General features: G+C 41.3%; 2 protein-coding genes, 1 long non-coding RNA gene, 1 other non-coding gene and 1 pseudogene across 14 annotated transcripts in view; 4 read left to right on the plus strand and 1 right to left on the minus strand.

Annotated features, from left to right (window-relative positions):
* Positions 1–57143, plus strand: part of lrmda (leucine rich melanocyte differentiation associated) — a 1073511-nt gene extending 1016368 nt beyond the window's left edge. For all 8 annotated transcript variants that reach the window (XM_041176536.1, XM_041176539.1, XM_041176541.1 and 5 more), the window contains one exon: positions 55516–57143. In XM_041176536.1, the coding sequence (XP_041032470.1) occupies positions 55516–55595 (80 nt within the window). In that variant the 3' untranslated portion in view covers positions 55596–57143. The remainder of the gene's footprint in view (positions 1–55515) is intronic.
* Positions 57144–149867: 92724 nt separating this feature from the next.
* Positions 149868–920474, minus strand: kcnma1a (potassium large conductance calcium-activated channel, subfamily M, alpha member 1a). 4 transcript variants are annotated; one of them, XM_041176516.1, is made up of 30 exons: positions 919969–920474; positions 761204–761368; positions 559593–559654; positions 506721–506814; positions 498140–498251; positions 421535–421610; positions 403521–403596; positions 400926–401096; positions 388663–388754; positions 377352–377462; positions 368966–369071; positions 364205–364287; positions 361164–361233; positions 349631–349786; positions 319391–319500; positions 311302–311370; positions 303626–303712; positions 300609–300685; positions 271794–271887; positions 268036–268159; positions 261599–261823; positions 258371–258563; positions 225545–225658; positions 203539–203622; positions 202773–202903; positions 193573–193767; positions 184219–184337; positions 179774–179998; positions 178539–178567; positions 149868–151876 (listed from the first exon to the last, which is right to left on the minus strand). In XM_041176516.1, the coding sequence occupies exons 1-30, from the start codon at positions 920257–920259 to the stop codon at positions 151725–151727; spliced, it is 3693 nt and encodes a 1230-aa protein (XP_041032450.1). In that variant the 5' UTR covers positions 920260–920474; the 3' UTR covers positions 149868–151724. The 4 variants fall into 4 exon arrangements, with proteins under 4 accessions (XP_041032450.1, XP_041032448.1, XP_041032447.1 ...); XM_041176514.1 differs by lacking the exon at positions 178539–178567 and having other exon boundaries at positions 151713–151876; XM_041176513.1 differs by lacking the exon at positions 149868–151876 and having other exon boundaries at positions 178424–179998.
* Positions 277041–309894, plus strand: LOC121270913. The gene is made up of 3 exons (XR_005941638.1): positions 277041–277221; positions 307748–307986; positions 308100–309894. It is a non-coding gene; the product is annotated as an uncharacterized LOC121270913 (long non-coding RNA).
* Positions 910898–911030, plus strand: LOC121270955. The gene has a single exon (XR_005941647.1). It is a non-coding gene; the product is annotated as a U11 spliceosomal RNA (small nuclear RNA).
* LOC121270912 lies at positions 911074–911301 on the plus strand (annotated as a pseudogene).
* Positions 920475–968180: the final 47706 nt, after the last annotated feature.

The following is a 968180-nucleotide window of genomic DNA, read 5'->3' on the forward strand; positions in this document are numbered from 1 at the left end:
ACCATCTGCCAAACACCGAACCCAGCAGCTATGCCTTTTAGGATTTGGCCAACTCAGCCAGCTTGATCAGCATTTGTGCTACAAGCCACTCGTGGTGATGGGCATTTGAGTTCCTCACCCAAAGTACATTCTGTGCCCTTGCCACCCTCAGTGCTTCTTCCAAGTGGTGTTCAACATGGAGGAGTACTGATTCATCAGCTGAGAGGTCCAGTGGATGGTGACCAGAGGAGGTTTCCTTGCCCATGTTTGACCTGATGCCATGGAACTTCATGAGGTCCAGAGTTGATGTTGAGGACTCCAGGATAACTCCCTCCTGACTATATACCACTGTGTCACTACCTTCCAGGGATGGTCGTCATGGCGTTGGAGACATTGTACGTTAGGTGAGATTGCATAAGTATGACAATGTCAGGCTGTCACAAGTCCCCACATGTTAATCAGTTAGACTTTGCAAGGTTGACAGGGCTGGGTGTGCCATTGTCGTTTCCAGTGCCTAGGTCGATGCCGGGTGGTCTGTCCAGTTTCATTCTTTATAGACTTTTTAGCAGTTTGATACAACTGAGTAGCTTGCCATTTAAGCATCAACCACATTGGTGTGAGACTGGAGTTACATGTAGGCCAGACCAGGTAAGGGCAACAGATTTCCTTCCCTAAAGGGCATCAGTGAACCAGATGGATGGGCTTTTACAACATTTGACAACAGTTTTGTGGCTGCCATCAGACTAGCTTTTAATTCCAGGTTAGTTAGTTGAAGGATTAATTCCAGGATTTGAACCTGAGCCACCAGGGCATTAGCCCGTGCCTCGGATTACAAATCCAGTGACAAAGCCACTACTCCACCACCTCCCCTAGCTATTCCTGATAGCTGAGTTCCCTGAACCTCCTCATTACATTCCAAAAGGCTAAGCAAAGAAAAGTTCCAGGAATATTGTACAATCAAGAGGCTTTTAGCATGAATGAAGGGAAAAATATTGTATGCACAAATTTTGAGCATAAAACTACTTATTGAATGCCCATTGCTTATGCATTTTGAATCGAAAAAACAAAGGCAGAAGTGAGCATACGAAACAACATCCTGAGTAAGCTCACTAACACAAAATGGGGAGCAAGCTTGAAAACATTGCGAACCAGTGCATTGGTCTTTGCTATTCCACTGCTGAATACGCCTGCCCTGCATGGGAAAGATCTACTCATGCTAAGGAGATGGATGCCATTCTGAATGCAAGCTGCTGACTTATCACAGGTTGTTTAAAACGAACAAACACCAATAACCTGGCGGGTATCCCTTCCCCTGATATAAGAACGGCAGCCAACAAGAAAGAGCAACTCCATCAAACATCAGATGAGAGGCACCTTCAACATGGTCATACACCTACACCCAGCTGCCTAAAGTCAAGGAAGAGCTTCATGAACAGTGTTGTTCCATTAGAATTAACCCCATCTGAAGCCCGCATCGTCTTGTGCAAAGACTGGCTCGCCAGTCTCAAAACCCCCAGAGATGGAAATTCTACCGGACGAAAGCCTTCCCCCAGGAACTAATTGTAACTGGGCAACCTGGAAGTGCCTTAACAGACTTAGGACTGGTGTAGATCGTTCAAAGGTGTCACTAAGCAAATGGGGATATACAACCTGCCCGACAACTTGTGAATGTAGAACTGAGCCACAGACTATGCAACATCTCCTGCAATGCCTATCGCTAGAGGAACCCTGCACTGTTGCAGATCTTGGTCCAACAAGGTCCAAAAATGTGTCCAGTTCTGGCTGTCTGTGGACACAATAAGAAGAATAGAAAATAACCAAATTTTTAGTGTTTTTAAGTTAATTTAGAGCTCCTTGATTACATTTGCAGAATTAATCTTTTCTGGGCTCAACAGCATCAACCTAGAAAACTCCCAGCAGTTCCTGGGCATTGTGTGGCTTCAGTTCCATAACGCACATCTGGAAGGAATGTTGCATTTTTGTTTTTTAGGTGAAAAAATCTGCTCAATCGCATACATAGTTTGTTATTTTACTTTTGGGCCAAAGATTTCCTGCAGCTATGGAAATTTACAGAGCAGCAAAAGAAAAAATAGCAGTTCCTTTTCTCTCAGTTTATCTACAAATGCAATACCTAAGCCAGTGATTAATGACGACAAGTAAAAGTTCAGTACCATACCAGGAAAGCATGGAATTCTTTTTTTTGGCACAAGTGTGTTAGAAATTATGATATGTCAGAACTTTTTCATTACTATCAGGTTTTCTAAAGAGATTATTGCTGGAATGAAACAATGCTCACATGTCATAATGATTAGCTTGAAAATGACCTTCATATAGCTTAGACATCTGAATTCCATTCCAGTGTTACCAACATGTTTTCAGCCGTGCCAGAAGTTTGAGCAGGTCTATATTTCCTTTAGAACATCAAAACGAAGACATTTATCATGGAGATTTATCATGGGACAGACATCCAGATGGTCTGGGTATTTTAGCTGCTGGTCTGGTGTGGGCCTGATTGGACCCATGTCATTGCCTAGTTAGAATCTAATACATCAGCTATTCTAGGAACTGCTTGACTTTCTTTGAGTAATGTAGAAACATTAATGTCCTGGCAGATGTGGAATAGCTTGTCATTTTAAAAGGAAACCAAGCCATACCCAATTACCCTTAATTATGTAATAATTAGAGTATGATTTGTGTTATAAAAACTGCTGGCTCAGATAAATATTTATTCTGATAAATCACATTTAATGTATGTTAAAATAAAAACCTCACATAAAATGTAAAAAAAAATATTGATAAAAAGAGGAACATAGGAGGAATGTTGCAAGAAGAATCATGCCTAACACTGGAGAGAAAGCAATAATACCTCTGGTTTTGATAATTAAGTTGTCAACTGGAAATTAATTTTTGTTAATTAGTGTTAAACAACATGTATGGCTATGCCTGTCATGGAATTTGTACACTCTAGTTTTGTATGTAAGGTACAACATCTCTCATCATTCTAATAAATAAGGACAACTCATTTCTATTTCAGGATTTGATTGGATGATCAGTTTTGACATGCAATGTCACTACAAGATGATACAGTTCACTGAATCCAATTTTAACTGTTGATTTCAGGATACTGTGATTTCATTCTCTAACATCTTTGATTTTCACAGAGCTGGTGACTAAAATAGCATAAAAGCTGATGATTAACCTTTGCACTGCTAAGAAGAGTAACTATTACAAACCAAAATGTTTATTCCATAAAATAACTAAAACTCATTAAATAAATTGCATTTTGTCTTTCTGAAGACAATTAAATGTTCAGAACAGTTTTAAAAAAAGCCTTCCCAGAATTGCAGATTAAGGATGTGCAATGGTCTTTGCTTCATATCAGTGCAAGCTGTGAAGTGTAATTTGGGTGTGGAATCATTTGATTCACACTTAATACTGTACAAGACCAGTGTTAGTGTCACTGGCTCCTGATGCATGGGTTTCACACCACTCACTGTAACTTAAAATATATTTAGTGGGATTTTCTAAAGCTAATTGCCAAGAAGATTTTGTGCTGCATGATTTTATGTGGCCCATTGTGCCTGTGCTGGGCCTTTGAAAGAGCTGTCCAATCAGGCGCTTGCTTTCTCTCTGTAGCCCTGCAAATGTTTCCTTTTCTGGAATCTATCCAATTGCCTTTTGAAAGCTACTATTGGACCTGCTTCCACCATCTTTTCAGGCAGTGCATCCCAGACCTGGTATAAATGGGTCTTCTCAGCAATCAACCTTTGCAAATTCTGTTAGGTTTGTTTTTTAGGTTGTGGCGAGCTGTGTGACAGCCACCTGTTGGGAACTTTTTTTCTAAAAATATACTTTATTCGTAAAATTTATAAAAGTACATTGCATAACAGTTCAAATTTTACATTACATAAAGTGCAATATTGTTCAATTTCTTTCAATACAGTATTTGGCACTCTGAAGTGCCTCACAAATACATTCCATTACAGTGTTGGGAACTGGTGTCACTAACACAGGTCAGTGCAGAGCATGAACAGTTTTTGGTTAAGCAGATTGTTGGGACCACCTCCAGGAAGTAGCTTCACACTGCAGAGCAACGACAAATGGTTAAAATTTTCCAGCCGATCCATTGACTCCCCTGGACCAGGAAGTTTTTAACCTTCATTTTTAATCATCTTAATGTTAACAGAGAGCCTGTGGGACAGTTAGCTCTGTGCTAACATTAAATTATAACTAGCATTTGGATTCTATTGAGCAAAGCTTTTTGCATGTGTGGAAGCACTCATACAGAAAGCTAACTCCCACTTACCCAGCTGGAGAGTAATGTGCATAACCAGTTGCCTTGGCTTTATTTGGCTGATTTGCTACAGAATGAATTTTAAATTCACCTTTAATCCCAATGGCTGTTTCCAAATTTTGGTTATATTTGAAGACAAAACTCAGCATTACAAAAGCTGCATCATCTCCCTTGTGACATTGCAGCTTTATCACATTGCCTCCATTTCTCAACTAGAAGATACAGTCATGCAGTTAAGTACATAATATACTGTGAGCTCTGCATCATGTACTACTATAATTAGCTTTGTCAGGTTCTAGCCTTACAACCTTTATGCAGATAATATGATAATATGTCTTCATAACCAGATGACCTTACATGCACAATATTTCTCTCCTTATGAAGATTGCATGTCAATAAAGTAATTGACTCTCCGAAGCAGTGCCAAGTGAAGATACATGATTGGACTTTCAGAGCAGTGATGTACAATCATTATTATTCTCTGTGTCAGATATCTGCATGCAGGCTTCTGATGGTCATACAATGACAAGGCTGGGGGTTATGTATAGAGAGAGAAGGAAAAGGCTAGGAATGATATGTTCCAGTCAGATGATGCACCCCTCTGAATGATCTTCCTTTTCCATCAATGTGACATTAGATTTTGAGCTAACAGTTATTGGTGTTGATAGGCACACCCCATGCAGTGAGCCAAACATGGTTGTTTTGATCCCTTGTTCTTTTATTTCCATCCCTTTTCCCTGTTTTCTGTCACCATGTCATGTTAAATCATTGTTTTGTGGCAGAAGCAGGACCCTCAGGTATTGCGGTATCAAGCTTCCAGAGGCATTAAAAAATGAATATAATAATGTGAACCGGAAAATAGCACAGACCACTTATCAGGCTGGAAAACATCTAATAAGTGTTGTTAGTGGTTTCTGTTTGGCACAAAACCAGGCGTACATCCTCCAGTCATGCAGGTGTGGATTATGCTGTCTGAGAGTCCAGTTATGGGCAACCTTGGCAGATTACTATTGATGTCTGTCACTTCATGGCTGTCAAGCTGCTTATCTAACTTGCTTTCAAAGAAGTGGAGAGTTCTAGGTCCGTGCTACGCTGTTGTGCAGGAAAAGAAATCTATAAAACATAGACATTTGAGTCAAACAGTTGATGTAAATTCGGTTGCCCTTGGAGGGTTTTGTTAATGAGTATATCAAATTAATGGTTTTACTGAAGTAGCCCATTTTGCATGAGGTACTTTTGAAAACGAAATAAAAAGCAATGCTACATTACTGCAATTTATATCCTCAGGTTCAGAATAATGAGGATGCATTACCAATCAAATTGAAAAAAAAATCACAGTTTGCATCTTTACCTCTAAGGTAAAACTGCATTAGAGTGTTTGCTGCTGTGCTTGTTATTAATATACTGGTTAAAATATGCTTTATTCATACAATTTATAAAAGTACATTACATAACAGATCAAATTTTACATTACATAAAGTGCAAAATTGTTAAATTTCTTTCAAAACAGTTTGTGACGCTCTAAAGCGCCTCACAAATGCATACAATTAGTGTTGGGAACTGGTGCCACTAACACAGGTCAGTGCAGAGCATGGAGAGTTTTTGGTTAAGTGGATTGTTGGGACCACCTCCAGGAAGCAGCTTCACACTGCAGGGCAACTGCAAATGGTTAAAATTTTCCAGCTGATCCATTGACTCCCTCGGACCAGGAAGATTTTAACCTATATTATTTTTAATTTGCAATGATATGTGCTTGGAGAAAATGAATGTAATGCACAGTGGAATTATTAGAATTAAGTGCAGTGCATGAATTTACTCTAAAGTTTACGTATTTTCTCATCAGATATTGAAATTTTAATATATTATTATGTTCTTATGGTGTCCATTATCTTAATGTCATCTATAAAGTTTTTATGCATCCAGCCATCACCTAACTAAAGTAAATATTAATTCTGTACAACTTCAAATGCTATTTTTGGTTTAAAAAATTGCCTCTTCAGGATTTGAGTACAAAACCTAGCCTGACATTTAATTGCAGCAATAAGAGAGGGCTGAATTATCAGAGGTTTTTTTCAGGTGAGGCATTAAACCATGGTCCTGTCTGTCTGCTTAAGTGAATATGAAAGACCCCATACAGCACTTCTGAAATGAGCAAGGAATTTTCCTGATGTGCTGGCCAACATTTCTCCCTCAACCAAAACTGCCAAAAAAACTCAGATTAAGTGGTCAGACATTCATTTTGCCATTTGGGAGACTTGGCTGTGTATAAATTGGCTGTGAACTTTGCCTACATTAACAACAGTGAAGTTGATTGCATTTCAAAAGTATTGCACAGGATGTAATATGTCTTAGGGTGCTCTGTAAACTTGGTAAAATGCTAATGAATTTGTTATTTGACTATGATCATTGGTCTGAGTCTTGTGGTCCACTGGCTGGTCTATAGATAGTAAGGAAGTTTTAACCATTCTTGGCCAGCCCCTAAGCCAAAGTTCCTTTTTAAAGGAGTATTTCACCTCAGGAAGAGAAGATTCATATTTCCTGCTACATCTCACAAGAACCATGTTTTCCATTGGTTAAATAAATTTATGCCATATCTTCCTCTGCGGGCTAGTTTATAAAACATTGGATATGAGTAAATGTGTGACTAAAACCAGTTTGAAGCTGTAGATCTGTGTCTTGATTCTCGGATAACAAAGAGTTTACTATACTGTAATTAACTCCAAAAAGCTTGCTTGTTATACTGTTTAAGCTGTGTACTGAGTCAGTCCAAGAAAGTCTTGTGCAGAAGCAAGATAAGAACAGTCGGATCAATGAGCTAGTTAGTGAGGTAGGTAGCCTGGCTGCATGCAGTCACACAAGTATAGACATAATAGTTAGACCATCTCTTATGAATGCTCTCACTGATGGGGCGCACCACAATTTTCCTTGTTCTGCTGGGCCAGGAACAACCCACCTTTGGTGAGAAACCAGCCAAGATTGAATAGGTGAGATTTAATTTGAATAGATAATCTGGATTCCATTGTCAGGAAGATATAATAATTTTCATAATGTTATTGGAATTTATTGAAGAGTAATGGTGGAGTCTGAGTTTATATCTGTGTGTTGGACTTAATTGAATTAGACGCAGCTGATTTGAAGGCCTTGATGTATAAGAAGATGAGCGAGGTTTGAAATGTTAAGTAGGTAATCATGGGAGAAGTTTTAGAATGTAAGGTGTAAAGGGAACATTTGCATTTTTAAATAAACCAAACCAGCTTGAATTCAAAAGAGTGGGCAAAATGTTACATCTAGCCAGGAGAAGGTAAGAAACAGTGGGCAGAATTTTGTGTCTACCGGGCAGGCGGGCCTGACCCAATCTCCGGCGGGCGGGGAGCCAATCCCCGCTGGAGAAACGGGCCCTGCCGCTATTTTAAGTGGGCGGGCCAATTAAGGCCTGCCCACCGTGACGCCCGGCAGGAAGCGCTATACGCCCCCTGTGCAGGAGTGGGGAGGAATCCCCAAATGTGAGAGTGCGCTCTTTCACACATGCGCACGGAAGAGCGCACATCGCCCTGAGGCTAAGTGCTGCCTCAGGGAGATCGCTGAAAGTTATACGACCATTAAAAATAGAAAAATAAAAACATCCTTAACATGTCCCCCTCATGTGACAATGTCACACGAGATGGGACATGTTACAATATTTTTCCCAAAGATTACTGGTAAAATTGGTACTTTGATGGATTTTTATTATTAGAGAGGTAAAGTCCAAAGAAATAGTGAAACAATGAGAATTTGCATTCAAAGGGGAAAATATGTATGAAGGAAAGAAGGCTGTGTACAAGGGAAGGCATTCTAAGATCTAATACAAGTGTAAAACACTTCTGGCATCTAAGTCTCAAGCTGCTGTCTACAAGGAACTGAAGCTGAGAAAAACTCACTTTGAATTCGACTGTTCAGGGTATTGTGTATTACTTTGCCTGAGTCTTTTAAAAACCTATGTGTCTCACTGTTGCCTTAACGGAGGTGTAACTGGGGTTTAGATTAATTGGGGGATTTAGAAGTTATCATAGTAGTAACTTGTAGATCTATGTTTGTGCTTAAACTCATCTCTTCTATTAATAAAGGTTTAATTTAGTTTTGTAATAAACCTTTAAGACTTGGTGGCCTTCTTTTCACTGAATTCAAAGCCCACATCTCGAAATAAGTGCAAATTACAAATAGTTTTGGCAGCTGCTTCAATTTTCCCTCTGGGATTTGGGCAGCTTGGCATTTACCATCCGTCTGCCATGACACCATTCATTTTTGGAGTTTGGGAAGGAGTTCAGCAGAACATTCCCTAAAGGGATTAAATAAGTCTGGTGGAATCCATGAACAAGTAGATTGTATGTTGCCTGAGGAGGGAGTACACTTAACAAGCTAAATGGCCTTTTCTCATTATTTGTAGTTTTACCTTTTTAATGAAGGAAGCTCTGGTGTTGTCATGCAGAGATATAACAATACATTTCACATGAAATGAAAGGAAATGTTTCATGTCCCCTGCGTTGTGACTTTTTCACCCTTAGCTAACATTTTAGGGAAAGTTACCAAATAGATACTTCCTGGAAAGAAATGAAAGGTCAGTTCTTGTGTGATGCAATGTGTGTATGATTGTATGTGTGTTCAAATATCATTCATCCAATAGCAAAGTTATTGATGCATTTACAGGCAAGCTGATTACATACTGCAGGAGAAAGGAATAGAAGAATATGCTGATAGGGAGAGAAGATGTAAGACGGGAGGAGGTTTATGGAAAGAGAAGCATGGTCGTGGGTCAGTTGGGCCAAATTGGTCTGTTTCCGTGCTGTGAATGATATGTAATTCTCTATGTAAAAAGTGAAAAATTGTTGTGTATTAATTCATGCCCCTTTCATATACATATCAACAAACAGTTCAACCACCACATTTTTCAAGAGGAAATAGATGATGACTTAAAATGGCAGGAAAGGCAGGGAAACGTGAGACCAAAATGTTGAAGCATTTTGCTACCTCTGGTCCTGACCCTGCAGAAAGAGCTAACTTGGAGTTGCTTGAAATGCATCAAATTCACCAGAGGGGCAAAGAAGATAGAGACGTTTGCACCAAAGCTATTGAAACTCCACAAAGACAACATTGCAAACAGTTTCATAATCATATTCCCTCCAAATTATTTACTTTGTACTGTGTACTCTAAAAGATCAAGTAATGAAAAAATTTGACATTTTCAGTTTACAGTGTGTTTATATTCTTATCACCGTTTTTGAATTTCTGACTATAGTTATTTCTAAGATTTTCTCCTTCAACCTTTTTCATGCAGAATTTTTGAGAGTGCCACTTATTTTTCCAGTTAAGTCAATCAAACTCAGTGTTGATAAACACATTTTATAATTGTATGATTATAATCTGGCCTAAATAACCATATCCATGTGCTTGATTAGCTGAGGTACACAAATAGCAACTGTCTAAATCTAAATATTATATACACCTTAATTGTTCTGCTTGATCTAGAGTTTATTACAAATGCATTACATTGAAGATAATGTGATTTAGATTTGTTTGCAGCAGAGATCTGAATAAAACCAGACTGCATTCATTTACAACATTATGAATTGGCTGAGTTAAGCAGTATTTATGAATGAATCTATTGCATGGGCAGCTATCGTCAATGCAGGAGTACGTTTCACATTTAGTTCAAAACATAAATTTTAACAGTTACAATTACATTGGTAAATAATTTACATTTATGCTTTGAACTTCATGTGGGTGAAATTTCAGAAAGCAAAATTATTTGAAACATGATCATAAATATTCTGGTAGTGTTTCTAAGTGGGGGAATCAACGCGCGATCATATGCAGTCAAACACATTTGACTTCCAGTTACAGATCGCATATAGTTGAGTTGCTTACTGTATCAAATATTTGGCTGCATGAGAGAAAAAGTTCACCAGGATTTCTCCTGGTTCTCCAGTACTCCTGACTTTCTCTGTTAATTTCCACCTATCCACACCTTGCTCAATTTTCACCACCATCTTTCTTGCAACCAACATGATCGACATTTCTGAATATTCAGGGCTTGAGCTCCCCTAGTAGGGCACTTCCAAATGCTAAAAATAAAATTCTTAAAATCTGTTGCAATCCTATACATAAGCGTAATTATTCAAATGTCGTTATGTTGTGTTATTTGAGGAAATTAAACTCCTTAGATGTTTGTACAGTGCCTATAATACCACTCCATGGTTGGTCACAAGGCGGTGGCTAGATTGAAGCCAAGCAATGTGGACCGTATCAGATTTTTCTTCTCTCCTGGAAGACCATGGGCAGAACTTTTAGCTCAGTGGGCGGGCACGTGCCCAACTCAATCTGACGTGAAATTGCACGAGATGGCATTGGGCAAGCGTCCCAATGTCATGTCGCGCTTGTGCAATATTTCGGTCGGAAGGCACGCACAAAAGTCTCAAGCGAGCCCGCTGACAATTAAGAGGCCAATTAAGGTCATTAATGGCGCAATTGCCTTCAATTTTATGTTGTCCATCCAACCTTACAGTTGGCTGACGGGCGAATTGACCAGGCGGCCTTTACATTTTTCATGAAACCTCAGCCAAGGACAGGATAAGGTTTTCGTGATGAAATCAAATAAAAATAAAAATCGGTGGACAGCATTTTTATCATGTATATTTTCAGGTGCAGTCAAGAGCTAATACTTCCCTGGCTAAAGTTAGACTGTTTTTGTGACAAACTGCACCAGGGTGTATGACAGCATCTAGTTAAGAAACAAGTGTTGTGTTATCAGGCTGTTTACATTTTAATGGTTTTATCAGAAGCTTAGGTGAGCCCCAATGGTTTGCAGTATTGCAGGGACATTAGTGATTGAAAGTCATAAACTTGCCGCCTAATGCTTTTAGACCAACATCCTATTTTAAGAGTATGCATAATAAGGTCATATTATGAATTCAGGGCTGTAGGGTTTTGCGGAGTTCCATGTCATTTTTTGGCTACAGTACAGCAAATTATTGAAACAGTTTAAGCCCGTTCTGAGGCCTTCTCACAAGCCAGAGGTAAACTAACATCATACAGTGATGACAGCCTGTTACAGTACTTTCTTTATATCTGTGGTGAACAGTGTTTTTGATGCATGTGTTGCCTCTTGTATCAGTAACATGTAGTTTATGGAGTCAAGTTCAAACACTCCATCACTTTCAGATCTGTGTCATGAGTTTACTGAAAATAGCTCATTTTTCACATTTTGGGACAGTACTGAAAATCAAGTCTTTTGTTTAGCAATTTGCAAAGGTACAGGATAAACTGTCCCACTGGGCAACACAGTGTCACAAAGTTGACAAACCCACAAATGCATATCGACGGTAACTGTTACAATTTATTAATCTGAATGGCCAAAATTGAGCCGGAAGCTCTCTTCCGGGGGAGAAATTTCATAACTTGATGAAGTGACTCTGGTTTGAAATAACTGCACTTGAAGCTAACCTTTGACTTTGTTAAAAGCTTTAGCAGTGAAGATCATACCAGATTACTTCCACTGTATCCCCTTTACATGAGGGATTTAATTTAATTCATACTGCATCACTTGAATCAAAAATCCTACTGTTGGTACACTGAACTCTCTCATGATGCTGCAGCACCAAACTCTTCAGTAAATATTTGATTCAGTGAAAAGTAACAGACTGTTTTAGCACACTAAACAGGGAGACATCAAGAAAGGGTTAATTGAGCATCTCTGTGACTTTTAAATGCATGTTGTCCTGGACTTTGAATTGCAAATAATTAAGCAGAGGGAAGTAAAGTGGGAATCTTTGAGGAAAAATCCAGCTCTGTGAACAGATTTTCTCCTCCTCCCAAGACTTACTCAGATAAAGTTCTGCAAGCCTCTAGTAGCTCAATGAAGTGACATTGTTTATCTTTGAATCTAGACAATGCATTTCAGTGGATTATTGAGTCATAGAGGCCATAGAACCCAGATATGGATGCACACACAAACTTCAGCTACAATTTCGTACAGCATGACACTAAGTAGGCTTTGGTGTAACCACACCTGGAGCACCGTGCACTGTTTTGGTCTCCATATCTGAGGAGGGATATCGGTAGATGCAGGTTCATTAGATGAGAGGCTATTCTATGATCAGAGGCGGATCAAATTGGGCCTGTACTCTTTGGAGTTTAGAAGAATGGGGTGATCTCATTGAAACATAGAAGATTTTGAAAAGGCCTGACGGTAGACACCAATTGTTTTCCCGGGATGGGAAATCCAGAACCCAGGGCCATAGACTCAGGATAAGGGACATTTTCTTTAGGAATGAGAATCTTTGGAATTCTCTACCTCAGAGGGTTGTGGATGCTCCAATGTTGAGTATGCTTTAGGCTGGGATAGATGGATTATTGATCTCTTTGGGAACCAAGGGATATGGGGTGCAGGGGGAAAGTGGCATTAAGGATAAGCCATGATCATATTTAATGACAGAGCAGACTCGAGGGGCCACTTGGCCTTCTTTCTCTTATGTTCTTAAGTTAACAGCCTCAAAAGTTAAAGATAAAAGGGTGGATGATGTAAAGAATGTTAGGAATTTCTCTTCTAAGCTCAGGGAGGGGAAAGCACATTATGGGAGCTGCAAATAGAACGTTTTTCTCTTCAACTAACTATAATAGATAGTGGCTGTTGAAGAGTCATACGGACTCGAAATGTTAACTGTGTTCCTCTCTGCAGATGCTGTCAGACCTGCTGAGTTTTTCCAGGTATTTTTATTTTTGTTTTATAATAGATAGTGGGTGGAGTGGGGGGAAACAATTGACGCTGAAATTTGTCTGGCTTGGGAAAATATGTCATTTCTTGTGCTAACATTCTCACTTTGGTGAGAATAGATATTTATTTTTAAAAAGTGAAAATTTAAGAGAACAATGCCCTTTCAAATAGTATTGAAGTTTGCCCGAGGGAGTTGCTTGGGGTCCAAATACAACAAAGGTGTAGTTGTCCTCTCTAGTTATTTTAATCAGTGAAGCTTTTTGCATTGGTGGCACTACATTTGGCTGTTTAATGGGTGAATCTAACAGCTCCTTATTATATTTCATGTGCCAATTTTATTTATTGTGTTCTAATTCTTCATCTCCTCTTATCTTCCTCCTTCAGCTATATCTATCCACTTTTCATAGAGTGTAGGATTAGGTTGGCCACAGGCCTATCCATTACAAGCCTGCCGACTCCCACAGCTACCTCGACTACAGCTCCTCACACCCCGCTTCCTGTAAGGACTCCATCCCATTCTCTCAGTTCCTTCACCTTCGTCGCATCTGTTCTGATGATGCTACCTTCAAAAACAGTTCCTCTGACATGTCTTCCTTCAAACCAGCAAAAACAAAGAGTTACAGATGCACTCTCAACAAGTGATCCAGGGATGACTGGGAAGATACAGCAAGTACAGCCAGCTATATAGGTCTATCAGCGATAACATCCCATTAGAAGCAGCTCATTGATGCACAGGTAGGAGGAGGTCAACAATTCAACAAACATGCCAAATCATTACCTGAGCTGTAGAAAGAACAGACTGTACATGTACAGAATTCAATCATGAAAACATAGAACCCAGCAAAAGTTGTTGGTGAAGCTGAGACTGCAAGTTCATACATCATTAAGACCAAAACCAGTAAGAAAAGGAGAAAGAACAGAGTCCATATTTGACCTATACCTGAGCTGGAAAAGCATAAAAGACCATCACCAACGCCAGCAACGTCATAACTAATGAGACAACATCAACAGCATCACTAACAAGTGGTGCAACATCAACAACATCTCCAGCAAGTGACACAACATCAACAAAATAGAAATATAGAAAATAGGAACAGGCGCAGGCCATTCAACCCATTGAGCCTGCTCCACCATTCAATATGATCATGGCTGATCCTCTATCTCAAAGCCATACTCCTGCTCTCTCCCCATAACCCTTGGCGCCTTTAGCATCTAGATATCTATTTCCTCCTTAAATATATTCAGTGACTTGGCCTCCACAGCCTTCTTTGATAGAGAATTCCATAGGTTCACCACCCTCTGAGTAAAGAAATTTCTCCTCATCTCAGTCTTAAATGGCCTACCCATACCCTGAGACTGTGACCCCTTGTTCTAGACCCCCCAGCCAGAGGAACATCATCCCTGTATTCAGTCTGTGCAGCCCTGTCAGAATTTTATATGTTTCAATGAGATCCCCTCTCATTCTTCTAAACTCCTCTGAATACAGGCCTAGTCGACCCAATCTCTCCCCATACAACAATCCTGCCTTGCCAGGAATAAGTCTGGTGAACCTTCACTGCACTCCCTCTGTGACAAGTATATCCTTCCTTAGGTAAGGAAACCAAAACTGCATGCAATACTCCAAATACTCCAGATGTGTTCTCACCAAGGCCCTGTACAGCTGCAGTAAGACATCCTTACTCCTGTACTCAAATCCTCTTGCAATGAAGGCCAACACACCATTTGCCTTCCAAACTATTTGGTGTATCTTCATGCTTGCTTTCAGGTCCCTTTGTATATCAACATTTCTCAATCTATCACCATTTAAATAATACTCTGCCATTCTGTTTCTTCGACTGAAGTTGATAATTTCACGCTTATCCATGTTATACTGCATCTGCCATTCTCAACTTGTCTAAATCGCCTCGAAGCCTCTTTACATCCTCCTCACCATTCACATTCCCACCTAGCTTTGTGTCATCAGCAAATTTGGAAATATTGCATTTAGTTCCCTCATCCAAATCATTTGTATATATATTGTGAACAGCTGGGGCCCAGGCACTGATCCCTGAAATACCCCACTAATCACTGCCTGCCACTGTGAAAAAGACCTATTTATTCCTACTCTCTGTTTCCTGTCTGATAACTAATTCTTAATCCATGCCAATATGTTACCTCCAATCCCATGTGCTTTAATTTTGCACACCAACCTCTTATGTGGGACTTTATCAAAGCTTTCTGAATATCTAAATACATCATATACACTGGTTCTCCCTTATCTATTACGCCATTAAAATACTCCAATAGGTTTGTCAAACATGATTTCCCTTTCATAAATACATGTTGACTTTGCCTAATCCATTGATATTTTCTAAGTGTCCCGTTATCACTTCCTTCAGAATAGACTCCAGCATTTTCGCCGCTACTGATGCTAGGTTAGCCAGTCTGTAATTCCCTATTTTCTCCCTCCATCCTTTTTCAAATAGTGGGGTTACATTTGCCACCCTCCAATCTACCAGGACTGTTCCAGAATCTACAACATTTTGGAAGATGACAAACAATGCATCCATTATTTACATAGCTACCTCCTTTAGTACCCTGGGATGTAGATTATTAGGCCCTGGGGATTTATCAGCTTTTAGCCCCATTAATTTCTTCAGCACTATTTTTTATGAATACTAATTTCCTTCAATTCCTCCTCGGTAGACCCTTGGTTCCCTAGTATTTCTGGGGCGTTATTTGTGTCTTCTTCCATGAAGACAGAACTAAAGTAGTTGTTTAATTGCTCTGCTATTTCCTTGTCCTCCATTATAAATTCTCCCATTGCAGTCTGTAAGGGACCTACATTTGTCTTCACTAACCCTTCTCTTTTTACATACTTACAGAAGTTTTTACAGTCTGCTCTTATGTCCCTTGCACGTTTACTCTCATAATCTATTTTTCTGCTAGCCCTTGTTTCCTCTGCCTTCCACTTTTGCTTTCTACTTTTCTATTTTTCATTTCTATCTTTGTTTCCCTCTCTTGTGCCTCCCCACTTGGGTTCCCATCCTCCTACCATTCTAGTTTAAACCCTCCCCCACAGTAGTAGTGAATACCCTGCAAGGATATTTGATCCTGCTGCGGTGCAAGCCATCCAGCTTGCACAGGTCCCATCTTCCCCAGAATTGGTCCCAAAGCCACAGGAATCTAAATCCCTCCTATACCATTTCGCCAACACATATTTATCTGTCTGTCCTCCTATTCCTGATCTCGAGAGCATATGGCACTGTGAGTAATCCTAAGATTACTATCTTTGAGGTCCTGCTTTTTAATTTATTTCCTAGCTCCCTTTATTCTGCTTGCAGGACCCCATCCCTCTTTGTACCTATGTTGTTGGTACCAACATGGACCATGACCTCCGGCTATTCACCCTTCCCCTTCAGAATGCCCTGGAGCCACACAGTGACATCCTTGACCCTGACACCAGAGAGGCAACATACACCTGCGACTGCAGAAACGTCTATCTGTTCCTTTACGATAGACCAATAGACTCCCCTATTACTATTGCTCTCCCACTCTTTTTTTTCTCCCACCCTATGCAGCTGAGCCACTCGTGGTGTCACAAACTTGGATCTTGCTGCATTCCCCTGAGAAACCATCTCCCCCAGCAGTGTCCAAAACAGAACATCTGTTAGAGAGCGAGATGGACCCAGGGGACTCCTGTGCTACCTGCCTAGTGTTTTTACTCTGTCTGGCAGTGACCCATTCCCTTTCTGCCTGTGCACTCTTTACCTGAGGTGTGACCACCTCACTATAATGCTATCCACGAAGATCTCAGCCTTGTGAATGCTCCACAGTGACTCCAGCCACAGCTGCAGCTAAGAAATGCAGAATTCGAGTAGCTGCAGCTGGAGACACTTACTGCAGATGTGGTCGCCCTGGATACTGGAAGTCTTGCTGACTTCCCACATCACACAGGAGGAGCATTCCACATGGCCAAGCTGGGCCGAGCTGCTCTCCATGACTTACCCTTAAATTACTCCCTTTCTTTTACTTTCTCTAGTTTAAGGGAGATTAAATATATGCTAGGGACCTTACTTTACTTCTTATACTTTAAACACTACTTAATCTAAACTAAAGACCAATTTTTACTTTAAAGACTGGACAGTAGAAATTGTCACCAAGTTCTACTTACCAAGGCTGCCGCTCCTCTTGCTCTGACTCCTGGTCCTGCTCGTTGAACTTATGTTTCGCCTGTGATGTCACTCTTGGATGATTTCAACAACAAAGCGGCCCATGCAGCTTTTCAACTCTTGGTCACCTGGAGACTGAAGAAGATAGAGAAAGAAAAGAAGAGAGCACCTCCCTGCCCTCTTCACCGAACTCCCTTTTCATCAAGCTCGCAGTGATTCCACTCTGCAACAGTGCACTTGACTCCTGTGAGACCAGAAGCAACGTGCACAGCATCACCTTTGCAGCATGCCAACTCGTCACTGAGAGTGATGATGCCAAATCCACAAGATGGAGACACAACATTCTACCACCTAAGTGATACCATTAATAACATTTCTCTGAGAAAAGAAAATAAACTATAAAAGATTACTTCATTAATAGAAGTCAACTGTTAATCTTTGTTAGTTTAGAACAAAAGTTAATGATTGGAACAGTTAAATTGATATAGAGGCATTATATATTTTTTGAAAGAAAGAGGGATGTTGTATTGTTGTTTTGGCCAAGGAGGGCTGTGAGCTGGTTGGTGTGTGGATGTGTGTCCTAGGGTGCCGCTTTTGTTGCTGCGCTGCGACCATGTGCCAAGTGGTGGCGTGTCGATCTGTCAACCAGACTAATAGAGAGAAGTAAGAAATACACCCATGAAGCTCCAGCATTTTGAGTCTAAAGTGTGATTATTTCTAACTTATGAGAACCAGAAAACACAACGCTCTCTTAGGTGCGATGATGGCAGTCTTTTATAAACTATAAGCTCAGCCTTTAGATCTGCCTTGTGTAGGTTAACACTCCTTTCACCCTTGCAATTATAAAATGAATTGATTTTAGAGCACTATTTGCAAATTTTCTGTGCAACAGATTTTAGAGCTTTAGTGTTTCAGAGATCGCCTGCTCTTTGCATTTCCAGTACTGGGCCCCACAATCAGACATGATTTATTTGTTACTGTTACATTTTGGACAACATTTCTGTGGTTTGTTTGCATTTCTGTCAAGCCCTAGGGTATTTTCTTGGCTTTGGCAAACTCTTTGGAAGTGGTTTGTGTATGAAGTACAGAACAGTGGATATATTTTGGAATAAATTTATAATTGTAAAGATGATAGAGTAAAATTATTATTCTTAAATGTAGACCATTAATTAACAAGGTAATATGCCAAGCTGCTTCAAAAGTAAATACAGATAAAAGCTTTGGTGAATGAAAATTATTCATACTGATTACTAAATACAGAATGTCACACTGGTAGCCGAGCATTACAGGAGTTCTTTTGCAAGTTTGAAAGACCCATAACTCATCTGTGACAAAGTTATGAAGTCTTTCTCACAAGTAAAATAAGCTTTGCAGTTCAACCATGTCAGTGGTATAGTTTTGAGATTTGTTTAATGTAAAATGCACTAAATGTAGACTATGGTGTATGCCCTTTGGGCATGTACTTTTCCATATAGCCTTCCACCACCACCTACCCTCACCGCCTCCTCCTCCACCCCACCCTGACTGGGTCTGGATACTTTTACTGATGGCTTGCATGAACTGTGAGTAAACTAACAAGGGACCCATTTGTGAGAAATTGATAAATTCTCTGCTACTTTGTTGCATTTTCCCTTGCAACATTGACAAAAGTGTGCTTCTGTTGCAGTCTGTTACTTGCAATGGGCTTGCACAAAACTGAAGATGGCAAGGGTGTTGTAAACCAAACAGAAAAGCTGGTATAAATGCACGCATCATCTCTTATTGGCATTGTCTCTGATTGATTTGGAGCAGGTGGTAGAAAAGCATTGCAGCCTTTATCGTTGAATTTTAAAGGCAACATTTCAGTTCAGTAAGTGGTGGAATTGAAAATCAAATGTACAGTGTACATTTTAATATTTTATAGATTGTATAGGGAAATACATCATCATGCAATGAAATCCAGGCTACAACTATGCTCCATAGTGAGATAGTCTGCCAGTTTAATGAACTACAGAGTAGGCAAGTAGAAATTTTAAGATGGACTTTTTCCGTGAGGAGAAACCTAGTTCTGTACATCAATAACACTAAATAACTCTAGCAGTAACCAAATGTGTTATCCTGCCTGCAGAAAGCTTGCAAAGCACTCTTCTAGCTGTTTCACTTACTTTTGGTTGAGGGTAAAAATCCCAGAAAAACATAGAAAAGCCAAGAAACTATAGGTGAGTTAGTCTTCAGTCAGTAAAATTACTAAGCACTTGGAGGGGCACGCACTAATCAGGGGCAGCTAGCAGGCCAAGTTTTAGTCTGCAAAAGTGACTTGCTTTATGCTGGAAAATGTAGCATTTCATGGGGGAAGAGTGGAAAGTACTGCCCGGAATGATTACAGAGGCAGAATCCTGATTTTTTTTCAAGAGTGAACAAGTGAAGAAGGCACTTAGTAGGGTGCATGCCTCTGCCATACTATGTTAGCTCAATGTTATAACAATTATGCACCTTTTCCTTGAGGCTTTTCCCAGCCTGGTTGATGCCCTGTACTACAAAGCTGAAAAAAGAAACCTTTTTATCAAAAGTTTCCATCTCACTGAGGAAGCTTCAGTGCACCCTATAATGCACAATGCACAACCTGCTCTGAAAACTCTGCTCATATTTTGACAGTTATGACAAACAACCCACAAGCCAATTCACTCTATCTTCCAACGTTAAGATATCCTTTAAAAAAATTCCCAAGATCCAGATTTGGATCTATATCTTCGCTAAAAACTAAGCAGTTCTTCCTTGGGCCAAACCCTATCTGTATACCAAGTTTCATTGAAATCAGGCTATTAGTTTTTAAGATAAATTGTTTACAGACAAACAGATCAACAGGGGTGAAAGGGTTACCTCGGCCCACCTTCAGTGGCGGAGCTAATTAGATAGTTACTAGAAAGAATGATGCAAGGAAAATGAACAGGAGAGGTTTTTAACTGCAGGATTCATGTGGCGAGAAGCATCATAGTAGGTGGATCACGTGGCTTGTTTCTTTGCTTGTGGATTGTGTGGTCATATTCTATGATGGTAGAGACATGTTGCATTACAATGATGCTCAAATACTGTTCAATGCCCATGATTCTGAACACAAGGGCCTCCTGATTTCAGCCATTGTACCATAAATATCAAGTAAAAGGGTATATCATGTCTGGAACAAAAAATGAAAGTACTCGGTATTTATATGGTACTTTGAGAATCAAAGAATGTCTCAGAGCACTTCACTTCAGAAATACATAATAGTCTGTATAGGCCAGGATTTTCCGGCCCCCTTGTGGCAGGACCTGCCACAGGAGATTCAGCAGCCCATCCAAAAGTTCATTGACCTCCGGTGGGACCGGACAATCCCTGCTGGAAAATCCCACCTATAGTCTCTGTTGTAATATAAGAAGCACATAATTTGCACCAATTTATGCACAGCAAGCTCCTGTAAACAAAGTTAAATAAATGGCCGGATTGTCTGTTTTAAGGTGTTGCTTGACTGATAAATATTGGCCAGGACACCGGGAGAACTCTTTAAAAAGTGCCATCTGCCTGAGTGGGTGGCTGAGATCTTAGTTTAATGACAAGTCCGAAAGATGGCACCTCCGACACCATTGTTTTGGCTGTTGGGCTGTCGTGACAATTTTTTTGTTGTTGCTTGATTTGAATTGCGATTGCTGAATTAAGCAAATCCTTTATTTATATTTAGAACAAGCATACTACCTATCGTCAGGATGCAGTTTAACAAAAAATTGTTTGGAATTGGCTCCTCCAGCTTCTTTAGAACTGGGATATTCTTCTGTGACGTTGAATGTATCCATTGCTAAGGCTATGAGATCAGGATGGCAGATCTTATATAGCAGGTGCAGATTCCCAGCTGATAAATTACTATAATTAATACATTTTCCAAAGCATTACAAGGGCTGAATTTTAGAACTACCATTAGCCTTGGCAGTAGTGTGAGATTAATAGTGATTGTGGGTGATTATCTTTTTAGGTTTTTGCAGAATATAAGAGATTGTGCCAACATGACCATTTTATTGCCCCTAGGCAACAGTGTTTGCCGCCATGATTTTTGGATGAAATGGTGAATACATCTAACAATAAACCCCATAATGGCTGCATGTTGAACTCAGTGTGATGAAAGAGCTCAGAATGGATCATTATTCGATGGTATTGAACTATTACTGAATTGTTTTTAGTCATCACAAATGGGGTACAATTCTGTCTATGCTTAAAAGGGTGTGCCATATTTCAGTTCATTCTGTATATGGTTTCACCATATATAGTGACTTGTTTGGAGGGTTTAAATTTTTGTAACCCTATATTGGTTCCTCATGGTATGTTTGAGCTTTGGTTGTTTAAGAAGGCCAAAACAAAGTTAAGCAGGTCACAAAAAATCTTTTGGAAAAAAAGAGCCCTGGAAAAGGAGATGGATAATGTTCAAACATTATTTTGGCTTAAATATTGCTACATATTTGTAACTGGAAAAGGATGTTGCAAATATCATTTGTATTGAAAACAGAATTAGGTAATGTGTTCATGATGTTATGGTTAGGCTCTGCATGTGGAGCTTTGACTACCTCGTCTCAAAGCTGAATATGAATGTTTCTAATTTATTTTCTTAGCCCCTCCTCAAATAAAGTTGGTGGATCCAGCTGGAGTAACATTCCATGGACACCATGGTAATCACCCAGCTGCCATTCTTTATGTGTGATCCTGAACGTTAGCCGGCTAATGAACAGAGGAGCTATCACAGTTAAATGACACATGCATGATCTAGCAGGATTCGCTGTTGCGGTCAGAAATGGAACTGTGTGACTTTGTTTTTCCCTTCCATAGTCCAGACTTGAAAGCCAGCTGTAAAGCTTCCATCATTGACTGGACTGAGATTAGATAACTCAGTAGAGACCAGGGAGCAAATCTGGCACCCTCCTGTCATGTTTATATCTCAGTGACATACTGCAAAATGTATTTACTCATTGAAGAGTTGGGCCGGTTCTAGGCTTGACAATTCATCTGAATTTTCCACTCTTTTCACCGTTGTTTCCTTACTTTGCCAATATTCTATTCTGAGCCACATCTATTTACATTGAAGTAAGTCAATGAACCAGATAGACCAATGAATGGCTGGGCTGTGTAGCTGTGAGAGAATCACAAGCAGTTTGTTTTCTTTAAATCACTAAGTTCTAATCTTTCTACAACTTTTTGGAATTAAGTCATGTTATATTTTCATTTTTACTGAGGTTTCTTTTCCTAATTGTGGCTTCATGCAAGTTAATGATTTTGGGATCAGGACAAGAAGAAAATTATTTTTGAAAATGAAAGCACTCCCTTGACCTGTGTCTTGTGGATAGTTCTTACTAAGTTCTTTTTTTTTAATACCCTTCAATTGTCTCTCTGAACTTTAATTTTAGTCCCTCTGACCATTATCAACATGTTTAATTCTATCCTTTTTATTGTAAAGTTAGTTTCCCAATGGAGTATGTGCCAATGCTTTGACAATTTAAAAGTGTTCTCTCAATCCAGTGGCTACATTAACCATTTCATGTTGTTCCGTTATCAGGTAGCTGCACTTGTCTGAGATACATTCTTCAGTGCGTTTCACAATGCGTTTCTGCATGTTGGTTGCTTCACATATAACAAGTTATATCTGCATTCTTGCTGCACACCACTTGTAAGTCAATAGCTCAAAAGCAAAGAAAATGTTAGTGCCTTAATTTAGCCATAAACTGCCCAAGGCTGTACATATTTGATTTAGAAACATAGGGCTGGATTTCCATCCTTGATGCAGGTGGCAGAAGTTGGGAAAGTTCCTGGCTTGGCCCGCCCATCCCGGGAGAAAGTGCCAAGAAGGATGGGATTTTCACTTTGGGGAGGTGGGTACAGGCTGCAGTCAGGCCAGCCAACACAGGAATAAGTTCAGAGGCAGCCACAGGGACTGCGGGGTGCAGAGACAGGCTGTTTAAAAAGCCTGCCTTGTGCTCTGGGAATTTGTCTCAGTTATAATAAAAACAGAAAGGCCCTCAAGTCTTATACCCCTCACCTCCCACACTCTCCCCATGCCCCATCCATGCTATCTCATAATAATGCAAAATGAGGCTTGGCTGTGAGCCCAGACATCAATTGAAACAGATGAACCCCAGGGAAAACATTGCTTGATTGACAGCTCTGGCTCTCTGATCTATGCTGCCAATTGCACAATGCTTATTTACAAAAGATAAAGAGGTTTTGAGTGCTTGCATTTCCTGCTATTGATACTTTAAAGGGTCTGGGTGATTGACACTTTTATTGAACTATAGTAAAATACACGTATTTACATAAATGTACATGAATGTATTCAACATCCTAGCAGAAATGGTTATGAGGGAGACAGTTGATGGATACAAAGGCAGGATATCGATTGGTGGGAAGCAAATTTTGAAATTTAGATATGCTGATGACATTATTCTGCTCGCTATCTCAGTGGAGGAGCTACATGAGTTGGTGGATTGCCCTGATCAAGTTAACCAGAAATACAGTCTCCTGATCAATGTTGACAAGACAAAGATAATGGAGATAGTTGGAAAAACCTGCAAAATTCTAATTAACGGAGTTCAGGTTGATATCTTCCTCTATCTTATGTCACTCATCACACAAAATGCAGAGTCTACCAAAGAAATTTGGGCTAGATTTAACAAGGGCCAAGGCATTGTGAACTCACTTAAAAGAGTATGGAGTAGCCCCAGTATCTGGATTATATTGAAAATCCATCTTCTGAAAGCCCTTGTGTGGCCAATGACAAGATATGGCTATGAAAGCCGGACCATCAAGAATGATGAGACTCGAATAAGAGCAGTTGAAATGAAAGCACTCAGACAGATATTATGTATGTCATGGACAGCCAAGCAGGCAAATGAATGGGTGCTCGAGAAAACTGGTGTGAAGAGGAACTTGTTTGAGGCAGTGATATCAAAGAATCTCTCATATTTTGGCATGTGATGCAATCAGGAGAGGAGTGTTTGGAATAAGAGGTAATGCAAGGAAAAACACCTGGGAAACATGCACAAGAAAGACCCAAGGTGGCATGAATGGATAATATCAGAACGTGGATTGCCCTCTGTATGGAGTAGACAATGAGGACAGCGGAGAATAGGAATAAGTGGTGATAGACTGTTAATAGTGCAACCAACCCTTGGAACAAAGATGGATGTAAAACAGGCAGACAGTAAAAAGGAGTTTTTTAACAAAGTAGAAAGTTACCAATGAATTAATGATTTTTTCAAAGTTTTTTTTACACATCCTATTGTCATTGTAGGGTTCATTGGTTCTATACAATATATAGTGGATGAATGGGCATGGAAATGCCACAGCTTGGCATGGGCTACATAAGCCATGGGGGGATTAATGAGGGGCATAGGTTGGCATGGGGGCATGAGGAGGATCTTTTGAACTTGCCTTACCTTTCAAATGTTCCCTCATGCAGACCAGACTATGGCTCAAGCCACCTCTGAGTTGCTGTGAACCACGACTCTTTGAAAAGCTGGCTCAAATCCATGAAATTGCAATGACTACGGTGTGCCTATCCCCCAATGGAGCCGGCCAAGTCGAGAGCGCAGGGTGTGGGCTCAGAAGCTGAACTAGCCCACGCCCCTAAAAGACACTCCTGAAAATCGAAAACCCTGAGAATGGGGTCAGGAATTCTGGAATCGGGACCAGTTATCATTTTTAAAGGGCGAAAATCCAGCAAAAGAGCTTTGATGTTGTATGTGCTGTGCCTGTTCTCCAGGACTAAAACAGGAATCTAAGCACCCAAAGTGGTGTATGCCATGAACATGCTCATTTCATGCAGGAAGTTTACTGTATGCCATACCAGTCAAGATTCTAGTATTGAAATACAGTGTCCACGCTTGTAACTGTCATTCAGCTCTTTGCATGTGCAAGTTGGCCTTTGGAAAATTTGCTGCAGCAGTTGGCAGCTTGTGTCATATATGCTTTGATTCATATTCTCATGCACAAAGATGGGCAGTTAGTGGATAAGTTTTAGTTCTTTTTACTTACCTTCTTGTGTGGCTGGGAGGAGCAGGATGGTGTTATTTGCATCAATTGGAACAGGCTATTTGTGAGCAATACACACTGGTGAAGAGAGAAACTGGAATGAGAAGGCTACAGGCACTGGGAGAGATGGTGGGCACATGGGGTTGGCATTTGGGATGGAGCAGACAGGGGTGAAGGAGAGCCAAGTAGGAATGGGCATCCTGCAGTTTGCACATGGTTTTGGGCACATGAGTGTGAGTTCTACACATGTCAAATTAGTAGTAAATTGAAAAATGGAAGTCCTACTACAGTTGTATAGGACTTTGATGCGACCACACCTGGTGTATTGTGCACAGTTTTAGTCTCCATATCCGAAGAACGTTATACTTGCCTAAGAGGTGGCGCAGCAAAGATTCACTAGTTTGATTCCTGGAATGAGAGGGTAGTCCTGTGATGAAAGGCTAGGTAAATTGGGCCGATACTCTCTGGAATTTAGAAGAATGAGAGGTGATCTCATTGAAATATATAAGACTCTGAAGGAGATTGACAGGGTAGACAGTGAGAGGTTGTTTCCCCTGACTAGGGAATCTAGAACACAGAAGGTACAGCCTCAGGATAAGGAGTCGATTACTTAGGACTGAGATGAAGAGCAACTTCTTCATGCAGAGTGTTGTGAATGATTGGAATTCTCTACACAAGAGGGTTGTGAATGTTCCAGCCTTGAGCATATTCAAGGCTGGGGTCGATGGATTTTTAATCTCTCATGGAATCGAGGCAAATGAGGAGCAGGCAGGAAAGTGGAGTTGAGGCAGAAGATCAACCATGATTGTATTGACTGGCAGAACAGGCTTGAGGGGCCATATAGTCTACGCCTGTCCCTATTTCTTATATTCTTAAGTTGAGGATCATGTTATCCCATATAACGCAGGTTATATTTTACTGTTTATGTGAAATTGTGCCCTTTTAGTCCAATTGTCATTTGGTAAACAGCAGAGGAGGTCACACTTTAATTGTTGTTCAAGCTGCAGGTCATAACCTTAGTTTGTTTTTTAAGTTTTGTAAGCTCACTGAGACATTGGAGGCCTTTGCCAAATAACACATTTATTAACTGTTTTTAACATGATGTAGAAATTTGAGTGAGAGGCACAGGAAATGAGGGCCGTTGTACTTCTCTTAAGATAAAAAAAACCTTTGGGGATTAATTGCAATGTCTAGAGTATGTCATTTAACTCTGGTCTTTACAAGTCTCTCCATGGAACTAGTTTATCCCATCTGCTCCCAGGCCTCAGTTATCATCTTTGAGCTATGCCAGATGGGTACAGTGAGTGACCACTGCTTTCATTTTGCCTCCTAATGTTTGGAGAAACACCAGACCTCTGCTTGACATGTCGTCCTTTATCACATTTGTAGCTCAAAGCTTAGCATGCGACGAATCTCAGGTGTAAACCTGTGTCCTGAGCTTTGCTGCCTTATCACCATATCCTCCAAACATGAAAATGCCATTCTGTGTGGAAAAGGTTCTTAAATGGAAATTAATTAACTTTAATTTCTAAAATGGTTACCCAGAGAACACCATGTGGCACCATACTTGCCTATAATTTACATATCTATTAACACACACCTGTGTATGTATATATGCACCTTAACTCTTTCTTTATTCATATAAACATGCCAAGCAGCATTTAAAAGTTTTTAAACCTTTTGTACAGCAATTATTAAATGTTACTTTAGAAATAAAACAAAAGGCACTCCCTCTGAAACTCATTATATGCAGGAAAGATATTGTAGCAGCTCTTTTATTGAGGGTGTAGATTTTCTTGTTGCGAACCAGACTTATCGGTTGAGCTATGAGGTACAGCCAAACAATTTATGCAGTAAATATGATGTGTCCATTGTAAATGACTTTGTCTATATCTATTTTTTTTCAATGTTTTCTAAAACAAAGACTATTATCTAAAATCCAGGTTGTCACTAATATTTGTCAGTTACGTATGAAATCCTCTGTGATGGGTCACATGGGGCCATGTACCACAGCTAGGATTAAATCTGTGATTGGAGCCGCTTCTACAACTTAAATTACTGTTCTCTTATCTCAAGGTAACAGAGCGACTGTATGCCTTGTCCCACTTTCTACCAGATTGAATAAATGTCAGCAAAATTAATTTCATTGCCACTTAAATTAGCTCCTCTGTGTGATCTCCTGCTTCCCGTCAATTTATTTCTTTAAGAATTAAATTTCCTTTTTATGTATTTTATTTCAGAAGGGAAACTCCCAGAATTGCACATACTATCAATAACCTTTTCTCATTTCGTAGGAATTTATAAAGTCAAGAGCATGTTGCAGAATGCAGTAATCTTTCACTTTAATAGTCCTACGCAGAGATAGCTAAAACTAATCTGATGCCTTGTTGCTTTTATTTTCTACATGCAGCCTCTCAGTAGAAAAAAAATACTTTCATTAAACAGTAAGCACATATCTGATTAGCTTTACTATCAAGAGATCCTCACTTGTACTTAATCTTCAACCTAATTTGAACAATCTCATATTATGCTTCATCATAGACTTGTAATTTCAGGCTCCCTAAGAGGGTCTCAAGTTTTTTTGCTCATTCATTCCTGATAAAGAACAATTACCCAGACTTTGCAAATTTGCAATTTAGCGCCTCAGTGACATGCTTAGAGTAAAGATTTGAGAGAGGGTGTTTTATTGGACATTAAATCTCAAGAATTGTGATCGCTCTATAGGCAGTAGCAGATTACCTATAATTAAATATGCAGAACCAGGCATATATATTGCCCAATTTAAAGTATATTAAAATAACAAAGTGTGTTAGAAAAATAAAAGCACAAATCTAGTTGAGATTTTCTTTCCCATCTTTGTAGGTATGGGCAGACTCCTTTGTCTCATCGTTAGACTGAGCCTTTCATGTAGCAGCTTTAAAGTAGTAAATATTGTGATGTTTCACAGAGGAGAATTGTACACAAAGCAGTTCTGGAAGGAGTTAAGGGAGATGACGAAGTATTTGAAGAATCCTTAAACATGGGGATGCAAGTAGCAAGTTGTAGAGAATAATGCTGAGATAGCTGAAGCTTTTGCCACAGATGATGGAGTGGAAGATTGAGAGATACACAAAAGGCCACATTCAGAAAACCAAAGAACATGGGCTGTAATGTATTTTGGAGGAAATTGCGGAGGTAGGGTGGTGCAAGGTGTGGAAGAATTTGTAAATAAGGACAAGGATATTGAATTTAATGTATTTAGGAATGAGGAAACAATGAAATAGTTGAAGATGAAATAATGGATGAGTGGGATAGGATGTCACCAATTTTGGATAAATTGATTTTTGTTTTAAGATTGCAGCTCAGGAGGAATACACTGGAGACATTCAGTCTGCAGGTAACAGAAATGTCAAAAAATATGTAAGCGTAGTGGGTATGGACTGGACATAAGCCGTGCAGTTGGAATTGCTGGTGTATAAGACCTCAATCTAAGCTCATAGTCAAAGAACAATTGGGTTCATCTTAACCAAGCTCACAGATAGAAAAGCCAGGCAAGTGGGTGGAACACCAGTGTTGCACCATGTTCAATAATGCGCTCCATTGACTCCATTATTTTCCTGTCAGTTTCTCAATGGCGGGTTAGGTTAAAAAATTGCTTCCATTGAATTTGTGCTCTGACTGGTTTATTCTGAGCAAACAGCAAGGGAAAAAGATGGATTTAAGGAAAGGGAGAGAAGAAAGGGGGAAAATCCAGTTATTCAACTTGGGAAATGGAAGAAGCCAGGAGCAGTGCTTTTGGGGAGAGAAGAATGTAGTCTAATGAGTACTTCTGCAGGTGGGAAGGACAGGAGATGGAAAAAACTGGAAGTACACTTTTAGGCAGCATGGAGAAGTTGGGAGAGAAGAAGGAAGTGACACTTTTGTGAAGGAGAGACGAAAGGAGTCAGGTACACATGAATGTTGGGGGAGAAAGAGGGGCAGCGTGAACTGGTGCTAATAAGTGGAACGTAAAGAAAAAAAAATCTTGCATTATCCTGAGGAGAAATGCGTTCCTTAGGCACAGATCAAGGATGAGCAACCTGCTAACTAATTTGAATCAATTTAAAATGTGCTGATACGAATATGGAATATCTGGATTTGATGCATCCTGATTAATGGCTGAGCTGATGATGTTGTTCCTCTGAACAATTTAAATCTTGGCACCTTACCTTTAATACAAAAAGTTATTTTAGACATGGAATGCTGACAACTTTTTTTAAAACACTGCACAATCTATGTTTGTGTTTTTGTTAATTCATTTTATCACTCACTGTCACTTGATGCCACCAGTCATCACAATGCTGAAATAGAATGGATACCTTTGAGTATCTCAAGTTTTGGGAAAGTGATACCAAACTGTTCTCCGTGAAGTTCTCTTCCAGGCGTTCGGTACCCTGTATCTCTATCCTCCCATTGACCACTGGAGGACAATTAACACAAGGAAGACTCATTATTGTGGACACAGCATTGGGCCTGTGTTTTTCAGATGGAGCCTTCTCCAACAAACCTGCAGGAAAGGATAAGTCCAGAAGAGCATCAACAATTTGATTCCGCTTTAACCTTTAAGAAAAATCAAAGTGCAGGTGGGAAACAGATACATCCCAGTGTACCATATCTGCTCAGCGAAAAAAAAAACAATGTCACAATTCAGACAAGCTGATATGTTCAATTTCAGCTCACCATGTTTCTCAGGCTATCATGGCCAACTGGAGAACCAGTGCCAGCAGTCAACAGAACGGAGACCAGTAGATTTATATTTGCTGGTGCCATCGACTGCATGGGATCCATATACCAGCAGCCTGTGGTGCTGCATTGATGTAAAAGCATCTTTACGGCATTCGTAATTGTTCTGATAGTTAGTTGTGGACAAGAATAAACATATTCGTCTCAAGGCCTTGGAAGTTTTTGAGGTTACGAATAGTCTAACTTCATTGCTAATTTGTAATTAAAACCACTTCATGTTGGCAAATTGGCAAGGAAAGTATATATTGTTTCGAAACAGCTGCCATTCAGTGTAGTTAGAATCCTTAAGTAGCTCCTGTTGCTTTGTTTTAAATTTATAAAAAACGTGTGCCTTATCCCCTGGAGTTGGCCTATAATACTTTTTATGTTTGCCCAAAATTTCATCCATAATATTTCTTGACTGAAAACACATGGTAAACAGATTCTCTTATTCAGCTGACACTATTTTTATTTCAATTTTGGCATCTTCCAACTGACATGAATGACAACTGTGGCAGCAATCACCTCCTCAAATCTCTCCTCAGTGTCTCTCCTGGCTTCTGGCATCCTTTCTTTTTAAATTTCTATCAGATGAGCATACTTTCTTTGGCATGCATTGTCGAATCTTTTCATGTTAGTTTATCGCTCCAGCAAGAACCTTTGCCCTGCATTGCTATTTATTTTGTTTGCGACAATTTCTATTTTTCAAATTTATGTAAATCCTGGCACAGATCTATTGGATTTTTTGTTGTTATATTTTTTATTGTTTTGTCTGAGCTACACAAGATAAACTCCAAGCTCTCACAGAAAATGGGTATGAGTGATGCTGATGAGGGTGCACATATTAACAATCAGTAACAATGGCTAACTCTGAAAACTGCACTGCCTTTTACCACCAGCTTTTCAAACAGCATCATGAAAATGCCCTGCAGCAAATGACTTAGTTGCTGCAGGAGGAACTTTTGGAGATTTCTTTTATAATAAATTTAAACTGAATGCAGTTATCCCAGCAAAGGAGAAATTTGAAAATGACTCCACCACTTGATATGGTCCATTCTTGGTGAGTTTTCCATATTTGCAAGTGTGCAATTAACAAAATTATATAACTATGGAAATAAGGGGGAATAAATGATGAAATTTAGCTGCCCTGAAAGTACCAAATCTGGTTGGGTGTACTCTTGGAGGCTTCAGCATCGGATTGCTCGCCTCCAGTCACCCTGCCTGGCCATTCTGACATTTTATCCATCCCCAATAGTTTTATTACTTAATAAATACATTGTTTAAAGAAAATAAAAATAAATACAGTTTATTTCAATGCCCTTATTGATTTTCTCCCAGTTTACTCACCACAGTGTGCAGGATTTAACTTTGAGGTCCTGGGGATTCCAGGGCGATCCTAGAAGTTTGCAACCTGACCTGAAGTTTCTTGTCAGACTTCAGCATTGGTGAGTTAAAATTGGAACCATTTCTGCTGAAGTGGGATGTTAAGTCACCCTAAACAAGGAATTTTCCCTCCAGTCCCTCTTCCCCACCTGCCTTCTCAGTTCTAGTTATACCTATGTTTGACAGCCTCAAATGTTATGATTTTTCATTTTTTGCCTTTTGAAGTTAGATATAATAGTTTTCTAGAGAAGAACATGTTCTCTGCTGCAGCCAAAATTCTAACCCTTAAAGTTTTGAGGAAAGATGTGACTGCCTTAACCATGTAAAACTTGACACCTGTTTCACATCACTTTAATATTCTGATATTTTTGAGATAATATAATGAATGTGCTCTCCTGTGGTCTTTAACTCTCAGTTGCATATTTAGGATGCAACAATGCATTGTATTTACATGTGCCTATTAGGATGTTGTGTTGGTTGTTAGCTTTGGAACTGACAGCTATAGAGGAAGTGGCAATTTGTTAACAGTGCAAATGGCTAAGGACTAATGATATGCATTAAGAAGGAGAAATTAAAATTGTAACTTTTTAATTATTTTGTTAATTCTCCCATGTTCTGAACTTTCCATGGCTAAGACTTCACTTAGGCTCCTATCAATGATACTGCGTAGCTGGCTTAGGCTACAAGTTGGATTGGGGCCTTGGTTTTTTGCAGTTTCTGTTTCTTTTTCCTGTTCAATGGAATAGCACCTTCCAGTTGGCATTTCACTACAGCAGCAAGAATGTGATTGAAAAGTTGGAGCTGTGCTGAATTATTGGTACAATTTTGTGTCTTAGTACACCTTAGTATAACGTTTGTAAATGACGGATTGATTTATTTTGGCCCTATAAAAGATAGAACATATTATGTTCCAAATGGTGAAAAGCTAGAAGCGGTGGAGATCCAAGGAGTCCTGGGGGTCCAAGTACATAGATAATTAAAATGTCATGAACAGGTACACAAAATAATCAGAAAGGCAAATAGAATGTGAGGACTAGATTGCATGCGTTAGCTATACAAAACCCTGATTAAACCATAAAGCAGTGGAACAGAGCTATGAGCAGTTCTGGGCACCATTCCTTTAGAAGGATATATTGGCCTTGGAGGTCAAGCAGTATAGATTACCATAATGATACCTGAATTTCAAGGGTTAGATTATAAGTAGAGATTACGCAAAATAGGGTTGTATTCCCTGAAATTTAGCAAGTTAAATAGTGATTTGATCAAAGTTTTCAAGATATTGAGTGGAACAGATAAGGTAGTTAGAGCAAAACTATTTCCACTGGTTGGGAATTCGAGGACCAGGGGCATAGCCTAAAAGTTAGAGCCAGTCCTTCCAGGAGTGAAATTAGGAAATGCTTCTACACGTAAAGGGTGATAGAAATCTAAGAGTCTTTTCCTCAAGTGGCAATTAATGCAAGATATAATTGTTCATTTTAAAACCGAGATTGATAATTTTTTTTCAGTTAACCAAAGGGATGAAGGATATGGGGCAATGGCGGGTATATGGAGTTAGGTCACAGATCAGTCACGATCTCATTAAATGGCAGAGTAGGCTTGAGGGATTAAATGGCAGAATGAGCTTGAGGGACTAAATGGCACAATGGGCTTGAGGGACTAAATGGCAGAATGAGCTTGAGGGACTAAATGGCCACCTCCTGTTCCTGTGGCAGCTTGGACGGCTTGAAGAGAAAGAAGTAAAAGGTAAATCTGTGCAACTATTCTACTGTTTCAAGGTAGAACATAAGAACATCAGAAATAGGAGAAGAAGTAGATCATATGATTGGCTGAGCCTGCTCCTCCATTCAGTGTGATCATGGCTGATCTACTGCTTCAACTCTACTTTCCACCTGCACCCCATACCCCTTGATACCCTGAGAAACCAAAAATCTGTCCATCTCAGCCATAAATATATTCAAGGATAGAGCAATCACTTCTGGGGTAGAGAATTCCCAAGGTTCACAACCCTTTGAGTGAAGAAATTTCTCCTTATCTCAGTCCTAAAGGATTGTCGTCTTATCCGGAGATTGTGCTCCAGTATACTTTTAAGTGTATCTTAATGCAAATCCCTCATGTTACTAAGCATGTGTATTGAGGTCTTCAATTGCACAGTCCTAACAGATCTACATTCAAACTCTATACTGTGGTGTGGATGTTTACTGCATGGAACCATACTGCGGTTACCATAATGCAATTCCTGGACCAATTACATTTGTCCGAGACTAGGATGGAGTTGGTGAAAGTTTATAGAGAAGATTGGGGAGTGTAGCTAAAAACAGTTTAGACAGGGTTTTCCTTATCCAGTGGTTTCTGATGTTCATAATTCGGCAGTCTGAAGCTGCTCATCCCTACTTGGTGCAAGTACCAGATGTAGTGTAAAATCATGTTCTCCTGGTGCAGTTATTCATCTGGTAACCTCTGAACTGCTGTTCCCCAGTGTAATCATTTCAGATGGTAACCAAATCAATTTGCAATGATCTAAACATATTTTTGCTCCAAGAAGTATTTGGTTCATCTCATGAATCTTGTAGCCCTCTTTTGAAAACAAATACTTTTCAGTGGTTTGCCAACAGAAAATAGATAATGTGCATTTTAATGACTAGTTTTAAATCATAATGCACAAATCTTTCTTTTACTGCCTTCCCTAAAGCCTTGGGTCTCTGCAAGGGGTTGATAGTGGATGTTGCAGAATCCTTCCCATGGATATTAAATATGTAATATATTGTTTCCTCTGCTATGGATGCACTACCATTGAGCCAGAAAGATAAAAACATGTACATCAGAAAATAGTTCATGCTGAATTTAAACCCAATTGTCCTATTTAAAATAGGAAGAAAGAAAGACTTGCGTTTATATAGTGCCTTTCACAATCCCAGGACCTCCCAAAGTGCTTTACAGCCAATGAAAATACTCTTGAAGTGTAGTTACTGACCCATGTTTTTGCCAGGGCTGAGAGCCTTTCTGTAATGGCAAAAATAGTGGAAGTGGACAAAAATTGCAAGTCCCATCCCTGACCATGGCATTTCCCATTTTCGCGGGGTAGGAATGGGGGCTGTGTGTGTTTCACGCATGCGCGTTTTATGAAGGTAGCTGGCCATTTAAGTCATCAGCTGCCTCCACTGAAGTGGGGTTTTGGTAGATCGGGAGTGTGAAACCCAGTGTTCAGATTAGACTGGGTAAGAGCAGGTCTGAATTTTGTGGATTTGTTTGGATAGAGGTAAGGTACCCCTTTGGATCTGGTCCTGGGCCCTCTTTTGGGGAGGTTAGGTGCCCTTTGGGGTGGGTCAGGTGCCCTTTGGAATTGTTAAAATTAAATATAAATATATGTAAAAAGTGCATAAACTCATTGCTGTCAAGCTCATTGGAACTGTCAACAGACCTGTCAAAATCCACTGTCAAAACCATCAGAAGCACCTGTCAAAAGGACCTGGCAGAACTGTCAGAAGCACCTGTCAAAGGAAGCTGTCAAGGCATTTAAAAGTACTGCCCTGTAGATCTTTGAAAAAATGTCTGGAGTGTTTAAAAAATAGACTGCTTGTCATTTCAATCTGTCTATTTACATAAACCTGAGGGTTTCTATTACTGAATTAGTGCTGCATGACTGATTTCACAACCACTCATTATCACAGTAGGGTGCCTGCTATTTCAGTTTGATTAACAGCTACAAGTGGCTATAGACTCTTTGATGTGGGATTATGAATCCCAATGCTTGTCATTACAAGGGAATGTGCACTTGAATTAAATGTTTGTTGTTATAAGGCTTTATTTAATTGAAGGAACATAAATGTAGTAAATGAATTTTTTATGATTGAGAGTGGTTTCTTCAGTATAGTGAAGCCTGCAATAGAGACTTATAACTTTATCTCAATAAACTTTATTTTATCTTTTCTCTGCTTGGGTCCTGAGGTTTGCACATGATGGATACCAGGTGAGTTGGCATGGTAGGTGTAAGGGCAAAATTTGGTGGGTGGGGTTGGCATGTTGACACTATGTTGGCATAGGGGCTATAAAGAGCTATGGGACAGTGGGTGGAGGAACATAGGTTGAATAAATAGGGCCATGGGTGGGTGGGGGTTATGAGGTTGCATGGGTTGGCCTGGATGGGGCATGGGGAGCGTGTTTGGGGGGGGGGGTGTAGTTGAGAACTGGAGAAATGTTTCCTGTTATAATCTTTATTTTTAAACTTGGACGCAGTGCCAGAGCCCCGAGGAAGACCTTTCATCCAACCTATTGCCACACCTGGCATCCTCCTCAGCTATTCCCCGGTTTTCCGCCTTGACCTAATCCAGGCTGCCAACAGCCCCTGCCCCCCCAGACCAAAAATCCAGGCTGCCAACACCCCCTGCCCCCCCAGACCAAAAATCCAACCTCCGGGTGGCCATTTTTAAAGATCGAATTTGTGGAGCTGGGAATTCTTCTGTCTGACTCAGGATTGAAAGCCTGGGCCATTGTTAATGTAGGAAAGTGGTAGCTAATTTGTACCCACAAACAGCAATGTGATAATGACTAGACAATTTGTTGCTTTTTTCAAGATGTTGATTGAAGGATAAATATTGGCCAAGTCATTGGGGAGAACTCCTCTGCTCTTCTTCAAAATAGTGCATTGGATCTTTTACATCTGGCTGAAAGTGCAGACAGGACCTCAGTTTAACACTAAAAGACAACACCTCTGAGTGCAGCACTCCCATACTGCACTGGAGCGCCAGTCTAGATTTCTGTACTCAAGTCTCTGGAAATATTGCTACGTTTACTTATTTTACACAGTTTATACTTCACAATCCAGCCTTGATGTAAGCTTCTCCTTTCCAGTTGTTATTTAAAGATGTGTTCTTTCTCAAACGCCTGCTGCTAAAAGAGATCCAAGACTTTGGGAATTGTGCAGTCTCAGTGAAAGCACCAAAGATGACTTTTATTGCCTTGGCTTGGCATTAGGATTGCCAATTGGTATTGCTCTTCAATCTATTCTCTAACTGAAGAAACATGTAATTTCTTCCAATATATTACTGATGTTGACAAAAATCAGAACCAAGGTTTTCAATAATATTATTAACTGACCTGAGTTCATTGTGAGCTCACTATTAAGACTGCACATATCATATTCTGCAGTGTAACTCACCCACCCCTCAGTTTGTTCACCAAGAACATTGGGGTTAATTTTACATTTTCCAGCGGGGTGTGGGAAGCTAACCTGGAAGTGTGCGGTGCACCGATTCCTACCATCTCCCTTTATACATCATAGAGTCATAGAGGTCTACAGCACAGAAAAAGGCCCTTCGGTCCATCGAGTCTGTGCTGGTCACACAAGTACATAACTATTCTAATCCCACAATGACTGCATTCGCAAGGAGTCAGGCACTTCAGAGCTCGCCCCATCACATTTTACCAGCGCACCCTCCATCAGCATACACCTCAGTGGGTCCTCACTGTTTTTAGAAATGGCAGTACAGGGTGAAGCACATCACGTCAGAATGGGAGGATTCAGGAAAGGCAAAGCCTGCTGTCACCAGTCCACATAGGAGAAAGGACAAACACAGGTGTGCTCAGCAGGGAAGAGATATAGAGCCGCAGGAATCACAAAACAGGTGGCTATACTTGGAGGACCAGAATGAAATGCTTGCCTACATGTCGAAGTTACCTGAGGCTTTTCAGAATCATGGGATGAGAATGTGTGAATCCATTCATCTCAAGTACACCACAATGACTCAGTGATTTGAGCACATGAGCTCCCCCATTGGGAGTGTGGCCAACCTCTTGAGGAGCCATTTACAGCATCGCTCAAAATGGGTGCAGAGATAGTGCACTGACATGTACAGGATGCACGTCAGACACAGCAGCATTGGCCCACTGTCAGGTAAAGTGTGGTGTGGCCAATTAGCAACTGCCCGGTGGTAAGCCGGCCAATCATAGCTGCATCCCAAAGACCAATCCTTCCCCTTGCTCCCTTCCGAGCTTGCAGTTAGCCTCACGGCCAGTTTCTCATCCCTGTTTTTAAATGCCACACCAAAGTAAGCTCTTATGACTTGAGTTAATATAATAAATAATATAGTGTTATTTTTGTTGCAGCTACATTTGCATTGTCTTTTGAATAACACCTTGGGACAGAATTTTCCGAGCCCTCTGGCAGTGGGTGTGATAGGTGGTGTGCGCAGAAAATATGGCGGGACCCGCTTCATGAGGGTGTGAAGGCAGGTCACGATCATCCACTCAGCCCCCAACGGTGGACTGCGTTTCCCACCATCGGTCAGCTAATTGTAATCCATTGGCACATAATCAAAAGGCCATCCCGCCAGGCTCTTGGAACCCCGCTGTATCATCCGTCCACGTTGGTGGGAAAACACTCCGACGTGTTTCACAACAGCACGCAGGCCACGTGCACTTGGCGGCCTTCACTTTGGGGGAACTGAGGTGAGTGAGCAGCAGCGTTCTCCACAGCTCGCCTGTCGTTTACAGGCCTCAGGGACACCGGGGGTGGGGGAAGCTGAAACTGATGCCTGGCCTGGGTGGGGGGTGGGGGCGGTGTTTGCAAGTGATGCCCTGGTGCTGCATTCCACGCACAGGCGGGGGAACAGGGTGAGCGAGGGAAGCAGCCACACATTAGGGACACCTGTATAAACTGACCAGGCCTTTACAACTAAGACCGATCAGGCACAGCCACAGTGATATGATTGGGGTCAGGCTCCTAGCCTGCCCACCCATGCAAGCATCGCAGAGGCACCAAAGGGCCACCAAGCGCTCCATACCTTAACGCCCCCACCCCCAGCACAGACTGCGACCCTGCCACCACTTTACTGGACCGCGGAGCAGTTGGACTGCACACATTGTACAATCTCCTCACCAACGCTGACCATGTAGCAGTCACTGCTGGAGGGCTCACAGCCCCTGGCAATCTCAGCATCCTGGTTTGGACCAGTATCCCCCATGTCACAGGTTGACAGGGCAGCCATGCAGCACACTCATCTCTGGCCATCCGAGGGGTGACCAGCACTCTCCGGGAAGCATTAAGGGGCGGTCACACAGGGCCAGGAAAGGGGCTAAGTGCAGCCATGATAACCACTTCTCTCTCTCTCGTTCATGCTGCAGGACCATGTCAGAATCATGGATCCTGGTGACCTAGCTGTATGCCTGATGGCCTACAGAGACCGTAGGAGACGGAGGAGAGAATGACTGAGGCCCCTGGACTCGCAAAGGCAGGAGCAGCAGCCTCATGAAGAAGGGGCAGCAGGGGCTCCCGCACACGCTGCCCAGGAGTGACAGTGAGCTGTGGCTGGTCAGCGCCTGGTGACACTCAGGGTCTATAGAGGCCACGTGCCATTCCTCCAGATGACTGAGAACCAGCGTCGCCGACGACTGCGCAAGTCTAGGGACCTGGTGGCTCACATCTGTCCCTCACTGCAGGACTTGGCGCCAAGGGGACATGGAGGGCATCCACTGCCAGTGGCTGTGAAAGTGACTGTGGTGCTCAATTTCTATGCCAGTGGCTCCTTTCAGGGCTCCACAGGTGACCTCGGTGGGATTTCACAATCCACCACCCACAAATACACCCATGAGGTCACGGAAGCCATCTTCTCCTTGGCTCACAACTTTGTGCATTTCGCCCAGGACTGGGACAGCCAGGATACAAGGGCCATTGGATTCTCCCTGATCTCGGGATTCCCACTGGTGCAGGGTGCGATTGACTGCACTCATGCGGTGCTCAGGTCTCCATCACTACACTCAGTGGACTTCATCAACCGCAAGGGCTTCCACTCACTGAACGTACAGCTGGTATCCGACCACCAGAAACGCATCCTGCAGGTATGCACACAGTTTCCAAGGAGTGTGCACAATCCTACATCCTGAGTCATAAGCAGATCCCTGCAGTCTTCCAGGGTCCACAGAGGCTGCAGGGTTGGGGCTACCCGCAGAGGCCGTGGCTGATGTCACCCGTGTGGTGGCCTCAGACTGCAGCAGAGCGACGCTATAATGAGGCTCATGCAGCAGCTCACAACTTGGTGGAACAGACCACCAGGATGCTGAAGATGCCATTCCAATGCCTGGACTGGTTTGGTGGAGCCCTGTAGTACAGTCCGCAGAGGGTGTCACGCATCATTGTCGTCTGCTGCATCCTTTACAACTTGCAACAGTGTGAGGAGCTGGCCGAGGAGGAGATGGAAGAGTGTCATATCTGCTCCAATGAGGAGGACACTGACGGGGATGAGGGTATAGGGTCCTCAGTGGTGACAATGATGTGGATGAGGCTCTCACACTGGCTAGGCGAGGCAGGTGCAGTCAGGAGGCCCTCATAGCTTCCAGGTTTGTGGAGGATGATGACGACATGCAGTGAGGTGTCCTCATAGATCCTCACATTGCAGTTGTGAACGTTTTACTCCAGTCTGGCCTATCCCAACGCCAATACCCTCTGAGAGAATGCTCCTGTCATGGAGATGCAGTGAAGGCCCTAATAGTCACATGACCACAGAAAGATGATTTGACATGCAGTGAGGGCACTCTATAGATCTTCACATGGCCTCTGAAAATGTCTGACTCTGTCTGGCCGAGGGCAGCTCACTTGCGCTCCATGGTCAGGGCCATCTCAGAGCTACAGCCATGAAACTTTAGATACATATGATGCTGTGTCCATCTTCAGCACCTCAGCCCTTCAGGAGCTAGTGCACAGTATCACTGGTCACAGATGCTGGTGTGATGGGGGCCAGCCCCATCTTAAAGCTACTGAAAGCACACAGAGAGTATGAGAGAACTCTGTGCTGCCTGCCCACTACATTCTGGCAGCAATGACCAGCACTGCCGAGGTGCAGATATCAGTAATGTGTCCAGGGAGTGTGAGGCTGGACCATCACTGTGGTCTGAAGGCTGCACAGAGCACAGGGAAGAGGCCCTGGACTGAGACACCTGCCTTTTATCTTGTGCAGAAAGGTTTCACATCTGAGTGGCAAGAACACTGCTCATCAGAACAAGGAGCCACAGGCAGGGAGACATTCTTGGGAGTTTATTGACAATAGTGAACATTATGTACAAGTGATTAACACCCATGCACAGGCTGCGCAACTAATTGTCCTTAACTTTCCTAACCCTGCTACTACGTCTTGGTGCTCCCCAAAGATCCACAGTGGAGGTGGGGCAGCCTGCTGACTGTGACGCCCTGTCTGTGATGACTTTGGCAGGCGTCCTCTGGAGGGCCAAGATTTGGAGGTCCCTGGCCTGCTTTCAGGGTCCTGCTGTGTGGCAGTGGCACCCTCCTTGGCCTGTGAAGCTGGATCTGCGGAGGTCAGAGGAAGAGGGGAGTCAGATGGACCGGTCAGTTCAAGAGTTACCTGGGTGGACCGTCCCGGAGTGTGCACCTGCTGATCCTCCTCCCTATGGGTGCCTGAGGGCCTTTGGCTGACTCTGTGAGCAGAAGAGGTAGCTGCAGTGAGATTGAACTGCCCAGCACCCCTCTCGCATACACACTGTTGAAGGTAGCTTTAGCATCAGAGATGGAGCTAAGCCCGTGCAGCAGTGCAGGAGTGATGTCCTAGAGCGCAGCGGACATCCCTTCCTGATGTCCCCAAGCTTGCCTTTGCAGCTCCAGCATCTGTGCCATGACCAAACCCAGAGGCTCATCATCCGACTTGGACTCAGCAATGTTCTGGCCTCCAGCAATCCTCCCAGTGCCAGGAACCTGGGAAGTCCCTGCCTTCGCCTGCTGTGGATCAGAAAGCGCAATGTGCTCACCAGATTGTGTTCCCAAGGCTACTATAAAGCTTTGTCCCACCAAGGTGTGTCCCTGCGCTGGTGCAGGGTGTGGGTGAGCGCTGTGATGGGACTTCAGGGAGGGTGCCTTCAGATTCCTCTTCAGAGGTTTCTTCGGAGCTTGCTTCAAGGCTCTGGGTTGTCGACTCTGTTGGCTGCTTCCCAGATGTGCCTGTGGAAGCAAGGGGAGATAATTAGTACATGGCTGTGGCCTGTGAAACAGGACATATCACTCACAGCGTGGTTATCTAATGGATGTTGCACTGCTGGATCCTCACTTGGTAGAGCAGCACTGACCTCACCGTCAGCACAGGACCAGTCCTGGTCATCGCCAGCCAATTGGATGGCTCTGTTTTCAAATTCTGTGAGAACATTGAATTCCGGCATCCCTCCACTTGTCTGTGACCTTTCCCTCCTGTTGTGAGCCAGTTTGCCCTGCATGGATAGAGATGGGGAGAGTGTATCAGGATGCCTGCCTGGCCAGATGATAAGTATGCCTGGCCTGTGTGGGTGGTGAGTGGTCCCATGGATGGGATGAGGACAATGACGGTGTGTGAGAGAGAGTGAATGGTGATGTCCCTTACACTGGCGGTGAGTGAGGGCCCTGTGGGTGTGTGATGGGTTTGTGAGTGTATGAGTTGGAAGTGATGAAAAGAGTGACTTACCCTGGTGGAATGGAGGAGATCATTCATCCTTTTGGGGCACTGGGTGGCTGTCCTCCTCTGCAGGAGGTTGGCACTGACCACCGCTGCCACCGCCTCCCAAGCCGGGTTGGTGATATTGCTACCCATCCTGCAGCCAGAGCGGGGGTAGAGCACATCCTGGTGGGCCTCCACAGCATCCAACAGTAGCTCGAAGGGCCCGTCGTTGAAGTGGGGGGGCTGCAGTCTCTTTTCCTTTGCTGGCCATGTCTCCCAGGCAGCGGTGGTGAGCTGGTGGCGATGAACGCTTTGCTGGTGGCTGCCTTTTAAAGATGGCAGCTGGCGTGATGCAACAGCGGGGTGATGGCGAGTGGGCGAATGAGAGCCCGCCCACCATGGAAACAGCGTGTTTTATGGGAGTGAATATATAATGAGGCGGGCTCGGGAATACACGATGTGAAAACCCGCCATTTTCATTGGCGGATAGGACTCCATTTTACTCACCCAATACCACACTCAGTGCAATTCTGGGAAAATTCAGCCCCTGGTGTGAGGGCCCCAAGGATCGGCTCTGTAGGCCAGTATGTCATGCAGCAGTAGGGTAATGCCAAAGTCACGGTTGGAATTATAAAGTCCTTCTGCTCTCAGAATTGGTCTTTATTAATCATTTTGAAGGCACAGAAAATATTTTAAAATGTCATTAAAGATCATACAGATACCACCGCCTTCCCACACAGAAACTGCTGGCCCCAGTGGCAGATCTTGTCTGCTACCCTTGTGCCACCTCATTTTAGCTGACAGAAAAGACTCCCAAACCTTTTTAGATCCGACACCCGAAAAATCCAGTGGGTCAGGTAAAACGGCAGACGATTGAGTTGTAGCTTGTTGGTTTGTTTTTTAAAATGGCGGGCAGGCTTTTGATTTCAGCGTCGATCGTTTTATCAGAGGTTGGTGTGATGACCTTGGATTGGTGACCCGATGTCATCATGCTGGATTTTACATAAGCACAGGGGGAACTGCGTGCCCAATTCCCAAAATAAAATTCACTCCATTGTTTTCCAAATCTGCACTGCATTCTCTCCACAATTGAGTAGAAAGGTCCTACCCCCAGAAGCTTTCATGACAAATATAATCTATTTTCATTCATTCATTTGATGTGGGCTAGGCCAGCATTTATTGCCCATCGCCATCATTCAGAGGGTATTTAAGAGTTAACCACATTGCTGTGGGTCTGGAGTCACATGTAGACCAGGTCAGCTCAGGACGGTAGATTTCCTTCCCTAGAGGACCTTAGTAACCCAGCTCGACAATCGGCAATGGTTTCATGGTCATCAATCGACTATTAATTCCAGATTTTTATTGCATTCAAACTTCACCATCTGCCATGGGATTCGAACCCAGAGGATTACCCTGGGTGCCTGGAATACCAGCCCAGTGACAATGCCACTATGCCACTGCCTCCCCATAATTACAATAGAGAATATGCATTTCATCTGAGCTCATTTTGAAACAATTAATTTTTAAGGATTCAAGGATGGTGAACTGGGAATGTTATTTCAGTAAGGAATTTGAAGGTACCTACAGGTAGAAGATTTTAGCACTCTGGTCGCCACTACATCTTAAGCTGATACTTGTGAAGGAGACCTCTACCTTTGATTTTATTTGGACTTAGTTGTAAGCATTGCAAATAATACCCTTATCTTAGTGATCTGTGCCACTTTAATGTACTTTTTCAGCAAGACCCAAGCAAAGAAGATTTCCCAATCTCTCCCCATTTGTATTGCATTTAAGTTTAAATTAGTCAGTTTTCATTATACTTCTCAGAAGATTATTCCAACTGTAATTAAGCATCCCATGCTCATTCTAGGACTGTTGTACAGTACCTGAAAATAGGTCGTGATGTGGGACCCCACATCTGCCGCCCACTCCGCCTATCCCTGGTTGACTTTCCATTAACCCCAACTACCATCAGGCCCCACATCTGACCACCACCATGATCTTTTCCCCAATTACTCATTCCCCCAATACAATCTACCTGTTCCTGTAAACTTTGGCCCTTCCTCCACAAAAAGGACTCCAGCCCATCAACCAGTTTGCCTGTGGGTGGGAACACCACAGAAAATAATTTAAAGCAGCCTTGTTATTAAATTATGCAGGACATTCAAGAAACCAGTTCTTCCTGATTTGCCAACCTCAACAGCCAAACCCCTGCACCCCCCCCCACCCCCGCAACATAGAATTTGTCTCCAGGCTAATACATCCAGACCTTAACTTTTCCTCTTTCCTGTTTGAATGGATCCTAGTGGATGTCAGCTGTTCAAGGTTAATTCAAAGCAATTAATACATACTGAAGCAACAACCGATTCCATTCCTGCATATGTTTTCAGAAACTATGAATTGAATTACAGGGCATAGGCCATTAAAAACAAAATGAAAACAGTCAGTACACATGTTACATTACAGATATTCGATGCACAATTATTGATACCTAGCCCATATTTATTTTATTTTCAATTTCTCTGATAGAATGAGAGTTAGCTGTTAAATTAAATTGTCGGGGTGGGAGGGAAATGGTGGGGTGGGGGGGTTGATGGGGCAGAAGTACCACAACCCTTAAAGTAATTATAGACTATTTTAGACAGTGACACTGCTGTGGTCATTCAAAGTCCAGAGGCCACTGACTGTAATGAAAAATATGTCGCTATTAGTTCTACGGATGCATAATAGTATGTCAAACAGTCACTATGTTCAGTAATTAATAGGTTTAAAGTGTGCAACCATTACAGATTTTTTGTGAATAAATTGTAACTCAATATTGATTTATTTTATTGATTAACCACCATTTCTTAGACATTTTATGATTCAAATGACACAATCTCACTAGCTATGTATGTAATAATAGATTGCACAATGTGGCGGGATTTCATGTGACCAGCACCCATAAAATGGTATTTCTGTATTATGTCCTGCCACACTAGATTCTAAAATATTATGTTTGCATCCATGTATGTGACTATTTGAATAATTTATTACCCAGAACAAAACTGGTTTCAATGCATACTAATTTATATGGCAAAATATGCCCATTTTTTTGGAACAAGAGTAAGAATGTTTGCTTTAATATATCTGTTTTCACATGGGATAAGGCACACATTGCAAGGAGTTTCATTCAAATGTACTTATATCGATACCTTTCATGATGTTGATAAAATCTAAACAAACATGGAATTACTGTTGTATTACTTGCCACAACCTGACTTTTTGGTACAAATAATATTAATGAATAGTTTATATATAGTTATAGAGTCTGTCTTGACAAGCAGGCCTGAACACCATCCCATTAGGTTTCAAAGTGGTGGTGTACACACTTTTTACAGCAACCATGATGTAAACTTAAAAACCATTGTAACATACAAATTTGTTTTCTAGTACAGTACACCTTACTTACAGAATATAATCTTCACACTTAAACATTACAAGGACAATTAATTTTAGATTTTGATCAGTAACTTAGTTACATCAAATAATACATATGTTTTGCCTCATTGCTACTGCTTATCCAAAAGAACAAATCAATGCTTAAAAATAAGTAGACTACCCAAGACCTTCTTTGTGAGACTGGGCACATGTTACTGATTAATATTATTGTGCTTCTAAAATCATTTTTGTACTGAGAACACCCATTTAACATTGTAGATTAATTGGTTAACTTAGCTGCAAAAATCCTTAAATTGTTCAGCTCCCAGTAACAAGCAATTTATGTTGTTGTTTATTGCATATTATAAGAAATGAATACTGTTTCAGATTTTTTTTCTATCTACTGCTCCTTTAATTAGTTGCTCTTTGGCAATGCATAATACTGCACTGTAAATGGACAGGCCCCTGTGTCCTAATTTTATGCAGTGGAACTGCCAAGATTTGCTTCCAAGCATCGCTACAGTGAAAAATGGCATGCATTTTCTTGATAGTCCATGTGGTTGTAGAGTATAAATGGCTAATGAATTACAGATGAACATTGACGCAAATTAATCTTTTTGATGTCCCTAGGTTATATGGCAGGCATTTAAAAGTTTAATCAATACACTAAAGTTGAAAACATGCAGGCACTGCAGTTGTTTGGATGTAATAAACATTAGAGGAAAACTGGAGACTTGTACTCAGTACATGTATCATAATGACAGGTATTTATGTTTAATGGACTAAATATTTTTTACTGGAAGAGAACAAATGTCAGTTTAACTTTGAAGGTTCTGGATTTAAGTTAGCAATACAGTCTCAGGGAAATGGCTGCCATATCAAATAGTCAGTAAGGAAGCAAAAATCTAAACAATATAATGACTAATTGTTTCTGCCTTCAGTTAGTTAACTTAATGAAGCAACATTGTTTGGATTTTTGTTTTTGCATATTAACATTTTCTCCTTTCTGTACAATATACAGCCTGAACTGATTATTTCATTTTGGTAACCTAGGTTTAACCTTTTCCACGCTTTGATGCAACGTGTTTGGTAAATTTACCATACCTTTCTAAAACAACTGCAGGGTGAAGAGTAACTATGAAGTCTAATGTTGATGCAGACTGATGAACAGTATGGATGAGATATATCCAGTCTAAAATAGCACCTCCACTATATGCCCTATCTCTGCCTAACCCCATAATTCAGTCTTGTCTGGTTATGGATGTCTGTGCTCCTTGAGTCTATCTTTTTCCTACAGGTATTATTTCAGCCCTTTCAGATAATAAGGAATGTTTAATTGCATTGTTAATTGATTTTTTTTGTACTGCATTATTACCATGATTGATTGCCATGTTGATGAAAATGTTAAATGCAGCCCATGTAAAATACCAGGGCAGTAAGCAGAGAGAGTCTTGCGGAGAACAGATAACCTTGATGTTAAGAGCTACATCCTTTGGATATGTCTTTCCTTGACATATTGATGGCTCTGGAATGGGAAAAGCTGATTGTATGCAGAATACAATCATTAAACCCACTTCAGTGCACTGTTGATTAATTTGTTTTTTCCTGGAGGTTCTAGTTAAACAGAAGGCCTCAGTAACCTCAAGAGCAGCAATATTTCAGAGTGGAAATTGTGTCTTAACTGATTTTCTCTTCTTCCTTTCCCTCCTCCCCACCTCCCTCCCCCTGCAAAAAAAATCTGTTTCCATCATCACTACTGCAGAAAAATCATTCGCCACCAGTAGCAAATCTGAAGACAGCACATGCCCACATCAAAGCAGAGCATGTCAATGTCATTCAAGGATGTGGAGATACACTCCCATTTTTAAACAAAGTATGACATATGAGGAACAAAGTGTTGATTGTTCCACTGCCAAATTGTACATAATGGAAACATTAGCTTCAAGATAACTTTTAATCTGTCAGACTAATGGGTTCTTAATGTGTATAGGGGTTTAAATGTATGCCAGCCATGTCTGTATAAGGTAATATACTTGCGGCCCGAGAGGATCTCGATGACTGTACGCTCGGCACAATATGGTTTATTATTGTGTGTCAGCTCATCATTCTGTTCCCACAGACTTTGAGCTGCTTCTCAATTTTCCAGCAACAGATTATATGAAGAAGCGGCCTGAGATTTTCAGTTATAGATGCATTGCTGCCCCTCGTGCGTATTCTGATAAAGCTGCACCTCACCATCATGAATAAGTTATACTGAAAGCTTGGGATACAAACTTTTCACAGAGCATGCACACGAGCCTATGATTCACAGCGTACCCTTGAACTGATTCTGTGCCTTTTTCTTTATGCTGTGTTAGACATGTGGAAAAGAAAACTCGAATGTCAACTTTTCCAGATCAGATTGCAGTCGATTAAACCTCCTCAGTGAATATTAAGGGATGGAAATAGAAACTGACAGTCTTTACATTTGTAATAGGCATCATCTGTACCTAATTTTGGTTTGTTAAGTTGTAAGTTATCAAAGTTAACAAAAATAAATACAATAAAAGCATAAAGGTTTCATATTAAGAAAATGCATTTATAGCACATTTCTCTTAGTGTCATTTTCAATTTATCCACTCAAGACATGTAACTAAACAAGTTGGCGCTGGCAGTGCATATATCTTTGGTCTCTATCAATTATTGGTTATGACATTTGGTAAAGCAACAGTTTATAAAGACAGTATCCCTTTTGTTGGAGTCGACAGTATTTTTAAAAAAAACTCTAACCTACAAAAGCCTGTTCATATTATTTCAGATTTTTTAAATTGTCGTTCTGAATCATGAGATTTGTTACAAAATTCAAAAGCTAATGGATTAAACCTGCAGACCAACGTGTTACTGAAATCCTCCCTCTTGTGAAAAAGGCTGTCATAACTCACTCACAATTGAGACCACAGGTCAACCTATACATGTAACACAATCTTGGATCTCAATCTGTTTTGAGTTTAATCTTAGCAAGGGAGTTACTGTTGGTCAAGGCACCTCTGGGAAAAGAAGGGGAAAGTGGACCAGGATTCCCCCTTCTCACTGGTATCAAAGCTCTCTGATGAAAGTGCCTGTGGGTTGATGTCAACTAGTGATGCCCTACACATTTGAATACTCTGCTGGCATTTACCATCAATGCATGTGATAATGAATAATAATCACTTGGGCAAGGTGCCAAAGGATGGTTGCAGCCCATGGAATTGTAACCAAAACATGAGTCTGGGTGTTCAGGAGAGAAAGAGTGAGCATTGGCAGAAAGGAAAGGATAAAATGATTCTAAAGTGAACTGCTGTCAATATATTAGGTGTAGAATTAGTATCCTGTAATTACATATTAATAATTACCGGCCAAGCATCCATTATCCGAAATCCTCTGGGCCGATCAGATTTGGATTTCAGATAATTTCTGTTTTCGGATCTGGCATATAGGACTAGGCCTACTTACATTATAATAGCCTAAGCCTAGGTTAGCTGTAGCCTAAAGTAACTGAAATGGCTAGAAATAAGATGTATCACTGAATAATAAATACAGGGTACCTTTAACAAGTTCCTATCCTTGGCACCGTTTGTGATTCTGCTTGTAGGAGAGGGTTCAGAGTGTTTATGTGCAGACAACAACTAAACTTTCCTGCTGAGGGCCAGGCACGGTCAACGAGACTTGTGTCAGCTCTGGTCTTGTCGGCTCAGGCCAGGGGCTTCCCACGCATAAGGTCGGGCACGGTCGGCGAGATCTGTGTTGGCTCAGGCCAGGGACTTCCCGCACTAAAGGTCGGGTGCAGTCGGCGAGGTTCATGTTGGCTCGGGTTGTGACGGCTTGGCTCAGGGACTTCCCACGCTCAAAGTCGAAAAAAGTGAGGTTTTCAGATTTATGGATAAAGGATACTCGACCTGTATTTCTTAACACGTTTACAAAGCATTTTAGGTTTTTGTTTAATTTTGTCTTGCAAACCTACTGTTACCCCTAATAAAATGTCACCTCTGTTTTATTGTATGCTTTCACTGCACATTGTTTGTCTGCGGCTTCGGATGGATTGTTCTTGTTGACTTAGTTCCGCTCATACTTTGAGCTACTATCTTTTCCTAGGACACAGATTGAGTATTGATGAGCTAGGCTTGTATGGAGTGTAGCTCTGAGAAGAGATCACAGACTATCCACTGTTTTTCCGAGGCTTAAGTTGACTCTATACATTACATGTTCCAATTTAGATATATCCAGTAGGTTTTTAGCCACGTATTTGTTGTGCCACAATGAGGATATGCATCATCTTATGACTAACAGAGGGCTATACCAATCTGCATTCTGCAGAGTGCTCTTTCAGTGGCTAGGCCTGGAATGTATTGACAATCATCCAGGATTTTCCTAGAGTCCCCTGGAAACAGAGATTAATTTTCAGGCCACTGCTTACTGGGAAGTCTGGAGAAAAGCGTAAAAAGGTTTTTAAGAAGTGAATATTTTTCATTTTCTTTGAACATTTAAGAGCTTGAAAAAATATTGCGGTGGGGATAAAAAGACTGTTTGACTAGCAGGCATCATCAATTAAGAGTCTGTTTGCTTTCCAATTGCCTTAGGAAAGCAGGGCACATGAAGATTAATCTGTTGGGAGACCAATGGTAGGAACTTGTGTGTGGGCAAAGTGGTTGGAGATGGGAGGTCACGTGATGAAGTCTTCAGGGATGCACTGAACCTGTGCTGGCAACCCTAATAGAGAGAGAAGTTGTTTCAGTCATTTTGGACTACCATCCACAATAGTTGGATACTAGAGAATGACCAGAACATGTGATACAGTACATTGTCCATATGCATAACTAACCATTTAACCAAGTTTTTTTTCCCTAAGATTACTTCACTATTAAATTGGATTCTGAAAATTGAATATGGGGAAACCTGGGAGTAAATTAACATCTTTGGCCTAATGATCTTTTAAATTCTCATGAATTATAATCAATCATGCTTGTAAAAGAACTCCCATCACAAACTCTCAAACTACCAATGCAACTATGATTCATTACAGCGATTAAAACGTCTGCCAATACCTTACCTTTTCATCCAAAATGCATTTTTGCATCCCTAATTTGAAAAGGATTTTATACAAAATGCAGCCATATGTACAATATCCAAAATGTGTAAACCTGCCAAAGAGAGACATGGTGAGGAAAATACAAGTAAATGGATGGGCATGTTACCATAATTTGAATTGAAAATGACAGGGTTCAGTTGTAGCAGCACAATAATCCAGAAAATGACTTTTACGTTTTGAAAATGCACAACTGAAAGGTGAAATGATGCCAGTAAACATTTGGAAAACACTTTTTGGACCACAATACCTTCAAAGGAAGGATCCAGATACTAGAAATGTTGCCTTTAATGCATAGAAAGTAGCTCTTTTATATATATATGTATATATATATATGTGTATTTGCTAACACTGGCAGTTCTTAGCAGTTAACCTATATTGTTTTTTTCTAGCTTACAGGAGCCATTTTCTGATACAGCTTGTTGCCATATGTCATGAGCACTTTAAACCAGAAATTTTGACTGACGCAGTCTTTTTTAAAGTTTCTTTGGAAATTTAATCAAATCTAGCTTATGTGAAAGACTCATTGTGGAAAAGCACCATGTATTTTGATAATGAGCCAATAGACTCAGAAGGTCCCACACTGCAAGGGCAATGGTGGGACATTTCAAGAGAGGAAAATCAGCAGAGGTTCCCACCCCTGATCGCTATCTTGAAATTTTGCATGTGCGGAGATCGAGTTACGTTTAATTTATATGGTGTCCACATTCAAATAGCCTGTTGGTTGGACTGAAGAGGGGCCTCTTGGAAAGTGCTAGCGGTCTGCTGCACCATGAACTATAATCCAGTATGAGTAGACTACCTTCAGGAGGGAAGGGACAAGATCTGGGGGAAGAGAGAAAGGAACAGTTTTACTTTTTAAATAAAGAAGGAAGCTTCTTTTTCTTGATGACTATCTTGCAAGTGATTCAAAGAAAGGAGCAAAAGCATAAAATGCTGATAACTTCCACGCACCCTGATGTCATTATCTCATGTTAAAGGGACTGCAGTAATTAACCACTATTCCTAGTCAATTGGAAAGCACTCACTTTGAAAAGACTTTTTAAAACACCCTGAAGATGAAACAGAATTAGCACAACACAAAATATTGGAATGTATTAATTATTTTAATATTTTACCAGTTTTTTGGGCCATTATACTTTTATTCTGTGTACTTTTCAAGTCATAGAGCCTTTTATGGCACTGAGGGAGGCCTTTCAGCCCATCGAGTCCTTGGAGTAATCCAGTCAGTCCCACTCCTTTGACCCTCTGCTGGTTCATTTCTTTCAAGTGCCCATCCAATTTCCTCTTGAAATCGTTGATTGTTTTCATTTCCACCACCCTCGTGGGCAGCGAGTTCCAAGTCATTACCACACGCTGTGTAAAGAAGTTCTTTCTCATGGCCCTCCTGCATCTCTTGCCCTTTTGAACAATTTCTTGGTACTTTGTATAGTTAAAGTTTAACTGTTCAATTGCAACACTTCCTTTCATAAAGCAAATTGTTCCTTTATTTGTATGATATCTGAGCTTCCTATTTTAAATGAGTATCTTTTTATTGCCCCTTTGAAATCTAGTTTTAACAGGTACACATGAAAGCTGTAAAATATGATTTGCTATCAAATCACAGCTGCAACACCTAGTGTGGCTTCTCTGCAAAGCCAATCCTTTAAAAAAATTAAACAGTTTCAGACCCCGGGAGTTCAGAAATTTCAGCTGACTTTTACTGTCACTAGCTCGAGCACCTTTATCCCCAGGCGAACAGCAGCAGCTGGAATTTATTTCCTGCTGCCAGACAGTCCGACTGTTTTATGATACATCCAGAAATTCACTTTCTTTAATATTCGGACCTTTTATTCGAGGTGACAGCTGCTCACACGTTGCTGTACAGAGCACCTCAAGTAGCGAGAGTTTTCAGATAAAATGAGTGTCCCGTTGTTACAAGCTCACAATGTAGAATGACTGAGGTTATCCCTAGGCCTCTGAGCCCCAACCTCCCTGACAGAACAACCGCTGGTAACATAAAACTTGACTACAGTTTGTAATGATGTCTGGGGAAAACTAGGCGGAGGAGCAGCAGAGAGTACTGCAAGTGATAGGAGATGATGTCAGATTCAGTTAGGAGTGCAGACAGTGTTCGAATATGGTTGGCACTAATATGGTACCAGTATCTTTCTCCTCATCTCTGTTTTCTGTCACTGCTCACAATTCTGGGCCTGTCTCCACAACTGACAATGTCTTTTCAGATCACGTTATTGCCAGCTCAGAGTGCACTCAGCAGATCATCACTCAGCTCTTTTGTTTGAAGCCTGGTCTTTTGTCATTAATGCACTTGATATCTATTTAAAACTGACGGAGAATATGGGATCTGTTTTCCTGTCTCGAGATCATTGACAATATTAATACCACATGTCCTTGCTTCATATTCTAAGCGCTGACACCTAGCTGCAGTCTCTTGCATTCATCAAGTGGCTCTTTCACCAGGATGTCTGTTAACAGTCCTGTTTCTAATCCATCAGTAACACCAGCAGATTGCAATCACCAACTGTTAACATAGCCTACAAAAACATGTTCTTAACAAGTCACTTCATTTATTTTATTTTGGTGATGGGGTGAGAGGGTTGGCGGGCTGGAGAGGAGTTTGATAAATCTAGCGTGTAAAGGGCAGAAGCCAAAATTGTTTCTGGAAAGAACTGATCCGGATAGCCTGAAGGTATCGAGTGTTAAACATTGGCCAGATATCCCTGCAATTGTGAGTTTGTATCCCATTGAAACCATGCAGCTTCTGTCAGCATCAAAAGCTTTGAGCTTATCAATAGAATTGTTCCACCTGAAGCTGCCTGCCTGGTTGACCTGGGTCAAAATACAAATGGCAAGAGCTCACTCTTCTGTTTACCGGCATTCTCTGAGTTTGGCCAGTGACTTTGTTGAACACTATGGCTGCTATCAGTACAGTACATCTTGATGCAATTTTCTGCCAATGGTTTTGCATGCTGTGGAAGGATTGAGCAAGAGTAGGGTCAAATCTGCATGCAAATTGTTAAAGAAATTGCAAGGTAATGTTACATATGTAATGTAAAGAATCGTTCAACATTTACAAATTGGGGGCTGAACAAAGGTAATTGGCAGTTTAATGAACCAATCAAAAGGCAGTACATTGGACAAAATTATTCAGTAGTTTAGTGTGTAACATTTGGGTGTCATGTCAAGTGGGAAATGAAATCTCTTTTTTGCACAGTTGATACATCATCCTTACACATTGGTGCTGTTCCCTCCTGAGACCAACATGATAATGCCACACATCTTGTGAATCGTTATTTTCCCACATGTTCTCTTTTCAAGGATGCCATTTCCCTCCCTGACACTGTTTAATCATAACTTCCCTCCATGAGCCTGTCAATCCCTTCTGGAGATCATCGTGAGTGATGTTCTTCTCCTGAGATCAGCTCTTCCCAGCATCGAGAGGCAAAAAAATGATAGACTAATCCCATCCACTGCTAAAAAATTAATGGATCAATAATAAAAAAGTGTGCCGAAACTTAAATTACATGAAACATGTCAATACATCACTATAAAGATAAGGCTTTTACTAAAATAGCTGCCTCCCTCATTTGAGCTCTAAGACACTGTGTAGCCATGTTAAGGACCATTTGATGAGAGTTTTTTGCTTTTATATTTGATGAGAGTTGTTTGTTCTTCTGCCTTTCTTGGTGAATTATCCTGCCACTTTCTAGTCTGAATGCAAAAAGAATGAAAGCAACATATATTCAAATATGAAACAAGGGCATACAACGGCACTTGGTTTGCAGTGAAAATAACCATGAGCGATGCCTGATGTATGCCTGGTGAGCTATAACAGCTGACTCACTGCAGTTCTTTACTTGTCCATTAGTCAACCGGCCCCATTGCGCACTGAGTTTAGACTGCACAATGAGCTACTTGTACAAGTTCAATTAAGTTACGCTTTTTAGGATGGAGACAATGTGATGGTTTTATCTTATGATGGAGAATGGCTGTATGCTGTTTAATAGAATTGCTGCACTGTAATACCCTGACATAGTAAATTAAAGTAAAGATTTTGTGCAAGTCGTGAATTTTTAGAAAATAAGTCAAGAAGAATTAGTATAAAGGCTCATTTATTTGGTCTCGGCTGATGTGCTATGCTTGGCCTTGCAGCTCCTGGGTAGTGAAAGGGAAGATCAGAGTTCTTTCTGTAGGTCACTGGAGTGTACATGTGTGGTTGCTTGGTGAGGTCTGAATAGGCCTTGCCTGTGATGCCTTCACAGCCAAATAGCCTATTAACACTTACTGTGGAGGCTCAGCTGTGAATAATGGTCACTTGGGTGAGGTGCCAAAGCAGACTAGTCATCTCAGCAAGGAATCAACACATTCAGGGATGAGGAGCAGAGAAAACCTTGTTTTAAAACTGAGCATTTTAATTTAATGCATGTGAGTTTACTTTGTGCTCAGTGCTGGAATGAAGAATGATGGTACTTAAGTTTTATTTCTGCCTGAATAAATGACACCCACCCCTGCTTGTGCCCTCTCCCTCCACACTCAGGTAAAATTCCAAATTGCATCTAGCCTGCCCCAAATCAGCCGATAGGCTTGGAAATTGAAAGTGGATTTTTCACCTCCCACCCACCACCACCCCCACCAATCCCCAATCATCAGTTTACTTCTGTGCAATGCCAGCATTCTAGCTTCCCTGACTGCTGAATTTTTGTTACATTTATAGGCATTTGTACTTTGTGGACTTGCATCCTCAAAGGTAGATTGAGGCTGCTCAATTGCTTTACACTTTCTACATTAAATAGGCATCAGAAAAATGCCTTTCATCTCTTCAGTGTGGACTAAACTCAAACTCTGAGCTGAAAGAGAATGTTCTAACCCACTGTATCGCCCTGTTGCATGACCATCAGATTTTATCTACAGGCTCTGTTCCTTGAGATAACCTTATCTAAAGGCGTTGTCTTTCCACAGCCCACTGTGACAGGCCAGCTAATTGAAGTGCTCAGTGTGTCAGAGGGAACAACTTTATTCCCAGTTTAGCCATAGAGTGATATAATCTGCTTTGGGATGGAGTTTTCCACCTTCAGAGCAGGAAGGTACTTTACCTGCCTCGGTGATTATCTTTATTCCTGTTTCCTGAGTCATAGAAAAGCACTGAGTTTAGGTTTGCTTAGAGATATGTACAGCGAAATGGGCATCCTAGAAAATAAAAATGTGAACATTTGTTTTCTTTAAATAAAACTAAAATGCAATATATTTACTGTAGTTTTTTTGTGTGTTTGTAGGTGTTTTTGCAAAATGTCGCTATGTCTATCATGGAAGGCACTCAGAGGGGAACAGATTCATCCGTGATGATCAGCTTTAAGAACATTTCTGTTAGGCTACCTGCTTTCACCTTTCTATATATATTATACTAGAGCTGAATATTTATCAAAATGCAAAGAAACAGAGAATACAACGTCAGCCTGCTAGTGTCTTCTGCTGACTTTGCCATGCCTGTCAAGATCAACCTTTCAGCCTAGTCTGAGCAGGCACATAGAGATTGACATGATTGCCTTTAAGCAGGTCCCTTCTATCGCCATGACAGACAGCTGCACCGAGGCTGTATGCCTGACAGGATGAGCCTCATGATGGATTGCCTGGTACAACTGCTGCTCATGGGAGGGCAGAGGTCACACCTGAGGTTGAACTGAGCATGCTTACTGCATCACTCCAAGTTCCAGAAAGTCACATTAAGCCCTTACTGCACTCATTACAATGACTTGTTGTTGAGTAATGGGAAAATTCTGTTCCATTTTATATATGGCCATGGACAAGATGAAATGAATAGTCATATTAAACCGTAAATCCCATTGACTGACCAACATTATTTCAGGGACTTTATCTTGATTTATCTTTTGCCTTATGGGTCTTATTTTGAGGTTGGGAAGATTAAATATCAGCTCCATTAGATGAGATTCTCTTTTTAACTTTGATCAGTGACGGTTCACTAACAAAATTGACAACTCTAGCAGGCTGAATAGATTGTACTTGTATCTCTGTGTGGCTTTGACTTTTGATGTATTGAAAACCCAGTCTACCTTTACTGCAACTTTTTTCTTAAGCAGCAGATCATTTCTGAACTGTGTTTTTTTTTAATGTCACACTTGCTGTCTCTTACCGAATTTAAGTGGGATTTGCAATTTATCAGTGCTGTAAAAGATAGAGAAAAAAAATCTTTCGGGCTCATCTGTGTTTAAAACCAATTCAATCGGGGTCAGTCTTTTTTGTAAGAGACTTTTCAGTTATTTTTAGTGCAAGCAATGCAGCAGCAAGATAATCTGACAACATTAAATTCATTTTTTTCCACACAGTATGGTGTTGTATGTGGCTACTCTTTTGGTCATGTGTTTTTCTATTTCTACACTGTACAGTATTTGGTTTTTCTACAATGGACATGTTGCTGTTTTATATTTAACACTGTCTAAACATTTAGTTATACTTGTTTTTCTACATAGTACAGCATTGTGGTTTTGTCAAATTTGATGCAGTAACTAAATGTTTGGATGCACGTTTTCTGTACATAACTTCTCTGTGCTGTCTTATTTAATACAGATGATGTTCTAAGAATCTCAAGTTTACAGTTTTTCACTGGATCCATTGAAAACATTGAGTAGTGAGGAGTAAAATTTACTGTAAAGCAGATAGCCTGTCTAAACAATATGAAATTCTTACAAGTATTATTTACATATGCTAAAAATGTTATGTTACATTGTTTGGGCTTGAAAGCTAACAATGTGGAATTCTTCACTTTATTAATCTGTGCCTTATACACACTGCAGTAATTTATGTTCCCAATTTTGCAAAACATACTAATGGCAGTTTAGCTCTGATGATTGTTTCACTTCTTAATAAAATAAAAGCATTCACTAAATTGTTGGATTCTTCTTGGTCTGGTGAAGGCAGTTTTCTAGCTCAACTTTGACTTCAGGATAGTGTCCAAACTTAACTGTAAGCACGGGATTGTAAGCATGTGGACAGTGCTTGAAGTAGGGTGTAGCCATTTCCTGCACTAACTCTTGGTTACTGTTCCAAAAGAAAAACAAATCTCAATCCATTTTAAAGATGCAAAAATGAATAAATAATTAATGGTGACTCATAGTTTCTCCCACAGAATTTTTGACAACTGTAAGAAGTTCACTTTTAAGTCTGAGCTCAAATCAATCCAAGTTGAGCAAATGTGCAAATTTTTAATGTTGACTTCTAACTATTCCTTTCCATTGTACCTTCGTCCTATTCATTTGTGCATTCTCCCATAGCAGTGAGGCCCCCAACTTGGGAAAAGTGGCAAATGAATTTGCTCACAGGGAGGTTAAGTGGTGGAACAGTCTCACAGACTGCCCTTGTGCACTTCTTAGGACTCAACAGAGTGCTCATGATACAGGCCCAGATATCAGCTGGGTCATCAGGTACCTTCCCACAGAAATGGATGGGCAAAGCTATGGTGGTTGCATCTGGAAGAACTGCTTCACATGGGGTGTGATCAACACCTGAGGAGGGGAACAGAGCTACAATTCTTAGATTCATTGAAGTTGAAATTTAATTATGTCTTGAGGGGAATTAAAACTTCTTTGCATGATTTAACTAAGATGGGATGAATGGCCTCTCTCAACCATGAATCACCACAAGTTACTATCACAAACTTAGCAACAGTGTGCATTTACAGAGAGGCATTGACATAGGTCTAGCAGTTTGGTTAGCTGCACATCCTAGCAAATCCGAAAAGGGGGGCTGGTGTGGGGGGAGAAAACCCTGAAATATCAAATGTTTAGAATGACTTTCTGGTTATAAATATTTTGTGGAACAACAGCCTGGCTACATTACATGTTTGAGACGGGGAATCTTTTATCTTGCAGAGTGCAGAAACAGCAGGGTTCAGGGAGGCACAAGATACCCACCTTTCCCCCAGGAATGTGGCATTGCTCCTAAACTATGAATGGGATGAATGGGGTTAGTTGATGAAGAAGGTAATGCCAAAATCATTAAAATTATTTTTTCTATGACTCCTGATGCCTTTCCTGTGCCATTACCGGGCCTAGAAATCAGCAGTGCCAGCATTGGTCTATAAGATTGGGCCCAATGTGTCATCTAAACATTAGCCTTTGTCATGCATATTTGTTATTTGTTTCTGTGCAATTAATTTCTTTAAAAATCTGCTTACAGAAAATCATTGCTGTGTTTCAATTTTTGAGAAAACTCCAAGCAGTAATGAACAAGAATGTTTCCATTTATTTTCCGTCCATTTATTGTGTAACATGCCAGGTCTAATTTTAGCTTGAGGCAATGCATCTAAATAAGAGTATCGCCATTGAGTTTAGTGTGTCTGGTGAACAGACACCAGATACAGGAAAGTTACAATTAGGATTTTTATTCATTTGGATTTGAGTTTCTTAAACTATGCAGTGCAGACATTCACACTCACTTCCCCAATGCTGAATATGGGGTGGCATTCGGATAAGAAAGATACCAGGATTTTTATCATTGGCCTGTGCTTAGTTAGTTGAATTCAGCTGATGGCAGTAACATGGCCATGCCCTTGCCCTCCATGTCCTTTGATTAAAAAGTGGTAAAGTTAGCCAAACTGCTGCTCATGATCATTATCCAATGATCTCTACGGGAAATGCATTATCATGGACATCAGGTGAAACAGGTTTGGGCTCAGATGGGATGTTCTACAACTGTCCCCGTCTGCCCAGTTGAATATCTGCCAACCCTTAACTCGCACACAAAGAACCACCATTGGGCCAGGATACGTAGAGTGCTGGTACTGCATGTACAGCTGTGATCCATCTGAATCAGACTTTAAGCAGAACAGACATAGGGGCAAAAATTAGAGAAAAAATAAACAAAACTTGGAACTAGTAAATCATAAAGTGACTCCAAAATAAGGTAGAGAATAATATGTGTCCTATGCAACTATAAATTGATGTTAGCAAACCGCTGTGGATAAATATTAGGCCATTTTATTATTATTTCCAAAGCTCATAATTGTTCATGAAGGTGTTAATTTGGATGAATATTTCCACTGCTCTTCAGATCAAAATGACCTTCTCCAACTTTTGCTTCATAATTTTTATATGGCAAGTATTCCACTGAAATGGAAAAAGGACAGGAGAATTAAGGAATTCATGTGTATATGAGTTGTGCTCATCAATCTTTAGAAGCGGCACATCACAAAGGTCAAAGATAGCCTGCCGCTAAATTTTCTGTAGCGCTGCTTCCTATGAAAAAATGTGCACATTTTGCTTTGACATGTTAAAAAAAACTTGGTCATTACTGCATAGATTTCCAAATGACCATGTTTATTTGTCCGTGTTTTGATATGTTTAGAGGATACTTGGAATGACAGTTGGAAGAGGGAGCTACAACAAGTTTTCCCCCTACAAAATGTCATCTTTCCCCTGGCTGGGATACAGAAGCATCCTAATGAAAAGAGCAGACATTTAAAAGTTTCTGACAGATGTCAGGGATGCTGCCATTGAGCCAGTGCTCCTGATGTAGCTCAAGATGACAGCATCAGAGGGAATGGAGCTGGCTGCGGGACATTCCGAGTTTGGTACGTGTCGCATTCGATCCTTGTTCACTGGAAGTAAGAAGTGGGGTGGGGGGGGGGGGGGGTGGGGGAGAGTGCGGGTGGAAGGTACTTTTCTATTTTTTTTCATCAGGCTCAGAGCTGTGGGCTTCAGGGTTGAGTGACAGATATGAACCAGTAGAAAATCCGCTGAAAGCAAGGAGCGTATCATGGACTGACATTCAGATTGATAGCACAAGGTGTTTGGGTATTTGGATCGAGTGAGATGTTCTAACTAATCATCATGTGTGCAGAGTTAGCTGCATTCTGTACCTGTAGATATCAGCAAAGACTGGCTCAGGATGAACTCACTCGAAGGAAAGAAAAAGCGCCTATTTCTGGAAAGGTTTCAGATGAGCAGCATTTGTCATTGAGGGGGAGATGAGTGTAATTAGCTTGTCAGTCTAGTTTGGGCTGAGTTGGCTTGCAGTGGTAAGAAAGATGGACTGACTGCCAGAAGAGCTGACAGCCAGTCGATAATGCAGCAATTAATGTCATAAATAATTCTGGAACCAATTATATCAAAATGGACTCCATGCTTTGAAAAGGAACAGTATTCCCTTATCATTTCTCCTAACAGCAGGAACAGCTTTCATTTTTCTCAGTAATTACCTCTTATTCTACACTACAATACAATGGTTCTGTTCTTGCTACATTTGGATTTTTTTCCCTCACAAATACATTTTTAAAAACAAAATGATAAAATACAGTACAGCACAATCCAGTGTAATGAAATCAGTTAACTCCCTGCTACATCCAATTGGGAAACAATTAAGGGAAATAAAAACTTTGGTGAAATCCTATTTGGCATAAGCTTAGATAGGTTGAAAAAAATCACTTAGCACTGACATTTGGAAATGAAGACATTTATGAAAGAAATGGAATTGTCTTGATATTTTAGAGGTTGCTGAAACATTACTAACATGCCTGCTAACACCACAGCTATTGATTTTTATTTTCTCATTGTAGGATTCTGAAAGCCAGATAAGACAATTCCCTATATACCAAAGCACAATAAGCAGGAGGTGACTCAAGTCCCTTTTCCCTTAAAGGCTACCTATGATTATTCTGGTCCTTTAGTATTGACAGCTTACAATGCTGAAGGTCATTGGAGGAGACTTGGAATATCTGTGTCACATGATTTTGTTCGTGTTGTCACACAGAATTAATCTTCCAGACTGTGTGTTGCACAGTGCCAGTAATATAGAAGAAAATATTGGTTAAATACATCTAGTATATTTATAAGCTGCTGAAGGTCAAACCTGATATAATATACTGTTCAAGTAGTTGTGGCTCAAGGTCACTGAGGTTTCCTGTTCATAATGTATGAATATTGAAAGTCTCGCAGACTCCAATCAACCGACCTGAACCTTGGAACAAAAATTTTACTAAGTAAATCAGTACATGTTCTGGCACTTCTATTAACCTTTAATACACTGCTGACAGTAAATGAGTAATGATAAATAATATGACGTGGTTGCAAATCACTTTTAGTACCATGGGCAAAAGAACTGTACTGGCATGCCACCATCTGTTAGTACTTAAGCTTTATTTTGTTTTACTGGTAAAATTAAACTATATTTTGAGCAAGAAATGGCTAATAACAAAATTAAAAGAACGCTTAATAAATTAGCTTTAACCTCTGGAGGGCCATAGTTATGAGTTTGTTTCAGATTGTTTGGAGCTAAGCTTTGTGAGCAAGGGAGCACAATTCTGTGTAGACATCTGACTCAGTCTTTGTCATTGGAATTCAGAAGTATTTTATTTTTTGCCATTCAGCATGTAACGCAATAGAAAATATGTTTAAAAGTGGAGTGGGAGGAAGACTTTCGTTTATACAGCACCTTTCAAGAACTCAGGATATCACAAAGTGCTTTATAACTAATCAAGTACTTTTGAAATGTAGTCACTGTTGTAATGTAGGAAACACTGATGTAATGTGGTCAACTCGTGCACTGCAAGCTCTTACAAACAATAATGTGAAAAAATTAAAAGATGACTCAAACACAATGAGCGATGCAGTATGGTATAGCCAAGATCCATCTCTGATCATATTAACCTGGTTTATTATTTATTCACTTCGTGTGTTGTGTCCTTCTCCCCTCTCCACAGAAAAATCTTGACTGTTTCCTTAGAACAACTTCCAAAGTTTTTCCAGGATTAATAGACTAATGGACTATCATAGCCTAAAAGTGCAGAGTCCATGAGTTCAAATCCCACAAAGGCTAGTCGTGAAATTGAATTCAATAAATCTGTTAACTTGTGAGCTAGTACCAAAAAAAGCCAACGACCATTAATGCTGCCAGATTGTCATGAAAACTCAACTGGTTGACTAATAACCTTCAGGAAAGGGTACCTGCTACCTAATCTGATTTAGCCTACATATGACACTAGTCTCACACTATGTGGTTGATTTTTGACATCCTCAGGGCATGTAGGGAGCTGTAATAAATAATGTTGTGCTATTTGTTCTTGGAAACAAAGCCCTTTCTTATATGTATACAATATATATATGCTGTAGCATACTACTTTTTCCGAAAAGCATACTCAGACAAAACAGATGGCGCACAAAATAGATAGATAATGAGGAGAAGTTGATAAAAAAAACTTGGTCATCTGGGCGTTGCCACAGCTTGGCTTGTGGTTTTCCCCCAATAGTCCAGCAAGTATCCTACACTGGTATTATGAATGTGTCAAGGGCACACTTGTATCTAAAAAGATCAAAACACTTGCATTTATATAGTGCCTTTCACAACTTCAGGATGTCCCAAAGCACTTTCATGCTTCCTACATTACAACAGTGACTAAGGCAGCCAGTTTGCCCACAGCAAGCTCTGACTAACAGTAATGACATAATCTTTTTTCTTTAGTGATATTTGTTGAAGGATAAATTTTGGGCAGGACACTGGGAAGAGCTCTTCATTGAGATAAAATCATGCAATCATTTTGTGCACCTGAAAGGACAGACATGGCCTTGGCTTAATGTTTCACCTGAAAGGCAGCCCTCTGATAGTACTGCATTGGAGAGTCAGTCTTGATTTTGTGCTCCAAGTTTTCAAGTGGGTCAAGTGAACCCACAGCTTTTTGACTCAGAGGCTAGAGTGCTACCAACTGAGCCACAGCTGACACTCTAGCGTTACGTAGCTCATGTTTAGTACTGGGTTGCTGGAAGAACTGAACCACTCGACTGTAATTCAGCCAAGCTTAGTCATCAGGAATTTCCGGCTTGCTTATTATGGGCTGGTATTGTAACTTAAGAAAAGTAATGCCTTCCATGCAAAATATTTGATAAACGTTTCTGTTTGAGGGAGAGGAAGGTACATGGGGGGGGAAAATGTTCACCTAGTACTTTTTTAATAACTCAAAAGGCTTTATTCCCCACTATGTTAACATCACACTGTTAAATTTATTTCAATTTTATGAAAAAGACGCTGCAGATATTAACTCCTCTGTTATGTTTGACAGTGTCTGCCATGTTGTATCTATTGGCAGCCATTTCAGCTGTTGTAAACTGGTACTACAATCTCTCACCTCTTTATCCTCCCATGGGGTAGTGAGCCCTCTTAAATCTATCACTTTATTTGGATGCTTGCAATCGTGGACAGCTCGATTTTTATACTGCGCAAGCTGCCTTGGACATCTGTTATTTTCATCAAGGCAAAACATTTTGTATGGATTGCATCATCGGCAAGAAAATGAAATAAAGAATGGCAATATGACAAATAAAATATTTCTGCTTTATAGATTTTTATGTCATTGCTTTTTTAGGTATAAACAGACCTACAAAATTTCATTGCAGTCATGGGGTGCTTGGTGTCTCATCTGGTGTGCTGAAATCTTGAAAACCAGTGCCAAAATGAACAATATTCTGTGAACCCAATAAACACATGCAGTTCTGATGCACAAGATATGATGTTCAAATTATTCCAGTCTTTTTTGTAGTTTCACAATTTTTTTTCAGTTGTCTCATTTTCCTCTTCTGTGAAAGATAGTGAATCCTCAGGGCATAACATAGAATGACCTAATAACACTTAGTATTTACAACACAGAAACAGGCCATTTGGTCCATCTGATCCATGTTGGTGTTTGTGTTTATGCTCCACACACACCTCCTTTCAGCCATCTTCAGCTAATCCTATTGGCATATCCCAACTATGCTTTTCCCTCTCATGTGGCTAGTCACCTCAATTATTACCCTGTGGTAGCGAGTTCCACAAACCTCTCTCTGAGTAAAGTTTCTTTTGAATTCCTTATTGGATCTATGAGTGACTATCTTATATTTATAGCCCCTAGTTCTGTACATTTCTGGAGGTATCAGTAGCTCTTTACGATTTTGATCAGTAGCAATTCATCATGTTTGAGCTCAACAGTGAGTGTTAACATGGCGATCAACTGTCGTGGACATCATGTCAATCCCAAAATGATCTGCAGAACACCAGTAGTGGCTGTTGGATTGAAATTGGATCCTGGCTAAATCTTGTTTTCCCCCCTTTTTCTATCCCAAGATTTTGAAGCACTTCTGCCATCTGTATATCTTAGATCAGCAGACTAGGATTCAGCACCGAGACATTTGTGGCCTGAACGGTGCCATATCACACAGGATGGTGCATTTATTGAGGGCGCAATCAGGGAAGCCATTTTCATATTATACCCGAAGCTGGATGTATTCTTTTGTTTATGCATCAAGATTGTTCTGTAAATGGGTTTCTGTGGAAAGTAACTCTTAAAATGTTACCACATGCTTGTATTATATGAAAACATTTCTTTGCAGTACTTGGGAGTAGCTTTATAACTGTTCAATAAAGGCTGCTTGCTTTGAAGAGTATATAAATGAGGTTGGATTTCTGCCTTATTTCCTGTCGACAGTGCTGTGGGGAAATTCTTCCACACTAAATCCTACAGGGCATCAAAGACAGGAATAAGTTGGAAACACAATCCATTGTGTGCCTCGAGATGTTCGCCTTCAGTACATGCACGTACAGTTCATCCTCAGTACACATACAGCGTGCACAAAATACACTGAACAAAGTTGGGGAGAGTGGGGCGGGGGGAGACATGGAGTGTTTTCAGAGTGTGAAAGGCTTATAACTGGTGAATAATGAAGTCCATCCACCTTCCCCAAACCAGCCTGATGTTCCCCTGTTTTTGTTTGCCTTCTCTTAAGAAGCCAATTGTTTGAAATGTTGTACTGTGAAAGGTAAACTTTATTGTTGCTCCTCTGCTACAGGGCACAGCTTTGAGTGTTAATAGCAAGGTCACAGACATCCACAAACAGATCTATTATTTTTCACAGGTGCAATAGTTTCATTTTCAATGCAATAAAATAACATTCTGGTGTGGAGAAATTGTTACAAGTAGATTGTTAAATCTGGATGGTCTGTTAATTGTGAAAGCATGTAATTTTATTTGAAAGCTGCATTAATACAATACTAGACAGGGATCAATGGCTTCAAATTATAGAGCAACTGGACTAAGATGGCACAATATGCTCACTGTGCAGTGTGAAGTTAATAATAATAGCATCTCTATATACTGCCGTAGGATCTTCAATTTATGGAGCTCATGAGGTGAACAAACACCTATGCTGATCACCCGTTGTGGAAAATTATTAGCAGTTAGGAGTTTTCATAGGCACAATGCTGAGCTTGCCCCGGGCAGTATCCCTTCACTGATGGAGATGCATCTACTGCAGCACAGTGCATGTTGCGCCGTGTTTAACATTAAACTGGCCTGGAGCTCTATTTCAGTTTGTCTTGAGTTTAAATGCAAACACTGAAATGCTTGCTGGAAACAATGACATTTATTCACATTATCAGTCGCCACAAGGGCCTTTGAGGGAGACTGTTATTTCTTCCGAGTATACAGGAAGCAAATGCCCCCTGGAGGTGAAGGTTTCTTATAATGAAAAGCGTGTGATTGTCGCTCTGCTGTGACAATGTCCAGTTATGGCTTATCTGAAACTGGCTTTGTTACAGGCTCAGCACAGTTCAAAACTTGGCTCCATACACTGGCAGTTCCATGATGATTTACCTTAAATATGAGTTTGGAGTAAAATAAACTTTGTGTGGTCTTTGTGGCTGTCTTACATCAATAATTATCACTTGAAAGACAAGATTATGGTGGATTAGAATATATAAAGAGAAAGAGAGAGACAAAGTGGTCAACCTAACTAGTGCTGCAATGTAGTGATGATTCAGTAATTCATAAATGGAAATATCTGTAAGACATATTAATGTAAACTATCCAAAAAATCTACCATATTATAAAAACACAATATAAAGTAAACATGGTTTAATAAGTCACTGTCGCATTGTATGTTATGAACAATGTCACTCACATATCCAGGCTTCAATCTATGTTTTCCCTTACAACCCACACACATCAATTTTGAAAATCCAGGAAATTAATGCTTATTTTACAGACCATTCACATTTCAGCTTGTCCTGCAATACATCCAGATCTAATAAAAACAGTGATAAATAGTCCACTGTGTGTTTGATTGAAAGTAAACCTTTATTCTTTGCAGGTGGTTCAAACATCTGTTCAGCTCCAGTAGAATTAAAGGTAAGGTTTAATGTTTTATTTTAGGTAGAATACGATTTCAAATATTTAGACCTGTTTTACTTAAAAGAAAGAAAACTGTCTCCATCATTTTCTTTTGAGATTAACAGCACAATTAACAGCTCAGTTATAAATCCTGTAATACTTTCAAACCGTTTCTACTGCCAAACACCTCTTAAATAGCTAATAAAAGTGAGACACTAACAGGACCCAATCTCCAACTACACTATCCCCTCGAAGTTAATAAATGTCCACACTGTGTTCTACTTTAATGCCCACTACAGTCCGTGGGTTTAGTTCTATCCAAGAATTTCAGTTATTGTGTATAAGTTTAACTCCCGTTTGATTTTTTAAATGTATGTTGATTTTTATCTGATTAATGCAAACTTAACACATACAACCACGCATATTGTGTGTGAAATGCTGATTATGCGTAAGAAAGTGGCACAAAAGTAATATAGATTAACACTATCTAGAAAGCATATTTTGCTTAAATCAAAGTATAGGTTTTACTTTCATGATTGATGAATTGCAGCATTTTATTAAAATGTGGAGCACTGTATAGTACAGAGAGTTGTATGGAAAGTTCTGGGAAATTAAGTGATATGGAAAGATCAAAGGGGTTGAACCATTTCCTTTACTGTTTGCAATCTTCATGTGTATGTATGTTGAGACTTCTAATGAAGTGTTTGTTCCTTTTATAAAAAGTTTATCCCAGTGAGACCAATACACTACAATTGTGGAACAGCAGTTAAAATCTTGCCAGGTGTACCTTGAATTAGGTAAGTTCCCACATTTTTATATGAAGAAAGCATCACACAGCTGGTCAAAGAAGGATATGATGAATTGGAACATTTAGAGATACGAGTTTGAACTATACAAGATTAAGAATAAACTGATGTTCTTTTCCCAGAGGGTGGTAAATGCCAGGAATGCAAGGCCAGCCAGTGCAGTGAGTGCCGATTCTTTCCCTTGAATCTGGCAGAGATCTCATCATATAGAATATATGTGGCTTTACAGACAATACATGGCCCATGTGATCTCCTGGACTGGTTTAGATTGTCAGACAGGATCAGAGAGTTTTGAGGATTTTTTTGCTTCTCCCACAAATTTACATGTCTAGGGAAGGGGCGGGGATGATCTGTGGGGTGAAGAATGTTTAGCCATGATGCTCCAGCCCTCATATGTGGAGCAGACTTGATGGACCAACTGGACTCTCCCAGCTTGTCATTTCTTTGTATGCTTATATGAAGTTATACTTAGGCTCAGCTTCTGCACTCCATGGGATTGAGTACAAGAATTGTTCTTTATTTGTGTATGGATGCTGATTCACCTGGGTATGAGGACCCTCTTGCCATCTTGAATAATCATTTTGCGCCAAAAGCCAATGTAGTTTGAGAATATGTTTTCCAGCATTACTGTTAGAAAGGCAGTGTGCTGGTTAAAACTACAAGAACCTCTCTAAAGTCGTGATTGCAGTGTCAGTGATCAGATGGATCAAGGTCATTGCCCAGTGTTAGCACTTCACACTGAGAAAGAAGCTCTGGTAGAGCAGGATGGTACTAAGCCTGGATGAATTGTTGGGAATAGCCAGGGCTCACAAGGATGAGGACCAAGAAATTGAAGTTTTTTTTTACTTGATGTGAGCATCCGCAGGCAAGGCTAGCATTGCTTGCTGTAATTGGCACAAAAATGAAAGAATGAACGTGGTTGAGAAAGGCAATGGCAGGAGTGATCACAGGAAAACCGGAGCAGTGTAAGGGAAGGAAGAGCTTTGTTTTGCTTGTAACCAGAGGGAACATGTTGCCGAAGACCAAAGTTGCTGATATAGGGAAAGAACAGAATTACAGGAGGATTGGCGGCTTCCATCTATTGTTCAACCAGGAATCCGAAAGTTGAGATACATTCTACATGGAGTGTGTGGAAAAGGAGAAATGGAGTCAGAAATCTGGGTGACATCATGGTGCATTGTCTTTACTAATGGTTTTAGCTGATTAACAGTTCCATTATTCATTCATGGGATGTGGGTGCCAGCATTTATTGTCCCATCCCTAATTGACCTTGAGAAGGTGGTGCCTTCTTGGACCGCTGCAGCCCATGTGGTGTAGGCATATTCATATTGCTGTTAGCGAAGGATTTCCAGGATTTTGACCCAGTGATGGTGAAGGAACAGTGATATATTCCCAAGTCGGAATGGTGAGTGGCTTGGAGGGGAACTTCGGGGTGCTGGTGTGCCCACTGTCCATGTCCTTCTAGGTGGCAAAGGTCATGGGTTTGGAAGGTGCTGTTGAAGGAGCCTTGGTGAGTACCTGCAGTGCATCTTGTGGATGGTACACACACTGCTGCCACTGTGCGTCAGTTGTCGTGGGAGTGAATGCCTGTAGATGGGGTGCCAATCAAATGGGCTGTTTTGCCCTGGATGGTGTCAAGCTTGTTGAGTGTTGCTGGAGCTGCACTCACACAGACAAGTGGAGAGTATTCCATCACACCCCTTACTTGTGCCTTGTAAATGATGGATAGACTTTGGGGAGTCAGGAGGTGAGTTACTTGCCACAGAATTCTTAGCCTCTAACCTGCTCTTGCAGCCACAGTATTTATATGGCTAGTCCAGTTCAGTTTCAGGTCAATGGTAATCCCCAGGATGTTGAGAGTGGGTGATTCAGTGATGGTAATGCCATTAAAAATCAAGGGGCGATGATTAGATTCTCTCTTGTTGGAGATGGTCATTACCTGGTACTTGTGGGGCACATATTTTACTTGTCACAAGTCAGCCCAAGCCTGGATAATGTCCAGGTCTTGCTGCAATTGGACATGGACTTCTTCAGTCGCTGAGGAGTCAAGAATGGTGCTGAACATTGTACAATCATCAGCGAACACCCCCACATCTGACCTTATGATGAAGAAAGGTCATTGATGAAGCAGCTGAAGATGGCTGGGCTGAGGACACTACCCTGAGGAACTCCTGCAGTGATGTCCTGGGACTGAGCTGATTGACCTTGAACAACCACAACCATCTTCCTTTGTGCTGGGTATGACTCCAACCAGCTAAAAGTTTTCCCCCAATTCCCACTGACTCCAGTTTTGCTAGGGCTCCTTGATGCCACACTCTGTCAAATACTGCCTTGATGTCAAGGGCAGGCACTTGCACCTCACATGTAGGAAAGCATGAGGGGTTGTAGGATTTAAGTGCATGATCACCACGTACACAATGGAGCTCTTTGCAATAATAGTGAAGGCAATGTAAGTACTTAAATCTTCCGCACATGATACAGTGTCACAAGGTAAAGACTGAGGCTAAATTTGTCGTCATTGACAGTAAAGACAGACTTGGTAGGTTGGAAGCCTGTGGAGCAATTAAGCATGTCACATGTTGAGCCATTGGGATAGGGAATACCTTTGTGAAATCCATGAGAATTTCCAGGAGTGGTTCACTGGAATTGCTAAATTGAAGAAACTCCAGCTAAAGTGAAACATTGACACCCACCTTGGAGGAAGATACAGAACTTGAGTATTGCTGGAAAAAAGAGACTTCGACAGCATGTCTTTTTTCAGCAACACCAATTGTACCTCATAATGAGGTGGACAGAAAACGGGGCCAGTTTCTAGCAGATGACAACATTGAGGAAGTGCCAAATCCCTTTACCCATGATACCCAAAGCTGTTGAAGATGTTTGAGTGCATATGGATATGTGCATGTATTAAACCTGCAGTGTTAAGAGAACCTTATCCATTCCTGATGCTGGAGGAGGTTGCAGAAGGATTTCACAGCAGTAAAATGTTTTCCCAAATTAGATTGAAAATGGGACTTCCATCAAGTTGAGCTGGCATATTTAAAATGGACCAGGAACAACAAAACAAACGTTTGCTGTTTGGAACTTTTAGTGTGATGGAGCAATATCAGAAAATTGTTCAGAAGCTGCTGGCCATGGAAACAAAGCCGACCTGACCCGTGCGAGCCAGGGATAGACTGGGGCAGGAACAATATCCTCATGTCCCTGTGTTGCTTTAGTTGTCAGATGGTAGGACCATTCTCCACACAAGCAGTCAATCCAAAGCAGGGCACCAAATGGCATGATCTGGTGGCAAATCTTATGGGATTCACTACCAAAGCTTTGCTAGTGGTCTTGGACTACTACAGTACCAAGTTCAATATTTTGAAAGAATTTATGGCAGCAAACATTGTGGAGTTGATGAAGCGAACCTTTGCAACATATGGGCCCAAAAAGTCTGATCAGAGTCGGAATCCTGTGTCTGACTCCAATCAGACAGAAAACTACCCACTTAGCTGCATACGTTGTAAAGGCTCCCACATCCAATCCACGATGCGGAAGAACTCCCTCGGCACAGGAATCCTCACAGAGAGCAGTGAGGAGAATCTGCACAGAAGCCACACCTTTTCAGGGTGCTAGCTGCCATACTCTGATGTGTTGAAAGGTCCCCAATTTTCTCAGTGCGTTAGTGAATGGATGAATGTGTAGATGTGTAAGTGGGTAGGTGGTTGGTATAAGTGGATAGGGTGGTAAATAGATGAGATGGGTAGGTGGGTCGGGGGCGGGGGGGTCAAGGGAGGAGCCGGGGGGGGCTGGGGATGTCAGTGTGAGTGGGTCAGCTGTATAGTTATCCAGGATTTTTCTGTCTAACATTTCCTCAGTAACTATTCGGGTAAGTAAGTCAGAACTAACTCAGAGTCAGAAACGTTTTCAAAGGATCCAGGGGAGCAGGGGAGTCGCCCATCAGAATTTCAAACTTCCCAGGGCTTTCCAGGGAGTCCCAAAGCGCATCTTGGGTCATACACCCAGGCTCTGGTCCATGCAGCACTTCAGTCACTGCAAAATTACAATGGTAACTAACTTGTGGCTGAAGAGCGTAAACAATTTGTGGAGGAATATGGCATGGAACATTAAACTATGACCTTGCACACAAGCTAATGATTAGGCAGAATGTCCAAAGAGGATTCTTAATTAATGTGCTACAAGTGGTGCAGGTAGAAAGCAAGGATGAGAAGCAGGAAATGGTAACTCTGGCCCACCAATGGGCGTTATTCCAGTTTGGTTTTTGCTTGGGCACAAGCTGCAGATAAAGTTGCCAGAATGACAGCTCATCGCCAGTAATACAAGTGAGGAGCACCAAGATCTGGCATAGAAGAGCCAAATGGAGGGGTGGGGGGGCATTTAGGGGACATGCCCAAAGCAATTGGTTAAGGTTGTTGATCAGCTTTTGGTGAAGCTGCTAAAAACATGTAAACCTGAACCCTACAGTGTAGTGAAGAGAACAGAAGGAAATGTCACTAGCAGCTGTGGATGGGAGAAGCCAATAAACAACCAGGATCCTAGGCTGGAGGAAATGGTCACAGACAGATGAGGCAGAAGAATAGGTCTTGAAGGAAAATTATGAAGGGGGATTAGAGGCGAGTCGTCAGGAAGAGCCTCTGTAAGAGGGAAAACTGAAGCCCCTTATTGCTTCAAGGTCTTTCAAGGTAATTGAGTGAAGCAAAAATAAAGGAGCTTTGTAGAGCACTGAATGAATTAAGCATGTGTGGGTAGTGTGGGGAGTTCTGGGAAAGGAAGTGGTAACGTGAAATGATAGAAGGGCTTCTATCATATTGTTCATGTCCTTCAATTTACTGTGTGTGTTTTGAGGCTATAAAATAAAGCATTTTGTTCCTTTTATAAATAGTGTTTGAACACTCCCGCAGTCCCAATACACTACAGTCAAACTTTGAACTAGATTTCAGATCATGTGGCCCACAAGCAGGAAAGTTTGCAGTTTAGGCAAGGGAACAAACATTCTGATCTGGGTTATCAAGTAGCAGATAATTGTACAAAAGAAATGAATCACCCCACGTTGTCTCTGTGGATTTCCCAAACATTCTACAGGAGTTGCTGATCTTCTTTGGATACTTTTGGCACTTATTACATCTCCATAGGAGTAGAAGCAGTGCACTAGACAAAGTGTTTTGACAGCCTCGAGGTAAGAAATGGTAGCATGGTGACGGGACTGAATGTAAGAAAATTCATTTAAAGTGCACTGCAGTCTGCTCTGATTATCATCAGTCCTTTTGCCAGTTAAAAAGCTTTCTCTAGTTAAAATCCCAAGCTGATGCAATAACAACATTGTATGTTTTCACTTTTAAACACATGGTCCTTCAAAGGCACACCAACTAACACCTTCACAAATTACATAACCAGTTGGAAACAATCTTTATAAAAGATCCAGTTGCATTCAGGCTTCTAAGACTGGAGTATGTCAAAAATAACTTAAAGTGTCATACTTTAAACTCTGAGCCAAACTTTGCTTTGTGGTAAAGGAAAATAACAGCAAATGTCTTTTTTGATTAGTCATTTGTTTATCCCAAATCATCTATAACTTACTACCTCTGATGTGGTCTGTGCTTCCTGAATAATGTAGCCCGAGTTTGAACACATTTCTAGTCGGGCTTGAATTTTGTTAAGTCACATCACTGAAGGGCCGGTGTCATCTCAGAAATCTTCACACTGTTGACCTCTCCTAGGCTCCATCAAGAATGTACAGGATTGTAATAGCTTCTCAGTCTTAATACTCCGCAAATGCAAAAATCTTTGAAGTTGGAAGACACGGATAATGTAATGGTGTCATCCACCCTTGCTTTCTGTCTGGTGCAAAGATTGTTTCACAAACATGCCCCATTATTTGAGAATTTAACTTTTTCTGCTGATTTAAAGTGAGGGGATGTAAATGTTGGGAGACAGAATGCTTCTCAAAATGTTTTGCACTCTGGCTACACATCAAACATGTAAAGGTTGAGCAAAGTTTGCAATAACTTAGGGTAAATCCCTTTCCACTGTACCTTAATCTCCTAACTTCTTATGAGGAACTATTATTATTATATAACATGTAATATAATACAAGAGCGGTGTGTTATTTCTATTGCTATCACCTGTCACCCTTAAACTTCACTCTTTGGCTGCCATTGTTCATTTGCCACCAAGAACAGAAGCTGAGCAGCGGTACAATAGGATCCTCCACAAGGGCTGTGGTGGGGAGAGCTATCGGTCTTCTCAAGATGCGCTTCCGATGCCTGGACCACTCAGGGGGCGCATACCAGTACTCCCCAGATCGTGTGTTGCTGATAGTGGTTGCATGCTGTGCTCTCCACAATCTTGTACTGGAAAAGGGGGACACAGTGGATGATGAAGATGTCGACTCAGTGGCTGCAGCTGCACACGATGAGTCCAGCAGTGAGTCCGAGGATGAGCATGCACAGTGAAATGCTGAGGGGGTAGACGCTGACCCGGGCATACTGCAGGGAGGCAGGGGCACCCAGGAGGCTTTAATCCAATGAACCTTCAGCTAGCACACCACAGAGGGACCTCCAGGACAAGCCTGGGCTGTAGGCTCCATACTCGATATCTATGTGCCAAATCTTCCAGGTTAGCAACAGTAACTAAGGGCCTTGTTAATAAAGCTGAATGTCCAACAAGGCACTCATTGCAGTTTTGGACACCACACACATGCAGAAGAAAAGAGGCACACTCAGCCATGGTGACATATCTGAATTTAATATGTCAAGCAAAGCAACTTATTACAAAAAAAAGACAAGTGTTACAAGTCAAATAAAATCATGAGGGTCTCATCTCGGGCCAACACAAAAGCATCAGTGATAAACCCATGGTGTGTCTAAGGTGCATTATGTTTTTGTTTCCAGGTGCTCCGTCTTCGTGCTGCCCCATCGCTGGGAGTGGTATCTGAGCCAGCTGCTGACTCTGCTGTCCTGTTGGCCTCGATGACCTTGGTCGTCCTCTGGCCTGTGGAGCCTGTGCTGACCTCGCCTGGGAGGGAGCTGCCAGTTCCACAGCTGGCACCTCCCCAGTCATCACAGCCTCACCAGATGCAATGGTCACTGGGAGAGGGGGGAAGGAGCTGCTGCCCTGAGAGGTGCCTGCAGAGATGCCAGGCAGCTGCTGCACCAATGTGAGGTTGCTTCGGACTCACTGCTCACCGTGGATGGAGGGTCACCGAGCTGGGAAACTTGGTGCCCAGACCATCTCTCACACTGGCACTGACCAGCTGAGATCAATGCCGATGTGAGGGCTTGCTGGTCAGAGTGCATCCCCAGGAAGCCCTAAGGGGTCTCCTGGAGGAGCCTCTCCATGAGAGTCCCCAGTCTCTCCATGGAGGTCACATGGCCCTCGGACATGTGGCTTATTTCTTTGGCGATTGCCTGCATAGATAACTCCACCATGGAGACCAAGCCAAGCGTAGCCTCATGTATCTCCCCCAGATGCTCCCACACACCCGGCCACATTTCCTGCCCCTGCTGTGTCATGGACAACTCCAGAGGCACATCATCAGGCACCAACTGAGCATCTGCCTGGTCCCCTGTAGTTCTCTGACTGCTGGCACCATGAGCACTCTCTGTCTTTGCCAGCTCCTCAAGTGACTATGAAGTTCCCTCACCACTGTGTCCCAGGACACTAGCCGATGTTCTAATTCCCACCGAGGTGCTAGTATCTGTGCTGGTGCCTGCTTAGCAGAGATGATGTGACACTGGTGAGACGTCAGGGCCCTCAGGTGTGAGAGGGGACCTCTGCTGCTCTTCCCCCTAGCCCTGCTCCAATGATGCGGAATGGAAGAACAAGGACAGTGGATCAGTTAATGTTGAGACAATGTCAGAGTGCATCATTATGCGCTCCTCCTTCTATAACCAATGGTCAAGCCATGTTGCAAAATTAAATCATTTAACATCCAGCAGCGCTATGGCTGTTGGGAGAACAATGCTGACCTCACTGTTGTGTATAAATACCTGGCTGTGGCACCCCAGCCTCACCAACACCTGTGGACCTGGGCGCATGGCGCATCTCCAGATCCAGGGCCTCCTGCTTGAAGCGGCTAAGAACGGCAATCTGCGCCTGGCCGTCACCAGTCCTCACCCGCTCTGCCGCGTTATGTGCATTCTTCTCCTGAAAATGAGAGATGAACATTGATTAGTGCAAATTGTACATGGACTCTGTTCGCACACGGCCCACCCCAACCAGAGCGGGACATACCAGGGCTCCAGTGCCTCCTCACCCCGCTGCTGACAAACACTCACACAAAGATGCTGGACCTGTTCTCCACACGCCCACCACAGCCCTTGCCCACATGCTGCTTACATCACATTAGGCACCATACGGTATACCCTTCCACAGCAAGGAGGCGCAAACACGTGGAGTGCAAAGGGCAGCAGGTGGTTCGTTGCCACGCCACCTTGAAGCTCCCCTCCCAGCATCTCATCACCCTGACTTGGACATGTCCTGGAGTTCAAGCACTGCGCCTGGGTACAGTCCTCCAGGTTATCCCCACACCGGTCATGTGGGACTCAGTGTAACAAATGCTGCGGGGGCAAAACCCATCTCTTCCTCACCCTCTCAGGCTGACCTTGGCATGGGCAATATCTGCTGGCCCTCCCAGCAAAGGACACATGCTATCAATGATTCAGTGCAGTCACTACACTCAGACTTGGGGCGGGGGGGTGCAGCAGGGGGGATAAGCCGAGCCACTGGGTTACATGACCAATGTCAACATGGTCCTCACCCTTCCTGAGCGTAACAAGTTGTTGAAGCGCTTGCGACACTGGATCCAGGTGCACCGCACCACATCGCAGGAGCTCACCACCTCCTCCCAGGGCCGTTTCATCATGTGGAGGAGCCTCCTCCTCCCATCCTGGGGAACCAGGACTTCCCACCATGCAGCCACCTCCTTGAGGAGAGCAGCAAGGCAGTCATCTGAAAAACAAGGGGTACACTGGCCCCCTGCCCTACCTTCCAGCCTGGCTTGTCCCACTGGCCTACCCTCCAGCCTAGCCTGCTTCACTGGCCTACCCCCTGGACTGGCCTGCTCTCTAGAAGCCCTCTGGTGAGCCCTTCCACTTGCCATTGTGAGCAGCCTTGCACTCCCGCTGCCACCTGCCCACTCTCGATACCCTCGGGAGTCGCGCATTACGCTGGACAGGCCTTAATTGGCCCGCCCGCATAAAATGGTGGCACGGGCAGAGTTTGGGTCCATGCCCACCCACGCTCACTCCCACTCCACACCCCTGCCAGCCAGAAAATTCAGCCCCTAGAGCTTGAGCTAGTTTTGAGCTAACACTTGCTCCCGCAATTCCTAGCATATTGTAGTTTGAGCATGTGAACTGTGCAGAACCTCCCAGAATTCATCAATAACACTGCACAACTGGATAGTTTTATTCTGGATCATTAAAGATATATATATTTGTAGACTGGGAAAGTATCTGATCCAGGTTTTAAGCCGTAGGTATAAGCAGACAAGTTAATTTAGATGTAGGCACAGAACTGGGAAATGCACCAAGATCTAGGCAAATTTAGAAGTGTTATTTTCTTCCTCCCAAAGCATTTAGCATATTTATGGGCTAGTAGTTGCTGATGTGCCTATTAACTCCTTCAAAAAGGAATTGGGTCTGGTTGCAATTGGTGGTTACAAAGCTGGTAATGGACTTAAATGATCAAGGCCCTTGTGATGTGAAGATGATGGTGTCTTGGCAAAATGGAGATGCATAAATGCTCCTTTATCTTTGATTACTTTTGGTAACGAGGGAACATTAATGTGGTGATGACAAAGATGAAGAACACTATTCCCTCCACTTGACCTCATTCCTTTAGAATACTAGAAGATGAAATTGGTATTTTCTACATGATTCTTGTAAGCAAGGGGCTTTTGATGGCTATTTTCTCATTGTATCCTAGAAGTTCCTAAGTATTTTTGAAGACAACTGCAAAAGACTTCTCTGTTTTCTTAGCGGAACTTGGAGATTCCACCAAATCTTTTAGCTAATGTTTCTAAATTATATAGACTGTATGATTTTGCTAAGGTTTGGTTGTGCTGTTTCCTGAAATGAAATGCAAGACAGGCTCTTGTTATTCTTTTCAGACAACCCTCATTTTGACTGTCATGTTCCCCAGGTACTCTACAGAATTCAAATTGATTACACTCAGTCACAATGATCAAGGCCCTTGTGATGTGAAGATGATGGTGTCTTGGCAAAATGGAGAGGTATTCGGGTATTAGCAGCAAAATAAAAGTTCTATCTAAATCTTTGCTGAGGCTGCATTATGTTGATTTTGACAGCAAGCCCTTTGGTCCTCCATTCCTGTTTTGATTCAAAGAATTTATTAACTCTAAATTAATCTGCTCCTTTTATCATTTAAAAAACCCAAATGATAATCCTTCTTACCCTTTTGTTTTACTGTAAGGAAGGCAACTTAGTGTCCTTAACCTAGGAATCATCATTGTCAAGCTCTGGAGTGCATCTTATTTATACCCATCATGTATTGTTCCAATGCACTTAAAGGAGAGGATACAAAAATCTCCAAACCATAAACATGGCTAATTGTCTCAAATTTAAATTAATATTTTGATAAGAAGCACAGCATTTAATTGCATTTGTTTTATTATTATTCTGTCCCAGACAGAGTAGCAGAAGGTTGTCAATTAATTGACAACTTTTACAGAGAAGATGATTTCTCTTTGGCAAACATAACAAAATGTAACACAATTGTGCTTAAATTCACAGTCAAAATAACACTCCACTAATAAACTGGCTCTAATAGCTTAGAAGGTCAAACAGAGACCAGCATGTGTTCTGTCAGAAGCAAATATAAGATACTCCAATATCTTATTAAAGTGTGTGACAAGATCAAAACATTTTGGGTAGAGGTAGCCTCACAAATAAACCTGCTCACAATGGGACTATTCAATTTATAGCATTTTAATTAATTTTACTTATTCACCAAATAAAAATAAACAACTTAATATGCTTGGTGCTTTATATTCCAATATCAAAAGGCAAGATAAGTCCAGATACTAATTAAATCATTTTCGTGCCAAAAATTATTAGGGGAATGAACATTTGATTGCACCAACTTGTTTATTTCTTCATGTATAATAAGAACCTGAGTGCCACAGACTCCTGCAGCACACTGTTTAACTACACCTTCTCTACCTGGAACAAATAGGTCAGATTTTGTGATCTATGATGCCTGCCGTCTGAAGAAACTGAGTTATTCATGATATTTGTATTTGTCCACATCATAATTGTTTTTTAAGAACATGTTTTTATCTGCATCACTCTAAATCCTCCTCCAGCCTGCCAACCCTCCAAGAACTCTACATTCCTCTAATTCTGGCCTCTTGTGCATCGCATGCTTCCTTCATCCCATTGTTGACAGTTATACCTTCAGATGTCTGAACCCTGGGCACTGAAATGCCCACCCTGAACCTTGCTGCCCCTCTATCATACTCTCGTCCTTTAGTACATCAATTAAAACTTACCACTTCCCACCAAACTTTTGGTCACGTCCTTATATCTCATTATGCAGCTTGAGGTCAAATTTTGTGGTAATATACCCATGAAGTGCCTTGGAATATTTCACAACATTAAAGGCGCTCTTTGAATGCAAGTTGTGCACATATCCACATTAAGCACAATTCCTCTATCAGTGGCCCAGCCATTGAGCCTTCTCTATTTCCTTTTGAGCATCATGTATACCTGATTTACATTTTGCCACCTTGTTGAGCTGTTCCAGTTTCAATCTCCTTGCATAGGTATTTTAGTAAATTATGCTAAGTATTTATACAAGCAGTGATATCTAGGGAACAGCATTATTCTCTTTCTTCAATACAAACTTATAACTGCTATCCATGTCCTATTGTCAAATGATCTATTTTACAATTTTGGCACTAATTCCATGATTGCTTATTTTTGCTGTCAGTCTCTTCTCAGTTACTTTGCCAAATTCCTCTTGCAAGTCAAATTATGTATTTTTGGTTTGCCCCCATCTAAAACCTTAGTCGCATTTCCAAAAAAATGTGCAGTGAATTTTGTTATGACCAGGTGAGAAGGGGTGAACTGGCTCCCCTCTATTCAACATCCTCAGTTGGTCCCAACAAATGTTTAAGTTTCTTTTTCACGAGGATATGCCTTTTTCAAATCCAAATTTGACTATTTAACTATTTGAGCTGTGAGCAATAAGGAGCCAATTAAACAAGGCTTGAGTCCAAGATCAGCAAATTTATTGACCACTGGACCCAAAGGAAAAAATAATAAAAACTCAACTTCACACACAAACATATCAGACATAAGGGAGGTTAGCGTCCAATAAAAAAAGGCCAAAGAATATATTGTTAAATATACTTTGATTGTCCTTGAGACATAGATTTTTAGACATTGCGGCCGATTTGGATTAGCTGGTTTCGTGGATGCATTCAGATGTAGAAGATGTTGCAATTATTACGAGATCTCGGTTCACTGGTAGATTTCTAGTAAAGTTGTCTTCTGAACCAGGTAATACACTTGTTCCAAAACACTGAGAGGGAGAGAGCAGCAGCCCTCGGCTTGTGTCCCCTGCTGAAAGCTTTCTTGCAACCTCCCTGCAGTAGCCATGGCCTGGCCTTGAAGTATTCTACTCATTGTGTATTTCCCAGAGGATAGTGGTTCCGCTACTTAAGAAGGGTTGTAAAGATAAGCCAGGGAACTACAGGCCAGTGAGTCTCACGTCAGTGGTAGGGAAACTATTGGAGAAATTTCTGAAAGGGAGTATCTATTTCCACTTGGAGAGGCAAGGTTTGATCAGGAATAGTCAGCATGGCTTTGTCAGAGGGAGGTCATGCCTAACAAATTTGATTGAATTGTTTGAGGAGGTGACCAGGTGTGTAGATGAGGGTAGTGCAGTTGATGTAGTTTATGTGGATTTCAGCAAAGCCTTTGACAAGGTCCCACATGGGAGACTTATAAAGAAGGCAAAGGCACATGGGATACAGGGTAATTTAATAAGGTGGATTCAAAATTGTCTTAGTTGTAGGAGGCAGAGGGTGATGACAGAAGGATGCTTTAGTGACTGGAAGCCAGTGTCCAGTGGTGTACCACAGGAATCTGTGCTTGGTCCCCTATTATTTGTCATTTACATAAACAACATAGATGACTATGTGGGGGGCAGGATTAGTAAGTTTGCGGATGACACAAAGTTTGGCCGGGTGTTTAACAGTGAGGTTGAGTGCCTTGGGCTACAGGGAGATATAGACGGGATGGTCAAATGGGCAGATAAATGACAGATGGAATTTAACCCTGAAAAGTGTGAGGTGATACACTTTGGAAGAGTAATTTGACAAGGAAGTATTCAATGAACGGCATGGAATTAGGAAGTTCTGAGGAACAAAGGGACCTTGGCGTGTGTGTCCATAGATCTCTGAAGGCAGAGGGGCATGTTAGTGGGGTGGTGAAAAAGGCATATGGGACACTTGCCTTTTTCAATCGAGGCATAGATTACAAAAGTAGGGAGGTCATGTTGGAGTTGTATAGAACCTTGGTGAGGCGACAGCTGGAGTACTGTGTGCAGTTCTGGTTGCCACATTATAGGAAGGATGTGATTGCACTGGAGGGGGTGCAGAGGAGATTCACCAGGGTGTTGCCTTGGATGAAACATTTAAATTATGAAGAGAGGTTGAATAGACTTGGATTGTTTTCGTTGGAGCAGAGAAGACTGAGGGGCGACCTGATCGAGGTGTACAAGATTATGAGGGGCATGGACAGGGTGGATAGGGAGCAGCTGTTCCCTTTAATTGAAGGGTCAGTCACAAGGGGTCATAAGTTCAAGGTGAGGGGCAGGAGGTTTAGGGGGAGATGTGAGGAAAAACTTTTTTACCCAGAGGGTGGTGACGGTCTGGAATGCACTGCCTGGGAGGGTGGTGGAGGCGGGTTGCCTCACATCCTTTAAAAAGTACCTGGATGGGCACTTGGCACGTCATAACATTCAAGACTATGGGCCAAGTGCTGGTAAATGGGATTAGGTAGGTAGGTCGGGTGTTTCTCACATGTCAGTGCAGACTCAATGCCATTGTTTCAATATCTAGCACTTTGCATTTTAATGTCTCTTCCTTAGACATTGTCGAGTTTTGATGGGTCTTTGAATTATAGGAAATGTCTCTCTCTTCACACTCCACTGAGGGCGGTTTGTTTGTTTTGCACTTTCACCTTGGAAGGGGACCTTGCATTTTTAAAGAGTTTGTTCTGTCTCATTTCAAATTGCAAACTTTCCAGTTAATTGGAAGTTGAAAAAATCATACTTTCAAAAATTGTGAAAATTTGAATAGTCTAATCTTACAAATATTGACTTTCATTTATCAGCTTTTTTTAGGCATTCCTCACAATACTATGTAATGTCATTTTTTTTTGCTAACATTGTTGATAATTTGCAGGGCTGGTTCTCTTATTCTGTTAAAAGTAATGCAACAATCACAGAGTACTAATATTTCCTGGAATGGTAACAAGCAGTGTGAAACACAACTTTCCAGACTGGCCAGTGGAACCGCTTATAAATGTACTTTTAACATACCTCATTGGATTGGCTTGCAAGCCTGAGAGGAGATCTCAAATGGTGTCACTCAATGTGTGGGAAATCAATAACAAAACCAGTAAAGAAGAATAGTGGGATTGTTCTTCAATCCACAAGCAAAATGAGTGGGACATTAAGGATTGTGTAGAGAAGACAATTTTTAAAGAAGATAATGCCACAAGGGGAGTGCATTCAGTATGAAGGTTGTTTTATTATTGATTTTTGTCCCATGGGTTTCCTTCATGATCCATTTGAAAATTATCCTTTCTCTGTGACTAGATTCTCATTCGCTCTTTTGAGGCAGATGCCTATTATGAACAGAACCAAGACATATCTTCATATTCTCTTTTAAGTCTATCAAAATTTATTTTTTACGATTTCTGGTTTTCTCCCCTAAAGGATATTGTTGTAATCCTCAGCTGGTATTCCTATTTTATTTTAACTTCTTATTTTTATCATTGTCCACTATATTTCCTTTTACCTCTGTTCTGGTGTAAATCTGGCTGCCGTTTACTTTTGCTTGTCAGTGTTTCTAACATATCATGTAGGCAACATTTACCTGCACATTGAAATGATTCTGCATTACCTCCAGGCCTACTGTGTCGAAACCATTTGCTTGTATTTCAGGAGAGTTTCTGCAGCCAGATGAGCTGGAAAATAACTATCCACTGGCATTTGGTTTGGAATTATTTGCTTTATACCATTATCTTTGCCAATAACTGAGATTGTTTGCTTAGGCCAGGACTGGTAAATCCACTGAAAATCCTGTGGCTGCCTTGATGGCAAGTGTTTGTGATGCAAATAGATTTGCTGCTGGTTGTTTAGGAACAATGTGCAATATCATCTATTTTGAAAGCGCACAGTTTCAAATGGCATCAGCACTGGTGCTGATGGAACGAACTCCTGTTACAAATGGAATCAACCAACATCGTCTTATGGAACATAATGTTTTTCCCTTTAGATAATCTCGTGAGCTGCCGTTTCCTGCTTCCAAGGTTACCCTCATAAGATTGGAATCTGAACTTCTCAAAGTATCTTGCAGCCGAATTCAAAATGTAAAATCCGATGTCATATCAACTCTGCTCTACTAATGCATGTATTGTATTAAGATCCTCAGTTATAGTTGTCTAGGTTCTAAGCTGTCAATTTCTTCCCTGAACCGCTCCATCTCTAACCCCCTCCTTTAAGACACTCCTTTAGTGTCTATGTGGCTCCGTGTCAAATTTTGTCTGATAGTGCCCATGTGATGCACCATGAGACGTTTTACTATGTTGAATACTACATAAATGCAAGTTGGTGTTGTTTCTTCTCAGTGGCCTTTGTGCTACCTCACTATAATACCAGGCAGTTGAAGTTGCTCATAATTACAATTGTTCAACTTCTATTTGCCTCTGGTATTAAGCAATTCCAGTTCAGCTTGTTTATTTGCTCTGTTATCTAGAACAATTGTGCTGCTCTTGTTGTATTCAGCCCTAATTGATTAGGACATTGCAACTTACAAGGCTACATTTTCCATTTCACTGCCAAGTGTTCCCTGACCAGCAGAGCTTCTCATTCATCTCTCATTTTAAGCATTTTAAATTATATTAAATATCTTTCACAAATTATGGTACATCCTTTTTGACTCTTGTATAGGTTTTCAGGTCTAGCACTATTGATTTTCCTATGCACCTGGACACAACACCCCCGATTTCCTCTGGGCAGAATGGTCCTGGATTTGTACTGTGCGGTAGCAGGTGGGAAAAAGAATGTTTTATCCACTGACTGCAATGGCAGCTAATCACGCCGTATCATCCCAATCCTTCCTCGTTAATCATGCATTCCCGGGAAACATGCTGTTTCGAAGGCAGTTTGGTGCTCATTCACCTGCCACACTGTCACCTCGCCACTTCATCAGGCCAGGTGCTATATTTAAAATGCAGCCGCGTGCACACCTCTCAGTGCTTCCAGCCCAGGACTGCTGCACTGAAGACATGGCCCTGAAAGGCAAGAAGACTGCAGCCCCCTGGTTCAGTGACGCACCCCTGGAACGTCTTTTGGACGCCACGGAGACCCGCCATGACATCCTCAACCCCCGCTCTGGCCGCAGGAGGGGCAGCAACATTACCAACCCAGCATGGGAGGCAGTGGCAGCGGTCGTCAGTGCCAATGTCCTGCATAAGAGGATAGCCACCCAGTGCCAAAAGAGGATGAAAGGTCTCATCCGTTCCGCCAGGGTGAGTCACTCTTCTCATCGTTCTCAACTCTCACACTCACAAACCCATTACACATCCACAGGGCCTTCACTGTGACTCTGTCACATGAGCAGGGGCCTGTTATTAATTAAATTTTAAATTTTTTGTTTTATTTTTATTTGCTTTAGTAAACCTCATCCCGCCCGTGGATGAGATTTCCTAAAAAGTGCAAAGGCCGCTTGGCCTTTTTAACTTTAACTTAATTGATAATTTAATGGCCTTAACAGGCCTTTTCATTGTCGGCTGGTGCACTGCCAATTCCTGCACGTGCCAGCAACCAAACTATTGTGTGACTGCACGTTGATGTCAGGACGCTTGCCTGACATCAATGCGCCTCATTTGACGCTCGAGTGGGTTGGGCACGTGCCCACCTGCCGAGCTAAAGGTTTTGCTCCGGGAATGTCCAGCACATCCGAAGCCCCTCTTCCTGTGACTCCAGCTCTGCAGGCCGGGGAAGGTGCCATTGCTGCACAGCAGCACCCCAAAAGCAGGCTGAAGCCCTCCAGGTGTTGGCTCTCCAGAGGATGCCCGCCAAGGTCATCACAGAAAGGGCGTCACAGTCAGCGGGCTGCCTCCACCTCTGCTGTGGATGTTGGGGCAGCACCAAGATGTAGCAGCAGGGTTAGGGAGGTTAAGAAGACATTGTTGCACAGCCTGGATAGGAATGTTAATCACTTGTACGTAATGTTCACTATTGTAAATAAACTCCCAGGAATGTCTCCTTGCCTATGGCTCCTTGTTCTGATGAACAGTATTTGTGTCACTCAGATGTGAAACCTTGGTTCCTGCACAAGATAAAGGCAGGTGTCTCAGTCCAGGGCCTCTTCCCTGTGCAGCTGTCAGACCAAAGCGATGGTCTGGCTTTACACTCACTGGACACTGGACACCCAGTGATGCCTGCACCTCGAGGGTGCTGGTCATTGCTGCCAGAATGTCATGGGCAGGCGTCACAGAACTCTCTCATTCTCTCTGTGTGCTCTCAGCACCTTTAAAGTAGGGCTGGCTCCCCATCTCTTCAGCATCTGTGACTGGTGACACTGTGATCCTGAAGGGGTCAGGTGCTGAAGACAGTCAAAGGATCAGATGCTTCTAAAGTTTCATGGCTTGCACCTCTATAATATGACCCTGATCACAGAGCACAAGTACCCTACCCTCAGCCAGACAAAGGCCATGTGAAGATCTATGGAGTGTCCTCATTGCAGGTCGCCATCATCCTTCTGCAATCGAGCAACTATTAGGGCCTGCGCTGCATCTCTATGACAGAATATTTATCACAGAGTGTATGTGCGCTACCATCACCCAGAGTGGAGTCAAGCATTCACAGGTGCAATGTGAGGGTCTATGGTGTCTCCTCACTGCATATCGTCATCATCCTCCACATATCTAGCAGCTACAAGGGCATCCCAAGCGCGCCTTCCTCATCTGGTCAGTGCGATGGTTTTATCACCATCATCCTCGCCTTCATGGACCTCCTCACCCTCATCTCAGTCAACGTCCTCCTCATTGAAGGAGACACCCAGCTCCTCCATCTCCTCCTCAGCCAGCTCCTCTCCCCATTGCAGTGCCAGGTTGTAAAGGGCGCAGCAGATGATGACGATGTGTGACACCCTCTGCGGATTATATTGCAGGGCCCCACTAGACCAGCCCACACACTGGAACCTCATTTTCAGCATCCCGATGGTTTGCTCCACTAACATGCAAGTTGCAGCAAGAGTCTTGTCGTACCTTCATTCTGCTGCAGTCTGAGGCTGCTGCACGGGTGTTATCAGCCACATCCTCTGTGGGTAGCCCTTGTCCCCGAGGAGCCATCCCTGCTCTGTTGACCCTGGAAGACATCAGGGACCTGAGACCTACTGAGAATGTAGAATTTGTGGACACTCCATGGGAAGTGCACGCAGACCTGCAGGCTGTGTTTTCAGTGGCCACACACCAGCTGAACATTCAGTGAGTGGAAGCCCTTGCAGTTGACATAGTTGACCACTTGTTGCCATGGAGATCTGAGAACCATGTGAGTGCAGTCGATGGCACCCTGCACCTGTGGAAAACCTGAGATCTGGGCAAATCCCAGCGCTCTTGCGTCTGGTCCCAGGTGAATGCACAAATTTATGTGCCTTCATTATGATGCCGTCTGTGGCCACATGGATGCATTTGTGGGTGGAGGCTTGCGATATCCCCCAGAGGTCACCTGTGGAGCCCTGAAAGGAGCCACTGGCATAGGAATTGAGCGTGGATGCCCTGCATGGAGCCAAATCCTGCTGCAGGTGGCAGATGTGACCGACCAGTTCCCTGGACATGCGCAGTCTTCACCGACACTGGTTCCCAGTCATTTGTAGGAATGAAAAGTGGCATCCACAGGCTTGGGTCTAGCTAGCCATTGACAAGCGACGGCTCACTGTGGCTCTTCAGCGATGTGCGAGGGAGCCCCAGCCTTGCCTTCTTCCTGAAGGTGCTGCTCCTCCCTCTGCCCAGCTAGGCACCTCCGTTGCTCTCTTCTCCTTTGTCTCCATTCTTTGTATTCCATGAGGCATACAGCTAGGTCACTGTGCTCCACGATCCTGATGTTCTCCTCCTGCAGGATGAAAGAGAGAGATGTGTGGGTTAGCTTGGTTGTTCTAAGAACCACTCTTGGTTAAGTGTGAAGGCCCCTTGATGCATCCCAGAGAATGCTGGCCACCACTTGGATGGCCAGAGTTTAGTGTGTTGCGTGGCTGCCTGAGACCCCACCCATCTCCATCCCACTTTATCTGACCAATTGGCAACAGCTTTGCCCACTGGACTGCATGCTGTACTCTCAGCTCAGACACAGGCACTCTCCTAACCCACGCTGCAAGGCTGCCCTGTTAGCTTGAACCATGAGGGAGACTGGTCCAAACCAGGATGATGACATTGCAAGCGGCTCTGAGCACCTCCATGGCCTCCAGTGACTGCTCCATGGCCAACCTTAGCAAGGAGATTGTACAACATGCCCAGTCATTCAATTGTTCTGCAGTCCACTAAAACATTCATTAGTTTATAGTTTGTATCCAAGGGGTGAAAAGCCCTGGAGCACTTGATGGCACTTTCATGACTCTGTGTTGCTTGAGTGGGCAGATAAGCTAGAAGCCTGACTCCAAGCATGTCAATGTGGCTGCGTCTGAACTGCCTGAGTTGCGGAAGAACGGTCACTTTATACAAGGTTTCCCTAATGGGTGGCTGCTTCCCTCTCCCACCCTCCCACCCCGCACATGCTTGTGGGCTACCGTCAACCGCAGTGCCACCCTTTCCCCCCCACCAAGTCACCTCAACTGCAGTGCAGTCCTTGGCCAACCCCCTCCTCAAACCACCTCAATCACAGGGCACCCCTTGCTTCCCATCCCTCCCCAAGTTGCCTCAACTGCAGGGCAGCCCTTGTCCTGGCACCGCACTGTCAGACAGCCGGGGAAAAGCCTGTGCCCAGCACCTCAACCTGGAAGCCCAACAGGTGAGCCTTGTGAGCACTGCACAATGTCACTGTGCACTCGCCTCCAAGTTTTCCTCAAACAATTGCACAGTGACGTGCTCGGATGATCCAGCATGGGGTTGGGGGGGGTGGTGGTGTGGGGTGGGGGTGTGATTCCAGTGAGCTGAGCTTGTAATGATACACAGATGTATTACAATGAAGTTCCCGACATCTGGAGTTGGGAAACATGACCCGCCATTGAAAGGCAGAGCAGACAATTACAAACTGGTTTCACCATGTCACAAAACAAATTTTTGGCCTTCTTGCCATATTGTCCGCTCACACCGCCAAACATGCCCAACGAGCATGGAAAATCCCACCCTACATTTATAAATTTAAAATCAAGAACTCTTATAATATCTCACTCCCTTCCACAGTTATTTCAAAGTCCCAGCTTATGATTTTGTCTGTGTCTATCCTACTACTGTATCAGCTCACGCCCACAGCTTCTCTAAGTCTGGACTACTGAAAGCTCCCCCACCCCATTCCATTGCTCTCTTATTAGTGGCACAACTCCTTTGCTGCAATGGTTTGCCCTCCAGAATTCTGTTCCCAAGTCTCTTCAGCCTCTCTCCCTGCCGTCAAACGCCTCCTGGAAACATATTTCTTTAACTGCATGCCAAGCAGGCCAGTGGGATTGAAATTCAATCTGTAAACAAGCACAACAAAATCAAAAGTGATCCCAGAAACACTTTCCAGTCTATTGTCAAAGGTAAGGTTTAAAACGTCATTATTTCATCAATAACCCAGAATATTGCTTCCAAAGGAAAGTTGTCATTTTTTGCACAGCCTCCCATCTGCTACCTGAGGTGTGTACAACCTGTGTCCATAAGGCCACATGTGGACCCCATGAGCTCTGAATGACCAGTCTGCAAACTGGAGCCATCTCAGGCATATTTATATTTAATCTTAATTCAGTAGTTTATCCTATTTGAAGTCTGTGGGTGTGGAGGTTTGAAAAAGGGCTGTTCTTGGTGCAGTTACTTCACTGGATCAATCCTTGATCAGAACACCCAGATCTTTTAGTATCAGCAACTTGAGATATAAACAGGTTAATGGGAGACTCCTTAGGTGCCATGCTATACATCTATATGGCCCACAAGGACAAAGGCTTGGACACCCAGCCCTAAATAATTAAACTAAAGCTCATCCCTTTAAAGACCAAATGCACTCTGATTCCCCTCACTGCCCTGTCAATGCACAGACAGCCACTGCACACCAGAATCTCATCACTCACATGTCTGTTTCGGTCTCTCCTTAAAATCTCTTCTACCTTGCTGTGCTTCCTCCTTCATTCTGCCATGATTTTGCTTCTTGTCCTCCTCCTGTTGTGCCTTATTTCTTCTCTATCTGATATCAAAACCTCAACCCTATTACTGAAATCTAATGCTATTTAATTCAGACATTGCTTCTTTCAGCCCTACCAACTACTTCTTATCCTCTGACACACTTTTCTCCCCTTCTTCACATTTCTCTCTCATTTCCTCTAATGTGCTTTACGTTCCCCATTTCTCTGACTATTTTCCCCTCCTCATGTTATCGGATCTCAGTCGCAAATCCTCCATTTCTCATTCATCCTGTCTTTTTATTTAATTCAATGGAATCCCTAAATCCCTACAAATGCAAATTCCTTTCCATTTTAGAAATACATCTTTATAAAGCTACATTTACATGCTAATTACAAAATGATTAAGAATTTATACATTTTTGGGACTTTATGAATGGATATGTGTTGAATAAACCTTGACAGTAATTTTAAACTGTCCATATTCTAGAATGTAAAAATTATGAATACGAATCAAATGTTATTTCATCACAACACAACTATGCAGTGCACTGCAGCCTTTATAATATCCTAGCCACCTACAATAGAAATATTATTTACAAATACAGATATATGAGCAGTAGGTTATTCCCATTTTCTCTTCCTGTTGGCATTTTGATGGTTAGATTTTCAGGCTTTGATTATATTATCTACTGTATTTCTTGAAAATATCATTCCTGTTTTTCCTTCAAAACCATTCTGTCCCTCAGTTTCCTTCCTCTTATTCAATTGTAGTTGAGAAAGCCTTCGTATTCTTCCATTCAATCCTCCTCCTTACCAAGTAATGTTAGCCACTTCAGTGCAAAGGGTTTTGCTTCCTTGAATGCTCTCAGGTCCAATTTTCTGATTTGCCTTCCAACATTTTGCGTAGTTCTTCTGATAAACTGGACAAAGTGGGAGAGAGTGTTATATTATCAGCTGTGAATGGTCATTCCTTACAAGCGTGTAGCTGACTGAATTAAAATAGAGTGTAAAAACTCTCATCTAATGAATTATGTTCTAAACAATACAGAAGAAAAGGATTAAACCCAGGTTGGATTGATAATGTCTTTTGAATTCCAGCATCAAACACATACACTGGCCAGTGATGGATGGGTTTGTATGTGTCTCGCTGTAATTTGATGCTGTCTGACTCATTTCCTGGTTTAACCCAAACCACGGTTTAAACACTCAGGAGATCAAGTTCAATTCAGATCTTTCGATCTGATCTGAACTGAATTTAATCCCCAGTGTAAATGGGTAACGCATTTACCTCCTCTGCCAGGCTTGTCTTTGTACTTCTCCCCTCTGTTCATTTTGGTAACCCTACACTAAACTTGACTATGACCCTGCCCTCCATTCGTCCCTTGATTAGTTACAGTTTCTGCCCAGAACCCATTGAAGATTCCTTGTCTTAAGCACCAAATTACTGTTGTACAATTCAAACAACGAAGGCCTTCTGTTCAAAGTAACAGAATAAAAGCGTTTTAATTAGTATCCTGTCAATATCATTTTCATTCAGAAATATAATGTGTGAATAACTGGAAAAAAAGAGATTTTTATCTTTCTCATTTCAGTTCTATTCAGAATTTGAGAAACGATATTTGCACAAACAGCACTGTTCTCTGGGATTTTACCATTACACTTCTGTGCGTTACCTGCTTTTTATTTCTGTACAGATTTAAAACCTATTGAACCTCATACTGTAACTTTGACATTGTTCTCACACAGTTTTCTAACCAACATCTACAGCAGTCTGAAAGCCTGAACACACACACACGCACATACAAATAATTCTGAAATGAACAGTCATGATTTATCAGTTAGTGATGGCAGTGAGAGGCAATGAAGCTCATTTTGAATGTAGCTCATCCTATAAATCCTACTGCAGTTTTCTTTTAAATAATTGTGCTATTATCAGCTGCTGCAGATGTCTAGTTAAAATAGAGGATTTACATGTTGTGGAGGCTATAAATTTCTTCACTTAATTCAACTCACTGTCTTTCCAATGCTGCAACCCAGCTTTCAATTCCCTCTCAACTGATGAAACAAAAGCCCTTACTCTCTTTCACATATACAAGTCTCATGTGAAAATTTTGAGAATGACACAACACAGTTGCCAGTGGGTGAGAGTTCTCAGCAAAAACAAAACACTCATGGTTTTCCTTTTACGCTGTGTAATGAGAATGAAATGTCCACACCCTCTTCTGTACATTCTGTGGTCCAAGTTGTCAGGTAGTGACTGACCTCGCAACTCTCACTGTTATTGGGTACCACAAGGGCACCATTCACTAGGCAGACATATGGTGATTATTAAGAGAAAGCAGCTTGGTGACATTGGTGATTTGTAGCACTGGTGACACATTTGCTGTGCAGGTGATCGATAAATTAAGTTCAGTCAGCTGGAGCAGTTTGATTATGTGTCCTCTTACTCCACACCACATTCATGATTTTACCCACATTCAGGATGTCTCAAAGACCTGGCACTGTAGTATGACCAGCATGTCTGCCAGGTTGAGCACTGTGCAGCTGCTCCTTGGTCTTCCTAAAGGTTTAGAAGCAGAATTTATCAGAAAGTCAGCTGCTTCTAAGCAAATACCTCTGGACTAGTGAGCCAGGCGAATTGTAAACAGATCATGGTGATCTGAGTCTTTGCAGGTGAGTGCCTCTTTAAATTTGCTTCCAATGTCATTTCATGTAACATTGGGCATTACAGCAGTGCACATCATTTTTGTTCTTTCCATTAGAAGGAGCGGTAATTACAATACCATGATTTTCAGTCTGCCACCACCCAATTTCAACTGGGCAAAGTGACTTAAAATCCGGCCCAGAGGATTATATACCACTGGAAGCTTAAATGAGTCAAATAGTTTGTGCGGTAACATTCCACATTTCTATGATTAACTTCTTTCTAATCTTAAGTAACACTTTGCACATTCCAACTTATGAGCCTTACCAGTTAGTCAAGTGATTTAAGTAACCTGCTTACACTACTAACATTATCGCAGCCTGGATCATGTGCCCGCTTCATCTTTCTTTTCGTAAATGAAAAGAAGTTCAGTTCTGTAAGATTCTTCTCATACCTTCTGCATTCCTTCTCATCGAGCTCCTTGACACCCTATTCAATGCATCACTTTTGATGGGCAGGTGCCCAAATTGCAGTAAGTATTCCATTTCTAAGGATTAAAGTAATCTGTTTTCACTTACACTAATACTTTCAAGATGAGCCCCAGTTGACCATACCTTGGCCATCGAGCCTCATTGGCTGTGAAAATCCAGGTCACTGAAATTGTCAGCTTCAGCCTGCAATTCAAATGGTTCATTGCATGTTTCCAATGTAAAGTACTTAAACAGGCATTTAGAAAAGTCTTGATTTTACATGGCAGGTTGCAGCTAAATAGATATTCCAAAACTAGCATGGATCTACAGGAAAGATTACAGATGGTATGAGATTAAATAGAGGTGATGTTGCTATTTTACAAATTGAAAACATTTTACATGGAGCTTAAACTTTGATTAGATTAGAGGAGAGACCAAGGCACAGAGATTGGATTGCCCTGTGCCCATTTTACAGAGGTAAAATGCATGTCCAAGGGCTCAACATGGTGGACAGCATATGCACAGCCAATCTGTGCTGCAAGTGCATTTCCTGCCATATTGGTTAAGGTTCTCTGGGTGTGTCTTGAGCACATGCTTGAAACGGGCATTAGGCCCTTTACATATGCAAATAAGGAAACCTGCACCTTTTTCAACCCTGCTTTTCAAAATTTGGTTGTGTCATGAGCACTGTGGCCAGTTTCTGGCAATGAACCAACAGTCTACAAATGTCCATAAGCTCCTCCCAGCTCCACATTTATCCATGGACCACTGCCAATCATTGCTCTGTCACCCCTACCCCCACTCCAGCCCCACCAAAATTGCCTGCCCCACACCTCCTGCACTCCTCTGTGGATTTCATCTCACACCTGCGCTTGTTGCCTGCATGGACCTGCCTCTGGGCCAAGGCTGGTGCCTGCAAAATGAGTCTGACAGACCAACGCGCTGTGATCCTCCCAACAGCCTCATGGGGCACTTGCATTTTGCACTACACCAGGATTGTACCACAATTCAGGCATGATCCAATTTTTAGGCCTTTGTTTCTAAAATCAAGGGAGCTGACATAATTTTCCGAGCCCTCTGGCAGCGGGCGTGATAGGTGGCGTGCGCGGAAAATATAGTGGGACCCACTTCAGGGCAGAGTGAAGGCAGGTCGCGATTGTCCACTCAGCCTGTCAACAGCAGGCCGCGGTTCCCGCTGTCAGTTGGCGGGGAGCTAATTGTAATCCATTAGCAGATAATCAAAAGGCCATCCCGCCAGGCTCTTGGAACCCCGCCGTATCGTCCGTCCACGTTGGTGAGAAAACACTTCGACGTGTTACACAACAGCACGCAGGCCACGTGCACTTGGCGGCCTTCACTTTGGGGGAACCGAGGTGAGTGAGCAGCAGCGTTCTCCACAGCTCGCCTGTCGTTTACAGGCCTCGGGGGCACCGGGGGTGGGGGAAGCTGCTGCCTGGCCCCCGCAGGCGACTGCTGAGGGGTGGGGGGTTGTCTGGGGCTAAGTGCTGGCCTGGCCCGGGGGATGGAGGAGTCAAATGCTTCCCTGATGCTGCATCCCATGCACAGGCAATCGAGCTGGTGGTGGTGTTGGGGGGGGTGGGGGGGGTGGGGGGGGGGGGTGCACAGGATAAGCGAGGGAAGTGGCCACACATTAGGGACACTTGTATAAACTGACCAGGCCTTTACAACTAAGACCGATCAGGCACAGCCACAGTGATATGATTGGGGTCAGGCTCCTAGCCTGCCCACCCATATAAGCTATGCAGAAGCATCAAAGGGCCACCAAACGCTCCCATCCTTACCTCCCCACCCCGCCCCCCCACTTCCCAGCACAAACTTCGATCCTGCCACCACTTTATTGGACCGCGGAGCAGTTGGACTGCACACATTGTACAATCTCCTCACCAACGCTGACCATGTAGCAGTCACTGCTGGAGGGCTCACAGCCCCTGGCAATCTCAGCATCCTGGTTTGGCACAGTGTCCCCCATGTTGCAGGTTGACAGGGCAGCCATGCAGCACACTCATCTCTGGCCATCCGAGGGGTGACCAGCACTCTCCGGGAAGCATTAAGGGGCGGTCACACAGGGCCAGGAAAGGGGCTAAGTGCAGACATGATAACCACGTCTCTCTCTCTCGTTCATGCTGCAGGAGAACCACGTCAGGATCATGGATCCCGGTGACCTAGCTGTATGCCTGATGGCCTACAGAGACCGTAGGAGACAGAGGAGAGAATGACTGAGGGTCCTGGACTTGCAAAGGCAGGAGCAGCAGCCTCATGAAGAAGGGGCAGCAGGGGCTCCCGCACACGCTGCCCAGGAGTGACAGTGAGCCGTGGCTGGTCAGCGCCTGGCGACACTCAGGGTCTATAGAGGCCACGTGCCATTCCTCCAGATGACTGAGAACCAGCGTCGCCGACGACTGCGCATGTCTAGGGACCTGGTGGCTCACATCTGCCCCTCACTGCAGGACTTGGCGCCAAGGGGACGTGGAGGGCATCCACTGCCAGTGGCTGTGAAAGTGACTGTGGTGCTCAATTTCTATGCCAGTGGCTCCTTTCAGGGCTCCACAGGTGACCTCGGTGGGATTTCACAATCCACCACCCACAAATGCATCCATGAGGTCACGGATGCCATCTTCTCCATGGCTCACAACTTTGTGCATTTCGCCCGGGACTGGGACAGCCAGAATACAAGGGCCATTGGATTCTCCCTGATCTCAGGATTCCCACTGGTGCAGGTTGTGATCGACTGCACTCATGTGGTGCTCAGGTCTCCATCACTACACTCAGTGGACTTCATCAACCGCAAGGGCTTCCACTCACTGAATGTACAGCTGGTATCCGACCACCAGAAACGCATCCTGCAGGTATGTGCAGTTTCCAGGGAGTGTGCACAATCCTATATCTTGAGTCACTAGCAGATCCCTGCAATCTTCCAGGGTCCACAGAAGCTGCAGGGTTGGCTCCTTGGGGACAAGGGCTACCGTCAGAGGCCGTGGCTGAAGACACCCATGCGGCGGCCTCAGACTGCAGCACAGCGACGCTACAATGAGGCTCATGCAGCAGCTCACAACTTGGTGGAGCAGACCATCGGGATGCTGATGATGCAGTTCTGGTGCCTGGTGCAATACACTCCAGAGAGGGTATCACGCATCATTGTCGTCTGCTGCACCCTTTACAACCTGGCGCTGCAACAGGGTGAGGAACTGGCTGAGGAGGACATGGAGGAGCTGCAAGTCTCATCCCATGAGGAGGATGCTGACGGGGATGAGGGTGAGGAGGTCCTCAGAAGTGCAGGAGTGATGTCCTAGAGCGCAGCGGCCATCCCTTCCTGATATCCCCGAACTTGCCTTTGCAGCTCCAGCAACTGTGCCACGACCAAGCCCAGAGGCTCATCCTCTGACTCTGACTCAGCAACATTCCGGCCTCCAGCAATCCTCCGAGTGCTGGGGATGTGGGAAGACCCTGCCTTCGCCTGCTGTGGATCAGAAAGTGCGATGTGCCCGTCAGATTGTGATCCCAAGGCTACACTAAAACCAAGCTCTGTGTCCCTGCGCTGGTGCAGGGTGTGGGTGAGCGCTGTGATGGGACTTCAGGGAGGGTGCCTTCAGATTCCTCTTCAGAGGTTTCGTTGGAGCTTGCTTCAAGGCTCTGGGTTGTGGACTCCATCAGCTTCTTCCCAGATGTGCCTGTCAAAGCAAGGAGAGATAATTAGTACATGGCAGTGGCCTGTGAAACAGGACACATCACTCACAGCGTGGTTGTCGGATGGATGTTGCACTGCTGGATCCTCACTTGGTAGAGCAGCACAGACCCTACCGTCAGCACAGGAACCGGTCCCGGTCATCGCCAGCCAGCTGAATGGTTCTGTTTTTGAATTCTGTCAGAACTTTGATTTCCAGCATCCCTCCACCTGTCTGTGACCTTTCCCTCCTGTTGTGAGCCAGTTTGCCCTGCATGGATAGAGATGAGGAGAGTGTATCAGGATGCCTGCCTGGCCAGATGATAAGTAAAAACAAAAACAGAATTACCTGGAAAAACTCAGCAGGTCTGGCAGCATCGGCGGAGAAGAAAAGAGTTGACGTTTCGAGTCCTCATGACCCTTCGACAGAACTTGCGTTCGAGTCCAAGAAAGAGTTGAAATATAAGCTGGTTTAAGGTGTGTGTGTGGGGGGCGGAGAGATAGAGAGACAAAGAGGTGGAGGGGGGGGTGGGGGTGTGTGGTTGTAGGGACAAACAAGCAGTGATAGAAGCAGATCATCAAAAGATGTCAACGACAATAGTACAATAGAACACATAAGTGTTAAAATTAAAGTTGGTGATATTATCTAAACGAATGTGCTAATTAAGAATGGATGGTAGGGCACTCAAGGTATAGCTCTAGTGGGTTTTTTTATATATATAATGGAAATAGGTGGGAAAAGGAAAATCTTTATAATTTATTGGAAAAAAAAGGGAAGGGGGAAACAGAAAGGGGGTGGGGATGGGGGAGGGAGCTTACGACCTAAAGTTGTTGAATTCAATATTCAGTCCAGAAGGCTGTAAAGTCCCTAGTCGGAAGATGAGGTGTTGTTCCTCCAGTTTGCGTTGGGCTTCACTGGAACAATGCAGCAAACCAAGGACAGACATGTGGGCAAGAGAGCAGGGTGGAGTGTTGAAATGGCAAGCGACAGGGAGGTTTGGGTTATTCTTGCGGACAGACCGCAGGTGATCTGCAAAGCGGTCGCCCAGTTTACGTTTGGTCTCTCCAATGTAGAGGAGACCACATTGGGAGCAACGGATGCAGTAGACTAAGTTGGGGGAAATGCAAGTGAAATGCTGCTTCACTTGAAAGGAGTGTTTGGGTCCTTGGACGGTGAGGAGAGAGGAAGTGAAGGGGCAGGTGTTGCATCTTTTGCGTGGGCATGGGGTGGTGCCATAGGAGGGGGTTGAGGAGTAGGGGGTGATGGAGGAGTGGACCAGGGTGTCCCGGAGGGAGCGATCCCTACGGAATGCCGATAAGGGGGTGATGGAGGAGTGGACATCGGCATTCCGTAGGGATCGCTCCCTCCGGGACACCCTGGTCCACTCCTCCATCACCCCCTACTCCTCAACCCCCTCCTATGGCACCACCCCATGCCCACGCAAAAAATGCAACACCTGCCCCTTCACTTCCTCTCTCCTCACCGTCCAAGGACCCAAACACTCCTTTCAAGTGAAGCAGCATTTCACTTGCATTTCCCCCAACTTAGTCTACTGCATCCGTTGCTCCCAATGTGGTCTCCTCTACATTGGAGAGACCAAACGTAAACTGGGCGACCGCTTTGCAGAACACCTTCGGTCTGTCCGCAAGAATGACCCAAACCTCCCTGTCGCTTGCCATTTTAACACTCCACCCTGCTCTCTTGCCCACATGTCTGTCCTTGGTTTGCTGCATTGTTCCAGTGAAGCCCAACGCAAACTGGAGGAACAACACCTCATCTTCCGACTAGGGACTTTACAGCCTTCTGGACTGAATATTGAATTCAACAACTTTAGGTCGTAAGCTCCCTCCCCCATCCCCACCCCCTTTCTGTTTCCCCCTTCCCTTTTTTTTCCAATAAGTTATAAAGATTTTCCTTTTCCCACCTATTTCCATTATATATATAAAAAAACCCACTAGAGCTATACCTTGAGTGCCCTACCATCCATTCTTAATTAGCACATTCGTTTAGATAATATCACCAACTTTAATTTTAACACTTATGTGTTCTATTGTACTATTGTCGTTGACATCTTTTGATGATCTGCTTCTATCTGCTTGTTTGTCCCTACAACCACACACCCCCACCCCCCCCTCCACCTCTTTGTCTCTCTATCTCTCCGCCCCCCACACACACACCTTAAACCAGCTTATATTTCAACTCTTTCTTGGACTCGAACGCAAGTTCTGTCGAAGGGTCATGAGGACTCGAAACGTCAACTCTTTTCTTCTCCGCCGATGCTGCCAGACCTGCTGAGTTTTTCCAGGTAATTCTGTTTTTGTTTTGGATTTCCAGCATCCGCAGTTTTTTTGTTTTTATCTCAGATGATAAGTATGCCTGGTCTGTGTGGGTGGTGAGTGGTCCCATGGATGGGATGAGGACAATGACGGTGTGTGAGAGAGAGTGAATGGTGATGTCCCTCACACTGGCAGTGAGTGAGGGCCCTGTGGATGTGTGATAGGTTTGTGAGTGTGTGAGTTGGAAGTGATGAAAAGAGTGACTTACCCTGGCGGAATGGAGATCATTTATCCTTTTGTGGCACTGGGTGGCTGTCCTCCTCTGCAGGGGGTTGGCACTGACCACCGCCTCCCAAGCCGGGTCGGTGACGTTTGCTGCCCATCCTGCGGACAGAGCGGGGGTAGATCACATCCTGGTGGGCCTCCACACATCCAACAGTAGCTCGAGGGACCCGTCGTTGAAGTGGGGGGGCTGCAGTCTCTTTTCCTTTGCTGGCCATGTCTCCCAGGTAGCGGTGGTGAGCTGGTGGCGATGAACGCTTTGCTGGCAGCTGCCTTTTAAAGATGGCGGCTGGCATGATGCAACAGTGGGGTGATGGCGAGTGGGTGAATGAGATCCTGGCCACCATGGCAACGGCGTGTTTCGCGGTAGTGAATATATAATGAGGCAGGCTCAGAAAGATACATAATGAAAACCCGCCATATTCATTGGCGGGTAGGGCTCCATTTTATCCGCCCATTACAGCACTTTGTGCAATTCTGGGAAAATTCAGCCCAATGTGTCTGCAGAGGTTCTTTCTGCTGAACCATACGTAGAACTGAGCAACTTAATTAACTATGAAACATTGCGCTAAACATACCATATGGAGCAACAACTTGGCGTTGCTTATTTATGGAATAGATAATCGCCAGGTGCTGTAACCTTTACCCTGTTGTTAATATCCAAAAAAAGACACATGTAAGTACCTGAATTAAGATAGAATAAAAGTGTGGTCTGTCCACTTGCTGTGTATGCACCAAGACAGCAAGGGTGAGTTGGAAACCTGGCGTCATTCCTTTGTTCTGCATGCTCTGTCATATCTAACATTCTGCTTTAATTTATCAGCAGCTTTGTGGACAGTAATCATGAATTTAAATTATTAATTTTAATTTTTGTTTAACTACAGTAATGTCATTAATACTTTCAAAGAAGAAACAAGATCAAAAAATAAATCACTTGTAATGTGATCCTATAAACAGTTAATCAACAAGCCCTAAATGATAAGGTGGCATTTAGTAAAATACTTAAACAACATTTCAATTTTTTTCTCATAAAGACCATCAGTAATGTTTCTGGCAGAAACAAACTTGGATCTTCTCCAGACATGATTATTGCTACTGGTTATTAATTAAATTCCAGTCAGCTAGATGCAATTAAAATAGATTTAAAATCTACAATGGCAAGGGAATTTAATTTTGTTAAATTAATGATTAGGGCTCCTGTAGTGTAGCATAAGCAAAATATTTGCCCTGCATAATAAAGAATGATTTTGCAACGATGGTAATGAAAAATTAGACCAGATGAAAGTATATAAAGTACACTTGTCAAAACATGGTTGACGTATCAAACTGACAGTGATAAGTTCTGTTGATGTTTTTATTATAATCTTCATTTAAAGGAAGGTAATCAAAGTAAGCATGTTATTACAGGTCTGCTGTGATAATTAAAACATTCCACTGGCAAGTGACAGATTATAAATTGCCATCTTTTTCATCTTGCCATATATATTTTTTTCCAGCATAATTCTGATACCAACAATTGACAAGATATCTTGTGCAATACCTAATATCAGTTAACCTGCAAGGCCCAATGGCGGAAGGATTTACTGGATCCTTGGGCAGTATAGAGTAGGGACACAGGCCTTGGTTCTCTGCATTTTGCTCATCTGCAGCATGTCATCATTCTCAGTTTGGGAAATGGTCGGATTTCATTGCAACTGCTTTAAAAAACCACAAGCAAGCAAAATTTTGCAAGATACAAGGTAGCATTCTCCTAGCTCCCAACTATGCATTATCAATGAGGTGCATTTTGAATTCCAGCCTTTTCCTCATAAACAAATCCAAACGTTACCAATTCATCTGGGCAGCACAAGGTGATCAATTTATCTGAAATATCCAAACTTCTTTAGGCTCTAAATTGATCATATAATTGAACAAAAATATGTATTTTCCAATATTTATGGATACTGATGGCTGGTAGTGGATTATTCAATTGAAAGGATTAGGTTAGAATGTTTTTCCTCAGGATTTCAAAGCTACAAAACTCTTTACCTCCCTTGGTCTCTCAATCTCCCCTCATGTCTATGTTTTTAGTACCCAAACTTGGTGTCACCATTTCTTGATTTGCTTTGACTTCTATCCTCTTCTTTTAAACCTTGTTTGCAAGTTTGGTGTCCTATTTGACTCAAGTTGAGCTTCCGAACCCCTACTTTCTCCTCCACAAAGATTGTCTTCTTCTATCTCCATAACATCACCAACCTCCATCTCCAATCTCAGCTGACCTTCTGCTGAAGCCCTCATTCATGCCTTTTTCTCCTCCAGTCTAGCTTATTCAATAGTCTCCCAGCCAGCCCGATATCTTCCATTCTGCAACCTCAGTTCATCCAAATCGCTGCTACATATATCCTATTATCCCACATGAAATCCAGAATGCTCATTGCCCCTCCTCACTGATGAACATTGATTTCAGATTCCCCACCATCTCAAATTTAAAATTCCTAATCATCTTCCCCTGTGGTGAAGGGACTGGGTTTACCTCTACTTACTACCGTTTCTTGTCATGTTAACAGAGATCAGGAACATACTGTATGTGGTGTGATATGTATCAAATGACATTGATAACTGAACACTTAGATGATATTGTGGGAGATGGTGACGTAGTGGTAATGTCACTGGTCTAGTAATCTTGAGGCAAAAACAAAAATAGCTGGAAAAGCTCAGCAGGTCTGACAGCATCTGCGGAGAGGAATACAGTTAACGTTTCAAGTCCGTATATCTCTTCATCAGAACATCATGAGAGCATCGAAGATGCTGTCTGAGCTGCTGAGTTTTTCCAGCTATTTTTGTTTATGTTTCAGATTTCCAGAATCCGCAGTATTTTGCTTTAATCTTAGTAATCTAGAGGCCCTGGCTAACGCCGTGGGGACATGGGTTAAAACCCCACCACAGCAGATGGTGGAATTTAAATTCAATAAATTAAAGAAATGAAATGCGGCATTTAAAATAAAATAACTTAAAACAAACTCTGAAAGCTAGTCTGGTGACCATGAAACTATCATCGATTGTAGTAAAAACCCACCCGGTTCATTAATGTCCTTTAGGGAAGGAAATTTACCATCCTTACCCAGTCTGGCCTACATGTAGCTCCAGACCCACAGCTATGTGGTTGACTCTTAACAGCCCTCTGAAATGGCCAAGCAAGTCACTTAGTTCAAGGGCAAAGGATGGGTGACAAATGCTGGCCTTGCTAGTAATGTTCACATCACATGAAAAAACCAATAAAAAAAATATTGCAGGGCATTGGAATTTTTTTTAAAACCCCTAATGCAAAACCGCCCCTTAATTTGTCACTAGTTGACACTGAATTGATGTTTTCTGTCACAGATGCCAGAGGATGGCTACCATGGGAAATAGAATATTGTTACAATGGTTAAATAGGGGTGCTGTTGCAAAGTGGGCATGTCTGGCCTAGGAGTGATCAATGCTGTAAGTGGGTACATAAAATAGGTAAGTGTTCCTTTCTCAGCATTAATGTCCTTTCACCTTTAACACAGTGATTAAATAAACAAAAGGAATTCACATCAAAATGTTAGCATGTTGTTCTGCCACATCTTCTTTCACTACAATCTAAGGGTTTAAAGATTCACAAAATACACACTGCTGTCTTGAGCTGAGGAGGGAGGTAAGCTTTAGTTTTTCTGGTACTGCTGAAGGATATGCTGGATTGCCTTCTTTCTCCTTTCATTTTGGCTTTTAAACTGAGAAGAGCCTGATCAATATGCTAGTAAGCCCATGAGACTTCCATCAAGACCCTTTATGTTGCACAGAATCTCATTCAATATCATGGGATAGTACCATCCATTTACACAATTACAAAGTCTGATTATCCAAAATGCATTGTCTAATGAAAAACCTATATTTTATTAAATCTACTTTCAGACGCCCCTGCTTCGAAATAAGCCTACGTATGTAGAGATTACTGGTTGTCTCATTCTGAATTAATGAACGTGAGCTGACAGTCAAAAGCAGGTCATTCAAAAAGGGTGCAGTTTGAAATTAAATTAAGGCATGTATAGTATGTGCTACTTACCAAGGAAACTGTGTCTGGAGAGCAGAAAAAAACAGCTTCCAAAATCTTATGTTCACTTACCACTGTGCTAAACAGCAGCTATTTAGTGATACAGAAAAGATTTCTCTACTGGGAAATGGGATTAGTAGATTGAGTAATTCTCCTTTTCAGTTAATCCTACGGTTCAATACAACATTTTATGATATGGGAAGGAGCAATTGCTGCCAATTTGGCTGCATTACATTCTCATTTTTCCTTTCCCTTATTAGCCTTTGTTACCACATTTATAAAGAGTATTTCAATGAAGGTAGTTAAAGCAACATTATCCCTAGAATTACAAACATGGAGCTTCTGTCTGAGGTGTACGAATTCAAGGAGATAAAGTGTGTGCAGTGGTAAAAATTCAATTTTTCTATGTATTTGCTTATTGTTCAGAAAAGAAACATTTTCAATGTGCATTTGATGAATTGAAATCAGTGCTGTTGGTTATCATGCAAAAGATGAGTTAATACTACCAAGCTGAAAATCAAATAATATAGATGTGAAAAGTACTGTACTAGAAATTTCATTTTTTGTGTGCAGTCAGCATGGATTTTATAAATGTATGCGCATATATCCATTTACTCAGTCTGCATCATTTCCTTTATGTGACAACCAAAGCCATTTGTGATGTTGGAGTAGACTTTTATCTGTTCAGATTCAATTTTCCTGGATTGCTGCATTTTTAAACTTTTTAAGCAATTCACTATTTAACACTTTCTGAAAGCTCAGTGTGCTCATGTAACAGGGATCAGATTTCGTTAAGCATTTCTGGATATATTACCAGTGTGCGTATAAAGACAGAGGGAGATATTTTTGTTAGCTGGCAAGTGTCAAGTTGGGGAGGGTGGAGAAGCTACTGTGCTCAATCATTACTGCAATATCATCCAAATATCTTTGTGCTCCCAGTAGCCCTTATTTTAACTGACGGGGTGACGTTTTGGCTGTATGGATAATTTGCTCCTTGAAAGTGGGCGATGTAATGGGTGGGCCATACCTGTCTGTCCTTTGTACATTTCCCTTACATATGTAAGAGATGTCCCTATGATAAAGTTGGATACATTTTGCAATCAAAGCAAGCATGGATGAAAGTATTGTCAATGAGAAATGCACTGTATTCACATTAAAAACATTCCAGTTTATTATATTTTGTGCTGCATTTGTTTTCCTGAATTAATAACACCACAAGACATCCATTTTAAGGAAGGGAATGTGCAAGGAAAACTCGCACAGATAACATCTCAAAGCACCTCACACTCAGGAGACAGAAATGTTTGAATTTAGGGAAAGGAAAGAAATAAATGATCAAAGAGAAGACTTTAAGGAGGCCTCAAAAAGCAGAGAGGGAGATGGCACTTACTACTTAGAGGCTCAAAGTGGGATTTATTTATCATGCAGGTCCAATAAAATTCAAACGCAACATCATCAGCCATCGAAGGAAATTTTGGACCTGAATGGTCTGGGCTGAATTTTGTTTTTAAAGCAAGAAGATGTCCTTTTAAGCATTTCCCATTTGTCCAGGCAAGTATAAGTAACAAAGGGGAAAATATTCACTTAGGCCTTTTAGCACGTTTGGGTACTGAGATGTTAGGCCACGTCTGCTCCAGTTGAGGTAGGTGGTACACAAACTTTGAGCTGTCTGCTCATCAACATGATTGTTTTGTTATTCATTCTCAGGATGTGGGCTTCACTGGCTGAGCCAGAATTTATTGCCCATCCCTAATTGCCCTTGAGAAGGTGGTGGTGAGCTGCCTTGAACAGCTGCTGTCCATGTGGTGTAGGTACACCCACAGTGCTGTTAGGATTGTGGCATGAAGTCCAGCATGAAACACACCACTGTCTGGCTGCATGCTCAATATGGGGCTTGCATGGTTAGTATGGCCTTCAACTAGCCTCCACTTCTTAAAGGCAGCCTGCCGCTCTTCATGGGGAGCTACATTCAGGTTTCAGCAACTGCTGCAAGTCTCAGAAAGGCTTTGATGGAGGGAAGAAGACTGGCCAGAGAAAGGGCTCCTAGGTGCTTTAGAGGCTTTAGCCCAGAAGTCAAGATTCCACAGGAGCCCAGGGAGCCCTCAAGTCATATCATGTGAAGGGAAGGGGAGCAGGTAGCCAGGAAGGAGAAATCCTGTAGTATGGCTCCAATGGCCTGGCTCTAGTGCCAGAGAGGTTCACTGATCTCAAACCAGTGATCGAAGTTAGTGAATGCATCTTCAAATTATACCCATCCCTCAAACACTTAGCGATGTTGACTACTTCAGATCAACATCTCGCAGCATTTGCGTACCTCCAGCTATTCATCTATGGCAGGTACATCACCCAAACACATTGCAACACTCACTGACATTCTTTACTATCTCTTGCAGGACAAGATTTCACAAAATTGCAGAGAGCAGCAGAGAACCAGTGGGTAGCAGACATGCTTGCATTCCCTGAGGCATTTGTGGTAGACAGTGATCTGCATCAGGGAATGGCAGTGGCTGCTGCATCTATGTCACCAACAACATTCAGGATGACAGGATGTTTCTGCCTTATGCACCTTCTTAAATCCCACTGGACTTTCATCCTCCTACCTGGCATGAAGTGCAAACTGCAGATGGTGTGATCATGCACTCTTTGGTTTCATCCCACCCCAATATTAATCAACTGCATTTTTCTTTCAGACACCCAAATGCAGCCTCACCATAAAGAATGCAAGAATAGAAGACATCTGATTCAAGCTATAATGCACACCAATATTATAGCAGGTACAATTCATGCTTTAGCAGATATATCATGTCAATTCCTGCGGCATATAGTAGTCAGAATTCGTGTTTGATATTGAGCGCTGGAGAATATTCCATGGTGGAGCATTTCAATTGAGTTAAATGTTGTCCTTGCATTTCTAGGATTGGTTATCAGAAAGCAATCATAAGTGGAAATCTTGGACGACTTTCCCCTCTTACTTCATGAGGACCAAGGCCAGATGTAGATGAGCTAACTACTCAGTGTAGTCAGGAGCTTGCACGAGTTATTTGGCTCTGGTATTCAAGGAGCCACAGAGGAGACTAGGCACTGACTCTTTATACCAGGAATTTATTATAATGAGTTGGTGGTTAATTTGTTATGGGTTACTGCTGCAAATTACAATAGCGACCATAAGCACTGCTGAAAGAAAAATTGCTCACAGGTTCTTTTTTTAATACAATTAAGGAGGAAAGCAACTGATCCATTTAACATATTAATCTAACATCATGTATTGAGCATTGCTCACAACAGGAACAGAATATAGAGGGGTTAGTAAGAAATGTAATTACCACTTGGTGTATAAATGGATGGGACAACTAGGATATGTAACCGTAATAAGTGTGGCCTAGACCAGCTGTGAACTTAAATGAACATTAAAATAAGATCTACTATTAATTAAACATTGTAGATGCTAATTAATAGTAGATCATCATTTGCCAAAGTATTTTAAACGTTATCTTTCTCATGTTCAATGAAGTTTACTTTCAACAGATGTCTTGCTTGGGTAAGGTTGTGTCACAGCACAGTATAACTTTATATGTGTCATAAACCACAATTAGGCAATTTAAGCTTATATTTCGTAAATGTTCTCTTCACAGTTTCGCAGATGCTGTTCAGTGTATTTTGTCTTGGCATTAATTGTTTTTTAATAAATAGTCTCTGTGGAATGCTTGGTTCATAATAGGAATGAACGGATTGTATGTGTGCTGACTTCACATTCAATGCGTTTGCCTCACTGGTACATGGAAAATGTTACCAACAGTTTCACTATATCCTGCCTTATGCTGTATGGAGCATAATTCTGTAATGTGTCAGCATTGGTACCTCTCTTGCCTCTGTAGGCTGTGGGAGTCAAGTCTCACTCCAGGACTTGAGCACAAAAACCAAGGTTGACATTCTAGTGCAGTACTGAAGGAGTACTGCACTGTTGGAGATGCAATCCTTCAGGGAGTCGTGAAACTGAGACCACATCCGCCCTCAGGTGTATGTAAAGCATCCCATGGCATTATTAAAGAGATCAGCTGAGGAACTATACCTGGGGCAGAATCTTCTGCCTGTCGAGCGGGTCAGTTGGGACCGGGCGTGGGCGGGGAGCCGATCGCTGTCTGCGAGCTGCCGTTTTACGTGGGCGGACCCACCCAGCGTGATGAGCCCCCGGTAGTGCTCAGCGCAACCTGTGCGGTCGGGGGGAGGAGTGAGAGTCGGGGCTTGCAGAAACCTCCCTGAGGCACAGAGCTGCCTCGGGGAGATTAAGTTGAAATTGAAAGCTTAAAATAAAGAAAGATTAAAACTATTTAGGCATGTCCCCTCACATGAGCTGGGACATGTTTATGAAATGTGTAAAAAATATTTATTTATTTAATAAATCATTCAGGAAACCTCAACCTGTCCGCGGATGAGGTTTCCTGAAGAACGTGAAGGCTGCTTGGAATCTTCGCCTGCCTGCCAACCTTAAGGTAGGACAGGCAGTCCTGTTAATTGTCTCAATTAGTCTCCTAATGGCCTGAACAGGCCTTTGACAGTTTGGCAGGCACACAGCTGCCTCCAGCCCGCGACTGCTGAACGATAGATCAGAATCTGGCCCTAGTGTCCAGGCCAATGTTTATTCCTCAAACTGCACCATAAAAATTATCTAATCAAATCACATTGCTGTTTGTGAGAGCTTGCTGTGCACAAATTGGTTCCTGTTTCCTGTATTACAACAATGACTACACTTCAAAAATATTTCATTAACTGTAAAACACTTTGGGACATTCTGTGGTTGTGAAAGGTTCTATATAAATACAAAGTTTTCCCCTAAAGTGCAAGAATCACAACTTTTATCATAAATTAACAGAATCCATACTTTTCATCTGTCCTTTCAGTGTAAACATGCTAATTTTAAAAGTGGTACTATATTATTTTGCCCTCAGTTAAGCTGTAACATATCTATCCCTAACTTACTTTAATAATCCTCAACACTTTCACTGTCTTTTTTTGCTCCAACTATCCCATCATCTTTTAAAAGAACATTTGAATTCACTGATCTCAATCATGTCTATTGAGGTTACATTATGATTGGCTTTCGTACACATTGGCTAAGGAGGATGAAACTCAACCAAGGTTTCAAATTCTGACTGCTATCCAGTGGCTTCAGTTGAAAGATTGGATGGGGAGAGTAAAGTATGATGTGTGGGGGAATAGTCTGCCAACCCTCATTATCTAGGTTCACATCTCAGGGATTGGCTGCTTGGGCAAGCACTGAAGGAATGCTGATGCCTAAGGAACCATAAGCCAACATTATTCACTGATGTGATTAGAGGAGAGGAGAAGGTTGAAGGTAAAAAGCTGAAATTTCCTTGGAGCTGCTTGCGTTCTGGTGGTGAACAGACTTGTCGGATACACGTGTGGTGAACTTATGGCAGCAACCCTGAGGTAGGTCCTGGCAGTGATTCCATTCTACTGAGCATTGCATGGCCAAAATCAATCCTTGGCTTTAGAGATAATGTGATGGGGAATGTCCATCTCCCCTTACCAGTCCCATCTCGCCTGTAAGCGGATGAAGTGGCACTGCTCTTCTTTTTCACAATTCTTCTGCTGGGAAACAATATGATGGACCTAACTCTGGAAATTCAGAGATAATAAGGCACTCACAGTAGGAAGAATTGATTCTTTAATAACATCAATTAGTTTTTTTGTTGTCGCATTCGTTCTTGGCAAGCTTTTCATCCAATAATGACAGTGCAGTGTATGCACTTACTGTGAGTCTTAGTTTACCAATGATTGGTACTGAGCAAAGATTGTTGAATATTTCACATTCTCTCTAAATAATTGCTTCTTTCTGCTTATACATTTCATATTTTTGCAGGTCGCTTTAGAAATATGTAAAGACTGGGTATTGTTTATTTTAAAATTTGACATTAATTCTACCAACAGCAACAAAATAGCCAACTGCATTAAATGGATATATTAGTGACAGTCCCTGTGTAATGCTGCCTCAATGCTTGCCAGGTTTATATTAGCAGGCACCTGTCTTAAGCAGCCAATTTTAGTCATAGATTTCATTACACAGGGTTTTATGTATACTTCTGGGAGCGGTTAGCTATGTTCTTTGAGTTTTAAGTATAATGATCTATTGTGTTGTGTCGATCTGATGAAGTTGACAAGCTCTAAGCCACCTGCTTAAACCAAATTGTTGAAAAGCCTGTTCGTCATCTTTTGTGCAGTGGAATGGTATATGAACTAATGATGTATCACCTCATGATAGTCTCACAAAATATCAAAATGTGCTTTCTTAAAGGTTACTGTTATGACCCTGTTACCTTGAAAAAGAAGAGGGCAAGTTAGTCTTGTGCATAGTGTGTCCATGACAATTTAATGAATAAATAAATGTTACTTTTACATATCTAATTTAAAAAGCACATTGCTTCATTTAGAATAATTGGAGAGATAATTCCCTCGGTGTGCAAAAGAAATCATGAAATGTTTTATATATATGTTATCATTTTAATACTTGTAAAGCAGTATGTCATTTAAATAGTTTACAATGTTATAAATGTTTTAATATCAAATATATTCTTTAAGTCATATTGACTTATTTGCCTTGAAGTACCAGTATTTATCAGCCATACTGTACACTTCTTTCAAAATGCACTGTCAGATTTTAACACTCTTCTCTCCCAAATCATTGACTTTTTTGAGCTTATTAGAGCTCAGTCATTCTGTCAAGCTTCCAGTAAATGAAGATAAGTGAAAGCTGTGTCCTTTATTAGAGGCTGCCAATTACTCACTCTCCATTCAGAAAGCACTTATCAGTTTCTAATTCTTGCTTATCAGATGCTATGGATTTCATACCTATTACATGGACCACCAACAGTGGCATTAAGGCTAGTACAGGCTCTGCATTGTCAACTACCAGCTGGGCACCATGGGATGCCAGTGACAATACGTCTGCTGGAGTATTCAGACTGTCTGCACAACACACCAAGGTGCTTTAGGGAAGGAAGATCTGGAAACAGAGAGTGTAAGGTAGGGACTTAGCGATACAGCACATCATGAAAGATAATAAAATAATAAGGTTGGGTTAAGAAACATAATAAAATAAAAATATCTAGGATTAAAGAAAGAAATAATACATTAAACAATTGTGGCTCTGTGATTTTGTACTTAAATTCTGTTAATCGCCCAAGGTAAAGATTAGCTGCTCTTGTCAATTTAATTCAGCTTCAAGTAAAGCAACAAGGTCACTTTTTCCAGCAACGAGGATTGAGTTGTCATGTAGTTCTAATAGGCAGCACAGGGAATCATTAGTCCACCTCAGCTCAATGACTGATGGGCATTTCACTTCAATCATCTGACCATGCACCAGTGGCCCAGTACTATTGACACCATGTCAGTGCCGAAAGAAGATGCCTTAATCCGCTGAGACACTCGCCGAATTGATTTGACAATCTGCCGTAATGACCTTCTTGTTTTCGTAAAGAATCACTGTTTATCCAGGGCAGTGCTGGTATACTAAATACATTCGATTGTCATGGAAACTCATATCATCACAATCAGAAGCCCTTGAAGTTTCCAGCTGATAATGTAGGTGTCAGACAGTGAATATTGCTGGCATGTTGACAGGTCGCACCAGCAACTAAGTGTGCAAAATCACTAATAGGCTGCATGATGTGCTACTTCTTTCCAAGGTGAGACATAGAGGCAAAGACAACTCCTGGCACTCAGTAACAATAATACAAAAGACAAAGAAAGTGAGATAAGGCTCCTGCTCAGAACTTTGCCTAACTCGTGTATCTACGTAACACGCTGTCAAACAAGATTTCTCAACTTCTGTAAAGCTGGAGATTAAAGAGACAGTATGGCTCTTCTTGGCCTATAAAGGCTGGATTGAAATTTTGCTGAAAAATCAAATTGACACAACGGTTCTTTTTTCTTGCAAACCGTGCCTTAAAATGTGAAGTGCTTTCAATAACATTACTCAACTGAAGGGGCAGTCAAATTTTGGAAGTCAGCTATGGGCTGTTTGTCTCTGTAGAAAGGAGCGACCACATTATCAAATGTTGTGTTATCTGGGCAAGGACCAACAATGTTTATCCCAACTGGAAGCTGGTGGATGTGAGTGGCAGAAGTAAAATGAGGACCAGTTTTGGATAGCCAGTGATGCAGTTGTTAAGCTAATTGACTGTCATTTTATTGTACTGTTGAAGGTTAGTCATCGGTAAAAAAATGGTGTGAGGAACTTTGCAGTTGTACCTTTCAATGGGACCAAAAAAAAAAGAGCTGTCATTTTTATTCTGTTAGTGGCACTTGTTTAATTACTTGTGAACCAAGTACCACAGATACACAGGCTTCAGTGGCAGCTGATGTCATCTGACGTTTTAAGCAGTTGTTCAAAAGTTTCCTCAATGTGTGAAACAGATACAATGAAATATTTATGCAGATTGGAACTTTGAAGCTCGAGCAAGAAATAAAAGTATGAAGCTTCAGAATCCCAGAGATGTATCTGTCAGTTTAAATTCAGATTCCTAAATATAATACAGATGTCAAGGTTCCTTCTGAACTTGGGCTGAGTTGGATAGGTGATAAGAAAGTAAGAACTTGAGAAATAGGAGCAGGAGTAGGCCATCTGGCCGCTTGAGTCTGCACCACCATTCAATACGATCATGACTGATCTGGGTGTGGCCTTAACATCACTTTCCTGCCTGTACCCCATAATCCTTGACTGCCTTGTAGATCAAAAATCTAATGAATGTCAGATGAAGTTCAAGTCATTGAGTGCTCACCTCAACCAAAATCATGGGCTTGAGCCCATCCACTGAAGTTGGATGAGTTCTATCGATTAATACTTGAAGTTGCATCACAAGAGGTAAAGTATTATATTTTATCATGTTAAAGTTGTGATTTTGATGATGCTCAGCAACCACATGCCAAATAGTACACAGCTATAACTTATTCAGAACCCCACATCCTCATAGTCACCCATACTAAGCCTTTCATTCTCAACACCACTATCTCTGCTACATTTCATCAGTTTTTCATGAAACAAACAGTTGATGTCAAGATCCTTATCCACATCTTCTGATTCCTCTATGGTTTTGCCTGAAGGTGACCTCCTTCAGGCTCCTGTGCACATCCTGTGCTTCTGAAACACTGGCTTATTACTCTCAAACTACTATTAGTGTTCTTTCATTCAATATGCCCCAGTCCTCCAGAACTCCCTCCCTAAATTCCTCTGCCTCTCCATCTCACCCCCTACTTTTAATAGCCTAAAGTAACAAAGAAACATAGAAACTAGGAGCAGGAGTAGGTCATTCAGCCCTTCGAGCCTGCTCCGCCATTCATTATGATCATGGCTGATCATCCAACTCAATAATCTGCTCCCGCTTTCTCCTCATATCCTTCGACCCCCAAGAGCTATATCTAACTCCTTCTTGAAAACATACAATATTTTGGCCCCAACTACTTTCTGTGGTAGCGAATTCCACAAGCTCACCACTCTCTGGGTGAAGAAATTTCTCCTCATCTCATTCCTAAATGGCCTACCCCGAATCCTCAGACTGTGACCCCTGGTTCTGGACTCCCCCACCATTGGGAACATCCTTCCTGCATCCTTTTGTTCCACTATGCTTTTACCTCTGATCCAGCTTATATGATCTCCTGCATCCCCATCTTTCTACCAGGTACCTATTCTTTTATTCTATGCCCTGTAAAACATCCTGCAATGTATTTCTGTTCATAAGAAGTATTACAGAAGTGCAAGTTGTTGTTGCATATACTATATTCCCAAATGGTTGATAGGGCTTTCTTATAGTCCTGGGATATTTATCTATTGATAATAAATTCCCCAGTTGAAAATGTTCGGGCCAGTTGATCTGAGGTCATGCAACAGCATCTGAGCTATTAGATCCTTTGAGCTAGTTCCGCCATTCAATACGATAATGACTGATCTGATTGTGGCTTTAACTTCACTTTCCAGTCTGTACCCCCCCATAACCTTTGACTCCCTTGTAGATCAAAAATCTAATCTATTCTAATCAAAAATCCTACAGCATCAAATGGGTCAAAGTTAGGGAACTGTAACTAACTTATAGCAGACGTGAGCTATGAATCTTGATTATTCAGACTTCCGCATCTTATCAGCTAAAAGCAAATTTGGACAGTGAGCAACAAGAAAAGAAAAAAAATGATGACTGTTCAAATGACAATTAATGCAGAGTTCAAAACGGGTTAAAAACTATTACTGCTTTCACACTTGATCTACCTGCCTCCCATCGATATCTGCTACACACCGAGTGTGTTCCATGATGGAGGAACCAGTGTGTGAAACAAAGGAGCTACTGCTCATTTTTTTAGCATCTTGTACAGGAACAGCAACAAATGCTGTTTCCAGCATAAATGGCATCTTTCTCCTTTACAAATCCGGTATGATGGGACTCATTTTAGTGTCCTATACATACCTTTTAAAATAAGCCACGAGAAAAAGTGATAGAGCAAATTTAACAGCACGATTAGGTAGTTGAACCATTAAATTGGAAGGACTTTTGCAATGCGTTAACATTATTGGTTCATGGACTTTACTCCATCTATATTGTAGAGCAGAATGAAAGCGAAACAGTGTTCATATCAATCCTAACTTTACAAGGGGCCTGGCAGCGACCTGGGTCTTACAGGTAGTTTTCATTTATACAACCAACTCGCTCGTTCGACTTTCTGACAGGAAATTTGTGGCCAAAAAGTTAAAATACCTCACAAGTGTGCATCTTTCCAACATTTAAATCCCATCATTATAGATCCCTTTGATTCTGCTTCCACCGCCTTTTGAGGAAGAGTTCCAAAGACTCACGACCCCCTGGGAGAAAATTTTTTTCCCCATCTCTCAATCACTTTTTAAAAATTATTCATTCATGGGATGTGGGCGTTGTCAGCTAGGCCAGCATTTATTGCCCATCTCTAAGTGACTTTGAGGAAGTGGCGGTGAGCTGCCTTCTTGAACCACTGCAGCACCCACAGTGCTGTTAGAAAGAGAGTTGCAGGATTTGGACCCAGTGACAGTGAAGGAACGGCGATATATTTCCAAATCAGGATGGTGAGTGGTTTGGAAAGGAACTTCCAGGCGGTGGTGTTCCCATGTGTCTGCTGCCTTTGTCCTTCTAGATGGTAGCGGTCATGGGTCTGGAAGGTGCTGTCTAAGGAGGCTTGGTGAGTTCCTGCAGTGAATCTTGTAGATGGTACACACTGCTGCTACTGTGTGTCAGTGGTGGAGGGAGTGAATATTTGTGGACAGGGTGCAGATCAAGCAGGTTGCTTTGTCCTGGATGGTCTCGAGCTTCCTGAGTATTGCTGCAGCTGCACTCATCCAGGCAAGTGGAGAGTATTCCATCACACTCCTGACTTGTGCCATGTAGATGGTAGACAGGCTTTGGGTAGTCAGGAGGTGAGTTACTTGCTGCAGGATTCCTAGCCTCTTGTTTTAGTTTACCAAATTCAGTAAGTTTGGTATTTAAAGCCTAAAAAAATATTGTGTTACCTTCAAAAACTGAAAAGAACCAATAACTGAAGTAATCTTAAAAAAATTGTGTTCCCCTCCTATCCTGGGCATATGATGAAACTCAGCTAGTGAAAATACTCCTGAGTACGTAAACACAATGGGCTGAATTGAAACTTAAGAGCCTCAATTGGCCTAGGACCAGGAAGGCTGACCTCAACCATTCCCACACTGGACTTATTGGGAGAGTTGAGAAGGTGTGCGCTTTCCACCCCATTAAATGTCCTCACCCTTGCCTCCCGACCTGGTCCTGAGTGGGTATTAGTTTCTGCCCTATGGTTCATTGCTGAGAATAGTTTTAAATACATTTTTCTCCATGCGCTCAGTAAGTTGTCATTCCCACTGGCATGATGTTTTTCCCATGGCAACATGAATACCTAATTATTTTTGATTGCTGCTGACCATTGAAGTTGTACCTCGTACATATATTGGTATTCATTTCCTTTATTCTTTCATGGGAGTGGAGGAGTGGAGGTCACTGGCAAGGCCAGCATTTGTTGTCGATTCCTAATTGTTCTTGAATTGAGTAGCTTGTTAGGCCATTTCAGTGGGCAGTTAAGAGTCACCCACACTGCTGTGGGTCTGGAGGCACACGGGAAGGACGGCAGATTCCCTTCCCTAAACAACATTAGTGAACCAGATGAGTTTTTTTTAACAGTAATTGATGACAGTTGTCATGGTCACCACTACTGAGGCTATTATTCTGGTTTATTGGAGCTGGTACCACTATACCACCATCTCCGCCTAATTTGAGGATTTCAAATGCGTTACCTCATTGAATGTGGATAACATATTGGTCAACAGATGCAGGTTTACTGACCTTGGCCATGTTTTGGTTGCAGCTGTCACAAGGGACCAGAATAGACCAGCCTCCCACACTCATACCTGTGCACATTAGAGGGAGATCTAACATCACTGAATCGGTTTCACTTGGTCAGTTGCCACCAACTTGTGCCATCTGGTGCACAATGACTTGCAGAGAACATCTGGATCAGGGACAATTCTTTCAGTAGAATTTGAAGGTTACCACAACATGGAACTTTCCTGCTACTGGTTCATTTCAAGCTCAGGAGACACTTTTCACATCGCACAGTTTTTACACCTATATAAAAGAAGTGATGAATGTTATCTTAATAGGTGCCTCCCCGTCCAAAAGGACATGTCTTTTCCATTGAAAAATAGGCATCAACTGGATAGGATGCTGGGGTGGCAGGGTTATTTAAATACAAGATGTTCATATGGCCACCAGGGCTCCCTTATACCAATCTCATGGTATCCATGAATAATTACTATTCAGATGACACCTGACTCCAATAATACCAGTATATACATCATGGCATTGTCCAGGAAGTAATAATGAGACCTTCATTGTGTGGCATTTCATGACTTTGAATTCATAGCTTTTTGAGATTTTCTGAAAACACTAGCACCACTTTGGTTACATTGCAGCACTGATGTCTCTGGTGACAAAAATATAGCAAAACTCAAAAATGGCTTGTCCTTACATAGGACTGGATATACAGATACATTAAAAGAGCCAAGAACACTGTTCTGTAGTAACAATCGAGCAATGATGTTGGGCAGCGTACAGGAACTGTATTCATAAGCAGGCTGTTTGACAGAAGCTCAGGTGTGCAAAGGCTGGCAGTTCACATTTAAACCTTCTTACCCAATGTCACTGCAGTGAATAATTGCCCCCTTCATGATCATGTAGCAATACTGATAATGGGTGAAGCCTTCACTACAAAGCCACTGAATAAATAGTGTCTGTCACCACAGCTCTCAGGCATCAGTAGAGTCAAACACCTGAGCAAAGCTGAAAGCTCTTTCAAGCTCATTGTGTATCATATTTACCCCGAGGCCAGTGGTAGAAAGAATCCGCACTTTAAAATAAATAGGAGATTCTCCAAAGACATTGAATCTCTGATAATTACTGAGGTTTCCTATTATTAATGTGTACCATAATAGCCACATCATCAATCTTGAGTTTATGTCTGAATATCTTCCATTGCTGTACATTTGCAAATCTCGAACATTTTGAATAGGGTTCTATTAAATCTGTTCAGTTAAGGATGGTGGGGGGATGCGTGTGGTGTGGGGTTGGGGTTTAGACATAAATAGGATAAAGGTGGTGCTTTTAACCTGTGCAGTGCTATCTCATAAATCAATGTCTTAAATGTACATTTCTTTGACTCAGATGAGGGTTGGGGTCGGGGGGGAGATTCTCTAGTTTCACTATTCTGTGACTAATTGTTGTGTGTGGCGTTGGGGTGGAGTTTGGGGGGAGGTGTTTGATGACAATGTTAACCATGCTTTCCATCATCTTCATAATAATGTTTTAGCTGATTTTTTCCTGGAGACGTTTCTGGCTGATGCAGTAGGCCAACACATCGTACGTTCACCATTCTTTGCCTTGTTTCATGCCCTTAAAGAGGAAATGCATTCTATTCAACTGCAAATTAATCCTAAGGAAGAGCATCTGGACACTCAATGTTTCAGTCAACTTTTTGCAGTTGGTTCCAGGCAGTGTGAGAACAGATTTTAGTAAATTTGGAATTCTGCCTAGTGAGATATTTTGAAGTTCTGCTCGAATAATATGATTACTGGCAAGTGAAAGCATTGGGCAGCCAGAATTCCATTCACTCCTGGTCAATAACTGTAGCAAAATTTAATGATACAATCTAACTTTGATTCACACAGTCATGCTTTATTGGAATCCATCCTGTGTGTCTGTTTCTGAAACTGAACTTCATAAGGGCCAGACCTCCCTTCCCCACTTCTTGCAGCTCTCACTTTCTCTCCCCTCAGCCCCCACTTTCTCTCCCCTCAGCCCCATTCTGGAGTCCCCATCATCAAGACCAGTTGCTGCTGCATAATCTGAAGTGGTTGGCATGGCTGATGCTGGGGAGGAGGAGGTGGAGGTGGGGTAATAGCATGGATTGGCGAGTGATAGGCACAGTGCCAGCATGATCTGGGTGGGGGGGAGGGGTGGTTGGGTGGTGTGGTATAGGGGGAGTGCCAGCATGGCCTGGGGAGGGTGGGGTGGGGTGGGTCGGGTAGTGCAGGGGGTGTGCCAGCATAGACTTGGGGAGAGGGGGGCAGTGCCAGCGTGGCTGGAAGTGGGGTCGGTTGTGGGGGGGAGGTGCTGGTTCAGGGGAATGACCAGCATGGACTTGGGGCTGGGAGAGTGCTAGCATGGACTGGAGAGGAGAGAGAGAGTGCCAATGTGGTCTTTGGAGTAGCAGCATGAACTGGCAGGAAGACATGGGAGTACCATCATGGAACGAAGGGGAACCGAGAGTTCCTATATAGATGGGGGGACAGAGGGAGTGTTGGATGGGCTGGTGGGTGGGGGGAGCAGGAAAAAGGGGGGAATACCAGCATGGACTGAGGAGGACAGGGGAATGCGAGCATGGACTGGGGGGGTGCACAAGGGAGTGCCAGCATGGATTGAGGAGGGCAGAGGTTGTGCCAGCATGGGCTGGAGAAAGAGGGGGCAGGCACCCAGATTTCAATTTACAACCATAAGCCTTGGGAAAAAAAAGTCCAGTCTGCCATCTTGTATTATAGTTGCACAATAATCTTCTCTCATGTTTTCAAGGTACAGCCTGTCATGATGCCCCAGTTTAAAAGCATAAACAGTGGAACAGGAGATGTATAAAAGATACAAGTAATGATGTATGGCTAGTTCCTTTTATGACATTTAATGCGACAATTCAATGTAATATTTTAATAGATCAATAGTTCCCCTTTGCTCCTGTCTCATAATTTACTCCATGTTAGTGAAAATTAAAATTAAGCATCCATTTGATTTTCCTCATCTTACTTTTAAGCACAAAAGCAATTCTATTATAATGTCAATAACGTCTAAATTTAGCATTCAGATTCCTTCCTTCTAGCCTGGAAAAGATTGGAATGCTCAATTATTGTAAAGCTCCTGGAAACATTGTAATTATCCCTGGAATATATTTATGAAGAAAGCTCTGGTAGTTTCTTCACTGAATGTTTAAAGAAATGCAGCAAAACTTCGTTGAAGCCGCTTTGTTTACTGAGAAAGTTAAAATGCTTTCCAGGTACTCAGAGTGAAAACAAATGCTATGCCTTTAAAAGGATTGAGATTAGATTTGTAGGCTCTTCACAATATAGCTCCTGTTGTAGTGAGACAGTGACATGTGCACAGTGCTGTCAATAAACCTACTGCCAGATTAACCAGCTGATCAATCATCTTCAGCTGAATCGATCAGAATTGGTTCTGCCTGCATGCACATCCTGGGGGCCAGTTTATTTTCAATCAATCATTTTTAAACCACCTCACAACTAGGTTTTAAGCAAATGATTGATTTGAATTGATAAGCAACTTTTGTGTGAGCATAGCAAACTGATTCAGCTTAATTCTTAGAAAAGAACCAAAGGATGAGGTTATAGGAATTCTCTCCATCATAGTCACCACACCATTGGACACTGACGAGTGCAGCATAAAGGCAATCATCATGCGCAGTTGGGGCATCTTTCTTTTCTGCCCCCAGGGGCAGCATCAATTTCTCTGAGCATAGAGCAGGCGTAACTTCCCATTCATAGCTCCAATGATAGGCCTCAGACAATGGGAATGTGCAATCACCTACTTTTATGTCTGTTCCCTGTTTTACCTCTTTAAGCAGATTGTTAATCTCCCAACTAGAGAATTGGCTTGATGCAATCCAAACTCTTTGGGTCTTCAAGGTGCATCAGAAATGCACCGTGGCTTCATTCTGTTAGCTGGCCTGAATTCAAACCTAGATTCCCAGGGGTTGTGGGTAATGGCTCAGTAACTGCATCCCATTCGGTCCTCTCTATCCAGTTGTTTTTGAACAGCATCCCATTCGGTCCTCTCTATCCAGTTGTTTTTGAACAGCATCCCATTCGGTCCTCTCTATCCAGTTGTTTTTGAACAGCATCCCATTCGGTCCTCTCTATCCAGTTGTTTTTGAACAGCATCCCATTCGGTCCTCTCTATCCAGTTGTTTTTGAACAGCATCCCATTCGGTCCTCTCTATCCAGTTGTTTTTGAACAGCATCCCATTCGGTCCTCTCTATCCAGTTGTTTTTGAACAGCATCCCATTCGGTCCTCTCTATCCAGTTGTTTTTGAACAGCATCCCATTCGGTCCTCTCTATCCAGTTGTTTTTGAACTGCATCCCATTTGGTCCTCTCTATCCAGTTGTTTTTGAACAGCATCCCATTCGGTCCTCTCTATCCAGTTGTTTTTGAACAGCATCCCATTCGGTCCTCTCTATCCAGTTGTTTTTGAACAGCATCCCATTCGGTCCTCTCTATCCAGTTGTTTTTGAACAGCATCCCATTCGGTCCTCTCTATCCAGTTGTTTTTGAACTGCATCCCATTCGGTCCTCTCTATCCAGTTGTTTTTGAACAGCATCCCATTCGGTCCTCTCTATCCAGTTGTTTTTGAACAGCATCCCATTCGGTCCTCTCTATCCAGTTGTTTTTGAACAGCAGGGTATGATGCATATGTAACAGTGTAATTTCTGTATGTAAGATTGAAAATCATGGGGAATGTTTGCCTTTCCAGGTTTTTCCAAGGTCAGGATTCCAATCTATACTGATAGAACTGAACCTTCCCTCATCAGAAGTTGAACATCTGCAATACTTTGTCATAGATCATTTTACTTTTAAATGGTTTTTAATTTTATTGCAGAGATGTATACACAGATGGTCCAGCTTCAAAATTAGCCCCAGTACACTGAGATCGCTGGTTGGCTAATTTTGAATCCAAGGAACTGACTTGAAATTTCCAAATATAATATGGATGTTCATAAAAGGAGAATCTGATTGGCTAAAAACTGGGCTAAACCCAAGAGAAAAGAATCAATGGTCTCTGCAGAAGAATAAAACTATTTTGTCAATTAAATTTAATTTATAAAGCAACAAACTTCCAGTGACAATTATAATCATAAAGGCATTCTCACACAAGTGTCCATTTTAGTACTGCACATCACTTTATCAAAACTAAAGCCCAGATACTGTTTTAAAATAAAAAGAGTTCAGGCAGAATGTAATCTAGCACTAATTGCTTATCATACTGACAGGGGGCACAAGAATGACTGGCGTGGGAGATGAAAATGTAACTCTTTTTTTCCATTATTAAATGAACAGATCTTTACAGTTACATGAGTTGTCATTTTGTTGAGGTGAAGAGACTTTTAAAATGATAACCTTTGTGAGTAAGCTTTTATGTCATTGGTGCAGGAAGGACTGTTGTTCTTAGATTGGGGTTAAGGTGCTCTACTGGGGCAATACAACCCCCATCCAAACATGCCACATGGGCATTTCGCCAGTAAGTACCAGAAAGGAAAATGTTCAATTCACTGCGCAATAAACTGAATACCTCAACAAGACCCACAAACATGGAGAAATAAACTTACAATTTTTAATTAGCAACCAGGAAATTCAGACTTGAAATCCTCTCAAACTGTGCATTTGATGATGGAAATGGCAAATGAATCAGCAAATCATGGTTTACCCAACAATTAACTTTGGACTTTGCTACAGTAGATGTCACTAGGAAAACAGTGTTCTTACGGGACGGTGGGATTAAGCCAAAGAGACAATGCTGCACTGAATTTGTATTTCAGATAAATTGGTGGTAAGCTGCACTCACTAGATCTTTTTTTTCTGGTCACTACATTTTGACTGCTGTCGTCATTCATAAGAGGGAGAACAGCCTTATAAAGGTAATGAGTTTTACAATAATAGTCACAATTTACATTTACTACTGCAAGAACCATATGCAAAATAGGGATAGTTAGGCATGAGTGTGGTACCAGGCTGTAACACATTCAAATGTTTTCATTGATTGCAACAAAGCCTTACAACCTCAAAAGCATTGAAGTTTTTTTTCTTAATGTGTGCTTTATGAAACCAATTCCAAACATTTAGTACTTTCCTTTCTCTACAGTTTTCAGAAACATGCAATGATACATTGAGCTCAGGTATTAGTAAAGCTGTGTGTAATAAGAGGACAAATATATCTTGTATAGTGTGCGTACTTGGACCTTATGGTGGACAGGAGACCTGTGGTTATGAACAACATAGGAGCAGGAGTAGACCATTCAGCCCTTTGAACCTGCTCCACCATTCGGTAAAATCATGGCTGATCGGTTGTGGTCCACTTTCCCGTCTACCTCCCAGCCCTTGACTGTCTTGCCTAACAAAAATCTGTCTAATTCAACCTTGAATAATTTCAAAGACCCAGCTTCCACTACTTTCTGAGGAAGAGAATTTGACACACCAACGACACTTGGGGAGCAAAAGTTTCTCTCATCGCCGTCTTAAAAGGAAGACCTCTCATTTTTAAACTATGTCCCCTAGTTTTAATCTCCCCCACCAGAGGAAACATCCTTTGGGTATTCACTCTATCAAATCCCTCCAGGATCTGAAATGTTTCTATAAGACCACCTCTCAATCTTCTGAACTCTAGTGGGTGTAGGCCTAACCTTTTCAACCTTTCTTCATAAAACAACCCCTTCACCCCACAAATGAATCCAGTGAACCTTCTCTGAACTGCTTCTAAAGGGATCATATCTTTTTGTAAATAAGGAGACCAAAACTGCCCACAGGATTCCAGATGTGGCCTCACCAAGGCCCAGTACAGCTGTAGTAAAACCTCCTTACTTTTATATTCCATTCACTTGCAAAAATGCCAACATTCCATTTGCCTCCTTAATCACTTGCTGTACCTGTATACTAACCTGATGTGATTCATGTACCAGGACACCTAGATCCCTCTGTACCACAGGTTTTGAAATCATTCTCCATTTAAATAGTACACTACTTTTCTGTTCTTCGTGCCGAAGTAAACAAGTTCACATTTACCCGTGTTATACTCCATCTGTCAAACATTTTGCCCACTCATTTAACCTTTTTATACCCTTTTACAGACTCCCCTCCTCCTTTTGACAATTTAGTTTCTTACCTAGCTTGGTGTCATCGGCAAATTTAGCTTACATATATTTGCTCCTTTCATCTAAGTCATTGATGTGGACTGTAAATAGTTGAGGATTCAGCACTGATCCCTGTGGCACTCCACTAGTTACAGCTTGTCAATCCAGAAAAGACCCATTTATCCCTACTCTCCAAGTTTGCTCTCTCTCTGCTGAAAATTTTCAAATTTTACTTTTCTCATAAATTTTGAGCCCACATGAAGCTGTGGCTCCTCAGAGTTCTCCCTTAATCCAGGTAAGTGATCCGGTTCCTTCATTGATATGCAGGCATTTCAAAGCTGGAAAGGCAGCTGGTGCATTCTGTCACCAGCTGGCCTCTTCCTGCGGTGCAATGAAGACCACTTTGTGCTGGGAGAAAGAAAGACTTCATCTCTTTTACTCAGCCATGGGTTTTGAGGGAAGGCTGCCTTCTGAGCAATTGGGAATGTTTTTGGAACTGCTCCTCTTCTATTTTCTGGTCACCTGGACACATGTCAATGGGATTCCTGCTATACTTCAGGGCAACTGTGGTGATGGAATAGGAGCAGCTCTGAGAAATTGCCCATATTGCCTGTCACAGAGAGAGGCATCTCAGTGATAATGTGTACAGTTTGGTCATTTTAATCAGTGTATGTGTAAGACCTTTCCAATGCCCAATCTTTTACGCTTTGAATGCAACCATTGAGATTTGTATGTTGAAGCATGGCTGCTAATCAGCTCCAGCAGGGCTGTTTAGTTTTGTAGTCATGCTTTTGTCACAGTAGGAAGATAGGGTTTGCAAGGTTACTATTTTTGTATTTTAATTTCTATTTCTCCTTTCTCCCTCTGATGAAGGCATTAATGCAATTGGCAAGAAGGGAGTATTTCAATTAAAAAAATAGCCTCTCCCTTCCTCATTTACACTACACATATATATAATGCTATAAACAATTTCAAATTGGCTTAGGTTCATTCTATTGAAGCAGCCTTGAGTTAACATTCAACTCCAAAGCCACCATATATACCTCAGTAATGCACTTTTGATCATTAATTATTTCACATATCATACACCATATATTAGCATGTATTAGGGCCTAATGACATTGCAATATTGCTGTTTTTTTCAAGTCCAGTAAAAGAAAGCTGAAATACTCTGTTTATATTGTGGGCCCTTATGTCCTAGTAACAACTGAAAATGCTCTTTACACGAGTTTTTAAAACATGGAGATCTGTTACTGCAACATTATCACATGCTATTCAGATGTGTGATTGTTTTATTTTTAGGTTTGTAGTAGTGAAATTACTAATGCCACTTGCACAATAAATATTTTTACTGGATGTGATTTTTTTCAGGATTTGTCACTGGGCTTCCTTAACTTCCATGATAGAGATTCAGTATGTGATAAATGACTGGTGGTTACATAGCAACAAAAATGCCAAATGAAATCTCTCTAATGCTTTTACTATGATTGTGCATGGTTATCAAATTTAAAGCATTTTCTCAGCTGCAGTAAATGTACAATATTTCGAGGGCTGGTTTCAATATAATAGAAATGAATGAATTGTTGTTTAAAAAAAGGTTACACAAGGAACCAGTTAGTGGCTATATGAGTCAATAAAACATCAGATGAATGACATTAGAATATTCAGAGATAAGTTACTATTTACTTTTGATTTATGTCCAGTTCACCAAGGAGCCACTGAACACTGATAAATAAAATAGGCACCATCAATGCCGTTCTGGAGCTGGGCAGTAGAGGGTGCATTTACCTATTGACTTTCCCACTGTAATTTTTATTCTATCTCTATCTCCCACAGGAAACTTCTTCAATGACTCCATCAGCAGATCAGGGTCGCAATATTCAGACAATCCCAAGCTTCAAACTGAACCCTATTGCTCCTTTGCACGTCTTGTTAATGAGTTGGTATTCAGAAGCATTACCCCATTAGTTAAATTTTGGGGTATTTAGAACAATATATTCTGAACCAAACCAACTTCAGTTAAAAAGCCATGAGTTTTCACTTCTGAGCAAGTTGTTTTCTTGCGAAAGGATGCAATTCATAAGGTGTATTTATACAGTGGCCTATGTGGAACAGAAAAATTGAAAGGGTTTTGAGACTACATACATTATTGTAAATATGAATTCGAACTCATTGAGCAGACAGCTGAACATGTTTCCCACCAGTTTAGTACTTGCCCTAGTTTATATCTGAAGGTAGGTGATTTGATTCCTTAGAAATCTCAGATACATTATTGGTGTTACTTTTAAAAGAATTAATTCTTGGGAAGTGGACGTTGCTTCACAGTTGATATTAATTGTTCTACTCTTGCTACCTGGGAAAGGTTGTGATGGTTGCTTTTCTTCCTGAATCACTGTTAGCAGTTTTGACACAATTGAGTAGCTCCAGGTCTCTTCAGAAGGCAGTTCGGGAATCACATTAAGGCCATTGTGGTAAGACTAGTGGGTTTCCTTCCCTAATGGACTTTAGGACACTGATTGGGTTCCATCTCTTCTGCCACCATCTCACTCCCAGACCCCACCCTCTCCCTCACATCCACTATCTCTCCTACACCCCTTGCAATCTCTCCCTCTACAACTCACGCTGCCACTATCTATCCACTCACATCCATCTCTTCTTAACCCGCAACATTTCTCCTCCCCCAACATATTTCCTCCAACCCCCACAACCGTCTCCCCCCAACTCCCCTACCTTCATATCATCCCCAACTCTGTCCCTTACCATTTCTCCTTCACCCAACCACCGTCTCTTTCCCTCCACAACCATCTAATTCCCCCACAACCTTCCGTCCTCCCCGCCACCATCTCCAAACCCACCATCCCCTCCACTCCCACCATCTCCCCTTCCCCCCACCACCTCCACTTCCCCCCACAACCTCTCCTTGCCCCCACCATCTCCCTTCCACGCGGATCACCCTTTCTCCCTCATCATCTCTCCTCCCTACCCATCACCACTTCTCCAAACCCCACCCTCCAGCATTTCTCCTCCCCATCCCCACCATTTCTCCTCAGCACCTCCCAACCCACCAACCCCGGTATCTCTCCTCCCCACTCTGCACCATTTTTCATCTCCATCCCCCACCATCTCTTCTCACCACCCCCCACCATTTCGCCTCACCATCCTCACAATCCTTCTACCATCTCTTCTGATCATCCCCACTAATCACTCTCCCATCATCTCTCTTTACCACCACCACGCTCTTCATCACCCCACACCAACTCTCCTTACCACCCCACCCCCACCTCTCCTCACCACCCAAGCCCCCACCATCTCTCCTCATCACCCCCCACCCCCTCTACCAATTCCTCCCACCCCCATTCCCCAAATTATCTTGTTCCTACCTAAAGATCAAAAGAAATGTGGAAATGCTGCATCTGGCTTTACAGGTTGGTAATTGGGTTAAGTGGCCAATAGTTCAAGTCCTGTTTGTCTGACAATCTGATAAAGCTAATTTATCTGACCATTTGAACTAGAGAATGTGAATTTGTATTACTCAATCTGTATTGAATATTCATCATTTTGGAAATGGAACTCAATTGAATCATCAACTGTTCCATTAGGGAGCTTCAAAGAGTAATTTACCAGAAAGATTGCGATAGACATCTGATTTACGAACCTTGGTATCACAGTTCCCCAGTAAAACTCTTACTGACCTCCATTTACCACAGCAAAACTATTTACTGACCTCCATTTACCATAGCAAAACTCTTCACTGACCTCCATTTACCACAGCAAAACTCTTCACTGACCTCCATTTACCACAGCAAAACTATTTACTGACCTCCATTTACCACAGCAAAACTCTTCACTGACCTCCATTTACCACAGCAAAACTATTTACTGACCTCCATTTACCACAGCAAAACTATTTACTGACCTCCATTTACCACAGCAAAACTATTTACTGACCTCCATTTACCACAGCAAAACTCTTCACTGACCTCCATTTACCACTTCACCCCTTCCCTCCGCTGAATACTCCATTCCTCTGATTTCTGTCTGCTCGGCACCTTCCCTACCTGTGTCAAATTCTGTGCCTCTCCACCTCTCAAGAATGTCTTGAAACCAACTTCAGCTGACCCTTTGGTCACCATACCTTATCATAGTGTTTACTTTGCTCATGTCTATCTCTTAAGTTGCATTAGGAAGGCAAGTGGTGAGGATGACAAAAAGAGTCTACAGGGGGATATAGACAGGTTAAGTGAGTGGGCAAAAACTTGGCAGATGGAATATAATGTGGGAAAAAGTGAGGTATGCACTTTTGTAGGAAGAATAGAGGAGCTGAATATTATTTAAATGGAGAAAGACTGCAGAAAGCTGCAGCACAGAGGGATTTGGGAGTCCTTGTGCATGAATCCCAAAAAGCTAACATACAAGTTCAACAGCTAATAGGGAAGGCAAATGGAATGTTGGCCTTTATTTCAAAGGGAATAGAATATAAAAATAGGGAAGTCTTGCTAAAACTGTACAAGGCACTAGTTAGACCACACCTAGAATACTGTGAACAATTTTGGTCCGCTTATCTAAGGAAAGATATACTGGCATTAGAGGCAGTCCAGAGAAGGTTCACTAGGTTGATCCTGGGTATGGAGAGATTTTCTTATGAGGAGAGGTTGAGTAGGTTGGACCTGTATTCATTGGAGTTTAGAAGAATGAGAGGCGAGCTTATTGAAACAAAAAAGATTCTTAGGGGGCTGACAGGGTAGATGCTGAGAGGTTGTTTCCCCTTGTGGGAGAGTCTAGGACCAGAGGGCATAATCCCAGAGTAAGGAGGCGCCCATTTAAGAGAGAGATGAGGAGGAATTTCTTCTCTCAGAGGGTAGTTAATCTGTGGAATTCTTTACCGCAGAGGGTTGAAAAGGTTGGGTCGTTAAATTTATTCAAGGCTGAGATAAACAGATTTTTAATCAGTAAGAGAATCAGGGGTTATGGGGACAAGGCAGGAAAGTGAAGTTGAGGATTAGCAAATCAGCCATGATCTCAATGAATGGCAGAGAAGACTCGATGGGCCGAATGGCCTACTTCTGCTCCTATGTCTAATGTTCTTAGAGAAGCTTTTTTTTATTCATTCGTGAGACGGCGAGCATTTATTGCTCATCCCTAATTGTGAACTTAGTGGCATGTTGGCCCATTTCAGAGTCAACCAAATTGCTGTGGGTCTGGAGTCACATATCACAGGGAAGGATGGCAGAACCAGGTGGGTTTTTACAACCATCGACAATGGTTTCATAGGGCAAAATTTTTACCTCAGTGGGCAGGTGCGCGCCTGACCTGCTCAAGAGTAAAATCACACCCATTGAAGTTGGGCGAGCTTCCCTATGTCAACGCACAGTCGCGTGATATTTCAGATGGCAGATGCCATTCCCAACAATTAAAAGGCCTGTTAAGGCCATTAAAGTCTCAATTAAGTTAAATTTTTTGCTGCCCGTCTAACCTTACGTTTGGCGGGCAGGCGAAGAGGCATTTGTTTGGAAACCTCATCCACAGGCGGGATGAGGTTTCCAGCATCAAATAAAAATAAAATGTTTTAAATTTCACTTTCTCTCATGATTAGGGACATACTTCAGAACATTTCTCACATCTTTATTATTCTTCTGAAAACTCTACATCTCCCTGAGCCTCTGTGTTCTGTGGAGATTCTTAAGCACGCACTCACGCACATTCACAAATGCCCGCACAGGCGGCGCTGAGCACTGCTGCTCACGTTTCACGCTGGGCGGGCCTTAGTTGGCCCACCAATTGCCTTCAGGCCTTGATTGTGGGCAGCAGTCAGCTTCCCAATTCCCCCCCCGACCCAACAAGGGCTGAATTCTGCCCATTGTCATCATTAGGCTTTAATTCCAGATTTTTTAAAAATTTTGAATTCAAGTTTCACCATTTGCCATGGCGGGATTCAATCCATGGTCCCCAGAGCATTACCCTACGTTTCTGGATTACTAGTCCGGAGGCAATACCATACGCCACCGTTTCTCCATTCTGTCTATCAATAATGCTTATATAAATGGGAAAATTTCATTTGTAGTTCAATCAAGAATATTGGAAACCTGGAAAAAATGGACACAGATTATTTTGGTTTAATGTCCTACATTAATTTAAAAATTAACAGGTTGATGAGTTTCTTTCTGAACTGTAGTAACCCTCCTTTAATGGTGTAGTTGCCAATTCACTAAGCTAGAATCAGTCAGTCAATGGTGCTTATGTACTTGAACCAATATGAAGTACAATGACCAGCAGGTGAATCGCAGGACTATAATTTAAAGTAATAATGAATGATTGTTCAATAGAATTCATATGTAATGACATTAAACGCTGCTAATTAGTTGACCAATTTCCTACCACTATTTCACTATATGTACACTGGCTGTCCTTTCCAAATTCTTACAGGAATTGAAATAAAACATGACATGGGCTCAAATAATTTGGTTTGAGACTTAACATTTCCAAATTAATGCCTCATTCTGCATATCTTCTCCCTCTCCCCCAGAAACCATTCAAGGGGCTATTTTAAGGAACTAGTAATTTTGTCTATCACCACACTGACAAGTACACAAATAAAAACAAAACCATTGACCTTAAAGGGACACTGTATTTATAGAAAGGTACTTGAAACTCTTATTTTGTATGTGGGAGAAAAAGAGGTATGAATCATAAGTGGCCCAATGATTGTGTTGTGACAGGATTTATGTAATTGTGTTGTTTTTGTCAAACAATTCTGTGAAAAGTTTATGCCCCCTTAATGTCATTCCATTAAACCTTCCAGGTGCTAGTGGAGAAAATTGAAACTTCCCCTGTCTTTTGGCTGATAGGTCTGACAATAGACAGGTTTGTTTAAAGTAAAGAACCCCATATTGCCTTTGTGCAAGATCCATTCAGGATTTTAATAGAATTCCTCACTTTTTATACACTGTACGAGTTCGAAATGTCTACTGGTAAATGTATTTCTCTTTTTAATAGCTTTGTTCTGGAAGTTCAGAATTGTGTACATGGCCTAGATTTTGTGGTCAATGGTGGAGGTGTGATGCTTGCTGATGACCCTGTAAAAAGCTGCCCTCAAAGATTAAGTGGGCTCCAAAGGGTAGATTTCTTAATTTCTGATATCCACCTTTGAACTTGGTCTCACCTATAAGGAATCTGTGGCATCCAACAACAGGGTAAGCTGATCAGGCAATCAGATTGAAGGAATCGCACAGACAACAAAGCAAAAAATTAAAAAGCATTCAACATAATTCACATTCCGATCATTGCATGGGAAGCGCAATTAAGATTAGGACAGACGCATGGTATTAAGTGAGAAGTTTATCTTAAACAATCTAAAACAATTTTTTAAAAATCTGCAATTTTTATATGTTCTTCTTCACACTTGTAAAACTATATTTTCAGGATTGGAGCAGTTATTCAGCAATAATTATAAATTAGTATGAAGTTAAAACTCAGTTGTTCCTGATATATGCAGCTGCTGCTGAATCCAGGCATGTACAGAGGACCTCTAAATCTGCTTGGAGTGTAGGCCTCCCAGCCGGCCGTCAGGAGGCTGCCAACAGACAACTAAACTGCCCCCTGATGCCTGCAGTGTCCTGGAGGCTAAGTGGAAAATCCCAGTCGGTCTCCGACAATGGGCCTTTAATTAGCTCAATAGGCTCTGTCACAACCACCCTCCCCCATCCTGCCGCGAGGAAAATGGCCTGGAGGCAGGATGAAGCTGGGAAACTGGCATGCAGGATGGTGGTGCAAAATTGCACACCCCCCATTGCCTGTAATCCCACCCCTAGCAGGGGCGAAAAATCCAGCCCCAGGTCTTTGCACCCAGTGGTGGGTAAATCCACATAAACCACTTCTGATGTGCAGACATGTTATCCACCCATACATCTGTGCAGAGTACAGTCCCATGAAAAGCAAACATAATGTGGCACTGCATTGAAATGCCAGCCTAGTTTCAGCCCTCACATCTTGGCATGGGATTCCTACACCCAACATTCTGACTCGGGCAAGAGGGGTGCCACAGGCCTAAGGTGACACTTAGATAGACAGTGTTTGTATCATTCAGTTAGTAAGATTGTGGATAAATATTTTAGAACACATAAGTTGCATTGTTTAGATTGTGCTTCCTTGATTAAAACTCAAGTGAAGAACTGCATCTTTCCAATATCTTAGTATTTACGGGAAACGTAAATTCAGTATGTTCCCTTTGTGGCTGAAGTTTAGCACATCTGGCTGTGCTTTGCTCAATTTGAATGAGCTGAAGTTGGCTTAATGATTCCCTGAAGCCCACAAGTTACTATAACTGTTGGAAAAGAACATTAAAACAACATTTTTTTGGATAAAATAACCACAGCAGTTCAAATAAAGTACAATATCTTTAGAATTTCCATTGAGGCATACTAAAAACAAATTTCAGGAAAAAAGTGCTCTAACTTTAATTTCGAGATTGTTTATCCACACAATTATGGGCTTAAAGATAAAATATCTGCCACATCTTCATACTCTAACTCTGACACTTCAAACATCTATTTCATACTTTTTATACAGTTCCATCATAATCTGTCAGCAGTTGCTGGTGAAAGAGACATTCAATATGATAAAACTGAGTATCATGCATGTATGAATGAACAAACTAATGAATGGATAAAATAGTGAAAGCTTTACAGCTTGGAAGGCATTTAACCATGCTACTGTTCCATTTATCATCTTAATTTTTTTAGTGCTGTTCATTTTATCTGACTGGTTAACATCACACTGACATACACAGATATTGGAACATTTGTTGGAGCATCTGAAGCCTACAGTTGACAGTACAGTGAAAGAGTTGTGTGCTTTCTTCTGTTGATAGATTGAGCGCAACCGGGCCTTGATTGTGTAGCAACATTGTGGAATCTAAAGCGTTGGTGAAACCCTGATACTCTGTGTCAGTTCCTGAAATTAGATGCGAGACATTAGCAATCCTAGATTTGCATGATTCAGAAATCTGCCCAGGTTCAAAGAAAGCCCATCACAATGTGTTCACATTCATTCATCAGTCAACTGTCAGCTTTCCAAAGTACTTTTCCTTTTACAGGCATTGTTTATAACTTTTCACAGTTCAAGCATAAATGTGAAAACAACATATCAAAGTCATCCTGGTTATTCTAGTTTCCTCCTGTTCTAGAGATATTGACTTTTTTGTAGGTAGCAGTCTCTTGGCTAGCTCATCCAAGCAGTCATTGTTCATGCATGAGTCTAGGCAGCAAATGTTTGAAGGCTACTTGTAAGGACATCAGAGCTGAGGTCAATCCTAACCAAATGACCACATGTGCATCCATCAGACAAAAGCTGTTTGGCTAGCACGTTAATGTTCTGTTGATATGTTGTTTATGCTTTATTAATTTGTGTCTTCTGATTAAAAAATGACAAATCACTTTGAATGTAAGAATGCATAAATGAGGAAACAAGAAACTGATTAAAATATTGGATGACAGTAATTTTCCACAATCAATTCCTCAATGCTTGTTTATAACAAATGTAGAGTTCTAGCTAACCACAACTTGCATTTATATCGTGCCTTTAGCATAGTAGAATGTTCCATGACACTTCACAGGGCCACTATCAGATAAAATTTGACACTGAGTCATGCAAAGAGCTACTAGGACATTGGTCAAAGAGAGATTTTGAAGAACCTCTTAAAAGGGAGAGGCAAAGAGGTTTAGGGAGGGAATTCCAGAGCTTAGAGCCTTGGCAATTGAAGGCACGGCCACCAATGGTGGGGCAAGGGAAATTGGAAATGCACAAGATGTCAGAATTGGAGGAATGCAGATTTATCAGCAGGTTGTAGAGTGGAAGGAGGCTCTGCATTCAAATTTACTTTACATCAATTGTTGATCTGCTGTCGATGTTGAAATATTTAATGTTATGACAATTCTGGTTTATTTAAAACAAATTCAAAAGAAGTCCCAGTTCTGTGCCAGAACAGAATAGTTTTATTGCATGTCCATCTATTCACACAATAATAATGACTGAATCAAAACCTCCAGTAACTCCCATTGCTGTTCTGCTAGGCCAAAATTCCTCTAACCAAAAAATTGTCAGAAATTATTGGGAGAAAGCTGAAATTATCCATATATAAAGTTAGTGATAGGATTAGTATTTAGTCACATCTGTATCACTTATTAAACCACATGGAATATCTTATTCAGTGGAACAATTCCAACATTGTATAAAATTGTAAAATCTAGTTAGGATTTTTCAACAATAGAAATTTTAGTCAGAAAACTTATCCATTTTCTATCACAATTATCTATATATGATGAAAATATATGAAAAACCAATGAAAATGTTCAGAAGGGATGTGAAAAAGCAAATACGAGAAGCAAAGAGGGATTATGAAAAAAGACTGGCTGCTAAAATAGAAGGAAATCCCAAAGTATTCTATACGCTCATCAATAGCAAAAGGGTGGTAAAAGGAGGAGTAGAGCTGATTAGTGACAAAAAGGGGATTTACACATAGAGGCAAGAGACATGGTTGAGGTGTTAAATTAATACTTTGCATCTATCTTTACCTACGAGGCAGATGCTGCCCAGGCCATGGTGACTTACTCACTAGAAGGGTTTAAAATTGATAAGGAGGAGGTATTGGATAAGCTGTCAGTACTTAAAATTGATAAGGCACCAGGACCAGATAAGATGCATCCAAGAATATTGAAGGAAGTGAGAGTGGAAATTGCAGAGGCACTGGCAATAATCTTTCAATGTTCTCTGGGTTCGGGAGAGGTGCCAGAGGACTGGAGAATTGCAAACATTACACCCTTGTTCAGAAAAGATCTGCCTTGCAATTACAGACCAGTCAGTTTAACTTCAGTGGTGGGGAAACTTCCAAAAACAATTATTTGGGATAGAATTAATAGTCACATGGAAAAATGTGGATGGATTCAGAAGAGTCAGCATGGATTTGTTAAAGGAAAATTGTGCCTAACTAACTTTCTGGAGTTTTTTGAAGAGGTAACACAGATGGTTGATGAGGGAAAGGCCATTGATGTGGTGTATATGGGCTTCCAAAAGGCGTTTGATACAATGCCACACAACAGACTTGTGAAGAAAGTTATAGGTCATGGAAGAAAAGGAACAGTAGCAATGTGGATACAAAATTAGCTGAGGGATAGGAAACAGAGAGTAATGGTTAATGGGTATTTTTCAGGCTAGAAGAATGTTTGTAGTGGAGCTCCCCAGGGGTCGGTATTGGGATCCTTATTTTTCCTGATGTATAGAAATGATCTAGATCTTGGTGTGCAGGGGACAATTTCAAAGTTTGCGGATGACACAAAACTTGGGAGAATTGTAAACTGTGAGGACAGTGTAGAACTTCAAAAGGACATTGACACATTGGTGGAGTGGGCAGATAGGAGATAGATGAAGTTCAATATGGAGAACTGTGAGGTGGTGCACTTTGGTACAAAAAAACATGGAGAGACAGTATAAAATAAAAGATACTATTCTAAAGGGTGTGCAGGAGCAGAGAGACCTGGATGTATATGTACATAAGTCATTACAGGTGGCATGACAGGTAGAGAGAGCTGATTCTAATGCAATTATTATTCCAGGCTTCTTTAATAGCAGCATAGAGTATAAGAGCAGGGAGGTTATGATGAACTTATATAAGACACTGGTTAGACCTCAGCTGAAGTATTGTGCACAGTTCTGGGCGCCACACTATAGGAAGGATTTGAACACATTGGAAAGAGTGCAGAAGAGGTTCATGAGAATGGTTCTAGGGATGAGACACAGTTATGAGGAAAGATTGGAGAACTTGGGACTGTTTTCCTTGGAGAGGAGAAGGCTAAGAGGAGACTTGATAGAAGTTTTCAAAATCATGAGGAGTCTGGACAGAGTAGATAGGGAGAAACTGTTCCCACTCATAAATAGATCAAGAACGAGAGGTCACAGCTTTAAAGTGTCTTGCAAAAGAAGCACATGCGAGGTGAGAAAAAACTTTTCACACAGTGAGTAGTTAGGGTGTGGAATACATTGCCTGGAAGTGTGGTAGAGGCAGTTTCAATTGAGACATTCAAGAGGGCATTGGATGATTATTTAAATAGAAACAATGTGCAAGGTTATGAGGAAAAGGCAGATGATTGGCACTAAGTTAAAATGCCCAGAGAACTGGTGCCGACATGGGGCAGAATTTTACGAGTCGGCGAGTGGGGGTGGGATTCCCCCCCACCCCCACCCGCACAGGGAGTGCATAGCATTTCCGTGAGGACATCACATTGGGCGGGCCTTAATTGGCCTGCCCACATAAAATGGCACCACGCCCCCGATTAGGGGCGCCAATCGGAAGTGCGCCCATACACGCCTGCCCATCAACCTCCTCCCCCGTCGACGGGGGGAAAATTCAGCCCATGATGGGGCGAATGGCCTCCTTCTGCGTTGTAACAATTCTTTGATTCTGTGAAAACTGAACAACTTTTAATAATTTCAAGTAAACAACAAAGACCCGAATAACACAAAAATAAAAGCAAAATACTGTGGATGCTGCAAAATGGATATAAAACAGAAAATGCTGAAAATACTCAGCAGATCAGACCATATCTAAGGAGAGAGAAGCAGGGTTAATTGGCAGAAGGTTTCCGTGGGCATCAGGACCCCCGATGTTAGGCCCATATGGGGGGGTCGCGGTCCCAAGCCTGCGCTTGACTACAATGTGACTGGCAATCCTCCAGGAGGTGGCCTTCTAATTGGCTGCCTGTGTGCTCACCATCCCATTAAGGATGGCAGCCTGGCTCCTGAAGTTGCAGACCCAATCAGAGAGCCAGCAGTTCTAGAACCTTGGCAGCCCCACTGGGAGAGGCAAGTGCTGCTGAGACAGATTGGGTTTGCAAGGACACCTCAACATGGAGGTGCCCTAGCTGGCCGGCACACAATACAAAATAAAGACCCTCAAAGCCAATTGGGGCTTCAGGCAGACGGGAAACACCTTTGCAGGATGAAACGTAGCCATGATTGTAGCCTTTTATCCACTTAGCCCCATCATTGGAGCATGGAGCTTCCTCTTCCAATCACCAATGTCCTCCTTAACCTACTGCAAGGAGACTGCCTCCAATAATCTGGCAACCTCCACATGTGGCAGGGAGCTGTTCTGCCACTGGGAGAGTTCTAGTGACACTGCAAAACTGCCCCAGTTAGGGTGTTAATCACCCTAGTTGGCTGTCTGCCTCTGTGGAGTGGGAAGCTGACCATGTTACCAACCAGACCCTGGGAAAGTTCCCCGGAGGCAGGAATGTGTTTCAACCTCTTCAGAATGAGCATGCAATCGAGACTGACACTCGGGTAACAATGCTCTACTTTGGGTGGCACGTTAAACTGTCTCCTTTGGTGGTTCAGATGGATGTTAAAGATCTCATGGAATTGTAAGTGGTCAAGGTGTGGGACTTACTACTGCAGAAAGAAGAGCTTAGGTGCACTTAAGGGAAAGTTAGATTGGCACATCGGGGAGAAAGGAATAGATGGACATGTTGGTGGGCTTCGATGAAGAGGGGTTAGGAGGAGGGTGGAATGGTGCATAAACACTGCCATGAATCTGTTGAGCTGAATGGTCTGTTTCAGTACTGCAAATACCTGGTAATTACTCACAGAAAATTAGAGTTATCCCAGTGTCTTAAACAACATTCCTCCCTCTACATGTACAACCAAAACCAGATTAACTGATCATTGTTCTCAACACTATGTGCATATTTGCCTATATAATAACAGTTACTGAGGGTCAAGTCAGTTCACTGCGTGAAAAGCTGTTGAGGCCTTTCCAAAGGATATGATTAAGTGCTGCATAAATGGTTTTCAGTCTCTCCAGTCAACAAAAGACTAATACCTTGACTCAAATTAACTGATCCTTGTCAAATTTGATAGTCTTGGCAGCCCTTAAACTTGATCTGATTGAACTTAATCATTCATAAGCTTACTTTTGTTCACTTGGAGGAATTTATGTGAAATAGAGAAACATGTTGCCAGCTGTTATTCCCAAGAAAAACCTGTATGAAATGAAACTCATTTTTGATACATGTTTTTTAAATTGAAATTGAATGAATAAATGTGATAATCTTTTGTTGCAAAAAAATGTCTCATTTCATGATTCATATGTTTTAAGAGTATGATTTTTAGTGGGGATTGAAGTTTTTAACTGTAAGTTAATAGAAGCACCTGGTGGACGGCTGGTAAACTGACCTAATGTAATTGCCATTCAAAGGATAGTCCAGGTTTACTTAAAGACGTCAGAGGTGGAAGTATGAAAACACTAAACAATTAGCAAACCCGCTGAGAGTCTTGGTGGAGATGAACTTTCTACAGCTGTCTCCATAGGGGGTTTAAAATATTCATTTGGGTCCCAGATCAAAGAAAGGTTGAATGCAATGGGCAAACAAAGGAGGATCTTAAAGTATCCATATACTTTGCAGATCAAAAGACAGATTTAAAGTTGGAGGTAATTGACTTAAAGTTCTATCTGGAACATCCCAGGTATACCATGTTGCCGTGGAAATATGTTAGGTGGGGAGGGATCCTTTTGTTTTGTGTTTACCTGTGCGTTTTCTCACAGAAACTGTTAGTTGGAGCCAGAAAGCAGCTTTGAAAGGTAGAGAGGTGATTTGCCAGGAACTGTAGAGCAGAGCAAAGGACTATTAGAAATCAGGGGTATTTCTGAGTTGTAATCACTAAGCAGAGTGCAGTATAAATGTTTATATGAACATGCAAATGAACATATGAAGTATGTAAGGCTCCTCAAAGCCTGCTGATCTGTTTGTGTTTTAGATTCCACATTCCCATCTATCCCTGATAATCTTTGATTCCTTTGCCTAACCAGAATCCATCTACTTCTGCCTTAAAAATATTCAATGACCCCACCTCCACCGCCTTCTGAGGCAGAGAATTCCGAAGTCACACAATCTTCTGAGTGAAAAAATTTCTCCTCATCTCTGTCCTAAAATTACAATGCCTAATTTTAAAACAGTGCCCCCTAGTTCTGGATTCACCCACAAGAGGAAACATGCTCTCCATGCCCACCTTCAGTCGTCACCCCTCACTCTTCTAAACTCCAGTGGAAAAAAACCCAGTATGTCTAACTTTTCCTCATAAGACAACCTGTTCATTCCAGGTATCAGCCTAGTAATAAAAACAGAAAATGCTGGAAAAACTCAGCAGGCTGGCAGCATCTGTGGAGAGAGAAAGAGAGGTAACATGTCAAGTCCACATGACTCTTCTTCAGGGCTAATGAGAAGTAGAAATAACATGGATTTTAAACTGTTTAAGAGGAGGTGGAGTAGGTGGAACGCGATAGAAGGTCAGGCACCTCAAACCTGTTTGACAATTGCAAAGTCTGAGGCTCCTTCACTACTGTCTGCTCAGTCCCCATTACCTGTCTCATGAAGCATAGTATTGGGTTATTACTGGCTTTGTTTAACTTTTGTATGGTAAAAGCTTTTGATTAAAACATGAAATTTTGTGGCGTAATTTGTTTCACTTAGTAACTGGGAGTTTGAATTTCTTTTTAAGAGTTAATGGTTTCCCATGAAATCAGAATGCTTTTTTGGTGGTGATGCCAGGTTAATGAGGGAAAATGTTGCATATTTAGTGGCTTTTGACATGACCCTCTAAATACTGAGTTCCCTCTTATAATCTTTAATAAAATCTTTCAACAACTGAAAAAATCAAAATCAAAAATCAATCATTAAATTGTCCACTGATTTGCTCATGATTCAGAAGCAGGACTTCTCATTGAAGCACATAGGTCCAACTTTGTATTGACAGAAATGGAAACACCAAATGCAGACTGACCAATCAACCAGCCATTTGATTGAGTTTATTGGTTAAAAACAAAATGGTCAATGGGCATTTTCAGTGGAGTTGTAATGAGTTTAAAAGTGTCCTCGTCAGTTAGATAGAAAATTGTTGAATTTGATTTATTTTCTGCAAGATAAGGAGAATTCCATAATAATGAAAATTCGCAGGTAAATAATTTTGAAAATTATATAAACACACATACATATATCAACCCTGAAGGTAATATCGTCTTGGTTTGGAATATTGGGTTGGTGCTGACACTAGGAACACTAATACTGAAACAACTGCGTTTTTAACAGTTAAATTTTAATAGTAGGATTCAACTGTCTTGTTAACTCACTGCTGCCATCAAACAAATTAAAAATGACACTTAAAAAGTTGCAAGGCATGGCCTGTCCTGTAACTTTTAAAACTGGCTCCTGGAGGTAGTCTCAGATTTCTTGCCTAAATCTGAATCTACTCACTTCACTCCAGATTACACTGCGCTGTATTGACAAGAAGCTGAAACTACATGACTCAAGCTGTGCCAGGTCTGACCTAGATGTAGTCTTGGTGATTGAAGTTTCTGGACAAATTCTCATATTTGTAATTGTAAACATCATGTTGGAATAATTGTTCCCAGTTTTAAAACAAATCCCTCACACTATGTGCTTACATTGTATTTTATGCAGGTATTGCACTATAAACTCTAATATTGTGGCACTTTTCTTATTGTTAAAGAGAAATCTAGTTGCCATAGAAACTTCGCTAAATATGCTTTCTCACATTTATTTTATATATCATAATTTTAGGTGCTTTGAAACATATTGTATTATGTTAAATGATATTATCAAAAGGTAGACTGACATTTCAGTAATGTGCAGTAATTCAAGTGAGAAATGCATTAAGTATGAAGTTGGTCAGGAAGTCCTAGCTAACAGAGATTTCAGTCCATTGGGAACATGACTTTGGTCAGGGGTTAATACTACTTAAAGAGTTTTGTCGAAAGGGTTCACTCCATTGCATCAAAAATAGTTCTCCTTGATTGACAGCCTGTCAGGCATAATGCGATAGGAGAGTAAAAATGTGTCATGCAACCATGTGTCAAAAGTAGTGTGCTTGTGATGATGGTGATCAATCTAATAGTCCCCTGTGGTATGTGCATCCTACACATATTCACAGATCCTACGTCTGCGGCTGCAAGTCATGTTCACAGTGTTTACAGCAACTATGCCCCCCAGTACTTGAAATACATTCCCAATTCTTGGCCAATGAAGCTGAATTTCAGTGTGACTGAAAAATGTGTCAGTGCAGCTTAGATTTAAATTCCATGTCAATTCCCCATTAAAAGTTTTATGCAGTCTTTTTGTCATTTCAATTCAAATGCAAGCAGCTATTGCAACAGCTTTAGTGAGATGGTGCCTATTTTGTATTATTTTCACTACATTTTACAAGCTCCACTTTCTCCTCAACAGAGATCCCTTGCACGGTGCCCTCTAGCTATGGGGTTGGATTGCCAATTGCCATCTGCTATTCTAGCCGGATCAGCGAAATGGTTCACAAGTGAGAAAATGTTTGCTTTTGTTTCCCTCCTGCAGCATACCCATTCATCAGCACAGGTACAAACTGATGAACCTCACTTTAATATGATAAGGATTTTCGAATTCTCATTTCTTTTTTCATGTGGACCTTGATGAGATGGCTGTGATAGGGAGAGGCGGAAATTGTCATGACTCCATATTAGGGATTAAACTTAATACAATATTTTATGTTGGTTGAAGAAAATGCTAACATGATTATAGTATTATATAATCATGGACCTGATTTCATAGTTACTTGCAGTTCTGTGCAGCATAGTAATAGGCCATTTGATCCATCATGGAGAGCACTTCCACATAACATCCCCCTACCCCATTTAGACTTCTTATACCTGTCTGAAGGATCAAACACAATTTTATTTCAGTGTGGCCTTCTTTTTGCTCAACGGGAGGTTGATATCCTTCAACATCCTAATTGACATACTAGTCCTCAGAGATATGCTGAGTCTCAACTGGCCAATAATTAGTACTCCCAACCCTCAATATTTGCCTTGTTGAGGCCAGTATTTCAGAAAAGGGCCCCTGCTGTTTTCTGACAGATTCCATCGATTTGCTACTGGAATTATGGCCAGCAGAACACCTTGATTTTCAGAGTCATTGGGCAGAATTTTGTCAGTGGCGCACTGTTCCGAACAGTGGAACTGGAAGTGTGCATCATTTCTACCCTCTTGCTTTTTGCAAGTTCCCACATGATGTTGATTAAAACTGAAAGTGCCAGCGTTGCATGGGAAATGTGTGTGATTCTGCAGTGGGGTATGCTTTTCAGTGGTGAAACCATTGTCAGCTGACAATGCTGCAGCTCTGGGTGGACCTGGGCGGACTATAAAAGGTCAAAGAGGGAGGTCCTACATCACAGCCCAAACTTCACTGCCCAACTCCACTGCCATTAACATAAGATTGATTAAAAGCACAATTTTTTTTTTCAAATTTAAACTCTGCTTGTAAATAATTCACATGACAATGGTTTCACTTTATTCATGTGTTCATCATCATTATTTGTTGAGACTAGCTTAGTCAGAAAGCTAAATGTACTGGCATGCCTCATGGTTAATGTGCATTGATGGTGAGAGGGGAGAAAGGAACATTTCCTTTATTGTGGAGGAAAGAATGTTGTGATTTCTTTGTTCATTCTTTATTGAATGTCCATGTTAGTGTCCATTGCTGAACTCACCACACTGTGGAACATGGCTGAACTTACAGGCTCAGCTGGCTCTCCCTTCTATGCATTGTAAAGAAAAATTTGTTTGCGATCACTCTCAGTGGGGATAATTGAAATGTTGTAGGTGAGCTCAAAGCCCTGTAAGGACTGCCAGCCCATACCCTGAGATGGACACACATATGGACAGTACTGACGCCACCCTTTAGGCTCCTCATTTTCTTACCTTGACTGACTGTCCCCACCACACCCAGAATGCCAAGCCCTTCCCACTTTATTCCATGTCCCAATCCCACCCTCTGCCTCCCATGGATCCCCTCTTCCTCCATGTCCCTGATCCCACTCCACCCCCTACCCCCTAACCACCCATTCATCCTTGCCGATTCTGAGCCTCAATGCAAGCTGCCATTCTCCTGCTCCCCTCCCTTGGTGCCATGGAGTTCAACAAGAAAAACTGCTGACCTTAGACGTAGCTGCACAAAGCCGACTGGTGCGTGACCCCTTTAAAAAACATGAACCAGGTGCAACGAGATTCTCATGTGCCGCTGACTTTATCTTGAAGGTAGGAGTTTATTGAAAAAAAGTTTTATACTAGTGAGTATTCATGGAATGCAAATGTATTACAATTACAAAACCACTGCAGGCTGGCTGGGGGTCCGACATGCTGCAAACACCCCGCCAACTTTATCTCTGCAACTCAACCTGTTGTCAGGAAATCCCGCCTAATTCAGTCACCCCACACTCCTCATTTCTTGCTTTTGCAGGCCTCATAATATATCCCCATCGTGTCCACTGAGGTTTCTTATTATGGTGTTGGACAATGTGACAGCAGGGATCGGATCTTTGGCAGGTAGGAGGTTAACTGCAATGCAAGTGAAAACCTTCATGCAGTGAAGAAGCCACCCAGGATTAGGTCTTCTCAGTGACAGTCAGGTGAACAACCTTGGCAGGATTAAAAGGTACTTCAGAAGTCACAGCTTCTCCTGCATCTTGATGCTACTGCCTTCCCTCTGTGGGTGCTCCATATTGAGACCTGTTTGGATAGTGGAATTCCATAGAATGCAGCAGCCAATGAAGATATGGGAGAGTGGCTGAGTCGCATTGAAAGATGCTCCAGTTTCAGCATGGTGTGTTTGATGCTGACTCTGTGCATGCTGGTCATTTTATCTGTGCTGAACACATGTACAGCTGCTGTAAAGGTTATCCTGAACTTGGCTGTCTAGCCAATAATGTTGGGTTTTTTTTTCTTAGTCCAAGGTGGGATTTTTAAAAAAAATTCCTTCACAGGATGTGGACATTGCTGGATAGGCCAGCATTTGTTGCCTATCCTTAATTGCCCTTGAGAAGGTGGTGGTGAGCCATTGTCTTGAACCACTGCAGCCCTTGTGGGGTATGAACACCCACAGTGCTGTTAGGGAGGGAGTTCCAGGATTTTGACCCAGTGATAGTGAAGGAAATGCGATATAGTCTCGATCCCAAGTCAGGATGGTGAGTAGCTTGGAGAGGAACTTCCAGGTGATGGTGTTCCCATGCGTCTGCTGCCCTTGACCTTCTAAGTGGTAGTGGTCATGGGTTTGGAAGGTGCAGGATTGGTGAGTTCCTGCAGTGAATCTTGTAGATGATACACACTGCGTCGGTGGTGGAGGGAGTGAATGTCTGTGGATGGGGTGCCGATCAAGCTGGCTGCTTTGTCCTAGATGGTGTTGAGTTTCTTGACTGTTGGTAGAGGTTGCAGGTTTGGAAGGTGCTGTCAAAGGAACCTTGGTGAGTAGCTGCAGTGCATCTTGTAGATGGGAAACGGTATGTACTGCTGCTTGAATCTAAAGGCCCCTGTGCCTTCTGTGAAGGGCATCAGAGATGGGCTGCACATGACTGGAATCACTGCTCTTGTGGTTCATGAACCCATTGTTATTGTGTGCAGGACAACGTAGGCCATATGGGTACAATCTAAACCCCCACATGCTGTGGTTTGAAAAGATGTAGAAACTTCTCAGGCTATTGCTGGTTGTCTACAGAGAAAACACATTAGCCCCAGCAACCATCGATTGATCTATTCTGCAGATTGATCCATGTTGCTGATGTCTGCTGCAGCAGCCTGGAATGACTTAAACCATTAAAGTTTGAGTGGTGTGATGACCTTGATGGCACAGGTTTTGCTCTTAGGTTTGTCTGCAGGTCAGGTTACAACATGTGGTACAATCTGTCCCTGGTGAATCTTGTCCTGTGCAGTTTGTGTCCGGGAATGGGTGGTTCAAACCCCTTGCCCCATTCCCTATTCAGCCACAGAAATGGCTAAATAGAAAACACCATGGCCCAAATCTTCCAGTATCCCTATCGTTGGAGATTGTACATAAGTTGGGAGACGTGCATCAAGATGGCGTGTAAGTCCTGACAGACACACGCGCTCGGGAAGTTTAAACATCTGATGGACTGATTTCTGCTGCCTGGAACTCTCCACGAAAGTATCTGACACTGAGCTCAGTGTCAGAGGCTTGAGCCAGATATGAGAGACTTATCTGCATACTTACCCTGGAAATATTACTCTGGTTCATACTTGGTCCAACACAGTGATTAGCAAGCATAACTGAACTGAGCACCACAACTGACAACACAAGCAGCCCCCTGATTTGACCAAACTACCCCACCTCGGCTCGACCCAAGTACCCACCCACCGAGTACTACTCCGACCTGACCTGATTACCCTCCCAGCCAAGTCCGCCCCCACTGAGACAACCAGACTACCCGTCCTGCTCGCCCACATGCCCACCCACCTGCCTGCCTACCTGCTCGCCCACCCAACTGTTTACTCAAACTCCTGCCTGCCTACCCACAGCCCTGCTCATGTACCCGCCTGCTCACCTGCCTGTCCCACGCTCTCCCACCCCACAATCGCCTGCCTACCCCTACTCCCCTGCCCACCCTCCAATCATCTGCCCACCCACTCACTTGATCAACTGCCTGCCCAACCAACTGACCCCCACTCATTTAACTGCCCACCCCCCCACTTGCCCAACTGCCCACCACCCATCCACTCGCTTGCCAAATTGGTAACCTGCCAGAACATACATTCGGCTGCCCACCCACTCATTCACCCACGCACCCACCCACCCACCCACATGCTCACTTGGCAATCCACTTGATCACTTGCCCACCCTCCTGCTTGCCTGGTTGCCCACCCAACCACCCACCTACTCACTTGCCCACCTGCTTGCCTTCCATTCATTCACCCACCCACTCACTTGCCTGCCTACCTGACCACCCACCCATTCAGCCATCCACTTGTCACTGCCCTCCTACCCACTTGCTTGAATGCTGAGTCACTTGCCCACCCACCCAATCACCTGCCCACCCACTCATTCACTCGCCTGCCCACCCACTCACTTGCTCACTCACCTGCTTGCTCGCCTGTCCACCCACCTGCTTGCACACTCGCCCGCCCACTTGCTCACTCGCCAACTCGCCATCCCACCCACTCACCCGCCCACCCACTCTCACTCTCACTCATCCAACTGCTCAATCACTCACTCAACCGCTCACTCGCTATTCGCCTGCCCAACGAAACACCCTCCCATCACTCGTCTACCCTCCCTACCAATCGCTTACCCAACTGCCATTTGCCTGCCTGCCCACTCACCCATCTACCCACTCACTCACCCACCTCAGCCACCCACTTACCCACTCACCTGCCCACCCAGCCACTCACTTACCCATTGCCTGCCCATCCACTCGCCCATTCACCTCACCCACTCCCCCACCCACCCACTCATCCATCTACCCACTCACTTACCCACTCATTCACCTCACCCACCCACTTACCCACTCACCTGCCCACCCAGCCACTCACTTACCCATTGCCTGCCCATCCACTCGCCCATTCACCTCACCCACTCCCCCACCCACCCACTCACCCATCTACCCACTCACTCACCCACCTCACCCACCCACTTACCCACTCACCTGCCCACCCAGCCACTCACTTACCCATTGCCTGCCCATCCACTCGCCCATTCACCTCACCCACTCCCCCACCCACCCACTCATCCATCTACCCACTCACTTACCTACTCATTCACCCTCACCCACCCACTTATCCATTCACCTCACCCACTCCCCCAACCACTTACTCTACCTCCTGAAAGATTTGAGGCCTTTTAAAACTTATCGGAATATGGTAGCTAGTGTGAAAAGGGGGCATGTCCTGTCCTTTCTAGAGCTCATTGGTCTTCCCCTTGAAAGGCTGGGCTGACTCATCGATGTTTCAGCAGGAATTGCAAGCCCCAGCTGAAAAATTGCAAAAGCAGTCAGATCACATAAATCTTCCCAAGCAGCGTCAATGTCCACAGCATCGAAACTGGCTGGAAGATCTGAGCCAATGAGTAGGAAAAGAATTGGAAAATGTACTTAAAACTTGCAGACTGTCCCTTTAAACCATTTTGAACACACAGACATAGTATGGCAACATGGACACCAGTTTATATGAATTAAATTACAAAGGGGGGGTATGCATTATAAAGGGCAGGAGGAGTCTGTTAAATGCCAGCTCTATCGAAGTATCCTATTGTTTTAATTCCAGCAAAGCCTTACATGGGAATTCAACACTTTATGGCTGATGATGCCTATTTCATGTATAAGGACAGCCGTACTTCTTCAGTGTGTACTCAGTGAGAACCTTTTTTTTTGAACTGACCTAAGATGTCTGCCCCCAGAGACAGAGTGCCTCATGGCAGAGGCACATGACTATGGCAAGCCAGTTAGCCAGTGCAGTATTGCATTTCCAAAACCCAAACATGCCCTTTTTCATATTCAAAAAAAGATACAACATCCTCTTTTTTTTACCAGTGACCAAAAGACACATTTGCATGCACAATCCTGTGTGACTAAGAGTTGCCCAAGTTACCCACTATACACCCACTGTTCTTATGCATTGACACCTGTTTGGTTTACTAGTCAGTCTCTGTACATGCATTGCACACATCATCTTTAAACCATGCAGGTCTCTTAATGGAACACGTGCGCATTGACACTGGCTGCTGGTCTGGGTAATGTTCCTTGTCCGGAGAGTGTCATTCCCATGGCACATTGCTTTGGTGACTGTTGGTGTTCCATTGCTGTTGTTGGGGACTCATGGACCTCTGGGATTGAGGGTAGTTTTGTACTCAGTACAGCTGGTGCGATCCCTTCTCCCTGACTGGCTGATTGTGGTGAAGGAACAGCTTTGCACTGTGAGGCAGCAGCTTCACTAGTTGTTCGAATATGCCTGCGGTTGCGCCGGTATGTTTGGTCATTCGCTTCCACTGCGTACAATCAAGGTGACAATTTCTCTATGCATGTGCCAAGTTTCCACGTAGGCTGACTCCTGTTGAGAGCATTGAAGGTTTGCACCCTGACTGGCTCTCCAATACTCAGCTCTGGTAATGGTTTGGCAGTCTTGTCAAACTGAAATTTGACTTTCTGTCATTTCACCTTGATCTTTTCACTCATGCCTGTTACTACTTCTGATTTCAGTGGCTTTTTTGCTTTTGGAAGAGTAGCTTGCGGCATCGTGAGATCAGTCTCTGGACAGGGCTACTTTCCATGCCTTTAGTTGGTGTGTTTCTCCACTCAAGGATCGCCTTGTATACATCAATGCTAGATTTGCTCCATTTCTTGACAAGTCCTTTGGTGATCTTTACTGCCACCTCAGCCTTTCCATTCTGCTGTGGATAGTGCGGAGATGATTTGTAGTGCTAAATTTCCCAATCCTTTGTGAATTGGCTGAATTCTTCAATTGTGAACTGAGGGCCATTGTCACTCATCACAATGTCTGGAATGCTGTACCAATTGAAGCAGGCTTTCAGGTATCCTACTATTTCTCTCATTGTTGAAGTCATCTGGTCTAATTCCCAGTAGTCAAAATAGTAGTTGACAGTGACAAGGTAATCAGATCCTGCCAAAATGGAAAGTTCTACTCCCAGCTTCACCCATGGTCTGTCTGGGATGTCACCCGTCATCAACAGCTCTCTAACTTACATTACACGCACTGCACTGGCCAGTGTGTTCTTTAATTTCATTGCTCATGTTTGGCCAACATCTCTTGCCTTTCTCAGAGTCGATTCAATTCCTTGATGGTTTGCATGGATATGCTTCAGCATCTCTCCTCTCATTTCCTTAGGGATGATGAATCTATTTCTTTTGTACAAGATGCCACCTTGGTCTGTCAATTCATCTCGGTATGCCCAATCGTCTCGTGTGACCACGGGTGTGTCCTTGATGCTGTCAGTCCATCCTTTCATCACCACTTCCTGTAGCACTTGTAAAGTTGCATCTTTTTGGGTAGTTCGTTTGATGTGAATAAGGTGCTTGTCTGTCAGATTCAATGCATCTGCTGGGTTGATGACTTCTAGATCATGTCTTGTTGCTGCTTCACGTTGAATTTGGAAGATTTCGCATTCTGTTGTAGCCTCAACTTTTTTCATGGGGAGCACTGCTCTCAATAGCATGTCTACAATATACATCTGTTTTCCTTGCATGTATGTCACATCCAGATGATATCTTTGTAAGCGAAGTAACATTCTTGCAGTCACTTTGGAGCAGATAGTAACGGTTTGCGAAAAATGCTTTGAAGGGGCTTGTGGTCGGGCTTCACTGTTACTTTGTCTCTCCCAAGCAGCTACTGATGAAAATGCTCACAGAAAAAGTCAATAGCCAGACATCTTTCTCAATCTGAGAGTAGCAACACTCTGTTTGCATTAGTGCCTTTGTTGTAAATGTGCCTGGTTGTCCTTGCTGCATCAGAGTTGCTCCCAGACCCATCTTCCTGGTGTCACACTGCAAGGCGACTTCCTCTTTGACAACATAGTACTTCAGCACTGGCATTGTCATCACTAGTTGTTTGATTTTAGTGAACGCTGCTTCTTGTTCCCAATACCTCCTTGGCAGTGAGCTTGTGTAATGGTTCACACTTCAATGACAAATTAGGCAAAAATTTTGTTAAATAGTTCACGAATCCAACAAATTGTTGCCCTGTTTTCATATCTGTCATCACTGCATCACTGCTACAGCTCTCACCTTGTCAGGATCCGGGTGAAGACGTTTTGCTGTCAGTACATATGACCTATGTACTTGACTTTAGACATCTTTCAGTTGCAATTTTTTCTTGTTCAACTTCAGGTTCATCTGGCGAGCTCCCTCTTGCAATTGTATTAAATTCTGGTCATGGTCAGCTATGGTTTCTTCCATTGTGTCTCCACATCCATAGACTAGTAGATCATCCACCATGGCTTCCACTCTGGGAAGATCACTGACTAGCTCATGCTGCCTGTGTTAATACTCTTCTGGAGCTGTTGAAATGCCAAATGGCATGCGCAACCATCCGTATCTCCCGAACAGCATCCAGAATATAGTTAGAAAGCTGCTGCTTTCATTCAGCTTCACTTGCCAGTAACTATCCTTCACATCTAGGGCGGTGAATGTTTTTGTCTTGGCAAGTTGCGCAAAATTCCTTCAATGGTTGGCATGGGGTAGTGAGATCTCTTCAGTGATTAATTTAGATTCTTTGGGTCTAAGCATATTTGCAGCTTTCCAGGTTGTTTAACTGCTACCATGCTGCTAATCCAATCTGCAGGAGTTGTCACTTTTTTGATTACTCCCCTCTTTTCCAGCTCTTCTATCTTGTCCTTTAGGCCTGACTTGAAATCAGCTGGAATTCTTCTCCAGAGATGCTGAATTGGTCTTACATTCTCATCTACTTTTAGATGATATTCACCTGGTAGACATCTCAGCCCTATAAACACATCTTGGTACTCTGCCAGGAACTGTTCAGCAGTCAATGGTTTTGTGTGCTTTGACACATTGTAAACTTCTGTTGGCATGTTTAGGGTTACCAGTCCAAACTTTAGAATTGCTTCAGCTGAAATGAATGGCTGTTGTGTCCCATCTATGATCTGGAACTCTAGATCTTCCTTCTTGCCATTGCATTGAGCTATCAGACTAATTTGGCCTCTCAGTATGAGTATCGTCCTATCATATAGCCTCAACCTTACTTATGAGGGCTCATTCTTGAATTGCCATGTTGAGCTACTTTGCACCGGTCTGTGAAGGTCATTATATTGCATGACACACCAGTATTTATCTGACATTTCCTCTTGACTTGATACTCTCCTTCTGGGGTCATCATTGTAACAGTCACAAGTCATTTGTTGCTGATAGACTTGAGTGAACCCACCTGTTGTGTCGTGTATAGTTCTCCATCGGACTTGATTGCTGATATCTCTCCAGTGGCCATCTGCATAGGCTTGTTGTGCTTTTTTTCTGGTCAAACACTTGTGTGCAAAATGATTTTTCTCCTTGCAGTTAAAACACTGCTTTCCCCATGCTGGGCAATTCTTCTTCTCCTGTGCATGCTGTCTTCCATAGTATTTGCATTCTGCCCTTTGCCTGCCAGTGCTTCTGAACTGTGTCTCAGCATAACATATCTCCTAGTCTGCTCTGCCATATATGCGCTCTAGCTGACGTTTCATAACTTTTGCATTTTGACGCATGTCTATTGCTTTCTTTTGCATCAGTTTCTCATCTTTCAGTAGACTTGCTCTCACCGAGGGTTCTCATGCCTAAAACTAATCTATCTTTAATCAGATCATCTTTTAGCTGTCCAAATTCACATGATTCTGTTAGCTGCATCACTACTGTGACATACCGTTCAATGGTCTCATTTTCACTCTGAACTCTAGTGTTGAATACATAACGTTCATATGTAACATTCACTCGCAGTTCAAAATGTGCATTCGAGGCTTTCAAAATCTCTGTTGTCTTTTCTTTTGTTCATCTGTTAGATTTAGAGTGGTATACATCTTGTAGCAGTCCTTCTCCAGCAGTGTTAACAGTGTGGCTACTCTTATCGGTTCAGGCTTGTTCATTAAGTCTGTTGCAATCTCATAGTTTTGCCATTGTGAGTGGAAAAACTGCCAGTTTTTCATTTTTCAATTATTCTGGATTTGGGATTAGAAAATTTACTGCAGCCATTTTTACTCACTCAGTAATTTACTTGCAGCCAGCCTCTCTGTGTTTTTTTTTAACTTGGCAGCCAGTTTTCACTTGCAGCCTGTGTGTGCTTTTCCTTTGTCCTTTTCTCTGTAGTCAGTAGGTTAACTTGCTTAACTTTTGTCCTTGATTCAGCAGCTTTTTTGTAGATTTGTACTTTTCTGTGTTCCTGGGTTTTCAGTGTCTTCTCTGCTCTTTTGCAGGGTTCAAAAATGTATTTTTTTCTTCACTTCTGACACCAAGTTTCATGTGTAAGGACAGCTGTATTTCTTCAGTGTGTACTTTGTGAGATACTTTATTGAACTGACTTAAGATGTCTGCCCCCAGTTAACCAGTATAGCATTGCATTTCTAAAACCCAAACAACGCCCACATTTATCCTCCGTTACATTTCAATGGCATTTATTTTGGGGTATGAAATCTGCCCATATGAGCTTTTCTGAAATTGTTCTTATGAAGGGAAAAAATCCATCACCAACTTAGTATTCTGAGTAAGCTATTCGTATTTTGTGCAAATCCAAACATAAAAAAGCATTTGTATCTATTGTTGTTGATCTGACACTTGGTGAGGTTAATACAGAGACTGAAAGGAACCCACAACATTGCTTCATTGGACACAAATACAACAATTTTAATCTGAGAAAAAATACAAAATGAAACCATGTACAATATATGTACAAACTTTTTTTTTGTATAAGACAAAATATTATCACCAGATATCATATATGACAGAGCCAGGTAGATCAGGTCTGAGCACCATCATATTATCTCCTCTAATTACTGAGCAAAAAATAATGCAAACCAAAAATAAAAATTGAGAAGGAAAGGTGACTCCCTGCAATGACTCTCCATCTTCAAGGTTGACGATGAAGAGGTGGGAGCAAAGAGAACAACAGGGAATTAAGAAACCAAAATTGATTGAAATAAAAGTGCACAAATGCAGAACAGAAACATGCTAAAATAATGAAAACGTACATTTTTCAGTAAGTGTAGTAAAGTTAGTTTTTTTTTGTTGTTATATGATCATCCACTGAATTCCCAAACTCTGGCATCATGAAAGAGTCGAACTGAATGGAAGGTGCTGAAGCGCAAATCCTTAAAACAGGCTAACAAGATCACCTTGTTAACAATCCAATTAATATTAATATATTTTATTCACAATTGTTTCACTCTACTTCCTACAAAATTTAACAACAAAGTAATCACAATTCAAAAATCACTCCAGAACATAGTGTTGTTGGGTTGCAATATGGACGTGTTCAGTGCTGCAGCCGGAGAACAGACATTAAAGCTGAGATAGTTTTAGCTAAAGTCAGAGCCTATAACTGGTGGAACTGACACAGCAGGGTGTGCAGAAACAATACAGTTGCCTGCCATGTATCTTTTCCTATCCCAGTGATGTGAGTTTGCAGTAGGTCCAGTCCAGCTCTCTTTTGGTATTGCTTGTTTCTCTCTCTTAAGACCATGTGTTGCTGGAAAAAAGTAGATGTCAAGGTGAGGGAGGTGGGGGTCACACCAAGAGTCAAGGATTGAACTTTTTCGAACAATAAGTGTTGTTTGAAACTATGTAATAGGCTAAAATGGTGTGCAGGCTTGCTTCAGACAACTCCGCATTAATACTTTCTACCTCATTGAGTTAACATTGATGTCTCTTTATCCTCCCAGGATATACTGCAAAGTATGATCTACTGTCTCTGTGATATGTGTTAACTACTTTGTGGTGTCTCAAAATTCTCATTTCAAAACAAGTTTAAGAATGGAGAAAATGAACAGCGTAGAAAAATAGCACTCAGCTTGCAATGTTCTCTATCCAAGTAGACCTTGTAGGTTTATATTTCATCAAAGCAAAGAAAAAATCTAAAATGGATAACGAAAAAAATGGTGTTATAATGTGGAACAACCTTTAACACAGGACTTGGTCTATGCCCTATCTCAACACAAGGACAGATAACAGCATATATTCTGATAGCGCTCACATGCTAGTCATCAGGCAACAATGGACGCCTCATTTGCCACTGCTAGAAGTATACTGTTTTTATTATTTTGTTGATTCAGGGATTGGGTACATTGAATTAATACTTTTTGTGACCTTCATCCTCCAAGGCGAAACAAAAGAGGAACAAAATAAGAGTCTGGTCACAAACAGAAGGAAAGAGAAGCTACAAAGTAGAAGATGACAAGGTATCGCATTTATAAAATAATTTTTTAAAACATAAATGGCCATAATATTCAGTCTGCATCGATTGTCTTCAAGTCATCAGTAAAACCATCCAATAAAACCTGTGATTCCATGCTGGACAAGCAGGTAATTTTCAAGGGCAGATTATTACTTCTTCTTGGTGGTGTATCATCCATGATTCCTTCACCTGTCTGTAATAGCACAGTAAGATCCATGGAGCATCAAAGCCAGTGTCCTGTTGAAGGAGCTTCACAAAGTCTCTCTCTCAGACTGGAGTTCATACAGGTATCAACATTCATCTTCTACCTCTCTGATGGGTGGGATCAAACTGCTGGTAGATTTGTACTGATTGATTTGATTAGCCATGTGAGTGCTCATTGGTTTTATCTGAATGTTCCTAGGGAAGGTGTTATCAGTTTCATCTGTAAACCATTTCTTTTCTGCAAACAGTAGGAAGAACCCACAGAAGAGCAAGAGAAAGAGGAGAAAAGAGAGAAACAAACATTGTGGTTAGTTTTGTGGGCTGTAAAAAAAAATGTTAACACCATTGCATGTTTGACAGATTGTAAAATTGGAATTCATGACATGTTACCTCCTCTACTGTGATACTGACTGATTAAGTGGTTTAAATTATTCCCTGTGACAGAATGATAAAGTTACAATCTGTTCTGACATGATCTACAGGTTGCCAGCATTCTGCAGTGTCCATCCACATTCATCTTCACGTCAAACAGACATTTTTTGTAGCTGTAATTCAATGGAACTTTTAAAGTAATCAGAACACCTGAATTATTGATACGGTTTTTATGTGCAGGGTTCCCAGTGGACTGGAATTAGAGAGAGAGAGAGAGAGAGAAAAACTGCTTTTTTTCTAGGCTTACAATGCAGTCTCCCCTAAACTGGTTCAATTGCTTTGAAACTATAAGAATATGACTCAGAGGTACTGTAAATGTAAAATAAAATCAAAGCAACAAAGGAATGACTACATTTCACTTTGACAGCTTTTGCAAAAACCAATAACAGTATGATGTCTTGTTTGATATTGTGAGATCGTTCAATTTTACAGGCAAATTTCTTTTCTCCTCATTGTACTCCTTCTTGCCTCTGTGTGTCCTCCTATATAGTAGGCCTAATGGGACAGTGCAGATTTAAATACTTCTCCAGACCAACTGTCAGGGCTGTTTCCATGTCTTGCTCATCAGATTGCACTATTCAGCTAGTGGATGAGACAGTTTACGTCTATGTCAGCTTTTTCCTACCTCAGAGATGGAATACTTTACTATTCCACAGTGTGTCATTTGCTACTCTAGTTAATAGCCTGGCTGAACTCTGATGAGATTCACTCAACTGAGGCAAGCAAGCTGAAGTGACAGGCCACTCTAGTAGTTGGGTGCATGACTTCTTGGCTGGGAGCCAAGTATTCAACCATTTGGGTTGCTGGATGATTGTCCACAGACATTTGTAAAACATCACAAATGGAGAATGTTATTCTCGCAGGATTAAACATTCAGATGGGTGTAGACAGATAGTGGAATTCAGGAGCTACCTTGGTAACTTTAACCTAGCCCCCCCACCCAGCAAGAACAAAACAGGTTCAGGTTAGAAAAATGTAGTTCATACTAGGCCCAAATATATGCTTCATAGCAGAGAGTTAAAATTGAGTGGGGTGTAAAACAGTTGCCAAATTTGAATCCAGTCGGTTACCATTGGTTTAAATTACCCCATCACTCTGCAGCCACAATGCAGTTAAGTAACTCTTGCACATTTTTTGTGAGAGAAATGGTTTCTAAGTAAAATTAAGCCTCACTTATGATCTTGCGATGGACTTCTCAGCTCTCCGGAGTTTTTCCCTGTCAATCAGATTGACAATTAAAGCCCAGGGGAGGAGCTGGGAGGCCATTTTCTCTGAATGATATGCATTAGCTGTACACACAGGATGAAAAGTCAATAATGGGGAGAGGATAATTTTGCCTCTCATTATGCCACTTCCTTTTTTTAATAAAAACAATATTACTGCATTGGAAAATACTGGACAATTTTTTTTAAGTGCTCTAACCTGATAGAAATTGCCAATCTATATTGGTTTATGATGAAAATACATAGCTCATTACATACCAAATCTCTTGATTTCTAAAAGTTTGACTCTGGATTTATGAGTCAGTGAGGCTACTGCAGGTAATCAACAGTTTGGCTTGGAATAATCCCATTTAATACAGGTACTGTCACAAATGTATTTGCCTTTTAAGTGTATAGTTTTAAAACAGCTTATTATGTTAAGAGCTGGAGTCAGTTATATTTGAAACTGAAGATTTCACAAAAGTACTGCTAGATATTGTCTGTAAAGCAGTGTTTGGCTGGATTATGATGTTATTAAATTTGACAAGTGAACTTTTTTTCACCTGCAGATGATGTTGTGATCTCATACCCCTTAAAGACTATGTTCTATAACTTAGGTATATGCCTTTTTGAGAGAAATGAAGCCATCAAATAGAGCAATAGGTTTATGAATCCAAATTCTATGAAAGATTACATTGCCCAGGTATGGAGCACAATGACATTATTTTTATAGTCTTACAGCAAAGGATACCTTCTTGGCTAGCACAGATTGTCAATAGTTGATGCAGGATTGATATTCTGCCAATACTTACAAGCAGATTTAATCAATACTGTGTCATTTTCGCAAAGCAGGGTAAAGGCATTGGCAGGATGGTGGGGGTGGGGGGGGGGATGCAGACTAAAACATTTGTCACCATGTTATTTTTCTTTATAGATTATCAGCCTCCTGGGAATCGTGATCCATGAACATCATTCATCTTTAAAATGCTAGGAAGAAAAGCTATGAATTTAGATGTGAATCGTCTATTTTTGACTAAATTTAGAGCTTTATAAGGAACTCTCAGCACTTCCACCATTCCCACCGCCTCCCCAGAATGGTGGTGTAGGCTTCCAGAAAAATCAGTTAAAGTTGAGGCAACTACCTTCTTTAAAAATGTTCTGATAAGTAGCTGTTAGGGAGTGATTGTAGGTAGAGGTGAGATGATCTTAGGCCACAATTTTGTTACTGTGTTATAGGGCAGGAGTGAAGAGCAAGCTAGGGTTGAAAGTGTAAGGTGGAAGATATTGTGATAATGTTTGGGCATAGATTTTCAGCCTGGATTGTTGTCAATGGGAGTCAGCTGTTGGCACTCTCACCTCTGAGTCAGAGGAATGTGATTTTAAGCCCAAATTGGATACACCTCTCTAGTTTATTTGCCTCTCCCAGGAGGTGGGGGAAGGAGGAGTTGGAGTGCATGGGTGAAATCAGATGAAAGATAGGCAAATGTGTATGGGCCTGATGACTTGTTCTCATCCTAGAAACAGAAACATGAATAATAGTGAGGCAGTTCACAGTGCTTCCCAAGAAAATCCAGCCAGTACACCACCTCAAAGGCCCAATTTAGGGTCAAGTAAAGGTTTCAGAATGGCAGAAGGAATGAATGAATAGCCTAATAACATGTTTTGGCGCTGAAGACTTCTGCTGTCTTATTTCTGAGAGGTTCTTCCTTGATTCCTGTGCTGTGTCAGAGCAGTATGGAACTCCTTCAACATTCCAGGCACCTGCCTGGCCAGATGCTGCTGATGATCTAGACCTGACTGAGCTAATAAGCCTGCAATTGAGACAGAGTTGGAATCCTTGGAAGTGAGTGGATTTCTGTTGCCTGTGTGGGGCCATTGGGCTTTCAGCCTGTTTAGTTCAGTGAGTCAGCACATACATGCGCACAAATGCTTATCTAAATTCACTGTCAGCTGCTGTTTGGAAGTAAAATCTACTTTTTCCACTTCAGTTCATTGCAGCAGGCTAGCAGTGTAGGACTGGCACTAAGCACAGAATATAGCAGACCAAGGCACTGATAATCCGCTCTGAATAATGGCAAACATGGGTTTTATGCTTATGAAGTCGCTGATAAGGAACTTCAACAATATTGTATGTGTGTTTAGGTAAGTTTGTGGAGCTTGAAAAAAATTATTTGCTTAGTAACTCATATTGTACAGAGAGTTGCGACATGGATATCAGCAGGTGGGACGAGGAGAAGGTTGGCTCCCACTGTGGTGACGGGCTGGAAAGAAAATAGCTCAAGTCTCCACAGTTAAATACTTCTGGCTTTTTCAAACATTTCCAAAGATCTCAGACTACACAGCAAGAACTGCATAAATGTATAAGAATATTTTGAGAGTGTTCATTTTATTGATTTTACTCTAGGTTATTATCATTCAATCGATGAAAACATTGGACTGAACCCCTTCAGGCAGGAAAATAGTGTAAGCGAATCCTCCTAAATGGAAGTGCGTGATGGGTCCAGCCTCATGTTCCAATCAGAGTAGATTCTTTGCTGATTCTCTCAAATTTGGAATTTTTCCCACAATTAAGTTAGAACCAAAGCTCACATTTTTAGAAATGGAGAATTCTTTCGCACGCTGTGCATAAAACAGGGAGCTAGTTAGAGATCAGGAAGGGTCTCCATATCCTATACATTCCTAGTGTTCACAGAAAGCTGACTTGGTATTTTGCACAGCATCTGTGAATGTATGAACTCTATCACTATGGAATGGTTAGTGTTAGTATTTCAAAAATGAGTAACAATTCTAATGAGCAGAATCATGGACAGAAATTCTGCTTATGATGTAGTAAGGAGCAAACAAACAGAGGAGCTAGGACTGATCGAACTGACCATTGTCCACTATGTTGTGGACAGAATTGCATTTACAGAGTGCACACTCAGTTTTTTTTGTTTGCAGGGAGCTCCAGCAAAACAACTTCCTTAGTTTTGTCAGGTAGAATATTTTAGTGTATGATGATGGTTTCACATTTCATCATAGTCCTTCACCTCAGTTACAGACAATAGGAACCACAAGGCTACTTTCAGGCCTCAGTAATCAAGCAGAAAATTATAAACAGATAAATAGGAACCCACAGGGCTCTTAAATAACCTGAGGTTTAATAATTTACCATCAATTGCATAACATTTCCATTTCTTCAGACCATATCCATTCACACAAGATGACAAAGTAGAAACAAGCAGGAAACAATTTACGAGAGATTGTTTTTCCACAACAGTCGTGACAGTAAAATGCTCTTGTAGTATCACTTCCAATCAATAGAGTACATGGATGTGAAGAATTCCATGTAAAATTGGATCATTATGGTTACAATTCTGTAAGGATTTCACAACAATGACTTTGTGTGTCTCTTCTCTGCAAAGAACTGTGAAACTGTTTTTAATAGATTTCAAATGTAGTCCTTATGTTTCTAAGTTACCTGCAAGTGTTTTTTTTTCATTCAGGGTTACCACTATAACCTAAGGGATGATGGTGCTACTGAAAGCCATGGAAGCGTGTGTTTGAGATAATGTAATGCCCCAGGCAATACTTGCCCATCATTGTGTTAAATAAGAGGAACAAGTGGCCAAATTGACAGCTCCACACAACGAATGTACTGTTTCACATTATAAATAAGAGCATGTATTAAAGGATAGATAAAAATCTTCTGAGAAAAATACATATGCTTTGGGATTATTTGCTTACAGGTTTATGTGCCCTGTTATAATGTGGGTAGAATTGATATGATTACATAGGATGTTACATAGGCATAAAAATAGGCCACTCAGTCCAGCCAGTCCCTGCCAGGTTTTATGCTACGCTCTCTCATCTTTTCTCATCTAAATCTATCATTGTAATACTCCATTCCCTTCTCCCTCATGTGTTTGTCTAACTTCTCCTTAAATGCATCTATGCTATTTGCTTCAACCACTCCCTATAGCAAGTTCAACATTCTTATCACTCCTTGGGTAAGTAGGTTTCTTCTGAATTCACTTTGGTGACTATCTTATATTGATGGCCTCTGGTCATGCCTTTCCCAACAAGAAGAAACATTTTTTCTGTATCCATGCTGTCAAAACCTTTCATAAGTTTAAATACTTGTATGAGGTCACCCCTCAGCCTTGTTTTTTCAATAGAAAAGAATAGCTTGTTAATCCTTGTAATTTTTTTCTGCAGTCCCTCCATTTCCATTCAACGTGGTGACCAGAGCGGCTCACAGCACTCAAGTGTGATCTAACCAAGATTCAATACAGGTTTAGCATAACTTCACTACGTTTCAATTCTATCCCTTTGCTTATTTTATGGCCTTGCTAAGCTGTAGTATGACATTTAAGGATTGGTGTGTTAGTATTCCAGATCTTTCTGTTCCTTCAGCTTATCTAGACTTGCACCTTTCAAGTAATAAGTGACATCCCCATTCTTCCTACCAAAATGTATTACTTCACATTTATCTGTGTTGAACTTTATTTGCCCATTTTGCAAGTTTATTAATGTCCTCCTCAGTATTGACTACCCCCCAATTTGGTGTCATCTGCAAATTTAGAAATATGCATTAAATGCATATTAAGTTATTTGAATTTCAAGGCCGCTGTACTTTCTGTTATCCAGAGAAATGGAGGGTGGAAAGATCCCAAAGCAAAATACCAAAGATGCTGGAAATCTGAAATAAAACAGGAAATGTTGGAAATAGTCAGCAGGTCTGGTAGAATCTGTGGAGAGAGAAAGAGAGTTACTATTTCAGGTCTGTGACCTTTCACATTCGATGAAAGTTTATTGACCTGAAATGTTAATTATGTTTTCATTCTCCACAGATGTGGCCAGGCCTAAGTATTTTCCAACATTTCCTGTCTTCATTTATGAAAGATCCCAGTGTTGATTTGTGTGGGCCGTATCCTGTAAGAATTAAATATTGAGGGACCTCTGGTAAGGCACTTTTCTGATGCTTTAAAAGGAACATTAGGTATATTTGAAGATCTTCTCAATGTTATGTTGTGAAAAGTTAAGGAACAAGAACCATAGTGCAGGACACCAAGTTTGAAAAGAGCTGAACATGATATAAAATAAGTAGCAATTAAGTTATGGCAAGCTTTGATTTTATGGCCCAGTGGTTAAGGAAGGGAATACTGAAGGAGGTGAGATGTTCCACAGGTTTGAGGTTCTACAAGTAACAAGATAGTGTAGAACATATTGTGATGACTCTTGACTGCAGTACAGCAAGGAAACAGAGTGAATAGTGTGTAGGCCAGAATATTTGGAAGATAAAAGGAAAATACAGAGGAAGTGTGAGAATATTGGTATTTATAAAATAAAGATAGGAAAAGCTGTATTGGAAAGCAAATAGATACTATAACTGAGAGAAAGATTGCTTATCAACTGATAAACCTTTATGTACTTTTATGTTATGGAAGAGGGCATAGAGGACTCTGGAAAAATGTGAGCCATTTACAAGTCTTGGATGACTTGTACTTTGCAAATAAAGTGTGGGCCATTAATGATAAGTACTGAGAGATGAAAAACTGTGCCATTGAAGAACTGTAAAAAACTGAACATCCTTAAGGGAGTCATCAAAGGCCATGGAGGCAATTAAAACTTTATAATAAAATAAATGGAGGTGATGTACTCTGTGCACATGCAATTAGAAATAAGTTGTTAAATGCAGGATTATCAGAATAGGTACAGTAATGAGCACAGGAGATCATCAAAACAGATAAAACAGATTCACAAACCTCTGAGCTGATGGAAAAAGAGTCAGAAGATCACTGATGCAACCATTTGACAGGAAGCTAGCAAGCCTAACTTTAGCTGAAGTCTATAAAAATGATAATTGGTTTAGAAGTTGTCAAATGTTTTGACAATATTCCTATACCATTGAAATCCTAGAGACAAATGATTAAAACGACCATGCACGAACCAGACAAGTGTTGTAGAAGAGATGGGAGGATCTTTATTGAGGTTAGACTGAGAGGAGAGAGTGAGCCACAGCATAGCACAGAATAGTGCTGTACAATATATCATCCACTAGACACGTGGCTAAATGGCAAGTCAGATGTGGCTTGTTGTAGTTCTGATTAAATACAAAAAGGGCAAATGATTTGCCTTGGCCAAGTGATTTCAATATTTATATTCGGAAATGTGTGTGTATGCTGATGAAATGGTAAGATGAAAAATGTATGAGTTCTGTATACTGGTTGATGATTCTTTCATGAGATGTGGCCAAATATTGCCCATCCCTAATTTCCCTTGAACTTAGTGGCTTCTTAGGATATTTCAGAGAGTAGGTAAGAGTGAACCACACTGCTGAGAGTCTGGAGTCACATGTAGGCCAGACAAGGTAAGGATGGCAGATTTCCTTCCCTAAAGGGCATTAGTGAACCAGATGAGTTTTTACAACAGTTGAAGATAGTTTCATGGTCACCATTACCAAGACTAGCTTTATAATTCCAGATTTATTAACTGAATTCAAATTCCACCAGCTGCCATGGTGGGATTTGAATACATGTCCCCAGGACATTACTCTGGGTGTCTGGATTACTAGTCCAGCAACATTAGCGCTACACCACCAGCTCCCCACATTTAAGTAAATGTACGTATAAAGTACATTTACCTGTTTGTGTGGGTATTTTATGGCCTTTTCACTAATATTATTGCACGTGGATAAAAACGTGTCACTGTAGCCACACCCATAACCAATTTCCATTGGACAACACAGCTCTAGGAAACGTATTCTGTTCTTAGCCTCTGGTCTCTCCCTGAGGTTGAACCAGAGTGTTTACAACTTTGGTGTTATATTTGACCCTGAGATATACTTCTGGCCACATTTGTGCCATCACTAAGAGCCCCCCTTTTTCCATCTCCATAATATTGCCTGATTCCATATTGCCTCAGCTCAGCTGAAAAGCTCATTCATGTCTTAATTGTTATTTCCAGACTTGACTATTCCAACACATTCCTAGCCGGCCTCTCACATTTTACCCTCTGTAAACTTGAGGTTATCCAAAACTGTATGGTCACTTCCTTGCCCGTACCAAGTCCCATTTGTCCAACCCCCTGATGTTTGTTGACAAACACTGGTTCCCAGGTAAGCAACACCTCAATTTTAAAATTCTCACCCTTCGATTTCAAATTCCTCCATGACCTTGCCCCTCCATATCTCTGTGATTTTCTCCAGCCCCACAACCCCAATTTTAACTGCTCTACTTTTCCTGGCTGTGCCTTCAGCTGCTGAGTTCCTAAGCTCTGGAACTCCCCCTCTAAATGTCTTTCCTCCTTTAAAATTATTCTTAAAAAATGACTTAAGCATTTGGCCATCTGCTCTAATGTCACATTGCGTGGCTCAGTATCAAATTTTTTTTTATAATGCTCCTGTGAAGCACCCTGGGATGTTTTACTACACTAAAGGTTCTACATAAATACAAGATGTTGTTATTGTAGTAGGAAAGCTAGCAACTGAACCATTCACTTAGATCAGAAGGGATAGAAGAGCAGGAAGCTAGCAGTTGGTGTTTCTTTTCAAGGAAGTTATGTTTAGCAGCTCTAAGCGTTGGACTTACAGATGAGTTGCAGACTGACCAAAACAGCTGGAGAGACTGCAGAATGGCACCCACACTTCAACTAAGCTGCAGTGTGGGTCAGGAATGACTAAAATAAGAAAGCTTCCTGCAGAATGAGAATATCATTAACATTTTCACCAAAGGAACAAAGTTAATGTAGTATTTAGATCAAGCAAGAACCAAAAGAATGGGCTGTTGCAGTATAGAAACCTAACAGCCATTTAGCTAGTCCCACTCCACAGCCCTATCCCTATAACCCTGCAAATGTTTTCCTGTCAGATGCTTAACTGATTTCCATTTGAGAGCCATGACTGACTTTTCCTCCATCACCCTTTCAGGTAGTGCACTCCACAACAACCGCACTTCAAAAGTATTCAATTAGCTGTAAAGCATTTTGTGATGTCAGGTGGCTGTGAAAAATGCTATATTCCTTTCTTTCATTCCATGATCCCATGGGCAGGATCTTCTGTTCGGCCTGTGGGGGAGGGCCCCGCACACTGACGCGTAAAATGACACGCAGTTGGGCAGGCAGGGAGCTGGTCTCCACCCACGATCGGCTGTGCGCCGCCATTTTACATGGAGCACGGAAATATCCCTGAGGCACAGAGCTGCCTCAGGGAGATTAAGTTGAATTTGACCTCACCGTGTCATCGGGCGCGCACCCCGACCTCACTGTGTCATCGGGTGCGCAACCCGACCTCACCGTGTCATCGGGCGCGCACCCCGACCTCACCGTGTCATCGGGCGCGCACCCCGACCTCACCGTGTCATCGGGTGCGCAACCCGACCTCACTGTGTCATCGGGCGCGTAACCCGACCTCACTGATCTTTTGCTCGCACCGGAGTTGGCTGCGCGCCCGGTGAACTGTCAAAGGCCTGTTAAGGCCATTAATAAACTAACTAAGCAATTTGACAGGGCTGCCTGTCCAACCTTAAGGTTGTTGGGCAAGAGCACAGCCCAGGCGGCCTTCACATTTCTCATGAAACCTCATCCATGGGTGGGTTGAGGTTTCATGACGGGTTTATTAAATTAATAAATATTTATTAAACGTTTGATAAACTTGTCCCAGCTCACATGAGGGGACATGTGTAACTGATTGATTGTAAACTTCTTTTATCGTGAAGTTTCAAATTCAACTTAATCTCCCTAAGGCAGCTCTGTGCCTCAGGGACATTTCTGTGCTCCATGTAAAATGGCGGCGCACAAGCCGATTGTGGGTGGAGACCAGCTCCGTGCCTGCCCGACGGGGAGAAAATTCATGAAGCAATTGGGATTATCCCTCACGATCAGGTCAACACTTAATTCTCAACCAACATCACATTAACAGATTTTCTGGTCATTATCTTGTTGATGGTTGTGGGAATTTGCTCTGTGCAAATTGGCTGCCTCTTTTGTTAATTTACAAGACTTCACTGTATTCATTTGGCTGGAAATGGCTTTGGGATGGCCTGAAAAGCATGATATAAAAGATCAGAAAAGGCCCAAAGTATGGCAGAGGGATCACAATGCTAAATGAGGCACCCTGCACCACCCCTCTAACTCCCCAACCCCTCACCCTTGCCATTTGGGAAGCAAACAGCAATTATGCTGTCTCCTCAATTACATGTTGCTAGCAGTAAATGCACGGCTGAGGGGTTCCTCTACTCTCACCCTTTCCATTCCTCTTCCCCTCGTCCTTCCCTCCATCATCTGCTCACTTGCCCTCCTGCCCCTCCCCTTCCTCCCCAGAATGGCACTAGGCTGACTTTAAGGCCTGGATCTTCAGGGGCCCGCTGACAGGTAAAATGATGCAGGAGGACATCGGGTGGAACTCCAGGTCGGCAGAGGTGCAGCCAAATCAGCTGTGCACCCACCAACCTGTCAAAGGCCATTGAGATACTTAATGGACCTGCCTGTCCAACCTTAAGGATGACCTGCAGGCTGGGAGCCTCTGGCGGGCTTCAGAAAAAGCATGAAACCTCACCCACGGGCAGGATGAGGTTTCATGAAGGTTTTAATAAATCTAAGCTTTAAAGGTGATGGACATGCCCCAACTCATGTGACATGTCAGGGAAATTTTATTTTATTTTTGCCCCTTCACCATTTTTAAATTTGGTGCCCATCTCCCTGAGGCAGCACTTAGGCTCAGGGAAATGAGTGCGCTCTTTCGCACACACGCATGAAAGAGCGCACTCTCGGCTGAGGGAATTCCGCCCCCCCCTGCAGAGAGCGCATAGCACTTCCTGGCAGACATCACACTGGGCGGGCCTTAATTGGGGGGGGTGCGCCTGCACTTCCCTCCCAACAGGGGGAAAATTCTTCCCTAAGTATTTATCGTTGGTTACAAAGCCCAGCTGACCTCCCAGCACTTTGTTAACATGAAAGCTGTCACTCATGTTCAGGCACATGCACTATGAGCTGACATATCGGTGTCAAAAACTGAACTCAACCAAACATGTCTTTATTTGCATTCATCTCTAAGGCAACATTGCTACAACAGCTTAATTTGTCATTATCCCATTGCTATTTGAGGGACCTTCCAGTGTGCCAATTGGCTGTTGTGCTTCCTACATTACAGTATAGTGACTACGCTCTAAAAGTCCTTTATCGGTTGTAATAGCACTTTCAGATGGCCTTTTTTTATTGTTGTCAAATAAACATTAGAGTCTCTATCTCTATGACAGCTCAGTTTTAAGATAAACAGATGCTTCTGTTGACATGCATTTCTTATGTCTGTAGTAATTTTACTCCTTATCCCTTTAAAAGGGGTTTAATTTCCTGCATGGAACAAAATCATTGCAATCATTTAAAAAAACTGATTTTCAGGCATAGGCAGGAAAGGAATTTTGTATTGTTGAGTGAAGCTGACTGACAGTCTCCATTGAGTTGTGCACTCTCTTACATGCTTATTGATCATTAATGTCACTCCTCACATTTCCCTGTGAATGTTGACTGCTCTATGGGCTTGTACTCCAGTTACTAATACAGCAACAAATGGACCATAAGCCTATAACCAAACTCCAAAGAGGTTTTGATGTTACAGAATTTAATGGGTGCTGCTTTGCACAAAAAAAGGGCACAAGGCCCATCATAGCAGTATGTTCGACCCATGACAAGAACTCTCAAATAAGTCGATGAAATGAATTTGCACCAGGCTCATACTCCTACAGGGATATCTCCAACTGTCTCTTTTCTAAAAAACAAGCAGCTGGATGTTGAAAAATTGGTGGGGTAGTGCAGATGGGAACTGTGGCCTCCCCCCGACAAACCCACAATGGACTTTCAAGGCCAGTCCAATGCAATTTTTAGGTAAACGGGCGTACAACAGAAACACACGCTGTAGAACAGGTATACATTCTGAGTCAGAAATGGGCAGAGTATTCCTCCCTATCTGATCAGGCTTTAGGAGCCATCAGTGACAACTAATCAATCAGTTCGAATGCACAATGTCATCAATCATTTTGGATGAATGCAGCACAATCGGACATCACTTTCTTCCACTGTTGGTTATACACAAACTTAAGTTGAGCTGATGGCTCCTAGAGCAGCAAGTGTGTTTATTATTTGTCCTTAAAGCACTGGGTACTTAGGTAGTAACACATAGACTTGGGCCTAGATATTCATAGATTCTGCACCAGTTTTACAGGCATAAAACACACATCTAATACGAGATGTACAATTACACTGAACACATTCTGCCCTGGAGTGCACCACCCACTATTTTGGTGACATCTCTGGTATTGGGGGCCAGGGCCTGAGCCCAAAATAAGTAATAAGCCCTTTGCAATGTTGGGCTGCTCTGACTGCTGTCCGTGTCCTCTGGTGGTGATGCTTAAAGGGGGCCACCACTAAAAAGGTACATTTTAACTTAACTGAATGTGAAACAGTTGTGCTCCTCCCAGTTCTGCAGCAGTCCCAAATACCCCAATCACCTCCCCCTTCCCCAGAACCTACTGAAAATGTTGATCTGCTTTGTTGGTGAGCCTTCTGAGGATGAGCAGTTGGTGGCCTCACCTCAGTAGATGTAAGCTACTGAGTGGTCTTCAGGTTCTTAGTCCCTGCATCCAAAGTGTGCCAAGAAGCAAGCGCTATCCAATTTCACAACCACTACCTCCCTGCCACCCCACTCCCCCCTCGGCATCTTCCTGTCCCCCCCCCCAGCATCCTCCACTCCACAAGTTCAAATCCACAATGACAAATAATGGAATTCAATTTGATAAATGTGGACTAGAGAGAGGTAAAAAATGACAGTAGTTGCCAGATAGTCATGAAAACCCCATTGGTCATTCACCAAAGGGAATATCCCACCCCTACCTGCACTGGTCTACATGCTGACTCACTCCAGGTTAAAGCTTCCTGAGGTGGCTTAGCAAGCCACTTAGTTTCAACAAGGCTGTCCCCCACCATCACCTGTTCAGGGCAACGAGGGATGGTCAATAAATGCAGTTCTATCAATCTTGCCTATAGCCTGAAAATGAATGAAAAAACACCATGAAAAATGCAGATTACACATGCAAAATGTAAATAGGCTGGCACATCAATGGAAAGCATCAGTTTAAAGTGCTGGATGATTGGCACACATCTGTAAATGAGATGACACCGCTGTTGAAGAAGCCATTCAAGAGGTGGCACTTGTTTCCTCCTCTGGAGGTAAACAGCTGCTGTTTCTATCTGTCTCTGGGTAGGCTTTCAGATGACAAAAAAAAAATTAAACTGTCAAGAACTGTGCATGAACAAGGTTATGGATGCGTTTTTTTTTTTGGCTGTTGGTGCAGCGGAGTCCAGCCTGCAATGTAAATGAGGCAGCATGTACAGCAGAGTCAGCACTGAGCAAGAACACTCCTCTTTCATTACAGAGGGAGCAAATAACTTCACAAACGTTTCCCAAAAAAGTAAAATAGTCAAAGAAATAATATTATGCACAGGGACGTTTTGTCTTCCTGTTCCTGAATTCCACCATGACTTATTTCTTTAAAGACACAATCCACACCAGTGTTTGTTTGGCCAAGATTTCTCCAAATTAATTGACCCAGTTCAAATACACAACCCACAGCCCTTGCCAGGCTTTGGTGGCAAAAATACAAAGAAAAACTGGGAAGCAAGTCATTTGAAGGAAAAGCAAAAAAGGAACAACAGAATTTATTTCCTTTGATTAAAGCACCACATTTTTGAGTAACCGTTTCCTGCTATCCTGACGTTGGACAAGGAGAGAGTTATTATCCTGCTGTGATTCTACTGAAGGCATTAAGTGCTCCCAGGTCAGTAAGAGAGGCCAGAAGCAATTCTGAGTTCCTGTGCAGTGACCTGAGAATGCAGCCACCTGCTCCATGTCATTCTGACTAGGGAACTGAGCTCCAAATCACACTTTGATCTCACACTTGTAAAAATTCCAAACGTTGGCAGATTATTTTTCTGGGGACGGGCAGAAGGCTGAGGCCTCGGAGTAACTCGAAACAAGGTGGAGATATGAGGGCCACTTGGCTGCTGACTCTAGAGCAATATTTGATGAGAGGCAGCCTCCTTGGGCTGAACCACAGTGCAGTTCTCCAGAGTAAGGATCACCACACAAAGGCCAACGCCACAAGAATCAAACTAATTTCCACAGCAAAGATCCACCAGATTAAAAGTCAGTATTAAATCAGTATTGCCACTCATACCTTGCTGTTCGTCATCTATTGTGCCTCAGGATTAATGCTGTCACTAATGTCAATCTATTAACAGCACCACTGTTAAATATACATGTTATAGGCACAAAAAAAATGTTATCCTTTGGGTAATGGAAGCCCATGGATTATTGATAGAATTCTGCTCAGACCAGGAAGACTTCAACCTATGCTATACTTTAGCACATGTGTCAATGTGACAGTTTTCACATATGCACAGACAAAAATGGTGGAAAACTAGGGAGAAAAGTTGTTAATCTAATCGCACAGCCAGGGAGCAAGTGGTGTGAGACCGCACTGAGAATGTGGTCTCAGCAGTTTCAGCTCAGCAAGAGTTACACTATAACTGCCTGGGAACATTTCAAGTTTTAATGCTTGGAACCGACTGTCCATTCGGACATGAGTGGTACTAATAATATGAACCATTCTCTCCTGCTGGATCAGTATGTGGTTAACCCACACAGACCACCACTATCTCAGGTGCTGTGTTAACTGATCTCAGTGGCAGTAGGGCTGCTACAGTTCTCCTCAACAGCCTTGGGTAGACAGAAAGCCTGTATCCCTGACTTCTGCGAGCGAGTACATATTTGAACATAGGTAAATATAGGCTTAATTTCCTGGTGGAATAACTTATTGACTGTCAAAGCTCAAATATTAATTAAAGCCAGTTGGACACCGGGAGGTGACTGATGGTCCAGCAACAAGTCACCATCTTCCGGAGAGGAAGCAAGGGAGGGGAATATAACAGTGACAATATGCTAGGAAATGGGAACATTGAGATCAAGTTTAGCAACCCGCTTAAACTATATCAATATTTGTCCAAAGTTCAAAAATTCATTCAACTAAACACAGATTTTCAGGGAAGATTTCAGCGCAGTTCACATATTTGTTTTTGCCCTAATCTACCATTGACTGAAAAACTGTAAAAAAAAAGACTTGCATTTATATTTTACCCTTCATAACCATGTCTTAAGGTGCTTTAGATCCAATGAAGTATTTTTGAAGTGTAATCACTGTTGAAATGTAGGAATTGCAGAGCAAGCTCCCACAAATGACATTGTGATCATTACCAGATCATCTATTTTGTGGTATTAATTGAGGGATAAGTATTGGTCAGGACATCAGGGATGGCTTCCCTGCTCTTCAAAATAACGCTGAGACATCTTTTATGTCCACTTGACAGAGCTGACTGGGTCTCTGATTAACATTTAATCTGAAAAACAGTACCTCCAACAGTGTAGCACTCCATTAGTACTGTACTTGAATGTTGGCTGAGATCTTTGTGCTCAAGTCCTGGGGTGGGATTTGAATCCACAACTTTCTGACTCAAAGGCAATGAGCAGAATTTTCCGTGCTCACTGACGTAGGGCACGATCAGATGATACAGCGCAATCAATTTCACGACGGCGTGAAACCAGATCGTCCGCTCAGCCCACCGCGTGTCCTGCCATCGGACGTCGGGAACCCATTGTCATACATCAGCATATCATTATCAGGCCAGCCTGCCGGAATTGTCCCCCCCACCCCCCCACCACTGGATCATCTGTCCACATCAACAGGAAAGCACAGCGACGGTGCTTAACAACAGCACATAAGCGACATGCACTTGGTGGCCTGCACTTTGAGGGGAACTCCAGAGTTGAGCACACAGTTACATTGTACAGCATTCACCAGGGTCGCCTGTTGGACCTCAAGCTTGAGGGGCGCTGGGGGGGGTCGGGGTTAAGGGCAGCCCTGCCATTGAGGCAACTAGTGGGGGGTGGAAGGGGAGGGGAGGCCAAGTTGCCTCTGCTGTTGAGGCAACATGGAGGAAGGGGGCCAAGGGCCTGCCGTTGAATTTGCGCACAAGCATTTGGAGTGGGGAGTTCGGGTGGGCGAGAAGAGTGGCCACACATTAGGAAACCTGTGTAAAGTGACTCTGCAACTCAGACAGTTCAGGCGCAGCCACATTGATATGATTGAAGTCGGGCTTCTAGCTTATCTGCCCAATCAAGCAATGCAGAGGCATCAAACAGCCATCAAGTGCTCCAAAGCTTTTCAACACCTCCCCCCCCGCCAAACCCATGGCACAGACAGCAAAGTCATGAGCCTTTTAGTGGACTGCAGTACAGTTGGACAACCGCACATGTTGTACAATCTCCTTGCTAAAGCCGGCCATGGAGCAGTCACTGCTGGAGGCACTCACAGCCCCTTGCAATGTCAGCATCCTGGTTTGAACCAGTCTCTCCCTTGGTTCAAGCTGACAGTGCAGTCTTGCAGGGTGGGTTAGGAGAATGCCTGTGCCTGAGCTGACAGCACAGCGTGCAGTCCAATGGGCAAAGCTGCCGCCAATTGGTCCAGTGGACCGGGGTGGAAGAGGTGGGGTTTCGGGCAGCCATGCAGTGCACTGATCTCTGGCCATCCAAGTGGTGGCCAGCACTCTCTGGGAATCATTAAGGGGCCTTTACACTTAATCAGCACAGGGTTTTAATACACCCATTCAAACCATGTGAATCTCTCTCATCCTGCAGGAGTACAACACCAGGATCATGGGGCCTGGTGACTAGCTGTATGCCTGATGGTCTACAGAGCACGAAGGTGACACAAGAGAGAGTGACTGAGGCTCCTGGCTGCACAGAGGCAGGAGCAGCAACCTCAGGAAGAAGGGACAGCTGGGGCTCCGCACATGATGCCCAAGAGCCACAATGAGCTGTTGCTGGTAGTGCAGAGGGTCTATAGACGCCGCCTTTCATTCCTGCAGGTGACCGCGAACCAGTGTCACCAGACACTGCGCATGTCTAGGGAACTGGTTGATCACACCTGCGAGCTACTGCAGGATTTGGCACCACAGGGGCATGGAGGGTATCCACTGCCAGTGGCCGTGAAAGTGATGGAGGTGCTCAATTTCTATACCAGTAACTCCTTTCAGGGCTCCGCAGGTGACCTTTGTGGGAACTCACAAGCCTCCACCAACAAATGCATCTATCTTTGCGAAGTCACACAATTTTGTGCATTTCGTCCAGGACCAGAAAGCCAGGATGCTAGAGCGATTGGATTCACCCAGATCTCAGGTTTCCCACAGGTGCAGAGTGCGATTGACTGCACTCGTGGCGTTCAGATCTTCATTGCAACACACGGTGGACTCCATCAACCGCAAGGGATTCCATTCACTGATTGTGCAGCTGATGTGCACCAGAAACACATCCTGCAGGTGTGCGCACGGTTTCCAGGGAGTGTGCACAACACATACGACTTCAGTCGGTCACAGATTCCTGCAGTCTTCCAGGGTCCACAGAAGCTGCAGGATGGCTCCTTGGGGACAAGGGCTACCCGCAGAGACCGTGGCTGATAACACGTGTGGCGGCCTCAGACTGCAGCAGAGCGACGGTATAATAAGGCTCATGCAGCAACTCACAACTTGGTGGAGCAGACCATCGTGATGCTGGAGATGAGGTTCCGGTGCCTGGATCAGGTCTGGTGGAGCCCTGCAATGCAGTCCGCAGAGGGTGTCACGCATCATCGTCATCTGCTGCGCCCTTTACAACCTGGCACTCCAATGGGGAGAGGTGCTGGCTGAGGTGGAGATGGAGGAGCTGGAGGTCTCCTCCAATGAGAAGGATGTCAACAGGGATGAGGATGAGGAGGTCCTTGGGTACGACGATGATGGGGATAAGGCCCTCGCACTGGCTAGATGAGGCAGGCATGCCTGGGAGGCCCTCATAACTGCTAGTTTTGTGGAGGATGATGACAACAGTGTAGTGGCCCCAAGGATCCTCACATTGCATCTGTGAATGTTTGACTCCAGTCTGGTTTATGGCAGTGCGAATACCCTCTGAGAGAATGCTCCTGTCATGGAGATGCAGTGGAGGCCCTAATAGTCACTCATTGGAGGGGGATGATGAAGACATGCAGTGAGGACACTCCATAGATCTTCATATAGCTTCTGAGAATGTCTGACTCCTATCTAGCCGAGGGCAGCTTGCTTGCCCTCTGTGATCAAGGTCATATCATAGAGACGCAGCCATGAAACTTTAGAAGTATCTGATCCTTTGTCTGCCTTCAGCACCTGAGCCCTTCAGGAGCACAGCATCAGTGGTCACAGATGCTGAAGAGATGGGGGCCAGCCCCACCTTAAAGGTGCTGAGAGCACACAGAGAGTATGAGAACACTCTGTGGCACTGGCCCACCACAGTGATATTTCCAGGGAGTGTAAGACTGGACCACCACTGTGGTCTGAAGGCTGCACAGAGCACAGGGAAGAGGCCCTGGACTGGGACACCTGCCTTTATCTTGTGCAGAAAGATTTCACAACTGAGTGACAAGAACACTGCTCGTCAGAACAAGGAGCCACAGGCAGGGAGATATTCTTGGGAGTTTATTGATAATAGTGAACAGTCCGTAGAAGTGATTAACACCTGTGCCCAGGCTGTGCAAATAACTCTCCTTAATTTTCCTAACCCTGCAACTATGTCTTGGTTCTCCCAGGATATCCACAGTGGAGGTGGGGGCAGCCTGCTGAATGTGACACCCTGTCTGTGATGACCTTAGTGGGCATCCTCTGGAGGGCCGAGACTTGGAGGGCCCCGGCCTGCTTTTGGAGTCCTGCTGTGTGGCAGTGGCACCCTCCTCGGCCTGTGGAGCTGGAGCTGCTGAGGTCACAGGAAGAGGGGAGTCGGATGGACTGGACACTCAGGGTCATGTAAATGGGTGGGCCCGGAGTGTGCACCTGCTGATCCTCCTCCCTATGGGTGCCCGGGGGCCCCAGGCTGATTCCTTGAGGAGCAAGGGAAGCTGGAGTGAGATCGTGCTGCCCAGCACCCTTCTCGCGTGCACAGTGTTGGAGGCCAACTATGGCAGCAAAGTCCTGGACTAAGGCCACCATCCTACTTGTGTTGACCTCGGTGTGTTGGCATGCCGGCGCTACCACCTCAGTTTGAAAGTGGACGGACTCCTCCATTGTGCTTTGCAATCTGAGTGCAGCAGACATCCCTTCCTGATGTTCCCTAGCTTGGCCTTTGCAGCTTCAGCAACTGTGGCATGTCCAAGTCCAGATACTCGTCATCTGACTCGGACTCAGCAAATTTCTCAAGCAGTCCTGAGAGTGCTGGATGCCAGGGAGCACCCTACCGCTGTCTGCTGTGGATCAGACAGTGCAATGTGCTCACCAGATTGTCTTCCCGAGGCTATTCTAAAGCTAGATTCCACTGAAGTGTGTCTCTCTGCACTGGTGGAGGGTGTGGGTTTGTGCTGTGATGGGATTTCTGGGAGGGTGCCTCCAGATTCCTCTTCAGAGGTTTCTTCGGGGCTTGATTGGAGGCCCTGGGTTATGGACTCCATTGGCTGTTTCCCAGATGTGCCTGCAGAAGCAAGTGGAAATAATTACTGCATGGCAGTGGCCTGTGAAACAGGACACATTACTCACAGCATGGCTGTCTGCTGGACCCTCACTTGGTAGAGCACTGCCGACCTCACTGTCAGCACAGGAATGGTCCACATCCTCACCAACCAGTTTGATGGCTCTGTTTTCAAAGTCCGTGAAGACCTTGATTTTGGGCATTCCTCCACCAGTCAGCAATCTCTCCCTGTTGTTGTGTGCCAGCTTGTCCTGCATGAATAGAGATGGAGAAAGTGTAAGCAAGATGCCTGCCAGCCCAGATGATAAGTATGCTAGGTCTGTGTGGGTGGTGAGTGGTCCCATGGATGGGATGAGGACAATGATGGTGGGTGTGAGAGAGTAAATGGTGATGTCCCATGAACTGGCAGCGAGTGAGATCTCTGTGGATGTGTGATCGTGTGAGCTGAAAGTGATGAGAAGAATGACTTAACCTGGCAGAAAGGAGATCATTCATCCTCTTGCGGCACTGGGTGGCTGTCCTCTTTTTAAGGGTGTTGGCGCTGACCACTGCTGCCACTGCCTCGCAAGCTGGGTTAGTGCTGTTGATGCCCATCCTGCAGCCAGAGCAGGGGGAGATGACATTGGCGGGCCTCCACAGCATCCAAACCTGGGGGCCACAGTCTTCTTCAGTTTCAGGGCCTTGTCTTCCGTGCAGCAGTGCTGAGCTGGAAGCACTGAGATATGGTGCCCGGTGTGATGCAGCGGCAGGGTGCTTACGGGCGGGTGAATGAGAGCCTGCTCGCCATGGAAACAGTGCGTTTCTGGAGAATGTATAAATAACGTGGCAGGTTTGGGACGATACGGTGTGAAAACCCATCACCGCAGCCAGCGGGTAAAACGTCGTTTTACCTGCCCACTACCAAATCTGGGAAAATTCCACCCAATATTACCATTGGAGCAACAGCTGATACGTACTGATAAAATAAATATCCAAATTACCCTCTGAAGTTATATTCACATGAGAATTCTGCTTCCAGATTTTGGCTGAGGGTGGTGGGGGATTGTGGCGGAGGTGGCTTTTGTCCTAGTCTTAGTATTTGAGACCCAGCACAGTACATGTTTTGTGTGCTTTCCAACTGAGGCACTCTCAGTCTCCTAGCAGGCCTGGATTTCACTTGGTGGCACAAACACTATTAAGTTGTGTCCGATGTCTGTCAGTCACTGCACTAACAACACCCAGGGCTGTCCTACTGTGCTTCTAAGTAAGCAATGCCAGTCTTATTAACTACCTTGACTGTAACCAGAGTTATTTTTACTAGAATCTTGCTCAGCACTTTTTATAAATATTTCAAGGTGAACTCAATTTCACAGTATTCTACTGATGCTGGTTTCCTCAGCACCTCTAGATTAAACAGCATCAATACAAGGACTATTTTAGCATTTCATCACAACTTGTATTTATATAGCACCCTTAATGTAGAAAAATATCCCAAGGCAGTTCACAGAAATATAATCAGATAAAAATGGTGCCGAACTTTAAGGAGGAGATACTTGGAGCGGTATCACAAAGCTTGGTGAAAGAGGTAGGTTTTCAGGAGGAGGGAGGTAGAGGGGTTTAGGGAGGCAGCATTACACAAAAAAAAACAGATTACACAAAAAAAAAGTCTGAGGAACCTGGAGTCTTGAGGCGAGTATCTGGAGCTGAGGGAGGGTGAGGCCATGCAGAGGTCTAAACATCAGGATGAAAATTTTAAATTAATGGGATGGGGGTGGTCTTGGAGTCAATGTAGCTCAACAAGATCGGGGGTGATGAGTGAGCAGGACTTGGTGAAGGATTGAATGCCACTGCAGAGTTTCAGATCAGCTGGGCCAGAATTTTGAGGTCCGCAGGCGGGCTTGGTTGGTGGGTCTGGGAGCGGCTGGGAAATAGCCCGTTGCCTGCAATCGGCACCCTATTGCGATTTCGCACTGGCGGGCCAATTAAGGCCCACCCAGTGTAAAACGAGGCTCCTCACTGGTCAGGAAGAGGCGGGTGGGGGCAGGTGCCTGTCAGCTGCCGGGTCCAAAGGCGATCCAGCCGGTTTAAAAACAGCCCAGGCAGCCCCTGGAGGGCTGTCATGGAAGAAGGTCTACTCTGCATCTCCAACATTCTAGTAATGGAGTCGAGTGCGATTGGACACAGCAGGTGGGAGGGCAGGTCGGGTGGGCACTCGGCCCCCATTTTTTCTGATGAGTGTCTCGTGGTCCTCCTGGAGGAGGCAGCTGCCAGGAGGGATATCCTTGTCCCCAGAGATGGGAGGAGGGGGCCAATGCAACACACAAAGAGGGCATGGAAGGAGGTTGCAGCACTGGTTAGCAGCCATAACGTGGTGCGGCGCACATGGGTGCAGTGCCGGAAGAGGTTCAACGGCCTGCTGCACTCAGGATGGGCAAGTACCATGTTGCCATGGGCCTGTGTGCAGAAGTGTTAAAGAATGACCCTTCCCCCCATGGACTTCAGGGGCACTAGAGTCTGAGTGCCAACTGTCAGTGAAACTGGAGCTGGCCAAGGGGGTGTGCCCTGGCTCCTTGGGCTGAGTTCCTCACAGCTTGCGGGTCATGGTTCAGGTGTGCCCTGCGAGGTATTCCTCAGCTGGAGTTGGCCAGGCTGCAATGGTGCTGCAGGTAGAGAGTGGATTAATCAATGCTCTTCTGCTCGTTCAGGAGAAGACAAGCCATAGACAATTGGAGAGCTCACGGACAGGAGGAGGCTGGCCCAATCTGCTGCTGCTCACCAGGTTCGAGTTGGATGCCCTTGAGCTGGAGAGCTGGCACACTCCACGTGCAACAGGGTGTGGAGAGGCAGGGGTGCCAGACGAAGTTAAGAGTGCAGTGTTTTGGGTTGTGCAACCATTCTAGTGTAGTCTCTTCATTGATGGGAGCCTCAAACCTGGAGTCCCCATTGATCACTGAAAGACAATGGCACCATGATGCAGACCTCCATGGTCTCACCAGGGTACCTGGCATGCACAGTGACAGTGTGATGACTTTAGCTAATGACATGGCCTTGTTCACCCTTAGATTCACCAGCACACAGTCGCTCTCTGGACCTTGAAGGGCCGTCCCTGATGCTGGAGGACCACCGGGCTTCATTTGTACCTGTGTCACACCTACTCTCTGAACCAGACACCAGCGCAGATACCAGCACCTCAGTGGGCATTAGATTGGCAGCTAGAATGTTGGTGCGCATTAATGAGGGCATTTCACACCCGCTTGAGAGTACCCAGGGCGCTGACAGTTGGAGGACTGCTGGGGACAAGGACGATGCTGAGTCAAAGGCAGATGATGAGCCTCTGGAGTCATCCAATAGGCAGCAGATGCTGGATGCCCAGCAAGATGTGCATGAGGATCTGGCTGAGATCCATGAAGGTCTGTGTACCATGGTCCCTATTGTGGACCACGTGGAGGATGAGCACTGCGTTGACCCTCATGGCCGAGCACAGTACCTCCTCCATTGAGAGACTGGCGATTCTCATGAAGAGGCAGCCCCGGGGACAGGATGAGGGGTTCCTGGGGTTGCGCTCAGACCTGCAAGCCCTCACACAGGCAATTACCTCAGGTGGTCAGTGCCAGTGTGGGAGATGAGTGAGGCACCCAGTATCCCGTCCATCAATGGTGAGCAGGGAGGTCCAGAGCGCCCTCACGTTGGTGCATGAGTTGCTTGTCATCTTGCTTGTCATCTTTGCGGGCTCCTCTCAGGGTACTTTGGATGACGGCAGCAGGTCCTCTGCCCCTCCACCAGTGATCGTCGCATCTGATGAGGCTGCGATGACTGGGGAGATGCCAGCGTGGCACAGGCTGCTCCCTCCCAGGCGGGGCCAGCACAGGCTCCACTGGCCAGAGAGTGACTGCCAAGATCATCAAGACAGCACAGTCAGCAGTAAGTGTCATGGAAGCTGCCAGGGTACCTTGCACAGGCATGGTGAATATACATCCTGTGGTCACACACTGTCTGCACATTCATGAAGTGGAAGCCCTTCCTGTTAACAAAGGCACCGGGCTGACCCATTAGCACCTCGATGGCCACATGTGTGTAGTCGAATGCACTCTGGATGGAGGGGAGCCCAGCAATTGCTGCGAAGCCTCTGGCTCGCTCAGCCTGGCTGGCCTCGTCCGTACAGTAAAGAACAAAGGTCAGTATCCACCTTAACAGAGCTTCTGTCACCAGCTTGACTCAACTGTGGACAGCTGATTGGGAGAGTCCACACAGATCCCCCACTGAGCCCTGTAAAGAGCCAGAGGCATAGAAGTTGAGGGTCACTGTGACCTTCAGAGCCACTGGCATGGCGCGTTCACCCAGACAGTTGCTGCTGACCTCAGGCACAATCATCTAACAGATGGGGGTCATGGTCTCCCTTTTGAGGTCTCCTTCGGCACTGCACCTCGGACATATTGAGGTAGCTGCATCGCTGCTTTTAAACCCTGGCAGCAGGATAGTGGTGTCTTCTGTAGCACCTTCTGTCTTAAGAATTCCTGCCAGCCCTGCACCCCCTAGTGCCTGCACCTCTCCTCTCACAGGTCCCTCCCCTGGAAGCTGCAATGGGACATGTGGCCTCCTCTCCCTTCTGCCCCTCTCTTCCTCCTCAGACGAGATACCACCAGCGGAGACCACAATCCCCATTACCAGAGTAACAGAAGGCTGTTTGTTACCTGGAAGGGTTCACACTGTCTGAATGCTCTGGGGGCTTTGCAGATACCAATAAATCCTGAAACAAAGCCTGGAAATGCTAAGAATGAAGCCCCAAACAGAGATGAAGCTGCCAAGTTCAAATAAGCAACCAGCAGCAAACTACCTACCAAACTCCTCACTACTCACACTGCTGCTGGCCCTTTCTATCCAACCTGTGGATGAGGTTTTTGAAATTGTCGGCTGGCCTGCCCGTTTTGCCCGTGTGACAAGCATGAAATCGCACGGGCAACGAAAAATTGGTATCAGTTGACTTTTTAATGGCCTTAATTGGCCTCTGCGCCCGCCGAGTGAAATATCACCTGAGTGCGCAATGATGTTGGGATGTTCACCCAATGTCATCGTGCGCTATTTTACACTCGAGTGTGTCGGGCACGCACCCGCACGCTGAGCAGAAAATTCTGGCCCTGAAGTTTATTGGGTGTGGAGGATGGGAACATTGGAATAAATGCATCTGGAGGTGAGAAAGGCATGGATGAAATTTTCAGCAGGGGATGGGCAGAGGCAGGCAATGCCATGGCAGTTAAAGTAGGTGATCTCTGTAACTTAAAAGCCACAATTCCTTCTTTAATTTCAGTACATGGATTCCAGATTATGAACATTTGTTTCTACTTAAAGAAGAGATGTCTAGAATGACGGTGGAATATTTTCCCTCCAAGTACTCCACCAATCTCTACTGAAAAAGTAATGAGAAATGTATCTATTACCTGCACTGAATTAACAGTGATTCTGTCATCACAGGGAGACCATTGCCTTTTATCCAGAGCCATAGGTTATGGGTGTTTCCAACTGACTCCGTTCAAGTCAATAGGGAATGAGTGATTCAGACTGGCCTTGGAGCCAAGCCACAACTTCAGAAATGTTGCCAGTCACTAACTGGCCGTACTTTATTTGGTTGTTGGGTGGCTCCAGATCAATGGCAAGTTTAACAAAGTAGTATTTCGACATTTAAAAAAAAGTTTGACATTATTGTGCTACTAACGTTAAAGATCACTACTATTCCATAACTGAGTTAAGAGTAGAGTTTCACTGTGGATCCACCTTCAACATAAATATATGCACCTGAATAAAATTGTTTTTTTAAGTTAAAATGCCAAACTCACATAACAATGTCTGCTTCTCCTTCGCAGAAAATTAAATGTTCACATTCAGCTGGCACAACTTTTGGTCGAGCAGGGAAGGGATTCAGTTGGTTGGTTACAGTACATTCATCAAAGGTTCCTTAACTTTATCTCATATGTACAAGGTATACAGAAACATGGGATGTCACTACAACTGGGACTTAAACAAGGAAAGCAAAAGACACGCACGCACATACACAAAACATGGAAGTGGTTTGAGGAGGATAGGTGACATCTGAGCAATAGTGTAGAGTAAAAAGCATCATTGGTAATTTGGGCCTGATAATACAGACTGATGCTCAGCCCAGAGCTGCACTATGATGCTTTTATCCATACAATGCTGCTTACTGTTATGTATCCCACAATGACACTCCTTCTTGACAAATTATGTAGAAATGTGTTGAGGGACAGATACACGATACAGAATGACTGTTCACTAAAACATAAATTTCAGCAAACTGAATTTTCAAGGAAGAATGAGAATAGAGGCTCACAAAACCACTGTATGAACAGGATGATTAATTGCTCAGCTGACATCAACACAAAATCAAATGATCCTGTGACAGAACAATGAGCTGAATGATGGAATCTGCATACAGTGACAGATTTCAATTGGTCACAGGGCAATCACATGAGCAGCAAGACGCCACATGCAAAGGAGCAGGAGAATGATGGACACACAGAGTCACATCTGTCATGGACAAAGCAACAGCGACAGCAGCAGCAGCAGACAGCTCATTTCGGCCAGAAAGCATAAACAAACACAAATTATTTGATTTGTTTAAAAAAAAAGTCTTTTTACTAAATTTTATTTAACAAAGTTTCACAAGGACAAGTATGGAAAGAACCCACGGCAATTGCCATATCATGCAAAACCATTGATAGTCATACCTTGGCTCATTCTAGTCATCCTTGTAGCACTTTAGAGAAAAAGTAAGTAAATATTCTAGGTAAGTTTACAATTTTCTTAAACTATCACATTTTGGACTCAACACTTTCACTGGCACTGTCTGATGGAAAATTAAAATCTCCTGTAAATAAGACGGTGTCAGTGAAAGTCTACTTTGGTTAGTAGTCTTTTAATCATAACACACACCCACTAGCAAGCCCATGCTATGAAATAGTGGTATAGTGTAAACATTGTTTTAGGAAAGCATACTGAATGGGGGGAAAAGTAAAGTCATCTTACAAATCTTCGCTTCCTAAAAAAAATACATTCCCACATAACACCAGAAAGCAAATGTCCTGCTTCTATAAAAAATCAATAGCGTGTATATGCCAATTGTAACTATGACAGTCACACAAAAGGGTGCGTTCAACTGTCTTCATGAATACAAACTGCGGTATGAAATGGCTACTGTATAAAAGTGCCTGACACACTATTTTCTTACTTTTTTTTTGTTTTTCTGCCAAGATTCACATCATTGAACCATCCCAGGAGAACATGACTTACTTTTTATCTTAGGAAATATAAAAGTTAATTTTAAAAATAGTGCGACATCATTTCTTAGGAAGAAAAAAAAGTTGACAATGTAACAGTCAAATCAAGGAAAAAAAGAATGTTGTGCATGTCTCGCTAAATTCTATTCATCACTCCCCCCACCAAAGCTCTTCCAGCTGTGTCTGTGCTTATAGGAACGTGCTATTGATTCAGTGACAATGCAAAAATGTCATGAATTTAAAATGCACTGCCCTTATCACCAACGGGACAATAGTCATTTTTGCTAGGAGTTGCCTGTTTGGATATAAGTAATTTTCAGTTTAAGATAATTATAAAAATCTTACCCTTTTCTGTACCCTGATGCTGTGCATTAAATAATTACTATTATTATGCTCTGTGTAAAGTAACAAACATTAAGTGTTTCAAAAAGAAGTATGTCAGTAGTTGCTGCTGATAGTTAACTGGTGTTTGTTTGGTAATGATTGGCTTTTAGGTCCATCTGGTTTGTTGCTGTTGTGCTGCAGGAGATGGACGATGAAATCTGTTGACAAGCACATGCATACAGACGAACATGTGCAAACATACGTGATGCAGTCCGTGACAAAGGAAAGCTCTGCGTTGGGGAATGGACAGAGGTGGAAATTCACAAACAGTTTTTCATCAGACAGCAGGGTCAAGCACATACTTCTGCTTTTCCCGAGGATCCCGAATCTTGTTGCGGTTTGGACGGTTGGTGGTAGTTGGGATGGAGTGCACAGACGAGCTTTTCTTACTGGAAGAGTGGGAGGAATGAGATGAGTGCGATAAGCTGCCACGGGATTGGCCAGCGTTGTGGTCAAATTGCATCAGACAGAAGATCACATCCGTTGAGACTAGTTCAAATTCATAATGTGGATTAGCAATCACATATCTGAAAAGGAACAGGAAAATATAAATGAACCATGCAAGCAATCCTAATACTGGAACATTATTATGCATGTAAGGACCGCAGTATTGCAAACTCATGTTTAAATTTTGCTTTTGCCTAAAGCTGTAATATGGTGACAAAACTTGCATCTAAATGCACTGCCCAGAAATGTCACTGTATTAATTGTGTATGATGTTATCGCAATTGCAATAAAGGAAGTAATTTTAAGCTAATTCACTGAGCAGGATTCCCAAGGGATTGGTGGAACAATGGTTTTATATCCCACCTGATATTACTCTCCATTGACTTCAGTGGAGTGCAAAATGGGACATGGTGTAAAACCAGCTTTTCACTAGATCTTGATCAAATTAGGTCAAAACTTCTCACCAGTGCTTCTACAAAATGTTCCAACAAGGAAAGTTGAAATGCACACGGTCCATTGATTCACTATTGTAGCAGATAACATCAAGTATCAGGAAACTTGGGAATTATCATTTACCTGTTATGATGACCTTATACCCAGTATCACTACCATTAGGAACATTTGTAATTTCTTTAATGTCTGTGGAATCTGTAAATTTTTTAAAGAATGTTTGAAAAGGACTTTTAAGAGTTTGCATCAATTGTGCAGGAGATCAGCTGTCATTTTCAGGAATAAGAAATACTGGTCCATGTGACCTGGCAACCCTTGACCTGGAAGCAGTATCAGCAGGAAACAATATATAGAAGCCATGCGGCAGAGACAAAGAAGAATCATAGCAGGGGAAGAACAGAGAAGACACATTTATAAGGAGCTGTTTGCACAGTTAAAAAGGACAGAAAGCTGATGGCAGGGAGGTTCGATCAGAAATCGTGAATTAGACAATTCTACAGCTGTGCTTCAGTGTGGTCAGAGTTCATCAGGCCATTTAACGAGATTTATTAGAGGTGTCAGCTAATGGAATTGCTAGAGATTCTGTGCTATCATGACTGTCGTGAGCCTAGTTAAGGAGGTTCTGCGCGTATGCCATTTGGGCGACAGTAATCTCTGGGGGCTTCTTTGGAGTTGTAGGTGGCTTGAGGACCAAATCCATTAAGTGAGAAGATCCTGTATTCCGGAGGCTGAGTTATAAAGACTTTGAAATTACAATTGGTGCCACAGGTGTGCGGGGAGGGATACAAATTTTTGTCATCTCATGAGACGGTCTTTGTGGTATCTGCTATTTTATGTGTAATTTATAGTTACTACTGATTTTTTTTGCCCATTAATTCATGGAATCTGTAAAAGTAAAAGCAAAAAACAGTGGAATCCTTTTGGTAATTTCTTCATTTGGGGGGCATTTAGTTAGTTTCCCCATGGGGATCATTACACTGTGAAGCTACAGTCACATTTCATAAAAATTGCGAATTCAACTTAAGTCAGATATTACCTTGTAAGCAAGGTCTAAGGCTATCTCCTTGCAGCTGAAGTGAACACCCAGTGAACAGTGCTTGAGGAACTCAGAACATGTGGGAAAATAAATAAACGAGGGGACTCAAAACCTCTTCAGAATGCATAGAGAATCATCAAGTGCATAGCTGGAGAATGGGGATCAATATAATGACCTTGGCTGGAACTTTGTTTTGCTTTTTGGAGTAATATGTCTAAGAGGTCATTTTTGAGGAATGCTTCAATAGGATAATCTAAACTGAAAAAGATTCTGGCATTAAACACAGTGATAATATTAGGCTGCAATGAGATTGACAATACTTGTATTTGTACAGAAGCCCTTCAAATACTAAACTTGAACAGAAACCTTGAGAGCTATGTTGGGAATGCCTCCAGTAATCAATGTGGTGCTGAGCTCCACCTATCTCCTGGTTTCAGATATCAGCTTGTTGTGTCTTTCCAGTACTTTTAGATTTCTAATAATTGTATTCTATCCTTTTAATCTCAGTGAGATCCCAATGCCATTTAAAGTTGTAGAGGTGCAACCTATCAGATTAAACACGTTGTCGGAGGTGGGTGGTTTTTAACCACAAAGCTGGATGGGGCAGGTGGGAAGGTAAAAAAAATTTAATTCTCAAACTCCTCTCTAATCTTACTTCTGGTTTTAATGATGGCAGGTCAATCAAGCCCTGAGGATGCAGACCAGTCAATAAAATCTTGCTCTCATTTTAACTCCATTTTTACTTTAACACATGAAGACTTGGGAATCCTGACAAGGTAAAGAATGCAAGAAGGGTTTGATCTATGACGTAAATACCTTTATTACACTGCTTGTGGGCCAGGACCAACAGGAGTGATTCTATCAAACCCAACATACTAACAAGCAATTGGAACTCCATGATGTAATCCCCACACCTCACAATGTCTGACCCTCTGTGATGTCAGACTTACTCTACTATCTACTCCTTGCTGATTTCCAGCCTGAAAGGCAGTCACAGACTGCCATTCCAGCTGAAAAAATACAAGCAGCTTCATCCCATTAAATTCAGCAGGACTTGGGGGAAACCCTTACCTCTGGGTTTTCGATCTAGATTTTCTCACCCACCCACATTCTTCACAGCTTCAAGTAACTTTCAGGAGTATCAGACCCATATAATCACTAACTATAACCATTACAGTACTTTTTTAAATATATCTAACAATAGCATGTGATGGCAAAAACAAACTAAAGCCTATTGCTGGGAATTGTGTCATGACAGCAGGAAACCCTCCAGCTTTTATCACTCTAGTGATTGTTTCCACAAGTTAGTTTTGCTTTTGGATTAAAACAAGCATGAACAATCTCTGCTATTCTTAGTCATTATCGCTTAAATTGGCTTCATTAAACTGACCATGTTCATTAGTAGAGTATGATTAGTGATATTGTTTCAACAGAAGACACAGGCAGCCAGATAGCACCTCTGCCAATGGTGTACTGATTATTGGGCCTGATGAGGAAAGCCAGAGCCCAACAAGGAAGGCTTCGCAACAGGTGTGTCCACCAACAGTTTCCCTTTCATTTCAGTAATTTTGCAAATTCGTAAGTGTAGAGCAGCAAACAATTAGAAAGTACAATTTTGTTTAGACCACAGGTTCTGTAGAGAAAAGTTGTTATTGACCAACTATCTAAATCAGAATCAGTATAATCACGCTTGTGTAAACCTTCACCTGTAAATCTTTGCTGTTTCACTGCTCCAGAGTTCAACATACTGCCAGTTTCAGATTATCAATACTGTATAATGCATGTTCTGCTTCTGAGAAATCAAATCTACCTGGGAATTTAAGTATTCACCTCACCTGTGCTCATTGAGAGCTACTAAAGAGATCATGGGACTCATTTCACCCAGTCAATGTCGCTTAATAGATGTAGGCATGGCCAGTTCCTATTGGTAAGTGCACCATTCAGTAAGATGTTTATTTGCTAAAATTAATGCATGGAGCACAAGACAGGACTTCAAAAGAACATCATTAAGTGATCATGGCTTAGCCCCTGTATTTACTGTCATGTCTATGTTAGATGAGTTATTCAACACCAGTTATTCAAAAGAGCTGTGAGCTTAAACATGGCTTCAATTGAGGAAGTGCCTACATGAAAGTTGTTCCAGTCCCTATACTGTCAGAAAGGTCATGGTTCAATATTGTTCCCTTTGCCACTTGTTGTGTTTATGCTAAAGAAAGTTTTGGTGAAAAAGAAACAAATGTTCTAAACTTTAGAAGTGTGAAGATATACAGCATGATAAAGAACATTGTGATACCAAAGTGTGTCTATTCATTGTTTTGGACTAGAATGATCAGCTGATTGGGATTGATTTCTTGGCAGTGTTTTAATGTTAAATTATGTGTATAGCGTCAAATTGTGTTGTTGTACCCTGGGATGCCATTGTTTGTGTTCATGGCATCTGTCACAGCATTTTGTCATAAACAAGTCAATTTGATTTAATCCAGCTCTGCTGTAAGACAGAAACAAATAAATACCACAGATAAAACTCTCATCTCAAGTGCTCCCAGTCTACAGTGAATGACATACTGCCAGCACTGCAGTTTTGGCCATTTCCCCTTAAAACTGGTGTTGTTCAACTAGAATCCAACTGAACTAATTCTTTCAGCAAACTCTTTTTCTGACAGCAAAAGCCTGCAGACGGAATGTGCTTTTACATTAGTTTTGTGACACTAATGTTATCACTCACATTGTACCAGCAGCAAAATAATTTAGGTTAAAGAGATGCAAACATTATAAATGACAATTAAGGAGCCGTGAGAAGCTTGTGGCACTTACCGCTTAGTACATTGGTTATGTGTGCGTAAATGTGCATCTCTCAATCGGTATATTCCAAAGCAAAGCATGTTGTATGTTTTTAAGGCCTTGCAGAACAGGTCTCCATAACAACCACCATCCTGAGGCAGAAAGAAGGCAGAAGAGATAATAGCAGCAACAGCTTAGCTTCCATGACAATATTTGCACCCACCCACCACTGCACCCCAAACCTCCCGTACCTTCAACTCAAGATGTAGCATTTGGGGAGAAATGAAAATTTGTCAAGTGTGACAAAGGGTCATCTGAAATAAAAACACAAAATGCTGAAAAAACTCAGCAGGTCTTACAGCACCTGTGGAGAGAGAAATAGAGTAAACGTTTTGCGCCTATATTACTCTTTTTCAGAGCTAAAGAGAAGTAGAAATGTGATTGATTTTATACTTTTTAAGAGGGGGTGGAACAGGTGGAGCAAAATAGGTCAGGGATAGGTGGGAGCACAGGAGAAATTTGACAAAGATGCCATGGACACAGGACAAAGGGAATGTTAATGGTAGCGTTAAAGACTAAAGAAGGTACTGATAGTGGCATAAAGGTAAGGTAGCAGAATCTGTTAGTAGCAGAACAAGGATCAGTGTTCTGTGAAAGCAAAACATTAAAACAAGTGACAGATGGTCCTGTCTTGAGGGGGGGGGGAAGGATTTTTAAAAATGAAAAAATAGATTAAATAAATAAAAGTAAAAAACTAAATGGATTAAATACGGGGTAAAGATGGAGGAGAGAGTTCATGGTCTGAAGTTGTTAAGTCCGGCAAGATGTAAAATGCCTAATTGGAAGATGAGGTCCAGTGTTGAGCTTCACTGGAACATTGCAGCAGGCCAAGGACAGACATATGGACATGAGAGCAAGACGGTGGGTTGAAGTGGCAAGCGACAGGAAGATCTAGGTCATGCTTGCAGACTGAGTGAAGGTGTTCCGCAAAGTGCTCAGCCAGTCTGCGTTTAGTCTCCCCAATGTAGAGGAGACCGCATTGGGAGCAGCGAATACAATAGACCAAATTGAAGGAGGTGCAAGTGAAGCATTGCTTCACCTGAAAGGAGTGTTTGGGGCCTCGGATGGTGAGCAGGGAGGAGGTAAAGGGGCAGGTATTGCATGCAAAGGTGCTGTGGGAAGGGAATGAGGAGTTGGGGGTGATGGAGGAGTGGTCCAGGGTGTCACAAAGAGAACAGTCCCTCTGGAATGCTGACAGAGGGGGTGAGGGGAAGATGTGTTTGGTGGTGGCATCATGTTGGAGTTGGCAGAAATAGCAGACGATAATTTTTTGAATGTGGAGGCTGATGGAGTGGGGGGGGAAAGGGGACTTTGCCATGGTTCTGGGAGGGAGGGGAAGGGGTGAGGGCAGAGGTGTGGGAGATGGGTCAGACACAGTTGAGCGTCCTGTCAACCACAGTGGGGGGGAGCTCTTGGTTCAGGAGAAAGGAAGACATGTTGGAAGTACAATTTTGGAATCACTCGCTTCAGGTGAAGCAGCACTTTACTTGCACCTCCTTCAATTTGTTCCACTGTATTCACTGCTCCCAATGTGGTCTCCTCTACATTGGGGAGACTAAACACAGACTGGGTGACCGCTTTGCGGAACACCTTCGCTCAATCTTTAAGCATGACCCAGACCTTCTTGTCACTTGCCATTTCAACACACCAGCTTGCTCTCATACTCACATGTCTGTCCTTGGCCTGTTACAACGTTCCAGATTAGCCCAACTGAAACTGGAGGAACGGCACCTCATCTTCAATTACGCACTTTACAGCTTTCTGGACTTAACATTGAGTTCAATAACTTCAGACCATGAACTCTCGCCTCCATCTGTGCCCCTTTTTTAATCCAATTTTTAGAATTTCTGTTTGTTTCTTCGTTTATTTTTAAAATTTTTAAAAATCCTTTTTCACCCACCCCCCAGAAAGGGCCATCTGTTACTTGTTCTAATGTTTTGCTTTCACAGAACTCTAATCCTTGTTCTGCTAATAACACATTCTGCTATCTTACCTTTATGCTATGATCAGCACCTTTAGTCTTTAACACTACCATTAACACTCCCTCTGTTCTGTTCAATGACATTTTGTCAAATTTCTTATTAGCTCCCTGACCCTTGACCTTCTATTTTACTCCACCTGCTCTACCCCCTCTTAAACAGTATAAAATCCATCACATTTCCACTTCTCTTTAGCTCTGAAGAAGAGTCATATGGGCTCGAAACGTTAATTCTGATTCTCTCTTCACAGATGCTGCCAAGCCTACTGAGTTTTTCCAGCACTTTCTGGTTTTATTTCAGGTTTCCAGCATCCACAGTATTTTGCTTTTAACACAAGGCCATCTGTTTTATAAAATGGATGTGAAGAAATACAGTTAAGATATTACATGACAAAGCAGCATCTTCTGATTTTCTTGGTCTAAAAATAACACAAGCGTGAATATGTCTGAGCCAGTTGTGTAATGCTACAACTCTGCCAACTATGATGAAGCTGATCATACTATTGAGCAGCATCACCATGAGAGATATTTCCCTATTTGCTAACCACTTGTAAGAGTCATCGTTCCTAGTTTCAAGCAAACAAATCAATTCGAGCAACACAGACTGTGAATACATTTACATTCCACATTATAAATTATGATGTTGTGCAGATCAAGGCGAGTGGCACCTCAAAGTGTCTCAAAGAGTCGGCCTCAAATTGTTTCAGTTTTGCAGCAATGTGGATTTCCGAAAATTTTAATTACTTTGGCCAAGAGTTTCTACTTCAGGTGTAATCTGGGAGCAAACTGCTCAAATTTGAACTAGTTTTGCATGTGGCTGGTCTTGTTGTGGGTCCAGCTTTTAGTGTGATGTTTTTAAATTCGCATAAAAGTTAGCAGAAACTCAATTTGCACTGGACTTCATTCTCTCATGTAATTCCTCAATCGTTTGCACCAGTTTGGCCAGTTTTGGGAGGAATGTGCTGGAAACACTAGCACAAGCTAGCAGAAACTCCAGGCATTTAGCTTCAACAATTTTTAATGTTGATGGAGAGCAAATTTTCCCATTGGCTCTTCTCTATCATTCAAACTGAACTGATATTGAAGAGCTAGTGAGTGCTTAGCCTGGCCAGAGAGCAAGGTGAAACTTTTGAGTTTTCATCGCTCTAAGATGGCATCAGCCTCATGCTCAATAACATGCTTAGAGTCAGGTGAACATCTCCAAAGGTATCAATAACCCTTCGTAACATCTTGTCGGGTGAGTAATTCTTATTGAAGTACTGCCTTCAAGGTCTTTTTATACATATATTATACAGAACTATTACTAAAAAGAAATAACTTCAAAGAATTAAAGAGAGTATATTGCCATCTGAATCTCTTAAAGAACAAAATAACTAGAAATAACCAACTTTTCCCCTTTTTTTCTATTATTATTTAAAATATTTTGGTTCCAGTACGAAGCTTTGATTAACACCAACATGAGAAAAGGAGTTATTGCCCATGACACTGAAGGAGCTGAATTAACTCAGTCAGAATGACATGATTGCTAAAGCTCTCTGGGTTAATGACTGTATATCCATTAATGTCAATTCAGAATGCTCCCTTCACTGAAACCTTTGTGATATTCTTTTTCTATGGGATTGAACGATGATTTGATGGCAGTGAAATTAAAAACAGTAATCCACTGTGGTGGATTGGCACTTAAGAGGATCAATTCACAAGGAACATTCTAAAGTGCATTTGCATTCTAATGATATTCTTTACAGAATAGAGAAAGTATCAAATAATTGATGGCACATTGCGCCCCTACGTTCAGTAGATCTTGTAAACTCAAAAATAATAATTTATTTTGGCTTAAAATAGCCTTATTCTTAGTACATTCAGGTCCACCATTTCCACAAAAAAGACACAAGAGAATTAGCCTCTTGTGAAGCTATTTGCACAGTTGTGACACTTCACATTCATGAGTTACATGCTTCACCTCCCCTCCCTCCCCCCACCACCACCACCACATGAAGCAACTTTGGTCATACTGCATCAATGGTGTATTATAAGGAAAATACCAATAGAATTAATTTTCAGCAGAAATATTTGTTTTCTCTCCATTCCATTCTTGCACGGGGCTCCTCGCCTCAGGAAGGGTAGACAGATGCCATTGCTGTTATTGGCCAAGGAAAATGCTCTTCCTCAATACAAGACTGGTCCCATACAGACTATGCATACCTCTTCCCCAACTGAATGAAATGTTCCATTTCAGTGTTCCATTCAGCAGCTTAACTGTTGGGCTTCAAACATAGGAACTGCAACTTGGAAAGTCAGATTCTCAACTGCTGGACTTTCCAAGCATTATAGTGGAGTTTGACATTGCCATAATACCAATTTTGTTCCATTTTAGAATAACAAGAAATAGGAGCAAGAGTAGACCATACAACACTCAAACCTGCTCCACCATTCAAAAGGATCATGGATAATCTTCTACATCAACTCCACTTTACCATTCTATTCCCTGGCCCCTGATTCCCTTATCGATCTTAACGCCTGAGCATTCACAACCCTCAGGGATAGATAATTCCAAAGATTCACAACCTTCTGAGTGAAAAGATTTCTCCTCATTTCAGTCCTAAATGGCTCACCTCTTATCCTGAATTTACAACTCATGGTTCTAAACTTGCCTGTCATGCCTACTAAGAATTTTATACATTTCAATAAGATTACTTCTCCCGTTTCTAAACTCTGGAGAATATAGGTCCATTCTACTCAATGTCACCTCACAGAACAACCCTCTCGCCCCAGGAATCAATCTGGTGAGCCTTTGTTGTACTCCCTTTAAAGTAAGTATATCCTTCCTTAGGTAAGGAGACCAAAATTGTTCACAGTTCTTCGGATCTGGTCTCACCAAAGCCCCAGATAGTGAACATTATAAGGAGAATGTGTTGAACAGAAAGACCATGAGAAGTGGTTTCCAGGGAGGTACTTTAATGACTGCATTGAAAAAAAACAAATATAATGTTATTCTTTCCACTTGGAATGAAGGTTTTATTCAGTTACTGCTGGCTAAAAGAAAGATTGAACTGAACTGGTAGCTGTCCAACTCACATCATGCATGCGATGGCTTGTGTTGTGTAGTTTACCAGCAAAATTTTCCTAATAGGTAAGATCGGGGTAAGGGAGAAAGTAACAAAATCTAAATCAGGGTTACTATGCATGTATGTGAATGCATGGAGTATAGTAAATAAGATTGAGGAGTTACAGGTGCAGATTGCCATGTGGAAATAAGATGTTGTGGTGATAACAGAGACCTGACTCAAGGAAGGACAGAACTGGGTGTTAAATATTCCCAGGTACAAGGTGTTCAGAAAAGATAGGAAAGGAAGAGTGGCGGTATCGGTTAAGAGAGCTTTGCAACGGTAGAGAAAGAGGATGTGCCAGAGGGTTTAAGGACAGAATCAATTTGGCTAAGGAACAAAAAGGGTACAATTACATTGCTTGATGTAGTTTATAGACCACCAAATAGTGAGAAAGATGTAGAAGAACAAATTTGCAGGGAAATTACAGAGAGATGTAAGCATTATAGGGTAATTATAATGGGTGACTTTAATTACCTAAATATAGACTTGGACAGTGGCAGTGGAGAGAGAAAAAAGTTCCTAGATTGTGTTCAGGAGAATTTTCTACAGCAGTATGTGTCCAATCCAACAAGAAAAAATGCACTGTTGGACCTGGTTCTTGGAAATAGGATGGGCCAAGTAGATCAAGTGTCAGTGGGGGAACACTTAGGAGACAGTGATCATTTTATTGTATGTTTTAGGATGATGATAGAAAAGAACAATAGGCAATCCAGAGTAAGAATAACAAACTGGACAAGAGCTGACTTTGATGGGGCAAGAATGGAGCTGGGCCAGATAGACTGGAATGAAAGATTGGCAAGAAAAACTGTAGCTGAACAATGGGCTACCTTCAAAAAAAAAAGAACTGCTTCAGGCACAGTCAAGGTATTTCCCATCAAAAGGGAAAGGCAGGGCAAACAAATCCAGAGCTCCCTGGATGAAAAAGAAGATAGAAGTCAAGATAAAGAAGAAAAAGTGCACTTATGACAGGTGTCAGGTAGAAAATACAATTGAGAACCAAGAGGAATACAGAAGGTTCAAAGGGAAGATGAAAAAGCATATTAGAGAAGCGAAGAGGGATTATGAAAAAAGACTGGCAGCCAACATAAAGGGAAATCACAAAGTCTTCTATAAGCATACCAAATAGCAAAAGGGTGGTAAAAGGAGGAATAGGGCCGATTAGGGACCTAAAATGGACTTTACACATGGACAAAGGGGCCATGGCTGAGGTATTAAATTAATACTTTGCATCCATCATTACCAAGGAGGTAGATGCTACCCAGGCCATGGTGACAAACCAGGAAACTCTATCACTAGAAGATTCAAAATTGATAAGGAGCAAGTGTTGAATAGACTGTCAGTAGTTCAAGGTGACAAGGCACTGGGATCAGATGAGATGCATCCAAGGATATTGAAGGAAGTGAGAGTAGAAATTGCAGGGGCACTGGCCATTTTTCAGTCTTCCCCAGACTCAAGGGTGGTGCCAGAGGACTGGAGAATTGCAAACGTTATACCCTTGTTCAAAAAGGTTGTAAGGATAAGCCCAACAATTACAGACCAGTCAGTTTAATTTCAGTGGTGGGCAAGATTCTAGAAACAATTATTTGGGATAGAATTAGTAGTCATATAGAAAAATATGGGTTGATAAGGAAGATCCAGTATGGATTTCTAAAGGGGAAATCGAGTTAAACTAACTTGCTGGAGCTTTTTGAAGAGGTAACAGAAAAGGTCGATGAGGGTAATGCTGTTGATGTGGTGTACATGGACTTTCAAAAGACATTTAATACAATGCCACACAACAGACTTGTGAGAAAAGTTATTGCTCTTGGAATAAAAGGGACAGTAGCAACGTGGATACAAAATTGGCTGAAAAATAGGAGGCAGAGAGTAACGGTCAATGGATATTTTTCAGGATGGAGGAAGGTTTGTAGTGGAGTTCCAGGGGTCAGAATTGGGACCCTTGCTTTTCCTGATATATATTAATGATCTAGACCTTGGTGTGCAAGAGGCAATTTCAAAATTTGCGAATGATACGAAGCTTAGGAGTGTTGTGATATATGAGGACGATGGTATGGAACTTCAAGAGGACATAGACAAGTCGGTGGAGCGGGCAGATAGGCATCATATTAAGTTCAATGTGGAGAAGTGTAAGGTGATACATTTTGGTAAGACAGACAATGTAAAATAAGGGGTAAAATTTTGAAGGGGATGCAGGAGCAGAAAGACCTGGGTGTATATGGGCACAGATCATTGAAGGTGGCAGGACAGGTGGAGAGAGCAGTTAATAAACCATATGGTGTCCTGGGCTTTATTAATAGAGGCATAGAGTACAAGGGCAGAGAGGTTATGCTGAATTTATTTAAGACACTCGTTAGACCTCAGCTGGAGTGTTGTGTACAGTTCTGGGTGCCACACTATCGAATGCGTTCAAATCCTTCCTAGAGAGTGCAGAAGAGATTTACGAGAATGCTTCCAGGGATGAGAAATTTCAGCTATGAGGGTAGATTGGAGAAGTAGGGACTGTTTTTCTTGAAGAGGAGGCGGCTAAGTGGAGACTTGATAGAGATGTTCAAAATCATGAGGGGGTTGGACAGAGTAGATAGGGAGAAGCTGTTCCTGCTCATAAAAAGATCAAGAGCAAGAGGGCACAGATTTAAAGTGTTTTGCAAAAGAAGCAAATGTGATGTGAGAAAAAACTTTTTCACACAGCAAGTGGTTCAGGTCTGGAATGCACTGCCTGGAAGTGTGGTGGAGGCAGGTTCAATCGAAGCATCAAAGAGGGCAATAGATAATTATTTGAATAGAAACAATGTGCAAGGGTACAGGGAAAAGGCAAGGGCAATGGCACTAGGTGTCATAATGCTCATTTGGAGAGCTGGTGCAGACACAATAGGCCTCCTTCTGTGCCGTTAAAATTCTGTGATTGTCAAACAGAATTATAAATATACTCTGATAGAATACAAAAAATTCTTTGTCCAGTGGGTTATGATGACAGGCTTTTATTTTAGTGATTTTATTTTATGCCTTTCCAGTGGGGAAAGCACTGTCCAACTATTGCTGTAGCTTTGTTGGTGTACTTGATCATGAAAGTACAATGTATTTGATAGAAACTGGCTATTATTCACTGAAAATTAGCATTTCCTATTTACAATGCATGTTGTATTCAATATTTCAGCTACTGGCACAATAATCAGCAGTATTTTCACATTCCCATAGAGGAAACTTCAAAATGTGCTTTTTGCAATCTTTCCCTCTTCTCTCCTAGCCTTGTTGGACATGATTCCATGGCTGTCAGCTACCCACACATCCATTCTTCAACTGTGGACTCAGTCACTGAGTAGGCTATTCACCAGGAGGACTTTGCATGCAATTCTCTTCCTATGCTCACTGATGTCCAAGATGCTTATGATTTCAGCATAGGCTGTGAAACAGGTGTCGGATGTAGAAACCCTGAATGATTGATTTGCTCATCCTTAATCTGGGACCTCCTGGCCTGATTGTCATGCCCTTTGCCATAACTGGTATCCTCTTAATTCAGCATTTGCTAGGGATCAAACTTGGGACATACTTAACTGCACAGGTAAACCCCACAGTGACTGTATCAACTGAGCCACTGTGGATGCATTTCTGGATCTTGTCTCAATATATTTACTTCCCATTCTAATTCTCTTTATGCCATGTGCAACTCCATTCTCTGATGGAGAATACACCTCCTCTGGCTGAGAGGGTGGTGAGCTACATGCTCCTAGAACTCTCTCTCAGCCCTAAATGGTTTCTTGAGGTGTCCATAGAGGTAGCTCAGTGAGATCAGTTTGCTGGTTTTCCCTTTCTCACTGAGAGGGCTGCCTAGCCTTGGCACTGCTGGTTCTTTCCCAGAGATTTCCAGATGAAGAGCTCCATTACCAAGCCCCATGACACAACGTGTTTAAGCACTGGTGGGTCAGTGCAGCCAACCGTCTCATATTACAAATCCACATAACAAACACCAAATAATTTTTATAAAGTGTTAAATTACATAGAATTTACTGAACAGAAGCAGGCTATTTGGCCCAACAGGTCTATGCTTGTATATATGTTCCACACGAACTTCCTCTCACCCTACTTCTCTAACCTTATCCTCTAATCCTTTCTGCCTCATGTAATTTTCCAGCTTACCCTTAAATATAAAGAAATGGCTGTGCAGGGTAGAAGTGCTGGATGTTTTTCTTTCAGAACTGTCAGGGATAGAGTGACATACTGAGCAAAACAACAGATTCACCTTACCCCAAGGTCTGCAAAAGGGCCATCGTACAGAGCCAACTGTGCGACTCGACACCTGTCTCTGTTTGATAGTGTTTGCGGAGTGCTGTATCCACCTCTCAAGGCATTTTCTTCAGCTAGCATTGATTCCAGCTCTGGCGTGGCTCCCCCTGTTACTAATGTCCGTATCAGAGTCAGGATATTGTCATTGAAGTATGTCTGTGGAGATAAAACAAACTCTTTAAGTGAACACTATTAAAGTCATCACCAAAGAAATTCAAATTACGCTTTCCAAGGACTTGGTGCAGTTAAAACTAACGTGCTGTCACTTCACATATTTTATCTGGGAAGTGAAAAGACAGCAGACTCCAATTACTCTGTTTTAGTTGTATGTCCCATTAGGTCCTTTCACTATATATCTTTTCTTCCACACACAAATTCAGGTCAGTTTTCTTCTAGACAGAAATTGTAATGATTAATTCCCTCTATAATTGCTGTTAGTGGCGATGCAAAGTCTCCCTCTCTCAGCGTTAACTTCACAACCAATATGAGGCTGAGAAAGATACAAAAGTAGAAGACTCTGGACAGGTTTAAAGCCTGTACGAGCTAGAGTGCCTTTTTTCCTCATCATTGATTCAGCTGGGAACAGCCTTTACGCTGAGAATGTCGCTGCACATTACCACATGTATGCTCTCACAGTCCTCTCCTGCTAACACATACTGCAGCTTTACGACATGAGCTGACAGAAATCAGACTTAAGTATGTATCAATTAAACATTTTGATTATATTTTAAATAAATGGATGATGAGGGTAAAATCCCAGGTGGTCTTGTTTAAAACACTCAAGTGTGCTGGCAAGCACAATTTATTAGGTGCACAGCTACTTCAAGATGACAGGCTGCCAGCATTTATAACCATTCCATCCTGTCAGGTAAACAATCAGTCTTAGAAATATTTACTTAATGTCAATATAATAAATTCAAGCTTCATTAAAGATGATTGTTTTAGTGAAGGAGGCACTGTCCCTTTTCCAGGCCTCCATGGACCAATATTTGATACCTGAATCTGTACAACATCCTCATTACAAAATGTTCTGGCTTTCTCACAAAGTTGCTGGGACTCTCAAAACCATATACTTTAAAAAAATATATGCAGGGCCACAGGGCCCAGTTCCACAGGCACCAGCAGCCTTCAGTTGTTTTGCGCAAGTCAACCCATTTCACATATTTGTTTGGAGAGAATGCTAAAGTGAGATATTTTCCCAATTGGAAGCTGTACAGCCCAATTCTATCTTAACCTGACATCTGAAGATTTATACTCCGCAGTAGGAATTGTTATTTGAGTAGTGGATGAAAGGAATTTCCTTTCTAGACAAGGGGCATGCAGATAAACTGTAGTGTCCAAAACACTTGTCCTGGTTTATTAGGTAACAACCTTGGGGAGAAAAGAGCAATCCTTTAAAAACCGCTTATTTAATTGTTCTTTTTCCAAATATAAAAAAAACTATCATATCTCTCATTATTCTGCTGCTAAATTAAAGATGTGTCATGTGAAAGTACAAAGTCCAATTGTTGCTAACTAAACACATCAATAATTGCTGTTTGGGTAAGAACTGTGAAAAATGCACAGAAGCAACCAAGCATTAAATGACTGTTTGAAAACAAAAAGAAAGTCAAAGGTTGTTTTGTATCCGTGGGATGAAAGTGTGATGTCCGGTGTGTAATGGAGTAAACATGTGCATGTTGAGCATGTTAAAGACTACTGGGCTCTGCTTTTGACTAACTTTTTAATTGAGGCTGTGACACGCACTAAAAAGACAGAGCTCTGATTTTAATTTGGGGCATGATTGTAACGGGTGGGGAGTGTGGAATGCAGTACAAGAGGGAAAACCCTGCGGAGAGTGCATTGTTGAGACCAAGGCCATTTTAACAGCTGGCCTCTTATGAGTAGTGCAGCAGCAATGACTCCTGCCAAAACCAATGGAAATTATATCACAGACAGCAGGTGGGATTGGGAAATCTGGTAGGAGATCTGCGATAACTGGGGATCTAAGAGAACAATTCTTTCTTTAAGGTTAGTGTTGGGAGTTGGGGAAGTGGAGGGGCTGGGGCCTTCAATGCGCTCCCAGTGGTGGGAGGGAAGGGCAACATTTGATGATGTACCAGCATCTCAATCTTCTACAGTTAAAATTAGATAGCAGTGCCAATGACATATCAGACCGTGCCTTTCAAATCTCACGTAAGGCCATCGGCTACTTGGGACAGACTGCTCTCTCAAGGGGCTTTCTGCTAAGTAAAGCTGGTGTTGGGTAGGAACGTGGGAATGCGCCAGTAATGCAATTCAACAACTCCCCCACCCTGCCCTGGTCACCATTTTAACTATCCACCAGCACAGTTCACCGCAGCTGGGCTAGGTTAAAATTAGGGGAAGAATTTTCCCCCTTTTGGGGGGGGGGGGGGGGGGGGGGGGGGGGGGGGGGGGGAGGAGAGAGTGCAAGAGTGGGCGTGTGCAGGCATGCCTCTAATCGGAGCCCCCAATTTGGGGTGCGCCGCCATTTTACGTGGGCAGGCCAATTAAGGCCTGCCCATCGTAACGTCCAGCAGGAAGTGCTATGTGCTCCCTGTGCAGGTGGGGGGTATTCCCTTAGCCAGGAGTGCACTCTTTCATGCGTGTGCGCGAAAGAGCACACTCATTTCCCTGAGGCTAAGTGCTGCCTCAGGGAGATCGGTGTCAAATTCAAAAATGGTCAATGCACAAAATTAAAATTTCCCTGACATGTCCCGTCATGTGACACTGTCACATGAGTTGGGACCATATCCATCACTTTCATTCAAACTTTTATTAAATTTTTAAAATCCATCATGAAACCTCATCCCGCCCATGGACGAGGTTTCATGCTTTTTCTGAAGCCCGCCAGGGCTCCCAGCCTGTCCGTCAACCTTAAGGTTGTACAGGCAGGTCCATTAACTAGCTCAATTACTTTTTAAATGGCCTCAATTGGCCGTTGACAATGGGCACACAGCTGATTTGGCGGCGTCCCCGCCGACCTGAAAACTGAAATGATGTCGGGAGTTCCGCCCATGTCATTTAACGTGTCGGAGAGCCGATCTCACCACCCCCCCCAACCCCCCCACACCCCCCCCCAACCCCACTCGCCGACCTCAATGTCCTGGCCTAGGAGTTTAACAATGAATGCTGCTAACTCAGTGATCTCTCCAGAAATAGAAAATGCCCCATGTTAGGATATTAGAAAAGTTTCTATTTTGCAAAAATCAAGTTTCTAATGTGTTTACTTTTGAAGATACTTCAACATTGCTCTTTTTGAAAAAGGAAATCTGGATTGTAAAATCCACTCCCTTTATTTCCATGAGCAAAACACATCCTGTGACACCAATCATGCAGCACTAGTTTTTGACTCCATGGCTAATTGAGAAATGGAGTAACTAGTGTTGCAAGAGAGGTGTCACCAAAAGCAAAAGCACTGCCATCTCTTGTAAGGAGAGACAGGACCTGTAGAATATTGAGCCATGCTTCATTCATACACATAGCAACACTCTGAAAACCAAATGCATTCAGAGTGGAGAGATTTTGCTGAATCAGACTTGTAGAAACAAGTGGAGCTAATCATGGAAGGAAGCAGTTATCAAACAATTAAAAACTTTGGCTTAACTGATGTAACAAAAATACAAAGGATTACCAGTTTCCTCTCCCAATATCTAGCTTCTACATTTGCAAACACTTTAGCTTTGATTGTAACCCACTTCCACCCTTGATGGGCAGGAAAGGATCAGATGAGGATCAGGTTAAAACCCTAAAAATCGAGATCCAAGCACCAAGTTCCCAACCACTGAAATAGTAATGCTGTTGATTCAAGGCACTGGGTGACAATCCTTCCAAAAGGAGGTGGGGCCCACTTAAGATTCAAAGGTCATGGTACAATGACATAAATTTAAGGTCAGAAATGGGGTGGGGGTCCTGAAACATGACAGGAGGACTAGACAGGCCAGAAGAGACGTAGCCAAGTTACTAAACTGTGCCCATCATTGAACTCCTTGTAGTCCCTCCAGGACCCTCAGTGAGTCCATAGGCTTTCCCAACACCAGTCTCCCCCTCCCCCTGATCCTGCGGTAGCCCCATGAACAGCCTGTTGCATTATATTTTTATAAAATCACCAGCCTCCCTTGGCCATTGCTATTTGAGGGAAACCCATCCAATCAAATCCTCCCACCCGCCAGCTAAGTAGACAATCTGGCTTGAGTAGGGCAAGACTCTGCTCAATCTATTTCAATGAGGCCTGGGCATTAAGATCGGCAGGACACCCACATCCCTGACTTTGCTGGATTCATTGCCCTTTCTGTCTCCTCACCCACCCTTCCCCAATAAAAATGGGTATTTTGTATCTGGATGAGGAACTGTCAGTATAAATACTGCAAAGTGTCAGGATATTAAATCTCCAGAACCTGAGGGTTGCAAAGGATAGAGTTAGAAATATTTCAACTTTTCACAGCTGACAGAAGAGGACTTTCTCCTGGTGAGTAGTAAGAATCAAATCTTTGAGACAAATGGGCTGTCTCAACGTGCCTTTTTTTAAAAAAAAAAGCTTTTTTGTTAACTTCAATCCAGCTTGGCCACCTTGTGTTAAGGTGCCGGCTGAGGCTGCAGCTTTCCTTCAGCTGCCCTCTGGATGCACTGACCCTGACAGCTGCCTATTTTAAAAGCTTTATTTTTGTGTTTTTACTGTATTTTGCTCACCCTTCTTGTGATTTGGCCAGGTATATGGGCTCTGCCATCACTCAGGTTCTTGTCTTCACCTAGACAGTGGATTCTTCTTTTTTCAACTTTTTTTCTTGAACTTTGCTCAGTCTTTTTTTTACGATCAGGCCAGGTTCCTTTGACTCTGCCTTTTTTTTAAAAAAAAATCATGTCCGGCAATGGACCTCCACTTGCTCTGGTGGAGTCCTTCAGTCTCCACGTCTGTAATGGAGCTTTCTATTTAGTCAACCTCCAACTGTGTCTTCAATTTTGGTGCACTTCTCTCAGGTCAGGCTTCAGTTTCTTTAATTTTGCATGCATTGGGATTTGGGGTCCTTCTCCAGCTGCTTTGTGATTCTGGGTTCATTCATTTAGTTGCCACCATGTTGTAAAGGTTCGTTTGGTGTCTCACTAAGAGGTCTGAAGACTTATATGTTTAGACATAAACTATTTATTATTAACCCATAACTATGTACATTTCCCAGGTACTGCTATGCATGGGTGCTGCCTCCACGATGGCTCCCTCTGGACTCTATTCCACTGTCTACTTTCATGTGACTCTCTACATCATGCCATGGGCAGTACTGTTCTCCAGTAGCACATTAACCCTTGCTCTGCCGAACACCTGCTGCTACATACAACACCTACATTCAGCCCTGCCGTATGTGAAAACCATTGATACCACAGGGTTGTTTCACCAGCAAGATGAAGACAACCACATTGTTGGCAGAGATGAGAGATGGTTGGCATTTGCTGGTCATAGCCCTGTCACACTGCCGGCTGTACTTTGAATGGTATCGCGTATGAAGACTGCTAGCAATGGGATACAAAAAAAGTGAAAAATGTACAAACACAAAACATTTTCTCATTATACAGGATTTTCCTTGCTTCACTTTGAACAGTGACGGAAGACACAGACAACATAGGTCCCACGGAAATTATTTGACAGCTGAGTGCAGACACAGTCTGCTGGCAGCCATCTTTATCTGCCCCGACCAATGCAAACCTGGAATCATCTGCCATGATCTAAAATCAATAAGGACTTCCATAATTAGAAAAGATGGAACAAGTGAGACTCTCCAGAAATTTCTGATGCTTAGAGAAACAAATGGGAACAAGATCACCTGATTTTATTTTGGAAACGAGCGGTGGGAAATTCAGCTCCCAATGCTCAGCCAATAAAAACAATAAGCAGCTCCAGGGATTGTATTGTGATTATAAGTGAATTACAGACCCACGGCTCTTAGTGAAGCAAGCTCAGCATTAACATGTGGCAGCTATCTGTGATTTTGACAATGCTGTCAACCAGGATGATAGATGAGAGTTGTCTGTTAATCATCAACACCTTTGTTCAATGTGAAATGTTGCCTGAATGATGTTTTGTTCTAACTGTTTTTCAGAACGAAGAAAGAGGCCAAATTGAGACATCAAACCAGCAGAGAGTGTTTCAATGCCCAGAAATCCATCTCCTCCTTGCTGGCACCTTTTAGACCGCATCAGCCAACAAAAAGCACATTACTCCAGTGCCATACCCACAAGCCCACATAGCTTTCAAGGATTGTTATTTGGGGAACTCGGTGCTGCAGTGACCTTGTTAAGTCATCTAATGTGCTCAGTACAGCTCCATTTGATGGCAATGTATGTGAAAAGTGTGTTGACAGAAACTTCACTTGGCTGATACTGCAGCAAGTCGGACTGTCTGATCAATCTGACAGATTCATCTATAAACTTTCGCCTATTAGTGCAACTTGGATTCAACTTAAATTTGCATCTGGTGCCAACACTGGATATATGAATTCTCTTTTTTTGTTGTTATTGCATGGTACGTTACTTCACATTTCTTGCAGCGAATGGTTTAATATTGAATCTCAGCAGCTGTGGAAAAGGCTCTGGAAATAGTGCAGTGTTTTGTTTCAAAGAAAAAAAATCTTCAAGCACATACACCAAGTTATTTCAATATTTCATGCTCAAGTTCACAAATTAAGGGTCTCTCTGCATTTTGTTTTAAAATCCACATGAATTTGTAGCCCCTGTGCTCATACTCTGCATAAACTAAAGATCATCTTTAATGCCAGAATAATGGGGGCTATACTTCACAAATTGTCAGTTGCATTTAAATTTACGTTAAATGGAAATGAAACCATGTCTGTTCTGCTCAGTGGAGAGCTCCAATCCATCCGTGATCTGAGGGTGAAGCAAATATTGAGGAGCAAAGGATGATCCCATCCATTACAGCCAGTTCTTTACTATTCATATTTAGCATTGTGTCCAAAAACTTCTTTCTTTGTCTGACTCTTACTAGTGCATGGTTACTCACACTACACACAATCTCACCCTATTAGTAATTAAACAACAACAGCATGCAGATATATAGTGCTTTTAAACCAAGATTTAGGGAGGAAATGTCAGAACTTAGGGCATTGACAACTGATGCTATGGCTAGCAATGGCACAGCGATTTAAATTAGGGATGATCTAGAATTAGAGCACAAATATTGGAAGATTGTAGGGCTGGAGGAGATTACAGAAATAGGGAGAGATGAGGCTGTGGAAGGATCTGAAAACAAAGACGAGAATTTTAAAATGGAGGCAATGTGTAATCAGGAGCCAATGTAAATCTGCAAAAGAGGGGTGATGGGTTAAAAAGATTTGGTGTGAATAAGGACTCAGGATAGCAAAGTTTTGGATGACCTCCAGTTTACAGAGGGTAGACTGTGGCAGACCAGTCAGGAATATGTAAGAATAGTAAAGTATAGAGGTAACAAAGGCAAGGACGAGGGCTTCAGTAGCAAATAAACTGAGGCAGGGATGGAGTAGGGTGATGTTTTGGAGGTGGCGCAGATATGTGGTTGGAAACTCGTTTCGGGCATATGGCACTAAGGTTATGAACAGTCTGGTTCAGCCTCAGACAGTTGAAGGAAAAGTTTAACAAGATTCTCTTTGGCATTGTGCAATGTTTCTTGTTTTATATTCTTCATTCACTACCTAAAATCGCTCCACTGACTACTATCCCTCTAACTCTCTTCTTTCAAGTTGCGCCTTAAAACCTTTCTCTTTGTTCATGCTTCTAGTTACCTGTCCACATGTCTTTATGTATTAAATTTTGCCTGAAAATGATCCATTGAGGCAGCTTGGGACATTTTTAAAGGCATGTATAAATGCAAGTTGTTATTGGTGTTGAGTATCCTGTGTGTGCTGGGAAAGCCTTAAATGGCTGCTGAATGAAATATTTAATGTTCAGCAAACTCAGGCCTTGTCCTGACACAATGAGAGGATGGCTGTCAAAGGTGACTCTTCCAGCCATTACATTTCAACTACATTGGAGCACTTAGCTAACCGAGTTCCATTATTTCAGAAATCCATTCAGTAAAAATTACCGGTTGCCTTAACTGTAGTTGGCTCTTATTATTTTGAAGAGATGCTTTGAAAGCTTTTGATCGTTTTCAAAGTAACCCCAGCTTTCTTATACTCAGTGCTTTATTTTGAGAAAACAAGGGCCGCCCTTAAAAACGCAGGTTTTGTTACAATCAAAGGCCTCAAAGGATTGATCCTGCAGTATATTTAGCAGAGTTCAAAACCACCATAAAACTCTACACTTCAATACTTTTACAACAAACCGTGTTAAACTAACAGACCAGTTACACTCCACAATTTGCATCAATTCTGAAGGAGTTTTAGCTTCAAGTTGATGTGAAGTGCAAACTACAACAGTGATGCAAAGTTGTCCAAATTGGACTGAGACCAGCAGTGTGAATGGGCCTTGAGGAGGTGTGCTCTCACACTGCTTCAGCATCCCAGCAGCTGCACTTTAACAGCAGCTGGCATGAAGGGAATTCTAAACATTTCCCTGGTGGTTGAACTAACTGCTCGGGAGCTTCTAAAAAAAACTTTATTTCCACGTTTTAATGTGAGGAACTAACCCGTCGGCTCTTAGTTACCATTAAAATTTAACTGGCGTTTGAATGCCTGTAAGCAGAGCTCAAGTGCTCCAGCTTCCTTGGTCAAGGAACAGTGTGAAGCCAGCTTTACAACTTGCATTGCTGATCCCATAACCCTTTGACCAGGTGCTACCTGTAATATCACACTGCACCCATAAAGCCAACAACACTGTTATTTTCGTATGAAATAAAAGGACAAGCTATTTTAAAAAATGCTTCTTAATTAATAGAAGGGATGTCTTCATTTCACATATAGTTCTACATTGTTCCTTGCAGTTTACTTTGGCTGCCTTGAATTGTAGCAGCACACTTATTAAAACACACAGCATGTGAGATCTTCAAACGTCCAAAGGCTTGACCGAATCCTGCTAAGCTTTGGGTTTAAAAGACCAATGGATCTGTCAATGAGTGATTTATAAGGAAGGGTCTATGTTTAAAAATTGTATATCATATGGAGCCTCTGAAATCACGCGCAAGCAATGGTAAGAAAAGACTATCATGAAGAAGAAATGCACATTGGCCTGCTTTTACTTACTGCACTCATTAGGGAGTCTAACACACTGACAGCGAATGCTGTCCCGCACGCGAATGGCTGTGTCAAATACAACTCAGTATCTGGGTCATCATCATCATCTTGGTCCAAGAATTGAACGTTCGAGTCATTCACTGGAAGGATCAAAAGGAAAGGCAACAAGTTATCAGCGTACACTGAATGGTCAGGGGAGGGACATAAATGCACAGTGGAAGCTATTGAACAGTCAACAGCAGCTCTAAGAGATTGGAAATTGTAATCCCTGAACTTTTTGCTCTAATTTATTTAATATTTCAGTGCAAAGTGCAAAGCATAGCAAGCAAAGTAGAAGTTATTCCTTCTTTTGTAACCCCTGAACTCTGTCTTCAGAGTAAATCTAGCAAAAATAAACAGTTTGAAAGAAGGTTTGATTTGAAGTCTTGTTTTGATTTTTTTTCCCTCTTTTCAGACTTTTTGCGAGAGCTGTGGAAAGAACTGTCAATCAACGTGACAGAGGCTGATGAATAGGCTGAAGCTGCAAAAATGAACTGCAAGCAAAATACTATGGAAACAGCTGCAAGTACAGAACAGTGAGGTCAAAGGGCAAGAGATACTCTGTGAAAATAATAATCGTTAAAAATAAATTAGAAGGACACAACTAAGGCAGCCAACTTCAACCATAGCCAGCAAAAAAAAGACACTGACACTGGAGAAATCTCTCAGCCAAAATGAAAAGAAGAACTGATAAGTGAAGAGAAACTGTGGACAAAAGGAGAAAGGGGCTGCTTACCCAACTCAGTTATCATTGGTATGTTGGCTCCAATGTTTTTTTCCTGATTGAATGAAACCAAAGGGAGCAATTTGCCAGGTTTAACTAATAATGAATGAGAAATTGGTAAACAGGAGGGCATAAAGACACAAGAAGTAACATACAGGTAATACTTTCAAGAGGCACCAAAACAGAGAATCAGTTCATTAAATATTTACCATCACAAGAAACAGTTTCTAAGAACAGATTTTCATTAAAATAAATAACAATGACAATAGGCTTAAGCAGATTAAAATAACAGTAAAGGTTTCTGTTTGAACTTTTTAGGAACCACCTTATATATCTGTTAGCCATTAGGAAAGATTACTTTTTAAAATTATCCTTCGAATTTTCTCTTTCCCTTTCTTGAAGGCACAAACTATGGCTCCATGGCACTGCCCACCTTGCTGTGCCTGACCCAAGTAGTACTTCATTTTTGAGCCCAATAAGTAAAGCAGATCGTTCAAGTAGAGGGCTTCACATCCCAAGTCTTCATCAAAGACAACATGTGAATATTCCAACAAGAGCCAGGGGTTGCTGGCCAGGTGCAGGGATTCTGGCCAACCTTTCCCCTTCCTAATCATATCAGCTGAAATTAACTGATGACACAAACCAGGAATGCTGCCGGGATCTTTCTGTTCTAGATGAGTCCTTTCCACAGCAGGCAGTGGAATCACCAGGGTGTTTTACCAACACCCTCCCTTCCCTCCCCCACCACACTCAGGAAATACAATACTTTTACAGAAAGCGCTTGTTGTCCTTGAAAGAAAAACTTCAAAGAAGTTATTATTATGAAAATTACCATTGTCAGCTAGTTTCTGTCAGCAGAAATCACACATCACATATGTATAAACAACCCCTGCCAAAAAGCGCAATATTTAATAGTCAGGTGCTCAGTGCCTTGCTTTGCTACTGAGAATACAGATTGTGTGTGTCAATTTATGTGAACTTGAGAAAAATACCATGCATGCATTTACAGAGTGTGAATATTTTGGTTTGGGAGCTATTTATTGTCCACATAACGGTGACAGCTAAGGGCTCTTGTTGTGGAACGATTAAGTTAAAGGTGGCCTGATCACAGGAAAACATGCACAACCCAGGACATTCATCTCTGTTTACCAAAGGAAACTTCCTTTTTTGACAGCGAGATGCTTGGCTCACATATCTGACGAGTAGTGAATTTTAATTCCTCAGTTCAGGTGCCACTTGGCTGAAATTCAACACGGAATAGTGTGCCGACCTGAAATTTATTGGCTGATGCCAGCTGAACTGGTCTCTGTTGAGGCAGTGAAGCTCTCCTTTAAATATACACTTTGGAAAGCCTCTCCAACAATGGAGGCAAGATTTCTTTATTTGATTACGATATAATGGAAGGAACAGTACAATATCCTATTGTAAGTCAAAATGAAATAATAATTGACAGGCTGTGAACAGTCGCTTCATAAGTAATATTTATGATTCGAGTAAGATGGCAGTTTCGTTAGATTGGCCACGTTGCTGCTCGTCATAAAGCGTGAATTGTCTCTTTCTCTTTAGATTCAACAGGTTGCTTTCTTCAGAATTCTTTTAGTGGGGAATGAAATATTAAACCCACTGAACATTGTCGATGTCCTTGAGTGAACATGCAATCCCATTACTCCAACTTGAACATATTTTGTCAAATGTGCAGTTGGCTGCTGTGGAAGAAAGGTTGCTTTGTGGCTCTCATTGATTTAGCCATGTGCAACTGACAGTGCATTAATACTGCTGCAGCGCACCCAAATGCAGCAGTGATCAGAGATGAAAATGTAGCTCCCATTTCAATGTTATCAAACCAGGTGAGAAACCTTTTGCAGCTCACTGGAGTGTGACACCAGCAATTTTATGTCATTTAACATCTCTGCAATTTTTGACAGGTGACAGAACCTGACGTCATCTCCATCATGTAAGGCAGAGATTGTAAATGCTGAAGCACAAAAGTGAATAGATTTTGTATCAAGTTGTTCCTGCATACGCAATTCCAGCCAATATGCACTGAAGTTTCAGACTTGCGACAAAACTACCAAAGGATTGTGATTTTAGTACTGGATGACAGTGATACTATCTGATACACAATGTATCATGTAATGTACCCATGTTGTACATGTGATCAGGTCATCAATACGCTACAAGTGATCTGGATTGTAGATACAAAGAACAATAAATCAATTGGAATAAAAAGCACAAGTGGAAAGTTCACACTGGTGGAGATTATAGACACATTTCCTCAGTTGCAGCCAGTCTGTTAGAAGGTGGATATGAAGATATCTGTGCGTTATAAAATGGGTCATTGTTAATTCTATCCTATACATAGGATCCAAGTTTTGGTTAATAAGAGATTAATTTTGCTTATAGGCACTGAGGTTCATTGGTAAATACCATATAAATACATTGGCAATGTCACATTTCAGGATTCTTTGTCCATTTTCCCACAGAATGGATCTAGATATGAGTTTTTAAAAAAATATTTAGAGTTAAAGCTTGCTTTAAAAGGGTTAACTTCTCAGGGCAACTCCATGCTGGCATATGAATCTAAAATCAGATGAAAGGAAGTTAAACATGCTAGTCAGAAGCTGTTTTCCCCAGAGTCTAAAATGTTAAGTAAGTCGGTGGTTTGTCTCTTTAACTGATAAATGCTTCATGCCTGTTGTGTTGAAAAGAATTTTTTTGATCTCTTCCAGAAGGTTATTCTGATTTTTATGGGAATTAGATGCTGTATAGGCAAAAGGCTATGAAACACAGGAAACTGGAGAGAAAGTAAGGTCTGGCCCAAGACTGTAGCACAGAAGTAAAGGAGTAAGCATGTTAATGTTGAGTAAAATGGCTCACTAAAGTGAGATGGCATTGTGAGTTCATTTTTTTAATATGTCATTATACAAAGCTAAGTTGAATCTGCTTTTAACTTATAACTAGGTATGTTCACCTCACTGTGAAATAAAGCCGCTTAATGATTCAAACAATGCTTTGCTTCAATTAGTTTAACTTGGTCTTCCTTTATAGAGAGTAACGAAACATATACAAAAGACATGACATCCAGTCCAAATAACAAGGAGGTTTGATTATTATATTGTGGATTAACGTACAAGTAAAAACAGGGGACTGTTAATCAACCGCCATACAGGCTGGACTCCCTGATTGCTTCTGGGAGTGGCTGAAGCCAGTGAACCCAGAAAGTAACTACAGCAGACTGAATTTATGACAAGAAAATAAACTCAGTCGTAACAGTCACGTCTCACGCCTTCAATGTTTGACGAAGTTTTCAACTCCACGAAATTGTCCTCAGGACAGAAGGTCTGACATGAGTCTGGATGACCTGGATATCGAGAGGGTTTGAATAAAAACAAAATAAGTCATGAGCTACTTTCAGTTTAAAGAATAACTTTGCTAGCTGGTTTGTGCCATAGATTGCTACCAAACGCAGGAGATGATGTTCCTGTTCAAGTATTCAATGGGGAATTGGATCAATTACTGATTCAGTGATGAGTAGAGCAATGTAGGTCAGGAAATGGCACAAGGAATATTTGTCAGATCAAATCCCAAAACTGAGCCATGGAGATTGTCTGAATGCACCGGTCTGGTTCTACATTCTTAAATGCTTAACATAGACTGGCAAAGTCAAGCTGCCATGGTTGATACACAATGTACAGCTTCATCAAGAATACAGTGCCATTGAAGAAATTGTTTTTGCTAAACCTGCAATATTCCAATAAAAGTAAAGTTACTTCTTTATTTTGTGCTTAGTATCCTATTTTAACTATTTTATTTAAGCCAGCTAAGGAAAATAATTAAGAAGGAAAAGCTGCAACAATTTTTAGACATTATTCCATTAATTAAGAGCACATTTGACCTAATGACTGATTTTCTGGGAATATGACCTGAAGAATAATATAAATAACCTTTTTTCCGGGGATTCTAAACTAAGCATCTTTTCTCCAAGAATAACCTACTGCTATTCCTTTGATATATATTGTCCATGGTTGCCTTTCATGTTGTTTCTTAATTAGGTTCAAGCAATCATTCATGTTAACTTGATTTTTCACTCTCTAATTTTTTTAATGGCTTTTGTGAGAGGCAGCTGCAGTGGAACTGAAAATGCTTCACTTTCAACATCAAGCACTCCCAGGTCAGATGGAGCACAGGTAATGAGTTAAGATGATGTAAAACTCCCTCTTAATATACCAACAATGGGAGCTGACTGCCTGTGTGTGCTGTCTCTCGTAAAATCATAAACTCTCATGACTTTACTACATTATTGGAAGGCAAGAACTTCTCCCCACTATCACTGTTTCAGTACAGGGTTTCTACTTTCTGAACTATTGCCATCAGGCTGAGATGGTCAGCTGCTATTTAATTATCAGTACTTTTGGGCCCATGTCCATAGGAGGCGGGTGGGGCTGCCTCCAGCAACATTCTCCAATGAAACAGTCTTCTGGAACAATATCGTATTTTGTGATTTTTGTTATTTTTTAAAAAGGTGATCACAGTAGGTAAAATTGGAATCTCAAATGGCTTGTGTTTTTATTTTCTACTGCTGAAGGCTTTATGCTGATTGGTATTTTAAATATAGCAGGGAGGAGAAATGTAGGATATTGGTGGTTCACCTTGGGTCTCTTGCAAGCAAGTAAGATGAAGAGACTTTCATTTCTTCAGTGTGGGATGGGTTTGATCTAAAGGTGAAATATTGGTCCAGAATTTGTTACGTGCCCCGTGATTTGGATATTTGTTCTCACTGTTCAGTTTAAATTAGTTTTATGTTGCAAACTGGACATCGAGATGATAGCAATGGGGTACTTGGGACCTTGGTGAATGACAGTGCTAAGGAGGAGATTTTACTGGCCCCCTGGTGGCAGGCTAGGAGGTGGGGGTGAGGGAGGGGTAGTATGGTGCGTGTGGAGGAACAATGCCATGGAACTGCATTAGGAGGGCTCCCTGATGGAGTCCTGTTGCCGGGCATTTTACCAGCGGAGGAAACCACACTGTTTTGGCTATCTGCTGAATGGAGGTCCAATTAAGGATAACTTTCTCTGGAACAGCCTCATGTTGCATAGGTAGGCCACCAGCCGCATGGAGGAAACCTCACATTGGCTTTCATTGGTTGGGGAGGGTTACCCCCCACCCCCCCACCCTGCACTAATCACTGGGGCCTGCCTGCCTGGCCCCATCAGAGAAAATAATTTTTTACCTCCCCTGCTGAGGCACCCCGAAATGGATGCATCCACTCATCTTCCTTGCAACCTGAGCAGCGGCTGCCTCTCTTGGTGGTGCTGCCAAGGCTGCAGAGCTACTGGCCTTCTGACTGGGTTGGCAGTGTGGAGACCCAGCCCAATATCCTTAATTGGAAGCTGGGTTTGATAGCGGCCAAAATTAAGATGACAGCTCCAGGAAGATTTCTGCCATGGGCCCTGCAGGCTTGAGGCCCATATCTGGTCCCAATGCCAGGACTTAAAAATTTAAAGGTAAAATTTCAGCCTAAATGTTTATTTACACTCAAGGACAGAAAGAAACAACTGAATGATAGAGCAGGAAATCAGGTGAATTAAACACAAGATACAAGATCAAACTAGATACACAAGAGCAATAAAGGGAAAAAGCAAAAGTTTGGATTGAGAAAGAAAACACAGAAAGGAAAAGTAATGAAAAAGTGTAACATTCATAATGCCTCTAGGTGCAATTTTCCACCTGTGGGAGTGAGACTCCGTAATTTCAACTATTCCCTTTCTGGGTGTCCAAGGTTGAGTTTCACGTCAGGTCCATAAAAACTCCATTCTTATCATGTGAATTAGCAGCCCTAACTTTCTACAGCAAATCTAATGGCATATACAGCACATTGTCTTGTTGACGAGCTTCCATTTTGTGAGGCTAATGGTGCAAATTGTTCAGCAATTCGTGGCGATTCGAAGCTTAAGGATACCTCTTCTCACCACAAATTGCTGGGTTATTTATGCACTAGTAACTGCAGATGTTTCATTTTTCCAACAAAATCTGGACCAATGCTACTCACTATGCTACCCAGGCACCAGATTATTAATGCAAAGACTCCAGATGCTATTGTACCTTTAAAAAAAAGTCAGAAGGTTACTGTATGTTTTCATCATGATAACCAGGTTCCACACATGAAGGGAAAAAGGATTATTATAATTATAGTAGATTTCATATGACATGTTTAATATATCCTAGACAGGGCCTTTATCATAACTAACTACAATTATCTCCTAGTGAACTTGCAGTAATCATGTCACGGTTGTTAACCTCTGGTGTAAATACTGACATAAGTGACTGCACTTCAAAAAAGTAGTTCATTGTGTGAAACACTTAAAAGACATTTCAATGTGCAAAGATTTTAAATGCAAGTCTTATTACTGTTGTGTAGAAATGAATCAAGGATATGAAGCAGAGTGTTAGTGCCAGGACTGTATTCAGAAGAAGAGTATAGAGGTGAAATATTTTGGGATTTCTATTTGATTATGGTAGGATTGCAACGCAATTTATTTCAAAATAACAATATTATGTTAGCAATCAGTTTGTAAGAGGTTAAATCGACTAACACAGCTCCAAGCGATACCAATTAGATCTAGATGAACCTGTTGGTGAAGCGTTGCTTTCTGCACACCATTTTAGCTTGAGACTATTTAAGTTCATTTAAACATACCACAAGTATCCAGACCTACTATGTTAGGATGGTTTATTTATTTGAGCACAGCAGGTGATTGTTGGAGGGAACACTCACATGGGAGTGATAGATGGTTTAATTGCCGATAGCATAAAAGGGTCAATATCATATTGGCCACCCTTTATACACCTCTTCCAATTTCCTTTCCCGGTGACTTGAATGGAAGGTGATTCCAGAGAGGTTTATAATGAACGGTCAATTTGCTACCACTCATTTTGCACTATCGTCATAAGTTAAAATAACCCCCGGTTGAGTGATCAGGCCTTTGGCGTTCTGTTCATCAGGAAATAAGAGAACAAAGCATCACTTGGCCTGGGAATATCTTGAAGACCTAGGAATAGAAACAAATTCAAAGAGTGACCGCGTTTTACTCAAGGTAGTGCCTATCAGAGGAATCACTGGGCAGAAAAGTTATATTTAGCCCATTAACAGGGACAGTTTTATTATTTTCTATTTTACAAGGAATTTACTGAAAAATAGGTCGTAATTCATTGTAATCATTACACAGTTTGTGTTTGTGAAATGTAGTTCTGCCTTTGGCCTCATCTTATTTAAGTGTTCATCAGATTGAAGAAGTCTGCATGGTGGATTATAGATTCCTGTTCATAAGCCAAGGTGCTTTATTGCTTTGATCCCTGGGTCACATCATCTTATAACTAAATATTGGGCATTAAAGATCAACCTCAGATTGTAAAATTTCCAAGAGCTGCTTACGTGAAAGATTGGTAAAATTGAACCTGAGAGATACGTAATATAGACCTAAAATTTGTAACAATCCCATATTGTGAATATCAATTTGGCAGCAAATTTGCAAACATAACTGATAATCTCCCAATCACACCATCAGACATTATCCATTTCCAGCATAAAAGTGCAATGATAACTGCTTATTAACCTGGATTTTGCTGTGGTTATGATGGCAGCGTTCACCATCATTACTCCACTGAATCTGATTGAAATTACTAAAGTCTGCAAATGCATAGAATAACATGGAAACCTGTTAGTGAGTCTATGCTCCACCTAAGCTCTACCTCTTCTTAAATCCCTATACACACACATACAAGACATATAAGGCGCACAAAAACATGGGTTTTAAGGGTGGGATAAAACAGTTCAGTAGCACCAATTCTGGAGTACAGGGTTCGATAGGTTGATTTTGATCGAAGTCTTCCAAATACCTTCCAGTCTTTGATGACATGAGGTGGTGTTCCAACACTTTCAGTCTTTATTTCATTGGTTGAGCACTTGCCTTTCAATGTCTCTAACAGTGTTTTTCCCCTTTGCCTCTTGACAGGGGTTTTTAGAGAGAGAGCAGGTTATAGAGATATTAGGGAAAAAAATCCAGCTAGCTATTATTGTAGAATTACTGGAATCTTACACACACAGGAGACAGAGCTTTTAGGCCTTGTTCCTTTCAGGCTAGGAGCTATTCTGTTGCACTACACTCACACAAACCCTGGTGTACAACTGAAGTTTCCACAGACTGCAACCTCTGTTGCAATTGTGAATTGATGTGAAACCTCTAGATTTGACTGTTCCAACACACTCCCGACTGGTCTCCCACATTCTATCTTTCATTAATTTGCATTCATCCAAAGCTCTGCTGCTCGTGTCCTAACAAGCACTAAGTACCATTCACCTATCATGTCTGTGCTCACTGACCACTGGCTTCTGGTCAAGCAACACCGATTTTAAAATTTGCACCCTCATGTTAAGGACAGAGATTGTGTGGCTCCTTCTAGTCTGTAATCAGGATGATTGTATGCAAGGTGTGTTTATTTCCTTACCCGCAGACTGATTTTTTTTCTCATTTAAAATAAATTCCAGCAGTAGGCTTTTTATGACTTTAAAAGTAGAAGGTTATTTGTGATCACTCACTTACCCTGGATGTTTAAAATACAATGGGCAGAATCTTGCAGTCAGAGAGCAGGGGGCGGGGCCCGCTCGCCGACGCGTAAAATGACGCAAGATGGCATCGGTCAGAACCCCCGATGTCTTCCCGCCCCATTTAAATCTTCAGGAAGGCGGGGGCGCAGCAAAATCAGCTGCGGGCCCGCCGGCCTGTCAATGGCCAATTGAGGCCATTGACAGGATCATTTATACAATTAAAGGACCTGCCCGTCCAACCTTAAGGTTGGCGAGCAGGCCAAGAACCCTGGCGGCAAATAGAGAAAACATGAAACCTCACCCAGCGGCGGGATGAGGTTTTATGCAGGGTTTCAAAAATTTTAATAAAGTTATTTAGGTAAATTATAAACATGTCCCAACTCATGTGACATTGTTAGGGAATTTTTATTTTTTATTTTTAATATTTCTCAAAGTGGAAGCGACCTCCTTGACGCTGCACTTTGCCTCAGGGAGATGTGCGCTCTTTCGTGCACTCTCGCTTTTGGGGAATCCTACCCCCTGCCCGCAAAAGAAGTGCACAGCACTTCCCGCCGGATGTCACGCTGGGTGGGCCTTAATTGGCCCGCCCACTTAAAATGGCGGCGGGGCCCGCTTCTCCAGCAGGAATCGTCTCCCCGCCCGCCCGACAGGCAGAAAATTCTGCCCAAAGTCTCAATCACTCATCTTACTCACACTATCACACACGGTAAGGTTAGGTAGAGATGAAGTTAAGGCCATGATTATAAAAATGGAATGTATAACTCAGTCTCTATGTTGGTGCAGGCCTGATATCTTCTTTGTTGAGTTAATACTTTAGTTGGAGTGAACATCTTTTAGAAACAAAGAATTTTCAGGAACAGCAGTTTAAAATACTGCAAAGCTTCTTGTAGACAAATAGCCAAGAGATTGGTTTTCAGGAGGACTTGGAAACTGGAACAAGTACAGTACTTTGGCTGCATTAAGATGGTTCAGCTGTTTCAGATGTTTTTGGTGTTTCAGATTTTTCTCTGCTGGATTTGCTTTGTTCAGGGTATTTTAAACTGCTGTTCCTGAAAATTAGTTTCAATCACATGGCTGCAGTGTGAACACTTCTGGGGTCTAGACCACCATGATACCGCCCAACCCCAACACCCACCCCTCCCCCCGCCCCACCTTAAACCAGTTTATATTTCACCCCTCTCTTCGGATTCACCTAGTTCTGTTGAAGGGTCATGAGGACTCGAAACGTCAACTCTTTTCTTCTCCGCCGATGCTGCCAGACCTGAGTTTTTCCAGGTAATTCTGTTTTTGTTTTGGATTTTCAGCATCCGCAGTTTTTTGTTTTTATGATACAAGGACAGTTGACAATGCTCATTAACTCTTATCTCTGCCCCAACTTGAGCTCAAATATTCTTCTTTGTTCAATGTGGTACTCGGAGATCAACAATCTTGAGATCCCATATTCCTCAAACTCTGGTTCATCCTTAAGCAATGAGGTGTGCCAACTCAAAGATGGCTGGGATGTTCCCTTATTCGGGCTCATGTTAAGCTTAGAATTGGCCACAGAATCGAATACCATGCACAGTTTTAATGCCCATGGTCACATGTTAAGTTGCGACCACTTTCACAAATTATGATCTTGTAGTCCAAAATATCCAATATCCTCATGTTTGTACTAAGCTTTGCATACCTCCCCACCAAAGGAAAAAATAGTATATCATGACATTTTTATACGATTGGCCTGTTGTAAAGATCAGATCTTTTTATTCTGTTGGACTGTGGATTAAAATTACAATGGCTGCAGTTTGAAGGACATGTCTACTGGAATAGTGTGAGGGATATATACAATGTTGCTGACCTGGAACAGAGTATGCCATGAAAGACAAGGGTGGTGCCAAGGAGGAGTCCGAGCTAATGGGGAACTGCCTGGCAACAATGTTTTAATTGGCTCCTGACCAGGTGACCAGGGCTTGTGTGAGAGTAGTGCAGCAGAATAGCTCCTAGCCTGAAAGGAACAAGGCCAAAAACCTCTGTCTACTGTGTGTGTAAGATTCCAGTAATTCTACAATAATACCTAGCTAGATATTTTCCCTCATATCACTATAACCTGCTCTCTCTCTGAAAACCCCTGTCAAGAAGCAAAGGGAAAAATCATTGTTAGAGACATTGAAAGGCAAGTGCTCAACCAGTGAACTAAAGGCTGAAAGTGCTGGAAGACCACCTCGTGTCATGAACAAAGAACTGAAAGGAATTTGGAAGACATCAATCAAAATCAACCCATCGAATTCTGTAAGAATTGGTGCGACTGAACAGTTTTATCCCACCCTTTAAATCCATGTTTTTGTGCGCCTTATGTGTCTTGTATGTGTGTATAGAAATTTAAGAAGGGGTAGAGTTTACGTTATAGAGTTAGAAATTAGCAGTTCATACTCCTTTCTTTTGCCACTGGTTAAAGGCAATTTGTTCAATAAACAGTTATTTACTTATTAGGTTTACTAAGCTGGTGCTTGTATTCTGTTAACCTAATTTAACCAATTAGGTGGGTTGAACAAATTTTTCCCATTTGTTGCGGCTCAGGGAGCAGTGGGCTTTAATATTGCAGCGCACCATCCCCAGTGAGTTATGACACTGTGAAGTAAGGATAAAACACACCTTCATTTTGCACACATATTCTGGCATTCACACAGGAGTCTATCATTGTTACTGTTTTCCCTATAGGTTGAGTCCCCGGCTAGTTTATACTCTGGACAGAACGTAAGCAATGACATTATTCTTTCCAACGATATGTGTAATGTTTAAATGAAAAGGCTGTAAGAGTGAACTCAAATCAAACCAATCTTGCATTGGTCATTTTAAATTTCTCCACGAACTTCAAAGCATTATGGTCTGTGTATATCAAGGCCTCTCGGAGCCCATTGCTAACACAGGCCTTGAAATGTTGGAAAGCCATCAAGAATGTTTCTTTGTTGATTGTAGAGAACTGTTGTTGATGTGTATTTAGCTTTTTTGAGAAATAGCTAATCAGGTGTATAAGTCCAGGACCATTTTCCTCATGTGGGACAGTTCCCACTCCAATGTCACTGGCATCGATAGCTATTCTAAAAGATTACTGAAATCTGGGGCAGCTATAGCAGGGGTTCATTTGGGAGGATGGCTTTTAATTTCTCGAAAACCTTTTGGCATCTCTCTGTTCACAATACCTTGAAGGTTTTCTTCAGCAAATCTGTGAGTAGGGCAGCTAGGATGCTAAAGTTTGGGACAAACTTTCGCAAAACACGCATATGCCCAGAAATCACAGGGTCTTCTCTCTTTCTTTTGGCAATAGGAAAATTGACCAGGAGGTGTATTTTTGCATCCCAGGCTAACACGTGGCCTTGTCCCTAACAAGTGCCCTGGGTAATAACCTTTGCCTTAACAAACTCGCTTTTAACTAAGTCCATTACAAGGTTAGCCTTCGTAGATCCTGGAACCATTGCCTCCAGGTGGTCTAAATGATCCTTCCAGGTTATCACTGTAGATTAACAGGTCATCCAGGTACACTGCACAGTTGGTTAATCCAGCTAGTACCTGTTTTGGCAATGTCTGAAAGGTTGCTGCAGTATTTTTAGGGCCGAAGGGCATGACTTTACACAGGTATAGGCCAGCTGGGGTGACAAAAGCCAAAATTTCTCTCACTTTGGGGGTCATGGGAACTTGCCAATACCCTTCAAAGAGGTCGATTTTTCTGAGGCAGGCAGAGTGACCTGCCTTATCTATCTAATCTTCAATGTGATGGATTGTAGGGCCTTGGCTTATTGAGTCATTGCCCTGGGCTAGTTTGGGGGTGAGCCAGAGTGGGAAAGGAGAGGGAGAGAGAGAGGGTGAGAGAGAGGAAGTGAGAAAGGGAGTGAGAAAGGGAGTGAGAGAGGGACTGAGAGGGGGAGAGCGAGGCAGAGCAGGGGAGAGAGGGAAGGAGAGAGAGATACAGACAGACAGAGTGTATATGAATTGGTCCTGGTCACTGCATGAACCGTCTGGTAATCAATACGGAGCTGTTTTGATCCATCTGGTTTTAGGACTAGTGCAATGATGACAATGATAAGTGTGAAGTTATTCACTTTGGTAGAAAAACAGAAAATTTCTTAAATGTAAGAGATTGGGAAGTGTGGATGTCCAAAGGGGCCTCAGTGTCCTTGTTCGTGAGTCACTGAAAGTTATCATGCAGGTGCAGCAAGCAATTGGGAAGACAAATGGTATGTTGGAGATTGCAAGGGGATTTGAGTGCAGGAGTAAAGGTGTCTTGCTGTAATTACATAGAGCCTTGGTGAAACCACATTTAGGGCAGAATTTTTCCTATGGCAGGCGGGACCAGGCAAGGAGCCAATTAAGACCTCCCACAGCGTAATATGCGACCGATAGTGTTCAGCGCTACCTGTACGGGGGGGTCGTGCGAGAGTCGGGGCCAGCGCTCTTTCACACATGCACGCGACAGAGTGCAGCAATCTCCCTGAGGAACAGAGCTGCCTCAGGGAGATCGAATGGGTACTAAAACAATTAAATAAATGATTTAAAAATTTATTTAAACATGTCCCCTCACGTGACTGTATCACGAGTTGGGACATATTTTTAAATTTATGAAAATGTATTTATTTATTTGATAAAAGCTTCAGGAGACCTCATCCACGAGCAGTGGATGAGCAACCCGGGGCGGGGGGGAGAAAGGGAGCAGGGCACCCGACTCCATCGACAGCTCACCCCTCCTCCTTTTCCCAACTCTTTTGGTGTCCCAGGACAGGGGCTCAGCCCCTACATACTGAGGAAGGGCTCCAGGTCCAGGTGTAGCCTCAGACTGGGAGTTGGCCAGGGCCTTGGCTTATTGAGTCATTGCCCTGGGCTGGTTTGAGGGTGAGCCAGTGTGGGAAAGGAGAGGGAGTGAGAGGGAGAGAGAGGGAGAGGGAGAGAGAGGGATTGAGAGGGGGTGAGAGAGGGTGAGAGGGGGAGAGAGGGGGGGAGAGAGGGGGAGAGAGGGAGGGTGAAAGGAGAGAGAGATACAGACAGACAGAGTGGGAATTGGAGAGAGAGAGATACAGACAGACAGAGTAGGAATTGGAGAGAGAGAGATACAGACAGACAGAGTGGGAATTGGAGAGAGAGAGATACAGACAGACAGAGTGGGAATTGGAGAGAGAGAGATACAGACAGACAGAGTGGGAATTGGAGAGAGAGAGATACAGACAGACAGAGTGGGAATTGGAGAGAGAGAGATACAGACAGACAGAGTGGGAATTGGAGAGAGAGAGATACAGACAGACAGAGTGGGAATTGGAGAGAGAGAGATACAGACAGACAGAGTGGGAATTGGAGAGAGAGAGATACAGACAGACAGAGTGGGAATTGGAGAGAGAGAGATACAGACAGACAGAGTGGGAATTGGAGAGAGAGAGAGACAGAGAAACAGAAAAACCAGTTGTGAGTTGGAACATCATCGGTACCAGAAGACATAACAAGGCTCATTAAGGAAAAGCAAACTCAGCCATTACATTGAAGCAGTGGGTGAGCTGAATATTTCTATATTCTCTCTAAAAAAAAATAAAGTTGGTTGTTAAGTGTGTGTGGCCTGCGTCTGATTTTGCCTATGTGAACGGTCCTTGATAAGAACAAGGCTCCCCACCGAGGTAGATGATCAGCCATGATCTAACTGAATGATAGAGCATGCTCGATGGGCTGAATGGCCTACTCCTGTTCCTATGCTCCTAATGGGGGTGCTCCAGATGCGCTTGATTATACCATTGTCTAGCATGCATTTAATTTCTTGTCTGACCTGAGCCAGCTTGTTGGGGCTCAGTTGGTAGGGATTCTGTTTTATCGGTGGGGTGTCTCCTACATCCATATCATGGTTTGTCAGTTGGGTACACCCTTGTTGATCACTACAGATTTCTTGAAATTCCTTGAGTCTGCTGGCTATATCCTTCCTCTGCTCATCTGTTGGTAAGTTAACAGGGCACTTAGATTTTCTAGAATTTTGGTGTTTGCCAGCATAATAGGCAGGGGGTTGACCTGGGAGTCCTCTATTCCCTCCTCCTTGTCTGATTTCCTGGCTGTCCTCTGCAAACACTTACATGTTAAATAGGCTCTCGGCTGTGATATTCCTTTAACATATTAAGGTGGCATAATCAGTGTTTCTTCCTCTGGTTAGAAGTTATGGATCAGGTAATTTACCTCATTGATCTTTATAGCTACCCGATATGGACCACTAAATTTGACCCTTAAAGGATCTTTTTGCAATGGCGGCAGCATGATGACCTGTTCTCCCAACTGGAGAGTTCAGATTTCAGCATGCCTTTTCATAGAATCATAGAAACGTACAGCACAGAAGGAGGCCATTTGACCCATTGTGCCTGTACTGGCTTTTTAATGTAGAGCAGTCATGTTTAAGCCCCATATCCATGCTTTTTGTCCACAATGCAGTAAGGTTCTCACCCTCAAGTACCCGTCCAAGTCCCCTTTAAAAATTATTTATGGAATCAGCTTCCACCACCTTTTCAGCTTTTCGGTTTAATTTCAGTGGAATTCAATCAACCATTGGGTAGATTCAGGTAAATATATTCTCAGAAACTGCCAAATTTTCCCAGAATCTCTTGAGATTAGACTGCTGCTGTTCCTTAATGATTAAACAACACTCAGCCCAGGCCATTGCCCTGTTATCAATTGAACAGCCGACCAGACAGACAAGATTCTGCATTATTATTATTAAGACCATAAAACACAGGAGCAGAAATTAGGCCATTCGGCCCGTCGAGTCTGCTCTGCCATTCAATTATGGCTGATAGGTTTCTCAATGCCATTCTCCCGCCTTCTCCCCATAACCTTTGATCCCCTTACCAATCAAGAACCTATCTATCTCGGTCTTAAATACACTAAATGACCTGGCCTCCACAGCCTTCTGTGGCAATGAATTCCACAGATTCACCACTCGCTGGCTAAAGAAGTTTCTCCTCATCTCTGTTCCAAAAGGTCTTCCCTTTACTCTGAGGCTGTGCCCTCGGGTCCTAGTCTCTCCTACTAATGGAAACATTTTCCTCACGTCCACTCTATCCAGGCCTTTCAGTATTCTGTAAGTTTCAATCAGATCCCCCCTCATCCTTCGAAACTCCATAAAGTATAGACCCAGAGTCCTCAAACGTTCCTCTTATGTTAAGCCTTTCATTCCTGGGATCGTTCTCGTGAACCTCCTCTAGACCCTCCCCAGGGCCAGCACATCCTTCCTGAGATACGGGGCCCAAAATTGCTCACATATTCTAAATGTGGTCTGACCAGAGCCTTATAAAGCCTCAGCAGCACATCCCTTTTTATATTCTAGTCCTCTCAAAATAAATGCCAACATTGCATTTGCCTTCCTAAATACCGACTCAACCTGCAGATTAACCTGAAGAGAATCCTGGACTAGGACTCCCAAGTCCCTTTGCACTCCAGATTTCTGAATTCTCTCCCCACTTAGAAAATAGTCTATGCCTCTATTCTTCCTACCAAAGTGCATGACCTCACACTTGCCCACGTTGTATTCCATCTGCCACTTCTTTGTCCATTCTCCTCTAACACCATGGGCTCTTATCTTACTGAGCAGCCTCCTGTGCGGCACCTTGTCAAAGGCCTGCTGGAAGTCCAAGGAGATAACATCCATTGGCTCTCCTTTGTCTAACCTACTCGTTACCTCCTCAAAGAATTCTAACAGATTTGTCAGGCATGACCTCCCTTTGATGAATCCATGCTGACTTTACCCTATTTTACCAAGGACTTCCAAGTATTCTGAAATCTCATCCTTAATAATGGACTCTAAAATCTTACCAACGACCGAGGTCAGGCTAATCGGCCTGTAATTTTCCGTCTTTTGCCTCACTCCCTTCTTAAACAGGGGGGGTTACATTAGTGATTTTCCAGTCCTCTGGGATCTTCCCTGACTCCAGTGATTCCTGAAAGATCGCCACTAACGCTTCCAATATCTCCTCAGCTATTTCCTTCAGAACTCTGGGGTGTAATCCATCTGGTCCAGGTGATTTATCCACCTTCACACCTTTCAGTTTTCCTAGCAGCTTCTCCTTGGTAATGGCCACCATACTCACCTCTGCCCCCCAACTCTTTTGAACTTTGGGGATGTTACTCGTGTCTTCCACCGTGAAGACTGACACAAAGTATCTATTCAGTTCCTCCGCCATTTCTTTGTTCCCCACTACTACTTTTCCAGCGTCATTTTCCAGCGGCTCAATGTCCACTTTTGCCTCTCTCTTACCCTTTATATATCTAAAAAAAACCTCTTGAAATCTTCTTTTATATTACTGGCTATTATTTTGCTTATTTATCTGCACACACATCCGTGCCATGTCTACAGCCCGGTGTCATTTGCAAAGTTGGGTTCCCTTGGAGTAAGCATGACTTGCTGCAAAGCTTTTAAATGTTACTTGGCCACAGCACAGGCATTGATAAGTCGTTTCCAGAACGTGGGCACATACTGAAGCTTTCCTTTTGTTTCAGAGGGCCCTGCACCTCATGTCCGTAATTTAATTCAAATGGACAGAAGCCTCTGGACTCATTAGGGGAGACCCTTGTGGCAAACTACAAGAAGCCTAAGCCTTTATCCCCGGCACGAGGGTATTCTAAGCACTAGGTCCAAATCATAGTTTTTAGGGTCTGGTGATACCACTCTAATGCCCCTTGGGTTCAAGGGTGGTGGGCTGATGATTTCAGCTGTGTTATTCTTTGGCTGTGAACAACCTCCTGAAACATACAAGGCATTAAATTTGTCCCCTGATTTGACTGGATCTATTTTGGCAGGTTTACTAGGTAAATAACTGGGTCAGTCCTTTGATCGTGGCTTTGGCTGTGATCTTTCTGAGGGGAACGGTCTCAGGGAATTGGGTGGCCAGGTCCATTATGGTGGAGGTGGTACTCATAGCCTGTCCTAGTTTTAGGTACAGCCCCACATAATCTATCAGGATTCAGTTAAAAGGTTCACCAAATGCTGGTATGGGATTGAGAAAGGCTGGTTTAATGGTGGCCTGAGGTTTCCCTGCAACCTGACAAGCGTGACAGGTTTTGCAATATGCTGCCACATTGGACCAGAGGTGAGGCCAAAAAATGCACCCGCTTATGTGGGCTAAGGTTTTGCGGGCAACCACATGTCCAGCCAGCAGAATAGCATGGGCAATTTGTAAGATTTCTTTACGATATCCGGGGGGTACTACAATTTGGTGGAGCACTGTCCATTCCTCATTTGCAAGCCTCCTAAGGGGTCTCCACTTCCACATTTCCACCCCATCATGCAAGTAATAGTGCTCAGGGATCTGGCAGCTTCTCCTCAGCAAAGGCAGTCTGTGCTATGGGCTTTAAATTGGGATCTACCTGTTTAGCTTTAATTAGGGACTCCAACTACATGCCTCTCTCTTCAGACGGGTCTGGTGATACCACTTTAATGCCCCTCAAGTTCAAGAGCGGTAGGCTGACGATTTCAGTTATTTCAGAAGGTTTCAGCTAACTTGACCTCTGGCTCATGCAGATGGTTCTGGTGCTGGTTTCTTCTCATTTAAGTTTGCCTATCTGGCTTAGGATCGGGTCACTACACAATCAGGAAAATCCCTGGGACTTGCTCCTGTAGTTGTGGTCTCTTCCAGTCCGTAGTCAGGATGTTTACATGTAAGGTGTGTGTATTTCCTTCCCAGCAGAGTAATTTTTCTGATTTTAAAAATAAAGAGGGTTATTTATTATCACACACTTGCCCCGGATGTTTAAAATGTGCCGTCTCAATCACTCATCTCATTCACACTGTCACACTTACAAGGATTAGATACAGATGAAGTTAAAGCCGTAAATATAATAATGGAATTATTCGTTAAGTCTCTATGTCAGTGCAGCCCTGGTGTCTTCGTTGTTAAGTTAATACTTTAGATGGAGTAAAAATCTTTTAGAAACAAAGCTGTGCAACCTCTTGTAGACAAATAGCCAGGAGATTGGTTTTCAGGAGGACTTGGAAAAGGGACAAATACAGTACTCTGGCTGCATTAGCAGACTTGGATGGTTCAGCTGTTTCAGATGTTTCTCTGCCGGATTTGCATTGTTCAGGTATTTTAACTACAGTCCCTGAAAGTCAGTTTCAGTCATATGACTGCAGGGTTAACACTTTTGGGATCCAAACGACCACCATACAATGACAGTCGACAACGGTCATTCGTTCTTATGTCTGTCCCAACTTGAGCTCAAATATTCTTCTTTCTTCAAATATGGTACTCGGAGATCAACAATCCAGAGATCCCATATTCCTCAAATGCTGGATCATCCTTAAACAATGAGATATGTGAACTTCACAGGTGCCTGCGAAGTACCCTTATTCAGGTCCATGTTTAACTAAATATTGGCTGCAGAATCAAATACTGACCACAGTTTAAATGCCTGTGGTCACATATTAAGTTGCAGCCATCTTAACATATGTTGTGGCCTCTTTCAAAAATCATGATCTTAAAGTCCATAATATCTAATATCCTCATGTTTGTACTGAGCATGACGCTTGATGTTCCATCCTTCCTTGTGCTTGCCTCACCCTATCTCTGTAACCCCTCCAGCCCCACAACCCTTCGACATATCTGTTCTCATTTAATTATGGCCTCTTGAACATCCCCTATTTCACTCGCTCCACCATGTGTGGCCATACTTTCAGTTGCCTAGGCCCTAAACCCTGGACTTAAACCTTCTTAAAGCTCCCTGCCCGTTTACCTCTTTGAGCAAGAATTTGGTCATCTGGCTTAATATTTCTTAATTTGGCTCAATGTCATTTTTAAAATAATACTCCTATGAAGCATCTTGGAGTGTTTTATCGTGTTAAAGGCATTATATAAATATAAGTTGTTAAAGGCACTATATAAATATATATGTTATTTTTGCAGTAGAACATCCACTTGCACTGTTCGCTCTCTTTAAAAACTCTTGAAAAAATTGTACCTTGTTGAAAAGTTACACCTTGCTAAAATGTTACACCTTGTTGAATGAGGTGTAACTAGGCTTTTAGTGGCATACTAACTTCATTATTACTTCTAAACGTCCTCACTGGCCCTGAAACACAAATTTTATGTGATGAAATGTCACATTTATCCATGATAAAAATGCCACATGTTTTATAAAACAAAATATTTATCTGTTTTCGAAAATTTGTTTATTTTTATTTTAGCCTCTATCTTGATGCAATCATAATTTATTTCACTATCTAAAAATTTAAATTAGAACTGAAGGGATTCAGTTGTTTTACCTTCCTGGTTTGTTGTGTGAATACTTCAATGTGATTGGTTGCGTATGGTTGGTTATGCTTGTGATTGGCTGGCAACAACTGGCATCAACCGTTGCCAATTGGTTCAATTTCCAACTGGCAACTGGAATCAACTGTTCCAGTTGAATTGGTTTCCCTATTCTGCTGCTGCATGTCAAGACATCCCTTTGAATTGAAGTCAGATTTAAATGGTCATTGGAAAAGGGCAAAATCCCACACAGAGGTAACCAGCCCTTTGTTGGCAGCTTTCTTGAGATCAGTGGTAAGCACTCTTGCTTCCCCACTGACCACAAGATGAGGGCCATTGGAATATCAGTAAACAATTGACAGATGCTGTAGTCACACTGACTAAGTTAGAAAAATGACTGTTCTTCAGGTTCAACAAAATCCATTTAAATACACAACATTATTGAGAGTAGAACTACATTTAGTCGGCACTGCAATTTCCAACCTGATTTGTAAAAGGTAAATGCGTGACAGGTTATTGAGGCGTAGTGACTAAGGATCGCTCGTAAGCCTATGCTGAATTGGCTAATCCCAGTTTGGGTGGTTGCAGTTGTCCATAGAATCCCTTGGCGAGGGGAAGAATAGAAATTGGCAAGAGTCGAACCTGGGACCATCAAGGTCCAATGACTCAGTACCACTTCCTACATTTACCCACATGCCATTAGGGGAGAGGAGGCAGTGCTGACTGGGCTGGTTATGTCTTCAATAACGTTCAAAAGTAATATGGATTTCCTTAAGAAGCAAACAGTCGTCTTTTGACCTTTAATCAGTCAGGTTGCAACAATCTGTACATAAACATTACAGCAGAAGCCCTTGAGCACAATGGATCTGAATTCTGTCCATATCATTGAACAATTAGCTAGAATAGTCGTCAGTGGGAATGCCAACCATTGACCAACATGTCTGTGCTGCAGTCCCCAAGGTTTCAGTCTTGCACTTCTATTACATTTGACCCGAGAATCTACAGCTTCCAGCTCTTGTCTTAACTAGAATAGCACTGTATGCTACACTTTTTAATGAAACCATTGTTATTAGGTTTTAGGAAACATTCTCAACTCAGGCATTAAGAATATTGAGATATAAATAACTACCTTTTTTACACCATATGATTTTAGAGCTACATTGCTAAGTTCTGTTGTGAGGTGAAATTAAAACTTATTACCAGAAAATTAGAATGCCATTTTTTTAAATCCTTGCTTCCATCAAGCGGGGAGCTTCAATTCCAAAAATTTATTCTATTGTCTAATGTCATTTATTGTACCAGGCAGAAGTAAAAATCAAGGATCGATCTTTCTTGCTATTAATCAGCTTTCTTTTAAATCATCCATATGACGTGAGTGTTGCCGGTAAGGCCAGCATTTTTTGCCCAACGTATCTCTGACAGCACCTTCCAAACCCATGACCTTTACCACCAAAGCTAAGGGCAACAGGAGCATGGAAACCAACAAGAAGTTCCTCTCCAAGTCACACATCACGCTGACTTGGAAATATTTCACCATTCCTTCATCGATGCTGGGTCAAAATCCCTAAATGCCCCTGAGAAAGTGATTGTTAACCACCTTCATAAGCTGTTGCAGTCTGAGTAGAGAAGGTACACCTAGAGTTCTGTTAAGTAAGGAGCTCCAGGATTTCTACACAGCATCGATGAAGGAATGGCAATATATTTACAAGTCAGAATGATGTGTAACTTGGGAGATGAACTCGTTGCTGGTGGTGTTCCCAAGCACCTATTGACCTCATCCCAGGTGGTAGAGGTTGCAGGGAAGGTGCCGTCAAAGAAGCCCTGGCGAGTTCCTGCAATGCATCTTATATATGGTACACACTGGAGCCACACTGCTCTGGTGGTGAAAAAGGTAAATGTTTTAAGGTGGCAGATGGGGTGCCAATCATCTATAGACAGGGTATGTGTGTGGCTATCCTGGTGTATTTCCCTTGGGCAGAATTTATGTTTGCAAGTACCAGCCAAGGAAGGAGTCCATGAAACCTAATCTTAAACACTTTACTTGAGGCAGCCGTTGTTGGCTTGTGACAAATAGCAAATATGTCAAGTGACTGACACGACAACATGACTAATACACACCTCGTACCTGATTAATGGTTTTAAAAAAACATAGCTACGAGGAGGAAATTGACCCTCTTACCTAGCTCAGTCATCATTGGGATATTGGCCCCGGTGGTGACAGAGGTCTGTCGGACTAGACCATGGACTGGACTGTTGTCTGGCGAAGTTCTGTCCATTCCCGGAGGTGTGAATCCTGGACAGTGAAGAAATAATTAAGTCAGAAAATCTACATCTAGGACACTTAGCTGCTTTATTTAGAAAAAGAAAAACCAGGTGCATTCTTGCTCGAGTATGTGACCCGAGTCACCTGATCTTCTGATAGTCACTCTGTTGAGGCATTTCAGTGCAGGAAAATCTTCTTTGTTAAGAGAAACTGACCTCTAGTCATGCAAGTTTGATTAAGTAGTACATGTGAAAATGCAAATTTTTAATTTTTTTTGTAGAAAACCATAATTAAACAGCACATGTATAATGTTAGCTCAGTTGTCAAAATGTAACTTTATCTGCACTCCATCTACAAAAAGATCAGCTTGAAATTGAGAAACTGAGGAGTAAAATACTATAGTAAGCTCTCATTATAAAGCTCTCTGATGTGCCACAGTTCTTGATACAACATGCGTTGCTGATAAATAAAGTATACACAAACTCCCTGAGTTGCTAGAGTCCCACCACTGAAACATGATATTTGTATGGCTCCCGAAGGGAGTGTTATAGTGAAGGGCTACAGTACAAAGGAAGCTGTCAACATCTTAAGTTCAGAGAAATGACATGTGCTTTAAAGCCAAATAAAACCCCCCCAAAATTGTTAAAAATTCTAATTGAAGTGATAACATCAACCGATCAGACATTCCTCAATTTGGGAATACGTGAAGAACAGTAAAAATCAGCTTCTGTACCTTCTCTTAAAGAGTTCCTCCCCTCCTTTCTAATCTTGGTAGATCAGAAACTCCATGCTGTAAGCTTTTATTCTCAACTCATTTTTAGTTTGGTGCTCACATTAATGTTTCACCAGACAAGCCCACTAGCAGCAACCTGAAATAATTTCATCTATAAAGGTCACTTGATACTTATTTAGTATTTACAGTTTCCCATCATGTTGCAGATATTAATTTTACATGTTCTCCATTTGGGTACTACATAGTGAACATAAAACCCTTTTTATCAGAAATGTTAACATTCAGAATCCTAAACCTCCCCCCTCATAAACATGCCATTTCTTTGAAGTCATGGAACTTGACATTTTTCATCTTCCATGTTGACAAGTCAACACCTAAAGCCAGTAATGCTGTATACATAATACATAGACTTCAGGTTTTTTTGAGAGGGCTCCAGGCCATTAGTTAATGCTGACACAATAAAACCCAAGCTGCTGGTTTTTGAATTGTTATCTTTTTAAAAAAATCTCAGAGTTTTAAAAACACATTCTTCCAATTGTTTTAAGTAATGCAACCTGAAATTGCTCTTTTCAAATGGAAATCTTCCTTAGATATTAATGACATACTTCATGTTTTGAAAAAGCTTCGGCTTAAAAGCAGAATAATATTCAATGGAATGCTGAGGGTGAAGCTTCTCCAGAGATGATCGGGTTCAGTTAAGTCAATCAAAGTGTTACATTTATTCAAGATTTTGTCTTTTTAAATAACTTGTGTTAACAGTTGTTGTTGAAGGGGACCTGTAATGTATCTTTCAGGATTATAATAACAAAAAGAAAGCAAGGGCCTTTATTGTTTTCATGCAAATTTCTTGGCTGCAGTTTTGTTCTCTATATGTTAGAGCTCAGTGCCGCTTGAAAAGCTCAACATATACAAATTGCCTGTAACTACAGGAGAATAATACACAAAGGAAGAGTGAGTGAATGAGGAGGTCAAAATACCTGGAAACAAAACAATTTAAATCACTAAACCAGAACAAAATGAAATGTGATTTTTTAAAAAAGAATCAAATAGCTTTAGCAGATCGAAACTTGATTGCTATTACCTTTCACCCACTGCCTTATTTCAAACAATTGTTCTCTGTTTAATTCCTTTCCTGTCTCAATAAAAAAATGAAGTTACTTTGAGTTCTGAATGCTGACAGATTCACATTAACAAATGAGGGATTTTTAAAGTCTCCAGAAAATCCAGGACTCAATGAAAAAAAAACACATACATGCTAATGCTTACACAGCTCTTCTGCTTCATATCAAAACTAACATTTCACAGTTTGTCCAAAGCACACTTAAAATTCTTGTTGCCATTAGAATAATTCAGTACAGCCTCCATGCAGATGTAAAATGGTACATGTATTTGTGTTGTTGGAAAGTATGGAAGAGTCATGGCACACAGGACTATATTTGTATTATTATTCTTCAGGCCTACTTGAGAGAAGTCTAACCATTTATTATTTTTAACGCTTTAGCCCACAGAGGATTCCTGTAGAAGATGCTGTCTTATACTATGTACTACACTGTTCAGACATTACAACTCCCATGTTGTTTGAGACTTTTAGTTACTGTAGTTGTGCATGAGAGCTAATATGGAAATAATAAAAAAGGAAACTGACAGTGTGCCTCTGTAGGATCGGTGACAGGCATCCCAGATTATCTAAGGATACTTTTACGGGGAACACAAATCAAGATACCAACTGACATATTTTAAGATGGTAATGATTGTATGATGCTCAGCAGATAGTGAACCAAAACAATTGTCAAACTGAAGAACAATCAGTGAACATCATGATAAATAAAACTCAATGACTGGATTAAATACTTGTTAATATCGCATTAGTATCTCTTGCAACATAAATTATGTAAATTTCACATCAAAGCTTATGTGAAAATTATGCAGATTATAACTTGATTAGGCTTTTATCATGAGACCCAATTTGGCTTTTTTATCTATTAAGCTTCAATAAATGAAGCATCTGAATAGCTCCCCTGAGCAGCTACAGTAATAACTACACCAGCGGTTATTTCAGCTTTTGATGTTAAAGTAGTTCTACATGTACAAAGAATGGGAGGTGTGAGGGGGCGGGGCAAAGGATTTGTCATCTTAATGTACAAGTTTATATTTCAGGTAGTATGATCCAAAGTGGTTTTGACAAATCTGGATCATGGAAGATGCTTTCAGGACACCTCAGGTATTGCAGAATATACATGAAGTAAATATATATTAATGCTGATTTAAGTACAGGTGATTGAAATACAGACCAGCAGACATGCTGCCAGAACAGACTATCAAATGGTAATGTAGCCATTATTCAGCTGAGCGGCTCTACGTTCAGTATGAAGCAATCTATAATCTATTGGGGACTAGTTTAGCCTTTGTTGACTCCTCACTTCATTAAAGCATCTCACACTCACAAAGATGAAAAGCACCAGCTACTGAAAGGGACAAGTGTTGTAAAACCAACTAAAAGTATGTTTAACATTTGCATTCACAATAAAAACAATGTTTTCCCCAATTAAATATTGGCTCAGATCAATTCTTTTATGAGGTAAAATCTCTCCAATGAAGAGTTTTTGGCAGAACCAAGAGAAAAGCCCACTTCAGTTGTGCTGCATAAAAATGTGTTGACAACAACTTCTATGTTATTGCACCTACTTTGTTGAAAGAGTAGAGGGATGAGGATTGAGGTTGGGGATTGGCATTGGTCTCAAGTCCCTGTGTGATATGCACCTTGTTCATCTACATACTCCTTATCTGATTCATTCAGTGGAGGAGCTTTTCCTATTACAACTCTGGTGTCTATGTCTTGGGAATTCCTATGTTTCCTTGATGGTAATCATAGGGAGAAACATGGGACTGGATCTCATCTGGTTTGTGCCTTTTTGTAACTCCCATTTTAGTGTGGAGATGAAGGATATATATGGGTGATGAAATATATACACACAAAACACTTTGTACTTGTAAAAAGCTATTAAGAACATTTTGATGTTGCAGAACAACGCAAATTATATTACGCATACCAAAATGCCAAGGCAACAAACTGCTGCAAGGAATTCACATTGTTCCAAACAATCTGTTTTATATCTTCAAAGTCCAAACATGCAGCCTCTGCAAATAGTTTCTCATGAAAACCTTAAAATGGATATTTTGTCTGAGTAATTTTTTTGTGAACACGTTTTAGCATGGAAGCAAGATTTGAAGGAGGAGTAATGTAGAAGAAAACCATAACCACTTTCTTCCCTTGTTTACTTTCAGAAACCTTTCCATTACATTTCACATTAAGAGGGAATTGCTGTTCGCATTGTGCGCTATCTGATGCAAAGTGACCATAAAGTTTGGCGATACAACATAATTCTTCAAATAGTATCATGGAATAGTACCATTGGATCTTTTACATCCTATACAGCAGACAGGGCCTCAATATGTTGATTCATCTGAAGATGGCACCTCCAATGGTGCAGCACTCGCTCTGCACTGAAGTGTCTGCCTGGATTAAGTGCTCAAGTTTCTGGAATGGACCTTCAACCTAGGACCAGCGAACTGAGAGGCAAGATAGCTTTTACTGAGTCAAGGCTATAGAAACTACTCAAATTTAATTTTCTTTGAAATTAGTGGAAATAACAATCAGACAGCTTCTATAATGGGTGGCTCATCCACAACAACTGATTGATGCTTTGGCAGAAGACAGAAAATCTAACCCCAAGAGTCTACCACATCATGTAGATTTGGAGCCACAGGGCAGCCATGCTGGAAGTGGTGGCAGGTTTTATTCACTGAAGGACATTAACAAACCAATTTAATCAGGCAGCTTTCATGGTCATTTTCTGGTGCCAGCCCACAATTGATTGAAATCCATTTCCCAAGGTGATGTGCTGAGATTTTAAACTCTCACCTTCTGGGTTACTAGTCCAATACCGCAGCCACTAGGTTACTGTACCATGTGCTCATTTGAAATAGTTTACAGATTTTGATATAATAAAATGGCAATTAGAAAACAAAATCACATGAAATATAAATTGTTACTCAACACAGAATTGGCTATTTTTTGACAAGATGAGAATATTTCAGATATTCTAACAGACTTGGCAATGTGACTGCAGACCTTTGAACTAACATCTTATGGAAAAACCTGATGGGTCAGTGTGAAATGTTGGGAAAACAGCCAGGAACAAGACAAAAAAAAAATTTTTGCTACAAATTCACAATTGTGCCATGTCAATTCTAAACTGGGTCAGCAAAACCGTTGGGATTTACTTTTGTCAGCCTGTGTTTGTTACAGAATGAAAGGTAAAGAGGGAAAAGAAGAAATAGGAACAGTGAAAAGAAGTGTGCAAAAGCTAAAGGGAGTGTGAGATAGAGAGGACAAATAGTAAGGTAGAGTAAATCAGCTGAAAAATAGTTACAGGAAGAGGATATTTTGCCATAGGAGACAAACAAGTTATAGGTGGAAAATGACCAAATTCCACCAAAGCAAGCAGGCACAACATGTTAAGATCCCACACGCAAAGGTGGTGAGTGTTGATAATGAAACTATTGCTATTTTCATTGAAATTTGGATCTTCAGTTCAAAAGGAGAATTGAAATGTCCTAAAAAGGAACAACAATAAAAGATCTGAAGAATTAGTTGTTACAATGAACCCAGGTATGTGCATAAAGGTACTAAACATATTATCAGCTCACATGCTTTAATCACCGTAGATACAAGGTGAGTCATTAGCATTTCTGACACAGTATGAATAGAATATTGATCTGATTGTAAGTGTAGCTGAAGAAAAGTGATTTAACTCCTTCACTGACATGCATATTTAAATTATAATTATATATTATTTAATGCAATGGTACTTATGGTCTTCGTGAACCACATGACAGTAGTTTAATATCGATTGCGCAATAATGGAGGCAAGCAAGATAGGTTAATAATCCGTGATCAGCTGACAACCAAAATGAGCTTTGATGAATGCATTTATTCCATACTCTCTATATGTTGGAAATGAATAAAACATTTTTCACATAACTCATTCATTACTGAAACTAGAAAGGTGAGCGAAGCCCTCAAAAGTCCTCCTGTAATGGTGTTGACAGGAAAGGTTATGGAAATCATTTAAAAGATAATCAAAATGTCATGAAAATATATTGAGACGTGCCAATGTCATAGTCAACCAAAAAGGCCCCCCGTTCACAGACTGATATATATATATATATATATATATATACAAAAAACTTGTTTTATTTTGAAACGTTTATTTAGGATGGCGGTTATGACATGAATGTCAAGTATTTCCCCATTTTCTAAACATTGGAGGGTAAATGGAGAATAAATCAACTAGGGAATTTAGAAGAAACTTCTTTACTTGAAAATGGTTAGAATGTGGAACTCACTTTCACAACGAGTAGTTGAGGTAATAGCAAAGAGCATTTAAGGGGAAGTTCGATAAAGACATGAGGAAGAAAGGAATAGAAGGATACGTTTATAGGGTGAGATGAAGAATGCTAAGAGGAAGCGCCTGTGGAGCATAAACACTGGTTGGGCCGACAGAACATTTCGCACAGACACAGGCCAATGTAATAAATGGAAATTAAGAAAAAAATGATTTTAAAGTAGGGAGCTAGTAGGGATGATTTTCATCATCTTAATACCTCAAATCAAAGTGGTATGATTGGTGATATCCAAAGGAAATTAGTTCTGCCAGATTACCACTAGTTTGGGCCCTGCAGTGAAATTCAGTCAGGACTGGGATGGGTTTAAGAAGCAGATGGGAGCTTCCTTAATGTACACAAAAAGGGGCAGACCAGGTTATTTTACAACCGACAAATCATGCTAAACGCCAAATCCCACTATGTCCAGAGACCTCTGGCGGACCTGCTACCAGGAGATCCTTTCAGAGGCCTGCCGTTTTAAATGCATGGATTTGACTTTTGAAAGGCCTTTCTTGTAATTTTATTTTAGTTTTTTTCAGCATCCACATCCCCATTTCTGAAAATTCACCTAGACAGCCATTGTTTGTGGAGTTTCGCCCTCCTAAAGTAGCTGTGCCAGCAGATCCGTGGTGGTATCACAATGGGATGTAAATGCTTCCATGCTTTAGACGGTACTGTGCAAAAGGAGCACATGTCCAGGGTGATCAGGAGCTGGTAATACCCATTTGGTTGCACTTGCCAAGGTGCCAAACTTATCAGCACTACAGGTCGTTCAAGCATGGTAAAGCCAAATGAGCAAAAGAACTGGAAGCAGAAGATGTTTTACCTTCCTTTTACCTTCCTTTGTTGGGGCAAGAAAACAAGAGTGCTCATTCCCTACCTGGATCCTGCACCCCATCCCCACGCCTCACCATAATCCCCAAGTATCCACAAACTGGCAACTACTCCTCATTGACAAGCAGTATGTTAATGAGGCTGGGTGATTGCATTTGTCATGGTCTCTGCAGCTGAGCAGGTGGAAATCCCACTAAACCTAACAGTGGTTTCAGCTCTGAAGAAGAGTCATACGGACTCGAAACATTAACTCGATTTCTCTCACCACAGATGCTACCAGACCTGCTGAGCTTTTCCAGCATTTTCTGTTTTTATTTCAGATTGCAAGCATCCACAGTATTTTGCTTTTAACCTTCCTGCTGGAAATGTGCACGCAGTTAAAATCAGCCCCATGAAAATTTTAGCAGGAGGGAAAGACTGATGGAGCAGACAGTGCAATGATTGCTGCCTTAAACACAGTGAGGATGCAGGGAGCAGGGGGGAACAGGGAGGACTGTATTTTAGGAGCTGAATAGATATAAGAGAAACAGTGATTCCAATCATATTTGCATCAGTAAAGGAAAGAGACAAAAATGGTTATGACAGAGAATGCAGTTTAAAGCGCTGAAGGTGACAGACAGATGGCCCATCAATCATAAGACATTCTATCTAGTTCAGGAAAGTGAAAATGCTGCTGCGAGTGTGTCCCCTCTCCCACCCAACCCCAACGCACCAAGCCCACCCACTGCCCCCCCACCCCACCCCCCCCAACACTAAAGTGAGAGCAACCTTCAGTGAATTTAAACTTTATAGAGAGTTGAATTGCCGAGGAGAAAAAAAAATGTTTGCCATGAAATAGAAAACCAAGTTTCCTCAAGTTCATTCTTGACACAGGAGTTCCATCTGAGATCAGAGATTGCGAAGTCCATAACAGAGAAAGACTAAAAATGGAGTCATCAAAGACAAGGTTGGACTTTTATCATCATGGGTTGAATGCAACAAGATTATCGCTGCCCCAAAGGGCATAGAGAAGATCAGGATTCACTCTTTATACAGCAAGAGAAAGGAAGGTGATGTGCACTGAACATGTGCAGTCTGAAAAATCTGATGAATGTAGAGTGAAATTATTAGCAAAGGTGAGGCTAAAATTTGGTTGTTGCATTAAATCTGCAAGATAGCTTTATGACCACAAAAGGTTTTGTTCTGATTCACAAGGTACAGTAGGCTAACAATTCACAAGGTACAGTAGGCTAGCATCTATCTGCGCAAGTGAAAAAGTTTGAAAAAAGGATTTTATTTTTGCATACCTTACTCTCCCCTCAGCTCCCTCCATCCACCAATTTTTTCTGCTGGTTTTTTTTTTGGGGGGTGGTGGGTACTGTGCTTTTCTAATGAATCCATTAAGCACCAAACCCAAGTGGTGATTCCTCACTTGTAATTCAAAACAGTGAGAGTCTGAAGGATATTTGATAACTACACAGAATTACATACAAATTACAGCACTGAAACAGGTCATTAAGCTCAACAAATGTTGCTGATGTCAATGCTCCACATTAGCCTCCTCCCACCCTACTTCATTTAATTCCATCAGCATTAGCTATCATCCCTTGCTCCCTCACGTGCTTATCCAGCTTCCCCTTAAATGCATCTATGCTAGCCATCTTAACTACTTCTTGTGGTAGCAAGTCCCACAATCTGACCACTTTTGGGTAAAGACGTTTCTCCTGAATTCCCTATTAGATGTATTGGTGACAATAATATATTAATAAACACTGGTTTTGGACTCCCCACAAATGACTTCCACATCTACCCATCAAACTCCTTCATAATTCTAAAGATCCCTTCTCTTTTTTACAGAAAAGATAAAGTGGGGGTCCAGGAGGCAGGGAAGAGATTGCAACTGTACCTGATTGTACATAGCCAAACCCTGCTGGGTGTGTGAACATGTCTGAGTGTATATGTGCAAATGAACATTAAATGAGGTATGATGGGGTTCAGCAATGATACTCCACCTCCTACAATTGAACAGCATGATGACTCTCAAGAATCTTGTGAAGCTCCCTCCACCACCAATTCACAGTAGCAGCAGTGTGTACCATTTACAAGATGCGCTGCAGGAATTCACCAAGGCTCCTTAGACAGCACCTTCCAAACCCATGACCACTACCATCTAGGAGGACAAGAACAGCAGATAGATGGGAACACCATCACCTGGAAGTTCCCCTCCAAGTCACTCACCATTCTGACTTGGAAATATTTTGCCGTTCCTTCACTGTCACTGGGTCAAAATCCTGGAACTCCCTAACAGCACTGTGGGTGTACCTGCACCACATGGACTACAGTGGTTCAAGAAGGCAGCTCACCACCAGCTTCTCAAGGACAACTAGGGATGGGCAATAAATGCTGGCCCAGCCAGCGAAGCCCACATCCCGTGAATGAATGAAACAAAAATCATAAAATGTGCCGAGTGGGGACACTTAATTTAGTGGGAGGCAAATGTTGGCTTCCCAAAGGTAGGATGAAAGTTGGTGGTGAATTGAGGGTGGATTGCACTTCTCCACAACAAATGACAGAACCAATCTTTAATTCAATGTATACCCACTGAAGGACAACCTCGCCAGATTAAATTATACCTTTGGAATTACGTATATAGCAAACAAGAAACACATGCCTTGAGATTCACAACTGGTTAAAGGTGCCATGGAGTAGGCAAGGTTGTCCTCCTGGTAGATTTAGACTGAGCAGGAGCTGCTTTTCTTTATGGGGAGCTTTGCTGAACCAGCGGAGAGGAAGCATTGATGCATTGAGATTGGGTGGCTGCTGCAAAAGGGGTAAGAGGCATGGCTGACCGAGGGAGAGAGGGAGGTGGGTGACAGAAGGAGGAAGCTGCATTACACAGGAAAGGTCAACGTTAACAGACATTAGGTGAAGCATGATTGTGGAGAGATAAAGGGTTATACAGGGAAGGTCAATGGTGAGGTCCTGAGGGTTGAGGGAAATAGAGAGCAGTAAAGGATGATAGAAGGGTCAAGGATATTGGATGGCAGTTCCAGTGTGCTGGGAGGGCTGACTGATGGTGATGAGGATAATGTTAATTGGTCAAAAGTGATGAAAAGTGGGTTGAGGCACGGCAAGGGTGGTGGAGTGACACGTAGGCACGCTGTGACACTCTCATTGCATCAAGATTTCAGCCAGAATGAGGCTCCTGTAAGATCTCTTGATCTCCTCACAAAATGTCACTGTGTAAGTGCCAGCACATCCAAGGATTACAAACTCCTCACAAACAGCCAGGCAGATACTGCTAGATGGCAAGGAGTGAATGCCTGTTCGAGTGGTGTTCAAATATGGCGCCGTAACCTTCAGCTCCGTGAGGTAATGGCATGGCCAGTAACTTCCTACCTGTCCCTGTTGCATGATTGGCCTGGGCCCTCGCTTCTGCATATCTAATTGGTTGGATGCTGCATGATTGCGTGTGGCCAGCCGCTCCACCTCTGAGTAGAAGTATCGCCTTTGGGACCCTCGATGTGAGAAGATGATTCCATCCTCAGGTTCACATTTTATTTTTTCTTGTGATATGGATGTTGCTTGCCAGTATTTGTTGTTCATTCCTAGTTTCCCTTGGACTGATAGGCCATTTCAGAGGACAGGAACTCATGTCCCTGGAGCATTATCCCAGGCCTCTGGATTACCAGTCCAGTGACAATATTACTGTGTCACCGCCTCCCAATAAACACGAACAATGGTCACTTAGGCCTGGCTCTGCAGATCAACTAGCACTGGTGGAACAAGCAAGATGTCAATGTCTTTAGCAGATTAGTCAAGGGGAGAAAGCAGATGGAAAAATAAGCAAAATAATTTGCTCTGAAGTTCTTCTGATGGGACAGTGAGCAGATTCAATGTCTCAGGTGGTATAAGGCATACAGATGGTTTCAGGTTTGGTTTCCAGTGTGTGAACCAGTTGCTCTCAGCTGGATAGCAGCAGGGCCACAAGAATTGCTCCTAGGGACTAAGCATTTGAACTGAGGGGAGGGACATAGGGAAAGTCTGCCAAATTGTTGCCACTCTTTGTCAGTGTCCAATTGTTCAGCAAAGACCAGAAAAGTGGGTTTATAGAAATTACCTGATTGTGATCTTCCCCACAATTCAATAGACTTCCAAAACTCACTGTTCAACTCACATGAAACTTTCATGACCTCAGAATGTTCCAAAGCTTTACTGCCAATGAAGCACTTTTGAAGTGCAGTCACTGTTGCAATGTTGGAAGCCTGTCAATCAATTTATGCACATCATGTTCCCACAAACAGCAATGTGAAAATGACCACAAAATCTGTTTTTTAAAGAAGTGACAATGATTGAGGGATAAATATTGGCTCATTCATCAGGGTGAACTCATCAAAATAGTGTTTGGGATTGTTTACGTTCACCTAAGAGAGCAGGCAAGGTTTCGGTTTCATTTGAAAGACAGAACCTCCAGCAGTCCAGCACTCCCTCAAACCTGCATTGGAGTGTCATCCTAGATTTTTGTGCTCAAGGCTCTGGAGTTGGACTTCAACCTGCAACCTTCCAACTCAGGTGAGTGATACCAACTGAACCATGTAAGAGTAGCCACGGACGAGGTTCTGCAAGGCTAGCTATGAAGCAGCACCCGAGCAAATAAACCAAAATTTTCAGGACAAGTGAAGGAAGTGGAAAGATTAATTGACAACAACAAAAAATCTTGCAAATGTAAATTTAATCCTTTTTTAAAAAAATTCGCTCATAAACAGAAAAATATAAATTAAGCGGCAGAAAGTTGCAAATAACTCACAAAAACTAATGAATATGGAACATCTTTAATCATCTACCCACTATAGTTATGCTGCAGCACATGAAATATTTTCATGCTCAGAAAACTCCTGCACAACAGAATTGCTGTCATGTTTGTGAAATTATACCTTATTTATTCATTTAAAAGGTGAAATAGTCAACATTACAAATCATCAACACTCTATATTCGTAGAACAACTATATTACATAGAAATAAGTTAAACCTGAGTTTCATGTCACACCTGAAAAAAATTAGCATATCTATCACCAAGGTGAAATGTTGTGTGTATATCTTGCTATTTCTCAAAACGCATGCCGATTCCTTGATATACATCATTTTGTCCCCTTATTGCTACAGAGCCATTTTCTTGGTGTGTCCAGTTAGTGAGACAGAATGTGTTATAGGTATGTACATCATACCATTTGTACAGCTCTGGGAGCTAATAATAATGATCTTGCAATTTGCATTGAACTCCAATTTAGTTTAAAAAATTAAATCTCCATTCACAGCGCCTTTGATACAATTGTCTGAAACAAAACCCGCCTTCAATTTTGGAAATGCCCAGGAATAGCATTGCAAAGTTGAGGCACATGAGAGGCAGTCAAAATCCTGGAACTGAACAGTGACTAGATTCCTATTCTATATCAATCTCTTTCACCTCTATTTATAATGCATTTTCCAATACACTTCAAGACGAAAATAAGTGTTGGATAAATTCAAATACTGAAAGAAGTGTCCTGCTTTTGCTTTAGGGTTCATTTGTGAAATGTGGGAAACACTAGTTCAAAGATGCACCATGTGAGCTCCAACTAATTTTTCCAGTTCTAACATGACATAATCAGTGGTCGCTAAAGGGATCACTGGAGACCCCTGAATAAATGGTATGAGAAGCTCGTCATTTTATTTCCCCTTTTGTGGAAGTGGAGGAGAAAGAGGAGTGACCCTCTCAACTCCACTGTATGACTGTGAGGCCCATTCTCAGCCTCTCTCCATCTCATTCATCCATGTATTGGAGCTTGTGATGTAAAATTAGGTCATGCAGCTCATTGGCTCAGGGAGAAGTCTGCTTGTCTCTTTGTTCTTCATTCATCCAAAGTTAACAATCTTTCACTACTTACCCAGAGGAAAGTTCCCAGGTTTCATTTATTGGCTGTTCCTCAATCTGCACCATTGCCACTCACCACATAATTGCTGCTCCCTGTTTTATAGGAAATGTTGAGTCCATTGGCCAACCCACCTTAGTCTCTATTTCTTCTCTCATTCCACATAAGTTCCAAAGTTCCCACCCCCAGTCCTCCCCATGATGCTTGAAACCCAATCAGGCTAAAGGCCCAGTACCAAGTCTTCCTCCACCAGGCTTCCATAATCTGATCTGCATTTCCTCCAAGTCCTCCTCTTCCTCCAATCCTCCATCGCTGAACCCTGGCCCCCTGTTATTCTCGCTCATTTCTCCAAGCTTTGATCACCTGTCCTCCACCCAAGTCCACCCCCACTATTATCACAGGCTTCTACATCTAATGCCCTGGGCTTTTAAGTGGAGCCTCTCCTGAACCTGGGCAATTTGGCATGTGATCACTTTTGCATTAGGACTATTTAGATGAGGCCCACATGAGGCTCCTGACCCCTGTCCCCCTTCCCAAATCATCGCTTGAGAAAACAGAGGTGCTGACATTCAGGCGCGGAAAGTCACATGCTCTATTTCCCGATTGTACTGCTGTCTGTGAGACCAAGCTCTGCCAGTGGGGGCCTCAAAATCCCTAATTTTAATACAGTTCTTTCATTTTCTCTGAATGCTGAAGTTAGCTATTTCCTCATATTTAAAAAAAAATTCCTTTATTTCCAATCACTGCATAGCAAAAGGACAGCAAGAGGAAATGGGGCTAAATTACAGCCCTGGGCACATCCCACTGCTGGGCAGGACTGGAGTCTGAGAGAGACACAAGAGCTGCCAAGAGCCACAGGTGAAGGCAAGATGCACCCCAAATGGCGCCAGACTACACTAGGCATATTGCTGATTTGCAGATTATAATAAATATCACTTGTTGAATAAAAATAAACAGGCCAAACAAGACTAAATCCCCTGAAGGAATCAGCAGCATTTTTAGCCATATGATAATCAACATATGTTGGGTATTAATGTGTTCCTTCTACATACTAATCTATTTACTTGCAGTAATTCTACAGGGCAGAGGGTAAACTTTTAGTAGTTAACACATTTAAATAACCTTTGCTGCAAATTTCCAAACCAAATCTTCCCAAAGTTCCAAGTAAGGTTCCCATTAACTCTCAATTTCAAGTAATTTACTTCTATTTTTCCACCACCTGTCAAATTTTGATGACATTTTGATTGGAGTGGCGAAGCCAAGTCCTAAATCCACACCAGGGATACCCCCAATCAGAGGATCATGCAGTGGAAATGGAAACTTAACTATCCCTTGCACTCAGTTATCATCACTGGGAGATGGCAATTATACCTGAGCACTTTGTATTGGGGAAGAAAGGTTAGAATAACAGCATCTGTCCATTTGGTACATATATCCCTCAGCACCAGATTACGAAATGACACCATCAGAAGGTCAGTCCTCATCTTGCCCTACCGCTCAAACAGAAGTACAGGAGAGGAAAAGTAGCAAAATAACTTGCATTTACATAGCATCTTTCAGGTTGTCCCAAGGGCTTTACATCCGATGAAATACTTTTGTGTAGTCACTGTTGGAATGGAGGAAAGTGTGGTAGTCAATGTGTGCAAAAACAAACAGCAAAGATACAAATGACCAGGTAATTTGTTTGGGGGATATTGATTGAGGTAGAAATATTTGTCTGAAGGAACACCAGAGAAAATCCTCCCGCTCCTCTTCAAATAGTGTCACGAGGTCTGTATCCATCAGAAAGCAAGGCCTTGGTTTAACGTCTCATATGAAAGCCTGCAGCTCTGATAGAGCAGCACACCTTCAGTATTGCATTTCTCTTTCCCCAGCAAGCACAATACCATATGCAGTATCTTTGGAAAAAGAGAGGATTTACACAAGATTAGTCTGCCTCCACCACCCTATGTGTTCTCTAGTCCAAAATGAAAATGGCATATGATTTAAGATGTGTTAAAGGATAGGAAGGGGAAATTGTAAAAAGGTTGCCATTCATTGAGTTTGGAAAAGAACATTATAACAAAGATATTTAAATAATAAATGAGAACATTCACACTTGCTGTTAACCTTTCCATTTTAAGTTCTTATATCCACATTTATAATGAAAATTGCCTGTGTAGACGTCACAGTGTAATTACATCAACCCCCCCAATGGAGGTACTGTAGCACCACCACTAGAGGGAGAGACTAATAACAGTGTGAGAAGTTTACATAGGCTCTTCCCAGGTTAAACATCAACACAGAAATTATAATGGTAAACTGGCAGAAGCTGCTACTTGAAAACAGGGTCTGAATTACATCTCCATGTACTAGTCCAGTTATGTCACACAATAACCCCACTCCACCTGATGAGTACATTGGGTCTTGACTCTTCAGGTGCAGTACCTCGAGAGATTGCCTCATATTGGACATGTAGGTTTGAAATTTGGGGGGCAATTTTGACTCTGCCTGCCCAGTGGGAGCTGTCCAGCTTGATTACCCACTTTGGAGCTGCTTGGAACTAATAATTATCTCCTAGGCTGGTGGCAAGGCCATTCATCCAAGGCCAATGGAATCTTTTTTCACATGTATATATCAGATCCTGATGATGACTGCAATTTTAACTGGCCGGGCTGAGTGGAAAGCTTGAGTGACTTTGCTGACAAAATAATGACAGTGGGGAAAACAATCTAGGGCTGGTAAAGGTCTTAAACAGGAGCGGGAATGCTCCTCAGGGCCCAGCAAGGTGACTTGCTGAAGGCTCACCCCCAATGCCCCCTTCCTCATCACAAACCCCAGAGGACTGTCCCAGCAGCCAAGCTGGCACCTACCTGGGCTGCCTGACATTCCATCACTTTCCATCCAAAATGGATGGAAGATGAGGACGAAGAGTTAAAAATAGCCCAGGTTTGACTTTTGGAATGCTGGGCAAACTTCTAACTTGCAAAGAAAATGATTCACAGTTGAAATTGGGCCTTTGACCATTGCACTCAGCTGCTGTTGTTTGTACTAAGCCATACAAAGTTAATTCTATTTCTGGAAGTAGCTGACCTGCTTTCCTTCCTGTCAGTTTGTCTGCTTTGCACAAAGCTGCAGCACATGCTGCTGCAAATCTTTGTCTCGCTGCAGTGCCTGGCCTGAGAATCCTCTTGTGTTGTTTCATGTTGAACTGTTTTGCACAAGGACTCAAGTCATCTGATATTCATTGCAATCTCATTTAACTGCATGCTTAGAATCTTAAAAGAAAAGAAAATGGATTTTGCTGTCTGTGATAAACCTGAGGCGACGGAACTTGCCACAGAAATAAATCTGAATCTTATGAGGATTTGTAAAGGTCACTTTTATGAGATCTCGTATCTCTAGTTAACATGCTACATTCCCCAAGTTGCTGGTTTAACATTCTGGTCCAGATGAGTGCCTCTGACTTACACAGCCTGTCCTGAGCTTGTTGATGCGATTACTCACACTGACCAGGAAGTGGACACTGAGGCAATCAAAAACACACACGAGATGTTTATAACTTTAACAAGCTGTTGATGACTTCATTAGCAGTCACATGACAGCCAGTATAACCCTGCAACCAGCAGTGTGACCTGCACTTAGCAGCTGGCCACTTGCCGCCAGATTTATGTGGCACAGCCTGGATGGGAATTCAACCCCCCACTGAGGTCATATGCAGAATACATACACAGTAAATTCATGGTCGACATTATATCAGTGAGTGTAATTAGCCTTGTAAATCCCAGAAAGCTGCCTTTGACAGCTATACTGAATGCTTGCAAAGTTTTATGCTTGTGATGTAGGCTTAATATGAAATCATACCCTCGGCGAACCACAAGCATTATGTAGCTACCTTTAGGCTCCTTAAGCACTTTAAAAGCTGAATTATGTGAGTTTTTCATTTCTTTCACTTTGATTCACCAACAGGGTGGAAAGTTGACTGATGACTATGAATTGAAACAACCACCAACAGTTGAAAACAGCTCAAGGGGACCTCTGTTGTTTTTCGACTTTCCAATACCATGCCACCACCCCCCAGCTTGCCACCAACCATCCCTCTCCTGAGCAAGCCTCCAATTAATTAATTCACTGCTGGTTCCCATTTTATGGATTGACATATTGCACTTGATGGTTTCCCTTTGTTCCGGTTTCAGGGGAACACAGGATTGCAAACTATGCTTGATGTATTCCTGAAGGTTCCACGACATGACCACTCACCTCTAGCTGCCTTGTTCAAACAGGCTTTATGCCATCTCCAAATATTTTTACTACTGATGAATAAAGTGCTCCATAAAAATGAAAAGTGGGCAAACAATTTATATTTTTAAACCACCCCTACAATTTTTCTTCTAATCTTGTTTGCAGCAGTCTCTGGGAGACTAATCTTTAACGCCCTTCCCTAAGGCAAGTTTGGTGGGAGGATGTCAGGTGGGGATCCTTCAGCCTTCCCAAACTTACACCAATTAAATCTGAGCCAGGAAGGCTTGTGGACAGCCTTCCTACCCTGCTGCTAATTGAGGCCTTAAATGGGCAATGAATGCCCACTTGAGGGGCTCATTCACCCAAAGCAGCAGGTGAGGGAACGTGCCATGCAGGAAGCCTGAAAAGCAAACGTGTTGGGGTTATTTGCGGGCTTCCGGGGGTGGGGGTGCGCAGGGTCCCTTGTTCAAAGGAACTTAGTGCCTGGCTGAGGAATGAGGCATCAGGAAGCAGGGGCCCACTAAGAGCTATCACACTGCCTTTCTTCTGAAACCCCTCACCACCCCTCCCATGCAACCAGCCTCCTGCCATCAATCATCTGCGGCCTGCATCCCTCAACGGTCATGGGCCTTAGGTGGGTGCATTGCTGGCAGCAGCCACTACCTCCGATGGCACTGCTAAGCAATGAACAACTACTGGCCTCTGATTGGCCAGCAGCTCTCAGGTGATGGAATTTCCATCCCCAGGGTCGCTAATTTTGGGGTAGGTCTGCCGCTGCCCAGTTAAGTGCCTGGTTGGCACTTGTGCGGCAGGCTATCCCTAAAGCTGGTGACACGGGGTTCTCATCAGCTCTCCAGCCAGCAGGTGAGATGCCCATCATCTACGTTAAATTCTGCTCCTAGATTATGGAACAAGAGGCACTTGATTTAACAGCAGATTCTTATACCCGCAATTTTAACAATACTTTCTAATGTTGGCTGCGATTCTTTTCATGTAAAAATACCAAAATCTCAGTTAATCATTTTCCTATCCAGTTCAAGGGATGACATGTCTAAGGCTGCCTCACCTCTGACTGAAATGTCACATTCTAAATGTTGGCCATGGTAGGTTTACTGCAAAGCACAATATTTTGGCTTTGGCTACAAAATGGTTGAATCTTTTGAACACAATAGTCTTCCCCACCTGTTAAGAGTATTCCAAAATGGATTATATGAATCAAAGGTGCCTATGTTTACTTATATTGAATATTCAGGCAAAAGTGCTTATTGCTTTAGATAAATCTACCCCTTCAGCAAAGTTGCTGCAGTTTCTGTCTCCACTTAAAATGGAATAAGTGTTTTCATGCTTTGCAAATTCTTGAAAATGCAAAAGCGCCTAATGGTAGAAGTGCTGTCTTGATTTCCATCTTGATTACCACTTGTGCACTAGCTTTTAATGAGTTGTGTACACTAACACCAAAATCCTATTGCTCCTTCACTACTCCAATAATCATCATAAGATGACCAGATAATCTGTTTCTCGTGGGACTGATTAAAGAATTGCTGTTGACCAGGTCACTTACTGCTCTTCTCTACTGGTATCTTTTACATCCACTTGAAAGGATCTATAGGATTTCAGTTTGGATGCCTCATCCAAAAGTCAAGTACCTATGATAAAAAGCAGCACTCCCCTGGTACTGTAATGAAATGTCAGCCTGGATTCTGCCCTCCAGTCTCTGAGTTGGGGCTTGAATCCATGACTAACTAATGCAGAAGTGAAAATGATATCACTGAGCTACACTGTCACATAAATAAGGGCCAGAAACTAATAAAAGAACTGAATTTTAATAGTTGTTGAAAGTTAACAGATATTTGGTAAAAGTGATGGGTAATCAAAAAAGGGATTTGAATTCAGACATGAGGAAGTGATGCTTCTGTAGTAGAGTCTTGGTCAGAAATTATCTGGAGTAGTGCATTTAGTCTTGGGTGCTAAATATTAGGAAAGATGTACTGCTTTGGAGGGGGTTCAGCATTCAGCGTACATTCCCAAGAATGTTACCTGGGTTTAAATAGTTAGGTAATGAGGAGAGGATGTGGTCCATCCAGGTGTTTAAGAGGATTAATGGATTTGATAGGATAGGTACAAAGGAGCTATTTCCTTTAATAAGGGAATCGAGTACAGGAGGAGAACTCACATCCGAAGACTGCAGATGAAAATTTTAACTACTGGGCCTCATTTGAATCTTACAGTGAAGGATAAAAATTGAGCCACCACCAACACCAGAAGATGGCCGTCAGCTGCAAGGCAAATCTGGGGTGAGGGCAGGGAGATGTTTGTAGAGCCTTGGGCTTTCGTTGAGGAATATCACTCGTGTAAGGAAAGTTTTCCTATACTTACCTTCGCGGGCTTTAGCAGCTTTTGACAGGGAGGAGTGGGCATCCCACTTAACGGCCAGTTAAAATCCCATTGCTGTGCATGTATGGACATGGGACCCTGATTTGCATTTATCAATGGGATTCTGGCTGGTAGGGACGGCATCTGCTGGCAAAACAAATGGTGTTAATAAAGCAGATTGGTGGAAATAGTACAGGAAGTGGAGCCACTACTTTGTAGTATTGGACACTCTCCATTCCTGCTGATCAGGGAAGAGTTAAAATTAGCCCTAACACATGTGAAAGTTTCACTTCTGGAGGCACAAAGCACAAGTCTGACAGGAAACTGGTTAAAAAAAAACTTCTGTTAAAAATAAATTTAACTCAAGGATATAATAAATATTGATGGCAGTTCAAGAGCTATAATTAGTCAATTACTGCCTTCAGGATACAGATGTAACCTTAAATGTTCAATAGGACTTTCACCTTTGCTCACTATAATGAACTCTCATTGACCCTTTGTCAATAGTTCACTACTGTACCTGGCAACTTCAGTTCATACTCTTATACCACACATTTCAACAAAATCACTGCACCTATTTACATATAAACCAGTTTAGTTGAATGTCAAAGCATTTCATATCCAAACAACATTCCGCAGAAAGGAATTTCTCCTTGCTCCAGCTCGCAGTCAGAATAACAACTTATATTTATATAGTGCCTTTAACATAATGAAACATTGCAAGGTGCTTTACAGGTTATAAAGCAAAGTTTCACACAAAGTCACATAAGGCGATATTGGGACAGAGCCAAAAACCTGGTCAAAGAGGTAAGTTTTAAGGAGCGTCTTAAAGGAGGAAAGAGAAGTAGAGAGGTTGAGAGGTTTAGGGAGGGAATTCCAGAGTTGAGGGCCTAGGCAGCTGAAGGCCATCAATGATGGAACAATTAAAATTTGGGAGGTTCAAAAGACCAGAATGAGAGCAGTACAGAGATCTTGGAGGGCTGTGAGGCTGAATATCTTTTTCCCTATTATTACCATCAAAATCTTAACAAAAATGTCTGTTAAATCTCTTGTTGTATTTTTCTGCTCCAATCTGTTAAGGCTTTAGAAAAACTATAGTTTCCCATTAGCGGAATCAACCTGAGCTTCTGTACGCTATGTCCTTTCGATAATCAGCTGCTGAAAACACAGAGGGCAGAATTTTTAGGTCAGTCGGCGGGCACAAGCCCGGCCCAATCGGATGCAAAATCGTGCAAGATGATGTCGGGCGAGTGTCCCGACGTCATCCTGTACTAGCGTGACATTTCAGTTGGCGGGCGCATACGAGCATCGGAAGTGCGCCCGCTGACAATTAAGAAGACAATTAAAATTGTTAAAGTTCTAATTGTTCCCGATTTTTCATGGTCCGTCCAACCTTACAGTTGGCGGACGGGTGAATCTGCCAGGTGGACTTTGCATTTTTGATAAAAACTCATCCAAGGGTGGGACGAGGTTTCCGTTATTAAATTTAAAAAAAAAACGTATGGACAGAATTTTCATCATGTATGTGTTCAGGTGACTGATTGTGATGCGTGGACATTTTTTTCCTAGATTTAAAAATCATTATTTAATTGTTTTTAAGTCTTCAGCTCCCTGAGGCGGCTCTCTGCCTCAGGGGACTTTCGTTCCACGCTCGCGCTTACATCAGCGCCTGCCCTCCTCTTGACCCCACCCCAGCAGCGCTGAGCATTTCGACGTGTACTTCATTCTGGCTGGCCGTTAATTGGCCAGCCAGCTGCTCCTGGGCCCGCACTGTGACCTAAAAATCCTGCCCATAGTTCCCCAACTGTGTCCATACTATTACAAAAGCAAAATACTGCACAGGCAGGAAATCTGAAATAAAAACGGAAGATGCTGGAGGCATTCAGCAGGTCAGGCAGGATTTGGAGAGGCAAAAAAAAACAGTCAACGTTTCATGTCTGTGACCTCCATCAGAACCCTGTTCTGGCCTTGTAAATTTCGGTCTTTTACTCTTTTGTCCTTGCTTATGAAACCCAAAACGTTACAGGCCTTTTGCTTTGTGACTTCATGATTTGTGTTCACATTTTCAGAAATTCTGCAATGAAACTCTTATCATTCTTGTGGGTCTTAGACAAGTTTGTCCATGGTTAGGATTTATAGATATTGCTGGAGGCAAGGCTGTTGGTAAACTTTACCTTTTATTGAACATTATACTAACCATGTACAGTACGAGGCTTAGCATGAGGCTCTACATAGAACTATCTCTCAGCATACACTGTTGCCATGTGATCTTACATCACTAGTGACATAGGCTATCAATTTACGTATTTAACATTAGCCCTTTCTCTCATTCCAGCACAAGTCTCTGACTCCATTAAATACATTATTTACATGATCCTATATCTCCCCTTCAAGTCTCTGTTTTCATCTCTGGTTCATAGAGATAAGTGCTGTGGTCATTTCATCAATCTCCCCAACCTTGTTCTCAACTCTCTCAGAGGTTGCATAGGATTCAAGTTCTCCATATTCTCTCTTGAATCCTGTAGAATAGTATGTGAATCATCAGAGACTATTTGTTCTGTTTAGGTTGTCTTTCTGGGTCATATGGGTAGTTTTTCCATTCCATTGTTAGGCGTCATCTTGTAGTTATAAGTGCACTTCTAATTCCCCTTACTATTCCATTTTCAGTCTCAACAATATCGTGGATTTTGTGTTTTTTTCCAGTACTTGGCCTTCTTAATTCTGGTCATGAATCCAGACCGGTTCACCTGGTTGGAGTTCTGGTAAATCATACACTCTACACCACTGAAAATAGTTTCTGGCTTGTCTTGCATGATACCATCTACTTTCTCCCTTACTCTCTCTATATCTATTACTTTGACAGAAGGTATAAGTGCATGTGGAACAAAAGGAAGTTGAATATGTAGTTGCCTTCCCATCAAAAGTTCTGACGGAGCCAAACCATGGAGAAGAGGATACCATCAGTGGTTCCCTTCACTCCTGGCAATGGATTGTGGTGATGCATCTCAAAACCATTTCTCGTAATGATTTTGAGATCCCTGGAATTTCAGTCTCTAGCATGACACTTTGTAATGCCCAGGTGTCCCTGGTGTCGTATGGTTGATAGCTGGGTGGAGGGTTGCTTTAGCTACAGTTCTGTGTTTAAAAGAATTGAAACTCTTGCTCCTGTGTCTAACTTGAAGTTTGCTTTATGTCTGTTGACCATAATGTCTGCGCTCCAGTAGTTCCCATTTGATCCTGTCATTTCTCCCATTGTCTTCATTGTCTTTATCATCTTCAATTTCTTGAAAGATTTAGGTTGTTTCTCCATTAAGTTTTGGTGTTCAGAGCTATTTTCTGTGGCATACAGAGTTAAATTTTCCTAAAAGCAAAATACTACGGACGCAGGAAATCTGAAACAAAAATAAAAATAGCTGGAAAAACTCAGCAGGTCTGACAGCATCTGTGGAGAGGAAGACAGAGTTAGCGTTTCAAGTCCGTATGACTACGTTCTGATGAAGAGTCATACGGACTTGAAACGTTAATTCTGTCTTCCTCTCCACAGATGCTGTCAGGCCTGCTGAGTTTTTCCAGCTATTTTTGTTTTCGTTTTAAATTTTTCTCTCTTCTTACAGGAATGAGACTGCATTTTTGGGTGGAGCATTCTTCGGACCAGTGCAACCTATTCCCGCCACAGTTAGAACACTGAATAATGGTGGCTACCGTGCCCTCTTCACTGTTTCCCCATTTTGGATTAGGTGCGTTTCTACAAACTGCCCTGTATCAACTGTTTTTCTCCACAAGATCTCTTTGTCATCTCTAGTAAATAATGATTTTGCTTTCTCACTGCTGCCTGCCTTGCTAGCTGCACAGCCTTCGATAAGATCAAATCTGTCCCCGGCTACTCTACCAACTGAGGATCCTACAGTACAACATCAATCAGACAATCATGCCATGAGTGATATGTCCTCTTTCACAGGCCAATGCCATGCACTAATTATTTCCCCTTGCTTTCGCAGGCACATCTGGGAAGCAGCCGATGGAGTCCATGATCCAGAACCTCCAAGCAAGCTCCGAAGAAATCTTTGAAGAGGAATCTGAAGGCACCCTCCCTGAAGTCCCGTCACAGCGCAAACCCACACCCTCCACCATCGTAGAGACACATACCTCATGGGACCTAGCTTTAAAGTAGCCTCAGGATCACAATCTGGTGATCACATCGCACTTGCTGATCCACAGCAGGTGGAGGCATGGAATTCCTAGGTGTTCGGCACTGGGAGGACTGCTGGAGGCCAGAACGTTGCTGAGTCTGAGTCAGATGACGAGCCTCTGTACTTGGTCAAGTCACAGTTGCTGGAGCTGCAATGGCAAGCTCAGGAACAACAGGAAAGGATGTCCGCTGCGCTCCTCAGATTGCAAGGCATGATGGAGGAGTCCGTGCGTCTTCAGGCTGCGCTGGCATTGCAACACACCGAGGTGAACACTGGCAGATTAGCAACTGCCATGGAGACCTTGGTCTAGGATGTCACTCCTGCACGGGCTTAACTCCATCGCTGATGCCATAGTTGGCCTCCAATAGTGTGTATGCGAGAGGGGTGCTGGGCAGCTCGATTTCACTCCAGCTACCCCTTCCGCTCACGGAGTCAGCCAGGAGCCCTTAGGCACCCATAGGGAGGAGAATCAGTAGGTGAATGCTCTGGGGCCATCCACCCAGGTGACTCTGGGAGTGAGTGGCCCATCTGACTCCCCTCTTCCAGTGACCTCCGCAGATCCAGCTTCACAGGCTGAGGAGGGTGCCACTGCCACACAGCAGGACCCTGAAAGCAGGCTGGGGGCCTCCAAATCTCAGCCCTCGAGAGGACGCCCGCCAAAGTCATCACAGACAGGGCGTCGCAGTCATCAGGCTGCCTCCACCTCTGCTGTGTATGTCCGGGGAGCACCAAGGCTTGGTAGCAGAATTAGGAAAGTTAAGGAGAAATAGTTGCAGAGTCTGAGCAAAGGTGTTAATTACTTGTACATAATGTTCACTATTGTCAATAAATTCAAGAATGTCTCCCTGCCTGTGGCACCTTGTTCTGATGAGCAGTGTTCTTGCCACTCAGATGTGAAACCTTTCTGCACAAGATAAAAGGCAGGTGTCCCAGTCCAGGGCCTCTTCCCTGTGCAGCCTTCAGACCACAGTGATGGTCCAGCTTCACGCTCCCTAGAAACATTACTGATGCCTGCACCTCGGCAGTGCTGGTCATTGCTGCCAGAATGTAGTGGGCAGGCAGCACAGAGTTCTCTCATACTCTCAGTGTGCTCTCAGCACCTTTAAGGTGGGGCTGGCCTCCATCACACCAGCATCTGTGACCAGTGATGCTCTGCGCCAGCTCCTGAAGAGCTGAAATGCTGAAGGCGGACAGAGCATCAGATGCGTCTAAAGTTTCATGGCTGTGTCTCTGAGATGGCCCTGATCACGGAGCGCAAAAGAGCTGCCCTCGGCCAGACAGGAGTAAGGCATTCTCAGAGGCTACGTAAAGATCTATGAAGTGTCCTCACTGCATGTCATCATCATCCTCCTGTGATCAAGTGACTATTAGGGCCTCCACTGCATCTCCCTGCCTGCAGCATTCTCACAGAGGGTATTGGTGCTGCGATAAGCCAGACTTGAGTCAAACTGCGATGTGAGGATCTATGGGGACACCTCACTGCATGTCGTCATCATCCTCCACAAACCTGGCAGCTACGAGGGCCTCCTGAGTGCACCTGTCTCGTCTAGCCAGTGCGAGAGTCTCATCCACATCGTCGTCACCATCGAGGACCTCCTCACCCTCATCCCCGTCAGTGTCCTCCTCATTGGAGGAGACATGATGCTCTTCCATCTCCTCACCCCCTTGCAGCATCAGGTTGTAAAGGGTGCAGCAGATGATGCTGATGTGTGACACCCTCCGTGGACTATATTGCAGGGCTCCACCAGACTGGCCCACGGACCAGAACCTCATCTTCAACATCCTGATGGTCTGTTCCACCAAGTTGCTAGTTCTGCATGAGCCTCATTGTAGCGTCGCTCTGCTGCAGTCTGAGGTGTCTGAGGAGCATGGGAGTCATCAGCCACGGCCTCTGAAGGCAGCCCTTGTCCCCAACCCTGCAGCCTCTGTGGACCCTAGAAGACTGCAGGGATCTGTGAGTGACCCAGGATGTAGGATTGTGCACACTCCCTGGAAACTGTGTGCATACCTGCAGGATGCGTTTCTGGTGGTCGGATACCAGCTGTACGTTCAGTGAGTGAAAGCCCTTGTGGTTGATGAAGTCCACTGAGCGTAGCGATGGAGACCTGAGCACCACATGAGTGCAGTCGATCGCACCCTGCACCAGTGGGAATCCTGAGATCAGGGAGAATCCAATGGCCCTTGTATCCTGGCTGTCCCAGTCCTGGGCGAAATGCACAAAGTTGTGAGCCATGGAGAAGATGGCTTCCTTGGCCTCATGGATGCATTTGTGGGTGGTGGATTGTAATCCCACAGAGGTCACCTGTGGAGCCCTGAAAGGAGCCACTGGCATAGAAATTGAGCACCACAGTCACTTTCACAGCCACTGGCAGTGGATGCCCTCCCTGTCCCCTTGGCTCCAAGTCCTGCAGTGAGGGGCAGATGTGAGCCACCAGGTCCCTAGACTTGCGCAGTCGTCGGCGACGCTGGTTCTCAGTCATCTGGAGGAATGGCACGTGGCCTCTATAGACCCTGAGTGTCGCCAGGCGCTGACCAGCCACGGCTCACTGTCACTCCTGGGCAGCATGTGCGGGAGCCCCTGCTGCCCCTTCTTCATGAGGCTGCTGCTCCTGCCTTTGCAAGTCCAGGACCCTCAGTCATTCTCTCCTCCGTCTCCTGCGGTCTCTGTAGGCCATCAGGCATACAACTAGGTCACCGGGATCCATGATTCTGACGTGGTTCTCCTGCAGCATGAACGAGAGAGAGACGTGGTTATCATGGCTGCACTTAGCCCCTTTCCTGGCCCTGTGTGACCGCCCCTTAATGCTTCCCGGAGAGTGCTGGTCACCCCTCGGATGGCCAGAGATGAGTGTGCTGCATGGCTGCCCTGTCAACCTGTGACATGGGGGATACTGGTCCAAACCAGGATGCTGAGATTGCCAGGGGCTGTGAGCCCTCCAGCAATGACTGCTACATGGTCAGCGTTGGTGAGGAGATTGTACAATGTGTGCAGTCCAACTGCTCCGCGGTCCAGTAAAGTGGTGGCAGGGTCGCAGTCTGTGCTGGGGGTGGGGGGGTTAAGGTATGGAGCGCTTGGTGGCCCTTTGGTGCCTCTGCGATGCTTGCATGGGTGGGCAGGCTAGGAGCCTAACCCCAATCATATCACTGTGGCTGTGCCTGATCAGTCTTAGTTGTAAAGGCCTGGTCAGTTTATACAGGTGTCCCTAATGTGTGGCTGCTTCCCTCGCTCACCCTGTCCCCCGCCTGCCCGTGGGATGTAGCGCCAGGGCAACACTTGACACCCCACCCCCCACCTCAGCAGTCACCTCTGAGACTGGGCAACACTTGTCCCTGGACACCCCATCCCTCAGCAGTCGCCTGCGGGGGCCAGGCAGCAGCTTCCCCCACCCCCGGTGCCCCTGAGGCCTGTAAACAACAGGCGAGCTGTGGAGAACGCTGCTGCTCACTCACCTCAGTTCCCCCAAAGTGAAGGCCGCCAAGTGCACGTGGCCTGCGTGCTGTTGTGTAACACGTCGGAGTGTTTTCTCACCAACGTGGATGGACGATACGGCGGGGTTCCAAGAGCCTGGCGGGATGGCCTTTTGATTCTTTGCTAATGGATTACAATTAGCTCCCTACCATCGTGAAGTGGGTCCGGCCATATTTTCCGTGCACACCACCACCTATCAACCCGCTGCCAGAGGGCTGGGAAAATTCCACCCTAAGGCTCCTACAACAACATGATCCCAAATGAATTCGTTTTTCAGGGCTCCATATTCACAATTCTCAGCTCGTCAATATAAATCGTTAGTGAGGGAATCTACATTCTCTCCTGGTCTTTGGGTATGTCTACTGAACTCTGCTCTTTGTATAATGGTGTTTCTTCTAAGGCTAAATCAAGTGTCAAAGGCTTTGAAAACCTCTTCGTGTGTTGCCGTTTCTTCACTTATGCCATCTGACCATACAGTTGTCGGCTGCACCACTGCCTTTGTAAGGTAGTGTGTGTGTCCGTGTGTGTATGTACATGCGTGCATGTGTGTGTGTGTGGGTGGGCCCGAATGATTGCATGAGGGCCGAATGTTTGATGTCACATTTTTATTATTTTTTCAGGTTTAGTGGTTAATAAATTTGCTCTTTCTTTGACTCAAGAAAACCTTGGTTAATTGGCTCCTTATTGCTCACAGCTTAAATAGTTAAATACATTCTGATCTGGAAAAGGGCATATCCTCATAAAAAAATGAAACTTAAAGCTTTGTCATGACCAACCGAAGAGAATGAGTAGAGGCAAGGCCGTTCACCCCTTCTCACCCGGTCATGACACTAATTATAAAAATCTCAGACATGGGGGGTTTGGGCATTGGGGTGGGGAAGGATGTTTGCCAGACTGTCAAGGATAATTCAATCAGGTAATGAAGAATCCGTTCACATTCTGATTGGTGTGGGAGGGTGGTACACCACACAGATGGGTATATTAGCCAACCAATGGTTGAGTGTGGGGGCAGGAGGATGTTATAACAGCTCTGGGAATATGTCCAACCAGAGTTAGCAGTCTATTCTAAAGGAATGTCTACTACTATGTACATATTTTTCCAGCTTCTGGATTGAGAACAAATGGCTGCCTTTAGTTTAACACCTTTTCTAGCAACTGAGTTAGCTCTGATTAATAAGGACGGAGGGTGATAAAATTGGCTTCAGAATTCGGGAGTTAGGGAGCTAAAAATCAGCCAGGGTTTCCCCTCTCGATTACTATATAGACATTAAGCAAGGATTGAGTTCAACTATAATACTCCAGGCAGATGACTTGTTGAATCCAGTCCCTGGACCCACACTTTGAAAGGGATTACTTGTGAAGTCCATGATGTTCACCCTTCGTCCCATGCTCACTGACCTACACTGGTTTCTGGTTAAGCAATGCCTCAATTTTTAAAATTCACATCCTGGTTTTCAAATTCCTCCATGACCTCAAATCACCACACCCCACCCCCCCACCACCCCCATCTTTATAATCTCTGCCAGACCCACAACCATCCAAGATTTCTGCACTCCTCTAATTCTAGCCTCTTGAGCACCCCTGATTTTAATCATTCTACCATTGGTGGCTATGCCTTCGGCTGGTAAGGCCACAAAGCACTGGAATTCCCTCCCTAAACCTCTTCGCCTTTCCTCCCCCCTTTAAAACATTCCTTAATTCTTTGACCAAGCATTTGGTCATCTGTCTTAATATCTCCTTACGTGGCTCAGTGTTAAGTTTTATTTGAGCACACTCCTGTGAAATGCCTTAGGTGTTTCACCATGTTAAAGATACTAAATAAGTTGTTGTAGTTGCTCTCTCTCTCTCTCTCCACAGATGCTGCCAGACCTGCTAAGTATTTCCAGTATCTTCTGTTTTTATTTCAGATTTCCAGCATCTGCAGTATTTTGCTTTTTGTTTTCCCACCGTTGCCATTGTTTAAGATATTTGGGATCTGCTGGTGTTTGGAAGGCTGAACGTAAGAAAACCAGGAGTTTAGGTATGTGTATGAACAAAAATAAATTAGTAATGCTTCAAAATGGGGCTGAATAATGCAGCCCTCACTAAGGAAATAAATAAAAGCCTTTACACTACTTAATATAGGCTCTCTGATAAAATTCCATATTTTAATTTTACAATATAACCTTTATGGGTCTGAGATGATGAACAGTGAAATTGCACTCCAAAGGGATTTCACTGTTTAAGGGAAGACTGGTAGTATTCTATTTTCAAGTCCAAATGGGTGCAAGTTACTATTTTTATTCACAGTATGTGTAATTGTAGTCTTGAATTGCAGAAAGCAAAATAAAAGTGAAGTGCCTCATAAATCAGAACCTGTCACTTTTAACTTGATATAAAGGCTAATTAAAACCTAATTCACTTCATTGCTTGGGCAAGTTTAATGAAAAGTACTGGTAGCAGCACTGGAATGCATTAGCTTTAGCCTTGCATTGTTCATGACAAGATCATGGAGCAAGCAGAACAACAGAGGGCAACACTCATGTCTACCAAATGTGGACATATTCTATATACTTAACAAAGTTAAGAGAGAAGTTTGTTACTAAACCTGCAATACAGATTCATATGAAGTTCTGGCATGGCATTTTCTGAGTACCATTTCATTTTATAGGCAAAAGTGCAAAAGAAATCAGGTAAACCTTCATTAACAGTTTTAACCACCTGTGTTTTTTTTCTAGATTTCTTTCCTCCTTCCCTGATTGCTACTGGGAGGGTAATTCCAGGATGCTGGTCTGAAAACAGGAGTTAGGCCCCTGATCTACATAGTTAAATGGCCTAATGTCTGTTTTAGGTGATCTGAAAAATCACCCTACCAATTTTGGTCAGACTTCTTCCTAGTGTCTTTTGGGGACAAGATGTTGGTTCCTAAAATTGGGCCTTGTTGCACCCATTTTGCACCTCAGGTGCAACAATGAATTGAATAAATGCTAGTTCTTCTTTCTTTCCTACTTAATAAACATTTGGGATTAACCTAGCAAGCAGGATAATAAAGCCAAAGATATTAGATACTGGACCGAGAGAATTAAATCAAGAGCTTTGATGGGTTGAATGGCTTTTCCTCATACTTGACATTTTCTTATATTTTAATTGTAAAGCCCATATTGCTGCCCAGCTGGGATCAGTGATCTCAGCTCAGACTGGCAATCAAATCTGGAACCTGGAGGGTTTGCAAGGCTCAGTACCACACTACATGATACATTCACTTACAAAACCATCAAGAAACAAATTGGTTATAAAAGTAAAACCACCAACTGGAGAACTGAGTCATGTATTCCCAAGGACGTTCGTGTGGCCACAATGACAACTTCTGAAGGGACGCTCACTCATTGAGACTAAGCTAGGAGGGGTACACACTTTGTGTGAGATAAGCAGGGGAGACAGAGCCAAACTAACATCCACAATCAAGTTATCTGCAGCACTGGCAGATTTTTAATTGGACCTCTGCATAAAAAGCAATTAAATACTCTTGCAAATGAAGATAAAAAGCACATTTTACCAGAACTCACTGCAGGTTTCAAAGCATTTTTAAAAAACTCATGTGATTGAACAGCAAAAGAATGGTTATCTAGAATGAGTACAGTGAGCAATAAATGTAAATGGCAGGAATTTGGAGGTAATATCTTTCTGAACTATTCCCTTAAGGCCATGCTGTAAAAAAAATCCTAAAAGGAGATACCAGGCTAATGTACTTCAACCTGCAATTAGAACATTACTGGAACCATTACCCACTTAAACAATAGCATCTGATGCAGTCCTTGTAGTCTCATTAGAATTTTAAGGGTTATGTGGTTTACTAGCGTCGTGTTACTGCTACGAGTTTGCAATTAGTAAATATAAAGCAGCAGGGTGGTTAGCCATGTCATGCCAAAGGTGTGTAAAATATTAAAATTAGAATATCTAGTTTTTATTTGCGAGTAAGCGGTTTAAATGCCATTCTCCTAGCTATTGCAGCCCTCATTTAATTAAGATTGCTGAGCCACTTAAGAAAACATCAAAGGGCCAAAAGTCATTCTAATAAGGCACCAAACACAATTACTGTAATAATGATAGACCTCTAAATCTATTCCAGAGACTTTTAAAATATACTATATTCACATCAAATGTCTTACTGGCATGAGAGCTTTTCAATCTATTCTGAGGGAAATTAAGGACAGGCGTGGAACAACCAGTCCAGCATTAAAGACTCAGAACATTTTAAAAGTCTCAAAGGAGGTATAAAGTGCTTTTATAAATATTTCAGAAGTACAATCATTTAAACGGTGTTATTATCTATTGCTCTGTTAGCTCTCTAATACCACTACTTGAAGTTGGTGAGTGTTATTTAGCAATTGTTGCAAATCGATTTCAGTAATTTTATAAACAGCCTTAAGCAATGGTTGATTTTCTACCTGTTGCCAAGCAACTGCTGTAATGCATAGTCATCTATATAAATCATTACATTCGGTTGGAACAAACATTGATCCACTCGTATATTTTAATTAAATCATAATATTCTTTTCAGATTCAAAAAAGGTATGACACAATGTTATACAAGTCAGAATACACTTCAAACAATTCAATGTCTTAAGGCAAACACAGGGATTAAAATATTTATAACAGGGGCTAAGAAACAGTAAATAATTGCCTTCTGCACCTATATGCAGATGTTATCAAGCATATATTTGCTGATTTTAAAGATCCCACGTCATTTCTCATTTTCAAGAAGGTAGTCAGCTTCAAGCCCCATACGCGAGGAAAACATATCAGCGGTTTCTAATATGTTTACGTCCCTAGATAGCAGTGCGTAAAATATTTCCACAAGAGGTACATTACTGCACAAACAACTATACAATCTGACAATGAATAGAATCTAAATCTTTTCCAACAAAACGTTTTACGAGGTCAAACTGTTCCCTGCCTCACTCTATCATCAAATAACCCAGCAAGGTTGACGTGCAAGATGTTGAGGCCTTAAACAGAGCCAGCGCTAAAGGGTGATTAGTCATAGCTTGGAAAAGACGCACAGTGCATTTCAATATTTAATCAATAATGGCGTCTTCCCGAGCTAAACAGAGAAGGTAAGGAACGTTCTCCAAAACTCTTTAGGAAACTGCAGAGCTGAAAATATCCCAATAATTCTGCATATGCCTTGACCCTCTGAGCATCAACAAAATGTTTGAGGAAAGCAAAAAACAATTGTTGCAAGAGAAATTACCATATATATTTTAAAAAGATATTTCTTTGTCACTTTTCTGCTCTTTTCTCTCAATCAGTCACAAAAACGGCCACCTATAAACCATAAATATGAACCCTTTTAAACACTTAAGTTTAATTATGCCCTGCCTACATTAAGGCTCAATCCATTTCAAAATTCTCCATCAATCCAAAAGCTATTCCTTTCGATTGCTGTTTATCTCCGTCCTGTTTAAAACATCATAGCAGTCAGTTGCCCTTATTGTCAAACATACCAATCTGAGACTGTTTGAATTACTGAGTGAGGGATATTCTTCTTGCCAGCTCCTGTCCCCTCCAGGCATAGCAGAGAAGTATTATAGGGCAGTCCTTACCTTGGGAATTAGCCTGCAAGACCCCTATGCTGTCATCAAACTGCATAGATTTGATGTTGAGTGACGCCAAGATGCATTCTTTGTCCTGCAGCGAACAATCGTCGATATTGTTCTGATTGGCTGATAGAATAACACACATGTCGCAGAGGTTGATGTTGACAGCTCTTAAATCAGCTCGACATAATGGCGTACCCTTCAGCGAATAAAAAATAGAAAAACAAATTAAAGATCAAGACTGCAGCTATGGGACAATACTTAACAAGTAGTCTTTTATTCTCCAACATTAAACCAATGTAACTATGTGCTGGGGAATTGGAGATGTGCACTTATCTGAAAGGGTAGATGGTGCTGATGGCAACTCTCCGGTTCATTGTTTATACTCAGTGAAGCCATTAAAAGCAAATAAGAGACAGGCTCATTGCCAGCTTTCCACATCTGAGTCATTGATGCCAAGTCAATAACTGTGAGCAATCTTTTCTAACTGGCAAACACTGGCATTCAGAATGCATGAACTAAAAACCAGGCTGCTCATCACTGCAACAAAATGTCAAATAGCCACTTGCGGCATTCTGATGTCCAAGAAACTAAGGGTGAAGGAAGTAAAGTAACCTAAACGATGGCAGTTATTTGCAAACACCTGCCCTTGCTGTTGTACCTGCGCTACAGATATGCTATATTATCTGAATTGTACTTCCGTTGGGAGTTATAGATATTTCAAAAGTGAAATCCTCAATTCAAGGAAAACATTTCTGTCATCATGGGAAATGTTTTAAATTGTATTTTGATGAATCTGCACTCATACACATACTTTTGTGACTATTGTATATTTGATTACCTGGTGTGTACAGAAACACCAATATCTTCTTAGTGTGATTGTGTTGGAACAACTATGGGCTTAATGATTGAAGTACTTTGTTATTGGACCCTGGCACCCATTGGGATAAGGAATATGGGGGACCTGCCTACATGCTGCCTTTTGGTTGTTGTCTTGGGTCCTTGTTGGTCTATGAATGAATCATATGCTGGCCCTACTTAGCATGTATAATCATGAATGCTTATTTCTCTTCTGGTAAGGGTCTGTTTTTTCCCTTCTCATTGAGTGTTTTGTCACCGAGAACATTGCACTGAATAGGCCTCAAAGAACTGACCAGATTTTACTTGATGTTTCTCTAGTTTCAACTGATATCTGTTGTTCATTATCCCATAGGTGCTTCAGACACATATTTGCCATGGAGAGGTTGTCAGAACTCTTTTTTGCATGGAGGATAGGACAAGAGGAATGCACCTTTTTGCAGCCAACAGCAAAAGCTGTGGCTAATCTATGTGCAATTAGGGGGCCCCCTTACTCTCTATGGGACCAGCAATTATTGGTTTGGGCCTTCTGAAATGTTGAGACCAATTGATATGATCTTCTGGACTACTGTTCAGAATGACAATGCAGGGGCCTGACCAGGATTTTAATAGAAGGGGGTGCCCTACTGGCTATAAGTTCTTTACCAATAATCAGCCCTACTGCACAATGACTCCAGTATATATATAGGTGATGTACTGCAGTAACTTATCAATCTTAGTTTAGCAGCACCGATCAGACCCATGCCCTCTACCAGTAGACCAGAAATAGCATGGGATATTGTTGTTCCTTCATCATTACTGGGTCAAAATCCTGGAAAGGCCTACTAAACATCATGTGTAGATTGTTATAGGAGGTGAAGGCAACTGTGAACTGGGTAGATGTTTTACTAAACTGGCTGGATAAAAGCACAAATGATGAGATTGGAAAATAGGAAACTTGTTTTAGGCATGACAGAAAGCCGCCAAAACCTGTTACAAAAGTACAAGAACTCAATGACAGTGGGGTCCTTGTAATAGTGCTCATAAGATTATTTGGAATAGGAGGAGTAGGCCATTCAGCTAATTGAGCCTCCTCTGCCATTCAATACGATCATAATTTATCAGAGTGCGGCCTTAAGGCTGCTTTCTTGCCTGTCTCCCCTTGACTCCCTCAAAATGGGTCAAAAATCTGTCTAACTCAGCCTTAAATGCCCTCTGTGGAAGAGAATTCTAAAGACTAATGACTTTCTGCGAGGAGAGATTCCTCCTCATCTCCTTGGGCACATATTACTTGGGGCAGACTGCATGACCCCCCCAGGAACGCAAGTCGGCCAGAAGCCGACAAGCCCACCCTGCAGCCAAAACAAGCCGGGGGCGACAGGCTAAATTGGCTGAGAGTGGGACTTCTGCCTTTCAGTGAAAGTCCTACTCTCGGAAGCTGCTGACAAATCTGAATGGGCGACAGCTCCAGCAGTCCTGACAGTGCCAAAGTTCAGGACTGCAGGAAGGAGGACAAAGATGATCATGGCTGCCCCAGAAAGGTGAGTCCCAGGGTTTTAGGGTGGGGAGGGATCCTGAAGTCTAAGGAGGGGGGAAGCAGTGGGGGTTAGGGGCTGGATTTTGGAGGGCAGGTGGCACGGAAGTCAGGGGTGACATCTTGGGTGGGGGGTGCCCTATTGAGTACAAGGCATCCCCTGAATGAGGTGCTCCCTTTCCTTCCTGCCATTTTTCATGGAGGCCAAAAATAACAACCTGCCCACTTCAGCCCACTTGCCTATGCCAGCCACATTATGACGTGGGCAGCATATTATCCAGGTCAATTGGCTTGCTAACAAGCATAATTTTATTATTTATTTACATATGGTTGGCAGGCTACTGATTTCAGTGTCCCCACTGCTGAAATCACATCGGTCAGCGGGGACACATTAAATCCAGTCCCTTATCTTTAAACTGTGCTCCCTAGTTCTAGATTTCCCCACAAGGGGAAACGAGCGTCTACCCTCTCAAGACCCTTCAGAATCTTATATGTTTCAATAAGATCATCTCTCATTATTCTGAGTTCCAATGAGTATAGGCCCAACCTTTCTTCATAAGACAACCCCTTCATCCCATGCAGGAATCAGGGACTTTTTTTTTAACTGTTTTGCCCAGTGTAACCACTCGTGCTTTCACTCAGCGAATTATCAACAAGATGGTGAAATCCACTGCTGAATTAAGCCACAACAGAAACAAGATACAATGCATGTTTGAAGACATAAATTCAAGTGTTTGCATTACCACATGTACTAGGGAGTGACTTTTGAGGCTGAATCAGAGTGACTCAAACTGTTTTAAGGTATTTGTTCCTTTTTTTGCTACTCAGTGGTGTCCCAGAGTTTGGAAGTTGGTAGAACTCACCGGCAATATCGATACTTTGGGGAAGTTGTGAAGTGTCTCCCATTCTCTTGTTAGGTATTCCAGTGTCCCAACAAAAACAATGTGCTTCAGTTCGTGATAATGGAAATTGCTGGCTCGTAAAGGCATCACTAAGTTGCGTAAGCCAACCAAAGCAGAGTTCATATCCCCAAATATACACACGACCACATGCCCACTTAAAACCGTCATGGCAGCTTCACTCCGGGTCTAGGAAATAGAGATCTTTATTAGTGACAAACAGACACGTTTATTCAAGTGTGTAAAAATTAACCACAGAAGAATTAAATAATATCAGTGCCAGACCTGGGCTTTATTCCATGCAGATGTAAGGGGCTGGTTGTTTTACCTTTATTGTACCCCATATTTTTTGAAAAAAAGATGCTCATAATCAAGGATAGCTGCCCTATTTTTCCTTCCGATTTCCCCACATTCTGCCCACACAAGTACTAAGATCTTTGATTAAGCACATAAGGAAACATCATTTCCATTGGCAGGAGGGTTGCTATCCAGAGGACACACATTTAAGGCAATTGGCAAAAGAACCAGAGGTGAGATGAGGACAATTTTTCTCCTAAATTCTGATGATCTGGAACATGTTGCTTAAAAGAATAGTGGAAGCAGATTCAATGCCAACTTCCAAAAGGGAATACTTGAAGGTGAAAAATAGCAGGGGTATGAGGAAAGAGCAGTAGAGTGGAACTAATTGGATAGCTCTTTTCCAAGAACTGGTGCAGGCAAGATGGGCCAAATGGCTTCCTTTCGTGCTTTAAAATTCTAAGCAACTGAAATTTGAGTAGGTGCCAAGAGGGAAGAATGGATTCATAGCTGCAAAGTCAGTTAAACCCACTGTAAAACAGGACAGTGGCATGATGGGTGCAGCAAAATCTCGGCTTGCACTTCTTCAGAGGGATAAACCTGCTAGCAGTCCTCAAGCTGTTATCCTTATTATTTTACTCTTCACCCTGCTCAGTGTCCTTTATGGACTTTTCCTGTCATATAGCATCTGCAAAGCTGATTTGCTATTAATTTCCCAGAGACGAGTGTTATTAAACTAGAGAAACACACGGAGCTGTATTGCCATTAATTGACAGTGCATTTTGAACAGACTGAAAATTTCTAAATTGAGACAGAAATACCAACAGAGCTACCACAGGGTTAATCAAATCACACAAACCTGATCCAGCCAGCTCCATTATATCAGTATGCTGTCTAATGAAAATAGTGAAAGTTCTTGATTCTGAAATTAATTATCACTTGTATCTTTCTGACAAATGAAGTTTAATGGTCCAGGTCTACTACTAAGGGTGGGCTTGAGACAGGAGCTGATCCAATCTGAACAGTGTCATGGAAATGAGTCACAAGCAAGAATGGCTGAATTCAAGCTCGAGTACTTTCAGGTATTTAAACAATGGGAGTTTTGAAAAAGCAGTTTAAATAAAAGTTTCCATTCCAGTTTGGTAAGAAATTCATTACAGGGTGTGAGCAGCAGCACAGACAAAACTAATTCTCCTTCTCCAGCTCTTGCAGCCCATCACCCATGTTCAGCATCACCGGGGAATTATGACCGGTTGCATGAACCTGATGTACCAAAAATTGCCTTATTGACCACACTTCAGTTGTTACTGCATTTAGGAAGACAGGCATTTTTTTCATTATGTAAGAACATAGGACTTAGGAGTGGGAGTAGGCCATTGGGCCCTTCGAACCTGCTCTGCCATTCGATAAGATCATGGATAATCTGGCTGTGATCTGAACTCGACTTTCCTGTCTGCCACCAAAAACCCTTGACTTCCTTGTCTATCAAAAATCTGTCTAATTCAGTCTTAAATAAATTCAATGACCCAGCCTCCATTGCTTTCTGGGGAAGAGAATTCCACATACCAACAACTCTCTGAGAGAAAATAATTCTTCTCATCTCCAACTTAAACGGGAGACCTCGTATTCTTAAACTGTGTCTCCCCAACAAGAAGAAACATCCTCCTGGTCTCCACCCTATCAAGTCCTCTCAGGATCTTATATTTTTATAAGATCACCTCTCATTCTTCTAAACTCCAATGGGTAACGGCCCAACCTGTTCAACCTTTCTTCATAAGATAAGCCCTTCATCTCAGGAATGAGTCGAGGGATCATTCAGCATAAACTGAGCCATAGATCTAAATAGTAATAGTCCCTCACAATCTAAATAAGTTAAGGCCTAAAACAACCTCTGGATTTCAGCCTTATGAAAAGGATTTTCAAAACGGTGCTTAATTTGAGGCTTTCTTATCCTGGGATGCCAGCTTCCAGCATCCTGAGCCAACTTTCAGACTGACTGATTACAGCGCAAGCAGAGGTCAACTAAAGGCAAGGTTCCCTCTCCTTCAACCTGTACATTCTCTGGTTCCATTATCTTATTGTTCAGTTCTTGTTCCATCTCATTGCTTTGGAAAGAAAAGTACTTTTAACCTGGAACCCGACTCCCTCCTACCAGATGCTAGCTTTTAAAAGCAAAATTTAATATCAACTAACAATGGTAATAACAGCAAGCATCATACAGAATCAGAAAGCCTTGGGCCCAGAGCCTTCCAACCTAGGCTGGTTAAAGAAATACCTACTGGTAGGTAAGCAACAGAACTGGAGGTGAAAATTATGTTTTTGGCTCTCTTTGATAAAAATTCTTATAGGGCTTGACAGGATAGGTACTGGGGAACTGTTTCTACTCGAACTAGGGGCCAAATTCTCAGGACGAGGGGTCGGTGATTAAGGATTGAGATGAGGAAAAATTTCTTTGCTCAAAGGGTTGTGAATCTTTGGACTTCTCTACCTCAGAGGGCTGTGGATACTCAGTCATCAAGTATGTCCTGAGGGAGATTGATAGATTTTTGGATAGTAATGAAATAGAAAGATATAGGGAAAGTGGATTTGAGGTAGAAAATCAGCCATGATAGTATTAAATGGTGCAGCAGGCTCAAGGGGCCATATATGGCTTACTCCTGGTCCCATTTCTTATGTTCTAGGAGTAGTCACTCCAATTCTCAGTGACCAAGGTGCTTTAATTTAAACATAGTTTAACTTAGATTGGGTGAATGTGCAACACATTTGTTAAAATATAAAAAATGTAGCAAAATTGTCTATATTCTGCAGCTTCCTAAGGATTTTGCCTGGTAACCAATGAATAAAATTACCTGCTCTAACTATTCTCTTCTTTTCCCCACTGCACCTAACAACAACTCGCACATGGGAATCCCAACACTTAAAACATAATGCTGATAAGCAAATCACTGGTGTTAGCCGCAAAAAGTTCACTGACTCCTTCAACTAATTCCCTTAAGTCCTTTTAATTTGATTGATTGATCAATCCCTAGGACGAAAGCCTCCAATCCTCTGTGTCCAGCCGTCAGAGACCAGCAAGTCCAAAGTTCATTCCCTCACCCGGGTTAAGTGAGCTCAGTCATGGAGCAGAGGGTAAATACAAATTTCTGGTTACATCCTGGGTCAGAGGGAAACATAACTGCCTATTTCAATTTAAATGGGTAATGCCGCCACTAAAATAGCAGGCAAAATTTTGTCACGTGAGTGCATTGGCCATTTTTCCATTGGCAATATCGACAGTCATTTGTGGGCCCTGGTTTTTAATCAAAAAATGCAGGCATGGAGGTGACACAAGGCCACGATCAGGGTTGTAACAGTCCCCATGATCAAACAGCCTGCTGATATTCATTGTCCAAGCTCAGTGACATAACCGTCTACATCAGTTACTGCAGGTGCTGTGTGATTCACTGACTGCAGCCCAGCAAGAAACCATTGCCTTTGAAGAGAGGGAGAAAAAGGGAAAGAAAGAAAACCACAATCATTTTGAATGACAAGTAATTGTGATAACAAAAGTCCATAGATTGGTACAAATAAAGAACAGAATTGCAAACCTATTCACTACAAAGCTATGATTTCCTTCTTACTTTGTCCTATTTGGCAAAGTATAATCAGAAAATCATTTTTAAAACAATTTGTGATAGATTACATGTTGTACAATGAATAAAAGATCAGCGCTCAAAGGGACAGCAGAAATCCAATAAGGTGATTAATGGTTGGGTATCAACAATACCACTGCAGTGAACGGTTTACTACCATGGTTCAAACTCATGGCATCCATGCCATTCTGTTTACATAAAACTATTTTTAGGCTACATTACCTTCTATGATGTCACACATCACCTGCATTGGTGAAGTTCCCCTGATATTAATACTTTCATACTGACATTTTGAAAATTTGAAACTATTTGTCCTCTTGAAACTATTATTCATTTGTTCTTCTGTTCATATTCATGATAATGTAACATTGGTGCATCAATGAAAAGCTGATCACTGAACATGACCAACAGTGTCCGTAACATTTCAATACTCTATCTATGCATTGATGAAGACCAATAGGTAAGGCCATTCTCTATTGTGGAATTGATCCATTTACACCAAGTTGGTCATATGTACAAATCTCTGGCCCAAGCTGAGTTAGCTACCTCAACAATGGCTGAGATCAAAGAGAGAATTCCCTGTGTGCGTTTCGGATAAAGAGTAAGCTCATCCAGTGGCATCCTGCAGCTAGAAAATATGTGTATCTGGATGTTAAGTGGGATGAGGACTGAATGGTTCACCCTTAAGTCTGAATATAGTGCCTATATTGCTGATGAATGGGAACACTTGGATGAGATGCTAAAGAATTCCCCATGGCCATCAAGGTGTGCCACAGTGCAAGTCAGAACATTCGGAGAGGTAGAAAAGAAATTTCTTTACAAGTGATAGCTCAACACATATCATGGCACAATGTAGCCTTGGGGGGAGGGGGGAGGGGGGGAGGGGGGGGGGGGGGGCGGGGCGCGGGGTTGTAACACACCTCAGGTGTGCCTGACCAAATGGGATCTCCACAACACCAACTCCAAGCGCCCCTGACTGTGCCGACCTCCAGCAGCATATGCGAATGCTCCGTGATCACCGTCCTCAACACTGCTGATTTTTCCCAACAATTTATTTGGGGAAAATCCACACCAAGTCTGCAAATCTGAAAATTGTCTACAATGGACAGAAAGTCATTGACTTCCTGAAACATGCACTAGGGACGTCCAGAGTGAAAATTTTACGAGTTTTGTGTTGCTTTGGTGTGTTGAATCATGGGGAGAGAAGGGAAAAGAATGAAACAAATTGTTTCACTGGCATTCCTGTATCAATCTGATTTCAAATATGTCAATGCTAGTCTTATTCTTACAAATTTCTTGTAACAAATTCCAATAACTGTTTTCATTTCAGTAAACAATACTAAAAACATTGTTAATGTGGAGATATATAGTGCCTTTTTTCAGTTTTCTCCTATGTGGAGAATCATTCGACTATTCCAGAATAAGGATAGAGCCATAAGGGGCACTTGGAACAGAGAAGTACTGGAACAGAATGATAACATAGCTGCAAGAATTCATTATTCACAAATGAGAACACATCAGTGTTATAAAGCGTGTCACAGCTGACAGTGAGACAGAATAAAAATCTCCACTTGTGAGGCTGCTCAGAGCTCACTAGTGATTTCACCGCTTGCGAGGTGGATTCACACGTTGAGACATTTATCACATCACATGGCTGGTCTGGATCCCACATATCCGTTCAGATATGCAAGGGGGCGAAAGTATGGAGCTTGTTCCGCTACAAATCCTTGTGGGTTGGGTACACCTACTACCCTGTGACTGTTGCTCTTTCTCTGCATCGGGACTGCCTGTCAAACAGGCTCTGAAGCTGGTCTCTGTGAAGAAATCAGATCTCCAGCAGAGACTGCGCAGGTTAGCATGTATTCAAAGCAGGACTGCCACATTACTGCAAATCAGCACAGTGATTTTACAAATGAGAAGTGGCATTTATGCAATCAATGAATGCAGCATCATTTTGAAGACCGGCTGCTGATAGGCAACCAGGCATCTAAATGCAGAAATACACACCTCTGATTGTTGGTCTGATTGCAATTAAATAGAAAATTTACAGTTCTAATTGTATTTGCATGGTTGAAATATTTCAGAGGCTGTCTATAACTAGGTGAGCCCTATTAATATCAGGATAAATGACCCATGCCCAATGCATGTTGTTTCAGTGTCTCAAACTGAGCGCGGTCAGCTTCGTTCGCAAGACGTGGACTTGTTCCTAATGAAGCAGAATCTGATTCATCACACTGATAAGTCAGTTAAAATCAGCAAACAATGGGTTTGATCAGGAGACAGTGGATCTTAATGAGGGTCAGGGCTGTTGGTGGCAGTTTGTAAAACATGTCACTTTTGCTCTTACAGGACATTGAAAAGCGCAGCATATATGGTTGTCAGATCCCACTGAACGAAAATGTCGGTTACAAGTAATTGAAGAGCCATGTCACCTTGCGCCATCCAAGGTTACTGCCAATTTGTGATACCCACCAGAATGACCTTCTCCATTTCTTTGGCTGGGCACCAGTGAAACATCCCAGTGGAATCATATTTCTTCACACTAGCGTCCATTTCCTCTATCTGATCATTTCCTGGAATTGACAAGGGGTCATGCCTGCAGAGACAAGAGAATCAAGACAAGGAGTTGCCTATCAGCCTGACACCTCACTCAATCTGCTTTGACCAGTTGACAAGTTACTGCTGGCCAGGAACACACTTAGTGAACACAAGTTGTTTAATTTACAAGCAATCGCATTACTGCAGTACTTACTCCAACCACCACCCCATCCACACCCACCCTGCCCCCTGCAAAAAACATGATCAAAAGGCAGACATTAACTGCTGCAATGAGGTGAAATAGATAGAGACAGAGCTTCATGCTGGCTGAGTGGCATGAAGATGAAAAGCCAATTACAGGCTTTTACTGCATACAACTTCCGATGCTGTTCTCTGTGCAATAAAAGCTTTAACAGGGTACACTTGATATATTTTAGCAATTTTACCCCCATCATATTTTGCTTTTTTGAAAACTGGAAGCCATTAAAGTTTCAGAGGATGTCAGCTCGGAGCAGATTGATTAATTTACATCTACATTGCGAGCAGATGATTTTTCTCCAGAAGAACACTGAGTATAAAAGTGGTCCTCAGCAGCTGCCACCTGGCCATCAACGCCTGCACTTCTAACATTTCACTGCATTCTGCACATCCATCATTCGCCAGCAGCTGTCATCCCAAGTCTCTGTCTTGAATAGTCAGCAATAGAGCTTTAAAAACCCCTTTTCATCTTGACCTAGCTGAAACTCTACCAGAATCCCCATTACTTCAAATTCCATCACTTACGGGGTAATTACACCTGCAGCATACCTTTTTTTTTTCAACCTACATAAGTTTCACTTAAGAAATGCTTAGAAAATTTTCAATGTACATAGCAATCCTGCTCAGACACTTGAAACTCTAAATTATTTCTGAGAAATAAATCACAAATTTTTAAGGAAACTAGATTATTTTCAATCCTAAAGCTGTAAATTTAAAAATTCCAGTACTTTATTTATTAGTGAATGAAACATTGTGCACATGATAGAATATTTATTTATGTGTGCAAGTAGACATTAACAATTCTGCCCCTAAAAAAAAAGGATTCAGTAAATACAAAAAGAATTGAATGCTTAACCCTTCCACCTGGAGATGCTCACACTGTGAGTCCTTTCTTGACCCGGGAATTGTTGTGTGTAATGTACTGTTTGTACCGCAGGCCTCTCTTGTGTAATGCTTTGTTCAGTGCTGATAGCTCCCCAGTGTAATGCAATGCTTCATGTAGTCTGAGGTGAGCACTGCAGACATTCGAGAACATTTACTACATGGAATTAATTAGACGGTGGGTGAAAGCACCTTTGCAGAAGTACAGGGTCGATACTGTCCGTCAGGGCTTCAATGGGTTAAAAAATGTAGCTAAGAGGTAAATTTCACTTGCTCTGCAAGGATTTAAATTAACTTTCTTTGAAAGCATTTTAACCGTAACTTACAAATAAATTGTTCTTGCTATATTTAACTTTTGTACATTTTAACGTATATTTTTAGTGCTCCATATTATAAATAGTTCCTTACTAATAAATATGTCACTGGAAATAGTGTCCTGTAGCAAGCCAAGAATGTGTTGTCAAATCTGCTACTGGCAAGGGCCTGTTTGGAACATCGCATCCAACCATGCAGCTCAACGACGAGTAGAAATTGTGGGTAATGTACTATGAGTGCACACTAACCAAGCTGCTTCACAAGCAACAGCCAGAAGCAAAACCACAATCCCATCCAGTAATGTTGCTGGGGATAGATTTTCTGCAGATCCGACAAAATATTGCTTCTCGCTTGGCATTTCAGTCATGCCTGCTCGAAACCTCGCACGTTTATTTAATTTCCCCCCCCTCGTTTTCTGCGTTCCACATTCTCAGTCCTTCACAATCATCATGACAAAACATTTGTCTATTAAAATGTTCGTCGCCTAGATGCATGCAGTCAGTGCAGGTGCTAATAACTGCGAAACCATTTAGTGATTTTACACCATGGCTGAATATTTCATGATGCTCTGTGTGTTTCACGATTTAGTCAATGGACCTCTGTCACTTCAATCTTTGCTGACTGTCTTGACTGGCGCAATAAAGCTCCGCCAAGATAGCTATCTTTCACCAACTGTCACTCATTGCAGCCTGTCATTGGCAAACTCTTGTTGAACGCTGCTACTCACAGGGAATAACTACGACATTTGTTACACCGTAATGCTCTGTTCTGATGGATTAGAACAAATGCGTTGTGATTAATAGACCCAACATTCACCGACTACAATTAGAAGCAAGTATCCGATGACCCTCTGAAATCCAACAGAATGGTATTAATTTCATGTAAAGAATGTCAGACTGGCACTCGTTAGAACTTGTTATACTGAAGGCTCAAACAGTTCTGTGCTTGGTGTTCAAGCTGCGTTTAGCAATTCCAATGTGATGCTGACTAGACAGCACTAGCAGGGGATGACTATTCTTGCTCAGTCCCTCTCCACCAGGCAATGAAAGCAGGCTGCTCTTTGAAATTTTCCATTCCCATCATGCAAACTGACAAAGGCATGCTTTTCAAAACCCACTTCCAAACTGTTGATCATTACTTATTTACAAAGGCCTTGAGGCATGTGTGCCTGCAAAAACCATATTTGATACAATACATACCAGTTTATTCACCCTTGTGCAATAAGCACCCCTTAGGCAGACTTAAACCGGCACTTAATATTGCCCATAAAACGTACCTTGTAATTCCAAAATATGTAATATTTAAGGTATAATATTTCTGCAGGAAAAGGATTTCTGAAGGGTTCGGTGACTCTGCGTTCAGTAATTCTATGTTTTGCTGAGGGCTATGAGTTGAAAAAGCTGCACCAAGCATAGACGACCTGTCATTTCACTACCCAAGGGCCACTAATATAAAGGAGTACCCTACAGCAGCAAAACTTCGGCACAGCTTTGAAGCGTATGAGAACAGCAGAACTTGCTCCCTAGAATTATTACTGCAAGCAGATCAAAAGAGCCGATGCCTATTTTACATGGTAAACAGGGACCCACTGCTCATCTGCGAAATGTTTGGAGTTTCTGTAAACCTGAAGCAATCTTCATGTAATATTGTTTCATATGCTAAGTGGATGAAGCTGTTTACTTGTCTAACATTGTACGCACTTTAATCCCTGACACAGAAGCGGTACATTTTCTATCACAACCCTCCTTCTACCTTACCCCACCAATTATTAGCTTTTCTTTCCTTCCTTTAAGTCAAAATCAATTAATGCCAAATTAATATAAATGGACAAGATAAAAGGGATATAAAAAAATTTGGGTTCATTTTTCATTGTGCCGCCATATCTCACATATGGCCTAAAGTACAGAAAACAGGACTCGAAGGGCTTCGCGCAAACGGTGAATAGCCTGAGGCAAAGTAACCGTATGAGTCTTTCTGATTGGTTACTGCTGTCATTAGTGCCATTGCTGTTTAAGAAGTACATGCGGACAGGCTGAGGTGACAGCTGAGACTTTAAAGGCTGCGTTTTCTCTAACAGCTTTTCCTACCCTCTTTCATGACAGAAATTTTTCAGCTCTATCATTAACTGCTGACAGGCTGACAGAATAAATACTTCAGCCTTTAAGGATTTCTCTCTTGCTCGCTCACTCGCTCTCTCTCTCTCTCTTTAGACACAAGAGTTCTTTAAGCTGTCTTACCTCATCAGTTTGGGTGAACTGTTGGGTGAATTTCGCATACCTCCATTTCGCTGCTTTTTTTTGGGTGACAGAGCTGATGGGTTTTCATCTTGAACTGCAAACATATGGAAGATGGGAGATTAGGAGCCATTTTAAGTCTGATATGAAATGAAAATGGAATATTAAAAAATGCATATTAAACAGAAAGTGACTCATTATGAAAGTTAAAGGTCCCCATTACAGGCAACTAACAAGATTTAAGAATAAGAGAGTAACATGGGAAAAGCATTAATCAAAATGAGTTTAAAACCCTATATATCACATCTAGGGTTATGTATTATTCAGTATTATTCAGACTATGGTGCTATAAGGACAGTAAAACAGATAATTAAAGGAAAATTTAAAGCAATACACATACAAACAAAAAGTAAAGGAAAGCTCTGAGTGGAAGCAGCCCAAATTTGGGTGGTTAGGAATACAAAGCATCACCTGCCACTCCAAAAATCCAAGTAAACCACACTCAGTATAGATTTAATATATGTAATGTTCTAAAGTAATTTATTAAAAAATAAATCAAACCACTCAGTTAAAGATGGTGTCATTCTGAGCTTGCAGTTTTCACAAATGGGCTCCTGTGTTCAATCAGCAGTGGCCGATGGAACTACATATGCACAACTTGCAGTACTAGGCAAAGCATACAGGGTGAGAGAAAATACTGCAGGGTGCGTCCCTCTGCCTTTCAAACAATGGCTGCTAAAAAAGGTAGACAAAGTTTAACTGAAGTATTTAATCTATTATGAAAACGCTACTAATTTTGTTGGTCCACTTAAACAGTATGTGATCACTCTGAAAATGTTAAAACCCACACAACACTGTGCCTGTACATCTTGCTTGTTGTTCTGTTCAAAGGGATTTAAATGCATTTAGGCAAGTAACATATTTTCAGTTACTCTAACATCATCTGACACCTTATTTACATGTTTATTGAATCACTGGAATTCAATTGGAATTGTTAAAACAGGTACTGAGTTAAGACATTACTGTGGTCTTTGCAATTTGTAGCTTTAGTTTTATTAGGGTGAGAACTAATGTTTCATATGCACGTTGGGCTATGGTGTGAATTCAGTGACTCATGCAAGGACTATAACTAGGATTATCGACAGACAATGGAAACCTGCAACTAATTGAGGAATCTTATAGAATGACAGGTCAAGAAAGGGCGGGTGGATCGAAGGTATGGGAAGAGGAGTGAAAAGATAGAGGAACGTAAGGTCGTTTCCAATGATTGGAGTCATGGAGTACAGGAAATAAGGTGCTTTGGAAAACTGCAGCAGGACATTACAGTTTTGGGGTCTGCTGAATGTGCCTTTCCATTTATCATCTGCTGTATGCCATTAACCCTTTTGGTTTGTGCAGAATTACTGCATTTTATACAGCAGGAGCATGATAAGAATACTCCCCCAGCCTTCAATACTGAACCCAATGACAGCAGCAACAACAAAAGAAGATATTTCTCTCTAAAGTGCACATTGGAATAAATTGAGATATTGCAACTGCTCCAATATTTTTGACACAATTGAAAAAGGCTGCCAGATTCTACAGGAGAGCTCGATTTCACTGTGGCTGTCAGACTATGACGAACACATCAACCAACATCGAACACCACTGTCTAGAACACAATTAGCAAGAGATTAGATTCTAGTATAATATGCTTCTTAAAATGAAACACTTGCCAAGGGTTCTGGAGGGCTGCAGCAGTGACGACAGTGTCAGTTGGAAAGAAAATAATTCATGGGCTGTTAAATCAGGGTGGACTAAGATATTGGCTGATTTGAAATGTTAAAGAGCAGGGTTTTGGCTCAGAAATTTTCAAACATTTTCTGGAACATGTTTAGTCAAACTTCAAACTGTTATTACTGGCAACTGATAAGATGACACAGTCCCCCAGACAGAGATCCACAAAGCCTGGAAAAGCACATTCTTTACCTTTAAAGCTGTAATATTACTGTGAAACCACAAAGTGTTTTCATTCCTCATTTGCATGTAATTTTATAACTTATTTGAACATTCATTTCTTTAACATTAAATCAGCACAGGCAGGTGGTTCCGAAAATGTAGATAGGCTTCATCCATTTGTGTTACTTATAAACAGCAACACACACAATAATGGATGTGTACCTGTAGGTGCATACAGCAGTTACTGGGGCTGCACAGTATAATCTGTAGCTACTAATAGTTCTGCATGATATACTGAAAAATAGGCACAATCACTGTTAAAGAATTTAAGAGCGTACCCAAACAGATGTCTGCTGTGTTTATGCATATTATTCTGAAAGTCAGAACATTTCTGCTCATTTCTAACTAAATAAATTCAGTAAATTGTACTTATTCTATCCAAATCTCATAGCCTATCAACACTACAAAAGCTGAGTTTCAAACTCTCAAACTCTGCAAATGGCTGTTTTTATTAAGACGAGTTCTTTTTGTGTGTCTGTATGCCCTTGTAGCTTGAAAGTTAATTGTATTTATTTGAGTTTGTTTAAATGCTGCAATGAAATGGAGACTTAGTTCAGATCAGACAATAAAAGGATCACTTCTGGGTGGACTGTACTCCTGTCACCACTTGGCAGATTTTCTGTCTGCGTGCTGAGTTTTTTTAAGTAATGTTTGAAAGGAGAAAAAAAGGCACCCCAAACTATACTGTCATGCACAGCTGTCAGTACTGGCTGCAGAATGTGGCCAAGAGCACCTATGGAGGTCATTGAAAGCAGAGCGGATGGGCTGGCACCTGTATTTCCTGGGCAAGCTTAGTGCCCGATGCAACTTACACTGGACAACACTTCCCTGTTCCCTCACATTCAGCCGACTTAGGCGACTGAGTGAAGTGTCTCTGAACAAGTAAACGTCCCCTTTGTTCCTGTTAACAAGCAGCATAGATTCTGCCTCTTCTGGAACAGGTGCAGGCTTTGGCAATACCATGTGATCTGTGGAATTGTGGGCTTTAAATGACTCACTTAGTGAGCCTGCTTTAGCTTCATCCTTTACTGACAAGTATGAAAGAGGAGATACATTAAAAACAAATTTGAACTAAGCATCTGCATTGTCAGAAATTATTTTTGGTAACATTTTACAACTTCCTTTCCCCTGTTATATTTTAAAAAAATACTTGAATCAAATTTTACTGACAAGTCTACTGACTAAAATATATAATCAGATGTTACAGTGGTACCAGTAGTCACCAGCCAATAGGGATGCAGAACTAATAATCTCCAACGAGGTAACAGTCAAAAAAGCTGTACTATGCACCTGTGCTTGTAGTTCATTATCTGGGATGCTGGCAAGTCACTCAGAAGCAATCTGCATTTGTACAAATTGTACAGATAACAAACACACTCGCAACCTTATGACTGTGTTGCAAGGTTTAGTGCTTATAATTGAATTGATGGTAACAACTTACACATCTGTTCCTTAAGCAATCTTTTAACAACCTGAACAATATGATGTATTCCAGGAACATAAGCGGTGTCAAACTAGATACCAACCAAAGAGCAGATTTCCCAAATTCTGTTTTAAATATAATTGACCATTTAACGAGAAATCAAATCATGCTTAAAAAGAAACCTATGCATTTTCCCACTCCTCTCACCACTTTGATATTCTCCTATTGTCTGCAAGTTTTTCAGTCTCTCACTCTATGCTCCGATTGAGAGGATGAGTTCTTCAAGGGTCCTAAAAAAGGTGATCTGGATCCATATATTAAGGGACAACCTAGCTGGAAGTTTCAGGACTTTCATGCTATTTTTTTTATAAACTTGCTATCCATTTGGGAAGTGCCTGGCCACTATTCACCACCTGTATCTCAGCGTGGCTAAGCTAGGGAATGCAGTGTGTGCAAAAAGCCAAGGTCCAGCCCCATTTCCTTCAGTTCTGTGGTGCAGTAGACAGAAGATTAAAGTGATTTGCTACCAGGAAACCGGACCCTTTTTTCTTATTTACTCAGCAATGCAACCTTCTCTCTTGCTAACTTCAGCTCCCATGCTGCATCCTCAACACCAAGGGGTTAACATTGTTACCTGCAAAATGGGCAACTAAGCAGCAGCGAGATTTCCCATTGAAAATGAATCTAGCTACAAGCTCTCTAAGGCTGCAAAATGTTGTCCTCTGGTTTGCTAGTCAGAATTGTATTTAGCAATACCGTGCTCTCCACAATGGGCCCCCACCTTGAAAATAATAACCAGTACAGAGTCACAAACTCTGCAGTCTATGCTTTGTGCTGACACTCATCATTACAAGCTCAATTTCTGCACAGCAGCAATGGAGTGCACTGATTTAGTGGGAGAAACCCCATTGAAATTAAACTGGGTTAGTGCTCTCCTTTAATACTGGCCAGCATGGCACACAGACTTAATTCTTGAGCCGAGGTTTCAGTCACATGACTCCCTTGAAGGCTCCACCCCCTTTCTATCCTATCTCCCATCAAGCACACAAGATAAAAAATAGCCAGTGGTATTGAGAATACTGAATAAAAGTAACTTCTGAAAAGAAAATGTGTCCGTCCATCAAATAATTTTAGCTGAAATTAATAAATGGTGACGTCAATTACAGTTCGATTGATGCCAAATTTTAAGGTGCCTTTCCTACAATCTCTGGCAGGATAATAACAGGGCCTAAGTGGAAATAATGTGTGACTCATGCATGCTTCATTAATGTGTGCAGTAATTGTAATAAATAGTGCCCTGTGAACAATAGCAAATTATTTGGGTTAATTTAATATTTGGAAAAGTGCTTGAGAGATCGACAATAATACAAATAAATATTTATAGAAAACATTTTGCCATATTTAATTATGAGCATCTCCTCATGAATGACTTGTTAAAAATAATTCTATTGCAGTATTTATCATGTTCCACTAATGACTTTGCAAATTCGATAAGAAGTTGAGCATTGAGAGTTGTTGAAAACTCAGATTAAATCCTTACAACAGACTGGAGTTCTGAACCAAGCATCCAAACCTGAGGAAATGTAATGTGTTTTAGATTTCTCCTGTTACTGGGTAATTAGAGAGGGTTAATTCATTTCATCTGGTCATTATTACAAATCTTACTGAACTGATTGTCAAGCATCAGAAAATGTCAGAATAACTTATTGAGTTCATTTCACTTTTAATATAAGCCAATGGCTTTTTTGAAAAATATTGCACTTCCACATTAATGAGGACACTTCCTGAAATCTTTGGACAACAGCAGCAAAATCCCCAAACTAGCTTAGAGCAATCCGTAGAGGTTGATTCTAACGTCAGCTGCTGCTTAGATTCAAACCCCCGCACCGATAACTCCTGGATTCATCTGCGTGTTGTCAAACATGTACAGCATTAGTTTGAGAATTCGCAGGGTGGCAGTTTCACTGAGGATCCAGAATGATCCAGACGGCTGCTGTCTATTTACGCACGGTAAGGCAAATGATGTGCTTGCCGTGCATTTTTTCTCAGTTATGCAATGACTGGTTAGCAATTGAAAAGATAACATATGAGAACATATTCCTATTTTTATCAGTAACCATGCTTCCTCGGCCTCATTATTTATATTTCCCAGCTTGTTCAATTTTGGAGTTTAAAAGCCTTTGTCTCATCACTGGTAAAGGGAATGATGTAAAACATTGCTAGAGAATATCTCTCTGGATATGGTCAGCTACAATCATTTAGATGTTGTGCTTTATAGGTGTTGTAGATGGACTGTTGCATTTCCCTATATGTGAAATAAGAACTGGTCACACTCTGATGTCCATTCAAATCTGGTGTCCATCAGTTATATTCCTTCGTACAATCTAGAGAGTTAATAATTTTAACATAAAAAGGCTTCAGAAAGGTACATTGAGATCTTTGATACTGTACTTAGGGTCAAATGCTACAGAATGTTCTTGTCACTTGTGCAGAATAAATAGGAGGTAAGGAAATAAGCAGTCTATTTACTCTAATGTCAAAGGGCATTTGCCCGTGTGAGAGACTGTGTGTGTGTGTGTGTGTGTGTGTGAGTGTGTATATAAACACAGGGTTCTCTGATGCTTTATTCCTTAAGTAGTAGCACCACCTGCTGTTTATTACATTCATCTTATACTCTACCACACTCCACCATCTATCTATTGCCTAAGTTTAAATGAAAAACAATTACCAGGTATGGCGGCAATGGTTACATTTGACACATTGAGGCAGTGCACAACACTATTAAGAGAAACAGTTCCATTTAATTAATTTTTTTAAAAGCATAATTCTAAACTAAAAAGCACAGTGCACTGATTACTTGAACAACTAATGGCTAAAATACTCAACTATTTAAGTATGGGTGGAATTTTACGGCACCTCCCACAGGCGGGCTTTTCCAGTCCCGCCGAAGTCAATGGACTTTTGAATGGCTTGCCGCATTTGCTGGCCTCACCCCTGCTATAAAGGGGCCGTAGAAGTCCACCCTTTATTTATTTTCACAAGAATTGTTTCTTTAGTGCATATCTAATCTCCTATCCCTGGAACATAGCCTTTTGAAATCTAAATGAAGCATTCTAAATGATAGATAATGCATATTAAAAACAGTATCCATATTTGGGGTTGCTGAGCAGTCCTCAAACAATACCATAGTCCATGTCATTGCACTTTTTAGCTCAACCACCACATTGTTGCTCTCACACTACAACAATGCAGAACTGTAAGAAACCACACACAGCTTTCAATGTAGCAATAAAGAGGCACAGGCTATCAAAAAAGCAAATAGACAGGAGAGAGTAAATCCAATCTTTGGTCCCGATAATGTTCATGAAAACATCTGAATGCTGCCCTCCTCATGGTTTTACTGGCACCATTAGAAACGCTTGCTCTACCCGCAGGAGTGTGGCTTTCTCTCAGGTACCCGTGTAACTGTCTGGACTCCATTTCAGCTTCATACAAAGATCATTTTTAGAACCCTTAAGATTACACTCTTGTGTAATATGTTCGGAGAATGAGCAGACTGGAAATCAGGATGGAGTAGTGGAAGTGACAGAGGATGGCTCAGCAGGCATTTCAAATACGTCCAGCAATTATTTTTGATCAATGGGCAGAACAGCACTTGAAGACTTGCCACAAGCGGCAGCTCAAAGGAGCCAGAGCTTTGCTGACGCTGCTGGCATCTGCACTTGAAGATTCGGCAGAAAGGAGCTGCTGATATAGATACTCTTCCTCTGCATGTTTCACTTACAACTTCCCTCCGCCGAGCTCCCCAATGCCTCATTACAATTCTCCAGAGAGTAGCTGAAGCATAACTACTAGGAAGGTCCTGTGTCTGATCTCAAGTCTGTGTCGTGTTAACTTATTTCAGGCATGGGGGCGACCCAACCACTCTGGGTTAGAGAGGCACAAATTGGGTTTCCGTTATTGATAGGGGCACGTGTTTAAATGTTGAGCTGGGGACATTATGTAATTGTTTCCCACATGCTTGTTCATACTCCCTGTCAAGATAAATAATAACCACTCGAACAAAACACTGGAGGGTGACCAGCACCTGTGTAACCATACCGTGTTTGGACAGAATCTTAAAGAATTGGAGAGAAAAAAATCTAATTTAAAGGCCAGAGCTTCAGCTAAAGGGCCCAGATATTTGACCTTATTTGTGTCGACTCAGGCACAAGCCAGTGACATAAACGAACAGGCTTAAGATTCAAAGGATCAATATCAGCCATTTTTTCTGAGCGAACCTTGATTATGGCTGATCCTGATATCACTGAAATCTAATTGACAAAGTGGTTGCAAAAAAAAACTAAAATAGGTAATCACTGCACTCCAACTAGAAGGATAAATCTAAAGGAATGGAAGCAAACCATAGACGGGCAGGGTAGTTGGGTTAAGGGGAGAACATGGGGAAAAATAAGTCAAACAGGAGGCAAAAGGTACAGGGATAAATTAATTGTTGACAAACCAATGACTTACTTGAGCTGATATATCCGTTATAGCCATATTTTGCTAAAGACAATGCAAAAAAATGACAGTTAAAAGATGCGGAAAACAAGAATCATGTTTCATGAAAGGTCAATGAGAAGCACAGGGAACTTTAAGTTTCAAAAAGTCAGGATTGGTAATGCTTTCTGCCCACTGCCTCCCCATATATGTTGTATTGCTTTTTGTGCTTGTCTCCATATACAAATTAGTTCTTAAGCCAAGTGATCACTGATGTATAATGGGCAAAATTCCCAACAATATATTCAACAGTACCACCAAAGGTGTGCTGAAAATGACATGTCGCATATCCTATAGTGAGCATCAGAGGTCCTAGAGCCAATACAAACATTCTTTCACTGGATCGGTACCATTGAGGAGAAATGCCAAGGTGCGCCAATCTCTATTAAGCTTGTTGTAAAGTATGGTAAGTGTTTCCATGCCCTATCCCTTGCCCCATGCCCCATTAATACCAACAGGTGGAAAGGGGCTTATGATGCTGGGCAGCAGGCATAGCACCTTCTGAAGTCAAATCAAACTACGCAATTGCACCACAGCATTTCTGTCATTTACAAACTGAACCAGAGAGATTGCTGGGGAAATTCCTTAAAAGTAGAACATAGAACAATGAAGGGGTTGTGAAGAGGAGAAAAATATGTTTTTTTATGAAAGGAGTAATCTCCATGGCGAAGCAACAGGTCATCTTTCTTAAAGGCCAAAACTGAAAGAATTCTGATGGAAAATGAGTTCAATCCCAATTATGCTGAAGAAACTTAACGATAGAGAACAGCAGTGCTATATTGACCAAGTAAAGGGATAAACTAATTGTTTACAAACCAATGACTTACATGAGCTGATACATCTGACAGACAGCACCACATTGTTCCTTTGCAATCTAAGTAGCTTTTGCTTTTCTGTATGGTGTTCCACTCTGGAGCTAATGTTAGCAGAAGAACTGCCTCACTAAAATTATTGAATTCAGTGCTGACAAGTGCGATTGCTGTCTGCATCTAGATAGCCTGGGTGGAACTCTGTTTCTAATGCAGGCTGACTTGAGGGAAGGAACAGGAGCTGAAATTTGCTTTGAGCCTGCTCTGGATGAAGGTTTGTGCTTCTCCATAAAAGCTTTTGTTTTATTCACAAAAGGTCACTCTTTGGACTGAAGGCAGGAATGTGACAGAAATGTTCCTGGGAAACAGTTCTTGTCCTGGCATCTGTCGCTTGGAATAGTCCGGAGTGAAAGGGCTCCGAAAAATAACTGCTGAGCATCTGTCTTGCACAAAAAATGTTGCAAGAAGAATCTGCTGCCTGGTGGTAAGAAACTGTCAGGGTGAGTTTCATGACAACCAGCAGCACTCAGAAAATGAAAACGCAAACATAATTTCCATGTCACCACATATAAACCCTCCACTGAATTCACAGCAGAAGATGCAGACAGCATCATTTCCAGCCTGTCCACATCACAACAAACCACTCGCTGTTTAGTTTCCAGTGACCCTGGTAAGAAACACTGTAGTAACAAGCCCACACTAACAACCGCCTTCAGCAATAGAAATTCCTGACCTCTCTTCTTAAAGCTCCAGTCTCTCTTCCAGTTGGCTTACACAGGTTGTCTCCTTAATGTCATTTTGATGTAATGCCCCCTTTAAAATGTTTGCATGGCATTAAGAAGAGGTTTGCAGCACATAGAAAGAAACAGGGCATTATTTCCCATAATTTAACTGCACCGATACTTCATGTATTATTTGGATAACAAACAGTACCAAACAGCTTGAAATTACTTTGATCTATTGTTACACATGAATGGGTGCACATACTAACGCAATCAAAGTTTCCCTCCAAGAAATACTCTATTCTCACTTGGCTATATATGGAATTCCATACTAAACACCACCATTGTGAAGACTAACTCAAGGTGCCCCATCGCCGCCTTGTTAGTGTATCTACAGGATGGGCAACAAATGTAGCCTTGCAAAAGTTACTCACATCCCGAAAACAAACATTACAAAATAGGCTCATACAAAAAAAAGGCACCTGGGGTTAGCAATTTCATCTTTGCAGTATTTACCTGTGTTTTTAACTGAAGCCAAAAAGCTGGTCTGTCCTCAGCCATAATCCCTGCAACCTATTCCAACTTTGTATAAGAATGAAAAACAGAATACTGTGCATGTTGGAAATCTGAAATAAAAGCAAAATGCTGAAGATGCTCAGTAGGATAGGCAGCAAACGTGAAGAGAAATAGAGTTAACATTTCATACAGGTCTGTGGCCTTCCATCAGAGAAATTCAATAGGGTTTGAGCAAGGGAAGGGTTGGGCAAAGACAATAGGAAGGTCTGTGTTAGGGTGCCACACAGGAGAGGTTTAATGATAGAAGAGTTTGTCTTAGGGTCTAAGGGAATGGCCAAAGGGAATAACCCAGCCCTTGCTCAAAACCCATTAAATTTCTAACTTTGCCCAGTTCTGATGAAAGACCAGAGGCCTGAAATGTTGACCTGAATTTTCATGCAGATGGAGAATCTCTACATCTTTGTGAAAATGGAACCAGAGGCCCAAATTGGAATGCCTGCCCCTGAACCTGGTCCTCACCATTTTCGCAGAGGGGGGCAATAGGGGCAGGTCAAACTTTGCACATCCATAGTTCACAGGGGAACTGATTTTCACTAGGAGGAAGTGGGAAATAGGACTTGTGCACGTTATAACTGGCAGGATAAGGTCTAAACTTACAGGAGTTATTTGGAGAAGCAGGGTACCCTGTTGAATATAGTCTCTGGACACCTTTGCAAGAGGTCAGTGCCCTTTGGGAGAGGTAAAGTGCCCTTTGGGATTGTTCAAAGTAGACATGAATGTGTGTAAAAAGTGGATAACTCATTGGAACTGTCAAATACATTGGAGCTGTCAAAGGGAGCTGTCAAGGGAACTGTCAAAGCTCATTGGAACTGTCAGGCTGACAAGAGATTTAAATATCTAAGCCTTGAAATTAAAATAAAAGCAGTCAGCAGGTTTAAGGTAAGTCACTGGATGCTATTTCACTCTGTCTGTCAACACAGGCCTGAGGGTTATCGTTATTAATTATAGAATTAGTGCTGCATGACTGATTTCACAATCTATCACCACCACAGTGGGGCACTTGTCAGTTCATAGTTTGATTGACAGCTCCATGTGGTTATAAAGTCTCTGATGTGGGGCTGTGAAAAGAAATGCTTGTTGTTATAAGGGATTAAATGGCTGAGGGATTTTAATGTAGTGAATGGTTTTTTATCAATGAGAGTATTTTTGTAAATAGTGAATTCATCAATAGATACTTAGAACTTTATTTTATTTTCTCAACATAGGTCCTGAGGTCTGCCCGTGCTAGATACTGGGTGAGTTGGCACGGAAGGTAGAAGGGCAAAGGATGGTGTGTGGGAGGCATGGGTTGGCACTAAGTTGGCATGGGGCTATAATGGGCCATGGGGAGTTGGTAGAGGGGCATAGGTTGGCATGGAAGGCATGAGAGGACAGAGAGTTGTTAGAGATGCATGGTTTGGCATTGAGGGTATGAGTGACCATGGGCATGGGTAGGGCATGAGGTGGCATGGGAAATGTGTGGGGGTTGAGGGCTAGAGGGCTGTTCTTTGTTTTATTTTTTTTTTTGCAGCTAGGGCAAAGTGCTGGATCACTCAGGCCAGCCATTTGCTAGCTCACCTCGGCACCCAGCAGCACCTATGCTGTGTCTAAACTGTTTCCCAGGACAGTGGGCCCGACTCCTATATAACCTGGCCACCCTGGAATGAAAGTCCAAACTTTGGGGGCACTTTCTCCCAAATCTAGTTTGTGCAGCCGGAATTCTCTCAACTTTGCACTGCCAAATCAGGAGCAAAAATTCAGGCCGTTAAATCTGTTTATTCTCTCCACGGATGCTGCAAGTCTGCTGAGTATTTCCAGCATTTTCTGATTTCATATAAGAATGACTTGCTGCCATTTCTCCTAAACAGGTTCCCCACAAACTGGAACCATAACCAAAGCACCTGATGCTTTGACATGTGTATAACATGGAAACATAAGCAGATAAACCCACTCGAATTTATTGTGTAAGAAAAGCAATTGTTTGGAGTTGAGTTCTTGGGATCATTGTAGAATGGAACAAATTAGAGTAACTAGCAGAGCTGTTACAGCATTTATTCATCCCAAATCCTATAAGCATTTCCTGTATCTTATAGGTCACATTGGTACCCCAGATTTAATAAGTAAGGGGTAAGTGAACATATGAACTTAATATTCACATTTGTACAGCATATTCATGTGAACTCTAACCTTTTTATGTATTTATTGCTAAAATGGTAGGACAAACGCAAAGTGTGCTTTTTTATCACTGTGTCTGCTTTACTTCCTTGATTGCTCAATGTCAGGAGATGCTTGTTAAGTAAACACACAGTAGATTCACCTGTATTATGTGAGTCTGTGCAAGGTGTCTTCTACTAAAATCATGTGGTGAAACAGTGTGCTGTAGCCACATCTGTGACTAGTCAGCACTTTTTTTATGCTGCTTTAAAAGGTTTAATAAGATGATCGGGGGATGAGATGAGGTTTCTGTAGCTAACACTACTGCTGCTGCACCCTGTTGATATGTGCTAGCATGTTGGTATGTTTGTACCTCTGCAATATGATATATTCTGCCACCTGCCAAATATTTTGCACGCTTGACAAAATAATGAGTTGCTCTCTATGGACCAATAACATTTCTACAGTTTAACTTATTCAGAGTTCAACGGCATAATTGTGTTGATGAATACACCTTTAGCTTGTGCTAATGCTAAAGCATTTGCATCAATCATTCCAACAGGAATTACTGTGTAAGTAAAAGACAGAAAGACAATGCTGTGTGACTATGTTCCTGCTCATCCTTTTCCCAATAGCCTCCCTCATTTCCAATCTAGTATAAAATAATGAAACGTGAGTCAATTATGATTTTAATCTACTACTAAACTAATCCATATCTGTTGAGGGCAGGATTTGTTAATATTGTACTGCTACAGCAACAGTACCATTCAACCAAGTCATCTAAATGACAGTGTGATTAAAAAATTACTGTGGAACTGTGAAAGTTGTGAACTGGGTGGAGCAATTAAATAGCCCAGTGCCCTTCCAACCATGGGTCGAAGGATCAAGTCCAACCTAGGCTGCTGGGATAAATAATTTCCCTTCATTGTACTTGTAATCTCAACCAAGTTCTTATTGGGCATGAGCCCACATCTACGAAAATGGACAATAATTTGGACAACTATTGGCCATCACACCAAGTGTGGGTGATGATAGCTACTATGCAGGTAGCTGTATTCGGCATGCTCAGTACTGACATCCTTCATCACAATGAGCATAAAGACTCAATATTCGTCCTATACCCTGCACACAGAAAGTGAAAATATTTGTAATGGAAGAACCAAGTCTTGTATGGGTAACATTTATTATACAAAATATAATATTGTGCAAGAACTGGGTGGATATATGAATTATATCTCCTGTGATTTATAGCCTGAAGGCAGTAAGGAAGGAATTGGTTTTGTGGCATGAACAAGCGTGAAGTGGATATCTTAAAACAGAGCCCCAAGCTTCATACCAAATTGGACATTTTGAGCCTCACCTCCATAAAACTGGTGAACTGCAGATGTAAATCAGGCATTGTAAAGCAGCTCATCAGTCAGAGAATTCCCAAAATTGTCCCATTATGACAACAAGGGCCTGTGGGTACATTCTGAAGTGGGGAGGGTGAAGCCAAAAGTATTTTTGTTCCTCCTGGCTCGACATTGAGGCAAGCTTAAAAAAATAAACTTTCTTTTACATTCACAGCCCCCAGTGATCACTTTAAGGACCACTGGCTAGGCTGTGGTGCAACTGGAAAACCTGGGCAGACCAAATGTAGTGCACATTCCACGATGTTTTGGACAAATTAGCCAGGGAGATCCTAATATTGGCTATAGGCTCCTTGATTAGCAGAACCAAGAGAAGGAAATCAGTTGTCCTTTCTTGGTCTGGCCTACATTGGACCAGGTCCCCACTTTACATGCTTGAACTGCCCTCTGAAATGATCTGGCAAGCAATTCAGTTATATCAAACTGATAGAGGGTATCCCAGTACCATTATCTCAGGACAAGCAGGAATGGGCAAAATATGGAGGCCTTACCAGTGACACCCACATCCCAGTGGGAAAAAAAAAGAGGATTGGTGAATATTGATCAATGCTTGGGACCTTGATGTATTCTGTCCCTAACTGAGAATTAGTAGAGCAATTGTAATATCCCATTTACTGGCCTGGCTGAGCTCAAGCAACTCCAGCACACTCTGTTTTAAACTCAGAAATGAGCAGGGATCAGAGCAAGATCTCTCTCCTAGCAGTCCCTTGAAGTGAGGAGGATGCTTGCCACAAAGCCCATGGCATGAGCTTGCGTATGGAGTCTTTTAACATGGGGAGGCTGTTTTGCTGCAACTACCACATGGTTCTGGCTAACCAGGAAACTCTCCCATTCTTACTGCCTGCCATAGACGTGTCGGAAGGAGTTACACTTCGACAATCAACCTTCTAGGCCACACCACAAATGCACCTTTCATGGCCATCAAGTCCTGGGGTGGGACTTGAACCCAGAGGTAGGGACACTACCCAATGAACCACAAAACTTCTGTGGAGCAAGATCTACTTGATCCACATAGCTCATTGATTCAATAGGTAAACTGGTGAGCCACTAGAGAACTACCCTGTGTGATTTTAAACAGTGGTGCTCGGATGATGGTGCATGTAAGTAGAAGTTTATAGAAAATGTCATATTATTTAATCTCTTTGTAATGTTTGTTCTTTTCAGTTCTTCAAATGCTAACAAAACTGGAATAAAAGTCAGATTGAATAAGATTAAAATAAAACATTGGCTGTTGGTCTAGCATCAAGACTAGCTCACTCCAACTACATGCAGCCAATCCCAATAAAGACATAACCAATCTGCCAAGTACTGCTCTACTTGGCTCAAGACTGTGCTTCGATCAGGGTTTCCATTTAATAAGAGTGGATAGGAATGGTACTCTGTAATTATCTACTTGGAACAGGATTCCTGAACAACATCAACAAATGGAAATGGTAACCATAAGGGTAAAGGTTCTTATGCAACAGCAATGAATGGGACTGACATATTGTAAGGACATACATACAGTAGCTGTGGTTACAGACTGTACACTGTAACTCTGCAGCTGGGCAGGGTCTCGTGTACAATAATGGTAACTGGAAACGGTACATTGCAACTCTGTACCTCAGTCAGTATTCATAAGTAATAGGAATTATACACTCCAGTTCTGCACTTGGAACAAGGTTTGTACACAACAGGAGTGTATTATTGGAAGTTCATTAATGTGTCTTCACTGTTAGTAGCCCACTTTTCTCTGATTAGTTTTCAGCAATTTTATTTTACTATAAATCAGATATAAATTCCCTCTCTATGATCCCATCAGAAAGTTGACTACAGCTTATCAATCCCTTTGGCAACATGTAGATGGAATTAAATATTGTTGTTTCGCTTCAAGAGCCCTTGACAGCAACTATTTATTCACAATGTGTTTTTGGAAACTGATTTTCTTAATTGGCCATGGTTTTACTCTTCTTAAAATTGCCCACTATTTAACAAACATTCTTGTCCTGCTCTCGCTGAAACAAGAACCATCAGGGCAGAGAGTGTGTATGCTCAACTTGCTCCCAGCCCACTCCCAGAGTTGCTCATAACCAACCACCAGGAAGTGTCCAAGTGAACTGGTTACAAGATAGAAATGTAAGGAACAGAATTAGGCCATTCAGCCCCTCAAGCCTGCTCTGCCATTCAATGAGATCATGGTTGATTTGTAACTCGACTCCATTTTCCTGCCTTTGCTCTAAATCCCTTGATACCATCATGTTACAAAAATCTATTGGTCCCCCCCACCCCTGAAGGCAGGAATGAATTTGTGTGGAGTGGGGTGGAGTGGGGGGCAGGGGGTGAAAATGCTGGCACTGCTGGCGTGGCAGTTGAAAAACGTCTTCCCAGCGCTGGACATTTCGCAAAATCTGAGTTTGGAGCCTGGGAAGGCAGCCCACCCCAATGAGGCGGGTAGGCAATCAGGTCCATTAAGAGCCTTGTTGAAGGTAAGTTTAGAAGGCTGACTGGGATTTTCCAGTCATTTCCCGATGTGACAGATCAACAGCCTGGCAGGCATCCAGTGGCATGCTGGAGTGCCAGTGTCCCTGGCAGGGTTAGAGGCAATGCTGTCTGACTGGGTGGGGTACAGCAAAAGACCACCCTGAGAGACTCCCCACCCCTCCCTTCCCACAGTTGTGAACTGGCTGTTTTTTTCCTGTTTTTTTAAATTAAAGTTTTCAACACGTGGCTGAAAGTGTACCTTCGTGTTTAAGCGCCCTCTAGGTTATTTACCTTGTACTACAGCTGGGTGCTTCTCTGAAGTCAGAAGGCCGCTAATTGGCTCTCCAGCTTTGAAATCCGTTCCCCCACCCTTAATTGGATAGGAAACCTGTCTCCATATCAATGAAGGGATCACCCATTTGAAAATCCCATGGGCAGGATTTTCAGCTTGGTGTGTAGACACACGCCTGACATGCATGAGCGTGAAATAGCACATGATGATGTCGGGCAAGCGTCCCGATGTCATTGCACACTTGTGCGATATTTCAGTGCGCATGGAAGTCGGCAGCGCGCCTGACAATTATGGGGGCTGTTAAGCCAATTAACCAATTAATTAAAGTGAAATTTTCCCTGCCCATCCAACCTTACAGTTGGTGGGCAGGTAAATAGACCGAGCAGCCTTTGCATGTTTTGTGAAAACTCATCCACGGGCAGGATGAGGTTTTGAACAGCGATTTAAAAAAAAAAAATAACTTTTTAAAACTAATTTTTAACATGTCCCCGCTCATGTGACAGAGTCACATGAGGGGGCATGTCTTCCTTATTTTTGAAATCTTTATTTTTAATGTTAAAAATCTTTGGCTCCCTAAGGCAGCTCTGTGCCTTCAGGGAGCTTTCACTGAGCGCATCCACGTGCATGCGCAAGCTTCAGTGCTCGCGCTCCTCCTGCCCCCAGCCAGACAGCGCACGACTCACGCCGGCTGGCCATTTATTGGCCAGCCAGCATGAAATTGCAGTCAGGGACTGATAGTGGGTGGTGGACCATTTTGCGGCCGCTCCCGGGCCCACCTGACACGCCTGCCCAACAAGGGGAAAATCCTCCCCGTGTGTTTCCCCCAGATGATGGATCTGTGACCCAAAAAACCTAGTTCCTGTTTCCCAGAACGAAAAAAAAACAGTAAAAACTGGGAAGTAGGAATGCTGGTCCAAACTGTTGTTTCCTTCTGGGTCCCATCTCTGTGGCAAAAATTCAGCCTTGCTTGTCTCCATTCTGCACTCTTGTTTATTGGCATCATTGTCCTCTAGTCTCTAGGCATTAAATTTGGCATGTTCTAATGTTTACGCCTGCTGCTTTTTAATTTCTAGGTTTGGAGTTATTTTGCACCCTCTTTTAGCATACTGTCTCAACACAAAAGAAGATACAGGCTGCCAATCTGCTGCTAGGTGCTGTGTAACCAAGAGTAAAAGAGCTGACCATTAATCCTCGATCATTTAGGAAAGAAGCACATTGCCTCTATTCTGTGCTTCACGTGAAGGAGAAAAAGATTAAAGAATGTGAGGAAAAGGCTGAGAAACAAGATTAGAGGAGTCAACTCTAATAAGTACCAGCACAGGTACCCTGAGTTGCTTCCCTCTCTGCAGCAATGTCTGTAATTTGCTCTCTCCTCACTCTGGAAGCTCAGCTTTGAACACAACCTCATTGTGTGGGGTACAGTAGGTACACCCATGCTCTTACTGCCCTAAGGCACAGTTTGCCATGTCCCAACTCAGGTGGTAAGCAGTACAGGGGAGGACCGGGGAGTGAGTTCTTTGCCGTAGCTGCTAAGAATGAACCATAAACCTCAACTATTAAAAACCATCAGAGTGTGCAGGAACATGTGAAAAAATATAATTTTGATTTTAAAAAGACCTTCCAACAATTTTTGATCTTAAACTTTTTCAGACAGCTATGCAAACAGTTGACTGTCCAATCCAAAACAGGCAGGTAGTAATCCTGAACATGTACTTTCCTCAACAACAACTTGCATTTCTATAGTACACTTCACACTGTCCCAGTCCATTTTAGGCAAAAAAAAATAAAAGCTGAAGGGAAGATAATAATAAAGGACTGAAAATTTATGTTGGGGCAGGGGGAGGGGAGCTCAGCACAGTGGAACAGAATGGCTTTTTGGAGGCATTTGAATAGTTCTGATAGAAAGTTCCAGAAGTGGCAAGGCTGGGAGGTTTAGGTGGAGATTCTCATTAAGGCAGGAATTGATTGAAAGAGCATCTGGTGATAGAAATATGGAAATGTCGTAACAGCAGTAGGCCATTCAGCCTCGCCATCCCATTCTGCCATTCAATTAAATCATGGCTGATCCCCATTTTAACTCCATCTATCCGTCATGCTTCTATATCGCTTAAACTCCCTGCTTAACAAAAATGTATCAATCTCAGTTTTAAAATTTCCAAATCGGCCTATGCTCAACAGCTTTTGGGAAGAGAGAGTTGCAGACTGCTTCTATCCTGTGTGTGCAGGATAAATAGAGTATGAAGGTAGAGTGGAGAGTGCGTGAAACAAGGAACAAACTGGTATCACAGATCACCTAAATGGAAGGTGGCAGAGGCAGGGTAGAGGGTGAGGCTACAGAGGCACCTGAAAGTAAGGGTATGGATTTTAAAATCCAATTGTGGTGTGAAGAACCATTGGACCCTGCAAAGGAGTTGGGCGATGGGTGTAGGCATCTGAGATGGTGATGACTGTGTGGGGTTCTGTGGCAGCAAAGGTGTAGACCAGGGCATTCTGAATGTTAGAGAGAACAAACAAGAATTAGGCGTTAAGGAAGAATTAAGCCTCAAAACACTTGACTTTTGCTCAGAATCCTGACTCTAACAATAGGTTTAAGATCTGCAATCTGAGCAATAGAAACAGTAGGGCAAGCATGAAACAGGAAAAGATGCTTCAGACTCATGCAGACTTTTCCCCACTCACGTCAGCAGCAAGTGTGGACCCGCAGTAGTTTTTCTGTTCAGCTGGCATTCTGGCTTCCTTTGCAGAAAAAGTTTACTAGTGCAGGCGCAATCTGAAGTGCCGAGGACCTGGATTTCAATATGTGGATCCTATACCCAACAGGATTTTGGCAAACTGAACTTTGGTCTTTATTTAATTAGGTTGAGCTACGCAGAGAAATGTGCACCACAGTTTGAGAAATTAGGTGCAGCTTTTGTTTTTGTATTTCATTTTTCCATGTTTTACTCTCATCCATGCCAACTGCTGCTCTGCTTGCTTTCTAGTTGTGTGACTATCAGCTCCCAGCTGCCTCTCCGTATTGTCAACAATCCTATTTGCAAAACGCCCCGATCCTCTGGACCAAGACTGCAGTGTAAACATGCAAGCTTTTCTTTAAATGTCACTAAGATGTATGGTTGTATTTGCTGTAAATACAGGGAAGAAGCCCCTCATGAAACAGATATCAATTTCTACAAGCTAAAATACAGCTCTGTTTGGAGAACACGCCTACTAACAGTTCAGGGAAAAGGAAATGAAAGAAGTCAGAAGTATATCTCAAGCTTTCTAAATTGTTTGCTTAAATTGCGGCTCTTCCCCATGTGTTTGATGTTCTTAATATGAAAGATTACAACACACAAGCGTGGACCTGGAGTAGTTTTTTGTTCACCTGGCATTCTGGCTTCCTTTGCAGAAAAAGTTTACTAGTACAGGCGCAATCCAAAGTGTCGAGGACCCAGATTTCAATATGTGGATCCTCTGACTTCCCTTTGAAATGCAGCATGTACATTGAGGATGGGCCAGGAAACGTCCAAAGTAATTATTGTGTTTGCCAATTTGTGGAACCAGCTATGTGATCTTACTGAAATATCAAAATTATGTTGTAATGAAAGAAAATTATCTGACAAAACTATGGAGTGTGCTAACGTTACTAGGGTCCATACTGAAACCAAGCCAAGTAATGATATAATGGGCTTTAATGAGTATCTAGGGAAGCAATCTAGTACCACAGTGAAAGACAAAGGGCAAAAAGCATCATAGCTGAACTGACACTAATTCAAGCTGATTGTCAGAGCAGCTGAAGAATGTAAGAAAGGAAATGTGATCTGTACGTTTGACCTCTCTTTGATTCCATCCCCCACTGCTGCCATTTCTAATTGTCAAATAGTCAACATTTCACATCTGCTCATATTAATTTAAAGAAAATCTGAATCTCACCACTCACTGTCCTTTCTTTCCCCCTTGATTTCATGAACTATTTGTAAGCAGGGTCTGGACTAGGCTGTTTATATTGCGTGCGTGTGTTTTGTTCCTACTGGATTTACAGTATTCAACAACTGTTTATCAGTCAAGCAATTGGAATCATTCCCACTAAAACAGGAAATGTTTGCGGTTCATCAATAAATAGGTGTAAACGAAAACAAGTTGCACTGTGCAGTCCAACTAAAATGGAAAGCAAAGTAATAAAGTTCACAACTAATGTCTAGTTAAAAATGACATAGGAGTTTTCATCCTAGATATTTACCCTCAACAGATTATGAAGATCTAAGTACATTGGTTGGAGAATAGGCCACAGTTTGAAAACAGTATCTGTTTAGTGAATTGAGGTTTAAGGTTGTTACGTGTTTCAAGTGATGTGGATCTGCTTAAAGCAGTGCAATTTGAGGTTGGTAACTGCTTAAAAAGTGCTGATTTGCTACCAGTGCTTGCATAGTGGTTTGAGACTGGTACTTGATTAGAGTAATGCAATTTGGGATTGATACCTGGCATCCCATCATCCACTGAAAGGCTCATTCAAGACTTTGTTACCTCCCGACTTGATTTCTTTAATGTTATCTTTGCCAGCCAGCCTGCCAACCTACAAAACTTTCAGCTTATCAATAACTCTGCTGCCCAGTTCCTCACCCATAACAATCCCTGCTCATCCACCACCCGTCTTTCCTTACTATTGCAATATCCATGTGCTAAAATTTAAAATTCTCAACCTTGTATTGAAATCCTCACTTGTCCTGAACTCTGTAATCTCTTCCTGCTCCTCAATTCCCTTCCAAACCATGCATTCCTGCCAGTCCATTCCCCTGTGTATCTTTGTGCTCTCCCCTTACGCTCCAAAATTGGCAGCTGTTGTTTCAGCCAGCTTGCTTCCAATCTCTGGAATTCACACTTTGAACCCCTCTGTTTCTCCATGTCCCTCTCTCCTACATTGAAACCCTCTAAGAAACACTTCTTTGATGATGCTTTTGGTCACACTCCCTGATATCATCTTTTCTATTTTCCTCATGCCGCAGTGAATCTTGGGACATTTTCTACATTAAAGATGCCATATAAATGTAATCTGTTGTACAGTTGTGAGGTTTGAAATCAGTAGATGTTTAGAGGAATGGAGTTGGAGATTTCTATCTTCTCATAGTGATGCAGAGCTGGCTGATTCAAGTTATATGCCAACCTCCTCCTCATCCTCCAGTAAAGGAAAGTGGAGCACTGTAGACATTGGTGCACAGCTGTATTCAACGGTTTCCAAACATTGGCTATATTTTAATATTCACAAACAGTGTAAAATTAAAAATGTTAAAACCTATATTTAAAGAGTACAATGGAGGCCTGATTACGTGATTAACTGGCACCAGTTTCCATTATGGTGCAGCCAACATAAGGTCAAAGGGAAAAATGTGATACAAGTTGATTTCACATCACTTACCTAAATTAAATTTTGGTAACTGATACAGAGTTACACTGCACATCTTTGCATTATTTCCTGGCACTAATGCAAAACATGCAGGTATAACTGTTGTATTAAACACCAATGTTCAGTTCTGTTCAGACTACATTTGGAATCTGCTCTACAGGTTTCAGAGGTGGCTTGCTCCAGCTCCAAGCTGAAGTAAACATCCTCGTCTTCCAGTAACAGTTTAAAGTTGGTCACAACTCAGTGCATTTGCAGTCTCTCTTTTGTGAGCAGCTAGATTAAGATCTCTGGCAACTTTTTGCCCTGAGTAAAACACCGTGGTGTCAGGCTAGTAATTTCAAACCGTGAACTAACTGCAGGCAGAGCCGAGTGTGATTGCCTAAAGATTTGGCTTAATTCAGAGCAACCTGATTCAATCTAAATGTTACCTCCTGGTGTAAACAGAATATTATGTTGTGAAATAAGCTGACAGAATTACTGCTTCTTAAAGGGGCTCTGCCATTCTGCAACAGAACAGGCTCAAATATTTCAATTCCCAATTTCTGCAGAGTTGCCAAAGTACAGTGTAAAATAGTTAAACTTCTAGGGTAGGGGATCCAATGGTGGTCTGAACACTTCAGGATATCTGGCATGGCATTCAAATTCCAATTTTACAGATACTTTACATTCATTTGGCCCACACATTGCTAAACTATGGACACAGTGTCGGTGTTTGTCAATGGCTTTAAAGGGTTTTACATTCCTCCCCAATTCCCGAATGGTCATTACAATGTTTTTGATCTTTAGTGGGTTAATTCTAGAGTAATGGTAATTTGGTGTTATATACTGGGAGCAGTTCCATATTTACCAATTCATCACTAATCTGGAGGTTAAGTTCCAATTGTGGTTATTTCACCAATAGGAAACTGGGATGACATTGAAGGATGTGGCTTTTAGCACCAAGCATATTGAATGGGATGTTCAAGTTTGTTATGCCATGAAGTATTGCACTGCTCTGGGCTCATGTAACTGGGATATTGTATATTTGTGACAGGAAGAGATAATGAAAGAACATTTATAAAATCAAAACACAGCAATAATTAGAAATAAATCAGCTAAATTCAAGAGAATATTTCCCCCACCCCTCTCCCACTCTAGTCATGTACTTTAACTTTAATGAGGTCACTTCTCCATAGTTTACCAGAATGACATTTAAAGACATGGAATAATTTCAATACCACACTGTACCAAGAACATCCACATCAAAGCGGCACTGTGGGTCTCCCATGCTAATCCATAGACCCATGTTCTAGCAAAGCACACATAGCCAACTTTGTCACTAGGAAGCTCAATGAACACGGCAGCAGTGGCAACTAAAGTACAACTTACTGGACCACAGAATACAACACAGAAGGGACGACCCCACAAAGGACGGACATGGAACAGCATGGTGTTAAACTTACAGGCACGTAAACTGGTGGAGCAATCATTAACAGAGACAGAAGAAAGTGGGAAGGTTCTCTCAAGGGTGTCCAAGTTACTATGTATACTGTCTGACATGCAAGTGCAGTCACGCTCACAGCGTCCGCAATCAAAACAACATGCGAGTTTCATTCTCTTGTAGATGGACATCTTGGCTATAATCATGTTTTCGATGGAAGGAGAGGAAGAGGAGCAGGTTAATGGCAAGGTTACTCAGTCTGGCAGTTGGAAGGAATTAACAAGGGATCTAATACAGGCCTTAGTAATGTAAGCAGGCTTGACAAGGAAGAAGAGCTAAGACCATTTCATGAAAGTAGCGACAAGAAAATCATCTTTAAAAATTCAAAAGAAAGAGTTCAGAAGATAACTTTGAGTATACAATTCACGTTCTTAAATATTTTCAAGTTCATGCTGCACGGGACACTATTCAACAGAAACACAAGAAGTTGCTGAAAATTTCAATTGTAGACCTGCTCATCATATCCCTTTTAAAACAATTTAATCAAAGCAGGCAATTGACAGAAACAGAATTGTATTTTAGTGATTGTTCTTTTCGCTGCTCTCCATTGTTTTTGCACAAGCATGTGGTGCTGGCAAGAATTTGGTATAATTAGTATTTTCCTCATAATTACTACTGTGCTAATGAGCATGTCAAAATTTAGGTAGCACATAAAATACAGGTTCAATTCTTTCAAGCACACATGATGCTGAAATGGTTATTGTGCTAATTGGTTCACTTGTTCAATGAAATTTGTAATATAAATAATATAAAACCATATTATTTGATAATAAACCTAATGTACTGGTAATGAGGAATAATTTAAGTTTCTCATATCAAGTAAAACAAAATCAGCCTTGGATGAACAAGCCATTATGCCACGTGAAGGACATATTTAAAGCTCTCGACTGAGTCAAGCACTGACCTAAGGCCATTTATATCAAAGTTACTGGCCAAGCAAGGGTCACGCTATGATCGAGGAAAAAAAGGCTTTGGAGGGTGATGAATGAGAGGCATCTTCAGTAGCATCCCCATTTCTCTGCAATCTTTTCAGCGGTTAGTTTCAAAACATTAATTTTCAGCAGATTTTTTTTAGGTTATCCGCTAGCTGAGAAAAGAATGATCATATCATGCAGCATTAAGCCTGTTCAATGCACGCAACAAGACTATTCGGTTAGCACTGGTATTTCAATGAAGAAAGTAGCATCAAAGCCTCATAAATGCTGGTGATGCTGGGCAGCATCGGCCTCTTGTCTTCCTTTGAATGATGCCAATCTTTTCAGTGTGACATTAATTGAGTCTGACAAGTCTTTAAAAGGAATGAAATCTTGAGGGAGATGAACCGTTTTTTGATCTTGTTTCTTGAAATGAAACCAAATACTTCAGCCAAATTATTCTTCCCAATCAACGGGGGAATTGTGTAGAAGACATGTGGGTGCCTATTTTTTTGTTTTTTTTAAAAAAAAAAGGAAGACTTGAGGAAACTATTTCTGAGTCCATGCAGAACTACCAAAATAACAGCATGCTGATAAAAATAACAGGCTTCAACCTTGGCAATAATGAATAAAGTAACAAAAAATTCAATAAAGGTTATTAAGATTGAAGCATCCATAACATTAACAGTCTAGCTTGTATCTCAAAAAAATCCATGCTGTAATAAATACATTGCATTCATTGTGGAAATAAAACGCAAACAGTAATAGCACTTTCAGACAATGACATGTTGGGAAATGTTAATTGTTGATGAGATGCATGTAGTTCTACACACGAAGGACGTGTCCACTAACTCGACACACAAACTGCTATATGGACTCCTTGCAAAAACATGTTTATACTGCCATTTTTATTAAAAAAAATATATTTTTTGAATAATCATCGTCAAGGAGGACCCGAAATACCACGCGCTGTTGGAGACCAGAGGAGGAAGAATGAGAAGGTCTCTGACGACATCTAGTGGATGGGCATCACAGAGCACCATGCTCAGCAAAATGTGGAAGCTGTCAGGGTCCAGTCACGGGTAGTGAGTAAAAAAGGGCCCAACTACCAAGAAGAATTGAAATGGTGACAAATTCATTTCAATTCAATATCTAGTGATGATTATTTGCATTAAAGAAAAAATGGAATGAGCAGCTGTGGAATAAAAAATATTCTTTTGATTGGTGTTTAATAAACTTTTTCTACTGATTATAGTTCCTCAATTTGTGGGGCTTCCCACAGAAAATGGTCCATTCAGTGAAAATACAGCAGCAACATTAAACTGAAGATTGAGAGCACTCTCAAAAAAGTGGGAGTACCCAAATTATCTTCATAGTCTTAGGATAAAAAGCCTTACGACAGGTTTGCCGCCTCTATTTTTCTATGATTGGATGAGGGTGTCAGGGCCAGGGCTGCACTTTTGTCACAGAAAGATTAAAAAATGCTTTGTTTCTTTTGCTAACTTGTAAAATGGGCATTGGATTGGGCAGCTTGATCTAGATTATTGGTGTAGAATCAGTGAGACATATCTCCTTTGTCTGCCTATCCTCGATTTAAATACTCCTCAAAAAGACTGAAAAATAAAAATGCACAAACAAAACATTCCTTCTGGCAGATCTTAACCTTCTTTAAATACCTTAGACAGTTTTCTACAAAATTGTTCCTACTTCCTCTCCGGAAGGCTTTCCTTTGTGCAAGGGTTAGTTTCAAAGGTGCCGTGGCCCTCACCAACTCACTAATGAGTATTGACAGACTATTCAACTACATGGGCAAGTCTCATATGATGGTTATACATGCACACTTTCTATCAGGGGCTCAAGGGTTTGCAGCTATCAGCAGGAACTTTTGACTGTTGTTTGCCCCCTGCCCTTACCCTAACCTGCGGATATCGGAACTGACTGTAGCATTCTAACTATTGTCTTGGGTGAGTTCAGCTAACTGAGAAGACCAAATCTAGAACCTGCACCTCTTAATGTAGAGTCTTTACCCGTGCCGAGCAATGGAAACTGCTGATCTTTTCGCCCTTGACATCAATGCCATACTCTTGGCAATGCCGATGATTAGATTCTTAGGCTTGCAGTCTAACTGAAATCTTCAGAGGAAGAGGGTAGTTGCCTTTGCTCTACATCTGAGGCCACCTGTCCTGTTCACTTCTCATGTTACCTAAAGAGAGCTGCAAGGGCAGCCTGGTGACAAAAATGACAGCACGGTTGCCATCCTCTTTTGCACCTCTAGTATAAAGAAAAGTTGGAAATGTTGCAAGAAGGTTTTGGAATGAATGTAATGTTCACTTTATCTTTCTTCGCTCTGTTATAGCCAACCATTACCAGGGACACTTGACTCCAGCTCACTGAGCTCCAAAGCTGACTTCCACTCACTTCCTTTGCTTTAACTGAATCACATTTTTATTTACGCTGGTATCTTGCCGTTGGGCTGCTGTATTTTCTACAGATTCAAAGTGATCTGTGGGCAGTGCTGAAGATGATGTGTACGTATGATGTAACTGCTACACATGCAACATAAAAATCTCTTGCTCAAGGTAGACAAGTTGGATCGCACTCTGGGCAACAGGGAACCCGTTTTTACTCACAATAGATCACTACCAGTGTGCAGTTAAATTATAGAGTTTCATGTTCCAGGGCAGCAGGGAGAAAAATAAATTAAAAATACATCAATCATCAAAAGGTACTTGCAATCATTTCATACATGGATTCTCATGTGCCTGAGTTCCACGGAAAAAGGTCTATATGTAACTGTGTTTTGTGCTTTCTCTTTTCCCCATTACATTTTCTACAACAGTGAGACAAACCTAGAAGGGGTGAATGCTTAAGTAATAAGTTCATACATACAAAAGAAATACAGATATAAACCAAACTTTAGCATTTTTTCTAACAAATCAGCCCATACAACTCTTCAAAAATCAAAAACTGAAATGGCTTTTGCACTTCCTCCCTCCCCGCCTATCTAGGAGAAATTTTCTTTGCAAATTCTGGACCATTCTTTGAATAATTTAGGTTACAATGAAAAAATAATGATACTTTTAAGCTGAATTTTTGTTTTGCTTTCAAGCAGCCAAGGTTTTCTTTTTAAAAAAAGATAAAGCTACTCAATTTAATTATTCTTGACCTCTGTGGATGCACCAAGTTTTTTTTGTTTAAATTATTAATAATGGGCCTAAAAGGTTTGGACAAGTGGCTAAGTAGGTCAGGTATATGTTAACAATGTGACATGACTAATGCCAATATAATGATAAATCTGCTGGAATTTCATTCTAAATGTGACAGCAACTACTAAGATGTGTGCCCTTATCAAAAAAAAACCCCGGCATTTCTGGTACTGTACTCAGGTACTGCATATTGCATGCTCCACCATTAAGGGCTGTGAAATACAATGCATTTGGCAAGGATTTGTCTTTGTTTTTCCAGCTGACTTGGAGCATTACCTCCAGAGTTTTCAAACAGCGGCAGTTTAGTTCTGACAAGCTCTTTCTTCAGCCTCACTAATCATGTCATTTTATTTATACATCTGTTCTACATCACATCATTAATAGACTGAAATTTGGACTCCTCATTTTAGGCACACCGTTATTCTCCAAGTATATTTTTAATTTTTTGTGCGCAGCTTAATCACATTAATGCTAATTATTTTTCGCTCCCCAATCTGCAGCGTTCATTAATTTTCTCAGATTTCCCATTATGTATTAATGGCATAATGTTAATCTAAACCTGCCTTCCTTTCAGGTAATTAAACTTCCTTTCATATAGTCTGAAAAATATTGCTCTCCATTTAATTTCTCTTGCCTTAGTTATTCGACTAGGTTAATGAGTTGGTGAAGGGCATTGGTGGCACAATCACACTGCCACGGGCAAGTGACCAACAGAGGCCAGGCACCATGCCACTTGGTAAGTAGGAAGGTAAGTCAAAGAGAGCTATCCCGCAGCTACTCTTCAAGTTCAGGGTTGCATTGGAGCAGGTTATTGGTCTACTCTGTAGTGAGCAAATGGCATGGAGGAAAACCTTAAAATAAGAGTTCCTCCTTTTAAAAATTGAAGTGGAAATCAAGTTCTGTGCATTCTGATGCAGTTTACAAGTCAAAGCATTCGTTATGTTTTTCCTTAAAATGATAATTTGACTGCTTACAGGAGTCTGAAAACCACAGTGCTTTTACAGCAAAAAGGGTTGACTTAGAATAATTATGAAGAGTTGAATTTTCAGCACACTGACCTCTGTCCATATCCTATGTCAAAGATTTATATTCTGTAGCCAACTTTATTGCTGTCAAACCAAACTCTGTCAAATAGGGACTACAATTAATGGTGGAGCTGCATTAAAATGTGCACCTGTATATTTGAAAACTGTTTAAAATGAGTGTGTTGCTACTGGATAGCAAGCATTTATAATTGTTGTTTATATACAATGTTCATCGGGTGAGTAAATAGAAGTTTAACTACTATAGTGTACTCCATCTCTGATCATCACTGACAAGCTAATAACAGAAAACCTTTGATGTCTGGCAAGCCCTCCATAATACACCGTTGCCGCAAAAACCTCAATATTTTAATGCATTCAAGGTGTACATTTGTTGCAAATTATAATCACTAATAACAAGGTACTGATGGAAAGATGATGAAATTATTACTTACGTCGTTTACAGCCACATTTCTTAATCCTTTTTGTATCTGTGATGTCATCGTGACAAGCTTTGCAGTAGAAAAATGCCCTGAAGCAATAAAGTGCAAGAATGACCATTTAATGGACAGATGCCTTTGCTCAGGCTACAGCGGCACATTTTCTACTAAACGTGGTTTATTCCAATGGAGAAAGACAATGCACTGTCTTTACACCAGGCATGTAAATTCAGAGTGACAAAATGGCCAGACTTTAAGTTCCAAATTCCTGAGTAAGATATGGTATGATTGTTCGGGGGTAGTGGGAAAATGGAGGTGAAAATATATTCAAGGATACATAAAAACATAAAAGTCCAGTTGCCTCATTAATCCCACTCCTTTCACAGCCATGCACACTCTCTGCTATTGTGGACTCTACCCAACATATTTAATCTCCTAAGGGAAAGTTGTATGAAATTTCTCCCTGTCCCCCTTAGATAATTGACTGAAACTCCAGAATATCAATCTATCCTAACAAGGCACATTATTCAATCCTGACCAGCTGCCTCCAACCAATGACGTTTCCATGGCGTCGGTGTCACAAGAACCATTGTGTTTCCGAAAGTCATTGATCATCTCTGTCTGCACATATCATTATAATCTTCAGTTCTACCTTTAACTAGATATGTAGCTGCTCCTCTTAAAGGAGTTAATCAGCACAGCCTGAACTGCTTTTGCTAAGAGTCTGTTCCAATATCTACACTACTCTGTGGGGGAAAGAACATTCTAATCTCTAGTCCTGCCTCAGGCTTGTTAATTCTGTTCTCATTTCCTGTAGTTCTGCACTCACCATCCAAGTTAAATAACCTGCTTACATCCATATTATCCATGGCTATCAGCATTTTAAAGATCTGGATCCTTTCCTGAACTTACTTCTCCAATGACAAATTCAGTTTGGAGAGGCTCTTTTCATAAATCGCAGCCCTAATGCTCAAGTCATTCTTGTTTCTCTTTTAAAATGTTTTTGTTGGTGGAATTTTTCTGCTCATCAGTGTGTGGGTTTCTAAATGCTGGGAATGCTTTTACCTGGCACCCAATGTCAGCATTAAACAGGTCAGTTGTGCATGTAGAATGAAGCTCTCTCTTCTCAACCAACAGCCTGCATTTAACTAGCACCTTTAATGTCATAAAACATTCCAAGGCACTTCCTTGGAGAGTTATCAAGCAAAACTTGACACCTGGCCGTATAAGGAGATATCTGAATAGATAATCCAAGGTTTGGTCAAAGAGGTAGGCCTTAATGAGTGACTTGAAGAAGCAGAGAGAGGTGGAAGGACGGAGAAGTTTAAGAAGGGAATTCTAATATTTATGACATAGGCAGCAGAAAGCCTGGCCATTAAAACAGAGGATGTGCAAAATGGCAGGAGTGGAAGAATGCAACCATCTCATAGAGTCATAGGGTGAGAGATGATTACAGAGATAGGGGTGGCAAGGCCATTGAGGGATTTGAAAATAAGAATTATTTGATATAAGAGCTAATTGGCATGAATGGTTAGATTCAACTCAGTAAATCTGGGAGATGCTTGTTAGGGTGAAAATTCAAGCTGATGCAACAGGGGGTACTCTTCTGTGATTAGGACTGAGGAACATGAGAGATATTTTCTACTGTTAGAAACAGATGTGTCAGTCTTGTCTTTTTTTTGTGTAGGAAGATATGCTGTTGAGAAACACAATGCCCATGAATGGAGTGATTCTCATCTGTTTAAATGCAGGTGAGGACAATCCATGAAAATTTGAGACTTGGTAGTAGTTCATGGGATTGGTGCTCAGTCTCTAGTAGAACCTGCACTCCAAATAGCCTTCTCCCACCAACACTGAGCCAGTTTAAAGATTGCAGCAAAATCCACATTGAACAGTATCATTCATGGTGAAAGGGTTCAGTTGCTGCATCAATGAATTAAGTCCAGCTCAGTAAGTGAGTGGATTCTTACCAATTCTTTTAATAAAATATTAATACAACATTAACAGGCATTAATAAGTATTAGCATTGTGCTGGAAGAAAATCTTGAATGTCATTCCCCTCTTTTGAGGGGTGAAGATAGGGAACACCATGAAATGGCCAGCCTGGAGGTTTCACTTAACTCCAGTTTTTCACTAACTTCAGGGTTCAGTTCTGTGCTCAATGACATTGAAAACAATCTACATTGTTGGGCTTGAGTAGAGTGAGCTTCGGTCTGTATCTTGACCCTGTTATAAATAACCAAGGGGTCTTAATGCTTCCACTGGGTACGCTGAAGAAGCCTCTCAAAGCTTTCTGATATTATTTGTTGCATGAATGCAACTGTATCCCTTCCTGATTATGCAATTATCTTAATTGCTTTTCTGATATTAATATGTCTTCATTCAGAAGGAAAATTGTTTGGTTTTTAAGATCAACACACACTATACTTCCTCTATACAGATTCTGACTGGCACTAATTGCCGCACTTCCAATACTAGCCAAGGATGCAGGAGTCTTTGGGCCATGCACTGTACTCCACAGCCACAGTTAGTGGCACTCTGTGATCAGCTGGCTGGGAACACTTTTCATCATATAGGATTATATCTAGCAGTGTATTTCCCTCTTCCCAAAGTTGACAGTCATGGCTGGACAAAGAGAGACTGTGCATGCAGCGAGTCTCATCATATCTGAACAACATTAAGAGCAAACAGATGAACTTATTGGCTCCCTTGCTTGCTGGGAGAGCTACGAAGCTCCCAGATATGTTTATAAGTTTAGAGGGCTCACACATCCATTCAGCCTTTTACAGTGTCAATGCTGAAGAACGTTTTGGAAATAACACTAAACTGTACACATGCTTAAAAAATTGTCACCATATGTTATGAAAATGCTTTAATGTATAGGATGATATCTCAACAGGAAAAGTAGAATTCCTCCCTCCCACTCTTCCAAATGAAAGATATAGGAGTGTTTATTATTTGGCATATTTCATCACTAATTAGAAACAGATTATAATTGCGTCCATTTTCCATGTATCAAATCAAACAACTACCTTTTCACTTCTTTGGCATCACTTGCAATGAAGAATCCCAATGTGCCTTCATGGATCTTGATGTGGTTCCCAGGATTGATTAATATGCTACTCAGTGAAAACACAAAACACCAAGTTTCTGTTAGCTGCTGCTGGAGAAAAGCATTGTCTCGATGGCACATGAATTAAAGGGGAATGGTGCACCCATCCCCACTGCAAAGAAAATTACTCTCATATGAACTGCACTTATATTTCAGAACCTGTATACATTCCAACAGATGACTCAATTAATGACTGAAAGGAGCTTGTTTATTAGAGCCATAATATTAAGATGCATAACAAGCAAAGCACCATCTGCTTAAAAACATATACCCTTAAATAAATTCTCATTTTACCTAATTTGAACGCCTTCTGATAACAAAGCAAAGAACAGGCTCTATACTTTTAATCTGGATGATGTAACTCATTGTTAATCACAATCTGAACCAACAACGAAAGTGGAGTTTAAAGGTTTCAGGCTGATTTTTCTTCGAGGGATTACAGTTGCTTCACTTCTACAGGGAGGTAGTGTTTTTTTGGTGCAAACTTACTTGTTCTGATTTACATTACTGTTTCTCTTCATTCTATTTTGTTTAGGGTCCCACTCCCTCTTGCTGGTACTAGGACGTGTTTCCCCCAGCTAAGGCAGCCCTGCGGTGCCTTGCTCTCAAGCCTCACCCCCATCACTCTTGAACTGGTTAAGAGGACATCTCTGAAGTGAATTCTTCTTTAGTTTTTATTCAGTGTTTCCTCTGACAATACAGCTTGTGATGAGGAATTTGCAACCCGAATAACTTCTGACAAAGCAGGATGGATATTGGATGGGGTTTGACAAACAAATTAGTATTATTTGAACCATTAACCAATTTTGCATAGGTAAAATAGATTTTCACAGCACTATTTTGGTGAAGGAACCATGGACAAGATTCTTCACCCATTGACCATACATGGATTGAAAATCTAGCCCTATATCCTTAAAATGAAGCTACTATTCACAATTGGTTTAACAGGACAGTAGCTGCAGTGTCAAACAAACAAGTTTCAGTAGTTTGTACAGTTCCCCTGTGATTGGAAAACAATGTGCGCTCCCATGTAACATCATTAACTGCAACTTATCAATAGTTTAAAGTAACAGTCACAATCCTTTAAAGGTAATACACGTCAAGCGTACAACTACTGCACGGCACAGCTGTATGCTAAATTAATTAGCTGACCCAAAGGAAAGAGATGGCTGGTACATGTTATCGACAAGAATCCCAATCTCTCTGTTTAAATAGTCTGTTGTCTGAAATCTTCCTTTAGTCCTGATTTTTCCAATAAACATCCAGCTCTTTCCTCTGGGCTCTCTCAAACTACTTGGTTTTATATAGTTCTACTTTCATATCCAAAGGCTTTGATTTCTGGTAGACAAGAATAAAAAAGATGAAAAGGAAAGGTAGCAGTCGAGAAAGTGCACTCAAGGCACATTCACAAATAAAGCACAGCGAGATCTGAATTGCTTCCAGGGATGAACTCCTTGCAGTTGCTGATTTACAAGCGTTATCAGTAGGGCAGCTTCTCTTGGTTTGCTGGGATGATGCCAGCACCACCTCTCCTTAGAAACTGCTAAATTCCACGAGGATTATTCAATATCCTGAGGTGATTACCAGACTTTTCTTTCAAACTTTCTTTCTATTCGCTCTGCCTCATTCTTACAATCATTCATCACTTAACTGCTATTCCTTTGATTTACATCATCCTTGCCTCCTACTGTTTTAAACATTTCTTGAGTCCTGTGGAATAGGCCTTGGCCCCTCATTTTGCTTTCTCAATAGTAAAAAAATACTCAGAAATAAATCTATTGTTGTTTACTGCAAGAACATTTCTAAATAGAATGGTGATCCTGCTTTTAAGTCAAAATTCATTTGGCAGAAATATAAAGAAAATCTGAAACAAAGCTGAACAGATCCATGAGCGGCAAAGCTAATGAGTTTTCTGGATATTTTTTGTTTTTATTTTAGATTTACCACAGTGACCTTGACTTTTCGGTTTTCCCCATTTTCTTGTGTGCCTTTTTTGCTTCTTAGCTATTTCCATGTTCTTTGAATGTACTTCTACTGCCTCACAAGATTACTTTTTTATTTCATCTAACAATTGCTGATTTTCAATTAAGCAGTTTTCAAATCACTTAACCATTAACTTCCTCTCTGCAATTGGAGCTTCTGCTCTATATTCAGCGTCTTTTACCCCACTTCCCCCTTAAACTTTAGTAAGCTGCTTATGTGCCAGTTCTCATGCCGTGTATTTCCAACATTTTCCACTTTTGTTAAAAGTTACTGTTTCATTTCCAACATAAAATACATAGAGTTTCCTGCTGCACATATCCTGGATTGTCGGGAAGCTGCTAGTGTTATTCTACTTCAAGAAACCGATGGTTTATTTGAAATAGCCTAATTTCACAGCAACTAATATAAAAAGCAAACTTTCATTTATGTAACACCTAATCACGTCAGTGAAAAGTCTCAAAGTGTTTGATGCAATGAACAATACTGAAATACAGGCTTCATTTAGATCGGCCTCTAACTGGTGCGAAGTAGCTAATAATGAACACATGTTTCAATTGCCTAGTTCATGAAATGAATTCTAAAGCTTGATTTCAAATACGTTGGGTTGCAGGTATCCAGTTCTTTGTTGGAGCTTTCTAACAGTTTTTTTTAAAGAAAGCTATTTTACAGTTGATGTTTTTGATTGATCAAATATAAACGGGCCTTCCATACAGCACTATTGTTAGACATAGCACTAAGAATATTACACTAAAAGATGCACTACAAGGTTTTTCAAAGAGGAAAATCTAAACAATGCATTTTATGTTAGAAACCATGGTATATATAAAAACATCAAAGCTAGTTAGGGGAAAATGATTTGTACTCCTTGTATATACTATTATGAGGTTTACTAATAATACCAAGCTATGTATAATATCCATGGTACTAACATACCACTTTTCTGTGTGTTATCGTTTATACAAAGTCCTGGTACCATAATCCAGGCTTAATCTGCATTGTTGGATTGCGTAGAGCTGTTAAATGTATGTGTCTTTACCATTTAGACCACAGCATGTGTACATTGTAAACTGATGTATGTGCCTCTGTACTCACATAAGCTTTTCTTTCTTTATGAATAAAAATCTGAGTTCTGCTGACATCAGATTCAATTTAATATTCAATTGGCAATGTAATTAGAATATAAATTAATAAAAACCAAGTCTCAGTATAGATTTCCATATATCAGAAACTCATACAGTACATGACTGACTTATTAACAGATTAAATTTTAACTAGAAAATCAAGGAGTAATCCCAGGAAGCAAATTTCTGTTGGTAAAGAGTTCAGTTCACTGTGACAATGACATGCTTCCACCACAAACCACACAGAGTAACAATATACAACAAACGATTGCAAAAATAGAGGTACAACCATTGCAAGCCACGTATGATTGCAGTAACTGTTGTTGGATGGCTGAACGGCACTAGAAACTCTCTTATTTTTGTTGTACATATATCACTGCACACAAGCTTGGAGTCAGACAAAGGAAGGAGCTGAGGGACAGACACAAAGCAGGATAGGGGGAAAGATGGGGCAATTCTTGGGACAAAAAGAGAATAAGCAAGTAGCTACTAAGCTAGTTGGGTCAACAATTAAATGACGCTTGAAAAAATTGAAACAAAAATCATGAAAAAATTCAAAGATTCAAATTGGTATCTTTGGACTAAAAGGATACTGCCAAAACATTAATTTACTTCATGCATTAATATTTCACTCAATGTCAAGCAACAAACAGGGTTTGTGGGGGGGCGCAGATGAGAAGTGGTTGTCCCAGTGGGCTGGGAAAAAATGTGCAACCTCACTAAACCAAGAAAAATTAAAGAAATGGTAAAAACTGCTTCTGAAATATGTTTTTCTTCCATATTTAGTGAATTGACTGTGTAAGCATGGAATGTGATCAGTTACCATCAGGGCATATTAAAATTATCATTGTGAAAAAAAATCATCAAACTCATTAATTAGCTAATGAAATAAATTTGTGACAATTCATTTTTTCCCTTTCTTTTCAATGAATCCACAGACAACATGAAGTACTGTTTAAATGTACAAAAATCTGAAGACAGACAATGTGTAAGACTCAGTTGAAGATTTTGACAAGCAGACAGCATAATAGCACCTTGGCTGACTGACATTTACATTACATCATCATGGGGGATGGGGAGGAATAAAACTTTATGCCAGCAAACGTTTTAATATGGAATGGTTGGAAACACAATCTGTGAGACAGCAAAGAATGAAGGAGCATCTAGAAAAATATATGTAAGTATCACTTTTCCCAAAGAAATTAGTGTAAGGACAAGAAGTTTTTTTAAAAAAAATACTGTAAATGTCATATATTGACTAAAATGTTATTCTATTTGATGTGTTTTTAGTATTATCCTGCTGACTTGGTGAGAGTAAAAGAATGAGCACTTGAGGAAATGAGTTCCAAAGCTGGAAGATGTAAAGAATTGAAGGGAAAGTTGAGATTGGCTGGGAAGTAAATGAAGAGAGCTTTACCACTTGGCACCTCTGTAAACAACAAGAAAACATTTCAATCAAACGCCATGGTAGGAACAAACAGCTCGCAACAAAAACAAAAGGAAACATTCCAACTTGGCAAACATAAAACAAACAAAATAGTTTTGTTTCTTCAAAAACACGAATGTGGCAAAACACAAGAAAATGCAAAAAGGAATCTTAGTAACAAGAATACAAAGTTGAACTTTGTTCTATTTTCTCTGTGGTGTGAAACAATTATGAAAATGAACCTGTATACGCCAACAGAATTAGGACACTACTCTTGGACATTCACTAGGCTACTTTGCAGCATTTATGTATTTCACCATAAGATGTGTTTGGCCTATCAGTGTTCATGATAATTGAGAGTTTTAATAAATCTTGCCTTCAAAGAGCTAATTGGGCTTCCCCATCTTCCTTCCTCCCATTTGTTCATCACTTCAACACAACATAAAGATGAATAATTGTTGTGTTTTAAATGTTCCCTATGTGCTCTCAAATTAAATGAGTACTATTATTTTCCTCCATAAACTTTCAGGAAAAATAACTAATGAATTAAAAACAGACGATTCTGGAAACACACAGCAGCTTGATCAGCATCTGGTGGGATGTTTCTCACTAAAACTGCTTGGCTGAAATGAAGGATCCCAACTGAACATTAACGTACCTTGCCTCTTTTAGCTGATTGAGCTGCTGTGCTTCCCCAACATTTTCTTAAATAAAGTGCCTTAAGATGCACTTGTTACCCGATTACTCCAAATTTAGGCTTAACAAAAGTTTCTGTAACATGGAATGTAATCAATCATATTTTTAATGGAAGAGAGTGGACAGAAAATGTATTTTACATTAGGCTGGCATATAACATTGGACACATAATGACAGTGAAAGGCTTATTAGACTTGCTAATTAGTATTGGTTGATACATAGTTCTTCATGTGAGTAGTTCATTATGTCTTACTGGTGTCTGATGTGTGCAATATTGAAGGTTAATATCACATTTAAATGAAATTAAGATCAGTTACCAGTACAAATGCCAAACAATGCTATCCTAGAAAGTTATAAAGTTCTTCAATTGGATATCTTTGAGATTATCTTTTAATAATAAAGGTTGCGTTCACTTGTGCATTGTGAACCTTTCATTACTGGCAGTGTTAAGTGCATTCATATTCTGTCAGTTCAATGAACAGTTTAAGAACTGTACAGTACAGACCCTATTATGACCCTGTTTGCAGAGAATTGGATCTAACATGAACATGAGACGCTAATTTGACCTCATCTACTGCCTCTGAAGACCTGATGCCTTGGGAGCAGGAGTTCGTCCTTAGCTGAGAAGACAATACTGAATGGACTGGCCAGATCTAGTCATGTGTTTGCTTTGGTATAGTTTAGCACACTTTAGGTAGTTTTTAAACTAGTAACATACAGCTAGCCTGATTATTTCAATCAGTTTTACATAATCAGTTACTGCGCAGGCAATATATCCAATTTGAAGGAGCTATTGGAATGATTGTCTTCAATTTAGTACCTAATTCATATCCGCAGCTGTGAATGGATATGTAATCTTAGTTCTAGAGAATTTACAGTGTATATTACTGCTAATTGGGATTAGCATTGAATCAATAATGTTTGCTTAATGCAAATAAGTGGATTAAAGAACAGTTTGCTTAACATGAGGCTTCCATTAAGTGGCTTCTACTGTGTTAATGAGTTTAAATCAGCATCATTTATCCCTTTCACATTTAACGACAACTATATCTGAAATGCATTCACCTTGTTTCCATTTCAAATCTAATGTTACGTGGAAATATGCCTGAACTGACTTTGAATGGTGTAAACTGGCACTGGATGGGCTGGGTTATGCTCACAAAGCACTTAACTGCTGCCTATGGTCAATGGCAATTAGCCCATTCCAATACTGACTAAAGAGCAAGAACTTTCTGATCGTGCATCACATAACCTTCAAAGATATCAATAATGCCTGGACAGCACTTTACCATCAATCAAAGTGCCAGCAGGGACTAAATAAGTATCTGTAGGAAGTAACTTTGAAATGTAGGGGCACTTCTGATAAAAATTGTGGTAAATTTGAAGAATGTTAACAATTAACTTTAAAGAATTAACCTTTCTCAGCTCTGTTATGATAATTTTATTGAAAGACATGTTTTACTAACAGTGTACTGTCAGAAAGGTCATGATATTCTCACTGGAAATAACTGGGATCAGCACCGCCATGGAACTACATTTTATATTGGTTGCAAATCTAAAAGGATACTACCGTCAGCCTTTTAATATTCCTTGTTCCCCTAATGCAAATCAGTGGTAGGCAGTTCCTAATCACCACTGGAGCTCTGACCCATTCTCAGTTCTTTGTAAGTTATTAGTTCCTGCAACGGTTTATTTCTTTCAATAATATAAAATAAGCAGAATCCGTCATTGGCGAGCCAGTGACACAGTTGGTGTGACTTCTTTATCTACTTCAGGTTTTTAAGGCACATTTGTCAGGCTTTCAAAAGGTGGAAAAAGACTAGTTGTGATATACTTTTGTAAAAATAATGATATGATTTAATATCTGCCTGTTATGTATCAGTTCATACATGTGTTGCACTAAATCAGATGGGGTAACAAGTGAACCATGTCGGACGATATTGATACAGCCAACAAATTTGACATTCACTGACTTTTGAAGAAATATTTAGATATTTGATGTCCTTTTAGTTAACGTTCCTTGCAGTGCCCATGAGCACAAGTGGGAAGAACCAATCCCTCAGTGAGTTAAGGAGACACACCAGCAGAGCTATAGATCACAGTAATTATTTCAATTGTACAGCTTCTTTTTAGTCTTTCTTCAACTCCACCGTTGACTCTGCAACCAACATGGCAAAGGAATAAAAGATATTAACTGGCTTTTAATCAGATTTAAACTGCCAATGTGAAATGGAGTTGGAAGATGCTGAGTTTGTAGGAACAACTGAATGTCTTTGTCAACATTTAGTATTCTCTTGACAGTTTGGTCGATTAGGAAGACTTGTGATGCAATTAATACTCACAATTCACAAGAAAGGCTGTGGTACTCACCTGCTTTCCCTTGTATCCGATTTGTATTCTATGGCTAACAGTAACAGCTTCAGCTTTACAAAACACAGCCTGCATATGGAAGGCAAAGAACCAGTCACCTCACATGGTTACATCTCTAGCAGGTAAACCATTTCACAAATAAAGTATATTCTCTGTCAGTAGATCATATTCTCGACATGAGGGAATCATTCTGAGCTTAGACAAATTTCGCATGGAGTTGTAAAAATAGTTGGAAGAGTATGATCAAAAAAGAACAATCTTGAGAAGCTTCCTGACTCACTGGACAACAGGATTGTAACATGAGGATGCTCAGATTATTCTTCTACTCTCCCTGGAGTTGGTAGAGGATGGCTGATGTCATGGATGGGAGGGGGACGTGGATCAGGAAGGAGAGTGTGGCATATTCAGGAACTACAAAGCCTTTCTGCTGTCAAATCTCCAAAATGTTTTCTCCAAATTTTCCTTAGTAATGTGGGGAAAGCTTTTCTGAAAACAGGCCCCTGAAGGAAATACACACGTGTCAAGTGAAAGAAGCTCTGCCACATTATTCAACTCTCCGTTGTAACTGGTCTTGGTACAGATCAATCCAGCTTAAAATGTGATTTTATCCCAGAGCCACATAAAGTAGATCTTGTCAGTATCAATGATTGGAGAGTCTAGAGAATCTACCTCAGGGCCAAGCTGCATTATTTGACTATCATGTCCAAACCAGGGCATACCAGAAATCCAGAATTATACTTAATGTTACACCCTGCAATAACAGTTTAATTTGATTTCTTCTTAATCCAGACAATTGCAAATCATGTTCACAAAGCAGTCTGTCGTAAGTGCATTTGTATTAACTCTATGCCCAGTAAACCGCAACTATCTTCTTGATAGAGAATGAATCAAAATATAAGAGGATCATCCATATAATTTCTGATTGTGTACATCAACTTACTTGTAAATTAACACACATGAAGTCTCAAGTAAGAAAATATTTCCAGCTCTGGTCCTATCATCCATCACTTTGCTCTCCTAATTATAGTACATTTACTTAGAAAAAAGTCTGAAAATCAATTTTTATTAGTTGTACAATCATTATTAATTAAGCAATAAATATTGAACCCAAGTATGAAGAAAAATCAGTGTAAAATTAAATTTATAATACTTTTGTCACTAATATAATGCTTACAGCTGAACCCACACAAGGATTTATTTTGTGTGGTATAAACTGGACTAAATGGAAATTGAAATAAAGCTCAATGGACAACTAATCATCAACTTAAATTGGAAGTCGATCATAATTATTAATCATTCTGAAATTTTAACAGTCATTGACTGTCTTAAAGCCTTTAAACATGGCCACAGTATTAAGGTACATAGGAACAAGAGCAAGCCATTCAGGTCCTCAAGCTTGTTCCGGCATTAATTATATCATGGCTGATCAGTATCTCAATGCCATTTACCTTGCTTTGACACGTATCCTTTCATACCCTTACCAAATAAAAATCTGTCAATCTCAGTATTGAAGATTTCAATTGACCAAACATCAACAACATTTTGTAAGAGAATTTTCCATATTTCCACTACTCTTTGTGTGAAAAAGTGCATTCTGATTTCACCCTTGTATGACCTCTCTGCTTTTAAGATTGTGCCTCCGTGTTACGGAAATCCCCTACCCGAAAAAATATCTTCTATCTACACCATTGACTCCTTTTGTCATTTTAAACACCTCAATTAGATAACTCCTTAACCTTCTAAACCTTATAAATCAAATGTATGCACTTGTACTCATAACTTAGTATTTTTAGATCAGGTAATATTAATAAATGTCAGTTTGTCGTTTGGTACTATAAAACTTGAGTATTGCTGAAAAGGAGACATGTACAAGCTTTTACTTTTGCACTCATCAGGATACTTCATAAGAATACCAATATAAGGGGAAAACATTGGGTTTAATACAAATATAAATTGTTGTTTCCCCTTATATTCATATGCTTGCAAGTGTCCCGATGAGTGCAAGATGAAAAACTTAGACATGTCTCTTTTTTGAGCAATACTAAATGTCAATTTATTGCTAGTAGATAACAATATGGAATAAAATTCTCACTACTCGCAACAACCAAACACAATAAGCCAGATCCGCAGTCAGAAGCAAAGCACACTGCTCATCGCTGACCTTGAAGAAAGCTCCCCACAAAGATCTAGTGATTACTATGGCACGGATTTCCTCTTTCTCAATGTTACTTATATTCCAAAATCAGTTTGCACCCAGCAACAGTGGGGTGAATTTTACAGAGGGATGTATTTTACATGGGAGTGTAGTTTACATGAGGGCGTATTGCTTGCCCACCTGGTAGAAAAGTCAGTTGGCAGCTCAATGACTTTAAAAAGCGCTGTCCCGCTGCTATAATACACTGGGGGCAGTCTTAACCAGATTCCACCCCCTCAGAGACAGGAAGGCCCACCCTCGAGAGCTGCCAGCCAACCAGAGTGGCCACTGCAGGAACTACAAGGGAATCCTGCGAAGAAGATCATGGATAGCCTTTTGGTCAGGCAAGAATCGGGGACCCTTGCGAGGCGGAGTTGGGTTCGAGAGATCGGTGGGGGGAGGCCCAAAGGGGTGAGGTACTGTTTTGGGGAGATTTCCCTCAATGGGTACAGAGTACCCCCTCAGAGGAGGAATCCCCTCTTCCTTCTTGCCATTTACTCCGAGTTGGGAAAGTAGCGGACAGTCCACTTATCTTTCGCTTATCCCGTCCACCATATAATGGTCGTGGAGGCGGAAACAGGACCTCAAGTGGCCTTTAATTGGCAACTTAAGGGCCTTAATAAACCTAAGGATGGGCAGGCTGGCTGACACCATAATATAGGGTACATCTGGAGGGTAGACGGAACTCCCAACAGCCCTCAGCCTTCATATACATTAGTTGGGGCTGGAAAATTTTGCCTTAGTGATGTCATCAAGTGAGTTAAGCAGCCATTGAAGAATTCTCCCAGGCAGCAAAATCAGGAAGTTAAAAGCACTGCTTATCCTTCACATTTTTATCATCTTACAGACAGCAAAATAAAGATTGGGACATATAAATGGGGTTACAGTAGAAACTTAAATATCATAAAAAAAACTTTAAAAGTTATTCTAAACCTATGGAATTTTTGTCATAATGGAGACATTTGATAGTCCACAAATATAAAATTAGTTTTCTCAGTCAGTGAGATTGTTCATTAGCAATTATGAATTCAGTACACCGTTAAAAACCTAGCTGCACCTCACCGAACAAGACATTACTTATCAAGGATTTTTACAGTGAGACCAAGTGTAAAAGTGGAAGCTTATATCAATTCAAGGAATTTCAAAGGATTTTCATCTGCCTGGTATGGGGATGACATATTGGCATAGACAGAAGATTGGCCAGCTAACAGGAAGCAGGGAGTTGGGATAAATGGATCTTTTTCTGGTTGGCAGGATATGACAAGTGATATGCCATAGGGATCAGCGCTGGGACCTCAACTTTTCACAATTTATATAAAAGACTTGGCTGAAGGAATGGTTGCTAAATTTGCTGATGACATAAAGATAGGTAGGAAAGTAAATTGTGAAGAGGACATAAACAGGTTACAAAGTGACATAGATTGGTTAAGTGAGTGGGCAAAGATCTGGCAAATAGAGTATAATGAGGGCAAATGTGAAATTGTTCATTTTGGCAGAAGAATAAAAAAGAAGCTTATTATTTAAATGGAGAGAGATTGCAGAGCTCAGAGATTTAGAGGGATATCTGGGTGTCCTAGTGTATGAATCACAAAAGGCTAGAATGCAGGTACAGCAAGTAATTAGGAAGCTAATAGAATGTTATCATTATTGTGAGGGGAATTGATTACAAGAGTAGGGAGGTTATGCTTCAGTTGTACTGGGCACTGGTGAGACTACATCTGTATTGTGTACAGTGCTGGTCTCCTTATTTAAGAAAAGATGCAAGTACGTTAGAAGCAGTTCGGAGGAGGTTTACTAGACTAATACCAGGAATGGGTGGGTTGTCTTATGAGGAAAGGAAAGGTTGGACAGGTTAGGCTCGTATCTCCTGGAGTTTAGAAGAGTAAGAGGCAACTTGACTGAAGTCTTTATGGCCCTGAGGGGTCTTGACTGGGTGGATGTGGAGAGGATGTTTCCTCTTGTGGGAAAATCTAGAACTTGGGGTCACTGTTTAAAAATAAAAGTCGCTGATTTAAGGCAGAGATGAGGAGAAATTGTTTCTCTCAGAGGGTTGAGTGTCTTTGGAATTCTCTTCCTCAAAAGACGGTGGAAGCAGAGTCTTTGAATATTTTTAAGACAGAGCTACATAGATTCTTGGTTAACGAGGTGGTGAAAGATTATTGGGGGTTGGCAGGAATGTGGGGTTGAGGTTACAATCAGATCAGCCACGATCTTATTGAATGGCAGAGCAGGCTCAAGGGACCGGGCGGCCTACTCCTGCTCCTAATTCGTTTGTTCGTATGTATGCTGGAACTTAGCAACAGCACTCCCTGATGAGAAGCAGGGAATCACTGACTGCAGCTTCTGGAGTTCCGCATTTAACTACGCATGTTTGGGTGCAAGATGTCAATTTCACAGTTGTAATTACGGTGAACGCTGTAGTTTCACCCTCATTACAACTGCAAAATCCAGGCCATTAAGTTTTACAGTAAAAGAATCTGGAAATAACTCCAAGCGGTCCTACAGTTTTAAAGCAAGTTATCCAACCAAATATTTCAGAATGTCCGGCACAGAATCCACATCGTACATTCTCAATGATTCTTCACCCAATGATTTGAAAATAATCAGCTCCAGTACTTATATTTTAGAACTTTTCATCTGTTTAATGATATCTTGGTCTTTCCTAACGTGATTCTGTAAAACAGCTGTATTTACAGTAATGTTAACATGGATTAATTTGTGCAACAATATACAGGGGGACATATTGATTATCATAGGGCTTAATTAAAGAGAATTGGATAGCATTATCCATCTAACACTAGCAAGGACATGAGAACGTGAATAATGAGGTCTCTTTAATTTAAACTAGAAAACAGGATAATTGAGTCTCTAGGCAAAACCTATGTGTCAAGTGAAGATTTTTAGGCGATTCCTAAATCTCATTAGAACATCTGCATTCATTGATCATCACTTCCTCGTGGCACTGCATCATTAGTCGACAATAACAACCCCTCCTTGTTTAAATCTCATTAACCCCATGAGAACAGATGATGCGAGTTTTCCAAGCAGCCATTACCATGACAAGGCGACTGTTGTTTGGTATATGAACATGACTCTTGTAATAAAGTAATCTGCTTCTCCCGAGGGGAAATCCAAAATCTGAACCGTAATTACCATACTAAGACATTAACTGCTTTCATAGACTCTACTTACATTGGGAAGCCCAATCCAATTCCATTTGTTGAGCTCAATTGAATTTGATTCCTTCTTCACATTCATGGTCATCTTTGCCCTGACCTAAGGCATGCCTTGGACATCACTGAAATACCTACCCATCACTTCTGATGACATATTTGGAAGAATCATCATCAATTTGTCTATTTATACTAGGCACTATACACAGCTGTCTGCTTTGGAACCCAGATTTATTTTAATTGTGCTTCTTAACTCTCCACAGCAGGTTGAATGGGGTTTCTTGCATTCCTGTTTCAACATTAAATTTCATTAACCTTTCCAAATAGAAAAATAATACCTTATATTAGGTGACAAGTTGATGCTCCATGCTATTTTTGAGGAGGTCAAGAAGATAGCTGTACATTTTTCTTCCAGTAACATTTGGCAGTTACTAGGAGATGCCCGAAGGAGGTTGACTCAACCTTACATGCTTTGCAACCCAGTTCAGATTAGGCACATCATACAAAGCATAATGAGACCTATACTTAACAATGTGAGTAGCATATCAGTATACCAACATACCATGCTACTAAACCACAATGTGGAGGATACAAACTACCTCCTATTTTAGAACATTACCCTTTCTGTGAGTAACTGGGATATGTAGAAATTCTCAGTACTGCTGTGTTCTCCTTATAAATGGTTTTTCACTGCTGTTTTATGAAGGATTACTTCAACATTTTTGAGTGAATCAGTGTAGTTAACTTGACAGATAGTAGTTATTGGAACCAAGCAGGAAAGTGTGATGGATAATTTTTTTGCATCTTGCAAATAGCTCATTCTCAGATTAAATGTATAGGCTGTCACATTTAATGTGTGACTGTTATTCACAGGACTTTTAATTATATGTACTAATGGATACGGAGCAGTAATTGCCAGAGAGGAGAAAGTAGTCAGAACAGTACTAGGCAGGAGAGAGAACAGCAAAGGTGGGGAGGGAAGGGGGCTGATGAGCAGTGGAACTGACATTGAGCAGAGAGATAATAGCAAAAGGAGGTAGACATGGGGCAGGATTTTACGGTCCCTCCTGTCCAGCGGGATATTACAGTCCCGCCGAACGGAATGGAGATTTAAATGGCTTGCCACATCCGCCGGGGGAGACACAGTGTGGTGGGGCCATAAAATCCTGGCCATAGAAGTGACACAGAGTGGTAAGAGGAGAAGGAGTAGGAGCTTTACTGGGTAAGGAACAGAGAATGACAGGACCCAACACCAAGCGGAAGAAAGTGATGGAAGCAGCACTGAGAAATGATGAATTGGGTGGGTGGGTGGGTGGGGGTTGGTGGTGGTGGTGGTGGTGGTGGTGGTGGTGGTGGGGGCGGGTGGGGGGGGGGGGGGGGGGAGGAGGCAAAGTCTTTGGATAAGGATTGAAATGAAGCTAAGAGGGTCTGATATGGAACTTGAAAGTTGTCTAGTAGTGCAACCAGGAAACAGGTCTGCCTGACATAAAAATATTGCCCTCTGTCTCTCTTTAACCTAATCATTGTGATCAATTCTGTTTGTTCTTAACAGGACAATGAATCCAAGAATCAAGAATAATGTTCTCACTTTAGACATTCTGGGTCAAATAGAGCTTGGTGAGATTCAGAGCTCTAAATCACACCAGCAATATGCCTTAGCCCCATTCTCAGAATAGTGTGACATCTTTATTACACACATAAGGCATTCTCACAACTTTGGGGTAAGACTGCCAATTTCAAGAAGGCAGCTCACCACCACTTTCCTAATGGCAACTAGGGATGGGCAATAAATGCTGGCCTAGCCGGCGAAGCCCACATCCCATGAATGAATGAATAAAAAAAAAATAGATATTGGAGAGCATAGTTCTGTGTACAGTTAAAACTGGGCTGATATAGTCTAAACTCAATTCACATTCACCTCTCCCAGCCAGCAGACAGAGAAGATTTTAATCCATTTGTCTGAGCTAGTCTTAAATTTGGGTCTTAGTGGTGAAGGATAATGCTCCACTTACTGAACCATCTGGTCTCCATATTGTTCATTTTTGCTCATCTACCCAGTTCTACATTAAATGAGCACATAACCTTGTCACTAGAGTACTGAGTGATTCTATAGCACTGTCTCTACTTCTGAATTTGTCCTGACATGTCCAATCCAAACTTCAAGTTAGGGCAAATCTGGAGATCAAAATTTCTACACTTCACATTTAATTAACAGGAAAATGTGGAGCTGTGCAGACGTAAGGGTCTGTCTTGAATCAGACAACAGCAGCTTAAATTTTTATTGTGCTCTACATGCAAGGAGGCATCTTAAACCCCTTTCCAGGGTGATGCATAGCCAGCAGATGTTGAGTGGGAGAAGGTATAAATCCAGAGTTGAAGATGAGAGCCATAAGCAAGTGTATGAAGGCAGGTAGGAAGAAGAGATACTGAAACTGCCAGCTCCAACAGCCAGGAGTAAAAAGGCTAAAGTAATGGTTACGGCTGGTGGTCAATGTTGAGACTGTAGGGTATACACAGGGACACAAGTGCTGCTCATGTAAATGAGGCTTGGGAAAAAATCCAAGGTGTGCACAGGAATTTTTGGATCAAATACTTTGTACAACTGAAAAAGTTGATAAGGGTGTTCTGTCAGTCACTGCATTTAGAGGGGTTAGTCAGGGCTTACTAATGAGCTTAAAGCAAGTGTTAGAGATAATCGTCAAAAATGCTCTTATTTACTTACTCACAAACTGCAGGAAATGACAAGCCTATGAAGGCACTGGACAGATACTCTGTGTACATCTCATTTGCTACTCCTTCTAGGTAGTACTTCTGCCAGGTATCCTCCTCAATCTAGAACGGAAAGAGAAATGGAATGTTGATACATCTCATGTAAGGAAAATCAAAGTTTGGATTTTACTCAACCATCTCTGTCCAGGTCAATGCTGTATTTCCAATGGTCACACCTGGGTTTGAATTTTGCTTTGATTGACAAAATGAAAGTTCTACTAAAGAAATTAGATTAAGCAGTCGAGGTTTTCACAAAAGTAACAGGATGCCACAAAAATTAGATTAGGAATGTTACACTGGTCCTGTCGGAGGCATTCATTCTGCCTACATAACAATCACTACCTGCTGAACAGTAAGTCAAGGTGTGAGATATTGGCAGGCGTTTGTGGTGCTGTAATAATACTAGAAAAATGCAGACTGCCCTTTTCTTTCTTAGGTTAAGGTTCAAGCACATTGATAGACAATGCAGCTTCCATCTTCACCACACCAGGGCAAATCCATCTTAATGTTCATGTGGAAGGGAACATCCTTACCTTGGCAAGCACAAAATGTTCCACAAATGACCTCAAGAAGAATAAGCAACATCATAAGCTGACTAGGTTCAAGGGGGTCTATCACTTGTATATCAGATGGCCATCCACCAACACTCATTCCAATTCTACTCCAAATATTAACACCAAAGTTCCTGTGGCTCGGTCACCAGTTTTCTTTCCAAATCGTGTTATTTCTCTTTTGTGTCACTGATAGGACAATGCAGGGTTATTCTGTCAAGTTAATGAAAGCTCAGCCAAAGACCTGGTTGTGTTTTGGTCTTGATGACAAAGCTATTTCCCCTAAATTTTTGTCTGAGATGTGACCACAGCTGTTTTTTTTTGTCCAAAATGGTGGCATTTAATCCAGCCTTTATAAACATGCCCTTCCAGATTAGAACCATTCTCATTTTTCACTCTGTTGCCAAGGCCTCTCTCAGCTAAATCTCACTAACGAGTAATTTTAAATTGCGAGCTTGTGATTAGGTCATTGAAAATGCATTGTTTCTCATTATTTTATGACAGTAGAAATGGATGAGGGAGAGAAATTACATATTTTATTTTTGAAAGAGATTCAATATTAGAAAATGAAACCTGAACGACTATAACCTTGGTTACCCTCCAAGCCTGCTCAACAGAGACTTTGCTATAAGGAGCCATGAGTTCAAATTTGCGGCACGGGATGTTGGTACAGCAGCTCTCTGCCACTAAGCCTCCTGGAGGCTCTTCCTTCCAAATTTAGTTATCTTTTGAATAGAGCAAGAAGCAGCTGAGAAAAGAGGCAGCATCACATCTCAGGGGTTAAATAATCTCCACAAGCCATATCTCTTTGCTGGGAAAACAAAAAAAAACTAAACATGGATATATTTTGCCAGCTATTTTGTAAGGTCTTTAGATGCTGCTATGACACTCACCATTTCATAATGGATGGGAAGATGATCTGCTCCCAGCTTTCTGCCAGCACCTGACGACTTGAGTACTGGGTAGTGTGTGGCATTGTTTCTTATACCAAAGAAAAGTGCCTCTGTTCTATCTGACACCTCTCCATTCCACAAGGCTGAAATCAGACTTGATTATCTGATACTCATGGGGAAGGTGTCTGAAGTAGCATGCAAGTGAGCCAACAAAATGTATTGCCAACCAACCCCATTTATCTCAGAAAAAGAATTGCTGGGAAAGAAAAATAAGCATATGTCTTCCACTCTCAGTTAATTATAATCATCTGGAAAGTTCCAGAATATTTCATTGTACTAAGTGGAAATAGAATGCCAGCAAGTTCAAATTAAAGCTGGCTTCTGTACAACATGGGAAGGAGGGGGGGTTGTGGTGGTGGGGGAGATGGGAAACTCTTCGGGCAAAGTTAGTCACACTCACCAACTGGACGCATGAAGAGAAAAATCACTGGTCCATTGGTCTCCCAGGACACAATTGGAAAACTACATCTGATAAACCAACACAACAGTGAGACTGGGACATGGGTGGTTGAACTGTTCAAACATGGTGGGATCAGAATGGTAATATGGTTCAAAATTTTGGTACAATTTTCAGGACTTTTAAAAAATATAGCACGTCAACTTTTTCTAACTGGTGCTTTTAAATGACATAAATAACACTCATTGTGTTTGATGTCATCCCATGCCTTGTCATACTTCATAAACAATTTTAAACCTGTCGCACATAACTGTGCAGTAAGACCCAGAAGTTAGCAATGCCAACACCCAGTGGACTCTGTCTCTGTAGTGCTGACCAACATAATACTGCTCAACAGAGGACCCACCAAAACATATACCAATGGGCAGCTGTGTAATGTGCACAGCTGCTTAAACTCACTGATTAATTTTCTCTTGGCTCCAGTCAATCTCATGCAACCTTTCTTACTCGACACCATCTTAGATAACTACTATAGTTAGTGGTCCTGTGAACTTTCCTCACTTGTTCCTTCTCATTTCCAAAGATGCCATCCAACATGCTCTTTCCTCCCTTCCATATCCTCACTGTGTTGAAACTATGGGCAGAATCGTCTGGTCTCGTTGGTGGTGGGCGTCATGGCAGGCGTGTGCGGACAATAAGGCTTCTAGCCAAAAATCAGTTTTACACCATTGTGAAACCACTTTGCGAACGCCTGCTCTACCCATCAATGGCGGATCCCGTTTCCCACCACCGCAAATTGGGAACCTCATTTCAATACTTCAGCATCTCATCATAAGCCCTGCTCGTCAGAATCATCCTCCCCACACTGGATCATCTGGGCACATCGGTGTGATTGCACGCTGATGTACTTCTCAACTGTACATAAGTGATGTGCACCAGGTAAGCTGCCCTTCACTCGGAAATTCGAGGTTTGTTTGCCTACTTTGCTTCTGACAGCACTCACGATCATCAGCTCCAGGCTTCGCAGGTAGCACCACATCACTTTTAGGGGGGCTCACGGACAGGTCTCTACCGATCAGATCAGCCGTAAGGTGCGTTTGGTTTTTCAATTGCTGCAGGGCTAGGGCTTACTTGGGGAAGGGGAGAAGTGGCCTCAGGTAAGGGAAGAGGCTGCAGGGCAAGGGGCAAGGGCTGTACTGGGGAAGGGGATATCCCAGGATGTGTGCAGAGGCACATGTTGATCTGTGCAAGTGGCCTCAAGGTGGTGAGGGCTGAGGAGGCAGCCTCCAGAGGAGATGAGGCCAGATGGAGATGTGAGGGTGTGTGTAAGAGAGTGAGTGGTGATGTACTTTGAGCTGGCAGTGAGTGAGATGCTAGTGAAGGTGCGATGAGCTTGTGAGTAAAAGAGTTTAGAGTGATTAGATGGTTACTTAACCTGGTGGCAGCTGAGCTCATTCATCCTTTTTCCACACTGGATGGCTGACCTCTTGTATGCAGCGAGGCCCTGACCACCTCTGCTGCCGCCTCCCAAGCTGGAGTGGTGAGACTGATGAGCCTCCTGCAGCCAGAGTGGGGGCACAGGACACTGTGGTGGGCCTCCACAGCATCCAGAAGGCATCCCAGGGGTGGGTCACTGAATTGGGGGCTGTACTGTTCTTGGCTTTTGGGGCCATGTCTTCACTGGAGCAGTCCTGGGCTACAAGCATTGAGAATTGTGCACACGACTGCAGTTTAAATAGGGCGCCTGGCATGAGGAAGTGGTGAGGTAACAGCATGGCGGACAAATCAGAGGCCGCCCGCCAGCGAGATGCTGTCTTTACTGTGGCTGCATAATTAATGAGGCTGAAAGGGGACGATACAGCATGAAAACCCGCCATTGCAGCTGGCAGGTAAAATGCTTGTCTCCTACTCCAACTCATCTCATTATTTGATAGAACCTCAAACTATGTGTGTCCTACCTTCATCAATCTTCCTCCTTCCAATACCCTTCAAAATTTTAAAACCTCTCGGTTGCAACTTATCCATTGCTGACTTACCTCTTTTTCTCATTTACTCTTCTGAACTTTGGGTGATGTTCTACACTTTGAAGCCTGGCCTTCTCCCTTTGTTTCTTAATTTAAAATTAGAAATTGACTCATCATTTTGACTGGAATTCAGGATCAAGTTTCTGAATGTTTTTTGCAAACATTGTTTTGGGACTATTTCCCATGCTTTCAACCAAAGAAAGAATACATTTGTACCACATCTTTCCTGTCCTCAGATTCTCACAGCCAATTAAATACTTTTCAAATGTAGTCACAATTGTTTTGGATGTAAACAAGGCAAGCAATTTGTGTACAATAAATCATGGGAAAGCAAATGAGAAAAGAGACAAATTGATCTGTTTTAGTGCTTCAGGTTGAGTTTTAAATGTTGGCTAGGACACTAGAAGTATTGTGCTTCATTGACAAGTGCTTAAAATCTTCCTGAACAGGCTGGATTACATAATTTGGAAACAATTAAGGAGTTTTTTGGACTTGATTTTTTTTTTAGAACATTCCTTATCAATGGATTAAACCAGAAGAAAGTTGTCACTTTAATGAACATTTTGCAGAATGAGGCAGCAATGAAAAGGCATTATGAATAACTGGCAAGAGTAATGCTAGTGAAAAAATTAATCCAGATGTGTTTAAGAATCTTGGTACATGAATGATGACAAGCACCCCCAAGTTACATACACTACCTCGGACACAGCAGCAATAAATGCTTGTTGATGTGGCAGGTCACAGGGATCTTTCCCCAGTAATCAAGTTTGTACGAGCTGCTATGATTATTTATGAGGAGCTAAGTTCTCCAATTTGGAAAAATTAAACTTTGTAGTGATGACGTATATTTTCAGCTTTCAAAATACCATTAATTCTTTCTCCAGCCTGCAGAATGAATGTGCAGTGGCTCATGGTGTCTAACTGGCTCCACACTGGAACAGAGACTAGGATTTACCCACTGAGGGATGCGATGAGTTTGGAAGGCAGCTGGTTAGAGGATAATGAAATAGGCATTAGTTAGGAATCTGAATTTCACATTTGTACTGAAGTATAGCAAGGGTGTTCTCCTGAGCATCCTGGCCAATATGTATCCCTCAACTATAGTACTGAAACAAAATATCTGGTCATTATCACATTGCTGTTTATGGGACCTTGCTGTGCACAAATTGTCTACCCTGTTTCCCTACCTTGCAACAGTGACTAGACTTCAAAAGTATTTAATGACTGTAAAGTGCTCTGGGATGTCCAGAGGTCTTGAAATGCAAGTTGCTTCTTTTTTTCCTTTAACACTTCATTATTTTTTTCTGGCGTCATGTTTTGCACTTATTACAGAAATATGACAATTGTTTCTGTCTCTAGGAATTAACAACTTTCAAAGGACAAATGCATTCTAGTAAATAATGACATAAATCAAAATGTTGTTAAAGGAAAGTTTTCCCAATCACTCATTATTGGAGGCAGGGGGCAACAAAGAGTGGTATAAAAGTGTGTTCTAACGTAATAATACAGTACAGAATATATATTACCTTGCAAGCTTCATGGCAGCTGTACACAAATTGATGGCTCTACAAAGCTGTGGGTGGGTACTTGGATGGGTTGAGAATTGGCAGGCCATGGTGGTCATTCCTAGTCCAGGCGTTCAGGTCACAATGGAAGGTGGAAGGAGCAAAAGACAAGGGTCTTTTGATAGCATGTGGTCTCTATGGTGAGGGGGTCAATGGGGTTGGCATCTCTCCAGTCAGGCATCAGCCCAGTAATCTCTTTGGCTAAGAGGGAGCTTGGGATCACTTGAGGGTGAGGTGGTGCCCATGCAAAGGAAGTCTATTCCTTGTGGTGCCTATTTCAGCTCCAGCGACAGCTTGTATGTCACTTGAGCTAACTGGCAGATCTCCCACAGTTCAAACTGCTGGCTGGAAACAGCCTGGAGCAAATACAACTGATAGCCATCAACAGTTAGACCACTACATCCTTCCTGTAGCACTAAGTGGCAAGTTATAATTCAGTAAAGCTCACTTCCACTTTAAATCCTCCTGGCAATCTGTCAGCACTCTGTCATGAAGCCGTTTGACAATTAGTGACATCTGATTCACCAATCTAAATCTAAGTTATCCCACTAACCACCAGTGATAAACATTGAACAGCAAGCAGAGGAAAAGACAGCCAGGGCCTTACAACACTTGTAACGCTCGCCAAATAAATACCTATAAAATATAATCAGACCTCTGGAGCAAATCAAAAAAATCCAAGTGTTTTGCTCTATGGGTGTTTAGTGATACAACCGCAGCAATGAGACATGATAATTATCACCAACAGCACTTCTGAATCTGCACTGCAGCAATCCTTTAAAAACTAATGATCGTATATCAGCACAGCTGCTTCTTCCCTCCTGAGAAAGATAATTCATTTGTTTTCACATGTAACAAAACTATGCACTATCACTTTGCCATATCCTGTAACAATCCTCACAGGTTTAGTAACCTCTTTAGCAATCGAGAGTGAATACTTCTTGAAAGTGGGGTTTCATTTATGAATGAACATGGAACTCAGGCAATAATTGTTCTGAATTGGACTGATTCAGGTGGAAGGTACTGGAGACAGCCGAATTAGGAGCTGGAGAAGGTCTGGGCCTGTACAAATTCACATTCTGTGTTCCTAAAAGTTTTCTCTATGTGTGGCAGCTATCCGAGTGTGATAGCTGGCTGCTATAAAGCTGGATGTTGAATGTTCTTCCCCTTGTTGGACAGTGGTTTGGGGCCTTTTCATGATCTAATATAATAGGCTAGCACTTGATGCCTGGTACTGTGGTTGCAGTAGGTCTTAGGCTATGAAGAACTATGACCAGAATTTTCCAGCCCCGCTGGCATCGGGTGTCATGGTGGGCGAGGGTGAAATGACATATGGCAAGATGGCCAAAAATCGGTTTCATGCTGTTGTGAAACCAGTTTGTGATCATCCACTCTGCCCATCAATGGCAGGCCATGTTTCCTGCCGCTGCATGTTGGGAACCCAATTTCAATACTTTAGCATCTCATTATAAGCCCTACTTGCTACAATCATCCCCTCATGCTGAATCATCTGGTGTGATTGCATGCTGCTGTGTTTCACAACTGTACATAAGCGACATGCAACTGGTTAGCTGCACTTTGCTCAGGACTTTGAGATTGTTTGCTTTGGACAGCACTAGCAATCATCAGCACCAAGCTTTGCAAGCAGCACCACATAACTCTTAGTCGGGCTTAAGGGCGGGTCTCTACCTACCAGACCAGCTGTAAGGCAGGGGTGGCTTTTCAATGGGTGCAGGGCTAGGGCTTGCTTGGAGAAGGAGGAGAAGTGGCCTCAGGCAAGGGAAGAGGCTGCAGGGCGAGGGCTGTGCTGGAGAAGAGGGGTATCCCAGGGTCTGTGTGGACGCACATGTTGACCTGTGCAAGTGGCCTCAAGATGGTGAGGGCTGAGGAGGCAGTCTCCAGAGGAGGTGAGGCCAGATGAAGATGTGAGGTTGTGTGTGAGAGTGAGTGGTGATGTCCCTTGAGATGCCAGGGAATGCGTGATATCCTTATGATTGCGAGAGTTTAGAGTGATAAGATGATTGCCTCAGCGTGGTGGCATGGATGAGATCATTTAACCGTTTTCTGTACTGGATAGCTGACCTCTTGTGTGCAGCCATTGGTACTGACCACCCCTGCCACTTCCTCCCAAGCCGCAGTGATGAGAGAGACTGATGGGCCTCCTGCGGCCAGAGTGGGCAGTAGAGGACATTGCGGCAGGCCTCCATGGTGTCCAGAAGGCGTCCCAGAGGTGTGTCACTAAATGGGGGGGGGGGGGGTGGGGGTGGCTGCACTCTTCTTGGGGCAGAATTTAGACCTAGTTGGGCAGGTTCAGCAGGGGCAGTCGGGAAGAAGCCAACCACTGCCCGCGATCGGGGGCCAGAAGGTGATTTCACACTGGCGGGTCAATTAAGGCCCGTCCAGCCTGAAATATGAGCGGCAGCGCTCATTGCTGCCTGTGCAGGTGGGGGGGGAGTGCGAACTTCGCGCATGCGCGCTCGCAAATAATGAAGAATTGAAAAATGTTATAAAACATGTTTCCTCATGTGATTCTGTCACAAGAGCAGGGACATGTTTAACATTTTTATTTTATTTTTATTTGCTTTTGGAAACCTCTTCCTGCCCGTGGATGAGGTTTCCTAAAAAGCACAAAGGCCACTTGGTCTTTTTGCCTGGCTGCCAACCGTAAGGTTGGACGGGCAGCGAAAAATGTAAGTCGATTGAGACTTTAATGGCCTTAACAGGCCTTTTAATTGTCAGTGGGCATGCTGCCGATTCCCTTGCTCAACTATTGACCGAAATATCGCGTGACTGCGCGTTGATGTCGGGCCACTCGCCCAACGCCAACGTGTGTCATTTTAAGCTCGAGCGGGTCGGGTTCGCACCCACCCACTGAGGTAAAAACTTTGCCCTTGGATTCTTGGGGTCATGTCTTCACCGGAGCAGTCCTGGGCAGCAAGAAAACGGTGAGCTAACAGCATGGTGGGCAAATTGGAGGTCACCCGCCAGCGAGACAGCATGTTTCCTATGGCTGCATAATAAATGAGGCAGGACTGCGATGATACAGTGCGAAAACCCGCTATTGCGGCTGGCGGGTAAAATTAAATTTTGTGCAAATCTGGTACGATTCTGCCCATGTCTCCAAGGTTGTGAGGAAAAGGGTTACTTAGAAGCTCTGCCCCTCCCAAATGAAACTTAAACTTTATGCTTTCATTGCCGAGATTTCAAAATGTGCAAAGCCAATATCTGAAATTATCCAACGACAATTTTGCCATAGTTGAGCTTGCTTGGAACCATTTCAGGGAGCTATCTTCACCATGACTCAGACCCGCCTATCATAGAACGACAGAAAAATTACAGCACAGAAAGAGGCCATTCAGCCCATCATGCCTGCACTGGCCAAACAGAAATTTTTTTTTAAAAAACTGGCTGCCCATTTTAATCCCACTTTCCAGCACCTGGTCCAAGGCCTTGCAGGTTACAGCACTTAAGGTGTAGATCCAGGTGCCTTTTAAATGAGTTGAGGGTTTCTGCCTCCACCACCAAACCAGGCAGTGAATTCCAAACACCCACCACTCTCTGGGTGAAGAGGTTTTTCCTCATGTCCCCTCTAATCCTTCTACCAATCAGCTTATATTTGTGCTGCCTGGCAATTGACCTCTGCCAGAGGAAACAGGGCATCCCTGTCTACTCCTTCTAGCCCCATTCATAATCTTGTACACCTCAATCAGGTCACCCATCATCCTTCTCTGTTCCAAGGAAAACAACCCCAGCCTATCCAATCTTTCCTCATTGTTGCAATTTTCAAGCCCAGGCAACATTCTTGTAAATCTTCTCTGTACTCTCTCCAGAGCAATTATGTCCGTCCTGTAATGTGGTGGCCAGAACTGTACACAAAATTCAGACAATCAAATACAGTTCTACACACTTATACCACCCTCCTTATTACGTGCAGTCACCTACATTGGACAAGTAGCGTTAACCATTTCTATTCCAATACAAATTAAGTACAATGGTGCCTTTTATAATGGGTTAATAACACAACCATTTCAAGCAGGAAACTCACAACTGATTGGAAGCTGCAGCCAACACCAATCCATACTTCAGCAACAGCTGAGGTGCAGAGATCACAGCAGTGGTAATTAGCATCATTGTTTATTACGATTAGTGGAAAATTGCATAAGCACCAACACACCTGCCAGAAGTGGTGGCAACTGTACTGGGAAGTTGGTCACGGCATCACATACTTTTGATTAAAGTTTCTGTCCCTGCCCCCTTTATTTAATGCAATGTCTACTTTATATTGAAAAGAGTGGGACAAAAGAACACAATCTAAGGGCCTGAAACCCAATGGGAAATCCATTGAAGAGTTATGAGTACAGGAGTGTTAAATATCTCACTATTGAAAAGCTGAGGTGCGTGATATATATTGGTATTTTTTTTTGCCAATAAGCCATGAATATTTTTGTGCTGTGACACCTGTGCTAAGACATCAGAGATTTTACAGAGAATGTACAAATCAAACATTAAAAAGATGTGAAGAGTCCAAAACTCAGGTCATGACATCATTGAAGTTTGAATTGCGATTGGAAGGGACAGAAGAACTTCCATTAAATGGGCATAACAAGTGAAGGAACTGATGAGGAGATGACAGTTACATAAACAGCACTGGGCTTTCAAAATAGCCACTTTGAGTAAAGTTTTTGATTCATATATTGGGCTGTCGTTCTCATTCAAATGAAATGACAGGAGTTTACTACATTAGAATGAAATAAAGACGAACTGGGAGCTAATAAATTTGAAGTCCGCGTGTCTTTGTGCGATCATGGATAAAGAAAAGAAACAGCACGTATGGGGGAGAACTGGTGCCATGGGAATTGTGGCCATTCTGGAAGAGGTGCCAAATTAACTGGAATTTATGATGCTGATTTTTGAAGTTGTGACTGAGGTAATAAATCAATCAGCCATGGAACAGAATCAAAGTCAGAAGTATTAGGTGCAAAGGCAAAAAAAAAAAATGTGTACTTCAATTAAAAGTGGTGCACTACAAGAATTCCTGCCATGAACTGAAGGAAAAGCACCTTCTGGCTTCAGGTACATAAGAATTCTCCTCAGACTTGGGTAGATTTATGTGAAGATTAATGTGCTGGGGAAAATGTATTGCTTGAACAACGTCCAAATATGCTTAATACTGTTTTTAATAATTTGCATGTGTTTTTGGAGTTAGCTTGTACAAGTACTAGCTAAGCAATCCTTTAGACTGGTACTTGACTTTATTTTTAAGCCTGGATTTGATGCAAAATTACTCTGAGAAATGTATGAAAATATTTCAACATGAACACATAATTTAGTGATTTGTCAATGTATTTCTGGCACTTTATCAACTCTGCGTTTAATATGCACCATTTATTTTCAGACTTAATTTTGAAAGATGAAATCAGCACTTGGATTTCGAAATGCTCCATAAACTCCCTTCACACCAAATTCTTGAGTGACAACACAGAACCAAGTGATTGATCATTTTCAGGTTTTCTTAACCCTCGAATGAGATTTTGATTAAAACAAATCATTTTTCATCAACGGATCACCAGGTGATTAGTTATTTCAGCAGAACGTAAGTAAACAAACAGCAGCTGTGATTAATAAAGGCGATGGACAGGATCCAACTTTTTAATTCCCAGACAGGTTCAGTGTTCCTACAGCCAATTGAGGAAGTTTTATTATTCCCCTAATCCCTAAAAGCTTTGGCCTGCACAACTGGTCCTGTTAAAAGCCAAGGCCCTGGAGACTCTGTTATGCCGATTAAAAGCCAGAGGAACAACAGTAAATTATCAAATACACTTTGGAAAAAAATATAAAGTCTATTCTCAACTTGGTGACAGGTATGATGTATGTATGTTTTGAAATGATGTGAAACCTTACCTAAACTAATTACTTCATTCATGTTAACAAAGCACTCCTCAGAGTCTGATAATTAACTAATTCATGCCCAATGCACTGTGGCATGGAACATCAGAAAAAAGTTGCTTTCCCACTAACTAAAAAAAGTTAACATATGGCAATTTCTTATATGTACAACACAAATGGCAAGTTTTAATTGCTATGGCTAAACATGCATACAAAATCTGAGATTTCAAAACAATTCAGGATACGTTGACTGCCGCACCACAGTTCACTTTGCACCATATCCAATATCACTGAGAATTTGTCTTTTTATAATGTATAGCAGTTCTAGGAGTTTTAGTGTCCTCTGGGGGCAGAAGATACATTCACCATGGCAGGGCAGATCTGCACACTTGACCATTCTCTATTGCATAAATGGGGAGGCAGAACCTCTGGGGTGGTAGCCTATAAGAACCTCCAAACAGCAAGTGGCTTTCATTTTTAACCACCTCCCCAGGACTTGAAATGAAAGAATTGTATAACAAACTCTTATGTTTCCTTGAATATATGGACCTTAGCTAATTTAGAAGCTTTAGAATTTCCAGTAAATAATTTTACAAGCACCAGTAAAGAAAAGGTTAGTGTCTTAGATTCGGTTTTAGTACAGAGTTAACAATGGACAAAAAAGAATGACTTCTTTTAAAGTCTATCCCCATTTAATTGTTAAGTGGTTGCTTTTCTTTTCAGGAACGTATACACTGTTACTCTCCACAAATGACAGATATGACCACCTCCAAAGATAGAGCCAACTGCAGCTTGCATACTCTTCTAGCTAGACCTGGTGGTATCCCTATGAGCAGCCAAAGTCATCGGTTATACATTTAACTGAGACAATCTCACCAGGGCTTAAAGCTGTGGGCATGGAAAGTGCAAGACACAACTTACCGGTGTATTTTTTCAATCAATTATTTTTCTAATTTATAATCTGGCACATATGCAGCATGACTACACTACACTAGGATAAGGTGTTACAAAAAGAAATCATGCCAAAAAAAAATCATGTTACACAGTTGAGCGTGCAACACATCAGTCATATCAATAATGAGAAACACAAATTTCTTAAAGCAGTTTTGTTGCAGTTTAAAGAAATCATTAATTCTCCCGTTGACTGGCGTTTGGACTTTTTTTTTGCAAACAATAAATGGCATCAGAATTATTCAGATAAATAATAGGTTTTTTGTAATTTTTATAGGTCAGTAAAATTTTTACATTAGAGGTGGCAGTCACAATCATTACGAATGAGAGGTGCAGGCAGGTCCTTGCACTGACCATTAAAATTAATGCTACTATCACTTTTGGCCTAATTGCATGACGCATAAAAGAGAACTAATGATCCATCACCATCCACCAAGCCACCCCAAACAACATAGCTCGACCGTACCCCTTCCCACCCCCCCCTAAAAAATGGTGAACCAGCAATAACAGTCTACTCTGAAGCCCGTGTCATTGAATTCAAAGTGATTCAATAATTCAATTGTTCAGCATTATATTTCCAACTAACTGTGATACTTAAGTTGCTTCATTTTTTTTGACATTTTGAATTGTTATAGTAAAAAACATGACTTTGAATTATCAGTATGGTCCAAGAAAAAAGAAAGGCTTGTATTTGTATAGCCCTTTTCATGACCACCGGATATCTCAAAACACTTTACAGCCAAGAAGTACTTTTGAAGTGTAGTCACTGCTCTAATGCAGGAAACAATGCACTCAGCAAGCTCCCACAAACAGCAATGCAATAATGCCGAGATAATCTGTTTTTTGTGATGTTAACTGAGGGATAAATATTGGCCAGGACACCAGGGATAACTCCCCTGCTTTCCTTCAAAATAGCATCATGGGATCTTTTACATCCCCAAGCAGGTGGATGGGGCCTCGGTTTAGCATCTCATTCGGAAGATGGTACCTCTGACAGTGCCATGCTCCCTTGGTTTCTGCACTGGAGTGTCAGCCTTAATTCTTGTGCTCAAGCCCTGGAGTGAGATTTAAACCCGGAATCTTATCATTAAGAGGCAGGTGTGTTACCAACTGAGTTACAGCTGACACTAGGTCATAAAATGGTAAGATATCTCAATGATTATATGTCATCTCAAACCCTTGATGTGTTATTGCTGTCGTGTATTATGCTCCAGGCTCCATGTTGCCCTCTATTTAATAACATTTCCTGTGCAGTAGAATTCTTTATAAAGAAATTGGGTAAATAATTTTTTTGTGTTACTACTGAAATCTCCAATTGCAGTAAACTGATTTTTTATAATTTGCCTCATTGGACAAAACATATGAATGTTCCACTTCATGCAGAGTTGAAGAACACTGATTCCCAGGTGACTACATATTTGAGAATTAAAACAATTATTTTGGTTGATGCACTTCTCTATCGGTATAAAGGACTGTGTCCCAGTGCACGTAGATGAAGGTTAATCTTAGTGACCACAGCCAGCATCTTCCGATTGGTGAGCGGGGAGGGGGGGAGCGGGGCCCACTCGCCGATGCGTAAAATGACGTAGGGTGACGTTGAGCATGCGTCCCGACGTCACCCTGCGTCATTTAGATTGTCAGTTCAGCGGGTGCACAGTGCCCGCCGACCTGTCAACGGCCTATTAAGACCATTAAAAAACGAATTAAAATCATAAATGGACCTGCCCATCCAACCTTAAGGTTGGCGGACAGGCCAGGAGCCCAGGCGGGCTTCTGAAAAAACATGAAACCTCATCCACGGGCAGGATGAGGTTTCATGAGTGATTTAAAAAATGCAGAATATTTTACAATAAAAGTTAAGAACATGTTCCAACTCATGTAGCCGTGTCACATGAGGGGACATGGCAGGGAACTTTTTTTTTCTAATTTTTATTCAAAGTTTTAAATTGGAGCCAATCTCCCTGAGGCAGCACCTTGCCTCAGGCAGATCTATGCGCTCTTTTGCGAAAGAGCGTATTCCTGGCTGGGGGAATCCCCCCCTTCCCACCCACACAGGGAGCACATAGCGCATCCTGGTGCACGTCACACTGGGCGGGCCTTAATTAGCCCGCCCACATAAAATGGCAGCACACCCCCAACCAGGGGCGCCAATCAGAAGCCCGACCGCTCGTGCCTGCTCCCACACTTCCTCTCCCTCCACCCCCAAGATGGGGGGGGTGGGAGGGATGTTGCCCCATGTCCCAATAGCTGGAGAAAACTAGATTTTCAGTGTGTGCAAACACTGCTTTTCTGCAGATGGTTCATGGAACCCCTCTTAAGGTCTAGCTGAAATAATAAGGTTAATTCTCATCTTCTTAGAGGTCCTCATTCAGGTTAGGAAAGGAGATGAGAATGCCTCTTACTATCCCATTAAATAAATTACTGATGATTTGTCCACCAGTCATAGTACAAAGTATTTCAAAGTCCTTGATCTGCAAAGTATCAGGAAGTTCTTAAGAATACATTTTGGGGTGCTCTAAATAGGAACATGGGAAATAGGAGCAGGAGTAGGCCATTAGGCCCATCGAGCCTGCTCCACCATTCAGCTGATCATGGTTGATCATCCACCTCCTCGCCAATTTTACTTACTATCCCCATATCCCTTGATGTCATTAATATTCAGAAATCTATTGATTTCTGTCTTGAACATGCTCAATGAATGAGCTCCCACAGTCCTCTGGGGTAGAGAATACCAAAGATTCACCACCCTCTGAATGAAGAAATTCCTCCTCATCTCAGTCATAAATGGCCTGTCCTTTATTCTGAACCAGTGTCCCCTGGTTCTAGACTCACCAGCCAAGGGAAACATGCTATCTACATCTACTCTGTCAAACCCTATAAGAATTTTGTAAGTTTCAATTGGATCAAATCTCATTTTTTGTAGCTCTGGAGAATACAGGTCCAGTCTCCTTAATCTCTCCTCATAGGACAATCCTGCCATCCCAGAGATTAGCCTGAAGAACTTTCATTGCACTTCCCATATTACAAGTACATCCTTCCTTAGATAAGGGGAGCAAAACTGTACACAATATTCCAGATGCGGTCTAACCAAGGCTCTATACAATTGCAGCATGACACCTTTACTCACATACTCAAATCCCCTTGTGATGAAGGCCAACATAATATTCATGTTCCTAATTGTTTGCTGCACCTGCCTGCTAACTTTTAGTGACTCATGAACAAGGACATCCAGGTCCCTCTGTACATCAGCACTTTCCAACCTCTCACCATTTAAGAAATACTCTGTATTTCTGTTTTTTCTACCAAAGTGGGTAACTTCACATACTTAGCTACATTATATTCCATCTGCCATGTTCCATCTTACCCATTAACTTAGTCTGTCCAAATCCCCTACTTGCATCCTCCTCACAAATTACATGCCCACCTAGTTTTGTGTCAGCAAATTTGGAAATGTTACATTTGGTCCCCATATCCAAATAATTTATATAGACTGTGAACAGCTGTGGCCTGCACTGATCCTTGCAGTACCCAATAGTCAGTACCCCAATAGTCATAGTCAGTCACCTTGGCAATAACCATTTATTCCTTCTCGCTGTTAACCTAATTCTCAATCCATACTAGTGTATTGCCCCCAACCCTAAATTTGTTTACCAACCTTCTGTGTGAGACCTTATCATAAGCCGTCTGAAATCAACATACACCACACCCACTGGTTCCCCTCTATCTGTGCTACAAATAACATCCTCAAAAAACTCCAACAGGTTTGTCAAACGTGATTTCCTTTTCATAAACCCATGTTGACTTTGACTAATCCCGTTGACATTTTCTAAGTCAGCATGGGTTTATGAAAGGGAAATCATGTTTGACAAATGTCCTGGAGTTTTTTTTGAGGGTGTAACTGGCAGAATAGATAAGGGAGAACCAGTGGATGTAGTGTATTTGGATTTTCAGAAAGCTTTTGATAAAGTCTCACTTAAGAAGTTAGTGTGCGGAAATAAAGCACATGGGATTGGGGGTAATATATTGGCATGGATTGAGAATTGCTTAACAGGCAGGAAACAGAATATGAATAAATGGATCTTTTTCAGAATGGCAGGCAGTGACTTGTAGGGTACCGCAGGGACCAGTGCTTCAGCCTCAGCTATTCACAATATATATCAATGATTTGGATGAGGGAACCAAATGTAATATTTCCATGTTTGTTGCCAAAACAAAACTAGGTGGGAATGTGAGTGGTAAAGTGGTTTCAGAATGAAACATATCGCTTTCAAACTTAATGTAAAATTCTATCATATTATGCTCACTTTTTCCTAAAGGCTCCTTATAGGGTTATTAATTGGCCCTTTCTCATTACACAAAACTAAATCTAAAATAGCCCAATCCCTAGTTAGTTCTTCAACATGCTGCTCCAGGAACCCATCTCATACACACTCCAGGAATTCAGTCTCCACAGCATTAGTGCTGATTAGGTTTACCCCTATATGTAGATTGGAGTCACCCATGATAACTGTATTACCCACATTATATGCATCTCTAATTTCTTGATTTACACCCTACATTACCATTGCTGTTGGGTGGCCTATAAACAACTTCCACCAATGTTTGCTGCCCCTTACTGCTTTTTAGCTCCACACAAATGGATTCTACATCTTCATCTTTCGATCTAAAATCCTCTCTCGCTAATGTACTGATTTTATCCCTTACTTACAGTGCAACACCACCTCCTTGTCCTTTTTGCCTATCCTTCTTAAATGTTGAATATCCTTGAATATTGAGTTCCCAGCCTTGGTCACCCTGTACCAATATCTCCATCATGCCAATTAAATCATACCCGTTTACTTCTATTTGTGCCTTCAAATCATCTACCTTGTTGCAAATGCTGTGTGCATTTAGATAGAGTGCCCTTAACTTTGTCTTTTTATCATTCCGTTTTTTGATCCAATTTTGACACTTGCCTTTGCTTCATTTGCCTTCCAATTTCACTTACTACTTCTCTACTTCCTGTTGCCAGTTTTGCTTCTCTTCAATCTGAGCTCCCTCTCAGGTTCCCATCCCCCTGCCAATATAGTTTAAACCCTTCCCAACAGCACTAGCAAATCTCCCTTCAAGGATGCTAGTCCCAGTCCTGCCAAGGTGCAACCCGTCCATCTTGCATAGTTCCTACCTGCACCACAACTGGTCCCAATGCTTCTGAAATCTAATGTCCTCCCTCTTACAGCATTTCTCCAAATATGTGTTCATTCGCCCAATCCTCCTATTCCTATACTTACTAGCATGTGGGACTGGGAGTAATCCTGAGATTACTGCTTTTGATGTCCTGTTTTTAAATTTCTTTCCTAACTCCCTAAACCTTGATTTCAGGGCCTAATCTCTCTTCCTGCCTATGTTGTTGGTACCCATGTGCACCACGACCCCTGGCTGTCCGCCGTCCCCCAGAAGAATGTTCTGCAGCCGCTCGGTGACTTCCTTGTGACCCTGTAACTAGGGAGACAACACAACATCCTGCAGAAACAGCCGGAGGCACTCCCATCTGTTCCCTTCACTAATAAATTCCCTATCACTATTGCTCTTCCACTCTTTTTACTTTCCTCCTGTGCAGCTGAAGCACCTGTGGTGCCACGGACTTGACTCTTGCTACACTCCTTTGAGGAACCATTGCTGTCACCTGTATACAAAATAGAAAACCAGTTAGCCAGTGAGATCAACTCAGAGGACTCCTGCACTACCTGCCTGGTTTTCTAGACTGCCTGGTGGTCACTCATTCCTTCTCTGCTTGCATGCTCCTAACCTGCAAGGTGACCACCTCCCTAAACATGCAATCCAAGTAGTTCTCAGCCTCATGGATACACTACAGTGACTTCAGTCACTACTACAGTTCTAATACTCACAGCTCAAACTTCTGCAGCTGGTGACACTTCCTGCAGATGTGTTTGTCTAGGGCACATGGTGCGTACACGACTTCCCATACCCCACAGGATGCAGATTCCACTTGGCTGAGCTACCCTGCCATACAATAAATAGTTTGTAAAGTTAAAGGTAAGTAGAATAACTTACCAGTTACTCACCAATCAGCTTCTTCCCTGTGTCAAAGTAAGTGCCTATGTAAGGGTTATTTATTTTAAAATATATACTTTACTGGACCTAAGAATAGATATTTACAGACTACCTCTTATAGAGATATATACAAAAATATGAAAAAGCTCACCTTTTAGCCCAATCTCTAAGAGCACATACCCAACAACCAATCAAATCACAGCCTTCCTGTGATGTCACCCACTTTTTTTTTTAACCCATTTCCAAACTCAGCAACAACAACAATAGCAGCAGGCCGCAACTGTTCTGGGTCCCTCCTAGGTCTGGTCCCAACAGCCTCTCCTCCTCCTCCTGGTAAATTAATAGAAATGATGCCCTGATGTTCAACTAGCAGACACTTATCATTGAACTTGAATGATTTTGCAAGTACCAGGTTGAAATCATACCTAGCACGAAGGAAGATTGTTGTGGTTGTTGGAGGTCAATCATCTCAGTCCCAGGACATCGGTTTAGGAGTTCCTCAGGGTAGTGCCCTAGGCCCAATCATTTTCAGCTGCTTCATCAATGACCTTCCTTCCATCATAAAGTCAGATGTGGGGATGTTGGCTGATGATTGCACAATGTTCAGCACCATCCGTGTTCCTCAGATACATAAGCAGTCCATGCCCATATGCAGCAAAACCTGGACAACATTTAGGCTAAGTGGCAAGTATAATTTGTGCCACACAAGTGGCAGGCAATTATCATCTCCAAAAGGAGAGAATTCAACCAACTCCCTTTGACATTCAATGGCATTACCATTGCAGAATCCCTCACTATCAACATCTTGGAGGTTACCATTGACCAGAAACTGAACTGGTCAGCCATATAAATACTGTGGCTACAAAAGTAGGTCAGAGGCTGGGAATTCTGTGGCGATTAACTCACCTCCTGACTCCCCAAAGCCTGTCCACCATCTTTGAGGCACAAGTCAGGAATATGATGGAATATTCACCACTTGCCTGTATGGGTGCAGCTCCAACAACACACAAGAAGCTCAACACTATCCAGGACAAAGCAGCCCACTCAATTGGTCCCCCACCTATTACCTTCAACATTCACTCCCTTCACCACCGACGCACAGTGGCAGCTGTGTGTACCATTTATAAGTTGCACTGCAGCATCATACCAAGGCTCCTTCAACAGCACCTTCTAAACCTCCGATCCCTACCACTTAGAAGGACAAGGGCAGCCGGGAATAGGAATGCCACCCACCTGAAAATTCCACTCCAAGCCACACACCATCCTGACTTGGAACTATATTGCTGTTCCTTCACTGTTGCTGGGTCAAAATCCTGGAACTCCCTAACAGCACTGCTGGTGGGCTGTAGTGGTCAAAGGTCGCAGTTGTTAAAATTCATTTACGGGATGTGGGTGTCGCTGGCTAGGCCAGCATTTATTGCCTATCCCTAACTGCCCTTGAGAAAGTGGCAGGGAGCTGCCTTCTTGAACCGTTGAAATCTCTGTGGTGTTCATCACCACCTTCTCAAGGGCAACTAGGGATGTGAAAGAATAAATTTTTAAAAAGTACTACAAACTTTGGTTTCCTTCAAAAACTCACTACCTGTGAGGACAAATCAGCCATCATCTTAATCTAGGTGAGAAAACTTACTTTCATTTTGATATTCAACAAGACCTATTTAATGAAGTTCATGGATTTTATGACTCATTCAAAATCTAGAACACACTCTACCCAACTACAAGTGGTAGGTGATGATCTAGTTACAAATGCAAACAAGTGGCTCAATATAATGTCACTAGTGACTCTTAATTCTGGATAACAAGTTTGATGGACTCAGCAGTAAACTGTCCATTCAATTAGTTGCCCCCTTAAGGGCTGTCCTTCTCTGGCAACCTAACCAGACCAGTTCTGCCTCTCAATTTCCTCAGATCCCAAGACTGTCACCACAATAAAAACATAACATGTTTTGGGACTGTAGCAGATAGTGACCATAGTTTTTAACTGTATCATGTTCTCTAAGTAAAAGGCAGGTAGATTTAAAGATTAGTGCTTGGAGTAGAATAGCTGTTAGGGTTTACAATTCAAGTCGGTTGCTCTGCTGCGCTGTATTAGGATATGGACCAGGGATTTAATGATTTAGGTTATTTTAGCAAGTGATAATATGGAAGGGTATGTATGCAATGTAGAATTAGGTTCAATGGACGGTCCATACTTATCTGCAAGCCAGTTCACTCAGCCCTAATGTTAAAAGCCTAATGGCTAAGTGTCTCCCTCCAGGACTGAGATGTTTAACAAATCCTTGATCAGACAGAAGTTGTCATCTTTGACATTTTTTTCTCCGGGCTAAAGGTATCATTATTTTCAATGGCTAGACAAACTGAGTTAAATAGGCAGTGCTACAAAAACCTTAGTCCTCCTTTTCATTCGTTTTTTAAAAAAAAATCATATGGAAAAACAAGTTAGGTTGATAAAGTACATACAAGCAATATGTGGGCTGCAAATGCCCTTTTGGAGAAGACATTTGTGTTCAAATTTCATCTAATTGTAAATCCAATTTGCTTAACACATGGTACATCAAACACTATTTGAAATGTTTGGAAGAACTGCATTTTAACCCAACAGTTCCTGATTTTAAGATACTTTGGCCCTGAAAAGCAGACAAGAGCATAATTATAATGTATTTCATGGGTAAAAGTCTGACAGACAAATTCTACTGAAATTATTAGTCATTGTTTCGTAAAAAGATTTTTTTATTATAAATGTATGCTGAACTTTACAAATATATTAGAAGTCAAATTCTTTTTCATTTCTTGCCAAATGTGAAATAAAAATAAAAGGTTCCATATGAATACTGTAGAAACTAGAGAAATAAATCAGATGATTCTGGTTTCTGTGTTTGCTTTAAATGAATAATACAGCAGGCAGTCAAAATGAATCATACTGTTTAAGGTCCAACATAATGGGTAAGGTCTGTTTTATTTTCCTAAAATTGCAAAACCAAGACCTTGGCTGATGGAAGCTTCAGGCACATTAACCAGTTATGGGAAAGGTAACGCCAAGGTTGGAATGTAAAATTTAGTTAGCGCGAAATCTGGGACGGAATTTTTCAGAGGACCTTCAAAGTCTGTCTGCCAGGGCCAAAAGTGGGAGGTGGTGGCCACTGCTGAGTGAACGTGTCAAAGAACAAGGAGGTTTTTGTGGGCAAGCCAGAGCCAGGCAGGCAGGCCTTGGCAATCAGGGGAGGGGAACTGGGTTGCGGTGCAGGGGGTGAGATGTCCCTCTGTTGGCCAGGCAGTGACCATCCAGGGGGTACCAGCTGCCAAGAGCCCACTAAGAGACCTAGAAGTCTCCCCATGAAGCAACAGGCCTGCCCCTTCGGGGGAAAAATGCCCAAATGGACTGAAGTGGCCCTTAATTGGGCCAGTAAAGTGGCTTAATTGTTGCACCATTAATGTTCCCGCTGCTGGTGATATGTCATGGTGGCAGAAGGATGTTGGGCTCCCCACCTGACACCTTCCCATCATATTGCCAGCCCTCCTGCTTCCCAGCCCATTACCTTCCCATTGGTGATGGGCTGGAAAAATTCATCTCCCAGTATATTGGCTGCACTATTTATGCTTATACAGTCTTTCCATAACACCGACTACATTGTACCACCAGATAATGAACAGCTGGAGGAAAGTATGATTAATTGCTGAATTTTATAATATTTGATCACAAAAAAACCTGAACTACAAAACATGAGGGAAAGATTTCCTTGGGGTGCCCTGCAAAATGAAATAATAAATATTCTCTTTATAAACAGGTTTATGGTTTTATTATCCGTGCCGTTATTACCTCCAGATTCAACTGTTACAATGTGCTTACAATTGGCCCCTGAACCGGGAATGTCTTCAGTTGAAAATTCTCATCCTCATGTTTTCAAATCTCACCCCTCTCCATCTCTGTAACCTCCTCCAGTCCTACAAGCTTCCAAGATCGCTGTGCTCCTGCTCCTCCCCTTTTGGCCTCTTGCTCATCTGTGATAGCCGCCAGTGATGAAGCGATGGCAGTGCCTTCAATTCTCTTATCCTCAAGTTCTGGAATTCCCTCCCTAAACGTGTCTGTTCTCTTTCAAGATGCTCCTTAAAACTGACCACTTTGATAAAGCTTTTGGTCACCTGTCCTAATACCTCTTTTTGTTTCTAGGTGTTAAATTTTGTCTGATAGCACTCCTGTGGTGCGTCTTGGGATGTTTTTACTACATTAAAAGTGCTGTATAAATGCAAGTTGTTGTTGTTGTTATGCATAGCACAGGGAGGAAAATTCCCTGCATTATTAGTGTGGGATACAGTTTTCAGAATAAATACTTTGCAACTATTAATAACAATGCAGGATTGGCAGAAGTCAAACCAAGCTCGGGCAACATTGAGACCCATTTACGGGTCCAATAGCTCAGCACATTTCTGCACTACATGGAGGAGAAATGAGCCACACCAACCAAGTAAGTCCAAGGGTCTGTGCTGTCTTACCTAATCCAATCACACGAACAGCAGTGTGGCTGAAAGGGGAAGCTTGCTCTGAAATATGCATGCTGACATCAGGTGATGAGAAAGTCAGGCTCATCAATCAGCACAATTGAATAGCTCACAGGCTTTCAATGACGATGCTTATGGATGAAGAATGATTATTTAGACAAGGTACCAGAAGATAATCAGCAGCAGTAGCACCACACCCAAAACATGAGTCAGTACCTTGGTGACAGGAGTGTATCAAGGGAGATTTTCAAAAAGTTTCAAAAAAACAAGTCACTAAAACTGTCAGGAAATACTGTAAGGAGGGAGGGTGTTGGAAATAAGAACTTACTGAACTAACTCCAAGTCAGAAATGACATTAAATGTCCCGCTTTACCTTTAACATCTTAAATATATTAAAAATCTGCAAGTATTTCTTATTCATTTATGGCCTTCCACCAAGGGGAGGGGTGTAGTATCCCCGTTTTGTGTTTGCCAATGCCTTGACCTTTGGAATGCACAGATTGTCCGGAGGGTGAAGAGGCCAGAGTGATTTTGAGGACCTGGCTCATTCACCTGAAACCAACAAGCTGCCTGCCACAAAAGGACATCCCAATTCAGGCTGCTACAATATCAAGCAGAGTGCCTGGAACCAGTTGTTGTACTCTGCACAAGGGTATGCAACAACAGTTCAGGAAATATATCTGCCACCGGGGATAGATGCTGGTGCTCTGACATTTCTGGCATTATCCCAGAGCCTAACGGAGGAGATTATTCATGTGCTTTATTAAAATGTTACATAAAACCAGCAACCCTTCTGCACGTGACTCAGATGTCTTCAGGGATTCTGGGACCAGCATCCAGGTCTTCTATGTTCAAGGTAGCCCCAAATCTAGAGCATCACCTTTTAAAGGATTGTTAAAGTGTCTGGTCCTTCAGACAACTAGCAATTTGTAGATCTGTGAATAAAACAAAGAGATCTTTTTACATCACATATAAAGGTAAATCATAGATTACCATATAAGTAAACCAGTTTTACCATTTATTTTGACATGTACTCCAATAGCAACCAGAAATTCAATATTGCATGGAAGACCTCGCATTTCATCTTCTTTTTACTTGCCTTATTTAAGTACAAATGCTATATTCTGAAGATACAGACACAAAGCGTAAGTTGCAATACTGTACCTAAAGGGATTCCTTTTTCTTATTTGTCGCAGCTCTCTTCTTTCTTCGTACCAGTTTTCCAGTCTCACTTCCACGTATAGAACTGAATCCTTTAGTATCTTCATTGTTCCAAGATACGATTGCAAATTGCTGTCATGTTCCATCACTTGTGGTGTCTTAACCTGCAGGAACTGATAACCTTGTATTCATGTAGAGGAAATGGCCTGGTCTAAGTGCAAAGTTTAGTGCTAATGGAGTATGCCTTTCAACTAGCTAGAATATTAAGCATAAATTAAATTAAATTGATCTATGCCTTTACTCCAAATATTTGGCTCCAATAGTGCTTTCAGCTCCCACTTTATGAAAGATTTGCCAACAGACTCTGAAATTTATGAAACAACATTAACATGGCTCAAAGTAACTTCAGTCAAGAGAAAGACTTGCATTTATATAGCCTTTCACGACCTCAGAATGGCCCAAAGCATTTTACTTGTAATTAAATAGTTGTGAAGTGTAGAAACTGTTGTAACATAGGAAATGTGGCAGTCAATATTTGCATATAATGTCCCACAAACAGCAATGAGATAATGACCAGATCATCTGTTTTTTAGTGGTGTTGGTTCAGGGAAAGGTATTGGTCAGGACACCAGGGAAAACTCCTCTGCAGTTCTTTCAAAATTGTCATAGGATCTTTTACGCCCACATAAGAGGGTAGAGCTGGCCTTGGTTTAACATCTTACCCAAGAGCGTGCAGTGCTCCATCAGTATTACACTTGAATGTTGGCCTGGTTTATATGCTCAAGTCTCTAGAGCGGGGCTTGACACTTGAACCCACAAATGTTCTGATTCAGAGGTGAAAATGCTATCCACTGAGCTAAGGCTGACACCTTGCTATTTTCCACATGGTATGCAGAAACATTTAACAGTCTGAGTTTCAAGCTCAGAATGACTGCAAACAGGTTGGTATAAACCTGCGAACTTCAACATTAGTTAAGTAATCATGAACAGTGAATGACAAACCTGGCAAATCACTGCCAGCCTGAAGTGCTGGTACTCTGTACTACAAAGAGTTTATCTGCTTCATATCATGTTTCGGAATGCAGGCACTGTGCGAGACCCAGCGGTGCAATGCACATGGATTAAAGAGCAATAACACATGCAATGATTTTATTAGGGACGCATCAACTTGTATTAAACTAAAACTCCAGCTTTGCTTCCCCAGGACAGTACTTCAAACTGGTGGCCTGAGTTTCACATTGAAAACCTTATAAATTGCCAGCTGAACATCTTGAAAGCTGCATAATAAATGCCCCCAGCAGCATACTGCTGATTGCTAGAGACTACATACAAAAGAACCATCCTTTATTGATCATAAATGCAGTGGAGTAGCTTATGAATCAAAGGTGTACAAAAATCATTATAAATGCATTATGGTTTACTTAAGTATCATATGTAGCTTAGATTTTTAAAATGCCTGCACATTTATTTATATTGAATACACTTTCCTTCAAGGCTACAAGATAAGAGTCGTTTGATAAATGTACAGTCCTTCAATGGAACCTGCAATGTAAACAACATCAACTAAGTCCTAACAATAGTTCACAATCAGTGGTCATCCTGTATCATCCTTCTAAACATATATTTTTATAAGCTACTGATTACTTTGGGCAGGATCTGATCGAGTTTTGAAAGTATTCTAATTGTGTTACATTTGACCATAAGACGTAGGAGCAGAAGTAGACTATTCAGCCCATCGAGTCTGCTCCGCCATTCAATGAGATCATGGCTGATCTGATAATCCTCAATTCCACTTTCCTGCCTTGTTCCCATAACCCTCGATTCTCTTACTGATTAAAAATCTGCCTATTTCAACCTCGAATATACTTAATGACCCAGCCTCTACAGCCCTCTGCGGTAAAGAATTCCACAGATACACTACCCTCTGACAGGAGAAATTCCTCCTCATCTCTGTTTTAAATGGGTGCCCCCTTACTCTGAGATTACGCCCTCTGATCATAGACTCCCCCATAAGGGAAACAACCTCTCAGTGTCGACCCTGTCAAATCCCCTAAGAATCTTATATGTTTCAATAAGGTCGCCTCTCGATCTTCTAAACTCCAATGAGTACAGGCCCAACCTACTCAATCTCCCCTTGTAAGAAAATCCCTCCATACCTGGGATCAACCTAGTGAACCTTCTCTGGGCTGCCTCCAACGCCAGTATATCTTTCCTTAGATAAGGGGACCAAAATTGTTCACAGTACTCTAGGTGTGGTCAAATTAGTGCCTAGTATAGTCTTAGCAAGATTTTCCTATTTTTATACTCCATTCCCTTTGAAATAAAGGCCAACATTCCATTTGCTTTCCCTATTACCTACTGAACTTGTATGTTAGCTTTTTGGGAATCATGCACAAGGACTCCCAAATCCCTCTGTGCTGCAGCTTTCTGCAGTTTTTCTCCATTTAAATAATATTCAGCTACTCTATTCTTCCTACCAGAGTGCATAACCTCACATTTTCCCACATTATATTCCATCTGCCAAGTTTATGCCCACTCACTTAGCCTCTTTATACCCTCTGTAGACTCCTTGTCATCCTCACCACTTGCCTTCCCACCTATTTTTGTGTCATCCGCAAACTTGGCAATAGTACATTCACTTCCCTCATTTGGTTTTGGGTGCGATTTAACTGATGTAGTTACATTATTGCCAAATCCAGATCTTCAATGAATTTCACAGAATTGCATCAAATTTACTGCATAGAAACAGGACACTCAGCCTAACTGGTCTGTCCCAGTATTTATGCACCACATGAGCCTCCTCCCATTTCATCTAATTCAAATCAATATATCCTTCTATTCCAATCTCCTTCATGTACTTATCCATTTTCCCTTTAAGTACATCTAATGCTCCTGCAATGAGCTAGTGTTTGACCACACTATTGTGAGAGAAAGCACCAAAGCGAAGTATATGCACAACAAGGATACTGAAAATATGCCATTGTGTTTAAGGGACTGGAGTGGGTGCTGTACTGGTAATCTACATTTTATTAAGCACATGCACCATAAAGATGCATCCCTCAACAAGAATACAGTAATAAATCTCCTTAAAGGCATCTCAATCTTTTGTCCCTGACAAATATAAACATTGTTGAAATTTGCTCATTACTGGACCATACCAGACTGAACTTCTTAATGACTCCTCCCACCATGGAACAAGCACAAAGGCATGCCAGATTGATTCCAACAAGGCTTTGCAGATTGAAGCACATGCTACCATGTGATACTGTCCATTAGAATACCCTTTCTGTGCAACTGCCAACATCGATGTCAAGCATGATATCAAAATCCTTTAAAACCAGACAAGCTTATACTTATATTGAGCCTTTCACGACTCAGGTCTGAAACTGCTTCACCGTCAATGAGTTATTCTGAAGTGCAGGCAGCTGACTTACAGACAGCAAGGCCTCGCAAATTGTGAGCCAGCCGACTATTTTGGTGGTTATTGGTTGAAGAATAAACATTGGCCAGGACACCGGGAGAACACCCCTGCTCTTCTTTGAATCGTGCTACAGGATCTTTCACATCCACATGAACAGGCAGACAGAGCCTCAGTTCAACAATCTCATCCAAATGCCAGCAGCAATGCAACACACCTTCAGTGCTGCACTGATGTGTCACACCGCATTATGGAACAAGCTCAACTCTGATGGGCTGCAAAATGGACAGTAGCAAATTGTCCACCCTTTATACACCCCACCGTATTTTCATTGCCACTGGCTTTAAGATAATTAGACTGCATTTCAAATTAATTCTTTTGCAGTGAAGCATTTTCAGACTTCCCAAGGTCATGGCCTCAATATAAATGGAGGCCTGTCCGTTCTTTCTTAAAAGGGTTTTATTTTTAGGCTTGGCATCCAGGATGGTCATTGGGATGGTCGAAAGGGAATCCTGGAGGACAGATCACATGGTGGCATGTGCTTCAATCTGCAAAGCCTCAACTGAATCAGTCTGGCATGCCTGTGTGCTTGCTGGAAGACAGTTGGCTACCATCCATTTTCTGCTCCCAGTGAAGTTGCATTTTACCCCTATGCTTTTCAATTTTATAATCCTTCAATACAGTACATAGAGAGTTATTTACCTTTGTGCTGCAAAATGCTCATTGTTAATGATACAATCAGTTTCTAGTCACAACTTTTCAGTGCCAGGCTTTGCAGAAGGCAACACATCACTTTTAGGGGGGGCTCATGGGCAGGTCTCCACCTACCGGACCAGTTGAAAGGCAGGGGTGGCTTTTCAAGGGCTGCAGGGCTAGGGCTTGCTTGTGGAAGTGGGGGAAGTGGCCTCAAGCTAGGGAAGAGGCTGCAAGTTGGGGGCTGTAATGGGGAAGCGGGGTATCCCAGGATGTGTATGGGGGTTCATGTTGATCTATGCAAGAGGCCACAAGATGATGAGAACTGAGGAGACAGTCTCCAGAGGAGATGAGGTGAGATGGAGATGTGAGGGTGTGTGTGAGAGAGCGAGTAGTGATGTCTTTTAAGCTGGCAGTGAGTGAGATACCAGTGAATGTGTGATGGGCTTTTGAGTGTGAGAGTTTAGAGTGATGAGATGGTTACTTACCCTGGCGGCATGGGTGAGATCATTCATCCGTTTTCTGCACTGGATGGCTGACTACTTTCTTGCAGTGTTGGCCCTGACCACCTCTGCCACTGATTCCCAAGCCGAAGTGGCGAGACAGGCCTCCGGCGGCTGGAGTTGGGGTAGAGGACATTATGGCGAGTCTCCACAGCACCCAGAAGGCATCCCAGGAATGCATCACTGAATTGGGGGTCTGCACTCTTCTTAGTTTTTGGGGCAATGTCTTCACCAAAGCAATCCTGGGCTGCAAGCAATGAGAACTGTGTGCGCGACTACCGTTTAAACATGGCATCCGGCGTGAGGAAGTGGACAAATCGGAGGCCGTCCACCAACGAGACAGTGTGTTTTCTGTGGCTGCATAATTAATGAGGTGGAAAGGGGATGATATGCCACAAAAACTCGTCATTGCAGCCAGCAGGTAAAGTGTCTTCTTTCTCACCCACTCCTGCACTTAGTACAAATCTTGGATGATTCCACCCTCTGTTTCAAGGTTGTCATCATAAGTGCTGAGAAAGTTTTCACAGATAGAAAGACAGGCTTGCATTAATACAGTGCCTTTCACAAACTCAGGATGTCCCAAACACTTTACAGCCAATGAAGTACTGTTGAAGAGTAGTCACAGTGTCATGTAGGAACCACGGCAGCCAATTTGTGCATAGCTAGCTCCCACAATCAGCAATATGATAATGAGCAAATAATCTGTTTTAGTGCTGTTTATTAAAGAATAAATGTTGGCTAGGATTTCAGTGATAACTCTCCTGCTCTTCTTTGAAATAATTTATGTCCACCTCAGAGAGCAGATCGAGCCTCAGTTTAATGTCTCAGATGGCACCTCCAACTGTGCAGCATTCCCTCAATACTGCACTGAAGTGTTGGATTAGATTTTTGTGCTCAAGTCTCTGGAGTGGGAATTGAACCCACAACCTTCTGACTCAGCAGCAGATACAACCTGTTATCTTGTGTCTTTGGCAAAAGTGGATACCACCTTGCATCTTCAATCACGTATGCACCACAGGTTTGTAACTGGTGCAGGGAAATCAGCGAGATGGCCGTGTTGCCGATCTGCAGGGAAAGAAGTATAGAAAATAGCCTCTTCTGGGCGCTATACATTTCAATGGAAACCAAAGAGGGATCAATCAGAGATGAGCACAGGGTCTCCTGACAGTTTGACTCTTGTTATTGTGCAGCTTGTGATCTACAAACACATCTGGTTTTCGCCCCTTAACTGCTTATTATTCTATACGCTTAACAGCAAACTTTCTTTAAACACTGCACCAAATATATAACTCGTGAACTGTTCGTCTTAACTAAATTAAAGCCCAAGAAAACAACATCAAATTCACACTCCATTTGGATTACTGTAGCACTGGCACACATATAAAAGCTGTGGTATGTGAAGGGCACCTGCTGTTAGAAAAAAAACCACGGTAACATCTTCCATCTTTTGCTTTTTCCTTCGAGATATATTCTTTATTCAAAAGAATGACAAGTTGGATGAATGTTTTGTCAGGCTTAATATGAAGAGACAGTACTATACCTTGATAAACGACCTCATGGAGAAGAGGTTGGCCAGCATTGTGGAGAGGCCTGGAGCCAAGCAGCTTTGAGCTATAAAACCCAGCTTCAGTTCAGCTAGGCAGATTGCATCATCCCCTTCCCTCCAATTCCAGCTGGGTATGTTCAGCAGATGGGCCTGATAGCAGAGGAAAGCAGAAATAAAAGAGAAGTTACAAATTCAATTCTACTCCTTCTGCTCCCAAAAAACATCTTGAAAAATGCACAGTGCTTCATGAAATGTTACAACAAACTGTCTCCTTTATTTTCCCTGGGAACCCCCCACAATAAAGTGGCACCAGAGCGGCATGCAGCAAACACACTGTACTTCAATCTGCATTCACATCTGTTGCCCATTCAGAGCGAGCTCCCCAGGGGCGTTCATACCTTTCCAATATCACTGGTTAAACATTTTGTTTTATTTTTATATTGTTCATACAGGAGTGCCAGTGTAGCATTTCTGTTCTGTAATGAACTACAAAACTACAAGCAGCTGCAGCCCTTCCATGGCATGCTCAGAAGGTACACTCGATATAAAGCAGCTCCCTTACTCACCCTGTGCCTGGGCTGTCAGTGCTGCATCTTGCTGCCTGACATTTTACAGGTTTGTGAACCCTAGATTTTAAGAGATGTACTTTATGGTCATTTTTAATATATAACATGCAAAAAAAAATTACAACAACCTTCCAAAGCAAAGAACAGAGTTGCTGAAATCAAATTTCAGTTAAAATCAAATTCACCAATTAATTTTGGGTTTAAGATGTAGGGGAGCCTGTTAGTTTATTTTTCAACCCCTGATTTCTAAGCAACTTCCTTCCCTGTTCTTCAGGGGGCAAAAAGGATTCTCTGTAAGTAGGGAATCATGAATGTGTTAACAAAAAACAGATTTACATTCTCATCATCGAGTGCCCCCCTGGAGACCACTAGGATAGAATATCTCACTGAATTGGCCCTTTTTCACTCAGACAGCAAACATCAGTAGGTTATTTAACCACGTTGGTCAATCAAAATTCTGTCATCACCCAACATCCATTTTCTATTGAGGGCACATGGTTGGGGAGGTGGATGGGGAGGAGGGGGTCACTGGATGGTCATCAGGAGTAGGAAGCCTGACTAATTTTTCTCCCCTTTATTGTCTTAGGAATTGCAGTTCCCTGAGTGTTGCTTTAGCTAAGTTCAGTTGACCCAGCACAGGAGAAGACTAACTTGGAGCCTCCTGTGCGATTACCTACTAATAAAGTGTTTAGCTACATAAATCCCTTTGAGGCAGGATGCGCAGGATAACAAGGGCTAGGGAACAGTTTGGATGCCGTTCTGTGATCCACCAACACAGAATTTAGGAATATCGGTACATAGGACTTAGGGGCAGGGGTAGGCCATTCAGCCCTTTGAGTTGTTCCGCCATTCAATAAGATCATGGCTTATCTGGTTATGGTCTTAACTTCATTTTGCTGTCTCCCCCCATAACCCTTGATTCCCTTGTCTATCAAAAATCTGTCTAACTTTGCCTTGAATAAATTCAATAGCTGAGCCTCCACTGCTTCCTGGGGAAGGGAATTCCACATACTAATGACCCTTTGATAGAAAAAAATTCTGTATTTAATTAATTGATTTTTTTTTTAATTAAGAAATTAGGGGCAAGTCCCTCAAGCCCATCCCAGGTTGAGATACCCTTTTTCCCAGATTGTTAGTGATTTCATCTCTTCTGGAGATCTTCCCTCCACAGCCTTCAACCTCATAGGTCGGAATTTTCCAGCCTCTCACGCCGGTGGGATCTTCCATTCCCACCGATGTGAACGGAGATTTCAATGGTTTGCCAGCCCTGCCGCAGGAGACCACGCCGTGGTGGGGGTGCGGGTGGGGAGTGGGGCTGGATAGTTCACAGGATGTGGGAGGCACAGTAAGGTCAGCATTTACTGCCCATCCCTAACTTCCCTCAAGAAGTGTTTCTGTTTACAGGAGGCAACTTTGAGCAAGTTAAGAGAGGAGAAGAAAAAATAAAAACAGGAGAAAAGCCAACAGTGAAGTGGTGCACCAGGAGCTGGACAGATTGCTATTAGTTATGGGAATGGTATCACACTGGTCAAATGTTAATAGCTTTCTCATTGTAACCTATTATCACCCAATGCAATAATCAGTGAATCCACAATATTGTTAGCTGAAGAACCAGAAATAATTTTGAAAAACATTGGGTTGTGCAAACAAGAGGCTTCTTCATTTACATTAGTGTGAAATGCCATCTATGGGTATTGTGAAGGGAACAGCACTTGTAAGATAAGTTAAAAGTGAAGAAAGAACGTGCATTTATATAGGGCCTTTATGATCTCAGGATGTCCCAATATGCTTTACAGGTAATTAAGTACTTTTCTTTTTAAGTGTAGTCACTATTGTAATGCAAGAAATGCATCAGCTAATTTGTACACGGTAACATCCCACAAATAGTAATGAAATAATGGCCAGGTCATTTGTTTCAGTGGTGTTGGTTGAAAAATAAATATTAGCAAGGATACCAGAGAAAACTCCCCTGCTCTTCTTCAAAACCATATCATGGGATCTTTTATGTCCACTCAAGAAACAGGCAGAGCCTCAGTTTAATATCTCATCTGAAAGGTGGTAGCGCAGCACTCCCTCAGTCCTGAGCTGCAAGTGTTAGCCTAGATTTTGTGTCCAAGTTTCTTTAGTGGGTATTAACCATCAATCTTCTAACATATAGGCCAGAGTGTTAATGATTGAATCATGGCTGACTTATGATATTGTAAGGAACATATCTTTTTATCTTCTGTTGGACTATGGACTAAAATTACAATGGCCGCAGTTTGAAAGACATGTCTACTGGAATAGGATAAGAGATATATACAATGTTGCTGTCCTAGAACAAAGTGTGCCATGAAAGACAGGATGTGTGGTAAGGAGTCTTGGACCAAGGGAATTGTCCAGCAACAACGTTTTAATTGGTTCCTGACCAGGTGACCAGGTTTTGTGTGAGGGCAATGCAACTGAATAGCTTCTACCCTGAAAGAAACAAGACCTAAAACCTCTTTCTCCTTTGTGTGGAAGATTCCAATGATTCCACAATAATAGCTAGCTGTTTTTTTTTCTCCTCATAAGTCTATAACCTGCTCTCTCTCTCAAAACCCCTATCAAGAGGCAAAAGGGGAAAATCACTGTTAGAGACATTGAAAGTGCTCAACCAGTGAACTAAATACTGAAAGTGCTGGAAGACCACCTCGTTTCATCAACAAGAACTGAAAGGAAGTTGGAAGACATCAAGCAAAATCAACCCATCGAATCCTGTACTCTGGAATTGGTGCTACTGAACTGTTTTATCCCATCTTTAAAATCCATGTTTTTGTGCGTCTAATGTGTCTTGTATGTGTGTGTATAGGGATTTAAGAAGGGGTAGAGTTTAAGTTATAGTGTTAGAATTTAGCAGTTCATATTTCTTTCTTTTGCCACTGGTTAACAACTGTTTGTTCAATAAACAGTTATTTACTTATTAAGTTTACAAACCTGGTGCTCGTATTCTGTTAACCTAAATTAAACAGTTAGGTAGAATTGGGGAAATCTGGTGGTTCGGTCAAACTTTTTGACATTTGTCGTGGCTCAGGGAACAGAGGGGCTTGATATTGCAGTGCACTATCTCCAGTGAGTCGTGGCAATATTTACACTACTTAAAGAACTCTACCTATCAAATCAGAGTGGCTAGCCTGGATGAGTCAGGAATCCACAGAGATGTCTGAATGGATGCTGAATGGTTGAGAACAGCTGGGTGCTTTTTAATAATTTTTTCCTTTTTAAGCTGTTATGATAATATTACTATACAAGGTCAGAAGGATAAAAATTTACAATATCTATCTTATTTTCTAACATTCAGGATGAACATGAGGTAATTGTCAATCAACAGGCAAACTGTGGTCGAACACACCACAATGAACAATGACTGGCAGCTGCAACTAAGATAGATCCCACAAGTTTCTCCACCCAAATGTTCACTGAATTACAGTGCCTCATTAAAACTCTGTCTCCCTTACAAGGAATTGCAAATCTTCACTCTTTTTCCTTTTGAAGATCCAGCCTTGGAATCCTCTCCAAAAGTTGCTCCAGCTCCGAATGCCTAAAAGATGGCTCACCTCACAGGGTTTCAATCCTGTCTCCCAATACGCCATTCCCCTGGATTCCCAAATCTGCACCAACTCAGAAGCACAACTTCAGCTCTTTGGTTGTGCCGAGAAAAACATTACTGCTCCAAGAGGATACATTTGCCCCAACAGCCTTCAGCACGGAATCACCAACCTTCTGCTGCCTTCTCCAGTCTCCAGGGCTTCTCCCAAGCCCTCACCACTTAAAGCCTGCCAACTGCAGCACTCATGCTACGTGGAGCCTCTTCCCTTGCTCCTCTTCCCAGTGGTTCCTACCCAGTAGTCTCCTCCTCGGGTGGCTCCTTCCCACGTTCTCTCTCTTTGTCTGGGACCTCTTCCTGTCCCCTCTCCCTGTCTGGGCCTTCCTTTGGGATCTCTCCCTGACCTCTGCCTCTCCACTCCTCAGTCACCTGAACTAGCTTTTGCGCTGTTTTTGTTTTACACAGGCACACTGGGCCTGTGTCCTTGGACCAAACTACAAATGCCAAGCTGTGCATGCATGGAAACTGCAGAGGGCTGTTGGGACTCGTAGTTCCCGACCTCTGCCCGATGACAAGGTAGGTCAGGATTCTTAACAAAGCCTACTGACTTCTTTCCAAGTCTGGATTTCATGGAGATTATGTGCCCTCAAATCATAACCACTCGGGTGGGATACTGATGTGTAAAGCGTGACTTTTAGACTGTGCAGAATGTCAGAACCAAGTCTGATCTGTGCATTATATAACAGCCACACTTACACCGCTCCAGCAGATTACTGTAGAGTCAGAGGACTGGGGCACTGACTATTTTCCTTAGCCTAACTTAAGTCTCATCAAAGAGTCCAGACTGGGAATTGAATCTAGATGTAAGACACTGGGTTTATCCATTTTAAACCCCAAGAAGGACACATCTGGTGTCCTGTTGTCTTCAGAGGATCTTATCTTGGATCATTCTAAAATGAACAACACCAGCTCTTCCCAAAACTAATAAGAGTATCTAATCCACTTCCACTTGGATTAAAAAGTTGGATTCTGAAAAACCACCTCGACTGACCAAGTAAGCATTATCCCATTGAGAAAAGTTATCCATCGACGCCAGTGGATGATGAATCAGGAGTGAAAGATGGTGCAGCACAGTTTAATTGCATTGAATTGCAAAACAGAAAAGGGATTTAGTAGTTATGCCTGTTATTTCTGACACAGTGAACTCTTAAATCCAATCATGCTGTGAGGAGAAGCCATGAGCAGAGAGCAGAGGCACAGGGTTGGGTCCTTCAGCACCTTGAACCTGTTAAGCCATCCAGTTAGGTCATGGTTTAACTACCTTAACTCTATTTAGCTGTATTAGTACGGGCATTTGAAGGAAATTAATTTCCAGGGCTAGCAGGATCAAGCGGGGGAATGGGACTGACTGGAATGCTGTGCAGGGGAGCCAGCATGGACTTGATAGGCTGAATGGCCTCCTTCTGTGCCGTAAATGACTCCGACTCTATGACTCTAACCCTTAATATGCTTGCCTAACAAAAAATTTATCAATCTTAGCTTTGGAATTTTCAATTGAACCCCCAGCCTCAACATCTTTTTTTGGGAGGAGGGTGAGTTCCAGATTCCCACTGCCCTTTGTGTGAAGAAATGCTTCTTGACATCACCCCAGAATGATTTACTGACAATTTTAAGCTTATGATGTGCTAGACTCCCTCTTCCTCAGAAGTTGAGCTCCCAATCCCAGCCGTGATGCAAGGGGATGACAGGAGCAGATTTAAATGTGCTCCTCACGAGGAGAGCAAAAAATCTTCTGGGTTCTTCATAATAAACCTTTAAGCAATTGAGGAGCAATAGACCTCAGTAAAATATTGACAGGAGCAGGAGAGTCTGCTGCCCTCTCAAAGTTGGAGAGAGGAAGTGAACCTAAAAAGAGAGAAGGAAATCTCCATCATGGATTAACTGCTGTAACACGTACTCCTTCTTCAAAAGTAGCAAGTTACCCTGAGTGAGCAAGGTTTACCCTCTGCAGTTCCGGTAGTGGCCACAGAGGGGAGCGACTACTACCTGGCTATTTACAACTTGTACTTCATGAGCAATGAGATTCACATAGAGGCAAGTGAAAGGGTTGAGTTTAAAATGCTTACTGAAACCAAACCGAACATCAAACTCTCCTTAAATTCCACAATGCCTCATGCTTCTTCAGGTCACATTTTAAGTGCAGTGAGAAAATATCTTGCTTTAATTTATTTTTTCTCCATCAGACTGAGGGAATCCAGTGCCAGCAAGAGAGGGAAAATAAAATTAAAAAAAGAGGAGCAGAAACATCTGCTGACAGTCTGCAGCTTGGATGCAAGTCAGGTCATGGTCAGGAAACTATATTGTTGGCAAAGACATCTCATATCAAATATCTCCTTGTCTCACTGCCACATGCCATGCTGTCAGTCTCGAGGAAGAAAATGATACTAAACATACATAGAACAAGTAATTTTCCATCAGACTATTTCATCTCTTTCTCCCTTTCTCTTCTAATTCTGCCTGGGAATCAGTAACACAGGCAACAGGAAACCTCCAGTATGCTTCCCCTGCACTCCTCAAAACAGTAGCTTTCGCACATAATCACAGTCAAGTTTTATTCTGAAATTTTGACAATCTCAATCCTGAGGAAGGAGGCGGTTGGTTATTTAAATATTGTAATGAGACTGCTGCCTCACATTTTTATCTGACCTCCAGGTTTAACAAGGCATCTGAAGGAAGATGAGGGTTGCTGCATGGAAGAGGTAAGTGCTTTTATAGCACTGTTTGTGGGTCAAGAGGAGCTGGAGTCTGTAGTATAAGGGGATAATTCTGTGTGGTATGCTAATGAACACAGTATACATCATCACAGTAAGTGATGCAATGTCTCACAATCCTGCTCTCTCTTGTAAACCTCAGGGAAAGGAAGCCAAAGTAAGTTGTTTCTTAATAAAGTTAACGTTTTCTTTGCCTCAGCAGACTCTGTAAAAACTCTGTTAGCACAACGAGACCAAGATTATTATATGGTGGCTACGAGTGAAAGAACAAGCATGGAAATGTCTCAGCCAATAGCAAAAAGCTTCAAGCAGGTCACAGGCCCTAATCAAACAGAAGAGTGGCTGAAACGGCGCTGAAGCTTTACCAGATATCCTACTGCATTGGGCCTCGCTGTGAAGCTGAGCAGCGAGCAGGTCAGTACACTATTATACACAAGGGGTGGCGCGTGCAGATGATATCCTAGTCAGGGAAGAGATCAAACACAAAAAAGCCACATACGATGACATAACAATAGCACCTGATGCCTACTTCAAACTGCGAAGAATACCACTGTTGACTGAGCTAAATTTAACAAGCATACCCAACAACAAGGGGAAAGTATTGATAAACATTTATCAACAATCTGTATAGACTGCAGAAAACTGTGAATATGGCGGATTAAAAGATGAACTAATTAGGGGCAAAACTGTTGCCAGAATCTTGGATGAAGCATTGTCTGACCACTCACAGTCGAGAGATGATTTAACCTTAACAAAGGCAATTTAACTGGGCAGGTGAGCTGAGGTCAGGAAGAAATATCAATCTGTGATTCAGGGTGACAGGGAAAATCATATCCCAAAAACAACTGACTCAGTGGAGTATGTTAAATTTGAAAACAAAGAGGTGGCCATGCAAAAGCAGGAGAGGCAGGGAGAGTGTCCATCAACTGCCTCAGCTAACTGTAATCGGTGTACGGGGTAGGGGGGGAGAGAAAAACACAGGTGCAAATATCAGCCTGAAGCGAGACTGAATGCCACTTTTGCAGCAAGAAGGGTCACTTTCAGGCAGTGTGGTGCAGCAAGAAGCTTGTACAGAAATAGCAAAAAGAAAAACCGTCAATGGATGGCAAGATCCATTAAATAGAAGATATCAATTATATTGAGGTGTCTTTCCTTGGAGAGGTCCAGGGACCAGATGAAAGCTACTGCAGTGCTGTTATCCTAGTACAGGGAAACTAGACTTGCTTTAAGTTAGACACAGGTGCAGCAGTTTTGGTTCTTATTGATGCTAAACTATGGTTGGAGAAAAGCTTTCATCAGCAATCATGCATAAAACTACACGGACCAGGAGGTATAGAACTCAAGGTCATAAGACAACTGAACGCATCCTTTCAATTTAGAGGGGGGAGAATCACTGAAACTTTACATGTGATCCTGAATCAGAATTATTCACTCCTAAATGGGAAAGCCTGTACCAACTTACATCTGATTTGCAGAGTAGTAGTACAGGAAAGTTGAGAAGATCAGTCTAAAAACATCAGAGCTGAATTTCCACAGCCATTCACAGGACTAGGAAAGCTGAAGCCAGCGTACCACACCACTCTACATCCTGAAACAAAGCCAGTGTGTCCATTTACACCCAGAAAAGTTCCTCATCCACTCTTGCTAAAGGTGAAGAAGGAAATTGACTTACATTGAAGGGGTTATTTCACCTGTGACAGAACTAACCAGCTGCTGTTAAGGGATGGTCCCAGTGCCAAAGCACACTGTATCTATCAGAATTTGCGTAGATCTTACACAACTGAATAAAACAGTTGAAGGTGTATTTCATCTGTGGACGAGAGTTTAGCAAAGTCAGGAAGAGTTCAATCTTCACGAAGCTAGATGCAAATAGTTGTTTTTGGCAACTACCCCTCGAAGAAAAGTATAAGTTGCTCACAACCTTCATTACAGCTTCTTGGAAAGTTTTATTTCAACATATTACCCTTCGTCATCACATCAGTACCCGAAATCTTCTAGTGGACAATGTCAAGTACCCCAGAAAGACTGGATGGAGGCATATGTCACATGGGTGATGTCCTGATCCATGGATCCACTCAGACAGCCCTCGCCATCCTGAAAATTCAACCCTTACACTCAACAACAAATGCGAATTCTTGCAGCCAACTGTCAAGTTCCTTGGGCATGTTTTGGATGCATCCGGGTCAGAGCTGACCTACACAAGACAAGAGCAATCAAGAGTTCCCAACTTCTCGCAATGTGACGGGCCACCAGAGATTCATGGGTTTGGTAAATGAAGTTGGCAAGTTCTTGCCCAACCTGGCTGTTTCAATGAATCACCACATCAGCTGTTACAACAAGACAGATGAGAGGGAGGACAAGAGGGTTTTGAGAAAATCAAAGAGCTGATATCACCTGATACTTTAGCTCACCATGATCCTGAGCTGCCCATTATCATTGCTGCAGAGGCATCTTCTACAAAATTTGGAGCTGTGCTCTTTCTATCTATCTGTATCTGAAAACACAGACCAGTTTACTACACATCCCATTCACTGACAGAGACTGAACAGAAATATGCAATGATAGAGAAAGAAGCATTAGCTGCTACATGGGCTTGTGAAAATTTCACAAATTATGTTTCCACTTCAAGATAGAGACAGACCATGAACCCTTAGTGACAGCATTAAATTCTGTCTAAGTAGTTAGCAATGATTTAGGCCAAGGGTGATGAGGTTTGATGCAGACAGAGTATGTTCCAGGAAAGCAGCAGGCTACAGAAAATGCTTTGTTCCATAACCCAATAGCAAGGCCAGAACAACATGATGTAGTTTTTGTCGAAGAGATAGAAACCTTCACATCACCACCAACTACAAATCTACAAGCAACAACACAGCAACTGAATGAAATCAGAGATGCACAGATATCTGATGCAGAATGCGCTCAGGTCAGAGTGCTGCGTCAAAGGGCAGCCAGCATTCAAGCCACACAATCCTGTTCTCAGACAGTACTATGAAAAGACCAGACGTCCCAATATAGCTGATGGTTTACTCATCTATAATGAGAGATTGGTAATTTTGAGAGCTCTATGGTTTGATATATTGTTACAATTGCACCAGGGACATTGAATATCATAAAATGTTGAGCCAGAGCAAGATGTTCTGTTTGGTGGCCAGCTCTCTCTAAATCACTGGAAGAGATGATAGCAAATCATATTACTTGTGCTATTCAACATCAGGAGACAAGATTACTACTCCAGGTGGACATAAGTCAAGCAACTGTGGGGTCACACTTATGAAGCAATGATTACATCGCTGAAGGAGATATTTGCAACACATGGAATCCCAGACCTTGTAATCACAGACAATGGACCGCAGTTTGCCAATGAATACTTTAAAGAGTTCACAACATCATATGGATTTGCCCATACTACCAGTTCACCAAGATTCCCTCAAGCTAACAGTGAAGCTGAATGAGGAGTGCTTACTGTGAAGACATTGCTAAAGAAAAATTATGGCATCCAACTTGCACTAAGTTATCATTCAATTCCACTTCAAAATGATTTAGCACCATATAAACTCCTCATGGGAAGGCGGCTGAGGGCCCATCTTCCTACTGTCCCACACATGCACATGCTGCAAATACAAGCTGATTACTTGGACAAGGTGAGGGAGAAAGAGGATGAATATTGTTCCAGGCAGATGTGGAACTATGGCAGACGTCACAAAGCAAGAAACCTACCAGACTTCAAACCAGGAGAGCCAGTTTGGATCCAAGGCCAAGCTCATTATGGACAAGTGGTTGAAAAGACACCATTTTCACAGTCCTACCTCTTTCAAACCAAAATTGGTAGTGAGATGGAACAGATGTGCACCAGCTGCCCCACATCTGTATAATGGGGAAGGATCAGAGGCTTAGGGGAGATGTAGTATAAGGAGTTAATTCTAATTGTGTGGTATGCTAATGGAACACAGCATACATTATCACAGGAAGTGGTGCAATGTCTCATGCTCTCTCCGGTAGACCTCATGACATGGAAGCCACAGTAATAATACATTTATTAATAAAGTTAACGTTATCCTTACCTTTGCAAGCTCGAAATGTTCTGTGTTAGCACGATGGGATCAAGAATATTATAGAGTCCCCTCTCCAAGATAGCCAACCCACCGGCCCAGGGTCATTGCCTACATCCCCACCTGCCCTGCCAAGATTTAGACCCACCCCCAACAATATCTGGGAGGGCAGCGGAAGCAGGTTCACTGGCTTTTGGGAGGGAATTAGATGGGCATTTGAGGTGAAACATTTGTCAGACCTTGTGGGAAGGGGGCAGGGGCATGGAACTAATTGGATGGCTCTTTTAGGGTGCTGACATGGACATGATGGGCTGATGGCCTCTCTGTGCTGTAATGTTCTACGATTCTATAGTGACTCAACAGCATGTTATTTCATTTGCTGAATGCTACTGGGAGGACCGGTATAGGTGGCACTGCCCTTTGCAAATTCAAACACAGGTTTGGACTCACTGGAGTCTGTCAACATAGACTGTCAATAGAGCCCGCTCTCCAACAGCAAAGTTTGTAAACAATTAGTCTGGTCAGCAGAGTAATAAAAGCATCATTGTGAATCAATACAAAAAAAAGGATTCTGACCTTGTTATGATACTGTAACATCTGTGTTATAATTCTTATCTTTGGATTGTAATTTTTGATGGATATTACCCTGAAAAGAAAAAGGAAAATGTTCATTAGACAGTGCCTTCTTTGTTACATTCATAGGCTAAACCTTTGAATAATCATGTCATAGACAAATAGAACACAATCCCCTGAACAGTTACAAGACACCTACAAAGTTGTGAAAAAGTTTACAAGGTAGTATTATTCAGTTTTGCGTTTGTAGAATTGGATTTGAATAAAAGTGAAAGGAATCATTCATTTTAAAAATGATTGTGCCCATTTTTGTTTCTTCAGCAATGATTTAGTAATAAGAAAATAAGAAATAGGAACAGGAATAGGTCATAGGACCTCTTGAGCCTGTTCGACCATTCAACAACATCATAGCTGGCTGTTCCTCGACATCTCAATGGGAACCTATCATTACCTCTGTGACTATACACACTCTGCTGGTTGTATATGGGATTACACAGCATAATTTAAAAACACACCACTCAACAAAGCAAACCTTGGCACAAAAGAATGGGGTGAATTTCCTTGAGTCTTTTCCCACTGCACTGCTGTAACTTTGGCACAAACTCCATTTACACATGAACACATCTGCCAAAGTTACAGAGGTAGAGTGGAAGGAACTCCAAGGAAATTCACCACTAAAAGCTTTCCTGCTGTCCCCTTCATCAATAGGAGTTGAATTTATTCAGTTTTATTTGTGCTGGTAGCCCTCCCTCAGAGCTATGGCATTATTTTTGAACTGACCAGGCTGGTAATCTCCTCCCTTTCAGTCAGCTATTGCTGCCCTGTAACCATTCACGACTAGGTACAAGAGGACATCTAGGATTGCCCGGGCCTCTGATATTCTGCAGGCCACATCTCTCTACCGACGGGTAGTACAGTGCTTGCTTTCATTTTGAGATATACTGCAGATACCACATCATACCTAATGTCACCCAACTCTTTTCACTAGGATGCTTGACATTATATTTATTTTCCAAAGTTGTGCCTATCTGTTACATCTAGCTTGATAGATCCTGTAGCAAGATAGTAATTTTTCAGAACCCCGAGCTGAAAAATAGTCTGCAAAAGATTTTTGTTCAGGTGCAAGAATTAAAAACTATAAAGTCAATCTTTTCCACACTGCTTTTTAACTGGGAACTGATGGTATTGGTCCCTAGTGATGCCTTAGTCAAGACGACTCTGCACTGATATCACACAACCGTCACTGCTGTCTGCTGGTGTCACACGCCCATCACCTCTGTCTGTTGGTGTCATGCCCGTCACTGTTTTCTGCTGGTGTCACACAACCGAGATGAACAAATATCCAGTGCAGTTTTCAGGACAGAAACAGAAATCCTTTCTGGGATGATTTATTTATGATGAGTGCTTTGTGCACCACAACACACTTCGAACCAAACTCGAGAACAGTTTGTCATTATACTCCTCAAATAAGCCCACCACAATATAAATGACATTTTAAAATGCAACAGATGAAAGCAGTTAAAAAATATATTTTTTATCAAACCAACCCCTCCTTATAAGACCTCTGTTTGTGATAGCATTAGACTTGAAAAGAATGTAAAAGAATGTGTAGTTCATTTGAGATAGAAACATAACTAGGATAATTTAATTTTATGGTAAAAAAACAGGTGATATCAGATAGATGGCTCTTTATAAACATTTTTAGATTTTTTTTTAACTCTTTCTGCTCATGAAGGTGCAATTATGCTCAATGGTAAGCACTGTTTTGGGGGAAGCTTTCAGGAACAAAACTAATGCACTCCACCTCTGTTTCCTTCACATCCTCTCTGCTTACTGACAATCTACTTCCTCTTTCCACCCAATTGTTGGAATGTCTCCTCCCACATGTTGAGTCTCTCGCCAGCTGCCTAATGAGCTCAGTCCATTCATTTTTTCATAAAATTGCATCGAGTGTACAACCGGCCATTCAGCCAGGCTCTATGTCAATGTTTATCCTCCACGTGAGCCTCCTTGCACTTTATTCATCACCCCATCAACAGATCTTTCTATTATTTTCTCCTTCATATGCTGATCTAGCTTCTCCTTAAATGCACCAATGTAATTTGCCTCAACTGCTCTTATGGTAGCAAATTTCACATTCTAACCACTCTTGTGGGTGAAGACGTTTCTCCTAAATTTCCTATGGATTTACAACAGTTGGAATGGGCTCACTGGTGGAACTTCCTTCTTGTCCTGTGCAGCTGATTGTATCGGTTGCTTACAATCTCTGGCACTCCAGTGCCCAATGGTCTCTGGGGCTAAAAAGCTTTTGTGTTGGTTGATTTATTGACTATACAGGACAAACAGGATTATTGGGTAGTAACAAGTTTCTAACAATAAGGCAAAGGCAATCATTTCTGATTAGGAAAACTCTGCAATCCCAATATTACCAGGCTACAGTTTCAGAATGGGGAAACATTATAACACACACACACACACAGAATGGACACACACACACACACACACACACACAGAATGGATTCAAGAAATTGGAATTTTCTTTGGAAAAGGGGGCTTTGGTGTGGCCCAACTATAAATTTCAAGACAATAAAGGGGCTGGCAAAACTGATCTAAGCAAACTGTCTCTGTGAAAAGGTCAAATATAAGGATGCAACTTAAACATTGGGAAGTTAGGAAGGAGTAGGAAAATCAGATGCAATTTTTCATTCAAAGGCCTATATGAATATTGGAATAGGTTACCTGAGAAAACCACTGTTGAGGAACGATGGGTTTTAGTGGCAATGAGCTACAAAATTGACAGATATGACATGGATAGGTAGAGGCTGTTTATCTATCGAAAAGGGAATGGGGCTGTTGAGCTGAATGCCATTTTGATGTTTCTAAAACATCCTGCATTTTTACAATCAAACCAGTTACTCACTACCATTAGCACAGCGCACACAATGGGACGACCTGCTCATCATCTCTGAACATAATCTGGACCTTATCTCTTTGTAGGAATATGAGGTTGCTTTCAGTAGCAATGTTCCATCCTCCACTCTTACCTCATGATATTGGAGGCATCTTCAGCATCAGGATCAGGACAGTACTTGTTTGCTAGAATTAGACAAGCATCTGATGACTCTATCTGAGACACAGGAAAATATGAAAAGCCAATGAAAGGTGTGGATCAGAGGCAAAACCCAACATCAAATTAAAACACAATTTAAAAAACTGATGTTCAAAAGATTAACTAGATTTTAGACATCTGAGTAAATATTAACCCAAGATCAAGTTTAATCACTATCACTCCCTTATTTGTCAAATTCTGTCTTAGAAAGTGAAAATAAAATAAAATTATCCTGATTAAATCATTCTAGTGAAATTTTAAAATGAAATGTCATTCACAAATGCCATATCTCAGGTGTTTCACAGAGGATCATTCATATCCAGAGAAATCCCGCTCTTTATTTTAGAAAAGAGAAAACACTTGTCCAGTTTGGCATGCATCAGTATCTTGCTGCTGCTGCTCATTATTAGACTGCAGCACTGACCAGGATACCAAATCTCGACCTCTACTGACCTTCGTTGATAATTTGGCTAATGGGGGCCAGCGGTTGGTTGACCTAAACGGCAGATTGAAAGCTGGGGTTTAGCTTCACTGTAACTGGAAAAGAATACCTACAATGGTGCTAGTAGAGGCTGTTAGTACTGTCTCACCATGGACACCTACCAATCCCTGGTGGTTGTAAAAATGAGCTGGCAGCTGTGGATAATCATGTTTGCATGTTACATAAATGGAGTAATTAAAAGGCAGGATGAAATTCCGACTACCCAAAACACTCAGTGTAGTTTGGCCCAACTGAACACTCATTCATTAAACTTTCAACATAAGCTCATCAATTCACTGGTCAGAGATGCTGGGTGTGCATTTACTTTTACATTTTCAGTCAGCGCTGGTGTTCAGTATTCCCAGGCAAAGTATATCTAAACACAGAGTTGCAATAGCACCCTCTTGTGGCCATTCCTGTGTGTATGGCTGTATATAAACCAAACTGGATTAAACCAGTTTCACTTTTGCACTATGCCATGCTGTACACAAGAGTGCTTTTGTTCTGTAGAGATATCACCGTCTAGCAATGAGGGTGGGATTGCAGATTCCCTAACTGAACAAATTTGGGTTGGAGAAGCTTCCAACAAACCAACAGAGGAACTTGTAAGTATTCTTTCTGTGAGAGAAAGACTTAAAAATCTGGTCTAGATAGAAATGTGTTGGACGCATAGGTGGACTGACTTTCAAAGATGGTATTATTAGGTGACTCAGGAAGTATAGCCATGACTGAAAGTCTTTGGTACATATGTGGAGCAGTTAGAGATGTTTTTCACAACTAACAATATCCTCGAAGATCCTGATAATCCAGCTGTCAAGCAGGTAGTGGGGGAAAGGAAAATAGGCAAGATTTTTGACTGAAGTAGGCCCAAAAATGTATGAAATGTTCAAAAGCCAGCAAAGCCAAAAGACGCCGCTGTTGGACGTTTTCAACCCCAACCCGTTAAGGATTGCAGAAAGCTATCAGTTTGGGTTGGGACAAGAAATCGGCTGCCCGGTGAGGACATTGGAGAGTTTATTTTGGCCTTGAAAAAGAATCTTTGAATCCAAAGTCTCCAATATCCACCTTAGCTGCAGCCCGAATGCAGAGGTGGACTATGATTTCTGCATATAGGTATAGCATTAAGTACAGACAATCAGAAGATCATTAGAATGCTGATGTAATGTCTAGATAACCATCACCAGTGGTAGAGTCCAACAGGAAAGATGTATTTTTCTTTTCGCACATAGATGAGTTGCCAGTCACAGCAGATGACATTGGTAAAACAACTCATAGGGACCCCAAATTGGCAAGAGTTTACAGCTATAACATAAATGGGTGGCCAACACAGATAGTAAATGTAGAAATCTGGCCATTTTTTGTGCATAAGAATGAGTTGTCAGTTGATACAGATTGTGTCATGTGGGAAGCCAGAGTTGTAATTACTGAAGAGTACAGATTGCAGTTGCTATGTAATCTACATGATCAACACTTTAGGGGTGAGTTTGACAAACAGTCCATCTTTGGTGGCCAGGGTTAGATAAGGACATAGAAGACACAGTGAAACAATATTGAGTATGTTAGACATTAGAGATGCAACTGCCATCAGTACCTTTGAAACCATGGAAATGAACAGATAGAGAGTGACAGAGGTTACACAGATTTTACAGAATTTGAAGGACAACAGCTGTTCATTGAGATAGCAATTCAAAATGGGCTGAGGGGTTGACAATGAATTGAACAACAATTAGTTAACCTCCAGCTAATTTGCATAGTTTGTTTGCTGCTTATGGGTTCCCAGAAGAAATTGTGTATGACAATGGATCTCAGTTTTGTTCAGAAGAGTTTGCACAATTCATGAGAATGAACAGGTTAAAACACACTAAAGTTCCACTAAATCATCCTGCTTCCAAAGGAGCAGCTGAGTTCACAGTACAAATTGTTAAGTGTGCTCTTCTTAAGTAGATGCTAGGTACAAATCTGAAGAAACATCAGTTTTCACTGGATCACAGGTTGGCAAATTTTCTGTTTATTTATCGCAACCCAGTTACACTGCTACTAGCAGAACTCCGGCTGAATTGTTTCTTAGAAGACAGTCCAGAATGAAGTTTACATTGCTGAAGCCACATTTAGCAGTCAGTAGAAGAGAAAGAATCAATACGGAAAGAGTCATGATAGGAGTATGGTAAGAGAAAGTAAGTCTGAGATTGAACCAGAAGGTTAAAGTGAAAGATCACTGCCATAAGTGGTTGAAGTGGCTATCAGGAAAAGTCATGAAAAATGTGGTCCCTGCACATATTTGGTCAAGATGTTTGGTAGTGAAAAGGTTAGATTTTACATATAACCATGTAACCTTCAGAGGCTCATGAAGGAGAAGGAAGTTGGGGAGAATCAGATAAGCTGATGAGTCAGATAGTTGGGATACAGGTAGAACACGAACAGTTATTCCAACACAAATCATGCCTGAAATCAGTACAAATCCAAGTCAGAGACGGACAGACAAGTTTGATGAATTGGAAAATTCAATTGAAGGCCAAGGTCAAAATCAATCTTTGTTGGAGAAATCTTCTCCTCAGACTCAGGCCAAGGGTCAAGGTTCTTCCCCAGGTTCTGAAAGTTTGGGTCAGGAAAGGAGTATCCTCTTAGGAAACCAGTGGTTAAGTTTGATATGTACATAAATGAAAAATCAGAAACATATAAAAGTTGTGTGGAGCTCAAACATTGTGTAACTTTTTCATTAAGGAGGAAGGAGTATTGCGCACCATCTTGTGTACCATTTGTGTATATAAACCAAACTGGATTAAACTCGTTTCATCTTTGTATAAGACTACATGATGTATACACAAGTGCTTTTGTTCTACAAAGATATCACAAGAGTATGCTTCTTTTACTCTACATCAACAACATACCTTAAGGGGAAAAGCATTCTCTGCTGCACTAGCAGGACAAGCTCACTCAGCCACCAGTGTGACAGCTCTGAATGAGTTCATCAGTTTAGTAGTAATTTCTCCCAAATTCTGAGCAGCTTTGTATTTTGGATCCATGTCCATTAGCAGTGGACTCAAGATAATCTGAAACTCATTTCAGGATCCTTACACCTCTCAGCAGACAAGATTTGATTTCACTAGCCTGAACTGAATTCTAACACAACTCCCAGACCCTAGATATAGGGTAGATAACATGCAATGGAATAGAACACAGTCTCACTGCAGCAGAAATCAAGTGGCACAAAATTATCATTGCCAGTTGATGCCTGCCACAACATCCAACTTCCCAGAGTTTATATTGGCCCAGAATTGGCTGTGAAAATAACAGAGAGTTTAATGAAAAACCATTATTAGTGAGTAAATAACTCAGCACTTTGTGGCAGGGAAACAGGTATGCTCTGAGTTGTGAATCACCACAAATTGCTGGACAATTTGAACGGATCAGTTTTTCAAAAAACAACCTTCCCTGGAGTTTCAAGAAATTGCAGCATTTGCCCAGCAGACAGGAATTAAATATCCTGCAGGAAGTTAGGGCTGATACAAGGCAATGTAAGGGCTTTTTTAAGGACATGATTTATGTTTCTGCAATGCTGCTCAACTCCTCCAGCCCAGAACGGCTGCAATTGGAACTGTGGAATCTCATTCCTGCAGGTAGTAAATTGTTGTTAAGAGGCTTTGAAAATTTTTTAAAATTTCTTTTCTCACACCTAATTTGAAGCTGAAGGGTGAGAGAAGTAAATCTAAGCAGGTATGCCATGATATGCCACACTCCTACAAACCCTGTCTGTCATTATCGCCACAACATATATCTGTGTGACTCTGAGGGTTAAGATACATGCCTGAAACATAAGGCAGCCTTGTGTAACCTATTTATAATTACACCCAGATATGATAAACAATGATGGCTAGTCATCTTCAAGACTTTCCACTCCAGATAGCAGACATCAACGGACAATGGCTGTGCTATTGATCCTCATGTTTGCAGTTGCATGTGATCCTGGGTTCTGTTTCAGTGCATTTTACACACTGGGTAGATTTTCTTACACTAATTGAGATGCAGCTTCCTAAAGAAACCAAAAAGAAGCGAGAGCACATCTATCAACAGCAGTTTTGAAAAGGTGTAGCTGATGAATCAGAAGCTGGAGCACCTATTCAGAATGTAAGCAAACTTTACTGCCCTGGCTAGAATATAAAAAAATCATATCATAGCACAAAAGGCAGTAGAGTCAAAAAAAGGATACAGGATTACCTTGACTCTTGCTAGATCGTGAGGGTTCAAGACAGAACCTTGGAAGAATTCCACCTGAGTGAAATGTCTTTTAAAAAGGGCTTCGAGCTCAAGGTTAGGGGAAATACTGGGGAGATAAAAATAAAATGAGACAGTTAGTCAAAAAATACATGCAGCAGTTTAAACAAGAGAAATACAAGCAGTGACAATAGACCCTATGCTATTGTAATAATATTCTAATATAAAGCAATTTTGGATGAATGCCAATACTGAGTAGCAATGTGACCAAGGTCACCCTGCTGATCTAAGCCCCAGCATACTGGGATTGAGAGGTCCAACTCCCACCCTACTTCTAGGAGTGAGACTCATGTTTTTAAGACATTTCTTAAAATCTGCCTCTTTAACCAAGCTTTTATCTACCTATCCTTTTATCTCATTACGTGGCTCAGTGTCTTGGGACATTTTACTAGGGTAAAGGTGCTATAAAAATGCAAGTTTCTTAGACCCAGTGCAGGGCAAGATTTTGAAAGTTGCTAAGCAGTGAAATATAATGTTGGGGTATTTTAGTTTTAGGAGTGAGGCCACTTGTCTCTATATTCAAACATCAAACTTTATCTGGGTGAAAAGCAGAATGGTTTTGTCACTAAGCAACTACATCTACTGGCTCCACCTTGCACAGCACAGGTGATAGTTTAATGAATCTTTAATGTAAGCCATGAAGCTGGAGATTTTATAGAACATAGGATCATACCTGAATGGGCTCTGATGGGAGCATACACTCAAATAACAGAAGGAGCTCACAGCCCTTTGTGCCTGTGCCACTGTTCTGAATGAACTACAAAGTAATCCTAATTTCTTGTTCTTTCCCCATAACCCCGTAATGTTTACCTTTTTAAGTATGTATCCAACTCCCTTTTGAAAGGTACGATGGTGTCTGCTTTCACCACCCTCTCAGGCAGCGCATAAACAATCATAACAACTTGCTGCATAATAAAACTATTTCACTTTTCCCCTGGCTTATTTTTATGGCACTTATCTGAAATCTAAATCCCCTAGTCACTGACACCCCAGACATTGGAAACATTGGGCGGAATCATCCCAGATTTGCACCAAGTGCGGTAGCGGGAGGGAAAAAGGACATTGGCAGCTTTTCACGCCGTGTTATCCAATCCCGTCTCGTTAATTATACATTCCTGGGAAACTTTCCATGACAGGCTCACATTCACCCACCGCGCTATATTTAAAGTGCAGCCACATACACACAGCTTCCAGCCCAGTACTGCTGCATGGAAGACATGGCCCTGAAAGGCAAAAAGACTGCAGACCCCCAGTTAAATGATGCATCCCTTAAGTACCTTTTGGAAGCATTGGAGGCCCGCTATGATGTCCTCTACCCCCACTCTGGCCACAGGATGAGCAGTAACATCACTAATCCAGCCTGGGAGGTGGTGGTAGCGGTGGTCAGCGCCATTGCGCTACAAAAGTGGACAGCCACCCAGTGCTGCAACAGGAAGATTGGTCTCATCCATTCTGCCAGGGTAAGTCACTCTTCTCATCACCTTCAACTCACACACTCACAAACCTCTCTTTTATCCACAGGGATCTCACACCTCAAGGGACAACACCAATAACTCTCACACACACCCTCACATCTCCATCAGGCTCAAATCCACTGAAGCTCGCATCCTCACCCTGTCCATGGCTCTGCTCACCACACAAACGTTCCACAAAGTGCCATGTGTCCTGCTCACACGCTCTCCATCTGTTTTCATGCAGGAGAAGCAGGCTCACAACTGCAGGGAGAGTCCCAGACCAGGGGTAGAGTGGCCTACATTAGGCTCTCACTCACTTTGAGGAGTATGCCATTGCACTGAACAGTGAGGATATGGATCATGCCTGCGGTGATAGAGAGAATGGCAGCGAACACCCACCTGAGGATCCTGCACCACATAATCCCTCTTTCAATGCAAATGTGAGTGCTCCCTCTCCTGCTTTTGACTCTGCTGCCATGCACTCATTATCTCTACTTTGGTTCACAGGGAGCTCTGCCAAGTGAACGACACCATCAGCCGGCCAGTCCCTCAGTGACACACACCTTGGTGGGACCTAGAACTAGGGCAGGCTTGGGTCACAATCTGGTGGTCACCACATGAACACGTATCCGCAGCGGGAGGAGGCAGGTTCAACTGAGTTCCCTGGCACTCGGAGGACTGCTGGGGGAAGAAACATTTGTAAGGTCCGAGTCAGATGACGAACCTCTGGATTTGGCCTTCCAAATCATCGTGGAAAGTCAGCAGAAGGCAGAGGGACATCACGCAGAGCTGTCGGGAGCCCTCAACAAAGTAGCACATGGGTCGGAGGAATGTGCCTGCCTGCTCTCTGATGAAGTAGTGCCCACATGTGCACATACGGAGGTCTCCACGGGGAGGATGGTGGATGCCATGGAATCCAGCAGAACGCAGAGATGCACGCTGACTTGCACACAGACCTGCACTCCATCACAGTAGCCATGGGTGACTTACTGCAGTGGCAGCACAAGGGGGAAAAGGGGTACCTCGATCCGGGTGCTCCTTCCCCTCAAGGAGTCAGGCCGGGGCCCTCGGGCACCCAAAGGGAGAAGGAACGGCATCTAGACATCCCTGGGTCATCCACTCAGGAATCTCAGAGGCTGTCCTCTCCCTCAGAGTCTCCTTTGTCTGTGACTCCCTCAACCTCATCCTCTGTCGCCGCGGAGGGAGCAGCTGGCCCACAGGAGGACAGCCAAAGTAAGCCAGGGCCCCCAAGGCCTTGGCTTTCCAGAGGAACCAAGCCAAAGTCATCAGAGGCAACAGGGCCAACCATTGCACAGGCTGTCTCCACCCTGCAGTGGATGTCAGGGCAGCACCTACAAGTCCAAGGCATTCAAAAGTTAAGAAATTCTGATCACAAGTGGTTGCATAGGTGAACACATTTTGTCACTTTACAATCTGGAATATTTTCACTTTCACTGAATAATGTGTAATGGTGTCTTTCAGCATCACTGACAAGCTTCACGAATCCTCCCACTGCATCCTCCCCCCAGCCTCAGCCACCGCTCCCACCCCCCCCGCCCCAGCAGTTCAGTTGCACACAGCCAGCCCATGAGTGATTCTGGAGGGAGAAGTGTGTGTGGGGCAGGGTCTTTTGCAGTCTTGTGCAAGCACTCACCCACGCACACGGGCCCTTCCTCCATCACACTCATCTCAACGCCCTGAGCATTTTAAGCTAGCCTGCATCTCCACACACCCATTGATCACCTTCCCATGCAGCACCTGTTCTCAGCCCTCCACAACTCTCATTTCACTTTCAGTTTAGCAAGCATCGTAGTGCTAGTTTTTCTTGCACTCCCCTGTCCTTTCCCCTGGCATCACCTTCCACCTCCCCACCATCAGCTACCAGCCAGAATCCTTTTCTTTTGGGGATGTCCAGGTGAACGTGCACATTCCCTTCCTTCCCAAAAATCCCACCCCCATCCCCATTAACCTCCCCGACTTCATCCTTACCACCCCTAGGTTCAGTGCCTGGATCCGAGTCCCCACCAACCACCCTTGCTGTAGCTTCTACTGATACCTTAGCATCCTCCCACCCTTACTCTGCCCTCGGCCATTCTCACCATTCCCTCCGACCATGCCCACCCTGAGTTCACTCCCAGGAGGCAGTCATGGATTCAACATAGCACACCCCCACCCCCCCCCCCCACCACCCCACCCCACCACCCCCCTCTCCCCCCCACCTCCCTTGCAGGATCACCTGGACATTTCCCCCAACTCCGGACTCCTTCCCCCTTGGAACTCCTTCCCCCCCAGCCCCTAGACTCTTCCTCATCCCCCACCGCAGGCTCCTTTCTCCCCCTCCCCCCCAGAATCCTTCCTCCCCCTGGACTCATTCCTTCCCCTCTCCAGACTCCTTCTCCCCGCCCTCACCAGACTCCATCCCTTACATCTTCCTCCCCTTTTACACCTACCTCCCCAGGTGCTGTCTTCTCCCATGTTACTTGTTCCCCCCTCCCAACCCTACCCCTACAACACCTTCATTCCCCCCACCTAACCCCACCCCAACAACACCTTCATTCCCCCCACCTAACCCCACCTTATACCGACACCTTCATCCCCCCACCTAACCCCACCTTATACCGACACCTTCATTCCCCCCCTCCCAACCCCACCCCAACAACACCTTCATTCCCCCCACCTAACCCCACCTTATACCGACACCTTCATCCCCCCACCTAACCCCACCTTATACCGACACCTTCATTCCCCCCCTCCCAACCTCACCTCCCCCAATGCCTTCCTTCCCTCCTCCAATCTCACCCACCCCTGACACCTTTGTTCCCCCCTCCCAATCTCGTCCCCCAACACTTTCATTCCCCCCTCCTTCCCAAAATCACCCTGACACATTCATTTCCCCCCCCCCAAACCTCCCCCCACCCCGGACACCCTTCCCCCCGCCCCGTACATCTTCCTCTCCCAAACACAGCTGGACCTTCCTCTCCACACCCTCGATGATCATCCATTGTGAGCAGACCCTCAACAGTGACTTTCCAACTTCCGTGAGCTACTTTGTGTCAGAGCCATGCCCATGACAATCCACCCAGCATGCGATGGACGTTCCCCCAGGGTCCCATTGCTCCAGCATCCTCTGCTCCTTGGATGTCTGCGATACTGAGCAAGGCCCTGACAGTAAAGTCCTGACTTCTGCATGTCACACTTGTCAGGACGTGTTCTGCACCGGCATGTTTTCCCGCCGACGTGGGCAGATGATCCAGTGGTGGGGGGGGATGGGCTTATAATGATAAGCAGATGTATTGCAATGAGGTTCCCGACATCAGACAGCGGGGAACGTGGCCAACCATTGACAGGCAGAGCAGATGATTGCAAACTGGTTTCACAAAGTCATGAAACCAATTTTTGCCCTTCTTGCCACATTGTCTGTTCACGTTGTCAAACACACCCAACACCAGCGGGCACAGAAAATTCCGCCCATTATTTTCCTTTGTACTTTCAACAAAACCTCTCAATCATATTGGATCAGGTTCAGCCAACCCACTTCCAGTTTTCGAGAATACTTCAAGTGTTATTCATAAATACAGATTTTACTAGCTTATGAGGAACGATTCTGTGCTCCTGTGCTTTCAATGTGGAAAACCTGAGTTCAGGGAGTCCAGGTCGGAGAATGGGTTACAACACTCCAGCCCTGATTCTCCAAACCACCCTTCTGGGGAGGATGAATTCTCTATAGAACCTGATGGGATTTTTCACTGCAAAAAATATGACTTAAACAAAAATCTGCTTTTCTAGAACGTGTTTATTTAAGGTGGATTGATTTAATTTTCCCTTGCTCTGGAGTTTTGGTCTGTACACATTGCGCTCAACAATTATCAAAAGTAACATCTCACACAGTCCACTTGACACATTCCCTCAGCTCCTTAAAGCATTCATGAAGGGCTCTGATTGCCAACTAAGACCAATTGCTGAGAGATTACACATTCCGATGAAGGCAAGCAGCATCTTTCTAAAGCCTACAGTCTAAGTCAGCACGAGGCACACGTGTTAGGAATGGATGAATGAGATGTCACCAAGATGTAGGATAAAGGTTTGCATGTCAGAGTTCCCTTGTTCACGGCTCCTGATCACAGGTTGGCCTCCTGGTGCCATTGTGGGCTGGAGTCAATCCTCTCCCCATGGCCCAGAGGTCAGTCGAGTTACCCTGGGCTGCTTCTTCATCGCATCCTGCCAGTTGCAGGGAGACAAAGAAATGGGTCCCTGAGTCTTCAGCTGGGGAATGGCACAAATAACTAAAGAGAGGGAAACTGGAGGGGGAGGATTTTTTTTGAATAATTTGTCCTGAATAAGAAAAAGAGGAATATTGCAATTTCTAATTACTCTGACCATTTTCAAATTCAGGTCCAAAGGTTAGTGTCACCTACTGGTTCCATGACAAAATGCAGAGATACGAGTTATTAAATAATGTTGAAAAGAATTGTACTTAATCCTCAGTTAGGCTCTGAAAGGTTTACTGACTAGACAAGTCCTTTCTATGAAATGAACTCTTTTTAATATTTTCTCTTTTTATGGGCTTGAGGTGAACGGGTTTGTATTGTGCCAGAAGTCAAGATTTACTAGAACTTGTTAGGATTCAGCATCATCTTCCTGTGGGAAACCTGAATAACCAGATTTATTCATGGGTTTGTTATTCCCCCCACCCCCTACTCCTCGCAGAAAGGCATTGACTTCTGGCTGACATATGGCTCCATTGGTGCCACACACCCAGAGGTATTGCAATTCCAAATAGTTATTATTAACATGCTAGCCCAGACAGAAATTTAGGTACATCACAGCTGAGTCAGGTTCAGTCCCTGCGCAATGTTCACAGGTACAAACTTTCCAACAGTGCCTGAGCTGAACTGCCTCCTACCTAATCCAAGTTGGACTGAGGCCAGGTGTGGGGTCTTGAGCACTGGCCCCAGGGGTGGTCGGCCCTCAGCAGAATGCACTGGGGGTGGGGAGGTGGGGAGGTGGGGGGTGGCTGGGAGGGGAGTTGGCCTGGGACATTTTCTGGTTTGCGTGGCTCACTTACTCACTGCCTAGTCTTGCGCAGCCTTTGATGGAGCTCCTGGGATCATTTTATATTATTACGATCCACATCCACAGTTTAGGAAAATCAGCAGCTACAGATGCTGCTCAGATGAAGTGAGTGAATTGCTCAGCTCCCCTGCCGATGTGTTAATCCAGAGAACAGAAGACTGGAACCACAGGCAATGAATCAAATCATCACTGCTATCAATAATATAGCTCACAGTGGTCCAGCCAAAGCTCAGTCATGCTAATCTATTTAGCATCATTTCTAAAATGAGATGAAGCAGCGATGTCATTTAAAAAGATGTTTTATTCCAGCACAAATACACAGCTTTAACATTTCCTGTGTCCTTTTCAACAATAACAACTTACACCTTTAACATATTGAAAGATCCCAAGGTATTTCATGTGAGCAATTATCAAACACATTTTGACACTGAGCCATTTAAGAGAATATTAGGACAGATGGCCAAAAGCTTGGTCAAAGAGGTAAGTTTAGAGATGCTAAACCTTAGAGGTCCTAAGGGAGGAGAGGTGGAGAGGTCTGGGAAGTGAATTCCAGATCTTAGGACCCAGGCAACTGAAGACATAGGTGCCAATGGCAGACAGAAAAAAATTGGGGATGCGTGAGAGGCAGAACTGGAGAAGTGCAGAGGTCTCAAAATATTGGTGGGGCTGGAGGAGGCTACAGAGATAGGGAACAAACCTGCTGGGAGTTTTGGTATTTATGGTGTCACATTTATGGTCACGCATATAGGAGCCCTTTACTTCATTGCTTAGAAGGGTATCATATTAACAATGGCTCAGGGATAAGGTCCCAGTGTCTGATCCATTTACGTCATGAGTGTCGCCAGTTTGATGACTAGTCTGTGCTAAGTCAGCTGATCTCCACTGAGACAGCAGCAGTGTTACAAATGACCACATCACCTGGATCTAGGAGCAGAACTTTAGACTGAGCACTGTCCAGTGTTCTGGTAGGAACTCTATCTTAAACACTGATTGAATCTCCTTTCCCATTTTGGCTGTTGTATGTTGCCAGCATTTTTTGTTTTATCCCCTAGGTTGTTTCATGACATGTACTGAGGACACTACATTGGGAAATAGATGAATGAAATTTCAGTGGATGACTGGTTCTCAAAATCTTGTAGATTTTTAGACCACAATCTTTACAAGCCAATAGAATAGTGGTGGAAAATCATAGCTACATTGGTATTTTCTTTGTCTTTCTGATTTTCTCAAGGACATACACTGGGTGGAAGCAGTGACAAGGGGGTACCTTATTTAAGTGGCCCAAGTGTGAGCCAGGACAGTAAGGGCATGGAGTGTCTTTCAGCCCATTCCTGCTCTCCCAGAATTACACTTTACAAGTGGGGTCACGGGATAAAAATCAAGCTGACTTGTTTCTACGCCAGCCCAGGGGTGGTGCTCTGACCATTACCACAGCCAGGGTCAGCTGCTGCAACTGGAACCTTCCTTATGCACTGTCTATACTTATGAAACCACCAGTCCAGTTCAAATTGGCCTTCTATTCATTGCTGGGCACAAAAAGTTCCAGGCAATAGGCTTTCTAAGAAGGATGTAAAGACGTGTGAATACGAAATAAGGCCTCATTCCACGCTTGTGTCTGTATCCCTCTCTCTCCCCCATTTCACACGTGACTAATGAAACAGGTTCACAAATGTACAGGTTTTATCTTTTTCAGTATATGGCTTTAGATTGCAGAAAAATCAGGGTGCAACCATGGAACATTTCAATCAATCACTGTGTCTCTACACATTACTGTTCCAATGTAAATCAAAGCTGTTACTTACTTGTGCAGAAAGACTATTTCTACATTCACATCATCCCTGTCCTTGTGCAAGAAGTCCTTTAGAAAATTGGAGACACTCTCTAGTGTGATGTGTCCACACACCACTATATGCCTGTTGAAGTGAAAGTAGACCAGGTCAATAATCAGGGCAAGAGCTTAGGTCAAAAGATTCCTACATTAATGTAATCTTATTATTTCACCAGAGACACAAAATGGTGGTGCTGTGCCAGAAGGTGATGGATTTCTATCTGTGAAGCAGGAAATGCTCATGATCTTTTAGAATCCTGTGTCCATCATACAGAAGGAGAGGGGAATAGAAATTCATTCCATAATTTAAACCCAACAAGAGGCCTGAAAGGCATCTTCCCTCTACCTGATGTGCTCCTGTAGTACAACACTAGTTTTTACTTTACTCTTGATCAAACCCACGAGGTACTGGGGGCAAGATATAAAGAAACATCCAATTCGTCAATTGCGCAATTCGTCAAATCTCATTCTGGACTACTGGCAATTCTAAGATTGGCAAAAGCAATGCTGTGGAATCCTGTTTTGTTCCCTCTCACTGACTTCAACAACAAAAGCCTTTCCTCTGCCACTTTCACCAGAGCCAGCCAATCACTCTAGGTTTGAACCCTATTTGAAAGTCTAGAGATTTTGAAACATTCTACCTTAGAACACCAATTGGTGTTTAGAGCCGCAAATGAAAAAGAGGGTATAACAAACAGGAAGAATGAAGGAGAGACACTTACAGCTGGGCTTTTAAACACATCAGTGACTATTCGGTGCTCAGTTTTGCTGTCTCTCAAACAATCATGTGCCACAGGGAAAGGCCTGAAAACCTGGCTTGTTGCTACCTAAATAAACACAATGCCTGGAGTACGGTTCAAAATCAACTGTAAGAAGCAACTAGCAACAGCCACACATAATCCGCAGCAAGGAACGAAGAGCTTACCCAAAATCCAAAGCTGCAGGGCATCCCTTTAATATCTAGTTTCACTGTGTATCAAACATGGATCCAAAAGTGCTCAAACCCCTGGTGAATTTATAGCTTCTTTCGCTATACTGCCTTAAAGAATCACATTGGAAATGACGAGAAAGTATTTGAAATGTGATAAGAATGGAATACATAGATCTGTGAATAGCACAGTAATCAGATTAATCTTAGTGTATTATGGGTGTAGTGCAAGGTTTTCTATCATCTGTTGAGACTGATGAAGGGAAATCAATTGTCAAGTCTGATAAAAGTCTAACAGGATATTGAAGAGTTATTGAGGTGACATGGTAGATTTAGTGCCAGACAGGCAGAGGTATAGATGGATGTGAGGCAATTAGACAGCTCCCAGCACACACAATTTCAAAACAGAGTTGAGGAAATGACTTATCTAGCAAGACATGTTGTACCAGGGCTGATAACCATTTAAGTTGACAGACTAAGGGAACTAAAATCAGGTTTGATGAACCCCTTAATATACCCAATACAATAGCTCCAATAAACACCTTCACAAAACATGGACACAAACCAATAAGTCTTTTTGCAGACTCCAAAGACCAACCTCAATAAACTCCTTCATAAGCAGCACACAAACTAATAAACCCCTTCACACAGCCCACAGACCAACCCCGATAAACACCTTCCCAAACCATAATAACAAACCAATATGCCCCTTCAAAATACCAACCTCAATAAACCCCTTCACATAGCCTACAAACCAACCCCAGTAAACCCCTTCACAAATCTCATCCACCAACCCACAAAAACCTTCTCAAAGAAATTGTAAATATCCAGATTCACATGGTTAGATGAGGTACTGGCAGACTGTTGGTGTCTGTGCATCTACCCTCAGCTGAGGAAGAAAATAAAATTGGGTCAAATAAAAATCTGATTTATTCTCATCTAGAAAAATTGATAAGTGTTGATAATGTCCATTGAATATAAAATTGGGTAACTGCTGTAAATTTTAAGTTGTCTAAGGGATACATAAACAGCGCATAGTCATCCGGGAATCCTGAATTCCACTGTGTGCACGTTAATCCTTTTGTGGGGACAGGGGCATTGTTTTCAGTTATGGGCTACATAATGCAATTCTACACTAAAATAATACTAATAAACTAAGCAAAACTTAGAAAAACATTGGCAAAAGCTTTAACTGCAGTGATTGCCATTGGTAGGTGTGCTGCTCTTCAGGGGCTTTTCTAACTTGCTAAGTAAATAACTAAGTAATTATTGTGGGATTTTAAAACAAAGATGCTATGGACTATAAGTTAGAAAAAATGTGTTAAGTGACTGGTTTGCAATTTTAACGTGATAACTCGATCAATTAATTTGTTGTGCTGTGGCTCGGTGGAAGGTGGTGCATTCTGAGGTTTACTTGGCGCAGGTTGGGTCACTGAGTGCACTTATGACCCCAAAGATCGTGAGGCCTCAGTTCCATGACATAATGTATGAAGAGCACTCCATGCAGAAGATGTTCAAAATATGCAGCACATAAGTCAGCATCTGAAAGGGAAAGGCAAGCTAATGGTATAGATTCTCCCAAGTTCCAAGCTCCTTTCCTCTTTCAGATGCTAAATGACCAATATTTATTGTTTTTATTTCAGATCTCCACCATGTGCCGGTCTTTTCCTCATCTAACCTTCTAATATACTTTCCAAAAGTACATTCACCATTGTTTGTACATTACAGCAGTAACTGCACTTCAAAAATTACTTCATTGGTTGTAAAGTGCTTTGAAAGTCCCAAGGTTGTGAAAGGCACTGTATAAATGCAGTCTTTCTTTTTTATGCTGTCTGTTAGAATATATTTAGTTTTGGCTTTTAGTGCTAAATTTTACAGATGTTGAGGAAACTGATATGTGGAGTATAATTATCTATGAAAGCAGCCATTTTGCTCTTTCTAAAACATTGGTTAAACCCACCAGTGAAGGACAGATGCTTCTTCCAGACTGCTCTTGGCAAATTTGAAGAACATTATGTGATTAGGATCTCATGGGAACATTTCAATTTAAAATAAGATTCTTAGCTTGAAAGCGAACTGGAAAGGACAATGTGAAGAGATGCAGATGTTCTTGGAGGAGGTAAAACAAAGAAGTGAAGCAAAAGAGCTCAGTTCTCCAAAGAGTCCTTTGTAATTATATAAAAAGAAAGCATGTGTGCGCATGAGTGCATGTGTGTATTTCATGTATCTGTGTGTGTATACATTTGTGTGTTTGTTACGTTTAATTTGTCTCATTTATATCACAGAGCTACTTCAAGTAGGAGTTCCATAATAGACTTGGCTGTGGCAATCTGCCCATTTGTTTTGTACAGCAGATTCCAAAGCACCAGCAACAAAAGACATACAGCTGTGGTTTGCATGTCCACATTTGTTTGCAGATTGCAATTTGCAACTTGCCTTTCTGACTTTCGTTTTCCAGTAAAGCCCTGAAACCTGGAAACCACATCCCAGCATAATGGCGACCGATAGAGCAGCTATTTCCAGTTCTACTTTGGTACAGCAGCATCTGAATATGGGGGGATCAATCACATCTTCATGTGGCTCTTATAGGGGCAGCAGCATTGACTGATTTACCTCACACCCTGACAGTGTTGTGAAGTAAATGTAGCATCAGAGCACTTTTAACTAGGCAATGTGCATGAATGGAGTTTTGCCAACAATGTGAACCATACTGTGGCGTGGAAGAGAAGCTGGCAGTATTTTTCTTGTGTGCCTTAATTATTTTAATTTAAATTGTGAGTGTTGCCCATACTTCTGGGTACTCGTTGGGAGAAGTTACTGGGCCTGATTGTGCGAGGAAACTGATCTAAGACATAAGGCAATATGTTAGCTGATGTGGCTTTACAGTTATTATATCTTCCTCAGGATTGGATAGAGTAACTCAGATGGTGTCGACAGCACTCGCTGATTAAATAAAAATATTTATTAAAACAGCTCAGTTAGCTAACCCATAAAGACCAGAAGATCCTAGGTTCAATTCTACTCAGTGCTGAGTGAGCTATTTACAGCAGAACAAGGAGGAACAGAAACAATGGCCAATAACAGAACATCAGAATCACTTTAAAAGTGAAACAGTTACAAATATCTATCAAGTTTTTGTCATCACCAGTGTTGAATTTGGGACAATAAATTGGTCCCAAAGGTCCAGGGTTGGGGAAGTGAAAATCAGGCATGGTTTAGGTCCCTGATCACAATCTAGTGGAGACAGGGTCTGGCTTGGCAGTGATATCCCCCTACATCAAATCAACTGCTGGCACTCACTATATAGGCCCACCCATGGAGAATGCTGGTTACTTGAGCAAGGTAATGGAGGACTCTTGAGCCTGTAGGACTCCATTAACAGTTGATGTTCTCAGAAGAGGATGAAATTGGTGAGAATATATTTTTTCAATCTGTTTTAAAGACCCAGAACTTCCAATCTCTGGATGGTCATACCCAGGATGTACCCCTCAAGATGCAGTACAGGATCCCTTGGAAGTCATTTAGCACTGACTACTCAGAAATTGCCCAGGAAGTGAGGACTTCTGGAACCCTCTGAAATAGTCTCCAACTCTTGAGTTAGAGTCGGAGACTTTGGATGGTTCCAACTTCCTCACCTGAATAGTTACCCAGGAAAAGTTAGAAGGATTAAAACCTGTTCTAACTCCTGGGTAACTGTATAACTGACCTCCCCCAACTCCCCACTAGAACCTGGACTACCCCCCCACCCACCATTACCCCCCCCATCAACCCTCTGACTCAACCCTGACCCCACAATTATCACCCCCAACTACCCCCCAACCTGACTAACCCCCTGACTTCCTGACCAAACCATCCCCTTGATCTGACTCACTAACCTCCGACCCCTCATCCCGCTTCCCTGACCCCCCCTACCCCCTCACCCACTTACCGGCCTCCCTACACTCTCACGCACTTACCAGCCTCCCTACACCCTCATTTACCCACCCTACCCCCTCACCCACTTACCTTCTCTGCATTGTTTCTCAAAGTGGCTTTGGGACCTTTAAACACTCTACTTACTGGATTACAGCAGCTTGAGTTGTCGGGTAGGATTGCTACGCTTAAGAGTTTGGAAGGACCCGCCATCAGAAGACAGGCCCGAAAAATTGTACGAAGGTAAGTAGGTAATTTTTTGCCTGATCTGGGTAGTGAACAGGGATTCCAAGCCAGATAGGAAATTCTGGGCTGTTACAATATTAAGAGTCCATCTAATTGTGGCCACTTTTCAGTTCCCAACTTCTGACAATGTCAAAATCTTGCTGAGATATTGTTCAACTAGCATCATGTCCAGGGATATCTCATGTAAATAGCCAGTGTGTTATTTTGCCAAGCGGACATCACAACTGGGCTTAATCCAACAGCAACATCCACCAGGCACTTTTCTATCAGGAAAGATTAGGTAGCAAACAGAAGCAAGAACTTTGGCTGACATTCTCCTTTCTACCTGGGAGCAGTTATAGCACTCTGGCCACGAGATCAGCTACGTCATCAAAAATCATAGTTTAGTACAGTACAGAAGGAGGTCATCTAGCCCAACAAGTCTGTGTCAGCTCTTTTGAAAAGCAATTAAGTTGGTCCCACTCCCTGGCACTTTCCCCATAGCATGGCAAATTTTCTCCTTCTCCCAATTTCCTTTGAAGGCTCCTATTGAACCTGCTTTCACCACCCTATTAGGCAATGCATTTCAAACCTTAACCACTTGGGGCATAAAAAAGTTTTCTCTCAGGTCACTTTTTGTTCTTCTGCCAATCACCTTAAATCTATGCCCTTTGGTTCTCAATCCTTTGGAAACATTGGAAACAATTTCCTTTTATTTATTCTATCTAAACCCTTTCACGGTTTTAAACACCTCTATTAAATTCCCTCTTAGCCTACTCTGCCCTAAGGAAAACAACCTTTCTCCGACCTATACACGCAACTGTAAAATCTCATTCCTGGAACCATGTCAGTAAATCTCTTCTGCACCCTCTCCACAGCCTTCACATTCTTCCTAGAGTTTGGTGCCAAGAAATGGACACAATACTCCAGCTGGGGATGAACTAGTGTTTTACTAAGGAGACTGTAAAGAACAAACAATGTTGAATTTAAGCTACTGAAATAACAAATTTGTATTTACAAATATGTGGACACAGAATTCCAATCATATCCCAAAAAGAACCAAATGCTCAATGACCAGGATTGAGTTTAAATATATATAAGGGTTGGACAGTGGCAGGGGCATTGTTGGGATTGGAAGGCAGGAGACAAATTTAATACAACAAAAAAGGAAATGGTCAGTAAAACTTAATATTTGTGTTGAAGCCTGAAAATGAGTTTTCAAGGTGGTACAAATGAATTACTGAGGAGAGGGATAGCAGCACCAGCAGTCAATTAAATTTCAAGCAAAACATTTCATCCTTTTATTAATTCAATTCTCTGCAGCTTTAAAAGAGGAGTAATTAGATATGCATAGAATCCAATAACTTTTTTTTTTACAATTTAACAGAAAATTAAGCAACATTAAGTTGTGTGAAGCTGTGTATCTTTGATCAGAAGATGAAAGCACATCTGAAGTAATCTGGTCATTAGATGAGTTGCCAGTAAATGTAATTAATAATTTGGAAAATATTCAACATAAGTCACCACCTTTGTTAAGGGTGTGAAAATATAATCTTACAAAATCACATGGAAACGTCTTTTAGGGAAACAACATTTTCCATAACCATCCCCTCAAACATTTGTTCCTGTTGAGTGTATAAATAACATCTGGGTTTTCAGGCTTTAAGCTCCTGTATACACTGCTTCCCCTGGTAGCGAAGAAAAAGCTCAAGTGATGAGTACAATGGAATGAATACTAAAGGCTAGCTGCTACTTTTGGATGTTATTATTTTCATAATTTTGAATGTCTTTGATACCCCAAGTGTGAAGTACCATTTCCAGAGTAGCCAAGAACCTTCATCCAGGCCTCTGTGGAATCTGGTAGGAGTCGAATGAGAGGAACTAATTTGTGAAAATAAATATTAATGCTCATTCTGCATCTCCCTCCCATCTACTGCTCTTTTAAAAGCTGCCTGAGTGGGAGCTTGTCACAAGGGGATTTTGAGCCTGGCAATTCCGTGGTCAATCATGCTAGTACATCAATCACTGATCTTCATAACTAAATGGAAGAAAGATAGGAAGCTGAAGGCCAGTAGATCTAGGACCCTGTATTCACCTGCAGGAACTAGTTCCCCAAGGGAGAGGCTGAAAGCTGTTAGCTGTACAACAAAGTTGCACCAACAGCCTTATCCATTAACTTCAGGGTCCCAATGGTTTGGAAAGCTCTACAGAAGTATTGATTCCATACTTGCAGAAGACAGGCAGAGCTGTGTAGATAAATGAAGATTTAGGCCAGTGAGCCTCTTCTGTACTACCAGGGATTTAGACATATACCCACCACCAGACTGCCAGACATCTGATGCATACTCACAAATAGCATGGCAAGATTCAGATATATTCCCACCACCAGACTGCCAGACATCTGATGGATACCTACAAATTCCCTGCAAGATTCAGACATGTATCCACCACCAGACAGCTAGCTAATGCATACCCAGAAAAGCCTGGCAATATTGAAATACATAACTGGACCGTCAGAGTTCAGCACACGCCTTTAAATTGTCCGACATTGATTGCAAAAGCACATACAAGATTTTTACACACAAATACATTGTCCAAAACAGTTCGGGTTATTATCTGGGACCTCCCTTTCCCCAGTCAACATTTCAAATACAAATCCACCACCACAGGGATAAGAGGGGAAACAGACCCTCAGTCACAAAAATCCATGATTGAGATTCAAATTAAGCAATAAAATACCCTTACCTTAACATGATGAAGAAAAGCATTCGGTGCAATACTGACTGCCACAGGTGAGCATTAATGTCAAATGGATACCATCTAACCTTCCTTCCTCTCTTTTGTAAAGGCGCAGCACCATTTGAATTTTAATTTTTCATTGAATTATATGAAGAGGCTAATTTGGAACAGGTTCCATATTAATATTTGAGCACAGCAAATTAACTTAAAATTAGCTAAAACATCTCAAAATAATTTTGTTGATGTGAATTTTGATATTAGAATCCTTATTTACACCAGTTCTTTGTGCTCAATAGCATATTGTATGTGGATGGCTAACCAGACATTTAATATCATGAAACAATTCCTTTTACAATGTTAGGTTCTAAGACCACTTAATAGTGCAAAATACACTGGTATTTTTATTCTCTTCCATTAAAACTGCTGCAGGATTTCATCATTCTACATTAATAGAGACAAGGGTACAGCTAGCACAGCATTACTGAGACATGCCGCCGTGCCCTTGATAATCCCAACTCACAGGGAGCTCAGCTGTTCATTGCATGTTGCTACCATTCCTGTCTTCTGATGAGCTACAAAGTACCTTAAATCCTGCACAGGTTAAAAACGTCACTACACTGCAACAGCACACCATTCATGGAATCCAAGTAGGTTACTAGGTCCACTGATGGTGAGCTTCTTAATGGCACCAGCTTCAGCTTGTGGATTGCTGCAAGCATAGAATAATGATTCAACACATCCCAAATCTGAAAGATAAGCTAAAAGGGAAGGAGAAAAAATGAGCCATTGGGCCCAATTGTATTTCTGATGTCAGTGAACTTAACCCCGTCTGCTTGGGCTGCCGGATAGAGACCCAGCAATGATCTTTACTCACTATTGACAATCATGTGTGTCACATCCTGACAGCTCAAAGGCTGACAGCAGTTGGATTAACAGTGCCAAGAGTCGGCCTTGTAAATAAATTTAGCAAGCAGGAGATAGGACGGTGGTGGTGGAGAACATAATCTGAATTCCTTAAATTCAATCTAGGACATCTGTTCTCGAATGGTAATACTGAAAATTTGAGTGATAGGAAAGAGAGGGAAACCTCCTGGATTTAGATCTGTATTAATTTTCCAGTAGATCAATGTTTCCAGATATCTATAAGTGGGAGAGAAACAGAGACATAACCAATGACTGACAAACATAGGGTGGGGGTATGCATATGCCCTGGTGATATATGTGGCTGATATCTGGCAGTCCATTTATTTATTATTGTTTGAATGGGGGCAGGGTTTGGAAAGCATCTATGTAACTACACTAACCTGAGTTATCATAGTGCTTCAATTTGACAAATACTTCAATGTTTACATCTCAAGGGGCAAAATCAGGTTAAAACCCTCAGTGGACAACCCGACTGTGCAAAAATATTATTGGAAACAGGCAGCAGTCAAACACAATTAGCATTTACATCAAAAAGGAAAGAAATAAACAACATAACAGAAAGCCCAAAGACGTAACACAAATGGAATAAGCCATGGTTACAGTGAACTAACGTGCAAATGCAGCCATGCAGCAGAGAACCCAAGGGGCGGACAGGTAAAGAGCAGCTCCAGCATCAGCACCGGACTCAGCCACACCTCCGTCTACTGCTCTAATCCTTGTCTCATTGCGCTAGTGCATTAAAAGCATAACTCCCCTCATAGAAAGTTCTGCTGGCTGTCCTGTGATAAAGTCTCTTTAAAGAGTGCAACAGTTTTAGAAATCTCAGATGTTCGAAGAGGAAACCTGAGTATACTTTGCTACTTGTGTCAATCTGCTCCAGTGGCTGTCTGCAAGGCTGCACTGGATTCAAGGCGATGCAATTTCATAATCTGATGGCAGGCTTTATTTTTTCTAACCCTCATCACTGAATGCTTATGAATAATGACAGCTAACAAACTGCGAGCTATCCTAATTGGTGTTTGGACATTCTGTGCTGTGCAAAATGAATGTTTATGTTGAGTGCTATGTTGTTACGGTAAAATTAGAAAGTTGGAAAATAAGTTGTTTATAAAATGTCACTTTGCATCAACTTTCTCTTTATTAAAAAAAAGTTGCAATTATATGAAAGACAAGAGCTGCGGCCAGCTATCATGGCTGAGGCCAGAAGCCACACTTGCCAGCTGTGGTTTAAGAAATTGCAAGGCTGGAAATTACTACCACATGGTCTTATCTCCTGGGCAGGGAGTCTGAACGTTCTGACAATTTGTTCTCTGAACATTAGGCTCCAAATGAAAACCAAAATGTTGGCCAAACATAACATATCGTCAATCTTCTTCTGCTAATGGGGAAATGAGACAAAAAACAAAGGATGCTGACTTTCACACAGTGTTTCCCAGCTATATAAGCACTGATGCAAAGTCCAAGTGACTAAAGGTTTTAAAAGCTTTACACCAAACATAAATTAAAAACTGTTTCACAGAATTTTTATCTCCACCAGGCAGTTTGGGTGCTGATGAAAGAGCTGAGTTTCAATTAGGGTGGGATAATTAAGGTGGGATCGAAAATCTGAGGGAATTCACAAAGACAAAAATTAGCAGAAGCAACAAACAATGTCTATCTAAAAGCAAAATGCCCGCTCAGTCAAGCAGGCTGCTGACAGAGATTGTAAAGCAAGCCAAAAGCATTTAGGATCTGAAGGGCTGGGAGTTGAGGCCTTCAGAGTTTGGGGGAGGGGGAAGGGAAGGGAGGGATATGGGGATTTGACTGAAGATCAGGGCCAAGGTTTCAGACCACACAGTATCACAGAACTGAACACTGGTGACAGACGAGCCTCTGGCAAGCTCTCATGAAATGGTTTCCATGGAAGAGTCACATGGATTTTAATGAAAAATGGAAAGTACAAAAGCTGCACGCAGGAAATAAAGAAGATGAAAATATCAGAACAATGGAAGAACTGACTATGAGGCCAGACTATTTTTCAAAAATGGAAGCTTTGAAATAAATCATTTTGAGTTGAATAATGTAAATATGAAAATTAAGATAATGATGTTGTGCTTTTTTTTTGGTGAAAGCCAAAACCAAGGTAGCTGGAATAATCTGGCTGCCATGCTTTTCTTCAACCTTTTCCATGTGCCGTAGACTAATAAAACAACAGGGATTCTTGTTTGAGGCACTAACAAAAAAAACAGTTAACAAATGTGACATGTGCCTTATCACAGCCCAGGTCTCCAATGACAGTGTGATAATCCTAGCAGTAACATCTGACATCACAGCGCAAACGAAATAATAAATCTCTGTGGGTCAGAGGTCACACAAGCACACCTTGTCCAGTTTGACTTACTTTCTGCCTCGGGTCGCATTAAAAGTCCCTCCGTATTTCTTCCGATTAAGGATGAGAGCAGCAATTTCTGGTACGTAGCGAGCAAACATTGCCTACATGCATGAAACAGAAAAAGAAAATGGCATGCAGAGAGTGTTCTACTGCAACAGAGGCAGCAGAGGCCCATGGGATACTTACTTTCTTCCATTAACCGCACTATAGGTACCACCATATTTCTTGCGGTTTCCTATTAATTCTATGATTTCAGGGACGTAGCTCGCAAACATGGCCTAAGAAGAAGATAGGAGACAGAAGAATAGACTAAAAAGAGAGGCCAAAGAGGGGGTGGGATGCTGTGCTCTAAGGTTCAGAAGATGTTCTTAAGATCTGAAACTGTAAAAGAATTAATCAGATCTGTGAAGAAAATCTCAGCTCTGCTTAAACTAAAACTCACAAAGCAAAAAGGCTTAACTTTTAAAAAGAAAGGGTTCTTTTTCAAGAATCTAAAGAAATTGGAGTTTTTGGAATTATGTTTTGAAAATATTTCATCTACAAGAGATGTTTCTCTAACAGTACAGTAAAGGCAACAAATAAACTATATTTTCTAAAAGAACAAATGAGGCCAAGGGCTCAGAAGAGTTTGCACCAGTTTAGTTTGTGAGTTTTAGGAAATTTTTCAATGAAAATAATTGGACCAAAATCATGTTTTTGAAGAAAAATAAAAATGTAAAAAAAAATGGTCAGAGCTGATCATGTAACAGCCAAACAAGTCTAAAAAGTCTGCCCAAAAGATTCAACATTAAAAGGAAAAAAATGCAAAAGTAGTCAAGAGAAAATTTCTATCTGCCATGTTTCGTGCAACAAACACTTTGCTTGTGGAAGGTTACATCTGAGAGCTGTGTCTGGATGAGTTTCTGAATGATTTATGTTGGGATCCACCTAAAGCCACCTCACTGTTACTATGGTTGGTCTATGATAAGCTACTCTCACTTGTAAACTTAAAATTCAAGCTTTTGTTTTGGACATCCAACATTCATATCGGCAAGGGAGCTAAGCTGTATGTAAAAGAGGCAGCGAGATCTTCTCAACATACATTGAGTCCTAAAAATGGTGCATTTGTTTCATCTCATAAATAGATTTAGTTAGAAATTATATTTTGAAATGTATTCCCAGCACAAATTAAACTGAAATCACTTTTCTTTAGAAGCAACTGGTTGCTTGTGGGTTGAGTATGGTTGTTACCACCCATCCCATATCCTTCACTCATCCAGCTTCTGGTTGTTGCTAACTTCTCTGTCAAAATGGGCCTAAAATCACAATTGCTTTGGAGTTTTGAAGCCAAACTACGTCCATATTTATGCTTTATCATACAGCCAGTGCTGATAACTGCTTAAAATAGCAGAGTTTCACTTAGGTTCCCTCTCCTGATGGTTCAAGTAGTAAAAGATCCCTAAAGGGGTCCCCATACATGAGCCTTTACACTGGGTATCAGCAATCTGTCCCACAATCGGTCAAGCCTGATTCTGTTCTCAGCTGACATTTTTCCTTTCAATTGGGGTCACTGTATACTGATCACAGGTGGAAATTCTAGCTGTTTTTTCCCCTCCCTCTCACAGAGGAATTGAGACTAAGTGAAGCACCATTATTACAGTTCTCGGTCAGCACAGGTCAAACCCATGATCTCCTTTGCCTGTACATTCCACCTGTAAGGTAATTTTACTAATTGAGCCATCGGAGCAGGAAGGGAAACCTAGGTGAAACACTGATATCTTAACAGTTATCACGACTGTCTGTGTGATAGTGCATAATTATGGGCGTTAGTTTCCTCTCACTGCCTCAAACACCCACTTTGACAGAAAAGTTAACAATGGCCAGGACCGAGCCAATGAGAAGGCCTCTTCTCTGGACACTGTATCTGTATTTTCAAACCCGAGACTAAGGCCATGGTTAACTGCGCAGCAGTGATCTCTATGCTTCAGAGACACTTCAAAGCTTGGAGAAGTATCACCAGTGGTTCCTTTGCAAGATCCTCCAAATCTGGTGGCAATAAAGGCGGTCCAACAGCAATGTCCTCTCTCAAACAAGCCCAGCACTGAGGAGCTAATCATTCAAACCAGCTCTGGTGGGTAGAACATGTCGTCTATATGCCCGACACCAGGCTCCCAAAACAACTTCTCAACTTGGAGTTCGATCATGGCAGGAGACTCCCAGGAGGACAACAGAAACGCTTCAGTGATCTACTTAAAGCACCCTTGAAGAGAGAATTCAAATATCCCCACCAATCCATGGGAATCCCTGACTTGTGACCAACCAAAGAGGTGAAGGTTCATTCACGAAGGCACGGAACACATTGAGAAGCTTTGACGGGAACAAGCAGAGACGAAGTTGAAGCATCGGAGAGGATGCACTAACCTCCCAACAACTGATCTACCTGACCATCCAAGCACCACCTGCCCCACCTGTGGCATAGCCTGCAGATCGCACATTGGACCACCCATCTCAGAACCCCATCGAATCAGAGTAGAAGCAAGTCATCCTCCATCCCAAGGAACTGGTTAGGAAGATTATTTTTTATTGAAACATCCATTTAAAAATGGGTGCAATTGGTGAATATACATGAATTATTTCACGTAAGCAGTGACTGAATTGAATATGTTACAGAGGGTGTATGTTTGTTAAGAAATACGATTAAACTAGTATGTTAAGAAGACCTGCATCATCATCATCCAACTGGATTTGAATGCCTCAGTCATGCAGTTAAAATACATTAAAGTTAAATGAATAAGCCTCTTAGTTGGTCCTTAAAGGTTTTGGATTCCATAACCTGGACAATGACTGTTGCATATCCCACTGAGTGAATGCTGACTTTCCTCTCTACTATATTAAAGGTGGTGTCAAAATTGTCTCTGACAAACAGAATGTCAGAGGTGAAAGTGTTCACCCATTTATTTCACTTCTAACAATTTCTGAGTTCACATCAACGATGGTTACTAATAAATTTGATTTGCTCTCATCCAGGGGTACAGGCTTTGCAGTGCATCCTATAACCACGTGTTTGTTAGCAGTTGGAGAGGGACACAGAGGGTAGGGCTCCTGAAACCGCACTAAAAAAATCTAAATCATCACTTTATTAAAAGGAACAAATCACATAGAAGGGATTATGGTCACTGGCATATGTAGAAAATTATTACACAAAACACAACAGCTCAAAACACCAACCTGGAACTATCACATAAAGCAAGACAAATGTTATTTTCTACATTATCTACGTCACTGAAACTTTTTCATAGAACTGGTTTTAAAATGAGTAACAGCTAAAATTCCACTAATTTTCACCAGCTCATTTTAAAAACACAAAAGATTAAAAACACATTTTGATCATGTATAATCCCAGTTACAAAAAAAACATTTCTATTTGCATTCCTGAACAATCGCATTGTTGCTCATGGAGTTGAAAGGCAACTCTACCCTAGTTAGAAAAACAAAGCAAATGTGTGAGGAACTGCATGTTTCAATATGGAAATTAGTTCTGAATCCAGCCCAAAATTGGTGGCTGGAGACTCTTGACCCTCTATCCAAATGAATTTGCCAACTTTACACTATCTGTGGATACTGGCATGCTGAACAAAGCTGCCCATAAATCAAGTCAAAAAGGCATCAAAGCCAGCAGCCTCACTTAGATCACAAAGATATCAGTTGTGTGGAAAAAAAAAGGCATTCCCTGCAGCCTTTTTCTAAAATTCAAGCTACAGCATTGTCAAATATATGGTCATCTCAATAATGTCATTTCCATATTTCATGAAAATATAGTCACAATCCAAAACAGACAGCAACATGAGATGAAAATTAGAGATGGTTTTGGATGCTTTCCACAGTGTGTGCATCAATTTAGTGGAAGTCAAATTTACATTTATACCTAACTTTTTATGATTTTTAATTACTTAAAATGAGCAGCACAGCAGATGATGAGCTGTGGGATATGATCTATATCCCACTCAGCTGGTAACCATAACTCACTTGTAATTGTTAGCTGTGAGTTGTCAGGCCATTCTGCAATAGGAAATAAATCGTATTTCACAGCTCAACACATATCTTTGATTTACGTTACACCTGGCTATACTATCGCCAAGCTTGGAATGCTTAATGACAACCCAGGGTGCTTAAAGTGGAAAATGTTCCATTGCCAGCGCTGATATTCACCCATTTTAATGAACATTAAAATTCACCATTTTCTTTTACACCTAAAGTAGTAAATGTTCATAATTGGCTCTCCAATAAAATTCTCAGCCATCTCTAAGCCTCTTACTGATGGGCTGTGTAGACACCCAGCTTACTGTTGCAGGCAATAGCATTCCCAAATCTTACAGGGCAGAAAATGTGACGAATTGTGAGAAAGGCTGGGCAGGCCACTGGGTAATACATTTGTAATTGTTTAACCAATCCAAGTTCAGGGAGCAGTAGGACCCATTGATAAAGATTTGCATAAAAAATGAATAGAATTGGGTTTCTTCTGGGATCTTCTGGGTAGTCTGTCCACCAACACCTCCCCACTCCCATCAGCCCCCCAAGACTTGTGTCCTTTCCATCCATGGTGACTGTACAAATTATGGCAAGCTTAAAAGAGGGGCTGCAAACTGACTATTTGTACAGTCTGCCTGAGAGAGAATAAGTTAGGTAATAATGAGGTATAATGAAGATTTCCAGAGGCAGAGAGAGTTTTACTTATGGGAGCAGATTCATTACTGTTGTTTCATAAGAATTTAATACCGATATTACAGTTTGTGGGCAGGAGTACAGTAGTTCCTGAGGCTGATATTTTTAAAATTTAAAATATACCAGTGGATCTCCTATGGTGTTGTTCACAGTTGTCAGAGTTTAAACCTGGGTGGGCTTCAACAGCCAGAGGGGGTCAGAGAGGCACTTTTTCCCTTTCGAGCCCTGGGCTTTTTCTGTATTTTTTCCCCCCTCTCAAGTGATTATGTGGCCTGGAGGGTGGGTGGGAGAGAAGAGGTGTTTATTCATGATGTTCCAATGGTCATGGTGCTGGGAGGGCTAAAGGGGCAAGCTGGTCTTTCCCTGCCAGTCAATCTTGTATGTTATTTTTATAATGGCAGAAGCATGACACACTGTATTATTCTGCTGCTAAGCTGGAGCACTGTGTAATCAGTCTATCTTTTTAAGGCTGCACAGTCTGACTGGCATACAGTCACCCTGAAGCTAATTGGAAGCCAACTGCTCTTGGTGGATCCAGAAATAAATGACAGCATGCTCTTTGGGGCTACAGATATTTTTCCAGAAGTATACATATAATATCTATATTTTAAACTACAGAATAATATTAAGAAATAAAATATAAAACAAACAACAGGAGTAGCCTGTCTGCCAGTTAGGAAGCCTGTTTCTCTGCTGTGCCGACTGATCTCAACAGTGGGAAGCTTACATGCTTAAACTTTAATACATCCACTCAGCAAAACTGCATGAGAAAGAATTAATGGCATCCCCTGCTGCTGAATAAAATACAGTCTTTCAACATATTGGACTGCTTTACAGTGCAGCTGCACAGAATAGGCTGAGGGGCTTGTTGTTTTGCAGTAAATTATATTAAAAAAAAAACATTTTTCTAAAAGTCTCCAAGAGGGTAGAGTCGCCTTTGAACTAACTTACTAATGAGTCAACATATTATTTCCCCCTCCACTTCACAATTAAGTTGTTTTCTGTGAGACCACGATATTTAAACCTATTGTTTGGAATTACTGTGATGCTTTATTTTATATTTAGATGCTTCACCATGCTTCAGTGGGTCTATCATTATATTAACAAAGCCAATGTCTGTAGCCTGCCATTTTCCAATTCACAAACAGTAGTACAAACTCAAATAATACTACAGTTTATAAGGTAAAGCATTTTTTGTTCCAGTTTTAAAATTAAATTGCTATTTATTAATAATTATTGAACACAGCAGATTAGTTAATTTTCTAGTTTTGAGACCCTAGTTGCCTTCAAGCTTAAAAAGACTATCACAGAATTCCATTGCAAGGGAAACACATAGAAGAAAATGTCTGATAACATATAGTTTAAACACTAAAAACACCCTGGGGATGAATAGCTCTGGCTGCCTTTGCAGAGTCAACATATGGCAAGGACAGTGGGGTGCAAACATTAATGGTCCTAATCTTCCTCAGTCACAAAACATAATTCAATGAACCCCCACGGTTTTGCCTCTATGTTGCCCAGAAACTGTTTGCAAACCTGCCAATGAATAGGTAAAAATAAAGGCCTCTTCTTTGGTCAAAACAGTGGAAGTGTAATCAGCACCAGGAACACTTGTACCAGTAGTGATCCTTATGGGGTCGATCAAGCGATGGCTGGTGCTGGTGGTGCAGCTGCATTTGGGCATGGGTGATCTGCATTATTGGGATTGAAACTTGCCACACCTGGTCAGAAAGTGCTTGTGGCTCTGGGGGACTGTGTGTCTGGCATTACCAAGCTAAGGAAACCTCAAATTTCATATAAATTAGCCAATTGTCCAATACTGTCCCTCTCAAGGCTTTAACAGCATTGCTATTAAATTATTAAATGGCTGTTGGTTGGTGGGCCCTTCAGCTATTTTGGGCCGCATGTTAAACAGATCCAATGATTTCTCCACTTTGCTGTTCTTTTTGCTTTAGCTGCTGCAGTTATTCAAACCTTCTTAAAGCTGCACTCCCTCTCCCTTTTGAGGATGTTTCTAAGAGAATTGGCCAGAACCTAAATAGGATCTAAATGTTCAAATGAAAGGTCATCAGCTAGAAACGATAAACCTGTTTCCCTCTCCAGAGATGCTGCCCAGCTTGCTGAGCGCTGCCAGCATGTTCTATTTTAATTTCAGATCTCAGTATTTTGCTTTTGCCAGAATGTATCCCACTGGACACCTTTATTCGTCTGCAAGGTTATAGAGATGTGGAAGAAGCATAAAGGGCAGTTGTCTTTACACTTTAGATGCAGAAGACGGGCCTGTTATTATACTGCCACCTGGGTATTACAGTCAAGGCAATATACAAGGCTTGAATACATGAGAAGATGAAGAAACACTAGTGAGGTAGTGACAGAACTGAGTCATCTCCTTCAGCCAGGCATTGAATCCACTTTGAGGAAAGGAGCAAGTTAACAACGGCTGTCAAGTTACCTACTGCCTTCAATGTCTACATCCCTGATCTTTCCAATCAACAGCAGGAGCTACTTGTTCAATCTCATGACCAGCAGTGTATAAATGCATCCCGCAGGTAATAGGTACATTGTTTGCTCAGGCCACAGATTTCAGTAATTTTTCCATGGAACCCAGCCAACGTAAAAGAGCACGTTTACCATCTGGCTCGATTCCCCATAGTGCCAAATATTATTGGTGGCACTTGCATGACCACATGGTCCTTTGCCTCCAATGTCATTTTGAACAGAAAGGACCTCTTTTCCATGTCCATGTAGCTAGTTTGTGATTATGGGAATAGGGGAATGCATCTGGTATCTTCTATGACTTATTTATTTTACAGCAATCCACATTACCACCATTATTTCAAGGGCCTGCAACAATGAATGGATAACTACAGGGAAGCTCTGGCTAACCATAGCAGCAATGGCCATGATCCCATTGAGTACCCCTAGACATGGTGTGGCAAGGGATGGCTCTCACAGGTATCGAGACTTTGGTGGAGCAGATTGTCAGGATGTTAAAATTGATCAGTGGGGGGAGGTGAGGTGGTGATAAGGAATCTTTTTAGAAAAGCCTGAAAGCTATCCATCATTTCTGCACTCTGCTGCCCCTTACACAACTCTCTTCTACATAGCAGCACTGCCATGGAACAAATTAAGGAAGAAACTAGCACCAACCAGTGGCAGAAGGATGCCCCAGCTGGCATCGAGGAGGTGTTTCTTTCTGCAAATATTCAGCAAGAGTCTTAACAGTCAAAGAGGTTACTGCATTTCTAGTTAAGTGCCTGTGCCATCCACTATGCAACAGCCTCTGTACATGTTGCAATACCCAGGCAAAAATCAGGCTTCCTCACCTTTGCCCTGAACCTTGCTTCAAGATCCATGATACAACTGTATTTCTCCACAATTACTTTTAATCTATCCCATCTCAAATGAGGTCTCATAATACATTAGAACACTAGTTAACAAAAATTATATTCATAATGAATAAGATGCAGGAGTTTGGAGTATTTAACTCCACAGAGCTTCCTAGAAATGGTGAGCTGAATTTTCACTTCAGGGGTGGGAAGCCAGAGGTGGAACTGTGTCTGGGTTTTTGCACCTGCCTCCGGGTGGGGTGTGCAGCAGTCACTCTGAGAGGCTTGGAGGGAGGGAGATGGTGGGTGGGGCGGTGGGGAGAAGATTCCTCCACAGGGCAGTATTTGGCTGCACCTGCACCCTGCAGGCAAGAGGGGAGGGCCTGTAGACTTGACTGGAGTGCTGGAACCACAGCTGGAAACTGGATACTTGCCTCCAGGCAGTTAAACAGACCCCAGAACATTGTAATACTGAGAGCCGGCAGGGAAATCTCGGTCCACCTCATTTAACTGCCCTTCACAAGCCTAAACTTGTGGGCCCTGAACCTTGCCTCCCCTAAATGGCTGGGCTGGAAACGTCCTTGGGAAAACGGCACACTGGCCAGCGCCAGTATTTTCGGGTTTCAACTGACACCATTCCTGACCTTGTTGGGGCGGGGGGGGGGCAGAAAATTCTTCCCTGTATCTGAGTTTAGGACTATGTGAAAGAAAGCCATGGATTAGCAAAGATCTCCACAGGTTTCTGCCACTGGGCCAGGCAATCATATCACATTGCACAGAGATGTGTTATGGACATTTTCACAGGTGTCCCTAAACCTAGAAGACAGTGCACTCAAATAGCTGCATGAAAAGCGATAGTGAGCCAAAACTGCATTCCTGACTTCCAGCTCTCTGTCTGGTCCGCTCTTGCACCTCCTTCATTACCACTTGCACGTGTTTCTCCTCACTTGTGCCTAGTTATTTATGAAGTTTCCCCTTCTGTAACTCACTAAATGAACAACTTAGAGTGGATGGATCTGTGCTGTTTTTATGTGCAAGTAAACAGAAAAGAGATATGTTGGAGTGAGGAATCAAAGAGGTACGTGTCACCCAAGTGGTCAGCTCAGCAGCCACCTCATGTTAATCCTTGAACATTTACCACACATACCTGGACTTGGCAACATGCGTGATCTATATAGCTGTCAAGTTTAGTGGAATGCAGGGCAAAAGCAGGTGTGACAGCAAACCTGAATGCCCTGCCAAAACTTGGGCATGCCAGTGCATTTGGAATGTAACTGAGCAGTACCAGAAGGTGCTTCATTCTCCCTCTCTGATATTCCACAAAACTTCCAGTGAAGTGCTGTTAAGACGCAATGTGGGACAAGTTTAGAAAATTCAATTAAATGTAAAGACATCTACTCTCAAACTTCTTTCTCACATGGGTCCCAGCATCTGGCTAGAGTCAAGACAGCATTGACTCTTTCACCAAATTTCATCTGGGTTGGTTCTGGCACTGCTTTTCCACTGATGGACGTCTCTCTCTACTCCAAAATTAATCAGCTTTCCCTGACACACCATAAAAGCTTCACTCTTATTTATTGACTTGCCCCAACCATTTCTCCTTCTAGTAAGCCAGCAATTCTGGGAGGATAGCAGTCATTTAAGAGTTCCACTCGATAATTTGTCCTTTGACCCTAATGCACTTCCACTTCCACCATCTCACAATGTTTCCAGTTCACAGTTCATGTGCTGTGAATTGGGAACACTGCGAGATGGTGGAAATTTGTCAACCTCACATTCCGATGCAAGGTCAGCTAAGAACACAGTAGACCTGTGAAGCATCTAGTGCATAGAGATCCTAGCCACCATCACAGTACTGCAATCCCAATATCAATTCCACAGTGTACTGGTGCTGCTAATAGGAAATGCACCAGACACTAGGATCTCAATGGTGAATCCAGAAAAATTAAACCTAATGCCTGATAACGTACTCAGTGAAAGGGATATTGGTGATATTACTGGCTCTTTCTGGATGAATATTCAGGTGTTAAATAGGTTCAGTCTTCTAGGCTATTTACATTTGCAGGGTGAATTCTATTTTTTCTATCCACACAATGGGAATCAGATGGATGCACTGCTGTCATCATGCCACATCCTGTTCTTTCTATTGCATTCATTCAGAATAAAATGGTCAACATCTTATTCCAAAAAAGCATAATCCAAGAAATTTAGATTGAAGAAACCAAAGTCTGTAAGTGGCTTCTCATTGTAATCCATGCCATTGCTTCAGAATGCTATTGTTTAAAGTTTCACACAACTGAGCTGCCCAATTATAAATATTAACAATTGTTACATGAACTTGACTCAATCCAATTCCAAAGAGGCATTGGCCTAAAGCAGAACCCTGCCCAAAACTTGGAGTAAATTCTCTAAAACCCAACAATCCCAGGCATTTTTTTTAAACTCATTGTATTGTCTTTAAAGATCTATGATTTTTCTTGTAAATTTTGCTGAGCTTCCATCCAGTTTAAAATCTTGCAATTAGGGTGTGCTTCCTTTCACAGTTTTTTCCTCCAAAAAGCATTCCATTTCTCTATGCACTGAATTGCTTCAGCTATCAATCTACCCAATCTGCTAGGTCCTGTAATCCTGTAATATTCTGAAGAAGTCATATTCAACTTGAAATGTCGACTCTGTTTCTCTCTCCATAGATGCTGCCAGACCTGCTGAGTATTTTCAGCACTTTGTGTTTATTTCAGATTTGTAGCATCTGCAGTATTATACTTTTACCATCCTGTAATCTATTGTGTTCCTCTCAGTTTACCATGACACCAATTTGATATCATCAGCAAATCTCAGCCCTCTCCTACCTCTGGCCAAAATCATTTTGTTAAGTGGAAAAAAAGGTCATTAAGGCATTCCATTATCCATATTGTTTCAATCCAAAACATTTATATTTAGCTCTAGTTTGTGCTTTTTGTCCCCCTCAGTCTCTCCATGTGGCTACATTTCCTTTAAAACTTAATAGAGTCACGCCAAAGCATGAGCTGAACACATATTATCGAATGGCATAATTTCCCTGATAAGTCTCTTAAGTGGTACATTGTCAAATGCCTTCTGAAAATTCAACAAGCCTAGTGTGGTTTTCTATCTACACATCCTGTGGTTTCTTCTTAGCAAGCATTTTGAATGAAAACTATATTTTCAAATGTATTCAGCCTAGTCCTGAGTAGCCCAATGCAATATTGTAAAGTAAGCCCATAATTTCACTGGGGTTTTACAGCTAAAATGTTATAAATTAAAAGGGGAACATTGTATTGGAGGGCTAATTTGAAAATAACTTGCTGTCTTTTTTAATAAATAAACATTTTCCCAATGTACTTGGACAATTCTCAGTTTTTATCCCCTTACAAACTATTATCACCAACGCCTCCGTAGATTATCACCAACGCCCCTCAACTGCAAAAGGTGGAAAAGAGCTGATCATCTGCTCTCAAATAGATAATAGTGTCCAGCCACTCCTACATTTGGAGATACTTCCAGATAAGTAACTCAGATCAGGCATATGGGCCCACCTCAACCCTGAAGTCACCAGTGGCCTGATGCACAATCAATGTCATCTTAGGTTTTCGGGGCTAGTAATGATATTTCTTTTTGATAAGCAATGTTACCAAATCTTTCTAAACTGAGCTCCATTGCGCCTTCGCAGTTCCTCTAAAATATGTTTGTTGTTGTATCGTAACTTTTTCCAAAAAAAAAAGTAAATAATAAGAATTTCATTTGTTTGTGAACATCCGCTTTCTATAGGCAGGATAAAGCAGCTTTACTGAACATTAAACATTGGTTTGAAGCAGAACCTTATAAGGATATCGTATCAAATACCCCATGGCTTGCCACACAATGGGCAAGTACGTGAAAAGCACACTCGATATTTATTTGCATGGCTGAGACCGAGGAGCTGGATCACTATGTAATGGATCACTAGGCTTCTCAATAAACAATGACTGGACTGACCTGTAATTAAATGACCCTTCCATCAGGCCCAGACACCTGTCAACATGTCTGTCGATCTGTAAATAGTGGAGGTGACCTTATAGAAGCTGCTGCACTGAGCACATCTTCTGGGATGTAATACACCCAATGAGAGATTTTAGATATTATCTTTTGTGATTCTGGGGCAAAGATGTTAATGCACAACAGGGCTAAAAGATAAAGCTTCTTAAACAAATGAGAGTGACAGGAGTTCATAATTTCTCCAAATTATTTTAACATGGAGGTGGGAAATGCAGCATTTTTCAGCATTTGTACTTTTAACAATAAGAGGTGAGACCAAAATCGAAATTTGGAATGCACTCTCGGCCTTTATTTTACCATTTGAAACAGGTTTTCGAGATCCCAGGCTGCGGTGATTAATCACAATAAATAGAGATGATATTTTACCAAGCCCCCGAGGATGAAGAAGACCATAAAAAGCCGTCCAAGGGTTGTCCTTGCATAAACATCTCCATAACCAACTGTGGACATTGTGACCATAAGTAAGTAGACACATTCCCAGTAGGTCAGTGGCTGGGAATTTTGGAAGTTTTCCCAAGGATCCCCTGAGTTCTCCACCTATGAGCAGTAAAAGGAAAAGATAGTAGTTAAAAATCTTGACGTTGGAAGAAGCTTGACAGATACTGAGCAGTGATATAGCTACAGCACCACCTAGTGTCAATACTAGCACATTTACATCGCATTTAATTGTTAGGAATGTGATTTACTTGATTTGAAACTATGCAGACACACCAAATATCTTCTCTTTTGTTTATTCTTGTTCATGGAATACTCCGAGCTCCAGAACCATATTTTGAAAAAGTATGCTCTGTTCAAATTGCACTTTCAAGCTTGTGTTTAAGATCTGCTACAGACACATGTGCTGCAGGGGACCAAGGGAAGAAGGGCTGATAAACTTGCAAGTATTCTTTCACCAATTCTCTCCACATTGCTTTGACATAGAATATGTAGGATATAGCACAGAAATAGGCCACTCAGTCCAACCAGTCCATGCCACATTTATGTTCCATTCACGCTTCCTCCCACCTTCCTTCATCTCAATCACCATAACCCTCTTTGTCCTTTCCCCTCGTATGTTTGTTTAGCTTCCTCTTAAATGCATCGATATGATTCACTTCAACCATTCCCTATGGTAGCGAGTTCCACATTCTCACCACTCTTGGGTAAAGTTTCTTCTGAATTCCCTATTTGATTTCTTGGTGACTATCTTATCTTGATGGCCTCTACTTAAGCTCTTCCCCACGAATCAGGCCATCTGAAGTCATTGACTCCACTCTAAGGGGTGCTTCCACAACCTGCTTTGGTATATCTCCCAGTGAGTCATTTTACACGTGTAAGTCTAAACAGTGAATATTGGCATCACAGCTCAGGCCTATCTTGCTCATTGTAGCTGTAGCAATCTCTTCAACTGAACAGCCTGCTAACAGATTATGAATTGCCAACTGTATGAAGTACTGAGGACTGATATGAATACTTGCCAATCTCCAATGTTAGTATTTATGATGCAAGATATTCCGATGTCAAGATAGAATTTCTTTTATTTATTTTCTTATTAAATTGGCTGAGGTTATGATGATATCACCTGTAATGGATTTGTTTGCATTCTGAAATGAGTGTTTCAACTTTATTTCATTTGTAGTGTCCCTTTAAATGAATAATTGTATTAATGTATTAAGATGTAGACTGTAAAAAAAAACAATGATGGATACATTTTGCTGCAATATCTTAGAAGGGACAAAAGAATGCCAGGTGAGAGTATAACTTAAACACGAGTGCTTGGGGGAGAGTCAATGAATGAGACATTTCGGGACCCAGATACATAGGTTGATTATCTGTACCTGGCTTACAGGTGCAACAAGTGATGAAAAAAGACTCAAGGCATGTCGGATAAAAGTAACGAAAGAATGCTACATTATACATAGCAGTGAACAAGCCTTGTTTGGAATATTGTGCTCAGTTTTAGGAAGCATTTGCTTGCCTTGGGAACAGCCCAGCAATAAATCACCAGGATGCTATTTGGGGTGTAGGATAGTTATTCTGAGACACTGGGTAAATTTAGTCGCTATTCCCTGGAGTCAAGGAAGCTGAGTTAAGGGGAAACCCAGGAAAAGCTCAACATAAAGAGCTTTGCGATTTGGGACACCGTCTCAGAGAGCCACGAATGCAAATTCAACTGAGGCGTTTTGAAGGGAGATAGATGCATATATGGAATTAAGGTTATTGGGGAAAATTAGATTAAAATGATAGGGTTGCCATGATTAACAAAAGTAGTGGAGCTAGTTCCCAGGGCTGAATGGCCTCTTACTGGTCTTGTGTTCCGAATGATACTTGGATTTATTAATATTTAGCAATGGGTTATAGACAAATGGTGATAACATCATTGCCATTAATGATTCAACATAGATGTCACTGTGCATCAGTTATAACTGCCCTAACACCAGCAAAACTAGTGCTCCCAATATTCAATAAATTTATCATAGCCCCACAAAATTAACAAAAGAGCATATAGACACCAATTTCAAAACTATTATCTCACCTCGTGTTCAGATGTTGGTTGGATGAACTCTTTATGATATTACTAGAGCCCGACAATAAAACTGCTGCTTTATAAACAGTTGCAGCTAACCATGATCACCAATAAAATCTCATTAGTGAGATTTATTGAGCAATAATTTTGCAGTTGATTTATATTATTTGACCATAGCTCTGGACTATCCATTTTGATCAATATATGTTAATGTTAAACACTGAGAAACGTACCAGGTCCCAAGCAACAACCTGGCCAACACAATCCACATTGAGAGTTACTTACTTGGTACATATTGTAATACTGGACTTCAGACAGAACACAATTTTATGATACATAAAAATTCAAGCATAAAGGGTATAAAGATATTAGCTTTATTAACATTTACTGAAAATTCCCATCTTGGAGAAGCTGTTGATACAAATGATGTTTGAGTGAAATGCATCAATACTTACCAAATGTATGAAACCAGCTCCCGTTAGCCATGTGCTTATAAATATAGACAGTAGATTCACCAACTTGATGGAATTGCTGTCCAAAAGAGAAAAATAAATACTGAACAATACTGTTTGACAAAGAATATCAAGATGAGTGCGTGCGCATTTCCATAGTGACTGGTCACACAGGTTGTCACTGGAAAATCTGAAAGGTATAATTTCAGGGGGAAAGTTGTGGATCATTGGAAATTTAAAAACATAAAACAAAAACAAAGTAGAGGAAATGCAAAGCAGGTCAGTCAACTGTACACCTTTCTCTAACATTTTAGAATATGTTTACAACTGACTAAATCAATTCGATGTAATAGTAATTAACATATCTGTACTTGTCCTGTTGCTTTGCTCAGTCTTATTTAGGGGCTTTCCTGTCGGCCCATGCCAAGTCCTGATGAAGACTCACAATCCAAAACATTAATGTATATTTTTACTTTCGGACATGGACAGACCTCTGCACTCTTGCAGGGTTTTCAGGGTTAATTAGTATGTTGGGGTACTTATTCCCATTCGCAGGGGATTTTACAAAAGTTGTGAACATGTGCTTCCCTTTTAAAAAAAATACAATTTTTAATTCTCCTTTTTCTGCCTGGAGTTAAAAAAAACAATTAAGTGTAATCCTATTAAGGCGATGGAGGACTGCCAACCAGCCAGAATATACAACTTGCAATCCATCCAAGTGGGATGAAAAGGAAACAGACACCCAAAACATTCTGAGGAGTGTGAAAGACGCCATCGCCTGTCAGCTTTCACACTACCTTGAAACTCGTCAAAAGTTTCTGAGATGAAATATCAAATGCAATTACCTGTTCTACAACAGCAGACATGGTAATTGAATTCCTTTGGAATATGCAGCCAGCAGGACTTTTAAGAACTGTTTACCAAGCCAGAGAGATCACAAGGAGAGATCAGAATGATGTTCCGAAAAGCTTCAAGGAAGCTATATCTCTCTCTCAAGTATTGTGCTTGAATTTGCATAGCAACTATCCTGAGAAGAGAAGTCTACTGCAAACTGAGATCTTTTGGGAACAAAATTTGGAAATCTGTTCCATTAAATTACACCCAGGAAGACAACTGAACCAAATGGCTGCAATGTGGAATTACTCTATCAAGACCAGTCAAAGGACATTTAACCATATATTTCTTTGTTTTATCTTCTTCACAAACTATAAAAAAACCTTAAGTTATCCTCTTATCCTACCATCTGTACCAGTGTGTATGCGTGGGCCCAGGGAATGTGTGTGATGTATGAATAGTGGTTGCAATTTGCCTAGTTTTTAAAAAAATTCGGGACATACGGCCAATAAACTTATCTTGCGCTTTGTTTAAACTCAGAAAACCTGTCTGATTAATTCTTTATAATTTGAAAGCATACATAGCGGGATACCTGCAGTATTAGCAAAGCAAATCCTTACTAAATTCACAGGGAACCCTGATACATTCAGACTTGGAGTGGCATAATTGGGGATTCATTTTTACCCCTCCTCACGTGGCCATAACACAGCTGTATCTGTAAAGGTCTGAGACTAAGTAGTCTAAATCCCTCCCAAATGGGTAATAGCTGCTTCATGGAGGTGAGAAATAGAAAATTACATGAAGAGAAAATCTCCACACATACCACCAGGTCATTAAGGGTACATTGTCTTCATGAATCAAACTTTTATTTTACTTTGAAAAGAAGTCGGAGTAGATTTGCACAATTTTCCTTACAATTACATGTTAGTAACATGCTGACACTTTTTAATGTCATTGATAGAGATGGTAGCTTATGTTAGCAAGGAGATCAAAAATAGATTCCAAAGTATTTTTTGATTCATAGTATGCTCCTTCTCATCTGATGAACTGAATCTATAACACCACATACACAAAAACATACCTAAACCACCTGTTTAAGAAGGGAGTGAGGCAAAAGACGGGGAATTACAGGCCGATTAGCCTGACGGTCACTGGTTTGATTTTAGAGTCCATTATTAAGGATGAGATTTCAGAATACTTGGAAGTGCGTGGTAAAATAGGGCAAAGTCAGCATGGTTTCATCAAGGGGAGGTCATGCCTGACAAATCTGTTAGAATCCTCTGAGGAGGTAACGAGTAGGTTAGACAAAGGAGAGCCAATAGATGTTACCTACTTGGACTTCCAGAAGGCCTTTGACAAGGTGCCGCACAGGAGGCTGCTCAGTAAGATAAGAATCCATGGTGTTAGAGGCAAGGTACTGGCATGGATAGAAGATTGGCTGTCTGGCAGGAGACAGAGAGTGGGGATAAGGGGGTCCTTCTCAGGATGGTGGCTGGTGACTAGTGGAGTTCCGCAGGGGTCAGTGTTGGGACCACAACTTTTCACTTTATACATTAATGATCTAGATGAAGGAACTGAGGGCATCCTGGCTAAGTTTGCAGATAATACAAAGATAGGTGGAGGGACAGGTAGTATTGAGGAGGCAGGGAGGCTGCAGAAGGATTTAGACAGGTTAGGAGAATGGGCAAAGAAGTGGCAGCTGGAATACAACATGGGGGAGTGTGAGGTCATGCACTTTGGTAGGAAGAATAGAGGCAGACTATTTTCTAAATGGGGAGAGAATTCAGAAATCTGGAGTGCAAAGGGACTTGGGAATCCTAGTCCAGGATTCTCTTAAGGTTAACTTGCAGGTTGAGTCGGTAGTTAGGAAGGCAAATGCAATGTTGGCATTTATTTCGAGAGGACTAGAGTATAAAAGCAGGGATGTGTTGCTGAGGCTTTATAAGGCTCTGGTCAGACCACATTTAGAATATTGTGAGCAATTTTGGGCCCCGTATCTCAGGAAGGATGTGCTGGCCTTGGAGAGGGTCCAGAGGAGGTTCACGAGAACAATCCCAGGAATGAAAGGCTTAACATAAGAGGAACGTTTGAGGACTCTGGGTCTATACTTCATGGAGTTTAGAAGGATGAGGGGGGATCTGATTGAAACTTACAGAATACTGAAAGGCCCGGATAGAGTGGACGTGGGGAAGATGTTTCCATTAGTAGGAGAGACTAGGACCCGAGGGCACAGCCTGAGAGTAAAGGGAAGACCTTTTAGAACAGAGATGAGGAGAAACTTCTTTAGCCAGCGAGTGGTGAATCTGTGGAATTCATTGCCACAGAATGCTGTGGAGGCCAGGTCATTGAGTATATTTAAGACCGAGATAGATAGGTTCTTGATTGGTAAGGGGATCAAAGGTTATGGGGAGAAGGCGGGAGAATGGGGTTGAGAAACTTATCAGCCATGACTGAATGGCGGAGCAGACTCGATGGGCTGAATGGCCTAATTTCTGCTCCTATGTCTTATGGTCTTATTACTGGCATGGACCTGTTAGGTCAAATAGCCTCTTTCTGTGCTGCACATATTATGCAATGCATAAGCGCTCACACACACACACACACACACACAGACACACATATTTATGTGTATCCATGTATGTGTGTGTGTATATGTGTATTGACATACTAAAAACCTGCTCACTGGCTTCAGAGGAAATGGCTAAGTAAGCAAACAAAGGGGTCGACAAAGGCATAGTTGGATGACGGACATCACAGAATAGTAGAGACAAGCCACAGTGGATGTGTGAGGACAGCGCAAGACAGACGAGTGTTTCATACCATGACAGCAAATCTCCTGGTAGGAGTAGCTACAAGCAGCGGGATATATATATTGTCGACAAAGGCATAGTTGGATGACGGACATCACAGAATGGTAGAGACAAGCCATAGTGGATGTGTGAGGACGGCGCAAGACAGACGAGTGTTTCATACCATGACAGCAAATCTCCTGGTAGGAGTAGCTACAAGCAGCGGGATATATATATTATCTATATATAATATAGAAATAATCCATCTGCTCGCACCTCCTGTCTACAAAACCAAAAACAGGCCAACAGGAAGTAAAAATTTGCAGACAGGAGAGAACACAGACATAAGAATTCTAACGTTTTATGAGTCAAGACAAAATTTATAACTTTAATGGGGGGATTGAATTATGTTCTGATCCAATTACCCTGCCCTCTAACCTTACTCCATTTGATGACTACAGTAGGTTTAATCTCCCCATGTGCTCCACCAGACATGAACTCAAACAGATGTTGTTTATCTGTCTCAGCAACAGCTATCAAATTGTAATTTACTTAAGATAATGCTAAGAATTTACCAGAAATATATTTATTATTTATCTCCATTATGAATAATGATTTGCTCCAGATTTCTTTTTAAAAAACAGCTCAAAGTCAGCAGAAAGGAGATTATCATAACTGCTGAGTGTGTATTTAGAAAGGCCAGTGCTACCATCATTTTGAAGTCCTTTTAAAAGGGAGTTGGAATAGAGCCATCATAGATCACCTTCACCATTTAAATCCCTGCCAGGATTACAAAAGCTTTTAACCGCTCAAATTATCAAAATTTACAATCCTACAAATTCAGAAACATTGCTCTTCAACAGCCAATGGAAGAAAATATTTGTAGATGTTGTAAGATCACAATCCAATTACACTGTGAAAGTTGGAAATATATATAAAATATCCAAACAAACTATTGTTAATACATTACAATTCCAAATATTAAATGCACTACAGGGTTATGTATGTCAAAACTTTTTTACTGGTTAAATAAAAATCAAACTAGATTAGAAACAAATTTTTACTTTCATCGCACACTAGGTGTACAATGATTCTTCATATCAATTCTTGTTGATGGGAAAATGTGTTGAAATGGATTAAGTCTTTTCCACTTTCAATCAGAGCAACTAAATATGTCCCCAGGATTAATCAGAAGCAAGCAACATCTGTGCACAACTAGGATTCAAACAAGGTCTCAAACTGGCATAAAAAATCCCCCAAACTGCACTACACCAAAATATTGTCAGAAGAAAAATAGACCATTTTAAAACACTTTGCAGGATGTTACAATTTTCCTCGTTAGCTGCAATGTAAACTCTTACTCCAACCCAATGAAGTACATGCCAGTTACAGGCATTAATTCCTCCTAACATAGTCTGCAGACCTACTTGAATGGTTGAAGGGATCACTTTCTTGGCACTGGCAGTGTTTCCATTAAGATATTTCCATTACATATATAAAATTTCACCATATTATGTGCAAGGCTTGCAAATCTTAAAACACATTGCACCAGTCCTATTCAGGAAACAGAATGCATCCAATTATCAGCAACGCTTGTAATGTTGTACCACATGCCATTAACACAGCTGCCACCAGGCTGAAGATTATTCACGTTGGTGACATTTTAAGTTTATTGTGAATAAATACGGTAATCCATCATGAGAAGAACTCGATGACTGTTGTGCAATCTCCCTCACTTTAAACAATGTATGTGACATGAATGTGATGCTATCGTCCCATGATTTATTCCCTCATACTAAGTCTACTGCATCATATTGACATGCTAAAAACCTGCTCATTGACTTCGGGGAAAATGGCTAAGTTAACCAAGCAAATTTCTCTGATGATTTGGTCAACTCTCTGAATGAGTTTGTTCAGCTTATTACTGCCAGTAACTCAAGGAGCCCCTTCCGAGGGGTGATTAAATCTGAATGAGGACACTGAGAGAATCTTTACCAACGTACTTAACTGAATCATAGCTCATGAACTCCTCAATCCTCCATAGAGTAAGTTGAAGAAAACTTTAACACAATTATGTGTACATCAATGTGTTGGATACACAGTGATCATATTTAAAACTATGAGTGCCGTCCTTGGAGTAGAACATCAGCACAAGAGGTCAGCAATCAGAGAAACTTGGGCCTGAACATTTAGAGCAACTAGAAAGGGAACAGAGGGAGCATTTGCTTTCCCTGAATAAATGACTATACCAGACTCCAAATTGGGACTGGAGTTGTAAGGAGCACTGCACATGTTAAAAGTTCTTCTAGTTCTGAATCTCCACAGGCATTCAAATAAATGGTGTCCAACGGCCTCCTAAACAAAGCTGTCAAAGAAATATCAGTCAACATAAACAGCACACATGATTAATGACAAATGGTTGGCTCGCTCACTCAAACACCATTTGAACTTATTGCAGTTATAATGTGATCATTTTACTTTAATGACGAATCGATATTTTAAAAACTTGCATATAAGTGTAGTATTATAAATTCAAGCTCTCCCATAGGTGGAATCATCCACTAAGTGCGGGCAGGAAAAGGGCATTAAACCTGCTGGCCACAATGGCAGCTTTTTGCGCTATATCGTCCCCGTCCCAGTGCGCCCACCTCACTAATATTCCCAGGAAGCACACCAGGGCAGCCCCTGGCTCGCCCACCCAGCCATCACCTCAGGCCTTCAGTAAACCGGTCACTATATTTAAAGGGCGCTCTAGCACAGAGCTAGCACTCTTCAATGGATGGGAATTGATTGCTGCCAAAGTGGGGAAATTTGCTGTCCCAAATTTAGCAACGCCTCCCTTGAGCGCCTACTGGATGCAGTGGAGGCTGGCCACGAAATCTTCTGCCTCCGCTCTGGGCAAAGACCAACAAGCAAGGTCGCCAATCCAGCATGAGAAGCAGTGGCAGCGCTGGGCAGTGCCAAAGCCCCGCAAAAGAGGACAGCCACCCAGTACCAGAAGTGGATGAATGATCTCCTCCAGGGTAAGTCACTCTTCTCTTCACTCTCAACTCACATACTCAAGCCACAGGGATCTTACTCACTGCCAGTTCCAGGGACATCACCATTCACTCACTCACACAAGCATTCCTCTGCCCTGCGAATTGTGTCCTCATCCCGTCCATGGCACCACTCACCACCCACACTTGTCAGGCAGCCTTCTCATCTGGCTTGGCAGGCGTCCTGCTTACATTCCATCCATCTGTATTCATACAGGACAAGCTGGCACACAACAAAAGGGAGAGGTCGCAGACTGGTGGAGGAATGCCTGGCTTCAATGTCCTCACAAACTTTGAAAATAGGGTCATCCAGCTGGCCGTCGACGATCGGGCTCGTTCCTGTGCTGGCGGTGCGGTCGGCGGTGCTCAAGCTCCAACCTCATGTCAGTCTGAAGTGAAACCTTGGTCCCTGCACAAGAGAAAGGCAGGCGTCTCAGTCCACGGCCTCACCCCCTGTGCTTTGTGCAACCTTTCTAGCACACAGATGGTACGCCTTCACAGTCATGGGCACATCAGTCTTGCCTGCACCTCGATGGGGCTTATTCCCTCAATTTCTCCGTGTGCTCTCAGCACCTTTGAGGTGCAGCTGGGCCTCATCTCACCCACATCTGTGTCCCGTGACAGTATGATCATGAAGGGTTCAGTTCGCTAAGGATGCCATAGGATCGGGGCAAGTTAAAGTTTCCCCGCTGCATCGCCATGATATGATCCTGTTCACAGAATGCAAGCAAGCTGCCATCAGCCAGACAGGAGTCAAACGTTCACAGATGCAACAAGAGGATCTATGGAGTGTCCTCATTGCATGTTGTCATCATTCTCTACGAATCCAGTGGCTATGAGAGCCTCCCAAGTGCTCCTGCCTCGTCTGGACAATGCACTGGCCTCATCGCAATCATCCTCGCCTTCGAGGACCTCCTCACCCTCACCCCCGTCGACATACTCCTCTTTGGAGGAGAAGTGCAGCTCCTTCATCTCCTCCTCAGGCAGCTCCTCCTCCTGTTACAGCGACGGAATGTGAAGGCGCAGCAGACAATGATGATGCGTGACACCCTCTGTGAACTGTATTGCATGGCTCCACCAGATCAGTCCATGCATTGGAACTTCGTCTTCAACATCCCAATGGTTTGCTCCACCAAAGCGCGAGTTGCAGCATCAACCACATTGTACCTTCTCTCTGCTGCACTCTGAGGCTACCGCACAGGCATCATCAGCCACGTCCTCTGCAGGTTGCTCTTGACCCCAAAGAGCCAACCCTGCAGCCTCTTTGGACCCTGGAAGATGTCAGGGATCTAAGACCTATTGAGAATTTAGGAGTCGTGAACACTCCCAGGGAATGGTGCGCAAACCTGCAGGATGCGCTTGTGGTGGTCACAGACCAGTTGAACATTCAGCAAGTGGAAGCCCTTGCAGCTGACGTAGTTGACTGCTTGTTGTCACAGAGATCTAAGTGCCACATGAGTGCAGTAGATGGCACCCCGCACCTGTGGAAAACCAGAGATCTATGCAGATCCCAGCACTCTTGCTTCTTGGTTTGCCTGATCCCAGGCGAAATGCACAAAGTTGTGTACGTTCGCAAAGATGGCGTCCATGGAATCATGAATTCACTTGTGTGTGGAGGCTTGCGAGATCCCACAGAGGTCACCTGTGGAGCCCTGGAAGGAGCCATTGGCGTAGAAATTGAGTGCCTTGGTCACTTTCACAGCCACTAGCAGTGGATGCCCTCCAAGTCCCTGTGGTGTCAAATCCTGCAGCACATGGCATATGTGACCAAACAGTTCCCTGGACATGCGCCGTCTTCAGTGACACTGGTTCTCAGTCAACTGCAGGAATGACAAGCACCATCTGTAGACCCTGGGTCTAGCCAGGTACTGACCCACGACAGTTCGCTGTGGGTCTTCAGCCGCCCCTTCTTCTTGAGGGTGCTGTTCCTCCCTCTGCCCAGCCTGGCACCTCCATCACTCTCTTCTCCTTTGGCTACCCCCTGTAAGCTATGAGGCATACAGCTAGGTCACCAGGCTCCATGCTCCTGATGTACTCCTCGTGTAGGATGAAAGAGAGAGGCATTAGCATGAATGTACAAAGAACCTCTCTTGGTTAAGTCTGAAGGCCCCTTATTGCATGCCACAGAGTGCTGACCACCACTTGCATGGCCAGAGTTTAGTGCACTGCATGGCTGCCCAGAACCTCATCCACCTCCGTCCCACTCCACCCGACTGACTGGCAGCAGCTTCACCCACTGGACTGCATGCTGTGCTGTCAGCTCAGGCATCTTCCTAAACCGCACTGCAAGGCTGTGCTGTTAACTTGAACTATGGGGATGACTGGTTCAAACCTGAATGAAGACATTGCAAGGGGATGTGAGCGCCTCCACCAGTAACTGCTCCATGGCCAGCTATAGCAAGGAGATTGTACAATTAGCCCAGTCATCCAATTGTTTTGCAGCCCCCTAAAACGCAAATTAATTTGCAGTCTGCACCCGAGGGATGAGAAGTTCTGGAGCATTTGGCGGCACTTTCATGCCTTTGTGTTGCTTGAGTGGACAGATAAGCTAGAGGCCCAACTCCAAGCATGTCAACATAGCAGCTTCTGAACTGTCTCAGCTGCGGAAGAACGCTCACTTAATACAAGGTTTCCCTTATGCATGGCTGCTTCCCTCCTACAGTGCTGCTTTGCTGATACTCCACACCCTTCACCCAACCACAGTGCAGCCCTTGGCCTGACACTGCACTGTAAGTCGGCCAGGAAAAAATGGCTTGCCTATGCCCTCGCCTGAATGCACGGTGCCTCGTCCTTGAAGTTGAATGGGTGATGCTCGCGAGTGCTGCGCAACGCTAGTCCGCACCAACCTCCAAGTTCACCTTGAAGTTCAGTTTGTCAGGTGCATGCCTTCTAAATGCTGTCGTGAAACATGTTGGTGTGCCCAGATGATCCACATGGGGGGGCCGGTTCCAGCAGGCAGGCAAAATGATAAGATGCAAATACATTGAAATTAGGTTCCCGACACTGGAAGACGAGAAAGGTGGCCCATCATTGACGGGTGGAGTGGACGATCGCAAACTGGTTTCACGGCGGTGTAAAACCAATTTTTGGCCTTCTACCATATTGTCCGCACACACACCCGCCATGAATCCCGACGCCAACAGGGGCAGAAAATTGCGGCCTGTGTGTTGATCAGGAGCACACATATTGATATTGTCGGTGTGCGTCCATATTCCCAATGTGCACATCTGCTGAGTGCTGCTCAATGCTGGAAATGTGACTTCATATGACAACCCCAATAGTGCCCCATTATGTCCTTTAGATATCCAAAAGTACTCCACAACCAATAAATTGTTTTTGAAGGTATTCCACTGTTGTTATGTGGGCAAAAGCAGCAGGAAAATTGCTCAGCCACAAAGATCAAACACAACTAAAGGGATGAATGACCAATTAATCAGTATGCTGGAAGTGCTGAACAAGTCTGGCAGCATCTGTGGAGGGAGAAACAGAGTTAACCCTTCAGGTCTGTGACCCATCATCAGAACTGGGAAATGTTTGAAATGTAAAGGTTTTGAGCTAGTAAATGGGGGAAGGGTGAGAAAAAGAGCAAATAGGGAAGGTCTGTGATAGGATGGAAGGCAAGAGAGATTAAATGAGAAGAGATTTCATGGTGCAATGCCAACGGAAGTGGTAATGCGCCAAGTAAAGAAACAAAAAAGGTGTGGATGGAAAGATCATGAACAATTGCTATCTAAAAGCAAAGGGAAAGAAAAAAGAAACGTGAGCAAAAGGACAAAATGGGAGGCAGAGGTTACAATCTAAAATTGTTGAATTCTATGTTGAGTCCAGAAGACTGTAAAGTGCCCAGTCAAAAGATGAAGTGTTGTTGCTGAGATTCCACTGAGCTTTATTAGAAGCTTGCTGGGTCAGAAAAGTCCTTTTCCTTTGCTCATTTGTTTTTTCTCTCTCGTTTCTATTTTTTTCTTTGTTTTCATTTGGAAGTTATTCATGATCCTGCCATTCATACCAACTCTAGACACATCTTTTGTTTCTTCACTTGTCCCAGCACTACTCCACTAGTCATTTAATCTCTCTTGCCCTCCACCCTATCAAAGACCTTCCCTTTTATTTTTTTCTTCTTCAGCCTCTTCCCTTTCAGTTGCTCAGACTTGAAACATTTACTCTGTTTCTCTCTCCACAGATGTCACTAGACCTGCCAAGTGTTTTCAGCATTTTCTGTTTTTATTTCAGATTTCCAGCATCCGTACATTGCTTTTGCACTAATTAATCAGTCTCTGGTGGTGTGCTTAAGGAAAGAATATTGAACAAGACTAGGGGAAAACGCCGTGCCTTTCTTTGAATGGTGCAGTGGGATTTTATTAGCCACTTGAAATGCTCAAACCAACATGTGCACTATGAACAAAAAAGACAAGTAGCACATACAGAAGATGGGTTGGTTCTCTGAAGTATTTTATCTAGCCTACCTTCATTATTAAAGTCTCCTTTGATATTTGTGTAGATGCGTGTATGAGTTGTTGCTTTGGGCACATGGCTGCCCAGAAGACTAACACCATGTTACAAAGGGCAACACGTTTCAGGCTGAAAACCTCCTTGCATCATCCAAACAGTAGATCACTGATTCTTTTAACATATGGCTCTGATAGTTACTGAGGCAGGGTTTCAGAACAGAAAACAGGAGGAATTATGGTCCATAGAGTGCAATACTTTTAAACGATACCATGCATGAAACTCAGCCTCACTGACATGCTCATTTGTTTGCAGGGTAAGGAGGTTTGGTGGGGGAGGGGGGTGGTGTTGGGGGTAGGTGGTGATGTTGGGGGTTGGGGGGGGATATTTCTCCAGAAGTGGCGAAGCTCAAAAGTTCAATGGCTGTTGGGGTAGAGAATGCTGGGGTATGGTGGGTTGGGCCTGCAGGGAACGTCCCTGATTGTCCTAACCCACAAGCAGTGCTATAAATGCACTTACTTTATGGATCCAGCCTTTCTCACCTCCTTTTACCTGCCAGGTTTCCAGAGGGTCAGGAGGCCAGTTCAACATGGGTTAAAAATAGAAACCCTATTAAAATGAAGGCATGCAACCTCCTTAAAAGACTTTGATGACTGACCCACCTCTTCAGAGTGCATTGGTTGGCTATCCCTAATGCCACGTCCATATAAATTGGCAAGTTTGAGGCAGGTTATGTTCCGGTTTCAACATTTTTAACATTTAAACTCCACATCCGACCCAAACCAGCCTGCTCTTGGCACTAAAGTTATCCCCGTGTATGATAATTTAAAAGCACTTTTCTGAAATTTGATGTAAATATGCTTCAAATGAATAACAGTAATTGCCTTCAGTTGGAACCTTGTCTGGCAATGACAGTTCAGTATTTTAATTCCATAAATTAGAATTTGACACTGCAATGAGTCAGCACATTTATTTTTTTTGCCACCAGAACTCACTGCAGGAAATGGGAAAAGGCAAAATTAGTGCAATGGGGATAAATCTACAAGGCTGAGACAGAGTACAGGCATCAAAGTTTTCCATTTGACTTTATGCAAAGATGGATTCACACTAAAATATTTGCTGAATGTAATGTGTCTTTGTGTCAGTGTTGGTCATCAGCGCCAGGCTTCGCAGACAGTATCACATCACTTTTTGGGGGGTTCTCAGGCCGGTCTCTACCTTCCAGACCAGCCATAAGGCAGGGGCAGTTTTTCAATGGTTGCAGGTCTAGGGCTTGCTTGGGGAAAGAGGCAAAGTGGCCTCAGGCAAGGAACAGCCTGCAGGGCGAAGGCTGTACTGGGTAAGCAGGGTATCACAGGACGTGTGCGGGGCATGTGTTGATCTGTGGAAATGGCCTCAAGATGGTGAGGGCTGAGGAAGTAGTCTCCAGAGGAGATGAGGCCAGATGGACATGTGAGGATGTGTGTGAGAGAGTGAGTGGTGACGTTCCTTGAACTGGTAGTGGGTGAGTTGCCAATGAATGTGTGATGGCCTTGTGAGCATCTAAGTTTTGAGTGATAAGATGGTTGCCTTACCCTGGCAGCACGGATGAGATCCTTCATCCATTGTCTGCACCGGATGGCCAACTTATTTTGTGCAGCATTGGCAATGACCACTTCTGCCACCACCTCCCAAGGAGTGGTGAGACTGATGGGCCTCCTGTGGCACGAGCAGGGGTAGCAGACATCGCAGCGGATCTCCACGGCGTCCAGAAGGCGTCCCAGGGATGCGTCAATGAATCGGGGGTGGGTGGTGGTGGTGGTTTGGTGTGGGGTGTGTGGGGGGGGGGTGGCGGCTGTGTGTGTGTGTGTGCTGCGCTCTTCTTGGCTTTTGAAGCCATATGTTGACCGGAGCAGTCCTGGGCTGCAAGCATCGAGAAGTGTGTGTGGCTGCAGTTTAAATCTGGTGCCCTGCCTGAGGAAGCAGCAAGGTAACAGCGTGGAAATGCCCACCAGCGAGACAGCGTGCTTCCTGTGGCTGCATACTTAATTAGGTGGGAATGGGGCAATACAGTGCGACAACCAGCCATTGCGGCCAGTGGTCAAACGACTTTTTTCCCACTCACTACCGCACTTTGTGCAGACCTGGGACGATTCCACCCTAAACCTTTTCAAAAAAAAACAGCAAGGCTTCAGTTGGATTAATTCTGGGCACCACACATTAGGAAGGATGTCAAGATCTTGGAGAAGGCGACAAAGAAATTTACTGAATGGTATCAGGGATGAGGGTCTTCACTTACGTGGAGACACTGGGGCTGTTCTCCTTAGAGCAGAGAAGGTTAAGAAGAAATTTGACAGTTGTTCAAAATCATGAATAAGTTGCATAGAGTAAATAAAGAGAGGCTGTTTTCAGTGGCAACCGGTTGGTACATGGAATTGAAGCGATAGACAGAAGAACCAGAGACGACATTAGAAACATTTTTTTTTTTTTACAGCAAATATTTACAGCATAAATGGGGATGAAAAGGAGTTAGAAATTAAGATAAAGAAGAAAAAGTGTGCTTATGACAGGTGTCAGGTAGAAAATACAATTGAGAACCAAGAGGAATACAGAAAGGTCAGAGGGAAATAAAAAAGCATATTAAAGAAGCAAAGAGGGATTATGAGAAAAGACTGGCAGCCAACATAAAGGGGAATCACAAAGTATTCTATAGGCATTTAAATAGTAAAAGGAGGAGTAGGATCGATTAGGGACCTAAAAGGGAATTTACACATGGACGAAGGGGCCATGGTTGAGGTATTACACGAATACTTTTCATCCGTCTTTACCAAGGAGGTGGGTGCTACCCAGGCCATGGTGCCAGACTAGGAAACTCTGTCACTAGAAGGGTTCAAAATTGATAAGGAGGAAGAGTTGAATTGGTATTTAAAGTTGACAGGGCACCAGGACTGGATGAGATGCATCCAAGGATACTGAAAGAAATGAAAGTAGAAACTGCAAGGGCATTGGCCATAATTTTTCAGTATTCCCTACACTCGGGGGAGGTGTTAGAGGACTGGAGAATTGCAAACGTTATACCCTTGTTCAAAAAGGTTGTAAGGATAAACCCAGCAATTACAGACCAGTCAGTTTAATTTCAGTGGTGGACAAAATTCTAGAAACAATTATTCGGGATCGAATTAGTTGTCATATGGAAAAATATGGATTGATAAGGAAGAGCCAGCATGGATTTCTAAAGGGGAAATCGAGTTTAACTAACTTGCTGCAGTTATTTGAAGAGGTAACAGAAAAGTCAATGAAGGTAACGCTGTTGATGTGGTGTACATGGATTTTCAAAAGGCATTTGATACACTGCCACACAACCGACTTGTGAGAGAAGTTATTGCTCATGGAATAAAAGGGACAGTAGCAACGTGGGTACAAAATTGGCTGAAAAATAGGAGGCAGAGAGTAATGGTCAAGGGATGTTTTTCAGGTTGGATGAACATTTATAGTGGAGTTGCCCTGGGGTCGGTACTAGGACCCTTGCTTTTCCTGATATATATTAATGATCTAGATCTTGGTGTGCAGGGGACAATTTCAAAGTTTGTGGATGGTACAAAGCTTGGAAGTGTTGTAAACTGTTAGGAGGACAGTGTAGGACTTCAAAATGAGGTAGCCAAGTTAGTGGTGTGGGCAGATAGGTGGCAGATGAAGTTCAATGTGGAAAAGTGTGAGGTGATGCATTTTGGTAGGAAGAACATGGACAGACAAAATAAAATAAGGGGTGAAATTTTGAAAGGGGTGCAGGAGCAGAAAGATCTGGGTGTATGTGTGCATAGATCATTGAAGGTGGTAGGACAGATGGAGAGAGCAGTTAATAAAGCATATAATATCCCGGGCTTTATTAATAGGAGCATAGAGTAAAAGAGCAAGGAGGTTATGCTGAATTTTTTTAAGACAATCGTTAGACCTCAGCTTGAGTGTTGTGTACAGTTCTGGGTGCCATATTATAGGAAGGATGTGAAAGCATTGGAGAGAGTGCAGAAGAGGTTTACAAGAATGGTTCCAGGGATGAGAAACTTTAGTCATGAAGTTAGATTGGGACTGTTCTCCTTGGAGAGAAGAAGGCTAAGAGGCGATTTGAAAGAGATGTTCAAAATCATGAGGGGGCTGGACAGGGTGGATAGGGAGAAGGTGTACCCACTCATAAAAGGATCAAGAATGAGTGGGCACAGATTTTAAAGTGACTTGCAAAAGAAGCCAATGTGACTTGAGAAAATAACTTTTTCACACAATGAGTGGTTTGGGTTTGGAATGCAATGCCTGGAAGTGTGGTGGTGCCAGTTCAATCGAGGCATTCAAGGGGGCAGTAGACGATTATTTGAATAGAAGGAATGTGCAGGGGTACGGGGAAAAGGCAGGGCAATGGCCCAAGGTCCTAATGCTCATTTGGAGAGCTGGTGCAGACACGATGGGCCGAATGGCCTCCTCCTGTGCCATTAAAATTCTGTGATTCTGTGAATTGTGATCTGAAATGCACTGTCTGAAAGGATGATGGAAGTAGATTCAACAGTAATCTTTAGAAGAGAATTAGATAAATAGAGGAAGGGAAAAAAACAGGGCTCTGGGGATGGAGCATGGGAGTGGGATTAATTGGATAGCTCTACCAAAGAGCCAGCACAAGCTCCATGGGCTAAACAGCTTTCTCCTGTGCTGGATCATGCTATGATTCTATGGACTGATGTTGGGAAATGTGTGGACAGCAAATAATAATAACAGGATTGGGCTAAGCTGTACAAATCAGTCCTGTGGCCCTAATGTATTTTCAACTTCTTAATGCCTTTAATTCTTAGCTTAAAGATGCAGAACAATCCAACAGGGTTTCACTGTGTTGTTTGCAGGGTTCTTTAGCTTTGTTCACTGCTAGTAATGTTGGAATGTAAATTCACTGCTCTCCCTCTCCAACTCTTATATTGCTTTGCTAGCAGCAGGAATTACCTTTTCCTTTCTCCTGACAAACCTGTAAACATCAATGAAAATTGTACTTACATTTTAATCCAGTCCTTCTTCAATCTATACATAGCATCTTCAAGTTCTTCCCTAAACCATTTAACTGGATTACTGCAATTCAGCTCAGCCCTCACTAAAAGCAATAACCTTTCACCCAAACTACTTGTCATTTAAATTAATCCTTTTTCAAAAAACCCTCTGAGTAGAAAAGAAAACAATCCTTCCCCTTCACCAATGACTCAGTTGGTAAAGGCACTGTGTAGTATGGTACTGAACTACACAGAACAGGAAGATCCCACATTCAATACCCATATTATGATGATGTTAATCAGAGCATCATTGAGGTGCTACAATTTACTTCAATGACCCTGGACTAAGCAGGATAAGAAATCAAGCAGGGTGACTCTGGAATGTGAGGACAGCTGGTAATAACGGAATTAGACTTGGTGGTGATCCCTTTCACCTAGCATAAGTCGGCAAGTGGAGCAGAGAAGAGAAAATGGAAGGCTAAAGGAACAAGCAAAATAAATTGTTTTTAAGTGCATCAATATCATCAAAACCTGTACAGACGGTATTCATTGAAAGCTGCATCCAGCTGAGTCTATTTCAAGACCAAACTTATAATGGTTAAAGAAATACTTTCATCTTGGTAGACTCAGTCACACTTTAAACAGAAATGCACAATGATCCAGTGAGTAAGGCAATAATGTCACACAACAGGAATTTTGTCTAGCTGAAAATTGTTACACTGAAATTTACAAAATTTCAAATCAACTCAGTTGGCATTGCCCTATTGTCATAAAATTGTTGGATCAACTCCCACTGCACAACTTGAGTAGATAATCCAGCCTAACAATTCAGTGCAGCACTGAGGGTATCCAGCATTCTCAGAGGGCTCCAATTGTCTGTTCAGTGACCTCATGATCCAAATGAAGGAGAGCAGCGTCAGAGTCCTGGCCAATACTTCACCTGCAACAAACACCACCATAAAACAACTCTGTCTGGCCATGCATTCATTTGCTGTTTGTGGGCCTTGTTGTGCACCAACTGGCAACAGATTTGCTTATATAACAAGAATAACTCCACTTAATAAGTAATTCATTGGTTGTAAAATGCATTAGAGGGCATAATAAGGTGCAAGCTCTTTTTCAAAGTAAAATCCCTGTTGTAATAGTTTGCATTGGAGTATATCCCTCAGCTGCAATGTTTTTAACTTCTGCACCTCCTGGCGGTACTGAGATCTGAGCTTGCTTAAAACACCCATAACATATACCTATACTTCTTAATTTAACTATATAAAGCTCAACCACATTTTAGCCCTGTGAAGAATTATACAAATTGGCATAAAATCATTTGAAAACAAACGAAGAGGGCACTAAGTAGAGAGCATACCTCCATCACACTGTGTCAACTCAACATTATTGCAATTACATGGCTGTCTCATTGAGCTTTTCCCCACCTACTTGATGCTCTATAATTACAAAGCTGAAAAAATAATTATTTTTATTAAGAACTTCCATCTCTTTGAGGCAGCTTCAGGCCAATCCACATCCAACAACCTGCTCTGAAAATTCTGCTGATATTTTGACAGCTGTGATAAATTCTACCACAGTTGCAAAGACAATCCACAACATTCTAAAATAAAAGTAAATTCACCCTATCTCCCAAATGTAAATGGTTCCTTTTAAAAATTCCAGGATCTGGATCCATATCTTCGGTTAAAAACTAATCAGTTCTTCCTTGGGCCATATCCTATCTGAGTACCAAGTTTTGTTGAAATCTGCCCATTAGTTTTTGAGATATATTGTTTACACACAAGCAGGCTAACAAATAGGGGCAAAAAAATTTACCTCCACCAGCTTCAGTCTCACAAATAATAGCATGACTAAGATAGTCCTATGGACTGCTAAATGTCTGATCCATGATTTGTGTTGCTTACCTTGTTTTTAGGATATTCAGAAATTGTAAAATTTCTGAGAACTGTATCAACCTGAGGGCTCTCAAAAATCGTAAGCCTGTAAAAAAGAAAACAATACATTAACAGCCAACTGACTCTTTCAAGGGCACTTAACAGCCAGTAACATTCAGAACTAGTGCAACCATCAACTCTGACTTTAGAATTGGAATTAGCTTAAATAGAGGATAAAGGCATGACTTTCTGCTAGAGGAGTCTCATCTTCTGGAATTGCAGATTAGAATTTACAATTTGCTGTGTATGTAAATGAGAGATGTCTTGCAACTCAATAAATACACAGTACTTCTGTCAAAAATCTTCACCTTAAGTCATAATTAAAACAAGGACATGACTTGCCACACATTTTTAAAAACCACCTGGCCTTGTGAGCATCAGCTTCGAGACAGAAAACACATAACAGAATTATGCAAAACAAGGAGTCTTTGGAAACCCTGCGCTCTGGTTGATTACAGTATATTGTTGAAATGAAATGTTGTTTGCTTCTCTGCTATTGCAGTGCAATAGTGTGCTATATGAGCAAAATGAAACTTGACATTGTATGAAAGTACCAGGAATTATTCATCACTTGCATGCCATGACATGACAAGCCTACAACGGCCCAGTGCACAGTCTAGAGTGTCACAGTGCAGCAAGTACCAAACAAGTTCAACCATTAGAATTCCTCCAAACAACACTTGATATTCAGTTACTGCTCGACTAAATATCAAGAATATTTTTGGAGTTTAAGTGTGAAAAGAGCAAGAAATGGAGAGGGAAACCATGGAAAAGCAGCAGCCTGAAATTACAGTGGATTAAGGCAAACAATAATATAGTTCAGCAATAGAGCTGACTGAGATGATATACAAATCAAGCAGAAATAAGGAATACAGGGCTCCAGTTTTCACCTGGTCAGCTGGTTGTCACGGGCTGAGTATTATAGAAGGTAAAGATTTTATGTGGCACAGAAAACAGGCCCATCCCATGTTCAATATATTAGCTGTCAAGACATAACTTTATATTTAGCACCTTCATTCAATAATCTGAGTTATCTTGTTTCCAGAAATATATTGTGATATCAAAAGAGAAAATAATTTATCATTTCAGTGAAAGGTTATTTGAGAAGATGCTTCAAAAGGAAATGAGCAAATCAAGTTTGATAATTTCAGCAATAAAAATGCAACCTCTCAGAATACTGGACAAATGATGTTAGAATTGGCTGAGACATTCAGCAGATAAATCACACTTTCTTGCCTTCAAAAATATGATGAGATAAATAATAAGAGCTAACATCCTGCCACGGATCCTCCCTTGCTGATGGGAGCAGGGAGGGGAGGGAACTGGCAATCAGGCTTTGAGAACACTACTCAACTTCATGTTCTTCCCCGCCCTCGTCCACCATTCCTGCACCATCTACACGGCCACAATTTCTGATGACCATAAATTATAACCCAGATATCAGAAGGTCTACATATTGGTTGTGCCAGTTTACCATACCCTACATTTCTGACAGTGCTTCCTCACAAAACTTACCCTATAAGGTAACAGGAAATTTGAGACAAATTAACATATACAAGATTATAATCCAAAAGATTATTCAGACCGATCACATTCAAGCATCTTTTGGAATATCCCGAGTACTTTCTGTTTAGGTTGATGTAGTTCATGACATGGCTGGAAAGCCTCTTGCCCATTGACAGAGGAAGGAGGAAAATAAAAATACTAATCAGTTTAAACTGATGAAGTAGGGCATGCCAATAATAGAAATCATTTCAATTTTGTAATCATCTTAAGAAATGATTTTAAATGACAATACTGCACAAAAAATTGAAAATTTCCTTTAAAATGAAACCAAGGAACTGCAAAAGATGTTGGATTATATAGTGACAGGTTAAAATAGGGAACTAATCAAGAAAGAATTAGAACAATATGAGATGAATGCAAACTTACTCAAACAAAAATAAGCTTTAAATTGCTTGTGGCTTACTAGGGCTAGACAATGCACAGCTGGGGAAATAAACTTTTCATAATGCTTTCGTATTTCATGTGTTGATTTACAACTGAGTCTTCAGAAGCTGCTTAAAGCCTAATGACTACTAAATGCCTTCAAATGAAGATTCTTCCGTGAGATATATGTGTTAAATTACATCAAGCCAGAAAAAGGACTATCTTTAAAAGTGAAATAGATGCTCTAAGGAAATGGTTAATGTAGGACATCTTGGATTAACGAGTTGTATCAAATCAGAGGGATACTGGGATTGTTAGCAACTTGCAGTAACCTGAATTCTGCAATCCAATTAGAAAAGCTATTATCTAAATAAACAGGTTAAGGGCAAGTTCACTTAGGGAGTTCATACAGAGTCAATTTAAAGAGTTTTTATTGATTATGTTAAGACAGAGATGCAGGTTGAGGAGGCCAAATTTGTGCATCTGCTGTTTCTATGGCCATAGAAAAGATTAAATACCTACACCACATTACATTCACAGATATTGGCAATATAATCAATTTTGTTCTACTGTACGTGCCTCAAGGAACAGCAGAGTATAACTAAGCAGGTGGGAAAGCCTTAAATTCTTCTGATCTGGTAAGCCTTTAATTCATGTTTTGCAAGAAAAAGTTAGTTCTTTCATTGCTTTGCTTGGAGTACAAGAATGATCACATAATCTGGAAATGGCCAATTCCACATTGAAGAAACAACTTGGTCATCCCTGACTTAACATTGACTTTAGAGGGGAACAGGAGGCGTTGGGCAGAATTTTCTGCTCTCGCTGATGGCGAGCTTGGGGGCAGGAAGGGCATTTACTTAGGTAAGGTGGTGGCATTCCTGAACGCTGCTGCCTACACATAATTAGGTACTGGGCATGAAAGCCCATGGTCAACCTTCCTGCCCCGCTGCCAATTGAGGCCCTTAAATGGCCAATTAGTGACCACTTAAGGGCATCCATTCTGCTGCTGCTGGGATTAACCCAGGGCAAGTAGACTTGTTGCCGTGTGGCATGCATGACGGGTGGACCTGTGTGCGCCTCTTGTCACCCCAGGGTTGGGGGGGTAGGGGGACGGTGGGTGGGTTCCTCAATCAAAGACAATCGCTGCTTGATTGAGAGACTGGGCATTCGGAAGGCCATCCCCCTGCCTTTGCTTTAAATCCCCTGCATCCCTTTCTCCACGGCCCCCATCCCACATACCGCCCACTCCACCCCACCATTACTTACCTGTAGCCTGAGTCCTCTGTGATCGTGGGACTCTGGAGGGTGTCCTTCTTGCAGCAGCCACAGCCACCTCAGTGCACTGCTGAGCACAAGAACTGCCAGCCTCTGATTGGTTGGCAGCTTCCGCCCCCAGGTCTTGATTCAAGGGGAAGGCCTGCAGATGGCCTCGCCATTGTCTGATTGGCACCGCGGATCTCTCGCCAACTATCCAGCCAGCAGGTGAGAACCCTGATGCCTCAACAAGATTTCATCCATAATTTCTAAGTAACGACTTGCAATAAAACAGAGTTCTCTATATATTGTTAGGAATCTATATCTCCAGGAACTATGTGCTTTTTTTAAAAAAAATGGAAGGACATTGAATTATTTGAACACTCTCCTGAGTTTTTTTCTCTAAAAGGTTACAAGTTTACTTTGATCTGTGTGCAAGCTGCTTTTTCCAAGAAATCATGTGGCTTCAGCTAAGTGGCCAGCAAGACATCTGGGGAGATAAGAGTTATTTAGTTTACTTGAGTTTAAATATTTTAAAAATCTGCAGTTGCCAGGCTGTGGGGTCCTGCTGATTGGCTGAAAAACACCTGGTCTGGGAGAAGTTCTATCTGAACATGTTTGTTGAACTAAATGTGTGTCTTGGGAGGAAACTGTAAAAGAAGATTGCTTCTCTCTCTCTTTACCTGTATTGCTTGTAGTCCAGAGTGGGTGTTCGCTGTCAGCCAGAAAATCCGAATATAACTTGTCTATATTTGAAAGCCTATGAGATTGCAACAAGCGAGAGTAAGCAAAAACAGTGTTTGACAGAAGATCCTTTGGAAAGGATTTCCAGATAACTACTGTGACCAGCGCTCTGGCTTCACATACAGGAAAACCAACTCAACAGCGTCAAGACCTTTTTGAACTCTACCATTTCTCAAAGTGTACTCTTAAGCCAACCTCTGCAGGGACCTTATTTGTCTTGATCTTTGGTGTGTGTGTGTTGGGATGTTAAAAGCCATAAGTCATTATACTTCCGGGTTACACATTCTATGTTAACCAGTTTTGCAACTTGTTTTAAGAAATAAGTTTTGTTTCATGATAAATTAGTTATTCTGTGTTTATTGAAAGGAGCCTGGTTAAAGTTCTTTTTTATTCTGGGTCTAGCAATATTGAAGGTAAATAATTGGTCATTTTGATGAGTGTTTTAAGCATTTACACTTATGGTGTGACCTGTGGAGTAGTGGGGCTAGAGAAACTGTGCACTCCTCCCATCTTAGTCATAACAACAAAATCTTCACAAATAGTAATAGGGACATAGATAGGGTTCATTACAGACAATAATAGCAAAATAAGAAGGGAGTATAGTAATAGAGTCTGTACAAGTGAAGCAGCTGCAATCATGCCTACCATCAAGTTGGTGTGCCCAAAGGCTATGTAAAAACTTAGCAAGAGTTCATCAAATAGAAGAATTAAATTAGTGAAAAGGACAATGAACCTTTACCATGATTTGAATCAACCCTAGAATATTTTAGATTTGTTGGATCAGGATGGAAGATTCCAGCAGTACAGCATATATGCAGTTTGTTGCCAGTCCAATTGCAAATCAATAGCTTGCAACTCAATGTTAAGTTGAAATTGATTTATAGGAAATATTTTTAACAATGAGGGAAATTAGAGAACACGCTAAAAACTGGACAGATTTTGTTCATCCTTATAAAATGAGCAAGTTGTATCTTGGTAGTGGGAGCATATGAAATTAGGAACAGAAGTAGGCCATTCAGCCCCTCAAGCTTGTTCCACCATTCAATTAGATTGTTCTGTATTTAACTCTATCTACGGCCTTGATTCTGTAACCCTTAATACCCTCGCCTAACAAATATCTACCAATCCCAATTTTGAAATTTTCAAATGACACCCAGCCTCAACAGCTTTGTGGAAGAGAAATCCAGATTTCCACTACACCTTATGTGAAGAAGTGCCTCCCAATTTCATCCCTGAATGCCTTGACTCTAATATTAAGGGTTATGTCCTGTTCTTTACTATTCCATCAAAGGAATACCTATGCTATCAATTCCTTTTTGCTACCTTGAACACTTCAGTTAGATCACTCTTTAATCTTCTATACTCAAGGGGATACAAGCCTATATCATATAAAATTCCAATGGTGGCAAGAGATAAGTTCTGATAGAGATCTGGCCTTTCCCATTATCAGGTTTAGCTCAATTCAAAGATGATAAGTAAACATACCAACCTTAGGCACAAGAAAAAAGGCCTGGCTACAGTTGTTTAGGTCCCTCAAAGACATGGGAGACAATTATGGCCCATTGATTCATTTTTAGTTGAATTATATCAAAAGTTCCCTTTCTTGGAAAGAAAGGGGAAAGTAAATGACATTTGTGAATAAAACGATGAGAATAATTAGTCACCAGATCCTCTTGGGATTCACAAATTTACCAAAAGTTGATAAGAAGGGGTTGGAGTTTAGTTAATGTGAAACGGAGGACTGCCTATCATAGATTTGACATAATTCTATGCAATACTCTCCGGCAAGAAGCATGATTTTCTTTGCTTCCAGTTCAGAAGTGTAGAAGAAAGATGAGCTTCCCCATGGCTAGTTATCGACCAAATGTTTATTCAGTGTGGTAAGGAATGGGAAAACTGGGTAGGTTTCAAAGTCAGCCTAAACGTATCCTAAATCATGTCTGGCTTACCCCATGATTAGTTGTTTCTCAATGGACATTTTTTTGCCCCTTTCCTATCACTTTACAATATTGAAACTTTCCCCTAAGTAGGCTACGTAGATGTCAAATAATGGGCCTGAATTCTTCGGGTGGCAGGCTCTTGCTGTCCCCCATCCAAAAGGTTCCCCACTGACTTGGAGTACCCTACAGCCATTTCACGCTTGAATGAACGATAAGTGGCTGCAGGTGGGACTTCCACCCCTCACTTGAGTGGACGTTCCACCTTAAAGAGCTGTAGGCTAATCCAGTTCCTGCAGCGACAAGAGCTGCAGTGGACCGAAGAGGAATTGCATGAGGTGCCTGAGAGTACATCTGGGTAAGTTTAAAGGGTCCCTGGGTGGGGAGGATAGGGAAGGCCAGTGGGGGGCATGAAGTGGGTGATCGGGTTCTTGGGAAAGAGGCTAGAGGCCATCAGACATTAAAATGTTGGAGGGGGTGGTGTGTGCAGTGCCCAACTTCAGAATGGGATTTCTGATGGAGGTGACCACACCCCCCCCCAACCCCTTCTCCTTCCCACCCAAGATTCTAAGTCCATTGATTTGTGGGCTTCCCCCACGCAAGGTCGATCCACCCGCCAGCCTAAAAATTGAGGTTGGGTGGGAAAAGGCCCTTATGGACCCAATAACTGGCCACTTAAGTACCTCAACTGGGGCAAGGGCGGGCTTCCCACCTGAGACCTTGCCCGCCCAGGGTAAAATCCTAGGTTGGGGCAGACGGGAACCCAGAGGGAATCCCATCCTTCAATTTCACATTCCCCACCCCCACCCACCGCCTAAAAATCTGCCAGTAGGAGAGCGTAAAATTCAGGCCTTGGCTTTAGTCAACAGATGCCAATAAATCAAAGGAAAAGGGCAGCATCTTCACACTAAACTTACACAAAAATGATGTGCACTATTTATCAGGCATTCTGTGACATGCTGGTGGGTGAATTGACTTTCCTTACCATGTTTACTGCAAGCTTATATTTTCCACTGGGTAAACCACTATTTTCACTGCAAGAAGGCGGCAAATTGCATCAGGTACTTTGATTACCATTATAACCTGAAATCCATCCTTTCCTTCCTCTACAAACTTTGTCATTTTCTACCCTGTTTTCACTCCCAGAAATGAGTGTCCATTCATTGTAAGCAACCAAAGTGCTTCGGCCTGTCCCAGCATAGATACAAATACGTTTATCCTGCTCATTTTCTACACTGTAATGTAATGAGATTGCTCCAATAGCACTTTTAAAAGGGTAACTATTTTAAACTGGAACAGACAGGTGTTACATAGTATTTACAGCACAGAAGCAGGCCATTCAGCCCAACAGCTCAATGCTTGTGTTAATGCTCCACACAAGCCTCCTTCCACCCTTCTTTATCTAACTCCATTAACATATCCTTCAAATCTTTTCTCACTCATCTGTTTATCTAGCTTCCCCTTAATTATATCTATACTCGTCACCTCAACTACTGGTAGCGAGTTCCACGTTCGAATCACTCTGGGTGTTTTCCCACCTCACATAAATGCAGCATTTGACTGCCAGCCAGCGGATTTATTGATCACATCAAGCACATTTTGCATTTCAATGGCTGAGGGATAAAACCAGATGATGAGTATGAGTTATAGATTGGCTGGCAGTTGACCCTGTCCAATTCAATTGTGGTTAGTTTTGGGTTTCAAAGGGTAAGCCATCTTTTAGAGGTGAGTTCCCTTGATTTAATAGTGAAACTGGGCAATGGGTGGGGAGGGACAGAATAATTAGAGGATCGACTCTTAGTGTTCAAACTGCTTGTTAAGTCAGGTAATCAGGCAATAACACAGATAGCAGAGGTTTGTGGCCTATATTATCCAACTCAACCAGCTGAAGAGAAATGTGTTATCGATTGTAGAGCACAAACGCAAAATAAATAAGATGAAGACCAAGTAACCCAATTCATCAAAATCTCACGTGCCTTAAAATGAACACATTGCAAATGTTCTTCAAATGTTCTTCAGAACTTAAAAACTGGTAAATGCAATAAACATGTGTAGTCATTATTGATAAAGCTCAGGTAGTTATGAAGCTTTATTCCCAATTAACCAGTAAGAGTTGTTCATTTATCCATTTAGCTAGCTCCTTATTCAGTTTTTGTTGCAGTAACGTTGACTGAAATTGCCTAGGAACACAGAGTTACACAGTACACAAGGAGGCTATTCAGTTCATCATGCTTGTGCCACTTCTTTGTTAGAGTTACCCAATTAGTTCCACTCCCCTGCTCTTTCTCCTGTAACCCTGTAAATTTTGGCCTTTTCAAGTATTCATCCAATTCCCTTTTAATACGTTGAATCAGCTTCCACCACCCTTTCAGGCAGTGCATTTCATAGCATAACAACTTGCTACATTAAAAGAATTCTCCTCCCCTCTCCATCTTTTGAAAATTACATTAAATCTTTGTCCTCTGGTTACTGAACCCCTGCCCGTGGAAGCAAATTCTCCCTACACACTCTTATCGAAACCTCACATAATTTTGAGCACAGGCCAGAGATGCGGCGAAAATTTCTTCTGGTTCATTAGGAATGAGGGAAATAATACATTCTGTATCAGTATTATTACGGAACAATGCTGTCTTTCAAAGCTGGAGGGTTTTGACTATTTTACCACATTTGGTGAGTTCCAAACAGAAACACGGTGGCCATGTCTGGTAAAAGCCCTATACAAAGTTCAGTATCTGTAACTGCAAAGTTTTTACAGAATGAGATGTCCAGTGCAATGAATCATAAATACAGATGTCCATCATGATTCAAACTGCAGTTGTTCTGTTGAACTTTAAGGTACAGGACTTTCAAGGCAGCTGGGAGTGAACCGTCATAGTGTGAAGGACCAAAATCAAACTAAACAATAATTGAGATGAAGGATAGGTTTTACTTAAGCAGTGACGATAGCCAGAACCTATGATGAACCGATAATTCACAGTTTAAATTCACTGTTTGATAAATTGGCTTTAAGAAAAGCAGTGGCCTAAGTATTTTGGAAATAATTTTAGGCTTGCAAACCTACAGGGCAGTGGGCTGGCGAAAGGAGACAGAGCTGTATAAATAGCCAATGCAATTGGACAACCAGCTGTGTGACAACATGAAGGATGTTAGCCTTGGAACAGCAATAGATTTTCTGGTCCAATACAGGTCCCTCAGAGTAAATGTAACCTACATATTACATGATATTCTGTGCATGTGCTCATCTCTCCAACTGTGCTCAAAAGCAGCGTTTCGTACAGGAAGCAATTAATTTATGCATGATACAGAGATCCTATGCCGTGTATTCATAAGGTGAAATAAAGAGCCACAGCAACAGCATTATTAAACAAAATCAGTCAGGAGGGAATAAACTGATTAAAACAAAATTAAAATAATCAGAAACCTTAAGTCCTATGTCTGCCAGGTTGCTTAAACCCAGAAACAAATCCTCTCAAAATTAATTGGATTTGGTCATCAACTCCTGTATTTTCAACCTTTAATCAAACTAATGGCATACATCAACTGAAAACTGTCAGAAATACAACAGAAAGGAAATGCAAAGATTTTATTGCATTAACGAGGTTTAAGAAATCAAACCGGGCAAATTGGTTTGCTTTACTGTGGGCCTTGACTAAAATTCAGCAGTTAAAATTCACAGTCAATACCCGGAGTTAACAGCTCTGATGAAATTGTGTCTATTGTCTACTTTTGGGCATGGGCAAACACAGGACCTTAGCAATCAAATAAAATCAGAAATAATGTAACTGCACTATTGGCAGTTTAAAAAACTGAATTGAAAGTTAAGGCAGAGTTAGATGTGGGATACCCTTTTGGAGGAATGGCCCCAATACCCTTGGCACAGAGGGATCTTACCCCAGTAATACACAACGCGGTAGCAAGAGGCCAGAGGGTGTTGGAAGTTGTCTTGTTCCTCTTTGTCCGAGTTATGGCTGTGACCAGCTCTGACACGGTACCCATTCTGGAAGAGGTCACCCAGTGATTTCTTGCGTCTCCTGGTGCTTCGCAAGGTCTCTGTCCGTGTGGATCCATTTGGGGCACGATAGACAAGAATCTTACTTGGAATCATGATTCTCAATGTTTTGCCAGTTGATCCCAAAGAAATGCAGTGTGTCTTGTCCCTGCTCCTCTTGTAGATTCCTCAACATTTCAAGTGAGCACACGGTTTCTGAAGTTTACTGGTGCTAATTCACTTCCTTTGTGCTTTCAAATATTTCTTCCACTACTCATTACTAAAATGCATCCACTTCCATTGAACCTGATAAACAAAAGTCTTCCTAAAGATGAATTATAAAGCACCGTTCACAACCCAAAGTGCTTTATCAACCAACAAAGTAATTTCGAAGTGTAGTCACTCTTGTAACATAGGAAACATGATTCCATCCCTCCTGGGACTTGCAATCCTTTTCATCGCTAGGTTATAGAAAACCTAATTTTGGCACGCTGCGCCTACAGAATTGAGAATCCAGATAACACACTTGTTCACCCACAGCACATTTCAGAGACAGCCAGCGATGCTTAGCCAGAAACAGATAGAATAAACACAGGACAATGAAATGCAGGGACCTCCCACAGCTGCAGCTATGATCCTTGATAGAGCAAAGCTTTAAAAGCCATTTTCCATCAGGATATTACAACATAAGCTCCTTTTCGATTCACCCAGGAGAATCACCCCTTGACTGTAAAGAACAGACCTGCTGCTTCTGCGACATTCTATTCCCATCTACAGCTGGAGCCTCATACAGAATTTGCACCTTGTTACTCTACACTATTTACACAAAATCTTCAGCAGGTGCTTCATGGCCTATTTTTCATTGTTTACCTGTGGCGACATGAGCGCTACCAGTCCTTATTTACACTGAACTGTGTAAAGAAGGGAGAGCTCTTGCAATCATCCAACCCTTCAGGGATTTAGAACAGTCTAAATGAAAAAAATAATCCTAACTTAATCACAACTCCACAGACCTGATGCTGTGCTCTGGTTACTTGGACACCTGCCGTAAAGGCACCTTAGCAGAATGCAGATAATGAAAGACTATTTTCAGTAGTCTCTTGCAAACAGCTGTCAGGTTTAATTCACAGAGTGACACATTTCTTGTGCAATTACAAATCAGTTACCATTTTAAAAATTAATGAACCCAATATAGACTTTAATGCTTTCTATCAGTGCATCTGTAAAGCGACTAGCAGTGATCTTAGTCTACAAAATCTGGATTTTTCAAACATGGCTTTGCACAATTTTAGTGCCAACAGTTTCTCCATAAAATAGTCAACTTGGGTACAAGTGAAATTCTCTCAATGAACAATGGAGGGGTGAGCAATGAAGATAAGCTGACAAGGCTCTACAAACAACACTTGGACTGGACAGCATCAAATGCTGTTATCAGAGGGGGAAGCTGACACAAATTGTGAATGAAAAGACATTGGTTACTTATCGAATATGACTTGTTTGCATTTATTTTGGATCAATGGTGTTAGTAAAAGGGGACAGAGTATTGTCCACTTGCAGAAACATTTACATTTTGGAAAATTGCTTTTTGAACCTCCCCCAAGGAAAATTCTGCATGTGGCTAATTCATCAATTGGAGTGAAAGTGCTTCAATCAGCCAATCCTGGCTATAGCTTGAATTCTTCTATGGGTACAGACACTCTGAAAGATATCCAAAAAGTTTGAAATCAAAGTACTGAAAGCACAATTTACAAGTCTAATCACAAATTGATCATGTTGAACTTTGTAATTTAGCACCTTGGGTGAATGAAAGGGCTTCAGATCTTTGGGTTGCCAAACCTCCAGGCTTGTCTTGGAGTCCTTGAGGATTAAAGATTATGACACTGCTCTGAGCAACCCAGGCCAAAAATCAAAAGGACATAAAAGGACATATTTTTAAATTTTGCTCTTATTATTCATTATAAAAGTATTGAAGGCAGGAAAAAAAGGCTGTGTAATCAGATAGAGCAGTTGGTGGTAGATGGGGTCATGTGATGAAAGTTCCAGGAATGCATCCAAGCAGAGTAAAACCTGAGATTACATATGTGACATAGTTGGGAGGAGGTGCAGTGGAGGAAGCATGACTGGGGTGTATGTCACAAAGCAAGTCATCAGTCTATCCTTTTGTTGGGATAACGCTTTTTCATTTAAAGTTGCTATTCAGAAGATTTTTAGCGTGGCATTTACTATTGAAAATCAATTGGCGTGTCAGTGCCTTTTTGTTGCACAAATGCACCTTAAAATTTACTTCTGAGGCAGTGAAGGTAGGGTTTCCCAGTGTCACATGTGGGGAAGGTCATGGGATAGAGAGAGAAAGAGAGAGATAGACAGAAGCCAGGAAATTCCCAAGTTTGAGCCATTGGAGGGAAATGGTTTGGGTGAGGTGGTATGTTAAAATGTCAAACACAATCTGCCTCAAACATGCCATTTCTGATTTTAATTGAGATGGGACAAAAGGGCAGGCAACCCAACCCACTCCTAGGAGGCAGGTGGCTCATACCTTACATGTTTTTCCCACTTTCAATTTAACCCTGGTCGTCCTGGTTTCTGGGGCCTCAGAAAACCGTGGGCTGAAGGGAGGGGAGGACTCCTGGGCTCCAACAGGTAACAGGTTTTCTTCACTGCTTTTGGGCTAGGAGCGGCCCCCGGCCCAACAAACTTACTTGCAAGCCATTCCACAGATATTAGTTCCCTGCATCCCTCTCAGGAGTGCCTCTACCAACCACAAGCCACAACCACCTGCCTTTCCAGCCTTTCCGATCTACCCCCTACCACTACAGATCTTTCTAGCCACTCTCTTCTCTGCATTCCCCGGCTGCGGCCTCCAATCTTTGCCCTGGCCCTTCCAGTCTCCCAATCTGACTAGTAGCAGCCAGGAAATGGAGCTGCTAATCAGCCGTTAAATCCAGCAGGATCAAAAAGAAACAAAAACAGAATTACCTGGAAAAACTCAGCAGGTCTGGCAGCATCGGTGGAGAAGAAAAGAGTTGACGTTTCGAGTCCTCATGACCCTTCGACAGAACCCATGTTTTTGGCTTCCCGAATGCAAAACAGCACCCCTGCTCTCAGAAATATCAGGTTTGTAGCCTGTGAGGGAGTCATAGATTTCAATGAAGGCTGCAGGAAGAGATGTCAGAAATAGCTTCAGCATTTTTGATTGCTGTCCAGCGAAGCTTACTGAAAACAGATACCAGATGAGAGGAGGATTAAGAAGAAATGCTGAGGATCTCGGGAGGTGCTATTCTTCATGTCTGGTCAAACTTATGAGACACTGTGATGTGACATGGAGAGATTTTTAATCAAGTTTATACAATCTAGTTCTTACCGTTGCATGAAGAGGAAATGGCTGTCACTTAAATGAACATGATTCTTCTTAAAATTCCTTCAATGCTTATGAAACGTTGGAAACCTGCGGGACTCCACACGTCACCTGGGCTTCACACACCAAACACCAAGGCATAAGGGTTCCAATCTTGAGACTTTGGTGAAAAGAGTGTATCTAGTGACACTTGAATCTGATTAAAATCTACAAATTGCTTTCTTCTGCATAATATTTGGAATTGATTTCCTTATTGGGAGCAATCTTCAATGGATTTCCAGCCTAAGTAAATGTTTGCCTTACAAAAATGGATTTAAAATCTGCAGCTCTGCAATCCCAAATTTGAAGTTATGTAAAACTGGACTAGATAATGTGATGCAAATCAGATCTGCAGCTAATGTTCAGACAGTTTTGATGTTCCGAACGTTAACAACCCACATGGTTGTGCTGTGAAAATGGTTCACAATCCAAGCATTTAAAAGCAGCTCCAAGTCAGAATCAAATACAAAGTATTTCTGAAATACTTGATTTGTAACTCAAGGCGATAAGGTGTGGAAAGGGTTTTTGGAGCAGCAGAAGGCTGAAATTACTGAAGTAAACCACCGGATTGCCATTAAACCATCACTAATGCTCACTGCCGTGAATTCCTTAACTTGAGGGCTGGGTTATTTCAACTTCTAAACCTCATTTGAATAGTCCAGTTTCTCTCCTACCATAGACTGGTGCATGTAACTTCATGGCCAGCGGGTGGGAGTGAAGCCTGGAGCTGGACCCTGCTAGTGATCGAAGAAAATGGTAAATAATGCTTACCCTGGGGCCTTTCACACCGATCTTGCTTGCCATGGTTCAGAGACAGCGCGCCGCATTGCAGAGTAAAAACAAAACTGCTCCATGCACATCTTTTGTTACTTGGTTTCTTTTCTTGCACCTTCATCATTCCTTTTGGCCCTGGAAGATGAACTCTCTTGCCATTAAATCTCTCCTGACTTTCACCCTATCACAGACCTTCCTATTGTCCTTGTCTCACCCAGCTCTTGCTCAAAACCTGTTACATCACTAAATTTCCCCAGTTCTGATAAAAGGTCACAGGTTTCTTCCACCACAGATGATGCCTGACCTGCTACATATTTGCAGCTTTTTCTGTTTATATTTATAATGTGAAAGTTCCTCTGGGTACTATGGCAAGCTCAATTTTTCTCATTGCAAGTCATGAGCACATTGTGCTATTCAGCATCACTGACATTGGTGAAGGTTAGATATGGAACTACAGAATTTCACTGCACCTTTCATTAATTTAAACAAGCACAAATACAGCAATGTGGTTGCCCCTTAAATGCCCTCTAAAATGGCCCAGCAAGCCACTCAGTTGTATCAAACCGCTACAAAGTCTAAAAGAAATGAAACCCAATGGACCGTCTGGCATCCACCGAGCCACTGGAAACAACATTGCAGGGTCGACAGGGCTGGATTTGCCAAAGTCCTCCTTATTAACATATGGGGACGTGCTAAAATTGGGAGAGCTGTCTCACAGGCTAAAGCAACAGCCTGACATAGTCATGCTCACCGAATTATACATTACGATATCCCAGACGCCACTATAAACATCCCTGAGTATGTGATGTGCCATACCAGGATGTATCCAGCAGAGGTGGCAGCACAGTGGTATACAGTCAGGAAGGAGTTGTCTTTGGAGCCCTCAACATCGACTCTGGACCCTATGAAGTCTCATGGCATCAAGTCAAACATGCGCAAGGAAACTTGCTGGTTACCACTTATCACTCTCTCACCCACCTCAGCTGATGAAATCAATACTCCTCCATATTGAACACCAATTGGAAGAAGAACTGAGGGTGGCAAGGGCCACCTACAGCATTTTCTCTGGAGACGAAGTCCCACCTACATACTAAGGATACCCTCCATCGTGTTGTATGGCACAACCACCGTACTAAATGGGATAGATTTCAATGAGATCTAGCAACTTAAAACTGGACATCCACGAGGTGCTGTGGGCCATCAGCAGCAACAGAATTGCATTCAACCACAATCTGTAACCTCATGGCCCAGCGTGCCCCCATTCTACCATCATCAGCAAGCCTGGGGAATCAACCCTGGTTCAATGGAGTGTGTAGGAGGGCATGCCAGGAGCAGCAACAGGAAGAGCTAAAAATGAGGTGTTAACTTAGTGAAGCTACAGCACAGGACTACTTGCGTGCCAAACAGCATAAGCAGCATATACTAGACAGAGCTAAGCGATCCCACAACCAACAGATCAGATCTAAGCTCTGAAGTCCTGCCACATCCAATCGTGAATTATGGTGCACAATTGAACACCTAACCAGAGGAAGTGGCTCCAGAAATATCCCCATCCTCAATGATGGGGGAGCCCAGCACAACAGAGCAAAAGACAAGGCTGAAGTATTTGCAACCATTTAGCCATAAGTATCAAATGAATGATTCATTTTGGCCTCCTCCTGAGGCCTCCAGCATCACAAATGCCAGTTTTCCGCCAATTTGATTCACTCCATGTGATATCAAGAAACATCTGAAGGCACTGGATACTGCAAAGGCTATGGTCCCTGATAACCTTCCAGCAATAGTCCTGAATAATCCCCAAGACAAGCTGTTCCAGTCCAGCTACTACACTGGCATCTACCTGGCAACGTGGAGCTCTGCCCAGGCATGTCCTGTCCACAAAAAGTAGCACAAATCCTATCTAGCCAATAACAGCCCCAGTCTACACCTGATCATCAGCAAAGTGGTATAAGGGGCTGTCAATAATGCTATCAGGTGGCACTTAATCAGCAATAACCTGCTCACCAATGCTCAGTTTGGGTTCCACCAGGGCCACTCAGTTCATTACTATTACAGCCTTGGTCCAAACATGGACTAAAGAGCTGAACACAAGATGTGAGGTGAGGTGCCCTTGACATCAAAGCAGCATTTGACTGTGCCATCAAGGAGCCCTAGCAAAATTGAAGTCAATGAGAATCAGGGGAAAACTCTCCACTGGTTGGAGTCATGCCTAGCACAAAGGAAGATGGTTGTGGTTGTTGGAGGTCAATCATCTCAGTCCCAGGACATCGCTTCAGGAGTTCTTGAGGGTGGCATCCTAGGTCCAACCATCTTCAGTTGCTTCATTAATGATCTTCCCTCCATAAGGTCAGAAGTGAGGATATTCGCTGATGAATACTCAATGTTCAGTGCCATTCGTGACTCTTTAGTTACTGAAGCAGTCCGTGTCCATATGCAACAAGACCTGGACAACATTCAGGTTTGGGCTGATAAGTGGCAAGTAAATTCACCCACACAAGTGCCAGGCGATGACCATCTCCAACAAGTGAGAATCTAACCATCTCCCCTTTACATTCAATGGCATTACTATTGCTGAATTCCCCACTATCAACATCCAGAGGGGGTTACCATTGACCAGAAACTGAACTAGACCAGCCATATGAATACTGTGGCTACAAGAGCAGGTCAGAGGCTGGAAATTCTGCAATGAGTAACTCACCTCCCAACTCCCCACAGCCTGTCCACCATCTACAAAGCACAAGCCAGGAGTGTGATGGAATACTCTCCAATTGCCTGCAAAAGTGCAGCTCCAACAACCCTCAAGAATCTCAACACCATCCAGAACAAAGCAGTCCACTTGATTGGCATCCCACCCACCACCTGAAACATTCACTCCATCACGGATGCACTGTGGCAGTAGTGTATACCATCTACAAGATGCACTGTGGCAACTCACCAAGGCTGCTTAGACTGCACCTTCCAAACCCACAACATCTGCTACCTCGAAAGACAAGGGCAGCAGATACACAGGAACACCACCACCTGAAAATTCCTCTCTAAGCCACACACCATCCTGACTTGGAACTATAAATCTGTTCCTTCACTTTCACTGGGTCAGGACCCTGTAACTCCTTCCCTAAAAGCACTGTGGGTGTATCTACACCACATGGACTGTAGTGGTCAAGAAGACGGCTCACCACCAGCTTCTCGAGGGCAATTTGGGTTGGGCAATAAACGCTGGCCGAACCAACAATGCCCACATCCCGAGAACAAACACATTTTAAAAAAATGTGTTAGCCACCCATTGCCATGCAAAATAGAGGCATAGCATATGGCTTAATAAAGGGGAGATGGGCCTTGAGATCCAAGATGGCCTCAGCATCTGGTTGTATAGCATCAACGATAGTGGCCCAGGAGCATTTTCTCTGCCTGCCCTAATCTGGCTGGTTTTGAATTGGATGGTACAGATATTTTTCTAATGGAAACTGGACAAATAGGGACAGGTTTGAGTGGGCACGTAAAAGACTGAAGCAGACACTGTGATTTTCACACACTGATTTCATTGATCCAGCCCAACATTGAAGGCCATGAGCTCCTGCTGTGTGCAATGCAAGACTTCACAACTTTGTTGCGGGGGGTGGGTGGGGGTGGGGGTGGTGGTGGTGGGGTGGGGGTTGGGGTCCAGTGAGTTGTGAATGCTGCCAGGTCTTAACAGTTCAGCAAAAATAGTTTTACTCCTGGAATTTTGTGTTTGTCAAAGTGATGGCTGACAGATTTACAGTAGGGAAAGGAATACTTTTCGGTGTTTTCAGCCATCACTTGGTCAGTTCTAGTTCTGGGGATTAGGTCCAGCTCCCTCTTCTCCACCCTTAGCAGTGGAGGCTGGGTCATTGGATTTATTCAAGACTGAGCCAGACAGATTCTTCATAGACAAGGGAGTCAAGGGTTATGGGGGCAGACAGCAAAGCAGCCATGATCTTACTGAATTGCAGGGCAGGCACAAAGGGCTGAATGGCCTACTCCTTCTCCTAAATTTTATGTTCCTATTCCAAATGTGCACCTTTAACCAAAACCTCTGAAAAGCATCTGTTGGTGCAGAGCAACATTTCCCTTTCTGTTCTTCACAGTAGCCATCCTTGCGGCTCCTCTATGTAAGATTGGCAATTAGTGGGGATGTTGTGTGTGTCTGAATCACTCAATGACAGATCTCCTTTGATTTCAGTGAATGAGAGGGTAGGTTCTAAGGTTAGGTATATGCTTCACTGCCCAGGGACAGACTTGGCATGGAAACGGGATGACAACCGTTGATAAATAACTTTTGATCAAAAATATGTCATGCGATAGAGAAGCTTTTAATTTAAATAGTGAGCACTCAAGGATAAACTCAGTTTTAGCTTGTATCTTTGTTCTTTTCAATTCATTCATAGAATGTTGCACTGGAGAATTAGGCTTTAATTTTCAGTCAGAAAATCAGTCAGTATTCCAATCACATAATGAATGTGAAAGAGACACTAATTGATTATCATCTCAGACAACCTCTAAAAAGGACAACACATCTAATCATTTTAGCACTCTGGAGACTGCACTAATCTTACTGCTTCAAAATAAATAATAAACAGAAAGAGATTACCAATCGCTCATTCACTTCTAGAATGCTAAGCATTATTGAGCATTCTGCAATCCCAATTAATTTCCTAGAATTAAAAAAATCTTCCAAACTATGGCTTGATATTTTGGGTCCCTGGAAAAGATACAACAACATATAAATAATTGGGGGATTGTGGGGAGGTTTGGGGGGGGAGGTGGTGAGGTAGGGGGGCAGCTGAGTGAAGACATTTCGCCTGGAATTTCAACCAGAGGGAAGAGCGATAAAATTCATGTTTTTAAAAAAAAAATCTGACATGGACTCATCTATTGGGTTCCTACAAGGAAACCAAAGGTAGTAAAGCACTATCCAGTTTCTGGAACACTTTGCACAATTATGACTCCCATAATCCAAAATTGACTCAATGAAGCACAAAATGGAATTAAAAATGCAAATGCAATCAATTATAATCATGGCAGGGGCGAAGCCATAAAATGCGGTGAGACAGTCCAAAGTCCAGTGACTTCAGCGAGATAGTAAAATGCCGCCGGAGTAACATTCCATAAGGCAGCAGGTTAAATATTTTTAGAATGCTGTATATTCTGATATGTTAAATTTTACTCCATCAAACATATGAGTCACAATTGAACTAGGTATTATTTAAATTTTTTTTGGCCCTGTGGATGTGTATGATGTTGGCAGAAGCAAATCTATTGCTCATCTTGGTCAACCTGCAATTATTTTTAGCACTGACTGGCTTTTGAGCCACTGAAACAGTTTCTCTTTCCACAGATGCTGCCAGACATGCTGAGCCTTTCCAGCATTTTCTGTTTTTGTTCACTTTGGTATGTTTTGTTATGTTAAAAGCAGTATATAAATTTTTATTGTTGTTATTTTACATTTAAGACTCTTAAATGCCCTCTGAACAAGGGCAATTAGGGATGGCCAATAAATGCTGGCCTTGCCAGAGACACCTACATCCCATGAATGACTGAATATGCTGACCCATTTCTCACGGAGACTTTTTTTGAGCAAGGATAATTTAACTTTTTAACAGTTTCATGTTCTGGGGAGAAAAAAATCTGTCTTAATTCCAAAACCATTGTTCAAACGATTTTAGACACAATTTCACAAGACAGTTCAGTAAAGTATGTATTCCTAAGTGAAGTCTATTGTCCAACTATGTGTCAGCTATGGTTCAATCGGTAGCACTCTCACCACTGAGTCAGAAGGTTATGGGTTCATGAGCACAAAAATCTGAGTTGACACTCCAGAGCATTACTGAGGGAGTGTCAGAGGTGCTGTCTTTCAGATAAGACATTAAACTGAGGTCCTGTCTGCTCTCTAAAATGGGCATAAAAGATGCCATAGGACCTTTCTGAAGAAGAGCAGGGGAGTTTTTCCCAGTACCATGGCCGGCATTCATTCTTCAACCAGTACCACAAAAACAGATTGTCTGGTTATTGTCACATTGCTGTTTATGGGAGTTTGCTGTGCGCAAATTCACTGCCACATTTCCTACATTACAACAGTGACTATTCTTCAAATTTACTTCACTGGCTGCCAGTGCTAGGGCATCCTGAGGTTATGAATAGCACTATAGAAATGCAATTCTTTCTTGCTTTAACTTTTCCTGCTACTGAAAAAATTGAACAGTTCAATCTGTGTAAGTTACTATCTCATTAAGAGATATGGTTTCAATATCCAGTTCCATGTATTAACTTTATGCTGACATATGGTACAGAAGAATGTTAGGTGTATATGACTGCACTAAAGGTTTTGTTGATACTGCTATGTTAAGGAACTCTATCTGATAGCCATGTTCAAATTGCAGTATAATGTTGGAGTTCCAGCCTGACCTGACACTTAAGCAAAGTACTGTGACACCCCCTGAAGGAATCAGTCTCACACTGTTTGGGCTTAACACCATGCAATATGTTATAACTCCACTGCTGTGCCTGTTGGATTTCCTAAGCACATTTTTAAACTTAGCATTGATCTAAACGATGAGAGAATATACCCTCCTGTTCCACGCTTAAGAATATAAGAGCAGAAAGGGGAGCACTGTATAAGCCTTTAGCACACAATTCTGTCTTGCACCTGACAATTTCATTCAAAGTCAATCAATATAACTGACTGGGTCAATCTCAGGCCAGTACCTGCAATATAAATGCACTGTCTAATTCCAGAAAAACTCTCAACTGCTTGAGGATCCAGATATCTAATAAGAGATTTCATGGAAATCTCAATGGGTCTCCCCGCTATGATCGCCTGTCTGTTAGCTGTGCATTATTGTTTATACAATAAATCTGGCCAATAGAACAATGGTTTATGATTCTAACAAATGACAAACAGAAAAATTATTTTGTGATGCACTAGCATGGAGATACCACCAAAAGCATCAGTCTCCTAGTCAACAACTCGTGCGGTTTACATGAATTTATTGTAAGAACTATGTTGGGCATCATCAGTGACTGTCTCTCTGTGTGGAACCATACTAACTTTTCTGTTAATAGCTAAAAAATCAGATTCCGAGCACAATGCCATACATGATCACTGAGCAACTTTGAGGTCCACTATGTGCTTTAACAACATTGAATTGTGGAGCTTTCAGCTTTGGCCTCTCAAGCAGAATCCTTAGGCAAGAGGATTCTAATAGTTGGAACAGCTGAACGGATAATTGAGCCCTGAATTCGGTACATGAATGAAATTCTGCCAGTTTGAAGCTGAAGTTAGTGGGACAATCTCAGAGCTGAAGCTATACACATAAAATACACAGAATGTACAGCACATTTGGTCCAACTAGTCAATGATTGTGTTCATGCTCCACACAAGTCTCTTCCCTCTCTTCTTTATCTAACCTCATCAACATATCCTATTCATCTCTCCATTTGTTTATCCAACTTCTGTTTAAATGCATCTATGCTTTTTGTATCAACTACTTCTTGTGGTAGCAAGCTCCACATTGTACCCAATCTCTGGATGAAGAAATTTCACCTGAGTTCCTTATTGGATTTATTAGTGACTATCTTATATTTATGACCCCTAGTTCTGGACTCCCCCACAACTGTGTTTACCCTATCCACCCTATCAAACCCTTTCATAGTCTTAAAAGACCTCTATCAGGTCTTCCCTCAGCCTTCTCTTTTCTAGGAAAAAAAGCCCTTGACTATTCAGTCTTTCCCAATAGGCATAACCTCTGTGTTTTGGTATTCCCCCTCACAATAATCTTTAAACAATTAAACAGCCTGAGTTTGAAAAAATGCTCAAGGGTTACCTAGAAAATCAATTCCTCATCAGTGAACTGATGTTGTCAGACAGGAGGGATCAGCAGGAAGAAACCAGGTAATAAATAATTCCATTCATATTAGAGTTCAACTTGATTGGAAACACATTTCTGTCCACATAATTGTTTACCATGTACCTTAAAGGGGCACTATCTTAATGAATAAACGTTTGGAAATCTTCTTTCCCCAATTTTTTTCTGAATATACTATCTTGTAAATTAAGCCTGATGTATCATGTCAGTTGCCGGTATGAACACTGTGACAAAAATTATATCCAGATTCATTGCTCCTTTCCTTACCAAATAACTAAAAATTGGCATTCATCTTTTATCATGGAGTGGCACTTTAAGGCTTAATCACAATTGCCCTTGACATTCTGGCATTGAGTGCTGCTGGAAGTAAAGATGAGTGACAGGCTTTTTTTTTTAGGCACCAGGTAATGATAGAGGTCAGGATTGTAAGGGCTTATGCAAGGAGGTGACAAGTTGATGTAGGCTGTTAATTTGTTTTAATTTTCTTCCAAATCCCAGCAATTCTCCTAAATTGTGACCTGCAGCCAAGGTGGTTAGACAACTAGCCTCCTGTCAGGTCTCAGCTTGGGCCTGACAGACCCGTCAGATATCCCCTCCCTTGCTGGAAGTGCCATTTGCTTCTCTAAAGCAGCAAGGCTGAATTCAGAGAGAACTCTGAACAGCTCGCTCTGGAGCAATGCACAGGGAGGTTGCGATCAGGGAAGAATAGGGGACAAGGGAGAATCAAGTTCACCACAAAAACAAATTGGGGCAAATCTTTAAATAACTGAGCAGCCTGAAGTAAAAGAAATGCTCGAGGTTTATCTGGGAAAATAGTTCCTTCGTCTGTAAGCTAATGTTGTCAGGCACTAGAGATCAGCAGGAACAAACCCTAGTCTCAGAACCAGCCAATGAAAGTAGTTATTTTCAATACATATGCTTTCGATCTTAGCCCAATGCTTTCGATCTTAGCCCAATGTATCAATCTACAATTAGAAAAACGGCATCAAAATAAACAGCAGCAAATCCACAAAGCCTTTGACTGAAGCAATCTGCACTCTTCCTGACTGGCAATTGATGTACATCGAACTAAAAAGGACCACAGATTTGTCAAGATATCAGATCTTGGAAATAAATGTTTAAGCATTGTTTTTCAATATAACACAATCATACAAGATGAATAACCAAAAACAAAGCACTGATTTTAAAATGAGATTACCTCTGTATAGCTGGACTAATGAAATTAAATGCTAGAGAGCTGATTTTCCTGCCCCATGTACCTGATAAACATCAGTTCCTTGGGCTTAAGGGCAGCAAAATGAGAGTGAGGCTTAGCCTTGGCCTGCTTTAGGCACAGACCTGACTGTACCATTTAAAGAAAGAAGGACTTTCATTTATATAGCACCTTTCACAACCTAAGAACATCCCAAAGTGTTTTACAGCTAATGAAGGGCTTGGCTGAATTGTAGTTGCTATTGTAATGTAGGAAACATGTCAGCCAATTTGTACTCAGTAACCCCTCAGAAACAGCAATGAGATAATGGCTAGATAATCTGTTTAGTGATGTTAGTTGAGGGATAAATAATGGCCAGGACACCGAAGCTACCTCCTCTTCTCTTCTTCGAAATAGTGCCATGGGATCTTTTATGTCCACCTGAGAGGGTGGGCAGGGCCTCAGTTTAGCATCTCATGCAAAAGATGACACCTTCAACAGTGCAGCACTCCCTCAGCATTGCATTGAAGTGTCAGCCTAGATTTTGAGCTCAATTTTTAGGAGTGGGGCTTGAACCCACAACCTTCTGACACAAAGGCAAGAGCTCACTAAGCCAAAGCAGACACATTTAAATGAGATGGGAGGAGTATTCCTAGTCTCCGTAAATATTATATTAAAAAACTATACACATGCGTTTTGAGAGACCTGGCTGGCCTGTGACAACTATATCACAAAAATAAGACCAAATGGGGATTAACTGCAGGTATGCTTTCCTGATTCTTTTCTGCTAACCATCTTGTGCCATGGCTTTGCTGCCCAATCCCCTACATCCAGCCAAAACTTCCAACCTTCCCTGTCCAACACACAGAAACTGGACACCAACTCCAAACTTATTTTTTTACTTTGCTCCAGAATTTAGGTGCCCTGAGCATTACAGTGGGTATGCCAGTTCCCGGGCTTAGGAGCAGGAGTAGGCCATTCAGCCCTTCGAGCCTGCTCTGTTGTTCAATGACATCATGGCTGATCTGGTTGTGGTCTCAACTCCACTTTCCTGTCTGCCCCCATAACCCTTGACTCCCTTGTCTATCAAAAATCCGTTTAACTCAGCCTTGAATAAATTCAATGACTCAGCCTCCACTGCTTTCTGGGGAAGAGAATTCCACAGACTAACAACCCTCAGTGAAAATATTTCTCCTCATTTCAGTATTAAAAGGGAGGCTTCTTATTCTTAAATTGTGTCCCCTAGTTCCAGTCTCCCCCACAAAAGGAAACATTCTCCCAGTATCCCCTTATCAAGTCCTCTCAGGAGCTTATATGTTTCACCTATTATTCTTCTAAATTCCAGGCCCAACCTGTTCAACCTTTCTTCATAAGATAAGCTCTTCATCCCAGGAATGAGTCAAGTGAACCTTCTCTGAGCTGGCTCTAGCACAATAATATCATTTTTCAAATAAAGAGCCCAAAACTGTAAATAAGTAATGAATTTTCTATTAGTTTCAACAAATGGAGTTAGAAATATAATTTGTACTGTAAGACTGCTGAATAATAAGAACCATAATTAAATATAAGTAGGTATAGAAATGGACGGAGATGAAAGAGGAGAGACTTGCTGAAACTGAGACAAAAAGAATGAGAGTTAGATGCTAAGGGCTATAATGACTTCAATGAAAGCTTGCGAGAGCAATAGAGAGGCAGATTAAAAGCAAAGAGAGGAAAAAGTAAGAATTAGAGATGGGGTGACAAGTAGACAGACAGTGACTTGATCAAAGAAACCAGATATGCATTCAAAATCTTGCCTGTGAAATATGCCATGGACGATCAGCTAGTAAGTGAAACAACCAAGATTGTTGAATTCAATTTTTAAATTATAAAACACTGCTTTTTGATTTTTCACCTGGATTCCAATTAATATGAATTGATACAGATAGCACTGACCGTTAGAGCAAATGATGTGCTGCAGTCACCGACATCAATGACCTTGACTTCAGTTGCCCTGTGTCAGGAAGATATAATAATTCTCATAATGTTATTGGAATTTATTGTAAAATAGTTGTGTGTGTGTGTGTATGAGAGCTAGGTTTGAAATGTTAAGCAGGTAAACATAGGTGTCAAGGGTATTTTTAAATAAACCAGACTGCGTGTTTTCAAAAGGGGAAGTGAAATGTGTCACCTAACCAGGTGAAGTTTAGAAACAGTGTGTTTATTTTTCCCAAAGATTACTGGTGAATCTTAGTGCTCTGAGAGATTTTTATTATCAGAAAGACAGTGAAACAATGGAAATTTGCATTCAAAGGGGAAAATATGTATAAAGTAACGAAGGCTATGTGTAAGGGTAGGTATTTTAGGATTTTAACAAGTGTGAAAAGCCTTCAGCATCTATGCCTCAAGCTGCTGTCTACAAAGTACTGAAGTTAAGAAGACTCACTTTGAATTGGATCGTCAGGGTATCATGTTTCTTTGCCTGGGTCTTTTAAAATCTATGCATCTTACTGTTACTTTCACAAAAGTGTAACTGAGAGTCAGACAATTACAGGGTTTAGAAATTACAATAGTAGTAATTTGTAGACATATGTATGTGCTTTAAAATCATTTCTCTTAATAAATATTTAATCTAGCTTTGTAAAAACCTATTAGACTTGGTGGTCTTATTACTACTGAATTCAAGGCACGCATCTTGAAATTTATACAAATTGCAAAACAAGTTGTAGCACTTGTTTCAAGTTTCCCTTTGGGATTTGAACAACTCAGCATTTACCACTGGCAGCGCCACAACACCTTGTCTATAATATATGAAGTTGTGTGGTGACAAATTTGTTGCCACCACTTTGGCAACTATTTGGCATATTTTAAAATAAGTTGGATCATTTATGTATGATGACAGTGAGCTATTAAGTCAATTTTCCATTAGCAGGGTAAAGGAATTTTAGGAGCTATGTATCATTAGCTTTCAAAATGAGTTCATGAAGCCATTGACTAGGATTTTTCATTGGTTGGTTGGGCTCAGTGGGAGCAGTCGCGGAGCCAATTAAGGCCCACCCAGTGTGGAACGTGACCGGTAGTGCTGAGCGCTGCCTGTGCAGGCGGGGGGAGGAGGGAGAGTTGGGTCTAGCGCTCTTTCGTGTGCACACACATGAAAGAGTGCTTCAATCTCCCTGAGGCATGGAGCTGTTAAAAAACATGTGAAAACATTAAAAAGTTAATGAAACATGTCCCCTCATGTGACTGTGTCAGATGAGATGGGACATGTTTTTTATTTTTCATAGAAACTTTTTATTTAAGTTGTAAAAGCTTTGGGAAATCTCATTCCGCACGGAGCTGCCTCAGGGAGATTGAAGCGCCAAATAACAAAATAAATGAAGACATGAAAAATTTAATGAAACATGTCCCTTCTCATGTGACTGCATCACATGAGATGGGACATGTTTTTACTTTGAAAGTAAAGGTTTTATTTAATTAGTATTAGTTTAAGGAAGCCTCATCCCGCTCGTGGATGAGGTTTCCTATAAAACATAAAGGCCGCTTGGCCTTTTCGCCTGCCCGCCAACCATAAGTGTAAACTTGAAATTAATTACTTCGTTCATGGCCTTAATAGGCCTTTCAATTATCGGCGGGTACGCAGCTGACTCCGGCATGCGCCCGCCAAACAAGATATCGGAAGACAGGATGTTGACGTCGGGATGCACGCCCAACGTCATCGCGCGTCATTTTACATTCTGGCATTTTGGGCCCGTCCCCGTTCGCCAAAAGTAAAGCTCTGGTCATGGTTCAGAATCTGCCAAGAAAAAAACGACTGATGTGACAGTAACAACTGATGTTGGAGACTGGGAAGAAAATTGAGGTTACAGTAAAGGAAGATTGAAACAAAAAGAGTGAAAAGAAAGTTTAATTAAAAGGGGGAGTCAGAAGAAAATATGGCAGGGTGAGATGGTAAAGTCTACAGCCAGAATCGGCACTTTCTGGAAAAAAAGAAAAGGCAAAGGTTTCCAATTTGAAAAGTGACAAAAGCTAAAAGTAAAGCCATGAGGAGAAAAACAAAAGATGGTTTCCATATTCTGGGATTGCATCCCCACTGGCCATGGAACACAAATTACAAAGGAAAAGTGACAAGGGCCAGGAAAAACATGTATTACAACATGAAAACTTAATTAAAGAACCAGGCTTATGAGGAATTACTAGTCTTATGAAACAAGATAGCGAAAGACATAGGATGACTTTCTAGGCAAGTTTAATCATGTTATTGTGAAATATGTACATTTTTCTATTTTTATATTGGAAACTTTATTCTGAATCCTGAGTATTTAAGTTTTTAAGAGCAGAAGAACATTGAAAACAAAATGGCCAAGCAGCTGACTTGTGGCATTCAAATGAGGATGAGAATTAAAATCTGTCAAGTCTCTGGCAGACAATTGCACAGGGTTGCTGTCAATTCCCACTAGCTTCCCTTCAAGAGTTAAAATCAGCCTTCTTTGGTCAGTTTGGGATTCCCAAGATTATAACTCAAAAGAAAGCCCACTCTTGCAGTTAAAAAAAAAACAGAAAATGCTGAAGAACACAACAGGTTAAACTGATACCCAAGAAACATTAGTTATCACATTGCGCGAGACGCTTCAAAGAGGCATTTTTGACTTTGAATTGTTTGTGAAATTAGAATGACTGAATTGTGTTTATTTGAAGCTGTCTCACAGTTTACTGTACTGTACTGTTTCTGCTTCCACACAAGAAACACTAGAGGGTGCTGATAGATCACTTCAATACAACAGTGCAGTTTTCATGCAAAGTCTGCACACACCAGCATCCGAGAGAGGCACTTGCTGATGAGCAGTCTATTGAAGTTGAGACTTCATGCCATTATTTTCACCCAGCTACACACCATCTGTTTTTATAGACTGTCCTTTTGAAACTGTGCTGAAAGCAGGCTTTTGCCATCTCCACTCACGGTAAATGAACTTGACTGGCCAAACAAATTTTTTGGGAATTGAGTCATGCAGAGAATGCTGAAATGGAATCACTTTCAGCAGATTGATCAGCTGCAAAAACATCTCAATTTCCAGTCCTGCTGGCTAGATAATTAAAATGTCTTCATATTCAATTATGAATCTGTCAAAACAATATCCTTTGTTTAATTTTCCATCCTTTTAGCAAGGACATAGTGCTGAAAACTATCGAAGATTGAATTTCCACATGGGAATTTAGTCATTACACAGGTCAGGATCGGGCAATCCTGCACAGAATTTATTCCACTTCTCCCCTTTTGAAATGGAAATGAAACCGTAGTAAATATGTCTGTCACATTTATTACAAAATAGTACAAAAAAAGGCCATGGGTGAATTTCAAGTCACACAAATTCATCATTAGGTTTGATCTTATCAAAATGTAATCTCTAGAAAAATTATCCACTTTAAAGTAACCAATGAACAGGCTTTCCTTATTTGCACTGAAATTCAGTCTAGGTCCCAACCAAAGCTGCAACACGGGTAATTGAGCATCTGATGCACTGCAATATTAAGTTTCAAACATATGAAGCCAACACCTGCTTACAAGGGCTGAAAGTAACATTTAGTTTTGGACAGGTACCAAAGAGAAGGGGCTAACACTCCTTATGTCATCATTTGCATCAACAGCAAATCTGCAGCCATTCTCTTTCATTAGATTTAACTAAGTCTTGTGTGACATATAGAGAGTAACACACGTGGAACCAACATGGCGTTTACCCCATAATACAGGCTGTATTGGCCAGTCCACATTCTATCTGTAAAACAGAAGCAAGCGTGGGCCGATTTTCTTGTTGGAAATATCCCATACTCGAGTTTCTAAGAATGCAAAGGAATTTCATCCCTCAAGTGATCTTCAAATGTTTTGGGAGGGAGGAAAGCAAATCAAGAAAGGCATTTTCACTCTCTCTCATATCAACTCACATCAACACACACACATACATGCACATTCATACAGACTAGCGCATGTGACATTGCCCACGACAGGTCAAATGTTCTAACAATGGGGTTGTTATGCCATGTAGCACACAATACATTATAAAGCCCAGTGGTTTATAGTGACTGAGTATGTCAGATTCCATCCTGCAAAATCAACTGTGTGCGAGAGGGAACACATTACAAGAGTAAGTGATATTTATAGAATGTCTGCATGTGTGTAACAGTTGATGGGAATGGTTGTTTGCTGCAGAATGTCATCAATGAACCTTCTTGGTTCCCTCCAACAATAAGAATCCTTAATAGAAAAGTTACTGTGAAAATGTAAATGTCTCAGGCATTCATGTGTAAGGACTAATCCTCAGTTTTATGATGGATTACTCAAATCCATTTTACATTGCACAGAGTGATTTTCAGACCTTTAACTCCATAAACCATCTGTTCATGTGTTTCAGCCCATAGTTCTTTCAAATAGAAAGACCTTTCTGTGGCCCAAGAATAGGTGAAGCAAACAGCTGTGACTTTTTATTTTGCCCCACAGTACTGTGAAATGTTCTGTTCCCCATCACCTAAAATGCATAAATTGGTTAAGGTGTGGTATAGTTCATGTTAGAAATGGTCAAGATCATGACGTTAGGCCGAGGTTACTTTAGGTCAAAGCCAGAAGTATGGGTTTGAGAGGTTAAGTTGATAGTAGCAAAACCGCTCCATGTAACTAGTCTGCAAATGTTTTCTTGTCTTAGTTCAGTGTCAGTGTCAATTAAAGCTACAAGAAGCGGAAAGCGCTGCAAATCACAATGGAATACAATTGTTTGCTAATTAATGGTGGTTGAGTAAAGAAAGGGCAGCTCTGACTAACTGCATCCTGCTTCCTTGAATAATTGCATAGATTCACTTGCAATAGTTCTTCACATTTGTCAAATGTTTTATTTAGAACAGTAATACTTCTAACATAGGCTGACAGCCAAGAACTTTAACTGTATTTTTTTCTGAAACATACATCACAATGTGTAGAAATTAATGTTCTTCTCCTTCTTGGTTTCCTTTTCATCTCTGCATAAAAATTGAGAAAATGGAGGAAGATGAAGTGAAAAACAAACAAAATCCCAATTCCTCAGACCCATTCCCTCAACTCTTACAATTTAATGCTTGAATTTATAGAAATGATGCAATTTTTAATGAAGAGAAGCGAAATCTGGAACTCACTTCCCAAAAAGCTGTGGAGTCTGAAACCGGACAGAGCACCCAGCATTGACCTAGGCACCGCAAGCGACAACAGCAAACTCAGCCCTGTCGACCCTGCAAAGTCCTCCTTACTAACATCTGGGGGCTAATGCCAAAATTGGGAGAGCTGTCTCAGACTAGTCAAGCAACAGCCTGACATAGTCATCCTCACGGAATCACATCTTACAGAAAATGTCCCAGACACCACCATCAACATCCCTGGGTATGTGCTGTCCCACTGGCAGGACAGACCCAGCAGAGGTGGCAGCACAGCGGTATACGGTTGGGAGGGAGTTGCCCTCAACATTGACTCCTGACCCCATGAAGTCTCATGGCATCAGGTCAAACATGGTCAGGGAAACCTACTGCTGATTACCACATACCACCCTCCCTCAGTTGATGAATCAGTGCTCCTCCATGTCGAACGCCACTTGGAGGAGGCACTAAGAGTGACAAAGATGTAGAATGTACTTTGGGTGGAGGACTTCACCAAATGTGACTCAGCAGCACCACTACTACTGACCAAGCTGGCCGATTCTTAAAGGACATAGCTGCTAGACTGGGTCTGCGGCAGGTGGTGTGGGAACCAATGAGAGAAAAACATACCTGACCTCATCCTCACCAAACTGCCTGCCACGGATGCATCTGTCCATGACATTATTGGTAGGAATATCCACTGCACAGTCGTTGTGGAGACAAAGTCCTACCTTCACATTGAGGATGCCCTCCATTGTGTTGTGTAGCACTACCACCGTGCTAAATGGGATAGAATTCACACAGCTCTAGCAACTCAAAACTGGGAATCCATGAAGCACTGTTGGCTATCAGCAGCAGCAGAATTGTACCCAACCACAATCTGTAACCTCATGGCCTGGCATATCCCCCACTCTACCATTACTATCAAGTTAGGGGATCAACCCTGGTTCAATGAAGAGTGCAGGAGGGCATGCCAGGAACAGCAAAAGGCATACTTAAAAATGAGGTGTCAACCTGGTGAAGATATCATAAAGGACTATTTGCGTGCCAAACAGCATAAGCAGCAAGCGATAGGCAGAGCTAAGCAATCCCACAGCCAACAGATCAGGTCTAAGCTCTGCAGTCCTGCCACATCCAGTTGTGAATGGTGATGGATAATTAAACAACTCACTGAAGGAGGAGGCTCCACAAATATTCCGATCCTCAATGATGGGGGAGCCCAGCATGTCAGTGCAAAGGATAAGGCCAAAGCATTTGCAACAATCTTCAGCCAGAAGTGCCAAGTGGATGATCCATCTTGGCCTCCTCCGGAGGTCCCCACCGATGCTAGTCTCTAGCCAATTCGATTCACTCCACATGATATTAAAAAAACGGCTGAAGGCATTGGTTACTGCAAAGGCTTTGGGCCTTGACAATATTCCGATAATAGTACTGAAGACTTGGGTTCCAGAACATGGCACCCCCTAGCCAAGCTGTTCCAATATAGCTACAACACTGGCATCAATCCGTCTATGTGGAAAATTGCCCAAGCATGTCCTCCACACAAAAAGCAGCACAAAGCCAACCAGGCCAATTACCACCTCATCAGTCAAGTAATGGAAGGGGTGATCAACTTCCTTAGCAATAACCTGCTCAATGACACCCAGTTTGGGTTCCGCCAGGGCTACTCAGCTCCTGGCTTCATTAGAGCCTTGGTTCAAACATGGACAGAAGAGCTGAACTCCAGAGCTGAGGTGAGCCCTTGTCATCAAGGCAACATTTGACCCAGTGTGGCATCAAAGAGCCCTAGCAAAACTGGAGTTAATGGGAATCACAGGGAAAATTCTCCACTGGTTGGAGTCACACCTAGTACAAAGGAAGCTGGTTGTGATTGTTGAAGGTCATTCATCTCAGCTCCAGAACATCACTGCAGGAGTTCCTCAGGGTAGTGTCCTCGGCCCAACCATCTTCATCAATGACCTTGCTTCCATCCTAAGGTCAGAAGTGGAGATGTTCGCCGATGATTGCACAATGTTCAGCACTATTTGAGGCTCCTCAGATACTGAAGTGGTCCATGTTCAAATGCAGCACGACCTGGACAATATCCAGGCTTGGGCTGACAAGTGGCAAATAACATTCGCACCCCACAAGTGCCAGGCAAAGGCCATCTCCAACAAGAGAGAATCTAACCATCGCTCCTTGACATTCAGTGACATTACCATCACTGAATCCCCCATTATCAACATCCTGGGGGTTACCATTGACCAGAAACTGAACTGGGCTAGCCATTAAAATACTGTGGCTACAAGAGCAGGTCAAAGTTAGGAATCCCGTGATAAGTAACTCAGCTCCTGACTCCCCAAAGCTTGTCCACCATCTACAAGGTACAAGTCAGGAATGTGATGGAATACTCCCCACTTGCCTGGATGACTGCAGCTCCCACAACACTCAGGAAGCTTGACACTGTCCAGGACAAACCAGCCCGCTTGATTGTCACCACATCCACAAACATTCACTCCCTCCACCACCGAGGCACAGTAGCAGCAGTGTGTACCATCTACAAGATGCACTGTAGGAATTCAACAAGGCTCCTTAGACAGCACCTTCCAAACCCATAACCACTACCAACCAGAAGGACAAGGGCAGCAGGTAGACGGGAACACCACCGCCTGGAAGTTCCCCTCCAAGTCACTCGCCATCCTGACTCGGAGATATATCACCATTCCTTCACTGTCACTGGGTCAAAATCCTGGAACACCCTCCCTAACAGCACTATGGGTGTACCTACACCACATGGACTGCAGCAGTTCAAGGGGGCAGCTCACCACCACCTTCTCAAGGATAACTAGGGATGGACAATAAATGCTGGCCCAGCCAGCGACACCCACATCATGTGAATGAATTAAAAAAAGTGAAATTTTCAAGACTGAAATCGACAGAGCTTTGTTAGGTAAGGGAATTAAGAGATATGGAACAAAGATGGATAAGTGGAGTTGAGGTACGGATCAGCCACGATATAACCAAATGCCAGATCAGGCTGGAATGGTCGAGTGGCCTAAGCTTGTTCCTGTGATCCTAAAATGGTTAAGGATCATCTAACAGGAAAAGATAAAATATTGGCCTGCGACCTTTCTCTTGAGAACTTATATTATGGTGGAAAAAAACTGCATTTATATAGAGTCTGTGACATAATAAAACGCCCCCAAAGAACTTGACAAGGGCATAAAAGATTGGCCCAAATCAAGAGGAGAGGGAAGAACAGTTGGAGGTCAGAGGGTAAATTCGACGCTATCATATCTCAAAGCAAGCAGGAATCAGAGGTGGGGAATGCCAGTTAGACGTCATTGGGTAAAATTCAGTGACGCCACATTTCAGTGGCAGCCTGCATCCAAGTTAGGCACACTATTGCAGCAGCTCTCTGGCCTGCACTTCCTACTGCGAATGCTGAATAAACCCTCGAGGGTATAGATATTCTAATTACAAAGAGGCAGTTAAAAGGTTTGCTCACTTATAAGCCTAAAGGCCTGCAACAGGTGTCAACCTGTGTTGCTTTTACGGTGAAGAAGTGCAGCTAATGGCAAGTGTACATTCTGCCATCACCACCTGCACTTGAAAATATTGCGAATACTGCCAGCTCAACATATAGAGAAGGTCCTTGACATCGGATGCTAACATTGTGATGTAAAGCAGCATTTAATTTCAATGCCCAATGCTGTTGTGTTGAGAAAAAAATGTGTTTAATCATGCCTAGCAGGTAATAGGGAAGGCAAATGGAATGTTGGTCTTTATTTCAAAAGGAATGGAGTATAAAATAGGGAAGTCTTGCTGAAACTAAACAAGGCACTAGTTAGACAACACTTAGAATACCGTGACCAGCTTTGGTCCCCTTAAAGATATACTGGCACTGGAGGCAATCCAGAGAAGGTTCACTAGGTTGATTGCGGGTATGGAGGGATTTTCTTATGAAGAGAGGTTGAGTCGGTTGGGTCTGTACTCACTGGAGTTTAGAAGAATGAGAGGCAACCTTATTGAAACATGTAAGATTCTTTGGGGGCTTGACAGGGTAGATGCTGAAAGGTTGTTTTCCCTTGTCGGAGAGTCAAGAATCGGAGGGCATAATCTCATTGTAAAGGGCGGCCCATTTAAGGCAGAGATCAGGAAGAATTTTTTTCTCTCAAAGGGTAGTGAATCTGTGGAATTCTTTACCGCAGAGGGCTGGGGGGCTGAGTCATTAAGTATATTCAAGGCTGAGATAGACAGATTTTAATCAGTAAGGGAATCAAGGGTTATGGGGAAAAGGCAAGAAAGTGGAGTTAAGGATTATCAGATCAGCCATGATCTCATTGAATGGCAGAGCAGACTCGACAGGCCAAATGGCCTACTTCTGCTCCTTCGTCTTATGGTCCAGCTGAGTGGCTCTACAGGGGCTCACTGCAGGAGATGGGCGAGATTTGTGGGGAGCGGGGTGGGGTCATAGTGCTAGCACCAGGTTAAGTGATATCCATTGCAGTCCAGCAAAGTGTCACATAGTCACAAACGTCCTCTCTCTGGCAGTGTCGGCTATGGCTCAGTGATAATACTCTTGCCTCTGGTTACACCGAGGGGCTGGAAACGGAGTTAAACTCCTTGGGCTGCATATTTGACATTTCATGAATATTGTAAATATTAACTGTAATTGTAAATGGAGTAATGTACAGTATTTGGAAGAATCTGTTTTGGTTTGTACCTTATGTAATGTCAACTTTGAACAGTCATGTAATGTACTTTTATTAATTTTATAAGGTATATTTTTAGAAAAAAATAACACTTGTCTCTGAGCCAGACCTTTATAGGTTAAACTTCCACTCCAGAGACTTGATCACAAGATCTAGTTTGGCATTCATATGCAGTATTGAGGGAGTGCTGCAAGTCTTTCAGGTGCGACGTTAAACCAAGGCCCTACCTGAAGATGATGTAAAAGATTGCCCTACCTATTCGCCTCAACAATCAGGCTCAACCACAGGCATATTTTCCACTTCTCACACCAGCTATCCTGTGACCTCTCTAACTCAGGTTACGAACATAAACCATTTCAAAGCGTTTTCTTTTCATTCTCCTCCTCTCAGCCCACACCTATTGTTTTACACTGCGCATGCTTTAGTGTTGGAAGCAGGTTCAACTGAGGCATTCAAGAGGGCATTAGGTGATTATTTGAATGGAAACAATGTGCAGGGGTATGGGGAAAAGGCAGGGTAACTGCACTAGATCATAATGCTCATTTGGAAAGCCAGTGCAAACATGATGTGCCGAATAGCCTCCTTCTATGCTGTTAAAGTTCTGTGATTATTCAGCATAGGCAAGGTTCAACTTGCACTAAGTGCATAGTTAACCAGTGTATTTATTCAACACTTGCATATTCCGCTCAATATTCATATTTATATCTTCCAAAAAAGGTCTGGGAGGTTTATTGTGTGTAATGTTTACCTCTTAAATGGTGAATTGTTTTTCCATTCTGAGTACTCCACTCTCTTGAGCAAGTCATGCCTGATCTGATGATATGAATCATTCTTTAAAAACATTGATCAGCTGCAGGGTTTCTCACTGGGCATCCACAATCAAGATATTAAGAGCTGTTTTACCTGTGAATTATTGGGAGTAACGTCAATTGCTGTTTATTCCAAGAGGTTCTGTCCAAAGATGCAACAAAACCTCATGGGCCAACGGAAAGGAAGCAACTTGAGGAGTTCTTTACTGATGGAATGCTGTAACCAAACCAATGTTAAGGTCGAGAGTAACACGAAGGGCCACTGACAATCACAGCCAGCTGCCCCAGATGTGCTCATAGTCCTTATGGTTCAAATAAAGCATCAGATAAGAATACAATTGCACAATATCCTGCCTCATCCACCTTGTCCAACTTTGGAGATTATGCAGTCCATTTACACCTTCCTGTCTTAGTATTCAAATAAAAAAATGTCCATATCAAGGAATGTATTGTCAGCATAACAACAACAACTTATAAGGGACCTTTTAACGTAATAAATCATCACAAGGCGCTTCAAGGGAGCACTATAAAACACAGCCACACAAGGAGATATTAGGTCAGTTGATCAAAAATGATCAAAGTGATAGGTTTAAAGGAGTGTCTTAAAAGAGAAAATCGAGATAGAGAGGCAGAGAGATGTACAAAGTGTATTCCAGCGTTTGGGGCCTAGGCAACTGAAGGTGCAGCCACCAATGGCTTAAAATTGGGATTGCCCAAGAGAGCAAATGAACATCTTGAGCTTATATTGAACCTTTAACATAGTAAACTATGCCAAGGTGCTTCACTGGAGTACTTTTCATACAAAATTTGACACTGAGCCCCATGTTACTGGGACAGGTGGTCAAGATCTTGGTCCAAAAGATAGGCTTTAAGGAGTATCTAAAAATAGGAGAGAGATGTAAAGAGGCTGAGGCACAGGCAGAGTTAGGGAGGAAATTCTAGAGCTTACAGCCTTTGCGGCTGAAGGCACAGCTGTCAATGGTACAGCAATTAAAAACAGGGATGTACAAGAGGCCAGAACTGAAGGCAAATAAATTTCACTTTCTCCCAGTAAATGGGAAGATAATGAAAAGTTCTATTTATGCATAAGGGGCTTGCGGTGCTCATTCAAAATGTTAACATTTAACACACTCCAAGTGAGCGGGGTGCAAATCTAAGACAGTAAAACACAGCATGTATTAATGGTGGCTTTCTGATCTCCAGCAGGATGTGCCAAGTCCCAGTGCGTTTCCACAGGGAGTAAGGATTTTCCTTTTGTGCAAGATGATAAAAATCTCTCCTAAGTTATTTTTTTCCTTTCCACTTTGTGTCTGCACCAGGCACCAGCTGTGGCCCAGAGTGCAGCTGTGCAATCTCCACAGGAGCACTGAGGTTGACAGTTTTAATAATACTGTTCCTGGGACAGGCTGGCTTATATAGTGTTCTCTTCCTCTCCAGTAAAAATATATTACTGAGGATTATCAACAACAACTTGCACTTATATAATACCTGAAACAGAGAAAAAAAAAACACGAAGCTCTTTACAGAAGCATAATGAGGTAAAAGTAAGTGCCAAACAAAAGAAGGAGCAGTTAGTAAAGATGATTGAAAGCTTGGTCAGCATTTTGGGTTTTATGGAGGATCTTGAAAGGCAAAAAAGGCAGCGAGGTTTAGGAAGGGAATTCCAGGGCTTAAGGCCGAAAAGGTCAAAGGCACAGCTGTTGGTTGGGAAGAAAAGAGGGTGAGTGCACACAGGTCAGGGTCTGCAGAAAACAAGGTCAGAGGCGGGGATGGGGATGGGGATGAGGAATGCAAATTGTAGAGTTGAAATAAAGAATTTAAGCATAAGCATATTGAATTTAATACGTTGGATCGCTGTGTGCCAATGTATGACAGTGAGTGACAAGAATGGGTGAGTGGGGTTTGATATATTCTAGGATGTACGCAGGTAAGTTTGGATCACTTGAAGTTTATGCACTGAAGTTGGAAGCACTGGCACATTCCAATACGTAAATGAGGAAAATATTCTGAGGTGAGACAGCACCACCTTACCACTTCCAATTTTTTTTTAAGGAAAATTGCCACTTCACCTTCCGATAGGTGATTCAGTCCTAGACTGTTTTCCAGAATGTTTTGTAGCCAACTGCACGAGATGGTTCATTCTCACATTTCCTCTCCCTTGCCTCCTGGTGATTGGCTGGAATTTGTAAACCAATCACTGGCACCACCCAACTGCCATTGATTCCTTTCTCTCAATGGTAAGGTGCTGTTTGTTGTATTAATTTAACTGCAGTTACTGACTAACAGACAAAATGGGCTGACTACAAATATCGTGAATAATGAGTTTGTTTTTTTGGTTTACTTTAGAAGCATCTCATGGCTCAAGCTTAATCCTCATCTAATGAGAGCAGTTCCTGGAAATTTTGCCATATGTTTGTTTTATTACGCAAGTGTATTAAAGAGTACAGAACCAAAAAAAAATGAATGGAGCTAAGATACAGAACAGCCATTGTATGCAGAATGGGCTTGAGGCGCTGAATAATCTACTCCTGTTCTGTTATTCTCCCTGTGTCTCTTGGATTCAATTGTGATGATTCCCCTTCAGCAAAATCACATAAAACTGCCGATGGAAATTTAACCATAACTAGATGACCACAGAGTTCAAGTGTATGGCAATAAAACTCCAGGTCCTTCTCAGCGTCTTGAATAATAAAAATATTTTTCTATTAAAATTGTCCTGAGCATTTATTCAAGCCTTTTTCACTCTTGTTTTGTTTTGTTGTAATGGAAAATGCTTTGCTGCAGGCTGCTGTGAGCCAGAATCTCTTGTATCTATTAAGGAAAGGGGAAATAGTTCTAGAAGCAGAGGAAGATATAGGGTCAATTGAAAGTAAAATACTGCAGATGCCGGAAATCTAAAACCTGGAAGCTTGTGGAGGTGACAGGGGTCTCAGCCACCAGCTGGAGAGCCAGTGAGACCCCTGCATAGTCCCTTTCCAAGAAAGCCCGCTGCATCTTGTGCCACTCAGGCTCTTGACAGGCCAGTGGTGGGCCTTCCCCTGGGATCAAGGACCCCAGGGGCAAAAGACCCACTTGCCAAGAGTTGCCAGCCTGTCAGAGACGGGCAGCTCTTCTATATTCAGCAGTGCCAGTGGGAAGGCAGCAATTGCTACCTGTCCTACATCCACCCGGGGCTTCAGATTGAGGAGAGGCACAGGCGAGTAGTAACAGAAAGGGGATCAGCAACAAAGGCAAGGGCGTGGCTTTCAACACTCCACCCCTCCCCTCCTGCCCTTACTGAGCTGGGTCCCTCAATCAGGCACTGAATGGCAAGCAATCACTCCAGGGTCTGCTTGTCATGCTCCCTGCAAAGCAAGTCCCTCACTCACTGCTGGTTCATACCAGCAATGTCAGGATGAGGTCCGTAAGCGGGTATTAATTGTCCACATAAAGGTCTCAATTGGTGGTGAGGTGGGAAGGCTATCTACATGCATTCCCACCATGGACTTAATTGAGGTGGAGACAGGAAGGTGGCGGGGTCCCTACCTGCCACCCTCCCACTTGTCCCCATTAAATGGAGAGGGCATAAGATTTCACCCAGCCTCTCAGTCAGCATCTGTGGGGAGAAAGAGCTGTTAGTTTGTGTTAAAAGTGCAGGTCCTTCTTTCTAACTGAGTTTTCAAGAAGGACCTGAATCCAAAAGGTACAGTGCAAGAAGAAGAGACAGAAGGTGGTTAGATTAGTTCCAGATACTAGCAAAGTGCTGGCACAGGAATGATGTGCTGAAAGACCTCCTTCAACACTGTTAATTCTCTGAGATTCCCTACTTTCCAGGTGCTGACTCACTTGCCCTCGTGAACCTAGAGTATGAATATTTGGACTCTGCTTTGAACCACACATGTGCTGTGTGAATGTATATTACGTACATCAATCATAGCCAAACCCTGTGCTTCCTTCACCACCTCCCTCCTCCCCAATAAACATGCAGATACACTTACCAACAGGAATCGGGAATGCTATCCAAGGTGAATATTTTCCCTTCCCTAACCCAAGGACAGTGACAACCTCTAACACCATTTTCAACTGATATCAGCTAACAGCACAAACAAGGGATTGAAGCTCAGATGCTCTTGGTCTAAGTAGCTCAGTGCATTCAATTGGAACCATCAGAAAGGTTGCTCTTATCTTTTGCAATACACAATATCCCATTCGAGCTCCATGTGGTGTTGTCAAATGCTTTCTACTAGCCTAACAGAGGATGTCCAAGTAATCAATTATGGTAAATCCACTAGTTAGTACACAAGAATAACCAGGTAATTAATGAATAACAATTTAAGATGTTCACCCTAAGTTACGGTGTTACTTTTACAAAATGAGAACATCTGACATCCAACTTTCCTTGCCAGTAGCTTTTAGAAAAATAAACAAAAAGGAATGTTCTATATGTACTAAAATATTAACAGTGGAGCTTCTGTAATGAACCAGTTTACGATTAAGTTAATAGAGGAGTAACAACATTTCAGAAGTTCTTCTTAACCTGTCCCAAAGCACATCACAATCAAAGCCAATGAAAAGCATATTATCATTTATATTGCTTGGACTCCTAGGTTATACGAACATACGGATTAGGAGCAGTTGTAGGTCACTCGGCCCCTTGAGTCTGCTCCGCCATTCAATAAGATCGTGGCTGATCTGAATGTAATCTCAGCTTCATATTTACATCTAACCCTAATAACCTTTCACCCCCCGACCCTTGGTTACCAAGAATCTATCTAGCTCTGCCTTAAAAATATTCAAAACCTCTGCTTCCATCACCTTTTGTGGAAGATACTTCCAAAGACTCACAACCCTCAGAAAAAAATTCTTCTCATCTTTGTCCTAAATGGGCAACCCCTCATTTTTAAACCGTGACCTCTAATTCTAGATTCGCCCACAAGAGGAAACATCCTTTCCACACCCACCCTGTCAAGACCGCTCAGGATCTTATATGTTTCAATCAAGTCGCCTCTTACTCTTCTAAACTCCAGCCGATACCAGCCTAGCCTGTCCAACCTCTCCTTGTAAGACAATGCTCTCATTGCAGGGGTTAGTCTAGTAAACCTTCTCTGAATTGCTTCCAATGCATTTACATCCTTCCTTAAATAAGGAGACCAATATTGTGCACAGTACTGCAGGTGTGGTCTCACCAATACCCTTTATAACTGAAGCATAACCTCTCTACTTTTGTATTCAATTCTCCTCACAATAAATGATAACATTCTATTAGCTTTCCTAATTACTTGCTGTACCTGCATACTAACCTTTTGCGATTCAAGCACGAGGACACCCAGATCCCTCTGCATCTCAGGGCTTTGCAATCTCTCACCATTTAGATAACATGCTTCTTTTTCATTCATCTTGCCAGAATGAACAATTTTACATTTTTCCACATTACACTCCATTTGCCAGATATTTGCCCACTCACTTAACACATCTATAACCATTTGTGGCCTCTATATTTCCTCTTCACAACTTACTTTCCTACCTATCTTTGTGTCATCAGCAAATTTAGCTACCATATCATTGGACCCTTAATTTAAGTCTTTTATATAGATTGCAAAAAGTTGAGGCCCTAGTACTGATCCCCATGCCACACCACTCATTATATCTTGCCAACCAGAAAATGACCCATTTATGCCTACTCTCTGTTTCATGTTAGTTAGCCAATCTTTTATGCATACCAATCTGTTAACCCATACAGTGTGAGCTTTTATTTTCTACAATAATTGTTGTTCTGGCATCTTAGCAAATGCCTTCTGGAAATCTAAGTACAATGCATCCACCGGTTCCCTTTATCCACAGCAAATGTAACTTCTTTAAATAACTCCAACAAATTGGTTAAACATGATTTCTCTCTCACAAAACCATGTTGACTCTGCCTGATTACCTTGAATTTATCTAAGTGCTCTGCTATAAGGTCTTTAATAATAGCTTCCAATATTTTCCCTATGACAGATGTTAAGCTCACCCACCTTTAGTTTCCAGCTTTCTATTTCCCTCCCTTATCGAATAAGAATTCTCTATTTTCCAAGCTAATAGTCCCTTCCCCAAAGATGGGGGAATTTTGGAAAATTAAAACCAATGCATCAACTATCTTACTAGTCACTTCTTTTAAGACCCTAGGATGAAGTCCATCAGGACCCAGAAACTTTTCAGCCCAGAGCTCCAACAATTTGCTCAATACCACTTCCTTGGTAACTGTAATTTTCCTGAGTTCTTCCGTCCCTTCTATTTCCTGATTTACACTATTTCTGGAATGTTACTTGTATCCTCTATGGTGAAGACCAATGCAAAATCCGTGTTCAATTCATCTGCCATCTCTTCATTTTCAATTATTAATTCCCCAGACTCACTTTCTATAGGGCCAGCGATCACTTTGTTAACTCTTTTCTTTTTTAAATATCTATGGAAACTCTTACTATCCGTTTGGATATTTCTGGCTAGCTTTCTCTCATAATCTAATTTTGCCTTCTGTATTAATCTTTTAGTCATTCTTTGCTGTTTTTTTATATTCTGTCCAATCTTCTGAACTGTCAAGGGTGTGCAATTATATACTTTTTCTTTAAGTTTGAAGGCATCTTTAATGGTTTCAGTTAACCATGGACGGTGGGTCCTCCCATGGAATTTTTCTTACTCGTTGGAATGTATCTAATCTGTGTATTCTGAAATATCCTTTTAAATGTCTGCTACTGCATCACTATTGACCTATCCTTTAACCTAACTTGCCAGTTCACTTAAGCTAGCTCTGCTTTCAACCCTCATAACTGCCCTTATTTACGTTTAGTGGAGTCACTCTCCTCTCCCTCAAACTGAATGTAAAATTCAATCATATTATGATCACAGCTACCAAGGGGTATCTTCACAATAAGGTCATTAATTAATCCTTTCTCGATGCATAATACCAGGTCTATTATAGCCTGCTTTCTGGCTGCTCTAGAATGTGCTATTCTAAGAAACTATCCTCAAAATGTTCTACAAATTCCTCAGCTAGGCTACATAGATCTACATACATCTATGTAGATTAAAAGCCCCATGATTTTTGCTGTACTTTTTTGACAAGCTCCCATTATTTCTTCTTTTATACTCCATCCTACCATGTGTGTGGACACTATTATGGGGCCTGTACACCACTACCACAAGTGATTTCTTGCCTTTATCATGTCTCATCTCACCCAAAACCATTTCAACATCCTGGTTTCCTGAACTCAGGTCATCCCTCTCTATTGTACAAATACTATTGTTAATGAACAGAACCACCCCTCCACCTTTTCCTAGCTTCCTGTCCTTCCTATATGTCATGTACACTTCAATATTCAGGCATCTGAACCTGGCATCTTGCAGCCATGTCTCTGTAATGGCAATCAGATCGTACTTATTTATTTCTATTTGAGCTATCAGCTCATCTGTTTCGCTTCAAATGCTATGTGCATTCAGATACAGAGCATTTAGTTTTGTCCTTTTATTAGTTTTGTAACCTCTAGCCTTATCTGTTGATTTGCAATTAGACTTATACTCTCTGTCCCTTTCTGTCATGGCCTGTTTATCATTCCCCATATTAGCACCTTTCTCTCTTGCCTTGTCTCTACTCTTTGATGATGCAACACATCAGATTTCAACTCTATAGCTTAAAAAATAGTTTGCTGGCACACTTCACAAAGCTAAAATAATATTGGCCATTTTGCAAAGCTCTGGTGCTCATGTGGAGCCTCACAAGGTGGGAGAAATGTATGGGTTGCAGAACTAGGTTTTGAGGATTAGACTGTCTGAATTCGTGCTCTCATCTCCTGCAGCTCCTTTGCCTGACGTTCTGTTCTATGCTTTAAAGTGAAATATTAAAGGGTAAAACCATCGGAAACTGAAGTTTTATATTTGTATGTAGATATGTCCATTTTCTACATTTTAATACATTACTTTGAGGAGTGGTACTAGGTATTGGGAATGTATGTAAGAAAATTTCAATGTACTCAGGTGCTAATTTGCTTTAATTCTGCCAGAGTTATCAGGCAAAGGTAAATCAATCAGAATCAAATGAAATCAAAGGGAAATATGACTGCCAGTTTCAGCACACGTCAGACAGATAAGGCCACAGGCAGCATCATCAGAACAAAGACCATTTCCTCCCGAATTGGTTTCCAGCACAGGGTGAATGTTGTTTCTTGCTAAATATTTTGCCAATTTATGAAACATGCACAGCAGCACCATAATTATTTGAGTTCTGATTTAATTTGATTGGAGATGCAAAATCTTTCCAAGCAAACTGCTTCCCCTGCCCTGCAATAGATGAACGTAAGTGTTGCTGAAAAAAAGAGACATTTTTTTTCAAAGCTTTTCGTCTCGCATTCATCAGTACAACTTGCAAGAAAATGCTAATGTCAAGGGCAAGAACAAATTTATACTGTATGAGAAGAGAGTGTTGATTGGTTGGAATCAGGGTCCACTTGCCAAGCAATCAGCACTGGCATTTTCTTGCTAATTATCCTGATCAGTGCAAGATGGAAAGCTTCAATAAAAAATGTCTCTTTTTTCAGCAATACCCAAGTTCTGCACCAGCAAGTGAACTTAAGTAGTAATATTGGCTGAAAGGAATGTCAACTCGAGCCAGCACACCTTCTCCCATGATATGCTGCAAGTCCGGTAGTGAGCTGCCTTCTTGAACCGCTGCAGTCCATGTGGTATACATACTGTTAGCAAGGGAGCTCCAGGAACTTGACTCAGTGACAGTGAAGGAACAGTGATATAGTTCCAAGTCAGGATGGGGAATGGCTTGGAGGGGAACTTTCAGGTGGTGTGTTCCCGTGTGCCTACTGCCTTTGTCCTTCGAGATGGTAGTGGTTGTGTGTTTGGAAGGTGCTGTCTAAGGAGTCTTGTTGAGCTCCTGCAGTGCATCTTGTCTATGTGTCAATGGTGGAGGGAGTGAATGTTTGTGGATGGGGTGCCATCAAGCTGGATGTTTTGTCCTGGATGTTTTTTCTTTCATTCACAGGATGTGGGTATCACTAGCTAAACCAGCACTTATTGCCCATCCTTAATTGCCTTTGTTCAGAAGGCAGTTAAGAGTCAACCACATGTGGACCTGGAGTCATATATAGGCCAGACCAGGTAAGGACAGCAGATTTCCTACCCTGAAGGGCACTAGTGAACCAGATGGGTTTTTACAACAATTAACAATGGTTTCATGGTCACTATTAGACTTTTAATTCCAGATTTTTATTGAATTCAAATTTCACCTTCTGCCATAGTGGAATTCGAAGCCGAGTCCCCCAAACCTTAATTTGGGTCTCTGGATTATCAGTCCAGTGACAAAATCACTACACCACCAGCTTTCAATTTCAGATGTTTTTAATTAAACGTCACCGCAACTAGATAACATGGGACCATTAAAAGATGATGTGGAACATTTTGTCTTTTGTAAGTAGCTTTGATAAACAGTAAGGTGAAATTGGGAAGGGTTGTAATGCAAGATGAAAAAATGAGTTGCCAAGCTGTTTATAGAGTAACTACAGCACAAACATTTCCATGTTCCTGATCCACATCAGCAGAAAAAACAGAAGATACATGAGAATGTTTCATTCAGTGCTGAACAGCAACTTAAAAAAGTTAAATCTTGTGACCACAACTTTTCACTTTATACATTAATAATCTAGATTAAGGAACTGAGGGCATCCTGGCTAAATTTGCAGATGATACAAAGATAGGTGGAGGGACAGGTAGTATTGAGGAGGCAGGGAGGCTGCAGAAGGATTTGGACAGGTTAGGAGAATGGGCAAAGAAGTGGCAGATGGAATACAACGTGGGGAAGTGTGAGGTCATGCACTTTGGTAGGAAGAATAGAGGCATAGACTATTTTCTAAATGGGGAGAGAATTCAGAAATCTAGAGTGCAAAGGGACTTGGGAGTCCTAGTCCAGGATTTTCTTAAGGTTAACTTGCAGGTTGTTAGGAAGGCAAATGCAATGTTGGCATTTATTTCGAGAGGACTAGAATATAAAAGCAGGGATGTGCTGCAGAGGCTTTATAAGGCTCTGGTCAGACCACATTTAGAATATTGTGAGCAATTTGGGCCCTGTATGTTCTGGCCCTGGAGAGGGTCCAGAGGAGGTTCATGAGAATGATCCCAGGAATGAAAGGCTTAACATATGAGGAACGTTTGAGGACTCTGGGTCTATACTCGATGGAGTTTAGAAGGATGAGGGGGGATCTGATTGAAATTTACAGAATACTAAAAGGCCTGGATAGAGTGGACGTGGGGATGATGTTTCCATTAGTGGGAGAGAGTAGGACCTGAGGGCTCAGCCTCAGAGTAAAGGGAAGACCTTTTAGAACAGAGATGAGGAGAAACTTCTTTAGCCAGAGTGGTGAATCTATGGAATTCGTTGCCACAGAAGGCTGTGGAGGCCAGGTCATTGAGTGTATTTAAGACCGAGATAGATAGGTTCTTGATTGGTAAGGGGATCAAAGGTTACGGGAAGAAGGCGGGAGAATGGGTTGAGAAACTTATCAGCCATGATTGAATGGCAGAGCAGACTAGACTAGATGGGCCAAATGGCCTAATTTCTGCTCCTATGTCTTATGGTCTTATGGACCACTGCTCCTTTTCCTGGTCCACAAAAGAGTGCTAAAAACATTTGGAGACCCTTTTCAGCTTTCTGATCTTCTCTACCTGGAGAGAAAAACTCGAACTGAAGTGGAACTTTCTCTCTAGACCCAATGACATAAGTGGACCAGAATTAGCACATGAATTAGGACCCTCGCAGCATTCGATGAGCAACATAGCCTCCCATCCAGAAGCTTCTCAAAATTAACTTGCTGCTGGGTAAATAACCCAAGGAATTTTAACTGTCTGCCCACCCTTTTCTGCGAGGGTAAAATTCCACTCCCCTCCCAACCCACTATGATTTTTTATTTAAAAAGCCTTCCAATTTGGCCATTCCTGTTACCTTGTTATTGATGTTACAGTCAAAACTGGGACCCCATCAAAACCACCACCATAATCTTTTGGAACAAAGTAGTCCCCAAAATTACCAAAAGCAGTTCTAGGTAAACCTGTCTTTGACTTTTTCTCTCCCCTCATGGGAGAGAATGAATAGCTTGTGCTGGCATCAATACCGAACTGGACAACCAAGATTAAGAATGTGAGCTACTGCAGGGAAAAACCCTGCAGTGCTAATCCACACAATAACTGCCTACTATATAATCAACCTATGCTGCCCACTTTAAAAGGACACACAAAAATAAGCAGTAACTCCCAAAGCAGAGGTCAGATAATCCCAACTGATGTCACAATAGGAATTGGACAGGGTGAATCTAAAGGCGATTTTCAGGGCTTCTAATTTGCTCCACTGAATAAATGAATGTGCAAATGTTCAGGAAGCTGCTGCTTGTGCAGTAAATGAGCACAAGATGTTTCTGTTTGTTTTTCATCACTGCTGATAAAATGGCACATCAGTTTACTGATGCAAAACAGGCCGAGGAGTGTGAGGAAATTGCCTTGCAGCTTTCAATAATTATCTCAATAGATTATGCAAACTGCAAAAATATGCTTTATAGATAAGCTGTGACCTCACTCACTGTGATAATACCAGTTCAATTTTTTAAAAATTTATTCTTTCATGGGATTTGGGTGTCATTGGCAAGGCCAGCATTTGTTGCCCACTCCTAATTGCCCAGATCCCTAAACCATTTCAGAGGGCAGTTAAGAGTCAATCACATTACCGTGGGTCTGGAGTTACATGTAGGTCAGACCAGGTAAGGATGGCAGATTTCCTTTAGTGAGCCAGATAGGTTTTTAAATTAGTTAACCAGATGGGTTTCTGCAACAATGTTAGTTGTCATGGTCACTAATACTGAGCTTTATATTTAAATTGAATTTAAATTCCACCAGCTGTTATGGTGGGATTTAAACCTGTGTCCCCACAGCATAGGCTGAGCCTCTGGATTACTAGTCCAGTGACATTACCACCATGCCAACATCTCCCCAATACTAGTAGTTGGTGCCCATCTTCAATGTATTTGGCACTGCCCTAAATGAAACTGCAAGCTGATCCCAAAGAGATTTTGCCTTTGTCATCTGTGGCAATTCTTCCACCTCTGAATCAGAACATTGTTGGATCACATTCCACTCCAGAGACTTGAGCACAAAATCCAGGGCAGCGCTTCAGTGCAATAATATGGATGGGCTACACTGTCTGAGATGCCGTCTCTTAAATGAGACAGTTTAACTGAGTTCCCATCTGCGCTCTCGGATAGCTGTATGAGATTTCATGGCAATATTTTGAAGAGTAGCAGTGGAGTTACCCTGGTGTCCTGGCAACTAACACCATTAAAAACAGTTTATCTGGTTGTGATTGCTGTTTGTGGGACCTTGCTGTGTACAAATTGGTTGCCAAGTTGCCAAAATTACAACAGCGAAACTTGGTTATAAAGCGCTTTCGGATATCCTGAGGTTGTGAAAGGTACCATATTACCGTGTTTTTCTTTTTTCTTGTAGGGTCTCAAAGCTGGATTCATCCAAATTTAGGCACCAACTTCAGTCACTGAGTCCAACATGTCCACAGATGCTCAATGTAAATCTTGATTATGGATTTGCTTATATGAAAGAACTGTCTCCATCAGGCCATGGTTCAAATGTATCCAATTGGCATCTCACCAAATACTGAAGTGTAAAATAATTCAGTCCCATTTTGGTGAGCGGGAGAAATACAATTATTTCTCTCATAATATTGTTTCCAGCACAATTGGTTCGCACATCTGCGGCACTGGAGTAGTTGTCATAGCAATAAAGTCACACCATCTGAAAATCTACACTGGTCACTTTGAGAAGGATTAAACATACTAATTTAGATTTCCTGAAACCATATACGCAATGATCCTGACAAAAATGCAACAGTAAAGCATCTTCCCAAGACTGACTAAAGTAGCAGCTGAAAGTTGTAGTTTCAAGCCACTCTTTTTTTCCCCCATTATACACATTTCAAGCTTTCCTACCATCTGGTGACAGGTTTGACAGCAGCAATTATTGTCTGGGAGGTTCCAAACCAACTAATTAGATTTTTAAGTGGAAATGCTGGATGTCTTTGAGGAAATCACTGCCCCCGCTTCCCCCCCACCCCACCCGCCATCGACAAAAGGAAATCCCTCATGTGTCAGTAGTCACTGACAGTGTGTACACTACATCAGGCTTTTATTTCAGGAAAAAACTCAAGCAAACAAACGTGCATGTGATCCTGCTGGAATTTCCACTGTGCACAAACAAAGAGCAGAACCTGCAGCATAACCTAAGCAGGAAATTGAGGCTTTTTGCACCTCGTCCAGATTGAACACTGGCTGCCCTCTCTAAATGGAAACTTAAAACTCATTGAGGAACGGGACTAGAAAACTCAGGCCATAACCATGAGCAAAGGATGAAGGTGGATGGGAACATCATGAATTTAGTCAAATACTTCTGGCCATGCAAGGGGGTTACTGACAACGGAGAAAATAAAGCCTGCATCCTCCACGGATAAGTGAGACCATCATGCCACAGGGAGAGGGCATCAGCAGGTGAATCCAGTAGATAACTCCCAGCCAGCTTGGGGTAAACATTAGTTAGTGCCTGGTTTTGGGTCAAGTGTAATGGTGTGGCCTCATGGGAGGACTGTGATTGACTCGAAGTTGGACTTGGACCTCATTAACACTAACTGGATGACCCTGTCATTGCTGCCACAGGCACCTCGTTCATTTAAAGAAAATGAGTATCAGGCTGCTTGCCTCGCCATCAGCAGCCGAAGGTGAGCAGCAACGGCAGCGAGCAGGATGGTGGGTGGCAATCAGAACAGTGTGGAGGCTGAGAATCACACCTGTTCCACTGTAAAGTCTTTTTAAATTTGGGAATAACTTATTTTCTATTGGCAGTAGCTGAACAATTTAAAGCGGAGCAAGGTCAGCACCGGCTTCACTCTGCAACATCTAATTTCTGGCATTAGCTTCCCTCATTTATGCCTGTAAGGAGCTCAATGCCTTTACTTACGCAGCCACTTCTGAAAAATGGTCCAGTAGCTCAATACTGGATCTATCAGGTATCTTTTGGATGCAAACATTGGTCACCAAAAATTGGCTGTCTGTCCCCATTTTAAACCCATAAATTTCTGCATGTGGTCTACTTTCATCATCAGGATTTGACATACTAATGTAAAGAAGGCCCTGTCCTCAGCAGAGGTTAAAATTCAGAACAGTGAGTTCCTGTCAACTTTCCAGCAGATAAGTAACCTGGGCAATTCTAACTGTCCTCTCACCTGGTTGTTGCTGGGCAGTGGAGAGGGTGGGGGGGGGCGGGCAGGTATAGGGTTAAAATCACTCCCCCTGCCCTCCCTAGTTTCAGACAGCAGATAAGCAAGAGGATTTTGCACCAATCCAATATACAGCAGTCTCAGGAAATTGCTATTTTAAGCATCAAAATACATTCAGATAATATAACCTGAGATTGTTAATTTTATCGAGATTCTTGACAGGTTGAGTGATGGCAAATTACAAAGCTCACAGTTGCAGAAGCTGTAATATTAAAGCCCAATAAAGATCTTGCAAATACTGCAGCTTTAGAATCCACTTTAGTTTTGTTTAGATTATATTGTTCCAATTGCTTATTTAATGATTCTGTAAGGCTAATGCTCTTAATTTAATTCTCTTCTGAGTTATTTTTGCCTCTTAATGACATTATAAATGGATATTAAATATAAATGTTAAATCTGCCAAAATACATTTTGCAAATTGAATCGATTTTAATCTTTACCATCTGACAGCTGCAAGTCTTCGCTGCCACATCATCTTACTTTTGTAATAGCCTTTGATTGTACTGATAGAACTATCTAATGTGCCAATGCAGTCTATTTTATTACGAGCTCATTGTTATAGAAACCGAATGCAGATATGCATAAATGTGGCCAAAATTCAATGTATTTCAGCACAGAAAATAAAGGCATCAGAAGGCATTCCATTTAAGCCACTTGAATTCTGAATGCTCATTGCTACCTAAAACATGCCAGAGGTTTCCAAGTCATACATCCTACAATCTCCAGAGTTCAGAAGACCAAGAAAAAGATGAAAAGAGATGTAACCTACCCCAACTGTGCTGTGTTGCCATTCTTCAACTGCAGCTTGCCATCTAAAGCAATGCAGCACTAATACGGTTAACATAACTTGCGTCAATATAGCTTCAGCAACCTGGAGCTGTGTCTCTCAAAATATGTGCAAAGGCAGCTCTAGCATTTTAAATCTCCCTTCTAAAGAAGATTACTGGAATTTCCAAACAGAATTATTCCTCTTGTTTCCGTTGTGTCAATAGATATGAAAGGATAGTCTTTGTAACCATTGACATTGTAGCAGGAAACAATGACAGGCTTTCAACTAATCCACCTGTCATGAAACCTTAAAGTTAGACAACTAAAACCCAAAATGTGCCAGGCCAAGGGACCAGAGCAAGAGGCCCAAAATAACATTTCAACACAAGACTCCTTTAAAATAATTAAGCTGACACTTTGAACATGGTTCTGAGGCAGTGCCACATTTTTGGAAGTCTTTGCATTGATACGTAAACAGAAGCCCCTGGCATCTGCCTGATCAGGTGGATGACAAAGATTCCATGGTACTATTTGAAGATGATCGACTAATATTTAACCCTCAAATGTCACCATGAGAAACACATTTATTGGTCATCGGTTTGTTGTACACAGATTAGCTACTGTACTTACATGAGAAGATTGAATGCATTTCATGAAGGCAGCTCATAGCCTGTGAGGCACTTTAGGACTTCCTGAGGATGTGAACATTATAGTATAAATTAAAATTCTTCTCTTCTTCATTCTATTTCATGTACTGAATTTTGTCCTGGACAATCACGTTTCTGAGTAGTGTGTCTGATACTTTTCTAGATAAAAATGTCCACTTTTCTAATTTACTTCTGGGGCTCATAATGTGAAGGCGATTATCAAGGTGAAATCATTAAAGTCATGGCTGTGAGAGATGAGAGCTCACTAGGAAGTGGAGACCTTCGTGCTGAGAGTAAGGGTCTACTATGGATTAGTAAATAATCTTGCTGTCATGCTCCAATATATTCTGAATTTCAAATTATTTTTTATTTTAAAATAACACAAAAGGCTGAAAAAGATGGCTGCCTGAGGGTTACCTGACTTCTTTTATGGAGTGAAACCACTCCCCTGTCTCAAGAGGACTCAAAAGGAATATTTCAGGCTGACATTGAATCAATTCCTTTTCCTGAATTCAAAAGGGCATTATCAATTGAAAGGGTTATTCAAACACATTTGGCTATCTCAACTCTCAAGGTGCCAAACAACAACATAGGATAATTGAAAACAACATACACACCATCATTGTTTGGAAAAAAGGACTTTAAACTCATGGAAGTCCCATGATAAGGGAACCATTTTGTTATCTGCTTATAAATCAGCAAGAAGCTTTTTTGCAGACAGAGGGTTCAACTAGAAATCATCAAATTAGCTGCAAGCAGCCAAGGCAATAAACAGCAATGCCTTGAAAGTAGAAGATCCTACCTGAGAGAAAGATTCCCAACTTGTTCTGGTTAAAGTTCACCTGAGAACTAACTGCTAAGAAATTTGACGACAAGAGACCTCACAGCCTGCTGATAATTCTTTGTTTTACAAGACCTTTACTTCAACTATAAAACATCAACTGCATCTAAGAAACTTTCGGCCAGCCACAAGAGAGACTGAGATAATTATGAGCTGTAACAATATATTACCTTCATGTGTATCTAATCTTTGGGTGTGTGAGTTGAGTGAGTGAAATGCTGCATCATTCTGGGGCAAGTGTGAGATAATAAATAACCTCCTTTATTTTTAAAACTCACCAAAAGTTTGCTGCTGAAATTATTTAATTGGGACACTCACTCTGAGGGTAAGAAAACACTCACCTCTTACATACAAACATACTGATTATGGGCAGTAAAATGAAACACAAATTCTGATGATGACACTTAACATTCCTCCTATAGTCCTAATTTACTCCACATGACCTTAACAATTTCAATGGATTTTCATCAGCAGTAAATACAAACCATGTCCGATGTCCCTGGATAGGGAGCACGCGGTGTCTGCCGGCACACTCGAGGCCTTCCGTGCTCGGTGGGCACCGTGGGGACTGGGGTGTTTTATTGACCCCTTTTATCACATTTTGGTTTAAAGTTTGTAAGGTTCCTTTAAACTTTGTTCTTGGTTTCAAAGCTCACCTGAATTAGGGGCTGTGCCTGATTTATCCTAATTTTGTTAATTTAGTTTGATTGTTTTAACTCAGAAAGAGTTACAAACCATGTCCAGTCTCCACTCTCTTCCCTATGTAGTTATAGTCCTGGCATAAAATTCCAATCCAATTAAGCAAAGGCCCAGCAGACATGGACAGAGACAAGTGACTCAACTTCTAATTGCAGAAGAAAACAATTTTCACTAATGTCCTCAAAAAGCACAGCTCCTATCACGGCACTCTTGTTCTATTGAAGATCTAAAGTGAAAGAACGCTGCTCAGTTTGGGCTATCAAATTCTGATTTGATATTCTAAGAGTTCATCAAAGTATGTGTGAAAGAGTTGGAACTCCTACAGCATTATTAAACCAATGCACTCTAAGGCTTTATCTGAATTATGCTGTATTAGAAAGACCGGCTGCTATGTCCTGTGGAAAATGCAAACTACATGAGCTACCAAGCACTTAGATCAATGAGTAATAAAATCATTAAGAATTGCCAATCCACAGAAGGTACAATGCAGCAGGATTCAAATCATGGATCATTAAATCATTAATTTGTACAGAAGTGCCTTAGCAGACTGTCGAATAGACCAACACTTTTACTTGCTGACAATAGTTTTAAGGGACTTTGGTTTGGTAATGATTTTGCATGAATCGTCATCTAGTGTGGCATTGCACCATCTTGTCGTAAAATGTGCAGGGCACATGAAGCTGAAATTTCAGCTTTGTGCCATCCACACTAACTGGGCTACCCTGTAGGACTGTAACAATGGGGAAGTGGTGGCAGAGTGGAACTGTCACTGGACTAGTAATCCAGAGATCCAGGGTAATTCTCTGGGGACCTGTGTTCAAATCCCACCATGTCAGATGGTGAAATTTGAATTCAATAAAAAATCTGGAATTAAAAGTCTAATGAAGACCACAAAACCATTGCCAATTGTCATAGAAACCCATCTGGTTCACTAATGCCCTTTAGGGAAGGAAATCTGCCATCCTCACTTGGTCTGGTCTACATGTGACTCCAGGCCCACAGCAATGTAGTTGACTCTTAAATGAACTCACAACAAGGGAAATTAGGAATGGGTAATATATGCTCATATCCCATGAACGAATAAAAAATCCTCTTGCTTTTAACAAAAGCCCCCAGTTTTCACCTTTCTTTAACTCCACCCCATTCCAGAGGAGCTGAAACTAACCTGAGCATCAGAGATGGTGAGTGAATTCAAAATTTTTCTAGTCTACAGGGATCAGCATGTGTTCAATTACTAACTGAACATACAGAGGAGAATTTTCCCTCCGTCAGGGGGGTTGTGTGGGAGCAAGTGCGGACCCGATCGGCACCCACATTTTATGTGGATGGGCCAATTAAGGCCCACCCAGTGTGACGTGTGCCCAGAAGTGCTGAGCGCTCCCTGTGTGGGCGGGGGGGGGGGGTTCTCTGAGTCGGGGCCTGCACTCTTTTGTGCATGTGCGTGAAAGAGCACAGAGATTAGTTTAAGTTCCCAAAATTTTAATAAAGAAAGGAAAACATTTCAAGACATGCCCCCTCATGTGACAGTGTCACATGAGCTGGGACATGTCAATGAACATTAATGAAAAAATTTATTGAATTAATAAACCCTTCATGAAACCTCATCCCGCCCGTGGTTGAGGTTCCATGGAAAATGTGAAGGCTGCCTGGGCTCTTTGCCTGCCCCCTGCCAACCTTAAGGCTGGACGGGCAGCTCAGTTTATTAGTTTAATTGACATTTAAATGGCCTTAATAGGCCTTTGACAGTTCGGCGGGTATGCAGCCAACTCGGCTGCTCGCCCACAGAACTGAAAATCTAAATGACGCGCAGTGATGTTGGGACGCCCGCCAGACATCACCCCGTGTCATTTTACACCTCGGCAAGCGGACCCCGCCTCCGCTCGCTGAGCCAAAGATTCAGGCCATACAAACGGTATATTCTCATTAACTCAGGGAAGAGTAACAGTTGGGAGGTAATTCTCATGTTTTCTTTCATAAAGCCCAAAACAATTTACTGAAGATCAGCTTTGCCACATGGCATTTAACAATCGAAACATCAGGAAAGTTCAGCACTGAAAGGACTATTAACATGACTCATCCACATTTAGCAACATGAGCTACGTCAGTGACAGCCAAATGAGAATCTCTCCATAGTGCCACTGACTTATGACACTTCTTTAAAAGGATGGAAAAAGACCCATAACTCTCAGACACAAGTGAATTATGATGGTACTTCGCACAAACATCACAAGAGCAGCACCAGTGTGAGGATCCTGTGCCTATTTCATGGCCTCTGACTTTCGGCAGTGTTAGGAATTTTCTGTGGTTTTGGGACAGGATATATTATTGTCTGTTGTTAGTTCATGTGTGTAAGTTATGATTTTAGATTTTAATCAGTGTAAACTGCTCACTGCTGTGGGCAGCAAGCTGATCATTGCTTTCCATTAGAGCGAAGCAAGGTCCAACAGTTAGAGAGTCAGGGTTGATTAGCATTATTACCTTTCCGTTATTTAAAATGGATTGTTTTATACTCCAGAGACAGTGGCCTCAAAATTTTATTGTTTAATCCTATTGCCCCATTCCTACCATGACTTTCTAGTGCCCCTTGTTGGAGGGTTTGCTATTAATCGTATGAAACACTAACCTTACGTGCACAAGCCCGTTGCTGTTTTCACAGGAGCAGGTAACACGTTATCTGACTGTCCCTCTGTGGAGAGGTGGACCACTTCTTCAACATATTTAAATCGGGCCCCCCAAAGGGCACTTAGGACCCTGGTTTAAACAGCTGCAGTGTGGCTTTCTCAGGGGTTGGGCAGCTCAGCTGTGAAAGGGAGGTGGGAGCTGCCGGCTCCCCATTTCAGCATTCCTCGTGAGCCAGGAAGAACAGGACTGCTTCCCCAGCCCCTTACCAAAGCCTTCAGCCTCCTCTCCAACTTTCCATCTCCCAAGTGCCAAGCTTCCCATCTTCACCCCCACCCCCACCACAAACTCCACAATGTTTTATCTTCCCCTTCCCAACTGCCTGGGACTGTCCCCAAGCATTCCTGGCTGCAACCATCTGATGCTGGTCTTTCCTCCCAGCCTGTCAATTTGGCCAGCTGCTGGATGGGGAGCAGATGCAAAAAATTATAATGAGATTTCACTTTTAAGTTCAGCAGAATTTCTGTGTCGCCGCTTTAGCCAAGTTCTCATCTGATTTCTGCCTCCCTGACTCCCTCCCTGCCTCCAATTAAATATTGGGGCCAGTGGCTCTAGAGCTTTTGATGGCAATGGACAGTTTTGCTTTGGGCAAAGCCCTCAGCTCCAACAGTTTCTGATCACTGACTTAATGGTAATGCAATTGCTGCAAATTTTTCTGCAAATATACCAGTTTCACACAGATGTTTGCCTGCGACGACTGATGCTGTCAAACCTAACTCTGCCAATCCTAGCTCCTTCATAATGTAAATAAGGTGGACTCCATATGGCACCAGGAGTGTGGATTATAGAACTGCTTCTACTTGAAGGGGTTCTGTTAAAGAAGTACAACATATGGGGAACTCATCTTCTGAGTCTCCATCCTCACCTGTGGGTAGTTCATCAGCACTATTCTTGTATCTTAATCTAGACTACATTACAGCTGCACTGAATATGTGCACATCCCCAGTCTATTATATAGGGTGATACCAGCCAATAGATCAAAACCAATATAACCCCAGGACTAGAGTCAAGACCTTGTTGGTACTCTGCATTGGTATAATGAGCTGAACCATGTAGTGGATCTCAGCTGGCCTGTCAAGAAGAAGCTGAGCAAGTTTGAGATACTAGTTGGCTTTCACACTCCTGCAGGCAGCTCAACAGCATTATTGGCAAAAGCCTGTGGATGGGCCACCTACACACTTTCACAATATAGGGATTGCTCTGTGGCACTGGGAGGCCCAAAGGAAAAAGTGAGCTCAAAAGAAGCAAACTCTAGAAAGGAACTAATCTGCCTTCAAACAGATGAGTTCTGAAGAATGATATAGGTCTGAGTCTATAACTCTCCTTTTCTTCAGATACTGCTATGTATTTCCAGTATTTTTCATTTTCTTAGTCTTCCCACAGCTCTGTATCTGAAAGCAATGCTTGATACAAGAAAGAAAGAGCTTGCATTTACATAGCAACTTTCAATATGCCTCGAAGCATTTCACAGCCAATGATTTACTTTAGAAGTGCAGTTATTGTTATTATTTGGAAAATAAGGAAGCCAATTTGCTCACAGCACAGTTCTGAAATAAATGCCAGTTAATTTGTTTTTGTGATATGAATTGAAGGAAAACTACTGGCTTGGGTACGATTAGAATATTCTTGTTCCTCTTCAAATAGTGCCATGTGATTCTAGAAACACCTGAGCAGGCAGACAGGGTATAATGTCTTATCCAAAAGACAAGACCTCTGGTCTAGCACACCTTAATTACTACACTGATGTGAACATCTATAATGAGGATTGAGCCCGCAACCTCCTGACTAAAGATGATAGTGCTACCAACGAACCAAGTTGGGTGCTTCGCTTTCCAGACTAAGAAGGTTCATTGCTTGGATTGGACTGACCTAGCTGATTTCAGCCATGGAAGTAGCAATTATGCTATAACCCAGCCTTAATTCCACAAGAAAGGGAGGGGAACTATCTGTAGGAAATTGTTTTGATGGCATGAGTTAAAGGAAAAAATATTTTCCAAGACATGCTGGATGGAACAGCAATCGAGTACACAGAGCAAGTGAGGACAGGATTGGGTGAACGTAGGTTCAGGCATGACTGCATGGCTACAAAGCCTGGTCAAATGCCCTGCTGACAACATACTAACTCGTAGGCTCACACACATAAAAGGCCAGTTTAGCAAGGTACCTGAGCATTTCTAGCACCTACGAAATCATTGTACAACAATATTTAGCACCTTCAGAAAGGGGAAAGATGTGGGGGTGAATTATCACAGGGATATTCATCTCACATTATAATTATGGGTATTAAAAATCTAAGTATCATCACACAACATCACAACTGCATTTTTAATTTTTTCTGTCAAAATGACTCATGAGCAATCTTGTCCTATAATTTAAATCCATTAGAGAAAGCTTAAACAAGCTTGAGTAAGGTTTGGCCAAATGCTGAAAATGAATTTACCATAAGTGTGAGACACTAAGAAAGGTATCTTTCAAGGTAAAGACTTAATGAAATAAATCCTAAGGGGGGTATTTTGTCAGGGCCTTACTGCCCTGTACATGCAGATGAAAGCCCTTCCTGAGTGCATCAGAAAACACTATAAATTCAGTCATTTTATGTTTTGGCTATGTTTGAATGCTTACAGGCTCACCTACAACCCTACTTAATGTTTCATCTAGACATCAATACAAATCATAAAATCTAGATTAAACTCGCACATCACGTTCACACTCTGAACAGTATTATGTCATAACTTATAGTGGTTTAGTCAGATCATAGCTTCTGCTGTTAGATAGTCCTACCTCTTGTATTTCATTCAATAACAGGTATCACTCACTGCCACATCCCAGTGTGAATAAGCACTAGTTAAGTTTAGGTGGTGTGGAACTTCAAGAGGACATAGACAGGTTGGTGGAGTGGGCAGAAAGGTGGCAGATGAGGTTCAATGTGGAGAAGTGTGAGGTGATGCATTTTGTTGGAATAAAAAGGACAAACAATATAAAATAAGGAATGAAATTTTGAAGTGGGTGCAGGAGCAGAAAGACCTGGGTGTATACGTGCATAGATCATTGACGGTGGCAGGACAGGCAGAGAGAACAGTTAATAAAGCATATAGTATCCTGGGCTTTATTAATAGGGGCATAGAGTACAAGAGCAAGGAGGTTATGCTGAATCTATATGACACCTGCTAGACCTCAGCTGGAATACTGTGTACCGTTCTGGGCTCCATATTGTAGGGGGGTTGTGAACACATTGGAGAGAGTGCAGAAGAGGTTTACAAGAATGGTTCCAGGGATGAGCAACTTCAGCTATGAGAATAGATTGGAAAGGTTGGGGTTGGTGTCCTTGGAGAGAAGGTAGCCAGAAGGAGATTTGATAGAGATGTTCAAAATCATGAGGGACCTGGACAGAGTAGATAGGGAAAAGCTGTTCCCACTTGTAAAATGATCAAGAATGAGAGGGCACAGATTTAAAGTGATTTGCAAAAGAAGCAAATGTGACATGAGAAAAAAATGTTTTCACACAATGAGTGGTTCAGGTCTGGAATGCACTGCCTGGAAGTGTGGTGGAGGCAAGTTCAATCGAGGCATTCAAGAGGACATTAGATGATTATTATTTGAATAGAAACAATGTGCAAAGGTATGGGGAAAAAGCAGGGCAATGGCACTAGGTCATAATGCTCATTTGGAGAGCCGGTGCAAGCATGATGGGCTGAATGGCCTCCTGCGCCATTAAGATTCTGTGAATTCATATCTTACTACCTTTTCATAAGATCATCAATCATCCTCTGCCTCTTTGATATTGTTGAGCAAGTCATAAGCCAACATTTAATAAAATTCCTTTCCAAAGCTTTGGAAATTAGTGACAAAACTTGAGTATAGATAAGAAACTGTCTATATGGCAGAAAGCAATGGATTCTGATAAAGGAGCTATATCATTCCAGAGACTTAAGCACAAAAATCTAGGCTGACGCTCCAGTGCAGTAATGAGGGAATGCTGTTTCGTTAGAGGTGCCATGTTTTGGATGAGCCATTAAGCCAACACCCCATCTGATCTCTCAGGCAGACTCAAAGTCCCATGGTGCTCTTGTGAAGAGGAGCAGGCGAGTTATTTCTGGTGTCCTGGTCCCAAACAACATCACTAAAAACAGATTATCTAGTTATTAACATATTGCCTTTGTGGGAGCTTGTTGTGCCCAATTTGGCTGCCATATTCCCTATATATATATATATATATATATATATATATAGTAACTACAATTCAAAAAGTACTCCATTGATCAGAAATTGCTTTAGGATGCCCAGAGATTGTGAAAGGCACTATATAGATGTGAGTATTTATTTTTAGGGCTCAGCTTCACTAAGTGAATTGTACTAAGGCTCTGTGTTAGAACCACTAATGTTTTCAGGTCACATCAATAATTGGATTCAGAAACTCAATGCATACTGGTTAAATTAGAAGCTGAAACTAAACTAGGAAGTGGGGTAGTAGAATCAAAGGAGGGAACTCAAAGTACAGATTGAATTAACCAAAATATTTACATGGTCCAAATAGAGGCAAATGAAATTTAATGAAGACAAGTGCCAAATTGTGAAGAAGTGATCCTGGAAAATGCAGAGCATTTTCTGTATCTTGGGGGCCTCCTCTTGACACAGACAACAAAATTCAATATTGTCTCCTATGTGTCAGTTCAGCCTGGGGCGGGGGGGGGCAGTGGCAGGTGGGGTTGCCCTGGATGGATGAATTAAGATGTCCAATGATTTTCCATATCTGTTATGCAACTGGTTAGTTTGATCCTTCATGACAGGTCTGTCAAAAAGGCCCAGGTTTGCTGGGGTTAATGATTCTTTTTTTAAGTATTTCTCCATTGTTGTAAACATGCACCAACTGCCCATTTCTTCTTGTCCAGTCCAACATTTGATTCAAACTGCTGTCGAATGCTGGATCATTTTGCTCCCAAGATCCTGTTTATGAAAGGTCACTGAGTTATCGGATATCTCAGCGACAGGCTGTGAATCCAGCTGAATTCTGTATGAGTCACAATATGAAGAATACACCGGTTTCTACCAGTTCTTAAAACCACCACAATACAGAGCACCTTAATTCTTACAGTCTAGAAAGGACATTATTTCAAGAGAGCTCATGCAAGAAAAAGCCAACTGAAAATTAATCGCTGGATGTTGTGAACTTCTGGAAATGTCATCTTTGTTTTCAATGATCATTTTCATCCATAATGCGTCAGAACAGAAAAGGGTAGGTGCAGAACAAGCTATGAAGAGAGGGTGAAATTATGGGCCACGGGCTGAAAAAAGGGTTGAAGGGCTAAGTTATCTGAAGATCAAGGCTTAATAGAAGCAAAGGCTGAAAGATTGTAAGCTTTGCAAGTTTATTTTTTCTGCACCAGCCTTCTAAGCCTGTGCTGGACCTGAGCTTTCTATACTCCAGAATCTGCTGTATTGGTGCCTATTCCTTTTCTTAAGCTTCTCACATATTATTTTTGCTTTGTTCTCAATTGTAACATCCCTCATGGTGAGGGATAAGAGAATGAGAGTTGGAGAATGTAAACAATGAGCATCATCAGCACACATCACTAATAACAAATGACTGCATTCATTGCTTTAAAAAGTAACACCAATGTAAAAGACCTAACCATGACACATCTGTATGACTCGACTCAAGATAAGGCACCTGTTTATTCGTTTCTGTTCCCTGACTCTCCTTGTCTATTAACACTTCTCTCAATAGAGACTCCCAGCACTTGCTGCTGTGAGTGTGATAAAATATGATAAGCACATTGCCACGTTGGTGCAGGATGTATCTGGTTGTGAAAATGTATTGGGAATTATCTGCTCAGTACTGACTTTATTGGATTGTTTCAGAATTATTCCTTTGTAAAACCTCCAATTGGGAATTAAAATTTACCCAATTCACAATAAAGAAAAATGAATAATAAATATATTTTCAAATGTGGTATATCTGCTGGTTTATACCTGTGTTCATGTACAAATATTTCAACTCATAAAACCTAAGAATAACATTTCAAATCTCTTTTGAAAGTTCTCCAAATACACTGATAACATGTGAAAGCATCCATCAATCTTTCATCTCCCCCTTATTTGCAATTCAGTTTTGACCTACTTTACCTCACGCTACCAAGTTGTTTCTCATGTTAACAGTCTAATTCTAAAGGGCCATTTTCTTCCAAATCTCAGAATAACTGTCTTACAAAACAAGCTTGCCAAACTTCTCATTTACTTCCAAACAATAATGGAAAGCATGCCAAAACACACACTTCCATGTCACTTGCTTATTTCACTGTGACCATCACAGGCACATCTTTCCATAAAGAACAACAGCTTCTTGTAAACATTTTCTTTATATATTTTAAATAAAGCAGCTCTAATCACCTTAACCTCACTTCAGTTCCATAGTTTGGCCAAGTCAACATCCCTCCCTTAAACATTGACAAGATTAACTGAAGGTTCATCTTATTTCTATCTATTTGGGATATGCTGGATGTATAAGCAGCTGTCACACTTGCCTACATAACAGTCATAGTAATTTAGTACATGTAAAGATATCAGAGATTTTTCAGAGAAATATGATAAGGAGCTTTATAAACGCAAATCCTTTTTTTTAACCTGCTCATCTGGCAAGGTAGTAATGCCTTAGTTATCATTGTAAGCTTCAAAATTTCATTGGCAGGGCCCTGCAAAATGAATTATGCCATCCAGGGCCTCTGCTTCCCCTGATTTAAGGGAGACACAAGCAGCAGTCATGCACATCAGTGCAAAATTGGTACCAACAGATATAAAGAGAAGGTCAAATGACCCAAAGGACTCACAACATCTCTTCATAGACACATGGTGTTATTTGTTCAGAATATAGCTTCAATACACATAGAATGTGAGCGTACAGTTTAGATCTAATTATATCTCCAGGCTATTTATAAATACTACTATAAGCTTCGGCTTCAGGCCCAGTGTTTAAAATAAACAGCACTATTTTATATGGGATCTGTGCATAAGGCACTTAATAGCTAGATGAGCAAATAACTGTCCCCAAAAGAGCAGCCAAACATTATAACTGGATTTTATACAGAAAACAGTCCACATTTTGACAGTCAAGAGCCAATTTACTAATTCCCAGTAAAGCAATGAAAGTAACACTTTTTATTAATAGCAACTGATATGTGACAAGTGAATGGGGAATATAATTGGGACATTGAAAAGAGAGAAGCAGCAACAAGTCCAAAAGTGGTTATTTGTTAAAAAACAACTTTATAGATTTCTAATCGCATGGGGGAGTGAGAGGTGGGGGTCACTTGAAGCAGTGTGAGACCATTCAAGTTAATAGGGTTTAAATTGTTCCTTGGCAGCAGCACAAAACAGATGCTAACAGATCAACAATCAGTTTCACATCCCATCTGATTTTCTTTGCTATTCCTCGCTACTACTAAAGCCTTTTTCACCCCCAGTGGTTTTCCACACAGCATTTATTTGTGATCTGTACTGTTTAAGTGCTGTGTAGGAGTTGGATGATTTTTCTGGTCAGTCTTTGTGCCAACAGCAACAATCAGTCCATACATGACCAAAAGTATAAACTTATATACCAGGCACTGTTAAAATCCATGGTTTCCAAAGATAATTGTTATGCTAAAATAAAGGTTAAGCTGTGGGAGCACAAAATAATTGTTGGCTTCGCTAACATTTCACTTGTCTTAGAGTGCTGTCCATGAAAGAAGCTTTGTAATATAAACAGTGATTCTTTTTCTCTAGATATACTAAGACCCACCATCAGGGATTGGGATCCCCAAGGCACTTTGCCTCTGGAGAAAATCATAAATTGCTGTTATTTTTTCTGAGCATTTGTGGCTGTACTGTCAATGAATAGGGCAAATTTGACATTGCAAACCTGCACAGAAGGTCTCCTGACATCAGGAAAATTGCATCATAAACCCTCTAGTCCTAGGCACGAAACTTGAGCAACAGCAGAGACAGAGTTATCTCAGTCCTGTTGCCAGTTCTGTGAACCTGCCTTGTGATGGAAGTGGGGCAAATTCAAAGGCACAAGTGTGCTCAGTACATGGCAGAGCATTTCCGTCAAGATTAGGTCAGTCTTTGAAATATGATGGAAAGTCAGTTGCTCAAACAATGGGCCAGGGACCATGTGCCTAGATCACTTCCATTGTCATAATACATTCCTGTAACATAGCATCAAATTCATACAGTTAGCTGATGACAACTTGTGAGGGAAAGTGAAGAGAACTTTATTTATGTGCGCCAAATTACACTTAATAAATTCTTAAAAAGTATAATACTGTAGGGATGCTAAAATAAGAGCAGAAAATGCTGGAAACACTTAGTTAACGTTGCAGAGCAATTACTTTAATTCCATTTCTCCCTCAATAGATACTGCCTGACCTGCTGAGGATTTCCAGCATTTTCTGTCTTTGTTTTAATTAATTCTCAAGATTGTTGCTAGTTATGGGGCACTGCTACTGGATTTGATGCTTTGTGCTGTTATTCTTTATCCTTGGGCTGTAAAGCTTTAAGGTGCATAACTAAGTAACCCTTAAAAGTAAAAATCTGGGTATTCTTGCTATAAAAGGCCCAAATACTTCCAAATGCATTCACCCTTTCCATCTGACACTGCAACAAATACAGGTGCTCAGGCCTCCACAAGTGCAATTGTTTCAAAAATAAAGAAAGGAAATAGACTGTGGGCACAGCATTAGAACTGACAGTATTTGCAGACCAAGCAACCATTACTGTTCAAAGGTATATTGCTTTCCATCGAATCTCCTGCTCATCAACTCCAGATTATTTATCAATGAAGCTGCAGTAATGACGTCGGAGATACTAATGCTCTTGTGTGAAAGTCATCGCACAGCAAGGGCAGAGAGTGTCCTGACAGTAGGCATTCACGGTGACAGCTGCTGTCAACACAAAGGCTGATTTAAATAGTCTCACATTAAAATGAAGCAGTACCGACTAAAAATAAAGGAAAGATGTTACCTCAGAAGAGTTGATTTTCTTCGTTTTTTTTTTCCTTTTCTTCAAATGTTGAGCTTGCTACCAGATGGAGCAGTTGAGGCTAATTGCATAGATGCCTTTAAGGGGAAGTGCATGGTAGAGAAATGAATGAAAGGATATGCTTGTAGAGTTAGATAAAATAAGGTGGAAGGAGGCTCATTTGCAGCATAAACACTGGCGCATTCCACTTGGGCTAAGTGTTCTGTTTCTGTGCTGTAAATTATATCTAAACACCGACTCTTGCTGAGGTCTGGTTCCATGGGCATCAATCAACTTCTGGTATCCTATGCACATGATTCTTCTTCATATGCAAACATAGGCAATGAATTTTAACAGGCTAATAGAAAGAACATCACAACCTGACCCTGTCGGTACCTGATCTCCATGCATATATACTCTGGAAAAGGAGTCACTGGGTAGCAATTAGAAGCAGGGACATGGAGCCTTATTGTGAGTTCCTAAGCTCTGGAATTCCACCCCCCCCACCCCTTAACTTCTCCACCTCCCTCAAAACACTCCTTAAAACCAACTTGCTTTTGGTCACTTACCCTAATATCTCTTTATGTGGTTTGGTGTCAAATTTTGTTTGATAGCTCTTCTATGAAGTGCTTTGGGATGCTTTATTATGTTAAAGGCACTACATAAATGCAAGTTTTTGTTCTTGTTTAGGTTTGATACTCAGTGGATGGTAATATGAAATGGCATTGCTGTGTGGTTTGGATAATCAAATCTCATAGCGTATGACTTAATCGGTTAGGTTTTGACCAAAGGGACATTGCATGCTAATTAACAGGACACAGCCTTGATGAGAGTTGTGATTTTAATTTATTGTTAGCTTGGTTCATTGGTAGCATTCTCACGTGAGCCAGAAAATCATGAGTTCAAACTCCAGTACAGGGTGCCAGGCATAATCTGGACTATTGTCTGGAGTACTAAGAGAGCGTTGCATTGCTGAAGGTGCTGTCTTTCGAATGAGATGTAAAACCGAGGACCTTCATGACCATTTAGGTGAATATAGAAGATCCCAAGAAAAGCAGGAATGTTCTCTTGGTGTCCTGACTAACAATTATTCCCCAAACAGTACCACCAAAATAGGTTAACAGGTCACCAATCTCATTATTTATGTGAATTGGCTGTAACAAGAAATTTACACTTCAGAGCCTGAATTTTCCCGCGTCGGGCAGGCGCAGCAGGACTGGGTAGGAGCGGTCATGGAGCCGACTGCCGCCCACCATCGGCTCCACGCCGCTATTTTACACGGACCGGTCAATTAAAGCCCGCCCAGCGTAATATGCAAGTGGTAGCGCTCACTACCTGTGCGGGCGGAGGGGGAGGGTCGGGTCCAGTGCTCTTTTGCACATGTGCGCGAAAGAGCGCTTCAATCTCCCAGAGGCACAGAGCTGCCTCGGGGAGCTTGAAGCACTTTTTTAAAAAAAAATAAATGCAATAAACATTTAATGAAACGCCCCCTTGTGTGACTGTGTCACACGAGATGGGGCATGTTTTTATTTTTCAGGAAAAGTTTTTATTTAATTCGTAAAAGCTTTAGGAAACCCCATCCCACTCATGGATGAGGTTTCCTAAAAAAGGTAAAGGCCGTTTGGCCTCTTCGCCTTTTCGTGTAAAATTCATGTTAATTACCTGTTTAATGGCCTTTACAGGCCTATCAATTATTGGCGGGCGCGCAGCCAACTCTGGTACACGCCCACCGAACAAAACATTGCGAGACAGCGAGATGATGTCAGGACACACGCCCAAATTCATCGCGCGTCATTTTATGTGCCGGCATCTCGGGCCCACCCCCACCACCGAATGTAAAATCCTGGCCCAAAAGTAATTTATTGGCTGGGAAGCACTTTGAGGATATGAAAGGTGCTTATACCAATGGAAGTTCTTTCTTTTATTTTAATTTGTGGTGTTTATACATGTTTTTATTTGGGCTGGGCCTGTAACAATAATTGTCTGTAGTAGTGTTGGCAAAGGAGTTGACACAGTTGCATTGTTTTATCATGTCAGTACATTTATTTTGAAATTGTCACTGGCATAGAAGAAAAGTAGTTCTGGTCAAATAGTTCATTCAATAAGCATCCACATGGAGAAAAAGGACTCCACACTGCTGGTTCAGCGACATACATTGTATGATATTTAGTAGCAAGTGACCGCAAGATGAATTCCTAGCAACAGGTCTTGACAAAGTTATACATCAGTTCAGGGTTCTTTATGTGTTCGGAACTCGGATTAGATTCACACCCATGAAATTATCAATAAATATCTCATCATAAACCATATTAAGATACAATTAGCAACATTGCACCTCTGATGAGACAATGAAGGTCTGCATTATTTCCCTGCAAAACCCATTGTCTTGATTAATGCCAGACATGGAGAAAAGACCTCTAAGTAAATATTAGTTTAAATAGGGGAACTACTGCACACATCAATTAGAGAAGAGTTAAGAACAATTATACTTATCCCCAGGCAGTTACAAGAAAAGAATCACTTGTCCCAATTAGAGTGTACATGCCCCATTTGCAAGTGAAATTGTGCCAGACCCACAAGCACAGAACAACTTCACTACGAGGCAGGCACTGCCTAGAGGAATACATTGGACTGATCAAGTTTGGGTGGGGAAGGAAATGTGATTGACAATCAGCAATGTGACTAAACTAAACAACATATCTTGAAAACAGGAAAAGGCCAGTTTCCAAACAACAATCAGTTCAATGTTAGAAGGTTACCAAAGCCCCTCTAAACACTCCACAATCAAAAGTGTGGTGCCTTGATGGCACTGCGCATTAAATTACAATTACTGTGGGTTCATGACTCTGGCTGCAGCCTTAAGTCTTAGGGTTACTATCCTGCAACTACAGCTGAATTCCTGAAAGCAGCTAGAACACAAAGGGAAATGGATGAGGGAAGCCCATGGCTTTGAGATAAGGGACGTTATCATCCTGTACTGTTATTGCTACTTCTCCGCAACCAGTTATGGAGCAGCAGTGGGTAATAGGAATGGTCTGAAGACAGGTAAGGCATCTGCATTTTCAGGCTGGGCATGATTGTGCCATGGAAATAAAAGGAAGAGGGGAAGGAGCAGGAGAATGTGTTTAAAAGAAATGAGAAAAATAAAGTGATGAGGGTTAATAGTGAGAAACGTTGTTCAAACTATAGAAAAATGATCTGAGGGACAAGTAGCCAGACCCTTACAAAAGCAAAATACTGCAGATGCTAGAAATCAGAAATAAAAACAAAATGCTGGAAATATTAAAAGGTTAGGCAGCAAGAGAAAGCACGAGTTAACATTCCAGGTCAATGACCTTTCGTCAGAACTGAAATGGATTGGTAATACATTTTGTTTTAGAAAACATACTTAGAAATTATTTTAATCACTGCTTAGAAGATGCCATCTCAGTACAAATTGTCAGTTTCAATTGTGGGTGTGTGCTGAGTTAATGGGCACTAGTTGAGGCAATGATAGGAACAGTAGAATTGGCCTCAGTCCATGGAATATAAGCCAGGACTTATGCTGTACATAACATTAACTCTGAGGAACTGTGAACAGACATTGAGGGAAGAAAACCTGAAGCAGACATGTGACATTGGCTCAACCTGAGGAAGGGGAAATGGAGGGACATGAGTTTCTATTTTGCATTGGTTTTATTTCCTCTTCCCTGCTTTAAATTCTAGAAATACTGCGACATTAGCCCCCATCCCAACACCCTTATTGCATTTCTGGGCCCAATAACCTGATAAAACTCAGTGCCTAGGATAACACAAGAACAATGGGCAGGATAATAGAATTGGCTAGCATCTGGGAGGAAGTTGGGATGGAAATAATTCAGAGAATAATCAATGTAGGTCAAGATTTAAAAAGGACAAAATCAATACATACAAATGTAGTACCTAGCTCAATGCTGCACACAAGGGACACCACTGATACTTATGTAGTTCAACACATGTGATGAAAGGACAGGGGCACAGTCACGAATCTAAATCAGAAATATAGACCCAAATCTGAACACCATCTGAGAAGAAATTAAATGGATGATGGGGAAAACCAGAACCCAATGGCATCATTTTTATTTTTGTCAGGGATAGAAAACTGGCTGCTCATTTTATATCCAATCAATTTTACTCTCTAGTACTTCAATGGAAAGGTAACCCACCACTTAACTGGCACCTCACAGTTGGTGGGTACAGCAGCAACTCTGGGAGCAGAGTAACTCAGTACAACTACCCAAATGTCCTGCAAAATCTTCTGGCAAATCTGTACACTGATGTATTGATCACTGCTACTCGAGCATGGTGAGGTACTAAGCTACGAGCTCGAGCCTCCCCTTGGGGATGGATGGCAGGGAGAGCTGGGAGCTGAGTTGTCTCAAGTCATTCTGACATAACTCGCTAATGGCATATATGCTGTTCAGTTGCATGACCTATCAGCAGGGAACAGCTGACAGACCAGGTAGGAAATGATGCAGGGAATCGAAGAGGAATGGAATCAGTGAAAAAGGGGCATGGAAAATCTCTATGCCGAAATCACATTTTCTATGTCAACAATCATTGTGTAGAGAGGAACTGTAACAAAGGTTTGAAAGATCTGGAAAGATGAAGATTATCAGGTTACTAACAAGAGTACTAGTTGTTAAAATCTAACATTATTAGAAATTAGTATCTAACCTTGTAGTTTACTAACACTTGACTTTATTAGACACTCTTCTTTGTAGAATAGTAAAGTGGAAAAAACTTAGAAGTAGAGTATAGAAAAGATGCCAAGGTAGAGAGATTCTGGGAGTTTGTGTCAAGTTTTAAAAGAACGGATTCGCAGCAAAGGGAGGAGAACTTGAACAATGTCTGTGAAATACTGCAGGTCTGAGGTTTCTTTCTCAACCAGATAAGAAACCACAGCATGTAAAAACTTTACATTCAAAGGGCATTACTCATGTAAATATGTAGGGTTAGCAACAGTCACATAAATTATTCCTGGTTGGTCAAGGAAAGTGTCCTCACATAAAGGGCTGAAGGGGGTTGGGGTAAAGGGTGGGGGGGGCTTCCTTGGTTAACAGCCAGAAAAAAGAATGTCCTGAGTTTGCCGTCTTCAGGGTGGAGAGAAAGGCCATCCGAGACAAAAACAAAACAAGAGACAAGGGAAGGACAGAGGAAGGCTCCTAGGCCAAAAGACCAAAGCTGTGAAAGAAACTATTTTGTGCTCTGCCATCCAGATCTTGACAAAGTAGAATATTCTACATTAAACTATTCTACATATAAACTATAAATCACCGCCCAAATTTGTTGACATAATAAACTTGTCCTGACTTTGTTTCAATAAAGTCAGTGCACATCGAAACTTTACTGCCAAGTCCATTCTTGCCTTAACAGGGTGCAAGGACACCCAAAACCTCACAACTGTTAGCAGAAGTCTTTGCCTCCAAGAAAACCCGAGAGAAGTTTCGTTGTCCACACTCCAGTTCCATCAGCTCATGCACAGAACTCAGCATCAGCTTGGGATCTAAACAGGTGGAACAGGATCGATGAGCTTTCTTTTTGTGTGTTTATGTCTGTGATACTTTCACGCCCAATGAAAAATGGATTTTAAACTGGGCAAGCTTGCAAAAAAGTGAGTGGGATTTGGGCTGGTATGGTGGATCTGGAAGGATCTTTGGGGTTACAGAAGTTAATTACCATACTGGAGCAACTCACTGCTACAATTATTACTGGGGCTTCTCATCACAAAATACAATAAACAAACATAGAATCAGAGGATTAGGATAGTACAGAACAGAAGGGGGCCATCAAGTCTGTGCTGGCTGTTACAAACAGCCATCCAGTTAGTTCCAATCCCCTACTCTTTTCCCATTATCCCAGCAATATTTTCTCCATCAAGTATTTATCCAATTCCCCTTTGAAGGTTACTATTGAATCTATATCCAATGCTCTATTCGGCACTGCATTCCAAATCCTAAACATTCCTGGCTCAAAAAAAAAATTGCATGGTTAAAAAGGTTACAATGAGGGTGGGAGCAGCTGAATAAACACAGGCAAAATAAAATTCACAGCTTTATTAGTTCTTTGGGCCATAACTCTTTCCTGAAGTTTTCATATCTTGTGTGCAAAGATTCATATCGATTTTTATTGCTGAATATTACGAAGTCTGTTGTCCCAAACTTTTATTCCAATACTGCAGTTTAATCAGTCACAAGTCCCCAATTGCTCTTTATTCTTTTTAATGTAGTGCTGGGCTGGCACTCACACACTATTCTCACCAACTCAGCCCTTATATCTCCTGGGAGATCTCTCTCCGTTAATATGATGAAAACTCTTCCATTGTTTCTCCAAACCCATAATGACAAAATGTTCCATGCTCAGCAATAATTTAAGCTGCGGAAGGAAAATTAGGGTATAATGGTTAAATGGACAGAGGTGGTCAAGGAGAGGTGGGGCAGTGACTCAGTACAACTGCCCAAATTCCTGCAGAATGCACCTCCTGCTGGCAAATCTGTACACTGATACATTGATCACTGCAACTCGAGCATGGTGAGGTACTGAGCTATGAGCTTGAGCCTCCCCTTGGGGATGGATGGCAGGGAGAGCTGGGAGCTGAGTTGTCTCAAGTCATTCTGACATAATTCACTAATGGCCTGTATGCTGTTCAGTTGCATGACCTATCAGCAGGAACAGTCGATAGACCAGGCAGGATCCAGTCAGGTTAAAAATCAATACTTACAATGAAAAAAAGTTATTCGCAACTGCAGTTTAAACAATACGAGCTCGGTACACATTTACGAACTGGTAAAATTACAGTAGCACTGCGCCTATTATCTTTATCTTTGGAATTCCCTAACCCAGAGGACTGTGGTTGCTCACTTGTTAAGTATATTCAAGACTGAGAACTCTATATTTTTGGGCACACGGGAAATGAAGGGATGTGGGGAAAGCGAGTTAAGTAGAAGGTCAGCCATGATTTTCCTGAATGGCAGAGAAGGTTCAAGGGGCCATATAGTATACTCATGCACTTCTATTTCTAATAAAAGATTTTTGTCTTTTGTTTAAAGCCATATCACAAAATTAACACTAGATGGTGCCAACATTGCATAGAAGCCACTCAGCAGTCATATGACTTATGATGCTGAAACTAGAATCAATGTTGGAAATGTCCCAGATTTAACATTTCCATTGTTTCAATTTGGAAAGACATTTGCTCAATTCTTATATTGTTGTTTCTAAAAAATCATCACAACAGCTACTCAAAAAGACAGCCTGTTTCTGATGCTAAATTTAAATGCATCATAATACTCTTAAAAGACTACACTGTACCTGAAGTCTGATCGGCTTTGAATTCGCACGTTCTTATAAAATACATTTCATTAATGTTTTTGTAAAAGTAATATGCTTCATGTTAGCATATATTAGGGTTACTTTGGCAATGAATGAACAAAATAGCTCTGATGAGCTGCATTGTTCTTGAAATTGGTAAGTTTGTATAAAATAACAACCCAAGCAGAATCATGATCCAATCCTACAATATCTTGGCGAACTAGTAAGTTTCAATTGCGTGCCAAGGATGAAAAGTCAAATATGATGCAATTAGTAAGTTTAATGGTACTTTTGTTGTAACTGACTGTCTCATCCATTGATTATCAACACAATAATTCTGAACATTTATCTTCAATAACCTGACCTTGCCCTCCACCTATCCTGCCAAGCTTATCAACATTATGGCTGGACTTTCTGGGTAACTGCACCACCAACCCCTCAGCATAGTTCTCACCTTATGAACTTATACTGATCAATTCCATTCTATAAGTTCACAATTAAAGAATGATTTCATTTGTATTAATAATCTTTGTGAACTACTGCTGATTGGGAATCCAAATCACAGCTTAAGGTGGAGTCTTGACTTAGTGGTAGCACTCTTGCCTCTGAGCCACAAAGTCGTGCGTTCAAGTCCCACTCAGCGGGTAATTTTAACTCCCAAAAATGGGCAGGCTTGGATTGGGTCAAATGCGAACCCAACACACTTCAAGCCTGTCAACTTCCAGTTTTCATGGAGGCAGAATGGAAGGGGGCAACCTACCTCCTGCCAGGAGGACGGTCCCTTATTTGAATATTTTAATGAGCCTGCGTGCCTTAGATTTTCTCTCACCTCCAAATGTAAAACTGGCCAACCAGATTTTGGGAGCCACTGGAAACCCAATAGCTAAAGGGAGTTGAGGATGGCTGTGGGTTAGGAGCAGCAGCTATGCTTACCCCCAGCCAACTCAACCTAAATAATTGGTTGCCATGTTTCTTACCTTATAACAGTGTCTACATTTCAAAAATGTCTTCAGTGGCTGTGAAACGCTTGGGAACTCCCTGTAGTTGTGAAAGGCATTATAGTAAATGCCTGCTCCCTTTTGTGTACAAATGCAGCTTTGATGACATACAGCCACCTTCACCAATTTAACACCCCACTGATATTAAGGTGAGAGAATGCAGCAATGGAGTTTCTGAACCAGAGATATGGTCAATTTGCCATTTCGCAGAGCTGCATGTCAACCACAATCTCTCTCTCTGCAGGACTCTCAGTCTGTACCAGTCCAGTTTATTATAGGGTTACGGTTCCCTTCTCATCACATTACAAGGAATCAGGCATCACCTCCAAAATTCATCCACACGCTCCTCACCCTTACAATACCGAGGAACAAAACAAAAACGATTCTTTGTTCCTGAATACGAATTCTGCAAGAGCCTCGAGCTGTTGGGCATCCCACTGAGTTGCAAGGAATCACACAGGAAAGAACTGATTTAAAAAAAACAATTCTAACGTTAATATGAGAATCACAGATTAGCACTCCTCACCAATCATGACAATGAGATGGGGAATGCCAACACTTTTTAAAGCAGCAGATCAACTCCAATCCAAAGACCTAGCAATTGTGATTGTGGGTGGTGGGAGGAGCAGGGGGCACATACAGGGATTGGTCTCTGTGCCTCGACGATAAGGCTCCAGGGACAGGAGTGAAAGACGATTGGGCCACTCCTGTCTCTTATGGGGTGCGGGGAGCAGGGAGTTAATCAGAGTGGGGTCTGTATTCTTTGAAGTTGAGAACTTTGGAAGGAGTACATCTGCTCTTCCAGGCTCCACATTCAACAAGGTATATTTTCAAAACTTACTTTGTTGGTTTTGGCCTGGATTTCTTGCTTGAAGTCTGCTACCTCGGAGCAATCCAATCTTGCAGTGATGGCTTCACATAGGCTGTACAGTCCCCATGTTTGTGCACATGAAGGACCTAAAGGCTATTTCAGGCATGGGCATTGCACAATGAATTTTTTCCACCTTTACCAATAAGGCAAGCATTGGACATCTGATTCATAATTAGCAGGTACTTCCTGCCCAGTCACCAAGTCAAAATTCAGCACTGCATTCATTTCAATCCCCAATAAAATACAAGATTTGTATTTCTGTTGTACATTAAGCACTTTACAGCCATTGAAGTGTTTTTGAAGTGTAGTCACCATTGATATTATAGGAAATTCAGCAGCCAAATTGCATACAGCAAAATCCCACAAACAGCAGTGTGATAACGATCAGATAATCTGTTTTTAGTGATGCTGATTGAGGGATAAATTTTGGGCAGGACACTGGGTGAAACTTACCTGTTCTGCTCTGAAGTAGTGCCATGAGATCTTTAACCTCTACCAGAGAGGGTAGATACTGCCTTGGTTTAATATTTGAAAGACGACAGCGCTGTAATCCCTGAAGCACAAGCCTAGATTCTTCTATTACACTGGGCAATATACCTTTTGCTCTGAAAATTTTCACTTGTTCATCGATGTTAATGCTGGGGAATAGAACCCTTTCCCATTTCAATTGCCCTCTATCAATATCAAGTATTCCCAAGTCATGGACACCAAAGCCAACTCCCTCTATGCTACACTAAGAATATGCCTCAGCCCCACAACTGGTGCACCAATGTGATACTTTCATTTCCCATCAATCAGCCTCTCTACGGCTCCATGTCAATTACCAAATTAGATTTGCTGTGTGCTGAGGGCATACACATACTAAGAGCTGATACGGTGCATAGGATTCTTCAAGCCAGCACAGAAAGAGGACCATCATCCTGAAAACTGGGTATATTTGTACTCCCATAGCCTAAAAGGATTGTTTATTGTCCCAGGATTTCACCCAGGCCCTGCTTCATAGACTCTAAGAATAAAAAACAGAAAATGTGACTGCAGATCCGAGAATGTTAAGTATTATGTATTGAGTGCTGAGCTTCCTCATGAGGTGGATACCTGTTGACATTACCAAGTGGATAGATGTCTCACTTTGAGATTTGAGTTGCAGCAACCACAGCAGGATTCAATGGTTTATCTTATCCAGGTGCTTCATCTACTTACCACAGATACAAGACAGTGGATATGATATTCCTCCCAGTAAAAGGAAATCTTGTTGAATCCCTCTACTGGTCACAAAGTGATAAATGTATTCCATTAATCTGGATGATTGTAAACTTGCCCTGAAAGTGGTTACCTTTCCCACAAGCCCAAGACCTGTTAATAGCTTTGCGGTGACAGATCACTAGCAGCTTCCAAACACAAACACAATGCTTTGTTTGCATCAAAAGGAAAATTAGGCAGGAGGGTGTTAAAAGACTAAAGAATCTCAGATTCAGATGAGTTCCATAAACTGAAACTTAAACTTATTGAGTGCCATCTGAACTCTCAAATCTGTCACAATAACACTCGCATCAGATTTATTAACACTTAATACATTGTTGATGCACAATAGGGATCAGCCCTTTATAACTCGCAGTAGTTCCTGGCACACTGCCTGTTCCTGCACCCTCTGCGATATTTCACAAGGCTACTAAACATCTTCGAACTCCCTCCTACCAACAACTCATAAAGAGATGAGGATTAGGATTTCAGGCGCAATTCCAGGACCTGGAAATGGGGGAAGACGGAAACATTATACATTCCAGAGAGCAATGAGGAGGGTTGAGGGGAGAGGAGTATCAGGCTCCCTTCACATTCCCTCATCAGGTGGTTATGCCTATGCCTCTACCTATCATTTACTGCAGATGCCAACTAAAAGATTGGAGCGTGCAAAACTGCAAATGAACAATTGCAACATGCAGCATCTGGCTAAACAGTACAACTTCAAAGGGAGTTACCAAGGTCAGCTAAGGCTGATTAGCAGACCAGCAATAAAACAAATCATTCACAGCTCATCATGATCTTTCATTAAAGTCCTAATTATACCAGCTTGCAAATGAGAAATATAGAAGAGATGCACTTTAAGTGAACATTTTTGCAGCAATTATTTTAGCAACAGGTTTGGCTTGAAGTATTTTCATGCTCTGCTGGTGGTGACAAAAGCTATAATATTTGAACCCTTTCTGCTTGAATACATTTCTGTTATCACAGCTTTTCAGTCATTGCTTGGTGCACACAAGGTCAGGCTCTACTTCTCAAATCCCGCACTATATGCAACTCATACCTACCCAATTTTTATACATGGTATTAAAGCCGATCCTCACACCCTCCCAGAGGAATGAGAATGTCAGCTACACACCAATTATTGAGACAATGGGTGCATTCACACTTCATCGACAATGTGGACGTAAAAATGTTTTGCGTTAACAGTGAAGCTGCAGTTAGGCAAAAGTAACCTGATTCTGGAGCACACGGGCTCACTCTCAAGTCAGGCTCGAGACCAAATTTATGATCTAAGGTTAGTGTCAATGCAGACTAAATTTTAATGTATGAATATATTATTAATTATATGGAATCACTAGCACAAACAAACATTTTTGACACAGTTAGTCTTATAACAATTACTGTTTGCGAGTTTACATGGATAAAGAATGTCCAACTTACCCAGCCAGCTTCTGCTCAAATACACAGACACAAAGACAGGAGGAACGGTGAAGAAATCTACCACAGAATTCACTTCCAGCCAGAACCACAGTTTATCGTTTGCCGCAATAAACTGGAAAAGAAATGAGAGTATCATCATTTCAATATCCCCTCTCGTGACAGGGTTCATTCAGTTTTACCAGAGATTTGTCAAAATATGAAGACCCTTTACATTAAGTTTTAACAGTTAGACATTTTCATAATATTTAGATCAATATAATATGATGAGTTGCCAATTGCTAGGCCTCTGGGGATAGCATTGCAGATGTGAAAATTCTTCAAGGTCTTAACTGCCTAAACACAGAAGATGGAACTTCTCAATGTGAGATCTTGAGGATGGAATTCACACACAGCCAGAACAGATCCCCAGCTGCCTTTTGAAAAGGTGGATGTCAGAATCCTCCCTGGATTTACGTCCATGCCGTCTGACAAACTTTTCTTTCGCTCATTTTGTATTGAGTATTTTGGCCAAAAATCGGCAACTTCCAATCAAGTGGAAACATTAGTGCAACAGTCTATGGGCGGTGCATGGCAGTACTAGGCTGCTGTCATTTAACTGAGACAGAATATTTTCTTTAAGAGTAACCCAGCTTTATTTTAACTTGTTGAGCTCATTAGCCTACAGAAATATTAATCTGTGATTTTGCATTTACTTCAAAAGAAATCCCAGCTGCGATCTTTCACTCAACAAGGATGAAAAGGGCTGACAAGTGGCAAATAATATCCGCGCCACACAAGTACCAGGTGATGACCATCTCCAATAACAGAGAACCTAACCATCGCCCCGTGACATTCAATGGCATTACCATCGCTGAATCCCCCATTATCAACACCCTGGAGGTTACCATTGACCAGAAACTGAATTGGACCAGCCATATAAATACCATGTCATCAAGAAGCTAGGAATCCTGCAGTGGGTAACTCACCTCCTCGCTCCCCAAAGCCTGTCCACTATCTACAAGGCACAAGTCAGGAGTGTAATGGAATATTCTCCACTTGCCTGGTTAAGCATCCAGGACAAAGCAGCCACTTGATTGGCACCACATCCACAAACATTCACTCCCTCCACCACTGACACACAGTGGCAACAGTACGTACCATCTACAAGATGCACTGCCAGAACTCACCGAGGCGGCTCAGACCGCATCTTCCAAACTCATGACCATTACTAACTGGAAGGATAAGGGCAGCAGATACATGGGAACACCACTACCCTAAGTTCTTCTCCAAGCCACTCATCATCCTGACCTGGAAATGTATCACCGTTCCTTCACTGTTGCTGGGTCAAAATCCTGGAACACCCTCCCTAACAGCATTGTGGGTGTACAAGAAGGCAACTCACTACCAACTTCTCAAGGGCAATTAGGGATGGGCAATAAATGCTGGCCTAGCCAGCAATGTCCACGTCCCATGAATGAGTCAAAAAAGAGGTATGGAAAATCAATGCAGTCCCAGGAAAGGAGGCCAGCCTGAAAGTTTATGCAGTAATTTCACAAAACAATTCCCACATTGTACTGTCCTGTGACAACTGTGCCGAAGGGTTTTCCAGTGAACATCAATAGACTCCATACAGGATCAGAATATTTCTCACAAAGCTCTGTTTAGTACTCAGATTTGCCTCACCCAATACTCCAGTATAGGAGGCACATGCTTCACTCTGCAATCATACTTTTCTCCATAATAAATATATTTAAGGGCGTTGTCATTTTATATTCTATGATCTTTTCAACATTATGCATTGTCTGTACACAACGGAATGTAAGACTCTTCTGCTTCCTTGTATTCTTTCCTAATATGCTTACCATTCCTGAGAATAGCAATTGATAAATGATTAGGCAAGAATATGAAGGGTTAAAGGCGATGGAGCCAAGGCTGATAGAAGGAGTTAAGGAACAGATTAGACATGATCTAACCGAATGGCAGAACAAGCTCAAGGGCTGAATGGCCTATTCCTGTTCCTATGTTCCCTAGCGCATTTCTTAGAGTTCTTCACTCATTTCACATGTAATTGCAGGGGAGGTGGAGGAGGTAACTAATCTTTGACAGAGCACTTCCAGAATTGTGGTCAAATGGTTGTGTGTGCTTGTTTTTGATATTAAATTTAATTTTGTAACTGAGTAACTTTACAAAAATCATTCCTAAGAAGCTCCAAAGAAATTCTCTTATTGATTAGATTGCTATTGCATTCTTTTAATAGCAGCCTTGACATTTTCTTTAGCTTGACTAAAAAACAGGTTGGTATTTCCTGTTGAGCATTTACCAAATAAGGTTTCTGCCTTTCTTTCCTTCAGTGCTGAGCAGTCAAAGTAAAACTTTTTTTTATATCAAATAGATATAATCTCTCAGGAGTCATCCTAGTTGTATCTATACACATCAGTTTTAAAAAATGCCAGACAGCTGTTTATCACCAATGCATGCACACATACATCATGTGTAGCTTGGGAAATTGCTGCTATAGCCACCACATAACCTCCAAGTACATGGCTGCAGACCACTCTGTGTTCAACTGACAAAATAAAACCAGCAAAGGGAAAGGTGCACCTTGTCAGGTACTCCTTGGCTGTAAAGAGTTAATCCACTGAGCAGCTGGCTGGATGGAACTCATCCACACTAGGTTGACTCAAACACCTAGCAGGCCTCTTGACTCCACCCACTCCACAGCATCTAACCATTGTTTTAATTGGAGTGAAGCATAATCTTTTATTAGAATGTTATTTTTGAGTAGAAAACAAAAAGGGGCATGAGAATAACACTGTGCCTGCCCTAAAGATAGCAAATGTTAACATGCAAATTCAGCTCAGATCAAATCTGAAGTTTCTTCTGTGCAAAGCTTGTAACAAGATTCTCTACACATGCAGACAATGTACAAGGTCATCCTTTATTTATGAACCGAACCATATTAAAATTCTGAAAGGGTTATGAAGCCAGGAAGGGTTTGATGTCATGGCATGGACATTACACAGTTCATTTAGGAAAGAAATATGTGACAAGGCATAATTTTGAATTTTAAATTGGGATTTTTTGAATCCATTTATAAAATAAAATCCTAAGTAATTATGCATTTCCAGTTTAAACCAAAAGTGAAGCAGAGACAGACCACAGATAACTTGATTCCATTAATAGCACAGATTGTGGGGATTGCACCACAGAGATTACATTAAAAGAATGAATTGAATATTCTAACACAATGCTGTAAAATCAACAGGGATTCTGATACAAGATACCACAAGAACCTGATGCATACTTTCATCCTTCTGTCTCAACTCTCTCATGCTGAAATATAAGCTGGTTTAAGGTGTGTGTGTGGGGGGCGGAGAGATAGAGAGACAGAGAGGTGGAGGGGGTTGGTGTGGTTGTAGGGACAAACAAGCAGTGATAGAAGCAGATCATAACACAAAAGTGTTAAAGTTAAAGTTGGTGATATTATCTAAACGAATGTGCTAATTAAGAATGGATGGTAGGGCACTCAAGGTATAGCTCTAGTGGGTTTTTTTTTAATAATGGAAATAGGTGGGAAAAGGAAAATCTTTATAATTTATTGGAAAAAAAAAGAAGGGGGAAACAGAAAGGGGGTGGGGATGGGGCAGGGAGCTCACGACCTAAAGTTGTTGAATTCAATATTCAGTCCGGAAGGCTGTAAAGTCCCTAGTCGGAAGATGAGGTGTTGTTCCTCCAGTTTGCGTTGGGCTTCACTGGAACAATGCAGCAAGCCAAGGACAGACGTGTGGGCAAGAGAGCAGGGTGGAGTGTTAAAATGGCAAGCGACAGGGAGGTTTGGGTCATTCTTGCGGACAGACCGCAGGTGTTCTGCAAAGCGGTCGCCCAGCTTACGTTTGGTCTCTCCAATGTAGAGGAGACCACATTGGGAGCAACGAATGCAGTAGACTAAGTTGGGGGAAATGCAAGTGAAATGCTGCTTCACTTGAAAGGAGTGTTTGGGTCCTTGGACGGTGAGGAGAGAGGAAGTGAAGGGGCAGGTGTTGCATCTTTTGCGTGGGCATGGGGTTGTGCCATAGGAGGGGGTTGAGGAGTAGGGGGTGATGGAGGAGTGGACCAGGGTGTCCTGGAGGGAGCGATCCCTACGGAATGCCGATAAGGGGGGTGAAGGGAAGATGTGTTTGGTGGTGGCATCATGCTGGAGTTGGCGGAAATGGCGGAGGATGATCCTTTGAATGCGGAGGCTGGTGGGGTGATAAGTGAGGACAAGGGGGACCCTATCATGTTTCTGGGAGGGAGGAGAAGGAGTGAGGGCAGATGCGCGGGAGATGGGCCGGACACGGTTGAGGGCCCTGTCAACGACCGTGGGTGGAAAACCTCGGTTAAGGAAGAAGGAGGACATGTCAGAGGAACTGTTTTTGAATGTAGCATCATCGGAACAGATGCGACGGAGGCGAAGGAACTGAGAGAATGGGATGGAGTCCTTACAGGAAGTGGGGTGTGAGGAGCTGTAGTCGAGATAGCTGTGGGAGTCGGTGGGTTTGGTTCCATTTCTATTTTGGTCTGTTGCAAGACAAATACTTATATTGCAGATTAGCTGGGTTCTTTGGCTCTGCTTGTAGAGGGTTCAACACCCAGTCATATTTACTAACTTTGAAGTTGATTGCTCTCATTGGGCTTCAAAAGGTCTGAACAATGCCCTAAATTAGGGCATGCAGCAGTAACAAAATATCCCATCTCAATAGGCTTGGAAAATTATCCCAGCACACTGCTTCTATTATCCAAATATCAGGTGCCCACTGGTGGTGGCAATGGAGGAGAGGGAGCCACAATATCCCAGTCCCAACCCCACCCCCCCGACCCCAGGTTGGGTGGAAAGAATGGGGTTTCTCTCAAAGGAAAATGAGGGCAAATCCTGCAGGTTTAGCTCAAACTGAGTCATACTGTCATGTAGTGCATTAAGGCGAACACATGCTCAACTGCAAGCAGCCATTATTGAACGACTTTATTTACACTCCCCAACAGAGAGGGCAGCAGAAAGGGCAGGATAACAAATGTTCAGGTCTTACAACATACTACACTCTCTCCCTACGTAAAAAAAAAACTTATACATTAAAATATAAAATGGTACATGTTATCACAATATGACGAAGTCAACATCTTCAATATCTGAAAATTTAACAGGTTGGGTTGCATATTGCTTTACTGTATCGCAGCCAAAACATACATGACCAATATGACCAGAGGAATTTACATCTAAAGATTTTATTTTCCTTAACTCCAGTATGTGTTTAACCAAAATTTCATGATTTGACAATACGCAATGACATGAACAACTTACTTCTTCTTCCTTCCTACACACTTTCAATTAAACTAACTGACTACTTTCTCTTTCTGTCTGAGTATTTCCTTCCAGTTCCATTAGGTTGACTCTGCTTTCTTAACATCTCTGACTGTGTCAAACTTGAACTTTGACTACCAACTCCACATAATGGTTGGGACTGTGACATTGACTGATTTTTGTTAATCAAGATCCTGATTCCCTTTGCTCTACCATTAGATTCTGTGATATTGGCAGACTTTCAGTATCTTTATGATTCTCAATTGGGGCTGTAGGAGGAATTTGAACTATAGGAGGTCATGCCCTCCCTTTGTCAGGTTTCCTCTTTCAGGCAAATGATCTGCATGACACTGACAGACTCTCTCTCCAGTCTTCACTAGATATGCAAATGCCCCTAGTCTCTTTACAACAACTCCAATCACATACTTTTCCTTATCATCTTGGTAGATTTGCAACATGATCTTCTGAACAGCCCTGAACTCTCTAAGTTTCATGCCTCATGTATCATGGCTCATCTTCATTTTGTCATGCTTTTATCTTACTTTGCTATTGACCTCAGGCTTAAGCAAATTAAACCTTGTCCGAGGAGCATGTTTAAATACTAACTCGTAAGGTGAGCAACCTGTTGTAGACTGCAGGGTTATTCTGTAAGAGAACCAAAAATTGCCTATCCTAGTCGAAGAGAAACATGGAAATTATACTGCCTAGCTTGTCACCTAGAAAATAGCTCTGCAAAGACCTCTTCACCATCTGTACACATCTTTCCGCAGCAACATTTGATGCTGGGTCATAAGGTGGTACTTGAGTGTGTTTGACTCCATTCTTGCTCAAACATATTTCAAACTTTTCTTGCATAAACTGTGGACCATTATCTAACACCAACACCTTTAGCAACCATAAATTACAAATCAACTTCTCAAAATCTCAATAGTTTTAGCACTTGTGGTGTTGGGTATACAATCAGCATTTACCCATCTGCTAGAGCTATTGACCAGAACCAGGTACGTTTCCCCTTCCATTTCAAAGAAATCAAGATGTATCCATTCCCATCATTTTCTTGTGTTTGGCCATGGAATGAAAGGAACCTTAGTTGGATCATTTCTTATTCTAATGCACACTTCACAACTTTTCACCAATTCTTCAACATCTCTATCTACCTTGGATACCAAACATAGCTTCTCACTACTGATTTAATATGTACTAACCCTGTGTGCTCTAGATGAAATTCCGCTAACAAGCTCTATCTAAACCTTGGGGGAATAATGACTCTTAAACCCCATAGAAGACAGTCTTGATCTACACTGAGTTCCACATGTGAAATACTCCTCCAATTTCTCATCATCATATTCTTTAGGCCAGCCATTCATGACATAAATAAGTGCTATACTGAGTATCACATCTTCATGAGTTTCTTCAATAACTTCCCTGGCAAACACTGGCATGTCATTTATATATGTAAAGTAATTAGCAGGTAACTCAGTAACTAAAAATGAACAAGTCTTCACCGCCATGAAGCGAGACTTGTGCTTTTTAGCTTTGAAGCTCTTGAAGCTGATCTAGGACATCATTCAATTTTACGATGTGCTCTTTCTCTGTCTTACAGCTAATTAGTATGTCATTTAAGAAGTAACACAATCCTTTCATCCCACTTAGTACCTGATCCACGATGCTCTGGAATATTGCAGGAGCAGTAGACACCTCAAATAGTAATCTTTCATACTGATACAACCCTTTGTGTATATGAATGGTAAGCAGTTCCTTAATTTCTCAAACAAAATGTAAAAAAAAATCTATCCCCTCCTCATCGCGATCTAAGGCATAAGACTAACACGTGTTCAGCTGCAGGCAGCCATAATTGAACAGCTTTATTTACATCTCCCCAACAGAGAAGGCAGTATAACAAAATACTCACTTCTTACAATAAACTAACATATGCCATCATACAACACCAAAAAGATGCTTTCAGCCAATTGTGCTTGTGCGCTTTGGAAGACATTACCAAGTAGCCCTACTCATGCTGTTTTTTCCCCATAACCCTGAAATACTTTCCCACTTCCAAATGTTTATCTAATTTGATAAAGCTAGCAGGCACAAAACAACTAGTGTATTATTCCTAGCAATTCCAGTGGGAGACAAGGTGAGAAAGTGATGGCTTGGTGGTGTGGGAGAATTCAGGCATTGTTGCAATAACAAACAAAAAAGTTTGAATGTTCGCAGACTATAATTCTGTTAAAATGTTACACTGAACTGTTTGAAACAATCCGCCTCTGACTCCTTTGCTCTTCATACTCACCTTGAGCTCCATGGTTTGGATAGGAGGACAGTCACCATTTATGCCATGCCCCATTCAGTGACATGTATAAGTAGGGACCTCTGAGCCAAATTTCCCTCCCTCACAGAACCAGCTGTTAACATGATGCCTTCTCAAGGAATGAAGGCCACTGATAGCCAGTCCAGACCAGGATTACAACAAACAACCATTCCTCCGTGGTCCTGTACACACCAGGTCAGAGAACTAGCTCTACAAACACCAGTGTTATGCCATACTACACACAATATATTCTGTTAAGGGGAATCTGTGGCCAACCTGGCCCTTCACTTCAAGGCAATAACATCATAACAATGAACTTAAGCACAACCTGAGACCAGCTAGAAGCTAATTGGAAGGTACTTCCTGTAATTGGAGGAGTGTTACTAAATGAAAGAGGATATAATTCTTTACAGAGCATGCTACAGAGATTTGCATATACATATAATAAAAATTGTTAATTTCCTGTGCCCTTGGCCATGGTTAGATGGAGGAACTAGTTTGTATCTTAGATGTGTTTTTGCCATAGATCAAAATGGTGGGCAAATCTAGGCAACTCACACCGTGTCAACCACCCCTCCAACCCAATGCTTGGAAGGCTGAATAACAACATTACCTGTTAGACAATACAAAGCATGTGTTAGTTATACTTCAGGTGATAACTCATTGTCACAAGTCTTACCAAATCATGAGGCAGGAAAAACGCATGACAAACAGAAAGCCTCAAGAATTTTTTTACTGTAGAATTTACTGTAGAATATATATTGATATTTTATACATAAATATCCAACTATACACCTCATTGTGTAAAAAGGCTGGATGAAACTGACAACCAGTTGGATAAGTTGGAAACAAAATGCCACTTAATTGCTGCGTTCAAAGCTAAGAACCTGCCTAGACTTCATTCATGCGATTACATTCTAAATACAACTTAAGTCAATTAAATTGGTTCTCACCCGGAGTCCAAAGTAGAGTAGGAAGAATACGTTGAATGCCATGTCAATCTGCAACGTGAAATCATCGTAGAAATTCTGACAGGATTCTATTGGGCTAGTAAAACACAGGAAAGGAACGTTTATGAAGAATCAGAACAAAAAAATACACAGAAAATATAAACCACAATGAAACATTTTCAGTCCTTATTATACTCTTAAATAGCAACAGTCTTTATCCCTGTAATTTTCCAGGTAAACTGTTTTAATATTACACATTCAGGAGGAGAGAGCATCCGATATCAGGGAATACCAAAAATGCATCAGGAATATATGGGATTTGCTGTAAAAGAAAGAACATGCAAAAACAAAGCAGATATCAATCGTAATTTTGTTGGTCCCTGATTAACCCTTAAAGGACTGAATACTTAATACTCATTTTAAAAAATACCAAAATACATTGAATCTATTCCTTAAACATGAAATATGCAGTGCACCCTTAACATGTGGTGCCTCAAAACACAAATATACTATACCTTTACATAAATAGTATGTGCAATAGCAGTGCTTTAAGGGTTACTAAATTCATGCAGGATTGTTTTTCTCTATATGAGAAGCAGCCATAGCAAGTGCTAAGATATCGAATCTCTTCAAGTGTATCAGTATCAGGCACCAATTATTGACAAAATGTGTATTTTGACACATGCAATTTATATATAACAAATTATAATGACAACACTCTGAAACCTTCCTCTCCAGAAACATTTACATCTGCCCATCTGTACATGAGTTGCAAGCCAGAAAATTATATATTAAAAGGCTCTGCAAACTAATGCAAAGGTTTATAAGTATACAACTCAAAGCGCACATGCAAACCTGCAAAGTCACTTAAATGCATTTCCAAGTTGATGTCAGAACAAAAAATATTGTTTTAACTGAATAGAATTCCACCATTATAAAAATATTTTAACAAATTCTGAAAATATATGATATTTTCTGTGTTTCATTTGCTTTCTGGGATTACGCTCAAGTTATACTTATTTTAGGAATACATAACAGATTTATCTAAGAAGACAAGAGTTAAACACCAAAGCTGGGTATAATAAGAAATGGATAATGTTGGAAATACCTAGCAATGCACAGCTGTCATGAAGGACTCAACCAAAACATTACCTGGACTTTTCTCTTTCTCAGTGCTGCTCAACCGGCTTTATATTTCCTTTATTTTTGAATTTTTAGTTCAGATTTTCAATTTAAATCACTTCTTTTTTTCCCATCTATCCCCTGAACCCATCTCACTTCCTCCTCATTTGAGAGTTTTGTCTACACTGTTGGAACTCCCATGATGTTGCACTTAATAAGTCGGTTCAGAGACTGTCTTAAAATGAATGGATTATATCAATAGACAATTCACGTTAATCTATTACTAAGGTGGATCTGTATTTAACCTGATCTTATTTGAAGGCCAGTTAAGTCTAATTGTTCTAAAAGTATATATAATTTGAGGTCACTCAGAAATTAGTTGATGTTTGGTTTGGGACCTTGACACACTGGAATGCTTTAACCAATTTCTGATCGAGGCTGAGCAGCACCCAGCATTTTAAGATTGCTTTTCAACTGTAACAAAGTGTGACATTTGTAACACCTTATCCTTAATGTACTTTTAAAATACTTTATGAGCAATCTCCCGTACTATTGCTCTTGAAGTCAGCTGATAATGCAAACATTAGTATTAGGGGGAGATGACGGCATAGTAGTAATGTCACTGGACTAATAATCCAGAGACCCAGGCTAATGTTCTGGGGACATGGGTTCAAACCCCACCACAGCAGCTGGTTGAATTTAAATTCAATTAATAAGATCTGGAATATAAAGCTAGTCTCAGTAAAAGAGCCATAAGGACTCAAAACATTAACTGTATTTCTCCCCGCAGATGCTTTCAGACCTGTGAGTTTTTCCAGCTACTTTTGTTTGTGTTTCAGTAATCATCGATTGTTGTAAAAATCCATCTGGTTCACTAATATCCTTTAGGGAAGGAAATCTGCCATCCTTATCCGGTCTGGGTAAGGATGGCAGATTTCTCCTGTAGTATCCAGACTCCAGACCCCCAACAATGTGGGTGACACTTAAACTGCCCTCTGAAATGGCCTAGCACACTCATTTCAAGGGCAATTAGGGATGGACAACAAATGCTGGCTTTGCTAGCAATGCCCACATCCCATGAAAACAATTTAAACATTAGTCTCTATAATTGTCAAACTAGTATTCACCCATGATGGAGCATTATCCCTTTAAGATAACAAAATATCATTATTGTTCATAGCTTAGTTGTTATTTGGTTATGGAAATTTGCAGATTGCTTTGGCTGCAGTTCAGAAGCACACAACAATTAAAGATTATTTTACATCCGTAATAGTGTGATGACTAGAGGGTAATTTCTACCTCTACTGAAGTCCTATTTTCATATATCATTGCCAATAATGTTTTCTAGATAATGACACCATGTGAAGTGTCAGAGGGTGGAGTGGAGCTCAATAATTACGCAGAATAATAAGAGTTCCATGAAGCTGCTTTAATCTGGGGCAAGATATCAAGAAAGGAAGGCTGTAAATGGCAGAGGAGGGTGCCGCTATATAGGAACAAGAATGAGAAAGTCACTGAAGTTATGATAATTATGTGGAAGGAAGCTTTTATCAAGATGGAGGGGAAAAGGAGAGAAAGAAAAAAGCATGGCAAGAAGAAAAACTGGTTGTGCAAAACAGCCTGGTTTTAACTAGAGAAAGTATACATTCTATTCAATATTGCTGAAAAGAGAGACATGTTGCCAAAGCTTTTTATCTTGCACTCATCAGGACAAACACAAGAATGCCAAATTTCAAACAACACAACAATTGATACTACAGGAGAAAAGGCTGCTAATTGGTTGGCAAGACGACTAATTAGCTGAGGTGTTGCCATGGAGAAAGCAACGGGGAACAATTGGCTCCTCAACAGTAATTCAAAAAAGGCGCAAGGTGTAAACATATTCTTTTTGTTTGCACAGAACATGTCCCTGTGTATAAATGTGTGCCGCTTCTTGCAAGTGAGAGTGAGTTGTATTATGAGCTCCCTGGTTATCTTAAATTGGTTGTTCGTGCAGCTATTAGCATGCTCAGGATGGTTCAGCAAGTGCTGTCCAATTGCAGAATCACATCTAACAGCAGATGTCTTGTTTTGGGCTTTGCAAGTGCGGGTTGGTTGAATATGGTCTGTATTGTGCCTATTACAAACAACCAAAGAAACTTGCTCTTCGATTCAGTCAGTCAATCGTTGGCTTTAAATTGTTATAACTTGTATAAATTGTCAGTGTTCAAAATTTGGCATTCTTGGATTTGTCCTCGAGTGCAAGATGAAAAGCTTCAGTAACAGGTCTCTCTTTTCACCAACATTCTATTCAGTTGCTTCCAGTTACTGTTGATAATTTAATGATGTCCACCATTTCAGAGTCCATCGTGTAAGAAGGAAAATGGAAAGGAAAAGGAGAGGCAGCCTACACAATCCTCGGAGGGGATTTTGGAGCTGTGGATTCTGTGTTCAAAAGTTCAATAACAGTCTGGCACTAATATTGTGAGCCTTTTCCAAAGCATACGTACTGATATAAAAAAAATTACATCCATGGGCTAGAGTGGCAATATGTAATCTAATAACCTATCCTTATAAAGAACAGAAGCTGCCATCCAGCAGAGGGATAAACTGAGTGCAAACACTTGCATCAATTGACCATTTTCAACAAGCCAACTTATAAAGCTGCAAAGTCTCACATGTTGAATTATGTGGCTTTGAGGTGCAAAATACAATTATTTAAAATCACTAAAAAATGATTGTCATTTTCAAAGCATGACTGTTTACAACTGAATACCAAGTTCATACAAATGTTGCAATATTCAACCCTGCTAATAAGACGGCCAGGGAATAGTACAGTACCTCAAAAGCTGTCTATTGCAAACTGTAACTATCAGGTTCTCACATGATTTCAATCTAAACATAGCATAACTAACTTTTCTGAGCCCTTTAATTCCATCAATAACACATCTGCACAGGCACTTTAGAAAAATAACTCCTTTAAAGTCTCTTTGAAGCAAGCTTTGTTTATAAAAAAATGTTAAATCAGTCATATATTTTTAATTCTAAAAAGTGGTTGTGTTCCATTATGGGTTCTAAAAGTTCAATGGCATTCCTGAGAACCATAGTAAAAGAGACTGAGTTGTGTGAATTTACTTACAGGAGTCTACTATTACTAGTGTTAAGATTATACAATGCAACAGGAGAACACGTTGAAGCACAGCACTGGTAAATTTAGTAAGGGCACGGAAGTTAAATACAATTACTGTTCTTCTGAGCCTGTACCATATGACTCTGTCAGATCAATGCAAACAGCTGGCGGCCCAGTGGGAATAATCAAATCAGTAACTTGATATCATGATTCATCAGGAAATAACTTTCTGCATTGTGAAGATAAAAGCATTAGGAATATCCAACATACTGCATGTGAATCCACCCTGCAGTCTATTTCTCAGATGTAACAGGGCAATCTAGAATCCATTTATTTCCCTTTAATAATTTCTATTGTTATAAGTATCTAAGATTTGTTCTTCTATTGGTTTAGTTACAGGATTGATGAGACCTAAGTCAAAGTTAAACCAAGATACATGTTTCTGTGCATTTTTAATCATTTTAGATAAAACTTCATGTATAATATCAAAAGGTACATAGCCAGAGCCAAGCACCAACATAATAAAAATCAACAGGATTTTAACGTAACCATGGTTGAGCACAAGGAAGTTTCTCTGGAAGCCTTTCGCTGTAATCAAATGTAGCTGCAGATTGTTATGACGGTGGAAGTAAACAGCTGAGACCTAAAGTTAGGGACTGGCAGTGAAAGATTTGTAATTTCTTCAAAGTAAAGGTGAAATAGGTTCCAAAAAAAAAGCTATCCAAATGGTTCGGACATTCAGGTAGACTGAGCAACCAACAAAAATAATGCCAAAGCAGCTTTGAAAAACCAATTGCAAGAGGCTTATTCTAATGTGTCCCAGTTTGCTTGGTAAGAAAATAAGTTTAAAAGTACCAACCTCTTTCGTATTTTACTCGCTACTTACAAGTACTTGCCTCATATGTGGAACATAAGAATAAAGAAACAGAAGTAGACCATTCAGCCTTTCATATCTATTCCGGCATTCAGTTAGATCATGACTGGTCTGTATCTCGGCCCCATGTGACCATATTTGCTTCATATCCCTTATTGCCCTGACCGAATAGAATCTATAAATCACAGTCTTGAAAGTTTCAATTCAACCAGCATCCACAGCCTTTCGGGAGACAGAGTTCCAGGTTTCTACCAACCCTTGCATGAAGAAGTGCTTCATAATTGCACTTGAGAACACTCTGGCTCTATTTTTAATAATGTGCCCCAGCTTCTGGATTCCGCCACTGGAAGGAATAGTTTCTACTTTCACCAACCCTATCAAATTCCTTTATTATTTAAACACTTATTATCACCCTTAAACCTCTGTACTTAAGGGAATACAAATTAATTTTAAGCAACCTGTCACTTCATAATTTACCCCAGGATGGGGATCTTGCAGCCTATGGGCTGGAACCAGCTCATTGCTTAATTTCATCCGGCCTGCAGCAAAATTTCTAAAAATACAGGCTTATGACAGTAATGCCTTCAAAATCGCATTTATCATCATAGTTATGAATTAGCTTTGGATAAAAGCATCAGCCAAATTACTATAGTAATATTTAACAATATAATATTCAAATTTAGCCATCACATTAAAATAGCCGGTGAGTTAAACACTTCTGTATTCTCTTTAAAAAAACTATGTTGATTTTTGTGTGTGAATGGCCAGTGATAAGAAAAAGGTTCCCCACCCCGATTTAACCCTTTTAGCCCAAGTACTTTTCTGCTGAATCTGTGCTGCAACCATTCCAAAGGGTCTTTATATTCACCTGAAGCTGATTTTCAGAGTGAAAAAACACTCAAAAGTGATCGAGGATGATATGGTGATGTTGAAAACTGTATCTACACTCTCCTGCTTCCCTCATAATAAAACTGAATCAATCACTAACCCTGAAATAAACTATCACTCTAAAAATCTCATCCTTCCATCAGGCAGCCTTTCTAAGCTCCTTGGGGATGTGCAAGTATAAACTTCTTCTATCTGCTGGTTACTGTCCTCCTCTTCTTTGCAGTACCTGACCTTCAAAAGGCTGGTGGCACAATAGCACATACCCAAGCCTTAATCCAAATAAGTAACACAAGGTCACAAACATAGGAAGTGCAGGTCCCCCTCTGGATTCACATGTTTATCCTGAGAATAACTGAGCCATACAAAACAGGAAGGTGCCTGGCTAGAATTCCACGCAAGCTGAGACAGGTGAGGGCCTTCTTACAGGTATTACAATTAGCTTCATTGTTCCAGGATTGGGGCGAGAAAGAAATTGGCCAGGGCTCCCACTGCTGATTTTTATTCAGCAACCCTGCTGGATAACAGTGTACGTGGTCATTGGGTGAGGTCATTATTGGGGATGGCTGCAAGATCAGCTATCCCTGCTGGAAAGTCTACTACCACAAACTGCCAAGGGGAGGTGTGAAAAAGTGTTGTCAAATAAAGACAGTGGATGCTTACTCAAGATTCATGTAAACAGCACATGTAGATGCCTTTAAGGAGATGAGAACATGAGGGAGAATAGAAATAGATAGATTTGCTGATAGATGAAGTAAGGTGGGAAAATGTTCATGTGGAGCAGAAAAATTGCCATAGACGAGTTGAGCCAAATGGCCTGTTTATGTGCTATACATTCTATGTAAAATATCCCAGTTTGCTGAACTGTAGGAAAAACACCAGTGAAAGATCTAGGTCATCGCTTAACAGGGGATGCAGCAATGATGTTGCAGGTTAGAGAGATAAAAGTTGAACATTATATTATGTTACTTCTTTACTTTCCCTTTATTTCGACGAGGCTGTAAGGGTGAAAGGTGGACTTGCTCCCAAGGTTGGTGTCAGAATCTTTCTTGGGTCCTTGGGATGATCTTCCCCCACTCAATTCCTGTGGGAATGCAGCTGGTCTGGATGAATCCATGTGGTACCTGGTATCATTCCATGAAACTCCTAGTTGACAATATTTAAATCAGCAAACTCCTTCATCTCAGGGAGCAGATAACAAAGATATGAAACTAAAGCACAAGAAGAGAGATACCAGCTAACTTTAAAGGGAAATGAGCTCTTATAAAAGGGAGTGGCAAAGACAAAAGATAAGCCACAGGATGCTAAAAGCTCTGGTAGATCTGCCACAAATTGATGAATTTATACTTAGACCACCATGACTTTTTTTTAAATGCATCATCCATGCAACTTGGATTACAGGCAGCTTCAGTGTGAGTTCACAGTGTCTAATGCCGATCTCAAAATAAAGAATAGGTGCTTTCAAAAGTTCAAAATGCTTCAAATCAACTGAATGTTGAAAAGGAAGATAGCAAAGCTGGCTTAAACAAACATAACATGGCAGTTGGTATTTTTCAACAAGGTGGTGATGTTGGGAGGGAGATTTAGTGGCGCAGTGGTGGTATCCCTACTTCTGAGCCAGAAGTTCAGGTTAGAGTCTGTTGCGAATATCTAGTTCATGGTTCATAGTAATGTTTTAGATGTAATTTTTAATTCTGGGAAGATTAAAGTTTAACTGTAGCAAATGGGATAAATGCAATTAAATCAGTTTGGAGTCTACTACACTTAAAAGGATTGGGGCCATGTTGACATCAGGAGTTAACAACTAGAAAGGGAAGATCCTAAAACAGCAGGTGGGCTTCCTTAGCTGGAGATGCGATGTCGACACTGCTTGCAAAGAAGTGCAGTCCAGTCCAAACTGATTTACTTGCATTTATCCTATTTTCTAAAGTTAAACTTTAATCTTCCCAGAACTAAAAATTACATCTAAAACATTACTATGAACCATGGACTAGATATTTGCGACAGACTCTAACCCAGAACTGCTGTAAGCAGGCTCTAGGCAGTTAGGACTCAGAAAAGTCCTGGGAGCTGTTTGGTGCAGCTGAGAGTTGCAGTTTGGACCTCGTGTGTTTTGCTTCTCAAGGAGAAGACCTGGGAACCGATCAGTGCAATTAGGGCTCAGATGACGTCCTAAGAAGGCAGCGGAAGGTTGCTGGCTCCGTGCTGGAGACAGTCAGGGCTCAAAGAAACCGAAGGGGAGTACCAGCTTCATGAAGCTAGCGGTTTGGGAAAGAGTTAGAATTGTGCTGGCAATTAGAGGCGGGAGTGCAGCTTTGTGAATCCTGTGGAACACAATCTGGTGAGCAGTCGTTGAGGCAGTCCGAGTTGAGCAACTTTTGAGGGAGATCTTAGGCTAGATCTTCGAAAGTGAGTTGAAATTCCTCATGAGGGAGAGGGTATTTTAATAAGATTCTGTGACTCACAGTGGTCATTGACATCTGGATGGGTTGCTGAGAAATCCATGGGATCTGTCTTGATTGAACCTGCCATTTAATGTGCAGTGTAGTGTGCTCAACCATAGTTTGCCTGTCAATTCATCTTTACCCCGTGTTAATTCTGAATGTTAGAATATAAGATAGATATTGTAGATTGTTTTGCATTTTTGACTTTGCATAGTAAAGCTTATTTCTGTTTGTTTAAAACTGTGGAATCTTGTGGCTTTGTTCTCCTAGTAGGTAACTGGGATTTAAAACCTTGTCTACTTTAAACAAAAAAGTTACTGGTTCCTAAACGCGTGGTAACAAATTCTTGATGAGAGAGTGAGTCAAGTTGGGACATAAACCAAAACCAAAGGAAATCAGCTGACTATGCAACACGTGATCAAAAGGTCAGTAATCTGATGGGCAGTTTCACCCAATACATACGTATAAACCAGTGTTGTAAGGCAATTACCCATGAGTGCCACTAATGAGCACCAGGGATACAAGAAACATGTAGGTTATTCAAGAATTTAATGAAGTACCTAAAGAGTATTATTTAATGCAGAATGGATGCTTTGTAATATCTATATCAATGGTAAACACTTCTCAGAATATTGGATTCTTCAGAGAAAGGAGCAGTCATTTAAACTCTTGTTGTAATTGTAGAGGCAGACTAACACAGTGTGATTAAACCTCTTCTCCCTGAACATATCAACGGAGTAAAATTAGCAGTAAGCTGACTGCTTATGTAACAGAATAACTTTATGTAGGCTAAACTGTAGCAGAGAGGAATGCAAACTGAAAGCTGAGCATCTTCGTTCACTGCTTTGCTGTGCCATGGGAAAATGAGCAGCGTCATTGTGACAGAGTTATCAGAACCCTGAGCCTCAAGGTTAATTACAATCCTACATGAGGGCATAGCTGCACAGCAGTGCTTGATGCTTCAGATAAAGCAAGTAAAACCACAGCACACCTGTCAAATGGTCTTGGTGATGAGATTACATCATGTGATAATATTCCTTGAAAATACAAAAGTGCAAAACTCCCACAACATTACAAAGTCCTCTCGACTAAAGCAGTAGAAGCCTGCACTTTTTAAGTAAGGAACTTCTTAAACCAGTTTTAACATTGTGAGGTCAGAAGCATGGCTATTTATTTATCTATAACAAAACATTTATAATTTTAATAAACAATTGGGTGCATATTTTAAAATCTGAATATAACATAGAGACATAGAAAATAGGAGCATGAGTAGGCCATTTGGCCCTTTGAGCCTGCTCTGCCATTCATTATGATCAGGGCTGATCATCCAATTCAAAAGCCTGCTCCCACTTTCTCCCCATATCCTTTGATCCCTTTCGCCCCAAGAGCTATATCTAACTCCTTCTTGAAACATGCAATGTTTTGGCCTCAACTACTTTCTGTGGTAGCGAATTCCACTGGCTCACCTCTCTCTGGTTGAAGAAACTTCTCCTCATCTCAGTCCTAAATGGTCTACCCCATGGTATCCTCAGACTGTGACCCCTGGTACTGGACTCCCCCGACCATCGGGAACAGCCTTTCTGCATCTACCCTGTCTAGTTCTATTAGAATTTTATAGGTTTCTATGAGATCCCCCCTCATTCTTCTGAATTCCAGCGAATATAATCCTAACCGACTCAATCCCTCCTCATATGTCAGTCCCACCATCCCAGGAATCGTCTGATAAACCTTCACTGCACTCCCTCTATAGCAAGAACATCCTTCCTCAGATAAGGAGACCAAAGCTGCACACAATATTCCAAGTGTGGTCTCACCAAGGCCCTGTATAAGTGCCACAAGACATCCCTGTTCCTGTACTCGAATCCTCTGGCTATGAAGGCCAACATACCATTTGAATTCTTTACCGCCTACAGCACCTGCATGTTTGCCTTCAACAACTGGTGTACGAGGACCCCCAGGTCTCATTGCACATTCCCCTCACTCAATTTATAGCCATTCAGATAATAATCTGCCTCCCTGTTTTTGCTACCAAAGTGGATCACCTCACATTAATCCACATTATATTGAATCTGCCATGCATTTGCCCACTCACTCAGCTTGTCCACATCACCCTGAAGCATCTCTGCACCCTCCTCACAGCTCACCCTCCCACCCAGCTTTGTATCATCTGCAAATTTGGAGATTTTACATTTAGCTCCCTCATCTAAATCATTAATATATATTGTGAATAGCTGGGGTCCCAGCACCAACCCCTGCGGTACCCCACTAGTCACTGCCGGCCATTCGGAAAAAGACCCATTTATTCCTATTCTTTGTTTCCTGTCTGCCAACCAGTTTTCTATCCATTTCAATACACTACCCCCAATCCCATGTGCTTTAATTTTACACGCTAATCTCTTATGTGGGACTTTGTCGAAAGCCTTCCGAAAGTCCAAATAAACCACATCCACTAGCTCCCCCTCATCAACTCTACTAGTTACATTCTTGAAAAATTCCAGTAGATTTGTCAAGCATGAATTCCCTTTCGTAAATCCATGCTGACTCTGTCCGATTCTGCCACTGGTTTCCAAGTGCTCAGCTATTAAATCTTTTCTAATGGACTCTAGAATTTTCCCCACTACCGACGTCAGGCTGACTGGTCTATAATTCCCTGTTTTCTCTCTACCTCCCTTTTTAAATAATGGGGTTACATCAGCTACCCTCCAATCGGTAGGAACTGTTCCAGAGTCTATAGAATCTCAGAAGATGACCACCTATGCATCCACTATTTCTAGGGCCACTTCCTTAAGTAGTCTGGGATGTAGATTATCAGGCCCTGGAGATTTAATGGCCTTCAATCCCATCAATTTCTCCAACACCATTTCCCTACTAATACTGATTTCTTTCAGTTCCTCCCTCTCACTAAACACTCTGTTCCTCAACATTTCTGGTATGTTATTTGTGTCCTCCTTTGTGAAGACAGAACCAAAGTATGTATTTAGTTGGTCAGCCATTTCTTTGTTCCCCATTATAAATTCCCCTGTTTCAGACTGTAAGGGAGCTGCATTTGTCTTCACCAATCTTTTTCTCTTCACATACCTATAGAAACGTTTACAGTCAGTTTTTATGTTGCCCGCACATGTACTCTCGTACTCTATGATCCCCTTCTTAATCAAACCTTTGGTCCTCCTTTGCTGAATTCTAAAGTGCTCCCAATCCTCAGGTCTGTTGTTTTTTTCTGGCCAATTTGTGTGCCTCTTCCTAGGATCTAATACTATCTCTAAGTTCCTTTGTAAGCCATGGTTTGGCCACCTTTCCTATTTTACTTTTGTGCCAGACAGGAATAAACAATTGTTGCCGTTCACCCATGTGCTCTTTGAACTTTTGCCATTGCCTTTCCACTGTCATCCCTTTAAGTAACGTTTCTCAATCCATCATAGCCAACTCGCGTCTCATACCATCGTAGTTTCCTTTTTTAAGATTCAGGGCCCTAGTCTCAGAATCAACTACTTCACTCTCCATCTTGATGAAGAATTCTATCATATTATGGTCGCTCATCCCCAAGGGACCTCACACAACTAGATTGCCAATTATTCCTCTCTCATTACACAATACCCAGTCTAGGATGACCTGCTCTCTAATTGGTTCCTCAACGTATTGATCCAGAAAACCATCCCGTATGCACTCCAGGAATTCCTCCTCCACGGTATTGTTACTAATTTGATTTGCCCAATCTATATGCAAATTAAAGTCACCCATAATTTTAACGGGATTACTCAAGGTAGTTATAATTCTTTAAACTCAAAAAATGTTCATGAAACAGGCATTGAGGATTTTCAAAATTATGGGCTGAATTTTGCTGTCAGCGAGCAGGGGGCGGGGCCTGTTCGCCAACGTGCAAAATGACATGGGATGATGTCTGGGGGAACCCCCAACATCATCCCGCCCCATGTAAATTTTCAGGAAGTCGGGGGCACAGCCAAATCAGCTGTGCGCCCGCCAACCTGTCAATGGCCAATTGAGGCTATTGACAGGATAATTAAAACAATTAAAGGACCTGCCCGTCCAACCTTAAGGTTGGTGGGCAGGACAGGAGCCCTGGCGGGCTTCTGAAAAAACATGAAACCTCATCCACCGGCAGGTTTGAGTGAAGTTTGAGTGAAATTTATTAACATGTCCCAATCCCGTGTGACATTGTCACATGAGGGGGACATGTTAAGGATTTTTTTATTTTTCTATTTTTAATGTTTGTACAAGTGTAAGCCATCTCCCTGAGGCAGCACTTAGCCTCAGGGAGATGTGCGCTCTTTTTGTGCGCATGCTCGAAAGAGCGCACTCACGCATTTGGGGAATACCCCCGCCCGCACAAGAAGTGCATAGCGGGACCCGCTCTTCTTGCGGGGATTGGCTCTCCGCCCGCCGGAGATTGGGTCGGGCCCGCCCGCCCAGTGGGCAGAAAATTCTGCCCTATAATTATTATGAATAGGTCCACAATATCAGGGTCAAAAAAGACCATCATAGTCAGAAATATCTGCACACTTGCCCAAATGACCACCCCTGGCTGAAGTTGAAAGGGTCCAGTGAAAGCCTTTTGACAACTGCATCTCAGAATGTAGAGGATTCTCAGTTGTTGAGTCAGTGAGGATTGCATCATTTTATAACAGGTGGAGATTTCGGTGCCACATCAATTGGCCCCATTCCCCATCCCATGAAGAACAACTCAGTTAGTACAGTTATAAATTTGTCTGAGTTTTTCTTTAACTTTTGCAGGTTTAGTTTCTTTGTTGGTTAGTGCAGCTATTATTGAAAGAAGCTCTGACTGAGGGGAAAAAAAGCATTGGGTGAATCAGCAATTAATGTTCAATGCTTTATTTGGAATGTGTGCACATAGTTTAGCTAATTGGAAAGCTAATTTCAAAATGTTTTGGTAATAAGATTTTACAGTTAAGGGTTTTCCCAGCTTTGAAATATAGCCAAAACATCTATCTATATCATTGGGGATAGCCCAGGAAATTTAATCAGGAAGGTTGCTGTCTGGCATTGCAATGTAAGGAATTCCACAACAAAGGAATCTGAGTAGACAATATAGAGGGAACTGGCATAAAGAGTTCAGTCACTTTTGGGTCAATCCTTATGCTATGATGTCACTTTTCAAATAAAATCCTGTAGAAATCTCACCAAAATACAATTTTGTGGGTCAACTATTTATCTAATTATTCACAGCTCCAGCTGCAGAGAACATTCAAGTGGCTGGACCAGAAAAAATTGCATGTAGATAATATTAAAAGAGATCTGGATAACTGAAGCTTATGTCAGTATAGGGGGAAAATCCCTACTGCCTTTGCAAAAGTCAAAAGGTACCACAATGTATTGACAGCCTTTGACAAGGTTGGAGAGGGTATGGCTAAGAAGTGACAGGCAAGAGTGCCAAATCTACAGGCAAGTGACAGAAAGGCTCAGCATTCCCCCATACTCCCTGTTGGACGGCTGCTGCAGCAGACATGAAATTGCATGAGAAGGTTGTGAAGAGGATAAGCCTTGTTTGCCAATATACAGCACTATGCCTACAGATCAACACTACCATATGCCTAGAAGGAGGTAGAGACAAGTTGAAAGCTGCAGTTGCTCATTACTGTCACTGGCTGTGCCCATTCTATGCTGCCTATTAGTTGCAGGTGTCCATACAGGATGGCACAACCCAGCATCTGGGATCTTGGCTGACCCTCAGCCTGTGAAACCACTTCCCCAGGTCATTTCCAAGTTGGCCTAACGTACTCCAACTATGGCTGGTAGCATCTTACCTGATGGCTCTGCTGGCAGATAGCACCCTGACATGCCTTCTTTTGTCCAGTGCCGTTGAAAAAGATAACACACAGTTATTGAGCTTATGCAAATCCATCCAGAATTATAGGTAGTCAGGCTTTCACTAATTGTCTCTGTGTCACTGAACCTGCTGCCACAACCATACTTTGACGAATTGGATATCTTTTTCAAAATGTCAGCATAGGCACAATGGACCGAATGATTGGATCATTCTACAATTCCATGAGAGTTGGAGCTTCTGTACACACCAATCTTCTGCTAAAGGAAGGTATATACATCTCTATCCATAGATATATTTATGAGTGTACTGGTGCATAGATACCTTTTAGCAAGTCAGTGCTGTCTTTCCTTAATTAATCCACAATTGTCCAAGTGGCCATTAGTTTTGTCGCAGATTATCATTTCTAACCACTGAGGCTAAACTGACTGGACTTAACCTTCCACCCTTTTTTTGAACAAAGATGTAACATTTGCAATTCTTCACTTCTCTGACATCACCATGCATTGCAGGTGGACTGGAAGATTGACCAATACCTCTGCTTTTCCCCTAACTTCCCTCAGTGTCCTTGGATGCACCTCATCTGATCCTGGAGACTTAACAACTTTAAATATAGCCAGATTTTCTAAAGCCTCCTCATTATAAATTGTTAGCCCATCCAGTGTTTCAACTGCCTCTTCTTTCATTATGTCTTTGGCAGCATCCTTTTTTTCCACTGGTAAAGAAAAATTGTTCCATTACAGTTTTGCCTGCTAATCTTTAATTACAGTTTACCTGGGCCAGATCCATTCTCATCTCACTGATATTGGCCCTTCGCTAACTAATTATTTTTACTTTGGATTGCACCTTGTCTTCTTCCATAGCTAACCTAAACCTATGATACTATGATGCAGAGGCAGGTAGCTAAATGACAACTATCGATGTTCCAACAGATGGGAGCAGTTTGCACAGAAGAATGGTAGTAACAACAAAGTAATAAAGGGCACCTGATAGCAGCTGATCACTTGCTCAATGTGAAGCATCTCTCCAAAGATGCTACCAGACCTGCTGAGCATTTCCAGCACTTTCTGTACTTCAGATTTTCAGTATGAGCAGAATTTAGCTTTAGGAATCCAAGGTATTGTACTTCATTATCATGGTAGATTTCAACATCTCTGATGTAAAGTGGAACGTTAGGAATAAACAAAATATTGTAGTGGAAGTAGAAAGAACTTCACACAAATAATAAATTACTTAACATGACATGTAAACAGGGAATGAGGCAGATGCTACATTCAATTTAGTATTTAGCTATGAATTTAGCAAGACAGATGATTAATAACCTGGAAATAGATGAACAGAGGTTTGAGTTTTCATTGAATTTTCAGAAAACGTTGACATTTATAAAGCTTTTGAAGAAGATTAAGGTTGATTGAATTAATGCAATTTATCACAGATGGGATGAAAGCTGGATTGATAAATAGCACAAAATGGTGATAAATGAAAAAGCTTGATCTGAAGGTCAACAATGAGTAAAGCTCTGCAAAATAACTACTTGTCCAAGCAACTGGTGCAAGGGACAATGACAGCGTTTAAAAAAAAACGATGTTTTGGGGAACAGCATACATTTCCAGAGGAAAATCTAAAGTAATACACCTCTGAACAGCAATCAGATGAATGAACCTTACATTACAACTGTCCAATAGCTAAGCCGAGAAAGGAAAGGATTGTGGTTTGATTATTGCCATTCAATTTTAATATTTAGCTGACATGAAATTATTTTCACCAAGGCTAATCGAGATCTGGGAGACATCTTCAAAGAGATTTGTATCAAAGAAGTCCATTTTCAAATTCCAACTAAATTTGAACAGAACGAGTCAGCTAAACAACAACACCTAACAGAAGCTGAAATTCAGTTTTTTCCCTTGACTTCCTTTTTGGACCTCGGACATTTTCAGGAATCCATGGGTTGGATTGGGTTATGAGCAAAACATCTTAGTGATCATGAAGCCTTCTATTTGTAAGTTTTCTCTTTGGAGCATTCTGCTGGTGGCAACATTTGTGCAGACTTTTTTTCTGAATAAATAACTTTGTAACACAATAGAAAAACAACCTGTGCTGTGCCATCAATCAGTTGGATTAATCAATCTCCTAAATTTGCAACATTAGAATTGTGGTGTTAAACATGATCAACTTTTAAAACTCTATAAACCTAATTTAAGAAAGTGTCTTCCCTATCAGCAAATGCTATCCTCCAGCCCATGATGACTCCCAAACACCGACAACTCAATGGCAAAGAAGAAAAAGCCAACCTGGTAAAAAGTCAGGACTCAGACACACTCCGGTAAATACGGACTGCTGCTCAGCAGCCAGCAACATACCTGACCAAGAGTGAAATGAAGCCAATAGAGAGTTACTAGAGGGAGTGGTAGCTCTCCCAAATCAGTACCTTATATAATACTCACCCTCTGGGCTGAAACTAGTACTATCTGAATGACAATTTGCAATGTCCAGAACTTCATGTCAATTGTTGCCACAGACTCAAAGAAAGAATCCGATTGTTCTATGACAGGTTCTCAACACATACTGCAGTTAGACTTAAGAGGCTCTACCAAGGAATTGGGCACCTGGTGGGTTTTTTTTTTAAACGAAAATATGTATCTTTCAGGTGTGTGACTCCCAAGCAGTTTTCAAGTAATTCACTTATTTGAAGTTAAGACTGTTCCTTACTATTTTCTCTCATACACTTGCAGTATGAAACTCACCAAATATGGTAACCATGGCAAGCCAGGATAATGCCAATTGCAATTGTACAGAATGTGCTTTTAAATGTACTATTTAACTGCCCTTACATTTTATGGAGTTTTATTTTGAATACAAGTCTTGTTTCTGGGATAACTAGCCAAATGGACATTATTCATGTATGACTGTTATTTGTTCTGCCATGGGAGGACATCCCAGCTTAGCTTAATTCTGTTCTCACCCGATATCCACACACTAAATCACTTGCAGTATGGGTCACTAGATCATGACTGGAGCAGCAAACCTCCCAATTTTTCCCTCCCAAAACAAGGGATGCTGAAACAAAGTATAATACCTGGATGAGACCATCTTATTTGCACAATCTCAGAAGAGAACTAGGGACTTGAAGATGAATGGATGGTTAGAGAACAATCACATCAAAAGTGGGACAGGGCAAGCTGTATCGCAGAGACAAGCTCTGCCTGAACCGGGCTGACACTAGTATTCCAGCGGCAAGGATAAATAGAGTTTCATATATGAAAATAGGCATCTCTTAGTTCTGTGACTCCCAAGTAGTTTTCAAGTAATTCACCTATTGGAAGTTAAGACTATTCCTTACAATTTTCTTCCACGTATTTGCGGTATAAATAGGGCTGTCGACAGGACTATAGGACCTAACCCTAGTAAGCAGGGACAGATGGGTTGGTGGGAGGGCTTGCTGCTGTGGAGGAAAATGTTGAAAATAACATAAATCTGAAGATAAAAGAGACCGGAGGCGAGAGTAAAGGTCAGACCACGGGAAGTTTCAAGGGTAACAGAAATAGTTAGGGAATAAATCTAGTTATAAAATAAGCATAAAAGGGAGTATAAAAGCACATTAAGAACAAGTTAAAAGATACAACCACTGAAGGTGAATTAATCTGCCTACAACAATATACACAACATTCAAAATAAAACAGGGGAACTGGAAGCAATAATCCATAGCAAAGAAGCAGATATAGTAGGAATAACTGAAACATGGCTACATTAAGAGCAGGGCCACCAACTAAATATTGCAGGTTATAGCATAATCATAAAGGAGAGTGAAGAAAAGGGGATGTAATTGTAATAGCTGTACTAATTAGAGGTAATGTAATAGGAGTAGGAAAAAGGATGTAACTAACAGAAGGTTAGAAATAGAATCCATATGGATTGAAATAAAATATAAAGGATTGATCACATTTATGCTGACAATGGTACAGACCACCAGATAACGGAAAGGAGGTGGAGGAAGAAATTTGTAAGTAAATATGTGAAATGAGTAAAGGACATAAAATAATAATGGAGAGATCTTAACTACCCCAAATAAACCAATAAGAGGAAGCAAAAGGAAATAAAGATTTTATAATCTATGCAGGACTCCTTCCTTATCTAGTTAAGAGAAGTAGGGGATCATCTAGGCAATAGAGATCACAACTTACGGGTTAGGATAAAGATTGAGAAGGGTACGAGTAATACAAAGTCCAAAAAAAATAAATTGATTAAAAGCTGATTTTAAAGGGATAAGAATGGAACTAGCAAAAGAGACTCAAAATATTTACTGACAAAGAAATGGAACAGAAGTGAGAAACATTTAAAACGGTGATCAGTTGAGTCTGGGAGATATATATCCCACTAAAAAGCAAAAAAAAACAAGCTGGCTAACAATGGCACACCATGGTTGAATCAAGAAATAATGGCAAAATTGAAGCTAAAGAAAAAGACATGCACCAAGTACATAAGATATAAAAGCAGAGGATGACAAAAAGAAGTTGGAAAAGATTAGGAGAAAAGTTAAAAGAAGGCAAAGAGAAACTACAATGTTGAATTATCAAGAAATATCAAAAGAAATATTATTCCATAGACACATAAATAACAAACGAAAGTGATTTGGACACTAGAAACTAAAAATATAACAGTCATCAGTTTGGATTTCAAAACGGAAACGCTTGACTAATCTTACTGAATTTTTGAAGAAGTAACATACAGGATAGATAAGTGTAATGTAGTAGATGTAATATATTTAGATTTCCAAAAGGTCTTTAAGAAGTTGCCACATAATAGATTCATGACTGAGATTAGAACATATGGAGTCAAGAGAAAGTAGCAGGATGGATAGCAAGCTGACTGTAAAACAAAAAGCAGAGAGGGGTTAAAGGTAATTATTTAGCCTGCCAAAAGTTGGGAAGTGGCATTCCACAAATATTGGCGCTGGGATAACTGCTAGTCACTGTTTGCATAAATGATTTGGACCTAGGATTCAGAACTTCAATTTCAAAATTTGTGAGTGACCTGAACCCGAAAATAGTGGGGGCGGAAGGGGTGGTGTATTTAATGCAGAGGAGGGCTATGACAAAATAAAGGAAGACATCTAATTGGCAAATGAATCTCAATATAGCTAAGTATGAGGTGTTGCTTTCAATACCAACATCAGTATAGGCCTGGGAGAAGATTCCTGTGATGGGTGCATCAAAAGAAATGCCTTATAATCCTGATGTTTCTGGATTATTTTCTCTTATGACAGTGGGCATGGGAAAAGATACATTTGATGGCCTTCATGCTGAGTCATAAAGGAAGAGGCCACTTAAGACGATGCCTGTTGGATAAGATACTTTTCTTGAACTGCTCTTACAAACATATGCATGATTTGAGGCAAGGTGAACTAGAAGGCATCAAACATGACTTCAGTGTCACTGGTGCAGTGTTTATAGCCAACAGTAGCCTATAATTAAATATTCAGAAACTTCATCAAGTTAAACTTGAAAGCTGCTCCCTGAAATTATTTTTTTTAAGCTTTGAATTATTAAGTGCTTGTCTAAAAGAAATGCCTCCTTCTCCTTAATATTCCTTATACAAATAACAGAAGAGGAAGAAGTTAAGGTCATCAACATGTTGTTACACATTAATCCTACAAAGAGAATGCCCATGCTCTTGATTCCCTTTGTGCGATTTACTTTTATCTCACTTGATTGTACCTACAATATTATAGAACTGTTCATATTTATGCAAGGAAACTCAAGGCCTGAGCATACATATATTTGCAAAATACTTAAATGTGCAACAGGTCTGAGGTATTTGCAGTGAAATGGTTTTTACAGGTCGGGCCATGAAAATTAAAAATATCAACAGTTCTACAGTACGTGGAATATAAGTGATAAAGAAAAGCAAGAACGTTAGACTGAAACAGTTCAAAACTTCGTACTTTTTGCATTAATTTTGAATTCAAAGGGAAGCATATCAGTTCTGGATCATTTCTAGAGCTGGTTGAGCTTGGAACAACAAAGCTCCCTCCCCACTGCCCTCAAGAGTCACCCTCTCATTTTCCCATCCTCTCTTCTATTTTTTTTCCTGAATTGTAGATAGCATATGGGCTATGGCAGTAACTGTTTAAATGATTTCCCAATATGTTCCTTCTATCCACAAAAGCAGTGAGATTTTCATACATCATTTTGAACTAGCCTTGGACTAGGATGGAAGAGAAAGAAAAGACAATGGGCTAACCCCTCGTGATGCATGGTATTGTGCCTGCACTTCTGATATCACTTATGTTTGCATATTGTATAAAATGTTATTTAACAGTCATCATGAGTTTCTCTGAAGCTAAAAAGTGAATAACATTTTTCTAGTTTCAATTAATAATACAAATTCATATCATTTATTTTGCCAGTCCCAACAATGTGTCAAATCAAATTAATGTTTTACTTAAATCCTCCTTTTCTTTTCCTTTATTTTCTACCACATACAAAACTGAAGTTTGTGATCATTTAGCTTTTTAAAATCAATATTTACTGTCTATATTTCATGTCAATGGTTTTAAAATCAATCTGATCACCGTGTTTACCAATCAGACAATGATGAATGCATATCACATTAACTTGTACTCCAGGGATACCAGCTGTTTTACGACTAGTGTTCCATACAAGTTGAAAATAACTCAGTCTTTTTAACAGCTTGACAAGTTCTTCAGTACAGTATATGAACGCTCTTCTATCCATTTTGCTTTTTATATATACTGATATATTTCAATAAGATATGATATATTCAACAGTTAAATAGAAATTCCTAGATCAAGAAATTGCTGTGAACTGAAGTGAGTTCCTTACATACAACTTGTACTTGAATTTATATTCAACATTCTAGTACCATGGCTTAACATACAAAATCATTCATGCACATGTACTCCAAGACCAGCCAACAAAATAATAGATGTTAACAAGCCAAATAAGAAGCAACACTTCAACATTGTTAAAATTACTATTCCACAGTACATCTAGGCAGTATTTTGATGATATTGAGATTAACAAAGTATCTCAGCAGCTAGAACATTAGTTTATGGTTCACTACAGTCCTTCGCCACTGTGATTTTGTAATCCTAATTTGAATTTGATCAGTGACAAGAATGAATCCAGCATCATGGCACCTGGGCCGTCAATGGAATACGTTTTTTCTATTTTTCTACTGGCTTGTCTTAGAATTTTATATCTCTAGCTATGAGGATTAGCAGTTAAGTTTCAAAATTACCTGGCAAGTATGAAATTGCTCAATATATCGACACATTCAGAAAGGAATCATATGTGTGATTAATTATAAAAATTCTGTACATTCAGTTAACAAGTCACCAGGCTGGTTATGTTGCATGCACAGGCAGCATAGGCTTTAGCTATGGTTGTCAGGGAAGCAATGGTTAGTACCATCATGCAGTTAGTGCATGGCTTTAATGCCATGCAATAAACCTACATCAATGAGCCTGGAGTGCGTCTCCTGGGTAAGACATGACATGAAACAGGGCTTGGTTAGTACAGCAGCGACAGATCTAGGGCAAAATGCTGTTGCTATTAAAAAAATTATTTTAGCAGCACCATATTAATTTTATAAATATTTCCGCATCAAACGTACAATACATATTTTGTTGTTCTCTTTGATAGCAAATGAAACTGGACCAATTTTATTCTAGAAGAGTGCTTGCCATTTTAAGCAGCCCTATAATTATCTTCACTATCAGCAAGTTATTAGTCCTTATCATATCCATCATGTAGTGTCAACCATGGAATCTAGTTTCATTACATACTCACCATACACAGCCTAATGTCTTTATTCTCAAAGTCAGATATGTTCAAACAAGCCAGAAGCATTTGCCTCCAAAATGGCTACCTGCGTTGTGGTTCCACAATGAACATGTATTTATTTTAAAGTGATAACCCAAAGGTTTTCCCCTTCAACATATTGTTTATCCTCCTCCTCTTGCAATTGACTGCACTTGGTTCCTATGTTCAGGTTTCTTTTTCGGGTAAAATTGTTAAAGAAAGCAGAAGCCCTTTTGTTGGCCCACAAAGTCTATGATTAATAGCAACTAAACGGAATAATATTTGTCAATCAGCATACATTTGTGCCATCTTGAAATTTAGAGATTAAAGCCTAGAGACCAACAGAAGGTAGATAGAAGTAACTAGGAATGAGAATGGTATTTATTGCAGGGTATAGTGTATCATTGATAGCTTTGGCATTAGATGAAGCCCTGTCCATTACTAACTACACAGCATCCCATTATAAACACACTAATTTTAAAATCATCCTTGCCATTAGATTAAGAGTTCTAGCACTCTTAGCATTCATGTTTTATTTGTTCAATGTGTAGGAAACACTGATTTTAAAATGTTAAATAATTAAACCAGTTCTCAAACAACAGAATTCTCTATTCTGAAGAGCCATGATCTAATGCCTCTCTAAAGCATGAATTATCCAATGAAAATGTATTTCATTAGGGCAAATGAAGTCAATTTCTACTTTCTTGAGCCAGTCCACATGGATGCTTCACATTTCTAAAAGTTCAAAGCATATGTTTGATTAAATCCTTAGCTTGTGTGTATTGGATTTCCATCATAAGAATAACTAATCATATTTTTTCAATGTATAATTCATAGATTAAAACATTTGCAATCGGGTACTACTATTCTGACATTTAGCTCTATCCAAAACCAATCCTTACAGAAGGCTCAAGAACACAGGAATTAATTTGCATTAACCATAATGATGCAAAATAATTGGCATCTTAGCAACATTGGAAAAATACTGAATCATTCAATTATCTAATTTTTCATGCAATATTAATTCCAAATAGAAATGTGACCAGGAGGGGCATATCTGGTAACGAATCAGCGTGTTCTAAAGCAGGTCACATTTTAGTACAATTTATATGCGTATTAATAGTATTAAGCTCACCTTTCCACAAGTTTAATTTAATAGTTTGCATTTTACAAAAAGACAATTCTTATCCCCAAATTGGAACAATCTTGCAACTACATTGGCTCTGTACTGCCACCATAATGTTTGTGGGGCAAACATCATCCATTTTCCACTGGAGAAAATCAACATATTTTCCAGGAACTATCTGTCCGAGTAGGAAAGAGTAAAGAAGTGAATACCTAATTACCTCCTCGGATATTCCACCAACCAAAAAAAAAGTGTTGTAGAAAACATGAAAATAAAATAAAACTACTGGAGATGCTGGATATCTGCAATAAAAAATTAAAATGTTGAAAATACTCAGCAGGTCAGGCCACATCTGAGAAGGCAGAATCAGAGCTAACCCTTCTGGTTGATGATCTTTCAACTGTTCAACTAGTTTTGATGAAAGGTTACTGACCTGAAATATTAATTTTGCCCCTCTTGCCACAACCTGATCCACTGAGCATTTTCAGCACACAGTATTCTGTTTTTCATTTGACCTGTGACTTTCAGTACGAAAAGATGGAAGAAAATCCCTGAAACAGGTCTGGATCACGATTCCAGAATTCTAAATTCAATTGTGGATTGTAAACATACAAAAGCATTAAGTAGCCAAATTTCTGTTTGGCCTTGCAAAAAGAGTGCCATTACCCAGCAACAAAAGATCTCTGTGAAAAACATAGGGAAGATTATGCACAGCAATGAGCCAGACCTTGTTAATTAGTTCTGTGACAGATCTCTGAAGAGTTTTGTAAACACTGCATCAACTATAATACAATGCACTTTGCAGTCTTTATTAATTATCAATATGTGGCAGATGCCTAATCGTGAATGTATTATACAGATTAGCATTTCTTATGTAAGGTTTATTTGTACCATGACACCTTTCAGGCATGGAGAGACTGACATAATCAATATCATCTTACTGTGTTTTATACTTAAAGGTAATCACCTCTTCATTGGGCTAGTCATTTTTATCATCAATCAAGTTTGTTTTGCATCACACAAATGGCATCCTATTCCAGTCTAAAGTCAGTGCTAGGTACATTCCAATTCATCGTACCTATCCTAAATTTAAATTGTATGTTCCTGTAGAGCATTGATGAGTACAATTATTCCACATCACTTATCCACATATCACAGTGTGACAGGGACAGTGTTTATGAGTTCAATGCTCTGTTGCACAGAGTACAAGTACATTTACAATTAATAGGTTAAGCGAATGGGCAAAACTGTGGCAGCTGGAGATCAATGGGGAATTGTGATGCAAGAATCCAAGAAGGGCAAAGTGGAATATTTTCTTCACGATTAGGGACTAGAAATTGGGGAGGAATGAAGAGATTTGAGTGTCCAGATATAAATTCACTAAGAAGGTTGTGCACTGGTACAAAATACATCAAAAAACACTACTTAAACATTGGCATTTAACTCAAGAGGGTTGGAATACAAGGGGGAGGAAATTATGCTCAAGTCATTTAGAGCCTTAAACTCCTACCTGGGATTCTGGGTTTAGTTTTGGGCACTGTACCTCAGGAAGTAGAATACTGGCCTTGGATGGAGACAGTGTATGTTTACCAAAATTATACCTGAGTTTAAAGGGTTAAATTATCAGGACAGATTGCATAAAAGTGTGTTCTTTTGAGTTTAGAAGTTTGAGGGGCGATCTAATCAGGGTGTTTAAAATGATAAAGGGATTCGATAAGAATAGATAGAGAGAACCTATTGCTTCTGGTGGGGAAATACAAAACAAGGGGGAACAATATAAAAATTAGAGTGAAGCCATCAGGGCTGAATTGTGGATGTATTTCTTCACATGATGCATAGTGAAATGTGGAATCCTCTCCCCTAAAAGGCTGCAGATGTTGGATGAATTGAAATTTTCAAGACAGAGATTTTTGTTATGTAAGGGTATCAAGGGATAGGGATCAAAGATGGATAAATAAATTTGAGGTGCAGATCAGCCACGATCTAACTGAATGGTGGAACAGGCTCAAGGAACTAAATGGTCTACTGTTCCTATGTTCTTAATTAAATATCAAATTCATAATGAGAAATTAATAGTGACAATGACTGACTGTCCCAATGACTCGAAGATTAAGTGCGCCACATTGAGTGATATGGAGTCTTATAGTCGATGAAGGACTGAGGTTCAGTTACTAGCTTACGCAAGTTAAGTGACCTCAGCTGTATGTACAACGAGGGCATTACAATTGACTTCAACGTTCTTCCAATAGGGAAGGGAAACATTGCTTGCTCTGCACTGAGCATTCCTACTTGGAATGTTGCAGAAGTAGATATAAGGTGAGGGCTGCATTAGGTTCAACTGATCAAGATCATCCTGCCTCATTAATAAATAGTCAATAACAGGGCTGAAAAGCTCTCACATGGCTACAAGTGTTTATATCTGAGGTTATTGTAAGATATGGAACTTGTACTCGAGCACCCTCAGGGAGGAAGGAAAGGTGAAGGAAAGTAATGAATTTAACTTAATTCCAGCAATGCTAATTTATATAGATCCTATGCTTCAAATTATTATGGTATAATGGCTTTTCCTGCTCAACGTCCATGTGCTCACTGTACCCTTTGCGATGCAGCACAGAACTTTGTGCCTATTAATTATAAGGAACCTACTTTAAGAGATGTCATGGCAGGCAATGGCGTAATGGTATTATCACTAGATGAGTAATCCAGAGACTCAGGGTTATGCCCTGGGGATCCGGGTTCGAATGGAGTTTGAATCCTGCCACAGCAAATGGTGGAATTTGATTTCAATAAAAATCTGGAATTAAAAGTCTAACGATGACCATGGAACCATTGTCAATTGTTGTAAAAACCCATCTGGTTCACTAATGCTCTTTAGGGTCATCCTACACGTGACCCCAGACCCAGAACAATGTGGTTGACTCTTAAATGCCCTCTGAAATGGCCTAGCAAGCCACTCAGTTGTAAAAAAACTGCTACATAGTCATAAAAAAGGAATGAAACTAGGCCACCTGGCATCAACCTAGGCACCGGCAATGGCAACGGCAATCGCAACCCTGTCAACACTGCAAAGACCTCCTCACAAGTGCCAAAATTGGGAGACCTGTCTCACAGACTTGTCAGGCAACAGCCAATTCACTAGAGGTGGCAGCAATGATATACAGTCGGGAGGAAGTTGCCCTGGGAGTCCTCAACATTGACTCTGGACCCCATTAAGTCTCATGGCATCAGGTCAAACATGGACAAGGAAACCTCTTAATGATTGCGAAGTACACCCCTCCCTCAGCTGATGAATCAGTGCTCCTCCATGTTGAACACTGCTTGGAAGAAGTACTGGGTGGCAAGGGCACAGAATGTACTCTGGGTGGGGGACTTCAATGTCCATCACCAAGAGTGGCTCAGTAGCACCAGTACTGGCCGAGCTGGCCGAGTCCTAGATGACATAGTTGCTAGACTGAGAACCAAAAAGAGGGAAAAAGATACTTGACTTCATCCACATCAACCTGCCTGCCGCAGATGCATCTGTCCATGACAGTATCAGTAGGAGTGACCACCACACAGTCATTGTGGAGACGAAGTCCCGCCTTCACATTGAGGATACCCTCCATCGTGTTGTGTGGCACTACCACCGTGCTAAATGAGATAGATTTCAAACAGATCTAGCAACTCAAAACTGGGCCTCCATGAGGTGCCATGGGCCATCAGCAGCAGCAGAATTGAACTCGAACACAATCTGTAATCTCATGGCCCAGCATATCCCCCACTCTACCATTACCATCAAGCCAGGGGATCAATCCTGGTTCAATGAAGAGTTCAGGAGGGCATGCCAGGAACAGCAACAGGCACAACTAAAAATGAGGTGTCAACCTGATGAAGCTATAACACAGGACTATTTGCATGCCAAACAGCATAAGCAGCAAGTGATAGACAGGGCTAATGCAATCCCACAACCGATGGATCAGCTCTAAGCTCTGCAGTCCTGCCACATCCAGTCATGAATGGTGGTGGACAATTAAACAACTGGCTGGAGGAAGAGGCTCCAGAAATATCCCCACTCTCAATGAGGGAGAAGCCCAGCACATCAGTGCAAAAGATAAGGCTGAAGCATATGCTACAATCTTCAGCCAGAAGTGCCGAGTGGATGATCCATCTCGGCCTCCACCGGAGATCCCCAGCATCATAGATGCCAGTCTTCAGCCAATTCAATTTATTCCGCATGATATCAAGAAACAGCTGAAGGGACTGGATACCAGAAAGGCTAGGGGCACTGACAATATTCCGGCAATAGTACTGAGACTTGTGCTCCAGAACTTGCCACACCTCTGGCCAAACTGTTCCGGTACAGGTAAACACTGGCGTCTACCTGGCTATGTGGAAAATTGCCCAGTATGTCCTGTATACAAAAAGCAGGACAAATCTAACCCTGCCAATTACCGCCCTATTAGTCTACTCTCCATTGTCAGTAAAGTAATGGAAGAGGTCATCAACAGTGCTATCAAGTGGCACTTGCTTGGCAATAACCTGCTCACTGATGCCCAGTTTGGGTTCTGCCAAGGCCACTCAGCTCCTGACCTCATTACAGCCTTGGTTCAAATATGGACAAAAGAGCTGAACTCCAGAGGTGAGGTGAGGGTGACTGCCCTTGACATCAGGGCAGTATTTGACAGAGTGTGGCATCAAGGAGACCTAGCAAAACTGGAATCAATCGGAATCAGGGGAAAAACTCTCCACGGGTTGAAGTCATAGCTAGCACAAAGGAAGATGGTTGTGGTTGTTGGACATCAGTCATCTCAGATCCAGGACATCACCGCAGGAGTTCCTCAGGGTAGTGTCCTAGGCCCAACCATCTTCAGCTGCTTCATCAATGACCTTCCTTCCATCATAAGGGGATGTTCGCTGATGATTGCATGATGTTCAGCACCATTTGTGACTCCTTGGATACTGAAGCAGTCCATGTCCAAATGCAATATACAGGCTTGGGCTGACAAGTGGCAAGTAACATTTGCACCACACAAGTGCCAGGCAATGACCATCTCCAACAAGAGCGAATCCAACAATCGCCCCTTGATGATCAATGGCATTACAATCATTGAATCCCCCACTATCAACATCCTAGGGGTTACCATTGATCAGAAAGTGTACTGGACTAGCCAGTATAAATACTGTGATGACAAAAGCAGGTCAGAGGCTAGGAATCGTGCGACGAGTAACCCAATCCCAACTCCCCACCATCAACAGAGCACAAGTCAGGAGTGTGATGGAATGCTCCCCACTTGCCTGGATGAGTGCAGCTCCAACAACACTCAAGAAGCTTGACACCGTCCAGGGAAAAGCAGACTGCTTGATTGGCACCACATCCACAAACATTCAGTCCCTACACCACTGAGCCACAGGAGCACCAGTGTGTACCATCCACAAGATGCACTGCGGGAATTCACCAAGGCTCCTTCGACAGCACCTTCCAAACCCACGACCACTACCATCTAGAAGGACAAAGGCAGCAGATAGATGGGAACACCACCTGAAAGTTCCCTCCAAGTCACTCGCCATCCTTGCCGTTCCTTCACTGTCACTGGATCAAAATCCTGGAACTCCCTCCTTAACAGTGGGTGTACCTACACCACATGGACTGCAGCGGTTTAAGAAAGAAGCTCACCACCACCTTCTCAAGGACATCTGGGGTGGGCAATAAATGCTGGCCCAGCCAGCGAAGCCCATACCCCATGAATGCATTTTTAAAAATGTAACACTATCTGTTTATTGACAAGCTTGGGGCAAAGGCTATAAATGCAGGACAGTACCAGGTTAAAAATAACAAATTAATGGATGATGGTTGGTTAATAGCATTTTTGGATTACTGGAGAAAGAAGGACATTCAATCAGGTCTAACATTTAATAATGCATTTCATATATTAAGTCCAACATGTGGTTTACATTGAAGTATTTTTGCTTTAATCTGCGCAACACTAACACTTCAAAAGTTATTGGGGGAAATTATTTCTGGCTTTTCATTTGCACTTCTGAGCTCCCAACTAAATTGCTATACATGTGCACAAATGGGCAACTGGGTTAATAAATCTAGGTCACACATACACTATATTTCTATTACAATCTTAACCCCATATAATTGATTTGGATTTACTCAATTTTGAGTCAATTCTTCACAGTGCAATTCAGTTTGAATGTTCAAAGCAGCTCAACTTTCCACAGGAAGCCAGAGGAGTTTAATGTAACTATGACAGCAGACAACACTTGCTTCTGGCAATTGAAGAGTGCTATGTAAGTGGATAAGAATACAAACACTGTCACTGCAAACGTTTTCCAGATTAGTTGTGCCCCTCAAACACCTTACCACTTGCAGAAAAAAATTGAAGACACATCCCATTTTTGGACTGCTATCAACATTTTTAAGAGCAAGTAGACCCACAGAATCAATTTTAAATAAGCACTCTGGCAAATTTACTTCATGCATCAGTAATAAATTTCTCTTCTTACAGCTTATATTCCTTAACGACAGAAAACTGCAATATTGTTTTGCTCTATTACTGGGTTCTGTTTCAGATCATTGAAGAAAGAAGAAAAATGAATGATATATCTATACAACACCTATTGGCCCTGATAATTATGGGGAGTGTGCAGGGTAGCATAGGGAATACCCGGCAAGACCAAGGACATGGAGGTCATAGAGTCATAACTTCCTCCTTGTTTTAACATTATTATATATTTTTTCAGCTTCCTGTGGCTCATCTCTCAATGTAGGGACCTTTGAACTAATGGGTGGTAGGGGGCTGGTGAGGTCAGTTCTTGGGGGTGCAGGAGGTGGTCAGCCATGATTGTGCATGCAGAAACAGCCATCGAAACATGGAAGAGCGGTGGTGGAAGTCTGCTTTATCAGTGGGGGCGGGGGCGGTGAGACAGAGGCTGCCATCAGCAGAGTACAGGCCAAAGGCTTCCTCGAAGAGAGAACACTGCCACTTCATGTGGCCCACTAAAAGTGCTGAAAAAAGCACTTATCTTCGTGAACCAACAGTGCTGGTCTCCTTTTAACTACCAGTTATTAAATTTAGATCAGGCTTCCAATTCCAATAATTGTGGCATTCCAGGTGACGTGGTAGCATAAATACCATGGATACCAATTATTAACGCAAAAGAGATCGGTTTCTCCAAGAATTCAGCCATGGGCTTCAAACTATTGTTGAAAGAAGTCTCAAAGATCACACTATTTTGTTACATCTACAAGTACAAGCAATCATTCCTCTTCAAAAGAGAAACCACATGTTTAAGTAGTACTTTCTTGCCACAGTCCATAAAGTCAGTAATAATCTCCATTTTTCATCAATGAAGGAGAATTCTGGGAGGGGGGGATCCTCTATTAACTCAAAGCACTGCCAGTTAGAACAGGCAGGCAGGCAAATGATTGCTCTCAAGCTTCTGCTAGTACTACTCTGAGCCACTCACTCAAAGACCCTAGCAACTAAGGATGGCATCCCTCTAATTGCCTTTCCTTGCTATGGGAAGATAACTGGCTTTTGCTAAGCATTTTGTATGGCTATGAGCAGGAACACAACCTTCTGAGAGTTTTTGAGCTTCTGATGTGTACACCACTCAAGTGTTCAGATCCCCCTTCCAATACTAATGAAAAACAACATGGGAATGAGATATGGATATACAGAAGTACTTGTCACTTTTTTGTTTTGCCAACATTTGTTGAAGATTCATGTTTATCTCGTTAAAGTTTAATACATTTATGAAATTATTAAATTAGATGTCGTCAAATTTGCCATCCAGCATTTCTGACCATCCTCCATATGAACAACTATTGTATTAAATTACTAAATATCATATTTTGTAAAATTCCCAAAGGCCAAAAGAATAAAACAAGTTGGAAACTGGCTTATACAAAGTGTTTGTGAATTTGATCTTTCCTACAAATTTCACCTTAAACTCATCAAGTTTATTGTCAATTGGATTACTCAAAGTTGCTTCAAATATTCTTTGACTGCTATTTCACAACCAAATACAGCCGTTAAACTCATCTTTACTTTCTTTGATTGAGCCAAGTATCGAAATAAAAATCAGGCAGCCAACACTAGTCTCATAATATTGACCTGAACTGGCACTTTTTGACTTATATTTTCAGCAACAACACAAAGTTCAAGAGTTATTCTAAAGGACAGCTGCAGTTATTCTGTATTACAAGAGTCAATTTCTGTGCGACTAGATATTATGAGCTGTAATGAGATGAACACACAGTTAATCTGTCTTTTCAGTGATGCATTCATCAAAGAATGTTACCTGAGGCATTGAATACTGTGATGGAATCTTGAGCAATCTCAAAAGGACACCACCTCTGATTAACATCTGAGTGATGTATTTGAGTGTCAACCATGATTACCTGCTCAAATTCCAGAATGGGGCTTGAATACACAACTTTCACATCAGGTTGGGCATTTTCTATTTTTGTTTCAGATTTAGGTATAGGATTTACAGTATAGGTAGAACGAGGAAAGAGGTTCTGCTGAGGGAATCATTGTTCTCACTACAGCGACGGAGATTGAGGGGCGACTTGATAGAAGTTTACAAAATTATGAGTGGGATGAACAGAGTAGATAGTCAGAAGTTTTTTCCCAGGGTGGAAGAGTCAATTACTAGGGGACATAGATTTAAGGTGAGAGAAGAAAACTATAGAGGAGATGTGCGGGGCAAGTTTTTTATGCAGAGGGTAGTGAGTGTCTGGAATTTGCTGCCAAAGGAGGTGGTGGAAGCAGGTAAGATAGTGGTGTTTAAGAGGCAGCTTGACAAATACATGAATAGGTTGGAAATAGAGGGATACGGACCCCGGAAGTGCAAAATGTTTTAGCTTACAGGCAATATGATCGGCGCAGGCTTGGAGGGCCGAAGGGCCTGTTCCTTGTTCTTTGGAATATGAGCAGCTAGGGGCTAAATTAAAAAGCAGAACAAACAAGGTAATAATCTCCGGATTACTACCTGAGCCACAAGCTAATTGGCACAGGGTCAATAAGATTAAAGAGGTAAATGCGTAGCTCAAAGATTGGTGTGGGAGAAATGGATTCGAATTCATGGGGCATTGGCACCAGTACTGGGGAAAGAGGGAGCTATTCCATTTGGATGGGGTCCACTTGAATCATGCTGGGACCAGTGTCCTGGCGAATTGCGTAACTAGGGTTGTAGATGGGGCTTTAAACTAAATAGTTGGGGGGGGGGGGATGGTTCAGTTGCATGGAAATATAAAAAATCAAAGTTTAAGGAGAGGATAAGATTGCAGGTTAGTGACGAGGCTGATTGTTACCAAAAAGTGAAAGGAATGGACAGAGTGTGTGAACACCATATTGCACCAAAGAATCATATAAGAGTAGGGAAAAATAACAATAGGGCAAACTTAAAGGCTTTGTATCGGAATGCGCATAGCATTCGGAATAAAACTGATGAGTTAACAGCGCAAATAGAGATAAATAGGTGTGATTTGGTGGCGATTACTGAGGCGTGGTTACAGGGAGAACTACCTCGACTACAGCTCCTTACACCCCACTTTCTGTAAGGACTCCATCCCATTCTCTCAGTTCCTTTGCCTCTGTCGCATCCGTTCTGATGATGCCACTTTCAAAAACAGTTCCTCTGACATGTCTTCCTTCTTCCTTAACCGAGGTTTTCCACTCACGGTGGTTGACAAGGCCCTCAACCGTGTCTGGCCCATCTCCTGCACATCCACCCTCACACCTTCCTCTCCCTCCCAGAAACATGATAGGGTCCCCCTTGTCCTCACTTATCACCCCACCAGCCTCCGCATTCAAAGGATCATCCTCCGCCATTTCCGCCAACTCCAGCATGATGCCACCACCAAACACATCTTCCCTTCACCCCTCTGGCGGCATTCCGTAGGGATCATTCCCTCCAGGACATCCTGGTCCCTCCTCCATCACCCCATACAACTCAACCCCCTCCCCCTGCAATTTTCCATGCAACCGCAGAAGGTGCAACACCTGCCCCTTTACTTCCTCTCTCCTCACCGAGCAAGGGCCCAAACATTCCTTTCAAATGAAGCAGCATTTCACTTGCACTTCCCTCAATTTAGTCTACTGCATTTGTTGCTCCCAATGCGGTTTCTTCTACATTGGAGAGACCAAATGTAAACTGGGTGACCGCTTTGCAGAACACCTTCGGTCTGTCCGCAAGCATTACCCAGACCTCCCTGTCACTTGCCATTTCAACACTCCACCCTGCTCTCATGACCACATGTCCATCCTTGACCTGCTGCACTGTTCCACTGAAGCTCAACGCAAACTGGAGGAACAGCACCTCATCTTCCGACTAGGCACTTTACAGCCTTCCGGACAGAATATTGAGTTCAACAATTTTAGATCATGAAATCTCTCCTCCATCCTCACCCCCTTTCCGATCCCCCCTTTTTTCCCAATAATTTATATAGATTTTTCTTTTCCCACCTATTTCCATTATTTTTAAATGTATTTCCATCCATTGTTTTATCTCTACCTTTTAGCTTTTTTTGATTCCTTCCCCCCACCTCATCCCCACTAGGGCTTTCTGTACCTTGCTTGACCTGCTTTCTACCCTTAATTAGCACATTCCTTAGATAATATCACCACCTTCAACACCTCTTTGTCCTTTTGTGTATAACATCTTTTGGCTATCTCAACCTATCACTGGCCCTCTATCCAGGTCTACTTGTCCCACCGCCCCTTAAACCAGCTTATATTTCACCTCTCTTCTATTTTTACTTAGATCTGTTGAAGAGTCATTCGGACTCGAAACGTTAACTGTGTTCCTCTCCGCAAATGCTGCCTGACCTGCTGAGTTTTTCCAGGTATTTTTATTTTTGTTTTAGAACAGGTTTGGGAGTTGAATATCCAAGGGTGCTCAGTGTTTTGGAAGGATAGGCAGGAAGGAAAAGAAGGTGGTGTAGCTTTGTTAATAAAGTGCTATAGTGAGGAATGATGTAGGCACTGGAGAGCAAGATGTAGAGTCAGTCTGGGTAGAAATAAGAAATAGCAAGGGAAAGAGGTCCCTGCTGGGAGTAATCTATAGGTCCCCAAACAGTAGCTCAGCAGTAGGACACAGTATAAACCAGGAAATACTGGGAGCATGTAAGAAAGGCACGGCAATAATCATGGGTGATTTTAATATGCATTTCGACCGGATTAATCAAATTGGCAAGGATAGCCTCGAGGGAGAGTTTATAGAGTGTATTAGATATTGTTTCTTGGAGCAATATGTTGTGGAACAAACCAAGGAGCAGGTTATTCTGGATTTGGTTTTGTGTAATGAAATGAGATTAATTAATGATCTCATAGTAAAGAATCCTCTAGGGAAGAGTGATCACAGCATGCTAGAATTTCAAGTTCAGTTTGAGAGCAAGAAACTTGAGTCCCACACTAGTGTTCTGGAGTTAAACAAAGTTAACTACATAGGCATGAGGGCAGATTTGGCTCTAGTGGACTGGACAGGAAGACTATAAGGTAGGACAGTTGATGAATAGTGGCAGATATATTTAAGGAGATATTCAATTCTTCCCAAGTAAAACATATTCCAAAGAAGAAGAAAGATGGCAAGAGGGGGAAAAAGCATCCTTGGCTAAGCAAGAAAGTTAAAGAAAACCAAGGCACACCAAATTGCAAAGGTCAGTAGCAGGCTGGAAGATTGGGAAACATTTAAAGATCAACAAATGGTTATTAAAAAAAATAAAAAGAACAGAGGTAAATTATGTAAGAAAACGAGCACAAAATGTAAAAACTGATAGCAAAAGCTTCTACAAATATACAAAAGGAAAGAGAGTAGCTAAAGTGAATGTTGGTCCCTTGGAGGATGAGACTAGTGAGTTAATAGTGGGGAACGCAGAAACGCTTAATCAATATTTTGCCTGACTTTTCACAGTGGAGGATACTAGTACCACCCAGTAGTAACAGGTAGTAGAGGGTATGGAGAAGGAGGAACTTAGAACAATCACCATCACTAGAGAAAAAGCACTGAGCAAACAATTGGGATTAAAGGGTGACAAGTCCCCAGGATCTGATAGCCTACACCCCAGGGTCTTAAAGGAAGTGGCAGCGGAGATAGTGGGTGCATTGGCTGTAATATTCCAAAATTTCCTGGTTTCTGGAAAGGTTCCAGTGGACTGGAAAAATGCGAATATAACGTCCTTATTCAAAAAGGTAGAAAACTATAGACTAGTTAGTTTAACGTCTGTTGTTGGAAAATTGTTGGAATCCATTATTAATGAAGTAGTGATAGAGGGCATTTGGAAAGTCAAAATACGATCCATCAGAGTCAGCATGGTTTTATGAAGAGTAAATCATGTTTGACTAATTTGCTAAAGTTATTTGAAGATGTGACAAGCAAAGTGGATAATGGGGATCCTGTAGATGTAGTATATCTGGACTTCCAGAAGGCCTTTGATAAGGTGCCGCACAAAAGATTAATAAACAAGGTAAGATCACACGGAGTTAGGGGCAATATATTAGCTTGGATAGAGGATTGGCTAACCAACAGAAAGCAGAGAATCGGGATAAATGGCTCTTTTTCTGGATGGCAAGCTGTAACTAGCGGGGTGCCACAGGGTTCGGTCCTTGGGCCTCAACTATTTACAATCTATATTAATGACTTGGATTCAGGGATAGAAGGTACTATAGCTAAATTTGCAGATGACACCAAAATAGGTGGGAAATTAAGTTACAATGAAGAAATAAGAAGTTTACAAATGGATATGGACAGGTTAGATGAATGGGCCAAAATTTGGAAGATGGAATTTAACGTGGGTAAGTGTGAGGTTATCCATTTTGGTCGGAAGAATAAAAAGGTGACTTATTTAAATGGAGAGAAACTTCAGAATGCTTCAGTGCAGAGGGATCTCGGTGTCCTCATGCATGAATTGCTGAAAGCTAGTATGCAGGTACAGCAGGTAATAAGGAAGGCAAATGGAATTTTGGCATTTATTGCTAAAGGAATAGAGTATAAAAATATGGAAGCGTTGTTGCATTGGTGAGACCGCACCTGGAGTACTGTGCACAGTTTTGGTTCCTTTACTTGAGGAAGGATGTAGTTGCATTGGAGGCAGTTCAGAAGAGGTTCACTAGATTGATTCCAGAGATGCGGGGCTTGACTTATGAGGAGAGATTGAACAGTTTAGGCCTATACTCACTAGAGTTTAGAAGGAGGAGAGGAGATCTAATTGAGGTATACAAGATGCTAAAGGGGATAGACAAAGTAGACGTGGAGTGGATGTTTTTCCTTGCGGGGCATTCTAGAATGTAGTTTTAGGCTACAGGGCGGTAGATTTAAATCAGAGACGAGGAGGAATTACTTTTCTCAAAGTGAATCTGTAGCATTCATTACCTCAGAGTGCAGTGGATGCCGGGACGCTGAGTAAATTTAAGGAGGAGATAGGCAGATTTTTAATTAGAAATGGGTTGAAAGGTTATGGGGAAAGGGCGGGAAATTGGAGTTGAGGCCAAAATGAGATCAGCCATGATCATATTGAAGGTGGGGCAGGCAGGGGGCGCTGAATTGCCTATTCCTGCTCCTAGTTCTTATGTTTTTATTTCCAGCTTCAGCAGTATTTTGCTTTTATATTATATGACTATAGGTCTACTCACTTGGTCGACTGAGATTGCCCCAGTAAGGCGATTCCTTGAAAATGAATTCTATCACATTTAAGCAAACTTTGAAGATTTATTACAAAATTACTAATTTTGCTGGAAATATGCTCTACTAATAGAGAACTAACAGAAACTTTGGATCTAGGTACCTGGAATACTGCTACAGGAGTGGAAGATCTGGCTATTCATAGTCTAATTATGAAATCAATAACGACTGGGAGGTTCTGGGGATAAGGGAATATTCCTTTAGCGTTTGTTTTCCAGCATTAAAGAATAAACTTGAGAATAAACTAATCAGCGCACTGAACTACAATCTTATGATGATGTGGGTGAGAACACCAGTCTGGCCGTGCAAGATGCATAGTGTGCCAGACTTTAAACAGATTAATCACCCTTCCCAAATCCAGCAATATTGTCTGGGATTTCAATGTGTAAGCAAGATTTTAATAATACTACTTGTTTGGGGGTTCTATATCAGCTTGAAGAGAGGTAGCATCCCTAACTCTCGGCCAGAATGTCCAAAGTACCACGTCAAGACTTGATGCCCATGGAAGGTGTGGTTATAACATGGCCAAAGGAGTCAGTTATCAGCCTGTAGATCCTTCCAATATGCATGATGGCAGGCAATAAGAGTGGGAGTGTTGGCTGGTCAGCCATTCTGCAGAAGGCAAAGGCAAACCACTGCATAATCATGGACCAGTCCAATGCAAGTCCATGGTCGCCTACACCTTCTTTGGGCATGGTACCTGAAGAAGGAGGAGGATATCAACTTGAACTAACATGTGAGGATTTTGCCTTAGCCATCTTTTTAAATAGTCTTGTTTGAATTTCTGCCTGCTGAGTGGGAAAATTGAACAGTTAAACAGCAGGACTTAAAGTTGCAATAGCTCAAATTGCTAGTCCTGCAAGATGAGTATAGTGAGAAGGGCTTGGTGTTTGCTAACCTGAGAAGTTACAGCATTCCCTATGGCCTCTCTGTCAGCTTTAAAGGAATGAGCAAAAGTTTTGAACTCAACAGCTTGAACTCAACATGGCTTCTTTATCTTGACATTTATTAAAAAGGATCATGTCTTTGAATTAGACTTAGGTTTGCTATTGCCTTGATCTATTAACCATATCTATAGCATGGGGATACCTATATTTCTTGAAGACATCATGTATTTGATCAGCATGAATGGCTTGGTTTGTCAACATGAATCATTGTAATGGTTTATGTTAAAGGATGTAACATTGGTTGTATAACTGCAATCTGCATCTACAAGGATGAGTATTTCTCAATTGAATGTAACCTCATGGGGCCTATGGAAAAATGAGATTTGTCTCAACCTATATGACTCCAGTTACAGAGATGAGGTGACACCAGGTGACCCTCACTCAGATAGCAGTAGAAAAGATCTGACATAGGTGTAATGAAGTCATGTCCGAAAAACGATACTGCCAGTTGCAAAATAATTGCAGCGTTAGCAGCCCTGGGTATCATTCGGGATCCACAAAATTAGAAAATGCTAGAGAAATTAGAATAATCCGGGCTGTTAAGTAACCTGACAGAATGATGAATTTTAGCATTTTGGCCATTTATTCACTAAAATATCTATTATACTTTTGCACCCAAGCACGGACACACCTGCTATGAGAGGTCCATGACTTAAGCTGGATTGTATCCTCTAGCTGAAGGAGCAGGAAGTAATCATGGGATCTGAAGGAGAATGTTGCAAACTGGTGAACACCATAGGCATTTGATCAGATGGACTCTGCATCTTTTGAAAGTACTTGTGCACAATTTATTGCTTTTCTATTTTTCCAATTTTGATATCGCAAGGCAAACTTGAAGTAAGCCTATGTAGAGTAAACAATGGGTTGTTATAATTGTTCGTACTGCATCTAGTGATTAAGTAATATCTACTTCCTACAGGTTAATGGGCTGGGGTTTGTCTATCCTCTGTGAAACGCTATTGCTCCTTTTAATTGTCTATGAACAATAGACTGCTTCCAAAGCCAAAGCTACTGCAAAGTGTCAAACCTCATCATACATATTGGACAGATAATCACAAAGAGTGACTGTCATCATTAATAGCACTGTGGATAAAAGAACTCGAAGACTGAAAAACAGTTTTTGGCTACTTTTGATCTTCTGTTGACACTATAGATGATATTAAAATGGATGAGTTTCTGAACCTCATGAATGAGAGAGTTGGATTATAATCAAAAAAGACAATATTTAACCTAGTAGCTCTTCAGCTCTCACACCAGACTCCTCCAATGCTGTCATTAGGATTTTAGTAAAGTATTACAGTGGGTGCACACTTTATAAATTTCAGTAAAGGACATTGGGTGTTATGATTTTCTTTTGAATTATAAGCCCACTTGGACCATGAAAAAAATTGGACAAATGAAGGTTTGCCCTTTGAAACTTAGATACTGATCATTCACTTAACTTGTGATTTAAATTGTTAAACAGGGTGAAGCACTGATAGCCACAGATCCGTCACTTGTAGTGGCAATGCGCAGAGCAATTTGAGGTGATGAACAAAGTTCCATACTAGAAACACTTAAATTCATGAAAGGTCAATGTAGGACTTTTCCAAATAATAACAGCATATTCCCTAGTAGTTCTCCCAGTGGTGCCCTTACTGCTCACTTTATAAATATATGGTTAAATCAAATTGAAAGAAAATAATTATATCAGCTAATATTGCTGATCTTAATTTTTATAATATACTTTTTGATGCAATACATTTTTGTTACGATAAATGCTGCCAACTATGTAAGATCTTTTTTATCACAATTGTTCTATCAACAATTACTTCCTGATACAAGTGGCCGACTGTAACCTAAAATTATTTGAATCCTTTAATGACTCTTAACTATTGACATTTCCAAATAGATCAATGACTTGGGTTCCAGTTGGCCTATATGTTTGGGCGCTGGTACTCTGGAAATTATAGTTCCAAAGATCATTATTATGCCTGATCCAATGCACAGGATGACACTCTTGATGGTATCCATGTCTGGTGCAATTTATAATTGCTCCAAGTCAGCTTGTGATACTGTGAAAAACAGCTCTCGAGTAGTAATTCTAATTTTGAGAGCACTATTGTTAGAATATATTTTATTGGCTGTGCAATACAGTTGTAAATGATATGCTGGTGTGTATAAGCATCCAGAAAGCTAATGAATGCTCTTTACTGTCCATTTTTTGGCTTTAAATGTGCTAATTAATTTTTACTTTATTACCACTCTGCTTCAGTCAGCATGGTCTTAATCTGCATGTCTCTTGTAACGCTGAACCATACATTATTACTACTCAATCAATAGCCTTATTCTTTAATTAAGCTATATTTCAGGAAGAAAGAAGCTTGCAGTAATTTGTCTTCAAAGACCCAAGTGATATCTCTAGAAAAGCCGGTCCTTTCCTGCCTAAATCCCCACTCAAGTCTGCCTCACTTTAATGATAAATAACAAGGATTTGCTGAGCTAAAAACTGACCGTCCACAGCATACCAACTCACCCAATCCAAAGTACAAAATAAAAAGACACTTTCCCTTCTTTTTTAAAATCCATGCATCTTCTCAGTGATAAATATCTTCAAACAATACAGATCCACCATCTGATTCGGTATAATTCACCTATACTCACTACAAATTGTCGAGCTCTTGCTGGCAGACATTGAGTGAGGAATAGAAGCTTAAGTAATCGCAAGGCATTTTGATACAATGAGTCTAGCATGTCAAAAAGAAATTACATGGTTCGAAACAGAGCTTTGCAAAAGAGGCAATTTTGCAGTTTGCAATAATTGGAATCGCATTTCCTGTCAGTATAAAAGCAAACTATTTTCACATCTTTCTGTATTATACTTATGAATATACTATCAACCATATCAAAGCAATATTAGCAGAAATGCATCCAGCCTGGACTCTATTTAAACAAAAGGATCGATTGCAAACAAATGGAAGTTTCTTCCCTGACAGGATCTCAATGCTTCCTGTGTCTGAAAACCCTGATCTTTGTATTATGCAGATAAAACCACTTTATCCACAAAAATCTAATTTTGGGTTTATCTGAATCCTAGTGATTTGCTACTATTTTGAGGCCTTGTTCAGAGACAGCCAAGCAGAAGGGTATTTTTGTTGGACAAATGGAAGAACAGCACACATGCTGGGGCATAGTAAAACAAAAACACTTTCTCATCATGATTTCGAGGGTAGATAAAGAAAACAAAAAATCATCCTAGTCATTAATTCTAATATCAGCCTGGCACTTAGACCTGCAATACATGTTGACATGATAATGCTAACCCTCAAATTTTCAAATGCCATTAGCATTTCACAATGCATGATTAATAGTAAAATGCATATTATACTTGCACAATTCATCCTAAGGACATCAAATAATTAAAGTGAATTCAATACTGGGAGTGCATTACCTCGAATTGTTATTCTTCTGTCATTCTGTTCCCTTGCTCTGTTGGAAGCTGGTGATGTATTTGGCTAAGGCTGGAAGCTGTGAAATTGCCTGAGGCACCATGCTGAAAAAACCACGAACCTGAGGCTAAAGGTTTTGGAAATCTAGGCCGAAGCAACTGAAAGTTTCTGAAGCACGGCTCTGGAGCAAAACAATATAGGCATGAGTCTGTGACGAGTCACTACAGAACCAGGCTACAGGGTCCCATGAAAGCTGCCAAATCATGGGCCTAATCAAACTAAACAGAACTGAGCTTTGGAGCCTAGAAGCTGTATTCCCCGTTATGAGGCTGCAGCCTCATAGGCAATAGTTGTGAAGAAATCAGACCTGCTGATCCAGGGGCCTGAGGCACCAGTTCTTACACCAGATGTCTAATGACAGGAGCTGTAGAATTATTTACACTTTTCATCCACTGATGCACCATAACTGAGACTTTGAAAGAAGAGGACAATTAAAACTCTTATAGATAGATTTTATAAATCAAAGCCAATACATCTGACCAGACTCCTAGCCTAGCACCCAATTATACATAGTTTCAATTTGAGTTTTTGAACTATTTGCCCCTTTTTTGCTTTCTCCCATGCTGTAATCAAAGGCCCTTGATGTCTCTGAAGCCAGAAACAGTTCTGGTGCAATAACCTCCCAGAAATCAATTTACCAAAAAAAAAACATCAGATTCCTTTCTAGGCTATTTATCCTCATATTTCTGTTGATGGTACACTTAAGAGGCATCCAGAACATTGTTATGTAACTCAACAATTACACTGTTCATTCTTTCTCCCAATACTTTGCATGTACTTGTTTTTTTAAAATTTGCATGCTTTGTTTCTCTTCAGCATGTGGGCACACAATTTGTTACTTATTTCAGGAGGGATGTAATACTAAGCTTGACATCCCTCTTAAATGGTCCCCAACCTACTGATAGTGAGGAAGAGCTTCCGCCTCTACTCTGCATCTTGCGCCAGGTCTTAAATTCATTATTTGGGAATTGTAGGTGGACAGCCATGCTCTTGTTGATTAATGGAGCGGCATGCTAATGCATTTTCAGAGATTTATTAGCGCTAAACTAAAGTTAAAAATAGCTTTCACTATCCAAAGAAAAGCAATCCAAGTTGAGTGGGTGGCCCTGGTGATCAGAAGAAATTAAGGAAGGTCAGAGGAGAGAGGACAAAGGAGTTGAGATGGAAGTTGGAATCACTGCAGATGAGAAGTTGCTTAAAAGAGAGGCAAGAGCCGTTGAATCAAGGTGAGGCATTCAGAGGGGGGAGTAGTTGCACAGATCGGTGAGATTTGGTGATAATGGCCACACTGCTACCAACACAGTTTAGCTGTAGTGGTTGGTGAAAGGGAAAGTTAGGCAGGGGGGCTTTAGTAAGGTCCAAGATATCATCACCCATGAACAAAGTTTGCGTCAAAGCCATGATGTCAATGCAATCGTGCACAATAAGGTCATGATTGCGAAGGCCCTTGCTCATAGTTAAATGGGCACTCTACAGGAAGATGGGAAAAGAGCTGTGAATGTTCTTCTGCTGATAAAATCCTTGTGGTTAGCAGTTGGAGGGGTGAGTTGCATGTGTCAGCAAGATCAGCTTCCCGAGGGCACTCTGGATGGGAATGATGGCAAGAGAGGAGAATGAAATATCTGGGATTGCTGACTGCATTAGAAATAGTGACTAATGCTTTGATGATCCCTCGGAGAATGCAGAGAGTGGCATAGATGGAGGCTCTGGGTTTATATGATGGAGTCAAGTCTGGAACAACAGTAGAAAAGTAGGAAGATAATGGAATAGATAGGCTGGGCAGGAATTTGGTGGAGCAAAGTGCCTAAGAGGGGGAGAAATGAAAAGAGGCATGAGTGGCAACACAAAGAGATCGTGACAGGGGAGAAAAGCCCAAATGAGCAGAGAAGGAAAAATGGAGTAGAAATAATGTGCTTGGGTCTGGAATGACAGCCAAAATGGGCATATGAAAGGACACAGAGAAAATTTAAGTTGCACAGGCATGGCAAAGATTAGTTCTGATGAGGACTCGAAACGTTAACTCTGTCTTCCTTTCCACAGATGCTGTCAGACCTGCTGAGGTTTTTCCAGCAATTTTTGTTTTTGTTATGGCCAAGATTAGGATAGATATGTCCAGGTTATGGAAGGGAGAACAGGGAGGAGACATTAAGAGTTCAAAATCAAATATGAGGTCCCATGGTGGAATGAACTGGCTTCTGAATAGAATGAAGTCAGCTTGGAGATTGACAGGAGAAATTAAGGAAGGTCAGGCAGCCGGTGATCTCAGAGTAGAAAGGACGATGTGAACTGAGATGGGAGTTGTAATCATTGCGGATGAGACATTCACAGTCCTTGTGGGGCAAGAGGAAACACTCCCGGCCTACAAGGGCTGCTAACTGCCAGGCATCCTGAGGGCCCAGGAAATCAGGCCATCCAGGGTAAAACCTGCAAAGCAGGTTAAATCCGAGGCTTCTAGCCGTAATATTGCATTTAAAATGTCAACAATCTCCTGGGAGTAGATTGGCTGCAGCTCCCCCCTATCCCTGCCATTCTGACTCAGTAAAACTCAGAAGCTGGGGTTGGGGTTGGGGATTGGAATCTGCTTTTCCACGCTCTCAGAATTTTTGCCCATTTAACCCTCCACCAATACCCAGTCCCATCATCTCACTAATGTTAAAATTCCCCCCAGTGAATCAGATCAGCAACCCTCCCATTTGAAACAGCTCTGGAATCATAGCTTAAGAGGCTGTTGACTAAACTGAAGCGACAAAATAAAAGATAAGTTACAGAAACAAATGGTAAACCATAGAAAAGTTACAGCACAGAAAGAGATCATTCAGCTAATCGTGTCTGCGCCAGCCAAAAAAGAGAAAAAAAAAACTAGCTGCTCATTTTAATCCCACTTTCCAGCACCTGGTCTGTAGCCTTGCAGGTGACATTTCAGATGCAGATCCAGGTACCTTTTAAATGAGCTGAGTGTTTCAGCCTCAACCACCAATTCAGGCAGTGAATTCTAGATGTCCACCACCCTCTGGGTGAAAAAGATTTTCCTCATGTTTCCCTCTAATCCTTCTATCAATCAACTTAAGTCTAAGCCCCCTGGTAATTGACCCCTCAGCTAGAAGAAACAGGTCTTTCCTGTCTACCCTATCTAGGCCCCTCATAATTTTGTACAGCTTAATTAAGTCACCCTGCAACATCCTCTGTTCTAAGGAAAACAACCTTACCCTGTCCAATCTTTCCTCATAGCCGCAATTTTCAAGCACAGGCAACATTCTTGTAAATCTCCTCTGCACTCACTCCAGAGCAATTATGTCCTTCCTGTAATGTGAGGACCAGAAATGTACACAAAATTCCAACCTAACTAGCATTTTATACGGTTCCAGCATTACATCCCTGCTTTTGTATTCAATATCTCATCGAATAAAGGAAAGCATTGCATTTGCTTTCTTTACCACCTTATCCACCTGTCCTGCCCCCTTCAGGGACCTATGAAGATGCACTTCAAGGTCTTTCACTTCCTCAGCCCCTCTCAATACCCTCCAGTTTTTTGAGCATTCCCTTGCTTTGTTTGCCCTTTCCAAATGCATTACCTCATAATTTTCAGAGTGAATTCCATTTGCCACTTTTCCACCAACTCAACCAAACCATTGATATAATTCTGGAGACAACAGCTATCCTCTTCACTTTAAACTACACGGCCAATTTTCCTATCATCCGCAAATTTCCTGATCACATTAATTCCAAATTATTAATATATACAACAAACAGCTAGGGCCCCAGCACTGTGCCGTGTGGAACACCACTGGAAAATGCTTTCCACCCGCAAAAAACATCCATTGATCACTACCCTTTGTTTCCTGTTGCTGGGCCAAATTTAGATCCAACTCACCACCTTCCTCCGTGTCCCATAGGATCTCACTTTTCTGACCAGTCTGCCATGTGGGACCTTGTCAAATGCCTTACTAAAATCCATGTAGACAACATCCACTGCACTACCCTCATCAATCCCTCCCTATTTCCTCAAAAAATTTGATTAAGTTAGTAAGACATGATCTTTCCCTAATAAAACCATGCTGACTATCCTGATCAATCCATGTCTTTCTAAGTGACAGTTTATCCTGTGTCTCAGGATTGATTCCAATAATTTTCCCACCACCGAAGTCAGACTGACAGGTCTATAATTTTGTGTCCTATCCTTCGTACCCTTTTTAAATAATGGTACAAGGTTCACAGATCTCCAAACCTCTGATACCTTGCCTGTATCTAGTAAGGGTTGGAAAATGATCCTCAGAACATCCGCTATTTTCTCCCTGGCCTCCTTTATCAGGTTGGGATACAGTCTATCTGGATTTATCTACCTTCAAGGATGCCAGTCCCTCCAGTACATCCTCTCTCACTATGCTTACTGTATCTAATATTTCACACTCCTCTTTAACTAGGATGTCTACATCATCCCTCTCCTTAGTGAAGGCAAAGTACCCATTGAGAACCCTGCCCACACCTTCAGCATCAATGCACAAAAGCCATGATAGTTTTACAGATGGTGCACGTGTGACAGGTTGCGAAGGAGCAAAAGTGTCCAAGGTTTTCATCCCATAGTGGATATCAGGCAACAGTAGGACCGAGGGCCGATCCACACACACACATACACCGATTCCACCAAAATGGACCAGCTTGTCTAAACTCAGAAGGCAGGATTTTCTGGACCTGTTGTGGTGGGACCAGCCACAGGAGATTCAGTGGCCCAGCCAAAAGTCCATTGACTTTCAGCAGGACCGGACGATCGCGATGGTGGGCAGGGCCGGACAATCCCTCCAAGTTTAGGCTCTGCTATGTAAGAGAACTTGCAGAATAGGTGAAGCCATTACCTTCAGGGCAGGAATGGCGAGACAAAATTTGTGCTATCACCCTAAAGACAAATTTCACCCACTCTACCTTTGCAATAACTGAATGCTATATTTTGTTTAATCAATTAAGTACCCCCCAGATATGAAATCCACGCTCCCCAACCCTAGGATCCAGAATCACTTTTCCACACAATTAAATTCCTTGTGCCTCAAAATTGTTATTCAATAATTGTTACTAAATGATGTGTCACAAGCTGCTGTTTATGGCGGGTGTAAAAAATAACTTTTGTTAAAAATTGTTTAGTCTTTTACTTCAGTTACAGAATATTCTAACTATTTATATTCCAGGCTTTTATTCAATGTGACTCATACATATAATTGGTTATATGATAGAACATTCCCCCCCCCCAACTCAAACACTTACATGACTCACAAAATTAATTGTTTGTGGGATGGAACGAATTTTCCCTTGTGAATTGTGAAGTAACCCTTGTCAGCATGATTGTTTATGACTGCAAGTGATACTCAATTGATTGCAATTGGACTAAATGCTGGAAGGTTTCTTCAGTAATTACATACAACCTGCTGTAATCAGCCCAGTATCCTCATCCTAGAAGGGAAATAGAGAAAGTTGACAGTAGTATTGAGGCTGTAATTAATGCACTGAACCATGAGAATTGAAAGCTCCACCGCAAAGGCGGGCAGTTTATAAAGCTCTAAAGTCCCAGAGTAGATTCATATTCTTTTTGTTTATCCCCTAAATTAACCCTGCAACGGTACAATGTAAGTATCTTAAAATGTTTAATAAATAGTCATTTGGTAGTGCAGAACTTGAGTATTGCTGAAAAAAGAAACAAGTTGTCGAAGCTTTTCATCTTGCACTCATCAGGACAGTTTGCAAGAATACCAATAGTAAAGGAAAAAAATCATTTACACTGCACGAGAAGAGAGTACTAATTGGTTGGCACATGGACTCCGATTGGTAGAAGTGTTGCCATGCAAAATGCACCAGGGAACAGTTAACTACCGAGTTTTTGTTCAAATTCAAGATGACAAAGGCGTGGGCATACTCATTCTGTCTGCAAAGGACCGAGCCCCGTGTGTAAATATACGTAACTTCTAGCATGCTTAAGTGAACCACACAGTGAGCCCAACTGATAATCTTAAGTTGGTTTTCAGTGTAATTCTTAGCACAATCAGGATTGTTTAGCAAGTGTTGTCCAATCGCAGAATCACATCTAATGTTGGAAGTTATTATTTGAGTTTTGCAAACACTGGCTAGCTGGGTACGGTCAGTACTTTGCCTGTTGCAAACAGCCAAAGGGACATGCTGTTTGATACAATCAGCCAGTTATTGGGATGTACAGCCTACATACCTGGCACCACACCGGTGCTGAAGTTCATATAACACATTACTCATCTGTGTGATAGGCAACTAAACAAAAGCTTGGAGAAAAGCTAATCCCTAGTTCATTACCCATGGCAATGCCTTGACCAATCAGAGTCAACCTGCCTGGTTTGAATTTGAACAAAAACTTGGAAGTCAAGTGGTCCCTGGTACATTCTCTATGACAACACCTCTACCAATCAGAATCCACTTGACAACCCATCAGCACTCTCATCTCATGCAGTATAAATTGTTGTTCCCTTTACTACTGGCATTCTTGTGAAATATCCTGATGAGTGCAAGCTGAAAAACTTCAACAGTGTGTCTTTTTTTTCAGCAATACTAAATGTTTAATATTCACAGGGATGCTGCTTTAAACTGACAGGCTATTATTTGATACCTAATGTAGGTTCTCTTCTCTTTGTTGAGCATCATAATCTTTTCCAGATGCATAATAGAATGGAATTCCTTTATAGCACCATTTATAAAATGAATAATTTTCATGTTTGAGGGAATAAACTTTTGTCACAGCATATTTTCGGACTGAGATAACACCCAAGGGGTACTCTCTTCATGAAGAAGTACATGTTGAACAAATGGGTTACCAGGAGACAATAATTTTGGGTCTCAGTCCAGCTGCATTGGGCCATCTGGGGACAGTAGACACTGCAAAATTGGACAGGTTGGAGTACATACCTTAAAAGGGCCCATTTAATTTATCATCTGCAGAACGAAGAAAATTCCACTTATAGTCGCCACTTGTACATGACATACTCTTTGAAAATGCACAGCTTTTCAGTCCATTCTGCTTCAACAACCAAAAACTAAAAACATCAGTTAGACATTTGTATGGAAGAATGAGACTTTTTAATGGCCACATTCTTTTCTGATGCCTCCTCCAACCTTCAGTTTGTATTTGGCTTTTGTAATAAGGACCTTCATTATTATTTTAAAATGCGCAGTTCACCTTCCCCTAAGCATGAGCTGATTTTCTACCACAACTTCTCTACGGCCTTGACAAGGGGGATGTTGAAAAGATGTTTCCTCTTGTGGGTGAGTCCAGAACTAGGGGGCACTGTTTTAAAATCAGGGGACACCCTTTTAGGGCAGAGATGAGGAGAAATTTCTTCTCTGAAGGTTGTGCAACTTTAGAATTCTCTGCCTCAGAAGGTGATGGAGGCGGGGTCATTGAACATTTTTAAAGCAGAAGCAGATAGATTCTTGTTAGGCAAGGGAATCAAAGGTTATCAAAGTTAAATGGGAATGTGGAAATCAAAACACAAGAAGATTAGCCCTGATCTTATTGAATGGCGGAGCAGGCTGGAGGGGCCGAATGGTCTACTCCTGTTCCTATTTCTTATGTTCTTATGACTGACAGCAGCTCTCAAGTCTCTGCACCAACAGAAGCTGCAGCGGACAGAAATGTAAGTTCATGAAGCCAACGTCCCAGGAATGCACAGAAAGGTGTTTTCAGGGTCTCAAGGCATGGAGGGTAGGGAAGGCTTGGGGATATCGATAGTGGAGGATTGGTGTTTGGGGGGTGGTGGGAGAAGTACAGCAGTCACCGGACCTTAAGGGCAGATGCCTGAAGTTAGAAGGGGGTTTCTGATGGAGGACCCCCCACAACTTCCTACCCAAAGCCTAAACCCAATCATTTTCCGGCTCTCCCCACACCCGGAAATCCTCCCACCAGCCTAAGAATTGAGGCTGGATAGGAAACAGCCCTTAAGTGGTCAATAATTGGACACTTAAGGGCCTCAATTGGGGCAAGGGCAGTAAGCCTGTCTGAAGCCTCTTCCACCTCAGTGTAAAATTGCTGAGAGGTCTGGGCGGCGGGATCCCAGCGAGAAGCCCATTGTCCTATTTTACGCTCCCTCCACCTAAAAACCTGCCAGCTGGGGAGTGTGAAATTCAGGCCTTAGGCTACAATTCAGTGAGCTGCATCTGGACACTCATTTAACAATCCACAGCTTGCTGGCTGATGTAAATGACACCAGAGGCTCAGAATGGTGTTGCCCAAAGTCAAAACCAAACCTGCGATCTATTAACTTTGCATTTGCTTTATCAACAGATGCCTGATTGGGCCATTTCCAAGTTCAATATTTACCCACTGAATGATTACACGTTTGCAATATATGCTTAATAAAGACAAAACGCAAGGTGAAATCTTCATTTTTGTTTTTGTTATGTTGTATAAAGAGACTTGCTATGTGCACCAGGTTACTCTTGACTGTGTGGGGTGCTGGACAATGCATGCTGTTATACAAGTTCTGGAGGCTCTGGACTCCACCTTTTAAATCGTGATTAATCTATTTGAAAAGCAAAGGAAACCATCACACTGGTTAAAGGGGGAAATTCTGCTGCAGTTTGTTTTACAACCAGAAGCAAAGTTACTTAACAAAAACCATATAAAATCAATATTTAGGAATGTTAAGCTATATCTTTTAATATTTATAGTACTGCAGTATTAACTTTGTTTCTTGTCTCTATCAATCAAAAATTTTAAAAGGAAAGCAAATGTAAAAATTCCTGAATAAGAATATACAAGCTGAAACTCACTGGAGTCTCATAACTTCTCATTAATAAGTTGCAAAAGTTTTGCATTTGTGATCCCCATATTGATCAGATGATTAATGAATCATTGTCAATGCAACAGAAACATTGCACATCTGAATGGACTCGTGTCTGCTTCAGCATCATAGCAGCTGATAATAGGCAACTGATAAAGTAGAAAATCTCTCAACCTTGTGCCCCGGTTATTTGCCAGAAGAGATTTTTTTAAAAATCAAGGCAGACAACTATAATACCCAACGTTTACATTTCCTGTGATCATTTGCCCTACAAAATAATTCAAACAAAAATATCATACCAAAACAGCTGAAGTTGTGTCAAAAGCATTGTGATACATTTTTTTCAAAAAAATTAAATAGTTCTACTAAAATAAATGCGAATAATGGCGGCCATTTCTAGTTCATGCATTGCTATTTGCTATCTACAGAAAGCATTCCCAAATCAGCAAATCTCTACACTAACATAGTTGTACAACAGAAAGGACTAACTGAAGAGAAAGGCAGTGATAATAAGTTCAACAGGGCTGTCCAAAAGTAAGTGGGTGAGGGACTGCATGCTTCTGTATTTGAACAGCAGTTCTACTCAATACTACGTCTCTAACGTGTCTACATTCCTCAGCAATGCAAATGTGTCTAATACAATTAAGAGAGTAAAACAAGAGCATGCACATCTTACCTTGATGAACTAATAATTTGATATTTTTAAGAGGAAATGAATGGGAGAAAGAGCTGGTATTAGATCAAGTTATTTTGATGGCAGATTCCATTAGTAAAATGTTAGTATGTAGCTTTTCTCAGGAAAAAAACTTCTAATCTCTAGCTTTCCAGCCAGTAAGCACCAGATAGCTTTTAACAAACTTGCTGCCGCCACCAAAACTGTGCAAAGCAGCTAATGAGAAAAGTACTTCAGATGTTTTGTCTTCCCTTCAGCAGGCTGGGATGAATGATATCAGAGTTTTGTGTTGCACGGAAACAAAAAAGTCAAATGAAATAGCACCAATGAGATTTGTGCACTCTCCTCTTCCCAAACATCTGTAACCAATGTGATTCATAAGATGATCAGTCCCAAGGCCACCTTAGTTGAGTACAATACCCAGTGCACTTTCTGTTTCCAAAGTGGTAACACCTAAGATTTTAAAAAGTAGACTTTTTTCCCTTTTCCCTTGTTCTATTCAATCGACCAATAAAGGACTGAAACATTTCATCTACAATATGGTGTAAATGTTCCCCAGATCCCATTGGTTCTGACTATGGATCGTCTGATCCCATTGGTTCCGACTATGGATCGTCTGCCATCAATTTCATTAAGTTGGGTAGGTGGCTTACAACAAAAAAAACTTGCAAAAAATGTCATTATTTCAAACTTTTAGTATATTAATGTAAAACCATTGATACTTTTAATTTCACTGGAAAGTTAGTGACAAGATTAAGAGCTGGGTGGTTGATGCACATTGAAGATTCCATTGCATTCCTTATTTCACTGAACTGCTGAAGCATGAGACAGAGCTAATAAAAGATATAGGTTCCTGTCTGATGCCCAATGTTATAGGTGAGTTTTTTTTAAAAAACAAACCGTTGAAAATTAAATTTAAAGAGTCAATGAATTCTATTTCTTATAGCAATATTTTCTAAAAAAGTTTAGAACCACTGGTGGCAACTTGCCATATGCCAGCTGAGCATTTAAGGTTGTCAGTTATGTCGCACCATCAATTTGCAGTTTTATTTGATCAACGTTACACTGTGTTGAGAAAGTTGTAAAATTCTCTCTTATCTGGTAGAAAATTTTCTCCGACAGCAGGGTCTGGTAATGGTCCTGTGATTGCCATTTACATCCCCTCTGGATGTATCTTTTGTTTCTTTATTGTCCATTAACACCCTCCTTTTGCCTTGCACCATCACCCCTTTTGTCATTTAATTATTTCTGGCCTCTGCCCTACAAAGACCTCCCCTTTTGTTCTTTCAATTTCCCTGACCCCTCGCCTTTTTTTCCTGGTGGACCTGCTTATAAACTGTTAAATCTATAATTTCTTTCAGTTCTGATGAAAGATCATCAACCTGAAATATTACCTTGGTATCTCTCGTCACAGATGCTGCTTGACCTGCTGAAGGCTTCCAGCATTTTGTCAAGAATTTGGCAGCCCTGCTTAAGATATAATCATGCCTGCTCTTGGAAAGAACTATCCAATTAGTCCAACTCTCCCTGCTGTTTACCTAAAGCCTTGCAAAATTTTCCTTTTTAGGTGTATATCCCACTATTGAATCTGCTTCCACCACCAGTTCAGGCAGTGCATTACAGATCAGCACAGCTCTCTGGGAAAAAAATTCTCATTTTCCCTCAGGCTCTTTTGCCAATCCTCTAGTTATTAAGCATATATTGATGTTCAAAGAATACTTCAATTTGTAATGCTGACAATGTTAAGAAGCATATGCTTATTATAAATAAAAGTGATCCTCTAATTGACAAATTATGTGAGAAAACAACTAATTTCCTCTAGACTGCAATCCCAATGTAAAACAAAGGTACCCTCGAGAAAGGAGCCATCAACTGACTGTTAAGAGAAAGGTAAGAACACATTAAAAAGCTCCCACAATTATGGATTTCATGCTTATAAATCATTTAAAAATTGCAAAATATAGAAAAGCAGAAAAATGATTTATATGCTGGAAACATTTATTAACATGAGTGTTAGTTCACAAATTACCCCAAAAGTATATACAAAACTATAAGTAGAAATAATCTGCATTTTTGCCTATAATCAATTGGAAAATCAAAGTTAAAAAGTATTGTGGTACTTACTCTGAAGAATCTATGAAGTATATTACAAGTGCACCAATGCTGAGAGCAAAGACCAAGACCACCTGAAAAAGCGAGTAAGAAACAGCTATTAAGGTAGAGGACTAAAGAGGAGGTTTTAACAAAAGTAAAGTGAACTACAATACAGTCAGCAAGAAATTTATACATTTCATACAATACATTTATTACTGTTGACTTCTAATCAATATTAACTTTATTTACACAAAGATGCCAGCCAAATTAAATGTGTCAGTGTTTTGCTGAGACAAGATGCTGTGTGCCTTTGCTATAAATAACATTTTTTCTCTTTATGCTTCACCTATTAATAAATTCCTCACGTTCTGGGCTCTGAGTTCAATGTTCCACCTCAGTAACGGTCACTTATGCAACACAGTAAAGTCCTGCAATTCGCGGTTATTTCTTTTGCAAATTTGTTAACCCACGCAAATGTCCTTGTAGACATGATCGCCCATAGCAGCCCCAAATCTTTGCCTATCTGTGATTTAAACAGCAAAAGTTCAGACCTGACCATATACTGGTCCTGAAATAAAGAAAAACCGGCATTTAGAAGATAAAAAAAGCAAGGTTTCCACGGTGTACTTCTCCCAGTAGGAAGTGCATGCGTCGTCTGTAGCTGCATGTTGGTTGCTGGGATTTTCAGGATACAGTGACTCCTGCCCAGTATTTTACAATACAGGTACAGTACAGCACTTTACTAAAAATGAGTGAGTTAGAGCCAAGCAGAAAATGTCCCAGGAAAGTGATGACGCACAAAAGGTCACAATCTTAGACTGAAAAGTGGTGCAAGTGCTATCATGTTGGCCTGGGAATACAGTGTCAATGAATCCACAATCAGGCAGTCTGAAGAAAAAATAAGGGTCAGTGTTCATGTTTGTGGTAGCTATACTGCCAGGCTAACTTTTGTAAGTAGAAGAGATTCACAGCTGGAGGAAATAGAGAAGTTAGTAAATGTGTGGATAGAGCACTGCCAACAAAGGGTAATAGTCAGTTAATGGTCCAATCATTAGAAATAAGGCATTTGAATTGTACCAGTACATAAAACGTAGTAAAGAGGGTAGTGTTGGTGTCATCAGTGAAAATAGTGATGATGAACGTGGTACAGAAGGTGCCTCTCCTTTGCCTTCCAAAGGATTCTCAGCCAGTGCAAGATGGTTTGATCGCTTTAAAAAGTGTTTTGGGTTGCATAATGTGAAATTGGTGAGGGAGGCTGCTTCATCTGACCATGTAGCTGCAGGAGAGTTTCCCAAGGTGCTGCAGGAATACATTGAGGAGAGAGGCTACCAAGCAGAGCAGGTCTTTAACGTAGACAAAACTGGCCCGTTCTGGAAGAAAATGCCAAATAGGACTTACATATCCAAAGAAGAAAGGACAACTCCTAGTTTTAAAGCTGCAAAGGGCAGGCTAACAGTCTTACTATGTACCAATGTGGCTGGTTTTAAATGTAAACCAATGCTGGTTTATAGGTCAGATAACTGTCGAACTCAAAGGGAAAAATAAATCTCATCTGCCAGTCTTTTGGAAGGCTCACAGCAATAGCATTTGAAGACTGGCTAGGGAATTGCTTTCTGCCAGAGGTCAGGACTTATCTGAAAGAAAAGAACCTGTCTTTCAAGGTCCTAATTATCCTCAATAATGCACCTGGACATCCACGCTCTCTTGCACAGAGCCATCCAGATGTTCACATTTTGTTTTTGCCCCCAGATACGACCTCACTTATCCAGCCAATGGACCAGGGAGTCATTGCCTCATTCAAGGCTTACTACACCCGATGAAGTTTCAGTCACATCCTTCATCTTCTGGAAGAAGGTCCTTCAACCACAGTCAGTTATTGCTGGAAGGAATTCAACATCCTCCTAGCAGTAGGCGTAATTAAGGACTCATGGGATGAGGTCAGAGCTTCAGCCACAAATGCCTGAGTTCGGCCTGAGGCTGTAATTTCACAGCCTTCCCCAATGCAGATGCTGAAGTGGCCAAACAAGTTGGAATGGAGGGATTGACCACAGATGAAGGAGAGGAGTTGCTTCAGTCTCAACAAGGGGAACTATCTGAAAAATTTGTTGAACTGATGAAGTTAAATGGAATTAAACAGGAACAAGAAGAAGAGTCTAAGAAGGCTCATTTTACAACCAAGATGATGGCAGATCTCATAAGGTCAACTGAAGATTTGAAAAAACAGGCCACAAACCATGATGCAAACATGGAAGGAAGCATTGCCTTTTGTAGAGCGATTGACACAGCTATTGCTCCTTACCAAGAACTTTACAAAATTGAAAAGCAAAAGTCGAAGCAGTCAACAATAGCATCATTCTTTTCATCCACATCAACATCTACATCAGCCATTTCACCCACTCCCTCCATCTCTACTCTCAGATAAAGTAATTTGCATTGCAAGCGTGACAAATTTTACATTGTTCTTGTTTTCTTGCTTTGTTAAACAATTTCTCCAGTAAAATTGTCTTGAATTTACTCAAAAACATAGTTTTTATTGCCTCTATTCCATTAGAAAAAATTACATTTTTGGATAGCTGGAACCTGTCTAATTCACTTCCATCATAAAGTAGGTTCGCCAGTCACAACTTCGTCATTTGTGAGAATTTGCAGGAATATAACCCCACCCCCGCGAATTAACTTGTGGTCAGGTATTTAGGCTGATTATTTGATGACACTGTCAAATTTGATGTAAAATTAATTATACAGTAATTATAAAACATGTTGTTAGATTTGTTACTTGACTTAGTTTGAGAAATAACCTAAATAATCAATGTTATAACTTATTGGTACTATGACAATCAATGCAAGTTCAATAGTACATGGTCATCAGACTAAAGCCAAGGGATATTATCTTTCCATTCAACTGAACAGTTCTGATGAAGAGTTTATACTCAAAAAGTAAATCTACCTTCTCTTTTCAAACACTGACTGTGTATTTGTGGACTTGTTGTGATTATTTTTATTAATCATACAATCATACAACACAGAAGGAAGCCATCATGCCTGTCCAGGGCTTTAAAAGAGTTATCCAATTAGTTCAATTTCCCTGTTCTTTCTCATAGCCATGCAAATTTTCCCTTTTCTAGTATATACAAAATTCTCTTTTCTGCTTCCGCCATCCTTTAAAGCTGTGCGTTCCAGAATATAACTCCATGTGTAAAGAACCTCTAATTTCAACCTCTGGATTTTTTTTTGCCAATTATCTTAAATCTTTGTATTTTCGATACCAATCCTCCTGCCAGTGGAAACAATTTCTCGTTACCTACTCTATAAACCCCTTATCATTTTGAATTTCAATTTTAAATCTTAAATCTGCCCTTAACCCCCTCTGCTCACAGGAGAACAAGCCCAAAATCCCCAGTCTCCTCACCACAATTCTGTGATTCACTCAAGTCTCTCGATCAACCATTCTTGTAAATCTCCTCTCCACCTTTTCAAAGGTCTTTACATCTCAAATTGATGACTAATGTACTCTGGTTTCACGGCTTTATGGTATGAGGAGAGATTTACTCAACTCGGCATTTCACTGGAGAAAAACTTGGGAAGGTAGCATGATTCAGGTCTTTACCATGCAGAGTTATGTAAATGCATTCAGGCTATGTAACTCAGAATGTGAATGCGAGGCTAAAGAATGTAGGTTTAAAATAGGAACATAAGAACTAGGAGTAGGAGTAGATAATTCAGCCCCTTGAGCCTGTCCCGCTATTCAGTACAATCATGGCTGATCTCATTTTGGCCTCAACTCCAATTTCCCGCCCTCTCCCCATAACCTTCCAACCCATACTAATTAAAAATCTGTCTATCTCCTCCTTAAATGTATTCAGCATCCCGGCATCCACTGCACTCTGAGGTAGTGAATTCCACAAATTCATGACCCTTAAAGAAAAGTAATTCCTCATCATCTCTGATTTAAATCTACGACCCCCATAGCCTAAAACTATGGCCTCTTGCTCCAGAATGCTCCAGAAGGGGAAACATCCGCTCCACATCTACTTTGTCTATCCTCTTTAGCATCTTATATACGTCAATTAGGTCTCCTCTCATCCTTCTAAACTCAAGCGAGTATAGGCCTAAACTGCTCAATCTCTCCTCATAAGACAAGCCCTGGAGCTCTGGAATCAATCTAGTGAACTTCCTCTGAACTGCCTCCGACGCAACTTCATCCTTCCCCAAGTAAAGGGACCAGAACTGTGCACAGTACTCCAGGTGCGGTCTCACCAATGCCTTGTACAGTTGCAACAACACTTCCCTATTTTTTTACTCTATTCCTTTAGCAATAAATGCCGAAATTCCATTTGCCTTCCTTATTACCTGCATTCCAGCTTTTAGCGATTCATGCACGAGGACACCGAGATCCCTCTGCACTGAAGCATTCTGAAGTTTCTCTCCATTTAAATAATAAATCGCCTTTTTATTCTTCCGGCCAAAATGGATAACCTCACATTTATCCACGTTAAACTCTATGTGTCAAATTTTGGCCCATTCACCTTAACCTGTCCATATCCATTTGTAAATTTCTTATTTCTTCATTGTAACTTACTTTCCCACCTATTTTGGTGTCATCTGAAAATTTAGCTAATGTACCTTCTATCCCTGAATCCAAGTCATTAACATAGATTGTAAATAGTTGGGGCCCAAGGACCGAACCTTGTGGCACCCCACTAGTTACTTGCCATCCAGAAAAAGAGCCATTTATCCCGATTCTCTGCTTTCTGTTGGTTAGCCAATCCTCTATCCAAGCTAATATATTGCCCCTAACTCCGTGTGATCTTATCTGGTGTATTAATCTTATGTGTGGCACCTTATCAAAGGCCTTCTGGAAGTCCAGATATATTACATCTACAGGATCTCCATTATCCACTTTGCTTGTCATGTTTTCAAAGAACTCTAGCAAATTAGTCAAACACAGTTTCCTCTTCATAAAACCATGCTGACTCTGATGGATTGCATTTTGACTTTCCAAATGCCCTCTATTACTACTTCATTAATAATGGATTCCAACAATTTTCCAACAACAGGCGTTAAACTAATTGGTCTATAGTTTCCTACTTTCTGCCTCCCCCCTTTTTGAATAAGGGCGTTATATTCGCATTTTTCCAATCCACTGGAACCTTTTGAGAATCCAGGGAATTTTGGAATATTACAGCCAATGTTTCCACTATCTCCGTTGCCACTTCCTTTAAGACCCTGGGATGTGGGCCATCAGGTCCTGGGGACTTGTCACCCTTTAATCCCAATAGTCTGCTCAGTACTTTTTCTCTAGTGATGGTGATTGTTCTAAAATTATAAGCCTGAAATGAGTCTCGGCATTTGAATGTTTTGTCATTGTATCTGCAGACACCAATAGATGCTAGGGGCAGATAGTTCCTTAGACACTTAGATCAACAGCTACTCAACTCCAAGGAAAAGCAGACGTGCCATGTATAGCTAGGTAAAAATATCAGCTATTGTAACTCAACATCAAACACTTCAAAGAGTACAATTACAATTAAAAACAAAATAATTTATCAGCTACTTATCAGTCATTCTATTTCAGCTGTTAACAACAGAAGTCCGTGAAAAATTGTGTGTGTTTTTGCTGCATGAACAAAATGGTGATTATCATGATCAGAAATGACACATTTTTGATGCATATATCCTGCATCATTTTCGCAAAAGGAGTCTCAATCCAAGGGAATCAAGCTGGATTTTCATCACTTAAATTAGCCCAAAATTCAGGCACTGCATTTAGATCTGAGCTTATGGTTATTTAGGGCTGTCTGCATCATTAAAAAATCTCATTCATCTTCACAAAGACAAAAAAAACGATGTGCAGTCTGTTTCACAATGACTAGCATCTCCACTTCTTCCACTCTTTCACTGCCACCCACAATAGTAAAAGATAATTCCTTGCCCAAATGAATTAATATTTAAATCACTCCATTATTTATTACCTCACTTTTGAATTCATTTTCATATCCCTTTCCCCCAGCTAGAAGATGGCTGGTTGGCTGCCTAGCAGCCTCGAGCAATGACGGTCTTGAGCTCGTCACTGTAAGAGCAAGAATAGGAGCAAACTCTCAACCTACAGGTAAATTAAAACGATCAGTCTAGTGATGGTGATTGTTCTAAAATTATAAGCCTGAAGTGAGTCTTAGCATTTGAACGTTTTGTCATTGTATCTGCGGACACCAATAGATGCTAGGGGCAGATAGTACTTTACGCACTTAGATCAATAGCCACTCAACTCCAAGGAAAAGCAGACATGCCGTGTATAGCTAGGTAAAAATATCAGCTGTTGTAACTCAACATCAAACACTTCAAAGAGAGTACAATTAGAATTCTGAGGCTTTGTTTTTTCAACTGAACCTAAATTTGGAAGTATGATTGCAACAATATGTAGTCACTCATTTTATATATGCACAGGTGTATACATACACATGTATGCATATACGTACTATAAATATATACATATTATATATGTGTGTGTACATCTTTGTACACATATACATACAAAAGTGTGACTTCTTATTCTGTATTCTATTGGAACCTGTATTTGTCTGCTGGGTACATATTGTTGTCATTCTAATCTAAAGGATTAGTAACTATCTGACACATTAAAAAATAGACTTATAGGGGATATATAAGGTATAACATTCAGCAGAACTGGTAACTTTTGCTCTCTTTACTTATACTCTTACTGACAATGGGGCAGAGGCGGACATGTTATTTTGTTCAAAATGTAGCTTGCATCCTCAATATTGTTTGAAAAAAGACAGATTTCCATTTGTTGCAGAACATTGATCTTTCGTAAATATATATACACACACATCTCTTCTTCTTAGGCAGTCCCTCAGGATCAAGGTTGACTTGCTTCCACTCTGATTTGTTGGGTTCTTAAATGGCTGGTAAGTACATAAAATGAATATATATACATAATATATATGACAAGTGTGTGTGCCTGCAATTTCTGACAGAACACACACTGTCAAAACCAAACAAAAAGCTTCAAAATGGTTCAAGATTTCAGCACAGCACTACAGGGACTACATGGAGCTTGTGTCTGAGAAAATAAGGGCTCCATCTATGTATGAGGTTATTTTATCGGCTAACCACAAACTCGGATTCCACAGATACTGGCATGGTTTCTATTAATGTAGTCAGGGGATTTGAGCACAACCATGAAAAGGTGTAATAAAGAGGTCATCAGTCTTACTGCTCCCCTTTATAACAAATAACCAGTACATTCTAGAAGTCTAATTGACTTATTTTCAACAGTAAAAGAACATATGCTAAAATTAAAATTCACTTTAAGGCTGCTAAATAATAACAGAAATCTTAAACATATTAGAGGGCCAAGCGACTGTCATGGGCAAGCGATAAATTGTGGTGTGATGCAAATTACTTTTTCCACACAAACAGTTTTTGGTAAATATTTAAATGATGTTATCATTATACATATAATCGCAATGAACATTGAAACATAAACCAAAATGTACTCAGAAAGAAACACTGAAATCTGAAATATCAATGTTTTGCAACAAATGGAAATCTCAGTTTTTCAAACAATATTGAGGATACAAACTACACTTTGAGCAAAATAACATGCCTGCCCCTGCCCCATTTAAAGTAAAGATGTAAGTAAAGAGAGCAAAAGTTACCAGTTTAGCTGAATGTTATATCTTACAGATTTGCATAAAAGTATTTTTTAACGTGTCAAATGGTTACTCATCCTTCAGAAGAACGACAATATGTACCCCGTAGAAAAAATACAGCGTGCAATGAAACGCAGAATAAGAAGTTATGCATGCAAGTGGAACCATAAATAGATAATAGCATGAAGCAAATGTCAAAGGATACAAAATCATTGCATATGAAAGTACACTCAAGGCAATATGCTGTCACTTGCAGATCCAAACTTCAGTATCTAGAGGCTACTATCTAATGCTCACTGGTACAATGATAAAACATTTTTTGTGTAACTGACTGAACAACAACTTAACTATCACTATTCACATGAAAGAACAGTCTCAGGATGCTTTACAATCCAAGGGCACTAACTGGAATGGCAAGTGTAACAGAAAATGCCCTTAGTGCACAGGTAAAGATCAAACAGCAAAAACTAGAGCATTCAGGATAATGCCCACTGTCTGAACCCTGCCCCTGCTAAAAGGGGTGATTTTGTTAGCAGTTTGTAAAGTCATTTGACATGACTGAACCTGCCAGGAAACATCACTATAAAATGAAACTTGTTTTTGTTCACAACAAACACTGAGAACATTTTGCAAACTGGATCTTACATGTATTAAAAGTTCAAGCACCAACAATGCAGGAGCTAACTATTTTGAAGCTGTTTGTGCAATGAAGTGACTGATCTCCTGTGTCATTTACCACCAATATACCACTTGATTTAATTTCAGAAAGAGTAATTGAATGATCACAATTAGATCAGCAAATTCCATGGCCTCAATATGGACATAATTAGGTCATGGCTGTAAGTGCTCACTAATGACTTGTCTAAGGAACTGGTTTTATTGCAAAGCAGGTTAAAGATTTCTGTACTATCTTTTCAAAGTTTACCATGTACAAAATTTCAGAGAGATATATAGCAGCTTTTTTCAGTCAAGGTCTGTCAGAATGCAGTTAAAAACATCTCTCCCATTGTGTGATCTTGGCAAGCCCATTTTCAAATTATATACACAATAACATTTAAAAACTCTCCACCATTAGTCTCCATGAAAATATGCATAAAATAACATCTGCACCATAACAATAAAACATCTGCTTTCCATAATCAACATCAGAAAGTGAGAGGGACAGGAAAAGTGGAGAACAGTCCAGATTTAGCAAGAGCACGGTCATGTCCTCCCACACTCGAGTACTCTGAACAGGAGGACAGGAAGACAGAAATGGAAACTTACAAATGCAGTTTGACAGATTTTAATAGGAAGTGTAAAAGACTATGTTCAAGGTCACAAATAGCCACAACAACTTGCACGTTTGTATCATCTTTGATGGAGTAAAACATCCTAAGGACTTTGACAAAAAGGGACAGGGTCACGACTGAACAGAAATTTAAGAGAAAGAAGAGTTGGGGGAGGTGATCAAAGCCATAGGTTTTGAGAAGTCTGGTGATCCTAAGAATAGATGCAGTGAGCCAAAGGGTGATTCCAGAGTGTAGACCCATGGCAGAGCAGAGTGGTGAGGGAGGTGGGCGTGGGTACAGAACAGACCAGAGTTGGAAGGGGTGGTGTGAACTGGGACACAATGATAGCGCAGGCTGCACAGGTCGAGTGGGGTGAGACGAGGGTCAGCGTTCTCCTGAGTGACTTGTTCACAGTTTTCACCTGCTCTTGATGATCAAAAGCTACAGTAAAAACCACAAAAGTTAGCTCTGAATTCAGCAGGCTTGGTCTGAGTAAATATGTAAACATGAAAGTATTGCACTAACAACTGCAGGGGGGGGGCCAAGAATGGGGCTCTTAGAAATGCTGTTAAGTGGCAAGTCTAATACTTAAACATGGCTCCATTAGTTGGAGAGGCACTTATGTGGTTCCCCTTAAAAGAACAAATTCTCATGAGAAAATAGATCTCTTACACCTGTGCATATTGTACTTGGATATTCATCCAGGTAGCATGCAATGAGATGAGAATATCAAGATGTAATTAGCCTCAATCAGATGTACATTTAAAGAGTTAAGACATGTTATTAACCTTTTATTACACTTGCTTTTATGTATATAAGGGATTAGTACAAGAATGATCAGCATAAGATCATTTGTTATTGAGAACGGACAATGTACAGTATTTAAAATAAAGCACTAGGATGTTCAATCTACAAGGTGCCATTTTCCTTCGATGAATTCATGTCAAAAAAATTCAATTAGAGTAAATTCTCTAACATTATGAGGGGTTTTGATAAAGTAGGATAGGAAGAAGTTGTTTCCATTGGCAGGAGGATCAGTAACCCAAGGAAGCTGATTTAGCATAATTGGCAAAATATCCAGTCAGGAGATGAGCAGAATTTTTTTTCTCTTACACAGCAAATTGGGAATGGACGGCCCAAAAAGATGGTGGAAATAGATTCAATAGTCATTTTCAAAAGGGAATTGGATAAATACTTAAAAAGGAAAAAATAAAATGCAGGCTACTGAGAAAGAGCATGGGACTAATTGAATAGCTCTTTCCAAGGGGCAGCAGAGGCATGGTGGGCTGAATGGCCTCCTATGCGTATCTTTTTTATTCATTCTTGAGATGCAAGAAGGTGGTAGCAAGCCACCTTCTTGAACCATTGTAGAGCCACAGTGCTTTTTTCTGTAGCAGTTTGATACAACTGAGTGGCTTGTTAGGCCACTTCTGAAGACAGTCAAGAGTCAACCACATTGCTGTGGTTCTAGAGTTATATGTAGACCAGACAGGTAAGAATGACAGATTTCCTCCCCTGAAAGACATTAGTGAACCAAATGAATTTTTATGACAATCCGGCATTATTATTAATGATTATCATTCTCATTAATGAGGCGAGCATTTTAATTTCAAATATATAAATTGAATTTAAATTCCCCCAGCTGCCAAGGTAGGATTTAAACTCATGTTTCCAGAGCATTAGTCCAGGCCTCTGGATTACTAGCCCAGTTAACAATACCACCATGCTCCCCTTTAATATTCAATATTAATTCAATATATATGTACTCTGTACACAATTTAATAACAGAGGCCAGAGATGCAGTTAAAGACAAGCCTTTAGCAATAGTTTACAGTGTAGTAGTATGCATCTCATCAGAACCAACAATTAAATACAGTCACACTTGTGCAAGGTGCACAAAGTGTTTGCTGTTTATCCAAAGCTGTTTATCCAAAATAGTTATCCACTTTTCCACAGTTACAAATCCATCCAAACTTTGTTAACCAAGAATAACATAACTAATAGAACACAGGTTTTTTTGTTGAAGATGATCAGCTTAACTCGAGTTAGTAGTACTCTTGCCTCCTAGTCAGAAGGTTGTGGATGTAAATCCCGCTCTAGCACTTAGCATTTAAGCTAGACTCACACTCCAATGTAATAATGAGGAACTACTGGATTGAAAGAGGTGCTGTCCTTTATTTGAGAGATTAAAACAAGGCACATGTATTATTCAGATGGTAGCTAAAATTCCATGGTACTATTTGACAAGGAGCAAATAGCTTTCTTCTTGTATTAGCCAACATTCCTTTAATGGTAATGACCTTCAAATCATGGTAATGACCTTCAAATCATCAACATATTCATTACTTGATACACATCATATTCATGAATCCATTAACGTGGATGTTAATACACATCAATTACTAGGATTAACTTAATGATTGATATTTTTGTAACTCCTACTGTCAGTCCAAAGAGTAGTAGCAAAGATTGGAGATAGAATATGTTTGTGCAGGTGGAGTAAAATAATAGATAAATGCAAGTAGTTTTAGGAGTGTATTGTAGGGAAGTCCATATTTAATAATTTTAATAGCTCTGGTTTAGTTACGTTCAATTATCAAGGGGTCAAAGTGTATTAATCAATTAACTCAATACGGTCTCTCTCTTTAGGTGCATTCCTACTTGACAAGTAATGTGTGCCATATTGCCTTAAGGCAAACTTAGGGTTACAGTTTATGGTTTTACCACAGGACAAATATTGAAGAGAATCACTGTTACATTTTATGGCTTGATTAGAGGATGTGAAATCTCTTGTAGTTTAATTGTGAAAGGAAATGCTATAGAGATTAGGCTTTGGGAACAACAGGACCCTGAAGGGTCATGAGGATTCGAAACGTCAACTCTTTTCTTCTCCGCCGATGCTGCCAGACCTGCTGAATTTTTCCAGGTAATTCTGTTTTTGTTTTATAACATTATTGTACCTGGAGTGGTCTGTAACTCGTCAGGAACCACAGGTTCCTTTTAGATAACTTTCCCAACTCATTCTGACAATTGTAACTGACTTGAGTATTGAGATTACAGTGAAGCCTACAATGTCATCATCCTGGGATTCAGCTGGCAGTTTGTTAACTGCATAAACTTTAACCACCCATAATGGCACCAGAACTTCAGATGAGATTACTGCCTCGCAGTTACCAGAGTTAGCTTTTCTCCATTGAGAACATGTGGCATAAGGTCATCCTTTGTTACAAGATAAATGTTTGAACGTTAATTACAAGTAGAAAAGGAAGATGATGTGGGGTGAGTTCTGATCTACATCTCAAACCACATATGAATTATCAAGTAGAATGTTAAGGAGTGGTGCCACAAGTACGGAGACCAAGGGTGTGGGAATAATTCTGTATAACAGAATACCTAAATAGTTCTGGTCTCCATTATTCCTGCAAAATAACAGTGGTTTATTAGAATGAATACAGAGAGCAAAAACCCTCTAGTTAGGTTATTATGACATAGAAATTAATAGATCCTGTACAATGGGATGTGAAGTTGTAATCACATGACCAGCTGCAGAAATGTGGAATCTGAATGCAAGAATGTGACACTCTAGTGCAACATCAAAACCACAGATTTTTTTTAAACTAATGATTAGATAAGTCAAACCATGGCCCTCAGTGTAATGCACTTGGTCGGTTTTAATCCAGCATCTAGCAGCTGCAAGTCTTTAGCATCAACTGGCTTAAAACTGGCAGTTTCACAAACACATGTTGTAGGGAATAAGTGATGAGGAAACTGGAAAGGTCACATAGTAATATCATGCTGGGATTGAAGTGGCGGTTTATAAACTGCGCAAACTTTGCTTGAGCCATTCATAATGGCCTCAGAACCCCTTGGTGAGATTACTGCCTTGTAGTCATTCTCTGGTATTAGCTGCTCTCTATTTAAAACACCCAGCTTGAAAAAGATTAACTTGTGTTCCAAAGTAATTGGTAGGCCCTTAATTAAAGTCAAAAAAGGATGAGGATTTGGGGGTGGCTTTGCAAAATTCATTTATGGTGAGTTGTAGACCAAATAGATGCTAAGGAGTGGCAATTGACACTCAGGTTTGTTTCTGCTAAGTTTAGCTATTTTTATTTATGATATGAAATATATTCACTGATTTGGAAAAAAGACTGAGGTTTGAGGCTTAGCACTAGGCCAGGGTAGAAGGGTCTTTACATGCTTCATCTGAACCTTGGGTGTAAAAATACAAAGGCATGTATTTCTCAGCACTACCATCTGTGATGGAGGCAAAATATATTTCTCTCCCCTTTAAGTAGAAACCAAAACATGATTCAAATTGAATTGTCCTTACAGGAAGCCAAACTTCATCTCATACAACAGTGAGGTTTAAAGGGGAGGTCGACAGTTTGGAGGAGGATCAAGTTTCAGGAGGCTATCACTGATGAGTGACACTCATTGTTTCTCTTCTAAATGTTAATTTTGCTTTTTTTTTTGGTATAAAATTTTTCACTGTTTAATTTGGAGAAAAAGAAAATGAAAAATTACTTTTTAAAAATAACCTTGTATAGCATCTTGAGGATTTAAATTTATTTACTGGTAGCAATTTAAGGAATATGCTTTGACTGGTAATCATACTCTGTGTCCTTTAAGACCACAGGTGAAGCAAATCTACATCCAAATGAGCCCCATTACTAATCTGAATCCAAGAAAATAATACCTTTGAAGGAAAGAGGAGTTCAATTAAAATGGCAAATAGAAGCAGCATTGCAGAGGCTGGAATAATAGACCTATGATTCAACACTTAAGAAAATATTCTGCATCAGGAAAGTGGCTGAACCTTCTTGCCAGATGTTGTTTTACTATTAACCTCTGTTAAATCCCTTTAATTCCATTATGCCACTCTCCCCATCCATCCCCATGGCCTTGCATTTCACTCTCTTCAAATATTTATTCAATGTTCCTTCAAAAGATGCAATGATTTCTGCCTCCAACACTTCCCATGACAAAGTACTCCATGTTCCAACATTGTGGGCGAAGAAATGCCTTCAAATATCCCTCCTTGTGTTGTGCCAATTTTAAATTGGCAATCTTTTGTCACTGATTTCCCAGCCAAAGGGAATAGTTGTTCACTATCAGCACCCTTCATAATTTTTAAAGTCTGTATTAAGTTTCCTCGTTGCCTCCTCTGCTTCAGTAGCCATCCAATCTTTCCTCACAACTTCAGTTTCTCATTGCTGGAATTATTTTGGTGACTCTACTCTGTGCACTTTTTAATGTGTATTGGTACAAGCTCAGCATTTCTTTGAGAGAGAGAGAGAGAGAGAGAGAGACAGTGCACTGACTGAACTTGCACTAAGTGTTTGGGCTTTAGAGCAGGCCAATTTTACTTGGTGTCAAATCCTGTTAAGCAAGCAACAGTTTTGCCAAGAAGTGTTATACTCCAGTCAGGACTGTGCTTTGATCAGAATTCCTGTTCACATCTTTGTACCAGGGCCCAAGTAAATCAAGTCACAATGCAATCAAAACAAAAGCAGAAAACATGCCATAATCTATCCATGTCCCCCACATAACTGATCAGAATCTTAAATATGCTGCTGTCTCTCAGGCTGAAATTGCACTGCAGATCAATTAAGTTTAGAATTTAAAAGTGAATAATTTAAAAACTGCTTAGACTAACTTGGTAATCAAGTGCTGTGCTCAGCTAAAGAATTTACTAGGAGCCAGTCTGGCATATTGGGAGTCCCTGTTTGGAGGTGACCATAATATAAAAGGCTTCTTCATTCAAAATTTGCAATTCTAAAAGCATATGTTTATTCTCAGATAGACAATCAACGCGTTGGGCGGAATTGTGCCGGATTTGCACTGTGGTAGCCGACGGGAAAAAGGACATTTTACAATGGTGGCTTTTTCATGCCGTATCATCCCAATTCTGCCTCATTAATAATGCATTCCCAGGAAACGTGCCGTCTCATTCGCCTGCCATGCCATCACCTCACCTCTTCAGCACACAAGGTGCCATATTTAAAGTGCAGCCACACGAACACCTCTCAGTGCTTCCAGAAAAGGACTGCTGCAAAGAAAGCATGGTCCTGAAAGGCAAGGCAGCTGCAGCACCCCCACCCCGGTTTAATGATGTGTCCTTTGAGCACCTTTTGGAAGCAACGTGGATGAACAGCTGAACAGCAACATCACCAATCCAGCTTGGGAGACAGTGGCAGCGATGGTCAGTGCCAGTGCTCTGCAAAAGAAGACAGCCACTCAGCGCCGCAAGAGGATGAATGATCTCCTCCATTCCACCAGGGTAAGTCACTCTTCTCATCACTCTGAACTCATGCACTCACAAACCACCAAGACACATTCACAGAGACCTCACACCTCAAGGGCCAATACCACTAACTCTCACACACATCCTCACATCTCCATTAGGCTCATATCCTCTCGAGCTCGTGTCCTCATCCTGTCCATGGCTCTGCTCCCCTCACAGTGCCATGGGTCTAGCTCACAGTCTCTCTATCTGTTTTCATGTAAGGAGAAGCTGGCTCACAACAGCAGGGAGAGGCCCACATTAGGTCCCTCGCTCACGTTGAGGAGCGTGCCATCTTGCTGACTGGGGAGGACGTGGACCGTGCCTGTGGTGACAGTGAGGTTGGCGATGAACACCCATCTGAGGATCTTGCACCACGTCATCCCTCTCTCAATGCAAATGTGAGTCCGCTCTCTCCTGCTTTTGAATTTGCTGATGAAAATGCTGCCTGTTGGGGTTCACTTTCAGTTGACCATCTAAGCTGACCTATATCTCCAACCACCTGCTGATCACATTCCCATGCAGCAGCTGATCTAGCACACCATGCCTCTTGTTTCACTTTTGATTTAGCAAGCACGGTAGTGCTACAGTTTTTCCTGCGCCACCCACTCCCCATCCCTTCCCTTCCCCCAGTCACCAATTTCCTTTCCCCCATCACTGTCAACCCCCATGACATCACCTTTCAGCTCCTCACAGTCACCTACCAGCCACAGCCTTTTTCCTTCAGGATTGTCCAAGTGAACATGCACATTCCCTTCCTTCCTGAAAATCCACCCCCCAACCACATTAATCTCCCCGACCTCCTCCTTCCCACCCCCAGGGTCCGTGTCCGCCTCTGAGTAACCACCGACCATCCTCGCTGTTCCTTGTACTGATACCATCATACCCTCACCCTCCCATCCTACTGCCTCATTCTGCCCTTGGTCATTCTCACCATTCCCTCCTCCCGTCAATTCGCTCCCCAGTAGGCAGTCATGAACTCCACAGAGCCCTCCCTTGCACATTCACCTGGACATTCCCCGCCTCTTGGAACTCTTGCCCCTCCTGGAACTCCTCCCCCACCTCCACTTCCCCCTTCCTCCACCCGCTCTCCGAAATCCTTGCCACCCCTGGACTCCTCCCTCCCTCTGGGCTCCTTTCCTACACCTTCTTCTCCCCTTACACCTACCTCCTCGGTTGCTGTTTTCTGCACCGCTATCCCCTCTGCCCCCAACCTCACCCCCCGACATCTTCGTTCTCCCCTTCCAACTTCGCCTCACCCCAACATACTTTCCTCTCTCAGTGGAACCTAGACCTTTCTCTCCCAGCCCCAGATACACTTTCCTCTCCTAAACACAGCTGGACCTTCCTCTCCACTCCCTCGATGATCATCCATTGTGAGCAGACTCTCAATGATGACTTTCCATCTTCCATGAGCTGCTTCACGGCAGAGCCACATCCATGAGAATCCACCCAGCACACGATGGACATTGCTGTCGGACTCCAGCATATTCTGCTCCTCAGATGTTTGCAATGTCAGCAAGGCCCTGACGGTAAGTGGCGACTTCTGCACATCACACTCGTCAAGACTTGTTCTGCACTGATGTGTTTTCTTGCCAATGTGCTCGGATGATCCAGCGTCTGAGAATGATTCTAGTGAGCTGGGCTTACAATGATATGCGGATGTATTACAATGAGGTTCCCAACGTTGGACAGCATGAAACACGGCCCACCACCGATAGGAAGAGCGGACAATTGCAAACTGGTTTCACAACCAATTTTTGGCCTTCTCGTCATAGTCCCTGCTCACACCGCCAAATACGGCCGATGCCAGTGGGAACATAAAATTCCAACCGTTATCTTCATTGAGAATGAGCTGATCCCAAGAACCACTTCTACTGTAATGACAAGTAGATTTAAATGGCAATTGCTCTTTAAAAGGAATTCCTAATTAAAATCAGGAAAGGTATTCAGTAAGTCAGAACATTTTCCACTGTCAAATAAATATTGCTACATTCTTGTAGTTGAATTAACCACAAATTTCAAAACACTGAATTTTCATTTCCCTAAAATGTTTCTCAGCAAAGGTAACTTTAAGTCCAAGTGCTTGTGCAGTTTCCCAATTTGCACAAACTCATTGTCCCATATAGTGTATAAACCAGAGGGTGTTGTCAGACTGCGACAGATTACATGGCTCAAATGGCATAATAAGTCATGACTACCAAACTTCAGCAGTTTACTAATGTTTCCAGAACTTGGAGATGTCGTGTCCTTGCAACATAATCCAACCCATGCCGCTTTGTACAATGCATTCAGATTTCATGATGCCAATGTATTTCACTCTCCAGGAAAAAAATCTTACAATTTCAACTGATGAAACCTACTTTTATTTTACAAGGGGGTAGAGTCTACCTAACATACTTAAATTAATATTAATCTTGCCCACCCATCACACCTAAAGCATTGTACTTGGAAAAACATCAACCATAAATTTAATTCAAATAACCATTAAAAATAGGCCAACATTTACCAGAAGAAAGTAGCAATCTGGAAAATCAATAACAAAATCCAAGGACAGTTTAAAAAATCTTTTGATCAATATTCTTTTTTTACTAAGCTGAAAAACAGAGTGCCCAAAATAAGGTTTCAACATAATAGAGACATTAAATATATAAGAAAATTAATAAACTTATTAATATAATAATATTTTGTTAAATGTTACTATTTTCTTCTGGAGCCCTGTGCCTCCTTTCTTTGAGTAGCCTAAGCTAGAACCCATTAAACTTCTCATTGATATAACTCTCAGCTGAATATAATCAACAAGCTAGCAAACCACAGCTTTCAGTAAGGATTTATGCCTGCAATGCCAAGGATTTTTAGATGACTGATAGGTAGCAAGATAGGTCATTTACATTCACTATTGTGGGACTTGCTGCATCCCCCCGTTCCACTGCTATAAAAAAAAAAGGTGGGGTAAAATTCAAAGGAAAGCCTTTAATAGGAGCAATAAAAGGAACTGGAAACTTACAGATAGAAGCATAGTTTAGTGACCTGAATGTCCATAGCCTGTTAATCTTGACCCAAGTGCTAGGAAACTCCCTGTTGCTTGCCATTTTAACACTCCACCCTGCTCTCTTGCCCACATGTCTGTCCTTGGCTTGCTGCATTGTTCCAGTGAAGCCCAACGCAAACTGGAGGAACAACACCTCATCTTCCGACTAGGCACTTTACAGCCTTCCGGACTGAATATTGAATTCAACAACTTTAGGTCGTGAGCTCCCTCCTCCAACCCCACCCCCTTTCTGTTTCCCCCTTCCTTTTTTGCCCAATAAATTATATAGATTTTTCTTTTCCCACCTATTTCCATTATTTTTAAATATCTTAAAATCTTTTATGCTCTCCCCACCCCCACTAGAGCTATACCTTGTGCCCTGCCATCCATTCTTAATTAGCACATTCGTTTAGATAATATCACCAACTTTAACACCTATGTGTTCTTTTGTTCTATTGTTGTTGACATCTTTTGATGATCTGCACTCAAGTTCTGTCGAAGGGTCATGAGGACTCGAAACGTCAACTCTTTTCTTCTCCGTCGATGCTGCCAGACCTGCTGAGTTTTTCCAGGTAATTCTGTTTTTGCTAGGAAACTGCCTGCTGCTAACTTCCACTGCTGACCCTACCAAACTGTGAAATGGGGGAGGTTCTCTACTTTCAACATTCCTGTTGCATTTTGGGTGCATTTCAATCACTCGTGATACGTAAGACTTAAGGGGCAGGGGTAGGCCATTCAACTCACCTGGGAAGGTTTTGTGAGAGAATCTCAGCAGGAATAAGTCCTGACAGCCCAATCCCAGAAATCCCAGGCTACACTGGGAAGGGTCCACAGGGTCTGGTCATTAGTTTTTTTTTAAAGTTACCACCTTGCACCTGCGTTGTGGGAAAAGGCCAGAAGAGACTTCATTTCTGTATCCATTAAAATATGTGGAATATTAATGTAGATAAATTAAGTTTATAACTGTCTACTTTAGAGAAAATCATAAGTGTGCCCTAGTTTGAAACAGGATTTAATTTTTTTCTGTGTATTTTCTTATCCTCGGATAGCAATGAGGTGGCCAGTGATTGATCTGCCTCCAGAGAAGGTAGACAGTATACTTTCATTCCTTTAAAAAAAATGACTGGAACGCATACAGTGACACAGCCTCATAAGTGTAAACATTTATCTGTGTACCGAGAGAAATGAGTGAAGCTGGAGAATAAAATGTTACTGAAAGTAAAAAAAATTATATCCCATCACAACTCAAAAAGCTGTGCTTAATGTTCCTGGGGTGTGTCATACAATGATAGAATGAGGGTTCTATGTCAGAAAATCTGAAAGGTAAAGAGGTTTGTTTCTTTGACTCTGTCAATCCAGCTGCATCACACTCAGCTTCCAAAAAGGTGGAAAGATAATTGGTCTCTGAACTGTTGCTGTTTCTCAGCCTGGCACTCTGATGCTTGAAATCTGTTGGCCTATCCTCTTTTATCTGTACCCAATATGGAACAACCTTTTCTGAAAGCATGATTGATACCAGGAACTCACTCAGGTGGTTAATATCGACCTCCAATTGCAAATATGTACTCCTGCAGAAACAGGTTTGTCAGAGGTGTTTGACTTAGCAAGGGAAGTTAATCTTTACGTGGGAAAATAGTCATGGCAAAATGTACAAATCAGGACTTATGGAACAAATTTCCGAATGTACGGCCATATGAATATGTGAATTTGGAGGAAATAGGTTATTCGGCCACTCAAGCCTGCTCCGCCATTTGATAAGATCATGACTGATCCAATTGTGGCCTCAACTCTACTTTCCTGTCCACACCCAATACCCTTTTTTTTGCATTTTTCATGCCTGTGCACAACAGAAACAAGGGTATCATATTGTGTGATGGATCTAGATGGTAATGTGAATGTACTAGTGTGGTGCATTCAGATAGACTGAAAGATACGTTCCCTATTTGACTCTTAGGGTAAAATTATTTTTCTGCCATAAACTATGGCCATTTTGACTGCTGCCCCATAATTTGGCACTGTGGGCTAATCATATTCACTTCCATGAAGAATGTAACTTCAAGTAAATCAGCAAAAAAATGACAAGAAAAACAGCAGCTTTCATTTGGTGACTTTACCAGCAACTGGTGGAGACAAAGTGCCCAAAATCCAGTGTGTGTCTGTCACATTTAGCTATCTCTTGTCATATGCCATTGAATTCTAGTGCTGAAATTATAGTGCTGGGTGTTAGAATCAGATCGCTCAAGATTTAAGTTTTCTTTTACAAAATATTAGGACCTGCATGATCTGGATGCTAACCTGGGATTTTTTTTTTTAAAGGTTATAAATTCATCTTGGAACTGTCAACAAACAGACCTCTTTGAAGAAATGACCTGACCTATATGATACTTGAAAAGGAGTTGATTGTGTTGAACTGCAAAACACTTTAATTAATGAAAAGCTGAGACAGAAAGTCGATCACATGGCAGAGGATAAAAACTTAAGTTGCGAACCTGTTTGTTTTGGAAGGCAGTTTTGTTGAAGAGCAGGATGAGGAAGGAAGGCTAGCTTGGCTGGCTCCTTCTGTCTAACTTGCCTAAAATTGTGTGCGGCTATCAACCTGCAGCCAGAGAACGCTCATCTGAGTTTAATGGTCGACATTTGGACCTGTAAAGCTGAGAGTTGGTGAGAATCTACTGGGACCAGCGGCCCTTCTTCACATGCGAGAACTCCAGGTCGACAGTGTCGAGACCCTGTGGGCTTTATCCTTTAATTTATAATGCCCATCCTCCAAAGCCCATCTCTGCAGACAGACTCTATCTGTTTGACCTTTGTTTGTCTGTGCGCACACTGGGGAATTCTTTAGGAAAAGATAGATAGTTTATACTTCCAGATTACAACTGTGTGTTAGTAAAAGTTTTGTTTTAAATAAATTAATCATTCTGGATTTTTGAAAGAAGTCTGATCAGAGTCTCTTTTCTTCTGGGTACTAGAGGTATAAGGTACACAATTGGCCATTTTGGTGAGCAAATTAAAAATTTACATTAATGGTACGACCTGCGGTGTAGTGGGGCTTGATAATTTGCGTACTTTTCCCATCCCGTTTGTAACACTGGGGAATGTATTAGCTAAGAAGTTGCAACAAATTTGGGAGGACGGAGTGGTCTGATGGTACCATAAATAATCATCAGTGTGAAGTTTATCAAAACCAAGAAACTGTAGTATAGCCATGAGCATACTTAATGCATAACTACCCCATCTCACTCCCACCATAGTTGCCCATTCAGGTTCTAATCTCTTCCACTACTACTGTATTCCCCCATTTCCATTAAAATCTCCCCTGACAAAGAAATTTTCCATTCACATTATTTTTATTTCTCCCTCTGGCTTTTTGAACTTTCTGATGAGGCTTGAGGCTGACACAAAGATTGCAACAAAGGTAAGCAGCATAACAGCAGACTACTTTTTATTGTGCTTTGTTATATTTGTCATTAGGCTTAGATATTCCAATTTTACTTTCTTCCAACGTATGGCTAACAGTACAGGCTACAGGACACCATGACACTGTGTTAAGTTGTATGAAGATGTTAATACTATTTGTATGCTACAAACAACAAAGTCACATATTCCTGATGTGCACTGTAACATATAGAATCACATATAGAATCTATGCTGTGTGTACAGCACAGGAGGCTGCCATTCACTCCATCATTCCTGCACCAGCTCTTTGACATCAGTAACTTCATTAGCTAGTTTCCAGCAGATTAGTCTTTGAAGTGGCCCTTTTAATGAACTGCCATGATCAATGAGGCCAACAGACAGAATGTTGTTTTATAAAGGTTGTTTAGAGAGAGAGCACTGGCCTACAGGACCTGGAGATGGTTGAAGGAGCTGATTCTTCAGAGCTCAGTTGGTATTGTAATGAGATGATTAGCAAGTTTGTTGGCCAGGGCATCAGAAGAACTTCTAGCCAGTCTTCAACTGTTGCCATTGGATCCTTAACATCGACCTAAATCACCAAAACAATAGGATTGTAGACTAATGTCTCATGGACAGCATGAATGCAACATGAGGGGAGGTGGTGGTGAGTGCTAGTAATCCAGGGGCCAGGCTAATGCCCTGAGGACACAGGTTCAAATCCCACCATTTTATTCAATAAATAAAATTCAAAATTAAAAGCTGCTCTCAGTGATGACTGTCATAAAAACCAACCTGGTAGCAGTTCAAGAAGGCAACTCACTACCAACCTGGTTCACTTGGCATCTTAGGGAAGGAAATTTACTGTCCTTACCTGGTCTGGCCTATATGTGACTCCAGACCCACAGCAATGTGGTTGACACTTAAATGCCCTCTGGAATGGCCGAGCAAACTGTTACAAAGCCAAAAAGGAATGAAACTGGATGGATCACCTGGCAATCACGTAGGCACTGGAAATAACAACGGTACACCCAATCCTGTCAACCTTGCAAAGTTCCTCAGGATAGTATCCTAGGCCCAACCATCTTCAGCTGCTTCATCAAAGACCTTCCCTCCATCATAAGTTCAGAAATGGGGATGTTTGCTGACGATTGCATAATATTCAGCAACATTCACGACTCCTCAGGTACTAAAGATATCCGCATCCATATGCAGCAAGACCTGGACAACATTCAGGCTTAAGCTGATAAGTGGCAAGTTACATTCACGCCACACAAGTTCCAGGCATCTCCAATAAGAGAGAATACACCCATTGGCATTCAATGGTATTACCATCACTGGATCTCCCACAATCAACATCCTGGGGTTACCATTGACCAGAAACTGAACCGGACCAGCCATATATATGTTATGGCTACAAGAGTAATTCAGAGACTGGAAATTCTGCGGCAAGTAACGCACCTTCTGACTCCCCAAAGCCTGTCCATCATCTATAAGGCACAAGTCAGGGGTGTGATGGAATACTTCCCACTTGCCTGGATGAGTGCAGCTCCAACAACACTCCAGAAGGTCAACACCATCCAGGACAAACCAACTGCTTGAAAGGCATCCCATCCACCACATTCAATATTCACATCCTCCAACACCGATGCATAGTGGCAGCAGTATGTACAACATACAAGATGCACAGCAGCAACTCACCAAACCTCCTTCGACAGCATCTTCCAAACCCGCGACCCATACCACCAAGAAGGACAAGGGTAGCAGATGAATGGGAACACCATCACCTGCAAGTTCCCCTCCAATCCACACACCATCCTGACTTGGAACTATATCATCGTTCCTTCACTGTTGCTGGGTCAAAACCCTTCCTAACTGCACCATGGGTGTACTTACAAAAGATGGACTGTAGCAGTTCAAGAAGGCAACTCACTACCAACTTCTTAAGGGCAATTTGGGATGGACAATAAATTCTGGCCTAGCCAGCGATGCTTACATCCTGTGAAAGAAAAAAACGTAGTCCTTCTGACTAACATCTGAGGTCTTGTGCCAAAATTTAGAGAGCTGTCTCAAAGACTAGTCAAGGAACAGCCTGACATGGTCATACTCGCCGAATCCTACCTTACAAAGTCCCAGATGCCACCATCACCATCTCTGGGTATGTCCTGTCCCACCAACAGGACAAACCCACCAGAGGTAGTGGCACAGTGGTACAAAATCAGGAGGGAGTTTCCTGGGAGTGTTAAACATTAACTCTGGATCCCATGAAGTCTCATGGCATCAGGTCAAAGACAGAGAAAACAACCTGCAGAATACCACCTACTGCCAACCACCCTCAGCTGATGAATCAGTACTCTTCCATGTTAAACACCATTGGAGGAAGCAGTGAGGGTGGCAAGGGGACAGAATGTACTCTAGGTGAATGACTTTAATATCTACCACCAAGAATGGCTCAGTAGTAGCACCACTACTGACTGAGCTAGCACAGTCCTAAAGGACACAGATGCTAGACTGGGTCTGGACACAATGTGCAGTCCATTGTAGTTGATTTTGAAGGAGAATTGCCTGATTGAAGGTGGAGTTGGCTTCAAGAACAACATTAGCATTTGTTTATGGTCCTCCCATTGAAGCTGAAGGATGCACGGAGGCATTACTGGTGGAATTTCTCGTATGCTCTTATGTATCGCTGATACACAGTCCAGGTCTCACTGCAGTACAGGAGCATGGTAACGACGACTGCTCTGTACACTGGCGTTTTTGTTAACTTGCGGAGTTATCAAACACTTACTGCCGTAGTTTGTAGAAGGCTGAGCTGGCGCAGCTGATCGGGTGCTGGATCTCCTTGTAGGGACATTTTGAGGCAGCTGACTGCCAAGATATGGGAAATGCTCAACATATTCCAGGGTGGAGATGGAAGTGAATTATTTCAAACGTGGCTATCAACCCTGTGCTGAAACAACAGCACAGTACTTGTCCATGGTACTGAAATGGCAATGATATATTTCAAGCCTGAGCATGCAAGGAATCACTTTGTGGCAATGGCAATCTTGCAGTTTTCCAGTAGTTGTGGATGTCCCATGGCATTGTGCGTGGGTAGTCTGGAATCTAAAGCAAAGTCTATCAGATTACAGCTACTGCTGAAATACAACCGGCGCAAATCCAAGTAATTGTATTTGCTTTTATATTCCAAAGGCCAATTACAGGGCTGTAAGTTACGTGCTAATTTCAGGCTCCAGAATAATATGTCTGGTCATGGTTCTCTCTTCTTGTGTTATTTACATTGCATCAGTAATAAAATGCAATTTCTAAAAGGAGACAAATGTGCACTTGAAGCAAGGTGTTTTTATTTTTTTTTTAAATAAAAGTCACTCAGATTCATAGCTGGAATACAAACTTATGATCTAAGTCTTTAAGGTAAGGAAAGAGTTTGATAAGGTAGAAGTTGAGAAACATTGGCACTTGTAGAGGAGTCCTAAACTAGACATCATAGAAATAGTCACTAATACATCCCACAAGGAGTTGTTGAGGCAAATAGCATTGTTGCTATTTTTTCATGCGTTCAGAGGATGTGGGCGTTGCTGGCTTGGGCAGCGTTTATTGCCCATCCCTAACTGCCCTTGAGAAGGGGAAGTTTGCTAAACACGAGACAGAAAAGAATAGGAGGATTCATTGTTAGGGTTAGATGAAGGAAGAGTTGAAGGAGGCTCATGGGGAGCATAAATGCTGACATAGACCAGTTAGACTGACTGACATGTTTCTGTGTGTAGAGACGATGTAACTTGTATGCAAAGCTAAAATGAATCACTATGGAAACAACAAAGTCTTTAGCCTGAGCAGAAATACTGCTCATTTGAGACATAAACATCACAGCATATTGGAAGTCTCCTCTGTCATTAAATGAAAATATAACGAACCATTCATTCATGCTATACACATTCCAGGTTAGGTATGCTTGCCTAATATTCTGTTGCTACAAAATCAGAGGTTTGGTATTCTCTGCTGAGTAACTCACCTCCTGACTCCGCAAAGTCTTTCCACCTTCTACAAGGCAGCAGTGTGTACTATCTACACTATGCACTGCAGGAATTTGCCAAGGCTTCTTTGATAATGCCTCCCAAACCCATGACCTCTACCAAGATAAGGGCAGTAAGTACCTGGGAACATCACAATTTGCAGGTTCCCCTCCAAGTCACCACATCCTGACTTGGAAATTTGTCATGATTCCTTCTTAATCATTGCTGGTTTAAAATCCTGGAATTTGCTGCCTAACAACATTGTGGAAGTAACTTCGCCATATAAGGAAAGCAGTTCAAGAAGATGGTTTAGTACCACCTGCTCAAGGACAATTAGAAGTGGAAAACAAAAACGATGGTCTTGCCAGCAATAGCCACATCTCATAAATTAATAAAAAAAAAATCAAGTGTGTCACCAGCTAAAAGGATTTATTTAGATCCTTTTGTTTTAAACTGATTTCTACAGATTCATGAGGTGTCAGATGCAGCAAGATATCAGCAAGAGGTGTTTTATGGAGGTTTGTGCTGGAGAACGAGGTGTAGCATAACATCCATCCTGAAATTTCAAATGGTGCCTGGTCATATGATTTAATGCTAATGACATTGACAATTAGAGCTACAGCTTGTATTCATATAGCACCTTTAAGAGGGTTAAAGGTCTCAAGGCACATTATGTAACAAAATGTGACACCAAGCTACATAAGAAAATATTAGGATAAATAATTAAAGAGGTAGGTTTTAAAGAGCATCTTAAAGGAGGAGAGAGAGGTGAAGGAGTAGAGCAGGAATTCCAGAATTTGGGGCATAGGCAGCTGAAGGCACTGTTAACAGTGATGAAAATCAGGGATTTGCCAGGGGCTAGAATTGGAGGAGCACAGACATCGGAAAGCTGTAGAACTGGAAGCGGTTACAGAGATAGAGAGAGACAAGGTCTTGGGAGGAGTTGAAACAAGGATGTGATTTTTTTTAAATTGAGGCATTGGTGGACCTGAGCCAATGTCTGATAACAAGCACTCTAAACCTATTACCAAGAACTCACTGAACCATGGAGGGCACCTTTAACCACAGACCACGTTAAGTACATAAAGGAATTGAGCTTGACAGCAGCCAGAAGGAACAAAGTTTTTTAAAGTATTATTAGCGCTTGGAAATGGGCCAAATATTTAACTTGAAATGAAGATGATTTCACAAGTGTGTAATAAATGCCAAACATATTATATTATTTGCTGTCCAAACAGATAGAAACAGAAAGCTCATTGTCATATCAAGCCCTCTGAGTCCACCCTTGTAGTTAGAACAGCTGTACTGTTCATCATTAACCCACATCACGGGCAAAAACGCATTCCCAATTTTTATCCCTGATCACAGAATCATTGAATGATGCAGCACAGAGGAGGCCATTAGCGCATCATACCTGTGGTAGCTTACTAAGGTATTCCTTTTGCAAGTCATTGTTGGCTGCATCTGTGATGTTCGATATTATTGAGCAATAAAGTATGGCAGCAGGAAGTGTCTCCACTCTCTCTCCCAGTGACTGAGCTCCCACATCTATCAACTGTAGTTTGAAGAGACAGGGAGTGAAGGTCAGGCACTTCCTAACAGTGTGTCAGGAGGAAGTGATAAGAAATCTACAAATGAGCATCTCCCCTCATTCTATTGACCAGTTTTGATCAAGGAAAAGATGAGTTCAACTAAAATTAGAATTACTATCCTGACAAATATCTATGTTCCAGACGTGAGACAATGTAATGAGTATGATTGTAACCTTGCACCCAAAACCAGCTCAGGCAGATGTTGGTTCTTTGTTTTAGGTACTGAGTGAACCAAGCTGGCATGAATCCAGAAACCTCACTGAGCAAGAACAAAAAGATAGAAAGTACAGGAATAATATCAGATTAGTGCAGTAGGGAGCATACTTTGGAAGCTGGGGTTCAAACAGATCATCAGGATCAAGGGAACGGAGCTGGAGCATTGAATCTAAGGCATCTTACTCCTGATTCAGTATTGTTCAACCTGAGTGCATGAAAAACAAAAGTAATGTTCAACTGGCTGGCACTGTGTCATTATCTAGCTTAATGTGCACAATGGCATACACTTAGACATAATAAATTAGATTAAAATGCATCCAAGAGTATTATGTGCTGCAGGGATCATTACATTGTAAATTCAAAATAAGTACTAAACAAGACCTGCTCAAAATCCCTTCACCATAAAACACAGTTATGACCTCCATATGTTCCTACTTTCTAGTAAACACTTGCTATCTTGTTGCTACACTGTTAGACAAATATCCTTGCTAACACATCTGTCACCTGTGGTATCAGATCTACAGATTCCAAGCTCCAACCAACAGCACAAAGAGAGTAGAAGGTAATTGTGGTACCAGGAAAGGCAGATTTGGATATATACAGTGCCTTCATGACCTCAGGGCATCCCAGTGAAGTACTTTTGAAGTGTTGCAGTGTTGGAACCAAGGCAGTCAAATTGTGTACAGTAAGCTCCCACAAACAGCAAATGAGATAACATGTTTTTTTTTTTGTTTTGTGATGTTCATTGAGGGGTAAATATTGATCAGGACACCAGGGAGAGCCACAATATCTGAAAGAAGAGAACGTGAATGAGATATTTCATGTTTATGAGATCAGTTTAACATCACATCTATGACAGTACCTCTGAGAATGTTGTACTCCCTCAGTGTCACATTTAAGTGTCAGCCTAGATTTTGTGCTCAAGTCTTTGGAGTGGGGCTTGAACCTTTTGACCACAGCTGACAGAAAGCAATAGACTCTCCTTACTTTGTCAGATGGTACGCAATCTCCAGCTTCTTGTACTAATTACTTGCCACTACCTAGTCCAGCAACATTGCTCAGCAAGTTAAATTAAATCCTTTGCACTAGGATTTATGAGATAATAAAAAATGTATACATTTACAGTGATCCAGTACTATACCATTTTAAATGTTACATGATGCTTTAGTGTATCTAGTAGAAGAATCTACGCATGAAGAAATGGAATCAGCTAATAACAAGAATCAAGATACTCTGCTCTAAAACTCATGAGTCATGCAGACCTGTTTCAATCATGCAATAAACACCATAATAGGCAATTCCATTACACATCTGATTTTTTTCAAATTTCTTGTTGTTACTGTATTGTTGCTGTATTGAAGTTTTTGAGAGAATTATTTTGTAGCTTTGTGCACTAAAACGTTAACATTCAGCATGGCTCCTTGGGAATCTACAGGTTCAATCCTATCCCTCATTAAGTTTCTAGTCTGAACGGCTCCAGTTGGAGACTGTGGCATCTTGTGGGCTGTGTTTCCTGGAAGATACTTATTCCTCTCAGTTGCAAGGTTTGCCTGGCATGTTAATTTTGTCATATTCTTCAATATGCGCTGAACATTATTTGACCACTCCAATTTAGAACATTTGCAAATTGTAGTACACATTATTTATAAATGCAAAAAGCTAGCTTTTGCTCAAAATAAAGTGTCAGGTTTGAATGATTGTTGGCGCTATTAATAGAAGCTTAACTAATTTGTAAGACATTTCTTGTTATATTATCATTGGCATTAACCTGTTAAAAATGAATAAGGCCAACACCCTTATAAAAACAGCAGAGTCACAAAATGCTTTCCCACTAACGTGAACAACAATCCTTAATAACCTTTCATCTTACAATTGCAAAGTGTCTACTGATGCCAGTTAGCCAATGAGTTGAAGGAGGGGGTACTTACAGCAGGACAGCAAGTCGGGGGGAGGGGCTGCCCGAGCCCTGAGGTGTTGTGAAGAGTTTATTTTAGGTCAAATACATTTTGAATTGTGACAGGGCCAATCTGTTTACTAATTTTTAAATCATGCTGGGGTGTTGTGACCCTGGCTTACACAAGTCCACACCAGCTGAAGATTTTTTTTCTTTAATGATCTTGCATCATAAATTACAAGTAGCAGAAAAATAATCTATAGCCCAGTGTCAGGGTTTAGGTTACATTATAAACCACCAGAATATTATTCTAACTGTACAATGATATCTGATCTTGACTGGTTTACAGACATGCATCACACCTTCTTAATTATTAATCTGGTTTACATACATGCGTTACACCTTCTGAATTTTTAATCTATAATTAAATACAGTACAGGAAGCTTCACATTATGACATTAAAGGCAAACAATGTATACCACTACCATCTATGCTGATAAGTCGTCAGTCGTTCCTTCAACTATCTAGGTCCTCCTCTCTGAAAATCCCTCTTAAATCTGTTCATTTCTTCACCTTTAAGACCATTCTTAAAATCTACCTCTTTAATTGAGTGTTTGGTCACTGCTCCCAATCTTTCCATTGACCCACCATCCATTTCTCCTTTAAGCCTCTAGGAAACACCTTTAGATGTTTCTGTGTATTAAAGTCACTGCATTAAGTATTTGTTACTGATGGCTAGTCCCTCATACAAAAGCATTACAACTTCTCATATTTAAGAAAGAGCCCAGTGCCAATAATCCAATGGACTGGATTTACACAGTGATAGCTAAATGGTTTCAACGATTTGTTTTTCCATTCTTTACCCAGTCTGGGTTTGCTATTCTTGTGGTATTCTAACTATTATATAATATTAAACAGTATTTACAGCACAGAAAAAGGTCATTCGGCCCAACAGGTCCATACCGGTCTGAGCCTCTTTCCTTTCTTCTTCATCTAATCCTATCAACATATCTGTCTATTTCTTTCCCTTCTCATGTATTTGTCTAGATTCCCCTGAAGTGTATTTAGGCTATGCCATTAATCTCAACTACCCCTTGGGATAGCAAGTTCTCACCACAATGAAAAACTATGAAATGCAGAGCTTCCCCCATGATTTATAATGTGGAATCTAAAAATCACCTTAAAACAAAATGAAAGCCCTGCATATTAATATTAAATCTTCAATATAAGATATTAATATCTCCAAGAGATAGGGATGGCTTGTTTTCCAGAATGAGTCAATGAATACTGTTGCAAGAATGAATAACTGGTGATGAAGGAGGTTGCAGCAGCTCTCTGAGGTTTTAGTATACAAACCAGAATCACTTCATGTATTATGAATGGTCACAAGTGGGATTACTTTTTCCACAATCTGTTCAGTTTTGTTGAGTGTCATATGTCAACTATGTTGTGTTAAATTTTTCATGGTATCGAATATTTTTGCAACACCAATTCAATGGTTCTCATTTATTGCAACATCCCCTGAGTGAATGTGACTGTATATTTACGTGAACATGTCAAGAGGAAAGAGGAGTGTACCAGAATGTTCCATTTCCAGAATATTTCACCTGCTGTTCAGTGAGGTTTTTGTGTGCTCTGAAAACATATGCTAAGTAGCTATGTAGCAGAGTATTATGCAATATACTCTTGAGGATACTTTGGCAGGAGCTCTTTGCTTCATAAATCAAGTTGCACCTATTTTCTAATTTGTGTCTCTAGGACAACAGTGAATGCCTGGGAAGCAATGCACTATACTTCAGTGCTTGACTAGAATGAACAAAGCATGCTCACAAACTAAACATTCAGTGAAGCCCCTTGCAGCAGGTTTACAGCATTTCAAGCTTCTCAAAGGAGCCCAGTCAGGTTAAAGGAAATTCCTGATCTAATCTTGAAGGAATATTTGCATCAAAACTTTATTTAATGTCTTTCAGTCAACTTTAAATCTACCAGTTGATGAAATAGCAATTATAAATAAAGTGTCAGAGTTGAGCGCTTCAGGGAGTTAAACCGAGGAAGGGACAGAGATGTTTGGTTGCTTTTGCCTAAACTTTTTCAGCCTCCAGGGATTGATTCTTGCTCTGCTACAAGAGAAGAAGTTAGTTAATTGGTGAGGATCTGGTAAGTGATGAAAGTTTATTCTATTCCTAAGGCTCAAAATAGTATATTTTGAGTGAGAGGTGAATGGGAGAGGGTAAAAGGCACAAGTCGAGGGGACTACCTGCAGTGAGACAAGAGGTGGAGTGACATCACGAACCACGAGTGCAGGGAGAGCAGCTGATTGGCGAGTAGGATTGGTGACTATTTCTAGTCTTTAAAGTAAAAGTAAGGTCTTTAGTTTGTGTTTAGGTCTCTAGCCTTTTTTTCTCTTTTTCTTAAAAATAGCTCATTGAGTATAAGATCGATAGTGCCATAAAAAAAATTAATTACAATAAAGTGTAAAGAGCATGGGATTCTTCAAGTATGAAGAGCAGGGGTACTAGAGTAATTAATTAATAAATTAAATAAAATAAGATAGTGACGGCAGGACAGGTGATGTGTTGCTGCGGCAGCATGTGGGACCTGCTGGGCACCAAGGTGATCCAGAGCGAACACATCTGTTTTAAATGTTTGCAGCTCGAGGAACTTCGGCTCTGAGTTGAGGAGCTGGGGTCTGAGCTGCAGACATTGCACCACATCGGGGAGGGGGAAAGTTACCTGGGCACTTTGCTCCAGGAGGCGGTCACACCCGTCAGATTAGGTCATTCAAATCTGGTCTGTGATCAGGGACAGGAAGGTGTGACTGCAGATGAGGCAGGTGTGGGGACACAGGGGGTAGCGTTTGAGGAGCCTCGGCCCCTGTAATTGTCCAACCGTTACAAGGTTCTTGCAAGCTGTGCGAGTGAGAGCAGGGACTGCAGGAAGGATGAGCAAATGGACCACAGCACCTTGGTACAGGGAACCATTCAAGAGTGGGGAGGAAACAGGAATGTTCTTGTGGTAGGGGACTGTATAATTAGGGTTTTAAATGTTGTTCTCTGCAGCCATGAGCACGAGTTCCGAAGGCTGTGTTGCCTACCTGGTTGGTGCCAGAATTAAGGGTGTCTCCTCAGGGTTGGAGAGGGACTTGGAGTGGGAGGGGAGGGATCCAGTTGTCATCATCTACATTGGCACCAACAATATTGATAGGACTAGAAAGGAGGTTCTGCTGAAAGAATTTGAACAGTTAGGAGCTAAATTAAAAAGCAGAACCTCCAAGGTGGTAATCTTGGGATTACTACCTGAGCTAGGGGCAAACTGGCATAAGGTAAATAAAGTCAAGGAGTTAAATGTGTGGCTCAGAGATTGGTGTGGGAGGAATGGGTTTAGGTTCATGGGGTACTGGCACCAGTATTGGGGTAGAAGAGAGCTGTTCCGATGGGACGGGCTTCACTTGAACCATGCTGGGGCCGGTGTCCTGGTGAATTAAATAACTAGGGCTATAGAGGGGGCTTTAAACTAAATAGAGCTTCGGAGGATGGAGGAGGGGGGGGGGGGGGGGGGGGGGGGGGGGGGGGGGGGGGGGGGTGGTTTCTGGAGAGGGGATACGTAGGCTTACAAAGCAAAAGGATATGGCAGCATTACAGGGCAGCTATTTAGGTAATGATACCCAGAGTGTGACAGAAAGGGACAGAGTGTACAAACATTAAAAAAAAAGCAGCAAATAGGGTCAAAGGGGGGAAAAAATGGTAAAGAGTCAAAATTAATGGCTCTTTACTTAAATGCACATAGTATTCAGAATAAAATAAATGAATTAACGACACAAATAGAGGTTAATGGATATGACCCTACAGCCATTATGGAGACATGGTTACAAGGGGATCAAAGCTGGGATCTAAATATTCCAGGGTATGTGACTTTTCGAAAGCACAGGCAGGAAGGAAAGGGTAGTGGGGTAGCTTTGCTAGTACGAGATGGAATAAATATGATAGCAAGAAATGATCTTGGATCGGAAAGTTTAGAATTCATATCGGTGGAGGTAAGAAATAACAAAGGGAAGAAGACACTGGTGAGAGTAGTCTATGGGCCCCCTAACAGTAGCTATACTGTAGGACACAGAATAAATCAGGAGATAATGACGGCATTTAAAAAAGGCAGTACATCAATCATGGGTGACTTTAAACTTCTTGTAGATAGAGAAATCAAATTGGCAGAGGTAGCCTCGAGTAACAATTCAAGAGTGCATTCGGGGCAGTTTCCTAGAACAACATGTTGTGGATCCAACCAGGGATCAGGCTATTTTGGATCTGGTAAAGTGTAATGAGGCAGGTTTAATTAACAACCTCAGAGTAAAAACTCCCATAGGAAACAGTGACCATAACATGGTAGAATTTGATATTCAGTTTGAGTGTGAGAAACCTGGGTGGGAAACAACTGTGCTAAACTTAAATAAGGGTAATTACAAAGGAATGAGGGCAGAGCTGGCTGGAGTGGACTGGGAAAGGAGTTTAGCAAAAAAGACAGTTGATGAACAATGGCAGACATTTAAGAAAATAATACATGACTCACAACAAAGATGTGTCCCAGTGAGGAAGAAGGATTCTAGGAAGGGGATAAACCAACCATGGCTAACCAAGGAAGTTAGGGATAATATCAAATTTAAATTAAAAACAAACAATATGGCAAAGATCAACAGTAAGCCAGAGGATTGGTAACGTTTTAGAAATCAACAAAAGATGAGCAAAAAAAAAAAATAGAGAGGAAGAGAATAAACTTTTGGTGATAACCTAGCAAGTAATATAAAAACGGACAAAAAGAGCTTCTTTCAATATCTAAAAAGAAAAAGAGAGGCCAAAGTGAACATAGGCCGCTTAGAGAATGAGGCTGGGGAAATAATAATGGGGAATCAGGAAATGGCAGAGGAGTTAAATAAAGACTTTGCATCAGTCTTCACAGTAGAAGACTCTAATAGCATTCTAAAAATACTAAGTAACAAGGGGAAAAACTTGAGGGGGGTGGGTAGAGAGAGGAAATAAATACAATAACTATCACTAGAGAAAAAGTACTAGGAAAACTAATGGGGCTAAATGCTGATAAGTCCCCTGGACCTGATGGGTTGCATCCTAGCATATTAAAAGAAGTAGCTACAGAGATAGTGGATGCACTAGTAGTATTCTTCCAAGAATCCTTAGATTCTGGAAAAGTCCCAGAGGATTCAAAACTTGCCAAAATTATTCAAAAAGGGAGGGAGACAAAAAACAGGTAACTATAGGCCAGTTAGCTTAATATGTGTCATTGGGAAAATGTTAGAGTCCATTATAAAGGATGTAATAGCAGAGCATTTAGAAATACATAATATAATCAAGCAGAGTAGGCATAGCTTCATGAAGGAGAAATCACGCCAAACAAATTTATTAGAATTCTTTGAGGAAGTAACAAGAAGGATAGATAAAGGGGAACCAGTAGATGTAATATATTTGGATTTTGAAAAGACGTTTGATAAGGTATGGCACATAAGGCTAATAAAATAAGAGCCCAAGGTGTTGGGGGTAGTATATTAGCATGGATAGAGGATTGGCTAACTAATAGAAGACAGAGAGTTGGGATAAGGGGGATATTTTCAGGCATGCAAGCTGTAACTAGTGGAGTACCACATGGATCAGTGCTGGGGCCACAGTTATATACAATACTTTTATTAATGATGTGGATGAGGGAACTGAATGTACTATCACCAAGCTTGCAGATGACACAAAAATAGGTGGGAAGGCAAGTGGTGAGGATGGCACAGGGTCTACAGAGACATAGAGACAGGTTAAGTGAATGGTCAAAAACTTGGCAGATGGAATATAATGTAGGAAAATGTGAGGTTATGCACTTTGGTAGGAAGAATAGAGGAGCTGAATATTATTTAAATGGAGAAAGACTGCAGAAAGCTGCAGCACAGAGGGATTTGGGGGTCCTCGTGCATGAATCACAAAAAGCTAGCATACAAGTTCAACTGGTAATAGGGAAGGCAAATGGATGATTGGTCTATATTTCAAAGGGAATGGAGTACAAGAATAGGGAAGTCTTGCTAAAACTATACAAGGCACTAGTTAGACCACACCTAGAATACTGTGAACAGTTTTGGAAAGATATACTGGCATTGGAGGCAGTCGAGAGAAGGTTCACTGGGTTGATCCTGGGTATGGAGGGATTTTCTTATGAGGAGAGGTTGAGTGGGTTGGGCCTGTACTTATTGGAGTTTAGAAGAGTGAGGGGTGACCTTATTGAAACATATAAGATTCTTAGAGAGCTTGACAGGGTAGATGCTGAGAGGTTGTTTCCCCTTGTGGGAGAGTCTAGGACCAAGGGGCATAATCTCAGAGTAAAGTGCCACCCATTTAAAACAGAGATGAGGAAGAATTTCTTCTCCCAGAGAGTAGTGAAACTGTGGAACTCTTTACCACAGGGCGTTGTAGAGGCTGGGGCGTTAAGTACATTAAAGGCTGAGATAAACAGGTTTTTAATCAGTAAGGGAATCAAGGATTATGGGGAAAAGGCAGGAAAGTGGAATTAAGGATTATCAGATCAGCCATGATCTTATTGAATTGCATTGCAGACTTGATGGGCTGAATGGCCAACTTCTGCTCCTACATCTTATGTTCTAAGATAAAAGAGTTATAGAGTTTGCATGTATCTGGGCAATGTGTGCAACAGTGCTTTTTTTTAAAAAATTGCACTTATAACACTAACCTTGTGCAAATTAGGCAAAGTTCACTTCGGATTGTTTGATTCTATCAATGAATACAGTTGGATGTTATCATGGTGGTTATGTAACCAGCCCTATTGCCATTGGAAATGACATGCAAGTTAACTTCCTCCATTAGATATCACTATATTGTTATAAACCTGTTAGAACTGATTAATTCATTTGTTTCTTCCAATTTTCTCCCCTGCCTTTCTAAAGGCAACAACTCTGTGTTGGAGTACATTTTAACGAGCATCATTGGCAATGCACCCATGATGCTGATCTTAACTATCAGCAGGCTATTGTTCATGAAGGCATCACAGTTGGGTCAAAGACAATCATTGCACCATGTAAATGCGTACACACTGCAAGGATCACTGGATAGTAATGAGGAACAAGAACTACCGGCCAGTTGTTCCTCCTTAAATAAAGGGCTTGGAAATTTTCACTGTGGCTCAGAAAAAGAAAGCATGAAAGAAAGAAAGCAGGAAAAAGAAAGAATAAGAAAGCAAGAAAGACAGCAAGAAAGCAAAAAAGACAGAAAGACAGACAGACGTCTAGAAACCTTTAGCTCTGAAGAAGAGTCATACAGGCTCAAAACATTAACTCTGTTTCTCTCTCCACAGATGCTATCAGACTGACTTTTCCAGCGGTTCTGTTTTTGTTCCAGATTTCTAGCATCTGCAGTATTTTGCTTTTATTTTATTATAATGGAGAGAATAGAATTGGTCACCAAGGATACGGTAAAAGGAAATGTTTTGCAACGGTTTTTTGAATACACTGAGGAAGATAGGAAGGTGGAGAGAATTGGATAGAGAATTCTGAATATCCTAATGACTCCAATGACTGACCACCAATGGTGGAGAAGAGGAATCGAGGATCAAGACACCCACCATTAGAAGAGTGTGCACTGTATCTAGGGGCGTGAGGAGGGTCACAAATGTAGGGTGGAGTAAGGCAATGCAGAGATTTGAAAATAGGGATAAGAATTTTGAAAGTGACACACATGGGCAGGGAGAAACTGTTGGGGCTTTGAGAGGAGGGAAGCAATTGGGTGTATGATGTGGTATTACTCTCAGAATTTTGCATTCAATTGGGTACTGGATGTAGTTTGTCAGAGCTACAGAACTAGTGCATATACTTAATTAACAACCACCAAGGTGAACACATCTATAATCATCTTTAGTATTGTGAAACTCACGATGTGAAGACAGCTGGTGTATTATCTATAGCCACCAGAGGGGGCAATGATTCTATAAAACTTGTAAAGCTAATCTTCTGGCTCACAGCATCATCTTTACAAGGCAGGACATCCACCAAGAATCGAGTTCCTGGCACTCACTTCCAATCATTGCATCTGTAGCAAGGAGGCATTTTCCATTCGCCTGACAGCGACGACTAATTGTTCTGAAGAGATGGTTAGGACTCTTTGAGATTAGATGCCACTAGAGGACGAAATAACAAAAAAATAACTCCCTTCTTTGCAGAATTCCCTACAGACTTTTTTTGGCTAGCTCAAAGGTGGGATGAGGAACCACTAACTCTTCCCTATGTCTCTGCTTTTAAGAAGCTGTTCTGCCTTGCTGCATGGGTGAAATGGATTTTTAAAAACAGGCCTTTGCACATTGTATTGTTAGCTCAGTAAATCTACAGAATTAGGAGGTTAAAACCATACCAAAAAGTTTGATAAGTAAGATATAGCATAAAGCAGCCGAGAACGAAAATAGATTTCAGATTCTAACCAGCTTATTAATCTGGAGGAAATGATCAAATTTGGTATTCCCAGAGCAGAGTTGTGTGTGCGTATCACAAACTCGGTGTGCACCTTAATATCCAATGTGCATCTATGACAACAAACAGAGCTCGGTAGCAGCAATACTCACAAGAAAGATTTAGTGTGTTTGACTAGGTTTGTGGCTGTGTATGAGGGAAACCCGGAAGATTGTGGCAAAGCTCATAGTATTGGACCAGCAAATTTGAAAAGAGCAGGAGTCAAGACCAAATAAGAGCAAGTAGTGATGGTTAGGTAACACCATGTTTGGGATATTAAAAGCCTGCAGATTGTGGGAGGGAGGGAAGGCAGATACATGGAATGCTTTATAGTTTTGAACCCGGTTGGCTGGCAGGCAGGCAATCAAGACTTTATTGTGTTTTCACGTAGACACTGACAGCGGAGTAATATGAAGATAAAGATATCTTGAGGAATAAGTCTCAGGAAATTCTTAGTTGTCACATTTACTCATAGGTTGAAAATGTTACTGTTAACTCTGTCCTAACACACCATAAATCAGCTTTTAAGATTTTTAGTTACTAGCAATAAGCCTCACTGACCCACTGCATTGTAAAAGCACATTACCCCATATACAAAGTACTGAGCCACAAAGACAATGGAAATCCCATCTTTGATCCCAGGACTATGCGAAGTTAGCCCATTCCTCATGCTACATTGAACTTAGTGTCTCAGCTTTGGGAAGGTTGCATTCTTGATCTACTGCTGGAATAAATACCTGTGCACTTATCAGAAGATAGGGTCAGGCTCAGTACTGATGGCTCTCTAACAGTCATTTGACCTGCTCATATTTGGTATCTAGGCTTACATGTGAGGAATGGTCTCTTGGATGAAATAACAAGCACAACCATGGCCTGTAGAGCCACAACCAAGTGTGAATCGCTAGCTTCAGGAGAGGATGGAAGAAGAGGATGGCATCTCTCTAGATCCCTTCATAAGTATGTCACAACTTTTAAATGATTTACAAACCTGAACCTATGCATCTTGCAATATAGTCAGCTCGTAGAATATCTTCCCAGCTTACTTTTAAATACACCTTGCGCTTTATATCTGAAGCACAAGCCAAATAAACACTCACCTATAAAGGAGTCAACTTTAATTTGACCTGCAGTCACAAGCAATACCTACAAGGGATTAGATTAGACAACTAATCAAGATTCATGCTGAGGTACTACTTTCAAAGAATACTGATGTGATCACATTTCATAGCTGCCAACCATTGAAACAGGTTGTTGGGTTCCAACAAAAGGAGGTTGCAATCTTTAAAGCAGTGCTTATCAGCATGTCTTAAGATGTAAGACGTTGTGTTGATTAAATTTGGACACATTTTGAAATCCATTCTGTGAAGATCAGCAATGATATGGGGTGGTTCTCTTCAAGAGTACTACAACCCCAAACTGAGGCAAAAACATCAGGAAAGACAACACAAGCAAGTTCAGTGCTCCCAGACTATAGTCACATACATCACAATGTCCCATTCCTAGTTTTCAAGTTGCTTCCCCTGTAATTTACGCCTAGTTATCACGTGCTTGCCTTATCAGATGAAACACAAAAGATTCCTTGGTACTATTCATGACATGAAGGGCTGAATGACCTCCTTCATGGCTTTCTATGATTCCATTCAAAACAAATGAAGAGGACACTCGATAGAGGACGCACCTCTGCCGTGCTGTGTTAACTCAATGTTATTACAACAACACAGCTCTTGCTTGAGGCTTTTCTTTGCATGGTAGATGCTGTGTAACTACAAATCTAAAAAAAAAATCCTTTTACTAAGAGCTTACCTCTCACTGAGGCAGCTTCAGGCCAATCCACATCCAACAACCTGCTCTGAAAACTTTGCTCACATTTTGACAGTTGTGGTAAATTCTACCACAGCAGTCGAAATAATCCACAACATTGAAAAACAACCCACAACATTCTTTAAAAAAAGTCAATTTGCCCCATCTCCCAATGTTAACGGGTCCCTTAAAAAATTCCAGGATCCAGATCCACATCCTCGCCAGGAACGGATTAGTTCTTCCTTAAGCCATACCCTGTACACCAAGTTTTGTTGAAATCCATCCTTTACATTTTGAATATGTTGTTTACAGACAGACAGACAGACAGACCAACAGACTAACATTACCTCTGCCTGCTTTCAGGAAGTTAAAAATAAGAGCAGAGTGTTCTCGCAGTGCCCTAGCCAGAATTCTTACCTCAACCAACAGCATAAAGAACAGGTAATCTGGTCATTCCTTCATTTTCGGTTTAACACCTTTTTTGCAGCTTGCAAACTCATTGCCACACTTGCCTATAAAACATGACTACACTTCAAAAGCCATCGAATGGCTGTAAAATGTTTTAGGACATCCACATTTGTGGCTGTGGTTGATTTGTGGTTGGTTATCATATCAATTCAAATTCTTTCTTGCTTCATTATATATGAATTATAAAAAGAAACTAGTGAAAAACTTGTTCCTGTAGATGTTGGTAAACTAACCATATTACATTTTCCTATCAATAGAAACTTAGGTTTTCTCATGTTGCATTTTTCTTCATTCTTTGAGATTTGTTAACCACTGCTTTTGTTCTTCATGTTTTTCCACTTCTCCCCCTGTTCTCTGCAGTAATTTGATGAGATCTCTGGGTGAGCTGGATATTCTGCCCATCTCCATTCTGTGGGTGGAAATCCCAATGAGCACAAAATCCTTGAAGAGACAGAATAATTTGTAGAAAGAAGTGAGAGACATGCCAAATGTGTATTAAAGAGCTCTTCACAGTCACCACAAGCCCTCTGTGCATGCAGATAATTGGAAATTATTTAATGAGACTTGATGCCTTTCCCCACAGGATTACATTGCACTTGGGATTCCTTAAGACTGGAGACAGAAAGGAGTCAATTGGCTCCTAAATAAGTTTCATCTACAAATGTGAAATTACTAAACGCCAGCATGTGTTTTAAGAGTTCTGGCATATTGCTGAGACACTGCTGAACAAATTCCACCCATAGAAAGGCAGATTTAGCTTCTTAAGCATCAATAACAACAATTTGCATTCATATAAAACCTTTAATGTAGTAAAAGATCCCCATGTGCTTCACAGGAACATTATCAGACAAAGTTTGACACCAAGCCACACAGAGATATTAGGACAGGCAACCAAAAAGCTTGGTCAAAGGGGTAGTTTTAAAGACCAACTTCAAGGAAAGAATTCCAGAGCTGCAGCAACTAAAGGCATGGCTTCCAATGGTGAAGCAAAGAAAATTGGGGGTGTGCAAAAAGACAGAAGTTGAGGAGCGTCAAGATCCCGAAAGATTGTAGGACTGGAGAAGACAGTAATAGAGAAAGTGAGGCCATGGAGAAATTGGAACACAAGGGTTGAGAATGTTAAAATCATGGCAGTGCTGGACTGAGAGCCAATCATTAAGTGAGAAAACAAGTGCTACTGACCATTTCAGGCCAGAAATGGTCAGCGATATGATCAAATGAATCTTATTGTTCAGGCTGAATTAAAAAGTGTTCCTTCTGATTTCCATTCTTAACCTATAGTCAACAGTAACTGCACATGGCCAAATGACATCACCTCAAATTTGCAAAGGCAGTTTGATAAGGTGCCAAACAAAAACCAACAATCAACAATCATTGTGTGGTTCAGCCCAACCATGAACAAAGCTTAACCTTGCAAGTTTCCCACAACCACTCCATATCCTCAGTACACTAGATGTGCAGCAATAGGATCCTGAAGTGTTTTTACCTACCCTTCACCCCATGACACATTGGACAACACAACAAAATGATAGCTGATCCATAGACCACCTTACAAAAGGTATTACAAAGTATTTAAAACACAGGAATAATTTATTTGGCCCAACAGGTTCATGTTTATGTTCCACACAAACCTTTAAATCCTCTTCAATGAACTCCAACAACAATTTTTCTACTCCTTCCTCCCTCATGAGTTTATCCAGCTTCCTCTTGAACGCATCTTACTGTTTGCCTCAACTACTCCATGTGGTAGCAATTTCAACATGATAATCACTTCCTGGACAAATAAGTTTTTTCCTGAATTCCCCATTGGATTTATTAGAGACCATTGTACATTTATGGCCCCTAGCTAATGCCTTGCCCACAAGTGGAAACATCTTCTTGATATCTAACCAATAAGCCTTTTCATAATCTTGAAGACCTCTATCAGAACACCCCTCAGTCTTCTCTTTGGAGTAAAAACTCCTAGCGTGTTCAATCATCCCTGTTAGATATTGTGTTGCACAATATTGTGCTCTGTCTCTATCCAAAATGGCACAATGTGTAAACTGTATACCAGGTACACTGTACCTGCAAAGCAGCAAACAAGCCTGACCTGATGACCTGTTTGGTAAATTATTGTACAACCAAGCCACGTAGGCCCTCAGATAGTGGGTTCAAATTTCTTGCACACAAGAACTGTGGTGAACTGGAATGTAGGGTTAATTTGTTATACGACATGAGTTGCTGAATTGAATAACAGATCGTGCCAGAGGCAAGCAGCTGCTCTAGATCAAACAAAGGAAAGTCTTTGTCTTCTGTAAAAACTGCAAGCCTTGCCTCAAATTTCCTTGTGCTCTCAGCCACTTATCAGTCTTCCCTTTGCTCCATCCATTGACAAACATTGCACAACCATAATTTTACAACCTAGCAAAGTCAACTTTTAATGCCCATCCCTAATTACCCATGAGGATGTGGCGAGCCACCTTATTGAACTGCTGCAATCAGTTGTAGTGGTTTTGCTAAAACGAAGACTTGCTAAGCCATTTCGGAGGACAGCTAAGAGTGAAGCACATGTCTATAGATCTGGAGTCACAGATAGAGCAGACCAGGTAAGGACAGATTTCGCTCCCTAAAAACATTAGTGAACCAGTTAGGTTTTTATGACAATCCAATAGTTTCATAGGCATCATTTCTTCTACTAGCATTTTATTCCAGATTTAAACAATTGAAGTTAAATTCCCCAACTACCATGGTGTGATTTGAACTCAGGTCTCCAGATTAGTCCAGAAACATACCACTGTGATACCATATCCTGATTTTTAACCATATAGAGGTGGTTAAATAAAGGAGTCGCTAATAGTAAAGCTGTGACCTGCTCAGTCTCCAAAAGTAAAAGTTATATCATACATTAGCCAGTATTGCACTGCAGTTCTGCTGATAACAGAACAGTAACTTAGGCATGGGTTAATCAAATCAATTTACTTAAGACAATTCAAAGTGAGCCAAATCAGACATTATAGATAAAACTTTAATATAAATAATAAATACTTGCTTATTAATGACAGTTAATAACAAAGGAGGTAGCTTGGGCTGAGATCCTCCCATTAATGTCTGCCACGTATTGAGAGTTTCAGGCTGCATTCCAATCTACCAGTTTATGCTCAAATTTACCAGTTGATGTGGTGGCTTTAGTTACCACGGATTGGTTTGGGGGTGAAGGGGTAAATCATTCAATATTTCTCCTTCTGAGCACTGTCCACTGACCCCTGCTGGACAACAGGAATGTGTATATTGGAAGAGGTCAGGTTTGGATTCACCTCCTCACAGCTGAAAGCCTGCCAGAGTTCAGTATTAAGATTCGTAAATGAAGAAATACTATTTGGACAAAGTACATGTTGATCAACTGGTGCATATAAAAGAATATCACGTCACAAGCTGGCACTTTCAAAAGAGGAGAGAAGAGGAGAGCAGGGAGCAAACTGACAGAAACCTCCAAAAAGAAATCACTGCAGAATCCAAAACAGCTGAATCAAAAGCAAGTTAATCCCAGAATGGTTGGGATTGCTGCCAACGTTGTGTAGCTCAATCAGTTTAATACATCAACAGGCACTTCTAACACTACATCATGAACATCAAACATTCCAGGTCACTGATGATAATGTTTTGAATGTCTTGACATTTGCCAATAGGCAAGCGAAGAGCTTTCATGGCCAACTGGAATTGCTCTACTTAGAATAAGGTCTAAAACTGTGCAGAAAGAACAGCAGTAAGGACACTGCAGAGTTAATATCATTTAATGCTTAAGTGCTATTCTGGAAGGTGACAACTGATGATGTAAAAGGAGCTTCACAAGTACATTATTCAGTTTCTCATCTAACAGAGAAATGCAAAACAGGGGCTGTTGCACTTCTCAGACACAGCAACGTGTCGGCAAACTGAAAGAGCATGCTAAGAATATAAATAATACCAAGCAAAGCCTCCAAGGCTACAATAAGACACAGCAAGAGTGGTACAAGCTATTCTTCACACGAGTGAAATATCTGTAATCACAGTGCTGAGCTGATTCGAGTGGCAAAGCATTGACTTTCCTACCTTGAGTAGCAGCCCTGCTGTCAGGGGATATCTCAGCCCCAGTAACAGGTCCATTCCCACCCCAGCAAACCAAACCCCACTACAGTGCCCTTCGGCAAATCCTACCAGCAAAGAAATCTCCCTCTAAAAATAAACTCTTAACATTTCACTGAAGACAAGAAAGAAATATTAGCACTTATGGAACATCTTATTAAGCTGTCAAAATGTCCCAAAGCATTTCATATAATGAATTTCTTAATGCAGTAAAGACAAATCTTAGGTCCAGGGAGACTTCGTTCTGAAATAAAAGCACCAAGGGGGATGAGTTATTTTGCAACATTGCCCTTACACCTGTGTATAACACAGTGCTGGCCTATAGCTCATGAACGTAGGCTTTGAATCACATCGTAACTGACATTCAAGCACTGAAACACTGGTGTTTCACAGGGAATCCTTCGAAAAAAATGCTTCATAGTGATGGATCATTTCAGAGATTGAGTAATAAGCTCATCCAATAAAAGCATCTCTGATGGATAGCGATAGAGCAACAATCATTGAATCCAAAGTTGTTGGCACTCTCCACACAAGTGACATACGTTAGTAGCATGAATGACATGCATTGCGCGAAAATAATTCTCGGAGAGAATCCTGTCCAGTTTTTCAGTTCCTCATGAAATATTGGGAAGACAGGAGCCAATATCTTCAATCCTCACCACAAAATCAGTTCCCTAACCACTGACTCTAACCTTCTGCCTGGCAACTGTCTGTAGCTGAAGGAGATTGTTCACAAACTTGGTATCAGATTTGAGAGGAGATGAAAGCAAAAAACTGTGGATGTTGGAAATCCAAAACAAAAACAAAAATACCTGGAAAAACTCAGCAGGTTTGGCAGTTTCAAGTCCTTGGGTCATAAGGACTCGAAACGTTAACTTTGTCCCTCTCCGCAGATGCTGCCAGACCTGCTGAGTTTTTCCAGGTATTTTTGTTTTTGTTTGAGATGAGATGAGATGAGCTTCCAACCACAAATTCTGAGATGTGCTTCCAACAACATAGTGACGTCATCACTAAGACCATCATTTCCACTTCTGTAATATCACCAGAGTCTGCTTCAGCTCATCCATGCCTTTATTACCTTCAGACTTGACTGTTCCTTGACAGCCTCCCACATTCTACCCTCCTTTAATCTGAGGACATTCAAAACTCTGCTGCCGTATCTCAATTCGCATCATTCCATTTACTCATGTCTGTGCTCACTGAAATATAGTAGCTCCCGGTTAAGCGATCCCTTGATTATAAACTTCTCGTTTTCAAACCCTCCCTTCATCCCTTCCTAATCTCTGTAATCTCCTCCAGCTCTATAACCCTCTGAGAAATCTGCACTCCTCCAATTCTGGTCTCTTGAGCATCTCCAATTTATAATCACTCCACCATTGGTGTCAATGCCCACACTGCCAAGGTTCTAAACTCTGGAATTCCTTCCATAAACCTCTTCACTTTTCTAACTCTCTTTCCTTCTTTAACACGGCTTAGACCTGGCAGACGGAGGCTCATTATCAAGGTGCTGTTAAGTGAGTGTTAAAAGGTTGGCTGCAAAGTGATTTGGTGAAACTGGGTTGAACGGCAGAATATGAATGGTGTACTGCCCTCTGTATGTAAGGATCAGATGCATTGCACACCTTTAGAATAGGAAGAAGGCCAAAAATAGGGCTACTTTACAAAATATAGCATCCATCATGTTCCAGAATTGTTACAGCACAAGTGTAAATGTTGACAAAGAATGAGAACAGACATAGTTGTGTTATCTGTGGCACAGTTGGTAGCACTTTTGCGTCTGAATCACAAAGTTCTGGGTTCAAGTCCCATTCCAGGCTTGAGCACAAAATTGAAGGCTGACGCTCCAATGCAGTGCTGAGGGAGTGCTTCATAGTCAGAGGTGTCGCCTTTTGGATGAAACATTAAACTGAGGCCTTTTCTGCCCACTTGGGTGGGTATAAAAGATTCCATGGCCAATATTTATCCCTCAATCAACTTCAGAAATCCACATTATCTGATCATTGCCAGCTGTTTGTGGGAGTTTGTTGCATGTATATTGGTTGCCATATCCTACAACAGTGGCTACATTTCAAAAGTGCTTCATTGGTTATAAAGTGCTTTGGGAAGTCCAAAAGTTGGGAAAAGTCAAGTCTTTTTCCCTTTCTTTTTACATAATGGACTGAACGGTCTACATCTGTACTCTGAACTTCCACGGTTCTGTGTAAATACAATTGCTTCAATTAGGAAGTTGACCTAGAACTATTCAGTCACTCAGGGCTTCTTACACCAAACAATATGTACCTTCAGTCAGCCAGCAAACGTACAAGAACCCCAGGGTCGTGAACCAATTCAGCGCTAGAAAATGCTTTCACTAGAGGCCTCCGCAAACTTTCACATATAGGAACTGCAGACTAAAAGTCAATTTACTTTTGTGGTACATAGAAATGTGTTACAAAGATAAATCAAAAGTGCCATTGTCACAGACACCTTCAGCAGAAACTGTACTTGAGCAATTTCAATGTTATAAATCAGACAATTAGAGCACTGACTAATTAGTGCTTTTGGGAAGGTAATTTAAAACAGAAAAAAATGATCCCATTTCATTTTTAGGTATTTCTTTTGCAATGAAGCCAAACTTGATTCAAGATGTCAAACAAACTGGGACCAAACTCTTCCTTCCTCCATTTAACTATATTATAACTCTTTGCAAAGTCAGGATTTCACAGCTGGATAGCAGTATTTATGAGTTCTAACTTTTATAGAATCAATGCACCTGCCAGCACTGAACAAGCAGAAGTAGGATAAGATATTGGATAGAGATCAAAATGCAAAACAAGAGCATACTTAAAATTTTAAGCAGTTAATTGCTATTTTGATTTTCGGTGGATTACACAATGTCAACATTAGAGCACACCATAAACTATAATGGTAACATGTGCCAGCAGATCAAAAGAACATTAAAAATAGGAGCTGGACCAGGCCATTTGGCCCTTTGTGCCTTCTCCACCATTCAAAAAGATCATGGCTGATCTTCCAGCTCAAATCCACCTTCCCACACTATCACCACAACCCTTAAACCCCTCGGTACCCAAAAGTCTTGTCAACCTCTAATCTTGAATATACTCAATGGCTGAATATCCACAGCTCTCTTGGGTAGTAAGGAGATTCCCAAAGCAAAAGGCTTCTGATTTCCTTCGGAATTGATATGAGCAACATATTGATACAAGGGCAGAGGAAGCAGCTCGTCTTAGATGCTGCATGTGCATCTATGTTGGGCTCCAACATGTCCAGGCAAGACCAATAAAACCAATATCAACTGCAGAGAAGGTAGGTTCAAAAGATCAAACACCAACTATATGTGTAGCGCCCTCAGAAATGTGTACTGATCAACCCAGGAGCATGTCCTGTCTGTCCAGTTTAGAGTAGCAGTGGCTTTCTAATCCTCTTTATGGTACAATCCTGTGTAGTGCCTTGAGCACCAGAGCTAGAGTTAAAAAAACCTACCAGACTTCTTTGCTGATTTTTTTTTTTGTTTTTCTTTTCTTTCTCATGGTAGAAATCTAGGCTTTTAGCCTTCCTTTGCTTGTGTACTAATTTTAATTACATAAGCACATCCACACAAATATAAATGACAATAGGTGAACATTAAAAGGCTAATAGTTCTATTGGTCAGCTTTCACAATTTATTAATTTATGTTCCCCCGTTAACAACTGTACAAAATCACAATATGCTAAACTGTATTGCCTAAACAGTTGATTTTGTAATTTCATTAATGATCAAGAAGTTTTAAGTTTTCTAGTGTTACTTCCTGTTAATAGCCTCACGAAAACTATTTGCAATTTTAATGTGAGGACCTGCAACATTTGTTCAACTTGTAAAAATAAGTCCTGACTAGACAAAAGGTAGTACATGCTTAGGCAATGTATATAGCTGAAAAAACTCAATTCCTTCACTGAACAAAGGCAAGTAATTGCAGCTATAATAAGTTATTCTAAATGCATAAATTACAGTATTGAGTTATCAAATCTTTACAAGTAACACGTAACAGAATCTGTTGCGACTCTCTGGGATACTTTCTCTCTCCTATTTTGTGATCTACATTTCTTTTTAATTGCACACTGCCCAAGCAATTTGCTAAAATGTTACAAATGCAAACTACTGTAATGTTGGAAATCTGAAATAACAACAGGAAATGCTGTAATACTCTGCAGGTCAGGCAGCATCTGTGCAAAGAAAAACAGAGTTAACATTTCAGGTGAATGAAAGTTCAATGACCTGAAATATTAACTAACTATTTCTCTCTCCACAGATACTGCCTGACCTGCGAAGTACTGTATTTCCAGCATTTTCTGTTTTTATTATCCCAAAAATGGTGATTGGCTTTGAATGTTGGAAAATAAAATTAGGAGAGTGAAAAGGAATGTGGCAGTTATAGAGGGTTACATAGTCAGGGGACTAGATACTGTTCTCTGCAGCCAAGACTGGGAGTTCCAAATGTTGATTTTCCTGCTGGTGTCAGGAGTTTGGGACACCTCGTAGCCGGAGAAGAACTTGGAATGGGAGAGAAAAGATCTGGTTGTCATGGTCTAACAACATAAGTGGAACTGAGAACAAGGTTCTGCAGGAGTTTGAGAAATTGTGTTCTCAATTAATAAGCAGAGCCTCAAGGCCAATAATCACTGGATTACTACCTGATCCACACGCAAATTGGCATAGGGTCAAGCAGATTAGAGAATTAATCAGAGGATTGTAGGGAAAAGGGGTTTCAATTCATGGGATGCTGAGAGCAGTGCTAGGGGTGGGCTCCACTTAAACTCAGCTGCTTAGCAAATCATAAAATCAGAGCTGCAGAGAGGGAAAATTTAGAAATTCAGGGAATCAAGAGAAATGGGGAATGGGTGGCAAAGTGGATTTGAGACAGAAGAGCAACTATGATCATACTGAATGGTACAGCAGACTTGAGGGGCCATGTACTGTACTCCAGGGAATTACAGACCAGTCAGTTTAACTTCGGTGATGGGGAAACTTCTAGAAATAATTATTTGGGATAGAATTAATAGTCACATGGAAAAATTTGGATTGATTCAGAAGAGGCAGCAGGGATTTGTTAAAGGGAAACCATGTCTGACTAATTTGCTGGAGTTTTTTGAAGAGGTAACAGACATGGCTGATGAGGGCAAGGCCATTGATATAGTGTATATGGACTTCCAAAAGGCATTCGATATAGTGCCACACAACAGACTTGTGAGGAAAGTTATAGGTAATGGAATAAAAGGGACAGTAGCAACGTGGATACAAAATTAGCTGAGGGATAGGAAACAGAGAGTAATGGTTAATGGGTATTTTTCGGGCTGGAAGAAGGTTTGTAGTGGAATTCCCCAAGGGTTGGTATTAGGACCCTTGCTCTACCTGATATATATATATATATATATATATAAATCTAGATTTTGGTGTGCAGGGGACAATTTCAAAGTTTGCAGACGACAAAACTTGGGAGAATTGTAAACTGTGAGGATGACAGTGTAGAACTTCAAAAGGACATTGACACATTGGTGGAATGGGCAGATAGGCAGCAGATAAAGTTCAATGCGGAGAAGTGTGGGGTGATACACTTTGGCACAAAGAACATGGGGAGACAGTATAAAATAAAGGATACTATTCTAAAGGGTGGGCAGGAACAGAGAGACCTTGGTGTATATATACACAAGTCATTAGATGTGGCAGGACAGGTAGAGAGAGCTGCTCCTAAAGCATACAGTATTCAAGGCTTCATTAATAGGGGCATAGAATACAAAAGCAGGAAGGTTATGAACAACTTATCTAAGACACTGGTTAGACCTCAGCTGGAGTATTGTGCACAGTTCTGGGCGCCACACTATAGGAAGGATGTGAACACTTCGGAGAGAGTGCAGCAGAGGTTTACAAGAATAGTTCCAGGGATGAGACACTTCAGTTATGAGGAAAGATTGGAGAAGTTGGGACTGTTTTCCTTGGAGAGGATAAGGCTAAGAGGGGACTTGATAGAAGTTTTCAAAATAATGAGGGGCCTGGACAGAGTAGATAGGGAGAAACTGTTCCCACTCGTAAAAGGATCAAAAACCAGAAGGCAGTTTTAAGTGTTTTGCAAAAGAAGCAAATGCGAGGTAAGAAAAAAACAGCGAGTAGTTAGGGTTTGGAATGCACTGACTGGAAGTGTGGTGGAGGTAGGTTCAATTGAGGCATTCAAGAGGGCATTGGATGATTATCTAAATAGAAACAATGTACAGGGTTACGGGGAAAAGGCAGGAGATTGGTACTAAGTTAAAATGCTCAGAGAGCTGGTGCAGACACAATGGGCCGAATGGCCCCCTTCTACACTGTAACAATTCTGTGATTCTGTGATCCTTGGAACAGGAAAGGTTTTTAAGATGATGAGGGAAAAGATCTAGCAGTGTGACGAGGACAACGTTGGCAGGACTTGCAATATTCTACCTAAAAGGTGGTGGAAGTTGATTCCATAAATAATTTTAAAAATAATTGTAAACCGGCTGGACAGGCACTTTAAGATGGGAAACTTACAGGGTCATCATCAAAAAGCAGGGATGCGGAACTATACAAGATTGCTCTTTCAAAGAGCACGCACCGGCACAATGAGCTGAACGGCCTCCTTCTTTCCTGTCAGTTTCTATTCTCCAAAACTTCCTAACTCTAATAGCTATTTGCAATATTTCTATAACTAATAAAAGTGTTCAAAGGAAATGGGAAAAAAATTAATGCCTTATTATTTTTCCTCTTGGGTTTCTTGCAGTAGTATTCAGGAGATTAGTCTTCAATTCCTGGAGACTCCAAGCCAATCCTTGAGAGTTGGAAGCCCTAACCTCTGGCCAAACTATAATGAATACATCAGCCTTCCTCATCGTTAATGCAAAACACCCAAAACAAAAGCCCTAAGGACTAAACTATGTTATTCAGATATTTCCCTTCCTCTCTGCTGGTCATCTAAAGCCACAGACATTTAAAACGATGACCTTGGAGAAGAAAAAGAAGAAACACTGACAAATGTACAAGAAAAATCATCAAATTTGGTAACTGCAGCCACATCAATCTTCATATCTTCAGCTTTCAGCAAGCTAGTAACACTAGGAGCCTCCTAAATCTAGCCCAGTGATCATTTTTTCCCAGAGTCTGAGGGGTTTTCATCGGGCTTGGAACACAGTTCTCAAACAAAGCAAATCTCCTTTTTAAACAAGTGGCTTTACCTTCAAAGTGGAAGCTCAGAGGCAGAATGTACAAGGAAAAGGAAAAAGGTAATTACAAGATTTGAAACTCAGTGTTGCAGGGCATAAATACATACACACTAGTAGAGTACAGAAAATAAAAGGAAATGGAGTGAGTTAAAAAGATTTTTTCCATGAAAATTAGGCTGCTAGTGTTTAACATAGATCAGGGAAGCTGAAGTTTTTTTTTAAATGTTGGAAAAAGAAGACAGGATTTTCTCTAGAGCCACTAGTTCCAGGTTCTGTAAGCACAATATACACTATCATTTACATATCCATTAGTTACCAATTATCTTCAATCTTCTTTCCGATGTGTTATTTTAAAGTGGAAAGAAAATGGAATTATCTTCACTGCATGCAACCAATCTAATTTTCATGAAAAAGCACTGAACGGAATTTCAGTTTAACGCTATGCATTATTTATCGACTCTGTTCTTTGGCAAATTGGTGAGTCTTCAACAACTTCGAGAGATCTGATAAAAGAAAGACTGTCACTCAGAGATACCCCATGTTTTCTGCTGTGTTGTGGACTAATTATCTGCTATCCAAGTCGGCTTATAAGACAGTTCCACCCTAATTATAATTGAAAGGTCATTTACAACGATAATGACCACTGTACAGACCTACTTGAATAAAACTGCTGGAGTCCATAACCACAGCTAGCACAGCTGGGCTTTTATTATATGTTTTTATGTCCTACTGCAGGCTGTTACCTTCCGTTTTAATAGGATATTCGCAAGGCTCCTTCCCATGATCTGCAAATGTGAGTTTTCTATACACTGAGCGACAACAAAAGCAAAATACTGTGGATGCTGGAAATCTGAAATAAAAACAGACAATGCTGGAAATACTCAGCAGGTCTGGCAGCATTTATGAAAATAGAAACAGAATTAACGCTTCAGTTAGATGACATTTCATCAGTTGACCCTATCTAAAATTATAATTGTCTAAGAATTGCTGAAATTCACCACAAAAGATGAAAGTTTTTCAGTTCAAGAATGGGCTTTGAACATGAAGGCTGCAGCAATTTCTGGGGCAGAAGATCACTAGTGAACACCTAACAAAGTTTACAGATAACACTCTGTTTACATACTAATGATATAACACTGAAAGTTATATCTTGAAGCCTTCTTTGTCAAAAAACTAAAATATCCCAAATTCATGAAGAAAAGAAGGGAAGTTAATGTCAGCACACAGTGATATCAAAAGTAGCACTGGGCTTAAAGCTGTGTCTCACACTTAAAAATGAGCTCTGCATTCGGACCAAAAAGTCACAAAATAGACAGAGATGAGAGAGGCCATCAAACTCATTCCCTCATTAAAGACCTTGTCATTCCCCCATCCCCGCATGAAATCTACCAAATTGTTTGGGGCATTTTGCTACATTAAGGAATTACTTAAGTACAAAAGTAGCTGTTTTTAAATATAGTAGTGACTATATGATGGTTTTAAGTTATTATTAATAGGATTATATATACATTATAGAAGCAAGGTCATGCCAGGCCAACTGATCTATGCCAGTGTTTATGCTCCATTTTAGTCTTCTTCCCACTGACTTCATCTAACTATATCAGGATACTACTTCCCCCATCACATACTTATATAACTTCCCCTTGACTGCATCAAGGGATGAATTGATATTCAGGGGAGGTGTTGGAACTGGCCACATACATGAGTGGAAAGAGCACTGGAAAAGTTGATAAACAGAGGCGCACCCAAGATTCCTGCACCTTTATTAACCAAATACTATCTATATAAAAAAATCCTTTTTAGACAATTTATTTGCACTAGACGTTTTACTTGTCTGTTGCCCCTGGCTGCTGCCAATTAGACAGCCAGGCAGTAAGAATGAACAGCAGAGATTAGGGCCATTTGTAAATACAATTAACTTGCTAAAATCTCCACAAATAATTACATTTGAAAATGTGCTTTGTATGTTTTAATCTGAATGTTAAACTTTGCAACTAAAAACAGCTGTAAGTAGGCCCTACATTTACATTTCAATTTTTCAATGACTCTTAATTATTGCATTCAGAAGAATAACTGGTTTCCTACCAGCAGAAAGTGGCTTAAAGAAAATCATTCCGAGTCAAAGCTCCTTGCCAGGATTTGCCCAAGTGTATATAAAAATAAACAGTAATTTCACAAGTTCCATTAATAATTCCTTTTAGAGCTGGCTGGTCTGTGTTGCCCGCCTGTAGGCGATATTCCCAATGGAATTTTTCATTATTGGAAACATTTATTTTTGGATTGCATTCAGTGACAATTTTATTTTGGGAACTCGGTATCCCTTTAAAGCTGCCAGCGTCCCTTGTTATATTGCAGAGGCCTCAGAGTCATCCCCAGTCCTGTCAACCATTTGGCCAACAGTTGTGTCTGTGTAATTCAGAAGGGCAACGTAATTGTACTCGAAAATGTAGGTCAACACGCACATTCTATTAATATAACAGTCCATTATTTATTGGCAACTTAACCCAGAATTACAGCACCTAGCAGTGCTGACAAAGCAGCAAACTTTGTGGAGATTGGTTCCATGGGCACTGGCCACATTCCAATATCTCACCTATTCTTTCTATGTGGGCTGTGATGGTAAGTGTTGACAGGTCAATTCCTATCACAACTGAGTCTGATTACATCCTCACTGATATCCATACACACATTCACACCATAAAACAGTTGCTGGGTAACAATGAGGAACGGGGACCCCAGCTGGCTGTTCCTCACAATGTGCTGAGGACGACTATCTATCTGATCAGCTAACAATACCGAACAAGACTTGAATATCTTGTCTTGGGTCTTCACTCAATTTCACACTGCTTTGTGTTTCTGTCAGCTGAGCCTCCATGGGCAGAATTTTCCCGTTGGTGTGCAGGGGCGGGCCCCACATGCCGACATGTAAAATGACGCCCGGTGACATCAGGCGAGCGTCCCAACGTCACCGCACGCCGTTGCGATATTTTGGCGCGCGGGCACACGATGATCTCTGATGTGTGCCCGCCATTAATTAACGGGCCACTTAAGGCCATTGAGGTACCAACTGACGGTGATTTTTCGGGGCCCGTGCAATCTTCAGGTCATCACACGGGCGCAATGGGCAGGACACATTTGTATAAACCTCATCCACGGGCGGGATAGGAGGGATCAGTGGGGTTGCGAATGTGCTCAGTCAGATATTTAATTTGGACGCTTACCGATACTTGCCTGTATGAGCAGAAATACTTCTAAACACATACCAGCTGCTTGGACAGGACTCACAACCTTCAGGTCAGCACTCTACAGTGAAGATCCTTTTTCAGGCCTGCAGGTTTCAGGAAGCCTTCCTTTAGCCTGGGAATGGGAGTTGTGCTCTCCATTGGAGGCACCTCCTCTGAGGAGGAAGGGAGGGCCAGAAGGGGGAGGAAGCCAGGGGTGCACATTCAGCCTCCAGGGGAGCCAACTTTGGGAGAAGAGGCACAGGCACAAGGGGCGCAGGGCCAACAGCAAGTCCAAGGCGGAAGGGGCCGCAGAAGGTGCCACTATCCTGCTGCCAGAGTGGAACACTGCGGGGCTCCAGTGCCTCCTCACCCCGGAGCTAGCGCACACTCACACAAAGATGCCAGGCCTGCTCCCCCCCGGGCTAAATGCTGCCTACATCACATTTGGCACCACACAGTCCAACCTTGCTAGGTAAGGAGGCGCAAGCACGTGGAATGCAAAGGGCAGCAGATGGATTAGTGCCCTACCACCTGGAAGCTTGCCTCCCAGCACGTCAGCACCATGACTTTGACATGTTTTGCAGTTCCAGCACTGCGCCCAGGTGCAGATCCTCCAGGTTGCCCTCAAAACAGTAATGTGAGTGTCACTGTACCACATGCTGTGGGTGCAGAACCCATCCCATCACCACCCTCTCAGGGTGACCTCAGCATGGGCAATATCTGCTGGCCCACCCAGCGCAGGTCACATGCCGTCAGTGTTTCAATGCAGGAACTGCACTCAAGGTTGGGCGGGGTGTGTGTGTGTGTGGGTGGGTGTGGGTGGGTGTGGGTGGGGGGAGCAGCCAGGGGGAAAGCCTACCTGCTGGGTTAAGTGATAAATGCCAACATGGTACTCACCCTTCCTGAGCGCAAAAGGCCGTTGAAACGCTTGCGGCACTGGATCCAGGTGCATCGCACCACGTCACAGGAGCTCACTATCTCCACCACCTCCTCCCAGGCACGTTTGGTCCTGTGGGGTGGGGGAGGGGCCTCCTCCTCCTCCCGTCCTGGGGTACGAGCACCTCCTGCCATGCTGCCACCTCCTCGAGAAGGGCAGCAAGGCAATCGTCTGAGAAACGAGGGGCAGAGTGCCCCCCCCTGCCCTACCCTCCTGCCTGGCCTGCTCAGCAGGCTCTGGGGAGCCACTCTGCTGGCCATGTTTGACAGCCTTTGCAAGGTTGCAGGAGCTCTTTTAAACAGGCCGCCGGGTCGCCAGTGGGCCCGGCAGTCATAGCAGACTCGCTGCCACCCACCTGCTCCCGCCGTCCTCGGGAGCTGCATTTCACGCTGGGTGGGCCTTAATTGGCCTGCCCACGTAAAATGGCAACGCAGACCCGATCACGGGCGGCGATCAGGTCCACGCCCGCTTCAGCACAGCCGGCCTGACAGGCAGAAAATTCTGCTCCATGTGTTGCAACAGTGGTGTTACAAGAACTGTTGCCAGTTTATGATCATCACTGTTACTGTGAGCAGGTTAATAAGGAAGAGAAAAAAAAAATTCTATTATTAAAGTTCATCTGTCTGTTCTCCAGCTCCTCCACACTGTTATCCAGCCTCACCTTTTGCACAATTGCTCATTAGGCCATTGGTTTTTCTCCTGACTAATGCACCTAACAATGTCCTGAGCAAACTGCTGATAGAACTTTAAATTCTCAGTTTAAGATTGTTTGGCAGTCATCTTATTTGGCTGTGGATTTGGTTTTGTAGACTAATTCATCACTCATGTCAGATATATTTCATCACAATTTATATTCCGGTTAATTTTATAAGGCTTTAACAATTCCCAATTTGCAGTAACAAGAAGCGAATTTTGATAATTGTTTGCAAGCAATCTCAAACATACAGCACTGACAATGAGTATAATAATATTTCTGATGCATTCTCTCTTGGAAATACATCGCTATTCCTTCATTGTCATTGGGTCAAAATCCTCGAACTCCTGACCTAAGAGCGCTGTGGCTGTACCTACGCCACATAGACTGCAGTGGTTCAATAAGGTGCATCAGCACCACCTTCTCAAGGGAATCAGGGATGGACAATAAATGCCTGCCAGTAACACCCACATCCCATGCATAAATCTTTAAAAATACCCCAAGCCTGTTGACCCGAATGTGCACAAAAGCTGCTGGAATTGATCTAATCAGGCACTTGCCTCCTGGATTAGAGTGATATCCATCCAGATAATGAAGGCATGAGTTTTTAGGTAGAGAGGTAATTTGGTTCAACAAGCAAAAGCTCCTTTTTCATCTCTTTCAATCAATAAGGAAAGCATTTAATTGTCACTTAAAACCATTTGTACTGTTACTCCAAGGACCTTCTAAGATTAGTTATTTCACAGATCATTAAGCTTTACAGAAATGTTCTATCCAACTTCTTAATTTCAATTTTCTTTAACTTGTGCTGCCAAGTACTCAAACCCTTTGGCCCAGATTTTTCGGTCCCATCGTGGCGGGACCCACAGTGGGGGGATGCAGTGGCCCAGCCAAAAATCCACTTAATTTCGATGGGACCGGAAAATCTCACCCTTTGTCACAATGAGCAAATTGCTCAGATCTTGCCAATCACCTTCATAACCTTGAAAACTTCAACTGTTGACTCAGTTAAATGTAATGGCTTGCTCTGATGGACTTTAGAAGGTAGGGACACCTGTTAATCTCTATATCATACCAGAAACCATAACCTGCCACTCTGAAAGGAAGCAACTTTTAGACAAGCTATTTTAGAAAATATTTTCTCATTAGTTCTATGCATCTGACATTCCAGTTGATGTAAATCCATAACCAAGCTCTGCAAGCCCATACAAATTCTGCTGCAATATCTCCCTTGAGCCTATATGTAAATTCTGACAGTCCTAATTAAAATATCAATCCATTGTCGGGGCCTTAGGTTCTGTTTTCTGGTCAGATTACTGGGGATATAGTTCAATAAACATCTCAAATATTCATCACTTTCCTTCTTCTACCAGTAATGGACAGGACTGCTAAACTTTCAAAGGGTGAATTCATGAATTATTCACACAAAAGACCAGAGTATTATATTGGGCCAATGGGATTTCTATAAGGACCGCAGCTGCCTCAGTCTAAAATTGCAGGGCAAACTGATCAGTTCTTGGTGCAGTTTACTGTACCTGCTGTACTGCAGGCTTTGCAGCAAATTTAATATTATTAGTATAAAGCTGAAGAAAATCAAGGAGGCATGCATTTTGTTCAAAGTACCCTCCTGCTTGTACTTTAGAAATTATAATATGTATATACTTAGGAAAATAATTGATATTAAAAAAAACGTTACACCAGCAGTTTTCTGCCATGTTAGGTGTTTTTTTTACTCTATAGCAAACCTGGTGTCATTGGCGGAGAGTGGTTGTGTGGAGCCTTCAGCAGTTCCTGTGGTGACTGGCTTAGAAGCTGAGCCTGAGCGATCTTCATGCCACCGAAAATGCAGAATAGCCAATCATTAACATTCCCCAGGTCGCTGCAGATCACCTTGCTCTAGATTCACATTGCTCAATACAGACAATAAAGTTGTTCCAACGAGGTCGTCAGTGTGTCATGATCAACGAGGACTTGAAAATTCTCAATGTAAACAAGAAGCAAATGAATTGCTTTAAAATGAGGACTGGATGCTGGGACTGCTTAAAAAATAGGAAAGTTGAAAGGTCTCATCTCACCATTGAACTCCAGGCATCAATCAGGCAAATTTCTGTTTCAGAAGATTTCTTTTAAAAAAAAAGGGACAAAGCTAATGATTTGTGTTTGTTTTAGAAAATCTTCTTCAGCAACAGAAATGCCCCCTCATTGCCCTCAGGCTTGCACCAATAAAATATTGTGACCTGAAAATTCACTGTATATACTGTCATTTTACACGGTATAACACCCCTGTTCCTGTAAAAGAGCACATTCTTCAACTTGGCATGAGCAATGTCACAGGGGATCTGCTAGTTCTGTCTTACTGTTACTGTACTCTATACTACCATGGTCAGTATCAAGGACTCCAATGGCAGATACACCACAAGCAAGTTGACAGGTGGAGGCTTCTTTGACTTTTCCTCGTCAACATATATTAGCTTTACTGAAATTTGTTACATTAACAATGGGGCAAGGTACTTCTGTTAAAACGTACTCACCGCAGACTTAAACCTTGCCCATTAAAAGCAAATGGAAGCAGGCAAGGCAGTCACACACATTTGTTCTTAGATCAGTAACATGTTTTGCACAGTATGTTACAAAGTGGCAGTGGCCTTTTCAAATGTCTACAGCATATTAACATTCCAAAGGTTCTTTAGTTTTAAACACAAGACTGGCATCAGGGTTTAGGATCAGCACTGGTTGGTAGGAATAGAACTTGCTCAGTAGTTTTAATGGCAAGTTATTTCTTTTAAATACATTAATACTGTAACTGGCTGTCAACTGAGCTTCGGTTTGATGGACGATCTGGTCACTTTACAATAATATCTCCAACAGAAAAGAATCACACTTGCTGCTTTCCCCAGTCACTTCAAATGATGCACATTTCTTCCTCTCACTGGCCAGATCAATTTCCAACCTCAGCAAGGGGTAACTTAACAGGCTGGAACATTACCTTCAACTTTCCTTGTATTCTTTTCATCTAAAGACTCCACTGATCAATTCGCTAGGAGTACGACATGCACCCCCAAGGACAGGCTGTACTTCACATTTACACTGTGAAACACCAGCAGCATTAAGTAATGAAATTAAGTTATTGATAAGCAAAAGAGTTAGAGAAAATAGTCACTCATACAGCTAAAAACATAAGAAATGGGAGGAGTAGACCACACAGCCCTTTGAGCCTGCTCCACCATTCAATAAGGTCATGGTGATCTTCTACTTCAGCTCCGTTATCCTGCTTTATCCCAATATCTCTTGATTCTCTTAATGTCCAAAACTAAATCTTAGGGCTATTTACAATTTGATTTACAAATTGTGATGTCTCATCAACATTGTGGGGGGTGGCTTACTGTAATTCTGTCACTTCCATTTTAAAATTACAACTTATATGCTTTAGTCTGTTCTCAACTGTGTGCTTTCTTTGTAACTCTAAAGAGTGAGCACAAAGGCCACTGCCAGTTTTATACCAATGGGAACATAGGAATTGTCAGATGAAAAATTTCCATGGTCCACCTAGTTCACCTTCTGCCATCCTAGTAGTCGCTTATACAATAATAATGGAGTAACCACGCCAATCAATCTCCACTAATTGCTCTACAACAGTCCAAGAAATGACAAGAGAAAAGCCCCAGTGGTGGGGAGCTGTGGGAACCAGAGACCCAAAGTTACTGTCCTCCTTGCAAACATGTTACATTTTAGGGGTACAGTAGCGTAGTGGCCATGTTAACGAACTAGCAATCCAGAGGCCCAGAATAACGGCTCAGAGTCTTGACTTCAAATCCTACCACAGTAGCTGGGGATTTTAAATTAATTTGCATACACATCATGGGCCGGAATTTTCTGGTCCCGTTGGCGTCGGGTGTCTATAGTCCTACAGCTACTGGAACCTGGAAGAACATGTGCATTGCATGCTGGGTGGATTCTAATGGTCATGGCACCACTGCAAAGCAGTTTTCAAAAGGTGGGGGGGTTCTCCATTGATGTCTCAGGTCTCCTTTGGAAATCACAGTCTTGGCCATGGACAGCTGTGGATAATCAGCAAGAGGAAGGTCTAGTTGTGAGTAGGAGAGGGTGGTGTACCGGACGGAGAGGTGGGAAGTGAGTGGGGGAGGGGAGGAGGGGGCAAAGGTGTCAAGGGATTGAGGTTCGGGGATGTACAGGAGGAGGAGGGCTTTTTTTATTCATTCATGGGATGTTGGCTTCGCTGGCCGGAACAACAGAACCAGAGGATATGACCTGGGCTTGAAGGGGCGCAAATTCAAAACTAATCTCCAGAAACATTTTAGTGAGCAAGTAGGTTGGTCTATGGAACAGGCTCCCTAGTGAGACAGCAGAAGCTATTAGTATTGATTCATTTAAGTGAATATCTTTCAGGAAGCAACACTTTATGATACAATAAATGAGTAAGGTGTCACATGCCAAGTTATTTTTAATTCATTCATGGAATATGAGCATAACCGGGAAGACAAGCATTGAGTGGCTTTCTTGGCCATTTCAGAGGGTAGTAAACTTCATTGTGGTGGTTCTGAAGTCACACATGGGCCAGACTGGGTAAAGCTAAAAGACTTCATTCCCAAAAGACATTAGTGAACCAAATAAGTTTTTAATGACTATCCGGTAGTTTCATGGCCACCATTAATGGTACCAGCTTTTTACAATTCCAAATTTATTTAAGTAAATGTATTTAAATTCCTGAGGAAAACCTGTCTGTTTCTGAGATGGCATCAATTAGTGGCAACCATTATAGTCAATGCACAAGTTCGCCTCTGTTTCACCAAGTAGGAAATATGTGGTAATGGACTTGCAAACTGGAATGGATCAAGATTGGAAAGTAGTGAAACATTTACCACAACTGAGCATTACTATTATCAACTAAGAAAAAAATCATCAGTATCAGGTTATCAAAACCCAAATCAGACGTTGATTAGTAAAAATGTAAATTAAACACTTTTACAACTGTTAAATAATCTATTATTGTTCTAATAAATGCAAAATGGAGAAGAATTACATTTTAGTTCAACAACACATTTTCAAAATTCCTTTGAATTAAACAAGTAATCCAATTGTCCATTTAAATTGAGTCTGTGTCGGCATTATCGGCTGCGAATGAAAGATGACATTCTAATGAGTAAATTAAACAGGGGAGTAGCCAGGATTTAATGAACTCGTTCCACTGAAAAAGGAATTAACAGCACTCTGATGGCTCCCACGGTACATCCAACACTCAATGTGCAACTGAGCCACACATACCAGCAAGATCTGAGTTTGTTAGCGGCTTGCAACCAGGGGACTGATGCCTAAGGTACTGCAATTTGCCTTAGGCCCCTTGGGAAAGGAAACAAAGTGATAATCGGCAGGGTTTTCACTCCTGAGCATCATGGTGACTCTTGCTAAAATATGCACATACAAACCTTGGGGTTGGCAGTGATAGTGCCCTCACGGTTTTCACAGAACTCAGAATTTTTTTTTATAGACGACTGATCACATTTGATTCTCAATTTCTGCTATTTCAGAATAAGCTTCACATAGATAAAGATGCAACTTTTTTTTAAATACAAATGTCACTCATTCCTATATTTATACAGATACATTAATTGATCCTAGTCTCATAAGTCCGGGGTGACAGTGGAAGGTGGAAAGCCACATGTTTCCATACTGAAGAACCACCGAATAGTTCCTTTTTAAAAAATGTAATAATGACGCTTCATTGTTGGCAGGCAACAAAATGAATCACTGTACTTGCACCAATAAACTGCTACCATGATTTTTATGCATCCATATGAATGCTGTGTGGCCTTCAGCAGAAAGGCAACGGAACTGATGAAAGACAAAACCCAGCAATTACTCAAAAGTACAACACTTCCTATGACTACCCAACAGAATAATTATCTAAAACCATGCAGAATATATTGGAGAGTTTGAGCTTACAAGATAACTCGCACGCCAAGGTACTTAATGCATTCAAATGGAATTGAACTGTGTGCCACGAGGATTCCTCAAGAGGTTCTTGTATTGAATGGATACCGGAATCAATTCCCATGTCACAAAGATATAAGAAAACCAAAGTCTCTTTGCTATTTGTCTTAGTCACAAACAACATGCATCTTCCAACCCCTATAGCTACAAAATTAGATGGGTCTGAAGTATTTCTTTTTCATTGAGCTATTTTTATAAACCATTAATTCAGTCAAAAAGCCCCAAATTTATCAGTCAAGAGTGCCATAATGCTACAAGTAGTGACTCAAGTCTGCTATCTGCTTAAAGCAATGAGCAGCCGGAAGATTAATATTATACAATATTATCATTACTGCACTGAAAATGCAGGCTTGCAGATGCCAGTACAATATCAAAGGAATGGAGTAGATGGGTCAACAATAACAAGCTCAAAGTGAAGTTAACAAAGTTTCCTGGTGCTCCAGTGACTTCTCACATCCGGCACAGATGCAAAATCAAGACTTCATTTCAGCACAATGACGCAGGAGAGATTAGACCTGGGATTGATTCCAAAATACATGAGTATTCTAATCATTTGTGAGCCCATCCTGAAAAAGCGCAAGCTTTTAACTCACTTTTCATTGAGGCTTTCTGCCCATTTAATATTCCATAATTCTAGCAATATATTTTGGGTCTTCCTCTGCGAATGACTGGTGCAATATTCACTCACCCCTTCATTTTCACCGGAATCCTTACTTAATTTAGGGCTATACCTTATTCAAGCCACGTGGAAGAGCCTTATAAGTTTCTACAACAAACCTTAGAGATAGAGATAATAAGATAGATTTTGCAGCCTGATTAATTTTATAAGCCCTGGGGAAAACCAAATGGGTTCATGAGTTTTGCTTTTTGCAAAATAACAAATATAGGTTCATTCGCTCACTTATCTGCCCTGACCGACTGACTTACTTAGGCACAAGTATTTTAACCTATTTTATACTTTGATTCAGACTAACTAGTGGTATCCATCATCACATAAATATATTTTCACTTACAAACCATTATCCATGCTACCTCATTTAAGAAGCCAGTGGGCATTCCACTGGGTCTGGGGGGGTATGAGAAAATGGTCATGTTGCAAGAATATAGGCACAACATAGTTTAACAGCTGATGAAGAAAAAACTCAGCAAGGAACATGTCACAAGCCTAGTACAGAGATTTACAGAGATTGGTGTGCGTAATTATACTGTGAATACACATAGATAAATGAATAACTTGCTGTAAGTTGGAACTGTAATTAATTGAGAGGTTTTATGTTACATCAAACTACAAGCAGTTCAAAGCTGCATTTAATATTAAAAGGAGTATGGGACTTTATTTTAAATTCAATTTTCTTGTATCTACTAGCCCTAAAAACTCCAATAGTACAAATGTGAGCATTTTAAGAGTAGCAGGTAAGGAGTCCAGGGTTTCATTTAGTCATACTCTCACCTGCATACTCACAGCATTGCTCATAGCTAACCCAACATCAGTTGAAGAACAACTGAAGAAAACTGAAGCTGAATATATATAGTTCTATATAATATATATATATATATATATATATATACACACATATATAAATAAATATAGTACTCAGAAATACAAAGATTTCTATGTCAGTGTGTACAAGCCCAGTCGTGTGTCATGGGTTCTTCTCAAATTCATTTTATTTTTAAAATTTCCTTCAGCTAGTCTCCTACATTGCATAAGATTTTGTTGTTTAAGGTTATGTTGTGGAATGTTTGCTGCATGGGGCTCTGAGAAGCAGGTGATAACATTTGAATCTATAGCGCAAAGTGCAGAGCAACCTTCAAATCAATCCAATGTTATTCTTGCACCAATTTATCTCCTGTGGTGTTGCTGGTGGTAGATCAGATGACACGTTGCTCTGTAAGGTCAGGAGCACTATGAGGTATAATGGACAACCTGTTGCTGCTGTGTGTGTCATGTAGTACCTCCTTTCGCAGTCACAAGATGTAACTGCTGTGCTTGCTTTAAGCCAATTTGAGGCTGGCTGATCTTAGTAGAGCATCAAGTCAATTAGAAGCCAATCTGGCTTTTTTTAATGCTTAAATATGCAAAAATATAATATATATTATTGGAAAAACATATACTTAAGATGAAAGGTCACAGACCTGAAATGTTAACTCGGTTTCTCTCTCCACAGATGCTATCTGACCTGCTGAATATTTTCACCATTTTCTTTTTTATTTCAGATTTTCAGCATCCACAGCATTTTGCTTGTGTATTTTGTATCGTTTTACAGGAGATTGAAAAGCTTGGGGCTCTTTGCTCTAGAAAAGAGGAGACTAAGGGGTGACATGATAGAGATCTTCAAGATTATGGGAAGGTTTGAAACAATAGACAGAGGACATCTTTCCACTTGCGGATAAGACCAAAACTAGGGCCCATACAAATCTTCTCTAATAAAGCCAATAGAGAATTCAGGGGCTGAATCTTCCGGTTGGCATGCAGGGGCAGGCTTGACACGCCAACGCGTAAAATGATGCGCGATGATGTCGGTCGTGTGTCCCAACGTCATCACACATCATCTTGACATTTAGTTCAGCGGGCAGGCGCTGGAGGCGGCTGTGTGCCCGCCGAACTGTCAATGGCCTATTAAGGCCATTAAAAAAGTAATTAAATTTGTTAAGCACGCTGCCTGTCCAACCTTAAGGTTGGTGGGCAGGCAATGAGCCCAAGCGGCCTTCATATTTTTCAGGAAAACTCATCCATGGACGGGATGAGGTTTCCTGAAGCTTTTATAAAATAAACAAATACACTTTGCTAACTTCACAAACATGTCCCAGCTCATGTGACACTGTCACATGAGGGGACATGTTTAAATAAATTTTTACTTTATTAATTAAAAGTTTTCTAATCCATTCAATCTCCCGGGGAGATTGCTGCGTTCTTTTGCGCACATGCATGAAAGAGCGCAGGCCCCGACTCTCCCTCCTCCCCCCCGCCCGCACAGGTAGCGCTGAGCACTACTGGCCGTGTGTTATGCCAGGCGGGCCTTAATTGGCCCTTCTGCGTAAAATGGCAGCGGGCAGCCGATCGCCGCCCACTCCTACCCGTTCATGCCCAGCCCACCCTTCACCCACCATAGGAAAAATTCTACTGCAGGAGAAACTTTTTTTTTTACCTAGAATGGTTAGAACGTGGAACGCACTACCATGTGAGTTGTAAGCTGCAGTGAATAGCATAGGTGCATTCATGGGGAAGTTAGATAATCACACAAGGGAGAAAGGAATAGAAGGATGTCCTGATGGAATTAGATGAAGAAGGGTGGGAGGAGGCTTGTGTGGAGAGTAAATATTGGTATGGGCCTGTTAGGCTGAATGGTTTGTTTGTATGCTGTAAACACTTTGTATAAACTCCAATTTCCAATTGCAGGCAGTTGACTGGGGAGAGGGTAGTCATTGAGCGATGTGAATAGTTCACTAGGTTTATTTTCCGCTTTCTATGAAGTTTGCATTTGACTGACTTATGATTGTTACATTTGCATATCAACCAATCAGCTGGAAGGAGTTTGAAATTAGCTGGAAAAATTGAACTAGAAAAATCTGAATATCAGTCAAATTCACTTCATAAATTTGAACAATTAAAATTTTAGAAACATGCATGCAGGGAGAAATGACAAAGAAGTGTGACAAAACTGCATTCATTCTTTAATAGCCTTTGGTAGTACAGAACTTGAGTAATGTCGAAAAAAAATGTCAAAGCTTTTTGTCTAGCGCTCATCAGGATACTTTGCAAGAATACCAATATAAAGAGAAAACAACAATTTATATTGTATGAGAAAAGCACACTGATTGGTTGGCAAATGGATTCTGATTGCTAGAGGTGTTGCCATGGAGAAAGCACTAGTGATGGTGACTAACAGTTAACTGTAAAGCATTGTTGAAATTTAAAGCAGGCAGATTGACCTAATTAGTCAAGGCATTGCCATGAAGAATGGGTCAGTGAATGGCTGTCACTTATTTTGTTTAGCTGAAATAAGTGCAATATGTGTACATGTTCTTTCTGTCTACAAAGAACAGGGCCCTGTATATTATTATATGTAGCTTCCAATACATGCAAACGTGCCACAATTGTGAGCCCAACTGACAATCGTAAAGTGGTTGTCTGCAAAATTCTTAGCACAGAGGATTATTTAGCAAACGTTGTCTAATCGCAGAATCACATCTAATGTTGGACACTGTTTTGAGTTTTGCAAGCAGGGGCTGGTTGGGTATGGTCTGTACCTTGCCCATTGCTAACAGAGGCTGGGACAAGCTCTTTGATAGGATCCACCAGTCTTTGGAATGTATGGCCTACATACCTAGCATCACACTGGCACTGAAATTCATATACCACATTACATTTATATGATAGGCAGAATGTCTTTTTGGCTTGATGGTAGCATTCTGTTAGTGGCAAATACCACTCATGCTGCTGCTGTATAGTAGCAGCACGAAACATATTTTTGAGATAATTTGCCCTTCGAGGATAATCTGAGGTAGACTGGGCACTTTTCAGGGCTAAAAGTGATAGCCTTAGGCCCATTCATGAGTTTGCGTGATATACAGAATGAAATGAGCTAATCAGGGGAGCCATTATCCTGCAGGATGCCTTTGATGCGCCCTACTTCAGAATCAAGCTTGCATAGTGAGGAAATGGATTGGGCCCAATTTACAAGGTTGCCAATAACACCAATCTTATAGTGTGTGGAACTGTAAAAATCCCAACGTATATATTGAAGATAGGCTTGTCGTGGACCATGGTGGAGAACCCTCGGTAGGTTTCTCAACTAGTCCATCAAGGAAGGGGGTTCATTTGACTGCACCATTTCAAAGGTGAATTTGAGCACAGGATGGAGCCCATTAAGTCATGTAAGGAAGTCATTACATGTTCCTGCGGATTTAAATATAGAGAACATATCATCCACATATCAGAAATATGTGAGGGGTAGGGAGTTAGGTGTCATTAAAGTGATATTGTCATTGGACTAGTAATCCAGAGATCCAGAGTAATGCTCTGGGAACCCAGGTTTGAATCACACCACGACAGATGGTGGAATTTCAATTCAATAAAAATCTGGAATTAATAGTCTAATGATAACCATGAAACCATCGTCGATTGTTGTAAAGGCCCATCTGGTTCACAAATGTCCTGGCCTACATGTGACCCCAGACCCACAACAATGTGGTTGACTCTTAAATACCCTCTGAAATGGCTTAGCAAGCCACTCAGCTGTATAAAACTGCTACAAAGTCTCAAAAAGAAATGAAACCAAACAGACCATCCTGAAATGACAACAAAGTCAGCCCTGTTGACACTGCAAAATCCTCCTTGCTAACACCTGGGGGCTAGTGCCAAAATTGGGAGAGCTGTCTTACAGATTAGTCAAGCAACAGCCTGACATAGTCATCTTCACTGAATCATACCTTACAGCTCATGTCCCAGACACCACAATCACCATCCCTGGGTATGTTCTGTCCCACCAAAAGGGCAGACTCAGCAGAGGTGGTGGCACAGTGGTATATAGTCAGGAGGGAGTTGCCCTGGGAGTCCTCAACATTGAATCCGGATCACATGAAGTCTCATGGCATCAGGACAAACATGGGCAAGGAAGCCTCCTGCTGATTACCACATACTGTGTTCCCTCAGCTGATGAATTGGTGCTCCTCCACATTGAACATCACTTGGAGGAAGCACCGAGGATGGTAAGGGTGCAGAATGTACTCTGGGAGGGGAACTTCAATGTCCATCACCAAGAGTGGTTCGGTAACACCACTATTGAATGGGCTGGCCAAGTCCTACAGGTCATAGCTGCAATACTGGGTCTGTGGGAGGTGGTGAGGGAACCAAGAAGATGGAAAAACATACTTGACCTCATCCTCACCAATCTGCCTGCCGCAGATGCATCTCTCTATGACAGTATCAGTAGGAGTGACCAATGCACAGTCACTGTAGACATGAAGTCCTGCGCTCACATTGAGGATACCCTCCATCATGTTGTGTGGCATTACCACCGTGTGAAATGACATGGATTTCGAACAGATCTAGCAACTCAAGACTGGACATCCATGAGGCACTGTGGGCAGCAGAATTGTAACCTCATGGCCCAGCATATCCCCCACTCTACCATTACCATTAAGCCAGGGGATCAATCCTGGTTCAATGAAGAGTGCAGGAGGGCATGCCAGGAGCAGCACCAGGCATACCTTAAAATGAAGTATCAACCTGGTGAAGCTATAACACAGGGCTACTTGTGTGCCAAACAGCATAAGCAGCAAGTGATAGACAGGTCTAAGCAATCCCACAACCGACGGATCAGATCTAAGCTCTGCAGTCCTGCCACATCCAGTCATGAATGGTGGTCGACAATTAAACAGCTCACTGGAGGTGGTAGCTCCACAAATATCCCCATCCTCAATGATGGGGGAACCCAGCACATCAGTGCAAAAGATAAGGCTGAAGCATTTGCTACAATCTTCAGCCAGAAGTGCCGAGTGGATGATCCATCTTAGCCTCCTCCGGAGGTCCCCAGCATCACAGATGCCAGTCTTCAGCCAATTCGATTCATTTGATGTGATAGCAAGAAATGGCTGAAGGCACTGGATACTGCAAAGGTTATGAGCCCTGACAATATTCTAGCAATAGTACTGAAGGCATGCTCCATAACTTGCCCCCTAGCCAAGCTGTTCCAGTACAGCTACAACTCTAGAATCTACCTGGCTATGTGGAAAATTGCCCAGGTATGTCCTATACAAAAAAAGCAAGATAAATCCAACCTGGCCAATTATCGCCCCATCAGTCCACTCTCGATTATCAGTAAAGTAATGGAAGCCGTCATCAACAGTGCTATCAAGTGGCACTTGCTTAGCAATAACCTGCTCACTGATGCCCAGTTTGGGTGCCTCCAATGCCACTCAACTCCTGACCTCAATACAGCCTTGGTTCAAACATGGACAAAAAAGCTGAACTCCAGAGGTGAGGTGAGAGTGGCTGCCCTTGACATCAAGGTAGCATTTGACCCGGTGTGGCATCAAGGAGGTCTAGCAAAACTGGAGTCAATGGGAATTGGGGAAAACTTCCACAGGTTGGATTCATTCCTAGCACAGAGGGAGATGGTTGTGGTTGTTGGATGTCAGTCACCTCAGCTCCAGTACATCACTGCAGGAGTTTTTCAAGGTAGTGTCCTTGGCCCAACCATCTTCAGCTGCTTCATCAGTGACCTTCCTTCCATCATAAGGTCAGAAGTGGGGATGTTCGCTGATGATTGCACAATATTCAGCACTATTTGTGACTCCTTAGATACTGAAGCAGCCCATGTTCAAATGCAGCAAGGTCTGGTCAATATCTAGGCTTGGGCTGACAAGTGGCAAGTAACATTCACACCACACACCATCTCCAATAAGAGAGAATCTAACCATTGCCCCTTGATGTTCAATGACATTACTATGGATCCCCCACCATCAACATCCTGGGATTACCATTGATCAAAAACTGAACTGGACTAGCCATATAAATGATGTGGCTACAAGAGCAGGTCAGAGGCTAGGAATACTGCGATGAGTAACTCATCTCCTGACTCCCCAAAGCATGTCTACCAGTTACAAGGCACAAGTCAGGAGTGTGACGGAATACTCCCCACTTGCCTGGATGAGTGCAGCTCCCACAACACTCAAGAAGCTTGACAACATCCAGGACAAAGCAGCCTGCTTGATTGGCACCACATCAACAAACATTTGCTTCCTCCACCACCCATGCACAGTAGCAGCAGAGGGTACCATCTACAAATTGCACTGCAGGAATTCACCAAGACTCCTTAGACAGCACCTTTCAAGCCCACAACCACTATCAAATAGAAGGGCAAGGGCAGCAGATAGCTGGGAACACCACCAACCTGGAAGTTCCCCTCCAAGTCACTCATCATCCTGGCTTGGAAATATATCGCTATTCCTTCACTGCCGCTGGGTCAAAATCCTGGAACTTCCTTCCTAACAGCACTGTGGGTGTGCCTACACCACATGGACTGCAGCAGTTCAAGAAGGCAGCTCATCACCACCTTCTCAAGGGCAACTAGGGATGGGCAATAAATGCTGGCACAGCCAGCGAAGCCCACATCCCGTGAATTAATATTTTTTTAAAATTCCATCGAAGACATGTTTCTCATGGAACCCAACAAAGATGTTTACAAGAGCTGGACCTAGAGGGGCTCCCATGGCAACATCATTTATTTGGGCAAACATGGTATCATTAAAATTGAACTCAACTGCGCGAGTTGCCGAGTTCATAAGTTCAACAAATACTGATTCATGCAATGGTGACCGGTCTAGATCGCCATGATATAGTGCTACAATGCAAATATCTATGACTTCCTTCAGTGGAACATTGGTGAACAAGCTAGTAATGTCGAATGAGCATATGAGCACAGCATTGCTTTCAATATACAAGTCTTTTATGGCCTTCGCAAATGTGAAGGAATCCTTCATCATGTATGTGGAAGAACAACACTTTTATAATACCGAAATAAAAATCTTGTTTCATTAAAGCATTGGAAACAAGGTTGAAGAAATTATATCTGACAAAAATATTATTGCCCATTAATCGATTTAGACTGCATTTGTTATTTATGTCATAGTGTCCTGAGTATAAGCATGTCATAAATTACTAGCCTGTCGTGTATTGCTACTCAGCTGAACTATTGCACACACAATCAACAATACAAAATCCATACTTATGTAACAGTTCATGAGGCTGAAGTAACTTCCAGACCCAAATAACTGTCCTAATTGCGAGTATATAGCTATAGCTGTACAGCCTTGCTTGGTTCTATTGATATTAACTAAAGCAAAAAGTTAACTAATCTCTGGCTTCTGAACCTATATAATTTGCATTAATCTACTCAATTAATCTAACAATTTCCCTCTTTTTTTCTCCTTCGTGCGTAATTATTCTTTTTTCATTATTCTTGCATTTCCTTTCTTGCTTTGTGTGTTTCCATAGTTAATACCAACAACCTCAAATCCCAATGAAGCAGTTCATTTTTCCTGTGAAACACTTCCAAGCTGATGCATGGGTTCAAATCCGAATTGGTTGGCAAACATTTAGCTTAGCTCCTGCTATTTTTTTTAATTAGTTCCCACTGTCACAGAAATAATCAACAAACACTACTACTGGAATGTTAGTGCTATTCCAACAATGTTACAGTGTTAACCTGAGTTTATGATCTAAAGTGAGAGTAATTGGTCTTAACAGTGGCAAAGGCTGGAATAATGCACCAATCTATGCATCAGTCTCCACTGGCACTTTGACGAGAGTGGAGGAAAAAAATTAGATCTGGTAGACCTCAGGCCCATGGAGTAAATTTTTATGTGACCCCTTCCATCAGGCAGAGGGTGGGCAGTGGAAGCTGTCTAATACCCATAGCGTCTCCCCCCTAGTAACTTGTTAGCTCTCCGTCAGCGAGCTGCTTGTACATTTGGAGAAGTTCAGTGATCAAAAGGTGTGGGAAGTCTTGAAGCTTTATTGCAGAGCCCATCAATTGCATAGGACTAAGGAGCAGGGGAGAGGCAGTCCTGGGTAATGGGAAATGAAGAAAAGAAAGGTAAAAATGTTGAGAGAGAGAGAGAGAGCAGAGAATGATAGAAATCAAAAGAAAACAGCCAAGGCAATGCAAACATAATAAAAGGGCAGCAGGTGAAGCACAGAAACACCACAAGAGGAAGAAACAGGTGAGAGGAGTTTAAAAAAAATCAAGAGAAGCACAAACCAAGAGAGAAGCTTCATGAGGGTAAACTAAGTGATAATTAGATAAAACAAAGAGAAATATAAACTTGAATGAAGAAAGTTTTACCTACGCATAAGATTGATTGGGATATTGAGGCATGGAATAGATGAGAAATAGCTCACACTCATGGAGATTATCATTGGCCACAATAAAATTAAAACTAATTATTGGAAAAAATATTTCAGAAAGCAACTTTGCCACTTATGAGTTACCCGACCCATGAAATTATTACACTGTCATTCTTTATCTTCTATTCATGTGATATTACAAATGAAGTAGAGGAAAGCAATGTGTGATTTCTTGAACCCATGCCAAAGGCCATTTTTATGTTCTACTTAATCCTGTTAAATCAAACCTCAGACTTTTTGGACCTGTATATACAAGGGCAGAATTCAGTTATGATGGAGGAGGGGGAGGCAGTAATAAAAGTTTACCTCAAACGAATATTATATTTTTGTTTAAGTCATTGGAACAAAGCCAGAGTCGAGGCAGTATGTTTTATCGTGTTTAAGAGGGGCTCTTCTACTTTCCTTCGCCCTTGTTGGCTCAGTCTGTACATTTTGTAAGTAAGTCAGAGGCTATTTAAGCTCACAATTCTTAGTTCTGTATTACCTCTATAACAGTGCATGAGTCACAGCCTCGCTAGGGTTATCTATACTACACAACAATACTATGTTGGTGCATTCCCAATAATTGAAAGATTTACAGACTGAGTTATGCGTCTGTTTTGAACTATTGTTGCCAATGGATAAGCTGCACAGTTCATGTTTTAAACCCTTATCATAAGGTGTATGGACAAACAGGCATAAAAATTGGACCACCTGGTATCTATTTTCAAATGCTACTCAGCCTACTAAATGGCAGACAGGAAGTGTATGTGCACTTCTGGCCTGGATAATGCCAGTTTAAGGTAAGGACTTTAATCATGCCAGAAGAAGAAATTAGGCATTGTGTATATATAAGTAAAGGGGCTAATGTTTGCATGAGGTTAACTCGCTCCAATGTTGGTTTGCCCTGAAGCAACCAGCAACACCAAATGCACAAGGCAAAACCAGCTTCAGCAATCGCCTGCAACAAAGGTGTTAAATAATTTATTTGAATGTGAAGCTGGGAGGAACAGAAATGCTTCTCCCAATCCACATCGAAGGGTTAGATTGCTGCCACCTCCTAACTATCACTTACCACTTTTGACCCTCCTCATACTCCTAACCCTCACGCCATTGCAGCCCCTCCCGGTCCTCTCGCCATTGCAGCCCCTCCCGGTCCTCTCGCCATTGCAGCCCCTCCCAGTCCTCACTCCATTGCAACCCCTCCCGGTCTTCTCGCCATTGCAATCCCTCCCGATCCTCATCCCATTGCAGCCCCTCTGATCCTCTCGCCATTGCAACCCCTCCCGATCCTCACCCCATTGCAGCCCCTCTGATCCTCTCGCCATTGCAACCCCTCCCGATCCTCTCACCATTGCAACCCCTCTCGATCCTCACCCCATTGCAGCCCCTCCCGATCCTCACCCCATTGCAACCCCTCCCGGTCCTCTCGCCATTGCAACCCCTCCCAGTCCTCTCGCCATTGCAACCCCTCCCGATCTTCACCCCATTGCAGCCCCTCTGATCCTCTCGCCATTGCAACCCCTCCCGATCCTCTCACCATTGCAGCCCTTCCCGATCCTCACCCCATTGTAGCCCCTCCCGATCCTCACCCCATTGCAGCCCCTCTGATCCTCTCGCCATTGCAACCCCTCCCGATCCTCTCACCATTGCAACCCCTCCCGATCCTCACCCCATTGCAGCCCCTCCCGATCCTCACCCCATTGCAACCCCTCCCTGTCCTCTCGCCATTGCAACCCCTCCCAGTCCTCTCGCCATTGCAACCCCTCCCGATCTTCACCCCATTGCAGCCCCTCTGATCCTCTCGCCATTGCAACCCCTCCCGATCCTCTCACCATTGCAGCCCTTCCCGATCCTCACCCCATTGTAGCCCCTCCCGATCCTCACCCCATTGCAGCCCCTCTGATCCTCTCGCCATTGCAACCCCTCCCGATCCTCTCACCATTGCAGCCTCTCCCGATCCTCACCCCATTGCAGCCCCTCTGATCCTCTCGCCATTGCAGCCACTCCCGATCCTCTTGCCATTGCAGCCCCTCTGATCCTCTCGCCATTGCAACCCCTCCCGATCCTCACCCCATTGCAGCCCCTCCCGATCCTCACGCCATTGCAGCCCCTCTGATCCTCTCGCCATTGCAACCCCTCCCGATCCTCTCACCATTGCAACCCCTCCCGATCCTCACCCCATTGCAGCCCCTCCCGATCCTCACCCCACTGCAACCCCTCCCGGTCCTCTCGCCATTGCAACCCCTCCCAGTCCTCTCGCCATTGCAACCCCTCCCGATCTTCAGCCCATTGCAGCCCCTCTGATCCTCTCGCCATTGCAACCCCTCCCGATCCTCTCACCATTGCAGCCCCTCCCGATCCTCACCCCATTGCAGCCCCTCCCGATCCTCACCCCATTGCAGCCACTCCCGATCCTCTTGCCATTGCAGCCCCTCTGATCCTCTCACCATTGCAACCCCTCCCGATCCTCACCCCATTGCAGCCCCTCTGATCCTCTCACCATTGCAACCCCTCCCGATCCTCACCCCATTGCAGCCACTCCCGATCCTCTCGCCATTGTAGCCACTCTGATCCTCACCCCATTGTAGCCCCTCTGTTCCTCACCCCATTGCAGCCGCTCTGATCCTCAACCCATTGTAGCCCCTTCCGATCCTCACGCCATTGCAGCCACTCCCGATCCTCACCCCATTGCAGCCCCTCCCGATCCTCACCCCATTGCAGCCACTCCCGATCCTCTCACCATTGCAGCCACTCCCGATCCTCACCCCATTGCAGCCACTCCTGATCCTCACCCCATTGCAGCCACTCCCGATCCTCACCCCATTGCAGCCACTCCCGATCCTCACCCCATTGCAGCCCCTCCTGGTCCTCACCCCATTGCAGCCACTCCCGATCCTCTCGCCATTGTAGCCACTCCCGATCCTCACACCACTGCAGCCACTCCCGATCCTCACGCCATTGCAGCCCCTCCTGGTCCTCACCCCATTGCAGCCACTCCCGATCCTCACCCCAATGCAGCCCCTCCCGATCCTCACCCCATTGCAACCACTCAATGGTGGGCTGCAGCGCCACAGTGACCCTATGACAGTGAGGTCACTAATTTTGATGATGCAAGCATTATGCTGGCATTTTTTTTTACTTTGAAATCTAAGTGATATGCCAAGATTAGAAAAATTGGAGGAGAAAAAGTAAAGCAAAACCCTTGCAGCAGCATACTTTGCAATTAAGAATGACAGCACTATGCTCAATGGAACACTGCACATGGTAGCATGGATCAAATAGCCAAGCACAGATGGGTTGTTAAGGGAGGTGCCGAGCAAAGACCAGACTATTCTCAATAGAATCAGACTCTACAGTCTCTGGCGCATCTCCCATGTGCTAATTTCACAGCAACCTTAGCTAAGTGCTAAGAGCAGGGCCGACCATCTTTACACTGAAGAATGACAAAAGACAAAGAAAATGACTAAGAAGAAAATGAAAATCTCTGTAAAAACTCGCACTCTCTTAGATTTTCTTTACCATTCAATTAATCAGTTAAGGGAGTTCAAACTCACAATAAGCCAGATACACGAAGCATCAAGAGTGTGCCACATACTCATACTATTTAAATATTTAATCACACACCTTAAGTGTAATATATAGCAAACATGCTCTGATTTGTCAGCAATATTCATCAAGTGAGACATAAATAATATACTGCAGAAAATGCATCGGCACAAATATTCATCTGTCACGGTGATGTGCTAGAACTGAACAGCACAGCAGCGTATGTGGTGGCTCCATTTAATAAAGTGGGGATTTATTTAATGCAAGTTGTTTCAGCGTTTCACCAAGGAGAAAAGACTTGCATTCATACAACACTTCTTCACAAAGAATGGCTGACTTTGAAATACAGTGACTGTTGTTATGTGGGCAAACATGGCAGCCATTTTACACTACAAATTGCAGCAAGGACAACAATCTGGCTTTGCTCTGTTGATCGAGGGGGTAGTGTTGCCAAGACAATGGAAGAACACCCTGCTGTCCTTTCAACCTTCAATGGAATTTTTAATATGTTCCAATGTGTTCCTAAACTACTGGAACGGAGAGACGTTTCAGCTTAATGCCTCATGCACAGGTTAGCATCTTTTAACATAGGGTATTAAAGGCCCAAAACTTGGAGTGCTGCAGGTCATGATGAATACTGTTTATTGGATTTTTTTTAACCATAGCTATCAGGTTATATTTTTGTGATGCAATTTGCTAGATATGTGAACTGATAATAACATGGCGAGGTCAATGGGTCATCTAGATTAGTAAATAATGAGATTAACAGTCTATCTCATTAACCAATAAGATTTAAAGATAAAGAAAAACAGAGCGAAGGAAGAAACAGATGAGGAATGTGCTTGAATTAATCAAATTAGAAACAAAGAGAAACAGGAGAGAAAGAATGATTGGATTAAGAAAGAGAAGGAAGGAAAAGTCAGAATATTTTAATACAAATTAATACCAAATTCATAAAATCTCTCAGGAACAATTTACTACCTGTGGGAAAGAGACAGTTTCAGTGATTCCTTTCTAGGCCTTCAAGAATTAAGCTTCATGTCAGGAACGTAAATTACATCATTAACAGGGTTTTTGAATTACAGCTTTAAATGGCGGTGTAAGATTCATTCCTATTTATGGCGCAAAGGGAGGAATTTCATAAAACTCATGAGGAGGTTGATGTTGAGCCCATTTTTTTTTGGCTAACCGAGGGGTAGAGCAAATTGTTCAGCAATTTGCAGCAAATTGTAACTCTCACCAAATTGCTGGGCATTTTATGAACTAATAATAACAGTATACACACTAAAAATGGTGGGATACCATGAATGCACTGTTTTTTTCAGCAACTTCTGGACCATTATTGCAGTGCCGCATTGGACAGTCAGCCTAGAATTGTGTGCGAGATGCTTAAAACTTCCGAGGCAAGGTTTAAGGCTTTCAAATGATTAGAGTTCCCTGCAAATTATTTAAACTTAAATTATTATTTCTGTCTGAGTGTTTTTATAAAACTATATACATGTTAAATTCACTGTGATATATTTGTGTGCCTTAAACAATTTCCAACTGCTATCTTTGTTATTGAGACACTCAGCATTCTGAGACTTCTGACAATGTCACCTTTGGCAGCAACTGAGAACAACAGGAACCCTCGACATCCAACCAGGGCATCTCATTTTCTCTGCCCTTTTGAGGGGAGCATCATAATTTGCATGCAAGCTTGGTGCTGCTTAGATAGTGAACTGTGCAGAATGGGGAGTCAAACCTTTGTCCCTACTCTCTATGGCACAGAGTGTTGGTATTCCAGTTCTATACTTCATTCACATATGCAGTGCACCAGTTGTCATTGGTATACCAACATGCCTCAGAGTGATGGGGCACAGGTTGCCAGTACATGGTCCACAACCAGTAAACTTTAAGTCTTAGCAAGTTATAGAACCATAAAAATACATTTTTACTGTTCCTCTAATGGGTGGTTGGACAGAGCAATCGCACTACATGTCCACAGAAGCTTGCTCAATTACTTTAAGGGTAAGGTCCCCACGAGATTAAAATTGGTAAGGTACCAGTGCTGAGCTAGCACTGATGGGCAATTTGCTGTGGGAAAGTGGGAGATGGGAGTGGGGTAGGATATCTGGCAGCTCCTTCATGGATTGGACCTGAGCTTTCATGATCCTCCGGGTCCAACAAAAAATGTTAGATAAAAGCACTTACGCACTTTTGAAGCAGCCTTCAGCAATCCCTATAAGGATGACGGGTTAATACTTAGTTCCACTCCGTTCAGTAGAAGAGCAAAATTGTACTAGAGGTTCTACATACAACTTAGGACCCTGATTTAAATGCTTTTCACTGAGGTTTTCATCTGATTTTGAGAGCACACTGGCCATTTCAAGGTCTGTTTGAAAATCGAATTGAGCAGACCTTGAGAAATATGGCCTAGTGTGCATTGTTTTTCAAATGCACACTGAAAACAAGGCAGCAGGCAGCTGAAAATCACCCCCACAGCATCATACAATTTTATAAGACAAAAGGACCCCTACATGGCCCATCGTGCTTCTGCTGACTCTCGGAAAGAGCCATCCATCATTAGTTCTGTCCCTTACCTTACTTAATTCTTTCTTCAAGAAGAGGAATATCTTTAGGGTAGGAAGGGGAAAAGAAAATTGGATAACAAGATGGCCCAGGACTTCAGATGGGCACTTTTGAAATAGTGGCATTCATGACTGTTTGGGTGTATGGCCTACTCCTGCTCCTATTTCTCATGTTCAACAAGGTGTTGTCACCCAATGCCTACTGTTTCACCATCAGAGAATGTTGCAAGTTAACAGCCACATAAAGTAAGGCGAGGAAAAGTAGCAAATGATAATGTTGAGAAGAAATTCCATAATAATTAAGCCATGTCTCATTTGCCAACCTAAAATGGAAATTAGTAATTAATATATAGGATTCATGAATAAAACAAAGTGTACTTTCAAGTTCTTGAAGTTTAATGGAATTAGCTTGTTGCACTCGTTAATGGTTTTCATCTTCAGCACCATCAATAAATGTTGGGGCATCAAACTTATAAAAGAACTTAAATTTAAACAGAAAATGCTGTGAATAGTCAGCAGGTCAGGCAGTAATCCGTGGAGAGGGAAACAGAGTTGTTCCTTCAGGACAGTGATGTTCCAGTTTTGGTGAAAGGTCACCGGCCTGAAACATTAACTGTTTCTCTCACCACAGATGCTGCCAGACATGCTGCATATTCACAGTATTTTTTTACTTATATTTCAGATTTTCAGAATCTGCCATATTTTGCCTTTGTATCAAAAAAGAGCTTAGTATTTACTTCTGCCTTCTTCTCTTGAATTTGATGGTGTCTAGATTGCACATGGATGGATCTCTTTAGGACGTGGGTTACCAGCATATGCACGATTTAGATAAGCCAGTTAAAATCATCCCAAGTTAATCAAGTGGCCTTGAATGAAAAAAAGAACAGGTTTGCACTTATAAAGCACCGTTCACGACTGCAAAACAACCAAAAATGCTTTAAGCAAACAGAGGCTGATTTCTCATTGTGCAGTTAGCCCGAGTTCAACACGTTATTACGTAGAATTACATAAAGCGTACAGCACAGAACCTACAGCCATTTAGCCCTTCATACCATGTTTATGCTCCACATGAGTCTGCGCTCTAGTATTGTTTTACCAATTACAATGAAGGAACACCTCAGGATTTACAGGGAGTGGAAGTCTGCTGAACTAGGAATCATTTTTATTTTTTCAATTCATTGTTTCACTACAGAGTGTTGAAGATTCATTGTAAAGGGGTGGCAATAGGAAGTTTAGGGTGAATTAAATGATGAATGTATTAAGCAGACTCAAAGAAGCTCACGTTTTTTTCAGTTTTTAATGACACTTAGGAGTAAAAATTCCACTGTGCCCCTCCTTAGGCACGCTGGAAGCGCAGGTTGGGAAATTCCACATTAACCCCGTGATTTTGGATTCATTCATTTTCCCTAGGCCAGGTGTCTAACATATAATGGCAGAAAACTGTAAAGAATCTGCTGAAATAAACAGGTCAGTCAAGCAATCAGACTAAATCTGCTGGGATTGAGAGAGAAAGTTTGAATATTCATACTGCTACTCACAGGAAACTTAGGAACCTAAATATCAATGCTTCAGATAGAAATTTGCCTTGGGAAAATATTACAAAATGCTAATAATCTCAAACTTAAAGAAAGCACTTGCATTTTGTTACAAATGTGAAGTTTGTAAGATTGTTATGCTTAGTACTGTCTCTTTGATTTAGGATAAAATAGAGGGATGAAGGGAATCATGTGGCTTGTTTTGAATTTTTCCTAATAAGCGTGGGTGGCTTTGTTGTTAAAGGTCAAAGGGGGCCCAGGTTGTCTTACTGGGAAGAAGGCGCAAAATATTCACACCTGTAACAATCACCAGGGCAGCTGTGCTGATGGTGGATAGACTGTTAGTCTCCTAGTCACAGGGAGGTGTTCGGAATATCAGATTTTGCAAACAGTTATACTTTAAACTGTCTATTTAATTTAAAGACAGAATGGAGTTGGGGGTTTAAAAGATAGTTAATTAGCATTTCTACCTGGATACAAGGCCCATGTGATTCACGGTGCCCTGGAGATGGGTTTTGAGAGGGGAACTACCCATGAAAAGCCATTACATCTGCTTTTCTTAATATCCTTGAACCTCTCAGACAGCTTAGTCTGCAGAATTGGAGAGACATGGAGAGAGAGAGAGAGAGAGAGAGAGACATGGAGAGAGAGAGAGAGAGACATGGAGAGAAAGAGAGAGACATGGAGAGAGCGAGAGAGACAGCGAGAGAGCGAGAGAGACAGCGAGAGAGCGAGAGAGACAGCGAGAGAGCGAGAGAGACAGGGAGAGAGTGAGAGAGACAGGGCGAGGGAGAGAGAGACAGAGAGAGATAGGGAGAGAGCGAGAGATAGATCAAAAAGATAGAGACAGCCAGTCGATATTTTTTACCATGCAGAATGCAGGTGGGAGCTCACGCTCAAAATGAAGAGACCAAATTCATGAAGAAGTAAATGATGCTCGAAGATTCACCTAGCTCTGGCTAGAGGGAATGATCTCTAGGGTAACCCTCACTCGTGAAAGTCAGTTCAGGGATTAGATGCTATCCACCTGGAAGAGGAAAAAAGAAGCAAGCCGTCAGGAGGTGGGAATAGCTTTGAACTGGAGAATGAAGTGTTCACTAAAGGGAGAGTAAAGTATAATCTTGGAGGGGGATTTTTGGCCATTTTAAAAGCTGAATGGTGGATCTTTTATAGTTTAGAGTATAAGTTGCCTGCGGAATAGTGGCTAGACAAAGTTGCTTTTAGCCTGTTTATTACAGTAAAAGACTTATGACTTGAATTCTTGTCATATGCTCTTTTTAGTCAGTCACTGGAATTCAACTACCTTTTGAAAGTTATCGGTCTTTACAGAGATCATAATTTATATGGCATCTTATCATATACTTATGATGCCACAAAATGCTTTATGATCAACTAACTTTCAGGAGAGCAGTCAAAAATGCCATGTCATGTCATCAAATGTGTCAGCCAATTTGCATGCAGCAGCAAATGAAACAAATAACAGGTTAATGGTGGTATTGGTTGAGACAGCAATGTTGGCCAGTAGACAGCTCTTCTTTGAAGTTTCATGGGATCTGTTACAACGAGCATATGGGGCCTCAAGATCCTACTATACTCTGACTCAGACAGAAGTGCTGCAACTGAGTCAAGTTGCCACTTAAATGATGCAGTGTGGAAGTAAAATGTTAAAAAATACACCCCCAATTTGATATTGCAGCATGTCGAAGTCCTCTGAATCCAACATGAGATTATAAATAGGTCCACATAATTGAGGTAGAATCCATTGAGGGATAGAAATGCTGTTGCAACATTCCAAGATAAAGGAAGAAAATGTGGCTAATTTTAACTAATCTATCGATAAAAAACCCATTGTAACATCCAAACATTTTCTAAATGGTTCCAGTGATTCCTCCTTCCACCAATACATTTCAAATCAAATCTCAGTGTTGAATTTTGTTTGCCTTCTCTAGAATGAATCTGGGTCTCTAGTTCTACTTCAATTTAATTTTAAATAATATCCTGGGTTCATTTCTATAGCTTTATCGATCTTACATACCTCTATAGGATGACTGCTATATCACCTCCTTTCCAGGCTAAAAAGCCCAGGTTTCTACAGTCTTTCCCCATCACTGAAATCTCTGAACATATGGATCAACCATGTGGTCTTGTCTGCATGGCCTTCAGCTCCTTACTGCCTCTCTCGTTGCCTGGAAACTGGGAATGGATGCAGAATTCAAAGTGCAATATGACTAGAACACCATAAAGTTTCATCACCACGTCCTCGACTTTTATTCTATACTTGTGACTCTTTAGTTCAACATCCTGTTGTTTTTGTTGCTTGCTGCTCCACATTGGTTGGATATGTTTAACATTGAGTGTTCTATGACTCATCGGTCTACTTCTACATCACAGGCCTGTAGCCATTTCAACACCATTCGAGAAGTATAGGAATTGACTTGCAATACAGCAAGAAGGTCATGCAAAGTGAAAGAATTATACAAAGTGAAGAACATGAAAAGCTTGCACAAGGCAGAAAAGGCCTAGAGTTACATCCCTGGCCTCTGCTATATTAGTGGCATCTTACTTGATATGATGGTAGGAGCATTACTATGAATCCTGGTGCCCATTTACAGGAAACAGTAAAATTAATTTCTAGCCATTGGCTCTAGCTAGAAGTGCGCAGATGGACTTGGGATAATGCCAGAATTAGATGCAACTGAAGTGATACCAGTGAATGTTGATTAGTTTATCAATGCTGATCATGGGGAGATTTTCAGTCCGTCATAGGACAGTAGTGCCCTAAAATGGAGCATGACATACCACCTGGCTCCGTCAACAGTGTAGTTGATGTTACCTTCTCAGGTTAGGCAGGCGAAGGTCTTGCCCTAGTCAGAGAGTAGGTCCATTTAGTATGCAAATCAGAACCCTATGATGAACACTTTGACTGTGATTTTAGGACTCAACTGGGCACCATGAAAACTCTATCCCGCTGACAGCCAAGCTTGGTAGTTAACTATTAATATATTTCTGTGAGGCCTGGAGGAGCAGGAACCTTCCTCAAGACTCTGCAAAAAATACCTGGTCCACTGCCACATAAGAATGGATCCCCCTCCCCCACCAATTCAAGGGTCACCTTTTCACCAGGACTGGACTCAGGCTACCTTGGGAGCACTTGGCTTTACGCCCACAGCTCACCAGCCCTGTGTTACTGAGGGCTGGCCCTCAAAATGAACCAAAGACCCCTGTCTCTTGAAAATTACACAATGGGTAAATGTATTCCATTGTTTGGGTTCATATTCAAAGAATGGCCCACTTGGCGAGGGCACTGGAGGGCTACTGACATTCACAGAACCAGACTCTGGCATGGGCTAGCACCTTCAGGACTAAAAAGGAGAAAATTGAGGTAAGGAGTTGGCAGGGAGGGGGTAAAACATTAGCCAACAGAAGTTAACCATACCCTTGAATTTACACTGGCAAATTTCCTACCAGACAACACTCCCTTCTCTTCTACTGTCGGTCTGCAATCTGCAATAACGGATGAACTTGTCCTCAAATGGTGCTCTCACATTCTGTCACATCCTAATGACATTTTTCCAGCAGCTGCTTTTGTTTCATTTCAAATTTTTAGAACCTTTATTTAATCTCATGAGCCACACCAATCTGAGCATCTCCACAGTTCCTAATGCTTTTTGTGGAACAGGTAACAGATTAGAGATTTATTTAACCCAGCTCTACCTGACACACATTATATTAGAAGTAAATTTACCTTCTTCTCAAGTCATAATTCAATACAAAATTCGCTGGTTCCCATTATAATGTTCATTATAAATTTAGTATGTGTCGAAAATGAATGAGAATTCTGAGTAGGAACAAAGTTTTATCCTATTCAGATCGGATGCTTTAAACAATGAAAGATGATTTTGTGACTTCATCAGTGTTATATTGCAAGATGCAGTCACAAGTATGGTCAACAGCACTCTATTTACATACTTCTTCACAATAAGTCATTCATCATTGGCATAAAATCAAATAATTTGTTAAGAGAGTAAGGAGGATCTTCAGCTCCCCTCAATCAGGGTCCTATGATGTGCATAAAACTACAATGGCATTTTAACTTGTTCCTATAGTAGTGAACCTGCTGTGTAAATCTGTTTGGAAGTTGGTGAGACCATTCAAAGAAATGAAAACAGGCCATGGTCATGAGGAATGGTCTTTCTATTCCTATCAGGAAAATCTGGACTTCTGCATACCAGGGTGCAGTTAGCCTAGTGGTTACATTACTGGACCAGTAACACAGGCTGTCATGTCAACAGCTACTCACCTAGTCCCTTTACAGAAACATATGCAGGATGACAAAGACTGGGACCTGAATATTCAAGGGTACATAACATTTAGGAAAGACAGCAAGCTAGGAAAATGTGGAGTGGTAACTCTGTTAATTAAGGGTGACATTGGTACATGAGAAAGAGATGGCCTTAGTTCTGAAGATCAAGATGTAGAATCAGTTTGGGTAGAGATGAGAAATAATAAAAAGTAAGAAGTCACTTGTCGGAGTGGTTTATAAACTGCCTAACAGTAAGCACACTGTAAGATGGGGTATACGGGTAGAAATAATGGGGGCTTGTGAGAAAGATATGGCGATAATCTTGGCTGATTTTAATCTACATATAGATTTGATGAATCAGATTGGCAAAGTTAGCCTGGATGATGACTTCATACAGTGTTTTCAGGACAGTTTCCTACAGTAGCACATTCTAGAGCCAACCAGAAACCAGGCTATTCTGGATCTGGTAATGTGCAATGAGACAAAATTGATTAATGACCTCATACTGAAGGTGTCCCTAGGTAGCAGCGAGGCTAATATGATTGAATTTTACAGTCAGTTTGAGGGAGAGAAGGCTGGAATTAAGATTGCTGTTTTAAACTTAATTAAGAACTATGATGAAGGCATGAAGACAGAGCTGGCTGAAGTAAACTAGGAAATTAAGTCAAGGGATAATAGATGAGTAGAGATGCAGTGGCAGACATTTAAGGGGATATTTCAGAATACTCAGAAAAGATACATTCTACTGAGAAAGACAGACACTGGGAAGGAAGCACCACTCGTGGCTAACTAACTAAGTTAAAGAAAGTATCATATTCTTTAAAAAAAAGTGTATAATTCCCCAAAGATGAGTGGCAGGTCAGAAGATTGGACAGAATATAAAGAGGGGCAAAGAATGACTAAAAGATTAATAAGGATGGAGAAATTAGGGTATGAGAGAATACTAGCTAGAATAGAAAAGTAGCATGTTATTTAAATGGAGAGAGATTGCAGAACTCTGAGGTAGAGAGAGCCTGGGTGTCCTGGTACATGAATCACAAAATGTTAGTATGCAGGTACAGCAAGTGATTAGGAAGGTAAATGGGATGCTATTGTTTATTGCAAGGAGAATTGAATATAAAGGTAGGGATGTTTTGCTCAGTTATACAGGGCATTGGTGAAACCACATCTGGAGTACTACGTACAGTTTTGGTCTCCTTATTTAAGGAAGGGTATAAATGCATTAGAAGCAATGCAGAGAAGACTCAGACAACTTATACCAGGGATGGGGGTTATCTTAGGAGGAAAGGTTGGACAGGTTGGGCCTCTATCCATTGGAGTTTATAATGAGAGGTGATCTTATTGAAACATATAAGACCTTGAGGGGTCCTGATAGGCTGGATGCTGAAAGGATGTTTCCCCATGTGAGAGAGACTAGCACTAGGAGTTTAAAAATAAGAGGTCGCCCATTTAAGATGGAGATGAGAATTTTTTTCTCTCAGATGGTTGAGAGTCTTTGGAACTCTCTTTTCCAGAGAGCAGTGGAGGCAGGGTCATTGAATATTTTTAAAGCACAGGTAGATAGATCGTTGACTAACAAGAGAGTCAAAGGTTATCACGGGTAGGCGGGAATGTGGAGTTGGGACCATTATCAAATCAGTCATGATCTTAGGAGCAGGCTCAAGGGGCCAAATGACCTACTCCTGCTTCAAAATCATATGTTCATATATTCTTACGGATGTCCACTACCCACCCACTTTTCCTATAGCTCTGCAATTCTTTTTGTTCAGATAATGATCAAATCATATTTTGAAAGTTATGACTGAATCTGCCTCCACCAAACTTCCAGGCAATGCATTCCAGATCCTAACCACTCTCTGTGCAAAAAGGTTTTTCTTAGTGTGACTGATGCTTTTTTTTTGCCAATCACCTTGAATTGGTGTCCCCTGATCTCGATCACACCGCCAATAGAAACAGTTTCTCCCTATCCAGTACAGTGAAGATATTAGAAATGTTAAAGATGTATCCCTTTAAAATGGACACAACAGTTTTTAAGATGGCTGACAACACATCATGTAACTTGGGCAATATCAGTTCCTGTCAAGAACTTAAACTCAAGCAGATAACTCATTAAAATATGAACATTCCACTTGCGAACTGTAAACAACCAGGATTATGATACCAGCCAATTGGCCTTCCGGCCTCACCATGGGTGTTAGACAAATATGAGATGAGTTCCATTGACCTTTCATTGTATTGTGATGGCCTCTCATCTCAAAACACTCAAAGTGTGAAAGGCCACAACACAGGATGGGTATTGGCCCAACCCACTACCTTATTTGGGAAAGATTTTTGGACTTGTATAGGTCACATGGTTAAAGCAGCCATGTTTGTACCTGCTTTTAAAAGTTACAGCAGAAGCTATGCTGATCAGAGAAACGCCATGAGAGGTTCCAGCTGAGAGACAACCTGAAAAGCCATTGAATCAGCTGCAAGGCAACACAGCCAAGGTAAAACAGCTATACCTTGAAAGAGGGAGGAGGAATCTCAGCCCACCACCGTGCCCCCCACCCCCACCCAACCCTTCCTGGCATTTCAACTACAAAAAACCTCATGGCTTACTGAGAATCCTCTGCTTTTATCCGACATCCACTCCAGCTACAGAATTAATTCAGCTAAGAAATTACAGGCTTGCTATGAAAGAGGCTGAAATAATTTCAATTTGTAATTGTATTGTTTTTTTCCTAATCTGTATCTGCTCTTTGTGTGCGTGACAGTATGTGTGAAGTATTGCATTAAAATCCTCCGAGGAAAGAGTGTGATAGTAAATAATCATCTTTATTTTTAAATTCACAAAGCTTGCTGCTGGAAGTTATTTAAATTGGGACAAACTATTCTGAGGGTAAGAACACACACTACGCTCACACACACAAAACTCTAATCATGAACAAGAATAAACACAGAGTCAAAGAAAGTGTCTATCTACACTATCCAGATCCCTCATGATTTTGAACACCTCCATCAACCGTTTCCTTCACCTTTTCTTCTCCAAGGAGCACATCCCCAGCTTCTCCAACCTATCCAAGTAACTGAAGCTGCTCATCCTTAGAACTATTCTTGCGAATCTCTTCGGTACCATTTTTATGCTCTCACATCCTACTGAAGGCGTGCTGCTCAGAACTGGAAGCAATGCTCCAGATGAGGCCAAACCAATGTTTTGTACAGGTTTATCATAGCTTCCTTATGTATTCTTATGTCCCTACTTTTAAAACCGAGAACTCATTGAATTGCAACCTTTAATTTGTATTATCTCTCCTCGTTCTTTTTACCAAAGTGATTCACTTCCCACTTCTAATTAAATGAGGAGCTTCATATATTTTACTCAAATAATTTTGCTATTAAAGGGGTACCAGCGTCATGAATAAAATAACAGCAAACCATTTTTGTTTGAGTGGGAGGAAAGTACTGTGTCATTTGTTAGGATTAATGTCACAGGTAAGTACATGATTCACATAAATCATATTGTATTTCAGTACTATGCCCTTTAAGTACCCCAGCCACCAACATTTTTTCAGTCTCTGTTCTTTTTGGGAAACACAAATTGCCTTGTTAAATTATTAATATCCATCCATTTTATGACATGGCTGTACAGCTATTCAGGCCAACACACAATTACTGACCTGATCAATCAAAGCCACTAATCTCCTGAATTTGGTGAGATAAGTCTGTTATTTCACACATAGCATTCTCAGGGTCAACAAGTCCAATGCATATTCTGGTATTAGAGACATATATAATCTGTTAACACAAATTTACAGGTCCATTATAGAACACAGCATCAATGCAATCTCAAGGGTGAAACTCGTCTAATCAAATGCAGGTATGTGATGTTTTAGGTCCTAACTGAAGCTGCCACTTCTTACTTTCCTGTCAGTACTTTACATTAGTTCCATTTCCTGCACCAGAGTAAATGCAGCTGAGTTGCTAATTTAGTTAAATACATTTTGTTGATTCCATGACCTCCAGCAACTTTCTCAAACTATACCAGACTGTGTAAAACCTGTGTAAAACCAAACATAAACTGGGCAACTGCTTTGCAGAACACCTGCGGTCTGTCCCCAAGAATGACCCAAACCTCCCTGTCGCTTGCCATTTTAACACTCCACCCTGCTCTCTTGCTCACATGTCTGTCCTTGGCTTGCTGCATTGTTCCAATGAAGCTCAACACAAACTGGAGGAACAGCACCTCATCTTCCAACTAGGGACTTTACAGCCTTCCGTACTGAATACTAAATTCAACAACTTTAGATCTTGAACTCCCTCCTCCAGCCCCACCCCCTTTCTGTTGCTTCCCCTCCCTTTTGCTTTTTCCAATAATTTATATAGATTTTTCTTTTCCCACCTATTTCCATTATTTTTAAATCTATACCTCTTATGCCTGTTAGTCTCATTTCACCCCACCCCCACTAGAGCTGTACCTTGTATGTCCTGCCATCCGTTCTTAATTGGCACATTCTCTTAGATAATATCACCACCTTCAACACCTCTTTGTTCTTTTGTCTGTGACATCTTTTGATTGTCTGCTCCTATCACTGCTTACTTGTCCCTACAACCACCCCCCCTCCCACCTTAAACCAGTTTATATTTCACCCCACTCCTAATTTTACTCAGTTTTGTTGAAGGGTCATGAGGACTCAAAATGTCGACTTTGCTCTTCTCCGCCAATGCTGCCAGACCTGCTGAGTTTTTCCAGGTAATTCTGTTTTTGTTTTGGATTTCCAGCATGCGCAGTTTTTTGTTTTTATCTCTGTGTTTAATTGACTGCCATTTCTCTTCAAGAAATGCCTACCTTGAAAAGTACTGCTCTTCTCTCTGACAGGATTTCCATATCTCTCTTTTGCCTTGTTCACCTTCATTGCTTTCCATTTCTCTCCTGGTGTTTGACAAGGTGTTTACTAAAACCCACTTTCACAGTCATATTTCCTTTCTCAGTGACTGTCTCCGTCTCCGACTTACCCCACGTGGATTTCAACTGAAATTCCATCCCTCATGTTTTGAACCCACCCAGGATTACAGTTATCTCCGGGACATAAAACGTTTCTCGGACTGCTGTTCCCGTTGCATTCTGAGATCCACACTCAGCGCCAAGCGCCGCCATATGAACACACTCGACCTCTCCCTCCAGCAGCACTGCCGCACCCTTTTTCAAAGCTGCACGTGTCCCCAGTTTCATTTTATTCTTTGTCTCATTCGACGCCTCAACAAGAAACTTTTTCTCTCAAGTGCTAAGGAACGCAAGCTCCAACAACTCATCGACACCAACACCCACCTAGGACCCTCCACCCCTGCCTGTCCCTCCGTCCCCACCCCATCTTCCAATCCCAGCCCCGACCGTATATTCACTATACCCCCTGACATTCCCCTCTCCGACGCTGAACGTTCAGTGCTTAGCAAAGGACTTTGTTTCATACCCTCATCTCAATGAATTTCGGGCTCGGCACGATGCTGAACTCTTCTTCCGCCGTCTTCGTCTCTGTGCTCACTTCTTTGGGCAGGAGTCCTCTCCCCGTTCAACGGATCCTTTTACCCACCTACAATATTCTCCCTCCACCTGGACCCCTCCCTCTGGATTCTTACCGTCTCTTGATCTTTTCATTGAGAACTGTCGGCGTGACATTAGTCGTCTCAATTTCTCTGCTCCTCTCACCCATTCTAATCTGTCTCTCTCTGAACTTACTGCACTCCATTCTCTCAGGTCCAACCCTAACATTGTCATCAAACCCGCCGACAAGGGTGGTGCTGTTGTTGTCTGGTGCACTTACCTCTACCTCGCTGAGGCTGAGCATCAACTCGCAGACACTTCCTCCTACCTCTCTCTGGACCATGACCCTACCACTGAACATCAAGTCATTATTTCCAGGACTGTTAATGACCTCATCTCCTCTGGAGATCTTCCTACCACAGCTCCCAACCTGATAATCGCCCAACCTCGGACGGCCTGCTTCTACCTCCTACTCAAAATCCACAAACAGGACTGTCCCAGCAGACTGATCATGTCAGCCTGTTCCTGCCTCATGGAACTCATTTCTCGTTATCTTGACTCCCTTCTTTCTCCCCTTGTCCAGTCCCTTCCCACCTACATCCTTGATTCCTCTGACACCTTACGTCACATCAACAATTTCCAGTTCCCTGGCCCCAACCGCCTCCTCTTCACCATGGACGTCCAATCCCTCTACACCTCCATCCCCCACCAGGATGGTCTGAGGACCCTTAGCTGCTTCCTCGAACAGAGGCCCGAACAATCCCCATTCACCACTACTCATCTCCGTTTGGCTGAACTTGTTCTCACAATTTCTGAACAATTTCTCCTTTAACTCCTCTCACTTCCTCCAAATAAAAGGTGCGGCCATGGGTACCCACATCAGCCCCAGCTATGCCTGTCTCTTTATGGGGTATGTGGGACATTCTTTGTTCCAGTCCTACTCCGGCCCCCTTCCACAACTCTTTCTCTGGTACATCGATGATTACTTCGGTGCTGCTTCATGCTCTCGTTGGGACTTGGAAAAATTTATTAATTTTGCTTCCAATCTCCACCCCTCCATCATTTTCACATGGTCCATCTCTGACACTTCCCTTCCCTGACATCTCTGTCTCAATTTCTGGTGATAGACTGTCCACCAATATCCATTACAAGCCTACCGACTCCCACAGCTACCTTGACTACGGTTCCTCACGCCCCGCTTCCTGTAAGGACTCCATCCCATTCTCTCAGTTCCTTCGCCTCCGTCGCATCTGTTCCGATGATACTACTTTCAAAACAGTTCCTTTGACATGTCTTCCTTCTTCCTTAACCGAGGTTTTCCACCCCCGGTCGCTGACAGGGCCCTCAACCGTGTCCGGCCCATCTCCCGTGCATCCACCCTCACGCCTTCTACTCTCTCCCAGAAACATGATAGGGTCCCCCTTGTCCTCACTTATCACCCCACCAGCCTCCGCATTCAAAGGATCGTCCTCCACCATTTCCGCCAACTCCAGCATGATGCCACCACCAAACACATCTTCCCTTCACCCCCCCGGTGGCATTCCGTAGGGATCATTCCCTCCGGGACACCCTGGTCCACTCCTCCATCACCCCCTACTCCTCAACCCCCATCTACGGCACCTCCCCATGCCCACGCAAAAGATGCAACACCTGCCCCTTCACTTCCGCTCTCCTCACCGTCCAAGGGCCCAAACACTCCTTTCAAGTGAAGCAGCATTTCACTTGCATTTCCCCCAACTTAGTCTACTGCATTCGTTGCTCCCAATGCGGTCTCCTCTACATTGGAGAGACCAAACGCAAACTGGGCAACCACTTTGCAGAACACCTGCGGTCTGTCTGTAAGAATGACCCAAACCTCCCTGTCGCTTGCCATTTTAACACTCCAACGTGCTCTCTTGCCCATATGCCTGTCCTTGGCTTGCTGCATTGTTCCAACGCAAACTGGAGGAACAGCACCTCATCTTCCGACCAGGCAATTTACAGCCTTCCGGACTGAATATTGAATTCAACAACTTTAGATCTTGAACTCCCTCCTCCATCCCCACCCCCTTTCCGTTTCTTCCCCCTCCCTTTTGTGTTTTCCAATAATTTTTATAGATTTTTCTTTTCCCAGCCATTTCCATTATTTTTAAATCTATACCTCTTATGCCCTGTTAGTTTCATTTCACCCCACCCCCACTAGAGCTGTACCTTGTGTGTCCTGCCATCCATTCTTAATTAGCACATTCTCTTAGATAATATCATCACCTTCAACACCTCTTTGTTCTTTTGTCTGTGACATCTTTTGATTATCTGCTCCTATCACTGCTTGCTTGTCCCTACAACCACCCCCCCTACTTCTCTCCCCCACACACCGCGCCCCACCCTCCACCTTAAACCAGCTTATATTTCATCCCTCTCTTAATTTTACTTAGTTCTTTTGAAGGGTCATGAGGACTCGAAACGTCAACTTTGCTCTTCTCCGTCAATGCTGCCAGACCTGCTGAGTTTTTCCAGGTAATTCTGTTTTTGTTGTGTAAAACCTTACTGTTCCATCCAACCCCAAGTTGAGTTTTAACCCTTATATCCTACTCAGCCCCAACTACCTATTTCATCTCTTGACTCTGACCTCCAGCCTCCACAAACAAAAATGTCAAAATGCAGCTACCTCGTCCTAGCTCCCTGTCCTCCTAAACTGCACTTCCTCAGCTTAAAATCCCTACGTAGCCTTGCCCCATCTTATCTCTGGAAGCTCCTCCAAGCCCCTTCAGTCTTATATCCTTCTCTCTCACATCCTTTGGCCTTCTGATTCTGGCTTTTGCACGCCATACCCTTCTCTTCACTCCACCATTAGCAGAATCGGCAGCATCCTCAGCCCTACTCTGTGGAACTTACGCCTTAAAGCCTTCTATTTTTCTCCTTAAAAATGCTACCCAAAACCTATCTTTCTGACCAAACTTTCACCCCTCCAATTCCTCCCATCTCTAGCTCTATATCCACCTTCCCTGTCAATTTGTGTGTGGATCTTTTAACCTTAAAGGTGCTGCATAAATGCAAGTACAAAATGTCGGTACTTTCAACAGATTTATTTGTCCAATATCTGTGCTTTGGTGAAATTTGTTCCTACTGAATATTTACGACATTTATTTTAGAAGCAATTGTTACCTTAGCCTTTTCCAATCATAGATAGGATTGTTTGAGATAGCATCTTTAATTAAATGTTTACTCTGCAAAGAGATTAAATTATTCCTCTGAAAATTCATTTCGAATCAGGGAATGAACATATTTGAAATGAGCCAGTCAATTTTCTGTAGTTCATGACACACTATTTATAAACCATTGAAAAGAGGAACTTTTGGGGTTACATAAGAAATGATGTGCTTAAATTAACAAAGCTCACTTCGATTACATGTAATGATGCAAAAAGTGAGCTGAACCATGAAATGTGACAGTTACAGAGCTGTGAAGCAATCCAAATTCAACAGTAGCCACTTCCGATCAGTTACGCATCACGATAATAATATTGTAAGAAAAAACACAAACTGCATACTGAGCTCTCTACAGGGCAGCAGCAGAACCTGTTTCAGCTTGGCTTTAAAATAAACTGGAAACCAATCCAATTCTCAGAAATAAGACAATTGGCACCCCAACGACTTCAATCCTCTGAAAACCTAACCTCTCATTGTCAAACCCATCAGTTTACTTATTGAACCTGAGCCACTGTTAGTTCCATTTCTACTGATATATCGCATTACCCCAACAACATATACAACCTGCCCAATCTTGACCTGAGCTTCAAACCTCACATCCAGTCCACCAAGTTGACCTATTTGCACTTACAAAAGATTGGCTGCCTCTGTCACTGCCTCTTGTCCACCACTGCAGCAACTCTCATCCATCATTGACATCCTTATCCACGCTAACGCCACCTATTTCTCCAGACAGACCGAGAGCTATCACCCTTAATTACGGTTTAATTCGTGTTTACTGTCCAAAACTCCCTTTTATGAAGTACACTGGGATATTTCATGGACCAAAAAGGCACTAGAATAAATACAAGTTCTTCTTGAGGATCAGAACACCAGGACAGCTTCATATATTTCTTTAGGCTGATTTGGGAACAAGATGCTTAGATAGATACAAAGGTGTCCTACTGCCTCTGCCTGAAACAGAAAACTCTGAACATTGAAAATATACTTCCTGAACTGAGACCAAACCATAAACCACTCTTTCAGATGATAATTGACACATTGCACATTTCCAGCACTGTGTTTAAGACATGCCCATGTCTGCCCTCTGTGATCTCTTAGGTAAAGATATAAAAGGCAATATTACAACAAGGTGGCACTCCATAAAATCTTACAGCTCAGAAGGAGGCCATTCAGCATATCAGGCTTGTGTCAGCTCGTTGGTAAAGCTCTTTCCCATTAGCCCTACAACTTTTTCCTTTGAATCCATCTTAAAGAACTCCATGAAATCTGAAGGAAGAACTTGATTTTTTTGTAACCCAAGTAGCCAAGGGTAGTTGATGATATATTACATCATGAAAGCAGGCGCCAAATAATATAAAGGAATAGAAACCACACTATTTAATGCCCTTGTCTCTTCCAAGTCAGGGAATGTATTAAAATATCAGCAAAATACTGCAGATGCTGGAGATCTGAAATTAAAACAGTAAGTGCTGGAAAAACTCAGCAAGTCTGGCAGCATGTGTGGAGAGAGAAACAGAGTTAATATTTTGAGTCCAATATGACTCTTACTTGGTTCCAAAGAGGTCATATTGGGCTCAGAACGTTAACTTTGTTTCTCTCTCCACAGATGCTATCAGACTTGCTGAGTTTTTCTAGCACTTTGTTTTTATCAAAATAGAAGTTGCCAGCTCCTGTCCCAACTCTCACTTTTAGTTATTTTAAAAGCACAATGCCTGGCAGCCCTGAATGAACACCAGCTGGTGAGAATCTAGATTGAGTTGACAAATACGCAGGCAAGAGATGATTTATATGCTCTGCCTCTGTATTCCAATATCTGTATTTGCATTACCAAGTTTACTTCTGACTAAGTGTGGTGTAAAGAGAGCTACTTGCTTTCTCAGTATTCTTCATCTCTATGACAGCTTGGGAAATTGCATTTATGCTACAGTTTAGATGCTTTCAAAAGGAAACTAGACGAGTGCATGAGAGAAAAATGACTAGAAAGAGATGCTCAAAGGCTGAGATGAGATAGGTAGAATGGGAGGAGACTTGTGTGGAGTCCAAACACCAGCACAGATTACTTGGGCCAAATGGCCAGGTTCAGTGCTGTATATTCTTTGTAGCTCGAGAAAATCTGCATTAATATTGACAATACAGGGCTACTGTGTTTCTTCATCTTTTCACTACATTCATGATAAATCACTGTAAAATACATGGGTGCTAGAGAATAGGTGCAGTGATTCCCAAAGGCCAAACAAGTAGTCCCCCAACAGAATCACCCTTTCTTAAACAGCAGAATAATAGATTAAAATGGATAACACAAAAACAAGTCTTTAACTGTGACAGACAGAAGGAAGAAACAGTTCAAAATTGTCAAAAACCAGTACTGCTGCCCCAAGTACTACTGGAGTTCTAGTTCAGGTATGCAAGACCAGTTTGACCAGTCATTTCCAAGTTTTACTGTTTTTCTCTTCTGCAATGGCCTCAACTCCACAAGCTTACTTTCAGTTCGCTTTCTAGTTTTAAGTCACCTTACCAAATGCCTTCTGGAAATCCAAGTACAGTATGTCTGCAGGGTCCCCTTTATCCACTGCACATGTTACTCCTTCAAAGAACTTCAAAAAATTGGATAAACATGATTTTCTTCTCACAAGACCATGCTGACTCTTCCCAATTGCCTTGAGTTCTTCTAAGTGCCCAGCTATAAACTCCTTAATGATAGATTCTACTAACTTCTCCACAACAGACGTCAAACTAACTGGCCTATAGTTTCCTGTTTTCTACATTCTCTCTACATTACTCTCTACATTCTCTCTACATTACTCTCTACAGACCCTCCATATTACCCTGATATGTCCAGAATTATCTCTTGGATGATAACATTCAGAAAAGCTCAACCTAGAAGTCCCTCATCCTCTCAGATTCTTTGTTTGGTGTGCATCTGCTCTAGACTTAATTTTCTAACAGTGCAAATGCCCTGTGGCTGGTGCTCAAAGTAGCCCTGATATTGCATTCCAAGTAAATCATGAGGGCTTCGTGTTCAAAAATATAAACAGCATTAGCATGAAATCCGATGAACACCAGGCTCTTGTAAGGATTAAACTTCAAGAACACTAAACATGAAATTATTTGAGCTTGTAACAAAGACAATGTGACAGTTGTGGAGGATTTCAATCTTCATTTAGAATGTTTTTGTGACAGTTTATTGGGACAATATGTTGTGGAACTGACTTGGGATAATGTTATCTTAGAGCTAATATTATACAATGAAGCAGGGTTAATTAGTAATGTAGTAAAACATCTACTGGAAAATAATGATCATAATATCATTGAATTCCATGTTAAATTTGAAAGCAACATTCTCCAATCACAAACAAGAATCTTAAACAAAGCCAATTACATAGGTGTGAGGAGAGAGCTGACTAAGATTAATTTGGTAAGTAGACTAAAAGGTATGATGGTAAATGAACAGTGGGAGACATTTAAAGAAACAATTCAAAACGTTCAACAAAAATGCATTTCATTGAAAAATAAAACTCAGCAAAAAAGACTCATCCACGGCTTACTCAAGAAGCTAAGGATAGTATTAGATTGAAAGGCTTACAATTTTGCAAAAACAAAGCAAGTCTGCGGACTGGGGGTGTTTTAGAAACCAGCAAAGGGCCACTAAAAATTTGATAAAAAGGGCAAAAAATAGAATGAGAGTAAACTAGCCAGAAATATAAAACAGATTGTAAGAGCTTTTAATAGCTTAATAAAACAGAGTTCAAATTAGTGGTGTTCCACTAGGTAGGATGAAACAAATAGACTTTTTTAACAATGCTTTCCAACCCTTCATGTACCACAAACCATCCATGTTCGAGCCTTAAAAATAGAAACATTCATATCATAGTGGAAACTGGGGTATAGTTCAAGTCCTAGATTGCTAGACCAGTGATTAGCAAAGCAGGGGAAGAAATATGGCAATATAACATGGACCTGCAGAAGATGAGATTATGGAACCCCAAAGCACATTGGTTAAGAAGATACACTCCCATGCATAAGTAAAAGGAATGGCAAACAACAGGAAGTTTCAGCGAGGCAAAACGGTAGCAGATTTGTTGGGACAGAAACAAGTACAGAAAGGACATGGATTTGTGCACTATACCAGAAGGAAATAGACTATCACTGAATGGTCTAGTGAATCTCAGGATAATTGGGTGATAAGTTTTGAAAGTTATTGAATAATTCCAAATATATCAAACTTAAGTAATATTATAAATATTCATATAAATAATCATTTAATTTCCTTCCTTCATATATCTTTATTCATCATTTTATTCCCGCCTACAAATATTTCATGATGTCATCTGGAATTATGGATCTGAATCACCAATGTGTCACATGCCAGTTAGCCAGATCACGAGTTTCCTTGATGATGTAGCTACGGGCAGTTTGTCCAATTTACATTGTTATTGGAACAGCTCAAACCACAAAAAAACATTCTGTTACAGATAGCAAGCTATACAATGGGAGCTATAAGATGAGATAACTGCTTTAGGTGACATGATGGAACTCATTAACTGCATTTATAATGGGCTATTTGTACACTTGAAGTCAGAGGACAAAATAGCTATGAGCAGGATCTAACCTTTCAATAATTCCTGTCTTGCCTGCAGGCAGTGTCTGATAATTCACTTGCTTTAGGATCTACTGAGGTAATGCAATGAGGCAGCCAGTGAAGAGGCAGAGTGAAAATCCTGCTTTAAAAATCTCAGGAATGCAATTATACTGCCACTTTTGTGTTGATGGGAACTGGTGCAAAAGTGGTACCATAACTTCAGAATCTATCCCAACTCTAACTTTTTTTTAAAATGTTAAGCAACTAGACACCCTCAGCTCCATTCAAAACTTTTAAACACAGCTCTACATGTGAGTGGAGGTACACAGATGCAGCAGAGGCCAAGCCAATGGGGGTGGCGGTCATGACCCCCTCCCACGTATTTTAACATGTGTCAGGGAATCTCCGTTATTTGGCTCCCAAGACCCTCTGTTACCCACCTTTGGCCTACAGGTCTGTGTACTTCCTGACTTGGTTTTCATTTTAGGTATTTTGGTATTCCTCCATTCCAAGATCATCCCCCTATTGCCAACATCCAAATCTCGAGTTCAACCCCTTTGCCCGAACCCCTCTCAGTTGGCCAAATCTAGCCTTGTCATTAACATATAGAACATTACCCCTGGCACGTAGAATATAGCTTGCAGCCCAAAATACAACTAGCTGAAACTGGTCTCAGACTGGGTAATGAAACATATCTGCAGCCCAAGCTATTGTACCATGCATGGTTTCGGAATACATAATTATTCAAAGTATCTCAGATTCACACCTGATTATACACTGAGCTGCACAATACAAACAGGCTGCTCAAGCCAAGGCTTGCAGTGGTTATCTCAGCAGGCCATCAGTCAAAAGAAAATTAAAAGACTGTTTTGGAATGGTCTCCCACAGACCATAAGACGTAGGAGCAGAAGTAGGCCATGTAGCCCATCGTGTCTGCTCCACCATTCAATGAGAACATGGCTGATCTCATAGTCCTCAACTCCACTTTCCTGCCTTTTCCCCATAACCCTTCATTCCCTTACTGATTAAAAATCTATCTCAGCCTTGAATATACTTAACAACCCAACCTTTACAGCCTTCTGCAGTAAAGAATTCCACAGATTCACTGCCCTCTGAGAGAAGAAATTCCTCATCTCTGTCTTAAATGGGTGACCCCTTATTCTGAGATTATGTGCTCTGATCCTAGACTCGCCGACAAGGGCAGACAACCTCTCTGCATCTATCCTGTCAAGCCCCCTTAGAATCTTATGTTTCAATAAGGTCGCCCCTCATTCTTCTAAACTCCAATGAGTACAGGTGAATTACAGCAGCATTAGAAGTCCAATGTAGGCATGTCAACATCGAGATATGACCTCGCAAGATAGCATACAACAACTGCTCAACATTAAACAAATATTTTGTATCTGTCTTCAGAGTAAAAAACTCAAAAAAATACCAAAACCAGTGGCGGTCTGAGGGGCTATGAGAGTGAGGAACTTAAAGTAATTAATATCAATAGAGGAAAAGTACTGAAGAAATTAATGGGACTAAAAGCTTACAAATGCCCTGGCCCTGATGGCCTACATCCTAGGGTTCTAAAACTGTTGGCTGTAGAGATAGTGGCTGCCTTAGTTGTGACCTTTTAAAATTCCCTAGATTTGGAACACTCCCAGTGGACTGGAAGGTAGCAAATGCCACACTGCTATTCATGAAAGGAGGCAGATAGAAAACAGGAAACCATAGGCCAGTGAGCCTGATATAAGGAGGTTTAACAAGGCACCAAGAAAATCATAGTTTGATCAACATGGTGTTATGGAAGAGAAATTGGAACTGACAAATTTATTGGAGCTTTTTGTGAAGGTAACTAAATCAGGGGATTTGATATATATGGATTTCCAAAAGTCATTTGCCAAGGTACCACATAAAAGGTTATTACACACAAGGGAAGAGATCATAGCCATGGATTAGCATGGATAAAGGATGGGTAAACAGGCAAAAAAGGGAGCAGGGATAAATGGGGCATTTTCAAATTGGCACGCTCTAATTTAGTGCGACCAGCCAAGATCAGTGCTGGGGTCTTAGCTATTTACCAATTTGGTATAAGATTCTGAAGAGGCCCAACAGAGTAGATGCTGAGAGGTGTTCTCCCTTGGCTGGAGAGTCCAAAACCAGGGGGTATAATCTCTGGATAAGGGGCTGATTGTTTAAGACCAAGATAAGGAGGAAATTCTTCGCCGAAAGGGTTGCAAATCTTTGGAATTCTCTAACCAGATGGCTGTGGATGCTCAGTAATTGAGTATACTCAAAGCTGAGATAGTTAGATATTTGGACTTTAGGGGAGTCAATGGATACAAGTTTCAGACAGGGAAGAGAAATTGATGTTAATGATAAACTCCTATTTTTATGTTTTTAATTAGGCTTTTGTTCAGAGTTTAGAAGCAAAAGAGATACAATGAAGTGGGTCCTTGACAAGCCAGCCCAACAGCAGCTCAGATTTGCCACCCAAGACCATATATTTTTCAAAGCTGATTTTGTGTGTGGCATACTCATTGAAACAACAAAATGCTTATTCTTGAACATTGCTATAATGAAATACCCTGCATCTCCATTATAAATCAAGTCTCATAAAACAAGTACAGATGATGTGAGGAAAGTGCAAAATCATCACTGTCACCCTGACTGATTTGGAGCTAGCCATTTAATGCGCAATCTGATACTGTTTTGAACTCTTGCCCTAAGCTTTTAAAGCAGGAGGAAGCATTAGATGTAACAGAATCAGTAGCCAAGCCCATGAGTGAAACTTGCTTCTTGTTGCATTCGTAGAATTCTATTAATATTCTTGTAAACCTCCAGGGTTATTATCACATGGATCCAGCAGCAAAGGGTATACGTTACTCTCATGTGTTGTGATCTGATGTCTACATTAAAACATTCTAATGTGCAACAGTCACAGTGTACTGAGGTCAGCACTTTGACATATATTCCATAGAGCTGGGAATAAGAAATCAAAGTGGCTATTATGACAGGGAGTGAGGCTGCTTCATCATCACCCTGAATGCCATGTTGAATATAATGCTACAAAATGCACTTTCATATTCTGCTCAAACACCAACACTGCTTTCATCAGGTACTTGATGTTCTATAAATTTCTTCAGTTTTACTGTTTTGTAAATGCTAAAATCTTAGAATCGATTTACAACAAATATTGATTTTAAAAAAATGTAAATAAATTATATATCTGAACAAGTTTGTGGATCTGGGCATGTGATATTTGTTTCTCTTTTTATTTCAGATCTCTCACTCACAAAAGTAGTCTCCATCCCAGTTTCTTCTTCACTGTACCTGGGAATTCAGCTTTCTTCAGGCTAAGCAAAGAGAAAAACCAACACCAGTGTGTCTCAGCCTCAGCCTCAGAAAGCCATCCCTACTAAACTGGAAAACTTCATGCTAGGATACACAGTTGCCATTCTTATGGTTTCCAGGTGAGGTGCCCAAGTTAATATCTGTATCAAGTTGAATGTCTAGCCCACACCTCCACCAGAAGCTACTGTCAAAATCTGTCACACTTAAGCTTGTAGGCAGGGGAGAGCTGAAACTCCTACTCATTGAGTGTGGAGTGAATTTGAAACCAAATTCTAGTTGTGAAAGGGTTATGTATTCATAGCACTAACTTAGCATTGGGTACACTGGTTTGTCATGCTCTCCAATATAATTTTCAGGCCTGAATGAAGCATCAGATTCCCTTTCCATACCCTCTGTTTTCTTTCCTTTTCCAGATAGCACAGCTCAAAATTGCTAACCTGTCATGAATAATGAGAAAACTGTACAAAACCATGTTGCGTCCATTGAATGATGCATTATTGCAATAATCTGCATCACACTCACACAGGCTCGCTGCACTTCAATTTCAATGCATACTTATAAACACAGTATTATAATCATCTGGTGTTTGACCTGGTTGGTCATATATTTCCCAATTTTTTTTTGCTTACTATCAACTTTTTTTGACCAGCAAATTGAAGGTATGTACTGGGCAACATACAATAGAAAAGCAATGGAAGTGGCCATACAAGCCACTTTACATTTTTTTGTCAGAAACCCACCTAGTAACTTAGGCATTGATGGAAAAAAACTACCAACTGGCAGCTGGAGTCAGGTCAAAGAAGTGAAATGGTGCAACAAGATTTTCCAGAGGCAGTAACTCCCTCCTACAGCACAGTTATAACTGGCCAGAAAGACAGGTCAGAGTTTCCTGGTATTTACCATTGGCAACAACACACTCATTAAAAATTCAAACTAACCCTGTCATTTTCTCAACAAAAACAGAAATACCTGGAAAAACTCAGCAGGTCTGGCAGCATCGCCAGAGAAGAGCAAAGTTGACGTTTTGAGTCCTCATGACCCTTCAACAATTCTGGTGAAGGGTCATGAGGACTCGAAATGTCAACTTTGCTCTTCTCCGCCGATGCTACCAGACCTGCTGAGTTTTTCCAGGTAATTCTGTTTTTGTTTTGGATTTCCAGCATCCGCAGTTTTTTGTTTTTATCCCTGTCATCTTCTCCTTCAGTGTTAAGAAAGTTGGCACTCTCACACTGTTTAAGCACAGAGCTAAAGGTTGGACAACATTTCAATTGGCCTCTTGTTACCAGAATTAATCAGGATGTTCTATATTCCACTGTGATCTGATAAATCATTGAAATAAATGGAACAGAACATCGGTGCACAATCCTTTCATGAGCTTTTAATGCCTTGCCTTGACAAATGTAACTCAGATCATTCACAGCAGTTTCATATACAATGCTTAATGTCTACCAGACAGCAGGTGATTACCTGTACAGCATAAATAGGCATTCATAGAAATTGTGATGAGAAACAATGAAGCTAGACTGGATGATAAATAATTCATTTCAGAGATCTGTTTGCATGTCATTTTGCATTGTTTGTCATACTTTAAGCAATTCTGGCACGTATTAGTACAACATCTGGAGACTGCAGTCTGTCATTTTTTTAAGGTACCTGTTGTCTCACAAAGCAATGTGGATATTAATGGGAGGGCAGAAATGCAGTGAAGTAAAATTTATATAAAACTAAGAACATCATGTGATATAATGTTGAGTTTGAACACAAATTTAAATTTTCAGTTCAAATCGGTGTACACTGTGTGCACATTGTACTTCAAACATTGAAATCTCAAGGCTAAAGCAAAATCTTTTCGATGCTGGAAATCTGAAATAAAAATAGAAAACGTTGGAAATACTCAACAGGCCTGGCAGCATCTGTAGACTGAGAAGCAAGAGTTAATGTTTCACATCAATGATCATTATATTGAGCATGTTGGTCAGACTGCATGTTTGGGTAACAATATGTAAAAATAGGGTAGTAGTATATCGTGGATAGGCCAAGTTGACATTTTTTATCAAGTAATAGATACATGGTCAGAAAAAGTAACAAATGATAAAGTGCTGAGAAAGTGAACAAACAGAAATTTGCTAAATGCAATTGGTAAAAGACAGGAAGACTGGGCAGAGCACATTTTAAGAGGGAACAGACTAATGAAAGGCTTTATGGAGGAAAGATTTCATGGAAAAAGAGGGAGAGAAAGAAAGAGAACATCAATTCTGGATGGCTTGAAAATTGAACAAATTTATTGTCAAATAAAAAGACTGGCACAGGATGAGAAAAATAAAGCCCTGCCTTTGGGCACAGCACACATGATGATGAAGAATTTTTACATTTGCATGTGAATGAATTAGATTAATTCTTGCATTAAAATAAAATGCTGGCTCTGGGGTGCTTCTAACATGATAAAAAAAATTACCCTCAAAAATTTTCAAATAGCTGCAACACTTCTGGCGCCCAACATCATATTCCAGCATTGAGATATTTGGTACACATCTGGCACATCAAGTACATGCCATCACCACCCCCCGCCCGCCCCAGTAACAAGTCTGCAGGCAGGGGGGGTGGGGGGGAATTAAAAAGGTGGCAGGGTGCACGGTGGGTGAGACCCCCATCGCCAACATGAAATTTCGCCTATGGAATGCAAGGACCTCTCCTGTTCATCTCAACAATGCCCCTTAGCCCAATCTGAGTACCATCTCCTCATATGGTACAGTACCATAAATGTCGGCATTGCCCATAACAGTAAATCTTATGGCCTTTCTGAATAAGATTGTTGGTTTAATAGTGAATTGCGATGAGCAGGTCTGTACCCCCAAGGGCCCAAGTGAGACAAAGCAAATCCATTTCATTTAGGAATCTTAACAGCTAACAGACACAGGCAACTTTCAGCGCATAACTCAGGCTGGATTTGCAACCAAATGGCAGCGAAATAAAATTTAATGGGTCTTTAGTAACACACACTATAAGACTTTTAACAATGCAGAAGAAAAATATGTCTCCTGATTAAGCTTAGGGACAAAATAGGCCTGGAGCACAATCAATAAATGTTCGCCTAAACTTGAAAGGTATTATTGTGATTGAATTGTGTATCATAAGAGAATACTGCAGTCAAGGTATGATTCACTACAGCTTTCTGAACAACTGTTTTCTGTGCAATATTACATTAAACCTTTTTACATATGCGCAATATTGCCTGTTCCTAACATCACTTACATAGCTGGCTAGTCACAGGAGACTGTAGACAACAGCACTCAATTGGATTCTGGCAACGTTTGGATCAGGTTTCCTAAAAGAACTATTTCGTCTTGCTGACTGCTATGGAAACAATCTTATCATAATGCACTTTCATCAATGGTAAGCATTCACTGTAGGCGAGAAGCCAGCCAGCTAAATGCAAGAAAGAGAGCACTGACTGATGCAAGTACAGGTTTGCTCAAGGCCTCACAGGTTTGATAGCATAGAGCAGGTGCTAGAAAATACATTGTACAAAGATGGTTGCATTTGAAAAAATGATAAAAGGCATGGGCCAGTTATTTCTAAAATCTAATGAGACAAACCCTATTTGTATACGGATAAGTGACATTCTATCTCCAAGAACTATCACTCCCAGCGGATAAATTAACCTTTAAGGCATGTTGAAATGAACACCAAGGCTATGGAGAGGGATGGCGTATTACTTTCCCATCAGCTCAGTTACAAATAATTCTAAAATATTCTATGCACTACACAACTGTAGTCAATAAGCCAAGCAACTTTGGGTCATTTACATGTAGTTTACTCTAAAATAAGAGTCGGTCATCTCCCTGCCCCTTTTGCATAACTATCTCCCGGCTTTATAACCATTCTTCTGTATATCTGCTAATATATATATGCCTCACACAATTTCTGTTTCTCACTCTCTTCCTTTTGCTATTTGTCTGATACTCTATGTCTCTCACACATTTATATGTCTCATAGTCTTTCTTTCCTTTTCCTTTCATCTGACTTCAACCTAGATGTGTATTCAGGGATCTTAGGCGAACGCTGCTGACACATTTCTCTCCTTGGTGAGAATATGGGGTGAATGTCATGTAATTGTGTTTAGAGTCCAGTGAGTATTAGGAATAGGCAGGGAGCTGGAGTCTGCAGATGGAATGGGCCGTGAATGGGTGGGATGGAGTTTTGGGATGCTGCTCTCTGTATTACTTATATTCAGAACTTGGTTGCTGTCTGTGTTTATTACTTTTGAGTCAGATGTGTTGTAGATTTTAGAATACACACACACACACATGATTTTCAATTGCATCTGTCACACAATACGTATCAAAAAGAACAGTAATTTATTGTTAGTTTCAGAGCTTCCCATCAGCAAAACATACCCTCTGGCCGCAACATGTCCCAGAGAGCAATTAGCCTCCTAGTAACTGTGAATATGTTTACTGACATTGGTAATATTTTGTGTCCTTAAAAAGATAATGCAAGAAAATACCTATCTATCTCCCTCTTGCAGAAAATTTTGCAAATTGCAAAGCAAATCTCCATTGTGCATCACATCTGTTTCAATGACTTGGATGAAGGGGCTGAAGGTATAGTAGCTAAATTTGCTGATGGCACAAAGATAGGTAGGAAAATAATTGTCAAAAGGACATAAAGCGTCTAGAGTGATTGGGATAAATTAAGTGATGGACAAAAATTTGGCCGATGGGATATGATGTGGGAAAAAGTGAAATTGTCCACTTGAGCAGAAAGAATAAAAAAGCAGTACACTATTTAAATGGGAAGAGACTGAAGAACTCTACAGTATTGAGGGATCTGGATGTTCTGGTACATGAATCACAAAAATTTGGTATGCAGGTACCGCAAGTGATTAAGAAGGCAAATGGAATGTGGACATTTATTGCAAGGGGAATAGAGTATACAAGTAGGGAAGTTACTCTACAGTTTTACAGGGAGTTGCTGTGACCACATCTGGAGTACTATGTACAGTTTTGGTCTGTTTATTTAAAAAAGGATGTAATTGCATTGGAAGCAGTTCAGAAAAGGTTCACTCGACTGATTCCTGGGATGGAGTATGAGGAAAGGTTGAGCAGGTTGGCCCTATTACCCATTGGAGTTTAGAAGAATGAGAGGTGATCCTATTGAAACCTATAAGATCCTGAGGGGACTTGACAGGGTCAATGCTGAGGGGGTTAGGGGTCTCCCATTTAAGACTGAGAAAAAGAGCATTTTTTTTCTCACAAAGGATCATTAGACTGTGAAATTCTTCCTGAGAGCAACAGAGGCTGGGTCATTGAATATGTTCAAGGCTGAGTTAAATAATTTTTGATCAGCAAGGGAGTCGAGGGTTATGGGGGGCAGACAGGAAAGTGGAGTTGTGGGCACAGTCAGTTCAGCCATGATCTTATTGAATGATGGAGTCGGCTCTAGGGGCTGAACTGCCTACTTTTGCTCCTAATTCTTGTGTTCACATGGTGCAGCACTGTTGTTCTTACAATAAATTGTACCCTCCAATATACCATGAACAATGTTACATCCGTTAGTTATTTAGTATTTTTAACTGCTGTGTGTCATAACGCTCAATACTTCAAAGACAAGGATACCATGAGCCAGCTGCAGACAAACCTCAATATTCTCTTGTTGGCCCTTTATTTTCAGTCAGCATTTTTCTAAACCAACAGAAATAATTAATGTGAATAAAGTAGGCTTTAGACTATTGGTGCTTTAATTTCCCTTTTGCTATTTTAGTACTCTGGTCAATGGTTTCATATTATTTCATGACTTTGCTGTTTCAACACAGTCATCAACTTATTTATTTTGAAGATGTTTAACCGTGCGTTAAAATAGTACAATAAAGATTTTAATGCAACCTCATTAATCACTAAACCAATATTGCACACAGAAGAATTCTCATGATGGGACTAGATGCTATAAGAGAGCTGCACAAGTTTTTTTTTGTATTGGTTCATGGGATGTGGGCGTCACTGGCAAGGTTAATACTTATTGCCTATCCTTAATTATCCTCAAGGTGGTAATTAACTGTCTTCTTCTACCACTGTAGTCCTTGGGGTGAACATACTCCCACAAAGCTGTTAAATAGGGAGCTCCAGGCTTTTGGCCCAGTGACAATGAAGGAACAGCAGGATGATGCCTGACCTGGAAAGGAACATGGGGGTAGCTGTGTTCCCATGCGTCTGCTGCCCTTCTAGGTGGCAGAGGTTGCAGGTTTGAAAGCTGCCATTGAAGAAGCATTAGCAAGTTCCTGCAGTGCATCTTTTAGATGACAGACACTGTTGCCACTGTGCACCAGTGGTGCAGAGAGTGAATGTTTAAGGTGGTGCCCATCAAGTAACCCGCTTTGGCCTGGATGGTGCAACCTTCTTGAGTGCTGCAGGAGCTACATTCCTCCAGGCATGTTTGCCTATATTTTAACCTGGCCAAACAAACGCTGTGTCAGACACAATGGACCACATCCTCAGCAGAAGGGCAGGTTTCCCCATTATTGTGCTTGTACTAAGCGCACTGAGAAAAATTGAGTGAAGGGGGCCGCATGCTGTAATGGTGCCAGCCCGATTTTCCATCCATTAATTAATTAATAGCTTGTTTGTGAAGTGCAATCCTTCATGCCCAATTCTCCTCTGTGTTTTCTCTGAGGCATTTCAATACATCCGTGCAGAGTGACAGGAAAAACTGCCTTGAAGTTTTTACAATATTTTCAAACATCCCTCCCTATCTTTGATTCAAGCTCCATCTGTTAAATGAAAACAAGCCAATGTATTGCCAACACACTGGGAGGTGCTGTAATAAATGGCAATCTTACATAGCAAAACTGAAATGGTCTGAATACAGCCTTTTAGATTTAGATATGTCTGATTCTTTGTCATATTATTTTCAAGCTACAAACAAATCCATAATCTGTGATGTTCCACCAAATGTTTTTTCTATGGGGGGTCAAGGGTTTTTTGACAGGATCTACAACTGTGAATCCAGATGCTGCCATTTTTAAAAATTCATTCATGGTATGTCGGATTCGCTGGCTGGGCCAGCATTTATTGCCCATCCCTAGTTGCCCTTGAGAAGCTGGCAGTGAGCTGCCTTCTTGAACCACTGCAGTCCATGTGATGTAGGTACACCCACTCTGCTGTTAGGAAGGGAGTTCCAGGATTTTGACCCAGTGACAGTGAAGGAACGGTGATATATTTCCAAGTCAGGATGGTGAGTGGCTTGGAGGGAAACTTCCAGGTGGTGGTGTTCCCATCTATCTGCTGCCCTTGTCCTTCTAGATGGTAGTCGTTGTGGGTTTGGAAGGTGCTATCGAAGAAGCCTTGTTGAATTCCTGCAGTGCATCTTGTAGATGGTACACACTGCTGCTACTGTGTGTCAGTGGTGGAGGGAATGAATGTTTGTGGATGTGGTGCCAATCAAGCAGGCTGCTTTGTCCTGGACGGTGTCCAGCTTCTTGAGTGTTGTGGGAGCTGCACTCATCCAGGCAAGTGGGGAATATTACATCACACTCCTGATTTGTGCCTTGTAGATGGTGGACAGGCTTTGGGTTGAGTTACTCATTGCAGGATTCCTAGCCTCTGACCTACTTTTGTAGCCACAGTATATATATGGTTAATCCAGTTCAATTTCTAGTCAATGGTAACCCCCAGGATGTTGATAGTGGGGGATTCAGTGATGGTAATCCCATTAAGGGGCGATGATTGCATTCTCTCTTGTTGGGGATGGTCATTGCCTGGCACTTGTGTGGCACAAATGTTACTTGCCACTTGTCAGCCCAAGCCTGGCACCATCCTGACTTGGAACTATATTGGCATTCTTCCACTGTCATTAGGTCAAAACTCTGGAACTCCCTTCCTCACAGCACTGCTACATGGACTGCAGCAGTTCAAGAAGGCAGCTCACCACCAACTTCTCAAGGGCAATTAGGGAAGGGTAGTAAATACTGGCATTTCCACAAAAACCCACATCCCATGAAAGAATATATTAAAAAAATATAGGGTATGACATCTTCATGGTATAACAGCCTCTGATCTGTTGTGTTCTAATTTATTTTCTTTACTGATTTTTATACTTATTTTGAATTAGTAATAACGTTTTGGTGAATTATACATTTTTAAAATCATATTTGACATGTGAACATCATGAGGAAAGCTGAAACACAAACAAAAATACCTGGAAAAACTTAGCAGGTCTGACAGCATCTGCGGAGAGGAACACAGTTAATGTTTCGAGTCTGTATGACTCTTCACCAGAACTAAGGAAAAATAGAAAAGAAGTGAAATATAAGCAGGTTTTGGGGGGGGTGGTGCAGACAGGTAGAGACTGGATAGAGAGCCAGTGATAGGTGGAGATTGCCAAAAGATGCCATAGACAAAAGGACAACCATTGTTCATTATCCATCAGTAGTTGACTCAAGAAGGTGATGAGCCTTCTTCTCAAACTGTTGCTGTTCATGTGGTGGAGGGAGTCCTGCTTATACAAAGATTTACAGGATTTAGAGCAAGTGACAATGAAAAAAACCACGATATATGTCCAAGTTGGAATGGTGTGTGACATGGAGTGAAACTTGGATGTGGTGATCCCATTCACCTGTTTCCTGGTGCTTCCAATTTGGGAAATGCCTTGGCAACTTGGTGCAGTGCATCCTTTAGGCAGTACAAACTGCAGCCACAGTGAACCAGTGGTGGAGGAAGTTTAACATGGTGGACAGCCTGCCAATCAAGCAGACTGATATGTCCTAGATGGTGGCAAACATTGAGTGTTGTTGCAGCTGCACCCACTCAGACAAATTGAAAATACTCCCGACATGTGCATTCTGGGTGGTGGGGAGGTTGTGGGAAGTCATAGGTGGGTCACACACTGCAGAATACCAAATCTTGGATCCAACTCTAATAGCCATGACATACAAGTGGCTGAGCTAGTTGAGATTCTAGCCAACAGTCTCCTCCAAGACGTTGCTGGTAGGGAACTCGATGACTGTAATGTCACAAAGTCAAGGGGAGGTGATTACACTCTGTTGTTGCAAATGAACATTGTCTAGCATTTGGTGGTGTAAATGTTGTTTACTGATGTCTGATACATTCTGGAAGAAGATTGAAATGGGAGATGGTTGGTTCTCCTAGCAGTTACTTGAAGTAGGCTATGTCTTTCTAAATTTACAGCAAAGGATACAAAAATAGCCACTCGTTGCTGGTAATCCATTGTCCCATGATGCCAAAACTTCAATTCTCTCATCCAAAAATAGCTTCTGAAAAGATTATTTTGTCTTTTGTGTCAAGTAATTACAAAAAAAGCATTAAGGATTTCAGGGTTTGGAAGTTAACACATATCACCAATTCACAAGCATGTGATTTAGGACTGCATGAAGATTTTATTTTGTAATTCCAAACACTTATGCCTCCAATTCGTTAGTTTAAGCTAATTTATCTTTTTGGAGATTGAATTATTCAACTGCATGATGATAACATTAAGAAAAAGGTTAAACAAAGTTGCTTTATTATGATAGCTGACACAATGCAGCCATGTTTCTTATTACTGTGTTAAGATTTGTTCAAGGAGCCCCCTGGTTTATGAAAAGAAGCTGCAAAGCCAATTCACCTGCAATAGTGAGGCTTCAACTCATTGGGCAGAATCTTCTGGCTGGCGTGCTGGTGCCGGAGCCCGCACACCAGCGCGTTGACGTCACGCGAGGATCCCAATGTCAGTGCGCGGCATCGCAATATTTTGGTCAGCGAGCACGCTATGGAGCGGGACATGCGCCTGCCATTAATTAAAGGCCTCGTTAAGGCCCTTAACTTGCCAATCATCAAAGATTTTGAGGGGCCCATGCGAACTTCGGCCCAACTGATCAAACTGATGTTGCAGCTTTTACAACCCATTAAAAAGTACTCAATGCAACATTCTGGCTGTTTCAAAAGATCCACATTATTTCCAATGAAATAAAAATCAAATTTCTAGGTCTTAATTATAACTTCAAGATATCAAGGGATATATATTGCAGGTAAATGGTGTTGAAGAATAGAGGCAAGCAGCCAGAGCAACAGTCTCCCAATGTTCGCGTCCAACCTGGACCTGTGAATGACCATCTTGGCCAGGCCCAGAAGGTGGTTTTCCTACTTGCTCCCCTGTAACCAGCATCCCACCACCCCCCCAACTCCCCCTGAATGGGTTGGCCAAAGACCAGGAGTATGGGATTGATGTGCAGCGAGAAACTGAGTAGCCTTTAAGAGATCAATTTAGAAACTAATTGCTGCTGGGTGTGATTCCAAATGACATGAATTATAAGCAGTAATTAGCACTAAATGGACAGTGTATCACAGGGTAGTTCCAGGAATGGCTGCTATAAGAAATGAAAATTGGACAGTCTGGGTGCTCCTGTGAGGGTAGTTTAAGATGGATTTTACTCAGAAATAAGCAACAAAGTTACTGCCAAATTTTGGAGATTTTATTTTGTGGCTTCATTGACTGCTGGCATGTGTCAGATCTTCACCCATCTCTAATGGCAGTAATATCTGGGAGGGAAGGGACTGGCACTGGAGCTGCATATCCAATAGGTTGGGGGAAAATTACTCACCAATTAGCTTGATGATGAAGAAAGTGATAACGCAAGTGAGTTTAACTGGGTAAAAGGCATAGATAAGGTCATGCCCAGAGTGGAGAAGAATATGAGGTACATGATGAATGCCAAAATGAAATCAGTCTGTTACCTCCAGAAGGACACAAGAAGAATAAAAAAGCAGGCAATGGATTGAATGTGAAAGGTAACCCACTCTTAGAAATCAACAGTGCAATCCAGGGCCACTGCTGGCTGATCTAATTGAAGTTATATCCGAGGCAGTTCCTGACATGCTTGCCTGATAGGCTTGTTACAAGACTATTGTCTTCAGAACAAAGAATGGTCATTATTCATTTTAACTTACTTATCAAATCCTCCCAAACAGATTTTGGGCCGAAAACCAGGAAGGTTCAAGCCAGCTTGTAACTGGGAATTGGGCCTTAGTAATATTGCTGAGGTGGCCTACTAGCACCTCTTGCACCTCCACAGGCAGACTCATTATTTTATAGAAAGGGATTTTGGGTCATTTGCTGCATTGGCAATGGTTTGAAGATAGGTCAGCGGTGGGGTCAAGGTGTACAGCTTAATCTGAAAAAAGGGTGAATGGGCTTTTGCATAGAGTGGAATCAGGTAGTGTGCCTGCTTCTCCTGGTTTCACAAACGTGTAATTTACAACTTTTTAAACTATGATACTGGCCATAGTTGAGGTCACTTTTCAATTTCATAATGCAGGCTCAGCTAGGTCCAATTTCTATTCCATGGCTATTGAACATTCTGACTACCAATACAATAAATATGCTCTGAAAGTAATCACATTTCTCACGTACTATGGCCAAAGCAGCAAAATTTCCCTGGCAGCTGTCTTGTTCAACTGATTATTCACATGTAACTGAGACAGTTCTGAGGATACACTTAGGAAGGAAATAGGTGAGGAGAGTTGGCAGGAAAGGTTGTAGCAGAACTCCTGAATGATTAAAGAATTCTAGGCAACAATTTCAAATCCTACCTCCTTTCAAATAGGATCCCAAATGCAAAGAACACTTTCAATAAATGCCTCTCTGGCACTTCCAAAATAAAGTTACAATCATCACAAATAGACCATACCATTCCTGCCTTGATGTCTTTATTAAACATGTGTGTATATCTCAAAGATAAGCTCATAACTCAAAACAGAAATTACATTATTTGTATTTTTTGTTCGCTCAAGTTAAGTGCTGAAAAAATACAATATCAAATTATCAAAACTCACTGTAATGGAAAGTCCTATTAAAAACAATACTAAACGTTGGTCAAAACAAACTAACCTCTTAGGCAGCGATTTCAATCAGGGGAGGAAATTGCTGTCAGTAGTGGGCTGTGTTAGCAAGAAAATATCCTGTGCAAATTCTGGTGGATAATTGAGGAAACACTATAGGAGTGTGGATAATGGACATGTTAGCTCAAAATGCTCTCTTCAAGCATGATCTAAGGACAAAATTATTAATTGTATTCCTGTGTGACTTTGGCATTTTTTCACAGCTTAACTGGGCATTGTATAAAAATTTCAGATAGTCAACATTATGGCCCAGACCAACACAAAAAGTAGCAGCTAACAATTAGCTTACTATTTCCTGAAACTTTGAGAGCCTAGGGATTCCTGCAGTGTGGTATAGCTTCTAGCCAGCCTTCCATCATGACCTTTAATCTCAGGGGCCAAAAGGCAGGTACCCATGCTATTAGTAAAATTCTAGGTTGAATCTCAGAATGTCTCCGCACCACTCCAAGGCGCAATCACAGGCCACAGTCAAGCAGAAATTTTAAAAGCTTTGTTCACTCATCCTCCATCAATCCCAACATGATAGGTCTCAGTATCAAATGGCAATTGATTCCCTTGAGACTGATTGCCATTTCAGTATTATGGGCCCTCATGCTTCTTAAAATGGCATCTATACATGTTATCTGCCATCAATTCTCCCAAGCAGGGGAGACTGGCAGAGGTCTGCCCCAACATCCAGTCTCAGCCGTTATTACACCTGATGCTCAATCGAAGGAGAATCTGAAATCTTGTGTCTTTTCCCCCTCATACATCTTTGTTCCTCTCAATGTACTTTCTCTAAAATATTGGTACATCTGTTTCAATTTATTTAATTTCATAATTTTAAACCTTTTGCCATTTTTTGTTGAATTCTGATTTTTTTCATCTCTCTATGTGCTTACCTTATTTTATACTTTTTCCTTTCTCAATGGGACTTAGAAAAAGACATGGGGATTAAATGAAAGGATTGAAATATGAAAACTGGAAAGAGTTAATCAATGAAAATACTGGCAGAGAGATAAAAAACAGTTAAAATGGGGTTCAACAGCAAAGAATAAGTGACAAAATAAAAGCGAGCACGAGGTAGAAGAACTTAATCTACTAGAGACAACAGGATAATAAATTCACAAATCCTGAAAATGAATAGAGATCGCAGAGAATGTGCACTGTCAGAGATGAAGAGCAAAAGGAACATGAAGCAACAGGGCACAGACTGAGAACAAAAGGGATGCAGGAATCATTTGAGAAAAACCTTAGTTTCTTCCTGTGCAACCATCAGTCAGTGTGAGTAAATATGAAATGTCACTATCAGTCCCTTTAGATAGAATCCCAATTTTAAAAATGGATTGCATTAATAGCAATCAATGGACCCGAGTCTGAACATAAGCTTAAATGTGAAGGCTCAGCACAGGAATTGATCAACATGAGATTCCTTTGGCTTTTGTAGCTGCCAATAGGAGAGCCTCTCAGAGAAATGATGTGTGTCATCAAGTATATATTGCTTCAGAGAGTAAATGTATTCAGAGTCTCCTGCAGCAATCAATGTGAGGGCCAAAATTACAGTGGTGGTAATTTTCAGAGTATGGGAACTCACCACATAGCACCTCATGGAGAGTGTAGTCATTATGCTGCTGCTCCTGAATGCTCAAGGTAGTGTGCTCTGATTTGCAATGGGCTGTGAATGCATTCCTCACTTCATTAAATCTATTGCTAACACTTTTAAAAAGATTCAAGAAGTATGACTGCACAGCAATGCAATGACTGTCTGCATCCTAAATTCCTAGGAGGCTTGTGCAATTAAAACAGAATTCAATTCCACAAACATTTGAATTGAGATGTGCTGCTGTGGTTGGAAGATATAATTATGACTACAGAAATACTTAGCTCTCATATTTGACATGTATCTTTAGTATTAACGTTATTACATTTCTCTAAATCCTGCCATTAACCCATCATTATATTGGTATGCTTATGGGGTAGATATAGTTTATCAACTGTATAACATTATATAGCCATAGAATTTGCCAGAGTAAGATATACAACACTATGGATATCGTTCTAAGGTCTTTCTGCTCATTTGTCTATAGGGCCTGTGATTTGTCTGACAAGAATGGCATGACAACATTCAAAATGCTCCAGGGGTGTACTAATAGACCTTCTATCAATGAACAATTCTGTCAATTGCTGTGCAATTGTTATCAATATTAAGGCTTCTCTGCTCTGATATATGTGCCTCATTCAAAATGGAATTAATTTTCACTCAAGAAATGGGTTTTAATTCCACAGAGCAACCCTGGGACAGACTGCAGATATCTTCCATCTCTCTTCTGGGAAAACAAGTGAGATATGGGGCCTCTCTTGCAATTCTAACAAGAACAGGGACTTTATTAAGTTACAGATTTCAGAAAGTAATTTTACTTGAAAATCTGCTTTTAGGTTGAAAATAATTATTTGTGAATTCCATACTGTATATTCCTGCTACAGGTACATACATTAAAATGGAATTTTTTTTTGAACCAGAGTAAAATCAGTTTTCTTTGAGATGGAAGAAAAGCTTACTGAGAAATAATTACATTATTGAATTTCAGTTCATTTGACTACAGACCAAAATTACCTTATTGTAAAATAAACCAAAACAAAGCACTGTAGCTTTAAGGTGAACAATACCAAGAGATGGGTACTCCTGTTTTATCTCAAACTTTAAGATATTGAACAAGGAGTAAAAAGGAACATCCATGGTGCAAGGTCTTATAGTAAACTAATTGTATTGATGCTGGGAGTAGTGGGTGAAGGGGCAGGAAATTTGCCTTTGTGTGAATGAAATCTTTCTAACCCCACCTGTGAAGGTCTGAACTTGCATTCATTTAACACATTTGCATCCTCAGGATGTCCCACAGCACATTCCACCCAATGAATTACTAATAAGACATAGTCCTTGCTGTGTTGAAGGCAGATGCAGCAGTCAATTTGTGCAGAGAAAGATCCCACAAACAGCACCAATAAGACTAATTTGCAGGAATAATGAAAAGAGAAAACATTGGGCTGTAGGAGTAAATTGGACAGCTCTTCAATAAGTTGAATGGCCTTTTACTTTGCCATATGATTCAATGAATGACCAGCTCATTTGTTTTTGATGGTAATGGCTGAGAGATAAATGATTGACAAGGACAGCTGGAGAATACCCCTGTTTTACTGTTTCTATAGGTTCTTAGAGGGTAGATGAGGGTAGATGGGACTTCAGTTTAAAGCCTCATCCAAAAGATGGCACTTCCAAGAGAGCAGCACTCCCTCAGTACTGCACTGATGTGTCAGTCTGGATTAGGTGCTCAAGTTTTCAGAATTGGGCTTGAAACCATGACCTTCAGGGTCACAAGTGAAAGTGTTGCCACACAGAGCCAAGGGTGGCACTATAGCTTTTCATATCCATTCCAGTGTTGGCTCTGGGAAGCTGCTGCCATAGGGCAAGAGATATGCCCATCTAAACTGGTGATGGGACAATGGAAACCAATTGACAAACTACACTTATTTTTGGGTACAGAAACCGTGACAAATAGAAGCAGGGGTACAGTTAGGCTTATGCTGCTCTCATATTTTAGAAAAACAATGCACAGGCTGGATGCCTCCTTTTGCCATCACAAAGGCCTTCATTCAGTTTAAGAAGTGAAGAAAAGGTACTGTTAACTACATGCATGATATAAGAAGTTTGAAACTGGAAGCTTTTACAAGGCATATTATATTTGTAACTGAGCAATTTACAACAAGAATTTAAACTTAGAGTGAAAAAAATGTTAATTGCTTATGATCAGTTCTGGTAGCAAATTTATAGAAATTCAAGCTATAATAAAATGTGTTAACGCAAGTTGGTAGCTATTCCCTAAAATGGCATGTTTTTACTGAGCACCTGAAAAGTTTAACATCTAAAAATGCACAATATAACATATTTTACTATTAAGTGTAGTGACTAATGTAGTGACTAGATAAATATAAGCTTCCGGATAGAATTATTCTATCTGATTGGATAACCTACATAAATAAATGGGCTTACTCTCTTAGCAGGAGCAAGCCTAGGAGCAGAGCAAGAAGCCCAGGCAGGTTAATAAGGGTGCCACACAGCTTTGACTGATGTGTCCCTAGAACTTTGTCACTTTCTGGGGACCAGCCGAGTCAGGGAAAACTGTGCCCACCAACATGTAGGCAGGTGCATGTTAACAGCATGCAAATAATGAAACATAGCCCCGACTTTGTTCCCCGCCTTTTGCCTTCTTGGAACACTGGACATAGAGCATGCCTTTTAGGCCCTAGTGTTTAGTGTTCAGAGATCGATGAAAGAGGAAGGGCAAAAGTTGGAGTGTGACAATGGCAGCATGCATTCCCCTTTATTGAAATGATTTTTTTAATATAAGTGGCAGCTCACTAGTCACCTCGATCTTTCATTGCAACAAGTAGCCAAGGACCAATATAGCAAGTCTCCACCTCATATGAATATATGAACATACAAGTTAGGAGCAGTAATAGGCCACACGGCCCCTCAAAACTGCTCCACCATTCAATAAGATCATGACTGATCTCATCTCAATCCCAACTTTACATTCCTGCCTACCCCCAATAACCTTTCACTCCCTTACTTATCAAAAATCTATTTACCTCTGCCTTAAAGATATTCAAATTCCCCGCCTTTTGCCTTCTTGGAACACTGGACTTGAAGCATGCCTTTTAGGTCCTAGTGTTTAGTGTTCAGAGATCAATGAAAGAGGAAGGGCAAAGGTTGGAGTGTGACAATGACATCGTGTATTCCCCATTTCCTCAACCACATTTTGTGGGAGAAAATTCCAAAGCCTCTCAACCCTCAATGAAAATTTTTTTTCCTCATTTCTGTATTAAATTATTATTTAATTAATTTTAAACAGTGACCCCTAGTTCTCAATTCTCCTGCAATGGGAAACATCCTTTCCACATCCATCCTGTCAAGTCCTCTCAGAACCTTAGATGTTTCAGTCAAGTTGCCTCTTACTCTTCTAAACTCCAGTGGATACAAGCCTTGCCTGTCCAGCCTTTCCTCATAAGACAAACCTCTCATTCCAGGTATTAATCTAGTAAACCTTCTCTGAACTTCTTCCAATGTATTTGCATCTTTCCTTAAATAAGGAAACCAATACTGTGCACGGTACTCTAGACATGGCCTCACCAATTCCCTGTATAACCGAAGCATACTCTCTTGTATCCAATTCCCTTGTAATGCACAATAGCATTCTATTGGCTTTGCAAATTACTTGCTGCAACTGCATACCAACCTCCTGTGATTCATGCACTAGGACACCCAAAGCCCTCTGAGTCGCGGAACTCTGCAATCTCTCACCATTTAGATAACATGCTTCTTTTTTATTCTTCTTGCCAGTATGGACCTTCACATTTCCTCACATTATACTCCATTTGCCAGGTCTTTGCCCACTCATCTAACCTATTTATATCCTTTTGTTGCCTCATGTTCTTTTCACAGCTTACTTTTCTACCTTTCTTTGTGTCATCAGCAAATATACCATCAGTCCCTTCATCCAAATGATTTATATAAATTGTAATGAGTTGAGGCCCCAGCACTGATCCCTGTGGCACACCACTCATCACATGCTGCCAACCAGAAAATTACCCATTTATGCCTACTCTCTGCTGCCTGTTAGCTAGCCAATCTTCTACCTATGCCAATACGTCACCACCCTAAACCATGGGCTTTTATTTCCTTTGATGTGGCACCTTTCAAATGCCTTCTGAGAATCTAAGTACAGTTAAGACTAAATCTAAGTACAGCCCAAAGCACAGGTTACTTCTTCAAAGAACTCCAATAAACTGGTTAAACATGATTTCCCTTTCACAAAACCGTGTTGAATCTGCCTGATTGCCTTGAATCTGGAACACTGGCACAATTCCTGGTGGAAGTCAAGGATCCGATCTCCCTTATGGAAACAATCCTGGGACTATAGCTAAGGTCAAAAGAATATCTCTATGACAAATGGAAATTATGCTGAAGATCTGTTCCAGTCGAAAGTGTGGAGCAACTGAGGCCATAACACCTGCATGTGTGAAAGCCATATACCCATTCAACAGGGAGTAGGCTCTATAGAACTTTTCTAAAATGATTAAGTAATGACATATTTACTGAGGATTGATCTGGAAAACAATATCCTCACAATTAGTGCAGAGCAGTCTTCCCTAATTTACGTGTATTGTTAAATCCCTTCTGTGCAGGACTTGCTTTTATTACTTAGCTGAAAGCTGTGCATAACAATGTCAGAAATGATAGATGAATCCACGAGCATAAAATCAGTCTAATAATCCTTTAGCATATATAGACATGGAATTTGGATAAAGGCTACAAAAGCCTGTAGCTTTTAATAACTTATAGCTGAGCAGGCTTCATCTTTACTGAGAGGCTGATAGTTGGTGTGCTGTAAAAACTGATGCATTAAGGGAAATGAGGTATACAGGTACTGTTTGTGAGGTGTTTATTAAAATGGTAGCCAAAACACTCTTGGGCTGAATTCTATAGTGTATACTTATGGGCTGAATTCTGTGGTATATCTTTATAAACTGTCTTAATGGACCAGATTCCATATTATAGATTTATGGACTATCATTATGGGTTAGATTCTAAACGACATACTTATGGATTAAATTAATTAGAATTGTATAGAAGGCACAGTACTGAAACAAGTCATTCAGACCAACAAATCCATGCCAGTATTTATGATCCACATGAACCTCCTCCTACCCCAATTCAGCTAACACTATGAGTATAGTGTTCCATTCCTTTTGCCCTTATGTTGACCTAGCTTCCCTTCAAATGCATCTATGCCATTTTTGAGATCAATGGTATATATCATTTGGAAGTAAAATATTTATCCTTACTTCTGCTTCACTGCTTTCCCATTACTTTCTTTATTCAATAAACAATGTTGAGCTCAGCATACCTTCAAGTGATGCAGCAGAGAATACTGAATTTGTTGCATTCTTCACTCATGCGGGAAATATGTGCCTAGCTAAAGATCGAAAGCAAGGACACATCTGAGATACCATGGACGCTTTATGTTTCATGTTTTTATCAGTTAGTAATACAACTATAAAATCACACAGGTAGCAACTAACTTGATCAGAATCAATTCTTAAAGTGATTTTCATAAATAACATGTTTCCATTATAATTCCAAGATGGAGTGATCATATCTCCCAACAATGGAATGTAGGCGAATAGTTTCAATAGATAACATTGATTCTAGACTACTGAAGAAAAATTCTTAATATCAGCCCTAAAATTACATTTTAGCTGTTTGAACTTATGCCCTGTGGTCCTATTTCCACACTGAATTTAAAGTAGCACTTTGGGTTTTCATTTACATCCCTTTAACTATGTTATGCAGCTGCAAAAGATCATTTCTCAAGTCACCTACTTTGAGACTGAAAAGCCCAAACGTCACCAGCCTTTCCTCATAACTCAGGCCCCTGGCACAGGGTATCAATCTTGTGGCTCTATTAGAGAGTGTTCAGCACTTGAACACCTGGATGACAGCAGCTCCAACAACACTCAAAAGCTCCACACCATCCAGGACAAAGCAGGCCACTTGATCGGCACCCCTTCCACCACCTTAAATATTTCTCCCCCTACCACCAGCACACAATGGCAACCGTGTGTACCATATACAAGATGCACTGCAGCAACTCACCAAGGCTCCTTCAACAATATCATCCAAAACCACGACCTCTACCACCCAAAAGGACAAGGCCAGCAGGCACATGGGAACACCATAATTTGCAAGCTCCCCTCCAATTCAACACCATCCTGGCCTGGAAATATATAGCTTGGTCAAAATCCTGGAACTCCCTTCCTCCCTAACAACACTATGGGCGTACCTATACGACATGGAATTCTGCGGTCCAAGAAGGCGGCACACCATCACCTTCTCAAGGACAATTAGGGGACGGCAATACACCAACATTCCATGAACAGATGAAAACAAAATGCACACAGTACCCAAATGGATCTGATCAGAACACTAGAAATTTGATCAGTACCTCCCCTGGCTTATATAATGTTGATCACAAGGTTCAACACCCTACTGGCTTTGTTGACTGCTGTGCTATGAAGATCAGACATAATTAATATGATTCAAAGTTGACATGGTAGGAAATGAAACAGCTTGTTATGTTTAAGCGGCATCTTGTCACGTCAATGCACAAGTTGAAGCGTGTAAGGTGTTTTTCCAATTAAATTCAACTAAACCCGTACCCACCTCCCTCTACCCTTGAACAACATTCAGCCCATAACTTTATCCCAGCTGGATAAACTTGCTGTGACTGAAGAGAAAATAGTGCCAATGTTGTAAAAAGAAACTGAAAGGAAATTGCCTTGTCTCTGTAGTGGGAGTGTGTCATCAACAGCTTTCTAAAGCAGCCTGTTCAAACTATGGTCTTGATTGTTGTTTGCACAGGCTGACAAGTGAACTTTTTCACAAGGAGCATGCAAATTTTCCATATGGAGGTTGTGTGCACTGATATGATCAGCAAGTTGCTTAAAATAAATCACGAGTCCAACAGCATACAGTGCATTGCAAACTCAAACACATAATGGCTCCATGATTAAAAACCCAGAGCATTCCCATCATTTCCCATCTGTAAAATAATGCATATACAGTTATTATTGTTAGTTACTAAGATAAAACTCTGAACAAGGCTGATGGTAAGGCATGATGTCAGGTGTGAAGGAGCTCTCCATTTCTCTGAATGCTTTGAGATAATCTCCTGTCAATTCCATCTCTTTGTACCTGGTGAAGAAAGGCAGGAAGATAGCAAAGGCCATGGCTCCAGTAGGAATTTTAAAATGTCAATCCATGATTAATGAAATGATTGATAGCTTTAAGTCTGAATTTCATCTGGTGGGTACAACTGCAGCACTTGCTCTTATTGGCTTCAATGATTCCCTATCCAGCATGAGACAATCTCAGAATACAAGAGGATATCGAAATAAAAGGTCAACCAGTAAATCCAGGATGCATCTAGATACTTCAGTCATGATAGATGCACTGTTGTTCACATCGTCCCAAAATAAAAAATATTCCTAGCATCTATTAATCATCGCTACTGCAAATTAGCAGAGATCAATTCGATCAAAATACAGCCCAAAATGAATTAGAAATACAAAACTGGAACGTAAAAAAGAACTAAAACTAAATCTGGAGTACTGTGTACAGTTTTGGTTTCTTTATTTAAGAAAGGACATAATTGCATTAGAAACAGTTTGGAGGAGGCCACTTGACTGATTCCTGGGATGGGGGTGCTATCTTATGAGGAAAGGTTGGATAGGTTGGGCTGTATCCATTGGAGTTTAGAAGATTGAGAGGTGATCTTAATGAAACATAGGCAGCTTGACAGAGTGGATGCTGAAAGGTTGTTTTCCCTTTTGGGACAGACTAGAACTAGGGGACACAGTTTAAAAATAAGGAGTTTCCCATTTAAGACAGAGATGAGGAGAAATGTGAGCTTATTGAACGCCCCAGGGAGTGTTAGAGGCAGGGTCACTTAATATTTTTAAGGCAGAGGTAGGTAGATTCTTGACTAACAAGGGAGTCAAAGGGTATCGGGGGTAGGCAGGATTGTGGCATTGAGACCACAACCAGATCAGCCATGATATTATTGAATGGCAGAGCTGGCTTGAGGGGCTGAATGGCCTATTCCTGCTCCTAATTCATAAGTTCACATTTTATTAAAACCTTGTTTCTATGATGTTGGCTGTTGAAATTCCAAGCCACTGGTTTAAGGAGATATGAGATAAACATAGGACACGCTTTGCATATTGAAACTGAGGAAAGAGGAAATTGTAAGATTCTGGAATCCACTGTTGTTTTTATGAGCTTGGCTCAATATTGAGGAATGAATTCAAATGTAAGATCAAAAAATCTCGTGAAGTTTAGTGGCGGCCATCTCTATCAATAATGTACTTTTTAAAAATTGTTAGTTAATTGCAAATATCAATGGATTATAAGATTTCTTTTTGGCCAGCAGTTGATAAATGGGCAGATTTAGATCCAAGTGGGATTTAAATTAGATCTAGAAGGAACTTAAATTTAAATCTAGGAGGGATGAGAGCAGAAAAGAGGAGGAACATAGCGTTTTCAATGGACCAAGGTTGAGAGTTCACTTTTTTTTAAACTGACATATATAATCATGTGAAATAACAGTGGCCTGTGGCACACCTGGAAAAAGGTCAGATTTATTTGAGTGATGATTCAGGACATTAAAATTTGACAATGAGAAGAAACTTAGTTAGATTTCAACACAAATTAAATTAAATTGTGAATATAAAAGGGATTTGGCCTTTAAGTTAAATCTCACCACCAAGCTTCACTATCCAGGCCTCCGATACCTATCCTGTTGCTTCTGCCAGACATCAAAAGCACACAACAGGTCCCACTATTTAACCAATGGATGTAACACAAATCATCGTAGCAGCACGTGCAATACATACCTAAGGTAAATATGTCAAAGATCAAATCCTTAATTTTACTCTCCACAGTCTCAAGACTGTTATATGGAAGATACCCAATATTTGGATTAACTATGTCTGAATTTTAAAAAAATCTAATGTTACAAAGTGGAGTTTGAAAGCCATGGAAATGTTGCAGCAGTCATGTACTGAGTAATTGTGACACAAGGGCTAGATTACTTGAATGGATGTCAAGGTAGATAGAGGACCTTCAAACACAGACCCATCACGCTCAGGTGTCTGGCTAATCATTTCATGTTTTTTTTCCCCAGATCAGATATGCAGAATATAAATAATTCAGCTTCCTCCAACTGGAAACAGGGAAAGCTAGTATGTGTTTTTCACATGTCCTGGCATGTGAGTTGTCCTCTTCTGGAGATAGATCCTGGGGTTTGTGCTTGAATTATGTGTCTAAAACTATTTGCTCATCTTTGGCCTTAGTCAAAAAAACAAATGCACTGACATAATTCAACTTCTCTGCTCAAATAACGTTACATCAACCATGAATGACTGGCCTATATAAAAATGGAAAATATTCCAAAGCATTGGACTGAGATCAGTAGATGAGAAAAAAAAACTGTACCTGGTAACTCCTAGTGGATTAGTACACAGATGAAATTCTAATAACTGGCAACAAACCAGTCAGACAGTTCAGCAACTTTTAAACTCCTTTACCTCAAGCACATAAAGACCAGGTTGGCACATGCAAGTTTGTGATAAATATTCAACCATATGACAACATGGGAAACCTCGTCCTTGTGCTAATTAGCATAGTCAGCCGCAATAACTGAAAATGGTGGATGGCTATGGCATACAAAGTAAAGCTGGCAACAACTGAATTACAGTGTGGACTGTAAATCATGCTAAACCTGTCAAACAGCGAGCATTGTACATAGTATGGTGCTCACATTCCACTCCTCCACTGCTACTTTTTAATATTAGAAAAGAGCAGGTGACACAGTTAACTTTCTCACAACATTGAGATGACTTTACAGTAGAGTGGCATGGAAATCCAAAAGTTCCAGAAGAGGGATTTACAATTCCAGGTTGTGTAGTGTGCTTTGGGTTGCTAAGAGACCTGGAGAGGTTCCCCCATTCATTGAATAGTGCCACTGGAGCTTTTATGTCAAACAGGTAGGAACTCAAGTCTTTGGAATGGGGCATGAATTAATAACCTTAAGAAGAATATAGGATGCCTTCAATGGATTGAAATTGAGAGTCCACCCAGTTTGTACTGATAAATATCCTATCAGCGTGTGAAATACCAGTGACATGAAGCATATGGGGGTTGGGCAGAAAAGTAGAGTTGAGGTCGAGGATCAGCCATGATCTTATTAAATGGTAGAGCAGGCTTGGGGTGCGGGGGGGGGGGGGTAGTGGGGAACAAAGGAGCCGCATATGGCCTATTCCTAGGCCTATTTCTTATTGTTTATCCTGGAGATGGGTCAGGCTTATGCAGGTGGTTATGCAGAATTCAAAACTCCGGCATTTTAAGAAACTTGAAATATTCCACACAAATTAAGTTAAATTGGTTACTATAAATGGAACACATGGATTTTTAAATTGAGAGCAAAGAGACAAGGCCTTACAGTAACATCTTAGGGAAAACCTGGGAATGCAGCTTGAACCAAGGTAACAAAAAAATTAAAAATGAAGATGGTACATGGTAACGTTAGCTGTAAAAGAGCAACAGCCTGGATTTCGCTATTGGGAAGAAGGAAAAATCGACAGCAATTTCTGACACCCTCACATGCATAATTAAATATGGAAACCCTGTGGAAATGCTCCTCCACAGGGTGGATTATTGAAGTCCTTGCAAACGAAAATTAAAAATTACTGAAATGATGTGAACTTTCACTTTTTAATGCTTGTATTTTCGGTGTAAAACCCTTGAAAAAGTTGTGTCTTGTTTTAAGAGGTGTAATTAGGTTTTTAAATAACATACGGAGTCATAATTATTGCTAAACAACCTCTCTGGCCCTGAAACTGCTTTCAATACTTGTGGAATGTCACATTTCCCTATTAAGGCCTATGAAGTTTCAACTTTTACCTTAATCCCATGTGTATGTTTCAATCTTTATCCTGCTTTCTGTAAAAGTACAAAAAAGTGAATGATAAAATGTGCTCGTTACTTCCTGGTTTGCTGTCTGAGAGAATTCTTCACTGTGATTGGCTGCTTAATCTGCTTAATGAAATCACTATTATTCAATGCCAAAGATCCTCTATAGCTGGTGCCAGAATGAAATTAATACTGGGAGAGGTGAACCTTTGCTTCAGAGCTTACGAGATCTTTGTGGGCAGCTTTCTTGAGGTCAGTGATGAGTATAATCACTTTGCCGGTGACTGCAAAATCCAAGCCATTGTTAATGAATAGTGTAGAATAATTTAAATCTAAAATGACAGTATTCTCTCACTATTTTTAATGTTATGGCATTTATTGGCGATTATGCAGTGCTATTATGCGTGAACTACCATTAGCAGCTACATATCTCAACATTCTTTCGCCATTCTATCCTGTAAAAGCTGTTCAATCTCAAAAATGGAAACAAGGCCCTCATGTTGTGAGAAATCGATTTTTTTCTTACATTTTTGGGGAATAGTGTGTTATTCTGGGGAAAAGGTGGTGTGTGTGAATGATTTAATTAAGCTGGGCAGAAATTAATAGATGCCAGGTTGTCTGGAGTGTAAAACATGAAAAGAATAGGTGTTGGGTTTGAGGTGCAGGTGAATAGGTTAGAGTTAACATTTGCATTTTTAGATAAGCGGAGAGTTTGCTTGAATATCAAAGGGGAGTCAGAGGTGCCAAGAGACCTCCGTTTGCATCTTGCAGGAGTTCCACAGATAAATAGGAAGGGGGTATTGTATTTTATTGACCTGAAAGTAAAGATGGAAACATGAAAGATCTTATATTTGGAAGGATTTGAGTTTCAAAGAGATATGAAAACAATGGAACCTAGGATGAAAGGAAAATGGTATTTTAGAGTTACAGTGAGGAACTTAGGGAGGTGGTAGATGTTTGAGGCATTGGGCTGTTGAGATGTGAGATGTAGCAGCTGGAGCTATAACTGGAGCTGTGGCTGAGCGAGGATGCAGTTTGAGTCAACAATCAATTCAAGCCAGGAGTCTTGAGCTGCAAAAAGCAGTTTTATTCTGGAGTTCGGATTTTCATAGCTGAGTGGAAGAGGGTTATAGGTCATGTGGTATGCCCTTATTGAAGCTACAGCAGTTTGCCTTGGGTAATATTACTGGATTTTTTAAAGTTAAACATTTATAAGGTGCCTAGAAGGTGTTTACTTGTGGGTCTGACCAAGTAGAGAGTCTTTTTGGAGGAATGTTTTGTAAGACTAAGTTTAACTGTATAACTGTAATCTTGTGTGCTTAAGTTTTCTTTTATTTTTGTTAATAAAAATTTTACTTTTAATTTTTAAAATCCCAAAAGTGTTACTGGATTTCTTGCTGCTGAGATCAATATGACTTCTTCTCATTTTCAGAATACAAAAAAAAGGTCATGGCTTGTGAGCCAAGTTTCCCTCTGGGATTTGGTTTGTGCAGCAATGAGCATCGGCTGTGGTCATAACAATATGTTTCAAGCCTCAGTACATATCACAGCACACCTTTGCCACACTGATGATGATGAGGATCTGGCAGTACAGTGTTTTAGAAAGAGGGAGGATCTGATATAGATAAAACTGCATGAGTATCACAGCTCATGTACAAAGGAAGTAACAGAATTGAATAGAGCAAACAGTTACATAACATGAAGACTTGAGGATATAATCTAGATAACACTCCAGTGCAGTACTGAGTGAGTGCTGGAGTGTTGGAGGTGCTGTCTTTCCTAGGTCTACGTTCTGACTGTCCCCTCAAGTGGTCTCAAAAAATCCCATTGCACTATTTCGGATAAGAGCAGGGAATTTCTCCCAGCGTCCAACACAAAGAGATATAAAAGCAAATTGCTGTGGACGCTGGAAATCTAAATAAAAACAGAAAATGTTCAGCATCTGCGGAAAGAGAATAGGAATTAATATTTCAGGTCAACGACCTTTCATCTGAACTCTATTCTGTCCTATCACTTAAATGCACTAAGAATGAAGTACTGTTCATTGATACAAAATTTTCATGGTGGGGGGGAAGAATTTTACTGTGCTGTACTGTGGTTAATTGTACCCAAATGTTTTCTAAAATGACAATCAGCAGTTAATTTCAGGATCACAATATTTTGTGTGTGCATCTCCAAAGAAATTCAATGGCACTTTACCTTAAGGTTCCAAGCCTGAGGCTGATTGCTTCCTGCAGCTAAACTGAAAGGAACACTTTTGACCGGAATGATTTACTTATTTAGTGTTCAGGCTGACATCAAGTGCTTCACAATTGAATGTGCCTAAAGCTTCTTTGAAACACTCAAGTTTACTTCGTAATTAATCAGTGGAAGATTAGTGGTTAAATTTTCCATATCACAGCAATAACTTCTAAAGCAGGGTTATTATCTTTCAATTCAACATAAATAATCAAACGCTGGCATTTTGATTGCTTCAGGATAATGGACCTGTATTAACATGGCAGGAGAACTATGCCCAAGTTAGATAGTGTCAGTCATAACCCAACCTCCTTGTGCCACTCAACAGAATCACTGACCTTTCAAAAAAAGGGCAAATTACAAGCTTTCCCCCACATGACAGCAAGTTGTATCTCCAACACATGGCAGGCAGGATCTTTCCTATCTCAGTTCCTCAAGGCATGAACTATGAGTCGTAGTAACAGCTGTTTCATCTCGATGAAGCAGAATCTTCAAGCAAGATTCAAGAAGTTCAATGTAAGATGAAACTTGTACTAGGAAAACAAGATCCCCAATGCAAAGTTTTAGTAATGGCGTCATCAACAAATTCATTTGGAGCCGGCCTGTTCGTGACTATGCAAAATGAACTGAGACTCTTGGTCAGCAGACCTGGCAGAGCCAGTTGTGGGAAAAGCTGAGCAGCTGGGAACATAAGAGTTTAATTCTTTTTGATCTTCACGAGGGTGTCTCATTGCAACTAGTGACATACAGGCTGCAATGGTTTGCAGATGTCGTTCAGTCATTTCAGAGATGAAGATGGGGTTGATTTTACTTGCCAATAGTATCTAAACATCACATGCAAACTCTTGTAAGGTAAAAAGTGTGCACATTTGTCACTCTCTTTGGTCTTTCATGATTTCTAACTAGAATGGTGTAGAGTTGTTAAAGTGCTGTTACTGATGTACTGGTACTTGTGACTTTAAGAAACATGCAGCATCAAGTTAATACCAAGTAAAGTCATTTGTCCTTTCAGTTTGTTTGTACTCATAAGTTGTTACAACATAACCTTTGTGTTGAATTGTGATCTAACCCTGCCCATGGGCCCTTATCAATCACAGAACAGCTTGGAAGGGGGTGATAAATGAAACCCTTACTTAAAAGAAGCCTTGTGATCGACAATATGCTTGAACTTTCACGCTGAAAATAGAACAACAAATATAAAAGTATTTAGGAACAAGGGTGGGCATTTTAGCCCATAAAATTTGTTCATGTTAAACTTTGTGCATCACAAGTAAGTGTTTATCTAATTTTGTCATTTTTAGAAATAAGTGAAATATTCACAAGTACAAATCTTCACATTTTAGGCTTTGAGTAACTTTTTCTGGGGGAGTGGCTCAGATACATAATTCAGAGAGATTTTAGCTCCCTTATGAGTTCCTCCAGCTGCATTGTTTTAAGTCTGGACTGCAAATGTAGTTATATTATTGTATTAAAGTCCATCTGTCGGATCCAGGTTATTCTCAGTTCCTGGAAAGATTGTGTTACATTTCTGAATAATGTTAAATGAGAATTTTTACAGAGCTGAAATATTTTACAACTACTATATAAAGTGTTCACATAATAACAGATACAAATCTTCACATTTTAGGCTTTGAGTAACTTTTTCTGGGGGAGTGGCTCAGATACATAATTCAGAGAGATTTGTGATATTACAGTAATAACTGCAAGGCTGTCAACCCTCGCCATTATTACTGGGGAAAACTGACAGCAACCTTTGACATCTACACACACAAAGTTAAATGCGGAAATCTAGAAAATGCTGTCAGAGATACCCTGCTCCTCCACAGGGTGAGCTGTTGCAGTCTTAGCTGATGGAATCAACAAAAAAATCACTGCTTGATGCGAATTTAATTAACACTATTCTCACTGTACAGGCAATGAAAATTTAAGCCTTATTCGATCAGCTGTAACTGAGCTTTTAATGAACTAGTTAAGTCATAGGAACTGAGCAACTTCTTTGGTCCTAAAAAGTTAATTTATAAGTGTCTAGTCTCATTCCCTCAGAAGAAAACTGAAATATTGCAGATTTTTTTTGAAGTTTTTGATTTGCTATTTAAAGTTCTTCATTAATGACAAGTGTATAGCTCAATCTTTCTGTACAATGATTTAAATGTAATTTATAATTCCTGGATTTTACTTCCTGCTTTGCCGTTCATGAAAATTCTTTAATCTGATTGTTAGATCAATCGCCCTGCTGGCTGCCCTGATCCAACAAATCCCCTGTAAAAGGCGCCAAATTCAAACTAACATTGGAATTGAAGAGGTTTGTGCTCCAGAACCCACTAAAATTTTACGGGAAGCCTATTTTCAAACTGAAAGGCAAGTAGCAATCCTTCACCCTGACTGCAAGACCTGGGCCCATGTTGTTGTTGTGCTGAATTAATAAAGGCTTGAAGTGGATATTGAAACATGGTCCACAAAAGCATAAACATTACAAAAATAAATATAGCACATGATAAGTCACGTCAGAGCAATTAGTATAAACACCTTTAAAACTTATATTTTCATTTTTGTTTATAATTTCTCTAGTTCCTTCATGTGTTATTTTTTAATTTAGGAGTTTAATTTTGTTTAGGAAGTTTAATTTGTATATAATTGTGTTTTATTTGAATCTTTGACATTGCATACCGGCCCCAAATGATAATTGTGTTCCCACAAAAAATGTTCCCTCTATACTATCTTTTCTAAGATCTTTTCTGCTTTCCTCCTAAGAACATTATTCATGTAATAAAGAGGAGGATTCTGACCACACTCAACCAAACTTACAAACTGGAGATAAATGCAAGTTACAGCATGAACAAGACTATCTTAAAATCCTTCAGAACCTGCACAAACATAATTTGTTACTGTTTCTATTTTGATATATTTCAGAAATTTGGACAACTGAACGGACTCCAGTTTCTAGGTCATCCACAAACAATGCAGCTGGCAATGCAGATCCCTATGGCTAATCATTAATAACCACTTTTCAGCCAAATGTCTCACAGCTGGTTTCCCTCCTCCAGCTACTCATAAATAGAATCCCTCCTTATTTGAACTAAAAGTTAACAAGACAAGACTCATAAAACTTACCAGCTTGCACAGCTAAGTAACTTGTTATCAATCAATGGGGAAACATTTAATAATGTCCAAACTATTTGCTGAAATCCTTCAGGAAAATCCTTTTAGGGACTGGGTGGTTAACCATTTGCCATGAAAGGAATTTGTTTTTAATGGCGAGAGACAATGCCTTTAAAAATAGAGTTGGAGATGCTCAAAAGTGCTACAAGTACAAGATTATCTATGGACAGTTACTACGTACAAGTTACAGCAGTTAGCTAATAACCATAGAAGGACAGGTTCTTATTCCTAATAGCTCAATATTTGCCAGACTCAGTTTCAAAAGCCCTGGAGGAAAACACTGTCAATTATGAGGCTCTTAATTCCTTCTTAAGACAAATAAAGAACGTGAAGTAGAAATATCTGGAAAAACTCAGCAGGTCTGGCAGCATTAGTTTTGGATTTCCAGCATCCGCAGTTCTTTGTTTTTATCTAAAGAACGTGAAGTTCCTGGATTAAAGTAGTTAACAGAAAATTCACTAAAAACCAAATATGCATCGAGTTGGATAAGCATTTATGGGAAGCAAATAGGGTAGTTGAGACAAGAATCAGAGATGGCAAAACAGGGATGCAATAGGACTATCCATAAAGCCAAAACAAAAACAAAATATTCAGAAGATCCTGGCTGTGACAATGGAGTTTAAAGCATCAGCAGTGAAAATAAAGAATACCATCATTTAGTCTTGTAGATTCTTATATAAAGCAGGAAGGTTGTATGCAGCACATCCACAGGCATTTGAACATACAAACATACAAATTAGGAGCAGGAGTAGGCCACTTGGCCCCTCAAGCCTGCTCCGCCATTCAATAAGATCGTGGCTGATCTGACTAACCTCAACCCCACATTCCCGCCTACACCCGATAATCTTTCACCTCCCCGTTTATCAAGAAGCTATCTACTTCTGCCTTAAGAATAATCAAAGACTATGTTTCCACCACTTTTAGAGAAAGGGGGTTCCACAGACCCACTGCCTTCAGAGAAAAAAATTCTCCTTGTCTTGGTCTTAAACTGGCGACCCCTTATTTTTAAACAGTGACCCCCTAGTTCTAGATTCTCCCATAAGAGGAAACATCCTTTCCACATCCGCCCTCCCAAGACCCCTCGGGATCTTAAAGGTTTCAATCAAGTCACCTCTTACTGTTCTAAGCTCCAGTGGATACAAGCCTAGCCTGTCCAGGTATTAGTCTTCTAAATCTTCACTAAACTGCATCTGGTTTGGAGCCATTTCCCTGCAAACTGATCCCCAAGATGGTTTGAGCTGCTATTTTTAGGGTACTGTTTGGATCTTGGGTGAGCGCCTCCTGCCCTATTTCTATCTGAACAACTCTTTCCCAGTGGAGCTGTCAGCCAGCCCTCCCTTCGGGCACTCCAATTGGCACTGCTACATCCTAATCGGGTGGCGAACACAGAAATGGTCTCTAATTGGTTGCCTCCTGTAAAACTAAGCTGGTGTACATGTTACCAAAAAGCAATGGCCCTAACATCAGGTTCCTGAAATTCTTAGGAAAGTACAACCTGAAGTGTCAAGAACTTGCGGGAACATCAATGGCAAGAGTTTTAAGAATGCCATGGACAAGACGAACATAAAATGTGAGCACTGTGAAGGTGACAATATTCAACACCCTGGAAAGGCTATTGGAACACATTGTTACGAGAAAAGAAAGGATTCAGAGTACCTCCATGAATACATCCAACATGTCTGCAGGCTGACTGTTGATGTTGGGGGTGCTTAAACTGTAATCAAGTTGTCAACATTTGATGAGCTACGTTATGGGTCAAGCAGCAGATTTGCTGTTTGTTTCATGCAATATTTTGCCAATGTACCAAGTAAATCCATTTGTCTGAACACCTGCTACTTAAATTTCATGCTTTCAATAATTCCACCACCGACAGTCATTGGGATTGACTTTCTATCGTTCTGATTTACAAATATTGCTTAGTTCACCGCACAAAAATACATTTCATCACCCTACAATAAATTACACTTTGCAATTACAGCCTGTGACTGGGTAACGTGTTCCTAAAATAATCCTATGTTCATTTTTTTGAAAGAATGGGGTGTTAAACAATTTCTTTTAAATAGATTAATGCTCTGTTAAAATAGCTGGGAAAGGAATATCTTTTGAACTCATGCTCACACACCAATAACAAAAATATATATATAAAAAAAAAATCGCACATTTCATGACCCAAGGACATCCCAAAACACTTCACAGCCAATGAAGTATTTCACAGAATCGCAGAATCACAGTGCAGAAGAGGCCCTTCGGCCCATCGAGTCTGCACCGACACGTGAGAAACACCTGACCTACCTACCTAATCCCATTTACCTGCACTTGGCCCATAGCCTTGAATGTTATGATGTGCCAAGTGCTTATAAAGTACACTGTTATAAGGTAGATAAAGATACGGGTACAATAAGGTAATAACAGTACAACCTTAATAGTGCTGCCCTTCACAGTTAAATAGCTTGCAGGCACTAATGTTGGAAATTGGCAGCCTATTTCTGCACAGCAAGGTCTCACAAACAGTAATAAGAATCAGATAATCTGTTTTGGTGGCATTTGTTGAGAGATAAATATTGGCCAGGGTGCTGGAGAGAGCTTCACTGATCTTCACAAATAGTGCTATGGGGTATTTTACACCCAGCTGAGTTGGCAGGCAGGGCCTTGGGTCCACATTTCATTTCAAAGGCAGCACCTCCAATGGTGTAACACTCCTTCAGTACTGCAGTGAAGTGTCAAACTAGATTATGCACTCAAGTCTCTAGAGTGGGACTTGAAACCACAACCTTCTGACACAAACCAAAACATTACCACTGAGGCGATAACATAATCGGTCATTTCTAGCCTCATATATTAAAATTATTTGCAATCTGAATCATTCTTACCAATTAGAAATGTCACTCACAACATTGACAGACTTGATATTATTGGCCTTTTAATTCAGCTTTGATTTTTTAATTAATTGAATGGTAGTTGAAACACACAAAGGAACTCTTCACATCAATGCAGACCGATTCAATGAAATCCAAACCGATTGCTTGTTGTTCTGAGTAAGTGTTCTGAGTAACTGATAAATTAATTATAGTATCTGCATCTTCAGCTGTGTATTTGAAGTGCTTTTTATACTTCCTATAAGGCAAACTCGCTTGTTAATTAATTGCCCACATGGTTTTGTGCAGTTGTAGGCTTGAATTGCTGAGATTAGATGGAAATAGAAAGGAACATTTTCCTCTCCAAAGCCTGGTACGTACCAGCTTGGCAGGGATGGAAACAGTCAGCAAAGATCTGGTTATATGCAGCCCACAATTTTTCTTCCATTAAAACGCATGGACAGAAAATTTGAGATGAGCTTGTGACCAAATTTTGTAATAATTGCTTCTTCCCTACCAAGCTCTTGCATCTGGGTGTTGAAAAGGAAAAAATGCTCTCATGTACTCGAACTTGAGGATTATACTTCCCGTGTACACACCTCTTGGACCAAACCTCACCTAATACCTCCTTCTTTGACTGAGCAACAATTTTAGCCTGACTGCGTTTCAGTCAAACCCGGGACGTATATAAATGTAAGTTGTTATAACAGAATTTTTTTAAAGAAGTATCTATTAGGTAATTCAATCAATAATTCTACTTCTCTCACATCCTTCCAGATGAACAGCCTCAAATCCTTGGAACTGCTTCATTCTTGACTAGGTGAACTTTGATGAAGCAGAATTGATGCTGTTCACTCTGAAGGGTGGGGGAGGGGGAAAATCGTGGATCCATAATATGACAGGCGACTTTCCCACGGGAAGAACAATTAGCAGATGTAGATTGAGGTGGGGCTTCTGCAGCTGGTGCAATTCTGGCTTGATTCTAACCTATTTTCCTGAGTCAGGTCGATAAAGTCTGCAGGGAAAACATCCTGCAAAGCACAGGGTGCTGTACTGAAATTGGGTGGAAACAATATTCAAGAGGGCAGAAGAAACCTGATACTAAAATGTACTGGCATGAAATTTAGAATGTGCCCTGAATCAGATAAAGCTTAGGCAAATGGAAGGGTTGAGAGAGGGGGGAAAGAGGGGTGGCCACTTCCTATTTTGCAGCCAGTTCTCCTGCCTCCCACCATCTAACACCCACTGCTACCACCTTTTCCACATATGCATCACCAATGGAGGGGAATAAATTCCAAACCATAGCCCTTGCCATCATTTACAAGCAATGAGATGGGCATTTGATGGATTGTTGTATGGGTGGGTGGGTGGGTGGGTGGGTGGGGGCACGGGGATATCCAGCTTTAGTCTCAGGGATTTGGTGGAAGATCTCCAAGCTCAATGTTCCTCAAGTCTCCACCCTGTTTCCAGGCAGCAATGCAGAGGAAAATCCTTCCCAAATCCCCTAAAATGCAGGAAAATTGTGGACACCTTCTAATAAATTTCACAACTAGCCAGGAACCATTGATCCTTTTGTTAGTTCAGACTCATTAATGAATTAACTTACATAATTAAAGACAGTAACTATCAAAAATTAAAAGTTTAAACAAAATTGCATCGAGTTACACTGACTCTGCAGCACAGCAAAAGGCCATTCAGTCAAAGGTCAATGCCAGCATTAACAGAAGCTTCCTCCCATTCCTCTTCATCTAACTTTATTAGCCTATCCATCTATTCTTTTTTCCTCATATTTATCTAGCTTTTCCTTAAATGCACCAATGCTATTGGCCTCAACTTCTCCTTGTGGTAGCAGGTTCCTTATTCTTACCAATCTGAGGAAAGAAGTTTCTCCTGAATTGCTTATAGGATTTACTAGTGACGATATATATATTTATAGACCCCACTTTGTGAATTTTCTACAAGTGGGAACATCTTCTCTATGATGACCCTATTGAACCCCTTCATCATTTTAAACAACTCTGTCAAGTCACCTCTCAGTCTTCTTTTTCCTAGAGAAGTGAGTTCCAGCCTGTCTGTCTTACCTGTCAGTTCTTTTATTTGACCATGCAGATTCAGACCCAATAAGGGAATTACAGATATGATTATGATGCTGAGACAGATCCAGAAATATAGAGAACAAAAAGGTGGGCCTGAACACTACTTTTGCAGATCTCACCAAGGTATTCGATACAGTCAACCAGGACAGAACTTAGAAAACTAAAAGATATTCTTTAGATTCTAGAATGCCAAAAATTGTGCTTTATGGTAAATTAAGCTCTGGTAAGTGAGAGTGAGGTACTATGAAGGCCAGATGCAAAGACAGGTGTCTTTGGCTAACATTGACCTATGGGTGTGGAAGTAGCAGGCTGCCAACAGAGACACCTGCACATAACAACTAGGTAAGCAACTTACAAGATTGAAACAAACAGATGTGAGGCTGCTGAAGAAAGCACAAACAACAGAAAGAGTCTGCTCACACCAGAACCCCTCCAAACCTGGAGTTTCTGTGCCCCAACTGCTCAAGTGCCTGCAGGTCAAGAATTAGCCTCTTCAGCCAGCAACGATCATGTCAGCTACTACAGAGATAAGCTTTCCCATGATCTTCACCTGTGAAGAATCTGCCATCATCATGTTACCTTCCTCAGTCTTTTCTTTCCTAATGAGGATTCCAGACTTTTTTCAGTCTTTCATAGGATTTAGGAGTAGACTTAAGCCATTCGGACCTTCAAGCCTGTTCAGTTATTTGATAAGCTCATGGCTGATCTGATTGTGGTCTCAACCATGTTCTTTCCTGTCTGCCCCACATAACCCTTGACTCCTTTCTCAATCAAAAATCCATTCAACTCGGCCTTGAATAAATTCAATGACGCAGCCTCTATAATCTCTGGGGGAGAGAATTCCACAGACTAACAACCCTCGGAGAAAATATTTCTCCTCTTTGCTGTCTTAAACGGGAGACCTCTTATACTTAAACAGCATCCCCTAGTTCTAGTCTCCTCCACAAGAGGAAACATCCTCCCGGTATCCACCCTATTAAGTCCCTTCAGGATCTTGTATCTTTCAATAAGATCACCTACTCTTCTAAACTCCAGTGGGTATAGGCCCAACCTGTTCAACCTTTCTTCACAAGATGAGCCATTCGTCTCAGGAATGAGTCCAGTGAACCTTCTCAGAACTGCTTCTAATGCAAGTAGCTCTTTTTTCAAATAAGGAGACTAAAACTGTACACCATACTCAAGATGTGGTCTCACCAAAGTCCTTTACAGCATAGTAAAACTTCCCTACTTTTATATATTTTTAAAATTCATTCATGGGATGTGGGCTTCACTGGCTGGGCCAGCATTTATTGCTCATCTCTAGTTGCCCTTGAGAAGGAGGTGGTGAGATGCCTCCTTGAACTGCTGCAGTCTGTGTGGTGTAGGTACACCCACAGTGCTGTTAGGAAGGGAGTTCCAGGATTTTGATCAGCAACAGTGAAGGAACGGCAATATAGTTCCAAGTCAGGATGGTGAGTGACTTGGAGGGGAGCTTGCAGGTGATGGTGTTCCCATCTATCTGCTGCCCTTGTCCTTCTAGATGGTAGTGGTCATGGGTTTGGAAGTTGCTGTCTAAGGAGCTTTGGTAAATTTCTGCAAGGCATCTTGTAGATGGTACATACTGCTGCTACTGTGCGCCGGTGGTGGAGGGGTGAATGTTTATGGATGTGGTGCCAATCAAGCAAGCCGCTTTGTCCTGGGTGGTGTCAAGCTTCTTGAGTGTTGTGGGAACTGCACTCATCCAGTCAAGTGGGGAGTATTCCAACACATTCCTGACTTGTGCCTTGTAGATGGTGGACATGCTTTGGAGAGTCAGGTGGTGAGTTACTCATCACAGGATTCCCAGCCACAGTATTTATATGGCTAGTCTAGTTCAGTTTATGGTCAATGGTCACTCCCAGGGCTTTAATAGTGGGGCTTTCAGTGATGGTAATGCCATTGAACATCAAGAAGCGATGGTTAGATGCTCTCTTGTTGGAGATGGTCATTCCCTGGCACTTGTGTGGCACGACTGTTACTTGCTACTTGTCAGCCCAAGCCTGAATATTGGCCAGGTCTTGCTGCATTTGGACATGGGCTGCATCAGTATCTGAGGAGTTGCGAATGGTGCTGAACATTGTGCAATCATCAGTGAACATCCCCACTTCTGACTGTATGATGGAAGGAAAGTAATTGATGAAGCAGCTGAAGATGGTTGGGACGAGGACACTACCCTGAGGAACTCCTGCAGTGATGTCCTAGAGCTGAGATGACTGACCTCCAACAACTACAACCACCTTCCTTTGCATTAGGTATGACTCCATTATATTTCATTCCCCTTGCAATAAACACCAACATTCCATTTGCCTTCCTGATCACTTGTACACTTACTGTCTGTTCTCTTATTTGGCAGTTGAAAGATGACTTGGGAATAACGAGCACAGAAATTAAAATCTCACTTGTGCAAACAAAGAATCTAGCTAGAATTCCACTGAAAAGGGGGAATTTATATTGAAAGCTTAATTCAACTGTGAAATTGTAGGTCTGGAGTTTCATCGAAAAAGAGGGTTTAACAAATTTTTCATTTGTTCTGAATTTGATTTTTAAAAAGATACAACATTTCGAAAGTAGACTACAGTCAAAAATTGTGACCAGCTGTCCTGAACTTATTAATGTTTTCTCCTATGTGCACAGTTTGCAGTGTCTGCTGGCTGGTTTAAAAACAGTTACTTTGATGAATTTAACAGAATCACAATGTGTAATGTGCATCTAGATGTAAGACTGAGAAATGAGGCAGAGAATAGAATGTGACGTGGACCTGAAATTGTGATTAGGGATCCGTGCAACTTGGGAACGATCACAAATTATACAAGTGGAATAGGTGAGTTGAAAGAAGTTAACACAGTTAAGGTAGAGTGTTTTGGGTGTTTCATAACGCTCCTGTGAAATGCCTTGAGACCTTTTACTACGTTAAAGGCACTATATAAAAGCAAGTTGTTGTTGATGCTGCTCTGCACAGGTCTGTACTTAAACTGAATCTTTGAAGATGCCTTTACCATCAGTTTGCATAATTTAACTCCCATGTCCATGTCCCAACCCATCGAAATATGTCAATCTGGTGTTAGCAAAATGCAATATAGATTGAGCCCCATTAAGAATGTCTCTCTCACAACTGTCCAGCATCAATCTTAAATTAAATTAAAATGGCAATACTTCAATTATATTCAAATGTGTGCCATAAAAATTACTGGCATACTCACCTACATATGTTGAATCATCTGAGAAAAATCCAGCCACAGAACCTATATATATATAAATATTTGATCTGTATTCAAACCAAGGTTGGAAAATAGCCTGTCACATTAATGTGTCACCCCTAACCCAGCAACAACTAAAAAGGTATAAGAGACAACCTCAGCATAAGCAGAACACAAAGAGCCCTGTCTGTTCAAAACAGTTATTGTCCAGTTACCAATTTCACACAAGATGTTACTGACAGCCCAGTAAATGTGCCAGGTAAACACATGGTGTAATAGTAGCAGCTGTGATTTATTCTGTTGGGGAATTCTCCAAGAGAATGATTTAATCAGTGTTTTCATCTACTTTGTAATTATGTTTCAAATAAAAATACGCAAGTCATTATTGGACTGCCATTATAGAAAGTTGATAGATGAATCAGTTGACCAATCCATACTTAAAATGGTAATGATGCACAGTACAGAATCATTGTAGTAACATGCAGTTAATGTAGATTGTAATAATTAACTGCTTTTGCATATGCCATAATCTTAAACTGACTAGATGAAATATTTAACCAATAAAGTGGAAGATAAACAGAACTGGCAATTAGCCAGCAAGTAATAGTGGGCCAAATCTTGTGGGAAAAATAATGGATTTGAACAATGCACAAATCAGGCAGAAAACTTATGGGATTAAGAGATATACCATGATTTGCAAATCCCAGGGCTTGTTGATTGATTTCTGCCATTTTGCTGTTTGCTTCATACAAATGGCATCTCATCCTTAGCAACTGTTATCTTAAAGAATTTGCTGGATTTGCGCATTAATTGCCCATTAACCTCACTGCAGAAAGGAAAGGCTGCAACTTAACAGTGAAAGTAGCTTTATAATGATGTGATAATTGTTAATGCAATACTAGTTAACTTTTTTTCCTGGGAAGAACTTAAGCTTTTCAACCTCATTCTTTCAAATCGTAAATTGTTAGAGGTTTTAAAAAAAGTCACAGTTATTAATTTTAAAACACTTTTTTCTTATCCTCTCCATTTCTCTTTGACCCCATATCCAAGGCAATCATCACATCTCATTGCTTGCACCAACTGAGCTGGAAGGAGTCTGAAGCACATTGCCATATAAAGGTTAAAAAAGTCCATCGGACATATAGGGCCTTTGTAAAGAGTGGAGAGTTCAAGAAGGCTTCAACTTTTAAAATGGAAACTAAGGGTATATTTATGCAGCAAGTTCCGCATAGCAAGGCAGCAATTTTTTCATTATGCTCTAACACTAAATTTGGTAGGTAATTAATGTGAAGCTAACAATCTTAGAGAGGATTATACTAGAACTGCCAACAACTTACATTTATATAGCACCATGAGCACCTCAAAGTGTTTACAGCTTGACAGGCAGAAACAGGAGCCAAGCCAGGAAGGGAAAGATCAAGAATGTGATTGTGTGATTGAAACTTGTCAAATAGGCATTGGGAGGTGGAGGGGAGGGAGGTTCTTCTGAGTTGGACCGTCTGACTGGTTCAGTATTCCAAAGATGAAGGTCTTGGATGTTGAAGGATTAACCGCCAGTGGTGAGATAAAGAATACAGTGGATGCGGAAAAAAATCAGAGGCGGCAGCACTGTGTTCAGGTGTGGGGTGAGAGAATTGATAGGTTATTGGAAGAGATTCCAGAGATGGAGTGGTGAGAAAACTTGAAGCAGTTTAAAAACAAGGATGAGGATTTCAAATTTAATTTGTTGGATGTACTTTAGTGAGATTTGGTTGGGGTTTGTGAGGGGAGAGAGAGGTCAGCATTGACTTAGAGCAGGACAGGATATGTAGTGAGGCAGAGTTGGGCTTGATGGAGGGTACAAGACAGAAGGCCAGCAAGGATAGCTTTAGAGTACTTGAGTCTGGAAGTGACAAAGGCAGGTATGAGAGTTTCAGCTTTGTAGAAGTGGAAACACAATGGGTACAAATGCAAAGTTGAAAGCCCACTGTTGTGGTGATAGTGACAGAATTGAGGCTCTTTGCCCTGGGAGATGAGGGAGGGGTAGAATTATGGATCTAATTACATCAGGAGCTCACAATATGGCAGGAGATTTTCACTCAGAGCTGAACTACTACTGCAAATAAGTTGAAGTGGTATTTCTTCCTCACTGGTTCAATCGTGCCATGACTGTGTCCTGCGGCGGGTCAATAAGTATGCAAGGTAGAGACCTAATCAGGCTGTACATTGATGAGTAAGAAGAGGGCCTCTGAAGACATCCCTGAAAAGTTCTATATTTCTGAAAAATATCATAATCTACAGGTGAGAAAAGAGGAGCTGTTAAAGTGAAGCTTCTCAGGAACTGTTGGTTTTGGACCTGAAATGCAAGCCCCAGTCTGCAGTGTGCACACGGCCCCCAGATTGTAACGTACAAACAATCCACAGGCCCTCAGGTATCAATGTTATTTGACATGAATGTTTTACTCCACTTAAATACATTCACAGAGAAAGGCTCTGCAGAGAGATTATGATTACGCAAAAATAGTATTAAAACGTGAGCCATCACTGCAGACAACCAGGTTTTGAACCCAGAGTTTACAACAGTCAAATGATGACTATCTATTGCACAAAACTCAATAAAACCAGTGAACATACATTTTCAACAAAGGAACCCTCACAGATTCTCCAACACCTTTGGTTTCTTTTCTCTCTCTGGTTTGTGCTCATTGTAGCAGAAAAATGCCTTCAAAGAATTGCAATCAATCTAATGGTCATAATACACCTCAGTAACCTCACCGTATTTATATTTTTTCAATGTGGAGACATTGAAGAGGAAGATAATATGGAGACACATAACTGTCATCACTGACATAAATATTTAAATCAAGGAGTGTAGTGAGGGATTACTTAACTGCTGACAGTATTTTTCCAAATTAAGTATCTGTCATCCTTCACCTGTAAACCACTTCAGTGTTTTCACTTGCAATTAACCTATAAATGCAGTCATTGATGAAATTATTGCTGCCAGCATTTCCAGCTTTTGAAGAGTAGTAAGATGCTTCAGTAAGTCAGGTGCAAAACTTTGTTGTTCTTAAAAATGTGGCAAACACTTCTCAAACCTTTCCTCACGGACCCTTGTTGGCATGGTGCATCCTGTCTTGGAATGTTTTATTGTGAGGTATTTGGTTCTGCGCAGATATTATGATTTACAAATTGTCAGGGTTTCTTGGAATATTTTTTTTTAAAAAGGAATCAAAATTTATTTTCATTTTATGAGGAAATGCAAAGGAGGTCCAAAATATCAATTTCATTAAAAAATTGATGATCACATTGTGCAACAAACAAGGTTTTTAGTAATGGTCGCTTACTTTGAAAAGCAAAGTTAATTCACTGGTATAACAAAATGCTGCAGCTTCTCTCTCTAACCTTATGGCTGATTTAGGAAAGATTATCCAGTGTCTCAATATTCCTAGACACACTGTAGATGCTGAAGTGATAATAGTATTTCACATACATTGAATTCTTTGAGAGCTTTCATTTTTGCTAATAATCTCTTGTGGAAACTTATAGAATGCATTCTGAAAATCCATACAGATAAGATCCGTAGACACCATCCTTATCTACCTTATTTGTAACCTACCTAAAAAGTTCTGCATTAGTCAGACATGACTTACATTTGACAAAAAGCCACACTGACTCTTTTTGATCACCTCAACTTTGTTGAAGTGTTCAGTCACACTATTCCGATAGGCAAAGTCTGGTAGCTTTCTCAAAACTGATAATAAACTGGCAGCCCTGTAGTTACCAGGTGCCTTTTACCCACCTGTCTTAAATAATGGAGTGACAAAAGCAAATTACCAACTATCAGCACAATTCACAAATCAAGAGAGCTTTGAAAAATTATGACTACCTCTTGTGCAATTTCCTTACCAACTTGTTTTCATCCCCAGTATAGCATGTTCACTTTATGTTTCAATCCTTCTAGGTTAGACTTACATTTAAAATCTTAGTGTTTGTGCAACCAATATACTTCAACTTACTGTATGTTAAACTCTTGTCATATTATGGTCACTGTTTGCTAAATGCTCCTTTAATGTCAAATTAATTAATTCTGGCTTATTAATCATACTGGATCTAGTATAGTTTATTTCCTTGTCAGATCTAAAAGGTATAGGTCCAGCTTTTGCAGTCAGCAGCAAAGGATGCCATTCCTTACATTCACAGCTGCCCACAGGCTTTTATTGGACTTTTGAGTGGCAACTTGTGGTTACCTGAGATCCATTTCAGCACATCGCCTTTGTTGGCATCTGCAAGCAGGGCAACCATCAACATGTCACCTCAATCAATGAGATTGTAGCATCCTCACTAAGACATGCAGTGTCTAAACCAGGAATATAAATTAGAACAAAAGAAAAATAATTTTAAAAAAATCTCCAACATTAATTAAATTCTTAAGGATTGAAATATTAAATTTTCAATGCCAGAGAGGGCATTTGGCAGTAATCAAGACTTATCGCATGGTTAAAAATTCACGCACACCTGAATGAGTCAGCCCTAACTTTCTCTGCTGGGTGTTTAGTGGACCATTCAAGTTTCTAATGCCAAATCTTTCTGGGCTGGTGTAGTAAGGATTGTGGAGGAGCAGGGTATCTCTGATAGAAACTTCCCAATTTTCACATTTAAATGCACATGTGCAGCTGCCAGAAGTTGTTGTCCGATTTACTTCATGAAGAAGAAAAGCATTGATAGCCCCACTGTTATTCCAATCGCAAAACCTTGGCCATTATTTCAGAAATCTGTTGTGGATAATTCTAGAAATTACAACTTGAGCCATTTGCCATTTCACAATCTACATGAGAATTGAAATCTCTTATTCTGACCACCTTACTGTTTCAAAGGCTGTGCTGCAGGCCAGTGGTATCAGTTTTTCCTCTATTACCCATTCCCTTTTGGTCCTACACCTTAAATGGCATTCTTGCCAAGACTGAAGAAAGTTGTGCCCAGCAGTGAGAAGTGAGCTCAAGCAATAAACAAGCTTTGACCTTCCGGTCCGATGAACGCACAAAGCCAGTCCCTCTGTTGGGCCACCAGGAGACTGTTTCAACAAGGATGGGTTTGTTTCCATTTCAAATTATTAGTTTTTTGTAACTATATAGATTTTTTAATTTGACCGGACCACATTTAATTCTGTCCACGTTGTCCCAAAAACGCCGACATTGTCTATTTAATTGACTTTCTTCCATCTTTGCCAAAAGCAATAGACTTCATCACAAAACCATGAAAAGTTGTTTCATTTTGACTTTTTATAAAAGTTGGAAAAATCATATTGTATTTCAAAACCTTGCTTTGCATTATTTAGAGTTAAATGTGATGAATGAATCACCATTATATAACATTTATGCAAATTACAACATACAAATGTTTATGCTTCAATGTGACATGTTGAACAAAGTGGTAGCTGTTTTAGGAGGTAGCAAGTTTAATGCTTTGGAACAAACAATGGAAACTGCAGAACAATTTCCAGCTCTAATATGGTCAAATACAGGGACTGACTGTAGTAGTGATAACTCAATTAGCTACTCTCAGTGAAACAACAATTTATAGCCATCTCTGATTGTGCAGCATATCTGCCATACATGAATATTATACTGAAGCAAAGCATTCCCTTAGAAAATTTAAGGAACATCTTTCAACAGGAATAAGAAACACACAATAATACACAAGACATCAGAAATAAAAACACGAAGTTCTGGAAAATATTTAACAGGTTCACCAGCAGCTGTAGGGAGAAAACATTAGTTAAATTCTCAGGTCCATTCTCTTCTTCAGAACTCTGAATCCATGTTGTTACTCATTCCAATCTTCCAACATTTATACTTACAAAGAAAAAAATTAATGTGCTTACACATTTAGCAACACTGCGTACACTAATCAAAATTGAAGAACCAGAACAGTCTATGCAGATGTAACAGATGCCGGTAGGGCTGGTGAGACCTGGGTTGGCAGTGGCTAAGGTCAGATACTGATTTATAGATAAACTGCAATTATTTCCTCAGTATAATTCAACCTGAAGCAGAAAATAGTGCTACATCTTTTGAGTGTTTCTAATTAAATAGGCAGAGTTGATTTTGTAATGTGTGTTGTTCTCATTGTTATGGATATTCTGAGAGGTTAACCCTATTGTTTCGCTGTTTCGATAGATGCAGCCTGACCTGCTGTGCATTTCCAACATTTTCTGTTTTGGGGGGAGTGCTCGTGTGATGCAAAAAGATCAAAGCTGCCTTTTAAAAAGAAATCAGATTAATACAGCTAAAAAGTAAAGAAAAAAAGAAATAGCTTGCATTTCTATTTTGCTGAAGGGTCATGAGGACTCGAAACGTCAACTCTTCTTCTCCGCCGATGCTGCCAGATCTGCTGAGTTTTTCCAGGTAATTCTGTTTTTGTTTTGCATTTCTATTGTTCCTTTCATGCTCTCAAAGTACATCATGGCCAATTATTTTTGAATTGCAGCCACTGCTGTAATGTGGGTAAAAGATCAACCAATTTTCACCCAAATTAGATAAATGACTAGACAATCTATTTTGGGTGTTGGTTGAGGGATGCATGCCAGTCAGGACACCAGAAGAGAAACTCCCTGTTTTTCTTCAAATAGTACCATGATATCGTTTACATTCACCTGAATTGGCAGGCAGGGCCTCAGTCTAATGTCTGATGCAAAAGAAAAAATTTCCAACAATACAACACTCCCTCAGAACAGCACTTGAAGTCCCAGCTGAGATACAGCACTCACATCATGCAGTAGGACTCAGGGGTAAGGGTGTAACCACCGAATGCATTTGGCATTTTAATGAAATGAAACAGATCCTGGGTATAATGTAAGACAAATATCAAGTACATTTGTTGGTGATTGCATACGTCCATCACTCGGCTTTGTACATTTTGTCCCACATTTTGGTCATGTCTGTCACCCTGGAAGCAACAGTTTCATTGTGAAAGTACTCACTTCTGTGTTTTTTCTTCAGTGGTTCCTATTAAAATACATTACCTGCCATCTTTGCCATCCCTCTTCAAATAAGTGACAAAAGGATTGAATAGATGTAGTGTAAAAATAATTATGTTCTTCATTTGCAAAAGATTTATCTGCTGGCTTAGTCAGAAATACTAGCCAGAAGAGATTAAAATTTGCTTGCAAACACAATGAATCCTTTTATCACCAAAGTAGATTGTGATTTATGGGAAAACGCAATTAATTTCACAATAATCTTAGCACAATGGCATATGGAGAACCTGGAACAGTACTTTGACTATATTGTACAGGTTGTTGAGAAGCACTTTATAACCAATGAAGTCCAAATTTAAAGTTCAGTCACTACAACAATGTTGAAAATGTGGCAGTCAATTTGGGTACAGCAAGCTCCCATAAACAGCAATGTGATAATCACCAGATAATTGTTTTTTTAGTGATGTTGATTGAGGGATAAACATTGGTCAAGAAACTCGAGAACAACACCTGCTCCTCACTAAAATAGTGCCATGGGATCTTTTACATTTACTTCTGAGGGCTGACAGCGCCTTGAGATAACATCTCAGTTGAAAGAGGGGACCTTCAACTGTGCAGCATGCCCTCAGTATTGCACTGGAGAGTCAGTGTGGATTTTGTCTTCAAGTCTCTGGCTTAGCAGCTAAAAGTTACTTGGCTGAATGGGCCAGTGATTGATATAGGCATGGGGCCGCTGGCAGGTTGCTGATATATAGAAACAAATAATTACAGCAGATAACTATGAGTGTTCAGTGGGTGGTGAGTGTTTACAAGAGAACATACATAAGAATTAGGAGCAGGAATAGGCCAATTGACCCCTCGGGCCTGCTCTGCCATTCAATAAGATCATGACTGATCTGATTGTGGTCTCAACTCCATATTCTCACCCACCTGCAATATCCTTTCCCTCCTTTGTTAGTCAAGAATCTATCTAGTTTAGTAGGTGGAAGGTTGTCTTTCATAGTACATAGAACCATAGAACACTATAGCACAGAACACAGGCCATTCGGCCCTTCTAGTCTGTGCCAAAATATTATTCCTCTAGTCCCATTGACCTGCACCTAGTCCATAACCCTCCAGACCGCTCCCATCCATGTATCTATCTAAATTATTCTTAAAACTTAAGAGTGAGCCCGCATTTACCACGTCAGATGGTAGTTCGTTCCACACTCTCACCACTCTCTGAGTGAAGAAGTTCCCCCTAATGTTCCCCCGAAACCTTTCCCCTTTCACCCTAAAGCCATGTCCTCTTGTGCACACCACTGATATATTTGACAAGTCCATATCTCTCATTACTGTTTCATTTAAGACATTATCTTTTGTATTCAGACCTTTCAAGGCTAGATATTTTGAAAAGAATGTCATTTTCCTGGAGAAACTTTGTTTACTTCTTTATATTTCTCACCTCACACACCACTCGCTTCCAACAGTACTTATTTAATGCTAAGCACTCTGGTCACACACTATATTCTCAGCCTTTAAGAGATTAAAATGTGCACTGTTGAATTATAACCAGATTACAATAAATTTAATATGCCTGATTTAGTGCTGTGGAGCTCCTTTTATTTACTTTAAGACAAAAGAAAGTTTTATGTGTATGCAGAATGTATTTCATTGCATAATGACGTCTAACCTAAAGTGGTGTTGTCATGTGCATCTTTGAAGAAACTTAACTCCAAAAATTCATCTGAACAAACAGCAAAGATGGAAAATTTAAAGAAAATTGCAACTTTTATTCATCAATTTAATGGAGGCGTTGGTATACCTATTCACCTGCTAACTTTGTCCCTCAAGTTGGTGGAGGTCAGGGATTTGGGAGTTGCTGCCAAAGAAGCCTTGGTGACTTGGTGTAGTGCATCCTACAGACAGTACATGCTGAAGTCATAGTACTCTAGTGCTGCAGGCAGTGGATGTTCAAGTACATATCCTGAATGGTGTTGAGCGTCTTGAGTATTTTTGCAGTAGCACCCATCCATACAAGAGGTGAGTATTCTATCCCACTCCTGACTTGTGCCCTTAAGGGAGTGGAATGGCTTTGGGTATTAATTGTGTAAATTGTGTGGGATTTAATTGAATTGGAAACAGCTGTACTGGAGGCTTTGACTCATCAAAAGAAGCTAGGTTTGAAATGCTAAATATGTAAACATGGCTGAAGTCTTAGAATGTGAGGTAAGGAGAATTTGCACTTTTTAGGTAAATCAGGATAGTTTGAATTTCAAAAAGATGGTATGATGTTACACGTAGCCAGAGAAGCAAGGCCAAGCAGTGTGTTTATTTTTCCCAAAGGTTACTGCTAATATTAGCACCATGAAAAGATTGTAAGATCTTGCCATGAAGGCATTGTAAGATCTACCAGAAATGTGAAAAGCTGCCAGTATTTGTGCATTAGGCTGCTGTCTACAGAAACTGAAGCTAGGAAAAGCCACTTTGAATTCTGCTGTCCAGGGCATTATGTTGACTTCTCTGGATCTGTTTAAATCTATTTATTTTTAATGTTGCCTTTAGGGGGGGGGGGGGTGAAGAGAGAGAGAACTGGAAGCCAGATTAATTAGGGGTTTTGGGAGTTATTATGGTAGTAATTTGTAGACCATTGTATGCGCTTGAAATCTTTTCTTTTGTTAATAAATGTTTAATTTTGTTTTCTAAAAATCTCTGAAATCTGGGACTTCATACTACTGAACTCAGGGTACGCATCATGAAATAAATACAAATTGCAAAATCGTTGAGACCGCCTGATCAAGTTTCCTTCATGGATTTGATCTGCCTGGCACACATCATCTGCCACATCATAACATCCCCCACCGGATGTTGATAGTGTGGGATTTAGTGATGGTAATGCCACGGAATGTCATGAGGAGGTTGTTCGGCTCCTTCTCACTGCAGACAATTAATGCCGAGCCATTTGTTATTTATCAATCCGAGTATGGATATGGCTCGGGTTTGCTGTATCCAGACACATATTTTAGCGGAGTTGTTGACTTTTTCAAATTTAATCGTCTGTGTTGTATTAGAAAATATTAAATATTAGTACATTAAACAGTCCTCTTCTATTATCAGCAAGAGTAATTTCCATGCTAGAATATGGCAGGTACAGCCCAAGAGGTGAAGCTTCAGCTTACACTGATAATTTCAGGCTTACACATGCTGCCTGGCACATGAAGGAACTAATAGGGCTGCCAACTCTCCCTATATTTTAGAATTGGGACGAAGAGGATCCTGAAGGAAAGTACAGGTGTTTTTTTATGGGAAAGTTTCACACAACTAACATTAGGTGTAGTTTCTAAATGCCTTGATGTTGCTGCAAGGACATTAGGACAGAGTGTTTTAGGCAATGAGAATATATTGCTCACATTTACTGCTCGTATCAAGTTAGTCATTTTGCAGTTGGTTCAGAGCAAATCATTAAAGCCTTTGACCTCAAGTTCAAAACAAGGCTAAACAACAATCAGAAACAATCATCTAGGCCATTAATGCATGCATGTACTGGGCTGTACTACACAAGGCTGTCTGTTGATTCTGGCTCAAAAGACACAATTTATTCCAATCCAAACAATGTACACAATCCAAAGCAAAATAATGTTAAAACACCTGAATTGTAAAAACATTTAGTTTGGAAAAAACATCCCTAAACTTTTGTCATCAATAGTGTCAACCTCCTTAGGTTACATGCTGAACAAATAAAGTCATCAATTGTCAGAAATGAACTCTAAGTTGTTCCCCAGCACTTTTGGACCCACAAGAATAATCCGCTGTGGCCTGTTAGAGGTCCATAAGGTTATTTTGTAAAATTATCAAGTATAGGTATAGGAAATGAGGCCTAAAATATCATTTTTGCAAGGTGATTGATAATTCATGTTCTCAGATAATCTACAAGTCTCATTTAGTATCTTTTAACAAGCTCACTGAACAGCCAGGAATGGATGCCGCATTACATTAATATCTCAAATCAGTAATCTAGTTAAAAGCCTTTCACTTTGAATACCAAAATGGTCCACTTTGTATTAATAATGTCACCAGTAGAGAAAGCTGAATACAATGAAAAGAAGGAAAACAAACAGCAGAACTATTAGCTATTTTGGGCAGCTTAGTTGCTACTGGAAAGTTGAACTCCCATGTAGAGAATGCAATTTCACTTGGCCTTCTCAGAGATGTTTCATTGGGGAGTTAATGGGAGGCAGAAAATTTCGCTGTTGACTGAATTTTCACCCCATATTACTCCTTTGCTCTTCCCAATGAGGTGTCCATAAGCTAGACTGAGGTGTTTTCTGGTAGAAAACAGGTGCGGATGCGAAAGCATGAGTTATTACAGTATAATCTATGTACAGAAGTCTCTCATTCTGTTCCATTAACTGGAAATGGATTGATAAAGCAACTTTAACATACAAAAACAGTACCAAGGCACTTTGCAGAGACGCAATCACACAAAATCATGCAGTCTTATTTCCACCTGCTCTGATGTCCTTGCAATGGCTGAGGTAAAGACCAAGGGATTGATTTTAGTCTGGAATGGATTTAAAGTGGTCAGGGATATGCAAGTATGAGATGCATTGGTGGGCATAAGTTTCAGACCCAGGGTATTTTAATTCCAAAATTAAACTACATTGCAGAAGCAGGAGAATGCAAGTCAAAGGAAGCTGTGATCAATTTGTACAGTTCACTTGTCAGAGTTCTTTTATACCTTGAGCGTTGTGCCTAGTTCTGATGAAAAAAGATATTCGTGTGCTGGAGTCAATACAGAGAATCACCAGTTTAATTTTTAATGACAGGTGTGTGGGTTATCATGAAGGACTGGAGAAACTTCAGCTTTTAAACTTGGAAGGAGAGTGTCAGACAGGTGATCTTTTAGAGGTACCCATGGTATAGAAACTGCTAATTTAGAATATCACTAAGTTAACCTGTGGGTTCAGACAAGGAGACACAGGTTGGAACTAATAAAAGGCAACTTCAGAACTTATATGAGATGGTTCATATCTTCATGCAGAAGGTGGCGAACAGTTGGAAAGGATTTCTGGGCAGAGTGCTAAAGACAAAAACCCTGCAAACATTCAAGAACTTAGATATAGCAATAGGGAAACAGAGTTGTTCTGGATGGATAAATTAAGATAGCCAAATGGCCTTCCTCATCCGTAAGTATCTTGTGTGAAGATGCTTCTGAAAATCCAAATCACGAACAGAAGAAGCAAATTCAGCACCATGAAAATTAGAAGTAAGTGGACTGTGATAGGAGGTTCAAAGTTAATGGTTATTATTCACTGTAATTTAAACAGTTCACCAAACTAAAAGCCCGTCCACTTCCTAATTATTCTGCCAAATAGAGGTTAGTGTCTGTCTAAAGACAAACTCCAACTGGGAGAACATGTAACTTCTTTACTCAGTCAACGTTGCTCATGAAATCAATTCATCTTATGTCCACCTTTCAGGTCAAGGCCCATAAAAAGGTAGTGCAATATAAATTGATGGACAGATTCTTCACCAAATTAATGCACAACTATCATTCTCGTGTCACCATTTGAGCATGTATAACTTTCTTTTTTGCTTCTAATTCTGTCTGTGGGTTTGTCCCATTGGGAACTGTAAATGGGACACCTCTACTGAATCAGATGTCCCAATCTCAAATAAGCCTTGGAAGTATGAAGTACATAGGTATAAAATTAGCAATGAGTCTCTCCAAACTGGCAGAGATGGAGACCTTAGAGAAGTCAAACTATATTTTGGAACACCCAAATTGAAATTTCTGCTCCTTGCTAAATGCGGAGCCCCAGAAGTCAGGTGAATTTTAATTTCAAGTTTAAAAAAAGGAACCCATTTGCTTCTTATAAACAGTGTGGACTGACATGAATTAACTTCCGGAAATTATTTTTATTTTTCACCTAATACTGACTGAAGTTTATTCATTTTTGAAGCCAAGTAGTGAATAAATGTTCACCCTTGCTAGAAAGGCTCATACTAACTATTGAAATTTACAATCCATGATTTTGAGGCATGCACTGTGAAGCCTAGCAGGAGTCCTTGGGACTTTTGTTCAAGTAGATTTAAGTTTTGCTGCCTACCCCTTCCTCTGGAAAAGTACTTGGAGCATCAAAACAGGCAGGTCCACGTGCATAACGTCACAAGTTGCATGTATGTGTTTTTGCATAAATAGTGGCATTCAGAGTACTGGGGGAAATTGGAGCACAGCTGGTTGGGATTGATCCATCTCTACCAGCCCAAGTAATAAGGGATTGTACAAATCACTTTGTTTATGTCAATGTCCTTAATATAAGAATATAATTGCTGACTGCAATTATGGATAAAGTAGTCTCATCAGATTATCTGATACAAAAATCCACCTGGCAAAGGGTTTTCCCCAGTGCCTCTGACTGCTGACACAGATGGTAAGGGGATCACATCCTCCATCCTGGAGGTGCCATTAGATTGTTGATTTCTCAGTCTGTCTGAATGAGATAGCAATTTGCTTTGACACTAGGAAAATGTTTTGCTCAGATTCGTAGTTACATTCATGATCTTACGCTTATGAAGGTGTGAGATTCAAGCCTGTACAGCTGCTCTCAAGTTTGTGATTTCACAGCACTGTGCATGCAGAGTATAAATGGATGAGATTTGATGAGAATCATATAAATTGGATATAACAAATTATAATCACAGCACTGAAGGGCATGAGGTCAGTGTATAAAATGAATAGTCTTCAAAAGCAGGATTAATTCCCTTCTAAAGGTACCTGATTAAGAACAGGATTGAAGATTTTCAGAATAAACACAGGCATAGATAATTAAGTCCTCTCAGGTACACGTTGGCTGTATAAGGTTGGGAACTTCGCAATGTCATCTGCAGAACGCAATTAGTTGAAGTTAAATAATGTCGACTAGCAGACTAGAATAATATTCAGCAGTTACTCAGTTACTTCTGGTGATTAGGAAGCAACTTAAATTGTCCAGTCCTTTTCTAGTAAGCTTTACACAAGTTTGGTTACCTCTGTCATGTTAATAAGTTGAGCAGACTTTGAGTGATTGTACAAATTTTGTATAACGTGTTTGGTAGACTGCCCTCATACTTTCTCGCAGTTCAACACCACACATCATGACATTAATACCGATGTGCTGTTTAATACATAGTTCACATAAGGTTTGTGATGCCAGAAAGAACACAGCAAAAGCTATATTCTATCTCATACTGTAAATTCTGAGCTCTGAGATCAGCGCAGCATGAAGGAACACAGTCCTAGAGGCAATATTTAAACTGAAATTAATTTGTAATTTGAAGCCAGTACAATGTTAACTGGCTATAGGTTCCAGTGCAAGGTCAGTTTTGTCACTGGAGGCAACTATGGACATGCAGCACTCCAAGAGCTCACTTCATTCAAATTAGACCATTGCACTTCAATTGAGGTAAGGAACTGGATCAAAAGAAATCAATTAAAAAAAAGTTTTTAAAATGTGTAAAAGTTCAGCTATTCAATAAAACGCTTTCAAAAATCAGCCTAGCTCAGTAATTGCACTCTTAACTTTGAGCAAGAAACTCAAGGGTTTATGTCGGACTTCAGTGCATAATCTAGGTTTATGTGCTGCATTGCTGGAAGTACTGGTCTTTGGGGGTTGAGATGCTAAACAGCACAGCAGGGTGGACATCTGCCTTATCAGCCTATGCCAGAAGCTCTTTGATAGAAATCACACACCTACATGATGGATAGGCTCTCCAAAATGGAGTTTGGGGAAGGAATCCACAATTGGATCCAACTGTTCTACACAAACATCAGTAGTCCAGTTTCAATCAATGCACAGGAATTGGAAAGCTTTCCAATTAAATCTGGAGTAAGGCAGGCCCTGTTTGTGTGTTGCATAGAACCCTTTGCTGAGTCCATCAGGAAGGTTTTGGGGATAACAGGAGTGATGAGACTGTGGAGGCACTCGAGTCAAAGCTTCCTGTGCATGGACAACGTAACCACCTTTTTTTCGGATCCACTGCCGGTGCACAGACTGATGAGCATCTGTGACCAGTTTGAACTGGCCTCAGAAGCAGAGATAAATCATGGCAAGAGCGAGGCCATGTTCTTTGGGAACTGGGCTGACTAATCCTTCGTCCCATTCATCATCAGGTCAGACTGTCTGAGGGCACTGGGGATATAGTTTTGAGGAACCAGGAAATGCGCTAGAAACTGGAAGGAGCAAGTAGCCATGGATAAACAAAAACTGGGCATGTGGGAGTGATGCTCCCTCTCCATTGCGGTTAAGAACCTGGACATCTGGTGTGAGGCACTCTTGGTATTGGTGTATGTGGCACATGTCTGGCCAATTCCTAGCTCCAGCCCCGAGCAGCCATCTGCTTTATCTGGAGGTAGAAAATGGACTGGGTTTGCAGGGGCACAATGTACAGACCTCTAGATAAAGGGGGAAAAAACGTGCCTAACATCATCACGGAATGCTCCAAGCAGTTGGACCATGTTGTAACATCTACCCCTCATGGAAAAGTTTGTGCAGAAAAACACCTTCGACCACAAGTCCATCAGGTAGTGGTCTGCATGTAATGTCCTAGAGGCCCTGCGGGAAAAGGGGATGGTAGATCCTGTCAGATGGTTCCCTGAGCTGACTGTCAAAAGTCATTTGGCAGAATGCTTCATCACCAGAACTTTTAAACAAGCACCAAGAAATAAGTTGGCTGGTGGTGAGAAATGCCTTCCCTGTCCCATCCTCCCTACACACCCAGAGTCTCAGCCTCTTTGCGCATTGCCCTAAAGGGGGCTGTGGTGGGGAAGAAACCTGTATTCATCTCCTTCTGGAATGTGCCTTTGCAAATAAGGTCTGGAGAAAAATGCAGCGGTTCCTGAGCAGCTCTGTGATGCAGGACTCTGTGCTCTACAGGCTGTTCCCAGGGACATACACCAAAATAAACATCAACTGTGACTGGATGACTATCAACTGGGTGAAAGATGCTCTTTGGTGTGCCCGAAAATTGCTGGTCTTACAGTGCAAAGAGTTGTCCTAGACCAAATGTTGCAGACTAGCTCATTCCAAGGTCCAGGACTATGTGCTGAGGAATGCACTAAAGCTTGGGGCAGCCACTGCAGGGGTGCTATAGGGAAAGGATGCTACCTAAGGCCTTTCAGCCACAGTACACTGAGGGGCTGGAAAATTTATAGCACGCCTCGGGCTGTATGACTGACAATGAAAGTACTTTGTGAATATCAAGATTATTGAAATTGTATGAAGCTTGTCAGAGAGGAACATGCTGCATGAAGGAAAGTTGCACTCTGTTGCGCTTTCTGTAATTGTTCAATTTGAAATGTTTTACCACAGGTTGTATGCCTGACATGGTATATATGTTGCAAATATCAAGAGAATTACAATTGTATAGAGGCACCCAGGAGCAGAACATACTGTATGGAGATGAGTCGAATTTTATGGTACTTTCTGTAATTGTCAAGTTGAAATGCTTTGTAATGTACTTTTACAAATTTTATGAATAAAGTATATTTTTGGGGGAAAAAAGTTGAGGTGTTAAACGTCTCATGGCGCTATCCAAAGAAGAAGCTCTCCCAACATGCTGGCCAATAATCAACAATGCCACAGATAAGCCAAACTAAAACGGAAAATGCTGGACACAAAGTCTGTAAAGAAAGGAAATATGTCAATATTTCAGATATGGCCCTTCATCAGAATTGCAAGATATTAAAGATGAACTGCTTAAAGGAAGTAACAGAGTGAAGAATTGGGAGGGAAAGAAGATGAGCAGTAAAGTGATTAGGTAGAGAATGAAAGATGGTTAACTGGCAGAGGAAATAATGGAATAAGATGAAAGGCAACATGATAGGAGAAACGAGAGAAATAAAAAGGCATATACAACATCCAGAGAACAGTTGAATAATTAAAGCAGGTTAGCTAAATTGGAGAAATGGAGCAAGAAAACCTGGTACATTGAGGCCACTAAAAAATGACTGCATATCTGCATTTACTGACACAACGGAAATAACTAAACTTTAAGAAAAAAGGATTGCTTGGCTGTGAGGCACTTTGGGGTGTGGGGACATGGAAGACACTATACATATATAAATTCTTTCTTGTAGTTTCTGTATAGCAATACCACTGCATACGCAATGCTGCTCTGAAGGCTTATTGGAAATCTTCTCCATCCTACAGAAGTTGTACATATAGCCCTTTATTTCTGCTGATTGGGAATACAACATCTCTACTTCTTGGGTGTCAAACATATGCTCCACAGGTGAAGAATTATAGTGCGGTCAATATATTCCACATGTTAACACATGTGAACTCGCCTTGAGCCAATTTTGTAACTATGTTGCCACTGACCCTTTAATCAGATGAGCTTCAGTTTAAAATTAGTCAGTCAGATCTGGATGGAAAGAGCGTGGGAAATTCTTTCTGCTCCATTTTACACTCCACAGAACCAGTGGGTTTCCACCAGATCTGGGGGAGTTAAAATCTAAGCCAATCATTCAAGGTGTCAGAATTTATAGTGCCACATTTTCTTAGACTCTGAAGTGGAAATAAATTAGATATTGGCAAGTGGGTCAAACTATTGTTCCAATTTAAATCAGTGATATTTTAAAAGAAAACACAACAATGTTGAGTTATAATAAATTTTAGGCATAGGACAGGTTCCAACTGAATCAGCACATCTCCCAGTCGTTTATCTCCGCTGTGTCATATCAACCCCCTTTGCGGGACTTAATGAAAACATGATAATGGCCTGCATCTCATGACAATATATTTTATGAATATCCACAAAATTAAAGGATAGGTGGCAGCATTGTTGTGAGAGCGTCAACCTGTGCCTGCACAGCTCTCTGCTTTGGACATAAGATCAATAAATTTATCCTATATTGTGTTGCATATTGTATGTTGAGCTTTCATTATTGTTTGGTTAACCTTTCAAGTACTGAGTTTGTTTTGCAGCACTTCACAGTACATGTTATTTGTGCACTATAGAATCTGAAAACATAAACAAAAACAGAATTACCTGGAAAAACTCAGCAGGTCTGGCAGCATTGGCAGAGAAGAAAAGAGTTGACGTTTCGAGTCCTCATGACCCTTCAACAGAACTGAGTGAATCTTAGGAAAGGGGTTAAATATAAGCTGGTTTAAGGTTTGGGGGGGGGGGGGTGGTGGTGGCGGCGGCGGATGGTGTGGTTGTAGAGATAAGCAAGCAGTGATAGGAGCAGATAATCAAAAGATGTCACAGACAAAAGAACACAGAGGCGTTGATGGTGGTGATATTATCTAAATGAATGTGCTAATTAAAAATGGATGGTAGGGCACTCAAGGTACAGCTCTACTGGGGGTGGGGTGGAAAGACTAGCAGGACATAAAAGATTTAAAAATAATGGAAATAGGTGGGAAAAGAAAAATCTATATAAATTATTGGAAAAAACAAAAGGAAGGGGGAAGAAACAGAAAGGGGGTGGGGATGGAGGAGGGAGTTTAAGATCTAAAGTTGTTGAATTCAATATTCAGTCCGGAAGGCTGTAAAGTGCCTAGTTGGAAGATGAGGTGCTGTTCCTCCAGTTTGCGTTGGGCTTCACTGGAACAATGCAGCAAGCCAAGGACAGACATGTGGGCAAGAGAGCAGGGTGGAGTGTTAAAATGGCAAGCGACAGGGAGGTTTGAGTCATTCTTGCGGACAGACCGCAGGTGTTCTGCAAAGCGGTCACCCAGTTTACGTTTGGTCTCTCCAATGTAGAGGAGATCGCATTGGGAGCAACGAATGCAGTAGACTAAGTTGGGGGAAATGCAAGTGAAATGCTGCTTCACTTGAAAGGAGTGTTTGAGCCCTTGGACGGTGAGGAGAGAGGAAGTGAAGGGGCAAGTGTTACATCTTTTGCGTGGGCATGGGGAGGTGCCATAGGTGGGGATGAGCAATAGGGGTGATGGAGGAGTGGACCAGGGTGTCCCGGAGGGAACGATCCCTACAGAATGCTGCCGGGGGGGTGAAGGGAAGATGTGTTTGGTGGTGGCATCATGCTAGAGTTGGCGGAAATGGCGGAGGATGATCCTTTGAATGCGGAGGCTGGTGGGGTGATAAGTGAGGACGAGGGGGACCCTATCATGTTTCTGGGAAGGAGGAGAAGGCGTGAGGGCGGATGCGCGGGAGATGGGCTAGAATCTGAAAACATGTTCGGTTCTGCCACTGAATGACATGAAGTAATCCCCTGCTGGCACTGCTCATCACAATGGCAGAACAAAGCAGACATCGGATTGCCATCAACTCAATTCATACTGTAAATAGTCCCAAATTTCCTGTTCCAAGTGCATTCTGCAGAACAAAACATATCTTTAAGGCAAACTTCCAGTCAAAACGCATTTGAAATTTTTCTGATGAAAAATTGTCAAGATGGCCCACAGAATAGATACTCCCTGTGGTTTTTAGTTACAAGGTTATGGGCTGAAGCCCCAGCTCATGCTGATATTACAGTGCCGTACTGAGGGAGCACTGCCTTATTGTTGAAACCAACAAGAACAATAACTTGCATTTATACAGCACCTCAAGGTGCTTCACAGGAGTATTAACAAACAAAATTTGACACCAAAGTTCCATCTATCTGTTTTGCCAGGTGCAAATAAAAACCATGCTGGTACTTGAAGAGTAGAATGTTTACCCTTAGTCTGGATAACATTTCTCCCTCTAAAAAAAATGAATGATTCATCTCATTTGCTATTTACAAAATCCTTTTGTGTGAAACTGTTTGCCATATTTGCCTACATAATCAAATGACTATACTTCAAAGGTCATTCATTGTGCAGTGCCTTGAGAGATATCTTGTGCATGCAGTGTTTCAATTCCACTACTAGTTTTGTGTCACTGACATTTGAGAAGTGAAGCTGATGACTTAGCTCTAATGGTCAATAATCTTTCAACAAGTATTCACCTTGGTACCATTATACATCTGGATGTCACTTCACTTCAATTGTATCTAGTCTCCATTTTATTATCAATTTTGTCACCAATAACTTTACATTGTGAGATAGTGCAGTTTAACAAATTTATTCACAAAATTTGGGCACTGTTGGCAAAGATAGCTTTTAATGCCCATCTTCTTCAATCACTGCAGTCTGTGTGCTGAATGTACTCTTCACAGTGTCGTTGGATAGGGAGTTCTTGGATTTTTACCCAGCAAGTCATGGTGTATAACTTGGAGAGCAGCTTGGAGGTTTCTGCTGGCCCCGTCCTTGCAGCTGGTAGAGGTCATGAGTTTGAGGTGCTGTCGATTTTCATCCAGTTAACGTTCAAACTTCAGCTTTGAAGAACCTAAAATCTGGGTCTTCACAAAACTATAGCCCCTGGCCTGAGAATGAAGTCAATGCTTGACCAGCCCTTGATCTATGAGGGAGACACGAGCATCTTCTCATTCCTCATCCTCACCCTCCCCCAAGGACTATCCTGTATTAGTCAGATGTCTGCTTGCTACTACCACCAAATGACATTAACATTTGCCCTGCAAGGACTGAAGTGACCAACCTCCACCACAATTTTACTTTTAAACTAAACAAAATCTTGTTTTTACTATTATAACTGCAGACAGAGACAGCAGTTTGATCATGAAAACCTAATTTGAATCAAAAATGGCAGAATGGTTCATCTGGAGATAATTTAGCCTCCTAGGAACGTTGGCCGTTTGTTAAGTCGGTGATGCAGCTAAGAACTGTTTCCAATGGCAACATCATCTTCCTGGAGCTGCCCACACCACTGATGGAAACACAATGTAATATTTAATCTCATGCAAATTCCATTTTTGTTTAGGCGTATGAGAGCTTCAAAATGATTTAATGTATCACCTGTCAAAATTAATCAGCAGGAATTGCAATTAAAATTTAGTTAACTCACCTGCATCGCTCAGTTTATAATTTTCAGGATTTGTCCTCGCAAAACTGTTATAGTTATCATGTAGAGCTCTCCAACAATGAATAAGAATACAGCACCAAGATCAGCAAAAATGTTACAATTTAGTTTAGGATTGGCATGGCATAGTAGGAAAGAACAAAGCAAAATGTGTTGTTTTCTGAACTGCTTCAGGATAATTTTGAGATGTAATAAGACATATTACAAATACATCTTTCTTTTTACATAAACATCAACAACTGCATCACTCCACTCATTTCTTGCTGTCACACTATAATACTTCCAAAAATAATCTCAAATTGAGCCAAGTAGAATTAGTTTCTGGTTCCTCCTTCCTGCTTGGACACAGTAATGTAGAGCTGGTTGAAGTTGTTTACCTTCGCAGTTTTCAGTCAACTATGAGCGCATAGTTTTATTATTCCAGAATGTTTACCGTGCACTTCTGCTCATGGCGACATAAACACATCAAAATCCCTTTATAAAGCTACCAAAATCAAACTCCCTCACCCACCCAACTGCATTAAAACCATCAAGACCCTCAAAGGGTTCATCTCATGTTCAATCAGCATTCAGTCTAAATCTAGAGGCCCATAATTTCATTTCAAAACAACAACAACAACAACTTGTTTTTAGATATTATTTTTCTTCATTCACAAGACGTGGGCATCACTGGAAAGGCTAGCATTTATTACCGATCCCCAATTGCCCTCAAAAAGGTGGCAGTGAATACAACTGAGTGGCTTTTTAGGCCATTTCAGAGGAAAATTAAGAATCAACAACATTGCTGCGGGTCTGGAATCATACACATTGGCCCAGGCTAATCCTTTGGGGATCACAGGTTCAAATCCCACCACAGCAGCTGGTGGAATTTGAAATCAATTAATAAAACATGGAATTGAAAACCAGTCTCAGTAATGGTGGCCATGAAACTATCAGCGATTGTTGTAAAAATCCATCTGGTTCACTGATGTCCTTTAAGGAAAGAAATCTGTCACCCTTACCTGGTCTAGCCTACATGTGACTCCAGACATACAGCAATGTGGTTGACTCTGGAGGGTTAGGGTGTTCAGCACAGTAAGGGTTAATGTGGGACTGGAAAACAGTATGAAGTTGAAAGTCACATGACAGTAGACAATCTGAGGATAAGAGTCTGGAAGAAACCATCAGGGAGACAGCACCAATGCATGGCAGTACCTTGGATATGTACACAGTTATGGGTTACCAATAAATGATTTATGTTTAACCAAACAAGCCTCCAGGCCTCTCTGTGAAATGCCAAACAACATTTATAACAGATTCTTAAATGCCCTAGCAAGCCACTCAGTTCAATGGCAGTTAGGAATAGGCAACAGATGCTGGCCTTTCCAGTGATGAAAGAATAAAAAAGGCTACCAGGTAAGGACAACAAGTTTCCTTCCCTAAAAGACATTTGTGAACCAGATGGGTTTTTACTTTCAATTCATTAATTTCGTGGTCACCATTATTTTTTAATTCCACATTTGATTTAATTTAATTTAATTTCCCCAGCTCTCCAGGTGGGATTTGAACTCATGTCTCTGGGTCATTAGTTCAGGCCTCTGTTCAGTAACATACCACTACGCTACCATACTCCTCTATTTGTATGGCACCTTTAACATAATAAAGTGTCCCAGGGCATTTCACAGAAGTATTCTAAAGCAAGATTTGAAACTGAGCCACACGTGCAATATTTGGGCAGATAGCCAAAAAGGCTGATATAAAGAAGCATCTTAAAGGAGGAAAGAGAGATAGATAGAGAGGCAGAGAAGTTTAAGGAAGGAATTCCATAGCTTACAGCTCAGGCATCTAAAGACATTGCCACCAATGGAGGAGAAGTTAAAACCAGGATGCCCAAGAGATCAGAATTAGGGGAGCACAGATATTTTGGGAGTTGTAGGGCTGAAGGAGATTACAGAGATAGGTAGATGAAAGGGCATGTAGGGATCTCAAAGGATGAGAATTTTGAAATCAAGTTGTGACTTAACAGAAAGCCAGCACAGGTCAGTGAGCTCAGGGCGGATGGATGAATAGAACTTGGTGAGAGTAAGGACACAGGCAACAGTTTTGGATGACTTCATGTTTATGGCGGATAAAATATAGGGGGCCAGCAGGAGCGCATCCAAATAGTCAAGTCTAGTCTAAATATCTAGACAAAGACATGGGTGAAGGTTTCAGCAGCATATAAGCTAAGGTAGTGAAGTAGGGTGATGTTACAAAAGTGAAAATAGGCATTCTTAGTTACAGTGTGCATGTGTGGTTGGGGTCAGATATGACACCAAAGTTGTGAACAGTTTGGTTCAGCCTTAGGTAATACGATACATTAATACTATTAACTAATACAGTTACACAATAAATAAATACTTTGGTCAGACACATCTGTATGGGTTTCAGGGTGTAGATTGTCTATGGCAATTTTCATGTTTAATTCTTCCATGTTTAATTCTCCTGCTGACATAGCGTGACACTTAATTTGCTCAACTTTGTTGGTGGGAACACTAACCTACCATTGCTGGCAGTAAAAGCCAGTGAGCTCCATTAATGCTATCCCCAATTGCAAGCACTACAGAGAACCACTGTTACAGCAGTTAATATAAGAAAAGTCAATGCATATGAACAGTTAAAGTAGTTTCAATACCTGGTTAAAAATCAGGAGGAGGCTGCGAACAACATAATTGCAAAGCCAAGTGTGTTTGACACTTAAAACTTTTTTTTGAAACTGAAAATGATATTAATGAGGATTGCAGATGTTCGTGTTGTAGCATCTGCCACAGACTTGGCTGTGAGATGCAATCTTATCCTTCTGGTTAATATCTTAGGTTTTTAGCTGAGTTTTCAGAAAAACTGTTCCTGTTGTTCCAACAGCCTGACCTGCCTTGATAAAAATCATTGGATGTTCGAGACGAGAAGCCAGCCAGTACGGTTTTCTTGGTTTCTTTTATAGAGGTCAAAAACTATCTTTGTTATGGGCTTTCTGATGACTGATAGCATTTGAGTATCACGGGGTTAGGAATTCTGAGGTGCAAGCCAGTGATCAGTTCTGCACTACAGCAAAGACTGATGGCATTTAATCAAATCTGATTCTGGCATTAGGCCCAAGCCTAACTTCCTTTCACGAGGAGGATTGCTTTACATTTCACATCTTTGGGATCTGGTGGTGTTGATAAATATCATAATTGCTGAGTAATTAGATCATTCTCCTGATACCCAGTACAATGTTGCAAAGCAACATTTCATAAGGTTTCAATAGTATAGGAAAATTAGGCTCATTCCGATAATGACCTTTTGTGTCACATCAAATGATATACAAGGCATGTCAACATTGGTTGCAAATGGGGAATCATTTACCATACACAGCCTTTGCACAGTGTTTGCTGAAGCAAGTTTACTTGATTGTATTCCACTTCCCTCTTCATCAATAACCATTTGGATATCAAAAGTGATGGGAGATTTCTTTGCTGATGGGACTGTCCTTTGAAAAGTGACTAATTCTCTATCTGAAAGACAAGTGGTGACCAAATCACAGTGGGCAGGTGCAGATGACTTTGGCCAACAAGTGGATACGTAATGTGTCATCAGCAGTAAGACGACCAAGTCAAATATCTGTTAATAAAAAAAAAATCCCATCTCAAGAAACATGGTGGACCTTTTTCAATTATACGCATTCTTGGTTTGGTATTCAAGTCTGATATACACTGAACAACCAAGAGGTAATGTTGGCCAAAAGGACTAGGAAAAGAAAGGGAATCTTTAAGAAATAGCCCTACTGACAGAAACTACATCATTCAACAGACCTTGAAACGATAGAATATTAAGGGTCACTTTAGCAGCACGGAGAGAAACCAGGTCTCTTGTTTTAGAGTTCAGTACAGACAAAAGACTTGAAGACCTTGATGGGAATAGTATGCGATGCCAATATTTACTCTCTCCAATATTGCAGATATGACCATCAATCCTGTACAGGATGGCCACTGGAGCAGCACAAGGGTTCCTCTGGTCTGGAACCAGATCTTAACACTTAGCTTTCCTTGTCTGTGGAATTCATGCATATCAATACAATGATCTCAAGCTCTTGAGCAAATTGCAATAAACTTCTGTGCCCCTAGTTAAAGGGGAGCATTGTTAAAAGCTGACCCTAACCATTAGGTAATGATCCAAAGTTCCTGCACAGTTCATTGGATTATGAAAGGTACGTGATTCATAGTCCTGAACAATTCCCCAAATCCTTCTACGCTTCCAGCAATCCAACATGTTTAAATTCATAATAAATCTGACCTTGTCATAATAAGCCTTCAGCTGTACACTGATAGCATGCTACTGATATATAAAAAAAACTTGCAAGTCTGTAGCACACTTCAGGTGCTAAAGCTAGGAGGGCAAAACAGTGGTGAGCAGGAGGGAACAAGTGGAAGAATATAGAGGCTTGGGGGGAGGCATGGTCAATTAGAAATTCAGCCAAGAGGGTAACGGTTGAATTGTTCGTCAAAAGCAAAGGGCAGGACAAGGCGAATGATTGAAAAGATGCACATGAGGATGTAAGAGAGGAGATCACTAAATTATGATGGAGCAAAGCCTTGAAAGAATTTAAAAGTGAGCATAAGAATAACCTGAAGGCAATTTGTTGGGGTAGAAAGGTTGGGCGTGATGAATGTGTGCTGCTTGTACAAATGGGATGTGGTCAGCAGCAATTTGTACAAGTTGAACCTCATGGAGGCCTGAATATTTAGTTAAGCACTGAAGAAGTCAAGTCTTAGGGTGATAAAGGCATGGAGGAGCTCTCAGTGGTCCTTTACTTATAATTCTATTTTCTGGTGGGAAAACTGCACAATGTCCTACAGATAGAATTAAACTAAGTCCTGACAGACATTTCTGAAACATCAAAACACACAGGCTGCGCATTCATCACCTCCAGTTGCCTGTAAGTTTACAGCAAATAATTTGGTCTTAATTTTGGCAATTTTCAATACCAACTTTCAAAAAAATTACACTTTGGTATTCTATGCAGCCTTGTGGTTAATGCACCATGGGCTGTGCTCAGCCATAAAGAATAGAAGGGTCCAAATTAAATCTCCGCTCAGTCAGACAAACCCAAGCCTGGGCAGCAGCTGGGATGCTGCATTTTGCTTTCACACACCTGAGCTTGGGGGAAGAAAAATCAACCCAGTCCCCGTCCCCCATTCCTGATTGCAATCCGATGACTACTGCTGGAACGGCTCAAGACATAAAGTGGGGGCAAGATTGTATTCAACTAGGATGCAAGGCAACATTCATTCCTAGACATTCACAACCGTGGTCATTTTGACTGATATGCCAGAGAACGATGGACACCCATGGAATCAAACCGCATTAGGAGTCAGTGCCTTCAGGAGGTGAGGGGAGAAAATTAGAGGGATAATACTGGATGTAACAGTTCACCACATACACATGATATAAATGCCCAGCCTCCATATAAATATTTATTACGTATATACAGCAGGCTGTTATGGTGATGGATCCTACCTGCCTAAAAATAGCAAGCAAATTCTAAGGCCGAGAGTTTCCATGCCCACCTGTGTAGGTGTGTTCGGTGGTCTCAGCGGACAATATGGCGCAATCGGTTTCACGACGGTGCGAAACCAGTTTGTGCTCTGCTGCTCAGCCCAATGATGGTGGGCTGCATTTCCCGCCATTGGACATCGGAACCTCATTGTAATACATCTCCATATTATTATTAGGCCAGCCCGCCAGAATTGCTGCCCCCCTCCCTTGCTGGATTGTCCATCCAGGTCGGTGGGAAAACATGCCCACATGTTTCGCAACAGTGCATAAGCAACATGCACCTGGTGGGCTGTGCTTCACTCGGGACTTCAAGGTTTGTTTGGCAACCTTGCTTCGGTCAGCACCCGCAGTCATCAGCGCCAGGCTTCACAGACAGCACCATATCACTTTTAGGGGAGTTCGTGGCAGGTCTCTACCTATCAAATCAGCCATATGTGGGCGGCATTTCAATGGCTGCAGGACTGGGGCTTGCTTGGCGAAGGGGGAGAAGTGGCCTCAGACAAGGGAAGAGGCTGCAGGATAAGGGCTGAACTGGGGAAGGAGGGTAACCCAGGGTTTATGTGGGGGCACATGCTGATCTGTGCAAGTGGCCTCAAGATGGCGAGGACTGAGAAAGTAGTCTCCAGAGGAAATGGGACCAGATGAACATGTAAGGGTATGTGTGTGAGAATGGGTGACGATGTCCCCTGAGCTGGCAGTGAGTGAGATGCCAAGGAATGTGTGATGGGCTTGAGTATGAGAGCTTAGAGTGATGAGATGGTTGCCATACCCTGGCTACACAGATGAGATCATTCATCCTCTATCCGCATTGGATGGCCAACCTCTTCTGTACAGCATTGGCACTGATCACCACTGCCACTGCCTCCCAAGTCTGGTTGGTCAAGCAACTGCCCATCCTGCGACCAGAGTGGGGTCAGAGGGCATCACAGCAGGCCTCCACAGCGTCCAAAAGGCGTTCCTGTGACACGTCACTAAACCTGGGGGCTGCAGTTTCTTGCCTTTTGTGGACATCTTTCCTGCAGTAATGCTGGGCTGGGAGCACCGAGATGTCTGCATAGATCTGGACTTTAAATATGGCGCCTGATATGATGAAGCAGCGAGGTGATGGTGTGGCGGGTGAATGAGAGCCCACCTGCCATTGAAACATCGTGTTTCCCAGGAATGCGTAACTAATGCGGTGGATTTGGGACGATATGGCCTGAAAACCCGCCATTGCAGCCAGCGGGTAAAACATCGTGAACATGTAAGGTATGTGTGTGAGAATGGGTGGTGACTTAGTGCGAATTTGGGAAGATTCCACGCTAAGAATCACAAATGGAAAACTTAGATGATAAAGAAAATATAATGCAAGAAAAACTATTGTCATTTCACATCACATCATTCTGAGAATTATCATGATACACTGAGCAGCATCAGCATGTGTTTCATAACCAGATGGTCATAAATTCAAGACCGAGGGCTGCCTGTCACATGAATCCACAGGCCACATTTGTGATGAGTGTTGTCTGTTCTCAGCTGGGCCTCTAGCTGGAGCGCCTCAGGCAGACAGAGAAGCCAACACTGCTTGCATTGCCTCACTACATGTGCCTCTGTTGCTACCTAATGACAGGAATATTATTTTCCCAAAGGGCAATAGGGTGCTTACTTCACACTGCAGACCACCCTCATTTCTCTAGAAAACATAAGCTTGCTTTTCATTATTGCTCATTCTTCCAATTTCTGACTCACATAAAAGCTACAGCGTCTTTAAGACTACCATGCTGAAAACAGTGACCATCTTTGGAGCGGTCTCTGAATCATGTTTACAAGTAAAGGCCCCGAAAATTGAATGTTACAAGTAACATTGGGCTCAGATTTCATACCAAAATACATATGCTGTTTTTGCAGTCACTAAAAGCCCTTTTGTGTACACTTGGCTGTATGCGCTTAAAATGCATTCTTTCCATTTTTCTTCTGTTCTGTGTTGGGAATGATAAATAGGGAGTGCTTTTGTAATCTGAACTAATGCACATTCTGGAATGAGACCATCAACAACAGCATTAATAAGTCTTAACAAAGCTTGTGGCAGGGATCAGAATTCACATTTCAGAAACATGGACCCTTCCCCACCGCCGCCCCCACCCACCACCCTGCCCCCCCGCACCCCCACCCACCCAACCCCCACACCCCCCCACCTCCTTAAATATATCCTCATACAAGAAGATAGAGCATGAAGTGAGCTTTCCTATTTTACCTTCAAAATATCAACCAAACACAGCTGACTCTGACTCACATAAACTCTGATTTTGCTCATCACCTTCAAGGTCTTATTATACCAATGAAATATTTATGACACATACAGCACAAATGAATTGGGAATGATAAAAAAATTAAAAACAAGGTTTGGCTGTATAGCAGCTTGACAAACAATGCACTGTCTGGTGTCAGTTGTGGGGATGAGCTCTACATGATTAACAGATATTTAATGAAGATATAGGGCAGTCTCTGGCTGGCGAAATGCTCAAATCATGGGCACAGGTCACATCTCCTTCAACAGGCTGCACCATAACCATTAGTAGCTAGATTGCTCCCAGGGCTACTTTCAAATTCAAACAGCATCCTCAGAATGCGAAACCCAATGTGAATTAATGTTCGTTGCTAATCTAATCAGAATGCATAAGAGGCATATTCTAACTAAAATGTATTATCTCTTTCGTCACTACTAGTTATGTAACTTTCCTTGGGTCAGTTACAGTTGATTAAAAACATTGCCAAATATATTAATCTAAACCGCCACTAGAACATGACTGAATTTCTCTCCCTCCCATCCTCTGAATATTTGCACAATTAAGATGACAATCAGAAAGCTAGCACATGCCAATTTGGTGAATCCTGAAAGAAGGGATAACAAACATTTACACAGGTATGATATGGCATGGCATGGTACAGTCTGATGAATGACATAAGCATATATTCATGGAAGTTAGGTTTCGCTGAATATGCTTACTGGAGTTCAAGATCAGCCATGATCTTATTGAATGGTGGAGCAGGATTCAGGGGCCAAATGGCCTAATCCTGTTCCTAATTCTTACATTCTTATGTTCTTATGAAACAATAGGCCTTTTGGCAACAGAACTTATGTGGATGTGATGTACTTTGATTTCAGCAAGGTGTTCAGCATTGAGCCATACAAGTGATATGTTTTTAATGTGGCAAGGTGTGGACTAGGAAACAAGCTTCTGAGCTGCTTGGGGAAGTAGTGAAACCAGAGAAATCAAAGGCTAGTTGGCATTCTCTTGCTATGGCAAGGAGTCACTAACAAGGAGCCAACAAAGATCAATTTTGGGGCCATTGCTGTGTACATGTAAATTGGATTTGGGCACAGAAACAAGCTTAAACTTGCACATGGTACCAATTTGGAAGTGGGGGTTTCATACAATAGGAAAGAGAACAAGCAAATATAAAAGGATCCAGCAAACTTGGGAAGGTGGGGTGTTAATGGGAAATTGCTTTTGTTGGGAGAAAATGAAAGCAATGAGAGAACAACAGAGAAATAAACATAGGAATATGAACTAAGTGCTCTTGACTGGAGAAGACAACACAAGAAAAGAATCCAAAGGCACAGGTACATGGCTGATTGAAACCAACAGGGCAGTGTATTTAAGCAGTAAGGAAAGCTAATCAATCTTGGTAAGTACAGCCAGGGGAGTAAAAGACAAATAGTATGAGTTGTTAAGTATTTGTACAATATAATGGGACAACCATAACTAGAGCACTGTGGATAATCCTGGTTGGTATACAACATGGATATTCAGGCACTGAAGTCAGGGCATAGAAAGGGCAGACAGACTGACATATAACTGGAGTTAAAACAAAAATTGCTGGAAAAACTCAGCAGGTCTGACAGCATCTGTGGAGAGGAAGACAAAGTTAACGTTTCAAGTCCGTATGATTCTTCATCAGAACTAAAGAGAAATAGAAATGTGGTGAAATATAAGTAGTTTAAGGGGGGGTTGGACAGGTGAGACTGGATAGAGGGCCAGTGATAGGTGGAGGCAAAGGAGAGATTGCCAAAGATGTCATAAACAAAAGGTCAAAGGAGTGTTGACAGTGGTGATATTAGCTAAAGGATGTGCTAATGGTGACATTAAGGGTAGAAAGCAGGATGAGCAAGTAACAGATGGCATCTTCCCATGCAACCGCAGAAGGTGTAATACCTGCCCCTTTACTTCCCCTCTCCTCACCATCCAAGGGCTCAAACACTCCTTTCAAATGAAGCAGCACTTCACTTGCACTTCCCTCAATTTAGTCTGCTGCATTCGCTGCTCCCAATGCGGTCTCCTCTACATTGGAGACCAAACACAGACTGGAACACCTTTGGTCTGTTCACAAGCATGACCCAGACCTTCCTGTCCATTGCCATTTCAAAACACCACCCTGCTCTCATGCCCACATGTCCGTCCTTGGCCTGCTGCAATGCCCCATTGAAGCTCAATGCAAACTGGAGGAACAGCACCTCATCTTCCAACTAGGCACTCTGCAGCCTTCCGGACTTAACATTGAGTTCAACAACTTCAGATCATGAACTCTCTCCTCCATTCTCACCCTTTTTTTAATCCTTTTTTTTCTAATAATTATTAAATATAATTTTTTTTATATATATTTTTTTCTTTTCTTATTTTCTTTTTTTCTTATTTCCATCCGTTGTTTTATTTCCACCTTTTAGCCTATTTTGATCCCCTCCCCCCACCCCACCCCAACTAGGGCCATCTGTCAGTTGCGTATCCTACATTTTACCCTTAATGTCATCATTAGCACATCCTTTAGCTAATATCACCACCATCAACACCCCTTTGACCTTATGTTTATGACATCTTTTGCAATCTCTCCTTTGCCTCCACCTATCACTGGCCTTCTATCCAGCCTCACCTGTCCACCCGCAGCCTCCCCCCCACCCCCTCAAAGAGCTTATCTTTCACCACATTTCTATTTCTCTTTAGTTCAGATGAAGTGTCATATGGGCCCGAAACATTAACTCTGTCTTCCTCTCCACAGATGCTGTCGGACCTGCTGAGTTTTTCCAGCAATTTTTGATTTTGTTTCAGATTTCCAGCATCCGCAGTATTTTGCTTTTATATAACTGGAGTTTTCTGAGTTAAGAACAAAGGGATTGTTTACTCTGAGCAAGTGAAAGCTCAAGGGAGATATACAACCTTCAACATTCTTAAGGGAATAGGTACATTGAACCAATAATGTGGTTGAGATTAGCACAAACTATAGAATCTGGTGACCCAACTCAATCTTAAAAGGAAGGTACACAGAGTGTTTAGATTTAACTATTTTATGCAAAAGGGTGGGGAACAACAATCTGTCCAGGGAGCCAAACTGGGAACTGGATGGATATGAGGCATAGAAAATTGAGAAACATTAGTCCGTGAGACTAGACAAATGGAATGCAGGATTTTTATCAGCTCTCTACAATACATTCCTACTTTTCCCATAATTTAAAAAAATAACAATTTCAAAATTTGCAGCTGATATGAAACTTGTGAGGAGCATGTGAACCGTGAGGAAGATGGTGTGGAACTTCAAAAGGGCAGAGACAAGTTGGTAGAATGGGCAGAGAAGTGGCAGATGAAGTTCAATGTGAAGTGATTCATTTTCATATAAGATACTAGTTCGGCTTCAACTGAAATATTGTGTCCAGTTTTGGGAACTTTAGGAAAGATGGGAAGGGATTGGAGAGAGTGCAGAAAAGATTCACAAGAATGGTTCCAGGAATGAGGGATGATAGATTACGATGATAGATTGGAGAAGTTGGGACTTTTTCCCTTGGAAAATAGAAGGTTGAGAGGAAATTTGTCGGGCCTATTCAAAATCACGGGAGGCCGGGACAGAGTAGATGGAGAGAAACTGTTTCCCTCATGAAAGAATAGAGAACAAGAGGTCACAAATTTAAAATAATTGGCAACAAAAGCAAAGGGGACATGAGGAAAACCTTTTTTACGCAGCCATTGGTTAAGATCTGCACTGCACTGCTTGAGAGTGTGGTGGAGGCAGGTTCAATTGAATTAGATTGTTTCATGGGAATTAGATTGTTATCTGAAAAGGAAGGGAGGAATTTTCTGTGCTTGCTGGTGGCGCGCATGATAGGTGGTGTGAGTGGACAATGCGGCGCGATCAGTTCCACAACAGCAGGAAGGCAGGTCACGATTGTCCGCTTAGCCTGCAGGCAGTGGGCTGTGTTTCCCACCATCAGTTGTTGGGCACTTCATTGCAATACATCAGCATATCACTATCAGGCCACCCCACCAGGCTCTTGCACCCCCGCTGGATCATCCGTCCACGTTGGTGGGAAAGCACGCCAACGTGTTTCACAACAGCACAGAAGCATCGTGCATTTGGCGGCCTGCACTTTCGGGTGAACTGGAGGCGAGCGCACAGCAACGCTCTGCAGAGCTCGCCAGGGTTGCCTGTTGATTTGCAGGCTTGAGGGACGCTGGGGTTGTGGGGGGGTGTCAGGGTTAAGTGCCGCCCTACCTCGGAGGTGACTTTTGAGGGTGAGGAGAAGTGGGGGGCAGCTGCAGCCCTGCTGTTGGGGCGAATTATGAGGTGGAGGGAGGTGGGGGGGGGGGGGGGGGCGCACAAATGCAGCCTTGCCATTGATGTGACTGGTGGTGGGGGGTGGGGGGTGGGGTGGGAGCAAGGGCAGCTTTGCCGTTGAATATGGCGCACAAGCTATCGGGGTGTTGGGGGGGGGGGTAGGATTGGCGAGGGAAGCGGCCGCGCATTCGGGAAACCTGTAGAAAGTGACTGAGACAGTTCAGGCGCAGCCACATTGATATGATTGGGGTCGGGCTCAGAGCTTATCTGCCCATTCAAGCAACACAGAGGCATTAAAGTGCCACCAAGTTCTCCAGAGCTCTCCCTACCCGACCCTGCAAGCACGCTTGGGAGGCCCTCATAGCTGTTGGATTTGTGGAGGATAATGACAACATGCAGTGAGGAGACTCCATACTTCCTCACATCCCTTTTGTGAATGTTTGACTCCAATCTGGTTTATGGCAGCACGAATACCCTCTGAGAATGCTCCTGTCATGGAGACGCAGTGGAGGCCCTAATAGTCGCTCGAATGCAGGAGGATGATGACAACATATGTTGAGGACACTTCATAAATCTTCACATAGCCTCTGAGAACGTCTGACTCCTACCTGGCCAAGGGCAGTGTGCTTGCGCTCCCTGTTCAGAGTCATATAGAGATGCTGCCGTGAAACTTTAGAAGCATCTGAAGCTTTGTCCGCCTTCAGCACCTGAGCCCTTCAGGAAGCTGGAGCACAGCATCAGTGGTCACAGGTGCTGAAGAGATGGGGGCCAGCCCCTCCTTAAATGGTGCTGAGAGCACACACAGAGAGAATGAGAGAACTCTGACACCTGCACACTACATTCTAGCAGCAATGACCAGCACCGCCAAGGTGCAGGCATCAGTAATGTCTCCAGGGAGTGTGCGGCAGGACCATCACTGTGGTCTGAAGGCTGCACAGAGCACAGGGAAGAGGCCCTGGACTGAGACACCTGCCTTTATTTTGTGCAGAAAGGTTTCAGATCTGAGTAACAAGAACACTGCTCATCAGAACAAGGAGCCATAGGCAGGGAGACATTCTTGGGAGTTTATTGACAATTGTGAGCAGTCTGTACAAATGATTAACACCTGTGCCCAGGCTGTGCAACTAATTCTCCTTAACTTTCCTAACCCTGCTGCTATGTCTTGGTTCTTCCCAGACATCCACAGCAGAGGCAGCCTGCTGACTGCAACGCCCTGTCTGTGATGACCTTGGTGGGCATCATCTGGAAAGCCGAGATTCAGAGGGCCCCGGCCTGCTTTCAGGGTCCTGCTGTGTGGCAATAGCACCCTCCTCGGCCTGTGGAGCTTGAGCTACTAACATCACAGAAAGGAGTCGTCGGATAGGCCGGAGACACTCTTGGAGCCACCTGGATGGATGGGTCCGGAGTGTGCACCTGCAGATCCTCGTCTCTCTGGGTGTCCGGGGGCCCCAGGCTGACTCCTTGAGGAGCAGGGGTAGCTGGAGTGAGATCGAGCTGCCTGTCACCCCTCTCACTTACACACTGTTGGAGGCCAACTATGGCCTCAGCAATGGAGTTGAGCCCACCCAGCAGTACGGGGGCAAAGTCCTGGACCAAGGTTTTCGTGGCAGCCACCATCCTACCAGTGTTGACCTCGGTGCATTGACATGCCAGCGCTATCACCTCAGACTGAAGGCAGGCAGACTCCTCCATTGTGCCTTGCAATCTGAGGGTTGCAGCAGACATCCCTTCCTGATGTTCCTAAGCTTGCCTTTGCAGGTCCAGCAACTGTGACATTACAGGTCCAGAGGCTCGTCATCTGACTCGGACTCAGCAAATTTCTGGCTTCAAACAATCCTTCAGTGCCGGAAGCCTGGGATGTCCCTGCCTGGGTGGAAACCTGCAGTGAATCAGACAGTGCAATGTGCTCACCAGTTTGTGATCTCGGGGCTACTCTAAAGCCAGGTCCCACCGCGGGCTTGTCTCTCACCGCTGGTGGAGGGTGTGGGTGAGCGCTGTGACAGGACTTCAGGGAGGATGCCTCCAGATTCCTCTTCAGAGGTTTCTTCAGGGCTTGGTTGGCAGCCCTGGGTCATGGACTCTGTAGCCTGTTTGGCAGATGCGTCTGCAAAAACAAGGAGAGATAATTAGTGCATGGCAGTGGCCTGTGAAAGAGGACATATCACTCATGGCATGGTTATCTGATGGATGTTGCACTGCCGGGTCCTCGCTTGGTAGAGCAGCGCTGACCTCACCATCAGCACAGGAACGGTCCGGATCCTCGCCGGACAGCTGGATGGCTCTGTTTTCAAAGTCCATGAGGAGCTTGATTTCTGGCATTCCACCCCCAGTCTGTGACCTCTCTCCCTCTTATTGTTTGCCAGCTTGTTCTGCAATGATAGAGATGGAGAAAGTGTAAGCAGGGCGCCTGCCGGGCCAGATGATAAATGTGCCTGGCCTGTGCGGATGGTGAGTGGCCCATGGATGGGATGAGGTCAATGACAGAGAGAGTGAATGGTGATTTCCCTTGAATTAGCAGTGAGTGGGGGCCCTGTGGATGTGTGCTGGGTTTCTGAGTGAGAGTTGAGAGTGATGAAAAGAGTGGCTTACCCCGGCAGAACTGAGGGGATCATTCATCTTCCTGCGGCACTGGATGGCTATCCTCTTCTGAAGGGGGTTGGCGCTGGCCTCCGCTGCCACCGCCTCCGAAGCCAGGTTGGTCACGTTGCTGCCCATCCTGTGGCCAGAGCAGGACATCCCGGTGGGCCTCCATGGCATCCAGCAGTTGCTCGGGGGATCCATCATTAAACCAGGGGGCCGCAGTCTTCCTGCCTTTGAGAGCCATATCTCCCGGGCAGCAGTGGTGAACTGGAAGCAATGAGGACTGTGCTTGCGGCTAGCCTTTAAACATGGCACCCAACGTAATGCAATGGTGAATAAGCAGCCCACCCGCCATGGAAACGGTGTGTTTCCCGGGAGACCATAGATAATGAGGCGGGCTCAGGCCAATAAGGCGTGAAAACCAGCCATTGCTGTCGGTGACAGCCCGCCGCTTTACCTACCCACTACCGCACTCAGAGCAAATTTGGGAAAATTCCGCCCAAAGAATGTGTAGTTACGGGGAGAAGGCAGAGAAATAGCGACCAGATAAGATGCTCATTCAGCGAGCCAGTGCAGACACAACAGGCCAAATTGCCTCCTCTTGCACTGCAACAATTCTGTGATATAGATCATCTATTAAAGGAAACCAGGATAGGCAGCAGTATCCATTATTGAGGTTCTACGTTAAATCTTCAAATATTTCTTTCCACCTCAGTTGGCCACACGTCGTCATCCTCATTTAGATTTAGAATTTATGTTAATTTAATGAAATGAAATCTGAAACTAAATTCCATCTATTGTAAATGTTGATTTAATTTTAATAAGCCTGCAAACTCCTCCGGTACCTTTTCTCAATGCTCTATTTATATCTCAAATTATAGCCTCAGGATTTTTTTTAATGTTAAAGCCACATTAATAAATGCAACTTACTGTTCTTATGCATAAAAACATGTATCAAAAAACCTCTTGTACTTGTTTATAATGAAACACCATACCAATTTCCTGTACCAATGCTAAACAAGGGCAGTGCATTCAATGTTTTCAGTTCCTGAACACGCTCAAGGGCACCTCATTTTTTTTAATCCTGGATTTTTACATAGCCTGGGTACACTGCAGTGAAGACTAAGGGCATAACATGGGGAGGAAACTGACAGACAGCTACAGGGCTTAGCTACATGTTGGATCTTCGTCAATGGGGCCTTGTGGCTACCACAAGCTTCTGGTGGACTGCAGCGTCCTGGGGGGGTGGTTGAGGGAATGGAAGGGTTATGTTTTATTATTAAAAAAAATCCTGCCTGCATTTCTTAATCTGTCTCTGAGCCCAACAGACTCTCCAGTCAGTGGCTTATGTGATGCAAGCCCCAAGCAGCATGTTCTTTGGGGGCTCCTGTGTTGTAGCACAAAGTCAATGGCCAAACAGGAAAATAAGGTGGAGGCTGGGAATGCCCCGTTCCAGCTGATATGAAGGGAGATAGAGTTCAAGCTGTAACCCTCGTGCCCTGTCCCCAACCAAAGCAACAATTTGCATTTATACAGTAGATGGTCTCAGAGTGTTTCACAGGATCACTGCCAATCATAAAAAGTTAACGCCAAGCAACCCGAGATATTAGGGCCTACGAGCACAAGATTGGTCAAAGAGGTAGGTTTTAATAAGTGTCTTAGAGGAGGAGAGAGAGGGGTACAGGGATTTAGGGAGAACCATCAATGATGTAGCGATGAAAATCTGGGGTGTGCATGATGCCAGAAAAGGAGGAGTGTAGAAATCTCAGAGGGTTTTGGGGCTGGAGGAGGTTACAGAGATAGGAAAGGGTGACGGATCCGAAAACATGATAATTTTAAAATTGAGGCTTTGCCAGACCAAGGCTCCTTCAACAGCACTTTCCAAACTCATAGTCTCTACTACCTAGAAAGGGCAGCAGACACATGGGAACACCATCACATCACCTGTAAGTTCCCCTCCAAGCCACACACCATCCTACCTGGAACAATATCACCATGCCTTCACTGTCGCTGGGTCAAAATCCTGGAACACCCTCCCTCACAGCACTGTGGGTGTACCTACACCACATCAACTCAGCGTTTCAAGGCGGCAGCTCACCACCACCTTCTCAAGGGCATTTGGGGATGAGCAATAAATGCTGGCCCAGCCAGCAACGCCCACATCCCATGATGAATAAATAAAAAAGAATGTATGCAGGTCAGTGGCAACAGGGGTAGGATGGGTGAACAGGGCTTGGTGAGAGTCTGGTTGGGAAGGAGCCCCTTTTCTCCCCTGAACCTTTTGCTGCGCGTGTTCATCAGTTTGCAGATAAAATGACAAATGATAGAACATGTCATCGTCACATTATGAAGAAGCAATGTTATCCTGCTTGAGCAAGTGGAAGGTTCTGGATAAACAACAAATCATTTTCATCACAGCATCATAAAATCCTCATGACGCATTTCAATACGATTTGCATCATTACACAGAGAGTCAAACATGCTTTTGTGAGAGCGGAATCACTTAAGGAAAGAAGGAAAAGCAAGAGATTAAAGCATTTTATCACAACAGAGCAGTACATGGAAAACCAGTACCAGGGATCCCATTACCATTCACAAGCCTGTGTGACAGCAACTTGCTGTTGTTAAGGTGCTTAATGGTTATTTATGTTGTATGCCTGCTATCAGCTTAATCTTGTAATATTTCCTTTTTTAAAGGTATATAACTTGTCTTAATTTTTTTATCCTCCTAGCTAAATTGTTCGATGGTTAAATTCATTTTTATATCCGAAGAGTTTCTATCTGTTGTTTAAAGGATAAAATTAAATGTAAGAAAAGGAATTACAACTTGCAGGTACCAAGCTGTAATTTTAATATATTTGGCAGCAACAGCTACAAATAATGGGCCCATGGTTTGTCAGGTAGAAGAAGTCTACATCAGGGCCACTGCAATTCTAGTCTGAACTATCAGTCTAAGATCTGTCATTTTTGCTATTTGTATGCTTGTCAACAAACTGTCAATCAGCAACTAAACGCATAAAAATACATTGCCTTACACACACCATCTTCTCTCTGCAACTTCAATTTTCATTTATAACCTATGAAAACTCAATTTCTTCCTCTTACAGCATAAAATCTGCAGAGTGCCTTATGTCACCTTATTTTTTGTTTCCAAAAGATTTTCAAAACCACTCAATGGTGCAGCCTTACCTAATCACTAATCCTTCATTTACCTTAGACCTACATGGTAGGTCTTAGCTCTTCATCCTGGGTTCCTCAGCTGAAAAATAAGTCACCAACTACATGTTTAAAAAGTGCCAGAGGAAAGCATGTGTCAGAAGGTTCCAGTCTTTGCAATGGAACATTCTGGCAAATTTTGGGATCCATCTGTTCTGTACTCAGAAAAACAACATTTTGACAGAATGCACAGGACAGGATCCAATGGAGCAAAACTATTGATGGGATCTGTTTCCTCTTAGAAATCTCAGCACCAAGCAATAAGGCCTTCACATTTGCAAACTATTTTTGATTCTAGGTAATAATTCCACAGTACTTTATGACAGCATTAAAAAAGGCCCCCCAGATTTCCATTTTCAGTTTGAATTGTAAAATAAAGGTCATTAAGATTTAAAATGTTTTGGTAAAAGCACATCTCTACAATGTTGAAAGTTCATGAGTAGGGCAGAAATCGTCACGTAGAAGCAAATCTACAGTGCAGTCCTGCATTAAGAGGCACCACCGAGCACAAAAATGGGACTTTAAGTCCGACAACCATCAATTTTTGCTTTCTCTTAAGTGTTCCTTTTTACAGTGTGCAATGTGTGCATGGAACAAAGTAAGACAGAGAGTAAAGGCAGGCAGCCCAATTGCATAGAATTTTGATCAGCAGACTGCAACAGCAGTGTGTGGCACCTAGTTGATTGATGTCTGGCTTGCTCTCTGTAGCAAATAGGTAAGTTGACATGATGGCCCATGACTTTCTATATTTACTTTGTGTAGCACAATTTCCTGCCCAAGTATATGGGCTTGCAGACAAATGGCAGATGCAAAAATTCTCAGGAACAAAAAATAAAATCACTGGTTGCAACAAATCACTTGTCTGAAGTTATTCACCTATCTCAACAACGCCATCAGGGAGAGGCACAAGGGGCAAATGGGAGAGGAGGAATAATCAGCACTTTTATCACCATATACAACTGTCATATACCTCCTAGATAACACCAGCACAGATCTGAGCAAGCAGTCTATCGGCAGCCTTTTCTGCAAGCAAGAGGATATTAAAAAAAGTAAATAAAAAACAGAAAATACTGCAAATACTCAGTAGGTCTGGCCCTTCATTGCATTTGTTCTGACGAAGCATAGTTGGCCTGAAACTATTTCTCATTCCATGGATGCTACTTGAACTGAGATTTTTTTTTTTACATTTTTTGTTTTTAGTTTAGATTTTGCCTTTTTAAAAGTGAATTATTCCAAACTCCCCAATAGCCCAGCATGTCTATTCAGTGATGAGCTGAGCCATGCAGAGCAAGTTGATGCCAGGCTCAATGTCTGCCTGAGCTTAATGAGCTGCTATCAGCCAAGGTTGCAGCAAGGGGGCTACAATCCTCTGCTGACGCTTGGCCTAAATAGCCAAGTGGTTATGGTACTGGGTTTGTAACCCCAAGATCAAGAGTTCAAATCTCTCAATGGCAAACTATGAAACAATGTAACTTCATCTGAAATAGATGGAAACGGGTTTGTACTCGAAAGAGTTACAACTCCAATCACATTTTCGCTTGGCCTAAATAGCTAAGTGGTTATGGTACTGGGTTTGTAACCCCAAGATCAAGAGTTCAAATCTCACAATGGTAAACTATGAAACAATGTAACTTCATCTGAAAAACAGATGGAAATGGGTTTGTAATCGAAAGAGTTACAATCCTCTGCTGGAGGTAGTTGGTGCATGGACATCATTTGAAGACAGAGACAAGACCCTTCCCCTGCACTCCCCAACACAGGATTATTGATTAGCCTATTTACAAACTACAATTAGGGTTTAAACATGAATAGACCATTGAACAGGGTACAGAGAAAGCCTGCATTTGTATAACATAGCAACTAAGGAAAGAGAGGAAGAAAATCGGATGAAAAAATAACTAAATAAACCAGTGTAAAGGACAAAGTGAGTGAGTATTATAATCAACAGAATTAAAAGGTTCCCATGACATTATAATCATTGCTTGGAAAGAGTTCAGGTTAAGCCCATTTTCCTTCTTTTTTCTTAACCTTAATGGCAGTGTTCCAGCATCTCTTTATCACTTGCTGCAGTCACCAGAGGGAACTAACCATTTCTGTCACACCACTATTGTGGAATACATGACTTATTCCAGCTGGGATTATAGGCAAACTATATGCACTTTCTGCATTTCAAAACCTTTTTAAAAACTAGAATAGCCTCAGTGAGCACATTGCACTGTCTGATCCACAACAGGCGGCAGCAGGGACTTACCAGGTTTCCAGCACTTGGAGGGCTGCCGGAGGTCAGAAATTGGAGTCTAAATCAGATGAGGAGTCTGTGGACTCGGTTATGTCACAGTTGCTGGAACTGCAAAAGCAAGCTCGGGAACATCAGGAATGGATGTCCGCTGCAGTCCTCAGATTGCAAGACACGATGGGGGAGTCTGTCTGGGGTGATAGCGCTGGCATGCCAACGCACCAAGGTCAGCACTGGTAGGATTGGCGGCTGCCATGGAGACCTCAGTCTAGGACACCGGTCCTGCACTGCTGCACGGGCTGAATTCCATTGCTGACGCCATAGTTAGCCTCTAACAGTGTTAACGTGCAAGGGGTGCAAGGCAGCTCAATCTCATTCTGGCTTCATCTTCTCCTCAAGAAATCAGCCAGAAGCCCTCAGGCATCCATAGGGAGGAGGATCAGCAAGTGCGCACCCCAGGGCCACCCACCCAGGTGACTCCAGGAGTATCCGGCCCATCCAAATCCCCTCTTCCTGTAACACCAGCAGCTCCAGCTCCATAGGCCAAGGAGGATGCCACTGCCACACAGTAAGACAACGGAAGCAAGCCGGGGCCCTCCAAGTCTCGGCCCACCAGAGAACACCTGTCAAGGTCACCACAGAAAAGGCGTGGCAGTCAGCAGGCTACTTCCCACCTCCACTGTGGATGTCGGGGGAGCACCAAGACATAGCTGCAGGGTTAGAAAGGTTAAAAAAAATGTAGTTGCACAGTTGGGAATGGGTGTTAATCACATGTGCATAATGTTCACTATTGTAAATAAACTCCCAAGAATGTCTCCTTGTCTATGGCTCCTTGTTCTGATGAGCAGTGTTTGTGTCACTCAGATGTGAAACCTTGGTTCCTGCACAAGATCAGGCAGGTGTCTCAGTCCAGAGCCTCTTTCCTGTGCAGTGTGTAACCTTCAGACCAAAGTGATGGTCCAGGTTCACATTCACTGGACACGTTAGTGATGCCTGCCCCTTGATGGTGCTTATCATTGCTGCCAGAATGTTGTGGGCAGGCAATACATGGTTCCATCATTCCCTCTGTGTGCTCTCAGCACCTTTGAGGTTGGGCTGGACCCCATCACTCTAGCAACTGAGACCGGTGACATTATGCTCCTGAAAGGGTCAGGTGCAGAAGGCTGACAAAGGATCAGGTGCATTTAAAGTTTCACGGCTGCGTCTTGGAGTGCGAGCAGGCTGCCCTCAGCCAGTCTTTCAAAGAGGCAATGTGAAGATCTATGGAATGTCCTCACTGCATGTCGTCATCATCCTCCCTGCGAATGTATGGTGCCTCTTCCTTGATGTCCTATGGCCGATGTTCATGAGCACTGCACAAGGTTGTGTGCACTCACCTCCAAGTTCCCCTTGAAGTTCAGGTCACCAGGTGCACGCCTTTTAAAGGTTGTCATGAAGCCGTTCCGAAGTCACACCGATTTTAAGGTGGTAAATTTGATGTAGGGGGATGATTCCAGGAAGCAGGGCTCATAATTAGATGCAAATGTATTAAAATTATATTCCCGACATGTGGCAGTGGGAAACATGGCCCGCCATTGATGGGTGGAACCGACGATCACAAGCTGGTTTCATGATGCCGTAAAACCAATTTTTGGCCTTCTTGCCATATTGCCCCCCCCACCCAGCCCTGTCCACCTGACGCCTGACGCAAACAGGGCCAGAAAATTCTGGCATAGGTTTTTGTGTCATTTTCTTTCAACATTTCTCATTGCCAAATATAAAATTATTGAAAATAGGGGGGGAAAAGGCTGTTTGGCTCATAGTTAAGCATTACCCAATTGAGTAATGAGTCTTCTCACTTTCGAAAGGATGCATATGTTACCCAACTAATGGCAAGACTGTGGGTCAAGTCATGCGATGAGACCTCTATGAATACATTTAATCATTGTTGGCAACCCTATTCCTTAATAATAGCAATTCAGATTAAAACAAAATATCTCTTAGCTTGAAATAGGAGGCCACTTTGTCAACAAAGTTGTTAACACTCCAGGATTTTTCCAAAGTCCCCAGGAAGCGGGGAAGAAATTTTTTTTTTTTAAAACACAGCGAATAGTAACATCCTAGAATTCACTAACTACAAGGATGATGGAAACAGAGGTGGTCAATGGTTTCAAAAGCAAATTGGATGAGCACTTGAGGGAAATACATTTGCAAGGCTACTGGATAGAGATGGGGGGGCGGGAATGGGACTGACTGGACTGCTCTACTGAGAGCTGGCAGGGCTCAATCGGCTGGATCATTATGACCTTTTGACTCTGTGACCCTAAGGATTCCAGCATTTTCCTGACAACTGATGTCAAGCTCACTGGGCTGCAGTTCCCTGTTTCTTCTCTCCCTCCTTTCTTGAATAGTAGTGTTATCTTGCTATCTTTTAATCTACAGGGGCCATTTCAAAACCTAGAGAATTTTGGAAGATCACAAGAAGGGCATCCAAAGTCTCTGCAGCCACCTCTTTTAGAACCCTAGGATGTAGGTTGTCAGATCCAGGTGATTTGTTGGCCTATAGACCCATTAATTTCCTCAGTACTTTCTCTTTATTAATATTAATTACTTCAAGAATCTCATTGGATCCTTGGTTCTCACTACTTTTTTTTTCTGTCCTCTACTGTGAAAACAGACGCTATAATGTCTCTTCCATTCCCTTATTCTCCATTATAATTCCTAAGAGACTAATATTTATGTTTGCTACTTTATTCCTTTTTACATACTTGTAGAAGCTCTCACAACTTGTTTTTATATTTCCTACTAGTTTACTCATTCTATTTTCTCCCTCTATCAATTTTTTGGTCAGCTTTTGCTAGTTTTTATTCCTTTCTTAATCTTCAGGCTTACTGCTCTTCTTAGCAATATTATAAGCCTTTTCTTTTAATCTAATTCTATTTTTATCCTCTTTAAATGGACATGGCTGACCCACTTTTCTTGTGAATTTTTTTTTACTGGTTGAGAACAATAAAATATTTCTTTAAATGTTTGCCATTGTTCATCTACCACCATACTTTTTCATTTAATGTCCCAATCTACCTTATCCAACCACAATGCAAGCCAGAGGTGATTGAACCCCGAAGCTTTTGTGCTCAGCCTTGGATTTTAGATCTGACTACTAGGGGCAACTGACAACTGAACCATTATCCATTACGCCTGCAATCAGGGTCGTACATGAAAAACAGTTTACAAAATCTACTGCGTTACGCAGTAAATTCAACACAGGCTAGGATTCATACCTTACACCTCAACCATTCACTACCTTAACCTAACAGAGCCGTCAGGTAGCATATAGGTGAGCTCTTAATGTGGGAAGGGACCGTGAACACATAGTACATTGGGGCTTAATGGAAGTTTGGGGGTTTTTTTTGGCTGGTGGGGGGGAGGGGAGCTGGCAAGGACAAACTTAAATATAAAAGAAACCTTAAAAGAAAGAGTCAGAGAATGATTAAAATTGTTTGACTAACATACATGGAATCAATTCCCACCAATGAGATCCATTAAATGAAAGAAATGGTTAGATACAGGACTGAAGAGCTTAAGTATAGACTGAGCTGATCAAATGCTGTCTATAACGCCTAGGGTTCAGTACGGCCAAGATCATGATAATGTCATCTGTGGAATGCAAGTAGTCAGTGTGGAATAACATGGGATGTAATGTTAGACTGGCATCCTAGAGTTTCAGTGGATTATTTTATAGAGTCAGGAAATAGTTTCAAAGAGCTCTATCTATATTCATTTTCATAGGTGACCCTTGATAAAATAACCCCCATGTGATTTGTGACAGGAAAAGGCTCGGTGGGCTAAATGGCTGATCCTCAGTGGGGAGTTGTGTACCAGGAGACTGCTACCGGCAGCTCCCTGCTAGGATTGAGAGATCAGTGAATTCACTCATGTTTTTATTATTTGCTTGGTTGGGGGGGGGGGGGGGCACAGGCAACTAAGGGGTTTTTATTGCCCTTCACTATTTGTCTAAGAGTCAGTCACAAGGTGTGGGACTGGAATCACATGTAGGCAGGCATTTTTATATTGATCCAGCAGCTTTCATTGAATGATACTAGGCAGGAGGCCATTTGGCCCATCACACCTGCGCTGCCTCTTTGGCAAAGCTATTTAATTAATCCCACTCCCTTGTTCTTTCCCCGTATCCTTTTTTTTTTACTGTTATTGTTTGCTTTCAACACCCTTTCAGGCAATGAACCCCTTCAACTCACCACAATGAGATTTGAGGATTCACAAGATCAGGGTTGTTTGTTCAAAGTCTTAACAAATACCCTGATAAATTCCTAAATTTAAAAGAGCACTCAAAGGCATTGGCTGAATTTAAGCCTTGAACTTGTTTTCTGGAGTCAGGAAACTGTGCAAATTATCACTGTACTTTATTGAATACTGTCTGGGTATGGGGAGATGAAACTAGTATGAAGATGTAGTACAAAATTACATTTTTATGGTAAAATGTATCTAGTCCAGAAGATTTTAATGTAATTAGATAATTAGTTTGAAGCCATTGTCAGGAAGATATAATAATTCTCAATTTATTGTAAAATAGTGGTGTGTGTGTGTGTGTGTGTGTGTGTGTGAGAAAGAGACAGAGAGAGAGAAAGAGAGTGTGTGAGTGAGAGAGAGACTTAATTGGATCAAAGGCAGCTGGTCTGAAGGCTTTGACGAAAACATGGGGGATGTTTAGAATGTAGGATGTAAAAGGACATTTGCATTTTTAAATAAACCAGACTAGATTGTTTTCGAAGGCAGGGTGAAATGTGTCACCTAGCCAGGTGAAGTTTAGAAACAGTCTGTTTATTTTTCCCAAAGATTATTGGTTAAAACTTAGTACTATGAGAGATTATCAGAAAGATAAAGTCCAAAGACATAGTGAAGCAATAGGAATTTGCATTCAAAAGGGAAAACATATAAAGGAGCGAAGGATGTGTGTAAAGGTATGTATTTTTAAGATCTAACATGTGTGACAAGCCTTCAGCATCTATGCCTCAAGCTGCTGTCTTCAAAGAGCTGAAGTTAAAAAAACTCACTTTGAATTTGGCTGGTTCACAGTATTGTCTCACTTTGCCTGGATCTTTTAAAATCTGTGTGATTACTGTTGCCCTAACAAAAATGTAACTGGGAGTCAGATTAAGTAGAGGATTTAGAAGTTATCATAGTTTTAATTTGTAGATCTATGTATGTGTTAAAATCATTTCTCTTGTTAATAAATGTTTAATAGTCTAGTTTTGTAAACACCTATAAGACTTGGTGGTCTTATTACTACTGAATTCAAGGCACGCATCTCGAAATTGCAAATTGCAAAACAAGTTGTGGCAGTTGTTTCAAGTTTCCCTTTGGGATTTGAACAACTCAGCATTTACCATCTGCTGTGCCGTAATAGCAATGGAGCCACATTCATCCTCCATTTGCTCAGTGAAGTAAATAAGCTTTAGTGATGTTATCAATGGGATCCGTTCCAGGCGCATCAGGGAAGATTGAAATTCAGGAGATGGTCTTTGACAAATAATCTGCATTAAAAAGACACCCAATATCCATTTTCTATCAGTTAAACATCTTTGAGGGAAGTATTTCAAGTTAAGAAAAAGTCGCTCATGTATTTGCTTAATTCGATTCAAGGGGTTACATATAATTAAAGCGCCTCTCTCAGAAATAGTTCAATTTCTCTTTTTAAAAAAAAATCTTGAATTAGAATGTCACTAAAGCAAATGAGGATATTGTCACCATCCGCTTAACTGGTAAAATAATCGCAATATAGCTTGGATTGCTTCAAGTTTCATAAAACAACAGATCAATCTTAAATTCACGGGGGCTGATTTTATGCATTGAATAAGTCAGTTCTAAATGATTTGCAGAGAGATCTGCAAACCTCACCAGATTGGACATGTGCTAACAGCAATCCATTTTCCAAGATCAGATGACTTACATAATTACTCAGAGCTCCAAAGTTCAGACAGGAACAGGTGCAGGAAAGGAGCCGAGTGTACACTGGTTTCAGCTGTATGCAACAGCAGGCATCATTAAGAGGTTTACTGCCTTGAAGGCTGCATGGACACTGATTTCTGTACAATAATTGTGGCTGCTTTTTCAGCACTCTTATTTTCTGCACCAGTGAACAGAGGTACTATTTTACAGGGACTCTGGTGGCCTGGATCCGCCGAAGCTCCACTTAATGCCAATCATCCATCGTCACTGAGGCCTTGCATGTTACTGCCCCAGGGAATGCACCAAAACTTGTGAAAACAATGTAATTAATTTAATGGAAAACAGACTTAAATGTCTCTGCAACTGTATAAAACAAACTATCATATGCTAAATTTAGTTAAATGATTGTGCAGGCCTTCTATATTCATGGATTCATTCCAAGGAAGCCGAGGCAGGCTTCCATTTTGCTCTGAGCCATGACAATTCTTTCAGGACTTTCAGAGTACAAACAACAATAAATAGATGCTTGCTTGTGCAAGCAAATACATGTGTGAAGGATAGCGAGGGAACATGCCAATCAATAAGCCTCAGAAAAGCTGCCAATCAGCTTCAAAAGATGATGATGATGCATCCCACAATTGCCAACAGCTCAGGAAAGGAATATACCACTGAGAAACAGGCCAATATAAAAATCTCTGAATACCAAATGATATTTTTGTATTGTTTTGGGACCGCATGCCACAATTCCGTGTGTTTTTCTATGAAAACTGAAACCTTACATGAAAATTTCTACAAACTATAATGAGGTAACTAACCAGATAATCTGCTTTTTAACATTAAATTGAGATAAATGTTGGCCAGAGCCCTGGGAGACATCTCCAGCCCTGCTTCGAATAGTGCCAGGGAGCTCATTACATCAACCAAAGACAACAAACAGGGCATCAGTTCAACATCTCATTTCAAAAGACAGCACCTCCAACAGTGAGTCATTCCCTCAGCACTCAAACCTCTGCAGTAGGGCTTGAACCCATGACCATCTGACACAAAGGTGAGAGGAATACAACCATGGCCTGGGAGAGGGGTGTGCAGATGATGCTGATTACCGCTGCTTTCAGGGGGGCCTGGGCTCAGACAGCATCACCCTTCTCTCAAGTAGCTGCCTCACACCCCGGGGTAGTGAGCGAGTGCCACGTGTCCTCAGGTGAAAAAACAAAAACAGAATTACCTGGAAAAACTCAGCAGGTCTGGCAACATCGGCAGAGAAGAAAAGAGTTGACGTTTCGAGTCCTCATGACCCTGCAACAGAATGTCCTCGGGTGCTCTGGCTCAATTTGCATCTTTTGCTATTGGCAGCATGCACCTCTCGCAGGCAGCAGATGGCCATATCCACAGGCTGCACTGAACGTCCCAACTCTGAAACCTGGCTGCCGTTGTCCCAAAGTCAATGGATCTCCTGGACACAGCATCCTAATTGGGAGATCTGCCCAAAAGGCACATCAACGAGAGTGCATTCTCCCTTCCAGGCCTTGCCCCCAATTCCTGGTTCTCCGACCTCTACTGAATTTTCAACGCATGGTTCCAACTCGCTGGTGTCACTGGCCAGGGGTTAGAGGTGGGGATTTGGGATGCAATTTGGCAAGAAACTTATGTCACTGATCTTTGGGCTATTGGAGAGAGTGCATGGGGAGGAACCCCTCAATTCCAGGAAATTCTGGGTCATTCCAGGAGGGTTGGGAGCCCCAGTCCATCAGTTTATGAAAGGCTGAACTTCAGTCCAAGGCACTGTTGCCCACCAGAGCAGATGATGGTGTGAGTTTTCCATTTACAGAGAAAAGCAGCCAATGGCCCGAACATGAGCAGCAGGCTGGCCCAGTAGGAAAATGAGCTGCAAGGAAATGAACTGAGGAAAGCAAGAGTGCGAGAGGATGGGGAGAGGATGTTAGTATTTGAGTACCCTCAAATGGAAAGGATACCGAAGTTATAGAAAAGGGGCATTGTAGGTTCACCAGGATAATAAGAAGGGCAAGGAGAGAGAGTTGGAAAGAGAAGCTTGAGATTTGAGCTTTTCCAGTAAGGCTGCAAAGAGTGAGCGTGTGAGAGTGCGAGCGAGTGTGCACGTGAGAACGCAAGCGAGCGTGCACGTGAGAACGCGAGCGAGCGTGCACGTGAGAGCGCGAGCGAGCAAGCACGTGGGAGCACGAGCGAGCGTGCATGTGAGAGCGCAAGCGAGCGTGCACGTGAGAGCGCGCACATGGGAAAGCGAGCGGGCAGGGGAGAGCGAGCATGTGAGAGAGTGAGCGAGTGTGTGCGTGCGGGAGAGAGAGAACTCTGAGACTCAGAGTGAGCCATGCACACTTGTGCACACACACACAACTGCTTGGTGAGTGGACACATACACACGTGCCCCCAGAGACTGATAAAACTCCTGCTCCATACACAAAATGAGCCATGACAGGAAAAAAAGTGTTACCCAGGATCAGAAACACAAAATCAGCAGAAACTGGATAACACTCTTGTGTGTCATATACACTTACACTCCATTGCACCAGCAAAGGTTGAATGAGGTCGAATGAAGCAGTCTACAGCTGCAAAACTGAGATCAAAATGGTAGAATACCACTGTTACAGCCTTAATTATTTGTTGCAGTGGCTACAAGCTTTATTAGCAGCTATAACAGTGGGAGATATTTATAGGACAAAAAACAGTGTGCAAGAGGCCATGAGAATTTTTTCATAAATAGGAAGTAATCAGGATTCTAATATGATCCAAACTAGGCCAGTATCAGATGTTGACATTCGATGTGACAACACCTGCCTATTATTTAATGATTCTATTGTATATATAAGACAATTTCTTTCTTCTCTCTGTGTGTCCCATTAATATTTATCTGTCCTCTAGGCTTCCAGCTTTACTAATACTCACACTGAAGTTGCAACTTTAAAACTTTGCCTAGAATGTTTTAGAGGCCCCATTAAGTGAGCATTTCCAGCATTCACACCGGGTAATGGGGTATGATGTGTATACCTTAAATGCGCTATGGTTCAGCATGTAGAGAAAAGAGATAAGATGCAAAGGATTACAAGGCTATCTTGTATATGGTAAAATATGCACATATTGCAGACTGCGTCGATGTAACATGAGCAAAGGTCAGAACTGCTGACTGATCATTTACAAAGCAGCCAATTGACATTACTGACAGACTGACACTGAGTAAAAGAGAGGGGAGAGAGAGAAAAAGGGAGAGAAGAAGTCAGAGAATGAGTGGAAGGAGTAAAAGACTGAATGAGGAGGGAGAAAGAAAGACTGAGATGGATTGAAAGGATCACAGAGACACTAAGGAAGCACAAGAGAGAAAAAATTACTGGGTGTGGGAGAGGTGAGCAAGAAAGGGAGGGAGAGAAAGAACAGTCTTGACATTTTCCTCTATGTGTAGGGATAGTGTGGCCATATCAATGCCCTGTATGGCTTACTCTGTGGCCTTAGTTTTACAGTTTACTGTCCAAGCAAAAGTGCCGAAAATCCCACTGTCTTTAGCATGTGATTTGTGAATTTGAATAAGTTAGCATCAATGGCACCCTGTTTCCTAAGATGCCGATGTTACTAACGTATGCCTGGATTTCCCTCAGATACAAAAGCACTACACTGCACTTATCCATTGAAAGATTATCTGCCGCTAAAGGCTCTTTAATCTAATTTATCAAAATCAGCCAGTAACCTATATATTTGCTCCACATTCCTTATTCCTGTCCATATTTTTGTGTGAGTCACTAATATGTGGATGGGTCCATTAATAATCTGACCCAAATCATTACTGATAATGGTGAACATCAATGGTCCCAAAAGACAATGCTGCAAAACATCGCTCATAACCTGGCCACGTGCGTACACTGAGGCAATGATCTACTTGTGAGTTTGAGCATAGTACCTCGCTGAGAATCCCAAATGTACCTTTTTTTAAAAAAAAAGCTGAAGCTGGAAGTGTACAGCTTGACTGGCTGGTAGCTTGGGTTACACAATCAGACACCCAGCTAAATCTCCAACTCTTTTGGTGGGGTAAAATGCAGATGTTTTGCACAGGGCTGCCAACTCTCTAGGAGTGCCCTGGACTTTCCAAGAATCCAAGAATAATCCACAAGGACACTGTTGTTAACTAGGCAGGATAACAAAATCATAGGGAATGATATTCACAACTTTGGTTAACCGTGTTTCTGTGCTTTGGAAGGGACCGGATTGGAAGGATTCAAACATGAGGATTCAAACATGAAGTTGTGGGTGCAATGGACAAGGATCTGAGATAGGACAACAGATACTGCTTTATCTGTATCTTTATTGGTGCATTTGTCTTATTTGCAGTTTCAGTCTGATCTATTGCATTGAAGGTACATTTCCAACTCCATTTTGGGGAGGTGGCAGTGGCATAGTGGAAATGTCACTGGACTAATAATCCAGAGGCCCAAATTAATGTCCTGGGGACATGGGTTCAAATTCCACCACGCCAGCTGGTGGAATTTTAATTCAATTGATAAAATCTGGAATTGAAAGCTAGTCTCAGTATGGTGACCATGAAACTATCAATTGTTGTAAAAACCCATCTAGCTCACTAATGTCCTTTAGGAAAGGAGCTCCGTCATCCGTACCCATTCTGCCTAAATTTGACTCCAGACCCACAGTAATGTGGTTGACTCTTAACTGCCCTCTGCAACGGCATAAGGGAAATTAGGGATGGGCAACAAATGCTGGCTTTGCCAGCGATGCCCACGTTCCTTGAAAGAATCAAAAAACACAGCCATCCCACTTTTAGCTGCTATTTCTTTTGTAGCGATAGAAATGGGCAAGAAACAAATTTATTTATGGTTCTTTTTGGCAATCCTAGATTTTGATGAGAAAAGACAGTTCTAGGAAGTAGTAAATACCCCACATATTATGTGTGCATCTGTCCTGATCCCAGGACTCATATTTATTGACTCAGTCTTTCTTGGATACGTCAGAACAAACCTGTCTTCAGCACTGGTCATTGTCACATAGCTATGCCATCTCTTAGAGACTGGCCCACAAACACAAAATCCACCCATGCTAAACTTTTACTTGGAGGTCATCAGTGGCGATGGCAAGAACGCTTCTTCACACAAAAGGTAGTGGAAATCCAAAACACTCTCCTGAAAAATGCTGTTGAGGCTACTTCAATTGAAAATATCAAAACTGAGATGGACAGGTTTTTGTTGGTAAATGTATTCTTCTCTCTTGAAAAAAGACTGAGGGGTTGCCTAATCAAGGCCTTTAAAATTAAGAAAAATTTTGATAGCAGATAGAGAGAGATGTTTCTTCTCTTGGGAAAGAACCTAACCAGAGGCCATCAATGAGATAGTGACAAGGAAATGCAATAGAAAATTCAGAAGAGATTTCTTCACCCAAAGATTGATAAGAATGTGGAACTCACTACCACAGGGAGTGGCTAATGCGAGTAGTGTAGATGCATTTAAGGGGAAGCTAGACAAGTATTCGAGCAAGAAGGAAGTAGATGGCTATGATGGTAGATTTAGATGCGAAAAGATGGGAGGAGGCTTGGGTGAAACGTAAATGCCAGCATGGACTGGTTGAACTGAATAACCTGTTTTGTTGCCATATAGCCTTTATAATCTTACAAAATCCTATTAAGGACTATGGGACAAAGGTGGTTTAAGATACAGACCAAACATGGTTTAATTGAATGCATGAATAGGCTCAAGGGAGTAATGTCCTACTTCCTATGTTTCTACTCCACTTCATCTATCCAAGCCACCGCCGGTGATATCAAGTTGGCCAGTAGGCTGTTCACGTGACAAAAGATCTTTTGCTCCCAAGAGACAAGTTCATCACTTTCACTGTGGAAAGGAGATATCAGCTCAATAAGACTGAAAACATTTTCTGGGAGTGGTCAGGTTCCCAAGAATGCAGGCTGTAACAAATGTACCCACCCCGGTACACATACCATCTCTTTACAGACAAAGTATACTGCTGTCCGCTGGCTTGCCAGTGTAGGAAATGCTCCTCACATCCACATAGAGCAACGAGCGGAATGCCCACTTACCCAGTTTTGAGCAGGTGGACTGGCTGCTGCACTGCCCCATCACTTCCCCACAGACTTAATTTTGCACCTGCACATTGACTTTTCACTCACTTCACCTTTGCCTGACTGTTCTTCGACCTGCCTAGCCTTGGCAAGAACAGAAATAGTTAAAATTGAATTTGAAGCTTTGTAAAAGCTGTTGTAATAATGTGCCCCATATGCAACAACTTAGTATATACAGTTCACTTAAGTATCAGCTGCTGGCCAAATTGTGTCCCTGCCCTATTAGGCTAACTGTTAACTCGAGGCCAAAGCTACACTGAGAGCTTATTTAAAGAAGCTGAGTCCAAAAGGTTGGGCACACTTATCTCAGTGTGGAGTGCGCCAGCATGGGTCACACAGGAAACATTCCCAGGGTGGATTTTGCTGGTCTGGCAAAATTGGGGCTATTAAGTACATGGCTCAGAGTGACTAAAGGCCATGAGTGAAATATTTCTTATATTTTTACTGACAGGCAGAGATCGATACTGTAATGGATTGAAAGGGATAATATGACACCTGTTTGTGATTTACAGTGGTTTATAATTTTTATGCTAGTTATCAAAAATTATCTTTAACCAAGCTTTAACTCACATCAGTTATGTAGAAATAACATGAGATATTGGAAGCAGAAATTACTGATTTTAGTCACATTTTATTAGCCCATCACTGCTTTCTCACAGGTTGCATTCCAGCCCTTATGGCATGGAAAATTACAGCAGGGAGAGTTCATCTGATCATCTAGGCAATTTAATTGTGGTGGATTTAAAAGCTGCCAGGTTTTTTATTTCTTTTCTAAACTATCTTTGCATGACTGCACCTCATATTACTTCGAGTCAGCCTTGCACTTGTCAAGGGAGCCAGGCTTTACACAGCAAACATGTCCTAAACAGGCAGATGTTGATCTATGAACATGTGGTTCTAAAATGGTTACTGGGCAATAACAAAAACTGAAGGTTAGACCTGTGGAGAGTTACAGCCATCTGTACTACGGGCAACACACAATGATTGACTTCCTCTGTTGGAGTTTGTAATTATATTGTACAATTTACACATCCTTATATTTAAGATTTATAACAAATGTTTTTATGGGAACATGTGTTTATACCATATTGGGAAGTTAAAGTATTACTGTAATCAGTACTCTAGGCACAATTTACATAAAAGTCACATCATACCAACATTATGCTTTTCATTTTCCTTTAGTCTATTAACTGGAATCGGATTCAGGACATTTATAGATTAATCTTTTCCAGCCTCAAGGATAGTTAACATTTGGGAGTGTGTCTGGAAACACATAGAGCATAAGACATTGAACACCATCTGCCTCTTGATCTGTATCTTATCCATGTGAAGCAACAACTGGGACTACACAGCTCCAGGGCAGGTCAGAGAAGCTCACAACAATATTGTGGTTAGCCAGACGGAGTCAAGCAGTTTAAGAAAAAACTGCACTGAGGAAACCAGTGAGTTTTAACTTCTACCAGCATGAACTCATTCCTCCAACATCATTTAACAGCAGCAAGTAGAAATAGCTTCATTTGCTTATTCCTGTTTGACCTCTATGACACTGGTCCCATCCCCATTTATGCCCTTTCACTTTAAATAGCTCTCTTTATCTGGTGTCCTCCTAGCTTAGACTTGCGATCAGCTCTTCTGAGCAGTTATGGGGCTGCACCGTGATTAACTTTCCAGAAAAATGCTTAGGGCAAGCAAAACAGAACAGATGTATGCCAATCAGAATCAAAAGAAAACAGAATGACACAAAAAGTTACCAATACAGAGCTGAGAAGCAATTGTAAGCGACAAAGTGATAGCACCCGCTGCTGACCTCAAAGAAAACTACCCACAAAGATCGATCTCTGTGGAATGAATTTCACCGTTCCTGACATTAATTTGATTTTGGCAGCAGTTCAAGCGGATTGCTGGTATCTGGTAACATTGATGGCATCAAGCAGGCTAAGCAGCCAATCACATTGATGAATGCTCACAGACAGCAAATCAGGAAGTAAAAAAGCACTGAATATCATTCACGCCTTAATCATTTTAAAGAAAGCAAAATAAATATTCAGATATTCTCAGAGGGTTGAGATAGAAGCTGAAGTTTCATAAGACTTGAAAATTATTATAAAAACCTATGGACTTTTAAAAAATCATAATCATCAATATGACATTCCATAAATGGAAAATTCGTTTTCAAGGCCTGAGAGATTGTTCAACAGTAATTATGAACTTAGCACACCTCATTTAACAAGAAGTTATTTATTCAAGGGCATTTAAATCAGGACTAATAATGTAAAAGTACAAATTCATGTCAACTGAAGCAATTTCCATCTGCTGGGACATCAGATACCTGGACAGGAGCAGGGAATCACTGATAGGAATTTCTGGATTTCTGCAGTTAACTGCATATGAGCACATGCCGGAAGTTGCTGTCAGTTTCACAGTTGTGGTGAATGATGAACAATGATGGTGAACACTGACAATTTCATTACTATTACAACCACAAAATGTGGGCCACTTTTTAAACATAACTGCCGAGCCTAAATGGTTTATAAAGTTGTCAACCCATCACGATTGGCCTTAGAGTCTCCAGAAATTGAAGACTAATCCATAGGATGCTGCTGTGGCAACGCTACAGTAAAATGACAGAAGTCATTTTCTGATAGTCACTGAGTTAGATAATTCTTGACCAAGAGCTTTTTTGCTTTCCAATTGGTGTGGAAAGTCTGTGCATCCTGATCATGGATGTTTTGGGCAACCAATGGTGGGAGTGCGTGGGGCGGAACATCGGAGGCATGAGGTCATGTGATGAAACCTCTAGGAATTCATTCAACCAGAGTTGGAAACCCTTTGGTTGATTAACATATAAACGCTAATAGGATGGCTCATTTCACTACTCCCCTCTCCCAAGCGCTTTCTATTTTAGGACACTCGATTTATTCTATGTTTTGCAAATAACACCAAGTTTGTAGGTTCTTCTGAGATTTTATCAGGGCCTCAAAGGCCAATTTAAGCTAAGAAAAGCTGTAGTTCCTCAATGGTTCAATGAATAAATGCATCAATGGAGTATTAAGCCATATAAAATAAGTTTATACAAAAACAAAAATAGCTGGAAAAACTCAGCAGGTCTGACAGCATCTGCAGAGAGGAACACAGTTAATGTTTCAAGTCCGTATGACTCTTCATTAGAACTAAAGAAATATAGAAATCTGGTGAAATATAAGCTGGCTGAGGGGGGTGGGACAGGTAGAGCTGGATAGAGGGCCAATGATAGGTGGAGGCAAAGACAAGATTGCCAAAGATGTCATAGACAAAAGGACAAAGGGGTGTTGACGGTGGTGATATTATCTAAGGAATGTGCTAATGGTGACATTACGGGTAGAAAGCAGGGCAAGCAAGTGACAGATGGCTCTAGTGGGGGGAAGGGATCGAAATGGGCTAAAAGGTGGAGATAAAAAGATAGATAATAAATTTAAAAATTGGTGGGAAAAGAAAAATATATTTAAAAAATTATAAATTATTAGAAAATTTTCTATGACATCTTTGGCAATCTCTTCTTTGCCTCCACCTATCACTAGCCTTCTATCCAGCTCTACCTGTCCCACCCCCCTCAACCAGTTTATATTTCACCACATTTCTATATTTCTTTAGTTCTGATGATGAGTCATACGGATTTGAAATGTTCACTGCGTTCCTCTCCGCAGATGCTGTCAGACCTGCTGAGTTTTTCCAGCTACTTTTGTTTTTGTTTCAGATTTCCAGCATCCACAGTATTTTGCTTTTATCTTAAAATAAGTTTATGCTGAGCTGGCTGATCACCCCTAAGATGGTTGTTTGGTAACTCCAGGTTAAGAAAGGAAAAAAATGAACAGCCAAAATTCTTGCACTTGATTGCTATCTGCAAAGAGTCCTACTTAATTTTTTATACCAGTAGAATTTTGCAAACATGCTAGTTCAGCTCCATGGTTACTGACACTTATTATGGAACTCCATAGTTACTAACATTCATCATGGTGGAGCTCCACAGATTATGTCATTTTAAAGAACTTGAGCTCCACAGGCCCTGGTGTTCACCCTGGATGAAACTCTATACTTAGGATTCTGCAACCACATTCTGCCAAGCAGGTGAACTTGCATAATCTCAATAATGCAAACATGAACTGTCCCAAATCCTAGTTGTGGCTGTTTATTGTTCAGTTATAACCACAAGACCTGACTTTACCATATTTGCATGACATCCCTCCATCTGCCATTTTAACAGTGATGTGAAATAAAATACCATAATAACATCATACAAAACCATTAACCTTTTGGAGGTTAATGCTACCTTACTAAAGCTTTATGATTGAAGAAAACAGTAAAATTGAAAATCTCTCTTGATTTGCTGCTTTGGTGGTTGTGATTTTTTAACAAAACATAAAGCATGATATTGTTTCCTAATAAGTGAAACAATTAAAGTACAAAGAGAGAGCAGTTGGAAGGGTAATGTAATTTTTACAACTCAAGAAAACATTTGTCATGATTTTAGCAAAAGGATCTTCTCCCACCTTCCATTCCCTTTGATGCAGAATATTGCTTATTGAGAGACAGCAAGAAAGTCTCAATGGTAAATTAAACTAATTTGTACTGATTGCCATTTTCCCCATCTTTCAAATTAAAACACCACATGCTGTTTTGTATGTTTTTCATCTAGATAATTAGTAGATGTGCTGCTTTGCCAAAATACGCAGTTTCAGGGCTGCTTTGCACTTCTTATTCTCCATAATGTGCTTGTATTTCAGTGGCATTAAAGATTGGCATTCCTTTAATTAGCAAGAATAAGCATTTTCTTAAGTCAGATGCATAAGCCCAGCTTCACCTGCCACAATTAGGATTACTAGAGAGCAAATTGATCCTAATTAAGCTGGAATTTGAAGCACCTCAAAAGAAATATTCCAAAATGAATATGAACAAATAACATTAGCCTATAGATTGTAATGCTATGAGATAACAGTTGACATATGTATTTGATCTTTAATTACCATAGGTTTTAAGATGAAGATTAGTATGCTTGCATTTCAGAAAAAAACTTGGCACTGAGTATTGGCACTTGGACATTAGCTACAGTTCAATTTTGCTATTAATAATTTCTCAGTCAGTAGATCAGCCTTAGCTATCTACTCTAATTAGAGAAATTACTCGTACACAGGCTGGCTCCTGGTCAGGCAAGTATTAGCAGCAAATTATGCAATGTTCCAAAATTAATGTCTAAATGTCTCAATCCATAGACTGAAAGATTCCAAGATTACAGTTCATGCATCCAATTAATATTTGACTCAAGATGTTTTCCCCACAAAGTTTGATTTAATTAAAATTCTTTCAACAACTTTTTTTGATTTCTGAAATAAGTAACAAAAAATTTTGAAAATATTCAGCTGATCTGTCAGCATCTGTGGAGAGAGAAACAGGGTTAATGTTTCAGGTCAATGTCCCTTTTCAACCTATGGTACTTCTATTTTAAATTGGTGGGGCTGTTCTTGGTGCATTAGTCAAGCCGGAAACGTCCAGGTCCACTTCTGTTACCGCCTCCTATTTTAAATTCCAGACCTGATTCACTTCTTGATGGGGAACAGGATGGGAAGAAAAGTGAGGGGGAAAGTCATTCTTTTCCATTGTCACTGATCTGCAACCAGTTACAACAGCACAAGTTTAGGGGTGGTGGTTGCATATCTTGCAGCAACCTTCTCATCCCACATTGGGTCTTTGACTGTCCCACTTAGTTATCAGGTGTCAGGGTGAGACAGAGGACTATATTTCATCAGCTGACAGGATAGTAAACATATAATGAATAATTTGTCTACACCACATACCAGAGGTAGAGCCACAACATTATACTGATAAGCCATAGACTAGTGCTCCTTTTAAGCAAAGCTTCTCATTGGAATCAGTGCAATGATCCTACTGAACATTGATATGGGCAAGGGGGGCAGGTTTTTAAAAAGAGGTGCAGAGTAAGAAAGAAGTGCATGAGGTTTATAAATGCCATCTGAATCCAGAGTGCAACTGGGATCAAGCAGTACAATGTAGGACAAAGGCTATTGTACAGCAATTGCAACACTGTTCCTGGAGGATAACAGCTTCTGTCAAATATTATAGCCTGTCACAGAGAACAGTAGGTACAATTACACATCAAATTATTCCTAATGAGATAATTAAAGATCTTTTGAAGATAACACTTCAAGAGCAAACATGAAGCAAGTTATAACTGTCTCTTGAAACCAAAAATGTTACAGTGTTGAAATTAATTACTTTCTTCAATAATATATGTGGCCTTAACTTTATATGAAGGGCTCATTAAATTTTGGGTCTGTATTTGTGCAGGCTGTCTCTCAGTAGAGCTACCAAGTGTTGGGGGACTCTGTCATTAACATTCACACCAGACAACCATTGATAGTAAGAACATTTCCATGTCAAGAGCATTTCCATGTATTCATTCTAAGAATAATCAGTGGTTTAGATATGGAGAAACACTTTATCCAATTTATATTACAAAAGCTAACATCCAGAAATTTACATATTGCAGAGTGAATAAATATATCATTCACAACAAAAAAACTAATAAAACATGGAATAATCAACATAATCTCTCAAAAATTGAACAATTGACTACTAAATATTTTTGCGCTAACTGTAGGTGGCATGAGCTTCAGGGGAACTTGCTTAGATTTTGATCAATTTTGGGTGGGACTCAGGTCTTCATGCCGGTGTTAAAGGCCCAAAAACAAGCTATAACCAATTTTTACCCCGAACTGGGGTATAGCAACAGTCAACACAATGCCTTGAGATTATGCTACACTAAGTCAATAGTTTTTGCTGAGAGAGATCAAGTTGCCAATATCTGTTGTGCAGCAGTTTCTGATTATTGGCAATTCAATAACTGTTCAGCCTAATTTTACAAGATAATAAAAGAGGAATTCTTCACACTCACAGTAATTTAATCGAAATATATATTAATAATCTATCATAAAAACGCAACCAATTGTCCTGATATTTTGAGTAAGGCTGAGATCAGGACTTTTCTACCTCAGAGATAGGCCTAGAAATTCAATGAGGCATGACATTTTTAGAGGTGTAAAGTTGAGGCTACAGCTGAAGATGGTTGGGCTGAGGACACTACCCTGAGGGACTCCTGCAGTGATGTCCTGAAGCTGAGATGACTGACCTCCAACAACCACAACCAACTTCCTTTGTGCTAGGTATGACCCGAACCAGTGGAGAGTTTTCCCCCTGATTTCACTTTTGTTAGGGCTCCTTGATGCCACACTCGGTCAAATGCAGCCTTGATGTCAAGGGCAGTCACTCACCTCACCTCGGGAGTTCAGCTCTTTTATCCATGTTTGAACCAAGGCTGCAATGATGTCAGGAGCTGAGTGGCCCTGGTGGAACCCAAATTGACGTCAGTTAACAGGTTATTGTTAAGTAAGTGCCGCTTTATAGCGCTGTTGATGACTCCTTCTATTACTTTACTGATGATCAAGAGTAGGCTGATGGGGTGCTAATTGGCCGGTTTGGATTTGTCCTGCTTTTTGTGTACAAGAAAAACCTGGACAATTTTCCACATAGCTGGGTAGATGCCAGTGTTTTGGTTGTACTAGAACAGGTTGGCTAGGGGCGCGGCAAGTTCTGGAGCACAAGTCTTCAGTACTATTGCCGGAATATTGTCAGGGCTCATAACCTTTGCAGTATACAGTGCCTTCATTTCTTGATGTCACGTGGAGTGAATTGAATTGGCTGAAGGCTGGCTTCTGTGATGCTGGTGACCTCCAAAGGAGGCTGAGATTGATCATTCACTTGGCACTTCTAGCTGAAGATTGTAGGCTGAAGAAATGCTTCAGCCTTACCTTTTGCACTTATGTGCTAGGCTCCCCCACCATTGAGGATGGGGATATTTGTGGAACCTCCTCCTCCAGTAAGTTGTTTAATTGTCCACCACCATTCACGCCTGGGTATGGCAGGAATGCAGAGCTTAGATCTGATCCATTGGTTGTGGGATTGCTTAGCTCTGTCTATCAATTGCTGTTTATGTTCTTTGTCTTATTTGTAGTCCTGTGTTATAGCTTCACCAGGTTGACACCTCATTTTTAGGTATGCCTGGTGCTGCTCCTAGCATGCCATCCTGCACTCCTGAACCAGGGTTGATCCCCTGGCTTGATGGTAATGGTAGATTGGGGGATATGCTGGACCATGAGGTTACAGATTGTGTTTGAGTTCAATTCTGCTGCTGCTGTTGGCCCACCGTGCCTCATGGATGCCCAGTCTTGAGCTGCTAGATCTGTTCAAAATGTATCCCATTTAGCACAATGGTAATGCCACACAACACGATAGATGGTATCCTCAATGTGACGGCGGGACTTGGTCTCCACAATGACTGCGAATGGGCACTCCTGCCATACTGTCATGGACAGATGCATCTGCAGGTTGGTGACAATGAGGTCAAGTATGTCTTTCCTCTTTTTGGTTCCCTCACCACCTGCCGCAGACCCAGTCTAGCAGCTATGCCTTTAGGACTCAGCCAGCTCGGTCAGTAGAGGTGCTACCGAGCTACTCTTGGTGATAGACATTGAAGTCCCCCTGCCCAGAATATATTCTGCACCCTTGCCACCCTCAGTGCTTCCTCCAAGTGATGTTCAGCTTGGAGGAGCACTGATTCATCAGTTGAGGGTGGGCAGTATGTGGTAATCATCAGGGGGTTTCCTTGCTCATGTTTGGCCTGATGCCATGAGATTCATGGGGTCCGTAGTCAATGTTGAGGACTCCCAGGGTAACACGCTCCTGACTGGATACAACTGTGTCGCCATCTTTCCAGGGGTGGTGATGGTGGTGTCTGGGACATTATCTCTTAAGTATGATTCCATGAAGATGACAATATCAGGCTGTTGCTTGACTAGTCTGAGAGACTTTGCAGGGTCAACAGGGCTGAGTTTGTCATCATTTCTGGTGCATAGGTCGATGTCAGGTGGTCTGTCCAGTTTCATTCCTTATTTGAGAATTTGTAGTGATTTGATACGATTGAGTAGCTTGCTAGGCCATTTCAGAGGGCATTTAAGCCAAACCAGGTAAGGATGGCAGATTTCCTTCCCTAAAGGACATTAGTGAACCAGATGGGTTTTTATGACAATCGACAATGGTTTCAAGGTCATCATTAGACTTTTAATTCCAAATTTTTATTGAATTCAAATTCCACCACCTGCCATGGAGGGATTCAAACCCGGGTCCTCAGAGCATTAATCTGGGTCTCTGAATTACTAGTCCAGTGACAAAACCACTACACCTTCCACATGCGTTAAATGCAGATAAATTTGCAGGTGTGTTACTAACCATCTCCAAACATCTTTGAGTTTCCCAATTACAGCAGACCAACAACCCTTATCTTACATCTTATTTATTGCATGAGTAATGTATGACTGCTTTTAGATATCAACTTGGCAAACACTGGCAAGAACCACTTGAGAAAGGTTCATCAGGATCCTGGTCCGGAATCTTTAGTAACAGGTACAAAACAGATCACTTTTTGTTCATCTTATAATCTGTGCTTTTGAATGCAGCAAAAAAAGCACAAAATGGTATCCAAATTACTCTACAATGATCGGATTCCCTCTGCTTAGCTTTTATTTTTATTACATGGTCATAGATTTTACTGCCAATCAATTTAATAGATTTTAGCTCCAGTAGTAAATAACACAGGTGCTACCCAGTGTCAACACAACAAACTCGGCTGAATCTCATATACTGCTAGGTAAAGTTAATACTCACAAGAACTCGGCCAGTGAGAGTTTGGGCAGATATCATGACCCCTGCCCAGTCTTTTACAGAAGTCATCCAGCCCACTTCCCCTTGTGGTATTTCTTCCTTTTCGTCCAGGTCTTGGAGGGCATCATCTGGCTGGTTAGCTGCGCCGACACCGATTTTCTGCGCATCCTGAAAGAAACAAGCACGAAAGTATGGTCTTAGTTTCTGTCAGCAAGATGACAGGATGGAGGATACATTTATAAAGAATGCAAATTTTTCTTGCTGTAATGCTCGTAATAACAGTAACCAAAAGGGAATGTAACTAAAAATCAAGACAGATCCTCATCTCATACAAGTACTTTGCTAAAGCTTAGATCTGCCTTCATACATCTCAGCAAAACAAAAAAACAACAGCAAGGGCAGCAGCCTGTAGCACAAACCAGCTGTGGTTAGGGTGGCAGAATTCAGATTAATGCCTAATCTTCATACAATGAATTCCAGGACCTCAACAATGGTGTCAGTGAGCGGAACAGTTATCAGGTTATTTCCTCACTGTTAATGCAAGTTTCCCAAGTGCTACACGAGTCCATCCACTACCATACATGGGAAGCTCCAAGTCACAGGAAGTAATTTTAGCTCTATCTGCTTAGCAGAAAGTGAACAGTTGGGCAACAACAATTGCCCAGATTACATGCCTGGTTTCCAGAGATGGAAGAAAGGGCACCTGCTCAATTCCAGTGGGGTTTTTCTTGTATAAATGCACATTGGGTCCTGGTGATATTAACTCAAGACTTGAGCTGGAAATCCACTGCCACCTTCCTGCCAGGCTGAACCAGGCTGGAAGAGGATTAGCCCCGAAAGGGGTTGAAAAAGAATAAGTTTTTCTTCATTCTTTTGTGGGGCCAGGAAATTAGACCTCTTCTGCCTTGGGCTGCTCCTTTTTACCTTAACAAAAAAATTCCCACCACGCAATGCCCCTGTCATTCAATCCCACCAACCATGTGCCCATGACCAGTCTCTGGGCATCATAATTTTCTACCACTTCCCAATGTCTTCCAACCTGTTCCAGACCAGAAATTGTCCAACAAGATTTAAATGAGCTGGGAGTTAAAATAGCCCAGCCACCACCACCCATACAACCAAGGTTAAAATTGGGGCTATAGTTTCTAAGCCAAAAGAAATGATGAGATCCAGAGTCATGATCTAAGACAGAATTCATAAAATCCTCCAGTTTATACTAGTGAACTTCTGTACTAAGAACTCAAAATATGTCAAAAATATATGCATGCATGCTATGTGCTCACAGTTGCACATGAACAGATTTATTTTGGCACCCCCATGATGATAGACAGCAGGAGAGGAGACAGGACAAACTGGGGGCAGTAGAAGGAATTCATCAGTCAGCGTGCATGGTCAGCAAGCTTACACTGGCAGACATCCAGATCCTGGTGACATGTGGCCTATTCCGGCACAGGCATTGTTGTGATTCGCAACTTGGAAAGTTAATGTTGCAAAATGGAAGATGGGTCTCTGGGATGAACTCAAACCTTTTCCTGTCGCTATGAACAGTATGAAAAGGTCTCCTAAACCTTTATTTTGTTGTTAGTTTTAGCCTGTGTTTTTAAGTCGGCTTAATATAAGCCTGCCAAAAATAGACTCCTATTTACAGAATTGCTTCATCAACAATATAGCACACAGTCTTCTTACAGTTAATTCTCTTCAATCCTACTTCCTGATAAACTTCCCCCTTTTGGTTATAAAAGCCCCATGAATTCACTATATTCCTGGATGCCAACTGATCCTAAGTGACAAAATGAGTCTACTTATCAAAAGTTACTACTTAAAAAGTATGTGGAAAGGAAACTACAATTCAAGCATCTGGCTTGGAGTTAGCTGTTAATGTTTTGCTACAGGGATCAGTGTTGGGACCATCTCTGTTTCTAATATTTAAGTGACTTAGATAGTAAGTCAGTTCAATAATACCTAAAAGGAGAGGGAGAAGGGAGAGGATGGCAGAGCAAGCAGCAGAGAGAAAGTTGGGACATGGGAGGGAAAAGAAAGAGACTAAGTACCTTAGGCTTGAAAATCTATGGAGTTAGCCATCAACATTTTGCACAGGTTAAAATCTTATAGTAACTACACTTCAAATGTACCTCATTGTATGTAAAGTGCTATGGGACGTCTCAAGCTCATGAAAGGTACTATATAGTTATCACTCTTCCTTTAGTTGACCAAACTGTCAGATGTTCATCACACCATTTTCCTTGCCCATTCTTGTTTCTAATATACTTTATCGAATAAACTGATTTGAAAACCACTATTTCATTTTGTCATTCGAGCATACAGAAAATTCAACCAACCTAAAGCTCTTAACATTTCTTAATACTGATATCTTGTCACATTTTGAAGACTACAATTTTGCTGGAGTAGCATATTCTAAATCAGCAAAGTGGTGGATCACTCCCAACAGATCAATGGAAACATGCATATAGCCTAACGCTAATGGTTCCATACCTTATACAACCAAGGAGTACTGTCATGGTGAAACCTGAGAGATACAAGCAGTTCAGTGATGACTAAATATGCTACAAATAATGAAACAAACAGGGTACCTCTGGGGAGCCCCACAGAAATCTTATTTTCTCTTGAGGAATGGAGCTCTGTACCATTCATGTAAATACATCAAAATTTTACCCAATGTCTTTCTCCCAAACAGTTAGCCACATGGGACGTGTTACTCAATTGCTCACAGCAATGAGAACAACAGATTATACTTTCTGCCTCTGAAATTTGCCCCCCACCCCAAGCTTATCCAGTAATTTTCCCACTAGTACCTTACTGGTCTTCAGGATATATATTATGCCCAAAACTGTCCCCACATCACTTCCCTGAATAAACAAATATACACTGGTTAAACAGCCAGCAGTTCATCGTGAGCTGCTACATAAATGCTTTGACTAATCAAAAAGCAAAAACTGGTGCAGTATTAGAAGCCAACCACTCATCAAGAATTTTGTGCTGACAACATTCAGTCACTTTAACAAAGCAAAGAGTTATCGAAGGAAAATAATTTAAATGTAGATACAGGAAGAGGGTTATTAAGGGTTTCCAGCCCGAGACCTAAGGAGTACAGGGATTCATTTTATATTCTACAAGATCTTTCTATCATTACCAATTTCCAAATCATTTCTGCACTTTCAACCTCCCAACTGGCACGATCCACTTGCCTCATAAACGTGCAACAGTCAATCTGCTCAACCAGTCTCTCTCGTCTAGCTTTTATGCCCCTGCCCACCATCAAAGCTTCACTCTCTCTCACCTTTCCCATGGTGTGGCCCATATCTTCACTCCCTCAAATCAAATGGCTGCAAATTTCAAAACATCTGGAGCACAACTGGTTTTGCCATCCATCCATAGACCATATCCAGGTCTATTGCACACCACCGCCCCAAACCACCCCCACCCCACCCCCTAGCTCTGCCAAACTGCTCCCTGCTCTCCAAGATGGCCTTTATTATGGCTCGAGTTTCAATGCAGGGAGATGTGATATTGTTCCACCTGAAGTCACATCAAGCATTCATAGATTAGGCATAATGAGTGAAATATAAACTAAAGCTCTCTTTACTCATCCAACAATAACCCCTGCTGCCGCCCCCCCACCCCCCCCCCCCCCCCCCCCCCCCCCCCCCCCCGCACACACACACACACACAACAACCAGAGTGAATGGTTTGACAGCACTCTCAAATTTGGTCATCGTGACTATTAATTTATTGGGTTGGAACCCTGTTCCAATTCAATTGTCATACCACAGTGCAGCACATTGAGAACACAATTCACCACGTTAAAGGACTGTCCCATGGCAGCTTTTAAAACAATGATCCTCAAATGAGTATTGACAGAGGCCTATAAATGCACTTTTAACATTTATCTTTCATAACATTTAATATTTACATTGGGACAGATTTCATATTATGCTTCACATTTCACAATATTAGTGTTTTATAAAAATTGTTTTTCTCTTCATGAAAGATTCTTCAGCAAATTCAAGCTTCTTAACTAATGTATTACCTACACAGCTTGGCTAATTCTTGTATCAGACACTTTAAAAGACTGAATATCTATTGGGAATGTTACGCTCTGGTAGTCAGAGTATAAATTTTATAAGAGCAGGAACATTATAACATGCAATGCTCAAAACCTTATTCTGCTGCTCTGGTGCAACTATGTGTTACTAAGTCACGAGCTCTAATTAGGCTTGTAGAGGTCTATTAGAGGTCAGTCCCTCTTGGGCACACACTAAGCTTCATTAGAAGACGGAGAACAATCATCTCTGAAGATCAGCAACAGAAGGAAATGACCAGCATTTTTAAAAAAGATTATTTTGCATCTGTAACAGTGTGTGACAGACTCGATTAACTTTGCACACAAACACAGACAAATACCTATTTCCTATGGCCAGTGAGTCAGTGATTATGTTATTGGAAAGCAGGATGCTGTTGAAGATACGGGAGTGTGGAAGGACTATACAACTCCAGTGAAAGACTTTAGAAAGATGTTTGAGAGAGATCTGGTCATAGACAGCAGAGCAAACACTGGGAAAATAACCGAATGTCATTATGCACTGCAAGTTTATATCAAGGTTATTTCCTATGCATACAACAACTAGATAGATGAATCTGTGCATGACTCACATGGAAAATGAATGATTCTCTACCGAAGGATGTCTATTAGGCATTCTGTAATCTGGTTAGGGCACACGATTTGATAATGAGGGTCAAGAAACATAACATTTAAAGAAACTAAATGTGCATCTTTTTTTAAAATTCAACCACCTCTGCTATTGTGCCCAACTGAAACCAAGGGTGCTGCTTGAATCAACATATTTAAATTCACAACTTTTATTCAGCATTTTCCTCACACTAGTCATCTGCCCTAACATCTGACTAGATGTCATATTTTGTTTTATATTGCCTCTTGTGAAATGTTATTGCATTAAAGGTGTATAAATATAAGAATCTGAAATGCAGTTCAGGCTCCTAAGTTTAGGAAGGACATGATGGCTTCGAGAGGGTATAGAGAGATTTACTAGAATGGTTCCAGGGATGGGGGATTACCATTACATGGATAGGCTGGAGAAGCTGGGGAAGCGAAGTGCTCCTTAGAACATTGAAAGCCAAGAGAAGTTTTGCTAGAGGTATTTAAAAGTGTGAAGATTTAGATAGGGTAAATAAAGAGAAGCTTTTCAATAATAAAAACAGAAAATGCTGGTAAAGCTCAGTAGGTCTGGCAGAATCTGTGGAGAGAGAAACAGAGTTATGCTTCGTGTCCATATGACTCAGTTAAGGTGATTGGCTAAAGGAACAGAGGCAGTTGAAGAAAATCTTTTTATCTGTAAAGAGGGATTAGGATTTGAAATGGAAAGCACTTCCTGATAGGATGGTGGAAACAGATTCAATAGTAGCCTTCAAAACGGAAATTAGTAAATATTTGAAGGAAAAAAAATTGCAGAAATGTGGAGGAAAGAGCCAGGGAGTTAGATTAACTGGATTGCTCTTTGAAAGTGTTGGTGCAGCCTCAATGGGCCAAATGGCCTTCTTCTGCCCTGTATTATTCTATGGTTCAAAAATACCAGAATGCAGATCGAAGGTTCTCAGTCTTCATCCCAATGACATATAGGATTTAAATTAATTGTATGAAGTGTGTCAGGATACTACAATACCTCATCAGTGACAAAGAACTGAATGCATTAGAAACAAGATAATTAATTTAGTTGCCTTTTTCAGTGATTCCCCAATGCATGGAAAGACCACTCTGAACTATGAGCATAATATAGTGGAAGATGCATTTGTTAATTGCTGTTTCATACAAAGGGAGTACTTGGGGCATTTGAAATTGATTGGATGCTTATCTATACTTTAGAAATTCTGATTGAGTTGTATAAATTAAACAAATAAGTCTGGAAGGCAAGTACAATTTAGTTGCACCAATCCATTTATGGGCACGCACTCAAGGACCCACTTGACTGCTTCGCTGAAGAGCTCCAATCTATTCACAAGTATGATTCACATCTTCCTGCAGCTCATCACTTTAGTTCCCCCTTTCCATTCTGCCCCTTCCACCTTTTGCCTCCTAAATGTTCCAACCAAGCTCAATGCAAACTGCAAGAATAGTAATTCACCTTTCAACTGCGGCCTCTAATCTGCATATTAATTATGTTGTTTCCCTCACTTTCTTGGTTGTCTATCCAATTAATCTTCCACTTCATTCCCCTCCAGTTTTAAGCATTTAAAAAAAATCAAATCCTACCACAGCCTTCCTTAGCTGATTTCAGAGGTGTTTGGCAAATCAGTCACCAAATTAGTGTTTGCTGTCCTAACGGATTTAAAAAGCAGTGTGGGGGAGGGGTATGGTGTGCTTGTGTCACAAGAATTGTTAAATATAATTTCTAACCTCAGCTGGAACAATCCAAAGCAGTCCTCACCATAAGCCCTGGAGAATCACCTTCTTTCTGATCTAATTGAATGCAAACTGTTTGTTGTGCATTCTAGGGAATAATTTGCAAAACGCTGCCCCAACTTCAAACCTTGCTAGGCAAAAGTGCAGGCCGTAGACAGAACTGTAATACTAGATAGGTGGCCTGTGCTCCTGTCTAGCAAAGCCCCACACTAGAGGCAGAGCCTTGCAAAATCACTAGGTGCCCAGATGGCTACGCTCAGTCAACTTTGATAGAAACTACGCTGGTCATATTTAACTTAGCATTGAAATGTTTAGAGAAGATTAGGTCTGAGCATCACAAATGCTTAAAAAAAAGCAGTTCTGAATTCTCCACCAACATATTAATCTGTCTCAACGCCTTATAAGACATTTTAATATGAACTTCAATCTGAGGCTGTGTGCAATGCTTACAGAAGCTTACTTATAATTTTCTGACGGTAATTAAAGGTATGTACAAAAGTTCTTCTCCTAGCACTGACATTTAAACATTCAGAGATCCATGCTCTTGAAAAATAAACAGGAACATCTTGTGCTTATATAATGTCTTTAATGGAAAAAAAAATGTCAACAGGTTCTACATAGCTGAGAAATTGAGTAGCTGCCTAGCTTTTATAGGATTAGGAAATATGACCAAACTCTTCCACCATTAGTATTTTAGATGATTTCAGAATTCCAGCATCCACAGTGTTTTGCTTTTGTCTTCTCCTGGTAGGTTTAATAAATTTCCAGGAGATTGCAAGAACCTTCAGAATATTTCTTGAATCTGTGTTGACACCGCACTGGAATTATACTCCATTTGACACTGAACCGAAACAGTGAAACACCAATTTTACCAGGAACTTCTTCATCAATACTCTAGAATTAAGCGCCACACTGACTCTGGAGCTATACTGCAAGCTAAACCAGTTTCCTGGAAACTGAATTGAATTCAGAAAATGCTAGAACAAAAGGAAAAACCTGTCCTAGGGTGGAAGACAGGGGATATTAAATGACAAAAGGAGTAATGATGCAAGATAAAAGGGTGATGATCAAGGGACAGGAGACAAAAGATGGGTCAAGAGGAGGTTGTCAAGGAGATATAATGTTCTTGGAAATTATTTTAAAATAGAGTTCTAGAGGGGTCTGTGTATGTCTTAATTGGATTAATGCCAGCTAATCTCGGTGCTTTGATGTATAGTAGTTTTGAGATGTTAATTAATAAACGTAAGGAGGGTAGAAGGTAAAGTGTAAATTTGCATTTGCTAAAAGAAACCATTCAAGACTGCGGGTGAAATCTTACACCTAGCTAGAAGATGCCAAGCAATGTGTTGTTTTTTCAGCTTACTAATAAAATTGGTGGGATGAAAGGAGGTTAATGTTAGAAGAGGTGAAGTTAAAAGCCTGGTAATACAATGGAATATTTACATTCAAAGGGAAAGATATGTATGAAGGAGAAAGAAGATTTTGTGTAAGGGAGAGGCATTTTAAGATCCAACAAGTATGAGAAGCCTCCAGTCTGTAAGCCTCAAGTCTGTATTTAAGGACCCAGAGCTGAAAGAAATTCATTTTGAATGCAACTGTCCAGGGTGTGCTTTGCCAGAGGTCTGTTAAATCTATGAGTTTTACTGTTGCCTTACCAGGGATGCAATTGAGAGATTAATTAGGGGATTTTTTGTAGTTATTATAGTAAATGTTTAAGTTAGTTTTATAAAAATCCACTTGAGACTCGGTGGACTTATTACTGCTGAATTCAAAGCCTGCATCTTGAAATGTACAAACTGCAAATATGGATTATGACAGTTGTTTGAAGTTTCCCTCTGGGATTTGAACACCTCAGCCTTTACCATCGGCTGTGTCATAATAAGGTGTTTATGGGAATAGCGAAATCATTACCAACAAATGCTGCTGAAAAAATGTTTGAATTTATTGATGTACGTTCAACACATATTAGAGTCTGTAAATCAGAAAATGGAACAAAAGGATTTGAGAAGAGGAAATTTTTTACTTCAGGTTATTGTTTGCATTGCTTGTGAATCTGTTGCTGATGAAATAAATATGACTTTTAACTAGAAGTGGATTCTGTCCTTCAGATAACCGTTGCTGGCTCTTAAATCACACTAATGAAATGGCATCACTATGGTAACTGGGTATTCACAACACATGTTCACATATGGGATATCATGACAAGAATAACTTGTGTGATCTTATGATCTAGATGAAGATTGGATTCATGTAGTGACTGTTTCCATTACATGTAAAAGAGAGCAAATTGATTCACATTAGAAATGTCATTATTAGTGCTGCTTTTTAAAAAATAAATGGAGCACACGTGCAGACATAGGCTGTGGGAGCAGGAGGTCCTAAATTAACCCAGCTAGCCCACCAGTGGGAGCTAATGAGGTATTAACAACACATCATCTGACTGGTGCCAGCTGAGTTATCCTGCAAGCTAAAAACAAAACATTAAGTATATATTTTCAGCAAATAAGTTAAGAGAGCTAGAAGATTGAGTTCATTTCTGCATTACACCAAGACCACAAAGCCATACATTGTATCTGTGTACAAAGAATCAAACAAAATGACTCGACTCAATTATCCCCAATTACTTTGGCATCAATATAAGGACTCTGAAAACTTGTGGAATAAGATAGGGGGACTCCATCAACTGAGTGAAGTGGTTCGATTTGCAGATGCTATTCCTTCCCTTAGAGATGTGCATGGATGGTTTAGTAAAAGAAGTTCTGTGCATTAAAGGCAATTTTCTTAATCTTTCACTGGTTTAATTACAATGCAATGATATCTATCTCATTATTATTGTGACATCCCGGTCCAAGACCATGAAGGCAGAATGATGTTACGCCTCTGCATTCTTAATCTCAAGCCACTATGTTAAACTGTAAGGAAGCAGAGAGAGAGAGAGAGAGAGAGAGACAGCAAGTCATACGTCAGCCATTCACACAAGTATTTCAGGAAAGGCTTGGAAATCTATTACCCACACAACATATTTATCATGGTTGTTGTGGCTAGAGAAAGAGGAGAGTCTAGGCATCAAGTCTAGAAAAGGTCTTAAACACATCCTTGGAGAGGTAAGCAACATCACTTAAAAATAAAAAGATCTCTTCATTATCACATTGCTGTTTATGGGATCTTGCTGTAGACAAATTGGCAGCCACATTTCCTACATTACAACGGTGACTACATTTCAAAAAGCATATAATTGGCCATAATCCATTTTGGGATGTCCTGAGGTTGAGAAAGGTGTTATATAAAGGCAAGGCTTTCTTTCTTTACAAGGCCACTTAGTTTTGTGTTTAATCACTATCAATTTAAGAAAAATGGCTTCATCAGTTTTGTTGCTTCCTTAACGTAAAATCAGAAATTGCACAAGCATATGCAATTTCAATGTCTTCAAATAAAATGTGACATGCATGCCACTGAAAATCTTTAAAGCTAAACCCCTTATTGATTTAGAAAAATAAAACTACCAGTACACCTCCGTGCCAGACAATGCACAGCAGACCTGTCAGAGTGGTAATTTAATAAATCATCGACCCAAGCAGCTAAACAACAGGCAACACACAGTCACTATTTTGAGCGAGTATGTGGATTGCACTGTGCACAGCAAAAACACTACTATGCGTCACAATATTACCAAACATAAGCATCCTAAAAATGAACTGCTAGTCACCTGCAGAGCTCACTGAAGTTATACATTACTGTAAAGGGTTGGGAGTTTTTAAAACAGCAAAGCCACCTTCAGACTCTGGTTTTGGTCCTCAGCCTGGAATAACTCCCCCTGACAGCACAGCCCCTTTCAAATAAAAATAACTAATCACACAAAGTAATTCTCACTCTCACTGTTAGGCCATTAGAATGGCAATTGGACCATTAGAATTGCAGCCATCCAATGAAACAGGCATGTTGCATTAATACAGAGTACAGGATTCAAATCTTATGAATATTACTTTTTGTCACCATAAAGAGTGCAATATTTCCAAAGAAAATTTGATATATATCCTGATATAGATTAAGTGGTAGAAATGCAACTAAGATTTTTTAAAAAAGCTTCAAAAATTATTCTTGAACATGAAAAAAATTACATTTATTAATTTTGAAAAAATACTGAACTTTACTCGTCAAGACAGTTGTTTAGATCATGCAAGATTCATTCCTCTACAATCAATCTGTACTCAGCCCAGCTATGCTCTCCTTTCTGTTGGAGGCTTTTATTCTGCCTACAATGGTGCAAGCGTTGCCGCTCACATGAGAGCACTTGTGCTATGAACAATATCAGGATACCTGCGTATTTATTTTTTTAACTTTGGGGCACTGGTCATAATAATACAGGACCTCAAATGACATTTGGGGGAATGGAGCAGCATTACGTTTATAGGCATTTCATAAGCATTTTGAGCAGGATTTTGCAGTCAGCAGCAAATCTACAGTGCTCACTATTCACCTCAATAAAGCTTCCCATGATAGAAACATAGAAAATAGGAATAGGAGGTCATTTGGTCCTTCGAGCCTACTGCCTGTGCCATTCAGTATGATCATGGCTGATCCTCAATCTCAACACCATACTCCCACTCTCTCCCCCTACCCCTTGATGCCTTTAGAGTCCAGAAATCAATTTCCTTCTTAAATATATTCAGTGACTTGGTCTCCAAAGCCTCTGTGGTAGAGAATTCCATAGGTTCACCACCCTCTGGGTGAAGAAGCTTTTCCTCATCACAGTATTAAATGGCCTACCCCATTTCCTGAGACTGTGGCCCTTTGTTCGAGAGCCCCCAGCCAAAGGAAACATCATCCCTGCATCCAGTCATTCCATCCCTGTCAGGATTTTATACATTTCAACGAGATCCCCTCCCATTCTCCTAATATCCATTGAATACAGGCCTAGTCGGTCCAATCTCTCCTCATACAACAATTCTGCCATCCCAGGAATCAGTCTGGTGAACACTCACTGAACTCCTTCTATAGCAAGTATATCCTTTCTTGGTTAAGGAGGCCAAAACTGCACACAATACTCTAGATGTACTCTCACCAAGGTCCTGTACTGCTGCAGTAATACGTTCTTGCTCCTGTATTCAAGTCCTCTTGCAATGAAGGCCAACATACCATTTGCCTTCTTAATTCCTTGTTGCACCTGCATGCTTGCTTTCAGTGACTGGTGTATAAGGACTCCCAGGTCCCTTTGTACATCAACATTTCCCAATCTATCACCATTTAAATAATACGCTAACATTCTGATTTTCCTACCAAAGTGGAAAACTTCACACTTCTCCACATTATACTGCATCTGCCTTGTATTTGCCCACTCTCAACTTGTCTAAATTGCTTTGAAGCCTCATAACACCCTCCTCATTGCTCACATTCCCATCAAACTTTGTGTCGTCAACAAACTTGGAAATATTACATTTGGTTCCCTTATCCAAATCATTGATGTGTATATATTGTGAACAGCTGGGGCCTAAGCACTAATCCCTGCAGTACGCCACTAGTCACTGCTTGCCACTCTGTAAAAGACCCATTTACTCCTACTCTGTTACCTGCCTGCTAACCAATTCTCAATCTATGCAAATATATTACCCCCCCAGTCCTATGCACTTGAATTTTGCACACTAACCTCTTGTCCAGGATTTTCCTGTCGGCGATTTGGGATCGGGGCCTGCTCGCCGATGGGAAAATGACGCAGGATGACATCGGGAGGAACCCCCGACATCATCCTGGTCCCTTTAAATTTTCAGGAAGGCGGGCAGACAGCAAAATCAGCTCAATAGCCAATTAAGGCCATTGACAGGCTAATTAAGATTGTTAAAGACCTGCCTGTCCAACCTTAAGGCTGGCAGGCAGGCCAAGAGCCCCAGCGGGCTTCTGATTATACATGAAACCTCATCCACTGGCGGGATGAGGTTTCATGTCCGTTTTTAAAATGTGTCATAAAGTTAATGTGCTTCTTATTAACATGTCCCATTTTGTGTGACACTGTCACATGAGGGGGACATGTTCATAATTTTAATATTTTTCTATTTTGGAGTTTTCTTTACCTGTCACTGATCTCCCTGAGACAGCACTTGGTCTCAGGGAGCAGTAGGCTCTTTCACACGCATGAGCGAAAGAGTGCACTTTGACAGTTGGGGAATCCCTCCCCCCATCAAGCACAGGAAGCGCACAGCACTTCCCGTCGGGCAGGCTGCTGGGTGGGCCATAATTAGCCTGCCCACTCAAAATGGCGGCGGGCCCTGTTTCGGTGGCGGGGGTCAGTTGTCCACCAGCTGCTGAGCTGGTGGGGCCCGCATGCCCACCAAGGGCAAAATTCTGCCCCTTATGTGGGACTTTATCAAAAGCTTTCTGAAAATCCAAATACATCACATCCACTGGTTCTCCCTCATCTGTGATCTAGCAATCTCTGTACTGTGGATTTCCCCTTTCCAGGCAGCAATTTAAATCTGGTGCCAAGTCAAGGGAATCTCCAGATGTCCAGAAGCAACGATATCAGTTAGCAGGGTAAGCAACCAGTCACATGAAGGATTCTCAAGGGCAGCAACACAGCAAGTTAAAAGCACTTATTATCCTTTGCTTGTAATTTAAATTTTCGGGTAACAAAATAAATAATTATGATTGGATTAAGATAGAAGCTAAAATAGACAATCTTTAAAAAAATAAAGTTTTTAAAAAATCATACTTTGATATTCAACAAATATAGAAATTTTCTTTCAGGGTTAGTGAGTTAATAATCACTATCATTAATTAGTAATAATTACAAACTTAGTAGGTTGTTAAAAAGACAGTTACACCTTATACAACACGGTGCAATTTTTTCAAGGAATTTCACAGAGAGAACAAAAGTATGGAAGTGGAAGATTTCATCGATTCACAGGTTGCTTAGGGACGGCACTCTGGGGAAGACCTCAACAGCGTACGTTCTGGTGGAGTGAGAATCACTGACTGCAACTTTTGGATTTCCACATTATACTCCTGAAGTTGTTCTCAGTTTTGTTGGAATAATGACAGTGAATGCCGATAGTTTCACTGCAAAACCTGGCCGTTGTCCATATTTTTTTTTATAGACTTTATTTTATTATTGCAACAGCTAAATGACAGGAACAAACAAAATTCAAAATTTTCCCAGTGGGAGACAGAGAAGGTATTTCAAACTACAACAATCTCAAAAGCCATTAAGCATTTTCATACTTAGGTGAAGCCATGTACGATCAGTAGACATTGTTATTGCACAGCAATGTGTGAAACATTTACGTTTTAAATTAGTACAATAAACAGCTTTATCCAACACACACACATACAAAACAGCCTAGTACATATGTTCACTATGCGGGAAAAGCAAAAGTTAAAGTTTAAAATCAGGGGCTTACATGGAATCTAAGCTAAAAAGTACTTGATCATGTAATGGATGGAATGCTAGCCCTAAACTCACACTGGCTCTTTTGGCTGCTATCCCCTCTGCCATTCTCCATGAATGTGAGCTCATCGAAATCTCTGCTGCCCATATCTAACTTCCACCAAGTCCCATTCATCCATCACCCGTGTGCTCAGTGACCTGCACTGGCTCTAGCAATGCCTCAACTTGAAAACTCTCATTCTGGTTTTCAAATCCATCCACGGCCTCACCCTCCTATCTCTGCACTGTCCTACAACCAGGCAACCCCACATACTCCCCAAAATCTCTGCACTCCTCCAATTTTGACCTCTTGAGCATCCCCAATTTTAATTGCTCCACCACTGGTGGCCATAACGTCAGCTGCCTAGGTCCTAAAACTCTAGAAATTTCCTCCTTAAACCTCTCAGCCTCACTACCTCTCCTTCCTCTTAAATCCAAAGCTCTATACAAATGCAAGTTGTTTTTAGAAAACTTATGATGTCTTGACTATAATAATAAATAAACCTCATTGTTCTGGCAAGGAAAGGGACCATACATTTTTAGACGCTAAATTCTGCTTAATAAAACTCTTTTTTCTTTACATGCAAACACAGCACACCCATCATACAGTACATTTAGCATCAGAGAGAGAGAGATCTTAACAAATAAGTTTGAAACTGAAGATTTTGAGGAATCTTTGAAATCATGAGGCCTGCTACAAGCATGACCATGCTTCAAGTGGATTATTCAAAGTGAGCCCTGACGTTAACTGACTGATACTTCAGTCAGTAGGAAAAACATCTGGCATTAGGGATAAGTCTAAATAACCCACCCCCCACTATCCAGTGAGGAATACATAAAAGAAAAGTAAAATCCTGCTTTCTCTCCACTCCAAAACATCCCCTCAATAAAATCAAGGTTCTTTTTTGTCTCAAGTACGTACATTTCATGAGCAGATCACTGACATGGGTTTTTGCAGGAAACAAACACTCTCAATCCAAACTGTCTGCTTTTTGCAGACAAGAAAATTTGAAGCCATTCATATCCCTTGATATCATGAGTACAGCGATGTGAAAGAACAAGTGTTCAGTTTATACTGATCACATCAGTTCAGTGAAGGGGGAAAATCATTGCCATGTTTAACAACAGCTTCAGCTGGGAGGCTAAGTTGAGAAAGTATTGGCAACATGGAGCGTTCAGTACTTTACAAGAGAGCCATGTGGCAACACATACATATCATGTTGCACAAAGTCATTGATATCTATTGTGCTTCTAACATAAAGAGTTCACTACCTCTACCTTCAGAGAACCAGAAGTGAATCAATGACAGGCAGCATGACTCCCACTGTGACAGAATCTATGCAGCATTTTGTGAACCAGTCAATAATTCAGAGTCCTAAATCAGCGCAGTGCTTTCTTTCCTCAGCCTGAGAAATAACAAATAAAATTAAACAAAGGACGTGACAGTCATGTATAGAGTTACAATGGAATCTTGTGGTATAATTTACATAGTTAATTAGTCCTGGTCCCATGCACTAAGCAGATACAGCCCAATGTTAGATCAAGTCATCAAACCATATTCTGTAAACTTGCTATGTTGTTACAAGGTGCTGCAGATAGCTGGCAGCACTAAACTTCTAGATTATCGGTGTGGGTTCAAGACACAATCCAAAGACTCCATCACATAATCTAGCCAGTACTGAGGGAGTACTGCACTGTCAGGAGTTCCATTTTTCAGACAAAACTTATAGCGAAGGCCTTATCTGCCCTCTCAGGTGGATATAAAAGATCATTTGAAACCATCAGAAGGGGGACAACAAGGTTTTCTCCCGGCCAACATTTATTCCTTAACTGGCGTTGCTAAAATAGATTAATTGGTCATTTATCTCATGTTGTTTGTGGGACATTGTTGTGCACAAAATGGCTGCAACATTTCCCTACTTTACAGGAGTGACTTTAAAAGTACTTCATCGTGTCTGAAATCGCTTGACAGCCAATGAAAAATGTGAGCCAAAGGCATGTTACTTTTTTCTTTCTTTAAGCCAACTCTTCAAAGGGACACCATCTTTCTGAAAAGATATTAGTCAAAACTATCATTGTAAGCAAGCATATAACACAATAATATGAATTATGCTGAAAAGTATCCTTATGATACTTCTTACAGCAAAAACAAAAATTAGATCTCTTCTCAAAGAACAAAAGGTTTCCTAAGAACATAGATTTCAAGACAGTATGCATTTGTGAAAATGCTCCAAATGTTTGACCTTTTACCCTGTGACAACCAGCTCAGGCTTTAAGATAATAGTAATTTCTTTCCCTACACAGTCCAACCAACAATTTAATTGGACTAACATTCACTGGAACATGATGGTTTCTGTGATGATGGGGTATTGAAAATATAATCTGTGGAAAGCAACCAAGTGTTGTTAAACATGAAGGTCTAAGGATAAATGAACTCCTAAGGTCCATTATTGGCTCAGAAGGTTAACTAGGGGCTTCACAGAACTTTCCCTCATGGTATAAACATTTAGGATGGAGTAAATAACAAGGTCAAGGGTTTTGTATTCCCCAACATTGAATTCCAATAGAACTGGTGTCAGTAGAACTAGTTTTTGATTATTTTGAATTGGTCTGAATTGAATTTTCCTCCCCTTATAAAAAGCTTGCAAAAATGCACTCCAATTGACTTAATATAATAGTATTCACACACAGCACCACATCTGGGAATACATCATCTTTCTGATCCCATTAAACCACTACACTTGCCCCAACAAATACCAAAATCAAGACCAATATTGTAAGCAATAAGTAAACCTTCAAACATATATAATTCACCTTCCCCTCTTCCAAATTTCTGCATCATGAAAAACATTTCCCACAGGGTTCTTATTTTATCCAAGATCAGTTAGACTACAGCTACATGATAGAATACCTGTCTGTCAAGGTTTCACATTAGGCATCAATCCATGCAAACAAGGCTCTTATACCGAGCAGTGTAAACCAAGTCGTAATTTTTTTGCACATTATAACTGGGAGCTTGTGGTCCTTGAGAAAGACAGTAAGTGAATTCCGTTCTATTGCATGCTCACAATCAATCAAAAAGAGCTACTGCAAATTTCAGTGTCTGTTACAATTTCATATAAATCACTACGGGAGCTTTAAAACATTTCTGTTCTATGCCTGTCACTTACTTAACATGACTGACAGAGCTTAGAAGCAGTGGCGCTAAGGAATTAGTTACCTACTAACTGGTGAATCATGCTACTAGGGTGCAGTTATTCACTAAAGAGGAAATTGGAAAAGAAAGAGATCATAAAATGGAAATTGCAGCCACTACCTCCATACATATTTCATTAACCAATAATAAACCAAAATAACAGACTAATAAAGTGAGAATATCACAGCATCAATAGATAGAACATCATGGAGAACACCCTTGGTTTCTTGTTATGGGTGACGCACTGCACTAGATGCATCTATCTGTAAGAAAAATCCTCTCAGGTATTGCCCAGAGGAACAGAAGGGGGTCTTAGTGGTTATCATGAGAATATCACAAAGCATCTTCTGGAATATCAACCCCAACATCTTCCCATTACAACTTTACATTACATTCATCTAAACAAGCAGACAGAAATCCATTTAATATCTTATCCAAAAGAAGATATCTCTGACAATGCAGCAATCTCCAGGTACTGCATTGAACAACCAACCACAATTATGCACTCAAACTGAGATGGGAAAGCTTGAGTGTTGAGATGAAATGGAAGTCTTAAGAAAGAAACAATAAGATTCTGGGAAGAAGTTTGGAAGTTGGGAGGCGCAGAAACAGAAATACATTAAAAATGAAAACTTATTTTGAGGAAAAGACACACAAAAGATTGAACACAATAAAGAAAAGGGAGGGTTGAAATGGACAACAGAGGGATTATAAGAGATTGTGAAGAGCAAGTGGGGAAGAGAAATGCAACAGAAAGGGAAAGAAAGAGCAGAAAATACAAGAAGCAGGTGAGACTGAGATGTGGATGAAATGAAAGCAGAGATCATTTCTGGTTTCAAACCAAAAAAATTATATATTTTCCAAATAAAATTTTAGACAGGCCACTATATTATGCACTTAAAGCAGCACTGTTAAGTTGCATCTGAAAACAATTCCTGCCTGGGTGCCCAAGGTAAAACATATCTAGCATAAATTTTTGGGGGACTATCTAATAAAGCCAAACAACTGGAGGGAAATCATTACATGTTAATCACATGAAAAATTCTGTCAAGTTTTGCAACTCTTGATTCACACAAAGCTTGCTGGTCACTAATGGGCACTAAGGATTAAACTCAAGATCAAGCTATTTAACATCAGTCCGATGTTAGAAGTAAAACGAAGTCCATCTAATTGCTGGAAGTTCACATTCAATTTGCCAAAAATGATAAAAATAATTAAGGCAAATCCATAGACCTAATGTGAAAGGACTGCTTTGATCTGAGATGTCATAAGCTAGATTGCAGTCGTACAAGTCCAATGTTGTCCATTTTGCAGCTCCCTTGCTTTAACCAGTTATTTCGACAACCTTGTAGTGGTGATGGGGGACAGCATGTCCACCATTGGGTCATTAAAGATTTATTTAAAAGAAAAGGAACTTCAAGGGCTTGGGCACTGTTTTCATTATGATTTTAAGTATTGTTCAGGTTAAGGACTGTATTTCTGTTTATCTTTCCCTTTAATTACAAACCTGGTAAATAAATTTGACTATTACTTTTGGGCTGAATAATATAATTTGACAGTATTCAGCCTCTGCCTTTTGGAGTGGCTATCAGTGAACTGTGGGCCATCCATTCAAATTCTGCAGCAGAATATCATGGAAAAAGTCATCCTGGTATGCTACTCCCACTCAAGGCATGCTTGAGGTTGTAATTCTTAGAACTTAGGAGGCATGGGTCTGAACATTTTATTGTGCACATATAGAAACTAATTGGCAGAATCTAAATTGTAACAGGTAGCCAGTGAAAGAACAAACTGTTGGTAAGACAGCAACAACTGAGGAAGACTGGCATTTACAGAACACATGATCACATCTCTCACATATGTCTCAAAGCACATCAAATACAAGAAATTGCTTTGAGGTGCAGTGACTGTACTTAATAGAACATGGTGTAGGGGGACCAAGCATGAAACAGTGTGAAAGTCTACAGGCCTGCGCTGGAAAACTTACAACTGTTTAAAAATTACCACAGAATTAATTTGGATTAACCAAAGATCTAATTGGGACTCTCCATACTGTCTTATGATTCACTCCTTACTTTCCTCCTGCAAGTAGCATTATTTCTCACCATTTCTCTACCCCTAGTTGAATACCATCCCATAATAAAAATTTAACAGATATTAGAAAACCAACAACTAACAACATTATGCAGTCCTTTGATCATGTACACATTGAATAGTAACGGATATGATTGTTGGAAAATTTTCAAATGCAGAAAATAGTCCCACACATATACAACAATGATAGTTCTGCTCCCACTCCAAACTCCCAAAGGGTGTCTTTGTATGGTTGAACACACCAATAAAGCAGAATAAACATGCATTGAAGTAACATGCCGCTTGCATCATGCTCTCCCAAGCCATTATGGAATCAGTTCTCTTAAAAAATGACTTAACTCAATCTAAAGCAGCACCTAGAGGGAAAGAAACCTGACAGGTACACAGCTGCTGTGCTTGGTGTAATGTAAGACACTGTATCACATCTCTATATACAGGAGGCAAAAACAAACTGATCAACAGTGCAAACATATTGACCATTATATCTGACACCAGCATTTACATGAGTATTTTGAAACATGTTTAAGGACAAATGGCAAGAATGCAACTGCAATAAATTTTTCATGGGACACTTAAAGCTAACCAAAAAGGTATAGTAAGATGTGCAAGATCAAGTGCTCAAGGTCATATCAAGTCAAGTAAATTCAAATACCAGGTTACTTACTTGTAACCTTCAGTGCAAATGATGGAAAATGGCTCAAGAAATTTTCCACTGAACCACTTTCTAGCTGAAAAGCCATGGCTGGCCAGCAAACAGCTTGAATGAAACTTTAATTCAAGCTTGTACTGCCCAGACATTTCCTACATGCAACTAAACCTTGAAAGTCAATGAACAAAAGTACAAGTCAAGCCAACACTTTTTCCCTTCCATTACTCCATGAAGTTTGCTCCTAAATTTAGTGAAGCATTATATAGTTAATCAGCTAAGGTGAAGCTTTTCAGTATTTTCTCTTTCTCCCCTGATTTTCAGTTCACGGTACATCATTCCTTTCATGCTTAGTACCCTAGTGAACTCCTGTAAATGAGCCTACCAACCCTTAAGAACTGAAGCGTGATCTATGCACAATATCCGGTGCTATACTGTTGCAGATTAGGCAGATCATCCTGGCTTTTGACAACTCTTCACTGGAGTCATTACAAAACCACTTGGAATGAAATCTAGTCTTTGTATAATGGCATAATAATCACCCTTTTATACTGCATGATTTAAGCTATAAACTATGGATCAAGTTAGTATAAACAGGAGTAAAGTTGGAACAGCAGCTATGAACTCATAACTCCTTGGATCTCAAAATAATAAAGCTACAATACTTTAACAACTCTCCAAATATAAATGGGCATTAACCAGCAACTGCAATGAAAAAGTTACACATGAGGTTCAGTCCAGCTGATGTAGCCTTCATCTGTATGCTTCCACACTGATAGAACAAAGGAGGACTGCTGAAGGGCCCCCAAGAAACTTAACATATTTCTTTGCTTGTACACGGGGCTGAACTCAACATCTGCATCCCTCACCCTCCAGAAGCAACTATGGACCATTCTCCACTGCGAGAAGCTGGTTTAAGTTCAGATTTCACTGACACTGACCATCATTCTTCGATGAGAAGATACAATGGCATATAGCTGACTATTTTTTTTTCAGAACAAACCTAGTTCCAATAGCCCAGCTATTAGGAATGAAGATGCATATCAGCCATATCCAGGCCTGGTAGCATCCAGTCATAGACCTGCAGTGCTTGAATAAATAACCAAAACAGTGGAAAGGAAAGCTTGCAGGCGCCAATCCTAACAAAGTGCAGACTGGATTTAAATGTTGTTGCAGGCCACATATGTGAATGTGGATTCCTTTACAATACAGAGAAAACAAGTCTGCAGTTGACATGGCACCTGAAAAAGTCTTAAATATCTACAAATGTAACAAAGTTTTAGTTTAAATAGCAAAAGGACAGTTATTATAATACTATTGGGATTATTTCTCTCCTTCAATTGAATTTACTCATCTAGTTGAGCCGTCTAATTGACTGGCGGAACAGGCCCAAGGGACTGAATGACCTGCTCCTGTTCCTAAGTTCTTAACCCAGTCACTGAAGAAGTAATAGACATCTATTTGGCACCTTATCCTAAAACCTTGGCTCGGATCAACAGTTCATCATGAGGGGATCATAGTTCTAGCTCAATCGCCTTGAGTCAATCACAGGAAATGTTGCAGCTTTAGGGACTTCTTCAGCTTACCCCTGTAGCTACAACTGCCTATAACCAATACCCACACGGAATATCTTCATCGAGTTTGAAGCAAGGTTCCTTGTTTAGAAAGAATAATTGATGTCACTGAACCTTTCCCAATCCAATTATACTGAGCCAAGGAGTGGCATTGATATCCTCTCTTTGAACAGCAGTGAGATTCTTTAAGTTCGAACAGTTTCGATATGAGATTGGAGGAATTTGAGTGAAAGAGCATTTAGTGAACTGAATACCCTGTGGCAAAATCAATAGCAATACTATGGTTTAGATAAATATCTATCACTTGCATTTTGTAATGGAAGCAATTTGAAAAAATACAATAGATGAGTGTCCTCACATCAATCAGGACCATTAATTAGCTTTACGATTACTATTTCTCTAATACAATTATCCATGCCTAATTGACTTCTAAACTTATTTTAGCTTGGTGGAAAGCAAATCCTTATCCAGTAGTGCTCTATTGGCTACAAATTAGAACAGATCTTTTTTAGTTTTCAGGCGCGATAGTTTTGTTCCAGAAGTTTCAATTTAAGCAACGGATCATTGTGTTATTATCCATGTACTGAGCTTACACAGTAATGTGGAATGCATCTCTATATCCTACAAGCACTGCACTTGATGAGAATGTACATTTCAATAAATTCTTGATACAGAATACTAATTAACTTCATTGAACAAAATTTGGAGTAGAATTTTCCAGATACCAGAATCAATACTGTGCAACATTCCAATGTGGTCATCTAGATTGTGATAAAGCTATCCTACATTTAGTATCCGAATCAGTAAAATTATGCAAACTTACAAGGATGTTATGAAGATGCTGGGATTGGCTCTACTGTGGTAGTAACCATCACACACACACAAACATACATCTTAAATAAATCTAAGCAATTTGACTAGCATTACATATGATCATCTCTATCTGCCCAATATTACCTTCGGGTGCACGCTAGTAGCCCTAACTCCTCTTCCCAGTGTCTTCAAATGGAGGAAAAGCTACAACAGTTCCCTGGCTAAGGCCAGCAGTTAAAACTGCAGTCTAGTCCTAATGATATCATCAGGATTTGATACATTTGTGTAAGGAGGACCCTGCTGGCTTTGGTTAGGTGTCCTTGTCATCCGCTCAGTAAAGCAGGTTAAAATTCAGAACGGCACATGTTGTGGGACAAATGCTACTCGGAGTCCAGAGCTGGTCAGGGAAAAGTATTCTTTATTATAAGCAAGCAGGGGAAAGATTCATGCTACAGAATCTCTCAAAACAACATTTACAATAACATACATTTATACACAGTTCAGCATCAGTTGGCCCCATCACCGAGCGTGTTTGTCTGCTTGTGGTCCCATTTGTCCCTTGCAAACATGTACTATCATATGCACATAGACAAGCAGGCTAGCAGCAAAGTACAGAATGTAAGGAAAACTGAAAACAGCTCAGGCTTATCAGCTACAGTAACTTCATCTCTATAAACATAGAAAAACAACAGATATGTAGGTCAAGGGCTGTGGTGGAAAAATGCAGCAAGAGGGGCAGCTTTCATGAATATAACTCACTTTGTAACTCATTTTAATCATATTAACATTTTATTCCCCACATAGACACGTTCCTGGTAGCTTTCCAGATGTCAAGCAGCCTAAGTGATGTTAACCATCTACCTTCCCAGTTAGCACTCTAGGTCAATAGATTTAAATCAACTCCTCCTTTCAAACTTTCCACCTTCCTTTCCCTCTTCTGAACAACTATGCATTTCTGAACCTTGTCCACAGCCCACAGTCCGCTGATTGGCTGAAGACTGGTTTAAGGAGAAAACTATGAAGCCAATCAGGAGAAGGATTATTTAAGATTGTTCTGAGTAACTTAGGTAACAAGTCAAATTATTTGCTTGATTTTCAAGCAAACCAGTGAATGGAAAATCATTAAAAAAGATAGCTCACTAGCTACTCAAACAGGGGCAATTCACCAAAGCAACGTGAATTTGCTGACAATTATCCCAGTATCAACAGTTGTTAAAGCAGAATAGAGCATTCTTTACCATCACACTGTATAGCAAAATATTTTTCCACAATTTCATGAACAAATAGGTTGGTGGGGAGAGTGCATTCTGAATTTTTTTTACATCTAGTCAGTACATTGGTGCTGGGCCAGGTTTTTGTGTCATCCTAAATTCCAGTACGTCAGTGCATACTGCAGGCTTTCAAATATCTGAAGGCAACTGAAGTTCAATTAAATTATGAAAAGCAGTTTAGTACCCCATTTACAAGGCTGCTATGGGAACTGAACTATTTTTTTCCTATAGCAAACCTGGTCAGGGGAGAATTCCACCACATTTTTTTTTCTCCAAAATGGCTAACTTAAAACCATTTTTACTGTCAAAACATTATAAATCAACTTGCACTGTTATTGTGATAAAATATACATTTAAAACATCTCAGTTCAAGTTTGATGAACATACATTCTCGGCTTAACCTGAAATAGCTGCAAGTGTTTATAAATGCCTTCGGACTTAAAAGGGACCATTTTTGTGTGTAATTTACTTTAATTGATATAAGAATTATAGCAGCTTTCAATATTTTCTTAACGTGTTTTTGAAGGAGCTTGCCTGTTTGTTGAAAGATTAAATTACACACCCTGAAAGCTAATGGAAAAACATAATGTGACAGGTAACCTTCCAAATGGACCAGAATACATTGAAGCTTTCCTCATTATATGAAGCACATGGTACATGTTTGATCAGAAGATCTACATACCCTGAATGCCTGCCCTTGGAGTAGATTAAACTCCTTAAGCTTATTAATGTCATTAATTTTGAGACATTATTGTTAAATTGAATCTTTACTACAGTAATACGCATCAGTTTGTAGCATTATTCCCCCCCCTAAAATATTTTCAGTACAGAAATTACATGCAGCAATATTCCCAAATCAACACTTAAACACAGTTGTACCAAATCATTTCTATGCTATTTTAATACAGACATTAACATATACTGGTAGGTTGCCTGTCAGGAAATTTGAATTTCCACTCTCATACCTTTTCAGCTTGCCCAAAATAACATTTCCACCACTGCCATCTATTAAAAACCAGAAACTTAACTGTTTAGAAGGTTTATAAATAATTACTATTAATTCTAAATTCATAATCTTCCCACTGAGTCATTCATGGCAGGTCAGAGAATACACAGTTTTATAATGACCAGAGCCTGAGATATGGAATGTATTCTTTTGTTAATAAGATGCAGCTGCATTTAACCTGACCACAGCTGATGTTCTAAAATGGAAATCCTGAGATCAAGTAGAAGATATTTACTGATGGGGAGGGATGTTTGAAGATTGGTGGTGTAAATTTTCAGCTCCAGGTCAGAAAAAACAAAGTATGATGAGAAGGCCTTTTTTTCACTATTTTTGAAGATACATTTTGACACTTAGGAATGTAATACCTGAAATGCGACATATTCAAAATTTGCATACATACATGTGCTATAATAAAAAAAACAAAATCTGTATTACCAATACCAGTAATAGGAGAAGAGTTTGTTTATTCATTGTGGATGTGGAAATCTGCTTTATTGGAAAACAATTTCTTCTTCACATTTTGAATCCAATCATGCAAGTGAGCATAATAAATCGGAAAATGGTAGCATCCCCAATCAATGTCCAGCTAACGTGGCACAGATCAGAGGTTGATCTCAAGATACGGCTGGGGTGCATGGATCAGTGTTAGAGAGATTGTCATCCTCTGGCTCAAGAAAAACATATCATCTGCAATGTTATTGTTTGCACAAAATTTAAAAATGCACCAAAGGCAGGAGCAGAAACTGATAATTTTGCACTTAGCACATAGTTATGAAAAACACAACAGTAACTGTTGCTTCTTTTTCCACTCACTTGCTCCATGTCAGTCAAAGGCCCAAACTAAAGCAAAGGAAAAGCCAACCATTGCCCTATGGTTCTAAACTCCAGAAACTGCTCGGCATTGAAAAAGAGCATTGATAGACAATTCCATCTCATGCTTGATTTCTTCATGAGGTATTGGGATTAGGGAAGTCCCACATTGTACTTCAATACTCTGGGACAAAGAATAGGTGCATCTGGAAAAATGTTTAAATCAAGGAAAGTACCGTGGCTTGCTTTTAATCTGTTGGTCTCGTTACTCATGTGGGCAGAATTAATACATTTGTCACGCTATTATTATTCTTTCAACCCACACAAATTTCAGCCAGTGAGAATAATGCCATGGGCATCCTGCTGAATGTTACTGAGTTGTATTTTCCATTGGTTGATAATACTACCAGCCTATTTTACATCAGGTATACCTGACCTTCAACAGGTAATGTCTTACCTCTTAGCAACAGGTCACAACCCAGGCCTTCTTCATCTGAACCTCGGAACACTTTGATCTCAGCTGTCCAAAATACGACCCTGTTTTCCCATTACATCATCTGGGGGCAAGATTGCATAACTATTTCTCACTTCCAACGGTATTGCTTTTAAAAATATGATTTAAAAAGACACCCACAGCCTTAATTTATAGGCTGGTTACCCAACTGTGCACTTTCAAGCCGATCAAGGATGAGTCGCCAAATTCATTTTATCTTCCTCATATTTGAATAAGGGCTTGGACTTAGCACCTAATGCTTTTCACACGAATATTCCAAATAAGATTAACTACTTTGAAACAGAGTAACCAAGCATGGCATTCGTTATGAACATAGATACAAATGTGATTAATTTGTTATAAAGGTTTTGACTAAGAAAGGAATCTTTGCAGGATACCATGAGACTCAGCTTTTCTTCAACTTGTTCCATAGGATAATTTTTTGCTCACCTGAACAGGTAGAAGGGGCTTCAGTTTAATGTCTTTCCAAAAGAGAGTGTCCTCTGACAACGCAACACTCCTTCAGTACTATATTAAACAGTCAAGTCCAGCTCAAGTCCTGACATATCACATTACAATAAGGAGCTGATTATGTACAAGTGAACTTTTCCAAAGTATTCTAACATTATGTAGCGCTCAATACAATAAATGAACAAACTCACATTTATTTGGTTAACGAATGACCTCAGGATGTCCTAAAGCTGTGTCCTACAACTGTGGCTACATCTTCAAAAGTGCATGTGATGTAGGAAACTTGGCAGCCAGCAAAATCCTACAAACAGCAATAAGATAAATGGCCAGATAATCTGTTTTAGTGATGTTGATTGGAGGATACTGTTTCATCTCCACCTTTTAACCCATTTCGATCCCTTCCCCCATCCCACCCCCACTAGGACCATCTGCCACTAGCTTGTCCTGCTTGCTACCCTTAATGTCCCTATTAGCACATCCTTTAGGTAATGTCACCACCGTCAACACCCCTTTGTCCTTTTGTCTATGACATCTTTGGCAGTCTCTTCTCGGCCTCCACCTATCACTGGCCTCCTATCGAGTTCTACCTGTCCCACCCCCCTCTACCGGCTTATATTTCAACTCATTTCTATACTTTTTAGTTCTGATGAAGGGTCATACAGACTCAAAATGTCAACTGTATCACTCTCCGCAGATGCTGTCAGGCCTGCTGACTTTTTCCAGGTATTTTTGTTTTTGTTCTAGATTTCCAGCATCCGCAGTGTTTTGTTTTTATTTAAATTTGCTCAATTGTCTTTGAGACTGCACCCCTGGCTGAGACCATCAATACAGGCTACATCAAAGCTGTGGTTTTCTTGTTGGTATGATGCACAGCATAAACCCACTGAACACCAGAGAACGACAGCACACAGACTTACGTAGTAATTTTGGTCTCATCATGAAAAAAAAGGGCATCTAATTAAAAAGTCCATCTCATTGATACAAAGCAGGCACCAAGGCGTGAAATTCTGAGATGCATGGGCCTGAGAATGCCAAAATTAATTTGCTTTCCTTTCAATATGGCACCTGCTTTTGTGCATCTGCGCTATGGCCTTGGCTCCAAGCCAGCTTATTAACTAACTAACATGAATTATTATTTATGTAACTACTTAAAAGACAGTAAAATAAAATGGAATGCATTTCCAATCTTAATTCCCAAAGTACAAAACTGGCGCCAGGCTGAATTGGATCAGGTTCATTAGAACTTGGAGGGGATCACGACATTCAGAAGCTACTTTTCTCAGATAGATAAGGTAGTCTTAGCTTCATCATTGAAGCACTTTTGGTTTTTACTTTCGATAATTTTATTTTGATTTTTCCTGAATGCAATGGAAGTTGTGAAATTTGTTCTAATGTCAACCAAAAAGCAAAAGAATAATGATTCAGATTAGCAAAATAGTACATAATCTTTATCTCTTGTTTTCCTAATTACTAAAGAGTGTGCAGGAGAGTGTAGTTGAAGCAGAATTTCAGGAATAATCATAAAGAATGGCAGAGGAGGCACGAGGGGTCATATGGCCTTCTGCTGCTCATATTTTTTATGTTGTTATGCTCTTAATACTTAGAACATAAGAAATAGGAGGAGATCATACAAGCCCCCTCAAGTCTGCTCTCCCATTCAATAGGATCATGATTGATCTTCTGCCTCAACTCCACTTTCTTTCCCACTCACCATATCCTTTGATTCTCTGAGACACCAAAAATCTGTCTATTTCAGGCTTAAATATACTCAGCAACAGGGCATTCACAACCCTCTGGTGGGCTATTTCAAAGGTTCATAATCCTTTGAATGAAGAAATTTCTTACCTCAGTCCTAAATGATCGACCCCTGAGACTGTGCCTGTGTGTGTTCTAGATTCTCCAGAAGTGGGAAAAGAAACTGTCAAACCCCTTCAAAATCTTGTATGTTTCAATAAGATCACCTCTTATTCTTCTAAATTCCAGAGGCCCAATTTATTCAGCCTCTCATCACAGGACAACTTTCTCATCCCAGGGACTAGTCTAGTGATCCCTCACTGTACCACTTCCAATGTAAGCATAGCCTTCCTTAAATGTGGAGATCAAAATTTCACATAGTCCTCCAGGTGTGGTCTCACCAAAGTCTTTTACAATTGTAATGCAACTTCATTATTCTAGTAGTCCAATCTCCTTGCGATAATGGCCAACATTTCGTTGCCTTTCTAATTGCTTGCTGTGTACCTGCATGCTAACGTCATGTTCTTTGTATGAGTACACCAAGTCCAAACATCAACATTTAAAAGTTTTGTGCCATTTAAAAAATATTCTGCTTTTCAATTCTTACCACCTAAATGAATAAACTCTCACTTCTCCACATTATATTCCATCCCCAACCTTGTTCGCAGCCTCCTTGTGGCCTCCTCACAGCTTACATTCCCGGCACATTACAGTCTATATTAATGACTTAATGAAAAGGCTATGTGTAAATAACAGAAGCCCCAATACTGTTCCTTGCAGCACTCCACTAGTTACAGCCTGCCAACTTGAAAATGCCCCGTTTATCCCTACTCTTTGCATCCTGTCCATTAGCCAATTCTATACAGTATCAATGTTAATGTATTACCCCCAACTCCATGAGCCCTTATCTTGAGTCTTAACTTCTTGTGTGGCACCTTGTCACATGCTTTTCAGAAATTCAAGAATACTACATCTACTGGCTCCCCTTTATCTACCCTACTTGTTGTGATCCTCAAAAAATTCTTCATAAATTTTTCAAATTTCACTTTCATAAAACCATGTAGGCTCGGTCTGATCTCATGGGGTATTGAAACTCAAACAGACTTCAATGTTTAATGGAATGAAATACACTTAGTTCAAAACTTATCTTTCTAAATATCAGTTAGGAGCAATCACCTGAATGCCATATGTCCAAAGTGATTATCTGAGCGATCTAGTTTATATTGTATTTTAATCATGTTGACATATTTGGTGAAGATTTCCAGTTATTTTGTTTAACTTGACAGCTGAAGGACTGGGTGGCTGAGAGTAGATTACGAGACAAGAATCCAATCAAGGAGTTCAGATAAACACTCAGTATGAAGACTAAGGAAGGCCTGAATGTTGTGACTGTATTATAACTTGCCATCCCTCTGCTACATGTCCAGTTTATTTGAAAAATTCTATTCTGACTGCACAGTCGCACATTGGGTAATGACACTGAATTACAGAGAATCAAACAAGGCTACACCAAAGATCAAGTCTGGGCAAAGGAATATGCAGGATCTCTTTCAGATCGTGAATTTCTAGTGGGTTCACCAGCATCCATATAACAAGTTTCATATATTTACTCTAATTCAGTAGCAGGAAGAGAAATATTTTCTTCAGTAGGTTGTGAAGTGTAAGCCTCTGGAATACACTATAACTATTGTGGTGGGTGCGGACTCTCTGCCTGTCTTCAACAGGGAGATGGACCAATTCCTGACTGGGATAGAGATAGCAGGCAGGCATCCTTACAAATAATATTTGGTCCATGTAATCTCCCAAACTGGTTTCAATCACCTGAGGGAGTCGGAGGAAATTTTTTAGAGTATTTTTCCCCTTATTGGCCCAGAATTTTTTCTTGTTTTTTTTTTGTTTTTCCCAGGAGAATAATTTGCTGTGGGGATGAGCAGGTGAGATATGGGAAGCATTGTTAGTGATGATTTCTGGCCATCAGGGCATGGGACAGGTTTGTCAATTTTATGTTGGGAAATCAAGTTTGCTGGATATTGAAGACTTCCAGAGAAGGACTTAACATTTTGTATGAACATAAGAAATAGAAGCAGTAGTAGGCCATTCAGTCCCTTGAGCCTGCTCCACCATTCAATAAGATCATGGCTGATCTATTTGTGTTTCAAGTTCCACATTCCCATCTATCCCTGACAAACTTTCATTCCCTTGCCTAACAAGAATCTACCTCTGCCTTAAAAATATTCAGTGACCCCACCTCAACCACCTTCTGAGGCAGAGTGTACAAATTTGCACAACCCTCAGAAAAAATTTCTCCTCATCTCTGTGCTAAAAGGGCAACCACTAATTTTAAAACAGTGTCCCCTAGTTCTGGACACACCTACAAGAGGAAACATCTTTTCCACATCCACCTTGTCAAGGCCATTCAGGATCTTATATACTTCAGTCAAGTCGCCTCTCACCAGTGGAAACAAGCTCAGCCTGTACAACCTTTCCTCATAAGAAAATCCGCTCATTCCAGGTATCAATCTCGTAAACCTCCTCTGAACCACCTCCAATGCATTTTCATCCTTCCTTAAATAAGGAGACCAAAACTGCATACACTATTCGAGATGTGGTCTCACCAACGCCCTGTATAATAGAAGCATAACATCTTTACTTTTATGTTCAATACCTCTTGTAATAAAGGATAGCATTGCATTAGCCTTCTTGATTACATGCTGTACCTGCATAGTAACTTTTGTAACTCATGCACGAGAACATCTAGATCCCTCTGCACCTCAGAATTCTGCAGTCATTCTCAGTTTAAGTAATACACTTTTTATTTTTCCTGCCAAAGTGAACAGCTTCACATTTTCACACATTATACTCCAATTGCCTGATATTTGCCTACTCGCTCAACCTATCTATATCCATCTGCAAACTTCTTCTTCACAACATACTTTCCTACCTACCTTCATGCCATCTGCAAATTTAGCTACCATGCCTTCGATCCCCTCATCTAAGTCACTGATGCAAATTGTAAAAAGTTGAGGCCCCAGCACAGACCTCTGTGGGACTCCATTCGTCACATCCTGCCAATCAGACAAAGACACATTTATGCATACTCTTCTACTGATCTTCTATTCAGGCTAATATGTTAACCCCTACACCATGAGCTTCTATTTTCCGCAATAACTTTTGATGCAGTACCTTATCATATGCTTTCTGGATATCCAAGTACAGCACATCTAAAGGCTTCCCTCTAACCACAGTGCATGTTACTCCTTCAAAGAGCTCTAATAAATTGGTTAAACATGATTTCCCTTTCATAAAATCGGACTCGCTCTTCCCGATTACCTTGAGTTTTTCTAAGTGCCCAGCTATAACCTCTTTAATGATCGATTCTAACACCTTCCCCACGACAGGCGTCAAGCTAACTGATCTATAGTTTCCTGTTTTCTGCCTCTCTCCCTTCTTGAATAGAGGGGTTATATTTGTTATTTTCCAGTCTGATGGAACCTTTCCAGAATCTAGGGAATTTTGGAAAATTAACACCAACGTATCTACTACCTCATTAGCCACCTCTTTTAAGACTCTAAGATGAAGTCCATCAGGACCTGGAGGCTTGTCAGCCCACAGATCCATCAGTTTGCTCAGTACCACTTGCCCAGTGATTGTAATCTCACCAACTTCCTCTCCCTTCTCCGCCTCCCGATTTATAGCAATTACCAGAATTTTTTTGTATCCTCTATAGTGCAGAGAGAAGCAAAATATTTATTCATTTCATCCTCCATTTCCTTATTATCTACTATTAACTCCCATTCTGACTCTCTAGAGGACCAACACTCACTTTACTTACTCTTTTCCTTTTTAAATATCTGCAGAAATGCTTGCTGTCCATTTTTACATTTCTAGCCAGTTTCCTCTCATACTCTAATTTCTTTCTCCTGAGTAACCTCTTAGTCATACTCTGCCGTTCTTTATATTCTGACTTATCATCTGACGTCCCACTCATCATTGCTCAGTTATATGCTTTTTCCTCAAGTTTACTGCTTTCCCTAACTTCTTTAGATAACTATGGATGGTGGGTCCTCCCTTTAGAGCTTTTCTTTATAATAGGAATGTACTTATTCTGAATACTCTGAAATATCCCCTTAAATGTCTGCTTCTCTATTGATCTATCCTCTAGCCTAGTTTCCCAGTTCATATACTTATTCTGAACATATCGATCATTTCACTTAACTGTATAATGTGTTAAATCAATTCTTAGGCAGTCCCTCGGGATCAAAGACTATTTGCTTCCACTCTGGTTCGATGGTTTGAGATAGCTGATGAGTCCAATGCATGTGCAGACTCTGCCACATGCGAGACAGGTGATGCATAAAAAGTCGGGTAACTGAGGTTTGAAGGTTTGTGCGTTCTTCCCAATGCCTCAGTTTCGCCTCCGCATGCCCTCGACAAAGCCTCTTGATGTGTTTGATCCCTTCCCTAATAAGTCTTCTCAAACTTGGTCAGTCACAAGCCAGGGACTCCCACGAGTTCGCAGGGATGTTTGATCTCTTCAGGGACGCTTTGAGGACATCCCTAATGTGTTTCCACTGTCTTCTTGAGGAGTCTTATAAATTGCTTGCATATATGGCTGTCTTTCAAACATGTACAGTATTTTGTCAGGGTTATTGGACATTCCATGCTCAAGAGGCTTGCTTAGCCTGGAGTTGGATATACATGCAAATTAGCCGGCGTTGTAAATCACACCACCTGGCTGGCTGTGTTTGTATTAGCATATCAGCTCCAATCCAGTCCAGTCATTTTATGAGATATTTGTGTGATTACATTTAGTAATCCTATAAAGTAAAGCAATTTTATACATGCTGCCAATAATATACAACCCACTAAAAGTTGTACTGGCACTGAAGAATAGTTTTCTTAGATCCAAAGTTTTCACAAATAATTGGATCGTTAAAAAACGAAAGTAATAGCTTATTTACATAATAGTTTTCACATCCTTAAGAAACCTCAAAGCACTTCACAGTCAATGAATTACATTTTAAAATCTAACTACTTTTCCTTTGTTGACAAACATGACAGTCAACTTCTGCATGACAAGGGCCTACAAATCATAATTATATGATGCTACACAAGAATACAAGAGCAGGAATAGCTCTTTGAGCCTGTTCTGCCATTTAATTAGATTATGGCTGATTTGTATCTTAACTCCATTTATCCGCCTTGATTCCAATGTTGATCGAGGGATGAATATTGATGAGGATGCCCTTGTTCAAAGAGTGCATAGGATCTTTTACTCTGACCTGAGCCAGCAAATGACACCACGGGTTTAGTGTCTCATCCCAAAGATGTCACCTCCAACATGTAGTGTCAGCTCTCATGTCAGCAGAGATTATATATGTATGGCTTGAACACACAACTTTCTGATTCAAAGACAAGAGTATTGCCAATTAAATCAACATGACACGTAGTTTGAAAGACTGGCTTGGTAAAGAAACTGAACAATTCAAGCAGATATAAAAACAAAAAAACTGCGGATGCTGGAAATCCAAAACAAACACAGGATTACCTGGAAAAACTCAGCAGGTCTGGCAGCATCGGCGGAGAAGAAATTCAATCAGATGATCAACTTTCCAGACATCTTCACTTGATGTAAGTTACAGGAACTTGCAAGACTATCCAAGGCTTTGTAACAGCATGGTTAAGCACCAATGAGGTATTCAACATTAAACTAACTCATTTGGAAATAAATAACACTCACTATCAGCACAATAACTTGTACAAGACACTTAATTTGTATCGCACTAGTACCACCAATGAAGTGGAAAGTACAGTAGCCTCCACTTGTCTTGTACCATTACAACGAGGAGGACTTTCAACAGATGGTAAATGGAAAGCAAGGGTTGCAGCAAAACAAAAGCACTCGCTGGTGGTGAGGTGGTAATGGAAGATTAAAAACTAAGCTACAAAATTCAAAGAGAAAATCTGAACAGCAAAACTTAATGCAACAGCCAAAGGCTGCCAAATGACAAAGCTCACCAGCTAAAGTGAAAAATTTAAACTGGAAAGCTACCCAGCTTTAATTCAAGCATGTTATCATATTACTGTGTAGTAATAATAGGGGCATTGAAATATCAACTGTGCTAGACAACAGGAAGGTGTGAAGCCATTCCCCAAATGGGGTCTTCTGCATAGGTGTGAAAAGTAGTATCAGACCGCTCTATGCTCCTCGCAGCCCAAAATCAGATTAGCAATGGTGGAGGCTGAGGGCAGGTTATCCAGGACTACAAACGGTGAGTGGAGATCAAACAACAATAGGAAAAAAATATTCTGATGGAAGAGCATTGACCTGAAATATCAACACTGACTCTCCAGATGCTGCGGGCAGCATACTTTTGGTGCTGAATGTATATGCACAGTGCCCATTTTATGCCTGTAAAATCAACATGATGCCAACGTATGTTTAGACCATCACATCAACTGAGTAACTGGAGATTGATTTCCTTGGCTTTCCCACAGAGCGAGTAATCATCACAACCTCAGAAACAAGGCTCAGACTAAAGTATCCTGGAGGAGGTCACTACTTTCCCAAACTGCCTTCAAACAAAATGCTATCAAGAACGGACAGCTACGAGGCGCTCAAAGGAGCTGTGCCCTTTGACTGACATTGCGTGCATTTGCTTCGATAATATTTTAATTCCACTGCTAAACTGATTGTCAATCAATAAAAACTCAAAATAAATGAATAAATGCACCTGCAACCTGACACATTTCAGAGGAAGCACAGCAACACTGTCACCTAAGCAGACAGCAGGCAGGGAAAGATAAGATTTTGTCTTAATTGGTCAGCTGGCTCACTGATAAAATTTAAGTATCAAGAGACTGTGTCATCACCATTCCAAAAAGCATGCAGGAAAACTCCAACTGCAGCTCAGAGCCTGGTTCTTATAAACCAAAAGCAGAAATTGCTGGATACACTCAGTATCATGGAGAGCACAGACAATCGAATGGTTCAGGTGTATAACCCTCCATGAAAACAGGAATAAAATGTAGATGAACAAGCTCTCTCTTGCTCAATTTCTAAATACTTGTGCATTGGTTGTAATGAAGAATCAACATCATTATTTTTCTCTCTGATCTGCTGAGTGTATCTAGCTTGACATAACATGAATACATACACCTTACTTTAAAATCAGCAGTTGGAGGTCAGGGCATAGGGCCTTCTACACATGCGCTGGCCAGGAAATGGCCACACTTGTGCAGTTAGCAGTTTTACCTTCATCAGGTTGGGGACTGGACCTGCACAGAAGGGACAGGAGCAAAGAAGTGAAACTGTGTGAAATTGCAGACAGGTGACCTGAACCAGAGCGCCATTTCAGAGGTGTCCCAGGGAGCAGGACACAGGGAGGGGGACAGGGAGTCCAGAAGAAGGTCCTAGGCATGGATCATAAATAGGCCCCAGATAAAGGGATAAGGACAGAGATCAGAAACAGATCCTGTTAAGTAAAGTTGAGAGAAAAAAGCAGGGAAATAGGATCTGAATTAAAGAGAGAGAGCTGCGGAGAGCACACTTGAAGCAAAGTGGGCTCAAGAGAAGCCCAGAAGATTCAGGAGGGCAGCCATGTTGTGGGCCATGCAGGCAGAGGTACCCCTTTGGAGCAGTGGTGTTCTGCTTGGCATTGCTGAAGATCTGAAATTGTGCTTGGAAGTTGAAGCTTGAGTGTGCTCGGAGATTCAGGGGAAAGGAATTTCAGAAGGTGAGATTGAAACCCTGGAGGTGGATCCTTGTTGAAGCTGCCCAAGTGGGAATGGTATTTGAAGAGAATTCCAAAGCAAGTTCTTCAAAAGCGGAGATTGGAAACCCCCATGAGAAAGACAAAGTTTCCATGATGTGACAAGCAAATGGTGGGTTACTGAGAAATTCATGGAATCTGCTTTGGTCGCATTTGGTCATTTACTTGAGTGTGGTGCGTCTGACCACAGTTTGCCTGTTAATTCACACGTATCTCATACTTAACCTGAATATCAGAGTATAAAATACATATTCCAAATTGTTTTACTTTTCTGAATTTGTACATGTCTGTAAAGATATTGCTGGGATAAAAGGAATAATGTGAGTTGAATAGTTTTCGTGTGTTTGTATTGAGATCTTTCCAACCTTTGTCTGGTGTAATATGGTTCATTTTTCTTTTTTAATAAATGTTTTATTCTTTGTGTTAAAAGTTCATCAGCAAGCTCCTGTGAATTTGTTCAGTAACTTTCCTGCACAGTTTCTAAAAAAATAAAGTTAGCATTTATCAAGCCAGATTTCACTCTGGGATCTGAATTGTCCAGTATCAACATCAGCTTTTATTTTTGTTTCATTTCTAACATGAACAATATTTTTTGCATTTCACTGGGATGTTGATGGAGAAATGTATGACGTATGGCAAGTTTAAATGTCAAGTCTTTGAATGCTAGTGAATAGATGAGTGAATAGGTACAGTGGTAGGGTGACTGAGGTGGCAGAGTGGGTAGGTGTCTGAATGGATGAAGTGAGTAGGGATCTGAGTGGGGGGGGTGAGTGAGGTGTCTAAGTGCGTAGGTGAGTAGCCGGTTCTGCAGGGGTAGTCAGGTTGGGGGCTAGTTGGGTCAGGTTGGGGGGGATGGTCAGGTCGGATTGTGGAGCAGTCAGGTGGTGGGGGTGAAGGGTTAGTCAGGCAGGGTCGGAGGGGAGGGGGTTAGTTGGATGGTTGGGAGGGTAGTTGGGGGGTCAGCGCGAGTGATTGGGGAGGTCAGTTCTGGAGTTACCCAGAAGTTAGACTCGGATTTAATCTGTCTAACATTTCCTGGGTAACTATTCAGGTAAGTACATTGGAACTGTCTCAAGTTTCTGACCATAGGTCAGAGCCAGTGACATTTGCCAATGGTCCCCAGGACCAAGGGAATTGCACATCGGAAACTGGAGCTCCCCAGGCAATTCCCACATAGGTCAGCACATCAGGTCTTCTGCAGGCTCCCAATGTGCATCTTCGGTCGTACGTTGGGTCTCTGATGATCCAAACACTGGAAGATTTGGCCCTATCTAACACTAACCCAATCCATGAATCCTCACACTTTGTACCTCTGTGGCAAATGTTAATACTCATCTCACTGCACAAACCATCTCCAGACTTTAGCAGAAGTTTTTAATAACACTTCTAATTAAAACACACTCATTCTGCAAAAAAAAAGGCTTGTTTAAACCTACTGATAACTTATAATTTAAAAAATAGCTTGAAACATAATCATAATATTTCATAAATAAATATGTTTGAGCTGTAGCCTCTCACTTCTTCACCAACCTAACAGTTAATAATTTCCAAGGTCAATTTCCTCAGCCATAAATCAACTATTCCTGTTTGCTGTCCTGTTTGCGTTTGAAACGATGTGCACGATAACAGATTTACAACGAAAAAACTGTTGTTTATATTACATAAACCTGAGATGTCAATATCCATTAAGCATGTACGTCACCAACTTGGAGACTTCTTCACAAAGCATCTACTCAGATATAAAATTTCTCAATATTGTTTGGCAACTCACATGAATAGGTGTGTCCCATAATAGATGTGGAGAGAAAACAATCTGATTTCTTTTTGAAGAGGTTCCCACAAAGGAAAAGGTGATGTTTCGTTCTGAATAGGAGCAATAAGCTGCAGCTTATTAGAATGATTACATCACAAGTAAAGAGAGTAAATAAGGAGAAATGGTTTCCACTGGAAGAAGGATAGGTAACCAGAGGATGTGGATTCATTATACTTGGTAAAAGTTAACACAGGGAAATGAGAATTTAGTTTACACTGAAATTTGCAATCTGGAATACACTGGCTGGAAGAGTGGTAGAAGCAGATTTTTAATAACTTCTAAAAATAAAAAGGAGTTGGATATATACTTGAAAAAGCAAAAATTGCAAGGTTATGGAAAAACAGTGGGGGTATAGGGCCAGCTGGATAGCTCTTTCAAAGAGCCAGCACAGGCACAATGGTCCAAGTGGCCTCCTTCTATAAGGTTCAGTGATCCTACCACATTGAAAAGCAGCCAAATCATTCCAGTCATTTTGAAGCCAGATGCAACATCAATTTAATAATTTTAGAAATTGAAACTGGGCAACCAAGTCACAATTCTCATATTCAAAAACCTCAGTGTTATATAATGGTCAACATAGTTAGAGTATTGATTTCTTCGCATTACTACTGCCATCTCCAGGAAAAGAATACTTTGTCTTTAATGCTGCTTTGCTAAAACAATCCTTCCTGGCAAAGCTAAGATTGTCTTTAACTGTGAACTATATGCATTTTACATACTAGAGGCAGAGGCTCAAGTATCTCTCATCTGAATGGTAAGCTGTTTGTTTCAGTCCCTGCAGGCTTTCAGGCACTCAATTCAGATACAGAGATTGATACACAGCTTTCAATGTCACACAAAGGACACCAACCTGGGCCAGGTGTTGTATCTACACAATCATTTTAGCCCGCAGGTCTCTTTTGATTTTAAGTTAAACTATTTTCGGTGCTACTAGTCCAAAGAATTAAATGATTTGTGCTACTGGGAAGAGATATCATCAACAGTATCCTTGTGTCATAACACTTCATTTAAAATGGACATGGCAGTGAAATCAATCAAGTGATGTTGACAAATCTGATATTGTTTGAATTATAGATTGTTGAATTATAGATAGCATCACATCTCCTTGAATAGTATAATCGATTACAATTTATTTTATTTCCTCCTCTTTTCAAAGTCCTCCTCTACACAACTGTGCCCAGTGCTTTTCTGATGCTGGGCATAGCAATGTAACAGTTTAGACGGAGTCAACTTTGTTTCTTTCTATTCCAGAACAAAATGGCTTTATATTGTTCTGTTGCTGGTCTAGTCAAGTCCAAGTCCAACAAACAGGGAAGCTACCTCTCACTATTCCTTGGCACCACTAAGTTAGAACAAAACCTGCCTTACAACCCACAGTTTGATCCAAGGTTATGGGATGATTAACACATATGGAGTTGATTGTGTGACATTAATTGATGACATTATCTTGGACGCTAACATGCCATCTACATGCAAATTTCAATTGGACCTCTCAAGCTCAGTTGAGAAACAAGTTAAGCAAAAATGCCATTAGATCTGCCTATTCTGCACAAATTTGACAATTGTGCATGTGTAGCATTCAGCATTTACTACATAAATTTCAATTTTATTTTCATTAGATATCTAGATACTCCAACTCATGAGCAGTCACAGGAGTGACTGAACTGAACAGACCCACACAAAAAAACATTGCTGCATGTGAAATTTAGCTTCCCTTACATTGAAGCAGTATTTTAAATATTTTAATAGGTTTTTTTTCCCAAATGACCACAATTCCTGCATAAAATAATTCCAAAATGAAGACTGAAGAAACAGTGTTGAAGTCCAAGGAATAATTGGACCACAGCACACATGCATAATTCAGCCTCCATTTTAAAATGATACATCCCTATTTTCCATTATAAATTCAAGTGTTCACATTTATAATGGAAACAGAAATGTACCCATTTGGGGAAGGGTATCACTGCAGCACAATAAGTTTCCATAAAGAATTTCTAACATAAATATTAAGATAGTGTCATTGCCCAGTACAGGCATGAAGATACTACAAATCTTTACAATTATATTTTAAAAGAAATTAAACACAAGGAGGCTGCAAAATGATGGCTGCCCACGGATCACCCAACTCCCTATATGGATTGAAACACAATCCACAAAATGGAGAAAGGACCTGTCTAGAATGTTGTTGGCTCCATGCCTTTTCCTGAAAAGGCAGGGCAAATGGGGTCATTCAATTACAGAACCGTGGCTGCCTCAAAAACTCTCGTAGTGTGAGGGGTTATATCACGGATATGTATCAGCCCAACCCATCACCTTTTTCGGGAAGGACAACTTTGGATTCATCACAGCTTACATGGTTAAGACAGCCATGTTTGTTACCTATTCTTTTTAAAAAATAACAGAAGCTGTTCAGATTTTTAAAAATCATAAACACACAGGTGCCATCTGAAACACCATCTGAAAAGCCATCCAAGAAGCTCCAGGTCTGCTATAAAAGAGACTAAAATAATTACTACTTCTAATTCAGGAATTCACCAAGGCTGCTTAGGCAGCACCTTCCAAATCCATGACCCCTACCACCTAAAAGGACAAGGGCAGCAGGTAGATTGGAACACCACCCCCTGGAGATTCCCCTCCAAGTCACTTACCATCCTGACCTGGAAATATATCGCCGTTCCTTCACTGTTGCTGGGTCAAATTCCTAACAGCACTCTGGGTGTACCTACACCACATGGACTGCAGCGGTTCAAGAAGGCAGCTCACCATCACTTTCTCAAGGCAATTAAGGACGGGCAATGAATGCTGGCCCAGCCAGTGAAGCCCATGTCCCATGAATTAAAAAAAAATGTTTTTTTTTTCTTCTTCTGTATCTAATAGTTTTTGAGAGAGACTTTGGGAGGTCAGAAGCCATTACCTGGCCACAAAGGCACAATGGGGAAAGGTCACTGTCTAAGACCTTTCTGCCATAATGCACTGAGGGGCTGGGAATTGTATAGATCCCTCGGGCTGTATGTCTCAGAATGAATGTATGCAGTGAACACTAAATGTATCATAATTGTATTGAAGCACCTCAGAGTGCAACATGATGTATGCAGATAACTCAAATGCCATTGCGCTGTCTGTAATGACCATATTGAAATGACTAATATTCATTGAAGCACCTCGTGATCCATGTTGAATTTGATTGCACTATTTGTGATGGCCATTTCGAAATGTTTTGTAATGTTCTTTCAGATATTTTATGAATAAAGTACATTTAAAAAAAAAATGTCAAGTCCTTCCTGTCCTCTATCAGAGAGGTCTTAGACGACAGTACACGGGAGAGTGTGGACAAACTGCTAATTCCTGACGATCTGACTAAGGTCCTCAAGTCCTTTGAGAAGAGTAAAACTTTTGGAAGCTACGGCTTACCGGCTGAGATGTATTCAGCTCTGTGGGACTGGATCGGCCTAGACCTGCTACAAGTGTATAAGAGTATGCTCCTGGCCGGCAGCATGTCAGAATCTATGAGGAAAGGCATCATCATCCTCATCGACAAGCAGAATGGGAAAAGGGAGGAAATTAGAAAGTGGCAACCCATTTCACTGTTGAATGTGGACCATAAGATTCTGTCCAAGGTCATCGCCAATCGGGTCAAGTCTGCTCTGGAGTTGATGATCCACCCTGACCAGACCTGTGCTGTGCCCAGCAAGAAGATCTCTGACAGCCTTGCACTACTCAGAGATACAATTGCCTATGTGCAGGACTGGAGTGTGGACACCTGCCTCATCAGCCTGGATCAGGAGAAGGCCTTTGACAGAATATCGCACACCTACATAGTGGATGTGCACTCCAAAATGGGGTTTGGGAAGGGAATCTGCAATTGGATCCAACTGCTCTACACTAACATCAGTAGCACAGTCTCTATCAATGGGTGGGAATCAGAAAGCTTTCTAAGTAAATCTGGAGTCAGGCAGGGCTGCCCTCTCTCCCCTGTCCTGTTTGTGTGTTGCATCAAACCCTTTGCTGAGTCCATCAGGAGGGATCCAGGCATAAGAGGAGTAACGATCCCAGACAGTGGAGGCACTCAGGTCAAAGCCTCCCTGTACATGGATGATGTCACCGTCTTCTGCTCAGATCCACTGTCGGTGTGCAGACTGATCCACATCTGGGACCAGTTCGAACTGGCCTCGGGAGCCAAGGTAAATCGTGGCAAGAGCAAGGCCATGTTCTTTGGGAATTGGGCTGACCGATCCTTTGTCCCCTTCACCGTCAGGTCTGACGGCCTGAAGGTGCTGGGGATATGGTTCAGAGAGACCGGGACATGCGTTAAAAACTGGAAGGAGCGAGTGGCTATGATGGAAAGAAAACTGGGCATGTGGGAGTGACGCTCCCTCTCCATTGCGGGTAAGAACCTGGTCATCAGGTATGAGGCATTCTCGCTGTTGATGTATGTGGCGCATGTCTGGCCCATTCCTCACTCCGTGATGGCGATCACCCAAGTCATCTTTCACTTTATCTGGAGGTCAAAAATGGATTGTGTTCTCAGGGACGCGATGTACAAACCTCTAGGTAAAGGGGGAAAAAAACGTGCCCAACATCGCCCTCATCCTGACGGCCACCTTTGTGTGTGTGGCTGCACCAAGCTGTCCGTAGACCCCCAGTATGCAAACATCAAGTGTCGCTATGTGCTGAGGTTCTACTTGTCCCTGGTGTTGCGAAGGATGGGTCTGGCCACACTGCTGCAGAACTCTCTAAGTAGTTGGACTGTGCCGTACCACCTGTCCCTCGTGGAAAGATTTATGCAGAGAAACACCTTTGACCCCAAGTCCATCAGGCAATGGTTGGCACGTAACGTCTTAAAGGCCGAGGGAAAAGGAGATGGTGGATTCTGTCGGATGGTTCCCCGAGCAGACTAGCAAAGTCATTTGGCAGCATGTCTCATCGCCAGAACTTTCCAACAAGCACCAAGATGTAGCTTGGCTGGTGGTGAGGAAGACCCTCCCCATCAGATCCTTCCTACATGCCAGGAGTCTCACTCCCTCTGCACGTTGCCCTCTAGGTGGCTGTGGAGGGGAAGAGACCATTGTTCACCTCCTTGTGGAATGTGCCTTTGTAAAGAAGGTCTGAAGAGAGATACAGTGATTTTTGTCGAGGTTCATCCCGAGCAGTTCTGTGGCACAGTCTCTGTGCTCTACAGGCTGTTCGCAGGAACACACACCGAAACAAACATCAACTGTAGCTGGAGGATTATCAACTCAGTGAAAGCCGCTCTTTGGTCTGCCCGAAATTTGTTGGTCTTCCAGCGCAAAGAGTTGTCCTCGAATGAGTGTTGCAGACTGGCACATTCCAAGGTCCAGGACTATGTGCTGAGGGATGCACTAGAGCTTGGAGCAGCTGGTGCAAAGGCGCAATGGGGAAGGGTCGGTGTCTCAGACCTTTCTGCCATAGTGCACTTAGGGGCTGGGAATTGTATAGACCCCTCGGGCTGTACGACTCATAAAGATTGTATGTAGTGAACACTAAAAGTATCATAATTGTATTGAAGCACCTCAGAGTACAACATGATGCATGTTGATAACTCCAATCCCATTACACTGTCTGACTGTCTGTAATGACCATATTGAGATGATTATAATATTCATTGATTGTATTGAAGCACCTCGTGATCCATTTGTAAAAGTTGAATATCAATGCACTATTTATGATGGCCATTTAGAAATGTTTTGTAATGTTCTTCAGATATCTTATGGAGTATATTTTTCAAAAAAAAACATGTCAGCAAGCAGGTAAGCAGTTAATCACAATGGAATGTTCACACAAAGAAAATCAGTAGGTTAAAAGCACATAATATCCTTCACTTATAATTTAAATTTTCAGATAGTGAAATAAATGGTGAGATAAAAGATAAACTAAAGAAAGCAATCTTTTAAGAAATAATTTTTTAAAAATTGATTTCAATAATGGAGAAATTTGACATTCCGCAAATATAAGATTAGCTTTTCAGGGCCAGTGAGAGTGTTTAGCAGTAATTATGAAGTTAGTACACAGTTAAAAATACAATTACACCTCATTCAACAAGGCATAACTTTTTCAAGGATGTTTACAAGGTGAACTATGTTTAGAGTGGAAGTTCTTGCTATTCAATTGATTTCTACGGATAGCAATCTGGGGTTGCCTCAACAGCACACCCTCTGGATAAGTTTGGAATCAGCAACAGCAACTCCTGGATTTCATAGAATCACAGAATGGTTACAGCAAAGGAGGTTATCATTCTGCCCATCGTGGCTTTGCCGACTCTCTGAAGGAGCAATTCACCCAGTGCCACATCCGCACTTTCTCCCCATAGTCCTGCACATCTTTCCATTTCAGATAATAATCCAGTTTGATTGCCTTGATTGAACTGCCTCCACCACACACTCAGACAGTGCATTCCAGATCCTAACCACTCCCTGCTTCCATGTTATTCTGCTCATACACAGGCTTCCTAATTTGCTGCCAGTTTTAGTAGTGTCACAACAGTGAATGCTGACAGTTTTGCAGTCATTAGCATCACAAAATTCAGGCATAGATGTACTGGAGCGAGAAACTTACTTCAAGTGGGTAAATTTATTAATAATAATCATCAGATTGCATCCATCAATCTTGCCACATACTGCTACTTTTTGTGTTTTCTGCCCTTAAGCTTTTCAACTAACTTGATCTCATCTAATTAGCAAACTCACCAAGGGGAGCTCATCCAGCCAACGGCAGCTTGCCAAGGCTCCTTCAGCAGCACCTTCCAAATCCACGACCTCTTTATCTAAAAGGACAAGGGCAGCAGGTGCATGGGAACACCACCAGCAGCAAGTTCCCCTCCAAACTACACACCATCCTAACTTGGAACTGTATAGCCATTACTTCACTGTCATGGAGCCAAAATCCTGGAATTCCCTTCCTAACAGCACTGTGGGTGTACGAACTCAACATGGATTGCAGCGGTTCAAGAAGTCAGCTCAGCACCGCCTTCTCAGGGCAATTAGGGATGGGCAATAAATGCTGGCCTAGCCAATGATGCCCAGATCCCATGAACAAATAAAAAAACTTACTTCACATAATCAAAGTATAGTGTCATTTGAGCTGATGAAACAGGGAAGAAGTATTTAAAAAGATACAAGAGGTTTAGAGCAATAAATGTTACAGAATGTGATGAAAACACAAATATACCGTGTTTACGCTCACTGGGCACTAGGAGGCACTAGTGAGCTCAGCTGTCTAGCATGTGGTTCAGAATAATGACAACAGCACAGGTTTGATTCCCGTTCCAGTTGAGGGAGACTTGGGTTTGCCTCCTCACCCTGCCCCTAGGAGTGAAAGGCAGTGGCAAACCACTATTGACAAAAACTGCCAAGAAAACAGCTCGGGGTGAAGTAGCAGCCGACGGTAAGCCTAGGACTTGTCTTCAGGCAGAGCAAGGAATGCTTGATGTTATGCTAATTAGTCTAAAAGTGAAAAGGTTGATGATGGTGAAAAGATTTCTAAATTGTGTGAGTTTAGTCTATAATAGAGGCAGAATTGCAGTTTTTGTTGGTTTATTTGCACAGTGATGGGAATAGGCATTTCTCACTGTATTCTGTTCATTCATGCATTCTATGTAAAATAACCCAGTTAATTACTTTACAATTGGCCTAGAATGCTTTTCAATATGCTTTCTTAAAATGCTACAAAAATTCACAATTACAACACAGCGTAATAGCCAGCACATGCTGCAACAAGTCTATTGTTTTGACTCCCAGGTCATGTTATCTTTAACCAGATATTGAGCAGTAAAATTATACTCTAGAGCAAAGTTATGTAAATATTGCTCATGGAAGTGATTGCTGAGAGAATATCTAGTGAGAGTTTATAGCAAGGAATCTATTTAAATGCTAGAAGAAGCTGGTTAGCTGAGGTGTTGCTATTTATTACCTTTGTTTTACAAAATAGCTAATAATTCAGGTGATTTAAAATTCCCTTGCTCAATTATAAATATGTTAGTATTAGATTCATAGGCAGTTCTTGTATTCCCCTTGAGCACAGGATTACATTTTGGCTGAACAGTTAAAACATAAATTCTTCACACACAATGGCTGCACTGACATTCATATATACTTCTGCTTCAGTGTCAACATCACCATTCAGTGCATAACATGAAAATATCAACATATTGAAATGATTTTATCAAGCAACAATTTGTGTCTATTCAAATGATAGGCACTGACTACTGTCAATTCTGCTCATTCAATTGCTGGGCTGACCTTAGTGATTCACCACTGTTTTGACAGCTGGGGTGCAAGTTAACAAAATTGCCTGTGTGTAAAAACAAGCAGGGGATATCCCATTATCCAGTGGCCCCTCACTCACGTCAGTTTAAATATAAAATATTTATAAATGCAGCCTGTTTTCAAATGATGCATCATTTGATGTCATAATCTTTCACAAACAAATAACTTAACTAAATCAAGGTACAGTGAATGATACAAAAGTCCATAAATCTGATGTGCAAAAGTCTGAAGTTATCCTAGATACTGCAACAGTCTTTGTTGTGCCAAAATTTTGGCCACTCTCTTGTAGTCTGGTGCTTATTTTAAAAGTGCTCTGCATGTTTGCGCATCAACCTAGAATTTCTGAGCAACCTTGATTGACTCTTGAGCGCAACTGTGTTGCATGAATTAGAACCGCCAAGCTGCCAATCAATCATAGTTTCCACCTGGAACGAACCCTCTCCTTCTGCACCATCACTGCCTGCCCTCACCACCCCCACACACCACCAAAGTTCACAGCACCTGCACTGTCCAGTTAACTCTCCCTGCTAGGCATACCGAATGGAAACCCTTTCTAGCATCGATGTAAACTGCTCTAAGATGTTTAATGACTTCCAATTGTCTCAATGCTAAAGATAAACAGGTTATGATGGCTATTAGGACAGGGACATCTGGCATTCATCTCAATCTAAACAATATTCTAAGAGACTTGTTTATCCTTGGAAGTTAACCCTCTGTAAGCTGCATCTTATTTCATAGCAACAACAAATTAAAAATCCCTTCTAAATTAAGTGTGTACAATCCAAAAATGATACAGCTCTTCAATTTCATTTTTAAACACTTTGGATTTTTAAATTGTATATCTAATCAAATTCTTCAAATCATAAATGTATCGGAACACAAGCAGGCCAATAGGCCCCTAAGCCTGCTCTGCCATTCACTAAGAGCATGGCTGAACACTTACATTAACTCCACTTTCCTGCCCTACCCCACAATGCCTTTACTACTTAAAAATCTAGTGATCTCAGTCTTAAACATACTCAATGACTGAGCATCCACAGCATTCTGGGGTAAAGGATGCTGAAGACTCACAACCCACTGAATGAAGAAAATTTCTCCTTGTCCCTGTCCCATGGCCACCTCCTATCCTGAGACTGTGGCCGCTAGTTTGGGGCTTTCCAACCAGGCAAAACATTTAACCTGTCATTCCCACTAAGAATTTTACATGATGTTTCAATGGGGATCACCCCTCATTCTTCTAGACTCCTCAGAATGTAGGTCCATCCACGCAATGTCATAGGGTAGCCATTTATTTAGTTGTGTTCAAAGATCAGATTTCTGAGAAGAATTTGATTTTTCAGAGCTCTTTCATATATCTGAGCACCAAAGGATATTTATATTCTGAGGCATCTCTTATCAAAGTGGGAATTCGGAATTAAACTATGATGTGTACCAAACACTACTCATCAAAAGGAGAGTTGATGCATCAATGTCTGAAATTCACAGTTGTGCAATCCCCAGGTGCTCCTCCAAACAACATTTGGAGAAAATTGATCTAGGTCAAGATTGAAGTTTGTATTCAAGATGACTTGTTTGTTATTGTGGATCATGATTACACTGGTTTTCAAAGTTAAACTTCATCAATGTTTTGCTTTTTGTCCAATAGGAATTAGTTTCCCTCATTAAATGCTTGGACAAGATAATTGCTCAGACAGCTAAAAGATTGCTTAAACAGCAATATTGTCTGAGCAATATTAGGTTGACAATTTTGTCCAGTTTTTGGAGCCAAAGTTGTTTTGACCTTTACACAATGCCAAGCACCAAGTATTGTTATTGACAATTACTGATAGTTACAGAAAGGTTTGTTCAAACTCAAACTTTAAATCCAGAATGTAACATATATTTAAAATTTCTGCTAAAAATCATCTGGACAAATTCATCCTTCTTTCCTCAGCATAAAGATAGATATGGCACTGCACGTAGAAATTCCTCTTTCTCTATGTTGGCAAAACAGATGTCAATACTATAGGGATATGGACATAACACTGGTGTTAAAGCAGCAGAGTTTCCATGAGCTAAAACTTGGTGTGCTATGAATGAGGTAGCTCCACTGGACTAACAATTCAACCTTTCTCAGGGTATAATCCACCAGAGATCATATCTATGATGTCGACTATGATCTCTGGCAACTCCAAAACATGATAAATATCACACCGTCAGGCCGTTGCATTCAGGCTAAAATAAGTCAAATATATTTAGAAGTAAAATAATTCCACAGAAACAGAAAAACATAACAAGGTACTGATGATGCAATTTTTAAAGAAAACAATGAAATGTCAACAAAGAATCAGTCCACAAGAGCCTTAATATTTTCTTTGGAACAAATTTCTTACACAGTCTGCTTGGCCTGACTCTTAAGGAAACCATTCTCTTGTAGACTTCCCTGCGTGATACTTAGCTCTAGTTGAAGCTATATTTCTGTCCATGAATGGAGTCAGGATACCAACTTATTAAACAGATAACGTGGGAAGCTTGTCTTGAACACTCAACTGAATTTGAGAAGCAATGACAATATCTTAATGTCAAAAGACTTTTTTTTGTGTGTGTGTGATGCAGATGTTAAACATGACACATTAACAATCTTCCTTTCAAGGTGACCACTGTTGGGTCAAATTAGAAATGATGAATTTGTCTAATCAGCCAATCTGCAAAGTTGCATACATTAACACCTTAAAAATTACAGACCCAGACACCAAATAATCTTTCTGACACAATTAATTTCAGAGTACAGGCAACAATGTCAACGAGGAAAATTATCTAAGACATATGATTTTTAATGAAATACAAATGGGTCTAAGTTTGGTGCACTTACTACTCTTCTAACGTCGAACCAAAGAAACTTTGACAATATACAACTGAAGCCAAACTTTAACTCACTTGTTTAATGATTTAAACCCATTAAAAAAAAACCTTTCCCTACATGCCAAAGCTCTGCTTTCAACACAATCAGTGGGAAAGGTGAAAGATGCCATGATGAGAGAGACTGAAAACTTCTGACATAAGCTTCATTGGCTTTGTATATTTCAAGTTGAACAGAACTTAAAAACATTATAGCTAACAAATTTTTCATAGCTGATATAATCCTCAATACATTCTGATCGATGCTGCAGCTATGTTCTTTCTCTGATCTCAAGAAGATATCTAATATTGTGAACAGCTCTTGGGCAAGGAATTGCATTTTTCTGGTCTTAATGATACCTCATACCATTAACATTGCTAATTTAGTAGCGAAACATGTTGAAATTTGAAAATATGCACCTCAGGACTTTCTTCCCATGCTTGCTTGACAGAAATGACTTCTCCAGGTGCATGAATCCATGGGCATCAACAGCCCTCCACTACATCACTTAAGTGTTCCCCCTTTACTTGTAAACTTAAGACAGTATTGGCAGACTGACCATGGAGGATACATCACAACCAAATCCAATAGAGGGCCCAGCTAACATACACAACTGCACACATGGCAGCAGGCTTCACGGGTTAACAGTCTGCAATGTATTCATCGATTTTAGAAACATGTTAATAATTTCTACAAAATAATTTCTAACAACTTATGTTTTTTTGCAAGTAATGCAATCACTACATGGTCTTTTTCCAAGAGAAAATTCCTTGTTCCCCATTCTGATGTCCGTATGAAGATAATACATCCCTCTTTTCATCCAAGGTGGACTATCAGTATAGAAGTCATTTTCCTCTTTAGCTCTGCCAACACACATCAGACATCACACTGTACAGGAACTGCATTAGAGGGAGGAATAAACCAAAATTTCTTGGTCTAACCCATTTCCAAAGCCTGACTACCCTCTCAAAGAACCACCCCCCACCTTAGAGCCTCATACTGGGATTGGGAAGGAGTGGGGAATGTAACCAGGAACACAACTGGAGATACCTGTAATTGCCCTTCACAGGATAGCCTTATAGTCCCAGTTGACCAGCATAAAAATAAACATGATTAAATGATCATTTGCAATATTTAAATTTGATTTTGCCATTCTGATGTCACAATGCTTGCACACCATAAACAAATTGTGAAGAAAGTTGAGTTTGAGAAGCTTGTTGAAAATATTCAGAATTCTTGAATTGAAATATTTTTGTATTTAAACTAATTTGTGTAATCCTAATATTCTTTATAGTTGCATTCGAGTGAGATAGTGAAGAGAAAAAAATTACAAAACAGTTGAAGAGAGTCATGAAGATAATTTACCAAAAACATTGACACCCTGTAGCTAATTTTATTCTATAAACCATCTCATGGGATTAGCCTCAAAAAGTGTCAGAAATTTAGAATGAAACAACAGCAGTTGCCTGGGGAAAAAAACAGCGCTCCATGGTAACTGTCACAAAAAAAATGTTATTTGAATAAAATTCCCTTTTTGACAGGAAATAAGTCTGTAAATGGAACTCTGTGCAAAATTGTGCACAAAAATGCCAACAATTTTTTTTCACACACCCACACACAAGAAGAAACCTGAGAGTTGGAGAGAAGGTTACCACAGCAGTAAATTGCTACAGGAGCAGATGGTTTTAAAGCTCAATCTAAAGGGACAGCCGACAGAATCAATGAGAACACAAGCCTTTCACCTCTTGGGCCTGGGTTCAAAGCCAGTCTGGGAATGAATGCTCTCTTCAATCTATTGGCTGCTAGATATTGTCAATCTCTAGCAGTTCCTGGTTGCTATCAGTGCACAAAGCCACTCAAGATTGTCTTAAATTCTTAATCCGGAGAGGTCAAAAGTACGGCTAACATGGAAAATGGCCATGTCATATAGTTACAGTGGGAACTGCAGTTAAATTGTATAACTGTGCCTGATCTAGAATTATAGTTATTGGCATTGGGTGCTAAAAGCAGATTAGTGTTCTAGAATCAAATACTTTTTGAAGCATATTTGTTGGATTTATCCACCCATCTACCATTGGAGAGATTTCATAAATGAATGTAATTTTCCATTACACTGATTACACGGCTGGGAAAGGGGATAATACATTTTTAATGAGAGAATCATGAAAGCCCAGTCAGTTCTCCATAAGATTATGGAGTAAATTAGTGTTAGCTCAAAACTGATAGTATATCTGAACTAGCCATTTTAAATGTGAGCAATTTTCCCTCACATTTCACCTAATTGGCACCACACTGCGGTCTACTCTGCAGTGGTTTCAAACACCTCTTTTAAAAAAGGTTTGGTGTGACTTTTTTCTTCATATAAATATTTAAACAATGTGAAGTTCAAAGCTGAATGTCTTACAGTGAGCACAGGATAAAGTCAGAACAGACTTACCATTTAATTACTGTAGGTCAGCCATAGAGGCATGTGGTAAGATCAGACTCCTTCAAAACAGTAAGGTTTGCTATTGGAAAAGACCAAACAAATCCCATACCAAGCACAAGTATCCAACTCGATCAGATATCCCGTTTTCAACCACATTTCCAATAGAAAAATTAATAATGATTAAAGGCAAATGAGTGAAAAACTCTCCTGAGAAAACATAAAGGAAATCCACTGATTTTTGTGCATTCTAATTATCTTGCCTCATGCTGGTTGCTTTCCTTTGGACTTGTAAAAGGATTTTTTTGGACTTACTACTTATAAAACACTTATAGTAAGTGTTCCACATCAAGCTCATCAATTTTGTTATATAACAATTTTATAAATTCTAGTTCAATTAAACGTCAGATGTATCCAATCCAACAAGGAATGGTGCTAAAACACAGGTTATCCCTTGACTCCATGACTAAACAAAGCTTTCTTCAATGCAATTCAAATGGGACTATATGAAGAAATATATCTAGAGTTATTTGTCTCTGAATTTTGCTGGGCACCAATGTGTCTGAATGATCAACACCCAACTCAAACAATAATGCAAGTCCACAGAACCAATGCCACATTAATATGATTCTACTTCAGAATCCTAGATGAAAGTTGTGGTAACATTCAACGATCATATGATCCCAGTTTCCACATGTAAAGTTTGTTCCCCATAATATCTTAATGAATTAATTGAGCCCACAGCTAAGTTATACAGAGCAGGAAGGTTCAAGGGCATATACAAAATCTTTGTAGAGTTAGTTTATTAAGCTAGGACACTACAATTGACCTGTTCATAGCTCACCAGAGGCTCCTGCTGGGAATACATGTGGGTAGATTGGTTGAGGGCATGTCAGACTCTGCTGTGGTTCTTCTAGTGATTGAATATTCATCGTCAAAGCTCAGGTGTGAACGACAGCCACTTGAGCAAAGTACCAGCAGGCCCTCATGTCCATGGAACCACAGCCAAGAAGTCAATGCCTTGAGAAGAGGAGAAAACATTGGCAGGAAGTTGTTCTGACCTGAGCTCTTGCCCACACTTTATTCATTAGCAAAGCTTTTCACCTCCTTCTCCAATGCTCTGGCTATCAAGTTGTTGCACAACACTGATCATCTTCAATGTTGTTATCCTTCACTGATTCAAGAAATCGAACTCAAACCACTGCTTGGGTCAATCCACCTTATGTATGCAACCTCCTCTAGACCTACATTCCCATTTTCTTTTTTTCCTGACTCTGGCTCTTGCACATCCACTCCACTTCCCTTCAGCGTCAGGGGAAAAGTCTTCAGTTATCTTGGCCCAAAGTTCTGGAACACTTTCCATTAGTCTTTCTGCTTTGCTATCACTCTCACTGTCTTCAAAACTCTTCTCAAAATCCATCTAGTTGACCATGCATTCGGCTATCTCTCCCGCTGTCCTATTACCTCTCAGTGGCGGTTTCTTTTCTGTAAAACATCTTGAGACATTTACTAATCATTTCATAAATGCAAGTTGGTTTTGGAAGAGAGAAATGTGAACACCTTGAAAAATAACTGAACAGCTTCATTTTCCTTAGAAATTAAAAGTCATCATACTAGGCAAAACATTTATGATAAGCTGGATTTAAGAAATGCTACTGCAAATATGCAGACACTAAGTTGCAATACAATCATTGGGTTTTGAAGCCTGCTTTCAAGCACCAGTTGCTGAAGGTCTAGAAGAGATCACTTTCCCTTGTCCCCTTGGTGCTTGAATTGAGACGACCAAAGGAAAAAAACATAAGTTGTTTACGTTGAAATGTAAAATAGACACTGGAATCTGTGGCTTAAATCTACAATTCCAGCCATGGAGAATATTCCAGAGTTCTTAATGGTGTTCTGCTTTTAGTTCACGAATGAATTACAAAGGTGCAGCTGAGGAGCAGAGTAAATTTCATTCTGCTCAAAATCTGTTTATATTATTTGCACGAACAGAAGGTAAGTAACTTATTTTTAATGCTACATGGAGCTTAAACTAAATAAAGCACTTGTACAGGAGGGGATGTAGCAATACCCTCATGACACAATATACACTAATTCTTACATTATGTAAGGTGCATTTATTGTAGCTCCTAAAATGATACCTCTATAAATTGCACAGCAGCATGTCCAAACATGTATATACTTCTTCTGTAATTTTGTGTGTCTGATGTTATAACTGCAATTGCAGCAATTAAAAATCTACAAGCCTATTGCTTTGCATTGCCTCTTCAGCCTGTGCATTTCACTTCACTTTGCTGGATCTCCATCTTCAACCAAGGAATTACAACCAGGTATGGGTTTGCTGATTCATTTTAATTTTCTGGCTGACCCAGACTGAGTGAGGATCACAAATATGACTGTAATTCATAACAAACCATCTGTTCCTTTGCATTTCATGAAGATAATATAATTCGTGGCAGTTACAAGCTCTCACCAATCGCACTAGTCTACAGCAACTCTAAACTTGGCAGTACTATTAGGGGATAGATTGTTCTCAACTTTTGGCAAAGTTCAAACTCTGTAGGGAGTTAAGTATCCACTTGCCTGGATGAGTGCAGCTCCTACAACACTCAAGCAGCTCAACACCATCCAGGACAAAGCAGCCAGTTTGATTGGCACCACATCCTCAAACATTCGCTCCCTCCATCAATGATGCACAGTGGCAGCAGTGTGTACCATCTACAAGATGCACTGCAGGAATTCATGAAGGCTGCTTAGACAGTACCTTCCAAACCCATGGTTGCTACCATCTAGAAGGACAAGGGGGCAGCAGATCCATGGGAACACCACCACAAGCAATCTCCCCTCCAAGCCACACACCATCCTGACTTGGAAACATATTGTCATTCCTACAAGTCCCTGGGTCAAAATCCTGGAACTCCCTCCCTAACAGCACTGTGGGTGTACCTACACATGGAGTGCAGTGGTTCAAGAAGGCAGCTCACCATCACATTCCCAAAGGCTTAGGGATGGGCAATAAATGCTGGCCTAGCCAACGACATCCACATCCCAGGAATGAATAAAAAAAGATAAACAACAAAAACTAGGATTTCATTCCCTGAAATTTAGAAGACTAAGGAGTAGTTAATCAAAGTTTTCAGAATATTTAGGGAATTATAGGGTAGATACTATTTCTGCTGGTTAGGGACTCTAGAACTAGGGGCATAGCCTAAAAATCAGAACCAAGTCTTTCAGAAATGATTTTAGAAAACACTTCCACACGCAAAGGCCGGTAGAAGTTTGAAACTCTTTTATATAAACAGCGGTTGTTAATTTTGAATCTGAGATTGATCTGTTATCCAAAGATATTAAGGGTTATGGGGCAAAGGCAGGTATATTAAATTAGTTTGTAGATCAGCCATGACCTCACTGACTGGTAGAACAGGCTCAATGGCCTAAATGGCTTACTCCTGTCCTGTGTGCCTATAAAAAGTTAATCGGTTTATGGTGGCATTGACTGAGGGACAAATGCGGACCAGGAGTTGGGAAAACTGCCCTGCAATACTCAAATTACACCAGAAAATCTTTCACCTCCAGCTAAAGAGACAGATAGGAACTCAGTTGATGATGGACATGGTATTTTAAATGCTAAATCAGTAATTTCAGTATCCCACACAGGAGTGGCTTTGCAACTGTCCGGCCTCACAAAAATGTGGTGCATTGTTTGATGTCCTGAACCACATTGCTCCCTGCTCTGGTCAGAAGTGATTCTCCACTTCTGACCAGGCCTCCACCTTGCTCCACTCAGTTCACAGATTCCAAAAACCACCTTACTGATCTGCTTACTGTCGGTCCCTGCCACAGCTTCTATCTGATGTGGCTCCTTCATTGTGGGAGCAGGCTCTGTACTGTGCCTGGTAATTCATCATCTATCACACCAGTAATTTTCCACTGACAGCCTCAGCACAGAGACTACGCCTAGAATGCAGTAACAGAATCAAGTGTCCACTGCAGATGCAACCAGCAGCATCAAGCAGCAGAATGACAGCAATCTCCTAGACAGGTCTGCTGGGGTAGTAAATAACATGTTGTGGATCTCCAACAGCTGGTGTGCAATAAAAAAAGTTCACATTTACTCCCATGAATGTAAGAGATCAATGGTAGAAAAGGGGGATTTGCAGGCAAAGAGTTGAGATCACACTGTGCTGCACTAAAATTCACCAGCAGGTAGCTTTATCAGTTCTGACTACCTACGCCACCACCATCATTCACAAATGAAATTACATGAACCAACCCAGCTATTTCATCGTGAGCACTTGGCCATGTCACAAACACAAGTAAATTCAAATCTGATCCGATGGCTGTATTTGACTGTAGGTTCAGTTTGCATAATTCTAAGGGTTTTGCACTGCTATTGTCAGCCAAGGTTTTGGCCCAAAGCCTTCATCACATATACAGTTATCGCTTACAAGCATCATCAGAATGCATCAATTGCAGTCAGTTATGAATATGTGTTGGCCAATGGAATTTCTAATTCATCATTATTACTACCTTTATGTTTAAGGAGTGGAATCACCTGTGGTTGTTGTAGACCCCAGAATGTGCCCATATCTCAGCAAATGCTCCATTGAGCACCTTTGTGGACTCTGTAGTAGGTCTTAATGAATTTATAGCTGTTCTACATTTAGGCAGAAATGAATGAAGCACGAAGAACATATCACAGAAGTGCCAATCATATCCTAAATACAACTGGACATTGCTCCCTGAACAATGCCAGTTTAATCTCCACCAGTAACTTGCACAAACCCTGTGGCAAGAAAATTCAAGACAGCTATGACTTTTGCTTTCGCAGTGAGTTAATTGAATTTAAGGAGACTGTGCAACCGCATGAAGAGATTAACTCTCAGAAATACATAACTTTCATGCTCATGCTGAATCTCCTCCAACGCAAAGTTTCAAATACCACAACACTTGCAATTATAGAGAGCCTTTAACTTAGTAAATTGTCCCAAGCACTTTCAGAGAAGTGTTAAACAAATTTGATATTAAGCCAGGTAAGGAGATATTTGGTCAGATGACCAAATGCTTGATCAAAGAGCTGGGTTTTAAGGAGCAACTTAAAGGAGGAAAGAGAGATAGGGAGACAGAGGGATTTAGCGAGGATGTTCCAGAGCTTAAGGCCTTCCTGCTTTTTCCTCCGACTGACGAACTTAAATTGATTGGCAGCATAATTCTTGGCACAGTAAAGGATTATTTAGCAAATGTTGTCCAATCACAATCACATCTGATGTTGGACACTGTGTTCTGGGTTTTGCAAACACAGGCTGATTGGGTACTGCCTGTCCTTGCCTGTTGTCGGGCTCGCAGCGTAGAGTATTTGCATGTACTGGAAGCAGAAAGAACATGTACACATGTTGTGCCTGTTTCAACTCAAAAACAGTGACAGTCATTCTCTGGTTCATTCCCCTGGGCAATGTCTTGACCAGAGTCAAGAAGCCTGGTTTAAATTTCAAACAATGCTTGGCAGTTAGCTGTCAGTCACCATCAATTGATGCATTCTCCTTGGCAATGCCTCTACCAGAGTTCACCTGCCAACTAATCAGCACTCTCTTCTCATACAGTACAAATTTGTTGCTTCCCCTTATATTGGCATTTTCTTACGAATTGTCCTGATGAGTGCAAGACAAAAAGCTTCAACAAAATGTCTCCTTTTTTCAGCAATACTCAAGTTCTGTACTACCAAACAACTATTAATAAAACGGTGTTTCAAACATAACAAGGCAATACAACATTGTGACTATTTAGCAACTGTTTTTTATTTCCACTCTACCAATTTGAACCCATAACACCTCATTATTCTTTTCAGTGACAACTGCCACGGTATTCTCAAATCAAATGCACATTCTGAAATCACAATACATCAAGTTGTTCCATGTAGTTTTCAAACTTATCCACAGCAGATGTAATTCCCCATGGGCTGGGATGTTCAGTTAATTTTAATCTGGCTGACAATTATTGGTGGATATTGCCCCTAAGAAAAACAAAGTTCGAGTCTATTCAGGCTGGTAGAAATTCAGTAAAATTCCTCTTTCCTATTTACTTTCCAATTTCCCCATCTGGTGGAAAAATAATGAAGAATCTACAAATACCTGAAAGACAGGTCATTCTTAAAAGCATGGCTACATTGCACAGATATTCACCCAAAAATGGAAAATGAGCTGCATAGAAACCACTGGCTCAAAGCATCTGGTTAATGCAAAGTAGTTAAAAATAACAAATTAATTGCTGCGGCTGCACCTTGAGGGCATTTGATTACAAATCAAAACTGGTAATTTCAATCTTACACATATTGCTGGTTAGGTGAAATTTGGAACACTGGTGTGCTGTTTTGAGCAATTGCTTGGAAAGGGCATTGACCACAGGACAGATAGCAGAATGATGATTTCAGCACCTGATGTACAGAACTAAAATCATTTTCATAGAAAAAAATGTTGAGACACAACTTGAAATGATCTTTCAAATGGTGAGGGACCTGGGTAAATCATTGAGATGAGATTGCGATCATAGAACTAGGCGGCAGGAGTACAAAATCAACAAGCCTCAAGCAAAGCCAGAATTTAAAAAGGCTTTTTTATTGCCACAAAGTATTTTGGATTTCCAGGAAAAGCAGTTCATTCTATGCCAATTAATTTTATTAAAAAGAGATGGTAAGTGTCTGTCAATGAATGAAATTGAAAACTAGAAGGGCAGACACATGTGTGTCAATATTATATAGCTGCGTTGGACAGTACCACAGGGGTGGATTAGAATCTTACCAGTCTAAAGGGCTTCAATTTGAAGCAGCCCCGTACTTTAAGTCCTCAAGGGATTTAACAAGTACATCCCTCCTTGTGGCACAGGGGCTAGTTCCTCAGCCATAAGCGTTGATCACTTTTTACAGAAAGAACAACCTCCCAAACGTTGGTTCTAAATCAGACTTTCACTAATTTGAACCTGTACCTTTTTGACAGTATACCTATCTTTAAATCTTAGAAAGAGCTGTACAATGCTTGCTCGAAGTTGACTCCTTTGAAGAATGAATAGCTCAAACATCTCCAGTCTTCCCTCACATGGAAGGATCAGTCTCTTGGTTCTTTGCTCTATGGCTGCATATGCTCCACTTATGATTCAGTGATTAAAACATAACAATTCTCAAAAAAAAAAAAATTCTGACCAAAGCACCACAGTTTCAGCACGACATCCACTGGTTTACAGTCTACTGAGTTAGCAATATAATGCAAGAGTGCATTGCTTTAACAGTTGCAGTATTATTAGTTTGATTTTTCATTGGAATTCTGTCCAAATTCAGATGGGTCTGCTTGTAGGCAAAGGACAGAACCTTGTGCAGGGCACAGTTTCCCCACCAATCACCATAAACACCATAATTTTCCACCAGAGTAACAACAGCTGTTGAATGTCTGCTGGAATATGGGCAGTGCATTCAAATAGCATGGTAACTGTGAAGTGACGAGGATAGTTCATACTTTCCATTACTTTCAAAGCAACATGGGATGTAAAGAATGCCAGCATGTTCCTTGTGTGTAGATGATGAGTTAAATGTTAAATGGCCCTGGTAAGGAGTGAAAGTGTGCAATCAATCGTGGGGAGATCATCAGCAGTCACAACCCTATGACTTATGAATTTTTAAATGAAAATTGGCTCTCCCTTTCAGCATCTTCTGCAACTGCAAGCAGCTCAGTGCCTCTAGCAGTAATTAGTTCCCTCAACTATGAAGCCTTCCTAGTGTAGGTGAGAATCCCAGCAAATCTATTTAAAATCAACATGAGCCCTAAAAATTTGCTGCGGCCAGTGGCAGCGAAGTCAGCTGTTGCAAAGTCTGTGCAATCAGTGCCATGCTAGGCTTCGTAAAGTGAAATTTCCTGGTCAAGGGCAGAGTTTGCTCGTACCCTTAAACGTATTCTAACCTCATCTTTACAGTGCAATATAAGAAATCTTTCAACTTCATCCTTAGCCAGTTCCATCTTAGAATCTCTCAATGTCATCTGGAACAATTTGAATATCAGAGATCTAACTAAGGTGGTTCAACGTGAATGTGAAAACATTGCTATTAGATTTTTTTAATGAATTGAAACTGTATTCACTGCACATTTCACATATTGAAATTTCCTCCCATTCCCCATTATTTCAAGAAAACATTCAAATTTGGATATGTTTGTTCTGCACTGGTTAATAGTCAGTTGATCATACTGTGAGCTTGAGAGTTATAGTCTTCAGAGTACCTATTCTCTGTGTGCTGAAAATTTATGGTATAATTTTTTAAATTACAACAATGGACCGTTTCAACATAATAAAGAACAATAGCTTAATCGCTGGAACATATGAACTTGGAGCACTCACTAGCCTGATTACAGGTCAGAGTTGGACATTTAGGTGTTAAGTTGCTTACTTTCCAGGATAGAGATAAAGAGAAATCCCTCATCTAGTTGTGGGATTTAGCAACCAAATGTGACCTCCATTGTTCGAATTACTATAAATTTCCCTCAGACTAACAACTTTATTACAAGCCCTGAGCTGACAGTTGCGTCGACAACTTGCAGGACAACTTATGCAATGTAATTAGAATGGAGATTTCAAAAGCTCATATTTCTTTCTCTACCCTTCTAGCTTTGACTAAATCATGAAAAAATATTTAACAGGTTTAGTGATGTGCATCTTCTGTAACAAGTGATCTGCCTGCCAGCAACTTAAAATGTCACTGGCAGAAAACAAACATTCATTGCTGCCTTGTGTAACGTTATGTAAAGTGAAGCCTGCTTAAAACAGGCATAATTATGTGAACTATAAAGTATGAATCCACCATGCCATCTGCTCTTGCTGCACAGCTTAATGATTAGTTACTGTCTTCCTGCTGAGTGTTTGAGTCTATCTTGATAAAAAACCAATGTAGCCCATTTCATTTCCAATAAAATGGATTTAAAAATGCTAAGTATAAAGGATGGTAACAAAAGTGAACATGGTACCAGTAAAACTAATAAGAATATTGCTATGAACATCACTGGGAAGACCAGTGATTACTGCCCATCCTTACTTATCCCGAGAAAGTGACGATTAGCCATCTACATGAACCGCTGCAGTCTATCTGGTGTGGTTAAGTACACAGTGCTGTTAAGGAATCCCAAGATTTTGACCCAACAACAGCACAGGAATGTCAATATTCGTTCCAGGTCAGGAATGATGCGATTTAGAAGGGAACTTGCAGGTGGTGGTGTTCCCATGTGTCAGCTACCCTTATTCTTATTCTAGGTGGTACAGATTGCAGGTTTGGAATGTACTGTCAAAGGAGGCTTGTTGAGTTGCAGCAGAACATCATGTAGATGGTACCCACTTCTGCCACTGTGTGCCAGTGGAGAAGGGATTGAATGTTTAAGGTGGTTGATGGGGTGCCAATAAAGTGTGCTGCTTTAGCTTGGATGTTATCAAGCTTCGAGTGTTGTCGGAGCTTCACTCATCCAGGCAAGTGGAGAACATTCCATTGCACTCCTGACTTGTGCTTTGTAGATGGTGGACAGGCTTTGGGGAGTCAGGAGATAACTTACTCGCCACAAAATTTCCTAGCCTCTGACCTGCCCTTGTAGCCACAGTATTTATATGGCTGGTGTAGTTATGTTTCTGGTCAATGATAAACCCCCATGATGTTGATGGTGAAGGATTCAGTGACGGTAATGCTGTTGAATGTCAAGGGGAGATAGATTCTCTCTTGTTGGAGCATTATGATCACATGACAAAATGGTGGGGGAAGAGGGGGTGAAAGTTAATATCACCATTTTGGCTTTTTCACAACACTTCTACATTGTGGTCATGACAAAAAGCAGTGCAACTCTCCTATGATCTGCACCTATGGTGTAGTATAGCAGGATGAAAAAAATTCCACTCATTCTATATAGTACAGTGACAATCATGTGGGATTGCCCACTGCATGCTCCCATCTTCTCCAAAAGAGAGAAAATGCCATGCCTTTGGGCCAATGTACATGTTTAAACTGGGTTAGATTTATTTATAGGTTGAATAAAAATAACAGTGGAAACAGCAAGATACAAAGGGCACACCACTGTAAAATAATTAAAATAGAATGCATTCAACAAAGGCCAATGCATCTTTTTTGGGAATATAATTCTCATACAATTAACAGGATTCTTGGAAGTGAATACCAATAAGTTGATGAAATAATATAGTAATTCCTGAAAACATTGTGAGGTGCCTAAATTCCAACCCAAGAATAGCAGCTCCTGCTATGCATCTCCTCCCTGGGGGCCAAATATTATACTAACGTGAGTTTTCTATTTGTTATAGAGGAGGAGAGTAATTGAAACACCCAATTCCCTTCCTCTCTATCCATAATCAATTTGGTTTATGTTTGAAAAAGGTAGATGTGTGTTTTCTAAAACCCTTGTTAGTGGGTACTCAAGCAGCAAACCTCCATGAGCTTAAAAAAAATTATTTGCATACACACCTAGAAAGACCTAAATGCTATGTCAGTCACACACCACACATTCAAGAAAGATACAATTAAAGAAAGTAGTGCACGTCTACAAGTATCAAACCAAAGGAATAACAGTTGACGTGTCTTTGAGAGTCCAATGCAAAAGGAAGTTTTTTCCCATTCTTGACATCTATTTTGGATAACTTCAGATAGCTGGGATAGGATATCCCAGATTAAATGCAGGGCTCCTTCAAAGAGAAGACCGTTCAGCAGGTCATGTAGTCAAGTGCTTGTGCCCGTGTATCAGGAGGCCCAATTTCTTTATAGGTGAGCTTGGAGCTTTGGAAATAGGCTGAGAAGCTTTTTAAAAAAAACTTTTGAGCCTCTCTATTCTTAAAAGGCAAAGGCAGCACAGCCTTTCTCTGCAGCTGTTGTCTAGTTGATGTTATTCTGCAGACTAACCCAGGTCTCTTCTGAGTTCTGAGATAAAAAGATTTCAGTATCAGAAAATGATTTCAGTATCAGAGAACTAGTTTCAGTACATGGTCAATGGTCATTGATATTCAAGATAAATGGTAGTCTATCACACTTAACATGTAGAAAACTGGTCTCATCAACTTTCCTTTATGTTGCAAACCTGGAAACAGAGTCTAGGAATCTAATGACTTTGTGCTTTGGGATAAGTTTCAAGAAGAGCAGGCATGAAATCCACAAAAGAGTGCTGTTTAGGCATGTCCATTCACAGGCGAGACCCCCACCCATTATAATTAAATTCAGAATTTCTGGAAACTTGATAGTCTGTGTTGAAGTTGCAAAGACCACCTGACTCCTTTGGCAGCCATCTTAACAGTTCATCAGTGTCCATTTTTAAATAAATAATAGTAGCTCCAAAAGCTTCCATTCAAGCAGAGTCCATGTATAATATTATGAATATGATATGCCTTTTGCTGGACATGACATATTTCAGCATAACCGGTTCTTGAAACACAGTTGTGAGGTTGAATAACAAGCATCATTTGTGTCTGAACTGAAGTGACTTTTGTTCTGTGGGCTCCTGTTAATGGGAGTTCGGTTGAAATAGTTCATTTTATCTAGATCCTGCAGAAGACAGCAGACTCTTAGTTAATGTAGACTGGATATGAACTAGAAACAAGGCTTAGATTTTCATAAGCTACAGCATTCTTTTCCTCAATTCCAAATGCATCAAATGGATATTGTATTAAACTGGTTCAATAAATAAATTTATATTTACCCCACAGTATATAAATTAAGTACTGCCAGAGCCAATACTGGAATTTTACAATTTGTGCAATTATTACAACATAGCCAAGATGGATATGATTAAGTATGCATTGCTCAGATAGACCAGAGTTGTCCCTCCACTGCACTCAAGTTATTGCTCCCTTTTCTGGACATATCAGAAAGTTGAGGTGGTATATTTATAAGATTATGATTTTGTTGATCTGTTTCTGACAGTTTATTGAGAAATCTAAGTGAAGGGCCAAAGTTCATAGCTTAGGATTTGAGATAAATCGGAAGTATACAGCATGTCCAATGTGAGTTAGAAAAACTCTAGATTAATCCATACAGCATATACCAAAACATGATGCAAAGTGGAATGAACAAAAGGGACAGTTTTCTGGAATTCCGCCAAAGAAAATATCCTTCCTATTATGGGCTTTGCTTGTAGGGCTCTTGATGTCATGATGTGTCTGGCACTCTGTTCTGTATCCGACATTCAGCCTCCACCTACAGGAGAGTTGCTCTACCCTGGCTATAGTTCAATTAACAGTCTAACCATGGTAAATTCAACTGATGTTGATATGAAGTAGAATTGGACAGTATCCAAAGATGTCTTTTCTGATAGAACTGTATTAACTCGGTCGTCCTGTGTCAAGACAGGAAAAGAACAACTTCTTAGACCAAACTGTTCCATTTAGCGACAGCCCTACAACCTCTATTGACCAGTGGATGTGCCACATCCAAGACATCTCGTAGGTCACATCATATTTCTAAATGAAAACTTTGTGTCGGTGTTCACAAGTAAGAGGGACGACGTGGGTATGGAAATCAGGCAGGATTGAGATATATTTAAAGAAATTAGCATAGAAAGGGAGGAGTTCTAAGTGGTCTGGCAGACTTAAAAGTAAATAAATCTCCAGGCCCGGATGAAATGTATCCCAGGCTGTTGAGTGAGGCAAGGGAGGAGATAGCAGGCGCACTGGCAATAATTTTCAATACCTCTCTGGCCACGGGAGAGGTGCCAGAGGACTGGAGGACAGCCAATGTGGTACCATTATTCAAGAAGGGAAGAAGGGATAAATCAGGGAACTACAGGCCAGTCAGTCTAACCTCAGTGGTGGGGAAACTATTGGAAGCAATTCTGAGGGACAGAATTAATCTACACTTGGAGAGGCAGGGATTAATCAAGGGCAGTCAGCGTGGTTTTGTTAAGGGGAAGTCATGTCTGACCAATTTGATAAAATTTTTCGAAGAGGTGACCAGGTGTGTAGATGAGGGCAATGCTACTTGGACTTTAGCAAGGCTTTTGATAAGGTCCCACATGGGAGACTGATAATGAAGGTAAGAGCCTATGGGATCCAAGGCAATTTGGCAAATTAGATCCAGAATTGGCTGAGTGGCAGGAAGCAGAAGTGATAGTCGAGAGGTGTTTTTGTGACTGGATGCCTGTGGCCAGTGGAGCTCCACAGGGATCGGTGTTGGGTCCCTTGCTGTTTGTGGTATATATAAACGATTTAGATTTGAATGTAGGAAGGTTGATCTGTAAGTTCACAGATGACACGAAAATTGGTGGGGTGATAAATATTGAGGAGGATAGCCTTAGATTACAGGAGGATATAAATGGGCTGGTCAGATGGGGTGGTCAGTGGCAAATGGAATTTAATCTGGATAAGTGTGAGGTGGTCCACTTGGGTAGGACAAACAAGGCATGGGAATACACGATGAATGGTAGGACCCTGGGAAGTACCGACGATCAGAGGGACCTTGGTGTACATGTCCACCAGTCCCTTAAGGTAGCAAGACAGGTAGATAAGGTGGTTAAGAAGGCATATGGGATACTTGCCTTTAATAGCCGAGGCATTGAATATAAGAGCAGGGAGGTTATGCTGGAACTGTATAAAACGCTGGTTAGGCCACAGCTAGAGTATTGCGTGCAGTTCTGGAATCCGCATTATAGGAAGGGTGTCATTGCACTAGAGAAAGTGCAGAGGAGATTTACCAGGATGTTGCCTGGGCTGGAGAGTTTTAGTTATGAGGAGAGATTGGATAAACTGGGGTTATTTTCCCTGGAGCAGAAGAGATTGAGGGGGGACATGATTGAGGTGTATAAAATTATGAGGGGGAATAGATAGAGTTGACAGGAAGGAACTTTTTCCTTTGGTGGAAGGTTCAATAACTGGGGGCATAGATTTAGAGTAAAGGACAGGAGGTTTAGAGGGAATGTGAGGAAGAATTTTTTCACCCAGCGGGTGGTGGGAATCTGGAACTCACTGCCGGAAAGGGTGATAGAGGCAGAAACCCTCATAACATTTAAGAAGTATTTGGATGTGCACTTGCAATGCAATGGCATACAAGGCTATGGGCCTAGTGCTGGAAAATGGGATTAGAATAGTTAGGTACTTGTTTGACTGGCACAGACTCAATGGGCTGAAGGGCCTTTTTCTGTGCTGTGGACCTCTATGACTCGTACTGCACCTACACGAATAGTCTCATATTGTTGTCTATTCCTCTGTTTGGCAGCTCATGGTTCCTTCTGGCACGGTGTGCCTCTATCAACCTGCATCCCATCTGGTGCAGTATGCCCTCATGAACCAGCTATTTTTTTTGTGAAGCACCTGAATTCCACTTTCTATAATAAACCTAAAAGGAACTGATCAGCCATCATGTGTGAAACCATGAAAGAGAAAAGACCATACAGCACTACATATCTGCACTGATTCTTTTCCATGGACATTTCAGTTCCCCAACATTTAAATTTTGAACTCCCTTGCTAGCGTACAGTAAGCAAATGTTAAATTAACCTGCATGCTTCTCAGCAAAATGACAAGTCATCTGGGTATCCAAGTGAAGGCATTGTCCTGTTAATAAACAAAACTTTATATATAAAATACTGAGAACAAGTCACTCATCAGCCACCTGAAAGTGGAGTTTGTAGTTTGACATTACGAATTTTCATTCTTATAAAATGTGCCCAGGCATGAGTTTTTCAGCTTTCAAAGTTACAAAAATTTATTTCAACAGAAAAGGCCACAAAACTCATCATTTGCGGAGAGAGAAACAGTTTACATTTCAGGCCTGTGATCTTTCACCCTACAAGTTCTGATTCTCCCGGTTCCTCTCTACAGCAATAAGTGAAATGGCCATCCAAAAAAACTTGTTAACCTTAGAATCTATAACTAAGAATGTGATTCAAGGTTTTTCTTTGCCCATTTAAAAAGGCTCAAATTCCAACTAAAGACATGTATTCTTCTGGCTGCTACAATATCTCAGATGAGGGGTGCAATTTCAAGGATAGGTTTACTGAAGGAAAATGGTAAGGAATTGCTTTTGAAAGCAATTTATCTCTTCCACCTATAAACTAGAGTTTTTTTAAAACCCATGTTGGACATGCTGTAACTAATATTTCTTATTCACCGCAAATCCTGAACCATGAACTTTGGCCATTCTCTTGGGTTTCTCAACAAACTGTGTCAGAAACAGATCAGCAAAAGCGTAATCTTATAAATAAATACCACCACCAGCAAAACATTAAATCCCACAGTTCAACTTACCAGCAGTTAAGGTCAAGTTTCAAACAGCTAGGCAATCTAATCTACCAGTGATTTGTCAAATGAAAATGATCAGCATGGGTCAAGATTCGGGGTCAGATTCAAACCCAAGTCTCTGGGGTGAAAAGATATTTGTACCAACCCACTGTGTCAAGCAGTGGGAATTTTCCCATTTTCGAAAGCAGTCATGCCTACCTATCAGTGCAATTGCAAACGAAACTATGGTCAGCTTTTCACCGTCTGCCCACATACATAAGGATCTGGACTCAAGCTCCCCAAATTAATTTGCATAGGGTGCTTAGAATTACAGCAGAAGAAACTTCAACGGAATGTGATTGTATTATAGTTCATGGTTCGTAGTAATATTTCAGAGGTCATTTTAAGTTCTGGGAAGATGAGAATAAATTTAACTGTAGAAAATTAGATGAATGCAACTAAAGCAGCTTGAAGACTTAAAAGGTTGGGGCCATGTTGACTTAAGGGGTTTAAAGCTAGAAAGGCTTACTTAGCTGGAGAATTGGAGACGAGTTATCCACACTGCTTGCAAAGAAATGCAGTCCAGAGAGTTATGTTTTCAGAATTAAAGATAAAATTAATTTAAAAGCATTCAGTGAGCGCTGGAAGGCTATGTTGTCATGGAGATGTGTGGAGCTTGAGAAAGTACTAGGGTTTCAATTTATCTGTGTTTTTGCTGGGGGAGTGAGTGATCTGCAGGAGGGGACAAAGGCTATGTTAGCAGGTTCCTGGAAGCAAAGGTGTTGCTGTTAGCTGGCTCTGTGTAGTTGGGGCTCAGAAGTCGACCCAGGAGCCATTTGATAGCTCTTTGTAGTTAGGGCTCAGGAGAAGTGCTGGAGAGCTGAGAAGTTGACAGGAGGTCACTAGCTCAGTGCTGGAAAGGATGTGGGCTCGGAAACAGCCCTGGGTGCCATTTGAGAGCTTGGTGTAGCTGGGGAGGTTGGCGCTTGGTGAAATCCAAGGGCAATGCCAGCCCAGTGACACCAGCTGACTATTAAGGAGCCTAAATTAAGGACTACCAGTAAGCAGAGGCTGGGAAATCCAGGGGAAAGGTGTCTCAGGAGACGAGATTGAAATACTAGGAGGTGTGCAGTTGTCATGAGAGAGACAGAATTTCAATGAGATTGGTTGGCTTTCAGGTTGCTTTAAACCAATATCTGAGTGGGTTGCTGAGAATTCCACAGGACCTGTCTTGTTCGCATTTGCTATTTATTGTACAGCATGGTATATTCAACCACGCTTGTCTGTTAATTTACATGTACCTCATGGTAATCCTGATGTTAGAAGATAAGATAGATATTGTAAATTGCTTCATCTTTTTGACTTTGTATAGTAAAGTTTATTTTTGTTTGTTCAAAACCCGAGGAAATCTTGTGGCTTTATTCTCTTAGCAAGTGTCTTGAATCTCAACTTTTGTCTATTTTGACCTAAACATTATTGGTCCTTAACCAGATAACAGCTGAAGCACACATATATCAACAATGTTGAATTAAAAAGAACGCTTCCTCATCTTTTCGATCAAGTTCAACCACAAGGAATAACTAGGGACAGATGAGTTTGGTCTGGTACTATGATGTGAGGCACATACAGGACCAAGTACTTTACATGGAAGCGCTTCACTCCAACACTAAAGTGTCCTTTTCAATATCACATTCTTCTGCCACATTTCTCATTTACAAAACATTTAATTCAACTGGAGTTGGTACCTTGGGATCGATTGTTATTTGTTTACATCCCTCAAAGTTGATCGGAAAACCCCACTTCCAGTCAGATAATAATCCAATAAGTGATTAGAACAAGACATTGAAAGGTTCAAAACACAATATAACTAGTTATACTGTATGGTGGTGTCTTTGTTTTTGTCTTTGATATTTTAAAGAAGCCCTGGGTGTTTTCTTTGCGATATTTAGGCTAACACATTTTCTACAATTCTGATTCATTTGCTAAGTAGACCAATAAAAAGAGCTACTGCCTTATGCAAATTCAATTAATGTTTCTTTCTTAATGGCAATTTCATCACTGGCTTTGAGAGAATGGAATTATTATTGGAATACCTGAATATTTGGATATTCATAATTTGGACCACATTGATTCTATCCAATAATACTTGAAAGTAGAAACAAGAGAAGCTGTGACACAATGTTTTGTGCAGCTCTTTGAACACAAGCATGGTATTTGACCAGCGATTAGAAAATAAATCCAGAAGAAACTGCATTGTCTTTAAATAGCCAGCTCAGTCTGATCTTGATGATTATGAGCCTCTTCATTTGCTACTTAATATCAGAAAAATATAAGCATATTAAGAGAGAGAATCATTTGTGGAACTTCTGATACAACAAAGATTCCAGCCCAATAAGCCAAGAAAGACAATAACTCAAATAATTATGGTCACTCTTTTGAGACGTTAGTAGTATTGGTGTCCTGTATTAGGCAAGTTCTTGGCCTACATTTAAACCCAAGTTTCTGGGGTGCACAAGTGCCTTCTAACCTATGTATCAACCAGTGTGAATATTCCCATATTCCAAACCAGTCATGTTGTATCTTCTCTGAGTAATTTAATTCAAGTAAGTCTTTCTGGGAGACATGATAAGTGAGAGATAAATAAAAGTATTTCTTTCAGTGGAATTCTGAGACCTCAGGTTTTCATATTGAAGGATCAAGGTTATATTCCAGCAGTTGAGAGATCAAACATAATGTTAAGGGATGCATGAGGATAGATTTTCACCTCAAGTAGATGTAGGGCGTCCAGCTGAGAGTATGCCAGATAGCCACATGATAGCCCTGGCAGGAGACTTGCATTATTGGGCAGCTTAGCTAGTGTCTGAGCAGAAGATTGATAGGTCTTATGGGAAGATGGGGTTGGGAGGGGAGAGGCCAGGGCATCAATTTACCTGTCAGCTACATTTCCATCAGCTAACACTGGGTTCAGTACACAGCACTGTTCTAAAACAGCGACCAGGGTTCTTTGCATTATAAACAAGCCTATCGCCTGACTCAGGCAGGAGCTCCAGTCACCCAGAGGCAGGCCGGAAGTGGGGGGGAATCGTGGCTGCCACAAAAATGCCAGGGGACTGTTACCATTTTCAGGATGCTACCAATCTGATTCCAGGGGTTAAATTTTGAGCTTTCCCAACTGGTGAAAACAAAGTTGAATGAAAAAAGATCGAGATCACACAAGCATTAGTGAGATGACATGTGTGGCACTTGATCTGTTATAATCATGGTATTTGTGCACAGAGTCAATGGCAAGAATTTAAAAGTAAACATTAAGAATGGTTACGTGTTTTTGGATCACCAACCTAAGCAAGAAGCAAAAGGGAGTTAATGGTTATCCCTCTTGTGGGAAATGAGGTGCAAGAAGAGTGGAGGGCATGCTAGGAACAGCAACAGGCATACCAAAAAATGAGGCATCAACCTGGTGAAGCTGTAAAACAGGGTTACTTGCGTGCCAAACAGCATGAGCAGCAAGTGATTTTTAAGGCTAAAGCAATCCCACAACCAACGGATCAGATCTAAGTACTGCAGTACTGCCAGTCATGAATGGTGGTGGACAATTAAACAACTGACTGGAGGAGGAGGCTCCAAAATATCCCCATCCTCAACGATGGAGGAGCCCAGCACATCAGTGCAAAAGATAAAGCTGGAGCATTTCTTCAGTCAACAATCTTCAGCCAGAAGTGCTGATCTTGGCCTCCTCCTGAGGTCCCCAGCATCACAGATGCCAATCTTCAGCCAATTCGATTCACTCCATGTGAGAGCAAGAAATGGCTGAAGGCACTGGATACTACAAAGACTTTGGGCTCTGACAATATTCCGGAAATAGTACTGAAGGCTTGCACTCCTGAACTTGCCGCGCCACTAGCCAAGCTGCTCCAGTACAGCTACAACACTGACATCTACTCAGCTATGTGGAAAATTGCCCAGGTATGTCCCGTACACAAAAAGCAGGACAAATCCAACACGGCCAATTGCCAACCCATGAGTCTACTCTCGATCAGTAGAGTAATGGAAGGGGTCATCAACTGTGCTATCAAGCAGCACTTGCTTAGCAATAACCTACTCACTGATGCCCAGTTTGGGTTCTGCTAGGGCCACTCAGCACCTAACCTCATTACAACCTTGGTTCAAACATGGACAAAAGAGCTGAACTCCCAAGGCGAGGTGAGAGTGACTACACTTGACACCAAGGCAGCATTTGACAGAGTGTGGCTTCAAGGAGCGCTAGCAAAGTGGGAGTCAATAGGAATCAGGGGCAAACTCTCCACTGGTTGGAGTGATACCTAGCATAAAGGGAGATAGCTGTGGTAATTGGAGGTCAGTCATCTCAGCTCCAGGACATCACTGCAGGAGTTCCTCAGGGTAGTGTCCTCAGCCGAACCACCTTCAACTGCTTCATCAATGATCTTCATTCCATCATAAAATCAGAAGTGGGGATGTTCGCTGATGGTTGCACAAAGTTCAGCACCATTCACAGCTCCTCAGATACTGAAGCAGTCCATGTCCAAATACAGCAAGATCTGGACAATATCCAGGCTTGGGTTAACAAGTGGCAAGTAACATTTGCACCACACAAGTGTCAGGCAATGACCATCTCCAACATGAGAGAATCCAACCATCACCCCTTGATGTTCAATGGCATTGCCATCACTGAATCCCCGACTATCATATTTCCTGTGGGTCACCATTGACCAGAAACTGAACTGGACCAGCCATATAAATATTGTGGCTACAAAGGCAGGCCAGAAGCTAGGAATCCTGCAATGAGTAACTTACCTCCTGACTCACCAAAGCCTGTCCACCATCTACAAAGCACAAGTCAGGAGTGTGATGGAATATTCCCCACTTGCCTGGATGAGTGCAGCTCCCACAACACTCCAAGAAGCTTGACAGTTCAGGACAAAACAGCCCGCTTGATTGGCATCACATCCACAAGCATTTGCCCCCTCCACCACCGATGCATAGTAGCAGCATTGTGTACCATCTACAAGATGCACTAAGGCACCTTCCAAACCCACAACCACTGCCATCTCGATAGATGGGAACACTACCACCTGAAAGTTCCCCTCCTGACTTGGAAATATATTGCCGCTCCTTCACTGTTGTTGGGTCAAAATCCTGGAACTCCCTTCCTAACTGCACTGTGGGTGTACCACTGCATGGACTGCAGTGGTTCAAGAAAGCAGCTCACCACCACCTTCTCAAGGGCAACTAGCGATAGGCAATCAAGGCTGGCCCAGCCAGCGAAGCCCACACCCCGTGAATGAATTTAAAACATTTTTTTAAAATTCTACCCCGCTGCTTGCAACAATACCACCCCCCACCCCCAACCCCACCCCAACCACCAGCGGGTTATGGGGTCTGAGAGGTTCAGGAGTGAACTAGACCCCTATCCCACAGGCTGTCAGTGGGTGGGTCACCCCAAACAGCCTCCCTGAGCTTCCACCTCCCCACCATCCCCAACTTGCAGTAATTTCTCCCACCCATCCACCTTGCAAGCCCATGCAAGTATTTTTCCAACATGCCTGAAGGGAGGAGACAATGGATCCAAGCCAGCATGAAGATTGGGTGGTTCTGACTCCCAGCAACACAAGGGGAGAACAGGAGATGGGAATGCGTGAACCACAGACCTCACTGCCAGTCTCACCAGCATGGTCACCCCCACACCTCTGGTGAGGCATCCCTCACTGTTTAGCCAGCGTATATCACCCTGGCAGAACAGCAGCAAAGGAGAGGAAATGGCGGCAGAGGTGGCAACAGCAGAGGAGGAGATGGTAGCAGACGCAATAGCTGTGGCAGCAGAGAAGGAAGCAGAAACATCGGCGGAGGTGGCAGCAACAGAGGTGTAGGCACAAAAATGGAGGCTACAACTATGTTTCAGGGAAGGAGAACCTTAAAAAGGACATGTAATTTATAGAGCACATATCCTTTCACTTGCAGGTAAATGTTAATTAAAAGTCTGACAATTTGCACTCTTGGCCCTTACAACTTGTGTCTGTGAGGTATTTTGATGTTTTCTTTCTCTGTCTGCAGAGTCCTGCAAAGGCATTAGGGAGCAGATGGCATTAATGCGCCTATGAATCCCAAAAGATCAGGACACAGCAGTGCTGCTAACATTCCCCTCAAGCATTCAAGCAAAAAGGGTATTGCAAGATGCTACTGCGGCCAGGGTACATATTCTGCAGCAGTGACTCATCCGGCGTTCCTAGTCCTGCCTGCCGCTGGGATCGTCTGGTCCTGCCGAAAGTCAATGGGCTTTTGTCTGGGCCACCAAATCTCCAGCAGTGAATCCTGCCACGACGGGGCTGGAAAATCCCAACCATTGATTTTCATCATGTTGGTTAATATCGCATTCTCACAGACCTGCATGAACAATTATGTACCGAGAAACAAATAGTGCATGGGACTTGTATGTTTGCTCACGTTGAAAATGCCAACAACCTTGTTAACATCTAATTTCTTTTTCCTGACAGAGGGATAAGATTGCCTGAACATATGCTGCCTAATGCAAGGGGCTGAGGAGCATGATGCACCAGTGGCTAGCGGTGAAAACTAAAGCTAGCACTTCCCAGGCCACAGTGCAGCTGGAAGCTGTCGCAAAACCCAACAAGCGCCAGGAGCTGCTGACCAGTCAGAGGCTGGAGGCAGGGGAGCTGCCCCTCTGCTCCCAGCCAAGGCTGGAGAAGGTTTCTGTGATTAATCAACGCCTCCAGAAGAATTTGGAGGAGATATCGAGGCTCAATTGCAGATTCCAGGATCAATTTCTCACCACCTTCATGCAGAGTAATATGTTTTTATATAAGTGTAATGCTTATTTTACATGCCACAGCTATCTTAGTGCTGACGAATTATGTAAGATTAACTATTTTTCTTGCTTTTTGTTGCAGCACAAAGTCCACTGCAGCCTCATGTGGAGATGTTGCAGCTCAGGACCATGCCCTTCGTAGCAACAACCCTACCCAGACAGCATCCCATCCTGCATCGATTTTCACAGTCGGGAAGGCAAGTGCACATATAAACGTACTTTACGCTACAGTGGGTGGGATGGTAATGATTCTGTCAGTGCTGCACATAAAATCATTGACCGTTCACACAGTAAGCACCTTTAAAAGTGATGGACAGGCAGTGATAAATATCTGCATTTATCCAGTGTCTGTATGTACAGTGATTTAGTCTGTATTTACAGATTTTGCTGCTTGCTACTGATATGTTCCGTTTTTTTCCCTACAGATCTAATTGCAGGACAGCTTGGTGATCACTAAGTGGCACTGGGCAAAGGTCACATTATTTGTTAAGCCCCTGGCTGCTGCAGTATGGGGGTCAGATGTGCTCAGGGACAGTACGTGTATGGTTGCATGAGTCCACACTTCATAAACAGTGGCATATATGACACAGCAAAATCCCCGCTGTCACCATGGAAGATGAGCACTTTCAAAGGTAATCTTCCACAGGCACTGCTTTTCTTAGATTGCATTCACTGCAGATATCCATCTGTTTTAATGTCTCATGTCTCCCTGTGATGGATGTCACTGAAACTGTTAAATTTGCAATTGAGAAAGCAATGAGTAGATGATCATGTTTTTCTTCTTCCCTCCCCATCTGCAGCATGTTTCACCCATCAATTGAAGACGAAGGGGTTGAGGGGGGGGAGGTGTGTGTGTGTGTGTGTGTGTGTGTGTGTGTGTGTGCGTGTGGAGGATCTTGAAGGAGCTAAGCAGACTAGCCAATTATATCACAGGGACGATCATGGGTCATAACAGAAAATCAAAATCAGCCCGAAATCAGTCAGCAGTTTAGTATAGTAATAATTGCAGTTATTTGCATTTGCTCCATTTTTTCCAGCAACAAAACTGATACAGCTTCTAACGAAATCTTTATTCTGAGTTTTGTTTCTCTGGGGTCAATTCTGTATTTTAATTATGTATAGTGGCCATTTTTTCCATAATAAAATTTGTACAGCTTTTACACAAACTTTTATCCTGAGTGTTTATTGAGACATGACCTCCAAATCTGCAGAATCAGACTTATTAATCTTGAGATAAAAGCAAAATACTGCGGATGCTGGAAATTTGAAACAAAAACAAAAATAGCTGGAAAAACTCAGCAGGTCTGACAGCATCTGCGGAAGGGAACACAGTTAATGCTTTGAGTCCGTATGACTCTTCATCAGAACTAAGGAAATATAGAAATGTGGTGAAATATAAACTGGTAGAGGGGGGTGGGACAGATAGAGCTGGATAGAGGGCCAGTGGAGGCAAAGAAGAGAGATTGCCAAAGATGTCATAGACAAAAGGACAAAGGGCTGTTGACGGTGGCGATATTATCTAAGAAATGTGCTAATGGCGACATTAAGGGTAGAAAACAGGACAAGCAAGTGACAGATGGCCCTAGTGGGGAAGGGGATCGAAATTGGCTAAAAGGTGGAGATAAAACGATAGATCGAAATAAATTTTAAAATAGGTGGGAAAAGAATATATTTTAAAAATTATAAATTATTGGAAAAAGGGGGATCGGAAAGGGGGTGGAGATGGAGGAGAGAGTTCATGATCTGAAGTTGCTGAACTCAATGTTAAGTCCGGAAGGCTGCAGAGTGCCTAGTTGGAAGATGAGGTGCTGATCCTCCAGTTTACGTTGAGCTTTACTGGAACATTGCAGTAGGCCAAGGACAGACATGTGGGCATGAGAGCAGGGTGGAGTGTTGAAATGGCAAGCGACAGGGAGGTCTGGGTCATGCTTGCGGACAGACTAAAGGTGTTCTGCAAAGCAGTCACCCAGTCTGTGTTTGGTCTCTCCAATGTAGAGGAAACTGCATTGGGAGCAGCGAATGCAGTAGAATAAATTGAGAGAAGTGAAGAAGTGCTTCACTTGAAAGGAGTGTTTGGGCCCTTGATGGTGAGGAGGGAGGAAGTAAAGGGGCAGGTGTTACACCTTCTGCGGTTGCATGGGAAGGTGCCATGGGACGGGGTTGAGGTGTAGGGGGTGATGGAGGAGTGGGCCAGGGTGTCCTGGAGGGGATAATCCCTGCAGACTGCTGCCAGGGTTTTGTGTGTGTGTGTGTGTGTGTGTGTGTGTGTGTGTGTGTCCGGGGGTGGTGGTGGTGGTGGTGGTGGTGGTGGTGGTGGTGGTGGTGGTGGTGGTGGGGGGGGGAGAGGAGAGATGTGGTTGGTGGTGGCATCATGCTGGAGTTTGAGGAAATGGCAGAGGATGATCCTTTGAATGTGGAGGCTGGTGGGGTGATAAGTGAGGACAAGGGGGACACTATCATGGTTCTGGGAGGGAGAGGAAGGAGTGAGGGCGCGGGAGATGGGCCAGACACGGTTGAGGGCCCTGTCAACCACCGTGGGTGGAAAACCTCGGTTAAGGAAGAAGGAAGACATGTCAGAGGAACTGTTTTGGAAAGTGGCATCATCAGAACAGATGTGACAGAGGCAAAGGAACTGAGAGAATGGGATGGAGTCCTTACAGGAAGCAGGGTTTGAGAAGCTGTAGTCGAGGTAGCTGTGGGAGTCGGTAGGCTTGTAATGAATATTGGTGGACAGTCTATCACCAGAAATTGAGACAGAGAGGTCAAGGAAGGGGAGGGAAGTGTCAGTGATGGACCATGTGAAAATGATGGAGGGTTGGAAATTAGAAGCAAAATTAATATGTTTTTCCAGGTCCAGATGAGAGCATGAAGCTGCACCGAAGCAGTCATTGATGTACTGGAGAAAATGTTGTGGGTGGGGGCCTGAGTAGGACTGGAGTAAGGAATATTCCACATATCCCATAAAGAGACAGGCATTATCAGGGCCCATACGGGTACCCATAGCCACAACTTTTATTTGGAGGAAGTGAGACGAGTTTAAGGAGAAATTGTTCAATGAGAGAACAAGTTCAGCCAGACGGAGGAGAATAGTGCTGGATGGGGATTGTTCGGGCCTCTGTCGAGGAAGAAGCTGAGAGCTCTCAGACCATACCAGTGGGGGATGGAGGTGTAGAGGGATTGGACGTCCATGGTGAAGAGGAGGCAGTTGGGGCTAGGGAACTGGAAATTGTTAATATGATGTAGGGTGTCAGAGGAATCACGGATGTAGGTGGGAAGGGACTGGACAAGGGGAGAGAGAATGGAGCCAAGATAGCAAGAAATGAGTTCCATTGAGTAGGGACAAGCTGACACGATTGGTCTGCCGGGACAGTCCTGTTTGTGGATTTTGGGCAGGAGGTGGAAGCAGGCCGTCCAGGGTTGGGAGACTATCAGGTTGGAAGCTGTGGAGGGAAGAACTCCAGAGGAGATGAGGTCAGTGACAGTCCTGGAAACAATGGCTTGATGTTCAGTGGTGGGGTCATGGTCCAGGAGCAGGTAGGAGGAAGTGTCTACGAGTTGACGCTCAGCCTCTGCGAGGTAGAGCTCAGTGCGCCAGACAACAACAGCACCACCCTTGGCAGCAGGTTTGATGGCAAAGTCAGGGTTGGACCTGAGAGAACGAAGTGCAGCAAGTTCAGAAAGAGACAGGTTAGAGTGGGTGAGAGGCGCAGAGAAATTGAGACTACTGATGTCACGCCGACAGTTCTCAATGAAAAGATTAAGAGCAGTTAAGAATCCAGAGGGAGGGGTCCAGGTGGAGGGAGAATATTGGAGGCTGGTAAAAGGATCCGTTGAATGGGGACAGGGCTCCTGTGCAAAGAAGTGAGCACGGAGACGAAGAATAGTTCAGCATCGTGTGGAGCCCGAAATTCATTGAGGTGAGGGTGTAAGGGGATGAAACTGAGTCCTTTGCTGAGCACTGAATGGTGATGGACTGTCCACCAATATTCATTACAAGTCTACCGACTCCCACAGCTACCTCGACTACAGCTCCTCACACCACGCTTCCTGTAAAGACTCAATCCCATTCTCCCAGTTCACCTCCGTCACATCTGTTCTGATGATGCCACTTTCCAAAACAGTTCCTCTGACATGTCTTTCTTCTTCCTTAACCAAGGTTTTCCACCCACGGTGGTTGACAAGGCCCTCAACCGTGTCCGGCCCATCTCCCGCACATCCGCCCTCACTCCTTCCTCTCCCTCCCAGAATTATGATAGGGTCCCCCTTGACCTCACTTATCACCCCACCAGCCTCTGCATTCAAAGGATCATCCTCCGCCATTTCCACCAACTCCAGCATGATGCCACCACCAAACACATCTTCCCTTCATCCCCCACCTGCAGCATTCCGGAGAGATCGTCCCCACCCTGGTCCACTCCTCCAACACCCCCTGCATCTCAACCCCCTCCCACAGCACCTTCCCATGCAACTGCAGAAGGTGTAACACCTGCCCCTTTACTTGCCCCCTCCTCACCATCCAAGGGCCCAAACACTTCTTTCAAATGAAGCAGCATTTCACTTGCACTTACCTCAATTTATTCTACTTCATTCGCTGCTCCCAATGCGGTCTCCTCTACATTGGAGAGACCAAACACAGACTGGGTGACCTTCGGTCTGTCCGCAAGCATGACCACGACCTCCCTGTCACTTGCCATTTCAACACTCCACCCTGCTCTCATGCCCACATGTCTCTCCTTAGCCTGCTGCAATGTTCCAGTGAAGCTCAACGCAAACTGGAGGAACAGCACCTCATCTTCCAACTAGGCACTCTGCAGCCTTCCAGAATTAACATCAAGTTCAACAACTTCAGATCATGAACTCTCTCCTCCATCCCCACCCCCTTTCTGAACCCCCTTTTTCCAATAACTTATAATTTTTTAATATATTTTTCTTTTCCCACCTATTTTTAAACTTATTTCGATCTATCGTTTTTTTTCTCCATCTTTTAGCCCATTTCAATCCCTTCCCCCCACCCCACCCCCACTAGGGCCATCTGTCACTTGCTTGTCCTGTTTTCTACCCTTAATGTCACCATTAGCACATTCCTTGGATAATATCACCACCGTCAACAGCGCTTTGTCCTTTTGTCTATGACATCTTTGGCAATCTCTTCTTTGCCTCCACCTATCACTGGCCCTCTATCCAGCTCTACCTGTCCCACCCTCCTCTACCAGCTTATATTTCACCACATTTCTATATTTCCTTAGCTCTGATGAAGAGTCATACGGACTCGAAACATTAACTGTTTCCCTTTCCGCAGATGCTGTCAGACCTGTTGAATTTTTCCAGCTATTTCTGTTGTTATTATTAATCTTGAGCATCTTCATCCACTCAAATATACATTGGAAAGGGGCTACATACTTCCAGTTCTTTTTTAGCATCTGTTGGTGCTCAGTCAAAGTGCACCAGCAATAAAGACCACCGGGTAAACTGAAAAAATAACCAGTTTGGACCAGTATTGGTAATATCACCAGTATTATTGGCAGTTCCTACTAGTGCCTTCACCAGCATCACTGGCACTTTCTATTGGAACAACAGTTCTGAACCGTTCTTATTTCCCCGCTCAAAACTGGAACTAGATGGTGCCTGTATCACTGAAACTTCCATCCTATTATGCTTCAGTATGCTTTAGTTTAAACAAGTTTAAGATCAGTTTCCTTTAAAGGTTACAGTACTATTGTGGGCTTTGGCTATAGCTTCTTCCATTCTTTTTAATCATTCATCAACTACCTAATGTCTAGGGATTTTACATTTTAACATTCAAATCAGTGAGTTGGATCTGGGCTCCTGTTGTGTATCAAAGAGATAAGGGAGGCAGCGATCTAAAATATTGTAAAAGAACTGCAGGTCAAACAAAGTACAGCAGTGCATCTTTTAACTGTTACTCATCCTTATACAGAGATGAGGGCGGTACACTGCAGTTTGACACCTACATCAGCACGTACGTGGCCAAGGTAAGACTGGCCCTGGTTCAATACCTCAAATCAAATTCATTAACGCAGCAAGTGGAGAGATGCAGCTAGATAGTGTTAATTAAGCAGAGCACTTTACTTTCTGGGGCCAACAAAATCTGTTGAAAACCATAGGGCTATTCATCTCAGGCTACAGTGTTAATTAAAAGTCCTAGAAACCAATAACTGATGCACTAATCTTCTGTCTGCACACTCAGCCATTTCATCTTGCTCCTCTTCTGCTGTCAGGCATCAAGATGACCCTCATGATCCTCCTCCTGCTTGGTGCTTTTCTCTATCGGTTGCAAAATTATGCAGTTTGGAGCATATGATGGTTTGCATACTTTGCACAGAGCTAGAGAGAAGAGCCCTGCATTAATGCGTAATGAAAATGGTTTCCTGGCAAACGAGGCTCTGTCATTTGTTCCATGGAGCAGAGAAAAATGAGTCACGCAACAATCCTCACCATTAGCGGCTAGGTAGGACCTGGTTGCAAAATATTTCATGTTGTTGTGACCTTCACAGTCCATGATAGACCTTGTCTGCAGGACCAACATGAGCAGATGGCCCAATACCAAGACAGCTTCCCTCATGAACCATAAATAGCAATCTCAGTTCTCTTTAAATCTAGGCTACTTGAGAACCAAAGATTTGGTTTCTGGGCTATTGGAAAATGCACAATTCTTATATTGAACATCATGATTAATATTAACAGGGCTGAGTGGATTAAGACAGTTGCAAAAGGCATTCAATAATGTAAAAAATGAAGCAGATAAGAAGCAAGAAAGACATGCTGTTTACAACCTCAGGATGTCCCAAAGTACTCTGCAGATATGTCTGAAGTATAGTCACTGTTGTAGAAAATACAGAAGTCAAGCACAGCAAGCTCCTATAATCAGCAATGCAACAAATGATCAAATAATCTTTTTTTTAATGATGTCAACATCCTGGGGGTTACCACTGACCAGAAACTGAACTGGACTAGCCATATAAATCCCGTGGCTACAAGAGCAGGTCAGAGGCTAGGAATTGTGCAACGTGTAACTCACCTCCTGACTCCCCAAAGCCTGTCCACCATCTACAAGGCACAAGTCAGGAGTGTGATGGAATATTCCCCACTTGCCTGGATAAGTGCAGCTCCCACGACACTCAAGAAGCTGGACAACACCCAGGGCAAAGTAGTCCGCTTGATTGGCACCTCATCCACAAACATTCACTCCCTCTACCACTGACACAAGGCAGCAGCAGTGTGTACTATCTATAAGATGCATTGCAGGAATTCACCAAGGCTCCTTGGACAGCACCTTCCAAATCCACAACCACTACCACCAAGAAGGACAAGGGCAGCAGATAGATGGGAACACCACCACCTCGAAATTCCCCTCCAAGTCACTCACCATCCTGACTTGGAAATATATTGCCGTTCCTTCACTGTTGCTTGGTCAAAATCCTGGAACTCCCTTCTAACAGTACTGTGGGTGTACCTACACCACATGGACTGCAGCAGTTCAAGAAGGCAGCTCACCACCTTCTCAAGGGCAACTAGGGATGGGCAATAAATGCTGGCCTAACTAGCGAAGCCCACATTCCGTAAATGAATTTTAAAAACATGGAAGAGTAAATATTGGCTTGCACACTGGGAATAACACCCCACCCCCTTCTCTTCAAAATAGCATCCTGGGATATTTTATGCCCCCAAGAGAACATTCAAGACCTTGATTTAGCATCTCATTCAAAAGACAGCACTTCTGACAGTGCAGCACTCTCTCAAATAGCATTAGAACGTCAGCCTAGATCTTTGTGCTCAATACATTAGAGTGGGACTTGAACTTAAAATCTTCTGTCTCTGAGGTAAGAGTGCTACCAACTGAGCCATTGCTGACACTCACGGCCAAAAACATCAGACAAAACAGCTGTATCAACAAAGAAAGGATTGCTTTAACACAATAATAAATTATCACTCAGCTCAAAGAATCAAAATCTCGGTAAGTTTGAAATCTCAACTGTTCCCATTTTAATCAGGCAATCAAGTAAACAGGCAACCGGATCACTGGTTTCAGCATGGGACCAACTTGCGCCAAATTGCCAACTGAAGTATGAGGTTAATGCACACTCCAGAGAGCCTCCAATAAATTAGAGAAAAACTTTATGTCACTGAATTTGTCACCTCATGAATTAAGTGCCTGACCTCTTAACTTGTCTAATTCCACCAGGTGTGCTCTTGGGTTGCAAGGTTGTACTGACAAAGCGTATTATGCAAACTTGGCCCTCATATATAATACAATGGATCAAATTCTCCACAGGGATAAATTCTCCTCCAGTCATACTTGAGGTTTTCCAATTACTCTGCACAACAGTACAAGGTCGCAGATAATTGAGTGAAGATAATGAGATGCAATGGGTTTACTATGTTCTCCTTTCACCTCTAGGTTGGATTGATGGCATGAAATATTCCCCTCTCTATTAGTTGTAATTCCTTTTTAACGCAATCCACTGCATAAAAAATCCCATAAATTAGCTTAAAACAATGAAACTTAATATTCCCCACATTATTTTGGACAGGTATTTTAATTTTATGACATTCTTGATTTTTGAGAGAGGACAGACGCTGGAAATCCATCCAATTCAACAAAAGCAAATCACGATTTTTCTAAATAATGAGCCAACTTCAATGGTCCTGTCTCTGCAGAATGATAAATCTTCTGACAATCTGCTGCATTGATTTAACACCATTGACCTGCAAACACAATGAACGTGAACATGTGAACTCTGAACATGTGCAACTTGAATCATGCGCATATGTGAAAGAAATGAATTGAGAACATATCCCAAGAACAGTTCAGTTTCAAAAACTATGCTTTTAATTATATCGTATACAAAACATTTAGATCAGCTGGTAAAACAGACTGCTTTCCATATTGAACCCAGTTGAATATTTACATCAAATAAATCGTTTCAATGCTGGAATCAAATTCTTTTCAACGTGCTTTACTTTGAACCACAACATAATCAAAGTGCGTAACATATACCTCACATAAAATATCAAACCAAATTTCCTGTCTGACAAACATTTACCACAAATACAGGCACTAACATTAGTTACTTGGAATTTATGGAAAAGCTGTGTGTAGAAAATTATAAGCAATTGTGTCCAAACGTGAGATAAGGACTTCCTTCCGCCTCACCAAGTTCTTGGTGGTAGACTCTTCATCGCTTATATCCAAGCTGTTAGTGATTTCATTGTCTCCTGTGGATTCTCTCCTAACTGAAGAATCCAATGTGGGTTCAGTTCATGTAATTGTTGGTGTTTGGGGCAAGTTTTGCAGCTGTGCCACCACTGGCTTTCCTCAGAGTTTGGTGCAGATGATCCTCAAAGTTTCAGTGTTTTCCCCCACATGGGTAAATTAGCTGCAGTGTTTCCCAAGAGCAGTGGGTTGCAATTCAGAGGTTTGTAAGATTCATTTTTAGGGCGTCCTTTTATCATTTGTACTCACTGCCTCGATATCATTTGTCCTGAGGCATAGAAAATCTGTTTGGAGATTCTGTAATAATCCATGCAGGAGACATGGACTGCCTATCCAAGTTGAATTTTCTGGAGGGTGTTCTCCATACTGCTGAACACAGCATGATGAAAGACCTTGTTGTTTGTGATTCTACCCTGCCAATAAATTCACATGATGGACTCAGGTGTCTTTGGTGTAAATGTCCCGAGCTTTGATGTGGCACCTACAGCACACCCTGGAATCTGTACCAAACAGCAGGGTGGTAAGGACAACGGCTAGTAGAGTTTGATTTTAGTTTAACTGAGCACTTAGATCTACCTGAAGTGGAAATTCCAGAGAGGATCAGCAGTTTAGGACCAATAAAGAAGCTCTCCAGAAGTGCTTCTCCATGCCGCAAGTACCCAAACAAGGTTTCAGCCCTTAAAAGCTTTGAAATGTATCCCAGATATTCATTATTCAGAACAATCAATAAACATGTGGTACATTTACCAGTAATCCACAACCAGAAACTTATGACCCTCTAGTACAACTCACATGAGACACCCCTTCATGACATGAGCCACAATTAGCTTTTCGCGACTACACACACGATTGTGTGAGAAACAGAAAATGAAACCAATAGCCATCAGCAGAGTCTTGTGATTAAATTGCTGCCTTATTGGCATTTACAAATTGCTTAAATGTTACTCTTGTGGTTTATGATCTCATCAGAGCTGTTCAAATGAATTATGGCTGCCCTATCATTCACTGTCTGCTAATATCTCTGGTGCAATTTGACAGCAACATTAGGCAAGTATAGTTTTGGGATTAAACTGATGTTCTGCACAATACCAAATAAATGAGCAAAGTAAAAGAAAACAAAATCACAGAACCGGCCCTCAAAAAAAATAAACTACTCATGACTTTACAGAAATAGTCAAAGGATTTGCTACATTTTATAAGTTGTTTTACTTAGTACAAATCAATTATGACCATCCTTTTGCATACCTGCTAACGGCAGCGTTAGCTAAAGCCAGAGATGAAGTTGTATCCAATTCTTTTCACCCACTGATTTCTTGAATTTAATCATCAGAATTGCTGCTTGCATTCTCCATCCTCACACTCAAAATGTCCACCATGCCCATCTCAAGCTCATCAATAAACTCAATCAAATTACAGACTCACTACAAAAGGGAATGTCAACTTCTTATGCAATTCCATTCATTCTTACGGAGATTTGGACCCATCTGTTAATTAGCCTAGTGTGCAATAATGAAAATTAAAATAGTAAAAACTGAAACTTGTACAGCAAACATAGCGTACCTCCAACTTGATCCCCCTACACACACACAGAAAAGGTCCAAAGAGTGCATAGCTCCCTGACAGATCAGTGCTGGAGAGGCTGTAGCTAGACAGGCATTCCTTCGGGCACATTCTGCCCTTTCCTCACAAATACAACCCTTCTTTACAATGGCCTATGATGCTACAGGGGCCATAAATGGTCCACTCAAACCAATTCTCTTCTCTGCTGCATTGCCCCTAACTTCTCTGCCACATCTCTGGGAGAACCACGGGCACTCTCCCACAGTAGTGGCTCAGGCGAACAACTCAGTTGGTAACTCGCCACCAATCCCACTGTGGGCATCAATAAGCAGTCTAGGCTCGAAGCAAGTAGCAAGAGTTATCTAATGCAACTGTATTTAAATATCCTGCTACAAACGTTAGGTAAAATTTCTAGCCTATCAATTCCTTTAAACACCTCAACTAAATAACCATTTAATCATCTAAATTCAAGGCATACTGATGATATGATAGGCTGCAGAGGATCCATATAGATAGATGTACTTTTACCTTAATATAATTTAAGGTGTTCTTTTAATTAAATTGTAGTCACGCCATCCACCATACTGTATTATTTTCTATTCATTTTATGCAAGGTTACAAATGGGAGGAAATTTTTTAAAAAGTTGAAACTTGTAATCACGTTTGCATTTGAGGCAAATACTATGGGTGCCTTCAAGGGGAAGCTAGATAAACACCTGAGAGAGAAAGAATGAGAAGAAAGGTAAAAGCAAAATACTGCGGATGCTGGAAATCTGAAACAAAAACAAAAATAGCTGGAAAAACTCAGCAGGTCTGACAGCATCTGCGGAGAGGAATACAGTTAATGTTTCGAGTCCGTATGATTTTTCATCAGAACAATATTGGGTTAGATGTGAGAGGATGAGAGGAGGCGTGAATACACCAGTTGGTCTGTTCCTGTGCATAATTACAGTGGGTTGTCATTGAAATGGCCAAAAATGAGATTCGCAAGACCATTCTTCAACTGATGGGAGTTCCAGGTTTTTGACCCAGCGTCAGTGAAGGAACAGCGATATAGTTCCAAGTCAGGAAGGCGAGTGGCTTGAGTGAATGTTTAGTGTAATAAATGGGGTGCCAATCAAGTAGGCTGCTCTGGCCTGAATGGCATTGAGCTTGTGCTGTTGGAGCCACACTCATCCAGGCAAGCGGAGAGTATTCCATCACACTCCTGACTTGTACCTTGCTGATGGTGAACAGGCTTTGGGGAATCAGAAGGTGAATTACTCGCCACAGAATTCCCAGCCTCTGACCTGCTCTTGTAGCCACAGTATTTACATGGCTGGTCCAGTTCAGTTTCTGGTCAATAGTAATCCCCAGGGTGTCGATAGCAGGGAATTCAGCAATGGCAATGTCATTGAATGACAAGGGACAATGGTTAGATTCTCTCTTGTTAGAGATGGTCATTGCTTGGCAAGTGTGGCATGAACGATACTAGCTACTTATCAGCCGAAGCTTGAATATTGTCCAGATCTTGCTGAATGTGGACACAGGCAGCTTCAGAATCTGAGTCTTCACGAATTGTGCAATCATCAGTGAACATTCCCTCTTCTGACCTTATGATGGAAGGAATGGCATTGATGAAACAGCTGAATTGGTTGGGCCTAGAACGCTACCCTGAGGAAATTGTGCAGCGATGTCCCAGGACTGAGATGATTGACCTCCAATGACCACAACCATCTTCCTTCATGTTAGATATGACTCCAGCCAGTGGAGAGCTTTCCCCTGAATTCCCATTGACTTCAATTTTGCTAGGGCTCTGTGATGCCACACTCAGACAAATGTTGTCTTGATGTCAAGGGCAGTCACACTCACCTCTGGAGTTCAGCTTTTATTTTCATGTTTGGACCAAGGCTGTGATGCGGTCAGGAGCTGAGTGACCCTGGCGGAACCCAAACTGAGCACAGTGAGTAGGTTATTGCTGAATAAGTGCCGTTTGATAGAATTATCGATGACACTTTCCATCACTTTGCTGATAATCGAGAGCAGACTAATGGGGCTGGGTCAGATTTCGCCTGCCTTTTGTGGACAGAACATATTTGGGCAATTTTCCACATTTCTGGGTAGATGCTAATGTTTTAGCTGTATTGGAACAGCTTGGCTAGAGGCACGGCAAGTTCTGGAGTGCAAGTCTTCAGTACTATTGCCGGAATATTGCCAGGGTCCATAGCCTTTGCAGTATCCAGTGCCTTCAGCCGTTTCTTGATATCACGTGGAATGAATCGAATTAGCTGAAGACTGGCATCTTTCAAGGGTATTGTAGGACTTTGGGTGGATGCTCCCTCTGCATAATGTATAAGCCACATCTGCTGTTCAAGCTCTCAACTTCTCAGTAGCAATTTTGTATTGGATAGACCAAGCAACATTCTCCCCTTAACATTTCTGTATGGTCTATGCAACGAAATACAACTATCATCTCTGCAGCAAAGGGACAAACAGAGTAGGCCCAATATTCTCTTCTACACAACAATAAAAATGTAGCAACCCACATAGTCATCTCCTGTTTATCAAAGGGTGTACTTAGAAGGTTGTCTTTAATTTTTTGGAGATAGACATGCAATGATCCAAAAGATAGACAGTATTAAAGAGGTTAAGCTTATATAGAACAGTTTCTTCATTTCAATAGGATTTATATTATAACTTATATAAGTTAACAATCTGGATTGCTGCCAGTTTACTGTGTTACTATGGCATCAACAGTCACTTATTTGAGGGAAAAGCTTAAGCATCATAACACTTGTGTTACTTAAATCCCATCGACATGGCTGAATGTATTGAGGGCAACATGAGTTTATCTTTCTTTAATGACTCAAAATTTGAATGGTGTAAAACCTCCTGTGGATGCTTCTTGTGATCCAAAACTACATCAAACTGAGTGGAAAAAGGTCACTATTCCCTTTTGTTTTCAGGATCCATTAGCCACACATTCACATGGGCAGAGGCAATCAGCAATTCTAAGCTAAGAAGATAGCTACCAAGGAACTACAGGACAATGATTCAGTTTACTAGCATTGATGACTACAGAGTTTCCGCTGGTGATGACATAAACCTCCACACAATGTTCAACTCTTGACTCTGAATCATCTACCCTATTTTGCTAAATTGGTGAGGTGAACTTTAATTTACTGCAGGCAACAGTGGCTTCTTCAATATTGCAAGGTCTACCTCATCGTCAAAATGCTAAGTCATGAACTCCATCGAAGCTTCCTCAATAGAAACATCACTCATCCACTTGCACTGCCCAAGGGTTAAAGGCTGCCATCTGTGGAAAGAAGTCAGCTCCTCAGCTTTCTGATCACATTCAATCTACACTGGGCTAAGCAAATGGTGCAGACAGCTTGAAGAGCTTGAAGGAGATCCTCAGGAAAAGTTAGCTATCAAAAACTGTTCAACTGAGTTACTGCTTTGGAGCTCTCAGCCAGCCATCTTCTAACCTTAATAGTTATTAATACAATGCCTTGAATACAACAATAGTTATGTCCATTTTACCAAGTAGGGAACAGAGTAGCCTTTTTACTTGAAGAGCGAGCTCTTTCTCCCACACTGCGTGCCCCTCAAAGCCATGCAAAGACAGCTTACTTCTCGGCACAGCTCATGCCCAACAACATTAGAAGGTCATGACTGGAGCAGCACTGCACTAGTTTCTGATCCATTGCCAAAACTCCATGTCTATAGGACGAACAAAAGAACCACTGCAGCTGGATCAGAGAATCAAAGTGGTGCAACACATAGTTCTGCCAAGGAGCTGCGGCACAGGTATAATTAGATAAGCCCATGCTATTTCCAAGAAGAGAAATTGCAGGTGGCAGCAAGTCTGCTTGGAGAATTCTCCTAACAGTGATGTCAACTGGATGACAGTCTACTACAGAAAGACTCGGCAAAAGCTGTCTATGCTCTCAGAAAACACCAGTGTCAAACTTGTGACACATCTGATCTCACTGTAATTGCAAACAGTATTACCAGGATTTAACCACTGTTTTATACTTATCATTGGCTATTTACCATTCTTTATAAAACATTAATTTATAATTTAGCTTTTTAAGTAATGTTCTGGACTTTTCTTCCCATTATGCCAAGGAGCTGAACTTTATGCACGTAAAATATTTGGTACATTCTACCATTATCCAAATGAGCTGATAGGAAGAAATTTTTTTGAACAAAAACTCAAAAGACTTAAAAAAAAAAGATATATACCCTTCAGAAATCGAGCAGCATGTTAGAAAGTGGTGTGGGGTTTGTCTGTATCTGTTACAATGATTGTGTACTCACAATGACTATACTTCTCTAAAAGGGAGCAGCCTCTGTCAAACAGCACCTGGTAAGGTCTTATCTGATCGTGGATGATTTAAGTCATCAAGATTTGTAGATGGAAAGAGTTGAAATAGGAGCCTCTAAAATATTAATAGCTGTTTGAGTACACAAAGATCAGCTGAACAGAAAAGAAAAGATAGGACTGCCAACCCTTCAGGACTGCCCTGGAGTCTCCAAGATCTAAAGACAAATCTTTAGGGAACAGCTGCGAGCAACCCTGTGGGAAAAATCGCAGGGCTATGAAAAGGCTGCGTTTAAATTTTTTTTGAGCACTTTTGTTTATTAGTTGGTCGATTGGATGATCCTTGACTTCCTGTATATTAGGCGGGGGGAGGCAGTGACGTAGTGGTAATGTCACTGGGCTAGTAAGCCAGAGGCCCACGCTAAGGCTCCCGGGACATGGGGTCAAATCTCATCACGACAGCTGAATTTAAATTCAATCAACAAATTCTGGAATTTAAGTCTGGCTTCTGTAATGGTGACTATGAAATGATCGAGAAAAAAACCATCTAGTTCACCAACGTCCTCAAGAAGAAACCTGACGTTTGTTTTATAGTACAGAGCTTGAGTGTTGCTGAAAAAAGAGATTTTTTTTCTCGAGGCTGTTCGTCTTGCACTCATCAGGGCCATAAGACCATTATACATAGGGGCAGAAGTAGGCCATTCGTCCCATCGAGTCTGCTCCGCCATTCAATGAGATCATAGCTGATCTGATAATCCTCAACTCCACTTTCCTGCTTTTCCCCATAACCCTTGATTCACTTATTTATTAAAAATCTGTCTCTCTCAGCCTTAAATATGCTTAACGCCCCAACCCTACAGCCCTCTGAAGTAAAGAATTCCACAGATACACTATCCTCTGAGAGAAGAAATTCCTCCTCATCTCTGATTTAAATGGGTGACCCCTTACTCTGAGATTATGCACCCTGGTCCTAGACCGCCCCACAAGGGGAAACAACCTCTCAGCATCTACTCTATCCATCCCCCTAAGAATCTTATATGTTTCAATAATGTCGCCCCTCATTCTTCTAAACTCCAATGAATACAGGCCCAACCTACTCAACCTCCCTAAGAAAATCCCTCCATGCCCAGAATCAACCTAGTGAACCTTCTCTGGACTACCTCCAATGCCAGTATATCTTTCCTTAGAAAAAGGGGGCCAAAACTGTTCACAGTATTCTAGATGTGGTCTAACTAGTGCCTTGTATAGCAAAATTTCCCTATTTTTATACTCCATTCCCTTTAAAATAAAGGCCAACAATCCATCTGCCTTCTCCATTACCTGCAATTCTCAAGTAAATGTCAATGTCAGGGGAAGCAACAGTGTGCTGAGTGTGAGCTTATACACATTGCGCCTGTTTCAGCTAAACAAAATAAGTGACAGCCATTCACTGGTTTATTCCTCAGGGCAATGTCTTGACCAGATTCAAGCTGCCTGGTTTAAATTCCAAATAATGCTTAGCAGTTAACTGTAAGTCACCATCAACTGGTGCATTCTCCATGGCAACACTCCATCAGAGTCCACTTGCCAATCAATCAGCACTATCTTCTCATACAATATAAATACATTGTTTCCCTGGACATTGGTACTTTCTTGCGAATTGTCCTGATGAGTGCAGGGTGAAAAGCTTTGACTAAAGAAATATCTCTTTTTATAGCAAATCTGATATTTTTACCTGGTCTGGCCTACTTGCAATTCCAAATTCACAGTAAAGTAGTTGATTTTTAACTGCCCTCTGAATGTAAGTCACTCAGTTCAAGGGCAATTAGGATTGGGGAACAAATGCTGGCCTGCCCAGCAATGCCCATATCCCAAAGGATACATTTTTTTTTAAGAAGATACTGAAGTGTCTATTTTCTGACTGGATTAGGATGGCATGACACAGCAAGGATGAATGAGTTGGGTGCCAATGGCAAGAGTGTGTGGATAGGACTGTTACAGGCAGGAAGCTATGTGATGTTACCTCCCAGGAATACATCTAGAGTTTGCAACCCCAGTGGGAGAGGGAGGGGAAAGTGGGGGATACAGCATCAGATACGATCCATGTTCTAACTCGATGGAGATCAAAAGCAATGTTCTGTTTAATTGCCTTTTGCTGCATGCTGTCCATTTGTTGCACTGCATGGTTCCCTTTAAGACTGCCACATGGTCACATGTGAAAATCTTAAAAGGGGCCGTTTCTTGCGTGCAACCTGTTTTCCCCTTCACGATTAATTCTGAATTACTGCAAGACTGTGCACCTTAGGGAAAATGTTGCTTAAAAGCCTGTCCATAGGTTTGCTACTAGGAAATAAAGCTACTTGCATTAAGTGGTGCAATTTTCTGCGACCAACTTCTAACCTTCAAACATGTGGATAAATCAAATAGCCATGTGTTTTTTTTAAATCAATACTTAAATGTCAAGATGAGTTAGAAATTGAAAATGGATGAATTTAAGGAGTAGCCTACTAAACCAGGGCAGTGAGCAAGCATCAAGTGAAAGAGACAGTGGTAAAGACATGAATGGGGTATTTATACACTAGAGATGACAAAAAAGTGTTCCATCCAATGTAGACATACAAATATGGGCCTGAAGCTTCCAGCCTTGCTTGGTAAGCGTAATCTGCACCTATCTGGGCAGGGGAGGAATGTGGTGCAGTCACCAATTCAATCCCTTTCTGCCCACTGACAAATTTCAATGGAGAGAAGCAACAAGTTCGGTTCCCCTCCCCCACTGTGACATCACCTGTGGAAGGAGGACAGGCAAGATGTTAAGCTTCCACAGAAAGCTCGCCATTTCCACCCCGTGCAGCAGTAAGGACACAAGAATTAAGAGTCTCTTCCATCAACGTAGCCCAGCGACAATCAGTCCCTTGGTGTCTCCCTCAATCTTCTTAGGCAGTACCTCGAGATTAGGATGACTTGCTTCAACTCTGGTTTGATGGGTTCTGAGATGGACGATAAGACCAATACATGATCGTTGATCCTGCCACATGTGGGACAATTAGAGGAGTTGTTTGGGGACCTGTGCACTCTCTCCAATGCCTCAACTTCACCTCTGCGTGTTCCTGAAGTCCCTCAATGTGGTACCTTCCCGAATGAACCTTCTCCATTTTGATCAGTCACAAGCTAGGGATTCCCTTGAGTTGGCAAGGATGTTTGACCTCTTTAGAGTTGCTTTGAGGACATCCCTAAAGCATTTCCACTGTTCTCCTGGGAGTCTCCTGCCGCAAATCGAGTTGTGAGTAGAGTGGTTGCTTCGGCAGTCTGGTTGCAGTTATGCGAATGACATGACCTGCCCAGCAGAGTTGGTTTTGCATCGCTGACGCCACAATACAGGCCAGGTTAGCTTGGGAAACGACACTGCTGTTGGACAGGCTTTCTTGTCACTGGATGTGGAGCATTTTACAAAGGCACTGCTAGTTGTACTTCTCCAGGGCTTTGGAAGGCCTGCTACAGGTTGTCTAAGCTGCCAAAGCATGTAGGAGTGTGGAGATTGCTGCTGCCAGGTAAACTATGACCCTAGTCTCAGGTTCGAGATCCTGGTCCCCAATTACTCTGTAACTGGTTCAAACATGGACAAAAGAGCTAAACTCTAGAAGTGAGGTGAGAGTGACTGCCCTTGACATCAAGGCAGCATTTGACCCAGTGTGACAACAAGGAGCCCTAGCAAAAATAGAGTCAATGGGAATAAGGGGGAAAACTCTCCGCTGGTTGGAGTCACACCTAGCACAAAGGAAGATGGTCGTGGTTGCTGGAGGTCAATCATCTCAGTTCCAGGTCATCACTGCAAGAGTTCCACAGGGTAGTGTCCAAGGCCCAACCATCTTCAGCTGCTTCAATTACCTTCCTTCTATCACAAAGTCAGAAGTGGGGATGTTAGCTGTTGATTGCACAACGTTCAGCACCATTCGCATCTCCTCGTATACTGAAGCAGTCCATGTGCAAATGCATCAAGACCTGGACAATATCCAGGCTTGGGTTGACAAGTGGCAAGTAGCATTCACACGACACAAGTGACATGCAATGACCATTTCCAACAAGAAAGAATCTAACCATTGCCCCGTGACATTCAATGGCATTACCATGACTGAATCTCCCAATATCAACATCCTGGGGGCTACCATTGACCAGAAACTGAACTAGGTTAGCCATATAAATGCTATGGCTACAAGAGCAGGTCAGGAGGTTAGGAATCCTGAATAACTCACCTCCTTACTCCTCAAAACCTGTCCATCATCTACGAGGCACAAGTCAGGAGTGTGATGGAATACTCCCCAATTGCCTGGATCAGTGCAGCTCTAACAACACTCAAGAAGCCTGACACCATCCAGGAAAGAGCAGCCCACTCGATTGGCACCCCTTCCACAATCATTCACCCCCTCCATCACCGACGCACAGTAGCAGCAGCACGTATGATCTACAAGATGCACTTCAAAAACTCACCAAGGCTCTTTAGACAGCACCTTCCAAACCCACGACTGCTACCATCTCGAAGGACAAGGGTAGCAAATACATGGGAACATCACCGCCTGGAAGTTCCCCTCCAAGCCACTCACCATCCTCACTTGGAAACATATCACCGCTCCTTCACTGCCATCGGGTCAAAATCCTGGAACTCCCTCCCTAACGGCACTGTGGGTACACCTACACTACATGAACTGCATCGGTTCAAGAAGGCAGCTCACCACCACCTTCTCAAAAGCTACTAGGGATGAGCAACAAATGCTGGTCTAGCCAGTGATGCCTACATCCCATGAATGAATAAAAGAAAATTTTACCAACCCTCTTCCCTTGCTGCAATACTGCACCTCACCTCCAGCAAGCTACCACAGGTGTGGGGACAATTTAAAGAACAGAAAGGAAACTGTTCAACCCCATACTCCTCCTTCAATCCAAAACTAAAGTCAATCCAAACTGAGTCACTGAACTCTAGTACACGGATGCACTTGTGCGCACTCACTCAGAAACTGAGCACCAGGTCACTGTTGACTCCTTCTCTGAAGCATATGGGGAAAATGGGTCTTTTGCTAAACACCCAGAAAACTAAAGTCCTCTTGCAACCAGTTCCCACAGCACGCCTTTCCCACCCCGCCATTGATTAAGATCAATGATAAGATCCTGGAAAATGTGGACCATTTTGCACATCTCCTCTGTCTCCTCCCAGTGAAGGCAGATATAGGTGGTGAAATTTTTCATCACCTCCAATGTGCCAGTTCAGGTTTCAAGGAAAAGAGTGTGTGTCCCAATTGTGCTGTGAAAGTAGCACAGTTAACTGTTTTTATTGTTTAAATATCCCAGTCCCTGGATTTTGGGATATAGTCAGGCCCAGGTTAAATGGAAGTCAGGTCTTGCCTCTTCTGCAGAACTTTCTAACTATGCTTTAAATACTAAACACTTCAAATTAACTCCAAGTAGAAATGGCATTCTTAAAAATGAACTTTTCAAAAATGTGATCAGGTTTCTTTTTCACTTGAAAAACCGTGCAAATCATCACCATGTGAAATCATCACTGAAGACCACCAAGCCTCTACCGGAATAAAGACTTTTTGATGTTACAATATCTGGAAATGAACTGAAATACTATTAACATTACGTCTGTAAAATCAAACTGAAGCTGCGATGGAGAATATATACAAGGGTTTGACATAGATTTAGTCATAATTTACTACTTAGGCGTAATAAGCATCTCACAAAAATTACTGAAATGGGAATTTCATTTGAGTTTAGAATTTGTCAACATGAACCAAATGAATGTAAAGCATTCACCCGACACCCCTGTATGAAAACAGTGCACAAGAGAATGTCCTGCAGATGACAAAAGCAATAAGAATTTTGAGATAAAAGCAGAAAGCACTGGAAATACTTAGCAGGTCCAGCAGCATCTGCAGAGAGAAAAATAGAGTTAACGTTCCGAGTCAAATATGACTCTTCTTCAGTTTGAGATTTTACTAAACTGATCCAGAAATTATCCCATCAATTTATCCTGCGGAATGTAAGCTAAATATCAATACCCAGAATCTGGTGTATCAACTCAAAAGTCTTTGATCTCATTTTCAAATTATTCTTCCTTTGCCTCTCCCTGAACAATTTTCTAAAAACCTTTATTTCAGTGGGTTAATTATTGAACAGTGGGTTTTTGGTTTTTCATTCTGGATGGCTGGGTGTGGATAATCCAAATGGTAAGTATAATAATAAGGGCTAATTTTCTGACTTCATTCTCCTGCCTGGGAGTCGCATCCACTGGGAATGCAGATTGAAAATTTGGGCACGTGCTGGGCATGACTTCTTAACCACTAAAATTAATGGCTTGAACATTTCACACAGCATGTTTTTTTTTTATATTCGTTCATGGCCAGCATTTATTACCCATCCTTAGTTCAGAGGGCATTTAAGAGTCAACTACATTGCTGTGGGTCTGGAGTCACGTGCAGGCCAGAACAGCTAAGGATTTCCTTCTTTAAAAGGACATTAGTGAACCAGGTAGGTTTTTACAACAATCAACAATGGTTTCATGGTCATCATTAGACTTTTGGTTCCAGATTTTTATTGAATACAAATTCCACCATCTGCCGAGGCGGGATTCGAACCCTGGTTACCAGAGCATTACCCTGGGTCACTGAATTACTAGTCTTAACAACAATATCACTACACTATTGCCATCACAAATTTCCAATAAGCAGGGTCCCCAACTGAGATACAAATTGGAAAAATGACTCCCCTAATATTATGGTCTTGTAACAGGATGAGAACAGCAACTTTGTTTTCAATGACTGTAATAAGCATCTAATTCAATAGCGACACAGCTCACCAGGACGAAAACACTTCCTCAAGCACCCCAATTATAATTATTGATTTGTTTTGTACTTCCACTGGTAATGCAATTATGGGCATGCTCGTTGCCAGCATCAGTGAAGAGCAGAACAGCATCAGTCACTGGTGGTAATCATGACAGGGAAAGGAACAAACATACAAGAATAAAAGAAATCTAATTGGAGCCTCATTGTGAGACCTTCAGAATCATTGTATCTAATTTGTCTATCAATTCTTGATCATTTAAATCAATGTTCACTTCAATCCTTAACCCAAGCAGGAAAATGAGAGAGAGAAAGAGGTCAAAATCACATTTAATAATATAAATTTTGAAGAGGTCTTTGAAATTAATAGTGGGGTAGCAAAGCAGAGAATATTTTAAACAATGAACTTCAGAATACCAGTGAGGCTGAAGGTTCTACCCCCAGTGGTGGATGCTGGGGCTTAGGTTTGGAGAAAATTGGATAGGAGAGAAAGGGTTAAAAACAGGATTTTAAATGTAGTGTTCTTTTGATTGTATTGAAGCACCTCAGGGTGCAACATGACCTATGTAGAAAACTTGAATATTAGTTGCAACTGAAGGTACAGCCTCTCCTGCCATCTATCGGGGTCACGTGATGTTCTTGGAGACTCCGACCAACGAGCCTTAAGCGCAGTCAATCCGGGAGGTGGAGCTTCCCGACGAGTGACCTGATTGAGCAGCACCTTGAATCTCTCTGTAATAAAGTCCAGACATTTCTTGTTGAAACCGGTCTGCTCCATCAAATCATTACATTTGGCAACAAGGGTAAAATAGCTCTGATGCTGTACCTCACCTTGTTAACATGAGTATATTGAATCTTAAGAAAAAGAAAAGACTACTCACCAGCCATGCCACTCTTTAGCAGAATTAATCTTTACCATGTGATTGTGGAAGATGAGTCAGTATGTGGAGTGTCTTGGTTTATATTTTGTAGTGAATGAAATTACCACGGAGGAAAAGCAGAAAGCTATCCTTTTGATTGCATGCGGTAGCAAGACATACAATGTCTCATTCACAGCCTGACAGCCCCGAACACGCACAATTCTAAGTCCTCTAATGAATTAGTGGACCTCGTGAAAACAAATTTCCAGCCAAAGCTGTTTTAAATTGAATTCCAGAGTTAGGGCCTCGGGAGAGTGCATCGCAACCTAGGTAAGTGAACCTGAAGCAGTTGACAGAACACTGCAACTTCAGGGGCACATTAAATGATACGCTGCGGGACTGATTAGTTTGTGGAGTTCAGGATGACGCCATTCAGCGCAGTTTCGCCTTCGCCCTGCATTGCTTTACTATGTGACCATTCTTATGGTAGTAATGGCATGCTGCCTCCTTGAATTTACAGGTGTCTAGTTCATGGTCATCCCCACATCTATAACAAATTAACCTTGGAGTTGTTACTGAAGTGTTCCTACTAGGCCTTTTCATATTTCTAACAGCAGACATTGCCTCTCGCTTTGATCAACTTGAAGTGCACCCTAGAAATCTCCCTCACCATGGTAAGTGCTGCAAGTGACTTGCAGGCTTTGCAACACATACAACATGGTGCTGTTCTTCATGTGGGGTGGGAATAGACTGCCAGGTGTGGAGCAAAAATCGGATGCGTAGCATCGAAGCAAGAGGCAATGTCTGCTGTTAAAAATATAAAAAGGCCTAGTAGGAACACTTCAATAGCAACTCCAAGGTTAATTTGTTATAGATGTGGGGTCGGGGTGGGGGTGGGGGTGGGGGTGGTGGTGGTGGTGGGGGGTGGGGAGAGAGAGAGAGAGAGAGAGAGAGAGAGAGACCATGAACCAGACACCTGTAAATTCAAGGAGGCAGAATGCCATTACTGCCTTAAGGAAGGTCATGTAGTAAGGTAATGCAGGGTGAAGTCTAAACAGCCCATAAAGCAGCAAACCAACATGGCTGAATTTAAAAATACAGCAGAACCTGAAGCTGCCAACACTGACATTTATTCCCGGTATAATGTAACCGGTGTAAAAACTAAACCCATCACTGTCACAATCCAAGTCAATGGGGAGCCACTAATAATGGAGGTGGATGGAGGAGTCGCAACTACAGTGGTGGGATAGCACATATTTAAATACTATAATAAAAAGGTACCCAGCCACTAAACCTGGAGCAGACAACCACGAAATTAAAGACATACTGGAGAATCTATTCAGGTAAAGGGCATTGCCACAGTACCAGTGTCTCAGGCAACAGACAGCCCAGCTGCCAGTGACAATAGTGAAAGGAGAAAGACCTAGCCTTCTAGGCCAAGACTAGTTACAGAAAATCAAGCTTAATTCATCTGAGATATTTCACCTGAAAACAGGAGTTGTTCCTGAACTGCTAAGGAAAAACAACAGCACATTTCAGGGTGAATTCGGGAAGTTATATGTGGATCCTCAAGCAACACCACATTTCTTTAAGGCCAGACCTGTGCCGTATGCATTGAAGGAGAAGGTGGATGCAGAACTGTGATGGTTAGAAAAACTGGGCATCATCCAACCTGTCCAATGCTCAGAAAGGGCAGCATCCATAGTTCCAGTGGTTAAATCTGACCAAACCATATGCATTTGTGTAGACTATAAATTGACAGTAAACAAGGCAGCAGAACTAGATACATACCCCATTCCCAGGATAGAGGACCTATATGCAAAGCTGGCTGGAGGCCAATCCTATACACAAGTGGATATGAGCCTTGCCTACCAATAATCAGAACTGGATAATATACGCGACAATTAACGTGCACGCGCACACACACACACACACACACACACACACATACGTCTTTATCAGTAAACTCACCTACCCGTTGGAATATCTTCTGCATGTGCTATCTTCCAAAGAACAATGGAGAGTCTTTTGCAAGGACTTCCCCGAATGGTAGTTTATCTAGATGATGTTTTGATCACAGGGTCAACCGAGATTGAACACTTGGCCAATCTGGTGGAGGTGTTAAGATGGTTCATGGAAGCTGGCGCATGATTAAAGGAGGAAAAATGCACATTTCAAGCGCCAGACGTTACTTACCTGGGTCAGATGGGGAGGATGCCATGGGTTTGCATCCAGTAGAAGAGAAAATTTGGGCAATAAAAGATGCACCCTCCCTGTCCTGAACTCAAGTCCTTTCTAGGTATGATCAACTACTATAGCCGCTTCTTGCCTAATTTATCAACTGTGTTGACACCATTGCACTTGTTGTTAAAAAAGAATCACCATTAGTCATGGAATTCACATCAGGAAGAAGCCTTTGTGGGAGTAAAGAAACTGTTGCATTCATCATGTTTATAGGAGTCGTGTTATCACACAGAATGGAAAATGGATCAGAAAGGCCCATTGGCTATGCCTTGAGAACCCTCTCCACAGCTGAAAACGATTATGCCCAGCTAGAAAAGGAAGGTTTATCAGTAGTATTCGGAGTGAAGAAATTCCACCAGGACCTGCATGGACGACATTTCACCATTGAATCAGACCATAAGCCACTAATGGGTTTATTCAGTGAGGATAAGGCCATTCCACCAATAGTATCAGCAAGAATACAACGTTGGGCTTTGATATTTTCTGCGTACAAGTATACTTTTATGTACCTTCCTGACTTACATATTGCAAATGTGGACTCTCAGTCATCTCCCGTTACCAGAGAGCATTGCATATGTCCCTGTGCCAAAAGAAGTTGTGCTAGTACTGAATTTCCTGGATTCTTCACCAGTGTGCAAAGCAAATTAGAAATTGGACAAACAGAGATCCAATATCGTCGAAAGTCAGAAACCTTGCTTTGCAAGGATGGTCAAATTCGCCTGTATCAGAAGGGTTGAGACTATTCCATTCCAGAAAAACTGAGTTAAGCTGTCAAGATGGAATTTTGCTGTGGGGATCAAAAGCTGTCAACCCTTCAAAAAGAAACCACTCTTGACAGAGCTTCACAGTGAGCAGTGAAGGCACATCAAAGAAGAAAATGCTTGCACAAGGCTATGTCTGGTAGCCAGGCATTGACAGTGACAATGAAAGAATGGTCAAGCACTGTCTCCATTATCAGCAACAACAGAAGTTGCCCGTTTCAGCTCCCTTGCATCCATGGGAGTGGCCTGGTCGACCCTGGGTTAGACTACATATCGATTATGTAGGACTATTTTTAGGCACCATATTTTTGCTGATCATAGATGTACATTCTAAAGGGATGGATATGTACAAAGTCAAGTCGCCAATGTTGAGTGCAACTATCGAGAAGCTGCGTCACTGTTTCAGCATACGTGACTGACCAAAAATTGTTGTTTCTGTACAGTCTTTACCAGTGCAGAGTTTCAGAGGTTCAGGAGTCAGAATGGAATCAGACATACCAAAACAGCCCCTTCCCATCCTCATCAAATGGTTTAGCCTAGAGCACTGTACAAATTTTCAAGTCTAGTATGAAGAGGTTATCACAAGGTACTCAAGGAACTCAGTTTTTCCTCTTCATTATCATACAATGCCAAATTCAACTACAGGTTCAACACCGTCTGAATTATTGATGAAACGCCGCCTACGTACAAGATTAAGTTTGGTGTTTAACAAATTTAGAGGGGAAGGTAGAGAGGAATCATGTAATCAAAAATTGAATCACGATATCCACAGCAGAGCTTACAGCAGGTGACAGTATTCGTGCAAAATAGCGGAAGTGGACCTGGTCAGGTTCCTGGATCTCATTGTCTCAGAGATGGGTCCCTTACCCTTCCCAGTGAAAGTGGAGGATAGAATTGCTCATAAACACATGGACTATATTAGTTATATGGAGACATTCCAATAACCAACTATTCTACCTGTGATTAACATTGAACCATCCATTCCTGAGGTGACAGATCGACCTAGAATAGACATGCCCAATGTCTCTGTAGAGTTTCCAAACCCAGAACTGCCACTTTCCAATGATGTTTCTCATATGCTGCAGTTCCTGATCATGTCAATACTATTGAGAAACCTCAAATGGTAGAGCTATGCCACTCCAGCCGTATAAGGAGAGCAGCTCAGAGACTTATCTTTAATCACCTGAAGTTGTATATGTGTATCTGTTGTTGAATATTCAAATGTTCCCTGTAAACATCAACTGAAAAAAAACTAAAGGGGGAGGAAATGTAGTAACTTTGGATATAACCTCTCCTGCTGTCTATCAGGGGTCACAAGATGTTCTTGGACCAATAAGCCCTAAGCATGGGCAATCTGGCAGATGGGGCTTCCTGACGAGGGTCCTGATCGAGCATGTAGTACCTGAAAAGCTCTCTGTAATAGAGTTCATGTGTTTCTTGTTGAAACCTGTCTGCTTCGCCAAGTCATTACATTAATGCACCTTTTGTGATGGTAATTTTGAAATGTTTTGTAATGTTCCCTCAGTAATTTTTGCAAAAAAAAAAAGATTTTAAAATCATCTGATTCACTGGCTCTGTACTTGCTTATAAACTGGTAAATTTACTTCTTCCAGTTTTGACCTGAAACATTAAGTCTGTTTCTCTCTTCATAAATGCTGCCTGACCTGTGGTGTATTTCCCTAATTTCTTCAGATTTCCAACATGTGCAATATTTTGCTTTTGTTTAAAGTTCAATGTGCCTTTCGCTTGGAAATGTTCACACGTGAGTTACTGATTTATCTTCAAAGTAGGAAGAAGTGAGAGAGCAAAGCAGCTTTCCAACAAGGAAGAAAATCAGGAGTGCCATCTCATGTCATTGTCATTCAGTGACAGAGTAGAGGCAGAAGGCTGGAAGTAGGCAACTTTGTATGGGCAGGGTGCAAGAATTGGAAAAGTTAAAGCATTTACAAGAAAATTCTGTACAAATTGAGAGTGAAATTAAGTAAGTACCATGAAACACTGCAATTCTTTTTATTATTCATCCATGGGATATGGGCTTCGCTGGCTGGGCCAGCATATTTTGCCCATCCCGAGTTGCCCTTGAGAAGGTGGTGGTGAGATACCTTCTTGAACTGCCGCAGTCCATGTGGTGTAGGTTCACCCACAATGCTATTAGGGAGAGAGTTCCAGGATTTTGATCCAGCAACAGTGAAGAAAAGGCGATATATTTCCAAGCCAGGATAGTGAGTGACTTGGACGAGAACTTCGAGGTGCTGGTGTTCCCATCTATCTGCTTCCCTAGTCCTTCTAGTTGGTAGTGGTCGTGGGTTTGGAAGGTGCTGTCTAAGGAGCCTTGGTGAATTCCCGCAGTGCACCTTGTAGATGGTATACAATGCTGATACTGTGCGTCGATGATGGACAGAGTGAATGTTTTTGTCGATGTGATGCCAATCAAGCGGGCTGTTTTGTCCTGGATAGTGTCAAGCTTCTTGAGTGTTGTGGGAGCTGCACTCATCCAGGCAAATGAGGAGTATTCCATCACACTCCTGACTTGTGCCTTGTAGATGGTGGACACGCTTTGAGGAGTCAGGAGGCGAGTTACTTATCACACAATTCCTAGGCTCTGACCTGCTCTTGTAGCCACAGTATTTATATGGCTAGTCCAGTTCAGTTTCTGGTCAATGGTAACTCCTAGGATGTTGATAATGGGAGGTTCAGTGATGGTAATGCCATTGAACATCAAGGGGTGATGGTTGGATTCTCTCTTGCTGGAGATGGTCATTGCCTGACACTTGTGCGATGCAAATGTTACTTGCCACTTGTCAGCCCAAGCCTGGATCATGTCCAGGTTGTGCTGCAATTGGACATGGACTGCTTCAGTATCTGAGGAGTCGCGAATGGTGAACATTGTGCAATCATCAGCGAACATCCCTACTTCTGACTTTATGATGAAAGCAAGATCATTGATGAAGCAGCTGAAGATGGATGGGTTGAGGACACTACCCCAAGGAACTCCTGCAGTGATGTCCTGGAGCTGAAATGACTGACCTCCAACAACCACAAACATCTTCCTCTGTACTAGGTATGACTCCAACCGGTGGAGTGTTTTCCCCGATTCCCATTGACTCCAGTTTTGCTAGGGCTCCTTGATGCCACACTTGGACAAATGCTGCATTGAGGTCAAGGGCAGTCACTCTCACCTCACCTCGGGAGTTCAGTTCTTTTGTCCATGTCTGTAATGAGACCAGGAGCTGACTGGCCTTGGCGGAACCCAAACTGGGTATCAGTGAACAGGTTATTGCTAAGCAAGTTCCAGTTGATAGCACTGTTGATGACCCTTTCCATTACTTTACTGATGATAGAGAATAGACTGATCGAGCAGTAATTGGCCAGGTTGGATTTGTCCTGCTGTGTGCACAGGACATACCTGGGCAATTTTTCACATAGCCGGGTGGATGCCAGTGTTGTAACTGTATTGGAACAGTTTGGCTAGGGGAACGGCAACTTCTGGAGCACAGGTCTTCAGTACCATTGCCAGAATATTGTCAGGGCCCTTTGTCTTTGCAGTGTCCAGTGCTTTCAGCCGTTTCTTGCTCTCACATGGAGTGAATCGAATTGGCTGAAGACTGGCATCTGTGATGCTGGGGAGCTCCGGAGGAGGCAGAGATGGATCATCCATTCAGCACCTCTGGCTGAAGATTGTAGCGAATGCTTCAGCCTTATCTTTTACACTGATGTGCGGGGCTCCTCCATCACTGAGGATAGGGATATTTGTGGAGCCTCCTCCTCCAGTGAGTTGTTTAATTGTCCACCACCGTTCACAACTGGATGTGGCAGGACTGCAGAACTTAGATCTGATCTGTTGGTTGTGGGATTGCTTAGCCCTGTCTATCGCTTGCTGCCTATGCTGCTTGGCACACAAGTAGTCCTGTGTCATAGCTTCACCAGGTTGACACATCAAATTTAGGTATGACTGGTGCTGCTCCTGGCATGCCATCCTTCACTCTTCATTGAGCCAGGGTTGATCCCCTGGCTTGATGATAATGGTAGAGTGAGTATTAATGTAGAAACTTACGTTGTAAATAAAGCTGACTAATTTGTTTGATCATAATGTGGGAGAGAGGCAGCTATCAGAGATTTATAGTCAGCAACAGGAGATCAGCCCTATACTGTAGACTGAATAAGGAGTTGGAACCGCACTACAATGTTAAAAAGAAAAGACGTACTATGTGGCAAACGTAACTATTTTAGCTGTGATATTAGCACGAACAGCCTGTTCCCCCTTACCTGAGACACCAGAATGTGAACAATGAGTTGGTCTGTTTGTAACAAAATGATTAAAATCTTCCAATTGTTTTGTCAAAATGGTAACTGAACATTAGTTTCATCAAGTAACTGGGAATGTAAAGACTCAACCAAAATGCATCTTACATTTGTATTATATAACATACAGGTGGATGGTAAATACATAAATTTAGATTGCCTTTGAAAGGGGTAAATTGATGGCAGTTTAACTGCTTTGTGATGCAGCCATCATGGCTGTACATATATGCAGGTTAAAATGACCATATCACTTTCATTGCACAGTTGGTAATGTAACAACTGAACACAGAGACATGGCCTGCAAGTGCACCTTGCATACATTTTCACACCATACCAAGGTAGGTATGGAATGGCAAGGGGGAGTCAGCATGGATTTATGGGAGGGAGGTTTGACAAAACAAATTTACTAGAAATCTTTGGGGAAATGACAGACCTTGTTGACAATAGAAATACTGTGATATATTTAGATTTTAAGCAAGATTACTGATCTCATCCATAAAAGCAAATAGTCTACAAGGTAGGAGGCATGAAAATTAAGGCAGTGTGAAATGGAATGAAATTGGCGAAAGGGGGAAAAGCAAAGGGTATCAGAGAATGAACTAAGCGTTATTAATGGGGTGCCATAGTGATCAGTGTTGGGATTGTTGTATGATGGTTAGTATAGTTAAGGAATGATTACTGCACTTCTACTTAAGACACAGTTTCTGATTCTGTAGAATATACAATGTTTCCAACATCATCTTTCCCTTCTACTGGAGTGTTGCCTGTAACTTTCGCTTGATTTTTAGTTCGATCCCTCCTGGACTGTATAACTGAGTTCAGGCAATGCATTGGTAACCACAGTTTGTAGGTGACAAAAAACTGTTACACCTGTTCCACAAATGTCAAATGCGGAAGATACAAAATTTGGAAATATTGTGAACTGTGAGGAGGATAGTGTAAAACTTCAAATGAATATAGACAGGTTAGTGGAATTGGTGAACAAGCAGCAGATGAAATTTGATGCAGAGAAAAGTGTGAAGTGATTCATTTTTGTTGGAAGAATACAGAGACACAATATAAAATAAAGGCTACAATTCTAAAGGGGGGCTGGAGCAGAGGTCCCTAGGTGTCTATGTGTGTAAATCATTGAAGGTGGTAGGGCAGGTTGAGAGCTCAGTAAATGAAGCATATAGTATCCTAGGCTTTATTAACAGAAGCACAGAATGCAAAAAGGAAGCTATGTTAAACTTGTATAAAACACTGGTTCAGTCTCAACTGGAGTACAATATTGCACGCAATTCTGGGCACCATACTTTACAAAGGATGTGAAGATATTAGAGAGGATGCAGAAAAGAGTCACGAGAATTAAGTTCCTAATCCCCAAAACCAATTACATAGATAAATTGCGGAAGTTGGGACTGTTCGCCTTGGAAAAGAGGAGGTTGAAAGGAGGTTTGACAGAGGTATTCAAAATCATAAGCGATTTGGGTGTAGATAGAAAGAAACCATCTCCATTGATGGAAGGATCAAGAACCAGAGAGCACAAATTTAAGGCAGCTAGCAAAAGAAGCAAAGGCGACATGAAGAAAGGCTTTTTCACACAGCGAGCGGTTGGAAGCTGGAATACACTGCCTGAGAATGTGGTGGAGGCAGTTTCAATTGAGGCATTGAAGAGAGAATTGGATTATTATCCAAAAAGGAAGACTTTGCAGGGTTACGAGAAGGCGGGCCGTGGCTTGAAGTGAATTGTTTCTTCAGACAGCCAACACAAACAAATGGGCCAAATGGCCTTCTTCTGTGCTGTAACCATTCTATGATTCTTCTATATTCCAATTATAGCATGAACAGCCTTATAACTGATTAGATAAAGGTGTGCTTGGAATTAATAAAATGCAGTCAAGTAACAGAAGAGAAAGCACAAAATGAGAAGGCAAATCGGCTTGAAGTTAACAGAGCTGAAAAGCTTTTCGGACTAAGATGGGTTACAGGAAAGGCAAAGCAGTGAAAATATTTAACCATTTCCCAAGAGACTATCAAATGGAGGCAGTCATCTTGACCTATATTAAGTTACAGATTATCTAAGTGTACCACTATGACCAAAGAATTGGTGTAAACAATCAGCAGTTTAAAGGTCATAGTGAGTGCACAGAATGATTCAAAGCAACAGTTGGCATTAACAGTCACATCATGGAGGTCTGTTTAACAACTTTTGAAATTTGCAAGAAAGAGGGTATTAAAGGAGCACAAAAAATTAATATTCAGAATGTAAAAGACCTGCTTGTGACTGGGGAGATGACAATGATATTGATATGCTAAAGAACAAGTGGAGCTCAATGCCCAGAGAGCTCCAGAGTCTTGCGGAATGATAAAAAAAATAGTGGTGAAAATATTTAGACTAGTGTCTCTTAACACTTTGAGCTTGAAACAGTGCATAAAATTGTTGAATCTCAATTATTTAAGAGTATAAGAAATAGGAGACGGCGGCAATACAACGCCTTAAGCCTGCTTCTCCACTTAAATATCATGGCTGAACTTCTACATCAACTACACTTTCCTGCTCTTTATCCTCATCCTCTATCTCCTCTGTACCCAAACATTTATTGATTGAATACATTCAATGACTGAGCATCCACAGCCCTCTGGGTAGAGAATTCCAAAGATTCACTGTATGCAGTGAAGAAATTTCTTCTCATCTCAGTCCTAAATGGCCGACCCCTTATCCTGATATTATGGCCCATAGTTCTAAACTCTCCAGCCAAGAGCAACAGCCTCTCCGCAAATACCATGACATGCCCTCTGTGAAGTTTATACGTTTCAATTAGATAACCTCTCACTTTTCTGAACTTAAGATAATATAGGCCCATACTACTCAATCTCCCCTCATAGGGCAGCCCCACCATCCCAGGAATCAATACAATGAATTATTGTTGCACTCCCTCTCAGGCAAGTATATCATCCTTAGGTAGGGGGAGCAAAACTGCACACAATAGCAGCTTTATGAAAATTATCTAATTAAAATCAAGAGGATTGAGGTGGCAATTACTTCCATAAGCAATGGAAAGCATAGAAGAACAATAAGTCTACCCAGAAAGTCAATGCTGTTAAATCATTATTCCAAACTAAATTATGAGCCATTCCAACAAACAAAGTGGCTTCTATCTCTTCTGATAGAAATACTTTTGATGCATACTGAACATTATTAGTGGCAGTATACTTGGTGCATACTGAACATTATTAGTGGCAGCATATCTGCTTGATCATCAAGCATCGCTAAGCCAGCAAAGCTCAAGTTCAAAATAAAGCTTTTCTACTCTGTCTCAGAAATGTACCTTAACCTTAAAGCTCCAGAAGAGAACCCACTACATTCTAGAGGTGAATTTGCTTAGCTTCCACATTTGCAGCTTTATGCGCTCCTGAAATGAGATTATCATTGCTGATATATGCCAAATAATCTTCCAGGGATCAGATTACCAAACACATTTCACATTAACATCCAGGCAGCTAACATACCCTTTCAGTCTATACCATATAAAAACCAGATCTCAGAGGTGAAGTTTCAGCTTGGTTGTAAAAGTGGATTGCTCAATTTCCCACTTCTATGGATTTAGTAAATCAGATTATAGAATGTCTACAGCAGCAAGTGTAAAGTCACTGAATGAACATGATTCTTCTGTTTTGAACCACGTCACAATACTGTTAGCCCAAAAAGGTAGGAGCACATGATTCAATAGCACAACCAAAGCAGGAAATTCTACTGTCAATAAACCATCCCATTAATTATGTAGGTCCATGGTGTTCTGTCCGGATATGCAATAGCTGAATCACTTATGAATTATTTAACATTGGTCTCAGGTTTTATGGATTTGATAAGTTATTCCTATGTAACAATCTCTGCTTTGTCCAAGATAACGCAAAGGATTCCCTAAAAGGATGACCTCACTGTAGTAGCTCATAATTTCTAACAGCTCTTGAACCGCATCAATAAAACTGCACCACAGACATTTTAGTTAGAATCAGTCTAGTTATTGTATCAAACCCACCAAAACTTCATTGGAATAGTTTAATAAAATTATAAAATGTATCTAAAGAGAGAAATCTATCAGGTTCTAAGCTAAATAACAACCAGACTTTCATATAAAGTTTCACTTGTGTTTCGAGGCACCATTAGTAACAACAACTACTGCTTCTATCTATATAGTGCCTCCAATGTAATAAAACATCCCCAGATGCTTCACAGGAACATTATAAAACAAAATATGATGCCAAACCACATAAGGAAATATTAGGTCAGATGATCAAAAGCTTGGTTAAAGCGGAAGGTTCCAAGGAGAGTCCGAAAGGAGGAAAGCAAGGTAGAGGTGGAGAGAGGTAGGGAGGGAATTCCAGAGCTTAGGTCCTAGGCAACTAAAGGTAAGGCCACCAATAATGGAGCGACTGACATCAAGGATGCCCAAGAGGACCAAATTTGATGAACACAAATACGTGAAAAGAACTTGGTACGAGGTAAGGCACAGGAAGCAAACGTTTTGGATGAACTCAAGTTTACACCAGGTAGAATGTGGAGACCAACCAGATTTGGAATAGTCAAGTCTAGAGGTAACAAAGGCATGATGAGTGCCCAAACAGTTTCATTGGGAGAAATTCTCCCTATAAGCCATGAGAGTGTCTTCACTAATGCATACTAACAATGTGAAATATAGTGAATTCTACTTCCATTGCAAGAGAGTTGCATTTTCACAGTAAACCCATAACCTGCAAGTTGTTTTTCTTCCAACTAACATTTTGAAAAGATGATTTTCCTTTAAACTGTGAACCTTTAAAATTGTTTGAGAATTTTCCAGATATATAGCAGCATATTAGGTTCATGAAACATGTAGTCATTTTAATAGCAGTTTAACATTTCCGGTAAAGCAGCATTTCCGAATATTGCAGAAAAATTGTTTCCAATCCTTTGGGTCAACTCCTTTCAGTTTCGTTCTGCTTCTTTAAGCTCACTTCCAAGAATGTGGTTCGCTATGTTTGGCAGGACAGCACCTGTGAAGTTAGTTCTGGTCTGATGAGTACTTAGTTTGATGACACTGATCAACTCACTTCAAAATTCTTCATTTTATAAAAATCAGAGATGAATTTTGATCAGGTTTAAAATGGAAAAACTCTGTATTGATAACATTTATTCCAATATAATTGTCATGAAGTTATTATTAATCTTCCTAAAATATTGCACTGTTCTCTTACCGCAAGAACATAAGTGCAGTGATTCTAGGTCAAGCAAATAATGTTTCAAACAACATCAGGAAGCTAATAATTAGTCACTTTAGAAAATGGCAATTGATTATTAAGGTTTGAACAACTCATGAATCATTAAATATTAGGCTTTTTTTAAACACAATACATACAGTAGTATTTTACAGTCAGTACACAAGGTCCAACAAACTGACCATTTTTAAGCCACCATCTAGCTGCCTAATAGCTAGTAGTTCAATAATTATAATATCCTTCATTGTTTTGTAACATACTGATAGCAATCTCTAGGAGAGTAGGGCTTAACTGAAAACAAATCAATCTTCTGTCAATTCAAACTGAATTGACCAACCAATTTGAACACGTTAGCAGTTGATAGAGATCTAACTACAACTGTGGAGGTATTTATAACTAGAGATACCCAACAGCAAGAAATATCAAATAATTCAGATGGAGCAGGTTTTAACAATAGCTATCCATACAAAGCAAATACACTTAGCAATATTCAAGGAGCATCGCCTCCAGTAGCATACACCATGGAGTATGGAAAACAATCAGTCAGTCAGTCAATCATACAACTAACAAAGGAATGAATGAAATTCCTTTTCTGTCCAACAAAACAGTTCTAAAGATTCATTTTTCAAGTTGCCTCCATTAGCAGCTACAAGGCTTTAATGCAACAAACAAAAAGATTACAAGTCATTAATAATTTGAGATGTAACTGTACAACGGAGAACCACACTGCCAGCCAATGATCTGAATTTAATATTTCATTGCCTTTGGCCTCTAGAGAAGTGAATAGTTATGGCCTAGAAGATCCATGTATTAGATTATAACTAATCCTCTAATTCAAACGAATGCCAATCAGAACAAGTTTCATACAGAGGCTTAAAACTATAACAGTACCAACTGCTGTGATGTCATTTTGGCAAAGAAATAAACGATGATAAACATGGTTCAACCACCTTTCAAAGGTGATAAAAGCAGCCAAAAAAATCAGCAGCATCTCTAGGAAGTGCCAATTTGACAATAAGCCAACTATGAAGATAGATTCTGCACCAATACAAATTAGGTTCTGCATTTGTACTGAATAGTATAACTTAACTGGACCATTTGAACTGACAAGTTTACTGGATTTTGCAGTCAGAAGAAAATGTTGTTCAAGGAGAACAGGAACCATACATTATAAGTAGTGCTTTGATAAAATTTTGGTACAGGTTTGAGAGCCTGTGTAAGAAACTGATTTGGTACATACATTTCCACGAAGATGAAATGTGCTTGGTCCTTATTTCACCACCTCACCCCCTTCACCCCAGCCACTGCTAAACTCTTCACAGATACCTTCAGAACCTTGTGGTTCTCCTCACCAACATTCCAGTTGCACCCTATTCAAAATCTGGTTCATCCAAAGCTTCACCACATACATCCCATCTCCTCCTATCCACATGTCCTGCTCATCTGACCTCACTAACATCCTCTGGCATATTGCACCCACTCCCACCCACCTTGATCTTAACAGTCAAGTCTTGATTTACTAATTGCTCTTTGGTTCATCTCACCCTGTCTCAACAATGTTTTCTAGCTATCTCAGCTTATATCTTCCAATCTCCCAACTTCTATGTACCATGTTTCCCCATTCTACATAGTCAACCAAAGGTACAACCTTCAATTATTCTAGAATTACTGTATCTTCAAAGTGCTCTGAAATTCCCACCAAAATCCTCAGCTAAGGTCCACCACTCCCTGCCTTCAAGCGTCTCAAGAATTTGTCCAATCCCTTTTAAGATCTCTTATTGATTCTGCTTCTGCCATTCTTTCTAGTACAGTATTAATGGTCAAACAATCCTCCCTCACTCGACAGCCCCACTCTCTAATCTTTCGACAGATCAGGACAAGCAAAGGTGCAAAACAATTGGGGATGCTCTTTGCTGCAACCTCACTTCGCATTTTTCACCAGGGAAAACTGCACTGATTAATATATTGGTATGTGATTTAAAAAAAACATTTTAAAAGAACACCAAGACTGAAAATATAGTGGGGCTAGACACCCACTCCACTGGTGATGCATCTCAAATAAGAGAGCACAAAGTCATGGTTACTTTTTTTTTAAAGGCTGTGCCTTTCCAATTTCTCTGGCTGAGCTAAAAATCAACTTGTCAAGCTCTGCCGATCCTGAAGATGATTCCTAAAAGTAGGGAAAATACTAAAGTGTAGAGCCATTTATGTGTAAAGTGTTGTGAAACCAGTATCCTGTTGAAATATACAGGTCATTTTAAAGAATATTTTCAGAAGGTAAATATCATAGATGCCCTTTGGTTAAACAACAAGAGTACATCAGTTTATCCTTCAAAATGTTTTTTCACAGAAAGAGGGCTACATGTTAGGTGCTATTTTTCCCTGTGCAGAACATAAGCAATTTGAAAAGTTGATCCAGATGAGGCCCTGCAGGGAATCCAAATACAATAAATCTCATCATGAAAATGACTGGATGAAACTGTTTTGCCGAAATAATAAATGAGGTTATATAATAGCAGGTTGAAGAAAGCAAAACTTCAAACTTGTCTCGGAGATGCAGAAAGAGGACAAGAGATTAGAGATCAGGTTTGTCCTCAAGTCATGTAATTTAGCTTTTACTGTCCATCAAATTTTACTGAACATCACAATATGACTAATCTCACCGAGTCTGTTAAATGTTATGAAGCGATGAGGATGAAATGAATTTTCAAAAGAGTTCTGTAGAGTGATATAAAGGGAACAAGTCCAGGCAAAAGGATTCTGACAAATCGGATTTTGAAAGTGTTTCAACGCCACAGCACTGTAAGCAATAAAGGAGCAAAAAGAAGTTTTATAAACTTAGCCGAGATTGTTCAGTTGCGGGGGTGGGGGGGGGGGGGGGGGGGGGGGGTGTGTGTGTGTGTGTGTGTGTGTGTGTGTGTGTGTGTGTGTGTGTGTGTGTGGTGGTGGTGGTGGTGGTGGAGGGAAGCAGCCAAGAATATATTCTAAAAATATCGATTCATTTCCACAGGGAATTCTTAGGTGCAAAAAATTATCTTCTGCAACATGCTACGTCTTGCAATATGTTATCCAATATAGTGGCAGTGCAGTACTTATATAATAATTGTTAAATCGAGAACAAATTTACATTTCTCCTTAGTAAAGTCATGCATATTAACAGCTTAGAAACCAAACTGATCACTGCACAACTCCTGATATGTTCAGACCTTTTGCAGTACAACCAAAACATGTCTCCATTGCATTTGTAATCTTGTACTGATCAGAAAATTAAAAGGCCATTTTCTAATATATGCTGCCTCAGTGCTCAACAGTCTTGGAAAAGGAGCTGCAACACATCTGCTTCCAAATTAATGATTCATGCAGGGGAGTTAAATTCAGGAGCTGACTGCTAAACAAATTCGAATGTCACAGTTGCCACCCGAAGAAAAGGTCGCCCATTAATGAGATACCAAGCTCCAAAAGAAGCCCCTTTGTCTCTGAATTATAAGTGTTTCCTTTAATCATCGTGTCAATGGATCATCGTGTCCTTGCAACTGCTTATGATTTTTTTTTGCACGGGGCACGTCCTGTTTAGCCATTTGTAAAGCAGCAAAAGATTACATGTGATGCATACATACACACAACTGCTCCTATTTCTTATGTGCTCACAGTTTCACAGGGTAATCTGAAGGCTGACAGCAACACTTATATGCATACCCGAATTTAGGTTATTCTTCATCATGAAATATTTGGGCATGACATGCATTGTTACACAAGATTTAACATTTACACGGGATTGTAGGTTTCTGTTCAATTTTTAATTTTTGTACTTATGCCATATCACATACAGGTAACACTTCAAAGATGCTAATTTAGTCCTGTCACTAATTTAGTCCTGTATAATGCATACATGATATGCATATGATGCAGACAGCTACCAGTATGATATAGTACTGTAACTGCACTGTTTAAAAATGCAGTGTACAGTGCAGTCTCTTAATAGGAACATCTCCATAGCAACCAAAACGTTATCCAATTGGTCCTATTAAGAAAAGGCTGTAGGCCACCTAGAAAATAAATTTGTGTAGAAACAATTCTTTCTCCTTTTGAAGATATTTTCCCATTAAATAGGTCTCTGTCGCATTGGAAAAGGTAACCATGTTCATTTCTACAGACTCCTTCAAGCAGAATGGTTTCATTTTCAAAGCAAACATTGCAAAAAAGGCATCACATTTCCCTTGCCATTGACGTTAGATAACAGAAGTACGTTTTAATATTTTGATGACAAACAAAATTTCACATTAGGGAAAACTCAAGATCATAGCAATTCACTGCAAGATGATCTTCTGGAATTGCAAAAAATGGCAGGACCAATGAAAGATAGCATTCAATGCCAAAAATGCTGTGTCATGCGCATTACCAACAAAAAGAATCCAGCTTCAAGTTCTGTAATCAAATTCTCCAACAGGTAGATGCATAACCATGCCTGGGGGTTCATCTTAAAAAACAACCTTCAATCAGGTAACATTCAGCAGGTAACATACAAAGCAAATAGAGCACTTGGATTTATAAGGAAGGAATCTTCGGTATTGAAAGAAAAATATCAGAGGTATAGTTTACCAAATGTCTGGTTGTCAGTCCTGGAGTGTGGGGTCCTTATGTAATGAGAGATATAAATAAGACTGAAGCCACTCAAAGACACGCTGCATAAATCAGTATGGGAAATAGACCACTGTCGCACCCTTGATCAAATATTTGGAATGAGAATCACTACAGCAAAGGAGGGAGAAAAATAGACCCACCAAGTTCTATAAAATGCGGACAGGACAGCAGGGAATTGACAGAAGCTGGTACCCAAAGCCCTCTGAAAATGAGGAAACATAAGATTGCTATCCACACAAACTACAAAAACCATTTGTTTCCAAGACCGTGTAGAAACAATCTTTCCTCCCAAGGACAAAACCAAAATGGAACAAGCTGCTAAAGGAATTAGTCACAGGCCCATCACTTGAACTCTTCAAGACCCATCTTTAAATTATTTCCATTTAGAAGTTCTCATGATCAGGACATTTCAGCAGGTCATGACTGGATTAGCTAGCACTACCAATATAAAACAAAAACAGAATCACCTGGAAAAACTTAGCAGGGATAAAAACAAAAAAACTGCGGATGCTGGAAATCCAAAACAAAAACAGAACTACCAATATAAATGTTGGCGAAGTACAGATTTTAAACAATACAAGTTAGCAGGTCTGAGCTAATTGTTTGCGACTGCTGGCCCATCAGGGGTCTCTGTTGCTCACAGGTGGCCAATATCTCTAATCACTGGAGTGCCATAGGTACAATTTGTTTTACTAAGGTTTATATAGGGCCTACTGTGTCTTTGAATCTGATTTAACAGTTGCTCAGGGGCATCCTAGATAAATAGTTCAGCCTTTGGCTAGTTTGATTTAATCATTTAGCTCCACATTGCGTGCAACCAATCATTCAGAATGGTGCCATATTGTCCATCAAGCTGCATTACGCTTTGAGTCACAAAGTCTTAAAGAGAAGGCAGAGAAGGAAAAAGGGAAGCAAATCCTGCACTCCAGATCACACTACCTCATTGAGCTCTCTGTTCCATGCACCCAAAGATACGTGGAACAAGGATTGGCCTGTTTAGTCACATGAAGACCAATGGCAGAAACTCGCAACCCTGAGTACACATCTTCCCCAAATGGAGGGACAGCTCCAATGACAACTGAGCAACAGAATTCCATGGGTCTTAAAAGTTATATATAGTTCCAACATTAAAGGATTTTAGTAAGGGAATTCCAAGAATCTTGAAATTATTTCTTACAACTGACTCAGAACAAATTAATGTAGCTGAAAAAGTTGAATAATGCCTTGTCACCTAATGCGCTGAGTTACTGCAATTTCTGTATAACTTTGTTTTGGTAATTTAACCTGAATTTTTTTAAATATATATTGGTTCATGGGATGTAGGCGTTGCTGGCTCAACCAGTAGTTATTACACAATCAATATGGTATTTTTCTCCTCACTCTGCGAGTTCAGCATTATAAATTTGAGAATCTATTCTATTTCCAGTACAGATCTGAATGGAAGTGTTACTTGCTCACTTTGTGACCCTTTTTCCAAAGGTTCATGCGCAAACTAAATTTTTGATCCATAGGTAGTGCAGGGTTGCTGATGGAATCTGATTTTTCAATAAACATGTATAAAAGTAATGCAAAGATCCATTACTCCCTCACCAACCTTATTAGTATTCTGGGCCATCGAATCACTTCAAACAACTTTCATCATAGAACTTCATCAGCATGCATCAATCTCAATACTACACTGAAATGGACATTCCAAAATAGTTACTAGAGGGTGATAATAATTACTGGCGATTGCCATCTTTGTGACAATTGTCAAAAAATCCAGGGGGAGAAAATGAGGTGATTTTTAAAATGTAGTTGGGTTATGATGATCTGGTATACACTGCCTGAAAGCGTGATGGAAGCAGATTCAGTAGTAACTTCCAAAAGGAACTTGAATAAATCTTAGAAGGGGAGAAAGTTTGCATGGGCAGGTGGGTACTAATTTGACAGCTCTTTCAAAGAGCAAGCACAGATACAATGGGTCAAATGGCCTCCTTCTGTGATTAACAATTCTTTGATTTGAGGATTATTTTAATGTTAATCAGGAATTGTGTTTGAAGGAAGTTCAGTTACTGAACCAGTCAAGGACAGCACGCCACAAGAGGTCTGCAACCATAAAACTGCTTAGGCCACTGCAAATCATTCCGCATGTGCTGAACTTCTCCAAATCAATTTGGAGGAGTCAAGGCGAAAAATATAATATATTTGGCTCTGCTGTACCATTGATACAGTATCTTGGAAGTAACGTATCGTGACAACATGCTCCTTTAAGGAAGTTCATTGTGTTTATTATAACAGTTTGCAAACTTTGGTCTGCGGGGTAAGGAAACAAAAGGGAGTCCATGCATTATTTCCAACAGAGCAAGTCCACAGATGAATGACCCAAGACTTAACATCAGAACAGGGTTTCTCAAATTTTTTTTGGAAGAAAGCATCCCTTCATCATTTCTATTTCTTCCTTAAAAGGTTAAAACACAATAATATGAATGTTAGAAAAGATAGTATCAGCTGTAATGTCACCTTTGATTCTTTTGCCAATCACCCTAAATCTATAGCCTCTGATTCTTGATCCTTCTCCAATGGGAAATTTCTCTCTATCTACTCTAGATTCCCCCATGATTTTGAACACCTCTATTCATCTGCACTCAACCTTTTCTTCTTCAATGAGGACAATCCCAGCTCTCCAAATTGATCGAAGTCCAAATGGTTGCATTGAATAATCTGTTTCATTACAAGTTATAGGTGAATCTCTAATAGACTATAGTCAGGAAACTTGCCATCTGATGTTACTAACTTGAGTATCAAAACTACTGAACTGAAATCTAACATGCTGAATTTATTTTCCAGCCTATAATCATACTAGGTGTGTTCTGTAGGGCTCTTGAGTTTGTTGTGCTTTAATTGCAAAGACAAAGCTACATTCCATTTTAAAATGAAGTGTACTGGTTTGAAAGCCTGTATTTTAAGGGCTGTACCCCAAATTGGAACATGTATGCAATTTCTAAGTTTATTACTGTGGGAGTCACTTTATAAGTAAACCAGCACATGTACATGGCAAGGCATACCTTTGCAGAAGATGGCTAGCAAAATAAACTATAATAGCTAAATAACTAGCTCCTTCTAATTGCAGGAGCTATCACCTTAGTTATGTAGCAAATAATCTGTCCTTTGATATGTCATGTGCTCTGTTCACAAGCACTATGGGACCTTGCTGTGTGCAAATTGGCTGCACATTCCTAACTTACAACAAGTGATTACACTTCAAAAGGGCTTAGCTGTGTGTTTTGGAACAGCCGGAGGTCATGAGAAGCAAGTCTTCCTTTATTAGAATTTCTTAATTTTATTAGCGATAATAAGCAGAAATTCTATTCAAGTTCACATACAAATGCTTAGTTTGCACCTGTGTAAACAGGTTAACGCTTGTATAAAAATAGCAAACACAGTGGGCTGAATTTCCCTGACCTTGTGGAGATAGGGTTCGAGGCAGAGAAGTGGAGGTCTGTGAAAATAGGGGGGAGCTGTGATGGGACAAATCCTTGATGTATTCTTGCCTCCGGGGAACTTTGAGAGGCTGACTGGGAATTGAGTCGGTTGCCCACTCCACAGGGACAGACAGCCTAGTAATCCAATTAGGCCATTTTGCAAACGCCCTATGGAGGGGTTTCCTCTCCAACTGAATGGCCCTACCAGCTTTGGACCTCTAATTCATAACTTCAACCCCATGGCCAAGGGCACCTCCATGTTGAAGTGGCCTCGCGTGCTCGTGCCTGCTACTGCAGCACCCATCTCTTCCTGATTTGGCCTGGAGCATTTGGAGCCCATGCAAAAGTGGGCAATTAGGAGGTTGGCTCCTGGGCACCTTGGCGACACAAGTGGACTCAGGCCCTCATATGGGGCTGATGGCAAGACGCCAATACCTACCAGAAAATCCAGCCCAGTAATGTGGCACAAGTGCATTAAGCATTCTTATACACATTACTTCAGTTGAAATTACCTTAATGGATGGGGAAGGGTGCTTCCTGTCTGTATTTCTTAAGAGGCAACAGAACAGCACTGTTTTGTTTGCGGTATAAACCACTCTGTAGTGCGATACAGATTACACAAGCCTTTGTTTGTATCGGAGATCTTCCTGCTTAACATAGCAGTAGGGGATGCGAGTAAACTTGAGGCTTATAATTAATCCCTATAACTTTGCAACAGCTTCTTCAAGTGACAGACAGGAAACAGCTTCTTCAAGTAGGAAACAGGAAACAGCAAGTATCATAATCCAATGCTTTCATATTCTAATTACTCAGAATGCGGCAGCATTTTACAGTAGTATGTAATTCTTGGTGGCGAAATCATATATAAATTACAACACAGAAATAGATCACTTGGTCCAAATGGTCCATGATGGTGTTTATGCTCCACACAAACCTCTTCCCATACCTCACCTAATTCTACGAGCATAACCTTCTAGAGAAGGCAAAATACTGGAAATCTGAATATAACAAAAATGTCAATAATACTCAGCTCAGGCCTGATCCACTGGGTATTTCCTGCCTATTCTGTTTATATTTCAGCCATAGCTTCCATTCCTTTCTATCTCAGGCATGTATCTGGTTTCCCCTTAAATGCAGTTGGGCAGGTTATTTATAGTTTACGAGGCTGTGTGTCTGAAGCTGACTGTGAACATGGTGGACCACAACAAAGCACAAGTTTCAAAAAAGGGGGCCAAGAAAGCACGGAAAAAGTTGCCCATGAAGGGCGGCAAGGAGAGGAAAAGATCCAGGAAAGAAAGTTGCTCCATCGACATCTAAAAAGTCTGACATCTGACACTGGCATCTCCTCCAAGGGCATGGGCATCATGAACACGTTCATAAGCGATATTTTCGAGCACATCGCAAGTGAGGCTTCCCGCCTGGCCCATTGCAACAAGTACAGCACCATCAGCTCCCAGGAGATCCAGACCGCCGTGTGCCTGCTACTGCCCAGGGAACTGGCCAAGCGCCGTGTCGGAAGGGACAAAGGCAGTGACCAAGTACACCAGCTCCGCAATGGACTGAAAAACACATCAGCCAACAACCTAATTCCTATCACTTAAGAAGGAAGCCAAAGGTTATTAAAAGACAAGAATCCTCCCAGCTGGAAGATGTATTCAGTCTGGTTTCCTGTTGATTGTTAAAATTCATATCAGATGAATCAGCTGTGACTCGTGAGTACCTCCAGAATAACTTTAACCCAGTAATTCTCAATGCGGCAGATATATAACCCTATTATCATTCAAACATTCAGGTGGGTGCCAGAGTTTCAAGGTGTGCTACCAATCCCTTAGGTTATTCTCTCAAGTTTAATTAACTCACATCCCAAAGCATTCTACTGGCAGGCTGGAAAACAATTGAAGTCTACCCTGAACTGCCAGCCAATGGTGAACACTCACATCCCCTTCTCTCAAATATGAAAAATTGTAGACGATGCGTTTATCAATAGTGTCAGTTAGGTATCCAGCTGCTGCTTAAATTCACTCAGCATGTTTGGGTACCATTAAACCAAAATTGCAAAACTTTACATCCATGACTTGGAACTGCCTGCTTCCTGTATCTTGCTTAAAAAACAGGCAGTTGAATATCTCGTTAGTCCTTGCGCAAATAGACTTGAGGTTGGTTAAGTGTGCAAATCAGGCTGTTACAATTGTTATAGGACCCCAATTGCAGCCTGAGGAGAAATGGGTGAAGCCAGTCCGATTTACTCCAGGTGCTGAGAGACCCAAGTGGAGAGACCCAAGTAGTGATTATTAAAGGATAAGTTTCCTTTCACCTGCTCAAGGGTAATTAGGGATGGTATTAAATGCTGGCCTAGCCAGCAAAGCCCACATTCCACCTGGCACACATCACCTGCCATGTCATAACAAGGAATAACAAAGACCAGGTGTAGTTAACCCCATCATAGACTCCATCTAATCCACTCAACATCCCGAGGGAAGCATCCAGCCAGAACTATACCAACAAGATGGTAAGGCTTTTACAAATTTCTCCAATTTCTCCTGAGGTAACACAGCTAAACCCAGGACACTAAAGCAGCTGGACAAGCCGTATAATTCCAATTTGACCTGTGTCACTCTGGGAATTGAAACCATGAAAAAAATGAAAGGATCACTAGCAGAAGAATAATCATGTGCCCAGGAATATTTGATTATTAGGTATAATTCTTTTGTTTGTATCTTGCAATTCTATTCTTAAACACATATTTGCCCAACTCTTTTCCCAAATGAATTAACTGATGAAGCAACTTGGGGATATTTTCCAACCTGCACTAGCATTAGTGAAAATTCAGCCCTCGTATAAAATGGTCTTCCCCATTTACCTTGCCTTGCAAATAGCAGTGAGCAAACATAAATCTATGCCCTCATCTTTCTCCCTACCTTAATATCCTTTGAATTTTGGACAAATTTAGAATCTGCTTTGCCAGTACATTAACGAAGGGTAGGAGTAATCAAATGGTCTCAAAGTGCATGATTATCCATTAATAACTGGGCTGAATTTTGCAGCCATCAGTGAAAAAATGGTGCCTAACCTTGGCCTTGAAGAAAGCTGCCTGCAAGGATATAACAATCTCTGTTGAGTGTTATGTTGAAATTTATAAGTTGATGTTTTGTACCGTTTCTTTAAACTTAGGTTAAACTGACAGGGTCATGTGAACATCCTGAATCCTGTCTGACAGCAAGCCTGGTTAAGTCAAGGGATCTGCTGAGCAAGATGTGAAGTTCTCACACCTGGGAACAAAAGGCAAGGGCAGCTGTGCTAACGGTAAGTAGACTTGGCGGCTCCAAACTTTTGGACAGAATATAGAAGATAGGGGGAGGGAGGAATAGGACAGCAGTAGGTGTAGTCAGTAGAAGTATCCGCAGGTTCTTTGTGAGCTACCAAAGCCAGATGCAGGAGGGAGATGGTCTTCAGTCAGAAGAAATTCCACAGCCATCGAAAGAACCCGGGAAATTTGTCCTGACGTGGCCAAGGTGTTAGGAGAATCATCGGAGTGTGCTTTACTGCTGATAGTGAATTTAGGAAACTCTCTGGAAAATGAGGGAAGCTCCTGGAGCTGCTCAGTCAAAGTTATTCCTCGGTGAAACGGGAAAACGTGAACCCACTGGATGCAACTGTGGACTGTTTGATATAGGGCTGTAATTCTGTAGATAGTGCAACATTTAATAAATATGTATGGGGAACATTCCTTTCTGTAGTTTAAAGTATAAATTGCCTGCAAAAGCAGTGTTTAGTTAATAGTGTCTTTAGTCTTTTTTTACAGCAAAAGTCTTATAACATGAAATCTCATTACGTCATCCTTTTCAGCTATTAGCTGGAAGTTCAAATTTCTTTATAAACGTTATTGGTCTCTGCGGGAATTGTAGCAAGTGGCTTACTCCTTCCTAAAGGCCATTTCAATCTGGCGCCAAGTCTACAGGATCTCCAGGCAACAGCAGGAGTGATGTCAGAAAGTAGGGTGAGCAGGAATCACACTGTATTCCTCAGACAGCAAACCAGGAACTTTTAAGTATTTCAGCTAGCAACATTATAAAATTCAAATAGCAATTGGTTGGAATATGATGAAAACTAGAAACTAAAATATAAACAAAGTTTTAAAACATTTTAAAAATGTGGAAACTTTATATAATTAAGAAACCTGACATTTCGAGTTAGCTTTTCAGAGCTAGTGAGGGTGTTTAGTAGTAATTATGAATTTAGTACGCAGTTAAAAACAGTTATAATTCATTCAACAAGCTGTAACTTTTTCAAGGACTTTTAACAGCAAAACTAGGAGCAGAAGAGAGGCGCTCTCATCAGGTCGGAGATTTTCAATTCATTGCAGACAGGGGAACTTCAACAGCTCACCTTATGGAGGAACGTAGATATGCTGAGAGCGATTTCTAGATTTTAACATTATTCTGTGCATGTGTGGACTCCCAAAGTTGCTGTCAGTTTCAGAGAATTAATAATGGAAAATGCTGTTTTGCCATCATTACCACTGCAATATGCAAGTCATTGTTTCTTACTTTCAGTCACATCCTTTGCTACTCCTTTTCTGGCTTTTCTGATGTGCTGTGTATGCATTTTTATTTCTTCAGCTCCAACATGTGTTATTTAGCTACATGAAAATCTATTTGCCATTCTGCAACCCATCTGCTTAATTCATCGAGAACACTTAGAATTCTATAAATCTCCCCTTTATTAGTCCCTAGGACTCTCAGCTCGGTGTCATCAAGTGTTATATTATAGTAGCAGTCTCCTCCATGTTGTTTAGCAATATGTTAACACCAGGATGCCCAGAAGACACTGCCGCAGACCTCCATTTGTCACTCATCTCCAGGCAGGGCTTCATTCATCACCTTCAGTTTCTTACTGCCAAGCCAATTTTTTAATCTAAGTACCTAATTTCTCATCAATTCCACTGTGCTGAGAATATCAAGAAACTAGAAGGGCACTAACCCCAAGTCACTGCATGTTGGAAATTGATTCCATACTATCTCAATACACTTAAACAATATCGATTTAAATTATATTAGCTTTTATGTCCAAACATTTTTATGCTGTAGACTTTTAATTGCAAATGCTGAAACAGAAATATACATTTTGAACCATGGCAACTGTGGCTAAATAACTTGCAAAAAATAATCTGAATAGATTTAGGAATATACTATTTGCAAAAGCAGCAGTAAGCCTCTTGATCACAAATGGCGCCAGTTGATGAGGTCTGCAAGGAATGAATCATTCCGTCTTAGAAGTTGTATGTTTGTAAGACTGTAGTGCTGTAGACCTATATATGTAGCCAGTACATATGAGGTAGTGCCACCAGAGTTCCCAATTGGTGACTATAGATCAGAAATCTTAAAGGCTTAAGCAGCAGCAGCAGACAGTGACCCAACTCATTAAAAGAGCCTTGGAAGGGAATTAGTAAAATTAATTTTGGATCATGATTGACTCAATGAGCTTTTTCCAAATACTACACAATCTTATGAATAATATTAGATAAATCAACATGAAGCATTTCTCTCAACTTCACTCCATCACCACTAAGCTCCATTTACACATTGCCATGTCTATACCAGGGACACACAATGGATGTATTATTTGGGATTATTTACCTCCCATTGGAGAATATATAGTTGGGTCGAAATCCAAAACAATGAAGATTGGACAGTCAAAAGGAATTTAAATGGACCAAATGGCAATTTATTGTTCCATATATTTGACAGCGCTGGTATCTCGATGTAACAGCACAAATGGGCAGGTTCACAATTTAAAACCAGAGATACTGTCAGTAGATATTTCTTGTCCTGTCACAGTAAGGCTGCATGGCTTCATCAGCACGCAAGGGAATAGGCTATGGAAACAGTTGCCATTATTATCCTTGCAGGGGATATTTCATATCAGTGGAAATTAAGATATCAAACAAACTGAAAAGCACATGCTGCAACTACATATTCCTATGCCACTTTTAGCTCAGCTCGGTACTGCCCATCTGTGACTCTGAGCTCAAATTCTTACTGCACATCAAGCTTTATAGGCTTTAGAACTATAAACCAGGGTGACAGATAAAAACAGAAGAAAAAATGAGGAAGAAGAAATAAGTTTAGACGCTTGAATGGTTTTTCGACAGAATAATGCATTGAGAATTATTAATGCACTCAGCTTTCTAATTGACCCACAGGGGAGTCATTAAGCATTATTTGGTTCACTTCAGCTTTCTTTATACATTTGGGAACAATGGAAAACCACAAGAAATCATCTGAAGCCAAGGTAATTGTAGTCTTTTATACAATAATAAATAATTGAGAATCAAAGTACAGTCCAAAACATCCACTCAACTTCAACAAATCATCAGCAATTTCAGGTTGAACCCATTATTAACAGTGAAAAAAATGTTCAATTGCAAGTACCACATCAAACAAATTACTCTGTAATGGGATTAGTCAGGGTCAGTGTTTACTCACTCTTACCTGTAACTGAACCAAAATAATCAATCGTACATTTGGAAAGTCAACCAAATGAAATGAGATTGAAGAATATTTTCCAAGTAATTCATGAACTCATTCTTTAGTTACAAATGTAAAATAAAAACTTATGTGCATTATCAAGCTTCTTTAGATCAAGGAAACTCTTAAAACAATTTGTTCATGGCAAATCCAGCATTTTGTGCCCACCCCAAGTGGGAGGAAGGCACCTTGTTGAACTGTTGCAGCCTGTGAGGTGTAGGAGGGAGTGAATATTTAAGTTAAAAAAGTGTATTCTTTTGGAAAACTTCATTATTTGCTCCCTCTCTGTCATTCTCTTCCCTCTGGCTACAATTTGAGGTCGCTGTACAATATCGATCTGTTAGGCATTCGCTATTTTCTAGCTTCCACCTGCTTCCCTCATTTTACGGGTCCAGGTAGAGATGCCTCGTTTACTCAATATCTAAGAGTCAATGTCCAATTTAGAAGCCTTTGAACACCATAACATTTGGTTCTCCTTCCAGGTGAACTATCGCTCTCTTAGTGAAGCTTACTCACACACAAGAATTCAATTCATTTGGATTTTTAATGTATAGATTTCATTTTTTGCCCCAGCCACAATCAGAGTGTAAAGTGAGTGCAGTGATCCCCATTACCTAAAAAATAAGCTTGTCATAATTTAGCTGCATTTGGGAACAATTTGCAGTCATTTTTATTACAGAAAAAGAACTGTTCCATGCAAAAGTGCAGTTGCAGTAGTTGTGGATTTCAAATGACGAAAGATGATGAGAGCCCTTAGAACTCATTTTTACTTAATCTTTCTTTGGTACATTTTCCAGTATTTGAGCCTTTCAAGCCAAACCAACTATTCCTGAAAGGATTACCAAGAATATAAATATGAAAATAAAATCAGCTGTAGGGATTCCAATTCAACTCTACTGGGTTTCCTAATGAAAGGAACCAGGCCTTTTAGAGTTGCATTGAAGTCCCTATGACTATTTAGTTTTCATATTTAACCCAGACACGTTGTTGTAACATTTTATAGTTCATGAGGTAACAATCCCAACTTGCAGTGCATTCAATATTCATAAAAAATAATAATGAAAAGTTGCCTTATGCTTCATTCAATTTACTTCTGGAAATCTTCTTTTCCTTCACTGATTTTCTATCTCTTTATAAATCAATTTGTTCCATTAACTTTATAAATTAACTCGTCTATGTTTACTTTAACCGTTAAAGTAAGATACTGTCTGTGCCCTAAAGAGGGAAGCAAGAAACATGTCACACCACCCTAGCAAAAGGAAAGAGGCTGAATAAGCCAAGATTTTGGTTGCAGTCCTGCGTGCAAGAGGCAGAGATCACAGTCAGGAACAGCAGATTGCTAATTTATAATGTGGTTGCGTTGGGAAGGAGAGGAGATGCAGGCTGGGATGGCGGTGGGGGGCGGGGTCAAGGCTAGGATCTTCAATACTTTCAGATGAGAGAATATATTTAGTAGCAGAGTAACTGAGTAAATGAGGATCTCAACACTCGGAAGGGGTGAGGTCTGGGCCAGATAGACCAGAGATTATTTGGACTTAGTCACACAGCAAAAACATTATCCTAAAAAGTGAGGAACATAAATATAATTTTAACATAAAAATCTAAAAATAAGTGTAATCGTAATTCATGTAAGCCAGGGATTTAAAAAAATATTTTTTTCCCCAAGCAGGTTGCATTGTCAGGGATGTGATTTGTCCATGCTGACCAATGGTCAGTATTCACCAATCAGGAACTCTGGAGGCACTATCTCATATCTACTCGCTACATATATAGGTCTACAGCACTACAGTCTTAAAACATACAACTTCTAAGATGGAATTCATTCCTTACAAACCTGGCGCCATTTATAATCAAGAGGCTTACTGTTGCTTTTACAAATAGTATATTCCTGAATCTATTCAGGTTATTTTTTGCAAGTTATTTAGCCACAGCTGCCATGGTTCAAAATGTATATTTCTGTTTCAGCATTTGCAATTAAAAGTCTATGGAATAAAAATGTTTGACTTAAAAGTTAATATAATTCATACTGCTTGTGTTATTGCAGAAAGGAGAGTTGTAAAAATAGCATGAAATTTTGAAATGAATTAAAATTCAAGGAAAAAGGAGCTCAGAATAATTTTACATATATGCTGTTGAGAGTGCTCCTCTAAATCTAATATATGCATGGTAGGAGGCAATAGCTGTTCAATGTTTTCGTCCAGTTTAATTTATACACTCACTAGACGTCTATTTCAAATAAGAGATGAAATGTATTAAATATACTTTCCATATAGAATCCACTGAACCACACCCAAAATGTGGTTGTATAGCTCAGCTGAAAGATCCAAGACCTAAATCTTGAGCACATATTACTCCTGTTGATGATTACACCCAATGATGATTAAGTGGGTAAATCCAATGGTGTGGCACTGATACATACACAACAGGTGTGTCTCAGATTCAACCCTGATCTATTGTCCTCCAGCAACGTCATGACCAATTGAGCAAATATTTACTTAGTGAGCTAAAGGCACAAAAAGTGAAAACAGGTCAATTTGTTGTTCAATTTTAGCAGAGCAAAACTTCAGCATCTGTCTCAGGTGCACCTGGCTATAAGACAGTCAAGAGATGCTGTGTGTAACAGGGTGATTTCTGATTCAGCGCACAAACAACTCTCCTCAGCTGGCTTCCCTTTATTCATGCAGCTGATGTAATCGTGCCTGCCTGTATGTGAGCCAGAAAAAGCTCAACCAATTAAACCATAAATAAAAATGAGCTGCACTTTGTTGTTCTAACACTCTAATAGCTGCATGCTTGAAAAGACTCTTCATTTTTTCTCTCCACAGAGCTGGTTGTATAATGCGCTAGATAGAAAACATTAAACTTATGGGGTCAGACAGCATTAAACAGCCACTTACACAACATTTTAACATTTTCTAGGATTAAGTAAGCACTTTTTAAAGAAACTCTCACACTGCAATGCATAGTAGAAATCCAGGCAAGGAAATGTAAACGCAGCAAAGTTATTTCCAAATACAAGCTTAATGATTTAAATATCATGTTGCTTCACACTGAAGTTATATTTATACAAGAGGGACAAATTGGGAACAGCTTAGACATTTAGACCGGGAAGGAGACTGGTAGGGTTAGATGAAATAAGGAAGGAAGAGGGTTCTGTGGAGCATAAAGTAGATCAGCACAGAGCAGATGGGCCAAATGTCCTGTTTGTTTGCTGTAACTTCTATCCAATTCAATGTAAAAAGGGGTTTTGTCAGATAACAAGAGGAGCAAAACCACTTAACTATACCAAAATTTCTACATCTGATTTCATGGAGACAATGGGGCATAAACTCATCATAGGCATGAATACAGAATGGGCGCTATGAATACAGAATGGGCTCTAATAAATCTGCAGCTTATTTTACATTCACAGAATCACACAGTACAGAATAGGCCCTTCGGCCCATCAAGTCTGCACCGACACATGAGAAACACCTGACCTACCTACCTAATCCCATTTACCAGCACTTGGCCCATAGTCTTGAATGTTTTGATGTGCCAAGTGCTCATCCAGGTACTTTTTAAAGGATGTGAGGCAACCCGCCTCCACCACCATCCCAGGCAGTGCATTCCAGAGTGTCACCACCTTCTGGGTAAAAACGTTTTTCCTCACATCACCCCCCTAAACCTCCTGACCCTCACCTTGAATTTATGTCCTCTTGTGACAGACCCTTCAACTAAAGGGAACAGCTGCTCCCTGTCCACCCTGTCCATGCCCCTCATAATCTTGTATACCTCGATCAGGTTGCCCCTCGGTCTTCTCTGCTCCAACGAAAACAACCCAAGTCTATCCAACCTCTCTTCATAACTTAAATGTTTCATCCCAGGCAACATCCTGGTGAATCTCCTCTGCACCCCCTCCAGTGTAATCACATCCTTTCTATAATGTGACAACCAGAACTGCACACAATGCTCCAGCTGTGGCCTCACCAAGGTTCTATACAACTCCAACATGACTTCCCTATTTTTGTAATCTATGCCTCGATTGATAAAGGCAAGTGTCCTATATGCCTTTTTCACTACCCCATTAACATGCCCCTCCACCTTCAGAGATCTATGGACACACACGCCAAGGTCCCTTTGTTCCTCAGAACTTCCTAGTGTTAATTCCATTTGACTTTCCTTTTCATTGAAGATTAAAAACTAACACCCCTTGTTAATTCATTCTAAAGCCAGATGGTTAAGTAGGAAACCAAATGTCAAGCTTTGATTTCTTACTAGATTTATTTACAGAATGCAACATTACATATGAACGCCTCCTCCTTCACCAACAGCCAGTGTCCCATTAGAGTCTCTTTATATGTGCTCAAGGTACTTAATTAATCAATGCCCTTCATCCGAGTATCGTGAGCCTAAATAATACAATTAACGTACCATTAACACTCCCTTTGCAGGTTTAAATAAAGCTACATATGCCTCATGTTTTCTTATTAAAATCACTGGCTCAACTTCAGATTATACATAAGTTGGACAGACTCTATTTCCTGATATGTGCCCACTACAAGTGAAACCTTGCAGAATTTAACTAGTGGGAATCCAAGAGGGGGGGGCCAAGTTTTTACCTAGGTGCAGAGGCATGTTTTGGTGCATGAATGGCCACACTTTGATTTTTATTTGGAGTAAATCTGATTTTCTTTCGTATTCCTGACCCACGCCATTTTCCTCTGGCATTTTTGCAGGTCGGGGATGTTGAGTGTGCAAAATGCACACCCTCCCCAGCCGAGGTTGGGTTCTCCAGTATAAATGGAGGCAAAAATCTGATTTCCTCCTGCATATCATTTTCATCTGTGGAGTTTTGGAAGCCCATTAAAAGCATGCCAAGTTTGAGAGTTTCTTAAGAAAATGAAAAACCTGCTGAGGAGTCAGGAACGTTCTGAAAGTTTCTCAGATCTTCAAATGTCACTATTAGGTTCCAAATTGTAAAGTAGACGTGTTTTTAATGCAGTGATGCATCATTGGAGATCTGTTCTACAAAGGTAAATTGACCTTTACATTGACTAGCGTTGTGTAATTGTTCATATGTATTACAATGCTTTTTCCAATGGAGAAAGTACCATAAAGTATTACAAAATGTAAAAAAAGTCCTCGCCATTTTCTTAAAGGTCTGATTTAATTGGACTGGCTTATCGAGCCATTTTAAAAATAGACTTTATTTCTGAAGATAGAAAAAATGGTCTGCATCTGCTCCCCCTCCATTGATCGACATATATTCTACTTTGAAATGGAGATTGCTATCTGTTCTGTCTTTGAAGTTGAAAGTTTTTGTAATATCAGCTGTTCCATTATGAATGCCTGGCTGGGTTTCAAAACCTTAAGCTCAGCAGGTGGTCCTATTGACCTAACTATTGAAACTTTTACACGCCTATAGTCAGTATGTTGTTGATGCGGTTTCTTCTTTTGTCTATAAACTTAATAGGCACTTAAAGGATGACAGCTTTTCCTCCCTTGGGTTTCTTGGTCCAATAGAGAATTCAGGGTTTTCTTAGATTGTTAGAGGTTTAACGGCTTTCCAATTATTTTAAAATAATTCTTATTGCTATTGCATGGTTCTTGGGAACTGTACATAGTGGATAATGGGTAAATGGCTAAGGAGGATAAATGGGAGGCATAGAGCTGGCATCGACCATGTGAGGTGGCAATGGGGTGAGCAGGGAGCGGGGGGGGGGGGGGGGGGGGGGGGGGGGGGGGGAGATGAGGAGATGAGGCATGACATTTAGAGAGCTTTTAAACGATGTTGGGAGCTGGGCTGCGTTGGAGAACTGAGGGGAGGGCCTTCTAATTGACCCACCTCTGCACACACACTCCTCACGCAGTCTATCATGGATCCTAAAATGCACTGCAAACAGGACCCATGTGAAAAGACAAAAATCCCTTGTAAAGTCACACATGGGACCGATGTGCATTCTACAAGCTGCAAAAGTGCGGTCAGGATTTCCCAAGCCCAGATGAAGATTCTGCCCTAGAAGTCAATTTTTAAAAATGTCAAGAGACTGAGTGAAGTGAGTGTGAATAGCGAGACAGCCAATGGTGACTTTACTGGCAGATTACAGCAGACTGGGGAGTCAGTTAGAATGAAAAGGGTATGAGAGATAATCTAAACCTCAAGTTGCAACTTGTGCCTTTGAATATATACTCGAAAAGGAAAAATTTGCAAGGCTCTGGAGAAAGAGCAGAATGGGGGGACTAACTGAATAGCTCTTTAAAGAGCTGGCACAGTCATGATAAGCCAAATAGAATCATACAGCAAGGAAAGAGGTTATGAGTGACAGCATGCAAATCAATAGCAATGGTTTTTCCTGCTTACTAATTGAGATGTTACTTACTCAGGTCTAAAAACTGACTGGGTGAAAACAACCAATGTTTATAGAAATAACTAGCTGAAAAGTTAGACCCCCAAAAATCCAGTAAACTGTTCGATGTTAAGTGTTTATACTCTTCTAAACTCATTTGTAGTGTTTGGACAGCATACTTTACTTTGGAACAGCTGCAAGTTTGGATAAGAGCCAAAATCACAGCAACATTCAGGAGACAATCCTGTCAATGACGTTATGCCACTTACACCATGGGAGAAAGAGATCATGTTCCTGGCAAAAAATTAAATAATCTCAAATAACCACTTACCTTCTTCTATGCTGCACTTTCACTTCTGTTGCAGTGCTAGTCAAGTGATTCCAATGACAGCTACTTGACATCTTATATCTTTAGGTGCTACTTAGAACAGATAAGGAAAAGCCAAAGATGTTTTATAAACGCAAAGAGATAACTAAGGAAAGGATAGGGCCAATGGGAGACCAAAACAGGTAACTTGTGGTGGAAGCAGAAGACATGGACATGGCATTTAATGAATAATTTGCATCTCTTTTCACAAAAGAGGGGGATGAAGCAGACATTGTAGTTAAAGAGGAAGAGTGTGAAATATTGGATGGGGTAAGCATAATGAGGGGGAAAATATTGAAGTGGTTTGCATTCTTGAAAGTGGATAAATCACCAGGCCCTGATGAAATGTGTCCAAGGCTGCTAAGGAAGGCAAAAGCAGAAACAGCAGAATCTCTGATCAACATTTTCCAATCCTCTCTGGCTAAAGCTGTACCACCTAAGTAATTGCAGGTCAGTCAGCCTAACCTAGATGGTGGGAAAATTAATGGAAATAATTCTGAGACACAGTATAAATCAGAATTTTTTTGATGGATTAATCAAGAATAGTCAAGGACAGTCAGCATGGATTGTTAAGGGAAAGTTGGAGTGCATGCCTACAGATCCCTGAAGATAGCAGGACAAGTAGATAAGATGGTCACAATGGCAAATGGAGTATGTTCCTTTATTGGCTGAGGCTCAGAATACTACAGCAGGGAGGTTATGCTAGAATGGTATAAAACACTAGTTATACCCTAGCAACCATACTTCACACTGTACTGGTCACTGTATTACATGAAGAATGTGATCATACTAGGGGAGGGTATAGTGGATAGGAAGGACCCTATTTCTGAAAGCAGAGAGATCAATAACCAGGGGTATAGATTTAAAGTAATGATAGAAGTATTAGAGGGGAGTTGAGGAGTAATTCCTTTCACCCAAAGCTCTGAAACTCACTGGTTGAAAAAGGTGGCAGAGGTTGAAACCCCCATTGCGTTTAAAAAATCAATCACCTGTATATGCACTTGAGGTCCTATAACCTACAAGGCTACAAACCTAGAACTCGAAGGTGGGATTAAACTAGGTAATGCTTTTTCAGCTGGCATGGACACAGCAGACTGAATGGCCTCCCTCCGTCCATAAATCTATGTTTCTATGCTTAAGAAACACAGAATATGAAAAAAATAAAAATTGCTCCTGTCAACATAAAGCTGTACTGGTGATCATGCAGTTTTGTAGGCCTCCCTCCCCAAATAATGGCTTCCTTTGAGAAACAACATGCAAGTTTGTTGAAGCTGAATCAAGTGCAGCAAGGTCTGAAGTATGCCATAAAAGGCTGGCAGATGGTTATATTAATTCACCGCAATGTGTTGGTGTACGAAGTCTGCCAACATCTTTAATGAAGGGAACTCTGTATTTACAAAATTCAGAATAGAACAAAGTCTGGGCAAAAGGGCCAGGCTCAGCTGTTCCAAGTTCACTCAGTTGATAATATTTTGTAGTGACTGAAAATGCGAGGTGAATCGCCCACTCATTCAAGCCACTTTTTGCCAATACAAATGAGGCAGATAGATTCAATATACATTAGAGAGCCAGCGGCTCCACCATATGTATCTGAGATTTTGATGAGAAACTTAGGTTCACTGGACATGAGAGAAACCATCTCAATGTTGGTTTATTAGAATCACCAAACGTTAAAGTACAGAAACATGTCATTTGTCTCATCAGCCTAGACATTTTTCTTCATTTCAATCAACTATCTAATTCAAAAGAGTAAACTTACTTCATTCCAACAATAGATTTTGGCAGAGGATTCCACATTCTAACCACACACTTGTGTATAAGATTATTATTATTTTTTTTAAAACCCTTATCTTTAATTTATCCCCTTTTAACAAACAGTGAAATAATCTCATAATTCTATCAGAATCCTTCACAAACTCAAAGGTCTGTAGCAGCGAACCCCTTAACATTCTCAGGCAGGTTGAAAAGCCCTTGGCTCTTAGCTTCTTAATTCTCTCTTTATCATTGGCATCAGTCGTCTCTGGTAACAACTTGTATTTATATAGCGCCTTTAATGCAGTAAGATAACCCAATGCATTACACAGGAGCATTATACAACAAAATTTGGCATCATGCCACACAAGGAGATTATGGCAGATGACCAAAAGCTTAGTCAAAGTAAGTTTTAAGGTGAGTCTTTAAGGGGGAGAAAGAGGGAGAGAGAGAGAGAGAGAGAGAGAGAGAGCGAGCGAGTGAGAGTCAGAGGGGAATTCCAGAGCTCAGGGTCCAGGCAGCTGAAGGCCTGGCGGCCAATAGTGGAATGGTTAAAATTGGGGATGCTCAAGACGCCAGAATTGGAAGAGCTCAGATATCAGAGAGTCATAGGGCTCAACAAAATTACAGGAGATACGGAATGATGGAGGGACTTGAAAATTAATTTTTTTCAAAAAAGGTGTTTCCAGACTTGGAGACAGTGTAGGTCTAGAGTACAGAAGTGATGGGTGAACAAGACTTGACACGAGTTAGAACACATTGTGGAGAATCCACATTGCATCTTTTTTTCCTAATTTTCATATACCTCAGTGCCCAAAGATCTCCAACTGTGATTTAATTAAAGGTCTTGAACATTCAACATTACTTCCTTGATTTTCTATTCTGTTCCTTTAGATTTAAAAAATGGCTTTATTACCTTAATCACTTGATGTTACCTTTAATGATGTGTATCTGCACACATACCAAGGTCCCCTTGCTTCCCTACTCCATTTATGAGGTATTTACTGCCCCTATTCCTACATCCAAAACATCTTACTTCACATTTCCCTACACTGCATCTGCTCATTCTGCTGTTCTATATCCTCATGCTGCCTTTCACAATTTGACATATCCAAACTCCTCAATTTTGTCAGTCAACTTTGATATTGTTCCCTTCATGGTCAGTCCAGATTATTTAAATGGTAAATAAAAGCAGCCCAAAACACGATTTCCTTATATTTTTATAGCCCAAAAAACTGCACTTCATCTCTCCCCTTTATTTTCTGCCCCCCAATTACTTCTCAACCATGTGTATAGATTTCCCTTAATTCCATATGCTGTTATATTCCTCATAAATGCTTTGCATGGTAAAATGCTAGTGCTACTTCATCAAATATTTTTGAAAATCCATATAAACCACATCCACTCCATTTCCCTTCTGTTATTCCAGTTATTCCTCTGAACATTTCAATAAACTTGTTCAATTATAATTTATCTTTTAAAAATCTATGCTTCCTGACTAATGCTCCCCTTAAGCAGTGCAACTGTGCAGGTACCCAAAAGTCCCCATATAGGTCTTGCACAAGTTGGCCCCTAAGTTACCACAATTGCATGGCTGCACAAGAAAAATGTAAGAGCCTGCACACGTTAAGAAAAAAGATTAGAGGGTACATTGACCCTGATTAGCTGATGCTTCCCTAATTGCCCAGTAATTTCATCCCTTATTATAAATGGTTATGATTTACCACCTTGAAAGGGTATTTTACCAGCAATTTGTCTTCAGAGTCTCTTTAGGGGCTTGAGTGACATTTTCCACTCTCCAGTCCTTCATAAATTTCCTAAGCGTCTGTGCAAATCAAAGTAACAGTCAGAGAGGCTTTGCTATTCTTGTTTCCTCAAAATATTCAATGATTTGTCTTCCTTCAGTTTAAGTTACTTTGTGGGTATTGATTAGTTTTAAAAATTCACTTAATAGCCTCCACCATCAGTTCCACACCCACTTGTGGTTCTACAGTATCCAGCTGTCTGTGAAAACTGAGGTCAAGTGTTATTTTCTTTGCATTCATAGAATTGGTTTTAAATGCTCACTCAGCAATATGCCGCTGCAAACAAGTATATACAAAATTAAGCATTCACAATTGACAATTATAAGGGTAAACTAGATAAGCACATGAGGGAGAAAGGAATAGAAGGATATGTTGATGGCGTTAGATGAAGAGTGGAAGGAGATTTGTACATAAATGCCAGCATGCACCTGTTAGGCCAAATTTTTTTTTTTAAATTTATTCATTTATAGGATGTGGGCTTCGCTGGTTGGGCCAGCAGTTATTGCCCCTCCCTAGTTGCCTTTGAGAAGGTGGTGGTGAGTGGCCTTCTTGAACCACTTTCTCAAGAGCAACTAGGAATGGGCAATAACTGCTGGCCCAGCCAGCGAAGCCCACATCCCTTGAATGAATATTTTTTTTTTTAAAATTTGGCCTAACAGGTGCATGCTGGCATTTATGCATAAATCTCCTTCCACTCTTCATCTAACCCCATCAACATATCCTTCTATTCCTTTCTCCCTCATGTGCTTTTCTAGTTTACACTTAAATTGTCAATTGTGAATTCTTAATTTTGTATACACTTGTTTGCAGCGGCATATTGCTCAGTGAGCATTTGAAACCAAGAACATCTGATTAATCCTATGAATGCAAAGAAAATAATACTTTACCTCCGTTTTCACAGACAGCTGGGTACTGTAGAAAATGGCCTGTTTCTATGCTGTGATTACTTTATAATACTTTGCTAATCATGTGGTGATGTCCCAGTATCAGACACTGGAACATTAGCTGGAGGACAAAATTGTAAAAAGGTGTCAGGTCCACTTCAATCTCCAATCAGCAGGATAGAGAGGGTGTTAGATCAAATGAATTTATTCAGCTGAATGAACACTGGATTTATTCACTTGACTGAATATTTAAATAATGTTGTTAGATGTTAATTTGTTCTGCCCTACATTCAATGAAACACATTAATGGAATAATGGAGTCAGTTTGATGGTACGTTGCAACCGTGGCTTTACCTCAAAAAGTACGTCATTAATTGTAAAGCGCTTCAGAACGTCTGGGGGTTCTGAAAAGCGTTACAGATATTTAAGTTCTTGATTTCTTGCTTTTAAAACAACTGTGTGTATGAAACAATTGGGCTTCCCTCCCTTCAGCTAGAAGGGCAGTCAGGGGTAGTGGGAATGTGGAGAAGGAAAGGTGAAAGCCAACAGCAACAATTCAGATCAGCATATTTCAACAATTACTTTTACATGCTATTAGAAAAATTGAATGCACTGAGTAAAATTCCTCCAATCTATCAAGTTAAATTTAATTCACCAAATCCACATCAAGTGGTGACCTGAAATCACATATGAGAAATGTGCAGTGTGCATAGTTGTAAAGCCAGGCAGATTAGCCTAATTGGAGTCTTCAGTCTGCTTCACAGACAGCAGCACTACCTGTCAGCAGACAAACTGCAACAAAAGCAAAGTTTACCCCCTTCTCCTGTTTCCTCCTCCCTGGAAGGGACTTTTTGATGAACCCTTTCAGAGACACCATCAATGGCACTCTGATTCGCAAAAGCAGAGTGATACAAGGAGGGATCGCATCCACAAGCTGAACAAAACTGGAAAACCTGACTCAAAGTAACAGTCTGAAGGTGAGGGAAGGCCTAGACTTGGAACTAAGTTCAGAGGATAAGAGGCCAGCACTGTAATTATTGTATGTGCCTTTTCATTGAGCATTTAAATTCAGAACCATTGCAAAGACAGTACAAAAGTGTCATGATGTTTTTAAGAATAAGGATATAACTTTCCAATTCCTTATCATCCAGGGACCATTAATACCAACAATGAACCAAATTATATATGTCCCTGTAACACATGCTGTCTACATTTTTTTTTAAAGTGAGCATTTTGTGGTCTTTTCCCTTTGTTTCATCATTTATTATTTCTCCTCCTTAAGCCTCCCCATAGTGGGACAAGGTCCAATGTGGGTGACTCCGAGGCTTCTAATTCTAACCTCCTTAGTCAGTGTCTGGAGTGTTCAGGATTAGCTCAGTGTGACTCAATGAGAAAGTGCACTGATTCCAACTCTACACCTTCATACTCGAAATGGGAACTTACCACTGTGGCTTGCTGAATTTCTTGGGAATTATGCTTGAACAGAAAGCGATGGATGCTCACAAATGTGCTCAACCCCACAAATGGTGTATAAATGCATTGCAGATTATGTGGGAGAGTCACACAGATCCTGGGCTTAATGTGTAGTGCAGAATCACAGCAGGTGCATTACATTCGGCCTCAGTACCCAAAGATAGGGAAGGGAAAATCTGTCAATAGTTCCTATTCTTAACTGAAATCCAGCGTCCCTGCTGGAAAGCACAGTTGTAGTTTGTTGTGGACAAAATACAAACTATAGTTTTGTACCCCTACTCTGGTTGATTAGCCATCCAACATTCATTTTGTAGGTTCCTATAGATTTTGGGCCGCAGCTATCTACAGAGCTGTACCACAGTTAAAAGTTGATGCCTTCAGGAGAAAGAGGTGAAAAATTGAAACAGACACTTAAATATTTTATAATTAAATATAAAATTAAATAAAATTTGGGAAAAGGGATCGTGATGTTCATACAAGCTGCTCGGAAGTCTTTGCATCTGCTGGAAGCTGAACAAGCAAAGGATGCAAATTTACTTGGTGACAGTGTCTATCTATTGAAGGATAGCCTGTTTACTTCAGCTGTTGGGAGGAAATCTGGGCTTGTGAATCAGAGCAATGGTTCTCCATCAGTGCAGAAGCTAATGAAATGTAGCCAAGTTGTTCTAATGGCACCTGTTATTATAATTATAGGGAAGGCGGAGTGTCAAGAAAACCAAGTGCCACTGTTCTCACAGTGAGGTTGGGCAGAGACGACCTGCTGACGTATTTAAACTTAACTGACGTCACCATATTAGATATTTGCTGTCCTAACATGAGGGGAAGCCAGAGTTTATTTCTTGGTGAAGGCGATGCCACTTTAGCCATGAAATTACATGCTAGCATATTCAAAGTAAGTCAGCCATAGCTAAATGCACGAATAGCACTTAGTGCCTTTTCTTTCCACTGTTCTTCAATATGACAAAGTATTCACAACAAACAACTTGTAGTTAAGTAATATGGTACACTATATAATAAGCAGCGTATCAAGAATCATTTATTAGGAATTTGCAGAAGAATTATGGGTATAACAAAGGAGTGTTTTCACTTTCTTAATTGAAAATGGAAATGCCCACATGTTGAATTGACTATAATTGGGTGAACTAGCGACACATAAAGCCACTACTTGTTTAATTTGTGCCTTTAATTCTACAACACTACAAATGATCTTGAATCGAATGTCGCTCCCTTTTTATTTAAGCTGATGTGCTTCACAGATTGAGAATGGTGTTGAGCTGATTCATCTGTCAATTAACCCTTCCATTTGGTCAAACCCAGCAGCATTGCTGATCTCTAAATAACAATAGTGACATTAATTATAAGCCTCCAAACAATAAATCAATTCATAGAACATGTGAAGGTGTGGTGGATAGAAAACTCTGGCTATTTCCTACTCACAGGGCTGGAACTTTTCAGATATGTGGTTAATTAAAGACTAAATAAGGGAAGGTGAGAATCAAAGTCACCAATTATATCTTGCATAACTGGGACCATGCCTCACCATCTCTCCTTGTACTCCACAGCCGCAATGCCACTTATCAACATTGGAGATCACTTTATTCTCCTCCAATGTGTACCCTCCATTTCCATCTCTACAGCAATGCTCTCTCCTGGTTTGAATCGTACTTGCTTCAATATCGTCACAAAATCTCTGCAAATAGTTCCCCTTGCTCTCCTTAAAACATTTCTCGGTGAGTGTGGCTTTCATTTTCATGCCCAAAAGCCTTCCGCATTTTCCTTACAGGATTCACCTCTTTACCAAGAAAATCATGGACAATCTACTCTGGTAACTATGGTGAACTTCAGGTTGGTAACTACATGACTAAAATATAAATAAAACATTGGAGAACTATACAGAGCTTATCAGCATGTTGTCCTACCTTTGGGGACTTGGGTTCAAATCTAGCCTGCACTAAGGGGATGATAAAGGTCTTCTCGTGATGAGCAGTAAAACTAGTAGGTAAAAATCTGTTTGGACTGCCTCAACACAACTACAACTGGAAACAAAAAGAAGACACTGTTGTGTGATGCTGTATGTGCCTGCACGTTATTGCAATGTAAAGGGGCTCAACAGAGCAAGTATTAGCATGGAACTGGAGAATAGCACTGCTCATGGTATGCTGTACAGAGTCACTTGGTAATAGACAGAACAATCTAGAAAGAACACTCTGGAACCAGTCTTCATGGAGGTAACAGCACCTTGCATGACAGTAACCTGGGATCTGTAAATAGTTAAAAGTTAACAACAAAGGATTCATCTATACACATACAAGTACAAGATCTCAAAGATATCTAAAGAGGCCATAATACAACAGACACGAAACTACTCAAAACGTGGCATAGATTGGTTGTGATTAAGGGAAAGCAACAAGGGAGAACTAATAAAATTCTCACGGTAGTGGGTGTGTTCTAAGATTGAGAATTAGGCATGTTAATAGGCAGGGTGGAGGGCGTCTTAGATTGTATTGATGCCTTCACCTTGAAATGCACATTTGAACAGAAATAAAATGCAGATGTTAAAACAAGATGTGTTTTGGATAAATCACTGTCGCTGCATGGGAAGGCTACATATTTTATTTTGCTGTGTAATCTTTCTATCCTACAAAATAAAGCCCAACATCAATACTGGCCAGAGAGAAAAAAGCAACAGTCACACTAGGGGACACAAATCGAGCTGGCAATACACATATGGAAAAAAATCAGAAAGAGTAAAAGACAACTGAGGAAGACTACATCAATTAGTACCCAGGTCTACTGAATGGAATTCAAACCTCCCATGGGATCTGTTCAGCGTTGCAAGGTTTCCACACACAGATTATTAAAATGGAAACATTCAGGTTGTGTGTGTACAGGATGTCACAGAAACTAGACTGGCACGGTCCTCAAACAGTAGAATCCAGAATGATTTATTGGAATGGAGCTCATGAACAAACTTGATTGAGACACTAAACAAGAAAGTGCAAGGTTAATAGTGGCGAAAGCATGTGTGCGGAAAAAAAGTGACAGCAAAAGAGTGACAGCAAAAGAACATAAAAAATGGGAGGAGTAGGATGTTTGATCCTTCAAGCCGGCTTTATCATTCAATAAAAACATGGCTGATCTCATTATGGTCTTAACTCCACTTTCCTGGCTATCCTCATAACTCTCAACTCCCTTGTCAATCAAAAATTTGTCTCACTCAGCCTTGAACATATTCAATGACCCAACCTCCACTGCTCTCTGGGGTAGAGAATTCCAACAATACACAACCCAGAGAATAAATTCCTCCTCAGCTCAGCTTTAAATCAGACAACCCTGATTTTGAAACTTTGCTCCCTAGTTCCAGATTCCCCCATGAGAGGAAGCATACTCTCAGCATCTACCCTGTTAAAGCCCCTCAGAATCTTATATGTGTCATTAAGATCACCTCATCCTTATAAACCCCAAAACCCCTAACCTGCTCAACCTTTCCTCAAAGCAACTCCTTCATCCCAGGAATCGGCTTGGTGAACCTTCTCTAAACCTGCTTCCAATGCAAGTATATCCCTCCAAAACTGTATACAGGGTAATAACCACTAAGAAATATATATTTAACCTTTTACTTGTAAACTAAATAATAAAAATTGTGTTTTCTTGTAAGCCAAAAGTCAACAATAACAGAAATACTAACTCATTAATCAGTAATTAAAATGTTTCCAGATAAAAATTAAAACAAGTACTTCAAAAAAGTAAATGAATGTGGGTAATAGTTCAGTTGTGAGGAGAAAGACAAACACACAGTCCCCAAACTATTTAAAATTACAGAACACTGGATAGCAACTCAAGACTAATCAAGATGAGTGCAGTAATCATTTTAAGCACTGACTAGAATCTGATTTGCAAAATGACAAATTTAGAAAAAATAATTCTGAACACTCAGTCCCAAGCCCACTCAGGATTCCAGACTCTTACATAGTCCAAAGTAATAAAGTACGGCAATAGGAACAGATCTGAGAAAATTCCCAGTGTAGGTCACAATGTTTAACATTTTTGTATATCCAGACAATACCACTTTTAAATTTGTACAGACACAAAAGTGCTATTTTGTTCCACAACACATCCACATTCTTAATAACATTTTATTCAATATACATAGCCTTCCTATCAAATATGCATTTTTCAAAGTACATATGCAGATACTGGCAATTATAGATCAGCCAGGTCATCCAATGTTTGAAAAGAATGGCCAGTAACACAGCAGGAGTCATTTTCAACTTCGCTGCCTAATTATGGTGGCAAAGATGGAGCTCCTCCAACAAATGTTTGGCTCTGGAGTTCCAGTGGCTTTTATTTTCAAGCACATTTTATTTAAAATCACAACTATCTGCAGATTGGAAAAGGCACTTCACCTGGAAAAGGGCTGTATGAGTGGGAGTGGGAGGGAGAAAGACAGACAGGACACACACGCACGCGTACATGAGACTACTCTTCACCAGCCTCCATTGTAGGGTGTTGAAGGCAGGTCAATGACTCACCTTCACAGCTAGGAACGTGTGAAATGGGAAGAATATGAGAGAGTGAGGTGCATTCAGCCAGAGGCACAAGGACCAAATCAGGAAAAAAAATTCTGAATACAATCTGACCTTGAATCTTCAAATGCCAGTTTTGACAGTGAATATCATATAATGGAATGAGAACAGGCTGTGACTCACTGAGCTTCCCCTTCTCCAAGATATTGTAGTTATGAATTCTTAATGTACTTAGTCCTCTGAAGATAAATAATGAAAGATAAACATTCAAGAGAATTGAAACATTCTGCTTGAACCTCAACAGAAAATCTAGGATGTTGATGTGACAACACAGCCTAATGTTTTGAGTATATATTGTTGAGATACTGTTGGGAACAAAATCATTTATTCTTTTAATTCTGAGTTTAGCAAGCAATTCCATGTATGAGAAGTTTAAAAAAGTATTACGAAAGTAGAGTGTTAGATTTTGCTGCTTTTACAAGGCCTGAAACTACTTACACAAATCTTTGGCACAACTGCAACTGAGATGTGTCTAAACAAAGAGTCATATTAATGGTGACTCACTCCAATATGCATTGGGAATACAAATGAGATGATCCAAGGTGCCAGCATTTTCCATGAAACTGTGTTTTGTACCACAAGAGGCCCCAAAACACCCAAAATTTAAATTGCAATAAGTAGCTAGCATTTAATGGGACTCTTCCTGTTTAGGATCATAGGTATGGTTAATATCATAATTAAAGGGCATAAAGCATGCTTTTACTAATGTATTATGGTGAATGATGATTACCTGGAGTTGCATCACTGCAAGTTTAATTCAGTGATAACTCTCAGCTGATTACCAGGAGCTAGCACTTTCAATATACACTGCATCTTTATACTATGGTATTTCCTACTTCCAGCCTATTAATGGACTTTCCTAAACATGCAGATAAATAGGAATGTTAATTTTCTATTCACCAAAAATTAATTAGGCCTTGGGTGTGCAAGTTATCTTAATGTCACAACAATAATGCCCTCCATTCCTAGAATTGTCATTTTTCAGATTGTAGGGAAATTAATTTCTAAATAGTATTTCAGCTGCATACTCAGTTAAATTAATATAGATAGTATTATTCTGAAATAACATGATGATCGCAGTCTCCAATTTCCATAAAGACAGGAATTACATTGCAGGAGGAAACATGTTTTCTTATTAGCCTAATTTGCGTCTGGCTAAACCCAGTGCAAAATAAATGTAGTCTGCATTAATCATCAATGCCACAACAAGTATAAACCATAAGATTTACCACCAACCTTTTATTGTTCTCACACCGAGCCATGTAAGATATTAAAGGCAGCTGGCTGAAAGCGTGTTCAAAGAGTTAAGTTTTAAGGAGTGTCTTAAAGGAGGAGAAGGAGGTACAGAGAAGAGGCTTAGGAGGGAATTCCAGAATTTAGGTCCCCGGTGGCTGAAGGCACAGTCACCAATGATGGAGTGATTAAAATTGGGGATGCACAAGAGGTTAGAATTAGAAATGGCCATGGGCGCATTTGAAAAGAAAGACAAGAATTTTAAAACCAAGGAGCTGGTCAACCAGAAGCTAATGTAGGTCAACAAGCCCAGGGATGCTGGGTGGACAGGGCTTGGTTCATGTTATGAGACAGGCAGTAAAGTTTAGGATGAGCTTAAGTTTATGGAGAGTGGAAAATGGGAGGCCAGCCTGCAATGTATTGCAATTGTCAAGTCAAAAAGCATGGATGTAGTTTGAGAATTTATTCTTTTTTAAATCAACACAAAGGCATTCATATAACACCTTTCACAAGACCTCAGAGCATCCCAAGGTACTTTACAGCCAATCACGTGCAAAGAAGAGCAAACACTAAAACGCAGTTTTCTTGCTCAGCATACAACATCTCAGTGAATGTACGGAAAGCAGCTAAGGATTGTTCCTCACTAATATCTACCCAAAATGGTCAGCACCAATTTCCTTGCTCTAAGCTTAAGCTGCTGTTAATCAGGTAGTTTTGTAACAGCTGGCGTCCAGAACACGGACACCAGAAAGAATAACCTAGTGTATGCAACACTATTTGAAAGCATGTGCCCCTAATATTTGGAAATGTTTCTTATAGAAATAGAAGCAATGTTAGTTCCCTGGTGCAAATGGTTTAAACACCACCGGTCTCCATTGTGTATCATTGTACTTACCAACTTGAGTAGATAATCTTCCAGATAACTTCGATACCTGCATTTCCTCATCATTGCAAATTATAAAACAGGTACTTGCTTTTCAGTACATAAATGTACATAAGATGAGTACTCCTGTTGCTTCTGGTAGATAGGGTATTCCTGTTTTGTAGCTGTAGTTAAATGGATGTTAATACAATAACTTGGAGTTGAGCTTTCACTGACTGTGTTCCTAATGTCCCATAACAGATGGGCTTGTGACATTTAACTTTTGCTTCTGAGGTGACCCTGAGATTTATAAATGGAATCCCAGTGCCAATGTTTAGAACTATATAATAAATGACAATAGGGCAATAATGATGCATATTTTACAGCGCATCGTAAGCAAAAGGCTTTCTACTGAATACAGCTTGCATTACATGCCACCACGAAAAAGAACGAAGCGCTTTAGGATGTCAATCAGGCCAAGAGAAAAAACAGACACTGAGCCAATAAATAGTTTTAAAGGGATGACTAAATGTTAGGCAGAGATGAGTTTAAGAAAGGTCTTAAGGAAGGAGGGTGGTGTAGAAGTTTAGTGAGGGAATTCTAGAATAAATGACAAAAAACATGAAAACTTCCAAGAGCTGCTGGGTCTGCAACATAATATTGTGTTCCAGGTTATAGGCTTCGACGACACCTCCCAAATCGACCACCCAGAAGGACATGGGCAACAGGCAGATGGGAACACTATTTGAGTATTGACACCATCAATACTGTCACTGGGTCAAAAACCTGGAACTCCCTTCCTAACAGCACTGTAGGAGTGCCTTCACTAACAACTGCAGCAGTTCAAAAAAGCAACACTCTACCTTCTCAAAGGCAACGGTGCTCACAATCCATGAATTAATAATTTTAAAAATCATGTTATTATTTCCATTAAACTGCTTATTGATTTTTGTTTTGTTTTAGCTTCTCAACTCACTATCAGTTTATGTCACGTTATTTAATCTTGTTAAGGAGTTTTCTTTCCAGAAACAGGAAAATGCCATAAGGCCCAACATTACCCACGATTACTTACTTAGACCTCCACTTCACCTACTGCCTCCTCACCATATTGTCCAATATCTTTCCTTGACAAACCCGCCTAACTGCCTCATCAACGCATTGATATTTCCACTTCGATGGCTTTCTCTGCTAACTTATTCCATTTACCCTTTCCTTATGCCGAACTTCTCTTCCTCCTGACCCCAGGTTTTTAAATATATGGGAAGGAGGTCAGAATTGCAATCATGATGAATTAACTGATCTCACCCTAGGGGTGAGAGGTGCTAAGGACACTCGGTGCCCTAGCCTTGGAAAGGGATAACTGGTCACAGTTCCCAATTCTCATTGCCGTATAAAGACCTGTGCTGGAGAACAGGAGCAACAACTCATCGACACCAACACCCTTCCAGGATAATATCACCACCTTCAACACCTTTGTCCTTTTGTCTGTGACATCATTTGATTATCTCCACCTATCATTTGCCCTCTATCCAGCTCTACTTGTCACACACACACACACCCCACCCCCCCCCCACTTTAAACAAGCTTATATTTCACCTCTCTTCTATTTTTACTTAGTTCTGTTGAAGGGTCATTCGGACTCGAAACGTTAACTGTGTTCCTCTCTGCAGATGCTGCCAGACCTGAGTTTTTCCAGGTATTTTTGTTTTTGCTTTGGATTTTCAGCATCCGCAGTTTTTTGCTTTTTATTTAGGCTTAAATATGGTCCTTCCTCATTTGAACAGTCTGCTAATACTCACTAACAGGCCTCACGTGTTAATAATCCCACGATATGTTCCCAGAGCGTGACTGGTGCCCGCAAAATCCCAGCATGGAGTGAACCTCATCCCCATAAAGCCATTCTCGGCACAGGAGGCCATTCGACCCATTGAGTCCATGCCGTATCTCCATGGCGCAATCCAATCAGTCCCACTCCCCCATTCAATCCCCAGTTTCAGAGAGAAAAAAGGAACATTTTGGAAATATCTATTAAATGCTGGGTGCCATTATTATACAATTCCAAATGCTTAGTGTTTCCCTCAAACTGTGAAAGTAACGATTTCAAGATCATACCTTTCCTATGACAGAGGTATAAATATTGCTGGTGCAAGGATGACTACATTACAATGCATACACACACATGGATGAGAAGTTAAAACAAGACACTGTCTTAGTTGGGTGTAAAAGATCCCATAACACTATTCAAAGAGTTCCCCATAGTTCTGGTGAACATTCCTCCCTCAATCATCACTACTAAAAAACAAATTATCTGGCCAGGTAACTCATTGCCGTTTGTTGGGCCTTGCTGTGCACAAATTGGCTACTGCATGTCTCTACATTGCAACAGTGAGAGTATTTAAGTACTTCATTGGCTGTAAACTGCTTTAGGTCATCTGGAGGTTGTGGAAAGGTGCCATATGAATGCAAATCCCTTCCTTTTCTTTGTATCATCCGTGACAATTATTGGACCAAAGAACGAACAGTTAAGGGAAAATACAATGACTTCCTTGCAAATGGCTTTTTGCTGATTGATGGAAGGAATGTTTTAAATGTAGTGTGTTAATTCTGGTTAGACAAGGGTATTAAGCCAACTGGTTCAGAGCAAGCTTCTCATAGGTTCCAGTGTGAAAACACAAATTTTCCATCACTTTACAGTAATCTGGAATGCCTACTGGAGCAGAACAGACCTGACACATGGTCATAGATAAGAATCAATAGCAGATTTTAAATTTAAACAGGTTGCAGCCACTACAACCACAAAGCCCATGGTAACACTGACCTAATTTTTTTTTTTAAAAAGGAGTGCCATTTTAAAACCAGAAATAACAGATTGCCCTCTGTCCAGTAATGGTGGTCATTAACCATTGTGGGAGTTCTAGTTCAGCAGTCAGTTGCAAAAGGAGCTGGCAAATCGCTTGGATGAGTCAAAGGCTGACTGGGCAGCCTCTGAAACCAGGCAAGAATCAGTGACTTCGGGAGAGAAAACAGGCAAAAAAAAAAGGAAGATTTATGAATATTAGCTGACGGCCCAGGAAAAGGGATCTCTAATTATTTGTAGTAGATTTTCCTCAAATAGAGTTTGTGGGTTTGGGGGGGAGAGAGAGAGAGAGAGAGAGAGAGAGAGAGAGAGAGAGGCAGAAACCTTTTTCACAAAATCAGGTACAAGCTGCTCAGGATTTTCTATCCATTCATAAAGATCAGTCTCAACCAGTTGGGTCTTATCCATGCTGGACATTCTGTGTAATTCTGAGAGATTCACAGGATGGAAAATCAAGAGTAAGTTAACATGATTTTGCAATAAGTGCTTCCGCTCCTTCAAGCTCCTTATGCCCTGACACTGAAAAATACAATCTACCCCATTAAATGTACAATCTAGACACCAATTAAGTCGTTTCCAAGAGCATTTTAAACTGGTCGATTCAGTGACATTCACAAAAAGTAATAACCAAGTACATTTAGTGACCATTCCACAGACAACAACCTGTGCCATCATCTGTTATGCATTTAGAAACAAAGAGGAAGAATCTAACAAATCTCAATATTTATAACGTAAAACTTTGTTTAGTATTAAACCCTGTACGTGTCTTCTTTACTTTGCTGTTTGCTAACCCAGTGTTGCATAAAGGAGGAAGCCTGGCATTTATAAAACAGTTCATCGCCTCTCAAAAATGTTTTCGAACACTGCACACAGCGAGTTATTGTGAAGTGAAGTTTATGCTCTGGCATATATAAAGCAAGATCCCACATACAAGCAGCAACAAGGTATGAAAAAAGCTATATGTATGAGATATAGGAGTTTGATCTATTTATGGTGGCATCAGAGCAAAATACTGTGGATGCTGGAAATCTGAAATGAAAGCAGAAAATGCTGGAAAAACTGAGCATGTCTGGCAGCATCTGTGGAGAGAAAGGGTACGATTTTCCCTCCAGGTTTCTGAATCCCACTGTCAAGCTCAAATGGGTGTCAATAACCTGCAAGATGTGGGGAACAGTCATTCACTTGTGACTTTCCCTGGAGCAGCCAAAGGGCAGGCTTGCTGTCCAATTAAGGTCAGATCAGGTGGGCTCCCGAAGTTGAAGGACCCAGAAGGAGGCCCTACAGCTCGAAATCAACAGCTTGATACCATGGTAGGTAGTAAGGGAAAGGGCACCCCAACATGAATGTGCACTCCCTCCAACTTTTTCAAATTGATACTAAGAGACAGATTCAGCAGCCAGGCCTGTGGCTGCAGCTGAAGCCAAGCAGGGAGGAGAGGCTCCTAAGCCTGTCTGGAGCGCTGGCCCTCAGTCAGTCTCCGGTAGGTTACTGCCAAGCAACTGTCTCCCACTGCTAGCGGGGATTTGGAGGCTGACTAGAAAATCCATTAAGTGGTTATTAGGTGAACTAGCAACCTGCAACCCCCCCCCAACCTGCCCATCTCCGATCCCAGCAGGGGCTAAAAAAAAAAATCAAGCTCAAGGTTTCAGGTCAGAGTCATTTTGTCAGAACTGGTAGTTCTTTGAGAAGTGACAATTTTTCAGCAAGGCAAGGAAAGAACAAACAGGAAGACCTGTGATAGGGTGGAAGGCAGGAGAGAGCAAATGACAAAAGACAGGTTTTTTTTTAACTTCTTGTTTGTTACCATCACTCTTTACACTGCATTTCACCCCTTTTACCATAGAGTTGAAAATGAGACAAATAAAGTAAATGATAACACTATAAAAACCGGCACAAACTCTGCCCCCCCAAAAATAAACTTAAAAAATAAAAGTTCAATCAACAGCACTGAGACATCCAAATTGGGGTATACGTCTGATTGGCATGCCTAAATATAGTGTGTGCGAAATGTAGTATAGGTGCATTAAGTCTTTGTGCAAGAAATTTGCTGATTTGAGATTTACTTTCCACTTTAATAATTCTTCAGTTAAAATGGTGCATTACAATGATAAATTATATGGTTAAATTTTGATGTCACAGCATTCAAAATGAATCAAAGCAAAGGGTGTTACAGTGCAAATTTTTTTGAAGAGGTACACAAGTCCTTTCTGAATCACCAGGGGTTTCCAATTCAAAAAATCAGTTTCTGAATAAACACAGGCTAAACAGTTGCCATCATGCACACTATTCTGCTGGTACATTATTTTTTTTTACGTTTAGCATTTAGTTGTGCCGCTGCACCATGAATTAACAGTTCTTATTTTGAGTGCTGAAGAGCCACAGCTCACAGGCCGTGAATGACTCGTGAGTCAGTTTTCAAAGGCAATAAACACTGCAAACATCTCAAAATGTCACTTTCTGGTAATTCAAGATGACTTTTAGGAGCAATAAAAAACATGAACTGTGTTTAAGTATTATTACTCCACTTATTATACACAGGGATGGTATGAATCAAATTTAACCAATTTGCAAAAGTAGGTACCCCAATAAATGCTTCCTAGATTATATGTTTTCTTTCTATTTTGTATTCAGTAATAAACATCCTTACCAATTTGTCTTATAATAGCATTTGCCAGCAGCTTGATTTTGAATAGCATTTTGCTGGTCACTCACAAATCATATGCTGTTGAGAAATTAGATCAAATGGATGAGAGATGGTCATTTTTCTAACATTGATTATATATCAAGTGTCACGTGTATAGTGGACATTTCGTGCAACACTTTGCTGTCCTGCTATTTTTATCAGGCTGTGTCTGCTGCACTTATTGATCACCCTTGAAATCACTTTTTAAAACATTTTTTCTTAGGCACACATCTAAATGACTCATTCTTGACAGAAGATTCTTCTTCCACCCACCCCCCTCCAGTTGCCTACCCCTAATTTGCTCATTTGGTCACCTAATGGACATGTAGTGCTGGTCATTCCTTCTCTTTGATGTTGAGTTTCATTAGAAGCTATTCAGCATCTAAGCAGCCACGTGTCTACCTAAATGAGTCTCCAATAACAGTACTTCATTCTTGTTCAAACACTAAATGCTGTCCAAAAACTCAACCCTCAAATTTTGTTTCTTATTTTCAGGCCAAAGCTCAACAGTCATTCCCACTAAAATTTAAAAAATGATTACGCCTTAAACGCCTTACCATACTTATGATAAATCGTGTTATCCAAGGACAGGCTCCACAGCAAAGCTATTGTCCTTCCTCCCACCTCAACAGAGCTACATGTGGGAAATGAGAGCTTTCAAAGAAAAGCTATCTTTTTTGCAACTTTGAGGGCACTGAGATGCTCGAAGATGGACATAGCTCTGAAGAGTCATGCAGACTCGAAATGTTAACTCTGTTTCTCCCTCTACACATGCTGCCATGCCTGCTGGGTTTTTTCAGCATTTTCCATTTTTAATCCACTAGAGACACCCTTTATAAATATTCTGATTCCCAAAATTAAAATTCTTAAATGTTCATCCTTCCTTGCGTCTCAGCTTTGATTCCACAAACACATTGCCCCCACGACAACCCCATGCCACAGTGACCCCTGTTTCTTCAAGAATTTGATCTCAGTTTAGCCACAATTAGATTTTAGTCCATATTAGTCCTGGGTCTAACTTGAATCAGTTCATTTTCAGTTCATCTGGGACAGCTTTTTAAAGCTTTTATTATGGCCACAGAAAACAATTGAGTGAAAGCAATAAGTATGCAGGTAAAGTATCTGCAGGGCATGGCTGATGATACAAATAAGATAAGTAAAAATTACAGACCTGCTGTCCAAGAAACTAATATTTGGTATTGATCATCAATGCTGAAAAATGTTGTGACATCTTTTGAACTTTGGAGCAGCCAAGTGCAATTCAGTAGTTCCGACAAGGAATATCTTGATCCTAACTTCAAACCTACAAGGAGTGAACAACTCCCTGAAGCTCCTGGAAATTTACAGACTTGGCCAGCAATGGGTTTCCCCAACTGCCATTTTGACCCATGGAGGCTGATCTGTACCTCAGCCCCATTTATTCACCTTTGCCCCAAATCCCTGGCTATATAAATCTATCAATCTCAGAATTCAAAGTTTCAAACTGACCCCCAGTGTCCACAGTCTATTGGAGGGATGGTGTTCCAGGCTTCTAATCACAGTGTGAAAAGGTGTTTCTTGATTTCATGCCTGAACAGCCCCGCCCTATTTTTATTATACCCACAGGTTCAGGATTCCCTGGCCAGAAAAATCTCTGTATCTTGTTAATTATTTATGAATTGTGTTTAATTATATGCAGGTGGAGGGCATTAATTAGGGTTTCACTTGAGCGCATAAAAGGGTTTCTGCTGTGAATGGCACATGGACGAGGCTTGCGCTTTATCCGTGCGGAATCGATATCAAGAGATTTCGGAAGCACAATTTTTGTTCCTTGGAGCTCCTGGTGATCGTTTGTCTCGGCGCTCCGCAAAACAAAAATATAAAAAGACATTCTTTTCCTCCACCGCCGCCATCATGGAGGGTCCACGGACTCAGACTGTCAAACTGGCCCGGGTTACTAAAGTTCTTGGAAGGACAGGATCCCAGGGGCAACGTACTCAGGTCCGTGTGGAATTTATGGATGACAGCAACTGATCCATCATTGGAAATGTGAAAGGACCGGTCCGTGAGGGAGATGTGCTCACACTTTTGGGCTCACACTTTTGGAATCTGAGCGTGAAGCAAGAAGATTACGATAACGGATAGTCAAAACTGATGCCAGCTGAAGCCGCCTTTGCAGTACTTGGTTATGGACAATTTCTGTTTTCTGGACAAAATGCGACAATAAAAATTATAAGTAATCTTTAAAAAAGACATTTAGGGTAGGGGAGACAGGGCCTACTGGAATCGCCCTGTTTGTGCCCCCTCACTGCCCTGCATGTACTTTTTCAGCCGCCTCCTTGGAGAAGCGCATCTCAGGCTTTGTGAAACTTGGTGGCTATTTGACCTTGGGAGGCATCGCGCGGTGATTCTCTGGAGTTCTGAAGGCTCCTTTGCTTTTTTTATTTAGTTGTGTTTCTGACTATTAAACTTGTGTGACTGTGAATAAATAAATAAAAAGACATTTACTGAAACTGTGGGCATTGAGTTAGGAGGTATATGCTTGTAATATTTCATGCTGTAAATAAATGCAAGGCCAAGTAAAGATTGGCTCCAGGATCATCCTTTGCCAGTTGTGTTCTGGAGTTTAACATATCTATTCTATTGAATTAGTTTACTATATTAAACAGCTCGATTATACGGCAAACCAATCTTTTGCACTCAAAGGAATACAAGCCAAATTTATGGTGAATTACTCTTTAAGCCCTGGTATCATTCTATCCTGTATCCCTCCAATCCCAATATACCTTTTTTGATGTGAAGTGCATAGAACTAAACACAAAGCTTCAGATGGGATCTGAACTGAAACATAGCTTCCTTACCTTGATATTCCAGCCCGCTGGAGATAAAGGGCAATATTTACATTAGCCTTTTCCATTTTTTTTGTATCTTCCTCCACATTTTCTCATTTCCAATACAAAAGCCAGTGAGGGCATACAGGCAAGCAGTGCGATACTTACACGGGGGCAGAAACTCACCAACCAATTGTTGATAAACCAGGTTAGGGGGTGGGGAAATACCAGGCACTTGGGGTGCAATGTTCAAGAGGATTGCCATTTGGCATGAAGGCTGTAGTGGAACGGATTTAATTAAATGGGAGGTCATAACATTTAGAATTACTATACAATTAGAACTAGTATTACACACACTTGGACATAATATAGAATTATCAAACATTTATTACATATCCCAGAGGCTTGGTCAGTGGCTGAAACAGTTATTGAAAGATACACTTATTAAATATACCTTTGCACCTCCCTCATGTCTCTTTAGTTCAATCCTCCTCCACCCTGGTTTATCAGCAATAGGTTAGTGAGTGTCTAGCCCACTGTAAGTATCCCACTGCTTGCACTCCCAAGAGTGGCTGTGTTCCCTTTCTCTCATGTTTTTCCAATTGGAACTGATTTGTTTAAGCAAAAACAAATAAAATGTTACTGTTTAATTTGAAAACAAAACATCAGAACAAAAGCTCTAATACTAATTTAAATTTTGTATCGATTTTCAACTGGTTCTTTAAAACTTTTACAATTTTATTTGTTAATTAAATAAACATATCCATTAACAGCAGATATAGCACCTCAGACATGGATGTTAATCAGGATTGCTGCCTTGGATGAAAACGAGCAAGAGCTGAAACAGTTATTGAAAGAAGGTGTTGCAGAAACCGCTTTAACAAAGTGGGCTAAAATCACCACAGCAAGAATCTCACATGAAATCATGAGACACAAATCTAGGGTACAGGTTGCCAGTGCTTCCAAGGAACAACACACACCATAATCAAATGCCTCCAAAAACAGTTAACGTACAATCTGACTTGGAGTTGTAGCAAAGTTTCAAACAATTTTGACAAATTTCTATTATAGCACTCACACAAGCACCAAGACAAGAAATTACACAATGGTTGTGATCAGCACTACCTCACTTACATTCATGTCACAGGCTTTTTGAATTGTGTTTAAACTTTAAATCTCCCAGAGTGACTATAAATGGATACTAGAAAAAGATTTACATGCATATAATTTTGTTGCAATATTCAGATAACAAGATAAACTGAAAATGTGAGATTCAAACGGTCTATGATTTGTCTATTACAAATCCATCAAAGCCTTGATTCATTCCCTGATACCTGGTTATTTTTTTAAATGGCAGAAGTAAGAGCTTGCATTCTAAAAGTTTACCTTTCACATTCGCAGAACTTCCCACATTTCCTCATAGCCAAGGAATTATTTTAGATGTGTTTTTATTGTTGTGATGTAGGAAACACAGCAGCCAAATTGCACACAGCAAGATCTCACAAATAATGTGATAATGGCCGAACAATCTAGCTTTGGAGTGATAAATGTTGACCAGGAAACCAGGAGGACTCCCCTGCTCCTCTTCCAAAGATATCATAGGACCTGCAATGCCATGCAAATAAAACACTGATTTAACATTTCACCCAACAGATGGCACCTCCAACACTGCAGCACTGTAATGTCAACCAAGAAAAAGACTTTACTGGTTACATTGGTGTAATCAGTTTCTTAGTAATTTTAAAAATGTTTAAAATGTTTTAGAAAGTGCTTATTAACGCACTAGTATCTAAAAAAGCAGCTTAATTTTAAGAGCCTCTTCGAAGGCCGTGGATGGATGGAATTAGCGGAAATCCACATTGGTGATTAATTCGATATGGGCATGTAGCCAGCTCCCAGGTGTTTTATAAACTAGCACAAAATATCATGGGAAACTTGATTTGTGCTGGACATGTTTTCACTTAAAATTCCATTCTTTTCTGTTGGTTTGGTTGAATTGTGATGGAAACACTAGTGCAACCTGACAGAAACTCCAGGCTCACGCGTTCAAGTCTTGAAATTGGACTTGAACCCCCGACCTTTTGACTCAAGCTAGAGTGCTACCATCAAGACACGGTTGACAAAGTGTTTATTGTTGGGATCGTGTGCAAGAAGATAGCCTGTTTATATGCTAGCAGAGTCCGTCAATGCTACCAGCATGCCCAATATCATCGATTTATGGGCCTTCACAGTATCCAGTATCTTTACAGTGCAGAAAGACGCCATTCGGCCCAGCAAGTCTGCACTGGCTCTCTAGTCCCACTGCCCTGCCTTATCCCCATCACCTTCTCTCTCTCTCTCTCTCTCTCTCTCGCTTTTCAGATAGCAATCCAATTGCCTTCTGAATACCTCAACCGAAACTGCCTCCACCATCCTTTCAGGAAGCTTGTTCCAGGCTCCAACCACCCTCTGAGCGAAAAAAATTTCCTCGCATCCCATTTACTCCTTTTGCACATTATCTTGAATCTGTGCCCTCTGGTTCTTGATGTTCTCTTGAGTTGGAACAGTTTCTCAATATTTAGCCAGTCCATACCCCTCAGGATCTTAAATACCTCTATCAAGTGTTCTTTTCTCAGCCTTCTTTACTCCAAGGGAAAAAAGAGTCCCAGCCTTTCCAATCTATTCTCATAGTTACAGTTCTTCATCCCGGGAATCATTCTTGTGAATCTCCTCTGTACTCCCTCCAATGCCTTCACATCTTTCCTCAAGTACTGGATGGAGTACTCCAGATGAGGCCCTAACTAGTGTCATACAAGTTCAACATGACCTCCTTACTTTTACTCAAAGCCTCTATTAATATGGCCTAAGATACTATCTGCTTTATTAACTGCTCTGTCAACATGCCCTGCCATCTTCAATGACCTATGTATATATACACACACACACACAGACACACACACACAGAGGTCCCTCTGTTCCTGCATCTCCTTTACAGGCTCTCCCTTTATTTTATACTGTCTCACCATATCCATCCTGCCAAAACGAATCACCTCACACTTCGCTGAATTGAACTTCATCTGCCATTTGTCTGCTCAATCCACCAACATGTCTATGTCCTTTTGAAGTTCAAGACTATCCCCATCACAGTCTTCACACAAAGGCACAAGCACATTATGGTATCTTTAGTGCTGGTTGACACTAATTGGCTGTTGATTCACAGTGAACTTATGCTCCATGGACAGTGAACAAATCAAACAATCCAACTGCATCAAAAGAAGTGCAGTGTATGAGTGTGAAAACATCATGATGCAATTTTTCTGCATTCTTCTTAAGCAGCTATTCTTTGATGTTCAAAGCAATAAATTTGAATATATAGAATGCTGTCAGAGTGACTGAAATGAATTTGCTATCAGATACATGAATGCATGTCACACAACCTCCTCTTTCAGTATGTGTACAGCAGGACAGACTTCTGCACTGCGCACCATTTTTTGAAATCCACACAAGAACCAGAAATATAAGTACAAGCAACAGAGCAAAGACATGAAACATTAGGGCACCATAATGATCCAGGCAACTGAGTCACTCTTGGTTCTCAACCTCCAGAAAATCCCAACTACCTATAATCTTCACTGCATGTATTTGGTGCCTTATATGAAAACTGCTTGCAGGAAATTCACTTTCGAAGGGGCCTTCTTTAGAACTTGTATGTAAAGATTTATGTTTTAGTATCATACTCGATTAAAATAATTGTTCTATAAACTTGGCAAGCAAAATATAACACTTAATGGGCCACGTCCAGATCTTCATCTTACTGGCACCTCGAGAGCTTTTTCCCCTTAAGGTATGGATTCATTCCAAGACACAGTTTCATGGGTGGCAGCAGTTGTCTGGTGCCTCACTTCAGCATGTGAGCCTGCAGAACAAGAGTAGGACTTTCCTCACTGGCAGCTGAAGTATGGAGGGGTGGTAAACTACAGCCACCTCGTGAATTTCCCTTGATCAAGCCCATTCATATTTTCACCAGATTTCCAACAGTATTACCATCTGTGCTCGAGAGCTCAGCACTGAAGCGAGGATCATGACGACTACATCAGCTTAAAAGGTCAATCAGCATCCCAACTTACAAGTAAATCTGCTGGAGAATATTAATTAAGCAGGTGAAAGTCTTTGTTGATATTTACACCACCCAGTTAGTTTCCTGGTTACACAAAGATTACAAAGACATAGAGGGGCAAGGTTAACACACCATCTTTTCATCTCTAAGATCTGGTGCAGCTTCCCAAGCTGGTTTAAAACTGTGTCTTCTTCCTAATGGTAGTTAAGTACCAAAGCAAGGTGAACTTGAGTCGCAACCCAACTCTGCAATGGTCAGGCCCCAAGGTACAAAGATGGCACCAACTCTACATTAATCCACAGAGACAGAACACAATCATGACTGGAGCGATAAATGGAAATGTTACACTATGTTAGCAGAGGATGTGAGTAAAGCATATTATTGAGGTGGTGAAGGGGGAGTTTTACCCTCCATCTGACCAGAGATAGATTTACCAAGACAATTCAATGATGATACTGGTTAACAATGTGGAAAAAATTACCTTCTTCCTCAGTAGCTGCAAACCTCCTCTTTAAGGATAGAAAATAATCTTTTCAAGCTACATTCCTTCCATGGCCTGGAGCTTGGATAAGTAGGTAGTCCACTTCAAAAGCTCCACCAACAATACGTTAAATTTAACCAGGTATTGACTTCATGGGTTAATTACTTCTTGTAATTATGCTTCTTGATGAACTCCAGCAAAAATCACAGGAGCCTTAAAGACTTGTATTTATATAACAGTTCTGAACTTTTCACTGGAGTAAAGATATGAAATATTAGGGCACTGGAAAAGGCAATCCCTGCTGGTATGTAGATAAATGCAGCAACCAAATTGGCACATAAGGCCCCATATCCAGCAATGAGATGAACCAGTTACAGGAGTATGATTTTAGTGTTGATACCAAAGGAAAGAAGATTGAGAGAACTCCTGGCTCTTCCTCAAATACTAACATTTGATGTCACCTAAAACCACTGGAGCAGGCAGCCAGGGTTTCACTTTAATGTTTCAAAAGCATAGTGTCTCTAATTTTCAGCACCACCATCTCAATACTACACTAAAAGATCAGTCAAGAGAACAAACTCAAGTCTTGGAGTGAAGCTCAAATTGACAACCTATTGGTGAGAGTACTGCCACTGAACTAAGCTGAAGAGTTACCTCACAACAATCAATCTTGCACAGTTAATTTGCACATTAATTTCAAGATCAACTTTGATGCCATGCATTGTTTTGTTTTTGAAGTGTAACATACTGAGTGGCTTTTTGATGTTATATAATGTGTTTCACTTTGAAAACAAAACAAGGGGCTTTTACGATGCCATACATTGGTTTGTTTTTAAAGTGTGAAATGTAATGAGGCTACAAGAAATGTTATGAACATAAACTGCAGCAAGAATAAATGAAGCGCAAAATCCATTTCTCCAGTATACAAGCACACTCAGCCTAAAAAACTAACTGTACTTTGACTGTCACTAATAGTCAAGTCTCTGTTGCTTTGGCTGCCAGATTATTCCCACTACATGACTCTGTTTGCAGGAAGAGGCACCAACTCGTATCCATTCCAAGTTTATTTTTCACTAGTCTATTTTTAATAGGCTGCAATACAGTTGACAGGCTAGGCTCCAAATGGGACCTTTCAAATGTGGAGATGCTAACTTCTGCTGTATTTCAATGCATGCTTATAAGTTTAAAATCATCACACCAGGAGGAACTCTCCCAATCTTCAATGAAGGCTGGGCAGTTTTGACAGAAAGTCATCGACCTGAAATGTCAACTCTTATTTTCTCTCCAGAGATGCTGCCTGACTTGCTGAGTATTTCCAGCATTTTCTGTTTTTATTTCATATTCCCAGCAGCTGCAGTATTTTATTTGGGCAGTTTTGAATTGCATATACAGCTGCTCCATTCCATTCCCTACCTGTGCCAAGCAGTGAATGTCTCAGACACTGACTCAATGAGCTCACTGCCTCCTAATCGTCATTCTACCTGGTACTGGCTACACCAGTAGGACTTAAAAATGCAGTTTATGCTTTACAAAATTGTACAAATTTACTCTCTATGTGGCTGAGGTCAGGTTTTGATAGCCTCCATTGAAAGCAAGACAGGTTTATACCGAATCGCAATGACTATGGGAAAAAGCTTTGCAGCAGCATAAAATGCTACAAATGAATGGTTACATTCTTTGGGGTGCAAGCTCCAAATAAAAGAATTAAATTTGGCTCAAAGCTCACGAAGTGATGCAGGAAACTACGCTCACCCACAAGAGAGTGCATGCTTATTGCTGAAGGGGTTGGCAAACGAGGAGAGAGGCCCTCCTGTAATTAAACCTGGCATTCTGTCACCTGCAGCACCAAAGCTGCACTGCACAAATTGCATTTGATATCACTTCATGGCTGGCTGCCTTGATATTCTCAGCAGGAGGGCATTGATGGCTCCCAGCAATGCTTATTGGTTGCAGTTTGGCAGTGTGGTCATATTCGTCCAGAGGAAAAAAAATTGAGGCTCACCATTGCCATTGAAAGGGTGCAGTGTTTTACAAGGGGAGTCTATATTGGGAGTTCACACCGATCACTTCTGAGACCTTCCACCTAGCATATCTTCAGAGTGGGAAAAAGGAGGGCATAGAGACTGTTGAGAATTGGGGTGAGTATCCAAAGTCCAGCTTTCTTCCTTCAATCTATTCACCATTAAATGACTACCAATGCATTGATCAGGTCCTGCCAACCCTGAGCGTCAGCACACTGATAGCAAAGACCAAAAGTGGTTATTTCAGCACCAATGGCATCTTATTAAAATCCAAACCAAGTGAACGTCTGTTGATCATGTAATAATTTTAAATTACTGCACAAGACTTTAAAATTGCATATGTAACAATTTAGCAACATTAATATATTGTGCTGGAAAGTAGCGCTCCAAATAAGCACCAGCACCAACGCTGGCTTTATTCACGACTCCTAGTGGATAACAGGAGCATTTTTAATGTCTATTTCGCCCTCAGAAACTATCCAGTAAATAGGAAAGGAATAAGACAAGTGCAACCTGTTCAATGCAGAGATAGGGAGACACAGGGAAGACTCCCCCGGCAGAATTTGAAACATTTGCAGCTAGCGAAGTGCAAGAGTTTTAAATGAGATGACGTTATATTGCGAAGTGAGAGGAGCACCCCCCCCCCACCCACCACACCCTCACCCACCCCCTCCCCACACACCCCCCTCATATCCCCCACATACCCCCCACCCTCACCTACCCCACACCCCCCTCACACCCTCACCTACCCCCTCACCCAACCCCCCCTCACACCCTCACCTACCCCCTCACCCAACCCCCCCCTCACACCCTCACCTACCCCCTCACCCAACCCCCCCTCACACCCTCACCTACCCCCTCACCCAACCCCCCCTCACACCCTCACCTACCCCCTCACCCAACCCCCCCTCACACCCTCACCTACCCCCTCACCCAACCCCCCCTCACACCCTCACCTACCCCCTCACCCAACCCCCCCTCACACCCTCACCTACCCCCTCACCCAACCCCCCCCTCACACCCTCACCTACCCCCTCACCCAACCCCCCCCTCACACCCTCACCTACCCCCCACATACCCCACATCCCCCTCACACCCTCACCTACCCCCCACATACCCCACACCCCCCTCACACCCTCACCTACCCCCTCACCCAACCCCCCCCCCACACCCTCACCTACCCCCCACATACCCCACACCCCCCTCACACCCTCACCTACCCCCTCACCCAACCCCCCCCCCACACCCTCACCTACCCCCCACATACCCCACACCCCCCTCACACCCTCACCTACCCCCCACATACCCCACACCCCCCTCACACCCTCACCCCCCCCCCCCCCCCCCCCCACCCCCCCCCCCCCCACCCCCTTTACCTTGCTCTTGAGGCCGCAGTGGCAGCAGACAGCCCACAGGTAATGGACGGTCCTCCACAGGAGGATGATGAAGAGGCCGCCGAAGAAGGTGACCATGGAGGAGGCCAGGAAGGCCCACCACATGCGCTGGTCATTGCTGTCGCAGATCGCCTCGGCGTCGATGGGGATGATGACGGGATCCATCTTCAGCAGGGCCGCGGAGTGCCGGCGGGTGGAGGTGATGGTGGAGGAGGAGGAAGAGGAGGAGGAGGAGGAGGAGGAAGAGGAGGAGGAGGCGTTACCCCGGGCCATGGTTTAGCAGCGGGGGGAGAGGGCGAGGCGGCGGCGGAGGAGGAGGAGGAGGAGGAGGCCCTCCGCCAGGCCCGGAGCCGCCATGGCAACCGGCAGCCGAATGAGGGTCAGCGCGAGAGAGACGGAGACAGAGTCAGCGCGAGAGAGACAAGCTTCCCCTGCACACACTCCCTCTCCTCACAATCTCCACAACAACTGACGCACGGAGAAATTAATAATCCCCCACAGCAAATTCCCTTCAGTCAGGTTTATAATCCTGAGGGGTGGGGGTGGGGGGGGGGGGAGAGAGATGGACTGTTTGCTTTCCCAGTGCCCCCTTCTCCCCAGCCCCCAGCCGTCTGCTGGAAATAATTATTTATAGACAGGAGTTGCTGGATCTTCTTTCTTTCCCTCTCTGTCAGATGGAACAATAATGTGGCCGGGTCGCCTCTTATCTCGCGCGCGTCCCCTTGGTGATCCTGCAGCAGCAGCGATTCCAGCCCCTGTCTCTCTCCCTCTCCCTTACACTCGCTCACTCGCTCACTCACACAGCAAAACAAAATAAATCTCAGGTCGGGGTTTCCAATTATTCTTTTCTTTCAGACGGAGGGAACGATAGAAGGGTTCGGGGAAAGGCGTCCTTTCCCAGAGCCAGAAGATGGACAGACGCTGCTGCTGCTGCTGCTGCTGCTGCTGGGTTTGGTCCAACCCGCTCCCTCACACTGGTTGCTGCTGCTCACTCACTCACTGACTCTCACTGACTGATGCAGCCCCAGCTCCAGCCCCTCAGCACTCTCTGCCGATCGCCTTAATCAGACCTGCTCACACTGGTTGCTGCTGCTCACTCACTCACTGACTCTCACTGACTGATGCAGCCCCAGCTCCAGCCCCTCAGCACTCTCTGCCGATCGCCTTAATCAGACCTGCTCACACTGGTTGCTGCTGCTCACTCACTCACTGACTCTCACTGACTGATGCAGCCCCAGCTCCAGCCCCTCAGCACTCTCTGCCGATCGCCTTAATCAGACCTGCTCACACTGGTTGCTGCTGCTGCTGCTGCTGCTGCTCACTCTCACTCACTGACTCTCACTGACTGATGTAGCCCCTCAGCACTCTCTGCCGATCGCCTTAATCCCCAGCCCCCTTTTATTTAATTCTATTCCCTCAACGTCTCCCAGCTAATAATAATTACTTTATTTTTTCCCCCACCCCGCCCGTAACATGGCCAGAGCCGTTTCTGCTTTTCAACTCTCATCATATATTTAATTCTATTCCCTCAACGTCTCCCAACTAAATAACTTATACCCCCCCCCCCTCCCCTCCCCTCCCTCCACCCCCAGCATTGGCAGAGCTGCGACTCCTTTTTAATTCTATATATTATCATATGTTTAATTGTATTTGCTCAACGTCTCCCAGTTGAATAATTATAACAAAAAATACCCGCCCCAGTAACATGGCCAGAGCCGATTCTGCTTTTCAATTCTACATATGATCATATTTGCAAATACAGATTTCATCCTTTAGTTTGGAAGCACACTTTCCGCAAATATCTCATCCTCGCCCCATATCGCTGCGGATCTCTCCTGCAAATTGATGGATGTCACCTCATTTCTACTGTTATAGATTCTTATGAGATTTTAAAAAGGGGGGAAGTGAGTGAATTGGACAGTGCGTTGAGAGAGAAGCTGAACACAGTTGCGCGCTGTTGTTTTCCTATCGATTTCTTAATGGGTGGTGATCAAAGGTGCTTATGATAAAGATCTATTCATCGTTGCAGGACAGATCAGTTTTGCAATGTTTGACAGCTCGCTGACATCCAGCGAAACAGGCGGAGCCCGGTGCTTCACAATTACATACAAGACTATCGTTGTACTTGCATAAACATAATTCAGTGCTCGCGGGTGAGGGGAATAAAATCTCAGTTAATTGCAGATGTCTTTCCGCGTGATGATATCAACGGCTACGTTTGAGAGGTGGAGGCGATGCTTATCTGGAAGATTCTGCCACTTATTGTGTATGTTCAGCACCATATCGCGGGCTGATAACAGGATTGTTGCAATCAATGATCCACATCATCACCATCTCGCAACATGAATCTGCCCAGTAGCACCAGAAATGGTTGTATTTTAACCTTTTCCAGAGACTGTTCATTTCCCTTATTTTGATTTTATTCTTCGGCCCGAGAAATAACCTGTGTTCCAGACTCAGGAACACGGCAATTTGAGAATGCTTGGAGTGAACAGCTTTAGCCCCACAAACAATGTTCAAAAAGGTTGCGCCTAGGAATCACATTAGTTTTTCCTCCTACACTAAATATCCCTAAAAATGTCAGTGTCTCCTTTTCAACGATATCCAATTGTGCATCTTTTACATCAGCCAGACTCCCCGCAAACACGGAAAGAATCCTGGTTTTGCTTGTTTGGAAAACGATTTATTTTTAAAATGTTTTGTTCACAACCTTACACTCGCCTGGATCAATAAACACAACAAAAGTTGGTTAGGTTCCATGGACATAATACCTAAAACATTAAATAACGACGAACTAAATACTGGAGCCTGGAAAAGGGACCACCACAAATTGTTGACGCATAATTACATTGAGTCAAAGTTGAGTAATAATCAGTTGCTGAAAACTCCGTCACCCAAAAATTACCAATGCACTCAAGTACAAAACTCTGAAACCAAAGTCTATTACACAATACTAAATGATTTCACAAATAGCGTTTAGATCAGTTAATTCTATCTCAGCATTGAATTATGTTTAAATTAAATTGCCAATGTGCTTTGGACATCTCAACAGTGTGAAGAAAACGAAGAATTTGCAACTTGCTAACGAGCATAATACATCTGTCGCCATCTGGTGGCTATGCTGCATCTCACTGCCGTTGGTGAAGGAAAAGGTTCACACATGAAACATTAACTGGTTCGTGCCCTCAACAGGTGCCTAACCTGCAGAGAGTTTCCAAAGTTTTTTTTTGTCGAAGCATTGTCCACTTCTCACAAACCAAGACGAACAATGTACTTAGATAAAAGCAAAATACTGCGGATGCTGGAATTCTGAAATAAAAACAGAAAATGCTGGAAAAACTCCGCAGGTCTGACAGCATCTGTGGAGAGAAACAGGGTTCGACGCTACGGGTCAATGTATCTCGTTATGGTAACGGGGTCAGAATGCAAAGCTGGGGAAAAGATTTCAAGGTCTAATTTTCTCCCTTTCAGGAGAAATCAAGTCCAAAAGACGAACATCATAAGTGGCACTGAAACATTATAATAAGTATAATAGGAACAGAAAGTACTGGAAATGCACAGCATGTTGGTCAGCATCTCGAAGATGATAGATTAACATTTCAGATGTGACTCTTCAGCAGAATATCCAGAAAGTTAAATTAGTAGTTGTGTGAGATGGTGACTGATCTAGTGTGTATTTCCACGTTTTATTGACAATTTCCAGCATTCACAACCATTTGCTGTCTCCTCATATAATGTATGTGTAAGACCAGCATACATTCAAATGCATGTATGCCAAACATAAGAGCATAAGAAATAAGAGGAGGAATAGGCCACATGGGCTGATCACCTACTTCAGCTCCACTTTCCCACCTGACCCTCAGCTCTCAATTTCCTTCATGTCCAAAAATCAATCATTCTCAGACTTGAGCATTCTTATTGACTTTGCATTCACAACCTTCTGGGGTAGAGAATTCCAAAGATTCCAATTCATATAAGTGAAAGAATTTCTCCTCATCTCAGTCCTTTGCTGACCCTTTGCTTGAGACTGTGATCTCTAGTCTTGGACTTTCATGGGGAAACATCCTCTCAGGATCTTACATATTTCAATGAGATCACATCTTGTTCTACTAAACTCCATCTCCTCATGGGCCAACCCTCTCATCCCAGGAATCCAGAAAACACAAGGAGAAAGACCAAAGGTGAGCACCAAGTAAGTGTGTACACACAGCATAGAAAGCTAACCACCAAATATAAATTAGAAACATATCTTTTAGTCACTGCATTATACTTAACATTTCTCCAACATATCCTAAAACCTCCTTAACAACCTACACAAAGGGAAAACTCAGCTCCATAATTTGGTGCCACTTAAAAAGCACTTGAATCTATAAGGAACTGAAAAGGATCTGGATGGTGTTTCTCCAAAAAATATATATCACAGAAAAAGTGGAACATTCGAAATGCCAGCCACAAGTGTTAGGCTAGGGAAAAAAAATTCCTTTGCTCTTTGGATTCTGCTGTAAGTGTGCAGTTAGTGAGCTCATAGATCTTTTGTACTATTGTTGTTGGAGCATATTAGCCTTCCATTTATTGTACAGCCTTGGAGCTTTGCAGCATTTACAAACGTAGCCATTTTGAGTCAGCACAACAGATGCGGTTTGTTTGAACCAGTAGAACCAAGCACCTATGATAAAAGCAAAATACTGTGGATGCTGGAAATCTGAAACAAAAACAGAAAATGCTGGAAAAACTCAGCAGGTCTAATAGCATCTGTAGAGAAAAAAAACAGAGTTAACGTTTCGAGATCTTATGACTCTTCTAAGAGTCATAAGGACTTGAAATGTTAACTTTTTTTTTCTCCATACATGCGGTTAGACCTATATGATTGATAGTATGCACATACCTATTCACAACCACTATAGCAAATCAGCATGATAAAAGAATCAGTTCAAATACATATCTGTAAGGCTTGAAATTTCCTGACTGAAATGACAGGAAGAAGCAAATCTGAAATTCAAACCACCTGCAGACAAAATGCTCTGCACTTACTGTTTCAATTCATGCTCAGCTATTGGTTCCCTTGGTTGGCATTAGCTCAAGTTTACTCCAATTTACATCATAATGAGGGCAGTTGGTCCCCTCCACTTATTTGAAATGCAGCTGTTTTGACAGGTGGTGATCTGGCAAGGCATGATCTTGAGCCACACATGCTCTTCCCTTGCATGCTCGCTAGTGGTCATTTCCATAAAACTTTCATGCTTGTTGCAGCATAAGTAACCCACATGAAAGTTTACAACCAGTTATCCTGATGATGCTGACTTAGAGGTCATTCAATGTCTCCTAGGGTCAAGAGTCAGTTGGCGTTTAACATGTAGTACAATCCCCACAAAAATGAAAACAGTGAATTGTTTGTGTCTCTTAGTACAACCAGCAAAGCAATAGAGAAAGAGGTCACTTCAGGCAATCTGGAACCACCACCTCATTCAATACATCTTCTGGTGCAACCAGCTAATATGGCAAATGTTAGCATTTCATTATGGGATCCAAACAGAAACAAAAATACAATGGACACAAGGAAGGTACTAAGTTACAGGAAATTTCTAATGCCATTATTGTCTGCAAAATACAAATAATATACTCTGAAAATATTGGAGGGATGTAGTATGCTGAAAATATTACACATCAAATTGGCTTGACTAAATTTTAAGAGTATTTAATTTTAAGAGTTTTCCAATTGGTGACATTCCAGGTGCAAATGTTTGCATATAGAATACCTCATCATGTTGTCAAACTATGACTATCTCACACAACCAATGACATTCCAGGTGCAAATGCTTAAAAGCTACCAATAACAATCGATGGAGGAATATAGTACGAGAACGTGAAACATTCAGTTGGAAAGTATACTCTCAAGTTCCAACAAGTGAGCATTTCATTTGTGAGCTAAAATAATCCACTTTGCTAGGACTTCAGATGTGGTCTGTCCACATAAAAATAATTAGTGCACTTTGTCACCGGTTGTGTGAGATACTCAAATAGTTTGACAACATGATGAGGTATTCTATATGCAACTATCTGCTGCATTTTTAGTACATCACATCTCATTTGCAATAACGTGACCCCAACCATTAATCCTCAAATGTGATCTTAGTCCTAAAGTAGCAATGCCTTGACAGCCCTACTTCTGAATCAATTCCAAGTGAATAATAGTGACAGATTGGCTTTTTAACTGTATGGCACATTGGGTCCAATTTAACTTGCTCAAAAAAAACCATTCACTTATACAGAAGTAAAATCTGGCCTATTATGTTGGTTGGCATACCACTGTACGAAAGGATTTCTGTTGTTTTGAGGCTGTGCCATTAAAGGACGAAACACAAATTAAAATTCAATTTCAGTGGCCATAATCCAGCTCTTTCAACACATATTCCAAGATTACTATCTTCCAGAATATGAGAACAATAATTTGCGGTTGCATTACAAGGTTCCTGAGGGTTCAACTCACTTAGGTCTGAATTACAAACCTACATAAAGTGTTCTCTGATTAAAATTTATTCCTTTGTAAAGATATACATGGATTTTTATTGAAACAAATGAATAAGCCACTTACTTGAAGTGAGTATGTTTATGTTAAAGTATTAGGTATTGGTGTTTAAGATGGTAATTAATACCAAAAGATGATCAACGAGGTATGTCAATAATCAGTTCCCAAAGATGTCTCATAGCTAAAAGTTACTCACACCAGCTTTCTTCTTTCATGCCAATTTTCACAATTCCCCAAAACCCGACTCTGTCCATATCTCAAATCCTGCTCCAAGATTTGGGAGAGGAGGGCATTCCTAATACCTCTCATTAGTTGTTTAATTGACCACCAACCTTCACAACTGGATGTGGCAGGACTGCAGTACTTAGATCTGGTCCGTTGAGACCACTCAGCTCTATCCATAGCATGCTAATTCCGCTCTTTAGCATACCTATAGTCCCATGTTGTAACGTCACTAGATTGGCACATTCTTTTTAAAAGCCTTGGATCTAGCCTTTCAAAGACTTAATACTGTACCTGACTTCAGATGTGTCACACCCACTAAATGCATCACAAGTTCCCAAGACAAAACAGTCAGATTGAAGGCCAAAGATCTAACTGATTGAATGTACATAAATCAAATGCAGCAAATCCTACCATTGAGGAACAGAAGAAAAACCAGCAAATAAAGCGACCATTCACAAACCAGTAAACACCACAAAATCAATCAGATTCCTTGGATAATTTCTGAAAATTGCTTGACTGCCTATTTCCTATTTGACTTAGATCAGTGAGTGAAGACATCTAGAAAATTAATAGAACATCTGTCTCAAAATATTTGGCTACGAATACCCTTCTGTTTTGGGACTAGGACCAAGGATCAAAAATCTGCCAAGCCCTTTGCCGTTTTAAGATTTCCAGCTGCTGTGGTGAAATTGTACGTGAGTGCGTGATCTTAATCGGGTCATAATCTGAGACAGTAACACACGCAAACACGCAGCTGAAGTGTATGCCACAAAGTTAAAATTAAGAAATGCAGAATATGGGGATCATTTCCGTTCTATATGATAGGCTGTCAGACTGCAAGACAAAAGATCCAATGCACCATCATCAGGCTCTAAGATCACATAGTGTTGGTAAAAGACAAGCAATGAACAGCACACTTCAGGGTTAGCACAAGATAGAAAACTCTGAAAAGGGAAACAAAATATCACTTAAACGGGTAGCAACAGGGTCATTTAGCTATAGGAACAACTGGTTAATGCAAGTCGAATTTCTATAGGTAGATGAAACAAAGTTTGGAAGCGAGGTGACATTAATTCTTCCATTTTCTTCACTATTCCCATTAATAGAGTTGTTTGCAGATGATACAATATCACGGTCTCTTTTTATAAATATTAGTTCTTAAGATATGGGTAACGCTGGAAAGTCTACATTTATTGCACATTCCTGGCTGCCCTGAAGTGGTGCTGGGCCTTCTTGAAGCACTCATGCTCCAACCCAGTGACATGCTAGGCCACTTGACAAGAATATTATGAGTCAGCCACACAGTAAGGGTCTGGAGTCACATGTAGACAAGACTGGATAGGAGCAACATGATCCCTTTCCTGGAGAACATTGTGATATCACACAAAGAACGTAATGGATAAAAAGGTTACACCTTTCTCATAGGTAGTCAGCTATCATAATAGCACAATGGGAGAATGTACGACCCCTGTGTAAAATTTAGCTACGAAGACTAGAAAGATACCAACGTGCTTCACAGATTTGCATGTCTTTGTATTATTTCTAATGTTAGTATATGCACTCCCATAGTTGGGTTTGTAGTAATTAGTGTTAATCTTCAGACTTGAGCTATGTTAAACCAAGCACAACAGAGAATAACAATGCACATGACAGTTCCTACTACACTTAGTCTGCTTCAGGGAACGAACAGTCATCAAACCATTCACACAAGGAAAAAAATTTGAACTGTAAAACTGTGCTGTCTTCGTAATGAAGCTAAACTTGCCTGATAATTGCAGTTGCTATTCCCTAAGGTGATCAGTTCTAACAACTTTTGTTGGCTTCTTGTTATCTTGGCTTGGTAATGAAATTTGTTAGACCTGTTGGTCTAAAAAATGGAGCTGCTGGGGTATTGTAAAAGTTACAATCAAAAAGAGAAAAACAAACAAAAAGCAGAACATTATTTGATTTTACTTTTCCATCTTTTGATACATTGGAAGAAGTTACTTATAGCAGAAGGAATGTCAGATGATAAGAAGATAAACATATAACTCGTTTGGTGAGGAAAAGACTCCCCGTAACACATTACAAGAGAAAAGCAATATTGCCACAGCATACTTTGCTAACAGGTCCCACAATTAAAGGGAAAGACAGCTGTAACATGAGACTTGCTAAATTGTTGGATTAAATCTTGAAACATGTGACTGATTTTAACAAGCCATATTTAGAGAATTAGAATTATATATACGAAAGTAGCACGCAGCCCATGAGGATCTGTGCAGTATGATTAGTATCCATGAGCAGGCTTCTCTGATAAAGGTCAATGTCAGCAGTAGAATGTAGATCACATCCCACATTGTAACAAAAATGGAACTAAAAATGTTCTGATTCCAAGTGGGAATGGTCTTGTCACTCTGCTTTAAATTCGTCCCATATAGATCACGTCGCAGAGAGCTCCTTTATTCATTAATGCAATCGGGTTTCAGCATATATTAGCTAATTAAAATGATAATGGAGAAAGGTAAATTTTCAATGTTGAAAGTGAATTAAATTAATATGTAGGTTGCAATGTAATTCCATTGATAGCGCAGGGGAGTTTCACATGGTTCTATTTGTTCTCCACTGTGACACCCTGGAGATACCAAGGGTGAAAAAATCGGGCATTAGCATGGGCAGGATTAGGAACACAAAACAGGCAAATGTCGAACGCTATTGAACATTCCCAATAACCCGTTTTATTGAAGTCAATGGAGCTTAGCAGGTAAGAGACTACATTGCATCCCCATGCCCATGTCCAATTTCACTCCCATCATTGGTAGATGACAACAAATAGAATAAAGATGAGTTACTTTCCTCAAAGAACTGTTATAAACAAAGCAATAACCTCGATCAGAAGGAAAGAGAATTGGTTCAAAGAAAAAACAGAATACAATGGATGCTGGATATCTGAAATAAAACAGAAAATGCTGGAAATACTCTGCAGGTCAGGCAGCATCTGTGGAGAGAGAAACAGAGCTAATGGCCAGAATTTTTAGCTCATTAGCCGGGCGCACATCCGAGCCAAACAAGCATAAAATGACGCGCGATGATGTTGGGCAAGCGTCTCGATGTCATTGTGCACCTGCACAGTATTTCAGTCGGTGGGCATGCGCAGGAGTTGGCAACACACCCACCGACAATTAACAGGCCTATTAAGGTCATTAAAGTAATCATTTCAATAATTTTTTTGCTGCCTGTCCAACCTTACGAGGGCAAAATCCTGGCCACCGTTTCAGGTGGATGATCTTTCATCAAAACTGGGGAAATTTAGAGATGTAATAGATTTTAAGCTAAGGTAAGTGGGACGAGGACAAAAAAGATCTGTGATAAGGGTGGAAGACAGGAGAGATCGAATGACCCAAGATTTAGTCTTACAGGGCCAAAGGGATTGGGGGTAGAAAGAAACAAAAGATATGGCTAGAGCAGGCGACCTACTGTCTTAAAGCAAAAATACAGGAAAAACTCTTTGCTTTGCATGTTTCTTTTTTCTCTTAATTTTAACTCAAATTGGAAGAGGCACTCCCACAAAATATCACCTCTGCAATGTCATGATGTTTCAGTTTATTTGACATTTGAGAGATACATCAAGGGTTAAACTGAATTGGTAGCAATTTCTATTGGGTGGACTCTTCTCCATAAACTTGGTTTACAAGCTGACAGAAATCTATTTCCTGGAGACCCGTGAAGAGCTGTCATTGCAAGGTGACTGCTGCTCTTATCATTATAACCCAAGTCCAGTCTTTAACTCATGGCTTATTTACACCAGCAATTTGATAAATATATGTTAATAGGTATTGTCATTCATTTTTGAAAGGGTCATCACTGCAAATACTCTTGCTTTGAAAGCTAGCATAATTGGACCATACTCAAGCCTTGATGGCAATTGTATTTTGCTGTATAGAATTGAAACACCAAGAATGGAGATTTGTATTCATTGTGCAACAGAATCTGAGAGCACAATAGGAAGCCATTCAGCATGCTGCACCTGTGCAGGCTCTTTAAAAGAATTATTTTTATGCACCATTCTCCTGCCTATAAATATTAGATTTTCATGACATGGTTCAATCCAAGGTTGTGAAACGCAGTGACATCTGGGGCTGATGTAGTGCGGTGATTTTTAGTATTTCATCTCAGTCAATAGGATTTTCAAGATGGTGGTCAACTGCAACTTGAGAAGTTACTTTTCAACACAAAATAACCAAACCAAATGCCTATGTCTTATAAAAACTACAAACAAGTGGGAACAGTGCAATAATCATTTTATTCCATTCTGGAGAAAGATCCCCAGAACACATGAATCATTAGGTCTTCTCATCCATTCATGCACCAAGCTATTACCCTGCCCTTTCCCCTTGTGTCCCCCATTTATACAATTCAAGATATCACTTGCATTTCATTGAAATAATAAAAGTGGAAATGGTTTCCTCCATCTAAATTTTCCCTCTTAATCCCTGCTCTGAGCTAATGAAACCAGAAAATAAGTGTTTATGGCTTATTTCTTTTAAAATTGACAGAACATAGCTAAATTTAGATTAAAATAATTAATTCACAATGAAATTGGGAGAACATAAGAATGGCAATGCTTAACAAACAAAGCTAAGTTTTTAGAAAAATATTGCTATTAGTGCATAAATGGAGATGATAAATAATACAGAAGAACAAATGGTATGAAACTAACAAAGTGCCAATAAATTTGTAATGAATATGCCATCATTTGTTTCATTATTAAATGGCTATTATTGAGGTAATTATGTCTGCCAGAACTATTTTAAAGCCAATTTTTGAAAAAGAGCTCACTTTTGTTTAAACGAGTCTCTTTTAGCAAATAAAGGAACAATGTCAAGTGAATGAGTCAGACCTATTGCTTATAGAAAAGTCAATTTGAAACAGCCACAAAGAAGAGAGTTGAATCTTTCAAGCTGAACTGAAAGAACAGGCAGATCTATTCCAATAAATTAATTTATGGTACAAATCAATAATCGACATCATCTGAAGTAAAGTCTGTGAGAAAGGAAATGCAGTCAATATGGCAAAAATAGATTTGATTATTCAATCTTAAATATTAACCCTGACAGGTCTCAAAAGTTTTATGCAAAGGCGGAGAACAGTTTAATTTCTGAAACCACAAATCATTTAATAGCTCAGGGATGAACGATTTCTTATAAAAAGGGATATTTCCCTGTATGAGACAGATTAAAGTCCATGCAGAAATATTTCCCAAAGAAGTTGAGGAAAAACTCCAGTCTTCAGTGGGAACAGACATCAGGTCTGCCTGATGTGTCCGACCCATCTCCCGTGCCTCTGCCCTCATACCTTTCTCTCCCTCCCAGAACCATGAGAGGGTCCCCCTTGTCCTCACTTTTCACCCCACCAGTCTCCGTATTCAAAGGATCATCCTCCGCCATTTCCACCAACTCCAGCATGATGCCACCACCAGACACATCTTTCCCTTCTCCCCCGCTGTCGGCATTCCGTAGGGACTGTTCCCTCCGGGACATCTTGGTCCACTCCTCCATCACCCCCAACACCTCAACCCCCTCCCACAGCACCTTCCCATGCAATCGCAAAAGGTGCAACACCTGCCCCTTTACTTCCCCCCTCCTCATCATCCAAGGACCCAAACACTCCTTTCAAGTGAAGCTGTGCTTCACTTCCACTTCCTTCAATTTGGTCTACTGCATTCGCTGCTCCTAATGCGGTCTCCTCTACATTGGAGAGACCAAACACAGACTGGGTGACCACTTTGCGGATCACCTTTGGTCTGTCTGCAAGCATGACCCAGACCTTCCTTGTCCATTGCCATTTTAACACACTACCCTGCTCTCATGACCACATGTCCGTCCTTGGCCTGCTGCATTGTTCCAGTGAAGCTCAACGCAAACTGGAGGAACAGCATCTCATCTGCCGATTAGACACTTTACAGCCTTCTGAACTTAACATTGAGTTCAATAACTTCAGATCATGAACTCTCTCCTCCATCCTCACACCTTTTTGCAAATATTTATTTTTCAATTTTTATATATATTTTTCCCACCTATTTCTATTATTATTTATTTTTAATTTATTTCCATTCATTGTTTTATCCCCACCTTTTAGCCTATTTCAATCTTTTCCCCCCACACCCTCCCCTGCCCCCACCCACCCCCCACTCCACTTGGGCCATCTGTCACTTGCTGCTCATTCTGCTTTCTACTCTTAATGTCACCATTAGCACCTCCTTTAGCCAGTATCACCACTATCAACACCCCTTCGACCTTTTGTTTATGACATCTTTTGCAATCTCTCCTTTGCCTCCACCTATCACTGGCCTTCTATCCAGCTTCACCTGTCCCACCTTCCTTAAACTGTATATATTTCACCACATTTTTACTTCTCTTTAGATCTGATGATGAGTCATATGGACTCAAAATATTAACTCTGTCTTTCTCTCCACAGATGCTGTCAGACCTGCTGAGTTTTTCCAGCAATTTTTGTTTTTGTATCAGGTCTGCCTGACTGACTCTAGATACGGTGAGAGCTAACAATCAGAGCAATTCTTAAACACTTCCTTCAGTTAGAATATGGAATTCTTTGCCATAAATCTTTGAAGTAGTGTGTGACTTGGTGGGGAACTTGCAAGTGGTGGTATTCCTGTGAGTCCACTGCCCTTGTTAGGTGCTAGTAGCCACAGGTTTGGTAGGGTTTTAATTAACTCAGTGGTCACTTTGACCGCACAAGGTGCTAATTGTTATGAACATATATTTGAAGCCATAATTTAGGCAACATCTTAGGCAACTATTTCAAAATTGTGTGATTTGTGGCTTCAGATGTGTTCCTCTGCAATTAAAGTCATTGCAAAATGCCAATTTGGCAATTAGCAAGCAAAGTAAATCATACAGAACAAAGGATTCTATTGTCCAAAAGGTTTCTTATTTTTAAGTTGATCTTAACAAATTCCTGCATTGAAAATAAACATTTTCCATGGAAAGGGATGATCATAATACAAACTTGAGCATCCACACAGCATTTACTTCATGTAACCATTAGTTTAAAGAACGATACAATTTAAGCAAAAATAGTTGCTATCCAATTTTATGGACACCATCTATCAATGACAAGAACACCTCATCAGCAGATCGAACAACCTTCCTACAATTTAAAGCCACTTGATGTTTGCTCTTGTGTATCCTTTCACTCTTAGCCTTTTACTTCTTATACAGCAGCAGGAGAATCTGAGGTGGTTTCCCAATGATCTGCAACAAGAGCAAGACATTGATTTCCATTGCTGAGTGATGATAAATGCATTCAGGTTCAAACTCATCTGCAAGTAGTATCAATCTACCTACACTTAACTTCTGAATGCTTACTTTGGTCGAAACTCTGAGACACACTCAGCTGACTTTTCATGCAACATAATTACGTCTTCCTGATATTCCCCCACCAAACAATGGAATCAGTGAACAGCCACATTCAAACACAGATACCACTTCAAAAACCAGTGAAAGGTTACATCCAGCCACCAACATTTTTACAGCAAGCTAGTTTGTACATCAAACCAGTCCAGTCAGTATTTGCAAAAAAAACCCAAATCCCAGCTAATAGCTGACTAGGCAAAAATTACAATTTAGTACTGATCCACTCATTCCATTTCAGACCAACCCCATGAACTCGTTCAGCTGCTTTTGCAGGCAATTGAGCCATGGCAATATGATTAATTTCACGAGCATCCAATTAACTATTTGTTGATCTGCTAAAAGAAGAGCTCCAATGCAAGGTCATCGACCTGAAATGTTGGCTCTGTTTCTCTCTCCACAGATGCTGCCTGACTTGCTGAGTATTTTCCAGCATTTTCTGTTTTATTGCATATTTTCAGCATAGGCAGTATTTTGCTTTTATTTAAGTTTTGACTGTCCTGTCTGATCTGGTTGGAATAGACTGGAACAGGAAATTAATCTCTTGGACTGAATTTAATCTGACATGTTTTCAGTGAGCTTCCAGTTTCTTAATGCAATGGGAGTGAAAGGGGCTTGGGGAATGATCTATTGCCTGGAGGTGGGCATTCAGCAGCAGGCTGGGATACCATGTGCGCTCCTAGCAGACAATACTGGCCCACCATGCCTGCCTGGATGGGGGTGCAGCCAAAGGCTAACCCTTCACCTCCACCCACCTCCCTGCAACACACACAGTGGTGGCCCAGCTGCCTTCTGTGTATTTTTTTTGTTTTAAAGAAAGTGGCTTAGGGAGCACCTTCTTGTTGAGACACCCTCCTACCCAGAAGGGAAAAGCGGTTAAACTTGGGAAACGACTGGTGCTGGTCCAAACTGGCCTTGTATACCTTAAAATGGAACTCCAGTTTGGACCAGTATCAGTCATTTCCCAGGTTTTACTGGATTTTCCTTTGCAGACAGGTGCTTCTCCAAAGCTGAGCTCTCCAGCTTGAAGAGCCCACCTGCCTCCCTCAATTGGAAAAAGAACCTGTCTCCACACCAGTTAAGGGTTCAGCCACGTGAAATCTTAATTTTAATCAGTTTCTTACCAGAGGTGGAATTGGGACCTGAGAAAAAAGTCCTGATTCTTGTTTCCCATGTCCATGGGGAAAATTCTGCCCATTGGCAAAACTAAACTTTGAAAATATTACCAATGACAGTGAGCACCATCTACAACTATAACTGTCAGGGCAGGCAATGGTATAGTGGTATTGTTGCTGGACTAGTAATCCACAGACCCAGTGTAATACTCTGGGGACCTGGGTTCAAATCCCACCAGGGTGGGAAAAAAAACTGGAGTTAAAACCATGTTGAATGTCATAAAAATCCATCAGGTTCACTAATGCCCTTTACCCGGTCTGGCCCCATTCTGGGAAAGATTTCAGAGGCTCAATTTTGCACCAACAGAATGACAAAGTGGTTGGGGAAGGAAAAAATGTTTGTACTGTGACCAAATAAACACCAGCCAGTGGTGTTTGGAAGGAATTTTATGTCATGAGACCAATCTCATCTGCACCACCGGGGAAACAGCAGAAGCTGGATGCTTCCCTTAAAGAAAGGAGGGAATAAAATCATGGCAAGTCAAGCCATGCTGTCTCCATGGACTATGTAGATGTTGGTTACAAGTGACACTGGCAGAAGATTGTCCCTTATTGGTGTGGAGGAACTGAAAAGACACAAAAAAAAGTAAGAAAGAGAGGAAGCAGATAATTGATGGAGATTTGACAACATGAAGCAGGAACAGGTCCTATTGTTGAAAACAAAAACAGAATTACCTGGAAAAACTCAGCAGGTCTGGCAGCATCGGCGGAGAAGAAAAGAGTTGACGTTTCGAGTCCTCATGACCCTTCGACAGAACTTGAGTTCGAGTCCAAGAAAGAGTTGAAATGTAAGCTGGTTTAAGGTGTGTGTGTGGGGGGCGGAGAGATAGAGAGAGAGGTGGGGGGGGGTGGGGTGTGGTTGTAGGGACAAACAAGCAGTGATAGAAGCAGATCATCAAAAGATGTCAACGAAAATAGTACAATAGAACACATAGATGTTAAAGTTGGTGATATTATCTAAACGAATGTGCTAATTAAGAATGGATGGTAGGGCACTCAAGGTATAGCTCTAGTGGGGTTTTTTTTATATAATGGAAATAGGTGGGAAAAGGAAAATCTTTATAATTTATTGGAAAAAAAGGAAGGGGGAAACAGAAAGGGGGTGGGGATGGGGGAGGGAGCTCACGACCTAAAGTTGTTGAATTCAATATTCAGTCCGGAAGGCTGTAAAGTCCCTAGTCGGAAGATGAGGTGCTGTTCCTCCAGTTTACATTGGGCTTCACTGGAACAATGCAGCAAGCCAAGGACAGACATGTGGGCAAGAGAGCAGGGTGGAGTGTTAAAATGGCAAGCGACAGGGAGGTTTGGGTCATTCTTGCGGACAGACCGCAGGTGTTCTGCAAAGCGGTCGCCCAGTTTACGTTTGGTCTCTCCAATGTAGAGGAGACCACATTGGGAGCAACAAATGCAGTAGACTAAGTTGGGGGAAATGCAAGTGAAATGCTGCTTCACTTGAAAGGAATGTTTGGGTCCTTGGACGGTGAGGAGAGAGGAAGTGAAGGGGCAGGTGTTGCATCTTTTGCGTGGGCATGGGGTGGTGCCATAGGAGGGGGTTGAGGAGTAGGGAGTGATGGAGGAGTGGACCAGGGTGTCCCGGAGGGAGCGATCCCTACGGAATGCCGATAAGGGGGGTGAAGAGAAGATGTGTTTGGTGGTGGCATCATGCTGGAGTTGGCGGAAATGGCGGAGGATGATCCTTTGAATGCGGAGGCTGGTGGGTGATAAGTGAGGACAAGGGGGACCCTATCATGTTTCTGCAGCTTCCAACCTGATAGTCACCCAACCTCGGACTGCCCGCTTCTATCTCCCACCCAAAATCCACAAACAGAACTCTCCCGGTAGACCGATTGTCTCAGCTTGCTCCTGCCCCACAGAACTCATTTCTCGTTATCTTGACTCCCTTCTCTCTCCCCTTGTCCAGTCCCTTCCCACCTACATCCGTGATTCCTCTGACACCTTACGTCACATCAACAATTTCCAGTTCCCTGGCCCCAACCGCTTCCTCTTCACCATGGACGTCCAATCCCTCTACACCTCCATCCCCCACCAGGATGGTCTGAGGGCCCTTAGCTTCTTCCTCGAACAGAGGCCCGAACAATCCCCATCCACAACTTATCTCCTCCGTCTGGCTGAACTTGTTCTCACGCTGAACAATTTCTCCTTCAACTCCTCTCACTTCCTCCAAATAAAAGGTGTGGCTATGGGTACCCGCATGGGCCCCAGCTATGCCTGTCTCTTTATGGGGTATGTGGAACATTCCTTGTTGCAGTCCTACTCCGGCCCCCTTCCACAACTCTTTCTCCGGTACATCGATGATTACTTCAGTGCCGCTTCATGCTCTCGTCGGGACTTGGAAAAATTTATTAATTTTGCTTCCAATCTCCACCCCTCCATCATTTTCACGTGGTCCATCTCTGACACTTCCCTTCCCTTCCTTGACCTCTCTGTCTCAATCTCTGGTGATAGACTGTCCACCAATATCCATTACAAACCCACCGACTCCCACAGCTATCTCGACTACAGCTCCTCGCACCCCGCTTCCTGTAAGGACTCCATCCCATTCTCTCAGTTCCTTCGCCTCCGTCGCATCTGTTCCGATGATGCTACATTCAAAAACAGTTCCTCTGACATGTCCTCCTTCTTCCTTAACCGAGGTTTTCCACCCACGGTCGTTGACAGGGTCCTCAACCGTGTCCGGCCCATCTCCCGCGCATCCGCCCTCACGCCTTCTCCTCCCTCCCAGAAACATGATAGGGTCCCCCTTGTCCTCACTTATCACCCCACCAGCCTCCGCATTCAAAGGATCATCCTCCACCATTTCCGCCAACTCCAGCATGATGCCACCACCAAACACATCTTCTCTTCACCCCCCTTATCGGCATTCCGTAGGGATCGCTCCCTCCGGGACACCCTGGTCCACTCCTCCATCACCCCCTACTCCTCAACCCCCTCCTATGGCACCACCCCATGCCCACGCAAAAGATGCAACACCTGCCCCTTCACTTCCTCTCTCCTCACCGTCCAAGGACCCAAACACTCCTTTCAAGTGAAGCAGCATTTCACTTGCATTTCCCCCAACTTAGTCTACTGCATTCGTTGCTCCCAATGTGGTCTCCTCTACATTGGAGAGACCAAACGTAAACTGGGCGACCGCTTCGCAGAACACCTGCGGTCTGTCCGCAAGAATGACCCAAACCTCCCTGTCGCTTGCCATTTTAACACTCCACCCTGCTCTCTTGCCCACATGTCTGTCCTTGGCTTGCTGCATTGTTCCAGTGAAGCCCAACGTAAACTGGAGGAACAACACCTCATCTTCCAACTAGGGACTTTACAGCCTTCCGGACTGAATATTGAATTCAACAACTTTAGGTCGTGAGCTCCCTCCCCCATCCCCACCCCCTTTCTGTTTCCCCCTTCCTTTTTTTTCCAATAAATTATAAAGATTTTCCTTTTCCCACCTATTTCCATTATATAAAAAAAAAACCCCCACTAGAGCTATACCTTGAGTGCCCTACCATCCATTCTTAATTAGCACATTCGTTTAGATAATATCACCAACTTTAACTTTAACACCTATGTGTTCTATTGTACTATTGTCGTTGACATCTTTTGATGATCTGCTTCTATCACTGCTTGTTTGTCCCTACAACCACACCACCCCCCCCCCACCTCTCTCTCTCTCTATCTCTCCGCCCCCCACACACACACCTTAAACCAGCTTATATTTCACCTCTTTCTTGGACTCGAACTCAAGTTCTGTCGAAGGGTCATGAGGACTTGAAACGTCAACTCTTTTCTTCTCCGCCGATGCTGCCAGACCTGCTGAGTTTTTCCAGGTAATTCTGTTTTTGTTTTGGATTTCCAGCATCCGCAGTTTTTTTGTTTTTATCTCTGTTTTTATCTCTGTTTTTATCTCCTATTGTTGAATATTGAAGCTCTCAGCAGTACTTTATAACAGAAGTGTCCTGCGGAAACAGTTAATACTGCAATAGTCAAAGTTGTTAGGGGGGTGGGGGTGCGGGGAGTGCACTTGAAAGAGCTGGGGAAATGTCAAATCAAACTTCGCCATTAAATATTTATCCTTTTCTAAAATAATGAGAGGAGTCCTAAGGCCAATCAGCACAAACAGCCCTTCAAAGAAAAATCATTCCTGATCCATCTCATTAATGCAACATGACTGGGATTTCAATAAGTTTAAAACACACGAGGGCAGTTTAATTGACTCCTAGATGTAAGTTCTGGGATCACAGAGTTTAAGGTATCCTTCACAATAAACAGTGAGAGAGTGCGCTACAGATCATGGGTCAAAGTGTAATTGTGTGGAACATCACGGCCAATGATTTACAATAACCAAAACAGTGTGAGTGGAGATCAGGGGGTGAATTTTATAGGGGCATGGTTTACCTGTGCCCCCTGACAGAAAAGTCCATCGGCACTGCACTGCCAGAAACCCAGCTGCCTGCACTGATATTACGCTGGAGGCAGTCTTAATTGGACCAGAGTGGGACTTCTGTCCACATCTGGGAGGAAGTCCCACCTTAGAGAGCTGCCGGTCAATCAGATTGGATGTCATTTTATTTTGTGAAGCCCCCCACCCTTCAAATAAACCAGCGGGTGTATTCATTCCCCCAGGTCTGCTCCAAAAACTGAAATAAGAGTAAGATCACAGTACTAACATTCCGTACACATTCTGTATTCTCCAAGGGGCAAGGTAAATCTGCTTTTTGATTTGCCTTTCCTCTAATAGGCATGTTAATGTTTTCTCTTTTATGCTTACATTCTTGTATTAGTAAAGTGGTTCCCTGTGAAACATATTAGCCAAACGATCTGGTTTGCAGCAGACATCATTATCTTAGAGAAGTAATTTCAATGGCATCGCTGACATGAAGACAATTCAGAAGTAAAAAAATGTTACCTGTGTTGTGGTTGTACATGTAAAACCGCTCCATAGGTATGTTATTACTGGCAAATTTACGATTCTTTGGCCAGGGTTTTACTGTGCTCCTGCGGCATGTCTACCCCCACCCCCGGCGGATGCAGCGAGCCATTTTAATCTCCATTTAGTTCGGTGGGACCATAATATCCCGCCGGGCGGGAAGGGCTGTAAAATCCTGGCCTTTAAGATTAAAATATGCATTAAAAACCTTAAGGGTGGTTTGTGAGTGTAATGCTCGATCAAGGTAATTTAAAAAAGCATGCACATTTGATTAAATCACTATTTTACAAATATACAAAGAACCAGTACTAGAATTACTTACCTGACATTCTGTTCACTCGAGGCCAGAAGATGTTGGACAAATATGTAGTGAAAATGGATTACAAGAAGGAAATAGAACAATGTTGCTTTAAAAAAGATGTACGGTGGCTATTGCATTTGAGGGATACATATAGCTAATAGTTGCAGTTATAACCTGCCAAAGGATGCAAGGATAGGGTTGTCCCGTTACTAATAATCACACAACGGTTTAAAATGTTAACACAGTTAGCAGACAGCTGGGGGTCTTGATTGGCCCATTTTCCTTGTGTTTCAATCTTGGCTAAATTCTCAAGATTATCTACCCTTGCTATATATACAGTTATAAATACAATAACAGATCAAAGCAGGCTGAGGAACAAATATATTTTTAACAAAATAAGAGGAACGTAATGCACACTGCCACAAGAGTTCCTCAGCATGGTGGCCTAGACCCAACCATCTTCAGCTGCTTCATCAATGACCTTCCTTCCATCACAAGGTCAGAAGTAGAGATGTTCGCTGATTATTGCACAATACTCAGTTCCATTTTAATTCTTTAGATAATGAAGTGGTCCATGCCTGCGTGCAGCAAGGCCTGGATAACATCCAAGCTTGGACTGATAAGTGACAAATAACATTTATGCCACACAAGTGTCAGGTAATAACCATCTCCAACAGGAGAGAGTCTAACCAATTCCCATTTACTTTCAAGGGCATTACCATCATTGAATTCCTCCACCATCAACATCCTGTGGGCCACCATCGACCAGAAGCTTAATTGGACCAGCCATATAAATACTGTAACTACAAGAGCTGGTCAGAGGCTAGGAATTCTGTGGTGAGTGACTCACCAAAGCCTGTCCACCTACAAGGCACATCAGCAATCTAATGGAATATCCTTCACTTCCATAAAGGTATGCACCTTCAATAACACTCAAGAAACTCAACACCATCCAGGATAAAGTAGTCCGCTTGATTGGCACCCCATTCCCTATCTTAAATATTCACTCCTCCACCACTGGCACAATGTGATTGCGGCGTGTACTATCAACAAGACCCAATTCAACATCTCGCAAGTCTTCTTTGACAGAAGCTCCCAAAACTACGACCCCTATCATTTAAAAAGACAAGGGAAGCAGGCACGTGGGATCGCCACCATCTCCAAGTTCCCCTCTAAGCCACAAGCCATCCTGACTTGGAAATATATTGCCATTCCTTCAAAGTTGCCGTGCCAAAACCCTGCAATTCGCTACTCAATAACATTGTGAGAGTACCTTCACCACACAAACTACAACAGTTAAAGAAGGCGGCTTGCCACCACCTTCAAAGGTAATTAGGAATGAGCAATTGACATTAGCCTGGCCAGCAACATCCACATCTTGGAAATTAAGTGTAACTTGTAATGCCTAATGCACATTTTTAGGCTTTCAGCTAGCTTTGTCTATAATTCCTACTTACCAGTTATGTTTTGCCCAAATCTACAAACATACTTGCAACTTGTCAGTTTGCAAAATTGATTATTGGTTTCAGAGAGATAATGGTTATGTGAATGCAAAAATTGATTTCTCTATTATAAAATGCTATGAGGAAAACCTGCCCACTTTTTTGGTTATGCTCTGGTTGCAGTCAACTTTGTGCATGTTGCCACTAGTTGTGCAAAGATGGCACATCAGAAGATCATTTGTGTTATGGATAGAAGGGGGATTAATTTAAACAGCACTAATTTCTCCTCTCGCTACTCATCCATAAACAGAAAGGTGTTTATGATTTGCTTCCCCCTTTATAATTGGTGGTGTGTTTCCCAACCCCTCAGTTTTGGTGCTACACAATTTTCGATTAATAACCCAAGATAGGATGGACTGAAAGGGTTAGTTTATTTGCATACACTCAAACAAAGTAGAAGGGTAGCAACATTGTTCCCTTTTCATTCATACTGTTAAAAAGGGGATGGAGAAAAGAGAGATTTATAGTGCAGAGACCACAGAGAAAAGAAATATTGTTTCATGTGAGTCCAGAGTCAAGAACCAAACTCCAATGTGAAATCCATTCACAGAGGCTAGCGGGCTGAAAATTCATGATGTATAATTCCCTTTTCAGATGGTGTTGACTTCACATGATGAGATAGGAATGCAGAGATGAATCAGTCATGTAGGTGATGGTATCGAAGTTCCAGTGGAAACAGTGTAATGGGGCCAGGTATTCAATCTGGACAGAGCCCCTTTTCTGTGATGCTGCTAGTTGTATGGAAAAATGGCAGACTGAGTTTGCAGTACAGCAAGGCTGGTTCCACCAGCTAGACGTTCATATCACATGACTCCCACCTCTCCACATTGTCTTTGACAAGGGATGTGTATCCCTCTTCTGGGTTCCCAAGATGGTTAAATGTTCCAACCATTAAGAATTGAAAAGAATGATATGGGGCTCTTTATCCTCGCAGATGAATAGATTCCGTTTGGCCAATCTGAGTTAGGAGACGCAGGTGGCCTTTGTATAGTTCCCTTTGAATTTAGTCTGTGCAGCCCACAGGGGTGTTGTTAGTGTCTCTTCAGAGAAAAGAGGACCGAGTTTCCCTGATACTGCCAGAAAGCTCCTTTTGTTCGAGGGTCACAGATAGACAAAGCTTCGGCCATTTTAAAAAGTTGTTGGTTAGTTTTTAAAATTTCAGAAATAGCGATGAGAAGATCTATATTTATTTTATGAAAATATACAGAGTGAGGTTGTTTGCTTTGTCACGCCTGCCACATGAGGTGCAAGCAAAGATAATTATAAATTAACAAAGTTATGAACAAGTGCAATATATGCATTCCCATGTGGATGCAGAATGCATTGATCTCCCACAGGTGCTGCCAGCTGACAGTATTTTTATGTACTTATCCAATGTTACAAAAGAATATTTGTGAGTAAGTAATAAGACAATATTAGCTTTTAAAAGGGAATTGGATAAATAATTGGGGGGAGAAAATTGCCAGAATATGCTAAATGGCGGAAGTGTTATCGGATTGGGATTAACTGGATTACTCCTTCAGTTTCCACAGATCTGATGGGCTGAATAGTTGCAAACTGTGCAACATTATTCTATGATTCTAATTTATTCTGGGGAGTCAGGGAGAAGTGAATTTCATGTAGCTTATCTCAATCCCAAGTTGAAAACAAACAGCTTTCCACTATTTCTTCATCAAATTAATTCAAATATTATAAGAGCAAATTATTTGGAATCTAATGATATTGAAAGGAAAGCCTGGAACTTGCATTGTGATAGATTATTATAGAACAACAAAGGGTTTTGGCCCAATTTGTCTGTGCTGGTTTCTTGGTAGGCAAATCCCAATGTCATATTCCTCATTTGACGGAGTTGGAATGAGTTGAAAAGACTGTCTCTTTAGAGATAGTGAAATAAGATTTTTTGGAAGGTAAATGAATAACATTTTCATTCCCTTTACGGGTGATAAAAGGAATGTGGTCCCTGCAGAAGTCATTGTTAGATTAATATATATAGACGTTAGCTTGCAACACAAGAGTAAAATTTCTTTAACTTTACGGCCAATTTGTTCAGGTTGAGGATTAAAGATTGAACTAAAATATTAAATTTATACATATTGTCATGCCCAGTAAAGGCATGTGTCATGAAAATATAATAATTTTCATAATATTATAGTAATTTATTGTAAAGGTAGGTTAATAGTGGGGTTTGGATTAGTTTCTGTGTGTAGGTGTGTGTGTGTGGATTTTAATTGCACTACAGACAGCTGGACTGGGTGCTCTGATGTATCAAAAAGAAGCTAGGTTTGAAATGCTAAATATGTAAACATGGCTGAAGTTTTAGAATGTGAGGTGTGAAGAACATTTGCATTTTTAGAAAAACCAGTGTTGTGAATTTCAAAGAGATATTAAGATGTTACACCTAGCCATAAAAGGCTAAGCCAAACAGTGCACTTATTTTTCCCAAAGATAATACTAATAATATGAATGGTAGAAAATATTTATATTATGGAAAAAGTAAAGTTGCAAAGACATATTGGGACAATGGAATTTACATTAAAAAGGAAGAAAGATGTATAAAGGAGATGGGATTGTGTGTTGGAAAGAAGGCATTCTAAGATTTAACAAGTGTAAAAGCCCCCAGCCTCAATGTACCAAGCTGCTGCCTTCAGGAACTAAGAGAATTCATTTTGAATATCACTGTCCAGGGTATTGTGTGCTTTGTCTGGGTCTGTTGAAATCTATTTTGTTTTACTGCTGCCTTAACGGAGGTGTAACTGGGAGCTAGATTAATTAGGGGATTTAGGAGTTATCATAGTAGTAATTTGTAGACCTTTGCATGTGCTTAAAATAACTTCTTTTATTAATAAAAGTTTAATTTAGTTTTGTAAAAGCACCTTTAAGACTTGGTGGACTTATTACTTCTGAATTCAAGGCACGCATCTCAAAATAAAAATACAAATTGCAAAACAGTTGTGGCAACTGTTTCAAGTTTCTCCCTGGGATTTGAGCAGCTCAGCATTTACCATCCGCTGTGTCATAACAAAATTAGGGGCTCTTTGCGGGATATATTTGAAATTCCTTGATTGGTTTAGAGTTGATGAATCTTAAAGTTACGAGTGTGAGAAGCACTTTAAAAATACCTCACACCAACTCCTGAATTCAAAGTGGTGAGACTGCAAAAATGGCTGTATCGATGGCTTAAACTTTTTTGGAAGTAGAAGATATAACTCTAATTGGGTTACAACAAGTATTTAAGGGTAAGTTAACAGAGTTGGTGGATAAATTGCAGTTGAGGTTACCTATAAGGGCAAAGGAAGCAGACATGGTTGATGCAATAGCACAGCATTTAAAGTTTGAAATGATACCTGACATTAGTGAGTCACAGCTGAATGTAGTGAGACTTCAGTTAGAAATGAAGAGATTTGAATTTGAACGAGCAAAGGAGCTGAAAAAGCTTGAATTGGAGGCAAATGAAAAGGAAAAAGAATTGGAAATAAAAAAATGGAACTAGAGACAGCAGAAAAAGATGGGGAGATAGAGAGATTATTTCAAAAATAAATGGAAAAGCGAAAACTTGATCTCCAGAGGGAAAAGTTAGCAATGGAAGAGAGAATGAAGGAAAGAGACAGAGAATGTCGGCTTAAAAAGCTGGATTTTAAAATGGAGACATCAGATGCTGAGGAAAGTTCTGATGATGAGAAAAAGTTTAACCTAAAACCCAGTGGGGAGATGTTTAAATTTGTACAAGCTCTTCCAAAGTTTGAGGATAGAGATGTTGAAGCATTCTTTATTTTAGTTGAGAAGATAGCTAAACAGATGAAATGACCACAGGAAAACTGAACATTGTTGTGACAGTCTAGGTTGGTGGGGAGAGCACACAAGGTTTTGCTTCACTGTCCGAAGAAATGTCAGTGAGCTATGATGTGATTTAAAAAAGGCTATTTTGAGTTGCATATGAGATGGTTCCTGAAGCATACAGGCAGAAGTTTAGGAATATGAGAAAACAACCCTGGGGAAACTTATAACAAGTTTGAGAGAGTAAAACAAAGTAATTTTGACCAGTGGATATGGGTATTAAAGACAGAGATGACATATACAACTCTTAAAGAAGTAATTCTTTTGCAAGAATTGAGAGATTCAATTCCTTCAGTAGTGAGAACTCATGTGGAGGAACAGAGGGTTAAAACGGTAAGACAAGCAGCAGAGATAGCTGATGATAATGTGTTAGTTCATAGAGCCAAACCTTATTTTGGTCACCCTTTTAAATCAGAGAAGGATAGAAAGTGGGAAGGTGAAAGGAAAGTGGGTAGTAAGGGAAGAGAAGGAGCAGGTGGAAATTCCCAGGAAGTTTTTTCTCAGAATCAAAAGGAAGGTGCTGAGGGTAGAAGTGACACTTGAAACTTGATGTGTTTTCATTGTAATGAAGTTGGACACACAAATTCAGTGTGTTGGAAAGTACAGGAAAAGTCTGTTGGGATTATTGGAGGCAGAAAAGTTCTGGAAGTAAAATTATTGTGGGTTCTGAGATTCAGGAAAACCAATGGTTTGTATACAGGTAAAACAGGAAGAATCAGTGATAGGTAAAAATATGAGCATGTGTTCACAATTTACCCAAAGGAGTTCTGAGGACCAGGTTACAGAAAGGTTTAAAGATTTTGTATGTGAAGGGAAAGTTTTTCCATGTGTATAGAGTGGAATAGGTAAAGATGTTAACATTTTAAGAGACACAGGGGCTAGTCAATCCTTAATGTTGTGGGATAGTGACATTTGTTGTTCAGAGGGAGTATTGTGGCAGCAGGTAATAATAGGTGGGGTTCATGGAGGTGCTAAACCTATTCCATTGTGGAAGGTAAATTTAAGGAGTAAGTGGAAAACAGGTGAAGTGGTTGTTGGAATAGTGCAAAAATTGCCCATTGCAGGGGTTCAATTTATTTTAAGTAATGATATAGCTGGGTCACACATGTGGGTGATGCCTATTGTATTTGAGCAGCCTATAGAGGTATCTTCAACAGAAGTGTTGCAGAGAGAACATCCTGGATTGTTATCAGATTGTGTGATATCAAGATCACAGGTTGCAACATCAAGAACAGGAAGTTAAAAGGCAGGAAGAAGGTGTGGAAGTCCAATTAGCTGACACTGTGTTGGTAAGATTGTTCAGGAAGAAAGAATGGAGAACGGAACTTTGGTATTTAGCTCAAGGCAGTTGGTGGAGTTACAGAAAAATGATATGCAAATAAGACAGTTATATTAAACAGCTTACTCAGAAACAGAGGCAGAATGTATTCCAGATTGTTATTATCTTAAGGCTAATGTTTTAATGAGAAAATGGCAGCCTTATCATGCTGCAGTGAATGAAAGCTAGAGGGAAATGCATCAGATTGTTGTACCATTATGATGGTTTGTTGTCCAGTAAGGAGGGGGGTGTCATGAAAATATAATAATTTTCATAATATTATTGTAATGTATTGTAAAGGTAGATTAATAGTGGGGTTTGGATTAGTTTCTATGTGTAGGTGTGTGCGTTTTTAAAAATTGAATTACAGATAGTTGGTCTGGGTGCTTTGATATCTCAGAAGAGAAGCTAGGAAGCTAAGAAAATTCATTTTAAATATCATTACTTAGGGTATTGTGTGCTTTGCCTGAGTCTAATGAAATCTATGTTGTTTTATTATTACCTTAATGGAGGTGTAACTGGGAGCTGGATTAATTAGGGGATTTAGGACTTATCACAGTAGTAATTTGTAGACCTACGTATGTGCTTAGAATAATTTATTTTATTAATAAATGTTTAATTTAGTTTTGTAAAAAACCTCTAAGACTCAGTGGACTTGTTACTACTGAATTCAAGGCATGTATTTTGAAATAAAAATACAAATTGCAAAACAGTTGTGGCAGCTGTTTCAAGTTTCCCTCTGTAATTTGTGTAGCTCAGCATTTACCATCCACTGTGCCATAACACACCATATTCATAACTTTAAACGTGGTCTGTGCTCGTATGGAAGCTTCTGGAACAGTCTTTTATTTGTTTAAAATGAACACAGATGAACTGCTAAGATGCCTACCAAAGAATCAGGTGATCTTTGCTTATTCAACACTGACTATCAATCTTCTGGAAAGTTCTAATTGAATCACCCTTGGTACGGGACCATCTCTTGGAATGGACATAGCAAAATGAATGTTATCTGTAGAATTCGTCTGCCGTTGTTCAAAGTTTACTCAAAACACAGAATCAATGGACTCCAAGTTTGTAATTCAACAAAAGAAAGCTGATGAGACTAGTTACCCACAAATTAAGTGTGAAAGACCATCACCTATATCCTATGTTGTACTGATGGTTTTGTACTTGTAATCAAATAGCTCATATGATTAAAACTGGCTTGAGATAATGAGTTTATCTAAAGAGCCGAGAGAAGCCAAGGAATCAGCAGAAAAACATAAAGACAACTGCATAAAAGGCAGTGTCATCTTTGCCTTTTAAGAACCGGGAGGATGTAAAGTCTTTTAAAAAGACTCTCAGCCTGATTCCAAAACTCCAAGTCCATCTGTAAAGAACTTAGTCCGCCTGATAAGGAAGCCACAAGGAACCGACTTCATGATCTGCTGAGAAGCCATCTCTTCAAGGAAATCATGAAAATTCTTGCTATTAAACTCCAGCTATTTGAGCTCATCTAAACTACAATTCAAGAGTGGAAAAAGACACCTTTACCAGGCCCGCACCAACTGATCTCCTACAACAAACTAAACACACAAACTCTTAACTATTCTTTTGGTTTAACATTTGAAGAAGTGCACTATCTATTGACTATATGCTAAAGGGGGGACTTAGAAACACACACCTTTCAAAAACAACCTTACTGATTGTGGACATTAAGGGAAGGGAATTGGGGGTTTCAGTTTATTTCTCCTTGCCATCTGTAACAATATTTCATATATATTAACATATTTTTCTTCAAATATCATTGCAATAGTATTTGACTTTGCTAAAAGGTCCAAGTTACATAGCTGTTTTTCATAACAGGGCCAGTGGTTGGAATCACCCTCCAAACTTGAATAATGCTACAGACTTTTTAGTGTTGCTGTTGGATAATTACATTTTTTCTGGTCATTTGAGTTCAAAGACAAAAGAAATGCAGATTTATTTATTACAAAATACAGGGGTTAAAATTCCTGTTGTATTTTAGTGAAAATTATACAAATGCTATCACTAACTGAATTTGCATTGCTACTTCTATTTAATTTGGTATAAACAATTATCTATTCTATACAAGCTCCATGTAGCTCTTTCGAGTACAAACACGTTTCCATCTGTTCCCAGTCAGATGAGGTTACATTGTTTCATAGTTTGCCATTGTGAGATTTGAACTCTTGATCATGGGGTTACAAACCCAGTACCATAACCACTTGGCTATTTAGGCCAAGCTACAAGCTCCATGTAGTTCATTGACTGAGAAACATTCTTAACTGGAGTTCACATGGTAGTAATTTAAAATGGTTTCCACCAATCAACTACTTAAATGGTTATAGTCTTGCCTGTTTTATAACCACCTGCCATCTACAAACGTATTGTGCCTCCTTACTGAAGGTCATCTCCAAACTGGGACATGCAGCTTTGCATTCCTTTAAGTCATGGTGAGAAGCTAAGACCTCATTACAGATCCCTAGGATACAGATACTTGAGGATCATCACTTGTCACTTTCTGGATATCACAAGGTTCCCTTAACCACCCCCCCAGTCTGCTATTTTATCTTCTGATTTAATTTGCTTATGTATCTTTCTCTTGTTGTAAACAATTTTGAGTTTAGTCTGAAATAGTTGAACCTTCAGCATGGTGGTTTTCTTTCTACTACAAAGACCAAGAATGCACAATAGGCCTTCCATACAATTTCTGATATCACCCTGAAGTAGGTTGTTAGCTCAGAGACATGCTACATCTGAATCATTACACACGCACAATAAAACTTTGGTATGGGGCATGCGTAAGGAAGTTGCTTTTTGTGGCGAGCACAAGCAAAAAGATTTGTAAGGCAGTCAGAACTGCAGTTAGACAACTTTATATTCATTTTCAGCAGACTGTAATCACTTTGGGAGACCCTTGCAGTGCTGTACCATCTTATTGTCAAGGCTTCTGAAGTGCTGCTGAAGTGCTGCTTGAAGAGGCCAGTCATCTGCTCCACACTGATCCTAATAACTGCATGAGCTTCACTGTAGTGAGCTCTACTTTATTGGTGGCAGAAGATAACCTTAAATATCAAGAAGTCGTCCATCCAATCTGCTTCTGCCATCAAATAAGCCTGAGACAGATAACTGGTTTAAAACAAAAGTAATGTGATCACAAGCTGGAAAGCAAGTGATAAATTCATGTGACATGATTTTGGTGATTATTCACAAATGGCATGTTGAGCAGTGAGCCTTTTTGCTCATTCAGGTCATGGCTCTGGGCTAGAAGTTCACATAGCCACATGGTACTACCATTGATTCCATGTACTTTGTAAAATCTAGCAGTGCAGGTGAAATTAGGTAGCTCAGGCATGTTTCTGTCACTGCTCAACGGCAAAGCAAATGGAAGTATTGGCCCTGCCAAATAATGCGTCAGTCACTGGTTTAACATTTCTGTGGCTAGCAAATTGACTCACATATCCCGCACGGCAACCTGAAAGCAGCCAGACTACACCATAAAGTTGGATGTAGGTTGATAGATTTTGCTGGTTGCTACTCATACTTGTTTTATTCCTTTATGTATCCTTAGTGGTTTGCATTGGTAATTTTGATACACAGCTTCATTATCTTTGAATCATACACAAAATTTGACACACACACATTCCTGGTGGGGAAATTGAACATGAACATAAGAAATAGGAACAGTAGACCATCCGGCCCTTTGAACCTACTCTGTCATTCATTAAGATCATGGCTAATCTTTTTGGTGTTTCAATTTTCACATTTCCATCTACCCCTGATAATCTTTGATTCTCTTGCCTAATAAGAATCTTTCTACCTCTGCTGTAAAATATTCAATGACCCCCACCTACACCACCTTCTGAGGCAGAGTTCCAAAGTCGCACAACCCTCGGAGAAAAAATTTCTCCTCGTCTCTGCCCTAAAAGGGTGACCCCTAATTTTAAAACAGTGCCCCCTAGTTCTGGATTCACCCACAAGAGGAAGCATCTTTTCGATGTCCACCTTGTCAAGGCCATTCAGGATCTTGTATACTTCAATCAAATCACCCCTCACTCTTCTAAACTCCAGTAGAAAGAAGCCCCGTCAGTTCAACCTTTCCCCATAAGACAACCTACTCATTCCATCTCATTACTCACCTAGTAAACCTCCTCTGAATTGCCTCCAATGCATTTACATCCTTCCTTAAATAAGGAGACCAGAACTGCACATAGTATTCGAGGTGCAGTCTCACCAATGCCCTGTACAACTAAAGCATAACATCCTTACTTCTATGTTCAATCCCTCTTGTAATAAACAATAGCATTCCATTAGCCTTCTTAATTACTTACTATACCTGCATACTAAGTTTTTGTGACTCATACTAGAATACCTAGCTCCCTCTGCACCTCAAATTTATGCAACTGTTCTCCATTTAAGTAATACTCTGCTTTTTCGTTTTTCCTGCCAAAGTGAACAACTTCATATTTTCCCACATTAAACTCCATTTGCCAGATCTTTGCCCGCTCACTCACCCTATCTATATCCATCTGCAACCTCATGTCTTCTTCAAAACATACTTTCCACCTATATTTGTGTCATCTGCAAATTTAGCTACCATGTCTTTGCTCCCCTCATCTAAGTCATTGATGTAAACCGTAAAACACTGAGGCCCCAGGACAGACCCCTGTGGGACTCCACTTGTTGCATCCTGCCAATCAGAAAAAGACCCATTTATGCATACTGTCTGTTTCTGCCAGCCAGTCAATCTTCTATCCATGCTAATTTCATGCGCTTTTATTTTCCATAATAACCTTTGATATGGCACCTTTTCAAATGCCTTCTGGAAATCCAAGTAACTGCATCTACAGGCTCCCCTTTATCCACCACGCATGTTACTCCTTCAAAAGAGTCCAACAAGTTGGTTAAACATGATTTTCCTTTTATAAAACCATGCTGACTCTTCCTGATTGCCTTGAGCTCTTCTAAGTGCCCAGCTATAACCTCCTTAATGATTGATTCTAACAACTTCCCCACAATAGACGTCAAGCTAACTGGTCTGTAGTTTCCTGTTTTCTGCCTCCCTCCCTTCTTGAATCGAGGGGCTATATTTCCTACTTTCCAGACCGATGAAGCTGTTCCAGAATCTAGTGAATTTTGGAAAATTAAAACCAGTGTATCAACTACCTCATTAGCCACCTCTTTTAAGATTCTAGGATGTAGTCCATTGGGACCCGGAGACTTGCCAGCCTGCAGCTTCATCAATTTGCTCAGTACCATTTCCCTAGTGATTTCAATTTCACCAAGTTCCTCTCTCCTTTTCACCTCCTGATTTGCAGCTATTATTGGAATGTTTTTGTATCTTCTATAATGAACACAGGAGCAAAATATTTGTTCATTTCTTCTGCCATTTCCTTATTATCTACTATTAACTCCCCACTGTCACTCTCTAGAGGACCAACACTCACTTTACTTACTCTTTTCCTTTTTAACTTACCTGTAGAAACTCTTGCTATCCGTTTTTACATTTCTAGACAGCTTCCTCTCATACTCTAATTTCTTTCTCCTGGCTAACTTTTTAGACATTTTCTGTGTTGTTTATATTTTGACAATCATCTGTCCTGCCACTCATCTTTGAGGAGTTGTATGCTTTTTCCCCAAGTTTGATGCTTTCCTTAACTTCTTTAGTTAACCACGGATGGTGAGTCCGCCCCTTAGAATTTTTCTTTATAATAGGAATGTACTTATTCTGAATACTCTGAAATATCCCCTTAAATGTGTGCTTCTCTATTGATCTATCCTCTAGCCTAATTTCCCAGTTCACTTCAGCTAGCTCAGCTTTCATTCCCACAAAGTTGCCCTTATTTAAGTTTAAGATATTAGTCTTAGACCCACTCTTCTCCCTTTCAAACTGGATGTAAAATTCAATCATATTATGGTCGCTGCTGCCGAGGGGTGCCTTTATTTTGAGGTCATTAATTAATCCTGTCACATCACACAATATCAAGTCTAATATAACCATACATGAAGAGCGTATTAGTTAGAACATTCTTGTCTCAATTCTCTGATCAATGTTTTCTGTGGCTGCAGTGCTCCACGAGGAATACAGAATCACTTCAGAATTTTTGCTGTTGAAGAAATACAAAATTCTGAGACAATTCTTTGCACAAAGCTTTCATATGTACACAGGCTTTACATGCTCCTGAAGTATGGCAGAATAAGTGAAGTATGATAAGTAGAAATTCTAGACAGAAGAATATATTAAAAGTTTTTTGCCCCCTAAACAGAAACCCTTAGTGCGTAAATGTATAGTACATTAAAATTTCAATGTGTTGATGAAAAAAAGACTTGCATTTATATAACATTTTTCATGGTCACTGGATGTCTCAAAGCTCTTTACAGCCAATGAAGTACTTATTGAAGCATAGACACTGATGTGATGTAGGAAATGCAGCAGCCAATTTGTGCTCAGCAAACTCCCACAAACAGCAAGGTAATAATGACCAGACAATCTGCTTTTTGTGATGTTGATTGAGAGCTAAATATTGGCCGGGACACTGGGGATAATCCTTTGCTCTTCCTTGAAATAGTGTCTTGGAATCTTTTACATCCACCTGAGCAGGCAGATGGGGCCTTGTTTTAATAGCTCATCCAAAAAACAGCACCTCCAATAGTGCAATGCTCCCACAGTACTGCACCGGAGTGTCAGCCTAGATTTTTGTGCTTAAGTCCTAGAGTGGGATTTGAACCCCAAGCTTTGTGATTCAGAGTCATGTGTACTATCAACTGAGCCAGGGCTGACATTCAAATGGCAGATTTCAACCTGGGTGGTACCAGGCCTGGGGTTCTACAATTGACCTCAATGCCTCGAGGCCAGGAAGGATCAAAGTAAGACAAGGTTTCAGTTTTGGATTTATCCAATGACCTCTGGTAGAAAATATACATGTGGATGTCAGATACAGATAATTGGGCTCAGCTATAATATAACCCTCTCTCCTGTAGCAATCCTTAGGCACTTTCACTCCCTGGTTCCCTAAGCACAGGTAGCAAGTGAGCCAAGAATGAGACTACCACCACTCATTAAAAACACACCTATTTGGCAGCAGGTCTCGGGAGAGTCCTTTTGCACTTTCACTTTTGGTTGCAGTTAACTTACACCAGGTCCTTGCTTGGGGAATATAATGGCATAAGATGTAGACAAATATTGCACAACATAAAAGTGTCTTTAGTTAAAGCTTGTACATGAATTTGACAGTACGGAGGACAGACTATTCACATCGACGTTGGTTATCCATGTCATAAGTTGTTAAAAAGATTCATTATAGATTTTCTTCCAAATCTGAAATCTCCCAAGTCAACTCTGACACCTCCCAGTGGTCAAGCACAGAATTAGCAGGTGCCTGGTCTCACGGGGCCAATGCGATCAGGTTGGAGATGATGCATTGTGGGAAACTGCCTTAAAGAACACAAAAAATTATTTCTAATTTAGTATGGAGAAGCTGATAATCCACTATGGTGTAGCCTTAGCCTTGTGAGTAATCAGAAAACAGAGTCCTTAATCGCTCATGCAATTTCTCCCCTTCAGAAGTTTATTTCAATATTTTATTCATTGCTAGTCAGCCAACCTGTTACGACTTGGCTGTATTCCTTATATTGTACATACGAGGCGATGTGTTATGAGAGAGTTGATGCCAACATTAAACCTATAAATCTCAACCTTTCTTCTGAGATTTAGGTCAATAACATTTCCAAAATACTATCTCTGCCTTGGAATAATGATATGTATCGATGCTTCAACATTTGATTCAGAGTTTGACAGAATGAGCACAGAGTTCTGTAAATAGACTGACTTGAATTTAAGTAAGTAAATCAACAATTTTACAATATGGATAGAAGGTGAATCAGTTTATATATCTTCAGGTAAGCAACTTTTCTACCAACCACAGAACATGTAGTTTATAAAGAGACAATTTTGTATGAACAGCTCAAGGGGGCCTTAGTGTAAAAATCACATTGTAGAGCTTTGAATAATATTCTGGTAAATTTTATGCCAACAATGATGAGTGATGTTTCATCGGGGAATGAAGCGCCTACTCATATTGGACACTCAGCGTCAGTATTAAGAACTGCCTGGTCAGTTATACCACATCATATATCTCTTCTCAGTTATCCCAATAATGTACCTCAACTATTAACTTAAATAAACAACCTTAACTGTAAAAGGTTGACTTTTCCATTTCAAGAACACAAGTATTAGAAGGAGTAGACCATTTGGCCCCTCAAGCCTGCTCCGCCATTCATTAAGATCATCACTGATCTGATTGAGGCCTCACTCTACTTGCCTGTCCATCCCCCATCAATATATATCATTATTCTAGGGCAGGGATAATATTTTAGAAACGTTTTTGGCCTAAATCTCAGAAGAAAGGTTAAGACTTATAAGTATAATGTTGGCATCAACTTTCCCATAACACATTGCCTCATATGTACAAAACAAGGAATACAGCCAAGTCGTAACAGATTTACTGACTAGCAATGTATAAAATATTGAAATAAATTTCTGCAGGGGAGAAATTGCATGAGTGATTAAAAGAGGTTGTTTTCTGATGAGTCACAAGGCTAAGGCTACACCACTGTGGATTATCAGCTTCTCCAGACTAAAATTAGAAGAATTTTTTTGGAACCCACCCTTGATTGCCTTGTCAATCAAGAACACAAGGATTAATTTCAAACATCAATTTCAATTCCTCTGTGGGAAACTGATCCATAGGTCAAAACAATCTGTTAATTGATTAAAAGTTCTAGTGTTCAGAGCTGAGACTATCCAACTATCCTATAAACAACTCTTATAGGCAGAAAAGGTGGTTATCCTGCTCTCTGAGGTGGAATAACCTTGAATGAACATTTTCAAAAACTTATCAACCAAGATGTCAATTTTCAGTCTGCTCTGAAGAGTCATATGGACTCAAAACGTTAACTCTGTCTTTATCTCCACAGATGCTGTTACATCTGCTGAGATTTTCCAGCATTTTCTGTTTTTGTTTAAGCTGTCAGTTTGGTTCACTTTATAGTGTTCTGGCCTTAGAATCAGAAAGCAATAAGTTCAACCCTTACTCTATAACTTTAATACCTAAATTAAACTGTGGCCCCTTTATAGTATTCAGGAGTTGCTGACCTTTGGCTAAAGCTTTGTTTAAATGGAATCCATTTTACCTAGTGGTTCAGGTGGATGTTAAGGATTCCATGCCAACAGCAGGGAGTTCTCCCATCTCCCAGTTTCTGGCCAATATTCTCTCAACTAACACTTCTAAAATAGATTAGTGAGTCATTTCCATTATATCCATCTGTGGGATTTTAATATCCTCAAAGTTGCTGTCGCTTTTGCCTATCAAACAGTCTCTACACACCAAAAATTAATTGTCTGAAGCATTTGGAAACATAATCTGAAACCTGTGGCATACTGGAACATAAATCCTAATATTTTAGCGGGATAATTGATATAAAATAGCATTTGCCACGATTTCCGAGGGCTCAAAGATCAGAAGGTTGCTCAGATATGTGAACGGCAATGTGAGAGGTACACATTCCATTGTGGCTTCAACTTCATCCTGTCTCACATCTACGACACAGAGTGAGTTTCTATCTGGATGATCACTGGTCACGAGACTAGAAATGTTTGGATTCTGCATTAGTGGGTTGCTAATTTATGGTTTTAATAACAAATACATAGGAATGTATATCTGATGACTCAGTGCTACAATAGGACTTGTTTAGGATTGCCAATACCGCTGATATGAGCAAGATAGCAGTTGGCAACCCACTGATCATTTTTTGCTTAACTTTTTTTGTCTGCAAACATCTTTATTTCTTTTAACTATGCTTTCAATATTTTTTGCCGTTTAAACATCTCCTGTTTCACTACTTAAGGGGTATGTGCCCATGTATGCATTGAGCTTAGGTGAGAGCTGACAGCTCAGGAAGGCAGTGGCTCTCCTTATGGGCCAGGAGCAACTGTGCTTTCTAAAGGGCCCTCAAGGAAGCCTTTGGCCTCCCCAAGCCATCCTGAGCACAGAGCACTGCCCCCTCTCTACCAACCTGAAGGCAGGGGACAAACCTCAGGAGCTCAGTTGTAGACTCCTCCCTCTCATGTTCACCCCACTCACCAGCCAGGTTGTCCATTTGATTGGCTGCCAGGGGGATCTACAAGACACTAACAAGGTCCTGTCATTAAGGCCAGCAGGGCCTCTCTTTTTTCAAGTTCTTTGGCTATTTTTGGTCTCCCCATTAATATTGGAGCCATGTTCTGAGCTGAAAACATGAATTAAATCCCAAGAGAGAAGATTAATATACCATGACCAGGAGAGGTTTTCCAACTATGCAAATAGTGACAAGTACACATCAGGCTGGTGGGAATCCCACTGGGTCAGGGCAGGTATTGCGCCCACCAATTTCTCAGAGCTGTTAGCCCAGGGATTTTCCAGCACTAGACTTACTTACATTTCTGTGATGTGTTCTGGATGGTATTTGCATGGAGCCAAACACATCAGCTGTGACAGTCAAAAGGTTTGTCTGAAGGGTTGCCAAGACCAATCAATTCTTTTTAAAGATACCACCCAACCATTAGCTTAACAATACTGAACATTCAAAAAGGAATCTAATGCCAAATATATGGAATGACATTCAGTTATTCTTACCCTTTCAAATATATCCTCATGTAGGAACACAAAATGGTCTGGTGAGTTACCATTTGCCACTTTAGACCTATCCCATCATTATCCAAAAGTGAACAGTGGAGGTGCGAAAAAACAACCATGCTCCATTTTGCAAATGGCTTAATACAGAAACCTTCCAAATTACTCTCAACCAGAAAAGAATGGTTACTCCAGTCCAGTGTACTGGGCCTTGGCTGGAGGTGGGGGGAGGGGGTTGAATGCAGTCAGGCTTTACATGAATCTGATCATCGAAAGATATTTATGGATGACAAAGGATATCAGACCACCTCAGTTCATCCATTCAGAGTGTTCTTGATGTTTTGCCTCCCACACCCCACTCTACAATTGCAGCATCCAACTGTTTTTTTTTAGTAATTACACAGTTTCATTTCCATGTGTTCATCATTGTGTGAAGAATTATTTCCTGGAAGTCTTCTTTCATAATGGTGGTCTCTACAGTGCAGATCCAGTCTCAACTAACTGAAATTTCAACATTACCCACTAATTAACCGAAGGGCAAATTAGTCTCTAATTGTCTTTTAGGAAGTGCCCATTTGCAGCAATTAAGTCTTGTGACCTGAAAAGAGGCATGCTCGTTATAAACAGCTGCATCTTAATCATTGACGTATTGCCTGTGTACAGTTAATGATCCTTTCCTCATTAAGCAACACTATTAAAAATCTGCTAGTGTGCATCATAAAAAATATTAATACTGTAGAGAGTGAAAGCAAAAGGCTGCAATAAGAGTTTAAGTAAGTAAGCAAAAAAAAAGAGACCATCTTGGCTGTTCCTTAACAGACCATTGTATCATGGTCCTAGTTTTTGGGGTTTTTACACTAATGTTTTCATCAGCTTCAGCACCACAGGTCACACTGGTGAGCCCCATGCAGTGTGTCTTTATCTGCCCAATATCTAGGTAAATTAGTGAGTCCAAGGATTGAACAGAGAACCATTGTGATTGTATTTCCGATGTACCATGTAGTCTCACAATTTTAGTATTTTGGTACGCAAAGGAATAAAAAACTTCACAAAAACATGGCTTGGGCTATTAACTAATAATCACATTTAATTAACACAGATAAATGGAGTATTAAATGTAAACAGTAGATTTATTGTAATGACAGATTTCACTATTCTTGAAATATCAGAACTAACAGAGGGAATTATACTGTGCCAATTGTCAATATAAATAGAACCTTAAAATACATTCTATGAGGTGCCTTACTACCACAATTTGCCCTGCTCCCTGATGGCTTCAGGCTGACAGAATATTGGACATAGATATGCCATTCAAAATCCTTTGAAAATAAATTAGAACAAAAAAGGTCATTAAAATTTTATCGTACAACTACATCAGATGGCAAACCATTCATGGTGAATATGTAAATACAGCTGCTAATTCAATATATAGTTCAAAGAGATCTACAGCATACTGGTCTTTGGATGGGAGTCAAGCCATTCAATTCAATTGATCCTGCCCCAACTGACCGCTGCCATAACAATCTGATGGTTACCTGCTTCCATCAGCATCTTGAAGCACAGTGGACTTGGTAAAAATCAATCGCAGAATTATCAATGCATGTGTTGTTCATACCCAGATGACCAACCCCCTCTAGGTCCTGCATTATTGCGTGCTTAATAGGGTGGTCATTTTCTGTAATTAAACCTGGATTTTTACCCCACAGCAAGACAGAAATCAACAACATACTTCACCTTGACCAAAAATGTTCCATTTGTTTTCACAGTTTCAGCTCCACACATCTACACTCGGAAGAACAGTGCTCAGTTTCTTCCTAATACCCAAAAGGTAATGAGTAAAATATATTATTTATTCAAATCTTGTACATTGACCGTTTAACCCTGGTTACATGGTTCCCAGCAGCACAGGTACTAGGGTAAGCAATAGATTACTTGCTTCTTTCCACATTGATTCCTATAACCTTCAATTACATTCTAAAGCAGCAATCTATCCAGTTCTTCCATGAAATTAATACCTTATTGCCAATTGCAAATTTCAGCCCAATTATCCACAATTCTTTACATTAGTATTGTTACCCATTTGGCACAGGCTGACAGTTAGGCAACATAGTTGTGATATTTGGCAAAGACAATAGGGTCTCATCATTCAAGCTGCAGTCGCTTGCTTCAAAAAAATGCCACAAATTAGAAAAATTAATGCAAATTACTTTTACATAATTAATTCATTAAAAAGTTAGAAGTCAAAAATTTTCAGTCAGTGGTCAGGGCTTTGCATTTATTCTCAAGTAAGTTAATTGCCAAAATGTTATATAAAGATGTGTTGGAATTGAACTCATTAGCATCAGAACTCATTAGTACCAGAAATCAAGTCTGCCTGAGAATTAGGAGCATCTCAAAACTCAAGTCCTTGGTACTTTTATTGTAGGGGTTTTTCTGAAGTACAGCTTATGTAAGTTTCAAAAGCCAGCTTATTTTTTAAAATTCATTTTACAGGATGTGGGCATCGCTGGCTGGACCAGCATTTATTGCCCACACCTGATTGCCCTTGAGAAGGTAATGAGCCTCCTTCTTGAATGCTGCAGTTCCTATGGCGTAATGCTGTCAGGGAGGGAGTTCCAAGATTTTGACCCAGTGACAGTGAAGGTACAGCGATATATTTCCAAGTCAGGATGGTGAGTGCCTTGGAGAGGAACTTCCAAGTAGTGGTGTTCCCGTGTACCTGTTTGCCCTTGTCCTTCTGGATGGTAGTGGTCATGGGTTTGGAAGGTGATGCCTAAGGAACCTTGGTGAGTTTCTGCAGTGCACCTTGTAGATGGTACACACTGCTGCCGCTATTCGTCAGCGTTGGAGGGAGTGAATGTTTGTGGAAGGGGTGCCAATCAAGCGGGCTGCTTTGTCCTGGATGGTGTCAAGTTTCTTGAGTGTTGTTGGAGCTGCACTCATCCAGGCAAGTGGAGAGTATTCCATCACACTCCTGACTTGTGCAAGAATCTTACCATTTTTTAGATGCTTTGTTGTCAGTTTACTAGCTTTACATATGTTAATACAAACTTTCATTATTGTTTTTGGCTCTTGTAAAAATTTCTTCTTGTACTATTCTGTCTACTAAATTTTAACTCCAATTAGATTTTCTTCTATAACTCCTTTACATGTTTTGGCCCAAATATACACTACATAATATTCACAGAATATTCACAATTTTTCCAACAAGACTTTGATTTCTGTTGTACAAAATGTAGAATTTGTAGGTTTTTTAATTTCCTTTCTTGCCATCAGTTCTGGTCATACCATCCCTTCAATTCTGCATCAATTTTTAGTTAGCAATGTTCAAGGGACACACACAAGCAATAGAGGCAGTGTAAAGGAAAGCAGTGATGTTGATCCCCAATGTCAAATGTTTGAGTTGAGTGAGGAGTTGGGAGAAATATGGGCTTTCCAGCAAAGCAAAGCAGTCTTCTGATAGGTGATGTTATGAATATAAAATCATTAAGGAATTAGATAAATGTTAATCCAGAATGATACTTTAATTTAAATTGCAATTAGAATAAGGGAATACCGGCTGTAGCTAGTAAAGCTCAGAAATGAAATCATGAATTTTTTTCAATCTGTGAAGAACACAGGATAGACGTCCAGATAAATGGAACTGAATCCCTTTGAATTGCTCTAACAATTGGATGACTTTAGGATTTTTCTGGATGGAAGCCAAATGGCTTTCCCCATATGTACTTACTCTGCAATAGTGATTATTTGCTTGTCTCTTTGCATATTTATTTTCATCTTTCAATTTCATTCTTGATCAGATGTTTATCCAGTTCTTTTATGGAAGGTTCATCCACAGTTCACTGTTTTTGCTGGTATTCTGGTTTCATGTGTTCACTTTTAAAGCTTCTATTTGTATAGGGGCTACATATGCAAGGCTAAGATGCAGCAATGCTTGTGGTATCAAATTGTATAATCCATAAGTACCACAGACAGCAACAACACGCGCACTATCCAGAGAGCTCAATTTTCCAATTACACTACAGTTTCATTTTACAAAGATAATGCAAATTCTAAATACCAGGTATTCAATTCCTTTATCATTCTGCTTTAGAAGTGAAAAATAACTCGCTTTTAACATCCCCATAGATTAGAGTTATAATGAATGTCAATAGCCTTACAGTCTTCAATCACTAACCAGCATTACTTATAACTACTGTATCATTACTGCTTTTATTTTACTGACGCTAGTTCAGGAAATGTAAATTGAATGTAAAACTGTAACTTAAGGCATCAAAATGGTATTAGCTATTGATATTTGACATCATGGCTTAATATACGAGTTCAGGTGCCATCAGTCTGAAATATCATTTTGGCCTATTTGATGCAGGGCCACTGTGCAATGTCTGGTAATAAGACTGTAAAATTTGATAGTGAATACCTTGTGTTTTACCAACATGTAGAGCATGTACAGTTCAGAAATCATGGTTTGAACAGAGACAATACCCTGAACTATGGACTTAATAGGAATTGTCTCCCATCAGCTCAGGCTACTGATGGATAAATCTTATTTTTGAAAGATTTTTATTCATTAGTACTTCTGCAATCAGATCTGCAAATCAAGATTTGGCTTAACTGGTAGTCGTTTGGCAGTACAGTACTTAGTATTGCTGGAAAAAGAGACTTTTTTTGTCAAAGCTTTTTGTCTTGCAATCATCAGGACAATTTGCAAGAAAATACCAATGTCAGGGAAAACAACATATTTTTTCTGTAAGAGAAGAGAGTGCAAATGGGTTGGCAAGTGTGCTCTGATTGGTAGACGTGTTGCTGTGTCTTGTACTGGAAGCTACATATATTAATACACAGGTCCCTGTTCTTTGCAGACAGAAAGAACATGTACACACCTTGTGTCTGTTTCAGCGAAACAAAATAAGTGACAGCCATTTATTGGTTCATTTCCCAGGGCAATGTCTTGATCAAAGTCAAGCTGCCTGGTTTAAATTTCAAACAGTGTTTGGCAGTTAACTGTCAGTCACCAAAAACTGGCTCATTCTCCACGGCAACACCACCACCAATCAGAGTCCACTTACTTGCCAACCAATTGGCACTCTCTTATATAGTATAAATATGTTGTTTTGCCTGACATTGGTATTTTCTTGTGAATTGTCCTGATGAGTGCAAGAGGAAAAGCTTAGCCAAAAAAAATCTATTTTTTCAGCAATTTGGCTATATGAGATGACACCATCCTAGATAAGTGAACAATTGGTCTTCTAGCTGAACACTCATCCATCTAAACAAATGGGAGAATCCATCATCACTACTTCTGTAAGCATATCATGTACAATTTATTACAAAAGAAACGAAAGCGTATTAACTTTTTCATACCCTCTAATTTCCCCTAGCCCATCAACCATCCACCTACTCCACAATAACCTTGAAAGCAGTGACCTATGTTCAAACATGTTCTACAATGATCATGGTTCCCTAATCTCATCTTTGAGGTCGTGCAGATTTTCAACCCTGGGAGGGCTGGAACCCAATTCAGTACTTATCCGAACACCCACATATCCTTAATTTCAGCAGGGTCTGGTAGATAATAATGTGGAATTTTATTTTCCTTCCCTGAAACAAAACACTCAACTTGTGAGGTAGTAATTCAATATTGCTGGACCCCTCCCTCTGGATTCTTACCTTCTCTCGATCTTTTCATTGAGAACTGTCGGCGCGACATTAGTCGTCTCAATTTCTCTGCTCCTCTCACCCATTCTAACCTGTCTCTCTCTGAACTTACTGCACTCCATTCTCTCAGGTCCAACCCTGACATTGTCATCAAACCCGCTGACAAGGGTGGTGCTGTTGTTGTCTGGTGCACTGACCTCTACCTCGCGGAGGCTGAGCGTCAACTCGCAGACACTTCCTCCTACCTCTCCCTGGACCATGACCCCACCACTGAACATCAAGCCACTGTTTCCAGGACTGTCACTGACCTCATCTCCTCTGGGGATCTCCCTCCCACAGCTTCCAACCTGATAGTCGCCCAACCTCGGATGGCCCGCTTCTATCTCCTACCCAAAATCCACAAACAGAACTGCCCCGGTAGACCGATCGTCTCAGCTTGCTCCTGCCCCACAGAACTCATTTCTCGTTATCTTGACTCCCTTCTCTCTCCCCTTGTCCAGTCCCTTCCCACCTACATCCGTGATTCCTCTGACACCTTACGTCACATCAACAATTTCCAGTTCCCTGGCCCCAACCGCTTCCTCTTCACCATGGACGTCCAATCCCTCTACACCTCCATCCCCCACCAGGATGGTCTGAGGGCCCTTAGCTTCTTCCTCGAACAGAGGCCCGAACAATCCCCATCCACCACTACTCTCCTCCGTCTGGCTGAACTTGTTCTCACGCTGAACAATTTCTCCTTCAACTCCTCTCACTTCCTCCAAATAAAAGGTGTGGCTATGGGTACCCGCATAGGCCCCAGCTATGCCTGTCTCTTTATGGGGTATGTGGAACATTCCTTGTTGCAGTCCTACTCCGGCCCCCTTCCACAACTCTTTCTCCGGTACATCGATGATTACTTCGGTGCCGCTTCATGCTCTCGTCCGGACTTGGAAAAATTTATTAATTTTGCTTCCAATCTCCACCCCTCCATCATTTTCACGTGGTCCATCTCTGACACTTCCCTTCCCTTCCTTGACCTCTCTGTCTCAATCTCTGGTGATAGACTGTCCACCAATATCCATTACAAACCCACCAACTCCCACAGCTATCTCGACTACAGCTCCTCACACCCCGCTTCCTGTAAGGACTCCATCCCATTCTCTCAGTTCCTTCGCCTCCGTCGCATCTGTTCCGATGATGCTACATTCAAAACCAGTTCCTCTGACATGTCCTCCTTCTTCCTTAACCGAGGTTTTCCACCCACGGTCGTTGACAGGGCCCTCAACCGTGTCCGGCCCATCTCCCGCGCATCCGCCCTCACGCCTTCTCCTCCCTCCCAGAAACACGATAGGGTCCCCCTTGTCCTCACTTATCACCCCACCAGCCTCCGCATTCAAAGGATCATCCTCCGCCATTTCCGCCAACTCCAGCATGATGCCACCACCAAACACATCTTCCCTTCACCCCCCTTATCGGCATTCCGTAGGGATTGCTCCCTCCGGGACACCCTGGTCCACTCCTCCATCACCCCCTACTCCTCAACCCCCTCCTATGGCACAACCCCATGCCCACGCAAAAGATGCAACACCTGCCCCTTCACTTCCTCTCTCCTCACCGTCCAAGGACCCAAACATTCCTTTCAAGTGAAGCAGCATTTCACTTGCATTTCCTCCAACTTAGTCTACTGCATTCGTTGCTCCCAATGTGGTCTCCTCTACATTGGAGAGACCAAACGTAAACTGGGCGACCGCTTTGCAGAACACCTGCGGTCTGTCCGCAAGAATGACCCAAACCTCCCTGTCGCTTGCCATTTTAACACTCCACCCTGCTCTCTTGCCCATATGTCTGTCCTTGGCTTGCTGCATTGTTCCAGTGAAGCCCAACGCAAACTGGAGGAACAACACCTCGTCTTCCAACTAGGGACTTTACAGCCTTCCGGACTGAATATTGAATTCAACAACTTTAGGTCGTGAGCTCCCTCCCCCATCCCCACCCCCTTTCTGTTTCCCCCTTCCTTTTTTTTCCAATAAATTATAAAGATTTTCCTTTTCCCACCTATTTCCATGATAAAAAACCCCACTAGAGCTATACCTTAAGTGCCCTACCATCCATTCTTAATTAGCACATTCGTTTAGATAATATCACCAACTTTAACACCTATGTGTTCTATTGTACTATTGTCGTTGACATCTTTTGATGATCTGCTTCTATCACTGCTTGTTTGTCCCTACAACCACACCCACCCGCCACCTCTCTGTCTCTCTATCTCTCCGCCTCCCACACACACACCTTAAACCAGCTTATATTTCAGCTCTTTCCTGGACTCGAACCCAAGTTCTGTCGAAGGGTCATGAGGACTCGAAACGTCAACTCTTTTCTTCTCCGCCAATGCTGCCAGACCTGCTGAGTTTTTCCAGGTAATTCTGTTTTTAATTTGAATTTCCAGCATCCGCAGTTTTTTTGTTTTTATTATTGATGGTTAGACGACAGTACACTCATAGCAGTATATAGAAGAAAGTAAAACATAGCTAATATTCAAACTAAAAAACATTTCAACCCATGTTAAGAGTATGTTATTAACAATGTTAACTTGTTAAATAGACTACTTCTGATGTTGCTAGCTGGTGGTGACTACTTTTTTACTTTTATAGGTTTAAAAGAACAGAGTGGTATCACAGCCGGTCTCTGAGCAAGCCAGCTCCTCACAACATCCTGCATCACTTGCCATTTTCAGCAAGTACCAGTGCACATGAACTGGACAACGTGGTACTACCAGGTGAGTACTGTATGAGTGAGGAACAAATATCTGCTGCTCAAATCCAGCATGGCTGTTGTATTTGTAAGTCCATGTAGGGGTTCTGGTCTGTAAGGGCTACCACATATGAAGATTTTTTGGTACATACTTTTCAATTTATACTGTTATCATATTTCTTCCATTAATTTTATCTCCTGATATGACTGAGCATATTAACCTTCTATTAATGGCTATCATGAATCAACACAGGATGATTTAAAGGTTATGAGGATGCATTTTGTGACCTGTACTTGTGACATGTACTTGTCATTTCAAACTGTACTTTCGCTTTACCTCAGACTATTGTTACTTGTACAAGGATGCTGGATGTGGTATTGCATTGAGAATAGAAGTCTCAACTGTGCTCCTTACAGGTACACCACACCAACTGGGCAGTCCCTGAGCATATCCATTGATCTTCATAGGAGGAGAACTTTGGATAATAAGGAGGGCTGTAAATACCTCCCTCAAAACATTCTCCATCTGATCACCCAGTATGATGTCTGTCAGGTCTCTTGTAGGTGAGCCCAAAGCACCTACGGTGTAACACTCAGCCTTGGTAAGATGCTCCCACTGTGCTTAGCACATATGCTTCTGAAGACTTCAGTGTTGATATACCCATTAATTGACGTGCACTCAAAGCACACTGCAGTGCAGACAACAACTCATTCACGAGTGTGAGCTAATGAACACCTCTGATCCTCACCCTTGCAGGGTGCTGTGCATAATCACATATACCTCAAATGAATAAATCTGCTTAGGAAGCGATCTTCATATGTGCCCTTGCAGACCAGAACCCCTACATGGTGTTGCAAATACAGGAGCCATGCTGGACTTCAGCAGCAGATATTTGTTCTTCACTCATACAGTATGACTCACCTGGTAGTACCACAGTTCATCTACATTGTCCAGTGCATGTGCACTGGTACTTGCTGAAAATGGCAAGTGATGCAGAATATTGTGAGGAGCTGGCTTGCTCAGAGGCTGGCTGTGGTGCCATTTAGTTCTTTTAAACCTACAGTAGCAGACATAGGTCAAGGTGTTAAAGCAAATAAAAGCCTTCACTCAATTCTTTCACTGCGTTACTGTCAGATGTGCCAGTGACCGAACAGGAGACAAGATATTAAACATCATAACGCATGGTAGTACTTGTCCAGAGTTTGGAGGAGGCCTCCAGCTTCACCATCTCTCTCAATATTTTCATATCTATAACGCCCAGGGTGGCTTCCTCAGAAGGAGTCTCTCTCGCCCGCTTATTGTGCAAAGATTAGTTTTGAAATTAGGTAAAAATTTAGTAACTGAGAGATTGAAATCAACTGCTCCCCACCCCACCCTGAAACAAAATGACAATGCAATTATAAAGCTTATGAAGATTTCTTCTATTAAGGCCCTAAGAGTTTTTGGTGCATACTTTTCAATTTATATTGTTATCATATTTTTCCCATTAGTTTTTTTCTCCCGGTACTAATGAGCATGTTAACCTTCTATTAATGACTATCACGAATCAACACAGGATGATTTAAAGGTTGTGAGGGTGCATTTTGTGACCTTTCTACTTGTGACATATACTTGTCATTTCAAACTGTACTTAATAGCTTTATCTCAGCTGCTTGTGGAAGTCTATCATTTTCCTCATAGCATTCAGGTCTACAGACAATGTCTGCTATTCTTCTCATCTGATGCACCAGGTACTTCTTAAATGCTTTGGTTCTTCCAGAGCAAGCCATGACTTCCTGAATCAGCATTCCCAGCAGCTAGCAGCTGAAACAATTCTTCCAATGCATCTTACAAAGAACAATGCTGACAAAACACTATCCTTTTTCCTCCAACAAATAAAATATAGTTCTTTAGCTATCTTCTT

This window comes from Carcharodon carcharias, chromosome 28 (genome assembly GCF_017639515.1).
Source record: "Carcharodon carcharias isolate sCarCar2 chromosome 28, sCarCar2.pri, whole genome shotgun sequence".
Taxonomy (NCBI): domain Eukaryota; kingdom Metazoa; phylum Chordata; class Chondrichthyes; order Lamniformes; family Lamnidae; genus Carcharodon; species Carcharodon carcharias.

What these genes read in the sequence shown, in the direction of transcription:
- kcnma1a (XM_041176516.1), bottom strand. Translation starts at nt 920,259, where the DNA reads ATGGCCCGGGGTAACGCCTCCTCCTCCTCTTCCTCCTCCTCCTCCTCC. An exon ending in AGTGCGGTTAATGGAAGAAA is followed by an intron (nt 377,463 to 388,662) that starts GTAAGTATCCCA and finishes TCACTTCAACAG; the next exon opens with GCATATAGTGGTGTGTGGAC. An exon ending in AAATGGAGAAGGTCATTCTG is followed by an intron (nt 261,824 to 268,035) that starts GTGGGTATCACA and finishes TCTATTTCCTAG; the next exon opens with ACCCGGAGTGAAGCTGCCAT.